The sequence below is a fragment of the Macaca fascicularis genome, chromosome 12, assembly GCF_037993035.2.
Source record: "Macaca fascicularis isolate 582-1 chromosome 12, T2T-MFA8v1.1".
Taxonomy (NCBI): Eukaryota; Metazoa; Chordata; class Mammalia; order Primates; family Cercopithecidae; genus Macaca; species Macaca fascicularis.
This window is the reverse complement of record NC_088386.1, coordinates 56,693,339-57,611,723: the sequence shown is the minus strand read 5'-3', so window position 1 is coordinate 57,611,723 and position 918,385 is coordinate 56,693,339. Positions and strand designations below refer to the sequence as shown.

Genomic DNA, 918,385 nt, shown 5'->3' with positions numbered 1-918,385 from the left:
CATTTTATATCCTTAATTATAGGCAGATTAAATAATGAGCATGAAGGAGTAAATGAATCAAGTTGAATGAACATATAATATTTTGTTAATAGAAAATGAGGAGGTAGATACATTCAAAAATATTCAAAATATATTTTTGAATATAAAATGTCATAGGATTCTTGCTGGAGATGTCCTCAAAGTATTTCCATGTGAGTTTAATATGAGACCACAGCCTTGATCCTCAAAGAGTGGACCACACAGCAGGTCAGATACATCAATATCCACAGGGAAACAAGTTACAAAATGCAGAACGTCTGGACCCATCCTAGAAGCCCCATATCAGAATCTACATTTGAACAAGATCCCCAGTTGAATCACATACGCGTTGAGGTTGGACATATTCTGGACAGAATAGCCTCTCAACCTCCCCAGTGTTAACATTTTTGCTACATAGTTTTTGTGCTGTGGGGTGACCTGCTCATTGCAGGCTGTTGGTCAGCATCCTTGGATTATTTCTCATAATCACATGAAAAAAATAATATTATTTGACAGGTCAAATTAGGCATACTCAAGAGTTTTAAATTGCAATTATTCCCTTTCTGCTGAGACTGAGTATACAGTATTTGCTGGTTTGTCACGCTTTTACTTTCTCTATTGCAAATTTTGCAAGTTTTTTGCTTTTATGTTCTAGAATCTGAGTGTTTTTATTCTTTTGATTGCATTGTTTCAAATAAAGAATTAGAGATTTTTCGCTAAAAAAAGAAAAGAAAAGAAAATCTGCTTTTCCACATAATCTTTCCCCATGTAACACTTAACAGGTATTTTAAAAATTCTTCTGCAGCCTCCTGATATGCAGAAGCTCCCTCATTCACCTGCAAGTTTAACACTTTTCATGCTGTATCACCTTTTGAAATATACAAGCCAGGACTACCTAAAAAGCATTTAACGCCGGGCGCCGTCGCTCACGCCTGTAATCCCAGCACTTTGGGAGGCCAAGGCGGGCGGATCACGAGGTCAGGAGATCCAGACCATCCTGGTTAACACGGTGAAACTCCGTCTCTACTAAGAATACAAAAAATTAGCCAGGCGCGGTGGCGGGCGCTTGTAGTCCCAGCTACTTGGGAGGCTGAGGCAGAAGAATGGAGTGAATCCAGGAGATGGAGCTTGCAGTAAGCCGAGATTGTGCCACTGCACTCCAGCCTGGGCAACAGAGTGAGACTCCGTCTCAAAAAAAAAAAAAAAAAAAAAAGGATTTAACATTTTCTTGACGTTGGGTAATGTGACTACACAATTCTTTAGCTTTCAACCTTACAGCAGTGCTGTCCATTATGATTTTATAAATTAGCAGTCATTTTATGAATCCACAAATTCAGTTCCTTCTTGCAGTTACAGACACTAGACGGCACTTCAGCACTACATTTGGGAGCCTTTTTATTTTTTTTCTTGAGACAGGGTCTTGCTCTGTTACCCAGGCTGGAGTGCAGTGGCATAATCATGGCTCACTGCAGCCTTAACTTTCTGGGCCCAAGCAATCCTCCCACCCTAGCCTCTCAAGTAGCTGGGACTACAGGTGTGCACTACCATGCCCAGCTAACTTGTGTAGTTTTTGTATTTCGCCATGTTGCCCTGGCTCGTCTCAAACTCCTGGATTCAAGAGATCTGCCTGCCTCAACCTTCCAAAGTGCTGGGATTACAGGCGAAAGCCACAGCAACCAGCCAGGAGCCATTTTTAAACACAGAAATCACCAAAGAAAGTACAAAAATGTGAAAAAGTGGTACTGAACTGACTGCTCAAAGGACACTTGTTTATTGCCTGAGAGCTGAAACAATAAGGCAGAGTGTCACCTTTTTTCTAATTCAGCTGGGATTGTGTGCATGGAGGGACTTAAGTTTTCACCACTGTGTACATGCCTGTGAGTAAACATGAAAGTGCTCTGAGTATTGATTGGGGGTTACAAATAAATTTTAGAGAGTAGGTGAGTTTGCAAATATGGTGTCTGTAAATAATGAGAATCAACTGCAGTTCAAACAGAAACCAGAGCAAGGTGGCAGATATAATCCAAAATACAATAAAACTAAACATACTTTGTTGTAAACTAAATATAAGAGGATTAAATACTCAAATTGAAGACAAAGGTCATCAACTGAGTACAAACATTCAACCAACAATTAAAAGAAATATATTATATATATACAAAAACATAAAAGGATTTTTATTAAAATCAATTCATTAAAATAAAAAGTTTTTAAAATTTATAGCATGCAAATACTAACACAAGAAAGTGTATGTGGATATATTAATATCAGAAAGTAGACTTTTTAAAAACTAGCATTCTACAGATAAAGAGGAGAATTTAAAAATGATAGAAGAATCAATTCACCAGTAATAAATAATCATTCTAAATATTTATGCAACAAATAACATAGTTTTAAAAATAGATGAGGTTTAAAATGGCTGAATTGTTTAAAGCTGACGAATCTGTAATTATAGTGGAAGACTTAAACAACTTGTTTAATAGCTGACAGAGAAAACAGAAAAGTCTGTAAGATTCAATAACACAATCAACAAGGTAAACAATATTTATAAATATCATACCCAATAACAACAAAACAAACATTTTTTTCAATGTGCACAAATAATGTTTACCAAGATTGACTTTATGCTGGATTTTAAAATTTCAACGAATTTCAAAGACTGAAATCACTCAGACTATGCTCTCTAACCACCATGGGATTAAGCTAGAAATCAATAACAAGATATCTTAAAATTCGCAACTGCTTAAAATTAGACAATCACTTCTAAATAACCCATGGGTCAAAGAAGAACTCATAAAGAAAATGTTAAAAAATACTTCTGTACTGTCTGCTAATGAAGATGCAATAAAATTCAAACTTGAAATGCAACTAATGCAATTTTTAAGGGAAAAGTATTGCTTTACATGCAATGGTAAGAAAGAAAAAATTTTGAAAATCAATAGCAAAACTTCTATCTCAAAAGTTTGGAAAATAAAGGGACAGAAAATCTCAGAAAGTAAAACAAAGAAAATAAAAAAAAGAGGAGAAAATAAAGTAGGGAAAATCTATCATAAAAATAAAAAACTGTAAGTTAGTTCTTTGAATAGATTAACAAAATTAATAAGTTCCTAGCAAGACTAGTAAAGAAAAAAAAAAGAAGAAAAATGTCACTACGTAATAAAGGTGGCATCTCTAAAAATCTTATGGACAATAAAAGGGCAATAAAAATATATTACATACCAATCATATGCCTGATAAATTTGACAGTTAGATGAAATGAAAAAATTATTTTAACAATGTTACTGAAACAGATTAAAAAATAGAAAAATTTTAATAGTCCTCTACCTATTATGGAAATAGTATCTGTTATTTAAAAAATATCTCTGCAAAAAGAGCTCCAAGGCCAGATGGCTTTCCAGGTGAATTCTTCTAAACATTTTGGAAAAAAAAATACCAATATTACATAAACTCTTCAAGGCAAGGGAGGAAGAAAGGGAATACTTCTCAGCTTATAAAACCAGGATAACCTTAATACAAAAATCTGACAGATTTTACAAGAAAGAAAAACAACAGACCAATCTAACTCATGAGAATAAATGAAAAATCCTATATAAACATCAAAGAATCAAATCCAGCAATATATAAAAGAAATAATACAGTAAAGACAAACAAGGTATATTCCAGAAATTCTGGGCTGATTTGTAATTTGCAAAGCAATTGATGTAATTAACGGAAATAGAAATGATAAAATTATATGATTGTCTTAATAAGTGAAGTAAACAGATTTGTTGAAATTCAAAACCTATTTATGATTTTTAAAACTCTCAGAAGGAAATAATAAAAGTAAAAAAATAGGTTGAAAACAAAACAAAAACAATAGTGCTAATAAATCAAGATAATTCTCTGAAGAGAAACAATAAAAGAGAAAATTACTAGTCAACCTAAGCAAGGAAAAAAGAAACCAACAATACTTAAAATAAAATGAATTGAGAAACAACCATTGAAACAGAAAAAATCAAAACAAATGGACTATTAAAAATGTTGAACAAATGTACTTGAAAATCTGGAAGAAATAGGTAAAATATTTTACAAAATGTAATTTTTGAAAATTGAACTTTGGGGCCGGGCGCGGTGGCTCAAGCCTGTAATCCCAGCACTTTGGGAGGCCGAGACGGGCGGATCACAAGGTCAGGAGATCGAGACCATCCTGGCTAACATGGTGAAACCCCGTCTCTACTTAAAAAAATACAAAAAAATTAGCCGGTCGTGGTGGCAGGTGCCTGTAGTCCCAGCTACTCGGGAAGCTGAGGCAGAATGGCATGAACCTGGGAGGCGGAGCTTGCAGTGAGCCGAGATCGCGCCACTGCACTCCAGCCTGGGGAACAGAGCGAGACTGTCTCAAAAAAAAAAAAAAAAAATTGATACCAGTGGAAAGTGAAAAGTAAACCTATTTACATAGAAGAAATGGAGAAAAGAACCAAAGAGCTATCTCATAAATAGGCACTAGGTCCAGATGGTTTCCCATGTAACCTCTACCGAACTCATGAAGGATGGATAATTATGCTATATAAATTGTTCCAGAGGCCAGAACAAAAAAAATGTCGTAACTCTTTTTATAAAATGAGTATAACATTGATGCCTAAACTTGATAAAGAAAAATGGATTAATTTCACTTATGAATATTGATTTTTAAATCTTTTAAAATTCAGAAAAAAAGAATTTAATAGCATATTAAAATTTTTAATAATCCACTATGACCAAATGTAATGTATTCTAAAATTGTCAAGGGTATCTCAATATTAGAAAATCTATTAATGTAATCTATCATATTAAGAGATCTAAACAGAAATTTTTATCATGAACTTCACACGTACTGCATAGACCTCTGACAAAAATCAACACCTATTCCTCATTAAAGTGTCAGTAAACAGAATTAATGCATTATATACTTATATCAAATCTGCATAAGGCACCAGACTAAATGGTGTCAAGAATGTAGAATAACTGGAAGTGTCATATACTCCTGGTGATGGTATAAAATTGGACAACTGCTTAGGAAAATTGACAATTTCTTATACAGTTAAACATACACCTATCTTGTATATATAAACAAATAGAAATATATAAACATCCTAAATTGCCATCTGTAAGATAGATACTGGTTGAATAAATCAAGTTACATCAACAAAATTGAGGAATACATAGTCATTAAATGATTTGAATAAGAATGTTCTCAGTGGCCTTCATAACAGCCAAAAAATTAGAAACAACCCAAATGTCCATCAATAGAAGAATGGGTAGAAAAGATTGTACATATAAAGTTTAAGAACAGGACAGACTAAGCAATGGTGGTAGAATAGTTTAATGGTTGCCTCTGGGAGAAGGAAGTGTGGAACTGAGTAGAAATGAGAATAAAAGAGTTTTCTGGAGTGATGGAAATGTTCTATTTCTTGATTGGGGTGTGGATAACCTGGGCAACCCCATACATTTATCAAAAGGCAACAAAATTAATGCTTAAGACCTGTGCATTTCACAATCGATAACTAAACTATGCCTTAATAAATAAATTTAAATACGCAAACCCTATATAAATAAAATGAAATAAAACTACAATGAGATAGTATTTCTAATTCGAAAACCTAACAATACTTTCTGTTGACAAGTCTGTGAGTACACAGAGCCTTCCAAACAGTGAAGACTACCATGCAAAATGTAATCATTGCTCAGGGAGGGGAATTGGACTGTGTCTGCCAAAACTACCTAGCAGCCTCAGTTCTAGAAATTCACCCTAAAGATGCACATCCAAACATTCAAAACTACATATGCACAAGGTTATTCTTTGTGGGTATTGATCATTCATTGTGAAAACTGAGAAACCATCAAAATTGCCATCCATAGGATACTAATTGAATGAATCAAGGTATGTTCACAAAATGGGGAACTATGTAACCATTAAAAAAAAAAAGGATGAGTATCAGTTCATAAAGATAGGTTTGGTTTTTACTAGTGTTATTGATACACTAATTCTGAAACTCCTCCTTCATGTGTGGTGGATGAGAGAACAAATGAGTAAATATATTGAGTTTGTTAGGAAGGGAGAAGAGAGAAACATACATGGAATAAAAAAGGTGAGAGTAAGTGCTATGTGGATTTGAATTGGTGATATTAATATAAATGTATATTCATGAATATATGTGTATTTGTGTACATACATATACATGAATATATGTCTGTAGATGTGTGTGTATGAATAAATATGTAAGTGTATATGTACATATGTGTATACACACGTACACACGAATACACACACACTAATTCTGGTTTCAAAACCCTCTAAAAAATCCAAGGCTCCTTAAAGAAATGCTTGAATCCTCCAAGATATGTAAAGTGCAAGGTGAGTTTGGAATATCTTGTGGTGCCAGAAAACATGGAAGCACTCAAAGGCCAATGGAGGAAGAGGTATTAATGTGACAATGCTACTAATTGGTATACCTGGAATGTGAATAGCATATAAATGTTCATTATACTATTCTTTCAACTTTTCTTCAGGTTTAATTTTTTTCTATAAAAACTTTTATATTTGTATTTATTTATTTATTTATTGAGACGAAGTTTCACTCTTGTCGCCCAGGCTCGAGTGCAATGGTGCGATCTTGGCTCACTGCAACCATCGCCTCCTGAGTTCAAGTGATTCTCCTGCCTCAGCCTCCTGAGTAGCTGGGTTTACAGGCACCCACCACCACCCCCAGCTAATTTTTGTATTTTTAATGGAGATGGGGTTTCGCCACATTGGTCAGGCTTTGGAACTCCTGAGCTCAGGTGATCCACCCACCTGGGCCTCCCAACATGCTGGGATTACAGGCGTGAGCCACCATGACTGGCCTATAAAAGCTCTTTTAAAAACTATTTATTACCATTAATGATTGCTGAGATACCAACTCATTACTCTAAAAAATTATAGATATAGGAAAAGAGAGAGGAATTTGTTATACTTTTTCTGCACCAGTTATTATTCAGAGTAACTAAAAAGTTGGCGAGAGAAAGATTTTTGTATAGAAATGCAGCTAAAAAATAGAAAATAAAATTATAGAATTAGAAAAATACCATAAATACCATTTTGCAATCTCAAAAAAAAAAAAAAAAAAACTGAATCCAGATCATGAGAAGATACTAAAACTATTAGGTGAAAAACTGATGTGGAACTGGGTAGTGCATGGATCAAGCTAGCCATATGTGAACCTACTAATTACGATGTGATGTGATAGAACACACCACCCTGAGCTAGTGCTGCCTAAAGACTTAAACTTGAATCTAATGGAAACTCTTAATCTAAATATCAGTTAATAAAGAATATCGAGGAAGCTGTGAACTAAATGCAAAATGTGTAATACTCTACAGGACACATTATTGAGTTTATCAAATAATTGTAAAAAAAAGAAAAAAGGAAAGAATCTGTTACAGAAACAAGAGACGGTAAAAATATAGCAAACAAAGGCTGTAGAAAGGCACTGTGTTAAAATTTGGGAAATTTGAAAATAATTTGGGTGTTAAATAATATTATGGAATAATCATTAATTTCTTAATGAGTAATAATCTCCTGATATAGACTTAATTTAGAGATGAATATTAAGAATTTGAGCGAAATAATATAGAAATTTTTTTCAATTACTCCAGCTCCTTTCCCTCTAGTAACAAAAAAAAAGCAGGGAGTGGAGAATAAATAAAACAATACTGGCAAAATGTTGGTAATTATTGAAGTTGGGTAATGGATGTACAGGAGTTTATTATGCTATCCTCTCTATTTTTGTCTGTATTTGAAACTTCTTAATTTAAGAAAAACAAAAAAGAAAAAGCTAATAATGGTTTGGCCAAGGATGTAGCAATAGATTTGAGATCAATGGGCAGAATTGAAATACAATCAGGGAGATAACCAACAGAACTAATTGGATGTGGAAGACGAGCAGTGGGCAGTACTGTGCAGGTAAGACCTTTCTCCTGGGAGGGTCAAGGAAGATCCCTGATTTGTAGTATTTGTCAATTTCCATGATGTAACTACTCCCACCATGGTGATCTCAAACTGAACGTGGATTTGGGAAGAGATGTGCACAACTGCCTCTCCTCAGTAGGCAAGCTCAGTGCCAACACACCCAAGGATTTAAAAAAAAAAGTGATTAAACAAGAATTAGGCCTAAGTTTCTGCTTTCAACGGATGGGTAGAGTAGCTGAGATCCTACATTAGGTAAGTGAGAGCCCTTGTAAATAGGGGCATTAAAAGTAAATATACATGAGAAGGAGAAAGAAGTCAAATTTCAGAATCGGGGGAGTGCAGGGGAGAAGGGGGCACTGGGCACAGGTGCTCCAATCATTACTGTATTTGGAATTTTATATTTTAAGGTTGGTGGTAAGTAAATGGGTGTTCACTTAATCATTCTTTATCTTTATTTATTTAATTTTTTGAGAGAGGGTCTCACTCTGGTACTCTGATGCCCAGGCTGGAATACAGTGGCATGGTCTCAGCTCACTGCAACCTCCACCTCCGAGGTTCAAGCGATTCTCCCACCTCAGCCTCCCTGGTAACTGCGACTACAGGCATGCACCACCATGCCCAGCTAATTTTTCTATTTTTTCGCAGAGATGAGATTTCACCATGTTGTCCAGGCTGGTCTTGAACTCCTGACCTCAAGTGACCTGCCTGCTTTGACCTCCCAAAGTGCTGGGATTACAGGCATGAGCACCGTGCCTGGCTTAATAATTCTTTATATATTTTTGAGTGTCATAAGTGTATCATAATAAATTACAAATGAAATAAAAATAAAGAGAAAAAGTAAAAAAGCTATCATGTTCCAAGTTAGTAATAAAATACCCATGAAGACAAAATAATGATAATATTGAGTAATAATAACTCATTATTTTGAAGCCATAGCTGGTGATTCCAGTTACAATTCTAAAAACTCAGCTCTTCTCACCACCACAAGCATTCATGGAATAATATATGCTCACATAGACTACATTTTATCTACCAGTGTTCAATTATAGCATAATATTCTGAGAGGTGAGTGTTTAGGAGCCCACTAGTCCACATATGTTTCAAAGCTGTCCCCTACATTTCCATGTCTTCAGTCTCATTTCAATTTCTCTGACCATTAAAAATAAAATTCTTGGCTGGACGCAGTGGCTCACACCTGTAATCCTAGCACTTTGGGAGGCCGAGGCGGGTGGATCACCTGAGGTTGAAAGTTCGAGACCAGCCTGGCCAACATGATGAAACCCTGTCTCTACTAAAAATACAAAACATTAGCTGGGCATTGTGGCGGGCGCCTGTAATCCCAGCTACTCAGAAGGCTGAAGCAGGAGAATTGCTTGAACCTGGGGGCAGAGGTTGCAGTGAGCCAAGATCACACCATTGCACTCCAGCCTGGGCAACAAGAGTGAAACTCCATCTCAAAATAATAATAATAAGTGTAGTAATAAAATTCTTCCTTTGGCCATCTTAATAGCATAGGTGCCTTTTGCTTTGAACATATATATCTAGTCACCTCCACCTAAGAAGTTCCCATTGGTTTCATAAAAACAACAACAGCAACAACAATAATAACAACAAAACTTAAAAATTAAAGGAAAGTAGCAGTTTGGGGAGTGTTTCAGTAATTTAGCTGAAAAATGATAAAGACTATTGAAGAGGACACCAAAAAGTGGAAAGATATTCCATGTTTATGGATTGGAAGAATAAATATTGTTAAAATTTCCATACTACCCAAACCAATCTACAAATTCAATGTAATCTCTCAAAATACCAAAGACATCCTTCACAGAAATAGAAAAAAATCTAAAATTTATATGGAACTGCAAAAGACCCAGAATAGCCAAAGCTATAATAAGCAAAAAGAGCAAAACTGGAAAAATCATGTTATCTGACTTCAAATTATACTACAGAGCTGTAGTAACCAAAACAGCATGGTATTGGCTTAAAAATAGACACATAAACCAGTGGAACAGAAAAGAGAATCCAGAAACAAATCCAAACATCTACAGTGAACTCATTTTTAGCAAGGGTGCCAAGAACATACATTTGGGAAAAGATAGTCTTTTCAATAAATGGTGCTGGGAAAACTGTACATCTGTATGCAAAAGAATGAAACTAGATGTCTATATCCCACCAAGTACAAAAACGAAATCAAAATGCATTAAGAACTTAAATCTAAGACCAGAAACTATGAAAATACTAAAAGAAAACATTGGGGAAACTCTTCAAAACATTGGTCTGGGCAATGATTTTCTGAGTAATACTCCACAAGCACAGGCAACCAAAGCAAAAATGGACAAATGAGATCACATCGAGTTAAAAAGCTTCTTCACAGCAAAGGAAACAATCAACAAGGTTTAGCGATAACCCACAGAATAGGAGAAGATATTTGTAAATATTAATCCCATCTGACAAGGGATTAATAACCAAAATATATGAGAAGCCCAAACAATTATCTAGTAAAAAAGTCTAGTAATCTGATTTTTAAACAGGCAAAAGATCTGAATAGACATTTCTCAAAAGAAGACACGAAAATGGCAAACAGGTGTATGAAAAGGTGCCCAACATCACTGATCATCAGAGAAATGCAGATCAAAACTACAAAGAGATATCATTTCACCCCAGTTAAAATGGCTTTTAACCAAAAGACAGGCAATAACAAATGCTAGAGAGGATATAGAGAAAAGAGACCCTTGTACACTGGTGGTGGAAATGTAAATTAGTACAAGCACTATGGAGAACAGTTTGGAGGTTCCTCAAAAAACTAAAAATAGAGCTACCATATGATCCAGCAATCCCACTGATGGGTACATACTCAAAAGAAAGGAAATGAGTATATCAAAGAGATTCTGCACTCCCATATTTAATGCAGCATTGTTCATAATAGCCAAGATTTGGAAGCAACCTAAGCGTCCATCAACAGATGAATGGATAAAGGAAATGTGGTACATATACACAGAGTACTACTCACCTGTAAAAACGAATGAGATCCTGTCATTTGCAACAATATGGATAGAACTGGAGGTCATTATGTTAAGAGAAATGAACCAGGCACAGAAAGACAAACTTCACATGTTCTCACTTATTTTTGTGTGCTAAAAATTGAAACAATTGAACTTATGGAGATAGAGAGTAAAAGGAAGGTTATCAGAGGCTGGGAAGGGCAGTGGAGGAAAGAGAGGGGAAGTGGGTTAATGGGTACCAAAAAAAATAGAAAGAATGAATAAGGCCTAGTAATTGAGAGTGAAACAGAGTTACTATAGTCAAAAATAATTTAACTGCACATTTAAAAATAGCCAGAAGAGTATAATTGAATTGCTTGCAGTTCAAAGGATAAATGAGGTGACAGATATCTCATTTATCCTAATGTGTTTCAAAATATCTCATGTACCCCATAAATATACACACCTATAATGTACCCACAAAACTAATTTTTTTTTAAAGATGAAGGGTTGAATTAAAAAACCAAGAGTGAGCAGAAGGAGGTAAGTGAAATTACTTTTTTTTTTTTTTTGAGACAGGGTCTCGCTCTGCTGTTGCCCAGGCTGGAGTACAATGGCACAATCTTGGCTCACTGCAACCTCCACCTCCCAGGCTCAAGCCATCCCCAACCTCAGTCTCCCAAGTAGCTGGGAATATGGGTGCATGCCACCATGCCCAGCTAATTTTTCTATTTAATGTAGAGACGAGGTCTCACTATGTTGCACAGGCTGTTCTTGAACTCCTGGGCTCAAGCGATCCTCCCATCTCAGCCTCCCAAAGTGCTGGGATTACAGGTATAAGCCCCTGTGCCTGACCTAGAATCACTTCTTTTAAGGTAATGAAGATGACATAGATAAAAGAAAGCAGTATAGGGTTACATCCTAGATTTCTGGCTTGACTTCAAAATTGTGTCATTCACTGAAAGGTAAAAACAGGTCAAAGAGTGAGTTTTAGAAGCTGAAGGGGAAACAAGAGGTTTAGCTTGGGACACATAAAAGATACCAAGTTGACATCTACTCCCACTGCCACCCACAAGAACCCAAGTTTTTGTGAGACAAGTTTCATGGTCTCACAAAGGAATCATGGGGCAGAGTGAATTACAGTACAGTAAGAAGAGACAAGGAAGTAAGGGATGCAGATAACAGTATAGATCATTGTGGTCTTTTAAGATTTGCCAGGAGGTACAAGAGGGAGGGAAGCTGTCAGATTTATGTATCAGGGACATAGGTGCAGCAGTGTGGTTGGAAGAGAGGCCGAAATTGAAGCTGTATCTGCATAGTGTTTACTATGATATTAAGAAAATGTACTAATTGGTCAGTAAAAAGGGAGAGGGAGAGGGATAATTAGCAGAACCAAGGGGAGGTTGTTGGCTGATTAAATATTTGCTGGTCAGTTTAAAATAAGATGACTTGAAAACAAATGTATATATGCTCCCAGCCTCAGCAGACCACATGGAAAGCGTCGTTGGAAAAGGTTAGTATTAAAAATAAAGTTGCACTCTCCTCGCTCCCAAACAGAGAGAACTGAGAAAAGGAAGAGGATCATGGAAGCAAAATAGCATCCCTCCTTGTCTCACATGTCAAATTATGTAGGCAACAAAATTCAACTGAAGAATAACACGATGTCAGAAACTTTCATAGGACAGAAGATTTAAAGCATACTTTGCTGAAAACTAATTCAGAAGTTTTGCTCCTTAGAAATGATATTTCCCCAGGGAAAGTATAGATTCCTGCCAAGACAGAGAGAGCTTTTGCTTTCCCCACTAATGTTTTTGAGTGATCCCTCTCACTTTTCAACAATTATAATTTTGGTTTTGGTGTTTGAAATCATTTCAATCTGACATCTGGAATAATTACATAGCGTTTCTAGGAAACCAGTTTTTTTTCCCCCAAGAAAATTACATATAGTAACACATCTTCCTTGAAAATTCAACGCTTCAGATTCTTCACAATTTTACACTCCACTAGAGAAAGTGAGCACAGCACAGTGGCAGGTCATCATGGTAGAGAGAAGATAGACTTTAAAATCAACAGACTGGAGCTTGACCATCAGCTCGTCAGCAACTAGCTGCTCTGCTGCACCGCTCCACGCCCCAGGAGAACGGGGCTCGGATAATAATCTCTGCCTCGTGGTTTTGTTGTCACGCTTAAGTGAGATAGCACATTCCAAGCTCAAATACGTGGTACATAGAACCTGTTCAATAAATGGAATCATCTAGTACATAAATTACTTTAAAACAGTTGATAAGAAGTTCAGGTTATCAATAGTCTAGTAAATACCCACTCATTTTGATGTGGTTTTGGATGATGAGAACACAGTATCAAGAAAACCTCTATAAATCAAAAAATGCTCTGTTGAATAAGACCATGAAGTTCAAGACAAGCACAGATCATTACGTTAGTTAATTGTATGTTTCTTATTGCTGTTTTAACAAATCACCACAAACTTAGCTGCTTAAGACAACACGAATGTATTGCTTTACAGCTTCGCAAATCAGAAACCCAAACAGGTTTCAATGGGCCGCGATCAAGGTGTGGGCAAGTCAGGGCCATGCTTCTCCATGGAAGTTCCAGGGGAAAGTCCATTTCCTTGCCTTTTCCAGCTCCTGCAGCTGCATTGCTTGGCTTGTGTCACCATCCTCCATCCTCAAAGCCCATCACGCTCATCTCTGCCGCCATCTTTTCTCTCCTACTCAGATCCTCCTGGCCTCCACTTGATAAGGACCCCTGTGATTACACTGGGCCCACCTGAATAATTCCGGATACTCTCCCCATCTCAAGGTCCTTACTCACATCTGCGAAGTCCCTTTTGGCAGGCAAGGTAACATATTCACAGTCCTGGGGACCAGGACACAGACATCTTTGGGGTGGGGAAGCATTACTCAGTCTATCAAGAAAACAAAGGCAAATGACGCAGATATGGCATGTAGAAAGTAGCAGTTTGACAGTAAAAGGCTCGAGGTTTATTGTGGAACCTAATCTACACCACAAACAAAAAGGAAGTGCTGTGATCTAAACAGCAAATATGATACTAGAGTAAGTAAGACGCAAGCTTTGCTGTTTATTTACAGCTGATTAGGACTTGAGGAGAGCTGGTATTACTAGTTTTATATAATGAGCTATGGGACAGACTCTAAGGAGAAAAAGTATAAATTACAAAAGTAATTGAGGAGGAAAAAATAAGTCTTGTGAAAAAATTAAGGAATTGCAACTGTGTAGCTTGGGAGGGGGAAAATAGCACAAATCCTAATAATTAATTGCAAGAGTACAGGTGTGGGCCAGAGGTAATTAGCAGGAAAGATTGGTCATGTGTTCTCCATGTTCACAGAGAGCTGAAAAAAAGAGGAAATGAGCCAAACTGCAGTGAGGAGCTGGGCTTTTAAAAAAGGAAGTTCTTGACCATGAAGATCAGACTACCAAGGGAAGCTGTGTAATCTCCATCCCTAAAGAGCTTTAAAAATAGTATAAACAGCCATCTGCACAAGATGATTTATGCATTGACCTTCAGGAGGCGGGCCCAGATCATCTCATGAAGTCCCTTCCAAGTGTGGGATTCTATGATTTAATCAGTATGTGATTTTTCTCAGCTCTACATTTTGTGAGATAACCAGCAGATGGAAGCCACAAATTCCCCAACATCATACCAAAATCATGGTTCCTCACACTGGTAGGGCCCAGTCAAGCTTGCCAAATTGGCATCCGTTGTAAAAATCATTGAAGGACCCACCTCAAACATTTATTTATCTCCTTGTGGGTGTCTGGACCACCCATGTCCACAAAATGCAGATAATCCTTATATCGATTCATGTGCATTTCACTCTGATTTTGCATAAGAGAAAGTTGCATACATTAAAAGCATTTGTCTGGTTGTGAAGCCTGAGAGAGCAGCCCTCAAAAATGTTATCAGAGATTTACAGACCCTAGTCTAAGCAGAAATGAGGCTGATTGGACACTTCCCTGAAAAAAAGTTTACAGCACACTTGGGCCTCAGTTGTTCTCACTTAGATAGCAGACATGGTTCTCTCTATATATTTGTTTGTTTATTGAACAAATATTTGGGCGCAAACCGTATTCTAGGTAAAGTACAGAGCATTGCAGCGGGGGTGGGGGATTCAATAATGAGGCAAATACTGTCCTTCCCTTACAGAACTTAGTGTCTCCTCCAAATAAACAGGCCATTTTGATGCCAAGCAATAAAAACTATAACACAGTCACGAACAAGGTGCTACGGGATAACATATGATGAGCAACCAACCCCGTTTTCGGGGACCTAAGAAGATTTGGGAGGAAATAATGCCTAAGCTGGGATCTGAAGGACGAATCAGTGCTTCTGGGGGAGCAGGAGTGGTGGAAAAGTATTTCATGGAGAGGGAACAGTGTGGTGAGAAGCTGGCGGAATGCAGCAGTATGGGAGGTGAGAGGCATCGGGGTATGGTTGGAGCATGGAGAACGGACAGGGAGGAGAGAGTGGGGCTGGGAGAAGGGAGAAAACAAGGGCAAGTCAGAGATGAGGCTTCAGAGGTCATGAGAGGCCTCAAAGGCCATGCTAAAGAACTTGCACTTGATGTGCAGGTAATGAGCAGCTGTTGAATGATACAGATCAGATTTGTCCTTTCAAAAGATTTATTAGCACACTTTTGAATGTAGAGGCAAGAAAAAAATCGTTTACATTTGCTTCAGAAAATGGAAAGGCTTATCTGAGGAATACTGGGAATCCAAGGAATCCAAGGAGAAACTGAGCATCCAAAAGGAGCGAAGCAACAGAGCTGGGGAGGGGGAGCACAGTGGTGCTGCCTCGTTCATCGCCCGCTGCTGCTGCTTTGGGCTTCATCCTCTCCACTTGCTCTTTCTGTTTCTCCAGCTTACACTAATGGACACCCAAAGCTTCTGGGTTTTAAGCTCCCAGTCTTGACAATCCAGAGATAGACTGGCCCAATTCTCTTGTTTCCAAATTCAAAACTCCAAGGAAGAGGACTTATAGGCCCAGCTTTAGTCTAGGAGCTCATCTCTGGACCAAGGAGCTGGGGCCAGGAAGCTCTGTGCATTCCAACAGGGCAGCTGGTGCTGCAGCCACTGAATGGGAAGGAGAGTGCGTTCCCAGCGATGGAAGGCAGGGCTGCTTTCTAGATGAGCCATGTGTCCTTGCAGCAGCCTCCATGGATTGACGGATGGGAAGACTGGAGGCATAGAACCAGTGTAGAGATGGTTGCGTGTGTACAGCTTGTGCCTAAGGCCAAAAGGGAGATGTGCGGTCTCCACTGACGCCAGAACTACCCAACCGCACTGGCCACTGGCCCAGGGCAAGCTCTGGCCCTCCATTCGTCCCCATGGGCCAGAGGATAGGTTGCTCCCCTGGTGTTCTTTATTCAAAACTATAACTGCTGGAAGGCTCTGCTCTCATGTATGAATTTCCAGTCAGCATGCTTTTACTCAAATTGTTCTTTTGTTTCATTGTGTTACTAAAAAAAGTCTGACAGGTTGGCATGCTTGTTTATGTGAATGTCTGGAACTGCAATTTCTTGTATGTTCATGCGGGATCACTATATAGGCTACCGTTTATAATATTCTCAGAAACAGTCAGTATTTAAAAATGTTTTCTTAAATTAGTGCTGAAGTGTGAGATGTAAACCTTTTTATTAATGAATAATTTACCTCCCTTCAAGTCTCCATCAGGTTTAAATTTCTGCCATTAGACTCCACATAGAACAATATGTATGCAATTACATGTTTAACCACTAGATGGCACCATACATCTTTTATTCTAATTATCTCAGTCAGTCAAACGGGATTTGCGTTTTTGTTTTTGTTTATTGCTTTCCACAGAGTTAATGATATTTTCGCACTAGTTATTGAATATTCATTAGTGTCACTACTTATTTGTGATACTGCCTTTAATCATATACTAAATTTTTAAATATGCTAGACAGTATTTCCTAGGAATTTCCTTCCTTTATCTGTCAATCCTTACTATAAAACCATGCTGTTTTAATTATTTTTGTTTTACAATACCTTCTAAAACCTGCTGTCACCACTATTCATTTTCAATTATGTCTTCGTTTTCAAAATATTTTTTAATCCATTAATTTATCCAAATGAAATTTAGGTTTATTTAATCAGTTTTTTTAAAAAAATCTACAATGGCACTTGTACTGGAATTGCTAGTAAATTTAACAATAGCAATAACAATAAATATAAGTCAGTTTGGAAGGAAGTTCCAACTTTGCAGTATTTATTTCCTTCAGCAAAATGAATGCTTTGAACCAGTGATGTAGACAACTGCATATACATAGTTTTTGGAGTGTGTGTGTGTGTGTGTGTGTGTGTGTGTGTGTACATGTGCAGAATAAAGTAATATATAGAGAGAAGCATATTCAAGCATACATTATAACAGATGAAAAAAATGGAGGGGAACCTTTTCACATCTAACTAACTATAGGTAGATTGACTAAATTTGTTATTATATAATTCAAATGGGATATTTTGCTCCATTAAACATAATGATTTCAAATTATATATACAGCATGATAACATATTTGTTTAAAAAAGAGAGACAGAAGAAAACAGGTAGTAAGCTAACTCATTCTCTCTGGGAGGTAAAATTATAACTAACTCCTATTCTCTTAATGCTTTTCAGAATTTTCTACATTTTAGACAGTGACTTGTATTGCTTCCATAATCAAAAAAGAAAAGCAAACTTCTAAACCTTTAAAACAATTGAGCTTTATTGAAATTTCAAAGATATACCATTGTCTTATACAGATTGATTTATTGCTCAATTTTTCATAACAATTACTAATTCATTAAATATGTCTAATGATATTCAAAGTAAGGAGAACTTCCATAGCTAGGAGAGACACTTTATGACTTGTGCATGTCCCCTGCTAGAGCCTCAGGGAGGTGATGTTATAACATGTTGCAGGTCACAGTGGTTAGAAGTGCTCATGCAGGACTCTTCACCTCCATTTCGCTAGATACGTCCAACCTCTCAGCCTTCCCAGTCTTTGCCTTCTAGTAAGTGACAAAAATCAGAGTTTCTTAAACTCTCTGGTCTCAGGCCCCTTTTAAAAATCGGCTATCCCCAAAGGACTTTTGTCTATTCAGGTTATATCTATTAACATTTAACATATCCAAAATTAAACAGAAAGTCCTAAATATTCATTTTATTCATTTAAGTTAAAAGAATAGTTCCATTACAAGTTAACATAAATAATAAATTTTATGAAAAAGATTGTGTTTTCCAAAACAGAAAAAATATCAAGAAAAATGGCATCGTTTTACATTTTTTGAAATCTCTAATTGCTGACTTAATAGAAGACAGGTAGATTCTCATGTTTGCTTCTGTACTCAATTTTTATCATATTTTGCTATCATATGTTATCTAGCCTCTGGAAAACTTCACTGTACACTCCCAAGACAAAAAAAGCAAAACCAGCAAATGACATCTTAGTTTCATTAGGAGAATAGTTATGATCCGAAAAAAGGTCTTAGGGAACCCCAGGAGTTCCCAAATCACACTTTGAAATTAATTACTGAGCTGGATTAAACTAACTGAATTATCATCACTCCACATTCTTTCCTTTTTTCTTTCTTCTCTATTATTCAGGAGATTCACGAGCTCAATTAAAACTGAAAAAAGAATAATGGCGAGAATAAGGACACTAGCATGAAACAATGGCCCCTCATTACCCACTTGCTTGTGTGGAATGACCAGAACATTTTTTTTTTAGACGGAGTTTCGCCCTGTCACCCAGGCTGGAGTGTAGTGGTGCGATCTCGGCTCACTGCAAGATCCGCCTCCTGGGTTCACGCCATTGTCCTGCCTCAGCCTCCCGAGTAGCTGGGACTACAGGTGCCCGCCACCATGCCTGGCTAATTTTTTGTATTTTTAGTAGAGATGAGATTTCACTGCGTTAGCCAGGATGGTCTCGATCTCCTGACCTCGTGATCCGCTGGCCTCAGCCTCCCCAAGTGCTGGGATTACAGGCGTGAGCCATGGCGCCTGACCTGACCAGAACTTTTTAAGCCAGATCTGTATGCATTCTGGAAGTGACTGGGTTTGTTGAGGTCATCCCTAACCTCATGCCGCCATTATCACCAGCACTTCCTGGTTACTCCTTGTTAGTCTTTGGAGATAATTAACTTATGATTCATTCTGTCTTCCTCTAATTCTCTTCTACTTATTAGTGAGCTCAATATCCCTATAGATGATCATTTCCAATGTCTGTTCTCTCAGTTCCTTGGCCTCCCCACTTCTAGAGATCTTGTTCTCCTCTTTACCTTGGCCACTGATTCCCATGGATAAACTCTTGTGCTTTTACCATAACTGCAAACCCTCCATAATATCAATTATGAGCAGCTTACTATTCTGGTCAATAACTGCTATTTTTTCAACACATTTCCTGAACCCCAATTCCAATAGTCGGCCAGCCTCACAAACATCTACAGTCTGCCTGGAGCTCTCTTCCCTGATTAGTCACTTGGCTAAATCCATCCTGCCATCTTCTGTCTATTGATCCTGTTGGTTTTCCTTGCAGCCTCCCTCACTTCTTCATTATCTTGCTTACATTTCATGGTCTGTCGTTATAATCACTCCCTTAAATTTGCCCCCAATTTCTCTACCTTACTCTTGTTCATCAAACTCTCTTGGATAAAGCCAAACCCTAGTTAAATTTGACATTCTGCCTACACTGTGACTACACTCACACAAATGAACATATCTAGAGTAAAATCCACTAATGACATCAATATAGATTAATGATCATTAACATTACGAGAGTGATTAACACTGCCTAGCAATTGTACTGTATATCCCTAGATAATTTACTGTTCTACTCTCCTATGTGGTTATTTCTTACCTTCCCTCTTCTCAGATTCCAACACCTCCTCCTCCATCCTCATTCCCAGCTGATGGCTTTGCTTCCTGTGTAACTAAGAAAACTGAAGCCATCAGAAGACACCCTCCATGTCCTCCCCTGATGCATGTGTGTACACATGTTCCAGCTCTCTTCCTGTGATATAGTTGAGCCATCTGCATTTCAGAAGGCCAGCCCCTCCAGTATGGCTCTAACCTACTCAAGTCATTGTTCCAGCAATTTTCTTCTCTCCTGTCTTATCAATGTATCCCTCTTTTTTGTCTGTATCGTCTGGTAAAACCTTTCATCATCCTATTGTCTTTCCAGCTATTGCCCATTCTTTTCCTTATCTTAAGAAAAAAAGTAACAAAACAAAACACAGTTCTTTGAAAGAGCTGTTTATCATTGCCTCTAATTTAGTTCTTCCTGCTCTCTGTTGAATCTACTCTAATTGAAATTTATTTCATTTTTTCCCCCAATTTGCTCCTATCAAGCTCACCAGTAACTTCCACATTGCTAAATTCAATGCTCAATTCTCAGGCTTCACCTTCCTTGAAAAGAATTTGACATTCGACAGAATTTTTCACTCTCTCCCTCTTAAAAATCTCTCCTCACCTGGCTTCCAGAACATGTTGCTGTCTTGGGTTTTCTCTGTGTGACAGCTATGAAGGAAGAAAAGAGCAGAGTGTTGGTTGAACTGGAATTGCACAGATCTCCATATTCATTAGGACATTAGGTCAGAAAGAAAAGTAGTTGAAGAGAGAAGGCTCAGGTGGCTCACCTGGGACTGAAAGAGAGTGAGAAAATGACCTTTGCATGAAGCGATAAGAAGACATTGAGCCTGGTAAGATCATCTCAGTGAACGGATGGATATTGACATTCAGCACATCAGGTCCTGAAGATCAAGGATCTAAGCAAAAAGCCAAGAGATGCAGTAATGACAGGGAAGGGTAAAGATAAGGGTAATAATATCAAAAATCCCAACTCCAGTGTGGTAACCAGATTGTACTAATGCATACATATGTACTACCATGCATATATTTACTGTCTAACTTTTACAAAGTGTTTTCACATCTATTGATTTCTTCACAGTATCCCTGAGCAATACAACTATTTTTATCTTAATTGTATAGATGAAGAAACTGAGGCTTGCAGAGGTTAAAACAACTGTCTAAGATTATACTGGAATTTTAACAGAGTTGGGACTAGAAGCCTGATCCAGAAAAATCAAGAAGCAGTTCCCAGGCAGTTCCTTTCTAACACAGAAATCCTGGGCAACTGAGTCAGAAGCACCTGATGGCTTGGTCGAGAGAGATCAGAGAATCAGCATCAGATCTTGAGACTGTATGCCAGATATGGATGGCACAGGGCTGGGTGAAAATAAGTAGCAACACTGACAAGCCAGCATCTGTGAAAGGGGCACTTTATGAGGGTCAGGACCACAGTAGAAGCAGATGAGCTGAGCTGAGCTGAAACAGGTAGCTGCAGCAGGTGGGTTCACCTGATTGAGGGGGTACGGTGGAGGTAGAGGAAAACAAGTAATATCTGACAGTCATCCCAAAGAATAAATGATCCCACAATTCTCTGTGGAAAATCTGATATTTAGTTCCTGGAGTTGTTAGGCCTCCAGCCTAGGGAAGAAGAAAATATTTGATGTTTGATAGCTGTTGGAGACTGAGTGAGAGATGGGAAAGATGGATTTTTTTCCCTCTTTAACTTAAATTCATTATTTGAGGAATTTTAAACAGTCCATGGAAAGTGCATAATCTTTACAAAGTAGAGGAACAAACAAGTTATTTCCTTGACCTGTCATTTGTCACTTCACATTGGAGCAGGATTTTTGAAATTTCAAGTACAAGAAGTATGTTGAACGAGGACAGCCCATCGTGAAATCACAGCACTCCCCTTCATGTGTTCAGTAGAGTTAAGCTTCCCTTGCCCCTACTTGAACATTCAGGTGCATCCCAGGACTTTTCTAGATACTCTTGGATGTGTATATGAGGACAAGAACATCCTACAATCCCTTTAGTAACAAGTGAGTGGAATTCAGTAATCAGAACATCTTACATAACCAGAAACTGAAACTGATTTAGCACTAAACCTTTTCCTGTCCCTGTACCTCAGCTGCTCCACTGTGGATGGCTTATGCTTTATTCTCCACCTAGTGCTTTCCCTCCTCCCTTCTGATGCCCTCCCGCAGCTTGCTAGCCAGTTTCTGGGTTAATGCCAGAGCCAGAAGAGAGACATGGTAAAGGGCCAGGAAATGTCCTTCTTGTGCTGGCTTTGGGCTTTCCAGGCCTGGCAAACGTTTGCAGATGAGTCTTTCTTTCATGGGCACTTTCACGGGCATCCTGTAGGGTCCCTGGTGGGCCCCTGCCCTGCAGTCCTGTCCTGGGCTAATGCGTCTTATTATGGGTGGTCCAAGGTAGGTAGGGTGACCACCCATCCCAGCTTGTCCAGGAATATTCCCATTCTAGCCTAAAGGTCCCACATCTTGTGAAACTTCTGAGATCTGGGCAAACCAGAATGGTTAGTCAGGGGTTACTCATGAGTCCTTCTGCAGCCCTCAATTATCTGATATTAACTTCAACTTCTGGCTTCTGGCCCTTCAACCGTCTAGGGCCTTTGGACAAATTCATAAAAAACCCACAATGTCTCACTTGCCCAATCACCCCACACAGAGCTAGTCCACAGAAAATATTCCTTTACCCTTTGGAATCTGAAGGTATAAGCTCTCCATTCTGCCTGGATTCAAAGTTTGTGAAGGTCATCTCCATGTGCATAGGCAAAGCAGCTCCCTGGCCGCCCTTCCACTTTTCTGGAGAGGATTCAGGATTGTCCTGGGCCCATTAGAACAGATTCCTTCCCATCACCCTTGAGAAGGCTTGGCAATGGCTTAGGGACCTCAAGGGGTGCCTAGTCTGGACTTCTTGGAAAGATGAGTATTTTTTGTAGATGTGGTCAAATCTGCTATCACCCTTATGTTGTATCAGCTGAGCCTACAAATTACCTTCCCTAACCATGGAGGCCCCTATCTGGGTCTGTTTTATATGGTGATAATAAATACCTTACTGATTAAATCACCTTTTAAAAACACTGATTTTAAGCTGGGCACAGTGGCTCATACCTGTAATCCCAGCGATTTGGGAAGCCAAGGTGGGCAGATCACTTGAGGTCAGGAGTTCGAGACCAGCCTGGCCAACATGGTGACAACCTCGTCTTTACTAAAAATACAAAAAAAAAAAAAAATTAGCTGGGCGTAGTGGTGCTCACTTGTAATTCCAGCTATTCAGGAGGCTGAGGCAGGAGAATCAATCACTTCCCAGAGAAGGAAGTTGCAGTGAGCCAAGATCGTGCCACTGCACTCGAAGCTGGACAACAGAGCAAAAACTCTGTCTCAAAAAATAAAGAAAGAAAGAAAAAAATGCTAATTTTAATAAAATAAAGCTGTGAATTTAAATGAAAAAATAAATACAAACTTTTAATAACATACAAGATTTTTAATAAAAAATAAAGATAATGCCTTATCCTCTTGCCTTTACCCTTTTTGGCTTTTTACAGCTTAAGTTGCTTCTAGCTTTAAGGAAGGTGATTCAGAACTTTCCAAATGAACTCCTGGAGGTCTCCGTTACTAAACATGGGGTAAACCTGAATGGAGCAACTGATCTTTCCAAATAAGTCATTTCAAAATTCTCCTCCACGTCAACTCTTTCCATTCTGAAAGTGGTTGAGGGGATTCAAGTCATGGAATGTAAATTTCACATACTGTGATCTGGCTTTGTAATATCACATCAATTCTATCTTGGTGTCTCAGTCTCTAACTTTAATTTTAACACTCTATTACACAAGAAACAAAATAAAAACTACCCCAGTAGGTGGCACCTGCAGAAATATATGCAGAGCATTTGTGGCAGATTGTATTTTCCAAAAATGGCCATAGCAATATTTATGTTCCCACATACTCTCCCAGAACCTTGACATCCTTCCATCAAGCAGTGGAATCTATTATCTCCCCTTTGAATATGGGACACCTCAATGACTTGCTTCTAACAAATACAATGTAGTAGACATGATGCTGCCTGACTTCCTAGATGAAGTAAAAGAAGGCAATATAGCTTTTGACTAGTTCCTCTCCCCGCCCCCTTCTATTTTTCTCCTCTCTCTCTCTCTCTCTCTCTCTCTCTGTCTGTCTTAATCTGGACCAGTGATGAAATTTGTGGAACCCAGGAGAAAATGAAAATGAGCAGCCTCTTATTCAAAATTAAGACTTCCAAAAGAGTGGCAAGCACAGAGCCCTCTTCTGTGTGTTAGCCTTGTGTAACTACACAGGACACAAACCCATGAAGCCATCCCTGTTTAAGATGCTTATCTTTGAAAACCAGCCACCATGTTGAGAGGAAGCCCATCCCAAATGGAGGAGTTATGTGTAGCCATTCCATTTGACAGCTGCTTAGTCAACTTGGACGGCTCTAAATACCATAAACTGGGTGTTTCAAACAACAAACATTTATTCCTACAGTTCTGGAGGCTGAAATTCCAAGATCATGGTGCTAGCAGGGTCAGGTTCTAATGAGGGATCTCTTATTGGTTTACAGACAGCCACGTTTGGCTATGTCCTCAGATGGTGGAAGGAGAACGAGCTGGCTCTCTGGCCTCTTCTTAGAAGGGCACTAACTCCATTAATGAGTTTTCCTTGCTCCTGACCTAATGACATGCCAGGGGCTCCACCTCCAAATGTCATCCCACTGTGGATTAGATTTGAACATACACATCTGTGGGAGACACGAACATTTAGTCCACAGCAATAGTCCTAGAAATACCCGCAGCAACAGCCAGAAGCACCCCCCAGACATGTGAGTGAGCAAGCATTCAGATGACTCCAGCCCCAGCCTTTGAGTCTTCTGGATATGGCTCCTGGCCTCATAGAAAAAAACTGCCCTCGCAGTCCCCTGTCCAAAGAATCCATGAACATGATAAAAGTTTGTTTTCCACCTCTAGATTTGGGGTCATTTGTTACTCAGCCGAGTAACCAGAATAGCATGACTTAGAGACAGGACTTATGAAGGATATGCAGCCCAGTCACACCTGCCCTGTCTCTGACATGGCAGCATCTCCCACAAGCATGTCTTCTAATACCATCCGAGTCTTCCCCAGTGTTGCTCCAAGTCTCTGGACTACAACTACCACAACACCCTAGCAACAGAACCCAAAACTCTCCCTCTGCAGCCGTCTGCTGCCTGAAGCAGCTGCTGCCTTTGACACCTTTTCCAGAATCGAACCTTCATGGTCCTCCACACGAGGCTGTGCAGCTCCCTTCACAGGGCTTCAGCCTCAGGACATGAGGACCATGGAGACCACTCACTCAATACTACAAACAACCCTTCAAGTACAGTCATCACCAATGAGACAAGTCCCCAACTTCAGATTTGGGGTTACCCTTCCAGCAACCATACCCATTAAATTGGGAATTTACGTGTCATTTACATCAGGGTTTCTATGAAAATGAGTCTGAGACTCTAACTTCGTAGTTTTGAAACTCAACCTTTGCCTTGGTTCAGAACCACAATCCAAGCTGTGATCACATACGCTCCATTTGACTTAAATAACTGTTGGGATTCAATGACTCTGTCCTTTCTGCCTGCTTATTTGAGTGCCCTTGGAAGCCATATCTGTTGGAATTTAAAACACTCAATCCATAGCAAATTAATATGTCATAGCATAGAATTTTGTACTTCTAAAAGAAGTACAAAAATAAAAACTAACTAGAAGGTTAGACATTTTTTAGGTTTTACAAATTATGAAACCATGACCACTAAAAGAAACTCATCCATTATACAAAATGATGTTATGAGTTATTTTGAAAAATATAGGAATGTTCTCAAAGTAAATGGTGTTTTTACCATAGTAAATTTATTCCATGCAACAACTAACTGAATTATTTGCTTTGCTCTTGTTAGTTCCCAAATTCAGCTGTTCCTAAGTGAAGATGCCTTTTTCTCTAAGTTTTCCTTTCAGTCATACATTAGTGCCTGTACCATTTCAAAGCCATGTAAACATTAACTTACATAATACATACTTTTTAAGAACCAAAATGTTCTCAAATTTTGAAAATATTTCTTACATTTGTCTTTGGTATCCAATTGCCAAACAAAGTTAAATTCAAATTTCTATCAAACTTGTTTTCTGTATCCAAACCACTCTAATTAAACACACCAAGCATAATAAAAACTAAAATAAAAAATTAAAATAAAATAGCATTGCATCCTTAAAGGATTATGTTGAATTATTAAAAAAAAAATCTGCAGTGTTGCTTTTTCTGTTTTTTTTTTTTTCTCTTTTCTTTTTCCTGAATCATGTCCAAATTAAACCAAGCGTGACCATAAAGAAAGGTTATCAAAATACTCACAGTTCAGGCTCCCTACAGGACCGTTCATAGTGCTATAGTATTACAAAGTAGTAATATAAGTATGTTATGAGGAAATGTGAATTCCTAGCTGGAAAATCTAAAAACAGGATGTTAGAGAACAATGGAAAGCCACCCTGCCTAGTGGTGTATGTACAGTTAGAGAAATTGGCCAACCAAATTCTATTATAAAATAAAGAGAAACGATATCATTTTTAAAGCGCTTTGGAATATTTGTACAGTATTTGCCTCCAAGTAGACACTCAATTATACATTTGCTAAATAAAATAATACAGATTATCTCATTGTTTTACTCCTCAACAACCTTGCAAAAAGGATAATACTATCACTACTACTCAGGAGAAGTTCTGGAGTTCTACAGCTACTATTGTGGTCATTGCTCTTCCAATATTACACATCTGACACCACATTCACTCATTCATTCATTCATCCATCCATCCATTCATGAACTCTTCAAAGCCAAACTTGTGATTAGTGTATTCAAGGAGAACAGGAGAAAGAAATGCAGTGGGGGAACAGACATCTAACCACAGCACTGCATTGCACAATAGTGGTATAATAGAGATAAACTGCTCTGGGTCAGATAAGGATCCCTGGAGCAACTGACACTCAGCTGAATCTTTAAAGTGGAGACTAAAGATATTGTTTCAATCCATTTTGTCTAAATCAACACTTCTCAAACTACACATGAAGGAACACTAATATGAGGCTTAATAACAATAAATATTCTATGAATGATAGAGTATGCCTATTAGCAGCAGTTGCTCTGGGCTTTGACCCGGTTCGTCATTCATTGCAAATGATTCAGGTTGGCCCACTGTTCCACCAAGGGGCCTGCTGGGTTTGACCATTCAGAACTAGCCTGTCATGATCTGGCCCTTTTTTTTTCTCTCTTTTCTTTTTCCTGAATCATGTCCAAATTAAACCAAGCATGACCATAAAGAAAGGATATCAAAATACTCACAGTTCAGGCTCCCTACAGGACGTTCATACTGCTATAGTATTACAAAGTAGTAATAAAAGTATGTTACGAGGAAATGTGAATTACTGCATGCAGTAAGACTCCGTAGGTGGCCAGTTAACTGAATATTCTGCATTTTAAGACTAAGGGACAAGACTCTGGAGCAGAGGGGACCCTGAAAGACATTGCATCACACCACAAGTCTCACCCTTGCTGCAGCTAATACCTTGGGTGACTTTTCTTAATTGTTTAAAGAGAACTTAAACTTTCTTTAGATGGATTTGAAGGTGTGATAAAGGAAGAATTTATTTTAAAAACAAACTGGAAGTGATAATAAGCTGGATTGCTCTATATTTAAGTAAGAAGCCAAAACAACTTATCAAAGGGCCTTTTGAAGTTGTACAAGGCAAAGTCTTCTCCGCTTCAGGGTGAGACCAAGTAGCACATATTATGGAAAGCCACTCAGCTTCCACAGTTTCTGGGAGAACAGAGAAGAAAGCCCATGGGTTGCCCGTTTAAAGTGAATAATCTGAGCACTGAAATGTTGAAAGCTGAAATCAGAATTAGATTAGTTAGAAAAAAAGTTAAAGTGAGAAGGAGCCTCTCCAGGCATCTCCCATTGTACACAGCAAGTGGCCAGGACTCCATAACAACCCTGAGAAGAGTGCAAAACTTTGTGAATTAGAAATTTGGCAGAAACCTAGGTAGACCCACCTTTCCCAATGTGTTTCATGTCGTTTTCATAGAAGTCTCAAGTTGGTGCTTGTAATTTCTACTAAAATTTTCCCTCGGAATGAGATTTGTGTTTATGGGAATTGTTTGTGGGAGTTCTAAGGTTTGCTTATGCTTGCCACATTTCTCAATGGTTGGGGCAAGATGGTACAAGTTCAGAGTGGAAGGGGTGCCCTCTCATACATGACAGAGCCCATCTCAGGGCCTGCGCTAACATCTAAAGAGACTTTGATATTGAGTGGCATAGAATGTTCTTTATTTTAGGTGATGCTTCAGATGTGCAGAAGTCTCGCTGGAAGTTGTGCAGTGTGGTTGTGCAAACACTGAGGCTTCTGCAACCAGGAGTCTGAACAACAAGAAATGGTAATACTCGCTGAGCCTTTGCTCTGCACTGGGCCATCCTGTAACACATTGCCTATCTCATCAAAGAAGTGGGACTCTGAAGAAAGGAAAAATTTCAGCCATTTATGACATTTGGCTCTACTGTGTTTGTACAAACACCAACTCAATGTTTATTGACCCAGTCAGTCCAGTGGAAAATGAAACTGAGAAAAACAAGAAATAACAAAATAGAAAGTGAGTTATTTTCTTAGCCTTTAATTATAAGGAAATTTCATAATTATACACATATTATTTGTGTGTGCAAGTAATCTTGTAAGCTTATTTACTCATGTAACAAATGTTTTTGAAGTGTTTACAATACACCAAGTACACCAGCCTCATGCCAGGTGCTGAAGACATAGAAGTGAAGCAGTGTTTTGATTTTCTGTTTCTGTGTAACAAACCGCCTCAGAACTCAATGCCTTAAAACTACAATTCATTATGCTCTTTCAGTGAATTCACTAGACTCAGCTGGACAGTTCCCACTTGGCATTGCTCATGTAGTGACAAAGATATAGTGGTTGGGGCTAGAGGCATATGAAGGCTTGACTGGTCTGGACATCCAAGATGTTTTGTGTGCCCGCAGCTGAGATGGCTAGAAACATCTGGAGCTGTCTAGACCATTCTCTCTCTCTCTCTCTCTCTCTCTCTCTCTGTCTCTCTATCTCTTTCTCTCTCTCTCTCCCCCTTCTTCTCTCCCTCCCTCTCTCCCTCTCTCTCTCTCTCTCTCTCTCTCTCTGTGCATATGGCCTATGCACCTGGCCAACGTGGGCTTCCTTAAGCAAGGCAACCTCAGGTAGTCAGATGTCTTCCAAGTTTTTCTGGAGCACAGAGACCAAGCCAGAAGCTGTAAGGCTTCTTACAACCTAGCCCAAAGTCATGCAGCCTCCCTTCCACTGAATTCTATCGACTATCCAGGACAAGCCCAGATTCACTGTGGGAGAAGATGACCCAAGGCTATGAATGTAAGTGTGGTTAGTTAAGGGACCGTCTTTAATGAGTAACCAGGACAAACAAGCATCATACCTAGCCTCAAGTATTTATAATAGTTAAATAAACATTGGATTCAGAGCTGTAGTCCTGACTACTAGCTTAGGCTTCGCCATGTGATTGTCAAAGTGATTACGCATTTAAAAATAAAATAACAAAAGGATTTATAAATGTTGTGTACAACTAAGTACTTGGCAGCAATTAAAAACTATGCTTTCAGCCAGTCATGGTGACTCACACCTGTAAGCCTAGCACTTTGGGAGGCCAAGGAAAGAGGGACATTTGAGCTCAAGAGTTCGAGACCAGCCTGAGCAAAATAGTGAGACCATGTACCTAAAAAACAATCAACAACAAAAACAAAACTAAAAAACAAAAAAGAAAACTATGCTTTCAAAGAATCTTTGTAAATGGAAAGTATTCGAGTTAAGTAAACAGCAGACCACGTAACCAGTGTATGTAGAGCATCCTCAATCTTTGTTAAAATACACATGCCTATACACACACAGGTACATATATAAATACACTCACAGAAACAAGACTAGAAAGAATCCCATGAACATAGTTAAGATGGTTGGGATGTGGGTGATTTTTCCTTCCTTATGTTTTTCCAAATTTACTGTAATGAACATGTATTGCTTTTATAACAAAAATTATGGTATATCATATAACTAACATCCTGAGAAAAAAGGAAAGTGAAGAGTTAATCTTTATACCTATTTCTGGAACTTAAGCTGTCCAAAACTCTACCATAGGAAGATGTCAAATAAGCATGGAATCCTAGTATGATACTTGGTAAAAATTGAGACTTTAAGGTAGACTGTAGATTCTAGCTGCTTGTCCTCAATTTAGAAGACATAATTTACATTGGTGCTGAAGTTGGAAGAGTCCTATCTGGACACTAAACTAAGTTAAAGCTGATGAATATGTTTTAGCATGTGAAATGTACTAAGTTAGTGATAATAACATTGTTTTGCTTGCTTTAGAGCTTTATATAAATAATATCATAATATCTCATTTTGTTTTCTGCTTTTCTACTTATTTTCTCCATAGCACTATTTTATTATCTTTTAAAATGTAATATTTGATACCTACAAAATAACATATTTTTTTTCTTTTGAGATGGAGTCTCGCCCTGTCACCAGGCTGGAGGGCAGTGGCATGATCTCAGCTCACTGCAAGCTCTGCCTCCTGGGTTCAAGCGATTCTCCTGCCTCAGCCTCCCTAGTACCTGGGACTACAGGTGCCCGCCACCAAGCCCAGCTAATTTTTGTATTTTTAGTAGAGACGAGGTTTCACCATATTGGTCAGGCTGCTCTCAAACTCCTGACCATAGGAGTTTATATATAAAAACTATAAAGAATACCAATAAAATAAACCCTTATGAAGTCCACCACCAACTTCAGAATTAAAAGATTTTAAATACCTGTCCTCTTCCTCATAGCATCCCTGACATATATACCATGACAATATTCACAATGATATGCACAATTATAACACAAAACTGAAACCAATACAAATATCCATCAACTAAAGAATAGTCAGGGCTGGGGCAGTGGTCATGCCTGTAATCCCAGCACTTTGGGAGGCCAAGGTGGGTGGATCACCTGAGATTAGGAGTTCGAGACCAGCCTGACCAACATGGAGAAACTCCGTCTCTACTAAAAATACAAAATTAGCCGGGCGTGGTGGCACATGCCTGTAATCCCAGCTACTCGAGATGCTGAGGCAGGAGAATCGCTTGAACCTGGGAGGCAGAAGTTGCAGTGAGCTGAGATCATGCCATTGCACTCCAGCCTGGGCAACAAGAGTAAAACTCTCTCCAAAAAAAAAAAAAGAAGAAGAAGAAGAAGAATAGATATATTCACCCAATAGAAGACACATCAGGGAAATGAGTGAACTACAGCTATACACAGCTGACTACAGATAAATCTTAGAAACATAAGTGGAACAATTAAGCCCCTGAAGACCGTACATTCAACCTTTGCTCTGTGCTGGCCTCTTCACGTTACTTATTGCCTATCTTAGAAAAGTGGGATTCTCTGATTCCAAAGAACCAAAACTTTGATGGCCATGCCTGAAAATTTGTCCCCACAGCACCTGACCCCAGGACACAGTAGGAACCTGCCTCTTGTGCCTCAGCCAGTCCCACAGTTCTTTTCTACAACTCACCTCTCCATTTCAGTGTATTTAGAGTGTCTTTCTTGCTGTTATCTAGGAGATTGTTTTTGTTTGGTGTTTATCTTAATGCTGAACTTCAAATCAATAAAATATGCACATAATTAGTTTATCAAGCAGTCTTAACTGGAAGCATTCAAACCTAAAACAGTTTTTTTTTTTTTTCTCCTCCAATTTGCTGCATTCAATTGTGCTAGGATAAACCTTCCTTATCAGGTACTTTTAGGTTACTTCCAGCCTAATTTATTTTAATCCAGTTAAATCATTATTCTCATAGAGTTCCCTCCTCTGCCCAGAGCTCATGCTGCTTGACCCATGGCCTGAAACCTGAAGGACATAAAAGGTGTGGTCCTTACTTGCTTTTGGTGTCCCCACTGTCTAGGGACTGGGTGGGTGGAGGAATAGGAGTTATGTAAAGGGATAATTGAGTCCTGCTTAATAAATGCTGTCATATGGTTCTCTCTGGGCTACACTTTCTTGATGTGGTAGAAGTCCAGACACTAGCTCTTTGGGGGGACACAGTGCAAATTCACTTTGGGGCACAGTGTGTTCTTGTGGGAGAACCCACTCACCTCATTGTTTTGGGTATAGGATAGCTGTCCTGATTCCACTTATTCCAATCTCTTTATCCAGTTATACACTAAAGTTGGCTCCTATCAGCCAATTGTTAAATTTTCAGGAATTTTGTGAGCTGGTTGTTAATCCATTGGTAGCTTGAAATCGACCACGGTGAGAAAATTTACACTACAGAAATCAGCAAAAATTACAACTCTAGTCTACTTTCTTTTTTCTCTTGGAAAGTCAAACATATACTAGCACTTACTGGAATGTCCATGGCTTTCACCTCCTTTCCCGAGTGACCTACCCCACAGTCTCTTGCAGCTTCATCCAGAGGACAGCCCTTTGGGAAAGGGGTGCTGGCAAGATGACTGAAGCTTGATTATTGCATAAAGCATTTAAGTGGCTCAGGAAAACCATGCACCCTTCCCACATCAATGAACAGGAGTGCCCACAATTGCATTGTTGGCTCTTCACACCACCCTGTAATTTCTCTTCGAATTTCTGCTCTTTCTGCTCGGATTAGCATAGTAGCAGTTCAGCAATCAACTACATAAGCAGGCATGTGCTCAGGAAAGAAATATTGCCTCCCCTTCTTCTTCCCTTTAGAGTACCCTCAATCTCTGGAAGCAATTGTCTCAGAGGCACCTCCCACTCAGAGAGAGAGTCTCATACAAACAGCACTCCAAGGTCTTCTCTCTCTCTTGATTGTCTCGAGGCAGCAGTTCTCAAACTTTTTGGTCTCAGGACTTCTTTGCCATCCTAAGAAATACTGAAGATCTCAAAGAGTGTTTGTTTATGTGGACCATGTCTATTGAGATCTACTGTATTAGCAATTAAAACAGAAACTTTAAAAACATAGCCATCATCTCATTTCATGTAAGCCTCTAAAAATCTCCACTGTAAATTCATGAGAGAATGAAAGTGAAAACTGAAAATAATATTTTAGCATAATTATAAAAGTTTTGGCCTAATAGGGTCCCCATGTAAAGGTCTCCTGGACCTTTAGAGCTCCCCATCAACTGTTGGGATATAATTCTCCATTAATCTCTCATGTTTCTGTGTGCCTTTCAGCATAGGCGCCAACTGTTTTTGATGGAGACTATCTTTTCAAGGATGTTTATATAGTGAACAATCTTGGGAATATAGACAATATTTACCTCCAGAGCAAAGGGCAGGTTTGTTTACTGTCAAATAAAAATAAAGATAATGTCTCCCTCTGTGACAAAGTTTATTTAAAAAAAGACTAATACCCATTATAAAAGATTTTGTTTCCCACAGCTTGGAGTTCCTCTCTTAAAACACAGTCCATTGCATGTGGAGATATCACCTGATACTTTTCATGTTGCTATGTTGGAAATGGGCTTTCATGAACTTAGTGCAAAACTGATGGTACTCTGGCTACTGCTATGGTTGTGAATAATAGACTGTTGTCTCTGATACAGGAATCTCATGGCTTCTGCCAGCATCTGTGACTGTGCCAGGCTGACCTACTAGCTTGAAGTAAGATTAAATCTCAGATACTTCATAGTTCTTGACATCTACGTTTTGAAAACCGTGTCCTAGAGATTTTTCAATATCTCATAAACATATAAAATGATATTAGTTGTGGGCATGAATGAACCTGAAGGTTTTCTGGGGACTGGTGCAAAATGTATTACATTATTTTTATATTATACCATTATATTATGATAAAACACAATACAATGCATGAGAGAGGATACTAAATATTGAATTTTTGTAAATCTTCCAAATGAAATTTTTTCAAAATATTCAGTAAGAAGTGAAGGGAGTTTGCTTCTTTGAACAGAATCTTTATACCAGATTTTTGAAATGAAGTGCCTCCATGTACTTTCTAAACATGGCTTTTCTAGTAATAACTATTAGAATGATAAGTTTCTATACATGCCACATTAATATACTAATGTTTTAAAATAAATTATTTTGTTATGAAAGAATAATGTGCATACAGGAACGGTGAGTAAACCTACTCTGAAGGTCATCGTTCCTGTCACAATTTTCGTTTCTATGCATATCCTTCATTGTTTGATAGAACCATGACTTTTATGTACTCCTATACACATCACTGAGAACTAGGATTTGCATAATGCCATTTTGGCTTTTTTGTGTATTTTTTAAAGGTAAAACTTATTGAAGTATAATAATCATACAGAAGTGGCCGGGCGCGGTGGCTCACGCCTGTAATCCCAGCACTTTGGGAGGCCGAGGCGGGCAGATCACAAGGTCAGGAGATCGAGACCACGGTGAAACCCCGTCTCTACTAAAAATACAAAAAATTAGCCGGGCGCGGTTGTGGGCGCCTGTAGTCCCAGCTACTCGGGAGGCTGAGGCAGGAGAATGGCGTGAACCCGGGAGGCGGAGCTTGCAGTGAGCCGAGATCGCGCCACTGCACTCCAGCCTGGGCGACAGAGCGAGACTCCGTCTCAAAAAAAAAAAAAGAAGAGGAGGTAAATTGTAAGTACCTAATAATTTTCCCAGAATGAATACATCCATGTTGCCAGCAGCCAGATATTTTATAAAACTCTCTAGCTGGGCATGGAGGTATGTGCCTGTAATCCCAGCTACTTGGGAGACTGAGGAAAGAGAATCGCTTGAACCCAGGAGGCGGAGGTCCCAGGGAGCTGAGATCATGCCACTCACTGCACCCCAGCCTCCAGCCTGTGTGACAGAGACGGAGTCTGTCTCAAAAATAAAATAAATAAAATAAAATAAAACTCTCATCAGAGCCCACTTGGTGCTTCCTTAGTCACTTCTCCCCTCCACAGGGAAACCATTTTCCTGACTTCTAACTTCAGATTACTTATGCCTGAATAAGATTTTTTAACAGCTTTATTGAGATATCATTCATATGATATATAATTTGTCCATTTAAGTTGTGTAATTCAGTGGTTTTTAATATAAGTTTGATATCACAGGGTTATGTAGCCCTAACCACAATCTAATTTTAGGGCATTTTCACCATCCCCAAAAGAAAACCCATACTCATTGGCACTCACTCCCTGTTCTCCCTCACTGCCCTCCATCAGCCCAGAATAAGATTTTTATTTTTTTTCTAAGACAGAGTCTCACTCAGTTGCCCAGGCTAGAGAGCAACAGTGCACTCATAGCTCACTACAGCCTTGAACTCCCCAGCTCAAGTAATCCTCCCACCTCAGCCTTGTGAATAGCTAGGACTACAGGCATGTACCACCATGCCTAGCCTAGCTAACTTTAAACAAAAATTTTTTGTGTGGGGATGGGGTCTCATTATGTTTCCTAGACTGGTCTTGAACTCCTGGCCTTAAGGGATTCTCCCTCTTTACCATCCCAAAGCACTAGTATTGCAGGTGTAAACCACTATGCCAGGCCCAGAATAAGATTTTACAATCTCTCTTTATATTTTTTGGAATTTGGCATCAATAAAAACTTTATTCTTCTAAGTAGGTAAAAACGTAAATTCATTTATTTACAACTCATCAAATATTTCTGACAGCTAAAATTATAATATAGAATCTGAGAATCTAAAGAATCTAAAAGTCATTTCTTCCTTAATAAATCTAGTATTAAAATTTCCTATGAAAATGTAAATAGACTTTTAAATATTAATAAACTTTTCCATTTTGTATTATCTATTGCTGGGTAACAAGTCATCCCACAATTTAATGGCTTACAACAATCATAAAAAACAAAATAATAAAACAAACCAATATAACAAACAACAAAAGAATACAAACTTTGTATCATCTCACAAAGTTTCTGTGGATCAGGATTTTAGGAATGGCTTAGCTGGGCATTTTTGCAGTCCAGTTGTCAGCAGAGGCTGCAAATCATCTGAAGGCTTGGGTGGTGACGGTAGGTCTGCCTCCAAGGTGGTTCACTCTCATAGTTGGTGTGGTAGACTGAATAACGGCCACATCAAAGATGTCCCTGTCCTAATCCCCAAAAATTTGTTAATACGTTAAAAGGGTTTTTGCAGGTGTGATTATATTAAGATCTTGTGTGATTATATTAAGATCTTGAGGTGGAAGATTATACTGAACTATCCATGTGGGCCCAATGTAATCATAGGGATCCTTTTAAGAGAGAAGCAAGAGGAGTAGGGTGAGTAGTAGAAGATGTGAAGACAGAAGCAAGAGGTTGGAGTGATACAAGGGAAGATTCATGAGCCATGGAATGAAGGTAGCCTCAAAAAACTGAGAAAGGCAAGAAAACACATTCTCCCCTAAGAGTCTCCAGAAGCCCTGCCAACCCCTTCACTAGCCTTGTAAGACTGATTTTAGACTTCTGATCCCCAAAACTGTAAGATAATAAATCTGTGTTGTTTTAAGCCACTGAGTTTGTGTAATTCATTATAGTAGCAATAGAAAACTAACACAGCTGGTAGGTTGTTGCTGGCTGTGGGCAGGAGGCCTTGGTTTTTTGCCACATGGACATCTCCACAGGGCTTCTTGAATGTTCTCATGACTTAGCAGCTGGTTTTTCCAGAGCAAGGGATTCGAGAGAGCAAGGTGGAGGCTACAGTATTCTTCATGACCTAGTCTTGAATAGAACACTTGATGTTGTTTCCGCAATATCCTACTGATTAGTCAGTGAGCCTTATCCACTGTGGAAGGGGACTGTAGGGCATGACTTTGAGGAGACAAGAACCATTAGAGTCCACCTTGGAAGGAAATTACCACACATATTAATTATTTTAAATCATATTGAAGTTCTAGTTTACAGAATACATTTATGCCTTACAGAGTAGCCACCTTGTCTAGTTTCCATGCCACTAATGAGCACATCAGCCAGAAACGGACAGATATGCAGTACAGGTGAAGACAGAGACTGGGGCCTTAAGGTCACAGGAGCCCCAGCCTAGCTCTCCTGGCACCCTCTCTTTCCCCTCACTGCTGGTCTCGAGTTGGAGCAATGTTCCTTGAGCACCTATAATATGAATTCCCACCTGCAGCTGCAGCTCCAGCTCCATGGACTTTAGCATAGTCTGGATCTCAGAAAGAAGACCCTGAAATAAAGGCTTGCATGTGGGTAGTTTATCTGGGAAATGAGTCCGGAGTGCAGGGGTTAGAACCTGGGAGAGTGAAACAAGAGAAAGGGAAAATCAATCAAAGGGTGTGTTTACAAACTGGCTGCCATTATGGGTGACTGATGTTCAATCCACAGGACCTTCTGGGGATTCTTCTGAAATGTATCTTAGAATGCTGCCAAGCAATAAAAAGGGAAAGCATTGATTCGTCAGTTTCCAGCTCCTGCATCAGACATGGCTTTGTAGGCGTTCATTTCCGCACACCTCCAGGCTGTGCATGCATGAGTGCCAAGCTGGTCCTCACTGGAACCCAAAGCCATGGCACCTGAGAAGTGTGGGGCAGGAAGCAAGAGGCACATGGGAGGAAAGCTGTCTCAAGGAAAGCTGCTGTCTGGTGGTACCTGAGGGAAGCTACTAAGTCTGCGTGGAACTGTTCACCACAACAGTGGCTGAAGAGGTAGACTGAGGGGATTTGAAGTGATTCGCAAGTGCTGTTCAGTATCGGCCCTTGGCCAGAATGAGTGGTTTGCAACTGGCTGGTGAAGGAGATTGATGTCCAGATGGCAGAGTGCCACCTTGGTCACGTGACCATGCAGTGTGGTTTGCAGAATAGCAAGCACTATATGTTTCTCCATGCAGACCTCACTGTACTCTCTTTTCCATGAGAAAGGAGAAAACTGTCATTTTGCTACTTCTTATGTCCTAAATGGTGTACTTAATGCCTAATGATGAGCCCTTTAAAGTGGGAAATACTTAACACCACATTTGTCCTCAGCTTTTGGTCTTAATGACCATTTTTAAAGTTTAAGGAAAAATTCCCAACTATGATACTGTTAATGAGTATAAGCATCTGGGTCATTCAGATGGTCACCACATTACCAACAAAACAAAACAAAACAAAAAATATGCTTTTTAAGTGTCCTAAATCTGTATTGGTGTCTAACAAGATCAATTATCACAGACTGTGATAGTTTTATAAAGTAGCAAAAAAGCCTTTGACCATTTTCTCATCAAGAAACTGAGAGGTGGTCAGTGCCCCCTCACTCTAAATCTGGGTAGTTGTGGCTTGCTGTAACCAGTAGAATACAGCGGAAGTAACATCCTGTGACTTCTGAAGCAAGAATGGAAGACATGAGGAGACTCCTACTTTGTGAACTGCGACATTTGGAAGCCAAGTCTGGCTACCCTGAGGGTATGATGCTGAGGAAGGTGGTGCTTCATGGAAAGGCAAGTGTACAGGCTTCTGCAACAGTTGCAGCTGAGGTCCCTGGTGACAGTCAAGATCAAAGCACCTGTCTTCCCAGTTAAACCCCAGGTATCATGGAGCAAAGACAAGCCATTCCCACTGCTCTCAGTCTGAATTCCTGACTCACAGAATCCATAAGCATCATATAGTCGTTGTTTAAGCAGCTAACTTTTTTTTTTTTTTTTTTTTTTGAGACGGAGTCTCACTTTGTGGTCCAGGCTGGAGTGCAGTGGCCGGATCTCAGCTCACTGCAAGCTCCGCCTCCCGGGTTTACGCCATTCTCCTGCCTCAGCCTCCCGAGTAGCTGGGACTACAGGCACCCGCCACCTCGCCCGGCTAGTTTTTTGTATTTTTTAGTAGAGACGGGGTTTCACCGTGTTAGCCAGGATGGTCTCGATCTCCTGACCTCGTGATCCGCCCGTCTCGGCCTCCCAAAGTGCTGGGATTACAGGCTTGAGCCACCGCGCCCGGCCTAAGCAGCTAACTTTTGAGGGAGACAATAAATTAAATGAAGGTCAAATGACATCACAGCACATTGTACAGATGGAAGACACACAAAAGTTGCAGCAGTGAAAAGACTGGATAGAAGAAGTGAATCATCCTAAAACACAAGATATTACAGGCACATTAAACTCCTTTACAAATAATGAACTCAATCATTTTTTCACACAGTTATTTCAGCAAAACATCATCCTTTGCATGAAGTTAACATTAACTTGGATTTTAGAGTTTATATGGTTTTGTTTTTATCTTTTATGTAAGTTGATTTTGGTTCTTCAGCTGTGTAAAAATTATAAGGAAAATGAATTTATATATAACTAGTTAAAACCGACACATACAGGATACACACTACAATAAAAACAATGTAAGTCAATCCTGAAAATGTCCACGAAAATATTTTCATTGAAAGGATTAACATAATAATTATATTTGAGAAACACCACTTTTTACTATTATCAGTTACCTTCTGCTTAAAAATTCACCAAAATACCCTATTGCGTATATTCTTTATATTAAGTCTAAACAGTCCTTCCAATCCACACCCAAAATCATCTTAGTTTTTTTCTTTCTTTCATGTACCTGCCCTCTGCTCAAGTCCCTGGAGCTTCTCCCCTGTGCCCTCAGGAACTCCTACTCCTCCATAAAGACCCAGCTCAAGTGCTGCTTCCTCTGTGAAGTCTTTCTGGAATTCCTGCAGGATTTATTAGTATCAGTATCAGTCAGGGCCTTGCAGGAAACAGATGGCACATTCCAATGAGTAATTGAAGGACATTACTAGAAAGGCATTGTGACTTCTTAGAAACAGATATAGGTTGTGGAAGAAGCTAAGGACACACTCAGTAACCCACCTCACACTTTTCCTTTCCTTTTATCTGCTACCAGGGTCCCCATTGGCTGAACCCAACTAGCAGCCAAAGGGCAAAGAAATTGTGATGGTTAATTTTATGTGTCAACTTGACTGGGCTAAGGGAGGCCCACATAGCTGGTAAAACATTATTTCTCACTGTTTTACCAGAAACAGAATAAGAATGTTTCTGGAAGAGATGAGTATTTGAATCAGTAAACTGAATAGAAAAGGTCACCTTCACCAGTGCAGCCGGGCATCATCTAACCTGTTGAAGGCCACAATAGAACAAAAAAGCAGAGGAAGAAAGAATTTGCTTTCTGCTTGAGCTGGGACTTGCATCTTCTCTTGCCCTTGGACATTGCACTCCTGGTCTTAGGCCTTCAGAACTTGGACTAGGACTTACTCTCAGAGTTCTCGGGCCTTCGTGTATATATGTGTATATGTGTGTGTGTGTGTGTGTGTGTGTGTGTGTGTGTGTGTGTGTGTGTGTATGAAAGAGAGAGAGAGAGATTATACATTGGTTTTTTCCATAAAAGTTACGCTGAGTTTGTCTGCCTTCCCGCCTTTTCTTCTACCTCCTCCACCTCTTCTTCTGCCTCTGCCACCTCTGAGACAGCAAGACCAGCTCTTCTTCTTCCTCTTCCTCCTCAGCCAACTCAACCTGAAGGCAACAAGGATGAAGACCTTCATGATGATCCACTTCCACTTAATGAATAGTAAGTACGTTTTTTCTTCCTTATGATTTTCTTAATAACACTTCAATTTCTCTGGCTTACTTTATCATGAGAATACAGTATATAATACATATAACACACAACATGTGTAAATTGACTGTTTCTGTTGTGTGAAGTCTTCCAGTCAACAGCAGGCTATTAGTTAAGGTTTTGGGGAGTCAAAAGTTATACATGGATTTTTGACTGTGCAGAGGGTCAGTGCCCCTAAGCCCTGCATTCAGGGGTCAACTGCATATCCTATTGGTTCTGTTTTTCTAAAGAACTCTGACTAACACAAGAACCCACTGATACAGTCATATAAATCAGCCTCCCCAAGGAAAAGCTCAAAGATAAGAAGGATAGAGAGTGGATACAGGGATGTGAGAGGAAAAATGTATCCAGACTTTTAACTCATATTTCAATGACATTCTATTGCTATGACCTGTTTTCATGAGTATTTTTCCACTGGACCATGACCCTGACATTGTTATCTCCCTATTCTCTGCACTTGGCAATGGGTTTGGACTTTTAATTTAGGTCTCCTAAATTAAGGTCTCTTAATTAGTGTTTGTTGAGTTAACGAATTAAGTTAATGAATTAGCAAGAGAATGACATGGATATGCAAAGACATGTCCTTGAATGTTGCTCAATTTTTATTATAATGACTTTTCCTTATAGTTGGTTTATTTCTGTTGAAATCAAATTCTTTTTTTTTTTCTGTATTAAGTTCTTGTGATATTTTTTCTAAGCAAAGCAGTTGTTTATACTGTAATTTTATTTGTTTAAATCTTGTTAATGAGATTTTAGTTATTAGGCCAGCTAGAATCACATCTTAAAACAAAGTTTGTTTTAATCTGTTTTATTTTTGCATACATGATTGTGGAGCAATTTAATTTATAAGATAGGACACGTTTATGGCACATAGTTTTAAATTTTCCCTTCAGTTTTGTACTGATTTTCTAAATTCCTTTACACTATTTGTATGGATCTTGTCAATCAAATCTACTCTGTATAAGAGATTAATAGAGGAATGCTACATTATAAGCTTTCCAGTTTCCTTGAATGATTTTTAGTATTCTGTAACACTTTTTTGTAATTAAGATTTAAATACCCAATCCCTCAAGACTTGCCATACAGAGAGCTGTCAATCAAGAAATTGGCAGGCTCTATGAACTGCATGATGAAGTCTTTATCCCTACTCTCTGATGCCTTCAAGACCAGCTTTTGCGAGCTGATCCTTCATTTCACATGTCTTAGAACTCACTCACACTTCTTATGCTTGGAAATGTAACACACAAAGTGACAACGTAATCCACAGCTAATAAGTTAGCGGCTATAAAAATGAACATCCACATTAACTTGCCAAGCATGGAGAATAGAGGTGTTACACTGCACTCGTGTATATATGTCTGCCAGGGCAATAGTACATATGCCTTTGGAGATGCTTCTAAGTTATGCAGAGAAGCCGACAATAATTCTTGAACTTTGTTGTCAGGATCCAGTTTCATTTAAGAGCCAAACCAACAGCATCAAAACACTTGGCCATGATTAGCCACAATCCAGCCGGTGAGAAAAGCATGCAAAACTAGCCATTGGGTTGTAAATTTTGTGGAAATAAAGCTATCTCAGTACGCTCTGTTGTGTCCTGGTTTAGGGTATATACTTTCACTGGGAAAATAATAGTAATGAAGAAGTTCTATCTTTTTTCTGTGTGTCTCTTAATTCATTACATAGTGAAATAAAGCAAATAGTTACTACCATTATTTAGAGAAAAAATGTAGTCTCAAATTTATATCATTAGTTACCATGTTTAAAAAGACAACTCCAATTTATATATTTTATTTCCATTGAAAATATAAAATTGTAAGAGTATTTTTTAGTTACAATGATATTTAAAATAATGCACTGTAAAATTAAGTAGCAGCCTAAAATTTGACCCTACATCATAGAACTGAGCTCTGCGTATTGAAATATTTTTTTTTGATGGGGGGAGGGCAGGCAGGGACTGAGTCTTACTCTGTTGCCCAGGCTGGAGTGCAATGACATAATCTCAGCTCACTGCAACCTCCACCCCCCAGGTTCAAGCGATTCTCCTGCCTCAATTTCTCGAGTAGCTGGGATTACAGGCGTGTGCCACCATGCCCGGCTAATTTTTGTAATTTCAGTAGAGACGTGGTTTCACCACGTTAGCCAGGCAGGTCTTGAACTCCTGACCTCAGGTGGTCCGCCCGCCTTGACCTTCCAAATTACTGAGATTACAGGCGTGAGCCACCGCACCCGGACTTGAAATCTAATTTTAAGTTTACTTATCCTGTTCAGCAGGGTATGACATTTGACACACAATGCTTTAAACATTTATAAGTTATTGATCTATGCATGTAATTTTAATGTATTACGGGTATGAATATTGTTTTTAATAAATATAAATTATCTTAATTTTTTCTTCAGTATGATTTTTAAAATTACGTAGGCTCGTGGTCACATAAATGATGGAGGAGCATCTCAAGTTCACTGACATGGTGAGCAAGGATGTGAGTTAAGTGGAAGCAGAGCTGGGCATTGGAGAGGGGAGGAGCCAGCATCTTTGAGCGCCTATTATGGCACACGTTTAACAGTGCTTACTTTAGTGCTCACAAGAACCCCACAGGAGGACATCTTTTATCCCTGCACTGATTTATATTTTGAGATTCAGGAAGATTTGGATAAATTACTCAAATTGACAGGACTGGCAAATTATAAAGCCAGGTCTAATTAAAAAGTTATTCTTTTTATTATTCCACATAATCATCCAATATACAGAAAGTAAAGCAGACTGTAATCTCTTCAAAAATAGAAGCTCTGCTCAAAGCACTATTGTGTATTTTCTAGGCCTGTCCTTATTCATTCATTCATTCATTCATTTGCTCATTCAACAAGCCTGCATTCAGTGACTACTGTGAGCTAGGCACTGTGCTAGGCCCTCGGAATACAATAGTGATATTTGCAGACTGCAGAGGATTGCAGAAAAGCAAAAAGACAATAAAATACAGTGCAGTTAGTGCTCTAGGAGGAAGGAGCTAAAGGTACCAGGGACACTCAGATTTTCCAGATCCAAGAAGGCAACTTGGAGGAAGCAGCACCCAAGCAGAAGCTTTACAAACAAACAGGGACTATACAGGTGCAGGCAACTGGGAGTGCTCTCAGGGATAGCGTTCCTGAAAGAGGATCCTGAATAAGCAAATGCCTGGGATGAAGGAAAGGTCAGGAAAAAGAAGGTGGCAGGGAGTGGAGGCGATATTGCAGAGGAATTTACAGACATGTTTAAGGGATTGGAAACAATAGGATCCCACTTGCATTTGAGGACAGTCTCACGGAGCAGAGTAGAGAGAATTGATGGAGCAGTAGGAAATGAGGTGGGCAAGAATCCTGGAGTCAGCAGGCCAGCTAAGAGAAGTGCTGGTAACCTGCAGTCCTAAGTGGCACTAGGGACTGGGATGTGGGAAGGCTGAGTCTGGCGACTGGATGTGATGGAGGGAGAACACACTGTAGGCTACTAGGAAGGTTGGTTGCGTTCCTCAGAAATATTGCAGGGAAAACACTGAGACAACTGATACAGCTCAAATCCCATCACACAGAACTCCACATGGAAACAATTCTGTTTTGTTTTTTTCTTGAGATGGAGTCTCCCTCTGTCACCCAGGCTGGAATACAGTGGTGTGATCTCAGTTCGCTGCAACGTCCGTCTCCCAGGTTCAAGCGATTCTCCTGCCTCAGCCTCTCGAGTAGCTGGGATTACAAGTGTACATCACCAAACCTGGCTAATTTTTGTATTTTTAGTAGAGACGGGGTTTCACCATGTTGGCCAGGCTGGTCTTGAACTCCTGACCTTAAGTGATCTGCCCACCTTGGCCTCCCAAAGTGCTAGGATTACAGGTGTGAGTCACCCCGCCCAGCCATGGAAACAATTCTAAATGACCACTCCCCAGTGATTAAAGTAAAGATTTCTCATAAGTGCTAAAGTATAACTCTTCCATTGAAAAAATAAAAACAAAAACTGCAGCATCCAGAGGGAAAATCTCTAGTAATGAAGTAATCAAGTGTTTTAAGATATTTATCTTTGAAGGGATTGGGGAGTTTCAATCTGGCACCCTGGGATTGACAGAGGGGAAATCCATTTTTTCTCTCGGATGAAGATGCAGTCATTCTATGATTTTGCATTTTCTTGCCTCCCACAGGATGCGATTTACCCCTAGATTAGTGAGCCTGTTAGGTGTCTCCTTATGTTTATGCTGCACCATGCCATCAGCTACTAATTAGTTCCTTTATTAATAAGACTGTCTATGAGATGCACACAGACTGAAGAAGAGCATTCACTGTTTTGGATAATTCAGAGTTGTAAATTGTTACTGTACCTGGGACCAAAATATAAACAGGGGAGGGATTACTTTTGGACATTAGCCAGAACCTTTTCAAAACAAAAATATTTCATATATTGCTTGGAGTTCTTATTATAACAGTCAACCCAAATTATTATCAGCCATATTTCATTAATTTTACATGTTAGTACATTTTATTCATGTGCAGGGTAGTTTTAATTTTCTTACAGTATTTCTCATTGAAATATTACAGTGGACTAAATGTCTGTGTTCCCCAAAATTTATGTTGAGACTCTCATCTCAATGTGCTGGTATTTGGAGATGGAACAGTTAGGAGGAGAATAGGTCATGAAGGGGGAGACTCATGAATGGGATTAGTGCCCTTCCAAGAAGAAGCCAGAGAGCTAACCTGCTCCATGACTGCCACATGATGATACAAAGAGTCCTAGCCTGCAGTTTTAAAGAGGACTGTCATCAGAGCTGAAGCATGTGGGCACCCTGACTTCAGATTTCCAGCTTCCAGAACTGTGAGAAATAAATTTCTGTAGTTTATAAGCCACCTGGTACATGGTACTTTGCTGTAGCAGCCTGAACTGACTAAGACAAATGTATAGTCTCCGGGGAGATAAAGGAAGAGTTCCTAAACCTCGTAGAACACAGTTAAGAGTTGTTTCATAAAATGTTATTGACTCCAAGGCTTATGGTAAACTAATATAAATACATTCATTTATATCAGTTACCATAATTATAAGGCTTCTATTTAATTACTGGGTACAAAAAGCCATAATTTTGTCATCAATGACTGGTTTATTACGGCGTTTTATAGCTGTATTTAAAACAGTTTCGAGCTTATCTTCTTAAGTGTACTATGCCACTATTCCAATGTCAATTTTATACTTGACATAATATAGACTGTATTGTTTTATGAACAAACCTTAACATATTAGGTTGTATTACATTAAATATTTATTTTTGTAGGTCAAAAAAGGTCAAGGATCACCAGTTTTGTATGGCTCAAATCTAATATTTCCATGCACTTTAAAAATCCCTTTCCATGGCCGGGCGCGGTGGCTCAAGCCTGTAATCCCAGCACTTTGGGAGGCCGAGACGGGCGGATCACGAGGTCAGGAGATCGAGACCATCCTGGCTAACACGATGAAACCCCGTCTCTACTAAAAAATACAAAAAACTAACCGGGCGCGGTGGCGGGTGCCTGTAGTCCCAGCTACTCGGGAGGCTGAGGCAGGAGAATGGCGTAAACCCGGGAGGCGGAGCTTGCAGTGAGCTGAGATCCGGCCACTGCACTCCAGCCTGGGCGACAGAGCGAGACTCCGTCTCAAAAAAAAAAAAAAAAAAAAAAAAAAAAAAATCCCTTTCCATTATCAGGAACCACTGCCTGATAATCATTAAGTAAAATAACTAAAGCAAGTAACATCCGTATAGTAATGCATCCCATATGTTAACCCCAATATCATTTTTTAACTCTCGTTAAAAGTAGTTCACCAATCCCTAAGAATTAACTTCACACAGGGGTGCCTGGGTAGATTCGAGGTCCAGAAATATGATTGTGTATATGCTTGAGTTAAGAGTTTATGATTTTCACTAAAATAATAAAGACTGGTCTGTTTTACAGTAAATTCTGTGTTTGAATAAAATCTCAAAGGGCAATTGCTGAACAGAAATGTCCTAGTTACTAATCAATGCCTTTCAAAACAAATAGAAGAAAATGCTACTGAAAATTGCCCACCAGCAATGCCTTCAATGGAGTATACGAAAAAGAAAAAAAAAAAAAAAAGGCTCTTCTTGGGAAAATAGGAAGATCCATGAATTTTAATTTGAGAACCTGGTTTGTCCAGGTTTTATTTCACTACCCCCAAAAGTGAGAATACTTTGGTCACTTCTCTCTCAAAGCAGCTGGAAGGCCTGGAGAGGACAACAGGACCTCAGAGGTAGATATGCTGGCACACTGGACCCTTGCACTGCTGAGATCCAAGAAAGCAGTCACATCTGCTGAGGACAGAGGTCTCTGAAGGGCTAAGGGATGCCATAATTTGCCACTGTAGCCAGAATACCAGGTGTTTCACAAAATCTTTGGGTAGAAACTCTTGCCGTTTATACCTTTTATGAATTATATTTATATGAAACTCTATACTTGTTTAGCAATAGAAGTAGCTTGAATTTCTAGATTTGTTCTATCCATATGTGCATTCTCAGTCCTTGAAAGCCCTGAGAAAGAAAAAAGAAAGTTTATAAATACAAATTAGACGAGGTAGTCCTTGCCCATAAAGGGTGTATATTCTACTTGGACAGAAAAGATGAATATACATGAAAGAATTACAGAATACATCTCCTTACACAATTCCCCTCTTCCCTAAGGGCATTCATTATTACAATACACTTATATAGCACCTCCTTTCCAATAGCCCAAACACCGGCTGTGGAACAAACTGTTGAATAAATACTTGTCACAATCCCCTTTTAACAAGTGAGTCCATATGGAAAAACAATTCAGGTCCTTCATTCTAATCAAGAACTCTTCTGATTTTGGGATCTACTTTAATCTTTTTATGATAGGGCAATACTTCAGAAATTAAGAAAATAAAGCTGCTAAAAAATTATACTAATGACAACTTCATTCTCGTTCATTAAGCATATCATGTGCCCTTGAGGTAGTGTTTTAGATATTCTCTATACCTCTTTAGTATTTACAAAGCTATTTGCAAAGTGTTGCTCAAAAAAGACACTGAAGTAGAGCCTGAAGCAGCAACTTCCCTAGGTTACAGAACAGTAGGGGCCTCAAGTCCATGTTCCATCTACTACACCAACGTATCTCTCAAATGCCAATTGCTAGAGAAGCCAGAGAATGGAACATGAGGATTGTTTGCATATCCATGAAAGCCTGACCCACCCTTCCCACCCAAAGTTTTCAGTTTCTAGAAAAAAATCTACAACAAAATTGTTTAATCTACAGGGAATTGTAAGTGCTCATTTAGAAAAGAAAAATGCACACTACACCAATCCCCCAAGATTTACCATCACTCCTCCCTCTGCCTGGGTCATATGGAACCGAGGATACTCTTTTATAATGTTTTGCTGAAGCTCAGACTGTCTTGTTCCTGGTAAAGTTGTCCTCTTCCCCTTGTCTCAGATCCTCAGAGGGCCTCTAGGCCCTGTTGCACATCCCTCTTCTCTGTGAGGCCGGTGACCATTGGCTCACCATCCTTCGAACCAAAGCCCATTCATGCACAGCCATTTGGGCCACTGGAGTGTTGACACCCAGTCTTTTCCTCTTCAAACTCAATTGCAATATATTTTTAGTTGTGTGGATCATATTTTTCAACACTTGAGTCATTTTTTGTGTCTCTGCTTATTTTCCTCCTATTTCTCCATGTTGTGTAATATTCCTTTGAGTTATCTTTTCCCAAGGAACTCAAAGAACTTGATGATTCAGCCCTCCACCCACACACCGCGTGAGGCAGGAGACTCTCCCCCTTGCTTTTCTGAGGTACAAAACTGGCTCAGGTACAGCTCTATTTTTCCAGCTGTCAAGCAGCAGCTGACCAGATTTTTTTCTACGCACTAAAAATTGACACACAGCAAAGTGTGCTGTGGTGTGGGAGGTTGAATACGGGGTCTCAGAAGAGCACAAAGGCAAAACAGAATCATGGATCTCACAGAGTAGCAAAGACCCTATGCAGGCAGACAAACTTAACAATTTTCATATGTCCAGGATTCAAGCTAGCTGCTAGAAATAAATGGAATAAAGTCTAATCTCTGCCCATCAGGAAGGAAATGACACATTGAGTCAGCATTTGTTCACTCATTGAGTCAGTAAACACTTAATAAGCAATTATTATTATGCCAGACATTATTCTAGGCTCTAGGAGTCCATCAGTGAACAATAGAGACAAAATCCTTAAATATTACTAGATAATAGTAGATAATTATACAGCTCTGGAGTCAGGCCTCATGGGTTCAAATACTTGCTGTGTAATACTGAGAAGAGGATGTACCTCTCTGCTCCTCAATTTCCTCATCTGCAAAGCAGGGATGATAAAGATACCTATTGCATGGGGCTGTTATGAGGATTAAATGAACTATTACAAGTAAAGAGCTTACGGGAATATTCAGCACCTAGCATGGAGTCCTGAATCTTAGCAATTATTACATTAGATAATTGCATTACAGAGTGATGAGTGCTTTGTTAAAAAGCAGTGAGGCACAAGGCTGTTGGAGAGCACAGAAGCCATGTACCTTGCTAGGGCAGTGGGTGGGCAAAGCTTCTTGGATGAGATGGCACTGGAGTTGCAGTCATTGACTAGGACCTTAGCCACATGAAAAACAAAGGGAATGAACTCCAGGTGGAGGGAACGTTGTGTTTGAAGTTCCAAAAGCAAAAGAGAGAGCAAAACAGAGATTGCATTTCAATTCTTAGAAATGAATGCATGTAGCTTAGTGTGTAGGTGGTGGGACGTTGGGGAGGAGCCATGAGAAGGAAGGCTAAGCGGAGACCAGAACAGGATAAGGGATTTGGATTTGATCCTGCAGCAGGGGAAGCCAGTAGTTTTAAGCAGGAAAGTAATAAAGGCTGCCATGGAGAGAAATGACAAGAGGAGAGCCAGTTAGATGGGCTGGGCAATGAACTGATCTGGAAGAGAGGAAGGCCTGAGCAAAGGTGCAAGAGAGACCATAGAGAGATGTGGACAAAGAGAAGGGAAATTAGAGAGGTCTGCGTGTGGGATAAGGAGTGAGCAGGCATCAAGGAGGACTCCTGGATTTCTGGCTTGGGCCATGTGGTGGTGATACTCTCATGGAGGGAGAGCATGATGGAGAAGGACCTAATTTGGTGACTAGTGGGTAGTGGAGTAGTGTTGGTAATTATTAACCCTCTTTGGCTAAATTAGATTAATAGGCCTATGAGTCATCCAGGTGGGGAACTTCCGGAGGCTCAGACTCCAGAAGAGAGATCCCAGCTAGAGAAATACAAGCAGAAACCATCAGCATAGAGATGTATTTGAAGGCTTGGGAGTAACTGAGATGACTAAGTTCTTATCTCATTAAATCTCTGCAACTCTGGGAAGAAGCTTTTTAAAAGACAGTCAAGGGCACATAAAGGTTTTTTAAAAACCGCCAAGGGCATATAATTGGATTGCAGACCCAGGCTTGTCTAACCATGAAGTCCTCGCTCATTTCTCTTCTCCCCACGGCCTTGCAGGTGGCCTGGTGAGTGACTCCTAGGAGCAGCTGTTTCCGTGTTGCCAGCTTTGGCACATGGCTAAGTTTACTCTAGCCCAGCACTGGTGTAGTTTCTAGAAATACAAACAATAGAGCATGGCTGCCACACTCAAAGCAAGGTCAGAAAGACAGAAACTTAACAGATCATTTTAATAAAATATGCTCAAGGCAGTGAAGGAGATGTGAGCAGGGCACACATTTGGGACAACTTTTGAGAATCGGGAAGGGCCTCTCAGTCTCAAAAGTCCTGATAAAATGCATATGTCAATCCTATCAACCTCCATCAAGTCTGTATATCAGAATAGATGGTTTTCTTTTTTAATAAATTGTATTATGTATATAAAAGGTATACAATATAAGATATATACATATAGTAAAATGGTTACTATAGTGGAACAAATTAACATATCCTTTCATCTTACATAGTTACCAATCCCCATCATGGCAAGAGCAGCTATATCTAATCCTTCAGCAAAAATCCTGAATGCAATACACCAGTATTAACTAGCGGTCTTATGTTGTATATGAAATCTTTCAACTTGTTCATCCTACATTTGCTACTTTATATCCTTTGACCTACATCTCCCCATTTTCTCCCCATCCCCAACCCTGGTCACCACTGGTTTAGTCTCTATCTCTATATTTTGCATGCTGTCATTTATATATGAAATCTTAAAAAAATGAAATAGGTTAGAATATGAAGTTTGATAGCAGAGAAAGGGAGGAAGAGGTTGGGCCTTTGGAGGGGGACTGGTTGGAAGGAAATACTACAGAAGGGGATTCTTGGCATAAAAGAGACATTGAAAAAGAGATGGCAGGACCTAGGAGGGAAACAGGGCACTTACAGGATGGAGCCAGGAGGACCACTTCACTCTGAACATCAGATCCATAGCCCAGTGGATTAATGTGGCCTCCAGGAATTCTAATCTCCTCCCTCCGCTTCCTCTGAAAAATGCTTATGTGGGGTTGGGGTTGGGGGCAGTAAAGCCTAGTTATCTCGGACTTAGTTTTGTGTTGTTTTGCTAGCAAGCTCAGATGGATTAACAACTGTAAACTGGTTTGTAAACTGTAATCCTGGAGGTGCTCCTGATTTGTTCGGCTTAACATTCCCAAGACATTTCCTGGCACAGTAATTTCTCAATAAGTATGAGTTATCCTTCGGCTTCTCCTGAGACCACTTTTAGTTTATCTGCCAACATACTAATCCTAATACTCTGGTGGATATATCAGAAAGTCTTAAATATAAATATACAAATATTTCTAATGAAATCCTCAAAAAGTAGACATTTGAGCATGGGTGTTTTCTCTGGTCACCATCAAAGTAAAGCATTCAACCAGCTCAGTAGTAGGGTTTTTATGTGTAGGATTTCTTTTGAAAGACTTTGACTAGGTCTTTTACCAACTTCCTGCATTTCCAAGCACCTTTGACTATTACGGCTACTGTAGTCAAATAGCAGAGACACATCATCTGAATTATTAAAATACTGTGGCTGAAAAGGGTGAGATAAATAATGGTAACACAGTAGGGGTGGTTGAAAACAACGGAGACCAACGAATGAGACATGTTTGTTGCCAAAACACTGGAGTGTAACAATTATTATCAATGGTGTCTTAAATGTGTGAGACCTTGCATGGCTGCATGCCCATTTTGCATTGTGGAAATAAATGAAAACCACCCAAATGAGAACAAACAGGGTTACTTTTTCAATGTTTACTGTAGCAAGGGAGTCAGTCACCATCACTTAGCAGGTGGCAGAGATGCAAAGGCAGGAAGGGCAGGGGGAAAGATTTATAGAGAAAACAGGAAAGGGTTCAGGTGTGCGCTGATCAAAGCCTGTTGGCATAAGAAACAGGAGGTAGGCTAACTAAAAACAGGACATCTGACGAGATTGGTGTGGGGAGCATAGAAATCTTTTTCTGGTTGGTCCTGAGTTAGAATGTGGGGAGCATAGAAATCTTTTTCTGGTTAGTCCTGAGTTAGAAGCAAAGTTTATAATCCTGACTATTCTGGGCTGATTGCAATAGAGGTTGTGGGGCAGAGTCCAGTTGTCAGGTACAGTCTGACCACTGACTCTTTGCATATTCAGTCTCTCAGCATTAAGATTTCAGAGATGAGGCCAGGTGTGGTGGCTCGTGCCTTTAATCCCAGCACTTTCGGAGGCCAAGGCGGGTGGATCACTTGAGGTCAAGAGTTCGAGACCAGCCTGGTCAACACGGTGAAACCCTGTCTCTACTAAATATATAAAAATTAGCTGGGTGTGGTGGCAGATGCCTGTAATCCTAGTTACTCGGGAGGCAGAGGCAAAAGAATCACTTGAACCTGGGAGGTGGAGGTTGCAATCAGCCAAGGTCACACCACTGCACTCCAGCCTGGGCAGCAGAGAGAAACTCCATCTCAAACAAACAAGCGAACAAACCAAAAAAGGTTTCAGAGATGAGCTTTCCCAGAATGAATTCAGTATTTCTATCATGTGCTGGAAGCAGCAGTGATACTCAGCTGATCCTGAGTCACTGACACGTTCGTGCTGGAAGCGCATGTGTCTCCAGAGCATGCATTCTGAATGAGGGCAACATTGCCCCCAAGGAATGAAAATTGGTTATTGAGGGCAAAAGCATCACTCTCCCTATAAGTGAAGCACAGAATAAATATAAATATATATGTATATATGTATGTGTGTGTGTGTGTGTGTATATATATATGTATTCCAGATAGTGCATAAACATAAATACAATAGAGTATATCTGTGCTATTAAAATTTCATGGAGGATGAGCAGGAGAAAAAAAAAGTCTAAAAAATGCTTGGGTCTGTAATCCCAGCACTTTGGGAGGCCGAGGTGGGTGGATCACGAGGTCAGGAGATCAAGACCATCCTGGCTAAAATGGTGAAACCCTGTCTCTACTAAAAATATAAAAAATTAGCTGGGTGTGTTGGCAGGCGCCTGTAGTCCCAGCTACTTGGGAGGCTGAGGCAGGAGAATGGTGTGAACCCGGTGGCAGAGGTTGCAGTGAGCCGAGATCGCACCGCTGCACTCCAGCCTGGGTGACAGAGCGAGACTCTGTCTCAAAAAAATAAAAAACAAAAATGCTTGGGTCAGGGAGGTTAGTGTAGAGACTAAATTAAAAACAAAACAAACAAACAAATGAAACAAAACCAACCAACCAAACAAGCAAAAAAAAAAAAAAAACACTGAAACGCGGGCGCGGTGGCTCACTCCTGTAATCCCAGCACTTTGGGAGGCCGAGGCGGGCGGATCACGAGGTCAGGAGATCGAGACCATCCTGGCTAACACGGTGAAACCCCATCTCTAGTAAAAATATAAAAAATTAGCCGGGCGTGGTGGTGCGCGCCTGTAGTCCCAGCTACTGGCAGGCTGAGGCAGGAGAATGGCGTGAACCCTGGAGGCAGAGCTTGCAGTGAGCCGAGATGCGCCACTGCACTCCAGCTGGACAAAGCAAGACTCCGTCTCAAAAAAAAAAAAAAGAAAAAGAAAAAGAAAAAAACACTGAGAAACAGTCTGCAGAACATAAGTAAATACTTCCACCCAAAACTGTAGTTTTCAGCTGGGGAGCCAAACAGCATCTGACCATTCCCATTGGACTGCATTTGCCTTGTAATTTCTGGCTCTCCAAACATCTTTCCAATTGGTACTGTTTCTATTTGAAAGACTACAACTATTGTCATTTCTCCTCTCAAAACATGAGGAATCTCACCAGAATAAAGGTATTTGCATACACTGTAGAAAAGCTACTATGCGGTGTCACTAGGAAGACCCAACTTCCCATGTATTTATCATTTTCCCTCATATTTCCTTTATAAAGAGCAACTCAAGCAGCAGAAACAAGATGCCAGTTCAAAAGAGATATGATGTGAGTAGTTAAGTCATACTCTGCCATCTTGCCAAGAAAAAGGGGAGTCCTAGATGAATAATTTTAAGCTCTATGTTTAATTCACTAAAATTACATTATAAGCTTTAGATTGCTCTCATTAAAAAAAAACTGTACACTGTAAAACGGTTAAGATGGTAAATGTTATGTGTATTTCACCACTAATTTTTTTTAAAAAGAAATGGATGACAGACATTTTTCACTCTAATCCAATAATAAGCACGAACTCTCATTCCTTGATTATTGTTATTCACAAATCAGCACACATAAAAATTAGGAGGCCCTCTTATATACGGTTTTCTGATTATGTGATCCACCACTCAAGAAAGAATAAGTGTTCCCTGGCTTGGCAAATTAGCTGTCTCTTTTTAGTATAGTTTGAGGCCTGCCCCCAGCCCTGTTCTGGTCCTTGCTACTGGTCCTTGCAACTTCTTTCCCTAAATCATGGCAACTACAGTTCAGCTCCACCACTCCACCCTGATCCCAATCCCTGTCTTACAAACACATGCTACTGAACGAGTGAAGGATGTGCACACTGGCAAAAGGAACAATGCCAGTATCCACACAGACTCCACATATGCTCTCAGAGTCTGCCATGCTGTTGGCACAACCTGGCCACTCTGTGAACTGCTAACCTATGCTGGTGCACCTATTGCCAGTGAACATACACTTGCTGCCTTATGACAGGCTATTCATCTTCCTGCTAAAATGGCCAATGTTCATTGTCCAGCCCACACTAAGGAGACTGATAGTGTATCTTAAGGAGATGATAGGGCAGACAAGGCTGTTAACTGTGCAGCCAAAAACAGGCCCCCTGATTCTTTTTCCACCCAGTTTGTAAACTTGCCTTCATCTTTGGCTGATATTAATGATCTTCAGATGGGAGATATATATATATATATGTGTGTATATATATATATATGATGATTTAGGTTCTAAAAGATAATTGGGATCTATAATTGCCCTGGGAGCTACAAAATTTCTGACCAAATTACTTTCTAGTGCATTACTTGTAACTCTCACCACATCTCTGGAAGAAACCAACATTCCTGAGCAAGTTCTCCAAGGCACACACTTCCCTTGCAGAACTCCAGATAGACTTTATAGATTCACTTCCAGCTTTAGGCTTTTCTCACGGTTTGGTTATTGTCTGTATGTGTAGTGGGTGGACTACATGCCATTGGACTAGACATGCTAACACCACAACAATGGTGAAGAAATGAGTAACAGATTATTCCTTGCTTTCACATCATTTTATGGATTTTAAGGAACTCATTTTATAGCAGAGATAAACCACTTGCTTGCAAAAACTCTGGGGTATTCACTAAAATTTCATACCCCATACTATCCCCAATCCTGAAGGCAAATCTAGACATTAAATGGACTTTGGAAAAAGATTTTAGAGAAATTGGACTTAAATTGCCAGAAGCATTACCTCTGGCCCTTATAAAAAGGCAAAATACTCCAAATAGAAAATATGGATTAACCCCTTTTGAAATAGTGTTTGGCTACCCTATGCCTACTGGCATCTCTAAACCTTCCATTCCTAGACTGAATAGACTGTATGTGGATTTAAGTAAACAATGTGATGTTATGTCTAGCTATGTACAGGCACTCACTGATATACTTGGAGCATATCACCATCAGGTAAAAAGGATGTGGCCTCTGCCAAATGACAGGCCTTGCTATTCTTTTCAACCAGGAGACTGAGTGTCCATCAACATTTTTAGAGAAAAGCACACACTGTCATTTCACTGGGAAGGCCCTTATGAGGTACAGCTGACTATCCATGCTGCCATTAAAAGAAAAACCCTCCTGAGTTCACAAAACAAGTGACCCCAAGCTAGATCCTGATCAGCACATCCAAGTCAATTGAAAGATCACCGCTACAGGTGACCTTAAAGTAAGGATTTCAAGGGCTAATCCTCAGGCCCCAGAAGCAGATGGCACTTTTTTGAAGTAGACAGCTTTTCCCAAGACCAGGGATGAAGAAATTTTACTCCCACCTATTTTCTCCCCCCTTTTAAGTCTCCCTAATACTCTTCCTTAAAACAAACAAGCAAACATACAAAAATCTCTTCTTTAGTGACAAATGCTTCCCACCCCCATTTATCGATAGCCTACTTCAAAAGCTGACTGAAAACTGTCTCCCTCTACCTATCCTCCCTCTGCTCCTCCACTACCACCTTTCTTCAAACTGTGTCTCGCTCTCATTAGCCCTCACTATTTTTCCAATAGGCCAGGCATAGATGCAGCAGCTCATTGTACCAGTCTTCCAAACACTGGCTACGATAACTAATCAGTCTGACTATTGATTATGTCAACATCTAGATTATGCGGAGAAAAACCCTGAACTTATTTTTGTTCCTGACAATGCAAGTGTCCAGTGGATCAAGTTTGGAGAATGAATGTATGTCAAGGTATGGCATTCACCACCTAAACAACAACAACACATTATTTTTCCTTTCAGTGAGTCAGTTGGACACAGAGGAATCTCTGTAAGAGCTCAAAGACTGTCCTTGCTCTAATAAAGTCATTAGAAAGGAATTTTTCCCTCTGCAATATAAGCAGGGATAATGCTGGACTTTCCTTAAGTAACATACCAATGAGGCATGGCAGTCAAAGCCTGTGATTTGATTCCGCCCATGGCACCCTTCAGCCTTTCATGAAGGTCATAAGCAGCTCTGACACTGACTCTTATGATGCAAACACTTGCCAAATCACCAGATGTTATAAAAACTTCCAAAGTCAGCCCTGTGTAACTTGGGGAAACTCATTAGGCTAGCAGACACCAAAGATTACAAATAAATTGATCAAAATTCTAGACTGACTTGGCTTAATAAAATTAAGCCTTATAGCTGCCAAAACTGAACTAACAGCCTTCTATATCAGATATTTCACAACCTTTTGCATTCCTATGGACTGACAGAATTCATGGAGGATAGACATGAGCAGATGTCAATATGCTAGAAAACAAGGTGCAATAAACCCCAACATGTGGTGTCACATATTCCACTCTGACCTTATTTGTGAACAATACTGGTCTTTTTTCTTGTGTGGTAACAAGGTATATGAAGGATTCCCACCTAGATGGTCCAGGCAATGTGGACTCATATATTTAACACCTCTGTCTCCAGGTACCCTACTTTAAATGCTAGCCAAATTACAAACTTGGGCTCTTTTGTTTATAAAGTGGTACCACACAAATGTACTAGATGTACTACTCAAAACTCACTTTTATGTCACAATTCTAAGTTCTTTTCAATATTGAGAGCTTCTTTCCCAAGCACTGGAGTTTATGAGATTAAAAAACCAATTCTAAATCTTTCCATAGTTATAGAATCAGAGCTCAGTATTTCTATGCAAGCATTGAAAGCACTCCAGTCAGAAGCTGATATTTAGCCATTGCTGTATTTCCCCATGTCCTTGATGCATTGATGAACACTGGAGAAGAACACTGCTTCTAGGTAAATCCCTGGGGACAAATAGAGCCTAATGTGTACCATTTAAAAGACAAGACAAATACTCTTCATCAAATAAATAAGGCTAAACCATTTTATTGGATAGAACTTTTCCCAGGATTAGGAGGCTGGTTTAATGGAGTGTGGGGAACAATGCTTAGATTGGTTGATTTCTGGTTTTGAAATCCTTATGACACAGTTACTAACTTGTCATTTCTTTCCACAACCATCACCTCAGCTTTTAATGTTGGAAACGTCTAGTGAAGTTTCAGACAGGGGAAATGGAGGAGTGAAGGATATGTCATCCCAAAGTATGTCAAATTGGTATATTGATTATTTCAAGTTGAAAGCATTGGGAGAATTGTAGCATCAGAAAGGGCTAGTTGACCTGTCTCTTCCTGCTTGTGGCAAGCCGTAGATTCCTCTGGAAGGAATATTTCTTGCTGGAGCAAGAAAACAGAAATATTTCTTACAGTGTGTTAGGAATATTTTCTTACTGGAGCAAGAAAATAACCCTTGTCAACAGAGACTGGGGATCAGAGGCTGCAATGAACCTGAATAAATATACTTAATGAAGTAGCCCTTATCTTCCAGTAGGTTTACATCCTCCCCTCATGTATCTCCTAGTGACTCCCCTAGAAATGTACTGCTCTTAGTCAGATTCCCTTTGTCCTGTGATTTCTTCTCAGATTTGTTATTCTTTGTCTAAAAAGTACGAAAGTATCTTGCTTTGGCCACTTCAGACTTCAATCTCTTGTGAAGATCCCCATGTACATGAAAAACCAATAACACCTGTTTGCTTTTCTCTTGTTAATCTGCCTGATATCAGTTTGGTTTCTAGATTCAGTTCTATGGCTGAATCTAGAAGAGCAACGTAAGAGCTACAGGGGGGTTGGAGGTGATCTCTGGCTCCCCTATCCTGCCACCACATCTAGCCCATGTTCACAGTTTGGAGAACACTAAGGAGGAGACATCATTAGAGCTACAGACACTTTGTGGAATCAGGCTCCACGGGTTTTAAACACGTTCTCTTCATTAAGTCATATTTTTTTCCATAAGTCAGGGGCTAATATAAGCAAATTCTTCAAATTACAAAACCCACAGACTATCCAAAGGATACCATCCAAAGAGGAGCACAAAGTGCCCTTACCCCTTGACTGGGTTCTAGTCTAAAAGGTAGAAAAAGCACTTCTTTATGGAGTGCTGTTAGAAGAACCCCTCATTTGGTATTACGGATAATTGGGGCAAGGAAAACACCATGACCATAGCTGAGAAACAGCTTTTAGAGTCATATTTCAACAAGAATAAATAAGCATGGTTTACATGCTTGTACAACAAACTTTGCAGAGAGGCACTTACCCAATTAATTTTCTAACACCAAGAGTTTATACTGATTCTCACCCCAATTTAAGTTCTTCCCTTTCTCATTCCATTCAACAGACACTATTGCCTGGTTTGTTTGTTTGTTTGTTTGCTTGCTTGCTTTTATCTAAAGTATAAGTCTCATTGGGTTTCTTTTCCAGGTAAAGCTTCAGTGACGGCCGGGCGCAGTGGCTCAAGCCTGTAATCCCAGCACTTTGGGAGGCCGAGGCGGGCGGATCACGAGGTCAGGAGACCAAGACCATCCTGGCTAACACGGTGAAACTCCGTCTCTACTAAAAATACAAAAAAATTAGCTGGGCGAGATGGTGGGCGCCTGTAGTCCCACCTACTCAGGAGGCTGAGGCAGGAGAATGGCGTGAACCCGGGAGGCGGAGCTTGCAGGGAGCCGAGATCGCGCCACTACACTCCAGCCTGGGCGACAGAGCGAGACTGTCTGAAAAAAAAAAGAAAAGAAAAGAAAAGAAAAGAAAAAAAATTCAGTGGCTCCTTGGTACATAGTGAATATTGAACTTAAGACAAGAATATGTCCATGACCAACTTTCATTTCCCAATACTTTTTTGAATACTCTATATCCTGGCAAAATGAAAGTAATACATATTCCCTAAAAATCTTCCAGCTTTCTTACTCAAGCCCTTATTTGTGTTATCCCTTGGGCCTGAAACTTCCTTTCATCTATCAAAATCCATAGAATGATCTAGCTAGCTAGTTGCCATCTATTAATACATATCTCTTGGTAGAAATAAATTTTGTTAAAGGTTGCTTCAACCTGGAACACAAGCAGCGTAATCTTCCCGAGTATGGTTGGTAGGGAAAATAAAACAAAAACAGATGGTGAAGATAACATGGAAGATGTGAGACTTGATCTTCAGTCCAAAGGAGCTGAAATGTGGGGTTTGGCACTAAGGCTGCAGGAAGTCATTCCCACACAGGTAGAGCAGCGTTCTCTGATTAGGTGGAGGGCAAATATTCACTGATCAAAGGAACAATTAATTAAGTACCTTTGTATTGTCCTTTACTAATCCTTCAGAGCTGAGGGCAAGAAGTAAATCTGTTCCTTTCCCTCCCTGTTCCCCACCACACCTCACCTCCCCACCCTCCACCCTGCCATCTCTCCACATATGAGATCCTATTTCTTTCTGTCTTCTAGTTCCAGCCCCCAAGAACACAGAGAAGGATTTGATCTTAACTTTTCTTCGGTTATCATTTCATTTTTTAATTTATTTAACCAACAGTTACTGACCACTAATATATTTCAGGCACTTTATTAGGCACTGGAGAGAATGACGGATGAGAAGACAAAGGAATAAAGGGAACATTTCCAGTCCCCATAAGGAGACAGTTTAGCAAATAATAAGTACTATATGGAGTTGCCTGGTTACGTGGCTCTTTTTCAAGTTCCCCCTCCCTCTATCCACTCTCCACCCTTCTCTTCCCTGCATTGCACAGCCTTGCAGGGTTGATCCCTGAATATACATTCTCTATTAGCCAGGCTCCTTAGCCCTCTGTCTTTATTGGGCTCAACAGATGGGAAGCACCAGCAAGATACTGAAAGGAGAGAAGAGAAAGAGACTGAGGTATTTACTCCTTAAGCTTTTTATCTGCTTTGTTGTGCTGCAATCTGGCAGTGGCTGTATCCCTCCAAGGCTACAGTTCACCCTAGGTAACCCCAACTCCAAGACTCAGGTTCTCAAAAGGGGATATTGCCATAAACGGTGGCAGGAACAATATGATAATCAGGGCACTTGACTTCTATGGTGGTGGCTCATTTATCATGAGATACTTAAGAATGAAGTCAGTAGGTAGCATTCTAAATTATAGCTTGATTTAAATAATCAAAATAATTCTAGGTGTGATGGGCAGAAATTTGACTTAAGTTTTCACAGTAGTAATAAACGGCCTCTCACCAAGTTCTCAGACTCAAACCAGTTAATAGACCCAGAAAGCCTTGTTTGAAATGGAGGTCAGATCTTTTTCAGGAGGGACTCTGAAATGCTGTCACAGTATACACCTGACATATGACTTATAGCCAAGTTTGAAAATGCCCCATGAAAAGGGACATTCTCAGACCTCCCTGGAGTTTTTAAATATGAGCCCTGGGTTTATGCCAGTTTTTTTGGAGTTAAAAACATCACTGTTGTCCTTCTTTATGTTAGGTTTCCAATTGCTGCGGTAACAAGTTACCGTAAACTGAGTGGCTTACAATAATATAAATCTATTAACTTACAGCTCTAGGAGTCAGAGTGTGAAATAGGTCTTCCTGGGCTAAAATCAAGGCATCACCAAGGCTCTGTTCCTTCTGCAGGCTCTAGGGGAGAATCTATTTATTTGCTTTTTCCAGCTCTTAGAGCCTTCCTACTTTTCTTTGCTCATTTATCCCCTGACCCAAGAAGGGACATTAAGGTAGGAAAGACCAAGTGGAAGACCCTGGTACTGCCCCTGCACAACAATGTGGAAAACTAAAAGTAATACTGCATCCCTAAGTGCAGAAATTAGTGCCACTATGTAAAAATCTGAAAGATGCAGAGGTGCTGTTTCCCCCATCCCATACTTAATTAACTTTCACATTTAGCTTGTGCAAAACTAGGATGGATTATGGAAAATAACTCAGTTGTCATTTCAGATGAGTAACTTTGCTGAATCAAACAACATGGACATCTGAGCTGTTCAGCTGCAAACACTTTTTTCCTTGAGTCAAATAAGTAAGAAGTATTTAAAATAATTTGCCTTTACGTGGGAGGAAGAGCAGTGTATTTTCACCATCTTATTCCAGGGCTGTGACAACTCTTGCTTTCTGTCATATTAAAATCTCCAAAGACCTTGATCATCTTGCCATCCCACAGACCCACATTAGTCCACTACATTGATGACTATGCTACATGGACCTGAGGAACAAGAAGTAGCAAGTTCCTTACATTCTTTAGTAAGACAAATGTGGACAGAGGGTAGAGAATAAAATCCATGGAAAATTTGCGAAGTTTCAACAGCTTCAGTGGTCTAGAACATGTCAAGGTATCCTTTCTAATGTGAAAGACAAGTCACTACACCTTGTACATCCACCGTGAAGAGGAGCACTATTTGCCAGAACTCTTTGTATTTTGGAGACACCATATACTATGCTTGGTTATACTTCTCCAATCATTTACTCAGCAACTTGTGAGGCTGTCTGTTTTGAATGGATCCTGGAGCAAAAAAAGGGCTCTGCATGTTTAAGCTATAGTGCAAGTTGTACTTGGATCTTATGACCTAACAAGCACAATACTTATTTAAAATGTATGTGGCAGTCGGAGATACTGTATGAAGCCTCTGGCAAGCCCCAGTGGGAGAATCACAGAAGATATATGACTCTTAGAGCAAAGTCATATACTCTTTGCCAATTTATTAGCTACCTATTGTTGCATAACAAATTACTTCCAAAACTTTAGGGGCCATCTTGGAGGCTGCCTACAATAACCAACGACAATTCACTACTTAAAAAGCAGCAACTCTCTTGCTACTGGGCTCCTGTAGAGACTACATGATCATGGATCTAGTATATTCATTCGTTCACTAGGACTGCTATAACAAAGTGCCACAAACTGGGTGGCTTAAACAACAGAAATTTGTTATCTCTCACTTCTAGGAGCTATAAATTCAAAATCGATAGATCACAGGATTGGTTCCTTTTGAGGACTATGAGACAAAGAAAGATTCACTGTGATATGGTTTGGCTGAGATTTGTCCTCACCCAAATCTCATCTTGAATTGTAGCTCCCATAATTCCCACATGTTGTGGGAGTGACCCAGTGGGAGGTAATTGAATCATGGGGGACAGGTCTTTCCCATGTTGTTCTCATGATGGTGAATAAGTCTCACGAGATCTGATGGTTTTATAAAGGGGAGTTCCCCTACACAAGCTCTCTTGCCTACCACCACGTAAGGCATGACTTTGCCCCTCATTTGCCTTCAGCCAGGATTGTGAGACCTCCCCAGACATGTGGAACCGTGAGTCAATTAAGCCTCTTTCCTTTATAGATTACCCAGTCTTGGTTATGTCTTTATTAGCAGTGTTGAGAACAGACTCATACAGTAAACTGGTACCAGGAGTGGGGTTCTACTGTAAAGATACCCAAAAATGTGGAAGAGACTTTGGAACCAGGTAACAGGCAAAGGTTGGAACAGTTTGAAGGGCTCAGAAGAAGACAGGAAGATGTGGGAAAGTTTGGAACTTCCTAGAATCTTGTCGAATGGCTTTGGCCAAAATGCTGTTAGTGATATGGACAATAAAGTCCAGGCTGAGGTGGTCTCATGCAGGTGAGGAACTTGTTAAGAACAGGAGCAGTGGCGACTCTTGCTATGTTTTAGCAAAGAGACTGGTGGCATTTTGCCTCTGCCCTAGAGATTTGTGGAACTTTGAACTAGAGAGAGATTATTTACGGCATCTGGCAAAAATTTCTAAGCAGCAAAGCATTCAAAAGGTGACTTGGGTACAGTTAAAAGCATTCAGTTTTATGCATTCACAAAGATATGGTGTGGAATTGGAACTTATGTTTAAAAGCGAAGCAGAGAATAAAAGTTTGGAAAATTCGCAGCCTGATGATGCAATTAAAATGAAAACCCCATTTTCTGAGGAGAAATTCAAGCTGCCTGCAGAAACGAGGAGCCAAATGTTAATTGCTAAAACAATGGGAAAAATGTCTCCATGGCAAGTCAGGTCTTCACACAGCCCCTCCCATCATGAGCCAGGAGGCCTAGGAAACAAAAACGGTTTCATGGGCTAGGCCCAGGGCCTTGCTGCTTTGTGCAGCCTTGGGACTTGGTGCCCTGTGTCCCAGCTGTGGTTAAAAGGGGCCAATGTAGAGCTCAAGCCATTGCTTCAGAGAAGCAAGCCCCATGCCTTGGCAGCTTACATGTAGTGTTGGGCATGTGGGTACACAGAAGTCAAGAATTGAGGTTTGGGAACCTATGCCTAGATTTCAGAGGATGAATGTAAACTCCCAGATGCCCAGGCAGAGGTGTACTGTAGAAGCAGAACCATCACAGAGAACCTCTACTAGGGCAGTGCAGAAGGGAAATGTGGGATATGAGCCCCCACACAGAGTCCCCTCTGGGTCACTGCCTAATGGAGCCGTGAGAAGAGGGCCACCGTCCTCCAGACCCAGAAAGGTAGATCCAGGAACAGCTTGTTCCATGTACCTGGAAAAGCCACATATACTCAATGCCAGCCTGTGAAAGCAGCCAGGAGGGGGCCTGAACCCTGCAAAACCACAGGAGCAGAGCTGCCCAAGACAATGGGAACCCACTTCTTGCATCAGCATGACTTGGATGTGAGACATGAAGTCAAAGGAGATCATTTTGGAGCTTTAAGATTTGACTGCCTCGCTGGATTTTGGATTTGCATGGCACCTGTAGCCCCTTCATTTTGACCAGTTTCTCCAATTTGGAATGGTTGTATTTACCCAATGCCTATAATCCCATTATATCTAGGAAGTAACTAACTTGCTTTTGATTTTACAGAGTCATAGGCGGAAGGAACTTGCCTTGTCTCAGATGAAACTTTGGACTGTGGACTTTTGAGTCAATGCTGAAATGAGTTAAGACTTGGGGGACTGTTAGCATGGCATGATTGGTTTTGAAATGTGAGGACATGAGATTTGGGAGGGACCAGGGGTGGAATGATATGGTTTGGCGGTGTCCTCACCCAAATCTCATCTTGAATTGTAGCTCCCATGATTCCCATGTATTGTGGGAGGGACCTAGTAGGAGGTAAATGAATTATGAGAGTAGGTCTTTCCTGTGCTGTTCTTGTGATAGTGAATAAGTCTCATAAGATCTGAGGATTTTATAAAGGGGAATTCCCCTACACAAGCTCTCTTGCCTGCCATCATGTAAGACACGACTTTGCTCCTCATTCGCCTTCAGCCATGATTGTAACTCCCCAGCATGTGGAAGTGTGAGTCAATTAACTCTTTCTTTTATAAATTACCCAGTCTCAGGTATGTCTTTATTAGCAGCATGAGAACAGATGAATACATACTGCAAGCTTCTCCTTGGCTTATAGCTGCCATGTTTTCCTGTGTTTCTTCACATCGTCTTCACTCTGTCTCTCTCTGTATCCAAATCTCTCCTTTTTATAAGATTATCAGTCATATTGGATTGGGGCCCACCCTAGTGACTTCATTTTAAATTGATTAACTCTGTAAAAACCCTATATTCAAATAATGTCACACTCTGAAGTCCTAAAGGTTAGGATTCTAATATATCTTCTGGGGAGTCACAATTCAATCCATAACACCATAACACCAAAGTAACTGCACAACCTAGCTACCCTGATGAACTGAGTGTCGCCTAACACACCACATGATAAAATTGGGCATTTGCAGGAGCATTCTATTATTAAGTGAAAATGGTATCTACATGATAAAGGAGATAAGCCCACCAGGTCCACAAGACACAAGAAACTCAGACTAGCAGAAAACTTAGACTCTATGATGCCTTCTCCCACTGCCTCAATGTCTCTCAGTGCACACCTATAGCTTCACAAGGAAGTTCCTGTAACCAGGCAACAGATGAGGGAAAGGAGTCAACGTTACGCAAAGTAAGCTGGCACTAGCAATAAGTAGATGGCTGCTGCATCAGAGTCCCTCCCAGGGATGTCCTGAAACACAGCAGAAGGGGAAATCTTACTAACAAACAGAATTCTGAGCAGAACATCTGCTTTTCTATTTTGCAAGGAAAAAGAGATGGCCTGATGTAAGATCTATACTGACTCATCAGCGGTGGCTAATGTGTTGGCCAGCTGCTACCTTAAGGATTTGGAATAAACAAGATTGAAAGAGTGGTGACACAGAGGTCAAGGTGGGGGAGGCATGTGAAAGAGTCTCTTGAAATGGGCACAGGGTGTGAAGATATTTGCGTCTCATGGAGTGCCCTCCAGAGAACAAATTGTCCTGTCCCGTAGATGTCAGCCAGCCTCCTGTCAGCTTCCTTGGAGCTTGCTGAATGTACAGTGAGTGCCATGGTGCTGGCATGGAGGTGAAGCACAGGCTCAACTCTCCGGACTTCCTTCACCGAGGCTGATGTGGCTACCACCAATGCTGAGCGAGCAAAATGCTGAGAGCAAAGGGCAGCACTGAGGCCCCTGTGGCACCATTCCCCGTAGTCCGTGTTAGATGGCCTCTCTTCACAGCATCGGCTCACAGGTCCAGTAACACCATTGACTCACCTTCATCAGCAGTTGGAAAAGGGAGGAGGAGAGTCAGTTTCAGCCTCTGGAGTTGGGGGTGGGTGAGGATGCGGATGTACCACAAGCAACTAGTGGGCAAGGGGGAAAAGATGACTGAGTTCAAAAGCTATGTCTGGATTGGAAATAAAAGATGGAAAATTGCATTAATTCATAATCATGTGGTAATGCCCCATAGGACTCTGCATTCTTAATCTTTTACCTCTACTGACAGAGAGGCTTTGCTTTTCACCTGCAGCGAACAAGCTGAAGAGGCCTGATCCTCTTATCTGCAAGAGTAGAAGTAATCAAGGAGGGGGCCCTAAAGGCAAATGTTTACCTGTGTATTTTATGGTGAAAGTGCCAAGGGTCCAGACCTTACCTCTCTTGTCCCACTTTATCTCCAGTACCTGGAAGAGAGGCTGGCACATTGTAACCTCTCAAACATCTGTGGATGAGTGGAATAAATGGGAGGATGCAGGAATGAATGAACGAATGAATAACCCTTCAGGGAATAACAGGGAGCTGGGGGAGGGAGAAGCCATACCTGATCTTTTATTCTTCTCCAAAACCCTTGAAAAGACTGAACGAGGAGAGGCCGCATAGACTAGCCATTAAGACCTTGAACTCCTAATTGAGGATCTACAACTTCCTAGCTGAATAGCTTGGCCAAGTTATTTATTCTCTGTGCACAGGCTTCCTTCCTGTAAAACAAACACAGTAAATGCTTAGAGCAGCACCTGGGAAAAAGTCAAATTCCACATAAGTGTTACTGTCATTATTTTTGGCATTTTGATGAGTGTGTAAGCCTGCAAGACAATCGGGAAATTCTCTGGGGAGGGTGAATCCAGATACTCAGCTTCCAAGGGCCATTCATGAGGGAACAATCACCTTTTCTCTTTGCCTTTCATACAGCTTTAGACACCTGACTGCCTCCTAACATAACTTTCACTGGCAAGAGACAGAGGCCTGGGTTTTAGTTTCAGTTGCCAGCGGTGAGCTGTGTGAGTTTACCAAAGCCCTCTGCCCTCTCTGGGCCTCGGTCCCTCGCCTGTCCACGCGAGGTTGGAGGAGCTGAACGCCGACGTCCTTTTCAGCTAAGAGGGAGCAGGGTCCTCGCGTCGCCGACCCAGGGTCTGCGCATCTGAGGCCGCGCGCCCTTTCCCCTCCCCCACGGCTCCTCTGGGCCTCGCACCCAGCGCCCCGGCTGCCGCCCAGCGCCCCGCACCGCCCTCAGGGGGCCCTCGCGGGCTCCCCCCGGCCGGAATGCCCGTGCCCCGCGCCCCGCGCCCCGCGCGCCTGCTCCGGCGCCGCCTGTCCAGCAGCCTACTCGCGGCGCCTTTATACCCTGCGGGCTGGGCGCTCACTAATGTTTAACTCTGGGCCGAAACTTGCCAGCGGCGAGTGACTCCACCGCCCAGAGCAGTGGAGCAGGACGCGCCTCTCCGCCGCCGGCTGTGACTTCTGCCTGCGCTCCTTCACTGAACGCACACTTCCGAGGAGACGCCGACGATGAAGGTGAGTTCCACGCCATGCACTTCCCCAGCCCACGGGGCGAGCTGTGGGGACCTCTTCGCCAAACTCCCCAAATGGCCCCAAAGCTGGCGAAACCGGAGCAGGGACTCCCCTTAGGCGGAAGCCCCAAGGCTACCCTCTGACAGGTGAAGGGACGTCCCAGAGCTGTCTCTTAGCTCTCGGACTCTGGTTTCTGCTAGGACCCTGGCGTCGAGCTTTAAATGTCCCGGAAAGCCACCCACAGATCGCACGCCTAAACTCGGGCAGGGGTAGAGAAACCAACACTAATGTGCTCTGAAGGCACAAGTTCAAGGGCACCCGCCTTAGAGAACTCCGACTGGCGCACTCCAGACGCCACCCCCACCCCCAGTCCACAGTGTCCCTATTCTAACGCACTCCCACCTGCAAATCCTGCTGCCTCTGGAGCAGCTCCGACCCTCCTACGGAAACTGGGGCCACACGCTTCCCTCTAATTGGACTTGATCTGCCCGGCTTGCAGACAGCGTGGAAGGTTCTCCTGGGACTGCTGGGTGCTGCTGCGCTTGTCACCATCATCACCGTGCCCGTGGTTCTGCTGAACAAAGGCAGTAAGTTTGAAACATTTGAAACGGATAGGACAGTTGGAGCTCAGGTCAGCCTCCGTCTTACCATGCGAAGGGAAACGAGGGATTTTGCGGGAGGTTGGACCAGTGCCCCGAGATGTAGCTGAGAAGGCTTCCCAGGCGTTGTTGCTGCTTGCAGAGCGGCAGCTGGATTCACTTCGCGGGGTCTTCAGTGTTTAGGCTGCAACTCTTGCCGCTTTCACGTCTTGTTATGTATGATAAATGCATGCTTCCTGAAATTAGGGAGAGTCGGGATTTTAAAAATTTCAATTTTAAATTTACTTTGTAAAGTTTTAGATTTACATATAATTTTTAAGAAAAGTTTTTGGGTGTTATCTGCAAAGGAAAAAAGGCAGTGTTTAAAGAACCCAAAGACAGCAGTAAGGATATCTGAAGTGGATAGGAAAAATGAGAAAGCAAGCCCCAAAATACGGTTTAGAGAAAAGTCGTTGCACGGGGAACCCAGATTGTTTTCCCTCAGGGTGGTGAGAATTGAGTTGGAGGGTGGGGAGGCAGGGAAGTAATTATTTGACCAATTTAGTGGTATTGCAGAGCTAAATCATAAAGCTGGTATACATGATAATATTTCAGAAGGGGCTGGAATCAGTGATGTTTTGGTGGATTCTTTTACTTAAAGACTTTCATGTCTTTTTAGCTTGCCTAAATATATAACACTCAGATAATGGAATACTCACTGTAGGATGCAAGCAAGTGAGAATTACTAGTTTCAGTCTCCCCTGGCCTTACTTTCCTTTTAAACACTTGCTTTCATTTCAGGATTACACACAATAAATTAGCCAGTTAAAGGATTCTCTCTGGAGGTTTAGCCAACTGAGGAATGTAGAGTCTGTGCTTGCATACTCACGGTATCTTATCTAGATTTCAGGATGACAGTTCAGAATTAGTTTGTGGAGCTATGAAAACCATACTTGCTGTGCAATTCAAGGCCAGGGCAAAGGTGCCAAAGGTTAAATAACTGAATGGGTTGACCTACTGCTGGTGAAATTTGAAGAAACCAGTGGTTGCTACTATTTTATACCATTAAATGACAGTCCACTTAAGCTTGACTCTTTTTTGTGGACTGTTAAAATATAATTATTTTCATAAAGCAACACTTCGTATAAACCATACATGCAAAGCCTCGTGGGAGAAGAATGTGCTAGTCGTACAATCCATAAATATAGGACTTACAGGCTTACATTATGTTCCAGGCACTGTGTTAGTTGCTGCAGATACAAAGATTAAATTTTGTAAATATAAATATAAAGGCCCCTGACCTCAAGAACTGTATAAGCTGGTGGGAATATGCAAACAAATACGACTTGTTTTACGTATATATGTATGTATGTGTATGTGTGGATACACACATATATATAAATAGAAATAATCTGTATAGCCTGTTTGTCTCCAAAACATAACTGAGGCATCACAGCATTGCTGGAAGTTTGGGTAAAACTGTAATTATCAGAACTTCCGTTAAAGCAAGTTGAAAGGAATACTGTATTTTGATTAGCCACTTGAGATGGCCAGTGAAATGCCCTAGGGATCTGAGGCTTGCTGCAGTTAACTCTGAGGATTTTGTTTTGCTAGGTAGGGTATACAGGCCAGGGAGAGCTGTTTTGCCATTTCTGCTAAACAGCACCTGCTGTCTTCTCCAAATGAAATTTGAACACATTTCAAGAATGGTCTCTTGAGGAGGACTTCCTGAGACACTCACTTGTTTCCATATAACTACTCTTATGACTCAAAAGGATAACTTAGAGGTGCTTGAGCAAACTGCTCTGGAGGTTAGAAGGAACACTTCTGGGAAAGTCTCCGCCTCCCGGGTTCCTGCCTCAGCCTCCTGAGTAGCTGGGACTACAGGCACGCACCACCATGCCCGGCTTATTTTTTGTATTTTAGTAGAGATGGGGTTTTACCATATTGGCCAGGATGGTCTCTATCTCCTGACCTCATGATCCGTCCACCTTGGCCTCCCAAAGTGCTGGAATTACAGGTGTAAGCCACTGCACCCAGCCGAGAGACTTCTTATAAGAGGTTTCTTTTGTGGAGAAGCTTGAATAGTTAACATCAGTTTCTGGATAACATCAGTTTCTGAAGATAGGATATTCCAGAAAATGTGAATGTCTTGCATTTCAACACAGAGACATGAGATCACATCCCGTGTTAGGGGTTATGAAAGGATCCAGAGCCCCAGAGGAGGGTGGGAAACAGGCAAAAGAGTTTGATTCTAAGCTGGAGATGATGCAGTGAATGAGGTTTTGAGCACGCCTGAACTGTTGGCCATGACAGTGGGAAGGTGAGTTGCAATGGAGCAACACTGAAGGGGGAAGTGAGGGAAATGGCCCAGGGCACTTACAGTACAGATCAGAATATGGAGGCTCCAGAGCTACTCAGAAATGTGAATGACTGAACTTCAGTAACTGGTTAAACAGAGGGAGGTGAAGGAGAGTGTAGCTAAGGATATCTCTTGGACAACCAGGTGGAGATGTTGTTTCATGGTGGCTTTATTTATTTACCACTCTAGTTATTTCTTGTCTGTATTTCTTAATTTGTAGGTATGTGTGTTTAAGGAAAAAAGGGAAGTCATCTTGTTAACACTTCTGCCTTATCATAGGAATAAAAAGATAAAAGCTCAAGAATGCAGCATTTTCACTAAATCAGCAATACCTTTCCTGGGCTGTGCCACAATAAAGGTCAGCATTCCTTACAAAAAACTCAAAGTCATCACCCAAGAAATGCCCTCTATGTTGTCAATCAAGCTTTCAAGTAAACAAATACAGAGAAGGAAGAAAGGAAGGAAGTAGGGAGAAAGGAAATATGAAGGGAAAGGAAAGGAAGAAGGAAAGAAGGATAGGAATTTGATAGAAAAACAAAGCAAATACCTAAATTACGGGAAAACTAAAGAATTAAACAGCCAAAAGGAAGGAGGAAGCAAACCCAAGTTCATCTCCTGAGAGGTTGATTTAAGAGGTCAAGTGTTTCCATATGAAACGCATACTTTAGCAAAACTAGACACACCCAGAACAGGAGGGGGGCTAGTGAGTGGGGAGCCAGAAAGAGAGAGAGAGAGAGCGAAAGAGAGAGAGAGAGAGAGAGAGAGGCTTAATACTGGACTATTGCCGTATATTTAAGAATAAAAACTCCTTGAGTTCAGTTTATTCATTTCACCAAGCACAATTAAAAGTTCACTCTCTTCTGTGTATATAATAAATGATTGTATGTTTTAAAATTTTCTCAATCCTCCTACTATAGGAGGATATTGCATATGTAAGCATTCAGTTTCTTCAAGAATCAGTGAGAAATATATGAAAATACTTGTATGGAATTGTAGAACTCTTCATGGCTTAGTGGTAATAAAATTCTCATGCAGCATTTATGATTTCTTTATTTTTTCTTTTACATTATATTATATGCTGAAATTGGAAATATTTGGTTATCTGTCAAATAATTTTATTATTATTGAATTTTATTATGGAATAGTTTTATATCTCTTCTTTTGCTCTTTTCACTGCTTTAGTAGTAAATTTCCTCTACACCTTCTTTCGGTGGAAAGGAAATTTGACTGCTCACCCATCAGTATCCTTCAGTAATAAGAGAAAACCCAAATGTGAAGGAGACAGGAATAATCAGAGAGAAAAGATAGCATCTATGAGGTTTGCCTGAGAAAGTCCAGGATCTCTTCCAGGTTTAAAAGCACAGAAACGAGCCTGAATGAAAGCTTTGTACATTTCAGGGGACAATTTCTAAACAGTATGCTCTATAAAAACTGGAGTTGACTCCAGCTTGCTCAGTTAACTATTGTCAACCTTTTCGGAATGCTCATGAGGTCAGCAGGTTAGTCTTTTTCAGGCCAGTTATTTTGGCTTTTCTCTAGCCATAACATATGCCTTAAGTTTCTCTCCTCTTAGAAATATCTGCCTATCTTTTCAAAGGGGATCAGAAAGAGAGAGAAAATGAAGACTATTTATCCAGTTGATGGTCAGAGAAAGATAATATAAAAAGAGTGGAGCTGGATCGCGTCTTTCAAATTTTATGACTTAAGAAAGTACTGAGGCCCATGGAGAACATGGCTGTAAATAACACGCAGGAGCGCCTTACTTGAGGAAGAGAAGGCATGCAAGCATACAATAATAGCAAATATGCATTTACTTTTATTAAGTGTTAAATTTGGGGCTGAGGGCTTTCAATGTATTTTTCATTTAATCCGAAGAACAACTCTTTGAATGAAAGGTACTATTACCCTCTCCATTCATACAGAAGATTTATCAGAACTTCGAGAGGGTACTTTAGTTATCTATAATTGCATAATGAATCACCTCAGAACTTAAAACAATAAATATTTGTTATCTCATAGTTTCTGTGTATAAGGAATTTTGGAGTGGCTTAGTTGGGTGGTTTTGCCGCAGGGTCTCTCATGAGGTTGTAATCAAGATGTTATCTGAAAGCCTAAACCTGACTGCAGCTGAAGGATCCCCTTCCAAGTTCACTCATGTGGCTGTTAGCTAGAGGCTTCAGTTCCCTAGTGTATGGGCCCCAGTTCCCCACCATGTGGGAATTATATTATAATTTCATGACTTCTAATCTCTGTGTGCTAAATGTTCTGAAGAAGAGCCTACTGCTGATGCCTTCATTCCTATATAAAGCTGCATATAGGCAATGACTGACATCTCAAGCTTTTGAATGGTTCTGTTTAGTAGTATTAGTAGTAATAATAGGTCCAGATTTACTTACACGAAATTATACTTAGGATAATATGGTAGCTACTTTCCCTTAGAATGAAGGATCCAAGAGAGGAACTAAGCAGGAGGCTGAGTTGCCTTTTATGATCTAGCCTCAGAAGTGGCAGGTATACCATTCCTTCTGCTGTGTACTATTGGTCACACAGACCAACCCTGATACAATGTGGGAGGGCACTACACAAGTGCATAAATACCAGGAGGTGGAGATCGTTGGGAACCGTGATGGAGGCTGGCTCCAATGACTATCAAAGAAGTTAAGGAACTTGCTTAAAGTTCCACAAAGTTGGGATTCATACTCAGGCAATGTGACTTTACAGCTGATACTCAGTACTGTTCAACTGCATATCATTCTGTCAGCTTGTAATCAAGTATAAAATCAACTTGGCCATATTGGCACAATTGTTATAACTTCTCATTTGCATAGCTATATTATCATTTCATGGCTTCTAATCTGTGGGGAAAAGAAAGATCAGACTGTTACTGTGTCTATATAGAAAGAAGGAGACATAAGAGACTCCATTTTGTTCTGTATTTGAGATGCTGTTAATCTGTGACCCTACCCCCAACCTTGTCCTTGCAAGAGACATGTGCTGTGGTGACTCAAAGTTTAATGGATTTTGGGCTGTGCAGGGTGTGCTTTGTTAAACAAGTGCCTGAAGCCAGTATGCTTGTGAAAAGTCATCACCATTCTCTTAATCTCAAGTACCCAGGGACACGTACACTGCCAAAGGTCACAGGGACCTCTGCCTAGGGAAGCTAGGTATTGTCCAAGGTTTCTCCCCATGTGATAGTCTGAAATATGGCCTCGTGGGAAGGGAAAGACCTGATCATCCCCCAGCCTGACACCCGTGAAGGGTCTGTGCTCAGGAGGACTAGTATAAGAGGAAATAAGCCTCTTGGCAGTTGAGATAGAGAAAAGCATCTGTCTCCTGCCCGTCCCTGGGCAATGGAACATCTCGGTGTAAAACCCGATTGTATGTTCTATTTACTGAGAAAGGAGAAAACCGCCTTAGGGCGAAAGGTGGGATGTGCTAGCACAATGCTGCTCTTCATGCACTAAAAAGGTTTATGGAGATATTTGCATATGCATATCAAGGCACAGCACTTAAACTTATGTCACAGAGATCTTTATTCATATGTCTTACTGCTGACCTTCTCCCTACGATGATCCTATTATCCTGCCACTTCCCTTTTTCTTTGATGGTAAAGATAATGATCAACAAATACTGAGGGAACTCAGAGACCGGTGCCGGCGTGGGTCCGCTGTATGCTGAGCGCCGGTCCCCTGGGCCCACTTTTTCTTTCTCTATACTTTGTCTCTGTGTCTCATTTCTTTTCTCAAGTCTCTGGTTCCACCTAACAAGAAACGCCCACAGGTGTGGAGGGGCAGGCCACCCCTTCATAATCTCTATGTGTTCAGTATCCTGAGGAAGAGCCTACCTCTGCTGTCTTCATTCTCATATAAAGCTGTATGTATATAGGCAATGACTGACATCTCAAGCTTTTGAATGGTTTTGATTTTTAGTATTAGTGGTAATAATAGATTCAGATTTACCTACTTACACTAAATTACACTTGCTTTGCTTCTGATGTAAGTTAAATTATTTCATTTGATCTTCACAGAGAAGTTCATGTTAGAGAGATATATTAGTATCCTGACTTTTTACATGTGAAAGTTTAGGGGTTTGCAAGTAAGTACTGGATCTTGGGAATCCAAACTTTTTGGCTACCAACCTTCCCTGAGCCTGCTGGTTCCCATGAATGGCTAATTTATAGAAATGCCTTGGTGAGAGTTTTTCGGAGTTAATGTTTAATCATTACTTTATGGTTGGATGCTGATCCTTTCATTGCTGTAAATCAATATCTTGTAAATATTTTTACCTTTAGTCTTCACAGCTCCATTATGACCTCCAAAAGAGGGTGTGTCTCTCAATTTGAGAGTAACCTGAAACCATGAAATTAGAACTTCTGAGTAAACTGTTTTATTATTTGCCGAACATTGTATTGTTTTATATTGTTTCTCAAAATTGTAACTTCCTAGGAAGCTTTTAAATTTTGAAGATAAACTATGTGCTTTCTTCAACTGGGGGCATTAATGTGCACATTTCTTAATTATTTGGTTCAGTGAGGAAGCAAGTAGACCTATGAGTTCGAGTTACATAATTCAACATCTAAGGCCCTAGAAGAGGAGGTAAGGTAAGACAGAGCCAAAGCCACCAGATATTTTATTAATGGCACTCAGGAGCCATGGTGGGTCAGGATATATAATTGAGGTAGAGGGAGTAGGAGAGATGAGTATCAAGCAGGTCTTATCATCCACCCTTTCCCTGACTTCTTAAAACTGGGGACCCCAAAACTGAGCTTAGTGGCCCCTGGGGCCCTAATGCCATTTCTGTGGAACCCTCTTTTCTTGTTTTCCTCAGTTGTTCTAAAGCCCACCCTGCTCAAACTCATCTCCATAAGTGTCATGGATGACTCTTATTTCTCTATTATATTCTTCCATTATTTGATTACAGGCATAAAACTCTTTTAGTATGAGATTTAAAACCTCTTCAGGGCCAAGGTCCTACAGTGGCCAGAGACAATATTTTTCAATTCAAAAACATATGTTGAATGCTTACTGCATGTCAAGTGTTACTGAAGGTATGGGAGTAGGGGGATATGGCTATTGAAGGCTTACTGCATGTCAAGTGTTATTGAAGGTATGGGGGATATGGCCTGCTATGACTGCATATTTGTCCCTTCCAAATGTCATGTTGAAATTTGATTTCCAGTGTTGGAGGTGAGGCCTAATGGGAGGTATTTGCATAATGGGATCAGAGCCCTCTCACAGGGGTGAGTGAGTTCTTGTTCTATTAGTTTCCATAACAGCTGATTATTAAAAATAGCCTGGCACCTCCCTCTTTCTTGCTTTCTTTCTCATCATGTGATCTCAGCACATGCCAGCTTCCCCTTTAACTTCTGCTATGAGTAGAAGCAGCGTGAGACCATCATTAGATGCAAATGCCCAATCTTGAACTTTCCAGCCACCAGCATCATAATCCAAATAATCCTTTCAAAAAAAATAAACTACTAGCTTCAGATATTCCTTTATAGCAACACAAAATGAGCTAAGATCTGGCCCTAAGCAGTATAGATAATGTCCCTGTTCCACTGGACCTTTACAATCCATAGAGCAGGCAAATTATAGGCAAGTGCAAAAATAATTTCAGATGGTAACAAATGCTATGACAAAAATATAGTGGGATAGAGAGGACTGACAGACACAGAAAGGAGTTTCTCTCTTATTCCAAGCATGATTTTGAGCTCCTGGAGGATTTCAACATGAGTGTGACATGATCTTTTCACATTTCAAGAATATGCTCTGACTCTTGTGTGGACAGTAGTTTGGGGTTGGTGTGGTTTGTCCAGGTGATCGATGATGGTGGCTTGGACAAGGATGATAGCACTGCAGGTGAAATTAAGTTTTTTTGTTTTTTTTTTTTAAAGAAATGTAGGATGTATTTTGGAGTAAGACAGTGGGCAGGCATGCGAAGAGTGAGGGAAGGAGAGAAGGTAAGGATGGCTCCTTGGACAGCTGGCTAGATAGCTTAAGTGAAGAATTTCTCTTGCCTCCTGGCTGTTTCCTTTTTGTAAGAGCTTGTCTGCAGAGGTTCCTCTGATTTAACTCCCCTTTCCTATGGGATCAGGCTTGCCCTTTGAAGGATGTGCTCAGGAACACCTCTTACTTCATATTTACCCAGCACAGACTTGTTGACAGAAGGTAATTCTCCAACTTGGCAAATATTTATTGAGGATTTTCTACATGCCAGGTACTTTGTGGGTCGTTAGGGATAGAAAGACAATAGATATGGCCTTTGTCCTCAAATTATTGACAGCATTAAAGGACGCATAAACATTAACTATAATCAAAAGAGCTAAGTGCCCTTCTAGTAAATGATCAAAGTGCTATGGAAGCACTAGTGACCAAATGATAAATGCTGCCCTGGGAAGTTTCTACATAACCAACCGAGCATAAAGCGTTAATAATTAGTGGGTCTTAATACAATCCTTCCAATCCTTCAGCCACCAAACTGGCTCTGAGGCATGCAGTGCACCTCCATGTCGGTCCTCACTGACTTACAGTCCCCTGATGCTGTAAGAGGATTGTATCAGGATGTCTTGGGCTTCAAGGAACCCAATACCTGGCCAAAAATTATTTGAATGATAGCGTTTTATTATTGTGTTGTCATTAGCATCTTTTAAAATTGGAAGTGCAGAAGTAAAGTGGTTCTTGAGTTTGTTAATGTAATGGCCTGAACACATCAAGAACACGGGGTCTTTCCACCTTTCAGCTCTGCCATCCTTGGAGTTTTGTCTTTTGACCTCCAGTATGTCATCTCATGGTGGAGCATGGCTTCTGCAGCTCAGCCCAGCACTTGCTCATACAGCCCTTTCACAGGGCAAAAGAGGATGCTCTTCCTCATTCATGTTCTGCTGTATCAGGGAGGAAAGCCGTTTCCATAAGTCCTCTGACTGGACACAAACTTTCAGGTCTTACTGGCTACATTTGTGTCACTTGTCCATATCTAAACCAATCACTGGCAAGGAGAAAGAATTGCCGTGATTGAACTAGACTAATCAAGACTCACCTTTCTAGGACTGGAGAGTATCTTCTTTGCTAGCACAGGGAAGGAGAAGGGCAAATACCTAAGCTGAATTGAAAATTCTGAAAGACAGAAATTGGGGGGACGGCCTATGTAGGCATATTGTGTATTTGGTTATTACTCTCTTTTCATTACATTAGAAAGATTTAATTTTTCAACAAAAGAGGACAGATATCAAGCCAGCTCTGATCTCCAAAAATCTGGAGCGGCAATTCTCTCCTTTCCTTCTCCTCACTTTCTTTCCTAACTGGGTTTATTGCAAACCAGTGTGCTTTGTTGCTGCCTTTCTGATCTCAAGGACATTTTGATCTCAGCCCTTTCTTTCTCTTGGCATCCAAAGTGACCAAGAGGAGGAAGTAATTGAATTGCAATATTAAAATATAAATCTGAGACAATAGAGCAGGTCAGAAATATCTGAGGGGAATTACTCACAATTTACCCCTAGAAAATCCACATAAACTGTCATATTTAATCCAGTTCGTAATAGCAGAAAGTGGCAGAAATAGTCAACATAAAATAAGATGGGCAAAGTTTTTAAAAAATGCTAAAACTTAGATCTGCGAAAGTCAACCCAGGAAAGTAGGACTTAAAATAATTAATAACCATAAAAATAAATAAATAAATAAATAAATAAATAAATAAATAAATAAATAACAGAAGCAAACAAAATAACCTCACAAGGTCTAAAAGCTATAATTTAATCTAACAAGGGCAAAAAAAAATCTACTTGATGACTCAAATCTTTGTTTTAAAATTTCCAGGGAAAAAATTACTCTGCATGGTAATGATTTTCTTAAAATGAGAAGGATTTGGCTGTACTGAAAGGAGAACCAAGAACCCAGCAGCCAGTGGACCTTTATTTCTTCCTGGCAATCCGGACCTATTTTCCCTGTCTGCTCACTCACTTGCTCTTCTGGTGAACTATTCCAGGTATCTCCTCTCCTCTCAAATTTCCAACATCTCCACCCTATGCAAATTCATAGCTAAAGACCTGGCTTCCTGGTTTGATAAGAAAACTGAAACCATTAGAAGAGAACTTCAATTCTCACCGGCTCATCAATGCATTCACCTGCATGGGCTCCCCTCCTAAGTTAGGGGAATGAATGCTCAGGCTCCTATCCAAGACCAAGCCCTCTGTTTGTGTCCTGGGTCCCATCCCTTTTGCTTACTGAAAGATTAGACTCTAGCTATCCCTTTGCATGTGGCATCATCATTTTTTCCATCCCTATTTGATCATGAACAGGCAATAGTGTCTCATATTCTTACAAAAAAAATAAGAAGGCAAGTATCTTTTTCCACCCTCATCCCTGCCAACCTACCACTTCCTTTCTCTGCTCTCTTTACCACAAAACTTCTTAAAGAGTTTCTATTATCACCATCTGTTACCCCTCTTCTTTTTTTTTTTTTTTCCTCTTAAGCCCCGTGGAATAAGGGTTATCCCCACCACACCACTAAAACAGCTCAGTTCTTGTCAAGGTCCCTAATCTCTGTGTTGCCGATGTGGAGTTGCTTCTCAGTCTGCGTTTCATGTGCCTGTCAATTAGTCATCCTTCTTCTCCACCTCCCCTCGGGGCTCTCACTGTCTCCTGGTTGTCCTTCTACCTCACTGTGCAGTCCTTCCCAGCCTTCTTAGGTACTCTTCCTGATATCTTCAACTTCTCACCTTGGACTACTCTGGGGCTCCCTTGGCAACTTTCCAATTTTATCTGCAAACCAGACCTTTTACTGAGCTCTAGGTGCAGTATACAACTGCTTACTGGACATCTCCATTCGGAGGTGATATTGGCATCTCGTACTGACATCTTCCAAAACTCTTTGTCTTCCCTTAGTACATTTTATCTCAGCAAGTGGCAATTCCATTTTGTAGCTACTGAGGCCAATATCCACGCAAGTTCTCCCCAACCCCTCTCTTTCATTCACAAGTCACATCCAATGTGTCAGCAGTTTTATCATCTGTATCTTCATATTCTCTCAGAGTTTGACCATATCTCACCACCTCATCTCCTACTACCCTGGTCAAAGACACAATTGTCCTTCCCCTAAATGATTGCCAACATCTCTCTTTCTTTTTCTTACTTCCCCCTGTGGTGTATTCTCAACACAACAGATAAGGTGATTGTGGTAGGCAGAATTCTAAGATGACCCCCAGGAACCCCCACCTCCCCTCCTGTGTACTAATCTCTGAGATTGTGGATATGATGGATTTTCTTCCTGTAGTTAAGTTTCGTTATAATGCACAGTCAGCTTTAAGAAGGGGAGATTACCTGCTTGGGCCTGACTGAATCACATGAACCGTTTAAAAGCAGAGTTTCTCTGACTCGTCACAGAACAGGCAGTCAGGAATCCCAGGCATGAGAAGGATTTGACATGCCATTGCTGACTTGGAAGATGGAGGGGCCATATGGCCAGGAATGTGGGTCATCTCTAGGAGGTGAGAACAGCCTGGCTTGTAGTCAACAAGTAAATGAGAACTTCACTCTCACAACCTCAATGAACTGAATTTTGCCAACAACCTGTGTGAGCCTGGAAGCAGGTAATTTTTCCCCAGAGCCTCCAGCTGACAACTCATTCCAGCCAAAACTTTGATTTTAACCTCACAATACTTTGGACAGAGAACTCAGCAAAATGGGCTGGACTGCTGACTTATAGAACCCTGAACTGATACATGTGTGCTCTATTAAGTCACTAAGTTTGTAGTGATTTGTTACATAGCAATAGAAAATTATTAATAATATAGTGATCAAATTGTTTTAATTTATTATTTATTTAATTTATTATTTATTTATTTATTTTGAGACAGAATCTTGCTCTGTCACCCAGGCTGGACTGCACTGATGCAGTCTTGGCTCATTGCAACCACCACCTCCCGGGTTCAAGTGATTCTCCCGCCTCAGCCTCCCGAATAGCTGGTACTATAGGCATGCACCACCACACCGGCTAATTTTTTTTTTTTTTTTTTGTATTTTTAGTAGAGATGGGGTTTTGCCGTGTTGGCCAGGCTGGTCTCATCCTCCTGACCTCAGGTGATCCACCTGTCTTAGCCTCCCAAAGTGCTGGGATTATAGGTGTAAGCCACCGTGCCTAGGCTGGTGATCGTATTTAAACATAAGTCAAATCATGTCCTTCTCTGCTTAACCCTGGTCATTGGCTTTCCATTGTGAAGGCTCCATGGCACTTGTTACCACCTAACATATGGCATTGCTTACTCATTGTCTGTTCATATGTCTCCCCCAGTTAAAATATAAGCTTCATAAGGGCAGGAGTTTTTCATGCTTTATTCACTGTGATGTCTCTAATGCCCAGAACACTGAATAACACAGTAAGTGCTAAGTAAATGTTTGGTGGATTAAAGAAGTTATCTTGGAGCTCAGGCAAGAAAAAAATTTTTAATGAATATTTATTAATGTTGCTGTAATTCTGATTAAAATTCTTATATTTATAAACCACTCAGTACTAAATTGTATATACCTACAATTTGTAAGTGCTAGCAACTGTTTGAAAAAAGATACAATACGTTCATGGCTCATGGCTTATTAATAGTTTAGTTAAGAAAAAACTGTTAAAGTAAGTACCTAAATAGATATAAAATTACTTGATTAATTGGCAAAATATGTGGTACAGAAAATAAGATGAGGAGAGAGAATGCAGACGAATAGTAGGAAAATGAAGGCCATGAATGTAGATTGTTTGGTTGAGAAGTTTGTCCAGATGGCTTGAGGATGCAGCAAGATCAGGTAAGTATTTCTTTAAGATCGGTACACACCCTGCATGCTTAACCATAGAGCAGAAGTGAGCAGTGGAAAGAAACTGAAGATGCAGCTGGGCACAGTGGCTCACACATGTAATGCTAGGTCTTTGGGAGGCCCAGGAGTTCGTTCAAGGCTTTAGTGAGCCATGATAGTGCCACTGCACTCTAGCCTGGGTGACAGAGTGAGACCCTGTCTCAAGTAAGAAAGAGAGAGAGAGATGAAGGAAGGAAGGAAAGGAGGAAAGAAGGAAGGAAGGAAGGAAGGAAGGAAGGAAGGAAGGAAGGAAGGAAGGAAGGAAGGGAGGGAGGGAGGGAGGGAGGGAGGGAGGGAGGGAGGGAGGGAGGGAGGGAAGGAAAGAAGGGTTAAGATGAAAATAGATATCTGATGCTTGAATACTGAGGCATAAATATTCTGCCCACTTTCACTTTTCTGCTACATATATTGGACTTGTATACTGATATTGTTTCAGGGTAACTGGAGTTTCAATCTCAACATCTGTCTTTCAAATCCAGTCCTGTGAGAAGTTTTTGTTTTTGTTTTAATGTCACTCACAATTTTGAGGAATGTCTAGATGAGGTTGTCAAACTATAGTCAGGACTGGCCACCTGATGTTGTAAAAGTAAAGTTTGATGGGAACACAGCTGTGCCCACTCACTCACAGACTGGCTGTGGCTGCTTGCGAGTTACAATGGCAGACTTGAGTAACTACAACAGAGACTAAAGACTGTAAGGCCCACAAAGCCTACACTATTGACCAACCAGCCATTTAAGAAAATGTTTGCCAACTCCAGGTCTAGATGTTGTATTCTTACCACTTAAAAATACTTTCTTTATAATGTCTAACTTAAATAACGAGATTCAGAAAAATGATTAAGTGTAGAGTTTATTCAAGTGCAAAGCTTGAGGATGACCTCTCAGAAAACATACTCCAGACAAATGGGGTTAGCATTACAAAGTGAGGAATTGAAAGTTTCACTCATATAGGCAGTTAGCAGGGTTGCAACATTTTCCATACAAGGTCAGTATGTATATTATAGTGATTTTATTGGTGACAGATTGGTATATTCCAACTAAAATTCCTTTAACTTTCCATGAGCAGGGGTGATGATCTGAGGGGTTCCTACCTCTGGCACCACAAGGTCTTTTCTGGTCATTTACGGGAAAAAGCAGAAGTTACAGCTACATGATATGTGACTCAGGCCACATACCTCTCAAGGCTCAAAATAACCTAAAGTTCCAACAGCTTTAAGTTCTATTTAATTTCATTACAATAGATAAGATGAATAAGTTCTTATGTCAGTTAGGGAAATCACACTAGAGGTCAGGCATGGTGGCTCAGGCCTGTAATCCCAGCACTTTGGGAGGCTGAGGCAGGCAGATCATCTGAGGCCAAGAGTTCAAGACCAGCCTGCCCAACATGGTGAAACCCCATCCCTACTAAAAATACAAAAATTAGCCAAATGTGGTGGCACACGCCTGAAGTTGCAGCTACTTGGGAGACTGAAACGGGAAAATCACTTGAATCAGGAAGGCAGCAGTTGCAGTGAGCCGAGATTGCACCACTGCACTCCAGCCTGGGTGACAGAGTGAGACTCTGTCTCAAAAAAAAAAAAAAAAAAAGAAATCCCACTAGATATTTCAGCAGAGAGATTTAATATGAAAATTCGTTACACAGATAAAAGAGCAAAAGAGGAACTCTGAGGTAACTGAGAAAGAGTAACTGCAGGAAGGAGTCACCTCTAGGGCTTGGGAACAAAGAGGAAGAAGAGGATCACAGAAGATCTCAGATCAAAGCTCTAAAGTTTATAACCCCCCCCAGCTGCTACTGGTACCTCTGAGAGGCATGATGAAGCAGATTCTGGATATTACAAAGGAAGTTAAAGGCTAGAGCAGGTGCTACTGCTGGGTGCATGCTGTCAGCAAGAAAGAGGAAAGGAGGAGCCCCTCCTCTAATTGCCATCTAATTTTTTCTCTCTTTTCCCCTATTAACAGAATCTAGCAAGAATCCTGCAGATGAGGCTTCTTAGAAATACAGCTTTAAAACCCTTCCCCAGAATTACTGAGCAAGGAAGGATATGTATATTTGGAGGTGAAAGCCAGTAGGTGACTGGCTTAGGCTTACAGAAGTGTGCTGACCTAACAGTAGCTAGTAGTGGTCTAGAACCTGAGTTGTAATAGCCTGACAGATTCTTCCTGCCTGCTGCACAGATAAAACCAATTCACTGTGACAGTGATATTGCAATAGAGAATTTCATAATCACAGGACCAGCCAAGTGAAAGGACAGGAGACAGTTCTCAAGTTGCCTCCCTCAAAGCTTGGAGGCTAGGGTTTTTAAGGATGATTTTGTAGGCAGGAGGCTAGGGAATGGGTGCTGTTGATTGTTTGGGGATGAAATCATAGGAGTGTCCAAAATGGTCTTTGTGCACTAAGTCATTTTCTGGGTGAGGGTCACAAGACTGCTGGATTTAGTTCCTTGGTATGAGTCACAGGTCCAGGTGGAGTCAGCAGGTCCACCTGAATGCAAAAGTCTGAAAAATATCTCAAAGACCAATCTTAGGTCTTGACAACTTGACAATAGTGATGTTATCTATAAGAGTAGTTGGGAAAGTTACAAATCTTCTGACCTCTGGAATGATGGCTGGTTATCATTTAACTACTAGCCTACATCTTGGCAGAATTCAGGCCCTTCCTGTAATCCTCAGTTGTGGCTTTTTCTTAGTCTTAGAAAGGCAATCTCAGTCCTCAGAGTGGGCCAGTTGGGGGAGGGACTATTATCATCCTTGCTTCAAAGTTAAACTATAAACTAAATTTCTTCCATAGTTTGCGTGGCCTACACCCGGTAATGAGCAAAGGTAGTTAGCTTGTGAGGTTAGAAGCAAGATGGAGTCAATTAGTTTAGATTTCTCTCACTGTCATAATTTTTGCAAAGGCTGTTTCAGAGGCTCCTGTGCTCAATGTGTCTAGTCCTGTCTGGCTAAGATTACTCCTCTTCCTACACTACAGCCACTTGGAGTTCACATATTGTGTTTGGAGCTGTTGGTTCTTATTTTCAGATTGTCTGACTTTTATGTTTTCATTCAACAACTATTGAGTGCTTACTGTGCACCAGGCACTGTTCTAGGCTGCAGTAATATAATAGTAAACAGAATGAAACAAAATAAAATCAGTGCCCTCATGGAGCTTACCTCCAATTAAGGGATGCAGAGAGTGAACAATATAAAAAAGTAAAATGTATAATAAGTTAGATGGTATCATTGCTAAGGAAAAAATGACTAATGCTGGAAAGAGTAGTGGAGAATACCCTGGGGGAGAAGGCTGCAGTGCCAGTCCAGGGAAGGAGTGCAGCATTTGAATAAACACCTGAAGGAGGTGAGGAAGCAAGCCCTGGCCATATCTGGCGGCAGAACATTACAGGAAGAGCATATAGCAAGTGCAAAGTCCCTGAGGCAGGCATGAGCCTGGTGTGTCTGGCCACTGGGTGGCCAGTGTGGATGAAGTGGAAAGGCAAAAGAGGAGGAGGAGGACGTGGAGGAGGAGGAGGTAAAGGAGGAGGAGATGGAGGAGGAGGGGTGCTAAAACCCATTAAAATGTTTTATTTTTTTCAAAGTGTTGCTATTTGGGGAAATGTGCATTGTACTATTTCAGGTGAACACATTGGAACGTGATTATGTCCCTAACCAAAGTTTGGTCACCTGACAGTCCCAACATTCTACAGCCTCCAGCTAGATGGCAATGCATTTATCATATGCCCCTGGATGTACCATGGTGTTCTTTTTTTTTTTTTTTTTTTGAGACAGAGTTTCACTTTGTTGCCCAGGCTGGAGTGCAGTGGCATAGTCTCGGCTCACTGCAACCTCTCGTGCTTCAGTCTCCTGCGTAGCTGGGATTACAGGTGCCCGCCACCACGCCTGGATGACTTTTATTTTTGTATTTTAGTGGAGACGGGGTTTCACCATGTTGCCCAGGCTGGTCTCGAACTCCTAAGCTCAGGCAATCCACCCATCTCAGCCTCCCAAAGTGCTAGGATTACAGGCATGAGCCGCTGCACCCAGCTGTACCACAGTGTCTTTTGTTGAGAAGGTAAATCTGCTATTGTGATTGTATTCTAATGTCTCTTATGTAATGAGAGAAATATCAGTCTTCAGACATCCTCTAATTCCATTAACTCCAATGTTTTCCCTTCATACTCAAAACTGCTGACTTCCAATATGGATGCTATGGATGGTGTTAGGCATGTATTAATAGAAGGGAGAAAGTGATATGCGTTGGCCCTTAGGAAATAATTAGATTGCACTTATCCTAAATATTTTTCTCAATGTAATTATCTCATGCTTTTTTATTAGGATCAGTTTTCATTATGAACATAGTGAAACCTAACTGGCTCTTATTTTACTGTGGTTAAATTCTTAATCTCACTCTTAGGTGCTCCAGAGGAAAGACTCTTTTATATTCTTTTTTGTATTCTGGTTGCCTAGCATATGCTTGGAACAAAACAGTAATGCATAGTGTAAATACCTACAGGTGCTTCCTAAGTTCTAAGTCCTGAGCTAAGCATATAACATACGTTATCTCGTTTAATCATTGAAAATCTCCATGGGCTATTAGTCTCGTGTTATAGATTTTTAAAATGAAACTTTAAAAGATGTCTTAGTTTGTGCTGGTGTAACAAAATACCACAGACTAGGTAATTTTTAAGCAACAGAAATTTATTTTCTCACAGTTCTGGAGATGGGAGGTTTAATATCAAGGCATTGGCATTTGGTGTCTGGTGAGGGCCTTCTTGCTGCATTCTCACACGGCAGAAGAGTAGAAAGGCAAAAAGGCTTAGGCTAGTTCCCTCCACCCCTTTTATAAGGCACCTAACCATTCATGAGTGGGGAGCCCTCACGACTTAATCACTTCAAATGGTCCCAACTGTTAATATCACAACAGAGATTTAGCTTCAAGACTTGAATTTTGGGGTACACTCGACCATAGCATTCGCCCTTGAATCCCAAACTTCATGTCCTTTTCATATGCAAAATGCATTCGTTCCATCCTAATAGCCTCCCAACTCTTAACTTTTTGTAGCATCAACTCAGAAGGCTAGAGGCCGGAGTCTCATCTAAATTAGTTTTCACCTAAATTAGGTGAAACCCAAGGTAAGCTTCACCCTGAGGCAAATTGCTCTCCAGCTGTGCATCTGTGAAATCAAACAAGTTGTGTGCTTCCAAAATACAACAGTGGGGTAGGCATAGGATAGATATTTCCATTCCAAATGGGAGAAATAACAAGAAACGGTTAACAAGTTCCAAATAAATCTAAAGCCCAACAGGGTAAACAACATTACATCTTGAGGTTTAAAAATAATCTTTGACTCCATGTCCCATGTTTCAGACATACTAGGGTGGGGACTGGGTTCCCAAGGCCTCATAGGACCACCCACGGCCCCAATATGGCTTTGCTGGGCACGGCCCATGGTGTAGCTCTCATGGATTGAAGTCTTGTGCCTGTGGCTCCCCCAGGCTGACATTGCATGCTGGTGACTACAGTTCTGGGGCCTCAAGGGTGGCCTTGCCCAGCAGCTCCATTAAGCATTGCCCTAGTTAGGACTCTGCAGTAGCTCCTGTGGCAGTTCTCTGCGTGGGCCACTAGCCTTTCAGAGGAATCTTTTGAAATTTAGGAGGAGGTCGCCATGCCCCCATGCTTGTGTACTCTATGCTCCTGCAAAATTAGCACCACATGGGTGCTGCCAAGGTTTATAGCCTGTACATGCTAGAGCGGCAGCTGAGCCTGCTTGAGTCACATATGTGGCAGCTGAAGAGTGCTGCACCAGAAAGCTGAGAGCAGAGACAAGGAGGTGCAGGGGAGTCAATGATGGGGTCCATGGGTGCCCAAGGCTCCTTTTCTTGACATAGTTCTTTCCCCTAGGCCAAGCTTGTCCAACCTGTGGCCTACGGGTGGCATGTGGCCGGACAGCTTTGAATGCAGCCCAACACAAATTTGTAAACTTTCTTAAAACATTCTGAGTTATTTTTGTGATTTTCTTTTTTTAAGTTATTCAGGTATCATTAGTGTTTGTGTATTTTATGTGTGGCCCAAGACAATTTTATGTGTGGCCACAATCCCTTGTGGCCCAGGGAAACCAAAATATTGGACACCCCTGCCCTAGGCCGTGGCACTCTGGGCCTGTGATGGGAGGGGCAGTAGCAATAATCTCCAAACTGCCTTCAGGGTCATTGTTCCATTGTCCTGATGAATAGCATCTGGCTTCCTATTCTCCATACTAATCTTATTAAACTTAAACATTGCTTGGCCATACCCTTGGTATTCTCTCTGAACTTGCGGTTTTTGTCTTTCCAACCTGAGCAGGATCAGGCCAGGCTGAGACTTTTCCAAATCTTCTCTTATGATTATGAATTTTGTCTTTAATTTGTTTCTCTCTTCTCACGTTTTCCTATAGGATGTCAGGAGAAACCATTCAGCACCCTGAACGTGTTTTTTTCTTCTGCCAGACATCCTTGTTTATCCTCTAATTCTGCCTTCCAGAAGGGCACAGACACAATGCAGCCAAGTACCACTTTCTGGCATGAATGACCATTTCTCCAGTTCTAATGAGATCTTTATTTCTGTCTGAGATCTCATCAAAAGGGTCCTTTACTGCCGTATTTCTACCAGCATTCTGATCACAATCACTTAGATAATTTCTAAGAAGACCGAGGCTCTATCCACAGCTCTCCTCTTCTGAGCCCTCGCCAGAATTGTGTTTAACACTCTGTAGATGTAATCTAGGCTTTTTCTGGCCTGCTCTTCAAAACTATTCCAGCCTCACCCATTACCCAGTTCCAAGCCACTTCCACATTTTTAGGTATCTGTAACAGCAACACTCCATTTCTCTGGTACCAGTTTCTTTCTAGGTCCATTTGTCTTGTTATAACAAAGTACCTAAGAATGGGTAACCTTTAAAGAACAGAAATGTATTTCTCACAGTTCTGGAGGCTGAGAAGTCAGAGATTAAAGTGCAGGCAGGTCAGTGTCTGGTGAGGTCCCACCCCATCGATGGCATTGTCTCTCGAGGCAGCATCCCTACATGGTGAAAGGTAGAGGGCCACAAAGGCAGCAGCGAGTTCCCTCCAGAGCCCCCGCCCCCAACTTTTTTTTTTTTTTTTTTTTTGAGACAGAGTTTCGCTCTTATTGCCCAGGCTGGAGTGCAACGGCGCTATCTCGGCTCACCAATACTCCGCCTCCCGGGTTCAAGCAATCTTCCTGCCTCAGCCTCCTGAGTAGCTGGGATTACAGATATGTGCCACCACACCCTGCCAATTTTGTATTGTTAGTAGAGACAGGGTTTCTCCATGTTGGTCAGTCTGGTCTCGAACTTCTAACCTCAGGTTATCTGCCCACCTCGGCCTCCCAAGTGCTAGGATTACGGGCGTGAACTGCAGCACCTGGCCTCCCTTCAGCCCTTTTATGAAGCACTAATCACTTCCCAAAGAGGCTCCACCTCTTAACACTACCACAATGGAGATTAAGTTTCAACGTGAGTTTTGGAAGGGACACCATCTTTCAAATCATAGCAAAGATTCAATAATTTTCCCAAGGCCCCAAGGCAAGAAATGGACCTGGTTTCAAATCCAGGCTCTCTGATTCAAAGCAACCAGCTGCTGAACCCCTTGACTGGTGTTTGTTGAATCTATGGAGATGGGTGGCAGCCTGCATGTGCTGCTGGAGGATATAGCCACAGATTGAGGGGACATTCAGTCAGTTTCTTCTTTTACCTCCTTGATTTTTCTTCTACCACCCCTGTGTCAAGGCTGTTAATTTGCTAGAGCAAATTTTGAAGTAACCACTCGTTTTATTTCTTTATACCCATCATGGATACAAGCATCAGTATGGAATGTTAGCTGATTACCATATGGAACACAGGAACTTTATAACCAGATATCTCTTTTGCCTGTTTTTAACAACTTTACACAGTTATGCGCCGTAACAAGCACATTTCTTTTTAGATGTATTTCATTAGCCATTTATTTACCAAAACAGTTTATTTTTGTGGAGTGGAAACATTATATGTTAATTTAATATAGACAAAAAAGTTTAGTATGAATGGATGACAATATTCAAAATATCTTGTAATCATACAGAAGCAATTGATCAAAGCAAGGATATCCCATGGAACTGTACCACTCTCTTATTTGGATTTTATCATTCTGGAATTATTGTTTTTCAGAAATAATTTTGACACTACAGCAACGATTCATTAAGATACCTTAACACTTTGATAAGAATTTATTATTAGATTGAGCCATTTTAAATGCCGCTATTCTACCTTTTTTAACTAACAAAAATGGTATTTTCATATGGTTCAAGTTAATAGGTGCTTTAGCTAAAGAAGAAAAGTATAAAATTATAAATCTATATTTTTATTTTTAAATTAAAGATTTGAAACTCGAGTTTCTGTATAAACTGATGGGTAACATATGATTAAGTGCTTTACTTGGCTGCACAATGCTTTGAACTGATAAGTCAAATGAACATGTCCCAGGCCGAACTAAGAAGAAAACCATGCAAGCAGCCAAAGACCTTCATCTGCTGCCGCAGCAGTGCCCTGTCAGTGAGCAAGTAGACAAGGAAGACGAATCATGAGCATGTCTTATAAGAGTTTGACAAAATAGGTTGTAACTTGGCAGCAAACTATGAACTTGCTAAAGGTCAAAACCTGGAGTTGGCACTCTTGTCTCACAGAACTCCCGTATCTTGATGTTTCAAAACCGTCTTCCAATGTGCCCTGCTTATCAAACAGCAAGGCGAAAAACAAGGAACATTTGTGTTGCTCTGCTTGCTCCAATTTAGCCGCACTGCTCTTGGACTGGCAGCTAATATGTGGAAACTGGGTTGCAGGGTTATTCTAAAGCAGCTGAGTGAGCCTGACACAGACCAGGGTAAGCCTAGGGCTTGCAGGAATGTCCTAAGCTCTAGTAAGTGTGCCATCAGAGTTGATATCTGGAAAATATGCCTATGGATCCAACTCACAGGAAGCCATCATGAGCAGAAGGGAACCTGAATGTGATAGAGATGATGGGTTTTCAAACTGTGGACTAGGCCAGGTGCAGCGGCTCACGACTGTAATCCCAGCATTTTGGGAGGCCAAGGTGGGAGGATTGCTTGAGCCCAGGAAATGGAGACCAGCCTGGGCAACATGGCAACAACCTGTCTCTACTAATAATACAAAAATTAGCCTGGTGTGTGCCTGTAGTCCCAGCTATTCAGGAGGCTGAGGTGGGAGATTCACTTGGGACTGGCAGGTCGAGGCTGTAGTGAGCCGTGATTGTGCCACTGCACTCCACCTTGTACAACATGAGCGAGATCCTGTCAAAAAAAAAAAAAAGCTATGGAGTTGTGAGAGAATGAACTGGACTTCTGAGAGATCGAACCCAGCAAGGTCTGAGGAGGGCAGGCGAGTTAAGTGCACAGAGAGGAGCACATCATGAATTCAAGATGAAGCACCCTGGGCAGCAGGTGCTGTCAAAGGAATTTTGCCTCAATTATTTCAACATTCCCAATGTAACTGTGTTACCTGAAAAACCTGGGTAAATACCTTTAAGTGAGATGCATTTAAATGAGATAATACTATATGTGATCTTTTATAGGTATTAAGTTAATTCCTTTCTTACAAAATCAAGAATTAATGATAGATGTTCCATGTTGATATATCTATTTTTTTAATATATACATATATGTGTGTGTGCAGATCTGTCTAGATATCTACATCAGCAGACTATCAGGATTGTGGATGTCAATAATCATCTATATTTCAAATTACACTAATTTGGGGTGTGTTTATGTACATTTTAAACTAATACCTCTTGATAACAGAGTATAACTCCTTAATAGTATTTTTCAAATAGTACTCACTTTTTAACTATTTGATGCATGAAAGAATAGTCGGATGAATACAAGCAATTGAGAGCATTTTGTGAACAAATCCAGTTCCTATTCCCAATATGAGTTTCAAATATTTTCTGTAGCATAAGGCTTTACTTCTTGTTTGAAGGTTGGCAAATTCAAGGACTGATTTTACCTGCTTGCTATATTTCTACTAGCAAACACGAATCTTCTACTAACTTTTAGGGATGAAATGCAGGAATAAATTGACCAAAAAAAAAAAATAGTTTGCTTTTTTAAAGCTCTCTTTAACTTATAAACTAAGAAGGTTTAAATAAAATCAATAAAGTAATAAAGTGAAATGTAGCATTTTTATTTCTTGAAACAAGGTTGTTTTAGGCAGACACAAAGTTATTATCAGATAAGATCTGAAGAAATAAAATCTTTTTTTAACCTTCAACTTGACCTGTATTTTCTTTATTATCTTTACTTATAATGATGAAAACGGAAAGCTTTGCCATTTTTAACCGAGGGAATGGCCCACCTCAGAAGTCTTCTTATCTTTTTTCTTTTTTTCTTTCAACTTTTTTTTTTTTTTTTTTTGAGACGGAGTCTCGCTCTGTCGCCCAGACTGGAGTGCAGTGGCCGGATCTCAGCTCACTGCAAGCTCCGCCTCCCGTGTTTACGCCATTCTCCTGCCTCAGCCTCCCGAGTAGCTGGGACTACAGGCGCCCGCCACCTCGCCCGGCTAGTTTTTTGTATTTTTTAGTAGAGACGGGGTTTCACCGTGTTAGCCAGGATGGTCTCGATCTCCTGACCTCGTGATCCACCCGTCTCGGCCTCCCAAAGTGCTGGGATTACAGGCTTGAGCCACCGCGCCCGGCCTTTTTCTTTCAACTTTTATTTTAAGTTCCAGGGTACATGTGCAGGATGTACAGGTTTGTTGTATAGGTAAACACGTGCCATGGTGGTTTGCAACACAGATCAACCCATCGCCTTCGTATTAAGCCCAGAGTCCGTTAGCTAGTCTTCCTGATGCTCTCCCTCTCCCTACCCCCACCCCCACCCCCAACAGGCCCCAGTGTTGGTTGTTCCTCACCGTGTGCCCATGTGTTCTCATTGTTCACCTCCTACTTATAAGTGAGAACACGTAGCATTTGGTTTTCTGTTCCTGTGTTACTTTGCTGAGAATAATGACTTCCAGCTTCATTCACGTCCCTGAAAGGACACAATCTTTTTCCTTTTTATGGCTGCATAGTATTCCATGGTGTATGTGTACCAGATTTGAAGAAATAAAATTTTAAGAACATTGTTTGAAAGAGCATTTTCTGTAAGAAAATTACAAGGGAGGCATTTCCTGCAAGAAAATTAACAAGAGACAGGGCTGCTGGCTTCCTAGTCCCACAAATTGTAAGAACTGCAGCTATAGGAATTTTATAATGGTGGCTGATTATGTGAGTGTATGTTTGTGTATATGTGGAAAAAGTAGAGGATTTGAGAAAAAATACTTTAAGCTCTTTCATCGGTGGACAGACTCTGGGATTGGAGAAGAGGAATCACATTGGCTTGATTATGCTTCTAGGATGATATCTTACATCAACCAATAAAACCTCTCTGAGTATGTGCCTACTGTGGAATTGAACTGTGTTAGCTGCTAAAGGTTAATGTAAAAATTAAAACGAACAAGCAACAAGGCCTTATCTTCAAAGACTACATGGCCTAACTGAGGACACCACATGGGTAGACAGAGCAAAAGAGCTGTCAACTATTTTGTCATTAAATGACAAGAGCCAAATTAGTAGCGTTGGGGCAAAAGTCAGAGGGGGCAGAACTAAAATCTTCATGAAAGAGATGGGGATTGGAGGGTAGTGATTCTGACAACCAGGAAAGCAGGGAAGACACTGCAGAGAAGTGGTTTAGAAAAAGGAGCAGAGGTGGAGAAGCCCAAGAAGATCTTCTGGGTTCAGTGTGTCGGTCATAAGAGTGAATGAGATGGTCCCTGCAAGGAGAGAGTGACATAAGACACTCTTGTGTCAATTGTGGAGGGCTGTGTCAGGCTAAGGAGTGTTAATCTTCTTCCTGTAGGCAATGAGGAAACATTGAAAAGTTTTGGAGAAGGGATTGCCAGAATGAAAGTAGTGGTTTAGAAAAATTATTCTAGTGCTGGTGCAGAGAATGGATAGAATTGGGAGAATCTAATGGCAGGGATACCTGAAAAAAAAGTTTCCAGGAATAATCAAGAAGGTCAGTTAGATGGACATGGTGGAAAAACAGACAGGTATCAAAAATGATTTTCAGACTTTGAATTTGGGTCACCAGTAGTAGAATACAGAACCACACAAATTCTGTTAAGTTCAAAGAAAAGTGATGATATTGATGAAGATCCCTGAATTGGGTGATCAGCAGGTCCTAAGGGTCTCTGAGAAGCAGGAGGGCCTGAAACTGGGCCCCAAAGTGTCCGAAAAGGATGATCTAGCTCCAGGCCATCCACCACAGTAGTCGTTGAACATGTGGTCACATGTAACTATTAACTTAAAATGTACCTAGTCAGATTGAGATATGCTGTAAGTATAAACTACATACCAGATTTGAGAGTTAGAATGAAAAAAAGAACACGAAAGTTCTCATAACATTTAAATATTCGTTACATGGCAAAATGATATTTTGGATGTATTGCGCTAAATAAAATATGCTACTAAAATTAATTTTACCTTAAGATCGTGTTTCTTATATAGCTACTAGAAAATATACTTACATTGTATTTCTATAGGACATTGCTGATCTAGACCTTCACAGTAAAGCGCACTAGTATAGCACAATACAGCACAGTGAAACAAACACACACACACACTTCATAGTTCAATGATTTTTACTCTATCTATTCAGTCTGAAGTCTTTTAAAATGTATCTTGCATTTTGTGAGGGTATTTCTGAATTTTGTGAGCAGGGTTTATTGTAGTGATCCATTTGTTTATTTTATCCAAAACTTAGGTTATTCCATCTTACTGAACATTTGGCTCTTTTTCTCAACCAGCAGATGATGCTACAGCTGACAGTCGCAAAACTTACACTCTAACTGATTACTTAAAAAATACTTATAGACTGAAGTTGTACTCCTTACGATGGATTTCAGGTAAGAATTTTTTGGGTAGGGCAGATTTTATGCTTACGTTCATTCTAGTTAGGTTGAGATGTAGGGTGCTTTTATGGCACTCAGAAGAGGTAATCTTTGTTTTTAAAAAGTCTATGGAGAGTTTTTGATTTTTGTTTTTTGTTTTCTACTTGAAGTGCAAAGAGAGAAAGACTGAAAGAAACCCAAGTATTTCTTTGACATGTACAATAAAAAATTAAATGTGAATTGAAACCTTGACAATAATGATGAAAAAATGAATGAATGTTAGTATAATATCATTCATGTTTTCTCACCTTAGAAATGCCTATTTGGTATTTGTGAACTTAAATTGTATTCTATAATTTTCAGCTTATGAAGATGTTTAGTAACAACTTGAAATTTTGATCTGGTTGTTTTCTCTCTTTAGATCATGAATATCTCTACAAACAAGAAAATAATATCTTGGTATTCAATGCTGAATATGGAAACAGCTCGGTTTTCTTGGAGAACAGTACATTTGTATGTTTAATCACATAATTAATTCACGCATAGAATTCTGGGGATTTTTTTCATTACCTTTGAAATCACGAGTACTGTCATTTCTCAACCTGTTGGACTATTTCTACAGCATATGGCAAAGTGGATCTTTCTCTCCTTCTTGAAATGCTCCCTGCCTTGACTACTTTTTAGTCTCCTTTGATGATTCCTCTTCCTCTGCCCATATTTTTAAATGTAAGTGTTCCTTGGGGCTCTGTCTTCATTTGCCTCCCTCTTCACTTTGCATGCTCTCCTTTGGTGAATTTCATGCAACCCCACAGCATTACTGCCCTCCTCTCTGGCTTGACTCTCATATACACTCACTTAACACTAACCTTCTCCCAGATCTCAACTTTAATTTCTAATAGACTGCTGGCTCCTACATGTGGATTTCAAACTCAAAATCCCAAGCTAAACTGGTTATCTTTCCTCAGCTGTCCTAGCACACTGAAAGCATCTTATTCTTTTTCGTGAGTTCCCAGTATTGGTAAAAGTTACTTAATTCTCCTCCAAGCCACTTAAGCTAGAAATCTCAGAATCATCATTGACTCATGTCATCCCCCACAGTAGGTGACAACAGACCCTGTCAATTCTCCATCTGCACATCAGGTATATCGCAGTTTCCATTTCCACTGGACAGTCCTTGCTGAAACCCTCGTTTAATCTTGTGGTAGTGAGTGCTCTAACTTGTGTCCCTATCGCATTCTGCACTCCCCACATCCAGGCTGATATCAGCCCTCCGTCCTTCCCTCTCATTTCAGCCACTGTGTCACCAGAGTATCTTTGTAAAAGATAGATATGATTCTATCACTTGCAAAAACATAGGTCTAGTTCCACATCTTATATTTAGGTCCCAACTCTTTTTCTAATTTGTTGTCCTCTCACCTTCCACTGTCTGACACCGGCGCCCCCACAAACTATATTCAGGTTACACATGACCCTTAAGGAGCCTCTAAACATGATGTCCTTTCCCATGCCTGGCATTTGCTCTTCCCACTGTTGAGAAAGTTCTCTTTTCCTCATCCTAACTCTCGCAGGCATCTTTCCTCTTCGGATTAATCCTTCCCTTTCTGGCTTTCTAACACTGATCACCACCCACCTGGCATCACGGTCATTTGTGTGGGTGAATATGCCACCTCTGCTAGATTAGGAACTCCCAAGGCAAAAGCCACATGTCTAGAACAATACCCCCTATGAAGTAAGTGCACAGTGATGGCAGTGAAATGGAATTGTTCAATTTTTCTTTGTTCTTCTTGTTTGACAGGATGAGTTTGGACATTCTATAAATGATTATTCAATATCTCCTGATGGGCAGTTTATTCTCTTAGAATACAACTATGTGAAGGTAAAAGAAATGCTTTCTTACTGTAACATTTAAATAATCCAAGAGTATGCTATGTTATAACCAATTTCAAGTGTATGGATACTTAAAATTAACATCTAAGTAATGTAATGGGCACTAAAACTCATTAATTCAGAATCAGAGTCATTCTCATTCTTAAAGACAAGTCCAATATTTTAAAAGAAATTCATTTTTAGTGCTTTCAAATACTAAAAAGCACAGTTAATATTGTATTGTACTTATATATACTAATAACATAAGTCAATAAAAATTTTTCCTTATACACATATTTAAAAGTAAGTTTATGTGTCTGATTTGTACACCTAATGGCAGAACCCTTTATTTCCTTTGTCACAGCTTTATGTGTAGTAAGATCCTCTATAAATATGTGTTTTTAAAAGAGTTAAAGTTGGGCATGGTGGCATGCACCTGTAGTTCCCTACTTAGAAGGGGAAGCTGAAGCAGGAGGATTGCTTGAGCCCACGAGTTGGAAGCTACAGTTAGCTATACTGTGCCACTGCATTACAGTCTAGGAGACAGAGTGAGATCCCGTCTAAAAAAAAAAAAAAAGAAAAAGAAAGAATTAAACTTTCCATCCTCCAGAAAAGATTCCACAAGATGGCCCAGACCATCTCCTAACCTTCGGCCCCACCATATGCAAACTATTCTAAGGAGGAGAGAGCCTCACCACAGATCATAAAGATTCCACCATGAGCACTCAGCTTCCCCCAGTCACCCAGCCCCACTCCACATCCTAACACGTTCAGGAAAGGTTACAGCTTAATCATACATCCTCTTCATGTTTAGGATGGATGTGGATTGCCATAACTTTAATGGCAGCTTTTTGGTTACTCATGGATTTGACAACAGTTGTTCAAGTATAGGAAGTTTTGAGACATATAGTGAAGATTAAAAATTTGTAGAGATACCCTGTATTGCAAGCAAAATACAAAGCTGGGGATTCCCACCCTTGACCTTTCTTTTCCAGGATAAATTATATTGAGGACACACCAACACTCACACACCAACTCTGCTGTGCTCAGGCCAAGCAAACCATTCCCTACCGCATTGACCATCTCAGGATGGTGACTCTCAATCATAACATTTACCCTGGATTTGCTGGGCGGGGCTCCCTTTCCTGGACATGAAGACTCTATGTTCAGTTAAACTTAACTGTAAGTGAATCAGAATCTTGTACCAACTTTAACACATCTGTTGCCAATTAATGGATTATTGTTTGTTTAATGAAGTGCTTCTTATTACTATCTATAGAATACATCACTTAATCTACTTGAGAAACTTTTAAAACTTCCCAGTGTCCAGGTTCAATCCCCAGATCAGTAAACAGAAGTTTCTGGGGTAATGCCAGAATCAGTACTTTTTTCTTTTTTTGAGACAAGGTCTCGTTCTGTCACTCAGGCTAGAGTGCAGTGGTATGATCATGGATCACTGTAGCCTCAACATTTTGGGCTTGACTAATCCTCCTACCTCAGCCTCCTGAGTAACTCAGACTACAGTTGTGCACCACCATGCCCTGCTGTGCCCTGCTAATTTTCAATTTTTTTTTTTTTTAGAGATAGGGTCTCACTATGTTCCCCAGGCTGGTCTCAAACTCCTGTCCTCAAACGATTCTCCCACCTCAGTTTCCCCAAGTGCTAGGATTACAGGCATGAGCCACTGTGCCTGGTGAGCATCAGTATATTTTCAACTGTCATAGGTGATTGTAATGGCAACCAGGGTTGAGAACCACTGAATAACAGTTGTCCATGTTAAAGACTAACATATGAAGGTAAGGTAGAAAGAGAAAGATAATTCCAGCTCATCTTACTATATAGCCCAGTTCAGCAAAAGCCATTTGATGTGCACTAATGCGTGTATTCCCCTGGTGGCCCTTAGTTGGCCAGCCAGGGTTGGAGATTTGTATTTGTTGTGTCACTGGAATTTACCCGTGTATTTAACTGGCTTTTGCTTTTTACACTCTGTCCCCTTCCCCCTGCCATCTGTACTTCAGACAGTATCCAAAGTACTACTTTTAAATTCTAAATTAGTTTATGCCACACCTATGCCACTTACAGTGGCTTCCCATCACACTCAAAATAAAACACCAGCTCTAACCCTGGCATCCTGAGTCCTGTGTGATTGAACACAGTCTGCCTGACTGAACACATCTCCTACCCGCTTCTCCTGCACTCTGCATGCTTGGCCAGTGCTTCTCGCCTCACCTTCACCTGAGGAACACTTGAGGAGCTTTTGAAAAAACATATCTGTGGCCTACCCTAAAGCAACTAAATCAGCATAGCTGTGGGCCTCTGGAGATTCCACGGTGCTGAGTTGAGAACCTGTAAGTGCACAGCTCTTTCTTTTTCTCAAGCATCACCCTCATTCCCATCTAAGGGCCAAAGCACTTGCTATTGCTTCCTCATGGAAGCTTCTCCATCATCTTATGCTTCTCTCTCTTTATTAAGTCAGGTCCATATTTGTTGGGTCACTTTGTCAAACATTGCCCGCTGCCACGCTCTTCCAGACACACCCCACTAATCAGTCTCTGTCACGTTAACTCATTTTAGTTTCATCACAACATTTTGTGATATTTTGTCATTGATTTATTTGCTTATTTGTTGCCTGCCTTATTTGGTGCCATTTTCCCTGTGATTTATTCACTGCCACACCTCTGTGCCTAGGACAGGGCCCCATAGCAGTTGCTGAAGATCATTGATAAATGAATACATGTTTTATTGCAAAGTGCTAAATGATAAAGCTATTGAAAGTAGGGATCTATATCTTCAACATTTTTTCCTTTTTTTTTCAAGAGGGTCCAATAGAATTTTCTGTACAGCATATATATTTTGACTAAGTGACTCTTATGAAACGTATCTAGAAAAAATAAAAGTCTAATTGGATTACATTTCCTTGGAGGTCTACCTTTTAGTGTTTTTTAGATCCTACTATGTGACTTCTCCATGACTGAGTTAGTGCTATCGCTTCTAAGTTGTGGCTACAAATAAATAAACAAGCAAGTGAGTGAGTGAGTGGATAAGTACCCCCACAGTCTGGCATGAATGCTCTCCTAGCATCTCTGCTCATTACCTAGTGCTCTGAAAATCCTGATAATAGTTGTCATCGATTCCATGTTGACAATGTTCCACAACCCTGCTAAGTGCTTCCCATGAATTCTCATGCATCTGAGATTGTTGCTGGCATTATCCTCATTTGTCTAAAAAGAAAATTGAAGCTTAGAGAGAAGCTTGCTTCACATTACACAGTGAAACCTTGAATCCAGGTTAGAAGACTCCAAAGCTTGTGCTCTTAAATGTGATCTTTTCTATCTTTGCATTCAGCTTCTCTTTGCTATGATGCTCTTTTACTCTTTCCCAGCCACCCTCTGTCACTAACCTCAGCCAAAGAATCTCTTTTCCATAATCCTCTCTGCCTCTCCAAGGCCTAATTTATGATTCCTGCGTCTCCCACCCACCTCCATGATATCTCTTGGCACATCCTATCGTGATTCTTTTATTGTCATTTACTATTTCATATCCTCCATTCCACTATAAGCTCCTCCACGGGAGGGACCCTGTGTTATTCAGTAATGTCTGATAGATGAAAGCTGCCAGTGTTTATAGACTAAATAGAATAATGAATCTGTTTCAAAAGATGAAGTGAACATACCGAACATCATGGCTTTTCTTTTACAACCCGTGATGGTTTGTCATGCTCAATGATCTCAGTCCATCTTAATATTTTTAGCTGGTACCACACCTTTTGGCTTTAGTGAATATTTTGCTTGAGGTTGCCCAGAAACAAGCATGGGGTGTGTCAAAATAATCCAGGATTCAGGAAAGGAATGTATGACTAGCAAAAAGTAGAACTTAATAAATATTTGTTGACATGAGAGGATAGGAGGGTGAGAAGTGATAAACAGTGAAGGTTAGGAACTCTGACTTTGTGTCTCAGCTCTGCTGTTATATAGCTGGGTGTCCTTGGGATACCTGTTTCATCCATCTCGTCCTCATTGGTACAATTTGAATTTTCCTGTAATTTGGTGTATTTCTTGAACACTCACTATGTGACTTGCACTAGAATAGATTCCAAGCATCCAAAGATAAATAAGATACAATTTCTTACCTCTAGGAGTATGGTAGAGAGGGCAGACATACAGACAAGTACCTTATTTGAAAATATCTTGGCCGGGCGCGGTGGCTCAAGCCTGTAATCCCAGCACTTTGGGAGGCCGAGACGGGCGGATCACGAGGTCAGGAGATCGAGACCATCCTGGCTAACACGGTGAAACCCCGTCTCTACTAAAAAATACAAAAAACTAGCCGGGCGAGGTGGCGGGCGCCTGTAGTCCCAGCTACTCGGGAGGCTGAGGCAGGAGAATGGCGTAAACCCGGGAGGCGGAGCTTGCAGTGAGCTGAGATCCGGCCACTGCACTCCAGCCTGGGCGACAGAGCGAGACTCCGTCTCAAAAAAAAAAAAAAAAAAAAAAAAAAAGAAAATATCTTTAATTTATATATGCATCTATATTCAGACATAATTTTTCATAAATGCAAATATGTGATCATATACATTTTTATCTTCGGTCTTATTTTTTCCCTTTTTCACTTGGCTCTCTAAAGTCTAATATATATCTCTACATATTTTTATATTTTTCTTCTTGTTCATATAACTCTATGAAAATATATAGGATGTTTTTAGTTATTGCTTGGTCTATAAAAATAAAATCCTATACTTTTTTGTAAATTGCATTTCTCACTCAATGATACCATGTGAAACTCCTTCCAAGTCATCTGGTTAGCTCTGATTCATTTTTTAAAAATTAATATCACTTTATTTTTCAGAACAGCTTTAGGTTTATAGAAAATAAGCAGAGAGTTCCCACATACTCCCTTATCCTCCCTCCCCCACTTGCCCCTATTATTAATGTCTTGCATGAGTGTGGTCCATTTGTTACAACTGATGAGCCAATATTAATATATCATTATCAATTTAAGTCCATAGTTTACATTAGGCTTGACTCTTTGTGGGTTTTGACAAACATATGTCATGTATCTACCATTATAGTGGTGGATTCTGACAAACCTATGGCTCTTAACAAACGTATAATGACATGTATCACCATTATAGTATCATACAGATGACTTTGACTATGCTAAAAATCACCTGTGATTCCCCTATTCATCTCTTCCTTCCCCCAGACTCCAAGCAACCACTAATTTCTTTTTTTTTTTTTTTTTTTTTTTGAGACGGAGTCTCGCTCTGTCGCCCAGGCTGGAGTGCAGTGGCCGGATCTCAGCTCACTGCAAGCTCCGCCTCCCGGGTTCACGCCATTCTCCTGCCTCAGCCTCCCGAGTAGCTGGGACTACAGGCGCCCACAACCGCGCCTGGCTAATTTTTTGTATTTTTAGTAGAGACGGGGTTTCACCGTGGTCTCGATCTCCTGACCTTGTGATCCGCCCGCCTCGGCCTCCCAAAGTGCTGGGATTACAGGCGTGAGCCACCGCGCCCGGCCGCAACCACTAATTTCTTTACTCTCTCCATAGTTTTACCTTTTCCAGAAACTCATATTGTTGGAATCGTACAATATGTAACCTTTCCACGTTGGCTTATTTCACTTAGCAATATGTGTTTGAGACTCCTCCATGTCTTTTTGTGGCTTAATAGCTCATTCTTCTTATCTCTAAATGAGGTTCCATTGTATGGATCTACTACAGCTTGTTTATTCACTCACCTGTTGAATGACATCTTAGTTGCCTCCCAGTTTTGGCAATTATAAATAAAGCTGCTATAAACATTTGTGTGTAGATTTTTGTGTGGGCATAAATTCTCAACTCATTTGAATAAATAACTAGGAGTTTGCTGGTAAAGGTATTTTGCCTTGGAGTTTTCTCTATGTAAAGCTTCTTATATCTGGATTCAATTTGTTTATTAAATATAAGACTATTCAGAATTTTTCTCACTTTTGAGAAATTATTTTTTAAGAAATTTTTTCTTTTTCTCTAATTTTTAAAATGTATTGGCAAAAAAAATGTTTATAATAGTCTCTTATGATCTTTTAATGTCTGTGGAGTCTGTTGTAATGTCCCATTTTTCCTTCCTGATACCAGTCATTTGTGCTGTTTTACCCCTAAGTTTTACCACATTTGCAATTTTACTAGTCTTCTCAATGACTTGAGTTTTGGCTTTGTTGATTTTTTCTATTGTTTGTTTTCTACTTTATCAATGCTTTTACCTTTATTATTTCATTTCTTCTAATTACTTTGGATTTAGTTTGATTTCCTTTTTTAAAAAAATTTTATTTCCCTATGCTTCTGCAGTCACTGAAAGTTTGACTTTCATCTCTAGCTTTTTGAGATGGTTGTTAAAATATTGATGATACATGTATTTTAATTTTAATTTGTCTTGCCAGGGGGCTTTCAAAAAATTTATAACACTTTACATTTCATCATCAGCGTATGAAGTTAAACATTTCTTCACATCACCATCAGCAATAGCATCATATATCTTTGAAATCTTTTGCTGATAAGATAGGTGAAAAGTGAAAATTTACATTTTTCTAAGTAGGCAATCTTAGCATACTATGGTGAGTGCTAGGGATAATGTTTGTACAAAATGACATTTTTGGTGCACTGTGGTGCTGGGAAGGCTCCTTGGAGGAGGTGGTGCCAGAGCTAGGTTGTAGATGAACTCCAGAGGAGTTTGTATGAGATGATCTCCAGGATACTTTTGAGTCCCAAAATTCTCAGAAGAAATGATAAGATATGAAAACATGTGAGAATTATACAATCATATATTGCCAAATCTATCGTTTTGGTCTCCTATAGTGAGTGGCCAAATTATCAAGAATCACAGAAGCCTGAAATGTCTGTTTTCTTTCATAGCAATGGAGGCATTCCTACACAGCTTCATATGACATTTATGATTTAAATAAAAGGTCAGTGACTTCCCAATAAAATCTATTAGGCTTTTCTACTGTCATATTTTTAAGGAAACCCCAATGTGAGTTACTCTTTTTGGTAATGTTTCCTTTCATCTTCTTTCCAGGCAGCTGATTACAGAAGAGAGGATTCCAAACAACACACAGTGGGTCACATGGTCACCAGTGGGTCATAAATTGGTTAGTGAGTCTCTCCAGTTGTCAGAAAAATATTGGCTAAATTTTTCATAGGCAGAAGTTACTAACCCTGATACAAAGCAGTCATCTTAGGAAGTCAATACTTCACTCTAGAATATAGTGTTATTGCCCAAGATAATATTTTACTAGCTTAACAAAATAAATATAATTCCTGAAAGTATCCATTGGGAATATTTATTCATGGGAAAATGCATATTGAACTCTTAAGTTCTAGTTATCTATTGTACTTAGATATTTTCTGAGTCACACCTGCTTTCTGCTAGTTCTGTGTTCTTCTGTGTTACTATAGATATACCTTTAGGTTCTATAGTGCTAGGAGAATGTCAGAAGTCCAAAAGAATCTTAACAAGAGGATCTAATGTTTGTCTGCAGTTGAACTTCTCTCTTCCAGAATGCAACTGCCTTCCCTCTACTCACTCTCCCAATAAAGAAATATACAAGCATATATCATCCTGTAGAAGTGGTCAGCCTTCTCGGTCTTCGCATATACTTTAGCATTCAAATAGTGATGGTTGTGTGCTTCTTATTTTTAACACATTATTAATAGTTTTAGGATTATTTTGGGTTTATAGGCTGTACACTTGTAATTTAAGAAAGAGAGGGAAGGAGTAAATGACTCTTCCTGTTTGAATGGAATATTTGACTATGGTAATCCTTACATTTGCAATAGATAAGTGTTTCTAAAACTCCAGGATAAAAACATAACATGTTATTATAGATATCAATGCTTGTTTTTTTCCTTCTAGGCATATGTTTGGAACAATGACATTTATGTCAAAATTGAACCAAATTTACCAAGTCACAGAATCACATCGACTGGGAAAGAAGATATGATATATAATGGAATAACTGACTGGGTTTATGAAGGTAGAAACTTTAAAGCTTTTTCAAATCAGAAAATCTATAAGCTTTTAAAATAGTTAAGTGTTTCTTTTGCAATGGGAAAATTTAAATGAGATTCAAAATAAGTTGCATTGTTTAAAACGGCATCAAACTTCTCTTAGAACTCACAGCACCAGGTGTCTCCTAGACCAAGAACTTAACTATTCCTAGCACTCCTCTGTCCTCGTTGCCTGACAATACTCCTTTTGCCTCTGGTTTATTGATACAAAGGGCTTTTCTGTGTAGATAGACCTTTTCTGCCTTTACTGGAACATAAAAGCCTCCAGAATAACATCAGATATTTCGCTAACTAGGCCTATCTAACCCAGAAGTTACTAAGGAAAGCTAAATAATCCCATCACATTGAGAAGATGATAAAATAATATCTACAGGTTGGAGAGAAAATGCCTATTTCATAGAGGATTTGTATTTATTTGAACTTGGACAAATTATGATTTCCTGTTTTTAAGAATGAAAAAGCAATTAGAAAGGCTTAGGAAAAAGTGACTAATAAAACTAAAAAAGTTAAAAAGGAATATTCTCCCTTTCAGGATACAGAGTTGTAGAAACTATTAGGAACACATTTTAGAAACTTAGAAAATATTAGAAAAACATTTTTTATGTCTGTATTTGCCAAGATAAAAGGCATTCTGGGGCTGTTCCAAACTGTTCACAAGGTTTCCTCATACTTATTAGAAAGACTCATCTATATTTCATCGTAATATTTTTTTCTTCTTTGTAGTTTAAAAAAATAGTTTTTCTTCATGACTTAATTGTAGTTCTTACCAAGTCCAAGTCAAGTTTAATTGACTCATTATAACAGCAACAACAAATCACACTGAAAGAAAGATAAATTTTCATGTCCTAGAAATAAGTCCTTGACTAAAACTTACAGTGAAATTTACTAACACTAGCTACTTAGAGATTCTTTAACCCTTGGACAGCACAAACCAGTCTCCAGGATCATTGACAAGAGTGGCCTCTTTCCAAAGCTCTGACCCTCCCTCAGAAACAGCTGGCCCTGTGGAAGATAAGAGGGCAGCTAACACTTTCATTCTTTCTAAAGTGGATGATCGCTGGAGGGAGACTTTTGCATGTTCATGACGAGGCCTTTCTCATGCAGAACAGCTTCACAGTTCCAACTTGGGCCTCTCTAATAGCTTCAGTTCCTAGAAGGAAATTACTATATTGTCAACACAGAAAAATATGTCCTGCATTCCAAATAACCACTAATTCAAGACAAAGATCACTACCTGCTACTTACACTTACAAGTAATTCTAAAAACCAAAATCTTGGTCTGATTATATTGATTTTATGTAACTGCAGCTGTGTTATAGACCGCAGTCAATGGGTAAAAGTTACAAAGAACGATAAGTCAACTCAGTATGAACAAGTTCTTAGTATAATAGCAACCATGACTTGGAGTCATAAGGGCTGGGTTCTAGTTCTTGTCTCAGGCAATTCACTGGATCACTCCATGCCTCAGTTTCCTTCTCTGTGCAATGAGCTATGAATCATCACTCAGAGATCTTTGTGGAGACTAAATGTGATATGTTTTGTAAATTCTAAATTGCTACATAAGCGTGTATAGATCAATGATACAGATATGAGACAGTCAAAGGAAGAATAGGCTGCTTTACCCGGTAGTAGGTTTTCTGTTACTGGAAATACTAAAATAGAGGCAGGAAAGGGCAATATAGCACGGAGATGAAAAGCATGAGTCAAAGGAGATTTTGGTTGATTTTTGATTCTACCAATTCTTAGCCATGTGATCCTAGACAAATTTCTGATCCTCTTCAAGCTTGTCTCACTTTATCAATACAGTGGGTTATTGTGAGCCTTAACTGAGGTGATAGATGTCAATTGCTTATCAATACCTGGTGCATAGTTAGCACTCATTGAATGTTAGCTGCTCATCACAATAATTATTATTACATTTTATTACAGTAATTATTTTTGCTATTATTCTTGTTGTTGAAAAAAAGCATTTGGAAATAACTTGTAAGGAAGTATCAGGCATCTGAAAACTGATTAGAATGCATGATTTTCCAACCCCAAGATTCTAGTTTCTATGCTTTTGCTTTTACATTTACACTTACATGAGACTTGTGGAATATATAGGAGTCTCCACTCAGTCTACTTAACTCCTCCCTTCCCGGTTGGTAAAGGAGTTTTCAACATATTAAGAGCCAGTGATTAAATGTCCCATGTGTAGATGCCATAATAATCATAGGGACGAGCTATCTTTCCCAGAGATTGAGAAGAAGCCCAACAATGTACTGGAAAGCAAGATCCTGTCGTTTATTTGCCTCCCTCTTTGATCCTCTTCTCTTACCCATCATGTATAAGACCTTCTTCTCTTATACACCAGAGCAGTGTGTTAATCTAAGGGAGTTTTCAGTTTCTGGGCTGGGCAAGGAGATGTTTCTCAGTAGGGGTCTCAATGGAGCTCCTTGCCGTTCTAAATCCATCCTTCCCACACCTTGTTTGTGCCAAGAGTAGTAAACTCTGGGCACCATATTGGTTTGATAGCCTGGAGCTACACACCACCCACCAGTACCCTGCGGGCTCAGTACAAACTGAGCCCAGTTGGGGAGAGTATGCTGGCATGTTGACTGTTTGAAAATTAGAAAGGAGAATCAGCCTCCTGTGTGAAATTTACTTTTAGTATGTTTTGAGGCATAAATTTAGAGGATTATAAGATAAAGAAAAAAATGTAGAGCTTATATTAAATATTGCATGCTAAAATATTCTAAAATGGTCCAACGGGTTACTTATTTTTACAATCCAGATATATCCTTGAAGATTTTATTTTTATTCATTTGTATTACTCTGATTTTGGAAGCCCAGCAAATGCAAAGTGGTTCATTAGTTGAACTCTACTGTAATTACTAAAGCTAATGAGAACAATATTTTGAATGCCAAAGCCAATTTATCAGCTACTTCTTGTAACAGAACAATTTATGTCTTTTTTCAGAGGAAGTCTTCAGTGCCTACTCTGCTCTGTGGTGGTCTCCAAACGGCACTTTTTTAGCATATGCCCAATTTAACGACACAGAAGTCCCACTTATTGAATACTCCTTCTACTCTGATGAGTCACTGCAGTACCCAAAGACTGTACAGGTTCCATATCCAAAGGTCTGTGCTCCCGTTCGTACAGTGGTTCCATGATTTGATGGGAAGAGAATGGTTTCATTTAATCCCTTCCTGCTAATGAAAATATTGTCAGTCTCTCTTCAACAGCTTGCTGTGATTACTCTTGCTGAAGTCAACAGCATCTGGCAATTTTAAAGTATTTTTATTATCCCAGGAAAGAGTGTGATTTAAGGTTTTGTAATTTCTCCAAAAACTTTGAGGAATGACAAGCAGAAAAAATGGGGAAAATGCTTTTGAAAGAGATAAGGGGAATGAAAATGTTTGAATGGAGGAAAAGAGAGGCTATAATTGAATCAGAAGCTCATCTCATTTGTAGAAGTTGGATTGTGCCCTAGACGAAGTTGCAAAGCTCGGTTATATATCAGATTGTATTACTAATTAACGGGATACATGACTAGTTTTAGTGGTTCTATTATAGATTTGGCACTAATGTAAATTTTTCATGTCCTACATTTGGAATAATAGTGTCACGTCTTGGTTTTCAAAGCTGTTCTCCCCCTCAGGGTTGCGTGTTTACTAAAATTGAAGAGCCTTGTTAAGCAGTGTAAGCCAGGGAAGATGGAGTTTAGAAGGGAACCAGGGATTCTTCACTAGTACCGTAATAATAATGGCTACAGTATTGTCTGCCGGAAAATCTAATAGTAAAGTGTTTTTTCTGTAAGAAATTTGGAAAAGGGGATTTTTATTTTTACCAACTCACTCAATTTGCTTTATGAAGAGCTGCCATTTTAGGAAGACAGAGGAAGTTAAAAGAAAAAAAAAGATCAGAGACTAAATATGGAGATGTGTTTTCAGTGGAATGTTATTTTTTGATGAGCGAAACTGGCACACACAAAAAAACTCCATAAAGTGTTCTCACTAAAAATATCATATTATTTCTAACTAATCTGTCAATCGAAGATCTATGTGTATATTTAAAAAGGTTTTATAGGTTTCAGTCATAATATTGATTGTAAAGCTCCATCACAGTGAACCTGAATTTAGAGTGGAAATGATGGCTTCCTAATTGACATCGTTGGCTCAGGTAAACTGATTTTTCTGGTGGATGGTGTCTTTGGCAGAACCCAAGGTGTTCTTCATACTGACAGGCGTCAAAGACTTTTGGTCTCAGGGAGACAGGGTATATTTGCAAATAATAGAGTTGATTTTAAGAGGTTTATCTTTGCTTTCTCAAAGTGATAAATTATAAAGGTATAAGCATTCATTATTTAAACAGAAGTGCTTTGGACCTTCCGGTTTTATATATATACTCGGTGTGTGTGTGTGTATTGTGTGTGTATATATATATACACGTATTCTGTTTCTGCCTGACCATGAAAGGTTGCATTTCATGACTCTCCCTTATGTTCATTTTATTTATATTAAATTGTTGGAATGTGTCTGATTGTGATAATTTTATGGCCATAATGCAGACATTTTGTGCTGTTTTAAAATATGTGCAATGATGTTACTTTTTTTTTTTTTTTGTCAATACCAATTCTGTGATTGTTTTTTCCTAGGCAGGAGCTGTGAATCCAACTGTAAAGTTCTTTGTTGTAAATACAGACTCTCTCAGCTCAGCCACCAATGCAACTTCCATACAAATCACTGCGCCTGCTTCTATGTTGATAGGGTAAGACTCTTGTCCTGAATGCTTGGCTTGTAAACAGTTTTACACTTTCTAGGGAGAACTTTTCAAAAGTGAATGGCAGAGTGGATCACAGCTGTGTCATGCCCACTGACAGTCATTCATTCTTCCCTTCAGCGACTCTTTCTTGAGCATCTTCACGTCCTCAGGCTGGGCACAACTCTAGAGATGAGGATGACAATGGACAGAGCAGCCGGTCCCTGGTGTCATGTAGCCTACATTCAAATTGAGGGAGACAGACAAAAACCAGATAAACAAAGAACAGTGTAAAATGCCAGTAGTGATAAATGTGGTGAAGAAAACCTGAGCAGAGCAAAACGGATGGGGCTGATGAGGGAAGGTCAGGGAAGCCTCATGGATAAAATGACCTGTGGCAGTGATGTGAAGAGCAGGAGGGCTCCATCCCCACTGATAGCAGGGGGCAGAGGAAGAGCAAGTGCAGAGGAGATGTGCTTGGGGTATTGGAGGAACTGCAAGGAGGCTGGGGTGACTGGAGCCTTTTCAGTGAACAAGAGAGTGGAGCGGACAAGGTCAGGTCCCACAGAGCCTTGTAAGGCCTAGAGAAAATACAGGAAATCTGTGGGTTAAGTTTAGGGAGCTCCAAGGTCATTTTGTGCTCCAAGACTTCACTTGCTGGAATCATGTCAGTGGTTTGAAATTCCACCAGGGAGCACCTTCAGCCCCTTGTTTATTTTCCTGTAAAGGAACCAATGTACTGGGTACAATTTATGGCTGGCTGATAGCTCTATATTCACTCATTTCTGTTATTTATTTGGTCTTGTTGCTGTTTTTTGTTGTTGTTGTTGTTGCTGTTGTTGTTTTTGAGACGGAGTCTCGCTCTGTTGCCCAGGCTGGAGTGTAGTGGTGCCATCTCGGCTCACTGCAAGCTCCGCCTCCCGGGTTCAAGTGATTCTCCTGCCTCAGCCTCCCGAGTACAGCTGGGATTATAGGTATGTGCCTGGCTCATTTCTGTATTTTTAGGAGAGACGAGGGTTCACCACGTTGGTCAGGCTGGTCTTGAACTCCTGACCTCATGATCCACCTGCCTTGGCCTCCCAAAGTGCTGGGATTACAGGCGAGAGCCACCGTGCCCGGCCTGTTGCTGTTTTTAAATAACAACTAGCATACATTGAGTACTCACCATGTGCCAGACACAGGGATTATCACATGCTTTATCTTAGGACTCTTCAAAGTCACTCTGTCTTTCCAACAACTATCATCGTGTGCCTGTTCACAGATAAGAAAATGAGGCCTACAGATTAAGAAAATGACGAAGTAGGAATCTGTATTCAAACCTGACTTTCTGGCTTGAAAGAACAAGCTATCAGACACTGCTTCGTGTCTCTCTCTGGGTGATTACGGCTGGTGCCCTAAGATTCCCGAAGGCACCGTCACAGCAGGGTGGAAGCATCCATTTTCTCTGGGGTTGCATTAACTACATCAGGAAGGCTGTGGGCTGTGCTCTGTGGTTAGTAATGCATTATTTTGGTTAGAAATATCTATAGTAACCCATTCATTTGGGGGAAAATCAATTAGTAAGTTTTTAAAAAATTTTCTGGGTTTGTCCAATGGAGTAAAATTTTACCCAAAGGTTTCACAGTTTGCCTTTTGGTTCCATCCAGTCACCTCTTTAATCATCATTGATGGGCAGCCTCTGTTTCTACTGCCAAATGTCCATAGAAAGCCTGTGCCCTTGTAGCACTTATCATCAGTAGATGATAGAAAACATTCAGATAAATGCCCCCAGGAGTGATAGGAGACGTATGAGCAATAGAATGGAGGCATTCTGAGGAGAAGAACATGGGCTTTTCATGACCCCAGGACCAAAGAATGCCCCCTGGAGAATGTGCCGATTGAGCAGGCTGGCTTCCAGCAGGGCGCAGTGAGGTGGAAGGACACTGAGGTGGAAAAAACAGAGCATGGAAAAGTCAGGGCTTCCCAGGAGAAGACCAGTGGAGCCTGGTGTTGCCTTTTGGTCTGTCACCAATATCTGCCTGTAGGGAGGATGAGCCATGAGCACCTGCTCTGAAAAAGATTCCATCTGGAAGGGGCTTTAGACCTTATCAATGGTTTACAAACTTTTTAAGGACCTGGAACCCTTTGTTCAAGTGAGATATAATACAGAAGTGTATGGCCAGAAAGCAAATGGGAGATTGCTTCTCAGTTTTGGCAGGCCTAGTCCTTGTCCTCCCTCCTTCGCCCAACAGTCCTGGGAGCTTAGATAGAATCTGGAGTGGTTCCAGGACACAGTCACAACACCATTGTGAGGCACAGGTGAGAGAACCTCCCACTTTACCGAGAGAGGTAAAGTCATTTGCTCAAGGTCACACAGCAAATGAGTGTGGAAGCTGGGAAAAGGACCGAGGCCTATGCCTGCTGGACCAAAATATTTGAATAATTTAGTTAAAAATGTATTGAGTCCTTCTCATGGGCTGGGACTGTGCTCAGTGCTCTGCTCTTGCTGTCTCATTTATTCTCCAAAGAGACGAAGTCTTTCCCACTTAGAGATCCCTTTCCAAGGCACAGCTGTGTGAAGTGCTGGGCTCAAGAAACAAGCAATTCTCAGGACGGATTTTTGGCCTTATGTGAATTCGTCAATAAGTTCTTGTTCTCAGTAGTTCTTTAAGTCACACTTAAGCCTCACTATGGAGATTTTGTGTGGAATGTATATTACCAGAGAATATTGTTTTTTGGAAATGCCACAGGAACGTGTTTTTTAGGGAATTTAAAATATAGCTCTGGTCTCCGTTAACACTGGTAAGGTTGTGGTTTTTCTAGAACTAGACTCTAGATGCTCTCTGGAAAAAATGTGCTAGTACATGATGATGCACCGTTTTCTGGCCTCATGCAAAGATCCAGCAGGGCCAAGTAAATCCAGGTGAGTTATGCCTCTTAGTAACCTGCCCAGCCTGTTACCCGGTGATTTACTAGTTCCTGGAGTGGGAAGCCTGGCCAGGATCAGTGCCTCTCCTCCTTTCTCTGCCCATGTTTCCCTCGTTAGTTTTCCTGTTAGGCCGTATGTCTTCACCACAGAGCCTGCAGCAAGTGATATCCACAGGAGTATGAGGCTGGTTTGTGATTTTGTTAGGAATTAGCAGAAATGGGTGGAAGCCCTGCTTCTCTGATAACAAGTGAGAAGGGCAGACAGGCTGCGTTTCCAACAACCAAGGCCTGAACTTGAACCAGGGTGAGTCTCCCTGCTACCTGCATTGATTTAGTGCTAAAGTTTAGATTTGCTATGCTTTAGATTTGTTATGCTGCTAATTTGTGTTCATTGTTCATAATGAGAACTGGAAAGCTCAAAAAGTTGAAGGAAAACAGCACATAATGTAAAATCATAAATCTCCTAACTTTTATCTAGAGCAGTACATTCATTGTTGACTGAAGTAAGACAGGTTCTATGCGGTAGAGGCCAATCTTACAATCCAGTGTGTAGCAGGGTGCCTGCGACATAGCACATGCCCAACCAATATTTGTAGAATAATAGATAAGCAGAGGATGGATGGATGGGTGGATGGATGAATGGATGAGTAAGTTATCTAGGTGACTGTGTGTATGTATAATAGTGGTTCACGCTGCCAGCACCATGGATAGACTTCAAAATGACCTTGCATAGAAATCCCTCCTTTTTATCTCCTCTCTGCAAAATGTTGTGACCTGAATCTAGACGATTGGAGAGGGCATGTTCTACTGCGGTAACCCCACCCAACATCTGTTGAATGGCTCTCGGGCTCATCACACGCAGCTCATGACATACCCCGTCCCTTCTCTCTCTGCTCCTGAATGACACAATATATATAAAGTCTTGCTATGCCTTCTCTGAACTGTTATGACCCTGGCCTATAAAGCTGCAACATCAAAGCCTCAGATTGTCACACAGGAGAAAAAGAAACTGGAAGCTAGTGACACCTGCAAGAGGCACATTAGGACTGGCATGCTACGAATGTGCGGGTGTACGGGTGCTGCAGCACTCAGATCTGCTTCATCTCATCCCACCCATTCCTCTCTTGAGGGATTTGTCAGCGAACCTGGGAGGGTTGGCATCCCCATCAGAGCAGAGGGTGGCATGGAGCCTGCGGCCAGCACTGGCAGTACGCCCGCTTCTTCGGGTGATTCACTGAATTAATCATTCCACGGTCGCAGTTGCTCTTGGTAGCATTTTTCCCTCCAGTATTATTTCCAGTTGGTAATAAATTCCTTATTTTAAGTATCCTTAATGCACCAAAAGAAACATTTACACAAATTAAGGGAATTAATAGTACCTAACAGACATTTATTAAATGCCTACTGTTTGCAAAGAATTATGCTGGGACAGGTGGTCACTTTACAAGGGGATTCTCTGTTGTGTGATTTTTAACAAGTCTTTCTCAGTGCATTCACATATAATTTGCCTTATAGAATTTAGTTTACACACAGCTCTCTAGGAATAGATTTCTTTAAGTGAGGAACTTTATGCTGAAAAGAAGCAAGAAGGTGAAGCTAGCTAGCAACATTTCCCAAATGGATGGGTGGAGATTTCATAGAGGGAACGAGTATGAACAGGGAATCTGAAGCCAACAGCTTGAATTGAATCCCGGCTCCAACACTTCCCAGTTGGGTGATAGTGGGGAAGTTCCTTAAATCCTCTGCTGTTATATTTCCTTGTCTGCAGACAATGAACTGCAATACTCACCTTATAGGGTGGTCATGAGCTTATGTCAAGCACTTAGAACTGTTCCTGGCACATAGTAGACTCCACATGGGTGTGGACTCATTATTTTACATCCAAAAATTACTCCATCATTTTAGTATTAAAATCAACCGTATTCCCGTTGGACTAATCCAGCTGCAGAAGGTAGAAGAGCTTGCTGGCTCATATGTCTAACCTTGGTAAGTTGTCCAGGCTCTGAGGAAGGCCTGGACTGCAGGGGCGGTCCCTCTTCCACCCCACCAAAATCATTACATAAGAAAACTACTCAATACTGGCCTGTTTTTGCAGAATAAAAGCAGCATGCAGTGTGCAAACATAGATGATAATACTGCTGGCTGGATTTTTCTGGTTTTAAGTGGGACTTAAACTTTTCAGTAAAAAGGACAATTGAGCCATTGGCTTTATTTATTTATTTATCTATTTATTTTGAGACCGGGTCTTGCTGTGTCGCCCAGGCTGGGGTGCAATGGCATGATCTCAGCTCAATGCAACCTCTGTCTCCCAGGTTCAATTAGTTCTCCTGCCTCCGCCTCCTGAGTGGCTGTGATTACAGATGCGCCCTACCACGCCTGACTAATTTTTGTATTTTTAGTAGACACAGGGGATCACCATGTTGGCCAGGCTAGTCTCGAACTCCTGACCTCAAATGATCCACCTGCGTTGGCCTCCCTAAGTGCTGCTGTTACAGGCATGAGTCACTACGCCCGGCAGGTTTTTTTTTTTTTTTTTAAATGATTCTTTGACATCTCAGACTGGCATAATCTTGGCTCAGGGCTGCCACTGAAGAAAAGTATGTTTATAAGAAAATTCAAAAATTCCTGTCTGCGCCAGGGGTGAACTGCCTTGCTGAGCATGCACAGGGTGCAGAGTACACCTGGGGTCATGGAGAGTAACCCAGGCCATGCAGGGTCCAGGACCATGAACCTTTGATCTGAAAATGGGCAGGGAGGATGATTGATGCACGTGAGTTTCCTGGCTGACTTCCCAAATTCCATTACTCAATGTTTTCAAATGGGGAAAAGTTGCTTTTATATTGCTGATTTCTGAACTTGACATTTAACTTATGACTTTTAGTAGATAAAACTATTTAGTACTGGGTGATCCACTAATTATTGTTAAAAGTTTTTTCCCCCCATCACCTAACACTTCGCTTAACCAGAACACTTTAAAAAAAGAAGAATATTTCTGGAGCCTAAATTCCTCATCTATGCCCATGGAATTTTCAGATGTTGTATATATAACGGTGGAGAGGCTTTTCCCACCTAGAGGGAGGTACATCAGTTTCATCAGATTGTCCAAAGGGTTTTTGGCCTGAAAAGATAAGAACTACTGATATGGGACAGGGGTTAGCACACCAGGGTTTATGGGACAAATGCAGTCCACTGCCTATTTCTGTGTGGTCCACAAGTAAAAATGGTTTTTACTTTTTTTTTTTTTTTTTGAGACAGAGTCTCACTCTTGCCCAGGCTAGAGTGCAATGGCTCGATGTTGGCTCACCACAACCTCTGTCTCCTGGGTTCAAGCAATTCTCCTGCCTCAGCCTCCTGAGTAGCTGAGGTTACAGGTGTGTGCCACCACGCCTGGCTAATTTTTGTATTTTTAGTACAGGCAAGGTTTCGCCATGTTGGCCAGGCTGGCCTTGAACTCCTGACCTCAGGTGATCTGCCCAGGTTTTACATTTTTAAGTGGCTGGGAACAAAAATCAAAAGAGTAATAATATTTCGTGATATGTGAAAATTTAATGAAATTCAATTTTAGCTTTTCAGTGGAACATTAAATGAACTCATTCATTTAATTATGGTCTCTGAGTGCATTTGTGCTACAAAGGCAGAGTGGAGTAGTGACAGAGAAGATGTGGACCACAAAGCTTAAAATATTCACTCTCTGACTCTTAACTGAAAAAGTTTTCCAACCTCTGGTCTAAAAAACTAATTTCAGAAAGCTTCGTTTTCTGTTGTGCTTTTCATACTTCCATTCTCTTTTCACGGATTTATTGCCTGTCTTGGGTAAAGTGTATTCGCCCTTCCGTGTTCTCATTTAGCTCCCCTGCATTGGGCAGACGCAGAAGCATCAGACTGGATGAGATGTCTGTATTCCCCAGCATGGAAAGAGGCGGTTGCACTTGCAGCCCCTGCAGCCTGGCGGTTAGTGATGAGTGCAGTGAGACCTGGGAGAGTGGTGTGGGAGAAGGAGGTTTCCAAGAAGACATCGTGAATGAGGGGACATTTAGGCCAAGACCTAAGGAAGTTAGAGCTTGGCAGCCACTTCAGGCTGAAGAGCAAGACTGAATAAAGAGGGAGCAACTGGGGAACCTCATGGTGTGTTGTGAGAATACTAGCCACCCAGACTCGGTAGTATATAGGTTCTCCAGAAGCAAGAAAACAGACTGAAATGAAAAGGGACCCCTATTTACGGAAATGCGGTGCTCTGCTGCTGAGTGAAGGGGTTCGGTCTTGTTTCAGTACCTGCGGCTTGCAGCAGGGTAGCATGGAAACCCGTTATCACTAGGCACATTCGCACATTAAGTGTTCCCAGCTGTAAAATGGGGATGATGAAGCTGTGAGGGGCTTAAAGGGCTTTACCCAGCACCTGACCCATCCCAAGTGCCCAGTAAATGTTTGTTGTGTGATTAGGTGTCTGCGAAGGGAGTGGAGATGGGAATTGATCTATGAATTCCGAGGAAGGACAAAGCTATAGTCCTTCAGTATGACAATATGACAGTTCCCACAGGTCAGCAGAGGGCTTTCCTTTCTTCAGTGCTGCATTCCATGGACATATAATTAGTGCCTGTTTTGAGTCAGGCATTCTGCTAGGCCCTGGGGACACCCTGTAAAGAACTTGCAGTCAAGCAAGGAGAAGGGCAGGCCCAGTCTGTAAAGGAGAGAGCAAGTGGATCTTGTGAGAGCATCTGGGATGGGGACGAGATGCGGCCACCAGACCAGGCAGGAAGAGGGGGATGAACACACTCATTTGGAACCCTCTGACAAAAAAGAGCAAAGCTGCGATCAGACACTTGAGAGCAGGGATTTGTGAATAGTCATCCAAAACCACACTGGGGGAGGAGGAGGGAGCAAAAAACATAAAGCATCCATTGCCAATAATGTGAGGGAGGCCAGCAGAAAAGTAAATGATGAATTCCATGCACTTCACTATAAATCAGAAGGTGGTTCCAAAATTTTTTTTTCAGTATGTGTTGGGGAGGATGTACTGCTAGAGATACCTCTGTTTACATAAATTTATGTGAACATACCGCAGGGTTCTTTCATTTCTTTTCAGGGTTCATGGTTTGACTTTTGAGAAATGTCTTTTTACAGTATACTTTGATTTTCAAAGTTTGTGGAGGTGTGAGTCAATTTTTTCCCCTTTGAAAATGAAGTTGAGAAAAGGGTCAGCTGTAGTTTCACCCTAATAGAAAGAATTTTCTGGAGAAGCACGTAAAATGCCAGAAATACTCAAATCTTAGCCAGTGTCCATGGCCTCACTTCCCTCAAGACAGCAGAAAGGAGATGCAAAAACACCACCCTTGAGTCCCTGGCACCACCAGCGGCCAAGTTGAGGACTTGATAAATCCTGAGCTCGCGGTTTGAGTCACGCGTGTTAAGCCACTGTAGAATACTGTTGCTGCTTTTCCTGTTGGATGTATTTTAATTTTCATCCCAAATTAAATTGCACTTTAAGCTTTAAGAAAAGGTGAAATATTATATTAAATGGTTTCATTAACCATTTATAATTCTACTTCCCATTAAGATTGATTTCTCTTCACTGAATAAAATATCTATTTGTACCAAGGTCTGGCAATAGTCATATTCATTCTCTCGCTCTGTTCTTCCTTTCTTTCTTCCTTCCAGGGATCACTACTTGTGTGATGTGACATGGGCAACACAAGAAAGAATTTCTTTGCAGTGGCTCAGGAGGATTCAGAACTATTCGGTCATGGATATTTGTGATTATGATGAGTCCAGTGGAAGATGGAACTGCTTAGTGGTGAGACTGAATGGGGATGTTCGGCTTCTAAAGCAACATGTGATCAGAGGGTCTGTGCAGTCGGGGAGAGTGAAGGCTGGGACTCAGGAAATGAGGTTTGAGTTTCTCTTCTTTCTGACTCTGTCTGATCCTGAGGTAATAAAATCTTAAATAAAACTCCTAGATAACCTGCCATCCCGGGGTGCTTCTATTTCTCCTACACTGACTAGTCATATGTTTTAGTTATGGATACTATCACTCGGGAAGGGAGAGGGGGTGACTGGCCACAAGATAGAATCTGATGTCAATATTTTAAAAACCAAAGAGGGCCAGCAGCTGCAAGCTCAACAAAGTGTGTTTTAATAAAGATAATATAGGGAATGGGGAATAATTGGCTGAGTGTGTGTGAAACAAAACAAATACATGAGGCCACAAACCCATTACCATACTGTCACTGTCTTTAAGCAGGAAACAGCTTTAGAATGCAAATAAATAACTGCCAGTCTGAGAGGGTGGCAATCCTGAGGCCAACTCTGTTCATCCAACCTTGAGGTGCTGGGAGGCTTCTAGCCAGGAGACCACGAGGTCCAATTAAGATGATGGTCAAAGTTAAAGTCCCTCTGGGAGCCCACAGGCTCGGAGGGGTGGATCCTGGAAGAGGTTTGCTGGCATATGCCAAGGACACCTCCCCAATCCCCCTTATCTAGTCACAGACCTTGTGCCTACACACCTACCCTTCCTACTGCCATCCTGGCTAGGCTCAGGGCATATTCTCACCTCCCAGAACTGGAGCCCCACATAACTTGATTCACTTATTTATTTATGTAACAAACATAGAATTCCTGTTATGTTCCAAGCTCTGTGCTAAGCTATGGATTTTTTTCTAAAGTGAATTAGTTAGCATGCCTGCCCCCCAAAAGTTTCTGTTCTAGTTGGGAATATTATCAAAATAAATAATAAAAACTGCCACTTACAGTATACCAGGCATTGTGGAAGCTGAGGATCAATGTTTGAGGAGCTGGCTCAGGTCACAGGACACAGTCAGAATTCAAACTGCAAAACCCAAGCTCTTTGCTTGCTGCCAGTGAAATCCTCATAATACCAAGGTTGTACCATAAAAAGGGTTCAACCAAGTACCACAGAAGGAATAGAGGGCAAAAGAAGATGATCAGCTCTACTGAGGGCAGGCGGGGTGGGGAAGGAGATGATGTGGGAGAGCTATAGAGTAGCCTGGGATAAGTTGCCATGTGCTGAGCAGATAAGGACAGAAGGCCGTATGAGCAGAGGGCTGTGCAAAGGCATCCAATGTGAATAGCTTGGATGATGCAGGAACTAAGGACTGGGGGAGAGGCATAGTGGGGAGCACTGAGGCTAGAGATAATAGGCAAAGGCTAAGGTGCCATTCTGGGAGTTTGGACTTATCTCGTAAGAAATGGGGAGCTGTTTCAAGGTTTTAAACAAAAGAGTATCACAATGGGACAGGCCTATCTATTGCTAACTAATGTAGCAGAGAAGAGCAGCAGGATCTCCAACAAGGAGATTCTGGCAACAGACCCCAGGCAACCTGCTGAGGACATGAACAAAGTCCTTAGCTGTAGAGAAGGACAATGAAGTCAAAGAACTAGGTGACAGGGGCTGAAGGAGGTGACTATGAGGAGGGCAAGAATCTAGAATGACCCCCGGGTCTCCAGCTTGGGTGAATAGGTGCCACTAACTAGAAGAAGAATGAAGGAGTAGAACAGGTTGGTGGGACAGAGGAAAACAAATGAAATTCTCTTTAGTTCTGTGCATTCTGGATTTAAAGCACCAGCGGAGCTTCCAGAGGGACCCAGGATATAACTTTTGGCAAGAGAGGCAAATGATCTAATGTAAAGACTTGAAAAATACTAACATAAATAGAAATATATGAATGGATATAGTTTTCAATTATTATAAGTACAGTTCTATTTATATTACCACAAATTATGGCTATAGATTTCATCTTATTTCTCTTTGAAACGCTGTCATTGTGTCTTTCCCTTCCTAGGCACGGCAACACATTGAAACGAGTACTACTGGCTGGGTTGGAAGAGTAAGTATTATAAGTTGTGGGGTTTTATGGATGAGTCAGCTACTCAGCTATTTGATATGCAGTTATTCAAAACTAGGGCTCTAAGTGATACGTTATTAATAGCAATATTAGTTAACTTACTTCTCAAAATTTGTAAATGCTCCCTATAAAGATATCTTTTTGTAGAGAATATATAACACACACAGTTGGAAAAAGTAAGGGGACAAGTGAAAAATCAAAATCAGAGCAGACAAAACGTAACGCACTCCTGGCAAATTGTAGCTCCCAGTGAGTTAAAGGGTAACCATGGCTGAAAGTCGGCCAAGGTGTCCAATGTGGTCGTTGACCTCACATTTGAAGTTATGTGCTTTAAAGACAGAAAACATACGTTCTGTCCCCATCGTGCACAGATGCCTAAGGAGAGGTGACTACAACCAGCAAAAAAATTCAGCAGCAACCACACACTGCCCACTAAGCACCTCTCTTTGGAGGAAATAATACTCGTGGGCTTATGCTTTATTAGGCATCCAGATGCAGAGCTTTATCCAGGAAAGTGTGGTGACCCTTAGGGACTTGTCATGCTTCTCAGTCCCACTGAGTTATATACTCCTTGTACAGAATTACCACCCAGATTGCGATGACCATGGAATATAATGAGTTGATGAAGGAACTCCATTCATCATGTCGCCTTGCATAGTAGATGAGGAATGAATCTCACTTAATTTTTATGATCACTTCGATTAAGCCCCCTTTAAGAGGGAAATAAAGTGACCCCCAAAATGTAAAGATTTTACACCTCTTGGATCATAGAGGTGAGGTCCCCAGTCCAAGAAGACAACCCCTTCCAGCTGGGCTTGGAGCTCCGGCAGCATTCACACGTCCTTTTTCTTCAGGCATTGATTGGGCAGAGGGGAGAGGTTTGCCAACATGAAAAGTGGTTTCCTCCATGGCAAGAGACACGCTACACTTCCTCACGACTCTTTGAAAAAAATATGTTTTTTCCTCTCTGTATTTAACCAGACAGATGCCACTTTTCACACATTTCTACTAGGCACAACTCCATCCAGGGGAAACAGGGAAATGTATTAAAAAGATAAGGCTGTGAACACAGGTCTAGAGAGGGGAATGTGTTTCAAAGCTCTGTAATGAGAACACCAAGTGTACCGCACGCCTCAGCTTGCTCCATAAATGAATTCGCTTTGAATCACTAAATAGAAGAGGGAAGCAATTTTCTTCCTTCCCAAAATGGGAGCTGATGAGAGAGGAAACATCGAGGGCGAAGTGAACCAACAATTTTAAAAGACCATCTCCTACCTGCTCTCAAATGTAGCTAGGAAATCAAAATCGTAAACCAACATATTCCTTTCAGGCTGGGATAGACTCTCTTCTACTTAAACTGCATTATGTTCTGAGTACTGTATTTTATTGAACTGTAAAAAAACGGAAATTTGTTCTATATTTCTATACAAATATTTTTTGTAAATTGTTGATCATATTTAACAAAATGAAAAGGCTTATAATAAAAATATACGAATTTTTTCCTATGAAATATACAACAGACATTCCTTATAGTATGTAGTCCAGAAATGGTTAAATACTAAGTCTGACTTTCGAAAAGAAATATGTGTAAAAACAGGAAAGAAAAATATCCCCAAATTGCAAACCACCCCCAACCTGAAACAATAAAAAATAATATGTCTGTTTCAAGAGAGCACATTTGTGACATTGAGGAAATTTACTGCTCCAAATTGAAAGGTTAATGCTATTTTCCAGGTGCTTGCAACCAGAAGTCATAGTTATCATCCATAGAGAAAAGATGTCTCCAAATCAGCAACAACTTCTATTTATTGTTTTCTACAAGCCTCTTTATATGCATTCTCTCATTTACTGCTCACAAAAATTATCTATGAGTATGGTGTTTTTGTTCACATTTTATAGAAAGAGAATTTTCTTTTTGAGGCACTTTAATTTAATTTTAATTTGGCGTATAAATGGAGCATGGATTTTTCAGCATAGGTATTGGAGAGGACTTTCTAAAACTAAAGTTGGTACTGAGATGAGACCTGTGCTTTAATGTTCTTTTGTTTTCTATTATTTTCTAGTTTAGGCCTTCGGAACCTCATTTTACCTCTGATGGTAATAGCTTCTACAAGATCATCAGCAATGAAGAAGGTTACAGACACATTTGTTATTTTCAAATAAATAAAAAAGTGAGTATTCTTACATAATTTTTATTTCATGTTGACCTCTGGTTTTTTTTTTTTTTTTTTTTGGAAACCAATTCGATGTGGAAATCTTTTGGTAAGGCGGATCAATGTGTATAAAAATCAGATTAATTTAAACTCCTCAGTGATGTATTGTGTAATGTGGAACGAGGTGGGGAAACCCAACAAGAAAATCCAAGGTTATTTGAATTCCTGATATAAATGATTTAATCCTCCACTTTGAACAGAGAGAGTGTCGAATCAATCTTTTTTTTTTTTTTTCAAAAAAAAAAAAACACATTAGAACTGCACATTTATTACAAAAGGAGCCTGGGAAGTCATCGGGATAGAAGCTCTAACCAGCGATTATCTGTGAGTATTGTAACAATTGACAGGGTATAAACCTACTTGTCATAATCGTGCCCTCTTTGCCCAGAAGTAGGAAAAAAATCTCCTACAAATAAAGAGTAGTCTTTTTGGAATGTGTTCAATACTTTTTTTCTTTTTAACATACGGAAGCCTTAATGATTTTCACATATGCTTAGCAGATTTGATACCATGCCACCAGGCAGCTCTACCTCTTGCTCTTACCTGCTTTACATTACAAGAGCTGTATCCTCTTTTACTTGAACGTCGTGGAACGCTGAACTAGCAGTCAGGGGCGTTTTGTTAAATTTCAACTGGCAGTGATTTTTTGGAAGGCTTGGAAAGGCAATTTTATCTGTCCATGTCCCGGCCTTACTCTCTGCAAAATGAAAAGCTTTGCAGAGGCTGTAAACTGCTATATATGAGTTGGTAGAAAAGGGGGTGTTATTTTTCATTAGAATCTTAGGCCCTTTTATGATTCTTTATTGGTCTAATCGCGGAGGAATTTGGCCGCCGCCCGAAGTAGCTTTTGAAGGCCTTCTTCAGCAGTGGCTCTGCCTCTCAGGAACGTGGGGCTCCTGCTGTCTAGTAGCTTATGTTATAAGACAGAAAATAAAGCAATCGGGATCAATGAGTGGGGTCTCAATTTCAGGTTAACTGTCCAGTCCTATTTTTTGACAGAAGCCTTCTTTTGAATTTTTACTTGTCACTCTAATTAAGGAAGAAATCCCTGGTTTTACATATTTTAGTCTCTTAAGAACAAGACCTTTCCGTGTAGAGATGACGGAGAAAAATGGCTTCTGGGGGGTGAGGGCCGGGGAAGCAATGGTGGAGGGCGGCGGGCACCCGTGCGCGTGCTCGGTGCACACTTAGGCTTGGGGTCTGAGTGTGGTGGATTGCCTCTGACTTCTTATAAAACATAATTAATATATATTTCATTTTTTTCTCTTCCCAGATACTACATTAGTAATGAATATAAAGGAATGCCAGGAGGAAGGAATCTTTATAAGTAAGAGCTTGACTTGAGTCATTTTAGCTGACGAACAATTTCTGAACTCCATTTTTATTTTTTGCCTTGTCCTAACTAATATTAACCTGGTAATGCTATTGAGCACTTTTTATTCCTTCATAAGTCAATCTACATGTCCACAAAAGAGAATGGCTTTATTCAATGTTTTGTGATATTTCCAAACAATGGGAGGTTTGAGGTTACTATTAATTCATGTATTTATTTCAAGTTAAAAAAAAAAAAAAAAAAAAAAGAGTCCTGAAGATTGCGTTGGCATTCTGCTGTCTTTGAAACTAGAATATGGCTTTATTCAGTTCCTTCTTTTCACTTATCTTTTCTTCAAGCACTTAATTTCCATTGTTGGTTTTACAGAATCCAACTTAGTGACTATACAAAAGTGACATGCCTTAGTTGTGAGCTGAATCCGGAAAGGTGTCAGTACTATTCTGTGTCATTCAGTAAAGAGGCGAAGTATTATCAGCTGAGATGTTCCGGTAAGTCTGAGCTCCCTGGGAGGGAGGGCAGTCGCCGCTGTTACTCACTTCCAAGCAGCTCCCTCTGTTCCTTTTGAATCTGAGGAGCTCTTGAAATCACCTAAGTCCCCTTCTCTCCACTCACATTTAAGTAGTGAGCATAAACAATCTTTTCTTCGCCTTATCACTGAGAGACTTGCATAGCTTGCTTTAGACCGAACACACACACACACATGCACACACACCCTTGTGTATAACAGAAGCACTTCAGTCTTAAACACATACATATTGTGGGGTTTTAGATGATTATTTTATGCACTCGTCCCTTTCAGTGAGAAAATATATGTGGCTGGTGCATGTCACTCAACATGCTCACTGCTCCATCTTCTGTTGCTGTTGCTATTATTAATTACAAATGAAGAAACCCAGGCAAGGAGTGGCCAAGTGACTTATGCAGGTGGTCACACAGCGAGTTACAGGCACAGCAGGATTCAAAACAGGCCTCTGCCTCCCTAGCACTTCCTTTTAAACAGTATGCCCGGTTACTTCTCAAAATGAGAGAAAGGATCTGGATATTCTGAAAAGAACTGTCCATAGCACAAAAATAAATGTTTTCAAACCAGTTATCTGAGTCTTCCCTCACTAGTATATTTTATTATTATGCTTTTCTTTATGGTTCTTTACTATGACTGTTTTTAGCAATTATTTCTTGGGCATGCACTTTATTCTAAGCACTGTGCTAAAAGCTTTATATTCAAGATCTTGTTTAATCTTTAAGAAATCTCTATCAAGTAGATATTATTATCCTCATTTCCTCATATGAGGAAATCAAAGCACAGCTCTGCTGTCCTAAGTCACAGAGCCAGTGAGCCAGGATTCATCCCCAGGTATGGAAAGTGCCTTCACTGTGTTTCTAACCCAGTATAAAAATTAATATTATCATCCAAACGCATAAAATTAAAGAGCTCACAAAGTAGCTTTTCTATACATTACCTTCCACTCTGCAACTACCACAGTTGGGATAAATAGTGACGATATGGGCTTGTGAGAAAAACACTTTTGCATGCCAGAAAGGAATCGCTTATCCAAGTCAGGCACTGTGCAGATGTGCCGCCTGGCTCTGGGACTCCGTGGGAGTGGGGGCAGCGGGGGGAAACCCATCCCTCGCTAGGGAGGCTGGCTCCAGGGCTCTGCAGCCCACCTGGGCAGAGCCTGAAAAACCCTGAGAGATCACGGATTTACAGTGGGGAAGGACGTCAGCTCACATTTTACTTTGCGGATGAATATATTAAGTTCGGAGATGATAATGTGCCCAAGTTGCCTAGCAGGGCACAGATTCATTTCCTACTTCATTCTACTGAGCCCTGTGCCTTTCCAGTAATACTTCTTACTCTCAAATTGCAACTATTTTAAAGAGGGAGGGAGGAGAAACAGCTAATATGTATTAAACTTCTTATCCATTGTAATATTTATATGTTCCATCAAAGTCAAATGGTAACAAATGATATTTTTGAAAAGTCATGTATACTATCTTTTCCAAAGAAGTATTCATCCAAAACATTTTTCTCCTGATTGTGTTAACAGGTCCTGGTCTGCCCCTCTATACTCTACACAGCAGTGTGAATGATAAAGGTATTTTTTCATACTTTACTCTTCATTCGTTTTTAAGAAAATGTGTTCAATAAGACCATCACGTACTTAGCATTGTGTGATTTTCTTTGGCTTTGTGTCTTGACAGTGAGTTGAACACAAACCTTATAACCTGAAGTATGTGTAGTCCGTCAGTGAATTTCATGTTTGCTCATTATTGCACTGTATAATCCACATTTTTCACATTGTAATGAATGACTGCTGTCTCCTGTGTTTCTTTAGGGCCGAGAGTCCTGGAAGATAATTCAGCTTTGGATAAAATGCTGCAGAATGTCCAGATGCCCTCCAAAACACTGGACTTCATTATTTTGAATGAAACAAGTAAGTTAAATTCCTTTGGAACAGTACTTTTCATGGAAACACCAATGCACTCTAACTATAGTAATTTGATCTGAAAATATGTATTTTGTTATATATAAATCTAATTTAGAAGGTTATTTCTCCATGAAATGTCTTGTCAAAAGAAATACTAGTTTTATATCCTTTTGTCTTAAAATACAATACCATTCTACATAAAACTTATTCTGTCAAAAGGGAAATGATTTGGAGAACATACTCTATCGTTAGTTCACTTTTATCCCATTAGCGACTCTATTATTCTACTAGTATTAATTGTATGTTTAACTTAATGACATCCTAACGTATTTCACCTTTAACCCAAAGAGATCAAGGATATCTGAGATGGTTGTATAAAACAATTCGTGTTTGCTATAAAATATTGAAACTTCAGTCTCAGAAGAGAAATTTTGAATTTTTCCAAACCCTCCTGACCTCCCATAGTGTGGTCCCCGGCCTGGTTGTGTAATCATGGATTATATTCAGAGACCAGTAAGAACAATGAGGTTCTTTGAGTAGAAAATCTTATTATTTATTGTTTGTTTTTTTTTTTATTTTTTCCACTCAAGGCTAACAGCTTATATGAGAAGGAGGAATCAGTTATATTAGGATTGATTCATTTTAGGCTTTAAAAAAATTTAGGATACTAGAAAAGATTCAACACATCTAATTTTAAATATCAGGAAAAGCACAGGAAAGTATAGCATCCTCATGAAGAACAGTTTAGAGCAGTGCCACTCAAACTGAATGTGCATGTGAGTCACCTGGGACCTTGTTAACAAGGACATTCTGACCCAGCGGGTTAAGGAAGGTCCAGGATTCTGCATTTGTAATAAGCTTCTAGATGATGCTAGTGCTACTGACCCTTGAGCCACATGTGAGGGGCAAGAGCTTAGAGTTTTCCAGAGCTAACATTGACAGCCTGGTACAGAAGGCACTGAATACTGAGATGTGACATTCTATTTCAGTCATGAACACTGGGGAACCCCTGCAGGTTTTCAGGTCAGGGAAGCCACATTAGTAGACGGATGACTTGAGACAGGATGTAGGATGGAGCTGTGGGGATGGGGATGTCCCATTGGGAGGTGGTTATAGCCATTCAAAGAACAGAAAGGAAGGATGAAAGGTAGGTCAGGGAGGAGGGAGCTGGGAAGGCGTGACTCTGAATAGAAAGAAACCCCCAAACTAAAGAGTGTACATCTCCAAAAAAGTGGGACTAAAACACCTTCCCATCAACTAATGCCAATTCAAACAAAGCAGAGATCAAATGATGTATTTTGCATATTCATTAAAAGTATCATGGTCAACTGATAGTTTGGTGTTCTACTGCAATTATAATAGAGACTTAAATTTTGCTCTTATAAGCACATTTAATCAGAAGGCATGACAATAGTCAGCAAAATATAAATTGAAGATAAATCTATCTATGTATTTTACTCCCAAATCTTTTTTTCTTTTCAAGTAAAATAATTGTAACAAACATAAACAAAAAGGAAGATAAATGTTAGATAAAAATAGCTCTAGAGATAAGAATTTTTTGCCTACAGTTTAAATCTCCTGAATCTGGAATAATTTTATTTAAATGTGGAAAAACACTTTTATAACTCATCTTTTATTTGGGAGCAAAGGAAACTGACTCATTATTTAGGGACAAATTTTATTAAACTGATGTTAAATCAAGCACAGAGAATGAAACAGACCCGTGGGAGATCATACAGAACGTACGCAACAGTTTGCTCCATATAAACCCGATCTCATTCTGTGAAACGCAGAGCTGAAAATGGGAACTCAGATTTGCGGTCTGGGATGGCAATAAGAATTACAAAAATGTTATTAAATCAGAATTCTAAAATAGAGTTGGGGCCAACTAAAAATCCTAAACAGCTTCAAGGAAATTCAAGAAGAGGAAAACATTTTGGAGGAAAACTTAGAACATAAGCCATAAACAAACTAGATCAGTAGATCGGATGCCAAAGAACAGAATCATAAAAACAAAACATTAGAAATTCTAAGATGCACTTTTATTTTACTAGGCACCAATGTATTTAATAGATACATTAGAAACAACTTTATGTTTTAACATTAACTAGTATTTTAACCTGAAAGAAAATGTTGTAATATCTTAAAAATGTGCTGAATCCAAGCAGTTCATTTTCCTTTTCTACTCTCATTTAACAAATTGTTAAACTCTAGAAATGACTTGCTACTGAGGGAGGTGAGGAACAAAATCCTGTACTAATAATTTTTCTTACCTCACTAATTAATCTTTCTGTTTGTTTAGAATTTTGGTATCAGATGATCTTGCCTCCCCATTTTGATAAATCCAAGAAATATCCTCTACTATTAGATGTGTAAGTATTCAAGAGAAGGGAGTAACTTAGAAATATTGAGTCATATATATTTTTCTCAGTGCAGCTTACTGAAAAATGGAGCCAAATGCATCCTTTCCCTCTTCCTGAATCACTGCTTACTATTTCCTCCTTTCATTGTACAGCCACAAAACTCAACCTGTGTTTTCTCACATCTTCTTAATACAGAAGAGAGAGACTCCTTTTCTGTCATAATGGCATAGAGATTTTCCTTTGTTTTGCTTCTCTGAACTCCAAGGGAATTTCAAAGGATTTCTTAAGTCTGCATTTTCATCCTTAACCTCGTGGACATTTTAACAAGCAAGAGATGGCCATTAACAGTCTTTACAGTTCCCTTACCCCAGCTCCCACTGGCTGCCTCATGTTTCTCTTCCTTTAGTTCCTGAAATATTACTGCCGGCTATTTTCTATTCCTTTTTTTGGTGAAGAGAAGTGATAGAGGAGAATGTTCATTATAAAAACTTTAAGTCTGTGAGAAAGTTATGAAGTCACAAGTCTTTCAACAGTGAATGTGAACTCATATGAATTCCAAATATGACAGCTTTGTAAAATATTTTTTATAATCATTAGGAATACACCCTACTTTAATTTTTCTAAAATTGCCCTACGGTCACCCATGATGCCATAATGTCAGACTCTTCCTGTCCTGGCTTGCATCATTTCCTATATCAAAAACAAAATGAAACAACGCTTGTGCAGGGAACTGCTGAATGCCGGGTGCTTGGCATCATTTGCCTTATTCACACAACAAGCCCATGTAGTAAGTTCTGTTGTTCCATTATACGGAAAAGACATTGAAGCTCAGGGACATAATGTCTCTGTTGTTACTAGTAAGAAAAAAAAAGTGGGGAGAGGAAGGGAGGACACAGATACTAGTATCAGACACAGCTTTGATGCACTATATTCACAGTTTCATGAAAACCAAACATAAAGAAAGGAAAAGACAGGTATTTTAAAATTCCAGTTGCACTATCTGATTTTTTTTCAAGTAAAATAATTGTAGCAAATAAAGTCAGTTCATTCGTGACACTAATTTGTTTTAGGCTTCAGCTCCAATGCTAAAAAAGCGTCCTTTAGAGTGATATTTTTATCTTCTTTGACTTCCTAGTAAGTAATGATTTGATCTCCATTAGAAAAGGTTTTTAAAAATGCTAACTTTAATACATATTTCTTTTCAGTTATTTTCCTTTTCCTCTTTTAAGGTCTATATATTTTTTTTCTACTTTAAAAAATAATCTTGTTTAATCTTGGGGTTAGGGAATTTGATATATACCTAATATTAAGGCAAACTCTTAATCTACCAAATTTAATATAATTCAGAGGAGCAAGACATTTCACATGTTGTGAAAAAATGTTTGCTTGCTCAAGAAATGCATGAATGCATTTTCCTGTTTAAAGTTAGAATGTTATAGTATTTTGTTTAAAACTAAAGTTCTTTTGACTGACATCTCTAAGTAGAAGGAAAACACTAGCAAAGGTATGTAAGCAGGACTTGTCCTATCCTGTGTGGGGGACAGTGAGCAGATGAGTGGAGAGATGGGCTGGGGAGGGAATAAGCTATTGGAGAGTATCCATGTCCAGGAGTCGTGTAGATGGTGCAAAGATGACATATTTAAATGAATTGAAATGAGCTATAAGGAGCTCCTCTTGATTAACAAGCAGAAAAGAGAGCACTTTACGAGCTTTACAGAGATTGTGCACACAGCTCTGTGTAGGGTAGTTGTAACCTGTGAAGATGGCAGATACAAGGGAGTTAAACTTGCTAGTAAATAGAATGCCCAATGACATGCCCGTTTTCCAATGCAACCTGTTTCTTCCTCTGAAGTTTTAAATATTAGCATTCATTCTTACTGCAATCCATTCCACAATGATTTATAGTCATTGTGAGCAAGACTGTGCTGGGTGCTATGGGATGGGAAATGCAAAGTATATGATGCAGAAGTCAAGTCCTAAAAGAAGGAAATAAACTTGTAGTCCAGGAGTATTTGTAAGCTGAGATGGAAAGATATCCAAAGCTGCATTTATTGTTGTCATCATCATTTTTTTTTTTATAACACAACTGCCCTTTCTTAACTATTAGAGAAATTATTTCTTTAATTTCCAAGATTATGTTTACTTTTTAAATATTGGCCTATGAAGTCTGTGTTTGATAACTATCTTCAAAGACAAAACTGACAAGTATCTTTGAAGGAAATACACAACCATGGTAGTTGTATTGCTAAGTTTTAGAGGACTCATTCTGGACACCCCATAGGCTGGCACAGTTTCAGGCTCATGATTGGGAAGAATGCACAATTCTTGTTCACGGGGAAGAGAAATGTAAGCATTCCTCATTTGATTCAGGAAAACCATGAAAGCTAACAATTTGGTATTTTTCATAGGTATGCAGGCCCGTGTAGTCAAAAAGCAGACGCTGTCTTCAGACTCAACTGGGCCACTTACCTTGCAAGCACAGAAAACATTATAGTAGCTAGCTTTGATGGCAGAGGAAGTGGTTACCAAGGAGATAAGATCATGCATGCAATCAACAGAAGACTGGGAACATTTGAAGTTGAAGATCAAATTGAAGCAGCCAGGTGAGTGACTAGGAGATGAAGTCAAAGGTCATCTGATTTTTTTTCCCCTTTAAAATTTACATTTTAAAGCTGTAAAGTGTAAATAATTTAAAGTGTTCTGGGATGTATTTGTAATCTTTTATCTTTACGGTAGGTTTTAGTGAAGATGTTATGTTTAGATAAAAATATATTACATTATAGATTTATATGAAGTTAAAAAAAAAAAAGCATTTCCTAAATTCATCTCTGTATGAGACTCTAGAAAGGGAGTTGGCATATGTCCTACCACCTTCTAAGAACAGAAACTCAAAATTCATCAGACTCGGGGACAAACTGAGGGATAAATGTACCCTAGTAAACATCTGACTAAACAAGCCAAGCCCATTCCTTCACAGTCAAGAATAAAGAGAGGACTTCAGTGTACATTTACATCACAGGCAGTGACAACTATGAAGTCCTAGGAGTAGCTCCTACAGTCTGGATGAGGGTGACTCTGCTATTTTGGGAAAATTGTGGAGCATAGCCATCATCGGTCCTATGTATAAGGGCTCTGATAAGTATGAACCACATCTCATTCTTGTGCTCTTCACTTATGGGACTATAAACAGATGTGATCTGACTCAAGAGATGTTAACAATGAATGATGGTTACTCATAATATGCATGTTACATGGGAAGTGCTTTACCTACAGGCATTGTCGCTGAAGCCCTGAAAGGTGGGTTTTCTTACCCCATATTTTAATTAAATAAATGGAGACTATTAGGTTAGGTACCTTGCTAAGGTGAATCAGGATTTGAAGCCAGTCTCATTCCAACTCTTATATTTAATTACATTCAACTGGTATGTGGGAAATGTAACTTTGAGTTTCTATAACCAACAGCATGGATGTCTGGGGAAGCATAATTGGGAGGGTGGTTGAAAACGATGTTATGAAATCATAGACTAGGAAATGCAGAAGGATCCATGAATGATTAAGTAGATGGAGAGAGGAGATGACAATTTATTAGGGATTCCTGAGTGAAAGAAATTCTCTTTCACTAAAGTTAATGATTAGCTATTTTCCTTAACAATTAAAAACTAGAGATTTAGAATAAATGGGATACGTTTGTTCAAGAGTGAGGCTTTGATATTTTAAAAATAGACATGTATCTATCCAGATTGCTCCCCTGTGAGAGAGGGCATAGTTTCCAGGGCCTCTCAAATCTGACTAACGAAAGTCCTAAAATTACAGAATTGAAGATCTACTATATACAACCCCAGTTAAATAAGTAATGAGAAGTAGTGTGTTTATACAGTGGAACACACTATTGCAGCAACTAAAAAGAGTTAAGCATATAACAACATGGATGAATCGCATATACTGTTGAATGATTACAAGATCCAATTTATATAAAGATAAAAACCAGGCAAAAAAGTTCAGTGAAATTTTTATGGAATTCAATAAAAGAAAAACGTTTCCTTTTGTCCCTTTGCAAAGAGAGAAATGCCTTAGAGGCTTCTGATAACATGCACAGGCCATGATTTCAAGGATACGTTCACTTTGTAAAGGTTGATCAATTTATACACGAATGATCTGGTGCACGTTGCTGTATGTCTGCCTCCTTCAATTTTACAAAGTTTACATGGAAAAGATGAGTTGGAAACGGTTTTAATTTTTTTTCTAACACTGCTTAACTTAGGGCAACCTAGGACATATATCATTATGTGAAAACACAAAGACTCTCAAAATCAAGATAGGTTAATGCAAAGGTCTGCAACCATCCACAATGCTAAAAATTTGAGTTTCATTTATCAGGTATTTTTAAGTAAAAAAAAAAAAATTTCTTTTGATGTCAGGCTAATATTAAGAAATAGGTGCATAAAACATTTTTCTTATTTCTTTACCTGGATTCCAATTCTGAACACAGTTTAGTGGCAAAGAAGACTTCTTAATCCATCAAGGAAAAATTTATTTTTATTGAGTGCATGGTGCTGAGCTAACTAATCAACACCCAGCATAAGAAGGGATTTATTTAGAGAATGGTGTTTCAGTTCTCAGGTAGGGGGCCCAGAGACATTTCTAAGCCCTACTCAGAAGTTTTTCATGCCCTTATCTTTCTCCATTGCAGGGGCAGACTCTCCCAAACTGAAAAACATCTGGAGAGATTTACATTCAATTATGTAAAGAAAAGTGCATCTGGGCTGCAAATTTTTATATAAAGCTGTGAAAAAAACTGCCAGGATTTGTTTTCTGTGAATCGTACACACACACACACACACACACACACACACAATTTTTATGAACAACGAAAGTAAACCATGTTCATCTGGATCTTAGGTTAAAATGATAGATATTTATCTTGGGTGTTTATTTGATTACTGGCAGCAATTTTTAGTCTCAAATAGAATGAAGCAGAGAACAAATGGCAGGGTTTCACATTTGTGCCTTATCTAAGTTTTCTATACACAATGCAGTACTGATCTGTGGACTTTTTCCATGTGTTTTAGACAATTTTCAAAAATGGGATTTGTGGACAACAAACGAATTGCAATTTGGGGCTGGGTGAGTAGTTGACTGATGAATCTGTATGCATTCGTTAGTGAATATCACTCAGAGTAGGTTAATTTATCTTTCGTATATACATATTTGGAGGTGAAAATCACATGTATCAAGTCTTAGGTCTCTGGGCAGTAACCCTACAGAATCTCCACTGAGTCAGGCTTACACCTTTGTTTATTATGATGAGCGAGGGAGGTGAGGTAGAAAGAGCAAGAAGGAAGGAGTGAAAGGGAGGGAAGAGGGAAGGGAAAAAAGGAGGGAGACTTTTTCTTATGCATCAGTCAGTAAAGATTTCGTGTTATTGTTTTTAAATATTCTATAACTGGTACCACCCAGTCACTAGGGTCAGCAAATTTTCCATATTTTCCCCCGTATACCTACCCAGAAAGGGATCAGGGCTCTGAAAGTGTAGTCTTTAAAGATACTGTCCAATTAAGGCCAATTTAAGCCTCCTATACCATGCTTTTTATCTCTAAAGAGGCACAGTATATAAAGATGTGAGAAATGTGGAAACTGCGATTCGCTTACCATATGTCCTTATTCTTTTACCTCCATAAAAATAACTGTTTCCATTCCTTAGTCATATGGAGGGTACGTAACCTCAATGGTCCTGGGATCGGGAAGCGGCGTGTTCAAGTGTGGAATAGCCGTGGCGCCTGTATCCCGGTGGGAGTACTATGGTATGTAATTGCTGCCAGGTACAAAGAGATACGGAGCGTTGACCTCAAAATGCCAGTAACAAAGCCATTCCTTTCTGAGTTTCAGTGTTTTTACAGCGAATAATAGGCTGATTCATCTTAGAGGTTCTTTTTGGATACCTATAATAAGATGATCTCATTTATTCTGCTATTGTGCAAAGCTGGGTGGTATATTTTATTACACATTTGGTTTTTTATCAACAAATTCTGTTTTCCAAATTTCAAAACAGCCCCAATGCTACATTTCTACAGATAAATCGTTCCTTATCTTTACTCTAATTTGATTCTTGGGTTTCACATATTAGCAGAGTGAGAGAAGTGTGTATCTCTTTCCCTTCAATTAAATGTCAAATATAAGTAGGGCTTTGGATGGGAAGAGGAGAGGAGAAACAGTGGAAATACCTATCGGAGGGTTGGTTTCTTTTTTTCACTATCTCTTAATAGGTGAAAGCTACTCTAGAATATGCTCTTGGTCATTAAGAGACTATTATTTTGCAAGGCATCGTACACCTCTAAGACTGCAATTCTCAAAGGGGAGGGAGTGAGCGATGGAAGATGAGGGAGGAGGGAAGAGTCAGGGGTGGTAAGGAGATGAATGATTTTCCTGCACCTCTTCTGACCCCATCTGAAGTCTTCTGTCTAGTGTAAGAAAAGAATGGTTGATGATGAATAGCTCATTAAATATTTTATATCCAGAAACATGGTAGTACCCAGAGGAAAGACTCTTAAAGTCTCTCCCAGTCAAGATAAACCAATGTAGAAATATATTTCTATCTTTCTGTTAAGAAAATTGGAGGGCATAGTTATAATTTGATCTACACACAATGAATTTGTTTTCATAATATTTCTCTGCTTGATATTAATTGTTCTGTTGGATGGCTTGTTTTTGGAGACCTCTAGTGGTCAATAAAATAATGGAGTAAATCTTTGTAAGTTTAAAAATATGAAATGAGAAGAAAACTTCATTTAATGTATATAGACCAACATAATACATAGGAATTGTCTAGAGTTCTTACATATGTGTAAATTTAAACAATTTTATTCAAAGATGGGACAAAAGGAATACATAAATGGTATTTTAAGGCATATTTTAAAAAGTTTACAATTGCATTGTGCAGTATTTTTTAAATGTTATTTTTAAAATTTCAGATCTACTTATACACGTAAACCTGGTTACCATAAATAAGAAAGGAGTATTGTGTTCTATGACAAGCAGAATTAAAGTCTGCAGCTACCTGGAGGAAAATGTGTTTTGCCCTTTAAGGTCATTTTCCCCCATCTAACATACAGCCTGAGATATTAATATTTAAATACTAAAGTTAAAAAAGATACGAGCATTTCACGAAGATCTTATATTTCAAAGTATCTTTAAAAATATTCTATTTTTATATTAGTGTCCTTTAAGTACATAAAATTACATATAGTCGGTTTTCATGTTAATCAAAATGATAAAATATCACTGTTAGTAATTTTGGAGGAAAATATTTTGACTTTCATAGAAATGGCATAAAGTATACATATGGAGCAACTAACACTCATTAGTGTAGTTTCTAATCTACAATACCAGTCATTCAAAAAGTGTTAGAATGTTGAATTTAGATAATATACCCACTTTTAAAATTAATGGAATTGGCTTTGAAATACTTGTAAATTATAGTGAAATTCAAGCCACTAACCTATACAGCACAATGGCAAGATAAAATTCTTAGACTTTTTAGCTGTAATCTGGTCACTTAAGGAGGCAGTTTTCAAAGCAGTTATGTCAGGTTTTTAAAGTTTATTGCGATTTGGTCTCAATAATTTTTTTTTTTACTGATATTTTAGGCCAAATATATATAATGTATCATTTAATTTTTTTTAAATCAGGCAAAATATGTTTAACTATCCAAAATAACCAAACCAATTATGCAACCTGTTTTTCAACCATATTTATAGATAAAAGAGCTTATGTCATTTCAGCAGACAGATATTAATGTAATCTGTTTCACAATGCTCAACTGTTATACCACAAAAATTGAGGCTTCACCACAAAATGAGAGAAAACAAATGTTTAACTTGCATTATGATGGAGTAGCTGAGCCAATGCGAGGATATATAGCAAATAAATGATAACTGAATTATTTCTTTTTATTATAGTGAATTCCAGCCTGACCCCCAAAATAAAATATGATTTAAATCAGCAACTAGTAATTGAACATTATTAGGGGTCTCCAAAAGGAAATAGATGATCATAAATCAGGGCACATACTTGTATTATAACCAAAAAATTTCAACACAATTGAGGCATTAAGTGACTTCCTAACTAAAATTCTTTGAGAGGGTCATATGATAATGTTAAGATCCCTTACCCCTTAGCACTTCACATTTGACTTTCCTGTAGGTGGATTATTGATTGGATTTTAGATCATCTGGTTTGATCTCCCTTTGCCCCACTGTAAGGGGAAAGTGAGAATGGGTTAGGGCTGAGTGTGGAAAGGTATGAGTATGCAGGGAGCTGGGAATTAGCATCTCTGGCTATATGAGCAAGGCAAGTAAAAAATTACCTCCCATAAGCTGCTTTAGCCACCCTTTTCCTTGTTCATAACCACACAGAGATACTTCTGAGAGTAACTCTATATTCCTATACATGAGTGAAGACATATGGAAACACTGAAGTGGCCCATTAAAAGCAAGAAAAGTTGTTATTGTATGAATTAAACTTTTTTTTTCTTTCACAGATTCAGTGTACACAGAACGTTACATGGGTCTCCCAACTCCAGAAGACAACCTTGACCATTACAGGGTAAGAGATGAGGACCTATGCCTATTTTATAACCTATTTATAAGTGGTTTAAGAACCTTCTTAAGTGTATCTATTCTAGAAAATATATATTTTTATTTCCAACAAAATTCTTGTTAAAAAGAAATAACACAGGTGGTTTAGAGATACTCCAATAGCTTCCCCTACTATATTCTGCATAATTACAGTCTTTATCGTATGCTATATAGGTCACAATATGCATTCATTTAGAAATACAAAGCAACATCAGATAATTACTTTAATTATAAAATTTCAGTTTAGAAAACCTATTAGAAATTCAACGTATTCCTTTAGAGCCCAGAAGACTCTCTAAACCTTTAGCTATATATTGAAATTTCTTACAGTATTATCATAAGATGTATATATGAGACTATAATTTTCTTACTCATAGCCAATTATGTACGGTTTTGTTCACACAAGATTTAAGTAAAGCAGGTGAGAGGTAGGTACAGTTGGGCAGTACCCTTAAAAAGCCCTAAACCTAAATCACTGAATAGCATCCAACAGGCTGGTTGCCTGATGGGAGAACCAGTGGGCAGGTTGCTCTGCAGATGGGCTATAGCATTTAAAATATGGTGTGGGTGCAACTATCATTGACAGCCCCCATGTGCTAGTGTAGATGCCACGGCAAAGCCAGAGCATTGTCTTTGGTGCCACATTGATGCAGCTGGAAGTGCTAGCATAAGTACTAGGGACCCTTCTGGCACTTTGATCATTCCAAAACTTTGCTGATTCTGTTTGTCATGTTAGGTTGGAAAAAAATTGTTTTAAAACCCTGAAACTTACAGCTGACAAGGTAAATCATCTATGATGTTTACATTTTCCAAAGAATGTTCACAATTTTTTCCAAGACAGTGAATTAAAGAGAAAGAAAAACAGTAAGAATAACTTAAGAACACAATTTCTTCTCATCTGTGTCATGACTTCATATTAATACATTGCTCTGAGCAATATCCTTATGTTTTTGTAAGATGTCATCACTATTACTATGGATGCTGAAGTCATCTGATCAAAACACAGTAAAACTCAAAAGTTTCTAGTTTTGCAAGACAAGTATAGACAATTTAGTTTTACCAATTACTTTCAGCTTAATGAGTAAGGGGTGTGTATGTGTGTGTGTGTCTGTGTGTGTGTGCGTGTGTGCAGGGAGCTGTGATAGCAATGTTTTTGTGTTAGTGGCTATATGACGGTTTTCCTGTCTGTTTATCAGTTAAGATAGAAAAGTAACAATCTGCAAAGTGAGATGCACAGATCATCTACCCCTACAAAAAAGTCCCATAATTACATTGTCCCCATTTCTGCTAAGGGTCGCATTTAATACTTAGGGCTCAATTCTTCCCATTCTTTCTCCTCCACCTCCCATAAGCTGCTTTAGACACTCATTTCCTTCTTTGTAACCACATTGCTATTGTCATATAACCTATCTCCTTTTACAACAATAACCCGATTTGTCTCCCCTTATCCTGTCTTCTCACACTCCAGTCTACTGCGCACAGAGCTGGGAGACTGACTCCCACCCACAACATGTTCATGGCTCCTTCTTGTGTACTCGACTAAGCCCAGTCCTCACTCTTTACCAGGTGTTCGGCGCCCTTCCTACAGTAGCCCACTTTGTCTGGAATGCTTGCTGTTCTCTGAATGTTTCCGTGGCTCTCCCTTTTGTGCCTTTGCCCTCTGCTCCTTCCACCTGGAGTGTCATTTCCCCTCCATCTCCACCCACTGAGAAACGTATACAGCCCTCTCAGTGGAGTAGCATTGTCTTTTGAATCCCCTTTTGATAGTTTCCTTGTATATCTCTGAATCCTCAATTTTATTCCACCTTGAACTGATAGGTATCTTGTACTGAATTTTCCCCTCTTCAGTACTGTTAGCTCTTCAAGGTATACAAGCTATTCAACATTGTATTCTTTGCCTTCCCCTTTAGGGAGTATAAATCCCCAAACCTTTCCTGATTTAATTTAAACACTTTTTGAAGGGAAACATTGTTATACAAGAATTTCTCCATTGCCGCTTTCATTTTCCAGTTCAAATTTTCTTGTTAACGACCCCACCAGACTACTTAAATTTGATTGTCAAAGAGTTTTCTCCTAGAAAATACTGAAAGTTCCTGAAACATTAGAGGTGTAACTGCCTCGGATCCCAATCCCTCACTTGAACATGGTGGATGATGAATCCAAAACGTTCTTTTAAAAAGTTATATTCTAAAAAGTGGAGGCTGGAAGCACAAGATCAAGCCCTAACCCTCACATCTAAGGAGGTTCATGGCACCTACCCTACTTCCTCAAAGAACATCAGCCAATGGGGTATTTCCCCTTCAACCAGCCCTCCCTATATAATGAGATAGGATAATTGGCTGTAGTCTGCCATTTCAACCTGCATACATTTCCAGTCTTTCCTATAGACTCCTCGTTCCCACATAGATCCCCCTCTTCTCCAGCTCTACCCCCCACTGCGGTGGCCATTTCCATCTCCCCCTTTAGGTGTTCGCTGCATGAGGTAGTTATGTAAATAGAAGTCACTTCCTCCTGCCAATGGCAACACACGCACACTGGGTGCACAAAGTCACTCTTTCACTTCACTGCACAGATGGCACCCGAGGACTGTTTAATCCTTCCACGCCAGGAGTCGGGTTTTCTTGGCACAAAATTCATTGCTGGCAATGGACACATTAAAACTGCCAGTACCAGGGAGCTAAAGGTTCTCAATGTGTTACTAAGAGGAATTATTTGGGAGGGCGATAGTTAAGGTGGGCAGGATACAAGTGAGGCAAATGCACTAACTGAATTGTCTCCACCGTGGTAAGTTGCTTCCTCCGAAATGTGGAGAACTGAATCTATGTGGAGAACTGAATCTAAGTGCCTATTTTTGGTGCACAGCAGGCTTTAGAATAAAGCTGCCCTCCTTTGTTTTTTAAATGAGCCTGTGCTTTTGTCTCTGGCAGGAATACATTCAAAGATTCTATTTTCCTCCAAGGCCCCAGCTGCCCCTCTGGACCCCATCTTTTACTTTTCTTTCCCAGGTTGTTTTTCTTTTCTCCTCTCTCTCTCACTCACTCTCTCTCTCTCTCTCTCCCTCTCTCTCCTTCTCTCCCTTTCTGTCTTCCTCCCATCCTTTTTGAAAAGACAAAGGAGACAATTCCTTAGAGGATTTCACCACCCTGTGCATTTCAGTGGATCAGAAGGAAATATTTTTAAAGCGGTTCACATTTAGTCTGGATCAGTGACTCTTTTCAGTACACTGAGGATTAGGAATGACCAAAGTGTGTAACAAGTAAGGCCTTGATCTTTGTCCATGTTTTCAGGTAAATAGCCACTGATACGGTGGCCAGAATTATAGCCTCTGGAAGAAAATGCAGTTTTTAATAAAACTCAAATAAGAAAAGGATTTATTATTAGGTGACTGTTGGTCTGGATTTGGAAGAATTTAGAGAAATCCACATCACCAAGAGAAGCACATCACGTGAAATCAAAGTCCCTCTCACCATTGAGGAAAGGGAATTAAAGAGCCATTTGCATACATGAACGGAACAGGCGGGGATGCCATGTGCAGTTGTTCAGCCTGTGCCCTGCTGAAAGCCAGACCACGCTCCATTTTCTAAGGCACACACCTCCAAGGCTGTGTCAAACCAGATGGAGCACCCTTTCCTATTCTTTCAAAGCTGCCATGTGGATTAGGGGACCCTGAGACTAAGGCTTAGACCCAATGCAGTGACACAAACAGTGACTCCATAAGACTCTTTTTGGAGATAATCATCCACCTACTGGCAAGAGGCAAGGGAGAAGCACTTTCAAAGGATATCCAGACCTCAAAGAGGAAAGGAGATGTTCATCCCCCCTTATCTCAAGGAGCTGATACCAGAAGCTCTAAATGGGCAGCTAAAGTGGAGGGGTGACAAATCTGAGCTAAAGGGCAGTATAGCTCTATGGAAACATCTTTTCTGCAATGTGTCTCAGTCCACAGCAGACAGATATGGTGACAGGTTTGAGCAAAGGAACCAGATCCAAAGAGGCAACCCTCACAACCAATGTCAATCAGCAGACAGCAGCTGTAGCCACACCTTGCGGAGTGGCCTCCTAACAGTGAGGAATGGTCTCTCATGTGGTCAGTCACAGGTCTTTTAGTCAAACTTGTAAAAAATGTTAACATGTGGTAGACTTTCATTCACCCATTCAAGGTGCCTGGCGTTTTAATCATTCAGAAGTTTATTCCTTGTCAGTTAGAGAAAACAGTATTTTGGGAGAGAAATAAAAGACAGTAGGAAATAAAAGATGAATTTGAATATGACAAAGTAGCCAATATGTATGAAAAAGACTTGTGGTTTTCCAGTTGTGACTATGAAGCCCCAGGAATTCTATACCTTAGGAGCATGTAGGAAGGGGAAGGGGAGTAGCCGAGAAGTTAGGGTTTCCCCTTCTCCACTCCCTAGCCAGAGGGGATCTAGTTTCACTTTTTTTTTTTTTTTTTTTTTTTTTTTTTTTTTTTTTTTTTGAGACGGAGTCTCGCTCTGTCACCCAGGCTGGAGTGCAGTGGCCGGATCTCAGCTCACTGCAAGCTCCGCCCCCCGGGTTCACGCCATTCTCCGGCCTCAGCCTCCCAAGTAGCTGGGACTACAGGCGCCCGCCACCTCGCCCGGCTAGTTTTTTTTGTATTTCTTAATAGAGACGGGGTTTCACCGTGTTAGCCAGGATGGTCTCGATCTCCTGACCTCGTGATCCGCCCGTCTCGGCCTCCCAAAGTGCTGGGATTACAGGCTTGAGCCACCGCGCCCGGCCTAGTTTCACTTATTTCATTCATGTTTTCATTCATTTATTAAGTGCTTCTATGGCAAGTCATCATTGTAAGCTCTTTACATGGGTTATCAGGTTTAATTTTCCTCCCGATCCTCCGAGGTAAGTACTGTGTTTCTATTTTACTGACACAGAAACTGAGGCACAAAGATGTTATGCAACATATTGATATTGAGGGTTAGAAAAGGGAGAGAGGGCACTAATCTGAATCATTAGAGAAAGATTTCAGAAGATGGGGAGGATGAGCATGATGTTCTCAATAGGTTACACATTGGGGGGAGGCAGATCAGCACAGTAGACAAATGAATAGCAGGAAGAGTGGTTTTCTGGTGATGTGTGAAGCAGGTCCAATGAACTGAGGGATAACAGAAGAAGGGCTCTGAGAAGAGCAAGCCAAATGCTGGCCAAGAAGGCAGGACATAAGCCTGGGGAGGGGATGGATTTATGAATACACACAGAAGTATCAGATCAAGGGCAAGGGAAATAGGACCCAAGTCCTGAGCCTTGTTGCCAAGAGAAGAGGGCAGCCTGGAACACACAGAAGGGACTGATTTAACTTGTAGAGGAGATTTATTTTGCATTTTGCTCAAAATTTGATAGGCTTTTGGCAAGTGTATGAAACAGTCATAGATTTGGCAGTCTTCTGCTAGCAGATTTGAAATGTTCAATCCTTAAGAACTGCTGCATCGTTAGGTTATGCAAAACAGGGTGCAATTTTGTAAATATGCCATCTTGTACTGATTTGACATTTGTTCTATTATCCCAGAATATGCCAAAGGGAGAGAGACCTTCAGATTTAAGCCAAACCTTAACTTGTTTGTTGAGTGCTGATAAAATGTTGACTGCTGTGTGATCTTTAAAGAAGCCAGTGTTGCTTGGTGAGGCCTGAGGTAGAGCCCCCTGTCTGGGGTTGATGGGAGCTCTCCTTGGCATCCCATGAGTACAGTTGTTTGATAGATGTAAACAAGTAAAACATCTGATTTAGTGAGTTGAGTTCATTCTTTTCTTAAACATTTTCTGTGGCCCCTGTTGTGGCATTAATGGTGCTTCCCCAAATGGCATCATTTAATATTAATTATGGAGCTTTGGTTACAAGTAGGAGAATGCACAGAGCAAGCCGCTAAACCCAAGGTCATATCTTACTGAAGTGCTGGGTTGCTGTCCGTTAGACCCAATGACTGTGTGCTCTTTCTATAAGATCTTATAAATGGGAGGAGTTGTTTGGTTGTGATGTCAAGTGCCAATAGAATATGACAGTAAGGGACATGGGCTTTTGGGATTAGGCCAACATGTCCTCAATTTCTGTGTCAACCACTTACCAGCAGTATGAGCTTGAGGAGGCTACTTAACCTCGCTGAATCTCAGTTTCCTCATCTGGATAATGGGATAATCAGACCTACCTCACAGGGTTATTGAAATCATTAAATGAGATGCCTGTGCCTGCCATGAAGGAAGCTTTCAAAACATGGCAGCTGCCACCACTATTATCTCCAGGAAGCAAAATGTCCTTATGGTTCCTAGATGGCACTAGGGGTAGTTTAAAAATTGTTATACCTTCTGTTTCTCATAGTACTCTCCTCCTCTTATCAGCTCTCTCTTTTAATTCAAAAATACAAAGATTTATTTGTTGGAAGGTAACTGAAGAACCAGCATGATCCAACGAGCAGCTACAGATGGTTCTTCTTGGGGACTGAAGGAAAAGCTCCTCAGAGATGCTGTGGAGTCGGCACTGCCACTGGACCGATCCTTCCCACTTCTCCTTGCCAGGCTGTTGCTGGCAGCGGGGCTCTCCGGAAGTTTCTAGCCTCAGGAGAGTGCCAACTGCACCACCATTGCATCCTTGCCCATTTATCACTCTGAGTTTCCTTTTTAGTAGTTGGTGATAGACTATTCGGCTTCTAACTTAGTCATCCATTTCCTTTTTTATTTCTGTTTCCATGGATAGGCAAAGAGGGATTATCCTCTTTTGGTAGGTTAAAATAGCACAATTAATTTTTTTCTAATCATTAATCATACCTTAAATTCATGCCGGTATTTCCTTTTCTGGCTTTGTGTGTTACCTTTACAGCTTCAAGTGTGCCATACAGTGGACTGTAAAGGGTGTTAATTGAGAAGCCAGGGTGCACAGTTGAGTAGGGAATGATCAATGGTTCCAGAGGCAAGGTGACACAGCTGCCTTTTTCTGGGGGAAAAATGTTCTGTGTAGCCTCAGAGCCTTAAAGTGGGTGTATGTCTCTCGGCTGCCTCTCTCCCTCTCACAGAGAGGTCCCTCTGGAGGCTTCTCCCAGTGAGCAGGGGAAGTGCGCATTTGAAATGGCACACTTATCTTGCAGTTGCAGGGGAAGCTTTTGTTTTATTTTTCTCTTGCTGCATTAAAGTATTTGTCTTTCTTTCTTTGTAGTGTAATATTGTTAATGTAAAACAATTTGCATCATGACACTTTTATCACAGTTTTCGTCTTTTTCTCAGTATGTTGCATTTCTCACCATGTCTAGTTCATCACAGCTACAGTGTGTACATCACAACATTTATCTTAGGCTCAGGGTTTTACTTGTTTATAAAAATTGTCTTCTTTCAGCCTGTATTCACTCCATTTAAGAAAAAAAAAGGCAGCCAGAAACTGTTTTGGTCCAAACTCCAGTAGTTATCACATTCCTTGCTAACTGTCCTGCGTATTTATATGTCTCCTAACTATTACTCTATGTTTCAATGACATTTCTCAGTTTCATGGCTCGGGGAGGTTGTAGGAGCAGCTTTTGCTTTTCAAGCTGCCAAGCAAGGCAGGCCGATGAGGCTTTTGGAGGTGAGGTGAGGTGGCACAGTTGTATATTTGGGTCAGGTCTGAGTGTTAAAGTTGACTGTCTTCTGCGAGCAAAGAGCTAAATTTAATTTGGAGAGAAACAAGGAGGCAGGAAGTCAGTGCAGGCTGAGAGCATGGCTAACGGAAAGGATCACCAAAGAGGACTCACACGAGAGCACCTGGACCTGCAATTCAGGCGATTAATGTTCACAGTCAGTACTCAAGCCTCAGCCTTTCTTGTCTCCAGCTTTGAATGCTGCACAAAACTGTCTTTTAGGGAGATTTATTTTGACCTGTTCCTCTCTGAAGGACAGAGAATTGCTCAGAGTTCTATTGCCCCATTAGGCTATACGTCACTTGCGTAGTCACAGAAAATGCCTCCCAAATCACCCAGGGCTGTGCAGAGCAATCTCTCTTCTGATTAGCGCAATCTGAGAAGGCATGGGGTCTTAGGAGGATCTCAAAGGATACCCACTATTATTGTGCACTTCAGATTCCAGGACTGTTAATTAACATTTTATTTCACACTGTTTCTTTGCCAGAAGGTCACATCATAAACAGCTTGGAATTTTAGTAGAGACGCAGCGCAATGTAGGAAGTAAAAAGGACTTGCTGTCAGACTTTGTCCAGCTCTGACACTTGCTGTAGTTGTGACCTGGTGCAGGTTACTCACCTTCTGAGTCTCAGTGCCTCCATCTAGAAAGCAGAATTGGTCTAGACCTATTTTAAGTGAATATTGCAAGGATTAGATATAACAGTGCTTTTATAAACCCTTATTTATATGTGATGCTTAACACAGTGACAGGCACAGAGTAAATGCTCAATTGAATGTTAGCTATTATCATGAATGGCATGGTGTATGGATTGAAAGTGGGCAAAACATATCTCAATACATTTCAGAATGAGCATATTTTATTCTGCCTACCACAGCTGATAACACTTGATTCTGCAAAACTAGGACCAAATATAGTGGACACTGCAAGTGCTTGATAATTTATTTCATTTACTCATTTAATTGATAAATATTTAGCATTCTCTTAGTTAAGAGTAATGCACAATATAGACAAATCTTTTTTCTTATGGATCTTATCATTTAGTGGAGTACATAATAAGTAAATATTGATTGACTAGATGAAAAATGAATGGAGGGATGAATGGTGATGTTGGGATGGATGGACCGATGGATTTATATTTAGATGTATTTATCTGAGACATCTTACCAGACAAAAAAGTTTCTCAAAAATAAAAGGAGTCTCACTCAGGTTTTTATTCTGAGAGTTCATGAGTAAAATTCTCAGTTTGGGTGAGAAATGGAATATGGTCAGAACAAGTAGGAACTAGCCTGCACAGAAGAGGAAGCGCATTTGTTTTAAGCCTACCAGGCCAGGATGACCTTGGGACATTCAGTCAACTGAAACATTTTGGGTGGCTCTGTCCTGAAAGTCAGAGATAAAATGTCTTTTTTCCAGAAACACTGTTAAAGAATTCTCACATCAGCATCAGAAATTTAACCCCCAAAAATGCTTTTGCCATGCCTCTTGGTTCCTATAATTGTGACAGAGTAAGAGGAGTTACAGGAGCCCACCCTTATTTAAGGTGAATACATTCCAAGACCCCCAGTGGATGCCAAAACTGTAGATAGTACCGAGCCCTCTATACATTATAGTTTTTTTCCTCTACATATATACATACCTATGATAAAGTTTATAAATTAGGCATTATAAGAAATTAACAATAGTTAATAATAAAATAGAACAATTATAATGATAAACTGTAATAAAAGTTAATTGAGTATAGTCTCTATTTCTCAAAATATCTTATTGTACTATACTGCAGGTAACTGAAACCATAGAAAGCAAAACTGCCAATAAGGGGGGACTACTCAATTCCAATTTTATTGAAATCAAAGCTCAAAGAGCAGCGTATCTCCAGTTGCATAGCTCACTGATATTGAAACTGGAACTTGAATACAAACACGGTTACTTTAGCCCCATTCCCTTCCTGCCAGGCCACCAAGGTTCCCATCAAAAATATAAGCTGATATGAGCTACAGAGATATCTGTGAAATATAAACCTTGGCTTTCATAAAGTTGAATTTGATTCACCAAGGTGCTGCAGGACCAGCTGGCTGCTTTTAAACCCATGGAGATGCTGCTGCCCCTTTCCTGCCCAATCCATAACAGGACCATCAAAGTGGACTCTAGCTCACCCCCTCCCAAAGGCACTACAGTATTTTGTGGCATTTTTACCTTCATCCCAACTTTGGTAAATATCCTCAAAATTGGATGACCAGCTCTAAATGCTTTCAATGGCTTTTTCATTCAAAACTCCTGACCCTCATTATAGGAGCCCTGGCTCAGGCCACATAGCAGTCTCAAAAAGCTGAGTTCCCAAATTTTTTTTAATCCTATTTCCTTGACTAATTTGGGTATGACTTGATCTAATAGTATCTCCTCTAATACACAGAATGAGGCAGACAACAACAACCCACTGATTTTCTAAGGCCATTTTTGATCTTTTTTACCCTCTTCCCCTCCCATATGTTACATTTGCCTAGGTTTTTAACATCTGTTCCCAAAGAGGTAATATTTGCTTTTCATTCAGAGCTTAGCAATGTGGACCAAAGTTCACATGACATATTGCAGAGTATGTTTAGTTGCAAATGCTATGTACAGGCTCTTTGAAATGTAGCATGTATGGCACCATGTGACACATGGTTGCCATGGCAATACACTTTTTGGCTGAACTACAGCAGAAGCCCATGGAACATACATTGCTAATATGAGACTCTGCCCTGTGCTAATGCATAGGACACAGCCAATCTGGGATCTGGGACTCAAGGGGTTTTGCATGCAGGCTGGGTGGCAGGTGCCCTCTTCCTGCATGTTCAGGGAAGATGTGGCATCCTCCCTTCCAGTCCTGTCTCCTAGGCACAGGGCATGCTGTGCATTCTGCCATGCATGGAGACAGCATTTGCTTGAATATCGGTTTGCTATATTTTGTATCAAAGGGGGCCCCAGCTGAAAACATTTTATTTTGTAAACTGAAGTGAAAAATCAGTTTATGGCAGATCCTTTTTTGAATAATGACATTCTTTTTCCCAATTCCAGAATTCAACAGTCATGAGCAGAGCTGAAAATTTTAAACAAGTTGAGTACCTCCTTATTCATGGAACAGCAGATGGTGAGTTTCAGTTAATTAGACTTTTTAGTATCACAGACAGGTTTGCAATTTCACTACTGACAAAACAAAAGCATGAGGGGCAAGACTGTTACATTTACTTCAATAAAACAGTGTTGCTTTCCACAAGTCACTTGTCTTGGGCTAAATGGGATGCTGAGTCCTAGAACTTCAAACGGTCCCTTTCTTCTTGTGCCTTTCCCACCCCTTGGTACCAGAAAACTGGAGCGGCTATTAGCTACTTTATGTTTCCTTTCTCTCCCTGCAGATAACGTTCACTTTCAGCAGTCAGCTCAGATCTCCAAAGCCCTGGTCGATGCTGGAGTGGATTTCCAGGCAATGGTATAGAAAAACTTTGTGCAAGGGGAGGGAAGTTGCTGGTGGGGTATAGTTTCCTCTTTCTGGGCCAATTCTCTTAGCAGTGCCAGAGACAGGACAGAATAAAAACATTAAAGCAATTTTTTTTTTCAACGTGAAGTCAGAAGAGTGGTATCCTTGAGCCATGCACAGAGTGATGTTCAATAATATTAGTGAGTTTGTGGTTAAGAAGCACAATATTGCGTATCCTGGGAGTATCAACACACTGCTCTCCTGTTCATGTGATTGTTCAGTCTCTCCCTATTTTGATTCAGAAGTAATCACTTATTCAGTAAATGTGTGGCAGAGAAATTCTAAAGTGAAACCAGCATGATAATAGCTCAGCTCAAATATGAAAATCCATTTCTGTCTGGTACGTATTACTAGCCATTTGAACAACAGTGGGATCTTAATAATCAGCATGCTTCAGTTTTTGCAATTGCAAGGTGATCTTTTGTTAAATAACCACAGTTTATTAAACAATTAGGATTGTTTTATAAAGTCAGAAATGGCTAGAGCTGTTGTTTATGCAGAGGATATTTCTGGTTATTATGTCAAATTCATTTTCTGCATTAGAGATTTTCAGATGAAGGAAAAAATACGTATTTTTATGTATGTATGTATGTATGTATATGTATTTATGTGTCCTCTAATGCACGTGATCTGCTATGTGCTCAGTTCAAATGGTGCCCAATGCATAGGAGTGGGACAGTTACTTGATACTGAGAAAAACTGGCTATCTTTTGGGTCAGTGCTTTATAACAGTTTGAAGTTTATTTTTCTACTATTAAAAGGAAAAATACATGCTACTTAAATTAAGCTTTTTTTTTTTTTAAGTTAACTTATGTCTCCGTAATTTATGTTTGCCCAGTAATGACTTCCCAATTATTTAATAAGGTATGAATTGATAAATTTTTGCCCCAGATCATAAATTCCTTTTACATAAATGTCAAATATACAGATTTTTAAAATACCAGTTTAAAATCTAAGTGTTTGCAAATAATACATCTGACTTTTGACTTCACTTCTATTAAACACACATATGTAATATTGAAATAGATTTTTTTCTAGTTTCTTGGTGCTATATATTAGGCAACATTGCTTTTAAAAATCATTTATTTTAATACAGTTTATCTTACTAGAGTATACAGAAATTTAACACTTGATAACACTCTAATTAAAACAAGTGGGCTTAATGGGATAAGCATTCCTTCCTATGCATGGTGTATTTCTAAGTGACCTTTGAGTCAAATTTGGAAATGGATTGGGTGTTTTAATTAAAATTTACATATCTTTAAAGCACTATTCAATAAAGCCAAATTCACAGTGAGTTCTCTCAGCACCTGCAAAAGAGGATCAGAGACTTTGCAGGACAGAACAACATGCCCTGGAAAAGCTCTGGGGGAAAATTAGACACCCTCCTTGACCCTGTTTCAGTTCATAAACTGCTTCAGGAATTAAAACACTAACACTCTGTTTTATACCATGTATGCTCGTGAGAACTCATTTGAATTTACGTTTTTTTTTTTTTTTAAAGAAGACAACTAACTTCCTAATTCTAACTTTTTTTCTTTCTCTCTTTAGTGGTATACTGATGAAGACCATGGAATCGCTAGCAGCACAGCACACCAACACATATACACCCACATGAGCCACTTCATAAAACAATGTTTCTCTTTACCTTAGCACCTCAAAACACCATGCCATTTAAAGCTTATTAAAAGTCATTTTTGTTTTCATTATCTCAAAACTGCACTGTCAAGATGATGATCTTAAAAATATACACTCAAATCAAGAAACTTAAGGTTACCTTTGTTCCCAAATTTCATACCTATCATCTTAAGTAGGGACTTCTGTCTTCACAACAGATTATTACCTTACAGAAGTTTGAATTATCCGGTCGAGTTTTATTGTTTAAAATCATTTCCGCATCAGCTGCTGAAACAACAAATAGGAATTGTTTTTATGGAAGCTTTGCATAGATTCCCTGAGCAGGATTTTAATCTTTTTCTAACTGGACTGGTTCAAATGTTGTTCTCTTCTTTAAAAGGATGGCAAGATGTGGGCAGTGATGTCACTAGGGCAGGGACAGGATAAGAGGGATTAGGGAGAGAAGATAGCAGGGCATGGCTGGGAACCCAAGTCCAAGCATACCAACACGAGCAGGCTACTGTCAGCTCCCCTCGGAGAAGATCTGTTCACAGCCAGACTGGCACAGTTTTCTGAGAAAGACTATTCAAACAGTCTCAGGAAATCAAATATGCAAAGCACTGACTTCTAAGTAAAACCACAGCAGTTGAAAAGACTCCAAAGAAATGTAAGGGAAACTGCCAGCAATGCAGGCCCCCAGGTGCCAGTTATGGCTATAGGTGCTACAAAAACACAGCAAGGGTGATGGGAAAGCATTGTAAATGTGCTTTAAAAAAAAACATACTGATGTTCCTAGTGAAAGAGGCAGCTTGAAACTGAGATGTGAACACATCAGCTTGCCCTGTTAAAAGATGAAAATATTTGTATTGCAAATCTTAACTTGAAGGAGTCCTTGCCTCAATTTTTCTTATTTCATTTCTTTGAGTGTCTTCATTAAAAGAATACTTTAACTTCCTTGGACTCATTTTAAAAAATGGAACATAAAATAGAATGTTATGTATTATTATTCCCATTCTACATACTATGGAATTTCTCCTGGTCATTTAATAAATGTGCCTTCATTTTTTCAGAAGTAATGACTTGTGTCTTGAATCAGACCTAAACCCCACTGGCATATGGACACATTTATCTAGAAAGACTCTTGTTTATTTTGTTAGTAATCTCTTGTAAACATGGAAATAGTCCAGCTTTGGTAAAAAATTAGATATATAAAAATGTGTTAAGCTAAATAGTTCATAGGTTTTTGCCTAATAATATGCAATTCTCTTATCATAAATACATATAGCTTTTGAGAAATCAAATATTTTAGTTATTTATATCATACACAATTTATAATTTTATTGCAGGGAACTATGATGAGGCTCATATAAGAACAAATACGATCAGAAATATCATTCTGGCAGTTCTTATGGCTCAGGAGAAGTAGTCAAGTCAATTACTTAAGTGGTTGACTAATTATTTGTGGTTGACATTAGTATAAAAATAAAAGCATAATTTTTTTTTTTTTTGAGACGGAGTCTTGCTCTATTGCTCAGGCTGAAGTGTAGTGGCATGATCTCAGCTCACTGCAACCTCCACCTCCTGGGTTCAAATGATTCTTCTGTCTCAGCCTCCCAAGTAGCTGGGATTACAGGTGCATGCTAATTTTTGTATTTTTAGTAGAGACGGGTTTTTACCATGTTGACTAGGCTGCTATGTTGACTTTTTACCTCAGGTGATCCGCCCGCCTTGGCCTTTCAAAGTGCTGGGATTACAGGCGTGAGCCACCATATCCGACTGAAAGCATAAACTTTAAATGCTGAATTTGGCCTAGCAAAGCAATGTCTAGATAACAGAAAACGTCATTTTTTTTCCAATTATTTGCAAAACAGCCTCATTTTAAAAAATTTGACTTTGTGAGTTGAAACTTAGCTTCAGACCATTTGCTAGACAAAGTTTTCCCAGACAGGGTGAGCTACAGCATAAAAACCTAAAAATGGAAGAAATGGAAAAAAGAAATCTATCAATTCAACATAAGACTGATGAGTCATGCATAGGCATGGACAGTGGATTGTGAAATCCATCTTCAACTACAGCTTCAGAGTGTGCCATTGAGTAGCTTCACCTTAATTAAATCTCAACTCCCACTCCTCCACTGGAACCACAAACTGACCTTCCAGTCTGTAGGGCTCTTGTCAAAATTCCGCTCCTTAATACAGTTCAATCATTGTGAGTAGCTGGACCAATATTTGCAGAATTGTATATCAAGAAGCAGTAGTAATATATGTTCACATCCTGGACAGCATTAATGTTGACTAGGCTGCTATGTTGACTTTTGACCTCAGGTGATCCGCCCGCCTTGGCCTTTCAAAGTGCTGGGATTACAGGCGTGAGCCACCATATCCGACTGAAAGCATAAACTTTAAATGCTGAATTTGGCCTAGCAAAGCATATTAGCAAATTAAATAGATGTTCTTCTTTTATCTTAATTGAAGCCAGACATTGTACATTGTCAGATATTGTACAACATCAGATATTATACAAGCCAGATATTATAATCATAATATCTAAGTCAGATACTATTTAACATTTGTACAATATCAAAATAATATAGATTAATATTCCTTTAGTTTCTAAGCATGAGTATTTTCTCTGGAGCGAGGTAATCCCAGCACATATTTTTCAGGCATTGAAGGCTGCAAAAGGTAATGATGTGAGTAAAGTCAAAGTAGTTTTCATTTGACCCTCATAGGACAAGTTTTCTTTTCCAATGAGAGTTTTAAATTAGCTTATGGAAAAAGAAGAAAATGGACAAATAAATTAGAGATAATCTGAGAATAAGTTTAAAACATACAGGAACCAGTCATATCACTAAGATGTGCAGACTTGTCTTGATATTCATAGCTGCAGCCTCTGCAGACACAGGAATGGCTAAGACTCCTTTCATAAACAACCTGTGAGAGTACACCAGGGCGCAGAGGCACACACCCGAAAAGAAGGGAGAAATGGCTTACATCTCTTCTATGGGTACAGGGTTTGTTTTTTAAGTTTCTATCAAGATTTTTAGAAAATCACTAGGAATTATTTTAACATGTTTTGTTGGAAATTTTGCTAAATATGATTACATACCTTCATACTTTCTTAAATATCAGGCACAGAATATAATTCAATGCATCCTTGATAACTCAGAGCCACTACCATATAAGTTAATGAACGTATTGGGCTTTGTGTCATTCTGCATACTTTGTTTCTTTTCTTTTTTCTTTTCTTTTTTTTTTTTTTTTTTTTTTTTGAGGCGGAGTCTCGCTCTGTCGCCCAGGCTGGAGTGCAGTGGCACGATCTCGGCTCACTGCAAGCTCCGCCTCCCGGGTTCAGCAGAATGACACAAAGCCCAATACGTTCATTAACTTATATGGTAGTGGCTCTGAGTTATCAAGGATGCATTGAATTATATTCTGTGCCTGATATTTAAGAAAGTATGAAGGTATGTAATCATATTTAGCAAAATTTCCAACAAAACATGTTAAAATAATTCCTAGTGATTTTCTAAAAATCTTGAAAGAAACTTAAAAAACAGGCCGGGCGCGGTGGCTCAAGCCTGTAATCCCAGCACTTTGGGAGGCCGAGACGGGCGGATCACGAGGTCAGGAGATCGAGACCATCCTGGCTAACACAATGAAACCCCGTCTCCACTAAAAATACAAAAAAATTAGCCGGGCGTGGTGGCGGCGCCTGTAGTCCCAGCTACTCGGGAGGCTGAGGCAGGAGAATGGCGGGAACCCGGGAGGCGGAGCTTGCAGTGAGCCGAGATCGCGCCACTGCACTCCAGCCTGGGCGACAGAGCGAGACTCCGCCTCAAAAAAAAAAAAAAAAAAAAAAAAAAGAATTTGTTTCTTTTCTTATTCGCAGGTAGTCACTGAGGCTACCGGTTCCACTTCTTGGCATTTGTTACTTTTGCTCAAAGTTGATGTGAGAATACTGATTTGTAAGACTACTAGATTTGCACAATATTTACGATTCAATAAACTCTAAATAAAAAACATACCAAAACGCAAGCATGGCTTTTTTTCCATAAGGTAAGAGGATTTTGTTGGTGCACTCTGTGGCAGTTATTTCAGTGGTGTCCAGGAACCCTCTAGTGTACATCCTGAGTGACCTAGAGTGTGTATTCAGGATGTCTGAGGGATACAGATGATTGAGAATGACAGACAAATGGGGGTTATAAAGTATAACATCACAGCTGGGTGCAGTGGTGGCTCACGCCTGTACTCACAGCACTTTGGGAGGCCGAGGTGGGTGGATTGCCTGATATCAGGAGTTCGAGACCAACTTGGGCAATATGGTGAAACCCTGTCTCTACTGAAATACAAAAAAGCAGTTGGGCATGGCAGTGTGCTCCTGTAATCCCAGCTACTCGGGAGTCTGAGACAGGAGAATCACTTGAACCCAGGAGGCAGAAGTTGCAGTTAGCCGAGATCACACCATTGTACTCCAGCCTGGGAGATAGAGAGAGACTCCATCTCAAAATAAATAAATAAATAAATAAATAAATAAATAAATAAATAAAGTATAACATCACTATCTCATGAGGAAAGCTCACAGCATGGTATGAATGAACCAATGTTATGCTCTGTAGAAATGTATCATCTTTCTGCACGGTCTTCTTTCTGTTACAATATTAACATTTACACCCAAGAATTTGAATTAATAGATAACTTCCTTACTTGAGAGAATAACATTTTTTTTTGGTTGCTTGCAGGCTTTAAGCCTCAACAAACTCGATAAATTCTTATTCTATATAGCCTTTGATCTGAACCAACTCTTTCAATTATTTAAAAAGCATGTGTGATTATGGAGTGAAGTGTGACCATCCAACAATCAAAACCCTTATTTATTGTTTAAGCTTCTTCTATCCAAAGTCCTGATATTTGTGACTCACGAGCAAAAAAGGTGTTGCATTGGGTAAGTTTGGTTTCCAATGTTAATAACAGAAAGATTGGTGGCAAAGAAAATGTAACACATTAAGCAGAAATATTAATCATCATAACCTGATTCTGGTTCCATGAGCCAGAATGAATAACCTGATAAGGAGGAAAGCGGTCACATCTCACCTCCTGCTGGAGACACAGTGCACTGCAGCTGAGGTCAGATGGACCTGGGTTAGAGTCTCAGTACCACTACTCACTAGTGGGAAACATTTAAAGAACAATACTTAGCCTCTTTGAACTCCAGTGTCTTCATTTGTAAAAAGTACAAAAAGACCTACCTTACAGAACTGTAGCATTGCTATGAAGATTTACATAGATACAATGCCTGACACCTTCCTTTCACCTTTTCCCTCCTTCTAGTAATAACCATTTAGCTGCTGCTTCTTGATGGCTCCATAGATTACACAGATTCTCGCCTTGGTCTTCTGTGTCCTCGGGTGCTGGGCACTTGAAGGTACTCATTAAGCATTTGCTGTGTTCCAATATTGACATGTCAGTGACAATTCCTTTTGGATTTGTAATCACTCTTAATAAACTGAGCAGCAGAATCTCCTGGTATATTTCACTTATTACATCAAGAGCCTTTGCTGGCTGGGTAAACAGCAGAGCACAGATCTGGGCTCTGGAGAGTTACAAAAGGGACAAAACACCAAACACCATCTCTACCTTCAAGGGGCTTATAAATAAATGGAAAAAAGAAGTCACATGAAAAAAATATGTAACTCTACACACACCAGAAGGCAAGAGGATCCAGACAGAAAGCTGAGTCCAGGGTGAGAATGTAGGGTAGGATTCAAGGGTGAGCATAGAGAAGGTGGTTTCTGGATTATTATGAAGCAGTCATTGTCTGAACTGTGTACCATGCTTAGGTTTAACAGTCTCAGGCTTGCTGTGGACGCTGTGCTTTTCAGAACACTTTGTTTTTTTTCAACTACAACAATATACACAAATATGTGTAATATATATATATAGTCTCCATATATAAGGGAGTGCACTACATAAAAGTAATTACAATAAAGCTATTGTGTCTGGAGTTACTTGTTAGGTGCCTAAGGAGTATACTTGAGCCTGTTTCATTTCTACCCTAATACAAATTTATACATCACTCATGAAAACTTAGTTTTGTCATCTGAGAGTCATCCTGGAAGGGAAATTCCTAAGGAGACGATTCCACTGTTTCCCCACTATATTCTCTACTGTGCTGCTCTATTAATCATTTCAAAATTCATTACTCAAAACTCTTAATGGGTAAAATTCCAACAATTCTAGGATAGAACTTAACATCATTTGTAATGTCTCTGACTTGTGTTTCTATCTTTTCCTACAAGTCTTCACTACCCTTCTAACACTCCACCATATTGGGCTGTTTGCTGGGTTCCAAATATGCCATACATAAAATATGCCAGGCTCTAGTTATGCCATATAGCTTTACTTTTAAATTTCATCTTTATTTCAATACTGACATAGGTTTGAGAATCTTTGCAGTTCCGGTGTTGCTGGAAAAGGGGTCCTGATCCAGACCCCAAAAATGGGTCCTTGGATCTTGCAAAGGAAAGAATTCAAGGAAAGCCATGGCATAGTGGAAGAAGCAAGTTTTTCAGAAACTGCTTCGTTACAGTGTGGGGTATCCTCAGGAAGTAAAGGGAGGAATGCCCTGTCCTTTGTCAGTGCCTCCACTTTTATAAGGAGTTACAAAGAGCTACAATGAAACTTGGAATATGCCTACATGCTCACTGAAGGCAGGGGCCTTCGGTGCGACTGATATTACATGACACTTAATCTTTTAACCTAAGCTTGCTCATTAATGTTACCTCTAAGTAAAGAGGGCTGAATTCTTAGGACATTGGGACATTCTGCAGGCATGGTGGGAGATGCTCTGTATGGTCATAAGTATTCTGTAATAATAGGTTGTAGCCAGCTTGGAAAGTGGCTGTTTTCAGACCATAAACATTAACCTTATAGGTGCCTTAAGAGCATTCTAGCTCTTCACTTCAAGATGGAATCATTCTGGTCATACTTCGTTAGACCAGAGGCCTAGTGGGCAGGGGTTCCTTCAATATCTGGAGTATATTTCCTTCCCCATTTCCATTCTAATTCATGTGCTAACTCTTCTATAATGTTTTCCTCAAAGTCTGCCCTATTCAAAAAATGGCTTTACTCATATGACCAACTCAGCACATGTCACATTATTTATAGCTATGTATCCACCCTGTCCTTAGAAGCAAGGATCATAGTCCTATTTCAAAGTACCAGCAGAAAGGATAGTATCCAGTACACCAACAGGAACTGAACTGGTGTGACAGTTGTATCAGTTAGCCACAGCTTTCCACAGAGAACATTAAAGGAGATCTCTAAAGTAAAAGTATTACCAGTAATCTTTGATTATTAGGCCTCTTCAAGGGGACTAACTATAATTAGCCTCTCAATGTAGACATTTAGAGAACCATCATATTATCCAAATGACTCTCATAAAACTTTCAAATGCCTGTAATCTCATTTCATTTCATTTCATTATGTGAATATATGAGATAGATACTAATATATTAGAAAAATTAGAATGCAATCTTGCAATGATAGTAAAATAGACAAGTGCCCAGGAGCAAATAGGCTAAAGTTAAGCCAAAACAGAGGTAGGTCAGTGCCATAGAAAACAGAATAAGTCACAATTTTAAGTCAAAAATCCTAAAAGATCTAGCAATCATGTTGAAATACAAGTTGCTTTTGGATCATTAGTGGAGAGTTTCTATCAAACTCTGGGTTTAAACTATATCAAGGAGACATTCAGATTATATGTTTCTATATTACATTATACAGGAAAAAACTTCCCAATATTGTAGGCTGTGAAACAGGAGCAATTACAAAGTAAACTCAGTAGTCAAGAGAAAAATACCAAGCAGTAGGTTAGATAGAATTCTGAATGCAATTATCTCCACAACACACTGCCAGATGGCTCCAAAAGAATAATGGTCCCATCTGACTTTTGTAAGAAACAGGGAGGAGACAAATTTTAGGAAATGCTTTCCCCATGGAAGTTAAAAACAGAAGTCTAAATAGAGTTCTAATAATGAGGAATACTACTAACGACCTTGGAGGTTTTTCCTAACATAAGAAACAATGTCATCTGCACCCATTTCTGGAAAAATGAGTAAATATATCCTTATATAGTTCTCATAATCTTCTGTTCATAAAGTTCAAATTGTTTACTCTTGAAACACACTCTTAAATTGTTTATATCACCAAGAGTTCTTAGCTTTGGGGGTGTCTAAATTTAAATATTATATTCAAACAATCAAAATGTTTTACACTGATTTACTAATTAAAACAAAGAAAAAAGACAAGACACTTTGTATCACAATTTAAAATGTGCAAGGAAATTCGTTAGGATAAATATTTATTTCCACATAACATTTCTTAATTGTGAAAAACACAATATCCTAGTCACATTTACACATTACTTAAACTTTTCGCTAAATTACATTCAAGATATTCAGTAATTTTGACCAGGAATCTGAAATTAGAAGTAAATATGTAATACTACATTTTTCTTATATTTTATATGATTTCAAAATATTAGGATTAACATAGGGATAGCTTTAAAATTCACACAAGAACAAATTGACTATAAAAATACTCAGAAATACAGAATTTCATTGGATATGATTGCTTATTCAAATAGGTGATCATGTGAAGATTTAAATTCACTATGATCATTTTCAACAGAACAGTTATTAATATATTAAAACACTAAGAGACTGCTTTGGGGAATCACTGGCTAAATCATAAAACAATGAAAATGTTTACAATGTATCTGTATTATAAAATACACAAAGGCAACACATTTGGAACAGAAAGTTTCTGTATTTTTTCAGCACTTATAAATATGAACTTCATTAACTTAAAATTCTTCTTTCTATAAATTTTAGGCTCATGTTCCATAAAAAGGGGGGCTCCTTAAAGAATTGCGAGGGGAATTTTTAAAAGGTATCAAAATGTAGAACTTAATGGAGGCTTTGTTGATTTTATTTCCTCTCATTAGTTTAATCACAAAAGGAACTTTTCCTCACTTTTCATGTGCACTTCCAAGCAGAGTACATAATTAACAGTCTGTAAAAGCCACAGGGCTCTGAATTATTGTAACGGAATATTGGAGTATTATAAAGTTGATGATTACTGATCATTCTTAGGAAGCAAGAGCATTATGAGATTTAGTTTTATTAACTTCACATTCATTGAAAGTGAAATGAAATACTGTATTTTTAGTAATGTCCAAAACTTAACTTTCTCTCCCCTTATATAAGTTTAGTAAAGATGTATTATTTTATATGGACTGAAATATCTACAGAACCTTCTCAAATAGAATCTGAAATTTTCTTTTAAAAGACTGTTTTTCCACAACATGCATTTAATTTAAAAGTGGAAAAAAAACTGCAGAAAAAAATGACAATCGGACACCTGTTGGTCTAACATGAGAACATGATTCAGGATCAGCATTAAGCAGTGCATGACCATTAGCCGCAGAGTAACTGTACAGGAGTGGAATTTCACATACAATGATTCACCATGTGGCATTCCACAAGTGTATGTTTATTTGGAAAACATCTGTTGTCAGTGGGAGACAAACTTAGCATATTTCTGATAAAGGTTTATATTGAAAAATCCCACAAAACCATTACAAAGTTTTTCTAAAGCATTTCGTACAAGCCTAGTATTTGATCATTAGTCACAACTTGAATTTTAAGCAAATACTACTTAACTCTGCATTATGTCTGATTCTCCTTAACAAGTTGTAAATAGGTTTCTATATAGTTTTTCAAGTGACTTTAAGTTTTAGTTACATACAAATTGTTAAGTATTAAATGTATCATATTAAATCAAGGAAATGCATAAATACAATTATTAAAAAATGCTTTCAAACTAACTTTTTGATTTGGGTCTTTTGAAATAAGTCACTAACACTAAGCTATAAAAACTAAAAAGAAGTAAGACAACCTTTCAAAAATTCTTCTGAATGAAATTATCAGGCATCTTCAGGTCACTAAAGTAGGAAAATACAAACTAGGTAAATATGACTTATCTCTTTAAGGAAGCTATTGCTCTCATAAAACTGACAATCAGAATCCAGTTTACAAATGTCTAAGGTACAGCAAGGAACACACAGATTCTTGCCTTGGCTATTGTATCTGCTCGCAGGGGTGTCTCACTGCTCAGAAGTTTAAACACAGAAATGAAACAAGTATTGCACTACTTACAGTGTGAAGGTGGATTTGGGTTGAGGGACAGAATTTACACTACATGATCAAAGCAGTTTTATTAATAATTGTGACACTCTTCTCATATATATGTAAAAAATAAATTGAAGATCGAGTCATAGACAAGTCTCCCTGTCAACACCTTTCCCTGAGTCAGCTTTCTTCTCTTTTCGGCTTTCAATGCTACAGAAGGAAAAAAAGGAGACATTTATTACTGCAATCCAGCATGGCTACAATGAGATCTGCTTGCTCAGACTTAAAACCCGTCAACCCCAAAGCACCACAAGAGCCCTTAGGCATTGCTCTCTCATGCTGCGAAGCACAGATAGACAGCAACAATTAAAATCCTCTGCACTCAGTGAGATAGAAACCAAGAACTGCAGAGAAGGGGATATTCAAAAACAGACAATAAACAACAAAAATCAGACATTTTTTAAACAGTTCCAGAAACATGCAAGATTAATACCATGGTCCTCATTTGGGCAAGTGACTCACTGATGATTGTTGGAAATGTCAGCCATGCCCCCAACTTAAGACAGCGCCAACTCTAGTAAATGACACAAACAAGATGTCGCAGGAGGCATTTCTGGGCTCTGCTGCAAATGGCTCCTCTCTTGTGCATGGACTGGATCTTGACCTTTGATGAAGACTGTACCTTGACCAGGTTAGACAGACAGCTCCACTGGCCTGGAGGACAGGGTACCATGCACGCTGCTCTCCAGACACCTGTGCTATCTTTTTACAGACAAACCTTTACCCTGTACATCAGAGGAATGATGCTTCTCATAAAACTCATTCATTCTCAGATAAACTCATTCCCAAATGGCTTCTGTTTAATCTCACCCTCTCATTAACTTTACCAATGAGCAAACTGGTCATGTGACTCTACCATTTTTGTCTATTTGTCTATTTGTCCATTTGGTTTTTCCATTGTATAGTTTTCTTACTCTCATGCTGACAGTTTTCATGGAAAATTCAAATAATGTCATTACAGGGATGAAGTTCACACCATGTTCCAGAGAGGGCAGAAATGCTTTCTCCCTGATACTTGCAGCGCACAGCAAAACCCTCCTCATCTGAGGCTTCTATGTGATCCTCCCCACTGCTGACACAAAGGGCAGCCCATAGCCAGCTACTAAGGCCCTGGGCTGGACAAATCCATACATTTTTACTATTAACTTCGGCCCTTAATATAAATTTATGAAACACTTGATGATGGGCCGCACCCTTGGTTTTATAACTCTTCTCCAAGTAATAAAGTAATAAAACTCCATTTTTCTATTGGGACTCCTGTGCAGCTTTCTAAGTGGTCAATAACTTAGACACATTCTAAGAGTATGTTTTTTAAATTGTTTTTCCTCCAATTCAAGCTAGAAACAGCCCTTCTCAGTTGTCACCACCACCCGGCACCATCAGGTAAGAAGTGCCGGAGCTTCTGCCATCTGTGGCACGCTGCCAGCTCTGAGAGCTGGTGTGAGCGCGTGTCTATGGCGCCCGGGTTTGTGCCTGCCACACTTCTCAGCACATACTACTTACAGGTCAGAGCAAAGCAACTTTTCTCCCTTTTCTTTTCTCCTTCCATGAGAAAAGATGACAGTGTGCACATGATGTGTTGAGAGCCTTAACTCGTATTTTTAACTCCTCTATCTGTATGACTCACTTTCTTCTACTTTAAGTTCCTTTTATATGACAAGTGTCTGCTCTCCTGCTTTCCAAATTAACTTTTCCTTAAGCTCTACCTGCCTTCCAGTCTCTTCTGCCAAACAAAGTCAATGAAAAAGGGCAGCACTGGGCTGGGTGTTGGAAGATCTAGGTTCAGTTTTCAGAAGCTCAGAATGAGCTGCATGACCTTGGACTAGTTTTTTAATCTCTCTGAGACTTGGTTTCTTCATCTGTAAAACTGGTTTTGGACTAGATGGCTTCTAGGTTCTCTTGTAGTGTGAATTCCAGAATTCTGAGCTGGTATTCCCAATTCCAATGAACTCTTATTTTTTTTTTGAAAGATAGAATAACAGATCCTATCTGTAGGAGATTATAGGACAGAAACATACTGGTCTCTATACATGTGCAATTATTGTGTGCACAATACTTTGAAACGTAGGAGGTGTTCCACAACCTTTTGATAAATGAATGTGTTCCAAGTGGCACTATTAGTCACCAAGCCGTAAATAAAAATATTCATAATATCAATTTGATCCACAGATGTGCTTCCTCCTGATTCCTTGCTTCGGTGGTTTGGTTACAAAACGATAACCTATTAAAAGACTGGGGTTTTTTTTTTTCCCTCTTCATCATAACCATAGTTTTGGTATCAGATTAGATTTCACAAACTATGAAGCAGAAATTTTATAACCAGCTCAAGACCTCTAGGATCTATTGTTCTGAATTACTTGTTACGTTCACTTTTGTGGAGGTCAATCAATTTTAAGCTTTCATTGTAACAGGCATGTATTATGCATCTGTTATCTGTCATCGTAATAAACATACATTGCATATCTATTATATGCCAGGAACTCCACAATGACCTAGGAATACAAGATAGATAAGAGTGTCCCTGCCTTTGAGGAGTTAAAATTTAAAATATAAGGAAGTAATATTTTAAGAGAGGGCAAAAAGTGACGTGGTGCTAAGTAAACTATGAAACTATTACTTTTTAACGTCACTAAAATAGTGTTTTTTTGTTTGTTTTTGTTTCATTTGTTTGTTTTTGAGACAGAGTTTTGCTCTGTTGCCCAGGTTGGACTGCAGTGGCACAATCTTGGCTCACTGCAACCTCCGCCTCACAGATTCAAGTGATTCTCCTGCCTTCGCCTCCTGAGTAGGTGGGATTACAGGTGTGCACCACCATACCCAACTAATTTTTGTATTTTTAGTAGAGATGGGGTTTCACCATGTTGGTCAGGCTGGTCTTCAACTCCTGAGCTCAAGTGATCCGCTAGCCTCGGCCTCCCAAAGTGCTGAGATTATAGGTGTGAGCCACCACACCCAGCCTAAAGTCGTTTTTATGAATAATATTTCCAAGAAGTCATGAGAGAGCCCAAGCCTAGGCAATCATTGCAAAGAAAGAGAATCTGGGATAGAAAAAGGTGGTGGGGGAGTGCAGGAGTGGGTGTTGGGGGGTAGAGCAGATAGTCCCAGAGACTAGCCTCTGTCACCAAGGCAAAGCTAAGTGCTGCTTTTCCTCACATTGCCAAGGACCTTCTCCAGACACACTGATCTTGGGTATGGGTTTTATCAAATGGATCAGTTGTTAACCTGTTCTGATGCAATGTGGTCATTAATGAGCCCTATTTTCACCAGCCCATTGAATACGCTGCAGAGGCTCTTGTCACACATATGTATGACATCACGATCAAAATTAGACATCCTCCAGATAAGACAGAATTTGCAGTTAGTTCTCAGATTCTACTGTCAGTTAAACTAGATAAAATATTTTTGACAACAAAAAGTGAATGATATAATTGAGAAAATATAACTTGGATTCAAAATTCCATGAAAACAGGTTTCTAGGCTTCTCTGACACATATTATAGCACAGGATGGAAAATAACTCAGAACGGGGGGTGTCAAAGGTTGCATGGATGCCAGCTCAGGACTCAGGAGATACAGACCCTAGTAACCTGCTCTTTGGGCCTCTTTTTGCCAATGGATGCTCTACCAGTTACTCTACTAAAATTTACTCTACTAAATTTTCACAGCTCCTGGTCATGATGTTTTAAAGCCTTTAACAGATACCATGAAAAGGAAGTGGCTTTGGGAGCCTTATTAGTATCAGTGGTTTTAGAATTCTGTAAGTCATACACTTTCTGCCAGAGTTTCTACTGTAATGAGGATAAAAGAGATTAACTACCTACCAAGGATGTTTCTCACATGGAAAACCACAAATGCGATCACATCAAAACGTAAGGAAAGCTGGATAAACTTTCATTCTACAATAGTTTGAATCTCACATTAGTGAAAATACATTTAAATAATAAGAAACAAGTAGTTCCATCTAAAGATAAAGGATAGTCTATTGAAAATTAGACCTCCTTTAAAGCACATTATATTGTTCACTAGAGTCAACCCATTGTATAAAGTCATCTAGATACATATTTTTAAAACAAAAAGATTTTTCTGGTGAAGAGTATCAATTGACTTTAAGGAGTAGTTAAAATATCATGTCACAAGACTTTTGCTAGAACCAAAGAAAAATAGAGGAAAAGTTTGGACTTTGAATCCATTTAATACAGGAAGAAAAAATTTTACAGGTTTGATTGTTTCAAATTTTCCACATATTGACCATCAAGGGCATTTTATTTTGAGCTCATAAGCCTGGATTTAACCTTTTTTTTTTAAATCAGAAAAATGTCATATTTTTCACGTGACAAGTACACATTGCAATGGGCTTGAGAAACTGCCCTTATCATAATTCTGATTTTCTTCAAAAGTACTAGCAAAACAGAGAATTACTATGAGAAATATTTATCAGAACTGTAGCAAGGATCTTTGAGAAAGGAAGTTATAGCATGTTTTAGAATAAAATGTTACTTTGTCCTGAGCCAAGCAAAGAAATACATGAAAGTTTTAAAGTCCTATTAAGACAGAAAACACCAACCAAAAGCCTTTGAGAGGGAGCCCATTGAGTTATTTATTAATATATTATCTTCATTTGTAGTAAATATTAAAGGTGGTTGAGAGAGAGAGACAGAGAGAGAGAGAACTAATTCCCAGCTTCTGGGATGAAGAGTCTATACACCTGCTGTTTGTCTTGTCTTGTTCATACTGTTTGGTATAGAGATGACACTGAAGCAGCATGCCATTTTGGGGTGACAAAAACCAGCAATAAGAGATATATTCTCCAAGTCTAATGTAGCCTCTTTCTCTTGCCCCTGTTTCCAGTGATGTCTCATGAAGTAAGATACAGCTTGCCAGTTTGGAGGCATGGTGGTACATAATGGAGGCTCTCAGCTTTGTAATTTCTCTCTCTCTCTTTTTTTTTTTTTGACAGAGTCTCTATTGCCCAGACTGGAGTCAGTGGCACAGTCTCAGCTCACTGAAACCTCTGCCTCCTGGGCTCAGGTGATCCTCCTGCCTCAGCCTCCCAAATAGCTGGGATTACAGGCATCCGCCACCATGCCTAGCTATTTTTTTTTTTTTTTTGTATTTTTAGTACAGAGGAGATTTCACCATGTTGGCCAAGCTTGTCTTGAACTCCTGACCTCAAGTGATCCGCCCACCTTGACATCCCAAAATGCTGGGATTACAGGCATGAGCCACTGCACCCAGTGAGCTTTTCAATCTCTTAAAGGGACAAATTTAATTTTCCCTATCCATAAATTTGATGCCATTACTAACTATAGTTCTGTGAAACTTTTTGATTATACATGATGCATCTGTATAAATCAAGGAAGGAATAAAGTTTATTCAAGTTTCAGACTAACTTAAAGAGCTGAGTCGTTACAGAAATACCATCAAACTTAGTCTGCTACTGGACCTGAGCCCAACACTCTCCATGCCTTTTGCCTCCCCAAAACTCACACAGAGGACATAGACTGACCAGGTTTCTAGAAGACACCATTTAACATAAGGAAATGCAACCAAGGAATAGGTTTGAGGGAGAGGGTCTTACCTTTGGGGAATCAGCTTCTAGAGTGATTAGGAAGGGGAGCTTATGACAAAAATGTAATATAAAAATTAAGTAGAAAAAGTTAATTTAAGGTTACGAAAATAAAGGAACTTAATAATTATAGTAAACACTGCCCCAAATCCCTCAATCACTCTCTAACAAAAAGAGATATTAGCAAAACATACGAATTCCTTTTTCTTCAGATCAGCATCTAAGTAGACTGGGTGATTTGAACTCTTATTTATAAATCCTGGAAAACTCAGCTGGAAATCCTATGATGACTGTTGATATTTAGGGACACACTCTTCCCCCAGCATGCACTTAAAACTACCATCCACAACTGCAGGAGTTGTTTGTACGTTTACACACAGAGAAGTAAGAATGGATAGAACTTTTAGGAGTTGAAAGTTTTGGGATAAGAAGTTTAGGGAAGACTTTTCAGGGGGTTGGAATCAGGACTAGGGCTACACTAAATATAAACATTTATGCATATTTATAAAATATAAATATAAAAAAACACACAATGCATATCAGTCTAAAAAAGGGAAAATAAGGGAGTGCAAAATGTGGCCAGACATCTAAAGGGGTCCTGGGGGAAGTGAGTGATGAGGGAATAAAATAAAATCATACTGAAAAATAGTAGGCCAAGATGAATGTCCAAAAATGTCATGCACTGTGACTCATTTCTAGCACAGTTCCCCCACCACAGTAATAGCTTTGGAGTAAGTTATTAATTTGAAAAGGAGATGTTGAAAAACATACCAACATTTGAAATAATTACAATTTATATCCACTTTCAGAAAGAATTTTCTGGAATATTTTAGATCTAAATTTGATGGAAACCAATATTATTCTTTTGCTTATGGTTTATGTCAAAAAACAACTGGAATTAGTATAAATTCTTATTATTTTAAAATCCAAACCTTTTAGAAGGAAAGCTTGACTCCTTATCTTTTGAGTTATCGGCAGTGATCAGAAGGTTCCTCCACAAGGCAGTCTTTGACATTTCATCAGATATATTGATCACAGATGGATCATCTCTAGACAGGAGTTTCCCCAAATGAAATAATAAGCATTACATAGTAACTGCAGTTTTTCAATGACAGAAACTAAATATAAGAAAATCATGTATCTATGAAGAGCATTTTTCCCAATTTTTAAATTGTGGCAAAATACACACAACATAAAATGTACTACCTTAACTATTTTTAAAAGTACATTTCAGGGTTATTAAATACATTCATAATGTTGTGCAACCATCACCACCGTCCATCTCCAGAACTCTTTTTATCCTATAAAACTGGAACTCCGTACCCACTAAACCATAACTCTCCATTTCCTCTTCCTTCCAGTCCCTGGCAACCACCATTCCACTTTCTGTCTCTAGGTTTCTGACTTCTCTAAGTGCCTCATATAAGCAGAATCATACAGTATGTGTCTTTTTGTGACTGGCTTATTTCATTTAGTATAATATCCTCAAGGTTCATCCGTGTTGTAGCATATGTCAGAATTTCCTCCTTTTTAAACCTGGATAATGTTCCATTGTATGTATATGCCCCAATTTGTTTATTGTACAGTATTTTTGATAATTAAAAATGAAGAAGTATTGAATATTTCTCTTAATTATTGAAAACAATCTGTGAAAAATAAAAAAATCTAAAGAAAATATGCTAGTTGTATGGATACTGATTTGGCCTGTGGTATTCTTAATTCATTTCAAATTACAGAGAATGGGTTCCACATGTCCATTGCTTAAACTCTTGCCCCTAACATCATAAAATCCTAATTACTTCCCTCCTTTGCTCAGACCTTGAAGTGGCTCCCAGTCACTCAGAGTCAATGCCAAGTCCTTATAATGGCCTAAAGGCTCTGTCCCCACCTCACTCTGATTTCACCTCCTGCCACTGCACCCCTGCTCATTCCTTTCCACCACCAATGCAGTAGCCTCCTGACTGTTTAGGAACACAATGGGCATGGTGCTCCCTGGGGGCCTTGTCCTTGCTCTTCCCTCTGCTCATCATGTCCCTTCACATGAAGCAACTCTGCCCCTTCTTTGTTCAAATGCCACCTTTTCATATGACCCTGATTGGTGATAGGTCACAAGAGAGGAACAAATGCAACTTTTCAGAGGAGCAAAACCTTGGGTCTCCCTCTCTTGCCCAATCTGGAAATGTGTTCTTCAGTTCCTCTAAACCCTCCAACTGTTTTGGTCTTCATAGAAAGATAGTTTCCTGGTAATTCAAAGCATCAGATTGACTACTTTCTTAAAAAAAGCATCAAGTGGAATAGACATTTTTCATGATATTATGTGAGGAAGAGTCTTCTGAGCGAAAGATTTTTAAAAATACTTGATTGAAGGCAGCTATACAATTTTTTTAAATGCAGCACTACTTAGATTGTTTCATATGCTAATATGCATTGTGAATCTTCAAACTGGAGTGCATTTTGGAACATTTTTTTCAAATTTATTTAACCACACAGCCCTTTTGAGAGTGGTACCACATGAGACTAGGTTTCTATTGAATACACTTGGAAATATGCTGGTTCAACTAAACAATCAACAGGATTTTAAAATTTAAATGTTGTAAAAAAGAAAAAAAAAGGTAAAACATCTTATACTTGTGCTCCCTCTTAAGTGGGAGATGATTATTTTTTTTTAAATTCTAGGGAATATGATTTTAGAGTCAAACCCTAAAGATCCAGAAAATTCTCTCCTATTTTGGTTTTTAACACCATGACAAATTCCCTTCTCAGAAAAAGTCTCTGCATTTTTATTGGCATAACCTGAAATTATTCATAAAGACTTTGAGACTGTAAAATTCGGCACTAATTGATACTTAGAATTGTACAAGAAAACTATTTAAACTAAACTATATTGAGAGGGAGACAGAGAAGAGAGAGAGAGGGGAGAATTTTGGGCCAAATGTTTGCAAATGTTTTCTTTATAACTTCAGTAGTTTGCTTTCTTTTGCTATGTCTTTGTACATAAAGATGAGCAAATTTTGGAGAATTGCATAAATATTTCCTAAAATGACTGATATGACTGAATCATTTAACTTAAGAAATAGATTATCTTTTTGGAAATTCCTTTTTTTAGGGGCAAATTCCCAGAGATAAAACATTTAATTGTGATCAACTTAGTGAATACCTAGGTCATTTATACCAGAAATGACCCTTGATCTGTCTTCTGGTGCTACTTTCTGAGAATATGAAAGGGATCTTCCATACACATTATAAAACAGGAGAAGGAAAGACTTCAGACAACAGCTTCCTGCTTCACTTCATGTAATGCAATTTGATTATAGTCACACACCTATTATTGGCAAAACTTAGTAGTAGGACCCAGGTTATCTAACTCTTAGTTCTTTCTACTCTAATACAAATTCAAGAAACCTCTCTGAGGATCTACACAGTATGAAATTCTTAAATAAATTATATAACAATGCATTACTTAAATTGATGTGTTTTTAAATTTATGTCTTACCTATAGTGTCCTTCCAATGGGAGTTGTACTGTGCCCTCATCTTCCATAGCTAGCATACTTTGTTCTTCCTGAAAAGACAAATGTAAAGTGTATAAAGTGAACCTGATGAGTCTCCATTTTACATTAAAGAAGAAACACAGATTAATGTTTCATTATCTCATTAACCTCAAGACCTTCCACTCTGTTTGCATTTATTAATGTTAGCATAGGTCCTTTCAATAAAGTATCAGCTACCAAGAACATAAGTAATTAATGAGAGTCTCATAACACAAAGTAATTTAAATGCTAACAACAATCTCCTTCATGTCACTCAATAAAAAACATGTTAATTTCTAAGCATACTTTTAAAAAATTAATCTAATTTTCATAAGAAAAAAGTATGGGTGATATAATCAGTTTTATTGTTATAAAGGTGAAATCCTATTCCTGGAATGTTCTATGAGGAGGGGTTGACGGATGTACTCAGAACAGTGGTTCTCAAACTTCAGTTTACATCGGAATTCCCTGGTGGGCTTGTTAGCAATATTCCCCAGAAGATCTGACTCCATAAGTCTGGAGTATAGAGGGCATAAGAAGTTCTAGTTCTAACAAGTTTCCAGGTGATGTTGATTATGCTGGTCTGGTGACCATATTTAAAGAACCACTACTCTAGAGAGTTGGAAGGAGACAGTAAAAGATATTAATATCTTCCTGTATGGATCAAAACACAGATGTGTCTTGAGAGAGGAGGAAATGGAAGGTTTGACTCCATTTGGATGTGTTTTAGGCTTTTGTTTCACACTTCAACTTTCTTCTTATAATGACAATATTCCATCTTTCCTCAAAGGGTGGAAATGATTTTTATATTCATACATGCATTTCTTCATACATAGCATTTTAAAACTAAATCTTTGGGATGAAGATAATCTTACGGCTACCATACCAAAAAATTCTGGTTTCGTTTTCAAATAATGTTATCATCAAAATTTTTCCATGAACCAAAAAAAGACAGTTATTCATAGATTATAGCTTTTATTTAATACATTTATTTAAAAATGGGTCAGTTCAGATAATTACTTCAGGCCATTTAAAATGTTAGAACTACTGGTTCTAACTCCAGAAATGGAATTTTAAGATCTATAAACATAAAAAATGAGTTGACCCGCTGCCCAAATAGAAACTGATGAAAGAAAATAGGGATGACCCCAAAGGCTCATTTCCTCTTTCAGTAGCTTAGCAGAGCTAAGCCGGCCTGAACCAGCTTCCGGAGACACCTTGATCTTTGGCTGATTTTATTATTCCCGGCATGCAAGACTTTTCCTAGTGTCCTTGGTAATCAGACCTTGATCCCCTCTCGGATATCCCATAGTCTGAATATTCCATGCCATATTTCTTGTTACCTAAAGAAACAAGTGTTTTCTAGTGCCTCTTCAGCTAACCTATGAACATACAATGCAATGTGGGAGCAGATCTCATTTCTCTCTTGGAGTACTCTCCCATGCTGGTCAAGGAAAGCCCCTCTCTCCTGGGACTTTGACTGTGGTGCATATGGAGTCTCTATGCCCGCTCTATGCTTCGGGATAATGGAGATGCCAGAGACTGCATGAGCTCTGCTACTTCCATGCTTAGAAGCTTTCCCCAGAAACCCTATGTTGTATTTGTTCTCTGTGAAGCTAATGGCATGTGCATTACCCTTTTTGGTAACTAATTTTATTTTCTCTCTTTGCTGTTCTTCAAGGAGAAAGTTTTCTTTTATGGCCTATCAAATGTATTCTACTTGTATATTGTGCCTATTCTCCTTGTCATTTGGCCACACTATCAGAACTAAGTCAAGGTGAACGGAGATTACCATTGGTTTGAAATCATCCATTCAGGCATTTTAGCAGAGCTGATCTGCAGCCTAGATTGAGGCTTGCCTTCAACTGAGTTAGTCATAATATATGAAATATATTACATACATAATATATCTTGCAGGCACATCTTGGCAGTCATGGGCAGAGCATATGTATCATTTCAGGTAGAAAAGGTTCCTTTATCTATAGCAAAGGTTATCTTAAGATACATGGAGGGACATAAAAAGTAGACACTCAGTGATACCAAAGGCTACATAAGCAAAGACAAGATGCAATTCTTTCCTTGGTTGCCCACTGAAAGGTGAAGCCTGGTATATGATAACATTTCTGGCTCATCAAGAGTAAAATGTCAAGAAGCAAGGTAGAATGGTTTAAGAAAGAGTAAAATGCAAAAAAAGCTGAAGAGAAGAACAGTGCTGTTGGTGCTTAGGTTACCTGGCAGCAGAAAACAAATGTTCAAGATTCAATCTAACAGCAAAAAATTGGACCAAAGCTTTGGGAACAATTTTGGTTTTTCTTCAGATGATTTTCCACTTTTCTCTCAAATTGCTTTCAATAATTATTTTGCACTCTGTGGCTTGTTAGCATGTGTGGGCTTTATACTAGTCATAATTCTATCCAAACAAAAACTCATCACCTCTAAAGATAGCTTTTCCAAGCCATGCTTATCTGAAGAGAAGGGTGGCAGAGCAGCCGCTGCCTTCAGTGCCAGAAGGAAGCTGGGTGGGCCCCGGAGCGCGGGGATGGAAGGCCGGCTGCATCCCGGCAGCACTGTGAGAAAGCCAAAAATTGAGGCTTTCTGAGGAGGAGCAGTCAAATCAGGCAGTAGCCGTCACGACAGCCACAACCTAGGTTATCTCAATCAGATCAGAAAAGAAAGAGACAGTGAGAGCACAAAGCTGAGTAGTTGACAGCTTAGAAGTCAGAAAAGTACCTTAAAACAAGTTCCATTCAGCTCTTAATTGTTCTCTGTGAAGCTACAACATGGGGAAGATGTTAAGGGGATGATGATGAAAGTTTACCCAAGAACCTTTGAGAGAGTTCACCAATTTAACTAGGGGGGTGTTTATGCTATGATTTAAATGTCATCTTTTAATTAAGATAGTCAAAGCAGTTTTCAGATATAAAATAAGTGAAGGACAATTAATGCTACATCCAGTACAGGGCAAGAAAACTGAGGCTTAGAAAAACAAGTCTACTCCAGAACAGTCAAATATTTATTGAGCATGTATTATGTGCTATGCACATAGTTAACAAGAATAATCATCCAGGGGCTATTAATTCATTCAAGGGCAGGTAGTCTGTTAGGTACTGGGTGTATAACAATGAAAAGAAAGCTATAAACTCGACTCTCAGAAAATTTAAGGGATCATTATGAAAAGTACCAAAGTCAAGGTTGTAGCAAGGAAGAAACTCTAGGTGGGAGGAAACAATGTAGGCCAACCCTAAAAGTGAGGAATAAATAAGATGTGTTTGCATGACAGTGAACAACGAGCCTGGTTGGAGCCAAAAGTCTGTGCTGAGTAGAGGCGGAAGAGATAAATTGAAGTCAAATCCTGGTGTGGTCTGATAGTAGGGTGTTATGTATCGAATTACATCATGAATTTGAATTGTATTTAGTGATAGCATTAAAATTATGATTCATATATCATGATACCTAACAAATAACAAAGATAGTTATCTTTTAATTACCTTTAGTGAAATAGGTTACATTTACAGCTACATCCATTTTCAGACACAGTGTGTATCTATGTAGGAGCCCTCAAATATTTTAAAGTACAAACAATGGCAGCAGAGACCAATATTCACAAGTATGCTTAGAGTGTTAGAGAGGGAAAATATTCAGCAATTTTAGAATTCACATCCTAAGAAATGGAAGATTCTTCAGAAATTGAGCTCAACCCTTTTATTTTGCCCAAGAGTAAAACAAAGTCTACAGAACATAGAAGTGTCAAACCATTTTCTTCCTCAGCTACTAATAGAATAGACAATGCTGCAAACATTACATAAACATATAATCTTTGAAAACCTCAAGTATTATTTTTATAACAGGTATTACTTATGATTTCCAATGGATAGAAGAGCCAATACATAAGACTAACAATGAAAGTGGAAAAGGAAAAATGGAGGGCCCATATAGAGTTTATATCAATACATAAATGTGACATATATTTTTCATCAGAATATTTGATCCTGTCTCTCTAAGTAATTACGTAAATTACTGTTAAGTAAAAAATTCTGATAGAGTATTCTTGTATTTAGAAGATTATATTTGATTCTGTGGTTTTAGGAAAGGACTTATCTCAAACTTTAGCACCAGAATCACCTGGAGGTCTTATTAACAGAGATGGTTGGCCCCATCCCCAGAGTTTTGATTCAATAGGTCTGAAGTAACGCCCAAGAATTTGCATTCTAGGTTGCCAGGTGTTGGCTGATGTGACAGTGGTTCTGGAACCACACTTTGGGCAACCACTGCTTATGGAAGAAGAATATGCTTGCCCCACCCTAAGATTCAATTAGAAATGGCATTTCTCTGTGTAATAATTTGGCCATGCTTTCCATATCCATAACCAATTCTGATCTATCTTAGCAGTAAGACATCCTCTGTAATTTGTTTGGTTGCACTTGTTTTTGATTGCTTTTATGTTTTCTTGGCCTTTTTCATGATCCTGCATTGGGATCACAGGTTCCCATTTGCCCTCTTCTTGTTTTCCCCTATAGTGTATATGTTAGAGTGAACCCCCAGTAAATCAAGACGTATCACTATCATGATCACTTCCACAGAGTAGAATTTCTAGGATTTATCCAACACTAACCCTCTTTCCTCCTACCCAGGAGCAAACATTCTGCTGGGATTTTCTGCCTTTAACAGTAAGTAGCCTTTTGTCAAATGTGTACAATGGCCTAGAGAATATTTAAGTAGGAAGGAAGGCATGTTGGTACTCTGAGCACATTTGGACATCCAGAATTTGATTCTGCAGTCTTCCCTTTACACAGAGCAATGTGCAAAATGTCAGGGTTCCAATATTCATTTCTACCCTGATTATAATCCTTTCTTTCTAAAAACTGAAGCATATGCATATGCATATGCATGAAGTACATGAAAATTTGGAACAGAAGCTCTGCGACCTTGGACTGGCCTGTGTAGCTATTTATTCTGCTTAACTCATTATTGAATTTTAAGGTCAAATGAATGTTTTCTCAGTGCCATAAGACCAGAAATGGGCTACTGATAGGAAAACCCTGGAAGCTAAAGGTACAAGCTTGTATCTATCATCAAAAGGACAAGAGGTGAGCCTACTTTAAATTCAAGTCTCAGGGAGCTGAGACATTTCTGCTATTTACCATCTTGCCAGTTCATGATCAAAGTTACTCAATTAATTTGAGCAATTGCAGAAATGCAACATTTCTGGAGAACTTGTCCATTTACCACCTTAACACACAATCTCCTAGAAGACTGGGCCTTAGTATAAGATGCCACGGTAAGATCACATCCTTCCACCGAGTCTGTAAGCCTCAAGAAAATAGAATACCAAGATCTGGGCAAACAAGTAGAAAATCAACCAGGAATTGAACTTTTAGTATAGTTCTTCCTAAATCTTCCTACTGTCTTTACTGACCATACTCTTTGAATACTAATTCTAAGCTAGAAAGTGAACCTCTTTAAACTTCCTTTTTTCTCTCCTGTTCGATGAAGAATTAGCTGTCTTTGCACTAGTCAGAGCTGTATTTTATTGTTCAATTATAGATTATTTATTGACTGTATTATTGGTTTTCTTGTTTCTTTCCACGTACTGAGGATCACATAAAAGTATCATCATATTAATCCATTTGAGATTTTAAAGATCTATAAACCTGCCTAGTTAATGTACTATGAGGCTTTTCCCTCTAACTTGGATATGAAGGATTTAGCAGTAAAATTGCCCAGTAAATCTTTAATCTATTTTTGTGTCTTTTCAGAAAGCATGAGTTCTAGGAAATTTACTAATATTTAGTTACTTCTAAAATCTTTATCTTCATAATCAGAGAACAGTAAATGCCCATTAAAGTACAGTGGGTATATAACATAAAAACATTAGACACTGATTACATATGTTCTCTGCCCTATGAGATTCATAAATTCCAAAATGGGCATATGGCACACACACATATAAGTACCATACATGCATAGCTATGTGAGTGGTTCTGGGAAGTGGGAATGGCAAATTCTAATAAATTCACAATTATTATTAAGCTTGTTCTCTCCTATTTCACAGAAGAATAAAAGGAGAATCTGAAATTTTCTTTGAATTACAATCAGAAAAATATTAAACATTACATAATAGATTACATATCATTTTTCATTTTGTGAACTTCTAAAAGGCAAGAATATTTCACGGTATGAGTATGATCTAAGGAGAATACTGTGAAAGAGATGACTATATGTCTGGGGCTGTGTTCTTTTTTTTTTCCAGAAGCAATAAAAACAGTTAACAAAAAAAGCAGAAAAATGAAGCAAAATTACATATGTAAGTTACTGTTTGAGTATAATTAATAGTATAGTAAGTGCTCACATAAAGTTGTTGATAGCTTCCTGGAGACTGTGACATTAAGTAAAGAACAAATAAAATCAATTTTACCATAGGCTAATTGATATAAACAAGAGTTAAATTCCTATGGCAATTTCTGGTGACAAAAACATCACCAAACTTCTAACTAAAGACCCAAAATGTTTTTAATATTAAACATTGAAATAAATGTGAGCTATACAAACGTAAGAAAAATTAATAAAAGCACGTAAGATATTGAATTAACAAATTTCTGGTGAGTCAGTGAATGACTGAGGTCATAGTGGGGATGGATCAAATCAAGGAATAAATGTTTGCAAAGTGAAAATTGTAAGGAGCACAACCTACCACCAAGCACTTCAAAAACAATAGCAATATGGCTGTGTTCACTGAGCATTTTCATACCAAATTGTTCTTGTACATTTGTGTGATTTTCGTATACTTGATGAATTTTTATTTTACAGTCATTTATATTCATTTATTCATTCCTTTTCCAAATCACTTATTCCAGTTCAAGGTCGAGGGTGGCTGGAGCCTATCTTGGCAGCTCAGGGTACAAGATGAGAACTAAGACTGGCCAAGACGTTATTCCCTTGCAGCACACACTCACACACACACCCACATGCACTCACACTGAGCCAATGTAGGCACGCCAATGAACCTAATGGGCACATTTTGGGGATGTGGGAGGAAACTGAAGTGTCCAGAGAAAACCCACACAGATATGAGGAGAATGTGCAAACTCCATACAGACAGTGGCCCTGGCCAGGGATTTTTTTTTTCATCAACATTATTAAAAATGCTGTATTATTCAAGGGTCTGCTGTACTGACATTATCAAAAAGACTGGAAGGGAAGCTCATAGCCAAGAGCTTTTTCATCAAAATTAAATTAATTTAAACCTTCTTGGGTATTGTGTTTGATGTCAATAATTTTATTTACATCAAATACGGATAATTTAAGGTTTTAGTATTTCTGTGTTCTAGTGTCCATTTTATTTAAATTTAACTTGTGCCAAATTATACTATATTTTTCTTGAAAAGTATCTGAGGATGAAAGCAAACATTTACTAAAGCCCTAAAAAGAAATAGAGACTATCAAAATATCCTAGTCAAAGTTCTTTTTTTTGAGACGGAGTCTCGCTCTGTCACCAGGCTTACTTCTGCCTCCAGTTCAAGTGATTCTCCTGCCTCAGCCCCCTGAGTAGCTGAGACTACAGGTGTGCGCCACCATGCCCAGCTAATTTTCGTATTTTTAGTGGACATGGGGTTTCACCATGTTGGGTCTTATCTCCTGAGCTCGTGATCTGCCTGCCTCAGCCTCCCAAACTGCTGGCATTACAGGCATGAGCTACCGCGCCTGACTCAAAGTATTATTTTTTTTTAAAAAAGCACTAATATCTAAATAAGAATATATCAAATAGAAACAAGTAATAACAATTGTATAATATGATCTTTAGTGTTAACATTAATATTACTAGAAGTATGATTCTAAGTATTGCCGTCTACAATATTTGGAAAAATTGAAATATTCTTACAGAATTAAGACACATCATGATGATGATGAATCTATCTGTGGGAATCCATTGTCAGTGATAGAACACCATGTAGAGTAAGGGAATTACCAATCACACATTATGTAGCCATATTGGTAGAAATTTCTGAGAAAAAAACCTCATTTGATTTATGGCCTGATCTGACCTCACTAAATGACTAAGACCACCGAAACATCTGCAAATGAATTTCCCAAAGGAAATAGGAGATATATCTATGGTTTGAGCAAATAGAAAGTTGATACATTTACTGACTACTTATAGAGAAAAATAGCGTAATTCTCATTGAATATTTTATTTCAATTTCATTTCTATTTATGTGAAAATTTTGTTGTGTTTTACATTGTATGGGCTCTTATTTTCCCCTCATTTACACTCTTTGTAATTTTTATACACTTAAAAAAATGTTGATTAAGTAGCTTTCAAAATAGACTCAGGCTTAGATATAAACTTTAGATATGCCATGAAACTTAAAATACATTGTTATACCATATAAAATAGAATAAAATAAATAAGTAGCCTGTAAAAATAAATTCCAGAAGTTTCTCCAACATCTACTTAATCTTAAATCACTTCAAAAGCAAATCAGATCAACATTTTTCCTAGTAAACATTTCACCTATTTCAAGAATAAATAATTCTTCATTAGAATATTTTGATTAAAACTCTGTTCCCTAGGAAAATGCCAACAGTAATAATGTCTCTTCTTTTTGTTCTCACATATGTAACAACGAAACAATGACTGCACGATCATAATTTGGAAATAGTTAAGTATCAGCAAGTTTCTGCCATCCATGGGGGAGGAATCAGAAAAATGAGCCTTACAATTTGGAGGGTTAGTACAAGGTATTTCTGTATTTCATTAGGATTTGGTTTCCTCCTGTAAGATCTTCTTTCTCTCTCTGTTCACATCTTTATGATTTTAAACATTAAACTTCCAAACTAGTCTACTTGTGGTTATTAGTGATCACTGTCTAAAGACACAACTGTATAGAGATAAAAACAATAATTTAGTTTTGCAAAGAAATATTACTATGTTCCTTTTTTCTTTCTTTACGAAACATCGATTTTGCTCTTACTTCTTTTTCAGCATCTTCCAGTTTCTTTTTCTTACTCTCGGGCATTAAATCATCCAACCAGCTGAGTTCCCGCTTTGTGAACAACAAGTCCATCAACTTTCTTACAAATACCAGGGCTAACACCTGAAGTAAATAACAAACTAGTTTAAAGTGGAAAAATAATTAAAGCGAGTGGTGTAGATTTGCCGGTATGGTTTCTGGTAGAAACAATTTCTATTAGGCCTGAGATTAAAGTAAAAATTAAAGAGATATATATGTATAAAACATTATCTAGTCTTCTGCTTCCTTCATTTTCTTTTCTTACTACATCCCCAAAATAATGACTATGATTTTACCCAATATGAGAGTCAATTAAATAAGCTATTTAAAAAATATATATAACATGAATTTGACTATGTTTCCTTAAATACATGTAGTTAATAGTTTATACTATATTAAATTAACACTAGAACATTTTTATCTATATTAATAATTACAAAATTATTTAGTCATTCAAATTCACTATAGTTTTTGAAGTATTTGAAACTTGCCTGAAACATTTAATACAACGTTATTTTAAAAATCCTCCTAATTTTTCACATTTGCTAGTATCTTTAATGTTAAATTTTGGAAGGATGCATTTTTCCATCCAGCTTCAATTAATTCAGACAATCACAAACATTCAGAGTGATAGAGACAAAAATAAGAATCACTGAAATTCATAGGCATTCTCAAACCCTATCTTAGTCAATACTTTTAGTGCCAAAAGTTATATTTTCCAATAATTGTTCAAAATGACTCAGTTGTTCCAATTTCAGTTCATGTGTTTGTTTCCAAAGAGACCAGCAAATCAGAGAAAGAGAAAAAGAGTTGACAGAAGTTTCATACCATCATGGGAAAGACAATAGCAGCTCTTGAAACTTTTATTATCCACAAAAGGCCAAGGCAACTCATCTGAATAATCGTGAAGAGATGCACTTTTCGAAGTGGTACATGCCTTAGGTATATAAAATCTGGTTGATGTTTTGCAGGCATCCAGAAGAGCTTTATCCTATCAAAGAACTAAAAGATTAAACAGACTAAATTGTTTTTAGGTGTAAGACAACAATAAAAGTAGGACAAGTTGATGTTTAATATGGTTCAAAATTTTAGGTTAAATGACATACCTGGATAACACTAAGTTGATACCTGGGCATCAGGACAATGGGATTGTTACGCTTACCCTCTGAAACACTACAATTTCAGTTTAATAATAGCCCACATTTTCTTGAATATGGAGACGGGTTACAATTTAGAAGAGTTTAAAAATAGAAAGCCAATGTTAAATATTGCTACCTTGAAGAGTGGAGCCCTGTGAAGCAAAACATAACTACCATCTTCTTTTTCCTTGCCACATCACAAACTCTTCCTTTATTTGCCCCTCAATATTGGGATTCCTGGACTTGCATTCTCTGTCTTCTTTTCTCCTGGAATAGTTCATCCATACCCATGGCTTTGACCTTCACATACTTGCTAATGATTCACAGACCTACATCTCTGCCTGAGCTCTCTCTTGGGTTCTAGACCCTTAACCAGCTGCTAAGTATGGTATTTTAACCTCCTTATTTTGACTCTGCTGTTTTGACTTTGCCCGCTTAATCCCCAACAAAAGTTTAGATGCTGTCTTTATGAACACAAACATCTTAACCATAAAGATTTAACCTAAATAAATTTTTGTTAATAAAGTATGTTCCAGAGCAAATTTTGTTAACTCTATTTTTTCTTGATTAACTTTATATGCAGCACTGTCATTTGTATATTTTCAGTTGTATTTTATTAAAATAACTTTCATCTCAATCAATGTTATTTCTGTTTCAATCTTGCCATAAAGATAGTACATAGTATTACATAAAACTATTGTTATAGTACTGCATACTATTATGTTACAGCTTTGACTTTGAGGGCTTTTTTTAATCAAGCAAACCAATTTTTCTCAATTTGAATTTTATAAATTAAATGCACACAGGAAGGTTAAATCTTTAATCACATTTTATTTATTAACAAATCATACTACATGATAGTTTTATTTTATGTAGATTGTTTGGTTTATTGTTCTTCGGCCAAGTTTTGCAGTTTTCAGTGTTTCCAACTAGAGGCGATTATTTAGAAAATAATGGTTTCAATCACTGTCAGTCACTGTTTTATTTCATGCCATCTCTACAGTAATATCTATTACGCATTTTCAAAAAGTAATATTAGATTTTATTTTTTAACTAATTTATTTTAAAAACTGTAGGCAATTCTCATCAAATATGTCAAATTAATATGCAAAGGAACAGTTGTCCATTGAGTTAAAATGTTAGAGTCAAAACACCCTGTTTTACCAGGACCTGCTTGTATATATAGTAAGAATCTCAAACTCAACATAAACCTATCTTCCCTTCTGTGTTCTATGTCTTACGGCATGACACGGCCTTCCTTCCCTCAGTTATCTAAATAAGAATCGTACATACATTAGTTCAGTCCCAGACCATTCATTTATTCATATTTATTTATATATTCCAAAAACATTATTGAAACATTATATGCAGACTACTAAGTGTTGAACTCATTCCTGACTAATCTCTCTCCATTCTGTCCATGTATGTGTCATTAGGTTTTAAAATTTCTATTTCCTAAATATTATTTAAACTTAAAAGTCATTAAATAAACAAAAACTTGGTGCATGGTAGAGGTAGGAATAGGAAAGAAGTAAAATAAAATCTTCTGGCTTACAATGGAATATTTCCTTTTCTGTAGAACTAGTTTTTCCCAGCCACCATTTCTCCATTTGTGAAGCTATGTTATTGCATAAGTGTACTTCAGTGTGTGGGTGCTTCAATTGTTATTGTTTAAATGGCACATTTGCTTTACTTTGGATTCCTGAAGTGTTGGAATGAATATAGATGTGGGTATATATCTGAATACAGAAACAGCATTCATGAGAACACTGTGATCTGTTTTTTCTGCCATGTTTCACAGTGAGAAGCTCAGATAATAAGTTTCTTAATATTGCCAAACAAGCAGGTAACATAGATTCCTTCAATAGGGTAAGAGAGTAACATGCTCCTGGAACTGTTGATATTCAGTATATGTTTAAATAATAATCATCATCATGACAAATGTATTCTGAGTTTTACATTTGGTTTTTATTATATCCTAGAATCAATATCACATTTCCCCACCCAGTTAGCTACAATTCCAAATAGGAATTTCAACTTCCTGGGCTTGGGGTCACTTACATTTTCACAAACCCTGTTTCTCAGTGTGAGACCCTGTTCGTCAACATGTGCCCCAGCTTGCTGTTTCATTTGTGTTCTTTAAAACTCATTATATTTAACTCATGGGCCTTTCATAATGTTTTCTTCAATTTTCATTTAAAAGATTCACATCCCAAATAACTCCAAAACTTGACATTCTTGTTTAATTCTAAACCTCATGGGTATAAAATCATGTGGAATTAGAGGGAAAAATCTGTTGAAACCTATCATCAAAATGATTTTACTTTGTTTCTTAAACTTCTGCTGCTGTATTTATGTGAGCCTGGGGCCTAATAATAAATACTTTTCACTTACAGATGAGATTAGTACTCATGGAACTTTTGCCAAAGGCAAAAAAAAAAAAAAAAAAAAAAAAGGAAAAAAGAAAAACAAATATAACAAAACCTCTTCAGTATTCTTCTCTAATGCCTTACAAAACCAATTCTATCAAACTACACTTTCCATACATGAAATTTTAAATGAGCAAATTAAATCTAATTTGAGTAAAATTAAAACACATAACATGGCTCAACCATCTCCCTCTCCCAGTTAATTGTTTCCCAGTGTCAGGATGAAGAGTCAGTCATACTATCAATTTTGGGTGTTCCGTGACCTGCAATGACTTCAAACTTAAGTTTGCCTCAGACTGGCACCCAGTACCGTCTTAAGGCCTAAGTGCTGCTGCTTCTTCCAAAGTCACAAGCTGGTTAGTTATTTGCTCAGGAACAGAGATCCTGTGCTGCCTGTCCTGCAGGTTAACTATCCTCTTACATGCTATGAACAGCAGTGAGTCTAGCTGTGTCACAGAAAAAGCCGCAATTTATTTTTGCTTTTCAGTTGACAAAATACTATATGATAAATAAGCCTCTAGTCTCTTTTTCAAGAACATTGGAGCGTTGGGCTAAATAATGTTAAATTATAAAACAAGATTATTCAAGGGACAATTTAAGTAGAAATCTATTAGTTTGCTAGGACCGTCCTAAAAAATTACCACAACTTGGTGGCTTAAATCAATAGAAATATATTCTTTCACACTTGTGGAGGCCAGAAGCCTAAAGCAAGATATTGGCAGGGCCACACTCCCTTTGAAGGTCTTAGGGGAGAAAACTTCCTTGCGCCTTCCAGCTCCAGGTGGCTCCTGGCACCCTTGATTAATGGCAGCAAAACTCTAATCTCTTTCTCCTTTTTTTTTTTTTTTTTTGTGAGACAGAGTCTCCCTCTGTCATCTAGGCTGGAGTGCAGTAGCGTGCTGGGTTGAAGTGATTCTCCTATCTCAATCTCCTGAGTAGTTGGGATTGCAGGCATGCGCCACCACACCCATATAATTTTTGTATTTTTAGTAGAGACTAGGTTTTGCTGTGTTGGTCAGGCTGGTCTCAAACTCCTGACCTCAGGTGATCCACCCACTTTGGCCTCCCAAAGTGCTGGGATTAGAAGTGTGAGCCAACTATGCCCGGCCTTCCTACATCTTCATATGGCCTTCTTCCCTGTGTCTCTCTGTGTCGTCTCCTCTTCTTCTTCTTCTTTTTTTTTTTTTTTTTTTTTTTTGAGACAGTGTCTTGCTCTGTTGCTCAGGCTGGAATGCAGTGGTGTGATTTCCGCTCACTGCAACCTCCACCTCCTGGGTTTAAGCAATTTTCCTGCTTCAGCCTCCCGAGTGGCTAGGACTATAGGCATCTGCCACCACGTCCAGCTAATTTTTATGTTTCCAGTAGAGATGGGGTTTCACCAGGTTGGCCAGGATGGTCTTGATCTCTTGACCTCATGATCCACCCACCTTGGCTTCCCAAAGTGCTGGGATTACAGGCGTGAGCCATACCACACCCAACCCCTCTCCTCTTCTTATAAGGACCACAGTCATTAGATTTAGGGCCCACCCTAAAACCATGATTATCTTATCTTCAAATCCGTATCTAATTACATAGGCAAATAGTCTATTTCCAAATAAGGTCACATTTTGAGACGCCAGGTGGACATAAATTTTCAGGAAACACTCACTATTCAACCAATAACAGTATCATAAAAGAAATATGTGGGAAGAATTTGCCTACAGCTTCTGTAAACATTTAGAATACACTTGTGGAGGTTCTAAAATGTGTCCACAAATTCTTTGATACTCTTCTCTTCAAGAGATAGAGTCTCCCTTTTCCCTTCACTTGGGTGCAAGCTGGACTTAGTGGATAGCCTCTAACAAATAGAAAACGTGGAAATGACCATGTATGACTTTGAAGACTAAATCAAAAAGCACTTTTCATCCTTTCTCTCTCATTCTCTTCTCCTTCTTTCTCCTCTCTCTCTTTCTCGCTCTCTTTCTTTCTCTCTCTCTCTCTTTCAAATTGCTCAGTCTGAAGGAGTTACATTCCATGTTTGGAAGACACACTAAGTATTCCATGGAGAGGCTACTGTGGCAAAAGACTGAGTCATCCTACCAACAGGTAGAAAGGAACTGATGCCCTCATGCCCACAGTTGTGGAATAGACATTTTGGAAGCAGATCCTCCAGCACTATCAAACCTTCAGATGCTGTGGACCTTGTCCACACCCTGACAGTGACCACATGGGACATCTTGAACCAGAACCATCTGGCTGATCTGTTGCCAAATTCATGCCTAAAATATTTATTTAACCAATACTTACTTAAATAATGTACAAAGTTCCCCTTATACTTGAAACTGCCTATATCTTTATTTTAGTCTAATTTTAAAATAATCCTATAAATATAACAGTAAAACAAACAAAACAAGGTGTAAAAACCCCAGGATATCACTATCTCAACAAATTGTTTTTATTTCTACACCTTCCTTTACAACCCATCTCAAACTCATGGCTTTATAAACCTATGGTCAGTAGTTTCTTACTGTGTATTATGTCATAAGCATTTTTGCCATGTTACTTTTGTAATTCCTAAAAGTACATTGGAACTTTAACTGATACAAAATTATCAATTTTCAGTGAATATACCATAGGTTACTTAATTATTTTATTGCTGTTAGAGAATTGGGTTGTTTCCAATATTATAACAGTATGTGTTAAAATGAACATCTTTGTACATAAAGATTTTTCCTATTCTTACCAACAGATGTCCATACACAAGATTAAAGTGTCAAATATTATAAATATTTGGATATGTATTGAAATATATTACTATGATTTTTCTAAAAATGCTGTAAAATCTAAGCCTCTTACAGTTTTAATATACTTACGATAAATAAAATACCATAAGTTTATGAACCTTAGATGCTGGAGAGTATCTTCTTTAACTTTTGTAACTCTTCAAACAAGTTTTGAAGAAAAACAAGTTTGAAGAAATTTAATTGTGGTCTAAAAGCTGTTCCTCAGGTGGCATCATTTTCTTAGCTGTCACATGACTTATCAGTAGATCTTAAGATAAGTCATCACAGATATGCCTGTAGTACTGTAAGTAATTTACCTGAATTCCCTTTAGAGATGAAGCACCCATATAAAGAAACACTCCATATAGCACTGGCATGGGAATAAACTGTAAAAGAACAATTGGAGAAAAGGTACAAATCATTTTCAAATATATTGTGGTTTTGCATTTATCAAAGAAAAAATGGAGAAAAAAGGCATTTTTGAGTAGAAACAGTATAGTACAGATTCAGAAGACATGGATTCAAGTTCCAGCTCTAGCACTGTTTAGCTGTGTAACCTTAGGGAAGTTACTTAAGCTCTCTGTGCCTTAGTTTCCAATATCTAAAAGGGGATGATAACAATAGGGCTGTTATAATTATTTAATAAGTCAAAATCTGTTTTTAAAAACCATGTAGTATATAATGAACAATAATACTATTATTATGCCACTTTAGAGACAATTTGAATTTTGTTTTACAAAGATAAGATATTTGGATTAAAGGTAAAGAAGGAAGCTAACATTTAGATGTGTTTCCTGCATTATGCCAGGTATTTGTAAATATATGGATTACTCAGATTTTCTCTTTTTATTGGAATAGTTCACCATCATCTTATATCTATAAGATAATTACTTACATAACATAATTACTTACATAATTCTTGCAAAGGTACTTGTGTTAATGATCAAATACTAGTAAACTAGTAAATGATTAAATAATTTAATTAAAATGTCAAATTATTGGCAAATAAAATGTGTTGTAATTTATAGCAGAATTAACACACCTTGGAAATATCTGGCAAAATTACATGACAAAATAATTACTAGTTAATCCCCTTTAAAATAGATTTCAAGTTTTCTGTGGGAAAAAAATCAGTATATGCAAAGATGATGTCCAGACAGTGGTTTCATAGAGCACTTAAAATGGACCAGGCTCATTCCTTCACCTCTATATTTTATTAATAGTAAGTAATATTAACTGCTAATATATTTATCCATTGACAAGAAAATAGAATCTTTATGAATGCCTGTAATGAATTCAGGTCACAAGTCAGTCAGAAACAATGAGTGACTTTTTCCCATAGCTTGATCACCATTTCAAAATTGTTACAATAATTTACTCATCAAATTTTACTTTGCCAGACTAAATTTTTATGTATTTAACGGTTTTAAAATATAGGACATAATTTCCCTCCCTTAGGTTATGAAGAATTATATAAACATGGTTAAGAAATTCATCACTTTCATCACATGCCACACAATATTTGCAAATTTATGGCTCAGATTCAAATGAAAATATTAAATTATGATAAATATATTCTTCTTTCTCTCAAGTTCATAAAGACAGATTTCGTTACCTTCAGAATACTGGTCATAAAGACTGATGAACCCATAAGAATAAAAATCATAAGCCCTGTAACCCTTTGCTCCCGAATGCCGAGAAATTTGGGTTGTTCTCCTGGAGCTGAACATTCTGATTCCAGTTTTAGGCTATTGACATGAGTGATGGAGAGGACTGTGGCAGCCACAAACCATGGCAGGCCCATGATGGAGCATACACCGAGCATGACAGCCACCATTAATAGGTCCAGATGGTACCCACAACCTTTCTGTTTAAAAAAGAAAGAAAGAGAGAAAGAAACTGTGTCAACAACAGGGCTAAGGATGGCCTGATTGCGAATAGAAACCACTTCCTGATGATACTCAACAAGCCCTTCATATCAGATATCCTGGAGTAAACTCTTAAACAAACATTCAGTTTCCAGTTGCCCTCTTTTGTCTCATTGGGTGACTTTTATTAGAAAAAAATAATATCATGGAGCCTAAGCTCCCCTGTATAGTCATTTTTTTCCTTAATATAGTGCTATCTTGTTCTAAATTGTTTAAGTTTCAACACTAGACAAATTAAGCCCCTCCTTAGAAATCACAGTTTTTTGTTTTCTATTTCCTCTGTTATGCTACTCCACTGTCAATAACCTCCAGGTGTTGCAAACTAAGTGCTTCCTAGGCCCAGGTAGGAAATGTAAAGGAGGAAAAATAGGTGTAGTGGGGTGTGTGGAAACTGCCCTCTTGCACAGACAGGGTGCTCTCGGAAGAGGGAAATCAAAGATCGGGAAGAGCACTCCCTCCATACCCTGTAGGAACCAAAAGTGTAGAGCCACAGAAGCAGCCAAAGGTTTGGCCTACTTTATGTTCCACCTTTCCTTTTTAATTTTTAGTGACTGCTTCATGAGAGGCAGTATAATAAAGTGGTTAAGAATATAAGTTCTGGAGTCAGACTGCCTGGAATGAAATGCTAGCTCAACCAATAAATCACTTAAGCTCTTGTGTCTCTTTTTCCCTATCTGAAAAATGATGATGATGATGACAGTAGAAGGCACCTCACTGGACCGTTGTGATAACTAAATTAGTTAATGTTGTAAATAATTTAGAATAATATCTGTTGAATAGAAAGCGACCAGAAAATGTTAGGTACTATTATATTCTAATGGTTAAGCAATAAATGTTTCTTTTGTACTCATTAGGTTTCAAGGCTCCTTAATAAAACTATTAATATGTTTCTTAAGAGCAGATAACTTACATAACTTCTCAGCATTTCCTCTTGTTTTTAGCACAATCATTGGCACACAATAAGCAATCAATAAAAGTTACAAATTGACTTTTTTGAAAATAAAATATGCATCAAACTTTTCAGAATCAAATTTAGTAAGTGTAATTTTAAAATAAATACAGCAGTTAAATTTATTATTATGATCATGAGCAGAAATTACCAATTCTTCTAGGAGAATAATAGTCTGATTTTTAGCGGTAGTTTTATATAACTTCAAGCAGTTTGCAGTTAATATGAAAGCTCTTATAGCCTGGAGTGTGAAACACACTGTTGCATATTTGTCATGGTAGTCTTTCTCTGTGATTTTGTTTTCTTAGTAACAAGATTCTTAAACTCAGTTGTACTTTCTTTCCTTTCTGCTCATCCCTTCCAAATTATAAAAGTGCAAGAGATGATAGTGAGGAGAAAATGAGAGTTATGTACCTAAGGACCTGTTCCTCCTATGTTGGCACCAAAGCAGTGGTACCTTTCATTGGCTCAGCTTACTGGGGCAATGCTACAATTCACCAAAATGTCTAACTCAATTTCCTGAATGAATATGACTCTGGAAACTTTTCTTTGCAAGTAACTCAAGAAAGAATTTGATTAGTAAGAGCTGAAGAGTAGGAAGAGAAACTGCCTGGTGTCAGCATAATCAAAAAAGCATAGAAAAAAGCTTTGCCAGGACCGTAATATTGTACCTTGGCCTTTTGTAAAACATTTTGGAAGGTGTAATTCCGTAGAATAGAACTCAGATTTTGGTCTCTTTAAAGGACAACGTCTTAAGCAGCTTGAGAAGTGTTTTGTCCTAGCAACTCTGGAGGGAGAAGGATGTAGAACAGTGAAGGACCTCATACTTAAGCCTCTGCCTCTAAGGGAGTACAATGTGAATGCTGCTCCCTTGGAGTTGTTTTGCAAAATTGTGGTACTGCTAAGAGAAAATGAAAGATGTAAGAGGAGCTAGTGGCTGTGAGATGAACATCAGAGGAGGGCAGAAGACAGGGGGCCTTGAGAGTCAGGCTTGTACTTTTTAGCACACCTGGACTTTCTCAGAGTCCACATTCACTACAGCTCAATGATATGAGGGAGACCTTCATCATGATAGTGATTTCCAATAGCTCTTATTGAATGTTTAAAAAATATGATACAAATGTAAACAGTGGGATTCTGAATTGCAGGAAGTGGGCAAAATAATTCTTTCAGAGGAAATAATTTCTTTTCTAAATTCATAAAGCTAGCTTTGTAATGTATAAATATATAACAAAAACAAAAATATAATTTCCCCTAATTATGCTGTACAACAATGGGAGCATCTTGATTCAATGTAAACCAAAGGAAATAAATAAAGCACTTCTTGCTCTTCCCCTAACTAACCAGTATCCTTCTTGCCTTTCATTTAAAATGTCTTTAAAAACTTGGACTTTGTAACAAAATTATTAGCTGATAGGCATGCCAGCCAAAGAGAAGTACCCCTTTGTCAGAGAGAGAACTCTACACCTTCTAACATATTTCTGTAGATTTTTTTTCTCAAATAAAGACAGAGCTAGAGCTTTTATTCTCACATTCATCCATGAATCACAGGAAATGGACATATGGGAGGAAAAGGGAGCATAGCAACAGGTGATGCTACACCAGACCCCACTAAAACCAACATGCAGCAAGACAAGAGGCCAGCCAAGAGGACCATCTGATACCCAGATGCCACTGCTGAAAAAATTCATTTCAAAGCTTGGCAGCAATTTCCTGCATCTGTCAAGTTAACCACATAAAAGACTATAGATTGACATGAAGAACCAGGCTGACAAAGAGGGCAAAAAAGAACATATCAAATGCCATAATCATCAAGAGAATATGGTGCCAAATGAATGTTGCAAATGCATTCATTTACTCAAGTGATCCGGGATTGTATTGCTGTTTATTAAAAATGATGTCAAAAGAAGCCTGAACTGTCTACAGAAACATGTAGAAAAGCCCACAGTTGTATCTTAACAGAAACTTTCTTTTTTATAAGATTATATCTCTCTTTTCACATTTAGAGAATGTGCTTTAAAAAACCCAAGTAGATATTTTTAATGCTTTTCAAAGGGATTCAGTTAACTTATGCCTAATCCACTTCTCCAAGGGAGAAACAAACAAACAAACAAACAAACAAATGCTAGAGAGAGTATGGATTTATATGTACATTTATGTATAATATACATGATACTTCACATTCTCAAATTTTTATATTTGCCTCTTCTTTCACTCTGGAGCCATCCGAAGGATAACAGAATGCAATGAGTTCGAGTTTTACTAATTTTGAGCTCCCGCATTCTTTGGGAGTAGTAAGTCACCAATACAGTGCAACACAGCTTTATATAAAAACAGTTTTTTTTTTTTTTTTTTTTTTGAGACAGAGTCTCACCCTGTCGCCCAGGCTGGAGTGCAATGGTGCAATCTCAACTCACTGCAACCTCTGTCTCCTGGATTCAAATGATTCTCCTGCCTCAGCCTCCCGAGTAGCTGGGATTACAGGTGCCCACCACCACGCCCAGCTAATGTTTGTATTTTTAGTAGATATGGGGTTTCACCATGTTGGCCAGGGTGGTCTCTTAACTCCTGACCTCGTGATCTGCCTGCCTCGACCTCCCAAAGTGCTGAGATTATGGCGTGAACCACTGTGCCTGGCCAATAAAAACATTTTTATCAGCATGAGAAATATCGTCTAAAAGAAAACCAGCTACTAGTTCTGGCAATAGAGGTGAAGAAAAAGTAAAAAGATCTAAAATATGTTTGGGAGAGATAAAGAATGAAAAGAGGAATTCTGAGTTGATTTGGGTGTATGTAGACTTAGATACATGATGTGGAGTCTACCAAGTGTTTGATACACAAACTACAAAACATGATTCATTAAACAATTTCGGGGAATGCTCCAACTAAGGCAAAAATGGGTTTCTCAAAGTGAGAAAAGAAAATTAGTAAAAGCTGAAAATGCTTTCACAAGTGGTTAGCTTGTGGTCTGGTGATATACTCAAGAAACACATCTTTTAGTGAAAATGTGGTTCAAGTCAAAGCCAGGAGACTGCAAACATTTCAGTGAAGCGGGGAGAAGTACTATGGAACAAACCGTTACTCTGAGTAAATAACATTCTGAGAAGGTGATTTTGTTGTTGTTAACGGGAAACCCAGTAGCATCAGACCACACTCTACAGAAGCTTAAGGAGATAAGAGTTGTAGGCCCAATAGGGATTCAATGTAGACAAAATACATCTTCACTGGAAGAAATTTGCTTTTAAAGTATTCATATCTAAGGAGGAGGATGGAGAGTTCCGATTCGCAGTGGCCAAGAACGGGCTGACTCTTCTGCCTGTGGCCATATAGCAGAGTTTATGATTAGCCAGATTTGCTATATCACTTACTAAATCCAGAGTAGTAAGGGGCAAAAACATGAAACTTTTGACTACATAATCATTTCTTTGCACAATAAAACAGATTTAGTAATGTAGCCTTAGGTTTATTTCAGTGACAAAAATAGTTCTAGTTCTGCATTTAATTCTATAAATGCAAGTACTTGAAAGGACCACTTGAAGAATGCTTTATTACATTTTTGTTATTCCACAGTGTATGTGAAGGGGGAAATTAGTGTATTTGTCAATGTGGAGCTTTGGAAAGGCTGTGAATGTCAAGGGCTCATGAAGAACATGGAGTAAGAGCAAGTGCCATGTGATTTATAAGGTTGAGGGCCCAGGAAAGGGCAAAGATTCAGAATGGCCAGGAAGGTAATAACAATCTCAGCACACATTTCACTTCCACACTTTGTTTTAATATGATTCCACTTACAACAAGAAAAAATTGCTGCCTGAATCCATTTAACTGATGGCCCTTACAAAGGATAATTTTTTCAGTGGACTCACTAGAATTTCTGCCTAATTATGAAGGCTAAAAAAATCTTTTTTGAAAGGTAAATAATAATTATATGGCTTGCTTTCTTCCTAAAACAGTTTTTTAGTTGATTTTTAAAAATGTGTCATTTAATAAAATACATAAAGTTGTGAGAATTCTGAAGTTACATTCTACAAAGAGAATGAAGAATGTCCTTTGCTTTCAGACACACATTCTCTCCATCATATACTCAAAATTCCTTCTTCATAAGATTTATTGCAAATAAGTGTGCTTTCTTACATTTATGTTATTATTGTTATTAAAAGCAATGGCAAAAACCACAATTACTTTTGCACTAACGTAATATATTGCATCAGAGTTTAATCAGATATTTTTTTCATCTTTCTAACATTCTTACAAAAGAAATCCTATAAAGCATGATTTCTTTATAGAAATCTGACAATGATTTTTTTCTCCTAGAGTTTAAAGGGTATGTGAAAATAGCTGGCAATTTCTCCATGATACCAAAACAAAAACAAGATTGTGCATGTTCTGTTTTTACAAGGTTTGATGCAGATTATTTTTAACCATTTAATGATTTCATTGACTTTATTTAACATATTCCTGAAAGTAAGTGATAGTGCTTACATTACAAATCTCAGGCAAATTGCATACCAGTGAACAATTTTGATTATTCACAACTGCAAAATGGCAAGGTCAGAATGTAACCAAGACACATCTATATTTACTTATTCTTTTTATAAAAGAGACAGTGAAATCTGCAATAAAACTCAAAGATGTCACTTCCAAACTGTGACGTTTATGTCTGGATTTTGTTGTTATAGGCAGAAAGAAAAATAATTAAAGAAAATAAGAAATAGTTGAAGTTGTAATTTATTCTGATAATGAATTAAATGTAATAGATACACTTAGGGTTAAATAGAGGAATAGAGGAATCTCAGATGTAAGACAAGTTGGTATGGTTGTACTTCACCAGAACAGATTGTTATTTCACTAAAATATGCTAAATATGGTAAAGTTAGAACTTTGACAATGTTTTTTTATTTTATGCCTTGGAGGTGAGTTCTCAGACTTGAGCTCAGCCAAGTGCTACAAATAAGTAAATTCTCAAAGCATTGTAAGACCAAGTATCTTGTAAGACAATAAAAATTATACATCTGAAAATGTTATTTTATGTATTTCACTGTACAAATGAATAAGAATACAGGAGAAGTCAAATGAACATCAGTTAATATCAGTTAAGTCATAATGATTTACATTAAAATGAATGTTAAAATATACCTTTAGCTTATGCTCTTTTCTGTTGATGATGACAGCTGTAATCTGTTGGTCCATAAAAATTAGGATAGTACAAAGCAGAGCTGGAATTATAGCAGCTATTACTGTCCACCATGGGTTTGGACCTAAAGGTGTAACAAACCAGCCACGATCATCTCTGGTGGGCTGTATAAAGTAAAGGATGTGCATAGTTATGAACTGGATTAATGAATACTTGATCAAATTAAGTCTTACAGATGCTACCAGGAAAGCCCTAATTATAAACAGAGGAGCTGAGTGGGCTACAATAAATAATAATAATACTCATAAAGCACTTAAAACCATTTTAAGTGCTTTAAATATTTTAACTCATTTTTTTTCTTCACAACACTCTAAAGATGACACAGAAAAGAAAATTGAGGCATAGAGAGATCCAGTAACTTGCCCAAGATCTCAAAGCTAGTACGTGGTAGAGATGGGATTTAAACTCTGACAGACTTGTTGAAAAATCTGTGTTCTTAATCAATACCTGTATTAAATAAAATAATATCAATATTTACCATTAACTATTGGAAAATGTATTGAAATTTACAAATAGCACATTGACACATAGAACACTGTGCTAGAACTGAGATACAAAGATAAATCAGAGGCTTCTTTCAGTTTAGAATCAGAGACAGACATCTAAACAGAATACATCATTATGGTATTGTAACTGTTATTTTTGATGTGCAGAGGCTATTGAGTGAAAATGGAAAAAAAGATACTTGGTCAGAGCAGAGGCTCAGGGAAGGGTTCCAAACATGACTGCTGTCTGAGATGATTCTCAAAATTTCATCTGACAAGAGTCCTATATAGAAGTCCCCAGCCCTGTTTGACAGAGAAAACAAAGGGGCACTCCTAATCTGAAAAGCTGAAATCTGAAATGATCCAAAATCTGAAACTTTTGAGCACTCACATGATGCCACAAGTGGAAAATTCACACCTCACTTCATGTGATAGGTCACATATATTATTAAGAATAGTGTATAAAATTACTTTCAGGTTATATGTATAAGGTATATAGGAAACAAAAATAAATTTTGTGTTTAGACTTGGGTCCCACCCCCAACATACCTCATTATGTGTTTGCAAATATTTCAAAATTTGAAAAAAAAAAAAAAAAAAGAACTCTGAAACACTTCTCATCCCAAGCACTTTGGATAAGGAATGTTCAAACTGTACCTCATTAGTAACACGGTCAGAATTCTATTTCCAATCTATTTTTATCTGTTTTTCAAGCCTTGTTCACTGTACAATTCTGCCAAGATAATCCTTTTCTCTTAGTTTCAAATGCTTCCTTATCTTTTAAGAATGTTATATATATATATATATATATATATATTTCAACTGTCAGAATTGACAGGAAATTTTTTCAAGCAATTTTTATATTTATAATTATTTATATTTTGTAATTCTTATTTTTTTAAACATTAGACCCCAATTTTAGCCATGCTGTGTGCATTTCATTTACTGCTCTTCTAATCTAAATTCTTTATATTTTCATGAAAATCCTAAGTACTAGGGTTATAGGTATCATCTAAATGAAGATTAGACTGAGAGAGATGGGGAGAGGGAGAGAGATAGTAAGTGCTATGATAAATTCACCTTGAAAACACTTGGTACTTGTAGTTTTGGAGATGGGATCCCAATGGCATAGTCAATTAAAACCATACACAGAATTGTAAGAAAGACAGCAAAGTCACTCACTATGGATCGAACCTAAAAATAATGAAAACACTTGTCACTTAAAGTAGCTATAAATATCAAGGAATACTCAGGAACATAATCTAGAGTCACACTTTATAAACACTTTATGACATAATATCATAATATTATATTTTATGCATACTATAAGATTACCATTAGCTCTGTCAGAACCTGAATATATATTTATGTATCACTGTCGTTAAGATTGGTACACACTCAACCTTTCCAGAATGAGGCATTATGGAATAGCTACATCGTGGTTGAGTTGTTTTCAATGTTTATTTAAAATCTAACTTTATGATGAACCCATGCATGTGAATATTCAGAACACAGAATAAGGTAGCATGGGCAGAATTTGGCGGGTTTTAGGGATCTCTTTCACACAGGTAACATTTTAATATGATAAACTTGAAGCATCATAAAATAAAATTATCTGTTTTTATCAAAGAAACATAATGTTTTAGTTTATCTAGAATATAAGCATGACAGTTGGGAATGTACACAACAGAGTGGGCAAATTTAAAATTTATTCTATGTGAGCCAATTTTTAAAGCCATTTCTCATTTATAAAGCCAATTCTGAGCAAATATTCACATACAATTATTATCCAGATCTAGTCTATTTTAAGATGCCTTTATGACATACACACAAGCATACACAAAATGCTTAAGATTATTGTTTCAGCTTATAAAAATGTTTTTGTATTAATCAGAGTAAGTTTTTTGGGGAAATAAATGAATCTTCCACTTTAGGGAAGAAAGTGGTGACAAAAAAGAAGCTCCTTTCGGAAGGAACAGTTCTTGAAATATTTTCCCAGAGTGGAATTTTGATCATAATCTATAGCTCATCCCTAAGAAGCTTGTTTCCTTGTTTCTTTTCCTTTTTTTTAAATTTTTTTTGGCGGAATCAGACATTATAGGTGTTACTTTGCAGTGTTAAATATTGAACTAAGCTGTTTCTCTGTTTACTTTCCTTTCCAAATATGCAGATGCAAACGTAGTGGGTTAGGGGGAGGGACTGACGGTTTAAACACTGAAAAAGAGAATATTGTTCCAATGAGTCTTGCGGGGGCTTCCCCAATTAGAGAATGTAATATAGGCTCCTCTGAGGTATCTGTCAGGCTGGAATAGTTCCCACTGTTCACTGGGCAAAAAAGTGACAATCAGTAATGCAGTGTGTGCTGTGAATTTCCAAAAACGTCAGTAGGAAAGTAGGAGTTGATCCGCGGGGTTTGCAGTTAGGAGAGAAGCCTGCATATGCACTCCCAGCACCTGCATCACAAAATTCTTTCTCTTCAGCCCCTCATCTCACCCCACAACTAACCTGGCAGCTCACTCACACAAAAGCCTTTCAGTGGCTCCCTTTATTACACCAATTACTCTTTCTTTTGTCCTATGTTATTTTACACTTAGATCAAGAAAATTATAGTCGTAAGTACCTTGGTTGGAAAATATCTGCTAGTCTTGAACTGCTTCAGGGTGGCTGACAGAGTAACTGTGGAAAAGAACAGGATCACCGACCAAAATAGAACATCTGGAACATATGGGTGATCATGGCCACAGGCCCGTCCAACATACTCTCCATGCAATGATTTGCATTCCTGCCAGAGGAAGTAAAACAAATGGAGCTACTAAGAAAAAACCAGACACATTTCTTGCAGAAAACTAACACCTTCTGATCAATTGTAGTTCAGATGCTGAGGTTTTTCCTTTATGGCTCTCGCAATGATTTAACAGGCATTACATTACGACTTTCAAGTTCAACTTGGATGGGTGGTGAGAAATATCAAAGGTTTATGAAAAATTTGAACATGAACCACCTTTTAAATTTAAATGTACAAGACTAATTGATTTACCAATTAATTAATGTGCATTAAATCTAATACCTACTAAGTTCCTAACACCAGATGTATTGAAAATATGACATACGTAATAGTGATTGGTTACTAAGGTCAGACACTATGCCCAGCTATTTAAATACATCATTTAAATTACTTTTCACAACAATCCCATAAAATAGGTTCATGTTATTATTTATATTCCATGTCTGAGGAAACTGAGGCATAGAGGGGTTAAATAATTTGTTGTGGCCTCACCACTGGTGGGCAGCCGCAGAGCTGTGATACAAACACGACTTCTGCAGTGAGATTATTATTGCTTATTGACGGACAACAATGTTTTGTAGAATTATCTAGTCCAAAAGCTGCCAAGAAAGATGAGAAAGGCAACAAGAAAACTATGACATACAATGACTGAAATGAAATTGTAAGTCAAAGATGGGACTATCGAACTTGGATTAAAGAACAAATGAGATAAAATTACTACATGAGCAAGGCAAAGCTCATATTTACTATGACTTCTCCATGGGTTATTTTTTCTTCTGCAACTGTAGTTCTGTAAGAGCCTGAAGAATTATTTCTAATTACTGCCTTAGCCATGAGGTGGCAGCAAAGTCAAAAAAATTTTTTTTCTCCAGGAAAAACAGCATTTCAAACAAATATTTTGAAAGAAAAAAAATTATTTTAAACTTACTTTGGTTTATCTTTCTAAAAATTAGATTACTAAAGTATTTTTACATTTCAAAACAGGAAATAATAGTTTAAACGATCCAGTGATCTCATTAGTCCTTGAGATATTCTTGCCCTGAACATAAATTGAATTGCAGAGAGATCTTGGAGAAAAATATGAACTCATAGATTGACCACAAACACAGAGTCTGCCTAACTTCAGGCCTGAAATCCTTGTAGAACAAAAAGTAAATACATTCCAAAGATTGTAGAATAAATCACAAATAGCTACCCTGTCATCTGAAAACAAACAACTAGTAAAATCTACTTGGAGGTGCTAGTTACCCTAAGCCTGAGAGTCTTGAGAAATATAGTTAATATACCTTATCATTGTCTTAAAGAATCTGTCCCCTTTTCTAATTTAACTGCAAACATCTTCCTTGATAGGCAAAGTTAAATTCCAGTTATTCATGTTAAGCTAATGCAGAGCACAGCAACTTGGCTAATTGAAAAACCACAGAAAAATCCCCCAGGCCTTAATTAAAGTTTTAATTTTCCTTCTTTCAAAATGCCGTAAAAATAGATAAGGTGGCAAAAATGAATCCTTGTGTTTTTCTTCCTCTTCTGCACCTGTCCAGAAATGCTAGCAGAGCAATTATTAAGCAATATAATGGGTAGCAAAATGGTTACATAGAAAAAGGAGCTAAAAGTTCCATGATAAACACATTATCTATAAGTTTGTGAGCATCTTTTGTCATTTCTACAGGTATAAAAGTCATTTGGTGGGATCTTGTTCTCAATTCTTAAGAACATAGATGACATTTAAAGGATCCCTTAGCTGTCTTACACTCTATAATTTGCCAATGGCCTGCCTAGTTACATTAATTTAAAGCATATTTGAAAATGTTATTTATTTTCTCTTTAGGAGTAAACAAAATGCTAACTTTAAAAAAGAAAAATTGTGACCTGCTAAATTCAACATTTATTTTCAGTTTTATACGAATTGTATCCCAAACACACACACGGAGGCACACACACATGCACACATACATACATGCACACATACACACAGAGTAAGTCCTGAAATTTAGAAATGAAAACCAAATCCAAATCCTGCTCTCTTCTTTTGAGTCTAACATATGGTTTCAGTTACAATGGGTAGTCAAAAAATGCTTGTTGACAAACTGATTTCTACTAATTACTCTTCAAACACATTCTAAGTTTCAGCAATTCTATAAGTTGGCAAAAATTAAGTTAGATAAAATAAGAAATTAAAGTTGGCATTAGTGTCCTGCCCCTTATATATGTACAAGCTAAATATGTAATTCAGGCAACAAAACACCAAACGCTGGTTAACTGCTTATGAATATTTTAAATCGTGCCTAAGGATTTCTTATAAAGGCTGATTTTTGAGATCATATATATACACACTTAAGTACTCTAGCTTGCCATAAATATTTGCATTAAATAGTAAGATGAAACTGTTTCAAAACAGACATTAAGTACTTTTATCAAATGATTAACACTTACTATGCATAGAGCAGTTTGGGAGAATCAAAGAAAGCTAAAGTTCTTTGCCCTTGCTGAGTTGGCAAGGTATAAATTATAATTCATGAGATATGTAACAACTCAATGAAACATTACAGGACCTGCCAAATAAATAATATGTAAATTAAATGTTATATCACTATTTTAACAAAATTAGTTATAAAAGCCACTAGTTCAGTGCTTTATTAATAAAATATTTTTGATGACAGTATGAACATATTGAGGAAAAAGCATAAAAATTAGACAAAAATTTTAATGGTCTTTTTTTTTTACTTAAACATTACAAGATTGTTTTCCTTATATAGTATTCCCTCTGGTGATAAAGACTGTTTCTGGTCAAGATTAGCAATTATCCATTGCAAAAACTGCTTTTAACTAATGAAAAATAATATGAAAATTTCTGCCTGAATGTTAGCACCTAGTACAAAACTTTTTAAAATGACAAAAAAAGATAAAAAAACCAACAACCCCACAATGCTGTGTTTGCTTCATTTGTAAAATATTTTTCACTATTCTACTTGACCTTAAAACTTACGGTATCTAACTCACAGCTAGCCTGATAACTGTGCTGTATGTCTGCTTCTTAGAACTCTAAAAATTCAGAAGTTTCTAATACATAGAATGAATATTATTATTTAGTATTAAATTATTCACATAATACAAAATACATATAGAATAAACTATCATGTTATATAACTTAGAGATGGGATCATTTGGGTTTTCATATTGAAGAAGACATCAAGAGGCTCTATAAACATAATATAGTCTACCAAAGAAAATGTAGACAGAAGACCCACTACTGATTTCATTAATCATGACCCCATGTCTAAATTCTGAATAACTATAGCATTTTTTTTCTTGATCAGCTCATCAACTCTTTTATTGTTCAGTTAAAATGGCTCTTTGAGTGGAAGCAGCCTGGCAATGTTATTTTTCTAGGAAAAAATAGGTGGAACTGAATAAATGTTAACAATAACAAAACAACAAGAGTAACTGAAGGCTTATTCTACAGAATACAATTAGGGTAAGAATAGAAGTAGTAAAATATAGGACAAGATAGAATTTTAAATAAAGAGTAAGTAATTTGATTTCAATTTTGAAAGAACATGTTCAATAGAGAAAATCAAGAAAATAGTCAATAGATCATATGCTCTTTACAAGAATCATGTTTAGAGTTTTATAATATCTGTACAACAAAAAAGATTTCTATGTTCCCTAACTGGACCATTTACTAAAATAGTATGCATTTGATCAAATGAACTAGAACTCATATAGTTTTTTGCTGATAGTCATAATAAAATTTGAGCCTATATGGGCAGGTAAAGTGGCAGAAGGTTTGAACCTGTAATGTTTATAACTGGGAAGAGTAGAAAAGAAAGTAGGGCTACTCAGATTTTAATACTTATTAAAAGCAGAATACATTTTCAAATTACAAGATTTTATTGAACCAGAAGTATAGAATGCAAATATTGATAGGTAAAGAGGCACAGAAATTATAATAGATTCAGAAAAATAGAGAAATGCAGGTATGAAAAGAAAGAAATTACAAAGCAGAGAAATGCCAAAGGAAATAAGACAATGGCACAGGATTTAACTGTTATAGGTGAAAAATATGTTGCCATGCCCTTTCTTGAGTGGGAGATAACAACAAAATGGAAAAAAGAAATATCTTGTTGAGGGAGGTGCCAGAATTTTGTGAAGAAAAGTGATATTTGTTCCTCCCAAAGACTTTAGTATTGACACTAGAATATTAGAAACATCCCCTTCCCCCCAGCAGATCCGGAACAGCTGGAGCAGCATCACAGAGTAAAGTAAGAGCATTCTGAGTTCTTTACACAGAAGGCAGACTTAGTTCTGCCATATGGTTTCATTTAGGTCAACACCACTCATATTTAATGTGCTTTCAGTCCATCTCAGTCACATAATTCTGTATAAATGAGCTTTTTGAGCAATTCTGGTCTTCTACTAGAACAACCTTAATAATGAAAGATAACCCCAGTTTACTGATGAGCATCTGAAATGATGAAATTAAAATTCAAACACAACTATTAGTTTTATAATATTATGCATTCAAACAAATTTTACTGTAATGGCAATAATTGAGTCACAATGTCAACAAAAGCTCTTAGGTATGACTTAATTTTCAATGTTTTACTTACTGACACAGTTAGATTCTCCCATATTATGTCAGAGGCAGAAATATTGGATTCCCTCCATTCCTTCAATGTATCATTGCTGGGATTATGCGGTTCCACACAGTTACAGCTGAAAAGGCAAAATAGTGTCTTTTGTGAAATAAGTAGCTTTTTGTGACTGTACCAAAGAATAATGTATAATGGCTCCATTTTCTCCAGTCACAGCATTCCTCTATTTGACAGACAAGTAGTTAGGTTATCCTAAACTACTCCACAACAGACTATTTTCAAAAATCAAGAAGGATGGACTGTTAGGATACTAGACTACTCTACAGTGTTTCCTGGAATGAGAGCTCCTTATGATACCCATTTGGCCCTAAATTATAAGTCAAATAGAAAAATGATAAATATCCAAATCTACTGTCACTATGTAGTTAATATTGTAAAATCGTATCAATTAAAATTAAAGGGGGTATTTAATTCATATTCTGAAGATCATTTATAACTGGCATATAATTCAAAATTAAGGTTGGCTGAAGGGAGAACTCTAGGTACCTGAGGATATATCAATGAGAAGAAGATATAGACAAAGATACCCACAAATTAATAGCCTTAGAAGTGAACTTTAATTTACAATTTGTTTTCCAAAAATTCATTTGTAAACTTGCTATTTGCCCTTCAGAAAGCATTTTTGTATAGAAGAATTTAATAAATGGTGGTTGGTCTCCCAGATTAACCCACATACACCACATAACTTATAAGTTCATTGGACCGTTCTTTTAGTGATATTAATTGTACTATAGAACCGAATTGCCATTTCTAAGGTTATTACTATAGAAAAATATCATATAGTTTCTACTTGGTCTGCCTAAGCAACAGTCTTCTGCCTTCTACATCAGGAACTTAGTCTGTTTCACTTTACCACCACTTATTCATTCTTTAAATAGTTATTGTCTATTACAGCAAACAAACAAACAAACCTGAATTGGGCAGTACAGACAGATATGGTTCTTGCTCTCACTAGGGAAATTGGAGGATTCCCCAGGGAGGCTCACTTGGAGACCCCAGAGAAACCTTAAAAACTGAGCTCCTGTCCATGACAGAACAGTAGGTCAGCCACACCCAGTTACACCCCCTACCTTGCTAACCACCAGTAGGCTTTCATTCCTAAGGGTTAAACAGAAACAAGCTCTTCTGAAAGACTTGCTCCATGGCTGATTTCAACCAACCATGTTACACTGCCCCTTGCTTTTTGTAGTTTCGACACAGCAACTGGCTAGCATTCCTTCCTGATAAGAGACCACTGAACATGGAGTGGTTCTGGCCAGTTTACGGAGACTGCATGCTGAGTCCCTTCATGTCCTCTGCTTCACCTTTTGACATATAGAGCTTAATTTTAGTACATTTAAATGTTGTTTCCACCACGAAGTGAACATGGGACATATGTAACAGACATGTTAGCTTACTACACGTGTGCCCCTTCATGAATATTCATAGCTCCTCCTATAGTCGATTGAATATGTATGCTAAACCAATCCATTCAGTATGAATTCCTGTTTCATTTTTCCTCCTTCGAAGCACCTGCTTTTCAGTTTTAACCAGAGGCTCCATTTCCCACTTGCAGGTTGTGATACCCCCTTTCAGAAATAAAGCTCTCCTCCGTAGATTTTGCTACTTTTTCAGTAGACATTATAAAAAGAAAAAAAATTAAAAGTGGAATGATTTTGAGCCACTGGTGAAATGTTGAAAAGGAGAATTCATTTGATTGTGAAGTTAGGAACATTGTTGTTTTCTTTCCTTCACTATGTATTTTTCGAGTTATTTTCTTAGTGGTTGCTCTAAGGCTTATCACATATATCCAGCTATTCTGTTCTAGATTGTTCTGTTGTTTTTTACAATGTCCTGGGACATAAATTGCTCTGGGGGTCTGCTCCAATTAAATTCCAGCCTGTTTGCTGCAGTAGCCTTTTGTTTTTAATTTTTAAAATATAGACAGGGTCTTGTTATGTTACCCAGCCTAATCTCAAACTCCTGCGCTCAAGTAATCCTCCCACCTCAGCCTCCCAAAGTGCTGGGATTACAGGTGTAAGCCACGGTGCCCTGCCTGCTGTGGTCAGTGCTTGAGGTTTGTTCTGACCCAGGAGCGCTCTTCTTAGCTATCTCTTTTCCTGATTCTCTCTCATACACTAGCTGATCTGGTTTAGCTTTTCTTTCATGAAGCTACCAACCTCCTCTTAATTGCTTTCCACCAGAACTTACATTATTTGTGAGAATACCTTTATCTTGAACTTCCTTTTACTCTGCTTCAAATAAAGTTAGTTCCTTTGCAAAGAGCTTCAGTGTTTCCACTGGGGAAAATCTCGGATGCATGGCTTCAGAACTAGGGATGGGGACAGCATTGTGTTCCTCTGTAAGTGACTCCCCTGCTTTGGGAGCAGGGAGCTGAGCATGGGCAATAATCAGAGCCTCATTAATAATTGAGAACCCATACTATTCTCAGTGTCCCAGGCCTGAGGTTGAACCGCCACCCTACGGGTAGGAGCTGGGTGAGAGAAGGAAGCCCCAATCTCTTGGATTCATCTAGCCAGAATTTAGCTTCTGGAGGGGAAGGGTGAAGAGAGACAAGAAATGCTGTCAGCCTTCTCCTCTTGGGAACATACAGTTGGCCTCAACTGGAAGCTGAGGAAGCCCTGTGTTCTTGGCCAAAGTTGCCCAGAGTTAAGCTTCTGTCATGCTGAGCTGGGAGGAGAGGAAGGGAAGTGGGTTGTGACTCAAGTGCCTGGGACTCATTGTTCTTACCAAGATTTAGTACACTTTTTGGAATAAACGTTTCTTCATTTGCTGTATACCCTTAAGAAAATTTCCAGACTTTTCATGATTGCCTTTTAAAATTACTTTAACCAGTACAGTTGTTTCACTGGGGAGAGGGTCTGCCGAGCTTCTTATACCACCATTCTGGAAGTATATACTCATAACATTATTTGTAAAGTGCTACAGAAGTCATGACACTGGAGCCATGGAGAGGGAAGCACTGCACATTAACTTGGTTCTACAGTAAATAATACTTACATAATTATAATTACATAAAGATTTCTACATTTTTAAATTTTTTAGAATCAATCTTTAGGCAAATTACTTAACACTTACCCATGGTTACAAAATAACATATGTTAATAGCCATTACAATAGAGCCGGGGTTGGGGATGTAGAAGGCGAAGAGAATATTGGGAGGAAAAGTGAGAATTATTCATCTCCTCTTACAAAGTAGATTGTAAAGAGAGTTACCTATGGCTGATAGAATCAGAAATGGAAATCTACATATGTTATTTGTGGCTATTTACTTATAGCTACAGAGGTTACAGGGATGATGGAACTTAAGATGTGATATTATCATATTGAAAAGGGAGGTAGAGTGAAGAGGCAGGCTGGGGATGAGTGTAGAAAATTAGCTAAATCCGGTCAGGTGCAGTGGCTCGAGCCTGTAATCCCAGCACTTTGGGAGGCAGAGGCAGGCGGATCACAAGGTCAAGAGATAGAGACCATCCTGGCCAACATGGTGAAATCCTGTCTCTACTAAAAATACAAAAATTAATGGAGTGTGGTGGCAAGTGCCTGTACTCCCAGCTACTCAGGAGGCTGAGGCGGGAGAAGCACTTGAACGCGGGAGGCAGAGGTTGCAGTGAGCAGAGACTGCGCCACTGCACACTCTCCCTGGCGACAGAGCGAGACCGGTCTCAAAATAAAATAAAATAAAACAAAACAAAATAAAAATTAGCTAAATCTATATTTATAAGAGCAAAAAGTAAATTTGTCACACTTAACATTGGTAAAACAAGAAATAAAAATATAAGCATAGGCCGGGCGCGGTGGCTCACGCCTGTAATCCCAGCACTTTGGGAGGCCGAGACGGGCGGATCACGAGGTCAGGAGATCGAGACCATCCTGGCTAACACGGTGAAACCCCGTCTCTACTAAAAAATACAAAAAACTAGCCGGGCGAGGTGGCGGGCGCCTGTAGTCCCAGCTACTCGGGAGGCTGAGGCAGGAGAATGGCGTGAACCCGGGAGGCGGGGCTTGCAGTGAGCTGAGATCCGGCCACTGCACTCCAGCCTGGGTGACAGAGCGAGACTCCGTCTCAAAAAAAAAAAAAAAAAAAAAAAAAAAAAAAAAATATATATATATATATATATATAAGCATATTATTTAGAAATTTAGAGGCATCACTAAAAATAATTTTTTAAAAAACTTTATTAAAAATGTTGCCTTTGAGTGAACTGGTGCTTTTAATTATAATCTTCCTGTACTATTTGTGGGGGTTTTTTCCCCCAGGATGTGTATGGACTATTTTGGTAACAATAAAATGTACTTGAAAAAAATAATTAGTTCTTCTTGTGTCAGCTCTAAGCTTGTTTTCTCATTTCAGAGTGTACAAATTATCTCAAAATCTCTCTTATATTTGCTTTGTCTCTTTTTTTCTCTTCTAAAAGTTTGAAAGGTTTGCAATCATGGGAAAGCCAGTTGAATATTTCTTTTGTACATACCATGCCCTCCTCAATGAGAATTATATGCCCAAGATATTTGGATTATTTTCAACAGCAGAAGGCAGCCTAGCATGTTATAGGTTATAGATTATTATTATCGATAATAATATAAATTATGTAATAATAATTCTTATATTTATTATATAATAAATACTATTATAGATAATAGTCTATAATCTATAATTATAATCTATAATAATAATCTATAAATATCAACTATTATACACAAACTCTGATGCGATTTTGCATGTAATGAATCTTCACCATTTGTATATAAACTGTGAACTCAATTGCTGCATTGGAACAGTCTGACAGAACTGATCCCAGGCAATAGGCCTTGGTCCGTAGTCCTCAGACTTCCAAATAAAGCTAACTTTTAAAAATGTAATTAATTAATTTTGGAGACAGGGTCTCTCTCTGTCTCCCAGTCTGGAGTGCAGTGGCATGATCTCAGTTCACTTCAACCTCCTCCTCCCAGGTTCAAGCGATTCTCGTGCCTCAGCTTCCCGAATAGCTAGGACTGCAGATGATCGCCACCATGCCTGGGTAATTTTTGTATTTTTAGTACAGGATGGGGTTTTGTCATGTTGCCAGCTGGTCTCCAACTCCTGGCCTCAAGCAATCTGCCTGCTTCAGCCTCCCAAAGTGCTGGGATTACAGGCATGAGCCAATGTACCTGGCCTGAAACTTTAAAAGCTTGATTTTTTTTTTCTTTAGTTAACAGGGCTTCAACATATGAATTTGGGTGGGGTATGGAGAAAAATTCAGTCTATAACAATAACTCCCTGTTCTTTACTTCTCCTCCTTAAGACAGAGTAACCTTCAAGTAAGCCTCCACTTCAGGCTGTGCTTTCAGGGGAACCTAGATTGCAGTAAGTTTTGTTCCACGTGTTTGGTAACATTGAAAGCTTAGGCATCTAGGCATTATGCACAATGCTTAATTAACTCAATAAAAAGTTAATGATTGTCATGCAATATACCATGCTAAGTGTAGTGTTGGATAAGACAGATATAATCTTGGGTCTTTCTTTAAATGCAGGAGAAAAATATTAAGTAGCCAATTACACAATTATTTGAATACATCTGTAAAATGTACTATAAAGAAGTCTGGGCTACTAAAAAGATAAACAAATAGGCATCCACACCTTGAGTCTGGGTGTTCAAGGAAAACAGATCTAAAAGAGGAACAGAATTTGGTAAGGCATAGTGTGGGCATGGCAGTGAGGGTGGGGAACTAGAGAGAGCAAACAGCGTTAATGTGGCTGAAACAGAAGGGGTGGAGGAAGAGATGGGGTATGGATCTGATACAGGCAGGGCCCAGACTGTGCAGACTGAGTGCTGGGGGCCCTGGTAAGTATACTGCATATTAAAATAATAACACTAAATAGCCTTTGGTTTGTGATTAACATTGATTATGCTGCCGTCATTTAAGGTCCAGATCATTAACTGAAATGATAGTTTAAATCATATTGAATATCTTTTTTTGTTTTCTTTTTAACACAATGGTATGAGACTAGAAATCAATAACAGGAAGAATTTTAGAACATGCAGAAATATATGGAAATTAAGCAACATACTCCTCAACAACCAGTGGGACAATGAAGAAGTTAAAAGATAAATTTGACAATGTATTGAGACAAATGAAAATGGAAACACGACTTGCCAAAAACAAATACTTTTGTGGGTTGCAGCAATAAGAGTTCTAAGAGGAAAGCTCATGGCAATAAACACTTACATCAAAAAGGGAGAAAGATCTCAAACAACCTATAACATTGTACCTTCAGACACACAAAATAAGGAGAAACTAAGTACAGAGTTATTAAAAGGAGGAAAATAATAATCAGAGCAGAAATAAGTGAAATACAAAGTAGAAAAACAATAGAACTGTTCAACATTCTATTGTTGAAATAGAACGTTCTATTCTATTCTATGTAACAGTAGAACAGCTCAGCTAAAGGTTGGTGTTTTGAAATAATAACAAAATCAACAAATCTTGAGCTAGACCAAGAATAAAGGAGAGAAGAGTCAAATAAATAAAATCAGGAATGAAAGAGGAGACATTAAAACACACTACAGAAATGCAAAGGATTATAGATCCAACATATTGAATAACCTAGACAAAATGGATAAATTCCTAGACACATATAATCTACTAAGGTTGAATCAGGAAGAAACAGAAGATCTGAACAGACCAATAAGTAAGGAGATTGAATCAATTACCAAAAGCCTCTCCCAAGAAAGAAAAGCCCATGACCTGATGGCTTCAGTGCTGAAATCATCAACCATTTAATGAAGAACTAACACCAGTTCCTCTGAAACTCTTTCAAAAAATTGAAGAAGAGAAGTACATCCAAACTCATTTTATGAGGAAAGCATTACAATGATACAAAAGCCAGACAAGAACACTACAAGAAAATATTATAGGTCAATATCCTTGGTGAACATAAATGCAAAAACCTTCAAAATATACTAGCAAATTAAATGCAACAACACAGTAAAAGAATAATTCATTATGATCAAGTGAGATTTATCCCAGTGATGCAAGGATGATTCAGCATTTACAAATCTATAAATGTGATACACTACATTAACAGAATAAAGAACAAAAACCATATGATCATCTCTACAGACACAGAAAAAGCATTTGACAAAATTCAACATTCTTTCATGATAGAAACTCTCAAAAATTAAATATAGAAGGAAAGTACCCCAACACAATAAAGACCACATGTGATAAACCCACAGCTAATATCTTACTCAATGCTGAAAAGTTGAAAGGTTTTCCTCCAAGATCAGGAATAAAACAAGAATGCCTACTCTTGCCAATTTTAGTCAACATTGTACTGGAAGTTCTAGTCATAGCCATTAGGCAAAAGATAGAAATAAAGGGCATCCAAATTGGAAAAAAAGAAATAAAATTATCCCTATTTGCACATAACAATCAGTAGCACTTTAATACCCTAACAACAAACTATCTGAAAAAGAAAATCAAGAAAACAATCCTATTTGCAATAGTTACCAAAATAAATTTAAAATACATAGGAATAAATTTAATCCAAAGGAGGTGAAAGACCTGTACACTGAAAACTATAAAACATTGATCAAATAATTGTCGAGGACACAAATAAAAGGAAAAATATCCTCTGTTTATGGATTGGAAGAACTGATATTTAAAATGTCCATACTAACCAAAACTATCAATAGATTCAATATAATCCCTGTCAAAATGCCAATGACATTTTTTTACAAAAATAGAAAAAAGCAATCCTAAACTTTGTATAACCACAAAAACCTCTAAATAGCCAAATAAATCTCGAGTGAAAAGAACAAACCTGGAGGTATCACAATATCGAACTTCAAAATATACCACAAAGCTGTAGTAAACAAGGCAGCATGGTACTGGCATAAAAATAGACAGAGACCAGTGAACAGAATAGATAACCCAGAAATAAATCTATGTATTTAAGGTCAAATGATTTTCAACAAAGATGTTGACAGCATACAGTGGGGAAAGGACAGTCTCTTCAATAAATGGTGTTGGGACAACTGGAAGGAAGGAAGGAAGGAAAATGAAAGGAAAGGAAAGGAAAGGAAGTGAGAAAGCAAGCAAGCAAGCAAGCAAGCAAGCAAGAAAGAAAAACAAAGAAAGAAAGAAAGAAAGAAAGGAAAAAAGAAAAACAGGCAGGAAAGAAAGAAAGAGAAAGAGAGATAAGTCACATATATACATTGTGGAATACTTTTCAGGCTTAAAAAGGAACAAAATTCTGTCATTTTGACAATTTGGATGAATTTCAAGGACATTATGTTAAGTGGAATAAGCCAGGCACAGAAAGACCAATACCTTGTGATCTCACGAATATGGGGAATCAAAAAAGATTGAACTCATGGAAATAGAAAGTAGAATGGTAGTTATCAGGGGCTCAAGGAGTAGGGGAAGAAAAGATCAGACCTAGACACATCTAGAGCAACTGTAGCTCCAACTCTCAAGAAATGGCATTAAAGAAAAGCACTTCAACACTGAGAGGTCTTTTGCAGAGTCAGTGGACCAAACTCCTTACGGTAGTAAAGAATTGTGGTAAAAAGATCCTATACTTTGCATTTTTCCAAAGAGAAGTAGGAGGCAGATCAGGTGAATCCTGAACTTCTAGAACCACCACAGATGCCTAATCCATGTCATCATCCATGTAAAAGTTGCATTTTCCTCCATGATCCCGATAGTGAGTGCCAGTTTGGGACTCAGAGGCAAGTCCTAATGGAAATAACCTTTCATACTTAATAAAGATACCCAGGTACTAGACTAATAACTAAGGATAGTAAAGCTCAGTAGCATGTCCATAGTCTGAAATGAGATGAGTGCTTATTTTAAAAAGTAGAATCTAATGTCTCCATATTGATCTTGAATCCTGCTCCAAATGGAGGCTTATAGATTATAACCATGGCAGCAGCCTCCCTCAAAGTGTCAACTGGGTCTGCAATGTCTTGTTCTGAATGTCTTGCTTTGGTTTTACAGTAGTGGCAGTGTTAGGTAAAAGGCATTAGGTGAACAAGCAAGGATCATAGGTCCTCAAATGTCTTGCAACTGTTCTTCTCATACATATCTGAACCTACCAACCTCAGTCTGTAAGCCAGTTCACTAGTAGTATATTCCCTTAATGGGAAGACTCTCCCAAATTGATTTCTCTGTTACTTTTTTCTCAGAAAAAAAAGGCCCAACACCATAAGAGTTTGATGGGAAAACAATTTCATACTCTGAAAACCTAGTGTAAGTATATTTATTAATGATAAAAAGGAAACTAAAATGCAAAATAGGGAAAATATGGCAAATTTCTGGCAGGAGTATCATAATAAGAGAGAACTAGCATTATAGTGGATATATACATGAAATGCATGTGTGTGTACATAAAGTATATGTATATGTACTTTTATAACATCTATAAAACAATTTTATTTGAAGATAGGTTGGGAACAAACACATTAGTCCTTTGATCTCCTTTATATTACTACCAAGGGTCACATCTATAGAGATTTAAAACTATCCCATTTTTATATTTTAGCAAAATCACTGTCAGTTCTTCTAAGTTATCTTACCCACCCAAGTAACAAAACCAGAGCAAATTGTAAGTTCTATTCATTTGAATAGTGGATTAGTAAACTGAAGACATAACTGATTCTAAATTAATTTTTTTAAAGCACCATCTTATGCTTTTACTCTGATGTATCCTGGGGGAAAACAATCTTCATTTAAAAGAAAATTAGTCATTGCTTAAAGATTTAAAAAGTATTAACACATTTTTAAAATAAATAAAAAAGGATGGATTGGGGTGATGCTTGGCTCCTGGGAACCAGTATCATGGTGTTCAGCTGTAAGACTGGCCCATTCATCCTCAACAGCAACCTGGTCAATTTAGGTACCAAGTAACTCCAGATGCTGGAGCTGATTATTTGCAACTGGATGAAATGTATAGGTATTTTGTTCCCAACATCACCTTTGGTCATTCTGTGGTAGAAAGTCCCTGAAAGAAACTAGGTCAGAATCCTGTCTTCAACATGCACAAGATGATATCCAGGCCAGAACAGCAGCTGAAGCCAATGGCTGTGGCAAGAGCCAATCAGCCAATCATCTCAGGATACTGAGAACACAGGGGCTTCGATTAAAAACATGTGGAGACCAGCCTGGCCAATATGGTGAAATCCCCTTTCTACTGAAAATACAAAAATTAGCCAGGAGTGGTGGTGCACACTTGTAATCCCAGCTACTCAGGAGGCTGAGGCAGAAGAATTGCTTGAACCAGGAAGCAGAGGTTGCAGTGGGCCAAGATTGTGCCACTGCACTCCAGCTTAGGCGACAGAGCGAGATACATCTTAAAAAACAAAACAAAAACATGTGGCAGAATGAGATGAAGATTAGATCTTACCAGAGATCTTATCTACTTCGTCAACTTTGCTGGAAGGGCAGGTTATTCAGTGATTTCCCTCCTTTCTTAATCTTACCTACCATTTTTAATTCCACCTACCATTTAACAACATTAGATAATGCTGTTGTGTTAGCTCTGAGTAGAAAGGAAAAGTATTACTTCTATAATTAGTAATACTCAGTAACACTGAATTACTTTCATTAGGAGGTAATATTGAGTTGAATACTGATTCTGCCCCTTTCTGGCTATTGATCTTAGCAAATCACCCAACCCCTGAGTTTCTATGAATTCATTATATAACTAATATAATTATAATATAAATTAATATAATTTATTCAGTAAGTATAATTATAACAACTGGGCAGGATTTGTTGAGAATTAAAAGAGACACCATTCTATATATAATGGTATATAAAGCTTCTAGTACTATTCCTAGAGTTTCATGGATGTTCAATACAAACTAACAATCATACAACTTTGTGTTTTATAGGTTAAAAACTACTTTGACATAATTGCATTAAATCTGCAGATCACTCCTATGAGTGGTAGGAGAGATTTTTGTTCTGTTTAAAAAATGAAGAAACTAAAGCTCAGCACAGGTTTTTCCCATGGAAAGAATCCAGTAGGGCATGTGATTTCTGGACTGTACTCTTTACAAATGGAGCCTTTGGGAGGTAGGTTAAACAAAGGAAGGTTCTCTTACTTAATTTATTGTCTTTTTTCCAGTCTAAATTTACCCTGTAGCAGAACCAGATGGCTATGAATACTGTGAAACTATAGATCTTGGTCCCATCAGGTATGTATATTTATTATTCCAAGAAGACCAGGTAGCTTAGGAGATGACAGGGTACAGAACTAACCCACAAACTAAAAGATTTATATAGTGTCTCAAATTATACTTAGATAACAAATATGTATTAACGACTTCCTTCTTATAAATATTATTGATATATAATACTATGGCAATAAATAAAAAAGTTAAAACCCAGGATGGATACTCTGATTTTTTTTTCTGTATAAATTGTGAGAATTTGAAAACAAATGTAAAAATAAATCTCTTAAGGCTCAGGTTCAGGGCCTCCAACTTTGTGAGGAGGAGATATTTTCCATTTTCTTAAAGTTTTAAGATCCTTGGAGATGTTTCCATGAACAAACTGAACTGAGCACAGTAAAGGGAGGGCCCAAAATGCTACCTGCCTTTGCCTCCCGACTGGGAATCCCAACTAATTACACATGTGGAATTGAGGAAGCAGAAATGGCCTGGAGAGCTAGCTGGTTGAAGATCTGTCATCTATCAGGAGCATCCTGATAGATGATGTTCAACTCATTAGTCAGGGGTCCCTAGCTTAGGTGCACGTAAAAATATGTTGGACTTGTTGAAACTGCCATATGCTCTCTAAAGTCTGTTAGAATTATAACACGTGTTTAAGCTGTTAGTGGAATAATGGAATAATTATTTTATATATTTGCCTAGGCACATAGATATAGTCCTAGAATTCTGATTCAAAACATCTGAACATAAAGAAGCACAGTGGATCTGCCTCAGTTCCTAACCCATCATTGTCATGAATTCAAATAATTGTATCACAGGTGACCATTGCACAGTAGTGCTATCAACAAAACAAAACAAATTGTGTAATATCATTCACCAGGAGCAAGACTCTCTTTCTCATTGAAGTAAATTAGTAATATATTGTCTGAATCTGTTTATTAAGTGGCAAACATCCTATTTTTTTTGGTAGCTAACAAAAAAGAATTCCCTAAGATGGTCAGTTAGTTTACCTCAGAAATAAAAGGGCTAGTACTATAGTTTAATGGAAAGTTATTTGCATATTTTGAAAATTTGTTAAAAGTAAATACATATATAAGAAACTAAAATATAAAATAAAGAAAATATGGCAAGTTTCTTGCAGAAGTAACATAACGAGGGAGAAAGATAGCACTATAGTAGATAATGTGAATACCTCCATGTACAAATGTATATGTGTATATACACACATATATGTTTTCTATAGCTACTGTATATCTATGCATATAGATATGGTTTTCATACATTCACTATATGCATGGAATATAGTAGATTTTCTAGTCTAATAGTTTAATTGCTACATTTTATAGATGGGAGGAACTAAATGTTTGATAACTTATCCAAGGCTACACCGATAGAAGTAGACTTGAATCCAGGTCTGTCCCAACCTGAAACACCTACTCTTTTAGGTATTACATGCTGCCTCAATATGTGACTTGGTGCCATTTCTATCAAGATAGCCAGAAAAGTGAGATGACTCCAGAACAAATGAAGTAATCTACATTTCACCATGTAGTTCTGCTAGCTTCCACTTTCAAGACCTCTCTTCTATAAGATATTCTTCCAAAACACCTGCAGCTCTGCCCTCCTATCATGAAAACTACACCATCCCCATTTTCCTCAGCCCCACTGTCCAGTTTCCTATAACCCCATCGAAACCTGATGATATGACTTCTCCATTCACTTGCTTTACCACTCCCTCAAGAACATGGTCTCTGCTTTCCAAAGTGGTTATACTGTGTTAGTGAGTACAACGGCATGTGTTACTCCATTCCTGGTAGCGTGCTTACATTTTAACAGTGACTTTTTGAAAATGCTAAGTTAGAAATTTGATGTACAAATGTCATAGGAGAGACATTTTTTGGAGAGTTGAGTCTACAAGTGGATGTTAGTTACCTACATGCCTCCCTGTCAAAGCTATCTCTAGGTTATGACATTACTCACCTATAAATCAATTCCAAAGTGGAAAATACATTTTAATATACAAGTTTTATATATGTCATAAATAAATGAATTCAAATTTAAAAATAAATAAGTTAAAGATATGTTTGCATCTATATATGTATAAAATCACAGATATCACGTATACCCAAGCAAATTATTGTTCTTTCTTGAGTCTCCACCTCTGACATCTAAAATCTCAGCAAACAGTTCTCAGAGGCTGCCCAATTGTGTAATGACGTTTGACATCTCTGTCCCAACTCTTGGTGGCTCAAAGAAGACTTCTGACTACTTACTTCTTATGTTCTTAAACATCAAAAATAGATATGCTAAATAAATCAATTAAGAAAAACGTGAGAAAAAAATCCCGTTATCCTGTCTTTCCTCTGTATTGATGAACTTATTTATAAAACTACAAAAAGTCAAAGAAGAGAAATGAAAAAGAAAAAAAAAAGGAAAGAAAGAGAAAAGAAAAATGGAAATAGCACTGTGAGGAGATAGAAAATGAGTTTGGAACAAGCTTTTTTGTTATTCTCATTGAAAATAATTTCTAGTGACTCTGGCAATAAGATGGAGCATTAATGCAAAAAATTTCTTTAGATGCATAGCATAGTGTGTGCTTAGAACACTGAGGTCTTCAGTCAGATTTCCTATGTTCGTTCAAATCCAAGCATTTAGCTGAGCAACCTTGGACAAGTCATTTAAACACTCTGTGTTTTAGTTTCCTTGTGTATAAAGTGAAGATAATGACAATAATCAACCTCATGGGGTTATTATAAAACTAAATGAATTAATATACATAAAAGCCCCTAGAATGGGGCCCTGACATAAGTAAATAGAGATTAATTGTTAGGTATTTCATTTTGGTTATTATTGTTACTATCACAAGCTCATAGACTGAAAAGTCCAACAATCATAAAGCAGAAAAAGGGTTGTATCTGCACTTCTCTACATGTTTAAAAATACCAGTATAATACGCCAATAATTTTCACTCGTGGTGCTGAATTATTTGCCTTAAAATACACTTTTTACAAAATACATCCTTTACTACCCTTTACTGCCCACAGAAAAGCAGTGCTCTAAGCGATCTTGTTTATATAAATGGCTACAGAGTGATTACGTAAACATTATAATTAAATGCCCTCATGCAGAAGTCTTTGCTTTTGTTTCAAGGCTAATGGAAGTAATCCGTCTTGTTACACAAGAAGGGCCTGCGGCTGTCTTCTGGAAAACATAATTTGGTAGAACTCCCTTCAACGTTATTACTAATTTTAGTCTTTAGGTTGCAGATGCTCTCCTTTTGCCTCTGTAGTTATTAATAGTACCTTCCTGTGTGCACTAAACAGTTATGGCTTGTGATTCATTTTTTTCAGTTCTCTTTAATGACTTGATTATCTCCCAGAGTGCTATATACCAAGTCAGGTATTAATACAAAACATACAATCAGAGAATCAGGATCTATCCATAGGAGCCAAATGTGTTTTTATGATTATTCTTTTTCTATTTCAGAACGTATTTTTAATTGCAATAATAAAACCACACTACAGAATGTTTATAAAAATAAAAAAGAAAAAGGTATCTCTCATAGTCTTTCTACCATAGTTGTTACAAATTTTTGGTATACTTCTTTCAGTAGTTCTTATGAATATTTTCAACATATTTTTATGAGCATACAATATTTTTATTCTTTTTTTACATAGCACTATAATGCAAGCATTTTCCTATTGCTACATTACCCTTCAGAGCCATTATTTGTAAGGGATACAACATAGTTTACTTATTCTTGTATTATTAATCATTTAATTAAATTGTTACTATTAAGATGACTATTTAAATAATATAGGGACAATAGTTTTATGAATACACCTGTTTCCATATTTTGAGCTTATTCTTTGAAGAGATGTGCTTAGTACTTATACTTTTCTAAGATATCACTTAAGTATATAACCATAATATATCATGAGGAAAATAGCTTTTCAAAATATGCATCATAGCTTTGTAAAATACCACCACCATTAGCTAACACTAAAAATATAAATACTCTCTCCATTAAATTCCTAAACTTTTTCTCATCTGAAATTTATCTTCATTCAAATAGACATATCCTCCCCATAGCCTTTAAATATGTAAGTTTGGAAAGATTTCTCACTCTCTTGGCATCCTATACTTTTATATGATAAAACTCATGTCATTTGTGTAATGTAATTTTGTGTAATATTTAATGTCTGACTCTTTCAATAGACTATAAGTTCCATGAAGGAATCCTGTCTATGTGGTCATTTTTTTTAAATCAAGCACCTGGCACCTAGCAGGCAGCCTTGTCTGACAATTGACTGATTTAACAATTTAAAATTATTTTATACAGATTACTGTGCTAAGTCCTACTGGAGATACATAGACATATATCAAAGTCCCTACCTTTAAGGAGTCATGATCATTGCAATTGTTCGCTATTATTTTTACTTTAATATGTCAGAAAGTTTATGAGCTTTAAGACAAAATGATCCTGGGTTTAACCCCGTTTACCATTCATTGTATATGTGATATTGAGAATATTATTTAACTTGTTGGAGCCTTGGATTGATTGTAAAGCAGGGATAATACTTGTCCCATAAGATTCTCGTGAGGTTCAAATGAAGTCATATAGGCAAAGTTTTCATAATAGCTCCTAGAAATTAGAGATTATTCCATAATTACTTGTTGAATAAGTGAATAAATCCTTGATAATTTTTGCTTTTCGTTTTTTCCATTTTTTGTTTTTTTGCTTTCTTCCCATTACCATTGTCTCAGCCAGTAGTCAGGACTTAACCATTCTATGCCTAGGCTATTTATTGCTCCTTGCTCTGCTTCCTGGGATCACCTTCTAACCAAATGTCACATAAATCTTCCCAGAGCCTTGTCCTGATCCCTGATGGCCTTTGTACCAGATAAAACTTATTAGAACTTTTAACGCTCTCTGCCAATTGGTCTCCAGAGGTCCATTCTACTCTGCGTAACTACTCTCAGCTCTAGTGATGATCTGAACATGGGAATTTACAGGTACAATGAAGACAGAGAGAAAGAAACATAGGTATGCCACATACAATAAACTCTTGTGGCAGGTACAACAGAAATGGAGGGATAAGTTCAGGTTTCCTTTTTCTGTGAATGTTTCTGAGCTCCCCAGGGCGGTCTATTACTTCTTCTCTTAGGTCTTTATACAGACATCTTGTATAGTACTTGTTACAATTATTTAACTGTGTATCCTCTAGCCTCCCTCCTCATTTATTAATTCAACAAATACTATTTGAGTGGATATCATGTCCAAAGGACATCTCCAGACACTGTCTGATAATCACTAAGGTCTTTGAGAGTAGGGACCATATTGCATTCATTTATACCATCAGCACTGACACACACAAGGAAGATCAACGGATGTTGAAGGAATGAGCTAAGTGAGTGAATGAGTAAGCACATGTGTGAACAGAACAGTAAACCTATTTACTATTCCTTGAGCATTTTGCCCTATTCTACTTCTGAGTTTTGTAGGTTGCTCTTTTCCTGAATTTGAAAATAAATTTTGTTATGTGGAAACTAATTTGAAGAGCACCACCTCTCTCAAATTAGCTCATCCTATGGTTTGTCACAGGACTTGAATTTCCCAACACAAAATTCATCTTTAGAAAGAAATGACAAAATAATGCATGCATACAATGCAAGCTGAACAATTCAAAATATGCAGAGAATAAGAAGCACAAGGCTTCCTTCACCAACAAGGTGAACTCTTTTGCAACCCTTTGTTTTGTCCTTTAGTACTGTAAGTTTGGTATTAATACAATACTTCCAGACTTCTTATTCCCTATGTATTTCCCATATTCTTCCTATTTTTTTTCTTGAGTTAGGACATTGTCTCTAGAGGTTGTTCTTAGGGGCTTACCCAAGGCCACTAATTGGGTTAATGTCATAGATCCCTATCCCAGGCTTTTAAGCCAAGTTATCACTGTCATGAGGTCCCTGGGGTGTTACTCTTCTAGCCAGAAGCCTCTGTGGCCAGTGGTGCCTTTGCCTGAGTTTTACTTGGGCCCTCTGGGCTCATTCTGCCCACTAGGCCTGGCAGGTTGTGCTCAGCTTGTGCTAACAGCCTGGATCCCAGGCCTGCCAAGGGCACAGAGGCAAGGGGTACATGACTGAGCAAGCATATGGTCTGGCCACTATGCATAGCCAGGCATGCTAGCTGCTATGGTGGGGCAGGCAGTTGCAGACACTGGCACAAGAGCCAGCTCTATGCAAGGCTGTGGCTGGACCAGGCATACTGCAAGCGGCTTACACTGCAGGCTCTGGGGAAAGCAGTAGCACCCAGAAGCTTGGAGATGCCAGGAACTGCAGAGCCCCATAGAGGGTGTCACAGCCATGGCTCATGGAACTCCTAGGTCTGGGCTTTCTGAAGGGCTGCAACTCTTCCCTCCTTCTGTCTTCTCTCCTCCTCACCTGCAACATGGTGAACCAGGGGTGTGTTTCAGCCCCGTTTGTGTTATAGCTCTTTCAGTGCCACTACTTGGTGAGTCCCAAGTTCTTGTCCTGCATCCAGGAAGAATGGGATATACAGACAACTAGAGGGTGAGCAAGATGAAGAGGTGCTTTATTGAGTGACAGTATAGCTCTCAGGAGGCCCAAAGTAGCTAGCTCCTATCCATAGACAAGTCATCCCATCAAGTGTGTGGCTCTCAGCCAAGAGGAGACCAGCGAGGGTAACTCCTTTCTGCAGGCAGGCAGGCAGTCCCCTCGTCTGTCTGAGTCTGGCTGAGTCTGGGGTTTTTATGGGCTCCAGAGGGGTAGAAGTATGTGCTGATTGGTCCATGGGTGGCCATGGATGAGCAGAAAAAGCACCATATTTCTCACTCCAGTCTACAGAACTGGCAGCCTGGCCCCCAGACTTTAGGCTGTCCCTGGCTTGAAGGTGGAGTTTCACTAGGGACCAGCCCCTTTGTGCCCAGGAGATTGTCTGCCTCCTGCTGCCATTCATAGTGCCCAGGCTGTTTGTGCTCGGCGGTGCCCACAGGCCTGCACCGAGCCACTTTCAGCCCCACCTTGGCCTCCCTCCCATGCTTGTCAGTGCACAAAGTCCAGAGGGGGCTGAGGTGGCAGGTGTCAGTACTACCCCAAGTGTGTGCAAACCTGGCCAGGTTGCAACAGCACCCGGGCTCGGCTACAACTTTGCTCCAAAATCAGAGGAGCCACCGGTGGGAGGAGAAGTCAGATAGCAGGAGCAAGTGCTTCCAAACCTGCGGGGGCAGGGGGCTTCCTGGTCCCTGAGAGCACAGGGATAACTGGGTCTGCAGCAATGGCTGGGCAGCTGCAGTTGCACTGGGGAGCACAGGGCTCCCGCCCCACCAACTCAGAAGGGGGCGGGGCTTCCACCTTTGGGTCCCACCTGCGCCACAGAGTATGCAGCCCCAGCCATGCCTCCCCTGCTGCAGCTGGCATCTTTGCAGCAGCCACTTCAGATGGGCCACTGCTGCCATCACTACCAAGTTTCTCAAAGGAACAAGGTGAAGTGGAGCTTCAGTGTGATGCAGAAAAACTCATCTCCAGCCAAGGTATTTTGCCCTCCTTGTCACATACCTATAAGAGGTGAATTTTTATAATCAAAATAAGCACTATTATGTTCTAATAAGCTCTAAAATAAGAGACTATGTAACTTCATATACATATTATTTTAATTATGTTTTAAATCCTTCTATTCCTATATTTTTATTTCCTGTTTGAAATTTAAAACTTCTAGGCCAGGTGTGGTGGCTCACAACTGTAATTCCAGAACTTTGGGAGGCCAAGGTAGGTAAATCACTTGAGGTCAGGGGTTTGAGACCAGCCTGGCTAATATGGTAAAACCCCGTCTCTACTAAAAATACAAAAATTAGCTGGGCATGGTGGTGCACGCCTGTCATCCCAGGTACTCAGGAGACTAAGACAGGAGAATCACTTGAGCCCAGGAGGCAGAGCTTGCAGTGAGCTGAGATTGCACTACTGCACTTCAGCCTGGGTGACAGAGACAGACTCTGTCTCAAACAAAACAAATCAAAACAAAACAAACAACAACAACAAAAAAACTTCTTGAAGATATTTAAGTGACCTAAGTAAAATAATAATATATGCAAACTCTCCTATAATCTAAGTATTAATCATAGAATGAATTTGTACAAACCAGTGACCTACAAGGCAGTGCAGTGTTGAAAGTGTTTGACAAAGCGTTAGATGTCTTGTCTTGGGGTTTACCTTAGCTCTTTCATTCGGGCAAGCAATAAAACCTTCTGAATCTCAGTTCGGTTTTTAACTCTGAGGGGATAATCATTCAAAATTCTTTCATTTGTTTAAGAAATATTTATTGAACACCTACTTTGTACCAGGAATTGATCTGGGCACTGTGAAAGCAGTAATGAAAACATGCTAAATTCCCTACTCTAATGATCCCTTCACTCTAGAGAAGAGAGAGACAATAAATTAGATTGATAAATAAAAATATCACTACATATAAACACAATACTATGTGATAGTGAGGATGAAGAAAAATTGGAATATGATTTCATATACTGACGTTACAAATACAAAATGCTACAACCACATTGGCAGTTTCATTTTCTTTTCTCTTTCTTTCTTTTTTTTTTTTAGACAGGGTCTCCCTCTTTTGTCCAGGCTGGAGTACAGTGGTGCATGCAATCACAGCTCACTGCAGCCTCCACCTCAGGGGTTCAAGGCAGTTTCTATAAAGTTAAACATACACTTTTTATATAACTCAGCAATCTTGTTTCTAGGTATTTATCCAAGAGAAAGTTAAAACAGTCCAAATAAAGACCTGCATGTGAAGCAAGATAGCCCCCAGCCAGAAGTAACCCAGATGTCCATTCATTTGTGATTGGACAAACGAATTGTGGAACATCCATATAGTAGAATACTACCTGGAAATAAAAAGGAATAAATTGATACATGCAACAGAATCAGTGAATCTCAAAAGCATTATGGTAAGTGAAAGAAGGCAGGCATACTTTGTGGTTCCATTTATGTAAAATTCTAGGAAAGGGAAAACTTTAGAGATGTAAGTCATATCAGTGGTTGCCAGGAGGTGGGGATGAAAGATTGACTGCAAAGGGGCACAAGGAAACATTTTTGGGAAATGTACTATACATTGATTATGATGATATTTATTTGCCAAAACTCATTTAAGGGCATACTTCAAAGGGGTGAATATTATTGTATATAAATGATCCTTTAATAATTTTTACTTTAAAAAGATAAGTAAATTATATATGGTAGGTGAGAGAGAGAGAGAAGGGAGTTGAACATTTCATAGAAAGTTCTCAAGTAGGTGATTTTGAAGGAAGTAAAAGAAGCCACATAAATATCTGGGAGAGGAATTCTAGGCCAAAAAACATTTTTAAAAAGACAGTGTGAAGGGCTAGAGGCAGAAACATGTCAAATGTGTTTACAGAAGGGCCAGGAGATCATATTGGTGTGGCTGGAGCAGAAGGGCAAAGCAGCAGGAGGAGAGAGCAGAGAGGCACTGGGGAACAGATGAAGCAACACCTTAAAGGTCACAAGAAGCCATCAGTGGGCTTTGAGAAGCAGAGTGACATGACCTGACTTGAGTTTTGAAGGAATAATTCTTGCTGCGTCATAGAGAACAGTCTGTGGAAGAGTATGCATAAAATTAAAGACACCAGTTAGAAGACAATTGCAATAATCTAGACAAGAGATTATAGAAGTAGAGAGGGTAAAGAAAAGTGTTTGTATTCTATATAGAGAATTTGCTAGAAAATCTGGATGTGTGAGAAAGGGAATAGACAAGAATAAATCCATGATGTTTTAGTCTGAGCAGCTGAAAGGATGTGATTGTCATTTACTGAGGAGGAAACAGTTGCACGAGTTTGCTCATAACTTTAAACATAAACAGGACTAAAATATAAGCATTTATTCAATGTATTAGTTTGCTATGCCTGCCACAACAAAATACCACAGACTGGCTGGCCTAAAAACCAAAATTTATTTTCTCACAGTTCTGGAAATTGGAAGTCCAAGATCAAGGTGCCAACAGGGTTGGTTTCCTCTGAGGCCTCTCTACTTAGCTTACAGTTGGCCACCCCCTTGCTGTGTCCTCCCATGGTCTCTTCTATAAGTTTGGAAATATTTCTCTCTCTTGGCATCCTATTCCTTTATACAATAGCACTTAGGTCAACTATAATTAAATGTACATTCCTAGTGTCTCTTTGTGTGTCCAAATTTTTTCTTCTTATAATGACACCAAAAAGATTAGATTAGGACCCCTCTCTCCAATTGAAGCAGGATATTTTCTTGACCCCTTCACAGGACTTGTGACACAGGTGCCTCATTTGCTCAGCCCACCCAGCTCAACCCTTGCAGGAAGGAGTGCATCAGTGAATGAGTGTGGGAACCAGAGCAAGCAAGTGCAGGAACCGGCTGGTTTCTTTAGTGCCTGCAAGAAGAAACTCTGTGTATGCTCTGTGGCAGCGTCCAGGTGGGGATGCCTGTGACCCCAAGGCCCCAGAAGGCATGTTACAATGGTCTCTTATCTCCACCATTCACAGGCAGCAGTGTGTTATCAGCTAGTGTGTCCTTTGCCTCTTTGTATGGGGAGGCTGCTCTCTATCAGTGAGAGCAGTGGGCTAGTGTGATGGCCTCTTTGAGTACCAACATTTTGAATTATCAGGTACAAAAGTTTTGAAAAGTTTCATTCAAAACTCAGGTCAAGTCTTGTAATTCACTTGGCATGTCATGAATTCTTGTCTGGTGCCCAAGAGGAATGAGGTAACATGGACAAATGGAAGGATAGCGAATGCAAATAATTTTATTGAGCACTGAAAGAGGCTTTTAGCAGACAGGGAGATGGAAAGGGAACAGGAAAGGTAGGCTGCTCTCCCTTGAAGTCAAGGTGCCTCTCTGTCTCTCTCCTCTGAAGTCAAGTTGCCTCTTTCCAACATCCAGCCACTGTCTCTGAAGTCAAGTTGCCTCTCCCTGATGTCTAGCCACTTATCCTCTCTACTGGCTGAGTCTGGGGTGTTTATAGGCACAGGATAAGGTGTGGGGTGCGTCATAGGTAGTTTTGGAAAAGGCAACATTTGGTAAAAAAGATATTATTCAAAACGAACCAATCAGGAGAGAGAGGCACACATGGATGGAAGTTCCCACTTTGGGCTGTGGGTTTCAGGCTTTTTGGCTCGAAGGTGGAGTTTGCCAGGGACTCACTCCTGTCTGCCTAGAATTTCTCTGCTTCCTGTTACTATCAGTATGACTTCATTAAATCTTAATCATCTTATTAAAAGTCCTGTCTCCAAATACAGTCACATTCTGAGGTACTGAGGGTTAGAGCCTCAACACAGAAATTTGGGAGGGGCACAATTCAGCCTATAACATTGAGTAATATCATTTCAGAATGAGGAGAAATATTCCTGCTAGCTCCCCAAAACCTGCTTTTATAATTGAAAAAAATAAAAAACAAAAAACTACCATGAGTACTTCATTCATTTAGATATTAAAATGCAAAATTTGGGGAGGAGATAAAATTAGCCTCCTACTGATCATCTTTAGAACAAGTTTTATAGATGGTGAAGATACCAGCCACATTTGTAATGAAGAGAGAAGTGATATATTATAGTAGGGGGAGTTGAAGCAGAAGGACTGGCCTGGACGCAAACCTCTTTGAGCACGGCCATGAGTATTGCTTTACAGAACATATTTCGTGACCCTTCTCATAATATTTAAACAGTCTTGTAGACAGAGAATTAATAATGATAGTTTTTCTTTTGGGGGGTGTTATATAAAAACTGCCTTGCCTAAAACTGAGAGCTATGTCCACAGAATGTTTTCATAAATTAAACTTTTCTTTTTCAGAGTTGTATTTACACTTCTTCACTTGATATTTTCCCACATGTTAAATAATAAATGTAAAATGCATAAGCTGAATGCTCTCAGGATCTGTGTTGCTCGGGCTGGTCGGAGTCCCCCGCAGGGATGTTCCACAGGGCAGGCTTAAGCCACCTAAGGAGCTGCCTCAACCATCCGCCATTCACCTTGCTTCTCGGTCAGGGAACCAAGAAATGTAGCAGGAGGAGTGGCAGAGAAAACTCCTCAGACACCGAGTTAAAGAACGAAAGGGTTTATTCGGCCGGGGGCATCGGCAAGACTCCTGTCTCAAGAGCCACATTCTGAAGTACTGTGGTACTTCACACAGTGGTCGAGAGAACAACACCATAAGCAGCTGGCAGAGGCAAGGAAAGACCAGCAGAGCGAGAGAAGGGAAAGAGACAGAGAGGAAAAGAGGCAAAGAGAGAGAGGAAGAGATAGACAAAGAGGGAGTCAAGGAGAGAGAGAAAGACAGAGGCAGAGAGAGAGAGGAAGAGACAGAGGCAAAAGGAAAGTCAAAGAGAGAGAGACAAAGTCAAAGAGAGAAAGAAAGAAAGAGAGTACAAGTAGTTAAGAAAAAAAAAAGTGTACCCTATTCCTTTAAAAGCCATCATACCCATTCTAATTTGGACAAAACAAGGTCTTATTAATAGCAAAAGATAATTAAAATCCCAAACTTACAAGGTTTTCAACAAAAGTAAAGTTTGCTAAAAGTTAACAGTGTAATATGTATAATAGTAACTTCTAATCTTGTGGCCTTAGACAGTCTAGTCCACAGACATAAAAAAAAGGTTTGCTTTGGAAAATAATGGTTATCATCTTCAAAAAAAAAAAAAAAAAGGGGGGACGGAATTTATATAAAAAGAGTGTTATATGGTAAATTCTTGTCCTGAAATAAATTAATTGGTTGTTTAAAGAAATGTTTGTAATAAGTCAGAAAGTTAAGGCATGTTGAAAAATTGCCTGTAAAAGTCATGAAAGAAAAAAAAAGGTTTTAAAAAAATATATTAAAAAAAGATTTTGTGCAAAAAAAAGTTGAATAATTTATAAGTAACTAGGCCTCCTGAATGTAAAACTATTGGGGAAAAAAAAACAGTTTATGTGCAAGATGTATAAGAAAAGTAAAATATACCTTTGGTAAAAGGATTATAAGGAGGCATAAGAATGTACATTTTTACCTACATTAAAAAGTTAAAAAAATTATTGTTTTGCGGGTTTAAGCAAGTTTTAAAACGTTAATTTTAAAGCAAATTCTGTGTGTAAACATATTAGCTAAAGTTAAAGAAGTATCATCCAGTTTCTCTGTGAACTAGACATTAAAGTAAAAGCATAACAGGTTTTTCTTAAAGCACCAACCTGCTCTTTAGCAAAAATTATAAAAGGTTAAAAAGAGTCTATAAAATTTTACCTTATCATCAAACATTAAAAATTAGATAAATATGTCTACAAGGTTTTATTAAAATTAGGTTTAACATTAATAACACACTAATATAAAGATAAAATTTAACTTATCTGGTGTAAAAATCATAAGAGAAGCATTGTTAAATGTAAAATGGTATTTGGCTTTCTTTGTTTTAAAAACTAATAAAAATAGGTGCTAAAGGAACTAAGGACTATAAAGTCCACTGCCAAGGTCCCCACATTTAAAACAAAAGGTCAATTTCTTAAAAATCGTATACTTGGTTTATCTTCCACTTTCCTTTCTCGCAAAAACAAAACAAAACAAAACAACCAAAACAACAAACAAACAAACAAAAAACTAGGAGTCTCTTCAGCACATGTACCACCCCTAGAATTTCTGGTAAACCAGCACCAGCCTGAAGATCACGTTCTCGTCGAAAAGTGGAAAGAAGAAACACTCGAGCCAGCCTGGGAAGGACCCTACCTTGTGCTGCTTACCACCAAGACTGCTGTTCATAGAGCAAAAAAAAAAGGATGGACTCGTCACACCTGAGACAAGAAAGCACCACCCCCTCCAGAGTTGTGGGCCATAGTCCCAGGGGAAAACCCTACCAAACTAAAGCTAAGAAAAATTTAACTCTTTTAATCTATTCTATTACTCTTTCTTCTTTCCTTGTTCTATTGCTGACCATCTAGTTATTAATATAACCAAGTCAATTTCACCTCAAACTATTGCATTTAATGCTTGCCTTGTTATACCCCGTGAGGACTTGCCAAGTCAAAGACAGCTTTCTACTTCAGAAAAGTACTTCTGTGCCTCCTGACTCTCCTCAGACTAGGCATTAGTAAACTAGGACCATTTAATCCAGAGAGATTTTGATAAAGATCCCAGTGCCAACCAGGAGTGTTGCCCCCCGATGTAGGGCTTTCATGCCATAGTTGGTCCAACATTCTGTGGACCACTAAAGAGTAAGGATGGATTGCCCCAACCGGTCCAGTTTTTGTAATTTCCCTAAAACCATACATTCATTTTACTAGAGGATCATAGAAGTTAAAGACTTAAAACAAACTTTAGCAATTAAGACAGGATACCAAGATGCAAATGCCTGGTTAAAATGGATCAAATATTCCATCTGCCCGTTAAACAAAAGCAATTGTTATGCTTGTGCACGTGGCAGGCCAGAGGCCCAGATTGTCGACAAGGCGTAGGCTGCATGGTAGCTCTTTTCCAGGATTCTACAGCCTGGAGTAATACGTTGTGCCAAGCTCTCTCTCTGCTATATCCCAAAGTCCGGCACCCTGTGGTTCAGCCCTCAAGGGCCATACAGCTTCTGTCTCCCAACACTAAGTTCGCTTCATGTCTCTCACGACAGGGGGGAAACTTAGAATTTCTTGGAGACTTGAAAGGATGCAGTGAGCTTAAGAATTTTCAAGAGCTTATCAATCAGTCAGCCCTTGTTCATCCCTGAGCGGATATGTGGTGGTATTGTGGTGGACCTTTACTGGACACTCTGCTGAATAACTGGAGGGGTACTTGTACTTTAGTCCAATTGGCTATCCCTTTCACCCTGGCATTTCATCAACCAGAAGGAAAAAAATAATAAGACATCATAAAGCAAGAGAAGCCCCTTATGGGTCTTTCAACTCTCATGTCTATTTAGACGCAATTGGAGCCACGAGGAATACCAGATCAATTTAAAGTTTGAAATCAAATAGCTACAGGATTTGAGTCAACATTTTAGTAGGTGATAGTTAATAAAAATGTAGATTAGATAAACTACATCTATTACAACCAACAGCAACGAGCTTTTCATGAGTTAAAAGCAAAACTCCTGTTGGCCTGAGCCCTGAGGCTACCTGACCTGACAAAACTCTTTATGTTCTATGTGTCAGAAAGAGAAAAAATGTATGTTGGAGTTTTAACCCAGATTGTGGGGCCCTGGCCAAGGCCAGTGGCCTATCTCTCAAAACAACTAGACAAGGTTTCCAAAGGCTGGCCCCCAGGTCTAAGGGCCCTAGCAGCAAAGGCCCTGTTAGCACAAGAAGCAGATAAACTAACCCTTAGGCAAAACCTGAATATAAAGGCCCCCCATGCTGTGGTAACTTTAATAAATATCAAAGGACATCATTGGTTAGCAAATGCTAGATTAACCAAGTACCAAAGCTTGCTATGTGAAAATTCCCACATAACCACTGAAATTTGCAACATCCTAAACCCCACCACCTTGCTCCCAGTATCAGAGTGCCCAGTTGAACATAACTGTGTAGAGGTGTTGGACTTAGTCTATTCTAGCAGGCCCAACCTCCGAGACCATCCTTAAACATCAGTAGACTATAAGCAGTATGTGGACAGGAGCAACTTCGCCAACCCCTGCAAAGTGACTCTGAAGAAGATGACAAGCCCTGCTCCAGTCACACCCAGAAGCTAACTGGTCCATGCACTGCTTATAGTCTACTGATGTTTAAGGATGGTCTCGGAGCCGAAGCATGAGGAAACTCATCGCAGAACTCATTTTCCTTAAAATCTGGACTTGCACAATAAGGACTTCAACTGACCTTCCTCATACTGAGGGCTGTTCCCAATGTATACATCAAGTCACTGAGGTAGAACAAAAGGTTGCTACGGTCCTATTATTTTACTGTTATTATAAGTGTACTGGAACTCTAGAATGAACTTGTTTGTATAATGTTATTCTATGCAAGGTATGTAGCCCAGCAGATGACCAACCTGATGTGTGTTATGAGCCATCTGAGCCTCCCATGACCACAGTTTTTAAAATAAGATTAAGAACTGAAGACTGGTAGGGACTCATAAGCAATACGAGTAAAGTGTTAGCCAAAACAGAAAAAAAAGGGTGCCCAAATAAGTCACCTTAAAATTTGATGCCTGTGCTGTCATTAATAGTAATAAGTTAGGAATAAAGTGTAGTTCTCTTAATTAGAAAAGAGGCTATATGGCAGGAAATAACTACATCTGTCACAAATTAGGACTATGTGGAAATAAATATAAATACTGGCCTTGTGTCATTTAGGCCACTTGTATAAAAAAAAAGAAAAGGATCCAGTCCACCTTCAGAAAGGAAAAAATGGCCCTTCCTGTACTAAGGGACAATGTAACCCCTTAGAGCTAGTAATAACCAATCCCCTTGATCCTTGCTGGAAAAAAAGGGGAACGTGTAACCCTAAAAATTGATGGAGTTAGACTGGATCTTTAAGTAAATATCATGGTTTGAGAAAAAGTTTATAAATGCTCTCCTGAGCCAGTATTTCAAACCTTCTATGATAAACTAAAAGTGCCAGTACCAAAAATTCCAGGAAAAACAAAAAAATTTGTTTTTGCAATTAGCCGAGCATGTAGCCCAGTCTCTCAATGTCACTTCATGTTATGCATGTGGAGGAACTGTAATAGGAGATCAATGGCCATGAGAAGCCTGAGAATTAGTACCTACAGACCCAGTTCCGGATGAATTCCCGGCTCAAAAGAATCACCCTGATAATTTCTGGGTCCTAAAAGCCTCAATTATTGGACAATATTGCATAGCTAGAGAAGGAAAAGAATTTGCTCACCCCATAGGTGACTTAGTTGTCTGAGACAGAAACTGTATAATGGTATGACAAAAACAGTCACTTGGTGGAGTTCAAATCACACAGAGAGAAATCCATTTAGTAAATTTCCAAAGTTGCAAACTGTGTGGACCCACCTGGAGTCCCACCAGGACAGGACAGTCCCCACTGGATTATACTGGGTATGTGGGCACAGAGCTCATGCCAAATTACCAGACCAGTGGGCAGGTCAGTTGTGTTATTGGCACTATTAAACCATCTTTCTTCCTACTGCCCATAAAAACAGGCGAACTCCTGGGCTTCCTTGTCTATGCTTCCTGTGAAAAGAGAAGCATAGCTATAAGAAATTGAAAAAATGATAAATGGCTCCCTGAGAGAATCATACAATATTACAGGCCTGCTACTTAGGCACAAGACGGCTCATGGGGATACTGGGCCCCCATTTACATGATCAACCGAATCATACAGTTACAAGCTGTCTTAAAAATAATCACTAATAAAAACAGTAGAGCCTTGACTATTCTGGCCCAGCAAGAAACTCAGATGAGAAATGCTATCTATCAAAATAGATTAGCTCTCGACTACTTGCTAGCAGCTGAAGGAGAGGCCTGTAGGAAATTTAACCTTACTAATTGCTGTCTACACATAGATAAGCAAGGGCAAGTAGTTGAAGACATGGTTAGAGATATGACAAAACTGGCACATGTGCCCATGCAAGTGTGGCATGGATTTAATCCTAGGGCCATGTTTAGAAAATGGTTCCCAGTGCTAGGAGGATTTAAAACTCTTATAATAAGAGTTATAATAGTAATAGGAACCTGCCTACTGCTCCCTTGTTTGATACCTGCACTTCTTCAAATGATAAAAAGCTTCATCGCTACCTTAGTTCACCAAAATGCTTCAGCACAAGTATACTACATGAATCACTATTGATCTGTCTTGCGAGAAGATACGGGTAGTGAAAATGTTAGAACTCCCACTAATAAAATGAGTGAGAGTCCCAAAAGGGGGGAATAAGGGAGGAGACCACCCCTCATATCATCTTATGCCCAATTTCTGCCTCCAAAGAAAGAAGAAGTAAAAACTAAAAGACAGAAATGAAATCCACAGGCAGACAGCCTGGCGCCGCACCCTGGGCCTGGTAGTTAAAGATGGACCCCTGACCTAATTGGTTCTGTTATCTATAGATTATAGACATTGTATAGAAATGCACTGTGAAAATCCCTATCTTGTTTTGTTCCGATCTAATTACCGGTGCATGCAGCCCTCAGTCACGTAGCCCCTGTTTGCTCAATCAATCATGACCCCCTCACATGCACCCTCTTAGAGTTGTGGGCCCTTAAAAGGGACAGGAATTGCTCACTCGGGGAGCTTGGCTCTTGAGACAGGAGTCTTGGTGATGCCCCCGGCCGAATAAACCCCTTCCTTCTTTAACTCGGTGTCTGAGGAGTGTTGTATGCTGCTCGTCCTGCTACAATATGAACAACGGGTGAGAACAAGTTGAGTGGAAGAAAGAGATCATACCATCTACTTAGAAAAGCATTACATTGAAGACAAAAAAAGGGTTCTACTCCTCACTATAATTCATTTGATTACTGGTAGGTCATAAGTCATAACTTGTTCAATAAAATAGATCTTATCTGTCCCAGAAGATTTTAGTAAATGTAAAGAGGAATATTCAGAGGGACTTTGAAAAGAAAATGTGCTACTTTCTGTGGAGTTAAAACTTTGGTGAAGTATGAACTATTTTTAATTGATGTTTTAGAAATTGAAATTGCAACAGAGTTACAAGAGCAAAGGTTCACAACTTTTCATAGCTATTGTATTTCTGTATATTCTGTCAAGTGGCTTTATTATTTATTACATTTTTCATTTAGAATGGTTATTAAGGATATAAAAAGCCAGTGAAATTTTTGGAAGAACTTTTTACTATGAAAAACATCCCTTTAAACTCTTTAAAATTCTGCTTTTCAATGATGGTATGTGTATTAGTGGTTGAGAAACAGTGCTTAAAAGACATTTTAAAGTTCCAGCACTTGAAAGAAATATTAAGAAGCTGGATGATGTCACAGACTACAGGTAAATTATACTACAGTGTGTCTTGGAAAGGCAAAGATGAGGTATACTATTTTTTCAGTTACATAGACAGACATATATAGTAAACAAACATTTATTGGGAAATATGGGCAAAGTACTTCCTATAATCTGTTTCATTACTTTACTGAAGTTCCAACTCTTCTGTTTTTGATACTTTGACTTCATCTTGCATGAAAGATTTACTCAAAGATGATATGACAGTATTTCATAAGCAGGATTCTGGTATGGACATCCGGCACCAAAAATAGCTGGACATAGGATCAGTTATGAATTAAGCCTTGAGAATATCTCTAGGAGTTGAGACTATGTGATTCACCTGCTGGATTCTCATATCCTCTTCTGGCAAAACTAGAGAGGTCACAGTCAATCCACATATCCTGAGTACATTTAATTTTTACCAACGCATTTCAGTATACTGATTAACAAGTCAGTGATATTGCCAATGAAAATCCATTTCTGACATCTGGCAAAGCATCAGTGTTGACTGAGATATGGCAAATAGTCTCGGGGTTTGTAGTAGCCTTTTCTGGAGTGTAGTCTCTCTGCTTTAATGCTAGCTGACCGCTTCTAGAGTTTGGACTCCTGATCAGAATACTAGCTGACCATGGTTGTAACTTGACCTAACATACACATATTACTGTTGCGGGAAGTCAGGGACCCCAAACGGAGGGACCAGCTGAAGTCACAGCAGAAGAACATAAATTGTGAAGATTTCATGGACATTTATCCCTTCCTCAATCAATACTCTTGTGATTTCCTATGCCTGTCTTTACTTTAATCTCTTAATCCCGTCATCTTCATAAACTGAGGATGAATGTTGCCTCAGGACCCTGTGATGATTGTGTTAACTGCACAAATTGCTTGTAGAGCATGTGTATTTGAACAGTATGAAATCTGGCACCCTAAGAACAGGATAACAGCAATTCTCAGGGAACAAGGGAGATAATCTTAAAATCTGGCTGCTTGTGGGTGGGCAGGACAGAGCCATATTTCTCTTATTACCAAAAACGGGTAAGATAAATATCACTGAATTCTTTCCCCAGTAAGGAATATTAATAATTAACAGCCCTGGGAAAAGAATGTATTCCTATGGCGGGGCCTATAAAATGGCCGCCCTGGGAGTGTCTGCCTTTATGCAGATGTAGATAAGGATGAAACACGCCCTAGTCTCCTACAGTGCCCCCAGGCTTGCTAGGATTAGGAAATTCCAGCCTGGCAAATTCTAGTCAGACCGGTTCTCTGCTCTTGAACCTTGTTTATCAATGACAATGCATGCATAGCTGGACATGGAAGTTCATTTATGATTCTAGTTTTGCCCTGACCTTGTGATCTTGCCATGACCTCCTGCCTTGTGATCTTTGGTCACCCTTGAAGCATGTGCTCTCTGTGACCCATACCCTATTCATGCACTCCCTCCCCTTTGAAAATTGCTAATAAAAACTTGCTGGTTTTATGGCTCAGGGGGCCTCACGGAACCCCACAACATGTGATGTCTCCCCTGGACACCCAGCTTTAAAATTTCTCTTTTGTACTCTTTCCCTTTATTTCTCAGACCAGCCAACACTTAGGGAAAATAGAAAAGGACTCACGTTGAATATCAGTGGTGGGTTTTCCCCTGATATATTACCACAGTGTCTGTGCTGAGGTATTTTAATGTAAGTTAAAACATTACTACATTCCACTTAAAATATTTCAGAATATATGCTTGAATCTAGATCAATTCAGGAAGCAAAGAGAAATGGGGTCAGTACTTCAAAGATTGTGAACTCCTCGAGAACACTCATCACATCTCACCAAAACATGGCCACATAACTATTTAAACTTCTTTAAAGAAAGAAACCAAGAAATCACTGTTACCTGTTTAGTACTCGCCCTCTGATATTGAGTTCTCATGTAAATAGCTGCCTTTTTATACCTATTTGACAAGAAAGTGTGAAATATAATTCCATTTAAGATCTGAAAGTAGACACGAAGAGTAACTTACTTGAAAGACACTTAATAAAGCTTATTACTATCTACCAATCCCTTAGCTTTCTGTAGATAGAAAGATACAGAAACACAAATTCTGTTCAAAAAGGCTCATAATTCATTAGGGACAGTGAGAATAAAACAAGTAAATAATGAACTATTATATTGGATACTACTGCTACTAGAAATGAGACTTTATCATTAAAATAATTTACTTTAAAAGCAGGAACAGAAAACAAGGATAGCAAGTGTTTGGATCAAGAATCAAGAATGAGGTGAGAAGCTGCTAAAAGTTTATTGAATCATAATTTACTGAGTGCCTACTATTATATTTATTTGAATCTAAGATGTCAAACAATCTAGCTTTTTTGGGGGAAGCAATATATGAAATGTGCCCATCAGTTGTGAGAAGCATTTTCAGAAATGTAAAAATATGAATAGACATGTTCATATAATATGTGCCAAGCACTTTGCTAGATATAGTAGGTACATAGATCTGCCTAATAGCCATGATCTATCATTATAAAGATAAATCTAGTGGAGGTACACAAATAAACACCTAAAAATATAATTATCATGTTATGTTGCAAGCAATTCTGGATAAATCCAGTCAAGTGTATACATAGCAAAAAATGTAATTTAAAAAGGTTGAAACAGATATTTCTCTAAATCTGTTTTATTCTCTATTTTTTGACTGGTGAGTACTAAAAAGGTTCATGCAGTATGATTACTCTGTTTCATCTTCTTTCTCCCCACATCTATCACCCTTGGGAGTTCTGCTGTAAATTGCACTCCTGTTTCTCTTGCCTTTTTTTTTCAGATGATTTCTCCACAATGTTGGCACCCTGTCTAAATTTTCAGTCATCATTAGTTTTATCAATTCAAATTTATATACCTTTATTGCATATTAAGAATTTCATAATGTGTCAAATTTATCCCAAACTTCTAGCTAAAATCTTTAAGAGTGCTGTTAAAGATAATGGAAACAAGCACTATTTTCTTTACTTAGAGAACAAGATTGGCAAAATAATGTCAATTATTTTGCAATATGTTCCATTAATCAGTATATATTAAGTATCACTTAACCGTATTTACAATATTATGCTGGGACTGTGGGAGATAAAATTAGGGACAGTGAGAATGAAATTCTCATTGTTACATGTTTTCTACTTTAAAGGAGGTTCAAATCTAGTTGAGAAGATAAGAAAGAGGATATTCTTCTGTATGTCAGTCAGTAAATAACATTTATTTAAAACAGGTCACTATCTTGGGTTATGTAAAGGGCTGGGTGTTGGAGAAACAAAAAAGAGGAAAAGAAAACAAAAAAAAAATTCTCATAACCTGCTAGTGAGAACACTCCTTCAACAGCTTGTTAATCATTATATTTTATTTCACTCTAGTCTACATATATATCAGAAACGAGAGAGATAATCAGACCCTACATACTGCTTTGACCCAATTGATTACAAAACATTAATAAATACATTCCCAATTTTTCTTTAGCTAGTTGTCTTTCAAAAGTTTATTATTCCCAAACCTGAAAGAAACACTTCATCTTATGAAAGCACAACACTTCATTCTATTTTTGCCATTTCTTAAAATCAAAGCAACCAAGGAAAGATGATTCTCATAAACTTGTTTTTTATTGCTAACTTGGCATATTCAGCTTAATCGTCTGGTGCAATGTATGTATTCTCAAAGATAAATAGATGATCTTGACACTTGATCTTGGCACAATGAAAGAAAAGCTTATATTTTCAAATATAAGGTCTGTATATTACCATATTATAAGGTTAGGATGACAGAGGAGCAGGATATGTCTTCAAAAAGTCAAAGACATCTTGTTATTTGGTTGATAAACTATGAATTTAAGAAAATCTGATTGTAGGAGGCTAAGTATTAAAAAAAAACTGAAATACAGATCCTAAACATGATGACTTTTTTCAAATATCTTATACCCAAACAAATATGTACATTATAGGCATATTGCTTGCAAAGGTTGCAATCTCAGATATATTATGTTCTAGCTATAACATTTTCTAGGAATTTTTCTAATGAACCTGCATAGTATCTTATAACAAATATGAGGCCAGCCACATCTAAAGTAGAAAACTTTAGGTGGACATTGTTATAAATGACACTGATTAAATGTGAAAAGGTCACAGTAACAAGAAAGCCACTAAAAGTGTCATCTGGACTTCATGAGACAAAGTAAATGTTTTGTGCAAAAGTATGAGATTACAAAATACATTAAAATAGCAGTAATTAACAATAATGTATTATTTTCTTTAATGAACATAACTAAAAGTACACTAATAAATATATGCATTCTATGCATAGCAAAAAAAGATCAATTTTGCTACTCCAAGGAGCAAGTGATGGAAATACCTGATCAGATTCATGTACACAGTGTAAGTGGTACTGGAAGCCAGACAATCAAGGCTTAACAACTGGAGTGAAGAACCAGTGCAATGAGGATATCTCGTCAGATCCCGTTTCCCATGAGACTGTCATTGTTTCCGTCACACACACCCATTTCAGGTGCCAGGTGGCACTAAAACCTCATGCCCATCAGGATGAACCAGTCTTTCCATCCCTTCTATCTCCCTAAATTGGGTTGAGAAGGGCACTTGGGCAATGGAACACAGTCATCAGCACACATTCATGTTCAGCCTTGGAAGAATTAGGTTTTAGATGCGCACACTGATCGAAGTAAAACCTAAACATGCAGGATCACTTTTTAAAATGCAGAGATGGAAATGTGGAGAAAGTCAGGACCTCTGTCACTCCTCTTTTGATCACCATGACAGGCGGGGATCATGGCCACATAAAGCTATTTTAGCTTTCAAATTACCCTCTGAGCATTTGTCTTACTTAACCCCTTGATCTCATCATTTTTTTTGACTCCTGGGAGGTTTATCTACTCTTTCTCCATTTTTGCTGTCTCCCTTTCCTCAGTTTCTATTCTCCCATTTTTAAACATGCATAGTTCTTCTCTGTCACAAATTATCAATCTTATTATTTCATTGCCCTCTTCAAAAGGCATTCTGTTTCCCACTTTCTTTGACACCAACTGGCCTATGCAGCTTTCTCCATTTCCTTACCACCCACTTCCTTGTTAGTTTTTGCAAACTGACCTCCCATTCTGCCTCTTCTCCCACACCAATACCAGTTTTTAAAGTTACCAAGTATCTCTTTTCAAATGCTTTTCCTTGTTCTGTTTGATATCCAACCGGCTGTCCTCTCTAAAGACTTTGTGATACATTTCTTGTTTCTTGCCTTCTGTGACCTGACATTATCCATAGTTTCCTCTGATGCTTCTTTCTTATTTTTATTTATTTATTTATTTGTTTGTTTATTTATTTATTTTTTGCCTATTGGTTGCATTTTTCTCATTCTACTTTTAAGCTGTGAAAATTGTTCAGGGCTCAGACCTTGCTTTTGCAATCTTTTCCTTTCTAGACCAAGGGATTTTAAAGTATGTTCCTCAGTCTGAAGTACCTGAGAAGCTATCACTAAGGTTCAAAGAACAGCTGACAGGGTAGGCAATGGGTGCCTTCCTACCACTTGAAACAGAATAGTTCTGATTTTACCTGTTTTATTTGTTTTACTTGGTTTCTTTTGGAGAGTTTATTTGTATTCATCAGTGTACTGAAAATTATATCAGTAATAAAACCTGGATTTCATTTCTTGTTTTACCACTATCTATATAACTTTACACAAATATTTTAAAGCATGAATGCATCTCTTGCATCTAGTCCTGTGAATGCCCTTTGTCAGAACTACTTTTCTGCCCTATTCCTTAGCACCTTCCTAACTTCTACTGCATTTTTTATTCTACGTTATTTCCTCCAGGAAGGCTTCTCTGAACCTCAAATCTGGGTTAGGTGCTCTCCTGATGCGGTGCTATAGCATTTTGTACCAACATTTTAATCTGGCACTCATTTCCTCATGCTGTCTATTTGTCTACATTCCCTACTCAACTGGAAGTTCACTGAGGACAGGATATTAATCACTATGGTTTTCCTAGCACCTAGTATAGTGCCTGGCATGTAGTAGATCTGAAAATCCAACCAGAGATAATTACATATCTCAGCAAGGATATCCAAATTCAGTGAGATTCTCTTTCAGATAAGGATAAATGAAAAGGCATGTATCAATGTTATCCCTGGTTTTGATCAAACTATCCTTCCCATTTCCTTGACAACTATGCTCAGTACCTTCTTAGCCCTATTTACAACATTCTCACTATTTGCTTTTATTGGGAAAGTTATTTTATATTTCCACTTTGATTTTTCTTATTCAAAAATGGGGGTCAGTTGTTTAAAGTTATCTCTAAATATAAAATAAAAGTGAAAGTACTAAAACTCACATTATTTTCAACATTATATCATTACATCATTCTTTTTTTTTTTTTTTTTTTAATTTATTTATTATTATTATACTTTAAGTTGTAGGGTACATGTGCATAGCGTGCAGGTTTGTTACATATGTATACTTGTGCCATGTTGCTGTGCTGCACCCATCAACTCGTCATTTACATCAGGTATAACTCCCAATGCAATCCCTCCCCCCTCCCCCCTCCCCATGATAGGCCCCGGTGTGTGATGTTCCCCTTCCTGAGTCCGAGTGATCTCATTGTTCAGTTCCCACCTATGAGTGAGAACATGCGGTGTTTGGTTTTCTGTTCTTGTGATAGTTTGCTAAGAATGATGGATTCCAGCTGCATCCAAGTCCCTACAAAGGACTCAAACTCATCCTTTTTTATGGCTGCATAGTATTCCATGGTGTATATGTGCCACATTTTCTTAATCCAATCTGTCACTGATGGACATTTGGGTTGATTCCAAGTCTTTGCTATTGTGAATAGTGCTGCAATAAACATACGTGTGCATGTGTCTTTATAGCAGCATAATTTGTAATCCTTTGGGTATATACCCAGTAATGGGATGGCTGGGTCATATGGTACATCTAGTTCTAGATCCTTGAGGAATCGCCATACTCTTTTCCATAATGGTTGAACTAGTTTACAATCCCACCAACAGTGTAAAAGTGTTCCTATTTCTCCACATCCTCTCCAGCACCTGTTGTTTCCTGACTTTTTAATGATTGCCATTCTAACTGGTGTGAGATGGTATCTCATGGTGGTTTTGATTTGCATTTCTCTGATGGCCAGTGATGATGAGCATTTTTTCATGTGTCTGTTGGCTGTATGAATGTCTTCTTTTGAGAAATGTCTGTTCATGTCCTTTGCCCACTTTTTGATGGGGTTGTTTGTTTTTTTCTTGTAAATTTGTTTGAGTTCTTTGTAGGTTCTGGATATTAGCCCTTTGTCAGATGAGTAGATTGCAAAAATTTTCTCCCATTCTGTAGGTTGCCTGTTCACTCTGATGGTAGTGTCTTTTGCTGTGCAGAAGCTCTTTAGTTTAATGAGATCCCATTTGTCAATTTTGGCTTTTGCTGCTGTTGCTTTTGGTGTTTTAGACATGAAATCTTTGCCCATGCCTATGTCCTGAATGGTACTACCTAGGTTTTCCTCTAGGATTTTTATGGTATTAGGTCTAACATTTAAGTCTCTAATCCATCTTGAATTAATTTTCGTATAAGGAGTAAGGAAAGGATCCAGTTTCAGCTTTCTACTTATGGCTAGCCAATTTTCCCAGCACCATTTATTAAATAGGGAATCCTTTCCCCATTTCTTGTTTCTCTCAGGTTTGTCAAAGATCAAATGGCTGTAGATGTGTGGTATTATTTCTGAGGACTCTGTTCTGTTCCATTGGTCTATATCTCTGTTTTGGTACCAGTACCATGCTGTTTTGGTTACTGTAGCCTTGTAGTATAGTTTGAAGTCAGGTAGCGTGATGCCTCCAGCTTTGTTCTTTTGGCTTAGGATTGTCTTGGAGATGCGGGCTCTTTTTTGGTTCCATATGAACTTTAAAGCAGTTTTTTCCAATTCTGTGAAGAAACTCATTGGTAGCTTGATGGGGATGGCATTGAATCTATAAATTACCTTGGGCAGTATGGCCATTTTCACAATATTGATTCTTCCTATCCATGAGCATGGTATGTTCTTCCATTTGTTTGTGTCCTCTTTGATTTCACTGAGCAGTGGTTTGTAGTTCTCCTTGAAGAGGTCCTTTACATCCCTTGTAAGTTGGATTCCTAGGTATTTTATTCTCTTTGAAGCAATTGTGAATGGAAGTTCATTCCTGATTTGGCTCTCTGTTTGTCTGTTACTGGTGTATAAGAATGCTTGTGATTTTTGCACATTAATTTTGTATCCTGAGACTTTGCTGAAGTTGCTTATCAGCTTAAGGAGATTTTGGGCTGAGACAATGGGGTTTTCTAAATATACAATCATGTCATCTGCAAACAGGGACAATTTGACTTCTTCTTTTCCTAACTGAATACCCTTGATTTCTTTCTCTTGCCTGATTGCCCTAGCCAGAACTTCCAACACTATGTTGAATAGGAGTGGTGAGAGAGGGCATCCCTGTCTTGTGCCAGTTTTCAAAGGGAATTTTTCCAGTTTTTGCCCGTTCAGTATGATATTGGCTGTGGGTTTGTCATAAATAGCTCTTATTATTTTGAGGTACGTTCCATCAATACCGAATTTATTGAGCGTTTTTAGCATGAAGGGCTGTTGAATTTTGTCAAAAGCCTTTTCTGCATCAATTGAGATAATCATGTGGTTCTTGTCTTTGGTTCTGTTTATATGCTGGATTATGTTTATTGATTTGCGAATGTTGAACCAGCCTTGCATCCCAGGGATGAAGCCCACTTGATCATGGTGGATAAGCTTTTTGATGTGTTGCTGAATCCGGTTTGCCAGTATTTTATTGAGGATTTTTGCATCGATGTTCATCAGGGATATTGGTCTAAAATTCTCTTTTTTTGTTGTGTCTCTGCCAGGCTTTGGTATCAGGATGATGTTGGCCTCATAAAATGAGTTAGGGAGGATTCCCTCTTTTTCTATTGATTGGAATAGTTTCAGAAGGAATGGTACCAACTCCTCTTTGTACCTCTGGTAGAATTCAGCTGTGAATCCATCTGGTCCTGGACTTTTTTTGGTTGGTAGGCTATTAATTGTTGCCTCAATTTCAGAGCCTGCTATTGGTCTATTCAGGGATTCAACTTCTTCCTGGTTTAGTCTTGGAAGAGTGTAAGTGTCCAGGAAATTATCCATTTCTTCTAGATTTTCCAGTTTATTTGCGTAGAGGTGTTTATAGTATTCTCTGATGGTAGTTTGTATTTCTGTGGGGTCGGTGGTGATATCCCCTTGATCATTTTTAATTGCGTCGATTTGATTCTTCTCTCTTTTCTTCTTTATTAGTCTGGCTAGTGGTCTGTCAATTTTGTTGATCTTTTCAAAAAACCAACTCCTGGATTCATTGATTTTTTGGAGGGTTTTTTGTGTTTCTATCTCCTTCAGTTCTGCTCTGATCTTAGTTATTTCTTGCCTTCTGCTAGCTTTCGAATGTGTTTGCTCTTGCTTCTCTAGTTCTTTTAATTGCGATGTTAGAGTGTCAATTTTACATCTTTCCTGCTTTCTCTTGTGGGCATTTAGTGCTATAAATTTCCCTCTACACACTGCTTTAAATGTGTCCCAGAGATTCTGGTATGTTGTATCTTTGTTCTCATTGGTTTCAAAGAACATCTTTATTTCTGCCTTCATTTCGTTATGTACCCAGTAGTCATTCAGGAGCAGGTTGTTCAGTTTCCATGTAGTTGAGCGGTTTTGATTGAGTTTCTTAGTCCTGAGTTCTAGTTTGATTGCACTGTGGTCTGAGAGACAGTTTGTTATAATTTCTGTTCTTGTACATTTGCTGAGGAGTGCTTTACTTCCAATTACGTGGTCAATTTTGGAGTAAGTATGATGTGGTGCTGAGAAGAATGTATATTCTGTTGATTTGGGGTGGAGAGTTCTATAGATGTCTATTAGGTCTGCTTGCTGCAGAGATGAGTTCAATTCCTGGATATCCTTGTTAACTTTCTGTCTCGTTGATCTGTCTAATGTTGACAGTGGAGTGTTTAAGTCTCCCATTATTATTGTATGGGAGTCTAAGTCTCTTTGTAAGTCTCTAAGGACTTGCTTTATGAATCTGGGTGCTCCTGTATTGGGTGCATATATATTTAGGATAGTTAGCTCTTCCTGTTGAATTGATCCCTTTACCATTATGTAATGGCCTTCTTTGTCTCTTTTGATCTTTGATGGTTTAAAGTCTGTTTTATCAGAGACTAGTATTGCAACCCCTGCTTTTTTTTGTTCTCCATTTGCTTGGTAAATCTTCCTCCATCCCTTTATTTTGAGCCTATGTATGTCTCTGCATGTGAGATGGGTCTCCTGAATACAGCAGACTGATGGGTCTTGACTCTTTATCCAGTTTGCCAGTCTGTGTCTTTTAATTGGAGCATTTAGTCCATTTACATTTAAGGTTAATATTGTTATGTGTGAACTTGATCCTGCCATTATGATATTAACTGGTTATTTTGCTCATTAGTTGATGCAGTTTCTTCCTAGCCTCAATGGTCTTTACATTTTGGCATGTTTTTGCAATGGCTGGTACCGGTTGTTCCTTTCCATGTTTAGTGCTTCCTTCAGGATCTCTTGTAAGGCAGGCCTAGTGGTGACAAAATCTCTAAGCATTTGCTTATCTGTAAAGGATTTTATTTCTCCTTCACTTATGAAACTTAGTTTGGCTGGATATGAAATTCTGGGTTTAAAATTCTTTTCTTTAAGAATGTTGAATATTGGCCCCCACTCTCTTCTGGCTTGTAGAGTTTCTGCTGAGAGATCTGCTGTTAGTCTGATGGGCTTCCCTTTGTGGGTAACCCGACCTTTCTCTCTGGCTGCCCTTAAGATTTTTTCCTTCATTTCAACTTTGGTGAATCTGGCAATTATGTGTCTTGGAGTTGCTCTTCTCGAGGAGTATCTTTGTGGCGTTCTCTGTATTTCCTGGATTTGAATGTTGGCCTGCCCTACTAGGTTGGGGAAGTTCTCCTGGATGATATCCTGAAGAGTGTTTTCCAACTTGGTTCCATTTTCCCCCTCACTTTCAGGCACCCCAATCAGACGTAGATTTGGTCTTTTTACATAATCCCATACTTCTTGCAGGCTTTGTTCATTTCTTTTTCTTCTTTTTTCTTTTGGTTTCTCTTCTCGCTTCATTTCATTCATTTGATCCTCAATCGCTGATACTCTTTCTTCCAGTTGATCGAGTCGGTTACTGAAGCTTGTGCATTTGTCACGTATTTCTCGTGTCATGGTTTTCATCTCTTTCATTTCGTTTAGGACCTTCTCTGCATTAATTACTCTAGCCATCAATTCTTCCACTTTTTTTTCAAGATTTTTAGTTTCTTTGCGCTGGGTACGTAACTCCTCCTTTAGCTCTGAGAAATTTGATGGACTGAAGCCTTCTTCTCTCATCTCGTCAAAGTCATTCTCCGTCCAGCTTTGATCCGTTGCTGGCGATGAGCTGCGCTCCTTTGCCGGGGGAGATGCGCTCTTATTTTTTGAATTTCCAGCTTTTCTGCCCTGCTTTTTCCCCATCTTTGTGGTTTTATCTGCCTCTGGTCTTTGATGATGGTGATGTACTGATGGGGTTTTGGTGTAGGTGTCCTTCCTGTTTGATAGTTTTCCTTCTAACAGTCAGGACCCTCAGCTGTAGGTCTGTTGGAGATTGCTTGAGGTCCACTCCAGACCCTGTTTGCCTGGGTATCAGCAGCAGAGGCTGCAGAAGATAGAATATTTCTGAACAGCGAGTGTACCTGTCTGATTCTTGCTTTGGAAGCTTCCTCTCAGGGGTGTACTCCTCCCTGTGAGGTGTGGGGTGTCAGACTGCCCCTAGTGGGGGATGTCTCCCAGTTAGGCTACTCAGGGGTCAGGGACCCGCTTGAGCAGGGAGTCTGTCCCTTCTCAGATCTCAACCTCCGTGTTGGGAGATCCACTGCTCTCTTCAAAGCTGTCAGACAGAGTCGTTTGCTTCTGTGCAGAGGTGTCTGTGTGTCTTAGTTTACTGTGCCCTGCCCCCAGAGGTGGAGTCTACAGAGACAGGCAGGTTTCCTTGAGCTGCTGTGAGCTCCACCCAGTTCGAGCTTCCCAGCAGCTTTGTTTACCTACTTAAGCCTCAGCAATGGCGGGCGTCCCTCCCCCAGCCTCGCTGCTGCCTTGCCGGTAGATCACAGACTGCTGCGCTAGCAACGAGGGAGGCTCCGTGGGTGTGGGACCCTCCCAGCCAGGTGTGGGATATGATCTCCTGGTGTGCCTGTTTCCTAAAGCGCAGTATTGGGGTGGGAGTTACCCGATTTTCCAGGTGTTGTGTGTCTCAGTTCCCCTGGCTAGGAAAAGGGACTCCCTTCCCCCTTGCGCTTCCCAGGTGAGGCAATGCCTCGCCCTGCTTCAGCTCTCGCTGGTCGGGCTGCAGCGGCTGACCAGCTCCGATCGTCCGGCACTCCCCAGTGAGATGAACCCAGTACCTCAGTTGAAAATGCAGAAATCACCGGTCTTCCGTGTCGCTGGCGCTGGGAGTTGGAGACTGGAGCTGCTCCTATTCGGCCATCTTGCTCCGCCCCCCCATTACATCATTCTTAACAAAATTATAACATTGCACGATTTTGGTCTGACTTCAACAATTTAAACTTCTTGTAGTAAATAAAGATTAAAAAATATTAAAAGGGTTCAAGGCCATATCTATGCAGTTTATATGGAAATCATTGGTGGTTGATGCAGAGATGATAACTGTGTCCTAAAGAACATATTGCTTCAGATATTTGCAGTATAAAAAACTGTATATAAACACAACAAAAAATTATACGATTAAATAATGGGGCCATTTAATGGCCACATATAGTCTGCAGACAAAGCCTGAGAGACATTCCAGACTGTTGATATACCAAAACTAGAAGGAGCAACAGATCCGATCACATCTTTAATCCTGGACTGTAACATCACTTTCAACAAGTAATACCTGAGTATTTCCATCACAAATGTCACACGTGCCAAAACCAAAATTAAATTTTTCATTCAGTGATTTATGTTCTTACCACACTTTCAAACATCTAGTAAGATTTAGACCCAATAAGTTTATTTTACCTTATTGCTCTAAATTTGAAACCTTATATTTTCATTACTATGTTTCTTCGAATTACTGTAAATTAAAAAGACCCTGAAATAACACCAAATAGCATATATTTTGCTAAAGTAAAATTGGTGTATATTAAGATGGACTTGGTTCCTTATCTACTTATTTTAGAGAACACTAGACAAATAGAACTTTAAAAAGATACTCTTGGCAGAGATGGTATAATGATAATGCAAGTATCAGATGAGTGGCTGATTAAATAACTTTTAAAATCCTGTTCAACTCTGAGAGTCAGGATTTAGGTCATGAATCAACTTAAGGCACATTCTCTGCTGAGTAATTTCCTCATATTTCTTGTAACAATAGCAATATTTGTAAAAAGAAAAGCCTCAAAGCCAGCAGGGGAAATGGTACTTACGAGTATTGTGTCAGCAGTTCCAGATCATTATGCATGTTGATTGGATAAGCTTCACTGAGTTCAAACAACTTCTCCAGGGCCTCATAAATGAAAATGATGCAAATCAGGGAAGCAAAAGCTTCTTCAGTAAACCGAGTGATGTAGCAGACAAGGGAACTAGCATCAGTGGCCACAAGTATGATACACAGAGTTGCTGTCCAAAGTCCAATGCTAGCTCTTAAAGATAGGTATGACAGCCCATATTCTCTGGGAGGAGGAAAAGGAAAGAACAGTGAAAAGAAGGTCATTCAACAGCTTGCTATCATTTTAAGCAAATGAAAATAAACCTCATTCAGGAAGTGAAAGTAAATAAGCTTCACATCCTATGAGTATCTAAATTCAAGACTTTGTCTAAAGTCTTGTTTAAAGCAGGGGTCCTCAACCCTCTGTCTGTGGCCTGTTAGGAACGGGGTTGCACAGCAGGAGGTGAGTGGCAGGCGAGTGAGCATTACAGCCTGAGCTCCGCCTCCTGTCAGATCAGTGGCGACATTAGATTCTCATAGGAGCACAAGCCCTATTATGAACTGTGCATGTGAGGGATCTAGGTTGTGTACTCCTTATGAGAATCTAATGCCTGATGATCTGAGGTAGAATAGCTTCATTCCAAAACCATCTCCCCCACCCAATTTATGGAAAAATTGTCTTCCATGAAACCAGTCCCTGGCACCAAAATGGTTAGGGACCAGTGGTCTAAAGGGAACATCTAAAGGGACAAAATTAAAAGGGATTTCTCAGCGCTTATAACTGAGTCTTACTCTTTAAAAATATTACATAACAATATACATAAATCTTTTGCTTTTCCTCTGTTCCCATGATGAAGCAAAAATGATAAACTGAATCAAACCAGGCAATTCTGTCTCTATTAACAGACCTCCAAAAGTGATGTTGGGAGAAGTATAAATATAGTAAAGAGAAAAGGAAGAGGCTAAGGGCTGAAAAGTACATAACACTTACTTGCAAAATTTAAACAAAATCTTTTCAAACACCAAAACTGGTCCTGTACTGCCTAATATGGTAAGAGGCTGTCCACCAAAGAGAGAATAGGCTATCCCAGTCATGGATGCTCCAAAGAGAGATTCAATTGCACTCTGTGTAGAGATATAAATGGTTCAATTACCTAAGCTGTACAGGAAGCCATTGTAGCTAAGGAGAAGACATTTAAAATACACAGATATGTGCTTTCTCCTTCACCATGAAAAGCCTAGCAATCCTGGGCAACATGTGGGGTAGGATGATGACTAAAGGGGCTGACAGTAAGAAGAAAATGCATAGTAGCAAAGGTGGAGGTGTTCTTTTCACTTTCTTATCTCACATCTCTGTTGCCTTACAAAAGGTTTAAATGTATTCAGGATTAGCATCTGGACAGAAACATGGCCCAGGTATATAGCAAATGGACCTCTTGTGAGACAAGAACTGAGCCTAAACCTAGCTTAGGATTGGGGGGCTGAGGGCAAGGCATCAGATGAGAACCTTTTGTAAGACTCAGAACTAGTCATTCTGAGACATTCCACCCCCAGATTACAAGTTCCACTAGCCATCCAGGAAATTCATATAAGGTTTATCTAGCAGACCATATCTCAAATCTCTCCAAAATTAAATGCTTACTTATCTAACTGAATCTTAAAAATGGATTATGTTTCAAAGTTCAGAGAAAAGCATGATACATACTATACGCCCTTCAGTTGCTTCTCCCAGCAGTCCTCCAAATGTGATGACAGGAGACATACACGCGCAGTAGAGAAACAGAAAAGATGCTAAGCACTGCAAGCTGAAAGCATCTCTGAAGTCACTCCAGAAGTATGGAGCTTTTCTTTTGATATCTAAAATAAGTCCCCCAAAAATCCTAAGACAGGGGGGGAAAACACAATAGTGAAACCCAAATATAAAAAAACACACAAGTCAAAATGCTCATTGCTTTGTTGCCAGGTCACAGTATACGTTTTCCATCAGCAGAGGTGAGACCCACATAACCTGCTGCATTGTATTATAATAATCTACAGGGAGGCACTGCACAACTATGTTACTCAATTCCTAACCCAATATCGTGTCAACCACCAAAAATCCCAGGTTCTCTTAAACAAGGTTCAGAGCTGTTCACCAATCATAATCCAAATAATGAGATTCAAGGATTACTCTAATCTCTGTGCCATTTCTACGTCAACCTACTCCTCCTAAACTCAGGCCTACCACCCTCAATTATTGGCAGTATTTCTAAATGTTTAATTCCATTTAGCATAGCAGGGAGGGAGGGAGGGAGGGTTAGCTGGCTTTTCTATACTCCAGTAGTGAGCATCACCCTAGAGAGAAAAAGCAATGTTTAACCATAGCTCCAGTTACCTACTCTCTCAGCCAAACAAACAAACAAACAAAAATCCCTCACTAGATATTGTTGCAGGACGACATCTAAATGTCCTTTTGGATGGCAGCAATACTTAGTAGAGACAGATAGGTTCCGGAGCTGTTTTCATTTTTAGAAAACTAGGAGGGAGTCCTTAATAATAATCAAACTAGATAAATGTAATTTTGATCCACTCTTACGTTAACACATCCCAACATCTGTGATTCACAAGACAATAGTGACCTTACTTGGTATAAATTCATTTACTCCAAATATATCCAAAACCATATTGAAACACTTGAAAGAGAATTTTTTTGGGGGAAAAGTATTAAACTGTGAAATGGTGCTTTAAATTTGAGAGCTTTTAAAAAAATCTATTAGAAATGAGACCATTAATAAGTAGGTATTCTCATTTTATGAACATCTAATAACAATATGCAGACTTAACATTTGTCTACTGTAAGTTGTTTTGTTCCGTGGAATAATGATGTGATAGCAAAATGAATTAGACTATGAGTAAGTTCCTACGTGAAGGTTAATGTTAATGGTGAAAAAAACTTATGCTCCAATAAACTGCCAGCGTGCTGAGTATACTTGGATCACACAAAACTGTTACATTTTTCTTATTTATTTTATATATAGGAATATTCATTTGGCAGTCCTAGAATCACTTCAGAAAGGATTGTTCTTTTTAGAAAAAAATTCTGGTTAGAATTTGAAATAAAAGATGTACATATTATGAATAATTAAAATATTTTACCATGTAATTTCTCTGATCTGATTTATCTGTAATCGTTACATAATAATAACTATTCTACTATCACGCAGGTATAAGATCACTATATTTTCCTATGATTGGTTCCATCAGAGAGCTATGGAGTAGGAGAGGGTTGAGAAGAATGAAACTTCAATTGAATAAAAGGACATTTGAAACTCAGAGAAGCTTGCAGAGAACCTGTGAAATATTTGTACACATAAAGATCACCTTAGGCTTCTCTACCCATGTTTAGTAAAACATACACATATATATTTTTTTATTTTGGGGATCATTTCTGAATAATTTGTTAACTTATCAAAGTCACAATTCAAAACAGATTTACTCTACCAGTCTATTTAGGCATTCATTTATGATTTATATCCCACCTAATCCCAAAAAGAATTTGAGGTGGTTATGAGCTATTAATTAGTAATTAATATTTATAGTTTTGATAGCACTTTATATTAGACCATTGATTCTAATCAATTACTTATTAGAGCATACATTAGTCTGAATAGTTGTTATAGTACTGTGTATAAATGTGCTTTTAGCAGTAAAAATCTAAATCCGGAAGTGGGAGTTCATTACAGAGAACAGTGCAAGAGCAGCCCAGATGTACACCAGCAACTCCAGGAGAGCAGATGAGTAATGGATACTTCAAGTCATGTCAGCAACAGAATCTGTGGAAGAACTCTGGAGAAGCGAAGATACCGGATATTGGTGACCTGGGAGGATTTAGGAAGCAGTAAGGAAAAGTGAACTTCGAAAAAAATCTAAGCTATGTGGCATGTTACACCTGAGAAAGAGAAAAAAATACCAACAAAAATAAAAAGACAGCATTCAAAAGTATGAAAGCAAACAGAATGAGTAACAAAGGTTCCAGTGAAGGGAAAAGGAAAAAATTGTTTGAACCATCTCAAATTAGGTATCAAGCCTGAGGAAGACATTAAAGGACATTTCTTCAGAGACAACACATAGATAAATGGAAAGAACACAGAATTAAAATGCAGAGTGCTCAGGAACTGGAAAGTCAGCTTAGAGGACACATTGCAAGCAGTACAGAAAATGGCCTTGAGGGGAGGGGAGCACCAATCCTGCAAAGTCTTTGCATCTGCCTTTAATTACAATGGAGGCTATACACATATTCCCTAAAGAGAGACCCACCCAAGGGTTTCTGATTTTCTGCTCACACATTGCTTAGAGAGAGACAAGCTGTCAAAAAAAACCATAAAGCACCATTTTAAGAAATAAATTGAAGCTTTCATCTCTTCAAAGATGTGTGATTAGAAAATAAATCATATAGCTCTTTCAAATCACAGCCGTAAAAATAAAAAATACCATTATATACCTCCTACTTGCATTGAATGAGATAGGGCCTACAAGACTGAGTTGTTGGTATTTAGTTTTATTTCTATCTTGAACTTGAAGCTTTCAATGGGTTCTTTTGGAAGGGTCAATTGACGGTTTTCCTTTTCATTCTAAGAATCTGGGAATGCATTTTATGCACAGCAAAATGAAAGACTAGGTAAAGTATAATGGAAGGGTGTCTCCACTGTTTTAGTTTAACAGTAATGACAATCATTAGCAACTTCAGAGAAATCAAACTAAATGGCATTTTCACCCTCAAAAAGCAGCTATTAAAAGTATAAAATAAATTAGATCTCAAAATAGCAATTCCTAACAGAGAAGAATGGTATGTCATTTGGTCGTTGAAGTCCCATAGAAGTGATTTTCACTAACCTTCCAGTTCTCTGGAGTTCAGGTCCACTATGCCCTCCGTGGGGCTCTGCTTCCCCATGAGCTGCTGTTCCATTTGGTACAGCAGGAATCTTCCTCTTCTCCTGTGGAGAGTTTCTTTGTTCGTGTGTTTTGTTTTATTTTAATTTCAGGTGTTAATTGTAAATAACAGTAACAGTTCATTTTCCTTGAAGCAATATGCACAATAGCTGAGAACCTAGGCTCTGTACTTATTTGTTGCTTGACCTCTGGGAAGTTATTTAGCCTTTTAAAGTGTTAGTTTCTTCCTCTGTTTACTGGGGGTAACATCAGTATCTATCTTATAGTGTGGCTAAGAGAATTAAATGAGGTGATGGACACTTATTTATTCTTTCAACTAATACTGAGTGCCTAGTGTGTGCCATTCATTGTAATGAATGCTAGAGCTGCAAAGGTGGGCAAGAAAAAGCATCCTGTTAGTGAAAAGAGACAATAACCTTAAGATATCAGGTACAGATGGGAGCTATGAAGAAAAATGAAGTAAGGGAAGGGGAAAGAGAGAGATCAGGATGCGGGTAGGTTGGCGTGAGGAGGTGTTAAGTATGGTGGTGTTATATGCCTGGCATAGTTTAATTGTTCAAAGAACAGTAACCATCATCACTATTTTTAAAGTATATTTCCCTGTGTGATTCCAGCTAGTATCTTTCTACCCAGAAAATAGTTTACGATATGGGTCTCTTTAACTCATAGAGTGTCAAAGATGGTTGTAAAAGGAGGCGTCTAATTTAACCAATGACAAATTAGTGGAGATTCAGGTAAGTATTGTTTTCCCAAAGGTCTATTCCATCCACTTTTGTTGGTGAACATGATTTTTTTAAAAATCAGAAATTTCTACCTAAAATCCTACCTATGGTGATCTTAGAGCACACCAATGTGTTCAAAAGCACTTCAAAGGATAATAGGAAAAATCTTAAGTGGTGAAATTACGATTTTTACTTGACCACCATTCCAAAATAGAATTAGTATAAACATGAAAAACAAAAGTGACTCATAAACTGATCTCACTTACCAGGAGACATCTAGGTAGAATGATACAGGTTTAACATATAAAAAAGGTTTTGAAAAATACACAATATAAGAAAGTTTATTGCTTAATATTTAACAATTTCCCCAGGTAAATAGATGGACGCAATAAGACTAAAGTTCAAAGATAAAAGAGAAGCATCTATTAACTGATGAAGGAACTGTCTTTACAGGTAAATAGGATACATTAATAAAGGGATTTAAGAGTTATCCTCAGTACCTACTTCCCAATCACCCAGGAAAACAATTCATAGCTTTCACAAGTCTCAGAAAGCAAGTATTATTATGTGGTCTTCTGGGAGAATACTACTGACTAGATAAATTAACTCTATTTTACAATGACAAAACTAACAGAAGGTGATGTTTTGGGAGCCAAGCAAGGAATGTATATTAAGGAAAAGGGAGTCATCAACTCTTAAATGCTGTTCATTGATAGGTTAGATAAAATGCAGGTTGAGAATTGACCATGGGACTTAGCATTGTGGAGATCATTGTTCGCGTACATATTTTAGTGAAGTGGTAGGGGCAAAAGCCTCTTGGAGTGAGTGTTAAAAGAGAATTAGAGGAGAGTAACTGGAGGCAAGTAGGGTAGAGAACTCTTCTGTGGCATTTTGTTGCAAAAGGGAATGAATAAGAGTGGCAGGCTGGGTAGTGGTATCAAGAGAGTTCTTTTATTTAAGATTGGTAAATTTAATAGTATGTTGTATGCTAATAAAAGTGATAAAATACAGAAAAAAGGATTTGATGATATAGAAGAGAAAGAGGAGAATTGGTACAGTTGCGCTCTTGAGTAGATGTGAAGAGATAGGCTCTTTCTAGTGCACAAGTAGAAGGCTGACTTTGGCTAGTTCATCAATAGTAATGAACAGGAAGGCAGAGTATGTGCATGCAGATGCTGGCCGGTGGGTAGGTATGATGGTAGCAATCTATAGGAGTTCTTTTTTGATTGTTTCAAATTTCTTAGGGAAGTAAAAGGCACATCAGCATATCAGAGTGAGGGTCAGAAAGGATGTGCTGAAGGCTTGAGGAGAGAAGAATAAGTGTGAATTAGTTATCAAGTGAGAATGATTGGACTAGGGAAGTGTAGTATGATGAACCTGCAACACGAAGGGCTCACTTAAGGTATGCGGTCATGAATTTACGTGAGACCAGTCAGTGTAGTTACATGTTTTCCTTCCGCTTCAGCTTCATCAATGTGGTACAGAGTGAAGTGTTGGAATTCTCACAGGGTTATGGTTTTGATAAGCAAGTACATGATATAAGAGAAGAGCAAATAAGTTGAGGGTACACAAAAGGGAGTGATTTTAATGACTGACACAAAGTTCTAATGAATATTTTCACAGTTATCCCTGGAGGTGACAGGTTAATCTTCTCTTAACTGAAAGGAAAAAAAGTATTTAAAATGCTGGGATTTGCACATTTCAAATGAATAAAAAAGATGGAAATTATCCCAATGGTAAAAATATTTGGGCCAGGCGCGGTGGCTCACGCCTGTAATCCCAGCACTTTGGGAGGCTGAAGTGGGCAGATCACGAGGTCAGGAGATCAAGACCATCCTGGCTAACACGGTGAAACCCCGTTCTCTACTAAAAATACAAAAACTTAGCCGGGCGCGGTGGTGGGCGCCTGTAGTCCCAGCTACTCTGAGGCTGAGGCAGGAGAATGGCATGAACCCGGGAGGTGGAGCTTGCAGTGAGCCGAGATGGCGCCACTGCACTCCAGCCTGGGCGACAAAGCAAGACTCCATCTCAAAAAAAAAAAAAAAAAAAAAAAAAAAAAAAAAAAAAATTTTGAATGAGTATGAGGTCAGAATGTTTAATACATATTAACTCATTTCACTCCATCTAATAGAAAACATAGCCTCATGCTATCTATTATTCAATTACAACATGCATTTTTAAAACATGAATGTTGAAAAGAAGCATAAAGCATATCTGAAATTCAAATTTGTTGTATAGAACTATGCTGTCTAATATGATAACCACAAACTGCATATGTCTATTTACATTTATGGTAATTAAAATGAAAAATTCTGTTCTTTAGTCACAGTAGCAACATTTCTAATGCTTACTAGTGGCCTGATTACTAGACAGCATAGATATAGAATATTTTCATTATTGCAGAAGACTGTTGGACAGTGCTGATATAGAGCATCAACAGAGAGGTTAAAACATTTGTTCAAGGTCATACATATATAGACAATTGCAGAACCCAGATGCCCTGATTCTTAATTCGATGTTCTTTTTACGACTGCCTCTCAATACCCAGAATCCAATAATTAATTCTGATTTTAAAGGGTGTCATAAAATCATAAACAATATTGGCCTCCCGTCACTCAACTTGCCTCAAAAACATTATTGTTCACAAAGCTGTTTTCAAAAACACTTAACTTCATCTTTAATGTTTCAATAGCTAATTGGTGTTATAATGAATTTTAAAGCCTCATTCTGAATGTGTTAATATTTTGCTGAATTTCTCCAAATAATATTAATTAAGGAGTTTCTACATATTCAGGAAGCATTATATTGCCTTTTATAATATCATTAGTATAAAGATGTATTCTACAAGTACAGGAATGAGACAATCTATAACCCCTATAATTAATTATTAGGCAACTGTTTTTATTTTAGTAATAGATCAACTGAAATATGTGGTAGCAGTTACAGAATCACAAAATGGTTAAGTTTTGAGAAAAGGAAACAGTCTTTAATAATTATGAAATGACTTCAAAATGAAAATATAAAAATGAGGTATCCATAGAGTTTCTTTAAACTGACAGTGAAATTGAGATACCCTTTTTAAGTACTCATGGTTGAGTGGTACAACTGCTCATTTGCCCACCTCTGGCAAAGCAGAAAAATTTCTAATTCCAGAGCTGGGTCAATTAGACCATCTGTCGCTTCCAATAGGGCAGCAGAGTCAGACCAGGCTGAACTCTGCAGGGCAAAGGCCAAAGGCAAGACTAAGTACGTAACAACTTGGGAGGGCTGTGGGAGGCAGATTCAGTAGGCATAGAGGTGGCAGTGTGAGGAGTGAGCTTAACAAACATTTGGTCATCATTCTTAATAGTCATGACTGCAATTTAAAAAGTGACCCTAGAAAATAGCAATGCTTTATATTTCTATCTTTCTGGATTGTATGATGGGTAAAATATCCATTACATGTTCATAAGCAAAATTTAAAAAATCTTTATATCACACATCCACACAAAAGCAACACAAATATAAGAATTACAATTTTAAAATCTTCCCAATATTTACTGTGATTAGCAGTAATAAATGTGGAGTTTTCTACATAATATGATTAAGTCATGTCTTTGAATTTTCCTAATGCTTGCCAATTTCAAAGTGATGTATCAAAACATAGAAGGACAGTAATGGGCGTTCTCTCAGGCCATATTTTATATTGTTATTACAATTTTAATCTTCCTCTTGTATAATACATGTTAAGTAGGAGCTAAAATCTTTCCAGGTATATGGCACTGTTTGATTAGTAGGTTGTCATCAAACTGCCAAGTTTCTCAGTAATGTGTGTTGGAGAGTATTAAGAAATATCTTGTAACTTCATGCCCCTTCTGCCTTCGAGGCTATCATTTAAATCATTTGAATCTTCTTGATGGATTATGCTATTTTGAAACATGCATTTAAAAGACAAAAAATATTCAATTTCAAAGAATGTCTTCAAATATACATACCTGGGAAGGTACATTTTTGGGAGGCTCTATTCGGATGCTTGGATCCCATTCTCCAGGAGGGAGAACAGTAACCTGATCCAGAAACTCATCAATTCCTGATACCAAGTCATTACGATCTTTAGCTTTATAAGCCACATCATGAAATACCTTTAGAAGAAATAGAAATATTATTTATAGTTTAAAAATAATTATAAAATATTAATGTGTTCAGTGTTTTCAACACAGTTATCTCACATGTGATTATAACAATTTGAAGAAACAGACAGCTCTGACTCTAAAGAAGTTTATAATGTAAAATATTATAATTTATTTTATGGATCCATATAGGTAACTATTTTTCTTAAGATGTCAGATGAATGTTGAAATTTCTAGAGGGAAGGAGGAAGGGAAAGAAAAAGGAGGATTAAAGGAAGCTCATTAAACTAGAATTAGGCAAAAGTTATTTATGTATGGGAAAATCAGTTTCTGGAGGAAGCGGTTGCTTAAAAATAGAAATAAAAATTTGTAAAATGTGTTGGAAATTTCAGCAGTATTTATACCTGGCATAAATTAATTAATTTAAAGGGTTAATTTTATTTCAATTTTGAAAATAATACTAAGGTTATAAATTAGTATTTTCTGGATATATAGTCATTCCTCAGTATCTTTGGGGGACTGGTTCCAGGATTCCCTGCAGATACAAAAAATCTATGGATACTTGAGTTCCTTATATAAAATGGAGCAGTATTTGCACATACCCTATGCATATCCTCCTGTATTTAGAGGGTCCCCAACTTTCTATAGTTTCTCTTACAATCTTTTGATTTTATGATGGTACAAAAGTGACATGCATTGAGTAGGCTCCTCAACTTTCAATGGGGTTAAGTCTGGATAAATCTATCACAAGTTGAAAACATTGTAAGTCAAAAACATAGTTTCCACTTACGATATTTTCAATGGGGGGACATAACCCCCCATTGAAAGTTGAGAAGCATCTGTACTTTAAATCATTTCTAGATTATTATAATATCTACACAGTGTATATGCTATATAAATAGTTGTTATACTGTATAATTTTTATGCATATGGTTTTTATTGTAACATTGTTATTTTTTATTGTCCCCCCTGGAATATGTTTGATTTTTGTTTTTAGAGGCAGGGTCTCGCTCTGTCATGCAGGCTGGAATGCAGTGGCACAGTCATAGCTCACTGCAGCCTTGAACTCCTAGGCTTAAGCTCCTGCTTAAGCTCCTAGCTTCTGAGTAGCTGGGACTACAGGTGTGTACCACAAAACCTGGCTAATTTTTTAAAAAAATTATTGTACAGACAGGGTCTTGCTATGTTGCCTGGGCTGGTCTTGAACTCCTGGTCCCAAACCATCCTCCGCCTTGACCTCCCAAAGTGCTGGGATTATAGGTGTGAGCTACTGTACCCTGACTTTTCAAATATTTTTGATTTGCAGTTAGTTAAGTTCAAGAGTGCAGACCCTGAAGATACAGAGGGCCAACTACATATTATATCTTTGCAGTACAGAAAGTGTATTTCCACACAAAGTATGAGTTACATTTCATACTTATTCCCTCCACCTCCCCTCCACACACATGTGCTGTGTTAGTCATTTAGGGTGTTCACAGATATTCTAGGTTTTCTTCTAGACCACGTGGTAAGATTGTACTTCTTTGCCTTCTTTGATATTTGGATTAGGTATATTCTACTTGGGTGTACATATGTCACTTTTGAATGGAAGTTATGAGTACCAATGTGTGATTTATCACATTGCTTTTTTTCTGGTTTAGTGACTGAGAAAACACAGGTACAGATAGAGCTTCTATAAGTGCAGGGAGCCTAAGTGATTATAATGAGCAGAGTCTCTCTCCTAGATCTTGATGAACATTTAGCATGATAGAAATAAACCCTTATTGTTTTAAGCCATTAATATTTTAGTTGGTTATTCCTGTAGCCTAACCTAATTTATCTTAACATATCAGGAATTATGTACTTAATATAGTAAGTGTGGAAAATAAAAGATAAAGAGAAAAAATTTATTTACACTGAACATAATGTAAATATTTCTGGAACTTTAAATTTCACTTGGGATGAAATGATACAAGTATTTGAGACTAGGGACTCCTATAGTGTTCTTTATGCTGGCCTAAATTACAGTGACCAAATGTCCCCAAATTGCCGGGAAAATCCTGCTTTCAAATATTCTATTCTACTTTCAGACCATTTATTTCCATTTCTGGTTTGATACTCAATATAAACTGCTAAGTAATAATGATCATTTTAGAAAGCTTTTTCTTGACTTTCCAACTAAGAACACTTCACAAAACATTATTGGTCTGATAAACAGACTTTGCTTAGGATAATACAAAAATATCAAAGATCTATTAATGGTTTAGTTGTATTTTGAGAAGGAGATTTTTCAAATATTAAAAATACAGATTTCCATGCCACAGGCCTCTTCTAGAGATGGTTACATGGCCCTGAGACCTAACTGGAACACTTAAGAATTGCAAAAGTTCTTAGTCCTCAATGAGAGTTTAGCAACTCTACTATTTTCCTGTTAGTAACAACTCTCTTGAAATCTTTCTTAATTTGATCACATTTAATTAGAAAACTGCTTTGAAAGATCACATGATCCTATACCCTGTTTTAGGTAGACAAATATCCAAATTCATCCAGGACAACAGATTTCCTATTATTTTAAAGCTCCCTAAAGGTATAGATGCCATAATTTGTATAATTTTAAATCATACATAGTACTTACTATTGTTTCCCTATCACCAATTTTATCAATAACCTAATTATTTTACATTCCTCTTCTACCTTTTCTTTGTCTAGCTAACCTAACAGTCTGATTTCAGTTGACCCCCTGACTTCCCTGATCCCCTTCTCAAACAAGATGATATGCTTTGTTAATAATCTTAACATCATCTCCTTCTTGATAGCTTTCACTGTAATTATAATTATTCATTATAATTAATTATTAATTATATAATTAGTTGTTCAATGCCTGTTTTCTCTGATAAAACATGAGCTTTGAATGTTCACTCAGTAAATATTTATCAAACTATTTAAGTGCTAGTGATAGAGCAGTGAACAAAACCAAGAAAAATTCACCCCCTCATGGGGCTTACATTCTAAGGGGAGGGATGAGATGGAAAATAAACAATATAAATGAGTGTATATTTTGGTAGACGATGGAAAGTGTTATGGAGAAAAATGAAGCAGAAAAGGGGAATAAGGGTATGACTGGGGACTGTTGCAATTTTAAATAAGGTGATTAAGGAAGGTCTTAATGAGTAGACATTTCAGCAAGGACCTGAAGAAGGTAAGGATGCTTGCCCTGTCATTATCAGGAACAAGAGCTTTCCAGGCAGACAGAATTACCAGTGTGGAGTATGCTTTGAGAAGCGGCAAGAGGGAAAGTAGCAGATGACGTCTAAGAGGCAAGGTGGGAGCATGCTTTAAAGTAGCAGATGACGTCTAAGAGGCAAGGTGGGAGCATGCTTTAAGAAGTGGCAAGAGGGAAAGTAGCAGATGACATCTAAGAAGCAAGGTGGAGGAGGTGGAAGGACATCTTGTAGGACTTTGTAGGTCATCATAAGAACTTAGACTTTTACTCTGAAAGAGCTAGGAAGCCATTAGAAAGTCTTCAGCAGAAGAGGGATTGCTCTAGCTGTTGTGTTGAGAATAGGATGAAGTGGGGTAAGGGCAGAAAAAAAAAAGAGGCTATTGCAATAATAGAATAATAATGGTGACATGAACCCAGTGATGACAGTGGAAGCCAGGGGGTAACAGTGCAGAAAATGAGAACTGCAGTGGTAAGATTCTGGATCTATTGTGAAAGTTAACCCAGGAAGATTTGCTGATAGATTGGATTTGGGATGTGAAAGAACTAAAGCAGTCAAGGATTATTTCAGGGTTGTTCTATGAGGCCAGTGACCATGTCTTTAATTTCTACCACCTTATCTCTAATATATAGTAGGCAATAAGTATATACTAATCACAAAAAAACATGAAATAAGTCCAATTATTATCATTCCCGGTTTAAGGATGAGGAAACTGAGGCAGAGAGAGTTCAGGTTATTTAACTTGTCCAAATTCATACCACCAAGAAATGCCTTTCCTTCTTCCCTCCGTTTCCATTCCTCTCCTCCTCTTCCTTGCTTCCTTTCATTTGCTTCTTCTTATAAGATAGGAGATTCTACATCATCCTTGTGAACAGATAGAAATGATATAGGAAGGAGGAAAAAACTTGTGATGAAGAAACCAGAATGAAAAATTAAGGAGAAAAGTTCTCAACAAGGAATTAGGAAGAAATTCCAGCATATGAGGTTTTATTTCATTTTCTTTTAAGAATGTTTTTACTATTCTTGGATTTTCAGATATTTCTGATAGTTCTTTCGGATATTAGAATAAGCTTTTCAAGCTCCTCAGTAAATCTTGTTGGAATTTGGATTGGAATTGCACTGATTTCTCTCTCACCAGCACTGCTTGCCTACACTGTGGCAATCACCTCTGAAGTGGTCTCTCTACTTTCATCCGTGCTCCTCCATGGTCTATTCTGAACACAGCAGCCAAGTGACAATTTTTCTTTTTTTTTTTTGGATGGAGTTTCACTCTTGTTGCCCAGGCTGGAGTGCAGTGGTGCAATTTCGACTCACCACAACCTCCACCTTACAGGTTCAAATGATTTTCCTGTCTCAGTCTCCTGAGAAACTGGGATTGCAGGCATGTGCCACCACGTCCGGCTAATTTTGTATTTTTAGTAGAGACGGGGTTTCTCCATGTTGGTCAGGCTGGTCTCTAACTCCTGACCTTGGGTGATCTGCCCACCTCAGCCTCCCAAAGTGCTGGGATTACAGGCATGAGCCACCGCGCCCAGCCGACATTGTTAAATGTAAGACAAATCATGTCAACTCTAATAAAAATCTTCTGTTTGCTTCCCAACTCACTCAATGTCCTTAGATGACCTACAAATACCCGGTACAGACTGACCCCCATCCAACAACCTCTCTGACCTCATCCCCTACTGCTCCCTCCGTTTCTCACTTCTGTCCAGCCATGTTGTCCTCCTTGTTCCCCAGATGTTCAGGCACACTGCTGTCCCAAAGCCCTTGCCCTTGTTTATCCTTTTGCTTGGAAAGCTCTTCCCTCAGGTAACTACATAGGTCGCTCTCTTTCTTCCTTTAGGATCTTTGTAAAATATCTCCTCAGTAAAATCTTCTCTGACCACTTTATTTTAACTTATAACTCTCCCCAGCCCACCTCTACCTCCCTTTTCTGCTTTCACGATTATTTTCTTCACAGCACTTATCACCAAAGGCCATATTTTTACTTTTTATATGTTAGTCTGTCTTTTCACTAGACTATTGGTTTAATTAAAAAAAGAACATTTTTCAGTGCAAAAAGGCTGAAAATTCCAAAAACCAGAATGCCTCTTCTCCTCCAAAGGATCACAACTCCTTGCCAGCAAGGGAACAAAACTGGATGGAGAATGAGTTTGATGAATTGACAGAAGAAGGCTTCAGAAGGTGAAGCCTTCTGAAGGCTTCTTCAAGCTAAAGCAGCATTTTCTAACCCAAGGCAAGGAAGCTAAGAACTTTGAAGAAAGGTTAGAGGAATTGCTAACTAAAATAACCAGCTAGAGAAGAACATAAATGACCTGATGGAGCTGAAAACCACAACACAAGAACTTTGTGAAGCATACACAAGTATCAATAGCTGAATCAAGCAAGCAGAACAAAGGATATTAGAGAGTGAAGATCTATTTAACAAAATAAAGCATGAAGACAAGGTTAGAGAAAAAATAATGAAAAGGAAAGAACAATGCCTCTAAGAAATATGGGACCATGTGAAAAGACCAAACCTACATTTGACTGGTGTACCTAAAAGTGGTGGGGAGACTAGGACCAAGTTGGAAAACATTCTTCAAGATATTATCCAGGAGAACTTCCCCAACTGAGCAAGGCAGGCCAATATTCAAATTCAGGAAATACAGAGAACACTACAAAGATACTCCTCGAGAAGAACAACCCCAAGACACAAAATCATCAGATTCACCAAGGTTGAAAAGAAGGGAAAAATATTAAGGGCAGCCAGAGAGAAAGGTCGGGTTAACAACAAAGGGAAACCCATCAGACTAACAGTGGATCTCTCTGTAGAAACCCTACATGACAGAAAAGAGTGGGGGCCAATATTCAACATTCTTAAAGAGAAGAAATTTCAGCCCAGACTTTCATATCCAGCCAAACTAAGTTCATAAGCGAAGGAGAAATAAAATCCTTTACAGACAAGCAAATGCTGAGAGATTTTGTCACCACCAGGCCTGCCTTATAAGAGCTCCTGAAGGAAGTCCTAAATACGGAAAGGAAAAACTGGTATCTTCCACTGAAAAATACAACAAATTGTAAAGACCATTGACACTATGAAGAAACTGCGGGTAATCAATTAATGGGCAAAATAACCAGCTAGCATCATAATGACAGGATCAAATTCACATATAACAATATTAACCTTAAATATAAATGGGCTAAATGCCCCAATTAAAGGACACAGACTGGCAAATTGGATAAAGAGTCAAGATCCATCAGTTTCTGTATTCAGGAGACCCATCTCATGGGCAAAGACACACACAGGCTCAAAATAAAGGGATGGAGGAACATTTACCAAGCAAATGGAAAGCAAAAAACAAACAGGGGTTGCAATCCTAGTCTCCAATAAAACAGGCTTTAAACTGACAAAGATCAAAAAAGACAAAGAAGGACATTACTTAATGGTAAAGGGATCAATGCAACAAGAAGAGCTAACTATCCTAAATATATATGCACCCAATACAGGAGCACCCAGATTCATAAAGCAAGTTCTTAAAGAACTACAAAGAGTAATTTAGACTCCCACACAATAATAGTGGGAGACTTTAACACCCCACTCTCAATACTAGACAGATCAACGAGACAGAAAATCAACAAGAATATTCAGGACTGGAACTCAGCTCTGGATCAAGCAGACCTAATAGACATCTATAGAACTCTCCACCCCAAATCAACAGAATATACATTCTTCTTAGCACTACATCACACTTATTCTAAAATTGACCACATAATTGGAAGTAAAACCCTCCTCAGCAAATGCAAAAGAACACAAATCCTAACAAACAGTCTCTCAGACCACAGTGCAATCAAATTAGAACTCAGGATTAAGAAACTCACTCAAAACCACATAACTACATGGAAACTGAACAACCGGCTCCTGAAATACTACTGGGTAAATAGCAAAATTGAGGCAGAAATAAATAAGTTCTTTGAAACCAATGAGAACAAAGACACAACATACCAGAATCTCTGGGACACAGCAGAAGCAGTGTTTAGAGGGAAATTTATAGCACCAAACGCCCACAGGAGAAAGCAGGAAAGATCTAAAATTGACACCCTAACATCACAGTTAAAAGAACTAGAGAAGCAAGAGCAAACAAATTCAAAAGCTAGCAGAAGACAAGAAATAACTAAGATCAGAGCAGAGCTAAAGAAGATACAGACACAAAAAACCCTTCAAAATATCAATGATTTCAAGAGTTGGTTTTTTGAAAAGATGAACAAAATAGATAGACTGCCAGCCAGACAATAAAGAAGAAAAGAGAGAAAAATCAAATAGACACAATAAAAAATGTGGGATCATCACTGATCCCACAGAAATACAAATTACCATTAGAGAACACTATAAACACCTCTACACAAATAAACTAGAAAATCTAGAAGAAATGGATAAATTCCTGGACACATACACCCTCCCAAGACTAAAGCAGGAAGAAGTTGAATCCTGGAAAAGGCCAATAACAAGTTCTGAAACTGAGGTAGTAATTAATAGCCTACCAACCAGAAAAAGCCCAGGACCAGATGGATTCATAGCCGAATTCTACCAGAGGTACAAAGAGGAGCTGGTACTATTCCTTCTGAAACTATATCAAACAATAGAAAAAGAGGGACTCCTCCCTAACTCATTTCATGAGGCCAGCATCATCTTGACACCAAAATGTGGCAGAGACACAACAAAAAAAGAAAATTTCAGGCCAATATCCCTGATGAACATCGATGCAAAAATCCTCAATAAAATACTGGCAAACCAAATCCGGCAGCACATCAAAAAACTTATCCACCACAATCAAGTCCGGTTCATCCCTGGGATGCAAGGCTGGTTCAACACACAGAAATAAATAAATGTAATCCATCACATAAATTGAACCAATGACAAAAACCACATGATTATCCAATAGATGCAGAAAAGACCTTCAATAAAAACCAACACCCTTTCATGCTAAAAACTCTCAATAAACTAGGTATTGGTGGAACAGATCTCAAAATAATAAGTTATTTATGAGAAACCCACAACCAATATCATACTGAATATGCTGGAAGCATTCCCTTTGAAAACTGGCACAAGACAAGGATGCCCTCTCTTACCACTCCTATTCAACATAGTATTGGAAGTTCTGGCCGGGGCAATCAGGCAAGAGAAGGAAATAAAGGGTATTCAAATAGGAAGAGGAAGTCAAATTGCCTCTGTTCGCAGATGACATGATTGTATATTTAGAAAACCCCACAGTTTCAGTCCAAAATCTCCTTAAGCTGATAAGCAACTTCAGCAAAGTCTTAGGATAAAAAATCAATGTGCAAAAATCACAAACATTCATATACACCAATAACAGACAGAAAGCCAAATCATGAGTGAACTCCCATTCACAATTGCTACAAAGAGAATAAAATACCTAAGAATCCAGCTTACAACGGACGTGAAGGACCTCTTCAAGGAGAACTACAAACCACTGCTCAAGGAAATAAGAGAGGACACAAACAAATGGAAAAATATTCCATGCTCATGAATAGTAAGAATCAATATCGTGAAAATGGCCATATTGCCCAAAGTAGTTTATAGATTCAATGCTATCCCCATCAAGCTACCATTGACTTTCTTCACAGATTTAGAAAAAACTACTTTAAATTTCATATGGAACCAAAAATAGAGCCCGTATAGCCATGACAATCCTAAGCAAAAAGAACAAAGCTGGAGGCATCACAGTACCTGACTTCAAACTATACTATGTGGAAAAACCACACGGCACTTGTATCAAAACCGATACGTAGACCAATGGAACAGAATAGAGACCTCAGAAATCATGCCACTCATATAAAACCATCTGATCTTTGACAAACCTGACAAATACAAGAAATGAGGAATGATTCCTATTTAATAAATGGTGATGGGAAAACTAGCTAGCCATATGCAGAAAACTGAAACTGGACTCCTTCCTTACACCTTATACAAAAATTAACTCAAAATGAATTAAAGACTTAAATATAAGACCGAAAGTCATAAAAACCCTAGAAGAAAATCTAGGCAATACCATTCAGGACACAGGCATGGGCAAAGACTTCATGACTAAAACACCAAAAGCAATGGCAACAAAAGCCAAAATTGACAAATGGGAGCTAATAACACTAAAGAACTCTGCACAGCAAAAGAAATATCAACAGAATGAACAGGCAACCTACAGAATGGGAAAAAATTTTTGTAATCTATCCATCTGACAAAGGGCTAATGTCCAGAATTTACAAAGAACTTCAACAAATTTACAAGAGAAAACAACCCCAGCAAAAAGTGGGCAAAGGATATGAACAGAAATTTCTCAAAAGAAGACATTTGTGTGGCTAAAAAACAAGAAAAAAAGCTCATCATCACTGGTCATTAGAGAAATGCAAATCAAAACCACAATGAGATACCATCTCATGCCAGTTATAATGGCAATCATTAAAAAGTCAGGAAACAACAGATGCTGGAGAGGATGTGGAGAAATAGGAACACTTTTACACTGTTGGTGGGGGTGTAAATTAGTTCAACCACTGTGAAAGACAGTGTGGCGATTCCTCAAGGATCTAGAACCAGAAATATCATTTGACCCAGCAACCCCATTACTGGGTATATACCAAAATGATTATAAATCATTCTACTATAAAGATACTATACTATAAAGATACATTCTACTATAAAGATATAAACATACTACTATGTATGTTTATTTCAGCAATATTCACAATAGCAAAGACTTGGAACCAAACCAAATGCTTATCAGTGACAGACTGAATAAAGAAAATATGGCATATATACACCATGGAATAGCATGCAGCCATAAAGAAGAATGAATTCATGTCCTTTGCAGGGACATGGATGAAGGTGGAAACCATCATTCTCAGCAAACTAACAAAGGAAAAGAAAACCAAACACCAGATGTTCTCACTTATAAATGGGAGCTGAACAACGAGAACACACAGACACAGGAAGGGGAACATCACAGACTGGGGCCTGTTCGGGGGTGGGAGTCTAGGGGAGGGATAGCGTTAGGAGAAATACCTAATGTAGATGACGTGTTGATGGGTGCAGCAAACCACCATGGCATGTGTATACCTATGTAACACTATGTAACAAACCTGCACGTTCTGCACATGTATTCTAGAACTTAAAGTATATTAAAAAATTCAAAGAAAAAAATTAAGATTGATGATGATTTGGGGGTTGAGACAGCAACCAAACAATTTTTTTCTTCCTGATTTTATCCTAAATGACACTAAAAATTGTATAAAAATAAATTCTTTCAATTAAAAAAGATTTCAGAGATTTAGTGTCAAAACAAAGCACACAACAAAATTTAGCAGTTCTTACGGGAAAAAAGAAAGCGATGTTCAATAATGTCATACTGAACATGTAATAACATTCTTAGTCAATGATAATTTTATTGAGAGCAGTTCAAGTAGAATGGCAGTGCCAAAGTCAGACTGCAATATGATAAGAAATGAATGAATCTAAAAATATTCAGAATCAAGTAGAGACTACTCCTTCAAAACTCTCAAGATTCAGATTGAACCAACACTTCTTCAAAAGTATGTGCTTCAAAAGTATATGCTGTTCTAAGTAGTAAAGAATTTTTTTTAAAGGATGGGGTAAACCTAGACCTCATTTCATGTGTATTTCTTCCAAGTAGCTACTATGTGTTCTGCAGGTTTGCTGTCAGGGTTCACTTAAGATCTAGAAGAGAGAGGAAACTGTTAGCTCAAATATCCAGAAAAAGAAAAACAAGCCTCTCTTAGTATTTCGTTTGTTTTTGTTTTCATTAAAATGTATTATTTATGCTAACATGTAATGGTTTTACTATTGTTATTTATATATTTATTTTGAGACAACGTCTGGCTCTATTGCCCAGGCTGGAGAGCAGTGGTGCCATCTCAGCTCACTACAACCTCTGCCTCCCTGGCTCAAGCCATCCTCCCACCTCAGCCTCCCAAATAGCTGAGCAGCTGGGATTATATGCAGCTAATTTTTTTTTGAGTTTTTTTGTAGAGACAGGGTTTCACCATGCTGCCCAGGCTGGTCTCAAACTTGTGACATCAAGTGATCCACTCGCCTTAGGTTCTGAAAGTGCTGGGATTACAGGTGTGGGCCACTGAACCTACCCTATTGCTGTTTTTAAATGAATTCATAAACACATATTTTAAAAATTTCTCTGTTTTAAGTTCTCCTATGGTAAATACCAACATATCTATGTACACAAAAGCTCTGGGGTGCTTAATAATTTTTGAGAATGTGAAGGGATCAACACATTGGTAGCAGTGTTGGTAAGCATAATCATATGATTTATTTCTAGTAAAGCTCAACAGAAATGAAGAAAATAAATTATTGGCTTGATTCAAGATAGAATATTGGTATGATGACTAGAATATTCAGTATCTGATTCATGTTTTAAAAATTTATTGAACCCTGACTGAGGGTCAGACACTGTGATACATCTAAAAATACAAAAGGAAGACAGTCTACCTACTAAGTGTTCAAAGTACAGAGAGGGGAAAAAAATAGAACTTAGCTCAACGAATATTTATTTGAGCACCTGGCAAAATCAGGGCACAAAAGTGAATACTGAATGCTAAAATGGTAACTGTTCTCATGGAATTTATGTTTGATAATGCAATCCAATAAACTATTTTTTTAACCAAAGTAAATAATGAATCAACATATTAAATTCTATTCTTAATGAGTACAATTGTTCTTTTCCTTTTTCTTTTCTTTCTTTTTTTGAGACAGAGTCTCGCTTCGTCACCCAGGCTGGAGTGCAGTGATGCAATCGTGGCTCACTGCCATTTCCACTTCCCAGGTTCAAGTGATTCTCCCCTCTCAGCCTCTCAAGTAACTGGGACTACAGGCATACGCCACCATACCCAGCTAATTTTTGTATTTTTAGTAGAGACGGGGTTTCACCATGTTGGCCAGGTTGATCTCAAATTCCTGACTTCAGGTGATCCATCCACCTTGGCGATCCCAAAGTGCTGGGATTACAGTTGTGAGCCATTACACCTGGCCTAGTACAATTATTCCATAGCCTTCAAAGCAATTAGATAAGCAGAATACTTGCTTTACCTGGGCTTTGAACAATACAATCTGTTTTCTTTTTTAAAAAATATTTAAACAGTCTTTGATATTCAATCAATGTCCTGTTGTAATTACCATGTCCTGTTAAAACTAACAGCTCTTATCTTTTAGAGTAGCTTTCTGGTTGAGTTTCTGCTTCTGTATCCTATAATCTACAAAGATTACCTAAGGCCATGCTCTAAAACTTTCAAGGGTAAATAATTGAAAAAATGTATTTTTTAAATCAGGTGACTGATGCTTATGCTCAAATTTCAGTCTTTATTATATGACTGATGCTTATTCTCAAATTAGGTAGCTCTCACTAATCAAATAAATAGATGGAAGCCCCTTCTCTGTTCTCATCCTAAATCTGAAATTTATAGAACATGGATATTTCCCTGTTCTGTGTTCACTTGATTAGTCAAGAAATCTTTAGAACTGACATCTTTCTGTTGAGAAAAATGCTGATTCCCAATTGGGGAAGTAGAGGATGAAGAGGAGAGAGATACACTGATGTACATGTACATTCCATGACACAGTAGGATCCTCTCTCACATTATCACATGTCTCATGCCCCACAGATATCTTAAAATAATGCCCTAATTTCTTAGATGGGGAAACATTTTTTTTCTGAAATATAGTAAAATATTAAACAAATGTATGTGAAAGTGATAATACTTAAATTGTAGAATACTAATACAAATCAATATGGAAATACTAAGAGCTTTTATACTGTGAGTGTTTTCTCAGAGAGAGTTCTGTTAAATCAGGTGTATGGCCCTCATTAACCTATTTTTTTCATTCTCCTGTCTTTTTGCAAATTTCCTAAATAGAATATGTTATTCATCATAGTGGATTGGATAATTTCCTCCCAAAATATACATCAACCTGGAGCCTCAGAATGTGGCCTTATTTGAAATAAAGATTTTGGAGATGTAATTAAGGTAAGTATCTCAAGATGAAATTATCCTGAATTAGGATGGGCCCTAAATTCAACGATTTGGATGTATTTAGGATGGGCCCGAAATCAAATGACAAATAAATGTCTATCTTCATAACAGAAAATAAGAAGACACACAGAGATAACTGGGAGAAAGCCATGTGAAGATGGAGACAGAGAACAAAGGTCTGTTGCCACAAGCCAGGGAAGACCAAGAGCCACCAGAATATGGAAGAGACAAGGAAGGATCCTCCCCTAGAGACTTCGAAGGGAGTGTGGCTCTGCTGACACCTTGACTTCAGACTTCTAGCCTCAAAAATATGAGAAAACAAACTACTGTCATTTTAAGCCACCCAATTTGTGGTAGTTTCTTATGGCAGTCATTGTAAACTAATACACTCATTAAGTTGGTTCCTTTTAAAAACTGAGGGAACAAAATGTTTTTCTTCTAGCTTTTGCTTTCCTATGTGTAAATATCAAAAACTAATTCATATAACACTGTAAAACATAATTTGGACAGATTGAAGAATTTATAATATTGAACCCCCTAAACAAGTTCAAATTTTAGCTATTGTAAACATAGAAAAAGTAATATATAATACTAATTGGCTCTTTTTACAGAATTTTCAAATATCTGCAGCCATGTATTTCAATGAAAACATTATTACATTATTTAGATGAAATCTAGATGTATATAATCCCATTTGTTCATTTACAACTGAATTTTGATTTAATGCCCCTTCTGTGATCTACTGCATCTGCTCTTCCTGTTAACAATAACAACAAATTTCCATAATAGGTTGGAGAATCTAAGTCAAGGAAAATAGTGGTATGATGCATCTTTTATGTTCTTACTTTAAAGATCTTCTACTTTTGAGACATACACCTGTTTGAAAAGCTGATGAAAGCTTTTTCCAGTCCCAAAAATCTACAGACAAATTTTTTACATAGAAAAATTTACATGCTCTATCACAGAAATCACAAACCCCTTGAAATCTATCTACAGCTTCTCTAATAGTTCCCAAACTCCCAGGTTAAAAACATCTATATTTAGGCAACTGTAGAGAGTTGACAGATGTTGCATGCATTTTGGGGTCATGTATACTATTCAGATAAACTGCTATTGTTCTTTCTTTAGACTTTGAAATTATTTACTCAAAACAAGATTTCCAAGGATATTAACAATGGTGCTTACTTTGGCAGCACATATACCATAAAGGGAATATTAATAATATATTCTAAGTGTCACTGAAAAAATTTCTTTACACTATGAAGTTTTAAAATATTATATTCATGGGTGTTAATTTATTATCCCTTTGGAAAACATTTTTCTAAAGGAGATTTTATAGTGGAGACATGGGAGAATGGGATTCAATACAGAGAAATCTGATTCACAGCAAACTGTCCTGAAAAGAGGACCTCCAAAAGTTTTAGGTATACCTAGTGGGGGAAAATGTTCCCAATGAACTTGAATAAATACCTCATCTGTCATTAGGGTTGCAATTGATCTGCCAATCTCATGGTACTGTTGACCCTTTCCCAGGGGTCCCAGAAGAATGAACAAAAATCTGTAATTAAGAAGAAAAAAATGTTTTAAGGTAGAAATATAAAAATAATTTTAGTAATACAGAATCACTCATCTCAAAGGAATTACTGAAAATGGAGATTATGATGTCAAATACTTTCATAGTTTTTCATAGTTCATTATTATTTTCAAAAATTTTACCATGATTGACTCTTATGCTTAAGATCCTCAAGCAATGGGAATGCATGGTTTTCTGTTTTTTTGATTGATTTTTAATCACAGTGTTTCTCCGTTTAGTTATCTGTACAGTATGTGCAGTTGCTATTGGGAATTTTAAGGATTCTACGATCCTTAAAGAAGGAAAGTGTGAAAAGTAAAATCTGATTAGACCTTTCTAAATAGGAAGGAAGAAAACTCACTTGTATGCAAAATGGTGAACAGTTCAAAGGGGGCAAAGGTAACACAGTAGCAAAACAGAGAAAATATAGAGTCAAAAAACAGTGGGTGTATGTGCAATTTTCATTATAAAAAATTATTGTCAGGAATCAAAGATCAGCCAGGTAGAAGAAAATGGGGAGTTAATGATCTATTATTTGTAATGCTGAGGAATAAAAATAGTGTCTGCACTATAATATTCCATCTAAATTAGGTCGAACATTTGGCAAATTCATCATCACAAGTGGTGCTTTTAAAGAAATCAATAGATACTCTAACTTTAGCAGACTGGTGATTGTTCTGTCTCTGAGAAGGTCAATCCTTCTGGGAAATTGTGAAAATTAAAGAATGCCCTATATTCTGCCATATCATTCTATGGTGTTAATTTGTTAAATGGTTTATGCTATTAAGTATGAAGACTAATGGCTTTACAAAGTGTACTAAAATAGTTACTATAATTCTACTCCTCATATAGGTATAATCTTTAGAGATTGTACATGTTTTTACATGAGGCAAATATTACACAATTTTAGAGGATGTGACAATATTTTTGTGTGTGTGTCAGTGACAACTGAATCCAAGCCAATTTCTACTATGTAGAAATGTCCAGTTGACATTAAAAACAGGAATGGTTTAATTTGGTGGCAGGTGCTTTATCAACTATAATAGTTTTTTAAGAAACTTCCTAACCTATGTACATCTTGCTATTTTTCAGGTTTCCATTCCATGGGCTATTTTTAAAGTTCTAAAAGATTATTTTCTGACATTTCTACTGTGTGTTGCCATTGTATTAACAGGATGCCCTTTTGTCCTCCCCAAAAAAGGATAATTAGAAACCCTGAATGGCTTTCTTTTTTCTGTTTGTCCAACTAATCTTCTTCTATTTTTCACCTTCCCTAACTAAATAGTCTTGTCTTTAAATCTCTTCTCATACAGTTGCTCTACAGTGGCCCTAATTTTTTTCTCCATTGTTCTCTACACATATTTTGCTATCTCAGTGTGAAATAAGGTCACTTAAACCCGACAGTTTTCAAATAAGGGTATATAACCCCATCACGGCTTTTTTCTACTTGTGGGAATTTTTCTTTTCCTTCTTTTTAAATACAAGAACTATCATTGTCATAAATAGCCATCATTTGCTCATAGTTCACCAGACACCTTCCTAAGTGGTGGAACACAAAGGCACTGCTTGGCAGACTGAAAAGAAATTTTCAACTGCTATAATAGTAACTCTACAATTAACAAGTTTAACATCTTACATATGAATCCCAGACTCCCAGAAACCTTGGATAGGTTACAGGTTGTCCATAGAAAATATATAACCTGAATCACATAGTCAGATGCCACTTTAATGTGCTCAGTTCATCCTTTCCCTTTGTACATAAAAGTTGATGTGTATCAGAAATCTCAATAACCCTCAAACAGGATAAATATAGACTTCTTTCTATAATCTGAACAGTAACTAGATTCCTCCCCCAAACCATAGTCAGACATAGGTACTTAAACACTGAATCCCATTCCAGTCAGCTGAGTTCTTACAAAATGAGGCCTCTCCTGGCTGTGTATTCCATAGTTGTAGAATATTTTATCCATAATCAAAGCAGGGAGTTATGTAATCTGCTATATTTTGAGTTAAGGCCAAAGATCCATAGAGGACATATATTCTACAGTTGATACAGTACTTGAACTTTTCATCAAGTAACTTGGCTAAGGCATTCAATGTTTGGAAGAGGAGGCACACTAACAGCTTTTGAGATAGCTGTAGCATCAAACAAAGGGCACCAGCCATATGGGAACAGGGCCCTAAATAGACATGTTTTGCTGCAGGAAAGGACTAGAGTAAAAGGCTATCTGCATTTTGGAATCACACTGATGGTAGGAGTATGGAAGAAAACAAGGTTCCTGGGTAAATTGCTTGGAACCTAATGTGCTAAAGTTGATATTCTGTTTTTCCTTCCTTTCTTTTTTCTTTTTTTACAGTTTTAGTAATGGATAGCCTTATTCTAAAAAGTGAGAAACAGCATAATTCAGTTTGTATTATCCCTAAGTTGTTATTTTATTGTTAAATGAGAAACAAGTTCCGATCATCAAATTAAATTTGTACTTTTAACTCTGATTCAACCACACTGCGATAATACTTCTACCAGTGATTCTACAGACCCTGTGTGTGGGAAGCCCACTATGCCTAGGATTGAAACATATATTTGATGCTATCCTAACGATGGCACTTACATGTATTTTGAAGGCCTTCTTATTCAAGTGTAAGCAAACCTTAGTAACTTTGCTATTTCTGAATTTGACCACACTCATACACAGGATCCTTTCTTTCTTTAGCAGACAATTTAATGCAACCTTTGAGAAAAAGCTAACATGTTACCACTTCTTTTACCAAAAACGTAAAAAAAAAAAAAAAAAGAATTCATATGGCTTCAAGGTACCTTGAGATGAGGAATATGCCTAAAATGAAACAGAAGCTTGAGAGAAGGGAGGAAATAATAGAATAATTTTTAAAGCACTTTTCCCCTCCTCCACAAACAAAAATTAATAGTAGTTTTGTGGATTTCACATTAGTTTCTAGTCAAAACTCTAACAGAAAATTACCTTGAATCCTCATTTTCTTTCCACAAAAAGATAGTTTAAGAAAAATACAAAAGACGCTTTTATACTCTTTACCTGGTTGGGATTGGGACTTCAGCCAGTCCTTGAAGCAATACAGCTGGAGACAACCTGACAAACGCAACTACAGTTCGATCCAAGAACTCCAGTTCTCCCACTAAGATGTTTGATGCTTCAGCACCTGGAGGAATCTTTTTCATAAAGTGCAGATCAACCTGCAAGCATCACCAGGTAAATATGATAAATCAAAATTGGAAAAATCTGGTAAATCATATTCTTGCACAGTGCTTCACATATAGTAATCCATGAATAAATATAGTTTAAATAAATACACACAGTTAAACATCTCATTTGCCCTTTTTCTATAATAACCTTTTTTCTTTACTTGTGGATTATTTTAACTTGTCATCAATAAGATGAGCACTCTAGTTCTTCTACTTATTATTTTTAAACAAAGTTTCTCCAGTCTCAACAATCTTGAAATTTTAGACAGGGAAAAGTATGTGAGTTCAGTTAAATAACTATTCTTTAACCGTAATTTAATTAGCATTTGCCAACAGATTTGATATTTCTATACTACATTACCTAACTTTTGTACATAATACATTTTAATTAATACTCAAATATGCTTATGTCAAAAGAAATATAATCATGTTTCTCTTTACAGTATAAATTATGACTTTAACCTTCTTCTGTTTTCTAGTTGTTCTATATTCTTCACATTCTATATTTGGCCTGGTAATTCTTCAATATTGGTTTTTCATCTGAGAATTTAGATATGACACAGTAGAAAAAATCAGAATAAAATATTAACATTTGGAGTTACTGAAGAGCTATAGTTGAATTTCTGACATGAGATGTTTGTGATTGAAATGAATGTACACAAAGCAAAAGTGATCATTAACAAGAAGAAATGCTAAAAATAAAGGCTGAAGTCTAAAAAATGAATGCAAAATATCCTTAACAATAAGTATCAATTTTATGTACAGGGCCTCAGTGAAAGACAAGCAGTGACTTTAATGTAAATTGTACAAGATCTATGTCTTGTTTCTAATTCACTTGAGTTACTTTTTATGAAGCTCTGTTTTTAGGGGAATAAGAATTTATCTGCTCTAGTAATTGATCTTATGCTCTGATATTAATGAAATGAGGGCCAAAGATCAAAGTGAGAATAGCCGAGAGAGAGGGGAATGAGCTCTGGCAAATATGAGGAGGCTGAGAAGATTTTTTTAGCCTAGATAGTTCTTCTGCAGGTTTAATGATTTGAGAATATTTTTCTCAAAAATTTAAAATGAAAAAACCCATGGTAATACTTTAGTGACTACATTAAATATGTTTCTTTCTGAAATCAAGATCATAGTACAACTATTTGGAAGTTTTACAACTAATTAATCTTTCCAAAGAATAAGGATACCACAAAATATATAACCTAGTATATGAAGCATGTATTCTTTCACAAGGATTAAATATAAAAATATCCTACAGTACTCCATCAAAAATATTAAATAGAATCATTATTTTATTTTAAAGGAAAGGAAGAATGATTTAACAAAGCAAAACTGCCTATAAAAATGTATAATATTATACATCCAAAGTGTTTAAGCTACAAATGTACTCCCAAATATACATTTGTAAATTCATAATTCATGTACACTGGATTATATAGCAAATATTTTTGCTTTTGTGGACCTGATCTTTTAATGTATAGATAGCAAAAGTATTTATTTACTATAATAAGTAAGGTTAAATTTCATGCGATTTGTTGTGGTATTTTTGTAGGTATTTATCTAGCTAGGAGAAATGTACAGATTTAAGATGCTTTAAATTAGTAATGCTTTACATTTTCATTGTAATGCAAAAATTCCCAAGGAGGGAATAGAAGATTTCCCATAGACTGTTAGCTCTGTGAGGAAAACATAATAAATTTCATAATCCTTTCTATTACTAAAAGAATAAACAGTTTTCTCTCTCAATGGAAAGAACAATGATACAATATAAATATACTGAAATAAAATTTAAAATGAGAAAACATCTTTTTAAAAAATCTAGTAATTCTTTGGGAGGCGGGCAGATCACAAGGTCAGGAGATCGAGACCATCCTGGCTGATACGGTGAAACTCCGTCTCTACTAAAAAATACAAAAAACTAGCCGGGCGAGGTGGCGGGCACCTGTAGTCCCAGCTACTTGGGAGGCTGAGGCAGGAGAATGGTGTAAACCCGGGAGGCGGAGCTTGCAGTGAGCTGAGATCCGGCCACTGCACTCCAGCCTGGGTGACAGAGCAAGACTCCATCTCAAAAACACACACAAAAAAATCTAGTAATTGATAATATAAATTATATTGATAATGCCTGAAGTTTAAATTCCACTTTGAAAATTCTATAAACTCATTTATTGCTTGACAAATGCCATTGTCTTAACTACTAAAGTCTGTGCCTCAGGGAGGTGGTGATTATAGAAATAACTGTTTAAAGATGAAATTTAATTAAATCAATAAGTACATAGTATGTTAAAATAGTTGAATTTTGTAAAAGAAAATATATGGTCATTACACATGATCTTTAAGCTTACAAAATAGCTAATATGTCATTGATACCTGTTATTTAGAGAAAACATTAAAATATACAGAATTTAATTTCAGGAGAAGCAAATTCATCTTTTGACTTCAAATGGAATAAGTTATAGTTCTATAGCACATATCTGAGGCAGCCATTGTATTATACTCATTACATTATTCTTGGAGTAATCATATATTTTGGGAAGTAATTGATTATGTATTATCTAATTATATTATTCTATATTAGGTAAAATTATATATTGTATTATTTATGGGGCAACCCTATATTTTGTGTTTGTGTACTATATACTTCATGAAGAAACTTATTTGACAAACAAACTATCTTTTTTTGTTTGGTTAAGTTTTTGAGACAGGGTCTCATTGTGTCATCCAGAGTGGAGTGCAGTGGTGCGATCCCAGCTCACTGCAGCCTTGAACTTCCTGGCTCAAGCCATCCTGATCCTTCCAGTTCAGCCTTCTGAGTAGCTGGGACTACAGGTGTGCCACCATGCCTGGCTGATTTTTTCTAGATTTTGTAGAGATGAGGTCTCACTATGTTGCCTAGCTTGATCTCGAACTCTTGAGCTAAAGTGATCCTCCTGCCTTGGCCTCCCAAAATGCTGGGATTACAGGTGTGAGCCACCATGCCCTTGGCCCCCTAAGCAACTTTTAATATAACAAAATATTATGTTTAAAGACCTGACTGTGACCTCTTACGAAATTATAAATACGTAAAGCAGGTCTAGAGAATCTAGGTTGAACTACATCCCTAAGACAATTGTCAAGTGGAACACAAACACTTGGAATGGACAAGAAGGAAATCCTGGAAGTTTCTGGTCCTCTGGATAGGATCTTGAAGAAATCAAGCTATACTCTTCTGGGTCTGTATTTACACTCATGCTTCTGGGCTCTCCAGACCTCATCTTTATGTTAATAACAGAAAGATTTCTTTCTGGGCCTTTGATACTTAAGCTGTGGATGAGAAACAGTTACATTTCTAGGGAACAGGGAATGAAATTAGATAGAAGATCAAGGTGAAATTGGAAGTGTCTGGGCAAACTACACACTAAGAATTAAAGGAAAAACAGATGGAAATTTAAGGAGAAAGTTTAAGCCTTCAGCCCATTATAGAAAGTACAAGAAACATCACAGGGATTCTCTGGGGAGAAATGGTGTCTTGACACTAACTCGCCAGTGATCTTGAACAGCTCTCTTAATCACTCTATAATTCAGCTTTCTTGCTGACTAAATGAGGAGATGTCTAAGGTTTCCTACAGTTCTAGGATTAAATAATACAACTCTTTGTACTATGCTTCATACACTAAAGCTAGATGCAGAAGAAAGTTATTTCTATGTAGAAAATTATGTGAAGCCATCTCTGGGTCATTTGAAGTAAAAGAAAACACCATCAACATAAAATAGCTACGTTCTACTGTCAGCTTGAAAAACAAAAACAAATAGTGTTTTGAAACATCTGCTTTTTAAATGTATTATGGGAAGCTAAAACCTGATAATTTCAGTTATTTTCTAAATCATTACTTAAGTAAGTAAGTGTGACAGGTCTATACATTGGAAGGATTACAAATATGTAGGTTGAATGTAGATGGAATAAATATGATCAAATCATATGAGAGGAATAAAGACCTTGTTTTTCTTAACACCTCAAAATGTTTGGAATCTGCATATTAAGATGCTGAGGTTTTGGAATCTGCATATTAAGACTTAAAATATTAAAATAGAAAACTAACCAGGAAACTAGGTGAATTTTGATAAATTCACTACTAAAACTAAAATCATAAGGCTAAAAAAAATCAACTCATGCACCTGCAAAATCTGGCACTAAAATTTGTTTCCATAGTGATAGATCACAACTGCTCTTTTCAAACTCTACTTTTCTGCCTTCTCAGGCTTTAAAGTAAAAAATCTTACTCAGTCTTTTTTAAATTTCAAAATCAGGCTTACATTACTTTGGCTCTTGAAGGATTCATTCAACAAATACATACCAAATACTATTTAAGGCACTAAAGACCCAGTGGAGACCAAAACATTAAATTATGATCTGGTGTTTTATTTCTGACACTACTATTTCTACTACTACTAATAGCCACAATAATAAGTGTAACCACCTTTTATTAAACACCTGCTATAAGTCGAGCACTGTCCCAGGATCTCTCTATATATTATTTGATTAAATCTTCACAATGAAATTGTAAATAGTTTTCCTACTTTGCAAATGAGAAGGCTGAACTTTAGAGAACTTCTCCAAGATCAGAGAGTTTATAATGCCAGAGTTGGGATTCAAGATCTCACACTCTTTCTCAAAAGCCACATTCTTTCCAGTGTGCCATGCTATGAACAAGAGACTGAGGCCTAAAGGCAGTTGACACTAAGTAGAGGGCTCTAGAAATTTAACTTGCCTATTAAAAGATGAAACGGGCCAGTGATCACAAATGTGGTGAGAAAGAAAAGGATTAAAAGAAAGGAAATCGGTTTTTGACTCTTCCATAGTTTTAACTGTTTGGGGGGACCAGAAGATGAGACTCCTGCCTACAACTGGCAATCTTCATTTTCTTTCATATGTGATGAAGAATTCTTGAAGGCTGCAAAGACAGGTCACACAACCAAAAGCAAAATGATATGGAGATATACAATCAGTGTATAAAGGTTATATTATTTTTAAAAAGTTAAATCACAATTTATTTGAAAGGAGGAGCTATGTGGTTTATAATGATTGTTTCTGAGGATGTTAAATATGCCTTCTTTATGCTGTTAATGTGTTTATACATAAATATGCAGCTTGTTATATTATTGCTTTTAAGATCATTTCAAATTAAGAATATCAGAAATTAAATGTATGGCAGTTTGTGACAACTTTTTCCAACTTGCAGATGAATGAAGATGCAATGCTTTGAAAAGATAGCTCTTAGAGTGGCAGATGGAATACATTTGAACTGGCTTAATGTTTGAATCACATGTCTCCATACAGTGAAATGAGCTTTGAACCACTGTAGAAATAGAGCCCAAGTATGCCCTCACCTCTCTCTCTTGCTGGTGTGGAGGTCCTTTTTCATGCCTTTGTTTCATCCCACATGGACTAGTATGCCCCTTTTGTTGGCCTCCCAGTCCCTGCACGCATAATTAACAGACTTAAGCTGGTACACCATGCTCCCACGGAGACTCCGCCAGGCACCAGAGGGAGAGCATGCACATAACTAGATCTAGATTATTTAGGCATTGTCAGAGGGATTCTGAAACGGGTCCAAGGAGCTGATCACTATTAATCTTTTCAGAACCTTGGTTCAGGCTACTTTCTCTACTGCTTTCACCCATTCCCACTTCCTCCCACTACTACAATTATTGCCAGTGCTAAGGGCTTTATTAAAATATTACTCTGAGTTACTTCTATTTCAGCCACTCAGATAAAGAGAATTGTTAACCTGCCATATTTTCACCAAGTATTGAAACTCCTCTTTTGCATTGCCTTTATTTATTTATTTATTTATTTATTTATTTATTTATTTATTTTGAGATGGAGTCTCACTCCATCACCCAGGCTGGCGTGCAGTGACATGACCTCAGTTCACTGCAGCCTCTGCCTCCTGGGCTCAAGCAATCCTCCCACCTCAGCCTCCCAAGTGGCTGGAACCATAGGCACGTACCACCACACCCAGCTAGAAACTCTTCTTTTCTACTCAATTGTTACTTTGCCATAGCTTGCAATGGCACATATACAATGTCAGAAATTTGCTAATTAAAATCACATTATCGTCATTGACTCATTTTCTAAGAATACATTCAAGTTAATGATTTCATTTCAGTTGTCTCCAATTAGATGTATCCCTCAACACAGTCAGTTCTTAATATGTTTTTATTTAAAATTCTGCTCAGTTTTACTATGTCCTTCTAGGATTTCCTTATAGTAATGACTTTTCCTTGATTACATTAACAATTCAGTTTTATATTGTGATTTGCTTTCCCACAAATAGAGGAAAAGTGATTTTGAACACATTTTGAACACATACTAGCCAAAGTTTTTAAACCATAGATTAAACTTGGCCGGGTGTGGTGGCTCATGCCTGTAATCCCAGCACTTTGAGAGGCTGAGGCAGATGGATCACCTGAGGTCAGGAGTTCGAGACCAGCCTGGCCAAGATGGTGAAACCCCGTCTCTACTAAAAATACAAAAATTAGCCAGACACAGTGGCACACGCCTGTAATCCCAGCTACTCGGGAGGCTGAGGCATGAGAATCGCTTGAACCCAGGAGGCAGAGGTTGCAGTGAGTCGAGATTATGCCATTGCACTCCAGCCTCGGTGACAGAGCGAGACTGTCTCAAACAAAGAACAACAAAAACAAACAAACAAAAATAGATTAAACTTTTGTTAAATTCCCTGTGAAGCCCAGTTATTCCTTTTATTGGAAGAGAGAACATTACACCAAGTGGCTGAAACATGAATACTATGCATAAAACTCACAGGTTCAGGTTTTTTATTTTTTATTTTTTTTGAATAGGCAAAATGTTACACGTGGACTTAATGCTAACATTATCTGTAACAATATCAAGCTTTGACAAGAAACAAAAAAAGTGCATGCAAAATATTGTGTCAACACCTCTTAAAATGGGTAGTAATTTCTAGTAGTAATTTAGCAACTTATTTAGATGAGAGGGAGAAAAGCTCACCTTGCTAAAGTCAACAGTGCTGTTTTCTCTGCTAACATCATTTTTATTTTCAACACAGGCTGGAGCAGACTGAGGAGAAACAACCTGACCTGCTAAAAGAGATTGTTGTGACAGAATACAAACAATTACTTACATAGTTGTAGACATACTGAGTGAAATAGGCACTTCAATTAAACTAGACTAACAGGTTTCTTAATGAATTTATGATGTAAGCATGAAGGGTCAATATAAATAGATCTATATTAATACAAACATTCTTATTATTAGTTACAGGTAGAAATGGGAGAATTCAGTAAAAAATTAAACCAATTTTCAGATAAAAACTCTAAAAGATTATTTTCAATAAGGATTATATACAAAAATATGTAAATGTTGCCAGGATTTTGAAGCATCATTGATTTCTAGATTTCAACCAAAACTAATGGTATATATAAAAAGACAAGATAGACATCTGTTAAGATTTAAGCTCAGCCTGAATAATTTAAAATGTAAAGCATTAAAAAGGACGGATATTTATCAGAAAAATACACAGTATATTTTTAGGTTTTATTGCATCTAAAAAGCCAAACCAATGAAAAAAAGTTCTTTGGCCATAACTCTTACAGTCTATGTAAGGGGGTTCGGTTAGAAATACCTTTATTTCACATAGTATGAACACTACGGATATGATTTTATGCCTCTGATTATTCTATTATGTAAGCATACTGATATTAGTCTGTGATATGAGAAAAGATAAAAACTTGAATTGTATTAGTTTTGCATTAACACTAAACTAAATCATAATTATCTTGTAGTTCTTTTCCCTATTATAGGGAAGATGATGAGAGTTCAGTGGATAGTAGCACTGGGAGTGTGGCAATGACTAGAAAGGGTTAAATTCCATCATTCACTAAATATGAAACATTGTTTGCAGTAAATCATATTAAATTTGTTCATAGTTAGCAATGCAATGAAAATTAAACGTCTCCCCATCTTTTTTTCTGTGAAATGAATAATGACAATTCAAATTTGAAGTCTTGCCCATATTTATGATAATAACTCAATGACTCAAAATAGTGCTTTTATTCACATCAGTTGTAGATGTTAGAAACACTCTCTCTGCCTGGCTCTTCTCTCTACTTACCTAAATCCCAACTTTATTCTAAATTCACCTTTAGTGTCATCTCTAATCCCTTTGGTCTCTGTCTGAACTTCTCTAAGCTCCCAGGGTAAATGCAAAAACCCCCCACAAAAACCCTTTCCTTTAAATTCTCTCCTGAAAGTCCACTTACTCTTTGTTACCTAGAAATTAACAACTGGGGTTAAAAATACTAATTATTTACTTTCAAAAATTACTATAAGTTTGCTTTTTAGACTAGTAAGCCTCTCAAGCAGGGGTCATTTATTAATAGGAATAATTGTATGGTTTAAAGTTGTTATAATGCCAGAAAGTCATAGGCTTAATATTATTCTAATATTATTCTAGAACTTAAGGATTTCACTACTTTCATTAAAAAATGTAAAATAATATATTTGGAGAAGATGAAAATAAAATGACTTTTTAAAATAAGTTCACCTCAAACCATGTTCACAAATTCTGATTATAGCATATTCTAGGGAAATATGTAAACTTCAGATAAATGTCATACAAGCTACATAAATTATTTTCATTCTCCCATTTCTAACCGCAATGTGCAGCTATGACTGTGAACTGTTCATTAGCAGCCATTCAATTTACCATTCTCAAAATAATAACTATAGTTTTAAAAAAACCTTTTATATAATGCATTTGTGCTACTAACGGATGTCTTCAATCACCAGTTTCACATCATTTCTCCATATTTTAAAGAGTTAGAACATTAGATATATTTAAAATTAAATTTATTGAATGCTCTGTAAAATTGAGTGGTGAAATTCAAGTCATGGATAAATTAAATACACATATACCTGCTTTCTTATAATAAATCATTTCATGTGGTATAAATCTACACAGAAGAACAATTATTTAGTTATATCACCAAACACATACAAAACAAAAGTCAACCCAGTGCAAAGTCATTAACTTTGAAGAGATTAAATTTTGAATTGGATAGAAAATATGTGGAACTTAAAATTTGAACAAATTTGAATACGTTATGTATTCATTTGTATACTTTAAGTAGAGCATTTCATAAATTACCTTCAGCTCAGGCAGTATGTTTAAAATATTAACACTTGTATTTCTCCTTGTAAATAATTACAGTAATTAATAACTAATATTTATGTAATAATTATAATAAGTAATATATTTTGAGATTTATTGTATGCTATTCTTGTTCTAAAATAAGAACAATTTTATAAAATATTACTTTATAAGGTTGATAATGAACAAGGGATTTAGAAACTATTTTTTATAAATATTTTAAGTGATGTTGATAATGACCTAGTTGAGAGTTTAACTAGCAGGAGACACATCAGATGACAGTAAACTTCTTGCTAGTCCTAGATTTTAGATATGTCTATAGAATGTATGCTAATATAGAAAGTCACAAAAACTAGCCTATGACAGACAAAAAGACCAAAAATTGTATATCTTTTATATTTCAGAGCAGTAGTTAAATAATAGGAGTTAATATTCATAGTTAAATATACTTAATGACATCAAAAGTCCTGCAAAGTTTAAATAGCATTTCAAATCTTGTTATTATTTATTGTCTATTATTTCCAAAAATGTAAGTTAATTTGCTAAAGTTGAAACAATACACTTTAAATGTGTATATCCTCAAGGCAGTTTTCACAACTTGGTAGTATATAGAACAATGAAGAGATACTATTTAAAAATTAACCTAACAGGTTTGATTTGGGTTATTTTGAAAAAATAGAAGTCTTTTAAAAAGTTTAACATTTTATTTGTTGTATATATAAAACTAATATTCATGCATGAATTATAGTATATAGAATGAATTGAAACCTCATAAATTAAAAATAATTTTATAGTTCTATTATCAATTGTAATCATTGTTTAAATATATTTTTCTTTATGCCAATTAGTTTATGCCAATTATTACCACCTTTCAGAAGAAGATGATGGATTAAATTTCAAAATTAATTTCATTAACTGAAATGCTATTACACAAGAAGAATCAATAAATTCAGATTTTGGAAGGGCATCTCTTATTTTCTTGCTGATGTCTAAGGCAATAGTGGTTCACAGAATGATAATTTTCATGTACAGAATTTTATCTTCAGCCAGAAGTGAATATTTTCCTAATAGAATAACAAAGAATTTGCTAGGATATTTTCCCCTCATGGAAAAAATTAGTATAAGGTTAGGATTTAGCACTCATATATGTGTGAAAGCTTTATGAATGCTAATTGTATACAGTAATTTTTTTAAAGTGCTATGCCACAGTACTTACAAACAAATGCTTTTTACCTGTTTCTTTATATTACCTTTGTCCACTAATCACTGCCCATATTATTTCCTATAAATGAATGTCACTGCAATGTTTAATTATTTGTTTTTATAATACATACATAATTTTGAGGCATGAGGATGACTATGAAAAAAGACACTAATTGAGTAATCTTATTATATTCAGGGTAAGTTATTTAAAAACTGATGAAAAGTGGATATCACTAAAGTTAACTAGTATCTGTGACTATTTAAATGTAAATGGAAACATTTGAGAAACCTAATATCTTCTTTGCTATTTATTAAACACATATTTCTGACCTGTTAAGCTCAAGAGCTCTTCACCTTAAATCAAAATTTCTAATATTTGTTTGACATCTTATCAATTAAGATATATATTATATAGTATTCATATTAGCACCTGTTTGAATTACTTTTCTTTGAGTTATGAATTCATTTTTTTCCTCTGAGCCTTCATGGAGAGATCACACGTGTCAGATAAAAATTATTATAGACTATGTATTTTTCTAGGGCAAATTATAATAGATATGGGGCTAGCATAGGAGAAAACTGAGAATATTTTGAGTAAATACTAACTAGAAAAATGAAGCTGTTTTTCTGCTTGTTACACCATACATTTTTCACTAAGTGTATTATGAGACTGGCAAAGTCATTTTCTTTATCATAAAGTTGTAGGGAAGGAACATGAGATTACATCAAAAGTACTATTTTATGACTTTAAGTAATAGCAGTATTATTAAAGCACCTCATTATTGGGAAAAAAAGGTATATTCTCAAAAACCCTGTTGAGTATTATATTAACTCATTTGTCTTTAGCTATAGTTCTCTTCTTTAAGTAAAGTATGCACATATGTATTATAAAACAGCAGCTTAGCAACTTTTAAATTTATATTTGGCCAAATTCATATCAATAGAATATATTGCATAAATGTATCATTATTTTCTACTGCTTAATCCACTGTAAATTACGTGCACTAGAAGGAAACTGGGATGAAGACATGGAGGTACATTACTATTAACCTAGAGACCAAGCTGGTTTACACTACCTCAGAAACCTTCAACGCATTTAGAGTACCCAAAGGGTAGGAGATGAGGGAGTACAGAGATGAGATGAGCCTGTTAGAGACAGACATAAGACAGAGCAAAATAAAGAAATATAAAGATGAATGACAAAGTTACATACATGTGTAACAATACATTTATTCATGGGAATAGAAAACATAAAGAAAGAAGGGCTAAATATTTAGAAAATGCTGATTAGGTGAGCTACACTTCAAAATCATGAAAAGTATGCAAACAATTAAACTTGGAGAAAAATTAGTGTGCCTGAAAATCATTAATGCAATATAAGAAATAACAAATCCAAACACATCATACTAGAATTATGTTCGCTCTTAAGATCTAGTCTTGACATTCCAAAACTGTAATGACAATATAGCCTCTGGGCAGGCCCATCAGTTGTGTCAACAATGTCATCTTGATTTTCTTGGAAGAGTAGAAAATATCATACTTATTAAACAATGTTTAATTATTTAATATACACAAATGTTTTAATAAGTTTCTCTCAAGCAATCTTAAGAATTATTATTCTAGCTTTATTTTTTCTTCAAAGGTAGAACATTATGAGGGATAAATTTTACACCTTGGATATCTTATTTATGAGACCATTGTATTAAAAAAGCAAGAAAGCATTTTTTAATATCTAATACAAAATACATAATATCTAAATACGTAAAGACAACATGCATCTGAAAATTAAAAGTACAGCATTTGTAAAAGAAGTAACTATAATGCAATAGATCTGATTTCCAAAAGTATAAATAAATATTATGCACAATACATATGTGTACATTGCTTTAACGTCTGAAATCTACCCAGGCCTAAAGAGTGAACTTTATGTCCCGTCCTCCCAAGTCTAACTGTTTTTCAGTAAACTATGGCATTGAACAGTAGTTAGAGACTTTCTGCACTGTAACTCCTTTTGAGATCCTAAATAAAAGGTACAACTGGAAAGTATTCAGATTATGAGAGACAAAAGATATGTGAAGGAAAACAAACAGAGTTAGAAATTATTAGTAAAGGACAGAGCAGAATAAAGACACCCTATACTTAACAAAACTAATAATCCCAAATTATCTTCAAAAATATAAAAGTTATCATAAGGATAATAATATTTTATAATAGATTTATAATCCCAATGTCTCAAAAGGTAATTGAATACATGACCTAAATGATAAATACAGATACTGATAAATTTTGCCTTCTAGATCACTTAACACAAAAGTCTTATTTTTAGTTTTAGAAAATCTTCCTAGTCCAAATAATTATTTTAATATTTTCAATATATTTATCTTGAGTGTTTTACCATCCATACCCTTTTCAGGGTGCTAATGTCAAAGTAGATATTATTTTTCTATTATTTTTGCTGTTGTTTTGCCAAATGTAACTGTCACTTTTTATTGAAATATCAGAATCAGATATTTAATTCTCACAGTTTTGATGCTTAATGAAAAGTGAAAGTTAAACACAGCATGGTGGCATTAAAAATGCATGGTGAATCCATAGCATCCTTCACATTAGCCCTGAAGAGAATGCAGAATACCAAGAAAAGTTAACTAGTGTGTTTTGAGATGAGACTGACAAATTATCACAAATCACTAAAAAAGGAATGGACAAAGAATGGTAGACTTGGGAAGGAGAAGAGCAAGGAAATGCACTATTTTATTAATCTAATCTATAAAACAGTGAAGACCCCATTTGAAATACAGTGTCTGAATGTTTAACCCCAGAGAGTATTAACAAGGTAACATGCTCAAGACACAAGTCAATTAAGGAAGTAGAAACTTTATTCTGTACGACTCTTTCAGGCTTATCTACATAAGCTTCCGTTTGTTTTTGAGACAATTTCAGCACATTAAACAAGAAACGGGGACTTATTTCTACCACTATGCTTAGGGAGGAAAATGTATTCTGTTTTAAAGTTTCTGGGAAAATCTTTGCCCTATTTAATTTCTATTCTATAATCTTTTTTTAAAAAGTCCATCTTTTTGCATAATGGATTTTACTAAGGATTTTAAAAAATTAATAGTATTACCTTTACTTTTTTGATGTTTTGAAATCCTTTTGCATCTCTCTGAACTATTGCACAAAATTTTAAATCTAGATTGCATATTTAGAACATAAGGTCCAATTCATATTTATGGCTATTAATTTCAATTTGTTTATATATCTAGAGTTTGTCAGGCCTTAGAGTTCCTAAGTAGATTGAGAACCTCAGTAGTAAAGGTCTTTCGTACTTTTTTCATTTTTGGGTAGGAGATTTATTTCTAAATTGGTGAAGTCTATACATATTTTCAGAATTCTCAACACACATAATTATGCAAAGTGTGTGAGGAAGCAAAACAGAGTCATAAGGAGGTGTTATAAGCTTAGGCTTAGAAAACCACTTCTGACAGCATACTCTACAACAATACTTAATTGGGTATATGAATCTTATTAGAACTGTTTCCAAGTTTTTATTGCCCTTACGTATGCCTCAAAAAGATTTGTATGTGTTCAGATAAAGGCTGATTGTACAGATGGTGACAGAATCACTTCAGAATCACTCAGATTCTAGTTTTCGGGAAAACTAAACCGTTTCTTAAATAAGACAAAAAGCGGGCTCTCAGAAAACCTTGTGACTATATGTAGATTTGTAATTCACAGTTATAATTCTACCATCTCCTCTTATGTTTAATAGAAGTTTAAAGCAGTAACAAACAGTGTGCCTAGATCTGCATATTACAATAAATCATTGATCCAATAAATTCTATAGCATCTTACTTCAAAAAAAAAAGTCATGAAATTATTGTTAGAGTAAACATTATCTCCAGTGAAATTTAAGGTATAAATTTTAACTAGTTCAAAATGCAAGATCCTTGCCTCTTTGAAGAAACATACCTCTTTCTTAAAGACATATATCTTATTATCTGATTTCTAGCAAAAGTTATGAAGGCAAAAGTCCATTTTTATAAAATCTGCATGCATTCTTAGAAGTTAATTCTTGGGAATATTGTAATAAAGTTTTTGGAGTCATGTAGACATAAGCCCATAGCCAAAATTGTAAATAACTGACTCTGTTTTAACATTGCCATACCAAATAAATACTAGCATTATAAGCGTAACAAAAGCACAGCATTTGTAATACATCTCTTAGAATATAAAAGCCTCAAGTTTTGTTATCTTATATATCACTTATTTTAAAGCAAATTGTGATTTAGAATAAAATATGTTTTAAATATATGATTTGATTCAAAGCAAGTTATACCTCCTCAGAATGTTCAGTGGACTCTACAAACATAAGTTGATATTTACTATAAAGTATTCATAATAATTTTATTGAACTTAATGTGTGCACAACTATAGACTCTTTTATGTAACAAAAATGACTTATATTCAGTCACTGAAAAGTCCCAAAAATCAAATGAGTATTTCAAAAATGATTTTGTCATTAAGAACTGGTTCTATGCTCTGAGACAAAATTACATCTAATCATCTTTATCTATTTAATAAAGCATTTATTCTACATTTTTTATGTATATTTGATTCAGTAGTATGGAAACTGATTAATATGAAGCAAATCTGGAGAAAACTAATTTTCATACATTTTATTTAAGGCATCTCTGAAGCTTTTGAAAATAGGGTGAGATTACATGATATTTCATGCTGTCACTACATGTGCTTTCATCCATTTGTGGAAATCAGTCTTTCCAGTAAAGCATTTGAAAATACTTTTCATTAATTTTTATCTTTTAGAACTGGAAACTTTAAAGCTGATAGAAGTTTAACAAATTCATACCATCTTCATGGTAACTTCATTTTCTTTCATGAGACTAATAGAAAGGATGGATGACAATAGGAGATTCCTAAGCAACTTCCTTAGTGCAAATGATCAGGGGTTAAATAAATGCAAGGAGAGAACAAAAAATACAGGAAAGATAAAAGAGTCCGAAGCATAAATCATAGAAAGTCAAGATTGCTAGGAAACAATGGTGGTCATCTATATTGGTGTATGAAAATGGTCAGTGGGGTGGCTCCATGGATGTTGAAGATGCCACATTACAAACAGCAATGAGCCCTTGAACCGGAATCAGCCATAATGTAGGTAAAGTCACAAGCAATGCACTGGCTGGTCTTTTCAATCATTTTCTCTAATGGAATTTGTTAACTATGAGCAACATGAAACCAATATCTTTTTTCCACAAACACTAGATGACGATCATGATTCCTTTAAATGAAAACACCATCTACGGCATAAGTCAAAGCCCCGCATTACATTTTTAAGCTACAGGACAGAGACTAGGACCTTATTTGTTATGCCACAGATGCTCTGTTTATATTTTCTGCAGCAAATCTAAAAGTTTTTTTTTTTTATTAAATATTAGTTTTTTTTTTATTTTTTCCTGAGCCTTTCAGGAAACTTAAGTTCTTTTCTAAAAGTTTTACAATTTGATGCTTGATAATAAGACTATATCCTCATGTAAAAAGAATTCTACAATAATCTGAATTTCAAAAAATCATTTTCAAATAAAACAAATTTTAAAAGATTTAGAAGCACTTTGATATGTCAGAGACCTATAGTAGACATAAAGAGCACAATAAACAAACATTTACCATTTTTGTCCATGGAATTTGGTTCTGACTGTTTCTTGCCAATATCAGCAAAGGAACGAACAATGGGAATCCTGTTGGTGAGTTTTTTCTGATTCTGATGATGATGTTGCTTCATCAATGCCTCATGGACCCTGTGGCGTACATCTTCATTCAGCTGACCTGAGCTCACTTGTTGGTCAAGAACCATATCTGAAGAGAAGAGGCCGGAAGAAGATGAATACAGCTTTCCTCTAGAACATGTGCCAGCCATGAATCACTGAGTCCAAATATGCAAGCCCTAAACAATATTAGTCATCTTGAAATAGAAATAACTTCTTTAAAAACATTCCTAAGCATGGTGTTATAAATGGAAATTTATGTTCCATTGTAGAAATGTTGCACAAGAAAGATTTGGGCAAATTTTCATTATAAATCATTCTATTTTAAATATATAATTCTTATGAAGTATTATTTTTCAAAGGGGAATAGTTGCATTGAGAAGAAAGTTCTTTATTTCTTCATTATTCACACTGATGGGTGGAATAGCTGTAGAGATGATATGAAAATTCATAATGTGTTTGAATTCACAATTCACAATGTGTTTGAATTTGGAAATTGGTTTTATACTTATATTTTAATATTTTTCCCATTTTCTAGTACAGACTAATTTCCTTGTTTCCTCGTTAAGTGAACAGAAGTCTATCTGTGAAAATCTGATGCAAAGAGGCCTATGAAGTGATATAGTTACTGAATTTGGAGAGTAAACAATTCTGTTTCATATGGATAGAAAATCAGCCCTTTCTCAAACTTTCCTGGAAACACACTCCCTTGAGAATGTTAGATTAAAAAGATATTCTATACCTGCAAAACAAAGACTGGAAGGTGAGATTTCAGAAGTCTATAATTAAGCAGATTATTTACCATACATAGTATCAAAAATGTCAATAAAGTAGATAAGCAAAGGTATTTTAAGTTTCTTAGTGATATAAAGATCACATCAGTGAATGTTTGTGTAATCAGTTTGCTTTCTGATTATCAAATATTAACTCTAATTGTTTTTAAGACATTTAACATCTTATGTAAAGCAGATCGCAATGAGCTGCCTTCCACTGCCTTTTTGAGTACAATAAAGGTTTCAAAATTAGCAGAATGCTGCCTTACCAACAGTATTTCCCTTCAGTGTGAAGCCGAAATGAACTAGGGGACAGATTTGGGCCACTTTATGACATTCTAGCTAGATGACTTTGCAAAGTTGAATAACCTCAGTGTCCTTATTTATAAAATGGAGATAATAATATCTATATCACATGTTGGTGCCAAGACTGGCATAAGGCACCTGATGCACTGATTGGAATATTGAGGCTATCAGTAAATATTTCCCAGAACAGGATTTTCTTTGCAATTTTCATTACATAGATTATGGGTTCCTGTTTTGAAATTTGTGGTGGTTTCAATATATTCATATTTTATAACAGTTTATCAATTAGAGACAAAGCTGGGCTTATCAATAGCAGAAAACCTAAATTAAACTACCTAAAACAATTTTATTGGCTCACATAATAGAAAGATCAAAGTTAGGTTGGCTCTAATTCTGCTTCTCTGTGATTTTGTTAACTTCCCCCTCCTCTAGGGTAAGCTTTAACCTCAGGCTGATTTTCCTTATGGTCATAAGATGGCTTCCAGCCACAACAAGGAAATATATATTTTTGTTCATATGCAGTGAGAAATATATTTTTTGTGACTTTCTCTTAGATGAGTTATTTTTCACCTGGCCAGGAAAAATTATCCTAAGTCTTACTGACATAGCCCTGCCCATCTTGAACCCAATCACTGGCAAAGGAGATGGTATTTATATTACTGACAGGCTAATCAAGAACTGCACTTCAATCTAGAGTTAATTCTCTAAACCAGAGATAGACAAGCTCTTTTTGTCCTGAGCCAGATAACAAATATTTTAGGCATTGTAGGCCATCTGATCTCTGTCACAAATACTGAATTTTGCCTTTGTAGCAGGAAAGCAGCCACAGGCAACATGTACACAAATAAACCTGGTTATGCTCCAGTGCAACTTCTTTATGGATGCTGAAACTCAAATTTCATATAACATTCACATCACAACATATTAACTTCTTTTTTATTATTTTTCAACCATTTTAAATATAATCCCCATTCTTAGCTCAAATGCCCTATGAAATCAGGCAGTTGGCCATATTTGGCACATGGGATATAGTGTGCTGTATCATTTTTGTGTTTACAATGGAAAGAGGTAGAATGAATATTTGGAAGTCACCCATAATATATACCTGGAATGTTTGAAAGTCAGTCACTATAATTACCTCAAAGGTCCCTTCCAATTCTGAAAATGTATTATACTATAGAATAATATTTAAATCTATTTTTCAGTTCTTTGGAGATCAGTAGTTATAATACCCCTGGGTTAATCTGAAATAAAGGAAATAATAAATTGTCAACATATATGACATTACACTGAAACCTTGCTAAGATGGAAAAATGTATACAAAATATGCATATGCTTCATAATGGAAGTTGTAAAGTAGGTTATTAGAATACCAATATGATATTATTGTAAGGCAGTTCCAAATATAAGCCATGATAAGAATTCCCAGTTCAATATTCTAGTCAGAATCAAAAGTAATCACATAATAAACCCTGCATATGTTTATGATTTTTAATTTCTATTAAAGCACAATGTTTCCAGGCTCAAACACTATAAAACCCATAGGTCACTATCTTCACAGTTTTTCAAAGATAAGATTTTTATTTGAAACAGTTACGTAAGGAAAAGTAAATATTAAAAAACACACTCATCTGTTCATTAGTTACAGAGAAATACACAGCAAACTTCTCCAAAGTATAACTGTATCAAATTATATCTTACTTGTCTGGAAAAAAATTACTCATTTTGCTTAAGAATATAACATATTAGGGTGACATTTAGGTACCAAAAGGAATCTGAATTAGTAATCACTCACATTGTTCTTTTCCCCACTACAATATATATCAGTATTAACTTGAAAAGTGTGAAAGAATAATGGACCATAATGACTTTTGGTCCAGAGTGAAGTCCTGCAATCTCAGCACGCTATGATGCCTACATAATACAGTCTATTCTGCCCCAGGATCTGGATGAAAAGCGAAAAAGCAAGAAAAAAAAAGGACAAATAGGTCACACTCTCACACTCTGCTAACACTAAGCAGGTTCTAGAAAAATAGTAGCACTTTGAGACCATCCTGCCCAACATGGTGAGTTCCCGTCTCTACTAAAAATACAAAAAATTAGCTGGGCATGGTGGCGCACGCCTGTAGTCCCCGGTACTTGGGAGACTGAGGCAGGAGAATCGCTTGAGCCCGGGAGGCGGAGGTTGCAGTGACCTGAGATCGCGCCACTGCACTCCAGCCCGACGACAGAGTGAGACTTCGTCTCAAAAAAGAAAAAGAAAAAAAGAAAAACTAGTAGCACTTGTGGAAAACGGCCTCAGAAAAATGAAAAATTGTTTTTCATCCTATCAAGTAACTATTTTATCATAACGTATCTTGAATGAAAGCCCCTAGAGGCTATGACATATTGCAGATTCTATATAAATCTCTGTCTTTTTGAAGATCATCATATCAATGCTTTGAAAACCCATTGTCTTAACGTAAAATATATTGGGGGAGGTGGGGGGAATATGATATGAAATTCCTAAATTCTGTGGTTTGGTTGCCAGCACTAACAGGGATGTGTGTGCTAAAGGTGTAAACTGTAATAGAATATTTACTTTTCAGACCAAGGATTGTCACAGTATAGGCATGTTAAAAAATATATGGTTATTCCTATACTCCCATATCTACAGATTACATTCAGTGGAGCAAACTGCAGATTCTTCCTTCAATGAAAGATTTTAAACAACAAAGGTTGTTTAAATGAGTTGGGAGCTATGATTGATAATCTGTCCATGGTACTAACTTTGGTTTGGTTTTAATTTCTTCCTAACTCTCATTGACAGAATTAGGTTAAAGTATACACACACTGAAGAGAGGATATTTCCATCATTAATCTTTATAATGCTTAATTTCAAAGAGATTAACATAGACCATAAAATTCCCTGTAATTTATATGAATATAATTCAGAAGCATATTCAATATAATTAATCTCCATATCAGAGTAAATTGTGGTAAGAAGATATATCCGGAGAATTTTGGATTTGAAAAGGTTAAGTAATATTTTGAAGGATAAAGTTTAAATTTATTGAGTTTCCTGAAACATTGGGAAATAGATACATTTTAAATTAATTTTAGCCAAAAGAAAATCCTACTTTAATTATACCAGAAATTTTTGACAGACTTGCCAGATACAAATGGGATTTTCTGCTACTAAGTCTACGAAAATATCTTAAGGAATTATCTGAGTCTGTTAAAAACATATCAGAACATTGATATAAAAATCCTTGATCATTACAAAACAATATCTGGGTCATATTCATCTAGTAGGAAATGTCTGAAAAACATCAATACTGCAAAGCCTGTGCATTCACAAAGTACTAGGGATTAGAAATCTTAAAGGTAAACTGTGACACTTAGCTTTTGTAAAACTGAAATGAGTGACTAATGTATGTGAATTATGGCTAACAGAGAAAAATCATGATAAATAAGAGTTGAGGAAAAAGTTTCAGAGCTGACTGTTAATCACTGTGGCCACAAATGATCATGAAACAGAATAAAACAGAAATTATGGTTGGGCACAGTGACTCATGTCTGTAATCCTAGCACTTTGGGAAGCTGAAGCAGGTGGACTGATTGAACCCAGGAATTCAAGACGAGCCTGGGCAACATAGTGAGACCCCCATACCCCAAAAATTATGACTATAGGTTAATAAAAAAATTATTTCCATTTCTGCAAAGGTCATCTTTGATAAAGAACTTTCTATTTATCTGTTTACAGTGAAATAGTTTCTTTCCTACTTTATAAGTTGCTTTGATAATAAAACATAATTATGTGAAAACACTTTGCAAAGTTAGAAGTCTTAAAAACGGAAAGCATGCTTATTTATTACAAACTTAGTAACACAGCTCAATTTTTATAAAATGAAAATAGGAGTAAGTAAAAAATAAGAATATAATTACAAACTATGGAGAGAAAATATTTTAATGAGATTATATTGAGGGGATACATAAGTAACTTTTAATTTTAGTCAAATTATAGTTATCAATGAGAGGAAATCTCTTCTCAGTAATGATTGTAAAGGAATCTAAGGTAATAATGATCAACAGAGATATTTGTAATCATATTTTTCTTTGTGATGTTAGCATTAAACCACTGACATATTCTAAATGTCATTTTACAGGCTGCTCTGCACTGAAAAATGGGACATTCAGGTTGGGCTACTTCAAAGTCAGAAAGATACACACTAATTAGAAGAGCAGAAAGAATACTAAAAAGCTATTTAGGGTATCAAGACGTCAACTGAACTACTTTCACTGTAAGGATAGACTTAGAGAATGTAATTTGCTTGAAAAGGCTAGATTTAACCCAGTTAACCTTCACATATTCTACAGAATTGAGCTTGGGAAAGGGACAGAGTTAGGAAAAAGTTGCATAATTTTAGACAATGAAAGTGAACTAAGGTGATAAAATAAACAGTGTTTTAGTCAAATTACTGGGAGAAAATTTCTTCATAAGAATAACTTTCTGAGGAAAGCATTAGAAATTACATAACTTAAGAAATGTGAAGACTGGTAAAAGTGTAAAGGGTGTGTTCTGAGGCTAATTTTGCCAGGTGGTAGAATGTGACAGTTTCACTTCCCATTTCAAAATGTATTTGGATTAATCTATTTTCAAAGGTAGCGTCATCATCAATTCAAGCAGCGAAAATAAATCCCTTAGCACAAGGCCTCTAACCTTTTAAATCTTAGTTTCTTTCTTTATTAAATAAGGAAAACAATAATAACACTAAGAACCAGGTTTGAGTATGAAAAAGATAATTACAAACTTAAGAGCTTCCCATACTTCAAAGTACTGTGAAAAGCCCGGCTGTTTCATTCCTAATTAAAATATAAAAATGTTTAATGGGTATTAGCAAGACCATATAATGTAAAGCTAAGAAACTGAGCTGGATAGCTACCTATTTCAGCATTCTTAGAGAGTTTGTTTATTTCTGAGTTAATCATTTTCTCCATTTTTTCTTGATTTATTGCAGCTACAGTAGCCTGGATACTTCTGAAAATTATACATATATGTTTAACTTTATAAAGTATTTTAGGCTCTAGTTATGTAATTTAAAGAATAATCTCTTTACAGGTGTCACATGAAACAGAAGAGGACTGCTTATCTTTCCTGTTTGGGGCAGAGTGTGTGTGTGTGTGTGTGTGTGTGTGTGTGTGTGTGTGTGTGTGTGTGCGCGCGCGCACCCGTGTATGTGTTTTAGATTTTTTGGAATTTTAGTTTAATAAATCAAGCCAAAGTATCTTTTAGTACTTACTGTTCTTTTCACATATACTGCAATGCCTATCAGCACCAATGACTAAATCAATAATTTTTAAGGTGATAAGTGTGCCATCAAAATTTGGGTGACATTCACTTCAAGACATCTCTTTTTCTTCAGACAGCAGTTGTAGTGTAACAGAAAAGACACCGGGCTTAAAGTCAGGGGCCCCTGGGTGAAATCTAGGTCATGACAATTTTAGAGTTTCTATTTTCTGATTGGAAAATGAGAATGACATCTACTTCATGGGGCTGTTCTGCAGATTAGAGTAGATATGTTATTTTTCTAATATATAATTCTCTTATATATATGATTAACACACATATAATTTATTTTTCATTTCTACAATGTAATTAAGATACTAAGTTTTTCCACTTCACAAATACATATCATATGGAACCAATTTTATTTTTTCCCAAACTAATAATTTTTAAACTGTCTCTTTTCTTTGTTTGTATTTTAAAACCTCCATCAATTATTTCATTTATATACTTTCAAAACTTATTTCTGTGTTTTTGTATTATTTTGTCTTTACTAAAATATGTTTGTCTTCTGGTCAAAAGATACAGGAGTTCTTTGACTCAATTTCTGTAATAATAACATTTCCTAAATATAGCTGTCTATATTATAAGACATCATTGAATTCTAATACTAATCATTTATCAGGTTGCAGTATTGAATTACAAAACAAATCCTAACTATAACACTTGGCTTCCTCTGGAATTCAAGGGTTTTAATCAAGTTTAAAATAAATGGCCATACTCTTCTGTGTCCATTCTAAACCAACATTTTTCTGTTTATTGAAATTTTTTCATTTGGTGATTTCATGTGTTTGGATATTGAAAATAAGTAGCTTTAAGGGTTTTTCCTTTAAATTTCTAATGGTGAGAGTCTAATAATGAAAATGAAAGGTGAATGGGAATCAAGATATCTAGGTTCTTGTCCTAGACTTGGCACTGCCAACCTAGAGCATATTTCTCTGAGATTCAACTTCTTTTATCTCGAATAACAGGGTAAAAGAAAATGACTTTTAAGGCCTCATACAGTGATTATGAGAATAGTTTTCCAAAGTTCATGCATATATTGAATTACAAGGAAAAGAGAATAACAAAAATGTAGTTGTACCTATAAAATAGACTAAGGAGAAAAGATATACCTGCAATTTCTTCTAAAGTGTTGGCATGCATGTCCAGCAACACAGTTCCATTCAGAATACAACTTCTCAACTCAAACAAGCTGTGCAATGAAAGAGTAGCTACATAAGGCTTGCTCCACCTTTCTCCTCCATCTTCCACATCTTCTTCAAACTTCAACCACCTATATAAATAAATATTATCAGCACAGTTTATATTATATTGTAGGTGAATGATCCTTTATCCCAAAAATAAAAGGCTGAAATAGAAAAGCAGTCATATTGTGTCTTGGTTCATAAGTTTTGGAAGTATATAAAAGCTAGTCTAAGCCATTTGGCTTATTTCATTTTAATTCCATTTAGCTTACATTCTTTCTGTAATTAAAAAAATAATTGAAAATAAAGGAAAACTCATGTTATTTTGTTAACTTGTCTAACTCTGAAGAAACATTTAAATATAAGTGTTTAACCAGTGGTCACAGAAAATCTTATGTAGCACTAATAAAGAGTGTATCCTTCATGGAAAGTTAATGGTAATTGAAAAAGAAAATGAAAGAATACTTATTTTTCATTGGTGGGAGGTCTTAAACCTGAAAATTTTAGTCTCTTGGTAATTTTCTTATAAGATCTTGAGGGAAGCTAGCATAATTTGGGGCCCGTTGTATAGGAAAAATCTTTGTTAGGCTTGCTTGGATGAAAGCTAGTGATAGCAGTCACTTCATAGGGACTGAATATGTGAGAATTAAGCTCAGACCCCACCCCTGGGTGTTTCTGCCAGGATGGATAATCAGAGAAGAACCTTGATGTCATGAGGTCAAACAGGAGACCATTGTCTTCTTGGACCAAAATCAATAGTAATACCTAGATTGTCTGCAAGCAAGATAAATGGAACAGATAAAGAGAAACCAATGATTTTATCGCTCTGGCAAAAGCCACTTTATTCTTATCTGTTTAGGAACTTGGTCTCTAATCCTAATAGATGACCAATTTAATTTCACCATTTCTAATGAACCTTAGCCTAAATATTCTTGCCTACCTCCATCTTCACCATTTCCCTCATTTCTTTTCTCCTTAGTCATTTTTGACCACAATTTCTCTCTCCAAGCAATACGATTCAAATCCTCTATACGATATTATATTATTATTTTGTGTAACAAAATGATACAACTTCAACACAGAACAAATATGTGGGAGTAACTAGTTAGGGAATCAAGTGGATTAGCGAAAAGTAACTAACCAAAAGAGCCAGTCAGAATGATTAATGTCCAGAGTAGTAAGAGAGATCAGCAAAGCTATGCATCTGTCTCTAGTGTTTAGGAAGCAAAAAGAAAAAAAAAAAATGTCAGACGGTGAAGAGGAAACCAATAGAAAAGAATACTTATACCTGCCAAAACTTACAGTCAGGTAAGAATAGCAATGCCACATTGAAAAAGCGTACATTTAAGCCACAAATCACCAACAGTATCTCTTCAAGGCTGGGCATTTTATAGAACATTTTTGTCCACACAAAAAGTTTTCATATTAGTTATTCTTAAAGTTTTTCAGTACTAAACAGGGCCATAATACCTCATAAATCATGTGATGGTAATATCATGTCGTAACTGTTCTCCCTCTCTTCCTAGGAAAGAGTAAAATATCACTACCTGGCTTCCTTTTAATTGGGTGAGTCCATGTCTGTGATTAATTCTGGAAATGGGATGGGAACAGAAATTATGTGTGTGTCACTTCCAGACTGGAGTATTTAATTGTCAAGAGGATATCCTCTGGAGCTCACCCTTTCCTTGACATACAACAAGCAAAAGTTCAAGATGAAGGCTGATCTATCAGCTGAGGTTTCTAAGTTACTGTTTAATACAGTGAACAGACGAGCAAAATCCCAATGATCCATGATGGACATGAATTGTGAGCCATAAACAAATGGGTTTAAGCCACTGAGATTGCAGGATATTTTTATAGCATAATTTAGCCTATCCCAACTGACTTAGATCATCATTTTAGTTATTCATATCAGCATAAAAATCCTAATCAGAATTAATGGTGAAAGCAAATGTGATTTTAATAAATATAATAAATTATTATTTCTTGTCAGATATGAGAATAAGGCCATAGTCACACTATTATTTCAATATCACAAAGGAGCAACCTCTTGGCAGACATTTTAATGCTATAGTATTATATAAAGTGTCTTCAAATAGTTGAGAATAAAAAGAAATGTATATTTTTTCTATACTCTACAGCAAAACCACGTTGTAATAAAAGGAAAGTCTTTTAACTTCTCTGGGTCACTTTTCTCACAGGTAAAATGATGAGACAAATTAAACACATTAAATAATTTTCCAGAGATCACCTAGCCAGTGACCTTGTCAAACCAGGATCCAACTCTTAAGTTTTTTGTTTTTTTTTAAAATTTTGTTTTTCTCCAGAGTCTGTGCCCATTTCCCACCATAATACAGTAATTTGAATTGAACTTATAGTGCTTTTCAGCTCAAAGATCTTATGCTAATGCTTATAGTAGAAACAACTGATTTAACATTGAATTTTCATCCATGTCTGGAGCCAATCTTAAGTTGCAAAATATTCTTTGTTTTCACTTTTTCTTTCATATTATTCTAATTTGTTTTCTTTATTATCTACTATGCTAGATAAAAATAGATGGTTTTCCTTTGTGAATAAGACTCAAACATACTATTCTGTGGAAGGGCTAAAATGAAACTTTCCATACGGAAGTGGCATCAGGGGAGTGGATACAACTTTTATTAAATCTCCTAATTAAATTATAATCTACTGACATATGCTGTGGATTTCAGATAAAAAGAGCAAAAGGAAGGGAGACTATATAATAGCACGTATGCTGGTGTTATTTTGACTGAAGAACTTTGTGAAGTTGGAAATTTACTTTCTAGTCTATTTGGTGGTATAGGAAACCTAGAGGTTTAAAAGGGTGTAATACTATTTAAGGAAATGTAGGTTTTCCTCTATGGAAAATGTCCTCAATTAAGGTTTCTAGAGGTATGGTACTTTCTGTCATCCCTGTTTATAAAATTGATTCTAAAATATTGTAACAGTGAGACGATGGTTAACAGTGAGATGATGTCTCTACAATAAATTAAAAATGTTAACTAGGTGTGGTGGTGCATGCCTGTAGTCCCAGCTGTTCAGGAGGCTGAGATGGCAGGACTGCTTGAGCTCAGGAGATCGAGGCTGCAGTGAGCCATGACAATGCCACTGCACTCTAGCCTGGGTGACAGAGTGAGATCCTGCCTCAAAAGAACAAATAAATAAACTAAATTAAATGTAATCTCCAAAAATTATACTCAAGTACAAAATCCTGAAAAGCCTTTGTACATTACTAAAAAATCATATTGTTTCCCAACTACTTAAGTGTAACTCTAGAAACTTACCCATACAATAATATTGTTTGTAAGCTGTAATAATATGAATAACAAATTCACTTTTAAAATACTCCTGGGCCTCTTGGTCTATATACCATGATAAAACCCTTTCTTATAATAAAATTTATAGTTAAAATTTACTACTGGATAACAGTGAAGATGACTAAATAAGTGACAAAGCATCTAAATCATTTCATCTTGACTCCTTTGAAAGTAAAATTTTAAATTTTAAGAATGCTGGAAAGGGGTTCCTGTTTTTATTTCGGAAAAAAATGACTTTAAACCAAAAACAATCAAAAAGTAAAAAGAATAGGATTACATAAAAATAAAGTGTTCAAACAAGAAGACTTAACTATCCTAAATATATATGCACCCAATACTGGAATACCTAGATTCATAAAACAAGTTCTTAGAGACTTATGAAGAAACTTAGATAATGACACAATAAGAGTGGAAGACTTCCAACACCCCACTGATGATATGGGACAGATCACTGAGGCAGAATACTAACAAGAGATATTTGGGACCTAAACTTAACACTTGACCAGATGAACCTAACAGACATCTACAGAACACTCCACCCAACAAAAACAGAATATACATTCTTTTCATCTGTACATGGCACATATTCTAAAATTGACCACATACTTAACCATAAAGCAATTCTCAACAAATTAAAAAAACCCAAAATCATACCAAACATAATCTCAGAACACAACACAATAAAAATATAAATCAATACAAAGAAGATATCTCAAAACCATACAATTGTATGGCAACTAAACAACCTGCTCCTTAATGATTTCAGTAAACAATGAAGTAAAGGTAGAAACCAAGCAATTATTTGAAACTAATGAAAACAAAGATAAATTAAAAAGTCAGGAAACAACAGGTGCTGGAGAGGATGTGGAGAAATAGGAACACTTTTACACTGTTGGTGGGACTGTAAACTAGTTCAACCATTATGGAAAACAGTATGGTGATTCCTCAAGGATCTAGAACTAGATGTACCATATGACCCAGCCATCCCATTACTGGGGATATACCCAAAGGATTATAAATCATGCTGCTATAAAGACACATGCACACGTATGTTTATTGTGGCACTATTCACAATAGCAAAGACTTGGAATCAACCCAAATGTCCGTCAGTGACAGACTGGATTAAGAAAATGTGGCACATATACACCATGGAATACTATGCAGCTATAAAAAAGGATGAGTTTGTGTCCTTTGTAGGGACATGGATGCAGCTGGAAACCATCATTCTTAGCAAACTATCACAAGAACAGAAAACCAAACACCACATGTTCTCACTCATAGGTGGGAACTGAACAGTGAGATCACTTGGACTCGGGAAGGGGAACATCACACACCGGGGCCTATCATGGGGAGGGGGGAGGGGGGAGGGATTGCATTGGGAGTTATACCTGATGTAAATGACGAGTTGATGGGTGCTGACGAGTTGATGGGTGCAGCACAGCAACATGGCACAAGTATACTTATGTAACAAACCTGCACGTTATGTACATGTACCCTAGAACTTAAAGTATAATAATAAAAAATAAAAAAAAAATAAAAAATAAAAATAAAAAAAAGAAAACAAAGATAAGACATACTAGAATCTCCAGGACACAGCAAAAGTAGTGTTGAGAGGAAAGTTTATACTGCTAAATGCTGACATAAAAAAAAAAAACAACAACTTACATCTTAAGTTAACAACTTAACATTACACTTGAAGGAATTTGAAAAGCAAAAGTCAACCAATCCCAAATATAACAGAAGAAAAGAAATAACCAAAATAGAGCTGAACAGAATAAAATGGAGATGAAAAAAAATCACACAAAAGATCAACAAAACCAAGAGCTGGCTCTTTGAAAGAATAAATAACATTGATATACTGCTAGCTAGATTAATTTTAAAAAAGGAAGAAGATAAAAATAAACACAATCAGAAAACGAAGGAAACATTACTACTAACCCGACAGAAATACAAAAACCCTCAGAGACTATTATGAACACCTCTGTGCTCACAAACTAGAAAAGCTAGAAGAAATGGATAAATTCCTAGGAATATACAACTGCCCAAGATTAAACCAGAAATAAATTATTATTATTATTATTATTTTTTTTTTTTTGAGACGGAGTCTCGCTCTGTCGCCCAGGCTGGAGTGCAGTGGCCGGATCTCAGCTCACTGCAAGCTCCGCCTCCCGGGCTCACGCCATTCTCCTGCCTCAGCCTCCCGAGTAGCTGGGACTACAGGCGCCCGCCACCTCGCCCGGCTAGTTTTTTTTTTTGTATTTTTTAGTAGAGACGGGGTTTCACCGTGTTAGCCAGGATAGTCTCGATCTCCTGACCTCGTGATCCACCCGTCTCGGCCTCCCAAATAAATTATTTTTATTATTTATTTATTTATTTGTTTATTTCTTTTATTTATTTTTTTGAGACAGAGTCTCTCTCTGTCACCCAGACTGGAGTGCAGTGGCACGATCTCGACTCGCTGCAACCTCTGCTCCTGCGTTCAAGTGATTCTCCTGCCTCACATCACAAGTAGCTGGGACTAAAGGCACACACCACCGTGTCTGGCTAATTTTTTTGTATTTTTAGTAGAGACAGGGTTTCGTCATTTTGGCCAAGCTGGTCTCAAATGTCTGGGCTCAAGTGATCCACCCACCTCAACCTCCCAAAGTGCTGGAAATCAGAGGTGTGAGCCATTGCACCTGGCCTAACCAGAAATACATTGAAACCATGAACACACCAATAATGAGTTCCAAAATTGAATTGTAATAAAAAAGCAAACAACCAGAAAAAAAGCCTTGGATCAGATGGAGTCACAGTCAAATTCTACAAGATGTATAAAGAAGAGCTGATACTGAAACTCTTCCAAAAAACAAGGAAGAGGGGTTCCTTTCCAATTCATTCTATGAGGCCAGCATCATTCTCATACTAAAACCAGGCAGATACACAACAAAAAAATCTTCAGACCAACATCCCTGATGAACATAGATGCAAAAATCCTCCATAAAATACTAGCAAACCAAATCCAGCAGCACATGAAAAAGCTAATCCACCATGATCAAATAGGCTCTATTCCTGGGATGCAAGTTTGGTTCAACATATGCAAATCAATAAATGTTATTTATTACATAAACAAAACTAAAAACAAAAACCACATAATGATCTCAGTAGATGCAGAAAAGACTTTTGATAAAATTAAACATCCTTCATGTTTGAAACCCTCAAAAAACTAGGCATTGAAGGTATACACCTCAAAATAGTAAGCATTATCTACAACAAACCTACAGCCAACATCATACTGAATGGGCAAAAGCTGGAAACATTTTCCTTGAAAACTGATACAAGACAAGGATGCCCACTCACACCACTCTTATTCAACATAAGTCCTGGAAGTCCTAACCAGAGAAACAGAAAAGAATAAAAAATAAAAGGCATCCAGATAGAGAAAGAGGAAGTCAAACCACCTCTCTCCACAAATGATATGATACTATACCTAGGAAAGACATAATCTCTGCCTGAGGCTCCTACATCTGCTAAACAAATTCATCAAAGTTTTAGGATACAAAATCAATATGCAAATAGTATACATTTATATACACCAACAACATTCAAGCTGAGAGTTAAATCAAGAATGCAATCCCATTCACAATAGTCATGAAAATCATAAAATACCTAGGAATACAACTAAACAGGGAGATGAAAGATCTCTGCAACAAGAATTACAAGACAGTGCTGAAATAAATCAGAGATGACGCAAACAAATGGAAAAACATTACATGCTCATAGATAGGAAAAAAATCAAAATTAAAATGGCTATACTGCCCAAAGCAATTTACACATTCAATGCTATTCCCATCAACCCACCAATAACATTTTTACAAAATTAGAAAAAATTTATGCATTTTTACAAAATTATAAAAAAAATCTAAAATTCATATGGAACCCAAAAAGATCCCAAAGAACCAAAGTGATCCTGAACAAAAAGAATGAAGCTGGAGGCATCACACTACCTGACTTCAGACTATACTACAAGGCTACAGTAACCAAAACAGCATGGTAACATTATAAAAACAGACACATAGACCAATGGAACAGGTTAAAGAACCCAGAAATAGAGCTGTACATGTATAACCATCTGATCTTCAAAAAAGCCAATTAAAAATAAGCAATGAGGAAAGGACTTCCTATTCAATAAATGCTGCTGGGATAACTGGCTAGCCATATGCAGAAGATTGAAACTGGACCCCTACCTTTCACCATATACAAAAATCAACTCAAGATGAATTAAAGACTTAAATGTAAGACCAAAAACTATAAAAACTCTAGAAGAAAATCCAGGAAATACCATTCTGGACATCAGCCAAGGAAAAGACTTTGTGATGAAGATGCCAAAAGCAATTGCAACAAAAACAAAAATTGACAAGTGGAATTTAATTGACCTAAAGAGCTTTTGCACAGCAAAAGAAACTATCAACAGAGTAAACAACCTACAGGGTAGGAGAAAATGTTTGCAAACTATGCATCTGACTAAGGTCTAATATCCAGAATCTTTAAGGAACGCAAATAAATCAACAAGCAAAAAAAACCCTATTTCAAAAGTGGGCAAAAGACGTTAACAGACATTTCTCAAAATAAGACATACTAATACAAGTAGCCAACAAGCATATGAAAAAATGCTCAGTATCACTAATCATTAGGGAAATATAAACCAAAACGACAATGAGATACCATCACACATCAGTCAGAATGCCTATTACTAAAAAGTCAAAAAATAACAGAAGCTGGCAAGATTGCAGAGAAAGGGGAACGCTTATACATTGCTGGTGAGAATGTAAATTAGTTCAGCCACTGTGGAAAGCGGTCTAGACATTTCTCAAATAACTTAAAACAGAACTATCATTCGTCCCAGCAATCCTATTACTCAGTATATAATCAATGGAATATAAATCGTTCTACCATAGAGACACATGCACGTGTATGTTCATTGCAGCATTATTCACAATAGCAAAGACATAGAATCAACCTATGTGGCTACCAATGGTGAAGTGTATAAAGGAAATGTGCTACATATACACCACGCAATAATACATAGCTATAAAAAATGAGATAATGGCCTTTGCAGCAACATGAATGGAGCTACAGGCCATTATCCTAAGTGAAATAATGCAGGAACAGAAAACCAAATACTGCATGTTCTTACAAGTGGGAGCTAAACATTGCGTACACATGGACACAAAGAAGGGAACAACAGACACTGAGGCCTAGTTGAGGGTAGAGAGTGGGAGGATCGAAAACTACCTATTGGGTGACAAAAAATATCTATTAGGTAAGGCGGAGGAGGGGGAGGATTGAAAAACTACCTATCAGCTGACAAAATTATCTGCACAGCAAACCTGTAAGTAACACACAATTTACCCATGAAACAACCCTGCACATATGCCCCTTGAATCTAAAATAAAAATTGGAAAGAAAAAAGAATGCTGATAAGATGTGGGCTCTGTGTGTGTGTGTGTGTGTGTGTGTGTGTGTGTGTAGTTCTATGCATTAAAAAAATTTTTTGAGATACAGTCTCGCTCTGTCATCCAGACTGGAGTGCAGTGGCGCAATCACAGCTCATGCAGCCTCAACCTCCCGGGCTCAGGTGATCCTTCCACCTCAGCCTCCCAAGTAGCTGGGACTATATAGCCAGGTACTACGTCTGGCTATTTTTAAATATTTTTTTATAGAGATGGGGGTCTCACTAAGTTACCCAGGCTGGTCTTGAACTCCTGGCCTCAAGTAATCCTCCTGCCTTAGCTGACCACCCAAAATGCTGGGATTACATGCATGAACCACCATGCCCGGCCTCTGTTCTATGCATTTTTATCCCATGTATAGATAGATGTAACCTCTACCACAATCAACATACGAAGCTGTTCCATCACCACAAAAGAAATCCCTTGTGCTGCACCTTTATATTCTCAATCCTCACTCTATTTCTGTCTCCTGGAAACCACTAATCTATTCTTCGTCACTATACCTTTGTCACTTTGAGGGTGTTATCTAAATGGAATCATACAGTTTGCAACCTTTCGAGACTGACACTTTTTTACTAAGCATAATGCCCTTGATATACATTAAAGTTATTGTATCAGTAGTTTGTTCCTTTTTTATTACAGAGTAATATTCCATTACAAAGATGAATGTGTCAGTTTGTTTAATCAGTCACCCATAGGGGACATTCAGGTTGTTTGCAGGTTTTGCCATACAGCCAACAGACACACGAAAAAATGCTCATCATCACTCGCCATTAGAGAAATGCAAATCAAAACCACAATGAGATACCATCTCACACCAGTTAGAATGGCAATCATTAAAAAGTCAGGAAACAACAGGTGCTGGAGAGGATGTGGAGAAATAGGAACACTTTTACACTGTTGGTGGGACTGTAAACTAGTTCAACCATTGTGGAAAACAGTGTGGCAATTCCTCAAGGATCTAGAATTAGAAATACCATTTGACCCAGCCATCCCATTACTGGGTAAATACCCAAAGGATTATAAATCATGCTGCTATAAAGACACATGCACACGTATGTTTATTGCAGCACTATTCACAATAGCAAAGACTTGGAATCAACCCAAATGTCCATCAGTGACAGACTGAATTAAGAAAATGTGGCACATACACCATGGAATACTATGCAGCCATAAAAAACGATGAGTTTGTGTCCTTTGTAGGGACATGCATGCAGCTGGAAACCATCATTCTCAGCAAACTATCGCAAGAACAGAAAACCAAACACCGCATGTTCTCACTCACAGGTGGGAATTGAACAATGAGATCACTTGGACACAGGAAGGGGAAAATCACACACCAGGGCCTATTGTGGGGAGGGGGGAGGGGGGAGGGATAGCATTAGGAGATATACCTAACATAAATGACTAGTTAATGGGTGCAGCACACCAACATGGCACATGTATACATATGTAACAAACCTGCACGTTGTGCACATGTACCCTAGAACTTAAAGCATAATAAAAAGAAAGAAAGAAAGAAAGAAATTTGCTGTGAACACTCACACAGAGGTCTTTGTCTGAACATGTTTTCATTTCTCTGGGATAAATGCCCAAGAGTCCAATCGCTGGATCATATAGTAAATGCATGTTTAGTTTTATCAGAAACTGTCAAACTGTTTTCCATAAGTGGCTCTACCATTTTACATTCACACCAGCAATGTATGAAAGATCCAGTTTTTTCAAATCCTCACCAACATTTGTTATTATGACTTTTTTATTACTCTATTAGGTATGCAGTAATATCTCAGAGAAGCTCTAATTTGCGTTTTTCTAATGACTAATGATATTGAACATTTTTCCATGTGCTATTTGCCATATGTATCTCTTCTTTGGTGAAATGTCTGTGCCTTTTGCCCATTTTTCTAATTGATTTATTTTCATACTGTTGAACTTTGAGAGTTCTTTATATGTTCTACATATAACACTTTTGTTGAATATCTGGTTTGCAAATACTTTCTGTCTGTAGCTTGCCTTTTCATCCACTTAACAGAATCTTTCACAGCACAAACATTTTAATTTTGGTAAAGTTCAATCTATAAATATTTCCTTTTACGAATTGTGCTTTTGATGTTATGTCTAAAAACTTGCCACCTAGCCCTAGGTCCTGAAGATTTTCTCTTATGTTTTCTTCTAAGAATTTTATGGCTTTATGTTTGAAATTTAAATTTATAAACTATTTTGAATTGGTGAGGCTAATTTTTTGCCTGCAAAAAATTGTCTACTTGCTCCAACATTATTTTTCGAAAAGATTATTCTTCCTTCATTTAATAGTTTTTGTGCTTTGTCAAAAATCAGTAAGCTTTACTTGTGCTGGTCTATTTCTTAGTTCTCTATTCTGTTCCAGTGATTTATGTGTCTGAAATGACATTTTAAAAAATCCAATTATTCTTCCTTCCTTTAGAATAATTTTCTTCAAGTTGAGGGCTTAATTCTATGAGAAAAGAATGGAGTTCTTTTCAGGGAGTTTGGAACTTCAGGGAGTTCCAAACAGTTTGTTAGTTAAGATGACCAAATATAAGTTATATGCATGGATGGTTTGATGTACCCATAGGTTTTATGAGTATTATAGGAGGAGGCAGAAGGTACTTTCCATAAAAAGGTGCCCACATGTTACAAATATCAAGTTACTAAAGATACTAAACATTTCAAGATTCAGTGCTTTATGCCAGCTCCAGAATGATGCCAATTCTTTAAGAGATATTTAAATGAATATTGTTAAAGAGACTATTAAAAATAATACATACACATAAATACGTAACTATAGCTCTCTTTTCTGTTCTTTTAAATCCCATTACATCCTTCAAAGATAGACATGAACAGATCTGGGAACACACCAGACACCGTTTCAAGATTTGTAGTCACTGAATATACTGTCAGTTGCAAAATGCCTGATTACAATTAATGACCTAAAGTGCTGCAATTTGTTCCAGTTTTCAAATAAACTCTGCTGACATTTGTTTGAATAGCAAACCAAAGCAAACAAGAGTTTCAAAGCATGAATGAGATGTGATGGATAATGCTAAAAAATAAATAAATAAAACTGTTGGCCAATTGCACAACCTCTTCTGTGGGGGGAGAAGGGAGGATTTAAACCCTGAGATTATTTTCATTTCCTTCAGTATGTCTGGATCTGTTTCATCCAAGATTAGCACATTGGAGTCTCTTTCCAATAAGCAACATTAAATAGATGTTTCACGAATTCTTTGAGGATTAAGTTTATTATAATCTCCTCTATAATATTCATATTAAAATATACAGAATAAAATTATTCTGTCAATTAGGTGCTTCTAGAGAAGGCTTTTTCTAGAGAATTTAACTCTTTCTGGGTGTTCTATTCTCACTAACTCAGTTTAACTTTTCTAAGATTTTTAATTCTCTCATTCTACCCAAACAAAAAAGAGTAAGTCTATCATCCAAAAGGAGTTACTACATCATCCAAAATTATAGCCTTCGGGGAAATAATGGATGTCTCAAGAAAAAACATCCTCTTTTAGGATAGTTGGGGGACATGGCTAGGGTGGAGCTAGAGAATAACATGTCATCAAAGAATACCTATAGTCATCTTAAGGGGAAATGAAATACATCCAAACTTAGTGTTTATAGACATTAACTGTTCTTAATCTATATTATTTTCACACCTGTTCTTAATCCATATTATTTTCCACTAAAAAATCCAGATGACTTAAACCATTACTAATTTTGAATATCAAATGCCTTCACAGCATCAATAAAATTGTTTTGATGTAATAATCCTTTTCTATGCTGCCACATATGTACCAGAAGCCTAACTGCTACCCCCTGCTTTGCCTCTTCTGAGCTCATTTGTGGGAAGCTTTTATAAAGCGCAACTACAGTCAGTCAAACATGTTGTCACCACAATTGCACAGCTGTGGTAACTTTGCTCACTTTTCTATTAATAACATTACTTGTTATTTATAAGCAGGACATTGTAATTGTGTTGATTTCATTAGTCTCTTCATATGGCTTCTTTTAGGGTTTTTAAAAGTGAACAGCTGGTTTTTACAAACATTTATTAAATAATTATGATTCAAAAATTTAGCTTCAAAATCTAAAACTTTGCTTAAGTTTTACTTGGCAATGACAGTGGGCATAAATTATGCAAGATGTGATATGTGACAGGTGCAACGTGCTGATAAAATATCCTTTTTATTTCTGCTGTGAGGGTAGAAAATTATTAATCCCATCTGGAATACTAATCAAAAGAAAGAAGTGCTTTAAATGGTGATTCTAATGATTTACTAGAATTAAATTGCATTTGAAAAATCTGATGGAGTCATGGATTAACAAAAATTAGCTTTTTTAGATGAACTAGGGCAATCAGAACAAAATTACTTCTGCCACTTTAAAACCTGTTACTTTTCGAAATCCTCAATAAATATATTCTGCCTTTCCCTGAGGCATTGTGTCTCAGTTAAAAATTCATCTACCCTCCCCTTCAATATCTGTTATTATTTCCATTGCTCACCAGATGTCTCTCTGAAGCTCAAACAGCTATACCATGCATTAGATTCTAGAAGCTTGACTACGAACATAGGTCCATCTAATAATATTAGAGAATGTGAATAATTAACTGGATTATCTTTTTATTCTTTATAAATCAACAGCAATATATTTTGGTGGTTTACGACAAACATGTTATTGAGTTAATCCATTAGATTATAACAAAAACCTACTTGCTCAACTGTCGCAAAGTGAGAGTGCTACATTCTAGTATCACTTCTGCAATCTCCTAGCTTTATGAGAGTGGGCAAGTTACAAGAAGTTATTGGTTAAAATGAATGGATCACTATTTGATCTGTAAGATGAAAAATCACCAACCACTATAAGAATAAGGGAGTTTCTCTTGCCAAAATATATATTCCAATCTTACTTTTCAGCTCTATTATGTAGTATGAGGATAAAGAAGGAACTCTAAAAGAAATGCTTCAAAAAATTACTTCTTAGCAGTTGATTAAAAAGACTCTAACTAACTAGAAGTATCTAGTCACCACAATCACCAGATCTCCTTCCTTCAAGTCACCCAGGAACGTCTGTTCCTTGTAACTCGTAGTAGACAGATGCTTCTGGTCTTAAACAGGGAGGGAGGCACTTTAACTTCCTTATCAAAATCACAAAAGAGCAAGTTATATCACTAATTTGTGGAAAAGATGATCATACATTCCTTTTCTTTCACCAAGAAGATGAGCACATATATTACATATTTCTAAAACTCCCAGGTAGTTTTTGATGCAGTTGGGACAAAAAGTAAGGTAGAAGTCTCTTCATCTTAATACGTACCAGGTTATATAAAACTATTTTAAATTTAAGTCTATATTTAAAATATTACAATACAAAACATTATGAGGAAACTTAAGTAAATTCTTTTATTAAAAAGATTAGTTCATACAGAATAACATGCCACCAATTTAAAGTGTTCAAAAAGGCAAATAAAGAAAACAATGAATGATTTGATACAAAACGGATAAAGGAAATGAATTGTCTGTTCACATGAAAAAAATAAAAACATATGAAAAGATATTGAACCTCACTAATAATTTGAATAATCAAATTAAAACGAGGTTTATGTTTTATTTATAAAACTAGAAAAGACATTTTAAGCAGTTTGATAATTTACTGTGAAAGGATGTGGAGGAAAAAAATAAGCACTCTCATACACTGTTGATATAAGTGTAAATTACAAAACATTTTATGAAGGTAAGTTTACAGTATTTATCAAAGTAAAAAAATGTCTGCTCTCTTTGCTACATAGGTTCCCATTGTTAGAAATTCACTTTATAGAAACATCTACAAAATAATGACAAAATATTTGTATGAACAATCATTGCAGCAGTTTTTATGGGAAAATATAAACAACCTAAATGTCTATCAAGACTAGCTAATAAATAAATAAAGGAAAGTTCGTCCATATAATTGAATGCAATGCAATCATCAAATAGATAATGTAAATTTGAATTGCTGGTATGGAAAATGTTCCAAATACATTAAGTGGAAAAGATAAGATATGAACACTGTATATTGTATAATCCCTATTGTGTAAATTTAAAAGGGCATATATTTACATGCAGGTTTAGGCATTAAATTTGGGGGGAAAGATGCACAAAAAAGATTAACAGTGATTACTTTTGAAAAGAGATATTGCAAATAAGCGTAGAGAAGTACTTTTACTTTTCTGCCATGCTATACCTTGTGAATTTTAAATACTGGCAGTTATTAGTTTTATTTATTTTAAAATGTTAATAAGGATAAACTAGGTGGTAGCCATTTTGATTGTCTTGTTTTTAGTGTTTTTTAAATAAAGGAGAGCTGTAAAGACCACTGAAAATATATTAAACAAGAATTAATTGGGCCAGTGTTATTCACAAGATTCATTTTCATAATTGAGAATTGAATTCTACACTGTCTGAGTAAAGTCAATGAATAAATGCAACTACGAGTTTAACATGATCCAGTGGAATTTCTGTGGTTTTCAGACAGCAATTGCAATCCGAGGACCACTAAAAAATATGCTTAAGATAAAGATTTTCTAACAATAAAGCTGTCCTATGATGGAAAAGATAGCCTAACAAAACAATACAACCGGTGTTGGCAGGGGGATGGTGGCTCACACCTGCAATCCCAGCACTTTGAGAGGCTGAGGTGGGTAGATCACTTGAGGTCAGGAGTTCGAGACCAGCCTGGCCAACAGGGTGAAACTCCATCTCTACTAAAAATACAAAAATTAGCTGGGCATGGTGGCAGACGCCTGTGTTCCCAGCTACTAGGGAGGCTGGGGCAGGAGAATTGCGTGAACCAGGGAGGCGGAGGTTACAGTGAGCCGCTATCTCACCACTGCACTCCAGCCTTCGGGACAGAGCGAGACTCTGTCTCAGACAAAAACAAAAACAAAAACAAAACCACTAAACCGGTGTCAATGATGTGTTTAAGCACATCCTGCTATCTCTGCCTAGAATACTGTCCCCTCTGCTTTTCCGCCTAGCTAACTCCAACCCAACTCACAAGAGCCAGCTCAAGCATCGCCTCCTCCAGGGAAGCTACCCTGATCGTCTCTCTCACCTTGTGGTTTAGATAACTGCTACTCAAAGTGTGGTTCTCAAACCCAAAACATTTTGCACAACATCCTCATGATCTGACTCTATGCCTGAGGCCTACTAAGTCTACATTTTAAACAACACTCCAGGTGATTTGTAGTCACATTAAAATTTGTGAAACAGTGGGTAAATGACAACCCTGGGTGTGCCCACATTTTCTTGTGCATACCTGCATCATAGCATTCATTATACAGCATTTACAATTTTGTGTTCTTGTCTAAATTAGACTGCAAGATCCCTAAAGGCAAGATCTAAGATTTTTGTTGTTGTGCCATATCCATTGCACCTGGCACATTATGGACACTCTATAAATGTTTGTTAACTGAGCAAATCAGAAAGAATGAACAAAAAGTAAACACAAAATTTAATTCCACCTTTACAGAACTTTACCAATGATATAGCAATGTAAAAATCTTAATTAGAAATGACAGAAAAAGTGATTTTAAAAGATATTTTTAAAAACCACTATACTTAAATGTATGCATATCCTAGAAATATATTACAAATTATTTTTATTCTCATGAAAGAGCACATGAAATCCAGGACTATACATAAAGCATCTTATGATATTTGCCCTTTCTTCTTTTAAAAAAAGCCCACTTTCAAGTTATCATATAATATCATAAATTTAGGTGCAAGCCATCAGCTGAAAAAACAGAAATAAACTACTTTTAGATTTCTTTTGTTTTGTTGATGACACACAAATTATGTTACTGTTTATCTTTAAGACTGCAGCTGTTGCTGGCTCTGCATCACCGTTTACTGTAATTACTGCCTTCAGATTTCTTTCTGACCCATATCCCGTTATAGGATATGCTCAGGCTAGATGAGCAACTTCTAAAATCAGCAGCAATCGTGGATGTTTGCAAAATCGTTGTGTTAGAAAACTCTTTTTCTAGTAACATGAAAATTATTTAGTATGCCTTCACCCTTTAACAAAAATCCTCACCTGGCTGTTTCTCGCCACTCAGCATCCTCACCTTCACGCCAACAAATCTCATCCAGTTCTGTGAAAAGGTCATGAGGAATGTGTTCCTCGTCATCATCCTCGGTTCCAAGAATAAACTGTACCCTCTGTGATGGGGTGTCTAAAAAATCAGAGACATGTATTACCATGAACATGTATTACCATGACCCTGAGCTTAAAATATCCCAGTCACTGCCTTCAACACCACCCCAAGCTCACACCTCCCCTGCTCCCCACTGCAACACTCATCCAAAACAAACTCAGGAACTAAAACCAAATTCATCATTACATGAAGTCCAGTATAATTTGGGAGCATAAATATATAAAATGTATATATTAATGTATACATATAATAAATAAATAAATGATTATTTTGGATTATTTTTAACACTCATGGAAGCTATTCCTATTTCTCAGACACATATACTCATTTTCTCTCATCATATATGGTATATTTTATGGGTAATATTCAGGAGAGTAGATTATGATAAAATTCATTTATACTAAAACTATGCAGAGTGTTATTCACCAAAAAAACTCCCTTGTGATCCTCCTTTGTAGTCATTCCTATCTCCCTTTTGTAGCCCCCAGCAACCACTAATCTGGTCTCTTCTGCTAGCTTTGCCTTTGCAAAATGTCATGTAAGTGGAAACACAGCATATAACCTTTTGAGACTGACTTTCTTCACTTAGCAAATGCCTTTGAGATTTTGAGATTTATCTGTGAATGTGTGTATTAGCAGTTCATTCTTTTTCATAGCTGAGTAACAGTCCATTGTAGGAATGTACCACTCTTGGCTTATGCATTCACCTGCTGGAGGACATTTGGATTTCTAGCGCTTGGCAATTATAAATACAACTGCTATAAGTATTCTTGTGTAGGCTTTTGTGTAAACATAAATTTTATTTATCTAGGGTAAATACCTAAAATGAAGATTGCTAGTTACACGAAAAGTGTACATTCAGCTTTATAAGACACTGCCAAACTGCTTTCCAAAATGGCTGTACCATTTTGCATTCCCAGCAGCAATGCAAGAGAGTTGCAGTTGTTCTGAATCTTCACCAGCACTTGGTATTATCAGTGGTTTTGTAGCCATTCTATGTAGTGATATTTCATTGTGGTGTTACTTTACATTTCTATAATGGCTATTGCTGACAATTTTTTCCTAAGTTTATTTGACTTCCATATTTATTCTCTGGCAAAGTGTTTATTAAAATATTTTGCTTATTTTTATTGGGTTGTTTGTTCCTTACTGTTGAGTTTTGAGACTTCTTTATACATTCTGGATACACGACATTTTTTGAACGTATGATTTGCAACATTTGTCTTTTTTCCCCATTTATAGTTTGTCTTTATATTCTTTTCGCAGTGTCTTTCATTGAGGAAAAGTTTTAAATTTTGATAAATTCTAATTTGTGTGTGTGTGTGTTATAGATTATGCTTTTGGTATTAAATTTGAAAACTCTCTGCCTAAAGGTCACAAAGATTTTCTTTTATGTTTTCTTCTAAAGTTTTGTATATTATATTTTACATCTTGGAGCTATGGTCCATTTTGAGTTAATTTTGGTATAAGTTATGAGGTTTAATTCACGGTGGTTTTTTTTATTTTTTGCATATGGATGTTAAATTGTTCCAATATCATACCATTTATGGAAAAGACCCAAATAAAAGACACAGAAAAAGTGTATTCTTCATGCTTTGTGCTGTTTTCGAAAATCAATTAGCTATATTTGTTTGGACTATTTTTCTGGACATTCTAATATGTTCCATTGATCTAGGCCTATATTTCAGTCAGTCCAGGATACTATAACAAAGTACCATAGATTGAGTGGCTTATAAACAACAGAAATTTGTTTCTTGCATTTCTGAAGGCTGGATGTCTGAAATCAGTGTGCCAGTGTGATTAGGTTCTAGTGAAGGCCTTATTCTGGGTTGCAAACTGCTGTTTTCTCCTTGTAATATCACATGGTTGAAAAGGCTGAGAAAGTTCTCTGAGGTTCATTTTATACGGCACTAATCCCAATCATGAGGGCTTTACCCTCATGACCTAATTTCACCTCAAATGCCCAATCTCCTAATACCATCATATTGGGGTTGGAATATCAACATATGAGTTTTGGGGGAACACAAAGATTTAGTTCATTGCTTTGTATATTCCTTTGACAATACCACACTTTCTTGATTACTATAACTTTAGAGTAATTCTTCAAGTCAGATGGTATGAGTCTCCCAAATTTGCTCTTCTTTTTCAAAACTGTTTGGCTATTCTAATCTTTTTGCCTTTTTATACACATTTTAGAACAAGTTTTTCTGTATCTACAAAATTCCTGCTTGGAATTTGATTGAAATTGCATTAAATCTATGGATCAATTTAGGGAGAATAGTATCTTAACTGTAATGATTTTTTCCAATCCATGGAAACTACATGTATCTTTATTTATTTAGGTCTTCTTTCATTTCAAAACATTTATTTCATCAGGTTTTATAATTTCCAGAACACAGATTTTATACCTGCTTTGTTAAATTTATACCTAGATATTTCATTTCTTGAGGTTATTATATTTTTTAATTTATTTCCAATTTTTAATGCTAGTATAAAGAAATGTTATTTTCATGTGACCTTGGATCTTTCAACCCTATTAAACTTACTTATTATTTCTAAAATTTTTTTTTGTAGATTCCATGGAATTTTCCAGGTAGACGATCATGTCATCTGTGAATATGAACGGTTTTATTTTTTCCTTTCCAAACCCTTTGTTTATTTATTGTACTAGATAGAATTACAGTACAATATTAAGTGGCAGTGGTGCGAGTGGCCATGCTTACTTTGTTCCTGGTGGCAGGGGGAAAACAGCCTTTTATGAATAAGTATGATGTTAGTTTCCCTTCATCTGAGAATGCCTTTATTTAACCTTCATGCCTAAAGGATAAGTCACTGGATATAGAATCCTGGACTAAATATTCTTTCAGCATTCTCAAATGCTATTCCACTTCCTTTTAGCCTTCATGTTTCTTAATGAGAAATCTGCAATCATTGGGATCATTGTTCCATTTTTCTCTGTCTACTATTAGAATCTTTTGTTTTTAGTTTTCAGAAGCTTGGTTACGATACTTTTGAATAATTTTGGGATTTGGGGCTTTGTTTTGGTGTTTGTTTATTTTAGCATCTATCCTTGTTTATTTTAGCATTTATCCTGTGGGAACCCTGAGCTTCTTGAATGTGTAAGTTTATGGGGTTTTTTTCCAGAAATTAATTCTTTCTTTCTTTCTCTTCTCTTTTCTTTCTTTCTCTTTCTTTCTTTTCTTTCTTTCTTTCTTTCTTTCTTTCTTTCTTTCTTTCTCTCTTTCTTTCTTTCTTTCTTTCTTTCTCGCTTGCTTGTTTTCTTTTTCTTTTTTTTTTTTTTTGAGATGGAGTCTCACTCTGTCACCCAGGCTGGAGTGCAGTGGTGTGATCTCTGCTCACTGCAACCTCTGCCTCCCAAGTTCAAACGATTATCCTGCCTCAGCTTCCCAAGTAGCTGGGATTACAGGCATGCATCACCACATCCAGCTAATTTTTGTATTTTTAGTAGAGATGGAATTTCCCCATGTTGGCCAGGCTGGTATCAAACTCCTGACCTCCAGTGATCTGCCCGCCTTGGCCTCCCAAAGTGTTGGGATTACAGGCATGAGCCACCACACCTGTTCTTCAGCAATTATTTCTTCCATAGTTTTCTGTTTATCTGTTTGCTTCATACTCTTTCTCTTTTGCTTCTGATATACTGATAGCAGAATCCACTGAGAATGGTCATTAACAATAGCCACAGCTTGTTTTGACATCATCTTTTCTCTAATTTTCCCATAAATACGCCACCAAACACTTTAATAAATCTAACCAACAGAGACTGGAAACAAACTCATCCACTTTGTCTCATACATGTCTTTACTTAAGGTTACTATCAACAGGACTCAAAGCAGAAGGATGGACCAATCTACAGTATATACCTCAACCACACTGCCGATGTATTCAGCTGCTGAACGCAACCAACTGAATAAATCCCCCAAACCATGAAGGTTTCCCTTACAAAGCCATGTGACTTTCTCCTTTAGTTTCTATATTAACCTTTCCACGTGGCTGGAGGCATTAGATCAGGTACAGTAGGATGTATGAGCAATTGCAGAGTTTCCTCCTTGGACCACAAGGAGGTAGCTGAGGGCAATTCTATCATCCATAAAAACCTTAGTCCCTGAACTGAGGCTAAAGAAGACTGCAATTGTATCATTAATCTTTTAGATTAAATTCAGGGGCAAATTTCTTACCAATTTTTCTAATTTGATGATTACCAATGTAGGCATAACTGTCTAGGGCACACATAACTAATAAGTCAATTATCCCTCCAGGAAGCTCATCCTCATAGCCAAGTGTAGATTTTGGAGTTCTCTCCAAAATCGTCTAAAGCTTACATAATCTACTGGTGGTGTTTGCTTAAACTTTCAAAGGTCTCTTACAACCATCCCTGTGGTTCAAGTCACTGTGTTTTATTTGATAGGAAGGGAAAATAACGCATGATTTGGACATAAGACATGCAGTCTTGGCCGGGCACAGTGGCTCATGCCTGTAATCCCAGCACTTTGGGAGGCCAAGGTGGATGGATCACGAGGTCAGGAGTTTGAGACCAATCTGGCCAGCATGGTGATACCCCATCTCTACTAAAAATACAAAAAATTAGCTGGGCATGGTGGCACGTGCCTGTAGTCTCAAATACTCAGGAGGCTGAGGCAGAAGAATTGCCTGAACCCGGCAGGCGGGGGTTGCACTGAGCCAAGATCACGCTATTGCTCTCCAGCCTGGGCGACAGAGCAACTCTCCATCTTAAAAAAAAAAAAAAAAAAAAAAAAAAAAGACATATGGTCTTATGGTCTTAAGGGCTCACACAATGGCCCTAGAAAGAACGTTATTTACAATGACTGTGTCCCCAAAAATGGACTGATGTCAGTTAGAAGACACAGGTTGGCAATGTCTCCAACAGGGCCTCCAGGCCAGCTAGTTGGCCTTGGGGTTCTCAGTTCAGTTCAGATAATTGAGATTATCCCTGTTTTTGAGAGAAACTGCTTGGGGACAGGCAGTCCAATCTGATCTATTTGTCCATGCCAGCCACTACGTGGCATTCATCCATCCCATGGAATGAGTGATTGATGGTTATAGAAAGAGGTGTAAAGAAGACACCCAAAGGTGTTAATAGGTTGTGTGTGTGTGTGTGTGTGTGTGTGTGTGTGTGTGTGTGTAGGAGATACAGGATCTTTCCCTGCTGTTTCTAATAAACTTCTCAAGGTTAAAAGCGATGATGATCAAGATGCAGGCAGAGATATCTGATGAAGAATGTTATGCCAGCAGGCAATTACATTTAAAGCATTTACCACAGTTTGACAGACTCACACCAAGGACTTTTCTTTATGTGGGAGTCTCCAGGGAAAGTTCTGAAAGATCATTAATTTTACTCCTGCACCTGAAACGTAGAGTGTGTTCCATTTCAGTAGCTACAATTTCACTTTTTGTTCTAACCATCCTCTATCATACCCAAACCTTTTGTTGGGAAGGGTCAGAATAAGGGAGAAAAGGGCATTTTTATAAAATTTACAGAGATTTGTTATGTCCCCTACATTAATGGTGCATTTGGGCAATTGTAGGGGGTCTTGGCAGGAAGTGTACTCAACTAAATGGTTACTACTCTTAGAATGTAGGACCAAATGAAGCCAACAAGCATATCCAGTTAGCTATACAAGAATTAAGTACAAATTCCTGAGGCCTCCCTTTAGCTAGACTAACATTTGGAGGATATATCAATCAGGCTGGCCTGAAGTTTCTGTAAGAAGAAAGAAAAATGCGTCATGCCCAGAAATAGTCATGGTGGAATACTAATTTTTCAATATAAGTTTATACAAAATCTTAACCCTTTCGTTCTGATTATTATCCGCTTAGAGGCTGAGAGGAGATGATCTCTTTCTGAAGAAGCCACATTCAGTGACCAAACCATTTTACTTATATGTGTGCACCAGGAGGAGGTGAGAGAGGCAGAGGTGGAAACTTTTCTTAATTTTTGAAGAAGCCCTTCCAACATTTAACAATACCAGATGCCCATGGATGATAGGAAATGTGGAAGGTCTGTCAGATACCTTGACCATCAGCCAATCGTTGCATGGCTTTGGGGATTAAAAAGTGCATGACTCTCTGACTGCAAATGGTTCAGAAATCTGAATACATAACATAGATTTGTTTCAAGGGTCACATGGTGTGTCTAGAATAAACTAATTGGCTGTAATAGCAACATCCTCAGACTAGATGTGTCTGCTGCCCTACTATCAATACAACATTTATTAAGTTCTTGCCTGGTTCCAACATAAGGGTTACAGAACTTTTCTAGAACTTCAGGCTGACCACAAGAATTCATCTGAATTTCTTTGTTGACCTTTTCATTCTCCAGTGGGTCTCTTGTATCAGCATTATGAAACCAATCTGGGGTGTAATTAATGCCTCATCTATAGTTTCCCCTTGATTGTCTCCTCCAGAGAAATCTCCACAAAAGGGCCAAAGTTCTTTTACAGCAGATAGAACCCGTTACAGAAAATTCCAAGACTTTTTACTGTCATCTCCAGATGGATTACAATTTGGCATGATGGTAGGAGAGTCTGAGCAAAAAAGATATCCCAGTTTTGGCCATTCTTCTGTTACCAACATTACATGGCCCACCTCACTCATTTTCCAAGAAAATCAGTCAAAGTTCTAATGATTTGCCTTGTTTCTGTACATAATAGTCATAAATTTTCCTCTCATGCTCACTGTAGGTATGTATCTCTAAAATTGTTGTTTGAAAGAAAATGCGGCCCGGAGCTATGGCTCGTAATCCCAGCACTTTGGAAGCCTGTAATCCCAGCACTTTGGAAGACCCAGGCAGGCAGATCATGAGGTCAGGAGATCAAGACCAACCTGGCTAACACAGTGAAACCCCGTCTCTACTAAAAACACAAAAATTTAGCTGGGCATGGTGGCAGGCACCTGTAGTCCCAGCTACTCAGGAGGCTGAGGCAGGAGAATGGCGTGAACCTGGGAGGTGGACCTTGCAGTGAGCCGAGATCATGCCACTGCACTCCAGCCTGGGCAACAGAGCAAGACTCCGTCTCAAAAAAAACCAAACCAAAACAAACAAACAAACAACAACAACAACAACACAATGAAAAAAGAAAATAAATAAAAGAAAATGCAAACTTGTTCCTTTCTCCCCACCCCACAGCCCAAATGAATCTAAGTACTAATTGTTACAATGGGTGAACCTGAAACTACTGCCAGACTGTAATCTCCCTGCCTAAAGGACAGTTAAACCATATCTACTGCCTAGTTCTCAGCTTTCAACTACCTCCCCAAATCCTCCTCATTAATGAGCAATAGAGTAGAATAATATTTATTGCTCTGCTTACTAGACAATTTGGTCCACAAGTTTGCTACCAATACCAATGGACTTCTTTCAAAGTTTATTAATTAACTGTGAGGCCATCACCCTTCTTTCTCCAAAAGCCACATCTCTGTCAGTATCCCTTCCTCACTGCCAAAACTGCCAAGAATTGTGAAGGGTATCAGCATTTGCCCTGCGAGTTTTATGGATGCTAGCAAAAGCCATGAGACTCTTGAGTCAGAAACAAAAGACAGTTTATTATGCACAGAATAGTAGTACCTAGAGTATCATCATTTGTGTCGCATTCTGAGCCCCAACTCCCACAGAAGGGTGTGCAAAGGGCCAGGAGATGCTGCACATGCAGTGGGATGTGTGACAGGGGAGAATCAAGGTAGGGAACTCAACTCTTTCATAATGGACAACAATCCTCGCTGATTGTTGCACCATAAGGAGACATTATCTCTACTGTATAAAGATAACAAACCTACCCTTTGCTGCAAAGAGAGACACTATCTATATCTTCCTAGTGTGTTCATGATACAAACATACTTGTAAAGATAGACAGGCACAAAGTCAGTTAGTGCCTCTGCCCAAAAGATGTTTGGGAACATAAGAGATACATGGAGATTTGTCTTCCAACAGCCATCTTCATGTTCTGATCACTCTCAGAAAAAGAAAGAAAAATCTTTGAATTAAAAGCTTTTTGTTAAAACTGAAACTTCTTTGTGAACCTTTTCACCACCCTTCTACCTCTAAATATTCCCAATTTTATTTTCCCATTCTTCAGTGCATTCTTTGAGGGGGGAGAAAGAATTCTTGGGATTTTGCCTTCATTATTTCCTTTTTCATTATATTCTGTACAGATTATATGATTGTTACCTAGAAATCTTCATGAGGTTTTAAACAGAAAATCCATACTATTTCCATATGGCAGCAAAAATTATTAGTCTAGCCAGAAAAAAATTCATTTACTTTAGAAGAAAAATAGAAGATTAGGAATAAATCCAGCAAAATTATGTAGTACATTTGTGATAAAAATAATAAACCTTTATTGAATGATATAAAAGAAGATCCAAATAAATGCATAAGGTATATTGATGGGGAAGGCTTAGTAATAAAAAAAAAATCATGAATTCAATGTTAGTCCATAAAACATCTGGTATGTTTTAAACATTTTAAAACACAAAAGAATGAGTAAATTAGTAACAAGTATATAGTAATTACTGAAATCCATATTTATCATTTCGTATATGAAAATGAACCAATTAATAAGTTATTGAAATAATTAGGTTACAACTAAGTCATAAGTGAGAGGATTTCAGAGGGCAAAGGTGAAAAATAAACACACAATGATAAAACAGTGTCATATTGTGTAAATAAATATCTGTGGTAACTCCTGCCTAACTCATTAGCCTCATCTTCTGCCAGTCTTTCCCTTGCTATTACAGTCTAGCCTTCTTTAAGACTCTTAAAAAATCATGTTTTTTCCCACCTCAGAATCTTGTAGTTGTCTTATACATCTACTCTCTGCTTAAGTGTAGTATACTTTGGCACACCTACCTAATCATCCTTGTAAAACAGACATATGAACACATACATATCCACGTCTAAGCATATTCATATACAAACAAATCAGGCCCCTGCTATCCTAACTCATAGCACCCTACATTTCTTGTTCTACTTATCTCAATTTCAACTAATACTTAATTGTGCAGTAATTGACTTGACATCTATCTCTTTGCTAGAATAGATGAAATATAAAGGCAGAAACCATGTTTGTTTTATTCACTGCTATATCCTCAGTAAATATCAAAGGTTTAACAAGTATTAATTTATTTAAAAGATGAAACCAAGATGTATTTTGTACACTTTAAGCTTTTTTTTTTTTTTTGAGATAAATTTTATCTTGTTGCATGAACTTTATACATAGCTTTCTGGGTAAAGTAGGGTAACAAAATATATCTCACCAACATCTCAGCTTGTTTGTTTCTGGGTTGGTTTTTTTTTTTTTTAACAGAAAATAAGATTGCTCAAAGTTTCTAGTCTTATTCTGTAACTGTAATTACAATTAACAGAAAAAAAAAAAACCTCACATCTACCTTAAGAGCAGCTATAAGTTCAGAGTAAATCCATCGGTATGAAAGGTAACCTTAGCCTGTTAAACTAAATATAACACTGGCATGTTATGAAAATGGATAGAAAAATAATAAAAATGTTTGCATTGATATTTCAAACCACCATTGTGTAAGAAATAATATTAGTTAACTGCACTAAAGAGGAAAACAAATTCTTAAGGTAAATCAGATAAGAATAAATGTGGTTATTAAAATATAGGGAAAAATATTCTTTACCTAACTCAATAAAACTGCCCTGTTTTTGTTTTTGTTTGTTTGTTTGCTTTAGTTCCTACAATACACATTCCTTGGGAGCTGAAACGTGCAGAGCACTTAGCACACTTATGTCAATTTTTAAACGCATATTCTATAGAAAGAAATTGGTATGGTTGGGCTGTGTCCCCACCCAAATCTCATCTAGAATTGTAGCTCCCGTAATTCCTATGTGTTGTGGCAGAGACCCAGTGAGAGATAATTGAATCATGGGGACATTTTCCCCCTTACTGTTCTCGTGGTAGTGAATAAATCTCATGAGATCTGATAGTTTTATAAGGCAAAACCCCTTTTGCCTGGCTCTCATTCTGTCTTGTCTGTGCCATGTAAGATGTGCCTTTTGCCTCCTGCCATGATTGTGAGGTCTCCTCAGCCATGTGGAACTATGAGTCCGTTAAACCTCTTTTTCTTTGTAAATTACCCAGTCTCAGATACGTCTTTATCAGTAGCATGAAAACAGACTAATACATAAATATAGAAAAAAAGTAAAATATCCTCAAATAATATATTTACAGAACATGAAAAAACATTCCCTTATTATTCAAGTGGAATGAAATTACAGAAAATAGTATAAAAAACAAAGTGAAATAACTTAGAGGAATTATAAGTTCAATTATATTGAGATTCATGAGAATCCATGACAATTTTGCTATCTTATTAGCCAAGAGTGTCCTGTAACTTGGCAACTAATTAAATGACGGCAAGCCAAAAAAATCAATGAATCCAGGAGTTGGTTTTTTGAAAAGATCAACAAAATTGACAGACCACTAGCAAGACTAATAAAGAAGAAAAGAGAGAAGAATCAAATAGACGCAATAGAAAATGATAAAGGGGATATCACCACCGACCCCACAGAAATACAAACTACCATCAGAGAATACTATAAACACCTCTACGCAAATAAACTGGAAAATCTAGAAGAAACGGATAATTTCCTGGACACTTACACTCTTCCAAGACTAAACCAGGAAGAAGTTGAATCCCTGAATAGACCAATAGCAGGCTCTGAAATTGAGGCAATAATTAATAGCCTACCAACCAAAAAAAGTCCAGGACCAGATGGATTCACAGCTGAATTCTACCAGAGGTACAAGGAGGAGCTGGTACCATTCCTTCTGAAACTATTCCAATCAATAGAAAAAGAGGGAATCCTCCCTAACTCATTTTATGAGGCCAACATCATCCTGATACCAAAGCCTGGCAGGGACACAACAAAAAAAGAGAATTTTAGACCAATACCCCTGATGAACATCGATGCAAAAATCCTCAATAAAATACTGGCAAACCGGATTCAGCAACACATCAAAAAGCTTATCCACCATGATCAAGTGGGCTTCATCCCTGGGATGCAAGGCTGGTTCAACATTCGCAAATCAATAAACATAATCCAGCATATAAACAGAACCAAAGACAAGAACCACATGATTATCTCAATAGATGCAGAAAAGGCTTTTGACAAAATTCAACAGCCCTTCATGCTAAAAATGCTCAATAAATTCGGTATTGATGGAATGTACCTCAAAATAATAAGAGCTATTTATGACAAACCCACAGCCAATATCATACTGAATGGGCAAAAACTGGAAACATTCCCTTTGAAAACTGGCACAAGACAGGAATGCCCTCTCTCACCACTCCTATTCAACATAGTGTTGGAAGTTCTGGCTAGGGCAATCAGGCAAGAGAAAGAAATCAAGGGTATTCAGTTAGGAAAAGAAGAAGTCAAATTGTCCCTGTTTGCAGATGACATGATTGTATATTTAGAAAACCCCATTGTCTCAGCCCAAAATCTCCTTAAGCTGATAAGCAACTTCAGCAAAGTCTCAGGATACAAAATTAATGTGCAAAAATCACAAGCATTCTTATACACCAGTAACAGACAAACAGAGAGCCAAATCAGGAATGAACTTCCATTCACAATCGCTTTAAAGAGAATAAAATACCTAGGAATCCAACGTACAAGGGATGTGAAGGACCTCTTCAAGGAGAACTACAAACCATTGCTCAGTGAAATAAAAGAGGACACAAACAAATGGAAGAATATACCATGCTCATGGATAGGAAGAATCAATATTGTGAAAATGGCCATACTGCCCAAGGTTATTTATAGATTCAATGCCATCCCCATCAAGCTACCAATGAGTTTCTTCATAGAATTGGAAAAAACTGCTTTAAAGTTCATATGGAACCAAAAAAGAGCCCGCATTGCCAAGACAATCCTAAGTCAAAAGAACAAAGCTGGAGGCATCACGCTACCTGACTTCAAACTATACTACAAGGCTACAGTAACCAAAACAGCATGGTACTGGTACCAAAACAGAGATATAGACCAATGGAACAGAACAGAGTCCTCAGAAATAGTACCACACATCTACAGCCATCTGATCTTTGACAAACCTGAGAGAAACAAGAAATGGGGAAAGGATTCCCTATTTAAAAAATGGTGCTGGGAAAATTGGCTAGCCATAAGTAGAAAGCTGAAACTGGATCCTTTCCTTACTCCTTATACGAAAATTAATTCAAGATGGATTAGAGACTTAAATGTTAGACCTAATACCATAAAAACCCTAGAGGAAAACCTAGGTAGTACCATTCAGGACATAGGCATGGGCAAAGACTTCATGTCTAAAACACCAAAAGCAACGGCAGCAAAAGCCAAAATTGACAAATGGGATCTCATTAAACTAAAGAGCTTCTGCACAGCAAAAGAAACTACCATCAGAGTGAACAGGCAACCTATAGAATGGGAGAAAATTTTTGCAATCTACTCAGCTGACAAAGGGCTAATATCCAGAACCTACAAAGAACTCAAACAAATTTACAAGAAAAAAACAAACAACCCCATCGAAAAGTGGGCAAAGGATATGAACAGACATTTCTCAAAAGAAGACATTCATACAGCTAACAGACACATGAAAAAATGCTCATCATCACTGGCCATCAGAGAAATGCAAATCAAAACCACAATGAGATACCATCTCACACCAGTTAGAATGGCGATCATTAAAAAGTCAGGAAACAACAGGTGCTGGAGAGGATGTGGAGAAATAGGAACACTTTTACACTGTTGGTGGGATTGTAAACTAGTTCAACCATTATGGAAAACAGTATGGCGATTCCTCAAGGATCTAGAACTAGATGTACCATATGACCCAGCCATCCCATTACTGGGTATACACCCAAAGGATTATAAATTATGCTGCTATAAAGACACATGCACACGTATGTTTATTGCGGCACTATTCACAATAGCAAAGACTTGGAATCAACCCAAATGTCCATCAGTGACAGATTGGATTAAGAAAATGTGGCACATATACACCATGGAATACTATGCAGCCATCAAAAAGGATGAGTTTGTGTCCTTTGTAGGGACATGGATGCAGCTGGAAACCATCATTCTTAGCAAACTATCACAAGAACAGAAAACCAAACACCGCATGTTCTCACTCATAGGTGGGAACTGAACAATGAGATCACTTGGACTCAGGAAGGGGAACATCACACACCGGGGCCTAGCATGGGGAGGTGGGAGGGGGGAGGGAGTGCATTGGGAGTTATACCTATGTAAATGACGAGTTGATGGGTGCAGCACACCAACATGGCACAAGTATACATATGTAACAAACCTGCACGTTATGCACATGTACCCTACAACTTAAAGTATAATAATAATAAATAAATTAAAAAAAATGTGAGGCTGATTTCTTCCTAGATTTATCGAGCAAATAAAGTATCTTTAAAAAAAAATAACATACTGCAGTCTTCAGCCTAGCTGTCCTTTGATTAGTTGCTTGGTCAATTCATTAACTGTAGGATAGTATCTATAAATGCTATACCATATTTACTGTTCTTAAATTGCTTATAATCTGGTTTGAAAAATAAGATGAATACATAGTAACAGACAATGTAAGGCAATAATAATTAAGCACTAACATGTCTGGTTCTTAGTGCTGTAAGGGTAATGAGGTGCAAAAATAAATGAAGGCTACAATGGTTAAGGAGGTTTTCACAAGAAGAGGTGGGATTAAGTCAGGCCACACCAGCATTATGAACATAATATTTTTGACTATAGGGTAAAAGAAAAAGATCCAGGATTACTGAGACAAAATTAATGGTTTGGTTTAGGCAACAGATTTAGAAATACAATAATACAGAATAACTTAGAAATAGAATAATGCAAGAAAACACCTCAGTAGCTGAAGTTCAAGATGAAATCCCAGGTCTGAAATCCACTGCATGCTCTAGAGAGGAATTTGATGCATATATCTATATATATAATCATATATATGCATGATGATATATATATATACATATTGTCATATATATGATATATACATATATGAATTAGAATTAAAACCAAGGAAAAGCTGGAATCCAGCCAAACCTGAAGCATTAAGATCCCAGGTAAGCAGTAAAACAATAGCCAGGTTGTATGAATCAAACAAGGATGAAAAAATACCAGAGAGAAGAAAAGCAAAAATTCCAATGCTAGGGAACCAGAAAGAGTCCTTTCCTATGCATGTATACATAATATATGGTAAATAATATGTATATATTTATACATATAAATAAAAATAAATATATATAAAATTATACTACATATTTTAAATATATAGAAATATATAACATTTTAAATGAGGATTATACCTTTAATAATTAATGATTGGTTGAAATTAGTATGGACCAAACTGGAAGCAGTCAATACCAAGAATTCAAAAGCTCAAGAAAAAAACAGTAATTTAGTTTTGTAAGCAAATCCAAGGGTCAGTAGCACAAAAATGAAATTCCAAAAAGCAGATCTGCAGCCAGAAGAAAAGGAACAAGTGAGTCATGAATGCTGTTTTGTAAGAATGTAATAAAATACAATAACTAGGTTTATCACACTAGTTTGTATCATGTAATAAGCACAAGTCTAAATGTGCAGGCTTTGCCTAGCAAAGTGGTTTCATCAGCGGAAAACTGGAGTGAATTAGAATATCTCATTAAAGGGAAGCTTGGTTGCAAGACAGGAACATGGATAACAGAAAGAAGCAAAGAAATAATAGCAATGGAGAGCTGGGGACCAAAGTCAGAGGAAGCCCAGGAGTAAGATGCTTGCAATGGTGAATAAGCAATGTACTGATATTGGGCTCCTTATATTTCTACCTGCCAGAATTAGTCTCCCAGAAGATTGAAACAAGCCCCAAAAGAGGAAATTATAGATGTAAAAATACTTTTCAAGTGATAAAGAATCACATAAATATTACTGATGATGATATTAGTGGTAGAGGTGATGGTTATAATGATGATATAGAATTGCCTGCCAGAAATAGAGAGCTTTACAAATTGAAGCAGGTAGAATAATCATGCCATTAATTAAAAGAAAGAAGTCAGAATGAGAGCCAACATTGTAGGTTGGGTGCTCCAAAGATAACTTTTGCATAGCTAACTTTGAGGTGACTAAGGACCATCATATGAAGAAGGTCATAAGGCAGTTGGAGATTTGAGATCTGACGCTGGAAGAGAGAGCAGGGTTGGAGATAGAGATATATATAACATTTAACTAAAGATATCACATAATTACGATGATGATGACGACTCAAAAATGAAAGTCTTGAGAGAGAAGAAGACTCAACGCTGGAAAAGTAATAAGGTTTAAGATTTGGCAGAAGGAAGACAAGTTAACAAAAGAATCAGAAATGGAATAAATATGTAAAAGGATTATTACATTACACAAATATTTAATGAGCACCTTCCTTTTGTCAGATACCACTCTAATAGTGAATATGACAGATATAAACAGAAAAAAGCCTCTGCCTTCATGGAACATCCATCTCATGGAGAGAGTAGTATAAATAGGAACAAAGTAGAAAAGAATTTCAAAAAGAATAAGAAGTTAATAATGTCGAATGTTGTAGGGTAGTCAATAAGACCTGTGTAAAACAAAGAGGTTCTGGATAGCCTAATTTTCAATAGCACTGGAATTCCAAAGAACATGTATTACTGTTATAATCAGAAATAGACAAATAAGGTATTTCCATTTGGAATATGGACTATATTTTCAACAAATAATTAGTTAAGAAAATCAAATTTAAATCATTATACTATTTGAGGAAAGCCCTTGTAGAATCATAAATGGAAACAAGCAAAGTCCTTAGCAAACTTCTATCTTTGCATTATTAGCTATATTACTCATACTGCCTTAATAACTCACATACTAATTAACCAGGGTCTTAAAGAGATTGTTCCTAATAATCAGTGAAAATACTCTCCTTTTGCAGGCCTTCTCCAAAAGCACTCTATTTTTAGACCCTTTCTGGACAATATTTTACAAATACGTTGAGAATATTTATTTATCATGCCAGCATTACAAGTACAATGACAGACGTGAATTGAAAAACTTCCATTCTAATATGTGATCTTGCTGTCATGATGTACACAAGCCTTGGTTACTATGACACTTAGCTTAAGAGAACAGATTCACAAAATGCTTACCATTGTGCATTTCTGAATCACAGACACTTTTCTTCCTCTTTATCCTTGTTATACTTCAGATGAATCCATATTCAAATAATCTATCTTATGAAATTATGACAAGTTTGGTAGTTCTGTTCCAAATTTATGTCTCCAGTCTCCTTGAAGCTCAATAATATTTTCCATTTTTAGTTGAACTTTAAAATTTTGTTCATAGTATTTGAATGTCATGCACAATCTATTCATTGAAATTTCTATATTTTAATTCATTTACATAATTGAAATAATATAATATTATCAATACTAATTAGTAATTTCATTACAGGGTAATAGATTGATAAAATGAATGTTTCAGATGAAGCACCAAGAACAAACAGATATTTATGTCCATATGGGATAAAAGATTATATGCAGAATTTGCAAACCATGCTCTAAAAGCCTAGTTATGTGACTAATTTTTCACCCACACAGAGGCTATAAAGGGTCATGAGATGAAACAGACACATTTTAGAGTTCTTCAGAAAGAGCTGTAACATGAGTCTGACATTTCCTTATTCTCCTTAAAAGGGATGGTAGTAGGGGTATGATTCCTGCCTGAGAAACATAAAGTCAGCCTAGCTGCTGATGGCTGATATTGCTGCATTCAGTAACACACACTTTCAGGATTTATCAGAGCACTCAATCTGAGAGTGTGTGTGTGTCTTCTGTGAATCATACATAAGCCACACACATGAGAGGAGAGCGGGGAGAAGAGAGTGAGAGGGTGTGAAATATAGAGTCATCTTGGTCTGCCACAGAGCACTGAGAAGATTTCAGCAGAGAGACTCTATCACTATAACTGAATGCCTAGGGGATGAAAAGGAATAAATAGTAAGGCAGAGAAGAGAGCAGGTGAGAAAACCTCCAGGAGAGAATGAGTAAACTCAAACTCTTGCTAAGCCTAGAGAGTGTGACATTAACTTGCCACAGTAGCAGTGAAGTAAGAACTTTCCTGCTTTACAACCATTAGAGAGATAAGAAACTAGAGCTAGGAAGATGATGGAGCATCTAGAGGAAGATGTTCAAGGTAGAAAAAAAAAAAAAAAGCAACTACAGTTGACCCTTGAGCAACACAGGTCTTATAGGTGCTGATTTCCCACACAGCTGAAAATCTGTATATAACTTTCGACTCCCTCAAAACTTAACTACTAATAGCCAACTGCTGACCAGGAGCCTTAATAATAACATAGTCAATTAACACATAATGTGTATATTATATACTGTATTTTTACAATAAACTGGAGAAAAAAATAAGAAAATCATAAAGAAGAGAAAATATATTTACTACTCATTAAGTGAAAATGGATTATATAAAGGTCTTGATCCTCATTGTCTTCATGTTGAGTAGGCTGAGGAGGAGGAGGAGGAAGAGGAGGGGTTGGTCTTGCTATCTCAGGAGTGGCAGAGGCAGAAAAGGTAGAAGGGGAGGCAAGAGAAGCAGACACACTTGATGTAACTTTATGGAAATACATTGCAATTTCTGACCTTTTTGCTTTTTCATTTCTCTAAAACTGTTTCCATGAGATAGGATCCTTTTAGTTTCAGTGCACATATTATAGAAGGGTCATGTCGTAAAAGCAGTTGAACCTAGTCTTGAATAATTGTAACTCTTCTGCCAGATTGTCTAATGTGAATTCGTTTTCTGGCACTGCTTTTCCAATGTCTTTTTCCTTATCTTCTGGCACTGGTTTAGAAGTACTCATCTTCATCGAGTCATCTTCTATTAATTCCTCTGACGTGGTATCTGTTTGCTCTTTAGTTTCTCCAAGATCTACATCCTAACACCTTTTACCCCCGCCTTTTTTGCCATATTCACAATCTCTTTCATAATTTCCTTGATTGGCTCTGTTGTAAATCTTGTGAAATCATGCACACCGGAACACAGTTTTCTCCAACAGGAGTTTGTGGTTTCAAGCTTGATGGCTTTCATGGATTTTTCTGTAGCAATGAAGGCATCTTCAATGGTGTAATCCTCTAGAGTTTCATGACATCTTCTCTATTGGGGTTCTTTTTCACAGCATTGATGATGCTTTCCATACAGTACCGTGTGTAATGAGCCTTAAAGGTCCTTACAAAACCTGATCTAGAAGCTGATTACAAGTATTGTGTTTTGGGGCAAGTAGACCACTTTAACACCTTCATGAGCATTAGCTCCTGGGTTTCTAGACGGCCAGAGGCATTGTCCAACATTGAAAGGATTTTCAAAGGCATTTCCTTACTGGTAAGGTACTTCCTGACTTCGGGGACAAAGCATCGATAGAACCAAACTAGAAAAAGGGTTCTCATTGTCCAGGCCTTTTTGTACAACCAAAAGACTGGCAGGTAGTATTCATCTTTTCCTTTCAAGGATCTGGGGTTAGTAGTTTTATAGAAAAGGTCAGTCTTAATCATAAACCTGGTGGCATTTGCACAAAACAGCGGAATTAGCCTACTCCTTCCTGCTTTAAATACTCATGCTCTCTTCCTTTGTGGCATTTCCCCCCCAGAATTGGGCACTTTTGTCTGCTTTAAAAACCTGTTCAGACTGGATTAAGAAAATGTGGCACATATACACCATGGAATACTATGCAGCCATCAAAAAGGATGAGTTTGTGTCCTTTGTAGGGACATGGATGCAGCTGGAAACCATCATTCTTAGCAAACTATCACAAGAACAGAAAACCAAACACCGCATGTTCTCACTCATAGGTGGGAACTGAACAATGAGATCACTTGGACTCAGGAAGGGGAACATCACACACCGGGGCCTAGCATGGGGAGGTGGGAGGGGGGAGGGAGTGCATTGGGAGTTATACCTGATGTAAATGACGAGTTGATGGGTGCAGCACACCAACATGGCACAAGTACACATATGTAACAAACCTGCACGTTATAGACATGTACCCTACAACTTAAAGTATAATAATAATAAATTAATTAAAAAATAAAAAAACAAAACAAAACAAAAACAAAAAAAAAACAAAAAAAACCTGTTCAAGCAGATATCCTTTCTCGTACGAAAATCATAAATAAAAGAAAATACACTTACATTACTGTCCTATATTTGTTGATAAGTTTATGCATCTTTTTATATCATCTGCCTGAAACGGTGGGCAACCATAGCTGCAAACCTCAATCTGCAGTACATATCAAGCAATTCAACTTTGTCTTGTAATGTTATGACTTTTCTCTGCTTCTTGGGAGCACTTTGAGCATCACTGTGGCACTTTGTATGGGTTCCATGGTTTTATTCAAGGTTCACAATATTATACTAAACATGATGAAAAATACATGAGAACCATGAGAGATCATTCTTTTTATGGCAATGTGCTGTTTACTGGAGAGATGAACTGCTCAGGTCGAGATGATTAGCATCACCAGGTGTTTTAAGTGGACACTGGAAACACTTGGACTCACACAATAGCAACTGCAAGTGGCTACATTATTACAGTAGTACAGTAAGTACAATAGTAAATTGTATGCAGTTATGATTTAATACTGCATTTTTGCATTTGTTTACATTTCTCTCAGTTGCCAATGACACCATGCACAGTCTATAAGTGTTTGTGTACATAAGGCCTGATAAATTTCAACTTTTATAATAGATTTGGGTAGATTTTACATTAGTATATGATACAATAGACTAGCATCTACATATATGTTATGCATTCATGACATACTTTTTTCCTAACTTTTTTTATATTTCTAGGCTATGCAGTTTATCTGTGAGTTTTTTTCAAATTGTCACAAATCTAAGCTATTGCCCATCAAAAAATAGCTCTTTGAAGTCATGCTTTCTATATTTGCTTAATTTCTCCTAAAGTGTGTGCACAACTTACCACCTAAGACTGGCAAAATCCTATTATAAATCCAGGACTGTGTTAATTTATTCAGTATCTTTGCATACCATATTTTAAACATGTGTTTAATAGTCTGTATCTTTTATATTTATTTCCACTTCTTATAGATTAGCTAATTGTAATTGGCATAATCCTATCATCTTTCATATTAGATTCTTTTCTGGGAGGGTGAGGAAAAAAATAAATGTTAAATTGTTACAAATTTCCCCCATCATCTTTCATATTTTCACTGACTTCAAGCTTATGCTTCAAACTCACCAATTTAAAGCAGCTCATACATGTTCCCAGTTGAAAATATAATTTCAAATTATACAAAGTGAATAGAAGATGACATTAAAAATAAAAAATGTGGGCTGGATGCAGTGGCTCACTGCTGTAATCCCAGCACTTTGGGAGGCTGAGGCAGGTGGATCACGAGGTCAGGAGTTCGAGACCAGTTTGGCCAACATGGTGAAACCCCATCTCTACTAAAAATACAAAAAATTAGCTGGGTGTGGTGGCAGGTGACGGTAATCCCAGCTGCTCAGGAGGTTGAGGCAGGAGAATTGCTTGAACCCAGGAGGCAGAGATTGTTGTGAGCCAAGACTGTGCCACAGCACTCCAGCCTGGCCAACAGAGTGAGACTCTGTCTCAAAAAAAAAAAAAATGTGAAATTTTAGCAGTTTTCTGTTACTGGGGAGTTGATTGCAATAGGAAGGAGAATTAATTAATCATCATCACATTCATATAAATAAATTAATATATTTATTAAGTACAGTAGCCAAAGCAGGTTGAACTTATTTGTGGCCATTAAAAGTTTTCTGTATGAGCAAACATCACCACCACCACTACCACACAGACCAAAAGCCGGTCTTTGTCGGACACACAGTCCCTCTTTAGACTCACCTGGGAATCCTAGCCCAACCATGACATCTAGTAGGCTGGAACCAGTCATTGTTTTCCTGTGACGTAAGCATAAACTCTTCCCGCTATATTAAAGGCCTATTCTTTTACCTGAATGCAACACTAATGCAACTAGGATGTTTTAACAACACTGTATTTTATGATTGGGTCTTATAATAAAGTAGGATTCTGCTGATGTTGCTTATACATTGGAGTAATAAAATTTTTTAAGAGTGCCCAAATTCAAACATTTTCCCAAAAATCGTTTTGCTAAATTGATGCTTGCTTCATAATTTGGGCCCAAATTATTCCATGACTTCACAGATTCATACTCTAATTTACAACATATATCTAGCTTTGTAGCAGAGAGACCTGATACTCTCTTAAATTCTCCTCTCTCCTATACTTCTTTGGAAGTTGAATTCCAAAGAATTTTGAGGAACCTGCAGAAATATCTTCAAAATATTTTTTTTGGAATGCTTCCAAGTAAAATAACTATTTCTTAAGTAGGCAGAAATTTTCTTTAATGCCTTCAGTATGGAAATATCATATATTTTCACTATGCAGAATATCAAAACCCAAATCCGATAGGATGGTGTTTAGGGTTTGGTTGAAGTCTCTGTGTGTGACTGAGTACTTATTATAGCAAAGAAACTGAGTGTGGAATAAGGATGAAGGTAGATGATTAGTACTAGAGAAATTGAAAAAAGTGAAATCTAGAAAGTTCCACTGCTTAGAAACCACCAAGTGCCAAACATTTGTCACTGATAAACCACATTCAGGTCTAAATGTCAGTAAAGATACTCAGAGGATTGAAGAAGGAAAAAGGTAGGTGGCATCCAAAAATAGCGGCTAAAATATAAGAGTGAGAATCTGGGCCACCGGACTTATTTCCACGTTTTACCAAATTGAGAGGCAGAAGCTTCTCAGAATCTGATTCTTGATCAATTATTTAAGTGGTTATTAAATAATTTGGGGTACTTTTAAAAAATACCAGTTCCTAGGGAAACACCCAAGATTAATTAAATGAAAATCCTTGAGGGTGAAGCCTAGCATCAATAATTTTTTAAAAGCTCCTCAGGTGATTCTAATGTGCCAGAAGGTTTGATAAGTAATGTTCTAGAGTGTTGCTTGTCGTCAAATTTTAAAATTCATATATGTTACTATATTAGTTTGTTTCACACTGAGATAAAGAATTTCCTTGAGGCTGGGTAATTTATACAAGAAAGAAGTTTAATTGTCTCACAGCTCCGCATGCCTGGAGGGGCCTCAGGAAACTTACAATCATGGCAGAAGGGAAGCAGGCACCTCCTTCACAACGCAGCAGAAGCGAGAGCGGGCAAAGAACAGGGACCACTGCCTTATAAATCCCTCAGATCTCGTGAGAACTTGCCATCACGAGAACAGCATGGGGGAAACCGCCCCCAAGATCCCATCACCTTCCTCCTTCCACACATGGAGATTACAGGTCCCTCCCTCAACACATGGGGTTTGCAAATGGAGATGAGATTTTGGTGGGGACACAGAGCCAAACCACACCAGTTACCTAAATATATTTTTAATGTACAGGTCCTGACTCAAGAGGTCTGGATGGGGCCTGAGATTCTGAATTTCTGGCAAGCTTAAATGTAATGCTAATATTATTGGCTTTATACTTTGTTTGAAGTAGAAATTTATTTTTACAATTTTTGTTATAAAATAAAAGGTTTATTTATTAAATAACTTTTAAAAGCTAGCAGTACAGCTTTCTTTACGTTTGGTGAGTTTTAAAAATAATTCCAACTTTTATTTTAGATTCAGGGAGTACATGTGCAGGCTTGTTATATGGGCATATTGCATGATGCTGAGGTTTGGGGTATGATTGATCCTGTCACCCAAGTAGTGGGCAGTATAGTACCTAATAGTTACTTTTTTAACCCTAGTTCCCCACGCTCCCTCTCCTCTCTGGTGGTTTGCAGTGTCTATTGTTGCCATCTTTATGTTCACAACTACCCAATGTTTAGCTCCCACTTATAAGTGAAAACATGTGGATTTGGTTTTCTTTTCCTGCAGTAATTCACTTAGGATAATTACCTCCAGTTGTATACATGTTGCTGCAAAGAGGACATGAGTTTGCTCTTTTTTAGGGCTGCAATGTATGCCATGGAGTACATGTATATTTTCTTTATTCAATCCACGGTTGATGAGCACCTAGGTTGATTCCATGTCTTTATCATGGTGAATAGCACTGTGATTAACACTCACATGTGTCTTTTGATAGAATGATTCATTTTCCTTTGGGTATATGCCCAATAATGACATTGCTGGTTCAATAGTAGTTCTAAGTTCTTCGAGAAATCTCCAAACTGCTTTCCATAGTGGCTGAACCAATTTATATTCCCACCAACAGTGTGTAAGCACTCCCTTTTCTCTGCAGCCTTATCAGAATCTGTTGTTTTTTGACTTTTTAATAATCACCATTCTGACTCGTGAGAGATAGTGGTTTTGGTTTGCATTTCTCTGATGATTCGTGATATTGAGCATTTCTTCTTATGTTTATTGGCTGCTTATATGTCTTCTTTTAAGAAGTGTCTGTTCATGTCTTTACCCACTTTTTAATCACGTTGATTTTTGCTTGTTGACTTGTTTAAGTTCCTTATAGATTCTGGATATTAGACCCTTGATGAACCAAATTTAAATAGCAAAGTTTCCAGAACAGTGGATATCAACCTTCTGTGGAGCTATCAACAGCTCCACAGAAGAATCACCTGGGAGTACTTTTCAAAAAATACCCATGCTTAGGCCCCAGGCACAGAGATTCTGGTTGGTGTAGGGGTTGAGCATTAGTACGGTTTTAGAACTCTCAAATGCAGTCAATATTGAGAACCACTGTTCTAGAAAAACTGGCATAATGTATTCAGTTAGGGAAAAATAAGAAGAGGCACAGAGAACAAACAAATGACAAATACAGCTTATTTTTATTTGCTCATGAAATATTTGTAAGATGATATAAATGTATTTCTACAAATACTAGAAAATGAAGAAAACTCATCATTAGATCATAGCCCAACAGATAATCCACTCCTAGAGTCTAAGAGGGCATTTCTGCTAACTATAAGCAGATGGAACTTGAATGAGAAAAATATGCCAAATTGTCACATTTTTTACACTCTAAGACTTCCCCTTATGAAAGAGAAAACATTTGAAAATGCAGAAGATACCTAGTACATCCTACACTCTCAGCCCATCTGCCCATTCTTATGGACAACCATCCTTCTATCATGGTGATGCAGGATACCTAGAGTACTTTTCTCTACACACTCTGCCACCAACAACCATGCTGCCCCTGGCAGAAGTACAGGGCATTTGGATAAGTGTGATGTTTATTATACATACTCTTGGAAACATGAAGCATACTGACATCAACCTCATTAAGCAATCTTAGGATATAGCTGGGTAGATATAGCACGAATCTACCTTGCCTTGTTTAAAAATGGAAAAAAAAAAAGGGAAAAAACCTAGGAGTCCATAAAAAATACTAAAAATCAATGGAGAGTAAAAATAATCTGACAGTCCAAAGAAAGATCATAGCTCTGAAAATTATCTACTTTAGGATAAAAAGAAAATGTCTAGAAATCACTGGGAATACACTCTACCAAGCAGAAAAAAGTAAAAAGTATTCAGGAAAGGACAGGCTAAAATGTAAGGAAAACAGGATGAAATAAGAAAGAAATTCATGAAAACTAAAAATGCAACAGCAAAATCAAAACTCATAATAAAAGTAGGAAAATGCAGAATTTATACTGCCAATAATCAAATGGTAATATAAAAGACTAACATTAAACTACAGAGGAAAAGTATACAGAGCAGAAATCAGAAATCTAATGTGTACCTGTATGTTCATCTTAGTGCTATTCACCATAACAAATACATGGAATCAACTAAGTGCCATTAAGGTGAGGTGGATAAAGAAAACGTGGTACATATACACCTTGGAATGCTATGCAGCCATAAAAAGAATGGCATCATATCCTTTTGCAGTAACATGAATGCAGCTAGAGGCCATTATCCTAAGCAAATTAACTCAGGAACATAAAACCAAATACTGCATGTTGTCACTCATAAATGGGAGCTAAACATTGGGTACTCATGGACATAAAGATGGGAACAATAGGCACTGGGAATCACCAGAGCTGAGAAGGAGGGTAGGGAACAAGGGTTGTAAAACTAACTATACTCTATGCTCACGACCTGGGTGACAGGACCATCCATACCCAAACCTCAGCATCATGCAACATACTCATGTAACAAACCTGCACATGTACTCCCAAATTCAAAGTTAAAAAAAAGAAAGATATATATAGTTAAAATGTTTGAAGAAAGTAGAGGGATATGAGCAAAGAAAGTCTTCACAAAGAGATCAAAGTAAATGGAACAGAATAAAATATAATAGGAAAATGTTTCCTAGGTGGAAAACTATTAGTGTATGCAGGATGTAAAAGCTTTTTAATACACCTACCATTAGGTCAATCTTAGCAAATTTCTTCATTAAGGGACACAGAAAAAATGTCTATAAACATTCAGGATTAAAATACATAAACCCAAAAAATAAAATAAAAATAGAAAGACTATAGACTTATCTGCAATAGTTACTGAAGCCAGATATTGAATAAAGCAAATAAAGCAATATAGAGAGATATTTAAAAGTAAAATTGTTACCCCAAACATTTATATGTAGTTAACTTACATATCTGAATGAATAAAGGTGGGTTTGCAGGAGGTTGGGGAACTGCTTAAAATGGTGGAGACTCTATCATGTTTAAAAGATGATAAGAAAAATTCATCTGAAGAGGAAGAGGTCAATTAAATTAGAAATGGCATAAGTTTCCAGAGTGGTGAGAGGGAATAGAAAATAAACATAAAGAAAAATAAAACGTCCTTATTTTCTTGCAGTTTTAACTGTTTAATAGGAAGAAAGTTTGCAGCTATAACTTTTTAATAGGAAGAAAGTAAAGTGAGTTCTTTCTGATGATATATTTTCCCTCTGAAATAGAAAGCAAGATTACTATTAAGTAATGGTGAAAAGAGAGGATATTGGAGAATGATGAAGAAGGTAAAGAAAGTTGAAAAATAAATATTTCAAATGTCAGAGATACAAAATGAAATTAGGAGGAGATGTTGAAGGTCTCCTTGAGTCATAACTTTATAATGCTTACAATCTGCCTTGTTGGAGGATGATTTCCAGCAGAGTATATCTGCTTGTGGAGGCAAGGAGAAAATGGAAAAATGGAGGAACCCCAACATAAGTATGGCTTTAAAAGCTAGCAAAAGAAAAGAAATTACTAAAATCAGAGAACAACTGAAAGAAACTGAGATGCAAAAGTCCATACAAAAGATCAATGAAAAGAGTTTGTTTTTGAAAGAATAAACAAGCTTGATAGACTACTAGTTAGATTAACAAAAAAAGAGAATAAGCACAATCAGAAATGACAAATGACATTACAACCAATCTCACAGAAATACAAAAGATATTCAGAGACTATTATGAACACCTCTATGCAAACAAATTAGAAAATCTAGAGGAAATGGATAGGTTTCTGGAAACACAAAACCATCCAGATTGAACAAGGAGTACCGTGAAAACATGAATAAGCCAATAACAAGTTCTGAAATTGAATCAGTATTTTTAAAAAACATACCAACCAAAAAAAGCCCTGAACCAGATGGATTCACAGCTGAATTCTACTAGACGTACAAAGAAGAACTGGTACCTATCCCACTCAAACTCTTCTTAAAAATTGAGGATGAGGGGATGCTTCTCACTAACATATTATACAATGCCAACATCATCTTTTTACCAAAATCTGGTGGAGACACAAAAACAGAAAACTTCAGGCTAAAATCCCTGATGAATATAGACACAAAATCCTCAACAAAATACTAGCAAACTGAATTCAGCAGCACATCAAAAAGCTAATTCACTATGATAAAGTAGGCTTCATTCCTGGGATGCAAGGTTGGTTTGACATACACAATTCAATATATATGATTCACCACATAAACAGAATCAAAATCAAAACCATATGGTTATCTCGATAGATATAGAAAAGGCCTTCAAGAGAATCTCAAATCCCTTCATGATAAAATGCCCTGAACAGGCTAGTCATTGAAGAAACATACCTCAAAACAATAAGAGCCATCTATGAAAAACACACAGCTAAAATCATACCAAATGGGTAAAAGCTTTAACTATTCCCCTTGAGAATCAGAACAAGAAAGTGATGCCTACTCTTCCCTCCTATTTAACATAGCATGGGAAGACCTAGTCAGAGCATTCAAATAGGAAGAGAGGAAGTCAAACTATCTCTCTTTGCTGATGATCATAATTCTATAAATAGAAAACCCTAAAGACTCCACCAAAAGGCTACTAGAATTGACAATTTCAGTAAAGTTTCAAGATACAAAATCAACTTATAAAAGTCAATAGTATTTCTATACAGCAATAACATTGTATCAGAGAGCCAAGTTAAAAACTCAATCCCATTTATAATGCACACAAAAAAATGTAATACATCTAACCAAAGAAGTGAAAGATCTCTACAAGGAGAACTACAAACCACTGCTGAAAGAAATCAGAGACAACACAAGTAAATGTAAAAATGTTTCACGCTCATGAATAGGAAGAATCAATATCATTAAAATGGCCATACTGCCCAAAGCAATTTACAGAATTCAATACTACCTCTATCAAAAGACCAATGTTGTTTTTCACAGAATTAGAAAAACTATTCTAAAATTAATATGGAATTGAAAAAGAACCCAAATAGCCAAAGCAATTCTAAGCAAAAAGAACAAAGTCAGAGGCATCATATTACCTGACTTCAAACTGTACTCTACGGCTACATTAACCCAAGCAGCATTGTACTGGTACAAAAACAGACATATACACTAATGGAATAGAATAGAGAGCCCAGAAAGAAAGTTAAACACCTACAACCATCTGATCTTCAACAAAGTCAGCAAAAATAACTAATAGAGAAAGGACTCCCTATTAAATAAATGGTGCTGGGATAGTTATCAAGCCATACGCAAAAGAACGAAACTGGATCCCTACTTTTCACCATATACAAAAATTAACTCAAGTTGGATTAAAGAGTTAAATGTAAGACCTTAAGTTATAGTAATTCTAGAAGAAAGCTTAGGAAACAACCTTCCCAACATTAACTTTGACAAAGAATTTACGGCTAAGTCTCCAAAAGCAATTGCAACAAAAACAAAAATTGACAAGTGGGACCTAATTAAACTAAAGAGCCTCTGCACAGCAAATCTCAATAGTCTAAACTATTTTAGAGAACTTACAGAATGGGAGAAAATATTTGCAAACTATGCATTCAAAAAATGTCTGATACCCAGAATCCACAAGCAAAATTTAAACAAATCAACAAGCAAAAAATAATAAGAATTCTATTAAAAATGGGCAAAGGACATGAACAGAAAAGAAGGAAAAGAAAAGAAAACATACAAGCTGTGAAAAAATGAAATGCAAGTCAAAACCACAATGAGATACCATGTCACACCAGTCAGAATGGTGAATATTAAAAAGTCAAAAAATAACAGATGCTGACAAGGCTGCAGAGAAAACGAAATGCTTACACACTGTCAGTGGGAATAAAAATTGGTTCAGCCACTGTGGAAAGCAGTTTGGAGATATCTCAAAGAATTTAAAACAGAACTACCATTCAACCCAGCAATCCCATTACTGGGAATATACTCAAAGAAAAATGAATAATTCCACCGAAAAGATGCATGCACTTGTATGTTCACTGCAGTGCTATTCACCATAGCAAAGACATGGAATCAATTAGATTCCATTATGGTAAAGTGGATGAAGAAAATGTGATACATATATATCATGGAATACTATGTGGCCATAAAAAGATTGACATCATATCCTTTTGCAGTAACATGAATGCAGCTGGAGGCCATTATCCTAAAAAAATTAACTCAGGAACAGAAAACCAAACACTGCATGTTCTCACTCATAAGTAGGAGCTACACATTGGGTACTCATGGACATTAAGATGGGAACAATAGGCACTGAGAATCACCAGAGCTGGGAAGGAGGGTGAGGAACAAGGGTTGTAAAAGTATACTCTGTGCTCACTACCTGGATGATAGGACCATCCATATCCCAAACCTCAGCATCACACAACATACTTAGGTAACAAACCTGCACACGTACCCCCTAAATCCAAAGTAAAAGAAATGAAAGACATATGTAGTCAAAATGTTTAAAGAAAGTAGAGGGATATGAGCAAGGCAAAAACTGTGAGCTAAAATATGAATAAATGAATTAGCTAAAATAAACACTTCAATGTCAGGACAAGGAAAAAATATAAAAGATGGATCAAAATAAATTGAAAATGAAATTGAAAGGAATAGGCCTAATGAATATTTGAAAAAACAAATTTAAATAAATGGGAGAGAAAATAATAGAAATAGGACAAGTTTAAGCATTTTAAAGAACTATTAATACACATTTTCATTAAATATCAACCAAGACAAGCATAAAAGGCATATATATGTGCCTGAAAATATCATAATAAATGTAAAGCTAAATACCAAAATAAAGGAAATGATTTAAACTCATAAAAATATAAAATCCAAATTAACCACAGTGCAACAATAGATTTTTACGTCCTTTCTTAACAGCTTCATGAAATTGATAAATAGATATTATGTTCAAAGTTCTGAGTTAAAATACCTGTCAATTTGGAATTGCATACCTAGCTAAATTATTTTTCATGAATTTTTTTTTTGGGGGGTCAAATGATTAGTTTTTTTATTTATATAAATTTATGAGGTACAGTGCAATTTCATTACATGCATAGTTGGCCTAATGGTCAAGTCAGAGCTTTTAGGATGTCCATCACCCAAATAAAGTACATTGTACCCATTGAATAATTTCTCATCCTTCACCCCTCCTATCATCACCCGTCTGAGTCTCCACTGTCTGTTATTCCACTTTCTGTATCCATGTGTGGACATGATTTAGCTCCCACTTGTAGGTGAGACCATGTGATATTTGTCTTTCTATGTCTGACTTGTTTCATTTAAGATAATGGCTTCCTTTTGCCATCCATGTTGTTGCAAAAGGCATGATTTCATTTTTTATGGCTGAATAGTTTTCCCTTTTGTATGTTCACTGTATTTTCTTTATTCAGTTCTCTGTTGATGAACAGGTAGGTTGATTCCATATCTTTGCTGTTGTGAATATTGCTTTGATAAACATGTGAGTCCAGGTATTTTTCTTTTTTTTTCCAGTTTTTATCTGAATATATTTCCTTTTCTTTTTTTTTTAATTAATTTATTATTATTATTATACTTTAAGTTCTAGGGTACATGTGCATAACGTGCAGGTTTGTTACATATGTATACTTGTGCCATGTTGCTGTGCTGCACCCATCAACTCGTCAGCACCCATCAACTCGTCATTTACATCAGGTATAACTCCCAATGCAATCCCTCCCCCCTCCCCCCTCCCCATGATAGGCCCCGGTGTGTGATGTTCCCCTTCCCGAGTCCAAGTGATCTCATTGTTCAGTTCCCACCTATTTTTCATGAATGTTAACAAAATGTAAATTAATTCATACAAGTAATATAAACTAAGTTTAATTCAATTATTTACATCTTTAAGAAATCTATTAAAAATATTTTAAATAAAATGCTGTTTCCTATTAAAAATGAAAACAAAAGAGGCAGTAAAGGCATGAATAAAACTAAAACTTAGAACATAAGACATTTAAAATACTAGTATTACTAAATAGACTACTAGTAATACTGATGGAATACTAGTAATGCTAAAGTATTCCTAAAACTGCATGCTATGCAATCAGAGTAGGATAAACAAATAAAGACAAACTTATGGATAGAAGAAAAGTAGAGGGGTTAAGTAGCTGCACAGCAAGAAAGGAGTGAAGCTGTGGTCAGAAAGAAAGATAAATGAATTGATGACTTCAGGGATGGAATGAATATGGATGAGAAGGTGAACTAAGTGCAATGACAGAGAAGGTCACAAGAGATGGGATGGTCAAGGAACTGAAAGCCAGGTTCTCAGTTATGTCATGTACATGGGCTCTCATGGCACTCAGAACCTTTTAACAGCTACAAAAACACTTATTATGGTATTCTGAATATACTTCCAAAGAGAGAGCATTCACAATAGTAAAAGGTTCACATCCGATATGGTTTGGTTGTGTCCCCACCCAAATCTCATCTTGAATTCCCAGGTGTTGTGGGAGGGACCTAGTGGGAGATAATTGAATCATGGGGACAGGTCTTTCCTGTGCTGTTCTCATGATAGTGAGTAAGTCTCATGAGATCTGATGGTTATTATAAGGGGGAGTTTTCCTGCACAAGGTCTCTTTACCTGCTGCCATCCACGTAAGATGTGACGAGCTCCTTCTTGCTTTCTGCTATGATTGTGAGGCTTCCCCAGCCACGTGGAACTGTAAGTCCAATTTAACCTCTTTCTTTTGTAAATTGCCTAGTCTCAGGTATGTTTTTATCAGCAGCCTGAAAACATATTAATATAGTAAATTGATACCAGTAGAGTGGGGTGCTGCTGAAAAGATACATGAAAATGTGGAAGTGACTTTGGAACTGGATAACAGGCAGAAGTTGGAACAGTTTGGAGGGGTCAGAAGAAGACAGGAAAATGTGGGAAAGTTTGGAACTTCTTAGTGACTTGTTGACTGGCTTTGATGAAAAGCTTGATAGTGATATGAACAATAAGGTCGAGGCAGTCTCAGGTGGTCTCAGATGAAGATGAGGAACTTGTTGGGAACTGGAGCAAAGGTGACTCTTGTTATATGTTTTAGCAAAGAGACTGGTGGTGTTTTACCCCTGCCCTAGAGATTTGTGAAACTTTGAACTTGAGAGAGATGATTTAGGGTATCTGGCAGAAGAAATTTCTAAGCAGCAAAGCATTCAAGAAGTGACTTGGGTGCTGTTAAAGGCATTCAGTTTTATAACGGAAGCAGAGGCTAAAAATTCAGAAAATTTGCAGCCTGACAATGCAATAGAAAAGAAAATTCCATTTTCTGAGGAGAAATTCAAGCCAAATGCAGAAATTTGCATAAGTAATGAGGACTCAAATGTTAATACCCAAGACAAGGAAGAAAATGTCTCCAGGGCATGTCAAAGGTCTTTATGGCAGCCCCTCCCATCACAGACCCAGAGGCCCAGGAAGAATAAGTGGTTTTCTCAGTCAGGCACAGGGTACCCATGCTGTGTGCAGCCTAGGGACTTGGTGTCCTGCATTTCAGCTGTTCCAGCCATGGCTGAAAGGGACAAATGTAGAGCTCCTGCTGTGGCTTCAGAGGGTGCAAGCCTCAAGCCTTGGCAGCTTCCATATGGTGTTGAGCCTGTGGGTGCACAGAAGTCAAGAACTGGGGTTTGGGAACCTCCACCTAGATTTCAGAGGATGCATGGAAATGCCTGGATGCCCAGGCAGAAATTTGCTTCAGGGGCAGGGCCCTCATGGAGAATCTCTTCTAGGACAGTGCAGAAGGGAAATGTGGTGTTACAGCCCCCACACAGAGTCCCTACTGGGACACCACCTAGTGGAGCTGTGAGAAAAGGGCCACTGTCCTCCAGACTCCAGAATGGAAGATCCACTGACAGCTTGAATAGTGGGCCTGGAAAAGTGACAGACACTCAACATCAGCCCATGAAAGCAGCCAGGAGGGGGGGCTATATCCTGCAAAGCCACGAGGGCGGAGCTGCCCAAGACCATGAGGACCCACTTCTTTCATCATCGTGACCTGCATGTGAGACATGGAGTCAAAGGAGATCATCCTGGAGCTTTAAGATTTGATTGCCTTGCTGGATTTTGGACTTGCATGGGGCCTGTAGCCCCTTTGTTTTGCTAATATCTCCCATTTGGAATGTTTGTATTTATCCAATGCCTTTACCTCAGTTGTATCTAGGAAGTAACTAGCTTGCTTTTGATTTTACAGGCTCACAGATGGAAGGGACTTGCCTTATCTCAGATGATACTTTGGACTATGGACTTATGAGTTAATGCTGAAACAAGTTAAGACCTTGGAGGACTGTTGGGAAGGCATGATTGGTTTTGAAATGTGAGGACATGATATTTGAGAAGGGCCAAGGGTAGAATGATATGGTTTGGCTGTGTCCTCACTCAAATCTCATCTTGAATTTCCACATGTTGTGGGAGGGACCCAGCGGGAGTTAACTGAATAATGAGGGCAGGTCTTTCCTGTGCTGTTCTTGTGATAGTGAGTAAGTCTCATGAGATCTGATAGTTATTATAAGGTAGAGTTTTCCTGCACAAGCTCTCTTTGCCTGCTGCCATCCACGTAAGATGTGACTTGCTTCTCCTTGCCTTCCACCATGATTGTGAGGTTTCCCTAGCCACGTGGTACTGTAAGTCCAATTAAACCTCTTTTGTTTTTTTTTGTAAATTGTCTAGTCTGGGTATGTCTTTATCAGCAGCGTGAAAATGAACTAATATAACATCCTAAGACTGAAAGTTGGGCACCATCAGTAAAAGTGCAAATGGGAACTAAATTAAGCCATTTTCCCCTGGATTTTCAAACCACTTTGAGTAATGATGATTACTTGTACAAATTAACAAGAATTTTTGAGCTTTACTCAGTTGTATTTCCTATATCATAAATCTTCATTAATACTCAGCTTCTCAAAGCAAATATATAAGAGAAAAACAAAGATCAAGCTTTATCTCTCCCACTTCTCTCCAACCTGCCCAACATACTTTAAAAAAGTATAAACAATTTTATGAGTATAAGGTATTACTTCTAATGATAATTGTACCAGCAAGTATATTACAATAATTAATTTAATAAAAACAAGGAGAAGGATTCTTACCAAAAGAAGGTGACTCCCTTCCATCCTCTAATCCTGAATCTCTCTCTCTGTCTCTCTTTCTGTGTTTATGACCACGATGTCTGTGACGTCGATGGCTTTTTCTTCCTCCCAAGGGCACATGTACTCCAATAAATAGTGTTCGATGACCTTCATATGGAAGTAAACACAAAAATTAAACTCTAAATTATTCCAGGGCACAGTATGATGATTTACATGTTAATGGAGACTCAATTTAATTTAATTCAGCAAGTCATTTTTGATGTTTGTGATACATAAAGCTTGGAGCTTGGCGCTGTCTTTTGGCATTTTACTTAAGTAAGTGTACCATAGCTCTATCACAAACATGTATAACACTAATTATTTGGTTAAATATTTTGTAATCATCACTGTCTTTATAATCTCTGTGTATCTATTCCCCATGCTTAATTATACTCTTCTCATTAGAAACAAAAAAATTGTTTTATCTTCTCTCTACCTTCAGACAATTGTGTTATCTCATCAATTCCCTTCCCTTCACAATTAAGTGTTTTTAAAAAATCACTATCTCTAATAAAACAGGTTTCACTAAGGTCTATGTTAATGCCAAATTCCACAGAGGTTTTTCTGTTCTTCTATTTCTATATGTTACACTTGATATTGGCCACTTATTATACTTAATAAAAGTCCCAAGGCACAAGACTTGTGACTCTGGCATATTGTTATAATTGTTCAATTTTATTATTATCTATTGTTAATCTCTTACTGTGCCTAATTTATGAATTAAATTTTATCACAGGTATGTATGTGTAGGAAAAAAACAGTATACATAGGGTTCAGTACTATCTGAGGTTTTGGGCATCTTTTGGGGGTCTTAGAATGTATCCCCTACAGATAAAGTGGGACTACTGGAAAAAGAAATGAGCTATCAACCACAAAAAAAGACATGAAAGAATGATTAATGCATATTGCTAAGTGAAAGAAGTTTTAAAAGCTACATACTATATTATTACAACTATATGACATTCTGGAAAAGCTAAAACTATAGAGACAGTAAAAATATCAGCAGTGGTCAGGGCATCAGGGAGAAGGTATAGGGATGAACAAGTGGAGCACAGGGCATTTTTAGGGAAGTTAAACCATCCTTGATACTGTAATGGTAGATACATATCATTAAACATTTGTCTAAACCAATAGAACTGTATAACACAGAATGAACCCTAATGTAAACCATGGACTTTGGTTGATAATAACCTATTAATGTTGGTTTATCAATTGTAACAAATGTACTGATCTAATGTAAAATGTTAATAAGAGGAGAAATTGTGTGCAGCAGGGAGAGGAAATATATGGGAACTGTCTGAACGGTCTGTGCAATTTTTTTATAAAGTTAAAATTGATCTAAAAGGTAAAGCCTATCCAAGAAAGCTAACATTCATAGCTATTCATAGCACTAGTAGCTACAGAAAAATTTACTTTATGAGGAAACGAAAGTACAAGCAAACAAAGGGATATTTGTATCACCAAGTAGATTATATATAGGAGAGTGTCGTATTAGGGAAAAAACCTCTAAAGAAAACATTAAATTACTAGGTTAAAAAAAAAAATCTTACTTTCTTAAGTGCCAAAGTATACAAAATATTACAATGGCAATACTGTGGATGAAGGCTTATGTCCCCCTGACGTTTATATTTTAAAGTCCCAACCCCAAATGTGACTGCATTTAGAGATAGGGCCTTTATAGAGGTAATTAAGGTTAAATGAGGCCATATGAGTGGGGCTGGATCCATCCAATTAGTGTTCTTAAAAGAAGAAACACCAAAGAGCTACCTCTCTTGCTCTCTCTCCAAGCACACAAAGAGGTAACACAATGATGCAAGGAGATGGTAACCACCTATAAGCCAAGAGAGAAATCTTCAGAATGAGACCTGCCTGGCTAGCCATCTTGATCTTAGGTGTCCTAGCCTCCAGAACTGTGAGAAAATTTATTTCGTAGTTTAAGCTGCCCAGCCTGTGGTATTTTTTTCTGGCAGCCCCAGTCAACTAATACAGCAAGGAAGGCCTAAAACAAAGCCTTACAATAATAAGTTTCAGAAGACATGTAATTGAAATTGTAAGATTTCTAAAATATTCAATGTATAACACTTAGGCTGATAGTGTTTCTTTGAAAGGGATAACTGAATTCTATTAAAATAAATTTGCCTACTTTAGTGGATATATTTGTACTTAAATTACATGATTTTTTCAATAAAATACAAAAAAGAAAATATTTATTTTTTATACACAGGGTTAAATTACCTCCAAATTCTAGAAGGATTGGAGGTGAGATTGGCATGAAACTATAGAATTAGTTACTCCTCTATTGCTGGAAAAAAATCCGATATTATATATATTTTAATAATGGACGTAAATCTTTTATAATCCTAAAAATAATTATAGATCAATCCTCTGGCAAACTGAAAGCTGAAAAATAGTTTGTATATTCAGGTTTTTGTCCTTTATGGATTCATGCAGGCAAGTGAAAAATTATAATTGGTTTGAGTAAATATAGACAATTAAAATGCACAAAAAGCCCTTTACCAATAAGGCTCAATTTTGGAAAAAGGAAATAAAGGGAAGTGAATTAATGTATATATATGTGTCTGGTCCTATTTATTATTTTATTGACCACAATATTAAGTTATATTATGTGAGAAACAATATTCATTAAAAGCATGATTTCTGAGATTGAGTCAAATGCTTACATTCATATCCAGTCTGTGTCACTTATATTTATGCAACCTTTTAAAAAAGTACTTTATCTTTCATTTTATCTATAAAATGAAAATATTAGTAGCTATATCATTCAGAAAGTTTTTTTTTATCATTCACGAAACAAAAGGTTCAAAAAAGTTAAGTCACATTTTAAGTCCCACAGCTAATGAACAAAACTACTTTCTCTTCCTTTCGAGTTTAAAACATATCAACAGAGCACAGAGAATTTGGGGAAGTAATAAGTTGCCACCTCTTAACTGTTGAAGAAAGTATCGAAAGTGTAGGTGGCAATGTTAGCATCAGCTGGGGAGAATACTGTCTTCTCTCCTGTAATTCCTTTTTGGTTAAAGCTTTCTTTGTTTGAAGTAGAGATGCTACCTGTCAAAATTAGTACTACCTGTGTGATGGCATATTGCACAGTCCCAACTACAGCTAAAGTGAGGTGCCAGGGGTTGGAGAAAACAGCAGACAGTGTAATTTTGAAATAGAATGATAAGAGAAATAGTAAAGAACAAAAAATATTAAGAGAGAAGCTGGGCAAAAAAGATGAAGAGGTAAGTAGGATATGAAGAGACAGAAATGATAAAAAGAGAAAAATTAAAAAAGGAAAAAAAATACAAATAAAGAAGAAACAAGTAGAAAATTATATGAGAATAAGAAAATGGCCTCAGGAAATATGGTAACAATGATTACAGGTGTCACCATTTCTATATTATCAGATAAATCAAGAGAAAAGACAGTACATTTCATTAGTTTTGTAACACATTTAATACATGTAAAGTTACAAGCTGGTGAAAATTACCTTTGTTCTCTCCCAACTGCTGAAATCCTTCTAGTGAGCCAAAAATCAATTTTCTAAGTGTTCCCTTTACTTTCCTAGCTCAAACATAAACCTGTCTTTCTCTGGAGGAAAATGCCTCCCCTACAATCTCTCAGTGATGGCTGCTTCTCTCCCACAGTTCTTATGCAAGATGGAAAGGTGTCAGTCTTGTCCCTGTGACCTCCGGCTGGGTGAGTGGAATAAGCAAAGTGGCATTTCTTTGCTCCATTCTGACATTTTCAGACCATTTCCCCATATCTTTCCTGACATCCTTCAGATTTAAATCTCATGGTCGACATTACTCACTACATACTTTGCCTCATGGTTGCTGTTATCCACTAAGGTCCAGGTAATTCCCACTCAACCATTTGAGTTCTTTGTATACTGTCATTCTCTTTAGTACTGACTTAATTTGTAAGATTTTGAAACACATATAGATGATTCTTGTGATATTCTGGCCTTTCAGTTCCTTAAACTTTAATCTTCCAATGATATTTCATCCTAGGCTTTTCATTGGCAATAATTACAACCCCTCCATATAAGCAAGGCAGGTATCTTTGATTTGTCCACTGATATATCCCAAATACCTAGAACAATGCTTGACAGTTTTTGGTGCTCAATAAATATCCATTGAATAAATAGTTCTTTTACATAGAGAGGATGATTTTCAAGTATAATAGATAGATAGTAGACCTAATAATGCATTATGCTACTAAACACTTTATGAAAGGAATGGAAACAAGCTAATAGCCACAATTTTATAGCAACAGTACTCTAAAACTGCTAAAATTCATGATTGTGGAACTATGGAGGAAACGTTTTCATGCTTCTGCATGGTTAGGGACTTATAAAGCAAGACAGACTGAAATCTGGATTAAATGTGCACTGAATAGACAGAGACCTTCAGAGATATGCAGACATTTATTTTCTACAGCTCTGTGTTCACATTTCAAAGGAGAACAAAATCCTACAGCTACTGGTTTACATTTCAAAGGGTTTAAACTGGGACCTTCTCATTCTCTCCCCTGAAGATTTGCTTATTTTATATAAGGGAGATAAGGTTTCTCTTTCTCTTCCAGAAAAGAAGACAGGAGAAGACCATTTACTATATAAAGAGTTTATACAGCAATTCCTATATAAAGAGTTTATATAGTAATTCCTATGTAAATTCCCAGATTCGTAATTTCAGGGCTCCCCTCCTGTGTACGTAACTGTGTGCCTTCTTTCCAAGGTGGTTATTGCTATAAGCAATAATAATTGTCTGTCTTGATCCAAAAATCTCATTTGCTTTCAGGAAAAAATAAATAAACATAGATATTAAAGACTTACTAATAGATTTAGGAGATTTTCTACAAAGATCACATGAGCTAATATAATAAATATAAAATATGAAAGACGATGCCTGTTACATGGTAGACAATAATACATGTTAGTTCCCTTTTCCCTTCACAATGCTAGTGACTTAGAGGAAGGAATAAGAAGACAGAATGAGGCCTGGCGCGGTGGCTCAAGCCTGTAATCCCAGCACTTTGGGAGGCCGAGACGGGCGGATCACGAGGTCAGGAGATCGAGACCATCCTGGCTAACACGGTGAAACCCCGTCTCTACTAAAAAATACAAAAAACTAGCCGGGCGAGGTGGCGGGCGCCTGTAGTCCCAGCTACTTGGGAGGCTGAGGCAGGAGAATGGCGTAAACCCGGGAGGCGGGGCTTGCAGTGAGCTGAGATCCGGCCACTGCACTCCAGCCTGGGCGACAGAGCGAGACTCCGTCTCAAAAAAAAAAAAAAAAAGACAGAATGATATTTTCCTGTCCCATTTCATTTGCTTCCTGTTTCTCTCTATATTACCATCTTTTCTAAATCCTAACATTATAACACTGGCCTAAAGAACTAAAGAATCCCCTCAGGTCCTATAAAGAATAGTACAGAAATAACATTTCAGAATAATATTACCATCAATTTTTCCAATATCCATAATTGAATTTTTTACCCTGATAGCTATCAGTTGAGAAGGCAAAAAATTCGAGAAATTTAATGATAGATATCATTGTTCTAAAATGACTTGACAATTATTAATCCCAATCTGATTTACTTTTCAAGAATATATAAAGAATAATTTTTATTTTATAAATAAAGCCCAAAAATTTAATTAAAGGAAGACATTTCTTAAATTAATAAAATAGTCAACAAAATTAACTTTATATAATGCTAAAAATCCAAAATTTAATAAAAATACAAAACCATTTAGATATGAATATGTTTTGAAAACATTAGTGAGCATGGAACAGTATCATTAAAATATAAGATTTTTTTTAGATAAGCAGAGAATGCTAGAATTTATTCAGAATTTATCTGCAGTTAGTACCATTTCCATAATTCAGGCTCAGAACTAAAAATAAGTTGATTCTTTTCTTTTGTCTTGTAAAACCTTATCTAGAATGCCTTCTTCAACTAACGCTTAACCCAAAACAGTTAACCAAAACTTTTGCCTATAGAATCTCTGTTAGAAAGCCTGTATAGGCCTTCCAAAGGCCTATACAGAATTCATAATGAATTCTGAGAAAAATAAATGCAGGTAGAACACAGCTATTGATATGGAAAAGTCACAGAAAAATGTCAAGGTCTTTTCTCTCTTTAACTTAAAGATACATATGTCAATTCAGACAAAATAGAGTTTCATCATTAAGAAAATCAAAGGTTTGTATATATTATTTTCTGAGCACAAATGTTGCTAACAAATCCCAGATGTTTGACACTTCAGTTGTGTGTATATTATTATGTTCAACAGACTCAGAATTATTGAATATTTTAATTATATAATAAAGACCAGTATTGAAATGATTCTTGATGTGACTATGGTCACAGTATACTGAATGTTTACAAAATGCAGTGAGGAAAGAGATACATTTGGAAACTGATTAATAATGTTGTTGATAAACTATTATCCTTCATTTAGCTGGGAGGGAAGGGGTCAAGGTATCTACTCTTGAAGAGAATGGTATGTCTTTTGTTTTTGTTTTTTACATGAAATGAATATAACACAGCTGTTGCATAATGATTGAGTTGCTACAGAAATTTAGATGTGTCAATCATACGGAAAGGTCAAGTACATTAAGCTGAATAAGCATATAATCTTTAATTCCATGGAGACTCTAACAAAGTCAGAAAACACAAGTCATCATTGATCATAATACATCAAAGCACTCGAAGTCCAATGGAAAATTTCTACTAAGGGAGAGTAACAGAGAAACAAAGAGACTGAGAGGATGGGAATGAGTGTGCATTTATAGCAAAGAGGTATTATTAGGCTACTGCAACACTGTTCTTTGCGTTGTTTTGCTAAAAGAAAAGACAGTGTTAAACTAGTGCTGGTCATAGTCACTTGACCCTGGGAAGGTATTTGTAATCATTATAAAACAAAAGGCTTCATGTCTATGACTATTCTAGATAGAAATTAGAAATCTTGAAAGTCCTAAAGTTGCTCATCAAAAGGGCCACTAACTGAGATTTACTAGTTTAGAAGGTACTGTGGTACATTTTCAAAAATACTGTTTCTTACAAGTTTATAACACTGTCTTGAGCAAAATATAGCAACTGAATTAACTTGGTATCTTGAGATAGTGTTCATTTTTAATCTTGACACATAATAAGCATTTAATGTATCTTGAATAAGTGAATGAAACCTAATATGTGTTTTCTTAAAAAAAAATGACATGAGAACTCCCAATTTTGGTATATTATAAAACAGCTTAATCCTGGAAATTTACACACTTAGAGAGCCAGGAGTGCAAATCAGTAAAAAAAAAAAAAAAAAGTGGCTAATGAATCAAGCCCAGCAATGAAAACAGCAGCAAATAATACAAATTAAAAATACACATTAAAAGCATTAAACAATACCAACATGTAATGAAGCAAATGTTACTGTGTGGTACTAGCCATTAAATGCTGTGGGAGTTCACAATAGAGTAAAATCAAGGATAACCTGGGCAATCAGTGAAAATTTCATGGAGGATGTAGGACTTGAGTTGCTCTTAAACAATAAACAGGTTTTACATCAGCAGAGGAATGAAAAGTTTAGAAAAAGGAGATAATGTGAGCAAAAATAGAAGAGCAATTGAGGGGATAATGTGAAATTCGTATTAGAGCAGGGAAGAAAAGGCGAGATGAGATAGAGCATACATTTTTATAATCAGCAAAGCTTGCAATTTCACTATTATTTTAAAACATTTATTTTAAAACATTTTGTTGTTTTAATTTGCAAGGAAGAGAGAGAAAATAGATCAACATATGTCCTGAGATCCTTAAAAAATGAATGCAAAAGAGAAAGTGGTACTTCCTTACGTCCCCAATCTCATCTTAATTAAATTATAAATTCTGAACAGCCCTGTCACTTTGCTTCAGGGAAATAGGTTAGGAAATGAACAAAAAATGTAAAACTAAAATTTTCCAGATTTAGTTTTGTATTATATTAATTTAAAAGACATGTGCACATGTAGAAAGTAGCTCATTCTGAAAATTACAGTAATTAAGAACAGAAAGGCTTGCCTGGAAAAACTGAGGAGTTGCTGAGGAGAAAAACAGATTTCCATGAGGAAAGTTTATGAAATTCAACTGTGAAACAATTAAAATATCTGAAAGCAAAGATAAAAACACTTGGCATTTCTGTATAGATGTTTACAAATGAAAAATACATAGATAATGTGGTAGATTATTTTTAAATGGCCACAATATTTTAGCAGCTTCTTCCATCAAGAGTTGGAATATATTCCTCCATCCCTTGAATCTGGATCAATGGGGCATTAGCAAATGTGACACAAACAGAGGTTTGAAGAGTTCTCATGCATAGCTTCTTACCCGCTGTTGCTTCTGGAACTTATACCACCATGTAAACACGCTCAGCCTAGCCGGCTCGATGATCAGAGACCATGGAGAGAGAAGCCCTAGCTGGCGGTCATCCGGCTGAGGACTTCACAAACCAGCCAGCCTCAGTTGTGAAATCATCAGCTGATTGTAGAAGCAGGCGCCAGCTGACTCACATTAGAAGAACTAACTAGCTGAGTCCAGCTCAAATTCACAACCTACAGAGTTATGACCTAAATAAAATTGTTGCTGTTTGAAGCCACTGAGTTTGGAAATGGATTGTGACACAGCAATAGCTGAGTGCTAAAATTTATTTGGAAGAAAAAATTAAAAATTATAAAAGACAGATGGACAGGATATAAAATACAAAACTGAAAGTACCAGGAAAGTGATTCAAAATGGAAAATAATGGGAAGATGTTGACTTATGACCAATATCTCAATGGGCAGGCAAATTAAAAATCAGGAATCAAAAAGTATTGATACTATATTGTGATCAATGTTGGTAGGAACAACAAACTATGTGTAAGAACCTGCATAAAGGTACAAGCTGAGGATACTAGAGAAGGCAAACAAAACCCGAGGCAGAATATAAATAAATGCCGATTCATTTGGCACTTAAGATAGCTATAAGAGTTTAGAGTTTAAAAAAAGAAACTAGCCTTTATAGAAAATCTACAATGTACCATCTACTATGGTATCTGTTTTATTTATATTTTCTCATTTAATCTTCACAAAATCCCTGCAAACTGTGGATGATTTTCCCCAACTTACAAATAATGAAATTGAGGTTCAAAAAAGTAACTTGCCGATAGATAGGTTCTAGAGATCTACTATACAGCATAGTGCCTATAGCTAACAATATTGTATTGTATACTTAAAATCTTCCAAGAGGGTGAATCTTATGTTGTATTCTTACCACACACACACACACACACACACACACACACAACAACAACAACAACAACAACAATAATAATAAAACAAAGGCATTAGGAAGTTTTGGGAGGTGATAGATATATCTGTGGCTTTGAGGCTAGTAATGGGTGTATATTCCATGGGTGTATATTCCAAACTCATTGAGTTGTATACATTAAATATGTACAGATTTTTACATGTCAATCATCCCTCAAGTTAAAAAACAAAGAGCAATTCCCCCAAAGCCATACAATCAGAGACTGAATCAAAGTTCAAAATCAGATCTACCAAATCTAAATTTATCACTTATAACTGCCAGTATACATTCTTAACACCTTTTGCTTCCTTATAAAACTTTTCAAAATTTCAATTTAGTAAAATTATACAACCAAGTGTATAGTGCCTATGATAGGCTGTAGCATGGTCTGTCTAACTATGTTTACATTCTCAGTACCTGGCATATTAACAGCTCAATAAGTGTTTTTTGAATAAATAAATGAATGACACCAAATCTAAAGCCTTTTCCACAGCATTTTAAGCTGGAGTAAGCAGAAATAGTCAAAAACAGAGGAGAGAAGTCGGTAAGGAAGACAAGATATGTATTGGCAGGTACAGAAAAACAGCATGCTTTGTGAAGGGAGGCACAAGAACACAGAGGGCCCAGGGACGTATATTAACATACTTCATCTGTTTTAGTCAGGAAGTTAAAAAAAAAATGTACCTCCTTCAATGTTCATTTCAATAAAAATTGACTTATATTGACACAATTGAAACTGTATTTCTCATTTTTCAATGTTTTTTTTACAGGACACTTTTGATGAAAACTATGGCTTACACTCTACCATAGATAACCTGGCAGCAGTGGTATGCTAGAGCTGGCTTACCACAGCTCACCTGTGCCAGTTACGTGCATCTCTTCCTAACTTTATGTTCAGTGAAAACACCTCTGTGGTATAAAATTGGCCATAGAGAAAATATTTAACCACAGATATTGGCAAATGCTACAATTAAGGCTATTGAGGAGGCAAGGGGGAAGAGCAGGAGGATTATTAGAACGTTGCTGCCTCATGCCCGGTGTGAACATAGAGACGAAACAACCTAATATTCCTTTTCTTGTTGACAATGTTCTATACCCAATTTACCTTAATTAGGCTAGCATATTAGACTTTTTCATATATCCATCTTCTTCAGTGTGTCTACCTTATGTATATTCAATACAGAAGGGCCACAGGACATATCTGGGGCACTTGAGTTATACCCATGTGAACTCTTATAGCACTTATACGTGGAAATATATCTATCACATCCCAAAGCTTCCTAATGCGTTTACTATTATTATTATTAATTGTATGTGCGTGGTAAGAATATAACATAAGATTCACCCTCTTGGAATACTTTAAGTATACAATACAGTATTGTTAGCTATAGGCACTATGCTGTATAGTAGATCTCTAGAACCTATTTATTGGCAAGTTACTTTTTTGAACCTCAATTTCTTTATTTGTAAGTTGGGGAAAATAGTCTACAGTTTACAGGAATTTTGTGAATTCAAAAAGGCTGAGGACAGAAGACCACTAGAGTTGGCAATAAATAGCACTACTTTAATATTTAGGATTCATATTTATAAACCCTAAGAGAAAATCAGTGCAGTAGCATGAGAAAAATAGGCCACTCACATATAAACAATGTTTCAATTTCATAAACATGACCTTTGTTTTCATGAACAATATTATTAACTTTATTGATGCTGATAGTTTTGGATTAATCACTGTGATGTCATAAAATATTTTTAATGCTATATCGTCCTCTAAGTCAATCATGGCAATTATCATTACAGGAAACAAATTGAATTATGCAACAGAAAAACAGGCATAATCTTATATAATTTAGCTCAAAATTAGAAATCATTTTGCTAATAAGGCTGTCATATTTTTGTATTACAAATGTACCTGAGGCATTTAGAAGCAGTTTGAAAGTGGCAAAAAAGAATATTCATAATCTTCCTGCCCCAGAGACCAGACAAAAGCTTATTGTACCAACAGGAAATTAAAATTTTACTTTCTGCTAATAATGATTTCAATCATTTTGGTTTCTTTTATTATCTTCCCACCTGAAACGCATTAAGAAGAGAGAGAGAAGGGAAGAAAACATATTTTTCACCATGCTTTCAGCAGTTGTAACACACTGTGGGCACTAGGAATGACTAGGTAGTGAGGAAGAGGGAAGATAGAATGGGGAGGCAAACACGTAGAACTAGAGAGTAGAATGATGGCCACTAGGGGCTGGGGCACTTGGGGGGCTGAGGAAGGGGCTGGGGTAATGCTAGTCAAAGGATATAAAATTCTAGTTTGACAGCAGAAATAAGTTCAAGAGATCTATTGTATAGCATAGTGACAATAGTTAATAACATATTGTATTCCTGAAAAATAGTGAGAGTGGATAAGTATTCTCACTACAAAAATAATAACTATGTGAGGTAAGGCATATGTTTATTAGCTAAATTTAAGTATTCTACAATGCATATATATATATATATATTTCAAAGCATCATGTTGTATACAATAAATACATAAAATTTTATCTGTCAATTTAAACAAATAATATAATTTCTAAAAAACAATGAGGAAGCAAAAAGTTTACTTGGAGAAAATATACAAGAGAACACTCAAAATAGTAATCTCAGAATACTGATATTCCAAAATTTAATTAATCCTATTAGGGTTGCAATGATTCTGGTACTGCTAAGATTATGGGTATTATCCCCCAAACCAAGAATATCATCACTTTCAATTATTATTTAATATTTATTCATTATTATCAGAATTTATGTCAATTGCTATTTTAAATTTAAACATTTATGTGCAAAGTGGCCACAGTAATTTATTTTTCCCAATGGGTTCTAGAGCTCCGTCACCCTATTGGCAGCACCAGTATCTAAACCTCCTTGGAGAATGAAGAATGTGAAATGGAAATTTGGCTCAGTGCCCTCCGTGTTTGGCTCAGTACCCTATTAGCACTGAATTAATATTGGTGAGTGCTAATAATTTCTTGAGACATGTCCTAACTGACTGGTAGCTACACCTGTTTATATTGTGAGAGGACTGTATAGAAAGGAGATAACCTGTGAAGGCTATGTACTGTATGCAGCTGAGGAGTTTTAAGCTATAGTTCTAGGAGGAAGACAGCTGAAATAGAGATTTAAGAATTCAGTCAAAAAGTAAACTAAGTTGATCTCCTTCACAATGTCACCTTCACAGTACTACTCCCATACTATTAAACTCTTTAACTAAATAAGAACATATTTAAGTCTCAGATGTCTAGAAAATTCAAAACAAAAATATAGTGTTAATATAAATCTATGTGGTTAATATTAAGAGACTTTGGTCATTTGTGGCTTGTCTTAAAAGTATTAAATAATTTTCAAGAAAAATAATGATTAAAGGAACAAGTTCTTGCTATAAAACTTCCTCTTAATATGTATAGGATTGTATTTAATGTAATGAAAACAAGTTTCTTTTCATCTATTTTTTTCTCTGAAATAGTGATTGGTTGAAAACATTATATATACATATGCACACAAATACACAGTTCTCCTTATCCACAGAAAACATGTCATATGTCACATTAAAGAGCAAATATTCCAAATAGTGAGTTATTATGCCTTTGAGAAGCAGAAAATCATACTAAACAGAGTTTAGTTATAAGGAACTATGAAGGGAGATTAACAATATGAGTTCCTAACCTAGAGATGTAAAATGTTTAACTAAGACCCCCAAATTATGAAACTACACTTTTGTAAGATTTCTTAGCTATTTGTTATTATCCACATTCAAACACATGCCTTTAAGTACTTGTAAACTGTCAAATAAGCCATGATCAAATATCGGAAAATACTTTATATTTTTCAAATTTACCTGGAAATAAAATACATGGTAAAGCAGAGTGTAGATAATTACCCAGTTACCTCTCATTTCAAATAAAAAAAAGTCAAAATAAATTATATATCAAAATGAACTGATGTGAGTCACATACACAAATTATGTGAGACAATAAAATGATGAAACATGGAACATCTGAGAGTTAATTTTGGAACAAAAGTAAATTCTTTTTTTAATCTCCAACTTTTATTTTGAAGTTCAGACGTACAAGGGCATGATGTGCAGGTTTGTTGCATAGATAAATGTGTGCCATGGTGGTTTGCTGCACATATCAACCCATCACCTAGGTATTAAGCCCAGCATCCATCAGCTGTTCTTCCTGAAGTGCTCCCTCCACCCACCTCCTACCCTCTAACAGGCTTCAGTGTATGTTGTTTCCTCTCATGTGTTCATGTGTTCTCATTCAACTCCCACTTATAAGTGAGAATATGTGGTATCTGGTTTTCTGTTACTGCTTTAGTTTGCTGAGGGTAATGGCTTCCAGTTCCATCCAGGTCCCTGCAAAAGACATGATCTTGTTCCTTTTTATGGCTGCATAGTATTCCAGGGTATATATGTGCCACATTTTCTTTCTTTTTTTTTTTTTAATTTATTTACTATTATTATACTTTAAGTTGTAGGGTACATGTGCATAACGTGCAGGTTTGTTACATATGTGTACTTGTGCCATGTTGGTGTGCTGCACCCATCAACTCATCATTTACATCAGGTATAACTCCCAATGCAATCCCTCCCCCCTCCCCCCTCCCCATGATAGGCCCCTGTGTGTGATGTTCCCCTTCCTGAGTCCAAGTGATCTTATTGTTCAGTTCCCACCTATGAGTGAGAACATGCGGTGTTTGGTTTTCTGTTCTTGTGATAGTTTGCTAAGAATGATGGTTTCCAGCTGCATCCATGTCCCTACAAAGGACACAAACTCATCCTTTTTTATGGCTGCATAGTATTCCATGGTGTATATGTGCCACATTTTCTTAATCCAATCTGTCACTGATGGACATTTGGGTTGATTCCAAGTCTTTGCTATTGTTAATAGTGCTGCAATAAACATACGTGTGCATGTGTCTTTATAGCAGCATAATTTATAATCCTTTGGGTGTATACCCAGTAATGGGATGGCTGGGTCATATGGTACATCTAGTTCTAGATCCTTGAGGAATCACCATACTGTTTTCCATAATGGTTGAACTAGTTTAAAATCCCACCAACAGTGTAAAAGTGTTCCTATTTCTCCACATCCTCTCCAGCACCTGTTGTTTCCTGACTTTTTAATGATTGCCATTCTAACTGGTGTGAGATGGTATCTCATTGTGGTTTTGATTTGCATTTCTCTGATGGCCAGTGATGATGAGCATTTTTTCATGTGTCTGTTAGCTGTATGAATGTCTTCTTTTGAGAAATGTCTGTTCATATCCTTTGCCCACTTTTCGATGGGGTTGTTTGTTTTTTTCTTGTAAATTTGTTTGAGTTCTTTGTAGGTTCTGGATATTAGCCCTTTGTCAGATGAGTAGATTGCAAAAATTTTCTCCCATTCTGTAGGTTGCCTGTTCACTCTGATGGTAGTTTCTTTTGCTGTGCAGAACCTCTTTAATTTAATGAGATCCCATTTGTCAATTTTGGCTTTTGCTGCCGTTGCTTTTGGTGTTTTAGACATGAAGTCTTTGCCCATGCCTATGTCCTGAATGGTACTACCTAGGTTTTCCTCTAGGATTTTTATGGTATTAGGTCTAACATTTAAGTCTCTAATCCATCTTGAATTAATTTTCGTATAAGGAGTAAGGAAAGGATCCAGTTTCAGCTTTCTACTTATGGCTAGCCAATTTTCCCAGCACCATTTATTAAATAGGGAATTCTTTCCCCATTTCTTGTTTCTCTCAGGTTTGTCAAAGATCAGATGGCTGTAGATGTGTGGTATTATTTCTGAGGACTCTGTTCTGTTCCATTGGTCTATATCTCTGTTTTGGTACCAGTACCATGCTGTTTTGGTTACTGTAGCCTTGTAGTATAGTTTGAAGTCAGGTAGTGTGATGCCTCCAGCTTTGTTCTTTTGACTTAGGATTGTCTTGGAGATGCGGGCTCTTTTTTGGTTCCATATGAACTTTAAAGCAGTTTTTTCCAATTCTGTGAAGAAACTCATTGGTAGCTTGATGGGGATGGCATTGAATCTATAAATTACCTTGGGCAGTATGGCCATTTTCACGATATTGATTCTTCCTATCCATGAGCATGGTATGTTCTTCCATTTGTTTGTGTCCTCTTTTATTTCACTGAGCAGTGGTTTGTAGTTCTCCTTGAAGAGGTCCTTTACATCCCTTGTAAGTTGGATTCCTAGGTATTTTATTCTCTTTGAAGCAATTGTGAATGGAAGTTCATTCCTGATTTGGCTCTCTGTTTGTCTGTTACTGGTGTATAAGAATGCTTGTGATTTTTGCACATTAATTTTGTATCCTGAGACTTTGCTGAAGTTGCTTATCAGCTTAAGGAGATTTTGGGCTGAGACAATGGGGTTTTCTAAATATACAATCATGTCATCTGCAAACAGGGACAGTTTGACTTCTTCTTTTCCTAACTGAATACCCTTGATTTCTTTCTCTTGCCTCATTGCCCTAGCCAGAACTTCCAACACTATGTTGAATAGGAGTGGTGAGAGAGGGCATCCCTGTCTTGTGCCAGTTTTCAAAGGGAATTTTTCCAGTTTTTGCCCATTCAGTATGATATTGGCTGTGGGTTTGTCATAAATAGCTCTTATTATTTTGAGGTACGTTCCATCAATACCGAATTTATTGAGCATTTTTAGCATGAAGGGCTGTTGAATTTTGTCAAAAGCCTTTCCTGCATCTATTGAGATAATCATGTGGTTCTTGTCTTTGGTTCTGTTTATATGCTGGATTATGTTTATTGATTTGCATATGTTGAACCAGGCTTGCATCCCAGGGATGAAGCCCACTTGATCATGGTGGATAAGCTTTTTGATGTGTTGCTGAATCCGGTTTGCCAGTATTTTATTGAGGATTTTTGCATCGATGTTCATCAGGGATATTGGTCTAAAATTCGCTTTTTTTGTTGTGTCTCTGCCAGGCTTTGGTATCAGGATGATGTTGGCCTCATAAAATGAGTTAGGGAGGATTCCCTCTTTTTCTATTGATTGGAATAGTTTCAGAAGGAATGGTACCAACTCCTCCTTGTACCTCTGGTAGGATTCAGCTGTGAATCCATCTGGTCCTGGACTTTTTTTGGTTGGTAGGCTATTAATTATTGCCTCAATTTCAGAGCCTGCTATTGGTCTATTCAGGGATTCAACTTCTTCCTGGTTTAGTCTTGGAAGAGTGTAAGTGTCCAGGAAATTATCCATTTCTTCTAGATTTTCCAGTTTATTTGCGTAGAGGTGTTTATAGTATTCTCTGATGGTAGTTTGTATTTCTGTGGGGTCGGTGGTGATATCCCCTTTATCATTTTTAATTGCGTCAATTTGATTCTTCTCTCTTTTCTTCTTTATTAGTCTTGCTAGCAGTCTGTCAATTTTGTTGATCTTTTCAAAAAACCAACTCCTGGATTCATTGATTTTTTGGAGAGTTTTTTGTGTCTCTATCTCCTTCAGTTCTGCTCTGATCTTAGTTATTTCTAGCCTTCTGCTAGCTTTCAAATGTGTTTGCTCTTGCTTCTCTAGTTCTTTTAATTGTGATGTTAGAGTGTCAATTTTAGATCTTTCCTGCTTTCTCTTGTGGGCATTTAGTGCTATAAATTTCCCTCTACACACTGCTTTAAATGTGTCCCAGAGATTCTGGTATGTTGTATCTTTGTTCTCATTGGTTTCAAAGAACATCTTTATTTCTGCCTTCATTTTTCGTTATGTACCCAGTAGTCATTCAGGAGCAGGTTGTTCAGTTTCCATGTAGTTGAGCGGTTTTGATTGAGTTTCTTAGTCCTGAGTTCTAGTTTGATTGCACTGTGGTCTGAGAGACAGTTTGTTATAATTTCTGTTCTTGTACATTTGCTGAGGAGTGCTTTACTTCCAATTACGTGGTCGATTTTGGAGTAAGTACGATGTGGTGCTGTGAAGAATGTATATTCTGTTGATTTGGGGTGGAGAGTTCTATAGATGTCTATTAGGTCTGCTTGCTGCAGAGATGAGTTCAATTCCTGATATCCTTGTTAACTTTCTGTCTCGTTGATCTGTCTAATGTTGACAGTGGAGTGTTGAAGTCTCCCATTATTATTGTATGGGAGTCTAAGTCTCTTTGTAAGTCTCTAAGGACTTGCTTTATGAATCTGGGTGCTCCTGTATTGGGTGCATATATATTTAGGATAGTTAGCTCTTCCTGTTGAATTGATCCCTTTACCATTATGTAATGGCCTTCTTTGTCTCTTTTGATCTTTGATGGTTTAAAGTCTGTTTTATCAGAGACTAGTATTGCAACCCCTGCTTTTTTTTGTTCTCCATTTGCTTGGTAAATCTTCCTCCATCCCTTTATTTTGAGCCTATGTATGTCTCTGCGTGTGAGATGGGTCTCCTGAATACAGCAAACTGATGGGTCTTGACTCTTTATCCAGTTTGCCAGTCTGTGTCTTTTAATTGGAGCATTTAGTCCATTTACATTTAAGGTTAATATTGTTATGTGTGAACTTGATCCTGCCATTATGATATTAAGTGGTTATTTTGCTCGTTAGTTGATGCAGTTTCTTCCTAGCCTCGATGGTCTTTACATTTTGGCATGTTTTTGCAATGGCTGGTTATCGGTTGTTCCTTTCCATGTTTAGTGCTTCCTTCAGTGTCTCTTGTAAGGCAGGCCTGGTGGTGACAGAATCTCTAAGCATTTGCTTATCTGTAAAGGATTTTATTTCTCCTTCACTTATGAAACTTAGTTTGGCTGGATATGAAAGTCTGGGTTTAAAATTCTTTTCTTTAAGAATGTTGAATACTGGCCCCCACTCTCTTCTGGCTTGGAGAGTTTCTGCCGAGAGATCTGCTGTTAGTCTGATGGCCTTCCCTTTGTGGGTAACCTGACCTTTCTCTCTGGCTGCCCTTAAGATTTTTTCCTTCATTTCAACTTTGGTGAATCTGGCAATTATGTGTCTTGGAGTTGCTCTTCTCGAGGAGTATCTTTGTGGCGTTCTCTGTATTTCCTGGATTTGAATGTTGGCCTGCCCTACTAGGTTGGGGAAGTTCTCCTGGATCATATCCTGAAGAGTGTTTTCCAACTTGGTTCCATTTTCCCCCTCACATTCAGGCACCCCAATCAGACGTAGATTTGGTCTTTTTACATAATCCCATACTTCTTGCAGGCTTTGTTCATTTCTTTTTCTTCTTTTTTCTTTTGGTTTCTCTTCTCGCTTCATTTCATTCATTTGATCCTCAATCGCAGATACTCTTTCTTACAGTTGATCGAGTCGGTTACTGTAGCTTGTGCATTTGTCATGTATTTCTCGTGTCATGGTTTTCATCTCTTTCATTTCGTTTATGACCTTCTCTGCATTAATTATCTAGCCATCAATTCTTCCACTTTTTTTTCAAGATTTTTAGTTTCTTTGCGCTGGGTACGTAATTCCTCCTTTAGCTCTGAGAAATTTGATGGACTGAAGCCTTCTTCTCTCATCTCGTCAAAGTCATTCTCCATCCAGCTTTGATCCGTTGCTGGCGATGAGCTGCGCTCCTTTGCCGGGGGAGATGCGCTCTTATTTTTTGAATTTCCAGCTTTTCTGCCCTGCTTTTTCCCCATCTTTGTGGTTTTATCTGCCTCTGGTCTTTGATGATGGTGATGTACTGATGGGGTTTTGGTGTAGGTGTCCTTCCTGTTTGATAGTTTTCCTTCTAACAGTCAGGACCCTCAGCTGTAGGTCTGTTGGAGATTGCTTGAGGTCCACTCCAGACCCTGTTTGCCTGGGTATCAGCAGCAGAGGCTGCAGAAGATAGAATATTCCTGAACAGCGAGTGTACCTGTCTGATTCTTGCTTTGGAAGCTTCCTCTCAGGGGTGTACTCCACCCTGTGAGGTGTGGGGTGTCAGACTGCCCCTAGTGGGGGATGTCTCCCAGTTAGGCTACTCAGGGGTCACGGACCCACTTGAGCAGGGAGTCTGTCCCTTCTCAGATCTCAACCTCCGTGTTGGGAGATCCACTGCTCTCTTCAAAACTGTCAGACAGAGTTGTTTGCGTCTGCAGAGGTTTCGGCTGTGTTTGTTATTGCCCTGTCCCCAGAGGTGGAGTCTACAGAGACAGGCAGGTTTCCTTGAGCTGCTGTGAGCTCCACCCAGTTCGAGCTTCCCAGCAGCTTTGTTTACTTACTTAAGCCTCAGCAATGGTGGGCGTCCCTCCCCCAGCCTCGTTGCTGCCTTGCCGGTAGATCACAGACTGCTGTGCTAGCAATGAGGGAGGCTCCGTGGGTGTGGGACCCTCCCGGCCAGGTGTGGGATATGATCTCCTGGTGTGCCTGTTTGCTTAAAGCGCAGTATTGGGGTGGGTGTTACCCGATTTTCCAGGTGTTGTGTGTCTCAGTTCCCCTGGCTAGGAAAAGGGATTCCTTTCCCCCTTGCACTTCCCAGGTGAGGCAATGCCTTGCCCTGCTTCAGCTCTCGCTGGTCGGGCTGCAGCAGCTGACCAGCACCAATCATCCGGCACTCCCCAGTGAGATGAACCCAGTACCTCAGTTGAAAATGCAGAAATCACCGGTCTTCTGTGTCGCTCGTGCTGGGAGTTAGAGACTGGAGCTGTTCCTATTCGGCCATCTTGCTCCCTAGAATCTATGTGCCACATTTTCTTTAGCCAGTCTATCACTGATGGGTATTTAAGTTGATGCCATGTCTTTGCTATTGTGAATAGCACTACAATGAACACATGCATGCATGTATCTTTATAATAGAATGATTTATATTCCTTTGGGTATATACACAATAATGGCATTGTTGGGTCAAATGGTATTTCTGCCTCTAGGTCTTTGAGGAATTGCCACACTCTCTTCCACAATGGTTGAACTAATTCACACTTCTACCAATAGTGTAAAGGAATCCTTTTTCTCCACAACCTCACCAGCATCTGTTGTTTCTTGACGTTTTGATAATAGCCATTCTGACTGGTGTGAGATGATATCTTATTGAAGTTTTGATTTGCATTTCTCTAATGATTAGTGATGTTGAGCTTTTTGTTTTTCCTATGTTGGCCGCTTGTATGTCTTTTGAGAAGTGTCTACTTGTGTCTTTTGCCCACATAAAAGTAAATTCTATTATTTAAGACTTTAAAATAATTGTCTCTTATTTAGTTCTTATTCCTAGGATACCCATTGAAAAATAGAACAGTTTATTATAAGATGTGTCAAAGAAAGTTCAATAAAAGGCTGAAATTTACTATTGGATGTATTTTCTGAAATGAAATATTCAGTATTAGTCCATCTCCACATTTATCATCCTAAGATATCCAGTGTTTGACAGGCAAAACCTACAATTTCAAATGAACCCTGTGTAATTAATTAACTCCACTGGTTATTACTAATGGAGCAAACACCCTTAGAATTGCTCCACCAGTTGACATTGATCCTATATCAACACTACTAAGTTGCACAAAAATTAATCAACCAATAATATCAGAAAAAAATGGTTCTTTCTTTTTCAAAGAAAAAACATTTGAAATAAGGAAATTATAAGACTTTTTATTTTGTGGTACAGCAGACAAGATAATTTAAAGTAAGAGAACAGGAGGCTATAATAAAAGTAGTCTCCAATGGGAGAGTGGCTTTCCTAATTATGGGGATAAATCTTAGTTCAATGGGAATTTTCTAACTCTAAAACTTTTGCGAAAACATTTGTAAAACTATTGTGATATGGGTACTAAATATCAAATTCCTTATTGCTTTATAATAGAATATTCTCACCTTTTTAAAAATTGTCATGAAAAAGTCAATAAATATGTACAAGTCTTCCTTGTGCCTTAGTTTCTTTATCTGTGAAATGGAGATAATAATGTCCTTATCTCATAGAGCTACTTCAAGGATTAATTCATTCTCTACAATTTGACCTACCTCATGTAATGATTTAAACTTTATATCCAGTCACATTTTATGCCCTGAGACACAATCCCAATGCTTTAGCCACATCATATTTGCCATTTCTAGAATATAACAGATCCTTCCTTCTTTGCCTTCTTAACACCTATTTATCCTTCAAAGCCCACCTCTGTCTCTGTGAAGACAACACTGATTTCCAGAAGTAGAATCCACTTTCTAATTATATTGGCAATTTGTTATGTACAGTCTTACATAATGACGTTTCAGTCAAATGATGGATCACATATAAAATAGTGGTACCATAAGACTATAATGAGGCTGAAAAATTCTTGTCACCTAGTGATATAGTAGGCTTTGTAACGTCACAGTGCAATTACTTTTATTTTTATAACCTTAGTGTAGCTTTTTTTTTTTCCCCAAGATAACTGACTTGGGATGTCAGACATCAGTTTATAGAAAGATCAAAGTTACAGTTGAATGGTCATGATCCAAATGGAAAGCTGAAGGAAGAGAGCCATGAGCTTTCAGAGAGCCCACAGGAAGAAACTGGGGTGCAGACAAGGAAAGTAGCAAAAGTCTGGCAGACACTGTCCCATGAGGAACTCGGAGTCCCATGTAAAGGGTAGGTTGGGGTGCTTCTCTGCCCCTCACTCCTGTGACAAACTGCTGGCTGACAAATTGTCACAGAACGCCTCTGCCCTTGAAATCCCAGGCAATGCAGTTGGTGGCAATTTAGGAACTCTCTGGGGTGGGAGCCTCAGGTGGCCAGCTCGTGCTGGTGTTCCCACATTCCCCTCAGGCCCTAACTGACAGAGCAGGTGCCACACTGGTTGTGCACTCGTTATGGGCCACTGTCCTGTCCAGGGAACCTCAGTCCTTGTGTTGCCACACTACCAGATCCCCTGCAAACATACCTCAGAACCTGTTCTGACTTTGGCAACCACAGGAGACTGACGGGTCTCTGGGGAGCTGCAGGTTCCATGGAAATCTAGCCCTCAGTGCAGGCTGCTCCTATGGGAGGGCAGAGAACAGTCTGCCGAAGCCCCACTTTGGAAAAGGAAACACAGCCAATGGCTGAAGGGGGTGGCAGTGGTGGCTGGAAACAGACGAGGAGAGCAAGTCATCTCCTGCTCCCCTTATGCACTGTTGCGGATGCAGCAGAGGCTTTTCCTGCTGAGGGCTGATGTGAGTGCACTTGGAGACAGCCTTTCCAACACTCTTCGTGAGAGCTACACCTCACTGAAAGTGAGCCAATGCCACCCAGGCATGCATGAAGGGTGGGACCTGTCTCCCCATCCCTACACGGAATGGCAGTGTCCCAGCAATGAAGGGCAGACAAGTTGAAGAACTGTTTGCTCTGGGCCGTAGGAAGAGTCTCTGCCCTGAGCCCATTTTGGTGGTAGCCGCCAGAGGGGCAATTCTGCAGACCTCAGTCACACTTTAGCCTGGGAGCCGAAGAACAATGTCTATGTGCTGAAGATCATGAACCCTGTGACAGAGAAATGTGTGATAGGAAAACGGACCACATTCTGCCTGCCCAGGATGAGGGGCTAATGCAGCCCCCTGCCTCTACCACCAAGACCAGTTCACTCCAACACAAGCTCCCCACACTAACCTCAATTAGGACCGTGTCTTCATTCATCATTAGACTGCCTGAGTGTGAGTGGATTCTTACTCTTAAGCACCATCTACTTGACTGGAGACTGAATTGCAACACCAAATAAAAAACCTACTGTCAGAAGGGTATAGCACTAGTGTACAAGATAAGTTTCCTGAGACCTCTGCTCTCCTAGTTACACAGAAGATAGTGTGTTGGCTCATATGCCTGATACATGTCTACAACAAGCAGCATTTGAGAAAGCCACCACATAAAGGCTACCCATAACCAAGGAGCCCATGCAGAGTCTTGGCACTGTGAAAGTCCAAGAAAAGAAGCCAAACAATCACACACAACATATACCACAGCCATACCCTCAAGGGAAAAAAGAATAAACATGCTAAAGTCCCATTCAAACAATAGCAAATTCAAAACTTAGAAGCAACAACTCCTTCGCATGAGAAGGAATCAGTGCAAGAACTCCAGTGGTACAAAAAGACAGAGTGTTTTAACATCTCCAAAGGATCTGGCTACCTTTCTAGCAATGAATCCTAAACAAAATAAAAAATGACTGATAAAGAATTCAAGATACGGATTCTAAAGAAGTGCAATGATATCCAAGAGAATGTTGAAAACCAGTAAAAGAAACCAGAAGAACAACTCAGAAAATGAAAGAAAACATAGCTATATTTAAAAAAATAGAACTTCTGAAAATAAAAAAATTCACAAAAGTAATTTCCAAATACAATTGAAAATATTAACAAAAGACTAGACCAAGTAGAAGAAAGAATTTCAGAGCTAAAACATTGTTCTTTCAAATTAATCCAGTCAGACAAAAATAAATAGAAAAGCATTTGAAAAATAAGCTTTGAGAAAGATGGGATTATGTAAATTGACCAAACCTATAGCTTATAGGTATTCCTGAGAAAGAAGGAAAGTAAGCAATTTGGAAAACACATTTAAAGGAATCATTCAGAAAAATTTCCCTGATCTTGCTGGGAGGTAGACTTCCAGATAAAAGAAATTCAGAGAACACCTGCAAGATACTATATAAGACAAATATCATCAAGGCATATAGTCATCAGACTAACCAAGGTCAGTGCTAAAGAAAAAATCTTAAAGAGAGTTAGAGAGAAGGGTCAGGTCACCTATAAAGGAAATTCCATCAGACTAGCAGTGGATTTCTCAACATAAACTATATAAGCCAAAAGAGATAGGGGGCCTATTTTTAGCCTTCTTAAGGAAAAAAAAAATTATAGCCCCAAATTGTATATCCTGCCTAACTAAGCTTCATAAACAAAGGAGAAATAAAGTATTTCTCAAACAAGCAAATATTAAGAAAATTCATCACCACGAGACTGTTGTTATAAGAAATGTTCAAAGGTGTTGTAAACATGGGGGAAAAGGACAATACTCGTTGTCATAAAACAGTATACTCTTTTATGTCATAAAAGAATATAGGACAATACTCTCCTGTCATAAAAGCTCATATCAGTACAAAATTCAAAGATCATATAAAGCAATTATACCACTGAGACTACAAAGCAACTAGCTAATAATACCATGATTGGAACAAAACTTCACATGTCAATATTAACTTTGAACAGAAATGAGTATACTCTTTATGTCATAAAGTATAAACTTTGAACAGAAAAGAGTATACTCTTTTATGTCATAAAAGAATATAGGACAATACTCTCCGGTCATAAAAGCTCATATAAATACAAAATTAAAAGTTCCTATAAAGCAATTATATTACTGAGACTACAAAGCAACTAGCTAACAATACTATGATTGGAACAAAACTTCACATGTCAATATTAACCTTGAACAGAAATTAGTATACTCTTTTATGTCATAAAATGTTAACTTTGATCAGAAAAGAGTATACTCTTTTATGTCATCAAATGATATATGACAATACTGTCCTGTCATAAAAGCTCATATAAGTACAAAACTCAAAGACCCTATAAAGCAATTATACCACTGAGACTACAAAACAACTAGCTAACAATACTATGATTGGAACAAAACTTCACATGTCAATATTGACTTTGAACAGAAATGACCTAAATGAAGATATAGATTGGCAAATTACATTTAAGAAACAAGACTCAACATCTGCTGACTAGAAGAGATCCATCTAATGTGAAAGGACACCTACAGGCTCAAAGTAAAGGAGTGGAGAAAGAAATATCACACAATGGAAAACAAAAAAGAGCATGGGTTGCTATTCTTACATCAGATAAAACAGAATTTATACCAATAATAGTAAAAAAAAAAAAAAAAAAAAAAGAAAGAATAGCATTATATAATGACAAAGAGTTCAATTCTACAAGAAGATTTAACTGTCCTAAATATATTTATACCCAATACCTGAGCACCCAGATTTATAAAGCAAATGCTACTAGACCTCAGAAAAGAGGGAGATGGATATACAATAACAGTGGAGGACTTCAACATCCCAATGACAGCACTAGACAGATCACTGAAGCAGAAAACTAACAAAGAAACTCTGAACTTAAACTGCACTCTTGACCAAATGGACCTAATAAATATCTACTGACCATTCCATTCAATGACCACAGAATGTACATTTTTTCTCACCTGCACATGAAAAATTTTCTTGCCTAATTGCTCTTCCTAGGACTTCCAGTACTACGTTGAATGGAAGTAGCAAGAGTAGGCATCCTTGCCTTGTTCCTGATCTTAGAGGAAAAGCTTCCAACTTTTCATCATTATAATGTAAACTGTGGACTTGTCATATATGGCCTTTATTGTGTTGAGCTACATCCCTTCTATAGCTAATTTGTTGAGAGTTTTTATCATGAAAGGATGTTAAATAATCATATATTTTTTGTTCCTTACTCTGCGAATGTGGCATATCACATTTATTGATTTGTATATATTGAACCCCAGCCCAGGAATGAATCAATTGCTTCCTTTAATAAATGTCATATGACCTTTTAATGTACTGTTGAATTCAGCTTGCTAGGTTTTCTTTGTTGTTAAGACTTTTCGCATCTATGTTCATTAGAGATATTACTATGTAATTTTCTTATCTTGCAGTGTCCCTGTCTGGCTTTGGTATCAGGGTAATGCTGGCATCATACAATGAGTTTGGAGGTATTTCCTCTTCTTCAAGATAAAAATAGTTTGACATAAATCTTCTTTAAATATTTGGTAAAATTCACCAGTGAAGCAATCTGTTCCTGGGATTTTCTTTATTTAGAGGTCTTTTATTACTGATTAGTTTTCTTGCTTGTTATTGGTCTGTCCAGATTTTCTATATCTTCATGATTCATGTTTGGTAGATTTTATGTTCCTAGGAATTTATCCATTTTTAAGGTCATAGAGTTTCTTAGCATATAATTTTTTATCATAGATACTTACGAACTTTTCAACTTACGTGATATCAGTTGTAATATCTCCTCTTTCATATATGATTTATATTTATTTGAATCTTCTCTTTTTTCTTATTAAGTCAGGCCAAAGGTTTGTCAATTTCATCTTTTAAAAAAACTCAATTTCATTGATTTTTCCTATTGTTTTCTATTATCTATTTTGTTTTATTTCTGCTCTGATCTTTGCTATTTTTTTCTATCAGCTAACTTTGGGTCTAGTGTGTTCTTTTTTTTCTAGTCCCTTCAAGTGTATAATTAGGTTGCAAATTTGAGATCTTTCCTCTTTTTTCATATAGACTTTTATCATTATAAATTTATCTTTTAATACTACTTTGGCTGTATCCCATAAGTTTTGGTATATTATGTTTTCATCTTCATGTCTCTCAAGATATTTTCTAATGTCTCTTTTGAATTCTTTTTGACCCATTAGTTGTTCAAGAGTGTTTTGTTTAATGTCCACATATTTATAAATTTTTCAGTTTTCCCATGGCTATAGATTTCTAGTTTCACATTCCATTGTAGTCAGAAATAATAGTTGGTATAATTTTGATCACTTTAAATTTTTAAAACATACTTTTTGGCTTAATATGTGATCTATTCTGGAGAATATTTGGCTGCACTTGAAAAGAATGCATATTATGCTGCCATTGAGTGAAATGTTCATGTCTATTGGGCCCATTTTTTTCTATAAGGTTGTTCAAGTCCTTTATTTCCTTTTGGTCTGTTTTGCCCATGGATAATAGGTAATATGTTTTACCCATCATTGAAAGTGAGGTACCGAAATCTCCTACTATTATTGTATTGCTGCCTATTTCTCTCTTCAGTTTTGTCAATGTTTGCTTTATATGTTTAGGTGCTTAATTGTTGGGTGCATAACTACTTACAATTGTTATATATTCCTGGTGAATTGATCCTTTTATCATTATGTCTTTCTGAGTCTTTTGAGATAGTTTTGACTTATAGTCTATTTTATCTGATATAAGTATAGTCACTCTTGCTCGTTTTTCTTTAACATTTTCATGCAATTTTTTTTCCATTCTTTCACATTGAGCCTATGTATGTCCTAAATTCTAAAGGGAGTCTCTTGTTAACAGCACATAATTGGGTTATACATTTAATCCATTTAACCACCCTATGTCTTTGATTGGGAAGTTTAATTTATTTAATCTTAAAGTAATTATTGATAGAGAAGGATTTATTATTGTCATGTACTGTTTTCTGTTAGCCTTGTAATTATTTTGTGCATTTTTTTCCTCTCTTGCTGTCATTTTTTATGTTTTGTTGATTTTTTTGTTGGGATCTTTGATACCTTTCTTAGGTATTTTCCTATTAGATACCATGGGGCTTATATAATACTTTATAGTAATGATAGTCTATTTTTTTCTGATAACAACTTAAGTTCAATGACATACAAAAACATGCCACTTTTTATTCTCCTTCCCATACACATTTTGTTATTGTTGTCACAGTCAACATTTCTTTATATTGTGTATCTATTACCATAGTTTTACTTATTAAAAGTATTTTAGTTATTGAAAGTATTTTGCTACTTTGTCTTTTAACTTTACTTGAATTAAAAGTGGTTTACCTACCACTATTGCAGTATTACAGTCCTGCATTTGTCTATATATTTGCCTTTACCAATACTTTTTATACTTTCTTATGATATCTTGTTCTTGTTTAGTGTCCTTTCATTTCAAGTAGAGGAGGTTCCCTTAGCATTTCTTGTAGGGAGGTCTGGTGGTGATGAACTTCCTTAGTTTTTGTTTGTCTGGAAAAGACTTTATCTCTCTTTCATGATTGAAGGATAGTTTCATTGGGTCTAGTTTTCCTGGTTGGCTTTTTTTTTGTTTTTTTCTCCAGCATTGTGAATCTATCATCTCATTTCCTTCTCATCTGCAAAGTTTCTGAAGAAAAATCTACTTATACTCTTATGAAATTTCCCTTGTACCTGACAAGTAACTTTTCCCTTGTTGCTTTTTCTCTTTGTGATTGACTTTTGACAATTTGATTACAAGGTGTCTTAGTGTTGATATCTTTAAGTTTTCCTTTTTGGGGGTCCTCGGATTGCACATTTCCTTTTCCAGAATTGGGAGCTTTTAGCTATTATTTCTTTGAATAAGACTTCTGGTTCTTTCCCTCTCTCTTCTCCTTCTGGAATTCTCATAATGCATATATTGATCCATTTGATGGTGTCCCATAAGTTCTTTAAGCTTTCTTTATTCGTTTGCATTATGGTGTCATTTTTGTTCTTCTGACTCAGCAAGTTCCAATGGCCTGTCCATAAGTTCACCGATTCTTTCTTCAGCTTGATCTAGTATGTTGTTGAAACCCTCTAGTGAATTTTTCAATTTAGTTATTTTATTCTTCAACTCCATGATTTCTGTTTGGTACTTCTAAAATATTTTCTATCTCTTTGCTGAAATTCTCATTTTGTTCATGCAGTGTTCTCCTATCCTCAGTAAGCATCTTTATAACAGTTATTTTAAATTCTCTTCCAGGTAAATTGTGTATCTTTGTTTCATTAGAGTCAATTTCTGCAGATTTTTCTGTTATCTAGTTTTGAACATATTTTCCTGTTTTTTTTTTTTTCATCTTACTTGACTCTATGCATTGGTGTCTTTGCATCAGATAAAGCAGCTTTCTCTCTCAGTCTTCACAAAGAGTTGGCCTCATATGGAAGATCCCCACCAATAAGTCCAGGCAGAGATTCTAAAGCCTCTTAAACCTATTGCTTGTTCAACTCATTTGCTTGTGTATTTATTGTAGCCCCAGGTGTCTAGGGTTTGCCAGGTCTTGTGAGTGCACCAGGATGAGTGAGACTGAATTCTTTGGGATTTCAGCCCATCCTTTGGAACACCCCTGGAAAGTTTAATGTATGTACCAACTCTTTCCATTCCCAGGGAGAAGCTGAAAGGTAGGGATTTTGTTTGCCAGCTCTATGCTCTGAGCTAGGGAGGAAAAGCTATAGTGGCTACCATCTCTGTTCAATCAATCTAAGCCACCATCTCTGTTCTCCCCCAGGTGGCTAGATAATTCCACACCATTAGCACTTTAAGACAGAGAAGACAGAAGCCAGTCCTTTGGGTAGCCCTCACCAAAGTTGGGGTATTGGATGCCCAAACCTCCTCTGGGAGAAGCTGAGAGCTGGGACTCTTTTCCCAATTGTATGGTGTTGCGTTGGGGGTAGAAATTTTGGCAAACAGCTGTCCTGAATATCCTCACCAGGTTCAATGGATCTGATTTTTCATTCACCCAGGGTGCAGGAGCCCTTCAATTAGTTGCTGAATTTCCCACAAAGGGAATTTTTCTGTGAATTGTTCCTGAATTGGTGTGTTTGTGGTGAGGAGGAAGGTTTCCTACTCCACACATGGGTGACATTAATCTTCTGTCATTTTTTCATTGACCATCTATGTTGCTCCCAGTGTCCCCAACTCTTCAAGCAACTGTTCTCACCTGAAGACTAATAGCATTAAACAAGTTTGTTTACCCTTGGCACATTTTTTTCAGCTACTATAATTAAACATGATTTCATCACCAACAGCAAACAAGTTCTTTTTCCTCATATTTAAATAATTTTAATACATATATAGATATCTTATGAAACATTCATCTCCAAACCCAAGCAAAATACAGTTTTTATATAGAACATTTTCTGGTTGATGTACACACAAATTGAATATTTTTTTAAAAAGCATTGTACTGCATTAAAGGACATAAGTGGAAGATGTTTATTGCATATGTTTATCAAGATCGACTCACCAAATAAAGCACACCACCGATACTTCCTCTTGCTTATCTGATACATAAAATGACATTAATCCATCATTTCCTGCAGTTTATGCTCCATAACACGGCAGTTGATTAGAAAAATGTAGTTACTTCTGTTTGAAAATGGAGCTGCTACTCTGTCCTCTGACTCACTTTGAAAATTTGTGGTTCTGAAAGCTCAAGATACTATTTTTACTCTTAATATTTGGCTCTGACCTGTGTAGCTATGTTCCTGCTTCTCGTTTCCTTTGGTTTGGCCATACTGGTGGTGAGGGGGGCTGGTGGTGTGTTTTTTAAGGTTGGGGGAGGGGGTTGTAGTCACTCAGACAAGATTCCGATAAGTTCACGTTCAGGGTTGTTTTGACTGAAAATTAGAATTTATAATTTTACAAAGTCAGATTATCCTTTTAGAGATGCATTTTTTATTAAACATGTAATCTCTTCCTATGAAAACAGAAACATGGCAAATAATATCTAAATATTGTTGGGCACTTAAAAATATTTTTATCCAGGCTCAAGCTTCATTTGGAAGAAAATCGTAAACTATATTCTATTTGCAATTACTGTACATGAAATAAAGTAATTTTTTCCTGAGAATGAGATCTAAAGTATTAATAGATTAACTTGAAATGAAAGAATTTTTTTAAAAAATCATTAATTTATATGAGCTGCTCTGAGGAAAGCATTAGAAATGTGTAAAAGCTTATTTCAAAAGGGATCATAATAGAATAATAATGCTACTTAATTTCAATATAATAAAGGCTAAGGTTTTTAAATGGCCTGAAACTGGTACTGAGCTTTTCATTAAGGCAGGTATTGTGTGGGTGGACATTTTGATAGCCCTGCTTAGAGTGTCACAGTCTTGTAAGGGCATACTTGGCTAACAAATGATCCATTCAGAAATGTACATTGGTTGAAGTCTCACTGTCCTTTTTGTTTTGTGAGAAAACTCTGCTATAATGAGAAATTCCATTTTAAGCCTTCTAATATTTATGACTGTTGTCTTCTTGTGAGTCAGGAATATTGTGATGAGTGGTTAGTCTGGTTATGTGGAGATATATTCTTTTCTTTTAGCATAGCTATAGTGTCATTACATAATAAATAAGCATTTTGTCATCTATTTAAATAAAATAATCCATACTCCACTGTGCCATAAAAGCAAGACAATCAAAGTTCATTTTTCTCTTATTTTCTTGTTCTTACATGATGGATATGCACTGGTAATAAAAATAAATACAATGTTGTATGCAGTAATATGAATGGCACTCAAACTCACTATGATTTGTAGTACACTGAGTAGCAGTGTGAACCAAAATGGAGACACATATATTCTTTGTCACAACGACACAACTCTACCATTGTAGTGCAAAAGCAGTTATAGACAAAATGTAATTAAAAACATGGCTATGTTCCAACAAAGCTTTATTAAGAAACATTAAAGTCTGAATTTCATGTAATTTTATGTCATAAATATTATTTTGATCCTTTCCTATCACTTTTAAATGTAAAAATTATTCTTAGCTCAAAGGCCATGCAGATAAAGGTGGCAGAAAAAAAATTTGGCCAATAGGCTATTGTTTGCCAATATCCTTGGCATAAGATTTTAGAGGCAAAATGTTAGAAAGTAGAGGCCCAGCCCTAATTTTTCACTTTTTTTCTTTATTTTTAAAACTAATTTTCACTTTAGTTGCAAAATATTATAATTACGAGATATGCACTTACTATATTTGGCTTTTTAGTCTAAAACACTTGAAATTACAATAGTTCTAGTTAGAAAACAATTTTAGTTATCTTTAAGAGCTCAAGAATGCACTGGGTGAAATGAGAAAAGTAGGATAATACTGCCATTGACAGAATTATGTTGTATAATAGCTCAGTGCTAGGTGCTTTACTTATATTATCTTTGAACTCTGGGTCTTGCTATGGTTTGGATATGGTTTGTCCCCACCAAAACCTCATGTTAAAATTTGAAGTGGCAGTGATGGGAGGTGGAGCCTAGTGGGAGGTGTTCAGTTCATGAGGGCAGATCCCTTATGAATGGCTTGGTGCCCTTCTCATGGTAGTGAGGGAGTTTTCACTCCTGCAAGATGGCGTTAGTTCTCATAAAAATGGATTATCTCCCTCAAGAGCAGGTTGTTATAAAGCAAGGATATTTCTTGAGTTTTGCCCTTTCACACATGGCCACTTCCATTTTGGCCTTCCACCATGTTAAGATGAAGCACAATAGCCCTCACCAGAAGCCAAGAAGATGCTGTTGCCATAGTTTTTGAACTTCTCAGCCTACAGGACTATGACCTAAATAAACTTCTTTTCTTCATAAATTACTCAGGTATTCTGTTTTAGCAACACAAAACAAACTAAGGTCTATAGTGTACTATTTGGCCCCAAAAGGAAATAAACTAGTAAGCCAATTCTTTTTGCCCAAATGCAATAAGCAAAAGAATATCAAGATGGGGCATTATTTTCTCTATTAAACTTTTTTTTTTTTTTTTTTTTGAGACGGAGTCTCGCTCTGTCACCCAGGCTAGAGTGCAGTGGCGCGATCTTGGCTCACTGCAAGCTCTGCCTCCCGGGTTCCCGCCATTCTCCTGCCTCAGCCTCCCAAGTAGCTGGGACTACAGGCACCGCCACCACGCCCGGCTAATTTTTTGTATTTTTAGTAGAGACAGGGGTTTCACCGTGTTAGCCAGGATGGTCTCGATCTCCTGACCTCGTGATCCGTCCGCCTCCGCCTCCCAAAGTGCTGGGATTACAGGTGTGAGCCACCGCGCCTGGCCCTCTATTAAACTTTTGACTTAAAAGATATTAATATCTGCTAAAAGCAATATAGTTTTTTTTAAAGTATCTTTAAATTTAATTTGCAGGACAAGAATTTATTATTATTTTAACTTTTTCATTAAAGTTATACTTTTATGAATTCCTGAATATCAGATTAAAATGTAATCAGATGTATTTATCTTAGCATATGCAACATTATTAGAAACTTCTGTACTTATGTGTTAAATGTTTGAATATCTGATGAACATTAATTATGCATCTAATTACATTATAAATTAAAGTTATCACATGATCAGTAACGTATTATTGAAATATATATGAATGGCACTCAATGCAACACATTTTTTAGTACCTATCCAGTTTAAGTAAAAGTGCTGGATCCCAGGGAGAATGCAACAATGTAAAAGATGAAAATTTGTCCCTCAATGAGTTTATAATCAAATAACAAAGATGTATAGATATGTAAAACAATCATATAAGAAAAGGCATAAACTTTCATAAAGAGAGGTTAAGAGGAGAAAGATAAGTCTTATTATGCGGGGAAAGATGATAACTCGTAGAAGCTAACACTAATGGATGGGCAGAATGAGCATTCTATTTTTGTGCAGAGGAAAACACTAGCAAATGAAGGATATGATAAGGCATTAATTTGGCATTGGACAATATAGAAACTTTTTAAACAGAAAGTCTGTAATAATATTCCTAATGTTTTACTACTTCTATGTTCTCAGACTGTAGAAAGTAGCAGAAATTATGTTATAAGCACTTGCTCAAACATGGGAAATAACATTCTCTCTCTCTAAGTAGGTTGTCTATATAACAATGATTTGGAAAAGAAATTCAACCTGTGTAAACCTAATGCAGGTTGTAACAAGTATAATGTTAAGAAACAAAGAGATACAATGAGTAAAACTGTTGGGGTCCTATACCATATGCAAAAATTAACTCAAAATGAATCAAAAACTTAAACTTCAAGACCCAAAACTATAAAGCTCTTAGAAGGAAACTGGTATGGTTTGATTCTGTGTCCCCACCCAAATCTCATCTTGTAGCCCCATAAATCCCATATGCTGTGAAAGGAACCCAGTAGAAGATGAGTGAGTCATGGGGGTGGGTCTTTCCTGTGCTGTTCTCACGATAGTAAATGGGTCTCAGGAGATCTGATGGTTTTAAAAACGGGAGTTTCTTTGCCCAAGCTCTCTCTCTTTTTGCCTGCTGCCATCCATGTAAGATGTGACTTGCTCCTCCTTGCCTTCCGTGATTGTGAGGCCTTCCCAGCCACATGGAACTGTAAGTGCATTAAACCACTTTCTTTTGTAAATTGCCCAATCTCAGGTATGTTTTTATCAGCAGCGTGAAAATGGACTAATACAAAAACATAGGAAAACATTTCATTATATTGAATTTGGCAAAGATTTCCTGGCTATGACATTGAAAGCATAGGCAATAAAAGTAAAATATACAAAATGAACTGTATCAAACTAAAAAATGTCTGTGCATCAAAGGACACAACCAATAGATTTAAAAGGCAACATACAGAATAGGAGAAAATATTGACTAATCATATATCTGATAAGAGGTTACTGTCTAGAATATACGAAGACCTCCTACAACTCAGTAACAATAAAACAGCCATGTTAACCTAATAATAATTAATTAAAATTTTTTTGACCCTATTAAATTTTTTTAAAATTAAAAAGTTAATTTTAATATTATTTTAAAAAGTTAAAAATTTGATAGGGTTAAATGTCCATTCAAGTCACTCGCTTATTAAAAAATTCGACAAAGGACTAGAATGGACATTTCTCAAAGTTGATATACAAGTGAGCAACAAGTACATGAAAAGATGCTAAACATCAGTATTAGGGAAATGCAAATCAAAACTACAGTGGGATATCACCTCACATCCGTTACCATAACTATCAAAACAAACACACACACACACACATACCAGAAAATAAGTGTTGGCAAGGATGTGGAGACCCCTTGTGCATTTTTGTTGGGAATATAAAATGGTGCAGCCACTATGGAAAACAGCATGGCAGTTCCTCAAAAAATTAAAAATAGAATTATCACATGATCCACTATTCCCACTTCTGGGTGTATCTTCAAAAGAATTGAAAACAAGATCTCAGAGAGATATTTGCACATCCATGTTCACAACAACATTATTCACAATAGTGAAGCAACTCAAAAGTTCTACAGTTGAAAGGACAGGGGAAATGTGGTACATGCAATGAGATGTTATTCAACTTTAAAAAGGGAGAAAATTCTGACTCATGCTACAACGTGACTGAAACTTGAGAACTTTATATACTAAATAAAATGTCAGTCACGAAAAGACAAATAGTATATGATTCCATTTGCATGAAATATCTAAAGTAGCTAAATTCATAGAAACAGAAGGTAGAATGGTTGTTGACAGGAACTGGGGGCAGAAGAAAAGGGGAGTTATTGTTTGTATAGCAAGTTTCAATTTTGCAAGATGAAAAAAGTTCTGGATATTAGTTGCACAACAATGTGAATACACTTAACATTACTGAACTGTACACTTGCAATACTGATGAAAATCAGTATGCATCTGAGGGGGAATGGCAGAGTTTCTTCTCAAGTTCTGCTGCTTTTAAAGACCTAAAGTATGCATCAGTGTGGCCACAACAGAAACTTGTCACATCCTAGAGGATGATTGGACTACTTCAAACTCGACTTACTCGTAGCACCAATTTCAGCTAACGTTTAAGATAGTAAATCTTATGCTATTCCTATATGATCTACACAAAAATATTTTCAAATAATTAAGAAAAACAGTCCCATTTTTTTAATAGCATCTCCTTGATTGGTAGTTGATCATTGCATTCAAAATGGCTGAAATTATAGCACATCACCTTTAGCTATTAAATTTTCTTTATGATCATTTAAGTAGTTAATAGATCATACTATTTGGGTAAATTTACCCTTATGCCTGCAGAAGATAAAACAATGTTCATATCTGAAAAAAATAAAATATCCATTAAATTTTAAAAAGTGCCATCATTCATTCTGAGAAAAACTGGACAGGACAAAGGTGAATAATGAAGAGAGAACTGAGGTGAATAAGAGTAACTGAAGGGGCACTGGGTTATTTTCACTGAGTTCCTATAGAAACTCACGTCACCTATCCATGCATTCACCCTGGAGTTGAAGGCTCAGTATTGAGTGGCATTCTCTTTCATGTTGTTTTTTAATCAGATTCACTGAGAAACAGAAACCGAAATGTGTCTCTCTTACCAAGACCTCCAACATACTTGCCACTTCCTGGTCATTGGGTTAATATGGTGAAACAATGTGATGTTCTGTATGACATTCACTCATCCAAATCCCCTTGGACTCTATTATGATAGAAGGTAGGAGAGTTAACATAGTCCTGGAACAAGACTATAAATATGCGCTGTTGTACTTCCCACAGGAATGGTAACTACCCCTGGTACTCCTTTTCGATAGTAATTGGGAGAAAAATGCATTTTCCAGATCAATAGCTGCATACCATGTTCCTGAGGCCATGTTAACCTGCTGTAGCCAAGATCCCACATCTGATACAGCAGCTGCAATTGGTGCTACCAGTTGGGTGAATTTGAAGTAGTCCATTGTCATCCTCCAGGATGTGACAAGTTTCTGTTGTGGCCACATTGACACATACTTTAGGCCTTTAAAAGCAGCAGAAACTTGAGAAGAAACTCTGCCATTCTCCCTCAGATGCAACACTGATTTTCATTTACTATCATGGCCAAATCAAGTAGTTTAGAGTCCCCTAAGCCACTACAATAGTTCTTAACTCCACAAGCTAAATAATCAATATAGTGCTCCTGCCAGCTATCAAGTACGTCTATCGGTACTATTTAGGGAACAGGGAAATGATCAATTGGAGGACTGGCTTCCCTAGGAAACAGATTCTGAGATATGTGTTCAGGGAGTTTGTTGAGGAGAACTGTCAGCAATAACAACACTGAAGGATTACGGGAATTTTTTTGGTACAGGGCGAGCTTGAAATTATGGTGCAATTGCAGTAGAGGTCTCAATAGATTCCAAATGGAACTCTGATGCTGGGACAACCCTTCAGAGTTGTCTCATATTGGGGCAAGGGGGCCAGACTTTTGTAAGCCTTCATTGACTATAGGGTCATGTACTCATTGAATTGTACTCATTCAGTAAACCACAAGGAAGGCAGCTCCCATAGGCAAGAGGCAGCTCCTTTCAGCTGAAGGTAATTCCTGGGGAGGAAGTAAGTATAAGCCATCAAGCAGGCAACACCTCTGGCAGCTAAGGAAATAAATACCTCAGTCCTTAAAGGGGAATATTGGTGGTTCACTGTAATATCCACTACTAAGTTTTCCAGATTTAGCAAATAAAAAGTAATAAATAAAAACATTGCATGGGATGTTACCTATACTAAAAAGTTGTTTATTATTTACCTTAAATTCAAATGTATCTGGGTATCTTATGTTTTATCTGACATGTGTTAAAGGGCAAGTAGAAGAAAGAATTTTAAGGGTATTAATGTATTTCCCATTTTGTAATCTTATACTTAGATAGTACTCATCTCACATTGACATGGGAGGCCAAAAACAGAAATCGCTTAACCTCAACAATTTTTGCTCTACTCAGAATCCTGAAGTTATCTGATGACAGGGGTTCAATACCCTTCACTGTTTTTATTGCAGGAAATAGAAGTAGGCTTAGAAAGAACACTCTGGCAGTATTAAGGAGGCTGTATAATGGGAAAGACTCAGTGCAAAGTACATAGGAGAGAGAGGGCAGTAGAGCAGTGGCAGTGGGAATGGAAGGGAGAGGAGATGAGTAGAGACACCACTGAGATAGAACTGAAAGAATGTACTGACTGACTACATGATTTACAAAAATAGGAGGTTAATAGAAGAATCTAATAAGATTGTTTTCTTTCTATTTTAATAGGAGGAAAAGACATAAAATTGTACAAGATATACATAAAATAAAGAAACAGACTTAGAGAGAGAAAATTATACACTTGATATATCATTTAGCAGAGTGTATAATATACATATGAAGAAATTAACTAATATACCAACCTGTTGTTATTGAACAGGGGATCATTTCCCATTAAATATATTGCACCTGAGACTTTACAGATATTTTTAAACATCTGGCATTTCTACAATTTGTACTCAGGATGTTATATTACACCAGTAATTTTATTAAATAAATATATACACATAACTCCTGAGAAACACTCATTTTCAAATGTAAAATTTTAAGAGTTTACATATTTTTAAAATGTGTTTATGATAGCAATTCCCAAATCCATTTTATTTAAAATATTTATTGTGTATTAACTGCCTTAATAAAGAAGCTCTTTAAAAGTGGAGTTTTGTTCTTTTCCTTTAAATTGCACAAAAGGAGGACACTACAGTTTGAATGTGTCCCCAAGAGGCATGTGTTGGAAATTTAATCCCCAGTGCAACAATTTGTGAGGTGGGGCCTAATGGGAAGTGTTTAGGTCATGAGAGCTCCACTCTCAGGAATGGATGGATTAATGTGGATTATCAAAAGGCTTGAGACTGTAAGCTCAATCTCTCTCCCCGCTCTCATCCTTCCACCTTCCACCATGGGATGATACAGCACAAAGGTCCTAACCAGATATGGACCTCCCAATCTTGGACTTCTCAGTCTCTGGAACTGTTAGATATAAATTTATTTTCTTTATAAATTATCCAGTCTGTGGCATTCTGTTATAGTAACACCAAACAGAAGATGAATTACCATAACACCAAACAGAAGATGAATTACTATCACCATTATCTCAATAATGCTACCTTTCTCCTTGGTGCTCTCCCACTTACTCATGTGATGTTCTGCTGCCAGCTGATTCTTGCTGAACCATGATACCCATCACCTCACTCTTGCACTATTTCCTGACTCTGGCTAATCGATCCAGAACAACTAATAGATCTATTAAATTTTTGTGTGCATCACAAGAGAACCCTCCATAGCATCTTCAAATGTTAGACTGTTTATTTAGTATGGGCTGTGTGTAAAACAAATATTAGAACGTCAATATAAATCAGATTTTTTCCTGTTTTCCTTCAAAATTCTAAAATTCAATGTTAATTTGCATTCTATAGTTAATTTTAATCACCAGTGACTTAATCACAGTTATTCGCTTCTTGGATTCAATTACGTATTATTGAAATCAGTAAATAGAACAAAATCTGGCTAATCCAATTGTGCAAAACCAATCAGAAATCTCTTTTAGTAAGCATTGCACACTGTTATCTATATTTCTTAACTATGCCAAGCAAAGCATATGTAATATATGTAGGTATAACAATTAAAATGATCTTAGTAAAACCTATTTTTTAATTAAGTATTTTCCAACAAAAAGGACCATTCACCATCTTTAAACTCAAGATGATTTTTTCTTGGAACTGAGCATATTTCTAGGCTACCATCTTGTGGTGTTAGGTTTTCTTGGTGTGTGTTTAGTAAAGATAGGAATAGCTGACTTTTTTTGGGGCGGAGCAAGATGGCCGAAAAGGAACAGCTCCAGTCTTCAACTCCCAATGCCAGCGACACAGCAGACAGGTGATTTCTGCATTTTCAACTGAGGTACTGGGTTTATCTCACTAGGGCATGCCTGACAATTGGTGCTGGTCAGCTGCTGCAGCCCGACCAGCGAGAGCTGAAGCAGGGTGAGGCATCGCCTCACCTGGGAAGCGCAAGGGGGAAGGGAATCCCTTTTCCTAGCCAGGGGAACTGAGACACACAACACCTAGAAAATCAGGTAACTCCCACCCCAATACTGCGCTCTACCAAGGATCTTAGCAAACGGGCACACCAGGAGACTATATCCCACACCTGGCCGGGAGGGTCCCATGCCCACGGAGCCTCCCTCATTGCTAGCACAGCAGTCTGCGATCAAGGCAGCAGGGAGGCTGAGGGAGGGGCGCCCGCCATGGCTGAGGCTTAAGTAGATAAACAAAGCCCCTGGGAAGCTAGAGCTGGGTGGAGCTCACAGCAGCTCAAGGAGTCCTGCCTGTCTCTGTAGACTCCACCTCTGGGGACAGGGCACAGCTAAACAACAACAACAACAAAAAGCAGCTGAAACCTCTGCAGACGAAAACGACTCTGTCTGACAGCTTTGAAGAGAGCAGTGGATCTCCCAACACGGAGGGTGAGATCTGAGAACGGACAGACTGTCTGCTCAAGTGGGTCCTTGACCCCTGAGTAGCCTAACTGGGAGACATCCCCCACTAGGGGCAGACCAACACCCCACACCTCAAACGGTGGAGTACACCCCTGAGAGGAAGCTTCCAAAGCAAGAATTAGAAAGGTACACTCGCTGTTCAGCAATATTCTATCTTCTGCAGCCTCTGCTGCTGATACCCAGCCAAACAGGGTCTGGCGTGGACCTCAAGCAATCTCCAACAGACCTACAGCTGAGGGTCCTGACTGTTAAAAGGAAAACTAACAAACAGGAAGGACACCCACACCAAAACCCCATCAGTACATCACCATCATCAAAGACCAGAGGCAGATAAAACCACAAAGATGGGGAAAAAGCAGGGCAGAAAAGCTGGAAATTCAAAAAATAAGAGCGCATCGCCCCCTGCAAAGGAACGCAGCTCATTGCCAGCAATGGATCAAAGCTGGACGGAGAATGACTTTGACAAGATGAGAGAAGAAGGCTCCAGTCCATCAAACTTCTCAGAGCTAAAGGAGGAATTACGTACCCAGCGCAAAGAAACTAAAAATCTTGAAAAAAGAGTGGAAGAATTGATAACTAGAAAAATTAATGCCGAGAAGGCCATAAACGAATTGACAGAGATGAAAACCATGACACGAGAAATACGTGACAAATACACAAGCTTCAGTAACCGACTCGATCAACTGTAAGAAAGAGTATCTGCGATTGAGGATCAAATGAATGAAATGAAGCGAGAAGAGAAACCAAAAGAAAAAAGAAGAAAAAGAAATGAACAAAGCCTGCAAGAAGTATGGGATTATGTAAAAAGACCAAATCTACGTCTGATTGGGGTGCCTGAAAGTGAGGGGGAAAATGGAACCAAGTTGGAAAACACTCTTCAGGATATCATCCAGGAGAACTTCCCCAACCTAGTAGGACAGGCCAACATTCAAATTCAGGAAATACAGAGAACGCCACAAAGATACTCCTCGAGAAGAGCAACTCCAAGACACATAATTGCCAGATTCACCAAAGTTGAAATGAAGGAAAAAATCCTAAGGGCAGCCAGAGAGAAAGGTCGGGTTACCCACAAAGGGAAGCCCATCAGACTAACAGCAGATCTCTCGGCAGAAACTCTCCAAGCCAGAAGAGAGTGGGGGCCAATATTCAACATTCTTAAAGAAAAGAATTTTCAAACCAGAATTTCATATCCAGCCAAACTAAGTTTCATAAGTGAAGGAGAAATAAAATCCTTTACAGATAAGCAAATGCTTAGAGATTCTGTCACCACCAGGCCTGCCTTACAAGAGACACTGAAGGAAGCACTAAACATGGAAAGGAACAACCGATAACCAGCCATTGCAAAAACATGCCAAAATGTAAAGACCATCGAGGCTAGGAAGAAACTGCATCAACTAACGAGCAAAATAATCAGTTAATATCATAATGGCAGGATCAAGTTCACACATAACAATATTAACCTTAAATGTAAATGGACTAAATGCTCCAATTAGAAGACACAGACTGGCAAACTGGATAGAGTCAAGACCCATCAGTTTGCTGTATTCAGGAGACCCATCTCACATGCAGAGACATACATAGACTCAAAATAAAGGGATGGAGGAAGATCTACCAAGCAAATGGAGAACAAAAAAAAGCAGGGGTTGCAATCCTAGTCTCTGAAAAAACAGACTTTAAACCATCAAAGATCAAAAGAGACAAAGAAGGCCATTACATAATGGTAAAGGGATCAATTCAACAGGAAGAGCTAACTATCCTAAATATATATGCACCCAATATAGGAGCACCAAGATTCATAAAGCAAGTCCTTAGGGACTTACAAAGAGACTTAGACTCCCATACAATAATAATGGGAGACTTCAACACTCCACTGTCAACATTAGACAGATCAACGAGACAGAAAGTTAACAAGGATATCCAGGAATTGAACTCATCTCTGCAGCAAGCAGACCTAATAGACATCTATAGAACTCTCCACCCCAAATCCACAGAATATACATTCTTCTCAGCACCACATCACACTTATTCCAAAATTGACCACATAATTGGAAGTAAAGCACTCCTCAGCAAATGTACAAGAACAGAAATTATAACAAACTGTCTCTCAGACCATAGTGCAATCAAACTAGAACTCAGGACTAAGAAACTCAATCAAAACCGCTCAACTACATGGAAACTGAACAACCGGCTCCTGAATGACTACTGGGTACATAACGAAATGAAGGCAGAAATAAAGATGTTATTTGAAACCAATGAGAACAAAGATACAACATACCAGAATCTCTGGAACACATTTAAAGCAATGTGTAGAGGGAAATTTATAGCACTAAATGCCCACAAGAGAAAGCTGGAAAGATCTAAAATTGACACTCTAACATCACAATTAAAAGAACTAGAGAAGCAAGACCAAACACATTCAAAAGCTAGCAGAAGGCAAGAAATAACTAAGATCAGAGAAGAACTGAAGGAGACAGAGACACAAAAAACCCTCCAAAAAATCAATGAATCCAGGAGTTGGTTTTTTGAAAAGATCAACAAAATTGATAGACTGCTAGAAAGACTAATAAAGAAGAAAAGAGAGAAGAATCAAATAGACCCAATAAGAAATGATAAAGGGGATATCACCACTGGCCCCACAGAAATACAAACTAACATTAGAAAATACTATGAACACCTCTACACAAATAAACTAGAAAATCTAGAAGAAATGGACAATTTCCTGGACACTTACACTCTCCCAAGACTAAACCAGGAAGAAGCTGAATTCCTGAATAGACCAATAGCAGGCTCTGAAATTGAGGCAATAATTAATAGCCTACCAACCAAAAAAAGTCCAGGACCAGATGGATTCACAGCTCAATTCCACCAGAGGTACAAGGAGGAGCTGGTACCTTTCCTTCTGAAACTATTACAATCAATACAAAAAGAGGGAATCCTCCCTAACTCATTTTATGAGGCCAACATCATCCTGATACCAAAGCCTGGCAGGGACACAACAAAAAAAGAGAATTTTAGATCAATACCCCTGATGAATATTGATGCAAAAATCCTCAATAAAATACTGGCAAACCGGATCCAGCAGCACATCAAAAAGCTTATCCACCATGATCAAGTGGGCTTCATCCCTGGGATGCAAGGCTGGTTCAACATATGCAAATCAATAAACGTAATCCAGCATATAAACAGAACCAAAGACAAAAACCACATGATTATCTCAATAGATGCAGAAAAGGCTTTTGACAAAATTCAATAGCCCTTCATGCTAAAAACGCTCAATAAATTTGCTACTGATGGATTGTATCTCAAAATAATAAGAGCTATTTATGACAAACCTATAACCAATATCATAACTGAATGGGCAAAAACTGGAAAAATTCCCTTTGAAAACTGGCACAAGACAGGATGCCCTCTCTCACCACTCCTATTCAACATAGTGTTGGAAGTTCTGGCTAGGGCAATCAGGCAAGAGAAAGAAATCAAGGGTATTCAGTTAGGAAATGAGGAAGTCAAATTGTCCCTGTTTACAGATGACATGATTGTATATTTAGAAAATCCCATTGTCTCAGCCCAAAATCTCCTTAAGGTGATAAGCAACTTCAGCAAAGTCTCAGGATACAAAATTAATGTGCAAAAATCACAAGCATTCTTATACACCAGTAACAGACAAACAGAGAGCCAAATCATGAATGAACTTCCATTCACAATTGCTTCAAAGAGAATAAAATACCTAGGAATCCAACTTACAAGGGATGTAAAGGACCTTTTCAAGGAGAACTACAAACCACTGCTCAGTGAAATAAAAGAGGACACAAACAAATGGAAGAACATACCATGCTCATGGATAGGAAGAATCAATATCATGAAAATGGCCATACTGCCCAAGGTTATTTAGAGATTCAATGCCATCCCCATCAAGCTACCAATGACTTTCTTCACAGAATTGGAAAAAACTGCTTTAAAGTTCATATGGAAGCAAAAAAGAGCCCCCATTGCCAAGACAATCCTAAGTCAAAAGAACAAAGCTGGAGGCATCACGCTACCTGACTTCAAACTATACTACAAGGCTACAGTAACCAAAACAGCATGGTACTGGTACCAAAACAGAGATACAGACCAATGGAACAGAACAGAGTCCTCAGAAATAATACCACACATCTACAGCCAACTGATCTTTGACAAACCTGAGAGAAACAAGAAATGGGGAAAGGATTCCCTATTTAATAAATGATGCTGGGAAAATTGGCTAGCCATGAGTAGAAAGCTGAAACTGGATCCTTTCCTTACTTCTTATACGAAAATTAATTCAAGATGGATTAGAGACTTAATTGTTAGACATAATACCATAAAAACCCTAGAAGAAAACCTAGGTAATACCATTCAGGACATAGGCATGGGCAAGGACTTCATGTCTAAAACACCAAAAGCAACAGCAACAAAAGCCAAAATTGACAAATGGGATCTCATTAAACTAAAGAGCTTCTGCACAGCAAAAGAAACTACGATCAGAGTGAACAGGCAACCTACAGAATGGGAGAACATTTTTGCAATCTACTCATCTGACAAAGGGCTAATATCCAGAACCTACAAAGAACTCAAACAAATTTACAAGAAAAAAACAAACAACCCCATCGAAAAGTGGGCAAAGGATATGAACAGACATTTCTCAAAAGAAGACATTCATACAGCTAACAGACACATGAAAAAATGCTCATCATCACTGGCCATCAGATAAATGCAAATCAAAACCACAATGAGATACCATCTCACACCAGTTAGAATGACAATCATTAAAAAGTCAGGAAACAACAGGTGCTGGAGAGGATGTGGAGAAATAGGAACACTTTTACACTGTTGGTGGGATTTTAAACTAGTTCAACCATTATGGAAAACAGTATGGCGATTCCTCAAGGATCTAGAACAAGAAGTACCATATGACCTAGTCATCCCATTACTGGGTATATACCCAAAGGATTATAAATCATGCTGCTATAAAGACACATGCACACGTATGTTTACTGCAGCACTATTCACAATAGCAAAGACTTGGAATCAACCCAAATGTCCATCAGTGACAGACTGGATTAAGAAAATGTGGCACATATACACCATGGAATACTATGCAGCCATAAAAAAGGATGAGTTTGTGTCCTTTGTAGGGACATGGATGCAGCTGGAAACCATCATTCTTAGCAAACTATCGCAAGAACAGAAAACCAAACACCGCATGTTCTCACTCATAGGTGGGAACTGAACAATGAGATCACTTGGACTCGGGAAGGGGAACATCATACACCGGGGCCTATCACAGGGAGGGGGAGGGGGGAGGGATTGCACTGGGAGTTATACCTGATGTAAATGACGAGTTGATGGGTGCAGCACGCCAACATGGCACAAGTATACATATGTAACAAACCTGCACGTTATCCATATGCACCCTAGAACTTAAAGTATTAAATAAATAAATAAATAAAAAAGATAGGGATAGCTTGTCATAGCATGACATAAATAGGAAGGTAAATATGTTGTTTAAAAAAATGTAATGGCATTTCAAACCCAAAGATAATTTTTAAAATATTATCCATTACCAGTCTAGATTTTTCAAGGTTTTGCTCCCTTAAATTTATGTAATGAATGTGGATAACATAGCAAATCAATAGGCCTACCCAGTAAGCATAACCTTCTTAGATCTGAGTATTTTTGTGCAACAAGAAAAATGTCAGGCAAAGAGTCGATATAGTTGTTGAGAGTTGTTTCTAAAGGTTATAGTAAGTCTCCTGTTATGTCAGTGTTGTGACTAAAGATAAGATCCAAGAAGAATTAATTTAATTGTACTATAAATGGTTACATTACAAGGCTTAAAATGAAAAAACTCTTACCTCTCAACTCAGTGGTTTATTGGGAGCTCTCTCTGATGACTTGTACTTAAGATCACCTTGCTTTTACTTTTCAATCAAAAGATGACAAATACTATACCTTGTATCTCATTAGTAACAATTTCTCATTAGTGACAATTAGCTAATCCTGTATGTACATTAAATGTTGGTATAACAATAATTGACAATATTTATACAACTCTTTTGCCAGGTACTATTCTAAGTAATTTTCCATTAATTATCATAGAAAAACTAGGAAATGTATTCCATTATTATCCTTGCTTTAACAGTTAAGGACACTGAGGTGCAGAAAAGGTAACTAACCGGCTGAAGTTCCTATGATAAATAAGGGGCAGCACTGGTATTTGAATCCACTGCAGTCTGGTTTCAGAACTTTTACAGTTAACCACTGGGCCATACTACCTCCCTGTTGAATTAGTCATCCTTCTTCCTATTAAAGAGAACACACAAAAATGGTGCCTATATCTTTCCTATACATGTGTGTGTGGGTGTATACATATATATACACACATACACACACACACACACATATATATGAGTAAAATGAGAATTCCAATTGTTCTTACCTCTCTTCCAGTGACAGCCTACTCTGACAACACAGGCTGAGTTAGATGCCCCTCCTGTCCCACATTCACCTCTCATACAGCACTTGATATGCTGATCTGTCATCATGTCTCAATTGATTGTAATTACACGAAGCAGGGATTATTGAAAGATTGACACAGAGTACAGTGCTTAGAATATAGTAGGGGTTCAATAAATGTCTGTTTGATGAACTGATGCTTCTCATTGTTTTCAGGTCTGCCTACTGACATTCCAGACTGTACCAAAACAATCAGATGTACTCCTCCCCAATAAGCTACCATTACTCTGATATCAACTTTTGCAATTCTTCACAATGTGACAAACTACATTTATCTTTGAAATACTTTTGGAAAGCATACCAATAGCTATCCCAAGAAAAAAGGTCTTACCTTCTAAATCTTCTTTCTCAAAGTGTGTTTTGAGAATAGAACGAGTTCCACCTCTATCCACAACTGCCTCTTCATCATTTCTCTGTTAAATGAGGATAAGGAAGATTAAATGATAACACACATATTATCTTAATTTCAAAAAACAAACCTTGATAAAATCTGATATTTCAAAGTTTAATTCAGTCACTTAAATCTAGTTGTTCATGAGTAGTCTATCTGATTATTAAGTGTTGGCTCAAAAAGAAGACTAAAATAAATTTGACCACATATTTGAAGAAATATCTGGTTTTTTATAACATTGGAGGCAGTCAAACATTCCAGTTGGCACCATTTGTTAGTGAGATGAAAAACAAAACAAAAAAAAAAATAGTTATCCTATTTAGTAACATGCATTTTTATCCTTGATAAAGAATTCTTGTTAACAAGATGACATTTTGAACTACGCAAGGAAAATATGAAAATCAATAGTATTAACACCATTAATGCTATGGCAGGTAAAATAATTCCACTGTCATTAAAAATGGGGTTGGGGGATCTAATCTCTTGAAAGCAATTAGTAGTAATTATTAGGTAAAAGGCAATTCTAATTACTTTGCTTCAGTATAATGTATTTTATTCTAACTAAATAGTAAATTATGATCATGTGCACTAAACCTTCTAGTGTCTCTCTATATTTTTGCCAATTTAGAATGAGTGGATAGAGGCTATGTCTTCTGAGTACTAAACATATGCTCAAAATACTATAGTCACTAATTTGGTACTCAAAAAATAATGGAAGGGGGGCTGAGTATAATCAATCCATTTTGACAATGCAGGAATAGACAAAATACAAAATTCTGAAAGAAATAAAATGTAAACTATTATATTTCCAACTTTTATCTGGTTGTGCACACCTCTATAAAAATTACCTTAACAGTGAACACTGAGCACAAAAGGAGAAATAAAAAGATAGACTAAAGGTGAGTGAAGCTTCCAAGATCTATTCCTGTCTATTCTGGTATATGACTAGTAGAAAAAAGGTTTTTGTTTCTTCTTTGAAAGCCAGAGTATGCTGAAAAGAAAATAAAAAAAAAAATTTAAAATGTAAAAACTTTTTTTTCTTCTATCCATCAATACATTAGAGCATCAGACATTGGGGACCTGCCTTTCTTCCATTAAGGAAGAAATATTTGACAGAGTGCCATAATATGTAGCAGTGAATACAAGAGTCATGGGAATCCAGAAAAGAAATAAATTACTGTTAATTTAAGAGTATGGACAGAACAGAGAGGGGGAGGAAAAAAATTTTCAATGTCTCAATGTTGGAGAATTCTTATAAATAAGGCACATGAAAAATTAGAGTAAGGAGAAGAGAAATGAAAGAAGAATCAATAATGTCAAACAACATATAGACATTTTTTAAAATGATGCAAAATTATTTTCCAAAGTTGTTGAACTTGGACTACATGATCATTGGTAACTTTGTGAGGGGAACATATAAGGAAAATGCAAAAGTCAAAATCTAATCAAGCAAAACTAACGAGGTGATCTATCATGAATAAATGGGGCAAGAGGATATAGTTCTTGCCTTGCAAAGCACTGCTGATTCTCATTAGCTTACCCCCCACTGCATGTCTTTGCTTTTAGACCTTTGACTAGACTTAAGTTCCAGTGGGCCTTGAAAGGTGAGGTACAAAATGTGACCCACAAGGAGTTGAGCTACATTCCAAATAACTGCAAGATGTTTCCAATCTATACAGACAGAAATACAGGAAACATATGTGGGAATGGATATTAAGGGTGTTGAGGTAATAATGGAAGGAATATAACATTGGCTCAGGCTGACTTTATTGATATGGACCCACTAAACAGAGATCCTATATTTAATGTCATCACTCAAGGGGTTAGAAAGGACTCCAACAGTTTGGTTAGTTGGCTAAAACATGAACCAAAAAATGGGCTATGCTAAATGAAGTTGAAATTCCAGAACTGCTTTGTTACACTGTAGAGGAAAGTATATAAAGGCTTAGGAAGACTGAAATGTTAGAGTAGATTTATAATTTAAGGCCTGCTTGCCCATACCAGGAGGGTCCAGAAGACACATCTTTCACCAGGACTATGGGAAACGAATTTGTGATGGGAACCCTAGCATCCTTGAAGAGCTCTATGGTCTTTTTCCTCTGTGGGTCAGGAATTATAAGGAAACTGCTGTCATCAAACTGGAATCCTAAAATGGAATTGGATAATTAGATCCGAGGCAGGACAGGAGCCAAAAGACAGCACATAGTCACTAAAGATGGGTGTGGTTAACATATAAACAGTAGTAAAAACAGTAATCAGAATAGTCTGATTCAGAGACCTATGGTATTTGTTAGTTGATCAAGGTGTCACTAGAAGTGAAATAGACGTGCAGTCTACTAAATTCTTACATGATCTGTGGAAGCACAAAAGGTCAGGTTCTAGGTCAGTAAACAAGTCTAACTTGAATCATAAGAAGAGTCATGGTCTCTCAATCAATGTCCATACTTGAGCCAATTTACAGACCCAGAACCTCTTGAATGAAGGAGAGGCCAGATCCACTAGAGAAAGGATCTTGCTACACTGCCAAAAATTTGTAGTCTTTCTCACAGCCTTCCCCAAAGAGACCTACCATCTTTTACCAGGATGACTGTGCATTGGGGAAAAGGAAATAATCGGACTTTGAGGGAAATAACTGGACGCTGTCTCTGAACTGACACTATTCCAAACAGACTGAAAATGTCACTTGGGCTCACCAGCCAGAGTAGGGACTTATGGATGTCAGGTAGTCAGTGAAGTTCTGGCTGAAATCTGTCTCACTGTGGATCCAGTGGGTTTCTGAACACATCTTGTGGTTGTTTCCTCAGTTCAAGAATGAATAATTGAAAGAAAAATAGATTATAATTGAGAAGTCTTCAAAATCAGAGTATTTGTTTTGTTTTCAAGTCAGTTAGACCTTTGCATATCTGAAGGCTAAAGGAAAGGTGTCAATATAGAAGAGAACTAAGATGCTAGGAAAGAAGTAAATAAAAATTACCCCTAGCCCAGGTGCTAAGAAAGAATATGACTCTGATCTAAGGAGTAAGCTATTAGCATTAAAGATAGGGACTCTTTTTTTCTGAGGTTTGGGGGAAAGAATATTGGAAGGGTTGTTATGTATTCAGAGATATTCTGAACAAAGAAAATGGTAGGTGAGGAACCTTCTACTAGGTGGCCTTGTTTTGGGGGCAAACTGAGAGGTGATATCATCTTCCAACAGTAACAGAGCAAGTAAATGAAGAAACTGAGACATTGAGAATACAAATTCCAAATCCTTTTTGAGAATGATATTTTAGCTGATGTTATCAGGGCCTTTTTATGGGTACTCAGAACAGATAACTATTCCCATCAGTTTTAATTTCAGATGACCAAGGCAAAGGATTCTAAGAGAAAAATACCACAATATTTTCTGCTTCCTTTGGATAACACATTAAAAACAATTAAAACCCCCGTAAGAGCAGAGTATAGCAAGTTCCACCATTCTTACACATTAACAATCTGTTTCCACTTAGCTTTTCTGATTGGTTTACTACTGTCTTAGAAAAGAGTTCAGGGAGTTAGATACTGAACTGGTAAATGAGGTGTGAGGTATATGGTTAAGTGTTTTCCTACTACTTATGAGGATGGCATAAATAGCAGTGTTAAAACACAAGACGTTATAGTCAGGTGTCTGAAGTAGGGATAAGTACAACTAACACGCATTATGTTTTATACCAAATAAAGTTTAAAAATGCTCATGTCTGTGAAAAAGCCTGAATACACACACACACACACACACACACACACACACACACACACACACATAAAAAATATATATAGATATGCTTCTTAATTCTTCAACATAATCTTGATAAAGATTTTTGCCTCCATGTTTTACAAATCAGTACTTTCAGGTAAAGGATTATAGATACATTTCAACCAGGGAGGTCAGCTCTCCTGTGCATCACACATAGCAAAATACATAATGGAAAGATATGTTTTTTAGCCTGTGGTCTTGTATCTTTCTGACAACATATGCTGAGACAGATCAGGGCTAAGTTCTTGCAATAAGAGTTAAAGAAATGTATGAATGGAAAAAAATTTTTTAATGAAAATAAAACAGGATTCATAGCCATTGCTTTGCTCTTGGGCAGTTTTTTAAAAAGACTTGGTTTGAGCAATAAAAGCAATAGAAAAAAACTAAAAATGGGGTTTATATAATTTTCCCGAACCAGACAAATACAAGTTGAAGCCTATTAAGATTCTGTTACTGATATATTTACAAAGCAAATTTATTATTTTTTTTGCAAGACATAGTCAAATATATGTCACATTAGAATGAATCTCTGCCCTCTGAGGTGTTGTTAGGCAGAATGCCAAAAGCTAAGTCATGTATCCATGTTCAAAGGTCAAAACAAGCACTATTTCACTGTATCTTACGATGGCAGTCTCTTAAAAACAACTGCAAAATGTAAACCTTTGTGTAAAAGGCCAGAAGATGTTTTCCCCTAAGCAGTGAAACATTTAATTTTTATTTCAAGAACCTGAATCAATTTTTAACTTTTATGAATGATTTTTCTCTTTATTTATATAAGGCACCTATGCTATCCTCAACCAAAAGACAATTCCATTAAATAGTTGGAAAGATACTGAGAGTGAAATTTTACAGCAGAAGTAGAAGTAGAATCTAAATACGAAATAGTTGATTATTTAATTCCTGTACAAGTTGCAAGGAAAAATGACTAAATTGTAACATTTATTTGAAAGAAAAATACGAGAAGCTAGAATATGAATGTAATTCAATGTACGTGTCTCATTTTGAAGCTTCATATACAGTACCCCCTTTAAATACTCGTTGGATGCTTCACAGAAAAATAAAATGTATACTCTTTTAGGCAAAAAAAAAAAAAAAATCCCAAGATACAAATTAACACTAATACATGTACTAAAAGTCCTCTACTTTTGTTACAGTTTGAAAGATCATTTCAATATTGTTCAAAACTTTTTAATAGAGCACTTCCCTTCCTCTTTGTTATCAAGAGCAAGTAAACATGGGACATGATGAAGGGAATGCAGAGGGACATACAGCACTGGGTGCCAGCCTTTTGGTTACCCCAAACACATAGTAAGATAAATTTTTATTTCATTTTGTACTGAGTTACTCTCTAGATTTATTGAACATCAAACACATTAATGCATCCTAATTTCCACATGTATTTGCTCATTTAGGAGTAAACTTTTGCACTGTGTAAGGAAGAAAACATGTAAACATATTGCATTTTGCATTGTCCCTTAGTATAATCTACCCTTGCTATACCATCAGGTAAACTTTTTTTTTTTTTTTTTTTTTTTGAGTCTTGCTCTGTCACTCAGGCTGGAGTGCAGTGGCATGATCTCAGCTCACTGCAACCTCTGCCTCCTGGGCTCCTGGGTTCAACCAATTCTCCTGCCTCAGCCTCCCAAGTAATTGGGCTTAGAGGCACGTGCCACCACGCCTAGCTAATTTTTCCATTTTTAGTAGAAATGGGGTTTCGCCACATTGGCCAGCCTGGTCTTGAACTCCTGACCTCAGGTGATCCGCCTACCTCAGCCTCCAAATGCTAAGATTACAGATGTGAGCCACCACGCCCAGCCCCACTGGGTAAACATTTATAAGATAATCAATTCCAGTAAGTAGTATAGGACAGTGTTTTAAAAGTTTTTTGGACATGACCCATAGTGAGAAATACATTTTATATCTCAACATAGTCACATATTTATATATGTGTAAACAAAACAAAAATTTCACAAACCAATACTTACCATTAACAATGCACCCTGATATTTTCTACTCTGTGGTATTCTACTTCATTTAAAAATACTCATCACTATCCATTAAATTTTTTTCAAGACTTATTAATAGATTTTTACCTGCAAGTTAAAAAGCTCTGGTAAAGACTATTGCCCTGGAACACAGTAACAGTAACTAATCCGACAGAAATCACACCTTAAGTCCATTTACACAGGCTTCTAATCAAATGAACAAACTCTAATACATTACTTTTCAAGTTAATATTTTCCCATTTTAGAAGAGTCAGTTGTGTTAATTTAGGAAGAGAAGAATTTTTTGTTGTTACATTTTACCAAGCAAATATTAGAGAGCAATAGCAAAAAAAGATTGCTAGCTCAACTTTCACATCTGAACCAGTGCATTCCCTAATGGAAGAGCAGCTAATATGGGCCACTGCATTTCACTGTTACAATGTTCACATAAAAATATCAACTATTTCTTCTGGAATTGTTTGTGAATATCATTAATCTCTTTATGAATATGTTAAAAATACATTATTCTGATTTACTATAACTCTTGTCTATGGTCTGAAAAAAATATGTTTTTTCCAGTTTTACAAAATAAAACTAACAATAATGCCATGAGCTATAAAATTCAAATATTTTATATCCATTATGTGAGCCTTTTAGTAATTCTCTTTGCATTCTAGAATGAATAGAGGACAAAGCAGTTTATTTTCAATTCTGAATTCTTTCTTCAACTACTTCTAACTCTGTCCTTCTACTCTGTTCCTTTCCTCTGCCTATAAATCTCCATTTTCATTGATTTTTTATTTAGCCTTCCACTATTACCACTTGATAATCTCAGCAATTATATTTATAAGTTAATATATTATCCTTCCTTTAAAAAAAGATGGCATGCTAGAAACACTTTCTTGTGCCTTGCTTTTCTTACTTAACAATATATCCTGAAAATTATTTTACAGTATGTAGAGATCCTTCTTATTCATTTTATAGCTGTATAATACTCCATGGTATGGATGCACCATAATTCAGTCAACCAGTCTCCTATTGACAAGCATTTGAATAGCCACCAGTCTTTTGCTATTACAATTATTGGCAATAGATAACCTTGTACATATATCACTTTATATTTTTGCCAGTTTATTTTTTGAGATAGATTCCTAGAAGTGGATTGCCATGTCAAAAGATTAGATGAATCTGCCATTCTGCCAGATGGTCCAAATTCCCCTTCGTAAGGTTGTATCTCCCCGCTTTATTTATCATATCAATTTTTAAAAAGCAACCACCATTTCTGCCTTTTAATTCGCTATTAGGACAGTATGATGTACTATATATTCTCCATTAACCCTTATAAATCTGCTTAGCACTCTTTTCCCCACGCTCTCTCTTTATAAACTACATCACCAGATTCCTTGCCTTCCACCTTCTGGTTAAGTTCAGCCAAGGGGAGACCATGTCAGAGGGTTGGACCATGGGAGAAGAGAGGCATAGCCCCTGTTAGGCCATAGTATGGAAATTGCTGCATTCCTCTATCATAGACCAAAGCTCTTGCCCTATGACTCCTTTACACCTATAGCTCTTGCCAATTTTTATTAACTGCTCCCACACCTCATTCCTTTAGGCCTAGGGGTAGTACTAGATTCCTGTTGTTGCAGGTCTCCAAGATTTCATGAACCCTAGCTGATTTCCCTTTATCCTGCCTAAACCTTTATATGTATTTTTTATTTCTTATTTGCCCACACCATTACAAATAGTCCTTTCATTAAACTTGCTTTATCACCCCTTTGGAGTGACCATCTGTTTCTTGCTATGACTCTGACCTATACATATGTGTCATGTTTATTTTAATGACTGAAACTCCATGGATTCAAATTGTGTGGAAATGGACATGTAATTAAGATGGCAATCTATGTACATGACTTTGAGTAAGAAAAATCTTTCAAAAAAATACTGCTGAATGAAGGGTAGAGTAGAAAATGGCAGGGAAATAAAAAAGAGAGTATAAGAATAAACTTCTGGATGTGTGAAAGGAAGTGAAAAAGAATAACTAATAAAATACAAGTACGGAACACTTTCAAAGAAGTTTTCTCATAACTCAAGGAATGCATGGTCTCTCTCAATCTATGGGTGAGTATCTTCATTAATATAAATAAAACATTTTCTAATATTAATTTAAGGAGCAGTAAAAATATATGGACACATATATTTTATAAACATGACCTAAGAGCTAGTTTTTTAAGTGTTTTTTATTTTCAAAGGTTTCAGACTTCGCAATTCTCATTAATGTTAAAATACTTCATAGAAAACAAAGGTTGATTTTACTCATTTCACTATGTTAAAACATGAATTTTCCAAACTTGTAACATCTCACGTACCATATTACTTTCACATTCAGATTTAATAATGTTTTGCTACTGTTTCATTAAATAACAGATACAAGAATTTAACTTCTTAGTTTTCTTTTCATCTTATTACTTTTATGTTAAATTCTGAAAATAAGAAAATTGAAAATTAACATTTAGATTCAATGCTAAAATTCAACATATGCATCCATTATTTACTCTAAAGTCATTCCATTTTGCTCATTACCATATAAGTTAAAGTGCAATACAAATATAAAAGACTCAACTGCTTGAGGTCTAATTGTATCATACTGCTTTAAATAGGGCAATATATATACAAACATCAGCTCAGAGATTGCTGTGTTAAAAGAATTTAAATACTAACTGAACTGAAATCTAAGCATAAGTCAAGCCTAACTTTTAATTTCACCTCATATATTATAGTGCCATAAAATTTATTGGAATATTATTTGAAATTAGGTTTTTAAACTCATATTTATTCTATGACATAGACTATACCATCTCATGATAATACAAGTTAAATCTGTTTCATCTACTGTATTAAGTAAATCATATAAAATATATTTCTTCTAAGGTGGTCCAATAAATCACTCTGTCTTATGTGTTTTTATTAAAGAAGCATTTAAGTTCCTTTCTAAATTGGGGTGTTGGAATACCAACCAACCAAATTAGGTTTCATTTATTTATGCAAAGCGAATGTGTTGTTTCATCTTTATACCTACAAAAAAAAAATAGAACTGAGAATAAGAATTAGAGGGTGAAATCCTCTAATGTAAGAATAGTGTTTCATTTACTTGGAAAACTCCACCAATCCAAAATGGAAAGACCAGTTGAGGGACCACACAGTTAGGTCAGGGAGGCTCTGGTCTGTTGAAACGAAATAACCCAGGGTCAGGTTCAGGGTTCAAAGTTTCAGAGGTGAAAGTCCTCCACTGCTGGAGCTCCTTCCGGTTCAGGATTAAGTTCATCACAACATATAGTGTTATACTTCTGACTGTTGCTGTGACCTAAGGAATACTGTCTCTCCTAGTGGGCCTAACATCTACTAATTAAAGGATAAAAGGTATCTGAGAAGTTAAGAAAAGTTTTAATTAGTCAAAAGTATTTTAAAGGGTAGCGAAACCTGCATTTTTGCCTACCTGGTTTGCTCGTTTTAAATTCTAGATTTGATTCCTGACTTGTTCTTGAGGGTCCTTCTGGAACCTTCATTCTGCCTATGAATCCAATTTTGTACCCAGAACCTGATATTAATTGCTGCTAGATTTTCTTATTGGAACATGGACAGGATATTCCTGTCCATGCCGTGTTTACTCTCTTCATGTTAACTTGCTCATAAATGCCTTACCACAAGGCTCCATCTGTCTTGCAGGCTTTCATTTATTTGTCCTGCTGTGTCCTTCCCTAAGCATCTGCCATATATTCCTTGAGACTGATGCCCAAGTCCTCATTCTTTCTAGCATATCCTATCTCTCTGCTGCTATTCTCCCATTCTGGAGGGCATCAGAAAGCCAGTGCTGTATAGAGACTAAGAGTTTGTATGTGCAGCCACATAACATCTAGATGTAAGTCTTGTTTTAATAAATTTCTAGCTATGCAACTTTGTGTATTTTATGTAATCTCTCTGTCTTGAGGGACTTATTAACACATGTAAAATGTATGAATTTGCCTGGCATGTAGTAGGTTTTCAATAAATGTTATTATTGTTTTTTATATTATTTGTATATTGCAGGATTTCCTTCTTTTATATGGCTCAGGAATGTGACTCTGTGTGTGTACATGTGGTGTGTGTGTGGTGTGTGTGTATAGATATATACATATGTATATTTTATATATATACCACATTTTTTTATCCACTTATCCATTGATATATTCTTATGTACTATTGGGGCCACAAAAGCCAATAGGACATGGTTCCATCCTCAGAGAGATTACAGACTTGATGTAAGTGCAATAATACAATGGTATTATGAAGGAAATACAACAAGCAACACTCAATCATAAAGATTGTTAGTTTTTTTGGATAATGTCAGTAAAGGCTCCATTGAAAAAGACATTTGAGCTGTTTTTTAAAAGATAAATGAATCTTTGCTGGGCTGACAAAGGGAAAAAGTGATAGTTTAGTGATAAGTATCAAAACAAGAGCTGAGTTATTTGAAGAAGGGGGAAAGACATGAGCAGAACCCAGAGCAAGTCTGATTTGCTGCGAAACTTCCAAGCTAGTGATTTGGTTCTCCTTAAAATCTCAATGCCTGGATAGAAAAACTTCTCTCAAACCCTGGGACAGGATTGAAAATACTGATGTAAAAAAATAGAACTTTGAGAAATTATATGTACATATGTATTTGTATATAATTCTTAAAATTGCAAATTCCATGGATGGGCAAAACAGTTAACTGAAAAGATGATATAAGAATAAGGGAACCAGGAAAAAGATCTAAAGAAATTACACAGAACACAGCATAGAATTACAAAAATATAAAAAATTCAAGAGAAACAACTAAAGAGATGGAGGTTAATATGAGAAAGTCCAACACATACCTAATTGAAATTGTATAAGGTAAGAATGGAGAGTGAAGGAGTACTATTTTAAAATAATAGGTAAGAACTTTCCCGAATTGATAGAGGACGTGAATCCTCAGATTCAGGAATCACAAGAAGAAAACTGAAAGAAAATGCATGCCCACATGAAACAGCAGAATGAGACATTTTTAAAGCATCCAGGAAAAAAGCCACCTACAAAGAAACAACAAAATATCAAAACAGAAAAAACAAGACAATAAAATAATATCTGTATTTTTTTTGTTACTCTAGGAAAAATTTTTGTTACTCTAGAAGTATATGCCTAGCTAAGCTATCATTTAAGAAAGGCATTTAATCTGCACAGCAAAGGAAACAATCAGCAAAATGAAAAGGCAACCTATAGGATGGGAAAAAATATTTGCAAACCATGTATCTGATAAGGGGTAAGGGGTTAGTATCTAAAAAATATAAGCAACTAATACAACCCAATAGCAAAAAAAACTTTTTAAAAACTTAATTTTAAAATGAGCATAGGACCTGAGTAAACATTTTTCCAAAGAAGACATAAAAATGATCAACAGATACACATTATGCTAAGCAAAATAAGCCAGACACAGAAAAGCAAATACTATATGATCATACCTACATGTAGAATCTTAAATAATAGTCAAAATCATATAAGTAGAAGGTAGAAGGTTGGTTGCCAGGGACTGAGGAGTATGGAGAAATGGGGAGATATTGGTCAAAAGGTACTAACTTTCAGTTATAAGATGAATAAGTTTTGGGGACCTAATGTACAGCATGGTGACTATAGTTAATAATATCGTATTGTTTACTTGAAATTTGCTAAGACAGTAGATCTTAAGTGTTCGCACCACACACAACACACACATGTAACTATATATGCTGATGGATGTGTTGATTAACTTGATCGCGGTAATCATTATAAAATGTATATCAAATCATCACTGTACACTTTGAATATATACAGTTTTTATTTGTCAATTATACTTCAATAAAGTTGAGGAAAGACACTTAATATAAACAGAAACTGAGAAAATTTCCCACCAAGACACCCTTGTTAAAGGAATTTCTAAGTATACGCTTCAAGAAGAAATAAAGTGATACCAGAAGGGATATCTAAAGTGGAAGATGAAATGCTGAGCCAATAAACTGATGGACCTAAATAAAATAAAATGAGTTTAAAATCAATTTTATTATTACTAGATCCTTTTTATTTGTAAAATACTTGAAATTTTAAATTAAGTTGTTTTCTAGATGAAAGTAAGGGTCATTTTTTGGTTTGTATTCAAGTACCTATCTTTGTTTCAATCTAAGATTATATCGTTTGTAATGCTCTCAAATATCAGTATCCTTGTCCATCCCGGACAAAGTTTATATATTATGGACTTGTAGGAGACGTAAGTGTCAATTGCAAGAAGGGGATGAGGATAGATGTATATATTTTTAAATGCAATTAACAAGTTCTACCTTCTCCATCATTAATAAAATGTTGCTGTTTGTAAGTTTGTAATAATGTACAATATCAGAATACTATACAATGTTCAGCCTTCTTATCATTAATTAGGACAGTTCTGAGTTGGCCCACATATACAAAAGTCAATGATGTGAATTATTTATACTGAAATAAGCCAAAAATGTCTGTTATTTTAATGATTTACAGGTAAATAAGATTTGAACGGTCAATAATTTCAAAATGAAGCTGGAAAGAAGTTTCCTGGTACAAGTAAAACCAACAAATCAAAGCAGAGTAGAAATAATAAAATAATATTTGAAAGGCTTATTGATTCAGTAAATTGAGAAACTTCAAGTTTTTTTATATAAGGAGGGAGATAAATAAAACATGAGGAGACAAACTTCAATGATAAGTAAAACAAGCAGCGGAAAAAATACTGTATTTCAGGTATGAGTATAAGTTATGAAAACTGTAGTGTTTAAGTAATTAATTTTAAAAGCAAAGTAACAGCTCTAATCAGGATTGTTCTTTAAACCCAATGATTATTTACTAGTGATATGTTTTATCATATAACTTAAAAAGCAGTAGAATTATTAGTATACATGTAATTTACTAAAACAATGACACTACATTTCATTGCAATTTTAAGCAAAACAACTTTCTTAATGATACAAATACTAAAAATATCTCAAAACTCAAAATATATAGAAGAGGAAATAAAAATACTCAACATAGAAAAAATAAAATCAGATTTGAAATGGGACATGAGGGAATAAAAAAGGATGAGTAAGGCCGGGCGCCGTGGCTCAAGCCTGTAATCCCAGCACTTTGGGAGGCCGAGACGGGTGGATCACGAGGTCAGGAGATCGAGACCATCCTGGCTAACACGGTGAAACCCCGTCTCTACTAAAAAATACAAAAAACTAGCCGGGCGAGGTGGCGGGGGCCTGTAGTCCCAGCTACTCGGGAGGCTGAGGCAGGAGAATGGCGGGAACCCGGGAGGCAGAGCTTGCAGTGAGCTGAGATCCGGCCACTGCACTCCAGCCTGGGCGACAGAGCGAGACTCCGTCTCAAAAAAAAAAAAAAAAAAAAAAAAAAAAAAAAAGGATGAGTAAAAATATACATAGGATTCTTGATTAATAACTTCTTAAATTTCCTGCATTATTTATTCTCTTCATAAGACCAAAAATTATTTATTCTTTGTGTTAAATTTGTATGTAATTGAGGTGATAGAATTTTTTCTATTTAGAAGAACTTCAGTTACTGGAAATATACATCATTAACCTGATCTCCTCTACTTAGCATATGACAGAAACAGCTAAAACTAATTTATAGTTAGCATTGTAGCTAGAAATAGTTCCCAAGTATTAAATTCATACTGTCAGTTGGCACTAAGCTTAGATTTATAAGAGGCAGTAGAGTGGTAGTAAGAAAGGTTCTGAAACCACACTGCCTAGGTTCACATCCAGTTCTGACACTTATTTATTTAGCCATGTGATTTTAAGCAAGTTCTTTGTGCCTCAATTTCCTTATGTGCAAAATTGGGATTATGTTACTTACTTGGATATTATGGTTATGAAGAGTAAACGAGTTACAAGTTGCTAATACGGTTATAATGCTATCTGGGAGTTCTATATTAGTGTTAGTGAAATAAACATACTTTATCTTATTTAATCTTCTCAAGAGCCCTAGAATGTAAATATTTTGATCCCCACTTCAAAGATGAGGAATCAGGAGCTCAATTTAAAAAGGTTAAATGACTTGTATTACAGCATAACTTGCCCAATTAATGTGAAACAATGTTAGGATTTGAATCAAAATTCTTTATTTAAGGTCAACTTTTATTTTAGATATACAGGGTACATGGGCAGTTTTGTTACATGGGAATATTGCGTGATGCTGAGATTTGATGTAGAAGTCCTGTCACCCAGGTAGGGAGCACAGTACTAAGTAGCTTTTTTAAACCCAACTCCCCAACTTCTAGTAGCCCGCAGTGTCTATTATTCCCATATTTATGTCCATGTGTACTCAATGTTTAGCTTTCGCTGATAAGTGAGCTGACTTTAAAATTCATGTTCTTTCTGTTGTGCACATACTGCCTCATTTTCTCAAAAGCTTAGCCATTTTTTTTGTTTACATACCACATAAATAACATTAACAATAATAAAAATTCTAAATAGACAAAATAACATTCCAGATCTCTTTCTGAAATCTTATAATCTTTCATATTTTTCCCTAATTCATGTCTATAAGAATATATATGCACATACAGTTATATATTTTGATTCTTTTAATCTGTAATTGTGGCTTATATTATTAATACTCACGGTATCATGCTATGCTGTCTTCTTTCTCTTCCTGGACTGTAAGAAGAGAAATAGTGATGACCCAAAAGGTATCAGCAAAAGTGATGTAATATGTAACATCTGGGCCAAAGTACAGGACAAAAGGTTTGACTTCTCCATGTTCCTCTCTTCCCAGGTACAGTGGGCAAGGAGATTACGTGGCCCAAATGGTGTAGCTATAAAATCTATGTAACCCTGGATTTCTGAGTGACTGTGTGGAACAGAAGTCCATAATCGTGCTCCTGACTCATCCTAAAAATGTATGTGAGCAAGAAATTAACGTTTATTGCATTAAGCAACTGATAATTTATAGTTGTTATGCAATACAACTTAGTAGATCCTAACTAATAAGAAAACAAACATTGTCATATTCATACTTCTCAAAATCATACTTTCTAATTGCTGCATACTATTTCATCAGGTTAATATCATATAGTTTGTTTAATTATTCCTCTAGTGTTGACAACTTAGATTTGTATGTAATTTCTCATTAATATAAATAATTTTACAATATCCATATTTGTAGAGATTAAACACTGGAAAATTTAACAAAAGCATGTAGAAGATAAATAAATTATCTTTAGTGTCTACTGCATCAATATGTGAACACAAATGGGTACTTAATTCAAAGCACTCCATCAAAATCCAATCAAATGGTACAGCATACTTTTAAAATGACATTTAAAAAACTTTTTAAAGGGGCAGGGTGTGGTGACTCGCGCCTGTAATCCCAGCACTTTGGGAGGCTGAGGGGGGCAGATCACAAGGTCAGGAGGTCGAGACCAGCCTGGCCAACATGGTGAAACCGTGTCTCTACTAAAGATACAAAAAATTAGCATGGTGACACGGGCCTGTAATCCCAGCTACTTGGGAGGCTGAGGCAGGAGAATTGCTTAAACCTGGGAGTTGGAGGTTGCAGTGAGCCGAGATCGCGCCATTGCACTCCAGCCTGGGTGACAGGGCAAGTCTCTGTCTCAAACAAAACAAAACAAATTTAAGGAACGAGTTAAGACAACAGACAGTAAAGAAAATAGTATTTGGCACAGAAATAGCTAAATGAGAGCAAGTATTCTAAAGGGATGAAGATATTGGAATTATGAGAAAAACAAATGTAAAATGCCTAAAAGACAGGGTCAATATTATGGGAAGAAAAGGAATGAAAACTCTCAATGCTCCCAAGGGATATTTGTGAGTATGTGAGAAAAGAGAGGGTGGTGTTGGCTTAAATTAACAAATAGAACTATTAGGTTAATGGACTTAGAAAATGGCTCCTGGAGAACCCTTGGAAATCACCTAATCTATGATCCTTATTTTAAAGATGAGAAAACTCAGCTTCCCAAAGGTTAAGCCAAAAATCTCAGCTAATCACACAACACAGCTTCTATTTCTTCTCCCTTTCAGATTCCTCCATCTTCTGTAGTTTGTAAAAGAAATTAATCTCAGTTTGGAAAACACATACCAAATGAAATGATGAATTAATGTGACATGAATATAAGTTTTTTTCATTGAGGCAAATAAAAAATCGCTGAAGCCCATAATGACAACAAAGAAGAATTAGAGGAAAGATCTGGAAAGAATTTAGGGGGAAAACTGCATACCGATTAAGCGAAACTCCTTGTAGCAAAAATTGTATTCAATGAGTCTGATGTACAATTTATTTTTTTATATGAGTCAGTTCTTTGCTTTAAAATGATATTTTTCATATCTAATGAACACTAAAAAGAACAAGTTAGGGAGACACGGAAATTTTGTCAGTTATATTATTTTGGTGTCTAGATTCAAGTTTTTGCCTGCATCTGATAAATGCCAACTTGCCTGCTTTTGACATGCTAAATTCCTTAACATTGAGCAAGTAGTAGTTACATTTGTAATTAAAAATGTGAAATATTGAAAAATAAAACCTGTTCCTTATGAACTTGCTATTTCCAATGAATAAAAGCTCTTTTAATAGATAAAACATAAAAAAGTACATACATGAAAGTATATACAAGAATATATTTTATTTTCTTACATAGTAGTAACTTGAAAAATAATCCTTTAAAATGCATTGCACATATATCTAATTTATTCCTAATCATGTGGAGAAAAGGGGGATAGGAAAAACAAAGACAGACATATGACTTCAAATCCTACAGAAATGTTACATCCCTGTGACTCAGTCAATCACATGATTGGCAAGCAGCCAGATGCAATTAGCCACCACTGTCCTATCAAGTAAATGAGAAGAAATTTTGATTGCCTTTCTGCCTTGAAGAAGACACATTTTGGGCAAAAAGCCATAATTCATATGAGAACAATGTCTCAGAGTCTGATATTTAGTGTTTTTTCCAAAGCTCTTTACCCTAGCAGCCAAAAAAATTAATTTTATTGTTCATGGTTCCTAATTTTGTCACAGAGTTGTTTTATAGAAAAATTCGATTGCAATTTTTAAAAGTGTTATGTTCACCCTCCCACTCGGAATCTAAATCTGTTTACGGGCTATTTACAGGCTATTTAACAGTCCCTGAGATTAAACTAGAGGTTGCACTGTTTAGAAGTTGACAATACAACTCAAGAGGTCAGCAAGACCTGGTGGTTTACAGCTGTAATCCCAGCACTTTGGGAGGCCAAGGAGAAGATAACTTAAGCCCAGGAATTTGAAACCAGCCTGGCCAAACCCCGGGGCCACATAGTGAAACTCAGACTATACTAAAAATACAAAAAATTAGCTGGGTGTGGTGACACATGCCTACAGTCTCAGCTACTCTGGAGGCTGGGCAGGAGAATCACTTGAACCTGGGAGGCAGAGGTTGCAGTGAGCCAAGATTGCGCCATTGCACTCCAGCCTGGGCAATAGAGTGAGGCTCCGTCTCAAAAACAAATAAATAAATAATTCAAGTGTTATTTAACAGCAAAGTGAACTGTTGAAGATGGAAGTACCTTGAAGTTTCATGAAAGGGCTGCTTTTTTAAGAGCTTGAGAGTTTTATGTAAGAATCTGTGCCTGCAATTTATAGATGTATGTAGTTTACAGAAGGTAAGTGAAATAACCAGTAAAGTTTGATAATTTCTTCATTGGTCACTCTTTCATCAAAAGTTAAGACTATCACTACTACTACTACTACTACTACTACTACTACTACTACTACTACTACTACTACTAACAGCTATGATAATATTAGGTGCTTTTCAAATTCCATCTCATTAAACCCCATAGGATATTGTCTCCACTTTACAAACGGGAAACTGAGGCTTAGAGTGATTGAGTAACTTGCTCAAGATTATAGAACTCATAAGCGGAGAAGCAGAATTTGAACGTTGATCTGCCTAACTCCAAACCCATGTTATTTGGCTAAATTTAAATCTTCAGAAAAATTGAGTCAGCCTATTTTGAAAAAGAGATAAAGTTTTTGAAATAGTGGAAAGAATGGGAAATGAATCAGTGTGATCAGCACACACATAAAGACACAGAAAAAGTTTAGCTTAATTGCTTAATTGGGGAACTCCAATTGATAGATATGATTATTAGAGCTCAGGGTGCCCACTGAAAGTATAAAAATGAAGCTGAAAAGAGAGAGTATATCTACATAATAAAAATCATGGTGAGACTCATATTTTATATCATATGAGCAAAGATTATGAATTGTTTTATAATTTAACACTTTGTAAATAAATTGTTTCTCTGCATAGGAGAAATATTTCATTTTATCCTCTTTTTTTTATTACACTTTAAGTTCTAAGGGTACATGTGCACAATGTGCAGGTTTGTTATATATGTATACAGGTGCCATGTTGGTGTGCTGCACCCATTAACTCGTCATTTACATTAGGTATATCTCCTAAAGCTATCCCTCCCCCCATCCCCGTCCCCACAATAGGCCCCGGTGTGTGATGTTCTCCTTCCTGTGTCCAAGTGATTTCATTGTTCAATTCCCACCTGTAAGTGAGAACATGCAGTGTTTGCTTTTCTGTTCTTGCGATAGTTTGCTGAGAATGATGGTTTCCAGCTGCATCCATGTCCCCACAAAGGACACGAACTCATCCTTTTTATGGCTGCATAGTATTCCATGGTGTATATGTGCCACATTTTCTTAATCCAGTCTGTCACTGATGGACATTTGGGTTGATTCCAGTCTTTGCTATTGTGAATAGTGCCACAATAAACATACGTGTGCATGTGTCTTTATAGCAGCATTATTTATAATCCTTTGGGTATTTACCCAGTAATGGGATGGCTGGGTCAAATGGTATTTCTAGTTCTAGATCCTTGAGGAATCACCACACTGTCTCCCCCAATGGTTGAACTAGTTTACAGTCCCACCAACAGTATAAAAGTGTTCCTATTTCTCCACATCCTCTCTAGCACCTGTTGTTTCCTGACTTTTTAATGATTGTCATTCTAACTCGTGTGAGATGGTATCTCATTGTGGTTTTGATTTGCACTTCTCTGATGGCAAATGAAGATGAGCATTTTTTCATGTGTCTGTTGGCTGCATAAATGTCTTCTTTTGAGAAATGTCTGTTCATATCCTTTGCCCACTTTCTGATGGGGTTGTTTTTTTCTTGTAAATTTGTTCGAGTTCTTTGTAGGTTCTGGATATTAGCCCTTTGTCAGCTGAGTAGATTGCAAAAATTTTCTCCCATTCTGTAGGTTGCCTGTTCACTCTGATGGTAGTTTCTTTTGCTGTGCAGAAGCTCTTTAGTTTAATTAGATCCCATTTGTCAATTTTGGCTTTTGTTGCCATGGCTTTTGGTGTTTTAGACATGAAGTCCTTGCCAATGCCTATATCCTGAATCGTATTGCTTAGGTTTTCTTCTAGGGTTTTTATGGTATTAGGTCTAACATTTAAGTCTGTAATCCATCTTGAATTAATTTTTGTACAAGGAGTAAGGAAGGGATCCAGTTTCAGCTTTCTACTTATGGCTAGTCAGTTTTCCCAGCACCATTTATTCAATAGGGAATCCTTTCCCCCTTTCTTGTTTTTCTCAGGTTTGTCAAAGATCAAATGGTTGTAGATGTGTGGTATTATTTCTAAGGGCTCTGTTCTACTCCATTGGTCTGTATCTCTGTTTTGGTATCAGTACCATGCTGTTTTGGTTACTGTAGCCTTGTAGTATAGTTTGAAGTCAGGTAGTATGATGCCTCCAGCTTTGTTCTTTTGACTTAGGATTGTCTTGGCAATGTGGGCTCTTTTTGGTTCCATATGAAATTTAAAGTAGTTTTTTTCAAATTCTGTGAAGAAAGTCATTGGTAGCTTAATGGGGATGGCATTGAATCTATAAATTACCTTGGGCAGTATGGCCATTTTCATGATATTGATTCTTCCTATCCATGAGCATGAAATATTCTTCCATTTGTTTGTGTCCTCTTTTATTTCATTGAGCAGTGGTTTGTAGGTCTCCTTGAAGAGGTCCTTCACATCCCTTGTAAGTTGGATTCTTAGATATTTTATTCCCTTTGAAGCAACTGTGAATGGGAGTTCATTTATGATTTTGCTGTTTGTCTGTTATTGGTGTATAAGAATGCTTGTGATTTTTGCTCATTAATTTTGTATCCTGAGACTTTACAGAGATTTTGGGCTGAGATGATGGGGTTTTCTAAATATACAATCATGTCATCTGTAAACAGGGACAATTTGACTTCTTCTTTTCCTAACTGAATACCCTTGATTTCTTTCTCTTGCCTGATTGCCCTGGCAAGAACTTCCAGCACTATGTCAAATAGGAGTGCTGAGAGAGGGCATCCCTGTCTTGTGCCAGTTTTTAAGGGGAATGCTTCCATTTTTTGCCCATTCAGTATGATATTGGCTGTGGGTTTGTCATAAATAGCTCTTATTATTTTGAGATACGTTCCATCAATACCGAATTTGTTGACAGTTTTTAGCATGAAGCACTGTTGAATTTTGTCAAAGGCCTTTTCTACATCTATTGAGATAATCATGTGGTTTTGTTTATATGCTGGATTACGTTTATTGATTTGCATATGTTGAACCAGTCTTGCATCCCAGGGATGAAGCCCACTTGATCATGATGGATAAGCTTTTTGATGTGCTGCTGGATTCGGTTTGCCAGTATTTTATTGAGGATTTTTGCATCGATGTTCATCAGGGATATTGGTCTAAAATTCTCTTTTTTTGTTGTGTCTCTGCCAGGCTTTGATATCAGGATGATATTGGCCTCATGACACGTGTTAGGGAGGATTCCCTCTTTTTCTATAGATTGGAATAGTTTCAGAAGGAATGGTACCAGTTCCTCCTTGTACCTCTGGTAGAACTCGGCTGTGAATCCATCTGGTCCTGGACTTTTTTTCGTTGGTAGGCTATTAATTATTGCCTCAATTCCAGAACCTGCTATTGGTCTATTCAGGGATTCAACTTCTTCCTGGTTTAGTCTTGGGAGAGTGTACGTGTCCAGGAATTTATCCATTTCTTTTAGGTTTCCTTGTTTATTTGCATAGAGGTGTGTATAGTATTCTCTGATGGTAGTTTGTATTTCTGTGGGGTCGGTGGTGATATCCAATTTATCATTTTTTATTGCGTCTATGTGATCCTTCTATCTTTTCTTCTTTATTAGTGTTGCTAGTGGCCTATCAATTTTGTTGATCTTTTCAAAAAATCAGCTCCTGGATTCATTGATTTTTTGAAGGGTTTTTTGTGTCTGTATTTCCTTCAGTTCTTCTCTGATCTTAGTTATTTCTTGCCTTCTGCTAGCTTTTGAATGTGTTTGCTCTTGCTTCTCTAGTTCTTTTCATTGTGAAGTTAGGGTATCAAATATAGATCTTTCCTCCTTTCTCTTATGGGCATTTAGTACTATAAATTTTGCTATACACACTGCTTTAAATGTGTCCCAGAGATTCTGGTATGTTGTATCTTTGTTCTCATTGATTTCAAAGAACATCTTTATTTCTGCCTTCATTTTGTTACATACCAAGTAGTCATTCAGGAGCAGGTTGTTCAGTTTCCATGTAGTTGAGCGGTTTTGATTTTCTTAGTCCTGAGTTCTAGTTTGATTGCACTGTGGTCTGTGAGACAGTTTGTTATAATTTCCGTTCTTTTACATCTGCTGAGGAGTGCTTTACTTCCAACTATGTGGTCAATTTTGGAATAAGTGTGATGTGGTGCTGAGAAGAATGTATATTCTGCTAATCTGGGGTGGAGAGTTCTGTAGATGTCTATTAGGTCTGCTTAGTGCAGAGTTGAATTCAATTCCTGGATATCCTTGTTAACTTTCTGTCTCGTTGATCTGTCTAATGTTGACAGTGGGGTGTTAAAGTCTCCCATTATTATTGTATGGGAGTCTAAGTCTCTTTGTAAGTCTCTAAGGACTTGCTTTATGAATCTTGGTGCTCCTGTATTGGGTGCATATATATTTAGGATAGTTAGCTCTTCTTGTTGAATTGATCCCTTTACCATTATGTAATGACCTTCTTTGTCTCTTTTAATCTTTGCTCGTTTAAAATCTGTTTTATCAGAGACTCAGATTGCAACCCCTGCCTTTTTTTGTTTTCCATTTGCTTGGTAGATCTTCCCCCATCCCTTTATTTTGAGCCTATGTGTGTCTCTGAATGTAAGATGGGTCTCCTGAATACAGCAAAGTGATGGGTCTTGACCCTTTATCCAATTTGCCAGTCTGTGTCTTTTACTTGTACCATTTAGTCCATTTACATTTAAGGTTAATATTGTTATGTGTGAACTTGATCCTGTCATTATGATGTTAGCTGGTTATTTTGCTCGTTAGTTTATGCAGTTTCTTCTTAGCATCGATGGTCTTTACATTTTGGCATGTTTTTGCAATGGCTGGTACTGGTTGTTCCTTTCCATGTTTAGTACTTCCTACAGGATCTCCTGTAGGGCAGGCCTGGTGGTGACAAAATCTCTAAGCATTTGCTTATCTGTAAAGGATTTTATTTCTCCTTCACTTATGAAACTTAGTTTGGCTGGATATGAAATTCTGGGTTGAAAATTCTTTTCTTTAAGAATGTTGAGGGAGGGATTGCATTGGGAGTTATACCTGATGTAAATGACGAGTTGATGGGTGCAGCACAGCAACATGGCACAAGTATACATATGTAACAAACCTGCACGTTATGCACATGTACCCTACAACTTAAAGTATAATAATAATAAATAAATTTAAAAAAAAAAAGAATGTTGTATATTGGCCCCCACTCTCTTCTGGCTTGTAGAGTTTCTGCCAAGAGATCTGCTGTTAGTCTGATGGGCTTCCCTTTGTGGGTAACCCGACCTTTCTCTCTGGATGCCCTTAACATTTTTTTCATTCATTTCAACTTTGGTGAGTCTGAGAATTATGTGTCTTGGAGTTGCTCTTCTGGAGGAGTATCTTTGTGGCGTTCTCTGTATTTCCTGAATTTGAATGTTGGCCTGTCCTACTAGGTTGGGGAAGTTCTCCTGGATAATACCCTGCAGAGTGTTTTCCAACTTGGTTCCATTCTCCCCGTCACTTTCAGGTACACCAATCAGAGGTAGATTTGGTCTTTTCACATAATCCCATATTTCTTGGAGGTTTTGTTCATTTCTTTTTACTCTTTTTTCTCTACACTTCTCTTCTTGCTTCAATTCATTCATTTGATCTTTAATCACTGATACTCCTTCTTCCAGTTGATCAAGTCAGTTACTGAAGCTTCTCAAGACAAACAGAAAACCAGTATCAAAAGGAAAACAGTACATACTACTTGTCAATAATTATTTAAATGTAAATGAACTAAACTCCCCAGGGAAAAGATACAGAGCAGTTGAATGAAAACAAAAAAACAAATAAATAAGCAAGATCCAACTGCATGCTGTCTCCAAGAAACTCAATTTAGATTCAAGGACATGTAGAAGTAGAAACTGAAAGAATGGAAAAAGGTATTTCATGCAAATGGTAGCCAAAGAAAAGCAGGAGTAGCTATACTTATTTCAGAGCAAAGTAAGCGTTAAGTCAAAAACTGTCTCTAGGGACACAGAAAGTTGTATCATAATAATAAAAGGTAAATACACAAGAAAATATAACAATTATTAATATATATAGATCCACTATCAGTGCAATTAAGTATATATAGCATATACTAACATGTCTGAAAGAAGAAACTGATAGCAACACAATAATAGTATGGAACTTCAGCACCCCATTTTCAATAATAGATAGAACACCCAGAAAATAAACAACAAACTTAACACCACCAAATGAACTCAACAGACATATACACAACTTTTTACCCAACAGTAGAAGAATACACATTCTTCTCAAGCACAAACAGAATATTCTCCAGTACAGATTACATGTTAGGTCACAAAACAAGTCTTAAGACATTTAAGAAGACAAATCATACCAAGTATCTTCCAACCATGATGTCATGAAACCAGAAATCAGTGACAGGAATAAAATGAGAAAATCCACAAATATATAGAAACTAAATAACATATCCTTGAATAATCACTGAAACAAAGAAGAAAACTGAAAGGTAATCTTAAAAATATCTCAAGGCAACAGAAAATAAAGCAAAACCTATGGGATGCAGCAAAAGCAGTACTAAGAGGGAAATTAATAACAATAAATGCCTACATTAAAACAGAAGAAAGATCTCAAATGAACCTAACTCTAGACCTCAAGGACTAGAAAAGGAAGAATAGACTAAACCCAATGTTAGCAGAGAGAAGGAAATAATAAAGATGAGAGAAGAAATATATCAATAGAGAAAAGAAAAATGATAGAAAAAATAATCAAACTAAAAGTGGTTTCTTGGAAAAATATAGAAAATTGATAAACCCCTCGCTAGACTAAGAAAAAAAGAGAGAAGAGTCAAATAAATAAAGTGAGAAATGAAAGAGAAGACATTATAACAGATCTCAGAAATAAAAAGGATAATGAGTGACTATTATAAACAATTATACATCAACAAATTGGATAACTTATAGGAAATCAAATTCTTAGACACATAAAGCCTACTGAAACTGAATCAAAAAGAAACAGAAAGCTTGAACAGACAGATAATAAAGATAATAAAGTAATAATCAAAAATCTCCCAATGAACAAGATAAGATGGCTTCACATCTGAATTCTTCCAATCATTCAAAATACTAGTATATACCCTTCTCAAATTCATCCAAAAAGTAGAAAGAGAGTGAACATTTCCAAAAGCATTTTATGAGGCAATACTACCCTGATACTAAAGCCAGACAAAGAAACCACAAGAACAAACAAACAACAACTACAGACCACTATCTTGGATAAATATACATACAGAATCCTCAATAAAATACTAGAAAATGGAACTCAGTGACACATCAAAAAGTTTATACACCATGACCAACCAAGTGGGATTTATCCTGGGGATGCAAGGATGGTTTAACCAATGCAAATAAATCAATGTGATATATCACATTAGCAGAATAAAAAATAAAAAAAAAAAAAACATGATCATCTCAATAGATACCAAAAAAAATTTGACAAAATCAACATCCTTTTTATGATAAAAACTCTCACATAAATTCCCTAAACATAATAGAGGCCATTTGTGAAAAGTCCACAATGAACATCATAATCAACTGGGGAAAACTGAAAGCTTTTCTTCTAAGATCTGGTACAAGAAAAAGATACCCATTCTCATCACTTCTATTTAATGTAATACTGAAAATAGTAGCAAGAGCAATTAGACAAGAAATAGAAGGCATCCACATTGGAAGAACAATGAAAATTTATCCCTGTCTATAGATGACATAATTCTATCTGTAAAAACCCTAAAGAATCCACACCATGAAACTATTAGAATAACTAAATGAAGTCAGAAAAGTAGCAAAATACAAAATCAACACACAAAAATCAGTTGCATTTCTTTACATTAAAAACTATCTGAGAAGAAAATCAATAAAACAACCTCATTTACAATAGCATCAAAATAAATAAAATACTTAGGAATAAATTTAATCAAAGAATTAAAAGATCTGTACATTGAAAACTATAAAATGTTAAAAAAAATATTGAACAAGATACAATTAAATGGAAAGATATCACATGTTCATGGATTGGAAACATTAATATTGTTAAAATGCCTATACTACCCAAAGCAATATACAGATTCAACACAATCCCTATCAAAATTCCAATGGCATTTTTCATACACATAGAAAAACAATTCTAAAATTCATATGGAACCACATGAGACCACAAATAGCCAAGGAAATCTTGAGAAAGAAAAACACAGTTGGAGGCATCACAATTCTTGGTTTTAAGTTATATTACAAAACTACAGTAATCAAAACAGTACGGTATTTGCATAAAAACAGACACATGTCAATGGAACAGAGTGGAAAGTCCAGAAGTAAGCCCAGACATATACATTCAACCAATTTTTGACAAAGCGACCAAGATGATACCGTGTGGAAAGAACAGTCTTTTCAACAAATGGTAGAATATCCACATGCAAAGGAATAAAACTGGAACCATATCTTACACGAAACACACACACACACACACATACACACACACACACTCAAAATGGATTAAGACATAGACATAAGATTTAAAATTGCAAAACTTTTGGAAGAATACAAAGAGGAAAATCTCCTTGACATTGGGCTTTGTGATAATATTTTTGGATATCAAACCAAAAGCTTAGGCAAGAAAAGCAAAAATGAACAGGTAGACCTACATTAAACTAAGAAGCTTCTGCAGAGCAATGGAAACAATCAACACAATAAAAAAGGCAGGCTACAGGGCGGGGGAAAATATTTGAAAATCATATGTCTCATAAGAGATTAGTTTCCAAAATATATAAGGAACTTATACAACTCAATAGCAAAAACCCCCCAAATAACTCAATTTTCAAATGAGCAAATAATTTGAAAATACATTTTTTCCAAAGAGGACATAAAAACAGCGAGCAGATATATGAAAAGGTGCTCATCATCAGAAAAATGCAAATCAAAACCACAATATGATATCAATCCGTAGACATAAGACATAAGGCAAATATTGGTGAGGGTGCAAAGAAAAGAGAAGCCTTGTACACTATTGATAGAAATGTAAATTGATACTGCCATTATGGAAAGCAGTATGGAGCTTTTCTCAAAAAATTTAAAATATAATTACTATATGATCCATCAATCCCTCTTCCAGGTATACATTCAAAGAAAATAAAATCAACACCTCAAACAGATATCTGCACTCCTATATTCATTGCAGCATTCACAACAGCCAAGATATGGAAACAACTTAAGCGTTTTGTGATAGAAATAGAATAACAGAATAAAATCCAGTCTTTTGGGGAAAAAAAAGGTGGAGAAGACAGAGGTAGAGCAAGATGGCCAAACAGAACCTTCCAATGATCATCCCACTCACAGGAACACCAAGTTGAACAACTGCCCACACAATAAAGCACCTTCATAAGAACCAAAAATCAGGTGAGTAATCACAGTACCTGATTTTAACATCATACCAAGAAAAGAGGCAATGAACAGCACAGGAAAGCAGTCTTGAATTGCTGACAAAACTCCTCCTCCAACCCCCGGCAGTGCAGTGTTTTGGAGAGAAACTATATGCGTGGAGGAGGAAAAGTGATTGTGGGACTTTGCATTGGAACACAGTGCTATCCTGTCACGGCAGAAAACAACACAAGGCGGAATTTGTCCAGCACCCACAGAGAGAACATTTAGACCAGCCCTAGCCAGAGGGGAATTGTCCATCCCTGCAGTCTGAACCTGAATTCTGGCTAGCCCCACCACTATGGGCTAATGTGCTTTGGGCTCCTAAATAAACTGGAAAGGCAGTCTAGGCCACAAGGGCTGCAATTTCTAAGCAAGTCCTGGTGCTGTGCTGGGCTCAGAGCCAGTAGGCTTGGGGTGCATGTAACCCACTGAGACACCAGCTGTGGCAGCCAAGGGAATGCTTGTGTCACTCCTCCCCCAAATCCAGGCATCACAGCTTGCAGCTCTGGGAGGAGAGGGAAGAGTAAAGAGGACCTCGGCTTGCAACTGGGATATCAGCTCAGCCACAGTAAAATAAAACACTAACCAGAGTCCTGAAACTCCCATTTCAGGCCATAGCTTCTAGACAACATTTCTAGACTGACTCTGACCCAGAAGGAAACCCATTGCCTTGAAAGCAAGGACCCAGACCTGGAATTCATCACCTGCTGACTAAAGAGTGCTTGGGCCTGGGATAAACAACAGCAGAAGCCAGGCAGCAGTTTCCTTAGGCCTTAGGCAAGACCCAGTACCATGCTGGCTTCAGGTGTAATCCAGCACATTCCCAGCTATGGTGGCAACAGGGAGATACTTCTGCTGAGGAAAGGGGAAGGAAGAGTAAAAGGGACTTTGGTAACTTGGGTACCAGCTCAGCCACAGTAAAATAAAGCACCAAGCTGACTCCTAAAGTCACTGATTCCAGGTATCAGCTCCTAGAGGACATTTCAACACCTGCCACAGACAGAAGGGAAACTGCTGCCCTGAATTGAGAGACCTAGGCCTGGCAGAATTTACCACCTGTTGACTAAATAGTCTTTGGGCCTTGAATAAACATCAGCAGTAGTCATGCAGTAGTCATCACAGGCCTGGGGTAGTGGAGACCACAGGAAGAGACTCCTTCGGCTTGAGGAAAGGAGAGGGAAAAGTAGAGGACTTTTGTCTTGCAGCCTGGGTACCAGCTCAGTCCCAGTAAAATAAATCACCAGGGATATTCCTAAACCTCCAAATCCAGGCCTTAACTCCTGGATGGCATTTCTAGATCCACCATGGGTCAGAAGGGAACATGCTACACTGAAAGGAAAGACCCAGTCCTGGGAAGATTTATCACCCACTTACTAAAGAGCTCTTAAGCCTTGAACAAACATTAGCAGTAGCCAGGAAATAGTCACCACAGGGCTTGGTGAGAGACCCAGTACTGCGCTGGCTTCAGATGCGACCCAACAAGATTCCAGCAGTGGGCCATGGGAGTGCTTGAATCACCTCTCCCCCAACTTTAGGCAGCTTAGCCTAAAGTTGTGAGAGAAACTCCATTTGTTTGTGGGAAAGTAAGGAAAGAGAACAAGAGACTCTGCCTGGTAATCCAGGGTAATTTTTTGAGATTTTACACAACACCACCAAGCCAGTACCTCTATTGGTCTGCAAGAGTCACAGTGTTACCGAGCTTGGGGTTTCCCCTAATGCAGATATGGCTGCAGCAATCAAAGGCTTAGATTACAAGCTTTAATTCACTTTGAATAATTGGAAAGCCTTCTCAAAAACAATGGGAACAAACAAGACCACACTGGGAAAATTAGAATAAACACATAACTCTTCGACATCCAGACATCAATAAATATCCCAAGCATTAAGACCATCCCAGAAAACGTGACCTTAGCAAGAGAACAAAACAAGGCACCAGTGACCAATTCCAGAGTGACAGAGGTATATGACTCTTCAGACAGATAATTCAAAAGAGCTGTTTTCAGGAAGCTCAATGAAATGCAAGGTAACACAGAGAAGGAATTCAGAATCCTAACAGATAAATGTAACAAAAAGATTAAAATAATTTAAAAGAATTAAGGAAAAATTCTGGAGCTGAAAAGTTCAAGTGACAAACTAAAGAGAGACTTTCACATGAGAGTCTCTCAACACCAGAACTGATCAAGAAGAAGAAAGAATTAGTGAGCTTGAGACAGCCTATTTGTAAATACACAATCAGAGGAGTCAGAAGATAAAAAAATAAAAAATAATGAAGCACACCTAGTGGATCTAGAAAATAGCCCAAAAAGGCAAATCTAAGAGTTATTGACCTTAAAGAGAAGGTAATGAGAGAGACTGGCATAGAAAATATATTCAAAGAGATAATAACAGAGAACTTTCCAAACGTAGAGAAAAATATCAATATTCAAATAAAAGAGAAATAAAGACTTTCCCAGACAAACAAAAGTTGGGGGATTTTTGTCAACACAAGACTTGTCACGCAAAAAATCGCTAAAGGGAATTCTCCAATCTGAAAGAAAAAGATGTTAATGAGCAACAAGAAATCACCTAAAGGTACAAAACTCACTGGTAACAGACAAATACAGAATATTACAACACTGTAATTGGAGTGTATAAATTACTTATATCTTGAGTAGGAAGACTAAAAGATGAACGTATCAAAAATAATAACTACAACATTTTTTAAGACATAGATGACACAGTAAGAAATTAATAGAAACAACAAAAAGTTAAAAAACAAGAAGGATGAAGTTTAAGTGTGGAGTTTTTATTAGTTTTCTCTTTGTGTTTCCTTTTTTAGTTTCTTTGTGTTTGCAATCAGGGTTAAGTTGTCATCCATTGAAAATAATGGGTTATAGATGTTATTTACAAGCCTCATAGTAGCTTCAAATCAAAAATCCTACAACAGATACAAAAACAAATATAAAACAAAAAATTAAAACATACCACCAAAATACTAGCAAATCAAATTCAACAATACATTATAAAAATAATCCATCATGACCAATTGGTATTTATCCCAGGGATGTAGCAATAGTTCAACAAATGTAAATCGATCAATGTGATACATCATATCAACAGAGAGAAGGACAAAAACTATATGATCATTTCAATCGATACTGAAAAAGAATTTGATAAAATTCAACATCCCTTAATGTTAAGAACCCTCAAAAAACCTGGGTATAGAAGGAACATACCTCAACATAATAAAAGCCATATATAACAGACCAAAATCTAGTATCATACTACATGGGGAAAAATTGAAAGCCTTTTTTCTAAGATGTGGAACATGACAAAGATGCCCACTTTGACTGCTGTTATTCATCATAGTACTGGAAATCCTAGCTAGAGCAATCAGGCAAGAGAAAGAAATAAAGTCCATACAATTGGAAAGGAATAAATAGAATGATCCTTCTTTGCAGATTAGATAATTTTATACTTGGAAATAAAGTAAAGACTCCACAAAAAAAGCCTACTAGAGCTGATAAAAAAAATTCAGGAAAGTTGCAGGACATAATCAACATACAATACCAGTAGTTTTTCTGTATGCCAACAACAGATTATCTGAAATTCAAGAAAGTAATCCCATTTACAATAGTTACAAATAAAATATCTAGGAATAAACTTAATCAAAGAGGTAAAAGATTTCTACAATTAAAAAGATGAAACATTGAAGCAAGAAATTGAAGAGGACACACACAAAATGGAAAGATGTTCCATGTTCATGTATTGGAAGAATCAGTATTATTAAAATGTCTATACTACCCAAAGCAATCTATAGATTCAATGCAATCCCTATCAAAATACCAATGACATTCTTCACAGAAATAGAAAAAAAAATCCTAAAATTTATATAGAACCATAAAAGACCAAGAATGGTCAGAGCTGTCCACAGGAAAAAAAACAAAACAAAACAAAACAATAACTGGAAGTATCACATTACCTGACTTCAAATTATATTACAGAGCTACAGTAACCAAAACAGTGTGGTACTGACATGAAAATAGCCACATAGAGCAATGGCACAGAATAGAGAACCCAAATGTAAATCCATACATCTACAGTGAACTCATTTTTGATAAAGGTGCCAAGAACATACATTGGAGAAAGGACAGTCTCTTCAATAAATGGTGCTGGGAAAACTGGATATTCTTATGTAGAAGAACAGAACTAGACCCCTATCTCTTGTCATATACAAAAATCAAATCAACATGGGTTAAAGACTTAAATACAATACATGAAACTATGAAACTACTAAAAGAAAACATTGTGGAAACTCTCCAGGACATCAGTCTGGGCAAATATTTCTTGAGTGATACCCAAAAAGCACAGGCAACCAAAACAGGTAATAGACAAATGGGATCATATGAAGTTTAAAAGCTTCTGCACAGCAAAGAAAACAATCAACAAAGTGAAGAGAACAACCCACAGAATGGGAGAAAATATTTGCAAACTATCCATCTGACAAGGGATTAATAACCACAATATATAAGGAGTGCAAACAACTCAATAGAAAAAAAAATCTAATAATCTAAGTTTAAAAATGGGCAAAAGATCTAAGTAGACATTTCTCAACAGAAGACACAAATGACAAACAGGTATGTAAAAAGGCACTCAACATCACTGATCATCAGAAAAATGCAAATGCAAATCAAAAGTATGATTAGATATCATGTCACTCCAGTTAAAATGGCTTTTATCCAAAATACAGGCAATAACAAATGCTGGCAAGGATGTATAGAAAGGAGAACCCAGCTGGGCGCAGTGGTTCATGCCTGTAATCCCAACACTTTGGGAGGCAGAGGCAGGAGGATCACTTGAGGTCAGGAGTTTGAGACCAGCCTGGCCAACATGGTGAAACCCCGTCTCTACTAAAAATACAAAAATTAGCCAGGTGTGGTGGCACATACCTCTAATCTCAGCTACCCAGGAGGCTGAGGCAGGAGAATCCCTTGAACTCAGGAGGTGGAGAATGCAGTGAGCCGAGACCAGTGACTGCACTCCAGCCTGGGCAATAGCGCGAGACTCAGTCTCAAAAAGAAAAAAAAAAAAAAAAGAGAGAGAAAAAAGAAAGGAAAACCCTAGTACAATGTTAGGGGAAATGTAAATCAGTATAGTCACTACGGAGAACAGTACACGGGTTTCCCAGAAAACTAAAAATAGAACTACCATATGATGCAGCAACCTCACTGCTAGGTATAAACCTAAAAGAAAGGAAATCAGTGTATTGAAGAAGTATCTGCAATCCCTTGTTTATTCCAGCACTAGTCACAAAAGACAAGATTTCAAATCAATCTGTGTCCATCAGCAGATGACTGGATAAAGAAAACATGGTATATATACACAATGGAGAACTATTCAGCCATAAAAAAGAATGAGATCCTGTGAATTGATGCAATATGGATGGAACTTGACAACACTGTTAAGTGAAATAAGCCAGGCATAGAAAAATAAACCTCACATGTTCTCACTCATTTATGGGAGCTAAAAATTAAAATCACCGAACTCATGGAGATAGAGAGGAGAATGATAGTTACCAGAGGCTGGGAAAGGTAGTAGGTAAGGGGAGAGGAGGAATGAAGATGGTGAATGGGTATAAAAATGTAGTTAGATGCAATGAATAAGACCTAGTATTTGATAACACAACAGGGTGACTAGTCAGCAATAATTTGTTGTGCGTTTTAGAATAATGAGAGAGTACAATTGGAATGTTCATAACACAAAGAAATGATGAATGCTTGAGGCAATGGATACTCCATTTACCCTGATGTGCTAATTACATATTGTATAACTGAATCAAAATACCTCATGTACCCCATAAATATATACACCTATTATGTACCCATAAAAACTAAAACTAAAAATAATTTAAAGGAGATCCTGCTATTTGTGACAACACAGATGAACCTGGAGTACACTGTGCTAGGTAAATGCCAGACACAGCAAAATACTGCATTTTTACACTTAAATGTAGAATCTTTTTAAAAAACAAATCAAACTCACAGAAACAGCACTATAGAATGGTGGTTATGGGAGTGGGGATGGGCAGGAAGAAGTGGGGAGATGTAGGTCAAATGGTACAAACTTGCAGTTATGTAAGATGAATAATAAGTCTAGAGATTTAATGTAGAGTATGACTAAAGTTAATAATATTTTATTGTACACTGAAATTTTGCGAACAGTAGAGTTTAGGTGCTTTTCTTTTCTTTTTCTTTTTCTTTTTTTTTTTTTTGAGAGTTACACTCCATTACCTAGGCTGGAGTGTGCAGTGGTGTGATCACGGTTCACTATACCTCCATCTCCAGGCTCCAGGAATCCTTCCACTTCAGCCTCCCAAGTAGCTGTGACTTCAGGTGCCCACTATAACACTTTGCTAATTTTTTGTGGACACAGGGTTTCAGCATGTTGTCCAGGCTGGTCTTGAACTCCTGGACTCAAGCAATTTGCCTGCATTGGCCTGCCAAGGATTACAGGCGTGAGCCACCATAGCTGGCCATTTAGGTGCTTTTGCCACACACATAAAAGAGGTAACTATTGAAGTGAGAGATATTCGTGAACATGTTAATTTGCTTGACTGTAGCAAGCATTTCACTGTGTATATTAAAACATCTTAATATATCTTAAACATATATAGATATTGTCTGTAACTGTGCACCTAAAACATATAGAAATTGTATCTAAGGAATGTTCTCACTACCTAGTATCATAGAACAGAAAGCATGTAAATCTGCCCTTCAAGCTATATTAATTGGAAATGCTAAAAGGGAACGAGTAAGATTTCCAAGCCCATATAGTGAAGAATAAAAGTTGGAGTGCTAGAATGAGGAAATTCTCTGTGCAATAAATAGGCCTATGTGGAGCCTAGGCCTGAGCTTATAGCAAAAGCCTACGAGCACCTCCCAGTAACAACTCCTGGGACTTTGGACTACAGAATTCCCACTTGAGGGGCATGTACCACCTTGCTATCAAACATTAATTAGAGCTACCCCTATGATTGAAGTACATAAAATAATCTTGAAACCAGAAATACCCATGCTGTCTTGAGTGATGTCAGAGAAATACTCTAATGGGAATGACAGTGCCCAGAAGAGTTCCATAATAAAATAGAAATGGTCTATATAGGTTCATGCTACCTGGGGAATGCAAAGAGGTGATACAAGCAGGGAGCTAGAACTGACTCTGGACTTGTGTACTAGGACTGACTCTGGAATTGTGTGAGGAGCTGGTGGATTTTACAGTGCCCTATAAATAGCTTTCAACTGACCAACCAAGAGCTGCTTGGTTTGTGGATAGGAGTTCCAAGGTGAACAGACAACATACTATTTGGAAGGATGCTACTGATCAAAGACGTTAAAAACAAATCAGCTCAGTGGGCTGAATTGCATGCTGTTTTCTAGCAGCGATGAAATAATCGAACATCAAAAGCCTGATAAAAGCCTGTCTTTGGCTTTTTACTGACTTGTGGGCAGTAGCCAATGGCCTGGTCATACACTCAGGCAAGAGGATGCTGGGAACCTGGCCTACTGAAGGGATGCCCATGTAAGGCATGACCCTATGGAAATTTGAGAGGTTCATTAAAGCAGAGTATGTCCATTGAAAGAGTCCCTTCCAGGATTAAAAGGTCAAGCAGCTATCAGCAGTTGCTCATTAAAGGTGGCCACCTGGGTCCGTGAAATGGGGGTACTGCAACAATGCAGAGATGGGCTGAATCCAAGTATGTTCCTTTTGCAACTTCTCAGGCACATAATGCCAATAAGAACTGTTCTGTCTGCCAGCAAAAGACACAGAGACTGCTGATGGCTATGGGTCTACACTCCTACTGGGGAAGCCCTAAACATAGTTGGTAAGTGAGATTGATGCTGATAAGTATGGGGGTGCTAAAAATGGATCTTGATAGGAGTAAACACTGATTCTGGACTGGGATTTGCTTACCTGGTAGAAGATGCAAACGTTCAGAGTGCTATAAAAAAAACACAGAAGATACTACACAATTTGGAAGACCAACCGTATGTCTTTAGACCAAGGAACACACCGTACAGCCCATAATGTCCCATAGTAGGCAAGAAAATATCCTCCTAGAGTAATAGTTTGATAGAGAAGTGAAATGGGAAATTAAAACATTGGTTGGCCAAAATAGGAGGTGAGAAAAGCATGAAAGACTTGCTTACATGCCTTCAAAAGTGTATGCTCACACTCAACCTGAGGGGGATTAAAAGAGTGTTCCCACTAGATTTTCCTCCATTTTTCTGGTTAATCTGGGTAAAAGAGGATAGTGAAGGATGCAAGTATGACTATGCAATTCTTAGCAAGGAAGGAGGATGCTAGTATAATGATGTTACTGTTTTTCTTTCCTCCCCATATCATGTTCCCCCCACCCACCCACTCGATGCAGTGGTCCTAGGGCCAAGGATCAACTACAATTTCTGGAAACATAAATTATTCCTAAAAAAGAAACTGTAACTGTGTTTTTAAATCTTATGCTAGAATTCCTGAGGACCTGATAGAGATGGGTTTATATCTTCGCCCCATCTGGCAAAATTGGGGCTAAAAGTTAATGTAGCTATATATTGGTTGATAGTGAAGATGGCCCAATAGTTCTGCACTTACATAACCTTACCCTATCTAAATGGGAGTGGACTAAGAGGGAGGCATTTGCTAGACTGATATTGCTGTTTGCAGTCTAAACAAGCACAGTGGCTAAACCTAATGCCCTCTCCAAAGGTAGAAAACTTTGGGTACAAATGAAGAGAAAAAAGAATAGAAGCTGAGGGTAAAGGAATGACTAAACAAGTAAGGAATTGAGGGAAATCCAATATTACAGTAACACTTGTTAAATTAGGTTTAGCCTAAAGCTTCCTCCTTGTAGATTTGGCCTAAAGATTTCTCCATACACAGTGAACTGTAACCTAACTGGACGTGTAAACAAACTATGTAATCTGTTCTTGTACAAATCACAAAGTTTTGGCCAATCACAGGCAGATAACTGTTCAAACAAGACAAACACCAAACTATAACTAATGCAGATGTTTCTCTACCTTACTTCCATTTTCTGCGCAGCATTTTCTGTTTTCTGTCCATAAATCCTCTCCAACCATGAGACAGTGCTGGAGTCTCTCTAAATCTACTCTGGTTCAGAGGCCTGCCCAATTTGTTAACTGTTCTTTGCTAAATTAAACCCTGTTAAATATAATTTGCCTACAGTTTTTAACAGTCAGTGTCAGAAGAGGAATCCCAAGTAGAGCTTCTAGCGACCCCCAAGATAATCAAGTAACAAAAAGAAGTACCTTCCAGGCCATTTTGTCCATTGCTTTCTTACAGCGCTTGGGGATCATAAATAAGTTCTCTCTCAAATTCTGAAGCACCAAAGATTTGTCTTTTGGGCTGTCCACGGTTGTTTGAACAATGTTTTTAAATCCAAACTTGTTCAGACATCACAACAGAAACTGGTCTGGATCCAGTATCAGAATAAACCTGAAAACTAACTGACCTGGATCCACTTAGAGGCCTCAGATGTCTGACTAGGTCAGGCAGAAACTGAGAGTAAACAGAAATGCTGCAGAATGTGCCAACTCTGGCTTTCAGAAATTCGTGTTTTTCGTGTTCTATCCCCTTTGTTTCTTTTCCTTGAATGCTTAAGTGGGGAAAAAATCATTTACTAAGTAGATCAAGGGGATCTGAGAACCAAAGCAAATATCCTTAAGAACTCTACCTACTCTACCTACCAGCTACACCTATGTTTCCATGCATAAGTATTAGGCCTCAAAAGCAACAAATGCTTATAGAAATTTTAAAAAGCTTACTAATTTAAAATTACAGTAGAACATTCCACATGAACAACACTGTACTTGTAAAGGTACATTTTTAAATGAGGGCTCCTGAACTAGGTCTGTGAAGGAATGCCTATTGATGTAGAAAAGCTTCTAAAAAGATTTTAATATTTTTATTCTTTTTTTTTAAAGACTCTTTATAAAAGACAACTAAAAATCTCAAGTGATTAATTAATAAGAAAAACTACATCTGCTAAACATTTGGCTGTTACTACCCCATGACAAAAAAAAAAAAAAAAAAAAGCTATTCTGGATAAAGTATTTATAAAAAGTAGCCTTTCTTCTTTTTCAGAGCTATTTATGCGGAGTCCAGACATAGAGAATCATTTCTTTACCCTATTCCCTGATGAGCTCCAACCTGAACTCAGTAATTTTAACTAAAAGGCAAAAACGAAGTTAAAAAGACCACCTATTAAACTAAATTAGTCTTCAAATTACACCCTTCTAACATTTAGCTGGCTATATGAAAACCCTTTTGCAAAAAAATTTACATTTATAGAGAAAATTTTGCCAGGCATGGTGGCTCACACTTGTGATCAAAGCACTTTGGAAATCTGAGGTGGGAGGATTTCTTAAGCATAGGAGTTTAAGACCAACCTGGGTAACACGGTGAGACCCTGTCTCTATGGGAAAAAAAAAAATCACTGGGCATGGTGGTGCATACCTGTAATTCCAACTACTCTGGAGGCTGAGGTGAGAGGATCACTTGAGCCCATGAGGTCAAGGCTGTAGTGAACCATGATTGTGCCACTGCACACTGTCTCCAACCTGGGTGACAGAGTGAGACCCCTGTCTCAAAAATAATAATAATAATAATACTTCCATTTATAAGGATGTTTAAGAGAGATGACTGAGTGACTAGAAACTCTTAACAATTGTTTTAAATTTACACAACAAGTCTGATATGGTTTGGCCGTCTCCCCACCCAAATCTCATCTTGAATTTTAGTTCCCATGATCCCCATGTGTTATGGGAGAGACCCAATGAGAGGTAATTGAATCATGGTGGCATTTACCCCCATTCTTTTCTCATGATCTTGAATGAGTTCTCACAAGATCTGATGGTTTTATAATGGACTTTTCCCCCTTTGCTCAGCACTTTTCTTTCCTGCCCCCTTGTGAAGAAGGACTCATTTGTTTCCCCTTCAACCGTGACTGTAAGTTTCCTGAGGCCTCCCCAGCCATGCAGAACTGTGAGTCAATTAAGCCTCTTTCCTTTATAAATTACCCACTCTCAGGTATTTCTCCATAACAGCACGAGAATGGACTAATACAAAGTCTTACATTTGTTTAATATGCTTTTCCTGGCCATCTTGTCTTAATTGGGATTTTATATAAAAGCTTTTTGATTTGAACAAATAATAGTACAACATTTATGCCTGAAGTCTCAGCTCTGTACTTTCAAGGTACAGATTTTTTATCTTGTTTCATGTAAGAGTCATTGCTTTAAAGGACAAATTGTTGCCTATCAATTACTTAGGACAATAAAACAGATAAATAAAAGGTTAGTCATCTAAACAGAAAAAAACTATTTAAAAGCCAATTAATAAAAATTCTTTACAAAAACTATAAAATCTAGTTTTGTCTATGTCTATATGTATTATGTGTACAGAATACTTGGTAAATAAAACTAGTTTTAAATTATTATTATGATAAAACACAAATGACTTCAAAATTGTCACTTAAATATAATTCAGACATTTTGTTGGCGTATACTGGTCAGAGAATTTTATACTACCTCTGACACATGTTTTAAAGCCATGAAACTACTGCTTCTTTAATATTTTTGATGCTTAATTTGACTGTAAGCTTATGTTTTTAGTTTTGAACCTCTAGATTTTGGGGTCTGATCGCTGGCCATGGTAAGATCTGGGGACATGTCCTCAATGCTTTGATCAACAGCTACAGGACAGAGTCAAGCCCAATATGCCACTTCTTCCCTGGCTTAGATTTGCTTCCAGGCCATTCTACGAAGCATTGGATCCTTCAGACATCATCTTCATAGCTGTCTTCTGTCCTGAGTTCTACACCTGGTATGTAAACTCAGGACCCAGATTGGCCCTGCCCTTCATAGCTGTCCTGGATGCCATATAGTTATTTAAGACCCAGCATGACTGGGGAAGGCATTAGGAAGGGTACTTGTGTCATATTTTCAAAATGATTTTCTGTAACTTAAAATCCTAAAGTCATATTAAATTAAGTAATAGATAATCATGAAATGTCTGAATCATTTATAAGTAAAAATATTAAAATATTAATTATTAAAATTAATTTAAGTTTATGTACTTTGACATTTATTTTATATGGTACAAAAACCTAAATATATTTAGATTTGCTAATGAAAAAGTATTTTTTAACATGTCTTTCTAAAAACTTCCAAGATGGTTTTCATCTACAAATACTAATATAAAACAGTTTGAAATTACTTACTTCCTATGTTTTCACTAAAAAGTAAGGTTACTAAGAATTAAAATTTTAATTAATATATGTATATTGTATATATGTATAATATATATATATTTTTTTCATACTGCTATAAAGATACTCCCTGAGACTGGGTAATTTAAAAAGAAAAGAAGTTTAATTGACTTACAGTTTCTCATGGCTTGGAATGCCTCAGAAAACTTATGTCTATGCTATTAATATATGTTCCAAAATTTTGTAAGATTCTTAAAATTCTGATATGTCAGTATATGTTAGCAGTCATAATTATGATTATGTTAAGTTATTGTAGGCCACAGAAATAACCACATTTTCTTGTCAATTGCATATTTAATCCTGACTATATTAAGTCTTTCCACAGTTAATTACTTAATTCTGATACATTTTCTAAAAACTCTTCTCTAGAAAATAAAGTGTTGAGTCTTCAAAAAAGTTCATTGAAAGGATCAAAAGGAACTGGAAAAGTACTCTTAAATACAGATTTCTGGCCGGGCGCAGTGGCTCACACCTCCAGTCCCAGCACTTTAGGAGGCCAAGGTGGGTGGATCACCTGAGGTCAGGAGTTCAAGACCGGCCTGACCAACATGGTGAAACCCCATCTCCACTAAAAATACAAAAATTAGCTGGGTGTGGCAGCAGGTGCCTGTAATCCCAACTACTCAGGAGGCTGAGGCAGGAGAATCACTTAAACCCGGGAGGCAGAGGTTGCAGGTAAGCCGAGATCACACCATTGCATTCCAGCCTGGGCAACAAGAACAAAACTTCATCTCAAAAAAAAAAAAAAAAAAAAAAAAAAAAAAAAAAAAAAAAAAACAGGTTTCTCATGACTTTAGGATCATATCCTTTAGACTGGTTAATAATTCCCAAAACTCTAATAGATAAACTGATTTATAAAACTGCTAATCAAAAGAGGACAAAAATTAATTAAACACCAAAAAAATTACTTTGCTAGATTTTTATCAACCAGTACAAAATTGTTTAGATATGCAATTTAATAAATTCCATGGTTCAAGTCAAATTACCTATGATAACCCATATAATAAACAATACCATAAACCTAAATTAGAAAACAAATTTAGTATTTAAGGATATAAATCCAATGTTAAGCATAGACTCATAGAGAGCCGGGACAGTCTTTTATTTGGTTTGGATTTGTGTCTCCGCCCAAATCTCATGTTAAATTGGAGGAGGGGCCTAGTGGGAGGTGATTGGATAATGGGGGCAAATTTCCCCCTTGCTGTTCTTGTGATAGTGAGTTCTCATGAGATCTGATGTTTTAAAAGTGTGTGGCACTTCCCCACATACTCTCTCTCTCTCTTCTGCCACCATGTAAAGAATCTCTTTGCCTCCTCTTCCCCTTTGGCCATGATTGTAAGTTTCCTGGGACCTCCCAGTCATGCTTCCTGTTAAGTCTGCAGAACTGTGAGTCAATTAAACCTCTTTTGTTCTTAAATTAACCAGTCTCAGAAAATTCTTTATGGCAGTGTGAGAATGGACGAATGGTACCAGCACTGCTATAAAGACACCTGAAAATGTGGAAGCAACTTTGCAACTAGTTAACAGACAGAGGTTGGAACAGTTGGAGGGCTCAGAAGAAGACAGGAGAATGTGGGAAAGTTTGGAACTTCCTAGAGACTTGTTGAATGGTTTTGACCAAATGTTCTTGGTGATGTGGACAATGAAGTCCAGGCTGAGGGTGTCTCAGATGGAGATAAGGAACTTATTGGGAACTGGAATAAAGATCATTCATTCTATGCTTTAGCAAAGAGATGGGCAGCATTTTTCCCCTGCCCTAGAAATCTGTGGAACTTTGAACTTGAGAGAGAGATGATTTAGTGTATCTGGTGGAAGAAATTTCTAAGCAGCAAAGCATTGAAGATGTGACCTGGCTGTTTCTAAAAGTATATGCTCATATGTGCAAAAAAAGAGATTATCAGAAACTGGAACTTCTATTTAAAAGGGAAACAGAGCATAAAAATTGCCTGAAATGGTGAAGGTACATGTTTTCAGAGATCACTCCTGCTTTGGGGATGTGACAAGATCAATGGAAGCCTGCAAACTTGAATGGCCTTTCTCTGGGAGACATACTCATAAAATATGATCATGTACCATTCTAAGTATTAGTGACTGAATGGGAATCTAGCAATGTGTCAGTATTTTTTAAGTTTTACATTTTTACACTGTAAGAGATCTGTGTTTGAAAACCAGGGGGTAGATTGTGACATGGTAAAATACATATTCGTTCTTTGACTCTTGCATACAACTCCAGAAATACTTGGAATCTCCAAAATGTGAATCTTTTTGTATGCTAATGAGCTAACTAATGGCTGGCAGCCCCTAGGTAGCTTCAGGATGGACACTGGTCACTGGAAAGACCAAGGCAGAATTAGAGGGTTGGGACTTTCAGCTCCACCCCCCAACCTCTGGGGAGTAAACAGATGCTAAAGGTTAAGTTGATCACAAATTGCCAATGATTTACTCAATTATGGCTAGTAATGAAGCTTCCATAAAAACTCCAAGAAACAGCGATAAGGGAGTTTCTGAGTAGCTGAACACTTGGAGCTTCCTGAAGAGCACTGCATCTGGAGAGGGCATGAAAGCTCTGCACTCCTTTCCAAGCCTTGCCCTATGCATTTCTTCATTGGTATCTTTTGCCATATCCTTTGTAATAAACTAGTAAATATACAAAAATCATGTCATATACCTTAAATATGCATAATGATTAAGTAATTAATGAGAAACCACAGAATATATATATAACCTTTGAATATTGTCTGCATTACTGATTTGATATGTGTCTAATTCTCATTTTAAATTATATTCAGGGAATTTTGACAGGAAAACAGCCCAGAAAGAGTAAAAAATTTAAAAATAAGATGCAAATTTTAAACCATGGGTTAAGCATGTAACCCATCAAAAAACAGAGATTATAATGAAAGAAAGAAATTATAGGACTGATTCATTCCATTCATCATATTAGATCTCTTGACACCTATTCATCTAAATTACTTTCTGGGTAATAAGTTAAACTGAATTTAATTTCAAATAAAGCTGTAAACATCCATTATTTTCCTACCTTCATTTTTGTCAAAGTTATATATGTATGTTAAGTTAAAAGTCAAATAGTTTTACAGTGTTGCTATGAAGAAACCTGTCCCTACAATTCTTCCTCCGTAGAAGTAACTACTTCCAATTCTTGTATCTAATGTTTAAATTTTCCTTACTAAAGAGCACTAAACAACATGTACTTGTTGTTATTTATTTTTGAATATATAGATGTTAAGCTATAAATTTTCCTCTAAGCATGGTTTTAGCAGCATCACAAAAGATTTCCCCCTAAATGTAACATTTTAACAAGCATCACAAAAAATAGAGGAAAATATTCAAAAGACCAGTGGTACACTGAAACCATGAAGTCAGATAAATTCAACTACGTAAATATTTTTTAAATGATATTCTCATTTAATCTGTGGAGAACTCATGCATTCACATTTACTCTCAGAATACCTACCACATGCCAGGCATTCAGTAATTTTATGAAGAGAAAAACAGGAGGGCAGAGCAAGATGGCCGAATAAAAACAGCTCCAGTCTCCAACTCCCAGCGCGAGCGACACAGAAGACCGGGGATTTCTGCATTTTCAACTGAGGTAGTGGGTTCATCTCACTAGGGACTGCCAGACAATCGGTGCTGGTCAGCTGCTGCAGCCCGACCAGCGAGAGCTGAAGCAGGGCGAGGCATCGCCTCACCTGGGAAGCACAAGGGGAAAGGGAATCCCTTTTCCTAGCCAGGGGAAATGAGACACACAACACCTGGAAAATCGGGTAACTCCCACCCCAATACTGCGCTTTAAGCAAACAGGCACATCAGGAGATTATATCCCACACCTGGCCGGGAGGGTCCCACACCCACAAAGCCTCCCTCATTGCTAGCACAGCAGTCTGTGATCTCGCGGCAAGGCAGCAGCGAGGCTGGGGGAGGGGTGCCCGCCATTGCTGAGGCTTAAGTAGGTAAACAAAGCCCATGGGAAGCTCGAACTGGGTGGAGCTCACAGCAGCTCAAGGAAAACTGCCTGTCTCTGTAGACTCCACCTCTGGGGACAGGGCACAGTAAACAACAAAAGCAGCAGAAACCTCTGCAGACGCAAACGACTCTGTCTGACAGCTTTGAAGAGTGCAGTGGATCTCCCAACACGGAGGTTGAGATCTGAGAACGGACAGACTGCCTGCTCAAGTGGGTCCCTGACCCCTGAGTAGCCTAACTGGGAGACATCCCCCACTAGGGGCAGTCTGACACCCCACACCTCACAGGGTGGAGTACACCCCTGCGAGGAAGCCTCCAAAGCAAGAATCAGACAGGTACACTCACTGTTCAGCAATATTCTATCTTCTGCAGCCTCTGCTGCTGATACCCAGGCAAACAGGGTCTGGAGTGGACCTCAAGCAATCTCCAACAGACTTACATCTGAGGGTCCTGACTGTTAGAAGGAAAACTATCAAACAGGAAGGACACCTATACAAAAACCCCATCATTACGTCACCATCATCATCAAAGACCAGAGGCAGATAAAACCACAAAGATGGGGAAAAAGCAGGGCAGAAAAGCTGGAAATTCAAAAAATAAGAGCACATCTCCCCTGGCAAAGGAGCGCAGCTCATCGCCAGCAATGGATCAAAGCTTGATGGAGAATGACTTTGATGAGATGAGAGAAGAAGGCTTCAGTCCATCAAACTTCTCAGAGCTAAAGGAGGAATTATGTACCCAGCGCAAAGAAACTAAAAATCTTGAAAAAAAAGTGGAAGAATTGATGACTAGAGTAACTAATGCAGAGAAGGTCATAAACGAAATGAAAGAGATGAAAACCATGACACGAGAAATACGTGACAAATGCACAAGCTTCAGTAACCGACTCGATCAACTGGAAGAAAGGGTATCAGCGATTGAGGATCAAATGAACGAAATGAAGCGAGAAGAGAAACCAAAAGAAAAAAGAAGAAAAAGAAATGAACAAAGCCTGCAAGAAGTATGGGATTATGTAAAAAGACCAAATCTACGTCTGATTGGGGTGCCTGAAAGTGAGGGGGAAAATGGAACCAAGTTGGAAAACACTCTTCAGGATATCATCCAGGTGAACTTCCCCAACCTAATAGGGCAGGCCAACATTCAAATCCAGGAAATACAGAGAACGCCACAAAGATACTCCTCGAGAAGAGCAACTCCAAGACACATAATTGCCAGATTCACCAAAGTTGAAATGAAGGAAAAAATCTTAAGGGCAGCCAGAGAGAAAGGTCGGGTTACCCACAAAGGGAAGCCCATCAGACTAACAGCAGATCTCTCAGCAGAAACTCTACAAGCCAGAAGAGAGTGGAGACCAATATTCAACATTCTTAAAGAAAAGAATTTTAAACCCAGAATTTCATATCCAGCCAAACTAAGTTTCATAAGTGAAGGAGAAATAAAATCCTTTACAGATAAGCAAATGCTTAAAGATTTTGTCACCACCAGGCCTGCCTTACAAGAGACCCTGAAGGAAGCACTAAACATGGAAAGGAACAACCGGTACCAGCCATTGCAAAAACATGCCAAAATGTAAAGACCATTTAGGCTAGGAAGAAACTGCATCAACAAGCAAAACAACCAGTTAATATCATAATGGCAGGATCAAGTTCACACATAACAATATTAACCTTAAATGTAAATGGACTAAATGCTCCAATTAAAAGACACAGACTGGCAAACTGTATAAAAAGTCAAGATCCATCAGTCTGCTGTATTCAGAAGACCCATCTCACACGCAGAGACATACATAGGCTCAAAATAAAGGGATGGAGGAAGATTTACCAAGCAAATGGAGAACAAAAAAAAGCAGGGGTTGCAATACTAGTCTCTGATAAAACAGACTTTAAACCATCAAAGATCAAAAGAGACAAAGAAGGCCATTACATAATGGTAAAAGGATCAATTCAACAGGAAGAGCTAACTAGCCTAAATATATATGCACCAAATACAGGAGCACCCAGATTCATAAAGCAAGTCCTTAGAGACTTACAAAGGGACTTAGACTCCCATACAATAATAATGGGAGACTTCAACACTCCACTGTCAACATTAGACAGATCAACGAGACAGAAAGTTAACAAGGATATCCAGGAATTGAACTCATCTCTGCAGCAAGCAGACCTAATAGACATCTATAGAACTCTCCACCCCAAATCCACAGAATATACATTCTTCTCAGCACCACATCACACTTATTCCAAAATTGACCACATAATTGGAAGTAAAGCACTCCTCAGCAAATGTACAAGAACAGAAATTATAACAAACTGTCTCTCAGACCATAGTGCAATCAAACTAGAACTCAGGACTAAGAAACTCAATCAAAACCGCTCAACTACATGGAAACTGAACAACCTGCTCCTGAATGACTACTTGGTATGTAACAAAATGAAGGCAGAAATAAAGATGTTCTTTGAAACCAATGAGAACAAAGATACAACATACCAGAATCTCTGGGACACATTTAAAGCAGTGTGTAGAGGGAAATTTATAGCACTAAATGCCCACAAGAGAAAGCAGGAAAGATCTAAAATTGACACTCTAACATCACAATTAAAAGAACTAGAGAAGCAAGAGCAAACACATTCAAAAGCTAGCAGAAGGCAAGAAATAACTAAGATCAGAGAAGAACTGAAGGAGATAGAGACACAAAAAACCCTCCCAAAAATCAATGAATCCAGGAGTTGGTTTTTTGAAAAGATCAACAAAATTGACAGACCGCTAGCAAGACTAATAAAGAAGAAAAGAGAGAAGAATCAAATAGACGCAATACAAAATGATAAAGGGGATATCACCACCGACCCCACAGAAATACAAACTACCGTCAGAGAATACTATAAACACCTCTACGCAAATAAACTAGAAAATCTAGAAGAAATGGATAATTTCCTGGACACTTACACTCTTCCAAGACTAAACCAGGAAGAAGTAGAATCCCTGAATAGACCAATAGCAGGCTCTGAAATTGAGGCAATAATTAATAGCCTACCAACCAAAAAAAGTCCAGGACCAGATGGATTCACAGCTCAATTCTACCAGAGGTACAAGGAGGAGCTGGTACCATTCCTTCTGAAACTATTCCAATCTATAGAAAAAGAGGGAATCCTCCCTAACTCATTTTATGAGGCCAACATCATCCTGATACCAAAGCCTGGTAGAGACACAACAAAAAAGAGAATTTTAGACCAATATCCTTGATGAACATCGATGCAAAAATCCTCAATAAAATACTGGCAAACCACATTCAGCAGCACATCAAAAAGCTTATCCACCAGGATCAAGTGGGCTTCATCCCTGGGATGCAAGGCTGGTTCAACGTTCGCAAATCAATAAACATAATCCAGCATATAAACAGAACCAAAGACAAGAACCACATGATTATCTCAATAGATGCAGAAAAGGCTTTTGACAAAATTCAACAGCCCTTCATGCTAAAAACGCTCAATAAATTCGGTATTGATGGAACGTACCTCAAAATAATAAGAGCTATTTATGACAAACCCACAGCCAATATCATACTGAATGGGCAAAAACTGGAAAAATTCCCTTTGAAAACTGGCGCAAGACAGGGATGCCCTCTCTCACCACTCCTATTCAACATAGTGTTGGAAGTTCTGGCTAGGGCAATCAGGCAAGAGAAAGAAATCAAGGGTATTCAGTTAGGAAAAGAAGAAGTCAAATTGTCCCTCTTTGCAGATGACATGATTGTATATTTAGAAAATCCCATTTTCTCAGCCCAAAATCTCCTTAAGCTGATAAGCAACTTCAGCAAAGTCTCAGGATACAAAATTAATGTGCAAAAATCACAAGCATTCTTATACACCAGTAACAGACAAACAGAGAGCCAAATCATGAATGAACTTCCATTCACAATTGCTTCAAAGAGAATGAAATACCTAGGAATCCAACTTACAAGGGATGTGAAGGACCTCTTCAAGGAGAACTACAAACCACTGCTGAGTGAAATAAAAGAGGACACAAACAAATGGAAGAACATACCATGCTCATGGATAGGAAGAATCAATATCGTGAAAATGGCCATACTGCCCAAGGTTATTTATAGATTCAATGCCATCCCCATTAAGCTACCAATGACTTTCTTCACAGAATTGGAGAAAACTGCTTTAAAGCTCATATGGAACCAAAAAAGAGCCTGCATCGCCAAGACAATCCTAAGTCAAAAGAACAAAGCTGGAGGCATCACACTACCTGACTTCAAACTATACTACAAGGCTACAGTAACCAAAACAGTATGATACTGGTACCAAAACAGAGATATAGACCAATGGAACAGAACAGAGTCCTCAGAAATAGTACCACACATCTACAGCCATCTGATCTTTGACAAACCTGAGAGAAACAAGAAATGGGGAAAGGATTCCCTATTTAATAAATGGTGCTGGGAAAATTGGCTAGCCATAAGTAGAAAGCTGAAACTGGATCCTTTCCTTACTCCTTATATGAAAATTAATTCAAGATGGATTAGAGATTTAAATGTTAGACCTAATACCATAAAAACCCTAGAGGAAAACCTAGGTAGTACCATTCAGGACATAGGCATGGGCAAAGACTTCATGTCTAAAACACCAAAAGCAACGGCAGCAAAAGCCAAAATTGACAAATGGGATCTCATTAAAGAGCTTCTGCACAGCAAAAGAAACTACCATCAGAGTGAACAGGCAACCTACAGAATGGGAGAACATTTTTGCAATCTACTCATCTGACAAAGGGCTAATATCCAGAACCTACAAAGAACTCAAACAAATTTACAAGAAAAAAACAAACAGCCCCATCAAAAAGTGGGCAAAGGATATGAATTTCTCAAAAGAAGACATTCATACAGCCAACAGACACATGAAAAAATGCTCATCATCACTGGCCATCAGAGAAATGCAAATCAAAACCACAATGAGATACCATCTCACACCAGTTAGAATGGCAATCATTAAAAAGTCAGGAAACAACAGGTGCTGGAGAGGATGTGGAGAAATAGGAACACTTTTACACTGTTGGTGAGATTGTAAACTAGTTCAACCATTATGGAAAACAGTATGGTGATTCCTCAAGGATCTAGAACTAGAAGTGCCATATGACCCAGCCATCCCATTACTGGGGATATACCCAAAGGATTATAAATCATGCTGCTATAAAGACACATGCACACGTATGTTTATTGCAGCACTATTCACAATAGCAAAGACTTGGAATCAACCCAAATGTCCATCAGTGACAGACTGGATTAAGAAAATGTGGCACATATACACCACGGAACACTATGCAGCCATAAAAAAGGATGAGTTTGTGTCCTTTGTAGGGACATGGATGCAGCTGGAAACCATCATTCTTAGCAAACTATCACAAGAACAGAAAACTAAACACCGCATGTTCTCACTCATAGGTGGGAAGTGAACAATGAGATCACTTGGACTCGGGAAGGGGAACATCACACACCGGGGCCTATCATGGGGAGGGGGGAAGGGGGAGGGGGGAGGGATTGCATTGGGAGTTATACCTGATGTAAATGACGAGTTGATGGGTGCTGACGAGTTGATGGGTGCAGCACGCCAACATGGCACAAGTATACATATGTAACAAACCTGCCCGTTATGCACATGTACCCTAGAACTTAAAGTATAATAATAGTAAAAAAAAAAAAAAAAAAGAAAAACAATACTTTTTCTTTCATTGAAGTCGTTGTTGGATTGCTCAAACAAGCAAACTAACACAATTTCAATTCAAAATAGCATTTATTAAATGACTAGAAATGTACATCTTCATGATTCATCAATAATTATTGGAATTAGGATATCATTTTTGTTATCTAACTGTAAATACTATAGGTCAACCTGCAAAAGAGAAATAAAAATAATATCAGTTACTTCTTACGTGGTTAACCTCAGAGCTCTTTACCAGTCATAAGATGGTTTAAAATTAGGTTCAATAGTGTAATAGATAGTCTATGAAAAACAAAAGTGTGCCTTGAGATGTGGTTCTGATTCTATTTCACTGACACTAGTTCTTCCCTTATTTTCCAATGGGAAATTACACTTTGATGCTTTCTGGAAGTACTCTTAGAGATCATCTAGTCCAATGTCTCACCGTATCCAACTACGACATACCTAACTAACCTTTGCTTGAACAAAATTCAGGACAGAGACCTAACTACTACACAAGGAAGTTTGCTCTATTTTTGGAAAATTATAATATTCAGAAATATTGTTAGAATGTAAGACCACCCTACATTCTCAGGATTTATCACAACAAGGAAGATAATGATGATGATTGATAGATGATAGATAGATAATAGATTGTTTTATGAGTGAACAAATGAATGGACAAATGAAACCAAAATCTATCTCCCTATTATTTCAATGCATTTGTTTTATTTTTTTTTTTACATTCTGAAGTTGTATAACTAATTCTAGTCCTTCCTTGTTTGATGATGTTTTAAATATTTGAAGATAATACTGCTAGTCCTAAGTCTTCCCTTTGTCAAGTAAATGTTTAAGTTTCTAATGAGAAAGTATGAATTATGTTCATCTCCTCTCTGAGACCGAGATAAAAGTACAAGACAGTAATAAAATTATCAGTTGTTATTAATTTATTAATGTATTGTTCTGTAAAATACAGCTTAGACCTGAGGCTAAAATGCTCTCTTCACTCTTTCCTCTCATTTGAGGCCTTGGGATCTACGTGTTAGCCTGTTTGGGTTTGCAGAGCATTCAGTAACCCAAGCAGCCTTATCTTGGCCTGCTTTATATTCCAGCAAGCCTAATATGGATTTGGGCAGCCACATTAACTCAGTGTTACAAATAAAAGAGGACCAGTGAAAACCAAACTGACATGGCCTCACCAATCAAATTAGTCACTTCTCATCCTATGGAAAAGACCTAGTGAAAGGTGGTGAGAAGGCAACAACAGCTTCCTACTAAAAGTTCCTAATCTGACATTTTAGATCTTCCCTCTTTGCATCAACTTCTCTGGAAATTCTAGTTTGCTAACTTTTTAAAATGTAGGACCCAAATCTGAGCACAATTTTTCAGATACAATCCTATTCTTAAGGAATAGAGAGGTGTACTTCCTCTGTGAAAAAAAAAAAATCCCTTTATTTTAAAACTTAGTCAAAAATTTTTGCATTCATTACTATTATAGTGCATCTTATAAATTGTATAATCTTCTCCTACAATTTTTTAAAAACTTTTGTGTATAGTTCCGTAAGTTTTATCACATGTATAGATTCCTATAACTACCATGACAATCAAAATACAGATTAGTTCTATCACCTCAAAAAATTCCTTTATGCTATACCTTTCTGAACACACTTTTTTGTGTGTTGATATCTGTGTTTAACCTTGTATCTGGAAACTTGGCTAAACTAGTTTTATGAGTTGGGGGGGTTCTTTGTTTTTTAGACTCCTTGGGACTTTTTACATAAACAATTATGCTGTTTGTGGATATAGATGGTTTTATTTATTTCTTTCCATACTTCATGGTTTTTCTTTCCTTGCCTTGCCTTTTGCTTTTGCTAGGTTTTAGTATGATGTTGAATAAGAGTGGTGATATTTGACGTCCTTATCTTATTCCTCATCTTATGTGGAAAGCATTTAGTCTTTTACCATTAAGTGTTACATTAGCTGTAGGTTTTGAGGGATGCCCTTTCAGGTTGAAGAAGTTTCTTTCTATTTATAGTTTCCTGATTTTTTTACTAGAACAATTGTGAAATTTTGTCAAATGCATTTTCTGCCTCAATTAAAATGATCATATGGTTTTGCTTATTCTGTTAATGTGGATTACTTTGCTTGGTCTGCAAATATTGAACCAGCCTTTCATTCCCAAGATAAAACCTAATTGGTCACAATATATTAGTGTTTTCATAGATTTGTGGACTTAATTTGCTAATATTTTGTTGAAGACATCTGCATTGATGTTCATGAGGGATATTAGTTTGCACATTTTCTTGTATTGCCTTTGTATGATTTTGGTATCGTGATTAATTCTGGTTTCATAAAATGATTTGGGAAGTGTCTTTTTGTCTTCTATTTTCTAGAAGAAATTATGTAGAATTGACATTATTTCTTCATTAATTTTTAATTTTTAATAGAATTCTCCAGTGAAAAATCTTGTCTAGTATCTGGAAATGTGATTAACTTTTAGATCAATAGTCTTTTTTTTTTTTTTTTTAAACAATTTGAGTCTCTTTTTGTTTGTTTGTTTGCATTTTGAGACAAAGTCTTGCTCTGTTGCCCAGGCCAGAGTGCAGTGGCACAGTCTCGGCCCACTGAGTCCTCACCTCCCAGGTTCAATTGATTCTCCTGCCTCAGCTTCCCAAGTAGCTGGGATTACAGTCATGTGCCATGACACTAGTTAAATTTTGCATTTTTAGTAGAGTTGTGGTTTCACCATGTTGGCTAGGCTGGTCTCCAACTCCTGACTGCAAATGATCTGCCTGCCTTGGCCTCCCAAAGTGCTGGGACTACAGGTGTGAGCCACCTCACCCGGCCAATTCGCTCTTACAGAGGTACCTGGTGCCTTTTCAGGTTGTGTCAGTGTAAAATGGATTGGATTTCAGCTTTTGCCACTGCCAATTCATAATTCTGATTTCTCAGCGGGCCAAGACACTTAGCATTTTCATTCTTCCTTTCTGCTTATAAAATTGTGTCAATTTTTTCCCTCTAACATTCTCCTCACATTGATTTAGTTTTGGGAGAGAGGAACGGTTTAAAAAAATACCCTAGTTGTCTTTTTAACAGGACTTTTGGAGATAGGAAAAGTAGCTGTGTATGTTGTATTAGCTAGTTTTACCTAAAGCCTCCTCATTTTACTTCATTTTTAATTTTATTATGTTTTCAGAGTAAATAGCCAAAATAATATATTTTTATCACTATTATTTGATACTTAATATTCTGTTCTAATAGTTACTCTGTTACTATTATTATTTATTGTAATTGTTATTTTTCTAATCTGCACTTCACAGTAAACAACCCCTCAATGAACTTCAGAAATCTTCTTTTTGTTACCCGAAAGCATTTTTAAATATTCTTAAATCTATAAAACATAATCTATTGAGATACCATTAATAGATGATACTTAATAATCATTTAACATGTGCCACAATCTGTACTAGGTAATGAGAATACTGAATTAAAAGACACACTTGCTTTCTAAGACTTCACATTCTAAGGGAGAAGACATGCAAGTATGTGCTTTTAAATACTATACATGGTAAATGTTATGCCAGAAGTAGGTTTAGTATTCTAAGGGATATATAAGTGAGCACCTAATCCCACTAACTTATGCTAAAACCAAGAATTAAAGGACAAACAGGATCAGGGTGAATAGGGTATTCCAGACAGATGACACAGCTTTGACAAAAGCATAACATTATCAATTAAGCCAATACATTAGGAAAATTGATTTCAAAGGTTATAAATCCTCACTTTGTAAAATTTGAGGTTTTTTCTTTAGACATCTCAAATGATTACACCACCCAGGTGAGAAGAGCATAAATCTAGTAATTTTACTGTAATTTTTTTGTAGGAGAAAATTAAGATACAATCAAGCCAATAGGAGAGCTAGAACTAGAACTGAAATTTTGGTTTTCTGACTGTTATCTGAGTGGTTAATCATTGAATTATTCTGACTCTGCATTCTGAAACTGTTAGTTCCTTAGCTGTCTTATTTTTTTCAGTGTTGCATATAATTAGAGTAATAACTAACATTCATTGTAAAGCTTACAATGTGCCAGGAAAAATGCTAAAACTTTGCATACATTATCTCATTAAAAATGTTTAAAACAGATGAGTATTCTGAGACTTAAAGCAGTGAAGAAAGTTTCCCAGGAGTAGTCAGCTACAAGAAGCGGAAAGAGTTTGAAGACAGGTCAATGCTTCTAGCCAATGTGCTACACTACAAAGGTAATATATTAGTTAAGCGTAAAATCTGAAATTCCTCAATTTCACTTTAAAGCACCTCAGAGTCTGGTCCAGCCATACTTACATACCTCAGACAATATGAATTCCTACTACTGTTCAAAGTGATTTAGGCCATATTGCTCATGAACATTTCATTCTTATTCAACAAAAAATTTAGTAAGCAGTAACTATGTGCCAAGCACCGTATAAGTTATGGCTTTAAAGAAATAAAAGATGCCTATTTAATGCCTTTGCCCTTAAACAGTTCATAGTTAAGAAAGAATAAAATCAATCACTATAATAATGCATATATGGTGCTTCAACCAAGGTAAATCCTGGAATCCAGAAAAAGCATGAGAAGAAAACGACTAAGAATTAGTTGTTTCAGGGATGTGGGAATGTTTCAAAAGGAGGTGATGCTTAACGTAAATAAATCTTAAGGAATAAGAAAAGGTCAGTAAGACAAAAACAAACATAAATGAGGGAGCAATGGCATTAAAGACAGAAGGGACCACATTTTAAGAGGCTTGAGAGAGTCTGCCTCTTTCTATCTAAACAGTAGAATTTAAGACAAAACTTAAGATGACTGTTTAAAAACCACTACTTCAGAGAAGCTTTTCTTGACAATCCCCAGATTTGGTAAATTGCCTGTTTCAGATTCCCACAGCATGCTTCACTAAAGATTGTATCTATCTTGTTCACACTGCTCCCACAGCATTTGAGAAATAATAGATGTTCACAAAGTACTTGTTTAGCAAATGAATAAGTGGTGAATAAACATGTGAGGAAGCTACCAATGCCTCAATATAGATGAAGTGGTTGAAGGGTGTATTTGGGATGTGGCAGGAGATGACCAATAAGCACTAAGTGCCTTTATGCCATGAAAATAACTCTAAAAATTGTCTTAAAGGTAATAGTAAGCCTTTCAATGAGTTTAAGCAGGCAAAGCCCTGATCCTGGTTTATACGTTATAGAGAGTACTCTGGCAGCTCAGGGGTGAGTGAATTGGTTTTTGCATGGTTGAGGTAAGGGGAAGAAAAAGTCCAGTTAAGAAATGGTTACAATAGTCCAGGTGAAGAGAAAGAAAAGAACGGGAAGATTTTGAACTCCTTCAGAGAAAGAATCTACCTAACTTGCTGATTAATTGGTTCTGAGGTTGGGATAAGGAAGTTGAGGATGATTGTCAGGTTGTCATGCTATGAAAGACAAAAACATTTTGAAGAGAATATAGTATATTTAGTTTAATACATATCAAGTTTGAGATATTTATAAGACAAGTGAGCAGAGATGTCTACCAGGATGCAATGTCTACAACACTAAACAGAGGTTAAGGTACAGATTTCAGCTAAAGATATGGAAGTCATCACTATGTAAAGCAGCAATTCTCAATCTTGTCTGCTAATTATATTTACTTGGAATGTTTTTCGAAAATATTCAAGCCTGGATTCTATCTCCATAGATTTTATTTAGTGCTTCTGAAATAAGTTTGGGGATTCAATGTTATTAAAAACCTACACATTTGATTCTGATGCATAGTCACTATTAAGAACCACCAACAAACAGTTCATTTAAATCATGGATATAGATCAGATTTGTTTTTTCCAAACAGTAGGTTGCACACATTGAGGAAGATTGAGACAAAATTATCAGAAAGATTATGATAATAATAACTGCAATTTATTGAGAAGCTATGCCAGGAACTGTGCTAATGATGTTACACATATTATTTCTAGTGGAAAGGAAACCAGAAGGAAGCACAATGAAACCCATGAAAGTCAAGTCACGGAGAATAAAAACGAGTGAATCCGGCACCTTCAACTGAAGTATCCAGGCTCTCTCATTGAGACTGACTAGGCAGTTGGCATGACTCACGGAGAGTGAGAAAAAGCAAGGTGGAGCGACAGCCGACCCGTGAGCCACGCAGAGCAAGGGAAGCTCCCACCCCCAGCCAAGGGAGGAGGTGAGTGATTGTACTACCCTGCCTGGGAAACCACACTTTTCCCATGGATCTGTGAAACCTGAAGATCAGGAGATCCGCTCATGAGCCCATGCCACCAGTGCCTTGGGACCCAAGCACAGGGCTGTGCAGACTTTCAGCAGGCTCAGGCTGTGACCATGGGAAGCAGGCTGGAGAGTGCATAAGACGAACTACTGGGAAGGGACAGCCACCATCACTGCAGCACCAGTCATTTGCTTTCCCCTACCAGTTCCAGGGATACCGAGTAGTTTGGACCTGGAGGAATTCCCCACAGTGCAGCCCAGCAGCTGTGGCAGATTGTGGCCACATTGCTTCTTTAGGTGGGATTTGGATCCATCCCTCCTCACCATGCAGGACATCCCTTTGGGAATTTCAGCAACTCCATCCAGGGGTTTACAGAGATAAATATGATCTCCCTGAGATGGAGGGCCTGTGGGGAGGAGGGGATGCAGTCCCTTGGTTTCAGTGGACTTAGTCTTTCCTGCCTGCTGACTCTGAAGAGTCCAGGCAGACCAGACAAAGGGGATTTTCCCCAGAGCAGTGCACCGGCTCTGCCAAGGGGTAGCCAGAGTGCTTTGTTAACCAAGTCCCTGATCCCATGCCTCCTAACTGGGTGAGACCCTCCCAAGAGGGGTCTCAAGACACCTTATACAGAAGCATTCTGGCCAGCATCAGGTTAGTGCTCCTCTGGAACAGAGCTCCCAAAGGAAGGAGCAGGCAGCCATCTTTGCTGTTCTGTAGCCTCCACTGGTGACACCTCCAAGTGTGGAAGGGATTTAGGCAAATAGGATCTGGAGAGGACTCCTAGCAAACTACAGCAGCCCTATGGAAGAGGGGCCTGACTGTTAAAAGGAAAGCAAACAAACAGAAAGCAACAACAACAGCAACATCAACAGAAAAGAACCCCACAAAAACCCTATCCAAAGGTCAGAAGCCCCAAAGGTCAAAGGTAGATAAGCTCATGAAGATGAGAAAGAACCAACGCAAACATCCTGAAAACTCAAAAAGCCAGAGTGCCTCTCTCCTCCATATGATCACAACGCCTCTCCAGCAAGGACATAGAACCGGGCTGAGGGTGAGATAGATAAACTTACAAAAGTAGGCTTCAGAAGATGAGTAATAAAAAACTTCGCCAAGCTAAAGGAGTATGTTCTAACCCAATGCAAAGAAGTGAATAATCATAATAAAACATTACAGGAGCTGTTAACCAGAATAAACAGTTTAGAGAAGAACATAAATGACCTGGTGGAGGTGAAAAGCACAACAGAATAACTTCACAATGCAACCACAAGTATCAATAGCTGACCAAGTGGAGAAAAGAATCTCAGAGCTTGAAGACTATCTTGCTGAAGTAAGACAGGCAGACAAGATTAGAGAAAGAAGAATGAAAAAGAACAAACAAAACCTCCAAGGACCATAAAGATTATATAAAAAGACCAAACCTATGACTGATTGTGGTACCTGAAAGAGATGGAAAGAATGGAACCAAACTGGAAAACATACTTCAGGATATCATCCAAGGGAAATTCCCCAACCTAGCAAGACAGGCCAACATTCAGATTCAGGAAATCCAGAGAACCCCAGTAAGATAATCCATGAGTAGATCAACCCCAAGACACATAGTCATCAGATTGTCCAAGGTAGGTTGAAATGAAGGAAAAAAAAATGTTAAGGGCAGCCAGAGAGAAAGGCCAGGTCACCTACAAAGGGAAGTCCATCAAACTAACAGCAAACCTCTCGGTGGAAACCCTATAAGCCAGCAGAGACTGGGGGCCAATATTCAACAGTCTTAAAGAAAAGAATTTCTAACCCAGAATTTCATATCTGGCTAAACCACGCTTCATAAGTGAGGGAGAAATAGAACCCTTTTCAGAAACACAAATACTGAGGGAATTTGTCACCACCAGGCCTACCTGCCTTGCAAGAGCTCCTGAAAAAAGCAATAAATATGGAAGGGAAAACCATTAGCAGCCACTACAAAAACACACTGAAGTACACAGACCAATGACATTATGAAGCAACTACACTAACAAGTCTGCAAAATAACCAGCTAGCATCGAGATGACAGGAACAAATTCATACATAACGATATTATTCTTAAATTAAATGGGCTAAATCCCCAAATCAAAAGACACAAAATGGCAATCTGGATAAAGAGTCAAGACCCTGGCTCATGCCTGTAATCCTAGCACTTTGGGAGGCTGAGGTGGGTGGATCACCTGAAATCAGGAGTTCAAGACCAGCCTGATCAACATGGTGAAACCCCATCTCTGCTAAAACTACAAAAATTGGCTGGGCGTGGTGTCACATGCCTGTAATCCCAGCTACTTGGGAGACTGAGGCAGGAGAATGGCTTGAACCTGGGGGATGGAGGTTGCAGTGAGCCAAAATCATGCCACTGCACTCCAGCCTGGGTGACAGAGCAAGACTCTGTATCAAAACAAACAAACAAACAAAAAAGAGTCAAGACCCATTGGTGTGCTGTATTCAAGAGATCCATCTCACATGCAAAGATACAGATAGGCTCAAAATAAAGGCATGGAGGAAAAATTTGCCAAGCAAGTGGAAAGCAGAAAAAAGCAGGAGTTGAAATCCTAGTTTCTGACAAAAGAGACTTTAAACCAACAAAGATCAAAAAAGACAAAGAAGGGCATTATATAATGGTAAAGGGTTTAATTCAACAAGAGGAGCTAACTATCCTAATTCTATATGCCCCCAATACAGGAGCACCCAGATTCATAAAACATATTCTTGGAGACCTATGAAGAGACTTAGACTCCCATACAATAACAGTGGGAGATAATAACACCCTGCTGTCAATATTAGCCAGATCATCAAGACAGAAAATCAACAAAGATATTCAGGACTTGAAGTCAGCTCTGGATCAAGTGAATTTGACAGTTATCTACAGATCTTTCCACCCCAAAACAACGGAATATACATTCTTCTCAGCACTACATGCTGCTTACTCTAAAATTGATCACATAAGTGGAAGTAAAACACACCTCAGCAAATGCAAATGAAATAAAATCACAACAGTCTCTCAGACCACAGCACAATCAAATTAGAACACAAGATTAAGAAATTCGCTCAAAACTACATGACTACATAGAAATTGAACAACCCACTCCTGAATGACTTCTGGCTGAATAATAAAATTAAGTCAGAAATCAAGAAGTTCTTTGAAACTAATGAGAACAAAGAGAGCATACCAGAATCTCTGGGACACAGCTAATGCAGTGTTAAGAGGGAAATTTATAGCACTAAATGCTCCCATCAAAATGCTAGCAATATCTCAAACCCACATCCTAACACCACAACTAAAAGAACTACTTACAGAGAATCAAGAGCAAACAAACCCCAAAGCTAGCAGAAGACAAGAAATCAGCAAGATCAGAGCAGAACTGAAGGAGGGAGAGACACAAAAAATCCCTTCAAAAAAATCAATGAATCCAGGAGTTAGTTTTTTAAAAAAATTAATAAAATAGAACACTAGTTAGACTAATAGAGAGGAAAAGAGGGAAAAAATCAAATAGATACAGTAAAAATGATAAAGACGATATCACAACTGACACCACAGAAATACAAACAACAATCAGAGAATACTATAAACACCTCTATGCAAATAAACTAGAAAATCCAGGAGAAATGGATAAATTCCTGGACACATACACCCTCCTCACACTGACCTACAAAGAAGTTGATTCTGTGAAGAGACCAATAACAAGTTCTGAAATTGAGGCAGTAATAAATAGCCTCCCAACCAAAACAGCCCAGGACCAGATGAATTTACAGCTGAATTCTACCAGAGGTACAAAGAGGGGTTGGTACCATTTCTTCTGAAACTATTCCAAACAATTGGAAAGGAGGGACTCCTCTCTAACCCATTTTATGATGCCAGCATCATCCTGACACCAAAACCTGGAAGAGAGACAACAAATAAAGAAAACTTCAGGCCAATATCCCTGATGAATATCAATGCAAAAATCTTTAAGAAAATGCTGGCAAACTGAATCCAGCAGCACATAATAAAGCTTATCCACCATAATCAAGTCTACTTCATCCCTGAGATGCAGGAGTGGTTCAACATATGCAAATCAATAAACATAATTCATCACATGAACAGAACTAAAGACAAAAACCACATGATTATTTCAATAGATGCAGATAAAGGACTTTGATAAAGTTCAACATCCCTTCATGTTAAAAGCTCTAAATAAACTAGGTTTGAAGGAACATACCTCAAAATAATAAAAGCCATTTATGACAAACCCACAACCAATATCATACTGAATGGGCAAAAGCTGGAAGCATTCCCCTTGAAAACTGGCACAAGACAAGGATGCTCTCCACCACTCCTATTCAAATAGCATTGGGAGTTCTGGCCAGGGCAATCAGGCAAAAAATAAATAAATAAAGCGTATTGAAATAGAAAGAGAAGAAATCAAACTGTCTTTGTTTGTCCATGACATGATCCCATACCCAGAAAACCCCATCATCTCAGGCCAAAAGTTTCTTAAGCAGATACGCAACTTCAGCAAAATCTCAGGATACAAAATCAACATGCAAAAATCATAGGCATTCCTATACACCAACAACAGACAAGCATAAAGTCAAATCATGAATGAACTCTCATTCACAATTGCTACAAAGAAAACAAAATACCTAGGAAAACAGCTAACAAGGAATGTGAAGGACCTCTTCAAGGAGAACTACAAACCACTGCTCAAGGAAATCAGAGAGGACTCAAACAAATGGAAAAACAATCCATGCTCATGGATAAGAAGAATCAACATCATGAAAATAGCCATACTGCCCAAAGTAATTTATAGATTCAATGATTAAACTACCATTGATATTCTTCACAGAATTAGCAAAAACTATTTTAAAATTCATATGGAACCAAAAAAGAACTGGCATAGTCAAGGCAATCCTAAGCAAAAAATAAAGGCAATCCTAAGCAAAAAATAATAAAGCTGGCAACATCACCTTACCCAACTTCAAACTATACTACAAGGCTACAATAACCAAAACAGCATGGTATTGGTACAAAAACAGACACATAGACCAATGGAACAGAACAAAGAACTCAGAAATAAGACCATACATCTACAATTGTCTGATCTTCAATGAACCTGACAAAAACAAGCAATGGAGAAAGTATTCCCTATTTAATAAATGGTGCAGAAAATTGAAAATGGACCTTTTCCTTACATCTTATACAAAAATTAACTCAAGATGGATTAAAGACTTAAATGTAAAACCCAAAACTATAAAAACCCTAGAAGAAAATCTAGGCAATATCATTCAGGACATAGGCATAGGCAAAGATTTCATGACAAAAATATCAAAAGCAATTGCAACAAAAGCAAAAATTTACAAATGGGATCTAATTAAACTAAAGAACTTCTGCACAGCCAAAGAAACTATTGAGAAAACAGACAACCTATAGAATGGGAGAAGATTTTTGCAATCCATCCATCTGACACAGGCCTAGTATCCAGAGTCTACAAGGAACTTAAACAAATTTACACGAAAAAAATAACCCCATTAAAAAGTGGGCAAAGGACATGAACAGACACTTCTCAAAAGAAGATATATAAGCAGCCAAAAAACATATTTTAAAAAGCTTAATATTGCTGATTATTAGAGAAATGCAAATTAAAACCACAATAAGATATCATCCCACACCAGTCAGAATGGTGATTATTAAGAAGTCAAGAAACAACAAATGCTGGAAATAGGAACACTTTTACATTTTTGGTGGGAATGTAAATTAGTTCAAACATTGTGGAAGACAGTGTGGCAATTCCTCAAAGACCTGGAACCAGAAATACCATTTGACCCAGTAATCGCATTACTAGGTATGTACCCAAAGGAATATAAATCATTCTATTATAAAGATACATGCATGCATATGTTCATTGCAGCACTACTCACAATATCAAAGGCATAGAATCAACCCAAATGTCCATCAGTGATAGACTGGATAAAGTAAATGTGGTATAATACACACCCTGGAACACTATGTGGCCATAGAAAGAAATGAGATCATGTCTTTTACAGGGATATGGATGGAGCTGGAAGCCATTATCATCTGAAAACTAACACAGGAACAGAAAACCAAATACCACAAGTTCTCACTGGGAGCTGAAAGATGAGAACACATGGACACAGGGAGGGGAAAAACACACACTGGGGTCTGCTGCGGCATGTGAGAGAAGAGGGAGAGCATCAGGAAAAATAGCTAATGCATGCTGGGCTTAATACCTAGGTATGGATTGATAGGTGCAGCAAACTACCTTGGCACACATTTACCTATGTAACAGACCTGTGTATCTGCACATGTACCCCAGAACTTAAAATAAAATAAAAGTCACAATTCTTCCATTAAGTCTTTCACAGTAGTTTCAGTTTACCTTCATGTCTTCAGTCTCAATTTGGCATTTAGAATATACTAATTTATACATAGCTATCTAATTCAGGTGTTTATACTCTAAACAGTATGAAACAGTAGTTAAGACCAACAGCTGTAGAGCTAGACTTTCTGGGTTTGAAACTTAAATCATCCTATACTTTGCTGGCAATTTTGATCTTGGGCAAGCTACTACATTTCTTTTTCAGTATACTATATATGCTTAAGGTAGAATGTAAATGTATGTATAGATATACATACATACTAAAATTGTGTTTACATAGGATGTATAGTATGTGTGTGTATATATATGCATATTTAATATACACATACATATTTGTAGCTCCTACCTAGTTCAGTGGGGATAATTATAATAACCTATGTTTATTAAGTTAGGCACTGTACCAAACACTCTAGGCACTGTTTGAATTATTAATTTATTAATTTATTTGATTTTCATTACAACTCTAGAGATTAACACATTAGTGTCCTCATTTCACAGATGAAAACACTGAAGAAAAGAGAGATTAAGTAACTTTCCTGAGTCAAAAATTGCCAGTAAAGTGGAAGATACAGGATTCTAACACAGGAGTCCCGCTCTGGAACCCTAGCTCCTTGCTACTGTGGTATACAGCTTTCCCCCATGTTATACAGTAGCCTCGATAAAATCTTAAGAGCTTAAATTGAATTTGGGGAAAAAATGAGTAGTATACATTTGGTATACAAAAATAATGGTATACATTTACATGCCACACATCATAATATGCTTCACTGGACCCAGTCTCTGTTGCCTTTTAGAAAGAGTAATTTCATGGAGGAATACTGAATTCTCCTTTAACTTATTGTTGTTATTAATCTTCCTGTATTGCCATTTTTAAAAGTCTTAAGATGAAGAAAGGGTCCTTTTCCTCTAAATGCCTTTTATTTGCTTTTTGAGAAACAAAACTGTGTTTAAACGTTTAAAGCAACTCGAAGCCCAATGATATCCAAGGTTTCTTTCAGAAATGGGACTCTGATTCTAAAACAAGTACTTAAAATTTGTTGGGTTCCTACCAGGTGAATGGCTCTTTCCTAGGCAATGTGAAATTGCAAAGACTAATAAGTACAACTTCACAAGAACTTCTAGAAAATACGACTTTCAAATAATGTAGATTTATACAGGAAGTATAGAGTATTCTCCGTTACATGAGTCTCCTATTGTTCTAAAAATAGAGTCAGGTGAGCACCTGTGTCTGGTTTTATTTTAACTCTCCCTGTAGAATTCCAGGAGTTTTACTTCTGACATACTTTTTACGGATCATTTATACTAAGTGAGAGTAATAGGTTCCAATTTTTTCACAATTACCATGTACAAATGACGTCTTCCTGCATCTGATACCAAAAATCACATCCCAGCTGTCATATCTAAAGGAAATCTGCTCTTGGAAGGTATCCAGCTTTTTTACTAACCTCAGGCAATACTAAAATGCCTCTGGTGTATGGAGTAGAAGAAGGCGATATTAAAAGTATTTGCAAACATGGTTTACTTTATCATTTTTAAATGAACAAAGAACAAAGGTAAAATATTCAGTGACTTCCGTGATTCAAAATGGCAATTTTAATTTCCAATTTTCCCTAAGACAAAGTCCTTTTTATCCAACTATTCACCATAGTAACATGAGTACTCATTGTATTAAAATGATCCCACTAGATTGTCCTTGCTTTAGGAAATGTCAAAAACAAAGCCAAAGCTAAATCAGATTACGTACCAATAAAATGGAGTTTACATCACGGACAAGCAGGAGGTCTCTTAGGATCTGAAATCTAGGACTTTTGAGTGCTTGTGGATAGACTGAGAAATGCTCTCATGTGCAATTTTGATAGAAAATTTTATTAAAATCCTTCAGTTTGTTTTTACCCCCTACCTTGTCTACTAACTACTAAATCTACTCAGGAATTTAATTTTCATTCTCAAAGTCTCAAGAGGGTTAGAGCTCTGAAAATGACTTCAAAATATAGGTACTGCTCTTTTGTTTTATATTTTATTTTTTCCAGGAATAAGTACATCAGCAAAGAAATGTTCTCAGTTTAGAAATCATAATCTAGCATTCAAGATTCTATACTTATCTGGTCCCAAGAAACCTTTTCTGTGATAAGTCTAAGTTATCCCACTAGGCTATAGCCAAAATGAACTATTCTATTATTCGCTTTCTGCCTCCCTACCTTTAATGATGTTTCTTCTGCCTGAAATGACCTTTTCTCTATGTTGGCCAGTCTTCAAGACTTACCTCATGGCATTCACTACTTTCCATATTCTGCCATAGTTACTTGTATTTTGTAGTTACAACCCATTACCTGTGACCTCCTGAAGGCAGAGACCTACAGACTTTTATATCCTTGCCCAGTACAGTTCTTTCTAGAACATTGTAGAGTTTTGTATATTTGTTTTTAAAAATTGCACTATTCTGAGATTCAACTGACTCTGTGCCAATTTGGGGGAAACAGCAGCACACTGAGGAAATTTCTTCAGAGAAGAGAAGTGAAATTCAGAGATGTAACAAAATGCCATATTTAAGCAGGTAAATTTAATCCAAATATCGTATTACTCACTTGTCTTTGAAGTTTATTGAGAATTTTAAGCAGATTAATGTTTTTACATTAAATAATCACCAGCAATTTAAAATATTATACTCTATCAAATGGGAACTTGAATCGTTCTATTTATATATGTAGTATTCTATTTATAATATATTTCATTTAGTGTTTCATCTAGAATGAAAATGCCAAGAAATAAAATTATTAAAAACAAGTTGTGTTTGACTTTCAAATAATTTTTTGTCCTGGACACTTTTGATGACTAAGTATCACTAAATCTAGATAAATTTGCCCCTATTATTTTCTTTAAGCCTTTAAAGAAAGGCTTTTTCTTTAACCCCTTAATTTTAGTCTTAAACAATAAACAAGAAAGACCTTAAGTTGCTGTTAAATTTTCCCAAAGTCCTAGTAATCTTTCAGTCATGAATAAAGTAGTTGGTATAATACAGAGAAGCAAAGAATCTGCACACAGAATTCTAAGAGAGTTTGAATCAGCCTGGTAGGTAGATGCAAAGTTTAAACACAAAATCTTTCATCAAGTCACAATTCTTATTGTCAGTAAATGTTAGAATTGAAATGGATATAGCATGTTGTTCTTTGTTTGCATTTTTATAACTATATTTCAGTGTAGCATATATAATTTCTTATTTGATAAAGAGAGTAAGGGAGAGGGAACAAAACTAAACTGCATGATGACTGTTACAAAGTCCTGCCAATAGCCCATCCAACCTCTTAGAATGTCTATAACAAAGTCTGTCGACAAAGGATGTTGACAATAATATATTTGCTATATGTCAGGTACTCTTAAAAGTGTTTCATATACATTAACTCACTTAATGTTTACAACTCTCTGAGGTAGGTGCCATTATTATCCCTATATTACATATCAGGAAACAAGCCAAGATGATACAGCTAGTAAGTAGCATAGCTAAGATTTGAACCCAGAGAACATGGCAGTCCAGACACTGAACTATTGCACTAGCCTCTTATTGCAGCCAGCCGTTACAAACCAGAAGAATTTGCAAATCAACTTTCTATTGCTCTAATACAAGGAAACAGACACTTTGGAGGCACTATCAGGAAGCGTGTTCCAGTTTGGGATTCTGGGGAAACAAGCGCTTTGCATCTTCTCTACCCACCTTCCTGCAACTTCAGCAAGCATATTGGAATAAAAGAGAAGAGAGCAATGGCCTTACTCTTCACCAAGCAGCAGCTAAGGTCCGCTTCCATAATTAGTTGGTCCTGATCTGCCTTCTCAGAGCCTGAGGTAAATCCTATTCCCCCATTTTATTCAAAGGACTCTCCAAATGACCTAGTTAGTAACAGACACTTCCACATTTGCTACTCTTTATTTCCAAGTTTTATCCCTATACAGTAAAAACCCCTTCCATAATACTGAGCCTGGAATTAGACAGGATTGATCAAGTCTCTATGTTGAGCTGATACTTCTGCCTCCTGCCAGTGAACTAGGTCCACCTTCAGTCTCAAACTGACAATGATGGCTTATACAACATGCAAAGCTATTTTACTGATTCACAGTTTATAAAGCCCTATACAAGAAATCATGCACTCTAAAAGTCTTTAATGCAATTTTAAATAAAGTTATGGGATGCATAATTAAACAGTTTGACCTAAGCCTTCATTTATCTAATATCAAGAAATTTACATGAGGAAAAAGAGGTTACATGTAACTCCTTCTAGGATTAATCAGCTTATAGATTAAGTTAAAACTGACTGTAGCATACTGCCTACCAAAAGTCAATTCAAAATGGGAACACAGTTTATTGTATACATTTTCTAATCTCCTTGAAAGCAGGAAATGACTTTTTCTTTTCTGCATTCCTCATAACACCAAATACATACAGTATCATGCAATGATCAGCCTTTACTATGTTACTGAATTGAAGAATTACTCAAATAGTTTTTTATTGGCAGCTTACCTTTAGAAACCTTTATGATATATCACGAAATGCATGTAAAATAGTATAAATGAAGGCAACCTTTGTAAGGAAGATGACCAATCATTACTGGGCAAGTTTACAATCAGTTTTATCATTCCAAAGGGCAAGATTATCTTGCCATGCAAGAAAAAAGATTGACATTGCATTTAACTACATTCTAACCAGTCTTTGCTTTTTATTGTAGTGTATTTTGAAATAGTAACAGAGAAAAATTTCTCTGATTTGTTACAGAAATGACAATTCTAAAATAGTAATTTTTTTCCACCTTACAAAATTATCAAGATATCCTCATTTAAATGCTACTAAAGGAAAGTAACCAAAAATCTTTACAGTTTGGTTCTCTTGAAAGGTCAGGAATACAGTGAAAAATAGCAGAATGCTGTGAAACCAATACCAAGAGGAATCCCAAAGCAATGCCAAGAAACAGAATGTACTCATAATGACTAATACATGCAAATACTGGAAATAAATTCTAACAGATTAGACAGGTTTTGTTGCAATTAAAAGGTATATTCAAATCATTTCAAAATTAATCAAGCTTAAGAATATGCCAATCTTCCCTACTAATAAGAATATAAGCTGGCTAAGTAGCCTGAATAACATATAAATTATAGTTAATATCAGTAGGCAGAATGTGTTTTTAATTAAAAAGGAGAAACTTACCCCTTAACTGAATCAATTCATTGTTTCAGACTTCCTTAAATATATTCATTTTTTAATCTATGTCATTTCACCCTGATAAAGGATTAAATTACAATCAGGCTACAGAATCATGAAGACAAAACCATCTTGCTGTTGAGAACTGCTGCAACATGTTTATCTCTTTTTGATTATTTTATTTAATATAAAGTACCTGAAAAGTTCTCTAACATTGAGGCAGAAGTATGTGCAATATTTTTAAAAATGAAATATATTTCCTTCAAAATCTGAATGTCAAATATAGGTAGTTTCTTACCCAAGTATATAATTCTGAGGATATGCTATAACAAATCAAAGTTAATGCATTATATATAACTTGATGGGTGAAAATAGTTTAAAATAAATAGCAGAGTTTCAGGACAAAATGGACATTGAAATCCAAATCATTTGCATGTTTAATATAGTCAAGTATTTTCAGTTTGAAAATGAAAGTAAGCAAAGGACGAAGCTCTCTGGGTAAAAAAATCTTCAACAAGCTTAAATGTCACAAGCTTTCTTTGTGAAAAACAGATTTATAGTCTGCTTTCATCTATGAACAATGCATTAGTATATATCTACCTTAAAAGCACCAAGAGCATCAGTATTTCAATAGATCTCAGAAATGATTAAAACCAATGTCTTTAAAACGGTTTAGATAATGCAACATAAATTTCAGGAAATTAGTTTATAGGTCAGATGCTGCAAAGACGATTCTATTCACCAAACTTTCATTGCTATATAGCATACTACAGTGGTAGCAGCGTCAGTTTCTATGCTTAAAAAAAATTCCAAATAATAAAAATATTTGTAATATATCACTATCTGTAAGCAGCTAGCTATGATGTATCCTTATCAGTTTGATCAATTTATACTATTTTTATCACTTGAAGTAAAACATAAAGATTGACTCTATTCAGGCTTACTCTGGAAAAATCTGAAGCGCCCCAAACCTTGCTTTTAATCACATTCAAAGAATCTCTTCCTTTACCGCCCTCTCCCCCAAAAAGCTAAACACAAATTTAAACACATACACATGCACAGGCACACACACACACACACATTTCTAATAATCATATTGTTCAGCTGCTGTAAATCTTACTTGTTCAAATATCCTAAGGAAAGTCTGACAATAAACAATTACATTAGTCAATATATTTTCAATGAGTAAGAACTAGAAAAAACAAGCACCCTACATTCTAATATTATCATCATAATTCATGAGGTCATACCTGATGACTTAGAGATTGAAAAGGCTCACAGGTTCCAGACTGCATGACCTTTCTATTTCCAGAAACCCCTAAAGACTGCATTTCCTGTCTTACAAAAGATAATCACAGCGATCTCTATGTCTCAGCATCTTCAGGGCTAGTGAAAAAAATATCAAACAGCAGATCTGTCCATCAGTATCTGTTTAAGCCATCATCAAGATGTCAAATCATATACTATTTATCATCTCCCCTGTGCAGTTACAAACACCCCATACTAAGAGAGACTGACACAGTTGTATTTGCTGATGCTGCTAATGCTGTCTGAAAACAGTAAGCTTACTGCTTAGAGCAATTCTGCATCATCCAAACAGAGAATGAGCCACATCCTTCAGATTTCCCATTTCTGATACTATGAAGATTTCATTTGCCAAGGAGAGTCAAATTTTTTCAGTCCTTTAAAAAAAGCAGTTCTCCTTTTAATTAAGTATCCAATGTGTCTGTTGCAAATACCGTGTTAAAATGTCAACTTTTAATTATTAGGCAGCTTTCTCTATACGTGACTAAGCTTTAGGCTTTATGACTTACCAAGCAAAATTATATTCTCTTAAAGGAATCTTCCCTCCAAACTCTGAATATCATCACTTATCCACCCATCAAAATGCTGAGTGCCTAAAAAGGATTTTTATTTTGGCAATCTTTGATAGTTGTGTAAATAGTAAATAGGTAAATACATATTCACCTTTTAATTTTCAGGAATTTCATTTATGTTTCAGATTCATCATATGAACATACATTTTATATTTTTATTTAATTTCTTTTTCTAAAGAGTTTAACATGCAAAAGATTTGCCAAGCAAAATTGTACTGTCTTGAAGGAATCTTCCCTCCAGACTATGGGTATCATCACTTATCCACAAATCAAAATGATGAGTGCCTACACAGGAGTTTTATTTTGGCAATCTTTGATAGTTGTGTAAATAGTAAATAGGCAAATACATATTCCCCTTTTAATTTTCAGGGATTTCATTTATGTTTCAGATTCTTCAGACCAACATACATTTTATCTTTTTATTTAATATCTTCTAAAGAGTTTACATGTAAAAGATAATGTGGTATTACCAAATTCTAAAACTGCATAGTTAAGTCAAGTAATGAAACCTATGTAAGTTATTGGCATTTTTACTATGAATTTTCACTGTGTCTTAATTATCAAAGTTTGAGTACTGTTTTCTTTTACCACAACATAGCAGAATCAGGAAACTTTAAGATTGATAAAGTGTTCTAATAATAGAATCAATATCTCAAAAATTATAATTAGAAATGCTTTCTCTTTACCATGTGACAAAAGATTGTGTTTTAGAAATAAAGAAAACACAAACCAAAAAAAAAAAAAAAGACTAAGATTATACTCAATTCAACTACATTCAAAATTAAGACACCAAGTACAAGTACAACATATTATCCTGAAACGGCCCTCACATTATGAACAGCCTGAATTCTTGATTATGAACTCTTTATTTACCTGTGAATAGTTTCCCTTCTTTCACACACAACATTTGATGGAGACTAGCCACAATGAGTCTTAAGAAACCGGGCTGATCCAAATTATACCTTTAGAAAAACTACTGCCTCTAACTGCACAGGTTGGAGACACAGAGCTTGGTATTCTGCTGTATGTGTACTGTAACACATCTGAATGAAAACTCACATGTAAACAAATATTTCTATCTATGTAGTATTTACCCTCTTTTAATCAAAATAGGTACTCATCCTTTAAGACCTATCCTCTTAATAAAGCCTCCCTAAGCTACATCATCTCTCTTTCTATATTCATTCTTTCCTGTAGAAAACATTGAACATCTTCTGTGTGTCAGGTACCATATAGGTGCTAGGGACTCCATAACAAACAACACAAAACCTGACATCACAGAAAGCAGATAAATCAAACAAGTATGTTTTGTTATAACTGAAGAATTAAAAGTTGATATGAAAGCAGTAGCAAGGCATCCTACCCTAATCTAGGGATCAGAGAGGATTTCCCTAGGGAAGTACTGTTAAAACAGAAGATTCTGAGCTAGTCACATTCAAGGAATGGCAAATACAGAATAGGTTGGACCATAAAGTGTAAGAACAGAGGGGAGAGATGAGAAGCGAGGCCCAGTCACGGTAAGTCTCAGGAGCCATTTAAAGAGTGTGAGCTTTACCCTTAGGGAAATGAGAAACCGTCAGCATAATCAGGTTTAAAATATCCTGGCTACTCTATAGACAATTGAGTAAAACAAAACTGGAGGACGGGAGACAAATTAGAAGAATGTTACATAATTTCAATCAGGGGATGATGATGACCTGAACCAAAGAAGTGGCAGTAGGAATGAAGAGAAATGAATAGATTCCAGATCTTACTGAAAGATCCACATCTTACTGAAAAAAGATAGAATTCAGGGATTGAATGTGAGAAATGAGGAAAAGAGAAACATCAAGCAAGGTTCATTCCTAATCTCCTATACGATTACATATCAAAGCTATTAAATGAATCAATAATGAAAAATAAGAAAATTGAACTTTTCCTTCAGGTATTTTCTCACAGCATGAATACAAACAATGATATTTTTATCATTCTCTGGATGTTATTAATTAGTATATATAATCTAATTTCCTTCAGTGTTTTCTTGTAAGCACAATTGATCTTTGCAATAAAAACATGAAACCTGAGTGCAAAGCAGCTCTTAATCTCTCTATTATCTAGTTGACAAGATCTATTTAAACCAAAAAATTACTTAAAATCTATTATTTGACCCTCTTAATAGTAATTTAACACAATTACTAAAAACTATGATACCCCATTTTAGGAAACCATTGCTCTAAAACAAATTAATTATTCATACAGTATGTTACTCATACCAGTGTTATTAAGATATGGTCATACCAGTAAAGCAGAATACCTCTAGACTTTCCCTAATAAGACTTAACAAATATTTGATAAAAGAAATGAAAAGTAGCCAAAACCTAGCAGAACACCCTTGGACTGAAAGAAGAGAGAGCCAAAAGAGTGTATCTTTGTCCATTTGGGCTGCTGTAACAAAATACCACAACAACAAATACTTATTTCTCACAGCTCTCAAGGCTGAGAAGTCTCACTCTAACCTCACATGGCAGAAAAGGGGGCAAGGCAACTCTCTGGGGGCTCTTTTATAAGGGCACTAATTCGATTTATGAAGGCTCTGCCCTCACGGTCTAATCGTCTCCCAAATGTGTCACCTAATGCCATTATATTGGTGATTCCATTGTCAACACACGAACTTTGGAGGTGCAACAACAGTCAGACCACAGCAGGGTAAAAAGCACACATTGAAGGTAACTCTATTTATTTAATGACTTGCTGCACATGAGAACATCTCAAATAATAAAGGATTAGCATCTTAAAAGAGCAAGAACTTCTTTATAATAATTACTACTCATTTAGCTCTGGCTTTTCATCTCTTAGGGATCATGTGATCCAATACACTTATTTTACAGATGGGGAAAACTAAACTTTAGGGGAGCTAAGTACATACCCAAGATCAGTTAGTAGGAGGGCCAAGGTCAAAATTCAGAATTCCTGTTTCCTGGTTTTCCCCAATAGAAGTCACTACTGTTTGAAATCATATATATATATATATATATATATTTTTTTTTTTTTTTTTTTAAAGACAGAGTCTCTCTCTGTCGCCCAGGCTGTGGTGCAGAGGCCAGATCTCAGCTCACTGCAAGCTCTGCCTCCCGGGTTCACACCATTCTCCTGCCTCAGCCTCCCGAGTAGCTGGGACTACAGGCACCCGCCACCTCACCCAGCTAGTTTTTTATACTTTTTAGTAGAGACGGGGTTTCACCGGGTTAGCCAGGATGGTCTCGATCTCCTGACCTCGTGAGCCGCCCGTCTCAGCCTCCCAAAGTGCTGGGATTACAGGCTTGAGCCACCACGCCCGGCCGAAATTATATTTTTGTATAAATACACTATATCTTAGTCATTCGAATAACATTCATTTTAATATTTTTAGTTGAGAAACAGTAAAAAACTATAAGAATCAAAAGGTTTCTATATTAAAGTTTACTTTTATCATAAAGAATTTACCTTTTATTTGTATTCAAAAGTGACTTGCTTCAAATACCTCAGTAAATGCAAGTAATTCATTTTGTTTTACATACTATTGCTTTAAAAAGTATAAATTAGTTCATCTTCTCAAAATAACTTGGCAAAATGTATTGAGTCTTAAAAATGTTCAATCATTCACCTTAGTATTTCCTGTCTGAAGGCAATAGTGCAGATTAAGATATATGCTCCAAGATGTTTAGTGCTACATTATTTAAAAGTAAAAAAAATATATATAGAAACAATAAGAGAAAGATTAATTAAATTATGGAACACCAAAGCTGTAATGCCATGTAACCACTGAATATTAAGAACAAAAGATGTTAATGACAAAGGAAAATATATAGCATAATAGCATATTAAATGGAAAGTAAGACATCAATATATTTGTGGGGTACAACCTCAACTATGTAAAACATACACCGAAAAAAAAGACAAAATGTCTGATTTTGTAAAGATGGCTCCCAATATGACTTATCTTATAAATATTTACCTACAGACTTCATTGTTTTTCATAAAAATAGAAACTAGTTTCTTTGGAGTATTTCAACAGTTCAACAAATACCCCTGTTTCTCATGTGCTTCCTCTTTTCACTAAAAATTTTGCTTCAGATTTCAGTCTTTCTAATATTGTATTCAAATTTCCGGTCTAATTTCATAAAAATATTCAAATCTACTTTCATTGACTATCTAAACTTTAAAAAAAAATCATTCCTTATGTGCCTCGCATATTATTTATTATGTGTGTGTGTGATTGATTGTTTACTTTCACACTTTATTTATACTGGGCTAAAGCTGGTACAGACTGTTTTTTGACAAATTCACTCTCACAACAGTTTTAGTGCTATATGAAAAAACTGGAAAAATTGTATGGCATAACTTTTTGACACTATTTGTCTAACTAATCATTGTTAGTTAGATTTTATCTTAAGTGATTTTCACTACTAGCAGGACAATGGAAAGCACTGAGAGTGCTGCAGAGTACCTATTTCTCTTTTTTTGAGAAGTGATGAAACTACCATATTTTCACATTTACAAGGAATATGGTTGAACTTGGGGGCATAGGTCACCACGTATGTATAGTGTACAACAAAGCTATTAGGAAAGAACACCTTATAGATGGAGGCTGGCCATTTCTACTGAAATCCTAATTATTATGGCAAATAATCAACACCGCTTGTTGGGGTAGATGTTGTAGGGTGTCACAACACATAGGGTCAGTTCAGATGAAGTGTTTGTGCCTCAAATAAAACACCTTTGCTTTTCTAAACAGGTAAAGATATGGTATCCTTTCAATATACAAATGACTGCAGCAAACCTTAATAATACACCTTTTTTTTTTTACTGCAGTTATTAATAGATTTCTTTTATTTCTAATTTCATCATCATCAGTAAAACTGTATAGTAGATCACACAATAGAGGAAAACAAGAGACGTAATAATTTTCTGGATAATACTGACTTTGTATTTGGCTAACTTTTTATACCAGTTATAAAAGTGCTTCATATCTATACAGACAGAAGAAAACATAAAGATCAAAAAGGTGGGGAGAATCACTCATAAAATTTCATTATACAAAGATAACCATTGTTGATATTTTAGTTTTAGTATTTTAAATAACATACACATAAAATGATAGTAAACTATTCATCTTTACCAAGTATTATATTAACATTTCCTTATGTCAGTAAGTATTTTTCTATAACATAATGTTTAATGGCTAACTAGTATTCTATAATATAGAGGTACCATACTTTATTGAACCAATCTCCTATTCTTAGACTTTTCTATTTTTTCTATTTTTCAATATTACAAATAACAATGTAATAAACATATTTGTGCGCATAGCCTTACACATATCCTCTATTTTCTTATAATAAACCCCAATAAGTAAACTTACTGGATCAAATAATATAAATGTTTTTGAGGCTTTGGGTAAAAATTGCTGAATTTCCCTCCAGAAGGGTTATATCTATTTACATTCTGCAATAGAAATACCTTGTTTCCTCATTGTCTGGCCAAAACTGTGTCATCACACACTCTCTACATAGAATAATAGTCTCAAATAGTTAATATGAAAATGGGAAAGGAAAGGTAACAAAAACTTAGGATAAATAAAGCTTCCTTGTTTCTATGCTTATAGACAAAGATACACTGCTGATCCATAAAGAACATACCTAGGATTGTAAGACAAAACAACTCTTTGAATAGAAATTACTAAAAGATGGCAAAGCAGACTAATTGAAAACCAGCGCAATGATAAATGTAGACATAGATTTTATTTTTTCTCTGTGACATCTGTAGAATGAGCGGACCTAAAGAGAGAGTCATTTTCCCACGGCAAGCTATTTTACTCTTTGAAACAGAAAGACAGATTTTTGTAGCCTTAGGAAACCTTCCAAATGACTATCAAATATACCTTCAGCCAAGGAATAACTTGGGAGGACCAAAAAGCCACCAATAAGTCTCCAAAATACCATGTGTAAAGACAATATTTTTTAATGTGTCAACTTATTCTCTCCAAGCACTATTCCAGTGCTAAGTAAATGATAGGAATATATAAATAAAAATCTGCATTTTATTCAATCTTTGAAAGTTTTCATTGTTTACAAAATTCAATGAAATAATGATCCCTTAAGTGAAATTTTTTGATAAACTTAGCTATCATTAAAATGCAATCTTGGCTTATTTCACTTAACATAATGACCTCCAGTTTCATCCATGTTGCTGCAAATGACAGGATTTTGCTCTTTTTATGGCTACATAATATTTCATTGTGTATGTATACCACATTTTCTTTATCCATTCATCTGTGGTTGGACACTTAGGTTGATTCCATATCCTAGCTGTTGTGAAATGCTGCAATAAACATGGGAATGCATATATCTCTTCAATATACTGATTTCCATTCTTTTGGATAGATACTCAGCAGTGGAATTGGGTCATATGGTAGTTCTATTTTTAGTTTTTGAGGAACTTCCACACACTATTTTCCACAGTGGCAGTACTACTTTGTGTTTCTACTTACAGTGTACCAACATTCCCCTTTCTCTGCATCCTGGCCAGCATCCATTATTTTTTGTCTTTTTGATAATAGCCATTTTAACTGATATCTCATTGTGGTTTTGACTGGCATATCTCTGATGATTTCACATTCATATCTGGGAGCTAAAAATGTGGATCTTATGGGGGTAGAGAGTAGAATGGTGGTTATGAGAAGCTAGGAGGGGTAAAAGGCAGGGGGATAAACAGAAATTGGTTAATAGGTACAAAAATGAAATTAGATAGAAGGAATCAGTTATAGTATTCACTGTTATAGTAGGGAGATTATAGTCAACAATAACTTACTGCATATTTCAACATAGCTAGAAGAGAAGAATTGGAATGTTCCCAACAAAAGAAAAGATAAATGTTTGAGGTGACAGATATTGCAATTATCCTGATGTGATCATTGCAGTTGTATGCTTGGATCAAAATATCAAATATATCCCTAACTATGTACAACTATTATATATTAAATTAATATTATTTTAAAATTTTTAAATGAAAATAAATAAATAATTAGTGTGCAGTGAAAAATGCAATTTTGGCAACACTAAAATTGTACTTAAAGTGACAGTTATGAAAGCTAAAGACAGGTTTTGTCTTTTTAAAATCTAACATAGGTTCACAGATCATAAATAAATATGATTGTTAACAGCAAAAAACACCTAAAAGAAAAAACTAAAAACCCTCGAAACTCATCCTTTATTTGTCAAAAGGACTCATATGTCTGTGCTTAGAAGCACAGGCTATGGAGGCAGACTACCAGTTTCAAATCCTGGTTTTGACCTTGGTATCTGTATATATGCTTTCTGTCTCAGTTTTCTCAAATGTAAAATGATGATAACCCTAGTGGAATTGTTGTGCAAGGATTAAACGTGATTATTATGTATGAAGCAGGTAGTGCACTGCCTGTCATAGAGTAATTACTGAATATATTTTTGCTACTATCACTCTAAAAAAGATTGACTTCTTATAGTATTAAAAAAAGAAAAAACTGTATAAACTAAAATTATGAAATAATCAGACTGAATCAGACACAAAATACATGGCTAAGCAGTAGTTTCCAAGATCTGAGAATAAGAGTAAAGTCACTTCAGAGCTCATAGAGCAGAACCTGTTTTTTAAAAAATGCAGTGCTATAACATAGCTTTTATATTCTGATGACTTTGGAGTCAAATACTGACTAAATCTTGGATTCACCAATTAGTAACCATGAGCAAGTTGAGCTTCCAACCTTAAGTTTCCTCATCTGTAAAATACAGTTAATATTGTTTTACCTCATAAAGTTATTTTGAAGGTTAAAGAAGACAATATACATAAGGCAATCAACATAGTCTAGCAAATATAAGTTCAATAAATGATATTATTTTTATTATTGTTATCATCTTCACTAGTAAGAGAAGATCCAACGGATCCTTTAAAAAGTTGATAAGCTAAATGTAGGAGAGAAAGTACATAACGGAGGAGGATCAGTTCCTTCCTCTTTCCACATCCAATGGCCATTTCTCTATCCTAATTCTCAACATTGGCAACATTTGCCTCACAATCCTGGCACACAGAAATTACTGAATAAATGTGATGGCTATACGAATGACTACCTAGTCACAAAATCCAGTAACCACTCTTTAGCCTTATTTTCAACCTGTCCAAAACCACTATGTCACTAGCTAGTCAAAAACTCTCTACAGGTTTCCTAAGCTAGTATTTGATGACCCTCATAACTGATCCTGAGAGATCTTTCCAATCTCATCAACCACTACTTGCCTTTATTTGTCAGTTACTCTGCCTAAACCCAATAGCTCACCATTCCCAATAATCATTCTGTGTTTTAAGGCCTCAAGTTTTGTTCATGCTATTACATCTGACCTTAGTTCAGATCTTAGTGCTGCCATCTAATAACCCTCGGACATTTTACCAGTTACAAAATTTCTGTGGACCTCAGTTTCCCTATCAATATAGTGTAGATAGTAACAGTATCTATATACATAGTGTTTGTTGAAAAATTAGATTAACTAAAATTATAAAGTGCTTAATTCATAAAGTGCCTCAAATCCAGGAAATAAGAAGTACTTAACAAAAGTTCTTGTTGTTGTTGTAAGAATGCAGGCCTCTCTCCTTCATCTCCATAGTTTTAAATCCTATCTATCCATCAAAGTTTAACAAAGAACATCTTCCATGAAACCTTCCTTGACTACATGTTTTTGGTTCCACCTCCCTTTCTCAAAGCCTTTTAATCCTCGATTTTAACTTTCTGACTACTCTGAAATATTTTCACTTTCTTTTGGGCTTAATCTTGTCTTTCATTTACAATTATTAAGATCCTTAAGACAAATCATCTGTATGATTCACTTTCATATTCCTCCATCACACCTAATAAATACACTGGCAACATTTGAACTTAATATGTCCTTAAACTATGCTGTGAATCGTTCAAAATGAAGACATTTTTCAGGCCACTAAAATTACCTTTCTGTGCCGGGATGGCTATTTCAAAACTCAAAACATACTTCTCTTGTTTGAGTCACCTTTGAAGCTACTCTTATGGTAAATAAAAGAACAATTTCAAAGGTGACTCAAACAAGAGAAAGATAATAAATGTCGTCCAGGAGCGGTGGCTCACCCCTGTAATCCCAGCACTTTGGGAGGCTGAGGCGGGCAGATCACGAGGTCAGGAGATCGAGACCATCCTGGCTAACATGGTGAAACCCTGTCTCTACTAAAAAAATACAAAAAATTAGCCACGTGTAGTGGTAGGCGCCTGTAGTCCCAGCTACTCGGGAGGCTGAGGCAGGAGAATGGTGTGAACCCGGGAGGAGGAGCTTGCAGTGAGCTGAGATTGTGCCACTGCACTGTGGCCTGGGTGATAGGTTGAGACTCCATCTCAAAAAATAAGAATAAGAATAATAAAATAAATAAATAAATAAATACATGTGAAGTAGCCATGTAACTGCTATCATTAAACATTTGTTCCATTGAATTATTGTTCTCTTTAGTGTATATGGTTGTAGAATGCAGGAATTAGCCTATTAAGAAGCTCTTAAATGCAATGAAAGAGTGCTTCTTAAGCCTGACTGTAAATAGAACTATAATAATTTTAAACATTCTTACTCTTGAGAAGACATTCTATAAAAATAGCCTAAGGAATGACAGCACAGACATATAAGTGCAATGATGACTATAGCAACAGAATTTGTAACAGCACACTATTGGGAAGCCTCTAAATGCTAATCAATAAATGTTTTGTTAAACATAAATGATTATACATATGTAGGTTAAAATCCTCAAAAAATGACAGTTAAGAGTTGATACCAGTGTAATTTTAGATTGAGAGGATGACCAAGGAGAATTTATCTCTAAAATCATACCTCCTGAAGGATGAAAATGCAACAGTATGCAAAAGTTAAAGAAAATGAAGTTTTAAAATTATTCTTCATTTCCCTCCAAGAACAACTAGTATTGGGTATATAAGAGCAAATTAAGTAGTATGAAAGAAACATCAGCAAAAAGAGTTGATTTGTAAATAATATTTAAAATCAATGCTAATTATAGGTGTACTAAAAATCAGTTTCAGTCCATGGCACAGAACAGAAAACTTCAGAAATACAGAATAAAGGAAAATCGAAAACCATTTTCTCCTTTACTCAGTTGGCTCTAGGGATTCTTAATTTCTCTGTATTGTGAAGTTATAATATTTATCCAGTCTATATTTTGTTGAACTCCAAATATCTTTCTAGGAAAAGAAGTAATTACTATATCATATTCACATATACAAATATTTATGCTTAGTTACAATTTCACATTCAGTCTTTTTTGTTTATAGATACCTGGAGAATTAAACGGAATATTGAAATTTAGCTTAAGGTCATAATAACTTTGATTATGGGATAAAAAGATATAAAAAATTCAGTGTCGACATACTAAGATTTTTTAAATAATCTATCTCACTATCATTAACATCTAGCAGTAATTTTAAACTAAAATAATAATGACCAAAGGGGATGTGTTAACATTTCTTCCAAAGATAATTCTGCAACTTTATCTTCTGTTGACTGATGGTTACCATTTCAATTTAAAATTGGGTTAAGGTTTAAAGCCTGTTTTAAATTAATTAGGTGAACTAGCAACTCTTCAAAGAACATAAAATCAAACAGGAATCTGAATTATTCTGTCCATTAGCCTCAAACATAATAGTTTGTTATGCCCTTATGTTTCTCCACTAAAGCCTTAATCCTTTCTAAGTGAGAGGTTTTTTTTTTCCTGTTACTTCTAAAGTAAATTCCTCTTTTTAAATATGTACAGTATATATAGGAACGGAACGGTTTTATTCCTGTTTTTTTTTTTTAACAATCTGCTGTAGTTTCTGAATTTCATTCATTAAACATTTTATCGTATTTCTGCTTTAACATTGTGAGGTTTAAAGGAAGTAAAATATGGTCTTAGCCTTAAGCAGCATAAAGTATGTCTGGGGAAAAAAATACCTATGCACAAATAATAGCACAACATGTGAGTTGTACATGCAAGTTTTAAGGGAGTTAAGGTGTCTGAATCCTTGCCTTAATTAATGAGGTCTTCCATCATTAATCCCTAAATTCAAATAATTTGTTCCTCTGACCTTACAATTTTGATGTATTTATACTAAGCAACTATGATATCAGGTCATGAATAATAAATGATATGTCTCAAAGTCACACATGTTTTCAACAAAATTATTGTAGCATAAAGGTAAAGTGAGTAATAAAAGAAAAGGGGCTATCATCTGGTAAAGTGGATGACATCTGGAAAAGTCAGCTGTCTCTCAAGAGACCTCAATGATTGGTATTACTTTTGTGAATGTGCCAAGTTTTAAGTATTTCTCTTAAACCTGCACCCTAAGAAATACAATGTTGATATCTGCACTCCCATTTAGAATAATGTTACAGCATTATTCATAATGTCCACAATATGGAAACAACCTATGCATCCATGGATATACAAATAGATAGAGAAAATGTAGTATATATAGACAACAGGATATTTTTTAGCCATAAAAATGAAGGAAATCCTGCCATTTGGGACAACCTGAATCTGAAGGGCATTTTGCTAAGTGAAATGAGCCAAACAAAGAAACACAAATACTATACATATCACTTATATGTGGAATCTTAAAAAAAAAAAAAAAAAAAAAAGTCGAATTTGTAGAAATAGAGTAGAATGCTGGTTGCCAGGGGCTGAAGGGTAGGGAAAATGAGGAGATGTTGGTCAATTGGTACAAACTTTGATTTTTCATTTGTTAATTAAACTCAATAGACCTGAAAAAAATAAAGCCAGATATAGCAAAAAAGGAAAACTGCTGCAACTCTTTGCTGGATGAGATCTTGTTACGAGCACAGTTGGCCCGCAGATTTCTAGGAAGTAGACAACAGTTTACACCTCAAATTTCAGATCCATACTTTAAACTGTCACTTTCATTTTGTCATTTTTGAGGATATTTTTGTTTGAGTGAATGCTAGAGATAAGATTTAAGTTAATATCCAAAAAGTTTAAATTATTTAAAATAAACAATAGTTCTGGAATTTCTGACCAATGCATTTGCCCCAGGGCTTACCCAAACGGTATAGAACAATACTGCCAGCAAACCACCAAGATGCTCCCTTTGTCTTTAAAGTTTCGAAACCGTACAGAAGTTTTGTAATTTAGGGGCCATCTAAGGTGTAAAAATCGTAACAAAATTTAAAGTGATGCTACTCGAACTTGCCTTTTTCTCCAGTTCTGAGAGAATCACTCTTTCATCTGCCTTTGGAATAAAAGGGAACATGCCAATCATCTATGAAACACTGCTTATTTCAATTTAAGCAACCTGAAAATAAATAACTGCCTTTCTACATTGTTAAAAACAATACAATTTTTTTTGCTCACCAAGATTTGTTAATTTACAATACATGGCTACTAAGGCTGCTAACTCCTCTCCAGTCCACCACCATGGAAAGTCAAATTGTAATGAAAATTGCTTTAGCAAATGTAGCATCGAACTTGGATGAGTTCGTTAAAATTTAAACATCTGATTATATAAGGTAAAAATATACCATCTATATCTAGATAAGTCATTGGAGGTTTTTAGATCGAGTGCTCAATGCCCTACATTGGACTTGATAAATACTGCCATCATTTGCCCCTGCGACCTGCCTTTATCCATGCCATCTTGGCTGCTGACGATTCCTCCACCTGATTGAAGAGTCTTTCATTAGCAATGTTAACGTTCAAAATGACTTCATTAAACTATTTTAGGCTTGGAGTCATTTGGTCTCTTTAAAACAATATTTCATATTACGTGTTAAGTACTGACTTAAAAGTTCAGTTCTCTTAAGGAACACTACTTTATATTCAAATATTTGGGGTGCAACTCACCATAACAACATTCTATAATCATGCAGACAAGGAATATTATTCTCACAATAAAGGGAATCAAGTATGCTCAACAATCCAAATTTCAGCCCATAGAAAAATGTATTATAACACTTAATAGTCCTATATATTTTTCTTTGAATAATTATCTACTTTTATATGTCTATATATTTACATAAAAATTTTTAAGCCTTAAAAATGCTAATTTATAAAAAGGCAGAGGATCATATCGAAAGGCAGAGGATTCTAACATGTGGAACCACATGTTTACAAGTCCCTCCTTCTGGAGTGTCCTTTCCACAGACTCCACTGCTCTTTTCCTTTCTTTTCTTTGTTTAAGAAGAATTTGTCTTATCTCCTAAATAAAATCCTCCCCAACTTCCCCCAAACTACATGACTAACATGTCCTCTAAAGCTCCATGTTATTAACCTCATTTATTTGACATGTAGCCTACATTATTTCACATGGACACTTTTCTTTTTATGTACATGACCTCCAAATGAGTAATATTTTGTTTGAACTTCTATTATGTCCGTTCACCATTTACAAACTTGTTTCATAACGTTTATGTATGTTTTGTCTCTTAACCTGTAAATTCCTCAAAAGAATGGATTTCTAATTTGAATATATAAACATTCAACAAATGTTTGATGAACAAAGGATGGAAGACTTGTTTCCTACACAAGATTATCTCCTCTATGAGATTCTGCCCTCCTGAGGGCAGAAACCATATTTTATGTTTCTTGAAAATCACAGAATTGAGTATATAAGAGCTCAATAATACTTATTTATTTTTTAAAATAATGACAATATTAATTTTTAATTTTGGGGTACACAGTAGTTGTATATATTCATGGGGTACCTGAGATGTTTTGATATAGGTACACAATACATAATAATAACATTATGGAAAATGGGCTATCCATCCCGTCAAGCATTTATTCTATGTGTTACAAACAACCGAATTATACTCTTCTAGTTATTTTTTAAGGTATATTTAAATTATTTTGACTATAGTCACTCTGTTGTGCTATCAAATACTAGGTCTTATTCATTCTTTCTATTTTTTTTTTGCACCCATTAACCCCATCGCCACCCCCACCCCACCCTGCACCTACCCTTCCCAGCCTCTGATAGCCATCCTTCTACTCTCTATCTCCACGTGTTCAAGGCAATATTAAATTTTACAGCCATGGGAACATACTGTCTAATTTTCTAAATTAAATTCAAAACTTTCTAGGGAATACAACTATTGGGTTAAATCTGTAAATGAGCTTTTGATTTTCTTGATGTATAATGAAAGTTTATACTTGTATCTCACCGCATCACATTGGACTGTAGAAATTAAAGCACAATTTAAAAGACATGTATGTATCTATATGTACACATATAGTCTCTATATGCGTATGGAAATCAAATTAGAGACATAATTTGGTTTCACCACTTTCAAATTTCTTTTTTTTGAATTTAATATTATTTTACTTTAAGTTCTGGGATACATGTGCAGGACATGCGGGTTTGTTACATAGGTAAATGTGTGCCACGGTGGTTTGCTTCACCTATCAACCCATCACCTAGGTATTAAACCCAGCATGCATTAGCTATTTTTCCTGATGTTCTCCCTCTTCCAACACCTTGCCATAGGCCCCGGTGTGTGTTGTTCCCCTCCCTGTATCCATGTGTTCTCATTGTTCAGCTCCTACTTATAAGTGAGAACATGTGGTGTTCGGTTTTCTGTTCCTGCTTTAGTTTAATGAGGAGGCTTCCAGCTCCATCCAGGTCCCTGCAAAGGGCATGATCTCATTCCTTTTTATGGCTACATAGGATTCCAGGGCATTTTCTTTATCCAGTCTATTGCTGATGGGCATTTGGGTTGATTCCACGTCTTTGCTATTGTGAATAGTGCTGCAATGAACGTATGCATTCATGTATCTTTATAAAGAATGATTTCAATTCCTTTGGGTATGTAGCCAGTAATGGGATTGCTGGGTCAAATAGTATATCTGGTTCTAGGTCTTTAAGGAATCACCACACTGTCTTCCACAATGGTTAAACGAATTTACATTCCACCAAAAGTGTAAAAGTGTTCCTATTTCTCCACAGCCTCATTGGCATCTGTTGTTTCTTGATGTTTTAATAATCACCATTCTGGTGTGAGATGGTATCTCATTGTGGTTTTGATTTGCAATTCTCTAATTATCAGTGATGTTGAGCTTTTATTTATATGTTTGTTGGTCGCATAAATGTCTTCTTTTAAGAAGTGTCTGTTCATGTCCGTTGCCCACTTTTTAATGGGTTGTTTGTTTTTCCTTGTAAATTTGTTTAAGTTCCTTGTAGATTCTGGATATTAGACCTTTGTCAGATGAATAGATTGCAAAACTTTTTTCCTATTCTGTCAGTGAAACTTTTGAATTCATTTTGAACACTAGTATAGGCCATGAATCCACTATATTCTTTAGACAACAGAAAAGTTTTGAGGAGTCTGGGAGCCTGGTGTGCTCAGGGCAGAGCATGTCAAAAAGAGAACCTGAATAAAGAATCTGAATGAAAATGCACCAAAAGAAAAGGTGAAAGTTCAAAAGATATATATTTTTTGCTTCATGATTTTGCCAAGAGCCTGCTGTGCTTATTGCATGGTTGTCTTGCCCACTAAAGTGTTGATTTAACTAGTAAAAAATGTTGGTGCCCAAAAGCATTAATAGAAAATATATTATAATATCTGGAAAGATCTTATTTCTTTAAAGACTATGATTTCCAAATATTAATTACAGTACTAATTATATTAAGTACAGCCTCACTTAATGACAGGGACATGTTCTGAGAAATGTGTTCTTAGGCAATTATGTCATGATGCAAACATCATAGAGTGTACTTGAAACCTGGAGGGGATAGCCTACTACACACCTATGCTATCTGGTATAACCTATTGCTCCTAAGCTACAGACCTGTTCAGCATGTTACTGTACTGAATAGTGTATGCAATTGTAACACAATGGTAAGTATTTGTGAATCCAAACTTATCTAATCATTTAAAAGGTACAGTAAAAATATGATATAAAAAATGGTACACCTGTATAGGGCACTTGCTGTGAATGGAGCCTGCAGGACTGGAAGTTGCTCTGGGTGAGTCAGTGAGTGATGAGCGGTGAATGTGAAGGCCTAGGACATAATTGTATACTGCTGTAGATTTCATAAACACTGTACAATACACTTAGGCTACAATAAATTTATTTTTAAAACACTTTCTTTCTTAACCTTAGCTTACAATTTTACTTTACAAACATTTTAATTTTTTAAACTTTTTGATTCTTTTGTAACAACATTTAGCTTAAAACACAAACACATTGTACAGCTGTACCAATATATTTTCAATCTTTATATCCTTGTCCTATCATCTTTTTTCTATTTTTAAAATTTTTTGTTCTTTTTTAATTTTTACATATTTTTTGTTAAGAACTAAGGCACAAACACGCACATTAGCCTAGGCCAACACAGGGTCAGGATCACCAAGATATCATTAGGTAACAGGAACTTTTCAGCTCCATTATAATCTTATGGAACCACTATGGTATATGCAGTCCTTCAATGACCAAAATATTTCTCATATGGCACATGACCATAATAGAAAATTGAAAATCTATGGTAGGACAACCATTATCCTTACTTTCATGATTTTCCCACTAATGAAAGCCAACTATTAAATTACATTAGGTACATTGTGAATAGAAGTTATTCTTCACTTGTAAATGAAAGACTAAAGAAAGGACATAAAGGCACCAAAAGAGATACTTAATTACTATCCAATAAAAGTGATATTTCTTTGCATTAAAGAAATAATTCTAAAAACTTTTCAAAATATAGTATTGATTATGAAATTGTTTTACCTAACAAATTTAGAGAACAAACCCGTGAAATAATGTAATAGTTGTGGTCTTAACTATCAAACCTCAGGGAGTACTGATGCATCGCATACTTTATCCAAGAGATGTATTTAGACTCCATTTGGGTCAATAACTATAATCATTGCATCAAAAATATTAATTATTCTACACCAAAAAAACAAGAAAATATTACTTATTCTAGGTTATAAAATTACAACATTATAAGAGATGGCAAGAGGTCATTAAGTCAAATGATCCTGTCTCAATAAAGATTTAACACCTAAACCTTCTAAAACAGATGATTTTTCTATCCTATTTTTAGACATAATAGAGAATGAAGAGTGTTTCTTGGGTAACACTTTTAGTGTTTTCTTTGAAATTTAAAAAAGTCTAAGTAATTTTCTAAGTAATTCTTTTACTATAATTTAAGCCTATTTCCTTTTATTCTTATCACTGAATAAAACACATTTCTATTGTCTTTTATGTATAAACAATAAAAAATAATTACTTTGGTAGAAAGCAGAACATTGCCTGCCATGTGTCTTAATGTGTAGGTGTTTGTATTAGTCCATTCTCACACTACTGTGAAGATATACCCAAGACTGGATAATTTATAAACAAAAGAGGTTTAACTGACTCACAGTTTCGCATGGCTGGAGAGGTCTCAAGAAACCTACAATCGTGGCAGAAGGCACCTCTTCACTAGGTGGCAGGAGAGAGAATGAGTGCCAGCAGGGGAAATGCCAGACACTTGTAAAATCATGAGATTTTGTGAGACTCACTCATTATCATGACAGCAGCATGGGGGAAACTGCCCCCATGATTCACTTAACGTCGACCTGGTCCCCGCCTTGACACGTGGGAATTATTACAATTCAAGGTGAGATTTGGGTGGGGACACAGTGCCGAACGACATCAATATTGCTTAACAAATGTCCATAAGACATTTTCTTTGGAAACTGTATAGAATAGACAGAAAAAACAGTGAAATCAGGAAAGGCTATATTAAAGCTTTAAATTGTTATAATTCAGTTAATTATGTCAATTAAAATGAAAAACATTGGCTGAATTACTCTATGACTGTTCTCTTTTATAAATCCAAGACATCATTTTAAAATTATATATTTTTCTAACTCCTAAAATAATACTTGCTTATTACAGAAAGCATAGAAAACAAAAAGAGCACAGAGAAGAAAAACTCACCTGAAGTTTTAACACACATTCATAATGTGTTATATATATAATGATAATGTATATATTTGTAACTCTTTTTTCCACTTAGCAATTCATACTGCACAAGTTCTGGTATCGTTTTAAAAGTCTTCTTAAGGCTGGAGGTGGTGGCTCATGCTTGTAATCCCAGCACTTTGGGAAGCCCATCAGCTGAGGTTAGGAGTTCGAGACCAGCCTGGCCAACATGGCAAAACCCTGTCTCTCCTAAAATAAAATAAAAACCCTGTCTCTCCTAAAAATAAAAAAATTTGCTGGGCATGGTGGAGGCTGCCTATAGTCCAGCTACTCGGGAGGCTGAGGCAGGAGAATCGCTTGAACCCAGGAGGCACAGGTTGCAGTGAGTCAAGATTATGCCACTGCACTCCAGTCTGGGCGACAGAGCAAAACTCCATCAAAAAAAAAAAACAAAAGAAAAGAAAAGAAAAGAAACAATCAATAACAAAAAAAATGGGCAACCCAACCCTCAGGGCTGCTCTGCCTATGGAGTAGCCATTCTCTTACACCTTTACTTCCTTAATAAACTTGTTTTTGCTTTGCAAATGAATAAATAAAACAATTTAAAAAATAAAAAAGTCTTCTACAACCTAGTGCCAAAGGCAGGGCATCAATCTATTATAAAGGCATACGTATTAATTAACCATCATGATTTCTAATATTTTTCTATTGTAACCAAGTTTGTAATATAACTCCTATATATAATTTTGTCCAGACTTCTGATTATTTGTTTCCTTTGAATGAATTACTGGAAGTAAAATTTATCTGACATAAGAAATTGATGCTCCACATACATATCGTCAAACTGTCCTTTAAGAAGAATGAAACTATTAAAATCTGTACCTGTAAGTGAATGATAATGCTCTGCCCTTTATTCTTGCCTTATCAATACTAGTTATAATCAAACTTTTAATATTTAACAAATTGATATTTGAAAAAACATATCTTAATTTTATAGAAATTTATAATTTTTATTACTATTGTAGCCATTTGTAATTCCGTTGAGAATTGCTTGTTCTTTATCCATAAGAACATTAACAATGTACTTTTAAAACTTCATCTTTCATATCCCTAAGGGATTTGATTTTAAGATTGTTTCTAAAAGTGGTTTATATACTAAAAATATCAACCCTTTCAGTATCATATATGCTACAAATCTTTTTCCAAATTTGTCATTTGGTTTTTATTTGTTCTATTTTCAATCAATTCCCCTTGAACTTTAGGCAACTTAGCTTGGACCTGCTTCTCTCTCTTCTGATTTTCCTTGCTCCACTTTCCTGTTGGGGGCTAACTCCTTTGGCCCCAGAATCTCGTGTTTTATTATAGCACTTGCTGGTCCATTTTCATCACCAGACTATGACCTCCTTGAGGGCAGAGACTGTGTCTTTCTTAATATTGCAAACTTCATAGCACAAAATCTCCAGTAGAGGGATTTTTTCCTTTAGTTAACAAATTTTGTGTAAATGTAATTGGAGTTAAGTCAAATAACCTTGGATGATACAGTTATCAGGACATAAAACAAATGAAAAATTCATCTTTGTGCAGCTGTTAAAGTACAGTTAAGTCAAAGTGCTTGAACTGAAATACCAACTTCACCACTTACCAGTATACAATATTGGACAAATTGTTCAATCTCACTAAACTTCAATTTCTTTCTTTTCTTTTCTTTTTTTATTTTTTTTGAGACAGACTTTCCCTCTGTCACCCAGGCTGGAGTGCAGTGGTATGATTTCAGCTCACTACAACCTCTGCCTCTTGGGTTCAAGCAATTCTCATGCCTCAGCCTCCCAAGTAGCTGGGATCACAGGCGTGTATGACACAACCTGTATTTTAAGTTATGTAATTCCAAGCACCATGCCCAGCTAATTTTTTTTTTTTTTTTTTGTATTTTTAGTAGAGATGGGGTTTCGCCATGTTGGCCAGGCTGGTCTCCAACTGCTGGCCTCTAATAATCCACCCACCTCGGCCTCCCAAAGGGCTAGGGTTACAGGGGTGAGCCACCAATTTCTCTATCTGTAAAGTGAGAATGGTAACGGCAACATACCTCACAGAATGACTGCCAGGATATGAGATGACATATGTAATGCACTTAGTCCAGGGTCTAGAGCATACTAAATAATAAATGATAGCAGCTATCATTAGTTTTTAACTGGCCTATCCAGTATTGCTAAGGAGAATCATTAACCATAACTCAATAAATAAATCCCTGCTGGTAATCACCCTGAATCTAGCAAAATTGAGTTGCCCAGGCAGTAAGCAGATCAACTACAAATCATGCAAATCAATGCCTACTGTTAGGCAGACTGGCTTTATGCCTCTCTATGGGGTCCATATGCAAACTTGTTGCTTATCTTCCTACAGCATCTTAATATGCACACATCATCTGACCTCCTAACCAGCCTCTTTTTGTACCGCAGAATCAGCAACACAGGAAGATAACTGCCTATTTCTGGCTATACCACCTTCAGTGCCCTGAGTATGACACAACCTGTATTTTAAGTTATGTAATTCCAAGCATTCAACTTAAATTTGTGAAAATCCACCAGCCATGTTTTCCATGATGTGAGAACAAAAACACACACACAAAGAAACTTCATTTTATTTATTAACCTACTATAAGCCAAGCATTTTCATTTAATCCCTGCAACAAACTGGTGAGATTGATATTATTTCTATATTTTAGGGTTGAGGAAAGTGAGACAACTTCATTTTATTTATTAACCTACTATGAGCCAAGCATTTTCATTTAATCCCTCCAACAAACTGGTGAGATTGATATTATTTATATATTTTAGAGTTGAGGAAAGTGAGACAAAATCATATCAAGTACCTTGCCCAAGGTAACATAGCTACATAAGTGACGACATTCTTTCTCTTTCCTTTTATAATACCCTATCCCCAGACAAATATTTTCTTTTTCTCTCAAGTCCTTGCTCAAGCTCTTCTCCAACTACGAAAAAGAATGGCCTTGTTTTCTACCTATAGCTGGGAATATGTCTTTCACTGATCTCTCCAGGGCACTTTTCCAGAAATTTTCCTAAATGAGCACAACTAGAAAAGGGAATATGAAAAACTTAAATAGACTTCAAGAAGAAAAAAAATGCAGAAAAATGGTCATAATAATCAAAAGACAGAAACAACCCAAATTTCTGTCAACAGATGAATGAATAAACAAGATGTAATCTATTCATACAATGGAATGTTATTCAGCCTTAAAAAGAAATGAAATTCTGATACATGCTACAACATGAATAAACCTTGAAAATATCATGCTAAGGTCAAGTGAGTCACACACAAAAAGGACAATTACTGTATGATTCCACTTATATGAAGTACTTAGAGTCATCAAATTCATGAAGAAAGAAAGAAGAACATTGGTTGTCCGGGCCTGAGGGAAGGAGGGAATGGGAGTTATTGTTTAATACACATGGAGTTTGAGTATAGGATGATGGAAAAGTTCCGGAGGTAAATGGTGGTAACAATTGCACAACAATGTGAATGTACTTAAAGCTACAGAATTGAACATTCAGAAATGTTTATAATGGTAAATCTTAGCCAATGTACATTTTACCACAAAAAAAAAATTGAATGTGGTTTTCATTTCTAACTGTAACTCTAGAGTCTATTGTCTTTCTTTATCTTACTAGTTTTACTTTTGTTTTCCCTACCTATTGCTTAAGATGTTACAAAATGATAACATTTTACAAAAATACTTATAAGTCAAATATTATTCTTCTTTCAGTTTAATTACCATAAAACAGATTTACTGGAGTCATTACACTATAAAGTACCTAAAAGCAAAAAATTTGACTAGAGATTTTAAAACCTAAGAAATCTCTAAACATTTCAACCAACCAACAAAAGAATAGAATAAGCAATGCCATCTGCAACCTCAAGGAATGCTAATAAAAGCCTATAGGCTTTTCTTTACCCCATTCTCCTTGACTTTTCTTCTACAATTAATACAACCATCCACTATTCTTTCATTTGAAACTGTCCCTTTGGCTGGTTCTCTCACTGTTCACTAAATACCCTCTCCGCAAATTATTTCTAAAAGAAGTTTCAGTACTTAACCCTCTGCTCTTCTCCTTTATATATTCATTTATTAAACAAACATTTATTGAATTCCTCTTAGGTACCTGGTACTGTGTTAAGGGCTAGTAAACCAAATGCAGTCCTTTTTCCTCAATATTCTAATATGAGAAATAGACAACTAAATAGGAAATTTTCAAACTATTACTCAAGCTGATCTACTTTCTATTCTATTTGCCACATGATATCTGTGGTAGTCTGCTGTACAGGGGCCCCCAATCAACCATGCACCCTGTATTCACACTCTTCTGTAGTCAGTCCCCTCACCTGATCTCAACAAGGCCTGTGACTCGCTTTAAGCAAAAAATGCAGTATTTTGTTATAAACTTATTTATAGATTATTTATGTTTATGTAATATATAAATGTCATATGAATTATATATTGCATAACATTTTATGATTTTATATATTACAAATTCATTACAAATTATGCAGGGCCAACTCTGAGCTTATGCCTTTAGGAGTCCCGGCAGCTATGACTTTTGTACTATGGGGAGCCATGAACTGTCATATAAAAGATCTGTCTACCCTACGGGAGACACCATGTGGAGAGACCACGCAGAGGGGGAGAGATTCTCAGGCTACATCTAAAGAGAGAAAGAATACCTAGCCATTCAGCTTTTCAGCTGACCCCAGCCCCTACCCAATTCCAGACACCTGCAGCCACACACATGAGAACCCACAGTAACAGCCAAAAGGCATACAGATGAACCAAGCCTATACTGCAAAATGATGAGCAAATAAAATGATTGTAAGCCATTAATTTTAGGGTAGTGTGTCATGCAGTAATAGATAAACAAAACAGCATCTCACTGAACTCAAATCCTGTAAAATTCCATTTTTGTGTCACCATTACAATTTTAACACCTAAAAATTGAATTCATTTGCCTTACCATTCAAGTTCCACCTTGAAAAAGTTAACTTCCCTTTACCTGCAATACTTACGATTCTCATAAGCATAGAGCTTTAAAAACATAATGTATACTCACTGATTTGATAATATACTAGAACTAAAGGATATTAATAAATGCTAGAACAAAATAATTCCATAGGCAAGCAAGTTTTTACAACTCTGGATTAAATGAAATTATAAACATGTCTTTACTACTAGATTTCTCTGAGACTTAGCTTGTTAAAATTCGAGAGAGGGATGTAAAATCAATATTTCCCAAACATACTCGACATGGAGTCCTTTTCCCAAAAAGTATTTGGTGGGACTGGTATTTTATAAAACACATTTTGGGACTGCCATATTTGGAAAATGGACAAAGTAAGGATGAATTACATATTAAAGTCAAGAAAAAAGAGGACAAGTCTGATTGTCCCTGAAGGTCTTCATTCTCTCAAAAGTCAAAGCAAAGTGAAAACACATTTTTAAATGTATTAAAATGTATACTGTACTTTAAAAAAAAAAGTAGACAAAAAAGAGAAATATCAGCTCAAGGCAGAGAGAAGGATAGGTATGACAATACTAAGAACAAACAGCATGAAACTGTAGAGGATTATGTCAACATAATTCCATGATCCCATTTTCCCTCAATTAGATTTGCATTCCAGGAAGGCAAATGCAGAAATTGAAAAGAGGAAGGAAGAGCCACTGTGACACATTAGAAGATTAAAATGTGAGAAAGCTTAGTATATTAATAAAGAGAGTATTTAAATAGCTCTAAATGTCCTGCAGGTGAAACAAGGAGTTATATGTGATCAGAAGGTGTTTATTTGAGTACAGTAACTCCTTAGGGCAGGAATCCTATAAAGTGGAGGAACTTGTTCAGTGAATATAGTAATACAAGGGCAAAGTTACTAAATTTTTGACCTAAGAAAAGGTTATCCATGTTTTGGGACATAGAAATTCAGGATTAGAAAATGTATATTAATGAAATGTATACTGAATTAAAATTCAGAAGACTTAGAACTAACTAGCCATGTTTCACTAGCTGGTCATTTAATATTTCTGGCCTCAGATCCTCACCTCCAAAATGAATATCAACTGTATATTCCTGTCTCGTTTCAAAATTCTGTGAGTCTCTGATTCTAGCTGGATAAATGCCACATGATGATTAAGTTTTTAGCAGTGCATTTGTCACCATGCGAAATGGTGACAATGAGGAATTATGAGTCATGAGCATGAATGTTGGCAGCCAACTGCAGGGAAAGGAAGATTGAGAGTCCATTATGTTCTCTATGTTAGTTATAAATGGGTTCAGGTGGATAGTAAGTGATAATGAGAATTTGAAGTAAGTGGCATCAACTTCAAGCAAGGTGAAAAAGAGAGAAGGTTGCCGTTTGATATTCTTTAAGTTACATTGGATAAGCCAGTACCTCCTGGCTTCTTACTGAACTTAGGAAAGTTAAATTGAAGTTCTGTCTCACTTATTGCTAAGTCATATTAATTTGTCCTTCAAGATGTTACTTGTATCTATCTCTTCCTCTGTAACTGCACTGTTAATTACCATTGCCTGAGTTCTCATCATCTCATCTGGGTTACCATGAAAGCCTTATGTGATCTCACTAACTCTATCCTTTCCTCTAAAATTCATTCTGCAGACTGCTATTAAAATAATATTCCTTATTCATTTCATAATGTATATATATATAAATAATACATTGTATACCATTAATATGTACAATTTTTGTCTGTAAATTATACCTTAAAGCTGGCAGAATAAATTAATAAATAATAAATCAAATAATGTTTCTTAAAACTTGCTTTCTTCACATTACTCCCTTATTCAAACTTACAATGACTCCCTCTTGCCATTGATATCAAGCTTAAAACTCTCTATCAGACCCTCAAGGTCCTCCATAATCTGACCTCATCCCACATTTTCAGCCTTTACTCCCATATTCTTTGACATAAACTAGCCATTCCAGTCCAATACTTCCAACACAGGCCATCTTTCCCACACCCCTTGCCCCACTTCCCTCTCCTATTCCCTGTACACACAATGTTAATTCCCACCTCCATTGTTTTGCTATATGTTCTATCTCTTGGAAATGCTTTATCCCACCCTGCTGATCTACTAAAATCCCATACATATCCTGGCATGTGGCTTAAATTCTAGCTCATCTAAATATTTATTTACTATTAAGTGTGAATGACAGCAACCTTGCCCTTAATAAGTTCACAGTCCAGTAGAGAAAATGAATAAGTGAATCAACAACGAGAACACTCTGTGAACAGAGCTCTCTGTGAGAGCAGAGAGAAGGAACATTTAAACCAGACATAGACGGTGGATCAGAAATGGTTTCCTAGATGAAGTGAACCTTCATCCAGGTCTTTATGGAAAAGAAATACAAAGGGAAACACCACATGCAAGGGCATGAAATAGCATACTGAATTCAGAAAAACTGAAGTAATTCAAGGTATATAAAAAATTGCATGTACACTTGGGAGAGGCGGCAAGGTATAAGGTTAGAAATACAGGCCATGGCTAGAGTATGATAAAGTCCTAGGTGACATGCTGAAGAGTTTGATTTTGCCCCAAAACAGTGTGAAAAAGTTGAAGAATTTAAGCAGTAGAATGACTACAAGTAACAAGACCTAGCTTTCAGGAAGAATATTCTGATAAAATAATAAATAAAAGAGGACTCAAAATAAAAGCAGAGAAGCCACTTGAAAGGCATTTTTGATGTACTACACACACACACACACACACACACGTTGACCTACAATTGAGGTAAAAAAATAAAATAAAAGCAGATTCCAGAGAATTAGAAAGCAGAAATGACTGCATATAGTGATTGATTCAACATGAGAAACTGAGGAAAAGAATCTCTAAAGGTAACTTTAGGAACACTAATTTCAATTCTTTCTTCCTACACTACTTACAGTCTATTTTACATGTCATCATGTAATTTTGGATTGCTAATTTAATGTACACTGTTTTTACCTCCCTAAACAGACTGTACAATCATTGAGGGCAAGGACTAGCCTTTCATTTTTACCTTTTATATCTTTCCCATTACTAAGTACACTACTAAGTACTTAGCAAGTGTTAGTAAATATTTACTAAAAAGAATTTGTGCTCCTTAAGCAAAACATGATTTATTACCTTAGACTATGGGTCAGCAATAAGTGCATTTGCACACATTAAACACAATAAGCTTGAAATAAGTATTTGTTGAACTGAAAAACAACCTAGAGTACATGAGTCTTTAAATTTCCCTTGTACATAAAATATCCAAGTCACTAAACACCAGAATGACTAAAACATAAGACAGACAATTCCAAAGTTTAGGAAGTATGTGGAGCAACTGGAATTCTCATAGATTACTGGTGAGAAAAAATTGATAAAACTACTTTGGAAAACTGTTGGGTAATAGGTACTAAACTAAATGTATTCACATCCTAACAATTTCATTCCCAGTAATATACCCAAAAGAAAGGCTTCACATGTCTATTAAAAAGAAATGTTTGAAAATATTCATATTGGTTTCATTCATAACAGCCAAAAATGGAAAAATCCAATGTCCATCGATAGTAAAATAGAGAAATACATAAATTGTGGTATATTCATATAATGAAATACTACATAGAAAAAATAGTAAACCATTCAGTGTAAAAACATGGATGAATCTCACAGACATAATGATATGCAAAAGATGTCACACACTAGAGTTCATATATATTATTTCAATGTGTATGAAACTCAAGAAGAGGTAAAACTAATCTATGATGATAGACATTGGAATAATGGTTATCTGTGGGGGCCGGGCGCGGTGGCTCAAGCCTGTAATCCCAGCACTTTGGGAGGCCGAGACGGGCGGATCACAAGGTCAGGAGATCGAGACCATCCTGGCTAACACGGTGAAACCCCGTCTCTACTAAAAAAATACAAAAACCTAGCCGGGCGAGGTGGCGGGCGTCTGTAGTCCCAGCTACTCGGAAGGCTGAGGCAGGAGAATGGCGTGAACCCGGAAGGCGGAGCTTGCAGTGAGCTGAGATCCGGCCACTGCACTCCAGTCTGGGGCGACAAAGCGAGACTCTGTCTCAACAAAAAAAAAAAAAAAAAAAAAAAAGGAAGGACAATGTGATTTCAGGATATACCTCTTGCCCTCCCTGTGATCTATTACCTTTTCCTAAAGTAACATTGTACTGCCACGGTAAGAATCATAGACAGAAAAGTCCCATGTGCCATTGTGAAACTGTCCACGTTCATTTCTGACTGTGTCATTCACTAGCTTTGCCAAATCTTGCTGCCACTTAGTTCTCTATGTATCAGTTTTATCATATATAAAACAAACGCAGTAACAGAACCTATCACATGACTTATTTTGAAGATTAAATGAGATAACTGATATAAAGCCCTAAGATAAAGATTTGTACATAATAAGTGCTTGATAAATGCTACCTCCCACTACTTGTCCAAAAATTTATAGAAATTCTGGGAAAACTCTCTGAGTGTCTTCCCAATTCATATTGAACTGAATATTTCGAGGGAACATTCTGTAGCAGTATGTTCTTGAAAAATATTCTGTATCTCAAGAATAAGATATCTTGTTAAGTATATTTGTAATAGTTTTCTGGTGTTCTGAAGAGCACCAGCCTCATCAAATATTAATAGATATTTGTCTTAGTCCATCTGTGTGGCTATAAAAGAATGCCTGAGGCTGGGTGATTTCTAAAGAAAAGAGGTTTATTTGGCTCCTGGTTCTGCAGGCTGTACAAGAAGCATGGCACCAATATCTGCTTCCGCTGAGGCATCCAGGCTGCTTTCACTCATGGTGGAATGCAAGGGGAGCAACATATGCAGAGGTCACATAGTGAGAGAGGGACTGAGAGAGAGAGGAAGAGGTACCAGGCTCTTTTCAGCAAACAGCTCTCAAGAAAACTAAGAGTGAGAACTCACTCACTTCCACGAGAATGGTACCAAGCCATTCATGAGGGATCAACCCAAACAACCCAAACATCACCCACCAAGCACCACTTTCAATACTGGGGATCAAATTTCAACGTGAGATTTGGCAAGGCCAAACAAACCATATCAAAACCATTGCAATATTATGCATATTTTAAATTGTGTAATCAAATAAACTGTTACTGTAGAGCCTTTAATAGGCTAAGAGGTGATATATTTATAGCATTTACCCAGAATCACCAAACAGCTCACCCTGCAGGGTTCCATTTACATAGAACTACAAACATGAGTGCAGAGCATGGCAGCCCTGCATTTTCTAAATGTACCTGAAGATTTTTCTGTGAAGCAACTTAAGTTACAGCTAATTCTTAGAAACTTTGAATTAAGGTAAATTTCTCATATCAATTCTTTTCAACATGTAGATATATAAAAAATTAAACGCTCCAAAGTAAAGGGACAGCTCATTCCATTTTGTAATAATTACTCTCAGTTTATGTCAATAGAGTACTTAAAACTTAAATGCCTTAGCCTCTAGAATAAAGAACTTCATTGAATTTATAACATAGTTTTAAAAATCTGTCTCAGCTACAAAGTGAGTTTCCTAAATAGAAAATATAACCAAATATTACCATACCACCTAAATTTGCCATAAAATGTGAAAGTAAGAAAAAGAAATGAGAAGTTTGACATACAAATACCAGCAAAAGTCTAGCAAAAAATAGGCAATAAATGACCAGATTATTTTAAATGGCATTTCAACATCCGCATCCGCATTCCATGACAGAGCCCACAGTCTTTTCAGAAGGGATATAAACTAGTCATTCCCATTCTCCCTGATCCCATGTTATATTGTAAGGGCTACCAAGAATCTCAAAGTAACACTATTTTGCAGATCTGTCTGATGCAGAAAGTAGTTCTTAACTTTTGGTGGATTATGGGCTCCTTTGATCATCTGATGACAGCTTTCTGCCCACATAAGTATACAAGGCATACCCACAAAGTGTTTACCTACAATTTCAAGTGATTCCTGGAACACTTGAAATCCACCCATGATCTTTGGTCCTGAGGTTCTAGTGTAGCAATTTAGCATAAATGATGTTTTCCAAGCCCGGCTGACTAAAAAACAGAATTCTGATTTTAAATGAAAATCCAAAAGGAAAAAGTATATGATTTCATTGAGGACTTCAAATACTTGTGGGAGAAGAATTTAAAATAGGCATAGAGGAACAAAGCCATCTTGATATAAGATGTTTATATTGAAATGACTTTTAAAAATAAACAGCATATGCTGTGCATGTTTTTCATGATTTTTCAGTAAAAGTGAAGAAAAATAACTATTTATAAATGAACTATTAACTATTTTATATTTAACAAAATGTAGAAATCATTTAACAGAAAATATTAGAAAGAAAGGTCCATGGAATTATAAAAGTATAGAATTCTTTAAGGTTTTAAAAGGAGCTTTAAAAAGATCTAGTAGTCCTCTTATTTTACAGCACAAGGAAAAAGTCAACCCATAGAAGTCAAGAGCTTTGCACAAAGTCATGGTTAACAGTAGGAGCATATGTGGTTTTTTTACGTTTACATCTCATTTTTTTAAATCCTATAGCTGTTTCCCAAAATAAACATTAATGAAGCTGATTTTTTTATTCTTGGAAAAATTATTATTTGAAAAATGCTACCAAGGCAAGACATGGATCCTGGGAAACCTGGGGTGCCGTTTCCGTGCTATCTGAGCTGGGCAGATGCCATGTGACAAGGCTTCAGGTCTATTCTCCCTCCATCAGAAAGATAATCACCCTCATGAAGATCATCTATGGCATCTTTGGAGAATAAAATACAAAAACAGAGTGGGAGGAAACTCATGAGGTTTCAAGAAGGCCTCAGGGTCACAATTAAGTCAGTGATCAGGTAGGAGTTGTCCCCTCAAGTAGCATTATCGATGCTACTTCATATTAAAATTAAATATTAAATGCAATGCCAATGCTACTTCACAATGCTATGAGGTAGAAATTTTTATCCCATTTACAGATAGAGGCACTGAAGTTCAGAGAGGTTAAGATATTTTTCTCAAGTCATACATCTAGGAATATTTCAAATTCAGACCTGCATAAAGCCACATTCCATATCAATTTAGTGCACCACACTGCCTTCTTAGGAGTTGATAAATGAATACATATCCAATTAATGATTCTTACAAGCATGTTTTTAATCATTTTAGCTGATATTAAATGTGATTGTTATATTAAAACTTACCTATTTTTAAATGTGGATTTTTTCAAATATATTTGTTAATGAACTTCATTTTGCTTTGTTTTGAGATGGAGTCTTGCTGTGTCACCCAGACTGGGGTATAGTGGCGTGATCTCAGCTCACTGCAACCTCTGCCTCCTGGGTTCAAGCAATTCTCCTGCCTCAGCCTCCAGAGTAGCTGAGACTACAGGTGTGCACCACCACGCCCAGCTAATTTTTGTATTTTTAGTAGAGACGAGGTTTCACTATGTTAGCCAGGCTGGCCTTGAACTCCTGAACTCAAGTGATCCGCCCACCTTGTCCTCCCAAAGTGCTGGGACTACAGGTGAGAGCCACCATGACCAGTCATTGTTAATGAACTTCTAATTCTCATTTTTTAAAATGTATAAATACTTAAATACTTTATACCCAAGATTCTTGTGTTTCAAGGAAAGCTTTTTAATTTTTAAGTGGCATTTTAATGAAATAGAGAAGCAAAGGTACATTGTTTATTTAATCTATTTGTCAAAGTAGATGATATTCATCACTGCTAGGAAAATCTTACCAGATTGTACCTTTTATAGAATTTTGAAAAAGTGTTTATTCTTCCCCTTCCCTCACATACTTCCAATCAATTATTTTAAAATAATGCTAACTTCTCTTTTTAAAAATACTACCTACATTGGGAACCATGATTACAATTTCACTCAGGTATTTCTATCAAATATTTCAGAGTACACCCTGACCTTATGGAACTGACCCTCACAACAAATCCATCATCAACTGGAATCAAGGGAATGCATTGTGTGACTTATTTTAGAGACAAGGAAACTAAAATCCCAGGGTCATAGGGTGAGTTAGGGAGAGTCCAGATACAACCTCAGACTCTTTCAACACTCATCCATGAATGTTGTAGTGAATTCTGTTGTTAGCTATTCCACTACTTCAACAAGAGTGTTAGCTGGACATTTAGTGTGTCAGTAAGTAAACAGTTAATCCCCCTCTCCAAGGCGCAGTTTCCTAGTGCAGTAATACTGGACTCACATATGCACATGATATACGCATTAGCCTGAGACTCAGAAAGCTCCAGAATGGTTTGACCTTTATTTGATGACCTACAAATAACTGTCCTCATTTCCAGAACTGTACCATCCCAAAATGTTTTTCTTTTACCTTGTACTTCTGAATACATATTTTTAACATAGCCAAAAGAAGGACAATTAAATGAAAAAGATCAAAAATCCATTCACATAGTTATACTTAAAGAAGTATAAATTTGGATATTCCCTTTGATATAATTTGGCTTTGGGATTTAATACTGACTCAGAATTAGATTAATAATTTAAATCATGAGGTTAATGCCTATGACGCATTTTGCTAAATTGTGAATTGCTGTTTTATATATAATCTTGAAAGGACAGAAGCTGATATGCACAAAGCTAAGTAATGCTGCATGAAATGTTTCTATCACCCCTCGAAGTAAAAGTTGATGAAGAAAATCAGTAAGACAAAGATATAATTCAATCAGAAAGACTGTGGTCTCTAATTTAAAAAAAAAAAAAATTTAGACAGGGTCTTGTTATGTTGCCCAGGCTGGTCTTGAACTCCTGTCCTCAAGTGACCCTCCTACCTCAGCCTCCCAATATGGTCTCTAATTTGAAAAAGCCAGGAAGCAGGAGTACATGGTCACTTCATTCCTTATTAATTTTTTTTTGTTTTTTTAAACATTAAATTTTGAAAGGCACTCTTTAGATATTTCTCAGGTTTGTAAAAATGCATGAAGAAGAAAAACTGATTATTATAATATTAAAGTTTCCTTTTCAAATTACTCAAATCTTATTTCATCTCTAAAGAGGTCACCAGGGCTGTTATGCTTAAACAGTTTAGACCATGTCATTCTGCTCTCAAAAACCATCAGGTCTTTAATGAACTGATCCCAAACCACTTCACCCAACTGCACTTCTCAGTACATCCCACCATGTACCCTACATGCTTATCATGACAGCTTGTCCACACCCCCCGTTCTCTTTTTCACAAATTCCTTTTAAGAGTCAAAGCTCACCTCAAATGCAACTTTCTTGATGAAGCAATCCCTAATTCACACAATCAAAATAAAACAGTCCTTTCCCCTCATCACCAAAACACATTATCTTCCCATTCTTTAAGAACCTGTTTTCCTTTGGCTTGATTTATAGGGTTTTTTGATCATTCTCAAATGCAAGTTCCTTGATATCAGAGATAATTTTTAGCTATCTATCTGTCCCCTCTAGTACCTAGCACTATAACTATAATTTAAAAGCTATAAATTTCCTAAACTCTGAAATGCTATGAGAACGTTTAACAGAGTTGGATTATTTTCAGACAATGTTTTGTCTGTTTTCTTTTTTATTTTAGATTTAGGGGTTACATACGCAGGCTTGTCACATAGGCTTTTTGCATGATGCTGAGGTTTGGGGTATGAATGATCCTGTCACCCAGGTGGCGAGCATAATACCCAACAGGTAGTTTTCCAGCTCTTGTCTCCCTCCCTCTCTCTCTTCCCTTCTAATAGTCCCCAGTGTCAGATAATTTTTGAATTTACATTATATTTAACACAAGAAAGGTAAAAGAATTGTTCCTCGTGTCAACTAATCAAATCAACTGATTGTCTCAGTCTATTAGTGTTGCTATAACAAAATACCTGAGACTGGGCAATTTATGAACAATAGAAATTTATTTCTCACAGTTCTGGAAGTTATTACGGTGCTGGCAGGTTTGGTGTCTGCTGACAGCCCATCCTCTCTGCTTCCAATATGGCTCCTTGTTGTTTCATCCTCTAGAGGGGATGAAGCTGTCCTCACATGGTGGAAGAGTTGGAAGGGAAGGAACCTCTCAAGTCCTTTTATAAGGGTCTTAATTCTATCCATGAGGGCTCTGCCCTCATGGCATAATCATCTTTTAAAGGACCCACCTTTCAATACTATCACGCTGGCAGTTAAGTTTCAACATACGAATTCTGGGAGACACATTCAGACCATAGAACTGATATTTACCAACGATCTGTTATCATTGTAGCTGTTCAGTACCAAATTATTGGGGAAAAGATACAAAGAAGTAACGGCCGGGCGCGGTGGCTCACGCCTGTAACCCCAGCACTTTGGGAGGCCGAGGCAGGCGGATCACGAGGTCAGGAGATCGAGACCATCCTGGCTAACACGATGAAACCCTGTCTCTACTAAAAATACAAAAAAAAAAAATTAGCCGGGCGTGGTGGCGGGCGCCTGTACTCCCAGCTACTCGGGAGGCTGAGGCAGGAGAATGGCGTGAACCCGGAAGGCAGAGCTTGCAGTGAGCTGAGATCCGGCCACTGCACTCCAGCCTGGGCGACAGAGCGAGACTCCGTCAAAAAAAGAAAGAAAGAAATATTAAAATGGGACCTGCATTCAAAAAGAACACTCAGCAAGGAGCATACGCGTGGCTCAGATGAACACAATAGTCTCTTAGAGGAGGAAGCCATATCTTTACACTTAGTGTGGTCTGAGAAAGCTACATAGAAGAGGCAGGTTTGATCTGGACCCTGGAGAATTTAATTTCCTGACTACAGGAGATGTCATACTGAAGTAGAGAGAATTATGTGAGAAAAATATGAAAGTATGGAGAGAGACATGCTTAAGAGAAGTAAGATTATTTTTTTGCAAAACTAAGAAACGGAAACTGGGTTGGACCAAACTATAAAAACACTTGCAGAGTTAACCTCATGACCTAATAATACCTTGTTAGTATTTATAAACCTATATTATAAATACCCCATAATAAATACCTTGTTAGTACTTATAAAAAAGATTACTAAAGGAGTAAATTATGTACCCACAAGATAAAACCTGGCCAAGCACAGAAAGGACTCAAAACTTGAGATGTAGGAAGAAGTGAGGGATCAAAAATTCTAATACCCTTGCCTCATTCATTCTGGAATGACTGGAAAACTCAAAATCTAGACCAGCAGAGTTTGCATATTTAATGAAAAGGGAAAAGAGAAATTGCCTCCCCTTATATCCAATGCCTAGACCATAGTAAATGCTCAATAAATCCTGTGGATTAAAAAAAAAACAAGGAAGATGAAAGGGAGGAAGAGAAGAAAAGAGGGAGGAAGAGAAAAAAAGAAAGGGAGGGCAAGAGAGCTCTGAATAGCAGCAACTTAAAAGGTGCCTTCTCAGAAAATTAGATACTGGGAAAGACCCTAAAGACTAAAATAATAAAGATAACATTATTCATTACTGTGGGCCAGACACTATTATAAGCACTTTACATGTATTAATTCATCTGATCTTCACCACAACCCACCAAGTGAGTATAATTATTACACAAATTTATTGATACAAAAACTGAGGATCAGAGAAATAGCAAGACACACACAGACAGTAGGCAATGGAGTCATGATTTTAACAGTTTAACATCAGATCTTGGATTTATAACCCTGAAAAAGAGGTCACAGTTTTCTTTAGTCTTTGCAGAATATATCAAACCACTGCCGAATATAACAAACCATGGCTTCATAATAAGTCCATTTAGTTTCACTGTGTCACCCAACTGGAGGCCTGGATTGGTATTCTAAATAATTCAACTCACTATTTTGTATACAGTGGAAGCAACAAGCCTCATCTTTAAAACAAAAATAAGAGCAACATATTTTCCTCTGCCTGCCCTAAATAAATAGTGATGGTTAATCATATTTTAAAATATCAACTATGCCCTATGTTTATATACCACATGATTTTATTACCAATTTACTATTACAAAATGTTGTCCATCACTATAAAATGATCTCTCCATCAAAGTATGTTACTAACATTAGCAATGTATATAATAGTATTTGTATGACAAATTAATTGTACCAAAAGTAACTATGGCATATTTAATTACCAAATTATTCTGCTTGAACCTGAAAAGAGGCAGTCCAATAAAACACTAATCCATATTTATGTTATATATGTGTGCATGTCTGTGTGTTATATGTACATCTCTATGTGTGTGTGTCTGTGTATATATATAAATCCTTAAATAAATGAAACAGACCAAGTGACTTTTTACTTGGATATATCCTTCACTGTTCCTCATAAGCAATGTTTGCCTACAAAGGCCATAAATCCTACATGATCCCATAATCCCAATTTGGTAGGAAAGACATTGAATTTAGCTGTTTCTTCATAAAAATAAAAGACAGTCAAACTAGAGGGCTAAAAATAAATTGTTTCATCTGATATACTGAAATTGTTACATAGTCATACAGTTTGTGTCTAGCATTTCAAATGATATTCAGAAGCTAATTTATCACAAATACTGACAGAAGGCAAGCTTCAACATGAGGCAGATATAAAATAATTCATTTAAAGTAGGGAAAATACCTTCTACACAAAATTCTTATCATAAAGCTTGAAAAGCTAGAACTTGATAGCATGACACAATGCACATTTAATAATGAATTAAGGCATTCTTTAGAACATTCAAAGTGAAATAAATTGAAAGGTGAAAATGCAGCCTTAGCTCTCTGCACAAACTAAATGTAGAGAACCAGGAATAAAGATAAATTAATCCATTTAGAAATCTTCTATAAAAGACTCCACTAAAAAGGGTGAAATTTTGCATATCCATATTCTCTGGGAATAAAAAAAAATCAAGTAATGTGTTCCAAAAGACTATATTATAACTTAAATATATTCCAACATATGAAAATTGAAATATATGTAACGAAAGTTATGGATTGCCTGCACCAGTAAAACATATTTTGGAAAGAAAAATCTCCAGATGTCATAGAATCATAAGGTTGATAAAACACTATCATCTAATATTTAAAGTCCCTGTTCAAAATAATCGAAAGTGATCACGTGTTCTCTAGTTGATTACTTCTAGTAGTGAGAAACTCACTACTTCTGAGGCTGCCTGCTCCACTTTGGGGTAAACTGTTTCTCTGTATAATCTACTCTCTGGCTCTAGTTTTGTCCTCTTGTCACAAACAGAGTCAACCTAATTCTTCTACATGAAAGTCCTCCAGATCATTTCAAACAGCTATCATATCCTTTTGGCATTCTCTCTTCTCCCAGCTGAATTTTCTTGATGCCTTCACCCATTCCTTAGAGGAATATTCAAGTTTCTTCCCCTCTTCCTCTCCCCTTTAGCTGCATTTATCTTAACTGCAAAATTCTGGGTATATAGTCAGACCTGAACAGAACTCATGACAATCTGACATTCCATACTTTAATCAGTGGAGTATTTCAAAGTTTTGTTGCCAGAGTTGTTTATTAGACAACTAACATATATACTGCAACTACAATTTTTCTGTTACCAAAGCAACATGTACCAGCATTGCTGCTATGAATAATAATACTTTTTCTGAAACTACCTTTAAAGTGAGTTTATAAGTATAGAAAATAAAGATCCTGTCTCATACCATACTTTTGTTTGATTGTGTCTTTATTATTCTATTATTATTATTTTAAACAAGAATGAATTTACTCTGTTTAGCTGCCTCATACAACATATTTTATTCTGAGTGATTTTTGGTTCTTTTAAGAAACTAAATATAACTTCAAAATACGAAAATCTGCTACTACAATCATAACAGTATATCATAGGACCCGAAGACAAGTCCCAAAGAAGAGCAAAAGTAGTTTGAATGATGGCAGTATTACTTGAGAGTTGCAATATACACACACACATGTAAATATATATTCAATACATAAATATATTTTCTCAAAGTAACTGCTACAACTCATTGTGATAGGTACATTTTTATCAATGTTATAAAAGTCCACAACACTAGCTTATGGCTGTAGATTACACTGGACATATGGCTGAAAAGTTATGGATGTCACAGTATCTTCCCATCCCACCCTGTGCAATGTCAAATTAAAGCTTACTTCTTGTTGCTGAATAATAAATGATTAAGTGTTTGTATCTGATAACCTTCTTCAAAGGTCTTGTCATACTTTATTGCAATTATTAATTAACTTATCTTCCCCACTAGAGTCTAAGCCCTTGGAAGGCAGAGACATTAGTTTTCACTTCTGTTTGACCAGCTCCTAGAACAGAATCTGGAACACAGCAATAATTTTTGCAAATATTTGTAATATTTGCTAAAATAAAATCATAAAATTAGACAATTTATCCATATTTCTCCTTGCCTCATTTTTCAGTAGGATGAAGAAAACAAGGTAGAAATAGAACCCAAACCCAGATGCGGGGTGCTTAAAATTCTGAGCTTGATTATATCACTCAACATAATGCAAATGAAAGGCTTCACATTGAGGTGAATACACCAACTGCACGTCTACATTTATTAGCCCAATATCAATAACAGTGATCAATCTCATTATAGATACTCCTTCCAATCTCAACAGTTCAAAAAGTCAATTTTTAACGTTAGAAATGTTTATCATTCACATCTTAAAACTAAAAAAGACTGCATACCAACCGAATAGTGTCAAGGTAACCAAGTCTATTAATAGAATATAACTTATAAGCAGTAAGTGTTACTATTAAATGGTTCATGGCATTTTAAAAATCATTAACATGAGCAGAAATATATTTACATAAATTACATTGTTTCTTTCAAGCTATTATTAACTAGAACATGCATTTCAATAGACTTCTGGAAAGAATTATAGTATGTTCCAGTAAGTATATAGCAAATCTTTAAGAACTCCTTCCATATTAAATGTCTCATACTCTTTATTATTTGTTATCTGAGAAATACTAGCTCATGAATTATTCATAATATCAGCCAGCTCTGTTACATCAGGTGTCAGATTTATCTAGAGGTAGAAAGTGCTGAGTTTTACATGAAGTATTCATTAAACTTAGTGAACTCATTAAAGTATGTTAATTAGGTAGTAGACAAAGAAACTTGGTATTTGGTAGAGATTGGGCCCTGTTAATACCTTGCTTTGTGCTAATACCTTGGCTGCAGTTTTTCCCCCTTAATGAGCACAGGGAAAAGCTGATTATTCCAAACGCAGAAAAAAAAAAAAATCACATGTGTTACGTGTTGGAAAAATTGCCCCAGGTGACAAAAAGAAACACATACCAAAGGAACTGGCACTCTAACAAAGAGAGTATCATTTCAAAGCTTCTAAAATTTTACTTGGTACAATATTCTGTCATGAGAAAACTACAGGTTAATTTGGATATTATCAAAAACAGTTGATTATTTGCAATTGCTGTTTGACTAGTACAGCTTTTTCATCTCAGTTCAGATTGGCCTATATAAAAAATACATGATACCTGTCCTTCTTTTATTATTTTGGATTTTTTAACATTAAAAATTTAAATACCCGAGAATATATGTGTTCATTTATAGGTAAGGCAAAAGAAATAACAAGTAGCATCATTACAATAAAACAATTTCCTATTAAATGAAAGCTTTTCAAATACTATATTAATATAACCTTTATATATTTTATATATATATAATATAGTCTATATATAGGATTTTCCACAAAAAGACCTGAATTTGAATATAGAAAGAGCAAACATTTGGATGCTCGTGACAACCAACACACAAATTGTACTGAAAAGACGGCCTCTGGACTCTTTCTAGTTTTATTAGCTACCTCCAAGATTACCATTTAAATCACACAAGCCAATTTCTATGGCTCAGTGTTATATGTGAAGTTTGCTTGTGCAAAATAATTTGTATATTTAAATTAGGTATATTTTTAAAAATAAAAATAAACATTTCTTTCTAGCTGTCAAATAGCTTAAGATTTGGCCATTTTTTAGAATTGTGTCTACTACTATATATTCAGCCCATAATTGAAATCCCCAGAGCCCAACATGAATAGTGAAATCAATCAATATTCAAATATGCTTTTTTTTCCCACAGGACTTCACTTATCTTGTTTTTTCCTATTTCCTCTTCTTCTTTGCAAAAATTAACACTTCACACAGAATTTAACTACATAAACAAAATGATTCCACCAACATTAGAACAAAAGTGTCATATTTAGTTAGTAATCCAGAACATCACAGTGGGCTCCAATCAAAATATTATTCCATTCATGCTGTAGTCAAGACTAAAATATCAATTTTACCTTTGTCATCATTACACTACGTAGCCTCTCAGATATATGATCTTGAAAATGCACAGAATTGAATGAAATAAAATGAACTCTTTTGAAAAGTCAAAGAGCATGATTATTTCAACTTACAAAGTAGCATTGATCAAAAGCTGCTACTATTTTTGGATTGAACCCATCTTTCATAGGATGGCTTCAGTTACACTCCTGCAATTCTACTTACAGAAATACATTCTTCAATCTCTGAAATAACTTGCATACTAAATGTCATACAACATTTTTCTAGAAATATATTTTAAATTTTAACTGTAGCACATTTATTAAAGTTAAATAAAAATATTAAATAGAATTTTGTGATGTTGCCTCTGCTTCATAGACTATTTGCCAAAGCTTCAAAAGCTCACATAAAAAATTATGTTCATTAAGGAAACCATGTGTATATATAAATAAGGTATATGAAATTAAATGCAAGTAAGCTAAAGGAGTTGGCTTTGCCCATAAAAGCAAATATGGGTACTATATAATTCTCTAATGTTATATCAACTCAAAACCCTAAAAATTGGAAAAAAAACAAAAAGAGAAAAATCCCTAAACTTAGACAATAAGTCAATATTTTCCATAAATATTTTCATTCTAAGTCCTAATATTCCTCTCACAGCAGTTTTAAAAGAGAGCAATATTATGGGAAAAGTCTATTTTCAAATATGAACTAAATATCTAAGTGATCTAATATAGTCTAGCAATGATGCCATAGCCTGTAAATATACTAAAAATACTTTATTTACAAGAAGCCACTGTAATAGAATGCATAATAGCTCCTGCATGTGTCATTATATTTGATTACAAATTCTAAAAACCATTTTTTATTGGTTCACTCATTACATATTACATATTCAATCTGATCTTGTATCAACATTGTACAATTCACCAAGGTTTAAATACAAATACTGTCCTGATTGTTTGTTAGCTCAAGTGACTTTTAGTTATGAGTTCAATGATAATATGGCACAAAAGGTTCAACTATTTTGTTTGTTGCTTCATAATAACTCTTATGACATGGTTAAAGAGATGACCAAAACTCTCATTCATTTTACTAAGAAAACAGTACTACAATGCAGAAAAAAAAAAAAAAAAAAGAATCAGGGTTAGAATCCCAGAGCTTCTTGTTTCTACTTTTTTCATGTCCAGTAGACCACAGCCACTATTAAAAATATTCCCTAAATGAAGCCTAACATTTCACTAGTGTGAATCTAAAGCAAAACTAAAGAAAACCTTACTGAGAAATGCTCCCCAACATCATGTTTCCTTGTCTCAGGAAATTTCTTGGCAGGAGGAAAACAAATGTTATAAATATCTATTAACAAAAAATGTATGCAATTATGAAATATACAACCTCCCCAATGCTACAGAAACATCAAAAATTCTTGGTCAAACCAACAGGTGTTCAAGAAAATTCATATTATAACAACAATTTGACAAGATTATATTGTTTCAACATCTTTGGAAACCAATTGAAACAAAAAATATGCAGATAAAATAAATTTCATATTGCTACTCCAACTTTGTAATACCCTGCAACACAGATGTGTAATCATATTTCAGAGTGTCCTGCTTCCCCTTTTGTACTCCCATCCCCACCCCACACTTTCCTAGCCTCCACCTCCATTAAATAGTTTTATAATTTATATTTTCCTTCACTTTATATCTTCTTTCTTTCATTAATAAGTAACATGTTTAGATTCAAGTATGTTAAAAGGGAGTGTTTAATAACATTACATTTCAATGTGGTGCAATAGTCACAATATCATACCCAAAGCTTAACATATGGCCTTTAAAAGGTAAAGCGAAAACTCAGAAAGAAAATGAAAAGGTAGGTAATCTAAACTTAAAAATAATTGTGTAGAGAAAATGGAAATACAGCCCCAAATCATCAAAGAAAAAGATGAAAGGGTGTAAACACAAAATAAGCAAAAAGAAACACCTTCGTCACTTCAGGTTTTAAATTCATTTTTTATGTGTTTGGTATTCTTATTTCCCTTAAATGGATTTGTTAAATGGCTGTTTTCTTCTAACTTGGTTCCAGTATTTTAAAAATTGTTTTAGACCCTTCAGAAATGAAACAGGATATGGCTGTTATAAAAAGATTTCTTAGAAATTATCTAAAAGGCAAGTGAGGTGCTGTGAACAAGAGCATGATACTACAGTCCCTCATCTAATTTACAAGAGCAATTTACCACATTACCTAACGGGGTCCCATAAGGACACAAAATTAAGTGGGGTGGTGGGCATGGACAATACACATGACCAAAACTGCCAGGTCCACATCTATCTTTCCTCTCAACTGGAAGTTAAAAACAAATGCATTGGCAACCTATCAATCATCCTCATCAACCACCTACTCTTGCAGTAATATCCACTTCAAAATACAATGGACACTTCCAAGATTTATGTAGGACATACAGATATAGCAATGGTTGTTCAGCTTAGAGAGCAATAGGTAACTGTTACTGAGTGCAGTTCCTGAGTAAAACAAAACACAACAAAACAAAAAGCTTCGGAATATGAAGGCATTAAGGCCTAGAAGTAAATTTATAAATATATGCATATGACTTTCAAAGATCCTGCTGTGAGTGAAGCTGAAATGTACCGATTTCAATCTTAAATATACAGACATTCTCATGGCTAGTAAATCATATAGAAATCTGATTAACCATGAGTCAAGATGCCTGAAGGGAAAGTTCAGGGAACCAAGGGAATTACAAACAAGAGGAAAATTGTTGGTTTTTATTACTGCTATTATTGTTGTATTATTTTTGTAATACAGGCTACCTATTTTGATAGGGTAGAATAGTTTCCAGTCACAGAAATTACTGGAAGATAAAGTTTTTTTAAAAAAAATCTTGCATCTCCTTAAAGAGAAAACTCTTTTAAACACACACTAATTATAATAAATTACAATTTTAAGGAAACTGCAAGCCACTCCATATTTGTCTCCTCAAAACAATGAATAAAGAGGTTTGGTTGTTCTGCACACAGTTTTAAAAAAATGAATGCTTAAGCAATATTGTTTTTACTGTAGAAAAAATAAGCTGTAAAACAATTTAGATATAATCTAACGAGAAATAAGGAAAGAGCCTAGATGATCTCTTAGTCTCTTTAGCAATTGTTTATGATATAAAAAATATATATATTACCCAAACATTCATATTAGGTTACAGCATTAGGGAGAAATTAAAAAGTCCAAAGAGTCAGGATACTATTCATTTTAAATATAACTATTAATTAGTAGAATATCTCCATAAAGCATATTTTTTGAAACTACTGCTTTCACTTTTCAAAGTACAAGGTATGAGATCCCATGCTTAGCTTGAGAATATTATAAGTTTAACTAAAATTCCATTGCCTGAAGTAAGGTATCCTAAAGTACGAAAATATTCATTTATAGTGAAATATATATATATATATAAAATACATATAGCTGAAATCTTAAGTTTCAACACTTTTACTTCTTACTAAGATTGTACAAATTATGTTAACTATGCAGTTTGAATAATTCAATTTGAAAAATGGGAATGAAACCAACAAATAGAAAGCCTAAAAGTATTAGTGAATTCCTCAGAGATCCATAAACAAACAATGCAAAAAGGCAAAGCAGTACATTTTCACAGGCGTTCTAGGAAAATCTCATACAGTAAAATTCCATAAAGCACTTTCAAATAGAAAGCTAAGTATTAGACTATCCTGAAGATTTCCAAACTCAGTCTAATCAAAAGAAAGACTTCCACTCATTCTGTTTCAATACTGTCATTAAACACTATTCTTCTTGTTGTTGTTGTTTAGACACAGTCCTGCTCTGTTGCCAGGCTGGAGTGCAGTGGCACGATCTCGGCTCACTGCAACCTCTGCCTGCCGGTTCAAGTGATTCTCCTGCCTCAGCCTCCCGAGTAGCTGGGACTACAAGGATGCGCCACCATGTCCTGCTAATTTTTGTATTTTTAGTAGAGATGGGGTTTCACCATGTTGGCCAGGATAGTCTCGATCTTTTGACCTTGTGATCTGCCCACCTCAGCCTCTGAAAGTGCTGGGATTACAGGAGTGAACCACCGCGCCTGGCCAACATTATTCTTGTTTTGCCTTTTCATGATGTTCATATTACAGTAGAAGAGAAACAAATTAAATTGAAAGACCCTAATGAACAGCAGTGAGAAAAGGCAATTATATGATATAAATTTAAAAATCTTAAGGCTATAATTTTAAACTGACAATATGTGATCTGGGGTGCTCCTGAAATATTACTCATGTAATCAAAGCTTATTCATAAATCTAATTTAATAGAAAAATGAATACATGGCCAGGTGCGGTGGCTCACGCCTGTAATCCCAGCACTTTGGGAGGCCAAGGTGGGTGGATCACTAGGTCAGGAGATCGAGACCATCCTGGTTAGTACGGTGAAACCCCATCTCTACTAAAAATACAAAAAAAAGAAAAGAAAATAGCCGGGCTTGATGTTGGGCACCTGTAGTCCCAGCTACTTGGAAGGCTGAGGCAGAATTGCTTGAACCTGGGAGGCAGAGGTGGCAGTAAGCCGAGATCGCACCATTGCACTCCAGCCTGGGTGACAGAGCAAGACGCCATCTCATTAAAAAAAAAAAAAGAAAAAGAAAAAAAGAAAAATGAATACACAAATTATTAATGTACTTTTGTTTTTTACTTTTCATCCAAAAGGATACATGATTTTTTGGCCAAATACGGTAGAAGTCCTGGACAACAATAATGCTCTCATATACTCCCACTGGTTCTTACTGAAAATGCATCAATACATAACTGTATTTTTCAATTTTGGATACTCATGCCTTAGCAGATGGAACATGCCATACAATAAAATATTCAAAGTCAAAAGAAGTAAGGAGAGCAGTAAATAATTTGGTTTCAGCAGAATGCTAGAATATAACTTAGAAGTTGTTAGAGCTGAAATAAACCTTTACTGTGGATTTAAAGCAAATGCTAGAATGCCATGCAATTCTTCATTTTTAGCAGTTATATTGAGATGTAATTCATATACCATACAACCCAACCATTTAAAGTGCACAATTAAATGGTCCTTAGTATGCTCACAGAGTTGTATTACCATCACTATAATCAATTTTAGAACATTTCCATCACCCCCAAAAGGAACTCTGTGCCCATCAGCAGTGGCCTTCCTTCCCCCTCCAACCCTCATCCCCTCTTCACCCCAGGCAACCACTAATCTACTTCTGTCTCTATGGATTTGCCTAATCTGGACATTTCATATAAATTGAATCACACAATATGTGGTCTTTTGTGACTGGCTTCTTTCACTTTACATAATGTTTTAAGGTTTACTCATATCTTAGCATATATCAGTACTTCATTCCTTTCCAATATTAAATAATATTCCACTATATGAATATGCTGCATTTTATATAACAATTCATCAGTTGACGGGCATTTGAGATTTTTCACTTTTTGTGTATTATAAATGTTCTTATGAACATTCCTCTACAGGTATTTCTGTGGACATATGTTTTCCTTTGCAATTCATTTTTTGTTTATTTTTTATTTATTTATTTTGGTATAAATTGAAGGGGTGCAAGTGCAATTTTGTTCCATTGATATGTTGCATAATAGCTTTCAGTGTGTCCATCACCTGAAAAATATACACATGTACCCATAAAGTAATTTCTCCTCACCCACTCCCCATTACTCTCCTACCTACTTTCGTTGCATAATGGCTTTCAGTGTATCCATCACCTGAAAAATATACACTGTACCCATAAATTAATTTCTCGTCACTCACTCCCCATTACTCTTTCACCTTTCCAAGTCTCCAATGTCTATCATTCCACACTCTCTGTCCATGTGTACACATTATTTAGTTCCCAATTATAAGTGAGGACATGCAGTATTTGACTTTACTTAAGATAATGGCCTCCAATTCCATCCATGTTGCTTCAAAAGATAAGACCTCATTCTTTTTTATGGCTAAATAGTATTCCATCATGTATATATACCATCTTTTCTTTATCCAATCAACTGAAGATGGACACACAGATTGATTCCATATCTTTGCTCCATATTACATCCATATGTAATAAACATAGGAATGAAGGTATCTTTTTTATATAATGATTTTTTTTTTCCTTTGGATATATACCCAGTAGTGGGATTGCTGGACTGAATGGTAATTCTAATTTTAATTCTTTGAGAAATCTCCACACTGTTTTTCATAGAGGCTATATTAATCTACATTTCTACCAACAGCATGCAAGTGGCAATTAAATTTTTAAATACTAATTTTAAAAAGAAATACAAAAACTGGCCAGGCACAGTGGCTCATGCCTGTAATCCTGGCACTTTAGGAGGCTGAGGTGGGCAGATTGCTTGAGGTCAGGAGTTTGAGACCAGCCTGGCCAACAAGGTGAAACCCCATCTCTACTAAAAATCTAAAAATTATCTGGGTGTGGTGGTGTGTGCCTGTAATGCCAGTTACTTGGGAGGCTGAAGGAGGAGAATTGCTTGAGCCCAAGATGCAGAGGTTGCAGTGAGCTGAGACTGCACCATTGCACTCCAACCTGGGCCACAGAGCAAGACTCCATTAAAAAAAAAAAAAAAAAGGAAACTATTTTCTTAAACACACGGTAAAAATATTTTATACTTATCTCAATACTTTTTGTTGGTGTTCATAATCATAAATAAAATGTAAGCAAAATTCACCATACTATATGCAAATCCAGTTCCCCTTTGATTTTGCTGAGTTCTGCCAAAATTACTATCCATTAAGCTGAACACCAGATTTGTTTCAACAGATACAAAACCAAGAACTTTTCAAGAATGCTAGGGGCATGCCCAAGACGGCTGAATAGGAACAGCTCCAGCCTCCAGCTCCCAGCATGAGCGACACAGAAGACGGGTGATTTATGCATTTTCAACTGAGGTACTGGGTTCATCTCACTGGGGCATGTCGGACAGTTGGCGCTGGTCCGCAGGTGCAGCCCGACCAGACCAGCAAGAGCTGAAGCAGGGTGAGGCATTGCCTCACCTGGGAAGCTCAAGGGGGAAGGGAATTCCTTTTCCTAACCAAAGGAAATTGAGACACACAACACCTGGAAAATTGGGTAACTCCCACCCTAATACTGCACTTTACCAAGGGTCTTAGCAAACGGTACACCAGGAGATTATATCCCACACCTGGACTGGAGGGTCCCATGCCCACAGAGCCTCCCTCATTGCTAGCACAGTAGTCTGAGATCTAACTGCAAGGTGGCAGTGAGGCTGGGGGAGGGATGCCCGCCATTGCTGAGGCTTAACTGGTAAAAAAAAAAAAAAAAAAAAAAAAGCTGCCAGGAAGCTCGAATTGGGTGGAGCCCACCACAGCTCAAGGAGGCCGGCCCGCCTCTGTAGACTCCACCTTTGGGGACAGGGGATAGCTAAACAAAAAACAGCAGAAACCTCGGCAGAGGTAAATGGCCCTGTCTGACAGCTTTGAAGAGAGCAGTGGATCTCCCAACATGGAGGTTGAGATCTGAGAACAGACAGACTGCCTGCTCAAGTGGGTCCCACCCCTGAGTAGCCTAACTGGGAGACATACCCCACTAGGTGAAGACCAACACCTCCCACCTCACACCTCACACGGCGGGGTACACCCCTGAGATGAAGCTTCCAGAGCAAAAATGAGAGAGCAACACTCGCTGTTTAGCAATATTCTATCTTCTGCAGTCTCCGCTGCTGATACCCAGGCAAACATGGTCTGGAGTGAACCTCAAGCAAATTCCAAAAGACCTACAGCTGAGGGTCCTGACTGTTAGAAGGAAAACTAACAAACAGAAAGGACACCCACACCAAAACCCCATCAGTACGTTACCATCATCAAAGACCAAAGGCAGACAAAACCACAAAGATGGGGAAAAAGCAGGGCAGAAAAGCTGGAAATTCAAAAAATCAGAGTGCATCTCCCCCTCCAAAGGAACTCACCTCATCGCTAGCAACAGATCAAAGCTGGACAGAGAATGACTTTGACGAGTTGAGAGAAGAAGGCTTCAGTCGATCAAACTTCTCAGAGCTAAAGGAGGAACTACGTACCCAGCACAAAGAAACTTAAAATCTTAAAAAAAGAATGGAAGAATGGATAACTAGAATAATCAATGCAGAGAAGGTCATAAACGAACTGATAGAGATAAAAACCATGACATGAGAATTACATAACTAATGCACAAGCTTCAGTAACTGACTCGATCAACTGGAAGAAAATGTATCAATGATTGAAGATCAAATGAATGAAATGAAGCGAGAAGAGAAGTCTAGAGAAAAAAGAGGAAAAAGAAATGAACAAAGCCTGCAAGAAGTATGGGATTATGTGAAAAGACCAAATCTACGTCTGATTGGGGTGCCTGAAAGTGAGGGGGAAAATGGAACCAAGTTGGAAAACACTCTGCAGGATATTATCCAGGAGAACTTCCCCAACTTAGTAAGGCAGACCAACATTCAAATTCAGGAAATAAAGAGAATGCCACAAAGATACTCCTCGAGAAGAGCAACTCCAAGACACATAATTGTCAGATTCACCAAAGTTGAAATAAAGGAAAAAATATTAAGGGCAGCCAGAGAGAAAGGTCGGGTTACACACAAAGGGAAGCCCATCAGACTAACAGCAGATTTCTTGGCAGAAACTCTCCAAGCCAGAAGAGAGTGGGGTCAATATTCAACATTCTTAAAGAAAAGAATTTTCAGCCCAGAATTTCATATCCAGCCAAACTAAGTTTCATAAGTGAAGAAGAAATAAAATCCTTTACAGACAAGCAAATGCTTAGAGATTTTGTCACCACCAGGCCTGCCCTACAAGAGATCCTGAAGGAAGCACTAAACATGGAAAGGAACAACAGATACCAGCCATTGCAAACACATGTCAAAATGTAAAGTCAATCGATGCTAGGAAGAAACTGCATCAACTAGTGAGCAAAATAACCTGCTAATATCATAATGACAGGATCAAGTTCACACATAACAATATTAATCTTAAATGTAAATGGACTAAATGGTACAATTAAAAGACACAGACTGGCAAATCGGATGAAGAGTCAAGACCCATCAGTTTGCTGTATTCAGGAGACCCATCTCACATGCAGAGACACATATAGGCTCAAAATAAAGGGATGGAGGAAGATCTACCAAGCAAATGGAAAACAAAAAAAGCAGGGGTTGCAATCACAGTCTCTGATAAAACAGACTTTAAAAGAGACAAAGAAGGCCATTACATAATGGTAAAGGGATCAATTCATCAGGAAGAGCTAACTATCCAAAATATATATGCACCCAATACAAGAGCACCCAGATTCATAAAGCAGGTCCTTCACAGACTTACAAAGAGACTTAGACTCCCATACAATAATAATGGGAGACTATAACACCCCACTGTCAACATTAGACAGATCAACGAGACAGAAAGTTAACAAGGATATCCAGGAATTGAACTCAACTCTGCACCAAGCAGACCTAATAGACATTTACAGAACTCTCCATCCCAAATCAACTGAATATACATTCTCCTTAGCAACACATCACACTTATTCCAAAGTTGACCACATAGTTGGAAGTAAAGCACTCCTCAGCAAATGCAAAATAATAGAAATTATAACAAACTGTCTCTCAGACCACAGTGCAATCAAACTAGAACTCAGGACTAAGAAACTCAATCAAAACTACTCAACTACATGGAAACTGAACAACCTGCTCCTGAATGACTACTGGGTACATAACGAAAGGAAGGCAGAAATAAAGATGTTCTTTGAAACCAATGAGAACAAAGATACAACATACCAGAATCTCGGGACACATTTAAAGCAATGTGTAGAGGGAAATTTATAGCACTAAATGCCCACAAGAGAAAGCAGGAAAGATCTAAAATTGACACTCTAACATCACAATTAAAAGAACTAGAGAAGCAAGAACAAACATATTCAAAAGCTAGCAGAAGGCAAGAAATAACTAAGATCAGAGCAGAACTGAAGGAGATACAGACACAAAAAACCCTCCAAAAAATCAATGAATCCAGGAGTTGGTTTTTTTGAAAAGATCAACAAAATTGATAGACTGCTAGCAAGACTAATAAAGAAGAAAAGAGAGAAGAATCAAATAGACGCAATAAAAAGTGATAAAGGGGATATCACCACCGACCCCACAGAAATACAAACTACCATCAGAGAATACTATAAACACCTTTATGCAAATAAACTAGAAAACCTAGAAGAAATGGATAATTTCCTGGACACTTACACTCTTCCAAGACTAAACCAGGAAGAAGTTGAATCCCTGAATAGACCAATAGCAGGCTCTGAAATTGAGGCAATAATTAATAGCCTACCAACCAAAAAAAAAAAAAAAAACAGGACCAGACGGATTCACAGCCGAATTCTATCAGAGGTACAAGGAGTTGGTACCATTCCTTCGGAAATTATTCCGATCAATAGAAAGAGAGGGAATCCTCCCTAACTCATTTTACGAGGCCAAGATCATCCTGATTCCAAAGCCTGACAGAGATACAAAAAAAAAGAGAATTTTAGACCAATATCCCTGATGAACATCGATGCAAAAATCCTCAATAAAATACTGGCAAGCCAAATCCAGCAACACATCAAAAAGCTTATCCACCATGATCAAGTGGGCTTCATCCCTGGGATGCAAGGCTGGTTCAACATATGCAAATCAATAAACATAATCCAACATATAAACAGAACCAAAGACAAAAACCACATGATTATCTCAAAAGATGCAGAAAAGTCCTTTGACAAAATTCAACAGCCCTTCATGCTAAAAACTCTCAATAAATTCGGTATTGATGGAATGTATCTCAAAATAATAAGAGCTATTTATGACAAACCCACAGCCAATATCATGCTGAATGTGCAAAAACTGGAAGCATTCCCTTTGAAAACTGGCACGAGACACAGATGCCCTCTCTCACTACTCCTATTCAACATAGTGTTGGAAGTTCTGGCTAGGACAATCAGGCGAGAGAAAGAAATCAAGGGTATTCAGTTAGGAAAAGAAGAAGTCAAATTGTCCCTGTTTGCAGATGACATGATTGTATATTTAGAAAACTGTATTGTCTCAGCCCAAAATCTCCTTAAGCTGATAAGCAACTTCAGCAAAGTCTCAGGATATAAAATCAATGTGCAAAAATCACAAGCATTCTTATACACCAGTAACAGACAAACAGAGAGCCAAATCATGGATGAACTCCCATTCACAATTGCTTCAAAGAGAATAAAATACCTAGGAATCCAACTTACAAGGGATGTAAAGGACTTCTTCAAGGAGAACTACAAACCACTACTCAGTGATATAAAAGAGGACAAAATAAATGGAAGAACATACCATGCTCATGGATAGGAAGAATCAATATTGTGAAAATGGCCATAATGCCCAAGGTAATTTATAGATTCAATGCCATCCCCATTAAGCTACCAATGACTTTCTTCACAGAATTGGAAAAAACTGCTTTAAAGTTCATATGGAAACAAAAAAGACCCCACATTTCCAAGACAATCCTAAGCCAAAAGAATAAAGCTGGAGGTATCACGCTACCTGACTTCAAACTATACTACAAGGCTACAGTAACCAAAACAGTATGATACTGGTACCAAAACAGAGATATAGACCAATGGAACAGAACAGAGTCCTCAGAAATAATACCATACATCTACAGCCATCTGATCTTTGACAAACCTGAGAGAAACAAGAAATGGGGAAAGGATTCCCTATTTAATAAATGCTGCTGGGAAAATTGGCTAGTCACAAGCAGAAAGCTGAAACTGGATCCTTTCCTTACTCCTTATATGAAAATTAATTCAAGATGGATTGGAGACTTAAATGTTTGACCTAAAACCATAAAAACCCTAGAAGAAAACCTAGGTAATACCATTCAGGACATAGGCATGGGCAAGGATTTCATGTCTAAAACACCAAAAGCAATGGCAACAAAAGCCAGAATTGACAAATGGGATCTAATTAAACTAAAGAGCTTCTGCACAGCAAAAGAAACTACCATCAGAGTGAACAGATAACCTACAGAATGGGAGAAAATTTTTGTAATCTACTCATCTGACAAAGGGCTAATATCCAGAACCTGTAGAGAACTCAATCAAATTTACAAGAAAAAAACAAACAACCCCATCAAAATATGGGCAAAGGATATGAACAGACACTTCTCAAAAGAAGACATTCATATAGCCAACAGACACATGAAAAAATGCTCATCATCACTGGCCATCAGAGAAATGCAAATCAAAACCACAATGAGATACCATCTCTCACCAGTTAGAATGGCAGTCATTAAAAAATCAGGAAACAACAGGTGCCGGAGAGGATGTGGAGAAATAGGAACACTTTTACACGTTAGTGGGACTGTAAACTAGTTCAACCATTGTGGAAAACAGTGTGGTGATTCCTCAAGGATCTAGAACTAGAAATAGCATTTGACCCAGCCATCCCACTACTGGGGATATACCCAAAGGATTATAAGTCATGCTGCGCTAAAGACACATGCACACGTATGTTTATTGCAGCACTATTTACAATAGCAAAGATTGGAATCAACCCAAATGTCCATTAGTGACAGACTGGATTAAGAAAATGTGGCACATATACACCATGGAATACTATGCAGCCATAAAAAAGGATGAGTTTGTGTCCTTTGTAGGGACGTGGATGCAGCTGGAAACCATAATTCTCAGCAAACTATCGCAAGAACAGAAAACCAAACACTGCATGTTTTCACTCATAGGTGGGAATTGAACAATGAGATCACTTAGATACCGGAAGGGGAACATCACACACCGGGTCCTACTGTGGGGAGCGGTTGAGGGGAGGGATAGCGTTAGGAGATATACCTAATGTAAATGATAAGTTAATGCGTGCAGCACACCAACATGGCACATGTATACATATGCAACAAACCTGCACATTGTGCACATGTACCCTAGAACTTAAAGTATATAAAAAAAAAGAATGCTTTCTCCTACTCTCTATCAATGAAACCAAAAAGGCATGAACCTATTAAACAGCAAGGCAAATCCTATCAATTGTTTTATCTCAAGTGTTTTAATTCATCTGGATTTTTCTTTAAATTAATTTTTTTCTGCTTCTGGGTTGAGGTTCTATGTTGAATCTAAACAGTAAAGATTCATGCTAAAGGTTTTTAATGCAAAATTTCAAGGCACTCATAAAATAGAGCTTCTCAAGCCATAGAAGTTCTTGTTTGTTAAATTATTTACAAGTGGAGACCAAAATTATATCAGTACAGTACTAAGCAGAATTTCAAGGCAGCCCCCATGATTCCCAGCCCCTGGTATTCATATCTTTGTGTAATCCCCTCCCTTTGAGTGTTGTTGGGACCCATGGATGATTGCTGTCAAACAGAAAATGAAAAGTCAAATTGAATACCTTAGACAAGAACTGACATTTTTAATCTTCTTACTAGATGTAACTGAATTATTGCAGTGCTATTTTCTGACAATTAATGTAATTTCCCCTTAAAAAAATTTCAGAGCAAAAGAAGTTTCATATCTACTTCAAATTTTAAACATGTGTTATAAATTTTATTTCTTATGGAACAACATGATTATCTATATACTCATTAATACTTTGCTTTACAAGTTAATTATTTAACAAATATGGATACCTATAAAGTTCTGAATTTATATGTAGTATTAATAATTCACTCTGAGACATATTGAGAATAGATCCCATTTTAAACTAATAAAATAGCCATCAGGACTTGTTTTTAATTTCCAATATACAATAAAATTGGATTTATATGTCTATGTTTTCCTGCAAAAAAACTGCTTAGAGATGTATTTTAATATCTACATAAACAGTTACTATAAAGGGACTTGCACTTCTGGTAACAGTGGGCCAGGTAACTCAGACCACATGCCCAATGATAACTTTAAAATCCTTTATAAGAACTAAAATATGGATGAACTATAACATGTTTCTACAAGCACAGAAGAGCTAATCAGATAGTAAGGAATTACTGGGGAAACCAAACAGGTGAGTATAGCATTTGATGCCACTTGCTATTCTGGGCACTTCTTATCTGTTTGACAGACTGAACACTACTTCTGACAGCTTCTTGAGATTAGAAAGCAAAATTTGGAGGGCTTGCGGCTGTGATGTGATATCAAAAGGCTGTGCCCTAAATGTAAGGATGATAAGGAAAACAGCCTTCACATTGACTTCAGTCATGCACTGAATTATCTGGGTAGCACAGAAAATCACAAACATTGAATTCAGATAAAGATGATCCAGAATTGCTGGTTCCCTGGATGCCTGGCAATAGCAGCAGAAAAAAAAATGTCAGAGCGATTATTATCATAAACCTTAAATTACTTCTATGAGTAATTCGACAAACACATAATGTAGCACACGGTCAAAATCTAACCAGCTATGATAACAAGAATAAGGGCCACCATAAATTATAAACAACAGAAACAGACCCACCAGTTGTCCAAGTAGAATAATTATCACAGAAACAAAATGTTTAAAAAAATGTGAAGCCTGTGCTCACTGTGATGATGGAAATAAAAGTTGAACTTAAAATTTCCAGCAATGATCTATAACTAAAAACTATAAAAAGTAGCACAGCAGATTTATAAAACAATCAACTAGAAATATAGGACTAAAATCTACCATGAATTAAGACCTCAGTGGATGAGGGATAGGTCAAAAGAAATTACTCATTAAATAGAAAAAAGGGTAGAAAAACAATCTGCAGAAAATACAGGAGGAGAAGAAAATACAGAAAATATAGATGATATGATGAGGCCTAACTTACATTAAGTTGAAGTTACAGAAGGACAGGAGATAACAATGAAAGAAATATTTGAAATATAATTGCTAAAAATTTCTCAAAACGAATAAAAACCACCAAGTCACAAAGTCAAGAAGCCCAAACAGACTTTAAATTAAAAGAAAGACTAAACACCAAGAACATTAGATCTTTTCAGGACAGCAAATCAATCTGTAAACATATGTTGAAAAGACTATCTCCTAAATTAACAAGTCAGTTAACATCTAAAAACTACTCATTGCTTGCAGGAAAAGAAAAAAATAAGTGACAAATTGTGTCATGAGCACATCATAAATAGAAAAGGAAAAAGCCACGCTATTAACTCTGTCATTTACAGTCATTGCCCTGAAGATTGTGTATTGTCCTATTATAATTTAAGTAATTATAATTGCATGTTGGTCTATTATAATTTGGTATATTGTAATTTAACTCCAACTCAAAATAAGTTATAACCTCTCATCATTCATCTATATTTTCTACTACTCCTGTATTTTTTGTAGATTGTTATTTTAATTGCATATTGTTGTATTATAATTTCCCATTTTAGTTTTTTTAAGCTATCTCTTTAATTTCATAAAAAGATTTTATTTTCTCCCTATGTTAACAATTTTGAAATAACAGAAACAGCTTTAACAAATTTATCATATGTATCATAAAGGCCCATCATCATATCATATAAAATTAAAAATTGGTGTATTTTCTTGATAAAAAATATTCCCGGTCAATTATGAACATTTGCTTCATTGTTAAAAAAATAATAATAATCCTGATGAAATATTTATTTATTCTTCATGGGTATTCAGAGCAAGGTAAGTGGATAAAATATGATGAGTAGGTTATAATAACTTTACTCAACTAATGACTCAAATCTAGAAATAATTTAGATCAATATATTATGAAACACGTTAATTTTATGAATTTTACCTGCTGTGGTAGAAAATAAAATAATTAACATTTTTGGATATATTTTTATGTGACAGGCTTTATCCTAGGGGACTTTAATATGTTATCTCATTGATCCCCACAAAAACCATGCAAAATAGGTATTATATCTCTATTCTTCAGATAGATAAACTGAAATTCAGAGAATAAGCTTGATAATACTGAAAACTCATTATCTTTCTTCCCAATATTCATATATATTAAGTAATAACAAACAAATATTCAGAAGGGAAAATTATTTATTCTAAAATGCTGCAAATTTGTTGTGTTTATTATTAAAGCTTCCTACAATTATTAGACATTTTAATAATAATAGATTCACTGAAGTAGAAAGAAATCATCAGACAACTCTTGAATATCATTGAAATATTACATCTCAGAATCTAACAAATTATAAATCTTTGCAAATTTGACTACATAATATTTTTACTTCATGTTCACAACACCATTTTTAAGCTTATAATATTCTCAATTTTTTATGAGAACCAAATGAAATATGTAAATCCAAATGAAATAAACACCGATATTAACCAAGAACATATATACATTTCACAATATAGCTATCTACTTATAAAACAAAGCACATTTTTAGAAAATTCTTATAATAGAATTTCTAATTCTCAGGCCTAAGTTCTATTGGCTTGAATGCCAGTCAATGTAGAAATTTTTAAATGGTCAACTGGTGACTCACGCACCAAACATTAATTCAAAGATATCACTTTCATGCAAAAATACATTATTCAATTATCGAGTTATATTTGTATTTTATACATGTTATTAGAATACAGTTTCAAAGTTGAGCCATATTCAGAATACATAATAACTGAGTAGTGATCACATTTGTTTTAATACATTCTACACCTCCTCATTTATTTAAAAATAAATAATTATACAATAGATAAGTGATGTCACTTTCTATGTTCTTGTGTGTGAATATTTTTAATTTAAATTGCCAATCTTTATATACAGTGAACAAGTCATTCACTACTTAATGCTCTGCCGCTAAAATATAGACAGTAATATGTTGAAACAGCTTAAGAAAGATATCTCAAAAGACAAAAGAATCCTGAGAGTTTTTATCAGGAAAAGGTATCAAATTTTGTCAAATGTTTTTTCTGTATCTATTGAGATGATCATGTGACTTTTATCCCTCATTCTGTTAATGTGGTGTATCACGTTTATTGATTTGTGAATATTGAACCATCTTTGCATCCTAAGGATAAATCCCACTCGGTCATGATGTATTAAAAGAATTTTTGGCTGTAATCTCAGCACTTTGGGAGGCCGAGGGGGGTGGATCACGAGGTCAGGAGTTTGAGACCAGCCTGGCCAACATGGTGAAACCCCGTCTCTACTAAAAATAACAAAAATTAGCCAGGCATGGTGGCACACACCCCGAATCTCATCTACTCAGGAGGCTGGGGTAAGAGAATTGCTTGAACCTGGGAGACAGAGATTGCAATGACCTGAGATCATGCCACTGCACTCCAGCCTGGCTGACAGAGTGAGACTCTGTTTTCAAAAAAAAAAAAAAAAAAAGAATTTTTAATGTGCTCTTGACTACAGTTTGGTAGTATTTTGCTTTTCCATGTACTTCATCAGCAATATTGGCCTATAGTTTTCTCTTATAATGTATTTGTCTGGTTTTGGTAGCAGGGTAATGTTAGCCTCATGAAATGAATTTAAATGTATTTCCTCCTTTTCTGTTCTTTGGAAAAGCTTAAAAATGATTGCCATGAATTCTTTCTTAACTGTTTGATAGAATTCACCAGTGAAGCCATCTAATCCTGGGCTTTTCATTGGGAGGTTTTTGGTGACTAATTTAATCTTCTTGACAAAGTAAAGGTCATGTATATAAATCTCACAGCTAACATCATGGTCAATGTGAAAAAACTGAAAGCTTTTTGTCGAAGATCAGGGAAAATGCAAGGACGCCCGTTCTTGTCACTTCTATTCAAAATAGTACGGGAAGTCCTAGCCAAAGAAATAAGGCAAAAAAAGAAATAAAGACATTCAAATCAAAAATTGAAGTAAAATTGTCTATTTCCTGAGAACATGATTTTACATATATAGAAAAACCTAAATATCCGACCAAAAAACTGTTAGAATAAACAAATTCAATATTGCAAGATATAAAATCAACATACAAAAATTATTTGTATTTATACTAACAATTAGCTATCTAAAAAAGAAATTAAGAAAACAATCTCATTGACAATAGCATGGAAAAAATAAAATACTTAGGAATAAATTTAACCAAGGAGGTGAAAGACCTGTACACTGAAACTTACAAAAGATTGAAGAAGAAAATTTTAAAAGACACAAACAAATGGAAAGATATCCTGTGTTCATGAATTCAAAGACTTAATATTGTTTAAATATTCATACTACCAAAAACCACCCACAGATTCATTTCAATCGCCATCAAAATCCCAATGGCATTTTGTTACAAATAGAAAAAACAATTTTGCAATTCATATGAGACCACAAAGGACCCCAAATAGCTAAATCAATCTTGAGAAAAAAGAACAAAACGGGAGGCACCACACTCCCTGATTTCAAAATACATCATAAAGCTACAATAATTTAAATAGCATGGCAATGGAATAAAGACAGACATACAGACCAATGAAACAGAATGGAGAGCCCAGAAATAAATCCATGCCTATATGGCCAACTGACCTTGGACAAAGGTGCCAAGAATACACACAGGGAAAGAACGGCCTCTTCAACAAACGGTGATGGGAAAACTGGATATTCACATACAAAAGAATGAAAGTTGTCCCTTATACCATTTACAAAAAATTCACTCAAAATGGATGTAAGACTTAAACATAAGACTGGAAATTAAAGCTCCTAGAAAAACAACATGGAAAAGTTTCATGACACTGGTCTTGACAATGATTTCATGACTATAATAACAAAAGCACAGGCAACAAAAGCAAAAATATACAAATGGGACTACAACAAACAAAAAATCTTCTGCCTAGCAAAGGAAATAATCAACAGAGTAAAAAGGCAACTTACAGAATGGAAGAAAATATTTGTAAGTCATATATCAAACAAAGGTTTAATTTCCAAAATATATAAAGAACTCCTATAACTCAGTAGCAAAACTCTAACAACCCAATTTAAAAATGGGCTAAAGACTTGAAGAGGTACTTCTCCAAAGAAGACATACAAACGACCAGCATTATATGAAAAGATGGTCATTGTCACTAATCATCAGAGAAATGCAAATTGAATTATGTGAGACATCACTTCACACCCGTGATGGTGGCTATTTTCAAAAAAACAAAAGATAACAAGTGTTAGGATATAGAGAAATTGGACATTTATACACTGTTAGTGAGAATGCAAAAGGAGAATGCAAAATAGTAGTCACGGAAAAAAGTATAGAGATTCCTCAAAAAAATTAAAAATAGAATATAATCCAGCAATCCCATTTCTAGGTATATATCCAAAGGAAATGAAATCAGCATTTTGAAGAGATATTTACATGCCTGCATTCCCATATTAATTGCAGCATTATTCACAGTATCCATGATGTGGAATCAACCTAAATGTCCACTGATGGACGAATGCATAAAGAAAATGTGGTATATACATACAATGAAATATTCAGCCTTTAAAAAAGAAGAAAATCCTGCCATATTTGACAACATAGATGAACTTTGAGGACATTATGCTAAGTGAAATAAGCCAGTCTTGAAAAGACAAATACTGCATTATTCCACTTATGTAAGGTATTTAAAATAATCAAACTCATAGAAACAGAAAGCATAATAAATGGGGATTCAATGAAATACCATCTCATTCCAGTTAGAATGGCGATCATTAAAAAGTCAGGAAACAACAGATGCTGGAGAGGATGTGGAGAAATAGGAACACTTTAACACTGTTGGTGGGAGTGTAAATTAGTTCAACCATTGTGGAAGACAGTGTGGTGATTCCTGAAGGATCTAGAACTAGAAATACCATTTGACCCAGCAATCCCATTACTGGGTATACACCCAAAGGATTATAAATCATTCTACTATAAAGATACATGCACACTATGTTTATTGCAGCACTATTGGCAATAGCAAAGACTTGGAACCAACACAAATGCCCATCAATGATAGACTGGATAAAGAAAATGTGGCACATATACACCATGGAATACCATTCAGCCATAAAAAAGAATGAATTCATGTCCTTTGCAGGGACATAGATGCAGCGGGAAACCATCATTCTCAGCAAACTAACACAGGAACAGAAAACCAAAAACCACATGTTCTCATTCATAAGTGGGAGATGAACAATGAGAACACATAGACGCAGGGAGGGGAACATCACACACGGAGGCCTGTCGGGGCATTGGGGTATAGGGGAGGGATAGCATTAGGAGAAATACCTATTGTAGATGATGGGTTGATGGGTGCAGCAAACCACCATGGCACGTGTATACCTATGTAACAAACCTGCAGGTTCTGCACATGTATCCTAGAACTTAAAGTATAATTTTTTAAAAAAAGAAAATAATGTATATTCTGCAGTTGTATGAAGCGTTCTACAAAGGTCAGTTAGGTCAAAAAAAAAAAAGAATAAACGGTAGTTTTCAAGGGGCAGGGTAAAGGGGAAATAGGAAGTTGCTGATCAACGATCATAAAATCTCAGTTATGGAAACTGAAAATTTTCTAGGCATCTGCTACCCAACATTGTTCCTATAATGAACAATACCGTATTTTACATTTAAACTTTTGTTGAGGGTAGACCTCATGCTAATTTTCTTGCCACAATAAAATAAAATTTTTTAAAAGAGAACCCTGAAAACTGAAATGTCCTATATCACTTTAAGCCCTAAGTATTTTCAAAGGAAGAGGTCAATATATTAGAAGCGTAAATATATTTGTATATGTTATTACTTCTGAAGTTTTAAAATTCTTCGTGTATATATATATATCTTTTCTCTTTCATTCAACATGATCCCTCAAAACAAGAAAAAACTTCCAATGCCCAAAGCTGTAACAATTTGAGCAAGAAATAAATAACATAGTATTGACTTATACCTCAACATGTAAAAGAAATATGCATGAGCCATACTGATATAAATAAATGATTGAATACAGATAAATGGAAGATAAGGGATAAACTTTCTTCACAGAACAAAAAGTACAAATAATGAATGAGAACAAATAATGCACATAGATACCTCCTCCCTTCCTGGAGGTGGAGCTTCCCCTCCCCTGAGTGTGGGCTGGACTTAATGAGTGTATTCTAAAATGTAAAGCGTGAAAAGGATAGAATAGTAACTTTACAGTGGAGAAAACTGGCAGACATCACTGTAACCAAGTGATCAAGATTAACATCACCAAGTGATAAGTCAGGTTGATATTGTCACAGGATCTTTGGGGTGTCACTTTGCCAACCAGAAACCTCTGTGGCCAGCGGCGCCTTCTGCCTGAGTATTGCTCGGGTCCACTGGGCTCATTCCGCCCATTCAGCCCAGCAGGTGCTGGATCCCACACCTGCCAAGGGCAAGCTAGGTGCGGAGCAGTGAGGGGTGTGTAGGTAAGCAAGCTCAGGGTCTGGCCACTGCACACAGTCAGGCATGCCAGCTGCTGTGGTGGGGCAGGCAGCTCCAGGCGCCGGCACAGGTGCTGGCTCCGTGCAAGTCTGCAGCAGGACCAGATGTACCACTAGTGGCTTCTGCTGTGGGCACCCACATCTGGAATTGGGGAATTTGGTGGCGCCCAGAAGTTTGAAGATGCCAGAAACCACAGAGCCCCAAAAAGGGTGTCACAGCCCTGGCTCAGGGAGCCCATAGATCTGGGCTCCCTGAAAGGCTGAAGCTCTTGTCTCCTCTTGTCACTTGCAACGTGGCAAGCAGGGGGGCATGTTTCAGCCCTGTTTGTATTACAGCTCTTTCAGTCCTGTCATTGGGTGGGTCTCAAGTTCTTGTCCTGCATCCAGGAAGAATAAGGTACACAGACAACTGGAGGGTGAGCAAGGTGGAGAGGAACTTCACTGAGCCACAGAACTGCTTTCAGGAGACCAGCAGTGGGTAGCTCCTTTCCACAGGCAAGTTGTCCAGATGAGTGTCCTCTCAGCAGAGAGGAGACCCACAGTGGGTAGCTCCTTTCCACAGGCAGTTTATCCTGAACAGGCGAGGAGTCCCAAAGAGGGTAGCTCCTTCCTACAGCTGGTAGTCCCAACATCTGTATGAGTCTGGCTGAGTCCGGAGCGGGGGTGGGGTTATGGCCTCAGAAGGGAGGAAGTGCATGCTGATTGATCCATGGGTGATCATGGAAAGGCCTAGAAAAAGCACCGTAAGTTTTCACTCCAGGTGGCAGACTCCACCCAGAACTGACAGTTCAGCCCCCAGGCTTCAGGCCGTCTCTAGCTCGAAGGTGGGGCTTCTCCAGGGACCTGCCCTTTCTGCCCAAGAGCCTGTCTGCCTCTTGCCGCCAAAAACATGTTGTCCATGGCGCCCAGGCTGTTCCTGCTGAGGTACACCTGCAGGCCCATGCCTAGCTGCCCTCAGCCCCCACTCAGCCTCCCTCCCGTGCTCATTGGCACCCAAAGTCCACAGGAGGCCAAGGCAGCAGGGGGTTGGTGTGTAAGTGCCGCCTTCAGTGGGTGCACACCCAGCCAGGTTGCAACAGCCCCTGGGCTTGGTCTCAACTTTTGCTCCGAAATTAGAGCAGGTGTCAACAGGCGGGAGGAACAGGAGCTGACAATTCCAAGCTTGTCAGGGCAGGGGGTCTTCCCAGGACCCCCAAGAGTGCAGGGATGCCCACGTCCACAGCCACAGCTAGGCGGCTGCAGCTGCACGCGGAATCGCGGAGGTCCCCAGTCGGGTCAACTCAGTAGGGGGCAGGCCTCCTTCCTGCTCCCAGTCCCTGCTGGCTCCATGGCCAAGCACACAGCCCTGGCCAGGCCTCCGCCGCTGCAGCTGGTGTTCCTGCAGCAGCTGCTCCAGACGGGCCACTACTGTCACCATTATCACGTACCACACCACCTGATATGATGTAATGAGAAAAGACACTTCACCTTTGTGGTGTTCTTCCCAAAAATCACATAACCCCAGTCTAATCATGCAGAAAACATCATACAAGTCCAAATGAAGGAACATTCTACAACATATCTGACCAGTACTCTTCAAAAGTATCAAGATCATGAAAAACAAAGGAAGAGTGAAACTGTCACAAATCAGAGAAGACTAAGGAGATATGACTACTAAGTTCAATATTGTATTCTTGATGAGAACCTGGAACAGAAAAAGGCCATTAGTGGGTAAACTGGTGAAATATGAATGTAATCTATAGCTTAGTTGAAAGTAATACACCAATGTTAATTCCTTAGTTTGGAAAAAGTTACCATGCATGACACTAATAGTAGAGGAAATTGGGTAAAGAATATATGGGGGCCCTCTATCTTTGTATCCTTTCTATAAATCTGAATGTATTCCAAAATAAAAAGATTAGCTTTTTAAAGCGCATTAGATTTGGTTTAATAAGGTTAAATACCTGTCTTAAAGCACTATAAAAAAATGTCTATTTATGCCTAAAGACCAAAAAAGTATTAAAACATATAATACATATGAGAGAATATATTTTTGAACTTGACTAAAATACAAAAAGCAAAAATTGACAAATGAAAAAGATTGATAAATTTAACTACCCTATGAAAAACCTCTATAGAAAAGCACCACGAATATACAGGCAAAATAAAATAAAATTGATTTAAAAATAAAATAAACCTAGAAAACAAGATGTGAAATATAATTAATAAACAAAATGTCAGAATCTATAAGAAATCTTAAGTGTCTATAAGAAAAAGTAGTCTATGTTTTTAAGTGGATAAAACTATGAAGAGGCAATTCACAGAAAAAGAAATGGCCACTGAATTTGGAAATATATTCTAAAGAAATCCAATTTTTAAAATAGACACATATTGTTTTTCAACCATTAGATTGGCAAAAACAATTTTTTTTTGAGACAGGGTCTGGTTCTGTCGCCCAGGCTGGAGTGCAGTGGCACTCTGCAACTTGGCTCACTGCAACCGCTACCTCCCAGGCTCAAGCCATCCTTCCACTTCAGCTTCCTGAGTAGCTGGGACTACAGGCACATGCCTAGCTAATTTTGTAGAAATGGTGGTGTCACTTTGTTGCCCAGGCTGGTTTTAAACTCTTGAGTTGAAGGGATCCACCACCTTGGCCTCCAAAGTGCTGGGATTACAGGCGTGAGCCACTGTTCCTGGCCCACAATTTTTTAATAATATCACATTTGGGAGAAAGTGCAAGTTTAAAAATCTCAAAGACTGCATAAAAATTGGGTCAGCCAATCTGGAGGACAATTTTCTCAAAATCTAGTATAATTTTTAATGCAACTAGGGATCTCAATATCTATCAGGAACACACATAAGTTTTTCACTGAGGTATTACTTATAAAAGGAAAAAAAATTTTTTAAATGACCTAAATGCCCATCAGTAGAGAAATAGTTACATAGACTATGGAATATGCAACAGATAAACAATGAGATAGATCAATCAACCAACATGCATAGATCTCCAAAACATATTGTTTAAATAAAAAAGCAATTTATAAAGCAATAGTATACCATATTGGGGTACACCCACAATGTTATGTATTATGTACATGCCAGGTCTGGAAGCATAGTCACCAAACTGAAACAGTGGTTAATTCTGGGAAAATTGGAGGAGGCTAGCACTAAGGGTTGGTGATCAATGGAAACCTTAACTCTCTATTTTTTACAACTAAATTATATTAATTGTTTCAAATATTTGGAATTTATTATTTTTAAAGAACATTTGGTCCTATTTATCAATTATTATAGTCTCAGGATGAACAATACTCCAATAAATATTGCAATAAGCACTTCAAAGTTCTTACCAAACAAAAACTAAGCTTAGATAGGAAATTGAAGTCAGCGGAGCCAAGTCCTTAACACTCAATAGCATATACCGTATGTTTTCAATAAATATTCAAATGGAGGGTAAGTGAATGAGTAAGTAACCACATAAGATTATCTGTTTTGAAAAGTACAGTTGCAGCCTCAGATAAATAAAATATAAGAGAATGCTGCCATTTCACAGAGTAACAGAAAAAAAAATTAACCAAATTAAGATTCCAAACATCTGAGTTCTAGTCTGGGTTTTGCCATTGACTTATTGCATCACAATTAAATTAGCCCAACTGAGCCTGATTGTGTATATCATTTTTTTCTGGAAAATAATGCTGCTGCCTTAATTACTCCATAGAGATATAGAGGACAGAGGCAGAAATGATGTCATAGACATAGTAATATTTTGAAAAATGCATGAATACTATACTACTAGTAAAAGAACTTTTGAAGAGCTTCTAAAAACCAGCCATCATGCCATTTATTTGGGTTGGTATTATTGCCCTGCAGCGAGTGGTAGTAGTAAAAAGTGGAACATGAGACTGGACCTGGTCATCTAATCCAACTTGCCTTATCTTTGTGACATCTGATGACAGAGAGAAGATTTATAACGTATAAAATGTAGAACTAGAAATTACCTATGTTCAAGTGTTAAAGAAACTGAAGCTACAGAGAAAACAGTTTGAAAGAGAATTACTATACATTTCAATAATATCATGCTAAAACTTTTACGGTTAGCTGAGTCAACCTAGTTTTCCCTTTTTTCTCTAAGAACACAAGAAAATCATTCCATTACTATGTTGTGCTTCCATCTTTTTCCTGGAGTTCTTTCTTAAACATATAAATTCTAAGTTGGCTTTAAAATTCATTTCAAATTTTGGTGTATATCTACACTACTTTAATATATAAACTATTTCACAGTAAATGATCTAAGATTGATCAAACACAACATCAAAAAAATATTTTTATCATTATAGTTGTGAGCAGAAAAATGAGACGTACATTTATTTGGACATATCATCTTGATCAATTAATATTTCAAATTCTTCATAGTTTAATCTCTTCTAATTTGGACATGAAAATAAATATGTTCCTTGACAATCACCCTGACAGGCTGAAATGCCTGAAATTAATCTGTTCAATTACTTGAGGAAATATACTATTAAACATGATAAGCATGTAAATGTTGTTAACTATGGGATTACAAGGACATACGAGGAAGTACTAAGTTTCAATGTTAAATCAGGGCAGTGTGATTTCTCCAAACGAAAGAGGAACCACAACAGATTTCGTTAATAGTTTTCAATTAAAAAGATCCTGTATAATCATTCCAGAAGAAGAAAAAGTTGATTTTTTGAAAAGCCTACTCTAAAATCTCTAAGCACTAAAGATATGCCACTGCTACAAGAATAGTACCTATTTTAGAACTGCAAATAAATGAGGAAAAGTTAGAAATTATGCTCTCATAAAACTCTTGCTAAGATAATGAAAATTTCAAAACAATACATATGAAAACCAGGTGAAAGGGAGGATTTCAACAAATGTGAAATGTTTTCCTATCACAGTAGCAAGGCTTTCCATAAACTTTTGTCACTGTATCAAGGATAAAAAATATCTATGACACTGGTTATGTCTAATTTTGAAGAAATTTATTTAATTTAAAAGGAAGAAATAATTTTCTAATTATAATTTTAGAGCATTATCAGCAGTGTTGATTACAAAATATATATTTACTTATTTAGATGTTTGAAAATATGTCCTAAAATCTCTTCTGATTCACACATAGGACTTTCACATTTTAATGGGCTATACAAGGATGAATTTGAGCTCTTAAGTATAGGTATAAAGACTTTCACACTATCTGGAATAATAGTGTGGAAATTATTAATTTAGCCTGGTGTTTTCTGTCTCAGAGCTTCAAAATATTTCTAAGTTATTTATGATGCATAATTCAAATCAGTTAGAAACTTTGCATTGCTTTATTTTTAGTAACCATCCCTTTACAGTTGGTTTAAAGGCATCATCAAGCAAATTTCAGTTACTAAAACTGAAGAACATCACAAAAAATACCTAGTCTTTAATGGGATTAAACCAAGGAATCTAAATAGAGGGCACTCTAAGTTATCACTATGAGTCATAAAAATACTTTACTTTTATGCATCTCTAGCCTGATTCTGAATCTGACCCTATGGAAACTTAATCAATTTATCTGCTTAGCTGCATTATAAATAGATCATGAAATAACATACGCTTTTCCAAAAAAAGCTATTAGCACTAGAAGCTGAAAACTTTTGGTGTAATAGATAAATTTTGCACATGGTTCACTATTAAATTAGTGGGAATTTAAGCTTCTGTCAAACTTTTTTAAAAATATGATTTGATTCATAGTCATGTGCATTATTAGAAGTTATATAGATTGAAGTATATTATCACCTTTTTAGACTATTTTCTTTCCCCACCCATGGGTAAATGCTTACTAATATTAAAAAGGAGTTTTGTAAATAATACAGATTCTCAAAAGTGAACAAGAATTAAAAGGAAGTTTCCAAACATCCCTCGGCATTCAATAAATGTTCTTTGCTCATTATTTTGACTGGCTCTCAAATTTATGTAAAATTACTTTACTTGGTTTTCAATTTGAATGTCCAGCCAACACTTAAATTCTTTGGGAATATTATATTTTTAAAAAATCTTAGCTTCTTGAAAATATAACCAAGTCCAAACAATACAGTGTGTTTCCTACTGCAGGTTTTATCCAAAATAACCAAAGGTGAACTTTTACATCTTTATTCACATAATATAAAATCGCTGTAATAGCTTTAGAGAAAGGAATATGCATTTAGAAAGTCACACTAATATGACATAATTACTAGTTCACTAATTACTAAAACTGGAGAAAAATATCAGGATGAGGCTAACAAAAATTGTATGTTGTATTTTCTGTACATTTCTCTTTGTGGTTATATTGTTAAATGTTTTGTCATAATCCATATATATAGGTGTAGCCCTGACTATATTAGCTATGAGCAAATATTATAACAAGAAGTCTTGTAGTATGAAAAATATTACTAGTATATTTGGAATTTTTAATAAGATTTCCATAGAAGCCCATAGTTTTGTGGGAACATATAAAGCCAAGAGAGAAAAAAAATTATAGGAAATTCCCGAATTGCTTCCAACACGTGGATGTCAATAAATAAAGTAGGATGTTCATACCTGGCCTGACACATACTTTTTTCTATTTCCTTTTTAAGGACAACTTACAGGTTAATATAGCATAACCATTTTACTTTTGGGAATAAAAACAGTCTCTTCCAACTATCAATTGCTTCTGCTTATTAAATTATTACTTCTGAAAATCAAATGGTTTGTAACTCTCTCATGCTTCATCATTTACTGTATAAAGCATTAGATGGGTTAAGATCCAGTCCTTCTTGTATTGTTGTAACTTTATTATCACCCCAAACTGCAGTCCAAAAAAGCTCCAAAATATTTTAATAAATAAATGTTATTTTGTTTCATTTGTATGTATGTTTTTTATTTGAAAAATAGTGGATAGAAATAAAAATTTTTATGAAAACTTCTGGCTTAGGACAGAAGATTCTGAGTATCTCCAAGATATCTCTAGAACAATTGGTAAGATCATAAACACCATTTCAAAGGTTATTAATGTCTTAGTTTAAATAAGGGATAGTTTGGTTACTACTGTGAGCACACCAAAATGTTGGCTGAGCCTGAAACCTTGCTGTAAGTCAAAAGTTGTATATGATCAAATACTTACAGTTATTCAAATCCATTCATAGAGTCAATCTAAAAACAGAATTTTCTTAAAATAAATTATAAGACTTCACCACGATGTGAAGCAATTTTAATTCATTAATTTACTGGGGTTTTTTTGTTTTTGTTTTTGAGGCAGGGTCTCACTCTGTTGCCCAAGCTGGAGTGCAGTGGCAATCACAGCTCAGTGTAGCCTCTAACAAGCAATCCTCTCTCTTCATCCTCCTGTGTAGCTGGGACTACAGCAATGCACCACCACGCCTGGCTAATTTTTTAACTTTTGGTAGAGATGGGTTCTCACTGTGTTGCCAGGCTAGTATTAAACTCCTGAGCTCAAGCGATCTTCCCACCTTGGTCTCCCAAAGTGCTAGGAATAGAGGCATGAGCAACTATGTCCAGTCGTGTTATTGTTTTCTATGGAACATAATCTTCCATTCTGTCTTTGATATTTCATGTATCTAAAACCTCTTAAGATATTTAACCCACTTTCCATATACACAAATAAGTATCTAATAAGTGTTGTTAAGAAAAAGAAAAAAAGGATCAGAGGCCAGAAGGAAAGGAGTGTCTTTGTATAGCATACATAAACCGGGACATAAAAGAAGGGTAAAGAGACAGGCAAACACATTGTGCTGCCATCACAAACATGAATTATACCACCCTAAATCCTCTTATTTGGAATCATCCCATCCTATTTTGAACCGTCTCTCTTATTTTGAATCCACTCCACCCCTATTGTGAACCTAATAGATTGCTATTAGGTTCAAAAGTAGATGTTCTACTTGAATCAATTCATTTTACCTTGCAATGAATAAAAGTTTTCCTTAAGTGACTTCATGATAGAATAGCATGCAAATAATAAAAACATGGACATATTTGAAATGGACAAATAATGGAAAATATTTAAATATCTTGCCTTATGCAAGTCTTCTAATGCAAGACCATGTCAGTCACAAATATAAGAACCAAATGTAGTTACCAGTCCCTCTCTTAGTAAAGTCAACCTGATAAACTTTTAAACTGTATACGAAAAAACTATCTCTTTTGTCATATGTAAGATATATATCATTTCTATGTAAAACATTTTTAAACATCAACTCATATTTGGATGTAGTTTTTCATCAAAAGTGTATATGCCATATTATAAGTAAATTACTACCAGTAAAATTGAATTAAAAGTAGCCAAAATACTAAGCACTTATTGGCATGCATAATTCAAAATTCATATTAACTTATATTCAAACTATTTAAAGGGAATGTATGTTCATTTTGAATTAAGATTCAGTAAAGTGGCCGGGCGCGGTGGCTCAAGCCTGTAATCCCAGCACTTTGGGAGGCCGAGGCGGGTGGATCACGAGGTCAGGAGATCGAGACTATCCTGGCTAACACGGTGAAACCCCGTCTCTACTAAAAATACAAAAAACTAGCCGGGGGTGGTAGCGGGCGCCTGTAGTCCCAGCTACTTGGGAGGCTGAGGCGGGAGAATGGCGTGAACCCGGGGGGTGGAGCTTGCAGTGAGCCGAGATCGCGCCACTGCACTCCAGCCTGGGAGACACAGCGAGACTCCGTCTCAAAAAAAAAAAAAAAAAATTCAGTAAAGTAATGCTTTCTCAAATGCTAATATCCAAACTGCAGCAATAAAAAGTAAAACCCTTTTGGCCTTTGCCTTCCTCAAGTCTGATTTCTATTCATTTAATAGCACAGCAGCACATTCCTCATTATTAAATTCAGTGGAAATGTAAGCTTCTATCAAATTTTCAAAGAAACATGATTTAATTCATAAAACAGTCAGGTGCATTGACATAAGTTATCTATATTGAATTACATATTACCTTGGCCTCAGGTTGTTTCCCTTTCACTATTTCTAGTTAGAATACTTAAAAATATTAAAGGAGTTTGATATGAAATACAGATCCACAAAAATAAATGAGAATTTGGATGAGATTTCCATTAGAAGATTTCATAGCTCAAAAGCATTAACAGTATAACCTAAACTGGAGAAAAGAAACCTCGAACGAAATGAGTTTTGTCTTCTCTACAAAAATCTTAGTGAAAAGTTTAAGAAACCAGAGGCTGAAACTATTGACTTAAAATGAGAAATTTAATTGAGTCTTATTTGTTTGTACCAACCTATTTTTCATGAATAATGGATCATCTGCACAAAGACATTACGATCAAAGCAGTGCAATATTTTTCTTATGCCTATGATTAGAATTTCACCTGCCTAAATGAGTTGAATTCCTACTGCATTACTTACAAGACAGGAAAGCCACTTCATTACCACTTCCATTCTTACTCAATAAAACATTAACAGAAATTAAGTTAATGTAAATGAATTAACTAAAATTTGATTCATTAATATATGAACCACTCATATTTTAACACTGTTCTAAATTTCAATTGCATTTTGCCAAACATTCTTGTGCCTTGTTTTCTAAATATGCAGATCATTTTTAAGAGAAATGTAAATGTGTATTGATAAATTATTGAAACATAATCATCAAATCTTTTTTTATGGAACAATCTGAGATTCAGTAAACTTAAAGCCTTTCCATTCCCATTCAAGATACTTCACTTTTTGAACCAAGAAAAACATCAGAAAAAAAATGTATTTTTTCAAGAAAAGCTGATTCTAATGTCAAAAGTTTCAGTACAACTATGAAAGTTAGGTTCTAGGATTCAACCTAAAATATTTGGTCTATTTGAAATCAAAATGGCTACTTAGTTAACTATTTTTACATTGGGATATATCACTATACTACGGAATCAAAGATAAACATATCCTTTTTGTTCTATACCAGGCCATGCTACCATCTGAAAAGATGGGGGAAATGTGTTTAGATGGATGTGAAAGGTTAGGAATACTGAATTATATTGCTAAAAGAGATAGTGAAGATTAATTATGTGAAAAGAGATGGAATAATATCTTGAAATTATAAAAGGAAACAGATGGAATTATAAGATACTAAAAGGAATTTTGTGAAAAGTTGATTTTTTAAAGCAGCATTCAAGGCTGAATCAATACCTTCTAAATTAATATCGTATAATTATAAGTTCCTGAATTATGAGGCATCTTCATGTGTTTTTAATGGATAATGTGGATATTAAGTTCACCTTCTCATTATCCCCATAAAGATTTAGAAAAATATTATATTACCTTATATTACACAAATGGTCTTTACTGGAGATTACAACTCCCTTTATTACACTAGCACTACTATCTAAACAACTTCTAATATCAGGCTAAGAGGATTGATGTTAGAAAATTGTTGTTGTTTAGTCTTCATGATAACCAATTATAATGAATATGTTAAAAATCTAAATAGAAAGTACTATTATTTTCACAATACCATAATGAATGTGAAACAATTACTACGGTATAACTGTTACAAGATTACTCAATTTAAAATAGATTACTCCTAATTTCAGCTCTTTAGAACTAATTGTTTTTTCAAACCACTTAAAGATAAAAAGCAGGATTATTAAATCAGAGCATTATGAGCAAGGTTCAAATAATCATGCTTCATTTCATTAACAACATATGGTGAGGCCTAGAAATTTTACTTTTGTCAAATTTGTCACATATTATGGCTTTAGGGCAGTTCTTCAACGTGGTTTTGATGATACAAAAGCTACTGGATAGTTCAAATAAGAATATCTTCATAAGAAGTGATATAAATGAAAGTATGTAAAATAATCTTAATAGAATAAATAAAAACAAGTGTCTCTGTCTAGTCTATCATATTGTAATAAACAGTAAGCCTGGAAAAGGATAAGACACTGAAACACCTTGTTAATTGGATCTCTTTCAACTTTGCTCTTAAAAATTAAAAAGAATCAAAAAGAATGCCATTTTTGAGGAAGGAAAGGAACCATTGCATTCCTTATTCAAAGACTGAAAATTGTCATGGCCAAAATGGTATCTAGTGAGGATCTGTAATGATGAGGCTGGAGACTTATAACTTATACCTTATAATGTACAAGGGAGTCAAGTACACAAGTATTTCAGTAATACCTTGTTACTCATGAAATTCACCTTACTGGTAAACTAAATTAAATAATGTTTCAAATAGTTCAATGTTTCTTTTGAGCTGTTATTTTTAAAGAAAAAAGAAAAAGCAGGCCAGGGAGGGTGGTGTGTGCCTGCAGTTCCAGCTACTTGGGAGGCTGAGGTAGGAGGCTGGCTTGAGACCAGGATTCGGAGGCTGCAGTGCACTGTGATGATCATGCCTGTAAACAGCCACTGCACTCCAGCAAGAGCAACATGGCAAGACCCCTTCTCAAAAGGAAGGAAGGAAAGAAAGGAAAGAAAGGAAAGGAAAGGAAAGGAAGAGAAAAGAGAAAGAAAGAAAGAAAGAAAACTTGTAAATGGAATACAAAAGAAACTTAGTAAAATGTTTACTGAGTTAATTGACAAAGTTTGTTAAATACCATTGAGGCTTCTAGTGAAAGTGAAAACTGGTATACAATCTTTCTGGAAATAATTTTAATAATACTTATAAATAGCCTTGAAAATTAGCCCAGCAGCTCCTTAATGACATGGTTCATTCCAGAGTGGAGTCAGGGAAAATACAAGATGATGCTGAAAAACTCTGTGGTACCAGACTGTAAGGAACTATTCACAAAAGGATGGAAGCATGTTAAAAAAACACGAGAGCTCTCAATTGACAGAATTCATTGAGAAAGAGTTCTCAATGTCCACAGATTAAACAATCTGAACCACAAAGTACTGGATTATGACCCAGAAAATAAACTAAATACCTTTGAGTCCATACTGAAATAAATAAATAATTGAATAAAAAAATGGAGAAGTAACAGGTCTTCTCTACAGATTTCCAATATCTAAATGCAGAAAGAATAAGAGAAATAGTCACCATGAGCTATTACAAACAGAACTGCTTTCTTGATTTATTTTTCAGATAGTTTCCTGTTGGTATATAAAAATGCTACTAATTAGCATTTTGTATTTTGTATTCTGCAATTTTACTGCATTTATTTTCTAGCCCTAACAGTATTTTGGTGAAGTGCGTAGGGTTTTTCATATATAAGATCATGTAGTCTGCAAACAGGGACAATTTTTGACTTCTCATTTCCAATTTAAATGACCTTTCTTTCTTTCTTTTGCCTAATTGCTCTGGCGAGGACTTCCAGAATTCTGTTGAATAAAAGTGGCGAAGTGGGCATCCTTATCTTGTTTTAGATTTCCGAAGAAAAGCTTTCTACTTTTCCCCTTTCAAGTATGATGTTAACTGTGGGTTTGCCATACATGGCCTTTATCGTGTTAAGGTATGTTCCTTCTCTATCTAATTTGGAAGGGTTTTTATCAGAAAGGGGTATTAAATTTTATCAATTGCTTTTTCTGCATCTATTGGGATGATCATATGGTTTTTGTTCTTCTTTCTGTTAATGTGGTGTATCATGTTTTTTGATTTACATACGTTTGCATCCCTGAAATAAATCCCACTTGATTGTGGTGAATGATCTTTCTGATGTGCTGGGTTCATTTTGCTAATATTTTGTTCAGGACTTTTATGTACATGTTCATTAGGGATATTGGCCTGTAGTTTTCTTATTTTGTTGTGTCCTTGTCTGGTTTTGGTATCAGGGTATTGCTGGCCTCAAAGAATGAGTTAGGAAAAATTTCCCTCACTTCAATTACTGGGATAGTTTGAGAAGAATGGTATTTGTTCTTTATGTGTTTGGAAGGATTCAGCAGTAAAGTCATTAGGACCTGGGCTTTTCTTTGATGGGAGACTTTTTATTACTGATTCAATCTCATTACTTGTTATTGGTCTGTTCTGGTTTTCCACTTCTTCATGATTCAGTCCTGGCAGGTTCCTGTGTCTAGGAACTTATCCATTTCTTCTAGGTTTTCCAATTTTTTTTGTTGTATAGTTGTTCATAATAATCCTTTGTGTTTCTTTGACCATAAGTTGAAATGTCTACTTTTTTATCTCTGATTGTATTTATTTGTCTTTCTTTTTTTCTTAATTGGTCTAGCTCAAGATTTATCTATTTGATTACCTTAAAAAAAAGAAATACCTATAAATAAATTTAACCAAGGAGATGAAATATCTCTAAAATAAAAACTATAAAACATTTAGGAAAGAAATTGAAGAAGACACAAATGAAGAGATATCCCATGATGATGATTTGGAAGAATTAATATTGTTAAAATGCTCATACTACTCAAAGCAATATACAGAATTAATGTAATCCCTATCAAAATACCAATGACATTCTTCACAAAAATAGAAAAATATCTTAAATTTTCTACAGAAGCCCAAAAGACCCTAAATAGCCAAAGATATCTGAGCAAAAAGAAGAAAGCTAGAGGTATCACACTACCTGACTTCAAAATATACTTCAAAACAATAGTAACCAAAATATCATGGTGCTGGTATAAAAACAGACTCATAAATCAATGAAACAGAAGAGAAAACACAGAAACAAATCCACGTATTTACAGCCAAATTATTTTTGACAAAGGCACCAAGAGCACACATTGAAAAAAGCCTTGTCAATAAATGATGCTGGGAAAACTATGGCCACATGTACAAGAATGAAACTAGACCCCTATGTATCACCATATAAAAAAATCAACTCAAAATGGATTAAAGACTTAAATATAAGACCTGAAACTATAAAACTACTAGAAGAAAACACATAGAGGAAATGCTTCATGATATTGGTCTGGGCAAGGATTTTCTGGATAAGACCTCAAAACCACAGGCAACAAAAGCAAAAACAGACAAATGGGATTACATTAAGCTAAAAAGCTTCTGCTCAGTAAAGGAAACAACAAGCAGAACAAAAAGACAACTTAATTGGACAAAATATTTGCAAACCTTGCATCTGACAAAAGGTAAATATCCAGAATTTATAAAAAATTCAAACAATTAAATAGCAAAAAGTTAAACCAGAAACTCAATTAAAAAGCAAAAAATTAAATCACCTAATTTAAAAATGGGCAAAATATCTGATTAGACATTCATCAAAATAAGACATACAAGTGCCTAACTAGCATATGAAGAACTGCTCAACATCACTAAGAATCAGGGAAATGCAAATCAAAACCACAATGAGATGTCACTCCCCAGTTAGAGTGGCTATTACAAAAAGAGAAAAACAAACAAACAAATGCTGGCAAGAATGTGGAGACTTTCTCACAATTGGTGAGAATGTAAATTTATGCAGCCATTATGGACAATATCCTCAAAAAGTTAAAAATAGAACTGTTATATGACCCAACAATCCAACTACTGGCCATATATCTAAAGGAAATGAAACCCGTATGTTGAAGAAATATTTGTACTCCCATGTTTACTGCAACACTATTCACAATATCCAAGACATAGAATCAAATTAAGTGTCCATCAATGAATGAGTGGATTTAAAAATGTAAGCCAGATAGGTTGGACACAGTGGCTCACACCTGTAATCCCAGCACTTTGGGAAGCCAAGGTGGGCGGATCACCTAAGGTCAGGAGTTCGAGACCAGCCTGGCCAACATGGTAAAAATCTGTCTCTACTAAAAACCCAAAAAAATTTACCAGATACGGTGGCAGGTGCCTGTAGTCCCAGCTACTCAGGAGGCTGAGGCAGGAGAATTGCTTGAACCCAGGAGGCAGAGGTTGCAGTGAGCCAAGGATCGCGCTACTGCACTCCAGCCTGGGCAACAAAGTGAGACTCTGTCTCAAAAAAAAAAAAAAAAAAAAAATATATATATATATATATATATGTATATATATATGTAAAATAAAAATTAAAATGTAGGCCAGATATAGTGATGCATGCCTGTAATCCCAGTGCTTTTGGGAGGCAGAGGCAGGAGGATTGCCTGAGGCCAGTAGTTCAAGACCAGGCTGAGCAACATAGTGAGATCCTGTCTCTACACTAAAAAAAAAAAAAAAAAAAATTAATTAGCCAGGCATGGTGGTGCACACTTGTAGTCCTACCTACTCAAGAGACTGAGGTGAGAGGACTACTTCAACCTAGGTCCTTGAGGCTGCAGTGAACTATGATTGTACCACTAAACTCCAGCCTGGGTGACAGAGCAAGACCTTGTCTCTTAAAAAAATAAAAAGGCCAGGCATGGTGCCTCACACCTGTAATTCCAGCACTTTGGGAGGACAAGGCGAGTGGAACACCTAAAGTCAGGAGTTCCAGACCAGCCTGGCCAACATGGTGAAACCCCATCTCTACTCAAAATACAAAAAAGTTAGCCAGGTTTGGTGGTGGGCGCCTGTAATCCCAGCTACTCAGCAAGATAAGGCTGAGCCATGCCTGTAGTCCCAGCTACTCAGGAGGCTGAGGCAGGAGAATTGCTTGAACCCAAGAGGTGGAGGTTGCAGTGAGCTGAGACCATGCCACTGCACTCCAGCCTGGGCAGCAAGAATGAAACTCTGACTCAAAAAAGGTAAAAAAATAATAAATAATAAAAATAAAAATGTAATATACACACACAATAGAGTACTATTCAGCCACAAAAAGAATGAAATCCTGTCATTTACAACATAGATAAACCTACAGAACATTACGTTAAGTGAAATAAGTTTGGCACAGAAGGACAAATACTGCATGATCTCACTTTTACAAGGGGTCTTCAAAAAGTTCACAGAAAATGTGTATTATAAGAAATTTGCATGAATTTCAAAAAATATTGCACCAAAATAAACTCATACTAACTTGTTATAACATGTCTGATGAGTATCTAGAGGCACCTAGAAAGATAAGACATGAGTTTGAAAATAGCCCATATCAAAGTAACACAAATTCTGCTAAAATTGAACCAAGAACAAACATCAAATTTAAGGTGAAGACTGAGTGGAAGAATGCCGAAATCATTGATGCTTTATGGAGACAATGCCTGAAATAAGTCAACAGTTCACAAATAGATAACTCATTTTAAGAAGGGAAGAAACAACGTTGAAGCCCACAGTGGCAGATCATTTATATCAATTTTCAAGGGAGAAAATAATCTTGTTTGTGCCCTAATTGAAGAGGACCAATGATTAACAGCACAAGTGATAGCCAGCACCATAGCCATACCAATACTTCAGCTTGCACAATTTTGACTGAAAAATTAAAGTTTAGCAAACTTTCAACTAAAACTGTGTCAAAATCATTGCACCCAAATTATCTGCAGACAAGAGCAGAACTTTCAATTAAAATTTTAAACAAATGGAATCCAGATCCTGAAGCATTTCTTTGATGAACTGCAAAAGAGATGAAACATGGCTTTACCAGAATGATCCTGAAGACAAAGCACAATCAAAGCAATGGCTACCAAGAGGAGGATGTGGTCTTGTCAAAGCAAAAGCAGACTGATTAATAACAAAGGTCATGGCATCGGTTTTTTGGGATGCTGAAGTTATTTTGCTTGAGGACTTTCTGGAGGGCCAAGGAATGACAACATCTGCTTGGTATGAGAATGTTTTGAGCAAGGTAGCCAAAGCTTTAGCAGAAAAGTGCCCAGAAAAACTTCACCAGAGTCTTTCTCTACCACAACAATGTTCCTACACATCCCTCTCATCAAACAAGGGCAATTTTGAGGGAGTTTCAATGAGAAATTATTAGGGATCCACCTTAAAGTCCTGGTTTGGCTCATTCTAATTTCTTTTTTGTGTAAATCTTTTAAAAAATCCATAAAGGGCACCCATTTTTCTTCAGTTAATAATGTAAAAGAAAGACTGCATTGACATGGTTAAATTCCAAGACCCTCGGTTCTTTAGGGATTAATTAAATGGCTGTTATCATCACTTACAAAAGTGTCTTGAACTTGATAGAGCTTATATTGAGAAATAAAGTTTATATTTTATTTTTATCTCTTAATTACATGTTTCTACAAACCTTTTGAGGTCTTGTTATATGTGGAATCTTAAAAAGTTATTTCCATAGAAGTAGAGAATAGAATAGTAGTTACTAGAGGCTGGGGAAGGTAGGGAGAAGGGAATGATGGGGAAAAGTTGGTGAACGGGCACAAAGTTACAGTTAGATTGGGGGAATAATTTCTGGTATTCTATTGTACAGTACAGTGAATATAGTTAACACTTATGTATTGTATATTTCAAAATAGCTAAAATCAAGGATTTTGAATGTTCTTATAATAAAGAAGTAAGTGTTTGAGGTGATGGATATGTTAATTACCCTTATTGGATTATTATATTATTATACAATGTATACTTGTGTCAAAACATCGTATCATACATATTTATAGAATAAATATGTATAATTATTATGTGTCTATTAAAAACCAAATAAAAGTTTTAAAAAGTCATGAGGCAGACACCTCCATAAGTGAAACAGGAAATATTTACCAATGAGTGCTAAAATTAGTGTGCAAAAGTTTGAGGAGAAATAGGATAGTCACATAGTCTCAAAATATCTCCCCAAATATATTATTACAAAGGGAAACTTTCTTGACTTTTCAGTGGGAAAAAAACAGAAGATAACTCTGTAATCAAAGTTAATGTCACCAGAAGTAAGATATGTATATCCTGATATAATGAATGGAAAATGGAATATCACTTCTACAGTATTATTGACAAACAATGCATAACCTCAATCTAACTATGAAAACCTCAAACACAAATTGAGTAACAATCTCCAAAAAATTGACCTGTACACTTCAAGAGTGTCAAGGTCATGAAAGAAAAAGACTCAGTAACTGTCACAAACTGGAGATTAAAGAAATGTGATATCTAAGCACAATATGGTACTCTGAATTGTATCCTAGAACAGAAAATGGACATTAGTGAAAACACTGGTGATATTCGAATATAGTAGTTTAGTTAATATAATTGTATCAATGTTAACTTTCTAGTTCTTATCATTAATAATACTTATGTAAGATGTTAACAGGGTAAGGTAGATGAAAAGTATATGGGAATTCTGTACTATTTTTGCAAGCATTCTGTGAGTAAAAATAGTTAAAACATGACAAAATTAGTTTATATTTACTTTTGATGCCTTCTAAACTATCTTAAAAAATCAAGTATTAATTTTATAATTAGAAAAAGGATTGCATTGTATTATAATTATCAATTTATATTATTGACATACTTCTATATTATTGCCAAATGGATAAATCAAGTTATTGAGTAAGCATTATTGAATCAAGGATTGAATTAATTGTGCATATCAGATAATGATTTTCATTCAAAAGGAAAACTATTAAGTCAAGAATAACAGCTACTGTTATTAAGTCCTTAGTCTAAATGATATAATATGTATCTTTTCATTGCTTCTCACAAACCTGGGAGATAGATATATTATTACCATTCCTATTTTATAGGTAAGAAAAGTAAGACTTTGAAAACCTAGATAACTTGCCAAAGTTGACATACCTCCTAACCAAAACCTTTAGAATTGTCCAACTTCAGTGTCCAAACTCTTAACAATTAATGTCTGCTAGTGTTGTTGCTTAATCTATTACCCATGATATATTTAACAAGGAGTTCCATGCACTTGGCTCTGTGAGAGCAGCACAAAAATTATCTAAAATAAGCTGCTTTCAAGAATCTAGCTACTGATTGAGGCAACAAGTTATATGTATTTGCATTTAAGCAAAATAATTTACATACAGATGCTTCTCAATTTACAATGGAGTTATACCCTGATAAATCCATTGTAAACTGAAAATTTCATAAGTTAAAAGTGCATCTTCCATATATGGCATTTTCCATTTACAATGGGTTTATCCAGAGGTAACACCATGCAAAGTTGAGGAGTATACTGAATGTCCATAGATTTTGTACCATGGTAAAGTTGAAAAATCATAAGCAACCAATCATAAATTGAAATCATCAGGATATATATACATGTATATACACAATATTGCAAAGCAATAGGTAATATGCTTAATAAGTAAATAAGCACTTAATTTTTCTAGCCCATTATGATTTATTGGCAAAAAGGCTGTTTTGTGGCAAACTTAGTCTCCCAGCATTCTTACAGTTAAAATAAATTTATAAATATATTTATAAATTTATAAATATATGATCTTTCTATTTTGTTGATATTTAAGGCAAAAATTCTCAAGATTTAATGTACATAAGAATCACCTAGCAGTTTTTTAAATGCTGGTGTCCTTACTACTACCCTTTAACATTCTCAGACTGTGGGCTTAGATGAGGTCTGGAACTTGAATTTTTAACTAGCCCTCCTGACGATTCTGATGCAGGTGGTCCTCAAGAGTAAGGTTTTCAATAATCCCATTGTTTAGGAAAAAAATACCAAATTTTTATATTTACTATAAGTGCTCTGTCAATTATATATCACATGTTTTTAACAGACATTTATATCATAAAGTTATATTACAAAGTGCATGGTTATACACTCAAATAACAAATTATATTATACCTTAAGGGTGTGTATTGCTGCTGACTCTGTGTTGGGTTTGTTGTGCGTATGTGCTGTTTTTTTTTTTTTTTTTTTCATTTTTAAACCACATTCATATATCTGAAAAAATCAGAAGCATTTGGAGAGGCTTATTCCCAGAAAAGCTTAAATATCAACAGAAATTCACCACTTTATGAAAAAAGCAGTGTGGATCTAACAATAATGAAATGTGCTTCCTAAGCAGAGCTATGTTTTGATCCCATCTGGTAGTTGCTATATACCTATTTTTCATGTCACTTGCTTTCTGAAATTTGACTAGGTCATCATCTTTGATATCAAAGCCTCATTACTCAAAAGGGGGAAAAAAAGACACTAGAAAGAAATAGCCTTCTCTAAATAATTTTGGTTTTCCAGAATTAGCAAGAACAAGTGGAGTTACAAATAAATGTTGGAGGCACTCCAGCAACCTAGCACATTCAATATGCAATGGGAAAATTCTGCCTTAAAAACTTGCTTATTAGATCCTTAGAGCATAATTTTCATGATGAATGAGCAAGTCGTGCTGATGTTGGTAGAGGGACTTTGTCATTAATTCAAAGCTATACCAAGAGTCTTGGGCTATAATATATCCTCACTCTATCCAACTGAGTTTGTATATTAATCTCCATTTTCATCTTCTGAGAACACCTCTCGAGTTCTGAGCTACTTGGAATTCAACATGAATTTGGTATTTAAGCTCAATGTAGGAACCATTATATAAATGGCACTTCTGCATTTTTTTGTGTTATTCTTGCTATATTGCATAGAAATTTACACTGAGACAAGACTACAAAATATTGCCATAAGAAATTAAATATCTAAATACAGTGTGACTCAAGTGAAATAGTTATCTCTCTCTCTGGTACATAGAATGTACCATATATTCTCTTAACTCAGCTTTGAAGATATATTCCAAGACCTCTAGGTCTGCAAATAACCTGAAACCCTGACCAATCTCAGCATCATCTTGACAAAGAGAAGGAAATTTGTAGTAAAGAATTTCTTGTGGGGGGTGGAAGTTATTTTTATTTTGTGAATATTTTATTTGCCCTCTTCTTATAAGCATTTTAGATCCTCAGCCTTCTCCTTGTTCATGATAATGCTAAACAGTAACTTACTTTTAAAATAATTTTTTGAAATAAAATTTGCATAACATAAAATTCACCATTTTACAGTGTGCAATTCATTGGTTTTCAGTATATTCAGAGTGTTGTGTAACCATCACCACCACGTAATTCCAGAACATTTCCATCACCACAAAAAGAAACTCTGTACCTATTAGCAGTCACTCCTAACTCTCCCCTATATCCCAGGTCCTGGCAACCACTAATCTACTTTATATCTCTAAGGATTTGCCTATTCTAGACATTTCATATAAACTGAATCATGAAATATGTGTCCAAAAAGACCTGACATTTTATAGCACCTTGTAGCAGAGTACTTTCATATTTTATTGGAGGGGAAGATGTGAAAGCTCATTTCATAATGGAATTCTTTTTTATTGTTTAATTAGCTTTAAGGAAGACAAGTTACTTATTAACTAGATAAAATATTTTCAAATCCTAGCTTAGCACTTCTTAGCTATGTGAACTTGGATAATTTATACAACTCTCTCGACCTCAGTTTCTCATCTGCAAAGCTGGAAAACATTAGCAACTTTTCAGGATTATCATGAGGATTACAGATGTTTGTACCTATCATGAGCCTGAGACAATATCTAGTATTACTTTACAAACATTGCCTAATTTCCATTTTAATTTGGAACTCAGCTGTTGATGCTATGATAGTAATAGAGACTATATAATAGTGGAAAGAATGATAAGTGAATAATCAAGAGATTTGGACTCTAGGCTGAGTTCTGCCACTAACTAGAATCATAAGTAGCATACCCTTAAATATATCTCTTTACATCTTTGATGTCCAGCTCCATCATCCATAAATTAAGGAGCCAGTCTAAAATCTAGACTCCGGTTGATCTCTACAGTCCTCTGGTCAAAACATATATGAAGCTATCTATTAAAAATGACAGTGTCAATAATGAATAACCTCCCAAAACAATCTGTGTCAGAAAATAGAAAGGAGGAATACTCCCTAACTCAGTATGTGAGGCCATCACCCTAATACCAAAATCAAACAAAGATATTATAAGAAAAGACTGCAAACCAATATCCCTCATAAACATGAATGCAAAACTCTCTACAAAATATTACCAAATCAAATCCGACAATGTATAAAAAACTGACAACACCAAATGCTGGTAAGCGTGTGGAGCAAGAGGAAGTTTCATTCATTGCTGGTGAGAATACTAAGTAGTACTGCCACTACTAAAAACAGCTTGGCAGTTTTTAAAAGTACTAAATACTCTTATACAATCCAGTAATAACATTTCTTAGTATTTACCCAAAGAAATTGAAAATATGTCCACACAAAGATCTGCACATGGATGTTTATACCAGATTTACTCATAATTGCCAAACTTGGAGGCAACCCAGATATTTTTCAGTGGGTATATGGATAAATAAACTGTAGTACATCAAGACAATGAAATATAATTCGGTGATAAACAGAAATGAGATATCAAACCATGAAAATATATGGAGAAAATTTAAATACCTATTACTAAATGAAAGAAGCCAATCTGAAAAGGCTATGTACTGTGATTCCAATTATATAATACTCTAAAAAATGCAAAACTATGAAGAAAGTAAAAAAAGTCAGTGGTTGCCAGGGTTTAGTGGAAAGGGATGGATGAATAGGCAGAGCACAGAGGATCTTTAGGGCAGTGAAGTGACTCTGTATAGTACTATAATAGTGGATACATGTTATTACAAATTTGTCCAAAGCTATAGGATGCCCAACACCAAGTCCTAATGCAAACTGTGGATTTTGGGTGATAATGTTTCATCAACTGTAACAAATGTACCACTCTGGTGAGAGATCTTGTTAATCGGGGAGGCTATGTATGTGTAAAGGGCAGGGGATATAGGGGAAATCTCTGTACCTTCTGCTTAATATTGCTGTGAACCTATATTGCTCTAAAAAATAAGACATACATATATATATATATGTAATTCCATAAAAGATGCCAAATTATTCCCTTTTTCTAAAAAACAAAAAAGCAGTACACCCCAAATAGTATCTGAGACAACTGTTTGTGGTGCGAGAATATATTAAAACTTCATTTTAATTTTATTTTACCTAAAAATAAAGCATAAAACTTAACTAATATTTACTATATAGATTGACAATGGTGTCCTCACAGAAAGTCAAGTGATCATTGTCATGTGTCCTATGTGATATCAGAAAGGAAGAGGTGAAGTCTCTCTCACAGAAGGGCTGAGAGGGGCATCAACATTTCTCCACTTACTTGCAGCACATCAAAATACACTGCAATCTATTCATGCCCAGTTTGGACTTCTGAAGCAAGCATTATTCAAGGTTAGAAAGAAATGATACACTGGCAGTATCATTGTATTCTGACCATGCTCTCTGACTCTATTTGAGTTCCAGACCCTGGCCCAGATATTTTCTAACTCTTCATCATAAACTAGCCTACTTCCTAATCTGATCTCAATATTTTATCATAAACATAATATTAATAAAGAAGTAAACTTAATTCCTACAGCCTTCAGATTCTACCACTCATTCCCAACCTTAGCATTCTATACATATATTTTATTTCTATAGTCACTTACCATGCTAGAGTAACAATTCAAATCATGAAAGTAGAAATGGGGATTAATTTCTTATACTGCATTTTGCCTCCTACTGACTATGAAGTGTAGTGAGTATGTTTTCTTTAAACTCAGATTATAATTTAAATTTCAATTCAAATTAAAAAGAAAAAACAATATTACTTAGCCAATCCATGTGCTCTTTTTGTTACTTTGACATTTTAGTCCGATTTTCCTTTCCCTGATTTAATAATATTAAAGACTTTTTATAACTTTTTTCCACAAATAAAACAATTCAATAAACTGGGCCACTTGGAAATATGGAATTAGCACTTTCTAAAAGTACTAAATCCAATCATCTATCCTATATTATCAGATTACATTTTAAAAGTGAACTTTACTGTAGTTTTATACCTTAGGGAAATGTTACGAGTAAGCTCAACTTAAGTCCTTTTTCAGACATCAGAATCTTAGAAGGGATCCAAAGTGAACTCACTATAGATCACCCAAGATTAAATGTCATGAGATATAAATATTTGTTATATATTCTCCTGGAAGCTTCTTCCATGGCCTGATAATTTTTAAATTGTTAGGTTAATCCTAAAAGCAAATTCAACATTGAATATCAAACGAAAATGTGAAATCATAATGTAATCCTAAATATTTGGCTTTGTACTTTTAAAAGGCTAATTCCATCCTTACTAAAATGATATCACCATTATTACTGTTACATATATTCCCCATATACATCCATCTCAAAAAGGTTATAACAATTATTAAACATTTGAGGAGAAAGCAGCAGTCTCTTAAAAAGGTAAATCGAGTCCTATTTCTAGTCTAGCTGGAGTGTGAGGTTTCACTTATATAGGGTGTTTGCCTGCCTTATTTATTGCTGCATCTCCAGCACCAAGAATGGGCCTGGCCAACAGTAGGCACTTAAGAGAATGCATCTTTCTGGTACACTTTTTCTATAACTTCAGACATAACAGTCAGTTGCTACCAAAACCAGACTATACACTTAGCCAACAAGAGTGAACGCCCTAACCCTTGGAGTGATTAGAGTCTACAAAATGCAATGATGGCTTGTCCAGCAAAAGGAAATTATCACTGAAGCTTCCTAAGAAGCACTGGGAAAAAAAGAGAAACATGTCTAGGCCTTCTCTGCCCATATCCTTCAAATGTACTTTATATATACTATACTAAATGGAGGTAAACCCTGGGAGGCTTAATGAGAATCTGTTCCTCCATTTCACTTGACTCAGGATTAATACATTCACTCATCTGACATTCTTATCTATTCTTATTTTTCTTTCTTTTTCACTTCTCTAACTTTCTACCTCTCACTGCTTCTGTCCCATATCTAATATTGGCTTTTAATGCCTGTCCAATTGGCTCTCCAAGCATATTGCAAAGTTTTCATAATAATAACTAAAAAATTCCACCTCCCACCTCCACTATGAAGAGTCTTTTCCAGTTCTCCATTTTCCACTTTTCCTTCTTGGTAGACAGTACTGACAAGCCACTTTTCGTAAAAACCTGAAACCTATGCATCATCTCAGTATCTATACTGAGATGAATATAACCATAACATATTCATTTACAGCAAGATTGACAATGACAATAGCAAGTAAGTTTTATTGAACACTTACTAAATGTCAGAAACTTCATATAAGTTATTTAACTTGCTCATTCCAAAACTCAAGAGATATATAGTAACATTCCCTTTTCATTTTTCAGTTGAAGACACTATGACTTATAACTTTCCCAATATCATTTAACAAATAAATAGCAGTGTTGGGCCTTGACTGTGTTCTAAATATTATGCCATATTGCCTCTCACATAATTATTTGCAAAGTCGTCTGATTAATTTTCTAAAACAAAGCCCAAAGCTCTCTTCCAAGCATAAAAACTTCAGTCCAGGAACGGATCATGTTAAGCCTGGTTAAGAATGTAACGTAAAAAATATTAATTTTTTTTTAAAATTTCTGAACTAGTTTTAGATGACCTAAATTCTAGTCCTGGTTTCATCACTGGGTGATCTTAGACATGTTATTCAGACTCCCTGTACCTCAATTTCTCACCTTGAAAATGAAAATAATAAAATCTGCTTTACATAACATGTTTGTTTTGAAAACTAAACAAAAAAAGATTTTCATAAAAGCAACTGGGGGAGTTGCTATACAAGTATAAAACTGGACCAGTAATTCAGCATCCTCTCTAGCCCATCGGGCTTGTTTTTCTTGTAATGATCTGCTAATATGATTCTCTTTTACCATTAAACTGTCACCATTTTGTACTGACCATTAACCCCATGGCATGCAAATTTTGACTCTCGCTTTCAAAAATTTCCCTGAGATGTATTGTAGACCTTTTCTGGAAAGACTTTTTTTTTCTCTGCTCTTTTAAGCTATAAATTGGTTGCCCATCTAGCCCAGTAATGTCATCCTCTTAAATTCCTCTAGTTAATCCTCATTTGGTCCTAAACCCTTTAACTGTTCCCCACAAGTGACAATCCATAAGCCACATCAAACTGGCTTCAGCCTGCTTTTCTAGGACAGGTTTCAACACCCCACCCCACCCCCACTGCCAGCCAAAAAAAAAAAAAAGAGTTGGGGGTTTCCCTAAACCTTCCCTAACTCCCATACCACGATTCCTGTGTATAGTTCCTGTCTCATCCAGGGAACAAGAGTTCCCTGATATTCTTAACACTATTTATTCTGAATACTAACAGAATCCTAATTTATGTATTTGTCAAGTTTGGGAAGATGGACAAATCTTTTACACTTTTTTTTATAACTCCACTTTGATGCCACAAAGAAATATCTCTATGTTTTAGGCAGGCAGGATAATTGACAAACTTCTTTCTCCCGTTCCCTTTCTCCCGGCCCCCTGCCCCCACGCTGCCCCTGTCCTCTACTGAGACTCTATTCTTGTGGTAACTCCTTGCATTCTTCCCATCACTCTGCTCCCTCCCTGCTCAAACCTGGCGTCCGCAGGAGAACTGGGCATGCTCAGTCGCCACAGTTGATTCCGGGGATGCAAACTGGAATCTTTTTGCAGCATGTGAGCCCGGCAGGAGAGGTAAGGCCCTGAAAATACAGTGGCCCAGAATTTGCCCACTCCTCCTACGGAAGCATTTTGTTGAAAACCTAGGAATGGACTCGGAAATGGACAGCTCACCGCCGGTCCCTTCCGTGCAAGGTGGGTCACCAACCGTAGTAACAGGGAGCTGAGAAACAGCCCCTCCGTCTGCTTTGGTGCAGGGAGGGGATTTCTGCTGTGGTAGCACTGATAGATGGCTGGAAGCTATGACTGTCATCTCTGTTGCATCAAGAAAATACTGTTTTGGTTTTTTTTTTCTTTTTTCCTTAAACACAGCAACAGCAGCTGCTCCAGACTCAAAAAGATGTTGCCTGAAGATCTCCAAAGTCTGCGAGCCAGACAGAGAGATTGTGGAGAGGATAAGCAAATCAATCACTTATTCAAAAATTAAATTTAGGGAAACAGCTTAAGAACCCAGAGATAAACAGATAGGCTATTACCAAATGACAGTTCAGAAACCTTTCTGATATTCAAATCTGAATTGTGTGTCTGTCCCCCAAAAATGCATACCTTCTTTGTATAAAAACCATTACACATTTCCCTTTGAGAAAGAGACTGAACACACACACGCACACGCGCGCGCGCGCACACACACACACACACACACACACATACACGATCGTCCTGTTCTTTCCCCTGGTTTCTGTGGAGACTAAATCTTTAGAGCTGCAACAGCAGCAGATTCCCTCACCTCACTGCCTGGGGATGAGGCAGGGGGAGGAAATTGGACAGGGATTAAACATGATAAAAGGGGGCTTCTTTGCAAGGGCTTAAACCAGTACACAGTCTGAGAAACAGAGAGATAAGCAGTAACAGGCAGGCAGAGAGACACATAACTGCCCCTGCTGCTAAAACCTAGCCATTTCTTCAAACAGCAGCAAACATGAGACATTTCATCACCGTAGTGCATCCATATTGAGGGGGGGGGAGAATCGTGTGCTTTGCTTTATGCATTTCAGTCTCCCAAGATGGGAGGAGACCCCTGTCCATATGTCGTAGGAGCTATCCACCACCCCAAAAGTACACTCACTTCACCTAGCTAGCAGACCACTTGCCTAACAGGTTTTGCAGCAAACACGGTTAATCTATGTGATAGCAGGTTGTCTCTTACCGTAGGCAGCAGCGGCTCCATTTGGGCTCCCTGGTCTTTAATCTCCATGTTTTGTAACGCCTCTGGAATAAGCACCTTGCTCTGCAGTGTCTTCAGTGTCTTACACTCAGCCCGGCACTCGCTCTGCTTAGTATTCGGATCAGGTAGCTCTGAAGCAGGAGGCAATTGCACACTCCAACTCACCAGAGTCACATGGCTCCTACTCACTCGGGCTGCTGGCCAGGTTTTGCACTGAATGCCTTGGATCCCTGGGCCGGTAAGAGAGATCCCCCAAGCCCTATATCTCTGCCCACACCTGGCTACTAGCATAAAATACAGCAGACAATGCTACAAGTCTAATGGGCATTAAGAATCTCACCTAAGATGCTCACTTTTCATATATACTAGTCCAAGTTGGCCTCCTACCAAATCAGTCTGATTTTGACACTTTGAAGTAACTCACTTCATTCTCAGAACCCCATAGGAGACATAATTCAAGCAAGATGATGTCAATAAGGTTTACTAGGTGTTCTGCTCTGAGTACCTGGGGGCTTTTAAAACCGATAAGATGACCTTAATATTAGCAAGTCTTATTGAGGCTGAAGTATTCACCACCAACGACAACAAAATCAAGCATTTAAGTCACTGTTGACTCAATAAGGATTGGACAGATATTTTCAGCATTTTAAAAGTGAAAAACTTAGGTAAGTCACACATTATTAAAAATAAAGTATCTGTTTTTCTATGATTTCCCAACAAAAATGACAGAGAAAGAAAATATTTTGATAGCAGGAATGATTAAGATACTAAAGCACTTTGAAAAGACAATGAATCTGAAAAGAACAGCCCAAGCATATATCCCTTTGCCTAAAAATTTAAACAAAATAGGGGTAGGGGATTATTTAAATAATCCACAGAAGAAAAGATACGCTCTTTCGTAGGAAGAAGTAGTTTGTGAGGATCATCAAGTGACTACACATATTTCCTAAAAGTGATTATAGATCTAGAGTATTTTAAGTAATGAAGCCCATATATCACTGAACTCTAGACTAAATGTATGGAGGTTACAAATGAAGAGTAATAAAGAACTTTCAGGGATTGAAAGAGGTTGACTAAAAACTATTAACGTAGTTTACCTTAAATAAGAAAAATTTTACCAGATTCTAAAACCTTTAATAAGCAGAAATGAATAAATTTTAAGCAATACACCAAAATTTCCCATAATGCTCATTGCAAGTGGAATTATGGATAACTTTTATCTGCTTTCCTTCTCAATACAATTCTTTAAAACAAGCTTCTAATATTTTTATAAGAAAACAATTATTTTTAAAACCCTAATGATTAATATATTTAAGTGGCTACTTTGTGCATAGCATACTGAGTTGATACCAAGGGTTTACATAACAAGATATCTGACTGGGAATTTACTGATATGGGGGTCACTTTTATTTTCTACCACAGACTGATGAATAAAAGCTACCTTCCCATTCAAGTGACCATAATCAACAATCACAAACAATTTGTTAGAGTAAAAATAGTAACTTCACTTCAGAAAGATTGTTTCTATCCCATTGAGAAGCCTATGTTGTCCCACTTATATTTCTTCAAAATTAATTTAAATATAACTAAGAAAAAGTCTGGCCCTTAATTCCAAAAGTCAAAATAAAAGTAATACTGTATTTAAAATTACTTTTTATCAATATTTTCCTAAATGTGTATAATTAAACGACAAAGGTACTTTGCTGGAACAACCATTGCTTGAGTGCTTACGATATGACAGAGCTACTATTTCTACCAATATAATAGGACTTAGCCAGGGTTGCAACAGCAGACAGTCTACTTCTAAAGATCAAGAAAGCCTATGGATCTAAAGTTATCTGATCCAAGATGTCAACTACCAGCCTAGCACAACAAAGTGGAGAAAGAGAAAATGATCCTCATTTAATCTGCTGCCTATCTAATAGAATATATTAGAATTAATGCCCATGACCTGAGAGAATGCATCCACATACTAAATAAGTCCCAATGAAGAAGATATGTATAAAACTAATAACTCCTAGGAGGCAAACAATCAGTAGGTAGTGAAATTTTTCCTAACAAAATCATAGAATTTTACAGCTCAACTTCTCCATTGATTTTCAAACTCAGAAAGTGAAGAGAAACAGATGGGAACAGGAAATACAAATTGCATGAACAACTTTTTCTCAACTACATATTATCTGCCTTGGAGATTCTGCTATGTCCTTGGTGGGGATGAGGAGAAGAAATAGGTGAGGATATACTTTTTGAAAAATATTCCCAGGTAAATATTATATTTCTTCCAGTCTGGAGCTCTTTCTACTACAGTAAAGTTTCCTTGGATCCGAAATGATAAAAATAGGTTCCTGTTTAGCCTGCTCCTATTTAGAAATCCAATGAGATTCTATTAGTACAATTTGACAGCAATGATTTCAATCATCACATTAAAGTAATGCAAGACTGAATTTGTCCAAGGAACTAAATGTTCCAGACATCCTACTAGAATAAGACAATAGTCTGATTTTCACTCAGTCAGTCCTACTATGTGTGAGGTACTATGCTACTTGCTGTCATACACAGCAATATTAAAGTGGAATTTTTCTCTCTGAAGAATGAAATAAAAGTAGGGATCGGCCACAAGCCAACCATACAGACAGAGGAATAACAGAAAGCACTAAACAGAAGAGCCACCTTCCTGTCCAGCTGCCCATGTTGTGACCAGTAGGAAAGGAATACAGCCACCATGGTGTGCTTCCTTCCTTGATCTTTCCTGTATCTTGGGACTCTTGCTGACCTCAAATTTTACTAATCCCTTAAGTATGCAAGTCAGTGTGGATTCCATGTACTTTCAGTTCCTACCCCCTTGTGCTATTTTAAGCCCCTGGTGTTAAGATATGCACATTAACATAATGTTTGTCTTAGAGAAAAGACCATCTACTATTGATTGTATTGGAAGAAAACACTGGATTCTAAAGGTATTGCCAACACTGGTATTTCAAGAAAACACTTTCAGTCCTGGTGGTATTGAGTTTCTCGCTTAGATCTGAAAGTTCTTTGCTTTGGCCCTTTTTAACATAAAATAACTAAATTTTAGGTTGCAATGGGTTCAGAAATATAGTCTGAACAGTAATACTATGTTAGTGGTAATTTACCAGTTCAAGAATAACATTTCAAAAAATTACTATTTTTCACATATGAAAATGCATCACTGCACTATTTATGTCATTTATTTATGTTTCATTCCTTTGTATCTCTTATCCCTTGAGACCTATACAAATGTTCTCAACAACTTAAAGCATTATTTTGAAGATTTGTCAAATACAGTTGACTCTTGCCAAATACAGTTGACTAAAGTTTGTATTAAAACTCTTAGTGATGTAGGGGTTAGAGGCACCAAGCCTCTGAGCATTTGAAAATCTGCATAATAACTTTTGACTACCCCAAAACTTAACTACAATACTGTTGACCAGAAGCCTTAATAATAACAGAAAGTCAATTAACAGATATTTTCTATGTTATATGTTTTATATACTTACAATAAAGTAAGCTAGAAGAAAGAAAGTGTTAAGCAAATCATAAAGAAGAGAAAATATACTTACTGTTCATTAAGTGAAAGTGGATCATCATCCTCGTCTTCACTTTGAGTAGGCTGAGGAAGAGAAGGAAGAGGAAGATTGGTCTTGCTATCTCAGGGGTGGCAGAGGTAGAAGAAAATCTACATATAAGTGGACCCATGCAGCTCAAACCTCTGTTATTCAAGGGTCAACTGTATATTAATATAAAAGCATTTTGTTGAATTTGACCAACTCAAGAAATACCAAAAACGCTTTCTTGACAGCTTAAAAATGATGGCACTTAACCATTAAGAAAAAGGGTAAGAATGCCCATTCTAAAACCTGGCATATCATAAGGAACTTCTTTATATAATACTAAAATTTAAAGGTGTCAAATGACACTACGTTTTTACAGATGTTCTTGGACTCCAACCTGATAGTGACTCTGGTCATCAACTATGAAAAGGAATATATAAAATAAGTAATTAGGGACCCCATTCCAACATTGGGCTAATGTCCCACTTCTCTTAGTTCATGACTGGTTTTTCTACTTCTGAAGATTGGAACAAAGACCTGATTTTCACTTTTTGTCCCAATTTCCTCCTACAGGGAAACTCATAGAAGGCCTACTCTCTAGTTCTAGATGGCAGCATCTTAATTTAATTTAACTCAATTCAATAAAAATTTGAGTACCTACCATGTGCTAGCAACTATACAGAAACAAATAATAAGACATAGCCCCTGGACTCAAGAGATAATTTAGAAGAGAACAAAGATCACATCATTCAGCAAGGTGCTATTTAAATTTTTAAAAATTCTGCAAAAATCACAGGTAGGCCAGAAAACAAAATGACTAACTTTTAATAGCATTTTTCTCACCTTTACTACAGAGATTTAAAATCCTTAGGGGACTTGTTTTTATGGAAAGATCTAATTTTCCTTTGCTTGTTATATAAACAAGAAATATATGCATGCCTCAACTTATTACTTCTCCAATTATCAGCCTTTAAGCCTAATTATCACTGTCTTTGTTAAATGGTCCACAATGTGTCATTTCTATTCCTAACTTGAAAATAATCAATATCACACTTACAGAGTTAATCTTGTAACTAATCCTTAATGTGTCCTTTTCTATCCCAAGTTATGAAAAATTATACTAAAATAAGCATTATTCACAGTGTTCTATGTGTAAATTTTAGTATACATTCTCAAATGATGACAAACAAGAAAAATATTTGTGTTTATTATTGACTTTGCACTCTGCCTGTCAAAGAAAGATGGCAAATGTCATATGGGAAAAATAATAAGAAAAAAATCAAAATGTACCTATAGCAATTTCTCACCTTCATCATAAGCAACCGAACTATTAGTGAACAAAGAGTGTTCAGATGCATTTTACATGGTCTTATATTACCTAAGAATCTGAATTTTTTTTCATTTTGCTGTAATTTTCAGATTGTACCACAATTCACATGTGTTTACGTATTATTTATGTAAAGGGCTTTTTTCCTAATAGAGAGAAAATCTTATCTGAAACTGTACCTTGGGCAAAGCATAAAATAATCTTATGTAGACCTTTTTTATTAGTTGATTTAACAAAGATTAAGCACAGATTTTTTACTCTGTGATGGTACAAAGATAAGTAAGATAGGATCCCCGACTCTCTAGAATCTGAAACAGGTGATTATTTCAGTGTACTGTGGAGATAAGACAATGAGCTGTCCAAAATATTAAAGGAGTATCAAATAGGGACATAATGCCCAACTAATGAGTTTGTAAATCAGGGAGATGAAACATAAACTAAAGGATGAGTAATGGCAAACCAAAGTGAAAAAGCCCTTTTATTATGGAAATTTTTCAAAATTCAGAGCAGTATAAAGATGAAAATGACAGTCATTCATAATCCCACCAACCAGAGATAGTCACTGTTAACATTTCAGCATGTTTCATTATAGACTTCTTTTACCAGTTCTGGGAGTGGGGAATGATATTCTTTTATATTTATTATTTCCATCACATTTAAAGCAATGGAATTATGTTGCACATATGAAATGGAACTTCTTACTAGAAAAATGTAATATCCAAATAACTTCTTAGATTTGATCCTTTATTACTATATGAATATGTCTATCCTACTTCTCCCAGCCTGCTTCAGGAATGAGGGAAACTTTCAAATCCTCTAACTGGGAATGGGACACAAGTTGTCTCTTCTTTAAAATTCTATAAACCTAACTGAATTACCTGTTATTTTCTCTCTTCCGAAACCCAAACCAGGGCTCAGTTAGTGGAAAAAGCACACAGCCTTTTCTTAAGGTTACACATTGACAGATGAAGTTCTTACTACTTCCAATTCTTCCTCTCTTCCATTCTGGAGAATCTTTTGATACGGACAGCCTGGCTCTTCATCTTTTCTCACAATGCTATTATTTGGAACCTGTGTCCAACTAGATTAAGACTTCTGAAACTTAAAGCCAGATTGTCTGCTGCATTATCCATCCTGAAATACGAAATGCCAATGATTAAATGAAGAAAACAAGGCACTTAAATAAATGTATGGGGGAAACTTCATTAAGATTTTTAAAATATTATCTTAATTCAATATTAATAAAATAGTAAAAAACAAAACTGAAATTTGCTTTTATTTTTGTGAGAAAATTAATTTTGATATGTGTTTGAATTAAATGATACTTTTCAGAAACATAACATCATACATCCAGAAAGATGCATAAAACTTGTTTATTCATTTAATAGATATTTACTGAATACCCTCTATGGGCTAAATACTATGCAAAGCACTAGAAAGGCAAAGTCACTGCCCCAGAGATCTGACAGTCTGGAAGGGAGACAAACAATCAGACATGTCCAAGGACAATATGACAGGTATATTACAGAAATAGAAGGGGCACCTGTTCCAGACTGGGGTGGAGGTATAAGGGTATAAAATGGATTATAGGAAAGAATAAAAGTATTCTAGAAAGGAAGAATAGCATGTTCAAGAACTATAAAAAGTTGTCTATAACTGAAACACTGGATATATCAAAGGATGTGGCAGGAAAGAAGGATGAACATGAGGGCAAGGACCAGATTACAAAATTCCATATTTGCCGTACTCAGGAGATTGGCTTTATTTTATAGGGGATATTAGAGAAGACTTCCCAATGGACATCATATCTGAGGTCAACTTTAAAACATACAAAAGAGTTTGTCAGAATAACCTGAGATGCTTCAGAATAATCTCAGATGCTTCTGAAAATTTTTGATTCCTAGGTTCCATATCCAAAGATCCTAAGCTAGTAAATTGGGGTGAGGATAAGGATTCTGTATTTTTCAAAGGATATTCTGATAGAAGTGCCTATGCATCACCTATTCCAAATTTGATATACATACTTTCCATTACTCTAACTACAACTCTTAAAAGAAAAACACACACACTTGGCTTAAATATTTATAATTATTTAGAAGACAACATGTAGCACTATATTAGGATTATTAGGACAATGTGCCATCCGCTGTTTAAAAATGAAACTGACCATTTACTTAGTGTTTATTACATGTCAGGTATGTGCCAAATCTTTTATATAATTATTTAATTTACCATTCGTATCACCCTGAGAAGTATGCATTTTACCTCCATTTATATATGAAGAAACTAAAGCTGAGTGAAGTTAAATAACTTGCTGAACTTCATACAGCTATAAGCAGCAGAAATCCCAACCCAGGCTATCTGCCTCCAAGGCACTTACTTTCTGCATCATGTTATAACTGATCTCTAACTTGTAAAGGTTGCCAGTGAAATATTTGCTCCAATTCTAATTACCACAAAGAAGAATAAGAGCACCAGATCCAAACTCAGTGTTGTTACTATGGCCAGTTTTAAAAGAATGAAATTTGTCAAGCCAAAAATAAAGTATTTCTATCAAGAATGATTTATGCCAATGCTGCCTTATATTTAGGCTTCTTCCAGTTCATTCAGAAAACACTGAGGAAGATGCATGGGATCCCATTTCTTGACAGAAAATAATTGGGCTGATAACTACTGTGTCAGGGTGAGAAATCCTACAATGGTAATCTCCTGAGCCAGGTGGTTTAAGTCTTTCTTTGGCCAAATAAGACAGAACATTGCTTTCTCCAAGTCTGCCACTGTCTCTCCTTCAGATATAACAATTCACAAAATTCCAATAAATTCTGACTTAATGTAAAAGATAGTATTTGGAAGTGGAGAAAGACAAACATTTATTTAATAGTTCATATGATAACTACTGTAATAAAGGTGTAAAATGGATTATAGGGAAGAATAGAAGTATTCCAGAAAGGAAGAATAGCATGTTCAAGAACTATAAAAAGTTTTCTATAACTGAAACGCTGGATATATCAAAGGATGTAGCAGGAAAGAAGGATGAACATGAGGCAAGGACCAGATTACAAAATTCCATATTTGCCATACTCAGGAGATTGGCTTTATTTTATAGGTGATAGAGAAGCTCTTTAAAGATCTTAAACAGTTAGAAAGATCACTAAAGTTATAACATGAAAAATGTTGGGGCAAGGTTGGTGGCAGGGAGACTAGTTAGTAAGCTAATAAAAGAGGATAAGAGCCTGAGCTATGAAGCTGTAGTGATGATGGATAAAAGGAAATGGTCCCAAGAGATATAAGAGGAAAAATAGATGTGAACTGCTGACTATTCACATGCAGTGAATGAGGAAGAGAAATATGTCTAGGATTCTGGCTTGATGGATAGTGGTACTGTTAAACAATACACACAAATAAAAAACAGTAAAAGAAGCAATTTGAGAGAACACCTGAAGAATAGTATTTTGAAAGTAATCGTAGTGGTTGTGAATATAGGCTTTGCACTCGGAAATGTCACTTAATATCCATGTGACCTTGGGCAAGTCACAAGGATATTAAATGACTCCTGAAGACTGTTTCTTTATCTATAAAACTAAGGTAATAAAAGAACCAACTTAGAATTGTTCTGAGGGTTAAATCAACTAATCAAATAAAGCATTTAGAATACTGCCTAGAAAAAATGGTAATCCCTCAACAAACTGTGGCTATTAACATTGTTTAATTGAGTTTGAGGAGGCTAGAGAATGTCCAAATGCAGATTGTCAGAAAAGAGTTAGAAATATGGATTTGGGACCAGGAGAAATTCTAAGTATGGATGGTGTTTCTTTAAGAGGTTATATAGAGTTAGAATAACACAATGAATGGAAACACCAACATTAAAAGGATTTCTGACTTTGTATTGATGCACTAATTATCCTAAATTTTTGTTTCAACCATTGTTGGGTCACAGTTTGTAAGTCTACAAATATTTTTTCCAATAAATCAAACGTCCAAATCCTTTATAAGTATTCTTACAATCTATTCTTATGGTTTTTATTTGTATAAATCTGTGTTAATGTACAATCGTCTATTTCAATTTTCCTAGAAAACTACCATATCCTTTAGAGCAAGACTCAATAGGGCTCCATATGTACTAAAACACTTCTTTACTGATACAAATATCATCCACATATTATGAGGAGCTATTCATGATTTCTATCTTCATGTACAATTTTGGCTCCTGTTGAAGAGCTATTGGGACTCACTGGCAGGTTAGCTCCAGAAAAAAAAAAAAAAATGTGACAAAAAGTGGGTTTGGAAGGAGTCCTTGTCCTTTGGCATCTGTCTGATGGCACCGCTTGCTGCAATCTCAGTCAGGATTCTCCTACATTCTAATCTAATAGTCTGCTTCTTAGCTTTAAGGTCCTCATTCACTTAAATTGTCAAAAGGGGCTTCTCTTGGTAATATTTCCTTTCCACTTTAAAGACATTAAGAGAGAACAACAGAGCTTTCTCAAGAAATTCAATACTTTTAAGGCCTAAAGCAGGGGTGATCACAAAGATAGGGATACTAGCCCTCAAAAAATATAATGCAATATTCAGCAAAAGAGACAAAGAATAATATAGGAAAAATGAGGAACAGCTGAGTTAACAAGTGAGCAGCTATCATACCCCAAGATGTCACTGCTCCACTTGACTCTGGGGTCAGAAAACCAGAAATCAAGGATGATGCCAAGGTTTTTGGCCTGAGAAAGTTGAAGGATGGCATTTCCATTGCCTGAGACAGATGAGTACTGAGAACTTATATGTAGAAACAAAAAAGTTGTTGGGGACTTTCACAAGAGCTGTTCAACAGAGTGAGAGAGGACAATTTAAGAGACAATAGGATGAGAGAAATTGGAGTATCAACAACTGTACTCCAGAAGATTGGAAAAGAGGAACAAAGAAAGAATTAGGGCAGGAGGCAGAGGGAGAAATGGGCTCAGAAAGAGAAAATAGTTATTGTTTACTTTGCAATCTACACAAGTAAAATGAAAATATGTAGATTATCTTGTTTTCTCAGGTTGTTTCACCATATCCTATTTGTGTTTCTTTTTACTTCCCTGTGAATAGCAAGTTAATATAACAATTACTATTGGACTAGTTCAAGTCAAATTACAACAGTATAACAATAATGTCTCAAAATACTTCAAGAACAAGTACAAAATTAGCAGCAAATCATTTTTAGCAGCAAATCTTTTTTTTTCCACTAGAACATCCACTGGGAAAAGAGTTTAGTAGTATAATCAGCAATAAATAAGAGTTATTTCCTTTATTAAAAATGCCTGGTTACATAAGAAGGACACAAATATTTTTAAACTGTATCATGGTATCAGTTCTCTCATCATGAAATTTTAATTCCTGTGGTCCAGTAGACATAGATCTGCTGGAGACAGGAAGCAAAGAATGCCATTCAGCTGAATGAATGAACGAACCATTATGGTAAACCAAGTATAATTCCCAGAGTCAGGTCAGGACATCAGGGATAACAACAATGCAGCTCTCTTCATGAAAGCATGGAAGATTTTTTAGGTGTGTTTTTCCACCAAGAGGGAAAACAGATAGTGATTTGGGACTTCATTCAAAAGATTCCACTACCATCTATGTTCTATGATTGTATAGACTAAATCTGTCTTGTTCCCTGTTTTCCCAGGGTCTATCATGCTGCTGAATGCATAATAGGAATTCAATAAAATTTCTCAATAAGTGAATGAAAGCATGCAAAATCAGTTAAATGAATAAATGAGTGAATGCCACCTTAACTCTATGGAACTATAATAGATGATAAATCACAGGCATACTCAAGAGTCTCATCTGATAAATTGCTTCTATAATAAATAACCACCACAACTTATTCATACCGCAAATATAGAACACTTTAAAGACTACCCATATGGTATCTATTTTGTTTATCCAAAGAAGATATTATTACTGACCTCATTGATATGCCTGGTGAAGAAAAACTTAATTTGGCCTTGTTCATTTTATAAAACTAGCACGGGGGGTTCCATCAGTTGCTGTTCTTAAGAATAAGACATATTTTGAGAGAATCATCATGAGGAAATCTGTGAAGTCACGATAAATATGAATGTTAGTGTTGAAGATTCAGATGTGTAATGTTTAAACAATGTAAACTGAATTCATCTTTAGCCTGACTGTGCCCTGCTAGAACAAGAGAAAGATGTCCTACATATCCATTCATGTTAACCACATAGTGTTATTTATGAATAAATAACACAGACTTTTAGAAGTATAATATTCAGTATTCCCATCTTCTTGTCTGAGTAATGGAGATTCAACCATACCTGTGGGTGTGGATGAGAATTCCTCTGAAAGAATTCTGTCAGCCATCATGGGGCAGGCTTTGGAGTGGGCATGAAAAGGAGTTTCTTTGAAATAATAGTTGAGGACTTAGGACTCTGGGTCTGGGATTCCTATAGATTTTCTTTGGCGGGAACTGAGCTTGCCCTGACACGTAATGCCACATGGGAGCAAATTAATATGAGGAAACATAGCTTGGAGAATTATGAGACTGTCTTTATTCATCACTACATCCCTGGAATAACAATGATTGAGAGTATGGACAGCTGGTAGGGTTCATAAAGAGCCAATAAGACAGATTAATGGAACATATTAAAATTCCTTTGGTAGTCTCACACATTAACTCGGTGAAGGAAACTAGTAGAAAAAAACTTAACTAACCTATCTATGGGACGAAAATTTGTAGTCATATTTTGGATCTCATACTTAAAATGTATTGTTTTGCCAATCATGAAGATCAGTCCTTTCCTTCTAGAAAATGTCACACCTAACCTTTCATTCAGCCAGACTTATTGGGTCAGGGATGGGCATCTGATCCCATGTGTACCAATCAGTATCAGTGCTCTTTCCCTGCATTCTTCCACTTGATATGAGACAGATAGTCTCCCAACCTCTCTAATGGAGGAAATTTTAAGTTTTAGAGCAGGTGGAGACCATGTCTCTCACTAGAAGAAAAATCCCTGAGGGACAATGAATCTAAATCACAGAAAATAACTGAGAAGAAATGTAATAAGTGACAAATAATAATTATTGCTGAGATCTAGACACAGTCCAGCACTTCCTGTGGTTTGATCACCAAAGCCAATAATCCTTTTTCCTAAGCTAATGGAAACTGGATATCCATCTCTTACAATCAGAAGAATCCTGCCTAACAGAGGCATTAAAGGAAAGTGTCACTTCATTTTATTGCCACAGACTGGAAAGGTCTAGAAACATGCTGATTACATTTTTATAGGAAAACTGAAACTCAAAGAACTTAAGTGTCTTGCCCCCCCCCCCAACCCCCGGTCAAAATGACCAGCAAACAATTCTGATTCCAAAGCCAATCCCCCTTCATTAACTATTACCCTATGAAAAAAATTCTGTAGTATGGGCATCTTGATAGTTCTGGAATATTTATAAAACATATTGCAAAGACTTGACAACTGATGGGTTTGGAGTTTGAAGAACTACATTATCTAGCAAATGGGCTAATCTTACAAAACTGATTAAGTTTCTATTCAATGTAATTTTCTAATAAAGGATTGGCAGTACACATCATACTTGACCTGGAAGCTTTTTATTCTCAATAAATACTTATTACTTGTTTTTCATTCTGGAAGCTTTTTATTCTCAACAAATAGTTATTCTTTTCATATTCCTCAAATACTTATTTAGTGTGATAACTCTGCACAAAGATAAAACACTAAACCTTTCTCAATTTATTCTCCCCAAAAAATAAAAAATAAACAAAACCAGTGCTCTGTGCCTATGAGCCACTTGGGAATCTTGTTAAATGTAGATTCTAGTTTAGTAGGTGTGAAATGGGACCTGAGAATCTGTACTTCTCAAAAGACCTCTGGTAATGGCAATACTGCTGGTATACAAGCTACATTGTGACAAGCCAAGTTGTAGATCCTCTGGGAAATAAAGCAATTAACGCATGCCAGATTTTTACCCTATGCCAGATTCCTCTGCCTCCAGATCTTTGAATGGCTTGCTACTTCTCACCACTCAGGTCTCAAGCTGAAAGTCAGTCCTCAGAGAGGTATTCTCTGAACACTCTCTAAACAACCCAAATCTGAATTTGCATTACTCATTTTTTTATTTACTATCTGTTTCTTCCTAGAAAAATATAAGCTCCACTTCCACTTCCAGCCATTATGAAGTAACAGTGACCCAATTTACCCTACTGCATGAAACTATTAATACATAACACCTGGACAAAATATATGAAACAATGGTTTTTGGACATTTGACATAAAGGAATGCATAACAGTAATCCCTGAATGCAAAAAACAAACTGAGCTCTCTGAGTGCCCCAGTTGCTGTGCCTATAGTACAAGAAAAGGAAATCCAGACAGAATTTGATGCTCTTCTTGAGTTGAAGAGATGAAGCTGGGAGTCCAGACAGGCCCAGGTTTAACAAAGCAGATACCAAAGAGGAGAGAGATGCACAGAGAGAGAGATATGCAAAGGATCTCTCCAGTCTTCAGCTCCGTAATGCTTAATACTGGTATATGAAGAAACTACTTGAATTGGGGTGGAGATGGGGCATAGAAGAAATCACTTGTACAGAGCAAAGGCAGCAAAGGAATTATCATAATCCTCAGGACTCAAGCAGCGCCAGGAATACTAATGTTCCCATCAGTCCAGTGGAAAACCCTGCAAATCACAGGACATTGGCTAGACTACTCAGAAATTTATTGCCTCAGGAATAAGGAAAATGAGGCCTAGTTTAAAGGCTTTTCTGTTTCTAACTAACCAAGCCTAATGGCAATGTTTGAAAAGATCAAGCTACTTCCAAGTAACTTAACAGTATCATGAAAAAAAAGAAACAAGCTCAGGAATATTTATAGGAACAAAAGAATTTTCAGTACTCAATAGCGTACAACGCACAATTAGTCTAGTAACTAATAAAAACTTATCTGGCATACATACTGCCTAAAGCAATTTATAGATTCAATGCTATCTCTATCAAACAACCAATTACATTCTTCACGAAACTAGAAAAAAACTAATCTAAAATTCATTTGGAACAAAAAGAGAGCCCAAATAACCAAGGCAATCCTAAGCAAAAAGAAAAAAGCTGGAAGCATCACGCTACCTGACTTCAAACTCTACTACAAGGCTACAATAACCAAAACAGCATGGTACTAGTATAAAAACAAACACATAGACCAATGGAACAGAATAAAGAGCCCAGAAATAAGGTCACACCCCCTACAACCATCTGATCTTCAACAAAGCTGAAAAAAAAAAAAAAGATGGGGGAAAGGACGCCCTGTTAAATAAATGTTGCTGTAGCCATATGCAGAAGATTGAAACTAGATCCCTCCCTTATATCATATACAAAAGTTAACTCAAGATGGATTAAAAACTTAAATATAAAACTCAAAACTATAAAAACCATAGAACACAACCTAGGTAATATCATTCTGGACATAGGAACGGGCAAATATTTCATGACAAAGACACCAAAAGCAATTGCAACAAAAGCAAAAAATGGCAAATGGAATCTAATTAAACTGAAGAGCTTCTGCGCAGCAAAAGAAACTATCAACAGAGTAAAAAGACAACCTACAGAATGGGAGAAAAATTTTGCAAACTCTGCATCTAACAAAGGTCTAGTATCCAGCATCCATGAGGCACTTAAATAAAAAAAAAAAATTAAAAAGTGGGCAAAGGACATGAACAGACACTTCTCAAAAGAAGACATACATGTGGCCAACAATCATATGACAAAAAGTTCAACATCACTGATCATTACAGAAATGTAAACCAAAACTACAACGAGATAGGATCTCACACCAGTCAGAATGGCTATTACTAAAAAGTAAAAAAAAAGAAAAAAGAAAAGAAAACAGGCACTGGTGAGGTTTTGGAGAAAAAGGAAAACTTATACACTGTTCATGGGAGTGTAAATTAGTTGAGCCATTGTAGAATACAGTGTGGTGACTCCTCAAAGACCTAAAGACAGAAATACCATTCAACCCAGCAATCCCATTACTGAGTATATACCTGAAGGAATAGAAATCATTCTATTACAAAGACACTTGTATGCATATGTTCACTGCAGAACTAGTCACAATAGCAAAAACATGTAAACCACATAAATGTCCATCAATGGTAGACTGGATAAAGAAAATGTGGTACATATACACCATGGAATACTATGCAACCATAAAAAAGAATGAGATCATGTCCTTTGCAGGGACATGGATGGAGCTGGAGGCCATTATCCTTAGCAAACAAATGCAAGAACAGAAAACCAAATACTGCATGTTCTCATTTATAAGTGGAAGCTAAATGATGAGAACACATGGACACAGGGAGGGGAACAACACAAACTGGGGCCTTTCAGAAGGTGGAGGGTGAGCAGAGGGAGAGGATCAGGAAAAACAAGCAATGGGTACTTGGCTTAATACCTGGGTGATGAAATAATCTATACGACAAACCCCCATGACACAAGTTTACCTATGTAACAAACCTGCACTTGTACCTCTGAACTTAAAATAAAAGTTAAAACAAACAAATTAAAGAATATGCAAATAAAGGAAGAGACATTCCATGTTCATGAATCAGAAGACTTTGTTAAGATGTCTTCTTGTTAAGATGGCAAATGTTACATCTTATAAATCTAAGGCAATAAATCTAATTGACTTCTTTTAGACAGAAATTTTAAGGCAATTTCTATCAAACTCCCAGGAGGCTTTTTTGGCAGAAATTGACAAGGCAAACCTAAAATTCATATGAAAATGCAAAGGAAACAGAATATCTAAAACAGAATATCTAAAATAACACAAGTAGTTTGGGGTATGAACACATCTTAATCTTAAAGCTCACTCTAAAGCTACACTAATCAAGATAATGTGGTACTGGCATAAGAAGATAGATAGATAGATAGATAGATAGATAGATAGATAGATAGATAGATAGATAGATAGATAGATAGATAGATAGATAGATGGATGGATGGATGGATGGATGGATGGATGGATGGATGGATGGATGGATGGATGGATAGATAGATAGATAGACAGACAGACAGACACACAGACAGATAGACAGACAGACAAGCCCAGGAGTAAAGTAAACCTTCACATTATACACAACACATACTTCTTATAAGGTGCAAGACAGTTCAATGGGGAAAAGAGGGTGTTTTCAACAAATCATTCTAAAACAATTAGTTATCTACATGCAAAAGGACTAATTTGAACCCTTGCCTTATGCCATACGCAAAAATTAATGAAAAATAAATCATGGACCTATGTGTAAGAACTGAAACTACAAAACTTCTTAGAAGAAAACATAAGGGTAAATCTTCATGACTTTTGGTTAAGCAACAATTTTTAGACAGGACATCAAAAGAAAAAACAATAAAAAGAAATGTAAACTTTTTGTGTTTCAAAAGACACTATCAAGCAAATAAAAAGACATGATCTAGACAGACAGAAAACATTTGCAAATTATAGATCTTATAAGGGACTCATCTATAATCCATAAAGAACTCCTAAAACTCAATAAGAAAGGACAAAATATTTGAATCGATATATTTACCTCCAAAAAAAGATATGCTAACAGCCAGTAAGCACATTAAAAGATGTTCAACATCACTAGTCATTAGGAAAGTACAAATCAAAACCACAATGACATACCAGTTCACATCCTCTAGAATGGCTATAATCAGAAAGACTGATAATAAGGGTTGGAAGGCTGTGGAGAAATTGGAGAACCCTATATTGCTATTGGGACTGTAAAATGGTGCAGGCACCTTGAAAAAGTCTGGCAATTTCTTAAAATGTTAAACATAAATTTACTATATAACCCAGCAATTTCAATTTCACTCCAAGGTATACATCCAGAATTTTACCAACCTAGGTAAGACAATTAGGTATTTCCCCCAAAGTGAAAACATCTATCCACAAAAAGAATGGTATCCAAATATTAATAGTAGCACAATTCATAGTAGGCAAAGGGTGGAAACAACACAAATGCCAGACAGCAACTGATACATTATAAACAAAAAGGGGTATTACAATAATACTTTTTTATAATAAAAAATGAGGAAGTACTGATACACAGTACAACATGAATGAACCTCAGAAACATTATGCTAAGTGAAAGAAGTCACATACAAAAGACCACATGCTGTATGATTCTACTTATACAAAACATCCAGTAAATTCAAATCTAGAGACAAAAAGTAGATAAGTGATTGCCTAAGACAGGGTGGGAATGACCGCAAATTAAAATGAAGTTTCTTTTCAGGGTGATGGAAACATTCTAAAGTTAGAATGTGGGGGTGGTTGCACAGCCCTTTAAATACACTAAAAATCATTGAATTGTATTCTTAAAAGTGGTAAATGTATGGATGCAAATTATACCCCAATAAAACTTTCAATAAAAAGCAAAGACAAATATAAAATAGATCTGACAAAATACAAAACCTTAAGGAGGTTATCAAATGACCATCACTACAAGAAATTAACTTAAAGGGAACTACTCAAAAAGAAGGAAAAATATCAGATGGAAAAGTAGATCTACACAAAGAATCAAAGTACTGGGAATGGTCAATATGTGGTATGTGTAAAACAAGCTTTTTCTTATTTTTTAAAACTTTTAACAGGTAACTGTTTAAAGCAAAAATATTATCAGTGTCGTATGGAGTTTATAACATAGGCAGTAATAAATATATGACAAAACTAGCACAAAAGAGAATAAAAGGAAATGGAAGTACACCATTCATTGTAGGTTCTTATCCAATATGTCAAGTGAAAAAAATATTATTAGAAAGTAGACTGTGGCATGTTAAAATATAATCTGTAAATGCTTAAGCAAACACTAAAAACAAAACAAAAAGCATAGTTTAACAGTCAATAAAACATAAAATGTCATCATAAAAATTACACACTCTAAAAGAATACAGGAAAAAGAAAGGGAATGAATAGGTCAAATAGAAAAAAAATAGCAAGGTGGTTTAGGTATACTCCTCCATATCAATTACACATTTATTATAAGGTATTTTGTTAATCTGTTACATACAATTTCCTCCCTTATTCCCGGCTTTTTTATTCTAAAATATGCCCAGCACATGGCAGACGAGTAATAAATATTATGTCGAATGACAGCTGAATGATTTGAAGAATGGCCGACGGATAAATACAAATTTGAAAGCCACTTATATGGTTTTCTGAGAGTTATCTTTTAAGAATGTGGCTCCTTTCTGGGATGAAATAATAAAATATATAATTAAGAAAGAATTATTGATTTTGTGAACTGTCAAAAAATCTTTAACTTCTGTCTCAGACAAACTTCAGAAATACGAATTTTTAAATCCAACCAGGCAAAAAAAATTAAAAAGCAAAGGAATATATATTCCCAGTAGTATTTAGAATGTGGCCTTATATGCTGTGGGCACCTTCTCTATTCCTGCTAGACTGTCATTATTTTCTACTTCTATTAATACCAACAAGTATTATAAAAACCAAAACTTGAGACTGGCGTTTGGTTTAATGGGAAGCTTATGAAAATCATCACCTTTTATCAAAAGCATGCTTCAAAATGAAAGTCAGCTATTGCCTTTTTGTTTCCTATGAATTATCTGTCTAGATTAAAGTATCTGCCTTAATAGTACTTCATTATCTTGTTCTGCTAACTTGTCTGCCTAGTTTCTGGTCTTCTGCTTTCCCCTAATGTTCAATTGGTTTATCTATAAACCTGAATTCTGTTTGCCTCCCTGGTTTCAGATTCACTTCTTCACCTGGAGTCTCAATTCATATCTGACTCAAAAATTCCGATTATCTGCCTCTAGGCACATTATCTAGTATACCCAAATGCTAAGCTATCCCAGTCTCAATTCTGTTCTGCTCCCTGCTGCTTAAGCCCAAATGAATACTCTGAAACTTGTACCCTAAAATCCATAAAGAAATGAAGTCAGTTTAGCATTATGTATCTATATACAAATTACATTTATATTAAGACTAGAAACAAGTATTCAAGAACACTGAGCTAGAGTCAACAATCATTTTCTGTCACACACAGTTGAAAACCAACTGTACTCTCATATAGCCTGGTTTAAATAACCCAAATTTTGTTAGCACTCATCTCAGTTGTTTTAGCTAGATCTCAAATGGATATATTAGTATATGCTAGAGAAGTGTACAGATTGCTGCATGTGCCATGTATACCTTATATATATACTATCATCTCTTGAAATTATCATGTGTGTCAATTAACAAAAGCTAAGGGAAAATATCAATTGGAAAACATATTTTAATCTGATTACAAGATTTTATTTTTGGTTTACATGTAAAAGCCATACATACTTTAATATGTAATAACTCTCTGGGAAATACTTGGGCTCCAGTAAGATTTAGTGACTCTAAGTGTTTACATATTTCTACTTTTCAGCACAAGTTTGTGATAATATATAAACCATACTTTGAATGTTATGTGTAGTGTTCAGCATTTTACACAGTAAGTTCACTTCCTGTTAAAAACATTAAAAATATTATTTTAATTTTTCATTTAGCAAGTACAATATTCATTAAGCAACTCTCAAATAGTTAATATGAAAGCATATGGATCAGTACACTACTAAACTATGAGAAATTAAATGTTATAACCCCAAGTATTGCTTTATGAATAACACTTTAAATGTACGTTCCCCTTTAACATAAAATAAATGAATAGGCAACTCAGACCTAATGAAATAATCATATTTATAATTCAGCATAATAAGAGTTTTTTTATTTGGCTACAGCTTATATAATACTATAGAGCATATTTGTTAATCTCATTTAGTGAGACCCAGAGACTGTTTACTATACAAAACACAATTTTTTAAAGCACAATTTAAAGATTAGGATGAAGAGAAAAAAGTGGCTAATTCATCCCAATAAATTTTATAAGAAGTTCAGGCATCTTACAATCAGAATACTCTATTGAGGTAAAAGTCATATAACATAAAAGACACCATTTTAGTCATCTTAAAGTGCATATTCAGTGGCATTGAGAACATTCACAATGTTGTGCAACCATCCACCAATATCCAGTTCCAGAACATTTTCCCCGCCCCAAAAGAAAGCCCATGCCCATTCATCAGTCAGTCACTCCTCATTCACCCCAAACCCCATGCCCTAGCAACCAGTAACCTTTCTGCCTCTACGAATCTGCCTATTCTGGATATTTCCTACAAATGGAATCATACCGTATGTGGCCTTTTGTGACTGGCTTCTTTCAGTTAGCATGAAGTTTTCAAGCTTCATTCTTGTTGTAGCATGAATTAGTACTTCATTCCTTCATATGCCTGAATGATATTGTGTTGAATACATATACTGTATTTTGCTTAGCCACCCATCTCTTGATAGACATTGCAGTTGTTTCCACTTTTTGGATATTGTGAATAGTGCTATGAACATTCATTTATAAGATTTTGTTTGAACATCTGTTTTCATTTCATATGATTGTTTACCAAGGAGTGGAATTGCTGGATCATATGGTAACTATAAGTAGGGCTTTTTGAGGAATTGCCAAACTGTTATCCACAGAAACTGCATGATTTTATATTCCCACCAGCAATGTATGAGGGTTACAATTTCTCCACATCTGCACCAACACTTGTTATTTGCCATTTTTTAAATTATAGCCATCCTAGCAGTGGAAAATGACATCTCACTGTGGTCTTGATTTACATTTCTGTAGTGACTGATGACTGGCCCATTGTACAACTTCTTGGAAGAAATGTCTATTTATGACTTTACTCGTTTTAAAAACTGGGTTGTCATTTTGTTGTTGGGTAGTTAGTGTTTTAACATATTCTGTATACTAGTTCCTTATCTGATAGAGGATTTGCAAATATTATCTCTGATTCTGTGGGTTGTCTTTTACTTTCTTGATAGTGTCCTTTCATGAACAAAAGTTTCTTAATGTTGATGAAGACCAATTTGTTTTTTCCTTGTGTTGCTTGTGTTTTTGTTGTGATATCTAAGTAGCCAAAGCAAAACACTAGGTCGTGACATTTACTCCTATATTTTCCTCTAAGAGTCGTATAATTTAGCTCTTACCTTTAGGTCTTTGATTAACTTTAAGTTAATTTTGTATATGGTATGAAATAAGAGTCAAACTCATTCTTTTGGGTGGGTGCAGTGGCTCATGCTTGTAATCTCAGACCTTTAGAAGGCCAAAGGTGGGTGGATCACTTGAGTCCAGGAGTTCAAAACCAGCCTGGGCAACATGATGAAATCCTGTCTCTACCAAAAAAACAAACAAACAAACAATCATTCTTTTTATCAGAAACATTTTTATTGAGATCATGTTCATGTAACATAAAATTCACCATTTTTAACTTTTAAAATAGTTTTTAGCATATTCACACTGTTGTGCAACTACAGCACTAATTCTGGAAAATTCCATCACCACAAAAAGAAGTCCCTCTCCTAATCACTGGCAACTACTAATCTCTAATTTTGTTTCTGTCTCTGTGGATTTGCCTATTCTGGACATTTCATATAAATGGAATCATACAATATATGGCCTTGTGTCTGGCTTCTTTTATTTAGTATAATGTTTTCAAGGTCATCCATGTTGTAGTGTATAGCTATTTCATTTCCTTTTTATCAGTGAATAACATAGCATTACATGGATATACTACATTATATTAAATAATCAATTAATGAACACTTCAGTTGTTTCCACTTTTTGGCTGTTTTGAATAATGCTGTTATGAGAATTTGCAGACAAGCTTTTAGCTAAAGATGTATTTTCCTTTGGCGAGGGTATACCTAAGAGTAGAATTGCTGGGTCATATGGTAAGTCTACATTTAATTTTTGAGAAACTGTCAAACTATTGTTCAAACTGGCTCCATCAGTTTAAGTTACCACCAGTAATACATGAGGATTAAATTTCTCAAGAGTTAAATATCATTCTTTCATATGTGGCTATCTGGTTGCCCCAGCATATTTATTGAAAAGACTATTCTTTCTCTATTGAATGATTTTGACACACTTGGTCATCTTGTCAAATAGCCATATATGTATGAGTGAGTCTATTTCTACACTCCCAATTTATTACATTTGTATATACATATGTCTATTCTTATATTAGTACCACATTGTTTTGATTTCTGTAGCTCTGTAGTAAATTTGAAATGTGAAAGTATGGGTCCTCCAACTTGGTTTTTTTCAAGACTGTTTAGGATATTTAGAATTCCTTGTAATTCTATATGAATTTGAGGATCAGTCTTTCCATAAATGCAAAAAAGGCTATTGAAATTTTGATAGGGATTGCAATGAATTGTAAAGATCACTTTGGAAAGTATTGCTATAGTAACAATATTGTCTTGCTCAAAAGTATTTCATTGAAATGAGAGAAAATACATAAGAAAAAGAATAAATCTGTAACCATGTTACAAAACAGGAAAGAATGAATGAGAATGGATGAGAAAATGTGAGGGTGAGAATGGATGAGAAATGTGAGGATTTTCTGGAAGCTAAAAGCTAATAGGATCAGAAAAAGAGAGCAATCAGAACAGAAAAACCACAACCAAAGTAGGTATGGCTGAGAGCTACTGAGAAGGTAGCATCCTTAAAGATTTTCAAGAAAAATTCTGGGTTAACAATCCGAGCAAAAGCTGACTGTAGACAAGCCAGCATTTCTCAAACCTGAATATGAACGCAATGCACTTATTTCTTATTAAGTATGGTTCTTACTAAAATACAAATTCTGAGGTGAGACCTGAAATCCTGCAGTCCTAAAAAGTTCCTCCCATGTGATAGGAATGCTACTGGTTCACATATAACACTTTAAGTCTGAAGGACTAATCCAGTGCACATTAAAATCACCTGGGGAGCTTTTTAAAAAATTCCTCTTTGCGGGTCACAGGCATTACCATTTAAATCAGAATATAGAAAGATAGGAACCAGGCATAGGTATTTTTTTAAAGACCCAAGGTGATTCCAAAGTGCAGCACAATTTGAGAACCACTAGACAAATCAACAGTAAATTTAAAGACTGTCTGATACATGCTGAGTAAGATACATTCTTCTCATCTCCCTTCTTGTGACACAAGGCGATTTTCACTGTGATAAAGCTATGATAGTTCTTTAAACAAAGTGGAGATCCACCAGATTAGTAGGGGCAGGAAGAAAGGAGAAGGCATGGCTCTTAATCTGTATATAACAGCTGGAGAGAGATCCAAAGCAGAAACCGAGAAAGTGGCTCCAAATCATGACAAAAATTTGGAAAGAGGTACACACTCGAAAATGAAAGACCTTAAAATGCTTCATCTCCAGAGAAAAGCCTTCTTTGTTAATACTTCCTTGCCCACTCTCCAGCAACATAAATGACTGCAATTGATCTTGATGAACATATTTGTAACACACTACTGACAAAAAAAATTAGTATCTAATCTAAAATAAAAAAGAACTGCTAAAAGAGCAAACCCAATTTATTAAAAAAAAAAAAATTGGCAAAATCCAGGAATTTCTCCAAAAATGAAACACAAATGGCCTGTAAATATAAGAAAAGCTGCTCAGCCTTGCTAGTAATCAAGAGAATGCAAAATAAAACAAGGTACAATTTCATATCCACAACTTTGGCAAGAAAAGATTTAATGGAAATTACCAAGTGCTGGGAAGAATATGAAGCAACAGGAATTTTCATTCTTTACTGCTGACTATGGAAACTGACACAATCATTTTGGAAAACAGTGTACCTTTACCTAGTAAAACTGACCTTCTTAATATCTTATAATCCCACATTCCATTGTTAAGAATATGCCTTATGGATCCTGAGCAAGATTGTGGAATAGGAACAGCTCCAGCCTCCAGCTCCCAGCGCAAGTGACACAGAAGACAGGTGATTTCTGCATTTTCAACTGAGGTACCGGGTTCATCTCACTGGGGAGTGCCAGACAATCAGTGCTGCTCAGCTGCTGCAGCCTGACCAGCAAGAGCTGAAGCAGGGCAGGGCATCCCCTCACCTGGGAAGCGCAAGGGGGAAGGGAATCCCTTTTCCTAGCCAAGGGAAACTGAGACATACAACACATGGAAAATTGGGTAACTCCTACTCTAATACTGTGCTTTACCAAGGGTCTTAGCAAATGGCACACCAGGAGATTATATCCCACACCTGGACCAGAGGGTGCCACATCCACGGAGCCTCCCTCATTGCTAGCACAGCAGTCTGAGATCTAACTGCAAGGCAGCAGCGAGGCTGGGGGAGGGGCGCCCGCCATAGCTGAGGCTTAAGTGGGTAAACAAAGCTGCCAGGAAGCTCGAACTGGGTGGAGCCCACCGCAGTTCAAGGAGGCCTGCCTGCCTCTGTAGACTCCACCTCTGGGGACAGGGCATAGCTAAACAAAAAGCAGCAGAAACCTCTGCAGATGTAAATGACCCTGTCTGTCAGCTTTGAAGAGAGCAGTGGGTCTCCCAGCATGGAGGTTGAGATCTGAGAAGAGACAGACTGTATGCTCAAGTGGGTCCCTGATCCTTGAGTAACCTAACTGGGAGACATACCCCACTAGGTGCAGACCGACACCTCACACCTCACATAGCTGGGCACACCTCTGAAACGAAATTTCCAGAGCAAGAATCAGACAGCAACACTCGCTGTTCAGCAATATTCTATCTTCTGCATCCTCAGCTGCTGATACCCAGGCAAACAGAGTCTGGAGTGGACCTCAAGCAAACTGCAACTGACCTGCAGTTGAGGGTCCTGACTGTTAGAAGGAAAACTAACAAACAGAAAGGACACCCACACCAAAACCCCATCAGTACGTCACCATCATCAAAGACAAAAGGCAGATAAAACCACAAAGATGGGGAAAAAGCAGGGCAGAAAAGCTGGAAATTCAAAAAATCAGAGCGCATCTCCCCCTCCAAAGGAACTCACCTCATCACCAGCAACAGATCAAAGCTGGACGGAGAATGACTTTGACGAGTTGAGAGAAGAAGGCTTCAGTCGATCAAACTTCTCAGAGCTAAAGGAGGAACTACGTACCCAGCACAAAGAAACTAAAAATCTTGAAAAAGAATGGAAGAATGGATAATTAGAATAATCAATGCAGAGAAGGCCATAAATGAACTGATAGAGATAAAAACTATGACACAAGAATTACGTAACAAATGCACAAGCTTCAGTAACTGACTTGATCAACTGGAAGAAAATGTATCAACGATTGAAGATAAAATGAATGCAATGAAGCGAGAAGAGAAGTCTAGAGAAAAAAGAGGAAAAAGAAATGAACAAAGCCTCCAAGAAATATGGGATTATTTGAAAAGACCAAATCTACATCTGATTGGTGTGCCTGAAAGTGAGGGGGAAAAATGGAACCAAGTTGGAAAACATTCTGCAGGATATCATTCAGGAGAACTTCCCCAACCTAGTAAGACAGGCCAACATTCAAATTCAGGATATACGGAGAATGCCACAAAGATACTCCTCGAGAAGAGCAACCCCAAGATACATAATTGTCAGATTCATCAAATTTGAAATGAAGGAAAAAATCTTAAGGGCAGCCAGAGAGAAAGGTCGGGTTACACACAAAGGGAAGCCCATCAGACTAATAGCATATCTCTCGGCAGAAACTCTCCAAGTCAGAAGAGAGTGGGGGCCAATATTCAATATCATTAAAGAAAAGAATTTTCAACCCAGAATTTCATATCCAGCCAAACTAAGTTTCATAATTGAAGGAGAAATAAAATCCTTTACAGACAAGCAAATGCTTAGAGATTTTGTCACCATCAGGCCTGCCCTACAAGAGATCCTGAAGGAAGTACTAAACATGGAAAGGAACAACCAGTACCAGCCATTGCAAAAACATGCCAAAATGTAAAGACCATCAATGCTAGGAAGAAACCACATCAACTAACGAGTAAAATAACCAGCTATTATCACAATGACAGGATCAAGTTCACAGATAACAATAATAACCTTAAATGTAAATGGACTAAATGGTCCAATTAAAAGACACAGACTGGCAAATTGGATAAAGAGTCAAGACCCATCAGTTTGCTGTATTCAAGCGACCCATCTCACATGCAGAGACACACATAGGCTCAAAATAAAGGGATGGAGGAAGATCTAACAAGCTAATGGAAAACAAAAAAAAGGCAAGGGTTGTAATCCTAGTCTCTGACAAAGCAGACCTTAAACCGTCAGAGATCAAAAGAGACAAAGAAGGCCATTACATAATGGTAAAGGGATCAATTCAACAGGAAGAGCTAACTATCCTAAATATATATGCACCCAATACAGGAGCACCAAGATTCATAAAGCAAGTCCTTAGAGACTTACAAAGAGACTTAGACTCCCACACAATAATAATGGGAGACTTTAACACCCCACTGTCAACATTAGACAGATCAACGAGACAGAAAGTAAACAAGGATATCCAGGAATTGAACTCAACTCTGCACTAAGCGGACCTAATAGACATCTACAGAACTCTCCACCCCAAATCAGCAGAATATACATTCTTCTCAGCACCACATTGCACTTATTCCAAAATTGACCACATAGCTGGAAGTAAAGCACTCCTTAGCAGATGTAAAAGAACGGAAATTATAACAAACTGTCTCACAGACCACAGTGCAATCAAACTAGAACTCAGGACTAAGAAAATCAAAACCACTCAACTACATGGAAACTGAACAACCTGCTCCTGAATGACTACTTGGTACATAACAAAATGAAGGCAGAAATAAAGATGTTCTTTGAAACCAATGAGAACAAAGATACACCATACCAGAATCTCTGGGACACATTTAAAGCAGTGTGTAGAGCGAAATTTATAGCACTAAATGCCCATAAGAGAAAGGAGGAAAGATCTATATTTGATACCCTAACTTCACAATGAAAAGAACTAGAGAAGCAAGAGCAAACACATTCAAAAGCTAGCAGAAGGCAAGAAATAACTAAGTTCAGAGAAGAACTGAAGGAGATACAGACACAAAAAACCCTTCAAAAAATCAATGAATCCAGGAGCTGATTTTTTGAAAAGATCAACAAAATTGATAGACCACTAGTAACACTAATAAAGAAGAAAAGATAGAAGAATCAAATAGATGCAATAAAAAAATGATAAAGGGGATATCACCACCAACCTCACAGAAATACAAACTACCATCAGAGAATACTATACACACCTCTATGCAAATAAACAAGGAAACCTAGAAGAAATGGATAAATTCCTGGACACATACACTCTCCCAAGACTAAACCAGGAAGAAGTTGAATCCCTGAATAGACCAATAGCAGGTTCTGAAATTGAGGCAATAATTAATAGCCTACCAACGAAAAAAAGTCCAGGACCAGATGGATTCACAGCCGAGTTCTACCAGAGGTACAAGGAGGAGCTGGTACAATTCCTTCTGAAACTATTCCAATCTATAGAAAAAGAGGGAATCCTCCCTAACACGTTTCATGAGGCCAATATCATCCTGATACCAAAGCCTGGCAGAGACACAACAAAAAAAGAGAATTTTAGACCAATATCCCTGATGAACATCGATACAAAAATCCTCAATAAAATACTGGCAAACCGAATCCAGCAGCACATCAAAAAGCTTATCCATCATCAAGTGGGCCTCATCCCTGGCATGCAAGACTGGTTCAACATATGCAAATCAATAAACGTAATCCAGCATATAAACAAAACCACATGATTATCTCAATAGATGTAGGAAAGGTCTTTGACAAAATTCAACAGTGCTTCATGCTAAAAACTGTCAACAAATTCGGTATTGATGGAATATATCTCAAAATAATAAGAGCTATTTATGACAAACCACAGCCAATATCATGCTGAATGGTCAAAAAATGGAAGCATTCCCTTAAAAACTGCACAAGACAGGGATGCCCTCTCTCACCACTCCTATTCAACATAGTGCTGGAAGTTCTTGCCAGGGCAATCAGGCAAGAGAAAGAAATCAAGAGTATTCAGTTAGGAAAAGAAGAAGTCAAATTGTCCTTGTTTGCAGATGACATGATTGTATATTTAGAAAACCCCATCATCTCAGCCCAAAATCTCCTTAAGGTGATAAGCAACTTCAGCAAAGTCTCAGGATACAAAATCAATGTGCAAAAATCACAAGCATTCTTATACACCAGTAACAGACAAACAGAGAGCCAAATCATGAATGAACTTCCATTCACAATTGCTTCAAAGAGAATAAAATACCTAGGAATCCAACTTACAAGGGATGTAAAGGACCTCTTCAAGGAGAACTACAAACCACTGCTCAATGAAATAAAAGAGGACATAAACAAATGGAAGAATATTCCATGCTCATGGATAGGAAGAATCAATATCGTGAAAATGGCCATACTGCCCAAGGTAATTTATAGATTCAATGCCATTCCCATTGAGCTACCAATGACTTTCTTCACAGAATTGGAAAAAAACTACTTTAAATTTCATATGGAACCAAAAAGAGCCCACATTGCCAAGACAATCCTAAGTCAAAAGAACAAAGCTGGAGGCATCACACTACCTGACTTCAAACTATACTACACGGCTACAGTAACCAAAACAGCATGGTACTGGTACCAAAACAGAGATATAGACCAATGGAGCAGAACAGAGCCCTTAGAAATAATACCTATTTAATAAATGGTGCTGGGAAAATTGGCTAGCCATAAACAGAAAGCTGAAACTGGATCCTTTCCTTACTCCTTATGCGAAAATTAATTCAAGGTGGATTAGAGACTTAAATGTTAGACCTAATACCATAAAAACCCTAGAAGAAAACCTAGGTAGTACCATTCAGGACATAGGCATGGGCAAGGATTTCATGTCTAAAACACCAAAAGCAATGGCAACAAAAGCCAAAATTGACAAATGGGATCTAATTAAACTAAAGAGCTTCTGCACAGCAAAAGAAACTACCATCAGAGTGAACAGATAACCTACAGAATGGGAGAAAATTTTTGCAATCTACTCATCTGACAAAGGGCTAATATCCAGAACCTACAAAGAACTCAAACAAATTTACAAGAAAAAAACAAACAACCCCATCAAAAAGTGGGCAAAGGATATGAGCAGACATTTCTCAAAAGAAGACATTCATACAGCCAACAGACACATGAAAAAATGCTCATCATCACTGGCCATCAGAGAAATGCAAATCAAAACCACAATGAGATACCATCTCACACCAGTTAGAATGGCGATCATTAAAAAGTCAGGAAACAACAGGTGCTGGAGAGGATGTGGAGAAATAGGAACACTTTTACACTGTTGGTGGGACTGTAAACTAGTTCAACCATTGTGGAAAACAGTATGGCGATTCCTCAAGGATCTAGAACTAGAAATACCATATGACCTAGCCATCCCATTACTGGATATATACCCAAAGGATTATAAATCATGCTGCTATAAAGACACATGCACACGTATGTTTATTGCGGTACTATTCACAATAGCAAAGACTTGGAATCAACCCAAATGTCCATCAGTGACAGACTGGATTAAGAAAATGTGGCACATATACACCATGGAATACCATGCAGCCATGAAAAAAGATGAGTTCGTGTCCTTTGTATGGATATGGATGCAGCTGGAAACCATCATTCTCAGCAAACTATGGCAAGAACAGAAAATAAAACACTGCATGTTCTCACTCATAGGTGGGAATTGAACATTGAGATCACTTGGACACAGGAAGGGGAACATCACACACCGGGGCCTATTGTGGGGAGGGGGATGGGGAAGGATGGCATTGGGAGTTATACCTGATGTAAATGACGAGTTGAAGGGCGCTGACAAGTTGATGGGTGCAGCACACCAATATGGCACATGTATACATATGTAACAACCTGTACATTGTGCACATGTACCCTAGAACTTAAAGTATAAAAAAAAAAAAAAAAAGAATATGCCTTACAGAAACTTTCCTATAAGTGTTCCAGTAGAAATGTACAAAAATGTTCATGGCAGCAAAATTTATAGTAGCAAAAACCTGGAAATAACCTTTAAGCCTACTGAGAGAAGATACAGATGGGAATAATTATAATGAAAATGATAACGATAAGTAGCAATGAAACTATTATTATTTGCCAAGTAATATTCGAAGAATTTTATACAGATTATCTCATTTAATTCTCACAACTATATGAGATAACACAATTGCTATCTTCATTTTAAAACGAAAAAAAAAAAAAAACCGAATAGAGAGAATTACACATACCCAAAGCATTAATTGGTTGAGTCATCATTTAAATCAAAGCCCGAACTCTTTTTTTTATTCCACTTTTATTTTGGATACAGGGGGTACATGTGCAGGTTTACTACATGGGTATATTGCATCGAGGTACTGAGCATAGTACTCAATATTTAGTTTCTCAGTCCACACCTCTTTACTGTACTCTCTTCTCTAGTATTCCAAAGTATCTGCTGCTCGCATGTTTATGTCCATGTGTGCTCAATGTTTCACTCCCACTTATAAGTGTGAACACACAGTATTTGGTTTTCTGTTGCTGCATTCATTTAGGATTATGGCCTCCAGCTCCTTCTATGTTGCTGTGGAGAACATGATTTCATTCTTTTTTTATGGCTGTGTAGTACTCCGTGGTGTATATGTACCACATTTTCTTTACCCAATCCACCATTGATGGGCATCCAGATCAATTCCATTTCTTTATTATTGTGAATAGTTTGGTGGTGAATATACAAGTACATGTATGTTTTTAATATAATTATGTATTTTTCTTTGGGTACATACCAAGTAATGGGATTGCTGGATTGAATGGCAGCTCTGTTTTAAGTTCTTTGAGAAATCTCCAAACAGCTTTCCACAGAGGCTGAAGTAATTTATATTCCCACCAGCAGTCTATATGTGGTTCCTTTTCTCTGGAGCCTCGCCAGCATCTGTTTTTTTGCTTGTTTGTTTTGTTTTTGTTTTTGACTTTTTAATAATAGTCATTCTGACTAGTGTGAGATGGTATTTCATTGCGGTTTTAATTTGAATTTCTCTGATGATTAGCGACAAACATTTTTTCATATGTTTCTTGGCTGCTTGTATGTCTCCTTTTGAAAAGGGATTATTCTTGTCCTTTGCCCATTTTTGATGGGGTTATTTGGTTTTTGCTTATTGATTTGTTTAAATTCCTGTTGCTTCTGGATATTAGACCTTTATCAGATGCATAGTTTGCAAATATTTTCTTCTATTATGTAGGCTCTGTTTACTCTATTAATAGTTTTTTTGTTTTTGTTTTTGTTTTTTGCTGTAGAGAATCTTTTTCATTTAATAAGGTCCCACTTGTTAATTTTTGTTTTTGTTGCGATTGTTTTTGTGAACTTAGCCAAAAATTCTTTACTAAGACCAACGTGGGGAAGAGTATTCCCTAGGTTTTTTTCTGGGATTTTTATAATTTGAGGGCTTACATTTAAATTTTTAATCCATCTTGAGTTAATTTTTGTATACAGTGAAAGGTGAGGGTCCAGTTTCATTCTTCGGCATAAGGCTAGCCAGTTATTCCAGCACCATTTATTGAATAGGGAATCCTTTCCCCATTGCATGTGTTTGTCAGCCCTGTCAACGATCAGATGGTTGTATAAGTGTGTGGCTTTATTTCTACTCTGTTCCACTGGTCTATGTGTCTTTTTGTACCATTATATTGTTTTGGTTACTGTAGCCTTATAGTATAGTTTTAAGTCAGATGGTGTTATTCTTCCAGCTTTGCTCCTTTTGCTTAGGATTGCTTTGCTTATTGGGGCTCTCTTTTGATTCCATTAGAACAGTTTTTTCTAATTCTGTGAAGAATGACATTTATATAATAGTTCGAGAGGAATAGCATTGAATCTGTAAACTGCTTTAGGTAGTATGGCATTTTAGTGATATTGATTCTGCCAATTCTTGAGCACAGAATGTTTATCATTTATTTGTGTAATCTCTGATTTCTTTCAGCAGTGTTTTGTAGTTCTCCTTGTAGAGATCTTCCACCTCCTGGGTTAGCTGTATTCCTAGGTCTTTTGTGTTTGTTGTGACTATTGTAAATAGGATCATGTTCTTTATTTGACTCTCGACCTGGATATTGTTGATGTATAGAAATGCTACTGATTTTTGTACATTGGTTTTGCATTCTGAAACCTTATTAAAATCATTTTTCAGTTCTAGTAGCCTTTTGGTGGAGTCCTTAGGGTGTTCAAGGTGTAGAATCACATCATCAATGAAGAGAGATAGTTGGATGACCTCTTGCTAATTGCTCTGACTAGGACCTCCAGCACAATGTTGAATAGGAGCAGTGAGAGTGGACATCCTTGTCTTATTCCAGCTCTCAAAGGGAATGGTTCCAGCTTTTACCCATTCAGTATGATGGCTGTGCATTTGTAATATATGGCTCTTATTACACTGAGGTATGTTCCTTTGATGCCTAGTCTGTTTAGGGATTTTATCATGAAGCAATGTTGAGTTTTCTCAAAAGCATTTTCTGTGTCTGTTGAGATGATCATACGAGTTTTGCCTTGAATTGTTTATGTGATGAATCACATTTACTGATTTGCATATGATGAACCAGTCTTGCATCCCAAGCCTACTTGATTGTGGTGAATTAACTTTTGATGTTCTATTGGATTTGGTTTGGTGGATTTTGCTGAGAATTTTTATGTCTATTTCATCATGGATATTAATAGCCATGGTAATGAAATTAGACTTGGCAGCTATTCTCAAAGTGTGACTCCCTAAACCTACATCAGTAACATCATCTGTGAACTTGTTAGAGAAAGGTGATGTTCAGCAAATTCTATTTTTAAAAGCCCTCCAGGTGATTCTGATGCACACTAAAATTTGAGAAGCACTGGAACATGCAAGAATTTACTACATGAAAAAGAGGTAATCATTTCAAATGACAGAGGTATATTCACTAATTAATAAAGAGTTAACTGGCTAGCCATTTTTATCATTAAAAATAAAATAAAGCTAAATTATTATTTCATTTCTTACATCAATACATGTTCTAGAAGAAATACATATGTGTATGTGGGAGACAAAAACATAAGGCATACGTTTCCTTATAATTTCTCAGTAAAACAGAAACCATAAAAGCCATAAAGGAAATGACTGATATATTTGAATATACAAATATGTATAAAACATTTATACGGGGGAAGAAAAGCTTAAAAATTTAACACTTGCCTGAAGAAAAACTCAGTCATAATCACATTAAGGAAACCATCAATTTCCAGTAGGTTATACTCTGATCTCAACAAAATAATTTCCTAAGCAGATATCTAAAAATATTTCCAAAGGCAGAGAACCTGTCCCCTTTATCTCTAGGTTCCAAGTTAAACCTATAGATATAATTCCCATAATCAGCTAGAATTCACCACTGCTTTGAGTTGTTCAAGGTGCTTTCTCCACAGCACTCCATAGACATGCAACCATTCAAGTTTTCATGGACTTACACAGTAGGTGACTCATTCATTTATTAGAACTTGAATGTCCCTAAATTCTTTTATTTTCTGTGGACTTTCCCTTAATAGCCAAATAAAATGAGTCGAGTTCCCATTCTATATAACCATGGGAAGTCTAGTACCCAACCCTTCCCTGAATATTTTTAAATAGTTCCAGTGGAAACTAAGAAAGCCTAACTTCCACCTTTAATCACATTTTGCGCTGAACTCCCACTTCTACATTCTCAATCATCTCTCACCATCTTACCTCCTACCTCTTACAACTGCAATTTTCTTTTCATCCTGATCTTCCCTAAGAAAGGATATAACCACAACTCCTTTGATCCCAAAAGCGTTACCCAGCCATTGTAACAGACATACACACACACACGTATATGTATACACACACACACACACACACACACATATATATATATATATATATATATTTGTTTGTTTGTTTGTTTGTTTCTTTGTTTCCTGAGTTCGGGTCTTGCTCTGTCATCTAGGCTGGAGTGCAGTGGTGCGATCCTGACTCACTGCAGCCTCCACCTCCTGGGTCCAAGCAATTCTCCTGCCTCAGCTTCCTGAGCAGCTGGGATTACAGGCACCCACTGCCATTTCCAGTTAACTTTTGTATTTTTAGTAGAGATGGGGTTTCACCATGTTGGCCAAACTGCTTTCAAACTCCTGACTTCAAGTGATCCACCCGCCTCGGCCTCCCAAAATTCTGAGATTACAGGCATGAGCCACCACATCCAGCCATAAAGGCTTATATTGATGTTTTGAGTAAAACACAACATATTTGTTCAAGAAACAACTTGAACTTGAATACTGGTATGATTCTTATAATACCTTATCCATTCCAACCACAGGGAATTTATTACACTCTGCCTCTTCCTTGGACACTTGCCTACTATTTTTATGGGCTACATTTTCCTGCTCAAGGTCCTTCTCTCATTTCCTCCATTATCCAAGCTCAAAATGAGTTCTTCATCTACTGTCTACCTGGCTGCTCAGAATAACTTTTTAAATTCCTATTTTTACATTCAGATTAACAAATTAACTTTTGTCTTCACTCTTACTTTATTCTTTACAAACCATGAAAACTGATGTAGCCAACGACTTTTATGTCCTTTAAGTATGGGAGATAAGAAAAAGTCCTAATATTTTAAACAAGCATGAAACTTTATCAACTGTAAAATATGACTCCAACCCCTGTTTCTTAATAGTTTTAGTCTTTTTAAAAATTTGTAGCATGGAGCAAGATGGCAAAATAGGAATTTTCTGGCTCTACTCCCCTAACCCACAGAAATCCAGTTAGCAACTACCCACAGGCAAGAATACTTTCATGAATATCCTAGAACTTGAAAGTGAGGCTGAGACACCTACTTAGAGTACAGAACTGAGAAAAGCCTAGTTTGAAGGGTAAGAGGAACAGTTCACATTGACTAGGCCGCCCATACCTCAAGTGACACAGTGCCACACAGAGAAGATTCCCCTGGACTTACAGTTTCCACAGTGGGAAAAGTAAGTTGGAGGCAAATATTCAGCTACCCCACCATTCTGGAACCCTTCACAGCAGGCTCATTCCTGTGTTGTCCCATGGAAATATTGGGAGTGCCAGCAGAGCCTAGACCACCAGTGGACAGTTAGAAATACAAGATTAGGATTCACAGCTGCCAGCAAACAAATCTTGGTCATTGCTCTGCATTTCAGCCAAGAAAGACATCACACCGGAGAGACTAGCAAATAGCATTGTGCTGCATAAAGTATAGTCCACAAGTCAAACAGGCTTGAGTCTCTAGCCAATTTCCCCACACAACTCTGGAATACACATTAAGTCTTCCCAAAGCTGGGAGGCAATGACAGGTCAGTGATCCCTCAAGGAGGGAGCATCTGGCCCCATCCAACCCTGCCTGCTGAGCAGCAACTCTACCAAGCTTCAGGGCTCCTTGCCACCGGCAAGGAACCAAGCCCAAATTCACACATATCTGTGGACTACAGCCTCTCGCCCTGCCCACCCCATATGGCCAAACAGCAATTCCAGACACTTCACTTAGCCTTAGAGCATAACACACAACCCTGTCTTGTAACTGCAGTTTATAAATAATAGTATAGTACTGCCCAGTCAGGGAAGACAACTTGCATCCCTGCCCAATCAGAGACAATTGCAGAGCCCAGTCAGCAGCTCTACCTGATGGCAGAATCCATCCAGTGGTCTCTTTAGACAACAGAGCCCAGCCAGAAGTACCATTTGGCCTCAGAGCACAGGAAGCAATCCAGCCCAACTAGAGAACCCTGACACTAAGGTCTGCTTGCCCAGGGTCACTACCAATCAGCTCATCCATAATCCTGGACTACACTAAATAGTGAAGGTCTATCAACCATCAAAGAATACCTGCAGGGGCCAGAAGAGGTGGCCATCTCCTCAAATATACAGGCATCAACATAAGAATGGAACAATTATGAAAAATCAGGGAAATACGACTCCACCAAAAGAAACTAATAAAGCTCCATAATGGGGCCAAAAGAAATGGAGATCTATGAAATGACTCACAAAAAGTTCAGAATAATCCTTTTAAATAAGTTCAGGAAATTCCAAGAAAATACAGACAGAAAATTAAAATTTGGGAAACAATTCATAAACAAAATGAGAAGTTTGACAAAGAAATAGAAACAATACAAAATAGAAAAATTCTAGAGAGAAAGAATATAATAAATGAAAAATTCAATAGAACACTTCAACAGCAGACTTGGTCAAGCAGAAGACAAAATCTGTGAGCTGAAATGTAGGACATTTGAAATTTTCCAATCAGAGGAACAAAAAGAAAAAGGAATTTAAAAAAATGAAAAAGGCCTATGGGAATTATGGGACACCATCAAACAAACTAACTTTTACATAATAGAAGTTACAGAACAAGAAGAAGGAAAAAGTCCTAGAAAGCATATTTAAGAAATTAATGACTGAAAAATGGTCAAATCTGGGGAAAGATGACAACATCTAGGTACAGGAAGCTCAGAGATCACCAATGAACTTCAACTCAAAGAGGAGTTCACCAAGATACCTCATAATCAAATTATTAAAAATCAGAGACAAAAAAAGAGAAAACTGAAAGCAAGATATACATGCACATATGTGTGTGTGTGAGTGTGAGTGTGTGTGTGAGTGTGAGTGTGTGTGTGTGTATCTCACTCAGGCCAAAAGAGAGTGAAATGATGTATTCAAAGTGCTGAAGGAAGAAAACTGCCAAACAAGAATACGTTATCTGGCAAAGATGTGCCTCAGAAATGAGGAAGAAATAAAACTTTCTCGGACAAACAAAACCTAAAGGAGTACATCACAAGTAGTCTTGCTTCATAGAAATTGTTAAAGACTATCATTTAAGCTAAAATAAAGATAAAGGCTGCAATTTGTTTTTTAAGAAAAAAAAACAGATGAAAGTAAAAACTTAATTATGAGTAATACATAATCATACTCAGAATTCTCTAATTTTGTAAGAGTGGTATGTAAAGCAATTTTATCCCCATTACAAAAGTTAAAAGCCAAACTTTAAAAAAATAAATTACAGCTATAATAAATGGTTAAAGAATACAAATTACAAAAAATGTAAATACTGACATTAAAATTATAAAACATGGAGGGGAGTGAATGCATATAGTTATTGCATGCAATTAAAGTCAAGTTATTATCAGCTTAAAGTAGCCCGTTATAAGGATAAAACATTTTATGCAAGCCTTGTGGTGGTTATCACAAAGCAAAAATCTATAGTAGTTGCACAAAAGATAAAGAGAAAGGATTCAAAGCATGCCACCAAAGAAAGCCATCAAACACCACAGAAAACCATGAAACCACAAAAGAAGACAGTGAGAGAGGAAGAAAGACACAAAGGACCTGCAAAACAATTAGAAAATAAATTACAAAATTGCAATGGCAAGTCCTTACCTATCAATAATTACCTTAAATGTATTAAATTCTTCAATTAAAAAAAAGAGTGGCTGAATAGATTTTTTAAAAAACAAGACCCAGGCCAGCTGTGGTGGCTCATGCCTATAATCCCAGAGCAAAGGAGGATCACCTAAGGTCAGAATTTCAGGCTCAGCCTGGGCAATATAGTGAAATTCTGTCTCTACAAAAAAGTTAAAAAAAAAAAAAAAAAACGCTGGGCATGGTGGTACATGGCTGTAGTTACTATAGTCCTAGCTACTTGGGAGGCTAAGGCAGGAGGATGGCTTGAGTCCAGAAGTTTGAGGTTACAGTGAGCTATGATCACACCATTGCACTCCAGCCTGGGCAACATAGCAAGACCCTGTCTCTAAACAGACACCCACATACACACACACACGATCCAACCATGTACTTCCTACAAGAGACTTACTTTACTTGTAAGGACACACAGTAAGTAAAAGTAAAGGGATGGAAAAAATATTCCATGCAAATGGAATCCAAAAAAGATCAGAGATAGCTAAACTTATATCGGACAAAATAGACTTTAAGTGAAAACTGTAAAAAGAGACAAAGAAGGTCTGTATGTAATCGGTTAATTCACCATCAGCATGTAACAGTTGTAAATATATATGCATCTAACATCAGAGCCCCTAAATTCATAAAGTAACAATTAAATGATCTGAAGGGAGAAATAGGATGCAAAGCTGTAATAGTAGGCACCTCAGTACTCGACTTTCAACAATGGTCAGATCATCTAGATGGAAAGTTAATAAGGAAACACCGGACTTGAATTACATTTTAGACCAAATGAAACTAACAGACATATATGGAACATTTCATTCAACAGCAGCTAAATACATATTATTCTCAAGTACACACAGAACATTAACATGTGGACAGATCCACATGCTAAGCCACAAAACAAATCTTAACAAATTCAAGAGGACTGAAATCATGTCAAGTACCTTTCTGGATGACAATGGCATGAAACTAGAAATTAATAATAGAAAAAAAGTTAGAATTACACAAATATGTGAAAATTAAACATGTTGCTAAACAACCAATGGGCCATAGAAGAAATCAAAAAGGAAATCAAAAACTACCTTGAGACAAATGAAAATGGAAACATAGCATACCAGAACTTATGGGATGCAGCAAAAAGCAATCCTAAGAGGGATATTTATAAGAACAAATGCCTATATCAAAAAAGAGGAACAATTTTAAATAAAAAATCTAATGTTATGCCTCAAGGAACTAGAAAAAAACTAAATCCAAAGTTAGAAGAAGGAAATCAATAAAAAAAGGTCAGGAATAAATGAAATAGGGATTAGAAAAACAACACAAAAGACTGAAGAAACTGAAAATTTGTTTTTTGAAAAGATAACCCAAATTGACAAACATTTAGGTAGACTAAGAAAAAAAGAGGGATAATTCAAATAAATAGGTAAGATCAGAAATAAAGGGGGGGCATTACAATTGATACCACAGAAATACAAAGAATAATAAGAAACTACTTCAATAATTATATGCCAGCAATTTGGATAATCCAGAAGAAGTTGATTAATTCCTAGACACATACAACCTACCAAGATTGAATCCTGTAGAAACAGAAAATTTGAACAGACCAATAACAAATACAGAGATTGAGTCAGTAATTTTACAATAATCTCCCAACAAAGAAAATTTCAGGACCTGATGGCTTCACTGGTTAATTTTATCAAACATTTAATGAAGAATAAGTGCCAATCCCTCACTCAAACTCTTTCAAAAAACTGAAATGAAGAGAACAAATCCAAACTCATTTTACAAAGCAAGAATTAAACCTTGATACCAAAGCCAGACAAGGACACTACAAGAAGAGAAAATTACATACCAATATCCCTGATGAACATAGATGCAAACATCTTAAGTTACAAGCAAACAGGACTTAACAGCATATTAAAAGGCTCATACACCATTAGAATTTATCCCTGGGATGCAAGGATGATTCAACATACACAAATCAATAAATATGATATACTACATTAACAGAAAAGTATAAAAATCACATGGTCATCACAATAGATGCAGAAAAAGCATTTGAAAAAACTCTGTATCCTTTATGATAAAAAAACTTCTCAACAAATTATGTATATAAGTTTTTCAACATAATAAAAGCTACATGTGACAGTCCCACAGCTAACATCATACTCAATGATGAAAAGTTGAAAGCTCTAAAATCAGGAACAAAATAAGGATGCCCCCTCTGTTGAAATGGCTGTTATCAAAAAGGCAAAAGATAACACGTTGGTGAGAACGTGAAAAGGATCCCTTGTACACTGTTGGTGGGACAGTAAAATGATACAGCCATTATGAAAAAACGGTATGGAAGCTCCTCAAAAAATTAAAAACAGGAATATATATGTTCCAGCAATCCCACTTCTAGGTATATAGTCAAAGATAATAAAATCAGTATCTTGAAGAGATTTCTATATTCCAATGTTCATTGCAGCATTATTCACAATAGGCATGGCATGGAATCAATCTTAAGTGTCCAACAGCAGATGAATGGATAAAGAAAGTGTGGGGTTTGTGTGTATATGTGTGTGTATGTTTGTATATACTTCTTTTTCCATATATCAAGCGTGTACTATGGAATACCATTCAGCCTTAGAAAAAGAAGGAAATTCTGTCATTTGCAACAACATGAATGAACCTGGAGGACACCATGCTAAGAGAAATAAGCCAGTCATAGAAGTTAAATTCTACGTGATTCCAATTGTCTGAGGAAGCTAAAAAAGTCAGACTCATAGAGGCAGAGAGTAGAATGGTGGTTGCCCCAGGGCTAGGAAGCTGGGGAAATGGGGAGCTGTTGGTCAAACAATACAAAGTTTCAGTTACGCAGGATAAACAAGTTCTGGAGATCTAATGTACAACATGGTGAGTATAGTTAATAATAATGTATTGCATACTTGAAATTTACTATGTGAGATCTTAAATGTTCTCCCCACAAAAAGATAACTATGTGGGGTGACGGATATTAAGCTTCACTGTAGTCATCATTTCACAATGTATACATACATCTAAATATCACGTCATACACCATATGTATATACATTATGTACATTTTTGTCAATTGTACCTCAATAAAGCTGGAAATAAATAATGGTAACTGCGAGGTTATGTATGTGTTAATTAGCTTGATTGCAGTAATAATTTCACAATGTATATGCATATTAAATAATTACATTCTATACCTTAAACACATATATTTTTGTCAATTATATATCTCAATAAATCTTGGGAAAGATTATTTTAATTTTTTAAAGTTCAGATAAGTAACAAAACATATGATTTTCTTTCCCCTCCAGAATAACCAAATTTTGATTTTTTTCTAACTCAAATTATACTGACATTTCCCAAATTAGGTCCAATGTAAAAATACACATTTATAGGTATAAGTAAATAGTCTCAAAAGAAACCAGAGTTGAAAAAAAAATGTTTATTATGGGTATTGTCATCTATGGGTACACAGGAGCTTAAGGTTCAACATGCATATGAGTGCTTTCTATCTAAAAACCTTTTTCTAAGTATAGATTTTCCGTCCTTTCAAAGAAAAAGGGAAAATATTCAAGGATAGATGGAGTGAGATTAATCATCTTTGGTCATTTTAAGAGTGGTTTACTCCTTGCTTTTAAATAATTTGCAAATAAAAGCAAGAGAGTTTGGTTAAACTTCCAGTTCCCAAAAATAACTGATTGTAAAACTATTTTTTCTGTCTTCCTCTAAGCTCAGAATACTTTCTTACTAATCCTTTTATCACTTTTCCAAAGCCATTTACCCACCAATAGACCCCAAATCTGAGAATTTGAATTGACAATATATTATCTGTGACCTAGGCTTTAGTGCCACTTAGTGTTCAAATGATAGAATTACAGCAAATCAAACCAAATCTGGCATCGTTTAGTCTACTGCAGCCTCAAAATATCTCCTCAGGATTTACAGACATTAATTTGAGACTTCTGATTCCTACCTGCTTTACTCTGCCTGATATGTATGAGAAAGATAGGAAACTCAGCATATACTAGATACCTGTCAGGAGTTAGCTCATACGAAAGCAAGGAATGAGTGCCAGATATCTTTTTTTGTTCTTTCTCAGCTTGAATCATCTAGTACTGTGCCACGTCTCCAAATATAAATTGACTTACTGAAAGAAGAGGAGAGAGGGACATCATTTGTTTGGGGGAGGGGAGGTTTCACGAATTCAGGAACGAGACCTAACTAATAAGTCCCATATTAACAGAAAATTAACATATCAATAGAAGTTTATGAACAAATACCACCAGTTATTGAGAACTAGATTATGTAATCTCAATTCTGTTAAATAATATAAGGTAAAATAAGCAAGCCGGCATCTTCCATTTCACACAACAAATTTTGTGACAATTTTGCAAAATTTTTATTCTGTAGAAAAGAAAATTTTGAAGGATGAACACTGGTATATTTTATTACCAAGCAATGAATTTCAAAGCTAAACACTGGATGCTCACGGACATAAAGATGCCAACGATAGACACTGGGGACTACTAGAGTAGGGAGGGAGGGGGACAACCAAAAAACTACTGGGTAACTATGTTCACTACCCAAGGGATGAGATGATTTGTGCCCCAACCTTAGCAGCATACAATACACTTATGTAACAAAGAGGCACATGTAGCCCCTGACTCTAAAATAAAAGTTAAAATTATTGTTTAAAATTTTTAAAAATTGGAGAAGCTTTTCTAATAAAAAACAATATAAGAAATATATTAGAAAGAATATAAATTGGAAAATATGAACAGCAAGAAGTTAAAGAAAAGAAATAAAGATAAAACTATGGCCAAAAAATGAGTCAAAAAAAATTCACATGGAAATACTAAATAAAACATCATTCAAGTTTACCTGGGAATAACATTATGATAACTACCCATTAGAAGACTAAAATAAAGATCCACCATGTACTATTCATTAGAAATTTAAAAAGTATGGAAAGATCAAAATTTTTCTCTTGCAAATCTGTGATTATGCTTTTTTAAAATCTTACATGCAACAAGAAGTAAATTAAAGAAATTTTCTGGTAATCTTTTTTTTTTTTCCCCCAGATGGAGTCTCCCTCTCTGTTGCCCAGGCTGGAGTGCAATGGTGCGATCTCAGCTCACTGCAGCCTCCGCCTCCCAGGTTCAAGTGATACTCCTGCCTCAGCCTCCTGAGTACCTGGGATTACAGGTGCCCGCTGCCATGCCCAGCTAGTTTTTGTATTTTTAGTAAAGACGGGGTTTCATCATGTTGGTCAGGCTGGTTTCAAACTCCTGACCTCAGGTAATCCATCCACCTCGGCCTCCCAAAGTTCTGGGATTACAGGCATGAGCCACCATGCCTGGCCAGTAACTTTTATTTTTTAAAAAAATAAAATTTCTTTATTGTAGAAAATTTGGAAAATTAAAAATAAGACCCATCATATTCTCACTAACTAGAGAAAATCACTGTTAATATTTTTATAAAAACCTTTTCAGTCTTTTATCAATACAATAATGTACAACTTTTAAGTGGAATCTTAATGAGTTAATGATCTGATTTATTCCCTTAACACATAAAATGCCATCAAAAATTCTTTATTTATTTATTTATTTATTTTGAGGCAGAGTCTCACTCTGTCACCCAGGCTGGAGTGCAGTGGCATGATCTTGGCTCACTGCAACCTCCACCTCCAAGTTCAAGTGATTCTCCTACCTCAGCTTCCTGAGTAGCTGGGACTACAGGGACGTGCCACCACGCTTGGCTAATTTTTGTATTTTTAGTAGAGACGGGGTTTCACCAGGCCAGGCTGGTGTTGAAGTCCTGACCTCAGGTGATCCACCCACCTCGGCCTCCCAAAGTGCTGGGATTACAGGTGTGAGCCACCGCACCCTGCCCAAACAACTCTTTAAAATACCACTTTAAACAACTACTGGCATTCCATTTTATAGATGTATACTAATTAATCAGTCTTCTATTGTTGAACATTTTGGTTGTCTACAGTTTCTAGCATTATAAACAAATATTGAGTTAATATCTTCATAACTAAATCTCATATATACACAGTTATTTTCTCAGGATTAATAACTAAAAATTAAATTGCAAGGTTAAAAACTATAACTGGGTTTTAAGGGATTTTGTGGGTAATTTTCCCAATGAAAGGATTTATCAATTGTCTGGTTTTTCCATATCTTGCCAAAAATGAACATAACCATTGTTTAAAATTTTTGTCAGTTTGATAGACAAAATGTTCTCTAATTATTTTCATTTCCATTATTTTATTTCCAGAGAGAAAATAAATATTATATGTTTACTAGCTGCTGGGTGTCTTTGTAAATTGCTTTTTCTTGTCTCTGGCCATCTGTAAGAATGGAGGGAAGTGTAGCTTAGTGGTTAAGAGCATAGACTCTGGGGTCAGACAACCCAGGTTTTAATCTTTCACTCATGACTAACTCTAAGACCTCTTTAAGCCTTAACTTCTTTATCTATCTATAAAATAAAGATAATAACAGTACCTAGCTCTCCAGATGAAAAGATGATCTGGTATGTACAATATGCTCTTATATTTTAAGAGCTCTTTATAAGAAGGATTTTCACCCTTTGTTCACCATATGTGTTGCTCCCATTGTTCCGAGTTGTCAGTTGCCTTTCAATCTTGTTTATAGTGGATTTTGGCAGACAGCTTTAAATTTTTTGTAGTAAAATCTATCACTCTTTTCTTCAGGATATTTGCCTTTGGTATCATGCTTAGAAAGGCAACAGATTTAGAGAAGGAGTAAAGATAGTACAACTTTTTCAGGAAAGCAAAATATATCTGGCGTGTGTATTGTGAATAAGATAAAAATCCAACATTCCTCTTCTTATGCACCTCTACTAAGCAAGCACCATTTTTAAATAACGTCAGTCTGAAAAAGAAATGCACAGAAATCACAATGTCAAGTCACTACACATACAACTTCCAATGATCATGGCCTATTGAGTTCCCTAGTTGGCCTAGATCTTTATCTTTGCCTTAAATAAGAGGGATATAAATATAAATATAGACATACCATAGCAAATTAAATTAAGTTCCTCTTTTTTTAACCAATTTCCCAGAAGACTGAAATATTTATAATGAAATTAATCATTCCATAAATCAAGGAAGTAGCCAGAATCAATCACATCTGATATAATCTGGCATGTGAGTACAAATTGATTTACCCTACCCTCAGCAAATATAACAAAAAGACTTTCAAAGTTTAAGGAAAATAAATCACTAATAAATTAGCAATGTACTGATCATTTGAACCTGGATGATGTTTTCTTTCCAGCAAAGGACAGTGCACACAAGCTGAAATACCAAACTATAAGCTGAAATACTAAACAATGACCTGATTCTTATCCATGTCACACACAAGAGCATTATTTATCATGGTCTAGTTACAGGGACAGTATTTAATCAACTAATGTCTCTGAATTAAAACTATAAGCAGCTAAACATAATTGAAATATTATAATAATTTTTCAAATTTAGATTAATACTATTTGAATTTTAATGCCTAAAATATCTTAATAGTTAAACAATTTTTGTGATAAGTTGAAGTTCAATCCAATATGATATTTTTATTCCTAATTCATATAGCAGTTCAAACCAAATAGTTACCACTGGCCATATACAGGACATGTTTTTACTTATTACAAGAAATTGAATTCAAGTTTGCCACTTTGGAAACACTAACAGTAGCAATAGATTATGCTACATTTTAAAAAAACACACAAAGAATTATTCTTGAAATCTCAGTATTCCTATCGTGCAGATATTTGGAACAATTGTTTTCTTCTTTCATAGCTATAAAATTGTGGTTAAAAATCAGAATCACAGAAAAGGCTACTGGTTTTCTCAGGGTCACAAAAAAGTAAGTAATAGCATGTCAATGATAAATTTTTCTTAGTCTGCTACTCTATCCACCACAGTATGTAATTTCTGCCATAAACATCTTAAAATATGTAGAAAGTCATAAGAATTGCTAATACTACTTTTCAGCACTGTCATATTTTGTCCGCTGAGCCAAACATACCAGATGTCTTTAAATAAAAGATTTAGACAGCATAAAAATAAAGTGTTATTGTATATGGGCTTTTTAAAAATACACCAATACATTAGGGATATCATAAGGTTTGAATACATGCTATTCCAGAAGAGAGAAAGTTTACAGATACTAATACTGAAGGCAAGGAAAGATAATGACCATAGATGCAAATGAGAGTAAGAAAACAATGAAAATTAGCATAACACTCTGCATGATAAAAATTATTTTATTTATTTTAACATAATGAGCCAGACCATATATTCTCATTGATATGGTTTGGATCTGTGTCCCCGCCAAATCTCATGTTGAAATGTAATCTCCAGTGTTGGAGTGGGGCCTAGTGGGAGATGTTTGGATTGTGGGGGTGTATCCCTCATGAAGTATTTGGTGCCATCACCTTGGCACTGAGTGAGTCCACACGAGATCTGTTTGTTTAAAAGTGTATGGCACCTCCAACTCTTTCTCTCTCTTGTCCTGCTCTGGCCATGTGACATGCCTGCTCCCACTTCACCTTCTGCCACAAGTAAAAGCTCCCTGAGGCCTCCCCAGAAGCCAAAGATTCTTGTACAGCCTGCAGAACAAGAAGCCAGTTAAATCTCTTTTCTTTATAATTACCCAATCTTAGGTATTTTTTATAGCAATGCAAGAATGGCCTAATACACCAGTTTCCAGGGTAAAATATGAGTATTTCATTTCCTAAAATTAATATAGTCCCATCAGTGTATAATTCTAGTAGATTCTATGAAAAGCTATTGTTGATAAGTAGGCTGAAATGACTGTAAAGGGATGAAGGAACTGTGATGTGACTATGAGGATTAACTGGATATTACTACATTTAAACACACACACTCACAACTAGTGAAAACAGAACTGTCTGTGAGAGCAGATTTAAAACAATAGCTTCATCCTGAGCTCCACTTGTGCATCTGTTACATTTACACATTTCTATCTAGTAACTCTGGTTGTTTAACCAAACATCTCTCTCCCCTATTTCTAGTCACAAATGTAATACGGGAATAGGTAGAAAGGAAAAGATAGATGAAGGCAGAGTGGCAAGTCTTACATCCAACACATGTAAAAGGATGTTAAAAGATATGCGTAGACATAGATATAAACATTAAGAAGTCATTATTTTATTTACTTTTATTTTTTGACCTCTAAACTTTTTATTGGATTCCTGCTCCCCAAAGGGTACCCTGTTTCTGCTGACTCAATGCCTGAGAACTTTGGTGGTGTTGGTCTCAGACACCACTTTGCCATCCACTGTCCTGCAGGCCATGGTCTGTTGGATGGTTTGCATGGAATTGCAACCTAGAGAACTTCTACTCATACTTCAGGACACAGTTCACTTATTACAACATGTAATAATTTGCTTATTTGGGTGTTGCCCTCTACAAGACTAGATTTCAAGCTTCTAATAAGCAAAAATTAATCTTACATATCCTTGTGTTCCTAGCACCAATCACACTCCTAGGCATACAGTGTTGAATTATAAACATTTGTTGAAAGATGGCTGAATAGGAAAAGCTCCAGTCTCCAACTCCCAGCGCGAGTGACACAAAAGACCGGTGATTTCTGCATTTTCAACTGATTACTGGGTTCATCTCACTAGGGAGTGCCGGACAATCAGTGCTGGTCAGCTGCTGCAGCCTGACCACCGAGAGCTGAAGCACGGCAAGGCATCGCCTCACCTGGGAAGCGCAAGGGGGAAGGGAATCCCTTTTCCTAGCCAGGGGAACTGAGACACACAACACCTGGAAAATCGGGTAACTCCCACCCCAATACTGCGCTTTAAGCAAACAGACACACCAGGAGATTATATCCCACACCTGGCCGGGAGGGTCCCACGCCCACGGAGCCTCCCTCATTGCTAGCACAGCAGTCTGCGATCTAACCAGAAGGCAGCAGCAAGGCTGTGGGAGGGGCGCCCGCCATTGCTGAGGCTTAAGTAGGTAAACAAAGCCGCTGGGAAGCTTGAACTGGGTGGAGCTCACAGCAGCTCAAGGAAACCTGCCTGTCTCTGTAGACTCCACCTCTGGGGACAGGGCACAGCTAAACAACAACAACAACAAAAAGCAGCAGAAACCTCTGCAGACGCAAACGACTCTGTCTGACAGCTTTGAAGAGAGCAGTGCATCTCCCGACATGGAGGTTGAGATCTGAGAAGGGACAGACTGCTTGCTCAAGTGGGTCCCTGACCCCTGAGTAGCCTAACTGGGAGACATCCCCCACTAGGGGCAGTCTGACAACCCACACCTCACAGGGTGGAGTACACCCCTGAGAGGAAGCTTCCAAAGCAAGAATCAGACAGGTACACTCGCTGTTCAGCAATATTCTATCATCTGCAGCCTCTACTGCTGATACCCAGGCAAACAGGGTCTGGAGTGGACCTCAAGCAATCTCCAACAGACCTACAGCTGAGGGTCCTGACTGTTAGAAGGAAAACTATCAAACAGGAAGGAAACCTACACCAAAACCCCATCAGTACGTCACCATCATCAAAGAACAGAGGCAGATAAAACCACAAAGATGGGGAAAAAGCAGGGCAGAAAAGCTGGAAATTCAAAAAATAAGAGCGCATCTTCCCCTGCAAAGGAGCGCAGCTCATCGCCAGCAACAGATCAAAGCTGGACGGAGAATGACTTTGACGAGATGAGAGAGGAAGGCTTCAGTCCATCAAAATTCTCAGAGCTAAAGGAGGAATTATGTACTCAGTGCAAAGAAACTAAAAATCTAGAAAAAAGAGTGGAAGAATTGATAGCTAGAGTAATTAATGCAGAGAAGGTCATAAACGAAATGACAGAGATGAAAACCATGACACGAGAAATACATGACAAATGCACAAGCTTCAGTAACCGGCTCAATATACTGGAAGAAAGACTATCAGCAATTGAGGATCAAATGAATGAAATGAAGCGAGAAGAGAAACCAAAAAAATAAAGAAGAAAAAGAAATGAACAAAGCCTTCAAGAAGTATGGGATTATGTAAAAAGACCAAATCTACATCTGATTGGGGTGCCTGAAAGTGAGGGGGAAAATGGAACCAAGTTGGAAAACACTCTTCAGGATATCATCCAGGAGAACTTCCCCAACCTAGTAGGGCAGGCCAACATTCAAATCCAGGAAACACAGAGAACGCCACAAAGAAACTCCTCGAGAAGAGCAACTCCAAGACACATAATTGCCAGATTCACCAAAGTTGAAATGAAGGAAAAAATCTTAAGGGCAGCCAGAGAGAAAGGTCGGGTTACCCACAAAGGGAAGCGCATCAGACTAACAGCAGATCTCTCGGCAGAAACTCTACAGGCCAGAAGAGAGTGGGGGCCAATATTCAACATTCTAAAAGAAAAGAATTTTCAACCCAGAATTTCATATCCAGCCAAACTAAGTTTCATAAGTGAAGGAAAAATAAAATCCTTTACAGATAAGCAAATGCTTAGAGATTCTGTCACCACCAGGCTTGCCTTACAAGAGACCCTGAAGGAAGCACTAAACATGGAAAGGAACAACCGATACCAGCCATTGCAAAAACATGCCAAAATGTAAAGACCATCGAGGCTAGGAAGAAACTGCATCAACTAACGAGCAAAATAACTAGTTAATATCATAATGGCAGGATCAAGTTCACACATAACAATATTAACCTTAAATGTAAATGGACTGAATGCTCCAATTAAAAGACACAGACTGGCAAACTGGATAAAGAGTCAAGACCCATCAGTTTGCTGTATTCAGGAGACCCATCTCACATGCAGAGACATATATAGGCTCAAAATAAAGGGATGGAGGAAGATCTACCAAGCAAATGGAGAACAAAAAAAAAAAGCAGGGGTTGCAATACTAGTCTCTGATACAACAGACTTTAAACCATCAAAGATCAAAAGACACAAAGAAGGCCATTACATAATGGTAAAGGGATCAATTCAACAGGAAGAGCTAACTATCCTAAATATATATGCACCCAATACAGGAGCACCCAGATTCATCAAGCAAGTCCTTAGAGACTTACAAAGAGACTTAGACTCCAATACAATAATAATGGGAGACTTCAACACTCCACTGTCAACATTAGACAGATCAACGAGACAGAAAGTTAACAAGGATATCCAGGAATTGAACTCATCTCTGCAGCAAGCAGACCTAATAGATATCTATAGAACTCTCCACCCCAAATCAGCAGAATATACATTCTTCTCAGCACCACATCGCACTTATTCCAAAATCAACCACGTAATTGGAAGTAAAGCACTCCTCAGCAAATGTACAAGAACAGACATTATAACAAACTGTCCCTCAGACCACAGTGCAATCAAACTAGAACTCAGGACTAAGAAACTCAATCAAAACCACTCATCTACATGGAAACTGAACAACCTGCTCCTGAATGACTACTGGGTACATAACGAAAGGAAGGCAGAAATAAAGATGTTCTTTGAAACCAATGAGAACAAAGATACAACATACCAGAATCTCTGGGACACATTTAAAGCAGTGTGTAGAGGGAAATTTATAGCACTAAATGCCCACAAGAGAAAGCTGGAAAGATCTAAAACTGACACTCTAACATCACAATGAAAAAAACTAGAGAAGCAAGAGCAAACACATTCAAAAGCTAGCAGAAGGCAAGAAATAACTAAGATCAGAGCAGAACTGAAGGAGATAGAGACACAAAAAACCCTCCAAAAAATCAATGAATCCAGGATGGTTTTTTGAAAAGATCAACAAAATTGACAGACTGCTAGCAAGACTAATAAAGAAGAAAAGAGAGAAGAATCAAAGAGACGCAATACAAAATGATAAAGCGGATATCACCACCGACCCCACAGAAATACAAACTACCATCAGAGAATACTATAAACACCTCTACGCAAATAAATTAGAAAATCTAGAGGTAATGGATAATTTCCGGGACACTTACACTCTTCCAAGACTAAACCAGGAAGAAGTTGAATCCCTGAATAGACCAATAGCAGGCTCTGAAATTGAGGCAATAATTAATAGCCTACCAACCAAAAAAAGTCCAGGACCAGATGGATTCACAGCTGAATTCTACCAGAGGTACAAGGAGGAGCTGGTACCATTCCTTCTGAAACTATTCCAATCTATAGAAAAAGAGGGAATCCTCCCTAACTCATTTTATGAGGCCAACATCATCCTGATACCAAAGCCTGGCAGAGACACAACAAAAAAAGAGAATTTTAGACCAATATCCCTGATGAACATCAATGCAAAAATTCTCAATAAAATACTGGCAAACCGGATCCAGCAGCACATCAAAAAGCTTATCCACCATGATCAAGTGGGCTTCATCCCTGGGATGCAAGGCTGGTTCAACATTCACAAATCAATAAACGTAATCCAGCATATAAACAGAACCAAAGACAAGAACCACATGATTATCTCAAAAGATGCAGAAAAGGCTTTTAACAAAATTCAACAGCCCTTCATGCTAAAAACGCTCAATAAATTCGGTATTGATGGAATGTACCTCAAAATAATAAGAGCTATTTATGACAAACCCACAGCCAATATCATACTGATTGGGCAAAAACTGGAAAAATTCCCTTTGAAAACTGGCACAAGACAGGAATGCCCTCTCTCACCACTCCTATTCAACATAGTGTTGGAAGTTTTGGCTAGGGCAATCAGGCAAGAGAAAGAAATCAAGGGTATTCAGTTAGGAAAAGAAGAAGTCAAATTGTCCCTCTTTGCAGATGACAGGATTGTATATTTAGAAAACCCCATCATCTCAGCCCAAAATCTCCTTAAGGTGATAAGAAACTTCAGCAAAGTCTCAGGATACAAAATTAATGTGCAAAAATCACAAGCATTCTTATACACCAGTAACAGACAAACAGAGAGTCAAATCATGAATGAACTTCCATTCACAATTGCTTCAAAGAGAATAAAATACCTAGGAATCCAACTTACAAGGGATGTAAAGAACCTCTTCAAGGAGAACTACAAACCACTGCTCAGTGAAATAAAAGAGGACACAAACAAATGGAAAAATATTCCATGCTCATGGATAGGAAGAATCAATATTGTGAAAATGGCCATACTGCCCAAGGTAATTTATAGATTCAATGCCATCCCCATCAAGCTACCAATGAGTTTCTTCACAGAATTTGAAAAAAACTGCTTTAAAGTTCATATGGAACCAAAAAAGAGCCCGCATTGCCAAGACAATCCTAAGTCAAAAGAACAAAGCTGGAGGCATCACGCTACCTGACTTCAAACTATACTACAAGGCTACAGTAACCAAAACAGCATGGTACTGGTACCAAAACAGAGATATAGACCAATGGAACAGAACAGAGTCCTCAGAAATAATACCACACATCTACAGCCATCTGATCTTTGACAAACCTGAGAGAAACAAGAAATGGGGAAAGGATTCCCTATTTAATAAATGGTGCTGGGAAAATTGGCTAGCCATAAGTAGAAAGCTGAAACTGGATCCTTTCCTTACTCCTTATACGAAAATTAATTCAAGATGGATTAGAGACTTAAATGTTAGACCTACTACCATAAAAACCCTAGAAGAAAACCTGGGTAGTACCATTCAGGACATAGGCATGGGCAAAGACTTCATGTCTAAAACACCAAAAGCAACGGCAGCAAAAGCCAAAATTGACAAATGGGATCTAATTAAACTAAAGAGCTTCTGCACAGCAAAAGAAACTACCATCAGAGTGAAAAGGCAACCTACAGAATGGGAGAAAATTTTTGTAATCTACTCATCTGACAAAGGGATAATATCTAGAACCTACAAAGAACTCAAACAAATTTACAAGAAAAAAACAAACAACCCCATCGAAAAGTGGGCAAAGGATACGAACAGACACTTCTCAAAAGAAGACATTCATATAGCCAACAGACACATGAAAAAATGTTCATCATCACTGGCCATCAGAGAAATGCAAATCAAAACCACAATGAGATACCATCTCACACCAGTTAGAATGGCGATCATTAAAAAGTCAGGAAACAACAGGTGCTGGAGAGGATGTGGAGAAATAGGAACACTTTTACACTGTTGGTGGGACCGTAAACTAGTTCAACCATTATGGAAAACAGTATGGCGATTCCTCAAGGATCTAGAACTAGATGTACCATATGACCCAGCCATCCCATTACTGGGTATATACCCAAAGGATTATAAATCATGCTGCTATAAAGACACATGCACACGTATGTTTATTGCAGCACTATTCACAATAGCAAAGACTGGTAACCAACCCAAATGTCCATCAGTGACAGACTGGATTAAGAAAATGTGGCACATATACACCATGGAATACTATGCAGCCATAAAAAAGGATGAGTTTGTGTCCTTTGTAGGGACATGGATGCAGCTGGAAACCATCATTCTTAGCAAACTATCACAAGAACAGAAAACCAAACACCGCATGTTCTCACTCATAGGTGGGAACTGAACAATGAGATCACTTGGACTCGGGAAGGGGAACATCACACACCGGGGCCTACCATGGGGAGGGGGCAGGGGGAGGGATTGCATTGGGAGTTATACCTGATGTAAATGACGAGTTGATGGGTGCTGACAAGTTGATGGGTGCAGCACACCAACATGGCACAAGTATACATATGTAACAAACCTGCACGTTATGCACATGTACCCTAGAACTTAAAGTATAACAATAATAATAATAAAAAAAAAATTTGTTGAATGATGAATGAACAAATATTCAATCAGGACTCACAGAGTTTTTTAGGAGTGGTAGAATCTGTTTTTCTTTCCTCTCCTTTCTCTTCCTCCTCCCCTCAACTACCCCATTCTCATCCACTAAAACTCCTAACTTCAGCAGCAAATAAAAGATCTTTTCTATAAGACACATTATTCCAGGAAGATGAAATAAATGTACTTTTCCTTATTCCACCTATTAGGTAAAACTATTAGCCCTGGACATAATATGTAAAGCAAACACAGGAAGTCTCTGAAAGGTGGAGAGAAGATTGCTTGCTAGGAACATCAAAACCCAAAGAACAACATGGTCGTGTGTTCCTTGGGATTCATTTTTGCCTAATATATCTGAGACCTGCAGCTGAAGAAGCCAGAAACAAGAAAATATCAACACGCATGGGCAAAATAGCCTGAACAAAAGCTTGTTCTCTCTAGCTGAAGGCCAGGAAAAGGGTGGCCTAGTCAGACAGAAAATTTTTAGACAAGAAGAACTCTATTCCAGCCTAACCCCACAGAAAAAGCTGTTGCTCCACTCCCATCCATGCCAATGAAGACCATGTGGGGAGCCTACATTTCCACCCTCATGAGACAGTAATGAGGTGCTCCAACACGCTCACCAGAGTGGTATCAAAGAAAGCCAAGTAGGGTGCCAGGACGTTCATCCCTCTGGCCAATAACATGATCTCCTCCTCCCTGCAGTGTGAGTAAAAACCACACAAGGAGCCAGAACTTCTGCCCCCATCAAGCAGTAATGAGGCACCCTCCTCACCCCACTGAGGTAGTGTTAGAGGAGGCCTACTGAAGAATCAAGACTTTCACCATCACCCAGCAATAATGAGGCCACCTCCACCACAGTGTCAATGGAGCCAGAATCCCCACCCTCACCCAGCAGTAATAGGTAGTTCCTCCCATTCAAGTGTCAACAAGGCCAATTGGAGAAACTAGACTTCCATTATGCATGATATTAACAAGGTGGCACCTCCCTCCTTCCACTACTAGAGTGGTGTCAGAGAAGGCCAGTCAAAATGGAAGGTTTAAATAAGATTTAGAGTCTCATAACATAATATGAAAATGTCCAGATTTCAATCAAAAATCACACATCATACTAACAACCAGAAAGGTCTCCACTGAATGAAAAAAAGTAATAGATGCCAACAACCGATGACAAAGGTGCTAGAATTACCTAACAAATATTTTAAAGCAGCCATTATAAACATGTTTCAATGAGTAATTACAAACAGGCTTGAAACAAATAAAAAATAAAAAGCTTTAGCAAAGAAAAAGAATGTCTCAACAAACAAATGAAAGACATAAAGAAGAATCAAATTGAAGTTTAGAACTGAGAGATATAGTAACTGAAATTTTAAAAAGCTCAGTGAATAAGTTCAACAGCAGAATGGAGGAAATAGAGGAAAGAAATCATGAACAGAAAGAATGAACAATACAAATTACTCAATACAAACAACATAGAGAAAAAAGACTTGAAAAAAGTGAACATGCTTCAGGAACCTTTGGAAGCATTTTTTAAATGTAAAATTTGTGCCACTGAAGTCCTGGAAGGAGAGAAAAATGAGGGCAGGGATGAAAAAGTACTTAAAGAACTAATGGCTGAAAACTTCCCACATTTAGCAAGAAACATAAAACTACAAATTCATGAAGTTGAGTGAACCCCAAACAAGATAACAAAATAATACACAGGAAGACACACCATAATTAAAATTATGAAAACTAAAGACAAAGTGTTGAAAGCAGCCATAACACTGTACATGTAGGGGAAAACAATTTGAATAACAGTGAGTTTCTCCCTGGAGAAACCATGGAGGCCAGAAAGAAGTGGCACAGTATCTTTCAAGTGAAAAGAACTGTCAACCCAGAACTTTACACCCAGTGAAATTACCCTTCAGGAATTAAGGAGAAAGCAGTACATTCTCAGGTAAAGGAAAATTAGGATAGTTTTTCAAAAGTAGACCTACCCTAAAATAACAGCTTTTAAAAGCTCTCTAAACACAAATGTTAAAAGAAGGAAGCTTGGAACATCAGAAATGAAAAAAGGATGCAGCAACAGAAATATGAGTAAATAAAATGGGCTTTCCTTTGCCTCCTGAGTTTTCTAAATTATGATAGACCATTGAAACAAAAATTATAAGACTCTATTAAATGGTTCTAAACGTAGATATAGAGTAAATATGACAATTATAAACAAAGGAGAGGAAAAGGATGCAGGTAGCATTCATATACTTTACACAAACTGGTAAAACAATGATGCCAGTAGATTGTGACAAACTATATATGTTGCAACACCTAGAGTAAACTTTAAAAAAAAATTATACAAAGAGATACACTCAAAAACACTATAAATAAAACAAAATGGAACACTAAAACTTGTTCAAACAACCCACTAGAAGACAAGAAGAAAACAGAGAGCTGAGAAAAGAGAACAAAGATAAAAGAAAAAATATAGGGTAAATTTAAGTCCTGTTGAAATAGGAACAGTTCATGTGCCAGGCGTGTGGCTCGCTTCTTCATGACCCGCTGCTCGAAACCCCTAGGGATAGCAGGCAGACGGGTAGGTCATGTGGAACGTGGGCTCTTACCCTATGGCAGGGTCTAGGGGTGAATGTTTACAGCTCCTGAGGCCCCAGTGGGCATGTGTTACAGTGTGCTCTTTCAGTGTAGCCGTTCAAAAGCGGCTTGTGTTAACCAGTGCAAATTGTCTTATCGCAAGGACAGAGGGCTTTCTGTATCCCAGGGTCTTGCCTTAGTGTACCAGAAAAATCGGATCACACATGGACTTGGAGAATGACTGCAAGGTTTTTTATTGAGTGGTGGTAGCTCTCATCAAGGTGAATGGGGAGGCCCAGAAGGGGGATGGAGTGGGAAGGTGGTTTTCCCCTGGAGTTGGGGTGCCCAGCGGCCAGACTATCCTCCAACCACTCCAGCCAAATTCCCCTCAGGTCTGCATTGTTCTGCCAGTTGATGGTCCACCAGCAACTGCTGGTGCCTGTCAGTGTGCTCTTCAGCCAATGTGTTCTTCCCAACGTTCAACCATTTGTGTGTTCTTCCACCAGTGTGATCCTCTCGACGTCCAGCCACTTGCATCTCTGCCCACCAGGGTCTCAGGGTTTTTACAGGAACAGGATGGGGGCATAGCAGGCCAGGTGGTCTTGGAAAATTCAACATTTGGGCACGAAAACAGAAATGCCTGTCCTTACATAGGTCCATGGGCACAGGCCCGGGGGTGGAATGCTGGCCAGGGACCCCAGCCTTCTCCTCCTAGCATTTCCCTGCTCCCTATCCCATATCACTAATGAAAAAAATCAAAAAACAAAAAAACAGTGGATGAATAGATTTTAAAACAACAAAAACATACAGGCTAGGGGTAGTGGTTCATTCCTGTAATCCTAGTGCTTTCAGGAGGTTGAGGCAGGAGGATTGCTTGAGGCAAGGAGTTTGAGATCAGCTTGGGCAATATAGCAAGACCTCCATCTTTACCAAAAATATAAAACAAACTTAGCCCAGCATGGTGGTATGTGCTTATAGTCCCAGCTACTCGGGATCCTGAGAGGGGAGGATCACTTAAATCCCTTGATCACTTGAGCAGTTTGAGGCTGCAGTGATCTATAATCACACCTCACTCCAGCCTGGGTAACAGAGTGAGACTCTGTCTCTAAAGAAAGAGAGAGAGAGAAGACACAAATCACCAATATCAGGAATAAAACAGGAAGTTTCACTAAAGACCCTATAGCCACAAAAACGATAATAAAGAAATACTATGAACAACACTACAAACATAATTTTGACAACTTAGATGTAATGAACCAATTCCCCAACAAACCCGAATCACCATAACTCACCCAATATGAAATACATAATTTGAAAATCCATATCACTACTAAAATAATTGAATTTTTAACTAAAAAAAAAAGAAATCTGCAGGCCTAGGTGGGTTCACTGGAAAATTTCACAAAATGTTTGAAGAATAATAACACCAATTCTACATAATCTTTTGCAGAAAATAGAAAGGGAAGAAACATTTTCCAATATGTTTTATGAAGATAGTATTACACTTAGCCCAAAACCAAAGATAGGACCAAAAATAAAAAAAATAAAAACTACCATGTTAATGCATTGAAATAATATATTAAAGATGTTAATTCTCCCCAAATTGATGCATAGGTTTAATGCAATTCTTATCAGAATCTCAGTAGGTATTTTTTTTTATATTTAGACAAGACTTTTTTACTATTTATATGAATAATCAAAGAACTAGAAGAGCTAAAACAATTTTTTAAAAGAAGAATGAAGAAGAATCAAGATACCTAATTTCAGAACTATTTATATAACAATAGTAATCAAGACTAAGTGATATTGGTCTACAGATACATACATCAATGGAATAGAACAGAGAACACAGAAATAGAGCCATATAAATATGCCCAAATGGTTTTCGACAGTAGTACAAAAGCAATTCAGGGACGAAAGACAGACTTTTCAACAAACTGTGTTGGAGCAATTGGACACCCATAGGCAATAAAATGAACTTCAACCTAAATCTCACACTTTGTATAAAAATTAACTCAAAATAAGTTATATACATTAAAATAAAGTATAAAATAGTAAAACTTTTAGAAAAAAAACCATAGGAAAAAATCAAGATCTAGGGTTAGGCAAAAAGGTTCTAAGATTTGACACCAAAAGCATAATCGATAAAAGGAAAAAAATGACAAACTGGACTTCCTCCAAATTAAAAACTTTTTCTCTTTGACATACAGAATGGGAGAAAAAATTTGCAAACTATGCATCCAACAAATGTCAAGTACCCAGAATCTGTAAGGAACTTAAATAAATTAATAAGTAAAAAACAACCCCATTAAAAAATAGACAAAGTACATGAACTGAAAGTTCTCAAAGGAAGTCATACACACAGCAAACAAGCATATGAAACACTAGTCAGAATGGCCATTATTAAAAAGTCAAAAAACAACAGATGCTGGCAGGGTTGCAGAGAAAAGGCAATGCTTATATACTGCTGGTGAGAATGTAAACTAGTTCAGTCACTGTGGAAAGCAATATATAACCAAAGGAATATCAGTTGTTCTACTATAAAGACACATACACTTGTATGTTTATCACAGCACTATTCACACAATGGTAAAGACATGGAATCAACCTAGATGCTCAGCAATGGTGGGCTGGATAAAGAAAATATGGCATATATACACCATAGAACACTACACAACCATAAAAAAAAAGAATGAAATCATGTTCTTTGCAGCAACATGGATGCTGCTTGGGGCCATTATCCTAAACAAATTAATGCAGGAACAGAAAACCAAATACCACATGTTCTTACCTATAAGTAGAAGCTACACATTGAGTGCACACGTACACAAAGAAGGGAACAATAAACATTGGAGCCTACTTGAGAGTGGAGGATGGGAGGACAGTGAGAATGGAGGGGGGGAAACTATGTATTAGGTACTTTGCTCACTACCTGGGTGATGAAATAATTTGTACACCAAACCCAAGAGACACACAATTTACCCATGTAACAAACCTGAACATGTACTCCAAAAACTAAATAAAAGTTGGAGGCATATCAGAATTAATGTACATTGTGTAATAAATTCTTGTACTCTGAGTTTTTTTAATGTTGCTCTTTGAAAGATTCTGTTACTAAGACGAAAACACAAACTATAGACTGTGAGAAAACATTTGCAAACCACATATCAAAAAAATGATGATACATTAAATATAAAAAGAACTCTTAAAAACTCAGCACTTAAAAAAATCTATTAGAAAATGGGCAAAAGGGCCAGGCACAGTAGCTCACACCTGTAATCCCAGCACTTTGGGAGGCTGAGGCGGGCAGACCACTTAGGTCAGGAGTGGCCAGCATGGTGAAACCCCATGACCACTAAAAATACAAAAAAAAAAATAGCTGGGCATGATGGCAGGCAACTGTAATCCCAGCTACTGGAGATGCTGAGGCTAAAGAATTGCTTCAACCTGAGAGGCAGAGGTTGCACTCCAGCCTGGGTGACACGGTGAGACTCCATCTCAACAAAACAAAACAAAACAAAACAAAAAACAGAAAATGGGCAAAATGGGCATGAAAAAACATTTCACCAAAGAGGATACACAGATGGCAAAGAAGCACATAAAAAGATATTCAATATCACCAGTTATTAGTGGCATAGCAAATTAAAACCATGAGATACAACTGCACACCTATCAGAATGTTTAAAATTAAAAATAGTGACAAAATCAAATGCTGGTAACAATGCAGAGAAACTCATACATACTGTATGGTACCATTTATATAACATTCTTGAATGATAATATTACAGAAGTGGAGAACATACTAGGGTTATTAGGGATTAAGGAAGGGGTGGGGAGCAGGAAGAAATTGGGTGTGGGTATAAAAGGGAAACATGAGGGACCCTTGTGGTGATGGAAATGTTCTGTATCATGATTGTATCAATATCAATCTCCCAATGTTACCCAATGGTTACATCTTGTAAAACTATAGCATAATATCACAATATTGTAAGAGTAAGGGTACACAGGATCTCTCTGTATTATTTCTTATAAGTATACATAAATGTACAATAAAATCCAATTTCTAAGTTTAAAAAAAAAAAAAAACATCATTTTTCTTAAAGAACTAGAATAAGGAAACAATAGTGAGTATCCCATAGTCAACAAAATACATTTCCTAGATATAGTGTTAAATCGAAGAATGATTAAACAACTAGGCAATTCCTATTGGTCTATGCTTCATCTGATGGATAGCCCTGTCTTGACCGTGTAGGTAATTAAAACCCAACTCAACATCCTTGTTTTGTGTCATGATGGGCAACGCAAGTTTAGTGTAAAGGGTCACAAGGAACCTTAGAGGTCATCCAATTCAACTTTTTCATTTTACAGAAGAAAAAATTGAGGGAAGATGGGTGACCAGATTTTATGAAATTCAGGGAAGATGGCTGACTAGATGTAGGTAGTATGTGCCTCTTCCACAGAGAGGAATCAGAATAGTAAGTAGATACTCACCTTTTGAAGAGATGGTCTAGGAGAGCATGCTGGGATTCACAGAGAATAGTTGGGAAGCATCAGAAGTAAGTAGAGGATCTGAGGCATCTTGCTCAGCCAGGTACTCACTAAGAGCTGGGAGAGGCTTCTAAACACGGGGAAACAGGAAGAGAGAAACCCCAAGGGCTTAGCTTTTATGACCTTGACTACAGGGGAGACCCTTGACCCACTAGGCCCTTGAGCCTGACGTACAGAGCTGCCTAAAGATTTCACAGAGACATTGCTCCAGAAAGGAAACCCACATGAAATCCCACAGGCATCCAGGCCTAGAGCAGCCTCAGCAAGGTGCCACTTTGAGATCTTAGCTACAGGGGACCTACAGATGTGGCTGCTGCCACTGCGCAGCTCCAAGCAGGGAAATGGGAGACTAGGTTCTCCCTTTCTCCTCTGGGAGGGTCTCTACTGCCCAGATGCAGTATGTTATTGAGACCGAGATGTGAGTGGCCAGTACTCTCCACAGCTTCCTGACCACACGGCCTGCCTGGGAGGGGCACCACCCTCTCTGGTCTCAAGCCCAAGGTATCATTTTAAGAGTTTAATGCTAAGTTAGGCCCCACCCTTGGGCCAAGTTCAAGTTGATGTGGTTGCAACCACCGCTTAGCCAAGGAGGGACAAGGAAACAAAGCTCTCTTACACATACCTAGAACAATATCCACTGCCTTGCCACAGGCTCCTATGAGACTGAGACTTGAGCAGACTACACTCTTCATAGCTTCTTCCCCATGCTGTTCGCCTGAGGTGGGAGGGCCTACCCACTCTGGACACCAGCCCACAGCTGGCACCATTCTGAGAGTTTAACAGTGAGTTGTGTCCTACCTTCGGGCCAAATTTGAGGTGATGTGGTTGCAGCCACCACCCAGCAGTAGGAGGGACAGGGAAACCAAGCTCTCCTAAAGACAATACCCACTGCCCTGCTACATGCAGCTGTGAGGCTGGGGACTAGACTGCTGAATGCATTGCTGCTTCTAGGAACACCAACACAGACTGTTTAAGTCCCAGTAGGTTGCTCCACCACTGCTACTGCCATCACCCACACAATACCAATAGCAGAGGGACCTGAGAACCCACCCACACTCCTGGCCTGCTGCTGCCACTTATAGCTTCTAAGAAAACTACCTGAATGCCCAAGCATCAGCCCTCCAGGACCCGCAAAGACCAGAGTCGGTATAAGCTGTTCTGAGTCCAGAAAAAAAAAAAAAAAGGCACGTTGCCCCACTGCTGCCACCATAGGCCCTGCTCAGTTAGACATCCAAGTCCCCAGCAAAACTTCACTACTACTTCGACTAATAACTGTAATAATAAATGTACCCTAATCCATCAGGAAAATCACAGATACCACTGACCCTGTGTACTGTTGAAGAAGTCAACACAAAGATCACACTATCACAGGCACCCACAATCAAAGCTAAAATATCCTGTTCAACCAACAATATACACACATCTTTAGGAAAAAATTCTCCCCTATGAAAATAATTTTCAAAAAATTGGAATGGGGCTTCCCTGTGGGGGTCATCATGGGGGTTTCCTGGGCTTTCAGCTCTTCCAAGACTGACATGAAAACTGCCAAACTCTGCCAAACTCGGAAATGGTGATTAGGAAACATGGGGATCTGGGAGAAACAACTGCAAAATCATTATCCCCCTAAAGGAGCACCAGAAGAGGATGAGTGATATTCCATCCAAAAGAGAAGGCTGTCTTTATTGTATGAAGCCATTTAGATGATTAAAATTCCATTTGCCATATTGTAAGATGACCACACCAATCATACCTGCTAATCAAAAAGTTCAAGCAAGCTATACTCCCACAAGCTAAAAAAAAAAGGGGGGGGGGGTGGTGACAAACACAAATTTAATTAAAGCTAAAAGGAGAGAGTTAGAAATGGAGAGTGAGTGAGGTAAGTAATACTAAGTTGATAAGGGGCAAACCAGAATGGACAATCAAGTCCTTTCCACTTCTAGCCTTGGTTTGGAAAGAGCAAGTACTACAAAAGCAGACAAAGACATCAACAATCAAATTCCTTCAAAATGTTAAAAAGTACTGAGCCAAAGAGTACTTTCCAAGGAGAAACCAAGGCTCCATTTTATGCATCAGAGAACATTGTTCCTAAACTAGAACTTAACAAAGATTTGCCTAAATCAGGGGAATGTAGATGTAATCCTTCAGAAACTGAAGCACCTTTACTGGTTAGTTCAATGAAAATTTCTTTGTCAAAAAAAGACAAAAAATATTCCTCAGCCATACTTAATGATGTGTAAGCAGTTTCTGTTGATCTGAAATTGAAAAAAAATGATCCCCAAAGATAACAGCATCTAGTAAAAGTACTAGATATGCCTACTGGTGATTATCACCGTTCAAAGAATCTCACTGATGGAGTTAGAACAGTAACAATCTCATTGTCAAGCAATGAGAGAGATTCCAAAGGTAGAGATCACCCCTCAAGAGTCTCCACTGATATTAGAGACACTGAGACTTGGGAAAAGAACATAGAATACTAATTAAGCCTTAAAAATAGCTCATTAGGCAAAATCTGCGTCATGGGGAACCAAGAATAAGAACTTAGCCTCAGAGTAGAGAAAATGCAGGAGAAAAGTGTGTCTGGGACAGAAAAGCAGTAATGGACTGCCATGGGCATGGCTCTGAGGACTTCAACACTGATGATTCAGCCACAGAGAAGAAATCTCAAGATGAAGACTCCATTTAAGCTTGTTCATTCCAAGGGCGATAACTTACAATGAGTTTCTTTCTGTAACACAACCAAGCAGCCAAAGTCTTGCCTCTCTGTCTACAAAATGTATTCAAGAAGAGAAAGTAAAAGACTGCAGTCATAATTGAGTCTCAGATGTAAAGGCATTAGTGGAGAGTAAAGAACAAGTCTCTCTGGAGCCCATATCTGGCTTCAGTTCCAAGCATTGCATATTTAGTGACAGGGCCCTTTAGGTTCAACCCAGGATCACACTTCTCAGAGCCCCTTCACCAATCATGCTACAACCGCTGACAGAAAGGACCTTCCAGCTCCATAGGGCTGGAGTTGTTTCCTGCCTATCTTGGACTAGGGGTGTTCCCAGGAAAGCCTCAGTGTTGGAATGCAATGGCCCAGAAACCACAGTTTATCAGTCCCCAGAAGGGAAGACTTTCACAATTCCTTTGTTGGAAAGAAATTTGACGATATAAGAAGTTTGAAACCCCCAATCAGACTTACAATCTCCAAATTCTCTCTAATGAAGCTCTTGGGAGCTGTACAAAAAGGCTGGACTAAGGGCAATACCACCATAAAGAAGAGTGGAGTCAGTGGTATCACAATGCTCTTTACAGGATACTTCATCCTCTGTGGTAGCTGGGGTTTCATGCATCTGAAGCTGCAGTACTGGTATAAGTAGTGTTGACCTGGATATCACTTAAGAAATCTTTGGAACTACAAGAGGCATATAGTGGAGCTGACTTCAATACGTAGTTAACAATTTAAAATGGCATTTAGAACAAGAAGAGGGAGTGAAAAGAATAAAACTATTAAAATCTGTAACAATTATATAGAAAGTAAATTTTTTATTAATGTGGACAAAGAAATATGAAAAGGTGACTGCTATACCAGAAGCACAGATATCAATGGAAGGACATAGGAAACATGAAAAAGTAGGGATTTATGACACCACCAAAGGACCACAACAATTGTCTGGCAACAGATCCAAATAAAAAATAATGCCTCAAAATGCCAGATAAATAATCCAAAATATTGATTTTAACAAAGCTCAATGAGGTGCAAGAGAAATATGAAAAACAGTACAAAAAAGTTCAGAATATGGATGAGAAATTTACCAAGGAAATAGGTATCTTTTTAAAAAATGCAGATATTGTGGATGTAAAAAATTCATTGAAGAAAATGCAAAATACATTTGAAAGCTTCAATAATAGACTAGATCAAGCAGAACAAATCTCAGAAACTGAAAACAAATCTTTTTTTTCCTTCAATTTTGATTTTACGCTCCAGGGTACCTGTGCAGGATGTGTAGTCTGTTACATAGGTAAATGTGTGCCATGGTGGTTTGCTGCACAGATCAACCTATAACCTAGGTATTAAGCCCAGCATCCATTAGCTATTCTTCCTGATGCTCTCTCCTCCCACCCCCTACACTCTGAGAGGCCTCAGTGTGTGTTGTTCCTCCCCATGTGTCCACGTGTTGCTATCATTTCAGCTCCCGCTTATAAGTGAGAACATGTGGTATTTGATTTTCTGTTCCTGTGTTAGTTTGCTGAGGATAATGGCTTCCAGCTCCATATATATCCCTGCAAAGGACATGATCTCATTCCTTTTTTATGGCTGCATAGTATTCCATGGTGTATATGTGCCACGTTTTCTTTATTTAGTCTATTATTGATGAGCATGTGGGTTGATTCCATATCTTTGCATTGTGAATAGTGCTGCAATGAGCACATGCATGCATTTATCTTTATAATAGAATGATTTATAATCCTTTAGGTATATATCCAGTATTGCGATTGCTGGGTCAAATGCTATTTCTGCTTCTAGATCTTTGAGAAATCACCACGCTGTCTTCTACAATAACTTACATTCCCGCCAACAGTGAAAAAGTGTTCCTTTTTCTCCACAGTCTCACCAGCATCTGTGCTTTCTTGACTTTTTAATAATCACCATTCTGACTGGCATGAAATGGTATCTCACTGTGGGTTTGATTCACATTTCTCTAATGATCAGTGATGTTGAGCTTTTTAAAATTTATTTGTTGGCCACATGAATGTGATCTCTTGAGAAGTGTCTGCTCATGTCCTTTGCCCACTTTTTAATGGGGTTGTTTTTTTTCTTGTAAATTTGAAAACAGGTCTTTTGAATTATTCCAGTCAGACAAAAATAAGGAAAAAAACAAAAGAATTAAAAAAGCCTTTGAGACATCTGGGACTATACAAAGTGACAAAATATGAATTATCAATATTCCCAAGGGAGAAGAGAGATCAAGAAGTTCAGAAAATCTACTTAAGAAAATAATCAGTGAAAATTTTCCAAGTCTATCAAAAGAGCTGACATCCAGATAGAGAAGGTCCAGCCATCCCTAAGCAAATACATTACAAAAAGGACTTTGCACAGCATATTATATTAAGAATGTCTAAAGTCAAAGTGAAAGAAAGAATTTTTAAATTGGCTAGAGAACAGCACCTAGTCATCTATTAAAAAAAAGAAAAAGAAAAAGAAAAGAAACTCTCAACAGACTAACAGTGGACTTTTCTGAAGAAACCTTACAGGCCAGAAAAACATTAAATGGCATTTTCAAAGTCATTTTAAAAAACTGCCAAAAGAAAGCCCAGGACCAGATAAATTTACAGCCAAAATCTACCAAACACACAAAGAAAAACAAAGAGGAATTATCCCAAAACTACACCAAAAAATTGAAGAGGGCATTCTCCTTCACTCATTCCATAAGGCCAAGATCACCCTGATACCAAAAGCAGACAAGGACACAACAAAAAAAGAAAAGTACAGACCCATATCTCTGATGAACACAGATTCAAAAATCTTCAACAAAATACAAGCAAGTTGAATCCAACAGCATATTAAAAAGAGAATATACCATGATCAGGAGTGATTTATACCAGGAATGCAAAGATGGTTCGACATTCCCAAATCAATAAATGTGATACATTACATAAACAGAATTAAGAACAAAACCGTATGATCATCTCTATGAAAGTGGAAAAAGCAATTGATAAAATTCAATGACCTTTCATCATAAAAATCCTCAACAACCTAGGCATAGAACAAAACATACTTCAACATAATAAAGGCAACATATGACAAACCTACAGCCAACAACATACTTAACAGGGAAAGGTTGAAAGCATTCCCTCTAAGAATTGGAACGAGACAAGGATGTCTACTTTCACTACTTTTATTTAACGTAGTACTAGAAGTCCTCACCAGCACAATCAAACAAGAGCAAAAAAAAAAAAAAAAAAAAAAGGCATCCAAATGAGAAAAAAGGAAGTTAAATTATCACTGTTTGCTAATGATATCATCTTATATCCAGAAAACCTACAGAGTCCACCAAAAAACTCTTAGATTTGATAAATGAATTCAGTAGTTTCAGGATAAAAAATTAATATACAAAAATCAGTACTATTTCTATACAGCAACAATAATCTAGCTGAGGACCAAATCAAGAAGGCAATTCCACTTACAGTGCTACAAAAAATAATAATAATAAAATACCGGGCATATATTTAATCAAGGAGGTAAAAAATTCTTATAAGGAAACAACAAAGTACTGATATAAAAAATCAAAATGACACAAACAGAAAAACATACCATGCTTCCAACCCTTGGTCATGATTTGGAAAAATCAATATTTTTAAAATGACATACTGCCTGTATTAGTCTGTTTTCACATTGCTGATAAAGACATACCCGAAACTGGGCAATTTACAAAAGAAAGAGGTTTATTAGACATACAGTTCCACGTGGCTGGGGAGGCCTTACAATCTTGGCAGAAGGCAAGGAGGAGTAAGTCACATCTTATGTGGATGGCAGCAGGCAAAAAAAAGAGAGCCTGTGCAGAGACACTCCCATGTTTAAAATCATCAGATCTCATGAGACCCATTCACTATTATGAGAACAGCACAGGAAAAACCCACACGATGATTTAATCATCTCCCACCTGGTCCCTCTCACAACATGTGGGAATTATGGAATCTCCAATATGAGATTTGGGTGGGGACACAGAGCCAACCCATATTATTCCATCCCTGCCCCCTCCCAAATCTCATATCTTCATATTTCAAAACCAATCATGCCTTCCCAACAGTCCCCCAAGTCTCAACTCATTTCAGCATTAACTCAAAAGTCCACAGTCCAAAGTCTCATTAGACAAGACAAATTCCGTCCACTTATGAGCCTGTAAAAGGTAAAGCAAGTTAGTTACTTCCTAGATACAATGGGGGTACACGCATTGGGTAAATACAGCCATTCCAAATGGGAGTAATTGGCCAAAAAAAAGGGGCTACAGGGCCCATGCAAGTTTAAAATCCAGTGGGGCAGTCAAATCTTAAAGCTCTGAAATGATCTCCTTTGATTTCATGCCTCACATCCAGGTCATGCTGATGCAAGAGGTAGGTTCCCTAGTCTTGGGCAGCTTCACTTCTGTGGCTTTGCAGGGTACAGCCTCTCTCCTGGTTGCCTTCATGGTGTGGTGTTGAGTGCCTGTGGCTTTTCCAGGTGTTGGTGCAATCTGTCAGTGGATCTACCATTCTGGGGTCTGGAGGACAGTGGCCCTCTTCTCATAGCTCCACTAGGCAGTGACCCAGTAGGGACTCTGTGTGGGGGCTCCCACCCCATGTTTTCCTTCTGCACTGCCCTAGCAGAGTTTCTTCACGAGGACCCCACCCCAAGAGCAAACTTCTGCCTGGGCATCCAGCAGTTTCCATACATTTTCTGAAATCTAGGAGGTGGAGGTTCCCAAACCCTGATTCTTGACTTCTGTGCACTCACAGGCTTAACACCATGTGGAAGCTGCCAAGGCTTGAAGCTTGCACCCTCTGAAGCCACAGCCTGAGTTATATATTTGTCCCTTTCCGCCATGGCTGGAGTGGCTAGGATATAGGGCCCCAAGTCCCTAGGTTGCACACAGTGCAGGGACCCTGGGCCCAGCCCAAGAAACCACATTTTCCTCCTAGGGCCTCCAGGCCTTTGATGGGAGGGGCTGCCATGAAGACCTCTGACATGCCCTGGAGACATTTTCCCCATTGTCTTGGGAATTAACATTCAGTTCCTTGTTACTTATGCAAATTTCTGCAACTGGCTTGGATTTTTCCTCAGAAATGGGATTTTCTTTTCTATCTCATTGTCAGGTTGCAAATTTTCCAAACTTTTATGCTCTGTTTCCTTTATAAAACTGAATGCCTTTAACAGCACCCAAGTCACCTTTTGAACGCTTTGCTGCTTAGAAATTTCTTCTGCCAGATACCCTAAACCATCTCTCTCAAGTTTCAAGTTCCACAAATCTCTAGGGCAGGGACAAAATGCCACCAGTCTGTTTCCTAAAATGTAACAAGAGTTACCTTTGCTCCAGTTCCCAACAAGTTCCTCATCTCCATCTGAGACCACCTCAGCCTGGACGTTATTGTTTATATCACTATCAGAATTTTTGTCAAAGCCATTCAACATGTCTTTAGGAAGTTCCAAACTTTCCCACATTTTTCTGCCTCCTTTTGAGCCTTCCAATCTCTTCTAACGTCTGCCTATTACCCAGTTGCAAAGCCACTTCCACATTTTCAGGTATCTTTTCAGCAGCGCTCCACTCCCAGTACCAATTTACTATATTACTCCATTTTCATGCTGCTGATAAAGACATATCCAAGACTCGGCAATTTACAAAAGAAAGAGGTTAATTGGACTTACAGTTCCACATGGCTGAGGAGGCCTCACAATCATGGCAGAAGGCAAGAAGGAGCACGTCACATTTTATGTGGAGGGCAGCAGGCAAAAAAGAGAGCTTGTGCAGAGAAAATCCTGTTTTTGAAACCATCAGATCTCATGAGACCCATTCACTATCACAAGAACAGCACAGGAAAAACCCACCCCCATGATTCAATCATTTCCCACCTGGTCCCTCTCACAACATATGGGAATTATGGGACCTCCAAGATGAAATTTGGGTGGCAGCACAGAGCCAAACCATATCATCGCCCAAAGTTACTTATAGATTCAATGAAATCCCTATCAATTACCAACATTATTTTTCACAGAATTAGAAAAAAACAATCCTAAAATTCACATGAAACCAAAAAAGTGCCCAAAGAGTGAAAGCAATCCTAAGCAAAAAGAACAAAGCTGGAAAAATCACAGTACCTGACTTCAAATCATACTACACAGCCATGATAACCAAAACAGCATGGTACTGGTCTAAAAATAGACACATAGGTCAATGAAACAGAATAGAGAACCCAGAAATAAATCAACGAACCTACAACCAACTGATCTTTTACAAAGTAAAAAATATGTATATACACTCGGGAAAGGAAACCCTTTTCAATATATGATGCCGGGAAAATTGGATAGTCATATGCAGAAGAATAAAACTGGACTCATACTTCTTACCATATACAAAAATTAATTCAAGTTAAATTAAAGAACTAAATGTAATATCTGTAAGTATAAAAATCCTAGAAGAAAACCTAGGAAAAACTTTTCTGGACATTGGCCTATTCAAAGAATTTGTTATCAAGTCTTCAAAATCCAAATTAACATAAACAAAAATTGACAAATGAGACTTAATTAAACCAAAAAACCTCTGCACAGCAAAAGAAACTATCAACAGAGTAAACACAAAACCTACAGAATTGGAAAACATATTTGCAAACTATGCATCCAACAAGGGCTAATATCCAGAATCTATGAGAAACTCAAACAGCTCAACATGAAAAAAGCCAAATAACTCTACTAAAAAGTGAGCAAAGGACATGAACAAATATTTTTCAAAAGAAGACATACAAGTGGCCAATAGACATATGAAAAAGTGCTTAAAATCACTAATCATAAGAGAAATGCAAATAAAAACCACAATGAGCCACCATCTCATACCAGTCAGAATGACTATTATTAAAAAGTCAAAAAAAAAAAAAAAAAAAAAAAAAAAACACAAAATAGATGTTGACAAGGTTGTAGGAAAAAAAAAAAAGGGGGGAATGCTTATACACTGTTGGTGGAACTATAAAGTAGTAAAACCTTTATGGGAAACAGTATGAAGAATTCTCAAAGAACTAAAAATAGAATCATCATTCAATCCAGCAATCCCATTACTGGGTATATACCCAATGGAAAGAACTAATTATACCAAAAAGATACCTGCACTTCTTTCAAAACGATTCACAATAGCAAAGATACAGAATCAACCTAAGTGTCTATCAATGGAGGACTGAATAAAGAAAATGTGGTATGTGTATATATATACATATATATATAGGAACACTACTCAGCTATAAAAAAGAAGGAAATCATGTCTTTTTTGGTAACATGGATGTGACTAGAGGCCAGAATCCTAACTGAAATAACTCAAAAACAGAAAGTCAAATACCACATGTTCTCACTTACAAGTGAGAGTGAAACAATGGGGACACATGGACATACGGAGTAAAATAATAGACATTGCAGACTACAAAAGGTGGGAGGCTGGGAGAGGGGATGAGGGCTGAAAAATTACCTATTGGGTAGAATGTTCACTATCTGGGTGATGGACAACTAAAAGCCCAGACTTCACCACTATGCAATATATGCATGTAAGAAATCTGCACTTGAACCCTCTAAATTTATTAAAAATTTAAAATAAATAAAAAATAATTAAAAGAAGAAATTTAAGACAAAAGAGATACATGATAAGGTCAAGGTTAAATACAGAGTTAGTAGTGAAACAAGGCCTAATGTCCCATTTCTCAATACAACACTTTTCTTTGTTTTTCCTTTCTTTCATGTCAGACGGGTAATGTGCCGACCTCATAATAAGGTTGAGGGTGGCACATTTCACACATGCGTGTGAACACCCAATCATCATCTCATGAACTACAAAAGGATTTACAACATTCTTTTTATCATAGTACTTTGTTTTACACATTCCCAAACGAAGAGACAGCCTCCTTTATATGCATTATTATTTAAGAATCTGTATACCATCTGAAGCTGAATACCATCTGAAGCTGAATTCCAACTACACACTCTCTGGAACAGAATGGCTTCTTTTATACAGGATGGCTGATCTCCAAACCCATATCTCAAAGCTATCAATAGCAAAAAGAAACATCAATAGTCTGGAAATGTATCCCACCCGGGCAAGCACAAATTAAAGCCCCACAAGTAGGGGGTTCCCCTTGTCCCCAAGGGACTAGAAAGGAATTTCACTTTGCCTCATCCCACTAGCTCTATTCCAACATTCTGGCACTTACAAACATTAAATATTTAATGAGCACCTATTATATGCCAGGCACTGTGCTACATGCTAGACAGTGAATAAGATATACAACCTCAATCCTCAAGGAGGTTGTCATCTGTGAGAGATGACAATTAGAGGCAATTACAGTACAGTACATGAAGGATTAAGAGTAAATCCATATTACCCTGAGAGCACAGGCATCATCCACTACTGACCAGGGAGAGAGGATTCAAATGGGAAGGGATTTGAGAGAAGGAGGAGTGAGAGTGCAATGTAACCAGTGAGTGGAGAATTAAGCTATTGAATTACTCGATTCACTCAACTGGGAAAGTATCTAAACTAAATAATTGTTTTGGATGTTTTAAGTGATACATGGTTTACTTCCAGGTTTTGGTAAATGCTTCTATAAACCTCACAATCACACTGTAACTTATCTATTTTGTAAAGTCAGCTTTTTACACACTGAATTTACTTAAAAGAGACTTCCTGCTACACTTGTAAAAGACTACTGTATCACCTCCCTCTTCCCACTCTCTAATTAAGTTGTCAAAAATGTTTTTCATTGTATTTGTTTTGGTTCTTAAAAAACCAATATGTAAGTCAAACAACATGGTTTACATATATTTCCATAACTGTCTTGCCATATTTTGTCACACCCACTAATCAGATATTTTCCACTCATCTCTCTGTTGTATGTGAAGCTGGCAGAAGACAATATTCTAAATTGCTTTCCAACTGCATCACCTCAAAAGACTTAAAAACACATTAACCTCAGGCAAGATAACATGCTTTCATTTTGCAAGAAAGTAAAACACTAATTATTGTCACAAAGCCTTCCTTAAAGGTCAAAAATAAATCCATAAATGCAATAAAATTGAGGGAAAACTTAACCTAAACCTTAAAGGAATAAAGTCTTGATCTTGGAGTAAATATTTTTAAAACCTCACTATAATTGTACTTTTTGTGTGCCATAGTACCAAAACAAAGGAATTAATTAGGACACATTAATCTTGTGTTTGTTTGTTTTGTTTTGTTTCAGTCTCACAAGTATACGTGTAACTTACTTGTCTCACTTAAGTTACTTGTCCATATTTTGGGTCAATAGATATCTGCTTAGAAGAAAGCATGCACTTTGAACAGTGCTATTAATAATATCTCCACTGTATTGTCATATATTTTTTCTAGTGAACTGAAATCAACAGCAAAAATGCCCCATTTATTTCAGTAGGACTGAAGAAAATTTAAAAATTTATGTAGTAAAAACAATATGTGTGAGCCACCTGTTTGCTTTTTAACTAAATGAATTGGTATGGAATGACAGCTGCTGCAAAACCAACACACTTCAAATACTGTATATTACTTTGCCAAGAAGACTAAATTTTGGTATCATTTACTTTATTACCATGGGACGTGTTAATGGAGATTCTTACAGAAGAGCACTGTAATGAATATTTCTAGCCACTAAGTGTCACTGTTCATTTAAATTTTTTTTTTAACTACGCTGATGGGCATGGTGACTCAGAATCTTTTGAATGGGGTCAATCAGAAAAAATAAAAATGATTAGATTACATAACACACTTAAAGCAAAGCACAGACACTACATGAATGTAAACTGCTTAAGAGGAATTCCTAGAGATAGAGGTGTTGCTCTCAGTGGAATGCCAACTGATCATATCAGACATTTTGCAAGCTTAAACAAGGTTTGAGCTACACTAAGCCTTGTAATCTGTTTTTACCAATATAAATGCCAAAACTGAATTGCCACTATAAAGTCTGCCAAGTATCTTTGTATTGTATGTCAGTATGCTGTTTTCTTTCATAGTGCCATCAATAAACATGTCTGGGGATCAACTGCTTGTGATCGGATATGCTACTTTCATTGTTTCAAGCTGAGCTGATACTGCATGAAATGCCAGTGCCAGAGAGGTTCCATTCAGGCTTGAACATTTGAGGGAGGAAGTAAGGCAGGCTTCCCTCTACCCTGCATACAAAAATTTAGGTTAATGTAAGAATATCCCTGGTGCTCACAAGATACAGACATCATTTCCTAGACATGCATAAATTTTAGACAACAGCATAATGCTCCACCCCTTGCAGGTTCTAGTTAAATAATTCAAGAGATACATACTCAGAGTTTTAGAGAGTAAGATTTTTAGCCGTTCTACTCACCATATGTAATGGTCTTGTTTTCTCAAGGCAGCAATATCATCATATATTTTTCTGGTTATGCCGCTATACTATTACAGGATTAAAATGTATGTTGTTGCCGGAGTTCCACTTCAGCTAAAGAACCCTTTCCATTTTTTCCCCGAAATAAAGAACCTACACCTAGAATTGCTCAAATCTCTATCTCTTCTTGCAAGACAGAGCGCATCCGTTTTGAAATAACAGTTTTTGTAGCTTCTACTGTTCTCATCAAAGTGGGTGTGTTTGGGGGTCTTTTTGGTTTGGTTTGTTTTTTGTTCTGTTTGTCCAATCTGGAGCATTTTATCTCAGGCAATCTTTTATAGTTACAATACAAGACAGCAAAAGAAATGATGGTAAAAGTTAACATAAAAAAGTAAGTACTTTAAATGTTCACAGCTGAGAGAAGTGTTTGTACAGGGCAGGAATGGGCAAGTAAAACTTTATAAAAATAGTATGTTCCTGAAAAGTACACCTTAATAAGTAGATAGAATTTCCTGAGACCTAAAAGTGGAGAGAGGGCATTCTATGTAGATGAAATAGTATAGCAAAGATGTTGAAGTAGTATATTTTAAGATAGCGAGCAAGGATTTCACATTAGAAAGTAGTAGGTACAAGGATTAAAAGAACTTTTGGAACCAGACCAGAATAAAAAATTAATATTAGTTTTAACTCATCCAAACTAAGAGATGATGGGAACCATTAAAACTTTTTAACACAAGAATGACTTTTTTAAAGTGTGTTCAAAAGATTAATAGGGGTGTATAGGAAAGTTTGAAAACAGCAAATGACAATTTTAAAATATTTTTAAAGATATATTGTGGAGGCCGGGCGCGGTGGCTCATGCCTGTAATCCCAGCACTTTGGGAGGCCGAGGCGGGTGGATCACAAGGTCAGGAGATCGAGACCATCCTGGCTAACACAGTGAAACCCCGTCTCTACTAAAATTACAAAAAAAAAAATTAGCCGGGCATAGTGGCGGGCGCCTGTAGTCCCAGTTACTCGGGAGGCTGAGGCAGGAGAATGGTGTGAACCTGGGAGGCGGGGCTTGCAGTGAGCTGAGATCACGCCACTGCACTCCAGCCTGGGCAGCAGAGCGAGACTCCGTCTCAAAAAAAAAAAAAAAAGATATATTGTTGACATATTTCAAGAGTATTAAAAATGTTTAAATGTTTACAACCAGTAAATTCTTCTGTTGAACAAATAATCCACAAAAATTAAAATAAAGAAATTCAAAATTCACAAAAAGAAAATAATAGGTACACAAAAATTATAGCAACAACTCTAAAGGAAAAAAACACCTCAATGTCCAAAATTGGGAAAAGTATGACACATATTCCTAATAGAATTTTAAGTGGACTATGTAAATTATGTGGAAAAATTAAAAAAGTTATGATACATAAACAGAATATTACTTAACCATAATTTGGAGCGCAAAAATCATCCCAGGGGCAATGTTTGTTTGTCTAGGCCATTAGTAATAAGGTAGTTGAGGAAACAGTCTATCCCCACTGTAAGCTGTAAAAAGTATTACTGTTAGGTAAAAGCTGGCCTTGGCAGGAAGAAACTGAACCCAGAATCTAAGGCAGGAGCTCCTACTTCCATAACAATCTGAGTGCTTGGACAATACCTTGGACTGGTGGTGGTAAGTCTTCCAGAATATCATCCTATTATTCTACTCATGGAAGAGGACTTGCAGTCAAGTTGAACAGGGACTACTAGGTCCTGTAATTCCTTTCATTCCTTCCCTCAGTCACTTTTGCACAGTCCTACAAGTGAACATGGGTCAGGTTCGGGTGACAGTCAACATATAGGCATGAATCAAGATAAGTTTTGGGTTTTATGAAACAGGGCCTTTAATGGAACATGAAGGGCTAGGCAGCTGTAGGTTGAGACAGGATACAAGGCATTGAAGGATTTCATATTTCTCCCATTGCTGCCTTCAGCTGTACTAGCTCCATTCTACCTTTTCCCATCCCTGTCATTTCCTAACTGACATCTTGGAAGGACTGAAGACCTTTCTGGATCATTTTTCAGATATAAAACAGCCCAGTCCAGTTTGAAATTTCCAACTTAAGAGCTCACTTCATCCCTTCCCCTGAAGTGTTGTCCAATCCTTAGCCTGAAAGACTTAAGAGTAAGAAAGAAAGTAATCTGATCTTTCATTCTTCCTCCCCCAGCCCCATTTACAGGCCCCTTTGTCCTGGCTTGTTGTGGTAAGGAGGAAGAAGTTGAAAAGAGACAAGTGGCTTTTTCTTATTGGATCCCTGTTGTTATCCTTTCTTGGCCAAAGCTGGGTATTTATGAACTCTGTGTGGCAGGCATTAAAATGCTGGTTCTTTCATTAGGCAAATGTGGTTTCATAAGGTGGTAAATCTGTCTCCAGTTTATCCTCTTCCAATGCTCCCTCAGTGTGTACCCTGGAGAACAATTCACTTTACATCCTCTTTCTGCCAGATATACTTGCCTGGTGGCAAGCTGTCTTGGGTAGGCTTCTGTCAAGATGGCTAAGGCCCAGCTACCTTTCCACTTGACTCAAGAAACTCACACATCCTTTCTAAGCCTAACATGAGACTGCAGGCTGCTCCCCACTGCCCTTCACCCCATTATGCACTCTCTTTCCAATTATCTATCCTCCTGTTCAAATGGGAACCGGGCAGATCACCAAGTCAGCAGCATAAGCAAACTTCAAACCAGGAGAACACAAAAACCATTACACATAACTGTCCCCTTGCTTGGCTTTGGGGTGCTGAGTATCCCTCTTCTTCCCCTCGAGAAAAGAAAATAAAAACCACAGCCCTTTCTCTCTAGGCTAACGACTCATAGCTCCAATGCTTTTTTCACCCTAGTCTTCTGATCTGCTTCTGAGAGGGAGGAGAGGAGAGAGAATGACAAGGTTGGTGCTGATGGGATGATTAGGAACAGCAGAGTCTCTTTATTTCTTAATAAGCCCCAAGCAGGTGCAGAGTCTAGCCCCCCGTTTATGCCTTAAAACATAAAAGGTTGCCTGTACGCTCAACCTTATCATTAGGATCTTAGCAGGAAAAGTCCAACTCTATCCTGTTACAACAAAAATTCTCTAAGAAATGCCTGAACTAAAACAAATTTCATGGAAGCAAAATACAACCTAAACTCAGAAAATGTTTTCTGAGGTTGAAAAACTACCCCTGAAGGATAGAAACAGAATGTAGAATTGGAGCCTGCGTCCTCTTCTCTGAAAGTTGAATGTGACCCCTCATGTTATGCTCAATAAAGGCAAAATCATTTTTAACAAGCCCAAGTGCCAAATATTTCAGTTCTTAGGGCCCAGATCCAGGTTCACACATACAACCTCTTCCCATTATTAAAACTGATCCCAAAAATGTTGGAATTAGTTTTAGAATCCACTGCCTCAAAGATTCAGAACTACCTCCGTTACCACCCACTCCCACTCTCACATCTGTCTCATTCTGTCAACCAGGCCCATTCCCTTTCTAACTTGCCCTCCTCAGAGATGCCTTGTTCATTCCTGGAAGCTTTCTCTAACTTCAAATCACAAGGAATAACTTTGGGATCTCTTTTTCTCATCTCCCTCTTGAAATATTACCAAGTCTTCTGCTACATAACAAAAATGATCCGAGTCCAGTACAGTCTTCTTAAATACAACCGCCTTCACTTGATTACCTCCCACCCCAAAACTCAGAAATAACTATTAATAATTTTTTAAATAGAACTTTTTGGTTTTATCTTACTAACCTATAAGGTATTTTTCTAGTCACAAAAAAGATTTGTCAATCTCCCCACTTCTATAAGGAAGAAGTAGTAAGTCCCAAAGCCATATATGTGAATTTGCCCCAGTTGTAACAGTTTCATACAAAGGAATAATTTTCCTTTTGAAAAAGTTGTCACCACAACCAGTTATACAAAATCACTTCATGATGTGCCCCATATTGCATATGTAGGAATCACAGAATTGAAGAAAATTCAAAATCTGCCATCTTCCCTGCCCCCTTAGCCCTAATTCTGATTAAATGAAAAGACTAGAAAGCTGTACTTAATAAATGCTTAGAGCTCCTCAACTAGAGATTGCTTCAGAAGACTGAGTGTTGCTTAACAGTATGCATTTATATAAAATTGTGGTGATTGGGTCAGCTTTTGATTTTCAGGGTGGAGTAGAATAGAATTTAAGAAATGTGGTGGTTTATAGAAAGAAAAATCTTAGAAACATAGTATCAAATAAAGTGGGGAAAAGAAACAAAAATACATCTTTAGTAAGCAATGAAGTCCTTTTTAGGTAACATCCTGAGCCTAATTCAGCTTCCCCGAGAACATTACCACAGACTAAGAGCACACATCATTAGATACTAACTGTAACAGCACAGCCCCATTGAACATATGTGCTGTCTGCATGGGAGGTCTGAGGGCTAAAGCTAGAGCATGCAGCAAAAAATGTACGAAAAGCAGTGTACTTCTGAAATACTTTACTGAATATTAACACCCATTAAAAGCTTTCTTTGTATTGAACACATCTCATAACCTTTCTCCATCTCTCCCCTCCCTCACTCTATATTATCTGTATTTTAAACAATTGAGATAGCTAAATAGTTCTTGAGTAACTCATTAAAATTATGCCTAAACACAATTATTTAATACAACGTATTCTAAGTACTTGTAAGCAGTAAGGTTTCTCACAAGAACCTGGAAATTAGAAAGTTAAGAATGCCTCATAAGTGTAAAACTTTAAATGCCTAATGGATGAGAGTAGAGAGCAAAGTCACCTTTAAAGATGAATGAAAGACAGGCCTGAAAGCCTTGGCTGCTATTTGATTAATTATATTACCATGCTTTATTAAATGTGTCAATCAAAAGGGGAATTGGCCAATCAAATGCAAATGGAAAAACAAGGCTTAGGAAGCAGTATTTTGGCAATGCTCATCCAAGCACTTGTACACAGGAGAATCTGTTTGGGCCAAAACCAAACCCACTGAAAATAACATTCTTGGATTCAATTAATCTAATTCCCTTGTTCTAATTAATGCTTAACAGAGAACATTATGACTATGCAAGTACTCAAAGAAAAAAATGGCTGAATACCTTTCAACCTGGGAGTGGGAAAGCCTTTCTAACTATGACTTAAAATCCAGAAGGCATAAAACAAATATGATGTTTGATTTTATAAATACAAAATAAATTTGCATGACAAAAGTATATACATCTGTATTATGTGTGTAGCCACAGATATATACCAAGAGATCTAAAAACCTAAGAAGAAAATGACCAAAAATCTAACAGATAATAGGAAAATAACAGTTTACACAAAAAGAAATGCTAATGACCCACCAACAAATTAAAATATACTCTACCTATCTCAGAAATGCAAATTAAACTATACTGGGATTCATTTTTTTAACCAATCATATCAACAAAAATCCAAAAGTTTGACAACACACTCCATCGTCAAGGCTGTAGGGTAACAGGCACTCTCAAACATTTGTGGCTGAAGTACAAAATTGTGTGATTCCTACTGAGAAGCTGGTAATATTTAAAAAAAAAAAAAAATACAGATATATATATTTACCTTTGAACCAGCAATCCTACTTCTAGCAACCTTCCCTGAAGAACCACTTCAAGAAATACAAGACACCATATGAACAAGGTTATTCACCGTTGCATTGTCATACCGAACAACTGAAAACAATTCAAATATATCATTTAATAGGGATAGGTTAGCTGAACTATGATACTTCCACAAAATGTATAGATAACACCCAATTACAGAAAAGAATGAGGAAGACCTCTATATACTAACATGGGATGAACTCCAGGATCTATTTTATGAAAAAAGCAAGACAGAAAACATGCTACCCTTTTTGTGAAAAAGGAGATGCAAGAATGTGTCTGTGTGTACATGTGTGTTTGCCTAGCTTGAAAAAAAAAAAAAAAAAAAAAGCCTGGAAGGAAAAGTCAGAAACTCAGCCGTGCCCTGTGGCTCATGACTGTAATCCTAGCACTTTGGGAGGTTAAGGCGGGTGTTTCACTTGAGGTCAGGAGTTCAAGACCAGCCTGGCCAATATAGTGAAACCCCATCTTTACTAAAAATACAAAAATTAGCCAGGTGCGCTGGCTTGCACCTGTAATCCCAGCTACTTGAGAGGCTGAGGCAGGAGAATTGCTTGAAGCCAGGAGGAGGAGGCTGCAGTGAGCTGACATCACACCACTGCACTCCAGCCTGGGCAACAGAACGAGGCACTGTCTCAAAAAAAAAAAGAAGAAAGAAAAAGAAAAAAAAAAAAAGAAAGAAAGAAAAATAAGAAGAAGAAAGAAAAGAAAAAAGAAACTAATACAAATTGTAAATAAAGTTTAAAGATGGATGGGTGGGCGTAAGACTCACGAAACACTGAAGACATATTTTGCTTGCTTAGCAATTTTGCCTAAAGGCAGTACCCTCACCCAGTTATAAATTGGCAGCCACTGTGAAATCTAAACTATCTCTGGTAGAGATCCTTAGGAACAGTTTTGGCTCATATTTTGTGATAGTATTTTATCCACATCTAGTTATTAACTAGCACCATACGAAAATTTGGTGGCTGCTTCCCTGAACTGTGCCTTATATGAAATCGACAAATAGGATTTTAAAAGCTTGTATATAGTGCCTAAGTCGTTTCTGAAGAATATTTTTGTAATGCCGCTGAGAACGTGTACTATAGAAAAAGAAACAAAATTCATCACATTATCTTGGAATTATTTCCATACAGTTGGTAAAACTACACATTTCTAAAAGATCAGCTGAGTCTAACAATGTGGTTTGGATGTGTATCCCCGCCCAAATATCTTGAAGAATTATAGTCCCCATTGTTAGAGGTGGGGCCTGGTGGGAGGCAATTGGATCATGGGGGCAGATTTTCCCCCTTGGTATTGTGACGCAATAGTGAGTGAGTTCTCACAAGATCTGGTTGGTTTAAAGTGTGTGGCACCACCTCGCTCTCTTTCAGTCCTGTTCCTGCCATGTAAGATGCCTGCTCCTGCTTTGCCTTCTGTCATGAGTAAAAGTTTTCTGAGGCTTCCCCAGAAGCCGCCGTGCTTCCTGTACAGCCTGGGGAATGGTGAGCCAATTAAACCTCTTTTCTTTATAAATTACCTAGTCTCAGGTATTTCTTTATAAATGACCCAGTCTCAGGTGTTTCGTTATAGTAATGTGAAAACAGACTAGTAAATATTTTAAAATAGTAATAAAACACTAAAATATATAGTTACTCTCACTTTACTTCCAGAATAAATTTCATACTAATGAATTCTAAGGTACTATATCAAATGAAATAAAATCTATACCAAGGCTTACTTCAACACCATTGAGATACTTCAATTAGGTGTATCCTCTCAAAGATTATGCCATTTTAGATGCCATGGGGAAAAGGAATTAGGAAATGTACATTAGGCTATCCAAATGAAGAAACAGAGTTAACACCATTTTTTCTCCTAGGAAAGATCTAGTAAAAATAGCACGATCTTGGCAGGGTGCGGTGACTAACTCCTGTAATCCTAGCACTTTGGGAGGCCCAGGCGGGCATATCACTTGAGGTCAGGAAATCGACACCAGCCTAGCCAACACTGTGAAACCCCTGTCTCCACTAAACATGGGAATTAGCCAGGCACGGTAGCGGGCCCTGTAATTCCAGCTACTAGGGTGGCTGAGGCAGGAGAATCGCTTGAACCCCGGGGCGGAGATTGCAGTGAGTGGAGATCACCTCACTGTACTCCAGCCTGTGTGACAGAACAAGACTCCATCTCAAAAAAAAAAAAAAAAAAAAAAAAAAAAAAGCACCATCTCAACTATTTAGCTATTAAACTATTTTCAACATCAAACAAAATATTCTAAAGGTAAGAATATTATTTTTCATCCTTACTGGTGAATAAATATTCATACAGAAGAATGCAATCCAGCATTTTGCCAGAAATCCTTCATAAATTCTATTTTAATTTCAATTTTAAAATAATTAATACATACCCAAAATATACTAACCCACCGGTTATTTTATGAATGAGAACATTACCCGTAGCATTAACACTGTGTTACCTCTTTGATCACATCCCTGCCTCCCTCAGTGACAACTATCCCGAATAGTACCATTCCCTTGCTTACAAAAAAAAGTTTTTTCCACATATATATGGATCACTAAGCCATGTAATCTTTAGTTTTCCCTTTTTTAAAAGCATTATAAAAATATCAAACTGTTTTGATTTCTTTACTCAACATTATTTCTAAGATCCATCTATATTATTATGTGAAGCTGTTATATTCATTCTTGCTGTGTGACAATGTAGTTTCTTAATCCATTCTCCGGTCAAATGACGATTGACTTATTTTCAGTTTTTTTGCTATCACAATGTTACTACAAGTATTTTTGTTCATGTATGCTGATGTACTTAAGAGTTTATCTAAAACCTATACCTACACAAAATAGCTAGGTATAGACCACGTGTACAATTTGAATTTAAAAGTTTTTTCCACAAGGAATGTACTTTACACTCCTACTAGCTATATATAAATGTTCCTGTTCCTCCATATACATATCAAGATTTTTGATTGCCAGACTTAATTTAACCAAACTAATGAGTGTAAAATAATATCTCATTATGATAAATCATCTATTACTAGTGAGGTTTAGAATCTTTTTCATTGATTTACTTGCAATCATAATTCCACTAAAATGCTCACTGTCTATATTTTCAAATTGCTTATTTGTTCTTATGTAATTATAAAAATTCTTTACATATTCTGGATAACAACATTATGCCAATTTTATGTCTTGTGAATATCTTCTCCCAGTATATGATTTGTTTTTTTGTTTTTATTTTCTTTACATGCTCTTGATTATAATGAAATCAAATTTATTGATCTTTTACTCTTTAAATGGTTAAAAATTTTTAGTTACATTTAGGAAATTATCTCTTACACCAAAATCATGAAGAGATTGTGTTCTATTTTATAAGTCTTAAATTTATGTCTTTCACATTTATGTCTTTTGTGCACCTGTAATTGATTTTTATATATGGTGTAAAGTAGAAATTCAATTTCATTTTTTTCTTTATGGTGAATCAGTTTATTTCAGTACCATTAATTAAATAGACCACTTTTCTGTTAATGATCTGCAGTGCCATGTTAGTACTATATCAAGCCTCAAACTGTTTCTGGATTCTGTAGTCCATCAGTCAATTTGTCTATCTCTGTGCCACATTATCTTCATGCAATTAGACATTTCTGTACAGCTAAGACAACATTTTCACCAATATGACAGAAACTCCTTAGTATCATCTAATAGCCAGTTCATTAAAATCCCACCCCCCTCTGCAATTTCTATCAAAATATCTTACAGCTGGTGTTCCAAAACTGCATCCAAAATAGAACCACACATTGCATTTGGTTGTTCAGCCATTAAGTCTCTTTTAAATCCTTCACTTTTTCATGACACCAACTGGTTGAAGCTATAGGGGCATTTGTCCCATAAAATCTCACCTTTCCAGATTTATCTGGTTGCTTCCTTGTGGTTTAGTTAGTTCAGTAACTATCCCTTGAATTTCCTGAAAAAAAATCAACTAGAAGTTAGATTTAAAGATTTGCCTGGATTCAAATTAAAATTTTTTTTGGCTAAAATACATCATAAGTGAGGTTACATGGTTCATACTGCATCATGGCTGAAGATACATAATATTGTTTCCTACCATTAATCACTGTGCTAGTGGTGACAGCACAACACCTCCATTATACAGTTTCTTTTTTTTTCAGTGAGGAATCTGCATGTTATTACTTTAGCATCAAATGTCCAGTTTACTTTCAACCATTCACCTATTTGTTTTAACACCAATGAATACTCATGTTCTACTATAATAATTTTGATAGGTATTGTGAAATGGTAATTTTCTGGTTCTAGCCTTTTTCCCTACACCTATGCCACTGTTTTGTAAAACCGGAGCTTTCTTCTTTAACTGGGGCATCATTGTGTAACATACAGTTTCCCTTTTCATTTGGTTACCTTGAAATATATTTCCTATTGGAAAGACAAATAAATGCTTAATTATTTCCCTCAAGTTAATAATTTTCAAATTAATTATTTGGCTTAATAATAGCCTCCCATAGAGATAAATTGGTTTTATGGCATTATCATTTTATCATTAAGGATGTATGGATTTTTTGCAGATTCAAAATGCCTCAATAATTATTAAATAATAATTTTTATAAGAGTGTTCATAGCAGCTTTATTTGTAATAGTCAAGAAATGAAAACAGTCTAAATGTCATTAAGAGGTGAATAAACAAATTGTGGTATATCCACACGATGGAATATTACTCAAAAAGAACAAACTATTGCTGCACACAACAAACATGGATTAATCTGAAAATAACTAGCTGAATGAAGTAAGCCAGACAAAACAGAATACTTATAATTTGATTCCCTTTTTTATAAATTCTATAAAGTGCAAGCTATCTATAGTAATATGAAGCCATTCAGCAGTTTCCAAGGGATAAGAATAGAGCAGGGAGGAAAGACAATGAACGATTGGCCAGGGACTGAATAACAATCTTTTAGAAGTTCAAATCATCACAACTTTGGCCAATAGAGTCCTTCCAACCTGGCTCCTGTGTCCTTTTTTAAAAAAATAAATTAATAGACTTCACTTTTAGTGCAGTTTTAGTTTTATGGAAAAAGTGAACAGAAAGTACAGGGAGCTCCCATACACTACCACCTCGACTCCTTCCCCTGCCCCACAGCCCCCTGTTATAAACATCTTTTTGTTTCTTTGTTTAGGAACAGGGTCTTACTCTGTCACCTAGCCTAGAGTGCAGTGGTGCAATCATAGCTCAGTGCAGCCTCAAACTCCTAAGTTCAAAGGATCTTACCATATAATCTTCCAGAGTAACTACAACTACATGTGTGCCACAAGGCCCAGCTAATTTTTTTATTTTTTTGTAGAGATGATCTTGCCATATTGCCCAGGTCAGTCTTGAACTCCTGGCCTCAAGTAATCCTCCCACCCTAGCCTCTCAAAGTGCTGGGATTACAGGCATGAGCCACTACACCCGGCCTGTTAACATACTGCATTAGTGTAGTGTATTTGTTATAATTGATGAATAAATATTGATACATTAGTATTAACAGGAGTCCATGGTTTATACTTGGGTTCATTCTGTCTTGGGGCCTAATACGACTTATTCTGCAGAATGTTCTGTATACACTTCAGAAGAATGTGTATTCTGTTGGCATACATCTTTTAGGTCCATTTAAGTCCAGTGTTTCCTTATTAATCTTCTGTCTGGATAATCTATCATTGAAAGTGAGGTATTAAAATCCCTTAATATTATTGTACTTCAATCTGTCTCTTCAGATCTCTTAATATTTACTTTCCATATTTCAGTGCTCCAAAGTTGGGTGCATATATATTTACAATTTTATATCCTTTTAATAAATTGACCCATTTATCATTATATAATGTCTTTTAAAATCATTTTTGACTTAAAGTATGTTTTGTCTAATGTAAGTATAGTCTCTTTTGTTTCCATTTGCATGGAATATCTTCTTCTACCCCTTCACTTTCTCTCTGTCCTTACTAGTAAAGTGGGTCTCTTATAGGCTGCATATAGTTGGATCTTGTTTTCTCTCCATTCAGGCATTCTTTTTATTAAAGAATTTAATCCATTTAGATTCAAGGCAATTATCGATAGAAAACACTTATTACTGACATTTTAAATCATTTTCCGGTTGTTTTATAGATACTTTGTTTCTTTCTTCCTCTCTTGCTGCCTTCCTCTATGGTTTGATGGTTTTCTGTAGTGATGTGCTTTGAATCCTTCTATTTTTGTCTTGCACAGCTACTGTAGATTTTTGATTTGTGGTTACCATAAGGCTTAAATAGAATACAATAGTCTACTTCAAGCTAATAACAACTTAACTTTGGTAGTATAAAATAACTGGACACTTTTATTCCCCCTTCCACATTTTATGTTTTTGATATCAGAATTTATATCATTCCATAATATGGTTTTCTTGGAAATTAATTTTAACTATAATTATTATTAATAGTTTTGTCTTTTAACCCTCATACTAAGGATAAAATTGCTTTAAACACCCACCACCATTACATTTCCTGGACTATTCTGAATATGTCCGTGTATTGCCATTGCGTTATGTGCTTTTGTAAGTTTTACATTATTAATAAGTGGTCTCTTGTTTAAGCTTAAAGAATTTCCTTTAGCAGTTTCTATAAGGCAGGCCTGGTGGTGATAAGCTCCCTTCATTTTTTTCATCTGAGCAAGTTTTTATTTCCCCCTCACTTCAGAAAGACAGCTGTATGGAGTAAAATATTCTCAGTTAGCAGGAGGTTTTTTTCTTCCTCCTTCAGCACTTTGACTATATAACCCCACTGTCTCCTGGCTTCCAGAGTTTCTGCTGAGAAATTCATCAATGACTGTATTGGGTCTCCTTTGTATGTGATCTGTTTCTTATCCCTGGAGGCTCTTAGAATATTTTGTTTTTGATGTTTGATAGTTTGATTATTATGTCTCTTAGTGAATTCCCTTTGAGTTAAGTTTCATTGAGATCTTTCTGCTTTCCATACCTGGATGCTAGTATCTTTTTTGCAGATTAGTGAAGTTTTCAGCCTTTTTTTTAAATAATTTCAACTTTTATTTTAGATTCAAAGGGTACATGTGCAGGTTTGTTACATAGGTAGATTGTGTGACACTGAGGTTTGGAGTATGAATGATTCTGTCACCCAGGTAGTGAGCATAGTATCCAATAGGTAGTTTTCTCAGCCTTGCCCCACTTCCATCCTCCCTGCTCTAGTAGTCCCCAGTGTTTATTTTTCACATCTTTATGTCCATGTGTACCCAATGTTTACCTCCCACTAGTAAGAACATGTAGTATTGGGTTTTCTGTTCCTGTGCTAATTCACTTAGCATAATGGCCTCCAGTTGCATCTGTGTTGCTGCAAAGAATGTGAGTTCATTCTTTTTATGGCTGTGTAGTATTCCATGTTTTATATGCACCACATTTTTCTTTAATTTGTACCTAGCCATAAAAAAAGAATGAAATTATGTTATTTGATGGATACCTAAGTTGATTTCATGTTTATGCTATTGTGAATAATTCTGCCATTGTTCTTTAAATATGCTTTCTGGTCTTTTTCTCTTCCTTCTCCATTTTTAACTTCTATATGATGTTATCCCATAATTGTCATAGGCCTTTTTCAATCTTTTTCATTCGTTTATTCTTTCTACTCCTCTGATTGGATAATTTCAAATATTCTGTCTTTGAGCTCACTGATTATTTCTTCAACTTGATCAAGCCTACTTTTGAATCTTTCTATTACATTTTTCAGTTTGGTTTATCTCTAGTAGTTATATTTGTTTATTTTGAATTGTTTCTATGTTTTGTTAAACCATTCATTTTGTTTCTGCATTGTTTTCCAAATTTCATTTAATATTTTATTTATATACAGTACTTCTCTCTTATCTGCAGTTTCACTTTTCATGGTTTCAGTTACCAATGGTCAACTATGGTCTAAAAATATTCAATAAAAAATTCCAGAATAAATACCTCATAAGTTTTAAATTATTCACCATTCTGAGTAGCATAATAAAATCTTGCACGGTATGACTCCATCTTTCCTGGGACCTGAATTATCCCTTTGTCCAATGCAGTATACTCTATATGCTATCTGCTCATTAGTCCCTCAGTAGCTATCCCAATTATCAGCTTGACTGTGGCAGTATTGCAGTGCTTGTGTTCAACTAACTCTCATTTTACTTAATAATGACCCAAAGTGCAAGAGTAGAGATGCCACTATATTGTTATAATTGTTTTATTTCATTTTGTTGTTTGTGTTAATCTCTCACTGTTCCCAATTTATAAATTAAACTTTACATAGGTATGTATGTACATATAAAAGAAAACATAGGATATATAAGGTGCAATACTAGCCACAGTTTCACGCATCCACTGAGTATCTTGAAACATATCCTCTGCAGATAAGAGTGAACTACCATATTCTCGTAGTTCACTAAACTTCTTTAAGAGGATTATCCTGAATTCCTTGTCATTTCATAGATCTCTCTTTCATTAGGGTCCATTGATGGGGCTTTGTTAGTTTCTTTTGACTGTATCACGATTTCTTGAGTCTTTGTAATATCTGTGTTTTTCACATTGGTATCCGTGAACTTCAGGAGACAGCCACCTTTTCTGGCTGTCACAGCTATATCTTCACTGTTTAGTTTAGTCTGTGATTCTGGATGAGCCAACTGGTAACAATTCTGGGCAGGCAGAACTTGCTTTGGGTTCTCTAGATGGCTGGGCAGCTGCCTTTGCTCTGACTTTGGATGGGGCTGCTGGCTGGGCTCTGCTATTCATTAAAAGCACTGGCTGAACAGTACAATCAGGCTGAGGTGCTGGATGGACACTACAATCACCTCTGATCAGGCTGAGCCACAAGGTGTATTCCCTGGTCAAATGGTACTACTATTTGAGTTCAGCAATTGGACAGGGTTACAGTGAGCCACAGAGATTAAGTGGAGTGCTGACTGAGTGGATGAGACCAGCTGTTATGATCTGTAGAAATAAATAGTTGAGGTTTGCCTCCCTGCCTAGGTGGGGCCTTGGGATGACTTTGAGGTTGAACTGAGCACTGCTTGAACTCAGCAGGCGCAGATCTATCCCTTATTCTTTGTGGTAATTCACTGCAGCAGTTGTCTCCCAACCTGGGCAGAGTCTAAGGTGTGTTTGGGGCTGTGAACTCTACCTCCTTGCTTTGTTTCTACCTGACTTCAGATGGTCTAGCCATGACATTTCCTCCTGTATTCTCTATGAGGTGAGACTGAAGTGGGCTTCCTGGGAAATGTCTTGGAATGCTAGGAAGGCTGAATATCCATCTCTTGCTCTCTTTTTCCTCTATCTCTTTCCTCATTCTGCCAATTTGGGAGAGGGAAAGGGCGATGTGGTCAAACTACCCTTTCCATGCAGTTTTTATTACATTCTGTTAGCCATGCAGATGACTCAGGCCTTTTCATCTGTGGATAGTTGCTAGTTAAACTTTCTGTGAGGGGTAATAAAGTCTGGGACCTCCTATTCTGCCATCATGCCCCAAATAATGTGCATGCTTCTAATCTTCTTTCAAAAAGTGTAGCATTATATATTCTATTCTATACCTTGGTTTTATTTTTTCAGTTAAGTTCCTTTAGGTTTTCTAATTTTGTTATTAATTTCTAATATCATTGTACTATAATCAGATAATGTTGGTAAACTTTCTATATTTGTATTTTATTAAGGTTTCATTTGTGGCTTATCATATATTAATAATTAACTTTCATTGAAAATAAAGATGTATTTCCTATTGCCATGACAGAAAGCTCCATACATATCTGTAAAACATAAATTTCTTGTTATATTGTTTTTGTTTTCTGTCTTTAATTTTTAACTGCTAGATCAGTCTTGAGACAAGAGAAAGTGTGATAATCACTCCCATTTTTAATGTACTTCTATCTACTTTTTCTTGTATATGCTGTAATCTGTTGTTGGGTTTTTGGCACATAGATGTTCACAACTGTTATATCTTCATTGTGAATTGTAATCTTTAACATTATGAGGGTCCATCTCTGTATTATTTAATAATTTTTTGGTTTGAAATATTTTTCTGTGGTATCAAAATTCTGACTTCTGTTTTCTTTGTTAATGCTAATATTAATTTTTTACTTATTTAAAAATTTTAATGTTAATGCCCAACTTTTAATTTTCCTCCTTTCTTAATCACTTTAAGTGTATCTTATGCATAGCATGGGGTGGTTTTTTTCTTTGTAAGATCTGCAATTTTTCTTTTTATAGTTGAGGTAAGCTATTTTACATTTATTGTTGTAATTTGTCTGGACTTAATTTATGTATATTGTATATCTATTCTTAAAAACATGTGTTTTTTTCCACATTTTGAGATCCTTGATTTTGATTTGTGTACTACAACTAATGTTTTACAATCACTTTTGTTCATTTTTTCCCCTTTGAACTTCTCTGAAATTAGGATGTATGTATTTATGGCTTATTTGATTCAATCCAATATCATATTTTTAAAAACATTGCAAAATTTTCTTTGTTCTTTTATTTTTGCACTTTTCCTGATATTTAGGAAGGTTAGTAATTTTTGTCTAGTTATCTCTAATTAATGCCTTTATAAAATAAGACCCATCTTTCTTTCTTCAGACTTCTTGTAGTAGACAAAGTGGTGGCCCTCCAAAGATGTCTACATCCCAACTACTAGAAACTGCGACTATGTCACATTACATGACAAAAGGGACTTTTCAGGTGTGAATAATGTTAGAGACCTTGAAATGGAGATATCTTGAATTTTCTTGATAGACCCAATATAACTGCATGAATCTTTACAAATAGGATACAGAAGAAGGGCGGGTCAGAGAGATGCTATGTAAGAAGAATTTGATCTGTTGTTCCAACCTTTAAAAACGAAGGATAGGAACCACAGACCAAGCAAAGCAGTAGCCCCTAGAAAGTGGAAACAGCCTTCACTTTATAGTAAGAAAATGGGAACCTCAATCCTATAATCTTGAATTCTTCTAATAATCCAAATAAGCAGGAAATGAAATCTCCCCTACAGTCTCTGTATTAGTCTGTTCTCACGCTGCTAATAAAGACATACTGAGACTCAGTAATTTATAAAGGAAAGAGGTTTAATTGACTCACAGCTCCACATGGCTGGGGAGGCCTCACAATCATGGTAGAAGGCAAAGGAGAAGTGAGACCCATCTTAGATGGCAGCAGGAAAGACAGCTTGTGAGCTTGTGCAGGGGAACTCCCATTTATAAAACCATCAGATCTCATGAGACTTATTCACTACCACGAAAACATTATGGGGGAAACTACCTCCATGATTCAATTATCTCTACCTGGCCCTACCCTTGACTCATAGAGATTTTTACAATTCAGGAGGAGATTTGGGTGGGGACATAGCCAAACCATATCAGCCTCCAAAAAGGAATGTAGCCTGACAACATCTTGGTTTCAGTCCTTTTGGTATCTGAATTAGATTTCTGACATACAGAAATGTAAAATAAAATTTTGTGTTGCTTTAAGCCACTAAATTTGTGGTGATTTGTCACGGTAGGAATAGAAAACTAATACACTTCATTTCTTGTGTGGCAATCCCTTCTCTGAGTTCTTTGTTTCTGCTTCATGATACACTTTCAAAGCTGGTACTTCACTTATGCTGGGGAGATGTCAGCAGGGGTAAGTGGAAAACCGAACTTCCACCCTCACCTATCAGCAACAAAATAGTGTGAGGCAGTTTTCTTCTTTTGCCAGGATTGTGTCAGCAGAACTCAGTGAGGAGCTGAATATCTACTTGCCCCTGGACCTATGCACTACATCTAAACATGAAGACTGTCTGTAAAATAGGATGCTGAGTCTTACAAAATAATGCCCAAAATCATCCAGGATACAGTAAAACAACAATTCATTATACCATAAACGAGGGAAATCTTAGCTTAAATGAGAAAAGATCATCAAAACAGAGATAATGCAGATGTTAGAATTACCTGACAAGGATTTTGAAGTAGCCATCATAAAAACACTTCAACAACTAATTACAGACATGCTGGAAACAAATAATTAAAAAAAACAGAAAGCCTCAGGAAAAAAAAATAGAAGATATAAGAAAAAAAACAAATGCAAATTTTAGAAATAAAAAATACAATAACTAAAAATATAATAACTAAAAGTCTCATTGAGTGGGCTCAATAGCAGAATAAATATGACAGAGGAAAGAATTAGTCAGCTTTAAGATAGGACAAAAAACTGGCTAGCTACAGTGGCTCATGCCTGTAATCCCAACACTTTGGGAGGCCAAGGCGGGAGGATCACTTAAAGCCATGAGTTCGAGACCAGCCTGGGCAACAAAACAAGACCCTGTCTCTACAAAAAAAAAAAAAAAAATTTAAAAATTATCTGGGCACAGTCACATGCACCTGTAATCCCAGCTCCTTGGAAAGCTGAAGTGGGAGGATTGGTTGAGCCTAGGAGTTGAAAGCTGCAGTGAGCTATGATGATGCCACTGTACTCCAGCTTGGGCAGCAGAGTGAGACTCCCATCTCAAAAAAACAAATAAATAAAAAGAACGAAAACAACCTGTCTAATCTGAACAATGAAAAAATCAGGAAAAATTGAACAGACTTTAAAGGATTTGCAGGAAAATAATAAAAGATCTATTATTCATATCATCGGAGTCTCAAAAACAGAAGATAAAGTGTTTGAAACTGAAAAGGTATTCCTAAAAATAGTGGCTTCAGGCGGAGCAAGATGGCCGAATAGGAACAGCTCCAGTCTCCAACTCCCAGCGCGAGCGACACAGAAGACCGGTGATTTCTGCATTTTCAACTGAGGTACTGGGTTCATCTCAGTAGGGAGTGCCGGACAATTGGTGCTGGTCAGCTGCTGCAGCCCGACCAGCAAGAGCTGAAGCAGGGCAAGGCATCGCCTCACCTGGGAAGCGCAAGGGGGAAGGGAATCCCTTTTCCTAGCCAGGGGAACTGAGACACACAACACCTGGAAAATCGGGTAACTCCCACGCCAATACTGCACTTTAAGCAAACGGGCACACCAGGAGATTGTATCCCACACTGGCCCGGAGGGTCCCACGCCCACGGAGCCTCCCTCATTGCTAGCACAGCAGTCTGCAATGTAACCGCAAGGCAGCAGCAAGGCTGGGGGAAGGGCGCCCGCCATTGCTGAGGCTTAAGTAGGTAAACAAAGCTGCTGGGAAGCTCGAACTGGGTGGAGCTCACAGCAGCTCAAGGAAACCTGCCTGTCTCTGTAGACTCCACCTCTGGGGACAGGGCACAACTAAACAACAACAAAAGCAGCAGAAACCTCTGCAGACGCAAACGACTCTGTCTGACAGCTTTGAAGAGAGCAGTGGATCTCCCAACATGGAGGTTGAGATCTGAGAAGGGACACACTGCCTGCTCAAGTGAGTCCCTGACCCCTGCGTAGCCTAACTGGGAGACATCCCCCACTAGGGGCAGTCTGACACTCCACACCTCACAGGGTGGAGTACACCCCTGAGAGGAAGCTTCCAAAGCAAGAATCAGACAGGTACACTCGCTGTTCAGCAATATTCTATCATCTGCAGCCTCTGCTGGTGATACCCAGGCAAACAGCGTCTGGAGTAGACCTCAAGCAATCTCCAACAGACCTACAGCTGAGGGTCCTGACTGTTAGAAGGAAAACTATCAAACAGGAAGGACACCTACACCAAAACCCCATCAGTACATCACCATCATCAAAGACCAGAGGCAGATAAAACCACAAAGATGGGGAAAAAGCAGGGCAGAAAAGCTGGAAATTCAAAAAATAAGAGAACATCTCCCCCAGCAAAGGAGCGCAGCTCATCGCCAGCAACAGATCAAAGCTGGACGGATAATCACTTTGACGAGATGAGAGAAGAAGGCTTCAGTCGATCAAACTTCTCAGAGCTAAAGGAGGAATTATGTACCCAGCGCAAAGAAACTAAAAATCTTGAAAAAAAGGTGGAAGAATTGATAGCTAGAGTAATTAATGCAGAGAAGGTCATAAACGAAATGAAAGAGATGAAAACCATGAAACGAGAAATACGTGACAAATGCACAAGCTTCAGTAACCGACTTGATCAACTGGAAGAAAGAGTATCAGCGATTGAGGATCAAATGAATGAAATGAAGTGAGAAGAGAAACCAAAAGAAAAAAGAAGAAAAAGAAATGAACAAAGCCTGCAAGAAGTATGGGATTATGTAAAAAGGCCAAATCTACGTCTGATTGGGGTGCCTGAAAGTGAGGGGGAAAATGGAACCAAATTGGAAAACACTCTTCAGGATATCATCCAGGAGAACTTCCCCAACCTAGTAGGGCAGGCCAACATTCAAATCCAGGAAATACAGAGAAGGCCACAAAGATACTCCTCGAGAAGAGCAAGTCCAAGACACATAATTGCCAGATTCACCAAAGTTGAAATGAAGGAAAAAATCTTAAGGGCAGCCAGAGAGAAAGGTCGGGTTACCCACAAAGGGAAGCCATCAGACTAACAGCAGATCTCTCGGCAGAAACTCTACAAGCCAGAAGAGAGTGGGGGCCAATATTCAACATTCTTAAAGAAAAGAATTTTCAACCCAGAATTTCATATCCAGCCAAACTAAGTTTCATAAGTGAAGGAGAAATAAAATCCTTTACAGATAAGCAATGCCTGGAGATTTTGTCACCACTAGGCCTGCCTAACAAGAGACCCTGAAGGAAGCACTAAACATGGAAAGGAACAACCGGTACCAGCCATTGCAAAAACATGCCAAAATGAAAAGACCATCGAGGCTAGGAAGAAACTGCATCAACTAACGAGCAAAATAACCAGTTAATATCATAATGGCAGGATCAAGTTCACACATAACAATATTAACCTTAAATGTAAATGGACTGAATGCTCCAATTAAAAGACACAGACTGGCAAACTGGATAAAGAGTCAAGACCCATCAGTCTGCTGTATTCAGGAGACGCATCTCACATGCAGAGACATACATAGGTTCGAAATAAAGGATGGAGGAAGATCTAACAAACAAATGGAGAACAAAAAAAAGCAGGGGTTGCAATCCTAGTCTCTGATAAAACAGACTTTAAACCATCAAAGATCAAAAGAGACAAAGAAGGCCATTACATAATGGTAAAGGGATCAATTCAAAAGGAAGAGCTAACTATCCTAAATATATATGCACCCAATACAGGAGCACCCAGATTCGTAAAGCAAGTCCTTAGAGACTTACAAAGAGACTTAGACTGCCATAAATAATAATGGGAGACTTCAACACTCCACTATCAACATTAGACAGATCAACGAGACAGAAAGTTAACAAGGATATCCAGGAATTGAACTCATCTCTGCAGCAAGCAGACCTAATAGACATCTATAGAACTCTCCACCCCAAATCAAAAGAATATACATTCTTCTCAGCACCACATCGCACTTATTCCAAAATTGACCACATAATTGGAAGTAAAGCACTCCTCAGCAAATGTACAAGAACAGAAATTATAACAAACTGTCTCTCAGACCACAGTGCAATCAAACTACAACTCAGGACTAAGAAACTCAATCAAAACCGCTCAACTACATGGAAACTGAACAACCGGCTCCTGAATGACTACTGGGTACATAACGAAAAGAAGGCAGAAATAAAGATGTTCTTTGAAACCAATGAGAACAAAGATACAACATACCAGAATCTCTGGGACACATTTAAAGCAGTGTGTAGAGGGAAATTTATAGCACTAAATGCCCACAAGAGAAAGCAGGAAAGATCTAAAATTGACACTCTAACATCACAATTAAAAGAACTAGAGAAGCAAGAGCAAACACATTCAAAAGCTAGCAGAAGGCAAGATATAACTAAGATCAGAGCAGAACTGAAGGAGATAGAGACACAAAAAACCCTCCAAAAAATCAATGAATCCAGGAGTTGGTTTTTTGAAAAGATCAACAAAATTGACAGACCGCTAGCAAGACTAATAACGAAGAAAAGAGAGAAGAATCAAATAGACACAATACAAAATGATAAAGGGGATATCACCACCAACCCCACAGAAATACAAACTACCATCTGAGAATACTATAATCACCTCTACGCAAATAAACAAGGAAATCTAGAAGAAATGGATAATTTCCTGGACACTTACACTCTCCCAAGACTAAACCAGGAAGAAGTTGAATCCCTGAATAGACCAATAGCAGGCTCTGAAATTGAGGCAATAATTAATAGCCTACCAACCAAAAAAAGTCCAGGACCAGAGGGATTCACAGCTGAATTCCACCAGAGGTACAAGGAGGAGCTCTTACCATTCCTTCTGAAACTATTCCAATCAATAGAAAAACAGGGAATCCTCCCTAACTCATTTTATGAGGCCAACATCATCCTGATACCAAAGCCTGGCAGAGACACAACGAAAAAAAGAGAATTTTAGACCAATATCCCTGATGATAATCGATGCAAAAGTCCTCAATAAAATACTGGCAAACCAGATTCAGGAGCACATCAAAAAGCTTATCCACCATGATCAAGTGGGCTTCATCCCTGGGATGCAAGGCTGGTTCAACATACACAAATCAATAAACATAATCCAGCATATAAACAGAACCAAAGACAAGAACCACATGATTATCTCAATAGATGCAGAAAAGGCTTTAGAAAAAATTCAACAGCCCTTCATGCTAAAAACGCTCAATAAATTCGGTATTGATGGAATGTACCTCAAAGTAATAAGAGCTATTTATGACAAACCCACAGCCAATATCATACTGAATGGGCAAAAACTGGAAAAATTCCCTTTGAAAACTGGCACAAGACAGGGATGCCCTCTCTCACCACTCCTATTCAACATAGTGTTGGAAGTTCTGGCTAGGGCAATCAGGCAAGAGAAAGAAATCAAGGGTATTCAGTTAGGAAAAGAAGAAGTCAAATTGTCCCTCTTTGCAGATGACATGATTGTATATTTAGAAAACCCCAGTGTCTCAGTCCAAAATCTCCTTAAGCTGATAAGAAACTTCAGCAAAGTCTAAGGATACAAAATTAATGTGCAAAAATCACAAGCATTCTTATACACCAGTAACAGACAAACAGAGAGCCAAATCATGAATGAACTTCCATTCACAATCGCTTTAAAGAGAATAAAATACCTAGGAATCCAACGTACAAGGGATGTGAAGGACCTCTTCAGGGAGAACTACAAACCACTGCTCAGTGAAATAAAAGAGGACACAAACAAATGGAAGAATATTCCATGCTCATGGATAGGAAGAATCAATATCGTGAAAATGGCCATACTGCCCAAGGTTATTTATAGATTCAATGCCATCCCCATCAAGCTACCAATGAGTTTCTTCATAGAATTGGAAAAAACTGCTTTAAAGTTCATATGGAACCAAAAAAGAGCCCGCATTGCCAAGACAATCCTAAGTCAAAAGAACAAAGCTGGAGGCATCACGCTACCTGACTTCAAACTATACTACAAGGCTACAGTAACCAAAACAGCATGGTACTGGTACCAAAACAGAGATATAGACCAATGGAACAGAACAGAGTCCTCAGAAATAATACCACACATCTACAGCCATCTGATCTTTGACAAACCTGAGAGAAACAAGAAATGGGGAAAGGATTCCCTATTTAATAAACGGTGCTGGGAAAATTGGCTAGCCATAAGTAGAAAGCTGAAACTGGATCCTTTCCTTACTCCTTATACGAAAATTAATTCAAGATGGATTAGAGACTTAAATGTTAGACCTAATACCATAAAAATCCTAGAGGAAAACCTAGGTAGTACCATTCAGGACATAGGCATGGGCAAAGACTTCATGTCTAAAACACCAAAAGCAATGGCAGCAAAAGCCAAAATTGACAAATGGGATCTCATTAAACTAAAGAGCTTCTGCACAGCAAAAGAAACTACCATCAGAGTGAACAGGCAACCTACAGAATGGGAGAAAATTTTTGCAATCTACTCATCTGACAAAGGGCTAATATCCAGAACCTACAAAGAACTCAAACAAATTTACAAGAAAAAAACAAACAACCCCATCAAAAAGTGGGCAAAGGATATGAACAGACATTTCTCAAAAGAAGACATTCATACAGCCAACAGACACATGAAAAAATGCTCATCATCACTGGCCATCAGAGAAATGCAAATCAAAACCACAATGAGATACCATCTCACACCAGTTAGAATGGCGATCATTCAAAAGTCAGGAAACAACAGGTGCTGGAGAGGATGTGGAGAAATAGGAACACTTTTACACTGTTGGTGGGATTGTAAACTAGTTCAACCATTATGGAAAACAGTATGGCGATTCCTCAAAGATCTAGAACTAGATGTACCATATGACCCAGCCATCCCATTACTGGGTATATACCCAAAGGATTATAAATCATGCTGCTATAAAGACACATGCACACGTATGTTTATTGCGGCACTATTCACAATAGCAAAGACTTGGAATCAACCCAAATGTCCATTAGTGACAGACTGGATTAAGAAAATGTGGCACATATACACTATGGAATACTATGCAGCCATAAAAAAGGATGAGTTTGTGTCCTTTGTAGGGACATGGATGCAGCTGGAAACCATCATTCTTAGCAAACTATCACAAGAACAGAAAACCAAACACCGCATGTTCTCACTCATAGGTGGGAACTGAACAATGACATATCTTGGACTCGGGAAGGGGAACATCACACACCGGGGCCTATCATGGGGAGGGGGCAGGGGAGGGATTGCATTGGGAGTTATACCTGATGTAAATGACGAGTTGATGGGTGCTGACGAGTTGATGGGTGTAGCACACCAACATGGCACAAGTATACATATGTAACAAACCTGCACGTTATGCACATGTACCCTAGAATTTAAAGTATAATAATAATAAAAAAAAAGTGGCTTAAAAAATTCCCAAATCTAGCAAAAAAAAAATACATATATATATATATATATATATATGTATTTATGCAACCTTACATATTCAAGAAGCTAAGGCAATCACAAATGACTAAACCCATACACATTTGTGCAAGGACACATCATATTCAAATTTTAAAAATCTAAAGACAAAGAAAAAATATTGAAAGCAATTAACGGAGAAATAATATAATAACTATAGAAGAAGAATGATTGAAATGAAAGTTTTTTTTAAATCAGAAGCCATGAGAGCCAAAAGGAAATGGCACATTTTTCAAGTGCTGGGGGATAAAGAGAACAAAAAAACTGTCAACTAAGAATTATATACATAGTAAGACTATTCTTCAGTAATAGAGGAAAAATCAAGACATCCTTAGACTAAAAAAAAAATAACAAAAGAACTTGTTACTAGCAGACCTACTCAACAACAACAACAACAACAAAGGGCTAAAAGAAGCTGTCCAAACAGAAAAGAAATGATGAAAGAAGAAAATTTGGAATACTGAGAATGAAGAAAGAATGATGGAAAGAGTAAAAAATATGGATAGATAAAATAGATTACCCTTCTCCTCTTGAGTTTTCTAAATTACGTTAGTTAATTAAAGTAAAAATTATAATGTTTGATATAGTTCTCAATGTATATATACTAAGTATTTAGAACAACTATATTATAAAGGGGGCATAAAAAAGGTCTCAAGTGGAAGTAAGGTATCTACACTGTACATGAACTGGTAAAACACTGACATCATTAAAGACTATGATAAGTTATGTATATATAATTTAATACATAGAAAACCACTAGTAAAAAGAAATACATTTATAAACTCAAAAGATAAGCCAAAATGGAATGCTAAATAATTTCAAGTAACCAACAGGACGACAAGAAAAGTGAAATAAAGAAATGAAAAGCAGAAGAACAAATAATAAAATAAAAGACCCATCAATAATTAAATTACAGGTAAATGACATAAATACACAAATTTAAAAATACAATTAGCATAATGCATTTGAAAACATAGCTCGGAGTGAAGTTACAGAGAATAGCACAATAGGAATCTCCCTATGGAGCTAAAAACCTCAAATTCCACTATTTCAAAACTGCAGTCTAGTCACACAATGGCAGCATCCAAGTGAGTGCTTCGTGAAGAAAGGCTGGTAAACTTTGATAAATTTCAGTGTTTTGCATAGCACCTACCATCACCCACTATTCCCCATCTTCCAAGCACACAGCAGGCAGCCATGGGGACCGCAGCCTGTTTTCTTGGTGCAACTGAATGTTGCCAAAATGGGCAATAATAACATTACCCTCCAAAAATCAGGGTATGTGTTTTTATCTGCCTGGCAATACACTGAGGGACTGGTACAGGGGCTGCACATTGTTTAAACCTCATTAATCTGAAGCAGTTTCCCAGGAAGTCTCTGTCAAAAAAATTTAAGGACAGAAAACCTTTTTATTTCTTTTATTTTCTTACTAGATCAGACATCTAAAGACATCTCTGCTTGATCATTGGCTGACCATGAAGTTACCAGAACACCGACCTCCAGATCATACAGGACAAAGAATATAGCTTTGTAAAAATAATATGGAAAATTCACTAAATAAACAAATAACTGCAGCCTCACAAGACAACAACAGCATTCTCTGGGAAGGGGGAACTTCCAGCTTCCAGAGTAGACACATTACAATATTTACAGTGTCCTCTTTGCAAAACATATAAATAAATAGGAACACATGGCTCACTCACAGAAAAAATAAAATAAAATTTAAAGAAAAAAATCCTTGAGGAAACAGTGACATGGCATGGTGCTTGCTAGAAAAAAAGCTTTAAATTGTCTTAAATATGTTGAAGAGCTAAGGAACTCTGTATAAAAAACTAAAGGATATCAAAAGAATGATATATGATCAAGTAGTGAATATCAGTTTTTAAAAAATAGAAGTTATAAACAGAAAACAAATAAAAATTCTGGAGCTGAAAAGTACACTAACTACAGTAAAAAATTCACTAGAGGCATTCAACAGCAAATTTGAGTAGGTAAAAGGAAGACTTAAAGAACTTGAAAATGGTCCAATGGAAATTATACAATCTGAGGGGCAAAGATGTAAAAAGTAAAGAAAAATGAACAGGGCAGGCCAGGCGTTGTGGCTCACGCCTGTAATCCCAATGCTTTGGGAGGCCAATGTGGGTGGATCACTTGAGGTTAGGAGATTGAGACCAGCCTGGCCAACATGATGAAACTCCTTCTCTACTAAAAAAGAAAAAAACAACCAAAATTAGCCAGACGTGGTGGTGGGCACCTATAATCCCAGCTATTCAGGAGGTTGACGCAGGAGAATCGCTTGAACCCAGGAGGGGGAGGTTGCAGTGAGCCAAGATCCTGCCACTGCACTCCAGCCTGGGCAACAGAGTGAAACTCTTATCTCAAAAAAAAAAAAAAAAAAACAGAGCATAAGGGACCTGTGGGGTACCAACAAGCATAACAACATATGCAAGGCAGGGCATGGTTGCTCATACCTTTAATCCCAGCACTTTGGGAGGCTGAGGCAGGAGGACTGGCTGAGCCCAGGAGTTCAAGGCCAGCACAGGCAACATAGTGAGACCCTGTCTCTACAAAAAATACAAAAATTAGCTGGGTGTGCTGGTGTGTGCCTTTAGTCTCAGCTTCAGGAAGCTGAGGTGGGAAGATCACTTTAGCCCAAAAGGTTGAGGCCACAGTGAGCCATGATCACACCACTGCCCTCCAGTCTGTGTGATGCAGTGAGACCATGTCTCAAAAACAAAAAAAAATTGCAAGATAGGATGCCAGAAGAAGATGAGAGATAAAGAATATTTTAAGTAATAATGTCAATAACATGACAAACCAGATGATACTGAACCTGCATATCCAAGAAGCTAAAAAAATGCTAAATAAGAAAAACACAAAGGGATCCATACTGAGACACATTATGAGCAAACTGTCAAATGACAAAAACAGAATCTTGAAAACAGCAAAACCAAGCAACTTGTTATACACAAGGGAATCTCAACAAGGTTAACAACCAATTTCTCATCAAAAACTGTGGAGGCCAGGAAGCAGTGAAATAATCTAATTAAAGTGCTGCAAGGGAAAAAAATAACTGTTAATAATGAATTCTATATCCAGCAAAATATCCTTTAAAAAATGAAGGAGAAATTAACACATTCCCAGATAAACCAAAACTGTGGAACTTCATTACCACTAGGCCTTCTCTGGAAATGACAAAAGGCAGTCCTTAAAATTAAAAAAAAAGAGGGGGGTGGCTGGGCACAGTGGTTCACACCTGTAATCCCACCACTTTGGGAGGCCAAGGCAGGTGGATCACCTGAGGTCAGGAGTCTGAGACCAGCCTGGCCAACATGGCAAACCCCTATCTCTACTAAAAATACAAAAATTAACTGGGTGTGGTGGTGTGCACCTGTATTCCCAGCTACTCAGGAGGCTGAAAGAGAAGAATCACTTGAACCCAGGAGGCAGAGGTTGCACTGAGCCAAGATCGTGCCATTGAACTCCAGCCTGGGTGACAGGGCGAGACTTTGTCTCAGACAAAAAAAAAAAAAAAAAAGGACATGAGATAGTAACTCAAAGCCATATGAAGAAATTTAAAACTGGTAAAAGTAGCTAAGTAAGTAAATATAAAAGCTAGTATTATTGTACTTTTGGTTGGTAACTCTTCTTTTTGTTTTCTGTGTAATTTAAAATGCAAATACATAAATATAATTATAAATCTATGTTAATAAGCACATAATATATAAAGTGGTAATTTGTGACAATGCAAATATAAAAGGAAATGAAATTATTAATAGAAGAGTTTTTGTGTACCATTAAAAATAAGGGCCAGGCATGGTGGCTCATGTCTGTAATCTCAGCACTTATAGGCAAGGTGGATTGCTGGAGCTCAGGAGTTCAAGACTAGCCTGGGCAACTTGGCGAAACACCATCTTTACAAAAAATTATAAAAGTCAGCTGAGCATGGTGGTGTGCACCTGTAGTCCCAGCTACTTGGGAGGCTGAGATGGGAGAACCGCTGGAGCCCAGGAAGCTGAGGTTGCGGTAAGCCAAGATCATGCCACTGCACTCCAGTTCATACGACAGAATAAGACCCTGTCTCAAAAAAAAAAAAAAAAAAAGGAAAGAAAAGAAGTTGCTATTAATTCAAACTAGACTGTGATGAATTTTAAATGTTGACTGTAATCCTCAAGTACAGCTAAGAAAATAACTAAAAAATACTCCACGAAAAAGAAGAGGAGGAGCAGGAGGAAAGGCAATCAAAACAGTATACTAGAAAAAGATTGATTAAACACAAAAGAAGGCAGTAATAGAGGAATTGAGAAACAAAAAAGATATGACACATAGAAAGCAAATAGCAAAATGTCAGAGTCAAGACCTTCCTTTATCATTATTACTTCAAATGTAAATTAATTCAATTACAATTAAAAGGCAGAGATTGGCAGAATGAATTTTTATAAAATATGATCCAACTCTATGCTACCTAAATGAAACACAATTTAAATCTAAAGGCACAAATAGGTTGAATTTTTATAAAATATGACCTAAGTCTATGCTACCTAAAAGAGACACAATTTAAACAGACTGAAAGTGGAGGGATGAAAAAAGATATTCCATGCAAATAATACCAAAAGTAAACTGAAATGGCTATGCCAATATCTGACAAAATATAATTTAAGATAAAAATTATTTGAAAAACAAAGACATTTTATCTTGATTTAAAAAATCAATTCATCAAGGAGGTATTACAATTATAAACATACACACATTGCATACAGCCTCAAAATATATGCAAGCAAAAACTGTCAGAAATGAAGGGAGAAATGGGCAGTTCTACAATATTACTTGGAAACTTCAATACCCTACTTTCAGTAGTGAATGTAACATCTAAAGAGAAGATCAATATGGAAATAGAGAATTTGAGCACCATAAACTATACCTCAAAAAGAGATACAGAACACTCCTTCCAACAACACAATATGCATTCTTCTCAAGTACACATGAAACATTCTCCAGGATGCACTCTTTTAGATCCTCAATAAATTTAAAAAGATTTAAATCATATAAAGTATCTTCTCAGGCCATAATGGAACAAAACTAGAAGTCAATAACAGAAGCAAAACTGAAAAATCTGCAAATGCATGGAAATTAAACAACACATTTAAACAACCAATGGGTCAAATAACTCACTAGGGAAATAAGAAAATAAGATTAATAAAAACAAAAACCCAATGTACAAAAACTTACAGAACACAGTGAAAGCAGTGTTCAGGGGTATATTTATAGCATATATTTTTTTTTAAAAAGAAAAGATTTCAAATTAACAACCTAACTTAACTTAAAAAACTAGTAAAAATGGCAAACCAAACTCCAAACTAGTAGAAGGAAGAAGCAATAAAAGGGCAGAAATGGAAAAGTAGTACAAAGAATCGATGGAACCGAAGTTGGTTCTCTTAACTAAGATCAAGAGAAAGAAGACACAAATAACTACAATCAGACATAAAAGTGTAGACTTCACTACAGGATTACATAAATTAAAGAATTACAAAAGAATTATATGAACAATTGTGTATCAACAAATTAGGTAACCTGAAGGGAAGGGACAAATTATCTTAAAAACACAAACTACCAAAAGTATCTCAAGAAGAAAGAGAAAAATCTGAACAGACGTATAATAAATAAAGAGATTGAATGAATAATTAAAAATCCCCAAATGAGAACCTGGACCAGATGGCTTCTCTGGGGAACTCTACTAAACATTTAAAGAATTAACACCAATACTATTGAAACAAAAAACAGAAGAGATAGCAACACTTTCCAACACATTCTGGGATGCCAGCATTACCAAAGCCAGAAGAATATATCATGAGAAAAGAAAAGTATAGAACAATACCCTTTATGAATATAAATGAAAAATCCTTGACAAAATACTAGCAAACCAAATTCAGCAGCACATTAAAAAATTATACATTGTAACCAACTAAGATTTGTCCCAGGAATGCAAAAGTAGCTCAAAATAAGAAAGTTAACCAATGTAATGCAACATTAATAGAACATAGAAAAAAGAACACATGTTCATTTCAATCAACACAGAAAAAAGCATCTGACAAAATTTAACACACTTTCATAACAAAAATTATCAGCAAACTAGGGATAGAAGAGAACTATCTCAATATGATAAACAGCATTTATGAAAAACCCTCAACTAACATCATACTCAATGGTAAAAAAAAAAACTGAAGGCTGTTCTCCTAAGATCAGGAACAAGACAAGAATGCATATTTGTACCACTGCTATTTAACATTGTACTGATAATGAGCAGAATATAAGCAGAGAGATGAAAATTATAAGAAAAAATGAAAAAATGCTAGAGATTAAAAATTCTGTTAATGAAATTAAAAATGCCTTTTATAGGCTTATTAGTAGAGTAGACACTGCTGAGGAAAGAATCTCAGAGCTTGAGGATGTATTGATAAGAACCTCCAAAATTAAAAAGTAAATATTTTTAAATTGAAAAGAATACAAGAACATAATATTCAAAAACTGTGGGGACAACTACAAAGGGTGTAACATACACATAATGGAAATACCAGAAGGAGAAGAAAAAGCAAAAAGAGCAGAAGAAATACCTGAAACAATGACTGACAATTTCTCCCAAATTAATGTCAGAAACCTAATAACAGACTCAGGAAGCTAAAAGGACATCAAGAAAGACAAACTTTTTTAAAAATAAAAAAATAAAATGATACCTAGGCATATCATTTTCAAACTACAAAAAAAAATCAAAGATTAAAAAAAAAGTCTTCAAAAAAGGCAGGAAAAAAGATACCTTACCTATAGGGAAGTAAAGAAAAGAATTATACCAGACTTCTTTTCAGAAACCATGCAAGCAAGAAGAGTGTAAAGTAAAATACTTGAAGTGTTAATAGGGAAAAACACTAATGTAGAATTCTGTACACTGTGAAATTATGCTTCAAAAGTGAAAGATAAACAAATGAGGGAATTTGTTGCCAGTAAACTTGCCTTGCAAGAAATGTTAGAAGAAATTCTTTAGAGAGAAGAAAAATGACATACATCAGAAACCCAAATATACGTAAGAGGAGCATGAGAAAAGGGACCAGTGATGATAAAATAAAAAATTTTTTATTTGTATTGATCTAACAAATAACAGTTTGTTCAAAATAATAATGGTAATAATGTTTTTGGTTGTGTGTGTTATGAATATATATATATATATGGGGATATATGTATACATACATGTTTATGTATAACTGACAGCAATGACACAAAGGATGGAAGGGAAGTATTAGGATTATTTTGTTACTATAATAATTCATACTACCCATCAAGTGGTATAGTGTTATTTAAGAGTGCACTTGGGGCCAGGAGCAATGGCTCACACCTGTTATTCCAGCCCACTGGGAGGCTGAGGTGAGCAGATTGCCTGAGCTTGGGAGTTCTAGACCAGCCTGGGCAATGTGGCGAAACTCCATCTCTAGAAAAAAATACAAAAATTAGCCAAGCATGGTGGCATGGGCCTGTAGCCCAGGTACTTGGCGGGGGCCTGAGGCGGGAGGATTACCTGAGCTCAGGAGGTCAAGGCTGCAGTGTGTCATGTTTGCACCACTACACTCCAGCTTGGGTGATAAAGCAAGACCCTGTCTATAACTAACTAACTAAATAAATAAATAATGTGGACTTGAATTTGTTGTAAATGTATATTGAAAACTTTAGGGCAAACACTAAAAAAGTTGAAAAGAACAAATGATATGCTAAGAAAAAAAGAGAATATGTCACAAGGAACAAAAGAAAAAATAAATTGGACTTAATAAAGTTTAATGTTCTCGCTCATAAGTGTCATAAGTGGGAGCTAAGCTCTAAGGATACAAAGGCATAAGAATGATACAATAGACTTTGGAGACTCGGAGGAAAGACTGGGAGGGGGTGAGGGATAAAAGACTACACATTGGATACAGTGTTCACTGCTCAGGTGATGGGTGTACCAAAATCTCAGAAATTACCACTAAAGAACTTATTCATGTAACCAAACACCACCTGTTCCCCACCAAAAACCTATTTAAATAAAATAAATAAATGAATGTCGACAAGAAAAAGTGAAAAAAATTAAATTTTGAGCACCAAATGAGACAATATTAACAAAGTAAAAAGGCAACCCAGGAAATAGGATAAAATGTTTGCAAATTATATATCTTTCAAGTAATTAATATACACACTATATAGTGAACTTCTAAACCTCAACAACAACAAAAAAACCTGGTGTAAAATTGGGAATTTGACTTGAACAGACATTTATTTAAAGAAGATAGACAAATGACCAATAACCACATGGAAAGATGCTCAACATCATTAATCATTATAAAAATGCAAATCAAAACCACAATGAGATACCATCTCACAGCCATTAAGATAGTTACTATTTTCTTAAAAAACAAACAGAAAATAACAAGTGATACTATTGATGGCAAAGACATGATGTGGAGAAATTAGAGCTTTGTGCACTAATGGTGGATATGTAAACTGCAACAGCCACTATAGAACACAGTTTAGTACAGCCTCAAAAATTGTAAATAGTATTACCATATCAACCAGTAATTCTATTTTTGGGTATGTATCCAAAAGAATTAAAAGCAAGGTTTATTTTTTTTCTTTTTAATTTTTTTTTTGGGCGGCGGAGGACAGAGTTTTGCTCTTGTTGCCCAGACTGGAGTACAATGGTGCGATCTCAGCTCACCTCAACCTCCACCTCCCGGGTTCAAACAATTCTCAGGTCTCAGCCTCCCAAGTAGCTGGGATTACAGGCATATGCCACCATGCCTGGCTAATTTATTATTATTTTTTGAGATGGAGTTTCACTCTGTCACCCCAGGTTAGAGTGAGGTAGCATGATCTCAGCTCACTGCAACCTCTGTCTCATGGGTTCAAGTGATTATCCTGCCTCAGCCTCCCAAGTAGCTGGGATTACAGGTGCCCGCCACCGTGCCCAGCTAATTTTTGTATTTTTAGTACAGACGGGGTTTCACCATCTTGGCCAGGCTGGTCTTGAACTCCTGACCTCATGATCCAAAGGGACGCCTTGGCCTCCCAAAATGCTGGGATTACAGGCATGAGCCACCATGCCCAGCCTAAAGGCAGGTTTTCTTAGAAATATTTGTACACTCATGTTCATATCAGCATTATTCACAATAGCCAAAATGCGGAAGCAGGCTAAGTGTCCATCAACAGCTGAATGGATAGGCAAAATGCAAGATACGCCTGGAGTATTATTTGCCTTAAAAAGGAAGGCAATAATAATGTAATAATGGAGTAAATGTAACAAGTAATAATGGAGTATTATTTAACCTAAAAAGGAAGAAAATTCTGGCATATGCTACAACATGGAAGAACCCTGAGGACATTATGCTAAGTGAAATGGGATTGATGGGTTGAATGGTATTTCTGTTTTAAGTTCTTTCAGGAATCGTCACACGGCTTTCCACAATGGCTGAACAAATTTACACTCCCACCAGCAGTGAATAAGCACTCCCTTTTCTCCGCAACCTCATCAACATGTTATTTATTCAGGTTTTTAGTAATAGCCATTCTGACTGGTGTGAGATGGTATCTCATTGTTGTTTTGATTTGCATTTCTCTAATAATAAGTGATGTTGAGCATTTTTTCATATGATTGTTGGCCGTATGCATGTCTTTTTTTTTTTTTTTTTGGAAACATTTCATTTATTTGTTTGTTTGTTTTTTATACTTTAAGTTCTGGGATACATGTGCAGAATGTGCAGGTTTGTTACATAGGTATACACGTACCATAGTGGTTTGTTGCACCCATCAACCCATCATCTACATTAGGTATTTCTCCTAATGCTATCCTTCCCCTAGTCCCCTGCTCCACTACAGGCCCCCATGTGTGATGTTCCCCTCCCCGTGTCCATGTGTTCTCATTGTTCAACACCCACCTATGAGTGACAACATGTGATGTGTTTGTTTTTCTAATCCTGTGTTAGTTTGCTGAGAATGATGGTTTCCAGCTTCATCTATGTCCCTGCCAAGGACATGAACTCATCCTTTTCATTGCCACATAGTATTCCATGATGTATATGTGCCATATTTTATTTATCCAGTATATCATTGATGGGCATTTGGGTTGGTTCCAAGTCTTTGCTATTGTGAATAGTGCTGCAATAAACATACATGTGCATGTGTCTTTATAGTGGAATGATTTATAATCCTTTGGGTATAAACCCAATAATGGGATTGCTGGGTCAAATGGTATTTCTAGTTCTAGATCCTTGAGGAATCACCACAATATCTTGCAAAAGTGTTCCTATTTCTCCACATACTCTCCAGCATCTGTTGTTTCCTGACTTTTTCACGATTGCCATTCTAACTGGCATGAGGTGGTATCTCATTGTAGTTTTGATTTGCATTTCTCTGATGACCTGCGATGATGAGCTTTTTTTTCTTATGTTTGTTGGCTGCATACACGTCTTCTTTTTGAGAAGTGTCTGTTCATATCCTTCACCCTCTTTTTAATGGGGTTGGTTATTTTTCTTGTAAATTTGTTTATTTGTAGATTCTGGATATTAGCCGTTTGTCAGACGGACAGATTGCAAAAATTTTCTCCTATTCTGTAGGTTACCTGTTCACTCTGATGATAGTTTCTTTTGCTGTGGAGAAGCTCTTTAGTTTAATCAGATCCCATTTGTCAATGTTGGCTTTTGTTGCCATTGCTTTTGTTGTTTTAGTCATGAGGTCTTTGCCCTTGCCTATGTCTTGAATGGTATTGCCTGGGTTTTCTTCCAGAGTTTTTATGGTTTTAGATCTTACATTTTAGTGGTTGTGATCAGTGATGATGAGCTTTTTTTCATACTTGTTGACCTCATGAATGTCTTCTTTTGAGAAGTTTCTGTTCATATCCTTTGCCCACTTTTTGCTGGGGTTGTTCGTTTTCTTCTGGTAAATTTGTTGAAGTTTCTTGTAGATTCTGAATATTAGCCCTTTGTCAGATGGATAGATTGCAATTTTTTCTCCCATTCTGTAGCTTGCCTCTTCACTCTGAAGATAGTTTCTTTTGCTGTGCAGAAGCTCTTTAGTTTAATTCGATCTTATTTCTCAATTTTGGCTTGTGTTGCCATTGCTTTTGGTGTTTTTGTCATAAAGTCTTTGCCGATGTCTACGTCCTGAATGGTACTGCCTAGGTTTTCTTCTAGGGTTTTCACGATTTTAGGTCTTATGTTTAAGTATTTAATCCAACATGAGTTAATTTTTGTATAAAGTGTAAGGAAGGGGTCCAGTTTCAGTTTTCCGCATATGGTTAGCCAGTTTTCCAACACCATTTATTAAATAGGGAATCCTTTTCCCATTGCTTGTTTTTGTCAGGTTTGTCAAAGATCAGATGGTGATAGAGGTGTCACATTATTTCTGAGGACTCTGATCAGTTCCATTGGTCTATATATCTGTTTTGGTACCACTACTGTGCTGTTTTGGTTACTGTAGGCTTGCTCCCGCTCCCACACCCCACAACAGGCCCCAGTGTGTGATGTTCCCTTTCTTGTGTCCAAGTGTTCTCAAGGTTCAATTCCCAGCAATGAGTGAGAACATGTGGTGTTGGGTTTTCTGTTCTTGTGATAGTTTGCTGAGAATGATGGTTTCCACCTGCATCCATGTCCCTACAACTCATCCTTTTTTATGGATGCATAGTATTCCATGGTGTATATGTGCAACATTTTCTTAATCCAGTCTGTCATTGATGAACAATTGGGTTGGTTCCAAGTCTCTGCTATTGTGAATAGTGCCACAATAAACATACATGTGCATGTGTCTTTATAGCAGCATGATATATAATCCTTTGGGTATATATCCAGTAATGGGATGGCTGGGTCGAATGGTATTTCTAGTTCTAGATCCTTGAGGAATCACCACACTGTCTTCCACAATGGTTGAACTAATTTACAGTCCCACCAACAGTGTAAAAGTGTTCCTATTTCTCCACATCCTATCCAGCACCTGTTGTTTCCTGACTTTTTAATGATCGCCATTCTAACTGGTGTGAGATGGTATCTCATTGTAGTTTTGATTTGCATTTCTCTGATGGTGAGTGATGATGAACATTTCTTCATGTGTCTATTAGCTGCATAAATGTCTTCTTTTGAGAAGGGTCTGTTCATATCCTTCACCCATTTTTTGATGGGGTTATTTTTTCTTGTAAATTTATTTGAGTTCTTTGTAGGTTCTAGATATTAGCCCTTTGTCAGATGAGTAGATTGCAAAAATTTTCTCCCATTCTGTGGGTTGCCTGCTCACTCTGATGGTAGTTTCTTTTGCTACCAGTTTAATTAGATCCCATTTGTCAATTTTGGCTTTTGTTGCCATTGCTTTTGGTGTTTTAGACATGAAGTCCTTGCCCATGCCTATGTCCTGAATGGTATTGCCTTGGTTTTCTTCTAGGGTTTTTATGGGTTTAGGTCTAACATTCAAGACTCTAAATCATCTTGAATTAATTTGCATATAAGGTGTAAGGAAGGGATCCAGTTTCAGCTTTCTACATATGGCTAGCCAGTTTTCCCAGCACCATTTATGAAATAGCGAATCCTTTCCCCATTTCTTGTTTTTGTCAGGTTTGTCAAAGATCAGATGGTTGTAGATGTGTGGTATTATTTCTGAGGGCTCCATTCTGTTCCATTGGTCTATATCTCTGTTTTGGTACCAGGACCATGCTGTTTTGGTTACCGTAGCCTTATAGTATAGTTTGAAGTCAGGTAGCATGATGCCTCCAGCTTTGTTCTTTTGGCTTAGGATTGTCTTGGCAATGAGGGCTCTTTTTGGTTCCATATGAACTTTAAAATAGTTTTTTCCAATTCTGTGAAGAAAGTCATTGGTAGCTTGATGGGGATGGCATTGAATCTATAAATTACCTTGGGTAGTTTGGCCATTTTCACGATATTGATTCTTCCTATCCATGAGCATGGAATGTTCTTCCATTTGTTTGTGTCCTCTTTTATTTCATTGAGCAGTGGTTTGTAGTTCTCCTTGAAGAGGTCCTTCACATCTCTTGTAAGTTGGATTCCTATTTTATTCTCTTTGAAGCAATTGTGAATGGGAGTTTACTCATGATTTGGCTCTCTGTTTGTCTGTTATTGGTGTATAAGAATGCCTGTGATTTTTGCACATTGATTTTGTATCCTGAGACTTTGCTGAAGTTGCCTATCAGCTTAAGGAGATTTTGGGCTGAGATGATGGGATTTTCTAAATCTACAATCATGTCACCTGCAAACAGGGACAATTTGACTTCCTCTTTTCCTAATCAAATACCCTTTATTTCTTTGTTCTGCCTGATTGCCCTGGCCAGAACTTCCAACACTATGTTGAATAGGAGTGGTGAGAGAGGGCATCCCTGTCTTCTGCCAGTTTTCAAAGGGAATTTTTCCAGTTTTTGCCCATTCAGTACGATATTGGCTGTGGGTTTGTCATAAATAGCTCTTATTATTTTGAGATATGTTCTATCAATATTGAATTTATTGAGAGTTTTTAGCATGAAGGGCTGTTGAATTGTGTCAAAGGCCTTTTCTGCATCTATTGAGATAATCACGTGGTTTTTCTCTTTGGTTCTGTTTATATGCTGGATTATGTTTATTGATTTGTGTATGTTGAATCATCCTTGCATCCCAGGGATGAAGCCAACTTGATCATGATGGATAAGCTTTTTAATATGCTGCTGGATTCGGTTTGCCAGTATTTTACCAAGGATTTTTGTACTGATGTTCATCAGGGATGTTATTGCAAAATTCTGGTTTTTTTGTTGTGTCTCTCCCAGGCTTTGGTATCAGGATAATGTTATAAAATGAGTTAGGGAGGATTCCCTCTTTTTCTATAGTTGGAATAGTTTCAGAAGGAATGGTACCAGCTCCTCCTTGTACCTTTGGTAGAAATCGGCTGTGAATCCGTCTGGTCCTGGACTTTTTTTGGTTGGTAGGCTATTAATTATTGCCTCAATTTCAGAGCTTGTTATTGGTCTATTCAGGGATTCAACTTCTTCCTGGTTTAGTCTTGGGAGAGTGTATGTGTCCAGGAATTTATCCATTTCTTCTAGGTTTTCTAGTTTATTTGGGTAGAGGTGTGTATAGTATTCTCTGATGGTAGTTTGTATTTCTGTGGGGTTGGTGGTGATATCCACTTTATCATTTTTTATTGCATCTGTTTGATTCTTCTCTCTTTTCTTCGTTATTAGTCTTGCTAGCAGTCTATCAATGGTGCTGATCTTTTTAAAAAAACAGCTCCTGGATTCATTGCTTTTTTGAAGGGTTTTTTGTGTCTCTATCCCCTTCAGTTCTGCTCTGATCTGTTATTTCTTGCCTTCTGCTAGCTTTTGAATGTGTTTGCTCTTGCTTCTCTAGTTCTTTTAATTGTGATGTTAGGGTGTCAATTTTAGATGTTTCCTGCTTTCTCTTGTGGGCATTTAGTGCTATAAATTTCCCTCTACACACTGCTTTAAATGTGTCCCTGAGATTCTGGTATGGTGTATCCTTGTTCTCATTGGTTTCAAAGAACATCTTTATTTCTACCTTCATTTCGTTATATACCCAGTGGTCATTCAGGAACAGGTTGTTCAGTTTCCACGTAGCTGAGTGATTTTGAGTGAGTTTCTTAATCCTGAGTTCTAGTTTGATTGCACTGTGGTCTGAGAGACAGTTTGTTATAATTTCCATTCTTTTACATTTGCTGAGCAGTGCTTTACTTCCAACTATGTGGTCAATTTTTGAATAACTGCAGTGTGGTGCTGAGAAGAATGCATATTCTGTTGATTTGGGGTGGAGAGTTCTGTAGATGTCTATTAGGTCCGCTTGGTGCAGAGCTGAGTTCAATTCCTGGATATCATTGTTAACTTTGTGTCTCATTGATCTGTCTAATGTTGACAGTGGGGTGTTAAAGTCTCCCATTATTATTGTGTGGGAGTCTAAGTCTCTTTGTAAGTCTCTAAGGAGTTGCTTTATGAATCTGGGTGCATATATATTTAGGATAGTTAGCTCTTCTTGTTGAATTCATCCCTTTACCATTATGTAATGGCCTTCTTTGTCTCTTTTGATCTTTGTTGGTTTAAAGTCTGTTTTATCAGAGACTAGGATTGCAACCCCTGCCTTTTTTTGTTTTCCATTTGCTTCGTAGATCCTCCTCCATCCCTTTATTTTAAGCGTATGTGTGTCTCTGCATGTGAGATGGGTCTCCTAAATACAGCACACCAATGGGTCTTGACTCTATCCAATTTGCCAGTCTGTGTCTTTTAATTGGAGAATTTACCTGATTTGCATTTAAGGTTAATATTGTTATGTGTGAATTTGATCCTGTCATGATGACGTTAGCTGGTTATTTTGCTCGTTAGTTGATGCAGTTTCTTCCTAGCATCGATGGTCTTTACATTTTGGTATGTTTTTGCAGTGGTTGTACCAGTTGTTCCTTTCCATATTTAGTGCTTCCTTCCGGAGTTCTTGTAAGGCAGGCCTGGTGGTGACAAAATCTCTCAACATTTGCTTGTCTGTAAAGGATTTTATTTCTCCATCACTTATGAAACTTAGTTTGGCTGGATATGAAATTCTGGCTTGAAAATTCTTTTCTTTAAGAATTTGAATATTGGCCCCACTCTCCTCCGGCTTGTAGAGCTTCTGTCGAGAGATCTGCTGTTTATGTGATGGATTACATTTAATGATTTGCGAATGTTGAACCAGCTTGCATCCCAGGGATGAAGCGGACTTGATGATGGTGGATAAGCTTTTTGATGTGCTTCTGGATTCGGTTTGCCAGTATTTTATTCAGGATTTTCACATTGATGTTCATCAGGGATACTGGCCTGAAATCTTCTTTCGTTATGTCTCTGCAAGTTTTGGTATGAGGATGATGCTGGCCTCATAAAATGAGTTAGGGAGGAGGCCCTCTTTTTCTATTGTTTGAAATAGTTACAGAAGGAATAGTACCAGCTCCTCTTTGTACCTCTGGTAGAATTTAGCTGTGAGTCCGTCTGGTCCTGGGTTTCCCTTTGTGGGTAATCCGACCTTCCTCTCTGGCTGCCATTAACAGTTTTTCCTTCATTTCAACTTTAGTGAATCTGACAATTATGTGTCTTGGAGTTGCTCTTCTCGAGGAGTATCGTTGTGGTGTTCTCTGTATTTCCTGAGTTTGCATGTTGGTCTGCCTTGCTAGGTTGGGGAAGTTCTCCTGGATAATATCCTGCAGAGTGTTTTCCAACTTGGTTCCATTTTCCCCGTCACTTTCAGGTACGCCAATCAGATGTAGATTTGGTCTTTTCACATAGTCCCATATTTCTTGGAGGCTTTGTTCATTTCTTTTTACTCTTCTTTCTCTAAACTTCTCTTCTTGCTTCATTTCATTCATTTGATCTTCAATCACTGATACCCTTTCTTCCAGTTGATCGAATCGGTTACTGAAGCATTTGCATTTGTCACACAGTTCTCGTGCCATGGTTTTCAGCTCTATCAGGTCATTTAAGGACTTCTCTACATTGGTTATTCTATTTAGCCATTCGTTTAATCTTTTTTCAAGGTTTTTAGCTTCTTTGCGATGGGTTCAAACTTCCTCCTTTAGCTCGGAGAAGTTTGTCTGAAGCCTTCCTCTGTCAGCTCATCAAAGTCATTCTCCGTCCAGCTTTGTTCCATTGCTGATGAGGAGCTGCGTTCCTTTGGAAGGGGAGAGGCACTCTGAGTTATAGAATTTTCAGCTTTTCTGCTCTGTTTTTCCCCCATCTTTGTGGTTATATCTACCTTTGGTCTTTGATGATGGTGACGTACAGATGGGTTTTGGTGTGGATGTCTTTTCTGTTTGTTACTTTTCCTTCTAACAGTCAGGACTCTCAGCTGCAGGTCTCTTGGAGTTTGCTCGAGGTCCACTCCAGACCCTGTTTGCCTGGGTATCAGCAGCAGAGGCTGCAGAAGAGTGAATATTGCTGAACAGCAAATGTTGCTGCCTGATCATTCCTCTGGAAGCTTCATCTCAGAGGGGTACCCGGCCATGTGAAGTGTCAGTCTACCCCTACTGGAGGGGTGCCTCCCGGTTAGGCTACTCAGGGTTCAGGGACCCACTTGAAGAGGCAGTCTGTCCGTTCTCAGATCTCAAACTCTGTGCTGGGAGAACCACTACTCTTTTCAAATCTGTCAGACAGGGACATTTAAATCTGCAGAGGTTTCTGCTGCCTTTCATTTGGCTATGCCCTGTCCCCAGAGGTGGAGTCCACAGAGGCAGTTAGGCCTCCTTGAGCTGTGGTGAGCTCCACCCAGTTTGAGCTTCCTGGCTGTCTTGTTTACCTACTCAAGCCTCAGCAATGGTGGGCGCCCCTCCACAAGCCTTGCTACTGCCTTGCAGTTAGATCTCAGACTGCTGTGCTAGAAATGAGTGAGGCCCCGTGGGCGTGGGACCCTCTGAGCCAGGCATGGGATATAATCTCCTGGTGTGCCATTTGCTAAGATCCTTGGAAAAGTGCAGTATTGGTGTAGGAGTTACCCTATTTTCCAGGTGCTCCGTGTCATGGTTTCTCTTGGCTAGGAAAGGGAATTCCCTTACCCCTTGCACTTCCCAGGTGAGGCGATTCCTCACCCTGCTTCAGCTCTCGTTCGGTGGGCTGCACCCACTGTCCTGCACCCACTGTCTGACATGCCCCAGTGAGATGAACCTGGTACCTCAGCTGGAAAGCAGAAATCACCTGTCTTCTGTGTCGCTCATGCTGGGAGCTGTAGCCTGGAGCTGTTCCTATTTGGCCATCTTGGAACCTGATAATAAATAGCTCTTAATATTTTGAGACATGTTCCAGCAATACCTAGTTTACTGAGAGCCTTTAGCATGAAGCGTTGGTGAATTTTATCACAGGCCTTTCTGCATCTATTGAGATAATCATGTGGTTTTTGTCATTGGTTCTGTTTATGTGATGGATTACGTTTATTGACTTGCGAATGTTGAACCAGCCTTGTATCCCAGGGATGAAGCGGACTTGATGATGGTGGATAAGCTTTTTGATGTGCTTCTGGATTCTGTTTGCCAGTATTTTATTCAGGATTTTCACATTGATGTTCATCAGGGATACTGGCCTGAAATTTTCTTCTTTTGCTGTGTCTCTGCAAGTTTTGGTGTGAGGATGATGCTGGCCTCATAAAATGAGTTAGGGAGGAGTCCCTCTTTTTCTATTGTTTGAAATAGGTACAGAAGGAATAGTACCAGCTCCTCTTTGTACCTCTGGTAGAATTTAGCTGTGAGTCCATCTGGTCCTGGGCTTTTATTGGTTGGTAGGCTAGTAATTACTGCCTCAATTTCAGAACTTTTTATTTGTCTTTCCAGGGATTCAACTTCTTCCTGCTTTAGTTTTGGGGGGTGTATGTGTCCAGGAATTTATCCATTTCTTCTAGACTTTCTAGTTTATTTGCACAGAGGTGTTTACAGCATTCTCTGATGGGAGTTTGTATTTCTGTGGGATCAGTGGAGACATCCCCTTTATCATTTTTTATTGTGTCTATTTGATTCTTCTCTCTTTTCTTCTTTATTAGTTTGGCTAGCAATCTATCTAGTTTTTAATCTTTTCAAAAAAACAGCTTCTGAATACACAGATTTTTTGAAGGTTTTTTTCTTGTCTCTAGCTCCTTCAGATCTTCTCTGATCTTAGTTATTCCTTGTCTTCTGCTAGCTTTTGAATTTGTTTGCTCTTGCTTCTCTAGTTCTTCTAATTGTTATGTTAGGGTGTCAGTTTTAGATATTTCCCTCTTTCTCCTGTGGGCATTTAGTGCTATAAATTTCCCTCTAAACACTGGTTTAGCTGTGTCCCAGAGATTCTGGTATGTTGTATCTTTGTTCTCATTGGTTTCAAATAACTTATTTATTTCTGCCTTAATTTTGTTATTTACCCAGTAGTCATTCAGGAGCAAGTTGTTCAGTTTCCATGTAGTTGTGTGGTTTTGAGTGAGTTTCTTAATCCTGAGTTCTAATTTGAGTTCACTGTGGTCTGAGAGACTGTTTTTATGATTTCCATTTTTTTGCATTTGCTGAGGAGTGTTTTACTTCCCAGTACATGGTCAATTTTAGAAGAAGTGTGGTGTAGTGCTGAGAAGAATGTATATTCTGTTGATTTGGTGTGGATAGTTCTGTAGATGTCTATTAGGTCTGCTTGGTCCAGAGCTGAGTTCAAGTCCTGAATTTCCTTGTTAATTTTCTGTCTCATTTATCTGTCTAATATTGACAGTGCAGTGTTATAGTTTCCCACTATTATTGTGTGGGAGTCTAAGTCTCTTTGTACATCTCTAAGAACTTGCTTTATGAATCTGGGTGATCCTGTATTGGATGCATACAGATTTAGAATAGGTAGCCCTTCTTGTTGCATTGATTCCTTTACTATTCATTATGTAATGCCCTTTGTCTTTTTTTAATTTTTGTTGGCTTAAAGCCTGTTTTATTGGGGACTAGGATTGCAACCCCTGCTTTATTTTGCTTTCCATTTGCTTGGCAAATATTTCCCCATCCCTTTATTTTGAGCCTATGTGTCTCTTTGCATGTGAGATGAATCTCCTGAACACAGCACACCAATGGATCTTGACTCTACCCAATTTGCCAGTCTTTGTCTTTTAATTGGGGCATTAGCCCATTTACATTTAAGGTTAATATTGTTATGTGTGAATTTGATCCTGTCATTATGATGCTAGCTAGTTATTTTGCTCATTGATGCAGTTTCTTCATAGTGTCAATAGCCTTTACAATTTGGTATGTTTTTACAGTGGCTGGTACCAATTTTTCCTTTCCACGTTTAGTGCTTCCTTCAGGAGCTCTTGTACAGCAGGCCTGGTGGTAACCAAATCTCTCAGCTTTTACTTGTCTGTAAAGGATTTTATTTCTCCTTTTCTTATGAAGCTTAGTTTGACTGGATATGAAATTCTGGGTTGAAAATTCTTTTCTTTAAGAATGTTGAATATTGGCCCCCACTCTCTTCTAGCTTTCAGGGTTTTTGCAGAGAGATCTGCTGTGAGTCTGAAGGGCTTCCCTTTGTGGGTAACCCGACCTTTTTCTCTGCCTGCCCTTAACATTTTTACCTTCATTTCAACCTTGCTGAATCTGACGATTATGTGTCTTGGGGTTGCTCTTCTCTTTGTGCTCTTACCTTTGTGATGTTCTCTGTATTTCCAGTATTTGAATGTCAGCCTGTCCTGCGAGGTTGGGGAAGTTCTCCTGGAAAATATCCTGAAGAGTGTTTTCCAACTTGGTTCCGTTCTCCCTGTCACTTTCAGGTACCCCAGTCAAATGTAAGTTTGGTCTTTTCATATAGTACCACATTTCTTGGAGGCTTTGTTCATTCCTTTTCACTCTTTTTTATCTAATCTTGTCTTCATGCTTTATTTTATTAAGTTGATCTTCAATCTCTGATATCTTTTCTTTCACTTGATTAATTCGGCTATTGATAGTTGTGTATGCTTCACGAAGTTCTTGTGCTCTGTTTTTCAGCTTCATCAGGTCATTTATATTCTTCTTCAAAATGGTTATTCTAGTTAGCAGTCCCTGTAACCTTTTATCAAGGTTCTTAGTTTCCTCGTATTGTGTTAGAACATGCTCCTTTAGCTTGGAGGAGTTTGTTATTACCCCACCTTCTGAAGCCTACTTCTGTCAATTCCTCAAACTCACTCTCCATCCAGTTTTGTTCCCGTGCTGGTGAGGAGTTGTGATCCTTTGGAGGAGAAGAGGCGTTCTGGTTTTTGGAATGTTCAGCCTTTTTGCATGGGTTTTTCCTCATCTTCATGGATTTATCTACCTTTGGCCTTTGATGTTGGTGTCCTTCAGATGGGGTGTTTGTGAGGATGTCCTTTTTGTTGATGTTGATGCTATTCCTTTCTATTTGTTAGTTTTCCTTCTAACAGTCAGGCCCTTCTTCTGCAAGTCTGCTGGAGTTTGCTGGAGGTACACTCCAGATCCTGTTTGCCTGGGTATCACCAGCGGAGACTACAAAACAGCAAAGATTGCTGCCTGTTCCCTCCTCTGGAAGCTTCATCCCAGAGGGGCACCCACCAGATACCAGCTGGAGCTCTCCTGTATGAGAGAGCTCTCCTGTATGAGATCAGGGGTCCCTGATCCTCCTTGAGGGGGCAGTCTGTCCCTTAGCAGAGCTCAGGCACTGTGCTGGGAGATCCACTGCTCTTCTCAGAGCCAGCAGGCAGGAATGTTTAAGTCTGCTGAAGCTGCACCCACAACTGCTGCTACCCCCAGGTGCTCTGTCCCAGGGAGATGGGAGTTTTATCTATAATCCCCTGACTGAGGCTGATGCCTTTCTTTCAGAGATGCCCTGCTCAGAGAGGAGGAATCTAGAGAGGCAGTCTGGCTACAGTGGTTTTGTGGCACTGTGGTGTTCTCTGCCCAGTTCAAACTTCCCAGGAGCTTTGTTTACACTGTGAGGGGAAACTCACAGTGTAAACTCACAGTGTTACTCCTACTCAAGCCTTAGTAATGGCCGATGCCTCTCCCCACACCGAGCTTGAGTGTCCCAGGTTGACTTCAGACTGCTGTGCTGGCAGCAAGAATTTCAAACCAGTAGATCTTAGCTTGCTGGGCTCCCCAGGGGTAGGATCTGCTGAGCTAGACCACTTGGTCCCCTGGCTTCAGCCCTTTTTCCAGGGGAGTGAACGACTCTGTCTCGCTGGCTTTCCAGGTGTCACTGGAGTACAAAAAAAAACTCCTGCCGCTAGCTCAGCGTCTGCCCAAACAGTTGCCCAGTTTTGTGCTTAAAACCCAGGGCCCTGGTGGTATAGGCATTTGAGGGAATCTTCTGGTCTGTGGGTTTCAAAGACTATGGGAAAAGCATAGTACCTGGGCTGGGATGCATCATTCCTCACGGCACAGTTCCTCATGGCTTCCCTTGGCTAGGGGAGAGAGTTCCCTGACACCTTGCTCTTCCTGGGTGAGGCACTGTCTAACCAGTCCCAGTGAGATGAGATGGGTACCTCAGTTGGAAATGCAAAAATCACCCACCTTCTCCATTGATCTCACTGGGAGCTGCAGACCGGAGCTGTTTCTATTCGGCCATCTTGCCAGCCATCAGCCGTAAATATGTCTTCTTTTGAAATGTGCATGTTCATGTCCTTTGCCCATTTTTTTAACAGGGTTGTTTGGTTTTGCTTGCAAATTTGTTTAATACCTTATAGATTCTGGATATTAGACCTTTGTCAGTTATATAGTTTGCAAATATTTTCTGCCAATCTGTAGGTTGTCTGTTCACTCTGTTGATAGTTTCTTTTGCTGTGCAGAAGCTCTTCAGTTTATTTAGTTCCCATTTGTCAATTTTTGTTTTTGTTGCAATTGCTTTTGATGTCTTTGTCATGAAATCTGTGCCAGGTCCTATGTCCAGAATGGTATTTTCTAGGTTATCTTTCAGAGTTCTCATAGTTTTAGGTTTTATATTTAAGTCTTTAATCCAGCTTGAGTTAATTTTTGTATATGGTGTAAGAAAGGGGTCCAGTTTCAATCTTCTGTATATGGCTAGCCAGCTATCCCAGCACCATTTATTGAGTAGGGAGTCCTCTCCCCATTGCTTGTTTATGTCAACTTTGTCAATAATCAAATGGTTGTAGATATGTGGCATTATGTCTGGACCCTCTATTCTGTTCCATTTGTCTATGTCTGTTTTTTTAACTGTTTTGGTTACTGTAGCCTTATAGTATAGTTTGAAGTCAGGTAGCATGATGCCCCCATCTTTGTTCTTTTGTTAAGGATTGTCTTGGCTATTCAGGCTCTTTCTTTGCTTCCATATGATTTTAAAATAGTTTTTTCTAGTTCTACGAATAGTGTGCTTGGTAGTTTGATAGGAATATGATTGAATCTGTAAATTGCTTTGGTCAGTATGGCCATTTTAATGATACTGATTCTTCCAATACATGAGCATGGAATGTTTTTTCATTTGCTTGTATCATCTCTGATTTCTTTGAGCAGTGTTTTGTAACTCTCATTTTAGAGATGTTTCACCTACCTGGTTCACTTCATTCCTAGGTATGTTATTCTCTTTGTGGCTACTGAGAATGGGATTGCATTTGTGCTTTGGCTCTCAGATTGGATGTTCTTAATGTTTAGGAATGCTACTAATTTTTGTACATGATTTTGTATCCTGAAACTTTGCTGCAGTTGTTTATCACATCAAGGAGCTTTTAGACACAGACTATGCTGTTTTCTAGGTACAGAATCATATCATCCACAAACAGGGATAGTTTGACTTCCTCTCTTCCTATTTCTATGCCTTTTATTTCTCTCTTGCCTGATTGCTCTGGCTAGGACTACCAGTACTATGTCAAATAGGAGTGGAAAGAGAGGACTTCCCTGTCTTAGTCCAGTTTTCAAGGGGAATGCTTCCAGCTTTTGCCCATTCAATATGATGTTCGCTGTGGGTCTGTCATAGACGGCTCTTATTTTGAAGTATGTTCCTTCACTGCCTAGTTTATTGAGAGTTTTTAACATGAATGGATATTAAATTTTATCAAAAGCCATTTCTGCATCTGTTAAGATAATCATGTGGATTTTGGTTTTAGTTCTGTGTATGTGATAAATCACATTTATTGATTTTTGTATGTTGAACCAACCTTACATCCCAGGGATGAAGGCTATTTGATCATGGTGGATTAGCTTTTTGATGTGCTACTGGATTTGCTTGGCTAGTATTGTGTTGAGGACTTTTGCATCTATGTTAATGAAGGACATTGGCCCAATTTCACCATTTCTATTCAACATTATATTGGAAGTTCTAGCCAGAGTAATTAGGCAAATAAATGAAAGAAATTATCCAAATAGAAAAGAAGTTTAAAAAAACCCTTATTTGTAGACAATATGATTTTGCATATAAAATCCTAAAGAATGCACAAAAAGCTAATACACGATTTCAGCAAAATTGCCTGATACAAAACCAACACTCAAAACTCAATTGTACTTCTGTACACTAGCAGTAAACAATCCAAAAAGAAAATTAAGAAATAATTTCATAGACAATAGCAGCAAAAAGAACAAAATATTTAGAAATAAAGCCCACCAAGAAGGTGCAAGACTTTGATAACTACAAAACAGTGCTGAATTAAATTAAAGAACCCCTAAATTAATAGAAAAGATAGTTCTTGTTTATGTTCATGTGCAATGCATGAAAAGCCGTTCTAAACAGAAAGTCTGTAGAAATAAACATCTACATTTAAAAAGAACAAAGATATCAGAAAAACTATCCTAATATTACACCTCAGTGAAGCAGAAAAATAAGAATAAACTAAGCCCAAAGTTAGAAGAAGGAAAGAAATAACAAAAATAAGAGAAAAAAAATGAAATAAAGACTCCCCCCCAAAAAATAGAAAAGAACACTGAGAGTTGATTTTTTAAAAGATGAACAAAATTGAAAAATCTTTAGCTAGACTATCCAAGAGCGAAAGAGAGAAGATGCAAATAAATAAAATCAGAAATAAAGATGAGACATTACAGCCAACACCACATAAATACAAAGCATCATAAGAGACTACAATGAACACCAACAAATTGGATAAGTCCCCTGAAGTGAAAGGATGGTTGAACATATGCAAATCAATAAATGTATTACACTGCATTATCAGAATGAAGGATAAAAATCGTATTGTCATCTCAATAGATGCAGAAAGGCACTTGACAAAATTCAACATCATTTTATGATAAAACGTCAACAATTAGATATAAAAAATGTACCTCAACACAATAAAAGCCATATATCACATACCCACAGCTAACATCATATGTACTAAGCAGTGAATAGTTGAAAGATTTTTCTCAAAGATCAGGAACAAGACAAGGATACGTATTCTTGCCACTTCTACTTAACATAGTACTGGAAGTGTTAGGCAGAGCAATTTGTCAAAAAAAAAAAAAAAAAGAAAAAAAAAGAAAAAGAAAATAAAAATCAAAATTGGAAAGGATGAGGTAAAATTGCCTCTTTTTGCAAATGACATAATTGCATAGACAGTAGATTTTAAGGACTCCACCAAAAAACTGCTGGAACTAACAAACAAATACAATAAAGTTTCAGAATACAAAATCAACATACAAAAATTAGTTGTGTTTCTAATATTAACAACAAAATATCTGAAGAATAAATTAAGAAAGCCATCTCATTTACAATAGCATTAAAAAGAATAAAATACTGAGAACAAAATTCTACAAAAGAAGTTAAAGACTGATACACTGAAAACTACAAAACATTGATGAAAGAAATTGAAGACACAAATAAGGAAAAATATCTATGACCATAAGAACCAATACCATCAAAAAGTCCATACTACCCAAAATAATCTACAGATTTAATCAAAATTCCAATGTAATTTTTCACAGAAATATAAAAACAAACCTGGAATTCATATAGAAACATAAAACACTCCAACAGTCAAAGCAATCTTGAGCAAAAAGAACAAAGCTGAAGGCATCGCACTTGCTGATTTCAAATTACATTACAAAGCTATAGTAATGAAAACACTATGTGTGGTCTTGGTATAAAAGCAGACACATACACTAATGGAACAGAATAGAAAGCCCAGAAATAAACCCATGCATATACACTCAAATATTCTTCTATAGAGGCAGCAATAATAAACAATGGGAAAAGGATAATCTGTTCAATTCATTATGTTTGGAAAATTGGTTATTCACATGCAAAAAAAAAAAAAAAAAGAAAGAAATTGGATCTTTATCTTACACCATACACAAAAATCAACCCAAAATAGATTACAGATTTAACTGTAAGACCTGAAACTGTAAAACTACTAGGAGAAAATATGGTGGGAAGCTCCACGACATTGGTATTGGCAATGAGTTTTTGGATATCGCACCAAAAACACAGGTAATGAAAGCAAAAATAAGCAAGTGCAGCTACATCAAAAGAAAAAGTTTTTCCACAGCAAAGGAAATAATCAACAAAATGAAAAGGTAACCTACATAATAAGAGAAACTATTCACAAACCAAATATCTGATAAGGGGTTAATATCCAAAATATGTAAGGAACTCATACAACTCAATTGCAAGAAAACAAATAACTCAATATTTTGAATAGACAAAGAACTTGAATAGACATTGTTTCAAAGAAGATATAAATGGCCAATAGGTATATGAAAAGGTGCCCAGCATCACTAGTCATCAGAGAAATGCAAATCAAAACCATAATAATATATCACCTCACAAGGGTTAGAATAACTATTTATGTATCAAAAAGTCAAAAAATAAGTACTGTCCAGAATGTGGAGAAAAAAATAAAAAAAAACCCATATATATTGTTGGTGGAAATATAGACTAATACAACCAGTATGGAAAACAGTATGGAGGTTTCTCACAAAGATAAAAAATAAAAAAGAACTATCACACAATCAAGCAATCCTACTTCTGGGTATATATCCAAAAGAATTAAATCAGTATCCCAAAGAGATATTTGCACTCCCATGTTCATTGTAACATTATTCACAATAGCCAAGACATAGAAACAAAGTGTTGCTGAATGAATGAATAAAGAAAACGTAGGCTGGGAGTGGTGGCTCATGCCTGTAATCCCAGCACTTTCGGAGGCCAAGGCAGGTAGGTCCCTTGAGGCCAGGAGTTTGAGACCAGCCTGGCCAATGTGGCAAAACCCTGTCTCTACTAAAAATTTTAAAAATTAGCTGGGCATGGTGGTGCATGCCTGTAATTCCAGCTACTCAGGTGGCAAAGGCAGAAGAATTGTTTTGAACCTGGGAGGTGGTGGTTGCAGACAGACAAAATCACACCACTGCACTCCAGTCTGGGTGACAGAGCAAGACACTGTCTCAAAAAATAAAATAAAATAAAGAAAATGTGATACACAGATATTTAATGGAATATCATTCAGCCTTTGAAAAGAAGGGAATTCTGTCATTTGTATCATGAACCTGTAGGATATTATGCTAAATAAAATAAGCTAAGTACAGAAAAACAGACACTGCATGAGCTCACATATATGTGGAATCTAAAAATGTCAAACTTATGGAAGCAGAGAGTGGAATTGTGGTTGCCATGAAGGGTGGGAGAAATGGGGAGATGTTGGTCAAGGGGTACTAAGTTTCAGTTAGACAGGATGAATAAGTTCTAGAATCTAATGTATGGCATGCTGACCACGGTTAATAATCCCCATTGTCTCAGCCCAAAATCTCCTTAAGCTGATAAGCAACTTCAGCAAAGTCTCAGGATACAAAATCAATGTGCAAAAATCACAAGCATTCTTATACACTAGAAACAGACAAACAGAGAGCCAAATCATGAATGAACTCCCATTCACAATCGCTTCAAAGAGAACAAAATACCTAGGAATCCAACTTACAAGGGATGTAAAGGACCTCTTCAAGGAAAACTACAAACCACTGCTCAGTGAAATAAAAGAGGACACAAACAAATGGAAGAACATACCATGCTCATGCATAGGAAGAATCAATATTGTGAAAATGGTCATACTGCCCAAAGTAAGTTATAGATTCAATGCCATCCCCATCAAGCTACCAATGACTTTCCTCACAGAATTGGAAAAAACTACTTTAAAGTTCATATGGAACCAAAAAAGACCCCGCATTGCCGAGACAATCCTAAGCCAAAAGAACAAAGCTGGAGGCATCATGTTACCTGACTTCAAACTATACTATAAGGCTACAGTAACCAAAACAGCATGGTCCTGGTACCAAAACAGAGATATAGACCAATGAAACAGAACAGAGTCCTCAGAAATAATACCACACATCTACAGCATCTGATCTTTTGACAAACCTGACAAAAACAAGAAATGGGGAAAGGATTCACTATTCAATAAATGGTGCTGGGAAAATTGGCTAGCCACAAGTAGAAAGCTGAAACTGGATCCTTTCCTTACTCTTTATATGAAAATTAATTCAAGATGGATTAGAGACTTAAATGTTAGACCTACTACCATAAAAACCCTAGAAAAAAATCTAGGTAATACCATTCAGGACATAGGCATGGGCAAGGACTTCATGTCTAAAACACCAAAAGCAATGGTAACAAAAGCCAAAATTGACAAATGGGATCTAATTAAACTAAAGAGCTTCTGCACAGCAAAAGAAACTACCATCAGAGTGAACAGATAACCTACAGAATGGGAGAAAATTTTTGCAATCTACTCATCTGACAAAGGGCTAATATCCAGAACCTATAAAGAACTCAATCAAATTTACAAGAAAAAAACAAACAACCCCATCAAAAAGTGGGCAAAGGATATGAGCAGACATTTCTCAAAAGAAGACATTCATACAGCCAACAGACACATGAAAAAATGCTCATCATCACTGGCCATCAGAGAAATGCAAAGCAAAACCACAATGAGATACCATCTCACACCAGTTAGAATGGCGATCATTAAAAAGTCAGGAAACAACAGGTGCTGGATAGGATGTGGAGAAATAGGAACACTTTTACACTCTTGGTGGGACTGTAAACTAATTCAACCATTATGGAAAACAGTGTGGCGATTCCTCAAGGATCTAGAACTAGAAATACCATTTGACCCAGCCATCCCACTATTGGGGATATATCCAAAGGATTATAAATCAGACTGCTATAAAGACACATGCACATGTATGTTTATTGCGGCACTATTCACAATAGCAAAGACTTGGAATCAACCCAAATGTCCATCAGTGACAGACTGGATTAAGAAAATGCAGCACATATACACCATGGAATACTATGCAGCCATAAAAAGGGATGAGTTCGTGTCCTTTGTTTGGACATGGATGCAACTGGAAACCATCATTTTCAGCAAACTATCGCAGGAACAGAAAACCAAATACTGCATGTTCTCACTCATAGGTGGGAATTGAACAATGGGATCACTTGGACACAGGAAGGGGAGCATCACACACCAGGGCCTATTGTGGGGAGGGGGTAGGGGAGAGGGATAGCATTAGGAGATATACCTAATGTAAATGATAAGTTAATGGGTGCAGCACACCAACATGGCACATGTATACATATGTAACAAACCTGCACGTTGTGCACATGTACCCTAGAACTTAAAGTATAATAAAAAAAAAAATCATGTATTGCACACTTGAAGTTTGCTAAGAAAGTAGACCTTTAGTCTCACAAAAAAAGAGGACAACTATGTGAAATAAAGATGTTAATTAGTTTAATTGTGGTAAACATTTCACAATGTATACCCACACCAAAACATCACACTGTACATCTTGGATATATACTATTTTTATTTGTTAATTATACATCCATAAAGCAGAATAAAAGGCATTCTGTGCTCACACCTGCAATCCCAGCACTTTGGGAGGCCAAGCTGAGTGGATCACCTGAGGTCAGGAGTTCGAGACCAGCCTGGCCAACATGGTGAAACCCCATGTCTACTAAAAATACAAAAATTAGCTGAGTGTGGTGGCGGGCATCTGTAATCCCAGCTACTCGGGAGGCTGAGGCAGGAAAATCACTTGAACCCAGGAAGCGGAGGTTGCAGTGAGCCAAGATCGCACCATTGCACTCCAGCCTGGGTGACAAGTGCAAAACTCCATCTCAAAAAAAAAAAAAAGAAAGAAAGAAAAGAAAAGGCATTCTGTGTTCGTGAATTGGAAGATTTAATATTATTAAGATGACAATACTCCCCTAAAACAATCTACAGATTCAATGTGATCCCTATCAAAATCCCAACAACATTTTCTGCAGAAATGGAAAAGCTCTTCCCAAATTTATATGAAATCCCAAGGAACCCCAAACAGCCAAAACAATCTTGAAAAAGAAAAACAAAGTTGGAGGACTCAAGTTTCCTGATTTCAAAACCATGAAATTGCCATAATCAAAACAGTGGTACAGGTAGGAAAACAGACATACACATTAATGGAATTGAATTGATGGGTACGTAGATAAACCCATGTATCTATGGTCAACTTATTTTTGACAAGGGTACCAGAACCACTCAATGGGGAAAGTGTAGTGTCTTCAACAAATGGTGCTGGGACAATTAGATACCCATGTGCAAAAGAACAACGTTGGACCCTAACCTCACACCATATACAAAAATTAACTCAAAATGGATCAAAGACCTAAATACAGGAGCTAAAACTACAAACTCTTAGAAAAAAAACATAAGGACAAATCTTCATGGTCTTGAATTTGGCAATAGATTCTTAGATATGACACCAAAAACACAAGAAACTAAAGAAATAATAGATAAATTGGACTTTATAAAAATGTTAAATGTGTGTATATTAAAGGACATTATCAACAGAGTGGAAAGACAACTCACAGAATGGGAGAAAATATTTGAAAATCATATATCCGATAAGGGTCTAACACCCAGAATATTTAAAGAACTCTTACAACCTAACAACAATAAGACACAAAACTCAGTTACAAAATGGGCAAAGGACTTGTATAGACATTTCTTCAAGGAAGATATACAAATGACTGGCAAACACATGAGAAGATGCTCAACCCCCTTAGTCATTAGAGAAATGTAAATCAAAGCTGCAGTGAGATAATACTTCAAATACGTTAGGATGGCTACAAAAAAGATTTTAAAGAAAAAGAATATAAGTGTTGACAAGGATGTGGTGAAAGTGGAAACCTCCTGCATTGCTGTAAAAATGTAAAGTGGTGTCCACACTGTGGAAAACAATTCCGTGTGGTTCCTCAAAAAGTTAAACATAGAATTACCATATGAACTCCATAATTTCACTCCTAGATATATGCCCAAATAAACCGAAACAGGTGTTCAAAAAAAATCTCATACACAAATGTTTGTAGCAGCAGTATTCACAATAGCCAAAAGGTGGCAACAACCCAAATGTCCATCAACAAAAGAATGGATAAATAAAATGTGATACATCCATACAATGCAATATTACTCAGCCATAAAAAGGAATGAAATGCTGACACATGCTACAACATGAATGAACCTGAAAACAATTTGCTAAGTGAAAGAAGCCAGACACAAAAGGCCATGTATTATATAATATCATTTACATGAAAGATCCAGAATAGGCAAATCCACAGATACAGAGAGCAGGCTAATGGTTGCCAGGGTTTGTGGAGAGAGGGAAATGAGGAGTTAATACTTAACAGGTCTGGGGTTTCCTTTGGGAGTAATGAAAATGTTCTGGACCTTAGAGATGGTTGCACAACATTGTGAATGTACTAAATGTAACTGAATTGGGTACTTTAAAATTATTAAAATGGTGACTTTTATGTTATACGTATTTGGCCACTATATATATATTCATTCAATGATCATGTTCAAATGGTAACAAATTAGTAATACCAACTTTCCTCATAAGTAAGTAAGGAAATTGGTAATCAGTTTTACAAAGGTTTTCAAAGTTAATACAAAGTATTAAACTTATTGTCAAGGCTTGATGTGGTAGCTCACACCTGTAATCCCAACACTTTGGGAGGTTGAGGTGAGAGGGTCGCTTGAAATCAGGACTTCAAGACTAGCCTGGTCAACATAGTAAGACCCCATTTCTAAAAAAAAATGTTTTTAATTTTTTTTACTTAGCCGGGAGGCCGAGGCAGGAGGATCACTTGAGCCCAGGAGTTCCAGGCTGCAGTGAGCATGACTGTGCTACTGCACTCCAGCCTGGGCAGCAGACCAAGACCCTGTCTATTAAAAAATTAAAAATTAAAATAAACTTACTGCCAAGACTTGAAGAGAGGGCAAAGCATAAGACAGTCTGGACCCTGTCTTTCATGGCAACAATGAATAATTTTTTTAAAGAAAGAGAATTACAATAGTAAGAAGTAGTGAATACATGGGATTCATTACTTAGAAGAATGTACAAACTAATTATACAAATATCTTCAAAATTATTTAAAGTGAAATATGATAGAATCATAAAGTCTTAAGGAAATTTACAATGATTTAGTTTGATTGATATGAGGGAGAGAAATGTTTGCCTCCTTCAATATGCTCCTTGGTTCTAACTAGTAGACTAAATATTGGGTCAGAAAAACTGTGGACCAACTCCACATAGTAGTTTCTTTATTCTTAATTCACTATATGTATATAAGTCCATTTGAGTCTTCAGACCTATTAGGTTGCTGCAAAAGTAAATTATGGTTTTTGCCACTAAAATATTTTATTCCAAGCCTGTCTACAAAACATTTCATTGACAGATGTGGCTGGTGGTAGGTTTCCATTTTTAACAAAAGTTAATTCCTTGTCTTGAGGAATGAGTTTGTTTGAAAATCTTTCTGTATTTTTTTCTAATTATGTTAGTACAGCCACTAAAATTCTGTTTTCATAACAACTACTATTCATGGATGTCTATTTTTGTTTTATATGAAAGGAAAACTGAAATTTAGAAACACAATGGCACATTTTTAAAATATTCATTTATAAATGGGCTAGCTTTGGACCACTGAGCTAGCTTTGGGGAAAAAATGTTTACATTTTTGTTTCATTTAAAAATTATACTAAAGTTATTCTAAATCATTGATTTACCATTAGGTTCAGAAAGCTTGCATCTGGTGGTGATACAGGTATCATGCCAGTGATTAAGACCCTGGATTAGCAATGCTAATAATAATTTGTACAAAGATGTTATAAAACCTAACCTCTTGTTATTCTAGTTGTGCTTATTTTTATGTAACACACAAAATTGGGACTTTTTTTAAGTAAACAAATGACATCTACATTTTAAACCCAAATAAATTTCTGGCTCAATTCCTACAAGTTGAAATCTACCCTCTGTGGTTATATCTCCTTTAATTCAATGACTACATTAAATGTAAGGAGTTCTGTGCCAGGCCACTAAACCTGTCAGGGTACCCAAGGAAAAAAGGTGATAGGCTTTCTATATAAAAAGTATATATAAAGTGTTAGCATGCATCAATTTATTCATTCCTTAAGATCTATTAAAAATCTACTGCTTGTCAGATAACAAGCAAGGCACTAATGATACATCTGAGAACAAACACATTTCCTATTCTGAAGGAGGTTATCCTGTTGTCAGGGTATTAAATCATATTACTATTCAAATAACTAAATAATTTTAAAGGGTCATGACATGCCTCCATTAAGGTTTTTTTTTTAATTCCAAACGTTTTTAAATTTGCTTTGTAAAAATATTATTAAGACCTGAGACATTAAGATTAAACAGAGCTACCAGAGATTTTAGAGATTAAAGCCTAATGCTTGACAATTCTGCCAAGACTTTGGATTAACATTATAACATCAATAATATTTATGCAAACTTGGGAAGTACTCAGCAAAACTATAATAATTAGGGTCTTTTGCACTGCAGGGAATATAGGTACGCTGAAGTGAAACAGATTTACTATACAAATACACGAGGAAGAAAGAAAACTCAGGAAACCGAATCAGCAAACAACACTCAAACAACATGGAGAAGTATAAAATCAGCTCCTTGTTGTTCTGGATACAACGGTGGTTTTAAAGCCCAACTCTAGGAACCAACTAGGAGCCCTGAAAACTTGCTTATATACTGATCTCCTCTGTCTCAAGTATATGTTGCCTGTCTTACGGTAATTCTGCCATTTTTGGAATTCAGCCCTCTCTCTCCCTCACACACCACAAAAAAAAAAGAAAGAAAGAAAAGAAAAAGAAAAAGAAAGAAAGAAAGAAAGAAAGAAAGAAAGAAAGAAAGAAAGAAAGAAAGAAAGAAAGAAAGAAAGAAAGAAAGAAAGAGAAAGAAAGAAATCCTGTCTGTTCTAGCTTCAAAATATATTCTGAATTCAACCACTTTCATGACCCACAGCTAATACCCTATTCCAAACCACCATCATCTTTCCTGGACTACCACAATTCCCTACTAGCCCATCTTTCTATTTCCACTGTAACTCAGTCAGCTCTCCCCACAGTAGCTCAAATAATCTTGTTAAAATGCATATCATACCATGTCACTTTCCTGTTCAAAACCCTCCAGTGACTTATCATTACATTAAAATAAAACAAAAGTTTCTTGCTATGGTTTGTAAAGCTGTATATAATGTGATCCCTAGAAACAACCCAGTCTCATTAGCTGTCAATCCCATTAGAAGAAGCCTTCTTCTTCTAATAGTAGCCTTCTTCTGGCTGTTCCTCAAATATGACAAGCATACTCTTGCCTCGAGGCTTTTCCACATACTATTTTCTCTACCTAGAAATACTCTTTTCCCAGATAGTCTCATGGCTTCCTCCTTATGTTATCCAAGTGTCTCTCTAACTTCTAAAAGGGGCCTTCCCTGGCCACCTAAACTAAAAAATGACTCTAGTCCCTTCTCCAATTTATCATTCTTCCAGGACTTATCACTACCTGAAATAATATTATAAAATTGTTCTTTTTTGGGGGGAGGACACAATCTCATTCTGTCACCCAGACTGGAGTGCAGTGGCAGTGATCACAGCTCACTGCAGCCTCGACCTCCCAGCCTCAAGTGATCCTCCTGTCTCAGCCTCCCCAGTAAGTGGGACCACAGGTACATGCCACCACACTTGGCATTTTTTTTTTTTTTTTTTTGTAGAGACCGGGTCTCAACATGTTGGCCAGACTGCTCTTGAACTCCTGGGCTTAAGTGATCCTCCCACCTCAGCTTCCCAAAGTGCTGGGATTACAAGCATAAGCCACCACACCAGGCCTATAATTGTTCTTTATATAGTAGTCAGTCTCCCCAGCTAGAATTAAGCCCATGAAGGCAAACTTTTGTTTACTATTGCATCTTGAGCATCATAGAACCCAGCACATAGCAGACATTCAATATTTGTTTAAAAAACTAATTATTTCCTATGTCTCTCTGCCTTTCTCTCTACTAGTCTGCCTCCATTTATCTTGAACTCAAAACTCTCAAGACAGACGCTCGTTTCATGAGTTAATTACCATCTAATCGTGAGTGTCTATTCAGGTCAGGTCACCCAACAAGTAGCCAGATAGGTGGCTTGGCTACAGCAGCAGTATCTTGTCTTCAGTCTCTATTAGCAGAGTACCAGAGTCACATGGCATAAATCATGAAATCTTATATTCAGTGAGTCACCTGTGGCTATTTTCCTCAGGTAGAGTTTGTATAATAACATAATAGGCACTTAGATTCTTGAACTCTTCTCCAATATAAAAATAACAAAGTAGATCTTCCTCTTTGATTATTTTCTTTCACTCCTCTTCCCATTAAGGGCTACAGATTTTCAAACCAGTTACATAAGGCAACAAATAAGGCCAGAGATCCTAAGAAATTCCCTTCTTCTCCTCATCACAATGGTCATGCTTTCTGTCTACCTCTAATCAAACTCCTAACCTCAGATTCATTACTTCTCAGTTTTATGGGAGAAATTTTCTAACCTATAAATCCATATGCTATGCTGTGCTGTAGGTAATTTGTTACCTTTTTCTAAACATTTTTTCTCATTTTATAAGGAATCCTGTAGAAAGCAATACCTTAATTCAACAGCAAAAATCTCTGATATTCCATTTTAGGCAATATGATCTTAGGGATTATGAATTGGAGCAGGACAGCCTTTCTAAAATCCCTCAAATGACATCACTTAATGACTATTGCCAGACTATTTATGATACTACCCCTACTGCATGCAACTGTCATTCATTAACAGCCATTCAATAAACATCATTGAGTGCCTACTATCAGCAAGGGACCATGAAGTGTTCTTGGATCACAAATATATTGCCCACAGAAGAGCAGGCTTTCATTTCAACAGAAAGTTATCCCTCCTAATATTGTGTTATTAGGTGTTTCTGAGAATAAATACATTTCTGAAGCATTTTTTATGAGCAACAACCATTGTGGATTACTCAGACTTCTTTACTATGGAACACTTGTTTGCAGATTTACTGTAGGCAGTACAGATGTTATGAAATTATAAAATTTATAAGGGAACTTTTCTAATGTATAAATCTATGAGCTATAGTGTCACTGCGAGTTTAGTTAAGAAAGTTAAATTCACAGTATACTCCACCCAACTTGTTCAACAAGCTATTTTACACCATTTTTAGGCCACAACTGTCCAAAGCAATATTTACTAAAAGAGAGTAGTACCATGCTTCAGCATATACCATTTATAGAGATTTCATCAGAATAGGTACAAACACTTCACTGAGACTTCCATAAACCCCCATGACACCCATTTTATTGTTAATATGATCAAAATATGTTTCATTTCATAAATGGATCAACCATTCCTAATTTTGATAAAAAGGTAACACCTGTTCTTTGTAAAAATTTGAAAAATGTTCATCTTCACCAGCTTTAACATCGTCTCTTTAACCAGTTTTAGTAAGCCCAACAATATAGCCACAATACATTAATTACCATCTGCACTAAATGCTATCCTCCCACTCTGCCTTCTTATTCTTACACCTAATCCTCTTTGTAACCCTTACACCTCCCACACTCTCTATCCTAACTTCATAATTGTCAAAAGGAAATGATTATTTCATCTCGCACACCATCATTTTCAACGAATTTTCCCATCCTGGTGATGCCTTTAATTTCAACGAGCAGACTGTATATATGACCTTTCTTCTCCTGCCATCAGTGGGATGACATTGATAAACTGTATCTCTACTATTCTAAAAAATGATTTCTATGTGTTGTTTGACTCTTAGACATATTGAACACATTTATAACATTCTAATATCCTCATGTTCACAGACATTATATCCACATTTTTATCTTCTGCAATGACATTTCAAAGATCAAATATCTAAGCCACTTTACTCAGTTGTGAAACCTTATACTAATTAAGCCAAGGGTGTGAGCTCAAGGGCTATAATAACCAATTAGCTAGGAAAAAAAACGCAAAATTATTCTTCAGGATCCCAGACTATATCTCAAAGGTTGGTAAAAGGCCCACCATTTCACCAGTATTAGAGGAGGTCATCAAAGTATATAGATTACCAAATAGTATCACACTATATTTGAAAAGCAGTTCATTCACAGGCATGTCCTAGTGATAGTAAATCAGTAGTATCAACTCCACATGCTTAGGACAGTATATCATGTGCATATAATTCTTATGCAATATTAACGATATAAGTATAATTAGTTTGCATAGCATTCCTATCCATAGATCCTTGTTTAAGGTGATGGGACAAATCTAGCTTCATAGAATAGATCTGTAGCATAGTCTAGTGGAAAGACCAATGGGTTGGAAATTATAAGACTGAATCTTTTTCCTGATGCTTCTTTCCATTCCACCTGGTAACAATTAAATCCACATTTGTTCCAGAGGGTGGAAAAGGCTTGAAGGTGAAAAATTCTCTAAAATTCTTCACTTGAGGGGTAAATATCTGCTATGTCTAAATAGTGAAAAGAAGGAACACTTGAAAACCCTCAGAGTCCAAAATCAACTGACAGAAAATAAGCAGTTTGCCAAGGAATTCAGCAGTCAGTGTTAATAAAGGGCACCATGAAGGAATATATTCCTTCATATCTACAGAGCATTGACTATGATTTAGATATTATGCCAGGCTGAAGCTATGGAAATGAATGTGTCTCACAATGGGTTTATGGTCCCAGGGAGTCTCAACATGTATTTTCTGTGGGATTTTCTGTGTGTGTGTGTGTGTGTGTGTGTGTGTGTGTGTGTGTGTGAGAGAGAGAGAGAGAGAGAGAGAGAGAGGGTCTCACTCTGTCACCCAGACTGGAGTGCTGTGGTGTGATCATGGCTTACTGCAATCTCTGCCTCCTGGGCTCAAGCGAACTTCCCACCTCAGCCTCCCAAATAGCTAGGACTACAGGTGTGAGCCAACATGGCTGGCTAATTTTTGTATTTTTTAGTAGAGATGGGGTTTTGCCATGTTGCCCAGGCTGATCTGGAACTCCCGGGCTCAAGCGATCTGCGGCCTGGGCCTCCCAAAGTGCTGGGATGACAGGCGTGAGCCACTGCACCGGACCGTGATTTTGTTTTATATATTCTAATTTACATGTTAATTTTTAGAAATTATTATCACCACTTTACTTATCATTTGAATGCTTGCCTTCCAATAATATTACCATATAATTTGTCGGGCATGGTCCCAGCACTTTGGGAGGCTGAGGTGGGAGGATTGCTTGAGTCCAGGTGTTCAAGACCAGCCTGGACAACACAGAGAAACCTCATCTCTACAAAAAATAAAAATAAAAAATTAACCAGGGGTGGTGGCACGTCCCTGTAGTCCTAGCTATAGGGAGGCTGAGGTGAGAAAAATCGCTTGAGCCCAGGAGTTCAAGGCTACAGTAAGCTGTGATCAGGCCACTGCACTCCAGCCTGGGTGACAGAGCAAGACTATCTCAAAGAATACATTATATACTACCATGTAATTTCAGTACCTATGTTGGTTTTACTCTTTACAATTACTTTAGGTCTAATGAATCACCTAATATGAGAGCAATTTTGGCCTGACATGGGGCAACTCTAGAGCTCCGTGTTGAGTTGGATAAGACTTTGTCAGGCCCACTTCACAGTTCAGTTTCTTCTTCTTCGCAATACCACTTTCCCCTGCCCTTGCCTTTAATAGGAGTTGATCCCTAACAGACATCTTGCACCCCAAATTCCATCTCAATGCTGACTTCCAGAGAACCCAGCCTATGAAAATTGGCCCTGGGTCTCAAAATGAGCAGTAAGGTGAAACTATGGAGCATGAAATGACAATGAAGATTCCATCAGTGATTGGTAGGTAGAGCACAGACAGTCAAGTGGCATCCAGTTATTGAAACATTCCCTGGTAACAAATTGGGAGCATGTACTGATAGAAGGCAATACACTAGCATGGAGGAAACAGTAACTACAAGGGTAATAAATTTAGATTACTATTTCCAAGCCCCATTGATGCCCAATAGTAGATACCAAACGAATAAGAGTAACAGGCAATTGAAAGCCAGATGTGAAAGCCAGCAGACCTCTTCAATTGTATACTATCATTTCCCACAGTGGGAGGGCACAGAAAGCAAGAACTAAGCTCAGGACTTAATTGTCAGAGTGGCTGAACTTCAAAGACAATTATATATGCAACCAAATCAGGTCTGTGTACAAAGGCCAAGAACTTGGTTGAAAAAAAGTAACTGGAGCACATGAAATGTGGACATCTTGGTGGATATTCCCAAAGATTTTGACTCCTTAGACTCCTCTTAACCTACTGAGACTTTAAAAATAGACTTCTCCTCATTGAGAGCTAGTACAGCTGACCTCCATCCTCCATCCAGCTCCCATGCATCGCCATACCTCCCCACCCACCACCACCCCATGTGGTAGAAGATAATTCAGAGGCCTCTGCCCTGCAAGACAATATATGCCTCTTTAGTACCTAGCCCTGGCTCTCCTCTGAGCTATGAGACCCATAATTAGAATTAAGTTCCAGCCCAATCCAACCGAGGAAATTGTAGCCCTATAAAAGAAAAAGAATCCAGCCTGGTCTACAGAACAAGACTCTGTCAAAAAAAAAAAAAAAAGAAGGAGAAAAGAAGGAAGGAAGGAAGGAAGGAAGGAAGGAGGGAAGGAGGGAAGGAGGGAAGGAGGGAAGGAAATTATACTTGAAACAAGTGCAAAATCTAGGCGGTATATACCAACAAGAACCTCAGGAGTACATGTGGGACCCGATTCTGAAGGTGTTTAATTAAGGCACCAGAACATAAATTGTATCAGGAATAGTTTAGTCACTTAGGAAAATTCTCCCAAGATGCAGAATTTAACACCCTGGCTAGGACTCCTAGGAGATAATGTAAACTCATTACTAGGATGGCTCTTAGAAACATTTTAAAAAGTGATGGTACACACTAAGTGAAGTTGAAATGCCATAACGGCCATAGAAAACAGTGGAAGATAGGATTAAACGGCTCAGAGAAGTATGCACACTGAAACTGATGTATAGCTAAAAGACCACCAGCTGATTATGTTCCACTGGAAGGCCAAGAAGACACACCATTTAACTTACCAAGGCCATACGAAATATACTGGTAAGAGGAGCACCAGCATTACTAAAATATGTAGTAATGACTCTCCTCTGTTGGCCAGGGACGGCAGTAGGAGAACTTGCTTCAGAAATAGCAATGGGAAAGTAAGAGTCAGGTGATGACACTTTACGGCCAGAAGCCAGGGGAGTCGTAATTGTCGTAACGACCAAAAGGGCAAGAATGGCAGCCAAGGGGGTCCTGATGTGTAGAGGGTTATAGAGATGGTTAATAGAACATTTATCTAGAGGAAAATTAGATGGGCAATTAAGTAGGGTACTACTCGGCCAGGCACGGTGGCTTTCGTCTGTAATCCCAGCACTTTGGGAGGCAGAGGCGGGCGGATCACGAGGTCAGTGAATCAAGACCACCCTGGCTAACACGGTGAAACCCCATCTCTACTAAAAATACAAACAATTAGCTGGGCGTGGTGGTGGGCACCTGTAGCCCCAGCTACTTGGGAGGCTGAGGCAGGAGAATGGCGTGAACCTGGGAGTCGGAGCTTGCAGTGAGCCGAGATCGCACCACCGCACTCCAGACTGGGTGACAGGGTTGGGGGGCGGGGGAAGGGTATGACTCATATTGTACCAGAATCAATTAAATGTAGATAGAGACTGAGAATGATCATGCACACACACAAAAATTAACAACTCCTAACCTGGTTTTGGGATCTGAACCAATTTTCAGAGCTAAACCCCAATGATTGAAAAAGTGGCTAGGTCTGCAGAAGAAAGGACCCTGTAACAACACGAGAAGTTATCCATGGTAATAACTTCCTCAGTCCATCTCCGTAAGGGCCTAGGGACATTTACTTGGGAAACTACACATTGAGAAAAGAGGCATACTCAAACACTTTGAGGACTAGTGGACACAGAGTGCGAACTTCATAAATACCTGAAGACCTGAAACATCATCGTGTTTTTCTCATTAGAAAAATATGAATTAAGTAATAAATGCAATCCTGAGCAAGATCCAGCATACAGTGGATCCACTAGATCTGCAGACCCAGCCAGTATATATGTCCCTGGTCTTCAAATGTATAATTAAGATTGATATATTTGGCTGTTGCTCTAACCTCCATATTGGTCCTTGGTTTAAGAACTAGTGAGGAAGACCCTTCCCAGCTTCTAGTATGGTCTGTTCTACTTTCTACTTCAATGAGATCAAAACCTTTTTAGCTTCTACATATGAGTGAGAACATGCAGTGTTGTCTCTTCCTGGTTTATTACACTTATCAAAATGTCCTCCAGTTTCATCTATGTTGTCATGAATGACAGGATCTCATCTTTTTTTATGGATGAATAGTATTCTGCAATGTATATAAACCACATTTTCTTCATCCATTGATCTGTTGTTGGATACTTAGGTTCATTCTTTATCTTGGCTATTGTGAATAGTGCTGCAATAAGCAAGAGGGTGCAGATATCTCTTTGATACACTGATTTTCTTTCCTTTGGATGAATGTCCAGTAGTAGGATTGCTGGATCATATGGTGGTTCTATTGGAGTTTTTCAAGGAATCTCCATATTGTTTTCCATAGTGGTTGTACTAGTTAATATTCCCACCAACAGTGTGTAAGAGTTCCCTTTTCTCTGCATCCTTGTCAACATGAGTTATTTTTTGTCTTTTTGGTACCCATCCTAACTAGGGTGAAATGATACCTAACTGTGGTTGCTATTTACATTTCCCTGATGACTAGTGATGTTGGCATTTTAAAATATATTTTTGGCCATTTGTATGACTTCTGAATAGAGAAATGACTATTCACATCATTTGCCCTTTTTAAAATAGGATTATCTGGGGGTTTGATGTTGAGATATTTGAGTTCCTTTTATATTCTAGATATTAATCCCCTGCCAGATAAATAGTTTGCCAATATTTTCTCCCATTCTGCATGCTGTTGTTTCCCTCTGTTGACTGTTTCCTTTACTGTGTGGAAGCTTTTTAGTTTGATATTATCATATTTATTAGTTTCTGCTTTTGTTGCCTATGATTTTGAGGTCCTATTCATAAAATCTTTTCCCAGACTAAGCATTTTCCCAGTCCTGAAGCATTTTCCCCTGTGTTTGATTCCAGTAGTTTCATCGTTTCAGGTCTTACATTTAGGTCTTTGATCTATTTTGAATGATTTTTGTATAGGGTGAGAGGTGGGAGTCTAGTTTCTTCTTCTGCATAGGAATAACCAGTTTTCCCAGCACCATTTATTGAATAGACTGCCCTTTCCCCAGTGTATGTTCTTGGCACTTTTGTCAAAAATCAGTTGGCTTTGGATATGAATTGATTTCTGGATTCTCTATTCTGTTCAATTGGTCTGTGTTTGTTTTTATGCCAGTACCATCTATTTTGGTTTGTATAACTTTGTAGTATATTTTAAAGTGTGGTAGTATGATGCCTCCAGCTTTGTTATTTTGCTTAGGTTTCCTTTGGCTATTTGGAGTCTTTCGTGGTTCTGTACAAATTTTAAGATTTTTTTCTATTTCTGTAAAGAATGTCATTCGTATTTTTATGGGGATTACATTGAATCTGTAGATTGCTTTGGGCGGTATGGCCATTTTAACAATATTAATTCTTCCAACTGATGAGCCTAAGCATAGGATGTTTTTCCATTTGTTTGCATTCAATTCTCTTCCATTTCTTTCATCAGCATTTTGTAGTTTTCCTTGTAGAGGTCTTTAACCTTCTCAGTTAAATTTATTCCTAGAGTTTTCTTTTATGTGTGTGTAGCTATTGTTAATGGGATTATCTTTGTGAATTCTTTTTCAGCTAGTTTGTTGTCTATGTATAGAAATGCTATTTATTTTGGTATGTTGATTTTGTACCCTGCAACTTTACTGAATTTATCAGTTCTAAGTATTTTTGATAGGATCTTCAGGTTTTTCTATGTAATATCATGTCATTTGCACACAGAGTCAATTTTACTTTCTCCTTTGCAATTCAAATATCCTTTATTTCTCTTGACTAGTTCCTCTGGCTAGGACTTCCAGTACTATGTTGAATAAGAGTGGTAAGTGTGGGCATCCTTGCCTTTTTCCAGTTCTTACAGGACAACTTTCCAGCTTTTCCCCATTTAGTATGATGCAGTTTGTCAGATATGGCCTTCGTTGTGTCGCGGTGCCTTCCTTCTATAACTGATTTATTGAGAGTTTTCATCAAATGTTGAATTTTATGAAATGCTTTTTCTGCATCTATTGAGATGATGATATCGTTTTTGTCCTTCATCCTGTCAATGTAATGTATCACATTTATTGATTTGCATATGTTGAAACATCCTTGCATTCCTTGGATAAATCCCATTTGATCATGGTGGTATTATCTTATTGATGTGTTGCTGGATAGGTTTGCTAGTATTATTGAAGATTTGTGCATCTATGTACATAAGGGATATTTGCCTGTAGTTTTCTTTTTTTACTGTGTCATTGTCTGGTTTTGATATCAGGGTTATGCTAGACTCATAAAGTAAGTTAGGAAAAATTTCCTCTGCTTTGATTTTTTGGAATAGTTTGAGAAAAGTAGATATTAATTTCTCTTTAAAAGATTTGGTAGAATTCAGTAGTAAAGCCATCTGGTCCTGGACTTCTCTTTGTTGGAGGGCTTTTTATTACCGATTAAATCATACTACTTGCTATTTTCTGTTCAGGTTTTCTGTTCCTCCTTGGTTCAATGTTGGTAGGTGTATGTGTCCAGGAACTTATCCATTTCCTCTATGTTTACGAATTTATTGGCAGATAGCTATTCATAATAGTCTTAAATATCATTAGTCACACACAATGCTCACGCCCATAATGTCAACATTTTAGGAGGCTGAGATGGGAAGATCACTTGAGCCCAGGAGTTCAAGGTCAACCTGGGCAACACAGTGAATCACCATCTCTATAAAAACTCAAAAAAAAAAAAAAATAGCCAGGCACAGTGACATGCACCTGTGATCCCAGCTACATGGAAAGCTCAGGCAGGAGAATCACTTAAGCCCAAGAAATCAAGGCTGCAGTGAGCCATGTTCAGGTCGCTGCACTCAAGCCTGGGTGACAGAGCAAGACCCTGTCTAAAAAAATAATAATAACAATAACTAACCAAAAAAGATCATTTCCTTTCTGTGGTACCTTGTTATGTCTCCTTTTTCGTGTATGATTTTATTTATTTAGATTCTTTTTTTCTTAGTCTAGCTAATGTTTTGTCTGTTTTATTTATCTTTTTAAATAACTTTTGTTGATCTTTTATATTTTTGTCTCAATTTCATTTATTTCCGCTTTGATCTTTATTGTTTCTTTCCTTCTACTAATTTGGGGTATGTCTTGTCTTTCTTTTCTAGCTCTTTGAGATGCATTGTTAACTTATTTATTTGAAATCTTTCTTGTTTTTTTGATGTAGGAATTTATTACTATAAATTTGCTTCTTGATACTGCTTTGCTGTGTTTCATAGGTTTTGTATGTTGTGTTTGTTTTCATTTGTTACAAGGAATTTTTAAATTTTTTCTTAATTTGCTACTTCACCCATGGGTTTGTTCAGGAACATGTTGTTTAATTTTCACCTATTTATATACTTTCAAATGTCTCTACTGTTGATTTCCATTTTATTCCATTGTGGTTAGATATTTGGTATGATTTCAGTTTTTAAAAATTTGTTGAGATTAGTTTTGTGTCCTAACATACAATCAGTCCTAGAGAATGTTCCATGTGTTAATGAAAAGAATTGTATTCTGCAGCTATTGAGTGAAATGTTCTACAAATGTATGTTAGTCCATTTGGTTTATGGTGCAGTTTAAATCCAATTTTATTGATTTTCTGTCTATGTGAACTGTCCAATGCTGATACTCGAGTTTTGTTAAAGTCCCCAACTATTATTGTATTGGGCTCTATCTCTCTTTTAAAACCTAAAAATATTTACTTTATATATCTGGGTGTCCCAGTATTGGATGCATATATGTTAACAATTGTTATAGTCTCTTGCTGAATTATTCCCTTTTTTATCATATAATGTCCTTTGCCTCCCTTTACAGCTTTTGACTTGAAGCCTGTTTTGTTGATATAAACAAAGCTACTCGTGCTTGCTTTTGTTTTCCACTTGCATAAAATATCCTTTTCCATCCTTTCACTTTCAGCCTATGTGTGTCATTAGAGGTGAGTTTCTCATGGGCAGCACATAGTTAGGTTTTGTTGGGTTTTTTAATCTATTCAGCCAGTCTATACTGCAGCCTCAATCTCCTGAGTTCAAGCAGTCCTCCCACTTCAGCCTCCCAAGTAACTGGGACCACAGCACATGTCACCAAACACTAATTTTTTATTTTATTTTTATTTTTTGTAGCAACAAGATCTCACTATGTTGCTCAGGTTGGTGTCAAATTGCTGGGCTCAGGCAATCCTCTCACTTCAGCCTACCAAAGCACTGGGATTACAGGCATGAGTCACTGAACCTGGTCTAGACTATATCTTTTAAATAGGAAATTTAATCAATTTACATTCAGGGTTATTGTTGATAGGTGAGGATTTACTCCTGTCATCTTATTTATTGTTTTCTGGTGGTTTTGTATATCCTTTCCTCCTTGCTTCCTCTCTACTCGCTTATTTTTGTGGGTTGGGTAGCTTTCTGCACTGATACAGTTTGATTCCTTTCTCTTTCTCCTTTGTGTATCAGCTCTATGAATGAGTTGCTTTCTGTTGCTGTTGAGGTTTTTTTGGTTGGGTTTTGGTTGTTTTTTGTTTTTTGAGGCAAGATCTTACTCTGTCACCCAGGCTGGAGTGCAGCGGCATAATCTTGGCTCACTGCAGCCTTGACCTCCTGGGCTCAAGTGATACTCCCACCTCAGCCTCCCAAGTAGCTGGGACTACAGGCATGCACCACCACATCTGGCTAATTTTTGCATTTTTTTGTAGAGAGGGGGTTTTGCCATGTTGCCCAGGCTGGTCTCGAACTCCTGGGCCCAAGCAGTCTGTCTGCCTTGGCCTCCCAAAGTGCTGGGATTACAGACATGTGCCATCACACCCAGCCATCAGTGAGTTTTACAGTTTCAAATATTTTCATGATGATGATTGTAGTCTTTTCACTTACAGATGTAAAGCTCCTTTGAGCATCTTTTTGTAAGGCCAGTCTAGTGGTAATTAGCGCCCTTAGTTTTTGCTTGTCTGTGAAAGATTTTATTTCTCTTTCATTTCTGAGGGATAGTTTTTCTGGGTATAATATTCTTTTTTTTTTTCTTTCAGCACTTTGACTATATCATTCCATTCTCCTGGCTCATAAGCTTTCTGCTGAAAAATCCACTGTAGTCTAATAAGGATTCCTTTATATGTGACCTGATGCTTTTCTCTTTCTCTTTTAGAATTCATTATCTTTGACGTTGGCAACTTGACTATAATGTACCTCCAAGAAGACCTGTTTGGGTTGAATCTATTTGGCATTCTTCGAGTTTCCTAAACCTGAATGTCCATTTATCTCCCAAGACTTTGGAACTTTTCTGCTATGATTTCATTCAATATGTTTTCCTCACCTTTTCTCTTCTCTTCTCCTTCTGGAATGCTCATAATGTTCACTTAATGGTGTCCAATATATCCTGTAGGTTTTGTTCTATATTTTTTTATTCTTTTCTCTTATTTTTCTTCAGCTATTCATTGTACATTTTTATTGCCTTTTTGTATTTAAGCTAGATCTTACACATATCGATGGTATATATGTAAAATTATTAAGTAAGGATTTCTAAAACCTGGATATCATGCAATAACTCACAACCCATTTTCTTTTCATATACATAATAAGTGAAAGCTTAATAGAATATTAAAACATAATTCAGAAAGAAATACCAGCTTACAACCCCCCACTACATAAACTGCTTCTCCATCCATCTTTATTTATAAACCAGTTATTATTTAAAAAGAGCAAATTTTCATATATTAAAAATTTTAACAAAGCACAAAGAGATCGAACCTAAATATATTTTTATACCTTTTGCAAAGTTCATCTAAATGGTTCCTGGGAGAGTAATTCTTTTTTTTTAAATTTTTTATTATACTTTAATTTCCAGGGTACATGTGCACAATGTGCAGGTTTGTTACATCTGTATACATGTGCCATGTTGGTGTGCTGCACCCATTAACTCGTCATTTACATTAGGTATATCTCCTAATGCTATCCCTCTCCTCTCCCCCAACTCCACAACAGGCTCTGGTGTGTGATGTTCCCCTTCCTGTGTCCAAGTGTTCTCATTATTCAGTTCCCACCTATGAGTGAGAACATGTGGTGTTTGGTTTTCTGTTTTTGCAATAGTTTGCTGAGAATGATGGTTTCCAGCTGCATCCATGTCCCTACAAAGGACATGAACTCATCCTTTTTTAATGGCTGCATAGTATTCCATGGTGTATATGTGCCAAATTTTCTTAATCCAGTCTGTCACTGACAGACATTTGGGTTGGTTACCAGTCTTTGCTATTGTGAATAGTGCCGCAATAAACATACGTGTGCATGTGTCTTTATAGCAGCATGATTTATAATCCTTTGGGTATATACCCAGTAATGGGATGGCTAGCTCGAATGGTATTTCTAGTTCTAGATCCTTGAGGAATCACCACACTGTCTTCCACAATGTTTGAACTAGTTTACAATCCCACCAAGTTGTGTAAAAGTGTTCCTATTTCTCCACATCCTCTCCAGCACCTGTTGTTTCCTGTCTTTTTAATGATCGCCATTCTAACTGGTGTGAGATGGTATCTCATTGTGGTTTTGATTTGCATGTCTCTGATGGTGAGTGATGATGAGCATTTTTTCATGTGTCTGTTGGCTGCATAAATGTCTTCTTTTGAGAAGGGTCTGTTCATATCCTTTGCCCACTTTTTGATGGGGTTGTTTTTTTCTTGAAAATTTGTTTGAGTTCTTTGTAGGTTCTGGATATTAGCTCTTTGCCAGATGAGTAGATTGCAAAAATTTTCTCCCATTCTGTGGATTGCCTCTTCACTCTGATGGTAGTTTCTTTTGCTGTGCAGAAGTTCCTTAGTTAAATTAGATCCCATTGTCAATTTTGGCTTTTATTGTCATTGCTTTTGGTGATTTAGACATGAAATCTTTGTCCAAGCCTATGTCCTGAATGGCATTGCCTTGGTTTTCTTCTAGGGTTTTTATGGTTTTAGGTCTAATATTTAAGTCTCTAATCCATCTTGAATTAATTTTCATATAAGGTGTAAGGAAGGGATCCAGTTTCAGCTTTCTACATATGGCTAGCCAGTTTTCCCAGCACCATTTATTAAATAGTGAATCCCTTCCTCAATTCTTGTTTTTGTCACATTTCTCGAAGATCAGATGGTTGTTGATCATGATGGATAAGCTTTTTAATATGCTGCTGGATTCAGTTTGCCAGTATTTTACCAAGGATTTTTGCACCGATGTTCATCAGGGATATTGGTCTAAAATTCTCTTTTTTTGTTGTGTCTCTGCCAGGCTTTGGTATCAGGATGATGTTGGCCTCATAAAATGAGTTAGGGAGGATTCCCTCTTTTTCTGTTAATTGGAATAGTTTCAGAAGGAATGGTACCAGCTCCTCCTTGTACCTCTGGTAGAAATCGGCTGTGAATCCGTCTGGTCCTGGACTTTTTTGGTTGGTAGGCTATTAATTATTGCCTCAATTTCAGAGCTTGTTATTGGTCTATTCAGGGATTCAGCTTCTTCCTCGTTTAGTCTTGGGAGATTGTATGTGTCCAGGAATTTATCCATTTCCTCTAGGTTTTCTAGTTTATTTGGGTAGAGGTGTGTATAGTATTCTCTGATGGTAGTTTGTATTTCTGTGGGGTCGGTGGTGATATCCACTTTATCATTTTTTATTGCATCTATTTGATTCTTCTCTCTTTTCTTCTTTATTAGTCTTGCTAGCAGTCTATCAATTGTGCTGATCTTTTCAAAAAACAGCTCCTGGATTCATTGCTTTTTTGAAGGGTTTTTTGTGTCTCTATTCCCTTCAGTTCTGCTCTGATCTGTTATTTCTTGCCTTCTGCTAGCTTTTGAATGTGTTTGCTCTTGCTTCTCTAGTTCTTTTAATTGTGATGTTAGAGTGTCAATTTTAGATGTTTCCTGCTTTCTCTTGTGGGCATTTAGTGCTATAAATTTCCCTCTACACACTGCTTTAAATGTGTCCCAGAGATTCTAGTATGTTGTATCTTTGTTCTCACTGGTTTCAAAGAACATCTTTATTTCTGCCTTCATTTCGTTATGTACCCAGTAGTCATTCAGGAGCAGGTTGTTCAGTTTCCATGTAGTTGAGTGGTTTTGATTGAGTTTCTTAGTCCTGAGTTCTAGTTTGATTGCACTGTGGTCTGAGAGACAGTTTGTTACAATTTCCGTTCTTGTACATTTGCTGAGGAGTGCTTTACTTCCAACTATGTGGTCAATTTTGGAATAAGTGTGATGTGGTGCTGAGAAGAATGTATATTCTGTTGATTTGGGGTGGAGAGTTCTGTAGATATCTGTTAGGTCCACTTGGTGCAGAACTGAGTTCAATTCCTGGATATCTTTGTTAATTTTCTGTCTCGTTGATCTGTCTAATGTTGACAGTAGGGTGTTAAAGTTTCCCACTATTATTGTGTGGGAGTCTAAGTCTCTTTGTAGGTCTCTAAGGACTTGCTTTATGAGTCTGGGTTCTCCTGTATTGGGTGCATATATATTTAGGATAGTTAGCTCTTCTTGTTGAATTGATCCCTTTACCATTATGTAATGACCTTCTTTGTCTCTTTTGATCTTTGTTGGTTTAAAATCTGTTTTATCAGAGACTAGGATTGCAACCCCTGCCTTTTTTTGTTTTCCATTTGCTTGTTAGATCTTCCTCCATCCCTTTATTTTGAACCTATGTGTGTCTTTGCATGTGAGATGGGTCTCCTGAGTACAGCACACCAATGGGTCTTGACTCATTTTTTCAATTTGCCAGTCTGTGTCTTTTAATTGGGCATTAGCCCATTTACATTTAAGGTTAATATTATTTTGTGTGAATTTGATCCTGTCATTATGATGTTAGCTGGTTATTTTGCTCGTTAGTTGATGCAGTTTCTTCCTAGCATCAATGGTCTTTACATTTTGGCATGTTTTTGCAGTGGCTGGTACCAGTTGTTCCTTTCCATGTTTAGTGCTTCCTTCAGGAGCTCTTGTAGGGCAGGCCTGGTAGTGACAAAATCTCTCAGCATTTTCTTGTCTGTAAAGGGCTTTATTTCTCCTTAACTTATGGAGCTTAGCATGGCTGGATATGAAATTCTGGGTTGAAAATTCTTTTCTTTAAGAATGTTGAATATTGGCCCCCACTCTCTTCTGGCTTGTAGAGTTTCTGCCAAGAGATCTGCTGTTAGTCTGATGGGCTTCCCTTTGTGGGTAACCTGACTTTTCTCTCTGGCTGCCCTTAACAGTTTTTCCTTCATTTCAGCTTTGGTGAATCTGACAATTATGTGTCTTGGAGTTGCTCTTCTCGAGGAGTGTCTTTGTGGCACTCTCTATATTTCCTGAATTTGAATGTTGGTCTGCCTTGCTATGTTGGGGAAGTTCTCCTGGATGATATCCTGCAGAGTGTTTTCCAACTTGGTTCCATTTTCCCCATCACTTTCAGATACACCAATCAGACGTAGATTTGGTCTTTTCATGTCATCCCATATTTCTTGGAGGCTTTGTTCGTTTCTTTTTATTCTTTTTTCTCTAAACTTCTCTTCTCACTTCATTTCATTCATTTGATCTTCAATCACTGATACCCTTTCTTCCAGTTGATCGAATCGGTTACTGATGCTTGTGCATTTGTCATGCAGTTCTCATGCCATGGTTTTCCGCTCTGTCAGGTCATTTAAGGACTTCTCTATATTGGTTATTCTAGTTAGCCATTCGTCTAATCTTTTCTCAAGGTTTTTAGCTTCTTTGTGATGGGTTAAAACTTCCTCCTTTAGCTCGGAGAAGTTTGATCATCTGAAGCCTTCTTCTCTCAACTCGTCAAAGTCATTCTCCGTCCAGCTTTGTTCCATTGCTGGCAAGGAGCTGCGTCCCTTTGGAGGGGGAGAGGTGCTCTGAGTTTTAGAATTTTCAGCTTTTCTGCTCTGTTTTTTCCCCATCTTTGTGGTTCTATCTACATGTGGTCTTTGATGATGGTGACGTACAGATGGGGTTTTGGTGTGGATGTCCTTTCTCTTTGTTAGTTTTCCTTCTAACAGTCAGGACCCTCAGCTGCAGGTCTGTTGGAGTTTGCTTGATGTCCACTCCAGACCCTGTTTGCCTGGGTATCAGCAGCAGAGGCTGCAGAAGAGTGAATATTGCTGAACAGTAAATGTTGCTGCTTGATCGTTCCTCTGGAAGCTTCATTTCAGAGGGGTACCCGGCCGTGTGAGGTGTCAGTCTGCCTCTACTGGGGGGTGCCTCCCGGTTAGGCTACTCAGGGTTCAGGGACCCACTTGAGGAAGCAGTCTGTCTGTTCTCAGATCTCAAACTCCGTTTTGGGAGAACCACTACTCTCTTCAATGCTGTCAGACAGGGACATTTGAATCTGCAGAGGTTTCTGCTGCCTTTTGTTTGGCTATGCCCTGTCCCCAGAGGTGGAGTCTACAGAGGCATGCAGGCCTCCTTGAGCTGCAGTGGGGTCCAGCCAGTTCAAGCTTCACAGCCACCTTGTTTACCTACTCAAGCCTCAGCAATGGCGGGTGCCCCTCCCCCAGCCTCGCTGCCGCCTTGCAGTTAGATCTCAGACTGCTGTGCTAGCAATGAGGGAGGCCCCATGGGCATGGGACCCTGCAAGCCAGATGCAGGATATAATCTCCTGGTGTGCCGTTTGCTAAGACCCTTGGAAAAGTGCACTATTAGGGTGAGAGTGACCCAATTTTCCAGGTGCTGTGTGTCTCGGTTTCCCTTGGCTAGGAAAGGGAATTCCCTTACCTCTTGTGCTTCCTGGTTGAGGCAATGCCTTGCCCTGCTTCAGCTCTTGCTCTGTGGGCTGCACCCACTGTCCTGCACCCACTGTCCGACACACCTCAGTGAGGTGAACTCGGTACCTCAGTTGGAAATGCAGAAATCACACGTCTTCTGTGTTGCTCACACTGGGAGTTGTAGCCTGGAGCTGTTCCTATTCAGCCATCTTCTTTTCTGTTATTTTTTTTAAAAATTTTTATCTGTGTTACTTCAAATGTCAAGTCTTTAAGTATGTCTGGTTTGCTATTAAAGCTCTCAATGACTTTTTTTATTTCATTCAATGAATTCTTCAGGTGTACACTTTCTGTTTGGTTCTTTTTTGTAACATCTATCTCTTCACTGAATTTCTCAATCATGAATTGTTTACCTGATTTCATTGAATTGTCTGTCTGTATTCTCTTATATTTTACTGAGTTTCCTTCAGATTTTTTATTTGAATTCTTCTTCTGGCATTTAATATATTCATTATGGTTGGCGTCTGTTACTGGAGAATTAGTCTGTCCCTTTGGAAGTGTTATATTTTCTTACTTTTCCATGTTTGTGTTCCCACATTGATTTCTACGTATCTGGTGGAAAAGTCATCTCTTCCAATTTTATGGAGTAGGTTTCATATGGAAAGACTTATTCATATTAATGGGTCTTAAAGTGTCAATTCAGTGGAGTGCATTGGTTTTGGCTGTAAGTGGATGCAATAGTGTAGTATTTCTTCAACTAATCCCTGCTATAATAGTAATGTTTGCAAGTGTCTCAGTGGCCTAGGCTGAGAGAGTTTGTGGCAGCAGTGGCACAGCTTTGTTGGGAGTGGATACACTGGGCTGTTTCTCAGGTTAGGAGAACAGGCATGCCACAGTGGGTAAGCCAACTTGGGGATATGGGGCTGTTATTCTGGTCAGGAGCATGTACACAGAGTCGCTCTGTCAGCCTAGAGGTGTATTTTCCAGGGACAGGATGTAGGGCTGTTTCTCATTTCCAGGATGTGGTCACACAGCTTCTCAGCTGGCCTGCATGTGTGTCTTCTGAGGGTGGGTGCCATAAGGCTCTCTCTCAGGCCTAGAATGCAAAGCTGCTTGGCCAGCCTGGGAGTGTGCCTGCCAGGAGCAGCCCACAGGACTGTTTCTTAGACCTGGGATGTAAGCACAAGGCTATTTGGCCAACCTGGGGGAACGTCTGCTGGGGGATCCCACAGGGCTCTTTCTCAGGTCCCAGACACAGGCCCATGGCTGCTCAGCTGGCCTAGGGGCATGCACATGGCCCAGGAGGCTATTTCTTAGGCCCAAGATGCAGCTACATGGCTGCTCAGCTGGCTGGCCTGGGGATGTGTCTGCCAGTGGCAGCCTGTGGGGATGCTTCTCAGGCCTAGGCGGCAGGCACATAGCTGCTCAGCTGAACCTGGGGCACCTCTGCCAGGAGCAGCTCCCAAAGCTGTTTCTAAGTCTCTGACTACAGGCGCAAGGCCATTGGGCTGGCCAAGGGCTTGTCTGCAGGGGGTGAAGCACCACAGGGCTCTTCATCAGACCCTGGGTATGGGTACATAACTGTCCTGCCAGTTAGGACCATGTCAACTACTCAAAGGTTTGAGGGCCTCTCCTACCTGGGGGAGGCATGCAACAGCTTGGGCAGCTGTAGAGTGGGTTCATCTTGGGTGGGACTGCCAGGCTTTTCCTTCAGCTGGAAGTGAAGGCAGTGGGAGTTAGTTTCCCTGCTGTGCAGGATAAGCCAGTCTAGGCCCATGCTCCCCACTGCTGGGGTTGCAGTGTTCAGCCACCAATGTGGGTTTGGTGGAATGAAGATGTAGCCACAGTGCTGGAGAAGTGCAGTGGCTACTAACCCTCGAAGAGGGCACACTCCAGAGGTTGCTCTGATCTCAAGATAATCCCATGCCTGTACCAAGCTGCCAAGTATCTTGGCTTACAGCAGGTAAGTGGAGGGTGGGGAGTGCCCACCTTGTGCTCCTAATCAGGGCAATACGGCTATGTAAATTCCCAGCAGCTCTCCAAACTGGACTCAGGGTTTGCGAGGACTGTGGGGTTCTCCTGTAGTAAGAATTGTAGGTGTTTGTGATGGAAATTGGGGCTTATCTTCTGCTTACCTTTTCCCTGAAATGGGAAGTCTCTCCTGACTCCAGGCAGATTCAATCCAAGCAGGAAAGATGGGGCTGCCGAGGCCAGCTGCCTCCACTCTGCCCTCTTGGACTCCTAATCACCACAGGTGTTATCTCTACTCCCCAACTGCACTTCAGCACTCTCCCTTTGAAGCTTCAATCAAATTTTATCTGTTTATTCATTGTCTTGGTCCTTTTTTGTTGGCGAGACAAGCATCAGGTGTCTGTAATCAGCCATCTTGCTCCAAGTCTCTTCAACAATACTTTTCGAGAATGGAGTGTGAACCCCAAGTACAACACTTCCTGTATCGAAGACTTTTATATGAAGCAGTGTCACAACAGAAAGAATATGTGGTCTGGAACTAAAAGGTAGAAGCAGGAGTGGCCTCACTGTTACTACCAATGACCTATTGGAGGACTTCATTTCTCATCATTGCAGCTCTGGGCTGGGTAAAGCTAGGGGTCCTGCTCCCTAAAGTGGGTACACTTTCACCAAGGAACATGTTAAGAGTCAAGATGTTATTCATATACAAAGACAAGAGGCAGACATCACAAAATATTAAAAAACACAGAGATTACAAAACCATAACTCCTTCTTGCCAATGAATCAGACAATTAAAAGATGAATCAAACTAAAAAATTCAGGAATAAAGAAGCCATAGTGAAAAAATAATAAGATTGATGGTAAACAGTAAATTCACATATACTACAAATAAAGAACAATGAAACAACTGCAAGAATTACAGTAATAAATAGACTGTGAATATCATAAACATAGACAATAAAACAATGTAACTTATACAAGTTGAAGGGTGTTAAGCCAGGAGGATGTATAAGAGTGCTAATATTCTTATTTTCCATACCAGCGTATCAAGCAATACTGTCTGAAATTGAACATTCATTAAATAAAACATCATGCTTCAACTTCTTGGGTTTTTTAATAATACTATTTAACCATAAAAAGAATTTCAAAATAAATAAATAATTTGGTGAATAGGCTTAAAGGTCAACATTGCTTTATTAACTGCAGTCTCTTTTCCATCTATGAAATTTACATAAAATTAAATTTATTATTTTATTTAAAATAGAATAATATGATCCACTTTTAAAAAATTATTTTTATATCTTCCAACCTAAACTATTTTTAATGTCACATTTCTGCCTATACACACATGCATGCACACACACACACACACACACACACACACACACACACATATATATAGATATAGACACAGCCATCCCTTGGTGTCCACAGGCTATTGGTTCCAGGACCCCCAAGCATTCTAAAATCTGCTGATGGTAAAGTCCCGCAGTAGGCCCTACAGAATTTGAAATAGGAAAGGGGGATTCTCTGTGTCCACAGGTTCCACATCCCACAAATACGGTATTTTTGATCTGCACTTGGCTGAACACACAAATGCAGAACACAGGATATGAAGGGCCAACTTTACACATTAGCATTAAAAGATATACGGAATATTTACCTAATGTTAGTAATGGTAATTTCTGAATAGTGGAACTTAGACTATTTTCTTTAATTTTTGTACCTTTCTACATTTTTTGAATTATTTACAGTGAATATATATAATTTTTCAAAAGCAATAATGAAAGAAAACACAGACAAGAGATTTCAAATATTTTATGCTATGCTAAAACTATAGATTTTTTATAAATCTGTGAAGACCAAAGGTCTTGAACTTTTTTTTTTTTTTTTTTTTTTTTGAGACGGAGCTTCACTCTTGTTGCCCAGGCTGCAGTGCAATGGCACGATATCGGCTCACTGCAACCTTCACCTTCCAGGTTCAAGCCATTCTCCTGCCTCAGCCTCCCAAGTAGCTGGGATTACAGACGTAAGCCTCACACCCAGCTAATTTTTATATTTTTAGTAGAGACGGGGTTTTGCCATGTTGGCCAGGCTTGTCTCAAACTCCTGACCTCAGGTTATCCACCAGCCTCGGCCTCCCAAAGTGCTGGGATTACAGGTGTGAGCCACTGTCCCCAGCCAGGTCTTGAACTATTTTAAGGTGGAACTGAAAGTTGTAAGAATAGGTGAGCTCTTCCAAGATTACAAAAGGAAAGAAGATAACTAAATACATAATTTTTTATTCCTGCAGAACAGGTACAAAGAGATAGAAATCCATGAAGAAAATTCAGAAGTCATAGTAGTGAGAAGATACACTATCTTGACAGTCAAGAAGGAAACAGTGGTCAATATTGCCAAATGGTACAGAGAGGTCATGAAAGATTAGCTGAAAATCATAAGCAAGAATTTACTAATGGTCATGATAAGAATGCTCTCAATAGCATGACTGAGGTGACAGCCACATTGTAGTGGTTCATGAGTGAATAACTGATGTGGAAGCATATACCACTCATTTGATAAGAAATTTCCTCCTTATCAAATTAATAGTATATGCTGATTAAGAGATAATTTTTTCAATTATTTTCTTTTATTTTATTTTAAGTTCCAGGGTGTATGTGCAGAATGTGCAGGATTGTTACATAGGTAAACGTGTGCCACGGTGGTTTGCTGCACCTATCAACCTATCACCTAAGTATTAAGCCTAGCATGCATTAGTTATTTTTCCCGACACTCTCCCTCTGCCAGCAACCCCTACCGACAGGACCCAGTCTGTGTTGCTCCCCGCCCAGTGTCCCTGTTGTTCTCATTGTTCAGCTCCCACTTAAGAGTGAGAATAGGCAATGTTTGATTTTCTGTTCCTGTGTTAGTTTGCTGAGGATGATGGCTTCCAGCTCCATCCATATCCCTGCAAAGGATATGATCTCATTCCTTTTTATGGCTGCACAGTGTTCCATGGTGTGTATGTACCACATTTTCTTTATCCAGTCTATCACTGATGGGCATTTGGGTTGATTCCATGTCTTTGCTATTGTGAATAGTGCTGCAATTAACATACGCATGCATGTATCTTTACAATATAATAATTTATGTTCCTTTAGGTAAAAAATGAAGAAACAACAGATGCTGGTGAGGCTGCAGAGAGATAGGAACAATTTTACTCTGTTGGTGGGAATGTAAATGAGTTCGTTCCCATTGGGATTGCTGGATCAAATGGTATTTCTGGTTCTAGGTCTTTGAGGAATTACCACACTGTCTTCCACAGTGGTTGAACTAATTTGCATTCCCACCAACAGTGTGAAACTGTTCCTATCTCTCCGCAGCCTTGCCAACATCTGCTGTTTCTTGACTTTTTAATAATCACCATTCTGACTGACATGAGATGGTATCTCATTGTGGTTTTAATTTACATTTCTCTAATGATCAGTGATGCTGAAATTTTTTTCTTATGTTTGTTGGCCTCATAAATGTCTTCTTTTGAGAAGTGTCTGTTCATGTCCTTTGCCCACTTTTTAATGGGGTTATTTGTTTTGTTCTTGTAAATTTATGTTCCTTGTAGACTCTCAAAGTTAGACTTTTGTCAGATGGATAGGTTGCAAAAATTTTCTTCCATTCTGTAGGTTGTCTGTTGACTCTAGTGATAGTTTATTTTGTTGTGCAGAAGCTCTTTAGTTTAATTAGATCCCATCTGTCAATTTTTGCTTTTGTTGCAATTGTTTTTGATGTTTTCGTCATAAAATCTTTGCCCATGCCTATGTCCTGAAAGGTATTGCCTGGGTTTTCTTCTAGGGTTTTTATGGCTTTGGGTTGTACATTTCAGTCTTTAATCAATCGTGAGTTAACTTTTGTATAACACGTAAGGAAGGGGTTCAGTTTCAATTTTCTGCATATGGCTAGGCAGTTCTTCCAGCACCATTTATTAAATAGGGAATCCTTTCTCCACTGCTTACTTTTGTCAGTTTGTCAAAGATCAGATGGTCATAGGTGTGTGCTTTTATTTCTGAGTTCTCTATTCTGTTCCATTGGTCTATGTGTCTGTTTTTGTACTCATACCATGCTGTTTTGGTTACTGTAGCCTTGTAGTATAGTTTGAAGTAAGGTAGTGTGATGCCTCCAGCTTTGTTCTTTTTGCTTAGTCTGGGCTACACGGGCAATTTTTTTTTGTTCCATATGAAATTTCAACTAGATTTTTCTAATTCTGTGAAGAATGTCCATGGTAGTTTGATGGGAATAGCATTGAACCTATACATTACTTTGGGCAGTATGGACATTTTCATGATATTGATTCTTCCTATGCATGACCCTGGAATGTTTTTCCATTTGTTTGAGCAGTAGTTTGCAGTTCTCCTTGAAGAGGTCCTTCACTTCCCTTGTTAGCTGTATTCCTAGGTATTTTATTCTCTTTGTAGCAACTGTGATTGGAAGTTCATTCATGATTTGGCTCTCTGCTTGTCTGTTCTTGGTATAGAGGAATGCTTGTGATTTTTGCACGTTGATTTTGTATCCTGAGACTTTGTTGACAGTTGCTTATTTATTTGTTTGGTTTTTTTAGAGACAGGATCTCAGTCTGTCACCCCAGCTGGAGTGAAGTGGCATGATCAAAGTTCACTGCAGCCTCAGACTCTTAGGCTCAAGTGATCCTCCCATCTGGGCCTCTGAAGTAGCTGGGACTAGAGGTGCACACCACCATGCTCGGCTAATATTTTTTACATTTTGTAAAAAAAAAAAAAAATCCTCTCACATTAGCTTCCCAAAATGCTGGGATTTACAGGCATGAGCCACTGCACACAGCCCCCAGTTATTTTGTAAGATGATAAAGACTTAAGAATGTGCATACAATGAAAGAAAAATGCCTATAGAAAAGAAAATACTGAAGGTAAAGAATAGAAGATGATGAATTAGGATCTCAGTAAGAAGGTAAGAAGCATGGATTCAAAGGACGGAGGGAAAAAATGAACAGCTTTTTGAGATAAAATGAAAGACACTAAAAATAAATCCAAAAGGAATTAAGTTCCACGGAGAAGTATAGGAAGTTGGCAGAAACAGTATGTTCACTGATTACCTCACCTATAACAATTGAGATTCAAAGGATAACTTTTTAGGATAACACATCACAATTTAAACATAAGCATATTTGGCCAGGCGCATGCCTGTAATCCCAGCACTTTGGGAGGCTGAGGCAGGTGGATCACTTGAGTCCAGGAGCTGGAGACCAACCTAGGCAACATGGCAAAACCCCATCTCTACAAAAAAATACAACAATTAGCCAGGCATGGTGGTGCACAACTGTAGTCCCAGCTACTCAGGAGTCTGAGATGGGACACTCACCTCAGCCTGGGGAGTCATGGCTGCATAGAGCCAAGATTGTGCCACTGCACTCCAGCCTGGGCAATGGAAGTCAGACTGTATCTAAAAAAAAAAAAAAAAAAAAAAAAAAAGAGAGAGAGAGAGAACGAAAAGGAAAGGAAAGGAAAATAAAAAGGAAAGAATCCAACAACCATTTTTTATTTAAAACAAAAATAAACGGAATAAAATAGAAATAGAAAGATACTTCTTTAATACAGTAAAATGGGTCATTGTCATCACTGTTGTTTAACATGGACTGAAAGTGCTAGCCAATACAATCACAAAAATGCAGGTAATTAAATATTTGGAAAACCCAAAAGAATTAACTGCAAAACTACCAAAAATAGCAAAATAATTCAATACATTAGTATAATGCAAAATCATTATCTATAAATCACTATGGTTTATATATAAAAACAACTGGTAGAAAATATAAATTGTGGGAGGGTTTCATTTTCAATACCCTTTCCCAAAATATGCGTAATAAACTTGACAAGAAGTGGTCAAGACCAATAAAAAGAAAACTTGAACACACTACTCAAAGACACCAAAGAACACTTGATGTCAAATGCTAAAACAAACTGTGTTCTTGTATGGGAGGAATCAACTCAAATCTCCTTCAATAGAGGACTCAATTTTTTAATATTATGGTATGTGCATGCAATGGCTTGTTATTTAAAGGAAAAAGAGTGAGAAAATTTGCACGTTCCTCTAATATGTAAGTTTTAAAAAATAGCAAGGTGGAAAGAAGTGAATATGGTATGATACTTTTGTGTTTTTTTAAAGGTGTCATATGCACCTACTATGTAACCATGAAAATTAAAAATAAATAAATTTAAAATAAGTATATAAAATAAATGAATAAATAAACTGGGTAAACAAAACTATATGTATATATTTGCTTAAATTTGCATAAAAGTGACTGGAAGGATTATAAAAATCAATAAGTAGTTAACTATGGTGGGGAAAGCACTGGGCAGGTGGGATGTGAGGAAATTTTGCACTCAGTACTATTTTAGCCATGTAACCACATTATCTATACAAAATACAATTTTAACATAAATTTTTTTCCACATCCATTTTTATCAAAAGAAAAAATCTCATGAAACTTTCCTCTTTCAGTTGCTTTGGAGTATGTTTCTCAATCACCTTTTTAAAAAATATACCAAATAGTAGCAATACTCAGTAGCAACTTTCAAAGCTAGGCATTGTATTCTATGGCAGGGGTCCCCAACTCCTGGGCCATGGACTAGTACTGGTCCATGGCCTTTTAGGAACCGAGCCACACAGCAGGAGGTTAGCAGCAGGCAGGTGAGCAAGCATTACCAGTTGAGCTCCGCCTCCTGTCAGATCATCAATGTCATTAGATTCTCATAAGAGTGTAAGCCCTATTGTAAACTGCACATGTGAGGGGTCTAGGTTGCATATTCCCTATGAAAACCTAATGGTCTAAATCTGATGATCTAAATCTGATGATCTGAGGTGAAACAATTTCATTCTGAAACCATCACCCCCTCAACCTCTACCCCACCACTCCCATCTATGGAAAAACTATCTTCCATGAAACTGGACCCTCCTGATACCAAAAAAGCTTGGGGACTGCTGTTCTATGGGACCTTTACTGATTTTTTTTGATGGCTGAGGAGGCATCAATTATCCCTGTCTTGAATTTTTCTAGGCTAATATTATTATGGTTTTGATAAATGAGACATAAATGTTCCTCTGTCTGTATATTAGAGCAAATTCATGAACTTTCTTTTTTTTTTGAGACAGAGTCTTGCTCTGTCGCCCAGGCTGGAGTGCAGTGGCATGATCTTGGCTCACTGCAAGCTCTGCCTTCCGGGTTCACGCCATTCACCTGCCTCAGCCTCCCAAGTAGCTGGAACTCCAGGTGCCCACCACCATGCCCAGCTAATTGTTTGTATTTTTAGTAGAGACGGGGTTTCATCATGATAGCCAGGATGGTCTCAATCTCCTGACTTCATGGTCCACCCACCTCAGCCTCCCAAAGTGCTGGGATTCAGGCGTGAGCCACTGCGCCCAGCCTCATGATCATTTTTTAAAGTTCATAAACATTTTTAAAATGGACTCTTGGCCATGCCAATGGATGCCCCCACAACTTGCTTTGCACCAGTGGTGGCCTTCTAGTCGGCCTGTGTCTACTTCAGAAAACTTAATTTTTACAATAGGCTATTAATCCTACACCCAATTCAACTCTCTGTTAAAGCAATTCAACTGTCTGTTATTTAATTGGCAACACTGACTGGCAGCACTCCAGGTAGTTGTCAGTAAATACAATCTTGAACTCATACTGTCCGATATAGATCAAAATCTTGGCTGAGATAAATAATACTTAGAAAGGGTTATTTGAAGGATAGAGTGGACACTTGCTGTTTTTGGCAGCTAAACATCTAAATATCCTTCCTGTATTGGGAGAATCCCAAGATATGGGGAAGCAGGACCTTGCTTCCCTCTGCAAACACCAAAGAACAAATATTCCCTCTCCCCATTCCCTAGAAGCTAGAGGTATACATGTGATCAAGGCTTGATAGGTTGGATAGAGGCTTAATCAACTGGGACTCTGTTGTTTTGTTTTGTTTCTTTTTGGCTCCTGGCAGGAAACATAATTGGGGCTTTGTATCATTATTTTCTTTAGTAGTGGCAACAGAAGGAAGAATCAACAGAATGGGAGTAAGTTTATCTGCAACAGTACAATAAATGTCCTTTGTAGATTATTTTTATGATAGGATCTTTTCTCTGCCTTTCCTCCCTTGATTCCCGCCCATTTTTCAAGGTTTGTTCTCCAAACTTTTTATGAACTATTCTGTGTGATATCTTTCAAAAAAAAATCTCTTTTTGCTTCTAATTTAGACAGAGTTGGTTTTATTTTGTTTGCAATTGAGAATACTGAGTGTTTAAGATATTTTTTCATGGATTAAATTAGGTAAATTAACTACCCTAATCATATAATGCAGACCTCCTAAAATTGTCTTTAGTCAGGTAAACTTTCACGTGATAACCACGATGGTATGTTGTGATACAACTCTAACATTCTCATTATTTTTTTTATATTTTCAAAACAACATGTTATTCTCTCTATGTGAACTTTGGGACCAATCTTTGTCTAGGCATAGTACCATGAAGACTTGGATTTCCATAAGGAATTGGTTGGCTTTACATTTTATATGTAAATATATATGTATTATTAACGATAGCACATTTCTATTATGTTTAATACTAATATTTGTGGTTGTTATTTTTTTCCAGAAACCCATATGTTGAAATAAAGAAGACAATCCCTATTCCCCTTGCTATTTTTGGCAGCACAGCTTCCAAATACCCTTCCTATATGGGGGAAATCCCAAGATTGCATTGTTTTTTATTTGTGATTGTGGAGCTATATACAGTGAAATGACAAACTGTAGGAACGTTGAGAATACTGACCAGAGAGTAATTGAATTTATGTACCCTGGTGTCTATGCTGGATAATAATACAACTAGAAGGGTGCTGATACTTTGAAAGGAGATAGAGCTTCAAGGACTCAAAGTATCAACATGTACCCAAAAAAAAAGTATAATGTGTATAGATGTGTAAGAACTAGTCTAATTTTTTTAAGTTAGTAAAAAATAAAATTTGAAGATTAAAATTTCAAATCTGGGCAGTTCAAATCTCAGGTATGGCCAAAGGAAATGTTTTTTTGTCTGGAGGGCAGATGAACATCACTGAAGTTGAGAATGTTTGAATGGGTCTTTGAAACTGCAGTTTCCAGGATCACAAGAATTGGAATACAGAGAAGACTCTGAGCCCAGTGACAAAATCACGAGTTGTGTGTGAGGAGGAAAATCAGGACTGTAAGAAGAACCATTTTCTCTTTCTCTTCAGTGTTCCTGCCTTGGCCCATGAAATGAAGCCCCTAGCCTCTCAGAAGTATTAGGGAATAAGATTCTGTCATTTCACCACCTCTCCTTAATGATTTTCTGGAAATATGATAGAAGACTTATACCCTATGGTACCTACTTCTCTTCTGAATATGATTAATGTACTGCACGTACATAGCACAGAAACTATTTGGCTCTCTACTTCAGAATAACCTGCCCAGTGGGTGTTCTTTTCTCTGATCCTCCCTCATCACTGATCAGCCTGTTGAGCCATGCCCTGCCACTCTTGAAGCGAAAGTCCTGCCCAACTGAATCTAAAAGTATCAATAAGAAAGAATATCCTGGAAGGACAAGAGTGGAGAAAAGTATACCAGGCAGAAGATATTGTGGTTACAAAAGTACAAAAGGATAAGAAAATGGGTTGTATGTGGAATCCCAATTAGAATATCTTAACACAGGATGCATTTAAAAAGATGGCAAGAGATGTCAGTGGAATGATAGGGACATTATCTACCATGCTAAAAATGTTGGACTTTATTTTGACAGAACAAAAGTCTTACAGATTTTTAGCTGACACATCAACAACCCATAGGAGGAAACCATTTTCCTTCCTTCTATTCAGGAGTTTGCTACTAATACTCCAGGTACCTCCAAAAGCTGTATACCCCGAGAGTGAATATAAGTAAGATTTTTAAAAACTAACAGTGTGCTTAATGTAATCCAAACAACTCAAGAAAAAGATCAAGAAGCCACTAATGAAAGAGAAATGCTAAAAACAAACAAAAAAAAAAGATAAACAACTAAAAAACTTTAACACAAAGATAAAAAGAATACATGAGATTCAACTATAACACAAAAATAACTTTTTAGAATTAAGTATGATTTTCTGATTCCAAAATTCCATAGCTGAATTGAAAAGAAGTATTATCACTGCTGAAAATCAAATAAGAAGCGTAAGTGGAAGAAACAGCTCAAAACACAAAGCAAAACTACAAAGAGATGGAATTCTGCTTCTATCCACAAAAATGTAACTGCTCTGGGACTTATCTTTCTGCTATAAACAACTGTAAGAAAGGACAAAATATGTAAAACAGCTAATTTCAAATAGACAACAGGCAGTGCAGGACCATGATCCCTAAGAGAAGGGAAACAAACAAGAAAATCCCTACAGGAATGCCTGTGGTGCAAGGAGTAGAACCAAAACAGAGTCCATCAGTGCCACTGAGTTGGAGACAGAAATTGGAATTCAAGTAAACTAAGAAGAATAGAAGTTACGGGGTAATACCACATAGGAGGAAGCTGCACAAAGAGCTCTAAAAACTTATATAAGGTCTTTGAGTTTCTGGCTGAATACTAATTTGTGTGCCCAGAGTGTGAAATTCCACAATGCCAGGAAAAGAACAATTTCCAGGAAACTGCACACTGAATAATTTCCAAGTTCACTTAGGACTGGGAACTTTTCAAGTTCCCACCAACCAGATTGAAGAGATCTTGCTGAAAATATGAGGTAGTCAGTAGAGATGCTGGATGGGTATTCTTTAGTACTAAGGCTAAATAAACTAGCCCTAGAGTAAAGGCTACTCAATAGTAACCCTATAATGATTTAAAAACAAGTCCTCTAACATCAAGCTACTACCCAAAACATCTAACTGCCTTCTGGAACAAAGTCCAACACACACACACACACACACACACACACACACACAAAGACCTATCACTTAAAACATAAAATTCACAATGTCAGACAGTCAATTAAAAATTACTAGAGTTCTGGAACTGTTAAGGCAAGATTAGCTTCCCAAAGCTTATCTCTCCCACTGATTACAATTTTTTAAAACTAGGCAAAATACCAAAAAAAAAAAAAAAAAAGGCAAAAATCTGTTAACCATGATAAGTGAACAAAAGTAATTAGGTTGTCATTAGGGCAATGCAAATCAAAACCACAGTGAGATTTTACCTCACACTCATTAGAATGACTATTACAAAAAAAAATAGAAAACAGAAAATAACAAGTGTTTGTGAGGCCGTGAAGAAACTGGAATTCTTGTGCACTGTTGTGAAAATGAAAAATGGTGGTAGCTGCTATAGAAAATAGTATAGTGGCTCCTCAAAAATTTTAAAATAGAATTAACATATGATCCAGCAATTTCCACTTCTGGCTATATATCCAAAATAATTAAAAGCAGGATCTTGAAGAGACATTTGCACACCCATGTTCACAGAAGCACTATTCACAATATCCAAGATGTAGAAGCAATCCAAGTGTCTATCAACTGACGAATGAATAAACAAAATGTGGCACATACATCACATATATATACAAAGGAATATTATTCAGCTTTAAAAAAGGCATGAAATTCTGACACATGGTACAACATGGATGAATGTTGAAGACATTCATCTAAGTCAAATAATCCAGTCACAAAATAAGACAAATACTGTATGATTTCACTTCTATGAGGTAGCTAGAGCAGTCAAATTCATAGCAAAAGCAGAATGGTGGTTGCCAAGGGGTTGGGGAGGGAAAAATGGAAAATTGTTGCTTAATGGGTATAGAATTGTGCAAGATGAAAAGGCTCTGGTGTTGGGCAGGCGTGGTGATTCACGCCTGTAGTCCCAGCACTTTGGGAGGCCGAGGTGGGTGGATCACCTGAGGTCAGGAGTTTGAGACCAGCCTAACCAACAAGGTGAAACCCCGTCTCTGCTAACAATACAAAAAATTAGCAAGACATGGTGGTGGGCACCTGTAATCCCAGATACTCGGGAAGCTGAGGCAGGAGAATCACTTGAACCCGGGAGGCAGAGGTTGCAGTGAGGTGAGATCACGCCATTGCACTCCAGCCTGGGCAACAAGAGTGAAACTCTATCTGAAAAAAAAAAAAAAAAAAGAAAGAAAAAGAAAAGGCTCTGGTGTCTGTCTGGTGATAGGTTGCACAAGAATGTGAGCATACTTAATACCACTGAACTGTATGTTTCGAAGTGGTTAAAATGATAAATTTTATGTAATACATATTTTACCACAATTAAAAATTTTCTACTGTTAAATAATTTTTTAGAAAATGACTGATTATAAAAAGTGATTCAAACTGGGACAAGCAACCTGCAAGAGGGTAAGCTTCCTACTTACAATTCCAAAATAAATCCTATCTTTCTGACCAGAAATACAAGGAACAGAAATCCCTCTAGGCCAGAAACTGTGAGGAGATTTCAGATAAGATAGAGCTGGATAAAGGGATTCTCACATTCTGTATACAAACCCACAAAATCATGGGCTCACTTTTGAGGATGTGTGTGTATGGAAGAGAACCAAAGGTAGTGTAGCAAAGGCTTTAGAAACTGTTCTAAGCTTTAAATATCACCCATAATGGTTCATATGCAAGACAGACTAAATCAACACATCAAGACCTTTGAAAATTGAACTTGGATTGGAACTATGGTCCACAGAAGTTGTACAGGGCTGCACATATAGGAGAACAATAATTGAATTACCTAAATTTCTCATCAGAAACCACAAAAGTCAGGAGACAGTAGAATCATGTATTTAAAGTGATGAAACAAAATTACTGTTAACTCAAAATTCTATAGCCAGCAAAAATACCCTTCAGGACTGAAGGTCAAGTAAAGACATTCTGAGATGAAGGAAAAGTTCTTCTGACTGAAGGGAAATGATTCCAGCAGGAAATCTGAATTTCAGGAATAAGGGATAAATAATAAAATGATAAATATCTGGGAAAATCTAAAAGACATGTACATTTTGCATGAAATGGTACAATACTAAATAGACTATAAAATATTATATATGTATACTGTGATCCAAAGAAGCACTAAAATATTAACAAAACAAATATAATGAAAAAGTCAACAGATGAATTAAAATAAAAAACTAAAAAATATTTAAATAATTGAAAAGATGATAGGGAAAGGGAACAGAGGAACAAAAAAGAGGAAGCAAACTGAAAACACATAATAAAATGGTAAGCCTAAATCCAAAAATACCAATAGTTTCATTAAATATAAATAATAGAAACATCATTTAAAAGATGCAGATCATCATATTATACTGAAAAAAACAAGACCCAGCTATATGCTATTGAAAATAAATCCACTTTAAATGTAGATAGATTAAAAGTAAAATGGCAGAAAAAGATGTACAGTGCTAACACTAATCAAAAAATAGAGTGGCCATTTAAAATCATACAAAGTAGACTTCAAAAGAAGAAATATTAGCAAGAACAAATAGCGTCAAATATAATGTTAAAAGCATCAATTCATCAAGGCATAACAATCCTAAATGTGTATGTACCAACAACAGAACTTCAAGATATATGAAGCAAAAACTGACAGAACTCAAAAGAAAAATAAACAAATCCAAAATCATAGAAAAAGTAGACAGAAAATAACAGTTAGAAGACCTGAGCAACATTATCAACTAACTTACCCTAACTGAAATTCACAAAACTCTACTCAACAAACGCAGACACACATTCCTTTCAAAAGTGTAAATGGAACATTTGCCAATATAGATCATATTCTGAATCAGAAAACAAACCCTCTTCAAAAAAATTTAAATAATTAGTATCATACAAAATATGATCTCTAACCATAACAGTATTAACCTAGAGGTCAATAATGAAAGACAAATAGGAAATTCCTAAATATTTGCAAATTAAAAAACACACCCCAAATTATTATGTAAAAAAAGAAGCCACAAGGGAAATTATAAAATATTTTGAATTGAATAAAGTGAAACATGTCAACATATCAAAATTTGCGGATGCAGCTAAGAAGTACTTGGAGACAAATTTAAATGTCCTAAATCAATGACATTAGTATACACACTAAGAACTATAAATCAAAGAAGAGCAAATAAAACCCAACAAATCAGAAGAAAATAAATTAGGCCTTCAAATAAGAAAATGTGACTCATAACTAGAGAAAAATAATACAGACACAGAAATAACAGAGGTAATTGAATTGTAGACATGAATGTTAAAACAGCTATTATAACTTGCTCAAATATTTAAAGAAAAACATCGGCCGGGCGGGGTGGCTCACGCCTGTAATCCCTGCACTTTGGGAGGCTGAGGTGGGTGGATCACGAGGTCAGGAGATCCAGACCATCCTGCCTAACACGGTGAAACCCTGTCTCTACTGAAAATACAAAACATTAGCCGGGCATGGTGGCAGGCGCCTGTAGTCCTAGCTAGTCAGGAGGCTGAGGCAAGAGAATGGCGGGAACCCGAGAGACAGAGCTTGCAATGAGCCAAGATCACACCACTGCACTCCAGCCTAGGCGACAGAGCACAATTCAAAGACAGAAGAAAGAGAGAGAGAGAGAGAGAGAGAGAGAGAGAGAGAGAGAGAGAGAGAGAGAAGAAAGACATCAATATCATGAGAAGAGAAAAAAAAAAGAAGTAAAAAAGAACAAAATATAATTTTTAGGGATTAAAAATATATTATTAAAAATAATGAATTCACTGGAAAGGATTAATAGCAGATCAGATAATGGGAAAATAAATGACCAATAAACTTGAAGATATATGGACAGAAATTATCCAGAAATGAAGCTCATAAAGAAAAAAGATTGTAAAATAATGCAATAACCTGTGAGACAATGTCAAGCAGTATGTCAATGTCTAAAACATACGTAATTAAAGTCCAAGGAAGAGAGACGTAAAGAAAAATAAATTAAGGGGACAAGTGCAGTGCCTCATGCCTATAATCCCAACAATTTGGGAAGCTGAGGGAGGAGGATCACTTGAGTCCAGAAGACTGAGACCAGCCTGGGAAATATGGCAAGACCTCATCTCCACAAAAAATGAAAAAATTAGCTGGGCGTAGTGATGCATGCCAGTGGTCCCAGCTACATAGAAGGTTGAGGGAGAAGATCACTTGAGCCCAGAAGTTCAAGGTTGCAATGAGCTAGGATCATGCCACTCCACTCCAGCCTCCCAGCCTGAGCAACAGAAAAGACTCTGGCAAAATAAATACATAAATAAATAAATAAATAAATATTAAATTAAGGAAATACGGCCAAAATGTTTCTTAATTATGAAAAATATAAACTCATTGAGACCCCAGAAGCTTAGTGAACCCTAAGCAGAATAAACACAAAGAAAACCACTGAGTACATCATGATCAAATTGTTGAAAACCAGTGATAAAGAGAGAAAAAAACCCTTAAGCCAGGTGCAGTGGTTCATGCCTGTAATCCCAGCACTTTGGGAGGCTGAGGAGGGAGGATGGCTTGAGCACAGGAGTTCAAGACAAGCTGGGCAATACAGTAAGACCTCATCTCTACAAAAAAATAAACAAAAACTAACACGCATGGTGACACATGTCTATGATCCCAGCTACTTGGAAGGTCGAGGTGGGAGGATTGCTTAAGCCCAGGAGATTGAGGCTGCAGTGAGCTGAGACTGCACAACTGCACTCCAGCCTAGGCAACAGGGTGAGACCCTACCTCAAAAAAATTAATTAATTAATAATATTAATAATAATAAAAGCTTAAAAGCATCCATAAAAAAAATACATTGCTTACAGAGATACCAAGATAAGGAAAAGAGACCTCTTGTCAGAAACTTTGGCTAAAAAACAATGGAATTATATTTTGTATGTGCTTTTTTAAAAGGGTCAACCAAGAACTCAGTACCTAGAAAATAAAACTTTCAGTATAAAAAAGGAAATAATAGTGTAGTGAAATAGAAAACAAATAATATAAAATATAATTAAACCAAATGCTGGTATTTTGAAAGAGCAACAAAATTAATAAATCAGTGGCAAGACAAAAAGAGAGAAGAAAAAAACCCAAATTACCAATATTATAAATAAAATAGGGACGTTACTATAAATACTACAGACGTTAAAAGAATAATAATGAAATATCACAAATAATTTTATGATAGTAAATTCAAAAATTAATTGAAAAGGACATATCCTTTGAAAGGTAGAAATTACTAAAACTGACACAAGAGTAAATTTAAAACTCTGAAAAGCCCTGTACTCTTAAGAAATTTATTACTAAACACTTCCCCTCGAAGATAATTCCAGGTCCATGTGGCTTCATCAATAAATGCTATGAACCATTTGAGAGAAAAAATATGCCAATTGTACACAAACTCAGCCAGAAATTAGAGAAAAAACAATTTTCAAGTCATTTTATGAGGTCAGCATTCCACCAATACCAAACCAGATTAAAAATAAAACAAATTCCTGGGCAAGACGGCTGAACAGGGACAGCTCAGGTCTGCAGCTCCCAGCAAGACCAATGCAGAAAGCAGGCGATTTCTGCATTTCCAACTGAGGTACCCAGTTCATCTCACTGGGACTGATTAAACAGTGAGTGCAGCCCACAGAGGGCTAGCAGAAGCAGGGTGGGGCATCGCCTCACCCGGGAAGTACAAGGGGTTGGGGAACCCCCTCCCTTAGCCAAGGAAAGCTGTGAGGGATTGTGCCATGAGGGATGGTGCTATCTTGCCCAGATACTACACTTTTCCTACAGTCTTCGCAACCCCCAGACCAAGAGATTCCCTTGAGTGCCTACACCTGGGTTTCAAACACAAAACTGAGCGGCCGTTTGGGCATATACCAAGCTAGCTGCAGATTTTTTTCCTACCCCAGTGTTGTCTGGAATGCCAGCAAGACAGCACTTTTCACACCCCTGGAAAGGGGGCTGAAGCCAGGGAGTCAAGTGTTCTTGCTCAGCAGATCCCACTCCCAAGAAGGCCAGCAAGCTAAGCTCCACTGGCTTGAAAGGCTTGAAATTCTGGCTGCCAGCACAGCCATCTAAAGTCGATCTGGGACGCTTGAGCTTGGTGGAGGGAGAGGCAACTGCCATTACTGAGGCTTGAGTGAGTGGTTTTCCCCTCACAATGTAAACAAAGCTGCTGGGAAGTTCGGACTGGGCTGAGCCCACTGCAGCACCTTGAAGCCATGGTAGCCAGACAGCCTCTCCAGATTCCTCCTCTCTGGGCAGGGCATCTCTGAGAGAAAGTATCAGCCTCAGTCAGGGACTTATAGATAAAACTCCCATCTCCCTGGGACAGAGCACCTGGGGGAAGGAGAGGCTATGGGAGCAGCTTCAGCAGACTTAAACATTCTTACCTGCCAACTCTGAATAGAGCAGCGGATCTCCCATCACAGTGCTCAAGCTCTGCTAAGGGACAGACTGCCTTCTCAAGTGGGTCCCTGAAACCCATGCCTCCTGACTGGGAGACACCTCCCAGCAGTGGTCAACGGACACCTCATACGGGAGAGGTTGGGCTGGCATCTGGTGGGTACCCTCTGGGACAAAGCTTCCACAAGAAGCAGCAGGCGGCTATCTTTGCTGTTCTGCAGCCTCTACTGGTGATACCCAGGCAAGCAGTGTCTGGAGTGCACCTCCAGCAAACTCCAGCAGACCTGCAGAAGAGATGCCTGACCATTATAAGGAAAACTAACAAACAGAAAGCAATAGCATCAATATTAACAAAAAGGACAACCATGCAAAAACCTATCCCAAGGCCATCAACATCAAAGACTAAAGGTAGATAAATCCACGAAGATGAGGAAAAACCCATGCAAAAAGTCTGAACATTCCAAAAACCAGAATGCCTCTTCTTCTACAAAGAATTACAACTCCTCGCCAGCAAGGGAACAAAACTGGACGGAGAATGAGTTTGATGAACTGATAGAAGTAGGCTTCAAAAGGTGAGTAATAACAAACTCCTCCGAGCTAAAGGAGCATGTTCTAACCCAAGCAAAGAAGTCAAGAACCTTGATAAAAGGTTACAGGAACTGATAACTAGAATAACCAGTTTAGAGAAGAATATAACTGATGTGATGGAGCTAAAAAACACAGCACAAGAACTTCGTGAAGCATACAAAAGTATCAATAGCTGAATCAATCAATTGGAAGAAAAGATATCAGAGATTGAAGATCAGCTTAATGAAATAAAACATGAAGACAAGATTAGCAAAAGCAGAATGAAAAGGAATGAACAAAGCCTCCAAGAAATAAGGGACTATGTCATTCAAGACACAGGCATGGGCAAGGACTTCATGTCAAAAACACCAAAAGCAATGGCAACAAAAGCCAAAATTGACAAATGGGATCTACTTAAACAAAAGAGCTTCGGCACAGCAAAATAAACTACCATCAGAGTGAACGGGCAACCCACAGAATGGGAGAAAATTTTTGCAATCTACTCATCTGACAAAGGGCTAATATCCAATATCAAACAAATTTACAAGAAAAAATCAAACGACCCCATCAAAAAGTGGACAAAAGATATGAACAGACATTTCTCAAAAGAAGACATTTATGCAGCCAACAGACACATGAAAAAAATGCTCATCATCACTAGCCATCAGAGAAATGCAAATCAAAACCACAACAAGATACCATCTCATACCAGTTAGAATGGCGATCATTAAAAAGTCAGGAAACAACAGGTGCTGGAGAGGATATGGAGAAATAGGAACACTTTTACACTGTTGGTAGGACTGTAAAGTAGTTCAACCATTGTGGAAGACAGTGTGGCGATTCCTCAAGGATCTAGAACTAGAAATACCATTCGACCCAGCCATCCCATTACTGGGTGTATACCCAAAGGATTATAAATCATGCTGCTATAAAGACACATGTACACGTATGGTTATTGCAGCACTATCCACAATAGCAAAGACTTGGAACCAACCCAAATGTCTATCAATGATAGACTGGATTAAGAAAATGTGGCACATGCACACCATGGAATACTATGCAGCCATAAAAAAGGATGAGTTCACGTCTTTTGTAGGGACATGGATGCAGCTGGAAACCATCATTCTCAGCAAACTAATGCAAGGACAAAAAAACAAACAAGGCATGTTCTCACTTATAGGTGGGAATTGAATAATGAGAACACTTGGACATAGGAAGGGGAACATCACACACCGAAACCTGTTGTGGAGGTGGGGGGAGAGGGGAGGGATAGCATTAGGAGATATACCTAATGTAAATGATGAGTTAATGGGTGCAGCACACCAACATGGCACATGTATACATATGTAACAAACCGGCACATTGTGCACATGTACCCTAGAACTTAAAGTATTTTTTAACAAAAAGAAATAAAGAAATATGGGGCTATGTGAAAAGACCAAACCTATGTTTGATTGGTGTATCTGAAAGTGATGGGGAGAATGGTATCAAGTTGGAAAATACACTTCAGGGAATTACCCAGGAGAACTTCCCCAACCTAGCAAGACAGGCCAACATTCAAATTCAGGAAATACAGAGAACACCACAAAGATGCTCCTCAAGAAACTCAACCCCAAGATACATAATCATCAGATTGACCAAGGTTCAAATGAAGGAAAAAAATGTTAAGGGCAGCCAGAGAGAAAGGTCAGGTTACCCACAAAGGGAAGTCCACGAGACTAATAGCTAATCTATCTGCAGAAACCCTACAAGCCAGAAGAGGGTGGAAGCCAATATTCAACATTCTTACAGAAAAGAATTTTCAACCCAGAATTTCATATTCAGCCATGCTAAGCTCCATAAGTTAAGGAGAAATAAAACCCTTTACAGACAAGCGAATGCTGAGAGATTTTGTCACCACCAGGCCTGCCATACAAGAGCTCCTGGAGGAAGCACTAAATATGGAAAAGAAAAACTGGTACCAGCCACTGCAAAAACATACCAAAATGTAAATGTTCTCAACACTATGAATAAACTGTGTCAATTAATATGCAAAATATTATCAACTAATATGCTAGCATCATAATGACAGGATCAAATTCACACATAACAATATTAACCTTAAATGTAAATGGGCTAATGCTCAATTAAAAGACACAGACTGGCAAATTGAATAAAGAGTCAAGACCCATTGGTGTGCTGTATTCAGGAGACCCATCTCATGTGAAAAGACACATATAGGCTCAAAATAAAGGGATGGAGGAACATTTACAAAGCAAATAAAGCAAAATAAAGCAGGGGTTGCAATCCTAGTCTCTGATAAAACAGACTTTAAACCAACAAAGATCAAAAAAGACAAAGAAGGGCATTACATAATGGTAAAGGGATTGATGCAACAAGAAGAGTTAACTATCCTAAATGTATATGCACATAATACAGGAGCACCCAGATTCGTAAAGCAAGTTCTTAGAGACCTACAAAGAGACTTAGACTCCCACACAATAATAGTGGGACCAAGTGGAACTGATAGATATCTACAGAACTTCTCCACCCCAAATCAATAGAATATACATTCTTCTCAGCACCAGGTTGCACTTGTTCTAAAATTGAACACATAATTGGAAGTAAAACATTCCTCAGCACATGCAAAAGAGTGGAAATCATAACTAACAGTTTCTCAGACCACAGTCCAATCAAATTAGAACTCAGGATTTAAAAACTCCCTCAAAACCGCACAACTACATGGAAATGGAACACCTTGTTCCTGAATGACTACTGGGTCAATAACAAAATGAAGGCAGAAATAAATAAGTTTTTGAAACCAATGAGAACAAAGACACAACATACCAGATTCTCTGGGACACAACTAAAGCAGTGTTTAGAGGGAAATTTATTGCACTAAATGCCCACAGGAGAAAGCAGGAAATATCTAAAAATGACACCCTAACATCACAATTAAAGAACAAGAGAAGCAAGAGCAAACAAATTCAAAAGCTAGCAGAAGACAAGAAATAACTAGGATCAGAGCAAAACTGAAGGACATAGAGACACAAAAAACCCTTCAATAAATCAAAAAATCCAGGAGGTGGTTTTTTGAAGAGATTAACAAAATAGATAGACTGCTAACCAAACTAATAAAGAAGAAAAGAGAGAAGAATCAAATATACACAATAAAAAATGATAAAGGGGATATCACCATTGAACCCACAGAAATACAAACTACCATCAGAGAATACTATAAACACCTCTGTGCAAATAAACTAGAAAATCTAGAAGCAGATAAATTCCTGGACACATACACGCTTCCAAGACTAAACCGGGAAGAAGCCAAAGCCCTGAATAGGCCAATAACAAGTTCTGAAATTGAGGCAGTAATTACTAGCCTACCAACCAAAAAAAGCCCAAGGACCAGACAGACTCACAGCTAAATTCTACCAGAGGTACAAAGAGGAGCTGGTACCATTCCTTCTAAAACCATTCCAAACAATAGAAAAAGAGGGAATCCTCCCTAACTCATTTTATGAGGCCAACATCATCCTGATAACAAAACCTAGCAGAGACACAACAAAAGAAGAAAATTTCAGGCCAATATCCCTGATAAACATCGATGTGAAAATCCTCAATAAAATACCAGCAAACCAAACCCAGCAGCACATTTAAAATCTTATTCACCACAATCAAGTCAGCTTCATCCTTAGGACACAAAGTTGGCACAACATATGCAAATCAATAAACGTAATCTATCACATAAATCGAACCAGTGACAAAAACCATATGATTATCTCAATAGATGCAGAAAATGCCTTTGATAAAATTCAACACCCCTTCATGCTAAAAACACTCAATAAACTAGGTAGTGATGGAACATATCTCAAAATAATAAGAGCTTTTTATGACAAACCCACAGTCAATATCATACTGAATGGGCAAAAGCTAGAAGCATTCCCTTTGAAAACTGGCACAAGACAAGGATGCCCTCTCTCAGCACTCCTATGGAACATAGTGTTGGAAGTTCTGGCCAGGGCAATCAGGCAAGAGAAAGAAAGTATTCAAATAGGAAGGGAGGAAGTCAAATTATCTCTGCATATGACATGCTTGTATATTTAGAAAACCCCATCGTCTCAGTCCAAAATCTCCTTAAGCTGATAAGCAACTTCAGCAAAGTCTCAGGATACAAAATCAATGTGCAAAAATCACAAGCATTCGTATACACCAATAATAGACAAACAGAGAGCCAAATCATGAGTGAACTCCCATTCACAATTGCTACAAAGAGAATAAAATACCTAGGAATACAACTTACAAGGGATGTGAAGGACCTCTTCAAGGAGAACTAGAAACCACTGCTCAGTGAAATAAGAGAGGACACAAAGAAATGGAAAAACATTCCACGCTCATGGATAGGAAGAAACAATATCGTGAAAATGGCCATACTGCCCAAAGTAATTTATAGATTCAATGCTCTTCTTATCAAGCTACCATTGACTTTCTTCACAGAATTAAAAAAAAAAAAAAAAACACTACATTAAATTTCATATGGAAGCCAAAAAGATCCCATGTAGCCAAGACAATCATAAACAAAAAGAACAAAGCTGGAGGCATCATGCTACCTGACTTCAAATTATACTACAAGGCTACAGTAACCAAAACAGCATGGTACTGGTACCAAAACAGATATATAGACCAATGGAACAGAACAGAGGCCTCAGAAATAACATCACACATCTACAACCATCTGATCTTTGACAAATCAGACAAAAACAAGCAATGGGGAAATGATTCCCTATTTAATAAACAGTGTCGGGAAAACTGGCTAGCCATATGCAGAAAACTGAAACTGGACCACTTCCTTATACCTTACATAAAAATTAACTCAAGGTGGATTAAAGATTTGAACATAAGACCTAAAACTATATATATCTATATATATATATATATATATAAACCCTAAAAGAAAACCTAGAAAATACCATTCAGGACATAGGCATGGGCAAAGACTTCATGATTAAAACACCAAAAGCAACTGCAACAATACCCAAAATTGTCAAATGGGATCTAATTAAACTAAAGAGCTTCTGCACAGCAAAGAAAGCATCATCAGAGTGAAGAGGCAACCTACAGAATGGGAGAAAATTTTTGTAATCTATCCATCTGACAAATGGCTAATATCTAGAATCTACAAGGAACTTCAACAAATTTACAAAAAAAAAAACAACTCCATCAAAAAGTGGGTGAAGGCTATGAACAGACACTTTTCAAAATATGTATCCTAGAACTTAAAGTATAATAAGTAAATAAATACCATATGTATTATGTATTATATTGCATACATAAAATATAATGTTATGTTTTTTAATCCATGATAAAAAAAAAACCTTAACAAGGAAAGAAAACTACAAACGAATATCATTTACTAGACACAAGAATACCTTAGCAAAATATTTGAAAATCGAACTCAGGAATATGAAGTAAGGATAATATGGCATGATTACGTAGAGTTTATCCCGAGATGCAAGATTAGTTCAATACTTGAAAATAAATAAATGAATCCATCACATTAGCAGAAGGTATTACATGACAACCTCAATAGATGCAGAAAAAGTATTTGTTGAATTTCAGCACCCAATCATGATTTTTTTAATCTCAGTAAGCTAGGAGAAGAAAACTTCCTCATCTGTCTAATAAAGAGCATCTACAAAAGTCTATGGCTTACATCATATTTAATGGTGAAATACTAGATGTTTTCCCCCTAAGATCAAGCATAAAGCAAGGCATCTGCTCTCACTACTTCTTTTTCTTGGTTGGTGGAGTGGGGAGGGTATACTACTGAGATCCTTGCAAGTGCAATAAGACAAGAAAAAGAAGTAAAAGATATACAGATTATAAAACAAGAAGTAAAAATATGGTTTTTGCCATTTAAATTATCATGTACATAGAAAATCCTAAGTCATTATTTTTAAAAAAATCTACTAAACCTAATAAGTGAATTTAGCAAGACTGCAAAGTAGAAGGTCAGTGGCCATAGTTTTTTTAATCTACTAGAAATAAATGATCAGAAAATAAAATTTTTAAATCAAGACTATTTACAAAAGAAAATTTGCATAAGGCCAAATTTAACTAAATATGTATAAGATTTCTTTGAAACCTATAAAACACTGGTAATAAAAATTACAAGAGGCCAATAAATATGATATACAATAATCAATCATGGATTAACAGGCTCAATATTATTATATTAATCTACAGATTTACAGCAAGTTTTTCTATAGAAATTGACAACCTGGTTCTAAAATTCATGTAGAAATGTAAAAAACCTAGAATAGCCAAACAACCTTGAAAAAGAATATTCCTGTTTTAGAGACTTATTATAAAGCTACAGTAATCACAACAGTATGAAACTGATGTAAAAATAGAGAAATAGATTAATGGTTGTACATCTGATATTCTCCCTAACCGCTTCGGAAATTGGTCTAGCTGTTTTTTTATAAAGTTAAATATGTGCTTAACCTGTGACCTAACAATTCTACTTCCATATATTTACTCAAGAGTAATAAAAGCATATGTACACAAAAAGTCTTGCACAATGACGATCATAGAAAATTTGTGATAGTACGTAAATGGAAAAAAACTCATATTCCACATAGGGAGAAATGATAAATCATGATATATCCAAACAATGGAACTATTCAACAATAGAAAGGAGCAATCTCCTGATACATGCAACATCCATGAATAAACTTCAACAAATATAACACCCAGAAAAAAAAGATAGAAAAGAGTTATGTGATTAAATTATATGTGATTAAATTAAATTAAATGTGATTCTATTTATATGTAATTCTAGTACAGGTAAAACTAATCTAAGGTGAAGGAAATCAGAAGAGTGGTTGTCTGGTGGGGGGCTTTAAAATGTCTGGGAAGAAACATGAGGAATCTTTCTGGTATGATAAGAATGTTCTGTATCGTCTCAGAGTGTGGGTTACATTGAGTGTATCCATTTGTCAAAACTTACAAATCTGTACACTTAAAATCTGTACATTTCACTATATGTAAATAATATCTCAATGTTTTAACGTTCAAAGGGTTTGTTTGCCTCCAAGGAAAAAATATAAAAAGAAATCATGAGGGGAAAGTTTAGAAACTTGGAGAAGAGATTGAGGAGGCCTAAAATGTGAATAATCAAAAAACTGAAGTATAGAAGAGGGGCGATAATTCAAGAAATAAAAGAAGAAACTCTCCCTGAAACAAGAAAACATTCAAGTCTGCACTTAAAAGACTTCACTGATAGAAAGAATGGGAGGGATGGAGGGAAGAAGGAAAGAATTGAAGGAAGGAAGGAAAGAAATATAGCTAAGCATATGCTAATAAAAGTCTCAAGTTTCAAGGATAAAAGGAAATAAAAGCAAGTTTTTAATAAAGAAAAGGAAAAAGTCAGATTGATACCAGCAACACTGGAAAACAGAAAGAATACAACATTGACAGAATACTGAGAAGTAATATAATTCAAAAGTCCTATACTTAGCCAAGATATCTTCAAATCTCTAGTTATTTACAATGGAAAAATTGTATCATTCACTTGTCAACTATAATAAAGATGGTTTGCATAGATATAAGAATAAAGAGAACATATTATCAACATAAGACACATAAGGAAAAATATTAAAGATAGTACACTTAAAAAAACAGCACATACATCAGAATGACAACCTGAAGATATGAGAAAATGAAGAGGAGAGGGACACAGGTAAGCAATAAGCCTCGTAATACACTTAGGTGTTTCTTAACCTTGGCATAATGGATCAGATAATTACTTGTTAGGGAAGAGGAGGAGTGGGCTGTCTATTGTGGGGTGTTTAGCCGCATCTCTGCCTTCTATTCACTAGATTCCAGTGGCATCTCCCCTTCCCAGTTGTGAAAATCTGAAATGTCTCCAGATATTGCCAGATGTTCCCTAGGGGACAAAATCAACCCAAGTTAAGAACCACTGACATAGTTTATAATTATTCATTTAGATAATAACAGATTGACAAAAGTTTGTAATGTAAGTGCTAAATAAGAATTCTTGAAATAGATGAGACATGCTGCTATTTAAAAATCTAATAATAATCTGGAACTAAAGTAATAAAATATTTCAGTAAAACCTGGGCATTGAGTGCAGACTGTGAATGCAATAAGAAAAAATAAATAAAACAATTGGTAAGGGAAAATAGAACAATATTTTTGTTAATGATATAATTATATAGCCAGAAAATGTTTGATTCTAGTAAAAAACACTAGAATTAATAATGAAATGTACTATGTCTTTTTAATACAGAAGGAACATATAAAACATATAATTTTTTATATGAACCATCTAGAAATGGAAATGGGAAAGGCTTTTCATAACTGGAACAATATAAACCAAGTATTTAAAAGCATATTTAACAAGGACCATATAGTACCTATATTTTTAAACTTTTTAAATCTTACTGAAGGGCAGAGGCAGATTTACTGTGAAACTTTAAAAAAAAGCTTCATTAGTTTCAGGGTCCTGCATTTGTCCTGTGGTAGGCTGAATAATGGCCCCCCAAAGATGTCCATGTTCTAGTATCCAGAACCGGTGGATATGTTACCTTACATGGTAAAAGGGGCTTGCAAATTTACAAATATAATTTAAGGATCCTGAGATGAGGGATTAGCCTGTGGCCTATCTGTAATCACAAAGACCTTTATAGAAGGGACACAGGAGGATCAGAGTCAGAGAGAATGATTTGAAGACGCTATCCGGTGGCTTTGAAGAGAGAGGAGGACCACGAGGTGAGGACCACGAAGCAAGGACCACAAACAGCCCCTAGAAACTGAAAAGGGGAAAGAAATGGATTCTCCCATACCTGCGGAAGAATCACAATGCTGTTGACACCTTGATTCTAGCCTAGCAAAATACATTTCAGACTTCTGACCTCCAGAACTGTGTAAGGTAATAAATTTGTGTTAGTTTAAGCAACCAAGTTTGTGATGATTTATTACCACAGCAGTAGGAAATTAATACCCTTCCAAACTCCTGGAAAGGGTTTCTGCAATGGGCTCCCATGGTAATATTTTGTAACATTCACAAAAGTAATATATTTTAGCCACCATCAGTTAAAACCATTGTCTCTTTTCACTCCAGCTTCTTCACCACTTTCCTCACATTGGGTGGTGCTGAAGTGGCTTCAGGCATTTTGGGGATTCTGCCACAGGAAAGTTGAGTCAGGGACATACTCAGTTTTGGTTTTGTTGGATATATATGTGGTCATCTCCACAAGTTATTTCTAGCCATCCCACTATAGAAATGGCTTTCAGAAATACTTCTACCCCGCACTGTACTGACTCACCCAATGAAGGCGCAGAAGCAGAGGTCACATTGCATGATGAATGTGTCCTACAGCTCACACAGTGGAAATATCTGAGGAATAGAGGAGAAAAATGTTTGAAGCCACACATGGAACCTGATGCTAGTCTGATGGAAACATAAAACTAAGGGGAAGATTCAGTACCCATTAGTTACTACTCAAAATTATCAATATTTTTTAATGCCCAATTAACCTTGCTAAAAGTGAAGAGCTATATTCCTGCTTCTGATGAACAATTCCCTTACTACCAAACCCTAGGATTATAAGCACTGTTAGTAAAAATTTTGCAAATAGATTATTATGTGTAATTGCAATAAGCACAAGGCTCACCTTGCTTTCATTACCAGGCCTGGGTAATCTAGTGATGGAAATACAGTACCATACATTGTCAATGGTCCCCTTCTATCTTCAAAGCCAGCAATGGTGGGTTTAATCCTCACATCACATTATTCTACTCTGCCTCCTTCTTGTACTTTTAAGGATCCTTGTGATCACATTGGGCCTACCTGGATAATCCAGGAAATTCTCCATCTCCAGTCCTTAACTTAATCATTTAGTGCAGGAAATCTCTTTTTTCATGTAAGGAAACATATTCACAGGATTCAGGGATTAAGACATGGACATTTTAAGGAAGCCATTATTCTGCCTACCCCATCAGTTGATGGCACAACCCCAAAGAAAGGAATATCCCACATTCCTTTAAAAGACAGTGATTTGACTATACCTACTTAATGGGATATATCCTAGGCATGAAAAGAACTATAAAGAAATCAGGCCAGGGGCAGTAGCTCAAGCCTGTAATCTCAGAACTTTGGGAGGCTGAGACAGGCAGATCGCTTGAGGCCAGGAGTTTGAGACCAGCCTGGCCAACATGGTAAACCCCATCTCTACTAAAAATACAAAAATTAGCCAGGCATGGTGGCGCACACCTGTGGTCTCAGCTACTCTGGATGCTGAAGCAAGAGAATTGCTTGAACCCAGGAGGTGGAGGTTGCAGTGAGCCAATATTGTGCCACTGCCCTCCAGCCTGGGCAACAGAGCGAGACTCCATCTAAAAAACAAAAACAAAAAATCTTAAACTGTTTTCCGTGGTCATGTTATTGGTAGTACTGTTGGTATTGTTATTGTGAGTGTACTGTGGTCAAAATGCAAATAAGTAATTAGATCACTAAGGTAGGGAATAGGAATTTCAGCATGAGAGGAAAGAGATAAAAATTTAAGATTATAGAGATGGTTAAATAAAAACTCTAGAGTCCTACATTGGGAGTAGAAATATTGGTATGTTCAACCCAGGATGTATTTTATTTTATAATCTTATATGTGTGCGTAAAATTCCCTAGCACAATCCCCTGAAAGGATCAATCCAGTAGCAATGAGCACCTGTAGCATCCAGATTGTTTTTCATTTCTATTTCCACAAAAATTAAGTAGAGCTCCCTAGAGAATATGTTAAAGGTGGGAAAGGAGACTGGCACAGGGGCTCGTACATGTAATCCCAGCACTTTGGGAGGCCAAGGTGGGCAGATCACTTGAGCTCAGGAGTTCAAAACCAGTCTGGGCAACATGGAAAACCCTGTCTCTACAAAACTACAAAAATTAGTTGGGTGTGGTGGCTCACGCCTGTAGTCCTAGCTACTTAGGAGGCTGAGGCAGGAGGCTCTCTTGAGTCTGGGAGGTGGAGGTTGCAGTGAGCCAAGATCATGCCACTGCACTCAAGCCAGAGGGAAGGAGGGAGATCCTGTTTTTTTTTTTTTTTTTTAAAGAAACTAAATCTAGATGAACTATTTAGAATTCAAGATGAAGCTAAAATCTTGCTATACAAGAAAGGAAAAGATGCTATCAATGATTAGTGGAGTCCTGTCAAAAGGAGTCAAGAGTTACAATGAGTAGGCCATCACAGGCCAAAGACGCAATGATCTGATGATTACTACAATGGATGCAAACACATCAAATATGTTTAAATTCATGAATTCATGATGATAGAAGAAAATACCTCATTGTTCACCTTTGAAAATATTAGAAGCCAAGTAATTATTTTGAAAACTGACAAAGAGAATGAATTAATTTACTTTGTTGTAACCAAATAGAGAGGGTAGTACTTTTTATAAGTATTCTAGGTAATAAATGAAGAAATGATAGAATTTTTAAAGCTCATTATGCAAAAATCAAATGAATTATTGGTTTTGACAATAATCATCTCAGCTGATAGACAAAAAAGACATCTATTTTGGCTGTAAAAAAAAAAAAAGACAATCAGACATTATAGAAGTACAAAATATCATGTATGAAGTAGTTTTGCCACAAAAATCCAACCTGATTCTGATAAGGCTCATAGATCTATCGATGGATAAATGAGAGTTTCTTATATTATTATGCAATACTTAAAATTTTCTAAATTAAAAACCTTTTTTAAATTTAAGAATACTTTAGGCCGGGCACAGTGGCTCACACCTGTAATCCCAGCACTTTGGGAGGCCGAGGCAGGTGGAATACCAGGTCAAGAGTTCGAGACCAACCTGGCCAATATGGCGAAATCCCACCTCTACTAAAAAATACAAAAATTGGCCAGGTGTGGTGGCACATGCCTGTAGTCCCAGCTACTTGGGAGGCTGAAGCAGAAGAATCACTTGAACGCGAGAGGCAGAGTTTGCTGTGAGCCAAGATCGCACCACTGTACTCCAGCCTGGCAACAGAGCAAGACTCTGTCAAAAAAAAAGACTATTTTATTAAAAAAGCAGGCAAATAATAAAATATCTCATAATCTATTAGCATGTAATTCTTTCCTTTTAAATATTCTAGGGCTGTTTATTTACTCTACTTTTTTTTATCATATGAGAAAGCTTCCTGTAAAACCTCCAAAATAAGCACTGCCACATAGAATCAAAGCAGAACACCCATACTATACAAAGTACAGAAGCAGCCTCCCTGTCTGCCAGAAAATCACAAGTTCAAAGCAAGACCTTTGTTTTCCATTTATTGTTATGATCCACATGCTACATCCATACTCAGAATCAGAAGAGAAAATGTGTATTTCAGTGAGTGAGCAAGAAAGTAGAATGGACAATAATGAAAGGGATAACAGAGTAGATATAGAAGGATACTTAAAATTTTCTATTTTCTAACCATTTACTATTAGCTAACTTAAGTAAATGTGAACTCGGGTATCTAGCTCTTCTGATACAATGTCTAGAGAAAAGTCCTCCTTGCATCCTTAGGTTTCTGCAATGCTGCTTTAATTTTACAAAAAGGATAAGGTGGTGTAACAGAAAAGTAGTGAGATAATGATAAACTCTCTCAAGTTTCTTAAATACACAAGAGGTAAGCAGCTAAAATGCAATGAAAGGACATGAGTGGGAAGTTCGTGACCCATGAAGTTGATACTGCAGGAAGCTTGAATGAAAAGTTGAAAGGCTTTATGGGTAGGCCAGACTAGATAGATAGTGAGGCAATTAGAATCATTCATTGCTGCCAAGGCATCAGGCCAACATGAATTACTACCCAAACTGAATGAAGCAGAATAGAAAATAGAAAAGCCTTTAATGAAAATGTTGGAGAACTCACAAGGGATGGGGAAAGTGCCAAATAACTGGAAGATGGCTAAGTAAACTAAAAGGTCTATTCTCCCATCAATGCATAAGGGATTTACAAGTTTAACTCTCATTGCTGTTAATAGGAATTCTATGTGTGATCCAAGGGTGTATTCATGGAGAAAATGCATCTATTAGTGTCTCGATTGGCCTCTCTTGAGCCAACTCTGGCAAATGCTCCAAATTGTGTGGTAGTTTGGTGACAGGGACTAACAGGGGCTAGAATGAAAACCACCAGCTTAGCTTCACCTTGTAATCCTCTGGTAGTACAAGATCCCTTATCAGCAAAGAGCAAAATATACTCTATACAATCTTATAACGTCTAATTTGGAAACATTTGGAAATTAACTTCCAGCTAACTAAAGTAAAAGAAGAAGACAAAAGACAGAGATTGCTATCCAATTGAAAAGACTGTCTTTGGAAAATAGAAGTACACTTTAAATCATTTTCTACCTAAAAATAATCCTTTTCCTAATTCAATAATTTAATTTAATAACAACAGCTATCATAGTCTCTAATATGTCCAGACATTGTATCAGATGTTTTACCAAGCTCTCTACTTAATCATTACAACTATCTATGAAATAAATAGTATTATCCCTATTTCACAGATAAAGAAATTGAAACTAAGACATTAAGAAATTTGCTCAGGATCACACACTTCAAAGTTGTTAATTCAAATCCAGGTCAGCATAGCTCCAAAGTCCATGATCTTGCCTTGACACCTTACCTACTACTGTAAAATAGCAAACTCCATCCTCCACCAGGTCACTTTGACTTAATGTTATGCACTTTCCAATCCAATGTGCATTTTCAAAAGCACTGAATCTCTTCATAAATTTATGTGTACATACCTACAACACAGTATAATTATATTTTCTAACAGTATACCTCCCCCAAAAAGAAAAAAAGTGATATAATAGTTTTTGTAAATGGCTAATATTTTTATCCAAAATGCAAAAAAGGCATTCACTGAGAAAATATTTATTCAATCTATTGTGTACCAAGGCCTACACCAGACTCTATACGAAGACAAATAGACACCCTGCTTTCAAGAACAGCCTAGTAAGATGAAAGTCTAGTAAGAAAGTCTGCTCACTAGTAGAAGAAATAGATATAAGCAATTCATTAAAAGTCTCAAGCTGCACACAGTGTAGTCCCACCTACTTGGAAGGTGGGAGGATTGCTTGAGCCCAGGAGTTTCAGACCAGCCTGGGAAACAGGGAGACCCAGTCTCTAAAAAAACAAATATTTTAAAATTGTCTACATGATACAGGAAAGGTAACACAAAGCGCTATAGGGAAACATCACATTATGCCACTTGTGACTCTTAGTTTCTCAATAATATTAGCAATTTTTATTGCTCTACTATCTTTATAAGAAGATATCATTTTATTAAAAGATGTCAACCAAGCTTTACCGAAGGCTCAACAATATTTTATTTATAGGAAGATCTTCCTTCTCCAAATCCCTCTAAAATATTAATATGTGCAGGGCAAGCATCATTATACCCAAATCATTGGTGGAGAAATAGTGGCTCAACAAAATTAAATGACTTACAGAACTCAAAAGTCACTCCCAGTGCCATATTTTATTTCTTTAAAAATTTTCTACAGAAATGCTACTTACTCCAAAGTAATTTAGGCTTTAAAGTCTCCTCAAATAAGCTTAATTTTTTGAGCCGGTTTGAACAAGTTCTATCAAGTAGTCTGAACAATCTTAGTTCAACCAAACAGCAAAACATTTTCTGAAACTATAGGTAGGTGCTGGATATTGCTTTCATTTGAGTTAATTAAAAGTATTTGATCCACTCTGGTGCATCTCAGTGTAAGATCGTTAAAAGAAAATAATAGATTAATCCATGTAAGTTTCAGATAACACCTAATCTAAATGCCAGGGCTTGTGACCAGATGTAATCAAGCTCTGGCTATTATTTATTGACTTACCCAAAAAATGGGGGTTGTTTTTATTTTTTTCAACAAAGGTATTTGAATAATGGGTGAGCTGCCAAGACCAGCATCAATTCCCATTATATAATGTATTGAAATTTTTGCAAACACAAAGTAGGAATAGACTCAGTCAGAATAATTTGTCTTATCCCAAATACCAAATATTAGGAGAACTGACAATGTAGGCTGTCGGAGGTGGGAACAGATAAATCTGACCTCTTGTTTTCTTAATGTCAGCTTCTTGGGGATAATAAACACAAATGAAGCGAATTCCATAGACTATCGTTACAAACTGCTACACAGCCACTCCTCACTGGGTTACTGGCAACACCATGGCTAACCATAAACTAAGGAGGCACTATGTAATGTGAGCCTAGAATATCAGAAAGCCTTCAGGCCCAAAATATCTTCTTTCTATCCTATCTGCTGATTCCCGAAGCAAGCATTCGCATTTCATCCTTTTAGCTCAGTGGTCCTCAACCCTGGCTAATTATTATAATTATCTGAGGCATTTCTTAAAAATATCAATGCCCTAGCTTCAGTCCCAAAGATTCTTATTTAGCCTGGGCATTTGGTTTTTTGTTTTGTTTTATTTTTGTTTGTTTTCTTTTGTAGCATGATAGGTGATTATAATGAGCAGCCATCGTTAAGAACTACCAGTAAGATATTCAAGCAAATTTGAATAAGTACAAGAGAAAGCAAAAGGATATGTAGTCACTGAAAAAAGACTGGAGAAGCAGTCAGTATACAAAATAGAGACAGACAGACACAGGAGGCTAGGGCAGTCAAAAGCAAGAGTTTTAATTTTGCCTTGGCCAACAATGTAAACCTACAACTTGCTCCTTGGGACAGTATTGGAATGGGAGGCATAGGGCAGTGCTACTGCCAAAAGAAAAGTGTAAAAATAAACTATTAAAGATAGTTACTGGCCGGGCGCGGTGGCTCAAGCCTGTAATCCCAGCACTTTGGGAGGCCGAGACGGGCGGATCACGAGGTCAGGAGATCGAGACCATCCTGGCTAACACGGTGAAACCCCGTCTCTACTAAAAAATACAAAAAACTAGCCGGGCGAGGTGGCGGGCGCCTGTAGTCCCAGCTACTTGGGAGGCTGAGGCAGGAGAATGGCATAAACCCGGGAGGCGAAGCTTGCAGTGAGCTGAGATCTGGCCACTGCACTCCAGCCTGGGGGACAGAGCGAGACTCCGCCTCAAAAAAAAAAAAAAAAAAGATAGTTACTAGCGCAGAAGTATTTACTCTCTTTTACAGCCTTATTTGAAAGCTGAAACCACAAAGTAAAACACTGTTCATAAAACATAAACATTTTTAAAATATGGGAGGAAATTTTTCTCAATTTGACATATATATTTTATTGAATCTGTAAAATAAGCCACATAAATAAAAAATAAATTCTTACTATTTCTTTTTTCACATGTCCTATTTGTTTTCCTTTTTGTTGCAGTTGCTCCTCTTTTTAAGAAAAAGAAACGCATATTTACATTTTGAAATTAACAATAAATATAAAGCGCATGAAATGGCTGGGTGCGATGGCTCACACCTGTAATCCCAAGTACTTGCGAGGCCAGCGGACAGATCCCCTGAGGTCGGGAGTTTGAGACTAGCCTGGCCAACATGGTGAAACCCCGTCTCTACTGAAACTACAAAAATTACAGGCATGGTGGCGCATGCCTGTAATCCCAGCTACTCGGGAAGCTGAGGCTGGAAAATCCCAGGAGGGGGAAACTCCATCTCAAACAAACAAACAGAAAAATCATAAAGTGCATAAAATAGTCAACTTTAGAATGAAAACTGTTGCAAAAAAGCTTGATCTCTAAGCTTAAATACCTGATGATTAGGCCTACCAGCCTACCATATGTTCCACTTAAGCATTTTAACTGACCTTGTGTTCAATAAAACATTCAAAACACTATTAAAACTTTTCCTTTTAGCAATCTCTTTCAGAGGTTCTGACCATCGTTATTGGCCAAATAAGGAACTAGATTATTCCACGTGAATTTAACAAGATTCTGATTAACTCTTTTAAAATGTGCAATGCTACTGGTAAAAATAACTTTTCTAATTCAAAATTATAACTATTTTACCAAGGTATATTTTATTTTTTTGTACAAAGGAAGTTGTACAACAAAAATATCACTGAGGCACTGATAATTTTGAGCAAAAGTTGAAAAGTTTCTCTTCATTATTTATTTTTTTAAAAAAAGTTTACATAGCTTAAACTTTTAAAAATTCTTAAATAGTCCCACTTATTGTAAACTATAAAGAACCATGAGAGACCAATAAAGAGGAATCATTATTCCATTTGGAAGAAACAATAAATACTGTATAACTAAAATAAAAACCTAATTCTTTTTTGAAAAATAAAAAGCAGGTCGGGCACGGTGGCTCACACCTGTAATTCCAGCACTTTGAAGGCCAAGGCAGGTGGATCACCTGAGGTCAGGAGTTTGAAATCAGCTTGGCTAACATGGCGAAACCCGGTCTCTACTAAAAATACAAAAAATAGCCGGGCTTGGTCACAGGCGCCTGTAATCCCAGCTACTGGGGAGGCTGAGGCAGGGAGAATCACTTGAACCTGGGAGGCAGAGTTTGCAGTGAGCGGAGATCATGCCATTGCACTCCAGCCTGGGCAACAGAGTGAGACTCAAAAAAAAAAAAAAGAAAGAAAGAAAAGTAAAATGAAAAGCAAATTATCCATTTGTTTTGTTCATATTTACATCATTAAATAAACTAAGGTTCTAAATAATATTACATTGGTGCAAAAGTAATTGCGGGTTTTTGCAATTGATTTTGCTGTTGTTTTTAATGGCAAAAATCGCAATTGCTTTCGCACAAATGTAAAATATTGCAGATTAGCTTTCTTCTTCAAGTTCTTAGCTTCCATTTGATCCATTATTTTTCTCCATACTTCTTGTAGTAATCACCCTGAAAGAGAAATCAGCTACCATCCCATTGATCTTAATACTACTGCTACTAATAGTCACGACTCTAATACCAGATTGCCAGAGTTCGAATTCTGGCTCAATTATTATTTACTGTGCCCTTAGGCAAATCACTTAACCTTTCTATACTTCAATTTCTTCAACTGCAAAATGGAAATAATAATAGCATTGATCTCATATAATTGTTGTGAGGATTGGTTATATATGTAGAAGAACAGTGTCACGAAGGACGCATTCACTAAGTATCATTAATATTATCACTATAATACTTTAGGTATTTCAAAAAAAATTTTTTTAGTTGCCATGGTGTCTGAGATACTATGTTTGCTTGGTTTTTAAAAAAATCTGAGTAGTTGATTCTTAGATGCTTGGTTTGAATTTCAAATCCATTTTATGACAAACTAAACCCTGTGCATTGGTCTGAGATGAGTTGGATACACGATAAGAGTTTGAACAGAGGCAGATTTTTAAATTGTAAAATCAGCTTGTAAAATCCCAGCACTTTGGAAGGCTGAGGCGGATGGATCACTTGAGGTCAGGAGTTTGAGACCAACCTGGTCAACATAGTGAAACCCCATCTCTACTAAAAATACAAAAATTAGCCGGGCATGGCAGCACACACCTGTAGTTTCAGCTACTCAGGCAGGAGGCAGAGATTGCAGTGAGCCAAGATCATGCCACTGCACTCCAGCCTGGGTGACCTTGAGCGAGACCGTCTCAACCAGAACAACAAAAAAAGACATAAAATCAAAATGCTAGAGGGATTCTAGGAGGTCAGCCCTATTTCTTCTCTTTCAGCCCGAACTTCACCTTTACCATCTCACACCTATATCAAGCAGCTTCATGCTTCCAAGACTAAATGACATGATGTTGAGCTTTTAAATACTTAAGGTTTCATGTCCGCCTGACTAAATATTTGAGACAATAGTATAGTGAAGAGAACATGGTTTCGGGCAAAACAAATCTGGAGTTAAATTCTTGTTTTAACATTTGCTCCTTGTATAAACCATGGGAAAGTTTACATAGCCTAAACTTTCTGTGCCTCAATCTCCTTATCTATAAAATGAAGTTGGTGTTCATCCTGCAAGGTTGTTGCAGAGAGTAGGTTATAAGCTTTATACAGCATCAGGAATAATGTAGTTCAATACCATACCTGCAGATAAAGATATAAACAGAAAATATTTCTCAAAATTATACTATATGATCATTTCAACAGTAAGATGTTTATTCTATGAGGAAGCAAATGATAATAACTACACTGAAAAGTTTCAAATGGCTATCTAGAATACAAAAGTAATTGATGGTATGATTCATTTAAACAAATATTTTTAAGATACCACTGTACTTTGATTTCTAAATCTAAGAGATTAAAATGTAGCTTTGAGTTTTTATTTTTACTTCAATTTAAATACTTTGTAATAAGAGATAAATTTGTCAAGCCAAAATTTGTAATTTGCTTATCAAACCACTTTACTTTAGAAAAGAGAGTAATTAGTATGTAGATGTAGTTCATGATATCCTACAAAGGTTCTTACATCATTACCAGCTAAGAAATAGTGCATTAAAACTAAATATGGAAATTATCTGCTTGCTTATTTTGTGTAAGTTCCTGAGATTTATTCCAGTGAGACCAATAAGCAGAGAGAATGAAAGAAAAAAGGCAGAAGGCCAAAGTGTCATAAATGCTGTTATTCGATAGAAGCTATTCACTTGAGGTTCACTACAACACATTGGAAAAAATGATCATCCCGAATTTAGACATAAGTGATAGCAAACCAAATACTCTGTAAAAGATGTGATACTGTTATACAACAACACACAGAACCATATTCATTTTATTATTACTACCTATGTGGCCTATAGTGTTAGCAGGAAACTTGATTTGATGTACATGATATAATGTTTGAAAGCTGCTCTGATTATTCTACCCTAATTAGCAGGATGTCTGGTAAAAGTCAGCAAACAACAAAATTCCTCAGTTAAGTACAAAAAATCTAAGCCTCAAATCTCCATAATATTTTTAAAACAAACAAACTAGGACATGAATTTTTTTTTCCTGGATTCATCTTTTTCAAAAATTTCCAAGATTCTTCCAGTTGATACATAAGATAGGGCACATATTGTCAAGGATAAGTTGTCAAAGTGAATATGAAATGTGCTTCTCAAAATATCGTTTACACATTTACCAGATGGTAAAATAAACATGTAAATTGTTATCAAGTATACACCAAGTTTGTATTAAAATTTTACACACTGTAGGAAGGGTGTAAAAATTATCACATATTGTATTACTTGTTCACTTAATAGTTTATCAGCGTTTCATAAATATTTTCTTTAAGAAAATTACTTAAATGGTCAGAGAATTCATATACTGCTGACCAGAACTAAAGAAGCTATGAGGGCCAGGCGCAGTGGCTCACACCTGTAATCCCATCACTTTGGGAGATGAGGTGGGTGGATCACTTGAAGCCAGGAGTTCAAGACCAGCCTGGCCAACATGGTAAAACCCCATCTCTACTAAAAATACAAAAAATTAGCTGGGCATTGTGGCAGGGGCCTATAATCCCAGCTACTTGGGAGACTGAGGCAGGAGAATCTCTTGAACCTGGAAGGCTGAGGTTGTAGTGAGCCAAGATCCGCCACTGCACTCCAGCCTGGGCTACAGAGTAAGACTCTGTCTCATATTAAATAAATAAAGAAAGAAGAAGCTATGAACTTTAGAAAATGCAGAGTAACCAATTCTCTCATCCATTCATTAGTTGAAGGTAAAAAGAACATGGTAAAAATTCTAATTAAATCCATAAGTAAATATAGTTTACTTAATACCTTTGTAAGATGTGGCATTAAACAAGGACACTAATTTGATGGACATGCGCACTTTTATATTGAGGATTATCCAGAACATTCCAGGTTAGAGTCCTCTGCTTATTAACAACTACTACAATAATTTAAAGGCCTAAAGAATGTTGACCAAAAAACAAAAACATTAAAGCTCTGTAAAGTTTAAATTTATAAAGCCTTTTCAATTTGATCTCGGTTCATAATTTTTGAAGATCAGTAGGAGCACTTTATGGCACTTCTAGCCTCCTTTTGGATTTAATCACAAGTTTCAATGCACAGAGTTGGCATTAGTGGCTTAGTCTATCTGTCACATTTCATTGCTCTCTGTCTATGTGGCCAGATTTATCTGTAACATGATCATTAAAAAGCGGTATTCTTATAACAGAATATTTAAGGCAGAATTCCTGGAATAAAGCTACCTTTAAAATGAATCAATAAGCCAATCACCAAAGCTTAACTTATCTCAGAAACACATGATCATTATTTTTAAAATGAGTTCTTTTTTAGCTTTTCCACCAGAGTTACTCTTTTGGCTTAGGAGATCCTATAAATCAGGAGCACAGCCCAAAGCATCTAGTCCAGCTGTAAAATTCCCTTCAAGTCTCACGTTTTAAAATAAATCCATAAAGAAAGGATCAATGAATCACAATAGAAAAGTTCCTCAAGGGTCACAGAGGTAACTTATTATTATGTTTGCTCAGCTCATGGAAATCAATAAACAAAGTGAAGTTCAAAGACCTGTCTGCTTTCACCAAGAAACCTGGAAGCTAAAACCTTGGGCTTTTAGCTTTTCATATATTAAATTCAGGACTTATTGTCTTCCTAGAATAGACTACGGATTAATCCATTGAGCAACTAGGGCTTTTCTCTAGTGTCTCCTGAAAAGCAGGGGCATCAGAATCGCTTAGAAGAGCATTTTTCCTGCACTGTGTTCCCAATAACCTAGATATTGTTGGAGGCACGTTAGGAGTCACCGGATGAATTGAGCAAGAAAGGCCTAGTGACCAGAAGTCCAGGGACCTCACCCTGCTTCAACAGAACAGCTCTACATTTACATGTTTTATATTATGCATATCAACGTATTTTGATAAAGAGTTCTGTTGACCACCATCCTCCCTGGTAAACATAGACAGAAAATTCAAAATCTTTTTTTAGTGCTTCTTTATTTTGAATGCGTTATCTCTTTTTGTTTTGTTTTGTTTTTGTTTTGTTTAAGACAGGTTCTCTGTCGCCCAGGCTGGAGTGCAGTGGCACAATCTGAGCTCACTGCAACCTCAGCCTCCCTGGCTCAAGTGATCCTCCCACCTCAGCCTCCCAAGTAGCTGGGACTACAGGTGCCCCGCCCAGCTAAGGCTGGTCTCAGACTCTTGGGCTCAAGCAATCCACCAGCCTCAGCTTCCTAAAGTGCTGGGATTACAGGCGTAAGCCACTGCACCTCGCCCTAATGTGTTATCTTAAACTTGAATTTAAATAAGTTTGAATTAGAACTGAGTATATGAGAAATGTGTAAGTAATTATGGCAAAAATAATAGACAAAAAATATTTTATTGATGTTGATGGAATTTTGCTGAGAAATTAGAGTCCTGTTTTCTGGGATTCTGCTAAGTACTTTTAGCCTGTTTCCTTCAGTTCATCTGCCAATTAAGAGAGTTGTAAACTATATGGTGACAGAAAAAAAACTAATGCCTGCAACTGTAAGAAATGGCTTTTTCATTAAAAGCAAAACATGTTAACAAACACATATTACAATGAAGTTATTTAAAGCAATGTAAAAGTTTACAACGTGAAAAGAAAAAAGAGAAGCAGGTGTTAACTACCCTATGATACCTTCTGATTTGCGTATGTGGCAACTCTATCGAAACATTTAAATAAATAAACAATTTGTCATTCCTTTTTCTTATATATTGACGGTTTGGTTCAGTAGTGAAAGAGATTTTTATAGTAGTTCCCAATATGCAAAGTGCTGTCAGATATATTATTTAATAGTGAAATAGAATAAATGTTCCTTTTATTAATAAAAAAAGAAATAACATAAAGTTTACCTTTGTATTTTTCAACTTGTTTTAAAATGAAATTAACATGCACTCCTCCCAAATCCTTAAGTCGAATTAACAATCTAGAAAGGTATGTCATATTATTCCTGTGCGTTTTCTCTTATATCATCCCATTCCAAGATTACACATCTCTCAGCATTATATGTTCCCTAGTTAATGAATGTCTTCCTATTTTAGATGCCAGTTTTTAATCTTATCAATGTGATCAAATATAAGTTGCACAACAGTTCACATGGTTCCTTCTACTGGAATTCATAATAAAAGTGAATTAAGTTTAATTAAACTCTTATTTCCATTTGATCAGAGGCCCAATTTGTCTTAACCTAACACTCAAAGTGTTCCATTATATGGCACCCAGCTTTTCTTTTTTTTTTTTTTTTTTTTTGAGACGGAGTCTCACTCTGTCTCCCAGGCTAGAGTGCAGTGACGTAATCCCGGCTCACTGCAAGGTCCGCCTCCCGGGTTCATGCCATTCTCCTGCCTCAGCCTCCCCAGTAACTCAGACTACAGGCGCCCGCCACCACGCCCAGCTAATTTTTTGTATTTTTAATAGAGACGGGGTTTCACCGTGTTTGCCAGGATGGTCTCGATCTCCTGACCTCGTGATCCGCCCGCCTTGGCCTCCCAAAGTGCTGGGATTACAGGCGTGAGCCACCGCGCCCGGTCCGGCACCCAGCTTTTCTAGTCTTACCTTCCTTTTATCTCTTCTACTCACTCTGTTTCCCAGGCATGAAAACCTGTTTCTCAAATAGGTCTCTGCTTCCCTACCTCATAGACTTTGCTTATGACCTTTTTCTGTCCAGAATGCCTTTCCACCCCAGGAAATCTGCAAGTACAACCTCAACAAGTATCACAGCCATAAAGGTTTTCATAGTTCTCTCAGGTAGACATAACCACACCCTCCCTTGTGCTTCTAAAGGATTTTTCCTATGCTTCTATTCTAGAACCCACTACTCTCACCACTTTTTATCTTGTAATACTGTTTTCACAAATTATAGCGAATCCATATTTAATTCATCTTACAATCCCCAAGATGCCTTATATAATGCCTCAATCATAGTCAGCAATTAACAGAGGCTTGCTAATCAAAATAATCAAATCCATATAAAAAGTATTTATTATATCAGTTTATATGATCAGATAAAGGATCCCAAATCTTTCTATGAAGGGAAGCTACTTTCATTTCTCAAAGTTGTGAGAGCAAAGGAGGTAGAAAGAGAGAAAGGAAATTAATCTAAACCACAATAACCCTAAACAAAAACATGAAATGGGAGTGTAACACTGTCCATTATTGCTCTTCTCTCAACTGGCAAGCCACAGGAAAAAAGAGGAATGGTCAGATATTAGCTTGGAGGTCTATTGAACTAACAGCAGAGAAGTCCTGAGCTTTTGTTCAGGTATTTCTATCTTAGTTCACCTTGGTAAGTACATATTCACTAGGATTTCTATGAAATGAACTATTGTAATGTTGCTTGGAGTTTGCAAATAAATAAACTAGGACCTTTTTGTTTAATCATAGTTCAAACCAGCAAAAAAAGCAAGAATAAATAAAATGTATTAGTCCAAAGATTTCAGTTTAGAAATATTTGTATCCTCCTTCTTGCCAAATTGCATTTACTGATATACAGATTTCATTTTTACCATACACTTATCTTTTTGTTGTCTAGTAAAAATAAGAAGTAAAAGTAACCAAAAGCTTCACAGATGGAGACAAGTGAGAAGTAATGTACACAGATAATTCAGAAACAGGAAATGCCTAAATAACAAAACTTTGACATTTCATTTATAGAAAGAATGTCAATTGAACAAACAAAAGAAGCATAATTATACAAATAAATCTTGGGGATCTCAAAAAATTCTAACACAATCTTATTTTATTCTCTTAAAAGGTTCAATACGGTATGATTAGGAAAATAAAACCTAGTTTCAAAAAATATATTAAATCTAAAACAAAGAATAAACTACAAACTGTGCATTTGTTCTCTAATCATTTTACCATTTTTCAATCTGGGAACACTTCTAAATTTAGGAGTAAGCTATAATAAGCCACGATCATATGACTGCCTAGTTTCTTGAACATTAATAAATACTTAATTCCAGCTTACGTGAAATATTACATTTGGAGAGGTGGGTACTATGTGGTATAAAAACTAAGTAGAATCAATAACTTTAACTTTTCTTCTGGTTGGTTCCCTTTTGTTTTTAAATACCAGAACCCGAAGCTTTCTAAAGATTGTATAAGCTGAATTATTTGTACATAACAAAAACTATATGGCTTTTCTAATACTGTAAGCTTAGAAAATCCCAGTATATTTAACCAAGCATTTTCCTTTTACCTTTTTGAATTTTAACGATTTTGAATCTTACAACTGGTGAATTTTCACATTATACAATTATGTTTCTCATTGCATTCTATCTTCTAGTTATGGTATAATGTTCCCACATATAAATATCACGTAAAACACAAATGCAATCAATTAATATTCACTTATTCCTAGGGATAATAATAGCAATAATAACTCTTCATACTTTAGTGAATTCTGAATCTGAATGAAACAAGAATAAAAAGCTTCTATGATATTTCTATTGCAATATACCAAATACAACAACTTCTCAAATATGTAAATTAATTTGTGACTCAGTTTGCTGGGTAATGTTCACATCATGACTCAAATAGATGCAACTACTTAAAAATGAATGACTTGGGAGGCTGCCACGGACTATGAAGCTATGTGAGTAAGTAAGCTGCTTGTATCTGGCCTATATTGAGAGGAAGAAATTTTTCCATCTGACATATTTAGAGGTAATCCCTCTGTAACAGAATTAAAATATGGTATATGGATGGCATTGCTTGTACAGACTTCCCACCATTAGAATTCTGTATTGTTCCATGGATTGGGACCATTCTTGATGCTCTGGCATTTATTCTTTTAAGAATGACATCAGATGTCAAACACACATTATTTACAGACAACCTTCCAATTTCAGTCTATCTAGATAAAGGCTACTTTATGGATGATTGCAGAGTTTCCAGATACAGCAGTAATCATCATGTTTAATCATCATCACATCATTGCAAAAGTGCAAATGCTTCTTTTATACAGAAAGTGAGAAGACAATGTACTTCAGGTCACTTTTCTCTTATAGTCAAGGAGATAAACTGCCAGTTCTAAAAGGTGACCATTCTACTCCTATCAAACTACCAACATCATTTTTTCACAGAATTAGAAAAAATATTCTAAAATTCATATGGAATCAAAAAAAGCCCCCAAAGCCAGTGCAATCCTAAGCAAAAAGAATAAAGCCAGAGGCATCAGGCTACCTGACTTCAAACTATACTACAAGGCTACAGTAGCCAAAACAGCAGGGTACTAATAAAAAAACAGACACATAAACCAATGGTACAGGTTACAGAACCCAAAAATAAAGCTGCACACCTACAGCCATCTGATACTTGACAAAGTCGACAATAACAAGCAGCGCAGAAAGGACTCCCTGTTCAATAAATGGTGCTGGGATAAGTGGCTAGCCATATGCAGAAGATTGAAGCTGGACCCTTTCTTATACCATATACAAAAACCAACTCAATACGGTTTAAAAACTTCAATGTAAGACCTAAAACTACAACAACCCTAGAAGAAAACCTAGGAAATACCATTCTGGACATAGACCTTGGCAAAGAGTTCATGACAACGTCTCCAAAAGCAAATGCAACAAAACCAAAAATACACAAATGGGACCTAATGAAACTAAAGAGCTCCTGCACAGGAAAATAAACTATCAACAGAGTAAACAAACAACCTACAGAATGGGTGAAAATATTTGCAAACTATTCATCTGACAAAATTCTAATATCCAAAATCTATAAAGAATTTAAACAAAACTCAACAACAAAAAGCAAACAACCCCATTAAAAAATGAGCAAAGGACATGAACAGACACTTCTCAAAAGAAGACACACAAGTAGCCAACAAGCATATTAAAAAATGCTCAGCATGACAAATTATTAGAAGAATACAAATCAAAACCACAATGAGATACCATCTCACACCAGTCAGGATGGCTATTATTAAAAAGTCAGAAAATAACCTGTTGGCAAGGTTACAGAGAAAAACTTATACGCTGCTGGTGGGAATGTAAATTAGTTCAGCCACTGTGGAAATCAATTTGGAGATTTCTCAAGGAACTTAAAACAGAACTACTATTCAACCCAGCAATCCCACTACTGGGTATACACCCACAGGAATGTAAATCGTTCTACCAAAAAGACACATGTATTTGTATGTTCATCACAGCACCATTCATATTAGCAAAGACATGGAATCAACCTATATACCCACCAATGGTAGACTGGATAAAGTAAATGCAGTACATACACATCATGGGATTCTATATAGCCATTAAAAAAAATCATGTCCATTGCACAACATGGATGCAGCTGGACGCAATTATCCTAAGCAAATTAATGCAGGAACAGAAAATCAAATATCACGTTTCCACTAATAACTGGGAAGTAAACATTGAGTACACATGGATAGAAGAAGGGGAACAATAGACACAGGGGCCTACTTGAGGGGAGAGGTTAGAAGGAGGGTGAGGATTGAAAAACTATCTGCAGGGTACTATGCCACCATTAATAGCTGTTAAACTTTAAACACACACACACACACACACACACACTACTGTTTCATTATAAAAACAAACAAAAAACCTAGAGTGTCTCCCAGACTTTGCATCGCAGACTTTGCAGCACACTGGAATCACTTAAGAATCTTTAAAAAATACAGATACGTGTATTTCAACACAAGATATTCACATACTGATTTATTTGGGATGGGGTGTGAATCTGGGAATGATAATTTTTAAAACTCCCCTGGTGCTTCTAATGTGAAGCCAATGACCTAGAGGATAGGAGAATTCACTGCTCTTGTCTTCCCTCCACTCAGCTGTGCCTTAGTGTCAGGAAAGGGAAGGAGGTAGTTCATGCAAAGAACCACACCAACAAGTGTGGGCTTGCTTATCTCCAAGACCAGAAGTCACCTTGATTTTCAATAAATCAGTATGTTTGGAGGAAGTATGTGTGTGTATGTGTGTGTGTGTGTGCGCGTGCGCATGGTGGGAGACAGGGAGAGAAAGAGAAAGGGGAGAAAAATATGAAATGCGAAAAAAAGAAACATAAAGATAAGATAAAGTCCTAAATAAAATAAAGCAATCTTAAAGAGAAATGCCTTAATGATTTTAAAAAACAAGCAAAAAACCCCTGCAGATCATCATGGAATATTGTAAAGAACAGTTTCTCCACCTTTACTCCCAATCACACTGTATGCCATACACTTAAGTGTGTTATTACATAAAAAGTGATTCCCACGGTTGCTAACATGTATAGTTTACCATTCTAGAAATGCAATATCAAAATGTGTGTGTAGAGACCTACAAGGCAACAGAACATTCTAGGCTAGTTAAATTAACAGTATCATTACGGCAATGTTTTTCAAACTTCAAGTCTCTATATATTAGAAAATCATGAAATAAATTTACTAGGTCATAACCAGAATTTTCTTTTCAAGGAAATTAAACACAAAAGAAAAATATCAGAGTATATCAAATGTGACACAGGGTAAACATTATTTTGTGAAACTTTTGTTTGTGGGCATGTACGTACGTTTATTACTGTGAGTCCCAGTTTAAAAATTTTGAAAGCCACTGCTCTAGAGGTAGTTCTACCCTAGCTCAGAACATTTGAACTCAAACTGCATAGGCAGTCAGAAGTCCACAAAACCCATGGCGTTTAAGTCTGGAAGGTATTTGAAAGATTAATTATAATTTCATTTTACAAATAAGGATAGTGGAAATCATTAAAAAAAAAAAAGCCTCTTACTTGTGCCCGTCGTTTTTTACTGTACCATAGGAATCAAGTTTCTTTGAAATCTGTATTTTCAAAACTAATTTAATATGATATCTTACATACTAAATTTCCATGACACCAATTACAAATTTTCAGTTATATAAACACTTTTTTGACATGGCATTTTTACCAACTTCTTACTCAAATGTAAATTGTACTATGTGCAAATTAAGTAATAATAAATTTAAAGACTCTTGATACTAATGTTAGGAAGCAGATACTTATTTACACAAATACGAGATTATTAAAAGAGCACTTCGGACTCCAACAGGAGATCCTCAAAGAGCACACAGTCATGACAGCACCTAGAGCAGCAAAATGCAAGGAGTGTCAAAAATCCCCTATTTGCTCTTCTTGATTTTATGTTCTTTTTCTCCAGACTCATCAGGCTGCTATAGATACACACCAGACACACTCATACACACAATTTATATTTTGAAATATAACCCTAAAGCAAAAAGAATTTAAAATAAAATGTGTGTTACTTTAAAGTTTAAACTCAGGAACAGTTTCCTAAAGAAGTGGTAATGCAAGTAAAACTGTTTCTCATGATCTGCAAGGCCTGAATCTCTTAGGTTTTGTACCTTATTTTTTTGTGGCTATGTTGAGAAAGGGCTGATAGTGATGTATTTACTTAATAAGATATAGTGCAGATAATTGTAGAAACCCTTCCTATTTAATAGTGGCATGTACACTTCATATTGCAATCTTCTCAAGGGGTTAAATTAATATTAACTAAGAAAACTTAGCTTTTTAAAAAATTCCTTTTAATCTTGATCATGATAAACTTAGGTGAAGAGTACAGAGAAAGTGAATTGGTATCAGATGGTTCAAGGAAGGACAATCCAGAATGTCAATTAAAATGTATTAGGCTACAAGAAATAAGAAACCATGGAGTAGCGGAAGGCTGTTAGAAAATGGGTTGAAAAGACTATTAAGAAAAACATTAGCAGATCTTCTTTCCTCCACCTTATTCTTCCATATCACATGTCACATGTCTGGCAAGTTTTCTTAGGAGAGCCATATGAGGACATACCCTGTGAAAAGCAAACGCTATGGAAACCTGTAAAATAAATGAATGAATGAATGAGCGAGCAAAAAGTGAGAACCATGAAAGAAAAGCTGGAAGAAGGAAGGGAAAAGTGAAGGAGTTGCAGAATCTGTGATTCTCAATCACCCAAAGGGCTAATTATGATTTTAAATAGCTAAGAGAATAAAGATTAGCTTGTAATAAGGCCATTACATTTCGTTAAGAGGACACTGGTGAACTTAGTAAGAAAGATTGTAATGTCCGTGCAAATGAGAAAGCTGAACTGAAAAGGATCAAAGAAAGTATTGAAATATGGGTCCTAAGTACAACAAAAGCGAGCAGGGATAAATGCAGTGCCTCACCTAGCTAAGAATGTTATGTGTAAAGAAGAGAACAGAAATACCAATAAGAGACAAAAATATCAAGTTGTCATTTCACAAATACAAAAAAGAAACAAGATAATGGAGAAGTGACTATCAAGAGATGAAGTAATATAGAAGTTCATAGGAAAAAAGTATAATAATGTGAGGAGGTGAAACAGGAAAACATATTCTACCCAATGTTTGTCCCAAAAACATTGCTTTTTTCCCCCAATTGCTTTTGGGGAAATAGAAAAGTTCTGACCTGAAATAAACACACTGATGAATCAAGCATAGATTTTATAAAGATTCAAGTTCAGGGTGGTAGCGCGAGAAAAAAGAGTAGGTTACAAAAAAAAGTTGTTGGCAAGAGAGTCAACAAGGGCAAAATGAGTGTCAGAGAGAGCAGAGTTGGAGGAGGAAAGAACAAATTTGTTGAGAAGGAAGTCAGTATGTTTCTTTGCCTTTCTCCACAGGAACAAAGCAGAATGAAAGCATAAATTAAAAGAGTGAATCCCAAAGGTGAGTGAACTCTAAGAATTATTAAGAACACAGTCATTTTAACAAATAGCAAATTAAGGCAGAGGTAGAAAAAAAAAAGATTTTATTTGAACAAAATATATAGCGTTAAATGGTAAGTAAACTGTGAAAGGATAAGTCCTCATTATAGTTTCTATTTTCTCAAAGAAAGGTGCTAAGTAGTAAACGTTGCTATTATTTGGTAAAAATTATCTCTGAAATTATAATTTTGCAATTCAAAAACACATTCGGTTATAAAAGTACTAGCCACCTTTTGAAACATATTTAATTAGGAGCAATACTTTGGCCTTCAGTAAATTCTCAATTGAGCAAGCCATTCAAAATAATAGAAAACTATATGACAACCGAAAAGTTCTCGTAAAATGTCCGTATTGATTGTTATGGCCTAACCTGAATCTGCATAACATGCATGTGTATTTTATTCATTAAGGTCAAGGATGTTGAACTAAAAAATCATATGTGACAGCTTAATATTGTCAATACAAAGATTAAACTAATTTAAGCAGTTGTAATTCCACAAAATAGCCTATAAATTGACTACATTACAAAGGGGTAAAAGTGATTTTGCAAATTCATATTTTAAATACAAAGAAAGTATTATCTCCTAGTGCACAGGGAGAAAATAACAACATCCTGGAGTTCTACAAAGAATAACCTTTTGTTGATAAAAGATGGCAAATGTTTGAACGTTCACGGGTGTGCATATCACAACTCAAAGAGGATATGCATGCATGATTCAAACACACATATTTATCTGAAGTACTAATGCTTTCTATTAGCCTTCAAAGGCAGACTTACGTGTGCCCACAAATGGCAACCCAGCAGGCAGTGACATCAGTCCTAGAAATGATGTGGCCTGTATAGTGTGCAGTGAAATGCAGTGCTCTACTTGTTTGCAATGGTTTTATTTTTCGACTAGTTTTTATCACACTTGGCATGAACAAGGGAACATGTGCTTTGCTAAATTTGAACTTTTAAGATGAAACTGAATTAACTGAGAACCAAAAAATTGCTTCTGAATTTTCCTAAGATTGAAAAATGCCTTCCCTCTCATACTAGGAATGGCAAAATAAATGACAAATACATCTTGAAAGTTTAAATGTGAGCTAGGAAGACCCTGTGGTTTGAGAACAACATTGTTGGCTTTTTTCTTTTTTTAGACACCTGAAATAAGACTGTAATGTAAAGGCTTTTTCCCACACAGTACCCTTTTGCTAACATGAAGACATGTATGAAATCTAAAGCTAAAGAAACCTAATATAAGTACTTAACCTAATATAAGCACGATTTGCTTTCTTTGTCAACCAAAAAGTTTAATTAATTTGCCATTTCTTAAAACTTAGTAACCATCAAAATATAGAGTCAACTCTTGCTCCAAAATTTAAACTTATATTCTTTCTTTTTTCTGCTAGTGTTGGAACAAAATAACTATATTGACTAAAACAACCAGACACATATCCCTAGAGACACCCTCCCCTCCTAAATTCCCTCTTCCTTCTCATAAAAGGCATGCCAGGGTACCCAAGTATAAATACTTTGTATATAAAATGAGTGCCCTGTCATGCTGATATTTTTAAGGATTTGAATTCAAAATAATTTTAATACACAATTCAAGTTCTAAATTGCAGGATATGTTTATAAGGAATCTAGTGATAAGTAATAGGTCAAACAACCTGTAAGAATCAGCTTATAGTACAAGCCTCATTGCATTAATAATGTCACAGTTAGTATGTTTATTAAATTAAATATTACCAGCAAGGGTCTTCTAAATGCCATGTTCCTAATACTAGATTACATATTTATTTCAGAGTTAGCATAGTAAGAGGGGGAGCTATCACTAGAAGGTCTATTAAGCCATGTGTTTTTTTTCATTGCTTTAATAGAACTATTCAAATCAAATTTTTCACGCCATGCCTTGAACACCACTGCAAACCATACTGTGGGTGTAAAATACACGCAAGGAAGATATAATCAGCTCAGATGAGACCAGTGACTTGTACACCATCAAGTTTACTTTATTGTGAAAGCAATGGAGTTTTCTTTCAAGTGAATATATTTTTTAATGTGTGTGGCAACCTAACATACAAACTGAGGACGGGAACCAGGAAAACACACAAATCTCAGAGCAACTGAATTAAACCAAATATAACGCAATGCCTAAAATTTTGCCTAGTCTTCTCTGGGAGACTCTTATTTTGTTCTGGTAAAAGAAAACCCGACTGTCCAAAAGTAAATCTCGTTGCACTCAGACTATAACTTCAATAAATCACATACATTCAACTTCCTTAAAAAGTATCAGTTACTTTTTTAAAAACTGATTTTACTGATATTAGGCTAAAATATTACTCTTTTAAACATCAAAATTAGCCAAGCAATCACCAACATACCAGGGTCAATTAAATATGTTTAAAATTGATCACTACCTTTAAAGTTGCTGACTACTTCATAAGTACATTTGTCTAAAAATAATAATTGTTGCTGTTTCTTTCCCGGGAGTCTACATAGGTTTGTTTTCATACAAGAGCATGGGTTCTGCGTTTTTTCCCTCGTCTCATGGCCAAAATGCCTATATGACAAAGTAACTCAAAAACACACACAAAAGGTGCTGCACCAGATAGGACAGGCTGAATATCTTATAAAAATCACTCATGAACACATATGTTGTCCAAATACCTATGAAGCATTTTAAACTCTGGGAATAGAAACGGTCTCTGTTCAACGAAGCTTTTGTTCCAAACCTGCAGCTTAAGCAGAAAGCAGAGCATCCTTTAAAGCTTCAGTGCTAAAAATATAAATACTCAATATCACCCCCAAAAAAGATGGGTCACAAAGAGTTGTAGCAGTGATATTTATATGAAAATGTTAACTGCAGGAGATAAGAGGTTCAGAAAGTTATCTATAGACCCTAAATTGCTACAATTTAAAAGCTCCAGTGATGTAAGTCGGTCCTAAAAAGATGGAAACAACCTGATTTTTGAAACAAACTGTTAAGTAAGTTTCTGGTAGTCCGAAACAGAAGTCCACGCCCTCAATCCTATGCGGCTGCCAGGCCTGGCTCTGAAAGAGCAGCGGAGAGAGGCTGCGCGCTTAGGCCAGGGCCCAGGCCGCGGCCCTTCTCAACCGATGCTGCGGTCGGGGTTACTCAGAGAACTGCCTGGACCCGGGCTGAGACCCGCGGCCTGAGTTAGGCCTGGACTTCCAGTCTCGCCCCACAGCCTGCTTCTCGGCCTGGACCTCTGACCTGGATCCCTGACTGGGACAGCCCCGGGCGCCGCTGCCCGCCCGACAGCAAAGCAGGAAAGCCCCGGCCCATGCCTCAGCAGCCACCCCGCACCCGGGCGAGCTCCCCGGACGCCCGTCCCCGCCGCTCTGGGCTCGGGTGCACCAGGGCCAAGCTGCAACCTCGCCTGCGGGGGCAAGACCAGCCTGCCTCCCACCGCCGCAGCGCGCCTTGTTCCCGCCTCTGTCTACCCCGACGGGCGGCGTCCAACCAGAAGGTTGAGAACCCAGGCCGCAGCATCTCCTGGCCCGAGCAGCACTCGCCGCCGGCACGCTCAGCCCCGAGGGACATTGAAAATTAGTTAAGATGGCGCGGATTGCGAGTGGCGGGAAGGCACGAGCCAGAATACAGTGCTAGCCGCACGCTCGTCGTCTTTCTACCTCTTTTTGAAAATACACTGTTAAAAACTGGGGAAATCTGGGTTTACAGAAAGGAATCGTCGTTCCTCTCAGGCTGTCTCAGGAGAGAAAAGGCAACTCTAACAGGGGACGCGAACTTTGATTCCCAAAGGGCCTCCCAAATCTAGACTTTGATTTCCTTGGAACAGCAGCAGCCTCTCAGACGCACGGACAGTGTCATTTCACCAGACACCCAAGACTTTTTGGAAGCGAGGAGAAATGATCATGTTTTAAAGGGACAAGAAATCACAATGCCTCCGAGAGGAGCGCGAAGCTGCAAATTTACCTCACGCTGACTCAGTCCACACAGCAGATGGTGACAGAGCTGCAAGGGAAACGACCTCCCCAATTTTTTAAAAATACTTCCTAATATCAACCAAAGCGCGTCTTTCAGAACAAGGCACTACGTTCCTGTGAAATCTATCCTCGGCTCCTAAGAGCTTCGTTTACGCACATGACACCGGCTCTTTTGCTCACGGTGATTGTCCAGAGGGCGGCGGGCAGGGCCGGGCAGCGCCGGGTTTCCGGGCTCCTGGGCTCCCGCGCTCCAGCGCTCCCGCGACCCGGCCTGGGCGGAGAGGAGAGGGCGGCCCCCGCGGCCCCGCGGCCTAGAGCCCCGGCACCCCCATGGCTCCCCGGCCCTGCGCCCCACCGACCGCACGTGCTCCTCCTCCTCGGCAGGAGTGGGCGGCGGGGTCCGAGGAGCGCAGCCGGGGTCGAGTGGGTGATGACACAAATGCACTGCTCCACTTCAGTCGCCACACATGCACCGTGTCTTGTACTTTTGTCCTCTTACTTAGTTCTTAGATGTGAGGAGGGAAAAGAAACACAAAGGAAATTCAGTCCTTGCTTTTCTATGTGGCAGACAAAACTCCACGGAACGCCGTCTAGTGGTGGAATTGTCCAGGGAAGGCAAGTTAGTTTTATCCTCCCACGAATTTTCATTTTAATTAGAAATTTGAGACCTCTTTACATCCGTCAAACTGCAGAGAGGACACAGGACAATGTCTAGGTAAAGGTAAATTTAGTCCTGTAACCTGAGGCTGGCCCAGACTAAGCAAGAATATCTAACCATTTTCCGCCTCTTGCCTGGATCACCTTTCTTTGGAGACAAAAGTACAAAAGTCTCTTCTCCACGAGGTAAACAGTTCTGCGGGCTCCACTAAGACGCAGCGCCCTCCAGGTTGGAATTTTGCATTTCTGCATTTGTTCCCCAGGTGTGGATCTGGCCTGGATAGGACTGGCATAAGATTCCACTACAGAAGGGACAGAGCAGTGCCCCTACCCCCACCCCAGATACCTCCCAGAAGCAGTTCTAAGCTCAGTGGTTAAAAAACGGCCCTTTCGCGAGTTTGTTCTACGGGTCTTTCGCCACCCTACCCCTGCCCAATCTTCGGAAACCATCCACTCGAGAAACGTAGGCTGTTCTGTGTCTGCGTTTACAGATTCGCCACTCACCTCCAAGGCCTCGTATGTACAACCAGAATTTACTAAATCTGCGGTCAACATCCTATTCTGACATGCATTTAAATTACACCCTACTTTCAGCCAACGCCTCCCGCCTTACTCTGTGAAATTTAAAGAAATTCTTAACTCCTTATTTAAAGAACCTCCTTTTCCTGTTCGCATTACTTCCAACTTCAGAGAGAATCAGATAAATATGATGAGAAAAGTGCATATGTTTTCCTGAAAAAAGAAAATGAGCACAGAAAAGTGAAATTTGGCTCATAGGTAGCCAAATAATTATAAATAAGAAGAAAAAAGTAGTTCCTGGAAGTACTATAAAACAAATTTAAGGGGGGAATGGGAGGTGGCTTCCATTACACAGGCTGCCCATATTGGAGTGGGGACGGGCTAGTCTTCCTTAACCCTTAAATATCACCACCTATAATAATTAAATTATTTTCAAACTGTAAACTGCTTTCAAACACCATAGTTAGTGTTTTTACCAGGTTTATTTTACTTGTTATACACAGACGATACAAACGAGCAAAAAACAAAACGTTTCTCAATGGAGTGTGTTCTTGTATAAATTATTCAGTTCACAGACAAAACGAAACAAATATAAAAATCACAACATTAGATTTACAGAAGAGCCAAAATATACACACGTTTAGACCCTGAATTCCTATTAGGAAAAAATCCCCCCATGGACTGGAATCTAGATTGAATATTGTGTATGATGCATATTTCACATTAATTTTTAAATACAAAAAAGTATAGGTTTGCTACACAACATTAGAAATCCTACTAATCTATTTCCAGGGGGATTAATGCTCCTTATCAAATATAACAAGACTTAGGGGAAGATCAGTCTTACTTGCATTAATGCTAGTGTTCTCCCAAGGAAGTCAAATTTCAGCTGTTTCTAGGTGGTGGGGAAGTCATTTTCAAAACTAAAATGCAGTAAAATATACAACTCACACAATTCATCTTCACTAGACTACACTATAGTTACCAACAATTCAGTCATCTATATCATTAATAGAGTATTCATTACAAAGATTTACAGCATATAAAGGTGGAGGGGGTACTGAAAGATATTCAGAAACAGTTTGTCAGCATATTTGGCACCTGCACAGACCAGTAATGGATTTGGCACTTTGGGGAAAAACAAATAAGGCAAAATAATATTGCTGATGTCGAGCTATTCTATTTAGAAGGAAGGGGGGGAACATACAACTCCAGTTGACTTTGCTTTGCAGGCATCATGCCACTTAATCGACTTGCCTATGAACAGACACCTATCCTTTAAAGGTGTTTGGGTGGATTCTCCTTAGCTATTTGTGTGCATTAGGGCACATAGTAATTATTTCATGCAACGGATTGAGGAGAAGTGGGAAACCCATCACTGTTGAGTATTTCATGTTTCTAGAGCCTCTCAGAATATTATCTCACAAGAAAATTAAAAGAGAGAGAGAAGAGAAAGTATGAGAGAGGAGAGAAAGAAAAGCAAAGAAAGAAAAGGAAATAAAGGTTAAGCATGAACTGGTTTTGTGCCTTGACGAGAATAAAAACTAGCCATTCGTTACAATAAATTAACACTATGTACAATCATTTCACAGGCTTTGTTCCACTAAAATTATTAACATCCCTACCATCCATCCATCCATCCATCCACTCGGGGATAAGAAAGGACGCGCTGGGTGGGTCCAGGTTCTAGAGTCAACATCCTATGGTTAATGTGGAGGCCGAGACTTGGCGGGTCGGAATCGCTGCTGCCTGACAGGACTGCCCAGGTCTCCTAAAGGTGAAGAGTTTCATTACAAGAAAGAGAAGTAGGAGGTAAGAGAAAGACGAGGGGGAAGAGGATTGTAGGAGGATAACTCCACAGAAGGAGAGTAAGTAGGAAAACCAAAAGGTTTACAGCAAAGTTGAAGGTCGGTGCGCTAATTGCAGAGACTGCTGTGCAAAAAAAGGTTAAAATCACGCTCGGAGACCTGCACTTATTCGCTGCAGACGGCCATCGAGGGTCAAATAAAATGAGGGGGTGCGCAAGGAGGAGTATGGGGTGGCGGAGCTGGGGAAGAGCTGTGAGGGGCTGGCTGGGGGTCCGGGCCGCGGCGGGGCCGGGGCGGGCAGGGACGGCCTAGCTGTGCGAGTAGAAGCCATAGTAGCCGCTAATGTCCTTGGCGCAGTTCTTCTCGCAGTCCCGCTGGGCCAGCACCTCGCTCTTGAGCGGGGACGAGCTCTCGGACACGGGCGTGTCGGCTGGCGAGATCCGCCTCCGCTTGGCCTGCTCGTAAATCCCCGAGTCGCTCGAGTCGATGGACTTGATCGAGGAGGGCGTCTCGATCCAGCTGGAATCGGACAGGTCCTTGGGCTTGGCGTCCTCGGCGGCGCCGGGCGGCAGCGGCGAGCGCTCGGCGGCCAGGCCCTCGGCCTCCTCGCCCAGGTAGGGGTTGGCGCCGGCCATGCGCGCGGCGGCCGCGGCGCTGTTGGGCCAGCAGGGCAGCACGGAGCCCGACTTGGTGCCGCAGTACTGCGGGGGGCTGCGGGCGCCCCAGCCCGACGGGTCGGCGTAGTAGCCAAGCGGGCGGCCAGTGCAGCCTGCAGCCTGCAGCGGCAGCGCCTTCACGCCCGCCGCCGCGTAGGAGAGCAGCGTGGCCGCGTTGCCCGCGAAGTCCGTGGCCGTGTCGTAGGCCGAGGCCGCGAAGTCCAGCCGGTTGTTGGCCGGCGTCACAAACCAGCGCTGCGGCGAGGGCGCGCCCGGGTCCTCGGCCTGCTGCGGCGACAGCAGCCCGTTGGTGTGTGGCACGCTGCGGTCCGTACCCGGCCCGGGGCCCGCGCCCGCGCCCGGGTGGAAGCGGGCCTTGGCGTAGTTGCTCACGAACTGGTCCTGCAGGAAAGAGCCGGCCATGGCGTAGCGGGCCCCGGGCACGATCTGCGAGCGCGGCGAGTCGTTGGGCGAGGGGGTCAGGCGGTCCATGTCACAGCCGGTGTAGATCCTGCGGGGTAGGGAGAGAGAGAGAGAGAGAGCCGAGGGGTGGCGCGGAGGTCCCTTGGGGTGGGGGTGGGGGCAGAAGGGAAGGCCACCTCCACTTTTCGCCCACCCCCACACCCTCCATCTACAAACTTGCAGTCCAGAATTTCCTGGAGAATACAAGAGGCCACAGACCTCTATCATTCCCAAAATAAATCATGGTATTATGAAGGAGCCAATCTGTCTATGCAGGGACCTGAGCAAGATGCAGACCATCAAGGGAACGACTTCCCTCTTCTCTTGCTCTCGTCAAGTATACTGGGGTACTGAGAGAGGGGCACAAGCAAGGGCTTTCATCCCACTTCTCCAACATTTGTGTGCACATTAAGGCAGATTTACCTAGGGACTAAGATGCTCTTTGCCCATTGGGCCTTTCCTCTGCGGTCAGAGTTTCTGGGTGAAATTTCTAAACAAGGTACTCACTCCTCCACCCTTTTAGGACCTATGTCCGTTTGATTGTTCAGGTCATTTCTCTCCTTTTTCTAGATTGTTTCAGAAACCCCTAGGGAAAAGCCGCACACGCAGAAATCATCAAAGACTGATCTTCACCCGTGTTCTGGAACTCGAGGTTTGCTGCTGGAAGCCTGCAAGGTACTTAGTGTCTATTGTTTCCCCTGTGTGAAACTTTCACTCCCACGTCTATTAATACAAACAAGAATTACTACTCAGAAACAGTAGTCATCAGTCAGAAATATTCTCTTAAAAGAAAAGGTGTTCTTTACTCTGACCTGCTTTTCCTAGCTTTTAGTCCATTACGGCAGAAACTTCGGGGCAAACCTACGGTGCAAACCTACTGTGCACTTACCAGCCTACTCCGTGCAGTGGACCACTAATAATAGCTAACCTTTACGGAGCTTGACTATATGCCAGGCATTGCGAGCTAGGTAACTTTTATTATCCCACTTTACCGATGAGGAAATTGAGGCAAAAGGACGTTAAATAACTTGCCCAACCACCGACAGTGATTGTGTTGTTGGGAATTACCTTAGATAAAATAATCAAAGATTAACTTTAGGCCCTGGGCCTAGAAAATCACATTAGAATTGAGAGGAAAGCAAGGGTTGGATGAAGATTGGTAGAAGTGTTTTCTCATACACATGCACACATGCCTCCCTTTTTATTTAGCTCACACATAAATGTTTTAATCTTTAGTCAACAGACTGTTTTGAAGGAGAACCTCAGTCTTGTCAGACCTTAATCCTTCAGGGAGGAGATTCCCTGGTGAGTGGCCAAGCAAGCTCCTAGTACCCCATGAACCCTTATACTTCTCCCTCTTTCTCCAAAATTGAGCCATGCCCAAGTAACCAATGTAAAAGGGGAAAGGAAGAGTGTCATAAACCAGTCAACTCTTCCCTATCCCCTAAAGATATCAGGTGTTTTTTTGTTTTGTTTCTTTGTTTTGCTTTGTTTTTTTTGTAGAGGTAAAGAAGTTTTTATGAAAAATTTAAATTGATTTAACATCAAAGAGGAGTGGCTTTTCCAACAGAAGGCAGCCAGAGGAGGAGGGGCATGTGAGAGTTTTGCTGTGGCTGCTCAGGTCCATTCTGTTTAGTGCACAAAATTTCCCTCTTGAAATTGAATTCCAGTTTCAAATAAGAGAAGTAGAGGGAGGCAGGAAGGGAACATAACTAGCAAGGTGCAAATATCTTCTCTGTTTATCACCACAATATTTTAAAAAGAAAAAAGCAGTCTGCAAAAGATACAGTTTAGATGCCCATCCAGGTCCCACCCACTTGGGATTGCTGAATTGATTTGTGCAAAATAAAATGCTTTTGAACAGATGTTCACAACAGAATTAAAATCTCAAAATCTACAGGACTCTCCTCCAACATCTCTAGTCTCTTGGGCCACACACTTTCCACTGTGCTGGGCACACCTTTTTAGATTGTGAGGAATAGAGTAGCCAAGTTTTTATTCTGGGGAATCATATTGATGAGACTTGCTTCCTTTGGAGTACTTTTGAAGAATATATATAGTGGTTATAGGCAGTAATATCAATGACTCTCTTTTAAATTATTAGCAAATATCAGGAGGGATAGTTAGTATCCGCTTGGAGATGGAATAGAGGCAGTCACTTGTCCCTTTCTCCACACACTTAATCTATGCTAGTCAAAGGCAGCTTCAACTTTTTAGCTCTGTCTCCGGCGCTCAATGTAAGCCATGAAATTAAGATGTATGTACCCTTTCCTTTTATGGTCAGAAAACATGGGGGAACCCCACAATCCAGATTTAGATTTATAACACTATCTGAACTCTTAGGCACTATGGACCCTGAGTGAGAATTGCAGAACAAGCCCAGAAAGCATTCAGTTTACACCTACTGTTGCCCCCAGAGAACAGCCTTTTGATACAAAAGAGGGAGGTAAGGGAGGCCTAAAGAAAAGGGCACCAGCATGTTTAATTAAAACACACCTAGATACAAAAGAAAGAGGAAAATATTTTTCTTTTGAAGTTTATAAATAATACACAGCAACACCGTCTGAATCTTTCCAAAAGCCTAAAATGACCATAACAGCGGTTCTGCTCACGAACTCGCCTGTGGTGGGTGCACATTTGTATTCAGTCCATGGTAAACTTGCACAGGAAATGCTATTACACAAAACTTGGAAATAGGTAAATAAAAGTCACATATGCTAAGGAGACTGGTAACAACTGCCAGAGGAGCCACATGCACTTTTAGGCAGAATTGCCCGTTTCAGACATAGACAATCTGAGCTGAGCATCTGCAGCGCCACATACAGTACTCGCATCCGGGAACCAGGGCAGCCTCCCCAGCCAGCCAGCCAGCCCCAGAGGCCCGCCAACAACTTTGTAATCCACAGGAAAGCTAAAATTAGGTGGAGGAAACCTCTGACCAAAAACCACACAAGTACCAAGCCACAAGGTCACCAGAGAGAAGGGGAGCCAACAACAACAACGACGACCAAAAAAAAAAAAGAAGAAGGAGGAGAAGAAAGGGAAAACCTCTAAAACAACCTTGTCTTCACACATTCCAGCTTTCAAAATCCTTGTACATAATAATCCACCTTTGACCTAAAGCCCAATTCCACAACTATTTGAAAAGGAAGATACAAAATTACTTACGTGTCATAATTATCCCGAAATCCTTTTGCAAAGGGGTTGTGATCTATTTTCAGTTGTGTAATCTGGCAAAGAAAAAAATGAATGTTACCTCACCTTTTTTACATGAAGACTGGGTGTTTGAGAATATATCATCTGCCACTTTTACAGGGGCTTAAGGCCTACAATTTATTAAATAGCAAGGTTTTCCTAACTGAAAAATTTGAGGGATTGAGTGGAAAGGAAGTATCATGAAAGTTATGAGGAACATGTTTAAATAAACGATACCTATAACTAAAGGACTGCTTTCAGTTAGCTCTCCTGTTTTTTCTAAATTGATTCAAAATCACATTTTTAAAATGCTTGTTACACACAGTGTACTTATTCAGACAAAAATCTTTAAGGAGAACTTGAATTCATCACTAAATGTTGACTATTTTAAGTATTTTATATTTTAAAACATTTGTCGTTTCTGACTCACAACCTGAGAAACCACAAGTTGCATCTTAAAATCAGGTTGGATTTAAAAACATGTTTTAATTTCTGATATTATCATTTAAGTAAAAAAAAAAAAAAAGACAAACACAAAAACCCCTATCACTCCTAGTAGTCAAATCAGCCACTAAAATCAGTTTTTGCAAACTTGCAAAATCAGAAGAGGTTCAAGTGCTAGAAAGCTCAATCCATAGCCCTTAGTAATTTGATTTATTGTAGTTTTCACATATATGAATGTGTATGTTCTTTTGATCTCCCAGAACAGTGATGTTTGTTCATTTCAGCCATCAGTTCTGAGATGGAAAAAAAAGAGAGAGAGAGAAATTTTTTTTAGATGCCAAAGCTTGCCAAGAATAAAATGCACGGGGAAATCTGCTTGTTTTCTAAAGGAAAGAGAGACTTAAAAAAAAAAAAAAAAGTAGATTTTAATCTGTTCTAGTTCGAATCCCAAATTAAAACTCCCAAAAGAAGAGTCTTTAGAAATCCTGGCCACCTCAAAGGTGGCCCGGGTAACCCGCGACGAAAACAAATAGAAAGCATTTTCCCACCGGCTTGGTGTTTAGGAAAGGTGCCGTGGGCAGGCCCCTAGCCCTAGGCCTTAAAACGCACAGCGGAGCCAGCTGTTGCTGATGTTAGCGCTGCTAGTACCCTAGACCTGCATGGCGGGAGGATGTGAGAGGGTAGGAGAGAGATGTCTGTGCCGCCCGCCTCGCGCCCAGCCCCTAGGTCTCCTTACATCCGTGTTCTGGTAGGCGGTGACGGCGATGAACTGAGTCTCAGGGAAAGTGAATGTCTGCACGCGGCCGGGCTGGCTGGTGTCCTCCGTGCCGTCCTCGTTCACTTCCACCACATGCAGGCGGGGCTGGTACTTGTGCAAGGACTGTAAAACCACCATCTGTCCGGCGGAAAGAAAGGGGAGCGCCGGGTGGCGTGTTAACGCGATCGCTGTGCGCGTGGCTGTGTGCGCCCCGCTGCGCGCCCGGACTGGCGGAGGCAGCCTGCAGCCAGCCTCCCAGGCTCACTGACCGCGGGACTCGCCTGGCTGGCGGCTGACTGGCTGGGGCAGACCGGCCTTCGCACCTCTGGGAGCGAAGATAAGCCGGGGCACCGGAGAAAAGGGGGAAGCCGACCGCCCGATCCTCAGGGCCCTTCTCCTAGTCCTCCTGTAAGGAGGAACAAAGATTTCCACAACCTGCAGATCTTGTGGGGTTTCTTCTCAAAATCAATCAGTATTAGTACTTGGGAAGGTCGGGCACTCCAAAATTGGGCCGACGGGGGTGTTGTCAATGAGAACAACTTCATAAATTTAACATAAATTTGGAGGGTGGAAATCCAATTTTTAAGTCTTTTTAATGAAGCAAAGAAACGTGTATCCAGTTCCATATGCTGCTTTGCACTGACGAACTGGATGTCAGGGAGGAAGGGGTGAGAGAGAACACGAGCGCTTGAGCCACTGACCTGCCCATTGTTATTTGAAGCTCCTTTGTTGTTCGTAAGTTTTAATTTTCCAAAAGAGATTTCTTGGCGCATCCAGTGAGCCCCAGTGTTGGGGGAATCCGGATGCATATAGACCCGATTTCCTAGAGAAAGAAATACGTTGTTTACATATGCCCCCGGCACTGCCCAGTCCCAGCTCCTCACCACGTAGGACACACACACACACACACACACACACACACACACACACACACACACCTTACTCCACCGTGAAGCCCATTAGCTGGGGCTTTTTTAGGCCGTTCTTTCTTCCTATTAACTGGGGGTGATTAAAATAGCTTTTGCATAATCCTCCCCCTTCTCGCAGCTCAGTCTGTCCCCCTGTCCCCCTCGTTTCCTTTTAGAAGTCATTGGCCGATCGTTTTAAAAGTCGCTCGAGCCAGTCCACAAAGGCTTTAATTAATCATTCTCACCTAAATAAGTGTCAAGAAAATGTGTTAATTGGAAGGACTTGCCTTGCACATTGGTGTCCGCTTTGCCGCAAGGAACCCATTTGCCTCCTTGAAACCTCCAGTGATTGGGATCCGCCAAAATCACATCCACAAAAATATTGTAATGAGCCGTGGGATCGAGACCAGAAATGTTAAAACTTAAAAAAGGAAACATGCGCCTATTTAAATTAAGGGGTGGGGGGAGAAAACAAGGAAAAAAGAAACATAAATGTTAAAGATTAAATGCAAGAAGCGGGGCGCCAGATAGCAAAGCAAAACTTGTTCTTGCAGCAGATAGGGACGAATATTTGATGGGTTAGAAAAAGGGTGGTGGGAGAAGAAAAGAAGTGCAACCCAAATCAGGGAGAGCGGCGGGTGAGCTGGAGTGGGAAGGCGGCAGGTATCACTGCCCAGGTGGAGAGGTTGGCGACCTGCGTCTCCACCTGTCCGTGCATGCCAGTGTTGATGCGTCCCTCCCATCGCCCAGCCGCTGGCCGGGGCTCTTCCTTTTTCTTGCCTTCCTCTGGCCACTGACTGGCTCTCCAACCACGTACCTAGAACGGGGTGCCCCCCACCAACATCCCCGTGGCGGTTATCCCTTCCACTTTCCCCCTTTCCAAAACCAGCCAACTCTAGGGCGCCTTCCACTCCGCTACCGACCCCAAATCGTCGCTGCCGCGGCAGTCACAACCTAGGTGCACTTGTCCCCGGCTGCGCCTGGAGCAGCGGCAGCCAAAAATGTAGTATTACCTTCCCTGTTTGGTGATGATCATCTCCGTTTGGTGCCGGTGAAATTTCAGCCAAAGAGGCCTGTTGCACAGGTACACCTGTGCTTTGCCGGGCACCAGCCCCGGCTGGGTGGAGGAGAACTGGTAGAACGGAGCTCCTTGGTAGGAGTGGCCGTACTGCTGTGGGTAGGGGTAGCCGGCCGTGGGGTATCCCTGCGGCGAAGAGTTGGACAGGAGGCTGTTGTAGGCTCCGTTGGTGATGACCGGGTGGTGGGCCATGTAGCGGCTGGGGCTGCCGATGGAGAAGGCGGGGTGCGCCGGTCCGTGCTGGCCGGGGTACGGGAACATGGCACTGGGAGCAGTGGCCGCAGACTGTGGCTGGCTGGACTGAGAGAGGAGGTAGCGATCTGCAGCAGAGCCATCGAAACTGTGACGAAGCTCAGAGACCCCGTCCAAGACAGGAGAGAGTTTACTTCTCTGGACGTCCCCTGGTGAGTCCTTGGAGTCAGGAAAATTGTCTGTATCTGACTGATTCGTCATCCCCCTGGTAATTTTTTTCAAAGGTGAACTTCTCTCCAGGTTGTCAGTGGTCGAGATAATGGGATGATCGTGCAAGACAAGCTCGGATCCGCCTGAATGTGGGTAGCTGCTGCTCACATTGAGAAATTTCTTGGAGAGCATGATAGAAGGAGAAAGGCAGTGCTCCAGCTGCATAGCTCTAGAACCTGAACACTCGCCCTCCCGTCCCTGGTTTTTAAAGTCCTATTTATCATAAACTAGAAATCCACAGACCCCCTCACTAGACAGAAAGCACTTCAACCAGCAAATGCTTCTCAAAGGTTTGATTTACTTTTTTTTTCCCTGGGAGAAGAGATTGGCCAATTGACACTATGCAGCAATCAGAAAAGGCTCACTTTTGATCTTGCTGCTTGTGCTGCCGATGAAACGGCTCCTGCCATTGGTTAACTGCTGACAGTAATTTAATTAGATAGACATTAATTAGGATAATCACCTGGCTCCTGGTAGCGACGATCATGGCAAATTGAAGGGGATGATTTTATTGTTGGCTTGGGGGGTGGGGAATGTGTGTTGGTTTACGTGAGCACTGTTGTGTCACCTTTAAGCTTTGTGACCACTGCTTTAGGAAGATTCAAAGATGTGCAATTTACTAAACATTTCCTACCTTCCCCCCCTTCCCCCATTTAGAGCGGAGGGGCGGAGGAGGGAATTCGACGATGCTAGGAGACTTTTCGGATCTGAATGAGCCAAATATTCAGTTGAATGTAACGATTTCAAGTGCAAAGTATACAAAGCGCGAGCCGGTGGCCTCTTCTCGCCCTGTAAAAGTTCCAGAGTCTGTCTTTTCCAGCTAATACAAAAGCACACAACACCTGAGCTGGTGCTTTGTGAGCAGGTCCTACGTGTCCTCGGCGCCCCCACCCCCACCTTTTAAACTGCAAACATAAATAAATAAATCCCTGCTGCTGAGAGCCACAGCGACAAGCAGAAGGGGGGGAGAAGAGGGGGCGAAAAGCAGCAACTCACCCACCAATCCACCCACCTCAGGAAGGTTCGGTTTCTTGTTTGAGCACAGAAACAGTGACAATCTATGATCTCCTTTTTAAGTTTTGAAATAATCATAAGCTGTCGGGCTAAAATGCCTTAATGTATTTGCAGTGATGTTTACCAGGTCTTTACTAAATATTTTATCAGCGAACTTGGTTGCAGATTATCTGAAGAGCATCTAACTGGGGGTAGGCGCCATGCATCCTTCTCGTCCCTCTGTATATCCTTCTCTCTGAGGTACTGGCTTGGCGACAGGTTCAAAAGCTTCGCCAGGAAAAGAGAGGGCCGAGTCCCCGTGCAAATGGGCTCGTCAGAAGCGCTGATCTGGGGAGACAGAGTGGAAGTGGTGTCAACACAGTAATCGCTACTGAAAACGTGTGTGTGTGTGTGTGTGTGTGTGTGTTTAATGTTTATATAATCTGGAGGGGAGAAAAAGCATCCATGCCAGTAATTTTAAAAGGAAAAAGAATCTAAAGAGGAATAGAAAAAAACCAATTTAAAAGGATGTTGGCACAAATAAATAGCACGAGGCCCAAAGAGACCCCGAGGTGTAGGAAGGAGGTCTCTCAGCATCCGCTCTACAGAGGAGCCCAGCCCTCGGCCTGAGCCAGAGGGCCAACAGCGGCAGAGGCTTTTTATCTGCCCAAAACTGCCTCCCGCGGCCCGGCGCTCGCTGACCTGCCCTCCCGCGGCTTTCGTCCCGGACGCCGAGCCGCGCGGGAATGAGCAGGAGGAGCGCCGCCCGGAGCTCCGCTCGGCCCCGAGAGCTGGCCGGCCCGAGGGCGGGCTCCGCCCGGGGGAGTGAGGGAGCGCGGGTTGAGCTGCGTCTGGTGCAGACCCCAGGGGCACACACTCTTTCCGTGCTGGAGGCGCGGCCTGGGCACCTCAGCCGGGGGAGCTTCTGGCTTCGAGAGAGCGCGTCTGTCCTACCCGTACCTGGGGCAGCTCCCAGAGTGAGAGCAGCGCTTGGGGACATTGGGTGGGGTCCTGAGCATGGGCGGAGACGGGTTAACCAGACTCGCCGCTTCGCCACTGTGGTGCATTTTCAGAGCGGCACCTCGGTGGGCTGAGCGGTCAGCGCTCAGCCGAGACTGCGCCCCTCGAGGCGGGCTGGGCGCCTTGGCTACAGAGGGCACCAGCTGCGGCCTCCATCAGAGCGCCGCGGGCAAGGCCCTGCGCGGGCGGCCTGGACAGGGCAGGTTGATGACCAGATGTCCCAGACTAAAGCCGAGACAATTTTCTGGGATAAAAAGAGAGCCAGACCCATTTTTCCTTTCGAAAGCAAACCTCAGCTCTTGGTCAGGAAGCTTCATAAACAAGCAGTCTTAGCTGTTGAGTCGTTGGGGTGCGGGGGAGGGGAGTAGGGGATGCCATTTGACACTTGTTTTTCTGCCCTTGACCTTCTACCGCCATTTGCCTCATGAGAGGCTTTTGACCTCTTGACTACTTTTGGCTACTTTCGTTTCCGTCTTTCTCCCATCTTCAACTTCTCTGTCCCTGAGTGCCTCTCCCTCCGTTGCTTCGGAAAACAGTACTTTCCTCCGTTCTCAGTGGGACAGAGCCTTAAGTGTGTAAAGAGGTGAGACATCACCTGGGCTCTTTTTGAGGCTTTGCCATTCTGGACACCCTAAACTGCTTTTTTCTTTTCTTTCTTTTTTTTTTTTAAAGGAAGAATGCTAAAATGAGATGTTAAGGTGTTAAAGGATAGAAAAGGGAAAGAGTGCACCTTCTTCAGAGTTTTTAAGGAATTGATGTGCTCTCTGACCCACTTTGGATTATCAGTAACAAATTCAGTGACTGCTCAAATATAGGCTATGCCTTGAATTTATATATACTAAGGAAAATTAAGGCTTTCCTCAGAATCACCACACGTGCCTGTGAACCATACTTCTAAAAGAAGGCCAGGGCTTCTCAAACCTTAAAGTGTATATGAACCACACCAGAATTCTTGATTATGATTCAATAGGCCTGGGGTGGGGCTTGCTTTCTGTATATATAACAAATTTCCATAAGACCCAGATGCTATTGGTCCAGGCAGATGACACTTTGAATGGTGAGGCCAGAGCTTTCAGTGCCACCATACTAGCCTGAGAGAAAAGCAGGGACATTTCTGCACTAGAGACAAACAGTTTTGTTTCCAGAGCTGCTTTACCTCTGCATGGTGGAGGGGTAGATATGCTCACATAAGCATGCTTGAATGCGTGCACGTGTGTGCGCACACATAGTCTTAAACAGCTTCCTGAGTTTGTGATTAAACGCATCTTTTCAATGCCTAACTGGGCCTGGGACATCAGACTGCTGTGAAAATAGCTGTACATTCCAAGACAAATGTGTTCACTGAGCCTCGCCTCTTAGGGCATCTTGATTTTGATCGACTCCAAATCTACAAAAATATAGGTTTTTGCTAGCAAAGATTGACAAGGTTCTGAAATTGGCAATGTCACCAACATGAACCAAGTGACAGTAAGTGGTGTGTGGCTACAGGGAGTCCAGGAAGATGGGGTGATCAAATAAGGGCAAAAACAGGCAAGGTAAGCCTTCCCAGTCACAGGATTCAGGATATTTTCAGAGGACTAAGTGGAAAACAAAAACAAAAAACCCTTTCAACCCACATATTGAGAATAGTTCTTGAAATGTTAAGGCCTTCTTCTGAGGGCACTGTGCCCCCCAGAAATCACTGACTAGCACTCATTAACAACATCTGCGAAATAAGTTAGAGAATCTTATTTGTAAAGGGAAAAATCATATCCAAAAAGCCTGCACACAAGTTTGAATTAGGCAAAATAAAACTTCACTAACTTCCACTTATATTTTAATTTTAAATGGTTAAATGTAATCCCAACAACTTGAATACATTTTACATGTCCTACATAAAATATACTGTCACTATATCTGAAACAATAAACCACAGGACAAGCAAGAAATGCTCAGAATACTTCTTATCCACCAAAAAAGATATTGTGAAACATACTGGGAATTTAAGCCATTTCTACTTTCAGTTTCTGGTAACTTCACTAGGCAACCAATAAGAGCCTAGACTTGTTCCAGTAGGACAGTAACTTTATCTATCACAGCACTCATAACAGTTCTAGTAGGTTAAGTTAAATTCCAAGTCCCCATGTAAAACCTTCCTTTAATGAAGCCTTAGTAATACTCTCACCACATTTTCACAAGCAAGGGTGCAGACTAGAATTAGATCTTTGTCTATCTTTTGCCATACTCCTTGGTATTATCAGTATGGTTCTGAACCGTAAGTAATAACAGGGGCAGTTACTTTTGTACATCACATTAGAAGTTGGTATTAGCCATTTTTTTTCTCTATTAGAAAACTGGGTAGTCCTAATTTAGAAAAGATGAGACCAAACAATGACAAAATTATTGCTTATAAGCTTATATTAACCTCACATTATGACTACTTTTCTCATTTTGCTTTTTAGACATTATATACTTTCTGTGGTTATTTTAGATAAAAGTCCAGTAGAGTCTGCAGTAGCCAGTTCCCAGTTTCAAAACTGTTGGTAGAAATGTACTCTTTTAAAACATGATAAAGTCTAAATTAAAATTGCTCCCTTTTCTTTGTAAATGTACTCCTCCAAAATACTAAAAGTATAATATGTTTATAAGAGAGTGAGTATACAATATTTAGCTTATGACAAATGCTAATAAAATGTCAACATTTTTTCTGAGTTACTAATTAGGTAGCCACTCATTAATGGAAATCATTATACATTTGTGAAAGTTTGTTATCACACTGATGTTTTATGTGTTATAAGATCTTAAAATGCAAAGGGAAACATATCTTTGTGTGAGATTTCTAGACCACTGTCAAACGTTATTCCATCAATCCCACCCATTGCCAAAAAGACCTCAGGAAGCATAGACTGTAAATGTATTTTATTTTGTAAGTAACAATCAAAATATATTTGTGCTACTGATTTTTTCAAATATTAAATGGGATCTTAACAAAATTTGTCCACTTTGATGTACTCATGTATAACTTTAGAATCTGCAAAGACCCTGACTAAAGAAACAGAAGTAATTGCACAACTGAGACTGAAGGTGTTACGGTGCTGCAGATGATGCCAGATGTCTTACATTTAGCCAAGTACACCTTCAGAGGTCCCTTGATTTTGAGCATTAGGAACAACAGAGGAATATACACTGAAAGCATCATCAATAGCGTTTTTCGTTGCTTTATTTAAATACAACAGTATCCAACATAGCTGCTAAACACTGGACAATATTTGAGGTCATAAGTACATCCACATGTTCCTCCAAATGACGTTTGGGGTCCTAAAAGAGCAAAAATAAGGAGAGAGAAAACAGAACCATATTATTGGTAGATAAATTACTTAAATTTTTTTCAGTAGCCGATGAAACTGGTAAAGAAAGCCAGACCTAACTTAAATATTTCACAATTTAACTTTACTAGTATATTGTTACATTCTTAGAATTTCTAAATCAATAAGTTAAGTAGCTAATAAAATAATAGATTACACAATGAAAGCTTGATTTACACAATGCAATGACTGTGTACCAGAGATTTTTATGAGGAGTAACAAGGAATTCTATACAGCTTACAATCATCTGATTTTTTTAAAAGTTCATTTACATATGTCTACCTGTCTGCATAGATGTGTATATTCTCTACCATTCATATATCTTGAATGTCTGAGGGAATGCTTAATTCAAAGCGGACATACCAATGGGTAAGAGTTCAGTGTGAATTCTCAGCACTTCTTCTATGTTTTATAATAGCAAAAATCAGAATTCTGTACAATCTTAATCTTTTAAGAGTAGTGCTTTAAATGATTCAGAAAATATTCTTGGATCAAAAGTTGCTGTTTGTAGTTGAAGAATTTAAATACAATTTGGATCAATTCTAAAATGTTAAGAATGTTTCATGTAGCTATTCTGAAAAAATGTATCATCGAAAATTATATAGGTACAATCCTTTAACTTAAACCCGATCATATCTATTTTTGAAATAGACTGAGTTAAAAAGGAGGCTTAAAATTGTATTGTAATAAAGGAATTTAAATTAAAATGCTTAGTATGTATTTATGTTTTAGGTGGGATTAAGTATTTGAGCAAAATTTGAAAGTTTTGAAATAAGGAATATACATTATACACAATAGAAAAATTATAATTTAAAGGATTATATTCTTACGGTTATTGTTAAAATACCCAAGACTCCTAACTTTAAACAAATGCTCATTATTGGAATTATTTCTTGGCCGTGCTTTTCTAACCCTTATTTTAATACACTGTTTTTTTAAAACAACCCAGAGATACAACATGTTACAAATAATTTCAAGTGACTAGACTACAATATATTTTTTATTTCAGAAATAAGTCTCAGGGCATTTTAGGTGAAAAAGACTGAGAAACACTGGCAGGAGAAAAAAAGATATTGGTTTAATTCCATTATAGACAGTTTTGCTTTTGCCACGCCGTAGGCCAAACCAGTGAGGTAATAACTATATTTTTAAAAATGACTCTGATGATTATTAAACTTTGCCAATTACATATTTTTCAGTTTCATTTTTTATTTAGACCTTTTATTTGCTGCTTTAAATCTGTATCAAGAAACTATGGCCTCGGAAAGACATTTATTCAAAAAACAGTTACTGAATTCCATAAAGTATAAGGCTCCAAGTTGGTGATCTAGTATTATGATTAAAATAAGTAGTGGAAAGATAACAAGGGTGATATCACATAAGATGAGAAAACAAAATGAACTGTATTTCATTTTGCTTTTTGGGGGTATTTGTTTTTAAATTATAATACTCAGAAGGTAGTGAAATTTGATTTTCTCATTTATGACATATGATAAAGTCAGACCTTTGCCCCTACTGCTCTGTTGGAGTAATTCATTTTATAGTGAATTGGTAACATGCTTCCCTCAGTTATCTACATTACTTCTTGTGGCAGCTGGGTGATTCTTAGAGATTTCCCATCCAAGAATGGTCCTGGCCCAAACCTACATAGCTTGTGAGATGTGATGGGATCAGAGCATATGGTAGGATGGCTGAAAGCAAAGACAGCTTAGTGTCTTGCATCTGAAATATCAAGATTCTGCCAACATCAGCAATATGATAACCATGTTCCATGAAATGGGGAAAAAATGTAATCGACATTCTTTAAAAAACAGTCTAATTAATCTGTAGATTCCTTTAATTGGTTGGTATCTTCCCCCACCCTCAGATAATAGAGACTAAAATATATATTTCATCTTAGAAAAGTGAAAGAGCAAATACTTAAAGCCCTTTCTCTTCACTCAGTGTAACCCAATAAGGCTCTAACCTTTCTCAGGAATATTACCTACATATTGATAAAGTACATAATTAACAAAACTTGTTACATATGAAATAAATCTACCCTTCTATTATCTTTTCTATTATCTTATTTATCTGTAGATTAAAATAATACTTAAAAAATTAATTCAGAACACAAGTGTCCTAATTTGTTCCTGGTAAATTATTTTCACTGAAGATAGTATCTCATAGGTATTTGTGATTTACTTCTCTATAGAGAACCTGACATCAAATAAATTTAGTGACCTTTACAATTAGTATCACATTTACATGACAGAAGAAAAATGTAGAGTGGACAGGAAAAAAATTATATAGGCTGTAAAACAGTTTTAACTCTATAAGAACACGTTATTATGCAACTGCATAACTTATTAACAGTATACCTCACCTGCTTGCCAACATTCTTTATTGCCAGCTGTTCAGGTGTCATCTTATCTTCTTCTTCTACAGCCTGTGAATGAAACACAAAGGACAGAGTTTAAAATTATAAATTCTCTATTCCCACTGCAGGATAATCACCAAAAATAATGATGACCAGAATTTTCATTCATAGAACTTTTATTCAAAGAATCTACTGAATAAAATTATGCTAAACTTCATAATAACCTTCAGGGCAATAAAAACTATCAGCAGCATCATTTTGAAAACAGACAAGAAATACACAGAAAGTACTGAAAATATCTAACAGGATCACTAAATGGTTGTGTTGACCATTTGCAACACAAATTGACCACTACTGAATTCTTCAGGAGATGGGAGATGGAAGTACCTGCAGTGGCACTTATGGCACTGTGGTACTAACTAATTCTGTTCTGTTGCCCTCTCCTTTTCCTATTTGCACAGTTCTTTCCCAGTTTCCCATTTCTCTGTCTCCTTTTTTCTTATCAATCCAGCCTGCCCATAACTTCAGTATCTATTTAACTATCAATAGCACTTAGGATCAAAGGAGCTACTGACTTTTGATCCACTAAACAAATCACATGGGTTTCTCTCTTAGTAATTTCACATCTTTAAATCTCTAAAATTAATACATGTATTCAGAAAAAAATCTGAAACTACTCCACATGAGTGATCTTTAGTAACCATGAAGAAACTGTCATTTGAAGTTTTCAACAAAAAATTACCTGAACTAAAAACCAAATATAATCAAAATTAAATTAACCCAAACAATACATGAAAACCACTTTCCACTACTTTCAAAGTTAGCTACAAACTCTTCTATGTATGATCATAACTTTCTGGCAGAGTAATTCTGAAATAATTATAACATTTAGATTAGCTACCACTACTGCCCTCCTCTCCCAATAATGGCACCAATATAAAACCTCTTTATTGAGAATTTCACACATAAGAAATCTTAACAGTTTAGGTATGTTATGGCCTGAAGACAAAACTCTGTATCAGGTGAACTTTTAGTCTATGATTTATTCATAGCATCTGATAAATTGAAAAAACAAGAAAATGTAAGGATCACTAACCTTAAGAAATGCCAACACAGCATTTACCACAAAAAAGAGTTACAAAAGGGGGTGAGATGGTGGTGGCAGAAAGCAGGGAACCAAAATCCCAGTGAGGGTTAGATTTGGATACTCTGAACTTTATAGTCTCACAGCTGCCAAATTTCTTCATGTGCGAACAATGAACATGTAGGAAATGTAATCATCAGACATTCCCCATAAACTGGGAAGTTTGGCTGCATTTCACACCTTCTTAATAGTTTTGTAAACAGAGAACTTGAAAATGAGCAAAGATGGCAAGTGTCTAATTTTATAAATGGACAAACTATCTAGAGAATTTTCCCCAGTAGAACCTGCCTAAAGAGAAAAGATAGTGAATAGGTATTGTATCTACTGATTATCAGAAGATACTTATTTACAACACATCATTAGGAAATGCATTTATGACTCATAAGCCCAAAAGAAGAAAAAGTAAAAGTTAATAACATGCCAAATCTAGAAATCCCTAGACAGAGAATATGCTCATTTTCAGAGTCAGATGTCACTCTATTATTTTCAGTTATAAAAGTATTTCCTAACTGGGAGATGGTTCTCCCACTATTCAATGTTTTACATAAATGGAAACATTGACAAAACATATTAAGAGTATGTTTTTCTGAATTACTTTCACAAATTGTGACACTATATTGACTTAAAAGCATTTAGATGAATGGAACAATTCACTAAGTTTGTACTACATACCCATTCAGTGTTAGTTGTTCTACGTACATGCCAACAACAGTACTTACTACAGTATTGGAAGGAGGCAAAAATTTTGGAATTTGGCTCAAAATACCAATCCATGTAAAGAACAGTTATTAGGGAATATTGTGGAGTATTGCAAACAACAAAGATGGTAGATAGACAATGAACGATGAAGGTCAAAAAGCACTTGATCTTATTTGAAAAGTTAAATAGGTATAAAAAGCGCTAATTCAAATTTTAAAAATCTTTTACATCATTTACCCACTTTACCAATTAGTTTTTCCATTCCCAATAATTAAATGAGAGAGTTCACAAACTCTTTGAGAAGTACAGATGGTAAAAAGTACTCCCAGCCATAGATGCCATCTGGGAAATGAGGAGCAGCTGTAGATTTAGGCATATACTAAGGTTGCAAACCCCCATGACAAAAGAGTAAGCATATCTCTTCGATTCTAAGATATTCCAAATCAAATGCCTAAATATTTTCTCTATCTACCCAAGTTACCTGTATCTCATCTACCATCTGAGCAAGACCAGTTTGTCTTCATTCACAGTTCTAATCTGGCTAGTCACCAGGAAAAATGTAAGAAATGGTTGCAGCAGAAACAAATGAAATTCAGGCACAGGCAGTGTCCTCACTAGGGAACTTCTGTGTTTATGGCAACTTCTGTGATTTGGCGTCAAATTTTGCTTTTGCATTCGTGCTCTTCGGTTTACTCAACCAACAAAAAAGCACTGAAAATGTTTGTGGCTATTCACACTAGAAACGTTTTTAACAGTTTATCAACAAAGACCCCCAGATGGCTATCCCATCATGCACGGTCTGCACAGTTCTAAGAAATCCTTGGAATTTGGTCTGTTATGTGATCATAATCCCCTCCAATGTACCCCCTATCTTACAGAGGCTTTTACTAAACCCATTAACCTCATTCTCTTTTTTCTGCTAATAGTCAAGTTTCTTATATGGACAATCTGCATCTCAAATTCCATCACTTTATTTACCCTTTTACAAACACTGATGGGATCTTTGGCACTTCACTAACACTCTTAAGGATCTCCAGGAGGTCAATTCCAATGGACCTTTTTTTTTTTTTTAACTTTCTGAACATACTTAGAGCTACTCCAACATCTGTTTTCTCTTCTATTCCCTTAGCCTTTGCTTTTGCCACCCTGTCACTTATTCCACATCATGCTTCTTTCACTATTCCTTTGGTTTCTTTTTCCCACATTAACATGTTAACTTTGTTCACACTATAACATGCCATGATCCCATTTAAATATCTTTTTAATATCACCATTACGGCAATTTTTACATAAGACAGCACAAACTGCTAAAATGGCATATACTAATTTTTCACTATTAAGCAATCAACGCATAACTGCTAGTGGATTTCAAGACAATGTATTTTACTTCTTTCATGATTTTTAAAGTATTGACTATATAAACATCATGTGTTATGGGATTGAGAATAAGTTTAAAGAACTGGCTTTGATAAAACATACTTGGGAAAGCAAAATTAACAAACATTTAGCAATTAGAAAACTGAGAAGGTATAAGAGGCTTACATATGGAGACATTAAAACTAGCTTTTCTACTACCATCACTAATTAAACATCAATATAGGCATGATTTTTACAAATATTAATTTACTGAATCCTTAAAACATCTCAACAAAGAAGTTAATCTACACTTCATATGTTAATTCCAGCAAAATTTCTAACATAAAAGGAATTTTTCAAACTCTTCTTGATCTCAAGGAGCTCACATTTGGGCTTTACTTGCCCATAAATCTCAAATCATAATGCAGTGTGAAACATACAAAAAAGGAGTGTGCACAAAGCACGATAGGGACATAGGGGTTAAGTAAATGTACCTAACTTTTTCTTGTGCATCACCTGAGGAAAGAGAGGGAAAGTCAGGGTGAGAGCACAAAGAATGCATTAGGGAGTAACACATCATGTGATACTTAGTAGTAATAGGGAAAGGGAAAAACCATGAGAGAATGGCTGGATGTGGAAGAAGAGCAAGAGAGACGAGTCCAAAGTTTCAGACCTACATGATGCCTAGAAAAATGAGTGTCAGTTATAACCTAATTGGTAGAGGGAACTGTCATGAAAAAGTAGAAAGTAAGGTAGACAATACTGCTTACTCTTGAACAGCAGCATCTGAAGTAATGAATATGTAAGTGGAAAGGTCTCAAACAGTGGAGATGATAATACATTTCAAATGAGAGGAAATGAAGAGATTTCAAAGTTGTTGGCATTGCTAAACTATGAAAACAGACTTTTAAAGAAAGGTATAAAAACAGAAGAGCAGAAAGGCAAGGGTTGAATCTTGGAAATGCTCATAGCAAAGGCAGCAAAGCTAGCTAGCAAAGGCAGCAGAGTGTGTAGTTGCCAAAAAGTCAGGAGAACCATGGGACTGTATGGCCATGGAAGTAAAAAGAAGAGACTTCAGAAGTTCAAAGGTATGATGTGAAGGCAAGAGGACAAGGAAAATAACTGAAAGAGATGCAAGACTCAGTGCACTAAGAAAATAAATCACTCATCTCTTTTAACAAGCTGGAAACAGCAAATTGTCATCAGCACTGTACTCTGTCATGAAAAGGTTATGACTCTGAGAACACTGGAGGCAGGCGGAAGGAAATGATCAATGATGTAGGAGGTTATATTTTATCCAGTTAGCCTTAAGGAAGGGAGAGGGGCAAAGGGTGCCATGATAGAGAACAGCTGAAGATTAGAAAGAAAGGTGCCCCTCAGAGGACATTGCATTTCCTTAAATTTTAGTTTATATTATGTTAATATTAGTTAATAACAGTGCTTATGATTGGCCACTTAATAAAGTTACATTTTTGGTAGAAAAATACAAGTATAGCATAATTTCATTCATTTAACAAATACTTATTGAGCATCTACCATTTATCTGGCAGTGTACTAAAGATAAAATGAGACAATATCTGAATTCACAGAGCTTATAGACTAGCTGTAAAAACCAGGAAATTAAAAAGTAGTAATTAGGCTGGGCATAGTGGCTCACGACTGTAATAATCTCAGCTACCCAGGAGGCTGAGGGGGGAGCATCACTTAAGGCCAAGAAGTTGAGACCACCTTGGGAAACACATCAGGACTTTGTATCTTAAAAAAAAAAAAAAAAAAAAAAAAAGCCAGGCATAGTGGTGAGTGCTTGGAGTCCTAGCTACTCAGGAGGCTGAGGAAAGAGGACTGCTTGAACTCAGGAGGTCAAGACTACAGTGAGATATGATGGTATCATGCAGCCCGCCTGGGCAACAGAGCAAGACCTGGTCCCTTAAAAAAAAATTAAATTCATTTGATAGAAGAACAAAGTTCTATTGGCAAATAAAGAAGGAGTAAATAGCACTCTTGGTGGTATGGTGAGGTCCTCAAAAGTGAGAAAGGGTTAAGCTGAGAATTGAATGAAAAGAAGGAGTTGGGATGGGGATATATTGGTAAGGAGTGCTTCAGTCCAGGAAGCAAGAAAAAGCATTATAAGTTAGAAGAACTGCAAATTACTCAGTATTTCAACAACATAAGAGTGATAAGAAATAAAGCTACAGAGGCAAGCAGGAGCCAAATGGGGTTTGGACCTCATTCTAAGGCAATGAGAAGTCAGTCATCAAAGGCTTTTTAAAAGCAAGGTAGTGACATGAACGAATCTGCATTTTAAAAAATGAGGTACATTTCACATAACATAAAATTAACCATTTTAAAGTGTATGATTCAGTCACATTTAGTGCCCCAATCACCTGTATTCCATCACCCCAAAGGAAAACCTAGTACCCATTAAGCTGTTACTTCCCCATTCCCGCCTTGCCCAAGTCCCTGGCAACCACACATCTGTTTTCTGTCTCTATGGATTTACCTAGTCTGGTTTTTTCATATAAATTGAATCATATAATATGTGGCCTTTTGCATCTGTCTTAACTTACCATGTTTTAGAGATCCATCCATGTAGTAGCATGTATCAGCACTCCATTCCTTTTTATGACTGAGTAGTAGTACGTTGTCTGTATAAACCACAATTTGTTTATCCATTCATCTACTGACAGACATTTGGATTGTCTCCAACTTTAGCTAATGTGAATAGTGCTATGAACATTCGTATACATGCTTTTTGTTTGAATACTGATTTTCAGTTCTTTTGAGTATATACTTATGAGCAGAATTGCTGGGTCATATGGGAACTGTATGTTTAACCTTTTGAGGAACCTGTTTTCAACAGTGGCTGTACCATTTTATATCTCCACTAGTAATTTCTTCATACCCTTGGCAACACTTGTTATTTTTCATTGTTTTGATTATAGCCATTGTGGTTTTGATTTGCATTTTTCTAATGATTAATAATATTGATTGAACATCTTTTTTATGTGTTTGTAACCATTTTCATATCTTCTCTGGGAAATTTCTATCCAAGTCCTTGCCTAATTTTGTACTGGATTATCTTTTTGTTGCTGCATTGCAAGAGTTCTTTATGGTTTCTTTCTTTTTTTTTTTTTCCTATTTTAAATTCTTGTATACTTTCTTTTCATTTTTGTTTTGTTTTGTTTTGTTTAAAAGACAGAGCCTTTCTCTGTTGCCCAGGCTGAAGTACAGTGGTATGATCATGGCTCACTGCAGCCTTGACCTCTTGGGCCTAGGTGATCCTCCCACCTCAACATCCTGAGTAGCTGGGACCACAGGTACAGGCCACCACACCCAGCTAATTCTGTGTGTTTGTGTAGAGAGAGGGTCTCCCTATGTTGCCCAGGTCTTGAACTCCTGGGCTCAAGTGATGATCCTCTCCTGGTTTGGCCTCCCAAAGTGCTGGGCTTACAGGCATGTGCCACCACACATGCCTTTCTATTTTCTAGATATTAGACCTTTATCAGATATCTGATTTGCAAAAATGTTCTCCCACTCTGTAGGTTGTCTTTTCTCTTTTTTAAATAGTTTTCTTTGATGCATGACCAATATGCATTTTAGAAAGATCATTCTACAGAATGGAAAATAGATTTGAATGGGAAAGACTGGAGATGCAAGGAAACCAATGAGGAGGTAAGGCAATGGAAGTGGCAATGCAAAGAAGCAGATTAACTCAAGAATTTAGTCAGAATGGTTTACTGATTGAGTAGATGTGAGAAAAAGAGAGAGGAGTCAAGAATAATATTAATAACATCAGAAGTGGTTGTAGCCATCATTTTATTAAATGCCTATCATGTGCCAGATGCTTCACATATATCACAATCCTTAACCTAATTTTAGAGATAAGGAAACACAGTTCAGAAAGGCTGACTTGCCTCTAGCCAGACACGCAATAAGCAGTGAAACTGTGGCTTAAACACAGTCCTATGTATCTCCAAAGACCTCAAAGAAACATTCATGGCAATTGGGGAAATCATTACTTTTCACTGATACAACTTGAATAATAATAATAATGTCAAATGCATGATTTATTAAGTGGCCCTAAACAACATAGATGCTTCATAAAAATTTCACAGAGAATTCAATTTCAAAATGTAATTACATGAAATAGAGATGAACAATAAAGATCATACATGTATGTGCACACATGCTTGTGTGTGTGTACGTGTGCATGTAAGAGAAACTGTAGTTAAGGTTGTTGGAAAACATTTCTATGGCAGAATCTGATAGTCACCTTCCTAATGTCCATCTTCCCCTTCTTCTGTAACATAACCCTGATTTTACTACAGGTATCAATGATCCCAGCTAAAATACCACATTGCATAAACTTTCTTGCAGCTAGTTGTGTCCATTTAACTACGTCCTGCCAAATGAGATATACAGTTGACCCTTGAACAAATGGGGATGAGGGTTATGGGGGCTAACCCATCACAGGTGAGAATCTGTGTGTCACTTAACTATTAATAGCCTACTGTTGACTGAAAGCCTTACTGATAATATAAACAGTTAACACATATTTTGTATGTTATATACATTATATACTATATTGTTACAACAATGTAAGCTAGAGAAAAGAATATGTTATTTGGAAAAGTGTAGGGAAAAGAAAATACATTTACAGTACCATACTTATTTATCAATACAATAAGTTTACATTATCTGTTTACAAGGTGAATTACCTGTCTGAAATGGCAGGCAACAGCAGCTGGGGACCTCAATCTATAGTACATATCAAGCAATTCAACCTTCTCAACTGAGCATGGGGCCATGTACAACTGTGTTTGTATGTATACGTTTTGACAATTTTTTATTTTATAATAGATTAGTGTATAGTTTATGGTAGCAAATGATAAAACAGACTAGTGTCTCCTATATTTTATGCATTTGTGACATGCCTTTTTTTTTTTTTTTCCAATATTTCTGGGCTGCCAGGTGCTGTGGCTCATGCCTGTAATCCCAGCACTTTGGGAGGCCAAGGCAGGCAGACTGCTAGAGCCCAGGAGTTCAAGACCAGCCTAGGCAAATAGTGAAACCCCATCTCTACAAAAAATTAGCTAGGCATGATGGCACATGCCTGTAGTCCCAGCTACTCGGGGGACTGAGGCAGGAGGATTGCGTGAGCCTAAGTGGTGGAAGCTACAGTGAACCATGATCATGCTATTGCACTCCAGACTGAGTGACAGAGTGAGACCTTGTCTTTAATAATAATAATAATAATAATAATTCTGGGCTATGCAGTTTGTCTGAGGTGTTTTTCAAATTGTTGTACATCTCAAAAAAAATTCTAGTATATTTATGAGAAAAATCCATGTATATATTTGAATCTATACAATTCAAATCCATATAGTTCCAGGGTCGGTTGTAATCAGGAGTGCTGTGTGGAACTTATGCAAAGGATCCTGAAAGGAAACTGATTTATCCCCCTTTTGCCCTTTCTTCTCTTCCTGTTGCATGAAACTTAGATGAGATGGCTGAAGCTATCGCAATCACAATGAATCATGAGGTGACCTAAAGGAAGAAGGCCAACACAAGGAAAGTAGAGCAGAAAGACAGAATGAACCTGGGTCTCTAATGTCTTTGAAGTTTTATATTGGCCTTGAAATATGAGACATACCTTTCTACCTTGTTTAAGCCATTGTTATTTTGAGCTAACACAACCTTACATATAAGTATTACTTGCTTAAAGCAAAAACTGAAAATAATTCAGGCATTACATAAAGTATAGAGTCTCCTGCCTCACACATACTGCTACCAACACAATATGTTGACATATATGCAAGATAGAGATACTTTTGAAAAAGGGAGAGAAGATAACGTGATAGGAATTATTTTCACATTGTTATACAATTTAATTTTGTACATCTAACAGCAGATTGTAGATATTTCTCTAAGTTAGTTTTTGTGAAATTTTATTTTTCATAATAAATCCTCTACAGAGAACATGTTGTTTAAAGAGTTATATGCACTTAAAACTGAAAGATGGCCTCCAAAAATGTTCTATCAATTACTTTCCCATTACTGCTATATTTTCCTAAAAAATTCTTTTTTATTTAAAAAGAAAAAAAAAATTTCTACTTATTTTAACTTTTTTTTGACTACTTAAAAAGGCTAGAACTTTTCCATGTTTATATACCATTTGTCTTTTTTTTCAGTGAGTTTTCTCTTTTGCTCAACTTATTTAAAAAAAAATATTTTATAGGCCAAGGCTACAAATTGGGTACAGTGTACACTGCTCAAGGGATGGGTGCACCAAAATCTCACAAATCGGCATTAAAGAACTTACTCATGGAACCAAACACCACTTGTTCCTCAGTAACTTACAGAAATAAAAAACAAAAATAAAATAAATATTTTATAGGAATTCTCTGAGTATTATGCATTTTTGGGTACTAGCTCACTCTGTGTTATAGGTAAAAATATTTTCTCCCATTCTGACTCATAACAAACAATAAATGCTAGTTGTTATTTTATGAAGATAAACTTTAACGTCACATTATCAAATTTTTCAAAGCTCACATTAATATTCTTACTAGAATTATAGTAACTTTTGGGAAGCCTGACAGCAGCTTTACAATACTAAGTCTTCCCATTTGGAAACATGGTATGTCCCAATTTATTTACAAATGTTTTTCGTTTTCTTCACATAAGTCATACACACTTACACATTTACATTTCTTGTGATGGTTAATTCCTGAATATTTTATAATTTTAGATGCTACTGTAACTGATTTGCCTATTTTTCGACTGTTTTCAGTTTATATAACTGTGTTTACCAATTATATAATTCTTGATTAAAACAGTTCTAAGAGTTTTCTAAGTTTATTCTCTTAGATTTTTATGTTTGATTGCAAACACATTCTATCACATCCAAATAATAATAATCTTACCTCTTTTCCCCAATATTTATATCTGTTGTTTTTATCATATTGTACTACCAAATGAGATATCTGCATTTAGTATAGCTACTGTATTAAACCAAATGTAATTGTATATTTACATATTTCATATGTAAGCATATAAAAGAAATATTCAAACTTTCTTTCAGGTTACTAAGTAGGTCAATATTTCCACCTGAACAGTAAACTGTCAGATCTCAGAATTTATAGCGCTACATGCTTGGGGAAAAAAAAAGGAAATTTTTGTTTCTATGCTATTCTTAAAATGTTCTTCGCAATTCATTTTTTCACCTGCACATTCATTTACAAGTATGTAATCAAACATTATCAAAATTTAAAAAAAAATAGCAGATGCATCTTGGCATGAATAAATTAGGAGACTTGGAAAAACAGAACTGTGGGTGTTGTGGTTCAGTAATTAGAAAAAATCAAATGACTAATAATAATCAAGCAGAATTTGTGTGGAATTCAGACTTGAAACTGAAAACTTGCGACATAAGAATTTAATTATTTTCTAACCTTCTTTTACTTTAGGACCTAACTGGCATCCAACAGTAATTACCTTAGCTTAAAACACCAACCAATTAAAAAGAATACTATGAAGAATTGGTAGCTTGGGCCTTTCTTTTTATATTTTAAGTGTTACTAAAAAAACCCACCGTATTTCTTTCAATCACAGAGGGAATTACATTCCCAAATTTGGACTCTTTCATATCACAGCTTACACATTGTTTTCATTTTATAACCAAACCTTACAAGTTTTTGAGTACTACAGAGATTTTTTAAAACTGTAAAATAGGAAAAACTTCTGTAGATGGGCAGCAGTAACCATAAATAGGTTATTTCCTGGCAGTGGTACCAATACAAATTTACTTAAACGTGTAATGTTACAGAGAAATGAAAACCATTCCTACAGTCTGCTGAATAATTACTTAAGTCATAACTTTTTTACTTATAAAAGGTTAACTATTTAAAATATGGTAAGTGATTTATTTCTCTTTATCTAATCTCCACAGCATGAAAACATACACTAGAAAGATAAGAAATATTTTCCCTACGATCTAGCACTAATGGGGATTTCCAGTTGAAACACTATAATCAGGGCATACTTTTCAAAGCCAACCCTAATTCTGCTGGGATTTCCATTTGCATGGGCCCATCAACTTTATTTTAAAGCTTAGTTCTCTCAAAAGTCTTCTTGTTACACTTGGTAAATTTTATACACTGTCTCTTGGATAAAAGATGTATTTATTTTTAAAAGGGAAATATTATGTTTTGGTGTAATAACTAACAACAATCTTAACTATGATCCTGAAATCTTGAGCTCTAGCCCTTACCATTAATTCCTAGTCCCACATTTCTAATTGCTTCCTTAAAAATAAACTCTTTACCTCCTTCCTCAATCCTTCTACTTGTACCTAAATTGAAAATGCTAGTGGTACTACCATACTACTGGTCACCCAGGCAGGAAACTTTGAATTCCTCTTTGATTCCTCCTCCTGCTTTTACTTCGTCTATCCAACCAGTACCATGCTTTTTTTATTTGCCTATTGATACCTCCATTCCCACTGCTACCATGGTAATAATACAGACTCTTCGTATCTTTTGTTTGGGTAGTAGCAAGCTCCTCTCAAACAGACTCTCCATTTCAAATCTTCTCTTGCAGCATTCCTTCTATACTGTTGTGAAATTATGTTTCTAAAGTCAGGTTCTAAGCATATCATGCCTCTGATCAAAAATAACTCTTAGGCCAGGCACGGTGGCTCACTCCTGTAATCCCAGCACTTTGGGAGGCCAAGGCGGGTCGATAACCTGAGGTCAGGAGTTTGAGACCAGCCATGGACAACATGGTGAAACTCCGTCTCTACTAAAAGATATAAAAATTAGCCAGGTGTTGCAGCGGGCACCTGTAATCCCAGCTACTTGGGAGGCTGAGGCAGAATAATCTCTTGAACCCAGGAGACAGATGTTGCAGTGAGCCGAGATCGTACCACTATACTCCAGTCTGGGTGACAGAGCAAGATTCCATCTCACAAAACAAACAAAACAAAAAACTCCTCAAAAAAACCTCTTATCCTGACATCCCAAGTGCTGTTATTTGACTTCAAAAACTTTTTAAAACTTAATTCCCCACTGTTCACCCTCAGGTACTATGCATACTAGCCAAGCATATTGTTTCCTAAACATGTCCTGTGTGTTGTTTTCTCCCCAACACCTCCCCACCCACCCTGCTCCACCCAAACCTCACATTCCTGGTAACCACAATTCTACTCTCTACTTCCATGAGTTCAACTTTTTTAGATTTCACATATAAGTGAGATGATGTGGTACTTGGCTTTCAATACCTGGCTTATTTCACTTAAAATAATGCCTTTCAGGTTTATCCATGTTGTCATAAATGACAGGATTTCCTTTTTTTTAATGGCTGAATAGTATTCCATTGTATGTATATCTATATACCACATCTTCTTTATTCCTCTGTTGATTGACACTTAGGTTGACTCCATATCTTGGGTACTATGAATAATGCTCCAATGAACATGGGAGTATATACATCTCTTCAACATACTGATTTCATTTCTTTGGATGTGCAACCAGTGGTGGGATTGCGGGATCTGTTCTATGCCTTTTCTATCTCCTAGCCCTTGCCTGTGATGTTTATTTTGCCTAGGGTAACATTTCTTTGTATGTTCAAGCCTTATTTATGCTTTAAGGCCTAGTTTGATTGTTGTTTATCTGTAAGACAGCAACCTGAATGTTGGCCAGCTTCAAAGTCAGAGCCTCTGAACTCCTACAGGGCTTCCCATGGTCTTCTCTATGGTAGTATTTCCTAATGTCTAATTTCAAGAGTATACAGATCTCCTGGAGAACTTGTTAAAGTGTAGATTTTGAGCCAGTAGGTCTGAAAGTCTGCATTTCTAACAAGATCCTAGGTGATGCTGATATAGCTGGTCTGTGGACAATCTGAATATGAAGGTGTTATGGTACAGACTGATTTTTAACTAATGCGCTGATTATTTAGAAGCTTGTCTAACTGTTCCTGTTTTCCTATAAATAAAGCAAGGATTCATTTTTTTACTATAACTTGTATAAGAGATGTTCAATAAATATTTGTTAATGTAACATTGCATAATGTATAAATGTGTATTTTCAGATTGCAGGTTTTCAACCCATTAATGAGTTGCAATCTATATGTATACATGTATGATATGCCTGGCACATTCGATTTTTAATAAATAATTATTTTTTTGTTTGTTTGTTTGTTTGTTTGTTTGAGACGGAGTCTCGCTCTGTCACCCAGGCTGGAGTGCAGTGGCCGGATCTCAGCTCACTGCAAGCTCCGCCTCCCGGGTTACGCCATTCTCCTGCCTCAGCCTCCCGAGTAGCTGGGACTACAGGCGCCCGCCACCTCACCCAGCTAGTTTTTTGTATTTTTTAGTAGAGATGGAGTTTCACCGTGTGAGCCAGGATGGTCTCGATCTCCTGACCTCGTGATCCGCCCGTCTCGGCCTCCCAAAGTGCTGGGATTACAGGCTTGAGCCACCGCGCCCAGCCAATAAATAATTATTAAATGAAAAATAGAAACATTCATAATATAAATTATACACAGCAAGTAGTAAGTGCTGTTAATCGTTATCTATATCCCCTTACTCCCTGTCCCCTTCAAGAAAAACATACCTTAAATAATGAAGAGATTTCAAATATGCAACTGTATTACATGGTCTTCAACAGGAGTTGAAAAACTATAGCCCATGGGACAAATCTGGCTAGCTGCTTGTTTTAATAGAACCCAAACACATTCATTCCTTTACATATTGTGTAAGGCTGCCTTTGCATTACAAAGGCAAGGGTGAGTAGTTGCAGACCAGATGAACTGCTAAGCAAATATTTACTATTTTATTTACAAAAAAGGCTTCTCTATTTTTAATTACTTATACAATGCTTGGCATCTAATCATATGTATTCCAAAGATTATAAAGAACAAATGGTGGAAGTAACTTTTACCTTATTGTAATTCTTGGCTAATTCTAACATCTCTTTTACCACTGATTCATTGTGTTTACAGTGTTCACTGTAGTCCTGAAGTGTCAAACCTTCCATCCAACTCTTCTTATGCAAATTTAGCAACATCTAAAAAATAAAGAAAAAGTAATTATTTTTCTGCCTTGAGGATACCCCCTTCATTGTCTAGAGAAAAAAAAAATTTTGACTTAATGATTTAAATTTAACTTTATTAATGCAAATAAACTCCAATTAGAATGCTCCTGTATTTATATTAATATAACTTAAGGAGTACTCCAACACCAAGGCCTTTGCATTTGCTGTCCTTCTACCTAGAAGGCTATTCTTATCTTTGCATAACTTGCCTTCCTCTCTTCCTTTAGATAGATGTCTTCCCTAACAATACTATACCTAAAATAGTCGCACTACACTACCTTAAACAAAATCAAAATCTTTCTTCCCTTAACCTGCTGTATTACTTGTATAACGCTTACAAAGACCTGAAATTTTTGTTTACTTGTTTACTGCATTTCTCTCCCACTAAAGGGAAATCAAGAAGGCAGGGATTTTGACCTATTCATTTCAAGACCACTAGGGTCTATATTCTAGAACAATATCTAATAATAGCTCAATAAACATCTGATGAATGAATGACATTCATATTAATATTACACAAAGTATCTCTAATTTTTCATATAGCCTAGCTTTTCAATGCCAAGATAACGAGATAAATGCCCTATTTACTGAGTGACCTTGTGTCAATCTTTCTGATCCTCAGTTTAGAGATCTATGAATTAAGGGCTTGTATTAGGTAATCTCAAAGTTTCCTTCACATTCTGGTATTCCATCTATAACTTCCTTATTGTCAGGATGAAAAGCCATGAAGCTGAGAATAAAAGATTTATCTAGGCTGGGCACAGTGGCTCATGCCTGTAATCCCAGCACTTTGGGAAGTCAAGGCGGGCGAATCAGTTGAGGTCAGCAATTCAAGACTAGCCTGGTTAAAATGGTGAAAGCCCCACACCGGGTCCTATTGTGGGGAGGGGGAAGAGGGGAAGGATAGCATTAGGAGATATACCTAATGTAAATGACGAGTTAATGGGTGCAGCACACCAACATGGCACATGTATACATATGTAACAAACCTGCACGTTGTGCACATGTACCCTAGAACTTAAATTTAAAAAAAAAAAAAAAAAAAAAGGCGTTCTTGAACCACAAACAACAGCATGAGCCATCTGTGCCTTAAGGACATGCTCCTGCTGCAGATAACTAGCCAAGCCCATCCCTTTATTTTAGCCCATCCCTTCATTTCCTATAAGGGATACTTTTAGTTAATCGAACATCTGTAGAAACAATGCTAATGACTGGCTTGCTGTTAATAAATACGTGGGCAAATCTCTGTTCGTGGCTCTCAGCTCTGAAGGCTGTGAGACCCCTGATCTCCTACTTCATACCTCTAAAACAAACAAACCAAAAAAAAATGGTGAAAGCCCGTCGCTACTAAAACCACAAAAATTAGCTGGGTGTGGTGGCACACGCCTGTAATCTCAGCTACTTGGGAGGCTGAGGCAGAGGAATCACTTGGACCCGGGAGACGGAGGTTGCAGTGAGCTGAGATCACGCCACTACACTCCAGCCTGGGTGACAGAGTGAGTGAGACTCCAAAAAAAAAAAACAAAACAAAACAAAAAAAAAACTCATGTGCAATCACACCAGCAAATTGGGGTTGGACCCTATATTAGTGATCATGAAACTAAACACCTTAGTTCAACGTTTCTCAAATTGGACTTACAATTCTGAGTACTTATTCTTAGAAGTTTTTAAGTTTTCAAGTTTATATTTTAAGACAGTTTTTCTTAAAGTCCTACCCTACAAATTTTCTTCAATTGAGGACTATCATTAAATAAGTTTTCCCCTTTGGATGATTCACAAAACTGTGAAAAGTAAAAGAAAAAAAATGATGGCTATAAAATGATTGTTGTTTTGTCAATAGAACCGTTATACTTTAAATGAGATCCCTGACCCATGAGAATCTGAAGATGTACTTGGAGATATATGGGGGTTTCGTTTAGAAAAATTATCCTACTTGCTTAGAAGTTTACAGCTATTTGTGGTACAAATTTTATCGTATATTGGAAAATAAGCTGCCTGTCAAAATCACCTATAAGGCTTTTCAAGATACAAAACTCCTCCATTCCCTTCCTTTGGTTCCAAAGGCACTAATTCTCCCATTTTCTTACTATGGCTCCAGGGGCAAAGAGAGTATGCCAAAAAAAATTAGGAAAACCCTCCACAGATTATTTCAGTTTCTTTGATTGCTTCCTAGCTTCTCCACTGATACCATTCTAGAAAATACATGTTTGAGAAATGTGGATGCTGCTACAACTACCTATGCTATATAGCCACCTATAATTAAGTGTTGAGACTTAAGATTTCCCTACCACTTCAAAAGCAAACAAAGACAGTTCCCAAGGAGCAGCAGGATATTCCTATCATACCTGGACAAGGATTCCCTTGAGACCCTCAAGTAAGGCTTGGGGTTAAATATACAAGTTGTCTGGATAAGAGTAAAGGCAGAGCTTTTGTTACCAAGAAGGCAGTTTAACAGCTAAACTGGGCTATTAAGAACATAAACATAACATTAAGTAATTTATGTAAGTGCTTATATATTTGCTGTTTATGCCAAGGAAAATGGCTAAGTTTATGAGATACTCCCCCAAAAAAGAGAAAGAAAAAATTGATGTAATTAGCTAGACATTTCCGAATAGATGGGTATCAGATAGCAGTCTGATAAAATATTTATATTCTGAATTTTGTTTGTACCTGAGTGGTGCCATTTTTCACAGCCTGTACTCATTCCATGTAAAATTAAAAATAAGTGTTAAAAATATACTTAATCAACTAAATCTATCACAGCAGAAGTAAACTGTGGTACACAGGCAGGAATTAGAAGACAGCTTTATAGGATCCCCTCAGGCCAAGGGGGAAGTAGTCCCCCACTCCCCTCGCTCATTATATGCTCAAGCACTGGGCTCTTCAGATGAGTTTATAAGTGGATTTCACCTTTTAAAACTCTAGTTTAACAAACTTAAAAAAAAACAAAATTAGAATTCTTATTTCAAAGAAAATCTTATATTGCATACCCTCACCCCCCAGTATATAGATTAGATTAAAAATGGACGTGATCTGGTTGAAAGAGGGGGTAAGCGTGGAGAGCCCAGCTCACTCCATCCGCCACTTGCCATGTACCAGAATCCCCGTCTAAGACACCTTGGTGAGAAACAGTTTGGGCTAGATAGAATGATCTTATTTGCTACTGATTACTTATCACTTTCAGACTTGAGAGTGGTTTCACTAACCAAAACTTACTGGCTATCAATCAACAGTAAACTCAGTGTTCTTTTAAAAAATGCTTTTAACTTTCTCAGAGAGAAATACAAGAAACTAATTAGGTGGATGACTAATTGTAATAGTAAAGAGGGGGAAAGTGGTTCAGATTGTAATATCAAAAACAACAGGCAGAGTTAAATACTTGGCATTAGTTGAGAGAAAAACTATACTAGAAATAATCCTAAAATAGTAGAAACAAATGAGAATGCTAATTCATCAAAATGTCAGGTAATGTTAAAAACTAATCAAACTTGAAAACTGGTATAAAATGGGATAAGAATCTAGTACAAATTATCTGAAAACCCTATAACTGTTTCTCCTTGACTCACTTTTAGTTTTCCTTAGAGTAAACATGGTATGTTTTCTAAAAGCACTAGGCTGGGTGCAATGGCTCATGCTAATGATCTCAGCACTTTAGAAGGCTGAGGTGAGAGGATCACTTGAGCACAGGAGTTCAAGACCAACCTGAGCAACAAAGCAAGAGTCCGTTTCTACCTCCCACCCACCACCCAAAAAACAGCCAGGTGTGGTGGTGCATACCGATAGTCCCAGCTACTCGGGAGGCTGTAGAGTGAGGATCCCTTGAACCTAAAAGTTTGAGGCTGCAGCGTGCCATGATCACACCATTGCACTGAAGTCTGGGAGACAGAACAAGACCCTCTCTCTTAAAACAAACAATCAAAAAGCATGACACAACTGCAATTTAAGTCATTCCTCTCAAATTTATAGAGCAATATATTTACTAATTTAATTACAAAAAGCCTTTTTCTTGAAGAAGATAATCAGAAAATCACAGAACTAAAAGAAATATTTTTATGATTTATCATAAAACCAAAGTGGAGTGTTTGATTTATTTCCTACTTCCTCTCCCACTTCAGCACCTACCAATAAGGTAAAATGTGTTTTTAAATAGTCCAATAAAATATTCCTTTATTTTGTGCTGCAATTCATCAATAATGGAATAATATTTGGAAACACTGAAAGAGGTCAAAAATTCAAATTTAAATCACATTCCAGGTAATAGTTTAAATGGTTTGAAAAAGACTTTTTTCCTCCTATAAGATAAAAATTCAAACTTACCTTCTGTTCCAGTTCATTTTTCCGATAGTTAATAGTAATGGAGTAATAATGTCTGTTTAGTCCATGAATTAATGCCTATATAGATAAATGATTTTAAAAAGGACAAATTACTATTTTTCACCTAATAAAAATGTTTGAAACTGTTGATATTTTTACATAATACCTGTACCATCCTCTAATAAAGGCATTTTATTTAAAGTAAATTAAGACAAAATTAAAGTATTTTTCTTAGCTATAAGTTTAAACCTAAGGTTTAGAGGAATGGGTTACACATTCTTCAAAGCATGATATGGAGGAGCACAAATTAAGCAGTTTCAGTAGCCTTGCTCAGTCAGAGATAAGGTTTGATCTTATTGTAAGCTAAGTTTATAAATCATTCATAATTTATTAAATCTAACTTTATGATATCTAGGGGGCTCATGGGTATTTCAAATGAAAAGCCTAAAAAGCTACAATAACACAACTGTTTCTTTACCCACATTAATCTGGAGTTCCCCTTTTCCTCATTCAGTTATGATTGATTCAGATAATTATGTTATGCATGTCTCCAAATTAACAATGTGGATTTTGGTCTTTACTAGGTCTGTCTAGCTAATGCTCTTATCCAGTGACATGCAGTCTCACTAACCAGAATTTTTTTCACCTCACTCTATTTCCAAGGTGAACAGTCCAATCATAATAAAATCTTAAGCTAACGGCATGGCTTTATTAAGAAACAATAATCCTGGATGTCCTGAAATCAAATCACAACTGCCCCCATATCTAAGTCTAACAACATCAAGTGTTCAAATGAGGTTCAACAGTATTGTGGTGGACCTAAAGGACCCTCTGGCAGCCTAGAAAAACATGAAAGTACAGAAATACACCTTTAGGGATATTTTTAACAAGTATAAAAACAAAAAGGACTTTGGAGTTAACCCTCAGGAATCTAAAGACAAAAGCTAACCAAAATAATCACCACTTCTCTAACTAATGGACTTTTACAATGTAGGTCTTAAGATGTCACCAAGGTAGAGGAAGAAGGGGTAAAAAAGAGAACATTTAATGAGCAGCTAGTATCTGCTTTACACATTAAATCTTCTAATCTTCACAGTACTGTGAGGTAGGGCAATTCAATTTGTATTTACAGATGAAAATAAAATGCAGCATCAGGCTCAGTGGCTCAAGCCTGTAATCCCAGCACTGGATCACTTAAGCCCAAGAGTTCAAGACCAGCCTGGACAACATAGCAAGACCCCATCTCTATAAAAAACAAAAACAACAAAAAAGAAAATAAGACACAAATAGTAATTTGTCCAAGTTTATAGCTAGTGAAAGGCTAGATGGGGATCTGAACCTAGGTCATTCTTATTCCCTAGCCTATGTTCTTTCTAACATACTATGCTACAATACATGTCAGGAAATTCTTGGATTAAGTCTGTGTACTTTAAGGATCAGGATGAAACAAAGCATTATGTTAATTTTTAAGCTTTGCTAGCAAAAATCACTCCAATGAGTATGAAAATATTTTAGATGAGTACTTTAACAATAGATTCTTATTTTACCAATGTCTGTTATAAAAGTGAGCTATGAAATTCCATAGGAAGCAGTGACTGATTGTAAAGTACCAAGGGTATATATTAAATCCTTATTCATTTCAATAATCATCGGGAGCAATGAATTAAATTTTAGTGCATAAAAATGCTATTCTGTACAGACCAAAAAGTAGAAGTGATCAGGGCTTCCTTTAATCTGTGCTATTTGTGTACATTAGGAGATGAATCATCCTGGTAGAGAATTAGAAAAAGGTGCTCAGTCCTCTAAGCAGACATCGTCTGGCTGCAGACAGTGGAGCTTGAGCTGGAAGCTCCCTCATCCAAGCATGTTTGCGCAATGCACTCACTAATTGCACAACCCTACATGGTGGTCATAAAGCTAGTAACTGCTATAGCCAATACATACAGAAGCCAGTTGATGGACCCACAGATACTAGGCCCTATATTTTTGAGACTATCAAAATCAGATAGTCTCATTTTGATAGTCATGGTTCATGATAGTGACTCATGGGTTCCTGATAGTGACCACCAGCATGTGAGCTGATGGTTGTTATCAGACTTTTATCCCTATTACTTGAAAATCAATTTTTTAGATAAAAGCAATAAAACTAACACAGACAGCAAGAAAGATCAGCAGGTATAACAATAACAAAACAATGGTAAGTTTAAATCAAATGATATCCTCAAGTAGTCTTTCAATTTCACTTACTCACCTGCTGTGGTGCCCCCAGTGCCTTCCTCCCAAATCATAAGTCAACCAGCCATGTCCTTTTTGGGTTCATGTAGAACTACACACGACCAACTGACTTATGATTTTACCTCTATGCACTCACTGCTGTGGAAAAGCAGGCGCATTATAAAAACAGTTTACGAATTATATATAAGCTATTCATGGGTTCCTGATAAGTTTTTAAAGTTTTCATGCTCCTTAAAAAGGTGTGCTTGGATCTAAAGACAAATTTGTTTGCCTTTATTTTATATTGATAAACTGAAAATATGGTGGTAACTGATATCCTTTAAATCACGTTCTAAAATGAAGCTTTCTGAATATAAATAGAATAACTGAAAAGAAACAAAATGTGTTTTGTGGTTCCCTCTAGAGTGGAGAACCGAGTTGCAGAAGGCGAAAGAGGAAGGGAGAGTTTTTGCTAAATGACTTTGTACTTTAAATTTTTTTTAACTGTATATATATTATCTATGCCAAAATTAATTAATTAAATTTCCAACGATAATATAAAAGAATGAAGCAATCTGGTTATGAGTACTAGTTCCTGCATTACCTCACTGGGCAACCTGGGCAACTCACCTTTATGGGCCTCAGGTTTCCTCATGTACGAAATGATTACAATGGCTCCTTTCTAGTGCAATTGTTTTATAACTTATATGTTCAGTAATTACTGATACAATGTTTTCCAAATAGCTTAACTCTATTAAACAATGCAACTGTGCTCAACACTATACTTAGAGGCTCTTAGCCTTAGCACATGCATCTATGCATCAATATTTACTAAATTTCCATTAGACTGACTACCAATCTTCAAATTTACTGTGACACTTAAGAATCCAAAATGTCACTGAACAGTTTATAATGGAATAGTTTAAAAAAATTTAGTCACTAAAATAAATGCTTGTTAACTCTCAATTCTAAACATTTGACAGTAACAGACAAATGTTCCAAGTGCAAAATAATATACATTATCATATATTAATATAAAAGCCTAGAGTACAGGCATTATACTTTCTCCTCTCTATGAAGATTATTAGTGGCTTCTATTATATAAAACATGAAAGTGAAAATAACCTTTGTCTCTTAGCTTATTTCAACACTGTCAATTAGTACTTTAAAAATAACATTTTCTAAAAGCAATGTATGTTTCACTGAACAAAAATTTAAGAAATATGGGCAAGGAAAGACAAAAAAATCTCACAATTCTACCATCCAAAGGTAACCAATGCTAATATCCTGGTATAAAATATACAGGCACCATCTATAAAATACACGCTTGCAGAATGCAGAACTGATATATTCTGCTGTATAATCTTTTTCTTACTTAACATATTTGAACTTTTCCCAAATTATTAAATAGCCGTCTACAATGAATCATAATTTTTCTCTACTACTTTAAGTATAATAGTAAAAAAAAAATCTGTTAGAAAATCATTAGTGACCACCAGCATGTGAGCTGATGGTTGTTATCAGACTTTTATCCCTACTACTTGAAAGCTGGTTTAAGAGCAAGGCCCCTCTTAACACCAGCTAATTTCCCCTTCAAAATAAAAGGCATGGCATTTCTGAAAGGCTTCTGATCCCAGAGTTAAATATTCTGCTAACATAAAGTAAAATTCATTACAGATATTACTATTCCCTTCAGACTCTTCTGGGTTGTTTTCTAGCTTGTCTTAGAAAAATAAGAAAGTACATTAAGATGTGGCTTTGTTCTGTGACTTGTTGGCTTGGTCCCATTTGTGTGTTTTAGTATTGAAATTGTCTTAAAACTATAGAGCACCCAGATAGATGTCATTCTGATGGGCGCTATATAAACTGTGAAATAAATATATTTAGAAGTTCTAATTGGAAGGTAAAACAAACTAAAATGAAAGGAAAAATAATGATGCTGTAGTTGTTATATACACATGTTGTTTAACACAGGTTTGGAACCTGCTGTATAAGGTGCACTTTAAATTACAGGCTGTAAAGTAAGATTAAAAAATACAAACTGGACTGGTATTAAAAAAACACATTATTAATATTGATTACAGTCGATTTTTAAGGTTAAAAAGCAGTGCTTTAATTTTAAAAAAGAAATCTGCAACAGGTGGTGAGTGAGTTGCAATTAGTAAAAACTTCTGGCAGAAACATACCATGTAGTAATCACAATGATCTTGGCTTGTGAGATGCTACTTAACCTTTTGCAAAAAATAATGAAGCAGTATGATGCTACTGGAGTTTATAAAAAAAGGTCATTATCACAGGCTAAACAGGTCCAATAATATATTCTCTTGGAACATGCAAGTACGGGCTTGTCTGTACCCAGTCAAAACCACTGGTAGCTTATTTCATACTCATTATACTTTGCAGTTTTCCTTGACTTGCAATTTTTTTTTTTTTTTCAAATCACACCTCAATCCTTTAAAACAAAACACTTCACTTTGATGAAGATTTCGGAAGAGTGACTGCCGCAAAATTAAGCATTTAAAAGTATAAAGTTATCAAAGTGTAACTAAGGCTTAACCATGGTTAACTGTCAAAGCCATAACTCCCCAAAGACAACCTCATGACAGAGCAAGGTTTCAGAAGGGAGCAGCAATAACTACTAAAATGTCTTTGTTTTATGTATTCTACTTAACCAAACGTGGTATTTCTGCCCATTTAATTAATCTTTAGAGAAGTAATTAACTAGATAGCCACAGACTGTGGTGCATTTAAAACACATTTAAAATAATTTTTGCAGACAATACAGATTTGTATAAAAACAACATGGCATGTGAATGATACAAAGAAAACAATCACTCAAGAGGATATTAAGTGTCTGAATATCGGTAACTGCAATTAATGGTAACTGATTATCACAATAAAAAACAAGATATAAACTCTCATCACAAGTAACACATGGAGGTCTTTTATAGGGTTTATTTTAAAGGTGGGTTTTTTAAAAAAGAAAATTTTAAGTATATTTAAGAATTATTTCTAGGGATATCTTAAAATACACAGCAATTTCTCCATTGTTTTCTGCTATGAAAAATACCTACTAATCAAGCAATGATAATAGTTATGTCCTTCACCTGAAACTCCTATTGTTCCTTCTCTATAATGTTAACCATGCAAAGCCAGAATGCTTTCAAGATAAAGGATCTACTATGCTCCCAAAAAGGGTGTCCTCAAATATGATAGGAAAATTTAAAGACCCCATTAAAAATTGACTCACACATGAGCAAATCTAACTTTTACAGTATTTCTACAATTCTCTTTTAAAACAAAAGAAAAATTAATGTGCAAGCAAATTAAAATACTAAGAATTAGAACTTAAAAAGACTACTTATAGCAGGCTTTTAAAATGTAAAACAGAGTTTTAACACATTATCAAATATAGGCAATACCTGGATAGATGGCTTGTTTAAGTGACCCAGATTTGAAGTTGTTTGTCTTGGTTCATGTCCTAAGACCATCATATTAGCATTGATCAATCTGAAGGCATCAATAACAACCTGTAAAAACAAGGTGTCAAGTCAATTCTTTTTTTAAAAGCAAGTGATAATGCCAAGCAACAGTGGACAAGGCATGATCAACGTGCATCTGTTTCTGGACTATATCCAGAAAATCATTTAATTATAATATTAATAAAAAAGAACCTCCTGCTGACTGTGCCATCAGCACACCACCCTCTATCTTGTAATGTAAGGTGACACCAATTATTGCAATTTTCATGAAACAGTAAAGAAAAAAATTAACTTTGCATCTTTATTATTGAAATATGTCATTACTAAACTTACACCAAACAGCCTTCACTGGTGTGCATATGTTTGTCACCTAAATTTTACCTAATCAAAATGAATGACAGAGAAACTAAAACTGAAAGTGAGCACAAGTTAAGGGACCACATCTAAAGCCCAGCCCTGTCACATCAATTACACCACCACAGTACTTGAAATGACAACAAAATTACAGCCAGCAAGGCACTTGCCCACGTATTCTCTTCTAGTCAGATACCTTTTACTTCTTGTGACTATGAAAGACTTTATACCTTGTCTGATGGCCTTAAATGTCCAAGCCACTGTCAAGTATAGAAGGCACAATATAAGAAAACCAAGGTCATCCATGCTTTAAGCCAAGAACATGGTATGGAATGATAAGGTCCTAAATTCATGGTAAAGAAATTACAATAGGTATATTCCTTTTGTGTGTACAGAAATACTTCAAATTCTTCTATGATACAATAACATCTGTTAGCTCTTACATATAAAGAGATTGACAAGAATCACATACTTGCTAAAGCTTTTCAACACTGTAAAGTTTTACGTAAAGTCATGTGACTTTAAGACAGACTGCCACTTTAAGGGAATTTAACTCAATAGATTTATCACATAAAACGATCAAAGCAAGATAGTATAGTAGCAGAGTATATCTATATTTTGCCTTTAAAAGTGCTGAACAATCAATGTTTTAAAAGCTGTGTCAACTAGATTTGTTCTTATGTGTACAATTATTACTTGAGGATATTAAGAGATTAAAAATACTTAAGCCAACCAAATCTAATCAAGTCTGAAAATTCTGTTTGTAATAAGTATTACTGCATGCTGTATGCTAAAGAACAAGATTTAAAGAAAGAAATCACCCTTTGTAAAAGATTGCTATGATGGGTCCAAAGACAATAACAAAAAATACAAACCTAGACTAAAACATGATGGCAAGTGAATCAATCCAAGTTTCTGTCTACTCATTTGGCCTACAATATCAACTCTGAATTTTACTTTTATTTTGAACAGTTAACATTTTCCCAAAGATTCATTCCTCTTGCATCAAAATAAAGCCAAGTATCCCAAGAACATGAATGATTTAATGGTTTGTGAAAACTTTTTTCTTTTTATACAATAACCTCAATCCACACTTAACTTTCAGGTTTATATATAAATAAATACGGCCTACATTGCTTATACTTAAAATTTTTTTCTAAACATATTCTTTTTTTAAAAAAGCAATAAAAACAAGTACTAATATCAGACATATTTTAATCAGATGTTATCATAAATAACTTCAAACAATTGTTAAAAATACAGAAGTAAAATTTTCTCACACTCATACTAAATAAGATAAAGTTAAAATGTTGGCAAAGGAGGAAGAAGGTGACCATTTTCAAAGATAGGTATATAACTTAAACACAAAATTAAGAATTGCCACCCTAACTATTAATGGTAAATATTTAAGAGCAAAGCATCATTTTGGTCCATTTCAAGATTTCAGTAAAATCATTTATGAGGGGGAGAAAAAGCTGCTACAAACCTATGAAAATTTCATTATATAGCACAACAAAATTCCTGTATACTTTTTTATAGTGAATGCTTTCAAACTAAAACGGCAGACAGCTATTTTACTTGTAGAAGTCTGTATTATTTCTCTGAAATATTATAAGCAGGTGTGAAACTTCATAAAAAGGAAATGAAAATACCAGTTAAGTAGGTATCATGATCTGTTAAAAACAAATTTTTAAAATTTTCTTAAGAAATTAAGAGAAAAATTCAAGAAGTTAATAAAATGACATGCTTTCATTGACAATTCCTAAGTATCAATGATGGCCTATAGAAAATGACTACTTTACACTAAGATTAAAGGAATTTGCTGCCATCACTATAGCAACTGTCTTAAGGAAACTAACATGTTCAACAACCTGCAGACCAAAATTAGATTTAGTATGCAATAAAATATAAACATGGCAATATAGTCTACATTTTAATTTTTGTATAATTTTATCATTGCTTTTTGCGCTGTGAAAATAAGTGGATTTATCCCTGAGAGCAACCTATCAAAATAGACTCATTAATGTCCAGTGCACTAATGAGCAACGGGTGAAGAAGGTGTTAATTATGCCACAGTAAGATTAAAAAAAAAAAAAAAAAGCCCTAGTGAGCACTCGATGGTGTGTATAAGCTGAAAGCTTTTCTCCATGTTTATGTATTTACAGCATGATGCAACAGAATGACAGCAAAATGATCACTCCATGGTTAAGAACAGAAATCTTAGATACAACACACTGAACAAAGAACCCCCAAGAATTAATTAAGGTATGGGTGGGTAGGGGAAATAATCCATTTTTTTGAGCTCTCTGAGTTTTCTAAACAGTTCATTTTGAAGTATATAGACATTAAATTAGTTCAGTTTGTATCTTATAAACTAAAGCAGTAATTAACCAAAAAACTTTACACAAAAAGTATCTCCTTAATATATAATAACAAAAACCTCTGAGTAAAGTATGAAGAATATTTTCAGGAATATGATGCTAGACTTTGAAAAATTCCTTTCCATACTGAAGGCCTACACACCACATTGAGTCTCTATTCACCAGCCTGACCATTTAATTTTTTCTGGTACAAGTGCCTTGAGACTTTTCAGAGGTCACTGCAACAGTAGACAGCTTATAACAAAACCATTAGCAGTTTGGCTAGCTTAGGGAAACCTCTTACTTTCCTTTTTTGTTTATTATCACTGCATGAATCTGCAGCATATGATAGTTTATAATTTCTCAGGCTTGTTAAATTCATGTTAAAGGTCTGTTTTCTTGTTGAATAAATTTTGTTCATATAATGCTGCCTATTTCATACACTCAGTCTTTAATAGCACCTTTGGTCTATGCGCAACTCACAGATCAAAACAGAGGACTAAAATAGGGGTTGATGATGCTATTTACATGTGTGATTCCTGCTGTCTTCTTGTTAGTAGCTTTAATATAATAGAAGACCTTGTCTGTTTTGTAATTAACACATCTTTACTGGAGAGATATTTGGAAGTGATTGCTGTGAATATACTGGTTAGTAAAATAAACACAATCACACACCACTTTCTGTTATCAGACAAATTTGTGAATTGTACACATTATACTCCAGATCAACAAACTGTGATATAACAGCCAAGTAGAAGACACATATTTATATAACCCTTTATTTTTCTGAAAATATGTATTCACTCTGACCTTGCAAATATAATTAGCTTGTGGGATGTGCAGATTTCAGTACCATGGTTGCTTTACTAATTGCAACTCTTGGAAATAGATACTAAATATTTGGAAGCTGCCAATACAAAATAAAAACTGCATGTTTTTTGTACATCTGTCTTAGATTATAAAAGCAAAATAGTTTTAAAAACAATACTGAGTTACGTATTTATTCCAAGCATGCCCAAGGGTCAAGGATCTATCATTTCGTTTTAATGACGAATCTGGTTTATGACTTAAAACTCAGTCTAATCCATAATTTTTTGGCTTCTTTCATGAGTAGAATACAGTTCATCCAATATGCTATTTATTTTAAAATTCGTGTTTTCACATCAACTGCTAGGTCACTGAAAGACTAGACTAAATTTCTAAAGCACCAATCTATAGTTCCCAATTTTTACATCCAAAGGAAGCTATTTTTAAGCAAAGCTCTTCAAATTAGTTTAATACAAAGGTGTTTTAAAGAAAAATACACAAACACTTCTGGCAGTAGCTGTAATTTTTTTCTCTCTCTCTCTTTTCAGTAGTTGCCTTTGGTCCAGTTGTACTTATATCACAGTCAATGATTATGGGTATTTACAGAGTAGAACTAATGTTTTAAGAATTTATAATGCATTCATTTTCTTGAGCTTAAAAATGAAACAATCAGAATCTTCCATAACCTCAGGTCAGCTCACTATATATATAATATATATTATATATGTATACTTATATATTATATATAATAAAAATTATTCATCATATATAGATGAACTGTAACTTGTATATATGCAATGAACTGAAATAATTTTTAAAAACTTGAAAAAAATTTTAAGGCCTCAAAATCAATGTCAAACACTAAAAAGAAAGTAAAAATTCAGTTACTAGTTAGATTACATATTTTAAAACATAAAACCATCACTATGTAAAGTAAATCTCTAAATGATTATAAAAATGAAAGGTGTGGGAAGAGAGGCAACCCATATCAAATACTCTTTATCACCTAGAAATGACCTGTTATCAACTGCTTAGGTTGTTTCTAGATTCTTTAAAAATTAAGAGTGCATGTGACCTGGGAAGTACTGCTGGGGTTTGTGACCATTTCGTTACTTCTGCTGCCATGCACTGCCAGACATCTATAAGAGAAAAACATCTTATGTCTCTTGTAAGCCCACAGCATAAAAAATTCAGAGAAATCTTACTTTTTATGCCATTTCCAATGAAAAGCACTAAGAACTAAAACTGACTCATGCCAAATGCATATCACTGAATTGCTGTGATTTCTTAGTCTCAAGTTTGCAACACGGAAATTATTTATAAAATGTCAATTTTAGCTCTGGAAAAGAAATTCCTATGTGTATGTACATTTTCTTTCTTCATCCTCGGAGAATTGCTTACTGTAGCTAGAGATCTGTAGTACAACTTCAGTATATTGGGAGAAAAGGGGGATGGGGTGTAACTTGCATAATTTACTTTTTTTGACAAGTGAAGACATGCATCAAAATTCAAAGAGTAAATCCACAAGTTTTGAACATATATGCTTTAATGAAAACAAATCGATCTTTAGAAACTAGTATGGTAAAAGGTAATTAGACATTTTTAGATTCATGAAACACTGGGAAAAGAATTTACTTAAGTTATAATAAAAATAAAGTTTCACAGAATTTTTTCAACATATGCATGTAGTCAGTATGGTGTAGAGGTTTAAATGCTTGAGGCACTCTGGAGTCAATCCTGCCTAAGTTAGAATTCTGGGTCTATCACTTACTAGCTAAGGGACCTCAAACAAGTTATTTAACCCTTCAATTTCTCCATTTGCTCATGAATGACAATGCCTCACAGACTTGGTAATAAAATAATATATGTGTTTCTGCCACTATAGTTTTCACTGTTACTAACCGTGGCAGTGATGGAGTTGCCCAGCTCAGATCTTTCAACAGAACCTGCTATGGAGTGTATGACTGACTCACAACCTCCAGCTTTTACACCTTTGGATCCACTGGGCATTCACACCAGGTCATACTTCTCCTGGGCAGCTCCCAGCCAACAACTGAACACAGCAGTGGTACTAGAACCTAGTCATTCCTGCCAAATAAGGGATTCCTGTAAAGGCTAATTTTGGCTCAAGGATTCCCCAGCAGCCTGGCTGAAATTTTCTGAGCACTAGCTACAGTCTGTGGCTCTTCTACCCAATCTACCTTCACTTTCTCCTTTTGCAGGGTCAAACCTTCACTGCTGTCTGAAGGCTCTCCCCTTTCTCCAACATGGGTGTCTCCCCCAATAAATCTCTTGCATGTCTAATTTCATTTTGGCATCTGATCCACAGAGGACCCAAACTGATACAGTTAACAAAGCAGAGTACTGGTATCATGAAGAGTGTTAAAATTGGAAAAAAGTTACCCTAAAAATCAAGTTATAACTATAAATTTTGCTTCAGGAGACACCTGAAGTATTAAAAAACAATAGGAAATTAGAGAGTGACACTTTAAGATGTATTTCCTTAGGGAAATTCCTGATTACCATAAGAAAGCGTATAATTACACTGAAGGTTATTATCTCTCTTTTAAAAATGACTGAATATGCCTAGAATCTTGATACTACTCCTGCATGATCAGTGTTTCTAGACTCATAAGTGACAAACAGTGAGCTTAAAATTGAACTCCTCAGGGGACTACTAATAAGCTACAAGAGACTATCACCTATGGATCACTAATCTGATATCAATTCTATCTAGTGGCTATTCAGTCTACATAAAATGGAACCAGTGACTTCAGATCCCTTTCTAGTGGAAAAATTAAAACAAGTGGTTTGTCTGTTGGCAATTCCATATAAAGCAAAGGAATAAAGGGCCCTAGAGAACAAAGATGGGCTCAACTATGTTAGCATGGCAGTAGAGCATGTGGATGAGAATAAGGGATGTATATACATTGCTTGTGCTATAACACCACATTCAAAGAAAAATACAAAGTATATCCACTGAACTATTATCTCTCAATAGGCAAAGGCATTTTAGTAGGAAAAATATGTAAAGGCCAGTTACTTTGCTGTGTATCACTTTTGTGTATTTTTATTTTGCTTATCAATTAAATATTATATAGAAATTATCTTGCTAATCCTCTCAACCAAGTTTAGGTATTAATATTATCAATCCATGGATGAGGAAACTGCAGTGTAGAGAATTTAAATCAATTAAATGAAATGACACAACCTAAATGATACCACTATGATTTGTACCTATACAGCCTGCCAAAGCCAGTACTCTTCATCATGAAGCTGTTTGTTATAATAGCTGTCCTGACACAAAAACAAGAAAGGATTACTACTAGTTTCAGTTACTCAACAGCAAGGTTTGTGTCTCATTCGTCACTGAATATCCATTCTATAACAGAGTAAGTGGCACACAAAATACAGCGCAAAATAAGTATCTACTGAAATGAAAAACTAAAAAAAAAAAAGCACTTTTGGTTACTATGCTATAGAAATTTTTAACACTTATGTTTATTTTTCCTGAAAAAACAAGGAAAGAAAAGAAAAATATCCATTATCTATAAACAAAATCTAATCACTAGCTTGTTAACAATATAGTTTTTACTTATCACTGCTCCGTTCTGAATTCATGAAATACTTTTTTGTGACCTGCTAAACTGAGAAACTCATAGACCACTGACTTGTATTTAATTTGGATTTAAAACTACATATGGTAAAGCTATGTGGAATGTGAAAAGTGGCTGTAAGCATCTATTAATCAGCTTACTAGTAGCCTAAAAATCACAACCGAGGGATCAGTTATGACTTTGAAGAAAATTTACCACTTCATTTCTACCCTCTTCAGGAAATTACAACGACAAGAAGACATTAAACCTGACAAAACTAAGTCCCAGGTCCAGAAATATCCTCACAACTAACAATGGCTAACGTCACATCTAGAGTGTGATCTTTTAAAATTAAAATATATAGGCTCTGAAAAGGCCTCTCAATCAAAGTCATAGTTTCCACGTTTCCACTTGCTAGTTCAAAACTGGCATTAAGGATAGGGAGTAAATCATATTCTTCTCTATAACTCCAATGTACTCTTGGCATAAAGTAGTGATCAACAGGTGTCTGTTGAACCAATGACCAGGGATAATTAGATGACTACAGAAAGAAAAGCATTCAAGAAGTGAGAGTCAATAAATAATATTCTTACAGGTAATGAATGATGTATTTTTACTGAAACAGTTGGATTCAAACTAATTTGAAGCACATTTACATCATTCAAAATGCACAGCAAGTAGTAAAGCATAACAAATTAGCTCAGAGATTATATTATTAATCTAGAAGCTCCAGGTTAAAAGAACTCCATAGGAACTCTTACCTCTATATACGACTTATGCTCTTAGAATTTTAAAAGTAAAATTATTTCTACATTCCTAGCTGACAATTCCTTATATCAGCTAAATAAATGTGATAAACTATTACACGTGTTTCTATCATAAATAGTATAGGAACATTAGAACCTGTAATATTTTCTTAGGCATCCTCACAAGATCTGAGAGTGTTGTAAAACTTCAAACTGATAATAAGAGTGAAAGACAGGAAGCAAACAAAAGATAATACAGTAACAAAATGTGTTCCAAGAATACCTTGGAAGGGTATGCTCACAGAGCTATATCAGGAATGGAAATAGATTTTTTAATGTATTCTATTTCCTATTTTTCTTTTTGCCTGGAAAACTAGACAAAGAAAAGGGGTGTGCATGAGTGTGCACAGTTTATGATTAGGACTACCCATCCCTAGCTGACACTTGTGGGATACTGATCAAAAACTAATCTTATAAATATAACAGCTGTGCTAAATATCTTTTCCTACTTTTAGAAGACAAATGACATATTAAACTTGAACTCTAGCTCTAATTTTACAGGGTCCAAATCGACCAAGGATAATGTTCATAAGTAAACTGGCTAACTGACCTTGTCAATCACATGTTCCAGTTATTTAATAAATGACTCTATGCTGACATATAAAAAATTAATAAATGTCACAAAATTAACTGCAGTTGTTTGGATATGCTAAAAGCTAAAAAAAAATAGAACTGGTAATGGCTGAACACTGATGCAAATTCATTCCTCAATTTTATTTTATAAACATTTATGAAAAAACTATTGCAACACACTAAATTCCAAGATATTGGTATCTCTCCTCAAAGACATCTCAGTCTTGTGGGGAAGACAACACAGACAGATGAATAAAACACAAAATGATTAAATGCAATACATTAATCACCTCATAGGCCCAAGTTTCAAAGTAATATATTCACTTCAGTTTCATCAGCATGCCCAAGGAAAATATCTTAGAAAATGGTAAGTGCTAAATAAAAGTTGGCCAATCAGAAGAGTATTCCTAGATTAATTAGCATGTACAAAATATAAGAAGGGAAGACTTCATTTCTTTTGTAGTCATTACCATCTTCCTAAATGTAGCAAATTAGAGATTAATTTATAGGCTTGTTCTTATCAAAATTTGCAGAAACATTCACATTCTATTTTTTTAATATTCTAGTTCTTGATCCTTTTTTTTTTGAGATGGAGTCTCGCTCTGTCGCCCAGGCTGGAGTACAGTGGTGTGATCTTAGCTCACTATAACCTCCACCTCCTAGATTCACACCATTCTCCTGCCTCAGCCTCCCGAGTAGCTGGGATTACAGGTGCCTGCCACCATGTCCAGCTAATTTTTTGTATTTTTAGTAGAGTCAGGGTTTCACCGTGTTAGCCAGGATGGTCTCGATCTCCTGACCTCGTGATCCGCCCGCCTTGGCCTCCCAAAGTGCTAGGATTACAAGCGTGAGCCACTGCACCCGGCCGTTCTTGATCCTTTTAAGTATGAATTATGTTAATCTTCAGAATAAAGTATCATTTATTGCACACCTCCTAATATGACATGTGTACTCTAATCTCTACATATATTACCTCATGATAGTCATAATGCTATGAAATAGGTACTAAGATTCCTGTTATATAGAGGAAAAATCTGAAGCTCAAGAAAATTAGGTAACTTGTTCAAGGTCACACTGTAAAGAGGAGATAAAAATGAGATTTTAATGCAGGCCTGACCCCTAAGTCTGTGTTCTACATTACTCTATGCCCTGGCTATGGCCTACTACTAATATATATAATATATTATATATATATAGAGAGAGAGAGTATATATATATACACACATAGATATATAAAATAAGAAGCTCAAAATAAGACTAAAATTTGAGTAAACTATTTTGAGTACTTAAAAACCTTCGCCATCTTACAACTTTCTAATATAAAATTTCTTGGAAAAGTAAAATATTTGCTACCCACCCCTAAAAGAAAAGACACAACCTTCTAGATATCTGAAAATAAAGGGTACGCTCTTACAACATTCATTCGCTAACTTTTTTTTTTTTTTTTTTTTTTTGAGACGGAGTCTCGCTCTGTCGCCCAGGCTGGAGTGCAGTGGCCGGATCTCAGCTCACTGCAAGCTCTGCCTCCCGGGTTTACGCCATTCTCCTGCCTCAGCCTCCCGAGTAGCTGGGACTACAGGCGCCCACCACCTCGCCCGGCTAATTTTTTTGTATTTTTTAGTAGAGACGGGGTTTCACCGTGTTAGCCAGGATGGTCTCGATCTCCTGACCTCGTGATCCGCCCGTCTCGGCCTCCCAAAGTGCTGGGATTACAGGCTTGAGCCACCGCGCCCGGCCGCTAACTTTTTTTTTTATTTTAACTTTTTTAAAAACTAGTGACGGAGTTTCATCATGTTGCACAGGCTCGTCTCAAACTCCTGGGCTCTAGCGATCCACTCACTTTGGTCCCGCACAGTGCTAGGATTACAGATGTGAGCCATGGTACCTGGCCACATTCCCTAACTTTCTTCTTGCATTTGTATTTATTCTCCAAAGCCCCATCTTTTGTAAAATGCTAGTTGTTTAAACAAATTAAAACCAATGAAACCACTCCTTTTACATTCTAATATCTGTGGAAAAAGGAATGAACAAAGAGGTGAGTACCTCTTGGAATGATATTGTTTCTACATTCTTCCCATGCGGTACAAGCTCCTCTTTTCTGAGTGATGTCCTGCCTACCTCTCAAAACTCAGCCCAAGCTTTATCTATTCTGTGCAACCTACACTGATTTTTCTCCCTTCTTCTAATTTTAATTTACATTTACTGTGTTTGCTATACAAGTAATACTTTATTGTATACTGGCACATACAAAATTCTGAATAAGTATTTGTTGAATTATTTCTGTCTCTAGCAACCAATTTAATACTTACAGAAACAAGCAATTTCAGTATATTTTGTATCAGTATGCAAAATATCAGTATAGGTTATCAGTATATAATTGGCAGAATGAGATCTTGCTCACTACTAACACTAAATGGATATAATTTATCTTCTCAAAGAAGACAAAGACCATTTTTTAAAATTTATTTTGTACCTTAGAATCATTAGCATACAGATCAGGTATCCTTAAGAAATACCTGCAGATAAGCTGACCTGCAGTTAAATAAACATCACATTTTTTAAAGTCTATTGAGTGTTTTGATCAGATTAAATAAAAATGTTTCAAGAAAACCTAACCAGTGGAAGACACATTTGGACATAGTCATTCCTTTTTTTATGTTTTCAAAAGAGAGAACACACACAATGATTGTTAGGAGTTAGTTAGCTGGTAACAACTGAGCATTTTACAAATAGGAACCCCGTCAAGGAAAATGAGTTCTTTAAAGCAGTAATGCTTTTTAATAAATATATTACAATATCCTAATTAAGTTGTATGCTAGTTTTATGATTTTGCCCAAAGTGACCATTCTTTTTGCCTCAAGAAAGAAGTATAGTCACATTACAAGTTGAATTAACTTCTAAATTTGCTGCTGGATCTAGTTGTGGGCTGAGTATACAAGATAATAAAACATTAAGCAAGAGGTCCCCACTGTGCCATTTGAGAACTAAAGTTTAAAATATGTAAATATGTATATTTTACAAATGAACAAAATGCTGCAAGCAGATCTTATAAACTATTTCCCTGATTAGAGCAGAACTCACTGGTAACTTCTGTGAGCTTACTCTCCATTTAAATTATGAATGCAATTACCATTGATTTTCACCTGTATCATTTAAAAACATTTATAGTAGGGTTACAGACTCTTTATCATATAGTGTACTTCATTATTTATGTTAATTTCAGTGTTTACTCCTAGGGATGTCACAAAAGTCAACAGGAATAAATCTGTCTAAATTGTTTTTTAAAATTAATGGAACAACACATTTTTAAAAAATCAATTAATATATAATACATAATACCTAGAGAAAACTATGGAGAACTTAGAGGAAATGTACAGCTCTTTTCCCTGACTTATGCTGAAGAGAGTGACACCTATCCACAGTAACTTAAGGAATGGCCTCACAATGACCTCTGGTATTCATTTTGCATTCTGCAGTTACTCTGATTATATCATTCATAATGGTTTAATATTAAAGAATTAACGAGTCATTAAACAAGCCTGAGCTCTGAAATTTTACAGAACTGGATTCGTATCTTTGTTCTGCTGCTAACTCATGGTCTGACTTTGGCAAAGCAACCTCCTTGGCCCTAATTTTTTTTTTTTTTTAACCGCTAATAACATGTAATAGTAACAGGTCCTATCTTTAGGATTATAACAAAGAATAAATAAGTTGAAATGGTTATTCACAATACCTGGCTCACAGCAATTATTCAATAAAAAATATAATCAAGTCAGCATAAAAGAAAATCAAACTAATTGTGAATGAATTGAGATTACCAAGAAAGAATCCAGGCTTATCTAATTTCTCAAAGACAGAAATATTGGAATTTATAAAGATGGAAATATACAAAACGTTCAAGAAAGAGGTTTTAAAAAAAGTGAACAGAGACCCAACTTAAATCATTTATATATAAAATGTCATTTTAATTCTTGATCTAATCATTGCCTTACTAAATATTTTGACAGCTTTCATAAATCACACACAGGGAAAGGAGAGGGAGACTCTTATGCTATTCTTCATTTTTATAAGTTTATATTCCTAAGTATCATGATTTAACTAAAACACCCTAAGGATTTACTAGCATTTAATCTGATTCATAGTGATGAGAGGACTTGACACTGAAAGAACCATAAATTACAATCAAACTCTGACTCCTTAAAGATGAAGTTGCATTACTGACAAAGAACTGGATCCTTACTTCAGGAGATATAATAGTATGAATCTAGACATTAGGTCTAACAAGTGATGCAAATCATCAATGATAGGTATTTACACTAAATTTTTTCAAAAAGATTTCTTCCTACTATACAAAAGTAGACAGTGATACATATGACTTCATAAATTTTAGATATATTATTTTTAAAAACTAAATTTAACATTGTTAAGACATGTGATGAATGCATATTATTAAATGAAATTCATCATTTTAATATAAATTACAATTAATTAGAAATAATGAAAATTCCAATATTATACAACACGTAAACTAGGTTTGGAAACTAAAATTGCCATTTTAAACATTACAAAAGGATAACCAAAAATAAAATACATACTCATTTATTTACATTTACATTTATTTACTGTATTTTGAGAATGCTTTCTTTCATTGTGTTTGTTTTTACTTTCCTTTTTCAAAGTAGCCACCATCACGAGTCAAGATATCATAAAACCTAAGTTAAGCAAATTACTACGAAACAGAATTCTAATTATATTTAAAATTAAGCTTTAATTATTACTTGTAAATATTGTGGTAGGGGACTTTGTTAGATAATTGTTATATATGTAAAACAGTAATCATTACTTAAATGAAATTACTTCCGAGTTACTAAAAAGGTACCTTAAAATACAGAATTAAACTTAAGAGATATTATACTGTAATTCATAAAGCCAATAACAATCAAGGATTTTTCAACCTCTTTTATCTAACCCATTTAGTTAAAAAAAAGTAAATAAATTGAAATATAGGCATATAGTAAGAATCAGAAGCTATCCATTCTGAATGGTCTAGTATATCAGTTTCTATTATTGTTTTTGTGGATAGTTTTTGCCTCTGAAAAGCTAAATCACACCAAATAAGATGATGATTTAGAGAAGACCTCAATTTTTATACATGATAATGGTATGATGTCAGAAAACATTCAACTTCAAATTTATGACACATAAAAACTCCATGTTTTAACAGCCATGTTTAGTTTGTTTGAGCTGGTGAGCAGATATAAATGTAATCTGCACTACTATCAAACTCCAGGTCTGATAGATAACAAGCTAATATTTATTTCTAAGTGCTCTAAAAATTATTTGTAAAACCTGCATAAAAAGGATTGCATAAATATATTGTGATTTTATTTTAACAATTATTCTACACTACAATGGAAGTACATGCTCAAACAAGACACCTCAGCAGTATTTTAAAGCAGTAACCACCTAGCCAATTTCTGTATGTTCTGTAGTTTTTCTAATCCACTCTCCCTGTGGTTGAGCAAAATCGAATTGCCTCTCACATTTGCAGACAGCTCTGTGAAGGTGATAATAGAGCTGCTCCCTGCTGTCATGAGGCAGGAAATAGGAAAATGGCATATGGGGCTAGAAAGAAAGAAATAAAAAAAAAAAAAAAAAAAAAAAAGAAAGAATGAACAAAAAAAGAGAAAGAACTAAACAAGAACAAAAGGGGTTTCAACAAAGAACTATAACACAATATGCTTTCCAAGTTAATCTGTTTTCAGAATTATTTAGCATATTTAATCATTCATTTGCATCCTCACTCCAAAAACGTGAATGGTTGATACCAAGTCTTTGGGCAAGTTTTCATTGTCTAAAATATTTGGAAAACACACCTCCAGAATATGTTCTGCACAATGTCTGCAAAACAATGCCCTTTAAATAGATTTTTAAAATGTTCTGCCAATTCCAAATTCATCATTTGAAAATAAAGGTAAAGCAATGTTTATTTAAATATTAATAAAATGTTTATAGCAGGCTTTGAGTATGGTTTAACTTTCCTAATTTTATGAAATTCAAAAAATTTAAAGATAAATATTCATGACAATTACACAAGTGATTAAAGAAGAAATCTCTAAATAAATTGCTAATAATACCAAGACACAGTTATCAACTTGTAAAGTTTTTTTGTTTGTTTGTTTTTTAAGTAAACAGATAGCAGCTTTCTGTATAATTAAGAATCCTGCTTTGAACAAAATGGATTTTTATTTAATGTATCTGTAAACAGAATGTGGCAGTAGATGGCAATAAAGATAGAATCTACTCTACCTTTCCTTTTACACTCTGAATGGGATCCACAACCACTGCCACAGCTCTCTCCGACAAGGCTTCAAAGCTCTGCTGAGTGTTGATATCCACACCAGAAAGCCAACAACCAAAGCCAGGGTGACTGTGATACCAACCAACAACCATCTCCGGCCTGAAACAAAGAGGGCATTCAGATGCTCAGAACAGAACAAGTAATACATTTATGATATGAAAAGAAACAACACACTAACGGGGTATAAATTAAGAAGAGATGAAAAACACACAGGTGTGAAAAAGCACCATTAGAAACCCTGAAATTGTACACCATATTATCCAGAAAACATGGAAATGAATATGTGTGACAAAGGAGTACTATCATTAAGAGATGCACATTAGCAGTGGTAGATAAGGCTTTCAGTTTTTCACCTTGTTACCACAGTTTCTCAGAGCCAGTTTTTACCCTTTCAGCATTCAAGTAAATATCTACTCTTTAACTCCTTAGCTCTGGGAGTTGGATTTTCCAGGCACAGAGTACATTTTTAACAATGGACACCAGGATCCACTGTTGTGAAAGGATTAAATATCAATTAAACCAGCAGTAGAACTAGGAACTCAGTCAAAAACCAATTTGCACTGTTCTGCTCAGCTGCTGAGCCTTTTGCTAACATTAATTTTGAAGTTTTTTCCACAGTAGAAGAATTTGAGCAAGAGAATGGCAACTTTGAGAGATTTGGTCTGAGGAAAAAAACTTCAGAATATTTGGATTATACTTTCTCTGTCTTTAAAACTATGCCTACAAACATAATTAAATATTCATAATCTCATTCAGTTGCAGCTCTCAAATACATGGAACATACAAGCTCTTTCAATTATAAGTGACTAGACAGTAACTCCATATGCTAAACAGAGGGAAGCTACAGCCCAAGCTTACTATGTGACAGTCAAGAATTTTAACATGAGGCAGTTCTCTGATGGGCAAATTTCTTTGGTTCTAAAGGGAAGACATACTAGACAGGCGGTGCATGGCACCGATATTTACAGATACTTTTATGTCAACTATGTGACCTCTTTTTCTAGAAATGATACTGATAAACATCTATAACTTTGAGGTATGTTTCTATAAATATTTCCCATTATTTCTTTAGCTGATCACTTAAAATGCTTACCTTCCTGTCTGCTTCAACATATCCAACATTTTAGCTTGGAACACTGGATCAACTGCCTCCACACTTACACCCTGATTTAGAAAGAAATAAAAATTATTAATTTTTGTAAATTTGGAAAAAAAAAAGCTTCCCTATGTATATTATTTGGGGTTGCCAAAATCATTTTATAGGTTTTGATACCTACATTTGATACCTACTCAAGTCATTCAATTATAAACCTCACACCAATCAAGCTTCTAAAATTGCCAACTAACAAACTGCTGTTGGCTAATGAGTTAAGCCAACTTTCAGGATTCTTAAGAATATAATGGCCATTGCTATGTATATGTTTACCAGAAATACGAAAACAATTGAATCAACCAGAGCTATTGGTTAGACCTATCTAGGCAAGCATACTTCCTAATGCCATCTTATCATAACTGATAACTAAAATGAGCCTCATCCAAAGTTCTACAAATATTCAGCTGTCATAATGAAACAGCCTCAAGTCTCTTACGTACAGCATTATTTTGCTAGTTCAACCAAAATGAAATATTTGAACATGGAAGAATTAAAAGGTTCAGATCATCTCTCTGGCTATAGAGTATTGTCTTTAAAGCTCCCAGGGCTTTCTTCTAACCTCAGGAATCTAAATCAAATGTACTTAAAGAAACTAGTTAACATAAGCACTTCCTTCCCACCAAAACAAACAGTACGCATATTGAATTCCAACAGAGAGTACATCCTCAAGAACAGGGGTATGCAATCTGCTGCTTATAGGCTAAGAATGTTTTCGGGTTTTTTCTTTCTTTTCATATATATACTTTAAAAGGACTGTCTTTAAAAAAAAGAAGAAGAATATGCAACAGAGACATATGTCTTTATAGAAAAAGTTTACTGACTCTGGGGTCAGAAGGAAAACTTTCTAATTCTATGACACTAGGAAATAGAATTAGAGTGAATATAGGGATCAAAATCTTTTATTTTACATTGTCAAACAAGCATTTACATGGAAGTAATGATATTAAAGCCTAAGAACAATGTATTATAATGGATATCTACGTAAGTACCCATAACATATATGTCAGTTTTATGTATTTCATGTAGCCAAATATAAAAAGATAGAGACACGTAATAAATAGTCTAAGATTTAAATCTAAACCTTTAGTTAACATGTAGAGTGTTTCTCTATTTCCAAATGTATAAAATAAATATAATGGATATCGAGATGGATAAAATCAGTAGATCCAAATTAGTTTCCCTCAACAAATTCATCTATTTAGAGAAAACCTTACATTTATAAATATATTGCATTCTGTAGCAAATATTCTATTTTAAATGCTTATTTTTAATATACATACTATATATATTACAGTACTTGAAATTGTAATTTGTTCTCTAGCATCTACCTTATCAAAGTAAACTTACAGAGCCTCGAACAGAACAAACAGCTTTATAACACAATTTCTTTAATCCTTCTTTTACAAGGCTCAGTAAGAGAAATATTGCCTAGCAAAGAAGAAATATCCCTTGGAAAAATGCATGCATATTTTTCTAAACAAACAGGTGAGAAGGATATATGTATTATGTTTTTGGAAGGTAGATGGAATGGTTATTGTTTTTTGCTATTTTCTTTCAGTCAAAATGCACATCTATCAACACAAGTTCATCAAACAAAAAGGCAAAACAAAACAAAAATCTCTAGAAAGAATAATGTATTCTATACAGGTAATTTGTATGGAGTACGGTGCATATAAACAAAATACCATGCCTGGGCAAAAATACTCAGGTTTGCTATTGTTTTTTGTGTGTGTTTGTTTGTTTTTTAACTTAACATTTTAAATAAAAAAAGCTTAAAAGTCATTCATCACCATATAGAACATTTTTTAAATGACATATTTCAAAACAATGGGAACAAGACATAAGAACTAGTGCATGTGAGTTGAAAATCTAAATAAGAGAATCTCAAATCTTTTGAAAACTTGGTTTGAAATGAAACTAACACTCTGCTATTATAGGGTAAGTAACTTTTAAATCCAGTATTTTACCAGTTTAAGCTGAAGGCATGAGAAAATAAATTTAGCATTAGCATCATTCAGTTTGTAGACCTATAAGAAGTTATGCTGTGTTTTAAAGATTAATGATTTCATTCAATACAATCTAAAATTTCTATCAAGCTTACGATTAATTTTTCCTATTGGAAAGAGAAAATGTAATATGATGAGTTAGTTTGCATAGGAAAAGAAAAATGAAAAGAAACACATTTACTTGCAGCAGGCAACCATAAAAGTACTCACTGTTCCTGACTGTGGCATAGCAAACACATCAATCACTCTGACGGTATAATCATCAACAAATTCTCCAAGCATCAAACCCATAACTTCCATTGGAACTCCAGCACGGCCATGTTTTAACATCTGTAGAAAGGAAGAGATGGGGATACAAGCAAAGTTCGTTAAGGTCTCTGGTTCCTCTTTATAAAACAAAAACCAAATTTTGTTTCAGCGAAAATAAAAAACTCTTTTTATAAATGTAGCTAAAACAATAGCTTATTTATGTCTGAGAGGATTAAGGTGACAAATACTCCAAAGCAAATACTCCAAATGAAAGCAAAAGAGTTCTCTAAAGCAAGTAACTACATTCACTACTTACTTTTAACAGTGCCAGGGAAGAGATATAGACTTGTTCTGCTGTGTCCACTGCAGGAGCATCTGTAGGTGGCCCCTAGAAACAAATACATCAATTATTACAAACACACACAGAGAATTTATGAGTTTAAAATTCAAGTTACACATGGTATAAACTTGATATTTTTTAAATAGTTTTGAAAAACATGTCAAGTACCCTTTTATTTGGCTACGACACAATCAAAACACATTTGCAAATATCAAACCTGTAGAAAACAGGTAAAACTTAATACTAAGCCAAGGGTCTAATGGACACAAAGTTTAAGTCTTTCGGCAATGCCAATCTACCTTGGCTACAAAATGGCTATAATTTACCAATCAGCCACGTTTGTTACCACAGTGTGTATATGTGAAATGCTGTTGGACTAGCACAATTAACTAAAGCATCAACATCAAACAGCAAATTCTCTGAGCTTCTTGATTTTCAGCTAAAGACAGCATGTATTAATAGATTAAGGCTATGGGATTCCTCTGCAAATTCATCGCTACAGTGGAGGAGAAGGGGAAAGAAGACTTCTAATCCCTGGGTGAAAGAGCTGTGAACAACATCCTCTGCACGTCACCTAATGAAGCTGTTCCCCTCCCCCTATACAACAACAAATTTAACACAATTGCCCCAGGTGTGAACAAACCAGTTGAGACAGGTATAGCTGACGTGAAAATACTTCCAAAATCCTAACCACTATCTTTAAAACAAGTATTACTACCAATCTTATTACAGGCTAAGGAAGACACTATGTTTCTCCTCTAAGGATTCTATCTTCTTCCTGAAAGGAAGCAAACTTCTCTTGACTATAACATTCAGCTGCACAAGGTAACTGACATATAGTTCTTACCCTCAAGAGGCCTACAGTCTTATAAATGTGATTCTGCCCCACAATTAGTGCACATAGAAAGCTTCTTGTTTTTTAATATTGAACAATCTAGGAAATTAAAAGGAGATATGACATAATTGCCAGGTCCTGTTTTGCTTAAAGTTCCCTTTCCCTGACAGTAACCCTATTACAAATTAGGTAAACAACATGTTACCTTATCCAAATTGTAAGCTATGTTCTCTCTCCCATTTACACTTTTACATACTGAAAGTAAACAATCGCTTTACATTCCATACTTATAGGTCTATGTGTACCTCGTGCTTTTGTGTGTGTGTGTGTGTGTGTTAAATTCTACTACTTTATATTGTTTCAAAAGTTCATAATATTTACTGGAAGCATTAAGTATAAAAGGTTCTAGAATGAGTTTTCTCTAAATAAAATAATTTTGTTTTTTTATTTACTTCTGTTCAAAGTGGTGGAAAAAATCAAGTCCCTCAAATTTAATTTTCATCATAAATGCCAGGCAATAAAGTTGGAAACTGACCAAATTCTTCATCTATTATCACCTAATGCAGTTTTATTGCTTATTTTTCAAATAGCTAAGATCTCCTTCAGAATGAAATCTCTGCTAAAGTAAAGTAATATCAGGCCAAAGCATCTTGCTGAAGTCATCATACAAACCTAATTTTAGTGGTATAATAATTTTACTCATTTCACTCAGAAAGTTAAGAAAGATTAACGAAAAGGTGAGGACAACAATAAATTAGTTGTGATGAGAGGTTTAGGGGAAGTAGTAGTAGCCTTAAAAGGTTAGGATAATAGTAAGATTTCAGTTAAACAGAAGGAATTGATTCTTGTGATCTACTGCATAGCCTGGTGACTATAGTTAATAATAATGTATATTTCAAAATAGTTAAAAGATGACTTCAAATGTTCTCAGCACAAAGAAATGATAAATATTGAGGTGATGGATATATTAGCCTTATGTGATCATTCCACAACATACATATTTATCAAAACATTACCCCTACCAATATATATAATTATTTGCCAATTTAAAATAAAATAAAACTAGAAAAATAGGTTAACGAACACTGTATTCATAAAATTATTCCTAGATCCAGAGCAACCTTATACATTGCATATGGAGAAAGAAGTTAAACTGGTATCTTGACTGTAGCTTTAATACAGCCTTTCTCAACTTGCCCGAAAATATTTTTTTTTTTTAGAAAAAAAGGGAAATAAAACATCACACCATCACCAAAATGCGTTACTGACAGAATCCAGAAACTATTTCTGCCACCAAAGAAGGAAGAAACACTATTTCGTTTAATATTATATATATAACCAGTACCTAGAAAAGTACCTCGGCCGTAGTAAGAACTTAAGTACTGATTGAAAGAATGAATGAATAAATTAAGGTGCTACTGCAAGCCAATGGAACAGAAAAGAGAAATACCAGCTAGTTACCTTGAGAGACAGGAAGCAAGCCATATGTCAGTGGCCTTTCTTCTAATTCAGAAACATACTAACTCACAATGGATTTTCTTCTGATTCAGAAACATAGTAAACAAGAAAGCCATGTACTAAGAGAAGACTATGCAGCTGTTTATTGTATGAGTGCTGTTTTATTTTTGTTTTTTTTAGACAGAGTCTCGCTCTGTCGCCCAGGCTGGAGTGCAATGGCGCAATCTCGGCTCACTGCAACTACCGCCTCCGGGGTTCCAGCATCTCTCCTGTCTCAGCCTCCTGAGGCGCTGGGATTACAAGGGGCACGTCGCCATGCCCAGCACATTTTTTGTATTTTAGTAGGGACGGGGTTTCACCGTGTTGCCCAGGCTGGTCTTGAACTCCTGAGCTCAGGCAATCCACCCACCTTAGTCTCCCAAAGTGCGAGCATTACAGGCGTGAGCCACTGCACCCAGCCATGAGTGCTGTTTTTAAAACAGCAGCCAGTGATACTTACTGCTGCCCCTTTCACTACTGTTGGCAAGAACTAGATAAAGGTTGGTAGCGGTGAAATGATGCCAGAGAGAGAGAGAAATCGCATATAATACACTGTCAATGGGACAGATACTAAAGACCTTGGCTAGCAGTGACTAAGGCTGTTGTTTTCCTACATGCTCACCTGTTCAGAATAGCAAAAACCAGGCAACAGAAGAAAACCCCATTAAAGACTCATAACTAAGCTCAGAGAAGTACGTAAGAACATGAACAGCTGATATGGGGGGAGGGGAGCCAGGGCAGGGCTGGGTAGAGGAGGGTGTGGCCCCTGGCTAGGGCACCACCACCAGGCTTGCACCCATGGACCTAGGTGAAGACAGGCATTTTTGTTTTCCTGCCCAAATGTTGCATTTCCAAGACCACCCTGGCCTGCCACTCCCCCATCCTGTGTCTATTAAAACTCCAAGACCCAAGCAGTCAAAGACACAAGTGGCTGGACGTTGAGAGGAACAGAACACATCAGCAGAAGACGACACCGGTGGCTGAACATGAGAGAGGAGCACATCAGCAGAGGAACACACGGATGGCTGGATGTGGAGAGAAACCACCGGGTAGGAGCAAACCAGCATGCAAGCAGGCCATCAACCAGCAGAATGAAGCAGAGTTGGCCAAGGCAGTCAGAGGACAGCGGCTTGACTCCAGGTGAAAACCACCTCCCTCTGGCTCCCCCATCTGCTGAGCGCTACTTCCGCTCAGTAAAACCTTGCATTCATTCTCCAAGCCCACATGTGATCGGATTCTTCCAGTACACCAAGGCAAGAATTCCCAGATACAGAAAGGCCTCTGTCCTTGCAGTAAGGCAGGGGGTCTAATTGAGCTGTCTAACACAAGCCACCTATGGATGGCTAAACTAAAAGAGCACCCTGTAACACACACCCACTGGGGCTTCAGCTGTAAATATTCAATCCTAGACACTGCTGGGGGTCAGAGCCCCACAGCCTGCCTGTCTGTATGCTCCCCTAGAGGTGTGAGCAGTGGTGCACTGAAGAAGCGAGCCACATCCCAATTGAATGCCCTGTGAAGGGGACAAGGGAACTTTTCCCGTTTCACGGCTACAGATCAAAGATGACCCAATTAGCTCCCAAGATGAGAAAAATGTGGGGCTGTGGACCATCTAACTACATTATCTTTTGGCAAACACTCCTGGGGGACAGTATTCTGGTGATTCAAAAAGAAAAGTCACCTAAATATAGGAATCGTGAACAAAATTTTAGAAAACTATTTGACATCAGTAAAATAGAAGTTCCTTATCTTTGAAACGGAAAGCTGAAGGACAGAACAACATAAAAAGATGAAAAATAATTAAGAATTAAAATCACACTAAGAGAAACAAGGGTAAAAGCATTATAACAAATTTAATTCAGTTATATACAATATAAATGTCTAGATGTCCCAAAATGTACAGTAAAAAGTTAGAGATGAAAACTTTTAGAAATACAATAAAATTAGAGCAGCAGTCCCCAACCTTTTGGTGCAGGGACTGGTTTCATGGAAGACCACTTTTCGAGTTTTGGGTTGGGAAGGATGGTTTTGAAATGAAACTGTTCCACCTCAGATCATCCGGCATTATAGATGGAGCATGCAACCTAGATCCCTCACATGGGTGTTCAAAATAGGGTTTGTGCTCCTATGAGAATCTAAAGCCGCCACTAATCTGACGGGAGGTGGAGCTCAGGCAGTAATGCTCACTTGCCTGCCGCTCACCTCTTTCTGTGTGGCCCGGTTTCTATGGTCACAGACTCATATGGGGACACCTGAATTACAGGACAGACAAGAACTCTAAGCTAAAAAAAACAGTTGTTTCTAAGGATAAAATAAACAGAAACAACAAGCAAAGGCAAAGCTGAAGAAAACTTTCTTGAATTAAAAAAAAAAAAGTTCACTTTTGGGACCGTCATATGTGAGGCAATAAGCAATGAAAGAAAAACTGTATCTTGAAAAATCTTAGCTAAATCTCAATTACTTTAAGTAAAATGTCTAAAACCATATGAGTAGAGAAACCAAACAGCCTGCTGGGAAAAAAATGCAACACAGGTTGACTTTGGATTTATTTGCAACATTAGATGGCAGAAAACAATGAAGCAAATCTTCAAAGTTTTAGGTAAAAAACTGAAAGTAAGAATTTTATATTCAATTTTTTAAAAACATCCAAAGGCCCACAAATATATTACTAAATATATAAGGGCTCAGAAAATAGGATTTCATGTATTTTCCCTGAAAGAGCTTCTTGAATAAAAGATCCACTTGAGCATCCCATTCCTCAAATAAAAATTAAAGGCTAAAAAATGGAAGAGTCATCATATAAAGAAATCTGTTACAACCAGTGAATGCAGTTAAAAAGATACAGATACAAATAATGTAATCAGGATCCAAACTCCCCATTATCCAGGTAACTATACAGGCAGGAGGGAGAAATGAAGTACACAATATGCTCTATCTTACATAATAGGAGAAAATACAGATGTAAGTGTTGACTTTTATTATTCTAGAAACATAAATTAGTTTTTTGAACAACTTTAACCACTGTAAAAATTAAAAAGCATGTAATCCCAGCTACTCAGGAGACTGAGTGGGAGGATGGCTAAAACCCAAAAGGCTGAGGCTGCAGTGAGCCATAGTTGACCACTGCACTCCAGCCTGGGCAACTGAGTGAGACCCTGTCTCGAAAAAATTTTTAAACTAAAATTAAAAAGCTATGTACACATTAGTAAGTCACTGGGGAAGAAAAACCAAACACAATACTGACAGTAAAACAACAGAAGGAAATCAAGAAAGAAGAAAAACAAAAATACCAAGCAACATAAGGTAAGATCAAATATATTGGTTATGAAAACATATAAATGGATTAAAGTCCCTTGTTAAAAGATAAAAGCCTCTCATAATGGGTTTAAAATGGAAATTCATGTGTATGCTGCTTACAAGTAACAATTAAAACAAAAAGACTGAGCAAAATTTGTCAATGAGATACCAACATTTTTTGTTTAAAAGAAGCCACAATGGCTACCAGTTCATTCACCTTACCTTTCTTCAGTGGTGTATTACATTAATATTTCCCACTATTAAATCATCTTTGTACTGCTAGATTAATTGTTCATGTTTTCTTTACTATTTGTTCATTGATTTTTTTTTTCTCATAAGTGAGATTGCTCTGGCATTTTTTGTGTGTGAAAATTGCCAGGTTTTGATATCATTATATTAGTTACAAAACAAACTGAAAAATTTACAAGTTTCCCAATTACAAAGTTTTCCATTTTCTATGTTCCAATAAAATGTATGTGAATAAAAAATCTATCCATGTTTTTCAATTTTGGAAGTGTTCATTATTAAAACATTTGGCTTTGAGGCTGTTCTGTGGCTAAGTGTTATAACCTTTTCAGTTGTATTGATAAATTCAGGTTATCTATATCTTGAGGCCAGATGAACTATTATAGTGTTGCAGAAAGCTTCATTTCATTTAGATTTCAAAGTTATCACCATAGAATTGAACATATTCTATTTTAATTTTTCATTTTTTCTTAGTACTGGAAGCATTTAAAACTAAATTTCCTTCCCTATATCATGTTATACCACCACCCAGATGGATTAAAGAGTTACATGTTTTTTTAAAAAATTAAAGTGTAACGAATGCTATGCCAAAAATATTGGTGAATGTCTATTTGATCTGGGTGAAGAAGCACATTTTAGGTACAAACCCAACTGAACAAATAAAGGAACATAAAATTGCCAACATAATCTAAATTTCTAAATACTTAAAGAATTTAAAACAAAACACCCTGAAAAAATAGTTTTCCCATTTATGACTAAAAGTCAGTACACAAGCAAATTAAAAATACTAAAACCATAATGGAAACATGGGCAAAGAATAATAAAGAGACTAATTACATCAGAAAACGTGATGAAATAAATATGAAGGCCAGGCGCCGTGGCTCATGCCTATAATCCTAGCATTTTGGGAGGCCAAGGCGGGTGGATCATGAGGTCAGGAGATGGAGACCATCCTGGCTAACATGGTGGAACCCTGTCTCTACTAAAAATACAAAAAATTAGCCAGGCATGGTGGCATGTACTTGTAATCCCAACTACTCAGGAGCGTGAGGCAGGAGAATCGCTTGAACCCAGGAGGCAGAGGTTGCAGTGAGCTGAGATCACACCACTGCACTCCAGCCTGGGTGACAGAGTGAGACTCTGAGGGAGTGGAGGGGAAGGGGAGGCGGGGGAGGGGAGGGGAGAAATATGAAAAATGTTCAAGCTCCCTAGTTGATCTTCTTTAATTAAAGAAGTGCCAATTAACACATTAAGATATTGTGGGGGTTTGTTTGTCTACCAAACAAGCTTTACAAAGCCCAATTTTAGAAAAGGTATAATAAAAGAAACACTATCAGCATTGTTGATGGGAATGTAAAATGGGATAGTCTATCAGAAAAGCAACTGGGCAAGGTATATCGAGAGCCTTTCAACTGCACGAACTTTTTGACCTACTTTTTCACTCCTAGACATTATTTAAGTAAATAAGCAGAGATGTTTGCAGAAACCAGAGTGTTCATGATAGTTCTTTTAATAAGGCAAATAAACCTAGGAACTTAACCTATAATTAAAGAATATTGTTGAAAGTCTCCTTCTCTGAGATATCTGATGACTCTAGCCATTTTAACCAGTACTATAACCTTAAGTTAAAAGAACTCTAACCTACTCCTACACTGAATATTTTAATTTACAATCCTGAAGGAACCCTCCTCTAACTTGAAAAAGGTGATGTTATAGACAGAAGAGAACCTCATACACTGTTGGTGGGAACATAAGTGGAGATGGCCATGATGGAAACAGTATGGAAGTTCACCAAAAAATTAAAGCAGAACTACCATATGACCAGCAATTCCTCTTTTGGATACCCAAAGGAAATGAAATCAACACCATACAAAGATATCTGCAGTCTCTTGCTCACTGCAGCATTACTCAGAATAGCCAGGATGTGGAAACAATCTAAGTGTCTGTCAATGGACGAATTGATAAAGAACCTGTGATGCACACACACACACACACACACACACACACAAACACATATACACACATACACACACAAATGGAATATTATTCAACCATAAAAGAAAACCCTGCCATTTGTGACAACATGGGTGAACCTCAAAAGCATTGTGCTAAATGAAATAAGCAAGACCGAGAAAAACACATACTTCATGTATACGTGCAATCTAAAAAAGTTGAACTCATAGAAACTGAGAGTAGAATGGTGGTTACCATTAGCCAGGGGTGTGGGGAAAAGGGAGATGTGGGTTGAAGGGTACAAACTTCATTATAAGATGAATAAATTCAGAGGATCGAATGAAGTGACACATGTAAACTAACTTGATTGTGATAATCACATCATTAAATACATGTATATCAAATCACCACATTGTATACCTTAAGATCATATAATTTTGTCAATTATACCTCAACAAACCTAGGGAGGAAAAAAAAAAAAAGCTAAGAGAAAGGAGCCTGGCTACCAAGTACATTCACATGGAGGCAGATTTCTCTCCTTTCTTGGAGGCTACAAAAACAAGAGGTAAATTACAGATTAACCCATGCAACAACCAGCTAGGCTTATGTTTACACATGCAAAGTATTTTAGGCACTGAAGGATACAGCTTTTTTTGGGCAAGTCTTGGCTCTTTAGAGATTCCACTTCAGAGAGTTCTTCACTCTCAAAATCTGAGCTACCCAGGACAGGAATGTGACTTCAAATCATGCATGATATCTAGGAAATGTTCAAAAGAACTTGATAAAGTCTGGGAAACAGAAGACCCAAGGTACAAAACACCTCTCTTTAAAATCTGAAAAGCTGTCAGATAGACAAAGTTTAGACTAACAGTTCTCAAAGTGTAGTCTCTGAACCCTTCACAGTCAGCATCGCCTGTGAACTGGTTAGCAATGCACATTCTTACTGAATCAGAAACTCTGGAGGCAGAGCCCAGACATGTGGGTTTTTAAAAAGCCCTCCAGGTGATTATGATGCTAAAGTGTGTGAACTACTGATTCAGACTACATTTTATGCAGAACTATGAGCTAATTGGAAGAAGCTATAGGACAGTGAATTTGGGTTCAATTTAAGAAAAATTTTGGGCCAGGCATGGTGGCTCACACCTGTAATCCCAGCACTTTGGGAGGCCAAGGCGGGCGGATCACAAAGTCAGGAGATGGAGACCATCCTGGCTAACACGGTGAAACCTCGTCTCTACTAAAAATACAAAAAAATTAGCCGGGCGTGGTGGCAGGCACCTGTAGTCCTAGCTACTCGGGAGGCTGAGGCAGGAGAATGGCAGGAACCTGGGAGGCGGAGCTTGCAGTTAGCTGAGATCGCGCCACTGCACTCCAGCCTGGGCAACAGAGCAAGACTCCGTGTCCAAAAAAAAACCCCGCCCCCCCCCCCACACACAAATTTTGTATTGGTCCAAACTATCTAAAGAAGAGTTTAAGTTAATAAGCTACCCATATATTTGGAGTTAATCAAACACAGGTGTTCAAATTGGTAAAAGTATTACAGAAAAAGCTTACACATTCAATGACTGATTAAATCAGATGATTTTTTTGGGAGGCCGAGGGGGGAGCAGATCATGAGGTCAGGAGATCGAGACTATCCTGGCCAACATGGTGAAACCCTGTCTCTACTAAAAATACAAAAATTAGCTGGGTGTGGTGGTACATGCCTGTAACCCCACCTACTTGGGAGGTTGAGGCACGAGAATCACTTGAACCCAGGAGGCAGAGGTTGCAGTGAGCTGAGATCGTGCCACTGCACTACAGCCTGGTGACAGAGAGAGACTCCATCTCAAAAAAAAAAAAAAATTACATGATTTTTAAAGGTTCCTTCCTAATTTACTATGATCACATTCTTTCCCAAGGGAGAAATCTCAAATTCAAGGCCTTCAAAATTCAAACTCAACCATGTTTCTCTACAAACTAACTTGCCAACTTATTCTAATTAATACATTGAGTCTCAAACTATGAATCTAGGCAAAATTTTTGTTGACTTTCTCCTTCAGTCCTTATATTCAATATATCACCAAGTTTCATCAATTATTTGTTATTCTGCAGTGTGGGCAGAGATTTTTTAAATATTCATTTTTGAGAAATGAGTGGCAAGAAAATAACATCCAAAGAGTTCACTCCTAGGCAAGTAAGTTTGGAATATACTGTGCATCCACCCTAACCCCCAAAATTTGTTGTATATTAGAATAGGGCTGGGCACAGTAGCTCACGCTTGTAATCCCAGCACTTTGGGAGGCTAAGGTGAGCGGATCACCTGAGGTCAGGAGTTCGAAACCAGCCTGGCCAACATGGTGAAACCCCACCTCTACTGAAAATACAAAAATTAGCCAGGCATGGTGGCAGGTGCCTGTAATCCCAGCCACTCAGAGGTTGAGGCAGGAGAATCGCTTGAACACAGGAGGCAGAGGTTGCAGTGAGCCAAAATCATGCCACTGCACTCCAGCCTTGGTGACAGAGTGGGTGAAAAAAACAAAAAACAAAAAACAATATGAAAGGCTCAGCCAGGCACAGTGACACATGCCTGTAGTCCCAGCTACTTGGGAGGCTGAGGTGGAGGATCACTTGAGCCCAGGTCAAGGCTGCAGTGAGCCATGATCTCACCACTGCACTCCAGTCTGGGACACAGTGAGGCCTTGTCTCAAAAAAAAAAAAAAAAATATATATATATATATACACACACACACACACACATATATATATACACACACACACACACACACACATATATATGTTACAGGGTGTAATAAAAGCTGTTTATCTTTGTTTAACCTTAAGTTTTCTAAATCATTCCATGAGCCACATAGTCCTATCAGAGAAAATCTGGAATTTTTCAGGCTCTGGAAAAACACACCTTTTTTTTTTTTTTCAAATGTGTGATAGATACCAATCCCAAACTACAAATAATACTTGTGCTGCCACAAACTGCGTGGTTCAACAAAAGCTTCGAGAAGCTTGTGAGGTAGTCAAAATATGCATCAACATATACCACAAGGCTTAAAAGTATTATAATCAGAGCTAAAATGCAACTTCTGACACTAGTAATATACTTTCCAGTAGAGTATGCCATCCCATTTTCAGATGCCCCAACCTACTTTTATTCTGGGAGCTTAGTTCACTTTCATTGTTTATAATTTTAGAAGTTTCTGCCTCCTGGAGCCATTTCCTATTAAAGAAAATGGAAAGAAAACTTGAGATGTCCTTCCTATTCAAAAGTAGTTAGTATGCTCACTGAGAACAGGGAACACTTCAGTGTCTCCCCATATTTCCTGAAGTCTAGATGGGCACAGTGGGCTATAGAGAGCAAAATGTACTATACACTGTATAGATACTAATATAAAAATTAATATGCCTTTTTCCAAGTCCAATTAAAAAAAAGTCTTTGCCCTAAAAAAATAACTTTTTATTAAAAGCTATGGGAAATTTAAGTCACACAAAGCATTTGAGACTTTTTAAAAGTCACGGCATACAAATGATAGAAAAATAAAAAGCAGGCAAGCACAGTTCTCAAATATATTACCAGTCCAAAGAATTAAATTATGGATGCATATATATAAGAATATAAAATTATATTCTTAGTATTAATGTATTTTAAAGAACTGAGTAGGGCCAGGCACGGTGGCTTGCACCTATAATCCCAAAATTTGTTGTATATTAGAATAGGGCTGGGCGCAGTAGCTCACACCTACAATCCCAGCACTTTGGGAGGCCAAGGCTGGAGGATCACTTGAGCCCAGCAGCTGAAGACCACCCTGGGAAACATAGTAAGACAGCATCTCCACAAAATTTTTTTTAAAGATTAGCCAGGCATGGTGGTGTGTGCCTGTATTCCCAGCTACTCAGAAGGTTAAGGTGGAAAGATTATTTCAGGTCAGGAGGTTGGGGCTGTAGCGAGCTGTGATTGTGTCACTGCACATTCCAGCCTGGGCAACACAACAAGGCCCTGTCTTCAGAAAAAGAACTGAATAAACAACAAAAATAAGACACTAATTCCTTGTAGAAACAGAAGTCTCAAATATGAAGGATTTTCAAGATACTTCATGTGCTAGATGGCTATGCCCTGAGCAAATATAGATATTGAGGTATGGCTCTATTTTTTTTTTTTTTTTTTTTTTTTTTTTTGAGACAGAGTCTCACCCTCTCGCCCAGGCTGGAGTGCAATGGCACAATTTTGGCTCACTGCAACCTCTGCCTCCCGGATTCAAGTGACTCTTCTGCCTCATCCTCCCAAGTAGCTGGGATTACAGGCACGTGCCACCAAGCCTGGCTAATTTTTGGTATCTTTAGTAGACATGGGGTCTCACCATGTTGGCCAGACTGGTCTCAAACTCCTGATCTCATGATCTGCCTGCCTCAGCCTCCGAAAGTGTTGGGATTACAGGCATAAACCACTGTGCCTGGCCAGACTCTGTTTTAAATATGAAAAAACTTAAGGGGAAAAACGTATGAGTCAAGAGTTTCAGTGAGGGGAAATGTCGAGTAGGAGTGGTCAGGTTAATGAGGTTGTAACGGGCAGAGACACAAAGTTTCAGGATTGGGAGGAGCTACCTAGTGGAAAGGAGACAGTGCATGGTTTTTATCCCTCACCCACAAGTAAGTTTCCAAGTCCCTCTACCCCAACGCTTATGTCTCATATTTCCAATCCTAGACTTCAATGAAAAACTAAAGATTTCACAAGTAGAAACTGTTAACATGTTTTCTCAAGTTAGACTTAAGTTGTAACTATTGCATTGTTAGTTTATATTTACATTCAACTAAAATGGACTAAGTGATCACATGAGGACAAATTATACATGTCTTACTTATAGGACTAAAAAAGACCAGAATAAATTTACAGAGTATCAATCCTTCAATCATCTTTTATTTATTGAGAAATTATTATGTTTAAGAAAGTCAGTGAAATGCTAGGTAAAGTGAGGTTAAAAAAATTATATAATGATATAAACCAAATGAAAACCTGGCCTCCAAATACTTTTTGAATTTTTAAAATTGGCTTAGGCTGCTACTACTATAAAAAACAGTAATGGAAAAAAAAGTCTTTTTTCTGGTGCTTAATCAAGAGCATAGTTCTAAAATTATCAGCTTATGTAGTATGTGAACTATTCAAGTTAACTTTGTTGACCTTATAACAACTATTTCACCACCATTTAAAAAAAAAAGAACAGAAGTCATTTATTGGAGATTGAATGTGATGTAACTTAAACTTCAAGGTCACTTAATAATAACTATTAGAATAAACCAAGGCACCAGTATAACTAAAGAGGTACTTAAGCTATATAAATAGTCTGTCTTTCACACAATGCCACTATAAAATAAGCACACACATCACTGACAATAGAAAAGTAAATAAGAAACATCTGAACATTCTGCAACTTCACAGTCTGCTGCTAAAACTTAAATGAATGTTACCACTTGAAACTTGGAATATGATTTATAGTTACATACTTCTGTAAAAAATATGAAACTAAAATGCACATCTCCCTTGTAAAAATAAGGAATTGAAATAATTACTTTTGCTATATAAATCCTCAATACTAAATTCCTATAAGCAACTTTGAAATCACTTAAGTAATTCTGACTCTTGAAAATAAGTTTGTTATAAAAAGGGGGAAAATTCACACCTTTAAATAGACTAAAACTGTAAGTCAGTGATCTAACAGAACTGTAGGGTAAAGAGCTGAGCACAAGCAGTGTAATCAGCCTTTATTCATTCATGAAAATCTAAGCAACCAGTGATATAAAACCTGTTATTAATTCCGCAAAGGCAAATAAACCTCAGTACAATGAGTTTTGATCTGCCACATTTAGGAAGACAGATATTATCATCCAGGTTTACAAATTTTAAATGTGGTTAAATTAACTGAGGCATGAGGTGGATTTTTTTTTCCATTTGGAAGACTAAACTCTGATCTAGTATAAAAACCTGTGACTTTTACATGGGTAGCCCTTGTTGACTAAGTGCTAAAAAAAAAAAAAAAAAAAAAAAAAAAAAGGCATTTGCCATTATAACAGCATAAAAACTAACGCCTCAAAGTGTTACCTACTCAGGCCTTTTAACAAATTTGTTAACACTATTAGTTCTATTACTCCACCTTTCTCTTAGTGTGAACTGGTATCAATTATTTAGCCAATTGTATTATGTTATTAAAATACCTGCTGATTAAACATGAACTAAAGTGTCACTTAAAAGAAATGTAAAATAAATAGCATCACTGAACTGCAACATTCCAAAAATATCTAAAAATATAAATTTATCTCGGGAAATCACATTAAACATTTCAAAAATTTGTAAAAATAAAACAAAAAAACCCAGGAGTTTGAATATTTAAATATTACATATGGCTTATTTTTATAATGGCTATTTAAAAGTACATATTTAGTCCTGTGTTTTAAAATTATTTTTAAAAGTCTGTTAAAATATATGCTTTATAACAAAAAAGAAAATAGGCTTTAGGAACAAATGAAGGTGATTATATGTTTTAAAACAAAACCTAAACATATAATTTATTGAGTTGATGGAAAATAATTCTTAATTTTATGGTACCTAATATAACCCTCAACAAATTTTGTCATAAAATCAAAAATTTTGATGAAACCACTACATTGTTTCCTCAATTAAAAATTCTTTAAAAAAAAAAAACACAAGTGAATTCAAACACATACAAATAACTACCATTGTATTGTTTATCTCTTACCCAGCAAGGTAAGAAACAACCTTTTAATACTTTAATTTTGTGAGTATTAAACAACTAGTGTGAAAAACAAGCTGCATGTAAACTATTTCTACTGCATGAGCTTCAATGACTAGCTAAGGCAACCTGTTATAGGAGGTGTTAATTGGCAATAGGAGTACAAGTCAGAAGCATGTTCCCCATCGTCCTAACCCAGCAAGGCTAGGTCATTAAAGTGGAAATGAATTCTTTCATGTCGACTTAACCCTTTCAATGCATGATTTCAGCTGTTTGCTTTCAATTAATTTAAAAAACTTGTTACTTTTTAGAGTTAAAAAAAAAAAATGTTCCAAAAAAAAGATTCTTTGACTGACAGTTCCAATGACTATATTATTCAGAAGAGAAGAACAGAGCAAGTTAATTGCAATGTAATACTGCAATCTCCCCTCAGAAAAACATATAAACTAATTGTATTTGCCTATTTTAACACTGAAAAGAAGATAGAGGAGATAGTGTTTAGAAATAGCTCAGAACAATTTAATCACATAGGGTTTCCATTTACATTTCTGTTTGCGGATCCAACAACTGTCCCATTAATCATCTTAACCTTGGGATAGAGAAGTAGTAATTTTTTATTCCCATAATGTCTATACAAGAATCCTCAATATAAAAGTGTTTTAAAACATAAACGAGTTAATACACCTTTCTAATTATGTTTTATTATTCTGATAAGGTGCATAATCACAGCATAGCCTGATGACTGGTTGCCAAAAAAAGCCCAAATTCCTTTTATGGCATGATCTCAGAGGTTTCCAGATGGTGCATTAATTCTTTAAAAGAAAAAAAGAAAGACAAAAAGAAGGAAAGAAAGTAAGAATGGAAATGTCAAAATAATGATGCATTGCTTTTGAAATGCTACATTTATAAATACTAATATCTCCATATATTTTAAGGATTATAGAAATTTAAAATAAAATGCAATTATATAATATTACAAATATTACAAATAAAAACATACATATACTGCATCTTTCATCTGGGTAATCCTGAAAGTACTGACTTTAGTAAAAACTCAGAATATCAGAGTAAGAATTAAACATTAGAAAACATACCTAACACTATGTACCTTGTATAATACATAAATAAATAAATAATTGCCAACATAACAACAGAGACATAATTTCATCCACTGCTGAAATATACCTAGGTTCTTGAGTAACTTTAACCAATGACATAGTTCTTTATTAAAAATCTGATTAGCAAGAGACAAGAAAACAATGGGAAATATAATGGTTCAAGGATGTCAAACAATGAGAAGTATACTATATTCCTATACCATACTCTATATCCCTTTCCTACCTCACCCACCTGCTCTCAGATTTTCTAATTATTTAACAAATTCGGTTCCTGCCTCTCTGAAAAGTTTCTTTTCCTAGGCCTACTGAGTTCCTCTAATATAGCACACCTAAGTTTGGTGGCCCTGCAGCCAGTATTTTGAGAATATAAAAACTGCAGCAAGAAACAGGCAGTGGGTGAAGCAATGTACTAGCAGGGGAGAGGGGTAAATGACACCATTATCTGGTTATAAGAGACCCCATCAAAGTAACATAGGGGCTGTCAGCCCAGTGCACAATGCCTAACTGATATTTCTTTCCCTTTAAGACCACCCTTGGTACTCACTTTGAAACAATTCTCACCTATTTAAAAAACGTGTGTGTATACTCCATAAATAAATATACCCACTATCAACCCACAAAAACTAAAAACAAAAAGTGTCTATGTGTGTGTGAAATATACCATGAGCACCAATCACTTTAGAGATCTATGAAATCTGTCTCATCAGAATAGGAAATGGCTGCCTCCCACTTTGGGTAACAATCACTATGCTCCATTGCAATGAGAAAGGACCAAGCACAATGCTCAACTACCTTTGTTATAAAAAAGCATCATTCAGCAGCCTGGGCAACATGATGAAACCCAGTCTCTACAAAAAACTACAAATATTAGCCAGGTGTGGTGGCTCAAATCTGTAGTTCTAGCCACTTGGAGGGCTAAGGTGGGAGGATCATTTGAGCCTGGGAGGTGGAGGCTGCAGTGAGCCAAAACTGTGCTGCTGCACTCTAGCCTGGGCAACAGAGTGATACTCTGTCTCCACCAACCCCTCACCACCTGACACACATACAAAAAGGCAGCATCATTCATGGAGACCAGTTCAAACTTCAGAAACCAGAAAATATAAACATTTAAGATTGGCAAAAACATACTGTCTTTTAAAACTGGAAAGAGGGGCCCAGAATCAAGCAGAATGTGAATGTCTCATAACAGAACACTGAGGTATCAGAATTGTTTCACAAAAGACTGCAACTGGCTCTAGAGTTCTTATAGTGCCAGTGGCCTTTTTGAAAATACTGTTCAGCTATGGTACTATTTATGTATTTAAATTACAAAACATGTAAAAATAAATAAAAAATAAATTAAGTGGTTATTTTGGGAAGCACCCATAATTCATAATTCATTAACTAGACCATCTTCTAAATTATACTATGCAAAGCCATGTATGAAATGTTACACACAGAGAGACATACAAAGAATCTACGTTTTTATTTATTCACTCAACAACTAGACTTGACAGCCCACGTACTATGTACTAGCTACACACAAGTAGGAAAGTCCTCGCCCTAAAAAGGTTTACAAAGTAGAGGGCAGGGAAGAAAGAGAAGAACCATAACTGCAATATAGAATAAGTACCAAAATAGATGCATAAATAGGGAACAAACACATAAGCGATAGCAATCTATTTGATAAAATCTTCCTTTATGCTAAGAATTAAGGAATATATAGACCTTTTCCAAGTAAGAAAAGCAGCAGGGGGATAAAGGCATTCTGGGAAGATAAAAACGACACATTGAAAGGCACAGAGACATAAAACACATTACCACTCAAAGCTTTTTAAACAATAAAATGGGCTAACTAAAGCATGGATTTCTAATTAGTCAAACATGAGTGAATACTGTTTAAATTTCAGTGGTTGTTTTTCTGAGGATGTGACTTTTCAAATAAGTAGGGTCATCTTTAAAGGAGACATGCTCTTCCTTATCCATACTTTTGGCTTTATGAAAAATATTCAGCACTTAAGAATATAAATCATTTTGGAGTTCCCTGACATGCCTAAAATAAATACGCAGTTATAAGACAATATTTGAAGGATAAGATGATATATTTTCCACACAAAATATTAAGTCTTAAGGACTCAAGATTTCACTATTATGATATAGAGCATCTTTTCAGTTTACAGAATTTGTATAAATGTTACATCTGACTCATAGTCTTAAAGCTAGATTATTTCTCTTTAATATACAGTTCTCAGAACAAAATATTCCTTTAATAAATAATATTATAAACAGCTGATTATCTGACATCCAAGCAATGGACACCAATGGATAAGAAGACACGGAGTTCAAGACTGGGGGATTAGCTGGATCACTGATCAAAGGAGCTGAAGGTTAAGTGGATGCTACAGTGATCAGCTGTTAGAGCCACTAAGCAGCCATAAAAGCTGGGCCCTGGAGGTGTTAACACGGAATACAAATAACCTTTCTGTTTGTGTGTATCTTGCTTTACATTTTTCAAATATAATTACATTTTGCTTTATTTCTCAAATGTTATTTTACCTCATCTAATGAAAGAAGAGAAAGACAAAGAAACAATACAAGAAAAAGAAAGCAACATACAGAAGAGAGGGAATCCAAAAAAATGGGTGAATGTGGGCATGAATATCCGAAAAAAAGGAAGAGAAAAAAGACTGGGAAACTGGGTGGCAGATACTATGACATGCACTGGGTATATGATGCTAGATGTGGTCCTAGTCCTTAAAATGTAACATAGGAGACAGAAAATACACAGTATACATAAAAATTAATACTTGATTGTAACCCGGTGTAGTTTATTATTTTAGTGGCAAAATAAAAGGAAAGAGAGTAAGTCTTGGGAATATAATAAAAGCAAGGCCCTATTTCAAAGAGCCTCCTCAGAAAGCAAATAAGCAGTGAATGTAAGCCAGAGGTTCTTAACTGTATTTATAGCTCAGAATTACAAGGAGAGCTTTAAAAATTCTGATACCTGGGCCTACCCTCAGAGATTCTGATTTAATTGCTATGGATTGAGGCTCAGGAATCTTTTCTTATTTAGCTCCCCAAGTTATTCTAAATCAAGGATATAAATAACCAAGTTATTTATATCAAGGTTGAAAACCACTGATATAAACTTACAAAATAAGAATTTCATTATTGTGAGGTTAATGAAATGGCTACAGTTAGTTTGCCCAGCCAGTTGTCTAGGAATTTCAGAGGTCTAGAGCCAATCACCAAATGCATCAAATTCTGAATTACTACAACATTTATTATAATTTCAATTTAGTGAGATACAGAGGTTTACAAATTATCACAGAAATATGAAGTAGAGAGATTTATCAGGCTAGAGACATCATATGCACTAATTGCTGCTCTCCATGAAATATTTTTGGTTACTCTCTCAGGCACGTAATAGGACTGCACTTCCCTGACCTCTTGAGGTCAGGTATGAACATGTGACTCGCTTCAGCCAAGGAAATGTAAGCAGAGTGGCCAGTGTCACCTTCAATCAAAGCTTTTTAAGGAGCCAGTGTTCAACGATAGTGCTGTGTCAGCTTGAGTCCCACAGTAATGATACCACGGAACAGAGCACCCAGACGACCCATGTAGACATATAGTATGAGTGAAAAAGAAAGCCTTCTGGTTTTAAACCATTGAGATTTGGAGGTTGTTCCTGAAACATAATCAACCTTTCCTAACTAGCACACCACAGAAGACTTCCAGGGGAAAGAGGAGGGTAAGGGATCATTTTTAAGTAGTCTAGAAAGAAAGTAGTAAATACATTAAATACACAATGGGGTTAAAGGGCTTTCCTTTACAGAGAACACCTTACAAAAAGTAATATAATGGATAAGCAGAATAGTATGGGAAACTTGAGGACTTATAGAGTATAACATGGCTAGTTTGAGATATGAGAAGTTCAGAGCAAAAGATGAATGTAGAAAGAGACAAATCATGAGGACAGAAATTCTAGACAGTAGATCAACTCATAAAAGGGCCAAAGGAGCCATTCTGTGATACTACGCTGCAACTTTCTTTCTGCCCTAGTATAAGCTAAGTGATAAGGCCACTTTCACCAGCAACAATGACACACAACCATACAAATCATTTTAGAAAGCTCCCAGATGATCCTGATCACACCCAAAAGGGATAGGTGGCCCTCTCTTTCCCATCCCCTTTTCCCCATCCCCCTTCACTACACTTTGGCCTGAAGACCATAATTTTTATCCTAAACTGAAAATGATTGAGGTCTCATTAAGGATATTTAAACAAATAAATAAAGTAGTAAGTTCCACATTTTAAAAAGAACTATAGAATTTCTGGTGGTGGGAAGATTTACTAAGGAAAACTGGACAAAGGAGGGCACAGACAGGATTATAGAAAGGCTGAAATAAGCAGAGGCAATGACGAGAATAAACATTTGAAGCACACTCCACAGTACAATTGGGGGAAATGGAGAAGTACAATAAGATTGCAGGTTTTGCCTTAGGCAGCAGGGTAAATATCAATACCATTAACCAAGATATGGAATACCTTCAGGCCATATCCAAAATCTCCAAAATCTAACTGCTTCTAACCATACCTGCATTACAGCAATCTAGTGATTAACTATAAATGTATTTATGTGAACATGAAATCCACTTATTGTTCATTTTAGTTTGTTTTTACTCTTACTGGAAATGATCTGAGATCTCCTCTCCTTCCTGCTACCTTGATTAATCAAGACACAACATTACAAAGTTCAAAGTTAAGTCAACACAACTATAATAACATTTTATCTGTCTGTCTGCAAATGGCTGGTTAGGCCCTGCCCAAAATGGAATGGTTTAAGACTATTCAAAACCATTACAACAGTCAGTTATTCACTCAGAATTAAACATCATCACATCTAGTTTTAGGACTAGTTAACTTCCTTCTTGGTATAAATTACTGAAGTTCTTCATCCTCAAATAGGATTGCCAGATACATGATACTGAGTTAAATTTGAATTTCAGATAAATAAGTATTTTAATAAGATAAATAAGTATTTATTTATTTTCAGATAAATAAGTATTAAGTACATCCCAGTATTTGGGACACACTTATATTAAAACTAAATGATTACTTATCTGAAATTCAAATTTAACTGGGCATCCAGTATTTTCATTTGCTAAATCTGGCAACACTATCCCCAAGTACTTTCTATTCTAAGTTCCTTACACATTTTATTTGTTCTGCCTAGCTTACTTAAGCCAAAGGTAACTTTATATTACTAAACATACCAACATTTATTTTAAAATGTTATCACATATTTGTCTTTAAATAAGCATACTTTTAAGACTTAAGTACCCTCACCAAATGGACATTCCCAGTTCCCTCTTATGAAAAGAATACAAATTAAATCTATATCTCAATGTTATACATATCGTATTTTTAATCTTGTTGGAAATCAATATCAAGTTTGAAGTATCTTCTCTCTCCAAATGCTAACATAATTATTCATTAACCAACAAATACGTCTTTTACTTCAGGCAAGAAAACATTCACAGTTTAGACCACACCTTGCAAGCCCTGCTGGTCTCTCCAACTCCACCCTGCTGGTCTGGCTCACAGAAGACTCTCCTCCCTCCTGTAAGCAGCGCACCTCAGCTGCCCTACATATTCTCTGCTACAGCTCTTCTCCTCACCATGTCATTAAGTCTCCATTAATTCAAACACTCTGTAAGGGTTTGGCATTCACTTATTTGTAACTTCACACAGGATCTAGGTCATTGCTTCACAGACTACATCTGTTACCTGATCGAAAATCTTAATAGAAAAGTCAAAAAGTTTAGAGCAGGGTACCGAAATAATTGAAATAACTCCACACTAGGAAAGACTACCAAACACACACAAAAAAGATGCTCAATAAATAACTCTTCAATCTCTTTATAAATAAATGCAGTTTTAGCTTTTATTTTTGACTCACTATCTCACCCACAGACATGCCAAGCAGGCATTCTGATGCCTCTGTGAGCCAGGCATACATGAAAATGCCAAAGGCAATCCTTTGCCTGTGTGGTCTCCATTAAGAAATTTAGATCCTTTCTCTAGGAAGAGTAAGTATATCCAAAAGGCAAAATAAATGAGAGGCTAAAGAAAGGGAAACTATTAGGATTTGACGCATACTTATAAAACAAGAGACTGTGGCTACTACATTGGTGCAAAAGTAATTGCAAGTTTTGCCATTACTCTCAATATCAAAGTGAATTTTGCACCAACCTATAGTAAACCAATTTGGCAGCGGACTGAGCAAAAGGGTCATTTACTCAGAAAGCTGATCTGTCTTGGGCCTAAGATAGAAAGATGCCTCTCTGGGAGTGAGAGGCCAATGAACCAGGTATGTGAGCAGCAGAGAGGAAGAAAGAGCCACGCAACAACTACCTGGAATAGGAACAAATGTTTTTTCTAACCACTGCCATTTACTTTATTTCTTTTAAAATTTATTATGAAATACTTAAGAAATACAAAAAGGTCTAATGAATAATATAATAAGCTCACTCTACCCAGCCTATGAAATAAAACATCACTAAAGTAGCTGGGTTGAAGCTCCTGTATCCTTTTCCCTGACTGACTGCATCCTTACTCCATACCGTCAGATGTCACCACTATTCTAATCTTCGTGATCATACATTTCTTTATACCTTTACTACATAAGTATACACAGATAACATACAGTATCATTTTGCATATATTAAAATTGTACATAAAAACAATTGTATAGAATTATTCCTCTATGTGCTTTTTCATTAATATGAACTAATCATGTTAATAGGTGAGGATTATTCATTTTTCAATACTTTACAAAATTCTACTATTAAGTACAATTATGTACACATTCTCCTACTGATAGATAGTTGGGCCATTTTCAATTTCCTGAAATTATAAACTAGGGATCTCCAAACTACAACCTATCAGCAAACCAGCTGACTGTTTTTTAAAGTGAAATTTTATTGGAACATGGCCAGGTCCATTCATTTTTGTAATATACATGGCTGCTTTAGCACTACAATGGCAGAATGAGTAGTTGTAACAGATATCATATGGATATCTAAAGGAGTCTAAAATATTTACTATCTAGCCCTTTAAAGAAAAGATTATCAACCCCCCTTATAAGCAATGCTGTTATGAATGTCCCAGTATCCATGTGGGAGACATTCTCTAGGGAATGTAATTAGAAGATTTGCTGGGTTGTAGGTTAGTCAAATCTTCATTGTTAATAGATTCTGCCAAAAGTTTTTCCAAGAGGGTTGTATACTCTCACTAGCTTATACATGTTTATGGAACATTTGTGCTTCTACTAATGCTTGTATCTTTTGCCCATTTTTAAATGGATATCTTTTTCTTACTGATTTGTCAAAGCTCATATAATTGACTAATACCTTGTCAATTATATGTTAGATAAAACTTTCCCAATCCATAGCTCCCTGTTTGCTTTTTATGCTTCATGCCTCAGCTGCATCTGAAAAATGAGCACTGTGACAATAAACAAACTGCAAAGGGTTGTAAAGATTACATGACCTAATATATTTAAAGTAATTAGAAGAGTACCCGGCACACAATAAGTGCTCCACAAATATTAGCTGTTTATTTTTTATAGTGTTTTTAGATGAAAATGAACCAATCGTCCCTTTATTATTTGTGCTATCTTGTTTAAGAAATCCTGCCCTATATATTCAATTTTAAGTATCCATAAAGTAATATAAATCTAAACCTCATCTTATTTATTCACTATCTCTGAATGCTAAGAATAGCACTTTCTGTTAATCTGGTATCAATTAACTATTTAATTTGAACAGATTTTCTTAAAATCTCAGCACTATCTTAATACTGATTTCTCTAACATCTGAGTAGAGAGAGAACTCCATCTAGAATATTCCAAAACAATTTTTTTCCCATTAAAAAGTAAATAAGCCAGGTGCAGTAGGCTCATGCTTGTAGTCCCAGGTACTCAGGAGACTGAAGCGGGAGGATTCCTTGAGTAGTTTGAGCCTATTGATATAGCAAGACCTTCTGTCTCAAAAAATAAATAAAAGTAGATAAAAGGGAGATCTGCTTATGTCCAAGATAGATAGAGTAACAGAAACTAAATCTACATTCCCACCTAAAGCAAAGAATAAATAAACAAAATTCTATGAAACAATAGTTTTTAAGACACTGATCAGGCAACAAAGAACAATGATCTCCAAAAATTGGGAAACAAATGAGGTGAGCCTTACTACTGCCCTAGCTTACTGCCTTAAGAGACTTTTTGGACTGCAGTGCAGAGGGGAAGAAACCCAGGCAGAGAACAGTAGACTCTCTGAGTTGAGGTGACAGAGCTGAGATTACTGAGACCAAAACAGCTAGTAATCTGGACAGAGTACCACAGAAAAAATAGCTGCAAAGAGAGAAAACCCTAGAGATCTTCACAGGGTCCTCTTTGGGTATTTAGCTTAATAATGATCAGTGCATGTGTGAGGAGTCAATCAGTGCATGGTCTGGGGAAAGAATCACCCAAAAGGATTACAGGGAAGAGTATACCTACCTCCCACACAGCATTGGAAACAGTTCCTGTTCCCACCAGCCAAACTAGAAAATTTCAGAATTCACAAAATTAGAAGAGACAGAAGGGTCTAGCCTTAATAGTAGCAAATAATGACTCCTAAACAAGGCACTGCCCCAGTCTTAACTAGCAAGTGTTAAAAGCCAAACTACAAAGAATCAAACAGTTTCCAAGTAATTCAACTGCATCCCATAACAAATATCAAGAATATTTCTAAGAATAAAAAGTAGCCAGCGTATGAGATAAGACTCACAATGTGAAACATCAAGTAAAAACTATCAGGCATACAAAGCAACAAAACAAATATGACCCACAGTAAGGAGATAAGTCAGTCAATTGAAACTGAGCACCAACAAAGATGTTAAAATTAGCAAAGACACTTAAAAGTTTTTAAAACTGTCAAAAAGTTAAGGAGACACATGGAAAACATAAAAATGACCCAAATCAAACTTCTTGGGATGAAAATGACAATGTACCACTAGCAATAGGATAAAGCAGGGGGTGAGTTGAGAGAGGCATGACAAAACTTTATCTCTAGGCTGTCAATAGTTGGCCAGAAGAAAAAATGATGCAATATAAAAAAATACACTAGATGGGGTTAATAGAAGATTTAACAAAATAAATAAATAAATAAATGGCCGAGCACAGTGGCTCACAACTATAATCCCAGCACTTCAGGAGGCCAAGGCGGACGGATCGCTGGAGCCCAGGAGTTCAAGAATTGCCTGGGCAACATGGCAAAACCCTCTCTCTTCTAAAAATACAAAAAAATTAGCTGGGAGTGGTGGCACATGACTGTAGTCAGGAGACTGAGGTGGGAGGATCACCTAAGCCTGGAAGTCAAGGCTGCAGTGAGCTGTGATCATGCCACTGTACCTGGGTGACGGGAGTGAAACCCTGTCTCAGAAAAAATAAAAATAGTAATAAAAATAATGAAATTGAAGATGTAGCAATAGAAAAATGAAACACAAGGCAAAATGATCAGGGAAAAAAATTAAGCCATCTACAATTATAAGCAATTATAAGCAGAAAAAATATACATATCTTTGGGATTCCTGGGAAGGGTGGTAGGACAATAGAAAAAATAAGAAACAGTGACCAAAATTTGTCCAAATGTGATTAAAATAACAGGCCTTCAGACATATGAAGTTGAATAAACCAAGGCACAAGAAACATGAAGAAAACTACATCAATGAATGTCTTAACCCAAAATCAGTGATAAATAAAAATATCTTAAATGTATTATACAACAATATGAACAGATATAGAGGCCAGGCACAGTGGCACATGGCACATGTCTATAATCTCAGCACTCTGGGAGGTAGAGGTGGGCGGATTGCTTCAGGCCAGGAGTTCGAGACCAGCCTGGGAAACACAGCGAAACCCTGTCTGTACAAAAAAACAAAAAAGAAAAATTAGCCAGGCATAGTGGCATGCACCTGCTGTAGTCCCAGCTACTCAGGAGGGTGAGGTGGGAGGATCGCTTGAGCCCAAGAGACAGAGGTTGCAGTGAGCTGAGATCACGGCACTGCACTCCAGCCTGGGCGACAGAGAAAGACTGTCTCAAAAAAAAAAAAAAAAAGATAGAGATCAAGAGAACAAAATTGAAATTTCAGAAATAAATTCTAACAATTAACAGTCCACTGATCTTTAAGAAAGGGATCAAGACAATTAAATGAGGAAAGAATAGTCTTTTCAACAAACGGTGTTGAGACAACTGAGTATCTACATCCAGAAGCATAAATTTGGACTCGCACCTCAAAATATGCACAAAATGGATCACAGAACTCAATATAGGGGATAAAACAATAAAACTCTTGAAGCAAACAGAAGAGTAGATCCTCATGACCTTGGGTTAGACAAGCATTTCTTAGCATGATATCAAAAGCAGAAGTCAAAAAAGAGAAGAAGACTGATACACTGGACTTCATCAAAATTAAAACCTTTTCAAAGGTTGCCCTCAAGAAAGTGAAAAGATAAGTCATAGACTGGGAGATAATATCTGAAAATCATATGAGGAGGCTTGTGTCTACAGATAAAAAGAACTCTTACGACTCAAAGATAAAAAGAAAAATAACTTAATTTTTTAAATGGGCAGCAGACCTCCTTACAAAAATGTTTTATCCTTCCAGCAGGAGGAAAATGATACCAGATAAAAATACGGATCTACACAACAAAAAGAAGAACACCAGAAATGTTAACTACATCATTAAATGTTATTTTTTTCTTATTTAAATATCTTTAAAAGATAATCATTCACTGTGAAAAACAATACGACATTTTCTCAAAAAAGTAATTTTTATTACGGACTGAATATTTGTGCCCCCTCCTTCTTATGCATATGTTGACATCCAGGGTGGAAGCCTCATGAATGAGATTTAGTGCCCTTCAAAGGGTCTCCAGAAAACTCTTAGCTTTCTTTCTGCCATGCGAGGATACAACAAGAAGCCAGCAGTCTACAACACAGAAGCAGGCCCTACACTGGCACCCTGATCTCCAACTTCCAGCCTCCAGAACTGTGAGAAATACATATTTGTTATTTAAGCCACCCAATCTACGGTAATTTGTTAGAACATCCCCAACTGAGTAAGACACTAAATGCTGTATCAACTTCACTTCTGAGTACAGTCATCCCACAGTACCCTCGGGGCACTGGTTTCAGGACCTCCCTCAGGCACCAAGTCTCTAATATAAAATAGCCTAGTATTTGCATATAACCAATGCCCATCCTCCATATACTTTAATCTCTAGATTACTTATAATACCTAATACAATGTAAACGCTATTCAAATAGCTATTATATTGTTTTGGGAATAATTACAAGAAAAAGTGTACATGTTCAGTACAGATGTAAACATTGGTTGAATCCATGGATGCAGAACCCATGGATAAGGAGGGCTACCTATATACCCAAAAGAACTAAAAGCAGAGACTCAAAGAGATATTTCTTTTTTTCTTTTTTTAAAGACAGAGTATCACTCCATCACCTAGACTGGAGTGCAGTGGCACAATCTTGGCTCACTGCACCCCCCACTTCCCAGGCTCAAGCGATTCTCCAGCCCTAGGCTCCTGAGGAGCTAGAATTACAGGGGTGGGATACCATGCATGGCTAACTTTTGTAATTTTAGAATAGACAGGGTTTCACCATGTTGGGCAGGCTGGTCTTAGACTCCTGACCTCAGGTATCTGCCCACCTTGGCCTCCCAAAGTGCTGGGGTTACAGGCATGTACCACCATATTCAATCCTCAAACAGGTATTTCTACACCAATGTTCATAGCAACAATATTCACAATAGCCAAAAGGTGAAATCAACCCAACTGTTCATCAATACATGAATGGACAAACAAAACGTGGTACACATACATACAATGGAATATTATTCAACCATAAAAAGGAATAAAATTCTGACACATACTACGACATGGATGAACCTTAATGACATTATGCTAAGCCAGTCACAAAATGACAAATACTGAATGATTCCATATATGTGAGCTCCTTTGAATAGTGAGATTCGTAACAAACAGAAAGTGGAATGCTGGTTGCAAGAGATGAGGGGGTGGAAGATGAAGAATTATGGTCTAATGGGTACAGAGTTTCAGTTTGAGAAGATGAAAAAGTTCTGACAGATGGTAGTGGTGGTTGCACAAAAATGTGAACATACCTGAACTGATCACTTAAAATGATTAAAATGGTAAGCTTTATGTTACATATATATCATCACAATTAAAAAAAGACAACTGACTATTTAGATAAAAATAACGAAAATAAAGCATGGAGTTTCAACATATAGCACAAAGGTCCGGAGAGTATATATGGAGTATATTATTATAACATTCACGTGCTATAAATAAAGTAGTGTATCACTTGAAGGTAGACTATGGTAAGTTAGAGATGTATACTATAAACCCTAAAGCAAAAAATAAACTAATAAACTAACAAAACAAGTTATAGCTAGAAATCCAACAAAGGGGATATAATGGAATCATTAAAATATCCAATTAATCTCAAAGGAGTCAGAGAAAGGAAAAAATGACAAAAGAACAAATGAGAAAATTATTAAGCAAACAGCAATATGAAAGATTTAAACTTAACCACATTCAATAATTTTGTGAAATGTAAATTACTTAAATATCTGAATTAAAAAGCTGAGGCTATGACTGGATTTAAAAAAAAAAAAAGCAAAACACAATACCTCAAAATCTAACTACATGCTGCCTATAAGAAACTTATTTCCAATAGGTTAAATAAAGATCCAAATAGGTAGACAGTCAGATAGACCACATTAACACTAATGAAAAGAAAGCTGAAATGCCTATATTACATCAACCAATTTCAGAGCAAAGAATTGTTATAAGGAATAAAAAAAAAATCTTATTACAATAAAGGAGTCATATAATCATCTCAATACATGCAGAAAAGGTGTTTGACTAAACCCAAGATCCACTTCTGATAAAAAAAAAAAAAAAAAGTCTCAACAAAGTAGGAATAGCAGAGAATTTCTTCAACCTGATAAAGAGTATCTATAAAAAATGTACAACTAATATCATGTTTGATGGTCAAAGAATGAATGCTTCCCCCTACGATCAGGACAAGACAGGAACGCTCATTTCACCATTTCTATTAACATTTTATTAAAGGTTCTAGTCAGATCAGTAAGGCAAGAAATAAAAGGCCATCAGGATTTAAACAAGTGGTGCTGTAGTAACTGGATATCCACATGCAAAAAATATTTTTTTAAACTGAGCATGACCCATATATTGCACCATATACAAAAAACAATTCAAAGTGGAACACAAACATAAATGCGACATTTAAAATTATAAAACTTCTGGAAGAAAACAAGAGAATATGTTTGTGACTTTGGGTTAGGAAGAGACTTCTTAATTACCACATCAAAGTATAATTTATAACACAAATTTTTATAATTTTTTTTTTTTTGGAGACACAGGCTGGAGTACAGTGGCGTGATCTCGGCTCACTGCAACCTTTGCCTCCCAGGTTCAAGAGATTCTCCTGCCTCAGCCTCCCGAGTAGCTGGGACTAGAGGCAGATGCCACCACGCCCGGCTAATTTTAGTATTTTTAGTAGAGACGGGGTTTCACTGTGTTAGCCAGAATCGTCTCAATCTCCTGACCTTGTGATCCACTCGCCTTGACCTCCCAACATGATGGGATTACAGGTGTGAGCCTCCGTGCCTGGCCCCAATTTTTATAAATTAAACTATGAAAATTAAAAACTCTGGTCTTCAAAAAAGTATTAAGAAGATAAAAAGATAAGCCCATGTACTGGGAGAAAACATCTGCAAATGATATATTTAATAAAGAACTCATATCTAGAACATATAAAGAACTCATAAAATTCATTAACAAAATAAACCACCCAGTAAAAACTGGGCAACACATGAATATATCCCTAAAACATATATATGAATGGCAAATAAGCACATAAAAAGATGCTCACCATCATTAGTCATCCAGAAATTGCAAACTAAAACCACAATCAGATACTATTTACCCACTAGAAAATGGCTAAATTTAAAAAATTAACCATATCAACTACTGGCAAGGATGTGGAAGAATGGGAACTCTCACACACTGCTGGTAGGAATATAAATGATACAACCAATCTGAAAAACAATTTGGCAGTTTTTGAAGAAATTAAACATATACCTACCATATGGTCCAGCCAATCTAATCCTAGGTATTTAAGCAAGAGAAATAAAAACAACTGTCCATACAATGTCATGTACATAATGTTTACAGCAGTTTTATTTGTAACAGCCAAAAACCAAAACACACCAAATTATCCATGAACAAGTTAATGGATAAACAAAGTGTTATATATCCATCCAATGAAATACTACTCAGCAAAAAAAAAAAAAAAGAAACATTAATACAGGCTCTGAAGAACCTCAAAACAATTGCAGTAATGAAAGCTAGACAAAAAGAAGAGTACCTATTATATGATCCCATTGATTAGCATGCTAGAAAATGCAAAGTAATGTATAGTGCAAATAGTGGTAGTCTGGGGGTGGGGGGAGAAGTGCAAGAAAAGGGACTACACCAGGGGGCATATGTAAATTCTGAGAGTGATGGATGTTCACCATCTTGATTGTAGTGATGGTTTCCTGAGTAAATACAGTCAAAACTTAATAAATTATACACTTTAAATATGTATAGTTTACTGTATGTCAGTAATATCTCAATTAAGCTATTAAAAACATACAAAAGGCCTATAAATACTCTTATACTGAAATTCTCAAAATTCAAAAAGTATTATAAAGTTATTGAATGCCTTTTTTAGTACTTCCTGTTGTGATCATTCTCATATACAGTGATTACAAAGTAAAATGCTTTTCCAGTGATCATTCTCATATACAATGATTACAAAGTAAAATATTTTTCCAAGTCTAAAAGAGTAGAAAAAAGACTTACAGAGTAGATAATATGATTACAGCAGCTCAACAAATAAAAAATTTTTAAGACAAGTTTTTCTTTAAAAAAAAAAAACTCTCCTAACCCTACCAACAATATAACTGCGTTATAGGACCTGTGAATACATGCTCACGCACGTGTGCACACACATACGAAGTTTCCGAACTTCATTTCTCATAATCTATAGCTCTAAATATAGTTCCAACGATTCTTTGAGAGAAATTTTAGGCAAAAAAGAAGAAACTACCTTAGGAATGCTTCATCAAGGCTCTACAACTCACCACAAGGCTATGTGCTTAGAGACCTTCATCTTTTAGGTTAAATTACTTAGTGAGTGCTAGATGATGTTACAAAATGTTTTTAGATTTTTCTCATCATTTTTTATTCTTATAACAATTAAGTAGCCAGAGCATATAATCATACTTTTTAATGGCATACAGATAGAAAAATAAATGTATATAAATAACTTGTGCATGCTACAGGTCAAGACATACATTCAGAACCAGAACCTGTATCTCCTGATCCATAGTCGAATCCCCTTCCTGCTACAGCACATCATCTCAATTACTGCAAATGTACCTGTTTATACACTTTGAAAAATATACTACTTACTGTTCACAGTCATGTGCACTGGGAGCCATTGGACCATCACCATAAACTAAGAACAATCATTTCTGCACTGGGTAATTCACGTAAGTTCAGTATACAAAGATAGCAATGCCTATCAACAACCTGAATGACACTCTCCCAAACTAAAATATTGATTAGATACAGAGATACTTTGGAATTAGAAAGACCAAGTCTGAGGTTTAATCCTCTCTTAACCACTTAAAGCTATGACCCATTTTCCCTTGTGAATGGTGCTAATCATACTACATGGTACTGGTTAATGTAAAGATTAAATGAGATAACATATGTAAGGCATTTGGTATAGTGTCTGGCACACAGCTGCTGCTACTACTACTACTAACAATAAACTTCTTTTAATATTTAGGTTACTGATACCAAAAAAGAGCAATTATAATTTCAACATAATATATATGATGTAGAAACAAATACTAAATTTAGGTATAAAATTTAACAATGTTTGTTTTTTCCCTTGAGTTTCACTCCCAAACGAGGCTTTTAGGTACTCAGATTTACCATAAAAAAAAAAAAAAAAAAAGAAAACAAAAAACAAAGCAAAGCACATTTCCCTCTTGCTCATACAGATACGGAGAATTCCTGAAACTGATTCTTAATCAGCGTACTTGTAAAAATCTTGGTTAACGGTTTTTAAAAGATTAATTTTTCTTTAAATGACTTTGAATAAGTAGTTACTTCTAAAGTAACCATTCATATGAAAGTGTAAATTCTTGAAAAAAGACCTCACTTAATGTTTATAAAAAATGAAGTCAAGGAACATTTAAAATGAGCTTATTAATAGTTGCCAGTGTATTAAGAATATAAAAATAACAAATAGGATGAGCTCACGCCTACAATCCCAGCATTTCGGATGGCTGAGGAAGTGGATCATTTGAGGCCAGGAGTTTAAGACCAGCCTGGCCAACATGCTGAAACCCCATCTCTACTAAAAATATAAAAATTAGCCAGGCATGGTGGCACACACCTGTAGTCCCAGCTACTCAGGAGGCTGAGGTAGGAGAATCCCTTGAACCCGGGAGGCAGAGGTTGCAGTGAGCCAAGATCATGCCACTGCACTTCAGTCTGGGCGACAGAGCAAGATTTCATCCTAAATAAATAAATAACAAATAACTGTGCTCAAGAAATCAAGTTACAAAGTTTACTTCTTCAATGTAATTCTGAAGGTTTCAAATAAGTAACATCACTGAAAATACTATAGAAAAAAATGATATCCAAACTCCTAATATGCTTCCATAATTCATCCAGTTTTAGAACCTATAGCTCCTTGTAAATAGTAATCAATATCTTCATTTCCCTGTTTTTGACCAATATGCCATAAAATATTCAAATACAAGCAATGATTTATTAAGATGGTGATTCTGCTTAAATTTAACTATCAGGTGACAGGCAGGGCACAACAGTTTTGCCAGTTGATATAAAAAAGCGATAAATTAGCACATGAAAAGTAATTTATATAGATGGCTATATAGATATATAATTCAGGCAAGTTAAATGAATAAAAGCTGGAGACCAAATGAATAAAAGATGGAGACCATATTTACAAACCTAAAATGGGCTAAGCAAAGCTATTCTGAAGGTTCTGCCGCAATTCAGCATTAAACAGAGGCCTCTAGGCTTATAATGGTCTCCTTATTAGTAAAACAAGTAATAGTAGTAGGGCTTTCATTATCTACCATTCCTAATTTAAGCTTCTAATACCAGTTGAGAAGACCATTACATATATTACTTCTAATAATAACACAACCCTGGCAAAGTGGATTCTACCGTGCCTATTTTATAAATGGGGAAACTGAAGTTCACAGAAGTTAATCAATGTCTGAAAAGTGACTTAGTAAAGCCTAAATTCAAAGCCAAATCCTGTATTCTTTCTACCATATCAGGCTAACTACACTGATTAAACACAGTAATTCCACTTCTAGGAATTTACCCTCTGGAAAAATGCATGTGAAATAACGCTTTCAACGAGGGATTTACTACAACAAGGTTTGTAAATCAAAAGATAAGAAACAACCTAAGTGTATATCAGTAGAGCACTAATTAAGTAAACCATGGTTTGTCTAAAAAATGGGAAAGCAAGCCATTCTTTAAGAAAATACATGCAGCTTTATATCTATGGATATGGGATGAGACAATCTCCAGGATCCAGTTTTATCTACACTGCACTGTCGAATATAGTGGCCACTGGCCACATGCAGCTATGTAATTTAAACTATTTTAAATTAAATAGAATTTAAACATTTAGTTATTCAGTCATACCAGCTACATTTCAAGGACTCTGTAGCACCATGTGGCTAATGGCTGCCATACTAGGCAGCTAAATATAATATATTTCCACCACACAGAAAGTTCCACTGGACAATACTAACATAAAATTATCTTTGGAAGGACATAAACTGGTAACAGAGGTTGTCTCTAAAGAAGGGAACAGAGACAACAGGGAAACTTAGTATTCAACATATGCCCACTTGTAACTTTCTGAATTCTGAAGTAACATGTCATATACTGGTACCTATTTAAAAATAACTATTTACCTATTTAAAAATACCTTGTTTGTCATCTGCAAACAGGGACAATTTGCCTTTCTCTTTTCCTAATTGAATACCCTTTATTTTTTTGCAGAAGACATGACTGTATATTTAGAAAACCTCATCATCTCAGCCCAAAATCTTCTTAAGCTGATAAGCAACTTCAGCAAAGTCTCAGGATACAAAATCAATGTGCAAAAGTCACTAGCATTCTTATACACCAATAACAGACAAACAGAGAGCCAAATCATGAGTGAACTCCCATTCACAATTGTTTCAAAGAGAATAAAATACCTAAGAATCCAACTTACAAGGGATGTGAAGGACCTCTTCAAGGAGAACTACAAACCACTGCTCAATGAAATAAAAGAGGACTCAAACAAATGGAAGAACGTTCCATGCTCATGGATAAGAAGAATCAATATCGTGAAAATGGCCATACTGCCCAAGGTAATTTATAGATTCAATGCCATCCCCATTAAGCTACCAATGCCTTTCTTCACAGAATTGGAAAAAACTACTTTAAAGTTCACATAGAACCAAAAAAGAGCCCACATTGCCAAGACAGTCCTAAGCCAAAAGAACAAAGCTGGGGGCATCACGCTAACTAACTTCAAACAATACTACAAGGCTACAGTAACCAAAACAGCATGGTACTGGTACCAAAACAGAGATATAGACCAGATATGGAACAGAACAGAGCCCTTAGAAATAATACCACACATCTACAAACATCTGATCTTTGACAAACCTGACAAAAACAAGAAATGGGGAAAGAATTCCCTATTTAATAAATGGTGCTGGGAAAACTGGCTAGCCATAAGTAGAAAGCTGAAACTGGATCCCTTCCTTACTCCTTATACAAAAATTAATTCAAGATGGATTAAAGACTTAAATGTTAGACCTAAAACCATAAAAACGCTAGAAGAAAACCTAGGCAATACCATTCAGGACATAGGCATGGGCAAGGACTTCATGTCTAAAACACCAAACGCAATGGCAACAAAAGCCAAAATTGACAAATGGAATCTCATTAAACTAAAGAGCTTCTGCACAGCAAAAGAAACTACCATCAGAGTGAACAGGCAACCCACAGAATGGGAGAAAATTTTTGCAATCTACTCATCTGACAAAGGGCTAAAATCCAGAACCTACAAAGAACTCAAACAAATTTACAAGAAAAAAACAAACAACCCCATCAAAAAGTGGGCAAAGGATATGAACAGGCATTTCTCAAAAGAAGACATTCATACAGCCAACAGACACATGAAAAAATGCTCATCATCACTGGTCATCAGAGAAATGCAAATCAAAACCACAATGAGATACCATCTCACACCAGTTAGAATGGAGATCAATAAAAAAATCAGGAAACAACAGGTGTTGGAGAGGATGTGGAGAAATAGGAACACTTTTATACTGTTGGTGGGACTGTAAACTAGTTCAACCACTGTGCAAGACAGTGTGGTGATTCCTCAAGGATCTAGAACTAGAAATACCATTTGACCCAGCAATCCCATTACTGGGTACATACCCAAAGGATTGTAAATCATGCTGCTATAAAGACACATGTACACGTATGTTTCTTGCGGCACTATTCACAATAGCAAAGACTTGGAATCAACCCAAATGTCCATCAGTGACAGACTAAGAAAATGTGGCACATATACACCATGGAATACTATGCAGCCATAAAAAAGGATGAGTGTGTGTCCTTTGTAGGGACATGGATGCAGCTGGAAACCATCATTCTCAGCAAACTATTGCAAGAACAGAAAACCAAACACCACATGTTCTCACTCATAGGTGGGAATTCAACAATGAGATCACTTGGACACAGGAAGGGGAACATCACACATTGGGGCCTATTGTAGGTGGGGAGGGATAGCATTAGGAGATATACCTAATGTAAATGACGAGTTAATGGGTGCAGCACACCAACATGGCACATGTATGCATACGTAACAAACCTGCACATTGTGCACATGTACCCTAGAACTTAAAGTATAATAAAAAAAAAAAAAAAAAGAAAATGTGGCACATATACACTATGGAATACTATGCAGCCATAAAAAAGAATGAGTTCATGTTCTTTGTAGAGACATGGATGCATCTGGAAACCATCATTCTCAGCAAACTGTCGCAAGAACAGAAAACCAAACACTGCATGTTCTCACTCATAGGTGGGAATTGAACAATGAGAACACTTGGACACAGGAAGGGAAACATCACACACTGGGGCCTGTCGTGGGGTGGAGGAAGCGGGGAGGGATAGCATTAGGAGATATACCTAATGTAAATGATGAGTTAATGGGTGCCGCACACCAACATGGCACATGTACATATGTAACAAACCTGCATGTTGTGCACATGTACCCCAGAACTTAAAGTATAATAAAAAAGAAAAAATAATAATTTTAGAGGGCAATTGAACAAAATCTATAAATTAGAACATGCATGTACACTACCACATAATGCCATTTATAAGTGTGCACAAGGATGTTTGTTGTAACACTGCTCCTAACAATAAAATTGGTTAACTAAACTGTCAAAAAAAAAAAAATACCTTGTTTGTTTCTCATAAAAACTGCCTGAATTCTGTTAATGAGAAGCATAAACGGCTCAGAGTTTCTGAGGCATGGTAGAGTTTAAGAGACAGAAGTCATCTCTGAGGCTTCCTAGAAATACTGCTGACCACTACCCTAATTTCATTAAGCATTCATCTATTCACAATGTTATTTGAGATACCACACAAAAGATGACAGGATGCCTATTTCTGAGGAATTAAGGGAACAGAGATAGAAAAACACACATCAAACGGCAGGCATGGTGGCTCATGCCTGTTTAATTCCAGCACTTTGGGAGGCTGAGGAGGGAGAATCACTTCAGCTCAGGAGTTCGCCTGGGCAATATAGTGAGACCCTGTCTCTATTTTCCAAAAAAGAAAACACATCAGAAGAAAAATACTTAAAAAGGATGAAAAAGTAGCAGTAGTCAAAGAAGGGAAAGTTCTATTCTTCCATCAACATGGTCACATTTTCTTTTTCTTATACTTCCTTTAATGCTCTACACAGGAGCACTTGAAAGCAAGACAGTCTTCCAGTTCTGCTCTGAAGGCACTTGTTTTAATGTCTTAATACACTGAATAAGTTACTTAATTTCTACATGCCTCAATTTCCTCACCTGTAAAGGGAAACCTATTGATTAATCAAGGTTATCTATTAACTACTGGACATTTCTGCTATGGAGAGAGACCACACAAACCTTTGAGAACAAAAAAGACACTGTGGCCAGGGAGTCAAAAAAAATTACACAATTTTTTTTTTTTTTTAAATTGAAACGGAGTTTCACTCTTGTTGCCCAGGCTGGAGTGCAATGGTGCTATCTCAGCTCACCACAGCCTCCGCCTCCTGGGTTCAAGCGATTCTCCTGCCTCAGCCTCCAGAGTAGCTGGGATTACAGGCATGCAACACCATGCCCAGTTAATTTTGTATTTTTAGTAGAGACAGGGTTTCTCCACATTGGTCAGGCTGGTCTCAAACTCCCAACCTCAGGTGATCCGCCCACCTCAGCTTCCCAAAGTGCTAGGATTTCACGTGTGAACCGCTGGGCCCGGCCTATTTTTTTTTTTTTTTTTTTTTTTTTTTTGAGATGGAGTCTCGCTCTGTCCCAGGTTGGAGTGCAGTGGCGCCATCTCAGCTCACTGCAACCTCCACCTCCCAGATGCAAGCAATTCTCCTGCCTCAGCCTCCCAAGTAGGTGGGATTACAGGTACATGCCACCATGCCTGGCTAATTTTTGTATTTTTAGTAGAGACAGGTTTTCACCATGCTGACCAGGCTGGTCTCGAACTCCTGACCTGGTGATCCGCCTGCCTCGGCCTTCCAAAGTGCTGGGATTACAGATGTGAGCCACCGCACCGGGCAAAATAACATAATTTTTAAAACATTGATACTTTTCTCTCATTAGGGGCTTGTCCACTTGAGGTTGAAGGGTCTGGGAATGATGCTAAATTGTGATCTATTCTGGAAGAAGAATAGGAACAAGATCCTAAACTATCTGCTTTCTTGAACATTTACACTGCATTCTCATTCTCTCTTCCTCTTCCATGGATCTCAGCCAGTGTTTAAATCTAGCCTAACTCCAGAGCCCTGGGTTTTCACCACTGCCCAATATATACTGCCTTTCATAGTGGTAGGTCTGAAACCTGTGCCTGGACAGGCAGAAGGCCACGCTGTTGTCCAAAAAGTGACATGGGCCATGAATTTGACCCCACACAGACTGGTAACCCAGAAGTGTGCCCAAATTTCAGGAATTTGGATTTACAGGAAAAGAAAAGTACAGTACAGTCCTACCAAGGAAAAATGTCACTCAGAGACTCTAATATCTAATCACACGCACCGGCATTGAGGAAGTCAACTTACTAAAAAGGAAACTTCCCATAAAATGGAAGGATGAGCAATGAAGACATGGAACAGTGAGGAAAGACATACAACAATTATTTCCAGAAATTTATATTTCTATGCTATTATTAAACAAATTTTTAAATGTAATAATTACCTATAAGCAATTTAAATCCTTCAAAAATGTATAAGACAGATGCTAAAGTCATTTCACACAAGGGGTACACATAGAAATCTCAACACTTATGTGGCCTTAGGCTACTATGCTCCTATACATTTATTTAAGGAGGTGAGATATTTGAAAATGAGTTTATATTAATGGGAAAGTGCAAAGAAACTTGCCAAAGTGTGCCAGCTCCATAGCCCACAAGCAATGAGCATCACCTGCCTGTGCCAGTCAGATCCCCAACCAACATTACTGGAAAGGCTATGAAAGAAGCTGTTAGCACTCTGGTGTAATCCCAGCACAGGCCAGAGCAACAGATTAGGCAGAACTTTACATCAGTGGCAGGTCTCCCAAATTTTCTTGATGCCACAGAATTCATAAGTGGGATCAGTATGTTCTAAAAAAACATGGTACTGCAAAAGGAGAAAAAGGTTCCACAGCATCAAGCAGTGTAATACTTGAAACCTCATCATTAAAGTGACAGTTTTCAAGTGCCATTTATGATGCCCTAGTCTGGAAACATCCCAGCTAACCCATCTGATCAACAATTTCACAGATGGAAGCACTTGATGGCTAATTGGCAAATCTATTATTCAAATAAAACAGCTTTCTGTACCTCTTTTTTCATTATTACAAGTCAAGGTACAACAAGACTGGTCACTGAAAGTAGCTTAACAAGAGAAGCCTTTTTCCCAAAATAATTTTTTAAAATAAAACAACGTATTTTGGCAATTAGAAGTGCTAGTCAGTTTCTGGAGTGTAAGGAAAATGTTTTAAAAACTTTAAAAAGTAAGAAATGTAAACCTTCTTTTAAAAGTTGTACTATTTTGTAACCTCTACCTTTACCAATGTGTCAAAATTCACATTATCAGAGGGAATAAAATGAAATATTCACTAATTCCTTAAATATTCTTAAAACATGGGCCAAGTATTACACGTCAGGATAAAGAAAAACCCTCCTAAATATTTTAGTTTCCCAAAAATTTTAAAAAGCAAGCATCTTACTTTCGATCTACAATAAAAATTACAAGACTATTTAAATTTTATTAATTTATGAAACAAGTAACCATGACAACACTATTGATTTTCTCTACCTAAAGAAATGTTGATGTAAATAGGCTGGGACATCAGAAAAATTGTGTTCCAACTCTAGCTCCGCTTCTTGTTAGTTCTATGACTTGACCCTATAATATGAAAATAATTATCCCTACCCATGTAGGATCGTTGTGAGGATTAAAAGATTGAGTGCATGACCACCTCATATCAGAATAAGGAAGGTACTCAACATCAATCCATTTGGCTCTCCTCTGCTCACCCACCCCAATTTTTAAAATTCTAGAGGAAAATTTTAATACAGTTTCAAAATATGTGGGTTCTCTTTATAGATCCATACATTTGTTCTAGATGTTACAATGACATTCCCTACTCACAGTATCTGGCTGCCTCCCTATATTACTATAATTTTCATACCATTTCAAGCTGAAAGCTCCCAAGGCAAAAGTCTTATAGAATGGCTGAGCTATAAAATATCCAAAGAGGCTAGGCCCGGTGGCTCATGCCTGTAATCCCAGCACTTTGGGAGGTCATGGCAGGCAGATCCCCTTCAGGAGTTCGAGACCAGCCCAGTCAGCATGGTGAAACCCCGTCTCTACTAAAAATACAAAAAAATTAGCCATGGTGGCACATGCCTGTAGTCCCAGCTACTCGAGAGGCTGAGGCAGGAGAACTGCTTGAACCCGGGAGGCAGAGGTTGCAGTGAGCTGAGATCGCACCACTGCACTACAGCCCGGGTGACAGAGTAAGACTCCGTCTTAAAAAAAAAAAAAAAATCCAAAGACATCATCTAGTCTATACAGTAGAAATCAGGAAATGAATACAGTAACCAGAAATCACAAATGGGAGTGAAATAAACTGAAACCGTGAAACCAGGTACAAATTAAAGCAAAATCAAAATCATCTCTCTGTGGTGATACAGCTATACAATGACAACAAAAATGTATTCTACTAGGTAGTGAAATATATTGTTTCTTATGAAGTGAAAATTTTCCTTTTCTATAAAACAGAATGGTGCACTTTTCAAAAACTAGGTTTTGTCATTCTACTGTCTACTTTTGGTAAGCATTTTCCTTCTAATAACTCAGGCTCCAGTATTTACAACCCTAGGGAATAGAAAATTACCACAGGCAGGCAAGAACGTAACTGAGTAAAAAGAGGGGGAAATGTACAATGAGTAAGAGAAAAGTACAACTATCATAATTTTTATTATTATTATTATTTACTCTATTGTCCCTAAATCATTATGCCCTTCACAGGCATTCAGTCTTCTGAAGGGAAGAGCCTGTGCAATCACTGGCAACAGCTTAAAAAGCAGCACTGAGAGGCTGCCCAGTGGATACCACTGCCCTGCTCTGGTGGCATACTTTCAGGGTACTCAACCCAGACAATATCCCACAGAGAACCACCTTGAGTCTGTGTTGTAAGAAAATCAGTCCCACCTGCTTGGGTTTTAAATGAATCTGATAATTAGAGAACTTCCCAAATGATAAAATGAACTGAAAAATTAAAAGTAAAATTATGCAAGTTTAAGAGAGGAAACCCAAAGATCAATGTGCCAAATCAGGAACGTAACCAGTAAATCAAACATGTAAGACAATGTCGAAGGTAGGGAAAGAAAAGACACAGATGGGATCTTTGATCATAATATCCCATACATTTGGAATATTGAGATTAAGTTGCAATGTCTTAATTTCCCATATTAGATAGAGATATCTTCTTCTGTCTTCTTTCCCATATACTCTTTCTACCAAAAATGGTATCGGATGTAATAGATCCATCATATCCCTGACTTTATATTTAAAACTTTAAACATTTCATTACTTTTCACAATTTTTATTTTTTCTCTTATTTCATCAGAATGTGATTAATTTGAAGGACAGTTTCACTGTAACTGAAAATTTATCACCAATCCCCTTCTGTTCTAAAGAACTTGAACAAAATTGTTTAGCACAATTGCATATCAAAATAGAAATTTAGCATTCACAAGTGTCAAAGACCTTTCCTCCCAAAAGAAGACCTATCACAATTAAAATATTCAAACAAACTGACACAGGTTAACTATCATATACCTATGGAAAATTTATGTCCCTTTTACTTATCTGAGAACCCTCGAGACTAGATTTGAGGCCTCTCAGGAGCACCCTATTTTTCACAGAGTTTAATACATACTCAGAATAATCACACTACAATGACAACTAGAAAGAATATGCTCTAATTAGTTTGCTTTTAACCTGACCCCTTTCTTAATTTCCTATCGTATACGTATCAGTGTATATGAATAGAATGATTAGGAACTATATTTAATAAAATTATAACCTCACAAGAGCAGCAAATAAGAAAAACGTTAAAGGCATCTTGTAATTCTGCTTTGTTTCTAAAGCAAAATCACTATTATTTGTAGTTAAGCTAAGAAATAAAACAATTAAAATTTCTTGACCCTTCTCTACTTCTTAAGAGAAAATGCCCACATTAATCTACTAATGTTTAGAAAGGCTCTTCATAAATGTACACAGGATTACATCAGATACTCAAGAGTCAAAGAAAAAAAAAGGAACCAGAATATTCATGAGCATATAAATACTGTCAATAGAGCTAAGCTAAAGAACTCAAGGAATATAAAGAAAACCTATAAAAAAATTTTGTAAAGGTCTGCTCATTTGCATACTACTATACCAGTGCTTATAGCAAAATTAAAGCCTGTATTTATGACAGATGTGACACATATAAATAAAGACTAATTGTACACATTAATCTATGATGGTTCACTACATGGCAGGATTGCTCTAGCAGATATAGAATAAAAATAAAACAATAATCTGTAATTTATTTTAAAACATTATTACGGTACCTTCATCTTCAGTGTGTCCAAGTTCTTTAAAAATGTATGTCTGATAAGCATAACTCCTTTGCTCAGCAATCTCTAATAGCTTCCCAAATCACTCAGAAGAGAACTTTCTACAGGGCCCTGCAAGATCTATACTGTGGTAACCTCTCTAGTATTATCGCCTTCAAATTAAAGAGTGGGAGAGAAAATGGAATACCTAGGTAAGGCATTAAAAAAGTACTAAAAAATAAATTCAAATGAATTTCTGACTTTATTTGGTGGCTCTTCTAAAAAGTACTAAAGAAAAATGTTATTTAATGTCATTTAATGTTATTTAGTGTTATTCCACAACTTGTTCTTTTGCTTTAGTTTTATGTTTGTATACTAAAAAGAGAACATTATAAAGTTGAAGTTCCTTTTGCCTCCCTCCCTTTTCATGAATTTGTTGTGAGTTATCTAGACCTGCGCTGTACAATATGGTAGCCACTAGCTAGATGTGACCATATAAATTTAAATAAAATTAGAAGTTCATTTTTCAGTTAGACAAAGTACATCTCATGGGCTCAACAGGTACATGTGATTCTTTAAATTTAAGTAATATAACATTTAGAATTCAGTTCTCCAGCTGCTCCAGTCACATTTCCAGTACTTAACATGTGGTTAGTGGCTACTGTATTGAATGGTGCAGATATGGACACTTCCATCACTGCAGAAAGTTGTACTAGACAGTGCTTCTGTAGAACAACTTGTAATATTTTTACTCTGGAGTTATATAACCCTAAAAAAGGGTGTTACTTTATGTTTTTTAAATTTACATGCTTCCATGGTGTATGTATCTTTTTACAACTGAATTTTCTCTTACTATGTTTATAAGATCTATTATGCATATTGGTATATAGAACCTAGTTCATTCATTTTAGCTGCTGCATTAATTTCATCATAACACATTTAGACATTTAAATATTTTGCAATTTTTAATATTGCAAATAATGCTTTAACAATATTCTTCAATATGTCTCCTGATATTGACATATAAAAGTTTCTCTAAAGTGAATAAATGGAATTATTGAGTAACAGAAGTTTGGTCATTTTCAACTTTACTAGATATTGTCAAATTGCTCTCCAAAGTGACTTTAACCATTTACCACATATGGTGTGTCCACTTAACATATATTTATTGTCTGTTATTTGCCAGGTAATGATCTAAGCACTGCGCTATAATTCCTAACCAACATCACACTCACACAAACACATACACACACACATGCACACAGCTTACATGAAAATTACTGCTTTCCTAAATTTTCATTAATACTTAATTCAACAGGTTGCTTTTTTAAAAAAACTAATCTAATAGTTGTTTTAGTTTTCATTTCCCTGATATAAAACGACACTGAGTATCTTGTCATAATTTTTTTTTTGGCCATTCTTATTTCACATTCTTTTGTTAAATGAGGTCTTTTTTTGTCTTACTTATCTATGGTTCTGCTGAATGAACCACATGGTGTTGCAGATTAATGTGTTGCCAGTATCTTGTCTCCATCTTTGCTTGTCTTATAAGTTTGTTTCTGTTGTCTTTTGGGGACAAGAATTAGTAATACTGTCTTGAGATAGTCAAATTATGAATCCTTTGAGTTGTGCTTTCCTATATTGAGGTCATAAAGACATAAAAATTTCTGCCCCCAAAAACTAGGGGATTGGGGAAGGGTATCTGCTATGCACCTGACTAGTTCATATTGGAGATTATTTAATCCTTATAAAGAACCATCTGGGTAGGTATTATCAACCTCATTTTAAACATACGGTAACTGAACTTTAAAATGTCTTTTTTGTAGTAAAAATATAAAATTTGCCACTTTTACTGTTTTTAAGTACCAATTCAGTGGCATTAGGTACATTAACACTGTCGCACAACCAACACCACCATCTCCAACACCAGTTCCAGAACATTTTTCATCATCCCAAACGGAAACTCTGTACCCATTAAACAATAACTCCCTATTCTCTCCTCTTCCCAGCTCCTGGCAACTACCATTCTACTTTCTATCATTATGAATCTGATACTCTAGGTACCTCATGTAAGTGGAATCATATAATAACATTTGTCCTTTTGTGTCTGGCTTATTTCACTTAGCACAGTATCTTTTAGGTTCACTCATGTTGTAGCGTATGTCAGAATTTCACTCCTTTAAAGTTAATAATATTCCATTGTATGTACAATCAGCCCTCCATATCAACAGGTTCATCATCCACAGATTTAACCAACCATAGACACAAAATACCGGAGGGAAAAAACAATAAAAAGTAACAATACAACAATAAAAAACAAAAATGTTTTAAATATATGTATTTACATAGCATTTACATTGTATTAAGCATTATAAGTAATTTATAGATGATTTAATGTATGCGAGAGACCATGTATAGGTTATATGCAAATACTATGCCATTTTATCTAAGCGACTTGAGCAGCCACAGATTTTGGTATCAACAAAGATCCGAGAATCAATCCCCCAAGGATACTAAGGAATGAATGTGTATGCATTTTATTTATCCATTCATTTGTATAAGGGACATCTAGGTTGTTTCCACCCCTTGGCTATTATAAGTAATGCTGCTAAGAATATTGGTGTACAAACATCTGTTGGAGTCTCTGCCTTCAATTAGTTTGGGCACATACCCAGAAGTAGAATTGCTGGATTATACGGTAATCCTATGTTTAATCTTTTAAGGAACAATACTGTTATCCATATTATCTGCACCATTTTACATTTCTACCATCAATGTACAAGAGTTCTAATTTCTCCAGTCCTCACCAATACTTATTTTGTTGTTGTTGTTGTTGTTTAATTTTAATAATAGCCATTCAAATGGGCATATCTTCAAAAATTATAAAGTTTAGACTGGGCATGGTGGCTCTTGCCTATAATCCCAGCACTTTGGGAGGCCAAGGTGGGCGGATCAATTGAGGTCAGGAATTCGAGACCAGCCTGGCCAACAGAGTGAAACCCTGTCTCTACAAAAATACAAAAATTAGCCGGGTGTGGTGGTGGGCACCTGTAATCTCAGATACTCAGGACGCTGAGGCAGGAGAATCTCTTGAATCCAGGAGGTGGAGGTTGCAGTTAGCCAAGATCATGCCACTGCACTACAGCCTGGGTGACGGAGCAAGACTCCATCTTTAAAAAACAAAAAATGTTATAAAGTTTGATTTCATATTTAGATATTCAATCCATTTGATACAAATATTTTTTGTATAGAATAAGGCTGGAATCTAATTTTAGTTTTTCCCCTTACTGGCTACCACTTGCTTCAGCATCATCTAATGAACAGGCCTCTCCTTCTCCACTATTTTAATGTCACTTATATTACAAACCAAGTTCCCATATATTGATGGATGTGTTTCTGGGTTTTTGATTATACTGGTCTACCTGATTATCTCTGCAACAATATATTACTACTTCAGTCATAGAGCATTAAAATATATTTTGAAATCTGGTAGAGCAAATTTCTTTTTCCCTTTTACGAATTTCTTTGCTATTCTTGAACTATTTTTTCATATATGAATTATAGAGTCAGTTTGCCTATTTCCATGAAAATTCTAGTTGATATTTTTATTGAAATTGCATTGAATGTATGATTAGTTGGAAAGAACTGGCATGTGGTGATACAAAGACTCCTCATCCATGAAAACAGTATTATATTTTCATTTATTCCAGTCATTTTTTCCATTGCTATGCTAAATTAATTCTCTCTACCAAACATTAGACCAAAACCTGAGACAAACAATTGAAACAACATTTCTGGTCCAATAACCACAATAAGAAACCAGAAAAAGTTATTAGTGAATATACAAAAAATCCATACACTGTGAGGATTTGGGAGTTATAACAAAATACATCCTATTCAATTCATGAATTTCATTGTTTAAATCTAGCCACCTGAAATAATTCTTCAAAATGTACACTATATCTCACCACATTCAGGAAGCCTTCTGGGATCACTCACCCACAGTATTTTGCCTTATTTTTGCATCTGAAATTAATGAGGTCTGTACCACAGACAAAAAGTGACAACTTATAGGCATTATATAGCCTGCTGCATATGTGCTTAGTTTGGCCTACACAGTGTTTGTTTTTTTTTTAAAGAGACCAAAAAAATTAGGGTATTTGACACAGAAATCACATGATTTTTAACTTTGCTTAAAACTTGCAGGTTGTTGGCCAGGCGCGGTGGCTCAAGACTGTAATTCTAGCACTTTGGGAGGCCGAGACGGGCGGATCATGAGGTCAGAAGATCGAGACCATCCTGGCTAACGCGGTGAAACCCCGTCTCTACTAAAAAATACAAAAAACTAGCCGGGCGAGGTGGTGGGTGCCTGTAGTCCTAGCTGCTCAGGAGGTTGAGGCAGGAGAATGGTGTGGGCCTGGGAGGCGGAGCTTGCAGTGAGCTGAGATCCGGCCACTGCACTCCAGCCTGGGCAACAGAGCGAGACTCTGTCTCAAAAAAAAAAAAAAACTTGCAGGTTGTATGTCATTTTCACTAAGGGACCTGGCAAAAAGAGGCTCCATGATCATGATGTTGTTTATTACCAGGGCAGACAAATCACATACTGATTCTTAAAGCTTCCACCTAAAAGTGACCTATTAACCAATCACATTCCATTGGTCAAAGCAAAATCATGGTAATGCTAACTTCAAAGATGACAGAAAAATATAATCCTGTTATATGCCTGGAAGGTTGAAAGTCACAAATATTCATTTAATTGATGACTTTGCCTTTAATCTGTTCCCCTTTACCTATTCTCCAAACTACCACTAGAATTACTTTTCAAAAACACAGATCAAATTATCTCACAAGTCTACTGGAAAGAAACAAAAAAAACTTCACATCTGAAAAAAAAAAAAAAAGAAAGAAAATCTTCATGAAACTACAACACCTAGGGGAAAAAAGTAAAAATCACTAAGTACGGCATTCCAAGCCTTTCATAACCAACCTCAGAATCCTTTACAAGCTTCTTTTCCCAGTATTTTCTTATGTATTTATTCTCTAGCCTTTTGAATATGCCTTGACACATATTTCAAAACTCAGCTCAAACATCATCTCCTCAATTTAGTCTCATTTTTCCCATTTTTCCCAAGTTAGTCTCATTTTTCCCAAAAGAAGTTAAACTAACCTCCACTGCACTTACAAATCACATTATTTCCAATGAGCATTAGCTTTCACTGATTCAAAGTAGTTAATGTGTGGTAGGCACTTAAAACACGATTGCTTGTGTGTCTATTATAATGTAAGGCTCTGGATTAGGCATTGATATTCTTGTTCATCTTGGAATTCGTTATAGTATATAATACCTGATACACAGAAACTCCAAATATTGACTTAACAAATTAAAACTGAAGACAAGTTACTAAATGCCACTGTCATTCTGCAGAAGTTCCACCTACTTTCAAGCTTATATTGACTATTTCCAAAGCTAAAATGAACCCAGAGAGAAACCAAAATTTTTAAAAAAACTGCAGAATATGCTTTGGCTATTCTCATCTCTTGGGCTCTGTTTTCACTGCTTTTGGAAATCGTTTAGATGCCAAGACCTAGGTGGAGTTTGTTATAAAGACAACGAAGTAGTCAAATTATAGTAATATATGTTTTTAATATAATAATCTCACACCTTTTAGTAATTTCAAGTTTGTAAGTACTTTAACAAAGAAAATCTAAAAATACATTTAAAATGTAAAGCTGTTACTTTACAAATTTTAATAGTACTAATAAAACATCTTTATTTCTGCTTCAAACTACTGGTAAGTTAAACTGAAGTAGAGGACTGAGGACAAATTTAATTATTTTAGCCTATCGCTATTCAAATATTAACTTTTTTTCTTTTTTTTTTTTTGAGACATAGTCTCACTCTGTCACCCAGGCTTGAGTGCAGTGGTACAATCTTGGCTCACTGCAACCACCACCTCCTGGGTTCAAGTGATTCTCCTGCTTCAGCCTCCTGAATAGCTGGGATTACAGATGTGCACCACCACACTCAGGTGATTTTTGTACTTTTAGTAGAGATGGGGTTTCCCCATGTTGGCCAGGCTGGTCCTGAACTCCTAGCCTTATGTGATCTGCCCCCTTGGTCTCCCAAAGTGCTGAGATTACAGGCGTGAGCCACCAGGCCTGGCCAATATTAACATTTTAAAATGTGATATTAAAAAATATAAAACTTAGTTGTTTTGTAGGAATGGATACCATAATGAGAAACAGGAAAAGACAGCATGATAAAAACAAATGGAAGAGAAAGGTTTAAGATAGTAAGTGTGGAATATTGAAGTTTAGTTAAAAGAGAACTAAAAATAGGCCAATAGACTTGGCAGTTTAAAAAATTCCAATACCGTAATACAGGAGTTGGCCAGAACGCAGGCTCATGAGAGTGAATAGAGGTAATTAAGTAGATTATGGAGTTTAAGCTATTATTTCAGGAATTCTAGAAATAAATGGAAGAAAAGGTTTTATGGCAGTATGCAGTAGAGTTTTCTTTTTTGGATACAGGAGACTTAAACATCTTTGTAGGCAGAGAAAGGAGTCAATGGAGATCTGCAATGTGTCAAGAGAACGAGATCTGAGAACAAGGAATAGCCTTGGAAAAGAGAAAAGTCACCTCCTATTTAGAGAAAATTAAGAGACTAGAATGAATGGGGACTTTGATTATTTACAAGTTCCTTTTTTACCTACGAGCCCTACTACAACTCCCAAATAAAACAACTAAGGCCAGGTGGCCTCAAAAACAATGAAATATCAGTATCAACTGTGATTATAATACTGATATTCCTATATTACTACTATGAATTCCTCCATTAAAAAACATGACCAGGCCGAGAGCAACGGCTCACATCTGTAATCCAAGCACTTTGGGAGGCTGCAGTGGGCAGATCACTTGAGGTCAGAAGTTCAAGACCAGCCCAGCCAACATCGTGAAACCCCATCTCTACTAAAAATAAAAAAAATTAGCTGTGCGTGGTGGCTCATGCCTGTAATCCCAGCTACTTGCGAGGCTGAGGCAGGAGAATCACTTGTATCCACGGGGGTGAGACTACAGTGAGCTGAGATCATGCCACTGCACTCCAGACTGGGCAACAAAGCAAGTCTCTGACTCAAAATAATAATAATGATAATATAACCAATTAGCACATAGAGCAAAGTCCAAAGACCTTTTTACTACTATTGGGTTATATTAAAGGCATTGGGACTCAAGGTGGGATCATGTCTCTTGGAAACAGCACAAAAATCAGTATCAAATAATAGTACAAGAAAAATTCAAATTAAATATTGAATTGTTTCTACAAATAATGAAGTCAAGGCTGAAAACAAGTCTTTGTTGCAAAATAATCTGGTCTTTATCCTGAGTTTCTGGCACAAAGCCTCAAAAACCCTTGGAGTTTCTTTTGTTATGCTAACACAGTGACTCAGTGACCACCCCTACATAGCTTGAGAATGAGGGCTGATCACCATAAAGACCGTGGTAAATAGAGGGCTAAGACTTTGAGCCAGGCCCATTTCCAAGGAGGGAAGGAAGGATGGAGATCTTGAATTTTGAGTTTGATCACCCAATGATTTAATCAATCAAGCTCATGTATGCCGAGTCCCAATAAAAACTCTGGACACCAAAGCTACACCAGGTGGAGCTCCCTGGCTGGTAAACTCATTGATGTGCAGGGAGGGTGACAAGCCCTAATTCCATGAAGAGAGAGCACAGGAGCTCTGCATCTCCTCCCAGACCCCATCCTGTGTGTCTTCATTTCACTGGTCCTCCTAATCTGTATTCCTGGATAACAAAACTGTAATAATAAGCGCAGCACTTTCTTGAGTTCTGTCAGTTGTTCTAGTGAATTATCAAACCTGAGGAGGTTGTGAGGACCTCCAAATTTATAGTCAGGTCAAAGTGTCGGTCAGAAGTGTGGATGGCTTGGGGACACAGGAAGCTGGCATCTGAAGTAAGGGTAGTTCTGTGGAGAAGTCAGCCTTTAACTTGCAGAGTCGGACACTAACCACCAGGTTTGCGTCAACCAGGAGTGCAACAGAATGTCTTCAAGCCAGTAAAGTAGCAACTGTTTGGAGACTGATATAAAAAAAGTAAGTCTTGGACATTTCTTTCATCAAAGTTAGGTTATTCGTATAGATCATGATTTAAGGTGGCCTATTCACTCATAAAATGTCCATGGTTCTTGTTCTTCAATCAAGAAAATAATATAACCTTAAGGGACTCTCAATCATATGAGGCCCTTACCTGTTCTGCTCCTGCCTACTGCCACATTTTAAGAGGGCCATCTACAAACTTACCAGCAAGTGACCTGCTCCTTATTTGGGAGGGAATTCTGCCTTTTCCATTAAATGGTAAGATAACATTTCCCACTGATTTCTAGAGAGAAGGGTCAATTTGTGTCTCCTTTTCTCTACTACTATTGGTGCCTTGCCTTATCTAATGAAAAGATAGCTATTATCCATCCAAAGATCTTTGACTTCTTATTAAAAATAAATAATAGTCTGGGAGTGGCGGCTCACGCCTGTAATCCCAGTACTTTGGGAGGCCAAGGTAGGTGGAACACCTGAGGTCAAGGAGTTCAAGACCAGCCTGGCCAACATGGTGAAACCTGGTCTCTACTAAAAATTCAAAAATTAGCCAGGCGTGGTAGTGAATGCCTGTAATCCCAGCTACTCAGGAGGCTGAGGCAGAAGAATCACTTGAACCCAGGAGGCAGAGGGTACAGTGAACCAAGATCATGCCACTGCATTTCAGCCTGGGTGACAGAGCAAGACTCCATCTCAAAAAAAATTATAATAAGTAAATAATAAACAACATATTCTTATTAGGCAAAAAATACACTTAACATTTCATGTTGCAAAAGTAACATGATAGGTATTTGTCAAATTATTCCTGTAACAAGATAAAATAAAATTTTAGAGAAAAAGAAAATTAAACACCTAGTATAGGATAAGGGAGATACCATAAAAATAAGAGTTCCACAAATTATTTCCTTGAGTTTGTCATCTAATTGAGATGAAATGATTCTTAAGCAGATTTTTAACTTCAAAAAAGAATACAAACTAAGGACACAATGGCTGATTAATCAGAAACCAATAAGGTTACTGAGAAAACATCAAGTTTTTCACTTGATACAAAGGTTTGAAGTCGCCATTGACATATAATGTAGCTCAATTTGTGGTCAGTAAAACCATTATTTCATGTCCAGGGGTTTTCCAGCATGGATTTCCAAAATGGGTAATTTATTGTATCTATGCTTAAGGAAAGTTATTTTTATATTTAAATTTGATACAACTTCCCTTAAGAATTCTAAGGCAACATCTGTACCTATAATTTGCAGGTAAATTTGCAGTATCTACACACAACCTCTCCTCATTTCTCATATTTTCACATGCCTGAACATTATTACTACTAATTTCAGAATAAATTAGAGAAATTCTAGAAGCTCTCTAGAATGTTTACGAAAAAATGGGAATGGTTCAGGATCAAGTTCAAAGAGGCTTAGGCCTCTTGAGAGAATGAGTTATACAGGTGTTACAAAAATGAAGAATCATGAAGAAATAGGCTAACAGCAAAGAAACATGAGAAATCATCAAAACTAAAAGTAAATGAAAAAACTGAAAGCCATCCAAGAATGCAATACAGAACCACAAAAAGATTTGAACTTTCTAAAAGTCATAAACCATGATAGACCTAATCAAACAGTTCTTATGAAAGTTCTTCTAAAACACTGAGAATTTCATGAAGTCTCAAACAAAAACTGCTTCTTACAGTAAACATAGATTACTTTGAAGAAAGATGAAGTCACTGATAGCAATAAAGAAATGTGGGAAAGCTGGAAACTAAAGAGATTTTAAAAGGGACTATAAAAATATTTCCAGTATTTGGTCATAAAACAATACATTGCATACATAGAAGTCTTAGGAAGAGAAAAACACATAGTCATTTCTTTTGTTAATTAGTATTAACTCAACGTATGATTGCACAGAGCAAAAGTGTACAACTCACAAGAGGCAGAAATTCTTGACCTGAAAGCATATAGACTATCCTGAGGCAGAAATCTAGAGGTCATTTGCTCAACAGCAAATGGAACAAGACAAACAATATTAAAACAACTGAAAGCTTATTTATTTTTAAAAAAGATTATAAAAGAAACCATTTATACCAAATTTAAAGGAAAGGAGAGAGATTACTTATTAATCCATCTATATATTATAATTACTAGCAGAAATTTACCAGTGTTAAGACTGTACATACAAACATTCTATGGGTCAGTTTTCTGGATCTGGCAAACAGGATGACGTGCTTACTTTTTCTTGTGTTACATCTAAAGTTTACATTGTAAATTCAGGAAGTTAAGCAATGTTGAGGGTTTTTTTTTTTTCCCTAAAAGACAACTTTGATAATCTCACATATCTCAAAATTTTAAACAAAGCAAATAACAGAAAATTCTTATTCCCAGGAGAAAAGTAAACTAAGACAGTAAATGTTTACCACATGTTATCTAGTGTTGCAAGATAGCGAACATCAATAAGGTAAGATTCTTACCATAAAGTTATCCGTTAGGTGATTTTCTTGGGGATAATTTCTTTCTCTTTGGATAACTACAAAAAGGCTTGCAGTTTACACACAAGGAAATGCTCAAGAGACTATATACTAACCTGGCCTAGTCCAGGCATACCTCCTCCAAGTCTAAGAAGTCTGTCCATATTTCTAGAAAACAGAAACAAAGAAAAAACGTTCCTAAGCACAAAAGTGTTTATTCAATTGCTATCTATATAATTCACTTTCAGTCACTCAGTATGTCAAAAATATTGGTGGTAATTACAACACAACATCAGACTTCCTGTTAATTAACACCACATATTAATTCAAGAAGCTGTCTTCCATGCTAATTAACAGACCTTATTTTACTGCTTTGGTTTTGGGTTATCCCCAGTTTTAAAGACAAGCAATCTTAGCATACTTTCAAAACTTTGCTATCATTAAGTTAATTATATTTTCTTATTGTTATCTAATAAAGTACCTGAATGCAGAAAAAGTGCCTGAAATGCTTATCATATGTATGATTGAATTTCCTTCAATTTGTCCAGAGTGTACAAATAAAAATCCTCACTTTTAAATTAAATTTTAACATCCTCATTAGTAAGTTCTGTGCTAATTAACTTACAGCTTGTCAGTTATCATCAAAACTACACGTGAAAGACATTGTGAGCAGATTATGGATCTCTGAATTAGCATCAAAGGCTTTTAAAAACTGAACTCATTATACTAAAAGAAATACTATAGCGTAAACATTAAACGTATTAAGACAGTGTTCTAGAACCTACACAGATATTTTGTGTTATTTCAGATGTTGTAGAGATACACGACTTTTTCACTAAGGAAATTCAACTGTGCTTCTCAATTATAACTTCAGAGTTAACCAATACAAGGTGGATTTACTATACCAATCTGATTTAGTTTTAATGTTTGGAGTAACTACAGAAGATATTCTTCAAGCTTGAAAACCTCAGAGAAGAAGTTAAGAAATAGCAAGTGTATTTATATGGTCTTAAATAACAAAAAGAAGTAACCAAATTTTAAAAATGAATAGCAGTACAACTAAGTAATTTAAAAATGACAACAAAGCAATTTTTTCTACTTGAAAATTGCTATGTCCTTAAATAAAATTCCTTTTTCCTAAGTGTATGCTTTAGAAAATGGTATTATTACAAATTATATTCTAAATTAAATGCTAAGATTCATTTCATCCTTCATCCATGTTGTTTTACGAGTTCAAATTGCTATATAAACTAAAACTCAATAATGTACTTTATATATTACCCCCCCACCAATCACATTTGTTGAATCCTGGTAACAACTTAACAATGTTAATATTGCAAACTTTATTCAAGTCCACATACAGAAAAGAACTTTACTCAAGTGCACATACAGAAAAGAACACAAACGATATAGCCATGGACTCTTCAAAGTGAACACATCCATGTAACCATCACCCAGTTCAAGAAACAGAACATTATCAGCACCTCAGAAACACCACCCAAGCCCCTCTTCCAGTCTATTCCACCCTGAAAAGGTAAAAATTCAACTTTCAACAGCATAGATTAGTTCAGCTGTTTTTGAATTTTATATAAACAGAATCATATATTTTTTGTATCTGGACTGTTTCATGTAACATGTTTATGAAACTCACAATTTTAACAATTTCTTTTTAAAATGAAAAGGCATATAAGAAAACATGGTAATACAGACAAAATTTCCACTTCACAATCTTAACGCATCCTCCTAATACCAACACTTACAACTAAAATCTCCATCAAATACTCATTGAAATTCCTCAAATCAAATATGGCATTCAACACGCAGCACTTTTTAAAGGCTGTAAACTGGGTGGGGGGCGAGGGCGGGGGATCCTGTATATTTTATAATATTAAAGCAATTCTCTAGAATAAATTACCAAAGAAGAAAAAAATTTCTTTTGGACCATTTCAACCTTACAAACTTAAAGAACCAACAGAAAAACAACATACAGTGTACATTAGAATATATATATTTATTCTAGGCCAAAACTGATTCCCAGCTGTGTTCAGTTTATCTATTCCTCTGTGTTGTTTCTGATGACTTTACACAGACTCCAGATGCTGTGAATATACATGAGTGATGCAAGAAGCAGAAAGAAAGAAAATCTGGCAGGTCAAATTTGTTTCTGTAGCAAAATTAGATGTCTCAGCAAAGAGGAAACATATTTAACAAATTAAAACATTTAAGCTGAGATAACCAGGTTTAATAAAAATACTAACATTTGGGAATGAAGTATATTGATACATATTCTAAATCACACCACTTTTGAAAATCTGGTTATCTATCAAACATATTCATAATTTGACATCTGTTAAAAATAATACATTTTCATGCTATCTCTCTATCCACCCCTAAAAGAATAATTAAAAGTAAAATACATTTTTAAACCTTACCTGGTCAATAACTATAACTCTTAAGGTGTTAACCTTCAATTTGTTGAGTTTGACAAATTTCTTCTTAAAGAAAGCTCTTGCTAATTCTGGCAGGCACAATTTCCCCAAGTATATTTTATTTTTTCTTTCTCTCCTGAAAAAAGTAAACAAAATAAAATATAATTATTTTGATAATTTAAGGAGAAAAACTTTATACCAGAATCTTTAAAAGAATCAACATTCCTAAAAATGAAGTAGAAATCAAAACTGTTTCTTAATAATCATTTTCTGAATACAGAATAAGCTACTTTACAGGAAGCTACAGAGCACAGTGAGTAACCCTGTATCCAAATTTTATGTGTATGTTTCTCTTGTGAACACTAACTTTGAAGACAGACATTTCAAAACTTTTAGTCTTTCCAGACATTTTTCAAAGAACAAAAGAGGCCGGGCACGGTGGCTCACACCTGTAATCCCAACACTTTGGGAGGCCAAGGCAGGCAGATCACCTGAGGTCAGGAGTTGGAGACCAGCCTGGCCAATATGGTAAAACACCTTCTCTACTAAAAATACAAAAAAAATTAGCCAGGCATGGTGGCAGGCACCTGTAATCCCAGCTACTCAGGGGGCTGAGGCAGGAGAATCACTTGAATCCCAGAGGCAGATTGCAATGAGCCAAGAATGCACCATTGCACTCCAGCCTGGGCAACAAGAGTGAAATTTGGTCTCAAAAAAAAAAAAAAAGAATAAAATAAAAATTTACTTATTTTTTAAATAGGACAGTTCATTCTCTCATGTAATTACTATATAGGTTAATTGTACATTATTACAAATCTATCAAATATTATGAAATATTAGTGGTTATTTTTCTTATACCCTGAAAATTTGCTATTTTATCATACTAGGAGGCATTAGTAGTCCATCATTTCTTAATCAATTATTCCCAAAACTATGCCGAAAACACTAAAATGACAAGAATATGGAAAAATGATAAGAACTGTCTACAATAATGCAATAGTGAAAAAAAATTATAGTTATTACATCATCCTTTCATTCTTACTGTGTTGTCCAAAGCACTGATCCATCTTTCGAAAAGATATAGAACACTAGAGACTTCATCTTTGTAGTCTTTTTTTCAGTCTTCATTTAGCACGGTTAAGAAATCAGAATTTTTCATTTTAATAATGGCAAAAGGAAAAAAGCAACAAAGAAAATGTTTCACATTACTACAAAATCAAAGATGAATGTGAAGGAGACAGATTATAGCATTCTAGTCTCTAATGATGACAATAAAATTGACGGTACAAGCCAGGATTTACTAACTTCAGTACTACTGAGATTCAGAACCAGATAATCTGTTGTTGTTCGTGGGGCTGTCTGGTGCACTATAGGATGCTTAACATCATCCCCAGCTCCACTAGACAACAGCAGCACCTATCCAGTTGTGACAATCAAAAATGTCTCCAAGCTTTACCAAATGTTCCCGGGGGACAAATGTTTTAAGTTATTTTTGATTGTCTCAAAAATCACTCACAATTGAGAACCATTGATATAAACAAAATCTCAGACTATCTTGAGATGATAATACCCTAGATTAATTTTCTCAAACTTAAGAACCAATGAGTGCTGGGAATAGTTTGGCAGTTTCCCAAAAAGTTAAACATAGAATTACCACTTGATCCAGCAACTCCACTCATCGGTATATACCCCATAAAACCAAAAACAAATACTCAAAATAAGTTCATGTACATGCATGTTTACACCATCACTATTCACAATAGCCGAAAGGTGGAAACAGTCCAAATGTCTACCAAAGAATGAATGGATAAACAAATTCTACTATAAACACATAAAGGAATATTGTAATATGAAATACTGTTTAGCTATAAAAAGGAATGAAGTACTACTGGTACATGTTACAAGTTAGCTGAACCTCAAAATATCACACTACGTAAAAGAAGCCAGGCACAAAAGGTCACATGTTATGTGATTCCATGTATATGAAGTATCCAATAAATCCACAGAGACAGAATGCAGACTGGTGGTTATCAGTGGGTGGGGAAGGAAGGAAAATGGAGAAACTGCTAAATGGCTAAGAGATTTTTTACCTTGGAATGACAGAAATGTTCTGGAACTAAACTGAGGTGGTAATGGCACACTGTGAATGGACGAAATGATACTAAACTGTTCAATTTAAAATGGTTAGTTTTACATTATGTGAATTTCTCAACAGATTATTTTTTAAAGGGTCAGTGAGTGAACAACATATTTCTAAAACCAAAAAAGTGACATTCTTACTCAGTTACTTATTCAACAAGAAAGGACTTCATCACACAGCATTTTGCAATGAGAACCTGTTTTCTAAAGAGATGTGTGACATATTTTTTGATGTCTTATGATGTTAATACAGTTCACACATGGAAAAATGCTAAAGTGTACACAAATGTGAATAAAAGGAAATGGATAATGTAGAAATTTTAAAAATCATTGGACTAATTCTAAATGGTGCCTATAAATCTAAAAATATAAATGTTTTGCAATTATGAAGGAAAGATGGCATCGTATCTTCAACAAAATTATGAGCTCTCAATGTTTTCAAAAGTAAAGTAATTGGGAGGACAAAAAAAATTCTAGATATGGATGGTAGTGACAGTTACATAACACTGTGAATATACTTAATGCCACTAAACTGTACACCAGAAAGTTAGAATAGTAAATTTTATGTGATGTATATTTTCACATAGATACACACACAGGATAACAAATACAAGAACCAGAAGTAATAAGCTAGAGCTTACTAGAAATGTATTTGAAATATAGAACTGATCTATACAAGACAAGTATGTTCTAGGTTCATGCATGGTGGCTGATGAGCAGTTCATTCAAACCATGATGCCCATTCAAAGGATGACATATGAAGATATATGTACCTTCAAAACCAAGAAAATACAGAATACACACTTGTATTTAGGCTGGGTGTGGTGGCTCACGCCTGCAGTCCCAGCAATTTGGGAAGCCGACGCAGGCAGATCACTTGAGGTCAGAAGCTCAAGACCAGCCTGGCCAACAAGGCAAAACCCTGTCTCTACTAAAAATACAAAAATTAGCCAGAAATGGTGGCATGTGCCTGTAATCCCAGCTACTGGGGAGGCTGAGGTAGGAGGACCGCTTGAACCCAGGAGGTGGAGGTTGCAGTGCACCAAAGTGGTACCACTACACTCCAGCCTGGGTGACACAGCAAGACTCCATCTCAAAAATTAATTAATTAATTAATTAATTAATATAAAAATTTGTATTTGCTATGTTTAAGCTTTACTAACATTTCTAATATAGTTGTTTTTCACTATCCTTTTATGGTCTACTGGGCCTAGATGGTAAATGGCGATGACTAATGACTATTTTGTCTGGTACATGAGAGTCAAGTACTATGACTCTACAGTCAGAGTGCCAGATTCAAATACTGGCTCTAACACTTACAAGCTCTATGTCCTTGAGTCAATCACCTCTCTCCTCCTCAGTTTCCTCATCTGCAAAATAGAGATATATATCTCATAGAGCCATTTAAAAGATTAACAAAAACAATGGACCCAAAAAAAACCATTGAATACAATGCTTGGCATATAGTAAGCATATAATAAACACTAGCTACTTCATCAGCAACCCCATCCTGAGCATGGCTACCAACACAGATCCTTCTTCCTCACATAGTTCGCCACTTATTGGGTTTCAAAATGCTGGGCGTATTTCACATGACTAAATCACATTGGAGACTTGCATTTCGCAGAATTTAGCAGAAAGATTCACAAAGTGAATGTGTTATACTTAACATAAAAGAGAACACTTTCAATTCTTAGAAATAAAAGCAATAAAAAGGTTGATGGATCTAAACCAAGTTTTTACAGCTATCAAAAAGCAGAAGACTCAAAAGCTCATTCATGACATAATTAACTTTATGGAAAATATTATCAGACAATATGAATAAAGTGTTTATACCTAACATAATGTCATACATACAATAATATTTAGAATCGTAATTGGTAAAAATAGTACAAAAAAGGTATCAGTACTTTCCAAAGTTGATTACTTTCCACTTTTTCTTTCTCTCTTAATCTCTGATTAGAACCTGATATTGCTAGATCATGTCCATGCTGGATTTAAAATAAATCAATTTTTGGCCAGGTGCAGTGGCTCATGCCTATAATCCCAGCACTTTGGGAGGCCAAGGGGGGCGGATCACTTGAGGTCAGGGGTTCAAGACCAGCCTGGCCAACATGGCAAAACCCCATCTCTACTGAAAACACAAAAATTAGCCGGGTACGGTGCCAGATGCCTATAATCCCAGCAACTCAGGAGGCTGAGGCAGGAGAATCACTTGAACCCAGAAGGTGAAAGTTACAGTGAGCCGAGATCGCACCACTGCACTCCAGCCTGGGTGACAAAACAATACTCCGTCTCAAAAAAAAAAAAAAAAAAATTACTTTTCAGACTGATGCTCAATCCTTTTTAAGCTATTCCATATTTGTTATCTTACTGTATTTCTAATTCCTCTGTTTTCTGATTTGTGCAAAGTAGTTAAAACTTTATACTCTCACTTTCTTAAGGACTTTTTTCCAGTGGAAGATCTTGAGTGAGTCAACATTAAATCTAATTATATAAACAGGATTTTGAAAACAAGATTTCTGCAACTTAGAAGAGTGAAAATGGTGGCTGGGCACGGCGGCTCACACCTGTAATCCCAGCACTTTGGGAGGCCGAGGCGGGTGGATCACCTAAGGTCAGGAGTTTGAGACCAGCCTGGCCAACATGGCAAAACCTGGTCTCTACTAAAAATACAAAAATTAGCCGGGCGTGATGGCAGGCACCTGTAACCCCAGCTAGGCTGGCTGAGGCAGGCAGAATGGCTTGAACCTGGAAGGCGGAGGCTGCAGTGAGCCAAGATTGCGCCACTGCACTCCAGCCTGGGCAACAGAGCAAAGTTTCGTCTCAAAAAAAAAAAAAAGGAAGAGTGAGAACGGACTCATCATAAATAACCTATTATGGAGTCTCCCAATTTCAGCATTTGAGTACAGTCATCCATCTGTATCTGTGAGGAACTGGTTCCAGGACACCAAAATCATAGATACACAAGTCTCTGATATAAAATGGCATAGTACCCTATTTGCATATAACCTATGCACATCCTCTCATATACTTTAAAATCATTTTTAGATTACTTATAATAACTAATACAATGTAAATACAATAGAAATAGTTATACTATATTGCTTAGGGAATAATGAAAAAAAAATGTCTACACATGTTCAATACAGACGCAATTTTTTTCCCCCTTTTTTGAGACCGCGTCTCACTCTGTTGACCAGGCTGGAATGTAGTGTTGCAATTTCGGCTCACTGCAACCTCCACCTCCAAGGTTCAAACGATCCTCCTTCCTCAGCCTCTCCAGTAGCTAGGATTACGGGCACATGCCACCATGCCTGGCTAATTTTTGTATTTTTGTATTTTTAGTAGAGAAGGGGTTTCACCATGTTGGCCAGGCTGGAACTCCTGACCTCAGATGATCCACCTGCCTCAGCCTCCCAAAGTGCTGGGATTACAGGCGTAAGCCACCGTGCCTGGCCTAGATGCAACTTTTTTCAAGTATTTTCAATTTGTGGTTGGTTGAATCTACAGATGCAGAACCCAGAGATATGGAGGGCTGACTCAAGAAATTTAGTGGCATGCACTGACAGAATTTATAATCTACTGGGGGAGGTGGGTAGAAGAAGTTTGACATAAACCCATAAAAAATATGTAAAGGGAAAGGACAGCAGTATAGAGTGAAAAAGGCTCTTGAACCAGTTGACTTTGATTTGAATCCTGGCTTCACCACCTATTCACTATATGACACTAATTTTTATCTTCTTCTAGACTCTAGAACCTCATTTATAAAGTGGGGATAATACCTACTTTGCAAGTCTGTTGTAAAAATATGTTCAAAGCAACTTATAGTGTCTGAAACATTCAAGGTACTCAATAAATGTTGTCGTTGCTATTCTTATTGTTAAAATTGTTGTTATTATCATTTTAGAACTAGCAGAGATTATTTAATCCAGTTCTCCCATTTCACAAATAAGGTCACCAAAGTACCACACACAAAGCAGAATATAAAATGTCAAAATGACTGCAACAAACAGGGAATATGACAAGTTCCTGAGCAAGAAATCACATGGATATTCAGGCAAGGCTTTCACAGGTGGACACTGAATTATTAAATGAACATTACTACAAAATTGAAAATTAAAAAAGCATAATTGCTTCTTGTTACTGAAATAAGAGGACTAGATTAAATAATCTCTTCCACTTCTAAGATAATAACAATAAAAACAGCAATAATAACTTTTATTGATTTTCATACATAGGGTTCACAAACTATATACTAACAAGCACATGGCCAGTATAAAAATAAGATAGACCCATGTCAAAGAGATTAAAATCCAGCTTTTTTTTTTTTTTTTTTGAGACAAAGTCTCACTCTGTTGCCCAAGCTGGAGTGCGGTGGCGCGATCTCAGCCCACTGCAACCTCCACCTCCCACATTCTACCTCCAGCCTCCCGAGGTAGTTGGGACTACGGGCACGTGCCACCATGCCCAGCTGATTTTTTTGTACTTTTAGTAGAGACATGGTTTCACTATGTTAGGCTAGTCTTGGCCAGGCTGGATCACCTCATGATCCACCCGCCTCAGCCTACCAAAGTGCTGGGATTACAGGTGTGAGCCACCGCGCCCGGCCTAAAATCCATCCAGCCTTTTAATTAAAATGGCAATATATTATTTACCAAACACTTCAGGCTGAAACAAACAAACAAACAAAAAAACCAAACTCCCAAACAGGTGAAGCATCAATGAAAGATCATAACTTGAAACCTTTCCTCCCTTGGCAAGATTTAGGGACAAATTCAAGACAACATTCAGGCTTTTTCACTAAATAGCACTTCACTAAACACACCTTAACTGTAGTTAATTCAGAACCACTATATATCTTAACCTCTAAACTTCAAATGAGTCAGTTGGTAGGTAGGCTTACGTGACAGGAAGGCCACCATTATATTAATCATCTGCACTAAAACTGTGTTCATGTTTTTGTTATTTCAACAGTATCAGTGCATGTCTTGCTGCTTTTCTCAAACACATTAAGTCAGTAGCACTAAAAACATACTTGTGACCAGTGGAATAAAATCACTTTCACACTAGAACTCTATTTTATGCTAATTTTTAAACCCTCTCCCCTGCCTTTCCATAAAATTTTTATCAACTTTTGGTTACCATTTATTTTCTCGAGAATTTTTCGTTCAGTCACTAGGTTTATCGACTCAAAAGTTTACATTCTTTTTCTTTTGACAGACACAGAGCTACATCCCCAGGAAAATTAAGTTGCAAGATGGAACATACGGTAGCAGATTTCTACTTAACACGAGAAATGTAATCAATTCACCAACAATTACTCAATTAGTATAATATTGAAAGTAAGTTAACAGGCACAGTAGCACACTTTGTTTTTAAGATATTCAAGGTCCAAAACCAGTGTATCTGCAGGACTTTTGTTTATTTTTTGGAGGAAGTTGAAAACCTAACACTAACAGAAAAAGGGTCAAGGCTTACAGAAAGGACAGGAGATAAAACAAACGTATTCAATGGGAAAGTTAATTCTAGTCTCTCTCCCGTGTTTCTCCGGTCTGCTTTGAAGTTTTTCAAGACAGGAACAACTACGGATAGAGCACAGACAAACAGGTCATAAACAAGGATTCTCTCAGAGAGAAGAGGTTCCCATTATGTGAATTCGGCCAAGCAGAAAAGAATGGAGAAAGGAGACAAGATGCACACCTGACCCAGCCAGAGATCCCTGAGAGCAGGCGAAGAGAATGAAGGAGCTCGGGCTCCTCCCTCGAGGCCCAGGCCTCTAGTGGCAACTCAGCTGGGCAACGTGACTCAGGAAAGCACCGGGCTGGTGGCGGCCTAGCACGGCTGCCTCCCCGGACCTCCCAGGCCTGCCTTCTGGGTCTTACCTGAAGGCGGGCGGGAGCTGGATGCCGCGATCTGGACCCTTGTCTTGCCTCTGCGGTGACGTGAAGACAGAGACAACAGCAGCAGCGGCGCAGACCCGACGCGGTTCTGACTCTGCGAACCGGCGATGAATCAGCCCGATTCCATTCAAAAGAGTTGCCCGGGCCTCTGCCGCGAAGCACTTCCGGGTTCACTAGTCTGCTTCGGCTTCCGTTCCCCGACGGCCAATTGGAGACGACGGGGAGACAGGCGGGTGTACAGGAGGAGAGCTTGGGACAGACGGCGCGGGCGGCCCGGCGTCTCCAGTCCTTGCCAGTACCGTGAGGCGGAACTTAGCCCCCTGGCCGCTCGCGCCCTGCCGACGCCTCCTTTTTCTCTCCCTACCTCTGCGCTCTCCGGCCGCCGCTGAGATCTAGGACGGGGGCACATCCAGCCCGGGAGGCGACTGGCTAGGAAATGGAACTGTTAGTATTGCGAAGCCCAGATCCCCTTTCGTTTTGGTGTTCACTGCTATTATGGTCCTCCTCAAAAACGAAAAGGTTCATTTGAACTAGATTTAACTGGTTATCTGAGAATAAAATGTTTTAAAAAGACGGGGGATGATGTGATTAGAGGGGACCGGTAAGACGCCCTTTTCCATAAGACCGCTTTATCCACCTCTTGTCATAATTGCTTTGCAAGGATTGGATTTCAGGAAAAACTAATGTTTCCCAAATGTTCAAACCACCTATTTTACTCCGAGTTTAGTTTACAGGGTTTAAAGAGTCGTTTATTCACATTTCTCCATGTAATTATCAACAATCACGTTTTACTCATGATCTACTTTGTGCTAGGTTTTCAAAAAGCAAAGTTGCTCAGGATATACTTGACAAGTTGATATTACACTCTAGGTCTAGGTACAATCTGTGTTTAAGGCAGCTTCTTTACCACGTTCCTCTCACTTTCTCAAATATGTTCCAAATAACAAGCATCTTGAAAGCATTCCTAAATCGAGAATGGCGACGAATCTACTGGACAGAGAGTGGGGAAAGATTACAGCGCGTGGATCCAAACTGATTTGAGTAGCACAATTGCATTAGACTTTTGCTTTAAGATATTCATACCTCTAAAAACACAAAGATTATTTTACTCATAGGTAATATTTGGATCCACATCTTTATGCTTCCCCCCCAAACCTGTGCCTCTCTATTCCTTTTTTTGGGGGGGAGGGGGTGAATAACCCCATCCTCCAAATAATTTTCCTAGTCAGAAACTTAAGAGTATAAACACTTGCCTCTTTTTCATCTCTCCCCACTGGCCTCCCAGTTAACCATTGTAGAAACCATGAAATGTGTAATTTCCATAACAGCTTTTCCAATCCACTACTTCCCCTTCTGAATACTCCCCACTTTGGCCTTAACTCAGACCTTCCTCACTTTATTTTATTTTATTTTATTTATTTATTTTATTTTATTTTATTTTGTATGTATTTATTAATGCATTTTTGAGTTAGGGTCTTGCTTTGTCACCCAGGCTGGAGTGCAGTGGCGCCATCTGGGCTCACTGCAACCTCCCCGTCCCTGGGCTCAAGCAACCCTCCCACTTAAGCCTCCCAAGTAGCTAGGGCTACAGGTGCTTGCCACCATGCCCAGCTACTTTTTTATTTATGTTTTTATTTATTTATTTATTTTTAGTAGAGACAGGATTTCACCATGTTCCCCAAGCTATGTTTTTAGAGTGCTCTTTGATCTTTCCGCCTTCAGTCCGCTTCCTTTTAATCTGTTCACCTCATTGGTAAAAATGTTTGTGCTATATGTAGTCATGCTCCTTCTTTGCGTAAGATTCCACTAGTGGCTCCCCATAACATACATCATAAAGGTAAAACAAAAAAACAAACAAAAAAAACCCTTAAACTTTGTTTGGAGCACCTTTTGCTCCACCCATACTGAAGTATTTAACTGGGGAATAAGATGTTCATAGGGCTTTGAAAAATGCTAACATATTCCTGAGACTGTAGAAGGTGCTTAGGGTGTGCACATGCCTAGGGTTATGTGAACACTCAAGATAGGCCTGAGAGGGCCCTGAGCTCTAACTTCTGGGTGACTCGAGGCACTACAGAAGCAAGAAGTGAAGGCAAAGGCAGAATTATTTGGTTGGTAGGTGCAAAAAATTGTGGTTTTGTCATTTCAATGAAATTAATTTTGCACCAACCTAATAGAAAGTGCTTGACTGATTGCTGAAGTCCCAACGTAAGTACGAAAGCCCTCAGGAAAGACTGGGAGATTTTTTGGTTGAAAGTGTTTAAGGAAACCTGTCTCACTAATCATTAACTGACCGCTAAGCTAACTGAGCAGAAACCTGTGTGGTCACACACAATAATACAGACTTTAAAGAATTCGTTCATAAGCTAGGTGCAGTGGCACACATGTGTAGTCCCAGCTACTCAGGAAACTAAAGCCAGAGGATCCCTTGAGTCACCAACTCAGACCCTATCTCTAAAAAAAAAAAGAATGAGTTCAGAGAAGTCACTAAACCAACAAATACTACAACAAACAGAAATGACAGTGAAGCTTGGGGAGCGGGTAGAATCTGATTTCCAGTGTCGCACATTATATTATTTAAAATGTTCAGTTTTCAAAATAGTTAAGATACATGCAAAGAAACAAGAATCTATGGCCCATACACAGGATAAAAATTAATCAATAGAAACTCACCCTGAGGAAGCCTACATGCTGGACTTACTAGATAAAAAGGCTTTAAATCAGATATTTTCAATATGTTACAAAGCTAAAAGAAACCATGTCTAAAGAACTAGAGGAAAGTATGAGATGTTTCATCAAATAGATGATAAAGACAAATCATTTTTTAAAATCGAAATAATTCTGGAGTTAAAAAGTATAATATGCCATGACAGAGACAATTTTTAATTTTTTAAAAAATAAAAGTAACAAGTTATAATAAAGTGAAAAGTTCACTAGAGGGGCTCAACCCCAGATTTTAGCAGGGAGAAAAAAAAATCAACAAACTTCAATTTAGGTCAGTTGAGAAGATCTAGTCTGGGCAACAGATTGAGAAGAGAAAGAAGAAACATGAACAGGCCTCAAAGTCCTGTGGGACACAATCAAGCATACCAACATGTGCATAATGGGAGTTTCAGAAGGAGAGGAGAAAAAGAAAAGGGCAGGCATAATACTTAAATAAAAGAATGTCCAAAACTCCCTAAATTTAATGAGAAATATTTATCTACACATCAAAGAAGCTTAACAAATGCCAAGTAACATAAATCTACACCTCGACACATTGTAATTAACTGATTAAAAGTCAAGGGCAAAGAGAGACTCTTGAAAGTGTCAAGAGAGAAGCCACTCATCACGTAATCCTCCATAAGATTTACAATTGACGCCATGAAAGCCAAAAGGCAGTGGGATGACATACTCAACGTGCTGAAAGAAAAAGATCAAGTAAGAATTTCACCTGCAGCAAAACTATCCTTCAAAAATGAAGGAGGTATTAATACTTTCCCAAAATGTATGTATATATAAAGATAGAATTTGTCACTAGGACATTTTCCTTCCAAGAAATACTAAAGGGAGTCCTTCAGAATTAAATTGACACTAGACAGTAATTCAAATCCACATGAAGGAATAAAGAACGCCTGTAAAACTTAACTACATAAATAAATATAAAAGTATATTTTTTTTATTTGTGACTCATTTTTCTATTTGGTTTAAAAGACAATTGCATGAAGCAATAATTATAAGTCTATATGGGCTTATTGTAAGATATTAATATGACAATAACAGAAGGGAGAGGAAGGAGGGAAAGAATAATGGAGGAATGAAGCCATATAGTAGCAAGTTTTTTTGTACTATTAAAATAAAGTTGTTATTAATCCAAACTAGATTGTTATAACTTGTTAAGTATAATCCCCAGAGCAACTTCTAAGAAAATACTTTTAAAATATATGAATAAAGGACAAGGAAATTAAAATGGCATACTTGAAAATATATATTTAACACAACAAAAGGCAGCAGCAATTAAGAAATAGAGGAATAAAAAAGACACAGGACATAAAGAAAACATCGCAAAATGACAAATGTAAATTCCACCTTATCGATGTCAACAATCCACTTCAAAGGATTTTTCTTAAAAAAGAAAGACTGGGCACAGTGGTTCACACCTGTAATCACAGCACTTTGAGAGGCCAAGGCTGGAGGATTGCTTGAGTCCAGGAGTTCGAGATGAGCCTGGGTGACATTGTAAAACCCCATCTCTACTAAAAAATACAGAAAATTAGCCAGGTGTGGTGGCACATGCCTGTAGTCCCAACTACTCGGGCAACTGAGGTAGGAGGATTGCTTGAGCCCAGGAAATCAAGTCTGAAGTGAGCCCTGATCATGCCACTACACTCTAGCCTTGGTGACACAGTGAGACCTTGTCTCAAAAAAAAAAAAAAGACACTTTATTCCAGTGAGCAGTTTGCAGTCTTTTGTACCAAACAAAGGTGTGGTTCAAGAAAACAAAAGGGATTATCTTCTTTAGAGAAAGTTCCCACCCAGGTTCCCCTTCTGGTCTGCTAGGCAAATGAAGAATAAAAGCTTGTTTAGTTCTGACTGGTTGATGCAGGTCACAGTGTATCAGTTAGGTCCAGGTGGTGAAATGAGACTTTCTAGCAGTTGTTAATTGAGGCAGTAGTAAACAGGAACAGATAGCTATGAATGACCCGAAGTCTCATAAGCTTGTAGGTTCTCTCAGAACACAGAGTACATGTGTGACCTCTAGTCAGCAAATGGCTGCTTGGCTCCATTTTGAATTTAGGACCACTTAGCCACTAGGGATCCATCTTGAAAGATTAGCTCTTTCAGGATTCACATAAGTCAGTATATTAAATATAAATGGAATAAAAACTCCAATTAAAAGGCAGAGATTGGCAGAATATGCTAAAAAAAAATCTAACTATATCTGTCCACAGAGTCACACTTTACATTCAGTGACACAGGTTGAAAGTAAAAGGATGAAAAAAAACATACCATATAAATAGTAACTAAAATAGCACAACCACTTTAGAAATTGTTCTGGCATTTACAAAATAAAAATGCCATTATCATTTGACCTAGCAATCCCACTTTATATTTACCAAAAATAAATGCAGACATGTGCCCACACCAAGACTCTTGACTGCAACAGTTCATAGCAACTTTACTGATAAAAGCCCTAAACTGGACACAATCTAAATGTTTGCCAACTGGTGAATAAATAATGTCTGGTATGTCTTTACAATGCAATATTAACAATAAAAAGGAAACTACTGATATATGCAAGAACAAGAATGAATTTCAGAAACATCATGCTGAGGAAAAGTAAGATGAGAAAGAGTGCATACCGTACAATACCCCTTAAAGAGACTCTAAACAAATCAAATCAAATAGACAGTGACAGAAAGCAGATCACTTGTTGTCTTTGTGGTTAATAGTAGAGTTAGGTGGGAGGAGTAACTGCACAGGGGCATGAGGGAACTTTTTGGTTTCTTAAAAATGTTCTATATTTTTATCGTGGTGAAAGCTTGTCAAAACACCAAATTGTACACTAAAAATGGATGCATTTATGGTTGATTATTTATGCCTCCATAAAGTTGATTTAAAAGAAAAAACCTCAAAGTTGTTATTTTCCCCCATTCTTTTAGCCACACCAAAGTATTTGCTATTAAATCATGCTATCATATGCCTCAGAATCTTCAGACCTATTGTTTCTCCACTCTGAATGTCTTTTCTCCCTTCTCCTATCCCCACACTCTTTTCCACATTTTGTGGGGGGGTGTTGATCAGTCAATACCCTCCCATATAATCTACCCTATAGCCCTACTCTGTAATCCTTGATTTACTTGTCTGCCTTACCATCTAAACTTTAAAATTCTTAACAGCAAGGAGCATGGCCTGGTCATAGTAGATAATTTACAATTAATGTTGGATATTGAAGGTACTTGTCCAGATACTTTGCTTGCTAAGAATACTTTAAAAGATCAGGAACATTTTAAATCCAGATATAACTCCTCTTGAAATAATGAATTCCTTAAAAACAAACAAAAAAACAAGCAAATTTATGCAATTTATATAGCTACATAACTGACACGAATATTACACGCTAATGCCTTTTTTTTTTTTTCTTGAGACAGTCTCACTCCGTCACCTAGGCTAGAGTGCAGTAGCACAATTTTGGGTCACTACAACCTCTGCCTCCCCAGTTCAAGCAATTCTCGTGCCTCAGCCTACCAAGTAGCAGGAATTAGAGGTGTGCACCACCATGCCGGCTAATTTTTTTTTATATTTCTTGTAGAGACAGGGTTTTGCCATGTTGCACAGGCTGGTCTCGAACTCTGGGCTCAAGTGACCCTCCCACTTCAGCCTCCCAAAGTGCTGGGATTACAGGTGTGAGCCACAGCGCCCAGCCCACATGCTAGTCCTTAAAGCAATTACTGTTTGGGTTAGACGCAAGGTGGCTTTGGAAACCACCGCAGTGCACAGAATAGTGAAATATTTAATTTTCTAAAATATTTAGTTTTCTAAAATCATAAAATGACAAGAGTTCACATTATTAAATATGTAATGTAAGTGGTGTTGTGTCAAAGAGAAGCCTTCCTGCTCATTTGGTATCCACTGAATCTGGCAGGTTTATTAAATGAAGGACTGACTAGTGGCATTACTACATACATGTTCCAAACATTAAAATGCATCAACCTTACTGTAAATATTTCTTCCTATTTATAAAGAACTCTAAGGACAGCTCCTTTCATATACAAAGTATGACTAAATGTCTAGTACGAAATCGTAAAAGTAAATTTTCAGATTACCCAGATTTACAATTATGAATATCAAAAAGGGCTGTTGCCATTTGAACTTTTAAGAAATGTTTAAGGAATTGAATTTTTAAGAAATGCATTGTTTTCTGTTCAAAATTTAAAATCAACTTTGTCATATTTAATTATGTTTTTTTAGTTACATAGTTTGTGAGTATTATAAATAAATATAGATCCAGCAAAAGAAAAAGAAAAAATAGGAAAATATTTACATGTTAAAGTACAGTGAATTAAGTTAATGTATAAGGCCAATAGAATAATTGTTACTTCTGCCAGATGGTATTTTACATTTTGATAAAAAGATATATTCTTAATCATATATGTCAAAGAAAAGCGACCATATGTTGTTAAACACTTCCAATTTGTCATTTAATTTAAAAGGCACTACTGATATTGCCATAATTTTTTTTTTTTTTTGGTGATGTAGTCTATCCTTGGTGTCAATAAAATATAATCTCTTCAAGTAATTTCCTTAGTTTTCTTCAACTGTTTGATCCAACAATTCAATGAAGAATTACCTTAGCATCTACAAAGAAAGAACACCATACAGTGGATAAATCAGAATCCAGAGTATATATTCAAGTTACTATTGGGCGAGAAGCATAACCTCTGTTTTCAAGAAGGCTCTAGAATTTAATTTACTATATTCTAGTAAAGTGAATAAAATATATAGAATAAATCAAATGATTACAAATTGATTTGCCTTAAAGTTAAGAAACCAGTATATTCTTTTTGTTTTGTTTTGTTTTTGAGACAGAGTCTCGCTCTGTTGCCCAGGTTAGAGTGCAGTGGCACCGTCTCAGCTCACTGCAACCTCTGCCTCCTGGGTTCGAGTGACTCTAGTGCCTCAGCCTCCCAAGTAGCTGGGATTACAGGCGCACACCACCACACCTGGCTAAGTTTTGTATTTTTAGTAAAGATTGGGTTTCACCATATTGACCAGGCTGGTCTTGAGCTCCTGTCCTCAAGTGATCCACTCGCCTCAGCCGCCAAAAGTGCTAGGATTATAGGCGTGAGCCACCGCACCTGGTCCAGTATATTATTAAGAATTAAAAAAAAAAAAAAAGAGGGTGACTATATTACAAAACAATTTTCCTCTTTACAAAAAGATGTTTAATGAAAAAAACATTAAGGAAGACACAGAAAATGGCATTCAATCTACAATAGAAAAAGGAAACTGGTATTAGATTATTATTAAAACAAAGATTTTATGTGCCTTTATTTCCTCTACTTTTTTGAGAAGGGTATCTCAGCCCCTCTTCCTCTGTCACTCTTCACCCATTTCTTTTCTCACGCTATAGGACTCCATGGATTATTTCTTTCAGGCTTAAAATCTGAATTACCATCTACAAACTGAAGACTTGCAGATTTCTATTGTCTGTGCATCTGTCTTCTCCAGACTTTTCACTGTTATATGGCTGTCACTATTTATCCATTCTTCAGTCGATGGACATTTGGATTGTTTCCAGTTTTTTGCTATTATGAACAATGCTGCTGTGAATATTCTGTGTGTCCCCTGGTGTATCACATCAAGCGATTCTCAAGAATATATATCTAGAAGTAAAATTGCTAGATTCTAAGACATACATGTCAGTTTTACTAGATAGTACCAAATTGTATTACAATGTGATGTTCAGAATCTCATGACTTTGTGCCATCACTAACAGTGTTGTTAGACTTGTTTATTTTTGACAATCTAATGAAAGTAGAGTGATATATTATTTGTTTTAATTTACATGTTTCTAATTACTAATAAGATTGAATGTGCTTCATATTTGTTGACCATTTATATTTTTTCTTTTCTGAAATGCCAATTCATGACTTGGGCACATTTTTTCCTCTAGAATTAGCTATCTTTTTTTGCATACTTTCAAACTCTTCATTCATGCTTAGTAAAATGAGGATACGTCGCATGGGAAAGGTAATGTAATTAGTAGCAGAACTCAAAATTCATAGTAACCAGTATGTGGGATTGGGGGAGGGAAGCAATTTATATGCAACCAATGTCATTTCCTTCTGTGTTTTTTTTTTTTTTCTAAAGTGAACACAAATGAAATATTTCAGTGACACTTAAGATTGTGTTGCCATACATGGTGGCTCATGCCTGTAATCCCAGCACAGGAGACCAAGGCTGGGAGATCACTTGAGCCCAGGAATTCTAAGCTAGCCCAGGCAACATGGTGAAACCCTGTCTCTACAAAAACAAAACAAAAATTAGCTGGGTGTGGTGGCACGTGCCTGTAGTCCCAGCTACTTGGGGGGCTAAGGCAGGAGGATCACGTGAGCCCAGGGAGTTTGAAGCTGCAGTGAGCCATCATTGTGTCGCTGTACTCCAGCCTGGGTGACAAAGTAAGACCTTGTCTCAAAAAAAAAAGAAAGATTGTGTTTGACACTTAAGATTGCATATGATCACCTCCTTTCTGAGCCAGACAGACATATGGGCTTTGCAGGCCAGTGAGATTGGAATGCTATTTCAGGGATGCTACACTCAGAGTGAGTCTTGAGAAGTCACAGGTCTGTTCATTATATTGGCAAATAACTAAGGAAATTTTCCAAACAAACTTTCCACCAATCCGGGAAACTCATATTTGGGTGATGGAGTGTGGAACTGTGTAGTGTAATAAACATGCCCATATGAGTCTGATCTGTCCATTACTTCAGATGTATCTACTCATTGTCTAAAGTGATTGAGATGCAAAACCAAAATAAAGTGAATTTCTTATTGCCTGTCATGAATACCACAGGCAGAATGCAAGATAATTTCAGATAGTTCATGAATATTTTCTGTATTAATGGGAATATACTTATTTTGATGTATAATAGAAAAATACAAAAATAACATATCAGACCTGTGATATGATTTCTTTTATTTTTCTTTTTTAAATTTTTGAAAGAGGGTTTCACTCTGTTGTCCAGGCTGGAGTGCAATGGGTGATCACGACTCACTGGAGCCTTGATCTCCCAGGCTTAAGTGGTCCTCCCACTTCAGCATCCCAAATTGCCCAGACTACAGGCGCAAACCACCACACCTGGCTTCTTTTAGAATCTTATATCTAACTTTTATCACCACACTTTATCACAAAGAAAAAGCCACAATAATAATTATTTTAATAATAGAACACATGAATAAAGATGAGAATAATTTGGGGTTTTTAACCTAGAAAATAAGACTAAGGGATGAATTCAAATGAATGCTAAATTATTTCAAGAAAAATGCTGAATGTCCTCTATTCCATAGAAGACACAGAATGATAATTATGAAGAGCTTTACTAATTATAAATAAGGCTTTATCAACTCTAAGGATAAAGTATTTCAGGGCTGGGCACAGTGGCACATGCTTCTAATCCCAGCACTTTGAGAGGCCCAGGTGGGCCTATCACTTGAGCTCAGGAGTTGAGACCAGCCTGGGCAACATGGTGAAACCCTGTCTCTACAAAAAAATGCAATAATTAGCCAGGAGTGGTGGTGCATGCCTGTAGTCCCAGCTACTTGGGAGGCTGAAGTAGGAGGATCGCTTGAGCCGGGAAGATTGAGGCTTCAGTAAGCCATAATTATGCCATTGCACTCCAGCCTGAGCGACTGAGTGAGGCCTGTCTCCAAAAAAAAAAAAAAAAAAAAAAAAAAAAAAAAAAAAAAATTTGTTCTTAAGAGCCTTGAAAACAGATGAATGGAGAGGTAACCAATTTTTTAATAATAATGTCCTATCTTCCATTTATTACTCAAGAAGTTGTATAGATGAAAGAAGCTAAAGTACCTCCCCTAAAATTACTAGGATGCAGGGCAGCCAAAGAAAGTAGAAGAGGGAGGAGACCTTACAGCCCAGTATCTCTGAACTATGACTTTTCTTTTTTTTAAACTTTGAGATGGTGGCCTCGCTATATTACTCTTCTGGCTTTAAACTCTTGGTCTCAAGTGACCCTCCTGCCTCAGCCTCCCAAGTAGCTGGGATTACAGACACGCACCACCATGAGACCTTTTTTTAAAAAAAATTATTTTTTTTTTAAATTTTACTTTCAGTTCTGGGATACATGTGCTGAACATGCAGATTTGTTACATAGGTATACATCATCACTGGTCATTAGAGAAATGCAAATCAAAAACACAATGACATACCATCTCATGCCAGTTAGAATGGCGATCATTAAAAAGTCAGGAAACAACAGATGCTGGAGAAGATATGGAGAAATAGGAACACTTTTACACTGTTGGTGGGAGTGTAAATTAGTTCAACCATTGTGGAAGACAGTGTGGCGATTCCTCAAGGATCTGGAACTAGAAATACCATTTGACCCAGCAATCCCATTACTGGGTATATACCCAAAGGATTATAAATCATTCTACTATAAAGACACATGCACACATATGTTTATTGCAGCACTATTCACAATAGCAAAGACTTGGAACAAATCCAAATGCCAATCAATGATAAGACTGGATAAAGAAAATGTGGCACATATATATCATGGAGACATTTTTTTGAACTAACATGAGTGATCACTTGGAGACACTGTTTATGTGCCTTATTGCTTAAGACAACTACATCAAATCACTACTGAAGGACTCTTAACCAACTGGTTTTTATTGTAGGATTCAGATAAGTATGGTATTGTATTTGGTTTTGTTTCAACATGCTCAGTTACTGTTTGCATAAAATTTTGCACCCTTCTTAAGAATTGGAGTAAAAAAAAATTTTCTTAATTCCATAAAATCCTCATACTGGGGCCAATTTGATTGTTGAAGATGGGAGGGTGAGGATTGAAAAACTGCCTATTAGGTATTATGCTGATAATCTGGGTGACAGAATTATTGGTACACCAAATCCTCTCAACACCCAATTTACCCATGTAACAAATCTACACATGTACCCCTTGAACCTAAAATAAAAGTTAGAAAAACAAATAATTTACTGAGATCCGGCCACTGCACTCCAGCCTGGGCGACAGAGCGAGACTCCGTCTCAAAAAAAAAAAAAAAAAGAAAAACAAATAATTTACAAAACTAAAAATAAATAAAATACTTTAAAGCCAAAAAACAAAAAATACATAAATAAAATCCTCAGACTGGATTTTTACTCTTAAAAATACTTTAAATGAGGCTGGGCGTGGTGGCTCACGCCTGTAATCCCAGCACTTTGGGAGGGTTGAGACGGGTGAATCATTTGAGGTCAGGAGTCGAGACCGGCCTGGCCAACATGGTGAAGCCTCATCTCTACTGAAAAAAAAAAAATACAAAAATTAGCTGAGCATGGCGGTACATGCTTGTAATCCCAGCTACTCAGGAGGCTGAGGCAGGAGAATTGCTCGAACCTGAGAAGCAGAGGTTGCAGTGAACCAAGATCGCACCACTGTACTCCAGCCTGGGCGACAGAGCAAGACTCCATCTCAAAAAAATCTTTAAGTGTATTATAATAATAATAATTATTATTATTATTATTATTATTATTTGAGATGGAGTTTCATTCTTGTTGCCCAAGCTGGAGTGCAGTGGTGCGATCTAGGCTCACTGCAACCTCTGCCTGCCGAGTTCAAGCGATTCTCCTGCCTCAGTCTCCCGCGTAGCTGGGGTTACAGGTGCATGCCACCACGCCCGGCTAATTTTTTGTATTTTTAGTAGAAACGGGGTTTCACCATGTTACCCAGGCTGGCCTCAAACTCTTGACCTCAGGTCATCCACCCACCTCAGCCTCCCAAAGTGCTGGGATTACAGGCGTGAGCCACCGCACCTGGTTTAAGTATAGTTTTAAGCACATTTTAAGAGCAAAATATTTGTGACTCGTTGGTTAGGACTTACATAAAGTTTCTAAACTTTTTATAAAATAAACTTGATCCACTTACAAACATGAAGATTAAACAGAAATTTGTTAGGTATCAGAGAATATTGCTCAGTTAAACTGCAAAAGCTTCTTAGCCCCTAATAAGGTGGTTTCAGCAAGATCATCTTTGTTGGATAATATTAATTGAGTCTACAAAGAGTCCTATTTTTAGAGTATGACTATTTTTATAATGAGCTTATTTAATTTGTAGACTAGTTTACTTTAAACCTTTTCTAATCTTTGTATTGGTTTTCTGAGCATTGTGTGATTTCTTTATGTAATTATTGTGAATTTAATACATTAAGCAATAATCTTAACGCTTTAAGATGTTGTTGTGGAACAGTCATTTCCTAACAATTGGGTGAAAATGAACTCATTCACAGAGACAATTTGATATTTATTCACAAAATGACAAGAATTTTTTAACAGATAAATGGTAGCTTTTAAAATCTCAGCTGTTGAATGAAAAGGAACAAAAGTGGTAATTCTGAGACTACAAAAAACTTGATTAATAATTAAGTAAAGGGAAGTCTTTTTTAAAATGAGAGATAAATTTTTATTTTGTGCTTCAAAACATAATTGGGCTAGGCATGGTGGCTCACACCTGTTATTCCAGCACTTTGGGAGGCCAAGGTGGGTGGATCACTTGAGATCAGGAGTTCAAGACTAGTCCGGCCAATATGGTGAAACCCCATTTCTACTAAAAATACAAAAATTAGCCAGTCGTGGTGGCATATGCCTGTAATCCCAGCTACTTGGGAGGCTGAGGCAGGAGAATAGCTTGAAATGGGGAGACAAAGGTTGCAGTAAGCTGAGATGGCACCACTGCACCACTGCACTCCAGCCTAGGTGATAGAGTGAGAGTCCATCTCAAAACACAAACAAACAAACAAAACATAATTGGGCCATTAATGCTTAACAAGAGCAATCGAGCTATTAATTATTCTGACTGAAAAACATTATAATAATACAACATCAAATCTTATATATACATTTATATATTTTTTCATAAAGCAACTTTAATGAGACTAGAATGCAAAAAGGCTTGCTTGAGTTATAATACTAACAACGGTATGTATCTGTGCTATGGAATTGCTTCAAAGGTGACACTTTATAATAAAATGCTTTGGAAATTTGGATGACATCAATTCATTATGCCATATTTCACTAGTATGTAAAATGTTTCTAATGAATTTTAAATGCTTGGAGGAATTTAAAAATAACTCTTAAAAATCACGTATATTATATACACATTTTAAAATATATTCTGTTTTTTTCTAACCTGCATGTGTATGGACTCTGTAGTGCTATAATAAGTAATTAAATAATAATGGGACACATGAGAAAGATTTAAAACCAATCAAAACTACTAAGAACTATACAAACTAAAAACCCCAGCAGGGCGTGGTGGTTCACACCTGTAATCTCAGGACTTTGGGAGGCCAAAATGGGTGAATCACAAGGTCAAGAGATGGAGACCATCCTGGCCAACATGGTGAAACCCCATCTCTACTAAAAATACAAAAATTAGTCAGGCATGGTGGCACGTGCCTGTAGTTCCAGCTACTTAGAAGGCTGAGGCAAGAGAATTGCTTGAATCTGAGAGGCAGAGGTTGCAGTGAGCCAAGATCGTGCCACTGCACTCCAGCCTGGAGGCAGAGTGAGACTCCATCTCAAAAAAACAAAACAAAACAAAAACCCAATATGCTGTTGATTTGGTTAGTGTAAAAAAGGATTTATTTCAATGGCTAGTCCAATGTTTTATTTAATCTTCCCAAAAGTTTAGTAAAAAGAAAAAAAAAAAAGCACAAAAAGTCTGGAAACCTTATGCTGCTACCTTTGTGACTTTAAGTCATTTACTGCTTTGGTCCCCAGTGTGCAGAGAGAGTGCTGTTTAACTTCTTATTCTTATTCTCACTCTTATTCTAGCAATGGAACATTTTGTCAAATGGAATCTTACATAGGGCACCAATATATAAAACAGATAAATGCAGAGCTGTTCTGCTAAGGTGGTGGGTGGGAAAACCTGGAGCCCTCTCCAGATTTGTTTATGCTATTTTTTGCTGTATAAAAGTTTCAAAAAACATTTAATGGCTTTGCTTTTGCTTCTGGGTTGTGTATATTCAGAAAAACATTTTATAGTGTAAAACTTTTAAAACATCTCTTCCTTCTTCAAAGACTTTCATATTTAAACCCTTCATCGATCTGGAATTTATTTTAGTGTAAGGGCTCCAACTTGACATTTTTCGAGGTTTCTACTTAGTTGTTCCTCCATTTATTAAGCAATTTGTCTTTATCCTGTTGATTTGAAATGTCACCTTTCTCACATAATAAATTGTTCATATCAGCCAGCCATGGTGGCTCCTGCCTGTAATCCCAGCACTTTGGGAGGCCAAGTCAGGCTGATCACGAGGTCAGGCATTTGAGACCAGCCTGGCCAATATGGTGAAACCCCATCTCTACCAAAAATACAAAAATTAGCTGGGCGTGGTGGTGCGCACTTGTAATCCCAGCTACTTGGGAAGCTGAGGCAGAAAAATTGCTTGAGCCTGGGAGGCAGAGGTTGGAATAAGCCTAGATTGCACCACTGCACTCCAGCCTGGGCAACGGAGTAAGACTCCGTCTGAAAAAAAAAAAAAAAAAAAGTCCATATTATGGAATCTCTTTCTAATTTCTGGTACTTAAGTTTTAGGAATGTATTATCTCTCCCCATTCTGTTCTCTCCCCATTCCGCCATTCACCAATGACCAAGAAGGACAAATATCTTGTAGTCCTGTTTTGTTTTTTTAATGTGAAGACTTTCCATTATGTACACAAATGGTTAGTTTTTTGTTTAACTTTGCATGTCACATTTACCATTCTTTATTGTCAACTGTGTAAAAAAATTGTCATCTATTACATTTGCAATCAAATAAGACATACAGTGGTCCCCCACCTTAGCCAAGGGGAATATGTTCCAGTGGATATCTGAAACCTCAGATAATACCAAGCCATATATATACACACACATATATATGTACAAGCCATATATATACACACATATATATGTGTGTGTGTGTATATATATATAAATAATGCACAAATTTCATTTTTCTTCTTCACAATATCACAGATAGAAGATTTGTTCTTATTGTAGATCTCCGCAACCTCAGCATATGATTTTCTTTCTTTCCTTATTGAGAACTTTCATCTTTTCACTTAAAAGGAGCATTTGATGGCTTCTGCTTGGCATAGCCAAATTGCCAGCATCACTACTCTTGCATTTTGGGGTCATTATTAAATAAAATAAAGTTATTTGAACATAAGCACTGTGATACCACAACAGTCCATCTATAGCCAGTATGGCTACTGAGTGACTAATGAACAGATAGCAGTCTACAGATGGGGATGCTGGACACAGAGGTGATTCCTGTCTGGGTAGGACTGAGCGGGACAGTGTGATATTTCATCACACCACTCAGAATGGTGCATGATTTCCAACTTAAGAATTGTTTCTGTAAATTGTTTCTGTAAATTTCTGTACATTTTAAATATTTACAGACCATGGTTAGTCACAAAATTGCCAATAAGCGAGGACTACTATATATAAATTATTATCAGAGTGCTAAGAGCTTGAATTGTGGGGCCAGAATGGGGACAGTTATAATACTTATTTAGTAGGGTTGTTGTGAGGATCAAATGACTTAATATTTGTAAGATACTTAATAAGTATTATGTCTTATTATTGTTGCATATAATCTATAAATCAAATTATGTAGTTTGTAAGTGATACATTTTATCTTTTAAAAGTTGCTATCCTTAAATACTTTATTTTATTTTATTTTATTCCTTTTTTAAATTATACTTTAAGTTCTAGGGTGCATGTGCACAACGTGCAGGTTTGTTACATATGTATACATGTGCCATATTGGTGTGGTGTACCCGTTAACTCATCATTTATATTAGGTATATCTCCTCATGCCATCCCTCCCCACTACCCTCACCCCACAACAGGCTTCTATGTCCAACTGATCTCATTGTTCAGTTCCCACCTATGAGTGAGAATATGTGGTGTTTGGTTTTCTGTCCTTGCGATAGTTTACTGAGAATGATGGTTTCCAGCTTCATTTGTGTCCCTACAAAGGACATGAACTCATCCTTTTTTATGGCTGCATAGTATTCCATGGTGTATATGTGCTACATTTTCTTAATCCAGGTAATCATTGATGGAAATTTGGGTTGGTTTCAAGTCTTTGCTATTGGGAATACTGCCACAATAAACATATGTGTGCATGTGTCTTTATAGCAGGATGATTTATAATCCTTTGGGTATATACCCAGTAATGGCATGGCTGGGTCAAATGGTATTTCTAGTTCTAGATCCTTAAGGAATTGCCACACTGTCTTCCACAATGGTTGAACTACTTTATGGTCCCACCAACAGTGTAAAAGTGTTCCTATTTCTCCACATACTCTCCAGCATCTGTTGTTTCCTGACTTTTTAATGATCGCCATTCTAACTGGTGTGAGTTGGTATCTCATTGTGGTTTTGATTTGCGTTTCTCTGATGGTGAGTGATGATGAGCATTTTTTCATGTGTCTTTTGGCTGCATAGATGTCTTCTTTTGAGAAGTGTCTGTTCATATCCTTTGCCCACTTTTTGATGGGGTTGTTTGTTTTTTTCTTGTAAATTTGTTTAAGTTCTTTATAGATTCTGGATATTAGCCCTTTGTCAGATGGTTAGATTGTAAAATTTTTCTCCCATTCTATAGGTTGTCTGTTCACTCTGATGGTAGTTTCTTTTGCTGTGCAGAAGCTCTTTAGTTTGATTAGATCCCATTTGTCAATTTTGGCTTTCGTTGCCATTGCTTTTGGTGTTGTAGTCATGAAGCCCTTGCCCATGCCTATGTCCTGAATGGTATTGCCTCGGTTTTCTTCTAGGGTTTTTATGGTTTTAGGTCTAAGATTTAAGTCTTCAATCCATCTTGAATTAATTTTTGCATAAGGTGTAAAGAAGGGATCCAGTTTCAGCTTTCTACTTGTGGCTAGCCAGTTTATTAAATAGGGAATTCTTTCCCTATTTCTTGTTTTTGTCAGGTTTGTCAAAGATCAGATGTTTGTAGATGTGTGGCATTATTTCTGAGGGCTCTGTTCTGTTCCATTGGTCTATATCTCTGTTTTGCTACCAGTACCATTCTGTTTTGGTTATTGTAGCCTTGTAGTATAGTTTGAAGTCAGGTAGCATGATGCCTCCAGCTTTGTTCTTTTGGCTTAGGATTGACTTGGAAATGTGGGCTCTTTTTTGGTTCCATATGAACTTTAAAGTAGTTATTTGCAAGTCTGTGAAGAAGGTCTTTGGTAGCTTGATGGGGATGGCATTGAATCTATAAATTACCTTGGGCAGAATGGCCATTTTCATGATATTGATTCTTCCTATCCATGAGCATGGAATGTTCTTCCATTTGTTTGTATCCTCTTTTATTTCATTGAGCAGTGGTTTGTAGTTCTCCTTGAAGAGGTCCTTCACTTCCCGTGTAAGTTGGATTCCTAAGTATTTTATTCTCTTTGAAGCAATTGTGAATGGGAGTTCACTCATGATTTGGCTCTCTGTTTGTCTGTTATTGGTGTATAAGAATGCTTGTGATTTTTCACATTGATTTTGTATCCTGAGACTTTGCCGAAGTTGTGTATCAGCTTAAGGAGATTTTGGGCTGAGACCATGGGGTTTTCTAGATATACAATCATGTCATCTGCAAACACGGACAATTTGACTTCCTCTTTTCCTAATTGAATACCCTGTATTTCTTTCTCCTGCCTGATTGCCCTGGCCAGAATTTACAACACTATGTTGAATAGGAGTGGTGAGAGAGGGCATCCCTCTCTTGTGCCAGTTTTCAAAGGGAATGCTTCCAGTTTTTGTGCATTCAGTATGATATTGGCTGTGGGTTTGTCATAAATAGCTCTTATAATTGTGAGATACGTCCTATCAATTCCTAATGTATTGAGAGTTTTTAGCATGAAGGGCTGTTGAATTTTGTCAAAGGCCTTTTCTGCATCTATTGAGATAATTATGTGGTTTTTGTCATTTGTTCGGATTATATGCTAGATTATGTTTATTGATTTGCATACATTGAACCAGCCTTGCATCCCAGGGATGAAGCCCACTTGTTCATTATAGATAAGTTTTTTGATGTGTTGCTAGATTTGGTTTGCTAGTATTTTATTGAGGATTTTTGCATCGATGTTCATCAGGATATCCCTGGACTAAAATTCTCTCTTTTTTGTTGTGTCTCTGCCAGACTTTGGTATCAGGATGATGTTGGCCTCATAAAATGAGTTAGGGAGGATTCCCTCTTTTTCTGCTAATTGGAATAGTTTCAGAAGGAATGGTACCAGCTCCTCCTTGTACCTCTGGTAGAATTTGGCTGTGAATCCATCTGTTCCTGGACTTTTTTTGGTTGTTAGTCTATTAATTATTGCCTCAATTTCAGAGCCTGTTATTGGTCTATTCAGAGATTCAACTTCTTCCTGGATTAGTCTTGGGAGGATGTATGCGTTGAGGAATTTATGTGTTTCTTCTAGATTTTCTAGTTTATTTGCATAGAGGTGTTTATAGTATTCTCTGATGGTAGTTTGTATTTCTGTGGGATTGGTGGTGATATCCCCTTTATCATTTTTTATTGCATCTATTTGATTCTTCTCTCTTTTCTTCTTTATTAGTCTTGCTAGCAGTCTATTAATTTTGTTGATCTTTTCAAAATCCCAACTCCTGGATTCACTGATTTTTTGAAGGTTTTTTGTGTCTCTATCTCCTTCAGTTCTGCTCTGATCTTAGCTATTTCTTGCCTTCTGCTAGCTTTTGAATGTCTTTGCTCTCGCTTCTCTAGTTTTTTTAATTGTGATATTAGGGTGTCAATTTTAGATCTTTCCTGCTTTCTCTTATGAGCATTTAGTGCTGTAAATTTCCTTCTACATGCTGTTTTAAATGTGTCCCAGAGATTCTGGTATGTTATGTCTTTGTTCTTATTGGTTTCAAAGAATATCTTTATTTCTGCCTTCATTTTGTTATGTACCCAGTAGTCATTCAGGAACAGGTTGTTCAGTTTCCATGCAGTTGAGCAGTTTTGAGTGAGTTTCTTAATCCTGGGTTCTAGTTTGATTGCACTATGGTCTGAGAGACAGTTTGTTATAATTTCCGTTCTTTTACATTTGCTGAGGAGTGCTTTCCTTCCAACTATGTGGTCAATCTTGGAATAAGTGTGGTGTAGTACTGAGAATAATATATATTCTGTTGATCTAGGGTGGAGAGTTCTGTAGATGTCTATTAGGTCCACTTGGTGCAGAGCTGAGTTCAATTCCTGGATATCCTTGTTAACTTTCTGTCTCGTTGATCTGTCTCATGTTGACAGTGGGGCGTTAAAATCTCCTATTATTGTATGGGAGTCTAAGTCTCTTTGTAGGTCTCTAAGGACTTGCTTTATGAATCTGGGTTCTCCTGTATTGGGTGCATATATATTTAGGATAGTTAGCTCTTCTTGTTGAATTCATCCCTTTACTATTATGTAATGGCCTTGTCTCTTTTGAACTTTGTTGGCTTAAAGTCTGTTTTATCAGAGACTAGGATTGTAACCCCTGCTTTTTTTTGTTTTCCATTTGCTTCGTAGATCTTCCTCCATACGTTTATTTTGAGCCTATGTATGTCTCTGCACATGAGATGGGTCTTCTGAATACAGCACACCAATGGGTCTTGACTCTTTATCCAATTAGCCAGTCTGTGTCTTTTAATTGGAGCATTTAGCCTATTTACATTTAAGGTTAATATTGTTATGTGTGAATTTGATCCTGTCATTATGATGTTAGCTGCTTATTTTGCTCGTTAATTGATGCAGTTTCTTCCTAGCATCAATGGTCTTTACAATTTGGCATGTTTTTGCAGTGGCTGGTACCTATTGTTCCTTTCCATGTTTAGTTCTTCCTTCAGGAGCTCTTGTAAGGCAGGCCTGGTGGTGACAAAATCTCTCAGCATTTGCTTGTCTGTAAAGGATTTTATTTCTCCTTCACTGATGAAACTTAGTTTGGCTGGATATGAAATTCTGGGTTGAAAATTCTTTTCTTTAAGAATGTTGAATATTGGCCCCCACTCTCTTCTGGCTTGTAGAGTTTCTGCCGAGAGACTTGCTATTAGTCTGATGGGCTTCCCTTTGTGGGTGACCCAACCTTTCTCTCTGGCTGCCCTTAATATTTTTTCCTTTGTTTCAGCTTTGGTGAATCTGACAATTATGTGTCTTGGAGTTCCTCTTCTCGAGGAGTATCTTCGTGGCATTCTCTGTATTTCCTGCATTTGAATGTAGGCCTGCCTTGCTAGATTGGGGAAGTTCTCCTGGATAATATCCTGCAGAGTGTTTTCCAACTTGGTTCCATTCTCCCTGTCAGTTTCAGGTACACCAATCAGACGTAGATTTGGTCTTTTCACATGGTTCCATATTTCTTGGAGGCTTTGTTAGTTTCTTTTTACTGTTTTTCTCTAAATTTCTCTTCTCACTTCATTTCATTCATTTGATCTTCAATCACTGATACCCTTTCTTTCACTTGATCAAATTGGCTACTGAAGCTTGTGCATGCATCATGTAGTTCTCATGCCATGGTTTTCAGCTCCATCAGGTCATTTAAGGTCCTCTCTATGCTGTTTATTCTAGTTAGCCATTCATCTAACCTTTTTTCAAGGCTTTTAGCTTATTTGCGATGGGTTCGAACATCCTCCTTTAGCTCGGAGAAGTTTGTTGTTACCAATTGTCTGAAGCCTTCTTCTCTCAATTCGTCAAAGTCATTCTCCATCCAGCTTTGTTCCATTGCTGGCAAGGAACTGTGTTCCTTTGGAGGAGAAGAGGTGCTCTGATTTTTAGAATTTTCAGCTTTTCTGCTCTGGTTTCTCCCTTTCTTTGTGGTTTTATCTACCTTTGGTCTTTGATGATGGTGATGTACAGATGGGGTTTTGGTGTGGATGTCCTCTCTGTTTGTTAGTTTTCCTTCTAACAGTCAGGACCCTCAGCTGCAAGTCTTTTGGCATTTGCTGGAGGTCCATTCCAGACCCTGTTTGCCTGGGTATCACCAGCAGAGGCTGCAGAACAGCAAATATTGCAGAACGGCAAATGTCGCTCCCTGATCATTCCTCTGGAAGCTTCGTCTCAGAGGGGTACCCAGCTGTATGAGGTGTCGATCAGCCCCTACTGGGAGGTATCTCCCAGTTAGGCTACTAGTGGGTCAGGGACGCCCTTGAGGAGGCAGTCTGTCTGTTCTCAGATCTCAAACTCCGTGCTGGGAGAACCACTACTCTCTTCAAAGCTGTCAGACAGGGACATTTAAGTCTGCAGAAGTTTCTGCTGCCTTTTGTTTAGCTATGCCCTGTCCCCAGAGGTGGAGTCTACAGAGACAGGCAGACCTCCTTGAACTGTGGTGGGCTCCACCCAGTTTGAGCTTCCTGGCCGCTTTGTTTACCTACTCAAGCCTCAGCAATGGCAGATGCCCCTCGCCCAGCCTCACTGCTGCCTTGCAGTTTGATCTCAGACTGCTGTGCTAGCAGTGAGTGAGGCTCCTTGGGCATAGAACCCTCAAAGCCATGCGCGGGATATGATCTCCTTGTGTGTCATTTGCTAAGACTGTTAGAAAAGCACAGTATTAGGGTGGGAGTGTCCTGATTTTCCAGGTACTGTCTGTCATGGCTTCCTTTGGCTAGGAAAGGGAATTCCCCAACCATTTGTGCTTCCCAGGTGAGGCGATGCCCCGCCCTGCTCTGTGGGCTGCACTCACTCTCCGACAAGCCCCAGTGAGATGAACCTGATGCCTCAGTTGGAAATGCGGAAATCACCCGTCTTGCATCACTCACGCTAGGAGCTATAGACTGGAGCTCTTCCTATTTGGCCATCTTGGAACCTCCTCCCTTTTATTTTTTTCTTGATACAAGGTCTCACTCTCTCACCCAAGCTGGAGTGCAGTGGTGCAATCATAGTTCACTGCAGCCTTGGTCTCCCGGGCTCAAGCGATCCTTCCACTTCAGCCTCCGGAGTAGCTGAGACTGCAGGTGTGCTCTACCATGCCTGGCTAATTTTGTTTGTTTGTTTGTTTTTGTTATTTTTTGGTAAAGACTGAGGTCATGCTATGTTGCCCAGGATAGTCTCAAACACCTGGGTTCAGGCAATCCTCCCACCTCAGCCTGGCCTGCCCTTGAATTTTTAATGTGCATATTTAACATATCAATGTCTAAATTTAATCAGTATCGCTCTCATTTCTGCCTAAGCAGGAACTTTAAGATGCTTGAACTCCAATAAACTTCTCTTCTATCTTCCATGTTATTGTTGCTCAGTTTCATCTTGCTTTTGAAACTCTCATGATTAATCATTATATTTATTTTTTGTTTGTTTGTTTTTTGAGATGGGTCTCGCTGTCTCCAGGCTGGAGTGCAGTGGCGTGATCTCAGCTCACTGCAACCTACGCCTTTTGGGTTCCAGTGATTCTCCTACCTCAGCCTTCTCTGTGGCTGTGACTACAGGCACATGCCACCATGCCCAGCTAATTTTTCTATTTTTAGTAGAGACAGAGTTTCACCTTGTTAGCCAGGATGGTCTTAATCTCCTGAACTCATGATCTGCCCGCCTCAGCCTCCAAAAGTGCTGGGATTGCAGGCGTGAGCCACCGTGCCCAGCCATTGTATTTATTTTTTCAGTCAATGTTAGACTTACCCACATGATTACTGATTTCTTTGCTTACCATTGTTTCTTACATATGGACTTTATTGCCTTCTTATTGAAATACATCATTTATTAGTTCTTTCAGTGAAAATCTGTGACTAGTAAACTTCTGTTGACTTTGAAAATATATTTTCTTTCACTCTTGTATGATAATTTAACTAGCTACTACATTCTAGGTTATTGGTTATTTTCCCTCAGAATATTAAAAATATTGTTCTGTTGTTTTCAGTCATTAATTTTGCTATTTTGTTGTAGGTACTCCATTTTTTTAGTTGTTGATTTTGTGATTTTTTGTTTGTTTTTGCTTTTGAGATTTTTGTCCTTGAATTTAGTATTTGGAGTGTCATTTTGATATATGTATATCTAGCAATAGATTCATTTTAATTTAATTTTTCAGATTTTCGTGCCCTTCTTCAGTTTGAGGAATTCAAGTATTTCATCAATTTCAAAAAAATTCTCAGCCATCTTCTTTTCTTTGCTTCCCCCTACTTCTCTCCACTCCTTTCATCTGTAACTACTATTAGAGATACACAGTTGGCCCTTGCACAATGGGAGTGGAAAGGATTAGCAGTAGTGAGCCCTGTGCAGTCTAAAATCTGTGTATAGCTTTTGATTCTCCCCAAATTTAGCTGTCAATAGTGTATTCTTGACCGGAAGCCTTACCTATAACATAAACAGTCAATTAACACATATTTTGTATATCATATGTATTTTTTGTTGTTGTTGTTGAGACGGAGTCTCGCTTTGTCGCCCAGGCTGGAGTGCAGTGGCCGGATCTCAGCTCACTGCAAGCTCCGCCTCCCGGGTTTACGCCATTCTCCTGCCTCAGCCTCCCGAGTAGCTGGGACTACAGGCGCCCACCACCTCGCCCGGCTAGTTTTTTGTATTTTTAGTAGAGACGGGGTTTCACCATATTAGCCAGGATGGTCTCGATCTCCTGACCTCGTGATCCGCCCGTCTCGGCCTCCCAAAGTGCTGGGATTACAGGCTTGAGCCACCGCGTCCGGCCCATATGTTTTTTTTTTGTTTTGTTTTGTTTTTGTTTTTGTTTTTTTTTTTTTGAGATGGAGTCTCGCTGTGTCTCCCAGGCTGGAGTGCAGTGGCGCGATCTCGGCTCACTGCAAGCTCCGCCCCCTGGGTTCACGCCATTTTCCCGACTCAGCCTCCCAAGTAGCTGGGACTACAGGCGCCCGCTACCACGCACGGCTAATTTTTTTGTATTTTTAGTAGAGACGGGGTTTCACCGTGTTAGCCAGGATAGTCTCGATCTCCTGACCTCGTGATCCACCAGCCTCAGCCTCCCAAAGTGCTGGGATTACAGGCTTGAGCCACCACGCCCGGCCCATATGTATTTTTTTAAAGGTGGAGTTTTGCTCTTTCATTCAGGCTATAGTGCAGTGGTGTGATCATACCTCACTGCATCCTTGAACTTCTGGCCTTAGCAATCCTCCTGCCTCAGTCTCCTGAGAAGCTGGAACTAAAGGGGCAAGCCACCTTGCCCAGTTGATAAATAATCTTTTGTTTGTTAAACCGCTAAGATTTTTCAGTTGTTTGTTATGCAACATAAGCCTAGCCTCTCCAAGGTGGTCTTTCTTGCTTAGTATCCCCCTTTTCTAAAATCTTGCTGGGACTCTGACTGGGAGTCTTCTATCCCTCAGAATCCTAGTAGGAAATAGATACATATTTAAAAGACAGTTTAATGAAGACTTCATTAAGAGATGTGGGAAAGTTTAGAGGAACTCAACAAGGGAAAGTGTTAGGAAGGAATTAGATTCCTTCAATTGTAGGAAGCCATTACTACCCTTAGACTTAAACGGGCAAAGGAAGTAGTTGTTACCAGGACCTGAGAGGAGATCCACAGCCACAGGTTATGGGCCATCTGACAGAAACTATGGCCTTAGTGGAATCCAGACATTCTCAAGCTGAGACCTGGCAGGGAGGGAGCCAGAAAAATGAATACGCTAATTCAAGCTTGTCCAATCTGCAGCCAGGAGGGCCACACACAGACCATGGCAGCTTTGAATGTGGCCCGACAGAAACTCGTAAACTTTCTTAAAACTTTTGCGATTTTTTTTTTTTTTTTTTTTTTTTAGCTCATCAGCTATCATTAGTTTTAGTGTATTTTATATGTGGCCCAAGACAATTCTTCTTCCAATGTGGCCCAGGGAAGCCAAAAGATTGGACACCCCTGTGCTATTTCCTTCTTTTCTTGCTCCCTTACCTCCTGCAATTAGCAAAACCCAACCAGAAGCCAGAAGGCAAGGAAGTCTTTAGAGGCCAGCCTCTCTGGGCAAACAGCAGAGTGGGGAGAGTGAAGAACAAATGTAGAGGAAAAAAACATCCACTGCAAGCCTCATCAAGTCTTGACATATCATGCTCTAGAAAATTAACTCAACAAATGACATCTAAGGAGGAATTTCATGGCCAAACCACACTTGACAATCACTTTGAAAGTTATAAGGATTAGGAAAAATGCACTGATTTTAGGGGACATGCTGGGATATTCAGTCAATTTAGGGGACCATGTGCATCTTCCCTAAGATAGTTAAAAATTACTTTAGAATTAATTAATATTAAAACTTGAAAAATAAAAACAGGAAATGGGTGTGTTTACATCTGAACTGAATAAAATTTAAAAAGAAGATGATCAATGTATTTTATCTTTAAAATCGCGTTCCTACCATCGCCGTAAGTTGTAATTTTGGATATCCGGCAAACTTCCCACTCTAGTTTATTGTGAGCTCTTTCAATACAGAAACCTAATCTTAAAACTCTAGTATCTTGCTCGGTTCTCAAGAAATAGGGTAAATGAATGAATGAATGTTAACCACAAAACGATTCTGCAGGATGGATAGTGAAGGAATTTATTTCATAGGTTACTTGAACAGAGTTTATATCTGTGCTGTAACAATGCAGCCCTATTTTGAAGGATGCACACAACTGTTGGAAACGGGAACAGAAGTTTATTCTAGCACTCCCCCTCCCCTTGTTTTTGTTTTTCTTTTAAGAACAATCGGTGAACTCAAATGAGTGAGTTATGTCATTATAGAAGTAAATTTATTTCTGCTGTAAGTTTTTGAAAAATTATTTGCAAACTTTGCTGCTCTTTTCCTTTCTTTCTTTCTTTTCTTCTTCTTCTTCTTATACTTCTTCTTCTTTTTTTTTACAGAGTCTCACTGTCACCCAGGTTAGAGTGCAGTGGCGTGATCTCAGCTCACTGCACCTTCCACCTCCCAGGTTCAAGTGATTTTCCTGTCTCAGCCTCCTGAGTAGCTGTGACTACAGTACAGACGCCCGCCACCATGCCCAGCTAATTTTTGTATTTTTAGTAGAGATGGGGTTTCATCATATTGGCCAGGCTGGTCTCAAACTCCTAGCCTCAAGTGAACCACCCATTTTGGCCTCCCAAAGTGCTGGGATTACAAGTGTGAGCCATAACACCTGGCCCTTTCTTCTCTTTTATTTTTGTTTGTTTTTTAGAGATGAGACCTATTTTGCCCAGGCTGGAGTGCAGAGGCATGGGTGGGATCATAGCTCACTGCAGCTTTGAACTCCTGAGCTCAAGCAACTTCCCTGCCTCAGGCTAGCTGCAGTTCTGTAGCTAGGACTACAGGTATGCACCACCACCCCTGGCAAATTTTTTATTTTTATTTATTTATTTATTTTGTAGAGACAGGGTCTCACTATGTTTCCTACGCTGGTCTCGAACTCCTGGCCTCAAGTGATCCTCTAGCCTCAGTCTCCTCAATTGTTGGGATTACAGGCATAAGCCACCATTCCTGGCCTCTTATATTTTATTATTATTATTATTTTGAGACAAAGCCTCACACTGTCACCCAGGCTGGAGTGCAGTCACGGGATCACAATTCACTGCCGCCTCAAACTCCTGGGCTCAACCGATCCCACCTCACCCTCCAGAGTAGCTGGGACTACAGGCGTGTGCCACCACACCTGGCTAATTTTTTATGTATGTTTTGTAGAGATGAGGTCTCTCTGTGTTGCTCAGGCTGCTCTTGAACTCCTGGACTCAAGTGATCCACCCTCCTCAGCCTCGCACCGTGCTGGGATTACAGGCCTAAGCCATAGGCCCAATTCACTTCTTGGCCTCTTGTATATCTTTAACCAGTGAAGCTTTAAGATCAAGTGCTGTTTATTCTCTATTAGTAACATACTACTTTTGGCAAATCTTACAACCATGGGACACCAACCAATCAATTTCAACATAGAGGTTAAGAACAACTGCTCTCCAGCCTGGGCAACATAGCCAGATCTTGTCTCTGACCAAAAAAAAAAAAAAAAAGCAAGGAGCAGTGGCTCATATCTGTAATCCCAGCACATTGGGAGGCCAAGGTGGGAGGATCGCTTGAGCCCAGGAGTTTGAGACCAGCCTGGGCAACATGGCAAAATCCTGTCTCTACCAAAAATACAAAAATTAGCTGGATGTGGTAGCACATGCCTATAGTCTCAGTCACCCTGGATGTTGAGGTGAGAGGATGACTTGAGCCAAAGAGGCAGAGGTTGCAGTGAGCTGAGATGGTGCCACTGCACTCCAGCCTGAGTGATAGAGTCAGACTCTGTCTCAAAATAAATAAAAAAATAACCAGTGTGGTGGCCTATACCTGCAGTCCCAGCTGTTCAGGAGGCTGAGGCAGGAGATCGAGGCTGCAGTGAGCTGTGATTGCACTATTGCACTCCAGCTTGGGCAGCAGAGCAACACCCCGTCTCAAAAAAAGAAAGAAAGAAAAGAAAAAAAAAAGAAAGAGAGAGAGGGAGGGAGGGAAAGGGAGACAGAAGGAGGGAGGGAGGGAAAGGGAGAGAGAGGGAGGGAAGAAAAGAAAGAGAAAGAGAAGGAAGGAAGGAAAGAAGGAAGGAAGGAAGGAGAGAGAGAGAAAAGAGAAAGAAAGAAGAAAGAAAGAAAAGAAAAAGTAGAAAGAAAGAAAGAGAACAACAGCTCTGAGGCTTACAAAATTTACATTGTTAAAATATTAAGTGTGAAGTGTGCAAACATGAGGCCCATGTGCTTAGTTTATAAGAGGTAGGAAAAGACTGTGAATGATCAGTTATGTCTATGTTCTGCTGAAGAAAACTATAATCTAATACTTTTGACAGGACCTACTGTCATTTATGATGATTAAGAATCAATTTATTAAACATTTACCTAGAGATAGTTTTTTTCTCATTTTATTTTATTTTTCTAAGACAAGGACCATATTCAGGTAGAATGACTTACTTTAAATACTTTTAAGGGTGGATAAAGACGGATTGGTTAATGGGTGCAAAAAAGGCAGTTACGTAGTAGAAATAAGATCTAGTGTTAGGTGGCACACTAGATTATTATTGTTAACTATAGTAGCCATAGTTAATGATCATTACTTTGGTTAGTAATAATTTATAATATATTTCAAAGTAACTAGAGGAATGGATGTTGAATGTTCCCAAATAAGTAACAATGTTGAGGTGATGGATATCCCAATTACCTTGATTTGATCATTACACATTGTATGTTTGTATAAAAATACATGTACCCTGTAAATATGTACAAATATTATGTAGCCATACAAATTAAAAATTAAAATTATAAAAGGAATTTTGTGATGATAGATATTAGTTGATATAGAAAATTTAAATAGTGTAGCTTAGAAATATATGAATGGATTCATAGGTTTTGTTTTTGAGATGTCTTACTCTGTCACCCAGGCTGAAGTTCAGTGGTGCAATCATAGCTCACTGCAGCCTTGATCTCCCAGGCTCAAGCGATCCTCCCACCTCAGCCTCCCAAGTAGCTGGGAGTAGTGGCCATGCCACCATTCCCAGCTAATTTTCATATTTTTTTGGAGGCGGGATCTCAGTTTTTTGACCAGGCTGGTCTCGAACTCCTGGGCTCAAGTGATCCTCCCACCTCAGTCTTCCGAAGTGCTGGGATTACTGGTATGAGCCACTGTGCCCAGCCTGGATTAGTAGTTTTGATAGCCGAGGAAGATTAATATATCTAAATATTTTGTTTCCAGATACTGGAAGTAAAGCTGAATAACTGTTGCAGGCCGGGCGCAGTGGCTCATGCCTGTAATCCCAGCACTTTGGGAGGCCGAGGCAGGTGGATCACGAGGTCAAGAGTTCAAGACCAGCCTGACCAAGATGGTGAAACCCCATCTCTACTATAAATACAAAAATTAGCCAGGCGCAGTGGCAGGTGCCTGTAATCCCAGCTACTCGGGAGGCTGAGGCAGGAGAATTGCTTGAACCTGGGGGGCGGAGGTTGCAGTGAGTCGAGATCATGCCACTGTACTTCAGCCTGGGTGACAGAGTGATACTCCATCTCAAAAAAAAATCAAAAACCAAAAACAAAAACAAAAAGCTGAATAACTGCTTACTCATTTTTTCCCTAAGAATTTTGATATACTTGTTAATAAAAATTAAAATGTTATTATGCTTTGCCTTTTTAAAAACTATTAAAACAATAAAAATGATGAATGAGAAAGAAACAGTAAGAAAGACAAAAAGAAAAAACACAACGATAGAGACGGGAAATGCTACAAATACATATTGAGCACTGCAGGAGTCTAGGAAAAAAGTAACCATTTTAACAAATCTTTTAGAAAGACTTTCCTTTAGGGTTTCTGACCACATACAGATATGAGGTATTTGACCCTCTTTTCTTTCTTCCTTAGACTCACATATCACTGTGCAATTAGATTGAGTCAGTTCAATGGCAACATAAGGTGGAAAAATAGCTGTTTCAATATATTTCACTATTTTTCAAGAAAATACTGTGGTTCCCTATTGTCTATCATATAAAACAGATCTTTAAGGAATGATTTCTTACATAATCCTAATGCCATTCTCATGCTACTTCTTTTTACTCTCCACCTTGGCCTCTGCATCAATATTGCATGTTAATTTAAATTTTATGCTCCTATCTTTTTTTTTTTTTTTTTTGGAGATGGAGTCTTGCTCTGTCACCCAGGCTGGAGTGCAATGGCGCGATCTTGGCTGACTGCAACCTCCGCCTCCCAGGTTCAAGCGATTCTCCTGCCTCGCCTACTGACTAGCTGGATTACAGGTGCCTGCTACCATGCCCAGCTAATTTTTGTATTTTTCAGTAGAGACGGGGTTTCACATACTGGTCAGTCTGGTCTCGAACTCCTGACCTCGGATTATCCACCTGCCCCGGCCCTCCAAAGTGCTGGGATTACAGGCATGAGCCACTGTGCCCAGCTTATACTCCTAACCTTTTGCTCCTTCTTTGTCACTTTATATCTGTCACTCTCTTCTAGCTCTTACTCAAAACATCTTAAGTCCTTCCTTGTTTAATCATATTCCATCTAACATATTTCCGTTCAGTTTTTACTATCGACTAGACTTGCATATCTATAGTAGCAAAAGGGTCAACGAATTAAAGGAACTAAAGCTCATTGAAAACTTACCATAGCCAGGCAATGCCATTTATGGTTTTACATAATTGACATTATTAATTCTTTATAGAACAAAAGGTTGGCTCAGAGAATTTGAATATTTTGCAAACAGGCTAAAAACTAAAAATTGGCAGAACTGGGGTTCAATCCATGGCCATCTATTTCTAAACACTATCTACTCTTCATCTCATATACTGCCAACTAATCCAAAATGGTGGCTGATTTAAAAAAGAATTCCTGTTTTAACTTTGGAAAAAATGTATTTTGTATTTATGTTTGAACATAGAGTGTCCAAAAGTACAAAAATATATGTCAAACCAGATAATAAGCCCACACTATAAACTTTTAATAGAGTTACTTTCTCTTAGGCTGGCACAAAGCACCAGGATAAGCAGGAACCCCCTTTCTTAAGCTTTGATTAGACAGTGGTCATAAGTTTGGAATGCCTTTTATATTATTTTTTCTATGAAATATTATCAGTTGTAATTAACCCCTTGTCATTTCAGCTATATTTTGTTAGATTATGAGCAAAGATTATTATTTCTTTCAATGTTATCCATTCCCTAGAATTTGTCTAGTTATATAGAGTAGTTATTTAATACATATTTGTGGGTTAACTATAATTAATCAGAAAATCCAGTTTGCCTTATGACCAGCTAATTTTTGAATGTATAATAATGTCCCATGTAACCACCCTCATCAAAGACAGAATTCTACTCCATATTAATAAAATATAAGGAAATAATAAAATGTAAGAAAACTGTTCCCCATAAGATGCCTGTACATAATAAATATATCTATAATCAATCTTCAATGAAGTTTTTTCTTAAACTCTATTGGTATTGACTTTTGTTTTGTATGCTCTGTATCTTCCCTATTTATGTTAACGGTATCTTCATCATCTTTGACTTCTTCCTCACTTTGTTATCTTCAGCCATCTCTATTCCTTTCATCTTAAATAAACAATCTTTAGTTAAATCTGTGCAATTTAAAATAGAAAATTTAAAAAAAGATTTTAGCAAGTCCTCTGGATACTATGCTCCCAGCTTATATGCCTTTTGCTCCTTCTTTGTCATTTTATATCTCTCACTCTTCCAGCTCTTACTCAAAACATCTTAAATCCTTTCTTGTCTAATCATATTTAATGTACAATATTTTGCTTCAGTACCTGTTCAGTTTTTACTATTGACTAGTCTTGCTTGCTCATCTATATTAATGAAAGGGTGAAAGAATTGAACTAATGCTTATTGACAACCTATCATATGAAAGTCAGTTTCATATTACTTTTTGCCACTAGATGGCGCCTATGTCTAAGTAACTATCCCTATTCTTTAAGTTAAACTATTTGGGAAAAAACCTTGTCTTCCTTTGAGGTAAATCCAACTGGTGACTTTTCATGATAGGTGAAATGCACCTCTTTAAGAATTAAAGTGGGCAGGCATGCTGGTGCACGCCTGTAAGCCCAGCATTTTGGGAGGCCGAGGTGGGCCGATCGCTTGAGGTCAGAAATTTGAGACCGGCCTGGCCTTCACCAGGATGGTGAAACCCCAACAAAAATTAGCTGGGCATGGTGGTGGGCACCTTCAATCCCAGTTACTTGGGAGACTGAGGCAGGAGAATCACTTGAACTTGGGAGGGAGAGGTTGCAGTGAGTTGAGATAAGACACTGCACTCCAACCTGGGTGACAGAGTCAGACTCCGGCTCAAGAAAAAACAAAAAGAATTATTAATTCCTTAAGAATTGTTACTTTCAAGCACTCCATCTAAAAGAGGTTACACATTTCTCTCCCTTGCTAAACTAGGGTTTATAAACCTGTTTCCTGATAATTATTAGTGATCATCAATCACAGTACTACACAATGACATATAGATTATTCTAGTATTTGACCCTACATTAAATGGCCCCAGATAATTATACATTTTGAGATAGCTCTTTACAGTACTTTAGTAGAATTGTAATTTGAGGCTTGTTTTTAAATAAGCATTTTTTTTCCTTTTTTCCAGATAGTTCTTTTTAAAAGTAACTACTAATAACAAATGTCTTCTTTCTCCAACTTTCATTTAGAAATATTGCCACCTTTCATGTACTGTGCTCAAATAAACCAGATAAATGAAGTTATTAGAATTGGGTCTAATACAAGTCTTATTGGTGAATTACATGGGCTTTGCAATATTTTATGGAATCTGTTTGGAGTGATCTATGACATCCAGATCATTTGAAGTACTGAGATGTTTTGATAGTTAAAGTTGCTTAAAAGTGGTATATTTTAAATATTGATTATATTTCTAATTAATAACTGAGTTCTACAGCATTCAAAAACTTAAATGTTATTTCCTATATTAAGATTTCCCTTTGACTTCTGTCCCCTTTTAATTTTAGCATTAATAATATTATTGATTCCATTAAAGTGACTGCAGGTCTGATAACTTATTTTATATAAGTAATCTTAAGTGTTTTTATTTTTGTCCAACACTGAGTCTTGCTGTGTCACCGAGGCTGGAGTGCGGTGCAGTGGTGTGATCTTGGCTCACTGCAACCTCTGCCCCCCGGGTTCAAGAGATCCTCCTGCCTCAGCCTCCCGAGCAACTGGGATTACAGGTGCATGCCACCACACCCAGCTAATTTTTGTATTTTTTAGTAGAGACAGGGTATAACCATATTAGCCAGGCTGATCTCAAACTCCAGACCTCAGGTGATCCACCCACCTTGGCCTCCCAAAGTGCTGGGATTACAGGCTTGAGTCACCATGCCTGGCCTGCAAATGTATTTCTATATGACAACTGAAAAAATAATTTTGTTTATAAAAGGGAAATATTTAAAGAAACTTAGGACAAGTGTGAATATTAACCAGTAAAGTCATTCTCAAGCTTTAGTATGAATAAGAATCAAGTAGAGATCTTGTTACAATTGTATACATATTCCAGGGTTACAATGCCAGAGACTGTGTTTCGATTGGTATGAGGTAGAGACCAGAACTATGAATTTTAAATAAATATTGCAATTAATTCTTTTACCTCTGTGCTTGTCAAGGTTCTTAGCTTGCCCTGAGGAAGAAATTCTCACTTGAATGGATGTGAAGTTGAGTGTTTTGTTTTGGATTCAAAATTAAGATGTGTTATAGAACTATAACTTACAAGAGGAAATGTAGTTCACATCAAAGGCTCTACTAAAGTAAGGTAATACTTAAAATTTTATTAAATATATTAAATATTTATTATCTCAATAAATAATACTTGAAGATATCTCTTCATTGCTGGAATCACATCTGAAGATAGTGTACTAAAATCACTTCAGATTATTATTAGTAAAACTTTCTAATATGCAGTTATGAAAAATTAACTAAAATTAAGGTAACTATGTCAGTTTTTCTTTTTTTTTTTTTTCTTGAGACAGAGTCTGGCTCTGTCACCCAGGCTGGAGTGTAGTGGAGTGATCTCAGCTCACTGCAAACTCCACCTCCCAGGTTCACACCATTCTCCTGCCTCAGCCTCCCGAGTAGCTGGGACTACAGGCACCTGTCACCATGCCCGGCTAATTTTTTTGTATTTTTTTTAGTAGAGATGGAGTTTCACCATGTTGGCCAGGACGGTCTTGATCTCCTGACCTCGTGATCTGCCCACCTCGGCCTCCCAAAGTGCTAGGATTACAGGCATGAGCCACTACACCTGGCCTAAGGTAACTATATCAGTTTTTTTTTTTTTTTTTTTTTTTACAGTGATCCTTACTTTTTAAAATGCCAACTCTTTCTAAAAATCAACGTTTGCTGTCTTTACTTGGTAGTAACACTTTACCATTCCTTTTAAGTGACCCTGTTTTGAGCAGTGTTAACACCTTAGAAAAATTTCCAGATATATGTTGTGTATCTTTTGGTCTACTTTAACAACAAAACGGACTCTCCTTGTTACCCTATTTGCTCAACCAATGTACATTCTTACTCTTGTGTTTATACAGTACATTCATTAGTAGTTTTTACTTGTCTAGTCTTTTGGACCATTAAACTAGAGTTTATTATCCTCCAGGTGATGAATCTTATTTACAAATTCATTGCAGATCATGTGTGGGCAGCATGATTGCTGATCCTGCCTAACGAATACATTTACTGTTTAATTTTTTTTCTGTTGCTATTTTCTAATTTGAAGTGGGTAGACCACAACTAATTAATTCTATTCCAGTTTTTCAGTACTTTGCTGCATGCTTCTTCTGTCACTACAGATGCTTATGACTCTTAATGTATAGCTTTAAATAACATTGATATTAGAGATGTGCTGATACTAAATTACATGCTTCTAATAACTGTGACTTTCAGGTAAACCAGAGCTGATAATTACTTTAAGGTTTTTTAAGTCACATCTTCATAATTTAAATTAATTTACCTTTACCAAAACTGCTTATCATCAGATTACTGTAGTAATAATCATAGAACTAGAAATATTTAAGAACATTTGAAAACATGGCTCAAAGACTATAATACTTAGCTGAAGGTAGATATCTGAATTTTTACCAGTTTTCTTATATCTACATATAAAATTAAGAAATAGACATGTGAGGTATTTTAGATTTAGAAGTTAATAGGTTTTCAAACTCCTCTGTTATCTAGTCAACCAAAATGTAGAATGAAGTAAAAGAGGAGCTTTGCATTTGTAAAAACAAGCATCCACTGAGGCTGTCATAAGACTCCAAAATTTCTAGTGATGTTTACTAAGCTTTTAGCATTAGAGTGAGTGAATGGGAAGGTAAGTTAAATGAATAAGTAAATATTTATGTAAATGTATCTTGATGTAGCCAAAGCCCTAATGTCACGAGAATCTAGTAACATAGAATATCTTCATTCTATGTTAGTAATGAAGTAATATAAGTATCTTCATTTTTTTTTCATTTAAAAAAACTGAACTGGTTCTATATCATAATATTAGATTAATGACACTTCAACAACTTCAACCTTAACATCATAATAGACAACCAAGTACCAAAAAAAACTGTGTGACATTAAATAGCAGTCGATACTTGGGAACATAAAGAGTAATAAGTGTGATGCAAATGGATTTAAGTATAACTATTTTTAGTATGTATTATATTTCTAGCACTGTGCTAGGTATGCTTATATAGGTTATTTCGTTTAATCTTCAATCCTTTACATCTTTTGCAGATGAGGAAACAGTAACTTATTCCTGGCTTATTAGTTTTCCTGTTCTCAATTATATATTCCCCTGTAATAGTAAGTATTACCATCCCTAGAATTATTAACACTAAGGCCGTGTAAGTATAAACATCATCAGATGGGTGCTTGAACAAGATGTGTTCAAAATTCATCTAGCTCTGAGGTTCTATAAATTTATATAACAGTGTGCTGATTTAGATAATGCAGTGCCTTAAAAACCATGTCGCTAGGGCACAAAACCAGTAGGACAATATGAGTATGAGGCAGAAACCATGTCCCGATACTCATAGATAAGCCGCATCCATAGCAGTCTGTCCAGGAAAGTTTGGAGCTGATTATGAGTAAAAAATTAATTATATGCCCTTAATGCTCCAAATCTTAGTAAAATAATCACCTAATAATTAAAACATGAGAAAGAACTGACTAAAAACCCCCCAATTTTTTAAACAGCCAACTTAATACTCTCACCTACAGAATGAGCAGAGGTTAGAACATTCTAATCCTATTTTTCCGTAGGACACAAAAATAGAAGCCACTTGCATTGAAATAGTACTGTGACTAAGCCTAGCCTCACTGTTGCATGTTTCTAATTGCATGCACTTCAAGGTTTGATTTTTTTTAGAAAGCTATTAAAAAGTGGGAAAGTAGGCCCTAAAGTATGACTTAGAGTTTACTTTAAAAAATTCAACTACTTAAAATTCACTAGTATTTAAGGCAGTGTTATTTTTCACTTCTTTTTACTTTATTCATTTTCATTTTTAGAAGTAGTCATACAGATAACTTATATGCTCATGTGCATGGACTTAAAAAAATAACAACCTGGAAAAATAAAAATGACCAGTTAAAAAATAGACAGGAGAGAATAAAGAATATTTAATAAATTTTTTCTTACTTTAATATTATCGTTTGGCTACTTTACATGATTAATTTGAATTTGAATGAACTCCAGTGGCAAGGAATTCCTAAGTGTTTGCTCCAATGAATTGGGAAGAATGTTTGGTTTTTCTGCTTAATCTCTCAGATATTTTTGCATCTTTTCTGTAGTATGGTTGCATTTTGTGAGACAAGTAGGTTCTTAGAGTCAGTCCCTAATTTCTCATTCAAATTAATCTTAATTATTTTGTATTGTTGTAAACATATTTAATATAAAACCATTTGAACTATTCACATTGCTGTGCAATCATCACCGCCGTTCATCTCTAGAACTTTTTCATCTTTCTTAAAAACCCTCATTGTTAGATGTAGAAGTGGGAAATTGTTGCAGCATTTGTGACCCCCACGCTACCTTTCTTAGCTAGTTTCCACAAGATAAATTTGCCAAAGACCTTCTAATCTGAAAGGCCACATTTATTTGTAAATGCTAATAGGACGAGGTAGCTAAGTAAAATCATGACATCAAAAAGTGGATGAGCCAATGCAAATTATGAGGAGCAATAAGGATGCCTGAAGCTCATAGATGTTTTGAACTAACTGTAAAATTATAATCATGTATTTGAAATAAAACTTTTTAAAACCACTAAAATGAAAGCTAAAGTTATGAATTCCTGTAGCATAGAATTTTTTTTTCTCCAGAATATGAAATATGGCATGCAAGATGGGAGTTTATGTTATATTGGGGATAAAAACTTGTGAAAATTCAATTCTTTGTATATTAATTATTTATATATCTGAACATATTACCATAGATAATGAATCTCCAAAAGAGCTTCATATGGTTGTTCTGAAAGTGTGTGTGTAAAATAAGACCAAACTCACTCTTCCAGGAAATCTATTCATTCCATAATTTAGTTTTCAGTTGAGCCTAACCATACCCCAGGTGAAAATAACAAGATCCAGATATGTCCGTACTGACGTCCATATAGGTGGTTCTTTTATAATAATTTGTGAAATGCTTGCAAGCTGTCTTGGTGAGGGATCTCACATGGAGAGAGATAATCAAGATACAAGATGACAAAGGTCAGTCAAGTTGTGCAGTTTCGTGAAGTGATCAAGTACAGTATGTTTTAAACAAGGCAAATTGTTGGCCTATTCAAAGGTGAGGTGCTATGGTATAACGTTTTAGTGCAAATTATTTGATACTTTAAAAGCTATTTCTTGTTATTTCTCTTCAGTCTAAAGTGACTGACAACACTTCTGAAATCACTTGCTTCCATTTGAGTGGCATTTCATTAAAACATTCCAAGCTAAGATCCCTCTTTATTCCTTTATTAAGAACTGCAGTCTACATCAAAACTGTCTACAACCAGGAGCTGTTTGTATTTATGTCTTTACATTAACTACTTTTCAATTGTATTGAGAAAATCACTTTTGTTTTTCAATTACTTACTGGATTCTAAAAGAAACAGTTGTCAGAAATAAGTTTACAGTGGCGAATGACTGCTTCAATAGGTGTAAAATCAATTTGTAACTTTTATTTAAGAAAAGGGATCTGCCAAACTATCCACTGTTCCTTTAGTTACCTTTTTTTGGCAACAATGATATACCTAATTCCAAAGGGAAAATGTTGTTTTCTAAAAATCAAAACAGTGTACTTTACCATCAAGTCAAGCACATCATGTGCTGTATTGACATTTTTGACAAAATAAGTTTTTTTCAAACTTTCTTCTTTATATGTCTGAATTTTCTCCTTGCAATGATATGGTAATCTCTTCACTCTACAAACCAATCTATTTAAGAATCAAAGTTTACACTGAAGGGGCCAATGATCAAACTTATGTAGTGTTAAGATGGAGGAATGGGCTGGGTATGGTGGCTCACACCTGTAATCCTAGCATTTTGGGAGGCCGAGGTGGGTGGATCACTTGATGTCAGGAGTTCGAGACCGGCCTGGCCAACATGGTGAAACCCTGTCTCTACTAAAAACACAAAAAATTAGCTGGGCGTGGTAATGCACGATACTTAGGAGGCTGAGGCAGGAGAATCACTTAAACCCGGGAGGTGGAGGTTGCAGTGAGCCAAGATCATGCCATTGCACTCCAGCCTGGGAAACAAGAGCAAAAACTCCGTCTCAAGGAAAAAGAAAAATAGATGGAGAAATGACAACGACTGCAGAGGAAACGGATGGACCAACTATGCTACCAGGTGCTACGCTAAAATAAAGCTTATAATTTTACATTTTTTACCCTTTACATTTCTTTTGAGGTCAACTTCTGCACTTCAAAATCAATGACTAAAATTGCATAAGCAAGAGTGGTAGGTAGATATGTTGTTTAATAGAGTTAAGTTGGTGCCAATCTTCATTTGGGGTGAAAGAACCATTGTTAATTTGCAAATTTTTTTAAAGGGCCATATAAGACGTTTAGGTTCTTACTTAAACATATCAAATTGCAATGAATTTGCAAGGTGGAAGATTTTGGTACAAATAATGACTGGAGAAGTATAGTGCTTGCAAATACTCAGAAAATAATTTAAAACTACCAAAGGCAAAGTATTAACGGCCAGCATTTGAAAACAAAACTGTTGCATTGAAGCGTAGCCAACTAGGCAAAAACACATGGTTCCTGGGGACCCCGTCAAGTGGGTAAGTTATTTCGGGTCTACCTGAGGAGGGACAAAGATGAGAGGAGCCATTTAAGAGCAGTTCTGCTTTCTGTCTCTTTTGTTCTTGCCAGGGTGCCCATTTTTAAAGTATTCAAACAAAGAACCACAAACCGCCAGTCACACCATAATACCAGCTTGTGTTTACATTTTCAGCTCTCCGGATCGTGATCCTATTCAGTGCACACAGAGCGAGTGCTCGTGTACACGCGCCCGTCCGCCATCAGGAGGACTGAAACTGTAAACACAAGCTGGTATTTTGGTGTGATCACGCTAATATGGCGGTTTGTGAGGTCAAGGGGTGGAAGGTGAATTATGGATCCAGAATTTCCTTGCTTTTGTCAGTTTAAGTCAGGCTGCTTGCGAGTAGCTGCTTTTCAAACTTGAATAACTCAGCTATTTTAAAGCAATGGAGACCTACCTTAAATAATTAGAAGGGCTACACTGGAGAAGTGTCTTCCCAGTAAAGTAGTGGAAG

General features: G+C 37.1%; 4 protein-coding genes, 2 long non-coding RNA genes and 1 other non-coding gene across 48 annotated transcripts; 1 reads left to right on the top strand and 6 right to left on the bottom strand.

Annotated features, from left to right (window-relative positions):
- Nucleotides 1-15,606: 15,606 nt before the first annotated feature.
- LOC141408179 (uncharacterized) lies at nt 15,607-20,517 on the bottom strand. The gene is made up of 2 exons (XR_012421166.1): nt 20,469-20,517; nt 15,607-18,627 (listed from the first exon to the last, which is right to left on the bottom strand). It is a non-coding gene; the product is annotated as an uncharacterized lncRNA (long non-coding RNA).
- A 42,228-nt stretch (nt 20,518-62,745) lies between these two features.
- Nucleotides 62,746-68,021, bottom strand: LOC123567904 (uncharacterized). Its single transcript, XR_006691039.3, has 2 exons — nt 67,844-68,021; nt 62,746-66,630 (listed from the first exon to the last, which is right to left on the bottom strand). It is a non-coding gene; the product is annotated as an uncharacterized lncRNA (long non-coding RNA).
- Nucleotides 67,329-150,382, top strand: DPP4 (dipeptidyl peptidase 4). Of its 21 annotated transcripts, none has more exons than XM_074009305.1 (27): nt 67,329-67,444; nt 67,941-68,028; nt 70,602-70,739; nt 94,083-94,178; nt 94,585-94,676; nt 95,959-96,039; nt 102,915-102,967; nt 103,078-103,150; nt 103,915-104,035; nt 107,029-107,189; nt 108,707-108,819; nt 117,373-117,508; nt 119,514-119,558; nt 121,640-121,747; nt 122,046-122,113; nt 123,063-123,116; nt 123,489-123,610; nt 125,174-125,221; nt 125,462-125,560; nt 127,857-127,926; nt 130,326-130,520; nt 132,987-133,041; nt 133,619-133,718; nt 136,454-136,518; nt 147,234-147,306; nt 147,572-147,645; nt 149,245-150,382. In XM_074009305.1, exons 9-27 carry the CDS (start codon nt 103,999-104,001, stop codon nt 149,344-149,346), a joined length of 1,725 nt encoding a protein of 574 aa, XP_073865406.1. In that variant the 5' UTR covers nt 67,329-67,444; nt 67,941-68,028; nt 70,602-70,739; nt 94,083-94,178; nt 94,585-94,676; nt 95,959-96,039; nt 102,915-102,967; nt 103,078-103,150; nt 103,915-103,998; the 3' UTR covers nt 149,347-150,382. The 21 variants fall into 21 exon arrangements, 18 of the variants coding, with proteins under 18 accessions (XP_073865406.1, XP_073865405.1, XP_005573375.1 ...); XM_074009304.1 differs by having other exon boundaries at nt 94,585-94,889; XM_005573318.4 differs by lacking the exon at nt 70,602-70,739.
- A 7,272-nt stretch (nt 150,383-157,654) lies between these two features.
- On the bottom strand, nt 157,655-549,648 carry SLC4A10 (solute carrier family 4 member 10). 20 transcript variants are annotated; one of them, XM_065525564.2, is made up of 28 exons: nt 549,498-549,648; nt 460,860-460,995; nt 392,850-392,931; nt 345,963-346,109; nt 312,024-312,162; nt 295,022-295,182; nt 287,404-287,592; nt 278,358-278,449; nt 276,713-276,802; nt 271,179-271,336; nt 268,026-268,113; nt 253,171-253,317; nt 248,418-248,518; nt 245,251-245,425; nt 244,537-244,670; nt 243,544-243,789; nt 199,943-200,048; nt 195,168-195,329; nt 193,628-193,741; nt 192,005-192,166; nt 185,610-185,861; nt 184,312-184,380; nt 178,493-178,666; nt 177,626-177,748; nt 168,618-168,685; nt 166,057-166,173; nt 165,137-165,175; nt 157,655-159,709 (listed from the first exon to the last, which is right to left on the bottom strand). In XM_065525564.2, exons 2-27 carry the CDS (start codon nt 460,938-460,940, stop codon nt 165,163-165,165), a joined length of 3,390 nt encoding a protein of 1,129 aa, XP_065381636.1. In that variant the 5' UTR covers nt 460,941-460,995; nt 549,498-549,648; the 3' UTR covers nt 157,655-159,709; nt 165,137-165,162. The 20 variants fall into 20 exon arrangements, with proteins under 20 accessions (XP_065381636.1, XP_065381637.1, XP_005573366.1 ...); XM_065525565.2 differs by having other exon boundaries at nt 165,137-165,153; XM_005573309.5 differs by lacking the exon at nt 165,137-165,175.
- A 70,503-nt stretch (nt 549,649-620,151) lies between these two features.
- Nucleotides 620,152-620,253, bottom strand: LOC123568180 (small nucleolar RNA U13). Its single transcript, XR_006691400.1, has one exon. It is a non-coding gene; the product is annotated as a small nucleolar RNA U13 (small nucleolar RNA).
- Nucleotides 620,254-755,179: 134,926 nt separating this feature from the next.
- TBR1 (T-box brain transcription factor 1) lies at nt 755,180-764,765 on the bottom strand. Its single transcript, XM_005573306.5, has 6 exons — nt 763,960-764,765; nt 763,234-763,388; nt 762,740-762,861; nt 762,018-762,176; nt 760,811-760,872; nt 755,180-757,691 (listed from the first exon to the last, which is right to left on the bottom strand). The coding sequence occupies exons 1-6, from the start codon at nt 764,649-764,651 to the stop codon at nt 756,833-756,835; spliced, it is 2,049 nt and encodes a 682-aa protein (XP_005573363.1). The 5' UTR covers nt 764,652-764,765; the 3' UTR covers nt 755,180-756,832.
- Nucleotides 764,766-769,382: 4,617 nt separating this feature from the next.
- On the bottom strand, nt 769,383-878,600 carry PSMD14 (proteasome 26S subunit, non-ATPase 14). Of its 3 annotated transcripts, XM_015432117.4 has the most exons (13): nt 878,433-878,600; nt 873,868-873,917; nt 870,412-870,544; nt 868,096-868,147; nt 815,086-815,157; nt 814,731-814,850; nt 812,455-812,525; nt 811,310-811,460; nt 796,445-796,552; nt 790,812-790,886; nt 786,342-786,467; nt 772,209-772,271; nt 769,383-769,796 (listed from the first exon to the last, which is right to left on the bottom strand). In XM_015432117.4, exons 4-13 carry the CDS (start codon nt 868,141-868,143, stop codon nt 769,698-769,700), a joined length of 933 nt encoding a protein of 310 aa, XP_015287603.1. In that variant the 5' UTR covers nt 868,144-868,147; nt 870,412-870,544; nt 873,868-873,917; nt 878,433-878,600; the 3' UTR covers nt 769,383-769,697. The 3 variants fall into 3 exon arrangements, with proteins under 3 accessions (XP_015287603.1, XP_045223099.1, XP_045223098.1); XM_045367164.3 differs by lacking the exon at nt 873,868-873,917 and having other exon boundaries at nt 867,983-868,147; XM_045367163.3 differs by lacking the exon at nt 873,868-873,917.
- Nucleotides 878,601-918,385: the final 39,785 nt, after the last annotated feature.

Coding starts and splice junctions, on each gene's coding strand:
- SLC4A10 (XM_005573309.5), bottom strand. CDS start 460,940: ATGCAGTCTTTAGGGGTTTCTGGAAATAGAAAGGTCATGCAGTCTGGA. Junction 392,932..460,859: donor TTCAATCTCTAAGTCATCAG/GTATGACCTCAT, acceptor CTCATTTAACAG/AGAAATGATGAAGAGGCAGT. Junction 312,163..345,962: donor AAGGGAGTCACCTTCTTTTG/GTAAGAATCCTT, acceptor CTGATTTTTTAG/ACACCCCATCACAGAGGGTA.
- PSMD14 (XM_015432117.4), bottom strand. CDS start 868,143: ATGGACAGACTTCTTAGACTTGGAGGAGGTATGCCTGGACTAGGCCAG. Junction 796,553..811,309: donor TTCAGAGTGTAAAAGGAAAG/GTAGAGTAGATT, acceptor TTGTTTTTACAG/GTTGTTATTGATGCCTTCAG. Junction 790,887..796,444: donor TAAACAAGCCATCTATCCAG/GTATTGCCTATA, acceptor TTATCTATATAG/GCATTAATTCATGGACTAAA.
- DPP4 (XM_005573317.4), top strand. Junction 123,611..125,173: donor TTATCAGCTGAGATGTTCCG/GTAAGTCTGAGC, acceptor TTGTGTTAACAG/GTCCTGGTCTGCCCCTCTAT. Junction 125,561..127,856: donor CATTATTTTGAATGAAACAA/GTAAGTTAAATT, acceptor CTGTTTGTTTAG/AATTTTGGTATCAGATGATC.
- TBR1 (XM_005573306.5), bottom strand. CDS start 764,651: ATGCAGCTGGAGCACTGCCTTTCTCCTTCTATCATGCTCTCCAAGAAA. Junction 762,177..762,739: donor CTTCAAATAACAATGGGCAG/GTCAGTGGCTCA, acceptor TCCGCCGGACAG/ATGGTGGTTTTACAGTCCTT. Junction 757,692..760,810: donor TTTCGGGATAATTATGACAC/GTAAGTAATTTT, acceptor CCTACCCCGCAG/GATCTACACCGGCTGTGACA.